Source organism: Urocitellus parryii, chromosome 3, assembly GCF_045843805.1.
Source record: "Urocitellus parryii isolate mUroPar1 chromosome 3, mUroPar1.hap1, whole genome shotgun sequence".
Classification (NCBI taxonomy): Eukaryota; Metazoa; Chordata; class Mammalia; order Rodentia; family Sciuridae; genus Urocitellus; species Urocitellus parryii.
The window spans coordinates 24,734,960-25,733,858 of record NC_135533.1 but is presented as its reverse complement, the minus strand read 5'-3'; the positions used below and the strand labels follow the sequence as shown (position 1 = coordinate 25,733,858).

At 35.4% G+C, this 998,899-nt stretch overlaps 6 protein-coding genes and 3 pseudogenes across 19 annotated transcripts; 5 read left to right on the top strand and 4 right to left on the bottom strand.

Annotated features, from left to right (window-relative positions):
- The first annotated feature begins 414,784 nt into the window (after positions 1-414,784).
- Positions 414,785-439,786, top strand: Steap4 (STEAP4 metalloreductase). Of its 2 annotated transcripts, XM_077796697.1 has the most exons (6): positions 414,785-414,880; positions 426,890-426,942; positions 434,618-435,075; positions 435,768-436,295; positions 437,746-437,910; positions 439,073-439,786. In XM_077796697.1, the coding sequence occupies exons 3-6, from the start codon at positions 434,620-434,622 to the stop codon at positions 439,334-439,336; spliced, it is 1,413 nt and encodes a 470-aa protein (XP_077652823.1). In that variant the 5' UTR covers positions 414,785-414,880; positions 426,890-426,942; positions 434,618-434,619; the 3' UTR covers positions 439,337-439,786. The 2 variants fall into 2 exon arrangements, with proteins under 2 accessions (XP_077652823.1, XP_026255139.1); XM_026399354.2 differs by lacking the exon at positions 426,890-426,942.
- A 45,423-nt stretch (positions 439,787-485,209) lies between these two features.
- Positions 485,210-498,748, top strand: Sri (sorcin). Its single transcript, XM_026399350.2, has 8 exons — positions 485,210-485,273; positions 486,229-486,312; positions 488,211-488,280; positions 492,940-492,983; positions 493,717-493,864; positions 494,082-494,195; positions 495,264-495,322; positions 497,179-498,748. The coding sequence occupies exons 1-8, from the start codon at positions 485,223-485,225 to the stop codon at positions 497,203-497,205; spliced, it is 597 nt and encodes a 198-aa protein (XP_026255135.1). The 5' UTR covers positions 485,210-485,222; the 3' UTR covers positions 497,206-498,748.
- An 8,459-nt stretch (positions 498,749-507,207) lies between these two features.
- On the bottom strand, positions 507,208-729,736 carry Adam22 (ADAM metallopeptidase domain 22). Of its 6 annotated transcripts, XM_077796695.1 has the most exons (33): positions 729,450-729,736; positions 728,819-728,979; positions 708,373-708,426; positions 694,573-694,649; positions 624,627-624,693; positions 588,493-588,575; positions 583,548-583,611; positions 581,613-581,682; positions 574,938-575,008; positions 572,109-572,180; positions 569,376-569,447; positions 568,236-568,402; positions 566,810-566,894; positions 565,706-565,796; positions 564,118-564,169; positions 559,613-559,712; positions 557,242-557,313; positions 556,926-557,018; positions 552,879-552,959; positions 549,846-549,896; positions 549,550-549,613; positions 547,243-547,348; positions 544,536-544,655; positions 542,104-542,272; positions 539,466-539,565; positions 536,391-536,481; positions 533,011-533,028; positions 523,496-523,596; positions 523,079-523,145; positions 520,619-520,729; positions 518,335-518,421; positions 512,917-513,040; positions 507,208-508,987 (listed from the first exon to the last, which is right to left on the bottom strand). In XM_077796695.1, exons 1-33 carry the CDS (start codon positions 729,532-729,534, stop codon positions 508,967-508,969), a joined length of 2,847 nt encoding a protein of 948 aa, XP_077652821.1. In that variant the 5' UTR covers positions 729,535-729,736; the 3' UTR covers positions 507,208-508,966. The 6 variants fall into 6 exon arrangements, with proteins under 6 accessions (XP_077652821.1, XP_026255159.2, XP_077652822.1 ...); XM_026399374.2 differs by lacking the exons at positions 520,619-520,729; positions 708,373-708,426 and adding an exon at positions 525,871-526,065; XM_077796696.1 differs by lacking the exons at positions 518,335-518,421; positions 708,373-708,426 and adding an exon at positions 525,958-526,065.
- Positions 600,690-602,089, bottom strand: LOC144253590 (elongation factor 1-gamma pseudogene; annotated as a pseudogene).
- LOC113190179 (proteasome maturation protein pseudogene) lies at positions 675,193-692,603 on the top strand (annotated as a pseudogene).
- A 7,292-nt stretch (positions 729,737-737,028) lies between the features above and the next one.
- On the bottom strand, positions 737,029-760,853 carry Dbf4 (DBF4-CDC7 kinase regulatory subunit). Its single transcript, XM_026399355.2, has 12 exons — positions 760,546-760,853; positions 759,106-759,278; positions 752,397-752,576; positions 751,082-751,132; positions 749,950-750,019; positions 749,665-749,741; positions 747,867-747,903; positions 747,022-747,067; positions 745,133-745,261; positions 744,141-744,255; positions 740,673-740,797; positions 737,029-738,096 (listed from the first exon to the last, which is right to left on the bottom strand). Exons 1-12 carry the CDS (start codon positions 760,589-760,591, stop codon positions 737,121-737,123), a joined length of 2,025 nt encoding a protein of 674 aa, XP_026255140.1. The 5' UTR covers positions 760,592-760,853; the 3' UTR covers positions 737,029-737,120.
- A 291-nt stretch (positions 760,854-761,144) lies between these two features.
- On the top strand, positions 761,145-816,128 carry Slc25a40 (solute carrier family 25 member 40). Of its 2 annotated transcripts, XM_026399379.2 has the most exons (12): positions 761,145-761,345; positions 793,251-793,319; positions 795,042-795,163; positions 796,368-796,427; positions 797,744-797,850; positions 801,154-801,221; positions 803,845-803,969; positions 804,664-804,837; positions 807,083-807,192; positions 809,310-809,391; positions 814,804-814,884; positions 815,434-816,128. In XM_026399379.2, the coding sequence occupies exons 3-12, from the start codon at positions 795,067-795,069 to the stop codon at positions 815,544-815,546; spliced, it is 1,017 nt and encodes a 338-aa protein (XP_026255164.1). In that variant the 5' UTR covers positions 761,145-761,345; positions 793,251-793,319; positions 795,042-795,066; the 3' UTR covers positions 815,547-816,128. The 2 variants fall into 2 exon arrangements, with proteins under 2 accessions (XP_026255164.1, XP_026255166.1); XM_026399381.2 differs by lacking the exon at positions 814,804-814,884.
- Positions 816,129-833,837: 17,709 nt separating this feature from the next.
- Rundc3b (RUN domain containing 3B) lies at positions 833,838-977,079 on the bottom strand. Of its 7 annotated transcripts, none has more exons than XM_026399369.2 (12): positions 976,961-977,079; positions 961,316-961,431; positions 932,651-932,701; positions 925,840-925,973; positions 915,377-915,462; positions 899,236-899,325; positions 897,098-897,178; positions 889,222-889,393; positions 882,344-882,501; positions 857,508-857,654; positions 844,381-844,502; positions 833,838-833,983 (listed from the first exon to the last, which is right to left on the bottom strand). In XM_026399369.2, exons 1-12 carry the CDS (start codon positions 977,077-977,079, stop codon positions 833,838-833,840), a joined length of 1,422 nt encoding a protein of 473 aa, XP_026255154.1. The 7 variants fall into 7 exon arrangements, with proteins under 7 accessions (XP_026255154.1, XP_077652818.1, XP_026255157.1 ...); XM_077796692.1 differs by having other exon boundaries at positions 857,514-857,654; XM_026399372.1 differs by lacking the exon at positions 857,508-857,654.
- Positions 862,751-868,463, top strand: LOC113190180 (hsc70-interacting protein-like; annotated as a pseudogene).
- Positions 977,080-998,899: the final 21,820 nt, after the last annotated feature.

The window sequence follows — 998,899 nt, the reverse complement described above, 5'->3', positions numbered from 1 at the left end:
ACGGGGCTGTGGGATGCGGCGCCGGGAATTCAGCAGCAGCAGCCTGTGCCAGGAGAGTGGCGGGGGAGTCCTTGGAAGCGCCAGAGCACTGGCCCCCTCTGCAGTGGCGGGGAGAGGACGAAGGAAGCGATGGGCTGTCTGGGACGAGGACAGGGTGTTGGGGACGCGACGACTTCTGAGCGGGGGCAGTTAGCGCCGCGGCTGGGAGCCCTGGGCTCTGGCCACCCGGGAGGCTCCTGATACTCCGGGCGGCGAGGCGAGGAGGCGACAGCTGCCGCGGCGGCCGCGGGAGGCATTCGGGGCTGTGCGACCCGCTGCTCCGCCTCCTGGAATCAGCCTCCCTAGACCCCGGTCCCTGGGCTCTGACTCGGAGCCAACTTTCTACCGTGTTTGGGGGCGGGCACCTAGGATGCATGGGAGGGCCTTGGCGGAGGAGACGGGCAGCCAAGAGAGCGTTTGCTTTACTCTTTCGCTGCCTGCTCACCTTCAGCGTTTCTCCAGCGGCCGGCTGAAGCAGCGTTGGCAGAAGCAACAGCTCCCCAGCCGGCGGCAAGGATGAGCTGTTCAGCCCCAAATAGGGCAGACCTATTAGATGCTCTATGGTAGGTAATGCATGGAGGAGGAAGTAAGTTTCAGGCGGAAAACTTACAGACCCTATAGAAATCAAATATGAATAGGTGCATCTGCCTATCTATGCACCTACCTGGAGTTCTAAAACTCACAAGCCTTCCTGAATTCATAAAGAGGCGAGATATTTTTGGTCGGTATAAGACCTCTGTTTTCACAACCCCCAACAAGCACCCTCTTAAAAGTGATCTTCAACAGACGTGATTTCCTTTACTGTACATTAAACCACCAGGGAGCGAGCTGCACTGAAAATAAAAGACCAGTGCAAAATTGTGCTCTACCAAGAGAGGGAAGCCCTTCCAGGCTCCGGAATCAGTGTGCCCCCTCCTCCACCCCAAAGCTGGCCTAATGAAGTTCTGCAGTCCCTTTCTGCCCCACCTCCTCCGCTCTGAGCTAGGGATAAGCAGAAGGGTCACCTCCTTTCCCTGTTTTGTTCCATTAATTGAAAGGTCACAGCTCTGCTAATGCTGGCTCCCAGTTTTTTCCCAAGTTTTCTCTAACTCTCCAGTCCCCCACAATGATCCATTCACTTTTTGGTTGACATTGAGACTTATCATACACAACAGAAGCATTAAAAAAAAAAAAACTAGTAATTTAATTTTTATTATTTGGGTAATTCATAAAGCTCTTAAGAAAATATCCAACTATAACTTTTGTAACTACTCAATAAAGTCTTCACTTTTTGTTTACATTAGTACAATGCCTTCATATCTTTTTTATTAAGAAGCACATAGGTGTATTTCTGATTTGAAAGGTTTTAGATAATCTTATTAAGGTGTTTAGAAAGCTTCCAGGAATACAAGGTAATAAATAAGGGGGAAATGACATTTCCTTGCAAAACCTTCTAATTGAAAACGACTGAAAGAGTTAGTGCAATGTAAACCTTGTAGAAGTTGTTTATGTTTTAACCATCTTGTTAAGAAATTTTGAAAAAAAATAAATTTATAAAGCAGTGACAATAGATGCAACACATCATCTATCTCCTTCCTATTGATGTGTTAAAAATCACAGCAATGGCATGGCTTAACAATGCAGTGTTAATTCAATTTTGAGCTGTACAATGTTTTATGAAGCTGGGAGCAAGTAACTTTCCTCATGTATACACATTCAATATATTCTTTCCAAAGGGAAAAAAAATGTATCTGCCCCTAGGGAAACTATTAAAGTACATGAAAACTTTACCCCAAGAAACAAAATGAATGAACTGAAATTTTAGGAGATAGCATGACTCAATCTACAATTATTTTATTTTTGGTAAAACTAAGTAACATGGCATTGAAGAACTAGAATGGATTAGAAAGATAAATGTAACTCTTTAGGAATATAACTTTCCAAAGATACAACGCCTTATTCAGAAGCAAGTATATCTCCTAGTAATGACTAATTATTTTTAAGAAACAGTCATTTTTCTAAAATAAAAGGACTAGTAAGTAACCAAGCAGTATAAAATTCAGCTATACCATCCTATTCTATTTCATTCTATTTAAAGTATTAGCTACCCAGACATTCTTGCTTATTAGAACATAATTCTATGTATATTTGAGTTTTTCCCAGAGAAAACAAGGTATTCTCTTTTTATAGAAATGAGCCATAGGGCTGGGGATGTGGCTCAAGCGGTAGCGCGCTCGCCTGGCATGCGTGCGGCCCGGGTTCGATCTTCAGCACCACATACCAACAAAGATGTTGTGTCCGCCGAGAACTAAAAAATAAATATTAAAAAAACTCTCTCTCTCTCTCTCTCTCTCTCTCTCTCTCTCTCTCTCTCCTCTCTCACTCTCTCTTTAAAAAAAAAAAAAAAAAGAAATGAGCCATAGACCTTAGTAATTTTGCTAAATTTCTTAAAAATTGTTAAATTTTTTAGTTCTTTCTTTCTGGGAAATTTTGATATGTATTTTGTTAATTTGCCATATTTTAAGTCAGTTATGGCTGATTTTTTCTTTGCTTTTAAATTTTTTTGCCATTCATCTTAAAATATTGAGGCAAAAATTGGCACATTTGTTATACTTGGCCAATTTTAAGAACTGTTTTAAAAACAAAAAATAAAACAACTCCCTTCTTTTTCTCTCCAGATTGTGATTGATATCTATCAATGTGCTATTTTTCTATTCAATAATTCCCCATCATTGCTGCCCTATACTTAATATGCTATTTGCCAAACTCAAATAGTATGAAGTTAAGTATATTTATAGTTGCTATAGACACCAAGTTACTCAGTTGTATGAACTTCTCTCTTTACTAAAGGAATGAAGTAATTAAAATTTTTTCAGAGAAAATTAAATGAATGTAAAACAATGTAAAATTTGCTCTACTGAGTGAGTTTTAGACATGGGTCAAACTCAGTTACAACAAATGTGATGAAAAATCATGTACACTTTCATCAGGCCTATTTATTTAAAGCAATGTTTGATCTGATGAGTTTTCACTCCTTGGAAAGGGATCTGAACAGCAAAGGGCATAGACTTCAGTCTGCAACCAAATTGACATTTCCATGTATTTAGATGATTGACATCATATGAAATCCCCCAGTATTACCTTTATCAGTATAACTCAGATACACCCAATATCTCCATATCCAATACCCCCACCTGAGTTCATCATTACCTCTTTTTGAACCACTGAAATATTCTCCTCACTGGTGTCCCTCATTCCATTGTTACCCCCATATATATGTACATATATTCTCTGTATCCAAAAGCCAGAGTGATATTCTTAAACCCATGGGTCATATTCTAGTACTTCCCTATTAAGCCACCTAATAACTTCATATCACATCCAGAATAAAATCCAAAATGTATTTTAATTTTTTAAAAAGTCCTGTTTGATCTGGTCCCTGCCTGCCTTCTGCCTGCCTGCCACTCTCTCCCCTAGTACTCATGGTGTTTCTGTAGCACATCATTTGCTTTCACAGAAGAGTCTTTATTCCAGTTGTTCTTCTATTAAGTGTTCCTATACATACCTCACAAGGGAAGCATCTTCTTGTCCTTCAGATCAAATGTAAAAATTGCTAATTTAGAGACACTTTCCCAATTGCACAAGCTAAGGAAGCTATCTAGGATTTGAAACTGGTTTTTTTTTTTTCAAGTAAATTAATGGACTTTATTTTTGAGAGCAGTTTTAGATTTATGAAAAAATTGAGCAGAAAGTACAAAATCCCCACATATCCTCTTAAACCTCAAATAAGCAATTTTTTATTTCTCCTACTTGTTATTTTTTAAGATTTTTTAAAAAAATGTTGTTACTGGGATTGAACCCAAGGGTGCTTAACCCACTAAACCACATCCCATGCCCTTTTTAAAATTATATTTTTATTTTGAGACAGACTTTCACTAAGTTGCTTGAGGCCTCACTAAGTTGCTGAGACTGACCTTAAACTTGTGATCCTTCTGCTTCAGCCTCCTGAGTTGCTGGGATAGCAGGTATGCAACATTGCACTGGCAATTTCTCCTAATATTAATATCCTGCATTAGTGTGATACATTTATTTATTATAATAGGCTATATTGAATATCACTATTATTAACTAAAGTTCATAGTTTACATTAGGGTTCACTCTTTGTGTTGTACATCCTACAGATTTTGACATGTATAATGACATGAAACCACCATTACAGTATCATACAGATAGTTTCATTGCTCTAACACTACAATCCAACCTCATACTCCACCTATTCCTCCATCCTTCCCTCTGCCTGAATCCCTGGCAACCACTCATTATTTTACTCACTCTCAAGTTTTGACTGTTTAAGAATGTCATATAGCTCAAATTACACAGCATATAGCTTTTTCAGATTGGTTTCTTTCATTTAGTAATATACATTTAAGTTTCCTCTATGTCTTTCAGTGGCTTGACATCTGATTTACTTTCATTGTTAAATAATATTCCACTGAAGTTTGGTTCAAATTGTGTCCTCCCTCACCCCAGCCCATTGATGAAGTTTGAATTTGGTTGCTTCAAACTTTTGGCAATTGTGAATATAACTGCTGTAACATTCATGGGCAAGTTTTTGCATGAACATAAATCTTAAATTATTCTAGCTAAATACTAAGGAATGAATTTTTAGATCCTATGTTTAGTTTTGTAAGAAACTGTCAAAGTGTCTTCCAACATGGTTGTACCATTTTGCATTCTTGCCAATAATGGATAAAAGTTCCTTTTGAACTATCTCTTCACCCGAATTTGTTGTCAATTTTTGGAGTTTAGTAATTTAAATGGCTGGGCAGTGGTATCTATATTGTTTAACTTCTAATTTCTTGATTACTATGATGTCTAATGTCTTTTTAAATGCTTATTTGCTATCTATATTTCTTTGCTGAGTTATTCATTCATACCACTAGCTGATCTTTTAGTTGTTTTTGTTTTCTTATTGTTAAGTTCCAAGAGTTATTTGTATATTCTGGGTATCAGATTTGTATATCAGATATGTTTTCAAATGCTTTATCTCCATATGTGGCTTTTCATTTCTTAACTGTGACACTTAAAGGACATTTTTACAAATTTAGTGAAGTCCAGCTTATCATTTGATTCTTCCATGGATCATGCTTTCAGTGTTGCATATAAACAGTCATCACCAAACTCAAGACCACCTGGATTTTCTTTGCCATCTAGGACTTCTGTGGTTTTGTGTTTTACAGTTAGGTCTATAATTCCTTTCGATTAATTGTTGTGGATGGTGTAAGGTCTGTTTCAAGACTCATTATCTGGGATGTTGATAGCCAGTTGATCCAACTGCATTTGTCAAAAAGACTACCCTTTCTCCATAAATTGACTTTATCCATTGACAAAGGTTAAATTGACCATACTTGTGTAAGCTAGATCTTAGCTTTCAATTCTGTTCCCTGGATCCATTTGTCTATTCTTTTACCAATATCACAATGTCTTGATTACTATTAGTGATTTCAGCAATTTAAATTATTAAATATTTTAATATTTTTCTTACACATTTATGTATTGACTATATTACTCTATAAAAATAGATAATGTCTTTATTTTGTTCATTTCTGTGGCCCTAATATCTAGGGCCACAAATCCAGCAATACCTTGGAATTCAGAAGATCTTAATTAATTTTGAGGAGTGAATGAATAACTGTTTTCTATGCTAACCTAGCAAAACAATTATTATTCTTGTTATCATAATGTGTTTGTGCATTTGTCTGTAAACACACAAATACAAGAAATTTTGAAATGTAGGTTGTGGTATTTATTTATTTTTTTTAACATCAGAATCCCAGGAAACATTCAGTCAAATTCCACTAATTTCAGGACTTAAACTCTGTTTATACTAACATAATTCCACTATTATTAAACTCGCTCTCTTTACTTTAAGCTGTTAGCTTATCCTCCCAAGCCTAGTACTTTGGATCTTGCCCCTTGAAAAACTATTTTGAAACTATGTATTCAATTACATTAAATTCTTTATTACTTGGTGGCCAGAGATTTTGCATTGACATCCAAATGCTCACTTTTTGTCCCCTAAACTGATTGAATCTGTCAGACAAGGGATTCTCATTAGAATGCAGAAATTTAAAAATGAAGAAGAACTTAGAGCAGACTCTCCAGTATTAGGCACCATTAGGAGCAGGCTGTCATATGAACCTGTGAAGCAGATTAACACAGGAAGCAAGAGGGTATGGTGGACACCTCATGTGGGCAGCTACTATGCATTCTTAGGTGCATGAGGTCTCAAAGAGTGCTACAGTTTGAATCTTGAATACCACCCAAAGGCCCATGTGTTGAAGACTTGGTCCTCAGCTTGCAGCATTATCAGGAGGTGTTGAAACCTTTAGGAGACAAGCAGGAGAAGAAGGAAGTTAGGTCTTTGGGGATTTGCCCTTGAAGGTAATTTTGAGACCCCAGAACTGTCTTCATTGTCTCCTTGCTTACTGACCTCCATCAAGTGAGTTGGCCTCCTCCACCAGGCACTCTTGCCATGAAATACTGTGCCACCACAGAACCCAAGCAATGGGTTCAGCTGACCATGATTGGAACCTCTGAAACTGGGCCAAAATAAACCTTTCCTCCTTATAAGTATTTTATTTTAGTCATCTTGTCAAAGGACAGCTGACTAATAGAAGCAGAATATTGCAGGGTCTTCCTAGTATTTTAAGAAAATTGGATATCTAGATTTTTATACAAAATCTCCTACTATGTAAATATTGGCAATTAGTGGTGTGTCTTTTTTCACACCTTAGGAAGTTTTTTAAAAAATCATCAAGTTATGAGTGAAAAGGCAAATGCACTGAGAAAAGATACAAACAAGACAAAAAATAAAGAAAGAATAAAGACCATATCTTGAATATATAAAGAATTTCTACTTAGGAATAATAAAGAAAAAAATTAAAAGGACAGGAATTTCAAAGGCACTTCACCAAATTAGAAATAAATGAAAATTCTATAAATAAATAATTTATTAGTTTAAATTGTGCATCATCCAGCTCAGTCCCACTGGGGACATGAATCATCTTTGTGCAGAATATCTGTGCTGTATATACCACCTGATCTTCAGTTATTAGTAGCCATCTTGTTTATCAGAACAACTTTTATAATATTTTGTTACTTGTATTTGTGTTAAGAATGGTCCCAAGCACAAGAATATGATGTTGGAAATTCAGATATGCCTAAGAGAAGCATAAAGTGCTTCCTTTAAGACAAATGGTATAATTTTTTAATAAATAAAGAAAAAAACATTTTTTTGGTTAATAACAGCAACTATTCTATTTTAAACTGAGATTAGTGTGAGAATTATAGAAAACTGCCAATATCTCCTAGATCTGAGTATTCATTGGCCTGACGTAGGAATTCCTCGCCACATGTACATGTGTGAGATCACCAAAAACACATACAAAAACATTTATTGAAGAATTATTCATAAACTCCAAATGGAACAATTCAAATATTCATCAACTGTGAAAGAGTAAAAATCATGGTATATTTATAAGGTGGAATAGTACACAATAAAACTCAAGCAAGGGTTGTACAATAGAAAATGAATGAATCTTATAAATATCCAGTTGAACAAAAGAGCCAGACACAAAGAAGTATAAAATCTATTATGTGATTTATATAAAGTTAAAATCTGACAGAAAACCAATCTGTGGTGTTAGAAGTCATATTAGTGGTCACATTAATAAAAGAAGTGGAACAAACATGGACTCTGTTGAGGGACAATACTATTCATGATATGACTTGCTAATTTCCTTAACATATACATTACAATTACAAATCAGTTTTTAAAGTATGTTATAAGATTAACCTCATCATTTTTATTGGAGAAGAAACTAGGGTCCGGTTCAAATATGGTCCAAGACACACAAATTCAGAATAGAGTGAGCTTATCACAGCATAACTAACTCATTAGTGTTTTGTTTGTTCCCACATGACCAATCTAAAGTTGTTGTTTGTTGACTTGTGCTATCTCCTGCCACATGCAAAGGGATGGAAGATAAGTGAACTGGCCATCATTTAACACATGTAAAGAAAAGTAGTTCAATGTTCCACACACTTTACTGGTGGTTTTAGAAAATAATACTCAAACCAGTGCTATCATCTTCATAGCCGGTGGGAAGCAGATGCTTTCAAGAGTATAGAGTACAGTTTGGTACATTTCTGGAGGGAAAGGGCACAATGAGGTAGGTGATAAACTTGGATCTCTCATGTGCTCTGTGGAACAGTTCCAGGAAAATATTCAGTATGTTCACTTTCACCCCAGTGCTTTCCATATGGAAGCTGAGACCTCCTCAGCTGGATACCACTCCGCAATAGCTACCCCAGCTATGGTAGGAACCCAGCTAGTAGCCCAGAAAACACAGAACAAGTAACCACCATGTTTTACCTGGACCATGCAGTGCTGTGGAAGAGAATCCAGAGCTGGACGTGTGGAAGTGGAACAGGGTCCAGAGGCAAATAGAAGCAGGTCAGGCGGGAAATGGAAGCAGGTTATTTCTATCTGGTGTGACTGTTTTTAAATGTCTTCAGAAGAAGAAAAATGTACAAGAGACCACAACACCTTGTGATGTTGACTTTCATTAACTCACAGTGATGATCTGACTATGAAAAGCTATGAAAATGTAAAAATATGTTCATCAAACGAAATTCTGAAAAAGTATCCAGAAACTACATATTTGAGTATAGTTGTTGTTCCTAGAACTCTTCAAAATTCTTTCATTCTAAATTGCCTTATTGGTTCACTGATCACAGCTCTTTCCTCTGTTGGCCTTTTCCATGGATTTTCATAGATCTATGCCTTTGTACCCTAATACTTAGTTGAACACTGGTTTAAATTTTTGAAGAAAAATCAGAATTTTGCTCTTGTCTAATATCCAGCTCAGTTTATGCCACCAAATAGAGCTATTCATTCTTTGTGTTTTGCCCCTAATTCACACCTAATTCAGCCAGAAGCTGATGAGTCTATTTTGAGACCTGTACTCACTGATGAAGTGGTAAAAAGCTCAAAGAAGAAGTTGTGAGTTTCCCTGTGACCGATTCCAACCCAAGGGGCAGGAACTCTTTACCCAAACTTTCCTTTGTCTCAGTCCTAATTGTGAGTCAAATTGTTCTATTACAGTTACCTATTGTTATAGAACAGTTTCTTACAAAGGTATTTTACCTGCTCAGACATAGGAGGTCATGGTAAAAAGATGAAAATCTGAGGTATTATTCATGATAAATCTGAAAGTAAATATGAGATTCTAAGATGTGACATCCCATTTCCCCTTATAGGTATAAACAGGAGTGGGGGAGAAAGAGAAGAAAAGAAAGGGACTGAGGGATCAGGGAGGGAAAGAAGTTGGGTGGAAGAGAAGGAAGGGGAAGGCAGTTTTTAGCAGGATTTAAAAAATCCTTAAGATAGTGATATTTTCTCCTGAAATTAATACAACAGGTTTAAAACATAGAATGAGAGTAAATGAAAGGGTCTTGGGGTCCCTGAGCCAAAGGTGCAATATTTTGAGTACTGCTTTCTAGGAGATCAAATACAAAGACAGGGAAGATGATTCAATCAAAGTTAAGGAAAAATTTAGGATGTGTTCCTCGAGAATTAGATTTTATTTCTAATTCTTCAAAAAGAAAACAGTCCCAGCCTGTATGAGAACACAGGGCAAGCAATGAAAAATCATACTACTAATTTTGTGGATTTATTTTAAAATGTTTCCTAAGATATGCTTTAATGATTAAAAAAAAGAGGAAGGAGAAAAGAAGAAAAGGAGGGAGGAAAGGAAAAATTTCAGTTCATTGACTTGAATTCATTAAAACTAGGTCATAGAGAAAATATTGATCACTGACTAATACTGTGCTGAGTTATCAAGAGAAAGATACCACCTTCCCATAATAACACAGATGCATAACTAATTGAATAAGACTTCTCCATAAATCTCCAGTAATAAAACACACAATTCCAGATTATACCTGTCCATCTCCTCAAAGATGAGTCCCAGAATCAACAGGAAGTAAAGAAAGATTTCACATGACAAAGTCAAAAGAAAAAAAAAAAAAGAACAGAAGTTCCTACTGTTTACACAGCCTTTTTGTCTTCTCATTTCACTGTTTCCAAAGTTATAGTGCCAACTTGACAAAATCATGGAGACAGCAGAGAGCCTGGCTGCCAACACACACCAAGAAATGTGGCCACCATCCTGCCTGTTGGCTCGCAGATCCCTGTGGAGTCTGGAGAGTGGTAGTATAATTCATCCTGGCTTGGACCCTCTTCCACTTTTCCTGGAACTTAGCCCATGCCTTATTCAAAGGCAGGGGCCCATTCATTAAAGACGGAATGCCTTTTCCGAATTTACCATTTCTGATTTCCAGATGCCACACTTTTAAAATACAATCCAATTGAAAATACTCTAAATTTAAAATGCATCTATTCGAACTATCGTAAAATCTGTTCTCATCCCTTTGGAAATAATACAAGACAGGTTCTTCAAAGCAACGGAGAGAAAATTCCCTTTTTTGCCTTGCTTTCATTGACAGCAGAACATTAACCAAATGTGGATCTCTTCACAGCTCAGGTCCCTTTCCAGGTACATGAGTTTCATGCCTGTGAAGTCTATCCTCATTACAAGTAAAAACGCTGAATACAGCATAGTTTTCTTCCTATAATTATAAAAAATCCATAGTCACTCAACCAAAATAAAGACTGTATTGAAACACTGTACCAGTGTCAAGAACCAAAATTGAAACAAATGAATCCTCTAGTTCATTCAGTCCATAAGTTTCATAATTTTAGTAAATTTTTACATTAATAGTGTTTACACCATCTTTTGCATTCTAAATATATATATATATATATATATATATATATATGTGTGTGTGTGTGTGTGTGTTAATCATTAATATCACATGACTCAGGCTCTGATTTTTATATTATAAGCATATCAAAACAGTTATGCCATCAGCCACATAAAGTCCTGCTTGAGTTGTAAAATAGATATAGTTTACAAAAAGGTGTTCATGCTTTGAAACTAAAGGAAACTGAGAATGTAATATAGCAATTTAATAATAGCATGAGATAGTACTCTGTGTACTTTTTCACCTTTTCAATTACTTATAGATAAACTGGTTGTAATGTTGACATTTGTCCTGTCACACTGTACCAAACTGGTTATTAGTCTCATGACTTTGTGCAGTTTCTGAAAAGTGAAACTTTGAGACTGTGTCCTTGAAACCTCATGTCTGTAGTAAACAAGTCAAAGTAATAAACACTGATAAGTTTATCTTATTACTATTTCACATAGATGTCTATGTCACAAAATTTCAATGTATTTTTCAATATTTAAATGTTTAGACCATAAAATATTTTATGAAGATAACAGTTTCATCCCCTACCTGGTAAGACAAAAATTTCCTTAGTTATGATTAATCACACTTCAAACAACTCAACAGTATAGGCAAATGACCTACACAGAAATTCCTAATGAAAATTTAAATCTTTTTTTATCATAAAATGTTTTTGCTTATGTCATTCCTTCAAAACAAAGCTCCATTTCCAACTGCTTGGAATGTAGAACATTTCTTTTGAACTGTTGAGCTTTGGAAGATACTGTATGTAGTCTTCTAGAAGGTTTCTACACTTCCATATTCTAGGAAAGGTAATATACAACAAATAAAAAAATAAGCCCATAGCTAATGGATTTACATTTGGTGATACTTCAAATAAGGCACATCCCTGCAAAATATCTGTATATTTGAATTTAAAACAAAGTAAAGGCTCTCATATAGTACTATTTATTTTAATTTTAATAAACTGTAACCACATAAATTTAGTTCTCATTTTAAAATGCTTTATTTACTATGAGAAATATTCCTTGAATATTTTAAGAGTCTTCTATATTGAAAATAGAATATAAAATATTGACAAATATTTTAAAAAGGTATTTTTTACATAAGTTGCTTTGTGAGTTTGTTTGCTACAATGCCCAGATAGCCTCCAATTGTTTTCTTCTACACTAAAAAAGTTTTTTAATGTAAACATTAGTAGAAGAAATTATCAAAATGGGTTTAATAGTATCACTATGAAACAGGGCTGTCAACTCCGCCAGATATCATTTTGAAACAGCAATAATCAAGAGTATATCACTAGCACAAAAAAAATGTGTGATATTCAATGGAATACAGAGAAATGCTTGAACAAAACTCTATAACAAAAATCTTTTACTTAATATAAGCAACACCTGGAAGTAACAGAAAGAATATTAATAAAAATAATTAATTAGCAATTTGTGGAAAAATTTACTTAGATACATAGTTACTACACACCCTACATCAATCTAAATGTCTAATACTTTTGAATTAAGTAAAAATGTATTACAGAAATTTTCATTAAATATAGATCACTAGAAGGATGATCCAACTGTAATAAATACCCAATTCATTCAAATCAAGTCCCTCCAAAATAATTAGACAAAGATAAATAGTTTACGTTAAAGGAATTTAAATCTACTTAGAAATTCATATAAACTTCAGTTGTGATACAGAAGAAATGCAATTAAATTAATTTGGGGGTAGCATTTTATTCCCTTTATTTTGAAAAAATTAATTAATGATAATATCAAAACACAGTGATACTGAACTTCAGGTCAAACTAATTAACACATATTCTGATAAAGCTGTCTTTATCTAGCTCTTATAAAAAGCAAACTAAGTCTTTCTGAGGAATTGTAGATTTATTTCTACCATTTCTCCTGATTTTGGGGAAACTCACACAAGGAAATAAATTGGCTTCAGGAAAATTCGAATGTATAAAACTTTATCACAGTAACATAACAAATCTCAGATATCTATCTATCTATATACATACATATATATGTGTGTGTATACATATTCATATATAAGGTTTAATGGTGAAATGATGCTTACATTAATAATTTCATATCCATTGCAGCCTTAATAATATTCCTTAGAACTTTCTAGGAAGTTGGCCTCATGTTTATAATGTTCAACTTGAAAAATAAACATAGGAGAATCTATAGAAAGTGTTGTCAAACTTTTTGTAGTAGAATTAGTAATAAATATTTGACTGTATTTGTCATTATTATCTTGGTTAAGCAGCAGCAGAGCTATTCTCACTGCTTAGGCTTAGGCATTGAGAAATTTAAACGCTCCATCTTTGGGAGACCTGATTTAACACACAGGGGTTACAGCTCAGTGGTAGAGCACATGCTTGGCCTGCCCAAGACACTGGGATCAATCCCAGCTTCAGTCCCAGGTTTTTATGCACATAATGCATATCTATAAGCTTACAAATTAGGATAAAAAAGACTACACTAATTTCTAAGAGACACCCCCCCCAATATATAATGATTAGAAAACAATAGGAGTTTATTTTTCAGTCCACTAACTCCTGAGGTGGGATTATAATTAAAAGTATAAATAACTCTAAGTGCAGCCACATGTATGGATTCATAAAACATTTAAATATAATTATATAAAAATAAGAATATGTGTGTCCTAAAATTGGTTATTTTTTGTGGAAGAATTTCAGGTAATTAAATTTTATGTTTATTTATATTTCCTACGATGTTTAAGCATTTCCTATATAACAAAATAAAATTAGTAAACTAAAATATTTCTAACCATTGCAAAAGTTTATTATAACATGTTAACATCAAGTACATACATTTGTAAATTCACCATGATTGCAAATATGTATATACACATACACACATATATACAAACACACCCATAAAAATTATAAAGTAATTTGTACAAACATATAGTTATGCTGTTTTTGTTAATATGAGTTATTTTCCACATTTTAAAATAGTATGCTATTCAAGCAATTTTCAAGAGAGGTCTTTCATGAGATGAAAAATGTTCTTTTAAATCTAAGTGCAATGCATTGTAGAAGCCCTGAAGGGATGAGTAATTATTCTGAGGGAAAGAACTGGGTTTTTGTTTTGTTGTTTTGTTTTTTTAATTCTTTAAATTAAACAAGGAACATACTTTCATTGGCTGTCTCTTGTGAAAGTTGAGAAAACCTGACTGCTGACATTGAAGAGTGGGGTTGAATGATTCCCCTACACACAAAGACTTGCCTAAATCCTAATTCCTGGAACATGTGAACATTTCCTGGGGATGGGGTGCAGATAAGTTGAGGCTCTTTAAATGGGATCACTCTGGATCACCTCAGCGAGCCATAAATGCAATGAAATGTCCTTCTAAGAGACAAAAGAAGAATGGAGAATAGGCCATGGACAGAGGCAGAAATCAGTGATGAAGTCACTAGCTAAGGGCACCAAGGAATGCCTGGAACCATAGGAGCTGGGAAGACACAAAGAAAGCACTCTGCCCTGGGGTCTCTGAAAAGAGCAGTGGATTGCTGACACCTTGATTTCTGATTTCTCACTTCTGTCACTGTGAAGAATACATTTTTGCTACTTAAAGCTGCCCACTTTGTAATAAGCTGTCTGGGTAGCTATGGAATACTAATTCAGAGTAGTTACACAAAGTGAAACAAATTACTCCTTGTAATAAATGACCAACACTTTAGAATATTTCCTAATCACTGAAGAAAATGCTTGAAGTCTCTGATTGGGGGAAAGAGGCACAAAAGACAGTCCCTAGGGGGAAAACAACCTGGCACCACTGGCAAGCAGGACAAAGGAGGGCATGACCAACAGAGTATGACAAAACAAAGTGACTAATTTTACCTTCAAGTTATCCATTCTATGCTACATATTCCGAAGTTAATATCTGTTATGGTTTGGATGTGAAATTTCCCCCAAAAGCTTCTGTGTGAAACAATCCAAGGTTTAGAGGAGAAATGATTGGGTTATAAGAGTCTTAACCCAATCACTGAGTGAATCCCTTGATGGATTAACTTTGTAGTAACTGAAGCCAGGTGTGACTGGGGTATATTTTTTATGTGACAAGTAGAGTCTCTTTCTCTGCTTGCTGATCATCATGTGAGCTGCTTTCCTCTACCCTTCTTAAACCAAGCTGTTCTGTCTCACCTGGAACCCCAGGGAATGGAACTGGCCTTCTATGGACTGAGATCTCTAAAATCATGAGCCCCTAAATAAACTTTTTCCTCCCATAACATTGTTCTTGTTGGGTCTTAGAGTCACAGCAGCAAAAAAGCTGAATAAAACAATATCCACCCTGAGTCCCCCATTCTGCATAAAGTTTAGCCTCCACAGAATGGTGCTTCAGGAATTGGATAAACAGAGTCTGTTCCATGCCAGGGAGAGACAGGATAAAAAGGAAAATGCAGTGCACAGAGGGCAAGAAACAGTGAAGGAGATGAGAATTCAGCCACAACAGGATGTAGTAAGGAGCGGTGATCAGAGAAGCAAACATCTGAAGGATTTGGAGGGTGCAGGAGACAGGGTTACTGTATGTGCCTCTGAATATCAAGAAGAGTGACTCCAAAGATTCCTAGACTTGGTTTGGCCACACAAAGCAATAAAGGTTTGCATTAGTTTGTAAAAGAGGTCAATTTTAGCCAGAGTAAAAATCTGAGTTCATTTTGAAATCAGCAATGTTGGGCCACATCTCTGACCTTTTTCTTTCTCTTCATCCTCCATACCAAATACTATGGATTTTCCTTACTGTACTAAAAATTGAAATTGCTAAGTTATATCAGTGTCCACACTAGGGCTTTGCTACTCCATCCACCACAGTTTTGATGCTATAAACAAACTATCAAAATAGAGATTATAGGGACTCAATGTGAGGAAAGCAGTCAACAAAAGCAAAGTATTTAAAACATCAAAGAAAGTTTTCAAAGGAGAGATAAAAGCATGCAAATGAGAAAAGCTTGTGGAAAATGGACATGAGGCAAAAAGATAAATGTGGAGTGGAATAAAATAGTGATGCATGTAATGACAAACAAATAAATAATGAGATAAAGGAAAACCAGAGGAATGAGAATTAAATTAGTAGAAAAATGTAGTAGTCTGACTTTAAATCATACTGTAAACATATGTTTGGGATAATTTGTTGATCACCATCCAGTTGTTCCATAGACATTCTTTTGTGCTTTTTAAATTCTGCTTCACTCGGTTCACTGCCAGAATTATCCAGAATCCTTTCCAGTCTTTTTCTTAGGTGATTTGTGTTTTGATTTGGATCCTTGTCTAGCTCTTTTTCACTTTCACCGTCTTTTTCTTTTTTCTCCTTCTCTCGCTCAGCATCTGACTCTGGAGACTCGGATTTCTGTCTCCTCTTTTTCTTCCAGAGGACACCTTTTACATGCTAACTTTTGAAGGTCGCTGATATAATTTATACTATTTTCCTTCAGTGCAGGAGATTATTTTTTAAGTAAGTAAACTGTAGCACAGGCTTTGGTATTACTGAAGGTATTATCTTTGTTCTTTTAATTTGGACACTGAGATATCCTATTTCAAGTTGAGGTTTAGAAGAAAAGTTTTCCCCTCATTATCTTAATGAGTTTGAAAGTGAAAATGACCAAGACAACTCTTTTTCTATTCTGCCCCATGTTTTAATTTAATATAGTGTCCACTATTCAAAGGCTCAAAAAAGGGGGTAAATTCCTTTCTTAAATCCTTTCTGCACCATCATTTTTCTGCTCTGAAATGTGACATGACTTTGTAAAAAGTGAGAATCATTGTCTTTGAGAAGATGAATCCCTTGCTTGAGATTAATCTCTTCTTACATATTAGTCAAAACACCTAACTCTGGCAACAAAATTGCCTAGACTTAAATTTTCAGAGGTCCCATTTTAATAATAGATGAGATTGCTAATCATGTCCAGGACTTGACATGGAAGTCAATGGCAAAATCTTTAAAGCATGCACATGATACGGGGAGATATGCTAGTGTTGTTTCACAAGAGAATTTAGAATCTGTAAAACATTTTTAAAATTATTTCCATGATTGATGATTTTTAAAGTACCTCTTTCAAAAAGTCTTGATTTTAATAAAAATTTATTGATGTTTTAAAAAAAAGTAGTACAGAAGGAAGAAAGAAAATTTTGAATATATAACACCATATCAACATAATAAGGCAGTTTATATCGAACATGAATATTTTTAAAGCATATATAAAGCCAAATTTCCAGCTTTTAATGAGAGCTAAAGTTGATTTAAATTTTAATTCAAGTAATGCTTTACAAAGACCATAAAATTTTGTAGTCAATCAGATTTTATAATACTTCAGGAGAAGTTAGGGTAGCTTGGAAATGCATTAATCCTCTTATGACACTTAGATTTTGTTATAAAATCAATTGTTTGCTAAAAAACTTCATGATCTAAAGAGGTCATTTATTTCCCAAAGTGAACATTCATTCTTAGGGAGCATCTTTAATATTAGGAGGATCTAGTTTGTTTAGGTTTTTGGAGAAAAGCCAATGGTGAAACAGCACTTTAATTCTTCTATTTTGAATAAATTATTAGCTTTTTCTGGTTTCAGCATTAATATTTTTATTTATGTGAATTAATATAAACTCTGAAGAAGAACTATCCAGTGTTATGAAATTTGAAAAATGTGACTTGGGAAAACTTATTGTCATCTATTTTAGTTTTATAGGAAAGAAGTTCTTTTCAAAAAGATGAAATGTGAAGGTGATGAATATGTAATAATGTTTTCATACACTTGCCAATTTAATGTGTTTGCATAAATATTTAATACATCAATCTTTTCAAGAAGAACATGTTCTGCATTTCAATGTATCTTTTCTTTTTCATTAGATTTGCGTATTTCTAAAATCCCCAGAGAAACTTTTATTATTCAGTGGACATTTCCAAGACAATGATATAACCTTCTTATTTTGTAACTGCATAAGAAAATGTAATTTTTATTTACAGTCTATGCAGTATCATCACTATACATATTTATATGTGTTTAGAAGAGTAAAATCTGCTTTTAGTTGATTTTGTAACATAAGAAATTATAAAAAGTATTATTTGAGTCAAAGATTAAGAATGAAACAAATAGGTCGATATTATCTTAAAACAGAGTAAGAATGTTTTTGGCCAGGTTTGAGATAGATCATAAAGCATGGGAATTTTTATCATGAAATTTAATTTCCCTCCTCTCAAATTATTCTCATTTTAATATTCTGTTCAGATAAACACAATTCCTCATTAAGTTCCTCACCTTAAATCTAATTCAATTCAATTGCTTTTCCAATTTTCCTTCTAAACTCATCCATATGCTTGATTACTCCATATATAGTCCCTTGCAATGGCACCTTGAATCTGACTCTTTACATGTACTCTTTGAGATGATATTCTATGTTCACGTGTTGACTGTATATAGACCACTTAACTTACTCCTCATGTCACTATTCTTTTTTCATTTTTCTCCATGCATATATACTCGGCTATATAATTTTGAAGTCATGTTTAAATTATTTTTAAAACAAAACTACAAACCAAGCGTCAACTACTGAAGATCTGTGCTGATCTTCCAAAGAGGCAGCCCTCTTTTGGTTTTCAATTTTCCTGCAAGACCTAAAGTTATAGCAAGACATAGGCAACCCTCCCAAGACTCTGTACAGGCAGGTGAGCATGAAGTTTGCCTATAGAGAAATCACAGGTCTACAAGAGTGAGCTCCTTTAAGTGGTGAATATATATACCATCTTCCTCAACAGAGAAAAAAAATGGGAGTTGGAGAATTGCTAAGCATTCATACCATCATTTCTTTCAGAATTCCCTAGCAAAATTTTTACTTAGTGCTCCTGGAATTTGAAGACATGAGCAGTTCAAATGTAGAACATAAGCTCCTCTGAAACAGAGATTTGTCTAGCTTACTATTCCTCTGTGGTTAGAAAAAAGAAAAGCCTAAGTCTCCTGCGTGCTAAGTACCAATAGTTAATTGCAAAATAAGTGAATCATGGAAGGACAATAATTTTAAAAAGAAAAATTGATGAGTTTTGTAATGTGCCATTTACAAGACTGAATGGAGAAATGATCTCTCAATGGATGAAGGAGATCAGGAATGGGCAGGCCTAGCTCCAGAGCACAATTAGCAAAACTCTGGGGTCTTGATTTTCTCTGAGAATATGCCACAAACAACAGTCTCCTATTCCCTCATACTCTGGGAGCTTTTCTCCCTACCATTCTATTTAGCAAATTCTCCAGTGTGAAATCAGCAGACAACACAGACAATATGGAAGTTCCTCAAAAATTTAGAAATAGAACTGCTATGTGAACCAGCAATCCCAAGAGTTGAAATCAGGATCTTGTAGATACACCTACATCTCAATGTCCACTGCAGCCTTATTCACATTAGCCAAGACGGGGAAGCAACCCAACTATCTACAGATGAATGGAAGAAGAAAATGTCATATGCATCTGTTTGATATATAGTATCAATCATTTCACTCTAACTTGTTTATGATATTCTACACACACCTACTTTTGAGGAAACAATGTTTCTTTTCTTTTACCTGGGAGTAGGGGTGGGATGGGTTTATCCACAATCACCTATACTTTTTAATAATAACATTAATAATTTTAATCTAACTTCATACCATTATATTTTTTCATATACTTCATTCAATCCACCAAAACAGATTTTGAACTTATCACAGAATGCTATTTCTTATAACTTATTTATATGGAAAACATTTGAAATATACATTTTTTTCATAAGAAAAATGTGTTAACATTAGACAAATGGATGACAATCTAATAATCTACCTTGTGATAGTGAATGATATAAGGAAATGAGGAAAGTTTTGAGGTTTCTTTTTTTTCTTTTTCTTGTTTTAGAGTTTTATCTTTAAAATATATATGCCCTCAGCCATCCTATATTCTAACAGTTGTTCAGGCCTCACCCCGTGTTCCTTCTCTATAACCTTCCACATTAGCCTCTAAACCACCACTGAGCCCTCAGCACTCAAAGTACAACTTTGAACTTTATCTCATGGTTTATTTCCTTCTAATTCCACTTAAAGGAGTAGGGCCTAATAATAATTATTGTCCTAACTACTATACTTTAGGAGGCAAAATTTTATACCAGAAGAAAATTTTTCTTTGGCTACATTATACTAACGCACAAATTTCTAGACTCAAATATTATATTCTATTTTCTCCCCTATTAGAATAAATGAGCTGCCAATTTTCTTATGCAAACTCAGGCATTCTACTCATTCAGTTGACACCATCCACTATTGTCTGCTCAAAGACATAACTCCTGCAGATATCCCCTTTCTTTTTCTCTTGCATCACTGTTTGCAATATTGACATGCCCTGGGGCTCTATCCTTGTTCTCTTCTCTTGATCTTCTGTCCACTCCCTAGGTGATCTTGTGACACATGACTTCAAATGTTGACAATCTCATGAATATTTTCTAACATCTCCACGCCAAGACTTATTTCTGAACTCTAAATGAATATATTCAAATCACTTACCTAACACTAGAACTACATGACTTAGGGGCATCTTTAATTCAATGTTCAAAACAGAACTCTTGATCTCCCCCTTATCTTCCTCTGTCGTAGTCCCACAGCTCAGTAAATGGTAATTTCACTATTTTTTCAAATTGCTCAGATAAAAACATCTTAAGGATAATTGAATTCTCTTTTACTCACAACTACATAGAACTAACTACAAACACTCAATTTCCTCTTCAAGAATATCTAGAATCTACTAATTCTGGATAATCTAATTATAATTTCCTCCACAACTACCACGCTGGTCCCTCCACTCTGTGGGCTTGCTTCTTCCATCCCTGCCTCAGGGTAATCACATAAAATAACATAGTTGTTCTTTTAAAAGTCAGAATGTCATGTCTACTTTAAAATCTCTAATGGTTTTTTAGCTTCCTCTGAGTGAAAACAAAAGCATTTGCCAAGATTAAGCCCAACAAGATCTCTCTCTGAACTTAACTCTGCATTTCTTCCTTGTTCATTTCTAGTCACACCAGTATGTAGGCACTTTCAATAACTCATCTGGTCCTCTCTCATGTCTGGAGATCATGCTCTCTTTGCCTCTCCATTCCACAGATCAACTTTGAGGGATCCTTCACTTCACTTATCAAAGAGGACAGATATAAGATAGAATACTGATATGATAATTAATTAAGTATGCTAACATTAATAGTATAAAATGTTAATAAGATTAGGACATGCATAATAGTGAATGCATAACAAATTCTTTGTAACTATGTTTAGGTAACCAAACATAAATTTAATGAATAACTGAAATCCAGCAGATTTCAAACCAGAATAAGAATCTTCCAAGTAAGTACTAAAAGATAAGTACCAATAGCTAATACTTCCTAAATGCTAGGGCTTGGCTGAGGGCTATACTGATTCACTTTATTATCAAAATAGCCTTAGAAGTAGGCAATATTAGCCCCACTTTGCAGAGGGGACATTGAGGCAAAAATAAGTAACTTGCTTCAAATCACATAAGTAGTAAGAGCTGTGATTTAGATCTAAATGATGCCTCCAGAAAAGTGCCCTTGACCCTAATTACTACTTAAATTATTTTTAAAATTTGGGTTTTTTCCACAAAGTACCAATTCTTTAGAAAAAAAAAAGAGACCCCAATAAATAGTAAAAGGAAATTATAAAAGTAAAGGCTAGTATAATTGGCACAGTTCTAAAATGGCCTCATGATTCCCACCTACTGATGTACAAATCACTCTGTACAAACCCCTCCATTGTGTTCAGGGGAATTTTATAAACATGATAGTATAGTCACTTCTGGGATTAGATTATGATTCCTGTCACAGTTGATCTTAAGAAAGCGAGATTATTTTCAACAAGTCTGTTGTAATCAGGTCCTGATTCTTCTCTCTAGAGACAAGACAGTGGGATTTCTGTTAATCATGTGAATCAATTCAGGAAATAAATCTTTTCTAAACTCTCCCTTTCAGGGAGAAAGGGTAAGAAGAGAGGAAGGGAGAAAGAGAAAATCAACACAATAATATAATATAGATAGATAGATAGGTATATATATATATATATATATATATATATAGAGAGAGAGAGAGAGAGAGAGAGAGAGAGAGAGAGAGAGAGAGAGAGATCCCCCCATCCCTGGAGAACCATGACTAACACAGACTATAACAGACATTCACTTCTATCTCATAACTGTCTGTGTACTTTCTAAAAAATAAATGATATTGAGCATTTGAATATTTAATTAGATTATTTAATTAGATACTTCTGAGATAAAGATTTGGAGATATATTTTTAAATGTCAATATTTGAAATATGTTAAAATCATATTATCTATGACTGAAGTTTTGATGAAAATTTTTGGATTTTTCAACTTAAACATGCATGAGGAAAAGTAGTTTTCACAATTTATTCAAAGAAGTTTGAACATATTATCCCAGAGTCAGGAGCCTTGGATTTTAGATTGCCTGATATATAATAATTTCTTCTTATTAACAATGAGCCTATTTCATTGATTTTATAATGGGACTACCCCTTTCAACCTCTTGGAATAGATAAAACAATATCTATAACTGACCAGCCCAGTACTTGGTATCATTACCTCCTTCATTTCTATTACGGCTAATATGGTACCTAACTTATAGTGCTACTCAGAAACTTTATTGATTTCACTTCAAATAATCAGACTTACCATAATAATATCCACAAAAATAAGTTTCTTGTGATGACAAGTAGAGAGCTGGTCTCTGAACCATATCTGAAAATGTGGATATCATTAAAATACACTAATTTTCTTTTTCAACTAGTTTATTTCCCACTTAGATGAATTAAATTGTTATAAAGAGAAGTTCTGAATATCACCTGTATTTTCCATATAAGATATGTCATTACAAATAGTAAAAATTTATATTTTATAAGAAAAGAAATGGTACTTCTTCAGGAAGTACCAGACTCACTCTCCCCCCAGGAATAGCATATTATATTATGATTAATGAATATTTCAATTCAGAATATTTTTGGTAAGCCTAATGGGGAAGTCAAAATGATCAACATGTCTTTGCATTTGACAGTGAGGTTACCAGAAATATGAACTAATTCTAGGTTTTAGTTGGTCCTTAAAATTCACAAACTGGTGGTAAGAGGTAGTCCATGCTTCTCTGGATTTTATCCCTCAAATTAAAAGTGAGAAAAAAGAAATAAATCATCCTTAGCAATAAATTAGTAAGACTAAGAAAATAAATATAAATAAAAGCAGAACAATTTAACAATTATTTTGGTCATGTAATTACATTTTTTAAAATATGAATTAGGGTATTCTGTAAATCACTCCATCTGAAATATTACTTCCAGGAAATGCTTCATAGATTTGATTTCTGATTCCTCATTACAGGTGTATCTAAACTTACACAGAGAAAACTTTTTAATCTTTTTTGAATGGTCTCTTGACAAAAAGAAAAAATGGATGTAGAATGTATAATTGTGACTTAAACAAGAAACAAGAAACTACACCTTCTCTCATACAAACATACCTTTTAAAAAACTAACCACCTTTTTAAAATTGTTTATTTTTTAACATAGACAAGTGAAATTGAGCTAGAAATGTGGAATTAAATATTTAGATTTAGATAGACATTTTTGATAAACCTAATTATGATTCAGTCTTTTAAAGGCATTTGAAAGATGTTTATGTGTACTTTTACTGAATCATCTTTTTTCACATCTCCTTCTTGTACCTGTCTTTAGATTTCTTATAAGAAACAACTGATTTTGCAAAAAATGGAATCTTTTCAAAAGCAGTCATTTGTAACCCAGTACTAGCAATTGTGAGTAGTCAAGTGAGCCATTCAGTACTAGCAAAATGTTTTATGTCCAAAGATTCTCCAACATTCGTTTTTATGAAAAGATATAAAATATAGGTTAGAATATAAATACACCTTGATTTTATGCATGTTGTGTATTCTAATTATAGCAACCTAATTTATAAACAATACATGCTGTGGTTCTGACAGTGAAATTGTGATGAAACATAGTGTACAAATTTTAATTACATACATTTCTAATACAGTGAGCACTGCAGCATTTCTGTCATCTTTGAAATGGTAACAGAATGAAAAAAAGTTTTTGAAATATGAGCAGGAAGGTAATGAGATCAATAAATGTCAGCTAGAAAAAGTAATCACAACTCCTGAGACTCACTGACCTTTCTACAAATTCCAGAAATAATAGAGTAGCTTAGGATGAGGAATTCTTTAACAATGAGAAACTGATACAATTATAAGAAGAAAGGGAAGCAGAGATTGCCCTATGACATCAAAAGCATTGCTTATAAAGGTAATTTTGACACTATAATTTATTCCCTTGATTTTTCTTCTAAGGTCACCACCAACATAGATCACAAATCTTTGGTCTTTACACAGATGAAATTTCTATTGAAGCCTTCTGAATACTGAAATACCTACTCCATAAACTTTCAGTTTGCTTTGTAATATTCATCATTCTAATAAAATTTAATAATATCATTGGCTAATTTAAATACCCAAGGTGAAAATGTATTCTATTTTGGTTTCCGTAAAATCACTCTGTAAGTACCAGACAATAATTTGGAAAAGTTAAATTTCACCACGTGTCTGATAGTATGTGGGAAAAGATTTAATCATCACAAAACATTACACATTTATACATACAATAAAATTATGATACTGTACAATTCTGTATTATAATACTGAAATATTTTTAAAGTTCACAAAATTTTAGACCAACTGCAAAGTTTCTCTAGGGTCAGAAAGAACTAGAAGGTGGTATGTTCAGTTTTGGTGGCTTCAATCCTAAGAGCAGACTGAAGTTGACACTATAAAAGTTCCTATCTTTCAATTAAAAACTCAGCCTTTAGATTCTAGCAAATCAGAGAAAAGTTCAGATTGACTCACAGATACTCATAAGAAGGGTGAAATCAGGGAAATAAGAAAACCAGAGACATGATCTTCAAATTCTCCTTACAAATGCTGTACATATATTTGGCTGAGTCCTGAAACTGCATGTGCACTGGGCAAACTCCAAGCAGTGCAGGTCAAGATGAGAAGCCTCAACTGTAATAGAAGCTGCCAGATAAGATGCAAAATTTGCAAATTGACTCCAACTAAATTAATGATCTTATAAGAAAAATCAACACAAAGAAGTATAATGAAATCTGAAGTCTCCACAACATAACATTCACAGCACCTTAAAAACAATTCAGATTTACTTGATACATGGAGAATCAGAAATGTGGACACAAGATCAAGAAAAAAAGACATTCAACTGAGATCCATCCCAGAAAGCACTTGGTGTTGAAAAGGATTTTAAAACAGCTGTTTTAACTATATGCTCAATAAAAATATGATTGCTTTGTGGGAAAAAAGGAAATGTTCAAGAAATATTAATAAAAACTACTAAAGAGAAGCAACTGCAGATTCTAGAATTGAAAGACAAACATCAGAATTTATTAAAACTAAATTTCCTTAAAAGCAGAATGCAGATTACAGAAAAAATCGATGCTTTTAATGTTATATCAGCACAAATTTATCTAATGTGAAGAATAGAAAGTAAAAAGGATTGAAAAAGATGAGCAGTAACTCAGAGAACTTTTGGACAAAAGCAAAAAAAAAAAAGTCTAAAATACTTATATAAAATACTTATAACTGTAGTCCTAGGTGAAGTGAAGTAAGGCAGAACAATGTATGAAGAAATAATGAGGAAAACTTTCCCAATTTTGGCAAAAGATGAATTTAGAAATTCAAAAAGCTCAGTGAGCTCCAAGCAGGATAAATATGAAGAGAACAATGCCCGAAGCACAAATGAGAAAATCTTGAAATCTTCTGAATGAGAACACCATGGAAACAGCCTGAGAAAAATATCAGGGGAACAACGTGAATGGCCAAAGACTCAGGAACTGCTGAGGCCAAAACGACTGAGCATTGTTGAAGTACTGAAAGAAAAGAACCTATTTAGGATAAAAACATACTTCTAGAATGAAAGTAAAATTGAAAGCATCTCATTTTAAAATAAAGTAAAATTAAGAGAATTCATTGCCAGCAGAAATTCAGATTTACTTGATACGCTAATGAGAGAATGCCAAGCTGAAGGGGAGTAAAATCATGGGAAAATTCAGATCTTTAAAAATAAATAAAAAGATTTGAAAATACTTAAAAACAAAAAAAAGTAAAATAAAAAGTAAAAGAGGAGGGGTAAATATTAAAAGCTGTAGAGTCAATACTGTATCTGAACATTCCAGATCTATAGATTCAGCCAGTCTCAGATTTAAAACGTCCAGAGGAAAAACTTAATTGCATCAATACTAAACATGTAAAGACTTTTTCTTCTTGTCATTATTTCCTAAACAACACAGTATAACAACTATTTATATAGTATAGACATTATCTTAGGTATTTTAAGTAATCTATATGTGATTAAAAATATAAGGGAAGATGTGCATTGGTTGCATGCAGACATAGCACAATTTTATATGTGGATTTTGCTATTCACAAGGTCATAGAACCAATTCCCAGCAGATACCAAAGGATGATTTTATTGCCTTTCAATTCATTAACAGTCACAGGACATTTAAAGAAAATATTATGCTATTATCTTATGGGCTTATAATTTATGTAAATTTAATAAAAATGATAGGCATAATATAGAAAATAAAGAGAGCAAGAATGAGAAGTATATAATCACAAATTTACTACATATTATATTAAATGACAAATACTGTTTCTAAACAGATTCATATGGTAATCTATAGAGAAATCACAAAAAATAATTCAAGAAGCATGGCAAAAAAAGTCAATAGTGACATTAAAATAGTATGCAAAAATTATTAAAATGATCTGTAAGAAAGAAATAAAAGAACAATGGAACAAAATACAGAAAAACAGAAGCAAATAGTACAGTGGTAGGGAAGCCCAAAGTTAACTCTATCAGCAATAATACATTAAATATTAATAGGCTACACATGACTATTATCAAGGCATTATCAAGATGGGTTAAAAATTAGAGCAAAACCAATATGATAGCAAAAACCTATTGATAAGAGGTACATTTTAATATAAAAATAGTTAATGTAAACAAAAGATATATAACACAAACAATAAGCATAAGAAATTTGGTGTGACTACCTTAATAACAGGCAAAACAAACTACAAGCTAAGGGGTATTACCAAAAATGTAGAGGCAACTTCATAACTTTTGGACTACATATAGTCATAAATATTTATGTGCCTAATAACAGAGCTTAAAAAAACATAAAGTAAAAAAAATGAAATTTAAGGGACAAATTTATAATTCCACAATCATGCTGAAAATTATACTCTCTCTCTCCAGAATAGAAAGCATCATAAAACTAAATTTATAGGTAGTCTAAAAAACACTATCAACTGCTTTAACCTAATTTTAATTTATAGGCTACTATCCCTTACAGTACTAAATATGCATTCTTTTGAAGGGCATATGGAATATTCACTAAGATAGATCATATTCTCTGTTATAAAACAAGACTCAAATTTTGCAAAATTGATGTAGGAGTCAAGATACCTGAATGCAGTCTTCGACAAGCTCATTGACTTTGGGCAGGTCGTATTACCTTTCTGTATTCATCACAGGGATAACAATATTCCTGTCACCCAAGTGTGTTTTGAGGGAAGATAATGCAAGTGAAATACTCTGAATGGTGTCCAATACCTAAGTGGAACTTAAAGAATATTTATTAAAATTATTTGAACTAGAATTCTTTTCCTTTCTCACCAGTGCCTAGAGCTAGAAGAGAAATGAACCCAATAAATAGGAAGTAACATATTAAACAGTAAAGATAGGTAGTTTTTCAGTAACCAGTATGGCCATTTGCATCTATTCTTCAGCTAAGATCTCAACTCATTAGATACTTTTCTTAAAAAAAAAATTCCTGATCATATACATGTATCAGAAAGCACCCAAAGAGCATACATTCAACATAAATTGAAAGCTGTAAGATTTGACAGATGAACAGAAGCCAGTCCTGGGGTTAATAGACAAATTAGGTAACCAACACTTACAGGATACATTAACAAGAAGTAAAAATTACTGTAAAATTTATGTACATTATGATTTTTGATTTTAGTGTCACCTGGTTATTTGTTGATACAAAGAGTGGGAATACTAATAATACAAATAATAATTATCACAGTATCAGAATGAAGTATCAGAATGACAGGGAATACATGTAAGTGGTAGGAGGAGGACAAGAAACACAAGAAGAGCCAACAAAAATATTATTTATTGGGGCTGGGGTTGTGGCTCAGTGGTAGAGTGCTTGCCTCGCACATGTGAGGCACTGGGTTCAATCCTCAATACCACATAAAAATAAATAAATAACATAAAGATATTGTGTTTATCTATAACTAAAAAGTAATATGTATATATATATATATATATATATATATAAATTGTTTATTGGTCTAGAAGTATTATATTTGGAAATTAAGAGAGTAACAGTATTGATATCAAAAGTACTCTATAATATTCACAGCTTATTTAATATGTTTAGATATGTATGGATCCATGTCTTTAAAATATGTGGTTTGTTCCTAAGTAATGCTCATTCTCAAATACTATTTTTGTTCTCTTAGAAAATTCCCAAGATGGGAATTGAGTTAATGGTAGATTATATCTGGGTATCTGGCCTGGATGAAAAGCTAAAACTGGAAAACAGTAGGCAGAAGTCTGATTTTCAGAAAGGTCCAGGGACAAAATAGAACATTTCACAGTGTTTTCTTCTTTCTGGGGTGCTATCTATACACGCCAACTGCATTTCCCAAAAGTAATGTTGCCAACATAAGGTAGTGTGTTCTTATTTTGGAGTCATGTCATGTATATCCTACATAAGCAAATTGTGAAAAAAACAACATTGATGACAAGACACTAAGGCTTATACATGAACCAAATTCTCCTAATGATAAGTTTCTTTTAAGAACTTAAAATGTTTTTAACAAGTCAATCTTCTACTTTGCTATACCAGGATAATTTCATGATATACATGCAACCTCTGAAATACTTCAAAATAAAACATATACATAACATATCAACTTCTTACACTGTGATTTCTTGATATAATAAATTTTTTCCTGATGGTTTGCAAAGTGCTGAGCATATTTATTGCCTCCTACTATAATACACCTACTAGCTAAATGTAAAATATTAGCTTAAGAAATAACCCAGGATCTACCTAGAACTTTGTAGGAAAGCAAGTCTGTGACAACTTTTTCATGAATCTTAGTTACCTGTTCACTGAGATAATTATACCACAAACAGTCTTATTACACACACACACACACACACACACACACACACACACACATCATTATTAATAATTTATTTCCTGGTAGTTAAGAAAACATGTAGGTTTAAATGAATTATCATAAGCAAAAGAATATATATTCATGCCTGTGTTGCATATTTGTCATATGTCAGCAACTTAAAGTTGTCTTTGAAAACTTTTTTAGTGAGTTTCTATCTAAAACATATATAGACCATCATGATTTTCTATATCAGATATAGATCAAAATTTTAAAAAGATTCCTTAGAGATACTAATAAAAGACAAAAGGATCTTCATTTTAGGCCACTTACCTGCTGAGCAATAAATTAAAGAGGCTTTTCATAAATGTAGTCAGTGACAGAAAACTTAATTTTTTGCTTGAGCTTGAAAGCCCACAAAAAAAATCATTTGATCTGATTAACAAGGCTCTTAGAAGATTCACATATGAGGCATTAAAGCATCACATGGGCAATAAGTAATCAAAGATTGAGAGGCTGTGTTTGAGTAGAAATATCAGGCAACTCTAGGGCCAGAGCCAGGACCAGGTTAATAAGGGACTCAACAAGTACAAGTAAATTCAATAAGCAAAGTGCTGGATTATCACTCACTCACAGAGCATTTTAGACATTTGTAGAGGAAGTGCCATCAATAGGAACATTTCTGTATGGAAAAGCATAGTATATACAAAGTTAAATTGCTATGAAGTTCTATAACCACCATTTACAACTTGGAGGAAGGGGGAGAAAAAGGGTTAACTACTTGTCCAATTTTACACATAGCTTGGCATTTATAAAGTTGAAACTAGAACCCATGGAAGAGAAAATTTACAGCTTTCAAATATGTGAAACATATCTGATGCGGTATGTAATTGTTGCTTCATGCTGAGCTGCCATTTTGTTCTTATTGTGGAATGGTGTTTTTTTTTTTTTAAAAAAAAAGTCAAATGCATTACAGCCTTTAGATTTTCTTAAGAGCACAACCACTGCAAATGTTTCAGCAGTAAACAAGGCACTTTCCTCCAATAGTCCCACTGCTTTTGTTTTGAAAAAGCTATACATTCTCTCCACAGATAAGCCCTTAGATGAAGGAAAATGCACACATTTTCTTTTCATGCTTTAGTTTAAGTGGCATTAGGTATATAATTACTCAAAAATATACTGTTTTTGCATACTCTCCAGTAAATGCTCTCTTAATATTTTCTGGTAAAAAATTTATATAGAATTTTATATTTTAAAAATGAAAGTCTTTTTTTTTAAAGAAAGTCAACCAATATTGTCTTTTTCCTATAAAGACAATGGTGAAGTCATTTAGATTTAGAACTGAATTATGACATGCTGATTATTTTTAAATATTATTTTGACTCACTAGATCTTAAAGATCAATAGTCAAAAGACATCTGGTTAAGAAACACAAGGAAAAATCACTTTTCTTATTTTGCTAGTAGCAGCATTGTGTTTAATGACTATCATTTCAGGCATATGAATGGGAGTATGTCCACTTTACCCTCCGTCAATCAATCACATATATTTATAATTGTCATTCTTGAATTCAGTATTCAAAACAGCATTCTACTATAGCACTTCCTCCTTATATTAATATCTTGATGAAAATTAATTGTAATTTAGGCTCTCTAATGCAGCAATTGGCAATATCTTATGTACAAGTTAAATAGAAATCCACTGACCATTTTCAAAGGGAAATCATTCTGATAAAGGTGCATAGAAAAGCATACTCTTTTGTATTTATGAATGCTCATTTAAATATGTTTTTAATTATTAGCAATTACTTATACTTACAAATATAGAATTATAATTTTCATGTTGACTAAAAATCTAGTCTTTAAAAAATTATCATTGCCTTAATATGTCTAAGTCATGTTCACATCTTAATAAAGAGTTGATGAATAATTGCTGATATGAATTTTATTTTACATACAGAACTCATTAAAATATGCTCAGCATTTTACATGATATTATGACTAATCCATGTAGAATACTATAACTACTTTTCCTTTCTTACACAAAATATTTTATTGGTCTAGTTTTCTATGTATCTATCATTATTCACTTCTAATAAAGCCACTCTTATGTAAATCTCATTCACCGTATCCAAACACATCAAGTATCCTAACAATTCCATGATCTTAGAGTCATTGAGACTGACTTCTACTTTTCAGTACAGTCAAGAAATCCAATATCTTTTTGATAATATTTTGAAGGGTACAGATTTTCTTCTTCTTTGGAAGCATAAGCAATCTCCTCATGACTCAGATGCTCTCATTTCAATAAAACTACCATCTTAATGTGCTATCTGGCCTGTGATTTACCCATTTCAGTGCTATCAAATTGCTAACATACTTAAATGGAAAAACCAAAAACAGTTAATGCATCTCTTAATCATCACATGGAAGAAAACCAACAATAACAACAACAACAAAAACAATGCTCTGAGAAGCAAGGCTTCCTGAGTAGGGGTCTTAATAGTGCTTGTACCAATTCTCACCATCAAAATCAGGACCTATTCTTCTTTGGTCCACCTCCCACTAGGTTGTTACCTTGAGAGTAGAAACTTCATGCTCCCTGGTTTATTTAATCCTAAAATCCAATCAGAAGGATAGAAGTATATCTGTTTGGGGCTGAATGGTTTATTGTACTTAAAGATATGAAGCCTAATAATTAATAATAAAAACTAATATTTTATTTGTGTTTCCAGGTCACAGTGGCAAATAAAAATTATCTCTAAATCATTCAATGTAACTACCATATGCTGACAATAACTTTCAATACATATTTATAGAAAGAGAAATATTCCAAAAGACTTTAAAGGAAAATAGAGTGGAATTTAAAAAGAAAGGCATCTAGATCTCTATCTGAGATATTTGTTTTTACCAATTTTTCTCAACTGTATCTCTGAAGTTATGGATTTTATACATGTTTTCAGAAACTATGAGAATTTGATAAATGCTTAGAGTAATGAATCAGAAGATAAGCAAGACATTTCTTTGAGATTTAATATATTTTATCTGCCTCACTGACAATTTTGTTGAAACTTTTTTTGAATCAGAAGTTTAAAATACACCTTAGAACTCTTGTTTTCTTTTCTTTCTTAATAGTGCTGGGGATCAAACCCAGGGCCTGCACATGCTAGAACAGCATACAACCACTGAGCAATGTCCCCAGCCCTACCTAAGAACTCTTCCTTCCTTGTTATCTTCATAATTTAGTAAAATTTTAAGATATTTAAACTACCTTATCTTTTGTGTATAGTATTATGATGTCTTTTGGGAGCAAAACAGTAAACTCTGGTTTGCTCAGTTTTATGCAGAAATTTCTGTATACTTAGTTTTTTAATGCTTCACTAACATCTTTATGTTCATGAGGCAACTTTGTAGTGATCCAAAAGAGAGATTTTTTAAAAATTGAATAAGCATTATATAGTAGGAACTATGATAGTCTATATAATATTAAATCTTACTTGAGTACTGTATAACAAGTATTGTTATCCACATTTAAATATTTTTTAAACTATGCTCAAAAAAGATAAGTAACTTAACCTGCCATAAAAGTAAGAAAACATAATGTCAAAATTTATACCCAAGTTTTCTTTTAATTCATATTCTTATGCTTTTCCAGTTTTGATGAGTAGATTTATATAGAATATGATGAGATTTGCTTCTCTGCCAGGAATAAAACATTAGAGGATTGAAAACATTTTACTCTATAAGAAAAAGAAGTACAAGCTTAAAAATGCCTTAAAAATGTTATAATTATTAAAATGTAGAAAAGATATTAACAAGCTTAATAAATTTTGTGATATTAAGTATTTCTTTTTCAGCTTCTGATTTTGACACTTGTGCACTGGGTAATTCAGACAAGACAGTGGTTAAACATCCAGACTGAGAGCAACCATTTGTCTCCCCAGAATCTAATAGCTGATGAGTATAGAAATAATCATCAGGAATATGAGAGTTGAATACCTCCAGTGGATCAAGAATCTGAACAATTTTCTAAAAGATGGAAAGCAGTCTGGAGCACTTTTCTATAAAACTGGAGAATGAGAAAATACTATTTAGGAACCACAGGGCCAGTGTTACCCAATCTATCTATTGAAAGCCCTAAGGCACTAGATACAATGGAGAGTAGAGTAAGGCATGAGATTGAACACAGTGAAATTAACTGAAGTTATGTATACAGAACAACTGGGGCAGATGTCGCCCCCCATTCTTTTTTCCCATCACAATTCAAAACACAGGCATTACGAAATTACCCTGGATTCATCCCAATTCTAAATGGCTGCTCTTTGAAGAAATTATTAGAAAAGCTACTGTAGACATTAGCCCCACAGAATATTCTTCCCCTTCTAACATTTAGGGGACCCGACCCACTGATCATCCTTTCTGTCTGATGTAAGAATGAAACTAGAAAATACTCTAGATTTCTTAAGCAACACAAAATTAAGGAAAGATAATTTATAGGCATTTATAAAAACCAATGGGGGTGCTGGAGTTGTGGCTCAGTGGCAGAGGCCTTTCCTAGCATGTGTGACATACTGGGTTCAATTCTCAGAACCACATATAAGTAAGTAAAATAAATGTCTATAGAGAATTTAATAATATTTTTTTTTTTTAAATTGAGATGGAGAATCACCAGGACTAAACTTGGCTTTCAGGTATATGGACCAGAATAATACAGATCAGATCCACATGAAAGATGCTAGTTCTGTAACAAATAAAACTATGGGAACTATTGAGATTGTCCACACACAGTTCAGAAAAGAGGACTCAATAAATGACTGCTGCCCTCATCCTGTCAACAAGAAAGGTAGAGATTGGGAGACTGGAACACTCATGCAGAGACCCGTATTCAAAGACCTTTGGCTTGCAGAAAACAGCCAAAAGATGATAGGAGGTTGGTCTTTTTCTCTCTTCTATCCAATGAATCTCATACAATGGCATCTAACTTGCAGAAAATACACCACCCACAGAATCTCAGTTGCTAGGGACTCTAAGGAATGCATAGTTCCTCTGCTTCCAACCAATGCAAACAAATAAATAAGGCTCATTAGAAGAAAGGTAGCTCCTGATGTTGAAAATGCCTAGCTTATATTTACCAAACTCACCCCCATCAAGGAAAAGCCTAAAACATAGGAAATCCATGCCTTATCCTGCAGAGGGCTCCCTGTCAGAATACCAATCAAGGCAGAGACCTAAAAGGAAAACGCATTTAATTACCAATAGCAAATAAACCCCAAATCTAATTATTATTTCATCTATTCACCCACCTAATCATTTTTAAGGACAATCATGGATCCATGGGTATAAAATAAGAACTTACATGTGAAAGAGAATAATAACCAAAATAGGAAAATTAGCATCAGAGAAAACATATCACTCTAGAAGCAGAAAAGAGATCTCTAACATGTACCTCTGATCTGCTTAATCTCTGTGGATTAAATAAAGATAGAGTTCTTGAGAAAAGTGTCAACTAGAGAGTTCCCATTACATCCAGGTATACAATATATAGAGAACATCTGTATAAACTTAATTGAGCCACAAATATGCCACTTATAATAACATTGTTGCTCAATTTATTTTCTATAGGTGTGCTATGTACAATACACCGTGACATGATGGGTTAAAGTGTAGGAAACAATATATAGATGGAAAATATGAACACAAACTGGCAGATAAAATATCATTTCAGGAGATATAGCCTCCAAATAGAAGGAGTTCCAGGAAAAGGGAACATGATCAGATGCAACAAATGCAGACAGCATCCAGTCCAGATTGGAGCAGAAGAGAGAACCTTCAGGAGAAGAAAATTCTGGGAAAAGGGGGAATGCCATTCACTGGTGGTATAATGATATGAAGAGTGTAAAACTCAAGACGCTAGAAACATTTCTCCTAGGAGCAACTCAGGCATGGTGGCATTTTCCTACAGAAAAGAAACCTCATCCTAGCAGATTATTTGACAATGAACATAACAATATAAATGCTGTTCATGGCTTCTTATTTTTAGAGTCAACATGAAATCATGCAGCTTTTTAATGTTGGCTTGAAGGTATAAAATATTACCTAGGCCATATAAAACAGAACTATAGGGTAAGTCCCGCTACAGGACCCAGCAGCAACTCAGCAGAAGCCATTCAGCTAGCAGAACCACTGAGATAATGGCCTTAAACCAGTGGCTTTCAAAAGTTTTATTTATTTGAGCAGCTTGTAGCCATTATCACATTTAATCTGGAGAACTGGGCAGGGGAGAAAAGGCATTAACAGTATAGCTACAGTTTCAGAAAAAGAATATGAATGTCAACAAATTTAACAAAACAGAAGTCAAGTTACATTAGATGGATGATGGGGACAGAATGGGGGCAAAGGGGAAGAAAAGGGAAGGGACATGAGAGACTGTATCTCATGAGCCGGGGGCCCAGAGATGTTGGTGTTAGTGAAGAGCATATATGAAAAAAATGTAAGTGAAATAGATAGAACATTAGAATTATAGAAGAGATCAATGGAAACATTTAAAATAATAAGTATAAATATTTGAGAGGGATGAAAGAGAAAGTGAGCCAAATCTTCATCTTTGAGAAGAGTCTATAAATGCTTTTTAAATCTCTGTTCCAGGCAATATTTGGGTGCTGAGGATACACATAGAGGAAAGGGCAAACTTGCTTGAATTCATCTTAGTATAGTGTGCCCTCTGGAATATTTTATCACTTTTTCTTGAAAACTTTTGTTCCTCCAAACCAAAGCCATGCTCACAAGCATGAACTCTGACCATAGCCAGAGAAACACAGGTAAAAACATATATCTAGAGTTTTGAAGGTAACCATGAAAAAAATAACAAAACAGAAACCATAGAACTAGGTGCTCTGGGGGTAATGGTACCGGTGATAAAGAGGGGTAGAGGAAGAGACTGCTCCTTTTCTGAAATTCTTTTTGTTAATAGGCTGCTGTGGTGGAAACTGATATTCCTCTTCAGTGACAGACTCCTTTACTTTGCTGCTTGCAATGGCATTTATAGATTACTTCTGACTGTCATCTACTGTCTCAGTTGCAGCAAGCTACTTCTCCAAAGTGATGCAACTTCCCTGGAAGCCCACATTTAATTACTAACTGATGGTGAAATTCAGCTTAGCCATCTCAATGCATCTTGAGATACATAATCCTTAAAAGATATTCTAGCTCCTGAGCACCTGTTATGGTTTGGATAGGAAGTGGCCCCCAAAATCTTCTGTGTTGATGCAGGAATATTCAGAAGTGAAATGATCATATTATGGGAGTGGTAACCTATTGGTCATTCCTAGTTTAAATGCTTAACTAGATAGTATCTGTAGATGTATGGGACATAGCTTGAGGAGGTAAATCACTGGGGGAGTACCTGGAAAGGATCATCTTTCCTGTAGCCCCTTCCTCTTCCACCATAAGGGGAATAGCTTACCTCCACCATGCCCTTCTGCCATGATGTTCTGCCTCAGCTTGGGCCCAGAGCAATGAACTCAGCTGGCCATGGACTAAACCTTTGGAACTGTGAGCCAAAATGAACTTCTCCTCCTCTATGTTGTTCTTGTCTTACATTTTTGTGACAGCACCATAAATCTGACTAACACAGTTCCACTTGGTTGTCAGCTGACACTACCACTGGACCTGCATCACCATGTCCTCCTTCTTCTTCCCAAGGCTGCTCAACAACAGCCAATGTACTAAGTTCTGTCTCAGCATCTGCAATCAAGGACACTTCCTGCAAGTATTAAGTTTAAATGCTAGAAAAATGCTAGCGATAATTTATTTGATGTAATATACAACACATAAGTAATTAGCCAGTAAACCAGAATCCATGTGACAATAGAATTCAGTTTCACTTTTCACTAACATCGGTTTCTCTTTATTTTATTCCATTGTGTTCTCTTATTTTTGTATTTTTGCCATGGATGCATTACTTTCTAATATTTTTTCCTGAACAAGAAAAAACATGTTTCAGGTTCATATACATAAAATCCTTTTTAGTTGTTTGCTGCTGTATATTTTCTTTTCCAATTTATATACAATTAAATCTCATCAATTCTTTTTTCGAGGCAAGATATGACTAACCCGGCAAAAATACATTTTTGTTGATTTGCACTTACGTATAACTTTCTTACCACAATCGTGAACTCTGCTTACCTGTCTTATTAAAAAGATAATGATTCCTGGCATGCAAATACCACAATAAATATTGGTGGGTTTATTAGTATAAAAGTCAGTAAGATATCCTTACTTTTAATGATGATAATATGTCAACAGAGATAATTACTTGTTTTTATTATCTAGGTATCAGTTTATTGGTTTTTATTTTTAGAAATACTTCTAATAAAAGCAATTAATTTCTGTGACTATCTTCTTCAAAGCCTCAGCTTAAAATATTTTAATATATCTCTCCTAGGCATGGACTCTAGTTTTATTTATATATCTCTGATTCCTAAATATTTTTATAAGGCAGGTAGTCAATAAATTTTTAAAGAATATATGATCAAATGAATGATCTTGCTTCATACAGTACTTCATCCACAAATCTTTATCTGTTTAATATCATATACTGACCTCTTTCTGTTTTTACAATCATGTTTTAAATTCTGTATATGACAATCTCTTTGCATTCCTGGGTACTCTAAGTGTTGCATTCTCACTCATTAAATTCATAAATATTTATTAAATACTTATTCAGGCTGTTTGCCAGGTGCTGAGGCTACAGCAATGCACGCACACTGAAGGGGAGGACCAGTACTTGGAATGCATCTCATTGTTGTTCAGTCTCTTTCTTTTGCCATCTTGCTTTCCCACTTTAATTTTCTGTCAAAATTTTATTCTTCCAACATAAAGCAAGAGTAAAGAGTCACAACACCAATGTTTCAATACTGGCTCCATTGTTGCTAGTTATATGACTTTGGGCAAGTACCTTGAATTTTTATTCTTCAGATCTCTCATATTTAAAATAAGATATGCCTTATAAATGGTGTCTGCCTTATACAGTTATTGAGAGGATTAAGTGATTAAAAAAGCCTCAGCTTAGTACCTGGTTCATTATTTTTCAATAAATGTTACTAGTATTACCAGTATTATTGTGACTTGCCACTGGAAAAAAATAGTTAAATCCAAATATCTAATTCCAAAATATATGACAGCAAATACTACCAAAATGAAGTGTCTTTGGAACATCAGTAAGCTCTTTTTTCTCATTATTATCTATTTATATGAGGAATGTAAAATAATTAAATTCATAGAAGGAAAGAGTGAAACGGTAGTTATCGGGGGCTGTGGGAAAAGAATAAGAAATTACTCTCCAATAAACATCAAGTTTTCTTTAAATAATACGAATAAGCTAGAAATCTGCTGCACAACATTGTACCTTATTCAACCATATTGTGGGGCTATGGATATAGCTCAGTTGGTAGAGTGTTTGCCTTTCATGGACAGGGTCCTGGGTTCAATCCCCAGCACAGAAAAAAAAAAGTATTATACACTTAAATATTTAAGAGGGTATATGGTATATTTCACGTAAAGTACTCTTACTATAGTAAAAAAAATCATGGTCTAGTATGAACAATATAACAGGGGATTGACAATCAAACTATAACCCAGCATTCCCTCTATGGCTGTAGAAAGAATGGAACAAATGGTGAAATTAAGAAGGGTACAAAGAAGAAGGACCTACATCATTTCAAGTTCCAGAATACAAACCTTTCAAAGAATCTTGGTTTTGCCTTATTTGGTTCCTCCAGCAATCCTATAAGTCAAGCAAGCTTCCATGATTGGTCTCATTAGAAGGCTGAAGACTCAAACCTGGAAACATTCCATTGGCTTTATTAGTTTCCTTTCTTTATGAACTAGAACAAGTACTAGAAAACAGATCTATGGCCTCTTCTCAATGTTCTTTCTACTTCCCAAAGTTCTTATGTATGGATGGAGATTTGGGGGTCCAAGGATAGAAAAGGTCATTACCAGGTCAAACTTAACCAATATAGATGGTAATCATGCTATGACTTACATAAGATTGTGGGTGTACAACCTCCCCATTGAGAGAGCACAGGGTTCCGTAAGAGGTATGGTGTGCTACAAAGAAGACAGTGGATCATGCCCCCTCCAGCCTTCTTTCCCAACTCAATAAAGCAACCAATCCACTCCATATATTAAACACCAATCACATGCTTAGACTGTGGGTAAACTAAGGTACTAAAGCTGACCATGAGAAACCTGCAATTGAACTGAATGCCAATGCTTTACCTATGAAACAACAATGAATAATGATTCTTATACTATTGTTTCCTGGACTCAAGTACTCTCTGTAATAATATCATGCTTCCAGAGTTGTGGCAAGGATACTTGTGATACCATATGGCAATCACTAGCTCATTGCTGAGCACGTAACAGCAGCTCCATGCATAGTAGCAGTATGAATAATAAGAACGGCATCTGTAGTAGTGAAAGACAGCTGAATTTTGAATATTTAAGACCTTATGGGTTCAAATGGGAATTAAATATTATGGGAACACTCATCTGTATTAGTTTGATATCTAGGTTATGAAGTATAACCACAATAGGTTGGTTGTTATATGTTTTTGTTCTCTAAATGAAAGCACTTTTTATATCAGTTTTCCAGGGCCACCACAACAAAATACAGGCTGGATAATTCAAACAACAGAATTTATTTTCTCACAGTTCTGGAGGCTAGAAGTCCAGGTCAATGGGTAGGAAGGTTTTTTGTTTTTTCTGAGTCCTCTCCAGTTGGATGACAAATGGCCTCCTTTTCACTGTGTTCACTTTGTTGTCTCTCTGCATGCATGTGTCTGTTGTTTTATGGTGTCCAAATTTCCCCTTCTGACAAGGGCAATAGTCATTGAATGCAGGTCCACCCTACAGAACATATTTTAATCACATCTTTAAAGTGCTTAAATCCAAATATGGTGCCTTCTGAGGCTCTAGGAGTAGAGACTTCAACATATCAATTTGTGGGGAGACTCACTTCAACCCATAATTCCTTTTGGGGAGACATAAACTCATAGAGATATATTAAGTACAGTAAACTTTATTAATAATTAAGGACCCCAGTGAAAAAGGAAGTCTCCTTTAGCCAAAGTGAGGGAGATAAGGAAACAGTCTGTCTACTGCAGAACAATTTGGCACCCTGAAAGTACAAAAGAATGTGGTATCACTCTATAGATTGTTGCAAGAGATTGGTTTCCTTTTCTAGAGGAGACAAATAGAATTTCTCACAAGGTATAAGCCAAGGACAGAGAGCTAGCACATGCCCTAATGTCTCAGTATCTGGAGAGATAGTCATTGAAACAAGCTAGTATCTTTATATAGGTCAATCATAAAGAGCATTGATTTCTTTCCAGAGTGGTCACATAAAAGAGAATAGAGTGTCTAATAGTATGTATAGTGTCCATGGATTCAGTGAATTCCCTATCAAAATAAACATGCCAGTACTTTTAAAACACACATTATAAGAATAAATATTTATTAAAGTGCCACCATCAAGTGCATTTTCTGGTATACCCATAGTTGCTGGTTAAAAGTGTTGTCTACGAAAGTTGTAATATGTAATGCTGAAAACTCTGACTACAAAAACTATGCAAGTTCCTTGACCTCTGCATCTCAAATCCCTCACATCTAATGTGAGATAATTCCAGTCCTATGTCACTGGAAAGTTCTGACGATCATTTATTATGTAATTACCAAGAAATTCATAGTGAAATGCTTGATATAACGGAAGAAAGCAAAATTCCATTCCTTGACAGCTTTAGTAAAAAATAAAATAAAAACACAGGAAGTTGGGGCTGGGGATGCGGCTCAAGTGGTAGCACACTCACCTAGCATGCATGAGGCACTGGGTTTGATTCTCAGCACCACATAAAAATAAAATAAAGATATCGTGTCCACCTAAAACTAAAAAATAAATATTAAAAAATACAGGAATTCCCTCAAGTTTTATTATCAGATAACAACAATAATTTTAGTATATGTACTAAATGTTGTCTATATATTCATACTAAAAGTTTTTCTGTATCTAAAATTAATACTGGATTCAGGGAGATAGACCAGGAATGACTTCTGATAATACAATTGGAGGGAATGAGGAACAAGCCCGACTAGATAGGAGTTGAAATGGAGAAGAGAACTTTTTATACCCAAAGGACATAAAATCTACATATTATACATGCACATCAATGTTGATAGCAGCTCAATTAAATAATAGATAAGGTATGGAACCAACCTAGTGTCCTAAAACAAATGAATGGATAAAGAAAATGTGGCTCTATCTGAAGTGTGAGGAGTAAAAATTTGTTCCCATGATGTAGGCTCCCTATTTACCTCTCTTATTGTTTCTCTTGCTGAGAAAAAACTTTTCAGTTTAAGAAAGTCCCATTTGTTGATTCTTGTTATTAACTCTTGTGCTATGGATGTCCTATTAAGGAATTTGGAGCCCGACCCCACAATATGTAGATCGGAGCCAACTTTTTCTTCTATCAGACGCAGAGTCTCTGATTTGATATCTAGCTCCTTGATCCACTTTGAGTTAAGTGGATAGAACTGTATATTATCATGCTAAGATAAATAAGCCAATCCCCCCAAAATCAAAGGTTGAATGTTCTCTCTAATATGTGGATGCTAGCCCATAACAAGGGAGGTGAGGGAGGGGAAGTATATAAGTTCATTGGATTAGACAAAGGGGAATGAAGGAAAAGGAGGGGGAACTGGACTAGGAAAGACAGTAGAATGAGTCCAACATAACTTTTCTATGCTCATCTATGAATACACAACCAGTGTAACTCTACATCATGTTCAACACAAGAATGGAGTCTAAATTGTAATGGGTTGCACTCTCTCTATATATATATAGTCATAATATACCCTACTGTCATGTATAATTAAAAACAACAAATAAAAAATAATTTCATGACAAATGTCACAAGACAAGAGAACTGTGCACAAACTTTATTACTATCATCCACTGTGAAGACTCCTTCTCAGAAATTGTTTGGCTCAGTTGACTCAGACTTTGTATAAAACATATACTATGGGGGAAAATATTTCATGTGAATCCATCAAGATTTTCCATTTCAAGGAATCTTAAGACTGCAGTAACAACAAAAATGTAGTAAAAAAGGAAATTTTTGTTGTTGTTTGCTTTTTTTGTAAACACACACACAAAATGAATTTAATCAATCAAGTAAACATTCTTTAGAAATTTAAGTCACATTGTCTTCAGGAGGATTTATAAAATTCAACTTACAGTATGTATGTGCAAGTGTTTGAGAATAACAGAGGTAAGTTATGTTTCTCCTAAGATTATTACTCAGATACACCACTCCTCTTATTGAATATAAATATGGTATAATTCAGCCTACTCAAATCACAAGAGTTTTTGTCTTTTAGCTAGTATACTTGTGTAGTAGTTATTGTTGCTCTATCAGCGCAACAGCTGATGCATGAATCAATGATGGAATAAAAAGAACTAAAATTAAGTCACAGGTTTAATTATGTAGCTGATGTATATCTCTTCTAAGCTTAGAGGTTTTATAATTTTTCAAATTAACCAAAAATTACATGTAACTTTTCTTTAAGTTACATAGCTATGGAAAATTTAAAAACAATTTCTATTATTCTTAACATAAATATAAACATTATCATCAATATGATTGAATATTTTAGGACTCATGGAATAAGTGTAGTCATTGATTTTTTTCAAATATTTCATGGTTTTGGCATATCAAAAATAATTTTATAGGCATTTTCTATAGTTTCTAATTTCATTTATTTCAAAGAAAATGTGATTATGTTTTACTGATGCAATTAACCCTACCTCAATTTCTTAACTTTGCTTGATCTCATTAGCACATTTTTCCCTGTAACTCACAGAGAGATTAAAAAAACCTTTCCAAAAATCTCCAAAATAGTCATATTGTTAAACTTGAAGCTTCATGTATGGAGGTTCTAACAAGAAAATAGTTTATCTAATATGACACATTTAGTTTGATAATACAAAAAAAAATGATGTCAAGTTTCTATAAAGATCAGCCCTTGAATTCACACAGTCCCAGTTTTATCCCCTCCATAGTTTTGCCTTTGTGTCATAATTAGTAATAGTTTCACATGTTCTGTATGGTTTATAATCCAACACTTTAAGAGTGTAATTGCAGAAAAAAAATAGAGCCAAATGCAGTTACCAACTATAGAGTAACCTACTCCTAATTCTTCAAAAGCCAAACCAAACAAAAATTCTCTAGTAGTGATATGAAAGTGGCAAGTAGAAGCTCATCATATTCTATGATGAAATTAAATGCCGGCTACTAATATCACCCAATTAACTTTGCAGTATTCAAAATTCATAGCTAAGGATCAAAATAATGCAAATCCTTACTTTTTTATAATCTTACAGTTAATTGAAACTCACCAAAATGTTTAGTTCCCCTAAAATGATTGATGGTGTTTTTATAAGTGACTCAAAAGGTAATTCTAGTGATAAGTCAAACTTCATTTTCTACTCATTTAATGTTTTTGAGCCACAATTCAAATATGCCACTAATTATATTAAGTATAATTATATATTACTATGATTATATTAACTAATATAATTATATTAAGTATGGAACATAAATAAGTATCCAACATGGTCCTGTGAGGCTTTCAACATAATAAATCTAGTTGTAATTATATGCAAGATGGTGGTCCTAGCCACCAATCTCTGAGTGCAATGACTTCTATGAACTTAAGCTCTTAGCCCGTGATAAGGTCAGAATTAGTTACCTAAATTTATACTTCTTCCCAAATGAAACAACTTTCCTTGCAGTAGAAAGAATAGGTTCCTTTAATGTTAAGGCAAACATAATAGGTACAATAAAAATAAATAAGTAAATGAGATATCTTTCTTTAAAAAAGGTAATATTTATTATTACTTTAAATCAGGACTACAAACTTTGCTTCCAATGAGTAGAGAGTCTGCAAAGGAAAGTGGCTGATATCTAAGTATAATAACAAGGTAGAATATAATTAAATACCATAAAAGGGGGGCAGAGTATGGCATGGTAGTTCGGAAAAGGAAGAAAATATACTCTTCTGCAAAATCTAATATATTCCATTGGAATAAGATAATTTGAGGTGCGTGAAGGATCTGGTAGGATTAGGACCCATGGAGCTGAGAAAGGCATTCTAGGTAGAGGGAATATTATAAGCAAAGCCACAGAACTGAAAATTTCTGAGGTATATACCATGTCCAGAGGACACATGGACCAGGACCATTGGTAAAGCATGCCATATATGAAGGAAAAACTGAGTGATCATTTTGGAGGAGAGTGAGAACATGCAAGGAAGGAAAAGTTTCCAAGATTTATCAGTGGCCCTATTAAATCCCCAGCCTCCTGATGCATAGGAATGTACATAATATAAAGATAGTATTTGCTTTCAATTCCCCTAGAACCACTTTATTATCTACACACTATGTGGGGTAGCTATACAATCTTTTGTTTAGTTAATTATTCTGGTTAAAAAGTATGATAAAGCTTCTCTTATCTACCCTAGGGGGATAAATGGTTACAGCCTAATTAGGTTAAGTTAAGCAATAAAGATGTGCCTAAAAACCTGTCCCTTCATTAAGAATATCCATATCAATAGGGACAAACCCCAAACCTTAGAAAAATCTTTAGATCCTAAAAGCTGTAAACAGTAGAGTTTACTCATTCCTTGAAAAGGTGATTTTACATTCCAAAAAGTGAGAATTTGAGATCCTTTTCTTTGCATCTGAAAATATCAAAGATATTTTTCTTTCTCCTTTGAGAAGGAAGAAGAACAGTTGGCAAATCCATTGGAACATTTCCACCTGTCTTCAACTGATGCAACTCACCACTTGTCTAGAAAGTTTCCATGACAGCACCTCAGGTTGCCTACAAGTCTAGCAGTGTTACCATCCCTCTGGTTATCAATACAGAATTCATCCCTGACCCAGATAGCTTGTCTTTTTTGCAGTATCAAAATGATGGTAGACAGGTACATACAAATGAGAAGGGTAACATCTCAGAGCCTTCACGAGTCCTTATAAAAATAGAGTCATACATAAAGAATTTTCACCAGAAGTCAAAAGTATTAATTTGAAAATGCTTCCTTTTGAACAGTTTCTATACCATCCAAGAGTTGCAGAAAAGTGATACCTTATCTCAGCAAATAATACAACTTTTGCCAGATAACAGGAGCTTCGTAAAGGGATAATTTTACAAAATGTAGCTACAGTCTGTGCTAGAGAATGTAGAAGGAGGTGAAAATCAGAACAAAGGTTGAAACCTGGAACAATTTAATGCTTCAATAAAACAATTCAATTCGGTTAATCCAACTTTTGTGGGAACTATATATTTATCTCCCCAAAAGATTACATAGATGATAACATCAAGATATGTATGTTTGTCTACATATCAGGAATACTGCTTTCAATGTATTGATACTTTTTCTAGCAATACAAGACAAATACACACCTGAACTATGCTGGTGATAAGATTTTTAGTTCTAGATAATATGTTCTAGAGATGGGTAGGAAGGGAAAACTCAATGTGGGCGGGAGACCATGTTCCTTAAGGAGGAATGGGTGTTCACAAAGACCCTCTTCCTTCTCCACTATATAATTAGTAAATTATTACTCCTCAAATGGAACCAATTATTCTGTAACTGCTTGCATGCCACCCTCAATACACTCAAACTCCCTGTTGTCAAATAACATAAGAATAGAACAGGCTGGACTGACCAAGTTTAGAATATACCTAGGCATGTACACAAAATTCTCTTGTTATTCTCATTCTAGATCCTTGTACCTCTGGGCTGTTGAGTAAAATAAACTTCAGTTTGATCTTAGAAAGCTTACTTACTTGGTCCCCCTTACTGGGGACCACAGGAATGTCAGTGTGTTGGGCAGAGGGGAATAATCAGCAGTATGTACACACCTAAAATTGCTGGTGATTTTCAACTTTGGCCATGAATACAGAAAGTGACAGACAGAAAAAAACATTGACAGAGGGTTCCCTAAGGAATTGCAAGCTGCCAAGTTAGAAAAAGATGAATTGTTTCTTCATGAAGAAGTAATAGCAACAATAGACATAGAGTGGGGAAATGGAGGTATCTAATTGATTTTTAAAATTATGTAAACAAACAAGAGTGTATTCAGTATAGGAAAAAAGCCACCATCTTATAGTGTAGTTAAGTAGTACCTGGTTGTAATCTCAGCTACTCTAAAGGCTGAGAAAGTAAGATTACAGATTGGAAGCAAAACCCTATTTCAAAATAAAATTAAAAGGACTGGAGATGTACCTCAGTAGCAGATAACCAATGAGCTGTATCCCAGTACTAGGGGAAAAAATTTCTGGATTAAAGAGCAAAAAACAATAATTCCATTGTCTCTTAGATCAATTTTTTTAATTCAATAACTTGACTCTAATTTTAAATAAATTGCAAGATTTTTTCAGAAAAAAAATAAGATGCCAAAAATTAAAATGAATCAGATACCAAAATTGCCTTTAGTTGAACAATTGCATCGAAACTGAAAACATGCTGGAGACATAAGGAATTCTGATTCATGGTGGAAATTATGGAGTGATTACTTCTCGCTAATAAAAGAAAATGTTAATAAGAATATAGTTCTTAGTGTCTTTTACTTGTCAAGGACTGAGATCACTACCATCCTTTGATGAAGAGAAATTGTTTTGTAATTCTTGGTTGTAAATGAAACCAATACCTTTATTTATTTTTTAAAAATATATTTTAGTTGTAAATCAATCTTTTATTTTGTTTATTTATTTATATGCAGTGCTGAAGATAGAACTCAGTGCCTCACACATGCCAGGCAAGCACTCTACCACTGAGCCACAACTCCAGCCCCCAATACCTTTATTTTGATTTATTTATTTTTATGTGATGCTGAGGCTCAAACCCAGTGCCTCATACATGCCAGGCAAGTGCTCTACCACTGAGCCACTACCCTAGCCCAAAAGAAACTTTTTAACTGTACCAAATCAGGATGCTTTTATGCTGCTGCCTAGTTGCAAATTGGAGAGGATATCAGGCACAGGTCTTCATAAACTTTAAAATTTTAAACAGTAACAAATCCAGTTTGGTCTGAATAGTGTTTATTTTTTTTCTACTGAGGTTCTTTCTTTAAGTTAATTTTTTTATTTATATATGACAGCAGAATGCATTACAATTTTTATTACACACATAGAGCACAATTTTTCATATCTCTGGTTGTATACAAAGTATATTCACACCAATCCATGCCTTCATACATGTACTTGGATAATAATATCCATCACATTCCATGGTCATTTCTAAACCCATGCCCCTTCCCTTCCCTGAATATTGTATTTTTTGTTTGCAGAGGTGTCATTACTGTTAAAGAATTTGTTTGTTTTTATATAGGTGTCTTCTAAAAATACATTAGGCTTACTGATTTGATGCTAAGATATTACTTGATAAACAGGGAATTTTAAAACTTTTAGTTATCTGATTACAGTTTTACCTGTGAAAGGCAGGCACTTTGTCTCTCACAATCTTCCTTTCCTGCTCTATTTCCAAGATTCATAATAAATTTTCCTTTTAAGATTTCAAGACCCCCAAATACTCAGAATGCATTTACTACTGTTTCCCTCTTGAGAAGATGGAAATAAATTCATGGTACTATTTTTCTCAAGTATATCCAATAGTACTGCTGCATAAATTTCTTCTCAACATTAATTATATTACTTCAATAAGCTTGCCAAATTCCAATTTTAAAAAACTGGCCAAGAATGGTGCCAGATGGCTTTTAAAATGGTAATATTAATGAATACAAAGTTCATATCCTAACAGAGTCCTCAAAAAACGACTGAGATTATTGAGGTTTATGGCTCAGTTTTGAATTTCTGATTCTGGTTGTTTTTCCATAGTCACACTGGTTGGAGAATGTTTAATTTTATTCATAGTGTTATCTTAGAGTTTTCTTCTGAATCATAGTTGGCTTGAGAGAAATTTTTCTCAACTGATGTGTTGGATATTCTTTTCAAATTTCTTTCAGTAAATCAATATGAATCTGTTAATTGTATCCTTTTGCGTGTGTGTATGTGTGTCTATGTGTGTGTTTTGGTATTTTGCAAGATTTGTTTAATGATCCCTGTCTCTCCATTTAGCCAAATCCAGAAAATTTCGTGGGTTTATTTGTGATAGGGGTAGGCAGTGGGATTGTGTATCCTCTAATTTTGCATTCCATTCCCTATCTCTTTGCAGAACCCCCAATTCCTTTCTTCTTTATTACCCAACCCCAGAGGTACTTCCCTTTTGCCTCCCTTCTCCCCAGAAGCTAGATATTTCAAACACTGCTTTTTCAAACTGTGAGAATGCTCACATCTTTCTTTTGTGGTTCATGCTCAGACATACCTGGACACTATTTTATTATTTTCAGAGTAAGGGTAGAGTTTTAGTCAGCCTTTTCACTGCTGTGACTAAAGGACCCAACCAAAACAATTTTATGGGGAATAAAAGTTTATTTGGGAGCTCACGGTTTCAGAGGTCTTACTCCATAGAAGGCCAGCTCCATTCCTTGGGGCTCAAGGTGAAGCTGAACATCATGGCGGAAGAGTGTGGCAGAGGAAAAAGCTCATATGGTGATCAGAAAACAGAGAGAAAGTCTCCACTTGCCAGATACAAATATATACCCCAATTCCCACCTCCTCCAGACACACCCTACCAATTACTACTCAGTTAATCCCTACCAAGGAGTGAATTCACTGATTGAGTTAATACACCCACAACCCTTTGAACCTTTTTGCATTGTCTCACACATGAGCTTTTGCAGGACACCTCACATCCAAACCACAACAGGTGAACTTAGTTTTTCTGTCAGATTTTAGAGTGCCTCATTTCCATGTTTTCCCAGCAGTCTTTCCAAAATCATCTTGTGGGGGAGTTGGGATAGGTCAGGAGTGTGAGAGACAACATACTAAAATATGATGATGTTTATTTTTTTTCTACAGCTATTTGCAGTGTGGTCATCCTCTATTCAAATTATGTGATAGAAGAAGTTTTTGTGTAATTTCATTTTTCCTTCTTGTTTTTCTATATTATGCTAGAAAGAAGCATTGAAAGACAAGAACCTACATCAAAGCTACAATTGTGTTTGTGTATCTTCTTTTTAACCTATCAAAGTCCTTATATTTAAGATATTGTTTTAGAGGCAGCATATAGTCAGGGATTTTTTTTAATGCATTATGATAATCTCTGTATTTTTATTGGTTGACTTAGAACATTTATATTTAATATTGTTATTGATACAGTTGGGTTAATGTATCATATTGTTTGTTGTTTTGTTTGTTCCATACATTATTTGTTCATTTTTTCTTTATTGCTAGCTTATGTATTAGTTGCAATTTGATATAATGCTATTGAATATTCATTACTAATTTATTCATATTTCTTTGTACAAAATAGTTTCATTAAGATGCATAATGTATATCTTGGGTTTTTTCATAATATAGATATGAACTGATATAACTGACATTCTTTCAATTATCACCTCTAATTCATTATTATAAGTACCACCAATATGATAACTTTTATTTTATATGAATCATAATACATTGGTATTATTATCAATTATAATGATAAATAGGAAAAATGTTTATATTAATATTTTATCATTTGAGAACTTTAATTTTGTGGATAGATACAAATTTCTATTTTGTGTCATGATTTTTTTGCTTAAAGTACTTTCTTTTGGGGGGGGGGGGTCAGACTTACCAGGGATTGAACTCAGGGGCACTAAACCACTGAGCCACATCCCCAGCCCTATTTTGTATTTTATTTAGAGACAGGGTCTTACTGAGTTGCTTAGTACCTCACTTTAACTGACGCTGGCTTTGAACTTACAATCCTCTTGCCTCAGCCTCCCAAGCCACTGGGATTACAGGTATCCGCCACCATGTCAGCTAAAGGATTTCTTCTATCATACATTATAGCAGAGGCAATTTACTGATAGAAATAAATTCATTGCACTATTGGTTTTAACTTAAAAAAATTAATTTTGACTTCATTTTAAAAAGATATTTACTGTGGCTAGAATTCCAGGTTGATTTCTTTTTAAGTTTTAAAAATGTTACTCTATTCTGGTTACAGTTTGTGACAAGAACTCTGCCATAATACTTATCTTTTATCCTCTATATAGAAAGTATCTTTTTCTCTGCTTGACTTCAGTGGATTCATTTTATCTTTGCTTTGCAGCTATTATTAATCAGACATTCTGAAAAATTACAAAATAGTCTTTGCAGGTAAGTTTTTACATAATATTATTTCTAAACTTGGGGCACTGTTAGAAATAACTTAATTTCTAAGTAAATACCTGAGTCCCTGAGAATTCTACTGATTACTTTAGTCTAGAAATAATATGAAATATTTTTGTAGCTATATTAGCATTTCATCTAACAATACTAGGAAGAACTAAGTATCTCTTTAGAATTTAGACTGTAAATTGTAAAGATGCAATCTAAAAATCCAACAAAAGATTGTACACTATAAAAGACAATGTAATAATAGACCATACTTTGGGATATTTTTAAAATGCATATATGAAAAAAGATCCACAAGAAATAGAACCAGACATGAGAAAAATAAAGAAAATAAGTAATGCCAAAGCCTACATGGCTGTTAATTCAGAAAACTGGCAAAGAGTGATGGGTGATTAAGAACATTTAGAGAGGAAAGCAGGATCAGGTGGGACACTGATTTTGGGTAGAGAAGCAGTGACCCAGAGCTGGTTCTTATGTTTATTATATAGGGTCTTACAATTAGGAAGTTAAAGACTATAGATAGAAGCATTGTTTTTTTGTGTACTAGGAAGTTACAAAACTAGAAACATTTTTGTAGTTATTCTACTATTGCAATGCTAGGAGCTTCCTGTGGTACCCAGGAAGCCCATTGTCCAAAGTTTCTACTAAGGGGACAGGCTTACAGGTCACAGCACTGGTGAAACTTTGTAGTTATATTGCTAGGCTCAGAATACTCTATCCTTGGGAACTGGTGGCTAACATGTAGGCCAAGACTGATGCAGGTTCCATGCTTTGCATAGAGCCTTCATGGACAGGGTGTCATCATACCAACTGGGCAATATTGACCTGTATTTTTTGTACTGGAAGTTCCCAGTGTTTATAGGAGCACAAAACAACCAAAGACTGATCCAGATCACCGCACTCCACAATATAATATACATTAGAAAATATTCATTTTATTATCACACACAATTGCTCTTTATACAATGGTTTATAACATTCTGGAACAACAATATTTATATCCTTCCAGTGTTGTAAATGGATTGTGATTTTAGGATCTTAGAATATCCTGATGTACAATTTCTTTCTTTTATTAAATTCTTCAACACAACTGAATCTGCATTCTTTAAGAAGAAGCAAAGTTTCTCTTCCATGAAGTGCTAAAAATCACGTTTAATCCTGAATTTTGAGAAAAGAGACACAATTAAAAGTTCATTATAATATTATGTAATCTTTCAAAATGTATTAAGGAATGGTGGGTTTATGTTGTTATTAGGTAATCCTATATACCTGACACCAGGATAGAGAAATAAAGACCAAATTAGGTTACAAGAGTAAAAAGAATAAAAAGACATGGGGCACCCTCAGGAAAGCTGAACTACAAAAAAAATTTGCTTGGCATCAGCTTTTGGCATTAGATATCACAAAAAAAAGACTTTTTAGAAATTATAGACATGCTTACTTTACTAATTTTACATCCCAAAAGTCTTTCCATATTTTTCTGAGAAAATCCATATGCCTTCTAAACTATACCTTTATAAAAGACTATATTAGTTTTCTGGGGTTAACATAACAAAATATCACAAACCGACTAGCTTACCTAGGAGAAATGCATTGTTGCACAGTTCTGAGGTCTAGATGTCTAAGACCAAGCTATCAGAAAATTTAATTTCTTCTGAGGACTTCTGGTGGATTCCTAGTAATCTTTTACATTTTTAGTCTCTGTCTTCATCATAACATGACACTGTCCTTGTGTGCTGGTCATTGTCCAAATTTCTTCTTTTTCTAAGAACTATGTTCATGTGTAAGAGCCCACCTTACCCCAGTATATTCTCATCCAAATATCACTAATTACAACCACAAAGATCCTATGTCCAAATAAGTTCCCAGTCTGAGGTATGGGGGTCAGGACTTAGAATATGAATTTTGAGGCAACACAGTTCAACCAATAGGAAAGTTTATCTTCAGTTCCAAATGTAGGATGGTTTTGAAGTTTTACCAAATACATTACTTGCAGGGTGATTGCTAACTTACAAATAAACATTTAAGCAGTGTATTTTGAGGTAAATCCTATTTTTTTCATTGAAAAACATTTAAATTCTAAAACTAAAGGATCAAATTGATTTGTACTATATTGATTTAAACTCATGAATTTAGAGACATTGAGATGGAATATAAGGAAGCTTTATCTAAAATTCATCCTAAACAATTACATACAATATACCAAACCAGGTATTTAGAATAAAAAATAAATGTTAAATTCACTAAAATGATATAATTTTAATTGCGATTTAATATTAATTTAATATAAATATTAAATATACCATGGTATATATTATTAATTTTTAATTTTGATAATTGTTTAAACAAAAATGAGTTAAATGGTATACATCATAAATTTATGTATTTAGAAATTTTGATGTAATTCTGCCTTGCTGATAAATATCTGGAAAGGGTGCCTAAGACTCAATAGGATTTGCTGCGTTTTCTCCAAATAGTGGTTGGAAAATGTCTGTAGAAATAGTCAATTTGCATGAGAGCTTAAGGATGCAGAGCAGATCTAGGCAGCAACCCTCAACTCTTCCTTGCCTATAAATGAAGCAGTAAAAGAGCTGGTGATAAGACAAAACCCTGAGAAGGCAGCCAGCAGAGAACCTCACCCATGCACAATGAAGTTCACCCCACAAAAGGGCCTACAGAGAAGTGTCTCAAAGACATTTGCCCCCACCCAATATGCCCAATACAAACCCATTGATCTGTGACTTATGTATTCCAGAGGGGGCAATAGACTTCAACTTACCATGGGCCACCCAGCACCACTTCAGCCAGACCACAGTGCCTCTACCTTAGACCAGCTCACCCGCACACTCTAAAATACACATTCAGCAGCCCACAGTGGGATTTGACAGCAATAAATAAGTAGAGGTTTTCTTTAGGAGGCACATAAGACTGCACACTGGAAAGGGAGTAAACTGGCTGCTAAGTCACAGACAATTGGAAACTGTCTACTCTGACACACAGAGCTAGTGGGTAACTGAACACACCAGAGATTGGAAGGGGGATCCTTGAATTGTATCAGAGATGAGCTGGTATAATTACCACCTTCACACTCAGGGAAACTTAGAGGTAAAGCTGAGGAGTGGTAGGTATTTTCAAAAGGTCCCAAATCCTGATGAAATTCAAATCAAGAAGAATCAACAAGAAATCTCCCTACCTTAAATAGCATGAGATTTATATATGTCATAAATAGCTCTAATGTCAGTTTTGATCTTGAAGATATTACTTTTCATATTTAATCAATAGATGTTCCCTTATTATTTAATATGACATCCCTCAACCCCATGGAATATATTTCTTCCCACATTTTAAATTATTAACTGAAATAATTCTGTCTTTGCTTTCTGAGCTCAGGTTTACCCTTGATTCTCTTGGTCTCTCTTTATTCCTCTTGTATTACCTGATCCTGCCTCAAATTCTCCCATTTTTTCTTTTAATCCTAGATTGTGTTTTTTCTTCCTTTTATTTTTTTCTTTGCATATATCTTCACTTTTGCAGTACCTACGGAGTTCAATAAAAAATTTACTACCTTTAATAACTCACTTCTCAACCTGTTCAAGAAGATTACTACAATTTTCTACTTGGGTTGGATGGACTGAGGAGAACATTTTATATAAGTATTTTCCTTCTATAGTTTATGGCTTTGCTCTGAAGTTATTGGAGTTAATAGTGCTTTATATCTTCTCTCAAAGTGCTGCTGAATACTGGGCATAGCAGAGGGTACATATGGAGTAATGAATCAATACAAATATATTCGCCCTCTCTGGGGCATTTAAGAAAAAGACACTCACTAAATAGTCATTTACATAAAAGTGAAAGAGAGAATCATCAGATGGGAAGAAATACAAACAGTATAAAAAAAAAGCTAACAAATAACCCCAAATAGCCCACAACACTTTAACAATTAATCCCATTGACATCACAGTGTAGGAAATGTCAGACAAAGAATTTAGAAAGTTCATAGCTAAACTGTTTAATAAGCCAAAGATGATGTAAGGATTGAACTAAGGGTGAATATACAAGAATTGAAAGAACCTTTCAATATACAGAGATTCTGAAAAAACAACCAAGGAAAAAACACAATAAATCAAATTAAAATTTCAGGTGAAAATCTTACCAATAGATTAGAACACATAGAAAAAGAATTATCGGGCCTCAAAGACAAAGCATATGATCTTTAAAACAAAGTTGACAATGAAGTAAATGTTAAGAGACCATTACCAGAATATTCAAGAAATCTGGACAACATTAAGAAATCAAATCTAGGAATCATTGACATAGAAAAAGACACTGAGATACAAACTAAAGGAAAACAACTTTTTCAACGAAATAATACCAGAAAGTTTTTCAAATATTAGGAATAAGAAGAAAATCCAAATACAAAAGGCATTCAGGACTCCAAATAGACAAAATATAAAAGCTCCTCTCCAAAACATATCATGATTAAAATGCCTAATATAAAAAAATATTTTAAAAGCTACGCTAGAAAAATACCAGGTCACATTTGGAGGTCAGCCAATTACTTTCTTCAGATCTGTCAGCCCTAATTTTAAAACTATGAGGGCTTGAAACAATATACCAAGTCATAAAAGATAATGGGTGCTAACTCAGATTACTATATCCAGCAAAAGTAACCTTTAGAATTTAAGATGAAATGAAATATTTATGATAAGCAGAAATTAAAAGAACTCATAACCACCAAGACAGTGCATACACACACACACACACACACACACACACACACACACACAAAGAAAAAAACACTTAATGAACTATTACACAGAGAAGAAATAAAAAATAAACATCATTGTCTGGTAAATGTATTTTTTGGTAACTGCAGATTATCATGTAAGTGAAATAAACCAGAGTCAGAAAAATCAAAGGTTGAATATTTCTTCTCATATGCAAAATCCAGAGCAAAATAAGGGAAAAAATGGGTGAGGAGTTCTCCATGAAAGAAGGAAGAAAAATAGAGTAGAAAAGGGACTTAGAGGGAGAGAGGAGGGACAAGAAAAAGGAAGAACTGCAGAATGAAATTTACCAAATTATGCTATGTGCATATATGAATATACCACAGTGAACTTCACCTTTGTGTGTGTGTGTGTGTGTGTGTGTGTGTGTGTGACCAATTAGAGAAACATAAATAAATAGAAGGAAGACCAGGAGAGTAGAGAGAGAACAGAGGAAGAAATGAAGGGAGGAAAAGTAGAAGTACTAGGGATTTAAATGGAGCAAATTAAACCCTACGCATGTATAATTAAGTCAAAAATGAACCCTACTATTGTGTAAAATTATAATGTATGCTATGGTTTATACATGAAGTATCCCCCCAAGTACTCATGTGTGAAACAATCCAAAAATTTTCAGAAGTGAAATGATTTATTTTTTCGAGATATAACCCAATCAGTGGGTTAGTCCACTGACATTGATTAAATGGGTGGTAATTTTAGGCAGGTAGGGTGTGAAAGAGGAAGAAGGTCACTGAGGCCATGACTTTGAGATTTATATTTTGTACCTGGTGAACAAAGCCCGCCCTCTCTCTCTCTCTCTCTCTCTCTCTCTCTCTCTCTCTCCCCTTCCTGATTGCTGTATCCTAAGCTATTTTCCTTCTTCATGCCCTTCCACCTTGATGGTCTGCATCACCTTGGACTAGAGCTCTGGAGTTGGCTTACCATGGATTGCACATTTGAAACCATGAGCCAAAATAATCTTTTCTTCTTCTATGTTGTTCTTATCAGGTATTTTAGTCACAGGGATGAAAAAGTTGACAAACAATGCACTAATAACATATTTTTTAAAAAATATCTAATTTGCATTCCTATGTCAAAGAAGAATAAACTTATGTCATGTAACTTGTTTTCTGTGTTGTATTCTGTAAAATTCTTCTGGCCAATGTTTCCTGTATAGGTGAAAAGTCAGGGTGCAAGTTAACCACCTAATGGTTATTGCATGCCTCACTCACTGCAAAATATTAAAAGTTACATGTGTGTGCAAAGATTAGTTATGAGGCCTCTTCCATCTTGGGTGATTGGTTAATACATGGAAATAGCACAAGAATGGACATGGTGCAGTCACTTGGTCTTTTGTGTCCTGTATTTGAAACAACTTCTAGTATAAGTAGAATGTGTGGTGGCTCAGGAATACAAGCAAGACCACTTACTCAGTGTTAGATGAAGCATGTTTTCTTTGTGCTCTCTTTGAGCTTCACTGAACTCCCATACATCATTTGTTCATTGGAATTCTGTGTGTATGGGACACAAGGAACCCTATGTGCAAATAAAGCAACAAAGAATACTAACTATGCATATGATAGGTACTGCCTCTACTCACATGCTGTATTCTCTTGTTGTTTTCTTACGAATCACAGTCAAAGTTAATATTATTATCTAAAATAAGAATTTGCAAATGCAATAAAAGAGAAAATAGATAAACGGGATAATATCAAACTGAAAACTTTCTGAATAGAAAGGAATGAATATACAGAGCAGAGACAACCTAAAGAATGGGAGAAATTATTTACAAACTATACATCTGATAAGGGTCTAATATACAGAAAATACAGGAAACTCAACAGCAAATAGATAAAATAATCAAATTTTTAAAATGGGCAAAAAAACCCTGAATAGATACTTTTCAAAGGAAGGCATACAAGTGGCTAAGAAGCAAATGGAAATGTTCAACATCACTCTTCATTAGAAGATAAAAGTTAAATCATAATGAAATATGGTCTCATTCCAATTAGAACAGTTATTATTAAAAAGACAAGAGAGAAATGTTGGTAAGTATATTAAGAAAGGGGAACTATTATCCACTGTTGGTTGGAATACAATTTAGTATAGGCTCTTAGGGAAAAAAGTTTGAAGTTTCTGAAAAAAACTAAAAATTGATCTATCATATGATTCAGCAGTCCCACTGCTAGGTATATATCCAAAAGATATAAAATCAAGTTATCAAAAAGATATCTGCATGCCCAGGTTTACTGTGATACTATTTACAATAGCAGAATATGGACTCAACCTAAGTATCCATCAACAGATGAATGAATAAAGCATGTGTGTGTGTGTGTGTGTGTGTGTGTGTGTGTACATACACACAAAAAGAATACTATTCAGCCACAAAAAGAACAAAATTCTGTCATTTACAGCAAGATGGATAAATCTGGAGATTATAAAATTAAGTGAAATAGCCAGGAACAGAAAGACAAACACTATATCATTTCTTTCATGTGGAATCTTAAAAAGCTGAGTTCATAGAAGTGAGCTGAACAGTTAACAGCAGTTAACCAGAGGTTGGGGATGTTGAGATTGGTTAACAAGTAAAAAGTAACAGCTGGATAAGAAGAATGAGATCTAGTGTTCTATTACACATAATGGTCACTATAGTCAACAATGCTGTATCATATAATTTAAAGTAGCTAGAAGAAATTATGAATGTTGTTATCACAAAGAAAGGATAAATGTTTGACATGATAAATAATCTAAATCTTCCCTTAATTTTTGATCGTGACACAACATAAGTATCACCCTGTACCCCATAAAGTTGAATAATTTTTATATTTCAATTTAAAAAATTAAGTGAAAATTCAAAATAAGATTAAATTCATAGAAGTAGAATAGAATGGTGATTTCCAGAAGCTGAAGGGAGAGGTGACCAGCAAAAAAGATACTGTTCAAGTAGTACAAAGTTTTAGTTAGGAGGAATAAGTATTATTGATCTATTACTGTACAACACAGTGACTATAATTAGTACTGTATTATATATTTCAAAATTCCTAACTGAGTAGATTTTAAGTGCTTTAACAGCAATGAAATAATAAGCATTTGAAGTGACTGATATGATCATTAACATGATTTGATTCTTCCACAATTTACACATGTATTGGAACATAACTGCCCCCCATAAATTCATGCAATTTAATTACAAACCAATGTGTTTAAAAAAAATTTTAAGGTGGCAACAGTAAAGCATTAAATCTAGCATTATGCCCTCCTGAGTGAAGAGTTCCATTAGCAACTTAGGTTGTATGATATGGCTTCATCTATACTCCCAGGTTGGCTATCGCTTCATCTCCATATATACCCTTAAGGAACAGATAAGTGCATGAGTTTACCCTACACCTGGAGAAGAGCTCCTGTTATGGTTTGGATGTGGCATATCCCCCAAATCTCTCATGTGAGACAATGCAAGAAGGTTCAGAGGAGAAATGATTGGGTTGTGAGCATCTTAACCCAATCAATGAATTAATCCTCTGATAGGGATTAACTGAGTGGTAACTAAAGTGGTAGGGTGTGGTTGGAGGAGGAGGGGTTTGGGGGTATGGCTTTGGGGTACATACTTGTATCTGGAAAGTAGAGAGTTCTCTCTGTTTTCTGATCATGATGGGAGTTGCTTCCCTCTGCCACACTCTCCAGCCATGATGTTCAACCTCTAGCCCCAAGAACGGAGCCAGTCTTCTATGGATTAAGCCCTCTGAGACTGTGAGCCCTCCAAAAAACTTTTCCTCCTCTACAATTGTTCTGGTTAGATTTTTTTAATCACAGCAGTGCAAAAGCTCTCTAAAACAGCTCCTGTCTCACCGAAACTCTGTGTGGTAAGCTGCGGTGTAAGCTACTTCACAGTGCTGCTGGCACACTTGGGCTGTGGCTTCTCCTTATGTGAACACATGATTCTTGCCAGTTGCACACACAAGTGCTTGCCACTGCCACTTAGAGCCTTATCATCCCCTTCTCCACTAATATCCTACTGGAATCTCATTTTTTAGCTTCACTCCAAGTATCTGTGGAAGCCCAGTTCTGTGACCCCTGATTTGGAGGCTACAGTATAATATCTCCAAATCCTAGAGTTTTTCCTCCTTCTTCCCAAAAGATTTGTTCCATTTGGTCTTCCAAGCACATTCTGCCTCACTAGAAATTCCATCCATATAGTGTCCACCTGAGGGGACATTAAATCAAAGAGTGCAAATTGCCTATTTGTTCCATTAAAGTACCCATTGCTCTTCCTTGACAGTTTCAATGGATTGGTTAAAAAAAAAAAATTAGCAAAAGTTCTGCACAGCCTTCTCTAAAAATACAGTGAGGAGAAGCAGTTGAATTTTGATTAGCAGTCATCAACTCTCTCAAAAGAATTAAGACTTTCTTTGTTGTGTTTACCAATGTCTGTGATGTAAACACTCCCATCATGACCAATTTTGAGCTACCAAATTATGTCAACGGGCTCACAAAATTTCTGAAAATGAAACAGTGGACATTTTAATTCTGTGTTGGAAAAACTTTTATTTTGTTTTCAAATCCCTATCAGTTATCATTACTAAAATGCACACTATTATCAGAGAAAGTAATACTTGGCGTTGGATAAGTGTTCTCCTGAAGTCTTGTTCAACAGGGTGGCCCTATTAGGAGGTGGTGGAATCTTCAAGAGGTAGGGCCTGGTGGGAGACCCATAGGTCACTGCGGGCATGTCCTTGAAGGGGATTGCTGCAAATTTCTCTTTCTAACTTCCTGGCCATGAGACAAATAGCTTTACTGTGCTATGTGCTCTTACCCTGATATTCCCCTCCCAGAAGCCTAAAAGCAATGGATCCACCCAATTACAAACTTGAACCTCCAAAATCATGAACTAAAATGAATGTTTTCTTTTATTAAAATGATAGTCTCAGGTATTTTTGTATGGAAAGTTGACTACATAAGCAACGTTCACCTTTACATTCCTATCCTTTTGTTCTACAAAACCTTCTGGGAGCCATAACAAACAGACTTGACCCACTATTAATTTTTCTAGCTTCAACTGAATCCTCCTTCTATGCTACATGCTTATCACATTGATCCTCCCTTGAAAATTCCATTAACTTTCAAATCTTCCCTATTTGAGTCAATCCTTCAACACCATATCCAGACACCACTGGTTTTAGATGGCAACCACACTTCCTATTTAGAAGGAGCCCTGTGTCTACACCATACCACTCTGAATGCACCTGATCTTGTATTAAAGGAAAGCTGACATGTACTTTCTTTGTTGCCATTAATTCCTTTTCAAACTCTTTCTAGTTTCTTTCTCTCATTCTTCCCCTAAATATCATAAATATAGAAGTGCCTATTATTTACCATGCCTGACTACTTGTGCTATTTAATCTCTACTATTAAATATCTACTTCTTTAGCCTTAACATTCCCTTTTATTATTTCCATCCCTTCTTCCACTGGAAGTTTTCATTCAATTGAACATGCATGTTGCCCCCATGTTTTTTTTTTTTAAAAAAACTTTTTATATTCAGAACTTGTTTTCTAATATCATTCCACAATTCTAGGAAGGGACAGGGAAAATGCAAGGTAATTCTGAAGTATTCTGAAACATTGGAAAGTAGGAAGTGCACACACACAGAGACACACACACACACATAAAAAAAAATCAGAAAGGTACTTAGGTATCAACCTTAAAGAGCTCCTAATGCCCAAAGCTGGAACAACAAAATAATGCAGTACAGACTATACACTAAAGCATAAAGCAAATACACATGAGACTACTGTATTATTTAAAGAGGGGAAAAAAGATAAAGTTCCCTTACAAAAGCATAAGTAATTTACAGGGATTTTTTTTTCCTTCTGAAGGTAGAGCTTAAATCCCTCAACCTACTCCAAATGAATATTATGGATCCAGTGATGCATTTCATAGAGAATGAAAAGGGGAAAATAGTAACATTACAGTGAAGAAAGCCTGGCAAATTACCTTTACCAAGAGACCAAGTTGAATACCACCAAAAATATTATGTATCCTTAATACAAAGAAATGAAAAAGGCTTACCCTCTCTGCATATTAAAATGCATATTTTCAGTGTTATTATATGAGGAATATATTACATGAACCCAAATTGAAGCACATTCTAAAATATATCTGACCAGCGCTGCTCAAAACTTTCAGGGTCAGCAAATACAAGGGAGGGTAGAGAAACTGTGGAGACATAATGATGAAGTGGGATCTAATAGCTCAGACTGGATCCTGGAAGGGGAAAAAATAACATTACTAGAAATACTAGTAAATCCATATAAAATGAAGTATATAGTTAATAGTAATGCACCAATGCTGGGTTAATAGTTTTGGGAAGTTTATGTGGTAATGCAAGGTGATGACATTTGGGAAACATACTTGATGATGGTTGTGTAGCAACTCATTGTATTATCTATGTAATTTTTTTCTAAATATTAAATTATCTCAAAATAAGAAGCTTATTTTTAAAAGTCACTCTATCTTAATTTCCCTCTAGCTATTATCTCCTCTTTCCATCTGACAAATAAATCATTGTAATGATGATATTATATTTTAAAATGAACTTTTATCACAAGAATTTTAATGACGACTAAGCTACTAAATAGAAATATAAATTATAAATGTTTAAAATATTGTTAAATTATGCAGAGATAATAATATATCAGCGAAAGAAACTGTGCAAACCTTTAGTCTTCCAGAGCCCCAAAATAATCTATCAAATGTCTTTATTATGGAAAAATAGCATTTATGCAAGAAGCAATATTTTTTTAATAATAACTTCTGATCTGCGTCACATTCTGGAAATTTCTTTTACTCATTATTTAGTATTCTCTTTCTTTGAAATGAAAATTTCATGTTAATATCAAAATGTATTAACAGCTCTTTAGACCATTTTTCATCTACTTTTTCCACAAAAGCTATTGAGATAACTGTAATACACAAAGTGTTATTCAAGGTTAAAAAGGAAAAATGTGGGACAAGGATAAAACCTTTGTGTCACCAAGTTATATAGCTGATAGCAGCTGGAAAAATACTGTGCAGACCTTCTCAAACTGGCATCTCAAAAATCCTTTGTGTATTACTAACTGTCTAAATAAATGGCAATTACATTTGCAGCAAAAGGTCCTGGAAAGGAAAGGTATTGACCCAATGAAAATGAAAAAATCCCAAGGCACTCTTTGAAAGCCATTTGTGGCCATACTTAAATAATTACAGTATGAGCCCAGCTCCTTTAACCATAGAGCTCTTGAATTCTCTTGTTGAGCACAAGTGTATAATGTGCACTAATTTGCCCTTACTAAAGAGTATACAAAACAACTCAAAAGTAAAACAAGCTGCAATATAAAGGTATTATACTAGCTAGTAGGGGGGAGGGGGGATAAAAAGGACAGTTAGTATAAATAATAAATAACTGGGTCTGATGGGAGATGGAGGATGGTTTGAAAGGAAACCAAAAGCTAATACCTCCAAAGCCCTTCCCTCTCCTCTTCCAACCTGTTGCCTCCAGGGTATTGTTCCTCCCCACAGGGAGTTATAGAAGTTGTTAATTAATGCCTCCTGGGCTGCTTCCTTCCTGCCCAAGATCCCTCCACCTTTTGACCCACTATTTGGTCACATAGGCAAGAGAAGGGGAGAAGAAGGGCATGGGAACAAGGAAATCTAAAATGTATAAAATTGGCAAGATACCCTCACTTCTTTGGATACCAGCTCTGGATCCCCTTCTCTGCAGAGAAATCTCTCTCTGTTCTATACTTCAAATAAAACCTGCTTTCTATCCTTGCCTTGGTCTTTTTCAGATGTTCAGTCTTCACATCTGGGAAATCTGAACTCAGCCCTGATTAATTTTCCTTATCACCGGTATCACTAGTGCAAATTTTAAGATCAGTATAATTCATTTGATAATGCTAAAAGGTTATGTTTAGTGATAATGGGATTTATAAACTGTCATTTAAATTTTTTAAGAGAGAGAGAGATAATTTTAATATTTATTTAGTTAGTTATTGGTGGACACAACATCTTTGTTGGTATGTGGTGTTGAGGATCGAACCCGGGTCGCATGCATGCCAGGCGAGCGCGCTACCGCTTGAGCCACATCCCCAGCCCCCATTTAAATTTTTTATTGTTTATTTTTATCAGTCACATGTATACATAGTATCAAGAGGCAAATAGATTTACAAGGCAAAAAAGCAATAATTTCATACCTGTCTTCATCCCTGTTTCCCAGTCTTGAAAGAACTAAATTCAATTATTTTAAATGATTTTTTAATATAATTCTATATTTTTATATCTATATGTGGTATTTTTTTACCTTTTTATTTTTATCTTATTTTTTTATAAACTGAAATTTAAAAAAACATTTTTTTAGTTGTCAGTGGACCTTTATTTATTTTTTTACTTATTTATTTATATGTGGTACTGAGAATGGAACCCAGGGCCTCACAGATGCCAGGCAAATGATTGACCACTGAGCCACACAATTTTTCTACAAATGTAATTGCCATTTTTGCTGCAAATATAATTGCAATCTTATCCACATTTCCTTTCCTGCAAATATGATTGGCATTTACAAGACAGTAATACACTGAGCTACTTTTTAAAGTTTTTCCTTATACATGACAGTAGAATGCATTTTGACGCATCTACATAACTGCAATATAACTCTTATTCTTGTATGACTTAGAATTACACAGATCACGTAATCATATATACACATAGGATATTATAAGGAGCATCTGCCATAGACATGCTGGGATGCACTAGGACTCACTAAGTTGCTGACATAAGGAACAGCAGCCATTGAATGCTTAGCCATATCTGCTTGCAATTGATAAGGAACTGTAATGGGGAACTAACTCTAGGCATGCTCAGTAATGACTGGTTACAATTGATAAGGAGCACAGCTCCATGGACATGCACAAAGAACATGCCCAGCTGAAATTATATCACCTCATTGGACATAACCAATGGACATTGATTTTCATTGGGTATAACCAATCACCAACATACACCACCAACTTGGAACTGTATTTAAATTACATCGGTGAGAATGGCCACTTTGCTGTCTGTCTCTGGATTGACTCCACCATTTCCTGATGTCCAGCCATCCACTGGAGAGAACCACCAGACAAGGACTACGTCTACTCTTTGGTTAAGAGAAGTCATATGGCATCTGAGGTATTTTGGGACTCATATTTGCCCTAGGATTGTGTGATTTGTTTGTAGTGTTTAATTAGTGTGCAAATTGAATGCTAATTGGGGTGCTCCTCCACACCTAACACTTTTTGCATTAATTGTTTTTATTTGATGATTGGTGTGATTGAATATACGCTTGCATTTAAAGACAATCTGTCTCTGAGTAACTAATAGTGCTGCTCACGACAGGTAATAATGTCTGATTCATTCTACTATCATCACAGCTGTATTACCTCCACTGTATTATGAAATTAGCATCCACGTATCAGAGAAAACAATCTTCCTTTGGTTCTTTGGGATTGGCTTATTTCACTTAGCATGATACTCTCCAGTTGCGCCCATTTACTGGCAAATGCCATAATTTCATTCTTCTTTAAGGCTAAATAATACTCTCTTGTGTATATATATTATATATATATATATATATATATATATATATATATATATATATATCATGATTTCTTTATCCATTTGTCTATTGAAGGGCATCTAGGTTTGTTCCATAGTTTAGCTATTGTGAATTGAGCTGCTATAAATATTTATGTGGCTGCATTACTGTAGAATGCTGATTTTAAGTCCTTTGGGTGTATGTATTTACTATATCATAGTAATAAATATTTGGTCTTTATCAGAGGCAGACCTGTTCTTTGCTTATATATCTTGCTTCCTTTCTCCACACTCCATTTTTACCCACAAGGTTAAGAAATGATGAAGGATGTTACTTGCATGTACAGAGGTCTCTATATTACAGGCAAGGATCCCTGAGCTTATAAAGCAAGACAATTAGGGAGATGACTCATCCACATTTCCTCTTCTCCAGGAACAGAAGCTAGAGCAGGAACTCAAGAGTAGAAGCCAGAGAAGATCTCTACTCTTAAAATCTAAGTATCACCTCTGGGTAGTTAAGAAAGGTTTTGTTTTCCTGTTACCCTTTAAATGATAGAGGATGATTCCACCATGAAAGAGATAAGTGATTACTGGTCTAACACCCTTAGAACGTGAAGAGCAAAGGTAGAGAGGGATTGTATTCTGTATCCCTCAAAATAGTATGTCAATTTCCAGATTCACAAACACTTGACCTTGAAGAAACATGGAAGTATGCCCATGGTGTCCTGATGGATTCCACATTTCTAAGTGATTTACGCTATTACTTCTTAACTTCAAAATTTTAGTCACTATGTATTGGCATCTTGCACCTTTGCCCCCACAGGCAATTGCATATTGTATACACTTATAACTCTCAAAGCAGTTATATCACAGTTTGAATTGGCTCAATATCCAGAATTATTGTTACCACATAAATGATAATCATTACTGAGTTATGTAACAAACTATGCTAGCATCCCATTATTGTCCCAGAATGGCTTTATTGGAGTTATTAATATCCCCCTTCCCTATTGCTTAGTATTTTCTTTACCACTAACGCAAGTCCACATTCTCCCCTCAGGTGTAGGTAACTTCATTTATAATGTATCACCTTTTTGGAGAACTCTTGTAAAGACCTAGAACTTTCACCAGTCAGAGAGCAGCTCTGCAGGCAGCCACCTTTTCTGCCTCCCCTCACATTCTCTCCATGTTTCCAATTTTAGTTGTAGCTGGGGTAGACTGTGCCCTACCATCTCAGACTTACCTCTTTCTAGCCACATCCCACCCAAAGCCCTGCCCCCTGCCTCAGGGTCTTACCCTACTTCCCTGTACAACCCAGCAATGAGGAACAGCAGTCCAAGGGGTAATTCTGAGCAACAGAAATGTTGGCCACTGGATTAGTATTGCAGCTGCCTCCCTTACAAGGAAAAAATTCTTAGGTCACTACAGGTGCTTGTCACCTTCTCACCACAGTCCCGTGGAGTGGAGCCATGTTTGCTAATAGTGTGACCTCAGTGAAGGCATCTGTATGGCTTTCCCCCTTTCTTTATCTCATTCATCTCTTCCTTCACTTTTGCTCTTTGGGATTATCTACACATAAACCATACCCAAGTCCTTGTTGCAGGCTCTGCTTTGAAGGAACTCAATCTAAGATTTCCCTTCACTGTCCTGCAGAAATTATTCCCCTTTCCCTTTGGTTAAAATGCCAGTTGGATTCTTTCTTGTTCTTATTCTTGGTTCCCTTCTTTTTTCTTATGGAGCACATCTTTCAATAGAATAGTATACCAAATAATTCTTTTTTCCTGGAATTTTGAAGTCATTCTCCAATGTTTCCTGGCTTTCGATAATTAATATAAAATATTCAATGTCATTCTAATATTTTTACTTTGTATTAAATTGATTTTTTTTTGTCTTTGGAAAGTTAAAATATCTTCTCTTTTTCAACATTGTTGTGAAACATTACATTGATGGATAGGGTCACAGTAATTTTCTTCCACTCAGTCAGAAAATTGCTACACGTTCTGAAATCTGAGATTCCAGTTCTAGAAAATTTACTCAAATCTATTTTGAAATAACTTCATTTCTTCTATTTGCTTGTTTCCCTTTTAAGAATTCCTATTTCTTAGATACTGAAATTCCTAGAATACCTTTCTAGTTTATCAATAAATTGTCTTGTAATTTTCATCTCTTTTTCAAAAACTGTTCTGAGAATTTTTTTTACATATATAGAATATTTGTTTATTTATTTTTACTTGTTTTTATTTTTTAAATACATAACAGCGGGATGTATCACAATTCTTATTACAGATAGAACACAATTTTTCATATCTCTGTTTATATATAAAGTATGTTCATACCAATTCATGTCTTCATACATGTACTTTGGATAATGATGTCCATAATATTCCACCATCATTTTAACCTCCTTGCCCCCTCCCTTCCCCTCCCACACCTCTGCCCTATCTAGAGTTCATCTATTCTTCCCATGCTCCTTCTCTCTACCCCACTATGAGTCAGTCACCTTATATCAGAGAAAACAACAATAAGTGTTGGCAAGAATCTGGGGGAAATGGTACACTCATACACTGCTGGTGGGACTACAAATTGGTGCAGCCAATATGAAAAGCAGTATGGAGATTCTTTGGAAATCTGGGAATAGAACCACCATTTGACCCAGCTATTCCTCTCCTCGGACAATACCCAAAGGACTTTATAACAGCATACTACAGGGACACAGCCACATCAATGTTTACTGCAGCACAATTCACAATAGCTAAACTGTGGAACCAAACTAGATGCCCTTCAGTAGATGAATGGATTAAAAAATGTGGCATATATACACAATGGAACATTACTCAGCAATAAAAGAGAATAAAATCATGTCATTTGTAGGTAAATGGATGCAGTTGGAGAAGATAATGCTAAGTGAGAGAATTCTTAAACTTTTTCTTGCAATCATTTCATTGAGGTTTTTACTATTTGATGAAGGTTCTAAATTTGCAAGAACTCTTTCTGTTCTTTGAATAATAATTTTTATAATACAAGGGCATTATTCATGGACTCCATATCATCTTTTATCTTTCTCAATTTAATAGAAATGGCAGCAGAGGTGGTTTTATTCCTCCCTGAAGTTGCTCCCTCAAAAATGTTGTTAATTTAATTTTTCAGCACTAGAAAACAGACTGGGGTCCTGTATTTATTGACCATTACATTTATTGTAATGTCACCATCTTGGTAACTTTCCCTTTGACTAATCAGAGCCCACATAGGAGTCTAGAAGTCATTCCAGGAGGTATAAGTCTGGCTGTCAAAGCTCCAAACTAGAATAGAGAAAGAAACCTAGAGATCTCACTTGGACTATGTAGAAATATTATTCCTAGAGTGAATAAAGGGTGAATCTGGTGCTTTACTTCTAGGCTGACTAAAGACCTAATCTTTTTTATCACATACATCATAACGGATGTAATACAAGGGCAATAAATACCATAAATGCATCCTCATATAATTTATAAAATTAAGCTCTTAATACTTTAGGTTTCAGGATAAGACTGAGTCAGTGTTGAAAAGCTCAATAAAAATAGACATTGAGGGGTTGGGGTTGTGGCTCAGTGGTAGAGCACTTGCCTCGCATGTGTGTGGACATGGGTTCAATTCTCAGCATCACATAAAAATAAATAAATAAAATGAAGGTATTGTGTCCAGCTACAACAAAAAAAAATAAATCTTTTTTTAAAAAAATAGACATTGAGTTCCACAATGGTGACTGCAGATTCATGTGCAGTGGCTGCCTCTCCCCAACACTGGAAGTCATAAGCCAGCTTCTAAGAGTTACATAGAATTCAATATAAAAAATATTTAACATCTTTTGTGATGCTTTGTAAATTTAATCAAGGAAAATGTACTGTTAACAATACACAGTATACGGCTATCTCTGTCTATAGGTGGGTTCCATGGTTATGGATTTAACAGTGGAAAAAAATATTGGGGAAAAAAATGCATATGTACTGAAAACAAATAGTGTTTTTACCCATCATTATTCCCTAAACAATACAATGTGACAACTCTTTACATAGCCTTTACATTGTATTGGGTATCGTAAGTAATCTACAGAAGTTTTAAAGTGCAGGGGACAATATGTTTAGATTAAAATACATCCTTTTCCTTCCTGGCACCTACAGTCTAGTTGGAAATAGTCTAGTTGGAAGAGTCACAGGAAAAGTCTAAGATGTTACAATATAATATATTTTAAAAGACTTGAGATGCATGTAAAGCTTTACTTCAGAGGGAAGGGCTCAGTAGAGGTGGTATGCAGGAGGCAAGTCTCAAATACAGTCTTAAAGGGGATGAAGCTTTCAAAACTGACAAAAACAGATTTGGTTTGCTCATCAGGTGGGGGTATGAGTAGACAAAAATACAGCAATGAAAATCATGCAGGTTACAGGTAGTTACATTGCAGAAAGATAGGGAACTAGTAAAGAGGGTTCTCTGAAAAACAAACAAACAAACAAACAAACAAACAAACTTCCACTGGCTGGAGCAGGGAGGGACATGTGACTAGTAAAAAGAGCACTGCAGTATAGTGAAATACCTAGAGCTGGATACATTCCAGAAATGCCAATCAGAATAGGGGACACCTAACAAAGTAGGCTGAGTAAACAGCAGCCTCTTTTAGTTCAAGGGGAAGATAACTTAAGTTGTCTCTTAGAGGAATGACAAAATGAATCCTGAAGTTTAGGAAGAATAATCAAGAAGTAATGTGCACAAACTTATTAGGAAAAAAATCAAAGGGACCCTTGTGGTTAACAAGATATTAATTAGAAGAAAGTCTCAGAAATCTGTGCTTGAGGTTATAATGTCCTGGAAACCCAAAACAGAGAAATAGAGAACAAGGCCTATATATTCATAAAGAAAAAACTGGTATGTTTAATAGCTGTTTTTTTAAAAAGTCACATTAAAAAGAGCTCTCATATTTTAAGATCAAATCACCAGAAATATTTATGATGTTTCCAATGCTCAGGAAAAAGAACATCTTAGTCACCCCTACTGGACAAGCTCCATGCCACTCTAAATTTAATTATTATTTTAATTTTGACCTAGTTTGTAATTCTGGGACACTTGCCAAGAATCCAGAGATCAGTTTAGTAATTAAATGTGTATTAGTATGTGTAATTTTTTTTAATGCTAGGGGTTCAAACTAGGGTCTCAAGGATGATAGGCAAGTAAGTGTTCTACCATTGAGTTACTCCCCAACATTAGTATATGCAATTTAATAACTTGAAAAGCTAAATTGAAGACTACCTAGAATGAAAGACCACTTACCATATATTATCGTCAATACCACATTAACCATACTCTTGAGTATTCCATGTATCCTAATCTTTCACCAAACATTTAGTAATGGTTTTAAGTAACAACAGCATCATTTAAAAAATAAACACACACACAACAAAACTTCACATAATAGTTGCACCCTACTTTTTTGCAAAAAACAAAAAATACATATATATATATACACTAAAAAATATTATGTGGTGAAATATGGTATTCATCTCAGAAATACATTTATTATTGAGTCTACCCTAGAAGAAGCATAAACTGTCATAATAAATTATGGAAAGCCTAATAAATTACTTATTCATTTAAGCAAATAATATGTAAAAAATATGATGAGTATCTATTACACATTATGCACTGAATAGGTCCTAAAGATAGAAATGAGAGTAGGAGAGTCTTCTTCCCCAAAAGTATCACAGGTTGGTCCAAAGAATTACTCAGGATGTCAGGCAATCTCATAAGAGTGACACTACACTTGTTGCCTCAAATAGTGGCAGGAATGAAAGGGGAAGGACTCTGATATGAACTAGCAAGAGGAGGTGTGGTATCTTGAAGTGAAATTAACTTTGCCCTTTTACTGAAGTCAGTTTTGACTTCTCTCTCATATCCAGCACCCAAACTGTCATCAAATCCTGCTGTGTCTCCCTTCACAACACATCCCAAATCCCATCTTTCTTACATGTTCCTCTACCACAAAATAAAGTTCCAATTACCTACCTGTGAACCTGTTGCAAAAGTCTACTCACAGGTCTCCCTGCCTCTGACTTGGCCTTCTAGAAAGAAGCTCTTCTACTCGAATATCACGGATATGTTTTTGAGATTGAGTCAAATGTGTGATTCCTCTGGTCAAACAGTCATTTAGAGAATAAAGTTGTGATAATGACCAGTAACACCCTAAACAACCTCCTTGGATGTTCCTGTGCAAATCAAGAATACTCCCAACTCACAGGTTCATGTTCACTGTTCCCTCTTGTGTGCAGCATTTGTGCTATTTCCTAGATATGTCCACCTACTTCTTTTGTCTAGATATCCCTTGATGTGAATGTTTTTGTTTTGTTTTGTTTTGTTTTGTTTTTAAACTGGGGAGTGAATCCAGAGGTGCTTAACCACTTCACGCAGCCCTTTCATGTATTTTATTTAGAGACAGGGTCTCACTGAGTTACTTAGGGCCTCACTAAGTTTCTGAGGCTGGCTTTGAACTTGCAATCACCTGCCTCCGCCTCCCAAGCAGCTGGGATTACAGATGTGCACTGCTGTGCCTGGCTTGAATGTTCTTTTCTAACCTATAAAATAACATCATCTGCTATCAATATTTAGTCAGTTGTTTTATTCTCTATCACACAGGTGTTTATTTGACCCTTAGCTGGAATGAAAATGCCACAAAGGCAGAAACTCAGTATATTTTTATCCTCTGCAGAAATCCTAGAAACATACCTGATACATACAGATTGTCCACAATCAGAATCCATTGAACTAGTAAGTCAAATGTGACTGACATGAGCTTAAGTCTTTTATGTCTTTTTGTTATTTTCAGTCTACCTAAGTAGGCAAATAAATGAAGGATAACAAGTAAAGAGTTAACCCCCTGTTATAGTCGGTAATACTTTTGCTCTTAACCCCTCTAAAGGTTTAAACAGCCTATGTGTTACTATTTTTTATTTTAACATTTAAATAGGATTTTATAGAGATTTTGGACTTAAAAGGTTATGAAAGCCATGTTAGGAAAATTCTAAAACAGAAAAGTAATGCTTTAAAAAAATCACCAAGGAACTTATTTCTCAACACTATCAATGACTAACAATTTCATGTAGATGATCATGTGGTATGTAAAATTTTCTGTTCCCACTTTCAGTGCTTAATAATCAATACTTAATTTTGTGTTGCATTTAAACAATGATGTGTTTTGTGTTTGTATATAAATTATCTTTTAGATATAAGGCTTCAAAATATACTTCGACAAACATATGTAGCTCTAACTTAGTTTGTGTTGAGATGCAGGGTAATAAAGTAGTTAGAGCACAGAAGTTCTCTGCCAGACCACCCAAGGTGCAACCAGCTTCACCCCTTGCTAGCTCCGTCATCTTGGGAAACTTAATCCTAGTGCCTTGGTTTTCCTATGTGTAAAAAAGAGATACTAACAATGCCAAGCTCAAAGGTTTATTATGAAAATTCAATTGTGTGGGTATATGTAAATTGTCCAAAATAGTACCTAATAAATATTAAGTTCATATCAATGTTAGCTGTTAATGTGAAGAAAGTAAAATCCAGTACTGCATGGGAACATCTGAAATGTTTTCAAAGATGAGGAAAAGAGTGGAGATATACCATTAGTCCTTTGATTATAAATAAGACCAAATAAGTTTCAATCTCTTAACCATTTTCCTTTCTTCTTTTATAATTAATCTGCTTTAACTCCTTTGCTAATTTCTTATTTGTGTTCGTAAGCTTTTCATTATTGTTACCAAAATACTTGGCAAGAACAACTTACAGGAAGAAAGATTTATTTGGGCTCATGGTTTCAGAGAGTTCAGTCTATGGTGGGCTGGCTCCATTGTTCTGGGCCTAAGGTGAAACAGAATACCCTGGCAGAGGAAAATGTTCAACTTTGTGGCAGCTGAGAAGCAGTGAGAGAGGAAGGGGTAGGAGAGAAGATAAATTCTTCCAAGGCTACCCCCAGGGACCTATTCCTCTTAGTCTCACCTCTCAGTAATCCATTCAGCTCTCAGTGTTCTCATGATTCTATCAATTCCCAAAGGCTCCACCTCAACATATGAGACTTAAGGGGACATCCATGCCATAATATTATTCATTTATAAGAACTATTTAAAAATCGGGATTAACCCTTTATATATTTACTAAAATTAATTCTCTAATTTTTACATCATTTTTCATTAATATTACTTATTATTTTTGCACTAAAATATAACATTTTAAATGTTATGATATTAAACCTATCAATTTATGATTTAAATTTTTCCCCTTTTTTGCTTCTGTAGTTTCTCTAGAATTTTATGATTTGAAATTTTACATCAAGCTTTTTAATTTATCTGGAAATTGTTGTCCACAGTGTGATGCATGCATAATACATGCATAATATTAAAATTAAATTCCATATCCTAAATTCTAATTTTAGTTTTAAATCAATATTTGTGAAATGATTAAATTTAAATTGAGTTGACAGGATAAAAATTGCATTGATACGGTATTCTTTTGTCTATCCAATTGAGACTAAATATTGCCTTCATAGGGAACTCCTAATATAAAATTCCAATTAAAGGCTGAAAGCAATGTGTGAGAACTTCCTGCAGTGTTTGCTGCATGCAGATAATCTTGCAACACTAACAGCTTCATATGCTCAATGTGATTGTGCATGAGCCTGTTACTAATATATCCACTCCAATAAGCTGGCTAATGTATAGCACAATAAATAGAACAATTAGAAATATCACAGTGTCAACCAACTTGTGAGATTCTAATCTGTTTCTAACCACTTAGACTTGTTTTCCTGCTGCTGTTTTTAAATCCCGTACTCTCATTAACATTGAAAAGAACACAGGTTTTCAAAAGAGTTATGTAGAAGACCTGCTGCTGATTACTTGCCCTCCTACTTAATAAACCTGATTTTTTTAACTAAATGAATTTTAAGAACTCTATCTTGAACTCATTTCCAAATGACTATGCAATTATTGTTTTTTCACTTACCAGGGGTCTGGTCTGATCGGACCATTGCCTGTCTTGTACTGCTGGACTAGGCAATGCAGTTCAAGAGGCCCCTCCACTAGGGAGGAACCACAGTCTCTTAATCAGAAAGAAAGATGCCAATGTTGAGATCAGGAGCCCTCTTGGTACAATGTAGAAGTCTTGGTGAGACAGACAAAAGGTTAAAATTCTTTTGTGTCTATGTTGCATTATTGTTTTTTATTCATTTTGGTCAATTCTTCCTGGTCAAACTTATAGCAAGAGAGGCCACCTCCAACATGATTTTTATTTTTCTGACATGTAAAAGCCAATGCTTAAACCACAAATTTATAGTTTTCATTTGTGGTGAAACATCAGTGTTTTAAGTAGATTCATGCAATAAATAGATATTATTTTGGCCTTATTCCCCCTAGTTTTACTTGCTTTTTTGCAAAAATTTATGATAAATTTTCCAAAGAAATTTTGTAACAATAAAGGATTTGCTTTGTAAAAATATGCTTGGGCTACATTCTGTATTATAATTCAACATAATATAACCTAATAAAAAGAATAAACCCCAATTAGGAAAAAATTTACAGAGTATGTTTTCGAAGATAAGTGTGGCTTATACAAATGGCTGCTAATATCCGGTTTACTAATCAAGAATATCCAGTATCAAAGGTCAACTTAGAGAGACAGATATAATTCAAAACTCCTTACAAAATGCAGAAACTTTGCTATATCACATTCAAATCTTTCATAGCGAGTTATAACAGAAAATTGGAACATTTCTAGATGTATTAACCAATGGCTAGGAAAATAGATTAAGGCTATTCAGTATGGGTTGTAAAGATTTCTGAACCACATTTGCTCTTTCCAATACAGATACACCATAGATGCAAGGTGAAAATATAGTGAAGGTTCTGAGTGAACTTCAAATTAAGACCTATGGGAAAACCATTTTCACAGATTCTATCAATCAAGTATTCTATTTTCCCAGGAGGAATATAGTTAAATTATTAATTATGTTCAACCTTTGAAACTGGGCGTCTAGGATGCTTGTATAGAAACTAAATTATCTTTCACCAAGAAACATTCCAAATGTATTTTTTTCTATTTTCTTTATGGGTATGTTATGTATATGTACACACTAAAGCAATAGAATTTGGCCATAATAGAATATTCCAAATTTAAATACTCACATTGGGGTATTTGTCATCTCTGTGTTCTTCAACATATTATCAAGGCATTCTAAGATTCTAGATATGGTTGTTTAATTAAGTATAAATTGTCCAAGTAATAAAAATAATGCAGGTAGGATAGGATCATTCACAGAGTCCTTTACTTAGCTACATATATCAGGAATCCAAGTGAAAACAGGAAAATGAGTAATGAACTTTCTAATAGGATCTTCTTAACTATCATTATCAGTGCTGCTGTAGTTCAGAAAAGGCACAGGAAGCAAACCTCTGATGCACAACACAAACAATATACAAAGTGAGTTATTGTGGGTATTACCAACAATTAAGGATCTCTTGATTCCTCGGTACTATCCATAGAGAGAGATGCTTTGACTGGCATAGCTGGATGGGCTGGTGGAAGACACAGAGTCCCCATGATACTTGCATGTTTATGGGATAGCTAAGGAATTGGGAGGGGAACTTGGTTTTCTATGTAACAAAAGATCTCCTGATCCATGAAATGGCTTTAAGATAACTCAGAATCTCCTGGGGCCCACATAGCAGACATTAGCCAGAGGCCTTCCGTTTCTTCCTAGGTTCTACTGCCAACTAACCAAAATAAAAAGGTGGAAAAGGAGACCCATGGCATTTAGGACCAAAGGTGAATCTCTCCTCAGGAGCATGAACCCACAATTTTCCTATCCCAGATTTTTTAAAAATAACAAAAATAGAGCCAAAACTGAGAAGGCAGTTTTGAACCGAGAAGGCAGTTTTGACACGACTGAGCTGCTTTGCTGACCTCTGAAAATAGGTATTTCTTGATGTCGGTCCTTTGGCAGAACGACCCTTTTCAGAATGCCAAAGGGTTATAAATTTTTGAGTCTGTCTAACATACCGCAATAAATAATGACCACTATTTTCTTCCCCTGATACTTCATCTTACAGAAGTCTTTCACAAACAATTTTACTTCATGGCACACAGAGAAAATGATAATACCTCTACCACACACTGAACAAATTGGGATGAATTTTGGGATAAACTATGTGTAAATATTAATTATATGTTCTTTATATAAGATAATTACAACAAAAAATAAATTATAAATAATTGATGAACACGTTAAGTCTAGAATTTAAATAAAACTAGTAAAGAAAATCTTAAAATGAACTCTTATTTAATAAGAAATGAGACTATTCTTATGATTGTTTTTCTTAATGCTTTGAATGTCAACACACAATTTTTGATCTAAATACATTAATAATAATATCTTCAACTTTTTGTAGCCATCCTGCTGAGAAACTGTTTTTGCATATGACAGCAAATTGCAGAATGACACTGATTGCCAAACGCTCCTGCAGATGAATACTTCATTTCATATATTAAAATAATTTCAGCTAATTTCATCTCTTAACATTGTATTTGAGAATGTAATCACCGTTTAACTTTAAAAGTTCGTTCTTATCTTTCATTGATCTATGAAATGTTAGAAAAAATCATATATTAATCTAATTAGGTTTTTAAATTTCAATGGAAGTTTTTCAGATTAAGTATTTAAAACAATCATGAAGAGTCTTCTAATTTCTGATAGGTAAAGATATGGAAGTTCTGACTCCCACATTTATCAGCAAGAAAAAGCTAGGCAAACTAAAAATCAATGGCTTTTTTTGAACCCACCATAGAACTGACATCCTAAGATACACCACAATTCCAGTATCCTAGAGAGCCATGTTCACTCAGAGGGATATTGGCTAGTTCTGATTTCCTGGAGCAAAGTCTCAGGAGCCATGGACTACTAATTTTGACAAAGTACTAGAGTATTACAAACTTATGTAATAAGACAACAAAAAGAAATAAAAGGTATATAGTTTGGAAATAAAACTATTTGGGGTGAGGTATCAAGGACTGAACTCTGGGGTACTCTACCACTGAGCCATATCCCCAGCCCTATTTTGTATTTTATTTAGAGACAGGGTCTCACTGAGTTGGTTAGCGCCTCACCATTGCTGAGACTGGCTTTGAACTCAAAATCATTCTGCCTCAGCCTCCTGAGCTGCTGGGATTACAGGTGTGTACCACCACACTTAGCAAAACTATTTTTTTATTATCTACAAAACATTCCTAGAAGTAAGCAAGAATAGCCAAGTCCCAACACATAAGGGCAACAAAAGAAGGCAATTGCTTTATTTCAGATCAACAGTGGACAATGAAAATTTTAAACTAAAAAAAAATACTATGCCATAAAAAAACTGAAGTATTTTGGCATAAATCTAATAAAACATGCACACTATTTAAATAGAATGCTAAAATACCGGTGAAAGAAATAAAAAAATATAAATAGAGAAATATTCTTTCTTAATCAGCTTTTTTGCACTGTGACTAAAAGATCTGTCAAGAACTACTTAGAGAAGGGAAAGTTTATTTGAGACTCACAGTTTCAGAAGTCTCAGTTCACATACAACCGACTCCATTGCTTTGGGCTTAAGTTGAAGCTGAACATCATGGTGGAAGGGTGTGGTAAAGGAAAGCAGCCCAAAATAGGACACCAGAAAGTAGTGAGTGTTCTTATCAGGGACAAAATGCAAACCCCAAAGTTATACCGCTGGTGACCTAGATCCTTCAGCTACACTCTGCCTGTCAATAGTTACTGTTCAGTTAACTTATATCAGTGAATTATTCACTAATTATGTTAAGGCTCTCATAACCCAATCATTTTACCTCTGAAAATTCTTATATTGTCTCACACATGAGTTTTTAAAATTTATTTATTCATTCTAATTTGTTATACATGACAGCAGAATGCATTTCAATTCATAGTACACATATAGAGCACGATTTTTCATGTCTCTGGTTGTTCACAAAGTAGAGTCTCACCATTTGTGTTTATATATATATATAATATATATATATATATATATATTTGTGTCTTCATATATATACTTAGGGTAAAAATGGGCTGGAACAAATGTCACCAACATACAAAACAGAAAAAAGTCCAGAAATAGACCTTACACTTTAAACAAGAATATTTGAAAAAATATAATAAAAGGCCCAATATATAAAACATAAAAAGAATTCTTGTAAGAGACAAAAATTTCCACAATAAGGAAACAAACTGAGCATGAATTCTAAACAAACATCTCATCAAAAAGATACACAAATGGAAAGTAGAGAGATGGAATGATATTCAACATTGTCTTAGGAAAACTAAACTAAAACACCATTGAGAAACTTCTACACAACTGTTAGAATAGCTAAAGTCCAAAAATTTAAGAAAGCAATTTCTAGAAATGTAGAGCAACTAGTAATCTTATTCATTATTAGTAGGAAGGGAAAATGGTATAGACACATTGAAAGATCATATAACGTTTTCTTACAAAACTAAACATTCTATTACAATATAATTCAGCAACAATGATCCTCGTTATTTACCTAAATGATCTGAAAACTTATTTTCACATAAAAATTTGCACTTGATATTTATGACAGCTTTTATTAACAGCTGCCAAAAATTAAGAGCAATCTAGATGTTCTTCAATAGGTGAATGGATAAACAAAATGTAGTACATCTATATAATGAAATATTATTCAGTGATTAAAAGAAATTATCAAATCAGGCAAATAATAAGAATAAACATTAAATCCACATTTCTAATGAAAGACAGTCAGTCTTAAAAGGTCATCTACTGTATGATTTTGTTTATGTGATATTCCAGAAAAGGCAAAACAAAAAAGAATTTAAAAAAAAAATCAGTAGGAGAAGGAATTTGGAGGGAGTGGGAAATGATGTGTAGGTAAAACATAGGTTTTTGTTTGTTTTTGTTTTAGGATGGTAAAACCCTTCTATGTGATGTGGTAATGGTAGATAAATGACATCAAACATTCATCAGAGTCATAAAATTCACAGCACAAAGAGTGAGTCCTAATGGATGCTAAATATAAAATACCTTAGGAGATTGGGAAAATCCAAGATAAAATACAGATGGGGAATAAAGAACTACGTGGGTCACAAATATATTAAACAATCTCACTGAAGTAGATTGGGGATATCAGTTTCACTTAAGAAACTTTGGAAATGAGTAGACATGGTAAGACTAAAATTAAAAGGGACAATACATGAACACTACATCATAGTTGATAAAGTTTTTCCTCCTCCTCAGTAGAGGTTAACAACTCTGAAATTACCATAATGTATACTTCACTTAAACAATTTATTAAATGAATGATAGATGATGGGATCCAGGTTTCTCAATGTTGGAATGGCAAGTTACAGTGAATGGAAAGGCATAGCGATCCATCTAGTAATGGATTAGAGTTTAGACATTGGTATCAACTCATGCTTTTCTTAATATAGATACAGACAGAAGTATTTACAAATATGTGTAAATACATGAGTTAGTATACACCATCTATTTCCTTGCTTTGACAATTGGTGGGTCATACAAGCAAGGACACTCCAGCAGCATTAAATACACCCTCTACCCAAACCTTGGTGTCTCATACTCTCCTCCAAGAAATGAACCAGGGCTTCTTACAAAATAGTATGATTGCTAGATTGGGGCATGAAATATGAAATGTAAACAGGATACAGGATATTACAATGCAGAAGGTAAAATATAGAAAGGGTAAATACAATGATGAAGGTATCAATGGTACACAGGAGCCAAGTAAAAGAGGTCCCTATAGCCAAAGATAGAACAATTTGAGCTGTATATCAATTATTATTGGATTATAACTAAAAGTGTAAAATAAGTATTTGAGACCATAGAAATCAGAAGGGAAAATAGTTTATGTAGATAAACCCCCAAAAATCTATGTAGGCATTTCACTCTCTATTCTTAAAGTGTGGACTACACATAGTGATCTTGTTCCAAAGAGTTTAGTATGGAAAGAGTGAGGAGAATAACTTTTTACTGTGAAGAAATCAGACAAATATTACCACAGCGAGGTGATCAAGATTAACATCAACAGTGAAAAGTCATGTTGATAGTACCTTTGATATCATGTGCTAACGAAGGCAGTTTACCACCAGGGTCGTCCTCACAAAAACCCATAACCCCAGCCTAATCATGAGAGAGACACCAGACAAAACCATCTGAGGAACATTCTTCAAAATATCTGACTGGTACCCTTTAAAACTGTCAAGGTCTTCAAAAATAAGGAAACTTCCACAGCCACAAGGAGCCTAAGGGGATGTGACCAGAGAATGGGACGTAGATTCTGAAAGAGCAAAAGGACACAAGAGATAAAAGGTAAAAATAGAACTGGAATTGAGAAAAGCATAAACTTCAGATAGTAGTACTATATAATATTGATTCATCAATTAAGACAAATATAAGCATACTATAATAAGATGTTTGTAATCATGGAAATTGGGTATGGGTATGTGGGATTTTTCCATAATATTTTGCAAGTGTCCAATAAGTCTAAAATTATTCTAAAATAATATCAAGAAAATGCACACAATAATAGATCATGCCCTACATAGATTACATAGATTTCCCTCTACAAATTTTTAAAAAAATTGTTTTATAGGATTCAAATTCAAACTGCAAATTAGATGTTGTTAGAAGCCATTTTTAACTTAAGTTTCCTATTTTAAATTTTATCTGTGAATCCACAAGTCTTCTCAGGATACATACATATTCTGTCATCATTCTTGCACTTTTCTGTTAATTTTATTCGGATGTTCTTTCAGTAGGATAGATCATTTCTGGAAGGCAGTAACGCTTCTTCAATATATCTCCTAAGTGAGAATCACATAGTCACTCACCAAACACACACACACACACACACACACACATACACAAAACAGTTCTTTTAATTCCCAAACTCTTGACAAATTCTCTCTTTTTGCAATCAGAATATTTCAGTATGAAACAATAGAGTGTGGTGTTATGATCCCCTTTCTTTAAAGAAAGCTGAAAATAGAACTGGAATATAGAGGCTTGAATTTTAATAGATTTATCATTTTGACAACATTTTTAATGTGGATTCCATAATGCCAAGCAAACCTTTATGTATGAGAGATTTTCTGTAAATAGAAAAATGTTACTTCAATTTCAGAGCTTTAAATGGAATTTAATAAGGCTTTTACACCTTCCTAAAATTGCTGCTGTACCATCAATAGATAATAGTATTAAAAACACATGAGTTTATTTTTTACAAAGGGTTCATCTACCATGTGAATATGTCATCTCCAAAAGTTTGTTTTATCATTACTTTCAAATCACATATGTTTCTCTGTCGGACCGCCCTCTGACAGAGGTTGAGGAGAATCACTAGACCAGCTAGTGAGTGTCTCGGGGCTGAGCAAAGTGTCCCAACCCAGCCCACCACCCCACCTGGCAAAAATCACACCTAGTTGGGAGTTGAGTCAGCCGAGATGGCGCAGCAACTCAGTTTATTGTGGAGGGAGAGGACTTATATAGAGAGAGGAGAAGGGGGGGCAAAGGCAGGGGCCAATCAGAGATCGGAGAGTCCCCCAGGTTGGGGTAGCCTAGGCACCCCAGTTACAGAAACAGAGCCCCGTTACCCTAGTTACAGAAACAGAGCCCCATTAGGTATGTGTACCCCATTGCTGGGGAGTTATTCTTTGTGTTTGCGGAAGCCATATCTTGGGGCTGTTCAGGCACGTATATGGAAGCCATTTCTCAAGCTCTAACTGTCACGTACATGGAGAATCACAAAACCAGAATCACAAGACTGGGGATTTCCCAACAGTGGTTTTTCTTCCTCTTTCTCCAGGGATTGCACTTCCGTGGTCAGCAGAGGTCCCAACATTTCTCAGCATTTCTCTCTAACAATTCTAAATGAAAGGCAAGAAAAATGAAAGGCTGCTCCCCTTCAGGTGGTCTTCTTCCTGAGAGGGTGTGGACTGCTTGCCCAGCAGAACCCATTGGGAATTCAAATCATTACAAGAAATAGAGGGCTGGAGATGTGGCTCAGCGGTAGCGCGCTCGCCTGGCATGCGTGCGGCCCGGGTTCGATCCTCAGCACCACATACCAACAAAGATGTTGTGTCCGCCGAGAACTAAAAAATAAATATTAAAAAATTCTCTCTCTCTCTCTCTCTCTCTCTCTCTCCTCTCTCACTCTCTCTTTAAAAAAAAAAAAAAAGAAATAGAGATGCAGACAAGTACTAAAGACATTCAATTTTGTAAGGATACTAATTAAACCAATGGCTTGTTATGCAATGTTAAAACTGCAAGGTATAGATCCCAGCCCTAGATCACAGAAGGTCGTCTTGTGCTTTCCAAACCAAAAAACAGACCAATGGGTCAATGCTTGTGGCATAAATCCTACCAAGTCATAAAACTGTAACTATAATATTTGGCCTATGGTGCTTCCTATGCCAGGGCCTTTTTTAGATTCTGACATCTAGCCTTGTCAGATTCCTATGTGCGTCTCCAGAGCAACACTTCAAGAGGAATTCCCAATCTACTAGTCCTCCTTTTTCACTGAGTTTCTAGGTATTAACTGTATTCCAGATATGTTGTGTATGCTGACGGGTCATTTATTCTCATCTGTTTCATAAGTTTGTGTAGATGGTTAGATACTTTGTCCCCAAACCTACTAAAAAACTCCAGAAAGGGAACCAAAGTACTGGTGACCAATTATATAGAGAGAGAAGTTTAAAAGTTGTCTTCTGAGGGTGATGTGCCCAAGTAAAAATAAAGATTTTACTGACAAGTTATTAATTTGACATACATCTTTTGTGGTAACTCTGTGATAAAGCAGAGACCAGAGATAACATTCTATTATTCATAATGGTTTTAGAGGTAGTTTTCCAGATGTGGGCAGACTCTACACTGCACAAGAGGTGCTTAGAATTACAATTTACTATTCTTATTTTTTTTTCTGGTACTGGGGATTGAACCCAGGGGTACTACACCACTGAACTATGCCCCCCAATTTTTAAATTTTTATTTTGATACAGGGTCTTACTAAGTTGTCCAGGCTGGCCTCTAACCTGTGATCCTCATGCCCCATCCTCTTGAGCTGCTGGGATGACAGGCTCGTGCCACAACTGCCCCTGACTACAATTTGCTAGCGTTAAGGGTAGGAGTAATGCTTTCTTGATTTTTACTCTGGACCTTTCTCTGAAACTATGTAGGTTAATTGAAGGCAAGATAGTGTTGTGAGGGTGCCACATGTCCTGTATACTTAGAATGAAAGAAAAGAGTCTTAAAACCATAGCCTGTGTGACTCCCCTCCCTCCAGAAAGATAACTAGCTCCCAAGGGTACCAAGTAACCCAAATAGCTCTCTGGTAAATTGTTTTTTCTTAAAGAAATCCCCTTTTTGTAAGTCTGTGTAAATAAGGTATGGAGATAAAAAATTCAGATATGATGAGTTCCATGGTGTTCCCACAGCCATTTTATGTTTAAAAAAAAATAAAATAAAATACTGGCAGTTGGCAATGGAGTCTTGCTGTGAGTAATAAAAGAATGAATATAGCTGAACTGATTGCCTAGTACATATGATAAAAGGCCTTAGAACTTCCTAAAAATTGAGATGAAATGGACTTCAAAATTGAAGCTTCTCCCTCATACTCAGTTGACAAACTGGTTTGTCAGGGTGACCTGGGACAAGGAGAGGGGTCACTGTGCATAGGTCTCTATCCACAGAAGCATTCCCAGATATAACCTAACCCAGTCCAAGCATTGGACATATTGTTCTACTTAACACAGGAATATCTTGATATCATTCTTCAGTGCCAGGAAACACAGTAACTTAATTCTTATATGGGATCTAGTATCATGCTCCTTATTGACCATAGAATACAAGGCACAGGAAAAACCAACTACAAAATTTTGGGGATCTACACCCTTGTTCTCTCTTTGGAATGAAGCAGAAGTTCTATGCAACATCTCTTTCTATCCTTTAAGCACAACCAGTTCTACTGGGTCAAGGAAGCTTTGCCTTGAAACCTTGGACTATTGCAGATCCTTCTCTTATATTTGTTCCCTTTTAAAATCTTTAGTTTACTCAGTAAATTGATAACAGGATTTACAAATTTGAATATGTTGAATTTAATATATAAAGAAATCCAAATAATTTTACAATTGTTTTGTCTTTGTTTGCATAACAGTCCAAGGTGCACCAAACTCTTTCTCATACATGATGGGTTATCCTGACATATGAGAGACCATTTAATCCCTAAAACATCACCTATGTAGCTGCCCCATGAAATATTCTCTCTTATCCTGTGCCTCAGATGTTTCTTGCTGAAGAATATAGGTACTTGGTTATTTCTGACCACCAAATACAATTAATATAATGTCATATATGGAATGGACCATAGTGAGATTCTACTAGAGAGTCAAAGTCCTCAGAGATAATTATGACTATAATATGACCAAGATCAAGAGGACTGACTAATGTAATGAAAGTATATTATTGAACTTACTAGACAAAGCTCAAGACACATTTACTGTTTAGTAAACAGATACCTTTACTGATTGGTATGAAACAGAAAGGGGGTTTTTGTTTTGTTTTGTTTGTGGTACTGGAAATTGAACCCATGGGTTCCCTATCACTGAGCTAAGTCCCAGCCCATTTTACAGTTTATTTGTGAGAAAGGGTCTTACTAACATGCTGAGGCTAGCCTTCAACTTGCAATCCTCCTGCCTCAGCTTTCCAAGTTGCTGGGATTTCAGGTATGCATCACTGCATCCAGCTTGAAACAGAAAATTTTTGTCAAGTAATAGTTGTATAAAGCTGCCAGAAGTTTTGCTGATTTCATAGAATGAAAATACCATAAGAGCCCACAGTTGTTATTGGAATTACCACTGAATTAATCATCTACAGGCATTCTACACAATGTTTTTGTTTGTTTGTTTGTTTGTTTTTAACTTTTAGTTTTTAGTTGTAGATGGACATAATACCTTAATTTTATTTTTACATGGTGCTGAGGATCAAACCCAGTACCTCATGCATGGTAGGCAAGCGCTCTACCTCTGAGCCACAACCACAGCCCCACACAATGTTTTTATTGTTATTATTATTATTTTAGTTGTAGATGGACACAATATCTTTATTTTATTTTTATGTGGTTCCGAGGAGCAAACCCAGTGCCTCAGTCATGTGAGGCAAGCACTCAACCACTGCGCTACAATCCCAGGCCCAACACAGTGTTTTTAATATCAGAAAAGAAAGCTAAAAGTGAATGTTTTGTCCCTACCTTCTACAAGCATCAAGCCCATTAGTCCCTGAAATCAAGAACCCAATCTATAGCAGCATTTTCCACCATCATCTTTTAGTCTACGAAGGATAACCAATGTGCATCTTTTCCAGAATTATAATGCTTCATTCACGAATGCTTTTCTTAATGCCCTGGAATCCCTAATCTTACTCAAAGTTGCTAGATAAAAAAAAAAATCCCGAGTTCTAATCATAAACTAAAATGATAAGTTCAAGCTTATACAACTTTGTATTTCACACTCTTTGGACTTTGATATAAAGCCATTAAAACCTATTTCTATATGTGCTCCCAACTTTTCTCATTCAATGGGGTTGATAGGAATCTAAACTCTGATGGTATGTAGATGATCTTTTCTGGGTGCAGGCTTTGCAATGATCCCTGAGATATAATGATGCCTAGTCAATGAGAAGTTATGAAGTGCGATCCAGAGAAAGTCAGTATCCTGATGTAAAAAAAAACTACCTTAAATGGAGTCATTAAAAGGGTTTTATGTATTTCCTGTGAATATATACCCAGTGGTGGGATTGCTGGATCATCTGTACTCCCGTGTTCATTACAGCACTCTTCACAATAGCCAAGATGAGGAATCAACTTAATTGCCCATAGAGAGATAAATGGATAAAGAAAATGTTGTATATATACACAATGGGATGCTAGTCAGCCATAAGGAGGAAATCCTACAATTTGTGACAATCAATAAACCTGGAGGGCATATGGCTAGATGAAATAAGTCAGGCAAAGAAAGACAAATACTGCATGATCTAACATGTGGAATCTGAAACAGTTGATCTCACAGAGAATAGAATAGTGGTACTAAAGGCTAGGATGGTTGATAGCAGGGGTAGAGGTAGATCAAAAGGTATAAATTTTATTAGGAGGAATAATGCGAGCGAGCTATTGTATAATATACTGACAGTAGTAAATGAGGACATATTGTATTCTTCAGGAAGCTGGGAGAAAGGATGTTAAGTGTTCTCACCACAAAATGTAAACCATGTGAGGTGATGCATGTGCTAACTAGCCATATTTAATCATTCCACAATGCATATGTGCTTTAAGGCATCCTGTTGTGCATAACAAATACATAAAATGTGCAACTGTCGATCTCAAAAATAAATTTGAATAAAAAATATTTTTTAAGGATTTGATGCAAAGGTTTAGAGGTTTGATGGAAGAAAAGGCTTGCACTAGTAAGGAAAGTTCAGAGAGATTTGTTGAAGTTTTAAATGCTAACCTTCATAGTTTCATCCTTCTTCTCAAGTATTGTCCTTATATTAACATTAGAAACTTGGAAAGCTTGCATATTTCACTGTTGCAATTCATCAACACAGACGTTCAGGCTCTGCATTTGATTCTTAGCCATGTCTTCCCCATCTGTGCATGAGTCCAGGGAATTCCCTGAAGGTCTCCCAAAATATTTTATGATTATCAATAATATTTTAAGTAGGAAATTGAAAGACTTCATCCTCTGTTTTTCATTGTGTATGTGGTTTAGAGAACTCAGAAGCCGCTTTCCCAGAAAACGTGACTATTCTCTAAACAGCTTGCAGTCTATCGGCACACCGTCATCTCACACTATCCTGTATGAAAATCTGAATGTCATTGCAGGCTGCAGATTACCTCTCCCGTCTCCCATGGTGATGAGGTACACATTTGCCTTCTTTCAAGAAAGGAATCCCGTTTTGCACACTGTCCCTTCAACCCACACTCATTATCAGTGAAACAGAAGAAGGTAAAAGTATTACAGGGTCCTGTTGAGAGCTGGAAATGGAAAAGGAGCTTCCCTGCAGGTGTTGTAGCAGTCAGGAAATGCAGCCACTTCCAGAAATACCACAAGGAGGCAGGAAGGGAGCAGATGAGAGGAGCACCACACTGTTCATATTCTCTCTCTCTCTCCCCACCCCTCATTCTGGTTCCCCATCTGTGTCTGTCACTGGCTGAAGAAGGCAGAATCTCTAGAGGTCATGTTCCCAGTACACAGAAAAGATCAATGAATGAAAAGGACAAGCTGAAAATTTTAAAAAGAAGAATATACAGTATAATAGCTATATTTTACTAAACATAACAAATACACATTTGTGCATTTTCACAAATGTGAAAAAATTGCTTGTCTTGCCAAATTGTATCATAATTGTCGACCATATTTATAAAGGGAAAAGGTAAAGGAAACTTTCAAGTAAGGCTCTTTCAAAACTACTATTAACACAAGCTTTGATGCCATGACAAGAGATATGAATCAAAAAAAAATTTACAACAGCTTGATGAGTATACAGATATTGGTATCAACAGTGTGATCAAGTATACACCTAGCCTGGGACATATCTAACTTCTAAAGCTTACAGAGACTGCTACAGTAGGAGTTATGTAGTATTAGTACTGCCCACTGCCGTCTGGGTATAGAGGGATGCAATAGGGCCAGACACATAAATATGTGAGAGAGGAAATCAGCCCTTATAAACCTGTAGCTTTTAAACTGTAGGGTTGAGGAAGAACTGATCTCACCTACAGGCTAATCAGTAGTGTAGTTAGAAATCAATTGTGCAATAGGACATGAGTCTCCAACTCTGCTCCACCACCCCAGCATTTGAAGTTGGGAAAATAAAGCCACTCCCATGATGCTATTGATGTTTGGGGTCTACATATTGTAGTTGTCATCTAGAAACCTTTCAGCTCTTGTCCTTACTGTTTCACCATTCTCGAAGATGTTTTCCATCTAGGTAAACTATAAATAGACTTCTTCTCCTAGTGGCTATCTTATAATATACTAGAAAATTGAGTTGCAAAAAATTATGATATTCTCCAGCATTTTTTCCCCAACACATGTAGAGGTAATCTGTAGTAAGTATAACAAAGGGGAGAGGTAAGGGGACTTTATAGTAGTAAGTTCAAAATCCTGGTTGTGGTGTTGATTACACAAATCTCTGCATTAAAATTCAAAGAACTTTTCATCAATAAGCAAATTTTTCTGTATGATAATTTTTAAAAAAAATTTAGAAAAAATATATTTTAAAATGGACTCAGATGAGTGCTCATGATCTTGCCTTACATAAGCATATGGATAGGGAAGGATATACAATATGTGTAACTATCAAAGACTTTGTAGAAAAACACATTTCTGCTTTGTATGTGGATGCTTCTGGAATCATAACTAAATGAATCAATCCATCCTAGAGCCAGCCCACTTCAAAGCTGAAATCTCCTGCTTTTTTTAAAACACATTTTTTATAACTTTATTATTTATTTATATATACATTTTTTTAATGTGGTGCTGAGGATCGAACCTAGTGCCTCACCTATGCTAGGCAAGAGCTCTGCTACTGCACTATAGCCCCAGCCCCTAATCTCCTGTTTTTTAATATATTCTACTAATTACCAAAGAATGAAAAATCAATCAGAAGTTCTGAGATCCATGTATATATGCAAGTGAGTGTGTGTGGTAGTGGTGGGGTGTTCATGAAGTATCTCAGCTGATAGAATATAATGTAGAATGGATACAATCATTATGAAAATTAATTATAAAATGGTATTTGTCTTAATTTATTTTCTCTGGAACCAAAGTTTTGGTCTACTGAATCCTTAAGAGAAGGAAACAAAATAACAAAGAATTCATGTGAAATCCTAGATCCAAAGGCCAAAAGCCCAGAAATTCCTGAAGGGACCAGTTGAAAGAAAAGCATTCAGAAGGTGGAGAACAATGCCCAAGTCTGGTTAAAGGGATTTGGTTTCATAGAAATTGCCCATTACATTATATTGACAAATTCATCTTGAATTCAGGTCAAGGAGATTAAAAAGCAAAAATATGAGGAATGGTTAAAAAATGGGAAACTAGAAAGACCATTTAATAAAAGTTCCAGAAGAAGAGAATAAGGAGAGTGATGGGAAGCTAAATGTGACGTGTTGGTATCTGAAAATTTCCATAACCAATGATAGGAATCAATCCTCAGAATGAAAGAGAACACAGAATATTAAGAAGGATGAAATTGTAGAATGTCAGGGATAAAGAGAACACTGATAAAATGTCCTGAAAGACAAGTTGCAGATCACCTACAGAGGAACACTTAGTATAAAGGCATGAGGTAAAATACACACTAGAACACAGTGGGATAATGTTTTCGAAGTACTAAGGGACAAGGTTGTCAACCTAGAGTTCTATCCCTGGCAAATCTGTTAAGAGTAAGGAGGAAATAAAGGCATTTCTAGAGGCTAAAAGGTTAAAAGAATTAAAAAATGACAGAGGATTGCTCAAAGAGCAACAAAAGGAATGAGTTTTAGTTACAAGAAAGCCAAGCTACAGTCAAGTGATGGAATGCAAAAGTAATTGATGAATGCATGACTCATTGGTAATTCTAATTAACATTTAACTGTCAAATTATGTTGAAGAAATGTAGAGCTCATATTTTTAAATGAATAGTAAGGAAATGGAAAGTATTATAAAATTAAAGCATAACTCAACTCTTGTCTTCCTGGGTAGAAGAACAGATGTATTGTAGAAAAATATTACATAGACTTTCAAAGAAGAGAATATTTTTAGATCTATAGGTTATAAGAATATAAGGGTAATTACCAAAAGATACAATCTATAGTAACTAAACCAGCAAAGCAAACAAATAATTCAGGGAAAAGACCACTAGTGTAACTGAATGTTGGAAAGAACATTAAAAGCAAGGAAATCCACACATATAAATAATAAAAACAAAAGTAAATGGACCAATAATGGCTATGAAAGGACAAAGTCCATTAGAATGAAAAAATATTTAGTCATTAAATAATGACATCCACTTTTTTCCTGACATCTCTGCCAGGGGTGTGTGGACACACAGACAGGATACATCACTTACTGCTGGTCAGGAGGGAGACTATGTGCTGTGCGTGTCAGATACACTGCATTTCACTGTAAATAACAGAAATACAGGTCACACTGTTTGAGGTTAACTTTCTCTACAGAAAGATTTTTAAGAAAACACAAAAACAAACGAGTTAATTGAGGCTCATTATCTTCTTCCCAATTAATGGTAATATAGTTCATCTTTAAATTATTAAGCCAATATGCTAAGTGACAGTTATGTGTGTGTATGTATATGTATATATGTATATATTTGAGTGTTGCACTAATGTGATTGCAAATATTACTGAATAATAATTTTCCTGGATCCAGATATGTTTCGTTTTATGTGAAATCCTCTACCCATTCTTCCTCCTTCAAATCTCCTCAGTTGTTGAGCCCTATGGTTGGCTGCCTGTTTTAATGTTTATACACATTAGCCTCTCTTGCCCATTAAGTATTGTGTTCCTTGGAGTCTTAAAACATATATTTTTTTTCTTTTCTAGTGCACAGTTTTGTTCATAATGGGCGCTTTTCTTCTGTTCTAGAGGAAAATAATAACAGCAACTCCAACGCTGGTAGTGGGGTGTCCACTAGAAAACCTCACACTGTAAGAGTTGCTCAACTCCATAAGAGCAAGCCCCACCATCAGAATGATTTACTTACCTTGGCTCTATGTGGGATTACACCCTGTGGGAATGAATATACATTAAAATCCTAAATAATGGCAGTGACTTTGCCTACAAATTATGCATGTGGGTAGTGTAATATGTTGGCATAGCTTAAATTCATCATAATAGGTTTGGATACCTTTTCACAATAATTTACTTAGAAAAATACATTTGAATTTTCACATCCTTGGATAATGCAATTCATGTCAGGAGAAGGATTACTAATTCCCTTAATGATTCATTTTATACTCAACTCCATGGAATACAGTAGTCTAGAAGAAGGTATCATTTTGCAATAAATGTCAAAAACATGTTTTATCTAAATAGCTCAACACACAGTACTGACAAAATTTAGTTAGAGATAATTTATACCCTTCAGTGGCCAAAGTAATCTATGGGTTTCTTCAAATTGCTTTTGTCTATAAAATAAACTCAATTTGCTTTACCATATGAAGCACAAATTTAAAGCAATATTTCATAAATCTCTGTCACTGAAGATTAAAGTAATCTTTAATTTACAAATACTGCTACCAGCCTATGAGCTTTATGTTTCCAGGGTCTGAAAATTGAGTTAGACAACATAAAGCTGATTTTCAACTTTACCTGCTAGTAAAGGCAAGATTTCTAATAAAATAAGAAGAGATAAGCCATTATTAAGTGTCCCTAAAGATCTCACATGAGCACTAATATGCTTCTGAACTCGATTGTCTGAACAGGATTATTGTAATAGAGCACTCTGGATGAGGCATTTATGTTGTGTCCACAGTTATCTGTCATAGTTTCTCTGCTTGGTAAATTCCACACAACATTCACATCTGCCGCATAAGGTCAAGGAGCTGTACAAGACCCTTTAGCCCTTATTTTTGAAAACTTGTATTACCAGTAAATGCTCTCATTTAGAATTATTCTTTCAATACCATGCACCAATCACTAGCCCAATGTGAAATATAACAAAATTAAACTCCATCATATAATATATGTGAAATTGCTATAAGACCAGTGTATGGTGATGTTTAATGTTTCCAAATACATGCTAATGAGTGACATTTATGAAATTCTTCTTTTTCTTTAAATAATTAACAACATACTTCAGTCCCTAATAAGTATGAGGCACTGGGATGAGCAGTTTACATGTATTATCACATTTAATTCTCACAACAGTTCTATAGGATAGTTCAAATTGGAGTCCCCTTTTATAGAAGAGAAAGTGTAGGCACAGGTAAGTTAAATTAATTATCCAGCAACACTCAAATAGTAACTAAATGCTGGAGTGAATTTTATTTTAGTTATTTAACTTTAATTTGGGGAGCAGTTTAAAGTTCACAGAAAAATTAAACAGAAAATGCCTGTTGTGAGCCATCCACGGGCTGTGTGTGAGCTAGGTGCATTTGAGCGTATGAGGGGACTGGTCTGGTGTTAAACACTTTGGGGGCTGCATGACTCAGGTGTGACTTTTCTCTCCCTCTTCCTGTAATCACACTCAGCACCTGAGATGGATATGGCTTTCCAAGATGTCAATCAACTGGCTGACCACAAGACACCACCAAGCAAGACACCACCCTTCGAAACCCTTGCCTTATTTGGGTGGAATATGCTATGATGACTTTTCCCCAATAAATAGGGGGGTGGGGTAGGTGTGCTCTCTCTCTCTCTCTCTCTCTCTCTCTCTCTCTCTCTCTCTCTCTCGCCTCCCTTGCCTTCCAGCATGGGAGCTGACACCTGAGGTCTCAGAGCTGTCCTTGACCCCCCAAAAAGGTATTTCTATGTTTGTGTGGTTTTTTTAGTTGCTAGCCCAGCCAGCTGGTGACAAATACCCAAATGTCATCTTACCATCTCTTCTTCTCCTCCTGCACATAGTTTCCCCTATTACTGACATCTTGCATTAATAAGACACAGGATTTACATAGGGCTCACTCTTTGTTGTACAGTTTCATGGGTCTTGAAAAAATTCATAATGTCATCAATCCACCATCACAGTATATACAGAATAGTGTCGCTGCTCTAAAAATCACAAGTGTGCTATGTGTTCATCACTCCTGGTGAATCCTAGAAGCCACTGATCACCTTACTATCTTGAAGCAGTTTTGGCTTTTCCAGAATGTCATAATGGTAGAATCATACAGTATGTAGCCTTATCACTGAATAATACTTAATTGCTTGGATCTATCACTATTAGTTTATCCCTTCATCTACTAAAGAGCATCTTGCTTGCTTCCAAGATTTGGAAATTAGGAGTAAAGTTACTATACACATTCATCTGCTAATTTTGTCTGAATATGTCTTCAATTCCTCTGAGCTCTGTGTTAGTTGATATAACAAATACATTAGGACTTACATATCACAGATTACGTGGCTTAATATGATAGAAATTTATTGTCTCACAGTTCTAGAGGCTAGGAGTCTGAAGTCGAGATGTTAGCAGAATGCAAGCCTTCTTAAAGCTGAGAGGAAGCTGTGAGGAAGGATCTATTCTACCCTTCCCTCAGAGCTTCTGGTAAACTGCCAGCAGTACTTGGTGCTGCTGGGTTTGTAGATGCCTCTGTCCAGATCAGCCTTCATCTTCTCATAATATTCTTTCCATTGTCACCATTTTCTTCTATGTATGTCTATCTCTACACACAAATTTCCTCCCTTCATAAGGATATCCATCATACTAGATTTGGGCCAAGCCTAAGGACCCCATTTTATTTATTTTTATTTCATTTTATTGGTTCTTTGGTAGAATCCATTTTGATAAAATTATACAAGCATAGGATATATCTTATTAAGGACCCCATTTTAACTTGATAATATAGATATAGTTACAACTTTATAAATAATTTCAACATGTTGAGGAAGCATAAAAATCAACTCACAACAAATGTACTTATTGGATCATATGGTCACAGTATGGTTAGCTTTTTTAAGAAAAGCAACTGCCAGATTCTTTGAAAGTGGGTTTACCATTTTGTATTTCTACAAGCAATGAATGAAAGTTCCTGTTCCTCCACATTTTCATCGGCATTTTGGTGTTGTCAGTGTTTTAGATTTTAGCCATTCTAATAGGTGGATTATAGTATTTTATTGCTATTTGCATTTACAGTCCCCTGATGACATATAATAATACTAAGCATAATGTCATGCTTATTTGCCATCTGTGTGTTTTCTTTGCTGAGTTTTCTGTTCCTTGCATATTTTAGATGAGTCCTTTATCAAGTATATATTTTGCAGAGATTTTTTCTACAAATTTGTGGCTTATATTTTCATTTTCCTGAAAATGCCTTTTACAGAGAAGTAGCTTTTAATTTTAATAAAGCCTTATTGATCTTCTCTGTCATCATGAAAATTCATCACCAAACCCAAGGTCACCTAAATTTTCTGTGATGCTATCTTCTGAAATCTTTACATTGATTTATATTTAAGCCTATGATCTATTTTAGTTGATTATGTTAGAGATATAAGGCTTCATCTAGAGGGGTATTATTTGCATGTGATGTATAGTTGTTACAGTGCCATTTTTTATGAAAAAAATATCATTTCTTCATTGAATTACCTTTCCTCCTCTGATCAGTTGATTTTATTTGTGTCCACTGGGTCTATTTCTGAGTTCTCTATTCTGTTCTGCTGATATATTTGTATATTCTCTTACCAATTTCACACTGTCTTGTTTACTGTAGCTTGAAGCTTAAAAAGTCACATAGTATTTGATGTTCTCTATTTTCTTCAGTTCTTTTTGAGATAGTTTGGGTCTTTTATATTTCCATATCAAGAGTTAAATCAGTGTCAATATCCACAAACTAATTAGCAGAGATTTTAATTAGGATTGCATTGCATCTGTAGATCAAGGCAGAAAGTACTGATATCTTTTATATTGAGTCTTCCCATAAATTAACATGGAGTATCTCTTATTTTTTTTACATTATCTTTGATTTTTTTCTATCAGAACCTTGTAGTTTTACTCATATAAATCTCATAGAAGATCTATATTTTTGTTAAATGTTTACCTATTTCATTTTTTAAACAAATTTGTGGTTGTGTTTCTAATTTTCATGTAAATGCCTTTGTGCTTTTTATTTCAAATGCAGTTGTTCAATGTTGGTATACAGGAAGGAATTAATTTCTATTAACCTTGTTAAAACCACTTATTTGTTCCAGGAGTCATGTTGGTGATTTGGAGGGATTTTCTTTTTTCTTTCCCATCTGTATACTTTGTCTTTTCTTATTGGATTAGCCAGAACATTAAGCACAATGTCAAATATAAAGTAATCAGAGGGGACACCTTTGCCTTGTTGCTAGTTTCACAGAAAGAAACTGTTATTTTCTTACTATTAAGAATGATGCTAGCTATCCTAGACACACACACATCCACACAAAACGTTCTTTATCAAGTTAGGGTGGTTTTCCTATATTTCTAGTGTATGGGAATTTTTTTTATGATGAATGGTGTGAGATTATTTTTCAAATCCATTTTCTGTATCTATTGATATGATCATGTGACTTTTCTTCTTTATCCTGTTGGCATGATGGATTGCATCAATTAATTTTTGAGTGCTGAACCAGCCTTGCATACCTGATGCAAGTAATAATTCCTCATTGCTCATCATAGCATGTATATCTTTTGTATAGTAGGATTTTATTTGCTAACATTTATTGAGGATATTTGCACCTATAGTAATAACATATTGGTCAGAGTTTTCCTCTTTTTTGTTTGCTTTTGGTACTGGAGTTCATTTTGAAACCAGTCTGATTAAAGCCCATGCTCTTAACCATTGTATTCTACTATCTGAATGTTTAAATTTCAGACTTGAACATCTGCCATGAACCAGGCACTGTTGGGTGCTTTCATACATATTTTTGCATATAGCAGGAGAAAAAGAATCCTGGCAGAAATAAGCAATTGTGATTCATTTCTAAAATAAGTGTAATAAGAGTATCTGCCTTATGATTTTCTGTGTGAAATAAACAACATAGTGAATGATAAACACCTGAATGTGGTATTTAACCACCTCACAAACATGTAATGCATTCCTGGCAGGTAAAGCCAAATTACAACTGAATTCTTTCATGATTTAAATCAAGATCTATAATACTATAATGCTGATAACATAGTGTTTGGTATATAATTGATATTCAACAAATTGTATTAAACTGAATGCATAAATATTCCTAAGTTTTGTTTTCCTGTTTTTAACCTCAATGTTACTCTGACAGATGGTGATGGCTAAAGAATAAATATATGATCAAATATTTTATATTTTAACAATATAAAAATAGTAACAGATGGTCACATGTTCATGATGCAAGATATAGATGTGAATTTATAATAATGATTATAAATATTAAATTGAATATTTTATTCAAATGAACATAAATACCCTATAAGAGCTTCCACTATTCCACATTAAGCATTCAAATTATATGTACTTAATTTTAATTGGATTGGTGCAGAGCATAGAAACCTTTCATCAATGTGTACCATTTAGATCATTGAAGTAAAGAGCATGGCCCTGCTCACCAAGGTACAGTAGAGGACTCTATGATTCCTTAGTAGAGGCAGAAGAGATCATGTCCCTCTTCTTGTCTCAATTTCAGCATGAGTCAAAAGAACCTCTCTCGGGATTCAGAAAAACTTTGTATTCATGAGCCTACTTTTAACCTCCTATTCAGCAGAATAAAGGCATGAGATGCTCCAGAGCAACCAACTGCATAGAGTTAACCAACTATATGCATCCTGCAGCCTGTTAAAATTCATGAGCTATAAATTATTTTATTCTTTAAAGATTAAAAAGAAGAGAGTATGGGACACAGATAGCACATGATCTGCTAATCCTGGAGTATTTACCATCTGGCAGTTAAGGAGAAGTTTGCCCACACTTACTCTAAAATAGTACTCACTAATACAACTTCTTATGATGATGAAAATGTTCTGTATCTCTGTCTTCCAATATAGGAGTTTTATGGTTTGGATGTGAGATGTCCTCCAAAAGTGCAAGTGTGAGACAATGCAAGAAGGTTTAGAGTAGAGATGATTGGGTTATGAGAGCCTTAACCCAATCAGTGAATTAATCCCAGATGGAATTAACCAGGTTGTAACTGAAAGCAGGAAGGGTGTGGCTAGAGGAGGCAGGGAATTGGGGCATGCCTTTGGGGTATAGAGTGGAGTCTCTCTGTACTTCCTGATTATCATGTGAGTTGTTTCCCTCCACCACACTCTTCTGCTATGCTGTTCTGCCTCACTTGAGCCCTGAGGAATGGAGCTGTCTGTCTGCGGACTGAGATCTCTGGAACTGTGAGGCCCTAAATAAACTTTTCTTCTCTACAATTGTTTAAGTTACAGCAGCCAAAAAGCTGACTAAAATGGGGAGTTACAAAAATACATATAGCCAACAAGTAGTGGAAATGTGACTAATGCAAATATGGAAATAGATTTTAATCACATTTAATTTTAATTAATTCAAGTTACATAACCACAGGTGTCTGGTGGCTACCAAATTGGACTGCAAAGCTCTAAAGCACCATTTCTCCTATCTCAGTGGTTCTGAACCAGCAAATACCGAGGAAACTATTGCTTGATTTGTCCTTAGCTGTTCAATTGATCTAATTCCTCCAAAAATATTTTCTTTTTACTTTCATGTCTTATCCTCTTAGCATCTCACCCATTGCCTTCTAATATATCTTCAACCATCACACTCTCTTATTTTCATTGTACCTTCAGTGGAAAAACAGCCATAAGGGGAAATCTAGGATCTGAGTGCAGGCGGTAGATGTGCCTCAACAAGATGAAACTCTAAACATTGCCCTTAGAGAAGCATGGTACTGGGAGGGTAGATATTTGGCGGAGGGGTGCACTTGTCTGAAGGAGGCAGACATCAGCCATGGAACATCCTACACAATTTATGTAGGAAATTCTGAGTTTCAAACACCTAACTTAAAAACCTGCCACAATCTTTTTGATAAATTTTGATAACTTACCAGTTAAAGTTTCTACTATTTTTGTAGATGAACACTTCTTATCTCCTTGTTAATTTTGAGGAAAAAGATATTGCTCTAACAGGGTGCTATAAAAATTGTAGAGGGTACACTCATAAAAAATGCTTTCTGATTTAGTATATCTCAGATGAAACTTATCTTTTTAACAAGTACCTCAGCTGACGCTGGCAGAGGAGGTTAAGAGTCCACGTATCTAGAAACACACAGAGAAACACATGATGGAGAGTAAATCAGAATTACTGACAAAATTAAATTTCAGGATGCTAAGTCAGCTATTCAGTTAATCTAATTCCTCCAAAAACTTAGCTTCTGTGGCTTGTATACATACTGTTTCTCGAGTCTTGTAGTTCTAGAAATCAAGACTTTTTTTTTTCCTTTTCATCACTTCTTTCAGAACCAACCAAATATTACTTCTACTATGAGGGCTTTATTGAATTTCCTAGAAATATTTAGCCTTTTTTACCGAATATTCTAAATTTCACTTCATATATAAGCCCTGTTAGTGTATCATATTATGTTAAATTTGTTTATGTTTTATTAAGAAGAGGAATCATGTCTAACTTTCGATGTATATACTTTAATATCTAACACATTTTATAGCACATTAATCATCTATAAATGTTTGATAAATAAATCAATGATAGAAAATACAGAACTTACCATAGCTAAGTAGGACCTTATTATAGTAAAATATGATAAATATTTCAGTCATACAATTTAAGGAAGCCGCTTTAAATTATTAAAAGTCCTCAAGGTAATATCAAAACATGAACTTAACATTTTTCTCTACAGATTTCATGTCATGCTATCTTTTCATTCCAACTGTACAAACTAGGAATTAAACATTTAAACTGAAACAACACATAAAGAAAAAGAGAAAGACTGATGGTCTTTGTGGTAAACTAGAAAAGCGCATGCAGTCTCCATCAATACGGGAGCTGTACGAAAGGAGAGACCATCTGTGTCCCCAGTTCATAAATTGGCGTATGGAATAGAATTAGTTTTCAAAAAATATTTTCTCATTGATTATTAGCATAGATATATAAATAAGTGTATATATGGATGCCATGAAGCAATAAACAGTAAGTAGTAATATTTTACCAAGAATTACCAGACATATAGATTCTTATATAAATATAATTTTTTGAATACTTGTTCATTTAAAATGCAAGAAAAAGGGAAAAAATATAGCTTATGGAACACAAGTTTACAATATCTGATACAATGAGCAGTAGAAACAAAAATATTTGTTTAGTACTATGGATCATGGAAAGTATTTACTTGGGTTACATGGGAATTTTTCCCCCAACAAATCAGAAGCTACAAATACTCTGTGCATGTAAAAACAGCTAGTGCTTTATTACTTGTTTGTTTTTGAAAATTTTCTCCTTTCTAAGATAGTTTTATCTACCAGAGTAACATTCAAAATCAGTCATATTATCTCAAGTAGAAAATTTTAACTATGGAAATAATTGAGATATAATACCTTATTTAATTTTTTCTTTTTAATATGTATTTTATTAACCACAAGGTTCAAAACAAGTTCTCTGTGTAATGTACATGCATTATTTCTTAATACTTAGAATTACATTTCTCATGTGCTGATACTAAATCCATTAATTCAGGAAAGTGAAAACTAGTTTTTGTCCAAAGTAATTGTTTCTCTTGAAGTTTCTTTTGAACTGCAAGTGAGTCTATTCTCAATGCACTTTTTGGTTAGGCAATAATATAAAACATGTAATTTGCTTCAATTCAGTCCCCAATGCTTTCCCTTTCCCTCCCCTACTCCCTCTCCTGGTTCCTTTCCTCTATTCAACCAGACTTTCTTCTATTTATTTATATTTTTTTAAATATTAGTGCATTATACATACACACAGAGGTGAAATTCACCGTGGTGTGTTTAATATGTACAGATGATAGTTTGGTCAGTTTCATTCCAAATGAAATTTGAATTCTCTCTCTCACCCTACACAAAATTCAACTTTCAGTGGATCAAAGACCTTGGAATTAGACCAGAAACTTTGTAACTGCTAGAGGAAAATGTAGGCTCAACACTCCAACATATTGGCACAGACACTGACTTCCTTAACAAGATTCCTAAAGCTCAAGAAATAAAACCAAGAATCAGCATCAGATTTTAAATCCTCGGCACAGCAAAAGAAAGAAGAACACAAGGAGAAAGCCCACAGAATGGGAGAAGATCTTTGCCACCTGCTTCCCAAGGAACTTATATCCACAATACATGAAGAACTCAAAAAACTTAGAGATTCAAGATGGTGGAGTGGAGAAGGTCTACATTCCTTGTTGCTCCATGGTTTGGAATTCAAGCAATGGGAATACTACTCCTTAGCAAAGTGGATGAAAGAGTGGTTTCACTAAAATTCAATAATGGACATTCAGAGTCTCACAGATTCATAAATTTGGGTACATTAAACAAAAAAGAAAGACTACATTGGAGCTGAGCTGGTGGTAGTAGCAGCACTGGTTCACCACAAAGGGAGGGAGAGCACAGAGACAGAGAAAGATTTGGTATGGAAAAATCTGAGATCAGAAAAGCAGTCTGATTTTAACTGATCCAGATGCTGCGCTGTGTGCACTGGTACTTGAAAAGTGTTCTGTTTCCCAACTGGTGGTGGAGAACTGGGGCAGGAACCATCTTGAAGTAGCCACACTGCAACTGCTGAACTGCTGCTGCAGAAGTCAAGCAAACACTGCCACACTGTTCAGCCACAAAGAAGATTGTATCCAGAGAGATTCAAGTCAGAAGAGCAAAGGACAAACCAACTAGCTTTTTCTTTCTTTCTTTTTTTTTTTTTTTTTTTTTGAGTCTGATAGCTCATGTGACCAGCTGAAGTAGGTCAGGATTCTGAACAGGTGGGTGTGAATATGCTCAAAGACTAAGTGGGAACACTGTGCTCACTGGAAGCAAAAGCAAAAAGCAAATGCAAAAAAAAAGGGGGTGAAGGATTGGCTTTCTGGCCTCCTGAGTAAAATTCTTGGCAGGCTCCTGAGATCCAGACCCCTGACTCAGATCAGCAACTGCCAAGCCCTAGGGGTGTGTAGATCTAAACTCTCCAGAGCCTACTCCACTCAACAAAGCCCCTGGGGCCTGATTAGGCCTAAACCTTACCCACTGGAATTTCTCCCTTAGAGCTCTGGAGTGGCACCACCCTGGATGTACTCCAATCTGGATACAAATCTAAACAATCTTGTTCTGGTGAAGAGAAGTTGAGACTCATTTTAACCAACTTCACTCTTAGGCCACTTCAACTGGCAGTTCAGAAAGCAACACCAAAGGAGGAAAGTGTTAACAACCTCAGCCCCTGCTCTTGCTCCCTTTATATTCCCTTTACTTTGTTTCTTCTATTTTTTTTTTCTCCTCCTTTCTTATAACCATCACTTGCTAAATCTCTTTGGCATTCTTTCTGTTCATTTTTTTTTTTAATTTAAGCTCTTTTCTATAATATTTTCTTTTCTCTTAATAACTTGTATTCTTAGGGAACTAATTGATTTATATAAGGTCTGCCCCACCATTAACACAGATATAATTATTAACTGCTACAGATGACATAGTTGACACCTCCTGCTGTTTGCTTTAAAGGCAGATCTAATTCATGGTTACTGAATTAGATCTGCCTTTAAATTAGATCTGCTGTCATTTATTTTTTTAAAAAAACTACCATTCCTGTTTTTTTTTAAATAAATGACAGCAGAATGCATTACAATTGATATTACCCAAATAGAGCACAATTTTTCATATCTCTGATTATATAAAAAGTATGTTCACACCGATTTGTGTCTTCATACATGTACTTTGGATAATGATGCCCATCACATTCCATCACCATTACTAACCCCCTGCCCCCTCTCTTCCTCCCACCCCTCTGCCCTATCTAGAGTTCTTCTATTCCTCCCATGCTCCCCTTCCATACACCACTATGAGTCAGTCACCTTATATCAAAGAAAACATTTGGCATTTGTTTTTCTGGTGTTGGCTAACTTCACTTAGCATTATCTTCTCCAACGCCATCCATTTACCTGCAAATGCCATGATTTTTTTCTCTTTTATTGTTGAGTAAAATTCCATTGTGTATATATGCCACTTTTTTAAAATCCATTCATCTACTGAAGGGCATCTAGGTTGGTTCCACAGTTTAGTTATTGTGAATTGTGCTGCTATAAACATTGGTGTGGCTGTGTCCCTGTAATATGCTCTTTTTAAGTCCTTGGGGTAAGACGGAGGAGAAGGATAGCTAGGTCAAATTGTGGTTCCATTCCCAGTTTTCCAAGGAATCTCCATACTACTTTCCATATCGGCTTCAACAATTTGCAGTCCCACCAGCAATGTATGAGTGTACCTTTTTTCCCCACATCCTAGCCAACACTTATTGTTGTTTGTGTTCTTGATAGCTGCCACTCTGGAGTGAGATGAAACCTTAGAGTAGTTTTGATTTTCATTTCTCTAATTGCCAAAGATGATGAACATTTTTTTCATATATTTGTTGATTGATTATATATCCTCTTCTGAGCAGTGTCTGTTCAGGTCCTTGGCCCATTAATTCATTGGGTTATTGTTTTTTTATGTTTATCTCTATCTGATGTGTGAGGGGTAAAAATTTGCTCCCAAGATGTAGGCTCTCTATTCACCTCACAGATTGTTTCTTTTGCTGAGAAGAAGCTTTTTTTGTTTGTTTGTTTAAATACAATCCATTTATTGATTCTTGCTTTTAATTCTTGTGCTTATTGGAATCTTATTAAGGAAGTTGGGGCCTAATCCAACATAATGAAGATTAGGGCCTACTTTTTCTTCTATTACACACATGGTCTCCGGTTTAATTCCTGGGTCCTTGATCAACTTTGAGTTGAGTCTTGTGCATGGTGCGAGATAGGGGTTTAATTTCATTTTGTTGCATTTGGCTTTTCAGTTTTCCAGCACCATTTGTTGAAGAGGCTATCTTTTCTCCAATGTATGTCTTTGGCACCTTTGTCTAATATAAGATAATTGTAGTTATGTGAGTTTGTCTCTGTGTCCTCTATTCTGTACCATTGGTCTACCAGTCTGTTTTGATGCCAATACCATGCTGTTTTTATTACTATTGTTCTGTAGTATAGTTTAAGGTCTGATATAGTGATGCCACCTGCTTGACTCTTCCTGCTAAGGATTGCTTTAGCTAATCTGGGTCTCTTATTTTTCCAGATGAATTTCATGATTGCTTTTTGTATTTCTATTAGGAATGCTATTTGGATTTTGATTGGAATTGCACTGAATCTGTATTGTACTTTTGGTAGTATGGTCATTTTGATAATATTAATTCTGCCTATCCAAGCACAAGGGAGATCTTTCCATGTTCTAAGGTCTTCTTTTATTTCTTTCTTTAGGGTTCTGTAGTTTTCTTTGTATAGATATTTCATCTCATTTTTTAAGTTGTTAAATAAAATTCCCAAGAATTTTATTTTATTTTTTTGAGGCTATTGTAAATGGGGTAGTTTTCCTCATTTCCCTTTCAGAGGATTTGTCACCGATACACAGAAATGCCTTTGATTTATGGGTGTTGATTTTATATCCTGCTACTTTGCTGAATTCATTTACTAGTTCTAGAAGTTTTCTAGTGGAACTTTTGGGGTCTTCTAGGTATAGAATCATATCATCAACTCATCAAATAGTGCTGATTTAAGTTCTTCTTTTCCCATGTGTATCCTTTAATTTCTTTAGTCTGTCTAATTGCTCTGGCCAGTATTGCAAGAAGTGGTAAAAGAGAGAATCCCCAACTTGTTCCAGTTTTTAGAGGGAATGCCTTCAATTTTTCTCCATTTAGAATGATGTTGGCCTAGGACTTAGTATAACTATCTTTTATGATGTTGAGATATACTCCTGATATCCCTAGTTTTTCTAATGTTTTGAACATGAAGGGATGCTGTATTTTGTCAAATGCTTTTTCTGCATCTATTGAGATGATAATATGATTCTTATCTTTGAGTCTATTGATGTGATCCATTACATTTATTGATTTCCATATGTTGAACCACACTTGCAACACTGGGATGAATCCTACTTGATCATGGAGGAAAATCTTTTTGATATGTTTTTATATTCAATTTGCCAGACTTTTATTGAGAATTTCTGCATCTATATTCATTGGAAATAGTGGTCTGTAGTTTTCTTTCTTTGATGTATCTTTGCCTGGTTTTGGAATCAGGGTGATATTGGCCTCATAGAATGAGGTTGGAAGTGCTCCCTCTTTTACTATTTCCTGAAATAAATTGAAAAATAATGGTACTAGTTCTTCTTTAAATGTTTTGTAGAACTCATCTTTGTATTCATCCAGTCCTGGTCTTTTTTTGGTTGGTAGGCTTCTGATGGCATCTTCTATTTTATCACTTGATATTGGTCTGTTTAAATTGAGTATATCATCCTGATTCAATTTGGGCAAATTGTGTGACTTAAGAAATTTGTAGATGCCTTCAATATCTTTGGTTTTCCTGAAGTACAAGTTTTCAAAATAATTTCTAATTATCCTCTGTATTTCTGTAGTGTCTGTTGTAATATTACCTTTTTCATCATGTATGCTGGTAATTTGAGTTTTCTCTCTCCTCTCTTTGTTAGCATAATTAAGGGTCTTTCAAATTTACTTATATTTTCAAAGAACCAACTTTTTGTTTTGTCAATTTTTTTCAATTGTTTTTTTGTTTGTTTGTTTGTTTGTTTCAATTCCACTGATTTCAGCTCTAATTTTAATTATTTCTTGGCTTCTACTTCCTTGGGTGTTGAATTGTTCTTCTTTTTCTAGGGCCTTGAGATATAATGTTCGGTCATTTATTTGTTGACTTTCTCATCTTTTAAGGAATGAATGGCACCCTGGTTGCACTGCATACCTGTCCAACTAAGGGCTGTTTTGTGTTGGGCAGCTACTGTGCTGGGTTACCACTGCTGGGAAGAGGAGGGTGTTGGAAACCTAGTACCTGGTCAGCTTGAGTTCCAATCTGGGAGCTGCACCCAACAAATATGGCAAGGAAGTTGAGCCAAGATGAAGGCCATCTGCTTTTGGTGCCAGGGTGTTGAGTAAGGTGGGGAAGCCAGGCAATGGTGTTGTGCTGAGGATAGGTAGCAGCTGAGTGTCCTGCATGGAAATGGAGCAAAGTCTGGGAATTTTGCAACAGTGCTGATAGACGATTTTGCTGAGGCCCTTGTGAGCCCTGCATTGGCTAGAACTTTGGGAGTTGGGTGTCGGGAGCCAGGAGTCCTGCTCAAATGCTGAGGCCCAGAGCCCTGCATGGGGGCACAGTGCTCACCATTCCTGTTTTTTGTGGTAATTTTGCTTAAATGTCATAGTAGGAATTGGGTGTTTACTTTAAATTATTTGCACAGATTGTTGCTATTGTTTGTTTTGCCCTATTCTGTGAGGTGCTAGGAACCTATAGGAACACTACAAGTTCACAGCATTGAGACTCTAACTGTTTAACTAAAATCAACCAAATGACAGTGCAACTTGCTCTACTCACAAATTAAAGACACTCAATCTTTAGCTTTACTTTAATACAAATAATAGAAGTGACAAAACCCCAAACTAACAAATAGGACCCAAGTAAAAATGGATATAGGGGTGGGCCCAGAGGTCCCACAATAAATGGACACTGCTACAGCAAAAACGGGGCATTAACACAAAGGTTGTGTGTAGCATATATATAATGATATCTTAATCTAGACCACTCTAGGACACTTTGGCAATTGAAGACTGCCTTTAAAAGGCCCACCTGTAACAGCAGAAGAGGAATACCTCCCAATAGATGCATAAAATCCAATGCAGGAATACAAGTAATATGAAAAAGGGAAACAGGACACCTCCTAAAGTTTATAATTCATCAGCAACTGATCCCAAAGATATTGAAGTGGATAAACGAACAGATAAAGAATTTAAAAGAAGTATTATAAAAATGATCAATGAATTCCAAGAGAACAAAGAAAAACAACTGACTGAATTAAGGAAGTCAGTACAGGATATAAATGAAAACTTCAGTAAGGAGATATAGAAATATTGAAAAAGAGCCAAACAAAAATTTTGGAAATAAAAGACATCGTAAATCAAATAAAATGTTCATTTGAAAGTCTCTCTGAGAAGACCATGTTGAAGACAGATTATCAGAGCTGGAAGACAAACTGGCCAGCCTTGAACATTCAGGAAATATTAAAGAAAAAAGAAAAGAAACCATGATCATAATATGCAAGAACTTTGGGACAAGATTAATTAAGAGACAAAATTTAAGAATAACTGGAATTGAGTATGGTTTAAGATGCAGGCTAATGAGCTGGGGTTGTGGCTCAGTGGTAGAGCGCTTGCCTACCATGTGTGAGGCCCTGGGTTCGATCCTCAGCACCACATAAAAATAAATAAACAAAGTAAAGGTATTGTGTACAACTAAAAATAAATAAATAAACATTCTTTTAAAAAAAGATGCAGGCTAAGGGTAACCTCTTCAGGGAAATAATAACAAAAAGTTTCCAAACTTCAGGATGAGATGGACATCCATATACAGGAGGCATTCATATCCTGAAACAGACAAGATCAAAAAAGTCTCTCTCTCTCTCTCTATGACACTGGATAATTAAAATATCTAACATATAAAATAAGGATGGGATTTTAAAAGCCTCAAGGAGAAAAACATCAGGTCCTATTTAGAGCCAAACCTATTAGAACCACTTCAAATTTCTCAGCACAAACTCTAAAATCCATCATGGCATATAATTATGTGTTCCAAGTCCTAAAAGAAAATAACTGTCAACCAAGACTGCTGTTTCCCAAAAAGCTATCCTTTAAAATAAAAAAGGATAACTAGAAAGTTATTTATTTATTACTATTAGTTATTATTTTCAAGTTGTAAGATAACTAGAAAATAAAGAATTCAGGACAACTAACCTGGCACTATACGACTTAATTTTAAAAATACTACACACAGAAGAAGTAAAAATAAAATCCCAGAGCTCACAAATAAACAAATTTCTTTTGAAGAGTAGGCAACCAAATGAGAAACAGAATCAAGTTAAGTATTATAAATGGACCAAAATGGCAAGAACTCAATAAACATCTCTCTGTAATAACATTGAATGTAAATGATCTCAACTCTCTAATTAAAAGACATAGGCTGGCTGCAGGGATTAAATAACAAGACCCAAGTGTATATTGTTTTCAAGAGACATACCATATAGGCAAAGAAAGCCACAGGCTGAAAATGAAAGGATGGAACTGATATACAATATGAATGGAACCCCACAACAAACAGAAGTAGCTACTCTCATTTCATCACAGTAGACTTCAATCCAAAATTAATCAGAAGAGACAAAGAAGGTCACTTCATACTATTAGAGGGAACAATCCAACAAGAAGATATAACAATAATAAATATTTTTTACCCAAAGATGGTTGCAACTAATTACATATAAGAGACACTACTCAAATTGAAGCGTCAGATAGAACACAGTACAATAATACTGGATCATTTCAATACACCCCTCTCACCATTAGATAGGTCATGCAGGCATAAACTCATCAAATAAAGGTTCTTCATATCTGAAAAATATTATAAATCAAATTGAATTAATAGACATCTATAGAATATTTCATCCAACATCAGATAAATACCCCCCTTTTTTCAGCAGCTCATGGAACTTCCTTCTAAGTAGACTATATTTTATTCCACAAAACAACTTTTAGAAAATACAAAGAAAAGGATATAATTTCTTGCATCTTATCAGATTATGTTGAAAAGAAATTAGAAATAAACATGACAAAACTTAAATTATATAAACACATGGAGACTGAATAATACACTTTTGAATAATGAATCAGTGATAAAAGAAATCAAGAGAGAAACTTTAAAAAGTTTTAGACTCAAATGAATACAATATATTAGAACCTCTGGAACACTACAGAGGCACCTATAAGAGGAAAGTTTATAGCCGTGAGTGCCTACATAAGAAAATCAGAAAGATCCCAAATAAACAACCTAATGATGCATCTCAAGACCCTTGAAAAAGATGAAAACCCCAATTCAAAAACCAGTAGAAGCAAGGAAATAATTAAGATCAGAGTCAAAATCAAGGAATTTGAGATAAAAAAAATACAAAGGATCAATGAAACAAACAGCTGTTTCATTGAAAAGATAAACAAGATTGATAAGCCCTTCACCAAACTAACAGAGTAAAAGAGAGAAAACCCAAATTAATAAAATTAGACATGAGAGGAGAAATCACCACAGAAATTCAGTGGGTCTTTAAGGACTATTTTGATAATTTATACTCTGATGAATTGGAAAACCTAGAAGAAATTGATACATTTCCGGAAAAATCATTTTGCCAAAACTGAATCAAGAGGACACAGGAAAAAAAAAAACAGATCAGTAACTAGCAATAAGACAAAAGCAGTAATAAAGAGCCTTCCAATAAAGAAAAGTACAGAACCAGATGGATCCTCAGCTAAATTCTACCAAACCTTTAAAAAAAAAAAAAACTAATGTCAATACTCCACAAATTATTTCATGAAATAAAAAGGATGGAACACTTCCAAATTCATTCTATGAAGATAGTTATCTAGGAAGCTATATCATACCAAAACTAGATAAGGAGACATCAAGGAAAGAAAACTACAGACCAATATCCTTGAAGAATTTGTATGCAAAAATAAAATACTAATAAAATATTAGCAAATTGTGTTCACAAACATATTAAGAATATTATACACCAGAACCAAGTTGGTCTTATCCCAGAGATGCAAGGAAGTTTTAATATATACAAATCAACTAATGTAATTCATCACATAAATGTATTTAAGGACAAAAATCACTTGTCATCTCAACAGATGCAAAGAAGGCCTTTGAGAAAATTCAGTACCCATTCATGATTAAAAAAAAAAAGTACTGAAGAAACTGAGGATAGAAGAAACTTAATTCAACATCATAAAGGCTATGTAGGAAAAATACAAAACCACCTCATAGTAAATGTGAAAAAATTGAAAGCATTTCCTTTTACATATGGGACAAGAGAAGGATATCTATTCTCACCATGCCTATTTAATACAGTGCTGGTAATAGTAGCCAGAGCAAGGAGGCAAAAGAAGAAAATAAAATGGATAAACACAAGAAGGAAAGAAGTCAAATTCTCACTGTTTGCAGATTTTATGATCCTATTCCTGGAAGAGCAATAAAAAGAAAGAAAAAGAAAACTCCACCAAAAGACTGCTAGAGCTAATAAACAAATTTAGTGAAAAGATTACAAAATCAAAATATAAAAATCAAAAGTATTCCTATATTCCCACAATAAATCTGTTGAAATCAGGAAAACAATCCCAATTCATAATATCCCAGAAAACTAGGAATAAACCTAACCACGGAGGTAAAAGACCACTACTACGAAAGCTATAGAACATGAAAGAAATTGAAGAAGACATAAGATGGAAAAGACCTCCCATGTTCATGGAAGGCTGAATTAACATTGTTAAAATGGCCATACTCTCAAAAGCAATATACAACTTCAATGCAATCCCCATCAAAATACCAATGACATTCTTCATATAACTAGAAAAAATTCTAAAAATTTATTTGAAAGAAAAAAAGACCCAGAATACTTAAAGCAATTGTTAGCAAATAAAGCAATGCTAGATGCATCATAAAACCTGACTTCAAATGATACAACAGAGCTATAGTAAAACCTGCATGGTACTGGCATATAAACACACACATACACCAACAGTAGATACTAGAAGCACAGAGTCTTACCCTTACCTCTACAGTCATCTGATCCTTGATGAAGGTGCCAAAAACATACATTGGAGAAAAGAAAGCCTTTTTAACAAATGGTGCTGAGGAAACTAGTTTTCCATAAAAAGAAGAATGAAACTAGTCTTTATCTCTCACTCTGCATAAAAATCAACTCGAAATGGATTAAAGACCTAAGAATTAGAGAGAACTATGAAAAAAAAACCTAGATGAAAGCATAGGGTCAACACTCCAGCATATAGACAGAGGCAACAACTTTCTCAATAGGACCTTCCAAAGCTCAGGAAATAATGCCAAGAGTTAATAAATGGATGGCATCAAATTAAAAAAAAAACAAACAAACTTCCATACAGAAAAGGAAACAATTAAGAATGTGAACAGAAAGCCTATAGAATGGGAGAAAATCTTTACTACCTACTCCTCTGACAGGGTATTAATATATAGAAAATATAAAGAACTCAAAAACTTTATACCAATAAAATCAAATAACCAATTAACAAATGGGCAAACAAATTTAATGAATACTTCTCAAAAGAAGAAACACAAATGGCCAGTAAATATGTAAAAATGTTCAACATCATTTACAATTAGGAAAATGGAAATTAAAACTACACTAAGATTTCATCTCACACCAGTCAGAATGGCAGTCATTAAGAATACAAATAATAAATGCTAGAGAGAGTGTGGAGAAAAAAGAACACTTTTACACTATTAGTGATATTGCAAATTAGTATAATCACTTTGCAAATCAGTATGGATGTTCCTCAAAAAACTAGGCATGGAATCACCATATGACTCAGCTATACTACTCCTCGGTATTTATCCTGAAGAATTAAAATCATCCTACTACAATCATACATTTATATGCATGTTTATAGCAGCACAATTCACAATAGCCAAACTACGAAACCAGCCTAAATGTCTACCAAAAGCTAAGTGGATAAAGAAAATTTGGTATATATAAACAAAATGGCATTTTATTCAGGTATAAAGAAAATGAAATTATATTATTTACAGGAAAAAGGATGAAATTGGAGACCATTATGTTCATCGAGATAAGTCAAACTCGAGTTAATGGTCATATGTTTTCTCTCATATGTGGAAGCTAGAGGGGGAAAAGGAAAGGAAAAGTGAGGGTGGAGTCCATGAAAATCAAAGTGAGATCAGTAGAGGAAAGGGTAGGAGGTGGGAATAAATTGGGGGAAGTGCTGGGGAATTATAAGGTATGTTGTGTGCCTGTATAAATATGTAACAGCAAATACCATCAATATATACAACTATAATGCATCAGTTAAAAAATGGAGGGAAAAAGACCTCAAAAACACCAAAAAACCAAATAACCCAATTAATAAATGGGCAAAAGAACTAAACACACACACTTCTAAAAAATAAATAAAAATAAATGCCCAATAAATGTATGAAAAAATATTCAACATCCCTAGAAATCTGTCAAATGCAAATCAAAACTACCTGAATATTTCATCTCACTCTAGCCAGAATGGCAATTATCAAGAACACAAATAATAATAAATGTTGGCAAAGATATAAGGGGGAAGTGCACTCACAATTATTGAAAATTAGTACAACTATTCTGTAAAGCAGTATGAACCACTATATGAACCAGCTATAGTGTATATACAAAAGATCTGAAATCAACATACTATAGGGATACAACCACATCAAAGTTAATAGCAGCATGATTCACAATAGCCAAATTGTAGAACCAGCCCATTTGTCTATCAACAGATTAGATAAATGTGGATAAAGAAAATGTGATACACAAACACACACACACACACACACACACACACACAGGATTTTTATTCAACCATAAAGAAGAATAAAGTTATGACATTTGCCAGTAAATAAATGGAATTGGAGAACGTCATGCTAAGTGAAATAGGCCACACCCAGAAAGTCAAGGGTCAAATGTTTTCTCTCATATGCAGAAGCTAAAGCAAAATAAGGGGAAAAGCAGGGTAGGATTCCCATGAAATTAGAAATCAGTGGAGCAGAAGAAAGAAACTGAGGGGGAGAGGGATGGGAAAAGAGAAGAATGGTGGAATGAAACTATTCAGTCATTTTTAAGCAGCTGCCAAACAATCTCCATCGAAAGCTTCTCTAGGGGAGATGGCTACGCTACATCTAGAGTAAATGATATAAGCATCATAAAAAAATACACTAAATTATTTTTAACTGGCCAAATGACTACTAAAGGAAAAGAACAGTTTCCACTGCATAAAAAAAAATGAAAAGACCTTTACTATCTTTAGAATGAGCTTTTCATGCAATGCAATCATATGAGAAAATCAAGTTTTGCACACATACAAGTTTAGAAATTAAGGATCTTTCTCATTAGAAAGTCAATTTACCTAAACAATTGATTGAGCTTTTAGTTTCTTCCAGCATACTTTACATCATTCACTCTCAGCCAAATTGTCCAAAACAATACTGAAAAATGTATATATTAAAAACAGCACAGCTGGACACACTGATGCACACTCATAATCCCAGCCACTCCGGGAGGCTGGGGAGGCTAAGGCAGAAGAATTGCAAGTTTGGGACAAGCCTCAGCAACTTAGTGAGGCCCTAAGCAACTTATCAAGACCTCATTTCAAAATAAAAAATAAAAAGGAATGTGGATGTCGCTCAGTGGTTAAACTCCCCTGGGGTGCAATCCCCAGTACACACACACCAAAAAAAGTTAATTACAAAAGCTTCTATCAAATTAAACAGAATACCTCAAATTATTGGGAGATACTTTATATAATAATATATCAATGATAATTTCAGTTTTGAAAATTTTCTTGAGGAAATATAGGACCTTCCAAGTTCCTATTATTTTAAATTACCTATCAATTGTGATGTTATTCACCTGCATGTTAATTTGAGCAAATAGAAACCTCTTGTTTTGTTTTGTTTTGCATAAGTTTAGTACAAATTCAAGGCACAATACTTCAATATTTTCTCACAAATTTAGTTCCAAAAAAGTGAGAAATTTGAATTAATTATAACTAGCATTCAAGGAATAATAATTGAATGGGAAAGCAGTAACAACTCTGGCTGGACAGATGGCAAATCTAAATACTTTGAGATTAAAAAAAAAAATTAAAAGAGCCTCAGAAATCAATTAGTGTGTGTGTGTGTGTGTGTGTGTGTGTGTGTTTTCAAACAAGACATCAGTTCCTTCAGTTATATCTCAGATACACTTTTGATTGCAATACTTCAATTATCAGGGTATTTTCTCCCTCCTAAGCCAGTCAATTCTACCTCTGGAACATTCTAAATGATAGAAAAGTCACTTTGATAAAGATGTTTATCTACTCACAATGTCTTCCTTACGTTTCTTTCTTCAAAGTCTGGTTTGGCTGTTTTACATGCCAGTAATAATTCAAAGAAATAACCCAAATCCTGAAATGTAATGTCCCATGGGTCCACTGTAATTATGATACACCCTGCCTTCATGCTAAAGAATGGACTATGATGATTTGGAACACAGATATGATCCATTTTGTGGAAGGTAAACACAAAAAGGATTATGAAAATACGTGCAATGGAAAAACTTTCTCTTGTGCTTTTCTCATGTATTTGTATTATTTTTCAATGACACACGCATGTGGCACACATTTTCATCTTCTGGAATCACACGGGGATTTCCTAAGAGCATCTAGTACGTATATCGCCATAATAATAATAAATTCTGGGACGATAAACAGTAGACTACGTCAGCTACTAAATTCTGAAGTGTTCTCAATTATTCGTCATTTGTAAAAGGTTCTCACCAGTTCTCACTACTGAAACCCAGTAATGCTTGTGATCAAGAAGACTTTAAAACTTCCTTCCAGGTTGCTTAAACTTCAGACAGGCTTTTTCCTACTTATAGCTAGAACCCCTGATCTTCCTTATCTTAGAGGATGTGCCTTAAAAAACTTTTAATTTTTTAATTGTAAAATTTTTCTCTGCCCCTTCAAGAGGTAATACTTTTTTAAAGCCCCTTGCCAGTTTCACAACTCAAGACTGTCTTTATCAGGGATCTGAGACCATCCCCTTGATATGCAGTTATTAAATTAGGCTTTGTGGGGCCACAGAAGCCTGATTTCCTGTCAGGAGGATAGGAGAAAATTTACTTTTCCTTTGGGTGGAACCAATTAGCAACTACAGATGGTCTGGGTACTAACTCTTACCCCAGTATATAAACATCTCCTGCCCTTGTTTGGCTGGAATTGAGTTCAGATTTCATTATGGTCTGTCTGCCCTATAGCTATAGCCTTGAATAATATTTTATAATTTTAACTATCCAGTGAAAGTTTTGCCTGGGCTCTTGTGAACCTATATAGAATAGGGAAAAAATACTTCTTAGAGTTTTAATCATAAAAAGGCAGATTAGACAGAACAACATTTGATAAAAATATAAAACAGAAGCTATCCCTTAATAAAAGGGTGGCATTGGTTATACAAATCAGCATAAAGCTTGGAATTGTTAATTTAAACCACATGTAAGTGTAACTTAACATGGGCAAGATTTTTATGGAAAACTGGAAAAGTGTCCTATAGAACTACTACTTCTTTTCCAGACTACTAAAACTCATTCATCACATGGCTAATCACTGGAACTTTGTCCAACATGAAATAAACAATATCATCTGGTTAAAAAAAAAGAGAGAGAGAGAGGTGATAGGCAGCAGGCTTTTATTATTTTATATGAAACTATAAATAGCCTGTTAGATTAAAATGAGCATATCCAAATGGAAGTATATTCTACATTTTTATTTTAATATAAAGGAATTCTTAGTTTACTGTACTTTACTCTTACCATCTTTCCATTATTACATTTAATAAATTACATTCCCATGTAATTTGTTAATGAAATTGTGACCTAGCATAAGTACTATTCTATGAAACCATGGGTATAGCTGGAAATATTCATATATCTTGCTGCCCTTCCATCACTGTAATTTTACATGGTCCTGCAAATGAATGTGTTCATGCATTGCATGCCTGAAGAGTTTCAACTAGGCTTAAATATAAATTCAAGTCATTTTAAAATTGTTTTAAAATGTTACTATACAATTTTTCAGTATAATACCATACAGTACAATCATATTACTAAGTCTTGGCAGATTGGCCACTCAAAAACCATTTAACTTTTCCCCTTCCTGTCATGTCTAACTGGCAGGGAAAGACATAATTTGCAGTTAAAAACTATGTGTGATTAATATGCATTATTATAAAATATGACTGAATTTAAATCAATAACCCTGTTATTTGCATTAGATAACTCTTATGCTTTAATTGCTGATTTATTAGTTAATTGAGAAAATCCTTGTTAATGATCTGATGGAGCTCTGAGAAATGTTGAATGGCTAAGATTCTTCTCCAGCAAAAGCAATCATCCCAACTAAGTATGTCAGATCCAGGGAAATAGTGGAATGGGTGATTGAAACAAATCATTGAAACACTGGGTCTAAACAGTCACATACAACACACATGGAATAAAAGATATGAATTAGGGATTGTTGATCTTAAGGACAATTCAGGATAAGAGCCTTCTCTAAAAATCAAAAAATTCAGAAAAAAATAATTTTGTCTAGAACACTTTCTTGGGTGGCTGGAACACATAAAACATAGTTTGTCACCGGGTGCCTCTCTGTCCATTCTTCCCCTATCAGTCTGTCTTTTGCTTGACTTCTCTTGCTCCTCTGCCACTCACTGCCTCCTAGATGGAGATTATTGCTTCTAGGGAGAAAATAGTTAATGGTTCTGGTCATCAGTCCTTCAGAATCAAACCTCTGATCTCCTCTGGATTAACTCCTTTTAGCTAATCATTTCTCTTCACAGTCTTTAAAGGAGGATTTCTCATCTTAAATATCCATTGTTTGAAAGAAACTAACTTGGTTGGTTTCATGAGAAAATCTTTCTTTATAAAAAAGGTAAAAAAAAAAAAAAAAAGGAAAACAAAATTCATGAAAGCCCCAAAGCTTCCATGTATTATTGTTACATTCACTTCAAACACAATATGTACTCTAATTCTGAGGATCACCAGAAGAACTGCTTATTAGTATTAATTCCACATTATACACAAAGAAACTAAGGGCATGGATGTTAGGTAACTTTCTCAGAGAACAATTGCTAGTTAATACTGAGGCAAGGATTTAAAACACAATTTCAAATCAATGCTTTTTCTTTCCCCCCAACAACACAATGAGCCTATAAGATGTCAATTTGGAGTAAAAACTTCAGGACTGAAAAATGTGTTTTGAATTCAGCACGCTTGGATGCAAATTGAAATGTGTTCAGGTTGAAAGTCTTGACATATGCTGGGTAGCGTATAACTATGCTCCTTAACTGTGCAACTGTCTCCTGGGGTGTCACAGCAAATTCACTGGGCACAATGGTATGCTTTTAAATTTTAAGGGAAATTCAACATCTGTCAGATACTGAAAACCACTAGTTGGAGGTAGTTCAATTTCAATAATAGATTATACTACCTTCCTTTCAATGAAATACCTTTGCAAAAAATGTGTTTTCAGTGATTGTTGCAATGAAAAGCAAGTGTTAGGGAAAAAAATGTGGAACAGGTGCTGTCCACTCTGGCTCTGATAATCTGAAAAGTTGTTCAATACCCAATTGATGCATATATACCATTAGTAAATAAATGTGCTTATCTAAAAATTAAATGAAATATTAGTTTTGTAACTTTTTTTCAAACATATTAAGTAGTTAGGATATAATCATTTGTTAGTTATTTGGACTTCCTTGCTTCATAAATAACACTCTAAATGTTCCTTTTGGTCTTAGGACATTATGAAAACATGGCTGAGACAGTAATGATGCAAAGAAAGGAGAAACCTTGGGAACCTCTGAAAACATATAACATCATTTCCTTCTGCAGGAGTTATTGGAATTAATAAGAGTAAAGTAATCAAGCAAGAAACCTAGAAATAAAGGAAGAACTACGGTGGGCACTGTAGGTATTACTTTAAAATATAGGGGAAAGATAAAATTGAACTCTGAATTCCAATTCTGTTTTTTGATTATTTGGGAAACTTTTGAAATTAGTCATGCTATTTTCACCTGTAGAATGGGTAGAATTAAGTGAAAAATCCTGCTTCATGTAATTTTATTGTGAGAATTATAAATAGTGTGAACTAAAGTCAGTAAACGCCCAGCCCAAAATATATGCTTTATAAATAAACCAAAAACAACCAAATAGCAATGCTTAATACTCTTTCCTGAGTTCACTCTCCCACTGCAGAGCACATCAATAACTAATGCTCACTCCTCATAGCCAAATAATTACCAACATTGCTTTCATTTTTATTCTACCCTAAAAATTCACTATGGATAAGAAAATGAGTGTTTGGGATGCTATCTCCAAGATTTTATTCATAATTTGGTCAGGGTCTAAACACTTTGGTTTGTTTCTTTAATCTCCCACCTCATACCTCATACCCAGTCTTTTTATCTGCTCTGCCAACAGAGAGATGACTAATCTCTTTAAAACACAAATCTAAACATCATCTACCTGTACCCAAAAGCCTTCAGGACTACCTATTGATTACAGAATGAAGTCCAAATTATTAAGTCCAACCACTGAGGCCCTTTATCACAAAGTCAAACTTGAAGCAGAGCTCTGTGAATTTTAGGCAGATCTCGATTTCCTCATCTGAAAATGGTTAAAAAAAAATAAAAGAACTGCTCTGAAATGATGACTGTGAAGAAAAAAAAATGAGTTAAAATCAGTTTGGAACTTAGAACAGTACTTAACACAGAGTAAATACTGTTTAAATCATGATCACTTCTCATACATTCAACTTACAGAATCGCATGCTACTCTGAGCAATTCCCCATTTGTGCTGTAGGACACTAGAACGTATATCCAACCTCCTTCTACCCCTCCCCAACCCTTTTCATCTCCAGTAATCACTATTCTGCATTCAGGTAAACTTTTGTTAGCTTCCACAGGAGAGAACATGTGATATTTATCATTCTGCATCTGATTTGTTTCATTTAACACAATTTTCATCAGTTCTATCCATTTGGCTGCAAATAGAATTCTTTCTATGCAAGAATAACATTCCATAAAAACTCTCTTTATTTTATGAATAACTAGGAGAGAGGAGCTGAAAGGCTCCTGTTTTAGTCAGCTTTTTCACTGCTATGACTAAAGGACCCGACCAGCACAATTATAGAGGCGAAAAGGTTTATTTGAGGGCTCATGGTTTCAGAGGTCTTAGTCGATAGAAGGCAGGCTCTATTCTTCGGGGCTTAAGGTGAAGCTGAACACCTTGGCAAGAGAGTGCAACAGAGGGAAGCAGCTCACATCATGATCAGAAACCAGAGAGAGAATTGTGCTACTTTAAATATTGATGTGGCTGTGTCCCTGCAGTATGCTGTTTTTAAGTCCTTTGGGTATAGACCGAGGAGAGAGATAACTGGGTCAGATGGTGGTTCCATTTCCAATTTTCCAAGAAATCTCCATACTGCTTTCCATATTGGCTGCACCAATTTGCAGCCCCACCAGCAGTGTATGAGTGTACCTTTTTTCTCCACATCCTTGTCACAACTTATTGTTGTTTTTATTCATAAGAGCTGCCATTTATAGCAGCATAATTCACAATTAGTGGAACCAACCTTCAACAGATGAATGGATTTTAAAAATGTGGTATATATACACAATGGAATATTACTCAGAAATAAAAGAGAAAAAAATCATGGCATTTGTAAGTAAATGGATGGAGTTAAAGAAGACAATGCTAAGTGAAGTCAGCCAATCACCCAAAATCAAATGCCGGAATATTTTCTCTGATATAAGGAGGCTGATTCATACTGGGTTAGGGAGGGGAAGCATGGGAGGAATAGAGGAACTCTAGATAGGGCAGAGGGGTGGGAGGGGAAGGGAGGGGCATGGGGTTAGAAATGATGGTGGAATGTGATGGACATTATCCAAAGTACATGTATAAAGACAAGAATTGGTGTGAATATACTTTGTGTTCAACCAGAGATATGAAATGTTGTGCTCTATTTGTGTAATAAGAATTGTAAAGAATTCTGCTGTCACATATAAATTTAAAAAATTAATTTTATAAAAAAAAAGAAACCAGAGAGAGAGAGAGAGAGAGAGAGAGAGAGAGAGAGAGAGACTCTACTTTCCAGGTTCAAAATATATGCCCCACAGCCACACCCTACCACTTCAGTTACCAGTTAATCCCTATCAGGGGATTAATTCACTGATTGGGTCAAGACTCTCACAACTCAATTATTTCTCCTCTGAACTTTCTTACATTGCCCCCCTTGTGAGCTTCTGGGGGATACCTCACATCCAAACCATAACAGCTCCAAAAAAACTACTGATGTGGAGGTGAAAACATGACCCTGATTTGATTAGTACACATGGATGAATATAATGAAATATCACACTGTACTCCATAAAAATGTTCCATTATTACATGTTAATCAAAAAAATTTAAATAGCTAAAGAGATGCAAAGATACTACTTTTATTTGATCATTACACATACATGTATCAAATTATTATACTATATGTACAATTAAAATAATATGTACAACCCTATCAATATTTACAATTAAAACAATAGCAAAATCATACATCTTTAGATGGAAAAAAATAAAGCAAAGTTGGAATTATTTTCCTATGAAAAATAAGCAATTTTATTTTCCAGTATGTTTTGAAACGTTTTCTTAATACTGCTTATGTAATCTTTCTTCTATTTGTATTTACAAATGATAAAGATAAAGAAAAACGATTGGGTAGACTTGTTTTAAATTTGTTCATTATCTCCATGTTAAATATTGCCGTGAGGATCAGAATGCCTACATTGTATGACCTATGCTGTGACTTGGTGATTATGGATGAACTATCCATGGACTAGTAATTTGATTTCTCCAGCATTCAATTTCCTAATCTGTGAGTGAGTTTGCCAAATGAGACAATGTTAGGTGCTAGCAATCCTCAAGGTTCTTTGATTCTATCATATATGATCATTCAATATTTTCTCCTATGTTTTCTCTCTTTCCCTCCCTTCTCTCATCCCTTTGATGGCAGAAACTATTCTTGGAAAAAAATTTGTATCTTTGCCTGTGTGAAGATGCCATCATATATTGATCATAATTAGAAGAAAATAAGCATATGGTTACATAGTGGGGAGTAGAGTCAAGATAGTATAGCAGTGAATAGGGTCAAGGTGTTATAGTAGTAAGTAGGGTCAATGTAGTATAGTAATAGGATAAGACATGATGTTCTGTGGTTAATTAATCATATGTTCTAAGGAACTAAAATTGACTGCTATTAAGTTCCTTTTTGATTTGTGGAAAAAAAGTCTCCAATATGGCAGTGACCTCAGACAGTTAGAAACTCACATTTTATTATCCAATTTTCTGAACTGGGCAACTCCCCTTTAGAAAAAGTGAAAGCTTAAGAAAATGATATTATTATAACACCAAAGTATGAGCTGTGAAAATTGTTCTAATCTTTCTTCAGTGGATTTTGTTTGTGTAAAGACTGTTAGATTCTGGGTCCATACTTATACTGATTCCTGATGTCACAGATATCACTGAATTTTGTGGGCTAGTATAAAAATTAAAATGAATTAAATATTCCCTACAATCAATATGATATTGAATTCCCTGATTTCCTGTATCCCTGATCATATAACTTCATAGGTGTGCTGGAACCAGCTTAGAACTATTTGTGAGGCCAATTATACACATCTTCCTTCAAGTCCACGGTTTAATGATTTCACCTTAATATCTTGAATTTGGCCACAGTAACAGTGTTTTCAAATATTAGCAAATCAAGTCATTTCCTCCCAAATAAACCATTGTGAACAATCATTAACAATTTTACAGCACAATCATGTGAATGGATATTCTTGGCAAATAGCAAATCACTTCTCTGACTTCCTTTTTTTTAAAAAATAAATGTGAGTTATTGAGAAAACAGTGTAAATTTTAGGTAATTTTATAGGGGAAAGAATTATGGCCAATTTGTGAGGTAAAAAGTATGAATTGTGTGTGCTGGTGAAAAAAAAGTCCATGTTAATGAGACAGATCATTTCAGATGGCAAAATTTTAAATTAAAGAATAAGGGTTCTGTGTGTGTGTGTCTGTGTGTGTGTGTGTGTGAGAGAGAGAGAGAGAGAGAGAGAGAGAGAGAGGTGTTTGTGCATTCACATGTGTATATATATATATATATATATATATATATATATATATATAGAGAGAGAGAGAGAGAGAGAGAGAGAATCCAAGTGAAAAATAATGTAACAGACCAAAGTAGATTGAATCCTCATTCTCAACATGATGCTCCAGTGACTATAATACAGTCCTGTTCTCGAGCCATGGCTGATTAATTACAGGGCAGTCACCACAGCCATGTTTGAATAATCAATTTTGCTGTCACTGGGATTTGAACTTGAGTAGAAACATTAAAAAGATGGAGGTCATAAAACCTATATAATCCTATGACAGAGTGACATTTTGTTTTAGGAAGATAATAGTCAACAGTCTTGACCATGTTGGGTTTACTTAATCCCTAAAAGATCATGGATCACATTTTCATGCCAGCCTAAGTCACCAGAATTTTCAGCCTGTAAAGCATTTTTCAAAGAAACCAGAAACTACATTAAGTCTGTTACAAATTAAAATATAGAGTGAAGAGTTATCTGAACCCTGATAAGGAAACTCAAAAAGGTTCAAATACTTAGGGATTAGACTAAAAACTATGAAACTTTTAGAAGAAAACAGGGTCAACACTCTAGCATATAAGTTCAGGCAACAACTTTCTCAATAGAATCCCTAATGCTCAGGAAATAGTGCTAATAAATGGGATGACATCAAATTAAAAAAATTTTTTTTTCACAGCAAAGGAAACAATAATGTGAAGAGAGAACCTACAGAATGGGAGCATATCTTTGCTAGTTACACTTCTGACAGAGGATTAATATCCAGATTAATCTAAAGAACTCAAAAACTTTAACACCAAAAAAAAAATTTCCCACAATCCAATTAATAAATGGGCAAATGAACTTAACAGAAAACCATCCAAAGAAAAAATGCAAATGGTCAACAAATATATTGAAAAATGTTCAACCTCATTAGCAATTATGGAAGTGAAAATCAAAACTACAATGAGATTTCATCTCCCATTTGTCAGAATGGCAGCCCTCAAGAACACAAAAAATAATAAATGCTGAAGAAAATGTGGGGGGAAAAGGAACAATTTTACGTTGTTGTTGGGATTGTAAGTTAGTACAACCACTATGGAAATCCTTATGAAGGTTCCTCAATAGACTTGGCATAGAACCACAATATGAATCAGCTTTACCACTTCTTGATATTAATCCTAAAGAATTAGAATCAGCAATACATGTATACCCATATATATAATACCATAATTCACAATAGCCAAACGATGGAACCAACCTTGAACCAACAGATGAATGGGTAAAGAAAATGTGGCAAATAATGGAAAATAATGGAATTTTATTAAAGACATAAAGAAAATAAAATTATGTCATTTGCAGGAAAAATGGGTGGAACTTGAGACTATCATATTAAGCAAAATAAGCTAGACTCAGAAGGCCAAGGGTTATATGTTTTCTCTCATATGCAGAAGATACAAAGAAAGGTGGGGGTCATCACATGAAAATTAAAGGGAGATCAGTAGAATAGAGAAAAGAAAAAGGAGCCAGGTGTTGGGAAGTGCTGGGGAATGATATTGGCTAAATTATATTGTCATATTATGTACGAATACTAATATGCAATAACAAATCCCACCATTAGATACAACTATAATGCACCAATTAAAAATATAGAGGGAAAAAAGAATAGATTAATATAACTCTGAACATTAGGGCACTTAAGGCAAATGGAAACATAGAAGAGTGGGAGAGGAAGAGAGAGGTTGACAGCACAGAGCACAATAGTCAAGAGCATAGGCTTGCATCCTATCACCATTATTAAAAGGTCACGAGCTGTATTATCATGATCAAGATACTTGAGCACTCTGTACCTCAGTCTCCTAATCTCAAAAATGGGGTACATACCAGCATATCAGCAATTACTTCATTCTGTTGTTTAGAGGATTGAAAGATAAATATATTTAATTTATATTTAGAAAATAGCACTTAATAAGTGTATTGTAATTGTTAATTAAATTTTATTAAAGAATATGTCTCTAGTTTAAAAAAATATTGTGCCTGCCAGAAACTCATAACCTAATAAGAAACATAAATAAATACATAAAAAAATGACCAAAAATGAGGCAATCTGCTTTTTAGGCAATTTCACAAAATTGGGATAAAGAGTAGAAGATTGCTATAAGATTTGAAGGTGTACGTATAACATAGGATGGAGCAGAAGGGAATATTTTTTTTCTTAAACACCACAATTGTACAAAAAAAGTCATCCTTTGGCATCAGAGTAGAGAAAATGCACCAAAACCCTTGAATTCTTGCTTTCTCCTTTCTGATTCCTGACCTTCTGAGTGAATCTTAAATAATGAAGTTCACAATGGAGCTTCTTTTACCATAAACACAGAGGACCTGCCTTTCCTGGCCTCTATAATACTCTGGGGATAGACCACTCCAAGCTGTTTGTATTGCTTTAGTATTTCACTGTGTGAAGACACAGGGACCATTCATAGAAGCAGATAGACTACATGTTTATCTAAGAGACAAAGTTCTTTTTTCTCTCTCATTTCTCCCAAATAATCAAACTTTTTATACCCACAAATGGAAAAATAAAAGAATCATTTTATTCTATTCAGCAAAGTCATTCTTTGAAATACTACTCATCGACTAACAATTCACTAAAAATACACTAAATTAAATTGGATTTTGTTCCTATGTTTTGATTTCTGAATGTACAATCTTGTTTTATCAAAAGAACAAATTAAAGAAAAACAAAAAAACTAAGCTACTTTGATTGAATATCAGAAAAAACTCAACTTCCTTTTCTCACTTGATCATCAAATGAATCATATTATCATTGCAGAACAGAACATCCAATTAAGCTTTCATGGAACTTTAGGATGCTTCTGTTCTGGGCCTTATTTCTATAATAATACTCTAAAGATGAAACTTCCACTTTCCTTAGTTGAATATTGCTTTTTTTCCTTCGATAAGAATATTGTGCCAATCAAATCTGATTTTTTCTAGAACAAGTAGGTGATTAAGAAAAAGATTTATACAGATTTTTAAATATATCACATTAAGAAATTATGCTATTTCAGGAATCCTTCCAATATAGTGTTAAATGTAAAGGCACTACACATTCTAAGAGAAAAAAAAAAGAAAAACTTGAATGAAAATGGTGGCTGAATAAGACCAGTAACAGATGGGTATGTTAACACTCAAGGTTGATGAATTAGGAAGAGTTATATAACTTAGATCATGATCCATTCAATGTTTCTGTGATCTTAGAAATCTAGTTTATCATTCATAGAATGATAGTGAAGAGAGAGAAGGAGAATTATTAACCAATCACATTACCTACAAGGAAATGGGTAAATTATAAATATTTCTGATATAACATAATCTATTTAAGAATATATATATATGTATATATATATATATATATATATATATATATATATAATTAATATGCTGACAAAAAAGCAGCTTTGACTTTAGCAGAAGATCTAAAATAAAGCCAGTCCTTGAAGGATCACTAGAAAGGCAATATGTCAATCAATGGAAGGGTAACTGATGTGATACAGCAATTTGTATACGGGGTAAAAGCGGGAGTTCATAATCCACTTGAATCAAACCGTGTAATATGATGTATTAAGAACTATGTAATGTTATGAACGACCAATAAAAAAAAAAAAGAAAAATAAAACTAGTGAAGCAGAGAAAATGGTGATATTATTACAGTTTGAAGAAAAACAAAAGGGTGACACATATCACACTTAAATGGGTTTGTAGTCAGATTCAACAAACTGTGCTCTAACACAAGGTATCTAGTTACTTAACAGCAATATAAAATAACAAAAGCTAATAAATTTTAGGTGTTCATTACGTGCCAATGATTGTTTTAAGTTTTTACACACATGAATTCATGTAGTCTTCACAAATCTGATGAAGACATTAGTATGATTATCTCCTTTTTATAAATCGTAGAATTAAAGCACATAGATGTTAAGAAATCTGCTGAACTTCACATAGCTAGTAAGTGGTTCAGCAGGGCTTCAAAAACAGGAACTCAATAAATCAAGGTTGTTTTTATTTGAAATACTTAAAAATACACGAAAAAGCTCTACAAGGCACTGGATAAAACCACCTTCTAAACTGAACAAACTTTGCAAACTCTTTACATTTTCTTATTTCGGGTTTTCCTTTTTCTTGGTTAACAGTGTGTGTGTGTATATATATACAGGTGTGTATAGAATAATAACTGTGTAAAGGCAGAGCAGGTTATATGGAAATGGAAAACAGCTCAAAATATTCACTAGTCAAGAGTCATTATTCTACACAAAATTATAAGATATAATAAATTAACTCAGGCCAATATCATACTTCTGTGTCAATATGATAAAAAGACATTTCATGAGTCATTTATCAAATGCAGCTGAATAAATTATTATGCATTCAAATAAATTATAGGCAACACATGTTATAAAAAAATTAACAAATGCTTGAGCAAGAAAGCATTCAATATTATGTACATAACTTGCAGTGTGTGCATGTGTAAATTCATAGCAATCTGTGTGCACAGTATGGATTGCCTATAAATTTTGGTACTTTAAATTATTTATAAAATACTGTATCTAGTGTTTGTACTTCTGAATTGCTATTTTGTTAATTTCAACACAATGAACTTAGCAGATCAATATGCAGAAAGTCAATGAAACAACTGAATTGGATAAAGCTATGTAGAAAATATTCATGAAAACAATGTTATCTTAATCACTGCTGAACAAGGTTTCCAAAAGTAGCAGTCTGCTCTTTTAACTTTCAGCTTTCATTTCTAACCAAGAAAAAATTTATCTCTCATGCTTTTTTCAGATTTAAGGCAAAGAGTAGTTTCCTAGAAATGTTGATTATGTTGGGACAGAAAATAGGCTATTTTTTTTAATGATTAAGGTCTAAAGGTATTTTCAGTGTCTGCCTGTAGCTTTCAGGGTAAAATTTAGAATCCTTATCTATCACCATGACCCCTCCAGGGTTGGTTCTCTGACTACCTTGTTCAGTTTCAGTTCCCCACACTCTTCTTAGTTTGTGTTCCGATGTAGTATTTGTAGCTCCATGTGTCTTAAGGTCATGTCATGAGCTCTTATGTCATTCTGAAAAAGCTCATCCTTCTCCCCTTTTGAATCTATCTAAACTATGCTCCTCCCCTGATCAGTGCTACCTTCCTCCAGAAGATTTTCCTTGTCAACTCAGTTTGATTGTATGGTTCCAAGAGTCTTATATATTAGGTTCTTGTAGAGTGTAATATCATTGTGATGGTTTAGATGTAGTATTCCCCAAAAGTTCATGTGTGAGACAATGCAAGAAGGTTCAGAGAAGAAATGATTGGGTTATAAGAGCCTTTACCCACTCAGTGAATTAATCCCCTGATAGGGATTAACTGAGTGGTAACTGAAGTCGTGGAGTGTGGCTGGAGGAGTTGGGAATTGAGGCGAGGCTTTGCGTATATATTTGTATCTGGTGAGTGGAGTCTCTCTCTGCTTTCTGATCATGATGTGAGCTGCTTCCCTCTGCCACACTCTCCCACCATGATGGTCAGCCTCACCTCAAGCCCTGAGGAATGGAGCCAGCCTTCTATGGACTAAGACCTCTGAAACCACAAATCCTCAAATAAACCTTTCCTCCTCTATAGTTGTGCTGGTTGGGTCCTTTAGTTGCATCAGTGAAATAGCTAACTGAAACAACCATAGAACTCTGTTTATTTTCTTCTTTTCAGAACTAAGCAATTCATGGGTGAATACCATGTGTTATTTGACCTTGTCCTACAGGGTATTTAGCTGTTGCAGAATGAATTGTTAGCTAGCATCAATAACTCGCTACCTGTTTAAGCATATTTCCCTTAAATTACTTACTTAGCATGTGCTTAAAAAATCTCTTCGTCTCTGTTCCCCTTTCACTTTCTCTCAGAAGTCCCCTTTCACTTTCTTTCACTAGTCTCAGATTAGAAGATGACAGGTGTCTGTGCACACTTCCTGGGAGAGAGATACAATTTAGAGCAGATGTGATGTCAATGACTTGAGCATGATATAAAGATCCGTGTAACTAATCCTGAAGAGAGAGCACTAACATTACACAGATATTACCATAAGGAATGAATGCAATGCCTGAAACAGGCAACTTTCATAGTAACCCCTCAGAACTTTGTGCATCAAAGTACAATTAGTTTATCAACCATTCTCTCAATACAATATTCTTGCCTCAGAAGTAAAAGATGAGGATGCTTATTATTCTTCAATGTTTTTCCTTCTAATACCTATTGGTTCAACAACCTTATCAATGACTTCTGGAGAGAACACTCTTCCAGTTAGAATCTTTCGGACCAGGATAAATTATGTTTAGTTGTTTAACACATTTTGAGTTATTTTGAGTCAAAACATGCTTTTATATCAAACATTAATATGGTTTATTCTACCTTTTACAAGAAAGAGAAGATTTCAGTAAAAGATCCTTTAGAGAGGTTGCTCATCATCAATTTTTCTTTGCAGCTGCAAAGACAATCACAAACAGAATATAAAATATATAATTTTCCTGCATTTGTTAGATACTCTTCCCTAGATAATGTCTTCTGCTGTTGCATAGAGTCACAATATCATCTAAAAAATAATATGAATTTAGCATCCTTATGGTTCTTGACTCAGTATTTGATCCCACATCATTTGAAAACAATTTTGGAGCAATAATTAAAACAAGTTTTACTGAAAATCACACTCTAGCTCCTTGTTAGTAATGTTAGTATGGTCAGTATTAAACAATGCCACTTGAAAGAGAGAAAGTATATTTGCTTAAAGGTGTGAGTGATGTACTCAATAAATATTTCTTAATTAAAATTTAAGTCTACTAACCAGAGAAACCAATACTGAATTGCACTGTACTTCCAAATCCAAATATATCTAAATGTATATATTAGATTTAAAATTTTTTGTGATTAGATTCAATAAAGCTTTTTAAAAGGAAATAAGGGAATATTTTTAAATTACTTTTTAATGAATGTTTTTGTAAACTAAATAACTATTCTCTAGTGTGTTTTATTTACATACTTTCTCAATTCTTACATTTATGACTACCCACCGCCTCTGCTCAGTACTATGGATAAGTAAACCTATAGCCAAAATAATTTCTGTTTGTCTTGTATAATGAGGTCAAGGATGGAAAGGTCGTGAAGTTAAAGAAGATGGCAAATAAAATTTATATTAACGAGCATCACTCTTCTTTAGCACTTGAAGACATGCAAAGGGCAATTTTGATATTTGGGTTGTGGATCAGGATCTCTTTTCTTCTGAATAGGTCAACATACATCTTGGAGAGTTATAAACTTCTGGGATTTGAAAAGTTCCCCAATGCCAGAAATAGTTTCCTCTGATTCAAGTTCTATATACTATAATATTTTTTTCTTTTATATAATCCTACAACATGAAATTCTATTACATTGTTGTCAATAATTTTCAATTTCATTGAGTTATTCAGTCTTATACCATCACATGAAATTTAGTGTAAAGCTAATTGTGTTTTTTTTTTAATTTTTTATTTTTTGTAGTTGTGGATGGACAGCATGTTTTTATTTTATTTATTTTTATGTGATGCTGAGGATGGAACCAAGTACCTCACATGTACAAGGCAAGCACTCTGCCACTGAGCTACAGCCCAAGCCCTAAAGCTAATTGTTATTCTTAAATGCCAAATAGCATATATAATGTTTAAGTAGTTTACTTTCAAAATAAGAGAAAAAGAAGCATCTTCTTAATTATGCAAAATCCAACAAATTATCTTTCAAATGTGAATATTAATCATGGGTACATTAGTGACATAAGGCTATGGATGACTTTTATTTCTCCTACTTTTAAGAAAATGTGTTTTAAACAATAATGCCTTTGATGTAGATAGTGCAAAGCAAATACAGAGTGAGCATATAATTTTTACAAGCAACATGGTAGTGATATTTGGAGTTTGCAATACAGTGTTTGCATTCATCTGTATCTGATTTCTATTGTCACTATATGCACAGAAACACTATGTGGCAGATACTTGTACCAAGAAACCATCTAGTGGTAGAAAAACAGCAATATTAAAAAGGGATTTAAATGGCTCCTAAATCCCAAAATAATTTCCCTCTGTTCTATGGGCTATAATATTCAAATGAGAATTTAGTATCTTTTGCAAATGTGTAAAAATGAAATTATATAACCAAAACAAGAGATCCTAGAAATTGGAGATTCACTGGGTATGTTATTGTCACTCCATTTTTATTAATATAGACTATAAACCATTAATACAGTAAGCATGATATTATTTTTAGATCATTCAAATCACCAATTCCTCATTTTGGGGTTTTCAAAGTTCTACATAAATGTACATATTTCAAAAGATATTACTGACAATGAAAAATATAATTTTTAAGAGATGACTATGTATCTTGAATCTTGAGCATAAAATATCAAAAAGCAAACAATGAATTCAGAAGAAAATAATAAGAAAAAAATATTTAAATGCTTAACACTGGGGAAAACACAAACAACCCATAAAGATATATGATAAGCATGTTTTCAAATGAAGAACAAGATGGGGGGAAAATTGTCCAAGGTAAAAATTAGCATTTCATTTGAAAAAGAGGATAAGGGATCCAAAATTTGTTTATTTATATGATAATGGAGTATAATGACAGATTTAATTTTGCCCAACATTGTTCATATGGAGTAGAAGATTGTACATCACTTTTACATCATATAACGTTTTCCAAGAGAGCTGCGTTGTGGTTCTGTTCTGCCAAAATGCCTATCAGAAGTGCAGTTAGCCAATCCCAAAAAACCAAATGCTGAATGTTTTCTCTGATATAAGGAGGCTGATTCGTAGTGGATTTGGGAGGGGAGCAAGGGAAGATTAGACGAACTCTAGATAGGGAAAAGGGGAAGGAGGGGAAGGGACAAGGGGTATAAAAAAGATAGTGGAATGAGATGGACATCATTATCCTAAGTACATGTATGAAGACAGGAATGGTGTGAATATACTTTGTGAACAAGCAAAGACATGAAAAATCATGCTGTATATGTGTACTATGAATTGAAATGCATTCTGCTGTCATGTATAACAAATTAGAATAAAAAATAAAATTAAAAACCTATCAGACTTACTCTGTCAAAGAAACTTTGTCTCATTTCACTATTAAAAAAATAATCTCTACAGTACAATAGAACACAAATGGCACAGATAGAAAATGGCTGATTTTAGCTTCAGTTGATTTTTGTAGATGCAAAGCAATGAAATTAAGTAGAGAAACAACAGATAGCATGTTGCCTGACAGGTATAATAAAGCTAATTATCACCTCCCAGTAAAAATGGGCAGCATCTGGAAACTTCATATGCTCCCTCATTAAATAACATGTGTGATAACTCCAATAAAATATTTAATTTCTTCAGATCCCACTTAGCATTATGTAGACTTAATTTAACAAAACTCAGTCAGATCCTTGTATATTTCATTTATGCTGTCACAAATTTATTAGAAAATAAATGAAGTGCAATAAGAGTTTTTAAAGTGAATTTGACAGGTATCAAAGGGAAAGGTAATATTCTTTAATTAGTGAATTAAACATTTAAAATTATAGAATCATTCATTTAATAGCTCAAAAGGACTTTATAAATGATTAGAGTCAGAGGTGTTATTGAGAAAACTAAACACCAGAAAAGTAGATTTACTTTGTCCAGATCACACAGCACATTCTGTGCTGCTAGGTATTTTATATGAAGAAGTAGTGACAATCAACAAGAAATTAATCATAGGGAAGAGTCTCTTGAGAAATGCCACATTTATTGAGGCTGATAGCTATTTAATATTCTTAGAAGCTCCATAGATTATGTATTATCATCTCCATTTAATGGATGGGAAAACAGAAAATCAAACTATTAATACTTTGTTTTACAGTATGATCAGTGGTGGACTCTAGGTGAGATCCCACATGTCTGACTGCAAATTTCCAACTCTTCTCACTCTACCTTCCTATTATAAAAGCTTAGTCTCTTTTTCTAAGGTGAAGTCACATTCATGAGCATCTACTTGATGATGGCAATCCCATACCACAGAGATGATGATTATGAAACGTAGAGTGTCCTAAGAGTAAACCTTAAATGGAAGAACCTCTAAAAGGAAAATCGACAGAACCAAGAAGTCTGATCCAAAGGTGGGCTGCTTCATGTTCAAGGTTTCTCTCTGTATTAGCAGGACTAAAGGGAATTGTTGGAGCAGCTGTATGCACGGTTTTAAGATATGAATTCCCACCAACAAGTATTTGTAAAAGTGCAGTATAAGAGAGGGCCCTGACTTAGCTCCAATCGCAATTAATTCCATAGGATCCAAAACCTGTCAGGAATGTAGACACAATAATGATTTGTGTAAGACTAATATGGATCAGCGATGCCAAGGAAAATGAAGAGTTTACCATAGCTCAGGCTCACAAACTAAGTGGGTAGTCTCAGGAGAAAAAGGCATCTCTAAGCCAGCTCCAATGTGGTGACACCTACAGAGAGCACTGTCGCCCAGCTGTAGGTCTAAAGCTTGGAAATTCAGGAGATAGTGCCTTGGAGAGGTGGAAATTGGCCAGCACAGCAGTCCCCAAACTCTGGTATATATGGTAATGCCTGATAGAGGCCCAGAGAAGAACTCTGGCACCCAGCAGGCTGAGAGTTGTCCATTCACACATGTAAGACACTAGAGAAACACAAGTGTGAAAACTTCCAAAGGACTGAGATTTGTAATGAAAAAGTAGAAGAAATATATTCAATAGAATTTGGGTAAAAAGGCTAAGAAAAACAAGTCTATCTACAGACTAATGTGGGCATTCAGTTACTTAATAAGATTTTGATCTGCCAGATGTTACTATAACATATAAGCTTTAGGACTATATGTTATTAAAGCTGAAATGTTATTTGCATGTTACCTAGCCCAATACCTTTTGATTTCAGATAGGAAACTGAGGTCTAGAGACATCATTTCCTGACCAACTTCACATTACTAAGAATAGAAACAGAACTTGTAACCACTGCTGTCTACCACATCATGCTATAGCTTTTCCTTGCTGGTCTGTTCCTTTTAAAAAAAAAAGTCACTTTGCATTTAGCATTCTAAGGGTTCTTTAAATTTCTGAGAAGTGAGAATTTCTTTTAATATAACGTGGGCTTTGCAGTTTTAGAAATACTAGTTATTGTAAATACCAAATGTTTCCCTGAAGTAGCTCATTGAAAAAGCTTTGATATAAAAAGTTCTTTCTAAAATGACTCTTTTGTAATGCCAGAAAGGGCACCTGAGGACAATCTATCTGTTTTATGCCATTCATTGAATATCCTTCCACTGAAAATGCTGTTACAGAGTTTTGATTACAAGACAAAAATGTTGAAATAGAATGCATCAGTGACCTGAAAATAGGTCCAGTTATATCTTGCTGCTGCCTCTGGTCTTTTTTTATTTGTTCAAAATAAAATAGTTTAAAGTGAGAAGAATGGTACATGCTGACTAGGAAGTTAATGATAATTTTAAATTACAGATGCTGACGTGTGCCATAGATATCGATATTGTTCCACAAAGACAATCAGTGGTGTTCAACATAACATGGACTAATATTATTTCACAGAGATTATGAGCTGTTTTAAGTAACCAGGGCAGTTACCAGGATATACTTTTCCTATCTATAAATTTACTGCATAGTTCAGAGGTTGTACTGACAAATAAAATATGTGAAAGTTTATTTTAAATGTTTAGGTCCTGTAGAGATATAAGGTGTTATGATTGTTGGTTAAGATTAGGAGCCTTGAGTGATGCTCCCACACAGCTGACATGGCTCCTCTGCTAATGACCATGTGCTGCTGACTTGCCACTGGACAGCAATGCTCCAAGGACAAGTTAGAGAGAGCTATTATTATTTCATGTTCAAAATATTCTGAGATGCTGATAATTTGGCCAGGTTTTTTCTTAACTGAGAGAGATACTTCTACTTCTTGTCATCAGATAAACTCTATAGTTTATGGTCCCTTCTTTCTCCATGAATCCCAATCTTAGAATTCTATATTGGGTTTGAATTTCAAAAAGCTCTGTTTAGAGTAAATAATGAATCACCTGATCCCAAGACAACTTAAGAGTTAGAGCAAAAGGAAAGGCAGGCTCCTCCAAAGAAATGCACCTCAGAGTCCACTTGTCCCTCAGAAAATAACCACATAACACAAAGTAGAGGGAAGGAAGATGGTCATCGGTGATCATTTCATTCTACTCATTAGTTGGAAGGAGAGACAGCCACATCTCATTTCCTAACACACAAAATATGGCAAGTCCAATCATCTCCCCAAAGCCCTAAAGAGATAATCAGACAAGTGAAGGATTCTCTTCACAGAATTCCAAGTTGGCCACCCTCTGAGTCGCTGTTCTATTTTGAGTTGCTCTTCCCTGATATGTAAAGTCACAATCATGAATTAAAACCATCAGTGTCATTCCACAGACAGATGGGGATGACATGACCATCTGTCTATGATGCTATCCCACCAATTTGCTTAGTGATCTAAGTCTTCCTTGTCTTGAAAGATGTCTTTTATTGTGTAGTCTGAGCAATTTTCTATCTGACAACATATCAGCATTCTCTTCATGCTTAATATCTTAAGCCAACATCCTGCTATGTTGTATTGGGCAATTTAAAAGACAGCAAAGACAAATGGCTTCTTATTCTGTGTGTATTGCACTCATATTTTCTCTAAATTTCAGCTTATTCTCTTTAGCACAGTCCCAGTGAGTCAGCCTGACTGTCCTGAATTAATTCTCCTTTTTCACCTATTTCTTACTAAACTAGTTGATCACAATCTTCAACAAAGTAAAATTTAAAAAAATAAGAAATCTATCTAATAAAGGAAAGAAAAAGCTTGACTGAACTGACCCATCTGAACTCTGAGAACTATTCTGTGTCACTCTTGGGTTGTCTACTGTATTCCATATGTTCTGTTGTTTGTATGCTTACCTTGTCTCATCTACCAGCTTTGTGGGCACAGGTAAATGAGCCAAGACTTGCTCCACGGGGCAAGCTCGGGTAGCACAAGCAGAGCTGTACATGCAGTAATATTGATAACGAACCTAATCTTTTGCACTTGGAGTGAGAGCCTGGGTAAACAGCTGCTTTTGTTGGACTTATAACAGGACTGCATATAAAGTTATCTCGTAAACTCTTTGTTAAATAAATGAATTGACACAGGTTAGCCACCACATTTCCATTTTCAAATGACCATTTTATAAATTGCTGTCTGTGAAGTTTGGTGAACAATACCTCAGTGCCCAGAATGAATCCGTATTCAACAAGTGAGCAATTTTATCCCCTCCCAACCCACACAATCAGCAGCAATATAATATCCAAGGGGGGGAAAGCATAAAACATGTTTGGATGTTGTAATGAATTTGATTACAACACCACCAAATTAAACCTATTTTCATTTTGATATTATAAAAAAAGCAGCAGGAGGTTTGACTAGATAACTTGCTTTTCCTTTATTAAATTCCTTATGTTACAGTCAGCTGGATTGAGTGCTCCCTGGAAGTGAATTAAGAACATTTGGGCCTTGTCTTTATATTCAAAGCAGTGTGACTTCAAGTTCAGGCCTTTACAATTCACTTTACTTGGTCTGCCAGAGAGAGATTAAGGAGAGCTCTCAAGTTCCTCTGCTGTTTATTGCCTTCTTTATGTGGCAGGGTTTTTTTCTCCTACCTTTAGCCCATGAAATGTCATGCTGTGGCATTAGGCAAGTGAAAGACTAACTTGTCCCCAAAGGGCCATCTTAGTGGTCCAGGACAAATGCCAGACAAATATGGTGATTAAATACATCCCTGGCCATGTTAGAGGGAACAAAACCCCTTACAAACCTACGTCCTGTGGATCAACACGTATTTATGGGTGTTTGACTCCACCCCACAATGCTGATTATCTAAATGTTGACTTAGTGGCCTAAAAGTGTTTTAATATATCTCCCAAACCATCAGGATAACACTAGGAGGATTTACATTTTGGTTGTACTTCTAAAGCCTTAGAACACTTATTCATAATGGGATGCTAGTAGGAGAAGGGTTTTATTTAACCTAAATAAAACCAAATCAACTTGAATAGTCCTTAAATAGTTTGCACTACTATCATGGCACATCTCCATTCTTTCTCAGCACAGTTTACTGAGAGCTCAAATGTGACATTTTTCAAATGTCCTTCCACTTTGTCTTCTCAACTTCCTGACTCCCTTTCCATTGTGGTATTCAGAACTACTTTTGTAGCTGGCTTATTTTTTATTTCACAGTAGCTGGCACATTTTTGCCACAGCCCTGTGACAAAGTCAGCCATACATTATCCTATTGCCGAGGATGTTAATCTTGCCTACCATTAAGAATTTGATTTCCCCTCATATGTTGTGCATTTCTGCAGCAGCCATCACTGACCATAAACCAAAGGGAATATGCATAGTTCCAAAGGGGTTGCACTTTAGATTTCTCATGGAGACAAATTCCAGGCCCAAGAGCATTCTATCCTGATCAAGAACAACACAGTTTTTAAAGTTATAGATTGAAATGATTATAAAAAAAGGTGACATACACCTAATAAAATAGCCCATAAACCCTTGTTGGAATAAGCACAGAAAAAGAAAACCCTTATTTTTCATAGCATAACATGCATATTTGATGATGTGTAGAGTTCTACTAAGAGCACATGGCAAACTCCTGTAAACCCAGCAGCTTGGGAGGCTGAGGCAGGAGGACGAAAGTTCAAGGCCAGCCTCAGTAACTTAGCGAGGCACTAAGCAATTCACTGAGACATTGTCTCTAAATAAAATATATTTTTAAAAGGCGGGGAGGGTTGGGGAGGTGGCTCAGTGGTTGAACACCAATCAATCTCCTGTACCAAAAAAAAAAAAAATTTTACTAGGAAAAAGGGACAAAATGGGACAGTATTAACTTGAGACTCTCAAAAGCTGATTTTACACTAATGGGATATTTTGGATATATCATAAATTATGTTGTATAAGAATATTAACTGTATTGAAATTTTTTTCACATTATACAATAGCATAAAAATTTCCCTATAATTGTTAATCACTCCTTTTCATATCCTCTCACTTTTGTACTTTTCTCTTTCATACCCACTTGACAAAATCTTAGTTCTGGTTAAATGCAACTTTCTGCCTAATCCACGCCTGCACCTGAGGACCAGAGAAAGGGTGAAGAAAAGCACTCATCCCCGCTGATTGAGCTCATCCAATATTCTTAAGCACAAATCTCAAGTAGATGCCCAGCATGTCTCCAGTAATTTGGTTCTCCCACAAATCAAGATGGCAATTCAGATCTTCTACTTCAAACTGCCAATATCCCTTCCCCACTCCTTCCTCTCAAAGACAATCCTCCCATTACCTAATCTTCCTGCTAGGATCTCTGCATGTGTATGCAAATGTTCTCCTTCCCACCATTTCTAATAATACCCACTGACCCAAATCCTGTATGAATCCAAATACTCTTTATTCTATGCGCCTCTCCTGCCTTTTCTTATTCATTCAAGGACTTTGCTCCTTCATTTAATTGCTCACCCAGCTACATCATTCATATTTTCATTCATTCTCATTCTCTCCCTCTGTCTCCATCTCTATAAACCCAGCCCCATGGCTTAAGTATATTTATTCAGAGATATGCAATGACAACTCACAATTTATGTCACCAGCTCCAGATTCTTCCCTGACCTACAAATTTTAATAAATATATAAGAAGTTTATTAATCATCATCTTTCATAGTTAGTGGACAACTCACAAGTATTATAATCAAATTATTTATTCCTCCCTACCATTATTCTTCTCTAGAAATGGTACTGTTGCTGTTCTTGTAGTTCACACCAAAAAGCTCATTCTTTTCTCTTTTCCCCACAGAATGTGTCCAATATGTCAGAAAGAGTTGTAAAGCTTCTCACAACACCGACTCAACAGTGATTACATTTCCTCAAGTTAGTTCTTCCATTACCTCTTTATCTACCACATAAGATAAGCACCCCCATCACTTTTTAATCCAGAATAGCATTATCACCAGTCAAATATTTCTACTCTTGTACTCAAATGTCACTTCTTCACAGCATCCAAAGTGACCAGTTTGTAAAATATAACTCAGATCATATCACCCACATGACCAAAACCATCCAAAGACTTTGTACACAGTTTTGTGATCCATTTCATTATATTTTTTCTTTTTAATATATTTATGTTCAGATGATACATACTACTCTACAATGTTCTTTCAGGTTAATTAATACATCTATTCAGAAAACATTTATTGAGTACCTATGATGTTCTAGGCACTATTCTAGTCTATGAAGATATGAGGATGAAGATGACATAATCCTGTAAGAAGTGGACCTGTCTCTTAGGATGCCTCACAACACATACCATTTATGATTTTCCCATTGACAAAAATAATACATGTACATCATATAAAATTTGGAAAATACAGAAAAGTATTTTTTTAAAAGTTAATATACTACATCATGACACTAATATTATTTTCATTTTCCTCTCATGCTTTTCTATATTTAATTTATTTTCTCTTTATTCCTTAATAGCTAGGTGAGGTCACTCTGTCCTTATGGTGGTTGGGAACCTCCTTGGATCCTGAGCTTGTCTCTCACTGGTTGAGACCATGCCTTCACCATCAGGACCTCATAATCTACGGGAAAAAAATGTGTAATAGATCACATCAAGTACCCAATGGCAACTTTGGATATATGTCTACCCTTCAATTTCAAAAGCAAGAGAATCTTCACCTTTGAAGCATGTATCCTATATTCTGTTAATTTAAGCTTGAGAGTAATCAAAGGGAAGGAGGTGTTGGTGGTGATTCTGTTTGAACACCAACCAGATCAGTGATCCTAGAAGATTTCCTTGGTGATCCTAAAACGGCCATCAAGTTTGTGGTGCCATTAATAAATATCAAGAAATGGAAAATTCAAGCAAAAGCATGAAAATTTCAAATAAAATCAAAGACCCTGTGAGGATGTAGCTTTACCACAAAACTACTTCACAGCCTGAAGTCATAAAAGGAAGCACCAGGGAACTGATTAACTAGGACTGTAGTGACAGTAGGCTAGAAAATACGCTTTCTCTTCAAAGGCAGAGCATCTGATGGCCCTGCATGATGCAGTGCAATGCCATACACCTCATGGACACCAATTTAAATCCAAGCAGGCCAGTTGTCAGAGCAGAAGTCATTTGTGCCCAATAGCATTTTATTAACCCATGGGAAATGTTCCAGAGTTCCCAAGTTAGTTCTGAGGGAATGGGACTACATCATCAAGACTACTACTCTATTTGTTCTCTAGGGGCACCTCCAATGATAAACTATGTCCATGCAAAACAGAACAGATTAGCAAAGAGTGACTAGCAAAGTAGTTCAATTTCACAATAGTCACAGCTACAACAAAACATAGCTATGTAACACTTGGTTTTACAAAGTACTTTCATATTTTTCATTCCTTATAACAATCCTATGAAATTAACTATTTACAAGGTATAATTGCTTTTATTTTACAAAGGTGGAAAACTGAAGTTCTGATTTGCTAAAAACTGGTTCCTTTTAGTTGTCACCTAAAGTCAAAACTTAATCACAAACAGAACAAAACTAAGCTTTTGGATTCCAAATCTACCTTCTCTGGAAGCATGCTATCTCTTTTTCAGGGTCTTTAGAACCAAAGTAATTTTATCAATTGGACACTCTGGAGAATAAATCATTGTCCAGATTTTTTTTCCTAGTATAGAAACATTATGTTCTTTCAAAGTAGAGAAATTATGTGGTAGTTTCAGAAAAATCAGTTGAGCATGTGATAGTCATGGGAGAAATTTTCTATTTGTTCTTTTAAGTTAATAATAATAAAACTAATAATTCAATAACAGCCAACCTTTACTTATTGCTTCATATGTGACAGATTTTCATTTTAAAGTTCTTGGTTTACATTGTCTTCCATTTTTCAGTTAGAGACTTGGATATGAAAAGGTTAAGTAATTTGAGGAAGCCAGAGAAAAAGTGGCAGAGTTAGGATATAATACCTATCAGTCTGGTTTCAGAGCTTGCACTGTCAATCATTACACTTTCAGTGTAATGTTCAGCAGAATCACTGAGAAGACTTCTCTAAGAACAGAGAAAAAGTAAACCAGACTGTGAAAACCTGCATTTTGTTCTTAGAGTATACTGATCAAGAGAAAATATAAAACATCATTTTGTCAAGTACTATACTGTTTTTCCAGGAAGATTATCAAAGAGTATATATTTTACTAATACAATTAGTATTACTTACTAACATATTGAGTTACTACTGAGTGAAAAACACAGTGAATTCTATGTTCTTACCAACATGAGAAATAGAGGAGCAAAAATAAAATAAAGGATAAGGACCCAAACACCTACAGTCCTTGGAGAGCTGTCGGAGGAATCACTGCAAACTACTAACAACATCAAAATACACCATGAAATTCAAGTTGGGAGAGACATGATCCTAAAAATTTAGTGTTAGAATCAGCAAGAGGGCTCTCTAACAGATCACTGGACCCTATCAGTTTCTAATTCAGGGGATCTATCAAGGCAGGAGTTGTCTAAAAATTTGTATTTCTAACAAGTTTCCCACTCATGCTGATGTTGCTAGTTCAAGACCCAGACTTTGAGAACCACTGAAATAGAGGTTCAATATAGAATTCCAAGGGAGTGAAGAGGAGGTACAATTAACCACCCAAAGCCAAAGACTTCATGGAGGGCTCAGCCTCTGCACAGGGCCTCGGTAAAGGAGAATTTCAGATACTGAGAGAAAATGTGCTTCAGGCTCAAGAAGGGGTCTAATCCTTCAGGTTTTTCTTTCTCTTATCTAGTGATTCGGTGGCCTCATTCTACTCCTGCAGAATGAAATAAAAATTATGAAACTATGTCTCCCTGCCCCCAAACATAATCCACATTGATGTTCCCTTTGCCTTATCCACAGTCCTGATATTTTAGAAAGGAATAAAAGAGGAATTTTAACCACATTCTAAGTTGCTTTATTCGGTTTCAATTTCCTTTAAAACTTATGTTTTCTCTCATTTTGTTCTAACCAGACTCATACATTCTCGTGTGATCAAAAATGGAAATGAGTTGTTGGTCAAGTTTTCCTTTGTAGATTTGTTTTATTGACTGGAAAGGTAGAAACAGTCATGATTTCCCAAGTAAGTATTCCCTCTACACTTAACTAAAGAGACCAAAAAAGAAATGGAAATAATTCTAGAAGAATTTTAACTGTCTGCCAGAGAGGGAGAGTAATCAAAGGGGCAAGGCACTGACTCATGAGACTGGATTCTATTCCTAATTCCTCTATTGCTTTACCCCATGATCATTTAAATTCTCACTGCTCCAATTTTTGTATTGGTAAGGTGGAGATATTTGCCATGAGACTTAGTTAATGCTTGTAAATGCTTTTGAGATTGTTGGGAAAGGGTAATAATAAAAATCCTATTACTCTAGATTGAACTTTGGAACCCAAACTATAAAACAAGAGGAATCTACACTCTCGGCAACACACCAGTTGAAAAGGCATTTTCCTACTACTAAGCTGCTGATTATCATGACAAGTGTATAATGTACTCAGATACTGTAAAGTACTTTAGGATCATTTCTTTTACTGTTTTGTTTTGTTTTGTTTAAATTCCATTTCTCTTGCAGATGGTACAATCAGGGGGGTGCAGATAATTCCAATGCTATCTTCCGGCCTAGGGGTGAGAAAACATTTTTCCATAAAGGGCCAGCAGTAGATATTTTCAGCTTTCAGGCCTTGGTATCATGATCTCAGAGGATCGTGATTATGAGATATGTTTAATTAGGATAAACACTTATCAATGATCATTATTATTTTTAATTTTTCCATTCTCAACAACACTGCCCTTCCGCTCTGTGGTATTCTTTTAGTACTTCAGCTACCCATAAATATTAAGGTAACTACTGCTTCCTTGCTTTCTTAGATAAAAATTGGGTCACTTTTTGAAGTTCTATTTAGTTTCCCCCAAAATAAATTATTAAATCAAGCTAGTTGATTGTTTACAAACCACTCTGTTTCATTCTCATTTTCTATTTTATTTTGCCTATTGTTTCATTACTTGCATTTCCTCATGAGCCTTTAAAGAAAATAATGTTTTCCTTCAGTTGCACAAATTGAAAACCTATTTTTAAAGAGCCACATGCCAGCCATTTTGATTATCCTAGATTTGATTCCCTTCCTCATTTGTTTAAAAAAAGAAAGGGGCTATACATAAGCTACCATCTCTCTCCTGAGTGTAATTGTAGAAGCCTGTTGTATTCTTATTAACACTTTTACACACTTCCCATTTTGTTTCTTTATTGCAGTGAGAGTAAACCTTCCTGTTTTCTTTTCTATTTACATCACAGTTAAGAAGATTTTTTTTTCCCTCAAGTACTTGATTTAACTAGGAGTTCTAATCAGGACTCTTTCAAAACAATATAAATCCAGAAACAGTCATGAATTAAGTTACAAGAGTTTACAAAATGGTGAGTAGCATAAAGATTCTTTGTTTCCTTCTAGTTATAGTTAAGATTTTAAAGATCAAAGGGTCCTTCTCCTTTAAGTGAGATGAAGTCTTCATACACTTTCTCACAAATCCATATATGTCAATCAAATTTGAGTTATTTTAGAGCAATACAGAAGTAATTATATTTAGTATTATGCTACAGAAAATGGAAAAGGCAGCTAATTTTAATAATTGCACAACATTTTTTTTCTTCTTCTGGCTTTTCCTGCCTTGCAATGTACACTTCACAAATAATCTTTATCAGTCCTGACACATGGAAATCTGTCAGGTTTTCCTCAGATTTGTGCCATATTGCAAATCAATCCATCCTAGAAATTCCTTCACAGTGCTATAGTGTAGCATTATGTCCTCAGTTTTTATTAAGGGCTAAGTAATGAAAAAACAAACTCTCTGCAGCTGTTTGATAAAACTGCTACTGACGACACTATCATTGTATTGTCCATGTCCCTACACAAATATTCACATTTTGTGTTTTTCTTAAAGTTCCCAAGAAAAAGGTTTTCTCTCCTGATTTCTTTTTATTCTCACTGGTTTCTTTTTTTATATTGGAGTTCAAGAAGCAAATCAAACATTTTTAGTAACTCATTTGTACCAGTCTGAGATTTAAAAGTATATCACTGTTACCTCCTATTATTTCTGTTCAAGATTCTTATAGGCCAGTGATGATTATATGCTGGAAATAAACTTTTTCTGATGCAAGCAAAAAAGTAAAATTATTAGAAATACATGGAACTTGAGGAATAAATCTTGGTAAGGGTAAGGAACCAAGGCAGTTTAAGTCTTGAATATAGGAACCTAATAATCCAGGAAGAAGGACAGTCTAGTTGGAGAAGAATTGCAATAACTTGAGTCTCATGCCTGACCTGTGGCTGTAGGAACTGGATTTAATCTCCTTAGTGTAAATATAATTCCAGGAAATGAGAATGAGAAAATGTTAGGAAGGGAAAGTAAAGTCTAAGCAATCTCAACAATGTTTGTAACAAGTGATTTTCACAAGCTTGCTGAAGAAAGCAGCTCTATATAAGTCACACTATATTGCTTTTATAAATCAACAAAAAATAATATTGAAGAATTTAAAATTAATCAAAAATATTTTTTATCAGATGTTTCTGTGTTCAATTAATTATGCTGTAATCCTGAATGGGTGGAAAGGGACCCACAAGTATAATTATTTAGCTCTGGCCACAAGAAGCTTAATATCTATATTTAGAAAAAAGATAAGCATGCATGAAATGACAAATTATTAATCTTGGGGGCAATTAAATATTAACTTTGTGATCCAAAAGGCATTTATCACATAATAATAACATAGCCTCTGGAACCAGATTACTTGGATTCCAAGCACCAATACTTTAAAATAGGGCAACCTGGTTAAAATATTTAACTTTCCCCATTTATAAAATCAGTATAATAATAGACCCTATTTTCACAAGCCTACCTTGATGAATAAATATACATAAAATATTTAGAATAACATTTGGCATACGATGAGTTCTATACAAGTTCTTGGTACTAATGTGTAGAGAAAAAAGAACAGAACAGTAACTAACCCATTTTTATTTATTCAAAAATACATTGGATGAAATCACTCAAGTCCTTTCTTGGAGTTTTTTGAGATATGCAGTACGTAGTTGTTATCTATAGTCAACTTCTGCACAATACTACACCAGAGCTTCTTTCTCATGCCTGACTGTTACTTAGTTCCCATCCCACCCTCCTGCCCCAAGTCTCCCTAGCCTTTGGTGACTACCATCCTACTCTGAACTTCTAGGAGAGCAACTTTTTTGTTTTCTACATTTAAGAGAAATTATATGGTACTTTTCTCTCTGTATCATTTACTCCATTGAATAATCTCCAGTTCTATTCATGTTGAAAACGATGTAAAGTCACAGCAGTTAGTTTTTGTTTGTGGTTTTACAAAATATAAAAGTTAAAAGAATTTGTTATAGCACACCAGCACTACAAGAAGTGTTAAAGGAACTCCTGAGGCAGAAGTAAAATGATACCAGGTAGATTTATCTGGATTTACACAAAATAATGAAGAACATCAGAAAAACTGACTTCAAGGTAAATATGAAATATAGTCTTGCTTATTATTTAAATGTAATGAAAAAATTTGACTGTTATAGAAAAAAAACAATGCATCATGGAGTATATAATCTACATATGAGTAAAATATAAAACAACAGTACCACAAAACCCAAAAGAAGTGAATCTATACTCTTTAAAATTCTTAAACTTTGTGGAAAATTTTATAATACCACATAAAGGTAGATTGTGATAAGCTAAAGATGTTTTTCATGAATTATGAAGGAACCATTAAAATAGTAGAATAATAAGTTATACTTAATAAGCCAACAAAGGAAATATGACAGAATCATTTTAAAATGTGTTATTCTAAAAGAAGGGAGAAAAAGAAGAAAAAGTTCTAGAGACCAATCATACAACAATATGCATATGGTTAACAATACTCTAATGTACACTTAAAATTTGGTTAAGAGGATAAATCTCATGTTTCCTGTATTTGCTACAATGAAAAAAAACTTTAAAAATATAAAACCTCAACAAAAAATATATGAAAAATCTTTTTGATCTAGATTTAGAAATATATTCACAGATACAAAACCACAACCATGTTAATAAAACTAAAAAAAAACACTGATAGTTGAACTTCATCAAAATTATACAAGAAAAGGTTTAAAACAAAAGCCATCTATAGGGAGATAATATTTTCAATTCAATATCTAATAAAACACTTGTATTATAAATCTATTAAATATGATGAAAACATAAGGAAAATGGGGGAAAGGTTCAAATAGATAGTTCACTTAACAAGATGTACAAGACATCCCAATATATGTAAATGGGCACAATTACTTTTGAAAATAATTGTGCAGTTTTTAAAAATAATTAACTATACACTGAGCACATGACCTAGGTATTTCAGCCCTTGTATTTATCCAAGATGAATAAATGTCCACTAAAGACTTGTACCTCACTAACACTAGCTTTATTCATATAAATCAAAATTCAAAATATCCCAAATACCCACAAAATTTATTATATGTTCTAATCAAGTACATGGCTAAGCAAACTGAGGTACATTCATGGAATGTAAACTTCTCAGCAATAAAAAAAAGGAATAGGCTATTGCATAGAACTCAAAATGATTATACTGAGTGAAAGCAGAAAAAAAGAGAATATGTTTATTATTTCATTTATATAAAACTCTGTGAAATGGAAATTAATCTAATAGAAAGTTGATTTGCAGTTTCCTGAGGATGTAATAGAAAAAGATAAGAAGTTTGGAGAAAGGGATTTTAAAGGGACATAAAGAAGTCATTGAAGATAATGACTATGATCATTATACACTGTGGTCAAGGATTTAGGTGTATGTCAAAACTCAACAAATTGCATACTTTAAACATATGCAGATATTGTGTATCAATTAGATCTCAACAAACAAGGTAAAAATATTTCCTCATTTGGCCCTGAAATAATATGAATTATGCTTAAAAAGGGTCTATGAGGCAACATTCCTTCAGATAAAGGAAAGCCTTAAGGCTGGGACCTTGAAGAGGAGGCATTTTGCAGTGATCCTGTGAGAGCTAATAAGAAACTGGAATAGTTTTTGTTGGGATGAAGAAGAATGAACTGTCTTACTTGGTACTGTTGCCGTCCCCAAGAGAATATTCCTCTCTCCTCAAAACAAAAGCTAAAAACTCATTTGACCATTATAAGGTCACTGTAGTTTTATGAAGCATGACCATTTTCCTCTTCATCTTTTGTAAGGTTCAGTCTCAGGGCTTAGATAATTCTTGCAGTCCGGGAAGACTGAGGCATGTTCCATGAACCTCACCCTGTTAGATTCACCATTCCACCAAGATCACCTGCTTCCTCTGTCCAAGGATCTATTCCAGTCACTAAGGTACAGGGAGTTTCATGTTCACCTGCTGCCATTCATAGTAATAAGGATTCAAAAAAAAAACAAATCTAACAATTGCCTTTCAGAACCAGTAGTGAATTATCAGTCTGGTGCTGTTGCCCAAGATTTCCAGACTGGGCTTTTCATTTCTGTGCTATGTAATTATAACTTCCAATTGTTACAGTATTATGCAAATACCAATCACTGTGCTGACAGGTATAGTCCAAAAGTCAACCATTGATCTTGAGCAAAGCTTTGTGCCCTATATCAGCCTTTGTTTCTCAGCAGTAAAACTGGCCTGGGGACAAATGAAATTACATATAAATGCAACCCTGAGTTTTATTTCCCCCCATAGGTTCTAAATAATTTGGCTGTAACTCTTTGGGGATGACGTTCATGAAAAACCCTATAATCTTCGTTATTATATTTCTCAGCTCCAGGTACTTCCAAAGCTGTGATTTATCTAAATTGTATTTTAGTCAAAGGGTTATAAAGGGGATAATGTGAAAAGTCTATTGGGATATTGTTAGTAAATTTAAAAAATTACTTTCTGTATCCAGTTACGCCAAGTAATTTTTTCACTCGTTGCTTTTAGGGCAGGGTTATGTATCATGGAAGACTTCAAGGGAATAAAAGTTACGGATCCAAACTAAAGATTTTTTTGTCCAAAGGCTTGTCTATTAGGACAAAGTTATCCTTTACAGGGCTCAGGGACAGCCTTCAGATGAATGAACACTATAAGCCTTGAGCTACAGAGCTGCACACAGATATTTTCAGAATCCTTCCTCTTGCACACTTTATGCTTTCCCTCAGATGCAGTAGTGAGTTTTTGGTCTCAGTTTTACATGCACATCACAGGACGCATTCTTAAGCTGTTTGATTCACAGTCACAGTTCACACACCAGATTCATTCCCAAGGGAAGTTTGCCTTGTATAATGGGAAGCTCCCTTGCATTGCTATCCCTTTCCATAACCAGCAGGAAGCTGATGGTATAAAATATTGAGGAGGGTTTGGTGTCCTCTCATCTTGTGGACATGAGACCTGCTGCATTTACATTGCTAGAGCTCCGTAGCATAAGGTGAGATTTGGGAATCTCACTTTACCATTCAATGTTATGTTGAAGAGCACATGTGGAACATTTTATCTCTATATTTTTATAACCTTTAACAGTATATCTGGTACCTCAGCCATTCAGAAGTTACTATGGACCAGAAGAAATGGAAAGGGCCTATGAGCCAGAGCAGTTAATATAAAGCCTCAAAATAAAAAGAGCTGGGACTAATAGATAATTTTTGTGCAGTTCAAAGCAGCAAATTTTTAGCAGCAGTCAAAAATAACTTGGACATCTAACATACCGAGAGGGAAGAACAATCAAAATCAAAATAACTCCGTGTCTGTTTTCTAAGTTATTTTACTTTATTTAACTTAGTTTTTGAGTTTTTAAAAAATGAAAAAGAAACACCAACCAGAAAAAGCTGATAAGTTGTCATAGATCAGAAGAAACTAGAGAGACATAAAACTTCCAGTGTGGTATCCTGGACTATATTCTGGAACAGAAGGACATTAATGGAGAAACTGGCAAAGTCTAAATAAATTTAAAGTTTAGTCAATAGTAATATAACAAGTTTGGATTCTTAGCTAAACTAAAATCGGCAAGTATTCTACTGGAAATTCTCTGTAGGATCTTTGCAAATTTTCCATAACAATATTTAAAAATAAAAAAAGTTATTTAAATGTGAGTAAGACAAAATCCTTATCTTGGAATGGTTAGAGCACAATTGGGAAAACACAATAGTAAAGAGACCAGCTCAATTCTTGTGCTGAGTGGTTTAATGAAAGGACTCACAAGATATAGGACTTAGAGATGTGCTCTTGGTCCACTTGAGGGGTTTAAGATATCAATGAATCCTGAAGGATGTATAGGTTTGGACAGGAAAAGAAAAAGTGTCCAGAAGAAAGGGTTTGAAGCATATGAAAAACTAAGACAATCTGAAAGGGCAAAGAGTGAGACTGGAGATGGACACTGATCAGGAGGTGGAAGGCTCCTGTGCCTCAATAAGGAGCTGAGACATTGCCTAGGGGAGAAGGTTAATAAAGTTATCTGGCTGGAGAAGAAAGGTTGAAATTATGCTTAAGATAATAGTCTACTGAATATACAAAAACAGGCAATCAATAAGGAAGAGTTGATTTGTTTTTTTTTTTTTTTAATTTTTTTTTTTATTGGTCGTTCATAACATTACATAGTTCTTAATACATCATATTACACGGTTGATTCACGTGGATTATGAACTCCCGCTTTTACCCCGTATACACATTGCTGTATCACATCAGTTTCCCTTCCATTGATTGACATATTGCCTTTCTAGTGTCTGATGTATTCTGCTGTCTGTCCTATTCTCTACTATCCCCCCTCCCCTCCCCTCCCCTCCCCTCCCCTTTTCTCTCTCTACCCCTTCTACTGTAAATCATTACTTCCATTTGTATTATCTTGTCTTGCCCCTCCTTTCCTCTTATATGACATTTTGTATAACCGATCCTCAGAGTTGATTTGTTTTTAAGACTGCTATGCTTACAACACAAAATGGTAATAGATGAAATACAAAAAGGAAAAACCAAAACACAAAGCAGACTTGAAAAGAAGGTAAGCATCTCTGTAAGCCCTAAAGGACGTTGTAAGCAATTCTGAAGTTACAGCCTTCAGGCTCTGCAGAGTGTCGTGGGTCAGGTTCCCTAAGCTCCACCAAATCCTCCCAGGCAAAATGAGTCTGCAAAGGAAAATACATTTTAGGAAGTTAGCAGAAAGAAAATGAGCCAGACAAATTAATAATCAGCAGATCATTATTAGTGTGTTTGTAGTTTAAAATATGTATGTGTAGAATGCTTAAAGAGAATGAAAAATTAATATCATTTTTTAAAATGCAAAAGAAAATCAAGCAGAAATATAGTAGAAATGGTAGCTACAGAAAGAAATTCAAAAAATGAGTAAATGTCAACATGGACCAAAAAAATTAATGGTGAGTATTAAAATGATTTTTCTGATGTCAATATTCAATTAAATTTCTTGTTCAATGACATCTTTGCTGAGTTTTGGCTCTAACTTAGCCTTTGACTATCTGATAATGTTCGTATTCTGCCCCTATCTGAAAATGTAATTGAGCTTAGTGAAAATTATAAATTGACAATCATATTCCCTCAGCACTTGAAATATATAACTCTACTTTTCTGGTATTTAATATCAGAATTTGGTCAAGATAAAAGGCATAATGATATCAAAAATAAAATTGGGAGAGTATTATAGAAAAAGAAATAGATATAAGCATTATTTGTCAAGAAAGTAAGAACATAAAGTGAATAACTGTTGGAAAATAGAAATCATAAAGACTGAGTAACAAATTATAGAATAAACTTAAAAACTAAATAAAACAAAGCTGATGAAAGATCATAATTTTCCCTCTAAAACACATTAAATATCAATAATGCTACAGACCAATTTTATTAAACTTTTACTCTTTTGGTCTAACCATGATTACAAAATTTGATAATATGTGATTTTTAAAAGATCTAGTCAACTACTTACAAAATAACAAAATTATAAAAATAGGGAAGAAATAAAATTGTCATTTTCACAGAAGATAGAATTGCATTGAAAAATCTAAAATTATGGAAAATTATTAAAGCTAATAAGAAAGTTCATCAAGACTGCTATAAAATCAAAAGTATCTCTACATATCAGAGATATAAAAATAGATAATTGTAATAAAGAGAATAATTCTATTGGTTCTGGCAACACACTTATATAGGACCCAGAATTAAATTTAACAAATATTGTATAAGAGTTTTATAAAGAAATCAAGAAATTATTTAAATAATTTAAACAAATGTAGCTTATTTGTGGGTGGAAAAACTAGACAAAATATTTGTGGATATTAGAAAGAAGGTTAACATTAATAAGAAGGCTAACATTCACAAATATATCACCAAAATTAACATAGTAACAATGAAATCCTAACAAAAATTATATTTGAAAGTTTTCTCCTGAAATGTGAATGAAAGAGAAAGGTGCCAAGACTGACTGAGGCAATTTTGAAGAACACATGACAAGATATGGCTATTGGTCTACTAGATATCAAAATTTACAATAATGAATTCACTATAATGCCATAGTAATTAACCTACTATTGGTCCTTGGATAAGGGGAGAGGGGAGCAACAATAAGGAAACCATAGACTTACACAGACACACACACACACACACACACACACACACACACACACACAGACATATGGGAAAATATAGATGTAGCACTGATATAAATATATAGAAAAAATCTAATATTCAATAATTCATTGAAGGAATTGTTAATTCACATGTTAGCTCTCCACCTTATTCTATTCTAAAAATAATCAGTGGTTCAAAGTCAAAATGCTTGAGAAATAAATACAGGTAAATTGGTGAATTATTTTGATACCGAGGAAGGCAAGGCTTTATATATCAAGACAGAGAAAATACAAGATTAATGCATCTGAATACTCCAACAATATAAAAAGATTCTTTACAAAAATAAAATAGCATAAGCAAAGTTCAAAAATAAAAACTAAAGAAAATATTTGAAATAAATGTACCTTATAAAGTATTCACAACCAAAATATGTAAAGATAGTCAATGACTATTTTTAAAAGATGAACCATCCAATAGAACAATGGATAAAAGTTTTGGATGGAAAACTCACAGAATAGAACTCCAATGGCCAAAAAAAAAATCATAAAGCAATGCCTTACTTTCTAATCAGAAAAATGCAAATCAATATTATTTCATCCTTCTGATGACAAAAATCTCAAAGTCTTAGCAGGACTGATAAACAAAAGGAATGTTTATACACTACCTGTGGGATTGTTAATAAAAACAACCATTTAGTAAAACAACTTGATATGTAGGAAGTGTGAAGATGTATGAACTCTATAACCCAGAAAATTCCACCTACATAGTCTAGAAAAATTTCATTTATATACTTATCTAGCAATGGGAGAATGGATTATGATAAAATCAACACTTATTTAATAATTAGCAGCATGAAGAGGACAAAAAACATAGAAATAGGGTGGAAATATAACTCCATACAATATTTTACAGAAATAATTTTCAATATGATTCTATATATTCTATATATGTGGATACCAATGTCGGAAAAGTATAAAAGCTTGTCAAAGAATGATAAACACCAAGTTCAAAATTATTATATTGTTATATCTGGAGAAGAAGGGATTAAATGAGAATTAGGATGGGCACACTAAAAGATTAATGTTATTTATCCTTATTAATTGGGAAAAATAGTAAATAATTTAAACTGTTAATTTTAATTATGCATGCAAGTGTTTTAAAAATATAGTTTTCTGTAGGTATAAACATTATAATTTATAAAATAGAAAAATATAAAATTACAAATTTTATAAATATTTCAGGAAGATGAATATAAAATTTTAAGTAAGAATATAAAGCTGCCCTTGTGTACTGCATGCTTTCCTACCTCCAGTCTTGGCAGGACCCTTCATTCAAACACATCACAGAGAATAGATTTTCTGGGCTAGAAAATCAAGACTTCCTAGGTCCATAGCAATGCTACCTTCAGATTGCCCTTGCTACAAATCCTCCATTCTTTTGTTTGATTCCATGATTTTTTTTTTTTTTGTACTGGAGATTGAACTCAGGGGCATTCAACCACTGAGCCACATTCCCAGCCCTATTTTGTATTTTATTTAGAGACAGGGTCTCACTGAGTTGCTTAGTGCCTCACTGTTCCTGAGGCTAGCTTTGAACTAGCGATCCTTCTGCCTCAGGCTCCCAAACCTCTGGGATTTCAGGCCTGTGCCACTGTGCCCATCTTATTCCATGATTTTAAGGTCAAGAATGGATCTTGATCATCTTTATAGTCCCGGAACTTCCAACCTAATACAGTGTGCAATTCACAATTTAAAAGGCACTAAAGGTCTTCACAATTACCCCCAATCTAAATTTTATGGCTACCATATCCTCTGCACATTTTTAACTCTAATTATACTGAGTTAACACTGCTGCAGAGCATGGAACAACCCTAATACTGTACCTAATATTCATAAAATGAACGTATTATAATCCATATTGGGAGAAAAATGAAAAACATTACCCATGACACCTGCTCAGAGATATCTGTTTCCCATCGACAAGGTGCTCAGTAAATCCAAACTCAATGATAAACACCTGAGTAGTAATGGTAGACAACATTCGAATCCTCTGAGTGCCAACCACATGCCAGGATTATACTATGTACTTAATAAATGTTATCATGTGTTCTTCACAACCTCACAATGTGCTGTACATCTATTCTATGGAATATTTGTCACAAAGACAACTGTTTATTTGTACATATCTGTTTTCTCCACTAAAATATAAGCCCCATAAAGATAAGAGCCTACCTTTCTTAATCCATTCAGCATGTTCAGGGCCTATCAAAAGACTAGCATATAGCCAGACATGGTGGCACAAGCCTGTAATCCCAGCAGCTCAGGAGACTGAGGCGGGCAGATCGTGAGTTCAAAGCCAGCATCAACAAAAGTGAGGTGTTAAGCAATTCAGTGAGACCCTGTCTCTAAATAAAATACAAAATAGGTCTGGGGATGTGGCTCAATGGTTGAGTGTCCCTGAGTTCAATTCCCAGTACCCACCTCCCACTGCCAAAAGAAAAAGATTAGCATATAATAGATTCTTGTCAAATATCTCTTAACTAAATCAATCAATCAATAGTTTTAATCTAGATATCACTGTGTTACTGATAAAAAAGAGAAAACATTAAATGAGTTGCCCAAGTTCAAGCTAAAAATTGGCAAGGGCAGACATAAGTGCAAGTATTTCAACACTCAGTATAACACTTGCTCCCATTGATGCCCAACAAATGAAGAAGTACAAGAGCCCAGGAAGTCTGATAATAAATAAATGGCTTTAGCAAATTCTTTAATCTCACCATGTTTCCCATTCCTTTCATATAAAATAAAGTGGAAATAAAACCCTAAGAATTATATCAAATGAATTAACACATTTAGTGCATGTTTTAATCACCTTTTTCATTGCTTTGACCAAAAGTCCTGATAAGAACAATTTTAGAGGAGGAAAAGTTTATTTGGGGCTCACAGTTTCAGAAGTCTCAATCCATAGACTGATGGATCCATTGAAGGTGAGGCAGAACATCATGGCAGAAGGGTAGAGGAAGCAGATCAAGACATAGAACCAGGAAGAAAATAGTGACTTCTCTTATCAAGAACAAAACATATAAGCCCAAAGACACACCCCAAAGATCCACCTCCTCCAGCCACACCTTATCTGCCTTCCATTACCACCCAATTAATCCCTATCAGGGTATTAATACACTTATCAGGTTAGAATTCTCATAACATAATCACTCTACCTCTAAACCTTCTTGCATTGTCTCACACATGAACTTTTGGGAGATACCTATATATCTAAACCATAATCATGCACTTAAACAGTTTTTGGCACATAGTAAGAGCTCCATAATTCTATTATTATTTACTTGAGTACAATGTCACATATTATTATTATTCATGACTTAGAGTGTTAGAGATAACATGACTTCTCTGGTAAGATTTTTTTTTTGTCTTGTCTTTGATGAAGACCTTCCTGTTCTTACTTTGCTTCTGAGATACAGACCCCCTTTTATTATTTAGTGCCACTTCCCAAAGTACATTCTCCCCACTCACACACACCCTTTATTTTCCCAACAGTAATCTACTTTTGATTTTTTTTTCTATAAATGATGCTACCATTATTTTAGGATGAGACCTCAAACTAATCTCTTAATCTTCTTCTTATTCAATCCAATTAGACTTCATCTTTAAGAAGTGTGTCTTTTAAATCTTTCTCACATCTGTCCTTTTATTTCTGTTTATATCACTAGCTTTAGTGTTTTAGAAACTCATTCCTAGCTAGCTGTTATTAGATTCTACTTGATTTTCTGATTTCCCGTATCTCTTCATACTAAACCCTTTCCCTTTTGTACAACAATGGGTCAATATTTTATTGAATCAGCTGGACTTAATAGGATTTAAGCAGAAAAGAGATTTATTCTTCCACTTTACCCTCAAACAAGCTCATAAACTAATTATTTTCCTGTCTACCACAAGCCAGAGGCACGTCCCCCAAATCGTCTAGGCCCTTTTGATCACAGTCTCAATTTCATCCAATACAATTTATGAATCCTCTCGCTCCTTTGCCCCATCCTGCACCCCAGACAGTATACACATCCAGCAAGTGTCTGCAACGGACCGTCGGGGCCATTTTGTTTCTTTCTTCCATATTCCAGGACATTTTGACTATCTCATTAAAAATGAAGACTAGAAAAAAGGGATTTAGAGACAGCAGAACAGCATCATAGGGCTGGTACAGGGGGCTCTTCTTTTGCATTGATTGGATGTGCCAGTACTGTCTTGTTTCCATTTGTTTCTCCTTTGGAAAGCACTTGTAGGGGATTTTCAAAGTTCTTTTACAGATTGCATATGGGCACTTCCATCCAGAGAAACCCACTAATATTTTCAACTTAACACATTTAAAATGCCAATGTGGGAGTCCACAAACACTGGCAGCCATAGATTTTTAGTCTGTTAGAATTTTCAACACAGGGTCAAGATATGGTTTCTGGATCAAAGATGGTGGACCAGAGGGAGGCAGCATTCTGTTCCCTCTGTGACCTGGTACTCAAATAGTGAGTATACTGTTTCCCCATGAGTGATATTACTGCTCCAGCACAAGAACCACTGCCACCATGCCAGGCTGCAGGCCTCATCATCAGAATAGGTCTTCTAACTACTCGCCCACAGAGGACTACCAGGTGCAGGACCATCCCCATCAACACCCATGTAGAACTTTCAGCCACCCACCTGAACAAAAATCCCAGCCACTACTCCCATGCAGGACACCCAGCAGCTACCCACAAATAGGAACTCCTACCTCCACTCCGACGTGTACCCCATCTACCAGCGTGGGACACTCCTGGTCACCTCCATTTCGGGACTCTGAAGCAACAGAGATAGTCCCCTTTGTGCAGTACCCTGCCTGCTTCACACAGGCTCTGAAGACAGTCGAAACCACACACTGCAAGCCACAGAGCTCTCTGAACACGTTGTCCATGTTGAATACCATGACCCAGCTCCCTCTACCCGACCCAACACCCCATTGCTGAAAGCAACCACCTCCATCTTGTCTCCTTCATCACTATCTTTAGTGGGGGGCAATTTCCAGTTTGGAACTCCAGCTGTCCAGGCACCCAATTTATAACCCCCTCCCTCTCCCCAGCAGCCTCTCACCTGGCACAGTGACACCCTGGTTACCTTCACCATCCTGAGGGCAGAGACACCAGCTAACAACAGACAGCCCCACCTACTGAATGGGAAGGGAAGCAGGGAAGATACTGATCCCCAACCAAAACAGTCCTTATTTCTTCCTTTGAGATTTTATTTTTTTCTTCTCCTTCCCTATTCTTCTGACCTCACATCCCCAACACATGTGAAACCAAGTACTTTGCATGAATTAGGATTTTGAGGACTGGGATGTCTGAATAGTATATTAGAGTTGTCTTGCATATTCTTTTTTTTTCCTCCAACTTTTGCTATTTTTAACATTTTTTAAAAACTATATATGTGTGTTTGTTTCATGTACTCTACTGTCTTCCCACATACTTGTCTACCCCAAATTACTTCCTCTCCATTCCCCTGTTACTAACCTTCTTCTTTACATTCCTCTTTCACACCTCCCAATTCTATATCCTCATCTCCTACCTCCTCAGCATATCATTCTACATGTCACCCCCAGCTCTTTGCCCATCATCAGAAACTGTAAACCCTTTTACACACTTACTGATTACATTGTAGATAATAATTGAATTCACTATTTCTGTACATTGTGACACAATGTAAACATCTTGCTGTAAACAGCAAGTAATTTTTTTAAGGTTGTATATTATTTATATTGGGATCTGTTAACATTGTCCTTCCCCTCAAAGGAAAGGTATTAGAGCCCTACAGGGACACTATAAACCTATAGGGTAAAAACTGGAATGCCTCATATCCACAGTGCTAGAAGCAAAGACACACAAGCAACATGAAAAGATGAGGGAGAAAGTGCACCAAACAAATCAAGATCCCACATTACTAGAATTCATGGCCAGCACAGCAGAAGAAATTACAGAGAAGGAGTTCAGGATGTGCATAATTAAAATATTCTGTGAATTAGAGGATGATATAGGAGAGCAAATACGGGTAGCAAAATATCATTTCAACAAAGATACATAAACAAATATAGGAAGGAAAAGATTACTTCAATAGGGAGATAGAGGTTCTTTAAAAAAATCTTTGAAATGAAAGAAACAATAAACCAAATTAAAAGTTCAATTGTAAACATCACCAACAGATTAGACTGTTTGGAAGACAGGACCTCAGACAACGAAGACAAACAGTATAATCTTGAAAAGAATGTACACCACACAGTGAAAATGGTAAGAAACCTTGAGCAGAACATTCAAGAAATATGGGATAGCATAAAAAGACCAAATTTAAGAGTTATCGGGATAATCTATTCAAAGAAATAATACCAGAAAACTTTCCAAACATGATGAATTAGAAACCAAATTTAAGAGGTTTACATGATACCAAATGTACAAAATCACAACAGATCCACACCAAGGCACATTAAAATTAAAATGCCTAGCATAGAGAATAAGGAGAGACTTTTAAAAGCCATGAGAGAAAGAATCAGATTACATATGGGAAAAACCAATTACGCTATGTGCAGACTTTTCAAACCGACCCTGAAAGGTAGAAGATCCTGGAACAACATATATCAAGCTCTAAAAGAAAATGCATGCCAATCAAGAACCTTGTATCCCACAAAATTAAACTTTACATTTGATGATTAAATTAAAACCTTCCATAATAAACAAAAGTTAAAATAATTCACAGCTAGAAACTCTGCACTACAGAACATGCTTAGCAAAATATTCCACGAGGAGGAAATGAAAAACAACAATGAAAATCAGCTGAGGAAGGTACTACACTAAAGGAAAACTAATCAAAGGAGAAACCAAGTCAAGTTAAATAACAAAAACAAACAAAAATGGCTGGGAATACAAATCATGTCTCAATGATAACCCTGAATGTTAATGGCCAAAAATCACCAATCAAAAAACATAGGATAGCAGATTGGATCAAAAACAAAAGAGGCCAACAATATGCTGCCTCCAGGAGATTCATATCATAGGAAAAAACATCCACAGACTGAAGGTGAAAGATTGGGAAAAATCATACCACTCACATGGACTTTGGAAACAAGCAGGGGTTTCCATCTCATATCAAATAAAGTATACTTCAAGCCAAAGTGAATCAAAAGGGATAAGGAAGAAAATTTCATACTGCTCAACTGAACCATACACCAACAAGACATAACAATTATAAATATATATGTTCCAAACAATAGAGCACCTATGTTTATCAAACAAATTCTTCAAGTTCAAGAGTCAAACTGACCACAACACAATAATTTTGGGTAACTTCAAAACACCTCTTTTACTACTGGATAGATCTTCCAAACAAAAGCTGAACAAAGAAACTATAGAACTCAATAATAAAATCAATAACTTAGACTTAACTGACATATATAGAATATTTCATCCTTCAATGAGAAAGTACACTTTATTCTCAGCAGCACATGGATCCTTCTCCAAAATAGACCATATATTATGCCCCAAAGCAACTCTTAGCAAATATAAAAAATAGAGATAGTATCTCACATTCTATCAGATCATAATGGAAAGAAATTAGAAATCAATGACAAAGTAAAAACTATTCCAAGACCTGGAGACTAAATAATATACTACTGAATGAACAATGGTTTCCAAAAACATCAAGGAGGATATTAAAAATTCCTAGGGGTAAATGAGAACACTGATACAACATATCTAAATCTCTGGGACACTATGAAGGCAGTACTAAGAGGAAAGTTCATTGCATGGAGTTCATTCCTTAAAAGAAGAAGAAGCCAACAAATAAATGACCTAACATTATATCAAAGCCCTAGAAAAAGAAGAAAAAATTCAACACCAAAAGCAGAATACAGGAAATAATTAAAATCAGAGCTGAAATCAATGAAACTGAAACAAAAGAACCAATTGAAAAAATCAACAACAAAAAGTTTGTTCTTTGAAAAAAAATTGACAAACCTTTATCTATGCTAATAAAGAGAAAGAAAGGGAAAACTCAAATCACTAACATACATGATGAAAAAGGAAATATCACAACGGACACTACAGAAATACAGAAGATAATTAGAAATTATTTTGAAAACTTGTACTCCAAAAAAAAAAATAGAAAACATTGAAGGCATCTACAAATTTCTAAAGTCATATGATTTGCCCAAATTGAATCAGGATGATATGCACAATTTAAACAGATCAATTTCAAACAATAAATTAGAAGACACCATGAGAAACCAACCAACCAAGAACAGCCCAGGACCAGATGGATACACAGAAGAGTTCTACAACATATTTAAAGAAGAATTAATACAAATAATGTTGAATTTATTTCAGGAAAAAGAAAAAAGAGAAACACTTCCAAACTCATTCTATGAGGCCAATGTCACCCTGATTCTAAAACCAGGCAAAGAAACATCAAAGAAAGAAAACTACAGTCCAATATCTCTAATGAGCCTAGATGCAAAAATTCTCAATAAAATTCTGGCAAATTGAATATAAAAACATATCAAAAAGATGGTTACCACAATCAACTGGGGTTCATCCCATGGATGCAAGGTTGGTTCAACATACAGAAATCAATAAATGTAATTCATCATATCAAAAGACTTAAAGATAAGAATCGTATGATTATCTCAATAGATGCAGAAACAGCATTTGACAAAATACAGCAGCCCTTTATGTTAAAAACACTAGAAAAACTAGGGATAACAGGAGCATAGCTCAATATCATTAAAGTTATTTATGCTAAGCTCTAGGCCAATATCATTCTATATGGAGAAAAATTGAAAGCATTCCCTCTAAAAACTGGAACAAGACATGGATGTACTCTTTAACCACTTCTATTTGACAGTTCTTGAAACACTGGCCAGAGCAATTAGACAGCTGAAAGAAATTAAAGTGATACAGATAGGAGATGAAGAACTCAAATTAGCACTATTTGGTGATGACATTATACTATAACTAGAAGACTCAAAAATCCCACCAGAAAACTTCTAGAACTAGTAAATGAATTCAGCAAAGTAGCAAGATATAAAATCAACACCCATAAATCAAAGGCATTTCTGTATATCAATAACAAATCCTCTGAAACAAACAAACTACCCCATTTACAATAGCCTCAAAAAACCCAAAACACTTGGGAATCAACTTAACAAAAGAGATGAAAGACCTCTACAGTGAAAACTATAGAATGCTAATGGAAAAAATCAAAGAAGACCTTCCTTAGAAATTGGAAAGACTACCTCACTCTGGGATAGCAGAATTAATATTGTCAAAATGACCATCCTACTAAAAGCACTATACAGATTTAATGCAATTTCAATTGAAACCCAATGGCATTCTTCAAAAAATAAAAATAAAAAAGCAGTCTTGAAATTCATTTGGGAAAAATAAGAGACCCAAAATCGCTAAAGCAATCCTTAATAAGAAGAGTGAAGCAGGTGGCATCACTATACCAGACCTTAAACTATACTACAGAGCAATAGTAACAAAAACAGCATGGTATTGGCACCAAAATAGACTGGTAGATCAATAGTACAGAATAGAGGACATAGAGACTAACCCACCTAATTACAGTTTTCATATATTATGCAAAGGCACCAAAAACATACATTGGAGAAAAGATAGCCTCCTCAATAAATGGTGCTGGGAAAACTGGAAATCCATATGCAACAAAATGAAACTAAACCCCTATCTCTCACCATGCACAAAACTCAACTCAAAGTGGTTGAAGGACCTAGGAATTAAACCAGAGGCTCTGTGTCTAATAGAAGAAAAAAGTAAGCCCTAATCTCTATCATGTTGGATTAGGCCCAAACTTTCTTAATAAGACTCCTATAGCACAAGAATTAAAATCAAGAATCAATAAATGATATGGATTCAAATTAAAAAGCTTCTTCTCAGCAAAAGTGAATAGAGAGCCTACATCTTAGGAGAAAATTTTTACCATTCACATATCAGATAGAGCACTAATTGCTAGGTATAAAAGGAACTCAAAAACCTAAACACCAAAAAATATCAAATAATCCAATCAATAAATGGGCCAAGGAACAGAACAGGCACATCTCAGAAGATGATATACAGTCAAGCAACAAATATATGAAAAAGCGTTCAACGATTTCTAACAATCAGAACTACTCTAAGATTTCATCTCACTCCAATCACAATTGCAGCTATTGAGAACACAAACAACAATAAATGTTGGTGAGGATGTGGGGGAAAAGGCACACTCCTACACTGCTGGTGGGACTGAAAATTGGCACAGCCAATATGGAAAGTAGTATGGAGATTTCTTGGTAAATTGAGAATGAAACCACCATTTTATCCAGCTATCCCACTCCTCTGTCTCTACCCAAAGAACTTAAAAACAGCATACTACAGGGACATAGCCATATCAATGTTCATAGCAACACAATTCACAATAGCTAAACTGTGGAACCAACCTAGATGCCCTTCAGTAGGTGAATGGTTAAAGAAAATGTGATATACATACACAATGGAATATTACTCAGCAATAAAAGTGAATAAAATCATAGCACGTGCAGGTAAATGGATGCAATTGGAGAATATAATGCTAAGCAAAGTTAGCCAATCCCCAAAAAACAAATGCCAAATGTTTCCTCTGATATAAGGAGGCTGATTCATAGTGGGGTTGGGAGGGGAAGCATGGAAGGATTATACAAACTCTAGATGAGACAAAGGGGTGGGAGGGTAAGGGAGGGTGCATGGGGGTAGAAAAGATGATGGAATGAGATGGACATCATTACCCTGAGTACATGTATGAAGACACAAATGGTGTGAATATACTTTGTATACAACCAGAGATATGAAAAATTGTTCTGTATATGTGTAATATGAATTTTAATGCATTCTACTGTCATATATAACAAATTAGAATATAAAATAAATGAACAAATTTTTTTTAAAAAGTTGTGGTTTCTGCATCATGTGTTTTCCTTATGGTAGGTTTCATTTTTTAGTAGATTTCTATAAAAATAGGACTTGAGAAGTAGATTCAAAATCTAAAGTGTTTTTTGTTTTACAATTCCTTTTGTATTGTGTTTGGATACTATGATATTGTAAATCAGAAATAAGTTTTTCTTGGAATCTTCCACCCCCCCCCCAAAAAAAAAGAATTCTCAGCATAGGTAGTCCACCAGGATCCAAAGCAGATGTATGACCCTTATTAAATTATCCTCAACTTTCACTGAAATTAAAGTAAGAAAAGTTCTAATTTTATAGTCTATTAAAACTAGGTTTGTTAATTCATGCTTTTATTAAAAATTCCACAAATGTTCATAAAGCCCATAGGCTATATCCTTAGTCTCAGTTCACTAATCCAAAATCCTCTCTAATCTTCCCTAATCAGACATTCTTATCTATCTCCTACTATTTAGCTAATCCAAACATCCTTTACCTCTGAAAATTTAATCACTATTTTCTAAATTTTGGCCTTATTGCATCTCTATGCTTCCCTCCTTCTTCTCCCTATCACTTCATTAGGGTTTTTTGTTACAGACAACTAAAATTAAATTTTCACAAAAAATAAATTTATTAAAAGAATATTGAAGAATTCATAAATTAACTGGAAAGCTGGAAAACTGTATTTGGAGAGTAATTAAGAAAGGAATAAGGCCTAGATCTTTTCATGGGAATGATCTATTTGAAAGGCCCTCAACTTCATCAAACACTAATCCTTATATTATTGGACCCTCAAGTCCTCTGTCCCTGCAGAAACTAATCCTTATCCTTGGCCTTTCTTTGCAAATGTCCATAAGATTTAAAGTCCTGGATAGGAACATACACTTAGTAATAGCTAAACCATTTGCTCTGCATAAGGCCAAAGCCATGGGGCAAGAGAAATTGACTTGGCATAAAAAATCAGTTAATTTTATTAATTTTTTCATCTCATTGCCATAATAATACAAAGCAAATGTACTGAAACCTCATGAGATTTAAAAAGTGACTGGGAAGAAGATTTCTGTGCAAAAAATGAGTATCTTTTGCATATAAAACAATAAAATATAATGAAAAAGATGTTAATCACTTAAACTGTAAAGACAAACATACCTAAACACCTAAATTAAACAGAGATTCTTTTGAAGAAAACGACATAAACTGATTCAGATATGTAATGGAAAAACAGAATAAATAAAGTTATTGAATATTTTTGGATGTAAAGACTTTTAAAGCTATATGCAGGATGATTTTGGATTCAGATCTATAACCATGTGCCTTAATAAACAAGGGGAATTTGGTGTGTAATTTAACTATGCTAATTTGAATGAAACTATTCAACTTTTTCAGGAGGAAGAAGGGTAGTATCTATTGATGGTGTATTAGCATTTGAAAGTAGCTTATAGAGGTATCAAGAATTATAGATACTTGACTGATATACTTGATATTAAGTATAAAACAATTATACAGGAAAAAAATCTAAGTTCGTGATAAATTCATACCACTCATATATCCATCAAAGGAAGACTTCTTATTTTAAATCTGAAAGCTCACTAAGGTAAACATGGGAACCCATATAGCCAATGTTACAACCTGTCCCTCATTAAATATGGTACTTATTCATGAATGACTCCATTATATTTTCTATCTCATTCAGAAACCATAAAGTTTTATTATTCTTAGTTTTTGAGTGTGTTTCACCTTGTTCTAATGAGAGGTTTGAACATATGACAAGATGGGATCTAAAATTCCTAAATCTCAACCTGAAGAATCTTATGTCATTTTATCAACTCATATGAGAAAGAAAATGCCATTACTGGAAGAGATTTGATGATAGTGAAGAATTACAGCAGAAATAAAATTGACAAAAATTAGGGAACTTTTCTCTAACTGCTAGTAAATATGGGTTATACCATGGGTGCCTGGAAGGAAACTAGGTTTACTCTTATGCTGCTAATTCTGATTCAGCAACAGCCAGAATAGACTGTCAAAAACCCATGTGAGACCCTGAGGTCCTGCCTGACTTCACTGCCCCTATCCTCAATGCTCTTGCTACATCCCCAAATCCTCACACATTGTCTGCTTGTCTTAGAGCCATTTGGTGAGGCTGAATTACTTTATGCTGTATCCCATGGGATCCAGTCCCTGTGTTCTTTCGAGGAGTACATGTCAATATGCTGACATTATTCATTTTGTCTTGGTAAAGCGAGTGTTGTTGGATTTATTTTCAAAAAACACAAAAAAGAAATAAATAATAACCAAAAACACATTGGAGTGTCATTTACATAGAAGTTTCCCCTTTAGATACAGGTGGAATCAAGGAAATCCATGCGTTACTTAAGTCTTTGTGGATAATCTATTCACTTGAAAAGGAATTTCTAATGTTAACTGACCAAAACAGGCGGGTGGACCAATGGTACAGAATAGAGGACACAGAGACCAATCCACAAAATTACAACTTTCTTATATTTGATAAAGGGGCTAAAAGCATGCAATGGAGGAAGGATAGCATCTTTAACAAATGGTGCTGGGAAAACTGGAAATCCATATGCAACAAAATGAAACTGAATCCCTTTCTCTCGCCATGCACAAAAGTTAACTCAAAATGGATCAAAGAGCTTGATATCAAATCAGAGACTCTGCGCCTGATAGAAGAAAAAGTTGGCTCCGATCTACATACTGTGGGGTCGGGCTCCAAATTCCTTAATAGGACACCCATAGCACAAGAGTAAATAACTAGAATCAACAAATGGGACTTACTCAAACTAAAAAGTTTTTTCTCAGCAAGAGAAACAATAAGAGAGGTAAATAGGGAGCCTACATCCTGGGAACAAATTTTTACTCCTCACACTTCAGATAGAGCCCTAATATCCAGAGTATACAAAGAACTCAAAAAATTAAACAATGAGATAACAAATAATCCAATCAACAAATGGGCCAAAAATCTGAACAGACACTTCTCAGAGGAGGACATACAATCAATCAACAAGTACATGAAAAAATGCTCACCATCTCTAGCAGTCAGAGAAATGCAAATCAAAACCACCTAAGATACCATCTCACTCCAGTAAGATTAGCAGCCATTATGAAGGCAAACAACAACAAGTGCTGGCGAGGATGTGGGGAAAAGGGTACTCTTGTACATTGCTGGTGGGACTGCAAATTGGTGCAGCCAATTTGGAAAGCAGTATGGAGATTCCTTGGAAAGCTGGGAATGGAACCACCATTTGACCCAGCTATTGCCCTTCTCGGACTATTCCCTGAAGACCTTAAAAGAGTGCACTACAGGGATATTGCCACATCGATGTTCATAGCAGCACAATTCATAATAGCTAGACTGTGGAACCAACCCAGATGCCCTTCAATAGATGAATGGATTAAAAAAATGTGGCATTTATACACAATGGAGTATTACGCAGCACTAAAAATGACAAAATCATAGAATTTGGAGGGAAATGGATGGCATTAGAGCAGATTATGCTAAGTGAAGCTAGCCAATGCCTAAAAAACAAATGCCAAATGTCTTCTTTGATATAAGGAGAGCAACTAAGAACAGAGCAGGGAGGAAGAGCAGGAGGAAAAGATCAACTTTAAACAGAGACATGAGGTGGGAGGGAAAGGGAGAGAAAAGGGAAATTGCATGGAAATGGAAGGAGACCCTCACTGTTATACAAAATTACATATAAGAGGTTGTGAGGGGGAAGGGAAAAAACAAGTGAAAGAATTAAATTACAACAGATGGGGTAGAGAGAGAAGATGAGAGGGGAGGGGAGGGGGGATAGTAGAGGATAGGAAAGGTAGCAGAATACAACAGTTACTAATATGGCATTATGTAAAAATGTGGATGTGTAATCGAAGTGATTCTGCAATCTGTATTTGGGGTAAAAATGGGAGTTCATAACCCACTTGAATCGAATGTATGAAATATGATATGTCAAGAGTTTTGTAATGTTGTGAACAACCAATAAAAAAAGAAGAAGAATGTTAACTGAGAATGTTTAAGTTCTCACTGTTTTGAAAAATGATAGGATGTAAAAAGCTACCATAGCCAAGAAAACTCATTCATTTCCACAGTTGGTGTGGTCTAGTGGTCCCCAAAATGGAAGAGGCGCCTCTCTACCCATTTGGAAGGATAGTGCCTCCATCTGTTCTTGTAACAAAAGTTATTGAAAAAGTACCATGTGCCACACATGAAGTATTCAGTGATTAGTAGAAAAGACAAACATTCCTATTGTCTTAACTTTTATACTGTGGTGAGGCGAGACAGAAAATCAACAGGTAGGTCACTCTGGCTCCAACCACATAATTTCTTCAGGCCACAACTATTACAGTGTCCACTGATTTCTGGTTAGTCAGGATTTTATTTCTGGTAATTTTCTTGCTACTTTGTTTTTACACTAGGTGTCTCTGCTCCAAGGGTTTTTCTTTGCTACAACATCCAATTCCAGAAATATCTGTAATTCAATGAGTTTCTACTAAAAACAGTACTATGTCCCAGCAAGGGTCATTAAACACACAGAGGTGCAATGATTAGAAAAGAACCCTTATTTACCATAGTTCAAGAAAAAACAATCTAGGAATATATATTATTTACAAAATATTTATGATACAATCTAATACTACCATAAACCTAGACTGATAAAACTTCTATAAATACAGCAGTTGTTTCTTTTACCATTTCACTGTTCAACTACTTTAACTGATAATTTGAGTTTTAATATTTTCACACCTTAATCTTTTATGGTACCAAATGGCCTAGTGATACAATAATCAATCATCATGAAAAATCTCATCACATAGCTCCTTAAATATAGTAAATCATACATTCAAGATGTAAAAAGACAATCCACATTTTGAAATAACTTTATTAGGAATGAAAGTTATGAAATTTTATTGGGCACTGTGAATTTAGTAAGTGTACTCTAGGCTATGAGCCCAAAAGCTAAATTTCTAATTTGGCTCTTTTTGAAGTAATGTAGTTTCTGTCTGCTTGAACACTTCTGATGTGAACAGAAGTCTTCGCAGCATAGAAAGAAGTTAACATTACTTTGGAAGTATTTGCACTTTTTCTTTTTGATAAGTCTTTTAAGAACAATAAAGAGATTTATTTATGTCAAGTGGTAGTAAAAATATTATGAGTATTCTCAACTGCTTTGGTGTACATGTGGCTGTTAAAATCTGAAAGAAGGGGACCAGATAAAGTTTAGTGATCAACAGAGAGTAGGGTATGGAGGGCACACAGGAGGGAAATAATAAGTGCTCCATGTGTCTTTTTCTAATAGAGTACATAATTTGGAAAATCAAACTAAGCATATTTTTAAGAGAATGGCAATTAAGAAATCCATTCACCTAGTCACAGTGGTGCATGCCTCTAATCCCAGTGACTCCAGAGGCGGGGGCAGGGGGATTCAAGTTCAAAGCCAGCCTCAAAAATAAAAAGGGCTAGGGATGCAGCTCAGTGGTTAAACATCCCTGGATTCATTCCACAGTACCAAAAAAAAAAAAAAATCCAGTCATTTTTATAGTTTTATTATGAAGTGCAAACATCATTTAGTTATAACTATGTACCATAATCAATAAATCTGCTAGTAGATGTTCTTTGACAAATATGGTTAGTTTACTTTATTGAAAATCTCAGCTTGTTATAAAATGTTGAATAGAAATATCTCCTCGTAGTTAAACACTTTATTGACTGATGGTAAAGAGGTTAGAAATAACCAGGAGACTACCTAGAAGGGAAACAGACTGCACTGGGGGCCCCACTCCAAATTAAGAACAAACTCCCTCAGGCTCAGAAAGAAGGCCAAAGAGCTGCAACCTCCTACCCTGATGGGCATCAGAGAAGCCCACTCAGACCTGCCCGCACAGGCTAACTACATCCATACATGCACAGGTCCTATCTTTGGTCCCCTACGTTGCTTCCTCTCCTTTAAAAGTTATGTTCAACTTCAGGGATTTCAAAGATGGAAACTTTGAAACAGCTAAGTTTCTTCTATCTTTCTTCAAAACTGACTTTGAATAAAATCTATTTTCCTCATTTGACACTGAATATTTCTGGAGCAAGAAGTATTCACTGTGGCCTCCCACCCCCCAATCCCCCCAGGCAGTATTAGAGCTGCTCTCTCAGTTACAGGGACTGAAAATAGAAGAGTAAATGTCATTCAAAAGAATGGATTTGTTCTTATTTGTCTCCTTTTTTCCTAAGGTATTAATAACATTTGCCTTTTTGTATGTTAGCACCACCTGCACTGCTGTCCCTGACTATTTGCTCTTGGTCCAAAATAAGATAAGTGGAGGCACTGAGGGATGCTTCTAGACTTTTAGAGCTATTTAATGAACAATTTGATAACTTTAATAAGAATATATCTGTGATTGGTTTTTTTCCTTTGTATTTAATACTTCCAGTAACATATTTTCATCATAGCTGATAAAAATACTTATATATAATTAAAAAAAATTAAAGAAAAACAATGCTCCTTCACCAGTGATAGAAAACAAAAGGCAGTAGGTAGATGTGCAGAAATGAAGGTTCACTTTTGTTTTATTTGTAAAGGAAAAGTTTTAATACAAATTCTGCCACAGCGGTTAAGATATTTTTTTTTTTGTAGGATCGTTTCTGTCTTATTTCTTCCCCTAAGCTTTTGAGTATAAGTAATTTAATAATATGCTCTAGCATTAATTTGATTGGGTCCAATATATTGCTTCTCTGGTCTTCAACAAAGCACATTTTGTATTCCCCTACACATACTTCATTTCATCTGTTAATTATCTCAACAACTTTCCTTTACATTTTTGACATATGCATATATTTTCAAGCAGCTTCAACCTTAACTAAAGTCAATTTTATATCCTTGGTATTGCAGTGGGTAATTGGTTGCTTATCTCCCTTTTTCACTCCTGCTATAGATTTATCCGTACTCAGTGAGAGTCAGTTGCAGCATGTGGCCTTTGTCAAACTTCCTTTTCAGAGGTTTACAGTGGTTCAGAATCAGAACTAATGGAAAAAGTCTTGTAATCAAAAACTACACTGCTTCCACCATCACATCAGCTTAATGAGAGAAGCAAATAGTCGCATATGTTCTCTTCTACACCCTGTACATTGCCACAGCTGTCTATACATGATAAATATATCCAAAAATATTCAGGGAGCAAAGAAAAAAAGCAAACTGATGTAAGCTGTTCATTTTCAACCCATAAAATAAAGTTATTTATTTACCTTAGGAGTAAATTTCTGTTGTAAATATAAGGAGAAGTTAGATTTAGGACAGATAACTAAAAAAAAAAACTCAAATACTAAATTGCAAACTATGCAAACAAACAGCTAAAAATTGACCTATAGTTTTTTTTTTCATTTTGTTTAAACATATTGAAGATTGAATTTACCCATGAGCAGAGAAAGATATTGTCTGAGATGTAGTTAAAAGATAATTCTTTATATTGGCAATAAATAAAATTTAACTACTAACATACTAAAAATTCTGCATGGATGAGCTGGATACAGTAGTACACACCTGAAATCCCAGCTACTCAGGAGTACGAGGCAAGTGGATCACAAGTTCAAGGCCAGCCTGGACAACTTAGTGAGACCCTGTTTCAAAAGAAAAAAGATCTGTGGGTGTGGATCAGTGGTACAGCATCTCTGACTTCAGTCTCCAATATCAGAAAAAAAAATTACACAGATGAAACTTAGAAACATTAAACTGAGTAAAAGGTGAAAGAAGAGTACCTATTTCTTCCTTTGTATTAAGTTCAACAGCAAAAAAGTAATCAATGGTGAAAAGCATCACCAAAATGTTGACTTTTTGAGTGTAAAGTATTGCAGCAGGTTGGAAGGTAACTTTCTGTAGTTATTGTAATGGTCAGTATCTTGATAGGAATTTGAACTATACCTGTGTAATACATTTGTCAAATCTCATCAAATAATACACATAATATGTATGCATTTCACCATATTTGTGTAAATTTACCTTCTAAATAGGAACACAGACAATAGAGAATTCCAGTTAAATGTGAATATAACTTCTAGGGTGAAGTTTATGAATGTCTGAAATTCACTTTGAAATGTATTAAAACCAGGACTGATGGATGTTTAAAGGCACAGATAGACAAAAAGATGTGTGATTAAGCAACAATACTAAATAAACTATAAGGTGTATTAAACAACTTTATTAAATATTAATTGGGAATCAAGGTGAAGGGACTATGGGTGTTCATTATACAATCATTTCAACTTTTCTGTGTGTTTGAAATTTTTTCTTAAACCATTTGATGGGGGAAAACAAAGCAATTTTCCCTCTCTGAACTCTCCAAATTTTGTCATAATCTCTGAAATGCTCCCATTAAATACTGTGAAGTGTTTGTTTATATTTTTATTTTGAAATGAAAACTTATGCAGAATATGAAAAATATTGAGTTATTAGAAAAGGAATTGTGATAAAAGCAACTGTTTGTATAGATGGCACTGGTAATTTCTTCTTTAATTCTTAAAAGAACTTTTAAAATTAGGTAAATTTGGGGTGTTGAAGTCATGCTTTAGTAAGAGTTTTATGATATGATCAGAAAACATAACACTAGAGTTTAGTATTGTCTTGATGCCTTTGAGGCAATGAGAGCAAACAAATGGGGGTGTGCTCTTAAACAAATGATCCGAAGATCATTCACAAAAGAAAATATCTTCCTCATCTTCTTTTCATAATCCAGTTATTTATTTTGATAGAGAGTACCTGGAGGCCCTGTTCTGTTCTCTGGTGAACCTCAGGATCCTGTAGCATTTATTCAAGAATGTGGTACATGATGATTATAGTCAAGCCAAGTATTAATCTTTAAAAACTTAAAAATTGGGGCTGGGGATGTGGCTCAAGCGGTAGCGTACTCGCCTGGCATGCGTGGGGCACTGGGTTCGATCCTCAGCACCACATAAAAATAAAATAAAGATGTTGTGTCCACCAAAACTACAAAATAAATATTTAAAAATTTGTCTCTCTCTCTCTCTCTCTCTTTCTCTCTCTCTCTCTCAAAAAAAAAAAATACTTGAAAATTACAGTCATACAACCAGTCTTTCCTCTATCTACACTTCAAACCATAAGAAAAAAAAACTGCAATTGGTTCCAAGTAAAGGAGCAAAAGGAATAGAAGGGGAATGCTTAAGTAAAAAAGCAACAATTTGAGAGATAAAATGTCATATCCATGACTAAGACCCACAAAATTGAGGTAAGAAGGGATTCTGAAGTTCACATTTAAGTTCACTGTTCAACCCATTATATTGAACATACTCCTTCAAACCCAGAAGTGCATATCATTATCCAAAAATTTTTAGAGAAATAAAGTTCAGAGGGCTTATGTAACTTATCTAAAGCTACATAGACAGAGGTCACACGCATATAGCTTTGAATATTTTTAGATGAGGCTAAAAATGTCCTAACTTGTAAGATATAACTTGTATTTAATATAAACTAGTTAATTGATTGGTTTCTCAACAACGTGGCTGAAAACAAGTATTGAAGAGAACAGCAAAGAGAATAATATTGGTATGTGAAACTGACACTGAGATGGCATACCAGACACTTTGTGGATGAAATATCAAGAAAGCCTGGAGAACAACAAAAGAGAAAGCTCCAATAAGGTCAGAAGTCCAAAAAAGGGAAAAAGCAGGCAGCAAAATTAAATTTAACCCATTTCCCATTTTGTCAATGATATGCCTTATTCCAGTTATTTTCATCACAGAAATAGGATATCCATACATCAAGGTTTTCCCATGATAATCCTGGTTGATGTCTTTTGGCCTTGCGTAATTACTAGTGAATTTTTTATCTGAACTATAAATGATATGATAACTATATTTAAACAGAAAATATGTATACTGATAAATAATTAAGAAGCAATATATCTTATAAGAAGTAATTTTTTAAAAGTTGGATGAAATTGTAGTTAAATGATAGTAAAAAATATTTTTCTGCTATCATTTTTGTGACCCTGCTGTTACCTTCTTTGCTTATTACATTTTAGAAAATCAATCCAATTAGGATGTCTATTTAAGGAAACAATTTGAGCTCATAGAAATATTGTTATTCTCCTCTCAAAAAGTGGTCTCTCTGCACTGGGCATATTGCCCAAGTTCCTAGGTAATTGTTCTCCATTATTACATAAATGTCTATTCCATGTTCAGCATGAGTTTTCATTTAATGCTTTCAAATATAGAATGAAATATGTTTAGAGAATGGGAAACTATCAACTACAAGTATTAAAACTGAGCCCCCAACTTATTTTGTATTTATGTCTTAATTTACATATGTAGTAAAATGTATGATCACAATGTTTTAAAATTAAAGTATGCTAAAGGAAATCTCCTTTAACTGCCTGTAAAAGGTAGATAACATTTCTATGTTTGCTGAAATATTATATAATTATGGTTTATTATAAGTCATTTATACTTTATCAAAGTGCTATAAAAATGTGCTATTTGCATCATGCAAGGAAAGCTTTTTGGAGAATTCAAAGTAAATATAAATTGTACATGCCAAATAATTGAACACCCTCCTAGAAGGAATTAGAAAACTTAGGTGCAGATCTCCCTAAGGGAATCTCTGTAAGAATTGGAACCCCTCCTGTGCACATCACATTACTGATTAACTATGCCACCTTGGAAATGTCATCACACCTCTCAATTTAGTTTCCTCATTCGTAGAAATAAGATTTGGGATTTAAGATCTTCCCAGCTGTACAAATCTAGAAAACAATCTAATATTTTGGCCATAGCTTGAAAAAAAAAATTCTAACATTTTACACTTTTTAAATCCTAATCAAGGAAAATAGGCATGACTTTAGGAAACACTAAAAAAAAAAAAAAAACATGCATCAAACATTGTGCTAGGTACTTTCCTTATGTTGTAGCATTTAAAACTTAAATAATCCTATAAAGAAGTTGAAGAGGAATCATATATGTGAAGATGAGATAGTAAAGAATAAATAAAACCAGGAAATTACCCAAGGCCAGATACTAAATGACAGCACCAAGAATCAGACCCAGGTCTCCCAATGCAAAACTCCATACCAATGATCAATATGATACCATGTTCTCCCTCACCCTTACACTCACCCTCCCACCCCAAGGCATGTGAAGCTGGGACTTTGAAGAACAGCCATCTATTGTTTTGATACTAAGGAACTATGTGACCTTTGAGAAGTCTTGTCCACTGGGACAACCTTTTTCTACTTTTTAAGTGACAGGCTCAAAAAAATGGCTTCTAAGTTCTAACCATTTATTATTTTGTAGTATCACTTGAAGGCTTATCATGTCTAATCTCAAGTCTTTTTCTGATAACCCCCCAAAATATGACTTAGCAAGCTACAAAATTTCCTTTCTTATTACAGTAATTCAAGTATATGTTGGTACCTCAAAAGTAATTCTTTATAATGCAAATGAAAAGAATGGAAAGATTTGAAAGACATTTTAGGAGGCACAATCTACACAGAAATTGAGCTCATTGAAATTTTGTTATTCTCCTCTCAAAAAGTGGTCTCTCTGTGCTAAAATTGGATATAATGTATGATATAAATTGGATATAATTTATAATCTCAATGGGAAGAAGACTCCTCAATTTCTGGCTTTAATAATGATGATTGATTCACAATGGACTAAGAGTATTTGGCAAAGGGATAAGAATATATAATATAGACAGAAGTTTTAATTTTCTAGTTAATTTTTTTTGTCTGAAAGAAGATTCATTTTCAGTCTTTCACATTTTGAAAACACTGAAGTCTATGAAAAACCGTGTTTATACAACAATCTAAGGTCTTTTGAGGGACAGGGGAAACCTATAGAATAATGGTAAATATACAGTCTTGCAATGTAATTATGTAGGTAGTCAAAGATCCAGGACCAAAACCCTGTACTCGAGACTTCTGGCTCTCAGTCTAGACTCTAGACTCTACAATTCAGCCATCTGTGTTTTGTAGGTTTATAGAGACTCACCCTAGGCTATGGTGGAAGAACAAGATTACAATTTCACTAATGACAAACACTTCAGTGCTTTCTTTCCTCGCAGCTCAGCCTAAATATTTCAGATTTCATTTCATAATTTTAAATGTGTATTCATACAGTGGTGTGCTATTGAGGAATATCCAAGAAGAATTATTCAGTTGGCCCCCTTATGATACTAGAAAACAGGAAAAAAAATTACAATAATGGCAATGCTGGCAAAAGTTCTAAGTATCTATTTCAAAATTTCTCCATAAAATTCCCTATGAGTATTGCTCTTCAATTACATTTCATTATTACATCCTTTATTTGGGGCAGACATAATATGAGAACTAATATTCAAACTTTGCAGCTGCCTGGGAAGGAAGGAGGATTGCTACAGCTGCTATAATTGCTACTACAGCAGTTCACTATTCCTGAGTTCCAGCAAAACGAAGATTCAACATACAGATCATTGTCTCTTAGTTTTCAAATGTCACTTTTGATGATACTCAGCGAACATTTTTGAGTTATACTTTTGAGAAGTTGCTAATAGTCAGAGCCTAGTGGTTTACGACTCTGTACCAGTCAATGAAGCATTTATACTGATAGTAGAGAAACACACATAATGTTAACTCACATAATGTCATCTTAAACACAACCTCATTTTCCAAATGGTTGTAATTTATACCCCCCTCTAGTTCTTTGGCAATGTTGATAAATACCTCTTATTATTTCCTAAAATTTTTAAGTGAATTCAATATATGTAATTTAATGTATGTAATTCAATATGTAATTGAATGTTTACAAAAGAAATTGTATCACTATAGGTTTAGCAAAAAAAAAAAAAGAATGTCTTTCATATATGTACCAAGATAAAATTGTAATTACTTGTGATAGAGATTCAAATATGATCCCAAGGATCTTCACCTACTGATGTTGCTGCCTATGTGTAATTCCCTCCCTGTGTTAATCACCTTTTTGTCACTGTGAAAAAAATACTTGAGAAAAACAACTGAAAAGAGGAAAAGCATATTTTGGTTCACAGTTTCAGTGAGTCATTTGGCCTCACCGATTCTGGACATGTGGTGAGGCAGAATATCATGGCAGAAAGGACATAGTAAAGAAAGTTGCTCATAATGGCAGCCGGGAAGCAGGAGTGCATGTTGAAGGAGTGGTCCTGGAACAAATTATACCTTCAAAGACATGCTCCCAAGTGACTCAGCTCTTCCATGTAGGATCCACGCCCTAAAGTTTTCATCACCTTCCAATAATGCCATCAGCTCTGAACTGATCAATGAATAAGTCCATTGATGAGGTCAGGGCCCTCAGGAGTCAATCACTTCCCAAGAGCCCCACCTCTGAACACTGCTAACTGAGCCTTCCACATTTCATATCTAAACCATAACATTCCCCCTGAGTGTGGACTGGACATAATGACTTGATTCTAGGAAATCGAAAAAAAAAAAAAGTGATGAGATGTCACTTCTATGATTAGGCTACAGAAGACTGTTGACTTCTGTCTTGCTGAATTATCTCTTACACCTTTTCAGCTTGCATATTTTAACAAGCTGCCATATTGTAGAGCCCAATACGACAAGAAACTGAGGTCAGTCTCCAACCCCAAACCAGTGAGGAACTAAATACACCCCAAAACCATAAAAGTGAATTTAGAAGTAGATCCTTGCCTAGAGTCCAGAACTGAGATGACAACTCCTCAGCTGAAGCAGAAAACCCAGAAAAGCTATACCCAAATTCCTGCTTCACATAAATCATGAGATAATAAATGCTATCCTTTTAAACCTCTAAATTTGGAGGTAGTTTGTTATGCACAACAATTAGTACACTAACAAATTAAAAATTCTCCAGACACCTACCATATAAATTCATCTCAAGATTGGATAAAACATAATTGTTGACAATGCAGTCTTTAGAGCCACACTTCTTTAGTATCAAAAGATACCTGATAATTCTCAATTGTATGAGTTTAAGCAAGTTATTTTACCACTAGATGCTTCAATTTTCCCAACTGAATATGGAAACATGAGAATTGTATCTGAGTGTCCCTTCAAGGAACAAAGAAGCTAATTTTAGATACAGTACCTAAAACAATATCTTGCATATAGTAATCTTTCAACAAATGTTTTTATTTTTATTTAATGTACCATTATTATGGGCCAGGCTATATGAGCAATGACCAAACAGACTCCATTTTACCCTGAGACTCCATATCATGTAAGAAATGCTTCTCCTAGGGGAAATCCCCACCTCTGTGCCCATTAATAGTTACCTAGTACAGCCTACTTGGCAACACAAAATAACAGTTCTTATACAATATAAAATTTTTCTGTTTGGTTTCCATTTTTCTTGGGCAATGTACCTTGTCAGAGATTGATTGTCTAGAGGTTAGTAACCATTCTCTAACTTGTTCTGAACTAGGGTCATTTTGTCCCACTTCCCTCTGCTTGCTTGCTGCTATGCCAACCTGGAAAGTACCATGGGAAATACCAACCATTGCATTGTCTTGCTAACTGCCCAATTCTGCTTCTGTACCTGCTAGCTTGCCACTAAGTCAACCTGGATGTGGTTTTTGCAGTTTTCATCTTTAAATATCCTAAAATTCTCAGGCTTGGGGCTGTTCCTTGCAGAGACAGTGATGGGTCCTGGGGAGAGGGGGCACACAGTTGCCAGCTGGCTGGCTAAATAAAGACTCTTCAATTAGGACAAAACTGGAACTTGGTGTGTTTTCTGAGTGACCTGCCCCACTACACCATGAGTAATTTTTTTTTCATAAAAACTGAACAAAAAATGGAGAATTAAAATAGATGACAGTAAAGATTATTCCAGGAGTATTGAAAGAGATTAATATATTTAAAATATATATAATAGCATAAAATGTAATGATATTTTTACTGTATCATTACATTTCATTAATTGGGTAAAATATCTTATGATGCTAAGACTATAACATAAGGAAATAACCCTTGTTTTGGAATCAGAAAACTCAGATTTGCATTTAAGTATGATAAGAAATGTCTATTTTAAAGATATTTTGTGAAGAAAATAATACCCATGATTATAATCTTTAAAGTCAGATTATCCATGAGGAGAGATAGTATTTGTTTTCCTCACCTCTGTATTCTTAGTTTCTGGCATACAAAAGGCATTCACATTTTCTGTTAAATTAATATTGGCTATTATATTTATACACTGTAAATTACTAGGTTAATGTCAACTATTCAATGGTTACTATAGCAAATATATTTATTATCTATTGCTACATAACAAATTACCAAAAGCCTATTGGGGTGAAGCAAAATTATTTATTATTTTGGTTTGTGTGTGTGAGGAATTTCACTACAGGTTAGCTAGATACTTCTCCTCAAATCTCTTACAAAGTGCAATTAGACTTTCACCAAGGGTGGGGTGGTGCTAGGAAAATGGTGGGGTAGAGGAGGTTGCTTTCCTGGCTGCTCCATGGCATGAAACCAGGAAGGTAAATAGGCAGCTTCTCAGCAAGGTGTGTGGAAAAAAAAGGGGAGGAGCTTTGCTGGGAATTAATATTGGACATTCAAAGCAGATTGGGGACTCAAGAGATTGGTATCATAAAATAAGGAAGAAATCCCCTGCAGCACCATGGCCATCACCAATACTAGCCAGAGTGGTCCCTGTGCAAGCAAAGTGGAGGGATAAAGGAATTAAAGGAACCCACATTTTTAGGAGACCTGTGTTATGTCTGGGTTCAGAGAGATCAGAGATCAAAGACACTACCAGACTAACCTGAAAGGCATGCTGCACAATTTCCTTGTGCTACAAAGAAGCTGCATCTCTCCTGGCTGTCCACAGAAGATAGAGGAAGGAACCATTCTGAAGCCCCGCAGCTCTGGAGCTGATTCTTGGCAAACCGGGGTTGGGCCCAAAATACAGGCCCAGCAAACCCATACCCATGACATAAAGAGTTCCTAAGTGACCAGGAGAAAATCAAACATGAAGAGAAGTTTACTCAGGAGAATACAGGCCATGGAAACCCACCTGGTTCCCCCCTCTCCCTTGAGTTCAGCAGCATACAGGACCTCCAGGGAGGGACATGCTGGGGTGGAAGTTATTAAGTTTGGAGACTAAATCAGAGAAACCAGACAATAGGGGGCCATCAGCATGAAGAGGACAAAGAATTAGTTCCTAAACCACAGGAGTGGAACTCAAGGGAGATTCCTAGGGTGCAATTTCCCAATGTTGACCTGAAATTGCTGGGCTGTGGTGGCGCTCTGGTTTTAATCGTCAGAACAACTGCCATTCAATAAAGAACTTAGAGCCTACGTAGGCCTATACCCACCTCCAAGCACACCACCTGCAGGAACTCCTTTCACACTCTACAACGCCCTCCCCACCACCACCCCAACTCCCCAACCTCCCACCCTAGTGGAACAGACATCATGATCCAGTCCATCTCACCTAACACTGATGAGAAGGAAAGCCAAGAACATTTTAACTACAAAGTAAACAATTCTGTAACTTTTCATTGAGATCTTTTTTCTTTATTTTTTCTCTTTAATTGTGAGCTGAATGGTTGATGGACACACACACAAACACACACACACACACACACACGACTCTTTATTCTCATTTCTAGCATTTTTTGCAGGCAGTTATTTTTTATAACTAAGTCTTTGAGGGCTAGGGATATTTAATTAGTATATTTTGGTTTTATTTTGCATTCTTTTATTTTTTAATTTTAATTTTGTGTATTGTTTTCTCTCACTTATCTGTTTCCCTTGATTCTCTTTCTCTCTTCTTCTAACAGTCAAAATGTACTGTTTTCTCTTTCATTTTTCCTTTAATTTTTTACTTCTATTTTCTCTCCTCCTTCCTCATAATTATCACATCCTATATCTCTTCTGTTTCCTGCCTATACATCATCCAAAATTGTAAATCCTTTTGAAAATTATATATATATTATTGTGGGCAATAATATATCCCATCATTTCTGTTTACTGTAACAATTAACATAGATATCATAGCAGGAACTCTTTGGTTTAATGCTGTATATTTTGGTTGAATAATTATGTGGTTTAATGATGTTTATTGTTTGCATTGTGTTATTATTATTTGTCTCCCTCTAAAGGGTGAGGTACTGGAAACTTTCAGGGATGCTAAAAGTTCACAGAGTAGGGACTCTATTACATCAAATCCTGACTGGTAGATGGGTAGACATACAAACAACATGAAAAAGGAAGGGAACAAGTGGCCCCAAACAAATCAAAATACTTAAATAACAGAATTCATCAATTCTGCAATGGAAGATATGTTAGAGAAGGAGTTCAGAATGTGCATAGTTAAACTGATCTGCAAGGTAAAGAATGATGTAAGGAGTGAAATCAGAGAGAAAATACAGGAAGTGAAATGTCACTTTAGTAAAGAGATACAGATTCTAGAGAAAAAAACAGAAATCTACAAAATTAAGGAATAAATAAACCAAATTAAGTATTCAATAGAAAGCATCACCAACAAACTAGATTTCTTGGAAGAAAAAGTCTCAGACAATGAAGACAAAATATATAATTTTGAAAATAAAATTGACCCCATGGATAAAAGCTGTTAAAAGACTATAAAATAGAACTTTCAAGAAAAATAGGATAATATGAAAAGACCAAATATAGGATTTATCAGGATAGATGAAGGTTTGGAGAAACCAACCAAAGAAATGTAAAATATTTTCAATAATATAATATCAGAAATTTTCCCAAACCTTCAGAATGAAATGGAAAAATAAAAACACAGGAAGCTTACAGAACCCCAAATATACAAAATTACAACGGATCCACAACAAGTCACATTATTATGAAAATACCTTACATACAGAATAAGGGTAGACATTTAAATGTTTCCAGAGAAAAACAACAGGTCATACTTAGAAGAAAACCAATCTCGGTATCAGCTGATTTCTCAACTCAGACCCTCAAAGCTAGGAGGTCATGGGATAATATATACCAAGCTCTGAGACAAAATGGATGCCAACCAAGAATAATATACCCAGCAAAATTAAGCTTTAGAATTTATGAGGAAATAAAAACCTTCTCTGATAAACAAAAGTTAGAAGAATTCACAGCAAGAAAGCCTGCACTATAAAACATTCTAAATCAAATATTTCATGAAAAATAAAATGGGAAACAAGTAAAAGGAAGAACTATACTAGAGGAATGGTCAATCAAAGGAGAAACTAATTCAAATTATATACCATAAATAAACCCAAATGACAGGGAATAAAAATCATTTCTCAAAAAATGTCATGGAAAGTAAATGGCCTAAACTCATCAATCAAAAGAAATCAATTGGCAAATTGAATTAAAAAACAAGACCCAACAATATGCTGTCTCCAGGAGACTCACCTCATAGGCAAAGACCTCCACAGACTGAAGGTAAAGGATAGGAAAACACATGTCATTAACATGGATCTCATAAACAATCAGGGGTTTTTGTTCTCATATCAGATTTAGTGGACTTAATGCCAAAGCTAATCAGAAGGGACAAAGAAGACAATTTCATACTGCTTAAGGGAATTATACATGAATAAGATATAAAAATTTTAAATATTTATGCTCCAAACAATGGAGCACCTGTATACAAACAAACGAACCCTTCTTGATTTCAAGAATCAGATCATAACATAATAAAACCAGGTGACTTTAATGCACCTCTCCCATAATTAGATAGATCATCCAAACAAAAACTAAATAAAAAAAGCTATAGAACTAAAAGATACAATTAAAAATTTAGACTTAACAGATATATATAGAATATTTCATCCATCATTGACTGAGTACACATTGTTCTGAGCAGCACATGGATCCTTCTCTAAAATAGATCACAGTTTAGGCCACAAAACAACTCAAAAAACACACAAAAAAAAAATACAAGAAACAAATACAAAAAAATTATTTGTATTGTATCTGATCATAATGGAATGAAATTAGAAATCAATTAAAAAATAAAAAATAAAAAGATACCCTAACACCTGGAGACTAAATAATATGCTATTGAAGGACCACTGGGTAGCAGAAGAAATCAGGGATGAAATTAAAAATACCTAGAGTAAATGAGAATAGTAACACAACATACCAAAATCTCTGGGACACTATGAAGGTGGTTTAATAGGAAATTTCATTTGATTGAGTTAATTAAAATAATAGAAAGTCACCAAATAAATAACCTAACATTAAATCTAAAAGCCTTAGCAAAAGAAGATCAAATCAATACCAAAAGCAGAAGAAGACAGGAAATAATTAAAATCAGCTGAAATCAATAAAGTTGAAACAAAAAAAAATCATAAAAATTAATGAATCAAAAAGTTTGATTCTTTGAAAAAATAAATAAAGTTGATAAGCCCTTAGCCAAGCTAATCAAGAGAAGGAGAAAAAAACTCAAATTACTAAAATTCATGTTGAAAAATGAAATATCACCATGGATACTACCAAAATACAATGGATACTCAGAAGCCATTTTGAAAATTTATTCTCAAATATAAGAAAATCTAGAAGGCATTGATGAATTTCTAGAGATATATGACCTACTCAAATTGAATTAGAAGGACGTAGAAAATTTCAACAGATTAATTTCAAGCAATGAAATTGAAGACACCATCAAAAGCCTACCAACAAAGAAAAGCCCAGGACCAGATGGATTCTCAGCCAAGTTCTACCAGACCTTAAAAGAACAAACATCAATCCTCCTCAAATTATTCCATGAGATAGAAAAGGAGGGGACCCTTACAAACTCATTCTATGAAGCTAGTATCACCCTGATATCAAAAGCAGACAAAGACATATCAAGGAAAGAAAACTTCAGATCAATATCTCTGTTGAACATAGATGTAAAAATTCATAATACTGGCAAATCACATACAAAAATACTTTAAGAAGATAGTGCACCATGATCAAGTTGGGTTCATCCCAGGGATGGAAGGTTGATTCAACATATGGAAAAAAATAAATGTAATTTACCACATTAATAGACTTAAAGACAAGAGTCACATGATTATCTCAATAGATACAGAAAAAGCACTTGACAAAATGAAGAATTATGTTCAACACACTAGAAAAACTAGGGATAGTAGGAACATACCTCAACCTTGTAAAAGCTCTACATGTTAAACTCAAGGCTAACATCATTCTAAATGAAAAAAAAAACTGAAAGCATTCCCCTGGACCTCTAGCTAGAGCAATTAGGCAAAAGAAAGGAATTAAAGGTATACAAATAGGAAAAGAACAGCTCAAATTACCCTTATGTACAAATGACATGATTCTACATTTAGAATAAAATTCTAGAACTTACAAATTAATTCAGCAAAGTAGCAGGATAAAATTTACACATATAAATCAATTCAGTTCTTATCCACCAATGATGAATCAGCAGAAAGAAAAATTAGGGAAATTATCCCATTCACAATAACCTCAAAAAAAAATAAAATTCTTGGGAGTCAATCTAACAGAAGAGGTGAAAGACCTCTACCATGAAAACTACACAACACTAAAGAAGAAAACTGAAGGAGACTTTAGAAGATGGAAAGCTCTCCCATGTTTTTGGATATGCAGAATTAATATTGTCAAAATGGTCATCGTATCAAAAGCACTATACAGATTGAATGCAATTCCTAATAAAATTCCAGTTATGTTCTTCATATAAATAGAAAAAGGAGTCATGAAACTCATTTGGAAAATAACAAGCCCAGAATAGCCAAAGCAATTCTTAGAAAGTAAAGTGAAGTAGGAGGCATCACTATACCAGACCTTAAATTATACTACAGAGTTATGGTAACAAAAACAGCATGGTATGGGCACCAAAACAGACATGAATCCCAGAGGAACAGAATAGAAGACACAGACATAAACCCACATAAATACAGTTATCTAACACTAGACAAAGACATCATAAACATACATTGGAGAAAAGAATCATTGACCCCTCTTTCATTTTGCATAATACTCAACTTAAAATGGATCAAAGACCTAGGCATTAGACCAGAGTCTCTGGGCCTACCAAAAAAATATATATATATATTGGCCCCATTCTCCATCTTGTCAGCTTAGGAACCGACTTCCTCAACAAGACTCCTAAAGCACAAGAATCAAAATCAAGAATCAACAAATAGGATGGTATCAAACTAAAAATCATCTGCAGAGCAAAGGAAACAGTCAAGAGCATTGAAGAAACCACTTATGGAATGGGAGAAAATCTTTTCCACCTGTACCTCAGAGCATTACTCTCCAGAAATAAAAAGAACTTACAAGACTTAACCCCCCCAAAACCCAAATAACCCAATAAACATATGAGCAAAGGAAATGAATAGGAACTTCAGAGAAGAAATATGAATGATCCACAAACATATGAAAAATGTTCAATATCTCTAGCAATTACAGCAGTGCAAATTAAAACTACACTGAGATTCCATCTCACTCCAGTCAGAATGGCAATTATCAAGAATACAAGTAACAATAAATGCTGGTGAGGATATAGGGTAGAAACAGTACACACATACATTGATGGTGGGACTGCAAATTGCTGCAATCATTGTAGAAAGCAGTATGAAATTTCCTTGAAAAACTTGGAATGAGACCACCATTTGACCCAGTTATACCACTCCTCTGTTTATACCCAGAGGCTTAAAATGAGCATACTACAGTGACACAGACACATCAATGTTTATAGCAGCTTAACTCACAATAGCTAAGCTATAGAACCAATCTAGTATCCTTCACCAGTGAATGGATAATGAAAATGTGGTATGTATACAAAAAGGAATATTATTTCACCATTAAAAAGAATGACCTTATGGGCTAGGGATATAGCTCAATCAGTAGAATGCTTGCTTTGCATGCACAAGGCCCTGGGTTCAATCCCCCTAGCACAAAATTAAAAAAAAAAAAAAAGAATAACTTTATGACTTTCACAGGTAAATGAATGGATCCAGAGACTATCATGCTAAGTGAAATAAGCCAATACCTCCCAAACCAAAGACTGAATATTCTCTCTGATATGTGGATGCTAACACATAACAAGGGAGGGGGATAGAAGTTCAGTGGATTAAACAAAGGGGAATGAAGGAATGGGATGAGGACTAGGAATAGGAAAGACAGTAGAATGAATCAGACATAACTTTCATAAGTTCATGTATTAATACACCACCAGTGAAACTCCTCATCATGTACAACCACAAGAATGGGATCCTAATTAGAATAAGTTATACTCTGTGTGTATATAACACACCAAAATACACTCTACTGTCATGTGGTATAATAACAGGAAAATATGTATATGTAAAAAGAAAAAAAAAAGAGTGTTAGTTGGGGCTGCAGTATCATCTGAAAGCTCCGTTGGGGAGAATCTATTCAAAAATCACTGTCATTGTTGCTAATAGGATTCAGTTCCTCACGGACTTTTAGAATGGGTGCTTCATTTTCTCACTACTTGTTAACTAGTGGCTGTTCATAGTCTCTTGCCATAAGGGCCTTTCCAGAAGGCAGCTCATAACATAGCAACTGACTTCTATCTGAAAGAATTATTAGAGAACAAGAGAAAGAGGAACTAAGTAGACATCATAACTGAATCTCACAGTGACATTTTTGCTGAATTCTATTTGTAAGAAATAAGTTACCAAGTCCAACCCACACTCAAGAGGGGAATTACACAAACATATGAATACCAGGAAGCAGGGATCTTTGGAAGTTATTTTAGAAGCTGCCTTCCATAACAATGCTTGATGAAAGTTTACATGCCTAACAGTTTTAGTCATCCACGGACATTCTCCAGGATCCTTCTAGGAAGGAGTAGGCATTAAATATTGGTACTTTGGCAGGACATTAGACTTTTTCACTTATGACAAGATCTTACTGTAGTCTTTCCCCAGAACTCCCAGCAACACACCATCATTCTTTGAAGAATTTAGCTCTTATCCCATTGTCACTCTCCAATCCCATTCATGTCATAAGAGGTAATTTTAATTCAATTCATGTTTTTCCTTCCAATAGTTAGTCCACTTCTCTGAGGAATCTCTCCTTCACTAACTTACTGCCTTTTGTGTGTGTGTGTGTGTATGTGTGTGTGTGTTGTTATTGTTTATTTGTTTTTATGTATCTGTACTGTGGTCATTCCAAGCCTCCTTAATCTTTATTCCAACCTCTCCTCTACAGCTATCCCCTACCTTTCCAGATCATTTCCTGCTTATCCCAATTGTAACGATTCTTCAAGTCCTTGAAATCCACAACCCATGGACACTACCATCATTTCATTGTTATGTTCTCATACTCTTTCTTGACAAATTTAAATCTCGTTACCCCTGATTATATAATTTCCTGTAGCACTCATAGCTCCATTGCCCCATCTCTCTTCAAAATTGCCAGGTTGAATCCAACTCACCACATAACTGCCTGTTTCTAAGATACTGAATGTAGCTAGAAAAACAAACAAACAGGCATGCAAAACTTCTCTGAGAAAAAAAGGACAATGAGAAGATAACTCTCAGAAGTTTGGTTATCAAATTGACCACACAATATATTATTTGCCTTCTTTCTTATTACTATGAATCAATAGTGTATGGTTTTATCTAAGTCCAGTCCCTGTACTTGGGCACCTATCTAATCTGATTCCACCTACTCACAAGATTTAATTTAAGAGAATCTACCCTTCTTTTTCTACATAATTAATATGATTGATTTTTTTCTCTTTATTGGAGCATTCCTATCAGTATAAAAACATGTTTTATTTATTCCTTCATTAAAACCTTATAACTTTCTTCATTTCCACCTTTTTGTTCTCTTTGTGAAAAAAAAACTTGTAAAAAATTACCAGTTATCTGTAATTCAAATTCTCCTTTTCTTTTTTTGAAAAGAGAGAGAGAGAGAGAATTTTTTAATGTTTATTTTTCAGTTTTCGGTGGACACAACATCTTTATTTTATTTTTATGTGGTGCTGAGGATCGAACCCAGGGCCCGGTACATGCCAGGCGAGCACGTTACCACTTGAGCCACATCCCCAGCTCCCTCCTTTTCTTTTTTTAATGCACAATCATCTTACTTTTACCTGTATCTTCCACCAAAATTTATTTCATTAAGGTCAATATTAATTTCTAATTTCTAAATCCAATGGTCAATTCTCAGTCTTCTTTCTAGTTAATCCCTTGGCGATCTTTCATATAGTTGATCACTCCCTTCCAGTTGAGAACTGATTTTCTTTGAGTTATCTTTTATTGGCTTTATTTACTAGGATATCTCATACACCTGGTTTTCCCTTCACTTCAGTGGTTGCTCTTTATCAGTCTTTTTGCTAATTCCTTTTTAATCTCTGGAATCTTTAATGTTTCTCCATATTGACTCTACACTATGAGTAAATAATAAAGGATTTTTTGTTTTGTTTTGTTTTGTTTAAATTCCAGTATCTAGGCTCTATGTAACTCGACCTACACAATTAAATCTGAGGAGCAGGACCTGGTATAAGTATTTTTTTAAAAACCTTCAAGTAATTCTAGTTGAGAAACTATCTAAAATGGGGTTAGCAGGTTTTCAGTCCTTGAACTATTAATAATGTTGATATCACCAAGAGAATTCACTGCTTTAAACAAATCTTTTGCCTAAGACCCCTAATCTGGATTTCCAACATAGATTTCTCCCTAAAATCCAGACTAATACACCCACTTCAACTCCATTGAGTACTCTCAAATTAATATTTTAAAACTGAACTGATCTTTCCCTCAAACTTGGTCTGCATTATATTCCCCTCAGAAATTGAAAACTACACTCTTCAAATACTCAGAACAACAACAACAACAAAAATGTACATATCACATGTAATTTATCAGAAAATTCTGTTGGTTTTGTTTTTTAAATGTTATCTAGAGTGTGATCTTCTCCTGTCACCTCTGTTAATACCATCCAGGTACAAGCCACCATTATATCTCACTTGAAATAAAACACATTCCTCTAATTTCCTGTTCTCCCCTCTCCACCCCTTTCCTTCTTTTTTTTTTTTGCCACTGTCTGTGATTTACAGAGCAATCCTTTCAAAATATATTAAAATATATTAGACTTTCAATTATGAGATCAGTGGTTCCCACTATTACCCCAAAATCAAAATAAAAAGTCATTATAGACAAAGATCAACTTTCCCCAACTATGACCCCCTGCCCCACTTCATTTTCTATTATACTCTCCAGCCACAATGGCCAACTTGACATCCATCAAACACCAAAGGTTTACTCCCACATCAGGGCCTTTGCACTCTCTAGTCACACTGCCTGAAACACCCATCCTCCAGAATTCCTTATGTATGTGTCCTTACTGCATTCTGGTATGTGCTCAAATGTCACCACCTCAGTGAAGGCTTTGCAGATGTTGCTTCAAATTTCAACCCTTGCATATACACTTTGATTCATCCTTACATAGTTTTTCTCAATATTTCTTATATATATATACATATATAATAATACACATTAATTAATATTATTATTTGTCTACATCATTCCTATGAATTCATTTTCTTAGTAAGAGTTGTTCTATATTACTTTCAATTAAAAAGAAAAAACGGAGAGTATATAACCTTGGATCTTGTGGACAAATTCTCATTCTCGTGGATATACTGTTTTTCTCTGCCATAGATTACATTACTAGAAATCACCTATAGAATCAGACATTACAATAAATCTATATAAATAAATAGATATAAATGGGCCAGCTTCCCATTCCTGTCCTGTAAAATCCATGTTTTTGTAAAGAAAAACAATAACAGCCACACACTTTGTAATTAATCATCATTGCTTCTTTGGAGTTCCTTACTTATCAGCAACAGTTTTTTTAAGCCAGCGTGGTACTAAAAGTAATCAACCATCTCCTGAAAACCCACAGGTAATCCTCAAAAAGTAACTATTTGAATTTTTACCAACTTGTCAGCTCAGCAGCACAAAGATCTTTTTCTTGTTCATTTAATTCTTATTCTTTAAATTTATGTTTCATGAAAAATTAAGCCCCTTTTTGTCTGAAAAGCAAATTTTGTGACAGAATGTTTTGCTTGAAATTCCATTTTAATACATAGTTAAGCAGTGGTTTGCATTGATAGGTTACAGAAAATTCCAAGTCAAATGATGCTGAATAAAACAGATTGACAGAATGATTATATCTTTGTCTGAGGCAAAGAGCAATCATTTCTAATATGATAATGGCTACAATTTAGGTAGTGCTTAATATATGCCAGGATTTTCATTAATACATCCCACACAAAATTCTGTGAGATGATTGTAATTATCCCATCTTATGATCATTTACAAACGAAAAACACAAACAAACCAAGAGGCAAGTCATGATCACACAGCTGATATGATACCAAATTTCTAACTCTAACTCTCATTTCAAAGTTAACTACCCTTAGGCTTTCCACTATGTGGATCCCATTGTCAAAATACAACAAAAAATTCCAAAACAAATAAAAATAGACTGGATTATTCAAGTGAAATGTGTGACTCTTCTGTGATCAGATTTAGACCAAATATTCCCTATTAATTAAAATATTTTCTGGTATAACTAAGGCTATCATAGTCCAGAAAAAAAAATAGCTTTAGACTTGAATTTCATTTCCAATCTGCTACTCTGTTATTTTGCAAAAGGTAGAGGCCCTCCATTTGTGGTGACAGTATCCCCACCATGATTCTTTCAGCTCTCGCATAATTTTTAACAGACAGAATTCTATCTGGATTTCCCACTGATTCTACTTCCTAATAGCTTCCTTTTTATTTCCCTCTGCTTTTTCTTCCTAATTTTAACATTTATGAGGCTAGAGACAGTTGCAATAACAACCGAAAATTAGTTTTAAAAGCATATTTGAAGTGGAACTAATTGTTTCCCATCATGTATTTATCAGTTAAGAAAAACAGAATGAGGAAAGTGAGCATTTTGTTTTCTATTACAAATCTCATCTGCAAGTGGGCCTATAAATTCAAAGCACAGTTCTAACAATGCTGGTTTGAGAGGTAAGAATTTACACCTGCAAAGAAATGCTCCTTCTAAATGATTTCTGTGAACCACACAGACTGGAAAATCATTGCTATTGAGTTCTAGGAGTCTTTATCATGATGAATGATGAAACCCCAAAGAAGAAAACTGGGCTCAAAGCTGAAAGGTTGTCCCAGCCAAAGGGCAGCCCCTGGGGCAGTACCCAAGAATCCTGTGTTCTGGTAATGTTTAAAGAAGCATAGTATCCTCTACCTCCTACCAGGTAAATCCCAGCATATTTATGAATGCTAGTTTAAGTCATCCAAGAAGTTTTAACAGGCCTCTCCCATTATGGAAATTATCATCATCTTTTAATAAAACAAAAATACTCAGTACTTATCATGTGTCAGATGCTTACATGGATTATCTCACTAGAGGGTCACAAGACAATGCTGAGGTAAGTATGGATATTATCACATTTTACAGACAAGGCAGCCAAAGAAACTTGTCTAAATTTATATAATAGAAAAGTAGTAGACCCCAAATTTGAGCTAGAGCTGTCCAACTGCAAAGTCAAGCAATATACTGTACAATAATATAGCATTCTTACTCATCTGACTCACCATTTTATTCACAGGACCTGGCAGAATCTAGTAAAAATTTCAATAAAGATCAACTGAATACCTTAATGGCAGAGATATAGGTCATAAAATGGCTTATCAAAACATGTTAGTCTATCAAAAATTATAAAGTGTCAAAATGTTGCTTCTTTAAATAACTTACGAGGAAAAAAAAAGCAAAGAAAATAATAGCTAAACATACGCTGACATGTTGAGGGACCACCTCTAAACCAGTCAACAAACTTTTTCAATAAAGGGTGAGGGAATAAGTATCTTAGGACATACAGGTCTCTGTAACAACCACTCAATTCTGACATTGTAAGAAGAAGCCAGCCACAGACAACATGTAAATGAATGAATGTGATGTGTCACAGTAAAAGTTTATTTATGGACACTAAAATTTGAATTTCATCTAATTTTCTCAGGTCATTAAATATTATTACATTTTGTTTTTTTCTAACCATTTAGAAAAGTAAAACTCACCCTTGGCTTATAGGTCTACCCACACACACACACACACACACACACACACACACACATAGGAAGAGTCTGTAATTGGCATAAAGACAGTTGTTTGCTGGCTCCAATTCTAAACCACTTTTGTAGTCTCCTTACAAAGAGTGAAACTTTGAAAGAGAAAGGAGATCTGATTCAAAACTGAATGAAATTCATCCAATGTACTATATTTGTTGTTGGTGGTGATGATGTAATGAAATCAAATGCAGGAAGTTGAGCCATTTAAGTATGAGTTGTGATAGGCAAAGATCAGTGAAGTAGTAAAGGTGAAAGAAAGAATCCTCATCCAGTTAACTAGCAAGAATTATGCCACTTATAAGATAATGAGAGTGACAAGGGGACACTTACTTTAAGCACCAGACATGTTCAGGAACAAGTCAAAAATATAACTGGTCTAATTATATCTCCTTCAGCTAAGGTCTCAATTAATGATTCTTTTTAAGAGAGGTGATTCAAATGCTTCATATTCCATAGTTAAAGTGAGCCTAAAACAGTTAAATGTGCATAAGAAAAGAGAATACAGATTTGGATATTCTACTTTTCCATCTACACCAAAAAACTGAAGGAGCCTTCATTTCTGTGAAGCTAGATTTATTTTCTTCCCTTCAAAAGAATTCCTGCACCCAGACTTCTGAGTGGTGCCATATAAAACCATGCAATCATGCAGGTAAAACCAATGCAAAACCTTTTATCCCTCCGTGACCAGATGGGCTCCCTGTCCTCAAAAGCTACTCGGAGTTCTTCCCCCTTCCTGAGTGTCAACCCCAGCCCCCTCCCTCTCTCTAGCTTTCCTCTTTGCAGATGACCTTGTTTCTGTTTCACAGAGAAATTGAAGCTGTCAGGAGGAATAGCCTTCAACTTCCTGCCCTGGGAGTGACAAACATTGGGATCTTGTTTCTCTCTTGCTTTCATGTCTCAGAAGCTGAAAGTTCCTTTTGTCTTGCTTCAAGCCAGAGTCTCTTCCTGTGACCTTGATCCATCTGCCCTCCCCACTTCATCTGCAGCAAGGACTTTGTTCATCTATTACATCCTCTCCCTCCTCTATTTTCAAAGTCCCCTCTTTCCCATTCTTCTCCAAATCCACCTGTAAACACATCAGGCAAAGAGCCAGGTTTAAAAAAAAAAAAAAAACAAATACGAAAACCCCAAACCTCCCCAACCTGGGGTCTCCTCAAGCTTCCTCCTACCTTGTATCTCACTCAGCCTTCACATCATGTCCCTCAGAACATCAATAGCACCCCCCCACTTCGTCTTCTCTGTCATAGGCCCGCATGACCCTTATGGCACAGAAACATCTTGGGCAAATACCCCCAATAACCTTGTGTCCTTTGCATTAAATGTGTAATCTTTTTGCTATATTAATGTAAAATTAAAGCACAATTCCTTATATCTTCAACTACTCAAAGCTTCAGTTATACTATTTTTAAATTCTCATTAAATTCAAACTAAAAATTAAGTTTTGATGTGACCCTCTTATAAAATCTCTGCTAAAATGACATAGAACAAAAACACGATTAGTAAATTTCTGAAAATTTACAATAATGTTTGTTGGGTTCAGAAAGAGGGGTCAAGAGAGAGAGAGGCACAGAATTAGATTCACCTCCAGGCAAAGTTTATTAGAGCCCATAGCGTGGCAGGGTCTGAAGTAAAGCTTCAGCCCAACCAGAGAAAGTGACAGGTGTTCTTTTAAGGACCCTTAGGGAGGGGGAGATACTGAATAACAGGGAAGCAGGGAAGAGGTCAAAAGTTGGTTGACACTGACAATTAAATTAAACTATGCATTCAACCACTTTGGCCTGGGCAGGTACTTGCAAAGTCCTGAATCCACATTTGGATAGAAGGAGGGAATCTCACAGAGCAATGGGCCTGGTTAACATGTGACCTTTATTTAATACATAATTGTATCTAAATTGACCCAAGTTTGGATAATACTAGTTTTACCATAAATAAAACAAACAAAAAGTAAAAAATGGTAATTTATTTTTTCTCTTATTCTGAATTCCTTTGTCTCTTTTTAAAATAACAATTAAAATTCACTAAAACTGCAGGGAGAAGAATTTTTTCCCTACTCTCCTCTCTCAGAAATAACTATTATAGTTGGCATTGATCTTCCCAGATTTTCATTCATATACAACACATGCATGAATGTATAAGTGCACACATCACCTAGCGCCAAATTACAATTAATTCTCTTCAGTTTTCATTTCCTTCACACCTTAACCTTTGGCACAATTGACATTTCCTTTCCTCTTGAAACTCTAGCCTCTCTTCTTCAATAATGTCAATATTACAATACCTCTTTCCTTTAGTACCATATTTCAAACAATGAGCAAAATGTGCCAGGGGTACTGTTGGGTAGTGGTCAGCCATGAATGGATGAGCAGCAGAAGGACAATGAAGGGCAACTGAAAACCACAGGGAACCTTATCTGACAGGCAAGCACCAGGTTAGATGGGGGCCTGATATGTCAAAACCTTCCCCTGCCATAATTACATCATTTTAAGAAAAACTAGTGTTTAAAGATCAGTGGCCTACCAAGTGGCCTGGACCTTCCTTTATCACCAAAATTATGTTACTACCATAATCATCCTGACAACCCAAACACCAAGACCCTCGAAGAGAATTCATTGAGGACTATTGAAAGAGTAGTAAACTGACTAAGGGCAGGAAACTGAGACAAAAACAAGGGACGTAATTTCCTTACAAACTCCAACTCTGTGAGCACCACACCATCCTCTCTTGAGCAGTCAATGCACTTCCTATGCTATCAGTCATAAGGTGAACCTGGGCAGGACTCTCTGGAAATTTCTCTGGGACCACAATAAAACTGGAGGACAGGAGAGCTGTGCCATTATTCTCTTCAAGAAGACTCACTCTCTCTTGAGAATATCCCCTTTTTATTTTTCCATCCCTTCTAATAAATTCATGGCTGCTAGTCAGAGGGACAAAACTGACATCTTTATAGTGTGATTGCAAGAACCAGCTTTGTGAGAGGTCTCTCCCCCAAAACCACATGACTTCTTCTACATACCATACTATAAAAACCAGTTTAGACAGACAGTATATCTCAGAAAGACATCTACATTAGACTTCTCTTGGCCTCTGTTCTTATCTTTCTTCAATACATATTTCATATTGCAACTAGCATCACGTTTTTCCAATGATACATAATCATGTTGCTACTGCAACTGAAGGCCTGCAATAACTTCCATGTGTCTATAGGATCAAGCTAATATGCTTTAACACAAAATGTAAGGCCTCACACCAGTTAGCACCTGACCTTTCACTGAGCCACCCTTCCATAACCCCTAGTCCAGGAATGCTAAACTATGTATCATTTATTGAATCTGCTTTCAACTTATTCCCTCTACCTGGATTGCCATCACATCCTCTCCTCTTTATCTTTAAAGCCACTAAAATATCTGGTCTTTCAACTCTCAGTTTAAGAATTACCATTTTCATGAAGACTTTCTTGTTCCCAAAACCCTCGGGTAAAATTTACTATTTCTATTGTGCAATAGTTTGGTTGTTTTCTTTTGTTTTGTTTTTAGTTTTAGCTCTAGCTACACCTAATGGACTGTAACCTATTTGAAGGAAGACTGAGACTGAGCTTTTGTCAAATCCCCAGGAATAACTTTTAAGGAACGCTCTATTCATCTTTCTCACCACAGTTACCACTTACTAAGCATCTAGTATGAGTTTGATACTATTCTAGATATCGAATATATATTGTCTCATCTAATATGCACAGTATTTTCATCTCTTCTTTATAGAACTAAAAACCTCAAGGACTTGGAAAGTCTAAGTAGAGCTTATCTAAAGTTACATAGTTATTAACTGCAGAGCCAGCATTCAGATTCCAATATAACAGTTTTAAAAACTATGTTTGTTCTCCCACAAGGTAACACTAGCTTAGCATTTAATATTGTCTCTATTTCTTCTACCCTGTGATTTCTGCCTAATTTATACCCTACTATCAATAAGAGAGAATCTTTTCACTATTACACCTTCTATCATGTCTACTTACATGGAAATCAGGAGAGAGGGTACACCACCCCTTACAAACCAAATATTTTACATTACTGAACCCACTTTTAGAAGACAATATAAAGCCAGTGAATTCTATGAGAATTCTCACAAGATGATCTCCCCTAAGTGAATCCTGCTCTCCTTCAGAGTGCTTTTGCATATGTGAAGCAAATGGGCCTCACACTGGTTCATCAATTGCTCACTTCCCCCATCTTCTAAGTAGGACCATGTAAGTTTACTAAGTTAAGCATTACCATAGCTGTTCCAGTAAAACATGACATCATTATTTGTTGTGTCCCACCTTCTAGCTATAATTCTAATGTTCCACATGTCCTAGATTACTATTAATTTGCTAGTTATTTGTGTAACAGAACAGTAGCTAAGTTGTTTGTAAATGGAATATTTGTATTCAGTTCACAATTTTGGACACTTTGAGGTTTGGACAAAGCATTAATTGAGGCCCTAGAAACCTACCTTCATAAATTTCTCGAGATTCAACTGAAGTTTACTAAGTATTGTTTCTCTATAACTATATATGAACTCATCCTAACTTCCAGTTAAATCCTTTATAACATTGTCTAGACCTCTAAACCATCACAATATCTATACCTCTAAACTTCTCTTTTCAATTTTAATACTGTAACATGGACAATGAACCTATTTATCATTGTGGTGTTAAGAGAAAGATCAAGTATTTGCAAATGGGAATTGCACATAGGTTTACTTCCAAAAAATGGGCAATGATAACAAAGAACACCAATTATGAATTAAGCATGAAATATATTCTGAGTTGGCCACTAAAATAATCCATTTTGTTCAAACATATAGTGGAATAATTCTCTTTAAAATATTAAATTACAGAGAATTTAGCAACATTTCTTTAATTATTAAGAGACAAGTTAGATATTTTGCATCTGTATAAAAAGTTTGAGGCAACAATGGGAACTCTACATTGTTAAGAGGAAAAATGCTTGCACCAGAGTAGATATAGCCGGGGCAATACATTGGCAGAATAATCTGTTTTCTATTGTTGACTTAAAGGAATCATTAAAAAATGTTATTTTCTTTAAATTATGCTCCAACACTTACTGAATAATTTCCTCTTTACATTTTAGCTTGTTGCTGAAACAGACTGAATTTGGAGGCAACCTCCTTAAATTAAGAGCAACTTCCTTGTGAGGTCTGTCCCTGTGGCCTGACAGGCTTAAAGGATGCTGAAAGTGGAAAGTGCACCATGCCCCACAGGCTTAATCTGAATATTTATAGTTCATGCCTTTGCCCCATTTTGCCTCTTCTTCAGCCCCTCTTCAGGCCAACTGAATCTACTTGTATACATTATCTGGCTTTGGTTTCTATAATTTTAACTAATTCTGTGGGGTGTCGGGGCAGGGAGGAGGGCAATCTAGCTGCTTCTCCCCATTTTGATCAACTGCATAAATTCCATTTTTCTTTTTTCCATCTTTTGCCTATTTCTTATGTGGGCTGGTGGCTGAATACAGCCAGTCAGCATCCAGGCAGAATCCTTAAGCTAGATTGCCAGTAACATTACCCAATACATTATGTACACAACAATGACTGTTTACTGAATACCTATTATGTGTCTGGAATGTGTGAACCAATACTTCTGTATACTTCCAATTACTTCTTGTTGATTTCTAGTTTTCTTTGATGTTGACTGAATATCATCTCAAAAACCCAACAGAGTCAAAATACCCTTGGGGGTCAAAACATCAGATTTGAAACATACTGCTTTGGTTAACCACAGAACACGCAGAACAAGTTGAATACACTGTATAAGTCTTGCTATCCCAGAACATTCACTATTATTGGGAGAGGAGAGAAAAGTGGTTATGGTACAAGTTGAGCATCTCTAGTCTGAAAATGTGAAATTCAAAATATTAAAAAATCCAAACCTTTTCAAGTACCAATATGAGGCCATGAAATCACCTTCAGACTAACTATGTAAGTTATATATAAGGCATAAATGAATTTGCTCTTTGGACTTGGTTCTCATTCCCAGAATACCTCCATAGATAGATGTAGATGGACAAATGGATGAATGGATAGATAGATGGACAAATAGTCTGAAATCCAGAGACAAAAAAAAATCCAAATTCAGGACCACTTCTGGTGCCAACCATTTCAAATAAGATATAATCCATCCATAATTGACTATCACATAAAGCAAGAAACAATCCTACATACTACTCAGATATACTGGGTTCATTAGTCACCTTCAATTTTTCTTAACAAAAAGCTCAGGTCTAACAAGAGTAAATTTGAGATAAAAAATTAAATCCAGAAATATAGTTTGATATGACCTTTTAATAATAGTCTATCTCATAAGTTTCATCTAGTATCTACCCTACAAATTCAATTTATAGGTCAAGAATTTTAGAGAAACTTTCTTAGTGCATGGCATAGATTCTACTTTTTAGAGATATATCTTTTAAGAAAATGTTTGTTTTTTTTTAAAGAGAGAGTGAGAGAGGAGAGAGAGAGAGAGAGAATTTTTAATATTTATTTTTCACTTCTGGGCGGACACAACATCTTTGTTGGTATGTGGTGCTGAGGATCGAACCCGGGTCGCATGCATACCAGGCGAGCGCGCTACCACTTGAGCCACATCCCCAGCCCCAAGAAAATGTTTTACATGTCTAAATATGTTTTGAAATCCTACATCCATTGGCTAACATTTAGAAAATTTACAATTCTTAAACACAACTTTAAAAATAATGTATAAAAACACTTATTCTGTTTCAGGAACTGAATTGTAAGCTTTACCTCTAATTGCATCCTCTAAACCCTATGAGAACCACATGAAATTGATACTGTTACAACTTCTGGATTTTATAGAAGAAATTAACCTAAAAGGCACAGCAATTGTTTAAATTTAAAATTTTAACCTAAGCAATCTGGCTTCAAAGCCCTTGTTGTTAATTGATATATCTTTCTTCCTTAAGAGCAATCCTACATCAAAATAAGGAAGAGAATAAAAGAATTTGATAATACAAGATAAGTAGATAAACAGCTTGTATTTAAATTTATTTAGACATTTTTATTGTACAAGAGCACCACTGAGTTGGCTTGGCCTGCTAGAGATTACTAGTCCAAGTCTTGTGATTTATGAGAAAACATTGAGCACTGCTTACTTCTTATCAAAAATTTTATGTTCAGTGTATTGTTTACCTGGCCAAAATTATGAATGCAAATAGAAATTGTTAGTGACTATGTTTAAATGTACATGTTTGAATTTGGATATGGAGTATCCCTCAAAATCTCATATGTAGAATGTTTAGAGGTGAAACTGTTGGATTGTGAGAGGTGTAACCTAATCAGTGGATTAATCCACTGATGTGGATTATTTGAGTGTTAATGGACAGGTAGGTGTAACTGGAGGAACTAGGTCACTGGGGGTATGACTTTGGGGCTTTATGTTTTGCCCTTGGTTAGTGGTGTGCTCTCTTACCTGGCTGTCATGTCCTGAGCTGTTTTCCTCTGCCATGATGTTCTGCCTCAACTTGGGCCCAGAGTTATGGAATCAGCCAACCATGAACTGAACCTCCGAAACCATGAACAAAAAATAAATTTTCCTCTTCTAAGTTGTTCTTGTCAGGTCTTTTGAACAATTTCTTTGTCACAGAAATGCAAAGCTGACTAAAACAGAAATTGGTATTGAGAAGTAGGATTGTTGTGACTAACCTGATCACATGGTTCAGAAGCTTTTACAGTGTTTTGGAGTTTGTATGAGGGATTTTTGAAAGTTTAGAGACTGCAATTTGAAAAGCTTTAAAATGTTGTAAGCAGAGCTTGATGGGCAATTCTGGTGGGAGCTCAGAAAAACAGAACACAATAAGACAGTGGACAGTATAGATTGGACTCATGGAGTTTCAGAGGAACAGGGTTCTATTGGAAATTAGACTAGAGACCATTTGTGTTGCATTCTAGCTAAGGTATCTACATTTTTTTCTAGTGGCCTGAGACTTTCTGTGGGACTGAATTTAAAGATGATGGACTAATTAATCTTGTGGAAGAAATCTTAAGGAAGCAAAGCATTCAGTGGGCAGCATGGATATTGCAGGCAGCTTGTAACCATGTTTACTCTGATAATTGAGGACAGAAAATAGAATGGAAAGACTCAAAAATCTTAGAGTCTGGCTAGAAAAGTGCAAGTAAGATCAGAGCTAAGGAAGGTATGGTTGCTAAATAAATTGTAGTCACTAAAAAGACACTGCTAAGTACTTTACCAAGAAACAATAGGAAATATGGCTTGACAGTATCCCACAAACTGGCAAGGCCACACTAATTTCAGGTTCAGAGTATAAAAGTAAAAAATTCTTTTGAGAAGAGATCATAGGGAAACCCTGCTTGCATGGTGGTGGTGGTGGGCAGGGATTAGGAAATTTTTGCACCATATTCATTCCCCAGGCACTCAGGCGCTGTGATAGCCATGGTTCTAAGAGGCTTAGATACTACTTGAGATGGTACAGAGGTTGGTATAAACCATATGGCGCTCATTCTGCAGGAATGCAGGATGCTGTAGATAGAGGGTCATGAATGCTTCTACTGAGATTTCAAAGGAAGGCCTGGAAGGCCAGGCAAAATGCAGCAGGGTCAGAGTCCTGCAGGATGCCTCTGAGAGGTGAGAAGGAAGCTGAAGCTGCAGTTGAGACCCCTGAGATTAAGAAATGCCAATAATGTGGGATTTCTAACAACAACAAAAAAAAAAATCTGCAGGAATCAAGCAGCAACAATTCAAGATAGAGGTCATGTGGGCTGCAACCAGTAAGGGCACAGTAGCAGAGTTACACAGCCCATAGGAGAGAACATCACTATACCATGTTCTCACATATGCTACATGTGGAGCTACAGGACTTATTTGCCCAGCTGGGTTTTGGTCTTGCTTTGCTCCCATCCCTTCTTTCTATGCCAATATTTCTCCCTTGTGGAATGAAAATATTTTCTCTGTGCCATTAAATTTGGATATATGTGACTTGCTTTTAATCTTTATAGTGGAAAAACTCCATGAGTTTGCCTTGATTCTCAGATGAGATTTTGGACCTGACCTTTTGGGTAATACTAGAACTATTAAGACTATAGAGACTCTTGAAAAAGTATTAAACATATTTTGCACTGTGAGGTGGGTATGAGCTTTTGGAGACCAGAGGAAGAATGTTGTGGTTTGAATATGTGGTTGTGAGACAATATGTGAGACAACGCCCAAATGTTCAGGGGTGAAATATTTGGACTGTGACAGTTGTAACCAAGTTGTGGATCAATTACTGACTTGGATTAACTGGGTATAAATGGGGCAAGGGGCATGTGACTGGAGGAAGTCAGTCACTGGGGCTTGACTTTAAGGTTTTATATTTGTCCCTGGTGAGAAGGGTTCTCTCTCTGATCACTGTTGTCATGTCCTGAGCTGCTTTCCTCCTCCAGGTCTTCCACCACGATGTTCTGCCTCAGACTGGGTCCAGAGTTATGGAGTTAGCCAATTGTGGGATGAACCTCTGAAATAATGATCCATAGTAAACTTTTCCCCCTCTAAGTTGTTCTTATCAGATCTTTTGGATGCAGAAATGCAAAGCTGAGTAAAACAACATACATTTATAATTTTAAAATATAAAATTTTACATCCCAAATATCCATTGCAGAAAAGTTCCTTTGTCAAATCCCAGTTTCAACTTTATTAAAATGGGAAAAATAGCATATTAAACACATGACAATTATAATAACCAATATTAGAATTCATCTGAAAATTATTAGTAGTAAATAATAACTATGAGTTTTAGCTGGCTTCTACAATATCTCTAACTTACTTAGGGACACTATATGAGGGAAACTTTTTTTCATATCAGTTCTGTTTCTTAAGTGTCCTGATTCAAAACTTGTAGTCTGCTTAAATTAACATTAGCCTCTCTAAACCTTAGAGCCATCATTTAAACAAATATTCACAGAGAGGTTTTCGGACCCTCATGACTGTCTCAAACTCTGAGAAGTCATTGTTGTAATTTTTCATTCATTTTCTCCAAAATGCACATGGCATTTTCTAGAGACTACATAATCTATGATATCACAAGCAATGGAGTACATATGGCAATGTGAGAGTTCAGCTGTCTTCCATTAGTCAGATATTAAAGAGACTTTCAAAAATGTAATGCAATGCCCCTATTCTCAATTTTTTTTGAACAGCGGTTATTTAAATTAAAATGTGTTATATGAATTAACAAGCAGTGGGCTTTGAGCTACTGAGATTTTTGTCACTGTGATCAAAAATGTATGAAAACAACTTAGAAGAGAAAAAATTTATTTGGGGTTCACAGTGTCAGAGATTTAGTCCATGATCAGCTGACTGCATTGCTCTGGATCTGAGGTGAGAGAGGACCTCATGGTGGAAGGGTGAAATAGCAAATAAATTAATCCACTGTCGAGGTCAGACCCCTAATCATTGCCTTAAAGCCTCACATCTAACCCTTGCTATACTGGAAACCATTTTTCCACATGGATTTTGGGGGAATTCCCATTCCAAACCATAACAGGCTTATTGTTTTTTTTAAAAAAATTAATGAATGCAAAATATATATTCAAATTTCTCAGCTTCAATTACCAATGTGTAAATATAGACAGATATTATACACATACACAAAAAAACATATTGGAGTACTTAATAATTTTGAAGAGTATAAAGGAATCTTGACTAAAAAGTTTGAGATCCAGTGATCTAAAACATGTATAACCTACCCTACTATAGTTCCTAGACTGTCTATTCTTTGGTTTTCTCTTATTAACCATTGTCTTTTTTGGTCTATTCTTCCACTTTAGGTCGTCTCTAAGTCCAAGACATTACAAAGCCTTCTGATTCTTACTTGTGAAGAGACAAATTCATCTCAGACAACAATTTCTGAGGAATAGTGCATCAGATGGTACTAGTGCATGACAGACTTCACAGAATCTGTTCTGAAAAAAAATGTCATTATGGAAGTCCAGGAGCTTTTTTGTTCAGGAAGGAACATCTTGATGTCTGAAAATTCTCATGTTGTTACTGTGAAGAATAATGAACTGTCTTGAAATCGTATCGACCCTTGGCATATCAGATGCAGTACTGGGCCTTCTACAAGTCCAACAGGGGCCAGGATTGTCCCAGACCATCTGTATGCTCTACTTGGAGCCTGGCCCAAGTAGCTCAGAACAGAAATTTTCCTTCACCTCTCAGAAGCTCTGAAAAATTTCTATCAGCCTCTCCTTTTTGAAATATTCTCTCCCTTTATTCATCTTGTCATACTCTTCTAGGTCAATTCTAATCTCTAATTACAACTTGTATATTATTTTAAGAAAATCTCTTCACAGCCATTTCTCTTAGCTCTTCTCACCACTCATCCCACAGGGTAAGTGCTCCACACATAAGTATGCAGATATCAGCTTTATAAAAATGATTCTCAAAGACCAGAAAAGAAAGGGGAACAGGGGAGGGGAGGTAGGGAGGAAAAAGAGAGATATAAGAACAGAATTAATCAAACTATGTGTGATTTATCTGAATGTATAAATATGTAACAACAAATCATACTAAGGTATATAATTGTAATGCAGAATTTTTTTTTAAAAAAATGGACTCCCAAATCACAGGTTGAGCCTTAACTTCCTTCATGAATGCAAGACCTCAACACTTAGGGCACTCCAAATAGGTGTACCATTAGCTCTTTTCAAAACACAGAAAATCTAATTCACTATTTTCCCTAAAAAATTTTAAAAGTTAAACTCAATTTCTCATTCTATTCCACTGTTTTTCCATTAGAGGTGACATAACTCCCAGTGGGGGGTTGGCAATATTTGAAAACATTTTGGGTTGTCCCAACCAGGGAATGGGATTCTCCTGTCATATGATGGATTATATGATTATTATTACTGATTCTGCTAAATATCTTACAATGGACAGCACAATTCCCCACAACACAAAATTACCTGACCCATGATATTGACAGTTCTGAAGCTGATAAACACCATGCTATTCCCATCTCTCCTGTAGCCGCACAAGTGACTCTTGTCTTTGACATACATGTGCACACCAGGAACCTCCTGAGCTGGATTTGAAAATGAAGCCATTTGAGATCAGGGAGCAACAGGGACCTCCATATGGTATGACAACCCCAAAGTGAAGGTGGGCTCAGAAATCAAAGATATAGTAGTTGAAATTCATGTTAAATTAGAAACTTTGACAGAAATACCAAGATTTTTAAAAAATGCATTGGAAAGGGAGTAGTAGATCACATGAAATTTTAAAATAAGTTAGGTTAATAGTCGATTCCATGATGCTCTCAAATATCTCAGCTACTTTGAAGATTAAAAAATATATATTCATAAGAACAGAAAGGCCATTTTGATATAGAAGATATATTTGCAGATTACTTCCTTCATATTTGGACCCCACCCAAGCAACCAAATGGAAGGGTGGTGAGTTCCTGGTCCTCATCTCAAAGTGGTGCAGGAGAGTTCACAGGAATTACTCAAATTTCAATGAGTCCTGTGTGTTTACAGAGACATAAAAGCCTACTAACTCCTACACAGAAAATCTAGAGGTTGAGATGTGCTGGCCAGCAGTTTTAGGAGCAGAATGCTGCTAATTTATTACCTGGTCCAAAAATGTTTGCATGCTTCTTCTCATGGACCAGATGAGGCTCAGCCAGCATGTGAACAATAATTGAGCCTCTCCTATAAGGACTGCCTACAACAAGTCCTTGCCAAACAAGGGTTCAAGGGGAATAAAGGAATTGCTAAAAGATACAGAAGAAGTCAGTGACCCACTGAAATAGAAAGGCTTTTATCTGCATCAAGGAAACTATGGGTGAGACTCTCGTGGACATACAAGGGTTTTCAATGGTTCCTCAAAAGTGCCTAAAAGAGAACCAGATTTCATTATCAGGCTCCCAGAGAATAGGCAGGTCAACTATGGAAATGGGGCTAACAATTTTTGTATCTTCCTCATCACTCCTCCCTTCTCACTGGCCTAATTGAAGTAAGAGAAGAAACTACAAACCTTCTTGAAAAGTGGAGCAAAGATAATGTGATAGAAAAACAGTGATTTTAGAACTCCAAAATCTTCAGAACCTAGAGTCCATTTCAATATTTGATTTCCAATCTACCCTAGCAGAAGTGAAATCATCATTGCTTCTCTGCAGCAAGCATAGAACTAGTACCATTATGTTAGAGTTTCCTAGTCTTCTGGCTACTGAATTTGGATGCCTTGAGGCCACCTCATCTGTGTTTTTCCCTCTAAGCACTGTGATTGGCACTTTGTAAGCACTCAATAAATATTTGCAATAAATTGATGTATGACAGACAAGGCTGGATACCAGAGGAATTAGCAGGAAACAGATTTATTAGTTGCAGCAGTCCAGAGCAGCTTTCGACAAAAACAATTCTCTGGACCTCAGAGTCTGGTGGGGTGGTTACATGTCAGTGGGTGGGTATAACAGTTACTGTTTGATCCCTATTTTTAGGTTAGACAGAGATTTCACTAGTCTTTACCACAGAAAGCAGAAGTAACAATTCTTGTACATAGTTAAGTTTGGGGGAAAATTGAGCTTTTGTAAGACAGAGCAACTTAGCCATTACAGAATATAGGAAGTTTCAAACAACACTGAGTTCTTTGTAGAAATTTTTGCTGGCATTCTGTTAATTAGGACAGTTATGGTGAAGGTCTCTGGAGAAGCTTAATTATGACGTTTTGGTGGAGGAGAGGGCCCCTACAAAATAAGAGAACAAAAGGATAACAATGAGGTTCAAAACAGTAATCCGGTTTAATGGAAAGAAGATGGGCTTTGGAATCAAAAGATGAATGTAAACATTTCTTTATATTTTATCAAAACATTTTCACATATAAAGTATAATAATCCTACAGAAGCCATCATTACTTTAGAAAAGTCTGTCTCTCTTCCACACTTATAGAATTGCCTTTCCTTACTCCACTTGGTAGGACTATGTGACTAGAAACTGGTCATCTCCATACAAGATCTCTCTGTTGACATGAAATCGTTTGAGGTTGACATGTAAAATCCTTTGAGGTTGTCTTTCTCTTCTGACAATGGACAGATAGCTATCATTCCATATGTTCTGGGGGCTTGGGTCTTTAAATAACTATGACAAGTACCACCCCACCCTCTCCTGCTAACCCTTAATTGACATGTTGCTTAGAGGAGCAATTTAAAAAAAAAAAAAAGTTACTTTAGAGTTACTGAGATTTGAAGGCCACTTGTTGACTCAACATTACCTGTCCTATGTGATTGATATTGTTGGTCAATCATATGTTCTCCATATTTTAAAGATAACAAAACTGAATCACAGAAAGTAAGGGACACTTTAAAGATTACATTGGTCAGTTACAAGAAGGGGAATTGCTACTTCCTCACATAAATATAGGACATTTTTGCATAAATTTTAAAGGAAAAAATTGTTGAATGCATTTACTCAATTGAATACAATTGAATATTTATATATATATATATGTACATGCATGTATGATTGTAGAGCAGAGCAGATATAGGAACAAATTTGTATGATCAGAATAATCTATTTCAGTATAATTACATTAAAATATTATTTGATTTTGGTGTCTTTGGTGAATTTTTTAAGATTTATTTTTAAACCTAAAAATGTTTATAATTTTAATTAACAAAAATATCTAAAATTTTAGAATTGTTTATACATACCAACTATCTTTTTAATGTTTTTACTGGTGCATTATAGTCATACATAATAGTAGGGTTCATTTTGACATTCATAAATGCATATAACATAATATGCAAAAATTTCAATACCTACTACTTTCCCTTTCTTTTCTCATCTGCCTCCTCTGACCCCCTCTATTAAGCTCTTCAAGTTACTGCCTTGTTTAGAAAAAATATGCAAGTTTTTCATTTTCTTAGAAAATAAACTTTATTACTAAATAAACCCTGTTACTTTATAGTAGACTTTAGTATAGTTACTTTAATTATAACTATATACTTCTGTCAAAGATGCATTTATTTTGGAATTATTACCAGAATTAACAAGAAATGTTCACATATTTATCATTATTAAACTCAATGTTATGAAGACTGTGGACTAAAATAGAATTTTCTAGTTTTGTTCTATACTTCCAAAATTTGCATTTCTGTTGCTCAAATTTAGCATGCCTCTTCTTCCTTCATTAACTGTGACAAATAATACATAAACAAACTAATCTATCTCTTGAACAACAAAAAGTATTTTCAGAAACATTAATTAAATAGCATTTATATCATGCCATGTATGCTATCATGAGTGTCCTTTTATCCACCAGCAATTCCCATTTTCAAGTAACTGAAAACAGTGCCACTAGTTCTAATTTAATTTTTCAAGGACAGTGTACAAAAGGATTGGAAAGACAATGTAAATTTTCAAAACACCACTTACACTAAAATATACTTTATATACAACACTTGAAACCTTGAGTGGTTTTCATAATTATTGTATTCCAATGTAAAATTTAGCTACTGATGATCCAGGATTAATTAATAAAGTACATATTCAGATGCTCAAAAGAATAAAATATCTCCAAAACAATAATTATCAAACAAGTAATTTAAATTACCTGCTACCACTGTCATCTGCAGAAATATCAGTCTCAAAACACTAGGAAACTAAATGGCATGGTAGGCTAAATCAATTAAGGGGTTTTGATTGAAAGCAACAGAAAATAACCTTTACTAACTTAGGAAGATTGGATCCATTGGGAGCGTACTGAGTATCCCGTGGCATCCAGAATAAAGGAACAAGTTAAGGTTTTGCAAAAGACAGGAGCAGACAGTTCTGGGGCTTTAGTAGCACATTAGAAAAGGACAGTCTCTACAGGCAACCACTGCCAGAATGAATTGATTACAAGTGTTTTTATCCTTATGACAAGGTGCAAATTCCTGCAAGTGTCTGCCAACATGCACAAAACCTGTTTAGATAAGTGGACGGGATGTGGCTCTTGTGTTGACTGTCCCACCAAGACCAAGCAGGGTGAGGAAAAGATTCTAAAGGACAGGACGATGGCAGGCTATTAACAAAAGAAAAATGGATACCAAGCTTTGAAAAATCAGATGTCTAACAGCTTTAGCAACTAAATCTGTAGAATGAGCTCTATGGGGAGCCCTGTTACGTTCCCATCTAAATCTTTCTGAGATACCAAAAGAAGTCTTGAAACAATTAAAAAGAGAGATGAAGTTTAGTGGGAAACAATTTGCCTATCATGTGCAAGGCCCTGGATTTGAGCCTCAGCACCACAAAACATATATATGAATATAAAATTCTTATAAAGTTTTGAAAAATGAGACAAGTCAAGCTGCAGAATTCAGTGTTCAGATATAGAGGTTTATCTTCACATACCTCCACCCCTCTCCTAAGATTTCAACCTTAGGATTCCGTGAACATTAATGATAGGGGATGAGATTAAGTTTCCCTTTCACTGGGTCTGTTTATCAGATAAACTCCTGAATCCTGCCAGCAGAATTATGTATCAGACAGTCAATTAGAGCACACGATCCTGGGTGGATCTTTTCTGTTGTCCCTAAACAAACCTCCAGCAAGGTGAGTGCAAGAGATTTTTAGGGCTGCCATAAGAAAGTACCACAAACTATATGACTTAAATAACAGAAAATAACTATTGTCTCACAAATCTAGGGGATGGAATTCTCAGAATGTTGGCAGGGTAATGTGTCCCCTGGAGGTTCTGGGAAGGATCTGTTCCAGCCCTCCCTCCTACCTTGTGGGACTTCCTTGTGGCTTATGGCAGCAAAACTCCAATATTCCCATGGTGTTCTCTCTACGTGAGTGAATGGGTCCAAATTTCCCCTCTCTATAAGGACATTTGACATATTGGATGGTCAACCACACCCCAGCATGATCTCATTCTAATTAGTTGTATCCTCAAGAGTCCTATTTCCAAATACAGTCACATTCTGAGATACTAGGACATAGAAATCCAATATTTGAATTTTGTTATCATAAATGTTGTGATCTTATGGTATGCCAATAGCTAAGGAGGATTTTATTATTCAACTCATAGCCTCTAACCACTTATCTCTAACTTCTGATAACAGATGATCCACAGCTTTCTGTATCTTATAGTTTTGACTGGATATAAACTTAAAACAACTTATTATCATTTTACTGCCTCTGGAATACCAACTTTCTACACTAGCTACCCTCTGAAATGCACATCAATTTTGCTGGTGCACATGGACTGGCATTCTACATGAAGGAAAAGGGCTGGGTCTAGACCCAGGAAAAAGTTCCCAACTAGTTTGGTAAGGCTCAAAGGGATCTGACTTTTTGCATATGAAAACTGTGTCATTCCCCAGATCCACATTACAACCCACTTTTTATCCTTCTAGTCAGCTATGAAAACTATAGGCCATGTCTGACACCACTGAAAAGTGTCCAGTTTCAAAAAAAAAAAAAAAAAAAAAAGTACAGTTTCCTCATCTTAATCAACTCTATTACAGGCTTCATAATTTCTCAGGGATGTCCTGAGTTAATAAAAGTTAGTGGGCCTTTATGCTAGGTCTACAAACTATTAGAGTTGCTGATCTAGCAAGAAGCAGTTTAATAAAGAATGTCATGAACAAAAATATAAACACATAAAACCAACACTTGTGCTTTATTGACTCCATTGTAGATAGAATTTATCACAAGTCCAGATGACTGCTGTTTGACCCCTTTATCTGAATCTTCATATATTCTCTCATTTTGTAATATGTGACTCTTTGCACTCCTATTGGGATGATATCTCTAAATTATGCTGCTTGATTTTTTTCTAGTTGATGGAACTAATTTTGGCAACCAGATATATTGGGAGAAAAAGTTTCTATTTTGTTTTTGTAGTGAACCTCTTTTAGGAAAACTTCTCCCTCCAATTTTTTTTAAACTTAGTCTTATAAAATCACTCTTGAACTCCCTTCAGTATAATTAATATTGTGTTCAAAACGTGTGTGGCCTCTTCTAAGAATGAAAAAAAGGAGAATCATAATAGAGGAAATATTCTATTTATAATTAAAGCCCTATGAAACATCTTCACTAAAATGCAGGATACTTGAAGAAAAAAAAAAAATCCCTGCTTTGGCTTGCACCTGAATTTGAAATCAGGAAGCTGTTTCTGATTAGTTTTAAAATAGAACTTCAGGATTAATTCCAATGTTCAATGGAGTTTTCAAATGGAAAAAGTTCCACTAAATTATTTTAAAATGGATAAGTATATGAAATTACATATATTTTGCATGTCCATTCATGAGACAGTAGTTGCAAATCATCTTTGCTACATAGAAACATGAAAAATACTGAAATCTTTGAAAGTATTAATAATTAAATCACACAAATATTTGTATATAATTTGGTTAATCAAATCCATGGTTTTATGAGATCTTAAAGGAGCTAAAATGTATAATTAACCCTAATGCCACATCGTTTTATACTTTTCAAAGGGTCTTAAATAATTTTCCTTAAGCTATTACATACCACTCAACTGTGTGGAACTTACAGCCCTCAACTTTAGCTTCTCTTAATGTAAGAGGTAGTATAATTACAGAGTAAATTACTAACTTTGATTTTCCCCTCCAGGTTCACTCTTCATTCTTTTTCACTTTGCTTTGTGCAGGTGGGGTTGTTGGAAAGCCATCACAGACCTGCAATGATTATAATAATGTTTTCTAGTGGGCTGGAGCAGCACTGAGGGCCATCAAGAGATAGCAGGGGGCATGGAATGTGGTTACAATAGTCCTTCTCCTACTTTGCTCCTGGGAGGTTGCATGGACTGCATCTATCTAACCTAAACATAGTTCCTATCAAGCCACCCTCTCCATACACAGCTACTTCTGTCTCCAGGTACAAAGAATCATGTCCTCTCTTCACAAATTGAGGCCTAATATTTTCATTCACTGATGCTGAAGATCCTTCTTGTTACTGACTCCAGCATGCTGTCTTAACCCTTGTGGTTTATCGATACCCTTGCCATATATTTGAAAATAAACCTCTTTTAAACTCAACTCAGAATATCCTAATTTGAATAGCCCATTTAATCCTTGCAGGAACTAAGATTGAAACTGTTATAGATGCAATGAGATATCATATAAACATTTACTTACTATATAATACTCGGAGATAGCACAGTTTTTTTTTCAGAAAAAAAATTCACAATATAACATTTACATATGATATTTCAGATGACAAAGTTGGGGTAGGGAAAGAAAAGTGTGACACATTTTCTCCCTGTCATAAGGGTCACTACCAATACTCCTATAACAGAAGACAGGTTAACAAGATAAAAGCAAAACAGATCTATCCTAAGTTTTACATAACACTGGAGTTTTCAGAAATGCAACCATAAAGACCCAAAGAAAATGGTCTATTTTTATGTTCATTTCAATGAAGAATGAGTAGCCATGTAGAAAAGTGATGGTAATGGAGGAGGAGACCCAGCAAGACCTGCCTGCTCAGATTCTTTAGGTTTCTGTGTAGCATTTCTTCCTCCCCAGCATGGCAAAAAACACTTTGTACAAGGAAGGTCCTCCCACCCACTATCAGACAAGGTAGATCAGAAAATTTATGGCCAGCTCCCATAGAAAGTCAGGGGAAAAATAGTTTAATTTCTGTGACCCATCTTAAAGAAAGAGATTCTGGTTTCTAAGCATCACTTCAGAAAGATAAAAGGGAGTGGGAGACAGGAAGGTAGGAGAAGGTCCTAGAAGATCTTCTGGGGCCTTTCAATGTCCTTCAGTTTAAATGGCTCAGCAGATCTAGACACTATACTTTGGGGTATCTTTTTCCAACTCCTCACACTAAGATAATGGTTTTGATTTAATAAAAAATCTTTGTCTAAAATATAGGTCCCTTCATTCTACACTTATAAACATGTATTAATAATTACTTACGAGCTATGTTTTCATTTGTAGAAGAATGCAGAGAAAAAGAATATAGTATCTTTATTAAAAATAAATGAAAACAGCTAGGTACAGAGGTACACACCTGTAATCCCAGCAATTTAGGAGGATGAAACAGGAGGATCCCAAGTTCAAAGCCAGCCTCAGCAACTTAGCAAAGCCCTAAGCAATTTAGGGAGACCCTGTCTCTAAATAAATAAAATAAAATAAAATAGAAAGGGCTGGGGATGCAAGATGTGGTTTAGTGATTAAGTGCCCCTAAATTCAATACTCAGTACCAAAAAAACAAAAACAAACAAAAAACAATGAATGAAAACACACATGCATAAAGAGGAAGCATAATTACTGTTTAAATTTTTTTATTTAAAAATATAATTTATAGTTCTGGTTAAGGAGCAAATTGAACATATTTCTACCTACTCTTAAAACTCCACCAAATGGATTTTTTTAAATATGTAAAACCATAACTATAAAAAAGGAAGCAGGATGTCAAATATGGAAGTTCAAAAACTGATAGAGAAGTAACTATATCTGTATATAGCAAAACAGAAAATTCAATCCTAAACTTACAGTGGAACAAATCCATTTACACAGCAAAATACTAAAATACCCTTGATGTTAGAGGTAAAGATGACCAAAAATGATTGCAGATAGCAAATATAGAATCACTTTATAGGTAACTCCATAATTGCCACACCCCATCTATATGAACAGATGCAAATATGTTTATCGTCCCATTATTAAATATGAAATGGTAGCCAAATATTATCTGTTATTAATGAAAGGTCCTAAAATGAAATTCAAGGATCAAAACAATCTGTAGAAATAAGCAATATGAAGATAACAAAAAGACAAACAAGATCAATGGATCAAAAGAGACCAAAGCATATTGAGAGCACTGTAAACAAAGGGGAAATACTACAAGCTTGCTAAGAAAGGAGTAAAGGGAATATAAAAAGTCTCAAAACTTATATGTCATAAGACTTTTCAACTGCAATGCTAGATACTTGAATTTAAAGGATAAGAGCTTTCAAAAACATGAGGAAATATCTTGTCCAACCTAGAAATCTATATCCAGTCAATTTATCAATCAAAGATGAGAATACATTAATGTCATTTTCAGGCATGAAACATTGCGAAAATTCAGCTGTGCCTGTAGAGGAAAACCAGTGTAGGTAGCAACAGGTCATAAGGCTCCATTAAAAACTTCTTTAGCAGGTGATGCTCATATGGTATCTGAAGGGAATGAACCTCTTGAAAAGAGATTGACATTTCTAGCCAGTGATTTCAGATTGAATTATTGACAACCATATTTTTAAAGTCAAGTAAATACAATGTAATCATTAACACTATTGAATAAGTGACCTTTTATTAGCAATAAAAATATTTTAAACTGAGCAAAACCAATATGGGTAACTTAAATTGAGAAAAAAAAATAGCCGTACTTTACTACATGGCTTCTCTCTAAATGTGCATAGTCTTAGGAAGATAAATACGAATATTACTGTAATCAAAATGATAGAAATATGTTAGAATGCTGATGGAATAGGAGGGGTATGTATCATAGTGGTGAAGTGGGAAAATAGAGCTAAATCCTATTAGAAAGTAAATAGATAATAACTAAAATTTTGAAAACAATAAAATAGCACTAAATGCATGTTATTTAGAAATATAGATGTTCAGATGAAAATAATAAAGTAAATAAATTATTACAATTTTAAAGCTGACTCATTATCCACAGTTTGAAGTTCTGAAATGGTTCTGTGTTTTCATGTCTTTAGCCTTCTCAAACACCTTTTCAACCTTCTGGGCAAGCAGTGGTGAGTTTTCCAACCCAATTCTAATGAACATAAAACCTTAATAAGAACTATTCAATAAAAAGTGAATTTGCTCACTCATTAATGTATTTTAGTTATGAAAATATATTTATTCAACCTAATTTACTCTGAATTGTAGGCAAATGTGAAGAATCTGGCTGCTATTTCCTGTGCTTTCCCAAGCAATCTTCCATCTGCCTTTTCAGCTAGCATAATATTATTTGGGAGTTGTCCTTTTCAATATATTTTTCAAAGCTCTCTAAGTCATGAGAAACATTTAAATCCGCCTTTCCTTCAAATGCAAAAGACTGGGTTCTCTTGTGAAAATTTTTTGATGTTTGATACTGAAGATTCTATCACCTTTCATCATATCAGTTTTCATGTCAGAACAAGAAAAGGATTGTTCCTAATTCCCATACTAAATGGACTATTATGTCATCTATGAAGAGTTGTAACCAATAGTCAAAAGATGAAAGGTTTCTTAAGAGGACAAATGTTTCAGCCACATACAAGTTATTGGGCTCCTGTCATCCTCTATGAGTGTTACATTGCCAGATTTCATGAGCACAAGATGAACAGCCTAGAATCAGCAATGCATAAGAACTTTCCCAGATGGATAGTCAACCCACTTTCTGCCAGCCCACAATTTTACATATCTTTCAGTCACTCTGAATCCTGGATGTAAAATGCAGTAGTCAGGGATATTGTGTCGATTTATGGTCTTTTCTGGAGTCCTGGGAGACTTGTGCCCTGGATAAGGATTATAATCATTCATATATGTAGAGTTCCTTTTCTCTTCTGTGGCAGAAGCAACATTGATGTCTTACTTCAGGAAGTTACTCAAACATAATTCAAGTCAAAGATACAGGTGAGAAAGCTTTTTAACTATTTCCTAGCCAAGTACAAAAAAATTAATCTGAATGAAATGAGAGACATTAGATCACTTTTGTAGCTGTGGCTAAAATGAAGGTGTCCTCATGGAAGCTATGATGTGGCTATCACTAGTGGATCCTTTATACCAGACGATTGCTTCAACCAGATGACAACACAAAGTTGGTCTAGGCAGCAGGACATTGGTTACTTTATTTGCATGGTAATATAGTAATCCTTTACAGTTTCAGTTACCTGTACTTAAATACCTCCTGAAAACTTTAAATGGAAAGTGCCATAATTTTTCTAGTTTGTTATTATTCATCTCTCACAGTGCCTTATTTACAAGATAAACATTATCGTAAGTATGTATGCATAAAATAATACATAGTATACATAAATTTCAGTACTATCTGCAGTTCCAGATATCTATGGAGGTCTTGGAATGTATCTCCCATTGATAAGTTGAGGGACTAAAATACCCCTAGAATCCCTGGGCCATGATTATTCAAGGTTCTCTAGAGGAACAGAATGAACAGGATATATATGTATGATTATAAAAAGGGGGATTTATAAGATTGGCTGACACAAGTCCAAACTGAATAGTTCCAAAATGGCCAAATGCAGACTGGAGAAATGGAGGAACCATTTCAGTAGCTTTTCAGTTCAAGAAGCTAGAGTCTCAGAACAAGAGGGATCAATACTTCCACCCCAGTCTGGGACACAAGGCCTGGAAACTCCTTGGAAAGTCACTGGGCAGAGTCTACTTTGGAAGAGTAAAGGAGCTGGAGTCTAATAGCCTCAGCAATCACAGCAGCAATCAAGAACCTGCTCAAGAAGAATTGAGCCTGTGTCTTTTTCAGCTTTCTTGTTCCTTCTACTTTTGTTCTGTCCAGGCCTCCAACCTGTAAGACTGTGCTGCCCACACTTGGGGTAGGTCTATGCCTCAGTTTTTTGTCCTACATGCCAATCATTCCTAGAAAACCCTCACTGACACACCCAGAAAGCTCTTAATCTTAGGGATCTCTTAATCCAGTCAAGTTGGCAATCCAGACTAACTATGACAGCCATATTTATAGCACTTATACTTCATAATGCAGTGTTCCTACAATAAAGGAACAATACTGTATCATGTAGTGAATTACGATCTATGCCACTTCCTCAACTGACATGTTAAGAAAATTAAGGGGTATAATACATTCATTGACTATCAACTAGAGTACAGGCTCTAACCTGGTCATGTACATTATTTCTAGTCATCTTTACAAAAAAATTTTGAGGTAGGTATTGATTATTTATTATATTTTATTTATTATATATATATATATACACACATATGTGTGTGTATATATGTGTACACACACACACACACACACACACATACATATTTATTTATTTATAAAGGAAGAAATCAAAGCTCAAAAATAAGAAAGGAATTTGGTCAAGTTCTCATAGCAAGTGCCAGACCTGGAATTCAAGTCCTCATCTGAATGACTCCAAAGCAGATACACTTTCCTAGGAGTTCTGTAATGATCCATCTTGGGAGAAATTTACATGCTTCTGATAGGTTCTGTCTTTTAAAAGGACATAGAATAGTTCAAGCATGCTGAACTCCTTAAAGCATGGTTGGGAGTTCTTTATTATTACTGTAGAAAACTTTTTCTTTGGATTTAAATTGAGCCCATTTACGACTTCATCAACTTCTATGTTTGAGATGGGGGATGCAAAGAATTTATGCATTTGGACTCAGATCTTTGTTTTTCTAACACAGTAACCAGGTCAACACATTTGCTTCAAATCAGTTTTGCTTCCATACCGAAGTAGTGTGTATTAAGGAAATAAATAAGCAGCAAACTTGGAAGGCCCTGCCTCAGTTCCAGCTCTAGAACTATCAGCTGCATATAAATAATAAGTGAGAAAGTGAAAACTAAGATCTCTGAATCAGGAGGAATTAGTGATAAAATCTTGTGTAGTCTTAACCTTAACAGGTGCCTGCTGAGGTTACCATCCACTTTCGCACACCCTGACACTCTCTACGATTCTTAGCACAAAGGGAGTAGGTGAGAAATATGCTTTAGAATTAGAAATATAGTTGATAAACCCTATCTCTCACAAATAGAACCCATAAATTTCTGGGTTTAAGCCAACAATTTCCACTTACATTTCAAGTCCTGGTCCATTCCAGGGGGCTTTCATTATGGCAGCTCATAATCAGTGCAGGAAGTTTCTCTAGGATTAGAAACCAAGGAAGATGAACAAAACCAAAACAAAATCAATGTCATCATAACTACTCTATCAATGGGCAAGACACATTAAGGGATAAGGTTTCTAAAGGGTCAAAAGAGAGCCAAGTGAGTTAAATTCCAAATCTGTGTTTGATATATGCCATTGCTCCAAATGGGTCATATCAACCAAGTCCAAAATCTTGAGATTTGCACTTGCAACAGTCAGTAACAATTTTTAAATCTAAAATGTAAAAGTATCCACAAAAGGTATCCTTTAAAAATCCAAAACTCTTTGAAAGTTGTTCCTTGACATTGCACTGTCATACATATCTTGGCCTATAATCACTTATATTGTTTAAGGAGCTATGACCCTTAATCAACCTGGTTCAGACTAAATTTTACATAAAGAAGCAGTATACATCCTATACCTTAGTCATTCACCTTGCAGATAGAAATTTTTAGGAAACTGATGTATGGGTGAATTACTACAAATATGTATTTGTTTACTGTCATTCTGGGTGAGAATCATCAGGTAGAAGCACACAAAATATTAAGAGAGCATAGAATTGATCTGGCACAAGGTTATAAGATCTGAACATTTCCAGCACAATGTTAGTAAAGTGCACAAATCACTGCAGAAAAAATAAAGAACTATGCAAATGCTAAGCCATTCTTTTCTCTCATCTGGTGTAGAAATGATAAACAGACTGAAAACCAACCTTGGGTTGATTCCTCGCTTTAATGCACTGACTTGTTAATCTAATAGCTTAGTTTTATGGGCCAGCTATTTCAAATCAAGGGTCTCACTCCACAAACCCATATTTTACAATACCAACTGTGCACCGGATATAAACAAGGACAGTAAGTACATGAATCAATGAGAACCATGAATAAACATGTCCATGTGTCAGTAATGTTAAAAGAAAAGGAAACCGTAGTTGAAGAAAAAAATAACTCTGCTTAGAGGAATTTAAATTCAATCTTTCCCCTTTTAATGGCTTTGAAAGTTGAAAGCAGAAAAAGATGATATATTATTAAAATAGTAAATATTCCTGCATGATATTTTTGCATAAAGTGTGCATGTTCATTTTGGTTGTTTTGGTTTCTCTCAATCTGTTATTCTTATGAAAACTACTGAAATAAAAAGAAATACTGATGCTATTAAGGTGCTCTGTGAAGTTTATTTTAATCATTTAGCTTTGAATTAATAAGTAATTTTTATAGCCTGTTTCAAACCAGTTCACTGAACTGTTGTGCATACACAACCATGAATATATGTTTCAAAGGCTGAAAATAAAAAAGATTTGATGTGCTAGTGCCTTAGAATTTGAATGCAGGTTAAAATTCAGTAACTTAACACTCATACTTCTCAGACATAGTTCATATACATAATCAAAGGATACTTTACAGAATGTTCACTCCATATTAATTTCCCATATTTGGCCCATTTAAAGAAGCCTAGTGGTACTGCCAAGAGGGTCTGGGAAACCATTAATACAGTTCAGAAATATGGATGGCATTGCCTGTTGCCTGTCTGGTTTAATCTCAAACTTCCCAATTCAAGAGTAAAGGGAAAATCAGACTCATTGATTTTATTATCATATTTCATCATTCTAAGACATTTTTGCATATTTAACCCCCTGAAATTGTAATGTGTCTTTAATCTATAGCATCTTAGAATTAATTAGAAGCATTTTTCTTTCTTAATGGCACATAAAATAAATGTGTATATTACTATTGATGGCATTTTAGATTAGATGAAATATGGTATACTTAAATCTCACTATTTCTTAGTATAATAAATATCACTCCAAATTAGTAAAAGCAAAAGATCTGAAATGTAGAGTTTAAAAATGCAGTTTCATTACTTTTAACTACTCTAATAGCAATTTGCAATTTAAATGCCTTAGAGGAATTTAAAAGTATAAGTTTGCTAGAGGAATTATGTTGAAATAATAACTGTAAATATAAGTGTGTAATATTTACCAAGTCTATATTGTAACCTTTTTATATGCATGTTTCATACTTAGCCCTCTTAGCAACTCTATTTGTCAGGAATTTGAAGGAGGAAAAAAACTTTTGCATGCGTAAATTATTAACCAGTTGAGAAACAATAAGATAGATGAAATATTTTAATATTTTTATGGCCAGTTGGACTGATAGGTGAAAATATGGCTTATCTTTGGATAAAGGCTGATAAAGAAAGACATATTAAGGTTGTACAATAGTTCCTCACCACTAACACATAATGTAGGAATACTACAATTCCCATTATAGAGAAGAAAATTGAGAAGTATAACTGTTAGGTCTGAAGAGTAACTGTTCTGTAAGCTACATTGGCATGAGGATTATTCTGAGTTGAAGGTAATTTAGAAGCAGATACAAGGTAAGTTCTCTACCCTCTCCCTATTTGTCCAAAGGCACAATGGAAGTTTACAGAGGTGTCCCTCTTCTGTACAGTTGAAGGACAACTTGATCACCAAAGATAGCATTAGTCCATTCTCAGCCTGGATTCCACTCACTAGCCTTTATCTGTGACTGGTTTCCCACAGATAAATCTGTCACAATTTTCTACCTCTGGAGACTCAAGTTTCTTTTCCTTTGTTATGTCTGTTCTCTAAAACTGTTATTTTTTTTCTTTTTTGAAGATGCTGTGTAAAGTTCTAAGTCACCTCTTTAAGACTTACTCATTCCCTGGGTTTTTCTCATTCATATATACATTTATATATATATAAAACTTTAAATGTTAACAAACTTCTTCTATTGGTTTTTATTTTGTTAATATATCTTTTTCACATAGACATTCCAGTTAAAAACTCAAAGGAGTGAAAGGAAAAATATTTTTTTTATTCCCTACAGGTACTGGGATATAAAATAAAACTGACTTTTCTAAAATCGTATTATACTCTCAAGAAATTAATTTTTCAAAAGATACAAATTATTCTATGCCTTCCCTTCTAAATGCAATGATTATTGGGAAAATTGCTTATTCTCTGTGCCTCAGTTTTCTGTAAAATGGAGATTAGTAATAGTACCCATCTTAAAGGGATGTTAAAAAGATTACTGATATGTATAGAATACTTAGAAAATAACCTAGTATTAGTTAATACTCAATAATGTTGCCTACTAACATTGTTGAACCATTGTTCTTACCATTGTTAAGCCAAAATTAGTCGAACATGAGCAATTTCTTTGGGCTCAATTCACTATGATTTGAAAAAATCATGTCTGGATATCATTTCAAAGTTCAACGCTGATTCACTTCAGTTGCCCTAACAAAAGAATGTGTTGGTCATGAAAACGCTTCAGTTCTCTGAATAGAAACAAAAAAAGACAGGGTTCAAATGTAACAAAAGTGCCATTTCTCTGATGTAATACAATCCCATTCAAAAACCTCACTAGACAATGGCACAGCTCTGATTAGTTGGTTTTTACTTCATTATTTCTTCAGATAAAATGGGCAGGCATGAAAATTAAGTAAAGATAATAAATCATCCTTTTAAAACCTTTAAGCATTCTGAACAACCTCTTGGGCTCCTTTTTACTTTAATGTGCTTGTCAGCAAGATTGGTGAACTTGTGTTGAAGTCACTGGCCATATTGTAGTGTGAACCCTAATAATGTAATTAAACCCCAGAGATTAAGCATACCCTTTCTATTGGAAATTGTTTATGCTTTGAGTTTAGGAAATAATTAAATTGTTATTTATTTTCCCTATATCAAATTTGTTGAAATAAAGTAGAAGAAATAAACAACATTTTTAAAAATTGTAGGAATATAAGATCAGTTCACCCCAATAACCCTTTTTTTATAAAAGAGTGCTTTTCTTTAATTTACTGATAAATTCCTATTCCAGTTGTTCAAATTTCATGGCTTTTTTGAGTTTTTGAAGTTGGAAGCAACCATCTCATGACTTTGGTGATCATGTGCATTGAAAGTTCAAGAACAGTTTGTTTCCCATGTTTTAGTCAATATTTCTATATTTGGTTTTGTTATTTTCATTAATTCCTTCTTCCATTTTATTCACTTGTTGGTATGAGGTAATGTGCATTATAAATTTAAATTCTGAGATACAAAACCAAAATATTAAGAATTCCCCCATTCCTTTGTGAACACTAAGTTTGGCATCATTTGCACAATGGAAAGGGACTTCATTTTATGCCCTATTCCTGGTAATTCTAAGTATATCACTAGACATACTTGGGCTTTTGAGAGTAAGCTCCTCTTACAGTTTGGATATGAAGTGTTCCCCCAAACTTTCTGTTATTGCAGGAATATTCACAGGTGAAATGAATAGATGACGAGAGCTCTAACTTAATCAGCTTAATCAGTACATTCTAGCTTGAATGGACTGTACAAATGCAAAGTGTAGGCAAGTAGATCATGGGTGGAGGATTTGGGTCACTGAGGGTGTGCCTAGGGAAGGGTCCATCTTCCCTGTGGCCCACTTTCTGTTTCTTGACCCCGCCATGAGCTAAACACCTTTCCTGCACCTTCCTCCATGGTATGCTGCCTCATCTCGGGCCCAGTTCATGGACTGAGGCATCTGAAACTATGAGCCCAAAGTAAATTTTTCCTCCTGTAAGTTGCTCTTGTCATGCATTTGGTCACAGCAGGGCAAAAGCTGATTAAAACTGCTCCTAATGAAACTATTACAGTAATATTCCTCCTTTTCCTTCTTCTAGATAAATACACATTCCTTGCATTTTTCCGAATATTTGTCACAACTCATTACAGCAATGTTTAAAAAAGTAGAGATCTTTTAATATTTATTTTCCTATAGACATGAGCATAGCTGCAGTGTATTTAACAGGTTTAATGCATAGCTAGAAAGTGAATTGCTATCTGAAGAGGTTTCACACAGCTGAATCTCTTGAAGAATTTCATGCTGAGTTCTCACTTTGCAAGATAACTTGGGATTTGGTTTCCTGCAGGAAGTGATCTTTCAATGGTATTTTGAATATATGGAAAGGAAAAAGAAAACCAGACATATGAGGAAAAAGATAATAAACCCTTTAAATAAAGTCACAAGAATGACTGTATTGCCATGAAAAAGTCCAAAATCATTGAAATGAGGTAACTGGTTAAAAGAGTTAAAAATCTGAGGGAGTGACATCATTTAATAGAGTGAATAAGGAACTGTAAAAGATAACATGATGTGGTCAAACTTGCCAAGCAGCCAGAGTATTAATACTTAGCATGTCCTATACTCTTTCAGCAGCAGCATCACTACACTGAATGGACATTAGGACCATTGGAATAAACACTCTTCCATTTTATTCTAATTACATGGCACTGATGACATTGTATAATTTATGGGTGTGGCCATTTGGATTTTATCACTATTCTCTTGCCATATATTTCTTTTTTTTATTAGCTACACATGATATTACAATTATCTTGGCAGTTCATACATTTGAATCAATTGGGGTATAATTTCTCATTTTTATGATTGTACAGATTGCAGAATCACATTGGTCATACAGTCACCTATGTACATATATTTCCATTAATAGAAATAGTTCTCTGCTGAGCTCATTCACAAATTTACTAATATGGAACCAGTGTACGGTGAAAAATTCAAGTGACCCTTGTCAGTTTAGATATTTAAGTAATAAATTAGTTTTGTACCTGAGACTTTTTCTTAATGCAAAAGCGTAAACCAAGTTCTTTGGAACAATTTAAAAATCTCAAAATTTAGTTGAAGATTATGATTGCAGCATGAAACTTAAAGCTCTAGCTTGGAGTCCAGCTAGAGTACAGACACAGCCACACAGCCAAAGATCAACTACCCAGAGGAACATATTCTCAAAGAAGTTACACATAAAGACACATTTAATAGGTATATATAAATTATATATTTTTACAAGTTTGAGGGATGTTTGATATTTGACAAAGATATTTTTACACTAAGAATAAAACTTGAAGTATTGTAGGGAAAAAAAATGGTCTATTTTTTTTTTTTTTTTTTTTTTTTTTTTGCTGGTTGTACAAGTCAAAGTAACACATGCAAAGTTGTGAGAATCACTGCTTACATAATGAATTGAACCAAAAATCTTCAGAAGCTGTCTGAGCTTTGAACTTCCTCACATGTTAATGCTTTTGGCTTTGAGAACTGCTCATGTTTATACACCAACTGTGTTATCTGAATTTCATTAGAAAATTCACATCTCAAAGTACAAACACTAACTAAACATGACAAAAGAGTCCTTTTGTTATTTTTAAAGTGATTTAAATGCAGTAATCCAATATGTTATAAAAACAAACTAGAATTTTTGAATATCACTGAGATGACAGCATCATAGGCCAAAACATTAGAACTACTTTTTTTGTCAAATACAATAGCAAAGGCAAAGTTACTCAGGGCCTAAAGGATGCTTGAGAGTGGAAAAGAAAATGCAAATTTGTTGAAGCAGCATCTATTGTTCAACATCGATTCCTATCTTTATTCTTAGATTACTATACAAGCCCAGCCAAATTAAGTTCATTTTACTATGGTACTTTCTCTACCAAGTACGGAACTGGCAATTACCCTGTCAAGCAGTACTATGTGGTCAGAAAATCAGAGAATTTGGGTTAATAAGTGGAATTTTAAATCCTAGATAATCCAATGACTATCTCTGTGTATGGATAATTTTGCTTTAGATAGCAAAGAGCAATTAACTCTCACAGGACAGATGGCATTAGATTCCAAATAACACCAGATTCCTCTAAGTAATTCATGGAAAGTAAATCAAAGTACAGAACTTTTTAACCTTAACATCTTCAAAAGTCCCTGAAAATTCAGTGACCAGAAAGAAAGGAAGAAAAAAAAAATTCCTGCCACTTGCTTAAAAGTTATATATTTTATGAAACGTCTAAATAATCAAAGGAGAATTTAGAGTTACTCCGTATGGTATTATTTTTTTCAGAGAGACCATACAGATTGTCCTTCTGACTGACCCTGATTCTACTGCCTCCAAGTGCCATGCAGTGGTAGGAATGAGTTCAGCCATGGGATGCAAGCTGCAAATGAGCCAGTCATGAGCCTCATGAGAAGACACAGATCTCATAGCTCCTCCACAACCACATATGGATAATTCTTCCATAGTCATTTGTCAGGCTCTAAGGATACCAGTGTGAATAAAGAATTCACATTTCAATGTTTTCACATATATATTATTTAAGACAAAGCACTTGTCCTCATTGAAGTGAGAAGACTTTAGATCAAAAGAGCTGAGTGCAAGAAGAAAGAGAGTTATTTGATATAGCTAAATCAAAGAGGCTTACAGATCACTTCACTGCTTAAAGGGTCTCTCTGTATGGCCTGGGACTTTCTATAGTCCCAGAGGTTCTCTGTGGCTACCTTACTGTAAGTATTCCTTTTACATTTTAGGATTCTTATACTCCAGTGCAATGTTCCCAGTATTTTAGAAAAGTGTCTTCTGAGCCACATAAAGTACTATGGACACTAGATGGGATGCCACACATATTACAATATCTATGGAACAGAGACTATGTGCAAAATACAGTGCATATGCTAGATTTGAGAACAAGAGTAAAAGTGGGTCTCTGACACAAGGAAATTACATTTGAAGGAGGAGAGATAAAACACTTATGTAATGCAAACTATTCATTACCGGATTACAGAGAAGAAAGTAATCGTATTTATTTGTGAGGATTTATTTGTGGGCAGATTTACAAAAACACTGGCATTAAACTGAACATGGAGAAAAGGACATGTTTTTGTTAAGCAAATGAAGAGGAAAAACATTTCAGGCAGAGAGAATGTAATAATTATATTCATGGAGGTGGGATAACACCAGATATTTTCAGATAGTATCAAATGCTGTATTTCATTCTGGCTGCTTGCCAGCAAAGAGAGGAGGAATGGGAATGAAGGAAAGTGATGTGGGGAGAGGGAAAGGGTAGGAGGAGAAGGAGAAGAAGAACACTGGGAATGCAGATTGGGAGGAAAATCTTTCAGTGGCATACTTAGATATGTTTGGCATTGTACAAGCATTAAGAAATCAAAGGTACAGAATCAATCATTTGGGGCAGGGGAGCATTCAGCCCTGCCTCCCACTATAGAAATGAGGAAGACAAAGCAGAAGAGGTTTAGTGATTTGATTGGCATCACACAAATAAGTAATAGTGGGATCACTGAATATTTTTCCAGAAGGGGATATAATGATTCAGGTTTAGCTTTCAAATATTAAGTCAGAATCACACTCTAGAGTGAATAGAATACCGTAAAATTGAGAATGAGACAAGCCAATTACAGAGACCTATGAGAGACCAAAGAAGACATATGAGAATCTAAAACAGGATAATCATGAAAATGCAAAGGAGAATACAGGCGATGATGATGATGATGAGCAAATGCAGTGTGATTACTGTACTTGACATTATTTGAAACACTACACACATAGCAATGTATTTTGTCATATTACAACCCTAAGGTCAGTGCTTTATTATCATTTTTTAAGAAATATAATCTTAGAAAGTGCCAACTAGGACCCACAGAATTCATTAGAGAATCAGAATTCAAACTCTGGTCTGCTGGTTCTTAGGTCTAATTCATAATGGATGTGGAAAAATTAATGGAGTAGAGTCTACAGGTAGAACTAGTTATCTGATAGGAAGAGAAAGATTCACAAGGATGTCAAAATGTTAAAACTGGAAAAGTGATAACTAAAAAAAAAATGGAAAATAGGAATGTCCTCAAAAGAGCATTGGAGACATGTTTCATTTTAGATGGTATTGTAATATCAGGACAGAAAATGGTGAATTAAGAGACAAAAAGTAAAGTTTGAGAGATTTTAAACTTAACAAGAGGAGAAGACAGAGATAACTGTTAGACAACCTTAGGAAAGTGAGAGTTCATCTTATGGTTTAGATATGAAGTGTCCCCCAACAGCTCATCTGTGAGAGGATCAAGAAAGTTTGGAGATAAAATGATTGTGTTAAGACAAGACTGCAATAAATCACCAACTCAATCTTAAAGCAGGAGACGGAACTTTTATCCACCAGTCAGCGATCTGGGTCTACCAGCTGGTGGGCCAAGGGGTAGGCTGCAAGTCTATACCCTTCATTCCCCTCCCAGGGTTTAAGTACACCTTTCATAGTCCAAAACCATATTAATCGTAAGAGACTGTTTCTATGATACAAAACCATTTACAAATGTCATGAGATCTAAAATCATAAGCAGAAAAGGGAGTGGGCCAAAACATCCCTAGTTGAGTACAAGTTAAAGAATGGTCACTAACATATAGACCACCAATCTCTGACAGAGTGCATTGTCCAAGAAAAACGGAAAGCAAAGAGAGAACCATTTTACATCGTGTAAGACTTGCCATTTTGTTGCCAAACATGCTACGCTAAGCAAATATTGATGGGTACAGTGGCATGAATTTCCCACAGGAGAAGCTTTTCTTACATGATGTGGAGTCTCAGGGCAAAATGGAGTCTGTTTGGTCATTGCCCATATAGCCTGGACCGTAACAAGTGGGTTATGAAAGTGTTAACCTAATCCATGCATTAATCCACTTGAATGGATTAAGTGGTGGGTAACCATAGGCAAGTAGGTTGTTACTGGAGAGGTAGGTCACTGGGGTTTTGCCTTTAGAGTATATATTTTGTCCCTGGTGAGTAGAGCTCTCTCTGCTTTCTAATTGCCATATCATAAGTTGCCTTCCTCCTCCACACCTTTCTCCATGATGGTCTGCCTCACCTCAGATCCTGAGCAAAGGAATCAGCCATCTATGAACTCAGACCTCTGAAACCATGAGCAGTAAATAAACTTTTCCTCCTATAAAATTATTTTTTTCAAGTATTTTGGTCACAGTGGCAAAAAAATAAAATAAAACTGACTATAACATCTTCTAAGGATGAGTGACGTCCTTAAGGAAAAAGAATTGAAAAGAACTTGTTATAAAGAACTTATGGATGTGGAATTCCTTAAAGAGTCAGAGCCTTGCAGAGAAACAACAAAGCTCAAAATTGTTGAAACTAGGAGCAAAGCATTTAGAAAAAGTAAAGTGTGTTGTGCAGAGACCAACCAAAAATAAGAGGAGAATGAACAAAGGTGATGTCATCAGTAGCTGAGTCACTGGTGACCTCTAATGAGGCTGGTGCAGGGCAGCTGTAGGGGTAGAAGTCAGATCAGATACTATTAAGAACAAAGGAAGAGGCTGGGGATGCAACTCAGTGATGGAGTGCTCAACTAGCATGCATGAGGCACCAGGTTTGATTCCCAGCACCACATTTACAAAAAAAAAAATGAATGAATGAATGAGAAAGCATAGTGTTGGATACATTTGTGATAAGAAGGAGGAGAGTAGGCTGATAACTCAAGAATAACAGGATTTTTAAACTGCTATAATCCAATCATATACAAAAGATGTTTTATCAATCGTGTAATTATTTTACATCAACATTATTATCATTTCTTAAAAAGGAATACAAATTACTGAATATGTTCAGAGAGGAAATAACATATCTAGGAAACAAAATAATTGTTCAACAAAACAACTAATAAATATGATATTAATGTGTTACTTAAATATACATTCTCTAAAGCAATATTAATTCTGAATTAATTAGTATTATTTCTGCATATAAATATGATATCAAGGATAAAGTATGGTTTTAAGAAATGTAACAGAGCATGAAAATATTTAAGAAGCAAAACTAAAATGGTGAATCATTCTATCATTAACACAATCACCACCAACCAGAGAAGTTTTGACATTCTTTCCTATCTTTAACATTCTTGTATTGCTACACCTACCATCAAGATTTTATTATCAAATTCTCCTTCGAGAAGAAAAGTGTTTTCTTCAGTAACCAGATACTTAAATATTTATGGGATTGGCTTCTCACAATTATGGTAGACTTAAAAACACCAGCTTGATGCTTGAGATGGGAAATGTGATAACAATTCCACTTTTCTGAGGGTTTTGATACCATGGTGAGAGAATATAGTGAAGAAAGTTTAGGAGAATGAGCCATTGACTCCAGAAGTCCTGGGTTCGAATTCCACTTCTCTTTGGCTCTTAAATGTCACCTTAGAAAAATATTTTAATAAGCCCCCATTTATTCATCTATAAAATAAAATTAATAAGGCTGATAACATGTTTTCATGTGGTTTCCGTAAGGATTACATGAGTTTATATACGGTGGTTAGCATAAGTCCTGATGTGTATTTAAACACTTTACTGCTGTTATCATTCCCCTTTTGGTCCTGGGAGTAGTGCTGTGTCACATCTCTAGACACCATCACACTGTTTTCTTCCTCTGAACTCCTCTTTTTGCTCCCTCTCTCCCTCCTTGTTCCTCCTCCTCCTCTTCTTCCTTATCCTCTTGCCCTATTCCCCTGAGAATATAATCAGATTTCATTAAGGGAATTAAAAAAATGACTTCTTTCCCTAGCACTGCCCTGATGAAAGACCACAGATTAGGTGGCTTGCACAGCCAAAGTTTGCTCAGGGAAATGTGGCCTTTTCATTCCTGGTGTCTCCTCCTCTTCTTATGGAACATCAGTCATAGTCAGTTAGGTCCCACCCATATGACTTGACTTTATCCAAATTACTTCTTGAAAGACTATTTCTGAATACAGACACATTCCGAGGTACTAAGAATTAGGGTTTCAACACAAGAATTAAAGGGAATACAATTTAGTCCATAACAAGGAGAAAAAAAATATCTTTCATTCTTCATGCTTATATGTTACTTTAACTTAAAGAAAATTGCCACTTCTTAAAAAATTATTTTGAATAGTTAAACAGATCATATATTTCCCTTAGACCAAAGTCACTGTTGATAAGAAAATATGTAGAGATCAAAGGTAACCTCTATGTCATGAAGAAGAGTCCATTTTATATAATGTGCTTTAATTGAATATGGAATACACTTGGGAAAAGCATAATGGCATTAGCAAATTTGGAACCACTTGTTTCAAAAATATTGAGATGAATTCTTAAGTTTATAGATAGTAGTATTTCAGTTACACTTTGTGGATAACTGAAAAGTAAATGCCAAAATGGGCACTACTTAACTAGAGAACATCAAAAGGGGATTTTTTTTCCAATGTGCAACAATCAGCAAAATGCAAACACAGAATGTTGATGTTTTTCATGTTTCTCTTAAAATGCTGAATCAACTTCAGTGCCAGAGGCAGAGAGCCAGGCTACCAGCTTTGACAACTCAGTCAAGTGAAGCAGCTTACAAAATGGGAATAGCAGCATCCAGGAATATAATTCATCCCTGAACACAGGAACACATTTAAGTACTTCACTTTCTCATAATATACAAAAGCTTAGCTGCAAACCTGGAGATGTTATTTTAAAATATTAATTTGTTTTGTTAATTTTATTAACACCATTTGTATTTTTTAAACATTAGGAAAACACGTCACTATGAACTGTGCTTCTTTTTTTTTTTTTATTGGTCGTTCATAACATTACATAGTTCTTAATACATCATATTACACGGTTTGATTCAAGTGGATTATGAACTCCCGCTTTTACCCCGTATACAAATTGCTGTAATTTATACCAGAAAAAAAAAAAAACAATCTTCAGTCATTCCTTTAGGTTCTTCCATAATTTAAGGGAAATTAAGATTTTAATGCATTGTGCATTTTAAAATTATTCTTCTATTTAGTACCTATACTGAAGAATATCTGGAAATGAATACCAATATTCCCTAATGGATAAAGAGAAATCACAGAATATGTAACTCTTGATGGCTGCATAATAGGGTCAGAAGAGAATTTGGCACAAAAGCAATGTAAGAAAGCAAATGTACAGATCAATTTTGATGGTAGGTGTTTTAAATATTGTATGTCTGCTAAGAATATGTTTTAAAAGTAAGAAGGTTTCAATTTGTTCAGTTTCCTGTGTACTTAAAATCACTTCATTTTAAATTTTAAAAATTTAAGAACAAATAATATAAAACACTTCATACAATAAAACCTACTTCTGTTAAATTAACTGTATAGAGCTAGCAAACTCAATCAAGTTACTCGAATCCCAAATAATAATTGAATATTGTGAGCTTAATTAGCAAATAGATAAGTTGTTTAGAAGAGTCATCCCCTCATAACTACATTATCTCATTTCTCCACTTTCTTTCACTAAGGCGCTGAAGCTTTTCAAAGTAATTGGACACTTCAGATGAGTAGCAGGAGAAACCACCCCTACTGACAGGTAGTAATCAGTAGAAATGGAATTTTCAGGGTAAAAGGTTTATTTGCCTTAATCACATACTTGATTTAGGCATGAAGATTTGCAGTTTGTCTTGACACTGAGGCTATTGTATTAATTTTTTTTTAAATGGAGGAGAGGTGAAGAGAGAAAAAATAGAAGGAAGAGGAATTGATGAATGAGAAGAAGAAAAATAAGTCTAATAAGTCCAAGTACTCACTGAGATGAAATGCTGAAGGGGACTGAAGACACCCATGTGTCATGCCTTACACATTCTCTAGCCTTGCTTAAGGACTAATATTTTTAGAAATGGCATAAGGTACCTATGTGTACATGTTGAACAAGGCAAACATCCATTCTTTAACCAGATATTATGCTCAGGAATGTAAAGAAGATGGCCTGTTAAAGCAACTTAGCTAATAATATGGCGACAATAATTTGTAATAGACCAGTACCAAACAAGACCAATTCAATTTTTTTCACTATCTGCGTACCTCCTTGAGGAAGGAATTTGCAAACTTTGGTAGGCTGATAAATGATCTGCACCTACTTGGAAGACTGTGCAAAATTGTGAATGTGGTTATTTCCCCATCTATTCCAATAGGAGCAATCTCAGCAATTGAACTTCTTGGACTTTTCTTCCTACCTTCTACAACTGAATTCAGGCTACTCAGTACTTTACCAAGGATGGTAAATAAGACTATACTATACGGAAATTACCTTAACAGTGACTGATATACTAAATTTAAATTATAAGTAACTCTTGGTTTTAAATAATTTTTCCTGAAATCTGGATATGCACATGCACACATAATTTATATTAAATATTTAAATGAATACTTTACTCATTTAACAAGCATCTATTAAACCTCTCCTAGGTGCTGGGGAATATGCTAGTTGCCACAAATATGTAAAACATGGTTCCTGTCTTCATAAAAGATGAAAGAGAAATACAGTTTATTGAGTAACTGTTATGTACCTGTTGTGGTTTGGATATAAGATGTCCCCACAGAGCTTTTGTGTTAATGCAATAATGTTTGGAGGTCAAACTGAATGGATTATGAGAGTTGTAACTGAATCAGTACATAGGAGTTGTAATGGACTAACTGAACACAGGTAGGGCATGGCTGGAGGACAGGTCACTTGGGACATACCCTGGAAGGATATACCATCCCTCAAGCCCCTTTCCTTCACTTTTCTGCTTCCTGGAGGCCTTGAGGCAAGTAGCTTTTCTCCACTACACACTTCCACTAGGAGGTTCCACCTCACCTTAAGCCCAGAGCAATGGAGTTGGTTTACCATAGTCTGAGACAGTAAGCCAAGATAAACTTTAGTTGCTCTTATCAAGTATTTTGATCAGTAACAAAACTAACACAGTGACTAATAAATATGATCAGAACACTGTGAGGTTGGTACTATTGTCACCATTTTACTCATAAAGAAACTAACATTCAATGAAACTAAGTAGCTGTTTATTGCCAGTTGTCCATTCACAAATAGCAAAGTTGTCATTGAAACCAAGACCTATTACATTGCAAATTTCAATCTCTTTTCTGTATACTTAATGCCAATAGTTTAAGCAGGGAAGGTGGGAAAGTAAGCGCTTGTTGATTATTTCACTTTAAATTTTTAAATGTTTTAAATATTTAAAGTAATATAATCAAAATATATACAATGTGCAATTGTGACAAAAATGAAAAGTAAATAAAAGTTATATTTCAGGAAAAGGAAAGGAGAAGAGGTTTATGAAGTCTTCTTCAAAGAGATATTTGAGTAATATGTTCAAGAATAAGGAAGAGTTCTTTAGTAGATATGAGAACACATAGTGCGGTGCCCCTATTAAACCCCTTACAGTCCCTAAAATTTTCCATATTTTACCTTGGTTCTCTTAGTTCATGCTGCATGCTTTGACAGAAATATTTTTTTTCCTCTTTGTCTGGTGAATTCCTAGAATTAAGTCTAATAAGCTTAGAGATGGGAGAATTCATAGACAGCTGCCCAGTGATTGAATATTTAGAGATAAAGTGAATGACCAGATACTGAATATTTAGAGATAAAGACCAATAAAGCTTGAGCTGTTTAAAATCTATTTGGGGATATGGAAAATTAAAAGCATGATTGCAATACAATATGTGCTACAAAAGAGGAAGCACAAGAGATCTGAGAAAATAGCAGAGGGCATGACAGAAGCCTCCCAGAGACTGTGGCCTGTGTCTCAAAGACTGAGCGATTGGTGATATGTAGAGAAAAGAATTAAAATAAAAAAATCTAACCTCTTAGTGTGTTTTGTAATATTAGGAAAATATCATTAAAATCTTGGCAGCTCTGCAGTGAATAGTTAATTGTGTAATAAACAAAAGAGCTAATTAAATGCATGAAACCAGCAAAGGGACACACAAATATCAGTTCCATAGTGTATTTCATGTCTTTGATGTGCACCACCAGGAGAAACTTGACAATGGTGTGCTCACTGGAAGAAAGATAATTCTTAACCTAAGACCCTATCAGACTCTCATTTGCTAAAACTATTGATCTCTTGATATAATCTGCAAATGAAAGGAAATGTAGTTGATTGGCATCAAATAACCATGACTACATTGACAACCAGAATGATAATTCTATTTCAACCTGAAAGATATCTTTATGTGAAGAATGTTTCTAGAACAGCTTAGCTTATAATGATATTTACTCCAGGTCCTGTGATCTGTGATCCTCCCACTCCTTTCTTCTCCTACCTCCTTCTGTCTGTCTGTCTGTCTGTCTCTCTCTCTCTCTCTCTCTCTCTCTCTCTCACACACACACACACACACACACACATCTTTCCTTCTTCATAGAATGAAGTGGCATGTTCTGTACTATTTCAAGCCTGGATCTGAGCTGACAGGAGCATCGATTTCTTCCATTTTCAATTTACTAAATGACAGGTATCAGCATTCACCTTCCAGCTAAAGGTCCTCTTCTGTATGTAGTATATTTTTTAAGTACTAAAAGTACTTCAATAATAAAATTATAGTATGTAGCATTTAGGGATCACTCTTTGTTGCAGGACTTTTACTTGTACTCCTTTAATCCACATAACAACCCCTTTAGGTAGGTGTTATCATTATTAGTATTCCCATTCTGCAAATAAGGACCTGAGATACAGAGCACTTAAGTAACTTAGCAAAGTCACACATTTCATAAAGGAAAGAAAATGGTCAGAAAAAAAAAATTGGCCATGATTCTCATTGCAGTTCAGAGCACTGAGCTTAATGAAGAGAGATAAAAGGACACTGTCTTTTTCAAGATGCTAAAAAATGATTTATATAAGACAACATATATAGTTAAATATTGAGAAAAGTGGCAAACAGTATTTTGGAAAGATAGACAATTCATATCCCAATGATGATGATTTTCTTTGAATTTCTCCTATCATCAAAATTTGACTTAAAGCATTTTTACTCTTTGATATTGTGGTCTCAAATATCTTTTTGGCTTTTTATATCTAAATTATATGAACAAACCCATAATTCACCTACTTCGTAGCTAAGCATAGCCTAGTTTTGAAACTTTTCCCCTTTGGACTTAGGTTTTCAAATACTATGATCTTAAATCCAATTTTTAGTTCTTGTTTTGGTTTTTCTGTTTTATATTCAACAAACACTATACTATTTTTCTGGTCAAGTGCTTTTCTACGTAAGCATGCAGATTTATTTTCCATGTTAATTGTGTCTTATGAGGGCTAATGGCAATGACATTTTAATGATATTATATAATGATAATCCTATTTTATATAATATAATCCTATTATATAATGATATTATGTTATTTTCTTCATTTAATATTAAAATATCTAATATATTAGTGTCTATACTAACAAAGCAAGGTATAGATACAAATAAATTACTAAAATTCAAAAGGAAGGGGAGGAATAGCATAAAAAAGCAAAATAACCTTCAAGAAGTACTTGAATATAAACACACATTTTGTTTTCAATATCTGGGTAAATCCTTCCAGCCATTGTTTTCTTTGATGTTATCTACATACCAATTTCTTTACAGGCATTTACCATGATTTTTACATCCCATTTATAATATTGTTAATATTTATGCTCATTTTTCAGATATTTACTACATAAAATGTAAAAATAAAAAGCCTCAATTTAGGGGCCAGGGTTGTGGCTCAGTAGTAGACTGCTTGCCTAGTACAAGTGAGGCCCTGGGTTCTCTGGGTTCGATCCTCAGCACCACATAAAAAAAAATTAAATGCAATAAAGATTTTAAAAAGCCTCAATTTAGGATTTTTAAGGAAAAAATTAGCTAAGTCTTCTAATTAAATACGATACTTATTTTACATTGCTATATTTTAATAGCAAGACACCTGTTTGTGTATAAAAAAATGTTCAATTATTAACCAGACATTGAGCAACCAGTACAGAATTTTAAATCAGAGAATTTCCATTAAAAAAAATGAAGTTAAAAAATGCTGGTATGAAAAGAAAAAATGCTGGTATGTCTTTACTTACAATTTTAGCACTAAAGTATGTTATATGCATCCCCTCTGCCAATATCTCCTACATGAATACTAAGGCCCACATTCTCACTGATGTTCTCTAGAAATGCAAACTAAGACATGCTGGTTGGCAGCTTCCTGGAAAGATGAAAGGGCTTTACAGCCCAAGCTGTGCACCTGGCTAGTTTCCAGGTGAGAGGCTTCTTCCTGAGATGAGCCGGAATCAGCCAGAAATAGCCTAAAGACAGCAAAAGTGAATGGCATTTAAGTAAAATGACAGAAGATTAAGGGACTACATATTATTTGATCTCTAATTTTATACCAAAGACTTGTTAATTATGAAAACCTGATCCTTTGTATTTGTTGTTTGTGTTCACAAGTTGTCCAAAGGAGTTAGACATGTGTGTTACACAGTAAAACTCAATGAGCAATACGTTTCAACATCCTCTCCTTTCAGAATGAAGTGATATTCATTCTGAGAAGCAAATACAAAGCTGCTTTACAAGAATAGGCCCACGGTGCCAGCAAAGAATTTGTCTTCCTTTTCTAAAAAAGCACTTCAAAAATCATCAGCATTTATATTATTCAGGGTTCTCCAGAAAAATATAAGCAATGAATATGTGTGTGTGTGTGTGTGTGTGTGTGTGTACACTGAGACAGAGAGGAGGGAAAGGCAGATTTATTACAAGGAATTGGCTTACATCATTATGGAGGCTGACAAATGAGTCCCAAGATCCTCAATGGACAAGCTGGGACCCTGGGAAGTCTACAGCATACTTCCAGTCCTAGTCTGAACATGTGAGAATGGGGAGAGCTGAGGTGGAGTTCCAATATGCAGTCCTGAAAGCTTAATCCCCTATAAGAGCCAATGTTTCAGCTGGACTCTGAAGGCAAGAGTTTAAGGCAGGCAGGAGGAAGAGTCAGACTTTTTGTTGTATTCAGGGTTTCAGTGGTTACATGAGTTTCACACGCATCAGGAAGGGCAATCTGCTTTACCCAGTCTACTGACTCAAATGTTAACCTTATCCAGGAACCACTTACAGACACAACCAGAATAAGGTCTTACCAAATATCAGGGCATAATGTATTCAGTCAAGTCGACACAAAACTAACCATCACAGAAGGGTAAGGCACAGAACAAAAAATTAGCATGTGTCTGTTTAAATGTTTCTTTTTATTTTTTTTTTTCTTTTCAGGAAACAGAGCCACCAGCATATCAAGGGACTTGTCCAAAGCATAAAGCTCATTAGAATTGTCACTGGACTAGATCACAGATGCCCTGACTCACATAATTGTCTATATTACACCTTACTATTTTGGGGAAAGATACTTGAAATTTGGAATCATTTTTCTTTGTCTTTCTCTTTTTTTAATCTGCTTATTAAGTGCACTTAAGAGAATAGTTTCTCTAGCAATTTTGAACAGTTCTAATATGTTCTTTAAATTTATATTGACCACCCTTTAAAAACTAAGGAAATGAAGTCTATTGACAAATAATCTTGTTAGACTGCTCCCCAAAATCTCCACACACAAAAAAAAAAGAAAGAAAAAAAGGGAAAAGAAAAAAAACCTGAAAATGGCAAATGGTTGAGTTCAGAATAAGGTAGACACCTTTCTGAAGAATGCAAGTACCTCACAGGAAACAGAAAAGCAATTTCAATATTTGCCTTTTACACACAAAACCAAATGATGGAAACTGACCTGAGCAGATGGTTCTATCAAGCCTCGATTCTTTCTTTTTCCTCCACGTGTCTACAAGCTAATGACATGCAATATAGGCCCTAATCCTGCTGACTTGAAGGAAAGGTCCACAACTCAGACTACCTATGAGCTTTGAAATTGTACCCTCGTGTTTCTGGTCTTCTCCCTTCTGCTATCCAGAGAGACTGCAACCAGACAGCAACACTGCTTGAAAAACGTCTGGTAGTCCTGTAAGATCCTTGTGCAATCTGGACCAAGGATTTGTTGCCTCTTTCTATTTGCCATAACTAGCATGAAAATAAGATTGCTACAGCAGATCTGAATAGACAATGAGGAACCATGTCCAACCTGATCACCTCCACCATGTTCCTCCAAGGCTGATCATTCTTGAGTACTTGTGTGCGCACTTAGTCTGTACTTCCTGCATGGAAGCAGGGAAAGTGTCAGGTTCGGGACCGAAATAAAATATAATGAATCCTCAGAAAAAGAAAGTAATTTTTGTTGTTTTGTTGTTTGTATGTTTTGAGGAGTGAGACGTCACAATTCCTTCAACTCTTTCCTTACCTTCATATACAAACGTGTTCAACAAAACCTTCTTCACATGACTGGAAGGTCCTCCATTACTTTGTCAGTATTTCCCCCAGCTGCCTCTCCCTAGGATACCTGCTTTACCTTCCTCCAATTCCACCTCACTGGTCTTGTCCATTGTCACTTCAGGAACCCTCTATCTACTGCTGCTGCTTCTGCCTCAAATATCTGTCACTCTACTCTGTAGCACGATAGTGTATTTTTAAATATTCCCAGATGGAATCTTTCCTTGACTGTAACATAATTTCTCTCTAAAGTTCAACTGCTTTTAAAACAGATAAGAGTTTAGTATTTGTTTCTATAAGTAAGTGGAGAGCAAATACCATATGGGAAAGCAAAATGAACTGATGAAGGAAAATTCCTCCCTGATGGGGAGTTGGGGGAACAAAGCAAAACACAAAAATGGAAGTCTAAGAGGAAGAGAAAAATCTTCTCTATACACAGCCCTCTGAGGCCCCAAAGTCACATAGGGAGGATGGGGGAGAAGAGGGGGTGTAACTGTAAAAAATATGCCAATGATTGATAGAATCCTGCTGGAATACCCAGACATAATCTCCAAAGACTGCAAGCTCATCTGAGAAACCCAAGGCGGTTGTGATACCCTGTTAAGCATGCTGCCTGAATAAGAAGAATAAAAATGAGTGAGGGAATGAATAAGATGGATGGGCCTTAAATAGCTCCCTGTTTTCTCTTAACCTATATATGGAATTTAGAGTGTTATGGTTAGAATATGAAGTGTTCCCCCAAAATCTCCTGTGTTAAAGCAGGGTTATTGAAGGTAAAATGATGGGATTGTAAGGCTATAACCTAATCAGTCCATCCTAATCTGAATAGACTAACTGTAGGCAGGTGTGGCATGGCTAGAGTTGGTGTGTCACTGGGTGCGTGCCCTGGAAGGGTTCATCTTCCCTGTAGCCCCTTCCCTGTCTCTGATTCCTCACCACCATGAGGTGAGGGCACTACTCAATCATGTCCTTTTGCCATGGTGTTCTGCCTCACCTGGGGCCCACTGTCATGGTGTCAGTACCCTTACACTAAAATTCGGAAACTGAACTAAAATAAATTTTTCCTCCTCTAAGTTGCTCTTGTTGAGTATTTTAGTCATAGTGATAAGAAGATGACTAATATGGAGGGTTCAGAAATTCTTTTGTGTTCCTACTGGTGGTTCAGAAGATAACCAAAGCTACAAGTTCATTAGGAAGGTCATGATCCACTAGCAAAAGAATACAAGGTCAACTGCCCAAAACAAGAATCATAGTGAAGATCTTTGGAATCTTCATTACTAGTGAGAGGTAATGATGGGAATGGGTAGGAAGGATTTCATCTTTTGACCACTCTGTCTGGGAGTAGTTACCATGGACTCCCTTGTGCTAGGAATAGAGAATGTAAGTTACTCCAGCCACATACAGCATGGCAGCACAAGCAGCAAGGACAGACATCAACATCCAAAGAGCAGGCAAGAGGAGCTACACCATAAACAGAGCAAGGAGGCAGTGAGCTCTGCTCCTCATCACCATGATGTTGTACAAGATTCCTCCTAGTCCTAAATGCTGGAGGTATAGGTAGCAGAGAAAAACTGCTCACCTCATGACCAAGAAGTGAAAAAAGACAGAGGAAGAGAGCCAGGTTCCACAATCCCCTTCAAAGACACACCCCCAATAACCAAAGGACTTCCCATAGTCCTCATCTCTTAAAGGTTCCACCACCTCCCAGTGGAGCCAAGCTCAGAAACAAGCTTTAACACATGGACCTGTCAGGGACATTCCAGATCCAGTCTACAAAGCATCTGGGTCTTCCCTGTTCCAAACAACTCCTTAAAATAATTTTAAAAATGTTAAAATTTTTAAATTTTAATGAACATCAATTAAATATCTAAATTTATCTCCTCATTACTAGTCATTGGTAAATATGCCTTTTATACTCATTGGACATGATTTTTTTATCTCATGTTTATTGGAATGCTGACAGCAAATATATACTTACATATACAAATGACTTAAAACTTTACTATCCTTGACCTCCTCTGATCCTTAGAACTTTCCAAGATTAAAGTAATACAGGACATCATAAAGGAAATAATCGGTATAAATGAAAGTATAAATGTGCCTTCCTTCATTAGCAATATACAAAAGACAAAAATGAATTATTATTTCAATATTTACATTATAAATATTTGCATTGAAATGGCAGGAACTTTGATACCATCTATAATCAATTAAAAACTCATAAATCAATTTTTTTATACAACAGACCCTAAAGGATAAGTGGGCAAAAGAATGAACAGATGCCTTAGAAAACAGGACATCAGCTTGTGAAAAAAATATTTACTCAACATAGAAGGAACTTCTGGTTACTGCCCATATGGCAACTGAACATGGGGCTTCTTGCTTCCTCTGAAAAATTAACCCTGGAATAATTATAGAAGTGGGAGGGGAGATGTACCACAGAAACAAACCTTTCCATGGGGATACTAAAGCTGATTTAAAGGATCTGTTAAGGGAAGGAGGTTGCCTGAAGCTTTGGACAGAGAGCAGCTGCAGCAGCAGAGGATACTTTAGAGTAAAACTTTGTAAATACAGCTCCTCTGTGTGTTTGGGACAATCATTTCCTTTGCCTTTACCATAAAAATCAGTGACAACTGTTCATATTGCCAGTGCATATGTTCCAGGGTATTACCAGGAGGAGACTGAATAAACCCAGCTGGGATGTAGTTTATATAAACAGGTGCCCAGTAAGCAGCTGTCCCCAAACATTCACTTTTACTCATTCTGCAACCCAATAATCCCGGACACAGGAGTTATCACCTAGTGGGTCTATCTCCTAATGTGGTTTCTTTCTAAAGCTTTGCAGAGGCAGAATGGAGACGATATGCAGAGCTATGGAGAGGTAACCCAGACTGTCCGAGGCTTTCCACACTGGGGATCATCACCTCTACCCTCCTTAACTTCACTGAATTCACTGAACTAGCAACCCCTGGTTAGCCTTTTACCCTCCCTCAATTCATATTACTAACTAGAATAGCCCACCCCTAAGAGATTGTGGGAAGCCACCCATGAGCGACGTGAGGGGTCTTTACTTGGTACAAAGTCATGGAGACTTAGGTTGTTCCTTGGGAACTATCCTGGCTTCCCAGTGTATATCAGACCATACAAGCCTGGAGATCTTTGTCATTGCTCTATTAGTGAGACAACTCTCCTAGTTCCAGAGTTGGACCTAACCCACTGAGAACGGATAGTCCACCTCCTACCTTATTTGGCAAAGAACATTCCATGGAAACCTTTAATGTCTCCCCATATAAATAAAGCGAGTGTGGGCTCCTCTTTCCAGTGTGGAAGCTCAATCCCTAAGATCAAAGGGCCATCCCACCTCTCCTTTTCAAAATTTCTTCCTGTGTACTGTGGTTTTTTTCACCGTTTTCTCTTTATTAGTTTTATTATACAACCAGCCTACTCCATGAGGAGGAACCTCAATTCTGCTGCTATTGCAGGACATGGGCGAGAAGATGTGGTTCACAATTCAAAATGAGAAGGATTTGCCAGGCACAGTGGCACATGCCTATAATCCCAGTGGCTAGGGAGGCTGAGGCAGGAGGATTATGTGTTCAAAACCAGCCTCAGCAACTTAGCAAAGCCCTACTCAACTTGGCAAGACCTTGTCTCTAAATAAAATTCAAAAAAGGACTGGGGATCTGGTTCAGTGGTTAAGTGCCCCTGGGTTCAATCCCCAGTACCCAAAAAATTAAGAAGTAATAAGAAATATCACAGTGAAATTTTTTTTAAATGCAGAATATATCTTAATCCAAGTGGGCTGCTATGACAAAATGCTCTCTATTAGGTATTTATAAACAGAAATTTCTTTCTCACTGTTCTGGAGTGTTCTGGAGATTGGAAAGGCCAAGACCAAGGCCTCAGCAGATTCAGTGTCTAATAAAAGCCTTTTTATTCTATCTTTCCATAGTGGAAAGGGCAAAGAATCTCTCTTGGGCCTCTTTCATAAGGGCTCTAATCCAATTCATGAGCTTTACAGCCATGACCTATCACCTTCCAAAGGCTCCTCATTCCGGTACCACCAACTTGGCAACATGGATGGGGAGAGAGCATAAACTTTAGACCACAGAACATACTGACCAAATTTATTTTTAAAAAATAATATTTAAATTTTAAAAAGATGACAAGAAGATGACAAAAGAGTCACCTGATTTTAAAGAGAAGACTTTGGATCAAAAGACTAATACAGTGAGAGATAAGGTAGGTTCTACAATGAGACATAATAAAATTAAGACTGTCCAAGACCATAAGATAGATAACTCTAAGTGCTTCCAGGTAACAAGAACAGACTTTTTATAAAAGAACATGACTCAGCTTGTAATCAGTTTCCTCAACACCATCTCTGGATGCCAAAAAACTCAGTTGAGTAATATATACTTTAGGTATTGAAAGAACATTAGACCTACAGTTTTTTATCCAGAAAATTAACATTTAAATGTAAGATTAAAATAAAAATAAGTTCAAGTATATTAGACTAAGAAGATTTACCATCAAAATCCCAAACTGAAAATATTTGTGTAGGTAGTATTCAAATACTACAAGAAACAAATTCAAGAGAAGTGGTAAGAGATGTAGAAATTAAGGTTTTAACACACCTTGGCAAATTGATTGCTAAGCTTTTTAAATTAACAAAAGGAAAAGAGAATATATAAGTAATAAGCACAAAATTGAATGTGATCGAGTTGAAGATAATTGGGAAAAGTAATAATGCTCTTTTTAAAAAAACCTCAACAGATACAATGCCAAACAACTAAGAACAAGCACTTAACTCGTGCGTGTGCACACACACACACACACAAAGCTAACAAATGATTACAAAATGCTAAAAACCACTGATATTTAGAAAAATAAAAATTAAAGCAATGAGACACTAAAAATTTTAGCTTGGCAGCATAGAACACTGTTAATAAGGACATAGGTATATGAAAATCCCACTGCATTGTTTATAGAAATCCTATAGCACTATTTAATCAAATTGCAGCATTCACAGACTCAGAATTTCAGGAAATTCTTCAGTTTTATTTGGGAATATAAACAAGGGTATCCTTTATACCATTTATAATTTGTGGAAAATTTGAAAGTTATTGAAAATAACAGAATACACTATATTATTAACATGAGTTAAAATATACGTGCATGCTCAAAACTATACATTTACATTTTACCAGAAAACGTGTGTGAAAAAGTATCAATGAAATCTAATTAAATGACCACTATAATTCTGGGAGAATGGGAGTGAAGTAGGGGGATAAATGGGTGTAGATACACAGATAGGTACAGATGGAGGATACACACATGGACAATGGGTTGGTAGAGCGACATAAGAGAGATGAGTAGATAGATAGCAGAGTCTTGCATATCTACCTAATAAGTATGTTTTGTGATCCAAGAAATATAATTAACTGAAAATTTTTCTCCTAAATTCTAAGAAAAAAATAAAAGCTCATTCTCACTAAAAATTAAACAAAGGCAAAGAAAAATAAGACACCCTTTATTTTTAATTTGTTAAAGATAATATCAGGTTGACAGAAGTCTAGAAGAACTTCATTTACAAAAACAACTGGTAGAAGTGTAAATTGGTATAACCTTTTGAGAGAAAATGTGGAAAGATGAAGCACCATCATTAGAGATTATTATGCTCTATGAAATGCTCTTAAAACCTATTCTTACATAATTATCAAAAATTGAGAATGCTTTATGGCACAGAGTTGTTGATTCTGAAATATTTATCAGGCTGAAAGCTTTAAAGTAATCTAAATGTCTAATAAAATTTTAAAGTTTCAATTTTCACCTAACTGCTATGAGGGCAATAAAGAGCAATAGCACTTCTACCTCTAGATAAGAAATGCACAAGAACAGGAGCATTTTTCTTTGTGCCAGAAAGCAAGAAAGACATCTAACACAAATGGGATCATGTCAGAGGGACATAAGAGGCACCCTAGAGGGACTCTCACTGGCCAAAGATGGGCAATTGTAGTATCCAAAAAACTTCAGTATGCAAATGTATTCATAGTAAAATCAGGAAATCAGAACACCTCTTTGGTTTCAGTACTAACTCATTATCATGAAAACTGACAAATAAAAGGAAAGAATTGGGCCTCATCTGCACAAACTATTTTGGAGTAACCATATTTTAATGTGAGAAAGTTCTTTGTGTATAATAAATGCATAAGGGAAGATAGAATTAGAAAAGCCACGTATTTCACCCCTAATGAACTTGTGGCTCAAAGTCAATATTCACCAATGAAGGCTAAAATGACTAAAAGAAAGGATGGGGGCAGCTATTCAGAGCTAACAACCCCTTACCTGACAACCCCTTACCTAAAATTATCTAGTATAATTTTCTAATAGGAACAGCCAGGTAATACAGGACTTTGATTAATACAAGAAGAAGCAAAATAACACCAACTAGGAAATATTTTTGACAAGAAGAAATGAAACCTGACTCTTTAGGTATAACTATTAGTTTTCATGAAATATGGGGGTGAGAGGCAGAAGTAAAACAAATCATGAAGAATCAATAAGTCAAATCAAGAATGTGGAAATGTTATGGAACAAATAACCAGATTTCTTTCCAAATAAATAACATAACAAGAGAAGAGTTGGGAGATTGTTGAAAATTAAATGGGATTTAGGAAATATAACAACCAAAAGCATTGTTTGGCTTCTACTTAAACAAGCCAACTATAAAAATTTTTTAAAGATATTTATTTAGATAATTGAGGATGCCTGAAAATAAGCTAAGTATTAGATAAAATAAGGAATAAATTATTTTAGGTGGTGTGGTAATACTATTTAGTTATTTAAAATAACATTTATCATGTGTACATACAGAAGCATTTACAAGTGAAATAATGTCTGGAATTTAACAGTTTCTTTAAAATGTTTTACTGTGTGTATATAGGTGTGTGTTTTGTGTGGGTCTGTGTATGTATGTAATAAATGAGAAAAGATTGGCTAAAGATGACGAATTGATAAAATTTGTTGACAAGTAAATGGGAATTAAGTCATTGTCTCTGTTTCTATGTGTGTTTGAAAATGTTCATTTAAAATAAAACATTTAAATAAAATATGATACACTAATAAATAGCCACATATGCTTCTCAAAAATGACATTTCATTCACTAATATATCATGAAATGTGTTTTCTGCCCTTTTATTGGGCAGATTACAGAAAATAAAAATTTAGTTGTTCTCATGTATATAACAAGTCAACTCACATAGGAAGAAAAAGAGCTGGAAAGAGATCTGGTAAACATCTGTCTTGAATGATCAGGATAATGAGAATATTTTTGCTTTGCTACATATGCATGACAGTTCTCTAGGGAGCCTTAGATTGACCCAGTTCTTGTGTTTAGTTCTGAAAAATAACTGTAGAATGTGCTGGGAATGCAGAGACAGAAAAAAAAAAAATGGAATAGCCTAGGCATTGTTCCTTCCCTCCTAGGGAATGCAACATCTTGACTTTGGGAAGAACTTCCTGGACACCTGGGGTTCTATCCTTGGATGCAGGATGCCCCTCAGAGGTTTTCCCAGTGAGTCACATGGTTCCCAAGGTACATAGCACAGGGCAGGCTGCTTTTCAGGATCTTTTAGCTGTGGTACACATTGGACATGCATGGACATGGTTTCCAGTCCCATGCAGCTCTCTTGAGCATTGGTGAACCAGTTCACAATGGTTCCCAGACTTCTTTTATATCTTGCTACTCATCTGTTAAGTAATACACCATTTCATGTAACTTACTGCAGACAAGTGTGCTGTATCCCTAGATCAGACCATTTGGCCATGAGGCACAGTGAACCTGTTTCACAATATAATTTTCTGTAATTTACTGACTTCAAACTTTTATCATTGGAAAATACTTTCAAAACCATATCCTCTTCTCATTTTTTTTCTTCTTCATTTTAAAGGATGAAGATTACCCAATCTGGATTTTATTTTAAGAACTTTATATCACTCAAGAGCCATATACTTTAAAAATTTTTTTTAAAAATGACACTATAGCAAAATACCTGTTTCTATGATCTTTTTGAAACAGGATTTTCTAAAGTCTCAGCTATAAGTCAAAATATCTTTAAAATCCCTTACTCAGTGTATTAAACTTTAAAATTGCCAGCTTATTCTCCCCCAAATTTCTCTAGTCTCACATAACTATTTTCCATAGTAATTCACTGATGGAGCCACAGAATCACAATGTCTATATACTAATACCTCATACAGCAAAATTTCAATAATTTGTTTGGGACAAAAATTATTAAATGAGTTACAGCTATGTAATTAATATACACTAATAACTTCAATGTATGTGAAAATAAGCATGATGATCTGATAGAAATCTATTCCTAACCTACTCTCCTTCATCAAGAAATTATGTATGAAACGGACATCATTACCCTAAGTGCATGTATGAAGACACGAATAGTGTGACTCTACTTTGTGAACCAGAGACATGAAAAATTGCGTTCTATATATGTACTATTGAAATGCATTCTTCTGTCATATATAACAAATTAGAGTAAATAAAAAAGATTTTTTAAAGAAATTAGGTAAACTAGAACTTAAAGCATATTTTAGGAGTATATTTGAAGATCTTCTAGCAATGCTGGGACAGCTATGAAACCTATCCCAGAAATAAGTCCTTCTCAACTATCTTCCCTCAATTCTCTGAAGAGTAGCAATGAAATCCATCACTTTTTGTGAACTAAATACCCTTCGTGATATTTCAAGTTTGGTGCCATCAGTTATTCTCCTGAATAGGTGAGGTTAGGAAATATTATGAGAAAGACTCTCCCTTAGACTTTATGGCCCTGCTGTAAGGCCATCATCACTCTCACTTGGACAACCAGAATAGTTTCCTAATTTATCACTGCATTCATTCTTGTCTAATCCATTCTCCAAAGTAAAGATAACATAAAAAGCAAACCTGGTCATATCACTGTCCTTGAAACTGTTAGCATGTCATTATATTTAGTATAAAAACCAATGTTCCAAATATGACCTTTATGACCCAGTTGGATCTGCCCCCAAATGCTTCTTTCTCAGACTGATTGCCTGCCACTTTTTAGCACTGTATGCTGCCTGACAGTTTCAGTTCTTCCAATGTATCCCAGATGCAGGATCCTGGCCTCTTACTCCTCCATCTATAACCCTTCTTCATTGGCTTAACTCAAACTTCAGCTTTAAGATTAAATACCATCAGAGACTTCAGGGAAGGCTCCCTAATACTGTTTCCTGCTTTATATTCTTATAGTTCTATGTTTCTCTTTCATAAGTGGTTTTGAAAACTATGTTCAGGTAACTGTGTGAGTAGTCTTTCCAGATATGTCTCCTTCCCCCTTGCTTTATAAATTTCTAAACTTGTTCAATTCCATGTTCCCAGTATCTAGCACAGATCCTGATGATAGTCAGTGAATAGTGAAGATTCTCCTTCTCCTCTTATTTTTTCTTCTTTTTAATTTTTTTTCTTTTTTTTTCTTTTTTTATTGGTTGTTCACAACATTACAAAGCTATTGACATATCATATTTCATACATTAGATTGGGAGTTCATAACCCACTTCAATTTTACCCCAAATGCAGATTGCCGAATCATGTCAGTTACACATCCACAATTTTACATAATGCCCTATTAGTAATTGTTGTATTCTGCTACCTTTCCTATCCCCTACTCTCCCCCTCCCCTTCCCTCACATCTTCTCTCTCTACCCCATCTACTGTAATTCATTTCTCTCCTTGTTTTTTTCCCATTCCCCTCACAACCTCTTATATGTAATTTTGTATAACAATGAGGGTCTCCCTTCATTTCCATGCAATTTCCCTTTTCTCTCCCTTTCCCTCCCATGTCATGTCTCTGTTTAATGTTAATCTTTTCTTCCTGCTTTTCCTCCCTGCTCTGTTCATAGTTGCTCTCATTATATCAAAGAAGACATTTGGTATTTGTTTTTTAGGGATTGGCTAGCTTCACTAAGCATAATCTGCTCTAGTGCCATCCATTTCCCTGCAAATTCCATGATTTTGTCATTTTTTAGTGCTGCATAATATTCCATGGTGTATAAATGCCACATTTTTTTATCCATTCATCTATTGAAGGGCATCTGGGTTGGTTCCACAGTCTAGCTATTGTGAATTGTGCTGCTATGAACATCGATGTGGCAGTATCCCTGTAGCAAGCTCTTTTAAGGTCTTCAGGGAATAGTCCGAGAAGGGCAACAGCAGGGTCAAATGGTGGTTCCATTCCCAGCTTTCCCAGGAATCTCCATACTGCTTTCCAAATTGGCCGTACCAATTTGCAGTCCCACCAGCAATGTACAAGTGTACCCTTTTCTCCACATTCTCACCAGCACTTGTTGTTGTTTGACTTCATAATGGCTGCTAATCTTACTGGAGTGAGATGGTATCTTAGGGTGGTTTTGATTTGCATTTCTCTGACTGCTAGAGATGGTGAGCATTTTTTCATGTACTTGTTGATTGATTGTATATCCTCCTCTGAGAAGTGTCTGTTCAGGTCCTTGGCCCATTTGTTGTTTGGGTTATTTGTTATCTTATTGTCTAATTTTTTGAGTTCTTTGTATACTCTAGATATTAGGGCTCTATCTGAAGTGTGAAGAGTGAACCCTAAAGAGAGAAGTAGAAGATCTTAGAAGATGGAAAAATATATGCTGTTCATGGATAGGCAGAACTAACATTATCAAAATGGCGATATTACCAAAAGTTCTCTATAGGTTTAATGCAATGCCAATCAAAATCCCAAAGGCATTTCTTGTAGAAATAGAGAAAGCAATTATGAAATTCATATGGAAAAATAAAAGACCCAGAATAGCAAAAGCAATTCTAAGCAGGAAGTGTGAATCAGACGGTATAGCGATACCAGATCTCAAACTATATTACAGAGCAATAGTGACAAAAACAGTGTGGTACTGGTACCAAAACAGGCAGGTGGACCAATGGTACAGAATAGAGGATACAGAGACTAATCCACAAAGTTACAACTATCTTATATTTGATAAAGGGGCTAAAAGCATGCAATGGAGGAAGGATAGCATCTTCAACAAATGGTGTTGGGAAAACTGGAAATCCATATGCAACAAAATGAAACTGAATCCTTTTCTCTCACCATGCACAAAAGTTAACTCAAAATGGATCAAGGAGCTTGACATCAAATCAGAGACTCTGCGTCTGATAGAAGAAAAAGTTGGCTCCGATCTACATATTGTGGGGTCGGGCTCCAAATTCCTTAATAGGACACCCATAGCCCAAGAGTTAACAACAAGAATAAACAAATGGGACTTACTTAAACTAAAAAGTTTTTTTCTCAGCAAGAGAAACAATAAGAGAGGTAAATAGGGAGCCTACATCCTGGGAACAAATTTTTTTCCTCTTATTTTTTCTACAAAGTGAATTGCTTTGTAGATGAAATATGCAATCTTTATGGTAAGAACAACTAGGAAGGCATTGAAAGAGATAGGTTTGAGACAATGGTGTTTAGAAGGTAAATATCACATGAGGGAAAATATGATGTCCTGTACAGTTAGTTGCTGCTGGATGTGATTTTGCAGACTCGCTTCTGCAAATCCACACATACTGTTGTCTGTTTGTGTCCCCCTTCCCTCCCTACTCCCCAAAGGAAACTCTCAGCTACCTGGGGAATTCTTCTCACCCACAGTTCTTTTAAGGACTCCATATCCAGTCCAGACATGTTTTAGAAGCATTGTTGGAGGGCAAATTATAGTGTTTGTGTGAAATGTTATAGTAGGAAACTATTTTTATTAGTAAAAACGTACATATTATATCTGTGGTATAAATTCCCCTTTCTAAATTGCCCAAGGCTAGCAAGAAAGACATTAGATAAATACTAAATGTAAGTTGAAGACTCTGATAAAAGTTTTATTTAATAATAAGAAAAAAATGAACTTAGAACACAGGGAGGGAGAAAAGTATCCAGAATACAAAGAAAGGAATAAAATGGCCCCTAAAGTCAGAAAAGGGAAGAAAAAAAATAGAATAATCTGAATCTGCTTGGAGCAACTATGTCTAAAAATCTAGGCCCCTGGCTTTCATTACATATGTCAAATGATGCCCTTTTGGAGTTATAAAAAGCCTAAGCAAACCAACATAAAGTGAAATCACTTTTACCTTGAAAATTGTCTGCTCACCTCTCAGAATCGTTCTATAATTTTTGTGGTTTCTGCATCCTTTGAGCCACTGACTAAGAAAAACACACATACATCTTACCCTTTCTCTTCCTCTCTATTTTTATTATCTTTCTCTATTAAAAGAAGGATGAGAGTGGAGGATATTGCATGGCTTACAAATATTTAAAAGAAGCCTTAATCTTAACTCCTAAGTAGTAGAAGGTATCATTTATCAAAGGGAATTTTATGTTCAGATTGGGATGATGGATTTGACATTCAAATTCAACTCAGAAAGACAGGTATCTTTTAGACAAAAAAGATGGGCAACACACCAAGTTTATATAGCTTGGGGTATTTTGGTTTGTTATTGTCTGTGGTTTAGTTTAATTTGGTATGGTATTGAACAATATTACTTCGTTCTTGTGGATTTTTTGATTTGTGTATTTGTGTGTGTGTGTGTGTGTGTGTGTGTGTGTGTGTGTGTGTGTGGTGCTGGGTATTGAACCAAAGAGCATACTAGGCAAGTGCTCCACTACTTAGTTACATCCCCAGCCCTGATGGACTATTTTTTTTGGGGGGGAGGGGGGGTTCTAGGGATTGAACTCAGGAGCACTCAACTATTAAGTCATATCCCCAGCCATATTTTGTATTTTATTTAGAGGCAGGGTTTCACTGAGTTATCACTGAGTTACTTAGCACCTCGTTTTTGCTGAAGCTGGCTTTGAACTCTCAATCCTCCTGCCTCAGCCTCTAGAGCAGCTGGGATTACGGGGGTGGGCCACTATGTCTGGCCCTGATGGACTATTTTTAAAGAGAGAAGTTTTCTTCTCTATCCTTGGAGTGGGCACCTAAGGAATTCATTGTATTTATGCAAATTAAGGTAGCCTAATAGTAGAAAAGTCTACTTTGTAAGCTATGTAAGCACATGCTATATTGCTACATTTATTTCCTCACATCATTATGTGTTTGAAAACTGTTCACAATGCTCAATTAAGCCTTTGATGTATTTTAAAATAGAAAGACATGAAAACCTATCAATTGTGTGCTGCTTTACATATGCTGGTGAATATTTTTACCATTGATAGAAATAGAATTGAGTGTAATACATGTTGTTCTGAATTAGAGGGTGGTTGAGGGATGCTACTACCCGTACTCAGAAACTATCCATAATGCAAAAATAAGGTCAATTTGTGGGACCCAACTACCTCTTAAAATAGAAAAGTATTTATATCCTAATTCCTACTCTCAGAAATTTGAAACCAGGGGAATTTTGGCAGAGTCCCTTAGATAACCTTGACTACAGTCTATGGCAGAGCATGGTTAAGAGGGCCCCAAACTAACTTAATACTGAGTTCAGAGAAGAACTGCTGAACAGTGTTATGTTCAATGCGGAAAGGCCATCAGAGCCCAGCCAGCCAGGGATAGTGACTAGAAACAATAAGGAGCAACCACTAGGCATGGAGGATAAACAAGAGAGCTGGGGTCCTAGGAGACCTCCTGGATGGAATTTTTGCAAGCACTTTGTACTTGGTGATGTGAGAGATTTGGTTCGGGGGTAGAATGCAGGCTTTCTCCCCGGAAGAAGGACCACAACTGCCTGCAGAGTTGGGTCCAAGGTATACTACTAACATTATTAATGACATCATGAGTGAGTTCCCAGATTCTAGCTCCCAGTTTTCTTGAACAGTTTGGTAAGGGATAATGTACTCATGTTGGGAAATGCAAAACATCCTGCCAATATGAAAGGGAGGGTTCAAGAGTTATTTTTGACAATAGATGTGCATTTAATCATAGGTTTGAGGGCTGAGGTTGTAGTTCAGTGGTAAAGCAATTGCCTAGCAAGTGTGAGGCACTGGTTCAATCCTCAACACACATAAAAATAAATAAAATAAAGGTATTATGTCCATCTGCAACTAAAAAAAAAATATTTAAAACCCCATAGGTTTGAGAAGTAAAGCATATAGTCATACTATAATTTAAACAACTCATGACTCTTAGGTATTATTCTTTTGACAAGACTCCTGTGCATTTCTGGTTTGGTTTGGTTTGGTAGTGGCAATTGAAACTAGGAGTACTCTATCACCGAGTTACATTTCCAGTTCTTTTTGAGATAGGACCTTGCTAAGTTGCCAAGGCTGGCCTTAAACTTGTGATCCTCCTGCATTAATCTCCTGAATTACTGGGATTACAGGCATGTGCCACCATACCCAGCCCTTGAGCATCTCTTGACTAATTATGGGCTCTAACAATTACTTAGACATGAGTCCTATATATAATAACAATTTATAAGATGACACACTGGTAGATTCAAATGAGCTAATACAGGTAAAGACTTGAAATGTGTCAGACACAAGGTAAATCCTTTTCAAGTTTTTGCTATTATTTCCTACATATATTTTCTCATGCAATTATGGGTTTGAAAACTTTCACAATATTTAATTAAGTCTCTGATGTGTCTTAAAACAGATGTACAAGATAGAAAGTCATAGAAAACCATCAATTTCGCTCTGATTTGCACATGTTTGTGAGTATTTTTACTATTGATATAACTGGAATTGAGTACAACATATATTCTGGTACATTGGTTCCACTTAATAAATTTTCAGTCCATTAATTAAATTATAATGGGCACTGAAAGAAGTAGAAAATATTTAAATGATTACCTAGACACTACTTATGTTTTTTAAATGCACTAAAATGTGCATGAGGGGTGAGAAACTAGTTTCTTCTAAATTAACTTACATTAGAAAGAAAAAGTCATCTTTGGAGTACTGTCCATTACGAACCACCAACCTAGACATAATGGCTCTGGTACTAGATGAAAGGTTTTATAATTTGCTGAAGTTCTAAAGGGTCATGCATGGATTTAGTTCTTAAATATATTTTTATTCATAGAAGACAATCATTTCTAAATGTTTTCTGAATATTATATAATCTATAATTCTAAATAAGGTCTGATCAAGTTATTTCTAAATACAACTTCAGTCAAAGAAAAGTACAATAGTCCTGGGATATTAGTGATTACTGTAGTCATACACACACAAAAAAATTAGATAACTTTAAAAACATTTCAATTTTTATTAAAGCTTTTTGTCATTATCACAGCTTGTCTTCTACACAACTTTGTAAGGTTGTTCTCAAAACTTGACTGCATACTATAGTAAATGGAGGACACCAAAATAACACCTGATAAAATACAAGTGAAAGTAATTTTCCCAATAACATAAAATTAAATTTCTCTTCTTCCCCAGAAAATATGAATTTCCACCAAGAACGTCACCAGAATGCAATACCATTGTTAGTTTTCTGTAAATGGAGCTTCAGTGGGTGCTCCCGGTCCTCCATGACCTCTGTAGAACCCCTTAAAGGTTCTCTGCTTTTATTTCTGCCTTTTCAACCTCATGACAACACAGGTGAAATTTCTAAAATGATAATCTAATCATGTTTCTTTCTTGCTTCTAAGACTTCACCGGATTCCAATCCCCTAGAGATCCAATTCCAAATTCTTCAGCACTATATGCAAAGACCATCATGATACAGATGGATGGACCAATTTTCAATCTTATCCCCTGCTACGCTTTTCTTACACTTTATGCTCCATCAATTCTGAACAGCTGACAGTATCTCAAGCACATCCTAATGCCTGCATGTCAATGCCACTGGGCATCTCCTGTTATTTGCACCATGTTGCCTGGACTGGAATGCCCACTTTCCCATGCTCCTTCCTCAAACTTCACACACTCTTTGTTAGCACAGCTTCTGTCTGATTTTCATTTATCCCAGGACCTAGCACAGGGTACAGTGAATTCTTACACTTTTATTTTTCCTCAGCATCCATTCTGAGTACAAGTTTAATTTTCTCATGCTAGAAGCAGAACTCAGTCACCGTTGACACAGTTTTCAGTTCTATACTACTCCCAAATGGCTCAAGCTGATGGCCAGAGATTATAATTTAGAAGCATCTCTTCTTTCAGCTTTGCCCTCCTCCCCCTGCTTTTGTTTAAAGGGACCTTATAAGGCATTTATCCAAGATCTTAAAGTGACCCCCACCTGACCCCCTCGTAGATACTGTCGGTTGTCACAGGCTTGCTCTTCCTGCCTGGCTTTTCAGTTTTGCATCATGTGACCTAGAGAAGAAGAGTGATCACCCCAACTCATTACTGTTCTTATCCAGAATCAGCAAATAAAAATCCTTAAACTTGTTTTAGTTGTGGTGGTGGTTAAATTTGTATCTTCTACCTGAAAAACCAGGGACTATCCCAGTCAAGTTTTCTCCAGGGTGCTGGGAATAACACCAGGTTAGGCTCTCAATACTCAAGCAATAGTCAAGAAGGCATAAACTGGACATGGGTCAGACAAGAGCAAAAAGGCCATCTCTCAACATAACAAATTTCCTGTGTGAGGAACTCACTGATCCCAGGTTGTGTGATTTAGGCCTTAAGCTGTCCACCAAGAAAGAGCAGCACCCTTTGAAAGGCATACCACAAACACCATGTCCAGCTTCCTTTCACTTCCCCTTTAGGCAGGTTTGATAACTACTCTGGCACTAAGCTCCAGTTTATCCTGGGGCTCTCAGAACTGGGACACACCAAAGTGACCTCATCAATATCTGCTCTACTGACTAATGATTTTTTTTGGGGGGGTGGGTACCGGGGAATGATTCCAGGGGCATGTAACCACTGAGCCACATCCCCAGCCCTTTTAATATTTTATTTTGGGACAAGGTCTCCCTAAGTTGCTTATGGCTTTGCTAAGTTGCTGAAGCTGGCTTTGAACTCGTGATCCTCCTGCCTCAGCCTCCTGAACCACTGAAATTACAGCCACCATGACCAGCTCAAGGGGACTTTTAAATAATATTTTCTTGCTTTCATTTCCTTCAAAGTTAAGAAAGAGACCGAGATCTCAACAGATCCTCTTATTCAGCATGAAGAAGCCTTTATCAACACTGAACCATTTATGAAGCTTTCTCTGAAAATATTAAACCATTTTCATTTATTTAAATTTCCAGAAACCTGTAGTAACAAGCCTAACAGCAGCATTTGTGCAAATTGCAAAGCCTATTTCCATTTCTGATCTTTCATCATTTCTAAGGGCAGATGCAAAAAGAGAAAAATGCCTCTTCAGATAAAGGTTGGGAGCCTGCTTTAAATCACTTTAGAAGCTTTGCTCCATGGAGCAAAAGAATCATATTGAAACAAAATATTTTTACCAAATTTGGAAGTTCTAAGATGTTATAGCCTTCAAAATGACAACATAATGGTAAATTATGAACCACTGATCTCGGAGGAGCAACATTACGTCTGAAGAAATACAGATCAAATCGATACTAAGTAGTAAGACTTCTTCATAGAATGTTAACAAAGCAATCACCCAGGCTCTGGGGAGCTAAACTACTTTTACCTGCTGGTACACCAGTCCTACCTAAGGGCAGTCATGGGTCAGTATATCATGATTAAAGAAGCAATGATAGGGGTCATCAATAAGCAATAAATAAGTTTATCAAGCTATCTAGATACACCACAGAAGACTTTGTGAATAATACCCAAATGACATGAAACCTAATCCCTGACTTCAATGAGTTTATAGTCCAGAAAGGGCTTAAATGAAGTATAAAGAACATGCCAAAAGTGAAATTTTCAAACAAAATGCAAGGCAATAAGAGATTAAATGTCTCATTCATTCACTAATATTGATTGTGACTGAATACCTCAGAAGGATACAGATAACAGGAACAATGAGAATTCAAGGGAAGAGGATCTCTGTAGGTAAAGCTGTTGTCAGAAAGCTAAGAGGAAATATTTGAACTGTACTCAAGAAGTAGATAATATTTATATTGGCAGACACAAGGGAAAATGACCCTGAGGTAATACGACAAGTATGAATCAAAATAGATTACCAGGTTGCATTTTTCATTTTTATCCAAATCCCAAAATGACTTATGGAACAAATCTAGGTCCTGGATTTGTTCACATATACATGACGACATTCCTTCCTTCATGCTTACCGATGTTAATCATGTTAATCAGTATTCTTTGAGATGACTGTGTTCTCTCTATAGTTCCACCCACTTTCCTGCTTCTTGAATAACAGGGAAAGGATGTAAGAAAGTGCTCCTGAAAACACGGTCTATAAAATGCTTTGTACTCGGAGTAGGCGAAAAAGAGGACATACAATCTGGTTTGAAAGTTTACGGGCTGTGCAAAGGTTTTCAAATCTCCCATAGCTAATAGGCTCATCTCATAAACATATTTAGCATGTCAATAAATAGCATATATTTCTACTTGCTTCTTAGTGATTGCTTTCATCCGACTCACTCAGAGCTCTTCAGAGACCCTGAGCTGGATTTTCCACAGTTCTAAGTCATTCCCTGGAGGTAATTGGGGTAGTTAAAGAGGCATATTAATTATTTCAGGCCACAAGGGGCCCATTTACTGAATATATAGTGAAAAACCAAGAGAAAAGTAGAATTCCCCTGAGCCCCAATGATGGGTAAGAACTGGTTCCTGGATTTGGTGAAAGCAATCTCTCTATAGTATGTTAGTTACCACAGAGGAAGTAGACTTTTACATTTTGGTTTTACTGAACCCAAACTTAATGTCCACTAATGATGTCCTTATTCTGAAATGAGTTATTTCTTCACTACTTAAAAATAGTGTAAAACAAATTTCCATCCACCACTATAACTGTAGCAACTAATCAAAAACTAACAAAAAAGGTAGAGGTATCATTTGATTTTATTTTCCCTTGCTCAGACATGAGGCAATTTGCAAAGAGGATGCCCTAATCCAGAGATCTCCTACATATATTTCTAGGGTTCGAATCTTATGCAGTTCTGATCATGAAAGCACCTTGGATTATTATTTAACCTTGAGAAAACAAATCCAGGCAGGTTCCCACTGAGATAATAAAAAATTAAGAGCCTCTGCTCTGGCTGGATTTGTGCATAACTCCTGTTAAAGCATATTTTCACCACCAGGAAGAGCAGCTGTCCTTCAACCAGCTTCAAGGAATAGAAGCAGCATGAAGATTGATGCTTCATTTTAGATACTCTTTCAATATTTATTTTATAATCCCAAACAATTAGGAAATAATAATTAAGATTTTTTTCCATTTATTGGATGTAAAGGAAATGGTTATATGTGCACTTTTTTTTTTTTTTTTTTTTTTTGGTACTGGGGATTGAACCCATTTTATTTTGAGACAAGATATAGCTACATTGCCCAGGCTGGACTTGAATTTGCAATTCTCTTGCCTCAGGCTTCTCACTCACTGGATTATAAGCCTGTGCTGCCATGCCCAGCTTTGTGTCTATTTTTCAATACTGTATGATTTGGTTAGCAAATTCTGTGGAATTTAGAATTAAGCTGTCCCCTTTTGAAAAATGTAACTTTGACAAAATAATAAGATTCAGCATTTGTTTTCTATAAGGGTATTTAAAAGGCATCTACAAATAAGGCTTATCCAGTATATCATTCCATGTAAGATGAGCAAAACAATTTAATCCAGGTATTTCAATAGAATATGTAATCAGAATAACTATTTAAAGACATGTTGGAAGAGCTGAAAACAAAACAAAACAAAAAAAGCAAGGCAAACAAAATAATAATATAGGGAAGTTGCTACCAATCTTACAGCAGGTAAGCAAATGGAACTGATAGTGCTATTCAGAGGAAGGTTTTCCACGTGTGAGCTGGTACCAGGAAGAAGGTAATATGGAGCGGAGGCTTTCTAACTGGATGTAGAACAATGAGAGGGATGTGGCCAATGTCATACCACAAGAGGCATCATGTGTTGGATTTCTGCCATTGTGACAAAATACCCGAGATAAACAACTTCTAAGGAGGAAAGTTTCATTTGGGCTCGGTTTCAGAAGCTTCAGTCTACAGTCACTTGGCCACGTTGCCTTGGGCCTGTGATATTACAGCATATCGTGGTGGGAGTGTGTGGTATAAGAAGCAGAAAGACAAAGGGGTCAGGGTCCAAATATGTCCTTCAAGGACATGCCCCCAGTGACCTAATTTCTCTCCACTAGGCTCCATTTTTTAAAGGTTCTACCATCTCTTAATAGTGCCACAGATTGAGGGCCAAGTTTTTACCACATGGGCCTTTGAGGAACACTCCAGATCCAAACTGTAGCACACCACCAGCTTTTCCCCTTTGACGGACAGCCAGTGTCTTGGCAGTGCCTTCCACTGGCCAATGCTTGTCAGAAGCCTGTGGGAAGGAAACCTAGGAAATGTTGCCTGGGGACATCAGAACTCCCGTGAAATGGAACAGGGCAAGAAAGGGGATTCGATCCCCTAAGATTTGCAAACAGGCAAATCTTAACACAGTTTTGCCTGGTTGCTCCTCAGCACCAATCATTCTTTCTACCACTTTTAAGATTCACAACAGAAATTGCTTTATCTGCCTGTTAAGATGCAACCATCCTTCCTTCTTACCCTCTCCCTCAAAAAGGGAGAGAATACCCCACCCATATCACTTAGCTCAGTCAAAATCTTACCAGAATATTCTGTAACCTAAAAACCAAACTGGGAAACTAAGCATAACATGCCTTTTGTAAAATAATAGGAAAAAAAGGGGGAGAAAAGAAAGATGAATGATTAACATGATCAACATTCTTCAACCAAAGACTACCCACTGAATAACTTAGATTTGTTCCTTGTTTCAGGAAGAAAGAACGTACACCACAGAGAACACATCAGAGTGACTCAGTTAAAAGGATGTTAGAACCTGTTATAGATAGAATGTGAACATCAGTTGGATGGTTTGGGGAGGGTATGGGGAAAAATGTTGACCATAGATGGAGTACTTTTAGAAAGAAAAGGAAATTCTGTGATCAGATCTCTCAGTAAATCTTATCTATATTGAGGGAAGACTAGAATAAGAATAAATCTATAATTGAAGCAGCTATCACTCACATGAAAGGAGATAATTTACATTTTGTATCTTTCTTAGTGACATTGCCTTCATCTCATTTCATTGTGGTCTTTAGTGTCCTTATCTACTATTGATATTTCATAAGATCATTTACATCCAAGAGAATGTTGGAGCCCAGGTATGAGAATCAGATGTGGGGACTGCTTTCTCATTATATACCTTACATTCATAATATAGACATTATATATATATATATATATATATATATATATATATATATATATATATATATATATACACACACACACACACATATACATAGAATATACTTTCTGGTCTACCTCCTGGTAACCAATCATGAATGACAGCTAATTTTCATACACATCCTTCCACCATCTAGTCCAGGTTCCACTTGTCCTTAACCAGCACCTTGGTAGTAGAGATTCTTTACCTAGTAGAATGACCTACACGTTCTTCTCTGAAGACACTAAACCTTTAGCAGGTCATCCTTTACTGGAGTGTTGTAATCTGATCTTTACTCTGTTGTAATACATTGACTTTTTCTCTTCCACATGGAAGCACTACGTGCCCCAGTGAATTTTCTGGATACCAGATGTTTCCACATGCAAGTACAATCTACTTTTCCTTGTCAACTGGAATCCGCGTCCCTCGTCAAGTTAGTAACCTCTTTATCTGTTGTTTCAGTGGCATGAGAAGCCTAAATAGCAAGGTGGTAATCTCAACTCCAATTCAATAAACTATTTAGATGGCACCCCTTTATGCCCCATAAAAGAAGCATTCTTCCCTGATAACAAAGACCCTTGAAACATCTACAACCAAGTTTGTGGGAATGAAAGCAAAAGTCATCAGAGACCAAAATTGTAGGGAAGGGAGAGGCCATCAGATATAATAGTAAGAATAGTTATTCCTCACCCTGTCCCTTGGATTTGGTTATGGGAGAAAGAACAGTATATATCAGCTGCCCATTCAAAGCATATATAGCATCCTATAAGACAGCATCATCAACCACAGGGTGTTGTCCCCCAGTTGGAACCATATTGAGTTTTCAGTACACCATGTCATAGTTCTACAAATCCTGTTCCTCCTGGGTGATATCTTAGATTCTATGAACCATTGACTCTTTTCTGCTGTGAAGTTGTTTCCCTGGTCAGATTTACTATTATATAAGACAGCTTTATGCCATATTAAGTCATTTCATGAATCCACTGATTGTATACTGTCAGAAGCATTTTGTACAGAAAAACTGGGTTAAGGATACACAGAACTTAGTAGTATTTTTGCAGGTTTTTTTGTTAAGTCTCAAATTATTTTAAAATTAAAAGTTTCAGAAAGAAGCTTAAGTGGAAATCCATATGCAACAAAATGAAACTGAATCCCCTCCTCTCGCCATGCACAAAAGTTAACTCAAAATGGATCAAGGACCTTGATATCAAATCAGAGACTCTGCGTATGATAGAAGAAAACGTTGGCTCCGATCTACATATTGTGGGGTCGGGCTCCAAATTCCTTAACAGGACACCCATAGCATAAGAGTTAATAGCAAGAATCAACAAATGGGACTTACTTAAACTAAATAGTTTTTTCACAGCAAGAGAAACAATAAGAGGAGTAAATAGGGAGCCTACATCATGGGAACAAATTTTTACCCCTCACACTTCAGATAGAGCCCTAATATCCAGAGTATACAAAGAACTCAAAAAATTAGACAATAAGACAACAAATAACCCAGTCAACAAATGGGCCAAGGACCTGAACAGACACTTCTCAGAGGAGGACATATAATCAATCAACAAGTACATGAAAAAATGCTCACCAACTCTAGCAGTCAGAAAAATGCAAATCAAAACCACCCTAAGATACCATCTCACTCCAGTAAGATTGGCAGCCATTATGAAGTCAAACAACAACAAGTGCAGGCGAGGATGTGGGGAAAAGGGTACTCTTGTACATTGCTGGTGGGACTGCAAATTGGTGCGGCCAATTTGGAAAGCAGTATGGAGATTCCTGGGAATGGAACCACCATTTGACCCAGCTATTGCCCTTCTCGGACTATTCCCTGAAGACCTTAAAAGAGCATACTACAGGGATACTGCCACATTGATATTCACAGCAGCACAATTCACAATAGCTAGACTGTGGAACCAACCCAGATGCCCTTCAATGGATGAATGGATTAAAAAATGTGGCATTTATACACCATGGAGTATTACGCAGCACTAAAAAATGACAAAATCATGGAATTTGCAGGGAAATGGATGGCACTAGAACAGATTATGCTTAGTGAAGCTAGCCAATCCCTAAAAAACAAATACCAAATGTCTTCTTTGATATAATGAGAGCAACTAAGAATAGAGCAGGGAGGAAGAGCAGGAAGAAAAGATTAACATTAAACAGAGACACGAGGTGGGAGGGAAAGGGAGAGAAAAGGGGAATTGCATGGAAATGGAAAGAGACCCTCATTGTTATAAAAAACTACATATAAGAGGTTGTGAGGGGAATTGGAAAAAAACAAGGAGAGAAATGAATTACAGTAGATGGGATAGAAAGAGAAGATGGGAGGGAGGGGGGATAGTAGAGGATAGGAAAGGTAGCAGAATACAACAGTTACTAATATGGCATTATGTAAAAATGTGGATGTGTAACCGATGTGATTCTGCAATCTGTATTTGGGGTAAAAATGGGAGTTCATAACTCACTTGAAACTAATGTTTGAAATATGATATGTCAAGAGCTTTGTAATGTTTTGAACAACCAATAAAAAAAGAAGAAAGAAGCTTAGACAAGAGAAGAAGAATTGCTCCTGCTTACAAAGAGACCCAGGAGGAAATGGAGGATTCAATGTTTAAGGAGTCAGGGAGAAACATGGCATATTAATCAGAACCATATGCCTCTGTGTTCAAAGTAAGTCATTATTGCATACACTGATAAGGCATAGCATTTTAGTTTATCTGAAATTGTCTTAAATTACAGGGTTTTTTTCCTTTTTCCCCAATCAATCCTGTTCAAAACATGTTTAAAATATTTTTGATTTTTTTTTTTATTTTGTGTCTATGGCAACAAAGTATTTTCATGTCTCCTTTAGATTTTTTTTTCTATCTTTGGGTTTTCTTAAATTCTTGAGAAGGCTTTATTTGAGGGGAGGGTATATTTTCCAAAAAGATTTTAAATTTCAAATACCAATTTGAAATACCAACAATTCTTTTTAGTAAATAATAATTTTTACATTCTTCAGTTTTGAATTTTTAACTAACTTCTGGTCCTTTGCTCTCTGGGTTTCCGACTACTCTACTACTTCATGTTGTAGCTTAAATCTGCCCTACCCATTAAAAAAGTGCATAGTTGATAAATCAGAACATGGTAACTATTAATTATGCTAAATGTTGTTTTTATTTATACACAAAGGCACCATATCTTTTGGCAGAAGGAGGAACAATTTTGTCCAACTGAAAGAAAGGTTTGGCACTGAGATATTTGAGTTAATAGGTACCATACTTCTGATTTATTCTAATCACATTTTAACATCTTCAACTGATTGATACCCAGAAGGGCCACCCAACTGATCTATATCTTAAAATGGCATTAACAGGTGTAATATAATTATGAAACTGAGACCATCTAGTCCCTGGTGCCATTTTTCACATTTTTAAAAAAATAATTCAGGGCTCAACTTGTGTCCACTCACTTGAGGTTTCTTCGTTTTAAAATTTTCAAGCAATAAAAGGAAAAATGGTAAGAGATGAGGAAGGCAGGAAAGCAGAGATGACCAAATGATGAAGGATCTGGCAAGCAATGTTAAACTCATCAAGGAGGTTAGACTTAACTTGAGGCAATGATAAGCCAGAAAGTGGCATCAGGCAGACTGCTCTCAACAGATTAGCATTTTCAAAATGTATTTGGATTAATAGTTTCTTCTTCAATATGCAAATATACCTGAGTAAGGACTTTATCATTTACAACTTACTGAGTTATTTTGACCAGTTAATCAGAGGGTAGCTGGAGAAGACTAAGTTTTGAGGAGTCACAGGTAGACAGTGCCTGAAATAGATCTGAGCTAGAGCCATGCTCTCTGCCATGTGTCACTCCTAAAAATTGTCCCCCATCACTTACAGCAAATACCATAAGTTGCATATATCTAAGTCCATAAGTCCAGTATGCACAATTTTACTCCAGATATTTTTGATTTTAAAAAAATAAGTTGATTGGGATTAGAATAATTGGAATATAATTTGTGAATCATCATTATGATTCACTATATAACATGGCTAAGCAGTACCTAATCTAACCTGCTCACACACTTAGAATTAAACCATTCTCTGATCAAAAGCTATTAAATATGCTGCTTTTCAAGAGAAAAAGTATACTTTGAAGCAGCATTTCAAGGCACAAACCCAAGACTTCTCTGGGACTTGAGTTGTCTTTTCCATCAGTTTCTTTGCTAAATTTAAGAATGTGTAACTTACATTTAGAAAATAGTGTTTCTTCTTTACTTCCTATACATCATTTCCTGAAAAAAAAAGACAAAATGTCTCTATGATAGCTTTATAAGCAGCTCCAGTTTTGAATTAGTAATTTGTGCATCCAGATTATGCTTAGCAAAGCATGAATCATATAGATCCCATTATGTAATTATGCAAATGCACATTAAATATACAATTACAAGCATATATGGGCAGTGAAATTTAATCAATTATTATGACTTAACTCACTTGCTGAATGTAGTTTTATTAACTAACAGTCCACAGATGTGTTGTCTCTCTTGATTCATTTACATTTTAATACCATGTAGAAATGATAAATTATTGTAACAGCAGATGATAAAAACAGATGGAATAAACATAATTGAACCCAAGATGATTTACATAGGTTTGAATTGAACAATTTGTGTATTTAAGCCAATTTTTAATGCTTTATTTTGGTAGCTATTTAGGAAGAATTTCACAAACACACACACACACAAATAGAGCATTAAAAATGCACATTTAAAGGTTATTAAATAGCTCTTCAAATTTGTGAAGAATCACTAATTATATTATAAAGTATAAATATCAAAAGTAAAATAAAAGAAGATCAGACATAGTAACCTAGAGATTATAAAAGTAATCCATAAACATTAATGCTCAGTGAACATTTGACAAATTACTAGGTATAATTGAATATCTCAACCACTTATAGATTACATTGTCCCCTGAGGGCTCATTCCAAACTTAAATAACGATCTTTCCAAAGAAGAAATCTAAAACCATTTAAATCACTTCATTTCAAGTCATATAGTATTTGTATGTGTGTAAGAATTGCCAATTTTTTTTAATGGGCATACATTTGAATCGACATATGGGACTATTATTTCTGTTTGTTTGAAATTCCGTCAAATAAAATTGCAATTACAGTTTTTTTGAAAAAAATCAATAGTTGGGCAACAAATTTCTGTGGTGTCTGAAAGAAGAAGAAAACTTGTTCTCGTTTGTCAAAAAAAGGATTACAAGAATAGGACAGGACACGAACAGCTTACTAGAGAATAACCGCTCAGTGGTCCGTGGCAGGCCTTCCATCTTCTCTTATATCACATGGCATTCAGGGCAGAATCCTTGTTTAGCAGAAAGTAGAGGATTATGAATGTGTAAACTTCAAACTACCTTTGCTCTTTTGGAACAGCTATTTTAACCACAATGCATCTCTCAGGTGGTATCCTCCATCTTAACACTTTATGTCAAGTTATCTGTCTATGATGCTAAAAGAGCAAGCCTAAAATTACAAATAGAAGGAATGCATTTTCTAAAATCAAGGTATTCTTTAGTAAAATAAGCCCCGTTTCTAAAAACATTACAACAGATATTTCTATTTAGGACCTCATCCTTTGCTTCACTATTGAAAAGGGTTTCTCATCTCTCACTTGCATTTGGGACTCAGACCCATGAGACCTGGCCTTACTACCCCTTCAGGTTTATCTGATGGCAAGTCAGCAAAGCTGACCAATATTGCAAGGTCAGAAAAAGTGAGCCTCTTAAGCTCTACCATCTAGAGAAGACTAACTAGACGCCAGGCAGCTGGGAAGAATCAAAATATAACTTAATTAGAAGAAGCAGCGCTAAACTGAGGGAGATTCCACAGACCAGGGGGATGGGGTAGGGGTGACATTTTGAAATTTACAAGAAATGTAAAAGAAAAGTGAGTATAATGAAAAATGTAGTTCCTACAGAGAGTGATAATTAATTTTTATGCAGTTAAATATATTATACCCGTGACCTCAGTCATCATTTGTGCTTGAGATAAGCATAGTAGCTTATTTTTAAATTACTAGTTGTATCTATGAACTTAAAGGACATAATGGAGTGTGGAAAACTACGTGTCATGTGTCTCCCTATCAGCACCCAAGTCTGCATTCACTGCCCTGGAAACCTTTGCCTTCATTGCTCTTATATTCTCCCAGTATCATGAAGAAGCTGCTACCATGGTCAAAAATTGAAATAATGATTGAGATGAAGCAAACTAAAAAACTAGCTCTGCATAAACTTAAAACTTGTGTTTTTTTTTATTTAGACATAACCAAAATTCTTGGCCAACATGCATTTGTTTTCTTACCTTTTCTTGAATAACCATGAGAAAGTCATAAAGCTATATAAAATCATCTGTGTATTTAAATGACTGCTGTATTATTTAGAGTTGAACCAATGTTATTGGTAGCAATTCAAATTTTTCATCTTCATAAGTATCATTTAGAACATTAAGTCTATACTTCCTAGAGTTTGGTTTCTAATAATTTTGGCAATCATAATAAACTAAACTATTTGCCCCAAAGTGTTTCTACTTGCTGTTTTTGTACAAAATATTCATAAATTTCATAACCTCCTATTAATATTCTTTCCCACTCTATCATGTAAATTATATCAGTTGTTGATATCACATCAACTTTATGCAAGTGTTTAAAAGGTGATACAGACCTGTGTCAGATTGATGCTTTGTACAGGTTTATCAGGGTCACATTCTCTCTAATCTAGTAAACTGTGCCTATGTTTGCACCAAGAATTATAATTTCCACTTGGCAATCAGTAAATGTGTTCGAAATTATTTCCATGTTTTCCATGTAAAATACTACTTTGTTAATTGTTCACAGATATATTTCCACATGTTACTAACGAAGCATAGGAATCCTCTCTCTGTATCATAGCATTATGGTTTTGCCCTCATTCATACAAATGTAAAACACTGCTGCTGTAAAACCTCTAAAAATTCTACTTCAAACTGTGGTGGCTGTGTGGAACTTCAGCATTTAAGTAATCAGACTGCAGATTATACTGCAGATTAGGCTTCTGTGGGAATCCCCAGATTTAACAGCTTGGTTAATTTCTTTTGATTTGTGCTTTGTTGCCTTCTTAAGTTTTCTAGAATTTTTGTTTATTTCTGTTCAGAGAAAATTATTTTTATGTCACATATCTTAGCTTCTATGATTTGATAGGCTAGTTTCTTTTCATAACTGAGCTTTTTAATTTACCAGAACTTTTATTTAAAAAAAAAAAGTCCCTACAAGACACAAGAAAAAGATCCAACTCACCTACCATGGGTGGGTTATGAACAGCTTCGAGCTCCTACCAAATTTCCATAAGAGGTGTTTCTTCTTAAATTACTTAGTCTGTGATACCTTGAGGGAAACTGAGGATGTCATTCTATAAAACTACTTTTTATTTCAATTGGATTCATATCCCTTGGCTGATCATTCTCTTCCAACTCAGCAACAAAGAAACGGTCCTGTTTCTTCTACCTCAGGGATGTAACTTCCGTTTATTGTGGTGCTAATATCACTTGCTTTCTTGGGTCTGGGATGGGTGTTTAACGGGCCGTGTTTCATTTTCTAGCCATTGGTTATCTGCAGAATTCACCTCTCAGTGTCCTCCTCCTACATTATGCACCAAAACCCTCTGGCCACGTTTTCTTTTAACAAAGGAACTAAACCATTTTTGAGTCTTCACAGTGCCTCTACTTGAAAATCCCTGTTCCACAATCTTCCCGATTTGTGTGCCTACCGTTTATACCTCAAATGATATATTAACTTTCCAGTAGAGTCCTGCTTGATTTCTCCTTCTGAATCAGTACCCCTGCTTCCACATGCACAAAGAATACAATGCTCCCAATATACCTAATAATGTCTATCACCTTAACCTGGAAAATGTTTCATTAACTTCTTAGGCAAAGTCTCTGAATGTTAATAAAATTTTTATGCAGTGTCTGAAACTGATATAAGGGTTAGGATTTTTTGTTTTCTCAAAATATGGTCTCAAAGAACCTATATAACAGAATTATAATAACTATAATTTTGATGAGGTGTTTTAATTTCATTGCAATTCTTTCATGAAGTAAAGAAATCTGAAATAATTTTTGATGGCATAAAGTATCAATCCTAGGACACAGTAGATGCTCAACGATGCCTATTGATTGACTATACATATAATTTATTTTAAATAGACAATTATATTTTCTGATAGGTCCAGAATTATGGAAGTCAACACTGAGGTATGAACTGAAGAGTACTGAAATAAAGTACAGCCACAAAACCTCTCTCCCACTCTGATGCTACCAACAGTGTGTCATTTTTAAGCATTTCCTTCCTTTCCATTAGGGACCTCTTTTAAAAATGCTAGGACTACAGGAAATTGTAGCAAACCCTGTTGGGTTGTATATTCAGGCTCTCTTTTTCAGGAAATCCCCACTTAACCCCAATCAATAGAACTCCTGGAAGCCAAGTATCTATTATGTGCTTTTGCCCTAAATAGGCCAGCCAGACTTTTTCTTTCAGGAATTTAAAATTTGGATCTAAAAACACAACTGGGAGCTTTGAATCCTGCTCAGATGAACAACAGAGCTCTGGGTCTATCCAATACAGCAGCCACTAGTCACAGGTGGCTATTTAAAATTAAATTTAAAATTCAGTTAATTAAAATGTAAAATGCAGTTCTTAAGTTGCATTAGCCACATTTCAAGGGTTCCCCATTATAGAACATCCCCATGATGATAGAAGAGTCAATTAGACAGAGGTGATTTAGAGCATAAGTCAATTTAGCTTGCTGCCTGTTTTTGTATGCTACATAAAAATGATTTTTTTCACTTTAAAATAGCTATGGGGTTTTTTTTAAAAAAAAGGTATTTGTGACATGTGAAAATTATGTGAAATTCAAACTTCAGAGTCTATAAAAAAAAAAAGGTTTATTTGACCATAGCTATGCTCATTCATTTACATGTGATTGAATGCTGTTTCTGTGCTACAAGGACAGAGTTGAGTATCTGAAAAAGAAAGCACAGGATCAATAAAGTATAAAATATTTACTATCTGACCCCTGCTCTTGAGGGAAGCACTATAGTTAGCAAAGTGGCCTTGACACTTTCTCTGATTCTGAGAATTTATGAGGACACCAGATCACACTTACATTGTAGTGCTAAGGACTTGTTTATATGTAGAATGAATTTTCATTTCTGTAAAAAGATTGCAAAAAGAGAACACCTTTAAGAGTGTGTGTTGCGCCTGACACGGTGGTTCATGCCTGTAATCCCAGCAGCTTGGGAGGCTGATGTAGGAGGATTGCAAGTTCAAAGCCAGTTTCAGCAAAAGTGAGGTGCTAAAAAACTCATGAGACCCTGTCTCTAAATAAAATACAAAATAGGGCTGGGAATGTGGCTCATGCTCAAGTGCCCCTGAGTTCAATCCCCAGTACCCTTTGCAAAATAAAAATTAAAAATAAAAGAGTCTGTGTTGCTAGAGGTTGGGTGGGCATTAAAGGAAAGAGTGACTTCTTCCCCAACACAACCATCAGGTACTAGACCATCACATTTGTCCATGCCTGCCAGTGTATATATATACCCCAGCCCATCCACTGCTGCCAAGAACACGGTGATAAGAAACAGGAGCCCTAGCATTTATCCAGTACAAGCCAGGGGCTCCTCAGTGTCCTCTGTGAGAGTCCTACTAAAGTCCCTTTAAGTGAGCACAGTACCAATTGTTCCTCCAATAGCACAGCAAGATATATGGACCAGAGTTGATGGCATAATTAGTCTGCAAACTAGGTATAAGTACAATCAGAGTGGAAAATAGGCCACAGCATCCTCTATGAACTGTGAACTACTCCCAATACCAAAAAGAGGCACAATGATTTGATGTGAGAATCTCTTGAAAGAATTTCATTGTATAAAGGTAATGGTCACAAGTCAAGAAATGACCAGGGTCATCCACGCTGTAAGAATTACATTTTACTGGGACTTTTCATAAATTGACAGAAATAAGGATCCCAGGAAGAGGCACACAGAGATCAAGATAGCATTCCTAGAATTGGTACAGAGAGGACGCACCTATGAGCTGAGAAGAAAGGCTATGCTTCACAAGAATTCTAAGTCACTTGCTATAGCAAGTAATTATCAGTTCTAGACTCTATGACTCCTGAGCTTCTTGTTTCCAGTAATAAGCCTGACAAGTCACATTTCATTCTCTCAAGGAAGTACCAGGTAATCACTTTGCCTCTAGCTCTAATACAATCACCATGGGAACATGGATGGAGCATTAGTGTTACATCAGATGGTGTGAGTTTGAATCCCCTCTCGACCACCTATCAGCTGCCTCATTTTTCTCAATTATAAAAAAGGGTACCTACTTCTAAATTGGTTTTGATTGACAATAAAGATAATTCAAGTAACAATGCTGACCAGGTAGCAAGGCAAGATCAGTAAATAAGAATGCTGATATAGAAGACACAGCTAATGGCTGACCAAGGCTCACCCCACACATACTTTCTTTGTAGATTCCTGAGACTGCTCAGCATCTGTGAACAGTTCCAAGCAAAGGATTGTGACCTATTTAGACAATTTATATAAACCTGTTCCCCACTTTCTCATCCTTCCTTGCAGTTGGAATTTGAAAGTGCCAGTTTTAGCAAATAAGGCTTTAGCAGAAAGTCCTGGATGTCAGAGATGGGAAGGAGGAAATTTCTGGAGAAGCTTTTGCTTTCTCAAACAGAAGGAGACACATGATGAAGTAATAGACATGAGGAAAAGTCCACAGAAATCACATCCTCAACACCCTTGAGCTATTGAACCATTATTTTAGATTTCCTAGGATAAGAGAAAAATAAAACACCTATCTGCTGTGCATTATCTTACTTCCAGCCATTTCTTACAATGAAGTAGACAGAATAAAAGTACCCAAGGTGTTCTGATGAAAAATTAATTTGAAATACCTTAAAAGTTTGCTAGCTACCACTATGTAAATTGGAAAAGAAGTATGAAGTGCCACATGAAGCTTCCTTGCTGCCTGTTTTTGTATGCTACATAAAAATGACTTTTTTCATTTTAAAATAGCTATGGGTTTTTTTTTTTTAAAAAAAAAGGTATTTGTGACATGTGAAAATTATTCCCCCTCCCCTATAGTTCCCCACTCTGGGGAGTGTCCTTGGGTCTAGAAACTTACAACGCCATGGAAAGGGAGTCATGCTAGAAACTTACAATGTCATGGAAAGGGAGTCATGGCAGCCATAGGGAACCACAGTTGTCCTCTAGGAATTATTTATAAGACTAAGGGAGATACAAGGACAACAAGTAGCCAATACTTTTGGAGTGCTTACTATATACCAGGGACTCTTCTGAGACCATTATACATATTGACCCATTTAATGCAATTACTCACTAATATTAACACTATTAAGAACTCCATTTTACAAATAGAGAAACTGAGGCACAAAAAATTTAAGTGGGGCTGGGGATGTGGCTCAAGCGGTAGCACACTCGCCTGGCATGCGTGCGGCCCGGGTTCGATCCTCAGCACCACATACCAACGAAGATGTTGTGTCCGCCGAGAACTAAAAAATAAATATTAAAAATTCTCTCTCTCTCTCTCTCTCTCTCTCTCTCTCTCTCTCTCTCTCTCTCTAAAAAAAAAAAAAAAAAAATTAAGTGATTTGCCTGAAGTCACACAGCTAAGTGGTGGAGCCAGGATTCAAACTCAAGCATCAAGTCTTATGAAATAAAGCACTCTGTTTTTCTAGGGATGATGGCAACAAACCCAAGTCCAGCAAGGTAAGGAGTTAGAATTGATCTAGTAAATTTGTCTTGAAGATTTTGAAAGCCCTAAATCTCGAGTTTTGCCACCTCATCTATTTCTCTAGGTATCCAACACATGAAGAAATAGGTCAGTCAATTTAGAAATCTGGACAATCTAAATGCCTACAAACAACTTGAAGGTGTTTAGCTTTGAAAAAGAATGATGAAGAGACCCATCTAAGGGGAGAGACATTTACCAGGAGATAGAGCTATAAAGGTAGAATTCCAGAATTTAGAAGCATTGAGTCACATTTATCTCTACCAGTACCTGTTCTTTTGACTGTCAGAGGAGAGCTCAACTAAGCCAGCCCTTTTACCTGCTTATGCAACAGTCTGGAAGCACAGCAATATTAAATTCATATAATTTTATCTAAGTTTATTTTGGGGGAACAGACACAACATGAAATTGGGCTAATTTGTCTTATTTGGGATGAACAACAAGGCTAAATAAGACAACTGTAAAATTCCCTTTTCACATTGTATCTGAAATAAATTATGCTTAATTATATTTTAAGAGGAAGGAATGACCAGGGAAAGCACCATTTGTTTGTAATGGTTCTTGGTAGTCACAGTAGTTCTAACACAGACTAAATTTATGTTTGCTGACATGACTTCTCTATCCAAGATCCAAACCAATGAGTTCTTGCAATGTAACAGGCACAGTATAAAATCATATTAACAAAGCACAAGATGTGGCCCATATGGTTTTTATTTCCTTCTTAAAGTGTCAGGAATAAACACTTTTTACATTGGTACACTAATGTGTCCTGTATTTGCCTGTAGCCATGAAACAGAACCATGACTTCTCTGATAAGCATAATGGTGGCAGAGTATAGACAGATAGCTCTTCCACACAGAAACTCTTACAGACAGGGCCTGTTTGAAAGTAATTAGCATTTGAATTGAGAAATGATTAATTACTGAGGATAATAAAATGTTTAAGACAGGGGCACCAAAAAGGGAAGCCTGACTTTTTTGTAAGAATTTGATAAATGCCTAAAGAATTTGCCCCACTGATCTACTCTTTCCTGATCTAAGACACCTATTCCTTTCTTATTCCTCAGCATCCCTCAGGCATGGAGATGTGTGTGGATCTCATCAGCTACCTTCCTTGCCCCCAAAAACACAGATATAAGGAATTAAAAAGATACTTTCTCCCCACATCAAAAAAACAAGTCCACCTGATTAATGTTGCCACTAAATTTCCTGTTTAAGAGGTGATAACTGTTTGGAAGGAAACTGTATATATTTTATCAATCATTTTAAGGAAGCCAGTTAGCTACCAAACTTCAACCACTTTTTAAAGCACAGATTCTGCTGTTCTGAAACATAAAGAGCCCACATTGCAGCGATAAGCCAGACAGAAACAGACAAATGAAACTCAGATCCCTGTTTCTTTTTGACTCTAAACAAAGCAAAGGATTATAAGGCCAGGAAAAGTATGATAGCCTCTCAATGCAGAATGAGACCTCGTGGCAAGTCAGAGCACAGATCTCTCTTCATTTGGGGGGTTGCGTTAGTTTCCTTCATCACAACTCTGTCTAAAACCTTGTGGGCAGGCATAATTTCCTGACAACACAATGTAGAATTTCATACTAACTCAATAGAAGTCTCCAGCTCTCATGGAAATGAAGAGGCATTTCAAGAAGAGAACTACAGGTGGTTACACGGTTGAGCTCTCCTCTGAATTTGAAACAATTACTTCGTGTTCAGGTTTTCAGCCCCTTTGGCAGTGCCACTTGCCAGAAACCCTTAATAGAGCAGAAAGAAGAGAAGAAACCTGTCAGTTGCAACAGTGGGCCACAACAGATGAATAATATATTTCCAAATTAATTGAGTAAGAACATTTGGCTATGTCTGCCAGATTTATTTTATTGTATGATTTGCAGGCAAATAATGAAGACTGAGTTTTTAATTGTGAGATTTGCATTCCTTCATTCTATCATAAAAACTCATACAAAAGCTGTCTTTTCATGCACTGAAATAAGGGTTTGAATACATGATAGAAAAAGGATGGACCAGCAAACCACAAGCCTTTGTAACTAGTATTTCTTAAGTACTCAGTTTCTCTTCCACTTACAAAAAACTATCAATGTCAACGTTCAGCTCCTAGTCTCACCCTTAGAGACGTTTCATTTCCTGCACTATAAGCAGGAAATAAAATATGATGTACTTTTTCACATATGATCCCACCAAGTCCCCATCTCTTGAGATATGCACTATGAGTCATTTTACAGTATAGGTTTTAGTTTGAGATAAATCCCTTATGTAACTGATTTGGCAGGTATGAAGTGACAGATTGAAAACAGACTACAAACTGCAGCTCCAAACTACAGAACAAAGTGAAACTAACAGGTTCACAGCTAGAAAGAACTCAGGATGGTAGGTAGCTTCAAAAGCCCGTGAAGTAACACGTGGAGAAACTGCAGAAACCTCCTCTTACCAGCGCAGACACCTCAGGGGATGAGCTGCAGCTTTCTACAAACACATGGGGTGGAACCCTGCGGTGGACCAAAGCACAGGTTGCCTAACGTCAGTCACTATTTTAGAACACCACAAAAGGTGAGAAGACCAATTGTTCCTGACAAGAGAACTTCTTTGGACCAGAGGAAAGGGGCCACTACACAAGAAAACTCTGGAAGATGGAAGAAGATAGACTTTGTGAAAGGGCTTGATTTCACACTTTGATCATTGGTCAAACAAAAAATTGAGAGCAAGAATTCAGATTTTTAAAAGTGAAAAGAAGATTGAAATATTTATGTCAGCAGTCACTGTCAAGCGAATACATGCATCAGAATCCCCTAGGGTACTTGTTAAACTCAGACTCCAGACCCAGGCAGAAGCCTAGGACTGCACACATGTAACGAGTTCCCCAGTGATTCTGAAGCTGCTGGTCTGGGGACCACACTCTAAGAACCAGTGGTCTAAAACAGGGTATCTCAATGTCACCAACATTTGAAATTTTGAGCCAGATAATTCTTCGTCATGAGGACTTGTCCTGTGCAGTGTAGGGTGTTAAGGAGCATCTCTGGCCTCAACCCACTGGATCTAGTAGCAGCTCCCCCAAGAAATGGCAACCAAAACCATGTCCAGACATTGTCAAATGTCCCACAGGGGGAAAGTTGCCTTAAAAAAAAATCACTGACCTAGACAGATAGCAAAGACAAATATCTTTTCATCTCCACATTCAAGTTTTACCTGGTCATGTTTTAATTTTTCTGAAAATCTATTCATAACTATAAATATTCCTCTTTTATTTAAAATCAGAAAGAGGGGAGCAAATTTTTCAGACTATGAAAATAAGATTCATATCTCCTTTCTGGTTTATTAGGCTACAGGGGACATGAAGCAAACTTTGGCTAGCCATTCTGTGCCATATGGTACTCCCTAAATCATCTCAGATATTTAGGTATGATTGAGGTGTGTTCACTAATGTGCCTTCAAATTCAAAGATTTTTAACTGCCTCCCTAATGTAATCAATACAGAATAGATTCTAGAGTCACTTTCAACCAGGAATCTAACGCAGAACACAAACATGATGAAAAGTAATTACCATTCCAGTAACACCACCATCAAAAAAACAATCTGAGTGAAAGAATAATTAACAAAGACAAGTGAAATGCCTCAGGAGGAAGGGGACCCACTGATGCCTAAAGCAAATAATAAGCAATAATTCATACACACACTTTCTAGCTAAAAATAAATAAATCCAGTATGGAATGTAAGGCTTTGGGAGAGAGACAATACCAAATGGGACAAAATTCCAAAGAGACCACCTTCAAAGAAATGCAATGGATAAATATTTCTTATTCCTAGTTAATAAAAATTCTACTCATTTAACATTAATTTTGGCTTTAACTATTAAAAGACTACTTTTTAAAAAAAGAAAAAAGGAAAGAAAGTCATTCTATTAGCTCATAGGCCAATAGGAGACATGATCTTCCATCAATGCTTTCATCCTTTCTGGAACAAACTTATGCTATAATTTGTCAGGTTCTTCTATCAAACAAGCTAATGAATGAACTAACTAAAGAACAAACTAATTAATAAATAAGAGTTTTAATTATTTTGAATATGAGCATTCATGTTATGGTAAAGACATCATTTAAAGTTGGAACTGAGTTTCTAGTTCAGTATTTTTCCTATCACTTTTTTTTCTTTAGAGAACTCCTATATTTTATATTATTTATTCAGTCTATTGTAAATGAACTTATGCAAGCTACACACAGGAAGCCCTATACAACTAGACAACAAACATAGCAAGCACAGTTTCAGCAGATACCCTACAGCCCTAAGGTGTGCTGCTATAGTTTGGTGACCTTTTATGGAGGAGAATGTGAGAGATTTCATTTTGTTTCCCACATACACAGATTAGCCACAATGCCTAGGAAAAAAGAATACAGTGAGGTCTATGCAGGAGTAATCTGTGAGATCCCTGAGAAAGAACAAGACTACAGTGGATCAATAAACCTAAAGGGGGCTTTACTTAGACCTACTTGCCTCAAATCCCATGCCATCCCCATTATAATCCAGCAATGTGGGAATGAAAATATAACATATTCATAATTATAGTTCAAAGTAATGTTTTACCATGTGGCAGATGGAAATCAGTGAGAAGGTAATAGGATCAGGTCTTTGCTATGTAAAATATCACATTTTATTTCAAAAGTGAAGAATCCTGAACAAGTCTTTCTTCAGACATACATGCTAAATCCAAGGCCAACATCATTTTTTTCTTTTTTGCATCTCTTGAATTTACATTTTTTTATTTGTTCCTTTTAGTTATACATGACAGTAGTTACACATGTATTCTGATATTATATATATATATATATATATATATATATATATATATATATGGAGCATAACTTCACATTTTTGTGGTTGTACATGATATGGAGTTACTTTGGTTGTATATTCATATATGAACACAGGAAAGTTATGTCTGATTCATTCTACTGTCTTTCCCACTCCCCTTCCCCATTCCTTCACCCAACTCCTCCTGTCCAATCCACTGAACCTCCCCTTCTCCCTCCCTTCTGCCTATTGTGAGTCAGCATCCACATTCAGAGAGAATATTCAGCCTTTGGTTTGGGGGGATTGGGTTATTTCACTTATCATGATAGTCTACAGTTCTACTCATTTACATTCAAAGGCCATAATTTCATTCTTCTTTATAAAAGGCAATGTTTTAGTCAGCTTTTTCATTGCTGTGACTAAAAGATCTTACCAGAACAACTTTAGGGAAGAAAAGTTTATTTGAGGGCTCACAGTTTCAGAGGTCTCACTCCATAGAAGTCCGACACTGGGCCAAGTGAGGATGAACATCATGGCAGAAGAGTGTGGTAGAGGGAAGCAGCTCATATGATGATCAGAAGTAGAGACTCCACTCTCCAGATACAAAATATATATCCCATAGCCACGCCTCCAGTGAATCATTTCCTCAAGCCACACAATACCTACCTCCAGGTGCCACTCAGTTAATCCTATCAGGGATTAATTCATTGATTAGGATAAGGTTGTGACCCAATCATTTCTCCTCCAAACTGTAAGGATTCTGGCTGTGGAAATGTACAAGGCAGTGTTCCTCTGGTGAGCAAACTCCCGGAGTGTAACAGGTGTTATCCACACTTGGAATATTCTACAGTTTCTCCTTGTAACTAGTAAGATGACTAATACATGCTCAATGCCTAGCTGCTATGATAATGTCCTTTGTGAGGAGGCTCTGGGCTAGAGTCTTATCAGCCTCAACCTTAATCTCAGAAACTCGACTTCTGAGAATAAAGAAACTGTCTTAGACAAAACGAGTGTGTCACTGGGTCTAAACCTGCCCACATAACGGTAACTTTATACACTGATCAATATGTACTAATGATGTCAATGACCTAAAGTAACCTATGGATATAAATAAAGCTGGCAGCTCAAATGAGCAACCTCCTTTTTACTTTGCCCCTACACCTTGCTTGCTTCTCTCTCTTTTTATTCTTTACAGCTGGCACCCAAACAGGGATCCTTCCAGATGGACATGTTAACAGGGAACAGAATAGCCTACCACCTGGAACAGGCTTTTAATGCATGCCTTTCATGATCCCTAATTAGTAAGCTATGGGAAATTCCCTATCTGATGCTCAATGTCATCATCATGGGGCTGAACTTTCTGATTTACTTTGCAAGGCTGGACATACTGTAATTAATGCTAACCTTGCTGTTTTGCTGGCAGAAATAGATTCTCTTTGCCCCTAATACCCAGAAAATAGTTCTTTGCATTCAAAAGATTAGGAAGATATAGGTAAAAAGCTTCATGAGGAGTCAGGAGCTCCTGTGCTTCTGCTGAAGACTTGGTTTCTTTGTGATGATGCCATTTCTAAACTTAAGCTTTATAATTGTCAGCCCATGTTCTCTTTCCCTCCCACACCCAACACACTGCCCACTGCCACATCCCAGAGCTTCCTGGATGTGTGGCCCCTTTAAGTTATCTGCCACTGCTCCTGCCACAGCGGGCAGCAGACATCACTCAATCACCACCTGGATCCCCGTTTAACTAAATGTTTACACCAAGTACAAGAGGAAGGAAAAAATCTCATAATCTTGCTGTTTGTCCTATTAGGCAGAATCCTGCTTGCCAATTAGATGCTAGGCCAGAGGGAGGCAGCATTCTGTGTTGCTTCATGACCGGGGACACAGTAGTGAGAATACTGCTTCTCTGTGAGAGAGATTCCTGCCCTCACACAGGAATCATGGCCTGTGCTGTCCAGGACTCTGGGCCTCAGAGTCAGAGTAGGTCTCCCAACTACTCTCCCATGCAGGAATACCAGGTACCCAAGCAGACCATCTGCAGCAGCAACACCCACAAAGAACTTGCAGCCACCCACCTGTGCAGAAATCATGGATGCCACTCCAGCACAGGGCACCCAGCAGCTTTCCACACTCAGGAACTCTGGCTATCACTCCTGTGGGTATCCCATCTACCAATGTGGGGCTCCCCTGATCACCACCATCTTGGGACTCTACAGCAGCAGAATAGTCCCCTATTCTCAGTAGCCTGCCTGCACCGGAGAACTTTACGCAGGCTCTGAAGACAGCCAAAACCACATACTGCATGCCACAGGCTCATCTCTGAACTCATCGTCCAATGCCATCACTCAGCTCCCCCCACTCGACCCAACAACACACCACTGAAAGCAGGCGCCTCCACCTTGGGCCACCTTCATCACCATCTTCAGTGGGGACAACTCCCAGTTTGGAACTCCGGCTGGCCAGGTACCCAATTTCTAACTCCCCTCTCTCCCCTACAGCCACTTACCCAGGCATGGTGACACCCTGGTTACCTTTACCATCCTGAGGGCAGAGACCACAGCTACCAACAGATGACACCACCTATTGAATGAGAAAGGAAGCATGAAAGATACTGATCTCCAACTAAAACAATCCCTGTTTCTTCCTTCAAGATTTTTTTCCCCTCTCTCTCTATTCTCCCACCCTCACATCCTCAACATATGTGAAACCAAGTACTTTGCTGGAATTAGGATTTTGAGGACTGGGAAGTCTGAATAGTATATTACAGTTGTGTTATATTCTCTTTTTTTTTTTTCCTTTTTTTATGGCAATTCCTACTACTTTAACATTTTCTATTTTTCTTAATATATATGTATGTGCTTCTTTTATGGACTCTACAGTCTTCCCACTTATTTGTCTACCCCAAATTACTTTCTCTCCCTTCATTGCTACTAATCTTCCTCTTTAGATTTCCTTTTTCACACTTTCTAAGATATAAAAATTCTATATCCTCATCTCCTACCTCCTCAGAATATCATCCTACACCTCATCCCCAGTTCTTTGTCCACCAGTAGAAATTGTAAACCCATTTACAATCCTACTGAGTATATTGTAGATAATAATTGAATTCATCATTTCTGTAAATTGTGACCAAACTGTAAATATCTTAATAGCAAACATTTGTTTTTAGGGTGTATATTGTTTATATTGGGATCTGTTAACATTGTTCTTCATCACAAAGGAAAGGTATTGGATCCCCACAGGAGCACCATGAGCCTATAGTGTAAAAAAGGTAACACCTCAGATCCACAGTGCTCTAAGAGAAGACACACAAGCAATATGAAAAGACAAGGGAAGGAAGTGCCCCAAACAAGCCAAGATACTACATTAGTAGAATCCATGGCTAACACAGCAGAAGAAATTATAGAGAAGGAGTTCAGGGTGTACATAAGTAAAATGTTCTGTGAATTAAAGGATGATATAAGAAAACAAATACAGGGAGCAAAAGATCATTTTGACAAAAAGATACATAAACAAATACAGAAAGAAAAAGTTACTTTAATAGGGAGATAATGGTTCTTTAAAAAAAAACAGAAATTCTTGAAATGACAGAAATAATAGACCAAATTAAAAGTTCAATTGAAAACATCACCAACAGATTAGACCACTTGGAAGACAGGACCTCAGACAATAAAGACAAACAATATAATCTTGAAAAGAACGTAGACCACACTGTGAAAATATTAAGAAACCATGAACAGAACATTTAAAAAATATGGGAATGCATAAAAAGACCAAATTTAAGAGTTATTGGGATAGAAGAAGGCCTTGAATTCCATATCAAAGGAATGAGCAATCTATTCAATGAAATAATATCAGAAAATTTTCTGAACATGAAGAATGAATTGGAAATCCAAATTCAGGAGGATGAATCAATGTACAAATTCAAAATGGATCCATACCAAGGCACATTATAATGAATATGCCTAACATACAGAATAAGGAGAACATAATAAAAGCCACAAGAGAAAGGGATCAGATTACCTATAGGGAGAAACAATTAGATTATGTGTAGATTTTTCAAACCAGACCCTGAAAGCTAGAAGATCCTGGAACAACATAAATCAAGCTCTGAAAGAAAATGGATGCCAACCAAGAATCTTATAATCCAACAAAACCAAACTTTAGATTTTATGACAAAATGAAAACCTTCCATGACAAACAATTTAAAAGGATTTACAACTTGAAAGCCTGCACTACAGAACACACTCCACAAAATATTCCTTGAAGAGGAATTGAAAAACAACAATGAAAATCAGCAAAGGGAGGTATTTCACTAAAGGCAAAATTCATCAAAGGAGAAACCAAGTCAAGTTAAATACCAAAAATAAAGAAAAATGGCTGGAAATACAACTCTTGTCTCAATAATAATCCTGAATATTAATACAGAGGCCTAAACTCACCAATCAAAAGACATAGACTGGCAGATTGGATTTAAAAGAAAATGCACCAATATGCTGCTTTCAAGAGACACCTCTAATAAAGAAAAGACATCCACAGACTGAAGATGAATAATCCTAGGAGAATTTAACACACCTCTTTCATCACTGGATAGATTATCCAAACAAAATAATGAACAAAGAAACTACAGAACTCAATAATACAATCAATAATTTAGACTGAACTGACATATATAGAATATTTCATCCTTCAATGAATGAATACACTTCTCAGCAGCACATGGATCCTTCTATAAAATAGACCATACATTATGCCACAAAGCAACTCTTAGTAAATATAGAAAAGTAGAGATACTACCCTGCATTTAATCAGATTATAATGGAATGAAATTACAAATCAATGATAAAATAAAAAATAAAATCCACTCCAACACTTGGAGACTAAATAAAAAGCTACTGAATGAACAATGAGTTGCAAAAGACATCAAGGGGGAGATTAAAGATTCTTAGAAGTGAATGAGAACACAGATACAATGTATTGAAATCTCTGGGACACTATGAAGGCAGTACTAGAGGAAAGTTCATTGCATGGAGTAATTCCTTTAAAGAGGAAAAAACCAACAAATAAATTACTTAACATTACATCTCAAAGCCCTAGAAAAAGAAGAACAATTAATTCAACACCAAAAGCAGTAGAAGACAGGAAATAATTAAACTCAGAGCTGAAATCAATGAAATTGAAACAAAAGAAACAATTGAAAAAATTGACAAAACAAAAAGTTGGTTCTTGGAAAAAAATAAATAAAATTGACAAACCCTTATCATTGCTAACAAAGAGAAGGAGAGCGAAAACTCAAATTACTGACATACGTGATGAAAAAGAAAATATCACAACAGATACTACAAAAATACATAATTAGAAATTATTTTGAAAACTTGTACTCCAACAAAATAGAAAGCTTAAAGAAAATAACAAATTTCTAGGGTTATATGATTTTCCCAAATTGAATCAGGATGATATACACAATTAAACAGATCAATTTCAAGTGATGAAATAGAAGATGCCATCAGAAGCCTACCAACCAAGAAAAGCCCAAGACCAGATGGATATACAGCCAAGTTCTACAAGACCTTTAAAGAAGAACTAATATCAATAATTTTCAATTTATTTTAGGAAACAGAAAAAGAGGGAGCACTTTGAAACTCACTCTATAAGGCTAATATCACTCTGATTCCAAAACCAGGCAAAGACACATTAAAGAAAGACAACTACAGACCAATATCGCTAATGAACATAAATGCAAAAATTCTCTATAAAATTCTGACAAATTGAATACAAAAACATATCAGAAAGATAGTATGCCATGATCAAGTGGGGTTCATCCCAGGGATGGAAGGTTGGAGCAACATAGGAAAATCAATAATTAAAATTCATCACATCAATAGATTTAGAGATAAGAATCATATAATCATCTCAATAGATGCAGAAAAAGCATTCAACAAAATACAGCACCCCTTCATGGTAAAAACACTAGAAAAACTAGGGATAACAGGAAAATACCTCAACATTGTAAAGGCTATCTATGCTAAGCCCCAGGCCAACATTATTATAAATGGAGAAAAATTGAAGGCATTCTCTCTAAAAACTGGAAAAAGACATGGATGCCCTCTTTCACCACTTCTATTTAACATAGTTCTTGAAACACTGGCCAGAGCAATTAGACAGATGAAAGAAATTAAAGGGATACAGATAGAAAAAGAAGAACTCAAATTAGCACTATTTGCCAATGATATGATTCTATTCATGGAAGATCCAAAAAATTCCACCAGAAAACTTCTAGCAGGATATAAAACCATCACCCATTAATTAAAGGCATTTCTGTATATCAGTGACAAATCCTCTGAAAGGGAAATGAGGAAAATTACCCCATTTACAATAGCTTCAAAAAAAAAAATAAAATACTTGGGAATCAATGTAACAAAAGAGGTGAAAGACCTCACAATGAAAACTATAGAATGCTAAAGAAAGAAATTAAAGAAGGCCTTAGAATATGGAAAGATCTCCCTTGTTCTTAGATAGACAGAATTAATGACCATACTACCAAAAGCACTATGCAGATTTAATGCAATTCCAATTAAAATCCCAATGACATTCCTCATAGAAATAGAAAATTCAGTCATGAAATTCATCTGGAAAAATAAAGAGACCCAGAATAGCTAAAGCAATACTTAGCAAGAAGAATGAAGCAGGTGGCATCACTATACCAGACCTTAAACTATACTACAGAGCAATAGTAACAAAATCAGGATGGTATTGGCACCAAAACAGACTGGTAGACCAATGGTACAGAATAGTGGCCACAGACACTAAGCCACATAATCACAGTTATCGTTTATTATACAAAGGCACCAAAAACATATATTGCAGAAAAGATAGCCTCTTCAACAAATGGTGCTGGGAAAAACTGGAAATCCATATGTAACAAAATGAAATTAAAACCCTATCTCTCACCATGCACAAAACTCAACTCAAAATGGATCAAGGAAGTAGGAATTAAACCAGAGACCCTGTGTATAATAAGAAAAAGTAGGCCAAAATCTCCATCATATTGGATTAGGCCCCCCCTTCCTTAATAAGACTCCTACAGCACAAGAATTAAAATCAAGAATTAATAAATTGGATGGATTCAAACCAAAAAAAAAAAAACCTTCTTCTCAGCAAAAGAAATAATCAGTGAGGTAAATAGAGAGCCTACAGAATGGGAGCAACTTTTTACGACATGCACATCAGATAGAACACTAATTCTAGGGTATATAAAGAACTCAAAAAGCTAAACACCAAAAAAAAAAAAAAAAAAACCCCACATAACCCAATCAATAAATGGGCCAAGGAACTGAACAAACACTTCTCAGAGCTGGATATACAATCAATCAACAAATATAAGAAAAAATGCTCGACATCTCTAGCAATTACAGAAATGCAAATCAAAAGTACTCTAAGATTTCATCTCACTCCAGTCAGAATGGCAGCTCTCAAGAATACAAACAACAATAAGCATTGGTGAGGCTGTGGTGAAAAAAGCACACTACACATTGCTGGTAGGACTACAAAATGGTGCAGCCAATATGGAAAGTAGTATGGAGTATCCTTGAAAACTGAGAATGGAACCACCATTTGACCCAGATATCCCACTCCTAAGTCTATACCCAAAGGACTTAAAAACAACATACTACAGGGACACGGCCACATCAATGTTTATTGCAACACAATTCACAATAGCTAAACTGTGGAGCCAACCTAGATGCCCTTCAGTAGATGAATGGATTTTAAGAATGTAACATATATACAATGGAGATTACTCAGCAACAAAATAGAATAAAATCATGGCATCTGCAGATAAATGGATGAAGTTGGAGAACATAATGCTAAATGAAGTTAGCCAATCCCCCCAAAAATCTAAATGCTGGAATGTTTTTTTCTGATATAAGAAGGATGATTCATAGTGGGTTGGGAGGGGGAGCAAGGGGGGATTATACAAATTCTAGATAGGTGGGAGGGGAAAGGAGGGGCATGAGGGTAGGAAAGACAGTGGAATGAGATGGACATCATTACCTTAAGTATATGTTTGAAGACACGAATGGTATGAATACATTTTGTATACAACCAGAGATATAAAAAATTGTGCTCTATATGTGTAATATGAACTGTAATGCATTTTGCTGTCATATATAACAAATCAGAATTTAAAAAAAGAAAAATAAAACTCTCCCAAAAAAATATAAACTACAACACCATGTTTTAAGAGAATAATCTTATAGAAAGAAAAAATTGGTTACAACAATTTTCCTTAATTCTTAGCTTCTCCTGGATCTCTAGCTTTCCTAGCCTGATATTTAAAATGTAAATTATAGGGCCTAAAAGATTTACTAGGCGTATAAAAAACCAGTTAAGACAAAAGAAGAAAAGGGGTCCCTTTTAAATCCAAACTGCTTAGCTGACTACCTTATGTTTTCAGCCAGCTTTCTTAACCAGTTCCTCCTTAATGTTACAGCATAGAAAGACAACAGTAGAACGATTCCAAATGTACAAGCTTTCTTTTTCAATTTTTTTTTTCTGAGAATTTCACAGACTTCCAACTGACTATTATCTGAGCTAAAGGTACACTCTAACCTGTTGAAGAAGTTACTATTGTGGCCATGTGAGTTTTTTAGTATTCTACATAAGTTAATGTATTTTTGTGATGTCTTATTTTATCTAACTGTAAAGGGTTTTACATTCTGTCCTTGTCCAGAGGCCAATTTCTCCAAGGTTAGCTCTCAAATACATTCAAAAATTTATTTTAGTAAATCCTTAGGAAGATGTAGACACGGGGATACATTCTTCTAAGGATGTTGGGGATAAATCTGATAACCATCAAAGACAAAGATCCGTGTATCTGAAACATTTGATTTTAGTGCCCACGATGGCTGTTGGATTTTATACCTGACATTTCCAATTGTACAAATATACAAAAAAAAAATGCTCATCATCTCTAGCAATCATAGAAATGCAAATTAAAACTACTCTAAGATACCATCTCACTCCAGTAAGAATGGCAGCCATGATGAAGACAAACAATAACAAGTGCTGGCGAGGATTCGAGGAAAAAGGTACACTCATACACTGCTGGTGGGACTGCAAATTGGTGCAGCCAATTTGGAAAGGAGTATGGAGATTCCTTGGAAAGCTGGGAATGGAACTACCATTTGACCCAGCTATTCCTCTTCTCGGACTATACCAAAGGACCTAAAAACAGCATACTTCAGGGACACAGCCACATCAATGTTTATAGCAGCACAATTCACAATAGCTATTCTATGGAGCCAACCTAGATGCCCTACAATGGATGAATGGATAAAAAAAAATGTGGCATATATACACAATGGAATATTACTCAGCACTAAAAAATAATGAGATCATGGCATTTGCAGGGAAATGGATGTCATTAGAGCAGATTATGCTAAGTGAAGTTAGCCAATCCCAAAAAAACAAATGCCGAATGTCTTCTCTGATATAAGTGGGGTGACTCAAAATGGGGTAGAGAGGAAGAGCCTTACCTCTACATAGGGAAGAGTGGTGGGAAAGAAAGGGAGGGATAAGGGGAATTGCAAGGATGGTGGAAGGATATAATGCCTCATCATTATACAAAACACATGCATGAAGATGTAAGAAAAAGAGAAAAAAAGAATAGCGTTACCTTAGATTGGGTAAAGAGAAGTGATGGGAGGGGAAGGGAGGGGTTGGGGGGATAGGAAGGATAGTAGAATGAAACAGGCATTATTATTACTGTGTGTATATATGTGACTGCATGACCATTATGATTCTGCAACCTGTACACTCAGAAAAAATGAGAAATTATATCCCATCTGATTCTAATGTATGATATATCAAGGTCATTGCACTGTCATGTGTAACTAACTAAAACAAAAAATAAAAATAAAAAAAATTCTCTTAGACAACACCAGTGTGTCACTGGGCATAAACCTGCCCACATAACAGTAACTTTATACACTGAGAAATATGTACTAATGACATCAATGACCTAATGTAACCTATGGATATAAATAAAGCTGGCAAGTCAGATGAGAAGCTCCCTTTTAATTTTCCCCTGCACCTTGCTTGCTTCTGTCTCTCTTTGTTTTTCTTTACACCAATCCTTGTTTCAATGTCTTACACATGAGTTTTTGGGGGACACCTCACATCCAAACCATGATAGGCAACATCATTCCAAATGGAGAAAAATTTAAAGCACTCCCTCTAGAAACTGGAACTAGACAAGGATGCCCTCTTTCATCACATGTATTCAATATAGTCCTTGAAACTCTGCCAGAGCAATTAGGCAAAAGAAAGAAATTAAAAGGATACAAATAGGAAAAGAAGAAGTCAACCTATCCCTATTTGCAGGTGACATGATTCTACATTTAGAAGACCCAAAAATCTCCACCAGGAAACTTCTAGAACTCAGAAATGAATTCAGTAATGGAGGACGTAAAATTAACACAGGCAAAAATCAATTGCATTCCTATACACCAATGATGAATCAGATGAAGAGAAATTAGCAAAACTCTCCCATTCACAATAGTCTCACCTAAAATAAAATATATGCAAATCAAAGTAACAAAAGGTGTTAAATACCTCTATAATGCAAAGTACAAAACACTAAAGAGAGAAATTGAAGGAGACTTAGAAGATGGAAAGATCTCCCATGTTCTTGGATAGGCAGAATTAATATTGTCAAAATGGCCAGACTTCCAAAATTGCTGTACAGATTTAATACAATTCCTATTAAAATTCCAATGACATTATTCATAGAAAAAGCAGCCATGAAATTAATTGAAAAATAAAATAAGATACTCAGAACAGCCAAAGCAATCCTTAGAGAGTAAGTAAAGCAGGAGGCATCACATTACCAGATCTTAAATTATAGTACAGAGCCATGGTAACAAAAACAGCATAATATGACTAATGGACAGAGTAAAACACAGAGAGACAAACCCACATAAATACAGTAATCTCATACTAGACAAAGGCCCCATAAAAATACACTGGAGAAAAGATAGTCTCATCAACAAATGGTGCTGGGAAAACTAGAAATCTATATGTAGCAGAATGAGATTGAGCCACTGTATCTCCCCCTACACAAAATTTCAACTCAGAGTAGATCAAGGACCTAGGCATTAGACCAGAAACCCTGCACCTACTAGAAGAGACTGTAAGCCCAACTCTCCATCATATCAGCTTTGGAATCAACTTCCTCAACAAGACAACCTGCAAGCAGTAAAATTTTTTTAAAAAAAAAATCAATAAATGGGATGATATCAAACAAAAAAATCTTAACGGCAAAACAAACAATCAAGAACATGAAGAGAGAGCCTACAGAATGGGAGAAAATCTCTTCCTTGTGCACCTCAGATAGAGCATTAATCTCCAGGATATATAAAGAACTCAAAAAACTTAACATCAAAAATAATGCCAAATAACCCCATAAACAAATGAGCAAAGGAACTGAACAGGCACTGCACAGAAGAAGAAATATAAATGGTCAGAAATACATGAAAAAAAAAAGTTCAACATCTCTAGCAATTAGAGAAATGTATATCAAAACTACACTGATAATCCATCACACTCCAGTCAGAATGGCAATTATCAAGAATACAAGTAGTAATAAATGTTCACAAGGATTACATTGCTTTTGAAACTGCAAATTGGTGCAACCACTCTGGAAAGCGGTAAGAAGATTCCTCAGAAAACTTAGAATGGAACCACTATTTGACCCAATTAATCCTCTCCTTGGTATATACCCAAAGGAATTAAAATCCACATACTACAGTGATGCAGCCACATCATTGTTTATAGCAGCTCAATTCACAATAGCTAAGTTTTGGAACCAACCTAGGTACCCTTCAACAGATTAATGGGTTAAAAAAAAATTGGTAGATATACATACAGTGGAATATTACTAAAAATGGCTTTATGACCTTTGCTGGTAAATGGATGGATCTGGAGAATATCATGGTAAGTGAAATAAACCAATCCCATAAAAACAAAGGTTGAATGTTCCATCTGATATGTAGATGATATGTAGACAAACAACAAGGATCAGGTAGGAAGAATAGAAGTTCAGTAGATTATACAAAGGGGAATAAAGGGAAGGGAAGGGAGATGGGAATAGGAAAGACTGTAGAATAAACTGGACATAACTTTTCTATGTTCATATATTAATACATGATCAGTATAACTCCACATCATGTACAACCACGAGAAAGGTATCCCAATTAAAATGAGTTACACTCCATGTGTGTATACTATGTCAAAATATACTCTATTGTCATTTGTATCTAAAAAGAATAAGAAATAATAAACAATAAAATGAAAAATAAAAAAACAAATCATTCACTACTGAAGATTAAACATAATATGGGGTGGCTCCTCCCTCCTTGGAGGTCAGCAAGTGATGTCCAATCTTCCAACCCATCAAATCATATGATTTTGTCTTTCTGGTGACCAGCTCCTATCCTGAAGATATATTTGGTTCCCCAGCTACTAGTCATCTCCCAGCATAGAAAGGACCCTCTAACTTTGTATCAAGAACAAAGACCAAATACATATTTGTATTAATAGTGATATGAGAGCCATAGAATTTAATTCCATATTACATATGCACCATATCCAATCCATCCAATGTAAAAATATTGAATACATTTTTGTCTTTTAATCTGTTTCATGGAATCAGTCTATAAATGAGAGTAATTTAAGTAAAAAAATAAAAGTTATATTTTCAAATGAGATTAATCTCTGAATTAAACAAATTTAAAAATATTTCTTTACTGCACAAGGTTTTGGACCTTGCATATCTTAATGTTCTGTATGACCCTTGAACAGAAGTACATGATGTAAAATTTCATAACAATCATTTTATCATGAACACCATTTGTAAACAAGGATTTTGAGATAGTCAATGTCAAGGGAACAGAGTTTAGAAAACACTGAAGAACACATCTTTGATGGCATTTTATATTTAAACACCATTTTTACTTTGGGAATTAAGAATTATGATACTACATGCAGTATTCAGTAAATATTAGTTCACAACCCTCTTCTTTTGCCCACATAGAATCTCATCTTTAGGTTTATTCTGATCCTCTTGGGTGTGCAAGATTAGTGCTGAAGAAGGTGGGAATTTTGTCTGTGTAAGGTTTTCTGGATTGTACCCAGAGGTTTTCAAATGCTTTAGTCAATTACTTGTTTCTTAAAGCCTAGGGTATTACACCAAAATTGTTTAATTGAGTTGAAAAAGGTTATTTACAGTATTTTCCACATAAATGACTTTTTCAGCCAGCTGATTTGCATATAGTACAACATTGCTAATTTATACTAATGACTAAGAGAACACTAGAGATTACAAATTCAAGAATTAGTGAGTACTGTAAGTGAAAGCATGAAATTAAAAGCAATTAGAGCTGTCTCATCACAAAAAGAACTTGATTAGTCCATGCTTATTATTTATGGTGGTGATTTATAATATCTAGCATTTATTTTGTAATGAAACCTTCATGATGTGACAGTTTATCATCATCCTACAAGAAAAATGACAAAGCTGCCAGAGAGTCAGTAAAGCTTGTCAGCTTTCCTGATGGATCCATTAGTTCACTCGGCATTTACTATACTACGCTCCTACTCCATACAAAGTACCTTCGTTAAGCACAATTTTAATGTTGTTTTTTCCTACTACTAACATCAACAGATTTCACTAGAACCTGAACAACACTGAAAATATAAAAGAAAAAAAGACCCAATTATTCTATCAGCTAGAGATGGGCACTACTTACATTTGTTTGCTTCCAATATTTTCTTATGTATGTATATGAAGAAAATCTGAAACATGTAAATATGTTTGCTTAACTGAGATTTTATTTTCAACTTTATATCCTGAGTTTTCCCTTAGATGTTGATTGGGATGAACCAAATTATATTCATAACTTAATTACTGCTGCATGTTTGAAGTACATTGTAAAGTCATCATTTATTTTAGTCCAAATAATACTATAAAACCAGCATTGTTTACTTTCCATCATTTGAAACTAAATTAAAATAATTCCAATAATCTATACTGGTTTTGCATTATTTCAGGTAGCTATTTGTGTGTGTGTGTGTGTGTGTGTGTGTGTGTGTGTATGATTTTCTTTTTAAACAGCAGAAAATAATTCAGTTTGGAATATAAATTCAATTTGAACCCAGTATTAGTCACATTTGCTACCACAATGAAACCTTCCTGGTGTAGGCAGCAACAACAACAGGAAAACATGAACAAGTACCAGCTAGGTCTATATTTAGCCTTATAATAGAATTAAGCCTTCTCGGTCACTGACTTACTTTTTAATATCTATAGTCAATTTCAGCCCACTTCAATTTTGGGAATCTTCAATTAGAAGTTCTGAACAATAATGATTTTGATTTTAATTGTTACTATTTCTGTTTCACATGTAAATTACCACAGCACTGAATGAGTGGGTAACTTTTACGTGGCTTTATAGGAATTGAGTCTCTTAGCATTCCTAGGGGGTTTTAATACCATGTTGCCTACACACTTCCTCAAATGAGGACTAAAGTTGTGCCTGAAGGAAGCAGATGTGGTACAGTCATTCTCAAGTGAAGTATTAGGTACCACATGAGAATAATTGGCATTAATTAATGCATCTAACAGCTTTAAGCTGACTATGCATTTACATGACTCCCCAGAAAGCTCCCCAACAGCATCCTCTGAAGTGTACCTAACAATCTTTTAAAAGTCCCTCCGAAGCCCTTCAGCAGTCTTGATAGAAATACGTGGCCCAGCACTATGAAAGCACATTAATGTCTGCACTAGCACTTTACTGGTTCTGGAAAGCACAAGTCCCATCTCTTCTAAGGTCAATTCTATAAAACACCTAAGATCTGCACACAACAGGTTCTCAATAAATATTCACTATCACATTTCCTAGTGGAAATTCAAATGGTTACACAGTACTTTTCATCACCAAAATTGATAATTTATGTTCCTTTCATTGATATTCCCTAGAAAGCTGCTCTACTCTTATAATACCCATTGTAAATCTGAAGTATTCAGAGTGAGTAAAAGAGAAGCAAAGAAGCCCTTTGTTCCATTTCTTCCAGTTCATAAATTAATCTCCTTAGTGAATGTTCAAGTGTTGAGGCAACTTAAATTCCTTCGGGTACCTGGGGAATAATATGAGAAGTTAATACAGAAAGTTTTTTTCCCTGGAAAAGAAAACATAGCCTACTTTGTGCCTGCCTCAGACTGGCAACTTTGCACATACTATCTCACTTGAACCTCACAGAGAAAACCTTGGAAAAGTTAAGTCCAGGATCTGACCTGAATCTACATCTGACTGACTTCACCCTATGTGGTTTCTACTTCAACAGTGGATTTCCAATGAACCATTATATGCCATATGGCCACAAGGTCCAACCTGGCCACAGGAGACCCTGCTGGTTCCCTGCATTTCAGTAAGTATAGGACTCTCTAGAACAAGAATGTCAGGTCTGGATAGTATCTGGACTTTTTCTTCTTCACATATTAATGTGCCAGATCAAGTGCCAGGTATTTGGGATGTTTTTGTAAAATCTCAGGAAATGAATGAAGCCCTCCAAAGGAAATCCATACCAGACCTAGATCTCTTCAAATGTCTCCTGACAAATGTGTTGATTGTCTTCAACAAAGAATTACCATGACCCAGGAATAGGCAACCACAAATCCCAAAATACCTTAATATCATCCCTGTCTAAAACTGCATTCCTAGGCAGCAGGATCTATAATGTCATTTACTCATTCAACAAATATGTTTTGGGCATTTACTTTTTGTCCAGCGCAATTACAGGGATTTAGAATACAACAGTGAACAAAGCAAAAGAGGAATCCAGTCCTTAGGAGACTGCATTATGGCAGGGTAGAGACAATATATATAACAGATATAATAAATAAACAAATTATGCTTCAAAAATCAAGACACACTAAGATATATGCACACGCGTACGTGTGTGTGTGTGTGTGTGTGTGTGTTATTGCAGTGGGATCCAAGAAAGTTAGGATGGCAAAGATTGTAATTTTAAATGGCACCATCAGAGTATACCCCATTGAAAAGCTGATAAAATATTTAAAAAGAGTAAAGTGGTTATCCACGTGCACATGTGGGGAAAGAAAGTTTCTGAGAAATGTACAAAAACCCTAGAACAAAGCATGTTTGATATGTTTGAAGAAGAAAAATTCTCTGTGAGGCTGAAGTGGAGCAGACATGGGGAGAGTAGTAGGAGAGAGAGAAAGGACCCTGGGTTCTATTTCAAGTGGGATGTATCTAGATTTTAACCAGAGAATGACACAGCATGACTGACACAGGAAGAAGACTCACTCTGAGGGTTAAGAGTAGACAGTAAAGCAGTGGGAGGTGGTCGGAAGGCTAAGGAAGGGAGCAGGAAGCCCATGTTATTACATACTATTACAGTAAGTATGGTGAAGGCGATGGTGCCCTGGACCCGTGACAGTCTAAAGGTGGTGAGAAGTGATCAAATTCTGGAGATACATTGAAGAAGGAAATACAGCCGGGTGCAGTGGTGCATGCCTGTAATCTCAGCAGCTTGGGAGGCTGAGGCAGAAGGACCAGGAGTTCAAAGCCAGCCCCAGCAACTTAAGACCTTGTCTCTACATAAAATATTAAAAAAGGGGCTGGGGATGTGGCTCGGTGGTTAAGGTCTCTGGGTTCAATCCCTGGTACCAAAAAAAAAAAAAAAAAAAAGAAATAACAGAATTTTTTGATAAACTACATGTGGAGTATGAGAGAGATAAGAGTGAAAGATAACTTCCCCTCTGGGTCTGAGCAGTTGGAAGGATGAATTTGCTATCATATAAAATGGGGGAGAGCAGAGTTTTTTAAAAAGAATCAGGAATTTCATTTTACTTGCACAAAATTTGAAATGTCTATTCAATATCCAAGTACAATAGAAATAAGACATCAAAAATATTACTTTGGAGTTTAATGAAAGGTGTGTGAGTGATACAAATTTGGGAGACGTTTTGTGTGTGTGTTTGCTGATTCATTTGTGCCACAAGATTGCAGGAGCTCACAGATGGAATAAATGCAAACAGAGAAGCATCCAAGGTCTGATCCTTGGTATTCCAACATCTAATCTGAGAGATCAGAAGGAACCAGCCAAAGCACATGGAAGGAGCAGCCAATGATACAAGGAAAAGGAAAAAAAAAAAGGCAAGGGTAGAAAGTTTATGAGGAAAAATGGAAAGGAATCTATATGTCCATTGCTACAGAATTAAGTAAGATGAGAACTGAAAACTGACCACTGAATTAAGAAATAAGGTAGACACTGTGATCCAGACAACAGCAGTCTGAGGACAATAATGGGGATTAAAAACTAAACTGAAGAGAGATGAGAGAAGAGAAATTGGAGACTGATTTTAGACAACTCTGTTCTAAAAACTTTTGCCGTTAAGAAATAGGTAATAAATGGAAGTAGAATGAAAGAAAAATTGGATTTTGTTATTCATCTGCCTTTTACTTTTTATTTATGTGTAAAGAGCCACATGATTGGGCACTGATGGAAATGACCCATTTGACCTGTAAAATCCAAACCAAAAAAAAATGCTAATGATGTCAGAGAGAGGAGAGAAATGTGAAAGAAATCACCTTGAGAACATAAAATTAAAAAAAAAAAAGAGGTCTATTGGCTCAGGTGGAGGTGTAGTTACTCACCTGTCATCAGGCATAGGATGGCAGTGGAAAGTTTAGAAACTGAAGGCTTTAAAACTAGATGTTATGGATAGGAGGTGATGAAAATAGAGGTAGGGAGGCAAATGATGAAGATTACAAAGGAGGAAAGAGTAAAGTAGATATCAAGTAGAGCAGAAAGTGACTGAATTAGCAAAATCTATGTCATGGAGCACAGAGCCCAACTCATGAATTTGAAGAGAGACTAGTCAGTGTGATTTCGTATTTTTCTCAAGACACACGAGTACTGGCCTGGGGAAGTTAGAGAGTTAGATCTAACCAGAGCTGTGGTTTGGGAAAGAGTATGACAAAGGGATATTATAGCCACTGAGCATGGAGGTTAAGTTGGACACAGGGCCAGTAAAAGTGGAAGGTCTCTGGTTGATTCTCCTTGTCTGATGCTGAGAAGGACACCAAGATGGTGTGTACCACATTCCTGAAGGGTTCCTGGAGACCCTACATGTTCAAATCCCTAGACCAAAACTGTAAGGGCCTGAACAGAAACAGCATGAGCAATGAGGGAGACTTTGAGTCTCTTCTCAATCATTATGTGATTTTGCTCAAATTGCATTATCTTTATGCGCCTATTTTTACCCTCTTGTTCACAATTCAATGTTAATACCTTCATCATGGGATTCTGAAATGTTAATGTAAATATGCATAAAGACTTGAAAATCCTTGAGAAAATGCATAAACATTATAATAAATTTAATTTTTTAAAATATTTTTTAGTTGTCAATGGACCTTGGTTTTATTTATTTATATGTGGTGCTGAGAATCGAACCCAGTGCCTCACACATACTAGGCAAGCACTCCATCACTGACTTACCACCCAGCCCCAAATTTAATTTTAAAATGACTAGGGTTGCATCCATTACAGAAGTGTGTTCCCCACATGGTTATACCAAAATGCATTAATTCTAAATGAATATTGCTGTTGATATCAGTTGTTTCAATTGCTTTTCTTCTAAATTTCTTTTATTTTTGCCAATTTAACATGTTGCTGACGTTGAGATGCCAAGAATTGAAGATAGAATTTCAAACAGTTATGCTAGTTTCCTGGAAGACTTATTGTATGAAAAAACAAAACAAAGGGAGTGTTTGTGAGGGTCTACTATATAATGGTACACATTCAGCATTCAATTTAATCTTCAAACAATTCTATGAGTTTTGTTATTATTATCAGCTTCATTTTACAATGACAAAATTGAGCTAAGAGAGATTATACCATTTGCTCAAAGACACAGATTTTAGCTGGTAAAACCAGATTTGAACATAATTGTAAATGATTCCAAATTACATGTTCTGGCAAGTCATCCTATTCCAATAAAACTCTAAGTGTATGAAATGGTTAAAGCCAATGTGGTGCCATTTTAAAAGGAATGTACCCAAAATCTAAAATTTTGAGAATTCTTAAGAAATTGTACTATGCTACTCAGGGAAGTTTAAATTCTTTTAAGTCTCTACACAGAATGAGTGCTGATAATCTCTTTCCACATTTCACATGTGCCACCCATATCCTACCCCAGGAGGGGAGATTATCTACTGATGTAAATTAAAAAAAAATGTTCACAAAAATAAATTCAAAAAAATCTCACTATCACTGCTATGGAGAACTGCAGGATGATTTGTTGGGGGGGCTGCACTCAGGAAAGAAAATCCAAATTCTGGTAAAAGTCTTCTTGTCAGTGCTCGGCACCGAGTCTCAGAGATCTGATCAGTGGCTGAAGCTGCCTGTCACACCAGCAAAGAGATGAGCAGAGACATGAACTCAACCTATGTGAGTGATATGGAATGTTTTCATAAACTGAAATCCATTTGGCTTTTGTTTTCATTGTTATTCCTAAAGACTATTTTATGTCCTTTCATTTAAGGGCTCTGCATCATGACAAAGTAGTAAATAAGGGGGCAGAGAGGGGGAATGTCACACTCAGGATCAGCAAGTTCCCAAAGTGGCTGCAGTCAAATTGTGAAGCATTTGTAGCTGACAGAAACCTAGCTGAATGTATCTAGGTTGTTGATGGGGTAGCTAGCCATGCACGGTATAATTCATAGTAATTTACAAGTATTCTAATAGTGTGTATAATTCTTCAAAACCAGAACTCCATTCCAAAAGCAACGAGCCTCCACGAGCCAAGGCATTTGTATATCTGTCAATTTCTAAACATTTTACCCTAGAACTAATATCAGTAAATTTTCACTGCAAAGTACATTAAAAATGGATTCTATTTGAATGAAACAGAAATACTGACATAGAAGGGAACTAGAGTTGTCTAAATGCCTTTTGCTGGGCATTAAGGGTTCAGAAAAATTTAAAAGATTTGGATTGCTACGTTGCCTTGGCTATTTTTATTTCATAAATTAGAATTTTCTTAGTAAAGTTAATACGTAAAATCATGATTTTACTAAGCTCCCATTTATATACCAAGAGTATGTTTTATTTCTTAAATTGCTTTTAGAGCAAATTATTTGATAGTTCTCCACAAGAGGGAGGCAAGGAGCAGTGGGTATTTAAAACACCTTGGGGTTTAACTGAACCCATGATCTTCTGTGCATGATTATCTGCATCTCACAAGACAGACACAGTGCTCCCTTCTCCTGAAATAACCTGGGGACTGACTGTGTCAGCAGCTCACCCTATAATGTTCACATCAACCAAATAGACAATTTTACCCCGTCAGCCTGAGAAGAGGGAACCCTGCTTTAAGTTCAACCACATCCTTATAATTATCAGACTTACAAAGAAACTTTTGGTGCAAAGTAAATGCGCTTGGTTCAAAATTATGTTCCCATTCTTACCAATTGCAAGGGTATTTCTCTCAGGAAGTTGTACTCTTGAGCAGAGAAGTATCTTCTCCGCATATCCTTAAATTAAATCAGCACATCAGAGCAGGTGGCCCAAAGCCACGAGGCCCTGCTTTGCCATCCTCATCACATTCTCCCTCAAATATATCTCTCATGAGGCTCAGAGCCCCACAAAACTGCTTTTTTTGATTTATTTGTTCTAATTAGTTATACATGACAGCAGAATGCTCTTCAATTCACTGTATACAAATGGAGCATGATTTTTCACTTCTCTGGTTGTACACAAGGTAGGATCACACCATTCATGCAATCATACCTGTACCTAGGGTAATAAGGTCTGTCTTATTCCACCATCTTTCCTATCCCCATACCCCTTCCCCTCCTCTCCCTCCCCTTTGCTCAAACCAAAGTTCCTCCACTTATTCTGTAGTTCATATGCAATGCATAAAATCCCTGTCAATAAAAAGGAGGGCATTCTCATTTCCAACAAGTTCCCCAGCAGGTGAGCTGTCTCCTGTGTGAGGGAAAACAGGGCTAACTTCAGAACACCAAAGGCAGCTTTCTGAACCCTCAATTCACAGCAGGTCTAGCCACAGAATTGGCTCACATGTTCTAGGCAAAGCAATCTGTAAGGAAGGCGTGGCCTAACGTATTCCTTCTCATATATCATGCAAGTGTACAGAGTGTCCTTAAGATCTGTAGCTAAATGTGAGTGATGAGTTCTAGTGTTGGATCAAACCCAGCCTGCGCTGGTTAATTCCAGTCACTCAAGAATTGGAGGTTTCCTGTGGTGCTTTGTTGATTGGTGTGTGATACTGTTTTCTAAGATGGCAGAGCTCAACTGTTTATAACCTAGTGAAAAGATGGTACAAACTTACTTTGTATCACTGTCAAGAGACTTTAAATTATTTAAAAGTTTTTTAATAACCAAACTGTATGTCACATAAAAGACAAAAACGTTCTACCAAAGACTATAAAAAGAAAAAAATGGTATTTCCAAAGGCTTCGATGACTCTGAGCATGAATACCTACTGGAGGAAAAAATAGGAAAGTGCAATAGAGTAGAGAAAGAACACTCAAAGTCAACCACTGGAAAAAATCCAGACCCTTAATCCCTGGACTCAAAGAGAAGAAGAAAAAAAAATAATCTTTATATCCCTCAGCAATACTTCCCCAGGCAATAAGGATGTGGCACTCCTGGACTTGGAGTAAAATCAAATTGTCTCCTGGGAAGACTGGATTATGGGGAGGAAATACTCCGAAGAGAATGGGCAGCTGGAATAGGATAGTGATTCTCTAGAACAAAAGAAAAGCTCGGCTAGCTTCTCAAAAGAAAAAGCCAATAAACACACAATGGATGGGCAGCTAGAGAAGGGGGATATACAAAATGCCCAGAACTGCACATCCCATTATTTCACCAGTACTTTGTGGCCTTCTTGTAACCCACTGTTCTGAGGGCAGAAAACACAGGCAAGGCATTTTACAGATAGATGATAATGGCTTTCAGAGTTTCTCAAATTGGCTTAAAGCCCATACTGTGTAAATTGCTAAAAGCCCATGTGTAATTCTGAACCTCTTACAGGCCCTGAGACTCTCTGTGCTGGTAATAATTACACAGACTGGATAATTAACTTCTGACATAAAAAGGAATGAAGGTAAGAGAAGAAAATGCAGACCTTATCAACTTTTACTTAAAGCAAGAGCACACATTGACAAAAACCCTGGGGCATACATTTGGATAAAAAAAATCACTGTAGCTTATCTCTCATAATGCTTTCCTGTAAGAATGGGGAGAAATTTCATCATATTCACCAATTATTCTTTTCTGGTATTTCTGGGGTTTACGGTCTTATTCATTTTAATTTTAGTTAGGACATCCTTGCCTTATCAATTTTAAGATTCCTGAGAGAAACCGTAGGCCCAAGGTACACAAGGGCAGAGTGCTAACATTCCCACAGGAAGGGAAGGATTGACTTCCACCTGCAGGAAGCAGAATAACTGAAATGGAGCCCCTTGCATAATGCAGAGGTTGAAGAGCTGTCTGTTCCATGAAGAATTAGAAAAGCCTGGAGAAACAGCAGGAAAGTTTGCCATCTGTTCAAGGCTCCAGGGGAAGATTAAAAGAAACTCATGAGACATCAAACCTCAGGCATTCAGGATCTCAATCTACACTAATTATATGGTAAGGGGGTCCCAAAGACAAGAAGTTAAGATACAGACCTCTCCACAACCACTGAAATATTAAGATTCTGGCAGAAGTATTTCATAAAACTACTGTAGGATATTACATAAGCAAGGATTCGAGGAATTCCTATGGGAGAAAAGTAGCCCACTGAAGGGGAACTCAGAATAAAAAATTTAAATCATCTGAAAAAAAGGAAGAATAACAGATTCCAAAAACAGGTGAAACTGATCCCTGTCAACTGAAAAAACATTATAAGACAAATCTGTAAGCATTTTTAAGGAGATGAAAGAACAAACAGAAACTATAATAAGTGCCAGAATATTATGAAGAAAACTTTGGCTGAGTTTTTAATAACTAAATAAAACTTCTGCAAATGTAAAACTGTAATTATTATAATTAAAAATTCAATAGATGGTAATTCTCATTGCAGAATAGTGAAATATATTTTTGATAAGTAAAAATAGTAACCATTTTTAAAAAATGGAATAAGAGGTCCCATATATAATAACATTGAAAAAATAATTCCTAGGATGAAGTGTAGGAAAGTTACAAGAGTATCACTAAGAAAACTTTAAAACATACTAAAAGACAAGAAGATAGAAACCCATGGAATGATACCTGTGTTCTTGAGGAGGAAGATATAATGTCATATCTGAGTTCTCCTTGAAATTATTTACAAATTAATGCAAACAAAAAATAATCAACCTTTCAAATAAATGAGTTGATTGTGAAATTCACATAAACAATAATCAAATAGGATAGTCAGGAAAACACTGAACAAAAAAAAAGAGGATTACTACTACAAGATATTAAAACACTATATCATTTAATACCAATAAAAAAATCAGTGTTGTAGTGGCCCATGAAAAGACCAGTAATATACAAAAGCCAAAAAATTGACCCAAATACCTACATTATATACTGTGTGATAAAGACAGAGTAAATATATTGTGGAACTCTTTGATGACTTTCAATCTGACTGTTGAAAATGTCCAATTTCTTTATAGTTTTAATTTGAGTTGCTCTTTTTGTTTAAAAATATCTTTACGGTTTTTTTTCTATAAATGTTTTTCTGTATATATATAATTGTATATCCACAATACATTGTACAGCTGAAAGACTGAAGAAGTCAACACTCTCAAAAATTCATGGGGATGTATATTGGCATGTCCTCTAGGGAGAACAATTTGGTGATTACTACTCAAACAAGAAGTTCACATTCCCTTTGCTGCAGCAATTCCACTGCTATGCGTTGATCCATAGGAAATGCATGTACATGAGAAGGGACCTGGGTACAAGGGCATTTTCTATAGCATTAGTTGTTGTAGCAACATTTAAAATGACCTAAATGTCCATTGACATATTATTCTTTAAATAAATTATGATATACTTTGTCGCTACACAATGCAGTGATAACAACCTTTAAAAAGTTTGAGCCATCCTGAGAAAAGGGAAATCCTGAGAAAGGACATCTACCAAATGATGCTGTATCTATGTCTGAATATGCCATAATGAACCCTACCCATATATATATAGTCATAATGCACTAAGTAACATAATAATAACAATGATAAAAGGGATATCAGTGGGGTAGAGCAAGTGGACCATGGGTAGGGGTGAGAAGAGGGACAGAGAATGTACTAGGGAATAAGAATGATAAAAATATATCATGTACATGTATAAATATAATGCACCAATAAAAATATAGAATAAAAAAAAAGACAGAGTAAATAGACTAAACAAGAAATTAAATTATGTTGGGACGATTCGGGAACTATTCAGAAATATAAAGTTAAATCTGTAACACCTAACAATTAGAAATGAAGATTTAAATTTTTTTTAAATAAAGTAATAAAAGATATGGGATATTTCTGTTATAAGGTTATTTATGACTCAAAATCCAGAAATCTCAATGAGATGACTGGTAACTTTAAATTTTACAATATTTTTTTTCAAAAATTTGGCAATAAAAAATTATAAGCAAATAAAAATACAAACAAAAAAACAGTTAAGTAAATAGTGACACATGTGCGCAACAGAATACTATGCAGCAGAAAAAAATAAATAAGGGACCTTTCTATGCACCTTTATAGAAGTATCTCCAAGCTGTACTTCTATGTCAAAAAAAAACCTCTAATACATAACAGTAAATAAATATGCCAACTTTGGAGGCTCAAGGGGAAAGAATAAATAAAAATCTAGTGAAATATTCCTATTTGTTTGAACTCTCAAAAAGAAACTCTGGAAGTACACAAAACAAAAAGCAAACAGGGGGTTGGGGCTGTAGTTCAGCAGCAGAACTCTTGCCTAGCAGCATGAGGCAATGGGTTTGATCCTCAGCACCATATAAAAGAAATAAAATAAAGGCATTCTATCCATCTACAACTAAAAAAAAAAAAAGAAAAGAAAGAAATAAAAGCAAACAGTGATTAATTTGGGCAGGGGGTGGCTGTCAAAGACAAAGAGGGTCTTCACATTATATAACTTTTAAAACTTTCTGATTTTTGAGCAATATGATTGTTTTTCTATGTTCAAACAATTACATTTTAAAATGTTTCAAAACTGTCTAAGCTCAATGATAATAAAATTAAAATGACATTCTTCTATACCTATTAAGTAAGGAGTTATTGTTAATAGCAAAGCCATCATGTGGCATTAATCTAACAGGGAAGACCAAACCTATACATAGAAGGCAACAACACAAACTGAAGCATGGTTTTTTGTTTGTTTGTTTGTTTTTCTTTATATTTTGTTTTTTAGCCAATTTTGGAAAGATTTTATTTTGAAAATAAAGCCTAAGGAAAAAAGTATTTTTTTAAGTTAAGAATTACTTACACGATAGGTGAGAGAGTAATAGACACTGAAGAAGCTAGAGCCCAAAAGACAATTCAAATTTCATCTGTAACATTAAAGCTAAAGTAAATATAAAATAAATACAGCAATATAGTGGCATTTATTGAATACAGGTGATGGGTATATATGCTATTCTTCCTACTTTGCTGTATATTTTCATTTCATTTTTAACCTGTTGCACAGAATTACCTATGTAAGTGAAAAATATATACTAAAATTTATACAGAATTTTTAAAATGCTCCAAAAATGGTAAGAAGTAGGATATATACATGTTTTATACATTTTTTAAATATTTGTGTATATTTTTTAAATATGAAGTAAAAAATATGAAAAAGATTAGGAATGATATAATGATATAGCCATAGATCCCAAACATTGTTGATGATTATTACCAGGAATATTTCTGTTAATTCCAAGGACCTATTTTAGATCTATAAAATCTGATTATACAAGAGGAAGACAAATATATTTAAATTAGCAAATCCTATTCCAAAGTCTTCAACTCACTGGTTTAAGACATGGAGCAGTTTCTTCGAGTATGAAAAAGCCATCCATCTCCAGTGCTTAAGACCCTCACAGGGTCTGGGACCTACCCAAGTGATTCTGCAATCTGCATTTGGGGTAAAATTGGGAGTTCATAACCCACTTCAATCTAATGTATGAAATATGATATGTCAAGAGCTTTGTAATGTTGTGAACAACCAATAAAAAAAAATAAAATTAAAAAAAAAGATCTTTCCAATTTGTGGAAGGGCACAATTTAAATTTAAATACATTTAAATATGTCAAATATTTAAAAATATTTAAATCAGGGCACCTCACAAGCTGGTGCCCTGGAACTCTGCACCTGAACCAAAAACCTCTGATTATTCTCACACAAGGTTTTTAAAACACTGGTATAGATGGCTAATTTTTTTTTTTTCTTTCTCACTCGGAAAGAACTATATGTTCAAGACACGGTTGGAAGGATGTAGGCTAAGTATAAGTTAAGAACCAATTAAATGCCAAAAGGTATTTCCAAAGGAGGTTATAAAATCTACTGCTGTAGAAATGCTAAAAATATACTTTTGCCTGATAGCAGAAGGCTAAACTAACGACCTCTGGAAAGCTTTCATAGCCCTGTGGTTTTAAATATAATTAAATGCCCAAAGGTAAGAGAGAATAAGAAATTGAATGGTTTGGGGATGATAAGTTAATAATACAATAATGGGCTAGGCAGAGACAATTTTGGTACACCTTTTAAGCTGTGCAATGAATTTTCAGAAACTTTAGGACTAAAGTATGTGAGAGCAAGTGTAGCATCTTAAACTTCTTTAGTGAGCCCACAGCCTAGTAAGTGAGCAGAGCATGTGCTCTCTGGTACCACAGCTACATAGCTCACCTTGCCTGGTGACGATGACTTAGCCACTGTTGTCCTAAGCAGCACCTCTGGTTCTAGGCACCCAGAACACACAACTGAATTATAAACATGTTGACACATGTGCAGCACTTTCCCATGAACACAATTTCTATCCTAACAAATGTAAAGGGCCTGAAATTTAGATAAGGAAGTTGTTTTCATCAAGCTCAGAGATTTTATTCACAGCCCTAATGTGACTGAATTAACAAGGCTATCAACTTCAAGCGATCCCTTGACACCTTTTTAAGCCTCCCCACACACATATACACATGGAAACATATTTTTTAAGAAAAATAAAAGAAGTGATTGCGCTGAACTAAAATAACAAATTCCATGTACCTTCCATGAACTAGTCATCATTTCAGAGAATACAGACTCGAGTAAATTGTGTCATAAAGGAGAGAAGACTTAGAATTGAAGTTATGGATTTAAATTTTAATTCTAACCTTTACTAGATGTATTATGTATACCCTGGTATGCATGTACACACATGCTTTAAAATTCATTCAATACAACATTATTTTCAAGAATGAGTAAAGATAACATACGAGGCAGAAAATGAAACAAAAATCACTATGAGGTAAATACTCAAATAATGTGTCATCACTAATACTTTACTATCAATTTAACTCTGAACTTTCTAGAAGGCAAGACAAGTGAAAAAGCATGATCTCTTACAAGTCGTATAGTGTTGGTTAGACTAAAGCAAAATTTTTCATGACAAGTGCAAATATTACTGGTTCTGAGCCCAGGGAAAATTGTTTCCTTTTGGGTTTTCATAATGACTAATACAGTACATAACATCTTCCAAATAGCCCTAGAATAAATGCAAGAATGAGCACTTCATGTACCTCAGTGTAAGCTACAAGCACAATGTTACAAAAGCACAATCCTATAAAACAAGTTTTACCAAAGAGAATAAATGATGTGTTAGGTACAGAGTTCCCCAGTGAAGCTTAAAGTTGCTACATGCAAAACCTCCAGAAAAGGGGCCAAAAATATATTTTCACTGGTCCATGAGGTTTAGCGGGGTACTTTTTTCCCATATGAAAATTTCAAATAAGAATCAGTTCATGTTTCCCTGTGGTAGATCTTGCCCTAGTGGGATGGCATCCCCACATGAAGAGAGCATTTGGAACAAAGGACAGCGATTCCCTTAGCCTTTCTTTGTCCCCTCTCTGCCCACTTTAATCCTCAACACTGCCTGTGTGGCCTCTGTACTCACAGGAGTGTAGAAACTGCTGACTTGAAGAACCAGGTAGAGGACACTGGCTTCAGAGGGTGCAGTGCTGCTATTTCTCTCACCAACCTTTGACTAAGTATTGAGTGTCATTAGAACTCACCGTTTCCTGGAGCCACACAGCATCCTCTCTGAGCCTCCATTTCTTCCTCTGAAGAAAAAGAAAGAACAATTTATGACTTCACAGAGTGACGGTGAGAAATAAGTGTTTTCAAAATCATTTAACTTCTAATTACTATTCCAATGAGCCATGTTATTGCTAGAAATCATCAACAATTACTAGTTTCTTTCATCTTAATCATTATGGATTTTAGGAATACTTTCTTCACAGGGTTACTTCTGGCTTCTTTATAAACTTTTACCCATTAGAATGGACATTTCTTGCATAAAACTTCACATTCTCTTGATCCTATCTTTGTCCCATGGATAGAGATTTCTGAAACATTTTATAAATCTACTCAGAATGTCTCGGGCATCAGGTATCAGTACCAGTGGCTGTCCCCAATTACACATCATCCTTTTGGCCTTCCCTCCTTCCCTGGCTCAGTCCCCCTGTCCCTTACTCCTGCTCCCTGAGATCACTTCCAAAAAATCCACCTGTTTGAATTTTGTCTCTGACTTCACTTTCACAGAAATCCAGATTGATATATCCTCCAAAATTATGCTCTTACCTAGAAATTATTCTTCAGAGGACACATCAAGAAAGTGAAAAGAAAACCTATATGATGGATGAAAATTTTTGCAAATCATATATTTAATAAAGGTTTTGTATTTAGAACATAGAAAAACTCTCATAACTCAATTATAAAAAAGGACAATAGTGCTAGATATTTTTCCAAAAGAGATATAATTTGACAATCAGCACATGAAAAGATGCTCAGCACCCTTATTCATCAGAGGAACACATGCACACCACCGATGAGAATGTGAAACAAAGAAGTCACTTTGGAAAACAGTCTGGCAGTTCCTCAAAGTTTAAAAGCATATTACTATGCTCCAAAATGCATAACAGAATACGTTCTGGTGCTCTGCAGCACAGAGGGATGACTGTAGTTCACAATAACCTGTTATTTGTTTTATGAAGACCTAGAAGAAAGAAGCTTGAAGGCTCCAAACATAAAGGAATGATAAGGAGAGGGAAATGCTAATCACCCTGATTTGATCTGCAAATGTTGTACGTACAAGTGTGGAAATACTGCACTGAGTTCCATTATAATGTATAATTCATACATATTAATCAAAAATAAACTTAAAGATTAAAACAAAATGCAGTTACCATATCATGCAGCATTTTTACTGCTAGATACACATATTCAAGAGACATGAAAATATGTCTACACAAAAACTTGGACATAGCAGTTACAGTAGCACTACTCAAAATAGCCAAAAAGTGGAAAGAAGCCAAAATATCCAACAATTGATCAATTAATGACATGTGGCATACAACACAATGGAATGTTATTCAGCAATAAGAAGAAATGCAGTACAGTCACATGCTACAACATAAATGATCCTTGAAACATTGTGCTAAGTGGGAGAAGCCAACCACAAAAGAACACATATTACATTATTCATTGCTGTATTATTCATCTATGTGAAGTATTCAGAGTCAGCCAATCTATATAGACAGAAAGATAAGTGGTTGCCTGAGACTGTTGAGTATGGCAGGACTGGTGGATACAGTTAAGGGCTACCCTTTTCTTTTGGAGGGTAATAAAAGTATTCTAAACTTGACTTGTGGTGATGAAAGTACAACTCTATAAAAACAGCAAAGGCCACTGAAGTGTATACCTTAACTGGGTGAAGTGTATGATATATAAATTATCTCAATAAAGATATTCACAACAAAAATTGTTTAATTTTTAACCTACAACAGCCTATAAATTGTGGCTGCCACTTACTACTACAAAACACCACTGGATTCTCCATTTGCCTATTTCTTCACTTGCAGGGCATCAAAACAGAGAAAGTTTCTCCAACACTGCTCATCTCTACCTTTCTGGCCTTTTCATAATTGCTTCCTACTTCTATTTCCTCTTATACAGAATGTCTGAAGCATAAGCACAATCTCACCCCAATCCTAGTTGTCCTTAATAATAGCTACAGCACAGCCATATCTGCTCACCCAGCCCCTTGCCATGCCTACCCTCACTATGACCACCCACTCCTCCCACACCCAAATAATTAAATTCATCCTTACATCCTAACTCCCACCAACCCTGTGATTAAATCCAGATTTAGAATCCTTTGAGGCTAAGGTTACTGCAGACTAAATTTAGGAAGTGAGTGATATGGTAACCTCACAGGCAAACTCTGAATCAATAAATCAGGAACATGGTGGCCATGTCCATTTTAGTCAACATCATAGATAACACAGGAAGGATGAAAAGTTCTAAATATCTTACACCTTGGAGTCCACTTAACGCCTCGTTGCAGGGGAAAGAAACAAGTCCTCATATCTTTCTAAAGAATAATTTACTACGTTCTGGCACAATAACAGAAATATCTTAACATTTGCTCTACTCAAGTACAAATCATCTTAAGTTCAACTGATGGGTATTCTTAACCTTGGTCTGGAAGAAATTTACACCGAGAAATTATCATAGTAACAAAAGCATACGTATTGCCCTCAATCTGAGTTCTTGATTAAATAAGTAGTGTATTTTTCACAGAGTTTGAGAATGGTATTTCCTTTTAATATCAGGAAATATTCAGAGCAAGAGTGAATTGCTTATAGCCCATGAGCTAAAATAAGCTGATTTAACTGCCTGGTGACAGCATTGTGAGTAATGGAAACCTGATCTAAGAGAGAGTTCAAGAATTAAGGTAAGTTTCATTGGATAGCACTGCTTATTGCTACTTTTATCCCTAATTTCTATATTTCCTTTCATCCTGGGCCTTAGGCCAGACCTGCTGGGAAACTAGAAGAGTAGAGAAACAAAACTTGCTTATCATAATCTCTTTTCAAGCTGTGCATGGAGTTACTGCAGTTTTAGTTCAGAAATACATGGACTTTAACTACAGGAAGCAGGTCTATTTTTTATTCTGTTCTTTCAAATCTCAGGCAGAGAGGGTTTAGGAATAGAGGTTTTTACCTTTTCAACTTCTCCAAATTAAAAAAGAGAGAGAGAGAGAGAGAGAGAAACTTTTTTAATCCATTCAATTCAGAAAAACAAACCTTACTTCATTCATGTAAATAAATTTACTTATCAAATAATACATATTTATTACTTTGTATTATGAACACTATAAACAGATATAAAAACAAGTTACCAGTGAAAATATTCGGATGGAATAAATAATTATAAGAAGTCTATTATGTCTATTTGCAGTAACTGGAACTGTTTTCCTCATACTGAATAATAATAAAGTGTTACTGAAGTAAAATGGGTGGCATTGTCACCTTGCACATACACGGACTCGTACACATAATATGGAAAATGTCTCCTCTGCTGTTTATTTGCTGTTCATTGGTATTAAGATTTTCTTCAATTTACAGTTTCTTTCCCAAAATATTTTTAAGTCATGTAGCCATCTTAGGAAGGTTGAGTTAAAAGTAGGAATATGAGGGGTAGTGAATACTAGGAAGACGGTGGAATGGAGCAGGCACTCCCTGGCAGATCTGTGGCATGAACCAAGAAAAGCCAGACAGGCAGCTTTTCAACAAGGTGGGCAGATGATCAAGGGTTAGGGGGTACTTTACTGGAATTTAATACTAGACACTCAAAACAGATTAGGGACTCAGGAGATCTTGTATAATAAAATAAGGGGGAGAGATCCCAGGCCCAAAGCTGTGACAGCAGCTGGAGGAGCAAGCCAGAACAGTAAAGCAATAAAGGAATGAAAGGAACCCCCATTCCCAGGAAAACTGAGGGATATCAGGATATGGAGGGCTTAGAGATCAGAGACACTGCAAAAAAAAAAAAAAAAATAGTAAACTGTGTTGCAGAGTATGGGAGGGAAGCTGCCATGGAGAACTGCAGAAGGAAACATTTTGCAGCTGCAGTGCAGTGGGCTGGTAGCTGGGGGAGCCAATGACTGGCAGAGTCTGGCCTGAAAAATGAGCTGCATGACAGAGAGTGCGATCAGGAGAAAATGAAGCATGGACAGAGGTTTACACAGGGGAATACTGGTCACAGAAAACCACCTGGCTTCCCCTTTCCCCTCTAATCTGGCTGCTTGCAGGACCAGTTCAGATAGAAGTGTCTGTCTGGGTTGGGGAGATTTAATTAAGAGACTGTGTCAGAGACCAGGAATCATGGGGTCCTCAGGCAAAGCAGTGGGCAAAGAACAGGCTACTAAACCACACAAGTGGAACCCAAAGGAGATTCCTGGGATGCAGTTTTCCAATATGGACAAGCAATCGCTGGGCCTTGGAGGTGCAATGACTTAAAATCTCCAGACCAATAGGCAAACAGTGAAAAGACTGTAGCATACTTCAAGAATTATGGGATAACATGAAAAGACCAAATTTAAGATTTATTGGGACAGAGAAAGATATAAAGATACAAACCAAAGGAAAGCACAGTATTTTCAATGAAATAATATCAGAAAATTTCCCAAATCTGAAGAATGAAATGAAAAATCAAATACAAGAGGTTACAGGACCCCAAATGTACAAAATTACAAAGAGCAAGGATACATACAGTACAAGGATAGAATTTTAAAGGTTGCAAGAGAAAAATATGAGATTACCTACAGGGGAAAACCAACTCAGATCTCAGCTGATTTCTCAACCCAGTTTCTCAAAGATAAGAGGTCCTAGAACTGTACATACTAAGCTCTAAATGAAAATAGATGTCAACCAAGAATTCTATATTCAGCAAAAGTAAGCTTCATATTTGAAGATAAAATAAAAAGTTTCATGATAAACAAAAGTTCAAAGAATTCACAACTAGAAAGCCTATACTACAGAACATTTTCAACAAGATATTCTATGAAGATGAAATGAAGAAAAAAAGTGAAAATCAGCAAAGTGAGGAACTACACAAAAGGAATAGTTAATCAAAGGAAAAACTGATTAAAATTAAAAACAAGAAATAAACCAAAATGACTAGGAATACACATCATATCTCAATAATAACCTTGAATGTTAATGGACTAAACTAATCAATCAAAATACATAGACAGGCAGACTGGTTTAAAAAAACTAAGACCCAACAATATGCTGTCTCAAAGAGACTCACCTCATAGGAAAAGAAATCCGCAGTCTGAAGATAAAAGGATGGAAAAAACATATCACTCACGTGGACTGTGTAAACAGTAAGGGTTTCTATCTGCATACCAGATACAGTGGACTTCAAGCCAAAGTTAATTGGAAGGGACAAAGAAAGACTTTACATACTGCTTAAGGAAATTATACAACAACAAGACATCACAATTGTAAATATTTATCCCCTAAAATATGGAGCCCCTATATACATCAAATAAACACTTATCAATTTCAAGATTCAAATAGATCACAACAGAATAATACTGGGTGATTTAACATACCTCTTTCACTACTGGGTTGATCTCCCAAACAAAAACTAAACAAAGAAATTATAGAACAAAAAAAAATATAATTAATAATTTGGGCTTAACTACATACATAGAAAATTTTATTCATCAATCAGTGAATAGACTTTCTTCTCAGCAGCACGCAGGTCCTTCTCTAAACTAGACTACAGCTTATGTCAAATGGCAACTTTAGCAAATATTAAAAAAAGATACTAAAAAAGATAATTCCCTGCATTCTATCAGATCATAATGTAACGAAATTAGAAAACAATGATATTTAAGCAACTAATAAATTTCTGATGTTTAAAAAAATAAATCAATGATAAAATAAAAAATAGAATATTATTTAGCCTCCAGGTGTTAGAGTAGCTTCTATTGAATGACGAATGTATAGTAGAAGATATCATTGATGAAATAAAAAAATACTTAGTGGTAAATGAGAATATCAAGGCAACATATCAAGCTCATTCATTAAAAAAATAGAAGGTCAATGAATAAATGACTTTACATTACATCTCAAAGCCCTGAAAAAAGAACAAATCAACACCAAAATTATTAGAAGACAGGAAATAAATCAGAGCTGAAATCAATGAAATTGAAAGAAAATAAATAATTTTAAAAATCATCAAAACAAAAGGTTGGTACTTTGGAAAAAACTAAATAGAACTGATAAACCCTTAGCCATGCTAACAAAGAGAAAAAGATAAAAATCAAATTACTAAAATTCATGATGAAAAAGGAAACATCACAATGAACACTACTGAAACGTAGAAGACAATTAGAAACTTTTTTGAAAATTATACTCCAATACAAGAGAAAATCTCAAAGACATCGACAAATTTCTACAGACATATGACCTACCCAAACTGAATCAGGAGGACATACACAATTTAAACAAATCAATTTCAAGCAATGAAATAGAAGACAACATCAAAGCCTCTCAATTAAGAAAAGCTCAGGACCAGACAGATTCTCAACCAAATTCTACAAAACCTTCAAAGAAGAATTAACACCAATCTGCCTCAAATTATTCCATAAAATAGAAAAGGAGGGAACCCTTCTAAACTCATTCTGTGAAGCTACTAATATCACCCTGATACCAAAACCAGACAGGCACATCAAGGCAAGAAAACTTCAGACCAATATCCCTGATGAACACAGATACAAACTTCTCAATAAAATTCTAGCAAATTGCATCAAAAACATATTTAAAAGACAGTGTACCATAATCAAGTGGGGTTCATCCCATGCATGTGAGGTTGGCTCATCCTATGGAAATCAATAAACATAATTCCTCACATCAACAGAACTAAAGACAAGAATCATATGATCATCTCAATAGATGCAGAAAAAGCATTTGCAAAGTACAGCACCCTTCATGTTCAAAACACCAGAAAAACTAGGGGTAACAGGAATATGCCTCAACATTATAAAAGCTATCTATGCTAAACCCCCAAGGCCAACATAATTCTAAATGGAGAAAAATTGAAAGCATTTCCTCTAAAACTGTAACAAAACAAGAATACCCTCTTTCAGCACTTTTATTCAGCATTATCCTTAAAACTCTAGCCAGAGCAATTAGATAGAAGAAAGAAGTTAAAGGGATATGAATAGGAAAAGAAGAACACAAACTATCACTATTTGCAGGTGACATGATTCTATATTTAGAAAATCCAAAAATTTCCACCAGAAAACTTGTAGAACAATTAATGAATTCAGCAAAGTAGCAGGTTACAAAATTAACACCCATAAATCAATTGTGTTCCTATATAACAGTGATAAATCCTCTAAAAGAGAAATTAGGAAAATTACCCCATTCACAATAGCCTCAAAAAAAAAAAAAAAAAAAACTTGGGAATCAATCTAACAAAAGAAGTGAAAGACCTCTACAATTAAAATTACAGAACACTAAAGAAAGAAACTGAAGGACACCTTAGAAGATGGAAAGATCTCCCGTGTTCTTGGATAGGCCGAATTAATATTGTCAAAATGGCCATAGTACCAAAAGTGTTATACAGATTTAATGCAATTCCCATCAAAATCCCAAGTCATTTTTCATAAACCTAGAAAAAACAATGATGAAATTCATTTGGAAAAAATAAGAGACCCAGAAATAGCCAAAGCAATTCTTAGCAGGAAAAGTAAAGCAGGAGGCATCCCAACATCAGATCTTAAATTATACTACAGAGCCATAGTAACAAAAGCAGCATAGCATTGGCACCAAAGCAGACACATAGACTAATGATACAGAACAGAAGACACAGAGACAAACCCACTTAAATACAGTTATCTCATACTAGACAAAGGCACAAAAACATACATTGAAGAAAAGATAGCCTCTTCAACAAATGATGCTGGGAAAAGTGGAAATCCATGTGTAACAAAATTAAATTAAACCTCTATCTCTCACCCTGCAGAGCAACTCAAAGTGGATCAAGGACTCAGGCAGTAGAACAGAGACCATGTGCCTAGTAGAGGAAAAAGTAGGCCCAAATCTTCACTCTGTCAGCTTAGGAACTGACTTCCTTAACAAGACTCCTAAGGCACAAGAAGGAAAATCAAGAATCAATAAATGGGATGAAATCAAATTAAAAAGCTTCTTCACAGCCAAGGACACAATCAGTAAAGTGAAGAGAGAGCCTACGGAATAGGAGAAAATCTTTACCAGCTGCACCTCAAAGTATTAATCTCCAGGATATATAAAGAACTCAAAAAACTTAACACCAAAAAAACCCACAAATAACCCAATTAATAAATGGGCTAAGGACCTGAACAGACGCTTCTCAGAAGAAATACAATCAATCAACATATATGACAATGTGTTCAAAATCTCTAGCAATTAGAGAAAAGCAAATCAAAACTACACTGAGATTTCATCTCCCTTCAGCCAGAATAAATTATCAAGAATACAAGCAACAGTAAGTGTAGGTGATGTGGGGAATAAGGTACACTCATACATTGCTGGTGAGACTCCAAATTGATACAACCACTATAGAAAGCAATATGTAGAGTCCTCCAAAAACTTGGAATGGAACAACTATTTGACCCAATTATCACACTCCTCAGTTTATACCCAAAGGACTTAAAAAATAGCATAATTCTGTGACACAGCCACATCAATGTTTATAGCAGCTCAATTCACAATAGCTAAACCATGGAACCAACCTAGAAGCCCCTCAACAGATGAATGGATAAGAAAATGTGTATATACACAATGGAATATTATTCAGCCTTAAAGAAGAATGAAATTATGGCATTTGCTGGTAAATGGATGGAATTGAAATATTATTATGGTAACCAAAATAAGCCAATCCCAATGAACCAAAGGCTGAATGTTTTCTCTGATATGCAGATACTAATTCACCATGAGGGTGGGGCTACGGAAGAATAAAGATACTTTGGTTTAGACTGAGGAGAGTGAAGGGAGGGGAGGGAGTGTAGGGTTAGGAAAGATAGAAGAATGAATCAAACAGTCTTATCCTGTGTGCATAGATGTAGAATTACATAGTTTGTATAATCAATGTACAACACAAAGAATGAGAAGTTATACTCCATTTATATGTGATGTGTCAAAATGCATGCTACTGTCATGTATAACTAATTAGAAAATTTTTTTAAATTCTAAATTAGGAATATGATCTGTAACTCTTCTTAACCAGCATAGGTATCACATTAAATCTTGCAGTTGCTAAAAACAAATAAGAGTTAAGGGTACAAACATCCACTCTCCATGTTTAGAACTTCCTTTTGGTACATGATTGTCTAAGACACAGAACCAAGGTGCCACAGCAATCTGACAACTGGATGTAAATAAACCTCCATTACTCTTGTTAGATTACTATTTGATTTTTTAAAACACATGTTCTAACATTTCCTCTTGCACCACACTGGGTCATGCTATGTACATCATGGTATGCTTACTTCACTTTGGAAACCTCCATTTTACAGGTTTGTCTAGCTATTAAGGAACAGCTTTTTGATTATATGAAATCCATGAAACAAAAGTACATGTGTCATTAGAAATGTTTTGTCACATGCTACAAAAATCCCAAAGTAGAAGACATAAGCAAAATGGAAGCTTATTTTCTTCTCACAAAAACAAGGTTTAGATATAAGCAATAGAGAGCTACCTCGGCATTCCCCATCTTGTTCCATCTCCCTCCTTCCTCCATCAGGTGCACACAAGCTTTCCCCTTGTGGTCCCAGGTGAATACTTGAGCTCCAGTCAGCACATCTGAATTCCAGTCAACAATAAAGTGCAATAAAGAGGACTCTTCTCATACATTTCATACAGCACTTTGATAACATTTCCATCCCATTGGTAAGAAAGTACTCAAAAGTCCACACCTAGCTATAAGTATAAGAATTCTGTTATAAAATAGCACAGCCAAATATCTCAACCACATATACAAAGATATGAACACAGATATACAGAGAAATGAGGCAATTCTAACTTTTCAGCATCATCTCCTTATCCTACCTCTAAAGTAGTACCATGCTGGAAAAAAAATTATGGCCTGCAAAGACTATTGAGCCAAAATGGTCTACAGAGCAGCATGCCTCCACAAAAGTATATATAAGTATAGTCTTACATTTCACAAATATAAGAATCCATTTGTGAAACGATCAAATTCCACAAAACGTATTTATAGTTATCCTGATTGAAGTATAGTTTGAAAACTATGGGATTATATTGCAAAACTTTAATAAAAATACCACTAAGAGAGTAGAGCTTTGCCTTGATAAGACCATTCCAAGTTTGTAAGTACAACTTAACAGCTGAGAGTCAGGTCAGAATGGTCTCCCTGTAGAACAGATTCATGGACCCAGAAATTAGAGGACAAGGAAGACTCAACATCAAAACGATAATAGCCATGTGAAAATTGAGACCATCACATACTCGTTAAAGTCAAATTTAAATAGGATTACATAAAACTGATGAGGGATTTCTTTGGCCTCCATGTTCCCTCTAATAGAAGCTGAAATTAAATATAGGTCTACTTACATGGCTTGGTGGATTTTTAAATGTATTTCAAATTTATATTTTATATTGAGTATTTAGCTTATGGTCAGAGATATTCACCACACTGTAAAATTCTTTGGAGTTAATATAAATTAATGAAATATTGTTTAAAGCACTAAGCAGGAAACTTCCTATAAATAGGATCTGTCTCAACAAAAAAAAAAAATAGGCAGGAGAAAGTGGTAGGACATGACCTTGATTCAGGGCAGAGGGGAGCTGCAGGGTTCTTGCTACAAGGGTAGATGCAGGCTGTTGTGCACAACTGGTGAAATGATTGAAGAGTCCACTAATCTGTATAGAATCAAGACAAATCTTGATCAGAAGAGAGATCACCTCTAAGAGGAGTGAAATAAAGAACAGCACACACAGAGGACAAACAGCCCAACAACTTGGGCACAGGGGCTGACACAGCTTCTGCCCACATGGCCTTACCATGTCCAGGGACTGGGCTGGTACCGATCACATGACCTTTGGCAACCAATCAGATGTAAGCATGAGTTGGGTCAAGAAAGCTTTCTTAAAGAGATTAGCAGATGGCATGCGCTTTGCCTTTCTCCTTCTCAGTCAATGGTGAAAGGTACAGTAGCTAGCTTATAACCACAAGAATGCAAAGCACACATTAAGGATGGTGAATGAAGCAGAGAGGAGAAGCCCAGGTTACGGAGGCTATCTTTGAGCAGCTGCATCAGCCTTGGATTATGAATTTATAGATATGTTAAAATGGGGGAAGGAAATGAGCACCTTAACCTGTGTAAGCCATTGTTGATCTGCTGCTAATGATGAAGTGAATCACTGACTGATTCAGATAGAATTTGGTGCCCTAACGTAAGCTCTTGAGGATAAACTAAAATATGGAGTTGCCTGAGTGAGGATACACAACCATCCATGGAAGACCTAGACATCCCTGCTGCCATATAGAGGGTTTTGCTAAGTGGAAGCAGAACATGTCATCAAATTGTGTCTTCACTCACTCTGAAACAGAGACCAGGAGCTCTAGACAGGCTATGTTTTAAAATGGTTGAGACATTTCAAAATGCCAGAATTTTAGAGTTAGCTCTTGTAATTTTCAGACTAATCTCACCCCACCCCCAAATAATAAAAAAAAAAAAAAGATAAACTCAGACTAGAGCAATCCAGGCTGCTTGCTGAGAGAGAAACTAATACAGCCTTACTGAAGCACACTCTGCCTTGAGCAAGAAATCTAGATATACTGGGAGTCCCCAATTAGGATTCTTTGCAGGGTAAAAAAAAAAAAAAAAAAAAAAAAAAAAAAGTCAATTGCCTCTGTACCCCATATTGAAACTCTTACAAGTTGTAGAGTGGCAGCCTTGGCAGAAATGAGGTTGGTGATCCTGGACTTGTTTAAGCACATGCCATTAAAAGTTCTCGAGCAGGAAAAAATTTAAAAGAGGCTCATCACCTCATCAAAGAGGATATTCCAAATTGCTGCAAAGCAGCAGCTTTTAAGCTGATAAGGATGTTCACAACACAGAAGCCAAAAAACAAAAATTCTCAGGCTTCAGAATTAAAGTTTTTTTGTTTAAATTTTTCACACTTAAATCTATTTGATGCAACCAAACCAAAAACCTACAAAGTTTCTGAGAGAACCAAAGTGCCAAAGTAAACCCAAACCTTACTGGAAATAGCCAGTGACTGGATCAGTCCTAAGACAATCAATTATCAGTACCATAAAGGAGCACAAGAAAAATAAACAGGACCATAAACACAGAAAAACTCGGGGTTGGGGGGGGGGTGGGGTGAGCAAGATCTCTAAACTAAAAATAGAGTCGCAGTTTTTTTAATTAATAAAATTGAAAGATACATTTGAAGAAGTTGACAAAAAAAGAGGTTTAAGAAAAAGACATTGATTTCCGTATATTGAACCAACCTTGCATACCAGGGATGAATCCTACTTGATCATGGTGTATAATTTTTTTGATATGTATTTGAATCCGATTCGCCAGAATTTTATTGAGGATTTTTGCATCAAGGTTCATTAGAGATATTGGTCTGTAGTTTTCTTTCTTTGAAGTGTCTTTGTCTGGTTTCGGAATCAGGGTGATGTTGGCCTCGTAGAACGAATTTGGAAGTTCTCCCTCTTTTTCTATTTCCTGAAATAGCTTGAAAAGTATTGGTGTTAGTTCCTCTTTAAAGGTTTTGTAAAACTCTGCTGTATACCCATCCGGTCCTGGGCTTTTCTTAGTTGGTAGTCTTTTGATGGTTTCTTCTATTTCCTCTATTGTTATTGGTCTGTTTAGGTTGTCTATGTTATCCACCACATCAATAGACTTAAAAATAAGAACCATATGATCATCTCGATAGATGCAGAAAAAGCTTTCGACAAAGTACAGCATCCCTTTATGTTCAAAACTCTAGAAAAATTAGGGATAACTGGATCATACCTCAACATTGTAAAAGCAATCTATGATAAGCCACAGGCCAGCATCATTCTGAATGGAGAAAAATTGAAGGCATTCCCTCTAAGATCTGGTACAAGACAGGGATGCCCTCTCTCACCACTTCTGTTCAACATAGTCCTCGAAACACTTGCCAGAGCAATTAGGCAGACGAAAGAAATTAAAGGCATAAAAATAGGAAAAGAAGAACTTAAATTATCACTATTTGCAGATGATATGATTCTATACCTAGCAGACCCAAAAGGGTCTACAAAGAAGCTATTAGAGCTAATAAATGAATTCAGCAAAGTGGCAGGATATAAGATCAACACGCATAAATCAAAGGCATTCCTGTATATCAGCGACAAATCCTCTGAAACGGAAATGAGGACAACTACTCCATTCACAATATCCCCCCAAAAAATAAAATACTTGGGAATCAACCTAACAAAAGAGGTGAAAGATTTATACAATGAAAATTACAGAACCCTAAAGAAAGACATAGAAGAAGACCTTAGAAGATGGAAAAATATACCCTGCTCATGGATAGGCAGAACTAACATCATCAAAATGGCGATATTACCAAAAGTCCTATATAAGTTCAATGCAATGCCAATCAAAATCCCAACAGCATATCTTGTAGAAATCGATAAAAGAATCATGAAATTCATATGGAATAATAAAAGACCCAGAATAGCAAAAACAATACTAAGCAGGAAGTGTGAATCAGGCGGTATAGCGATACCAGACTTCAAACTATACTACAGAGCAATAGTTACAAAAACAGCATGGTACTGGTACCAAAACAGGCGGGTGGACCAATGGTACAGAATAGAGGACACAGTAACCAATCCACAAAACTACAACTATCTTATTTTTGATAAAGGGGCTAAAAGCATGCAATGGAGGAAGGATAGCATCTTCAACAAATGGTGCTGGGAAAACTGGAAATCCATTTGCACCAAAATGAATCTGAATCCCTATCTCTCGCCGTGCACAAAAGTTAACTCAAAATGGATCAAGGAGCTTGATATTAAATCAGAGACACGGCATCTGATAGAAGAAAAAGTTGGTTATGATCTACACGCTGTGGGATCGGGCTCCAAATTCCTCAATAGGACACCCATAGCGCTAGAGTTAACAAATAGAATCAACAAATGGGACTTACTCAAACTAAAAAGTTTTTTCTCAGCAAAAGAAACAATAAGAGAGATAAACAGGGAGCCTACATCCTGGGAACAAATCTTTACTCCACACACTTCAGATAGAGCCCTAATAACCAGAATATACAAAGAACTCAAAAAATTAGACAATAAGATAACAAATAACCCAATCAATAAATGGGCAAAGGACCTGAACAGACACTTCTCAGAGGAGGACATACAATCAATCAATAAGTACATGAAAAAATGCTCACCATCGCTAGCAGTCAGAGAAATGCAAATCAAAACTACCCTAAGATACCATCTCACTCCAGTAAGACTGGCAGCCATTAGGAAGTCAAACAACAATAAGTGCTGGAGAGGATGCGGGGAAAAGGGCACTCTTGTTCATTGCTGGTGGGACTGCAAATTGGTGCAGCCAATTTGGAAAGCAGTATGGAGATTTCTTGGAAAGCTGGGAATGGAACCACCATTTGACCCAGCTATTCCCCTTCTCGGTCTATTCCCTAAAGCCCTAACAAGAGCATGCTACAGGGACACTGCTACATCGATGTTCATAGCAGCTCAATTCACAATAGCAAGACTGTGGAACCAGCCTAGATGCCCTTCAATAGATGAATGGATAAAAAAAATGTGGCATTTATATACTATGGAGTATTACTCTGCATTAAAAAATGACAAAATCATAGAATTTGGAGGGAAATGGATGGCATTAGAGCAGATTATGCTAAGTGAAGCTAGTCAATCTTTAAAAAACAAATACCAAATGACTCCTTTGATATAAGGGGAGTAAACAAGGACAGGGTAGGGACGAAGAGCTTGAGAAGAAGATTTACATTAAATAGGGATGAGAGGTGGGAGGGAAAGGGAGTGAGAAGGGAAATTGCATGGAAATGGAAGGCGATCCTCAGGGTTATACAAAATGTCATATAAGAGGAAAGGAGGGGCAAGACAAGATAATACAAATGGAAGAAATGATTTACAGTAGAAGGGGTAGAGAGAGAAAAGGGGAGGGGAGGGGAGGGGAGGGGGGATAGTAGAGAATAGGACAGACAGCAGAATACATCAGACACTAGAAAGGCAATATGTCAATCAATGGAAGGGAAACTGATGTGATACAGCAATTTGTATACGGGGTAAAAGCGGGAGTTCATAATCCACGTGAATCAACCGTGTAATATGATGTATTAAGAACTATGTAATGTTATGAACGACCAATAAAAAAAAAAAGACATTGAAAAACAAAGAAAAAAAAGATAAGAAAATTAGAAGATTCAGGGAATCCAACATGCACATCATAGACCCTAAAAGAAAACTGAAGATAGAGAAAAGCATTAAAGAAATTGGTTTATAAAAGTTGCTCACAAATGAAGCATGTGTGCCCAAATTAAAGTGCTCATCAAGTTCTTTTGATATAGACTTCAATCAAGACATGTCACTGCAAAATTTCAAAATATTAGAAATGATGAGGATATCCCACAGTGCCCAGAAAAAAATAAGCAGATCACAGTCAAAAGAGCAGGAAAGAGATACCTACAGATTAGAAACAGGAAGCAATACTTCAAATTCTGAAGCAATTATTCCTAGCCTAGAATTTTCTTTCTAACCAAGGATCTAGCCAAATGTGCAAATGGAAATGAAGACATTATCAGACTTGTAAAATCTAAAATTTTAACCTCATGTACCTTTTCTCTAGATATGCAAAGGCTGTTTTCCAACAGAATTGAGGAAATAAACAAAAATAAATAAAAAAGAGTATTTGAGGTACAGGAAACAGGAAACGTAATACCAAAGAAAAGTAAAAACCTTTTCAGAAATATCAATTTGATAGAATATCTAATATGTATGAGTAGAAAATAATTTGGGGCTAAATTATTGGTAAATACATAGAAAACTAAGCAAATAAAAACATTTTAAAAGATTAAATCCAGAGGAAACAAAAAAGTTAAGGTAATCAGAGTTTATTATGGGACATATGCACATTCATAGTAATACAAACAGTGAATAGTGACAGTCAAAATAATGATCAACTCTACTATGAAAATGGAAAGCTAAGAATGCCCTTGCTAGAAGGACTAATGGAGAGGGAAAAGCTGAATCTTCATATTTCATAGGGGAAAATCAATTGACTCATGGGTTTTAGTGATGTACATAAATTAAAGGAATAATTAAGTCAAAGTATTAAAAGCAGTTACCTCTGGGCAAGAGGAAGTGGAGGGCAGAAGAAATGGGCCCTATCATCATCTTTAGCCAGCTGCACATTAGCAAAGTTACATGTTAACAAAGAATGTTAACATGTAACTTGTAATTTGTTTGTTAACATGTAACTTTGATTAAAAACAAATTAATTAAAATTTAATAAGCCAGACATCCTAATGGAAAAAAAATGGACAAAGTTCATCAAGTCATTTCACAAAATAATAAATATTTTAAAACTCAATTTCACTAGCAATTGAAAAATGTTTAATGAGATACTTTTTTCTGACTACTGTTATTAGTGGGAAACTTAATGTTACCAATTATAACCTGTTTGGGGTACTGTTATAGATAGAATCACCATTATGCCACTGATGGAGTAGAAATTGATACAATCCTCAATAGGTTCTTTAGAGTAACTGCAAAAGTCTTAAAATATTTATATGCTTTGACCTTGTAGTCCTAGGCATTAGAATTTATCCTAAAGAAGTAAATCCTAAAGATTTACATATGAGGGCAACTAATTTTTACCACTTTATTCACAAAAGGAAAAACCTGGAAACAACTAATACATCCCATAATAGTAGAATGTATAAATTCAATATAAAATATAGTATCTTGTTTTTATTAAAAATTATGCAAATCAAAACCACCCTAAGATACCATCTCACTCCAGTAAGATTGGCAGCCACTATGAAGTCAAACAACAACAAGTGTTGGTGAGAATGTGGAGAAAAGGGTACACTTCTACATTGCTGGTGGGACTGCAAATTGGTGCGGCCAATTTGGAAAGCAGTATGGAGATTCCTGGGAAAGCTGGGAATGGAACCACCATTTGACCCTGCTATTGCCCTTCTCAGACTATTCCCTGAAGACCTTAAAAGAGCATGCTACAGGGATACTGCCACATCGATGTTCATAGCAGCACAATTCATAATAGCTAGACTGTGGAACCAACCCAGATGCCCTTCAATAGATGAATGGATAAAAAAAGTGGCATTTATACACCATGGAATATTACGTGGCACTAAAAAATGACAAAATCATGGAATTTGCAGGGAAATGGATGGCACTAGAGCAGATTATGCTTAGTGAAGTTAGACAATCCCTAAAAAACAAATACCAAATGTCTTCTTTGATATAATGAGAGCAACTATGAACAGAGTAGGGAGGAAGAGCAGGAAGAAAAGATTAACTTTAAACAGAGACATGAGATGGGAGGGAAAGGGAGAGAAAAGGGAAATTGCATAGAAATGAAGGGAGACCCTCATTGCTATACAAAATTACATATAAGAGGTTGTGAGGGGAATGGGAAAATAAACAAGGAGAGAAATGAATTACAGTAGATGGGGTAGAGAGAGAAGATGTGAGGGAAGGGGAGGGGGGATAGTAGGGGATAGGAAAGGTAGCAGAATACAACAGTTACTAATAGGGCATTATGTAAAATTGTGGATGTGTAACCGATGTGATTCTGCATGCATTTGGGGTAAAATTGGGAGTTCATAACCCACTTCAATCTAATGTATGAAATATGATATGTCAAGAGCTTTGTAATGTTGTGAACAACCAATAAAAAAAATTTAAAAAATTTAAAAAAAAATTATGATATAGCCCTGAAGAAATCATCACACGTATTTTAGATTTTAAAAAATAGTAGATTATGGGCTGGGGTTATGGCTCAGTGTAGAGTGCTTGCTTAGCATATATGAGGCCCTGGGTTCAATGCTCCACACCACATAAACATAAATAAGGATATTGTGTCCAGCTACAACTAAAAAATAATTCAAAAAAATAGTAGATTACAGTTGGGCATGGTGGCACACACATGTAACTCACTGACTCAGGAGATTGAGAAAGGAGAATTACAATTTTGAGGCTGGTCTTAGCAACTTAGTGAGACCATCAACGACTTAGCATGACCTGGTCTCAAAATAAAAAATAAAAGGACTGGAGATGTAGCACAGTGGTGTAGCTCTCCTGGGTTCAATTTCTAGGACCCCACCCCCAGAAAAAAATAAATTCCATAATAATATCCCTATCAGGATTGCATTTTTGTTAAAAAATAACTGAATACTGCATAAGAAAAATATATGTACAAAAACTTCTTTTAGTTAATCTGTGTAAAACACCTAGAATAATACCCAGTTTGGTGATGACTAGCTATCATCATGTGTAATTTCTAATTTTTCTACAGTGACTGCTTTTTTAACGTAGGCATTTAAAACAACAAATAGAAGGGATAAATTGGAAAAAAAATTATGATATTCAAACAGAATACAGGAAATCTTTATGTGCATGAAGCCCATCAGAGTCCCTCAAATAAAAGATGATCTTGAGAACCACGAGTCTCAAGCATGAAGACAAAGACTACCACAATAACTGCTCTGGAAAAGATAGACAAAGAGGGAGAAGTAGAAGAGAATTAGAAAGCAGTCACCTCTGGCCATCAGAGCCCTGGGAGGAAATAGATGGAATCATTGAACTCACAGGTGGAATCATTACATGCAATCATCAGACACCATTTACAAAAGTGTGGGCAAGGCTTGGGGAATCTGCAAGGACAGGGGCAGCGTCCCCAGCCAGAAACAGCAGGATGCAGCTATTGCATTTCAGCTGGAAGGACTGAAAAGAGAACAGTTGCCAACACCTTGAGAGAATAGCTGTCTGGAGAGGATCCATGTCAGGAGCTGGAGCTTTGGGTAAGGGAGGCAACCAGCAAAAAACAAGCAACACATAAAGGTCAGACTACCTGTGCAGAGATGAGCACAGAGAAGGGTAGAGAGTGCTTCTGGAAGAGCAGAGGTAAAAATATTCCACCAGGAGTCCTCCATCAGGCATGGGTTACGTTAGAAAAGAATATGCTTGTGCCTCCTCCCTCAGTGCTTCTAGCTGTCACCCTAATCCTGGCAGGATGTATCAGATATCATATGAAGGAAATATTCTGACACATGCCTAGTGGTCCCTAAATACCTGATCTTACTGGCCTTCTAATTATCATTTCATTCATTTCCTCATCTTATGGTAAAAACCATTGATATCATTTCAGTCTCTTCTACTTGATGTAAAATAGCTTCTCTCGGCCTTCCCCTTCAGTTTTTTCCTAGCTACACTATCATCTCTCATCTTTTCAAGGATGATATTGCTCCTGCTGAGTGGAAACTTTTCACACATGAATGATGTTTTACTGGCTACACCTAGCCTTGTGCATGGGACCAGAACATTCCCTAGGTCAAATTAAACTGCACCAATCAAAACAACAAAATCTTAGTGCCTTTAAAAATAAAATTTATTTCTCTCTCACTCCACTGTAGCTAAGCCAGGGACCTCAACTCAGAAACCCGGCTAACAGAAGACCCTGCTCCGCACACTGTCCATGATCTCAGAGGCAGGGAAAAACATGGGGAATTATGCCACAGCTGTTAAAGCTTCTTCCTGGAAATGACTCACATCAATTACTTCAGGGCACATTTTATAGTTCAAAAGAAATCACATAGCCAAGGCAGGGTTTGAATGAGCAGAAAAAAAAAAATCTGACTGATATTCCCAGAGGGAGAGAAATTTCATTTTTGATCAGCCCTAATGACTAACATGTTTGTTTCAAGATTATTTTTTTCCACGTTCTTCTTATGGGACCATAAAATTGAAAAAAATAAATAAAACTCCTCTATGAGGTCAATAAATTGTCCTCAAAGTAGCAAAGGTTATAATCATTTATTATAAGTGTCAGCAAACATTTGAAACTACTATACCAAGCTGAAAGATCTTTTAGAGGCTGGACAGGGTCAAAAGACCTTCACAAAATAGTTCCTCCCTTCAGATTTCTCTTGAATGGAATAAATATTAACACTGTCAGTCACCCTGGGAAGCAGCAAATCATGAGCAGAAAATGTGTCCATAGAGATTAAGCCATAGAATAGAAAAAGGGGGTCACATTATTCTTTCTGATTTAGGAAGGTATGGGAATGCAGACTCTCCTCTAACAATGGAACTTTCCTACTCACACTGTGGGTCTCAGTTGAAATGTCATTTGGGTGACACCTAACCTGCACACTTTCTGTAGAATAGTACTCTGCACCTCTCTCTTCTGCTTAATATGCCTCATCTTCATAGCACTTGTCACCATCTGTGTCTCACTTTTTTCTTCCGACCACTAGAATATAAACTAAGGGCAAGAATTTTTTATATGTCCCCAGGTATTAGAAGAGTGCTTAGCAAATAATAGGCATTTATTAAATATTTATAAATGAATGAATGACTATATGAGAGCTCTCCTAGGTGTTTGGTAGAAAGGCTAGCTTTGACCTCAGAGGGATCCAGCAATAAGACCTCTATCCCTAGGAAGAAGCACATGTGTAGGCCTTAGTCTCATGGACTCTGACTACACCCATATTGAGCATCCCATTTTAAGAATTTCTGCAGTAAAAGTCCTTATTATACATTTCTTGATTTAAAATATTCTACTTTATTCAGTGAAGGATAAGGACACCATTATTTGTGTGTATGTGTGTACGTAGATATAGATACAGATATGGATATGTATGCAATGAATATATGATATGGATATGTGGACAAATGCTTCACCTCATGATCCATACAAATGGCTCTGGACTGGAGCCGAGTCAGCTCCCTTAGTCCTGTACCATTCTTCTATACTCTTCCTAAGATCTGCTCAATTCTCTGGTGAGCCAATAACTCAAGGAGCACTCCCTGACCCAGCATGGTGGTGCATGCCTGTGATCCCAGCAATTCTGATAGCTGAGGCAGGAGGACCTGAACCTAGGCTAAGGGCACGCCTGGTATTTTGCAAACTTTCTCTATTGTATATGTTATACTCTGAGCTCCACGAAGTCAAGAACCAGCTTGACACCTGCTGTATATCCACTGTCTAATGCAGTGTCTCCCTTTAGAATGTGCTCTATTAACATGTTAAAATTAAAATTAATGTGGTGAATGAATGAAGAGGAATTATGGTATCCTAAAGAAAATGAATAATCATATCAGATATTGTCAACATAATGAATAAATAGTTCCATTACAACATGTACTGTCTCTTTTCAGATATATGGAGATGCTTCTGACATCCCTGAAATAGAAATTTATTTTAAAGAGTTATTGAACCGAGTAGCTGTCTTAAAATTTCATATTTTCTCAGCAAATGCTAAAACTATTGCCACTATTATCTGGAAATTCCAGCAAATGTTTTGATTGTGTTTTTAAAAAGAATCTTACATTTGAAAAAGTTGGAAAATTAGTGAATTAAAATAAGATGCAATTAAATTCATATGCATAAAGGTATGATACAGTAGGTTGTGCAAGTACTGATATTAAGTAAGCATATGAAGTTTTCAGAAAACTAATTCAATCATGATCTTGATTGACTCAATATAAATGGAGAAGGAGATTCTTGTTAATTCTTCTCATTGACTATATAGATTCCATTTCCTCTTGATGAGAGTCTCTCAGATGCCTCACAATTCAATATTGTCTCCCAATGCAGGTAACAATCTCCTTCTCCCCTCCAACATAAACATGCAAACACATAGCAGCAGATTCATGGGTGCTCTCACATACGTCATAATCAAGCACAAACTCCTAAAGGTTTTGCTCTATAAAGTGAGAGATCCAGCCAGATGATCTTTAAGGTTTCCTTTTTAAGTTTAAATTTTATAATTTTCTCATAAATCTGGGTGTAATTTTATTGTTACTCAAAAAAGTATATTAAATAAATCAACTATTATATGGTCAATCTAAAATTATTGTAAAGTCTGTGAAAATAACTCTGTAGATAATGCATGCCCACATATTCTTGCCTACATCAGAACAGAACCCAGACTTTTTTTTCCTTTTTGGAGAGATGGGAATATTTGTGCTTGAGCAAGCTAGTAACAAATTTTGTAAATGTAATGGAATGTTGGAGTAAAACAATCATGAGCACAAGTTTGGAATCATACAGCCCAAGATTGAAACCTTATTCTCTGTCACTTATGATACAATTATTCAGCCAGATGGAATGACAAGAAGAAATAGAATACCAGCACCTGAAAAAAATGATTATCTATAGAGGATCTATGTCATATCACTTATTGGACAAGTCATTTAAGCTTTCTAGGGCTATTTCCTTCACTATAAACTGGAAGTCCCAATACCAACTTTATAGGATATACATAGTGCCAAGCACTTAGGAAAATAAATGGCACCTTCCATATACCATCACATATATTTTGGAATATATGTAAAATTGGAACACCTTTCCTGGTCAGTTCCTCCATTTTTGAGCATATTTGAATATAGAACATATTTGCTAGTTTTGGATCTTGAAATGAGTAATGGTCGTTTTTAAGTTCCTTATCAATTATTGATAAATTCTTAGTGCTTGATTCAAATATTATTCATTTATTTTTATATATTGTTTTAAAGAACACTTCTCTGAAAACTGGGATGAAAGTATACTTTGTGCTCTATGGCAGTAGTCCCCTAGACAAGCACCTGGTGGACTTTAAGAGGAAGAGTCCTTTCCTGGTTGTCTGACATCCTGCAACTAAGAAAGAAAAAAAAAGTCCTTTGAAAGTTTTTTTTTTTTTTTTTTTTTTTTTTTTTTACAAAGAAGCCCAATATTTGAACGTATGACCTTATCCAGAAGACAAATTCCATATTTATATCTTGTTAATTACAAGATACAGCACACTCTGGGAGGCAAGATGCAGGTTGCTAGTACACTGTGTCTCTAGTGGAGAATATGTGAAGTCTATAGCAAGTTAATTTAATTTTTATTTGGATAATTGACTTCATGTAACTGGAGACACAGAAATATGTGGAATTAATTTAAATGCTGTACACTTATATTTTCATGTCTCAAAGTAGAGGATTGTTTGCCATTGTCTGTTTCTTTTCTCTTTCTCTTTCACACGTGCACACATTTTCATTGAGAATTCTACATAATAGCCCATAAATCCATATGTACAGGAGGTTGAAAGCTAAAATTTTCTAAGAGACAATTGTACATCCCAGGGATGTTTCTGCAATTGTGCTATTGAGGTTCTAAAATTTGAAGCCACCACTGGAGGCCCCAAATCACATAAAAGGATTTCATTTACTTCATTCTTTTTGCAGTAGGCTCTGGCCAGACTATGCTCATAGGAGAATCAATCTGAATTCTAACCCCAAGGATAGAAATGGAAAATAATAGAGCAATTTTTCCCTGGAGGAGAAAGCTTTTGATCCCACCACCTGTAAAATGCTATTGCTTCTGTTCTTTGCAGATTCTGATTTATCCAGCTACAAAAGACCTGACTCTCAAAAGTAGATGAGGAAGAAAGGTTTATCAAATACCTGATGCTCCCCTTTCCTGAACTATCTGCAGTCCAATGGGCCTCCTTTAATAGGTGAAAGTACTTATGTCCGTTAAGAATAGATCCTGGGTTTATTTTCAGCCCAGGGCTTCTAGTTTGCCCTTTTTCTGATACTTACACATTTGCACTAATGCATTCTGTTGAAGTTTTCTAACATTTGTACTCATTTAAACAACTTCTAGTTATTCCTCTACTACAGGGAATAGATTGCTAAAGGCAATTGCATATAAAGAAGGTGAGGAATCCTAGAGAACTTACAGATGGAAGTAAGCAAGTCTAACTTGCTACACTCTGCATTAAAAAGAATGTGGTCATTTTACCAGAGCAAAAGTGTGTCACTTTAGCAGAGTAGAGGGATTTCATAAGACCTATTGGAAGAGGCAGCACAACTGTATTAAAGGAATATTTTAGAAGGAAATAAAACATTTTCCCAGTTGTCTAAGTTTAATAGCTTTGTGGTTTATCATCAATTCTATCTCATTGATTATTATACAGCTGGGTTTTTAATAAAATGTTAAAATTTTCAAATATAAAATATTTATAAACATACTAGATAAAAAGTGAAAAAGCCTTCATTTCAGTATTGATTTTAGTGAGTGATAGCATATTAGAAAGGTTGTCTCATTCTAAACATTAATGAGAGCAAACCATGTTTTACAAGGCTCCTACTCCATTATTGTCTTTTTTAAATGTAGTTTTGTGTCTCATATGATGTGCTGGTTGACTGTATTGTCAATTGATAGGTACATAATGTACCATATAATTATGCATATGACATACTCAATTACAGTGAGTTATTTCTCATACACTGTCTGCAATTTATGTCACCTAATTGCTCCATTTAGAAACATAGCTGTATTTCCATAAAACTGTGGTTCTCATCACACAATTTTAAAATTAGGTATTGGGTAACTACTGGGCACAATAATAGTAGAAATATACTAATATCTGTTTCTATATTAAAATAAAAATGTATGCTTATTAACATGGGCATATCAAATCTATAGATCTGAAACTCCAAAATGGTTGGTCTACTTAAATCGAATGAGTAACTGATTGAGCATGAAACAAATGGGCCATATGTGCTTACTCAGTGTGTATACATGTAGAACTAAAGTTCTCCACCAAGGTAACTGACCAGAGTCTGCTACATGGATGTTTGATCAAATCAGGATTCACAGAGTAAACACAATAGAATACACCAATTTTCTACCCAAATATTGTAAATGCAATAGTAATTTTATCATTAAACACATGGCTATACTTCAATGTTGTCTAAAGAGTAGTAATTACTATTGCTTTCCTAACCTTAGGTTGTCAATATAGTTAAGATCATGTAAATGTAGCCTTGTACTTACTAACAAAATTTAGTGGTAAATGAAGAAGTATGTATTTCCATTTATGTACTCCATGGCAGTGGAACACTCTTTAAAATCTCTAACATTTACCTTCCTTTAAAAATCAAGTAAAACTCTGCTATATGTGGGGTATGAATATGGTAGGAGAACAGACTCATCTGGCTGTCATTTATTCTTTCAGGCAAATTGTCCTTTCAGAAAAGAAGTGGAAAAAAACTACTTTCAAGAGAGTACACCACTGTGACAGAAATTTGGTGACCTAAAATATAATCTTAGCCTCTTGATTGTTGCTTTCTATTCTTTTCTAGTCTGGCATTAGATTTAGCTTAGGATCCCTCAACTTCACCACCTTGCCCTAACCTCTGCCACTGCCCACCTCCTATGTGTCCTGTTCCTATGATGGGATCACTTTGGAACCATTATTGTTTCATTGGTCTTTATTCAGAAACGTCTGCTCACTGTTCACTCATTCAACATATATGTATTTCATGATCGCTATGTGTAATTTTTCTCATCATGGAGCACACACAGGATGTGGAGAAAAAGGAACACTTGCACACCATTGGTAGGATTGTAGATTGGTACAACCACTATGGAAAATAATATGAACTTTTAAAATTTTTTTTTAAAAAATTAAGTTACCATATGATCCAGCAATGCCACTTCTAGATACATATCCATAGGAAATGTAATCAGTATCTCAAAGAGATGCCTGCACCATCCTGATTTTTTTTTGTAGCAGTATTCACAATAGCCAGGATATGGAATTACCAAGGTATCCATATACTGATGAATGGATGAAGAAAATGTGATCTACATACACAACTGAATATTATTCAGCCACTAAAAAAAATGAAATTCTGCCATTTGTGCCAACAAAGATGTACCTAGAGGATAGCCCACTGTGGAATAAGGCAGACACAGAAAGACAAATAATGTATGTTCTTGCTTATATATGGAATCTAAAAAGTTTAACTCACAGAAGCAGATAGTAGAGCAGGGATTTCCAGGGGCAGGGAGGAAATGGAAATGTGTTGGTCATAGGGTACAAACTTCCAGTTATGCAATCAATAAGTTCAGTGGAATTTAATGAACATCTTGGGAACTGTGGGTTTTACTTTAAATTGGCTAGGAGTAAATCTTCAGTGTCCTTAGCACACATAAAAAAAAAAAGTGAGTGGGGTATCTGATGTGTTGCTTAATTTGATCACAGTAATCATTACATGATTTATATGCACATCAAATCATGCACAATATGTGTCCATCAAACCATGTATATTCATATAAAAATGGATACTTTGACTATGTACAAGTTTCATTTGTCAGTTATACCTCCATAAAGCTGGAAGAAGGAAGCAGAAACTTATAATGTCACATTTCTCTTAGAAATGCCATCTCTACCAGATACCACATCACTGAAGCTGGGGAAAGAAGGGACAGGGGGAAGAAGATAGAAGTAGTTATGAGTAGAGACAGAACCCCAGACCCCAATCTAGAACACTGAAGAAATTAGAGAGTAGTGGAAGGCATGAAATAATTATTTCTGCTGCAGCTGGCTGGCTCTATCCTTTTTATCCACTGACTTTCTGGGACAGATCTCTAGCACCTGCTGGAAAAGATCCTTAGTGTCACACTTACCCACACCCTGGATTTCAAACACTAGCCATAATGCTAAATGTCAGATGGTAAGCATCTTCTATTTTCAATTTTATCTTTAAACCAAAACCTAAAAAAGAACTGAATCTTCAACTTGTTTTATAACTTTATAAATTTCCAATTGTCTAGGCACAATGTAATATAACACATTTAACATTAAAAGGCTTGCTTGCATTACATTGACTTCAAGATCCTGGAGTTCTGCCTGAAAAAATAAAAAGTATCTACTAAGTCTGGACTAAATATAAAGAAACAAAAATATCAGGACTTTGACCTTTTTTGTGGTAGGTCACATATTATGCCTAGTCATTATATGAATTAAGCTCATAGTTTGTATGTAACAGGAGATATATCTTGTACCTGATTTGTGGATCTCATTTTTTTGAAATAAGCTGTTCCCATTTACCCTGCTAAAGCACACTGGTATTCTAAAGAATTGATATTTTGAGAGCTATCCTCACAACAAACATAGAAGTTGAAGCATATGAGAGTAAAATTTGAAAATATTTCCTGCAGTCAAAATGATTCCAAGTACTTTTAAATGTCTTGAATGGACAGCCTCAGGACTGCAGCTGCTGGTCCACAGTCTGGCTTTACCCAGTCTGTCCTTCAGGAGCTGGGGAAGGTACATAGCCATCATCACCCCAATTCCTGGCACTACCTGTACTTACTCCATGAGAACTAAGAAAGTTCTTCCTCCCAAATCATGGCCTTGAGATTATGGCCACTGGTGCAAAGATCTCTGGCTTCACCCAAGCCTATCCCACAAGCCTAGGGAATTCCCTTCCTTGTTCTACATCTCCAGGAAAGCTACTGCTAGTGCCCTAAGCCCAGAACCACCAGCACTTACCCCATGGAAACCTGGGCCTTGGGACTGCAGCTGTTGACTCAAAAAGTCCTAACAGCACCCAAGTTTGTCCCTCAGAACCAGATGACCTCAAAAACCAAAATGTTGGAAGGACCCTCTGGAGGGTCTAAGAGTAGAACCATTTCTTTCATCTTCCAATTTCTGGGATTTATTGGCATTCCTTAGTTGTGATCACAGCTCTCTGAGCTCAACTTCATATTACCCTCTCCTCTTTGTGTGTGTGTCATCTCCCTTCACCTCTATCTTAAAAGGACACATATGACAGCATTTTGAGCCCAGATTTATAATTGAGTTTTCTCCTCATCTCAAAATCTTCAATTTAATGACATCTGCAAAGACCCCTTTTCCAAGTAAGGTAACAGCTGAAGTTCTTGGGTTTGTGGCTTGATATCTTTGGATAAGCATTATTCAACCTGCCACAATATCATTTTCTCATATCTCACATAAGTTCTTGGTCTACCTGTGACTCGGTAAAAAAGATAAACAATATGCAATTTGTCACTCACCAACAAGTCAGGTCCCAAGTTCACCTATTTGTAAGTCCAAAATAACAGAAAAGAAAAGTGTAATTTTGCAGGCCCCATTGCGTCTATACAACTTAAGAATGTCAGTTCTTTCAAAGTTTTATATCCAGTTACATCTTTGACCTCTTTGTTGCCAATTATGTATTCATCTATTGACTCATTCAACAAAGATATTTGCCTACTCTTTGCTTGGAACTCTTTGAGAAGCTAAACAAAAGCCCCTGCTCTCATGGATCTCATATTCTAAAGAAGATGACAATCTCTACAAAATGTGCTATCCGGCAGTTGAGTTAGAGAACAAAAGCCAATAAAAAGGTGTAGAGACTATTGAACTGGATGCCATAGTATCAGAGGCTCAATTCTGCCAGCAACTTTAGGAATGCATTTTAGAACTATCTACCAAAAGGATAAGACCTTGGATAGTTTATTCATGGGACCCTATCCACCATCAATGAAGGGTTGCCTCCTGACATTAACTCCCCCACACCCAGAAGACTTCATTTGGGTGTAGTCTGAGTTGGCTGCTGCCAGTCCAGAGATGATTCTGGAGCACTCTAAAAATATAACACTGGGATTTGAGAGGAGACTGCCTGCCTGCCCAACTGTCCACCAAAACTGCATATGCACTAAAGCAGGTTGAAGGGACATAACAGGCTCTCTAAAAGCCTCTGCCACACTTACCTTAGCAGCATTTACCACATCCTCCCTGCCTTTTCACCTATTCCATATGATGCAGTTAGGAATACTCAAGAAATACTCAAAAACCACACAAACACCTACACAATTTCAATGAGTAAAACAGAGACCCAGAGAAGCTACATAGTATGTAGACACCACCGCCACCTGTTGGTGAAAAATAGAATTGACATGTTTTCACTATGAATTAGAAAATACTGATAATTTGAACATTTGTAAACGGAGGAATTTCTATAATTCTTATCTCCCAGGAATTCTAAGAGTGGTAAATGAGATAATTTGTGAAAAAAAAACACTTTTTTCTATTATAAAACATTATATTAATTTCTTTTTTAACAAATGTATGTAAGGGATTTAAGCCTCATATCTGTTTCTACCCCAGATTAAATCTTAGTGCATTACAGCCAGAAAAACAGCAGATAACCTAAAGTTTATAAAAATGCTATTCTTTCATTTTTGCCTTCTGCCTAAAACATCCTTTCTGTGATCTTCACCTAAGATTCAAGTCCAGTTCAGATGTCAAAGAAAATAGATCATTTCCTTCCTTACACTCCCTTTGAATTCTCACTAGTTCCACACTTAATATATCACATCATGGTTAATTGTAAGCAAGCCTCTGGCCTTACTCAGTATTGAACTTCTTCAAAGCAAGAGCTAACACCTCATTCTTCTTTGTATGCCTCACATGTAGCATTATATTTGGCATATAGTAGGCATTCGATAAATGTTTGTTGAAATTGTTGAATTAATTTGCCATCAAATAACAACAGCCTCCTTCCTACTTAGCTATGTCTCACAGCAAGCAGCAAAGCCCAGCAGGGTGGAAGAGATGAAGGGAATTCATCTAAAATCAATTTATTTGGGGAGAAATTGTACTGTATTCAATGAAACGATTCAGTTTCATCTTTTTATACATAGCTTCAGAGCTATACATGACTATAATTTTATGTCAAATATCAAGTCCCTTAAGTCATGTGGAGATATATTACTTTCTTGAACATGGTGTAACACTATAAAAACAATACTAACAATCCCCCAGGAACTAAATCCTGGAGTTATAAAAACAGAAAACGCTAATGGTTCACTTCATAATGGCTGGATCTTGTACAGTTTGGGGAAAAAAATCATACAAACTTAAGATAATGCATATGCTCATGAATTATCAGTTTTAAGAAAGACATTCCTTCAAAAGTGGGTGAAGGACATATGACTCATTTTGAAATCAGTAGATTCCATTCCATTTAATCAGTACAAATAAGAAGACAACTCAAGATTGCTTCGAGAGGACTTCATGGGGCCTCTTCCTACCTTTTCTAAAACTAATGAAAATGCTTATCATATGTCAAGCCATGGTTCAAAAAAAAAAAAATACGTGATTCTAGCTGGCTGATAATTCTGAACTGGGGAAGGGTCTTGTGGAAATGAAACATCCTCATAGACCAGAACAATGCCCAAGTATGTTTAGTTTAATGTAGCTATGCTATAGATCATGTTTCCTTAAAAAATGATGAACACAACTGGCAAATAGAGTTTACAAAACTAAAAAAGAAAAAATTCCCTATGAGCTTCAGCAATAATCTGCTGTACACAAATAGCCAGAATTTGTCTCATTCACTTGCAGTAACATTTTAATGCAGGCAAAGTCAATGCCTATAGAGAGTTACCCCACCTGAGAGAAAGCCATGAAGGAGCTGGCCTCCTAGTTGCTAATCTCCTGTTCCAGTGCCTTTATCTGCTGCTGGGAGTCCAGAGGCCTCCGATGAGGTGGGAACAGCAAAGCCCCTCTGATTCCTGATCACACACCTTAAACCTTTCTACAAAACATGCCAGCCTGGTCACACCCTCAGTCTCCAACTCATATTTCTCCTCCCTGCAGTTGCTAGTCTCAACCTGGCCTCTCAGCTAATGTGCTACTGTCTCCAAGATAATAACATTTATTAGTAGGTTTCTCTACTGACTATCAATCAAGCCATTCTAATGGTACAAACCGCCAGCTCCACAGCAAGCCAGTGAGGAAGATACCATCCAAGGTCCTTTCGCACCTCCCACGTCACATAAGTAGTCTGTTGCTCCCCCTTTCCTCAAGGGAAGCTTACTTGGTCAGCCAGCAGAAAGATGAAGATTTTCAGGTCTCAATGACTTTCTGGGAACTTTCTGGGGGTACCCTAAAAGGTGATCTCCAATACCTGGCCCCTAAGTCTCTTTATTACTTTAATCCTGTGGAGCTTATAAACCAATCTTGTGGAAACAGCAAATTAGATCCTGAAAACTTGGAAAAGGATTACCATCAAGAATAAATTGCTAGTAAAATTCACACAATATTTTTTTTTAATCAAGTAGTATCAGGAGTGCTTTGGGAATAAGGGATATATACTTCCTTATTTTCCCAGAATAATAAAAAAAATTTACTTCTTTGTAAATGCAATGATTTAGAAAAAGTTATCCTCCCACTACAAAAAATAAATAAATAAATAAGGAAGAAAAGAATATCCCCTTTTTTCTCCCTACAATCCCTTCAAAAGCTATAGCTTAGTCCCGGAGCCGATTGTATTCTCTGAAGCCACATATTTATCATCTACCTCCTTTTTCCTTAACTGCTTTCTTCACATCATCTTTTTAGAACTTCCAGAAATAGCTGTACAGGAAACAGAGTTCCAGGACTAGTGGGAACAACCGCATCCTGTGTAGAATATTCGCTCAGGTCCAGGACCTTAGCACCCACATCCTTTCCATAGGACACAGTAGCCCTCTTTGCCTATGGCTAGAATAATTCTAAAGAGAATCCCTAATTGTACAACTGAAGAGGCCAGAAACAGCCCAAGCTCAAACACAGGGAAATAATTATCCACTCACAAACAAGAACTCTAATTGTAGTTTATAGAAATGAAATCAACCAATTGCATTATGACTTTCCAGGAGAAGACTGCAAACAGAAAGAAACCAAAGAAATCCTCACACCCAAACTGGTCCTGATTATCCAGCATCGTCAGGTGAGCAGTACTCTGCAGCCAAGGGACACACAGTTACCTGGGAAGTGAAGACCCACTCATCAAGCCTCACTTTAGAGTGACCTGGAATAAATACTACCTTCTCTGAATCAATGCTCCCAAACATTCTTTCAATAATATAATTGAAGTTTGTAGTTCCCTCAGTACCAGAAAAATAGAAGCACAAGGGCACATGCATTCTATCATTATGGAAAGATATTTCCCTTGGGTGTGAATGAGTGAACCATAAATTTTATTCATAGTTGGGTTAGTTTACATCTATAACCATGATATTCTGATTGTTTCCACCTAGTTCAAAGCTGAGGGCCATACCTCAAACTTCCCCAACAAATGTAATCCATTCTTACCACATGCCAAATAATTTCTAAGCAATTTGTGTACATTAACATATTTTACCCTCATAATGTCATAGAGGTAGGAATCATTGCCACCTCCTTGTAACAGATGAGGAAAGTGATGAGGATAGTGCAGCTGGCAGGTGGCAGTCTGTCCCCTAAATCTACATGATGCTACCTTTTAAAGCAACATTCCCCCTGGCAGTTTTGGGGCCTCTAACCAGCCTATCCAAGTACTTTTCCTTTAAGCAATACAATAGAATTTTTAAACAAAATGAAATTCATTCATTTTTGAATGAATAATGTAATTTATATTCAGCAAATACAATTTTTTCATTCATGTTTCATTAGGTAATACTTGCTACATACAAAAGAATATATGTAGCTTACATAAGGAATATTAAGGCATAATCATATAATGAACACCTATGGATTCTCAACCCAATTTAATTACAATAGAACCTCCACCACTGCATTTCTCTGTGTGCTCCATCTAGCTTCCCTATCCATTTCTACCCTCTAGAAAAAAAAAATGTCTATCTAAATTCTGTGCTTACAATTCCTATTTTCCTTATTATGGCTTTACCATATATGTATATATATATATAAATGTACACATTTCTGAGCTTAATGAGAATGGTATCATATTGCATCTACCCTTGCCCTTGTTTTTCCCACTGCAACTTTTTTCCAAATTCCATCTATATTTGATGCATGTATTTATGATACGTTCAGTTCACTGATTTCCCATAACTATTCCCCATTCTAAAAAATATAAAAGACTTAAATACAAGTGATTCCTTTATAGAGATTCTACAATGGGGGAGTAACTTGAGCCAATTTTTAAAGGTAGTTAGTTTGCTTGAATGGAAAAGAGAAAGGTGGATACTTCAAAAGAGAGGCATGAGAAAATTAGGAAGATTCAAGTCATGTTTGGGTCAACATACTTGTTTTGATTAGAACAATATGTTGAGCCAGACAAGGAGAAAAAGGGAGCAGTTCAGAGAGGTAGGAGGAAAACAGGGGGAGTTTAGAGTCCAAGGAGCAAAAGAGGCAAGGTTCAAGAAATAAAGGAGTTCATCAACTGAGTGGGAAATTGCTGATGAGAGAGGAATTCTTCCTTGGGTTTTCAACATGGTCATCAGACCATCCATTTCACATTCAATGCCTCTAATGCCACTTGTTCTAATTTCATGGTTACCCAATCACTTTCTGATTATGAACTGATTTCCCATATAATTCTGCTTGTAGAGGTATAATTCATCAAGAACAGGGACTTCAAGTGTTTTTAGTTTCTGTACTAAGATGTCTTAGGATAAATGAACAAAGCCATTCCTGATTATGTTTGCCTCCTATACACATCTGTGGGAGTATAAGGGCTGTTAAAGCAAAATGCCATAGACAGACGGGGTGGTGGAAACAGACATTTATTTCTTACAGCTCTAGAGGCTGGGAAATCCAAAACTGAGATGCCTCTGATTAGGTTCCTGGTGGGGGCCTTCTTGGCCACTTATCACTGTGTCCTCACGGGGCGGAAAGCTTGCTCTCTCCCCCTTTTATATAAAACCACGTGACACTCATCCAACCCTAATCACCTTTCAAAGGACCTATCTCCACATACCATCATATTGAGGGTTAGGAATTCAACATATGAATGGGGTGAATTGAGGGGGAGGACACAGTTATGTCTACAGAGCAGAAGAAAATATGAGCATTATCATGTGACCATAAAAATCATTCAGCATGTACCATTAGACAGGTCTCTGTGCCCTAGTCAACATTACACACTTAATGTGGGTCCATCTCAGAGATGATCATTCTTGTCATGCAAAGAGCATGCATCTAAGCTTTTACAGTGTTAAGAAAACTCAGGAACAAGTACCTGGGCAAAGCTAATACCTAGTCCAGACGGTTTCTCACAGGGGTCAGTTATAGCTTACAGGACGAAGTCCATGCACCACTCTGCATGTACCTTCATTAATTTCTGCATGAGAAATTAAACACATTTCTTATCTATAAATGTAAATGGAACATGTAAAATTCTGAGTCAATTCCAGCTTCTATTCACTAAGGAATTAGTGAGACTCCTAGTCAGAGTCAGAGAGCCCGACATTCTCTCCCTGGTCTATAGTCCTTTTTTTTTTTTTTTTTTTTTTTAAGTCTGGCAATCATTTTTGTGTGCCCTGTACAAGTCCTATTCTGAGATTTCCAGCAAATTACACAAAATCTTTCCCTGTTGCTCGTGCACTGCTTACAGGAAAATCATTAAGCACCAGGTATTATCCATTGATTTATACTTTGTTTCCTCCAATATGTTCTGCAAAACGCTGGATTCCTCCTTTCTACCTGCTAAGGGAAAAAGCCAAATGAATCAATGACTTTCTTTTCTCCAACTAACCTCAGTATGTTGAGTCTTTGTTCTCTCTCTGATAAGCCTCAGTCTTCTTCATATTTTGATAGTATCAAAGCATTTTTACCTTTTGTGCCAGAAATTTTACTTCCTGTTTAACACCAAAACTGAAAATGCCTTCTTCGTGGTGATGCAGACTGAGTCCTTGAAAGGAACATGGTGAAGCAATCCACTGCCCACAAAAACCATCCATCCTATATCCTGCCCACAGGAGCAATGTGGCTTACTTTTGATTAATGTATACTTCTGTTAGTAAGTTTTATAAATAAGTTTTTGCTATTTTAAAGAAAAGAATAATTGTTGGAGACTGATTATTAATTTTATTCCTGCATTGTAGGCTACTTCTTTACATGTTTTTATAATACAGTGCTTATGGACTTAGTTGAGCAATTTGTTGTTTGGGGGGCTTTACACATTTCCATTGATTATTCCTTAATTTTTCTAGACAGAGCTATTTATTTTCACATTGCACTGTCCAGTGGCCAGCACTCCTAGTCTCTTCCCACTTGAGGGGATAATATTTTTCTCCTTCCTCAGGATTCAGCTTCAGCACAAATCTGACCTGTCTATCTTTCATGTCCTCCATTCTGAAACAGCTGCTATTTCTTAAACTCACCAATTGCATCAATATTATATTTCTCAAATGTTTATCTGGAATACAGTTATATGTCAAAGTCTATTTTGTCTCCACCAAGATTTGGTCATTTTGCAACCGATTTAGAGTTAAACTGTGTCATTCATTTTGCAGAAGCATGGAGCTATGACAGTTTCTTGTGACAAAAATAACACTGGTTACTGGTAAGAAAATCATAGGTTACGAAATGCAGTTTCCTTTTCTTGACACTAATGACATCTTCTTAAACTAAAAGTCAACTGTAAGATTTAACTACTTATTTTCCTAATTTAATGTATTCATCTTTCTTAGTTTCAGCCGTTGATAAGCAAACTTTATTCCAAAGCATACAGTTTAGTTGTCCAAATACCTGCTCCTTTAATCATTTATCACTGTGCTCATTCTAATGATTGACTTGGCTAACAGGAGATAATATTACCCAGATCTTTGCTTCCAAATACCTTTTCCCACTAAAAAAGAAAGAAAGAAACAAACAAACAAACTAGAAATCCTTGGAAAAATTATTGACTCCAAAGGCTAGGACATGGAAGGTAGAAAATTAATCTGAGACATCTTGTTCCATCAGGGGAAAAAAAAGGAAATGCTCAAAAAGTTGTAAGGGAATTAGCAGAAGATACAGCAGCCATCTTGACAGGACTTTTCCAGATCAAACCTAGAATAATTTTATCAAACAAATATAGAGATGATACACTATAATCCAATGAATTAAATAAGAATTCCTCAGTCCTTATTAATAACAAATAGGTAAATAAATAAATGGAATAGAGTTTTTACGTATAACCATCCTAGTAAAAATTGATTAAGACAAGAATCCTTTAATAGTAGAAAGAATGGTAGCACCCTAAAAAAGTGATCAAAATTCATTCCATCAAGGAGGTAGGCTCTCAAAGGTGGAAGGACAAAGCAACTGGTATATAGTATTCCACCAAAAAATATAGAATTTGAATGTAATCATAAGGAAATATCAAAAGCACTAAATAGAAAAATGTTCTATAGAACTATCCTAGATTTTACACACACACACACACACACACACACACACACACACACACATAAACACACAATTTAATTAGAACCTGTTCCATAATTAAAAGGAGACTAAAGACATGAAAACTAAATTCAATACATTATGCTGGGCTGGATCCTGAACTAGAAAAATAAAATCTACAGAGGGCAATGTATGGTCAGGCTTCTCCAAAGCAAGAGAACCAACACTCAAGTCCTTATATGAAGAAGTCTCTTCCTAAATAGAATGAACAGAGCCTAGCAAGCCCAAGTTCTACAGGGCAAGCCATCAGCCGGGACACCCAGAGGAGCCGATGATGTAGTTCCAGTCTGAAGGCCAACAGGATTTGTACCCAGAAGAGCCAGTGTTTTATTTCTAGTCCAAAGTAAAGAAAAATCCAATGTCCCAGTTCAAAACCATCAGATAGGAAGATTTCTTTCTTGGGTTTTTTGTTTTATTTATGTCTCCAACTGATTGGATGGAGTCCACCCACATTATGGAGGACAATCTTCTTTCTACTAATTTAAATATTAATCTCATCCCCAAACACCCTTATGGAAACATCCAGAAAATACTGCTTGACCAAATAAACAAACACTCTGGGCCCATCAAGTAGACACAAATAAAGCACTATTGAGGCCACTGACAAAATAAGAATATGATTTATAAATCAAACTATTCAGTTGATCAATGTGAATTTTTCTTGTTAAGAGGGCATAAAACAGTTTATATTTTTTACAATAAAAATAATGGTCTATTAATTTAAAAAATATTTTCAATGTTTAGTTTCCTGAGTTTAGTCATTATAATTTGACTACATAGAAAGTCTACTTGGGATATATACAGTGAATAATTATTGAGTAAAGAGGCATATTGTATACAGCCTCCTTTCAGATAGTTATGTGAAGACACACAGAGAGCCAGGTACAATGGCACATGCCTGTAATCTCAGTGGTTCAGAGGCTGAGGCAGGAGGATTGTGAGTTCAAAGCCAGCCTCAGAAACTTAGCAAGGCTCTAAGCAACTCAGGGAGACTCTGTCTCTAAATAAAATATAAAAAAGGGATGGGTTTGTGGCTCTGTGGTTAAGTGCCTCTGGGTTCAATTCCTAGCACAAAAAAAAAAAAAAAAAAAAAAAAAAAACTAAGGTTGCAAAATGTTAAACATTGATGAATGTAACATAGTAGATTCTGAGGTTTTTTTCTGTGATATTTATAGAATCAAAAAATTATATCCCAGCAGCTCAGGAGACTGAGACAGGAGGACCTCGAGTTCAAAGCCAGCCTCAGCAATGGCAAGGCACTAAGCAACTCGGTGAGACCCTGTCTCTAAATAAAATACACAATAGGGATGGGGATGTGGCTCAGTGGTTGAGTGCCTTCCCCCAAAAAAATTATTTATGTATTTACATATATAAATATATATTTATATATGTATAAATAGCACATAAAGGAGATGAAGAGCCCAATCCCAGACCTGCTAGATTGGAAACACTAGAAATTCAAATTTCACTGGTTACAGATGATGCCCAAATTGGGAATTTCTCAAAGTTCTCCAGGTGATTCGAAAGTACAGTCTTGAGAGCCAAACGACTAAAGGGACTTACTCTCACCTCTAAGATGACCTCACTATATGATACATCGAGTTTAAACCTTAACACTCCCCACACACTTTCAAATAAAATCAAATTTAATCATAATTATCAATAAGTACATGTGGACATATTATACTAAAAAGTCAAATATGAGCAGAGCCATTTCTGGGGTTCACTTTGTATAGGAATCTAGGATCTGTGCTCTTTGCTGTCCGTGAGTCTTCTCTCACAGCACCTGTGGTGGGGTCACTACACAGAAGCTGGGTGCTGTGGAGATTAAATTTTATTCCTAGAAGAAAATCGCCCTTGCTTGTGGCTGTGTGAGTGACAAGAGCTCTTCCAAGCATGACAGTTAATCCTGAAACAACCAGCTGCAGACAACCTAGTGAGTAATGAACTTGAGCAGGTCAGTAGAGGACCACATGATTTACATTCATTAAAACTAATTAAAACCACAGGAAGGAACTAAAAGCTGGAGACTTTTATAATCAACAATTATTGGACTAAACTACAAACTACTTCTAACAACTCTTTTAAAAAAAAAAAAAAAAAAAAAAAATTCTCTCTCTAAGCAGTTAACTCTTTCTACCCCATACTCTAGATCAGAACATAATGTAAGAATTTACATTTTTCCAGGGAGGAATTATTATTCTGGATAGGGTCTGGAAAAATCATTTTTCTCTCCAATGTAAAACATAGTCTAAACAGAGATTTATGGCTTCACCTGATCCAAGGGAGACCAATGTCTGGTCCTCCCACAACCCTTCACGTTCCCCACAGAGTTCTGTTGAACACCTAGTCTCTGGTAAATGCAATATAGTGTATATGTGATCTGAGAATCACCATATTTGGACAGTACACTGGGTAAAACTCAACCTCTGTGCTGAAGTCATCTGCCAGAACTACTAGAACCACTTTTCGGCCATTGCTTCAAAGCAAAGCTATGATTTAATGCTAGCCCAACCTTCTAGTCAATCCTAAAATGAAGTTGTTTGGATACAAATTAACAACATCTCCAACTCCAAACTCTTTATTACATGTTGTAACATTTACAAACCCAAATCATTCATTCCCACAAAAACTTAAGTGAAACCATGGATCAATTTTTAATTCAGCATTCAATGATAATTTGACATGGTTTAAATAGATATTCAGCAGGAGATATAAGTGGTATACTGTGGGACTCCTAATGAGAAAGTACAGAGAGCAATTAAAGATGATCAAGCTCTAGAATATCAAAAGTGATGAAGAAGCTATCTTAGAATTTGCCACATGTTGGGCAACATCCTGTTTCCTAATCCTTGACACATGGAGTTCCTCAATTGGGAATCCCCTTTCCTTACTCTGCCTAGAAAACAGTCTGTGCCAACATTACCCTTTTTTAAGGTTCACTTGAATCTAGTAAATTACTTCAGACTTCTTAGAAATAATAATAGATAATAATAAGAAGAAGAATCACTGTGTCATGTATATCTTATTTTTCTAAGATGGGACTGCATCATATTCATTTTTATAGCCATAAATACATAGCAAAGCATTTGGCACAGTATAGAGCCCCAAGACATGCTGGCTAAATTTGAACCAAACTCAAAGGAAAACTATCATTTAATAATGACTCTAAATTACTGTGCAAAAGGTTGAACAGATGCCATAAAGAAAAACATTTTAAAAAATTATCTGCCCCAAACTTCTGGCAGAGAAAGAGAAAAAAAAAAAAAAAAACAGGATGTGGTAGCAAACATTGCTACTGTCCAACCCAATTATCAGGGTCCATATTTTAGAGACTGCTTAAGGAACTATACAAATCCCTTTCCCAGTGACATATAGCCTATAGTTAGCATTAAATGATAGTCATATTGTGGTCTGAGGCAAAATCTAGCATTTAATAACATATATACCATAGTCACATTTCTCCAGCTTGAAGATATAGATTCAAATTTTTTTAAAAAAAAAGAATTAAAAAAATTTTTAAAAAATCTGTTTATCTAGGAACTCAAACCAAGTCAACATTATTAATAATTCTTTTGTCCTAGAATGGTTACTGATGTTCCTCTTCCCTTCTGCCAACAGTGAGTATCTAGCAAATTCCAAAAAAACTGACAATCAAAAGTGGATCATGAGAGTTCTCATGAAGCCATCCTTTGCTTCTTTGGCTTTGTTTTTAACTGTTTCGGGTTCTAGTTTGCCTACACCATGACTTTAGTCACTGTGGCCAAAGCTAAAGGTGGTGGTCAAATCCACCTCTTTGAGAATTAATTGTCCCAAAGCAGATTACACCTAAACTCCAATCATCATCTTAGACTATTTAAGACTATTTCCATGGCCAATTCAAGGCCATCTCCATGGCCAGTTCAACAGTCTGCATTATTTGGAAACTAACACACTTTCATTTAAAAAAAAAATCCATATATTTCTAAGGAAACATCTTTCAACACTAGTTGAAGGTCTTGTGCCCACGTCAAAACCAATGTCCAGTTTCTAGAGTTTTATGTACTCACTACTTATATTTCAAAATCAGATGAAAATAGTTCAGACAGACTTTTAAAAACCTAACATCATCCAATAAGATTTTTAAAATACTTCGTTATTCATAAAAAACTTACTTAGTGTTGTTATACTGCTATTTTGCAATTCAAATTTATTGGGGGAGTGGGGTTTACTGGGAATCAAACCCAGGGCCTTGTGCTGCTAGGCAAGTGCTAAACAATGTATGTCACAAGTGAGAATTCATTACTGCATTGCAACTGAAGCCAACATTGAATTTTCTTCTGCTGCTCAATGATTTTAATTATCTAAATTTATTGTCATTCTTTTTCCATTTATCCTACTTTTGCAAATCAATATCAGATCACGGTGAAAGAAAGGCCTAGACAGAATGAGATATTGAAATTTATATTCCTCTGATGTATTTTTGTAGTCTTCTAGATACCCTGACTTCAGCAAGTAATTCAGACCATACAATAAAATTCAGTAAGGAGAATATTGCAATTGGTCCAAATAATTCCTTTACATATTTCCATTTCAAGTGTGAAATTGGAAAATGGCCACTGCAGAATTTGTTTCAATTAGTAATTGGTTGAAAGAAAGAAAAAAAAAAAATCACCTAGAAATTTTTGTGATTTTTAACTAAGGATCACTGTCAATTCATCTGGAGTTAAGTTCTAGGAGAAAATGTTGAGGAGCCATCTAGCTCAAGATGTGCTTAAACTTGATTAGACAGTATTATATCCCTGGGAAAATAGTAACAACTCTAAATGCTTCGTAACAACCCAAAAAGGAAGGTACTATCATTACTCTCACTTTACATATCAAGGAAACAAATTCAGCAGTGCTAGATAACCTATTCCATTATTGTTAAATAACTTGCAAGAAAACTAGAACTCAAGATCAAGGCACCCGACTCCAAAGCTTCCATTCTTTATTGATCCTCTAATCCTTTCCAAATAGCACACATCCTCACAGAGGCAACCCTTTATCTCATTGCCAAGGTCCCCAGAAAGTAACTAACAAAATACAAACCAAGTAGAGAATACTTAACAGAAGAAGAGAAAGTCACCTATTTCTTTCGGCTTCAACAATTCTAACCTTAGGTGATAAATAAATAAACAATAAATAATTTGTATAATTTGCTTTCCACCCAACTGTAAAACTTGCTATCTCTGGGTCTTACTGAAACACAGTATTTTATGTAGTTCCGTGGTTTGTTGAAAAGTAGCCCTTTCTATTTCTAAGAAAGATTTTATTCCAAAAAGCTTTGATTTATTGATCCAAATCTGCATGTGGGCAATATGACAAGAACTCACTATTCATAAGGGATTTCAAACTATCAAATTGCTGCCAAACAGAAGAGATTCTTTTGAAAATGATATACGAGAATAGCAGAAAGGAGGAGGGGATTTCCAGAGTTTGCAGGGCAAGAAAGAGGTACAGGGAACAGATTTATGCTGATTGAGGTTTCCTGAAGGGATGTATTGGAATCCAGGGGTACTTTTGTTATTCTGCTGCTGTAACGGTATGAGACCTGTGAAAAAGTGCAGGAGAACAGAGGAAATAAATGGACCTGATGCTCATAAAGCTGTGTCAAGCATTTAATTCAATCCACTGCTGCAATTGACTATATTTCTTTGAATAGACAAAAAGGGAGAATAGATGGTATTTTTAAAACAGGAAAGAGAAAAACTGTCAGATCATTTCCTGACTTCAGTACTGTTGCTTGTTGCTAAATTAACAGAACATTTCATACGTGAACAAATTATCAAATCTTTAAATATAATTATGGTACATTTTAAAATATCAGTTCTAATTATATTTTTCTTTGACAAAGTAATTATGCTTCAAGAAACTGTGATCAGAACCATTTTTTTTTTTTTTTTTTTTTGCTGCTAGATCTGAGAACAGAAGGTAGAAAAGGTGCTTTTAGATTATCTTACAAAAAGCAAGCTAAACTTTATATAACCTTCCTGCCTTGCCTTATAAAAGAAAGGCTTAAAAATAGACGAACAAACACAAATTTTAATCTTCTTTCAAGTCACTCATTGATTTGCAATTCAGTGCTCCTTAGGACAATGGTGGTCACATACTGTAGGCTGCTTTTCCCTCCATGGATTTGTTTTCCACATATTTAAAATCACAGGGATGTGCTGAGAGCTTTTTTGTTATTAGTCCAAAACAAATGAATTGAACCTTAGGCCTCTTTTTCCCCAGAGGAAGCAATACAATGCCCTTGGCTGGTACTTTGGACTTCAGATTTTCCAACAATTTATCTTCCCAGGAGTCTGTAACTATTTCTTTCCTCCGGAGGTCTCTAGCCCCTTCCACTCCCACCCCTCCCCAACTTATGTCTTAATGAATAAATGTTTCTCTGTTCACCTGAACGGGATTCATTCTGCCTCTTGCTGCCCTGAAATTGCTCCCTCAGGATCCGATCCGAGTTGCCTGCAAAATCCTTTCCACAAAGGTTGAGGGGCAGCCCACAGCTACCAAGTCCTAATATTCCTCAGCTTTATCCTTTTGTGAGTTGTTTTTCTTCCCCTGTGGGGGTGGAGGGGGGCTTATAAAATGCAAATGTACCATGAATAAACCAAAGAGTGCAGATGTACCACTGAATTTGTTGGTACTTAGAGATTTTTCTCTCCCTGGGTTAGGGAAATTTTGAATTCAATCTCCCAGGAGTTTAAGAGTGGTGTCTATCTTCTAAATAAAGAAGACAATGTGGAGGAGCAAGGGCCACAGTGATGGTGAGAAGGCAATCAGGTAAACAAAGAAAGGCAAGACAGTCCTCATCCCCAGAAGGCTTGAAACCGCTGAGAGAGGGCAGAAAGGCACATAAAGTGCCAACTTGTACAATACTCTGGCTTTTTGAGGTGGATTTAGATGTCTGAATAAGTCTCACTAAACTATCAGTTGCTTCAAGGTTTTAAGTCTTCTCTGTTAAAAAATAGGAAGGATTGAGGCTGACACAAATCTGAAAGTGGAAATGAAAGAGGAGCTCTGTACACAATGCAGTTCCCAGAACTTGGATCCTCAACAGAGAGGAAGCCATTGACCAGCATATCAAGGATTTACAATACAGAGATCCCTGATTAACTCATTTCCATTCCTACCCTGTTGGAGACCATAAATGAAAGTGGATTTTTATATTTGGGATAAGAATAAAATGATATGAGCTGGAATGATATGAAAAACTTACAGCAAGCAATAATCTTTGCCCTATTGGATTGTTCCTAATCATCTTGGTAAATGAGTCTATGTCAGTTTTAAAGACCTCTAGATGTGAGCTTTTTCTTCTTTCTATAAATATCTAGTGATATTTTCAGCATCAATAAACAATTATAGGATGCCCATCTTATGGAACTGGCAACTAAGTTTGGTCTGTCCAGTCAAGTCATATATTTTAAAAGATAATGTTAAAATTCAAAATATATATTTATTTTTCTCCTCTTCTGACATTTGTGTATAATTTGCATTCATGAAAAAGCACGAAGTCCTATTATTCATTTTTAAAAGTCAACTGGAGAAGGACCTTGCTTAAACTTATTCATATTCACTCTTCAATGCAAAACATAACTGTAAAAATCTCCTTGATTTATTACATTGCTTTATTATGTTCTGAGAGTTAGACCTTTATCCAATAGTTAAATGACTAGGCCATATAATTTCTCTCTTAGATAGCTAAGACTTAAAAAGTTTTCCTTTGGTGGGAATCATGAATATTTGTGCATCCAAAATGATAGTGGTTTTTGGCTACGTTTCAACATTATTTTCTACATATTTTGAAAATATTAGCATAAGTCCTGGTAAAGTAATTAACTTGTTTTGACTTTTTCTTTGCCCTTTAAGGTTAAAAAAAAAAAAAGTCATTGGCAAGCTTAAGCAAATCAATCATATAATTAAGATGATGTCAACGAGGCAGGTTCTAGAGATACCTAAGCTCTCCTAAAATTATAAATACAGAAGTATCAAGGAATCGGCAAATGTCTCTAGGGAACTGTGTAACATGGACACATGTTTTAATCAAAGAACAGAATAGCCCTCTGGATAAGCCTACACATTCGCTCTCTTCTAACCCAGTTCCTAGTTTAGAATCAAGTACAGTGCCTGACAGTCTTCCTGCTTAAAACTCTCCTTAGCAATCTTCCTTGCCAAGAAGTCTTGCCAGGCTCTGTCACCTCTGCTCTTGGGGACCTTTCTCTTATTTTGAATTCCTACCACACCTGGGAACTCACCCTGCTCTTGACTCCAGGTGCTTTCATTGAAATCATTCTCAAATTACACCATGGATTTCTGTCTTGTGCCTCTCTCAGTTTGACTGTCATGACAGAGAGAGATCATGATACAGTTTTGTAGCCCTCAGAGATGCTAGCAGAATTGGGATCCAGCAGATATCCACTCAAAGACTTCTGAAATAATGAGTAAATAGAACAAAGGTCTACTAGTTAAAGTTTCTAGTAATCTGAAGGACAAATGTTTCTTCCACTCATGCCTAATGCATTGAAAATGTCAGTTTTACCATGTTTTTGTTTGACTTTCTTGTGTGTGTTTTGTACTATCAGCCTGGGTGACAGTGTTTTGTGTGGTTTTTCAGGATTTGGTGCTCCCATTAGCATTTATATGCATATGAAGTTTGATATACATATGAAGTTTCGTATTGAAAAAAATATATATAAAAGTGGGCTTTGTATTTGGTCAAATAATGTTTGAATGTCAGTAATCTGATTGATAATCAGTCATCAGTAATCTGATTGGTTCAACATAAAAACTTCAAGTTTCAGCCACATCATATCAACTTGGGGGTGGTGGAGCTATTTTGTGTTTAGTCCCTGAGAGGGGAGAATTGAACAAGGAAACCTGAACGTTGGCAGAGACAGAAATTTCTAAACAGTAATCTGCTCAGATACTACTTTACCCTTTTCTAAAATTATACACAAACACACACAAACAAACACACACACACACACACACACACACACACACACAAGCACAGTTGTAAACAGAAGAACTGTTTATCAGCAGCAGTTTGGTTGCTGTTGTCCTGCTTATTTTTGTGTGATGTTTTGCTCCCCCAAATGATTTCTGTGCTCAGTCTTTTCCCTTAGACAACAATGCAAAACTCACTGGGGGAGTTTATGAAGAGGAAGCCTAGCCATCTCTGTGGAGCAGGAAGCCTTGAGAAGCTTTGGGGCTTTAGGAAAAGAAAGGCACTGGCTCAGGCAAAGTCAGCAGGGGCAGAACTGCTTCATAGGCAGTCCCTGCTGAGTGGACAATTTAAAGTTACAGTGACACAGTGGTGGTGTGAGCACTGTGGCCATGTCATTGCTATTCATGGTTTAGAAATATGCTTAAGTTACTATCAGACTAAGAGGTATTTTCATTCAAAGTATCTTCAATAGGCACAAGAAGAGGAGGCCACTTCTATGATGATGTGACAAAGATTATCTTTGCTATGAGAGTTTTCTCAAGTAAATAAAAATGTATTTAATTTAGCTTTCTCTTCTGAAGGACTAATTAATTATCTTATTATGTTCCTTTTCTTCTAGCTATGTTTGTTGTAAAATTAGTGTTATATTATTATAGATAAGCAAACATGCTATTTGATCTCATGACTTTTTAAAATTATTTAAGTCAGCTGAAGTGTGATTATTTTTATCATCTTTAAATCCATTGTTCTAATTCAAGAAACTTCATTCTTCTACTGTGTCTGTGTTAGCTAACTTTCTAACACTATGATACCTGAGAGAATCCACTTATCCAGAGAGGTTTCTTTGGGCTCACATTTTAAAGGTTTAGTCCATGATCCGTTGGCCCCAATGCTTTTGGCCTGTGGAAAGGCAGCACATCATGGTGGTGAGCATGTGGCAGAGCAAAACCACTCATCTTATGCCTAACAAGTGAAAAAGAAGAAGAGACTAGAATTCCACCACCCACTTTCAGGTGGATTTAGGATAACCCAACAACCTCCTACTAGGTCCCACCTCTGAAAGTTTCCACCACCTCCTAAAGGCATCAAGCTGAGAACCAAGCCTTCAACACACCGGCCATTTAGGGATGTCTGGGATTCACACCAACAGTCTTATACTGTCTATTAAAAAACTCAAAATAGGCCAGGCGCAGTAGTGCACACCTGTAATCCCAGCAGCTCAGGAGGCAGAGGCAGGAGGATTGTGAGTTCAAAGCCAGCCTCAGCAACTTAGCTAGGCACTAAGCAATTCAGTGAGACTCTGTCTCTATAAATAAAATACAAAATGGGGCGGGGGATGTGGCTAAGTGGTTAAGTGCCACGGAATTCAATCCCCAGTACCCCAAAAAAAAAAAAAAAAAAAAAACTTCAAAGTATTATTGTAGAACAGAAATTCCTGTTTAATAAAAAAGAAAATAATTTATCAATTATTCTATTAAAATTAAACAAGATGAATGTATTGATTCTTGAAGCAATGCACACCGTAACTTGCTACTAATCATATGCAAATCGATATTCATTTGTCATTGTACAGTTATTAAACTAGCAAAAAACAAATTTTAAAACCAAAATTAGTAAGGTTGGAGGAAATGAAAAAGGTTAGTGATTCTGCAAATTGTTCACTTTCTCTGGAGAGTAATCTGGCATGTATGAGATGAGACCTAAAAAATTAAGAGCAGAAACCACATCTTATTTTTTAATTTTTTAATAATCACTATCATGTGCCCAGGAGCTGATATAATTTCTAATATATGCTAGAAAATGAATAAATATTTGATAAAAGAATGGGTAGACAAAAATGGTTGGAGTCATTGACTTGTTAATTTCATTCTGAGAAATATGAACTAAAAAAAAAATAATGAGACTTTTCACAACTTGAAAAATAGTAAAGGTCTGGGGCATTTCATATGCCCAATAACAGGGAGCTACATAAGCTTGATTAAATGTTACATAGTATGTAAATCATGCTTAAGTAACAAAATGTGTGTGTGAACTAGTGGTAAATCTCTTTGTGGGAAATGAGGGAAAGAAGCAGGAAAAGCAAAGCAAAGAGTTCGGGTCCTTCCTGCCTGTGGACTGTACATCTGTGTGAGTGTCCTGAAAAGCAACCTCAATTACTTAAGGTTAAAAAAAAAAAAGAAACTAACCAAAATCATCCCGGAGAGCCTCAAATACATGGTATAGAAACATATAAAAAATAGAAATCTCCTGATTACTGAGGACATAATGAAAGGAAGAAGAGGAGTATTCCCAGGACCAAGTTACCCTGAAGATGATGACAACTTCCTTACCTTCAATTGCCTATCTCTATAGTTAATGCAATCTTAGAAATTGGAAAAGAAAATCTACAACTAGATTTTCTACAACTAGAACTGAACTTCTCAGAGGCATGGTCCCTAAGCAACCCATTAAGACTATTTCTTTTAAAACCACAATTCAACTTTGAGTGTATATAAAACAATATGATGTACTTCAAGGAAAGCATGACCCAATAAGTCTGCAAATACTGGTTGTTAAAGATTAGTGCCACATCTAAGAGGGATGCTAATTTTTTTTTTTTAACCATCGATTGATGTGTTGAAACACAACAATGGAGCCAAAGGCCAATTTTCAGTTGATTTAATATAATAATTTTAATATTTAAGTAAACTCAGACTTTTTGTTATTATTGGCAATTATATAATCATAATGTTTGAGCCTAATAATAATGGGACACTAAATTTCATCAATAGTTAGGACTCTCATGATTACTCTGCATTTGAGTTCAGTCATTCAAACATTAAAAGAATAGAATAGTTTTATATATGACATTAATAGCATAAACATTTTTTATAATGTTTGATAGGCATTAATCCATCAAAATTCCACTATAATACTATATTAAATAGCATTTAAGTTATTTCAAGTGCCCAGATAACAATTCCAAAGCCCATGAAAGTAGTTAAGGTATTTTACATTACCTCTTCAGTAAATTCATATAGACAATAAACAAGACTTTCATTCTTTTTCAACCTATAGCAATTCTTATAAAATTAGTTTATCCCTAGTCACAGCATTAATTCTTTACATAATAGATTTTTTTTCTTCTTACAAATACAAGGTTTAGATAAAGGCATAGGGAAAAAAGTCATTTGTAAACTCCAGGGCCCATGACAGTTTGAATTTTTGCTCATGTTAAAGATTGCTTCCTCGGGAAGACAGTTTATGCCTATCATGAGTAGATCTTGAAGAAAGGGGAATTACTATTAATTTAGTACATGACTCCAATTTGAGGAAAATAATCCCAAATCTTATGATTTATAAGGATGGAGGAAACCTTGTAAAAGTCATAGGTGGGAGGAGTCATATCAGGAACCAACTGCAGATAATAGAAACCATCCCAGCACCATTCTGTCTAGGTATGCTGGGAAGTAGCTCCTTATGAAATTGTTGGAAGAGACTCAAGGAAAAATAAGGGCTCCCAAAACAGCCACAGAATGTCCCTGTCCTGGAATACTTTACCACTGTGTAGCCAAGAACTTGTGTCACAAGGACCACATTGTGTAATCATAATCCAGGAAACAGAAGCTGCCACCAAGACTGGGGCCTCCTCAGCCCACCCCACCTAATCCGGTTTGCTCCAGCAAATCATGTTCATTTGAAAATTCATGTCCTCTGCAGGTGCTCCTGAGTGACAGGACTTAAATAAACCACGTGGGGATCTTCAGCTGTTAGGATGATAGGAACTCCAGTGTTGAGTCTTCTAGTCCCCGCAGTACAGGAAGACACCATACAGGAGACTGGAGTGCATGTCCAACCACCATATCTGTCACAGTGAGCAATTCTATTACATGCAGAAGCCCTTGAACATTACGTGATCTTCTGTGTTTAAAACCTTTATGGTAAAATAAAGATTGTAGCAGGGCATGTGAAGAAAATATTCTCAAAGTCACTTGGATGTGTGTGTGTGTGTGTGTGTGTGTGTGTGTGTTCAAGTAAATTAGAGAATGAAACTAAGGTTTTCTTATTTTTCAATAAGGCTAAGAAGAACAGAACACAAAAGAGCATTACAGAGTAGTTAAAAATGTTATATAGGAACAATAACAAAAATGTATAGAAAATAACAAAACAAAGAATTTTTGAGCAGAGAAAGATCACCAAGTCTGCCTCCTTAGGTTGTTGCTAAGAGAGGTTGCAGGGTTGGGCATGAGGCCATTAGAAACTCAGTCCTATTGCATGTGATCTGTTTTGACCATGACAAAGTGATTTCGTCTCTTTTCATTTTTGATTCCTCCTAATCTAAAAGAGAAGAATATATATTGATACTATACTACAGATCTGTTTTGAAGGTTAAGTAAGATAATGATATATTTTATGCTTACTATATTTTGGGTTTTGTGTTAGTCCTCACATTACTATAACAAAATTCCTGAGATAATTAACCAGTAAAATATTTTTTTTGGTTCATGGTTCTTAAGTATCCATTCCATGATTCAGTGGTCTTCTGGCTTTTAACCTATGGTAAGGCAGCACATCATGCAGGAATGTATTGTAGAATAAAACTGTTCATCTCATCTTAGAAGCAAAACAGAGAACTAGATGGGTTAGGGTCCCCAAATCCCCTCTTGGGCATCACACAAATAGCTTGAGGACCTCCCACTACATTCTTTTTTTTTTTTTTTTTGAGAGAGAGAGAGAAAGAGAATTTTTAATATTTAATTTTTTAGTTTTTGGAGGACACAACATCTTGTTTGTATGTGGTGCTGAGGATAGAACCCGGGCCGCACGCATGCCAGGCAAATGCGCTACCACTTGAGCCACATCCCCAGCCCTCTCCCACTACATTCTACCTCCCTAAAGATTCCACTACTTCAGTAGTGCCACCCTGAGGACAAAGGCTTTAACAGGTGGAATTTGGGGGGACATTTATCCAAACCATAGTGATTTCTAAAATCTGAATAACTTGAATGTATCCATACAGAAGAATAACTGTCACTTCTAGATAACCATGGCATCTGTTTTCCAGCTGTCACTTCAATTGGGATTTTGGTTTGTTTGGGTTATATGATTGATTTTTTTTCATAGGACTTCATCTCTTGTTGCTCCTAAAAGTGATTTTAAAGATATTATACTAGTATAAAGCTTCATAGGAAAAATGTAATTGTGTAAAAGTTATTTTAAAGCTGGAACTTGGTATGTCTACTTTATTTGTGATGAAAACCTGTCACAAAGCATTGTCTGTCTATTTAGCAAAAGCTTTCAGCTGGCTTTCAAGGGATGTTAAATATCCAAGATGCCATAGTTCCACTGAGGAATAAAATGAACCCATAAGTTATCTAAATACCAATACCAATAAAATCCAAATACTTTTTAAATATGCCTGCTTAGATATCCTGAATATGCTTTAAAAGGACATCATTTCTGTGAGGGACTACAAAAATACCACTAGTATTAATTTGAGGGTTACAGTTTTTTATCAAATTGGAAAGTTAGTAAAAATGAAATCCACCAATAATTGAGGATCAACTATACAACTGTACCTGTCCTGGATAAAGGAAAGTGAAACCTCACCCTGATTTTTCAGTTAGTCCTTATAAAGCCAATATATAGTTAATAAGTATTTAAGAATTCTTCAATATCACTTACTGATGGGGCGTTAAAGGGAAAGAGTAGCTATCATAAATATTTATTGAATGAATGAAGCTGGAAACACTGTTCCTTTGGTCTATAGAATGTGAAGCTAATTATTTGGGATGGTCCCCCAAAATTTATCATTCATATCATTAGGAAAAACCAAGTGAGCAAGTTTTACAGTTAGATTCCCCATTAGAAAAAATTTTTGCACAATATATTTAGTTTTAAAGAAAAATCTTCAATAACCATGTAGTAAATAGGAGACAATGTTTTCAAAAATACTTTAGATATAACTATCTCTTTAAACTGTTTATTCAATTAATTCTGAAGGGACAAATTTTTTAAAAAATCTTTGTTAATCTAGATCTATTTTCTATGTGAACTTTGAAAATATAAGATACCATTTTTAAATATATATATAACTTACTTCTAATTCAGATTCATTCAGTAACCCCATAGAAAATAAAGGTCTTCTCTACAATCTCTATGCTATTACATTTGATTATTCCTTGGTTTTCCCACATTAGTGAGGTCATTTTCACATTGACTATATATAACCAATGATAAGCCTACATAGAGATTGTTTTGTCTTTAGCACCATTGATATTGAATTTACAGATATTTTCTCCCACTCTTTATTCTTCAGCATTCTCTAGAAAGACAGAACTAATAGCAAATAGATGAGATGGAGTTGATTAGGGATATTGGTCTAAGACATCCTGCAGTAGACCATCTGCAAGGTAGACACACTGGAATACCCAAAGCATAGTTCAATGTAAATCCAAAGTGTGGGAGAGCAGGGACTAGTCAGAAGACCTGTGAGCCTGAAGATCTGAGGTCCAAGGGCAGGAGAATAAGAGTGTACCCCAGCTCCAGGAGAAGGAAAGAGAGAGGCAGACAGACAGACACAGACCAATTCACCTTTCTACTCTTTCTGTTCTATCAGGAACCACAGCTAATTGGATGGTTCCCAGACACTTGAGGGGAGATCTTCCCCACTCAGCTCTGAGACACACACCCCAATCTCCTCTGGAAACAGTGTCACACATACACACACCTGAAAATAGTGCTTTACCAGGTTTCTAGGTATGTCTTGTTTCCCTCAGACTGACAACTATAATTAACCATCACACACTCCTTTCCCCCAATTCCTCTTATTTGTTTCCAAATTTGGATTAGCTCCAAAAGTAGATATTTTCAAAATCATAGACACATTTCTAGTTGAAAGAGAAAAACTTTCAAGTTAAGTCAGTCAGTAACATTTGTAGTCTATGGGATTCATTCACATTATTAAAAGTCACTTTTTATTGGAAACATATAGGCTATTCCAACAAATCCAAAAATTTAGGTGGCATTCTTTTCCCCACTACATAGGTAAGTAAAATGAGATGAGCTGTGATAGGTTAAGAAATTTGCTATAGGTCTCAAAACTAGGAAACAGAAAATTGCCATAGATTACCAATGCCATTAACTTAACCATTATGTTGTGCTACCTCCCAATAGATACAGGACATGGGCATTAAAGGGATACCTGATCCCCGTGCTTCATTAACATTCTTCCTACTAAAGGGATCATCATGATTTTATCTCCTCTTAACATATTACTTACAAGGTTGTTTAAGTCCTTTAAAATATTAAATATTTAATTAGTCCTATTATAGCAACTCCCTGAGGCAAATAGTTAGCCTGTATAATTGTTATGTTGGTTAAAAAGAAGAGCAAAAGGAAGTTTGAGCATAAATTAACAATAAAACAGATCATTACATTTCATGCCTGAACATTAACATGGATAACTCCCTTCAAGTAAAATTGTAAGGTGATTATTAAAATCGGACTTTACAGATGACCTTAGTAATTACACTTTAACTAGGTCTCCACACAGCCAAAATGACCAGTCAATCCATTAAATATAAGGTTACCATCTCATCTATTATTTCTCCAAGTGTCCACCAAAGACTCCTGCAGTTGAATCACCTGGAGGTTTTGTTTAAAATATCGATTTTAGTACTCACATGAATTCTTGTTCTTCATTTTTAGAAAGCATTCCCAAATGATTATGAGGTTAAAAAAAAGAAGAAAGACCATCCAAATTCTTAAGGCTGAGTCCTTATTTATAATAAATATGTATAAAACATTACTTATTACTAAAACAATAGTTGAGAGTTTATTCCCCTACCAGTCTGCAAACACCTTGAGGGTGGAAATCATGCTTTATTCAATAAACATTCCACTGTTTAGCAAAGAAACTGGATCAAAATTTGACCTCAAAACTATTTAATGTTGAACGACCTTAAACATGGTTGACTGGATTTTTCATTTTTAAAATTTTCTTTCAGACTCTTCCTCTGTGTGTATGAGTGTTCAGAGTTTTTAAAAATCATCCTTAACAATTTCTTTAGTATAAGACTTGTCTTTTCTTTCTTTCTCTCTCTCTCTTTTCTTTTTGCAGAACTGGAGATTTACCACTGAGCTCTATAACCAGCCCTTTTTATTTCGAGATAAGATTTCCTAAATTGCCCAAGCTGGCCTTGAACTTGCAATCCCTCCTGCCTCATCCTCTGAGTAACTGGAATTACGTACGCTATGTGCCATCATGCCCAGCAAATTTAAAAAAAAAAACAAAAAAACACAGGTTTAAAGACTAAACTATTTGCTCTCAATAAAAGGTCTCCATCTCTTCAAGAGGTTTGCATTACAAGTTCCACTAAGAGGAAAAAATCTTCAGTGTGATGTCAACATATGCCTGGTATTCTAAACCTCTTTGAGCCAACAGCAGAAGTTGGATTACTATGCATACTTTTCTGTAAATTCAAACTTAATGAAACCTCACACTTGCCAAAGTAGCCACTTCAGATGTACCTATTGTAAGAAGGAGGTTTATTTTAAGGAACCTATTATATCACACGTTTAGATAAAGTTCTCAAACTGGTCACTGAATTCAGACATTTAATCATGAAGAAACAATATACTTCATGATATTGTTTTCATCCTCCCCACAAATTCCTTCACAAAAAATCTACCTTCAAAGTGATGACCTTTGGATTCATTGAAGACTCACACAAGAAAAGTGTGTATTTTAATGTTTTGATTTTTTTTTTTTTTTTTTGCAGAAATACTGTTGGGCTACCTTATGAACTTTCAGACAAAGAGCTACCTAATATAATCCTCTTAGTATTCAGTAGCAAGAAAATATGTTTCTCACCAGATGAACATGAATGATTCTATTCATCCTATTTGAAAATTTGGCAGCCTCTTACATTTCCCTGTTTGACTTCACTGCCCAAAAGATGAGAATTCAGCTTTCAACTGCAGCAACTAATTCATTTTATATGCATGATATAAGTATGTTTCACCTTCTTAAACTTGCTCCTATAATTTCTCTTTTTATCTTGTCTGTTTTAAGTGGGTTTTATCACTAGGAGTCACTTCTAATGTTTTGAAGGTATAAACAAGGAAAGCATTACATTTTTTTTTTTTTTTTAAGAATTAAGCAAGCAAAGGTAAATCTAGAGAGGAATGTGACAAGATCACCTAGATACACGGAGAGATCAAGCAGTTAGGACAGAATCAATTTTTCTTGTTTTATAAATACAAGGCCATTTTAACTAAGAATAATATCACCAAAACCGATCACTAACAAATGTCACAGATACCAGCCCAACACATGTCCCTTGTTAGACAAGCTCAACAAAGCCGGATATAGAAGCAGAACAGTTGAAAGATAATAATCTAACTTGTAATTATGTAAAAAAGCATAAAAGTCCAGAGACCAAAAGCCATCTCAAATGGAATTTTTTCAGTGCCTTACATTTGTCTGAAAGTGTTTTTTTTTTTTTTTAAAAAAAAAAAAGACCTCCAGTCATAAACTTTAATGTGCATGTATATCACTTGGGAATTGCCTTAAAATGCAGATTTCATGTGGATCCCATAGTATTGGGGTCTAGGGCCCTACATTTTAATTCACTCCAGGAACAGGGTAGCTAGTCCAGAATTGTACCCTTGAGTGATGACTTCAGAGCACACTGTGACTAAACAGAATCCCAGTTTTGCTGTTTAAAAGCTGTGCAGCACTGGCTAAGTCCCTTGCCATCTCATACCTCCACACCTTTAACAGTTTGGACTTTGCATGGTCCTGGGAGGACATGAAAAAGTAAGAGCATGGTCAAATAAGGTGCTCAGTAGATAGTCTGTTGTGTTTTGTTTTTGTTGTTTGTTCATTGGCTTTTTTATTAAATGTATTAGTTGTACATATTAATGTGACAGTGTGATATTTCAACATATGCATACAGCATGTGCTGATCAAATCAGGATGATTAGCATTTCCCTCTGCTTATCATTTCTTTATGTTTGGGGCCTTCAACCTTGTCTCCTTCTAGAGTTTCATAAAATATATAATAGGCTGTTGTGAACTATAATCATCCCACTGTGCTGAGGAACACCAGAACTTATCCCTTCTATCCGTTTTGATAACCATTATTCAACCTTCTTTTATTGGTTGTCTCTGTTATGGCAGAGCATCACCTTAGGATTCAGAATAAAAAATAAAAACCCAAATTCAATCACATGCATTTTACATGTTAAAGGCAGATATGGAAGGATGGATGTTTGTGTATGTGTGTACACGCAGGTACGTGAAGCTATACTTTAAAATGTTAAGTTCCACACCCCTCTACAGATGATTACATAACCTAAAATACTATCCTAATTTTTACAAAATAGCAGATAACCTCCACATAAGGTAAAATTTTCAAGGTCTGGGAAATAGAGAAAGGAGGACTCCATATTAAAACAAAAAAAAAATGTAGGTAAGCCGAGCGTGGAAGCACATGCCTATAATCCCAGTGACTTAGTTGAGCAGGAGGATCACAAGTTCAAAGTCAACCTCAGCAATTTAACAAGGTCCTAAGCAATTTAGAAAGACCCTGTCTCAAAATAACAAAAAGGACTGGGGATGTGACTCAGTGGTTAAGTGCCTCTGGGTTCAATCACTGGCACAAAAGGAAGGAAGGAAGGAAGGAAGGAAGGAAGGAAGGAAGGGAGGGAGGGAGGGAGGGAGGGAGGGAGGGAGGGAGGGAGGGAGGGAGAAATGTAGCAAAGTTAAGACATTAAATAGCAATCTCAAATTTGCGATTTCTTTACATGTCTGTTAAATACAAGTTCTCACCTATTCATTATTTATTAAAAAGAAAAAAGAAGGTGTGGAAAACCAGCACAAAATGGGGTTTGTCACCTCAAACTCTTTGTAGGATCAGGCAAGAAGTAAATCAATAAATAGAATTTCTGAAATTATACAGACTATATTAATAATTTAGGCAGCTTAATTAAGAACTGTTATTATTCACAAGAAAGCTGTTATGAAAAAAAGATTTCTAAGAGCACTCATGACAAACTTTTGTGGGAGTTTCAACTGATTTTTTACATCAGGTTATAGTCAGGGTCCAGGAAAAACATTTTTTCCTTCCATTTTGAAATACCAAACACTGGCCTGAAATATGCAGAAACCTTGGAGAGTTTCATTCTAATAAGCAGAAATGGTGGTATTTTGCTACACCTAAAGTATGATGAAATCTCTGAAACTGCATAGCCAGGAGCAAAACCCTCAGGAGACTAATAACACTTTAACATTTCCCATTCACATGTGAATGTTAATTCCACTCTCTGAAGAGAACCGCCAAAATGGCATTCATTAAGATTAAAGCTGTATTACTATAGAATGGGAAATTTATATGTATGCTTCCTATAAAATGCAAATATTACCAAAGAATGGGTCTCCACTGAGTTCTCTCTACACCTATTCCTTTGCAAAGTTAAATCACACTGGTGAAGCTCTTTCACAAAGGCAATATAAAATTATTAAGTAGCAGGTACTTGCTGCTCTGCTGCCAAGGTAGCCCCATAGGTTGTTGATAGGTCTGTGTGCTCCTGATGTATGCCCACTCATGAAACAAGAGCAAGGCCCCAGTAATGGAGGCAGACAGAAGACATTTCAGAATTTCAAAGCCTGGAAAAGTAGAAGAGGCTCTTGCAAAATGCAGCTTCTGATTGGGGTTGTCTTGCCCTTGGATCAAATGTCTTACCTGGTTAAGTCCCTTGAAGAATGTGATTTGCAATGGCTTTTTTCTATGATTAAAAAAGAAACAACAGAAGGGAGTCTTACCCCCCACCTAAAAAAAAAGAAAACACAGAAAATGATAGAGCTGTATTTTTTTTCAAGGCAATATTTCTAAAAGGTTTTCTGACAAACCTTTCTCTGTGCTCTCACAATACTTGTGAATACAAAATATGTCAGCACATGGAGGGGCACTCCAAGACCAGCAATTCTCCAAACTGTCTGGACTCCAGCTAGTTTTCCTTCAGTCCAATCCCAACAGCATCTACCTAGAGTTGGCATCAGATCCCCACAGGCTAAGGGCTCAGTCCCACCACCTGCCCCATTTCAGATGCCAATTGCTAGTCCAGGCCTCTAGCACTTTTGACAATAGGTTATAAATTATAGGGGTAAGAAAATGGCTTCTCGCCACCCATTTAGTTTTCTTGGCTGAGCTATGAATTAAATTGTTGCAAGACAGATTAATATAATTTTTCTCCTATTTAATTACATCCAAACACACAGGATTTCCATAAAATGAAAGACTAAGAAAGGCTGAAGCTTATATAGCACCCTGAGTTACAGAAATGAATAAATTACTTGGATTGAGAATGGTGGCAACACAGTATGAGACAGAGAGGGGAGAAAATGTATGATGAATTAAGTTTGTCTTGCTACGCAGATTAAAAAAAATCTCTTTGGTAGGTTGTCTCAAAGCAACTCTCAGAACAACTGATTGTCTGGGAAGGAATTGTGAGCTTCCACTCTCCTCTCCTATGATCCGAGTTTGTCTTCCCTGGTTGATAAGATTTCAGAGAGGGGATTCATGACAGCCAAGTTCCTTTTGGAGGAGCATATTTAAGCAGATTTAGGAGCTCAGAGAACTTCTTTGACTGCACTGTGACTCATCAGGTGCTCTCAGTTCAGAGTAACCAACATTCCAAAGCATCATATTTCAGGGTGGCATTTCCCGAACCCCTCCAAAATCAGGGGTTGGCATTACCCCTCTTCAGGTTCAATAAGTTATTAGATGAGCCCACAGACATCAGAGAAACACAATTATGTTTACAAGTTTAGCATATAGTAAAGGATATGGTTGTAGTTACAGATGAACAACCTCATGAGCAGGGACATAGGCAAAGTCTAGAGAACCCCAGGTGCAGGAGCTTCTATTCATCACCCTCTCCACTTCTCCTAGCACTTGGATGTATTCACCAACCCAGAAGCTCTTCAAACCTCATATTCTAGGGGTTGTTGTAAAGCTTTAGAACAGACACAATCCATTATTAACCCAATTTTCAGCCTTTCTCTCCTCCCTGAAGGAGGGACTGGAGCTAAAAGTCTAATCATAGCTTAGTCTTTCTGGTTATGGCCCCCACATCACAAAGCTGTCTATGGGCCCACCAAGAGTCACCTCATGAGAGCCAAAGACTATCCTATCATTCAGGAAATTCCAAGGGATTCAGGAATTCTGAGTTAGGAGCAAGGACAAAGTTCAAATATAAATTTCTTATAATATCACAACTATAATATTGTGATTAATGATTAATTAATAGTTACAAGTTGGGCTAGGGGAATGAAGAGGGGAAATGAAAAGAAATAATACAGAAGGAGGAGTAAAGTATGAAGAGAAAAGTCCAGAATAATCCTAAGAGCTAACACTTACATAACTTCATCTATAACTTCAACTCATAATCCTCCCAAGATTGCCATAGCATGAGTAAGATTTGCTTCATCCCTATTCTAAATGAGAAAACTTAGGCCTGAGATAGCTGAAGAGCAACCATAGTGCACCGATGCAATTGGACTTGGGCAACCTAGCTGCCAAAACACTTGTCTTAAAATGCTACAATATTCTGCCTCTCATTCATTGAAGCATTATTGGTGTATGTCACACCTCAAAACATATGTGAAATGAATAAGAGATTTCACCATTGTAAGATCCTTGAGGGAAGGAACTGACCTATTCATCTGGTCCTAATCCCCAGCACCCTAGCATAATGCCAGTCACACAGGGTAGATGTTCAAAAGCTGTTGGACAAAAGAATAAATGGATGAATACAAACTCAGATGGCTAAAGGCAATACAGTGTGAACCATAAATAGAATCACATCATAAAATGGGGATGAGTGGGTGTAGTTCTCCACCCTCTCTCAGCTCCATGGTGGTCCAGAAGAACAGTGATCAATTGCATTATCCAGTTTCTCTGATCAAGCTGCTAATAATACAGACTTGTATTTGTAAAAAGGAATTCTAAATTCCTTTTTGTAAAAGAAACCTGTTTTCACACTATAAGTTATTAGAGAAGCACCATTTCAAACAAAACACAATAATATGATCATTTCCATGAAAATGAAGAAAATATCCAAATCAAAATTGAATAAAAATTAGCATGCTTCTCAACCTGTCTAGTAAGTAATCTTGGCAGTAGAGGAAATACTCTCCACTGAGGCATAGCTAGAAACAGCCTAAACCAGTGCAAAATTTCATTGAGGTCCCTTATTTCACCTTAAAAATTTTTTATTCTGAGGTATCTTAATTTTTGTTTTGCCACAAAAGTAATGTTTTTATTACTTACCATTATTTCAAATGAAAAAAAAAAACACCATCTTTTCCTTTATCATTCAATACTCTGGGGAATGCTAATCTATTTGAGAAACGAGAGACCACAGCATCTGGTAAAGACTTTCATTAAAAAGTCCAAACATTTAGATGCACACTACAAATACACTAAGATATAGAGACCCAAAATTACCATAATGAAATTAGAATAATTTGGTATGAGATGTAGTATATGTATATGTAGCATATACCCTTCCTTAAAAACAATACTGAACAACAATATATAAAGGTAAGCTAGCTGTGTTAGATATTGCTTATGTTCAGGAATTCTGTTTCTCCTGTGCAACTTCAAAGAATTAAACTTCCCTGAGTCCTTGAATTTGGGCATGGCCACATGATTTTCTGCATGAATTAAATGTTACTGGAAATCACCTGTGTCAATTCCAGGTAAAAACATGAAAGAGTTAATATGCACCTTCCCACGTTGTCTCCTCTTTGCCACACTCACTAATAAGGCCATCCATTCCAAATGGTTCAGTTCCAGGATGGTGCCACCTTCCTAAGCATGGAATGCTGAGCTGTCACACAGAGAGATAACTTTGTCAGAGAGTCATTCAGGTGTATCATTGACTCTGCAGAAGACATAAACCTTTGGAACATTTATACTCTATTGGTGGGATTGTAAATTAGTACAACCACTATGAAAGCAGTATGACGACTCCTTAAAAGGCTAGGAATAAAAACTTCCATATGACCCAGCTATATAACTCCCTGGTATTTATCCAAAAGAAATAAATACATGCACACCCATGTTGATAGCAGCACAATTCAAAATTGCCAAGTTAAGGAACCAGACCTGGTGCCTACCAACAAATGACTGAAGAGAAAGTGGTATATATACACACTCAATGGAGTTTTATTCAGTTACAAAGAAGAAAAATAATGTCTTTTTCAGGAAACTGAAAAACATCATGCTATGTGAAAAAAAGACACTCAGAAAGTGAATGGTCATAGGTTTTCTCTCGTATCCGGAAGCTAGAGAGCAAAATGGTGCATGTGGGGAATATCTAATGAAAATAGTAAGGGAGATCAATAGAGCAGAGAATGGGAACTAGAATCAAGGGGAAGGAAAAGCGAGGTACTGAGGAATGCATGAAATAAACCAAATTATGCTATGTGCATTTATTAATATACCATGATGAATTCAACTACTATAAAAATTACAATGAACCAAAAAAAATTTGTTTTCAAAAATACCTGGGTGTGGTGGTGCACACCTGTAATTCCAGCAGCTATGGAGGCTGAAGCAGGAGGATCACAAATTCAAGACCATGCTATTCAACTTAGCGAGGACCTAAGCAACATAGCAAGAACTCGTCTCAAAATAAAAAATAAAAAAGGCTGGAGATGTGGATCAGTGATTAAGCTCCATTGGTTTTAATCATCAGTATCAAAAAATAAACAAACCTGCTAGCCAAAGTAACTTTAAAAAAATTTTTTTTAAAGGAGAAAACTTTGTTGTATTAAGCCTCTGAGATGTCGTTACTACAGCATAACCTGCCCTGTCCTGTCTATACCTTCTATCTCAGATGTTAAATTTAAACAGATCGGGCTCTTAAATAATAAATACCTCTCTTATTTCTACTTTATTAATCCAGAACTACAAGGAAACAATGTATAAGCAATAGTTATTTGTATTCTCTGCCCAAGAATTTTAGTGAAATTGATTTATAAACTGTTCTTTTTTAAAAAGATCCAATAAATTGGTTATTTAGAAGTATATTAACAGTTAGTTGACACTTTTCTTTTAAAATCACTTCATCGGTTATAAAGAGAAATACCTATATCATGGACAAAGTTCTCTATGGACACTGGTAATACTGGTGGATACACTACATTAAATACTTATTTCTACTTAACCATCAGAAGACATACTACAAAATGAATACAAACCACAAAGAAAAGGAGAACCATAGTAAATTTTATTAACTTTCAAAATTCAAATGTCCTATTATTTAGCATCTCAACCAATTTTGGAAGTTTTATGACTTATTCTTTTAGCAAGGCTCCATACATCTAGGTCAGGATTCCCCTAACCTTGACACTAATAACACTTTAGATTTGATAGTTTTTATTCAGGGAAGAGGATGTTCTATTCATCCCTGAATTCTACACACTAGTTGCCAGTAGCACCTTCCCAGTTGTGACAATCAAAAAACTGCCTCTAAACATTATCAATGTATCCTGGGTGCAGGAATATTACAAAATTATCACTAATTCAAAACCACTAATCTACTCCCATGGTCCACCAAAATATGTGAAAATGTGAATTCTTATCAACAATTCCTTTACTGCCCTACTAAAGTGACTTAAAAAAAATAGAACATATAGGACGTATAACAGGATTTTGCTTTATTATTGCACAAAGTATGCATTCATTGTCAAAAATTAGAAAATTAAAATTTGCAAAACAAAATAATTATTAGTCATCCCATTTCAGTTTATTTGCAGAAAGTTATATCTGGATTCATTCTTTCATAGCTAGTTACTAAATAACTGCTTTGTACTGGGCACTATGCTTGCAACAAGAGGTGGAATATGGAGGCAGATGGATTCCAGCCTTTCTTGAGCTTACAGTCTCATAGGAGAAACAGGTTAAGTGCCTTCAATATCATTAACAACTGATAAGTGTCATGAAGAATATATAGCCTCTTACAATGATGTAATATTGGCACAGGTTTAAGGTGGTGCCTACAATGTGGCATCTTTAAGGAAATGCTAATTGAACAAAGGGTATATTTGACAATGGTTAGCACTCGAGTCATGCTTACTATCTGCCAATCATTTTCTAATGGTATATATTAAATTAATCCTCTGAAGTGAGATTAACTCTCTATCTCTCTTGGATAGACAGAAAATGGGTACAGAGAAAGTTTTTTTGCCTCAGAACACAAAAAGCAAGCAGAACCCGAACATGGTTGTGTCCCTAAGTCATGGAATTCCCCCCCAACACATTCACCCTAATGTGAGCTCAGTAGAGCTGGAGAATGTGCTGCTCTTTTCTCCAAGGCAAGGAGGAATGACCTTTCAGTCACCAGAAGAGAGTACTGAAATCCACCTCATTATATATTTATGGTAGTTTCCTAGTTAAATGCAGCCTCCTTAAATCCTTTCTTGGGAAATGATGGAGTATACATTATTTATAAATTAATTAATTACAGTGGGAATTAAGCAAGAGAACTTTCTAATACTGAAATTGAAAAGAGAGGTGGAAAGTTCCAAAAGGCTGAATTCACAACAGCAAATCAAATATTTTTTTTTTATTAGTCAGGAGGTTTGACAATTCCTAGGCTAATAAATTAATATAGTCTGATCTGAAACAAATGCTTTCATTTAGCTCCTATGTATATTTGCACTAAGTGAACTCTCCTAACAAAAACTATTTCCAATTACCTAAGCAATCTAACTCACACACTATGGAGATCATGTTTAATCATATAAATCTGAGAAGACTTTACTACAATAAGAAGGATCTTAATACTGCTGAATATGGTTTTTTAATTGCTGTTCTTATTTGAGGTGCTACTGGTTTAATTTCTAAATGACCATATTATATATAAAATCTAAATGTTTCTATAGAAAATAATAAGAAATAACAATTTTGATTTCTAACTCTCTTCATATGAAATGAAGTCTCTTTTCAGAATTTACAATATATAAAATTATCTCAGTTAATTATAATGGGTTTATCCATATATCACATTTAATAAATAATATTTTAGTACATATTTTAATCTCTATGATGGTACCAACTTGACTGGGCCACAGGATACTCAGCTTACTGAACATTATCCCTGGGTGTATTTGAGAATGTTTCCAGGAGAGATTAACATTTGAAATGGTGGCCTAAGTAAAGCAAGTGACCCACCCCAATGTTGGTGGACATCATCCAATTCATTGGGGTCTTGAATAGAATAAAAAAGTGGGCAACTCCTGTGCTGGGCATTCCTGGTTCTCAGGTCCTCAGACTTGGATTGAACCTGTACCATCTGTTCTCACATCTTCAGATTACATCACTTGCTTCCTGGATCTCCAATTTATATATGGCAGATCCTGAGACTTCTCAGACTTTATAATCTCAAGAGTTGAAACTGTACAATAATTTTAAGTATATACTGGTTCTGTTTCTCTGGAAAACTTTAATATGCTGTGGAAGGATGGATGTTTCAAAGAGTCATAATATGGAAATACAAAAAAAATTAATTTACCTTATTGCAAATGGCAGTGTCAGAAGAACACAAAATTGAGTTGTATTATACTTCAGAATATGCCCTAACAATTCCTTTAAAAAGAATTGTCAACTTATTCTATTGTTTGCCCCATTATCAAAAACTGAATTACAGAAGAAGGTTTAATTCTTGTTAAAAGGGTTATTTGATAAGTAACTGAAAGGCATAAGAAGAATTTGTTTTGATATTTGAATTCTCATGATATTTTGTTTTATTTCCTCTAACCAGGAAAAATCATCTCCTTTTCTATTGCTATTAATTCCCTGCTATTTTGAAAATTACACAACAATCTACATTCTCTTCTATAATTCTGATATTGTCTGAGTGTGTTTATGCTTGTTTGCCAATTAAGAAGAAGCAACAGTTTGGGTGAAAAGTGGTATATGTACATTTATACTTTTAAATCACCCTGCATGTGCTTCCTAAATTCAAGTCTTTGAAATTTTTGACACAATTCTCTTCCCTTTACCCTTCTGAGTATTTTTCTTCTTAAGGAAAGAGTATTAATTTACTGAAACCAACCAAAGATGTCAGTTCTCTTCTTACACGGTGTTTTATCTGTTTCCTACCTAAAAATACAGAAGTGACTTTATGGCTCAAAGGGCTATGTCATGTTCATAATTAAATCATGAAACAGAATGTGGGCTACTGTACTCATTGAGAAACTGTGAATGGGAACTTCCAATGTTTTACCATCTCCCCAGGGGATTCTGATGCATACCTACCTTTGAGAGCCACTGCTTTAGGCTAAAGAATATTTTGAAAGCTGAAGGGATTCACCCAAAGATTTTCTTAGATTAAGAGCTACCACCAGTCAGGGTCTACCCCTTTTCTACAGGCTAACTCTCAAATTTATACTTTTTGAAACATCAGCACTGCTCTGCCATCAATAAAATGGTCAGTGATCCCATCTGGTTTTCTCTAACTTCATATGGAAGGGATATACAAAGTACATACTCTTACGGTATGAATTTTCCCCAATATCCTGGGCTAATTTGGTCATTCTCCTTACAGCTGCATTCCCCTTAACTAACTACCCATGGATGCATCTGCTAGAAACACCACACAAAGATTAGTGTGACTGTGAGACCTCAACTGAGTTTCCTGGTTTGATCTGATTCTTTTAATACGGCAAACTCACACATGTACTTTCTCACAAGGAAATAATATTTTACACTGCTTTGTGCTAATAATATTGCCATTACTAGAAGAATGATCTTTTAACTCTCAATGTGTTTTAACAAATGAAACTTATTTTTCTAACAAAACTGAGAAAGAATCATAATGCTGTCTGGAAACAAAGGCAGAAAGAATTTTCTGCTATTTCAATAAATGACAAATACCCAAGATTTAAAGCCAACCAGCTAAATAGTTTCCTTTCTTAACTGCTCTCTCCTTGCTTGCTAGTTGAAAGGGTGGCAGAACGGGGGGGGGGGGGGGGGGGGGGTAAACAGCCAGGATTCCAGATCTTCTGAGAAGGGAAAGTATGAAAAGAGGCGAGTTCAGGAATTGAAGATTTGCTAATGGTGTAGAGAAATCATGGGGCCAGTAGTCAGGGGCCCATCAGGAAGGGGAAAGAGGGTTTATTCTTAAAAGTGGCCAGAAGCTATTAAAAGACTAAATTAGTGACATGATCCATGTAGCATTATAGAACAATCATTTTGCCAACAAGAGTATGGATGGATTTCAAGGAGAAAATGCTAAAAACCAACTACCATCAGGAGAAAGATGATAAAAACCAAAACTAAAAAGCAATGTCAGTGAAAAACAGAGAAGAAAATGGATTCCATGGATACATAGGAGGTGGAATAAACAGATTTTCCATTCTACTAGAGAACTATACTTAGAAAATAACAACCACGTGTCTATGAACTTCTCTAAAGAGTCTCTACACGAAAAACAACAACCAAAAAAAGCCTAAAAAACTCTTTTTAATTAAATCACTCCTGAATTATACCTACATACAAATGTATGCTTGCAAAGAAGGGATATACCAACCCTGCATCAAACACAGCCAGACATGGCAGGTTAATTTAGACTCAACTAGAGAAACACCACACACACAATATCATCAGGTTGTGGTCTTAAAATTGAGTCAGTGCAAACTGCAGATTGGGCATTCGTGCTCCTACCCCAGCCTCCACTCCCAACCTGGCTGATTAAACCGGCAGTCTGCCCAAATTGCTTCCTTAATTGCCTGAGCCACCACAGCAAGCTTGGGCTTTCTCATTACTTTCAGTATAACTTTGAGAATTCCATGATTACTCCAAGGAAAAGAACACTCAATGGACACCATTGTTTTTTCAATCCCTTCGCCTTTTCATTGGATGCCCACCATTTCTCTATCTCTATCTCCTTTCTGCACCTAGCTGTTCAGAAGTCCCATAAGTGAGAATGGAGGAAGTTTCACTATCATCAGTTTAGTTCTGTGCTCTGATTTTTGTGTACTATTTGGGCAGCACCCATGGTTGATTGCCAAGGTATGGTTGCCACAGTAACATCACCAAATAGCATTATTATTATTTTTTAAGAATAAAAACAAGAAATTAAGCAACAGAGGGAACAAAACAGAGTCCAGCCAAGAACCAAATGTTTTTGCTACTAAATATTCCCCTTCCCTGGAGATACAATATTTTTAAAAGAGAAGGAGAAACAAAGCCGTCATTTTCCCCAAGAGAAGCTTAAAGAGTAATGATGCAATTGTTTGCTTTTTACTTACCTCGCTTTTGTTCCAGGCCAGTTGCATGAGGAGTTAAGAGATAAGGCAGTGTTGGGAAAGAACTTCATTAGGATGAAGTAGATGACAGGAAAGTGGCAGACTCTCCTTTCAACAGATCAACTTCCAGGAAGCTGGTTTAGAGGCAGTTATATAGAGGTGGGTGATTGCAGTCTGGTGGGTACCTTCTCACAGGTGGAGGCCTGTAGCCAAAGGAGGCACAGATGTGCCAACAGATCCTAATTACCTGGGCCCCAGATGCTTTTCAGCTATGCAAATCTCAAGAACAAAGATCATTCTTTCCTTGGGCTATTCTCATCACTGATTATCCACATGCGGTTCCTGACCTATTACACAATGGACAGACTGGAGGGGGGTAGCTATCCCAAGGCCCTCTTGCTGATCACCAAACTCATAGTAATAAAAGAAGCACACTTCACCTGATTATTATGGAAGACATGGATCAGATGACATTCCACAGGGAGTCCAGCACAACAACTGGTCTCAATGCTTGACTTCACTATATATTCTTCAGCAGGAAAGTTTCTAATTTTTTAATAGCCTGTGGTGTGGAAGGAATTCTGCCTTCCCTCCCATCATGTTGTGGCTTACTCCTCTAAGCATCCCATTAAGGTCAGGGTTGAATTTTATAGTCCTTGAACTTTTCGGAGATATTTGTTCCACCAGTCACTATTTTTCCTACTCCCTAAAGACTGCATGCTTAGAAACCCCACTACAATAAAACTTCAACAGAGAGAATAAAAATAATGAAACACATCAGTCCTTTGGCAGCTGATACTAATAGCTAGGCTTATGCAAAACTAATTTCTTAAGTTGAAATTGGATTATTGTGTGAGTTATGGTATTATATAATGTAATATTAAGCTGTCCTGTTTCAATAAAAATTGTTTCTATTCTTGGCAAGTAAAAAAATTTTATATTAAATTATGCAATTGCCATGCCTTTCAATTCCTTGCATGCCAATGGTTATAGAAACCCCGATTTGAAATATAAATAAAGAGAATGTTACATTGTGTACAAGTAGATGTTCAGTAGTGATCTGAACGTCTTTTCTTTTCCTCTTAACGTGTATGTCTTTTAAATGCACGCATGATGGATTGCTCCTGCATTTTCATAACATCTGAATTCTAAAGTTCTAAGCAGCAATCAAAGCTCCAGGAGCTGACCTACTGCAATTTTACTACCATGGCAAAATCAGCCCCTTCATTCTAAGCTACACATTTTCAAAGACATTCTCGGCAGTATACTTCTTTTTATGATTCCAGTTTATGCAACTTTTACTTAGGACCTTAGCTCATCCATATAGCTGAGATTTCTAAGTGCAGCAAGCTACCAAATAACAGCATTATTTTCTTTTTTATCAGTAGAGTATGACTACAAAATAGACTATGTGGAATAAATTGGGGTCACAGAGACATGCCAGGCATATATCCTCTATGACAGCCATTTAGAATTTATGAAAATGTCAAAGTAGACACTTGAATGTGTGAATAGGGAAAAAAGAAGAGTTCAAATCGTTGGTGAACAGGATGCTTTGTGAATGAAGGGTAAAAGACTAGAGTGGATGTCACAGACCAGAAACCCAGGAAGCTTCACAGTAGAAGCTAAACAGCCATTTTTAATCAAGACCTCCAAATGGAAGAATTTGAAGGAGGAAAACCAGACTGCATACATGCTTTTTACTACTGGCAGAAGACTGGTTTTTATGAACACACTGAGACATGCAGGAAGAACACAATTGGGATTCTCCTACTTTCAAAAAAAAAAAAAGGATGGGGAGGAAATACTGGGTAACAATATTGACCAGATTATATGATATACTGTATGTATGTACTAATATGTAACAATGAATCCCACTATTGTGTATAATTATAGTACACCAATAAGAATATGAAAATAATACTTTTTTAAAAAAATCAAAGATGGCCATGTGAAAGAAACGAGAAGGGATGTTTAACTCAAGCATTTAGCCCTGGACAGGATTGTTCAGGGGTACAGACAAAGTCTTTCCTTTTTTAAATGTCCTCTTCTGAGTAATTGTGTATGATCTGTGTTCCTATGGTGCCTGGCACTATAAAACCAACACATATCAGCATAATTTCTATATATTTGGTGACACTTCTGCATTTCTATCTTTGCCTGGACTAAACATTTGATTGGAAGTATCTGAGTAGGACATAAGCAGAAGGCCTGTGGTCTAGAGAACAGCGAAGTGCATGGAGCAGCTTGCTTTAGCCTCACATCCCATATGGACAACTTGCCTGTAACATTGTAGAGTTCTGGGGATACCAAGGAGGGTGACCAGGTACACAAGTTACCTGGCAAACAGGACAAAAGCCTATTTGACTGGGTAGTATGAGAACTTAGGTGTCCTCTAGAGCAAGTAGCTCAATGTATTGTCATTTTCAAGGAACTTAAAAAATCCAATTTAATCTTTCAGCAAAATATAGTGGCACTGAGAGATGGCCTAGGGATCTGTATTAAGAATTAAAAAGGACACTGAATTTAATTTACATCTTTGTCTAAAAACAAGAGGGCTCCTTCTAAAATTTACAGAGACTATAGCCTACTTTAAAAAAAGATTAGAAAATACATTCTACTGTAATGTATAACTAATATGAACAAATTTTACAAAAAAGACTAGATTTGAAATACAGATGATGGATAATCACTCTACCAAACTGCAGGAATTACTTATCTATTTCAGTATATCTGCCTTGATCTCAGTGAGACAGCATGTATACAACTGGTTGGAAAATTTTTTTAATTGTAAATGAACAAAATATCTGCATTTATTCTTTCTGTGTGATAACAAGAATTGAGCCCAGAACCTCACACGTGCTAGGCCAGCACTTTATCAGTGAGCCACAGCCCCAGACCCTGGTTGGGTTTTTGATAGAGTAATTCAAATAACTGCTTCAGTTACCTACTATCTTTTATTGTTCATTTGCCCTAAGGACTGGGAAGAACTTTAAAAATAATATAACCATCTTTTAATTATTCATGGAAAAAAATGTTAACAATTCGAGAATCTGTTCTTAGATTTTACTGCCATGATTAAATAGAGAAATTAATAGAATCGTTTGCCAAAGATTCTTCCAGTACATTTGTATTGATGTTCTTTTGTTTATCATTTTAAACTGAAATATTTATCACCAACTTTTATCTTGAAAAGGTTGAAGCATACAATTTATCTTACACTGGTGACTTGCATTTCTCTAAGAAATGACAATATCAAAATTCTAACATGAATAGGGAAACCTAAAAGCCAGCTGAGCTAGTTTTCAGCTAGACGGCTGGAGTATTGTACATGAAGTTTTCAATTCCCACACAGTTCAATAAAACCACTGATAATCACATAGACTTTGGAACACATATTAAAATGCTAGGACAAATACTTGCAGATTATCTATACAAATGCTACTTCCCCTAAAGGAAGACAATCCAAAATTGACTACAAATAAGTGTGTATTGATTGGGCACATACTCTGCATGTCAGCCAAGTACAATAAATGCCATAATTTATTTCTAATTTGAAACCTTTCAAGAGGAAGGAAATCATTGACCAGTAACCTCTGCACAAATATAAAACTGAATAGACTAAATGCTTATTTAGTCCTGTGTCTTTTCAACTAGAAGAGTTTTCTGAATTTCATAAAATGATCCCCCTCACCCAATTACCAGGGCATTTTAGATAAATCATGTTGTTGTTGTATTGAAATGACAGATTTTTGGTAAAGCAGTGCTGTCTTTTAATATTACAAAATGAAGATTTTGTTCCATATTTGCAGAATCAGGTATGTATATATGCATCTGAGAACAAAAAAAGCAGAACAAATACATTTTCAGAACTGACAAAGTAAATGCTACATCTGTCGAGACATGGAAACAAATTGTTGAAAACAGTGTTATTTACTACAAAACTGCATGACTCGTTTTGCAATGTCTGTGCTTGAGGAGGAAAGGGAAGAAGGGATGTATTAATTATACATGATGAATGACTTGACACTTCCTGGGTGCTATGATGAAGATGAAGTTTTGAAAGGTTTTCCTGAGGGGTTGCTTCATGCTTCAGAGTAATGTGTGTTTCATCATATTTTAGCATTTTAAATACTTTTAATAAAGATGACAGAGATACATTATAAATTTTGGCATGTAAGAATTCACATACACACACACTATACACACACACACAATACACACATACACACACACAGATATGAGTCGGTCAACAATAGGGATATGTTCTGATAAATGTATCATTACATGATTTGGTTGTTATGTGAACATCATAGGGTGTACTTACACAACCTAGATGGCACAGGTCCATTACATAACATGACCTCTTGATGTAATCAAGAGGTGCAGTAAATAAGAGGTGCATGAAGCTGCTGCTAGTGTAACAAAGCATACTATTTTACAATAATTTTTTAAATTTTAAATAGAAAGTGAACTGTTCTAAGATAATGAGCAAAAGTAGAGTAAATATGTAAGCTGATAACAGTTGTTTATTATCATTAAGCATTATATACTATACATAATTACATGTACCACACTTTCATGGGACTGGCTGTGCCTGTACAGCAGCGTCACCACAAATCTGAGAGTACTATGTTGCACTATGATGTTACAATGGCTGCAAAGTCAAGAGGCAATAGGAATTTTTCAGCTCCATTTAGGGGACCACAGTTCCATTATAATTTTATAGGACCACTGTTATATATGTGGTACAACATGGGGACCAAAAACTTTACTACACGTTGAATGGCTAATTATATTCAATGGGTCTCAACATCCAAAAAATCAACCTCTGCATTTCTGAAAGAAAAATGGATGGACCCCCATTTATTCATGTACTTATGGTAACCTGATGATTCTGTTTCTCCTTTATGCTCCAGATAGTTGCTCTGATCTTGTCAATGTCTGACACTTCATTCAAAACAATGTGCACAACACTCTGTAATAATGTTAATGTGTACAATAAAATTATGATTACTTTTGAGAAGAGGATGGAAAGCCAATAACCTCACATTTGAAGATGCATCAGCCTAAAGGCCTATTTCCAAACATGGTATCAATATTGACCTTCAGTTTTAGATGTTTTGAGAATTGCATCATTATATGATAATTACAGCTGTTTGTATATCTGCCATTTCTGAGGCCGTAAATTCATTCTGTCCCAGAGGCCTTTTTTCAGCAATCACACATACCAGGTATTCATACAATAAATCAGGAGAGGAGATCTAAAATTCCCAGATCCTAACCCATTCCCTTCTTCCTTTTTTCAATTGAATATAGAAAGGAAAATATATGGTATTGTCTTATTTCAATAAAAACATTGCAATTAGAGAGATGTTGGTCCAGAGAGAGAAAAATAATTGATAAAAGAAAAATCATTCTTTTTCTACATCATCATGGATACTAAAAATTTTGTCTTCAAAAAATTTTTACTGGGGGGGATCCAACATGGCGGCTGGCGAGCAGGCAGCATTTTCTATACCTCCGCAGTAACGGGATCAGAGAGACACATAAATACACTTGCATGGGACATGCTGAGGAACTTCTAACAATTTTCCACTGAAAGGAGACCTGCCGATAACTAGTAAGTCTGTGGGAGGGGTCAGTTGGTCCCAGGTGAGTGAATCTCCGCAACGCGGATCAGGGACACAATCCCGCCGGCCGCCGCTGAACTGCAGCGAACATAGGAACCTACTGGGCCCCGCAGGCCTGAATCTGTGAACTGACTCTAGCGGCTTGGTGCTAGGATCCACACTCCTAACACCCCACCCCACCCCCAGCCAGTTCGGAGCAAAGCGGACCAGGGACACAACCCCGCCGGCCGGCCACGGGCGGCGGCCAGACTGGGCCCCGCAGGCTTGAGTCTGTGAACGGCCTCTGGCGGTCCAGCGATAGGATCCACATTCCTACCACCCCACCCCCAGCCGGCTCGGTGCAAGGCAGATCAGGGACACAATCCCGCCGGCCGCCGCTGAACTGCAGCGAACATAGGAACCTACTGGGCCCCGCAGGCCTGAGTCTGTGAACTGACTCTAGCGGCTTGGTGCTAGGATCCACACTCCTAACACCCCACCCCACCCCCCAGCCAGTTCGGAGCAAAGCGGACCAGGGACACAACCCCGCGGGCTGGCCACGGGCGGCGGCCAGACTGGGCCCCGCAGGCTTGAGTCTGTGAACGGCCTCTGGCGGTCCAGCGATAGGATCCACATTCCTACCACCCCACCCCCAGCCGGCTCGGTGCAAGGCAGATCAGGGACACAATCCCGCCGGCCGCCGCTGAACTGCAGCGAACATAGGAACCTACTGGGCCCCGCAGGCCTGAGTCTGCGAACTGACTCTAGCGGCTTGGTGCTAGGATCCACACTCCTAACACCCCACCCCACCCCCAGCCAGTTCGGAGCAAAGCGGACCAGGGACACAACCCCGCGGGCTGGCCACGGGCGGCGGCCAGACTGGGCCCCGCAGGCTTGAGTCTGTGAACGGCCTCTGGCGGTCCAGCGATAGGATCCACATTCCTACCACCCCACCCCCAGCCGGCTCGGTGCAAGGCAGATCAGGGACACAATCCCGCCGGCCGCCGCTGAACTGCAGCGAACATAGGAACCTACTGGGCCCCGCAGGCCTGAGTCTGTGAACTGACTCTAGCGGCTTGGTGCTAGGATCCACACTCCTAACACCCCACCCCACCCCCAGCCAGTTCGGAGCAAAGCGGACCAGGGACACAACCCCGCGGGCTGGCCACGGGCGGCGGCCAGACTGGGCCCCGCAGGCTTGAGTCTGTGAACGGCCTCTGGCGGTCCAGCGATAGGATCCACATTCCTACCACCCCACCCCCAGCCGGCTCGGTGCAAGGCAGATCAGGGACACAATCCCGCCGGCCGCCGCTGAACTGCAGCGAACATAGGAACCTACTGGGCCCCGCAGGCCTGAATCTGTGAACTGACTCTAGCGGCTTGGTGCTAGGATCCACACTCCTAACACCCCACCCCACCCCCAGCCAGTTCGGAGCAAAGCGGACCAGGGACACAACCCCGAGGGCTGGCCACGGGCGGGGGCCAGACTGGGCCCCGCAGGCTTGAGTCTGTGAACGGCCTCTGGCGGTCCAGCGATAGGATCCACATTCCTACCACCCCACCCCCAGCCGGCTCGGTGCATCGCAGATCAGGGACACAATCCCGCCGGCCGCCGCTGAACTGCAGCGAACATAGGAACCTACTGGGCCCCGCAGGCCTGAATCTGTGAACTGACTCTAGCGGCTTGGTGCTAGGATCCACACTCCTAACACCCCACCCCACCCCCAGCCAGTTCGGAGCAAAGCGGACCAGGGACACAACCCCGCGGGCTGGCCACGGGTGGCGGCCAGACTGGGCCCCGCAGGCTTGAGTCTGTGAACGGCCTCTGGCGGTCCAGCGATAGGATCCACATTCCTACCACCCCACCCCCAGCCGGCTCGGTGCAAGGCAGATCAGGGACACAATCCCGCCGGCCGCCGCTGAACTGCAGCGAACATAGGAACCTACTGGGCCCCGCAGGCCTGAGTCTGTGAACTGACTCTAGCGGCTTGGTGCTAGGATCCACACTCCTAACACCCCACCCCACCCCCAGCCAGTTCGGAGCAAAGCGGACCAGGGACACAACCCCGCCGGCTGGCCAGGGGCGGCGGCCAGACTGGGCCCCACAGGCTTGAGTCTGTGAACGGCCTCCGGCGGTCCAGCAATAGGATCCACATTCCTACCACCCCACCCCACCCCCAGCCGGCTTGGAGGCGGCCAGACCAGGCTCCGCAGGCCTGAGTCTGTGAACTGCCTCTAGCGGTTTGGCGCTAGGACTTTGGCAGCGCTTAGTGCTGAGTTCCAGCTTTCAGACAGAGGAGAGAAGCGGTCCAGTTGGGTTCCAGACACCGGTCGGACCACAGAGGAGGACAGCAGCCGCCATTTCGGAGAGATGATGTAATCATCCCCATGTTCTATTGATCTCAGCTCATCCAGCGACGGAACAGGTGATTTCAGGCTGGTAGTTGCCTGCGTCTAGCAGACAGATTTCTAGCTCAGGCTCGGGACTGGGGATCTTGTGGAGAATACTCCTAGAGGCTCATGCCTGGCAAGGCGTGTACCGGGCACTGAGCAGCTGGATTCTGGTTCCCGGGGCTAACCTGGCCCAGGTCTGAGGAAACTGCGGAGACTGCCGGTGGAGGCCAGCTCCAAGTGGAGCGTGCGCTGAGCTAGGGGCGACTGGGTTCTGACTCCCGGAACAGTTTTGGCCCGGGGCTAGGGAACCCGTGGGGGTCGCTCGCTGGAGCCAGCTCCCAGCGGAGAGTGTATCGAGATAGGAGAGGCGGGTTCTGGCTACCGAAGCTGCTTTGACCCAAGGCTAGGGAACCAGCGGTGTCTGCTTCTCAGTCAGGGTCCTGTTGGGTGCTGTGGGGGCAGAGTGGAGCTTCCACCTGCACCCAGAGCAGGCCAAGTGACCCGCCGGCGTGGTAGCATGACACCCCAAACGCAGCTGGGTCTGAAGAGAGTAGCCGCCCACGCCTAGAATAGGACCAGCGGCCCCGCGAAGCGGTAGCCAAGTAACCTCATTTGGAGTAGGGGCTGTGCAGAGCGTGCAGGCAGACCTGCGGCCCACTGGCAAGACAGGCCAGGTAGCTTGCCAGAGTGGTGGACACGTAACACCGAGGCAGTTGCGTCACACTGGTTGGAGTGGGGGCGGAGCAGGGTCGCCGCCCGGGTCCGGAGGGGGCCCAGCGACCCGTTGGAGAGGTAGTCAGGTACTCCCATTGGGAGTGGGGGCTGTGCAGAACTGTGACCCACTGGCCTAGAAGTATGCCAGCGTGGTAGACTCGTCACACCAATTGGAGTGGGGACCCAGCAGAGCCGCCACCCACATCCAGATCAGGACCTACGACCCCAGGGCGTGGTAGATACGTTACCACAATTGGAGTGGGGGCAGAGCAAAGCCGCCTCCTGTGCCCGCAGGGGGGGCAGACCTGTGACCGATCAGCGTGATAGATAGACCACCATAATTAGAGGAGGAGCACAGCCACTACCCACCCTGCAAGGGAGACTTTCCAACTATACAAGAGCAACATAAATAAATAGGGGGTAAATTTCAAAAACACAACAGTTGCACCAAGCAGAAAGAAACGCGAGCAGTATGAAAAGACAAGGAAAGAAAGGACCACAAGCAATGCAGGTCAACTCAACTTTAGAAGAGGTAATAGCTGCAACAGATGGAATATCAGATAAAGAGTTCAGGATATATATGCTTCAGATGATCTGGAGTCTCAAGGAAGACATGAGACAGCAAAATCAGACAATGAAAGATCACATTGACAAACAAATCCAGGAAGTAAAAGATCAATTTCACAGGGAGATAGAAGTAATAAAAAACAAACAAATAGAAATTCTAGAAATGCAGGAAACAATAAACCAACTTAAAAACTCAATTGAGAATACTACCAGCAGAGTAGATCACTTAGAAGAGAGAACATCAGACAATGAAGACAAAGTATTTCAGCTGGAAAAGAACATAGACAGCTCAGCAAGTCTGCTAAGAAACCATGAGCAGAACATCCAAGAATTATGGGACAATATCAAAAGACCAAATTTAAGAGTCATTGGGATACAGGAAGGCACAGAGCTCCATGCCAAAGGAATAAACAGTCTATTCAGTGAAATAATACGAGAAAACTTCCCAGAATTGAAGATTGAGACAGAATCCCAAATCCTAGAAGCCTACAGGACGCCGAATGTGCAAAATCATAAGAGATCCACACCTAGACACATTATAATGAAGATGTCCAACATACAGAATAAGGAGAGAATTTTAAAAGCTGCAAGAGAAAGAAAGCAGATTACATTTAGGGGTAAACCAATCAGGATAACAGCTGATCTCTCAACACAGACTCTGAAAGCTAGAAGATCCTGGAATAACATATTTCAAACACTGAAAGACAATGGGCTCCAACCAAGAATCATGTATCCGGCGAAATTAAGCTTCAGGTTAGAAGATGAAATTAAAACCTTCCACGATAAACAAAAGTTAAAAGAATTCGCAGCTAGAAAACCATCTCTTCAAAAAATCCTTGGCAAAACATTACAGGAAGAGGAAATGGAAACTAACATTGATAACCAACAATGGGAGGTAGGACAGTAAAGGGGGGAAAGTAGTCAAAGAGGATAACAAATCAGGTTTAGTAACATCAATAAACAATTATGGATAGAAGAACAAACCACATCTCAATAATAACCCTAAATGTTAATGGCTTAAACTCACCAATTAAGAGACACAGGCTAGTAGAATGGATCACAAAACAAGACCCAACAATATGCTGTCTACAGGAGACGCATTTGATAGGAAAAGATATACATAGACTGAAGGTGAAAGGTTGGGAAAAAGCATATCACTCATATGGACCGCGGAAACAAGCAGGAGTGTCCATACTCATATCTAATAAAATAGATTTCAAGCCAAAGACAATCAAAAGGGATAAAGAAGGACACTTCATACTGCTCAAGGGAACCATACACCAACAAGACATAACAATCATAAATATATATGCCCCAAATAATGGTGCAGCCGTGTTCATCAAGCAAACTCTTCTCAAGTTCAAGAGTCTAATAGACCACCATACAATAATCATGGGAGACTTCAACACACCTCTCTCACCACTGGACAGATCTTCCAAACAAAAGTTAAATAAGGAAACTATAGAACTCAATAACATAATTAACAACCTAGACTTAATTGACATATATAGACTATACCACCCAACTTCAAGTAGCTACACTTTTTTCTCAGTAGCACATGGAACCTTCTCAAAAATAGACCATATACTATGTCACAGGGCAACTCTTAGACAATACAAAGGGGTAGAGATAATACCATGCATCTTATCTGATCATAATGGAATGAAACTGAAAATCAATGATAAAAGAAGAAAGGAAAAATCAAGCATCACCTGGAGAATGAACAACAGGTTGCTGAGTGATCAGTGGGTTTTAGAAGACATCAAGGAGGAAATTAAAAAATTCCTAGAGTTAAATGAAAACACAGACACAACATATCGGAATCTATGGGACACATTGAAAGCAGTTCTAAGAGGAAAATTCATTGCTTGGAGTTCATTCCTCAAAAAAAGAAAAAACCAACAAATAAATGATCTCATACTTCATCTCAAAATCCTAGAAAAAGAAGAGCAAAACAACAGCAAAAGAAGTAGAAGGCAAGAAATAATTAAAATCAGAGCTGAAATTAATGAAATTGAAACAAAAGAAACTATTGAAAAAATTGACAAAACTAAAAGCTGGTTCTTTGAAAAAATAAATAAAATTGACAGACCCTTAGCCATACTAACGAAGAGAAGAAGAGAGAGAACCCAAATTACTAGCATACGGGATGAAAAAGGCAATATCACAACAGACACTTCAGAAATACAGAAGATAATCAGAAATTACTTTGAATCCTTATACTCCAATAAAATAGAAGATAGTGAAGGCATAGATAAATTCCTTGAGTCTTATGATCTGCCCAGACTGAGCCAGGAGGATATAGACAACCTAAACAGACCAATAACAATAGAGGAAATAGAAGAAACCATCAAAAGACTACCAACTAAGAAAAGCCCAGGACCGGATGGGTATACAGCAGAGTTTTACAAAACCTTTAAAGAGGAACTAACACCAATACTTTTCAAGCTATTTCAGGAAATAGAAAAAGAGGGAGAACTTCCAAATTCATTCTACGAGGCCAACATCACCCTGATTCCGAAACCAGACAAAGATACTTCAAAGAAAGAAAACTACAGACCAATATCTCTAATGAACCTTGATGCAAAAATCCTCAATAAAATTCTGGCGAATCGGATTCAAATACATATCAAAAAAATTATACACCATGATCAAGTAGGATTCATCCCTGGTATGCAAGGTTGGTTCAATATACGGAAATCAATAAATGTTATCCACCACATCAATAGACTTAAAATTAAGAACCATATGATCATCTCGATAGATGCAGAAAAAGCATTCGACAAAGTACAGCATCCCTTTATGTTCAAAACTCTGGAAAAATTAGGGATAACTGGATCATACCTCAACATTGTAAAAGCAATCTATGATAAGCCACAGGCCAGCATCATTCTGAATGGAGAAAAATTGAAGGCATTCCCTCTAAGATCTGGTACAAGACAGGGATGCCCTCTCTCACCACTTCTGTTCAACATAGTCCTCGAGACACTGGCCAGAGCAATTAGGCAGACGAAAGAAATTAAAGGCATAAAAATAGGAAAAGAAGAACTTAAATTATCACTATTTGCAGATGATATGATTCTATACCTAGCAGACCCAAAAGGGTCTACAAAGAAGCTATTAGAGCTAATAAATGAATTCAGCAAAGTGGCAGGATATAAGATCAACACGCATAAATCAAAGGCATTCCTGTATATCAGCGACAAATCCTCTGAAACGGAAATGAGGACAACTACTCCATTCACAATATCCCCCCAAAAAATAAAATACTTGGGAATCAGCCTAACAAAAGAGGTAAAAGATTTATACAATGAAAATTACAGAACCCTAAAGAAAGACATAGAAGAAGACCTTAGAAGATGGAAAAATATACCCTGCTCATGGATAGGCAGAACCAACATCATCAAAATGGCGATATTACCAAAAGTCCTATATAAGTTCAATGCAATGCCAATCAAAATCCCAACAGCATATCTTGTAGAAATCGATAAAAGAATCAGGAAATTCATATGGAATAATAAAAGACCCAGAATAGCAAAAACAATACTAAGCAGGAAGTGTGAATCAGGCGGTATAGCGATACCAGACTTCAAACTATACTACAGAGCAATAGTAACTAAAACAGCATGGTACTGGTACCAAAACAGGCGGGTGGACCAATGGTACAGAATAGAGGACACAGTAACCAATCCACAAAACTACAACTATCTTATTTTTGATAAAGGGGCTAAAAGCATGCAATGGAGGAAGGATAGCATCTTCAACAAATGGTGCTGGGAAAACTGGAAATGCATTTGCACCAAAATGAATCTGAATCCCTATCTCTCGCCATGCACAAAAGTTAACTCAAAATGGATCAAGGAGCTTGATATTAAACCAGAGACATGGCATCTGATAGAAGAAAAAGTTGGTTATGATCTGCACGCTGTGGGATCGGGCTCCAAATTCCTCAATAGGACACCCATAGCGCTAGAGTTAACAAACAGAATCAACAAATGGGACTTACTCAAACTAAAAAGTTTTTTCTCAGCAAAAGAAACAATAAGAGAGATAAACAGGGAGCCTACATCCTGGGAACAAATCTTTACTCCACACACTTCAGATAGAGCCCTAATTACCAGAATATACAAAGAACTCAAAAAATTAGACAATAAGATAACAAATAACCCAATCAATAAATGGGCCAAGGACCTGAACAGACACTTCTCAGAGGAGGACATACAATCAATCAACAAGTACATGAAAAAATGCTCACCATCACTAGCAGTCAGAGAAATGCAAATCAAAACTACCCTAAGATACCATCTCACTCCAGTAAGACTGGCAGCCATTAGGAAGTCAAACAACAGTAAGTGCTGGAGAGGATGCGGGGAAAAGGGCACTCTTGTTCATTGCTGGTGGGACTGCAAATTGGTGCAGCCAATTTGGAAAGCAGTATGGAGATTTCTCGGAAAGCTGGGAATGGAACCGCCATTCGACCCAGCTATTCCCCTTCTCGGTCTATTCCCTAAAGCCCTAACAAGAGCATGCTACAGGGACACTGCTACATCGATGTTCATAGCAGCTCAATTCACGATAGCAAGACTGTGGAACCAGCCTAGATGCCCTTCAATAGATGAATGGATAAAAAAAATGTGGCATTTATATACTATGGAGTATTATTCTGCATTAAAAAATGACAAAATCATAGAGTTTGGAGGGAAATGGATGGCATTAGAGCAGATTATGCTAAGTGAAGCTAGTCAATCTTTAAAAAACAAATACCAAATGACTCCTTTGATATAAGGGGAGTAAACAAGGACAGGGTAGGGACGAAGAGCTTGAGAAGAAGATTTACATTAAACAGGGATAAGAGGTGGGAGGGAAAGGGAGTGAGAAGGGAAATTGCATGGAAATGGAAGGCGATCCTCAGGGTTATACAAAATGTCATATAAGAGGAAAGGAGGGGTAAGACAAGATAATACAAATGGAAGAAAGGATGTACAGTAGAAGGGGTAGAGAGAGAAAAGGGGAGGGGAGGGGAGGGGAGGGGAGGGGAGGGGAGGGGAGGGGGGATAGTAGAGAATAGGACAGACAGCAGAATACATCAGACACTAGAAAGGCAATATGTCAATTAATGGAAGGGAAACTGGTGTGATACAGCAATCTGTATATGGGGTAAAAGCGGGAGTTCATAATCCACTTGAATCAAACCGTGTAATATGATGTATTAAGAACCATGTAGTGTTATGAACGACCAATAAAAAAAAATAAAATAAAAAAAAATAAAAAAAAAAAAAAAAAAAAAAAAAAAAAAAAAAAAAATTTTTACTACGTCTTCAAAAGATTTCCATTAACAAAGTGGATTACAGTATACAGGGCCTGGCTCCCCACTTTTTGGAAAGAGGTTGTTCTATGGAGTATAATGCTAAGAAAAATCTCAACTTAAAATGTACTTTGAGATTCTTCCTTTTCTTCCCTTTAACCTAGCTCTCCACCTGAACAATTAATGTATCACCGCACCCTCAGAGAGAATGACTCCAGGAGAACAGTTGGCCAGCCACACACCACATGTATCTTTGCCCATCACTTTCTCATCAATGTCTGACATCAGGGACTATGTCATCCTCTATTGGTATCTGTAAGATTCAGTTCAGTGCTTGGATTTACTATTTAGAGTAGTTTCTATTGAAGACCATGTAGTATCTGCAGAGTCTTCAAAACCTAAGAACTCGGGAAATGTTTCAATTATGCATAATTTGCCAATGTGTACTGAGAAGACAAGATTCAGAACTTCTGCCTCTCAGGGAAAGGCTTCTACTTCAGGCCCAGAAGGACCACTGAGCCTGTCATCGCTGAGCAGGAAGAACAGGGAAAAGGGCAGAGTATAGGCCAATTCAGAATTGAGCAGGACTGCCACCAAGCACAGCTGCCCTGGGCTGCAGAATCCATGAGGCCAGTGGAAAAGGCTCTTGATTCAGAGGCTCCGTCCCCCAAGGCAATGTGCCTGATAACTTTGTCATTTGAAGGCTGAGCTAGAAGAAATCCTGGGTTTCCTCTTTTATTCACTCCTAAGCAAAGAGAACAGGGCATATTTTAAAAATTGAACTTTAGATCTGCTGTTATATCTGGGTTAGAAACAAAATGTGGTTTTGTTGAATCTTTTTTTTTTTTCCGATTCATTTTCAGGGGAAAAAAATGTGAGTACCTAAAAGAATTTTTTTGAAATCTATTTCTTTTGTTCCCTAACATCACTATCCATATGTTTTCCAATTAACTTATAAGTTAAAGTTCATTGAGAATGAAAAAAATTACGCCTAAATATAAAGAGATGAGAAAGTCGGATATTTAGAAAGATTTGCCTCTCACTCCTCACTGGAATTATTTATACTGGTTTCCCAAATTATTATTTCCCCCAAGAGACCAGCATTTTCATAACCATAACACATATTCTTTCTTTTGTTATAGGAAAACTATTCAAAATATCACTTTCTGTGACTTCTCCATTATTCCTTTGATATTATTTGAACCTAAATCTGATAGCATAAGCCTCTTCTCCAGGACCAGGAATCACACACTTCTGCTACCCTCTCCTCTGTGAGAATCATTTCCACTGACACTATGGCTAATGCCCCAGAAATATCCTGAGAAGTCTGCTTCAGAGTGGTGTGCTTTAATATGCCCCTGACTTTCCCACCTGTGAGAACTTAGTGATCTTCCCCTCCCAGCCCACCTACATTTTGTCAGTGTGATATGGGGATTAGGCTGCATTCTTTCATTTAAATCTCAAAGAATAAATAGCTGTTCAGATACCTGGCACCTCCTCCAATTCTAGTGAATGTTCACATTCCCCTCGTGCCTGTCATTCAACTAGAGTAAACCAATCTACTGGTATTAGTGACTCATGGGCTCAAATCTGCCATTTATGAGGTACCTACCATGTGTCAAGCTCTATTTCAAATACTCCAGCTTAATCTCTAATTCTTTACAATCGCTTGATGAGGTAGGCACTGTTGTTATCTCCAAACTGCAAACAAAAGCTCAGAGGGCTTATGCATCCTACTCAAGACCACACAGCAGGTGGAAGAACCACGTGCAACCCCAGACCGTTTTGGATTCTCAGACAGCTCTGAGATGGGCCTCCGCACCGAAATAAAGTCACTGCCTGCCTTTAAACACCGGACCTCCCAAAAATGCTTTTAAAAAACTTAAAAAAAAAAATGATTTGCTATATTTCCTATCTCTACACCCTTTCCTATATTTAAGCAATTTGGTGTTTGTTTTTAAGGTTATACAGTGGTTTAAAAATACGTGTTGGGCACTCTTGTTGAGAGCAAATTAATAACTTCAGCTAATTGGTTTTGCAATCCCGATTACTGTGTGCACCTAAATTTCCAGGGATACAAGCGGTTACATCCTTGGGCACACTGCATCTGTCACCGCAGTGTTCCTCCGCCATCTAGAGGCCCCGCTCTGAAATGATGCTGTGTCCCGGACCCCCCTGGCCGGGAAGAGGAGCTGGCTCTGCAGTGGATCCTGGAGTCCCCTTTCCACAACCTAGTTCTGAGATTTTAGTCTTCTTTTCTCCTCCTTTAAAGACAAGCTTGCTTTCCTCATATGTCTACAAGTTAATAACAATGGCCAACTGTATGAAATAAAATATGATGTTGATATTTATATGGTAATGAGTTTGGGAATAGCAATCATAAGAAAAAAAAATAGCTCATTGAAGGGCTCTGTTGACATTTTAGGAATCTATGCACTGTTTTCTAGACACATTGATCAATTGTCACAGTATGTGAGCAGTGACTCATTTCGACTTCAGTTTGTCCAGAATTTGAATGTTCATCATGTAAGTTGCTAGATGTTTTCTAATAGCAATAAGAAATATTTCTCAAAGAACAATAAGAAATAAAGTAAAACAGCAGGACCTAATTTCCCAATTTTGCCTTACATGAAAAATCTTAAGGAAAATTTTCTAGTGGTATTTTATCTGATCTCTCATAATAATGATAATGATGTAGCAAAGAATGTTTATTGAGTCCCCACTGTGTTTAGTTTTATGTATTCATCTATTATTTCTATCATAATAATTTAAAATTTATTAGAATCATCATTTAAGAAATAAAGAAACTGAGACTCAAATAAATGATAAAACAAGTAAATTACAAGTGATAGTTGATGAAGCTGGTATTTAAAACAAGACTCCAAAACTTCTTTTCTCTTTCCACTACATCATATTGAGTTGAAAATAATAAAGAGCTACTAATTTAAAATCCAAAATGACAATGTAAATTAATAATGTTTTGCCTTAGAGATAACCAACGAAATGATTTAGTTTGCTTAAAACTGGATTGAAAATCATTCAGATAGGATAAATTTTAAAATGTTTACAATCTGACCTACTGCTATGGCAGATGAAATTGCTAACCTGAACCCCAGGATGATGAAGGTGAAGAATTGCAGAGGTGTATACAAAAGCAAAGGTAAGCATGATTTGATAAAATGAACTTGTGGGTTGTATAATGCATATTTCAAATTATGTTTGCTGTCTCCAAGTTCATAGGCAGGTAACATAGTTCTGGATGAGGAGTTAAAATATAAGATCTTCCATTCTAGTAGCTTATGATCCTTAGTAGCATGGGGCTAGATGCTCTTAAAAGCACAGGCCAAGATCACAGTGCCTACTTTTGATATCCAGTCTCTAGATAATCTTGGCTTCTTGGGAATCTGTCTGTTGTTCAAGATTTCCAGTGAGCTTTATATTTGGTGGCATTTATTTACTTAGAAATATTTCAACAAAAATATACTCTAAATATTTGAATATTTAATGTCCTGGGATATTTTTTAAATGCAAATAATAGTGTAAAAATTATATCACAGATAAGAACAAATTCTAATATATTCTTTAAAAATACATATTTCCTGTTACTTAAGATGAAAAAGGAATGATTATGAATGTTTGGAGGGGTATCCATAATAGCAAATGGGCACAATTACTCAGTTAGCATGTAAGTGTGGGTTCTTGGATATTTTTTCAATCATAAAAGTGGCATATGGGCATTATGATCTTAGAATGTTAAAACTAGAAGGGATGTAAATATCATCTATTCTAGTCAACAGTGCATTTTTCACAGATGAGAAGGCTGAAGCCCATAGAAATGAAAAGCCTTCCCAATACGTAGAGCAAGATAAGGGCAGATCCAAGAATAGAACCTAGGCTTCCCAACTGCCAGTCTTGATCTTTTGATAGATTGCACAATATGTGCGGTACAAACATAATCCTTCCTATTCATGCACAGTGTAGGTAAATTAAGGAATACTCAAATACCTGGGCTATAATGTAAATGGTTGGTGTATAGAGCACTCAACGAATATTGGTTGCATGATGGAATGTGATAGGCACACATTCACCTGTTGGCATCTTCTATTTCTCTCCAAATAGAATACAGTGAAAAGGATGATATCAAAAGGACTATCATGGTTTAAATGTGAGGTCCCCTGAAAGCTCACATGTGAGACAATGCAAGAAAGTTTGGAAGAGAAATGATTGGGTTATATTCTTAGCCTAATCAGTGAGTTAATCCCATGAGGGATTAAATGAAGTGGTAAGGTGTGGCTGGAGGAGGTGAGAATTGGGGCATGGCTTTGAGTATATTTGTATCTGAAGAGGGGAGTTTCTCTCTGCTTCCTGATCACTCTGATGTGAGCTGCTTCCCTCTGCCACACTCTCCCACCATGATGTTCAGCCTCACCTCAAGCCCTGAGGAATGGAACCAGCCTTCTATGGACTAAGACCTCTGAAACCATGAGCTCTCATTCTTTCTCCTCTATAAGTATGCTAATCAGTATCCTTTAAGTATATGCCTAAATTATGAGAATTCAGGCAGAATATCTAACAGGAATTCAGATTTCAACCATGGATCTCAATATCATTCATAAAAAGAGAAATGTGATTAAAACCACCATTTTACCAATTTAAAATTGTGATAACATGCTGTTGCCCAGGCTGGGGGGGGGGTGGAGGGTGGGGAATAGACATACTCATATGGTGCTCTTAAGATACTATAGAAGGTAATTTTTTAATATCTATCAAAATGACAATTGCATATACCTCTTGACCCTTGTTTCAATACTGGGAGTTTATCCTGCATGTATACTCATACTCATGCAATAAAACAATGTTTAAAAGCTTTTCATTACTGAATGTTTATGGTAGTGAACCAACCCAAATGTTCATCCATAGAGGAGTCATTCAGTAAATTATTGCACATTTATATCATTGAAATATTTATGGCTGCAAGAAAGAATGAGCAAATTACCCATGTATTGCGGTGAAAATATTTCCTACAAAAAATGCTAAGTGAAAAAAGTAATATGTTGTATTCTTGTATGGCATACTCCCTTTCATGTAAGTAAAGAAGAAAATAATACATTAGTATTTGTCTATACATTTCTTAAAATTTTATAAGGGCATATAAGAAACTAACAACAGTGATGATTTGCGGCTGGGGAACAATAGGAAATGGGCAGGTGGATGGCAAGAGTAGAAATTTTTACTGTATACCTTATTATTTCCTATAAAATTTGAAAAAAAAATTATCTCTAACTTTTACAAAAGATGTGGGATGGCTGAAGGAGATGAACTGAACAATATCAACATAATAGGGATTTTTGTCAGGGTCCTCTATTTGGTGTGGGGCAAATAGAGAGCCCCTTCTAAGAAGTGACTATAAGAGGGAATGAGTATTCCCTGGAGGCCAGAGCAGTCTCAGAGGAGACACAGAAGCTGCCCAAAGTCAATTCACTGCATTCACAACTGAACCCAAGATTGACAGTGAGAAGAAGGTGACTGAACATTGTAATTTGGAGTCCTCTGACTTTGCATTTCGATGCTAAGTCTGGGTCTGACTAAGTTAAAATTCAAAAGATCTCAAAAAAAAAAAACTTATTTATTTTCAATGGGCTTCCCACCTGCCCTAGGCAGATGACATGATGGGACGATGCTTGTAAATGGACATAAATGCTAAGGTAAATGGAAATCTTCCCAAACACATGCATACTTTCATATATGCATGAAAGTCTAATTCTAAGGCCAATGCTATAAAGTGTAAGGCCAATATACTATGAATATATTTTTACTTAACTCTAGAGAAATATAAATACAAATAACCTGGCCAAAAACAAACAGGGAACATGAAGATTTGTTGACAGGAACATATTAACAATAGCAATACTCTCAATCCTACTCTTGGATATTATAAATAAGAAAACCATGCGGATGCAAAGATGAAAATATGATTCTCCACAGCAACATTACTGAGAAAAGTCATAATTTTATTCCCAAGGTCTTTGGCATAAATAGTTAGACATACCTAAAGATCTCCCAAAACTATTGACAACCTGTTTCTCTAAATCTAAATGTTATTTTCTGTTTTGAGATGTAGTCAATATGAGAATTACACAATTTACACTTCAGTTACTTTAACCATAATTTTTAAAATATGCCATTAAATTCTTTGGGCTTGAAAACAGAAAGGTCTTGTAATCCCCACTCCTCGGAATATATCACTTAATCATAGTGCTGAAAAGTTCACAAGAAGGCAATTTTTTTTCTGGCTACTGTCTAACGGAAATATGGGTAGATATATAAAATAGTTCCATTTAGGGGGAAGTCTTCCAAGCAGAGACTATTAGTCATATATTTTCTATAGGTAAGATTTGCTTTTTAATTTTAATACTGAATTTGACCATGAAATCCAGCAAAGATTTTAGTGTGCTAAATATTATGCACCCTTCCCAGAGATATTTGACAATGTCTGGAGACATTTAGTAGTCCCAGCTGGGGGAAATGGAAGGTTGGTAGGATTATGGGCCTTCAGTGGATAGAGGTCAGTGAAGCTGCAGACATTCTACAGAGCATAGGACAACACCCTCAACAGGAAATAATCTGGTCCCCAAAGTCAATGGTGCCAAGACTGAGAAACCTATGTCCTGTGCTATCAGAGGGATAATTCTTTTTACATTTCTCAGATGAAATTTAGAATTCTGGCTAGAGCACACATATAAAGAATGCTTCTTTTATCATATCCATTCCTAAGCTTAATTATTGTTTTAAGTATATCTTGACTCCAATGCTTTAGAAAGTGAAAAGTGATTGTGTTTTTCTAATGTGTTTGAGTTTAATGTGGTTTGCATTTTACACTAGGAAGCACTTCCATTTATTCAGAATTTTGCGTCAAAAGATAATGATAGCCTTGGGAATAAAGGAGAACCAAAAAAAAAAAAAAAAGAAACTATGTTTGAGACATTACTAATTTTCCTTCTGTGCTATAAATCACAACTAGAATTGTCTTTAGCTGTGACAGGTATTTCTATATCATTTTACAATTTGATGTATTATCCCAGATCATGCCCAAAATGTTAGCCAGATATATCCAAAGCACAATTAAATGAGTCAGTCATTTACATCCACTATGGTTCACAGAGTGATAAGAAACACCGTCCTAATTGACATATTTTCATACCACTATTGCAGCCTCATAGTAAAACTGTGATTAAACAAACTAACCAAACATTTTGGACTCATTCAAATCTCTTTACAATAACATAGATAGAATTTTCAGATTCATTTTAACTGTTGCTAAAACATTAGTGTTCTTTTCAGATAATTTATCTTGTTCCCACCCTCCGACCAAAAAAAAAAAAAAAAAAAAAAAAAAGCTTGACATTTTAACCTAGGTCAAGTGATAATAAAAAAATAAACAAACCAGTGACATGAGAAGCAATGACCTTATTGTACTTTGTACTGAGGAATTGGGAATTCACTAAATGAAGCCAAGGTGGGGGTGGGAGGGGATAATCATTGGAAAACCCAGAACTTTAGACTTCATGATTTAGGGAGTAATATCTTTGGTCAAATAATACATTCTAGTAGCATTATTTGATTATTTTGCAGAAAGAAGAATAAGCAAAAATTTTGACCGAAATCTGCAATTTTATAGCAAGGTAACTATGAGAGGAGTTTAAAAATGGGCTTTCACAATAATGTGGAGACACCCTATTTCAACTTAAACTTGAATTTGCTATTGAGTTTGCATTAAGTTCATGAATATTAATATCATTCACAAAATGAATTAAAATATATCTGTGACCATATGCATGCTCAAAACAACTTTGGTTCTTTGGATTGTGTGTGTCATGTAAGGCATTTCACAGACCTTAAGGGGAAAAAAGTCTCACATATAGAGTCACATTTTTTTTCAAATTGGCAGAGACCCCACAGTCTGGTACTTTTCCATGACTTCCTCACCTTATAAATATTGTTCCTGAATGTCAAAGCCTATAAAGTTAGAAACTTACCTGGACATCAGTATAAGTCAGTTGACAATTTAAGAGGTTGACCTAGACTCAAAGAGCCTCTGAGCTCTGCTGACATTGCTGGAGATTTTCTTTAAATGGCCCTCTCCCTCCAGTATGTGATTCCCATCACTGTCACTGATTGCTCTCATTTTTATCCCTAAAGGACAACATTTCTTTCATTTCCTTGCCCTACAGAACAACCCTCATAGAGGAAGCTACACTTCAGATTATGTGAGCTGATATTTTTTAAGTTCTCAAAAGAATGAACCAGAGGATTCCCATGTCAGTGAAACAACAGGATGCTGTGTGCCTTGTGGAGGCTGAGAGAGATTTTTCTGGATCCCATGTGTTTTAGATAACTTCTTTTTTTTTTTTTTTGGTCACCTGACCAAAAGATCTGACAAGAATAATTAGAGGAAAAGTTTATCTGGGCTCAAGTTCTCAGAGTTTCAGTCCATGATCAGCCAATTCCATGGTTCTGGACCCAAGGTGAGGCAGAACATCACAACAGAAGGTCAATCAAAGGAAAATGGCTCAGGAGATGACAGCCTGAAAGCATAGACACTGAGCTCCATCACCAGGGACAAGATATAAAGCCCAAAGCCACAACCCCAGTGACCTACTTCCTCCAGCCACACCCTACCTGTCTATATATCATCCAGTTAACCTCTTACCAGTGGATCAATCCACTGATTAAGATACAACTCTCATCATTTAGTCATTTCACATCTGAACATTCTTGCATTATCTCCCACATGAGCTTTTGGTGACACCTCATATCTAAACCATAACACTATGTAAACTTGCCCTCCCCTTTTCAAGACTGATCAGACACATGCCCATCTCTTACTGTTGGAAAAAATCAATTTTGAAGAACAGCTATATCAACTCACTTTTTTCAGCAACTAATTTGTAAATGTCTTTCATTCACCCCTCATAACAACCACATAAATGAAACATCTGTGTCATTACTAGTAGTAGTATCACTAATGCTATTTTTGTTGCTGAAAGGCCAAAATGAGGACTTAGGGTCAGGACACCTGAGACTGCAGTTTCTGTATAAATTCAAGAAAATTTCCTTTGCCTCTCTAAACATATCTGAGTCTTCATCAATAAAGTTGGCCTAAAACGAATGTCATAGAGTTAGTTATTGGGAGAACTAGAAAATACAGTATTAATTGAAGTGTCCTAAGCAGTTTTGGCAACACTGCTTACTTAATCCCATTTTTAAAATGATGTTGATTCATTTGGTTTGGTACATTTAAAAAATAATAATAATGAAATGATGACTCACAGAAAGTAGAGGATTTGCCCAAGGACACAGAGGTTAGTATAACAGAATAGAATGGAATCTTGAGTCTTCGGAGTAGACACTATGAGTCCAACCAGACCCTTCTTCTTCCCACCCAGCCCATCTTGAGCCAAGCATTTATTTCCCAGCTGCAGGTAGGATTGGTGCCTGATAGCTCACAGCTGCCTCTCTGTCTCAGGAAACTGCCTCAGGTTGCATGGCCCCAGAGTTGCGGCCTCTCCAGACTGTTCACTACAAAGTAGAGAGGCCTGGTGTCCTTGCCTCAACTCTGGATAACACGGAAAGGCTTGTAATTTCAGAGATCCCTGTAGGATCAACTGAAACTTCTGTTGCAATTGCATCAAAATTCAACTTCTCCCTCTGCCCAGTCTTGTTCCCTGACCCCTTGTAGGCGCTGATCCCCAGAGCAACTCCCACTTACATGTTTCCAGCTCAAAGTTTCTGAGAAACCAGGCTTAATACAGTCTCCTGGCTCCATATTCCACGTTCTTGGCACAACCGTACATGTGAAAGCAAGGGAAATTTTCTTCACAATTAAACTATATCTGCCTGCCAAGTTATCAGCAAATCTTTTAAGAATGGAAAATAGAACCTGTAATTTTAGATCATTCCAGGACAGCTTCAGGTTCATGAAGAACAGAGGCCAAAACAAAATTAAACACCCAAATTAATCTCTGCTGTCTGTTTTATGTGAGGAGATACAAAATGAGATAAAACTGGTTCTTGTTATCAACAAGCCTACCACCAAAATGCCTAGGAAATGAACTTGCCTAAGGGAAAAAAAAGAGAAGCCTCGGATTCCATCAAAGTGCATACACAAAGCATATAGGTGACGGCCAGAGTGGTCACAAGCATTCTATAGAAAGTTGTTGATAGGATACAGCCTTGTCTTTGGGAGCCATGTACTCCACCCAAAGAGGTCTCAGAGCCATTGTGTTTCTGCTATCATGGCTAACTTGAGGACACCTGGGTCAAACTAAGTCAATCACATTTTTCCCTCCCAATAATTTGGACTTTTGAATCCAGAACCTAGAGACTCTTAATAACGCAAAACTGGAAAAAGGGACCACAAATGAAAAGGGACCACAACTTCTGCAATAACCCCTGGAGCAACACTGCTTCCTTAGGACTAGATATACCTCTTCCTTAGATTCTGAAAGATACAGAATGCCATCAATTTCCCAAAGAAGTTTGCTAAAGCAATCTGAGTTGGATTCTATTACTTGGAATCCAAAGAACATAGACTACTCCTAGCCCTCTGTAAAGTTTTATATTAAACTCCAGAAATTTAAATTCTGGCTTTGGCAGAGAGAGTGTGTCTATCTGTGTAAACTGTCTCCCATATGGTGATGTTGATGAAAAGCAAAAGCAAACGAGAAAAAATGTCCACTGTCTCAAAGCTATAGAATAGGACCATGAAAGCAGAAATAGAAGGAAAAAAATCTGTAACCACAAAAAAAGTTCATAATAAGTTATGCCACCTTTTTCCTCAAACACCAACAATAGCTTCCCATCACACTAGTAAAATCTAGACTTCATCTTGGCTGAACCCTTCTTTTGTTTCCTTGCCTATACTTGACCATCTCTGACTTAATCTGCATCTACTTTCCTGTTCACATACTCCATCCAGACACACTGACTTCCTTTTTCTTTGAAAGCACTGTCTTACCTCTGGGTCTTTGCATTTAGTTCCTCCATCAGAACATCTGTATATCCGATAGGTATTTCTGTGGCTTACAGATATCTTCTTTTAGTCCTCTGCTCAGACACCATTATCAAAGAAAGGATTCTCTGACTTCCCATTTAGAACAGTACTTCCCTTATCCTCATATACTACTAAAGTTTTCTTCAGGGCATTTGTCATTACCTAATATTACATGAGAAAACTGCTGCATAATGCAGCACAGTGGCACATGCCTATAATCCAAGTGGCTCTGGAAGCTAAGGAGGATGTCAAGTTCAAAGGCAGTCTCAACAATTTAGTGAGGCCCTAAGCAACTTATCGAGACCCTCTCTCTATACATAAAAAGGGCCAGGGATAGGCTCTATGGTTAAGCACCCCTGGGTTCAATCCTTGGTGCCAAAAAAAAAAAAAAGTGAGAGAAACTGCTACATATGTGTTAATTATCTGTCAGTCCTACTAAATTTTAACTTCCATTATGATCATGAATTTGCACACCTCTTCTCATTGTATAGTCCATGCTGTTTAGAAGTACATGATGCATAGGAAGTTCATGACTAATATTTACTCATTGGATAAATAATTATCAAAACCTAAGCACTGAGATAATTCCATTTGCAGGAAAAATGTCAAAGTATGTGTGGAGGATTGTGATTGACTCTGCTTCAGTCCCTCATATCTCTTGGGTTAGTCAATAGCTGCGGATTTATCCCTTAAGGGAAGAGCTCTTTGTGTATGCCTGCAAAGAGAGCAGTTTGCCCACCTGAAATTATTTCAGAGCATTTGCCAGATAGTGAGGTACACTGAATCTTTAGGAATGGGAAGCGCCTCTGTGAGGTAGAAAGTCAGGTGGCTTTAGTGACTGCAACCAAAGCAACAAAAGTACTGATAAACAAAATCCCAAACCAGAAAGCAGGAAAGGAAGACCAGATTTGGAAATGAGGCAAAAAAAGATGTCAGACTGGCTCATTCTATTGCAACATCTTCCCTGACCATGCAAGGTCTCTCCTACATGTCTTTTTCCTCGTTACATGGCTTTTCCAATAACTGCATACCTTAAAGCATGTTCCCTTTATAGCTATGACATCTGGAGATGGAAAGAGTGTAACTTCAATTTTGTCTTATTTTATAATCACATTCCACCAGCAAAATAGTTTCCATTAAGTTCTAAGGAAAAAAATCAAGATTTCATGTATCTATTTTTATATCACACAAAATGAATTTTGTTTGTTTTCTAATCTTTTGTGAAGACCATTTGTTTGCCACAAATAGGCCAAAGCAGTAGTTCAAGTGTCATTGTGATTCATACAGCAATGGAGAATTGAATTGTGATATGATCACCAAGCAAATATGGCAGGGGTACAACAAGTTCTGAGGCTTTTGTGCCACATAATAGCAGGTGCTCTTCCTGCCATTTTTACAAAATCCACTGGACATGGGTAGAGGACCAGGTAAGGTTACAATAGGCTTTACTGTAGAAGTGATCTTGAGAGATGGATTCACACCACTGCCAAATACAAGGTTTCTTTTATAAAGTACAATAAGTAAGGATATATGGTATATATGTGTTCTTAGGTATTTTCTTAGATAAGTAGGTAGATAGATGATAGGTAGATAGATAGATTCTTACTTATTGAGTGGAGATCATACTAGTTGGCCATTGAACATGAAATTTATGTTGTCAAGAGCAACAAAAGTATAAAAATGTATCCACAGACAGTAGAAATAGTTCTGAACTCTTTCTGAGAAAAATATATCAAAAGCGTCAAAAATGCACTGCATCTTTGTGATTATTTCTGGAAATTTAAACTAAGATAATAATCAGAGATACACAAAAAGATTCAGTTAAGAATGTTGGATTTGTGTGTCACTGTAATCACAAAAATTTGGAAATGTCTAACCATAGTGGCTAAGTAAAATAAGCCAGGAACATCCATATAGGGAGTTCCAATGAAGTCATTAATACAATATTCAAATATTTAGAGGTTTTGAAAAGCTATTATGGCATAGTTTTAAGTTCAGAATGCATTCTGTTTTCTAATATAGTATAATGACAATTTAGTTAAAGTAAGTGTTAATTTGCCCTTAAGTATTTGAATTCTATATAACTTTTATTTTATTGCTTTTAGATATAATGAATGCATAGTATCTTATATTTTTAAAAACTATGTATTTTAAAACTCTATGGTGAAGAAAAGGCTGTTTTGTGCAGTAAAAGTCGGGGGGCAGCTATCTATTGCAATGACAGAGAATAATTTGTGTGATACTTCTTAGACATAAAGTCCTATCTTGCCACCTTGAAATGATAATAAATAACAACTACTCTTACAATGAAGCAGTGTCAGAGGGCTACAAAAGGAAGTCAAAGTAATATTAATAGTCCCAAAGTCATATGTCAAGCAAATGAAAAGTTCCCTAGAAAAAGATGCTGATAGAATAAATAAGTAACGAAGACTGTATATCCTGCAATAGTGCTCATTATGAGGTAGCAAATACAAAATAGGTTTTTAAGCATTTGAAGTATTAATCACCACACTAATCTCCTGATGTGTGGTGATTACATTTTAAGAGTTATTTTACTATTCATATAATCTCCATATGAAGAGTTTATAAAAAGAAATATTCAAGAAAAATTGATCCACATAACCACATTTAAAATCTTATTTATATCAAAGGGTTTATAAAAGCTGCAAGTATATACACATATCTATCTACAAATAATATCTGTATTTCTTTAATTTCCCTTTATCCCAATCATGTCTGCTTCCCAATATTCTCCACCCCACCATTATAGTATCAAAAATAATAAGTATTTTTTATAGTTTTACTGGTAAATTTTCTGCTCTCCGATAATCTGGTTAGAATAAAGTCAACATTTTCTATTTTTGCTTCCTAAGAAAAATTCACAGGAAATTGAATTTGTTTGATTCATAAGACCACGGCTGAGTTTATGAACTTCTCTGTTTTACTCAGATAACACTAACCACGAATTGATTAAAGAAAATAGCCCAGAAGCAGTAGCACATGCCTGTAATCCCAGCATCTCGGGAGGCTGAGACAGGAGGATGGCAAGTTAAAGGCAAGCCTCAGCAACTTAGTAAGATCCTGTTTCAAAATAAAAAAAGGACTGGGGATACAGCTCAGTGGTAAAGTGCCCCTGAGTTTGCCAAAAAAGCAAAAGAAAAGAAATAGATTAAAGGTTCATAGGAATAATTATATTTTCCTTATTTATTGAAAAAAGGAATATGATCAAACTGGCACATCAACTCAAGCCTAGGACATATTTTCCCAGGCCTATGGTTTATAAAGGATTTTTACAGTCATACTAAGGAAAGACAAGGAGCATGCATGACATTCCAACTTGGGAGGAACTGGGAGTATGTCAGTCTAGGAAAGAACATTCCAACATATGAGCTTGTCAAAGCTGAGTTCTACTGGAGTTATTCAAAAGGACACTATCTTTGTCTTTTTTCTTTCTTTTTTCTAAACTTTTTGTTCAGTGCCTCTTAACAACCTACAATTCCTAAGGAGAATGCCTAAGGAAGAAAACTTCAGTGTGTGCAAAAAAATAATTGAACAGTGTTTTGAGTTTCCCAAGAAATAGATCCTGGGGCAAAAATATAACTAAGCATTTATTGAGAGATTCAGGAAACTCCAGTAGCAGAATAGGATAGATATACAAAGAAGAGAAGAAAGCCACTGCAGAGCAAGCTGTCACCCTAATGTGTTGCATAACAAACCAGCCCAACACTTAATGACTTTAAAAAACAAATCTGTATAGTCTCTCATACTTTCATGAGTCATCCTTTTGGTTCTTATCTGGTTGGCTCAGATGATTCTACATTCAGCTGGCCACTGGATTAGGTCTAGTTGGTTTTCACTGGTCACACACAATGATTGGACTAAGGGCTTCTGTCTGGAACCACTCATCTCTAAGTCGTCTCTCATCCTCCAACAGGCTAGCTTGGACACCATTAGGTGGCAATCTCAGGTTCTCCAAAACCACAATAAGCCCTAACATGAAAGTACTTTCAAAGACTCTGATTGGTTCATTCTGTTAATTTCCAAATGTACAAAGAAAATCACCTGACCATCCAGATGCTACTTTTTGATAGGAGATCTGTAATATCACATTACAGGAAGGAAGAGAATTTATGGTTAGTTTACAATTTACCACTATCATCTGCCACATTGGGCAATTAGAACATAATCTGCCAGAAAAATTCTGAGTTCATATATGCTTCAGAATTAATCCATCGAAGCGCTGGGCTATCAGTCAAGGGAGAGCCACTCCAAGACGATTACTAGCCAAGCTATTCTAGCTTACTACACAGAAGCAGGTACATTGGTGCAGATGGACAATGACAGTTGGGAGTTTTGAGTAACAACAAGAATTATGAAGTCCTGAGGATAGTATGGGCTCTGTGTGTGAAAGATAAAAAATAGCACAAATTTGTTCTACACAATTCAGTCATCCATGACGATTATTTCCTTTTTAATTCTAACTCTCCTCTCTCTTTTTTAAACTCATGAGACAGTAAAATGCCTGAAAAGTGGTACTCAATAGTGTTTACCTGTTTTCTGCTTACAAGAATGGCATAGTCATTCTCTGGACCCTATTCAGTAGCTGCCTACTAAAACTAGGAAACATGAGAATTAGAAGTGAAAGTCAGCTTGTTTAATAAACACTGTTCAGTGTTCATGGGTAGCATTGTTCTTCACACAAGAGGAGAATAAACTGTAAGCTAGCCTAGTTTTAGACAGTTATATCTCATCTTTCCACCACACCGATGATTAAGAAACAAGGCAGGTGTTTTCCGAAATAAAACTATCAGAAAAGAGTAGTAATCATGTTATTCCAATCACTTTGAACCAAGTGTTACCAAAGACTCAGGTTGGTGTAAGAAATGTAATTCTGTTTGTTTATAAAGAGCTTCTGTTCAGCATAGTGGAAAGTGATAGAGTAGTTGTTGTCAGCATTATTGACTCTAAATGTGTGGGTTGAAATCCTGGCTGGCCCCACACCAGCTATGTGAGCTGGGACAATTTGCTTCAGCTCTCGTTCTTTGATCTGTAAAATGAGGATAATAATGTTTCCTAGCCCCAAGAACCACAGTCAACAAAGTAAACTGAAAGTGATATTAGGCAATATGGAAAACATTAGCAATTTTTAGTTGTAAATTACCATTCTCACACACAGGCTGGTACTCTATTTGCTTGAGTTAGTAATGATACTGCTGGTTACCTGTGACAAGTCCTGCTTCCTCACATGTTGAAGTATAACATTAGAGAAATATGCCGAAGCAAGCATATAAAGCAGGGTTTACTTAAAAAGGGGTAACATAGACTTCTCCTAGGAGGGAGAAGGGGCAGTAGCTGGTATCTTGGTATCTCATGAAGTGAGAAGTTCTGTGTCTTTTATACCTCTAAATTTCTTTTGCTCTCCTGCTCTCTTTCCCCTTATCTCTCTCCTCCCTGCAGACGTGACTAGGCCCAGGTGGGATGGTCAAAAGGTGAGAAGCAGATGGACAGGAGGGGCAAAGGTGCAGTGATCTGTGCAGGAACAGGATACATTAATTAACAACTTTTACAACTCCCTAAAGGGAGGGACAGTTCCTGGGACAGGTTACCTTAGCAACAGGTTGGAGCAAGGGCAGGTTATCTTGATAAGGTGGAGGAAGGGCTTAACATTTAAGGCATTAACATTCAATTCCTCAGGGGCAGTTTCCAACTTCTGCACCTAAACTGTCCTCCATTCTCTGGATGGGACCCTTGCCTGTCTGTACCGACTGCCCTCCATTCTCTCAATGGCACCCTTGCCTATCTCCACTGACTGCCTGTCTTTGATTCTGGTTTCAGTAAGACTTACTTGGGCGAAAAAAAAAAAATTAAGCTGAAAAAAGTTTACAGGTATACTTATTTATATCCAGATGTTAGTTAATATAGAGGAAATCAGACTCTAAAAATTGGAAGTGGTTCTGACCCTAGTGGTTTTAGTGGATTCTATCATTTTTTTCCAGAGACTTGTGGTAAAAAGTAAACTTCCATTGCACATAGCCACCTGTTTACAGCATGCACACACACACACACATACACACACACACACACAAATGAAACATACATAAACACAGCCAAAGAAAATTTTGTGAATGGCATTCATTGTGGTATTTTCTATTCCCTTTATTTCTGTTTGTTGAATATTGGTAGTAATCTACTATTAATTTCACCCTTGTGACCTTTTTAAAAATACTATATAACCAAGTCTTACAATGAGGCTGTTTCAAGGGGGAACGTCTCTTGTTCTGGTGTCTGCTACCCATCCTTCTCATGAGTCTCTGAACATTCAGGACATGGGGGATGAATTTTCCTGCCTGGGAAAATAAAGCCCTCTCTGTGACCTAAAGTCCTGCCTGTTGTGGATGTGGGAGGATTGAGGTTGAACCAAGAAGAGGTTATGAACCCCTGGACAGCTGCGAAGAGCCTCTGTCACGTTCCAGGATAAGCCTTATAACCTCTGCCATTTCATTCAATTTGTGGCCAAGGCAGAACACAGCACCCAGCATCTAATTTAATCTTCAACAATGAAACATGTAACAAGGATTCTGGAGCTGGAATTTTGCAGGGACATCAGATGCAGGGTCAGATTAAATCTATTTTTATATAAATGGTATTTCTCTTACAGTCCACTTGCCAGTCCATCTTTTTTCTACTCATGCCAATGAGTGTTGTGAAATTCTACCTTCAGTTCTGATTCATATTTCTTATGTTCCTTCAGTTAGAGCTACTCTTTGATGCTCACACCTGGTAGGTTAGAGACAGGAAAACTCCACCTCACGAACAGTATTAAACAAGAGTTCCTGGGAAGATGGTGGTGGCCGTGGCACAAGGATGTGAATGAACTTAATGCCACTCACCTGTACACTTAAAATGATCAAGAATTAAACAAACAGGCATTCACTTTTAAATGTGTTGTATTTCCTACATAATCAGTTATTTGGGAAATCAAGTGGGGTGAGATAGGGGATGAGGGTGGCTCATATGATGTTGTGTTTGAATGAGGTAGATTTTAAGACCAGAATTAAGCACAAGATGTTAGATGCATTATTCAAGCACTGGGGAAAAAGCCTAAATTTAGATTTTAAAAAAAAATCAATCTTACATGAAGTAACTTGGTTCTTAGTAAGTAGAATGTTCAGTTTGGGTAATAAGATGAGCATAAGAGAGAGGCATATACGCTCCGGTAATTGGAAGCTACAGCAAAGCTATCCATGAATGACTGGAAATAGATTCTGAAGAGACATTAACCACAGAGGGGAAGCTCCAGTGGCTCATAAGGCCATCAAAATTCAAAGGTAAGAGAGCATACTTGTTTACAGCATTCTTTATTAAAGATGCTGGGTGGATGCCTCTCAAGGTCAAAGAGAAACACATGTTAAATGAACTGCTTCCCTGGTTTTCTTCAAGGCCTGACTTAAAAATTATGCCTAATTTAATAGAAACATCCAGATAAAGTGGCCTTGTTTTTCTTAGTTTTCAAGATGCAATGAAGCAAGAATTGTGGTGCAAGTCTTTTGTTTTCATATTTTTCTGGAATAGCCCATTTGTGTAATTCCCTAAAGTTATTTTTATTACTTTTGATTGCTCAATGTGAGTAGTCAGTAGGGTTCTGCCACAAAGCTTCTGAATTAGTAAAAATAACAATCTGCTTATGGGTATGTGTTTGTTATGGAGAATTTTGCCAGTGGGAAAGTGGACGCATAGAAACTTTTGATTTAATATGAGACTAAGAGGGTTACTTCCATTTTCTCTGGTTATTCCTCACAACCACAAAAATTTGGAAGAGGTGATGGATGACTCAGATTTAAAGCTCTAAATTGGCTACCAGAACTCTAAAATGTGACACTTGCTTATATATTTTTTTCTTGGTTCAGATTAGGATTGAGGAGAGAAGATCTAAATTCAAAAGAACCTCTATTTAGTACTTCTAAAATGGTTTCTTAATCGTGGTAAAATACATGTAGCACAAAAATGACAACTGATCTGGTAAAGCTAAAGGTACTAAGTAAAACACATTTTGTATCACTGTTATAATGTAGTACCACAACCAATTTCTGGACAAATATAGCAAATAATAGTTTCCTGTCATCCAGGGTGGTGGTACATGCCTGTAATCCCAGCTACTCTGGAGACTGAGGCCACCCCCAGCAAATGTAGTGAGAACCTGTCTTGAAACAGTTTTTTTTTTTTTTAACAGGGGTACAGATGTAGCTCAGTGGCAGAGCACCCCCAACTTCAATCCCCATTACCATAAAAAGAAGATAAGAAAGAAAATTCTCCAGTCAAAATTCTGCAGTTCTGTTCCCAAGTACACAACCACTGTACTACAAAGAGCTAAAGAGAGACGGTCAGATGCACCTCAAATTTCAAGGGCATAGTGGTGCAAACAGACCAAGCTAGATCATATTTCATGCAACCACATACATCAAAGTACAATCAACAGATTGTTTAAAAAAAAACACTTCCAAAAGAGATTCTGGAATTAGCATAACGATGGAAAGATAAAGATTTATAAGTATACACCTTGAAGAGTAAACCTTTTAAAAAGTAAGAAAATCTCAAACTTGGAGCCCTAAATCTCTTAATAAACAAGGAAATATACTTCATTCAAAATGTTAGTGGAATTTTATTTGCATTAATTCAAGAACTAAAATCACTAAGAAGGGAAAAAGATATCAAATCCATTGTATTTGTTGGTCAACTCACATTCCTTTTGGTTTGGATTCCCCTCCTGAAAGCTTTTAGGCCCACATCCAGGGAACCTTTCCAAGTGACTCATAACATCCATTCCTCTTCATTTTTACAATTACTGTGGTTACTCCAGCAGCTTGCGAGAACTATTGCTTTTTCAACTCCCAATTCTCCCTCTGATTATTGCTAACACCTACCATTACATCAAGACAAGAAGAAGAATGGGATAAGAAAAGACAAGAAATTGAGGCACGGAGATGATCATTAACTTAACCCCAGTCACACAGCTAGTAAGTAGTTCCAGATCCAGGATTCAACCCTAGTAAACTAGTTCTGGAGCCCCTGGTTTTATACACTAGGCTATGTTACTATTCTATGTGACAGAACATGCTGACCACGTTCACTCATGGGCTCCTTTTAATACTAGGCATTCCTGAGGAAAAGTGATCCTAGGGATTCATTCCTTAAGTTACCACTTATGATGAAGAGATTCTATGCCATGTCCTGCTTTTGCTGCTTGAAAGGAATCGAAAATTAATCTTGCTCACCCCGTAGATAAACTCATAGTCTAATGGAGAACATTTAACAATTCGGTGAAAACAGTGCTTATAGAACTACATCAGAACTGCTAGTGAGGACATGGGGGTGGGGGTGATGACTCACTTCTTGGAAATTTCTGGAAGCTGTCACAAAGAAGGCAACAAGTGATCAAAGACTTTAAAGGACAAGCAAGAGTTCCCCAAAACTAAGGAAGGTGGAAGAAATACATGCCTATGTATTTGGATGATTTTTGAATTTGGGAACTATGAGTGATCACATTCGTCCCTGAGAACAAACGTTGGAGAAGGCAGCAGACACAGGGACTCAAGAGCTGCCATGCATGGAGCTCACAGTGATGGTGTGGTCCCTGCAGGCCTCTGAGAGCCAGGGACATCAGCATCCTTAGCCTGGTATCTCATTGTCTTTCATCTAGCTTGAGTTGGTTTCCATTAAATACTAATATTTAGGGTCTTAAATACTGGTATCTCAGAATCTGGGTGAAGTCAGTTAATATTAGTCTGTTTACTAGGATATAGTAGCCAAAATAAAGAAAGAGAAGTAGGCAAAGAAAATTGAAAAGAGGAGTAGAAGGGAGGGAAAGAGGAAGAGGTCATTTTCGGTATCTGTAATCTACAGCTGCCACCTCTCTGCTCCTCCATGGGAAGGAAATGGTTCCATGGCCTGGGCTTCAAAGGTGAATGCACATAGCTCATCCAAGGACAATGAATTGGGTGGATTGATTTTTTCCAGACTAATCTTAACACTGCTTTAGAAAATTAACCAGGAGGTCGTGTGTAGGATAAAATGGATTTGAGACTGGGAGAAGGGGGCGGGGAGGGAATAGATAAGAGGGGTCAGTTGGGAATGAAGTATGAGACAAAGAAAAGAGAATAAAGGTATAACAATGCTTAGAAGGAAGACTGGATGACACCAAGCCACTAATGGGCTATCTGGGAGGTTGAGGGAAAGGAGGAGTCAAAGATAACTGCCCCAAGTCTGTAAGACTAAAAGCATGATCTGACCAGTAACTGAAACCTGAAGTCCCCAGGAGGATGGGTGTAAGGAGCTGAAGGTCAGGCATCCCTGAGGCAATTGCCTGGTTTGGCAGGGAATGTTCACCAGCCCAGAAGGAAAGACGAGAGCAGAACTACAGATATGGGAATCCTTCTATTGCATTGTGGATTGACTCACTTAGGCAAGGCTTTAGGACAGTGGAAAAGAATGACAAGATAAAGTCTTGGGGAGTGTCCACATATAGGAATATATACATGGAAGAAAATATCACCCCCCCCCCCAAAAAAAAGAAAAAACAACACAAGAAAAACAGGAGAAATCAGGACAGCAAAATGTTGGCGATACTAAGGAGCTTCACAGAGTAGGTGGTCAATAGTTTTAAACATCTTGGAGAGGTCAGGGGAATTGAGAATATGAGTTATCTTTGACTCCTCCTTTCCCTCAACCTCCCAGATAGCCCATTAGCGGCTAAGTGTCATCCAGTGTTCCTTCTAAGCATTTTTATACCTTTATTCTCTTTTCTTTGTTAAGTCTCAAAGTCCCCCAGATTCACGGTTAAGCAGTAGCAGTGCATTTTCAGTAGATTCATGAAAGAAAATATCAGATTACTAAGGTCTTTGGACTAAGTGGTTAGGAGCAAGTTAGGAGAAATCTTTTAAGATATCCTGAAGAAAAACAGAAGCAAAGAAGAGAGTCCTGATTGTGACTTTTTTCCCCCTTTCCTTTATTGGTTTTTTTTCCCCCCCTCTTTTCTCTTTTTGACCATTGAAGACCTGACTATGACAGGAGGAGATCAGGGAGGAAAGACCAACACATTCAGAGGTTGAAAATGCGTAGTAGAATCAAGATTCTGGAAGGGTCAGGAAGCACCAATGTGATTTGGGAAAGACTACAGTAAAGAGAGCCTAGTATCTTCCACCCTCTGTAAAGCTGCAGGAGAGCTCTACTCAAGCCATGATGATGTGGCCTGTGACCGGACCCAGAGGACAGTCAGCCCTCAGCAAACACTGATGAATGAATAAACAACTCTGCAACACAAACACATAGGTGAAAATATGTAGATGGATATTTCTGTTGATGGTGGTTTTTAAAAATTAGTCAGAAAGAAAGAGCAGTGTGTTGCCACCAGCCCTGAGAGGAGCCAAAAATAACAAACAGCTCCAATTGCCCTGAACATCAGAGAGAAGGAATGCAATTACATGACATACCAGTTCATTCAGCCGTACCTAACCACTCTAAGAAAGCCATATCGACAGAATAATTTTCCAGTATGAAAGGTCCAGAAGCATAAACAGAGCATTTTCATTTCCATGAAGGAAATTCCATGAGTCCGTTTCCACATGAACTTCCTCTACTGTCACTATTTTCCTACAAAATGACTTTGTGCCTTCCAGCACTATCATTCAGAGAGTAGTGTGCTTCCCATTGCCAGTAACAAATCAAATAGGGGAGGTCAGTGAATGAGCAAAGCAGCGTAAAGATTCTCATACACACAAAACCATAATGGAGGGTTGCAGATGATGGATGATTATAACCGAGTGCCCCCGTTGGCACAAAACCCAATAAAACTTGCTCAGTGTGATAGCAAGAAGGGTTGTTACACAAAATGCAAAGAAAATGTAAAGTAATTAAAGAAAACAAGAACTAGGATCATTGTGGCAAAGTGGAATGTGACTTGTCATTCATCTATGCCCTTAACTGAAATGCGCTAAATAAGTCAGTTTTCTGTAGGAACAAGTGATTTAGTGGCCACAGACCCTAGTTGTCTGACTTTCTAAGAGCTGATTCAGAAGTTAAAACTTTTCTGTGCTCTATATCCCTATGACAGACTGGTGAAGTATGTGGACTACTCAGACTAGCATTTATAAATGTAAAAAAATAGAACAGGCTGGCAAAGCAGTGAAATGAAATTGCAATTAAAAAGTAGTTGAAACCTTACAATAAAGATGTTAAGAGGAAAACTTTGTGACATATGAATATGTAACTTCTTTATTATTATGCTAAATAACAAAATTGATAGTAGAGCTAGTAACTATATTAACAATATTAACAATATTTCCAGATAACTGTACCATGTCAAGAAATACAAAAGTACCAGTGATTACTGTTGTAACAGTCACAGGTATTTACTATCATAGGATAATACTCCATGGCTCCATGGTGCAGAGCCTTGATTCATAGTTGAAAGTCATTCTCTCTTTGAGCTTAATTAATGATTCGCCTTCACCATCTGAAAGCACAAACACCAAGTTAAGAACTGGTTGTCCTTTTGTAAACATTACAAATATAATTAGTGTTCCCTGGGTGTGCTAACTAAGTGAACACAAGCTTTCATCTTCTAGAATTAGTAAGACTTGACTGAGTTTCACAAAGCACAGAGGCAGTGGGAAGATTCAGGTCTGTGATATGGAGACTGATATAACATCTAAGAAATTTGCTTTACTACAAAACTGGCTCCCAGAAGGGCCCTGAAGAAAGATGAATGTCGTAGAGTTCCTTTAGTTATCCCAGCACAGCAAGATTTTCTTGTGTCCTGAAAATCCATAATGTACAATGGCAACCTTAAGTATCTAAGATCACGTGGACAAGTATGTCTTCTCTCTGCAATATGTTGATTAAAACTTCTCTAGAAAGCTCCAGATTCTACCAAAAGAAAGATTTTTTTTTTAGTATTTATTTCCTTTAGTTGTACACAATGCCTTTATTTTTATTTATTTATTTTTATGTGGTGCTGCGAATCGAACCCAGGGCCTTGCGCACACCAGGCGAGCATTCTACCACTAAGCTACAACCCCAGCCCCAAGAAGGATTTTTTTTTATATCACCCAAATCCTACAGTAGTCATTTTTCCTTAAACATATTAATAAATTTATAAGAACAATGGAAACTTTGTAAGACCATATATAAAGGACATGTGAAGTACTTCAAAAGGAAAACCACAGGGCCTGGGCGTTTGGATTAATGGTAGAGCACCTTGCCTAGCACATATCCCCAGCATCAAAGAAAGTAACAAAAGAACAGAAGACAGAAACCCACAGAACTACAGATTTATTTTTATTGAGTTGGTTGGTTGACTTACCGTTGCTTGCTATTGGCTGATTTTTACTATACAGGGTGGGAGAAATAACCCTTACCCTAGCCAAGGTGGACACTGGATGATATAAGAGACAGGAAACAACCATAAAGGAGCATCTTCAAGGCACTGATGAAACCCCAATTCATTATTTTCACACCTAGAGCCATTGATTTCCTAGGGCTATTGTAACAAATTACCACAAAATAGGAGACTTGAAACAATAAAAATTTATGCTCTCACAGTTCTAGAAGCCAGAAGTCAAAAATCAAGATGCAGGCAGGGCTGGTTCTCTCTAAGGCTTTAAGGAGAAATCTGTTCTATGCCTCCTTCCTACCTCCATTGGCAACAGCAATCCTTGGCAATTTTTGTCTTGGGCTGTGTAACTCTAGTCTCTGACTCTGTCTTCATATGGTCTTCTATCTATCTTTGTTTCTCTAATTTTCTCTTCTTTATCTTGCCAGTAATTAGATGCAGTAATTAGATTTAGGATCGCTCTAAACCCAGGACAACCTCATCACTAGTTCTTTAACTAATTCTACCTATAATTACCCTATTTTCAAATAAGGTCACATTCACAGTTATCAGGGATTATAAACAGGACATAATCTTTTTATTCAACCATCAAATAGTACTAAAATTACACATACTCTAGCTACAAAACTTAATGAAAGGATTATTCAAACATACAGTACAAAACATACCATAAAATACAAAGCATATAGCATTTTTCTTATATATTATTAGTAAATAATTTTTCATCTTTTTTAAAAATTTAAATTCATAAATTACTGGCATTTTCAGAGATTTACAAAAAGACAGAAATATATGTAGCTATGCAATAAAGAGTTGATCAAGTCTGTGTGGTTAGACAAAACATTAAAGTATTTTAGGGCCTTCACTTTAAGAAATTACAGATCCAAATAAGGAATTCCCAGCAATCATCTCTGAAATACGGTGTACCCAGGCCAACAACGGAGGGTGTAGGCCAGTGTGGTATGTAAAACCAGGAAAATGTCCCCTTAGTCACTGCTGCCTGAGGGTGCTCCCAATTCTCTAGTGAAATAGGCTAAGTATCACCCAACACACACTGAACTGTGCCTGAATTAATATATACTGCCTCTATTTGTGTTTAAATAACTCTTTGTGCATTTTAAATAATTTTCTAGTTTTAGTGATATGTAGTCAATTCTTCTAAATGAATTCTTATGTATTTAAAAAGTCCTAAGATCATTACAGAGAAGATTCTTAAAGTAGTACAAAAAGAAAATGGTATCTGTGTAAGCAACTAATACTTTTTCAAAAAAAGGAGACTTACATCATGCCTAAATGTAGAGATTCATTTTTGTATTCAACACATTTTACATATCCTAAGAGTTTTAAAGCTAGGTACCAAGGTATGGTGATATGGCCTTCACATATCCAACTTCATAAATATTGTCCACAGCTTCAAAATAGAAATCATATTATCATTTAAAAATTAAAAGTATACATTCAAAGGTATAAATGTTTTATGAAATATTTGCACTGTGTTTAATGATACATAATCCATTCCTTCTTATTTTAAAAATCTTAAATCTTTCTAGGAAGAATCTTGTTTTGTCCATTCTTTGTAATTCCCACGATGCCTAGCACAGTTCCTTGTATACAGTGAATTTACAGTCAATGGTAGACACCAGACTTCCTAATACTTTTGACCAAATAGCTATTTTTTTTCGTTCTCCATTTACACATGTGATGATGTTGAAGGATGTAAAATAAAGATCTCTCAATATTTTTCCCTTCGAAACTAATTTTTCAGATTAGGAAGAACCTAATTGTACTAATACACTCTGCCTCAGTTTCCCTATTTATGAAATGGAAGTTATAATCATTCCTGAGTCTTCAGGTTCTTGTCTAAATAAGTCAATGTTGGTAAATTGTACAGCAGAGTTCTATGTCAATGGCTTTATTAGTAGTGGTATTGGCATTATTATTAAAACGTCCCTTAGTGAGAGTCACAGAAGACACCTACAATTGAAACCCATGAACTAGTCTGAATTAGCGTCCTCAGGTATCCTTTTTTTGGATTTCTTTCCCCAAAACAAATGGGGTTTTACTTTCTGAAGAGGAGAAGGGGGCACCAGAGCTGACTGGTGTGAACTCCCACTGAATAATAATAATCTTTCATTTGTAACAAATGGATTTTGGCAAGCTTTGACAAATCTCTATTTAAATTTCAATCAAAATATTTCTCTTGCAAATGAATGATCTTCTTGGGAAAGAGCCATTAAGTTATAAAAAGGCCCTGTATTTAAGTTCAGTGTTAAAAGAGCTCTTATTTAAGGTTTTAATTAATTCACATATAAATGACATAAAGCATTACAACCTACCTCCCTACTACCTCTAAATAATCTTTCCCTTGTGGACTTATGCATGTATAAAATCTATCAGTGCTTTACAAAATTCAAGGAATCACAAACTAAGAATATTTCCAAATACCCACCAGCCCACCCAAAGCAGATATCTGAAGGGGACTGGTAGACAAGTATTTGTTATCTGAACTTCCTTTCCTTAATGATAAAAAATATTTCTTTTTTACTTATACCAATTAAGAGTACATGTCCACTTCCTTTTTCCTGTAGTCACTATATAAAAAAGAGATGGCAGTTGCAAGGAATCAAAACTCTCAACAGCTGCTGTGCAGTTCTATAATGTAAGGAGGAAAGCGTCCACTCTTTCTATATAATGAATTATACTGGACATCTTTCCACAGCCTGTTTACAGCTGCTGACTCGGGGGACATAGGAAGCAATATCTCACTACAGAAATGCTTTCAGAATAAAGGCCCAAGAACTCTATTATATTTTCACAAAATGCTATTACAGGCATAGGAGATATGGAGTTGGGAAAGAAGTAATTAAATGAAAAGGTTATAGATGAAAAAGAGCCTGGATAAAAAAAAAAAAAAAAAAAAAAGCAAAAACCTGGGACTAGCAAGAGATAAAGTAGCTAGAGGCATTTGGCCTTTTCTGAACAATTTTAGTGTCAGAATGTTTGGCCATCAGGAAAGGCACGTACTTGAACATTCTACTTTAGCTGGTGAAGCACAGCTCTAACCTCTCTATTTTTTGACATGAATCATTTCAAAGATCTTAAACTTCTACATGTCTTTTATATAGTCTCTTATCAGTCCATTATTTCCCCTTCAAACCATTGATTTTCATCGTTCGACAATATTTATACAGACCCTACTATGTGTCAGTCACCATTGTATGTGTTATAAATCCAAGAAGGTACAAATTACATAGACAAAAATATCTGTCCTCATGGCTATGAGTTCCAGGAGAAAGATAAGCAATAAACACGATGAATAAATTACACTATGTTAGGAGAGAATTGAGTTCCATGGACATAAGGAAGGTCAGAGTAACAAGGATCAAGTAAAGGGAGTTGACAGGGCTGGGAGTGATTTTAAATAGGGCTGCCTTGAACACTCTATTATGAATGATCTCCAATTTATATTATTTAGTCAGATTTTTTCACTGCTGTGACTAAAAGACCCTATGAGAATAATTTTAGAGGAGGAAAAGTTTATTTGGGGGCTTACAGTTTCAGAAGTCTCAGGCCATAGACAACCAGCTCCACTCCTCAGGGCTCAAGGTAAGGCAGAACGACATGGCAGAAGAGTGTGGTTCCCCTTCAGGATGAGCAGCTCACATGAGGATCAGAAAGCAGAGAGAGAGACTCTGCTCACCAGATACAAAGTACACCAGAAAGGCATGACCCAATGACCCACCTCCTCCAGCCACACCCTACCTGCCTTCAGTTACCACTCAGTTTATCCCAACAGGGGGATTAATTCACTGATTGGGTTAAGGCTCTCATAACCCAATCATTTCTCCTCTAAACCTTCTTGCATTGTCTCACACATGAGCTTTTGGGTCACACCTCACATTCAAACCATAACAGTTAATAAGGGGACAAGGCTTCCACTTGTACATTTTAGGAATAAATATATTTGCTTTTATATGCATTGCTTGTCTATGAAAAGAGCACAATAAGTCATCAACATGGTTGCCTACAGGTGGGGAACTAAATGTCAAGAGGGAAAAGCTTTTTAATGTACCCCTTTTTTATTTTTAAATCTTAAGCTATGCAACAATTATTTAAATATTTTAATTAATTCTTTAAAGTTTTAAAGAACCAAAACAACCTATATTGGTAAAAATAAATTGTTTGGCAAAAAATCTGTGAATGTAAAATGAGTTATCTATATTTGAATCTGCCAAATCAAACCATCTACATTTAATACTATAATGATAGCAAAAGATTTGTTACCTTGAAACTAATCCCAAGAAAGAAAGGTAATTTTCAGCAAGTAATATTAAAAAATATGCAGGACGAAGTAGCCAAATATTTTCACCATTTTTGTCCTTTGTATTACCTCCTTTGATCTGCTTTATTCTAATTTCAATGCTAATTCCATTTGAAAATGAAAAATACTACATTCTCCCCTTCTCCCACCCACCTTTAACAGGTAGAAATCTAATTTGCCTTCCTTTACTGGCACTATGCACAGATTGGCCTGACTGGGATTGTCTTTACCAATAATACTTCTAGTACTCACAGTAATCACCACCCACCCATTGATTTATGATTCTGCCAGTGACTTGATATATCACAGCATGTACCGGAAGACCTGGAGGGCTGGGGTACAACTTGAACAGCCTGTCTTCAATTTTTTAATTACAAAAGAAAAATCTCTATTAATACTAGTTGGATTTTAAAATATTAAACTTTTTTTTTTTTACCTCTTCAAACTATTTTGAACACCTTGTTCTTTGATAATATTATAACTAAGTAATGTCGTCTGAGGTCAGTTTTTATGACTTGGGCAACCTCCAGATTTCTATTGGAGATGGTCAATCCTGGCCCTGCCAGTGCCAAGAAGCCTTAAAAATTAACACAAACTTAGTGACCCAGAGAGTCAAGACCCATGTAAAAAGAACTAAGATTCCCTGCCTGCCCATCTTCAGTTCCAAGAAGGAGCTACAGCTACCCCTCACTTTAGGTTTGTCAGTGACTATTTAAAGTGTTATTCAATTTTAAAGGTATGATATTATACATTCACTCATCTTATACTCTCAATTCTTGCACTTTAACACTCTTTTGAGCCATAGTGAGGTTTTTTTTAAGGGCATGACTTATTTTTAAATTCTTTGTTGTTATTCCTGACATTACCACCTAGCCCAGTTTATAATATTGTCAGTGTCTGGCATGTTTTCCCATCATTGTTGTTTTTTTGGGGGGCAGGGGGGTTCAGGTAGGTGGCAAATGTGGTTTGGTTTTGCTTCCTGGTCTGTGTTGACAAGAATCCCAAACATTGGTAAGAACTGGGTAAATGGCCTGGATTCTTCCTTACACCCTTTGAAGTTCCAGAGAATAAGGGAAGGAGGGAAAGGGATTCTATTTGCCTGTTTCTCCATGAGCAGGCAAGAAGCAAAAAGAAAAACAGAAGTTTGTTGAGACAGGAAATTAAATTTCAAATGTACTAGGAAGTAGCTGAGAATTTTCAGCTTCAGAAACCAACTGTTTTCTCAAGTCCCAAATCTACTACTACCAGAAATCTCAGAAAGGATTTTCTTTCTCCGTTTTTTAAAACAATGAATGTCATCCTCATTCTGATTGCTTATTGTGAAGAAGCTACTCCAGTAGTAGTTTGATCAGAGAAGCATGACTGAACAGGTTTCACTCTTCTCCTACATATTTCCATTTTATTCTTCAGGATTATAATAATAATTGTTATTATACTAATAGAAACCCAATCACAGAAACTAAAGAGCCTAGGCTGTAGAGCCCTCTTTGGGAATGGAGCTCCAACAATTTCAGAAATCTGTTTCTTCCCAACTCTGCTCTCATTTCCTCAAGTTGCTTCTCTCTCAGGCTCACTTTCTCTGCACACTGACCAGGTTCATATTCTAGCAGTTCAGCAAAGAATGTGCTATTTCCCAGGTTGTCCCAGGAAAGACCCTTATTGGCCCCTGTAGATCATGTGCCATCACTGAGCCAATTGCTATAGACAGGCTCTGTGCTTTGATTGGACAAGTCTAAGTCAGGTGCCTGCTGCTAGAATCCTCAGTAGTAATATCAGTTCAACCTGGACCAGAAGGAGGAAGATTGTGCAAGGCGTTTGTCAAAGAAAAATGAGAATATCATTAGCAGAAAGAGAAATGGATGCTTCAGGGCCAGGACTACAGAGGCCAAAGAGGTACCACAGGGCCAAAGATAAAGAGGACACTCATTTATCAGGTTCAAACAGGGTGGGTTTTGAGAGTGAGCATCTCCTCCCTCACCTTCCTCTAGAAAGAGCCATAGATGCTAAGCAAGCAAAAAACAAAATATGTATTACATCCACATTCAAAATTATTTCCCAGAGGGCCTGCACGTCTTACCAGCAGAGATTCGTTTCTTTGGCTAGGCAAGACATGTCCAGAAATACCTTAATTTATAATTTCATTTTTATCTCCTATTCCTCCTCCTCCTCCTCTTTCTCCTCCTCCTTCTCCTTCTTCTTTTTAATTTTCCCAAACACCGAAACAGAAGAGGACCAATCTTTAGGTCAACAAAAGTTTCCACTACACATGTTAATGATAGAATACCAATAATAGACTATTGCCTCCAAGCCAAACACCTTTTGAAAGCTGAATCCCATAACAGTGTGGAATTCTTTGCTGGTTTGCAACATCTGGGAAGGTTTATCTGGAGTTCTGATGATAGTGCTACAAAAAGAAGGATGAATCCTGCCAACAACAAATCCTTAGGTATTCAGGTTACTGGCATCTTTGGAGGCTTAATTTTCCCCTACAGCAAGGCTTTAAGGAAAAACTTGAAGAGTTATGAATTGTGTGTCCCTCCTAGGCCTGAGGGTAAAAATCAGTCTTTAAACCACAAGATAAGTAAGCCAAGTGCCTCCTACATTTAGCACTAATAAACACAATTTTTTCCATTCCTCATGTCCCAGTAATTCAATCATCCATCCTTTTCTGAGTCTCTGGTTGCCTTTAGCAAAGAAAACAGCTTACATAACTGAAATATATCTGCCTCTCATAACAACCAAGTTTCAAATTTTTCATCCACTTAATAATGATCAATATATAAAGCAAGGATTCTACTATTAGTCGGAGGCTACAGTTGGGAATATGGTTGTCCATTACGTCAACCCATAATAGATCCAAGCATTACCTAGAAACCAAAGTGGCTTGCTCCATAGACTCAAGCTGTCTGCATCTGGAGGCAGACAGTTCAAGTGCAAATCTTCACTAATAAGAGATTAGTTGACAAGAGTTTCACATATACATGTTATTAATAGACTACCAAGTCAGCCCCTTCCAGGGTCAGTCCTAGTTAAAAGCCCCACCTTTTCCACTGTAAGGGAAAGGCCTGGAAAAAGAGAGAGAAATGACCAAGGCCATACAGACAGGAATCCCTAAAAAGAAGAAAAGGCTTAATTTTCTGCTACAGTAAGAGTTTAAGGAGAAACTAGAAGACTTATAAATTGTGGGTCCCTCATAGAACTAAGGGGAAAATCAATCTTTAAACCACAAAATAAATAAATCAAGTGCCTCTTAAGTTTAGTACTAATAAAGACAATTCACTTTTATTTGTTATTCTAAGCTATGTCACCACAGATATAGCTGCCTCTGTTAACCAGAGGACAGTAAACCTTAGAATCTTATAACTCACTCTCCTATTTATTGAGCAGCTTTCTCCATATAAAATGCCTTCCACTGGAAGGGCCTGCAAGGAGAGATGGTAACCAGAAAGTTTGGTGCCCTCAGCAACTGTCCTTTCACAGTGACCATTTGTTTTCTATTCCATTGGCAATTAACAAATCCACATTCTGGTTGTAAATATTGGAGTCAGTATGTTGAGAATCAAATTTCTGTCCCCACAAAGCTTAAAGACAGATGTTAGACCAGGGCACTTCTACAAAGCAAAACACTTCTACACTCCCAAAACTCTGCAGTGTAAAACTCCAAGTTCTCCCAATCTGTCTTTCACCAGATATCAAATTGACCAGATATCAAATTGACCAAGCATTGGCCACTTAGGCACACACTTCTTTGACCTATCAGTCTTCAAACTGGAAAAATTAGATTCTATAAACCTATGAATACCTTTTTAAATTCTTCCCTGGCCTAAGGATACTATCAGATGAACTCTTTGCAAAAGATGATAATTTGCATAGACTCTTTAAATTATTGAGTGTAATAAATACTTACATGCAAAGGGCTGTGCTACATGTGGTGGACAATTCCAGGCTGAAAAGGATAGGGCATCAACCCTCAGAGTTGGTGCTCCAGAAGAGGAGCACAATAATAACTCTCTTGAAAGGCAAACTATCCTAATTGCTGTGTGAAAAGCATAAATATGAGTTGGGGATATAGCCCAGTGGTATAGTGCTTGCCTAGCATTTATGTGGCCTGGAGTTTGATCTCCAGTACCACCAAAAAGAAAAAAAGGGCATAAACTATACTGTACTGACATTATATAGAAAAGGAAAAGATTTAGTTACAACTGTATCTCAGAGAAGACTTCCTGGAAAACACTGGGACTGCACTAATTCCAAGGAGAATTATAATCCAAGCAAAGAGGAGGTGAGGTGGGCTCAGCAGCTCTGGGAACATGCCTCCCATGTGACTGGGCATCTGGACCTTGGCAAAGAGGCAGGTATTTTGAGACCAGATGGCCAGGTGAGAGACAAACTGGGAGGACTCTGTGTCTTAAACCACAGAGTTTGGGGGTGCAGGAGTGCTTTGCCACATATGGAATCATGATTATTTAAACCTTAAACTATCATGGGTATAGTTTTTTAACTCCTCCTTTGTAAAAAGACACATCCATCCCAATTGCATTCACAGTTGGCCTCCATTTCCAAGGTTCCACATTTTTGGATTCAAATAACTGCATATCAAAAATAATTTGGAAAAATTTTTTTTCATCTGTACTGAACATAGATAATTTTTTTCTTCTTACTGAGCCCCCAACAATGCCATATAACACCTATTTACACTGCATTTACAATTGTATTAGGTAGTATAATCCAGAGATGATTTTCAATATATGGGCAGATGTGCATAGGTTACAGGGACTTGAGCATCCCTAGGTTTTTATACCCATGGGAAGTCCTGGAACCAATCCCTCACTAATAGAAGGACTTCTGATCCCTCTTTCATTGTTTTGCTTCCTTCAAAAGATTTATCTGCCCAATAAATACCTCAAAACAAGAGCATCCAAAGTATGAGCCCAATAAAAACCCACGGTATCCAAGCAGAGAACAATGTCACCTTTTACTCTGAGCTGAGACAAGACTGCAGCAGGAGAAATGCCTAGGAGCCTAGCTTAGGTGGTGTTTTCTCAGCATCTCACAGAGACCTCTCTGGCTCCTTCAGGAAAGGTGTGCTCCTCTGCCTTCCTAAGCTTTAATCAGCCTGGGATTCAAAGATCCCAAGAGCTCAGGGAAAAACCCTGAAAATCCCTGGCGAGCCAGATGTAAGCGGGGACATCTGCAGCAACAACAGCACAGGAAGTTCTGGTCCTTCCAGCTTTCCGGGATTTCCAGTTTAAACTCTTCCCGGAAACCTTTCTTCAGGCTTTTCTTGCGAAATCTAGAAGGCCCTCCCTCCTCTCTGGCTTCTTAAACCGCGGAGAGCAGCGAGCTGCAGGAGTGAGCTGGAGGGGACGTCCCGCAAAGCTTCTCTCTCGGGCCAGACCCGTGGCGCGCACCGCTGCAGCTCCGCTGGACCCCAGCACCGGGAGGCGCTCATCCCGCAGGTGGGTGGGTCACCTTGCCGGCTGTACCTTTCTCACGCGGCCATATCTGCCTCCTCCCACCTGAACTACTGCTTCCAGATCCCCACTCCCCAGCCTGCTCGCACTAAGGTGTATTCAAACTCCCCAGCTCGCCCCTCATCCCAAGTCGCCACGCTATGGGTTCAACCAACTTCTAACTTCCTCAAGATTTATCGCTTATCACCCAGCGTGCAGACAAATCCGAAAGAGGAAGACGATGGGTTGGCTTCGTTTCTGATTGGTGCACATCTTTGTCACCCATCAGAAGGGACTCTTGAAGAATGTGGGTTGGCAATCAGAACTCAGATCTAAGGTCACATCTTGACCATGAGCTGAAAATTTGTCCTGAGTTTGACACCCTTTTGCATCCTTGATGGTGACTTAAACTTCCTTAAGCAGTTTAGCAATTGTGGGGTTTTTTTGGAGTATTATTGTTTATTATTGTAATTCACATGTGAAAAGACAATAAAACCTTGGTTCTCTGTCCAGAGACAAGTGAAAGGTAGTTCCCCCACCCCTAGAGTGCAATTTGAGCACGTTCTTCTTTTTTTCCCCCCCATATAAATATGTACTTTATTATTTATTGGTCCATTATAATTCAATGAAATAGTGGGATTTGTTGTTACATATTTGTACATGCACACAATATGACCATATAATTTAGTCAATTTCTTCCACACTATCCCCCCCCCCCACTTTCTCTAGTCTACTGGTCTCTCTTTATTTTCATGAGAAACCCCACCTTTGCCCTGACCCACTTTTTTCTCTCTAGCTTCACATGACTTTAGCTTATATCACTTAGCATGATGTTCTCCAGTTCCATTCATTTTCCTTAAAATAACATATAATTTCATTCTTCTTTATGACTGAATAAAACTCAAGTATATATTCAAATATAAATATATTTTCTTTATCCATCCATCAGCAGACACCTAGACTGTCTTAATATTTTATTTATTGTGAATTGTACTGCTATAAACATGGGTATGCAGGTGGTGCTATAGTACAACTTATTTTAATTCTTTAGAAGAGATATGAAGGAGTGGTATAACTGGGTCATATGATGGTTCCACTCCTAATCTTTTGAGGAAATTCTGTACTGATTTCCATAGCAGTTGTACTGATTTACAATCCCACCAATAATGTAAAAGTGTTCCTTTTCCTACATCCTCTCTAGAATTTATTATTTGTACTCTTGATGGCTGCCATTCTAACTGGAATGAGATGAAATCTGTAGTTGATTTTCATTTCCCTAATCGCTAAAATTTTTTAACTTTTTTTTTTTTTTGCATTTCTCCTTTTAAGGAGTGTTTGTTTAGTTCATTTGCCCATTTGTTGATTGGGTTACTTGGTTTGCTGGTTTTTTGGTTTTTTGTATTTTTGATAGTTTCTTGAGTTCTCTATATATTCTATATATTAATCCTTTATCTGAAAAGTAGCTGGCAAAATTTTTCTCCCATTCTGCATCCTTTCTCTTCACATAGTTGAGCACTTTCTTTAAGAGATAACTAGTGTAGTGGAATATGAGTTGTATGGAATATGCAGGTGGAGTAAGAGAATTCTATTCCTAGTTCTAACTAGAAACTCAATATCCCAGCCTCAGTTTCTGCAGGTGTAAAATGAAAGGCTGTTGGCCTCAGTGATCCACAAAGTCCAACTCTAACAAGGTGAAAAGCCATGTGACTTAAGATGCTGTAGGTTTGAAATATGATAGAAATTTAGCCAATGATATAAGTACATCTAAGTAATTTTTTTTTTCAAAATAACACAGGGTTAGTTTTTATAAGGAAACCATCCAGCTGTGGAGGGAAGAGTCTCATCCCACAGGAGCATCTTAAAGTTCTACCACATTTATCATTCAGAGAATACTCTGCTTTCAAAACCATTCTTCATAGCCTTGCTATGTGAGAATGTCCTATTCTCTATAAATGGCCATCATATAAATGTCACTCACATGAAAGAACATTTTTTTTCTGTTACAGTAGGTGTAATTTTCTAAAATGGCACATTTATTTGAAGCAGTAACTTTTTTGAGATATGGCCTTTTGCAAGGCCCTGGGTTTTTCAGAGTGCTGTGATTTAGCACAGTCTGAGAGTCCTCCTGCATGTATTCCACCTGCATGGCAAATACTGCCAGCCCAGAAAACAAGATGAAGCACTCTCTATTATCTGGCTTCGAGGTTGTAAAGTAAATGGTACATGTGTACAGAGAAATTGGGTCATAGCACTTTCTCCATTTGGCAACAGTTATGGTTTTGCCGAAGTTCACATAGCAACTGGAGGCTCAGAAACCAACATATACATGGCCTGACCCTGAACTTGAAATACTTCCAGATACCTGTCTTGCTTAGTCTCACTAACTATTGTTTAGAAGGAACCAAATAGATTTTTTTAAGTCTGTAAGTAAATTGAAAATCCTAGACCTTGCACTGTGTTGTGAATAACTTTAAGAAAAATAGGTTTATTTGTCATAGGATTTTAAAATTGAAGAAACCCTGAGTAATCACTTGCGTTACTCTTTCTCTTAAAGGACTACCCCTAAATCAGCCATTATTAATATCATTATTAAAGAGATATAGATTCTCCTTTCAAAGTCCAAGTAGTTGAGTCTGCAGTCACTCTCAGAAACACATCTTAGTGTTTCATGATTTCTTCCACCTAGTTCTCTTCACAATTAATTTAAATATTTTTATCCACCTCTAATTAAAAGTCATTTTCTATGTGTGAGTCCCTGGGGTCAATCCCCAGTACTGAAAAAAAAAAAAGTCATTTCCTTGGAAATCTTAAGAAAGCCAATAAACTGCTAGCAAAACAAAATAAAACAATACAATAATCCTTTAAAGCTTGAGGAATTGTTAGGGTACCTTGTAGGTAGTTTTCTCTGTGTTATCCTCTGAGGAGGAAGGCATTTGTTAAGTGCCTGCATCTCTATCTACCCATAATTCCTATAAGAATCTAGAATAGACTGCAGATAATGAACTTTTTTCTGGATTATCTTTTGGGTTCTTCAAAGTTTAGGTTTGATAATAATAAAAATAAGGCCTTGTCTCAAAGACAAGGTCTCTGAGGTTACCAGTTTGACACTTCTTTACATATACAAAAAGAATGATTAATTAGTTCATTATGAAGAGTTCCAGATTAGTTCTACAGGAAACACTAAATCTACTCAAAAAATTTTCAATGAATTGTAGGTCATTTCCAAGATGATCTGGATTAACACTCATTATTTTGTTAGGAAGAAATTAGTCCTACAAGGAATAAAACTAAGTAAATAACTAGAGGATAATTAATGCTTAAAATAATGTATAGTAAGAAAATATACTTGGCCTGTATACATAAACAATTTGTTGTTCTAAAATAATTAAGGATCAAAAAGCAAAGAATATTGGCACTATTTCAATATCATCTTTCAGAAATGCATCACTGCAAAAAGAATGCATTAGTCTACTAAATATTTCTACTCTAATTAACTAGGAAGGACATTTACATCCTAATCCAAATGCTTCTTCACAATGTTCTCAAAAAAATTATTTAGCTACGCATGGAGAGTTCATAAGGCCTTATACTTTGACAGTTACATGTTTCTCAAAAGTTATTTTGAGAGAGAGGCTTCTTTTAAATGTAGATGATATGATCTGTCTTAAGGTTAGGATAAAGTTCACTTTTCATCCTAAAAGGAAGAAAAAATGTGTGCAAAGAGTATTTTTCAAGTTAGGAACTATTCTAAATAAAGAGAAGACTAACAGATAACTTAATAGAACTATAGAATATGCCTCTTAAAAGTGTTTTAGAAGAAAACAAACTAGTAATTGTCTTTGGCATCAGACACCCAATAGTCAAAAAAATTGCATTAAGAACAGAGCTAGAAGATTAAAGGCAGGGTGTGGTGGCACAGGATTGTCACCCTAGCAGCTCTGGAGACAGAACCAGGAAGATCTCAAATTCAAGTCAGTTTAAGTAAGACCCTGTCTCAAAATTTTAAAAAAAAAATGGGTATGGCAATGTAACTGAGTGGCAAAACACCCTGGGCTCAATCCCCAGCACCAGAAAGGAAAAAAAAAAAAAAATGAACAGAGCTAGAGCTCCCAGCAGGTCTGATGGCACTGCCACTGTGGACCATGGAAATAGATTGGAAGGGATATGTAATGGTGGACACTGATAGTGCATCTTTCACCTGTGTCTAGTTTTTAACAGAGTATGGAAACTTTCAGTTTAACTTTGATTCCATGTGAAATGATAGCTGGAACAACTTTGCACAGACTTTGGTAAATGTTTTTTGTCCTGTTTCCCAGTAGATTAGTGTCCCTCCTGTGGACTCCCGGCCTGTCTGCACACTCCTCTGCTCTCCCTCTCACACAGTGCATTGCATTTGATTATGTATTGCATCTTCCTAGAGACCTCTTTGAGGACAGCGACCATCTAATTGATCACTTGATCCCTGGTACATAGCACAGGGCCTGGTACAAAAGTCCATTCAATAATAAATCTGTGTAGAAATCATAGAATCTTACCAAGTAGTTTGTTGATAACACTGATTTTTATTTTTGGAAGATGCTGACCATTATGGACATAGCAGATAAGTATGGATGCTACCTGCACTGCATTAGTTAACATGTTGAAGTGTAATGGCAAAGTCCAGATTTTAACTATCTGCCATTGGAGAGAGGCATGAGATTGCTTTGTATTAAACAGTGGATATAAATAGTTGAACTTACAATTTTTTAAGTAGATGAAACTGCAGGAAGTTTGCTGTTTCCTTTCACTGACCTTAATTTTAGTAACCTATTGCATTGCTATACTGGCTAAGTTTTCATAATAAACTTATAACTATAATACATTGGATTCTAATTCATTTAAAGAGTAATTCATTTAAAAGACTTATATAATATTATTAGGGCATTAAACTGAGGTCATGAAGATTAGAATATTGAATTTATAAGGTTTTACCTAGGTTAACTTAAGTAAAACAGTTTAGTCCTTCTTTGATACCTGAAAGCCATATGAAACCTACAGAGCATTTCAAAAGGACTAAATAATATCAATCATTCTTACACACCAACACACAAAATATTACCATATTTCTAGTTATTTCTTCCTTAATACCAAAGTACAAAGGTAATCTCTTCAGCTTATTTGATTGTATAACATAGATGACATGGAAAATAGGAGGAGGCTGAGGAGAAAGAAATTGGGTCAATAAATGGTTCATTGCATTTAATAATATAAGTGTGCCGTCTGCATACTTTTTCCAGGTTGAGATCCTAAATTGTACTGTTTTTGAGGCACATCTGGGAAAATGGAAGATAAGTGTTTAGGGTGGTGGTACCTAAAAGACTCCCTGTTTCTATTTCCTGGGGTGAACAGATCTAAAGGAAGGCTCATAACCAAAACTACATGTGAGGTTGACAGAGGCTGGGACTTTTATAGGGTTTGGGGAAACCACATGGATTCTGTTCTCATAAAGAACTTGGGAGCATGGGGAGGAAGGCACATCCTAAGGAAAGTGATTAAGGTCTCAGGTACAGTAAGGATAAGAAAAGTGGTCTCATGCTGTCAGCCCAATTACTTTTTCATCTTTGTGGAGAGAAAGGGAGAGAGGCAGGGAAGGATCCCCTGGCATAGGACTAAGGGAAAAAAAAGTCCTGATTTGTAATATTTGGTGATTCTATGCTGTAAAAACTCTCACCATGGATGATTTCAAGTTCCCAGCTGGCAAGTCAGTTCCATCCTTACTACTCAAGGGAGCTGAGACTAAAAACCTAGGAATTGAGGGCTGGGTGGGGCTGTTATTATGGGGTAAATTATGTGCTTAGCATGCAAGAAGACTTGCATTCAATCCCTAGCACCAAATTAAGTATATAAATAACCTAGGAATTACAAAGAAGAAACTGTTTCATTTAAAAATATTTATCAAGTGGCACTGCTCTCAAACTTATGCATCAAAGTATGACAGAAGGGTAGGGAGGGAGTTTCAAAAGCATTTTTCCATGGGGTAAGAAATGAGCTGAACAGCCCTGTCTAATAGGTCTCAGCGAACATTAGAAGCCCTGGACCACTGGGAGTCCTTGCCTCCAACAGCCATATGAGAAGTGGAGGAAAATGATACACAAAAGAGGGTGCAAGAGGCTGGGAGGAGGTAGGGCAGGAAATATCTAAAAATGTTAAGGAGGTACTCTAATTTTTTTTTAGAGAGAATTGAATTTTTTAATATTTATTTTTTAGTTTTCAGTGGACACAACATCTTTATTTGTATGTGGTGCTGAGGATCGAACCCAGCGCCACGCGCATGCCAGGTGAGCACACTACCACTTGAGCCACATCCCCAGCCCAAGGAGGTACTTTAAAACAAAATGGAACTCTCCCATCAGCAGGACCTATGGGGCAAGGTCAGATCCACAGCAAAATTGCTCTATCCCAAGTTGGCAGTCATTAATATTTAGATAATCCTAATGGCCTTAATATGAAGATTAATTTTATAAGGAAATTTTATTTGATCAAAATCACTTCTCAAATGTCTCTGACTACAGTAGACCTAGAAAAGCAACACTTTTTTTTTTTTTTTTTTTTTTAGTACTGGGTATCTAACCCGGGGGCTTTACCACTGAACTATATCCCAGCCCTTTTATGTTTTTCATTTTGAATCATAGTCACACTAAGTTTCTTAAGGCCTCAAACTTGCAATCCTCCTGCCTTAGCCTCATAGTCACTAGGATTATAGAGATATACCACCATGCCTGGCAGCACCCATTAATTGATACTGAATATTAAGTGTATTATTACAGATCATCAAAGTAAGCAAATGCTCACATAATATGTAAGTCAAATAACACCAAATCAATAAGATAGAGTGGTTTATCTGGTAGTAATGACACATCAGATAAACCACTCTATGATGAAGTTGTTGGTGAACCACAGATTTGTAAATTCTTCAGGATTTAATATGTAAGCAGAGGTCAAGGTAAATTACCCCAGACACGACTAAATCCCTGACCTTGTTGTCATGCACCCTAGGCTATAATCAAATGAACTAACCAGCCCAGAGAGCAGATAATGAGCCTACATGATGAAATTCTTCACCAAGAAATCATAAAATGATCTTAATTTATCCTGACAGATGCTGCTGGGACCTAAATGTGGCAACATTGATGAGATTTTTAGTTGAACTAGAATATGGACAAAGAACTTACATTAAAAATAAATTCTTTTTCTGTAGCATTCAATTAAAATAGATAAAATGCCTACATTACCTCCCAGTCCTCATAACTCAATGGATTGTAGTGAAACATTATTAAAAGAATCATTGTTGGGGCTGGGGTTGTGGCTCAGTGGTAAAGCACTTGCCTTGCATGTGTGAGGCCCTGGGTTCGATCCTCAGTACCACATAAAAATAAATATTTAAAAAAAAAAAAAAGAATCATTGTAGTTATAGCACATGCTATAACTAGTTCCTAGCTAGTTATTAGCAATTCATGTAGCAGTGCATATATCCACAGAATATTAATGTAAAGGTTATCTTTAATTATGTTCCGTGACTTGATCAGACTGAACAAGTGATTACTATTTTCTTCTGTCATATTAGCTAGCATAAAAACTGATCACCAATAAATTTGGTTCCTAAGATATAAAGTAACACTTTCTCACAAAATAATTCAGGTTATCTATTTTCCAGCAACCAACCTATAGTGATTTATTAAGATGAAGAGCTTGAAATAATATTGGTCTATGGCTATGAGTAACTTTAAGTAGTTACCAGAACTTATTGTGGAAATCACAAAATCATGATTTACCTTACCATGGTGTTGCTCTAATTCTTACTTCAACTGATGTGCTAGTAATAGGATGGGGAAATATATGAGTTGCTAAGAAGCACACACATCTGAGAAACCAGGAGTGGGGTCTGGAAATTAGTTTGAGCAAATTTTAAATCTCTTAACGTCCTCTCCATTCTAAATAAAAGTGTGTGTGTGTGTGTGTGTGTGTGTGTGTTCTTTTATTTTTCTTTTAACAAATACAAGTTTGATGTAATTAGAATTAAGATTTCAGTTGAATAATATCTTAATTTCAGAATACTTTATCTTAGTTCTGGTTGGTATTCAATTAAAATGGACACTACTTTCCAAGTTTGAAGTCCTTTTCTAGCCAACTTTGTTCTTCTGACTGGTTTATCACTCAGTGACAAAAGTCTACAAATAAAAAAAAAAAGCATCGAGTAATCAATCTTCCATTTCACATGACAAAGTAGGAAATTGTATTAAAATGTTACTAATAGCTTTACTAATCTGGTTGCCAATTGAACTATTTTAAATGCAGTATTTCTGTAAGGGTAAGTCTTTACCTTCACAGCTGGTGAATGCATACACACTTGCTTTCCCTTCCATGTGGAAAAGTCCTTACCTGGAAGCCATATCTCATCCTGAGGTCTCAGCTTGGTTAAAGCTGCCAAATAAAATGCATAATGCCCTGCCAAACTTGAATTTCATATTAAAAGTTTTTGTGTATGAGTGTGATCCAAATATTGCAAGCAATATACTTGCACTAAAAAAGTATTAATTATTTAGCTGAAATTAAAATGTGATTGAGCACAGTGTATTTTTATTTGCTAAATCTGACAACCCTTACAGATATTTATGCTGACCATCTCTCAAAAATAGCCTACTTCTCTCTGTCAAAGCCTTTTGATTCCATCACTCTATTCTGTATTCTTCAAAACACCATCTGAAATCATCTTGTTTATTATTTATGGGTACATTGTCCAACTTTTTACAACAGTGTACATACACAGTTTTTGAAGCATACAAATCAGAATTCTGGTTTGTCACTTTTTAAAGAGTTAAAAAGATTTCCATTTGAACTCTATTTGTATTCTTGTAACTCTATATTTGTATTCTTCCCCTCTATCCTCTTTCCTCGGCATATAAAATAATACATGGTATATACAGTAGGCAATCAGTAAATATTTTAAGGGATGTATTAATGCATATATTAAATGACTTTGAAAATTATGTATAAATACCACCAAGAAGAAATTACACTTGCAAATGGAGCAACTTCTAACTACAAAGCTAAAATTAAAAATACACATTTAAATTCTCAGTTAAAACTAGACAAATTGAGTCTGTCAAAAAATCAGAAGAATTCATTGATTATGGAAACATTAATTTTTAAATAAACGGTAGTCAGTAGTATTTTTAAACCAAAGTCTTCTGATTTCCCTACACTAAAATATTTTAATATTCATTAAAAAAATAGAAAAGAAAATATGTGCTCAAATGTGAATGTTTGTTTTCCCTAAAGAGCCTTGATCTCACTATATAAGGATATAATTCAATGAATAAATTGGATGGGTTCTTGTATTAGTATAAGGATTTTACATTTTTAAAATACTTTTTGCTCTTCAATCATCCCTGGATATATTGAAACAAATGTTCCAAATCACAAGAAGAATGACATAGCTGCAGAACTTTCTCCTGTCCATTTGCCTTATGATGAAAGTAAACATTTGATTGATAGACTTCAGTTTATTATAAATATATTGTCACATAATTGGGGGCTTTGGTAGAGGAAGTTTGAAATTCAGAAAGAATAATAAAACAGAAGGAACCAAAAAAATCCTGTTTATAGGCATCAGATTAAAATAAAAAGTCTTGTAATAGCTCATACAGTCTGAAGGTGTTATTTGTATTCCAAAACTCAGTTGCCAAGCAAAATTGCTGCATTTGTATGCTGCAATACCTCTGTGTGTGTGTGTGTGTGTGTGTGTGTGTGTGTGTGTGTGTGTGTGTAAAGAGGGGATAATGTCTGAGGAATTTAGATATTTGAATGAACAATCACTTCAACATTTCAAAGCTGAATTCTCAAGTGGAGAGGCAGAGTGACTTTAATAATGTTTTCATGCAAATGATCAACAAGATATTGTGCTTTAGTACATGGACTGCTATTAAGGCGTACCCTAAGAGCCCAGTGCAGTGGTACACACCTGTTACCCCAGAACTTTGGAGGCTTAGACAGAAGAATCACAAGTTTAAGGCAATTTAGCAAGACCCTGTCTCAAAATAAAACATAATAAGGGATGGGGATGTAGCTCAGAGGTAGACTGCTTACCTAGCATGCAGAAGGCCTGAGTTTCCCAGTACTGCAAAGACAGAGAAGAAGGGAGGGAGAAAGCACCATAGTAGATTTGTGTGACTTAATCCAACTATAACTTTACAGCCCTTGTAAGAGAGCTTTTCAAGGTTTCCTAGGCAAAGCTACCTAGCTACCTACAATCTGACACCAAGTCTGGATCCCAGCATCCTTTGACTCACTCTGTTGTGAGGCCTGCATATTCAAGTACTCATTTTGCTTTTTTTTTTTTTCATAAAAATATAAATTCTAGCGTCTCAGTAAAATTACCTACAGGGAAAATTATAAAAGAGATGAAATGTTTCTGAAACCCATTACAACCTTGTCAGTATCCTATCTCCCTCTGTCTCTTCCTCACCCCAACCCTCTCCAAAAAAAAAAAGAACAGAAACAAAACAACAACAACAACAAATATGCTTACCTTTTTCCATTTCCAGTGGTTCTCTCTCCATGGGTGTACTTGAGACCCCCTGAAGTTTGTTTGTTTGGGGTTGGCTTTTAGGTACAGATGCCCGGGCTGTACCTCATATCATTTGATTCCAAAATTTAGGAGATTGTTGCCTAGAGTTTTAGCAGCTCCCAGCTGATTCTACTGTATGACCAGAAAGGAGACCTACTGTAGCAGACCATTAATGCAAACCTACTAAAAAAGTTGATAAAAGGTTCCCAGTCTTGGTTGTACATTAGAATCACAAGGGGGGCAGTTTAAAAAAAATAAAAATAAATAAATAAATAAACACAAAGACAATGCCCAGGCTCAATTCAGGGACATCCAGACTCTCCAAGTTCTGCTTATTGGGTTTTTTGTACAAGCATTCCACCTAATTTGAATGTGAACCACCGGTTTCTAGTGTGACCCTTCACAGAGGTATTTGCATTTTCATAAGCCTTAATGATTCTAGGAAGCTATTTCAATTACTAAAACAAAAGAGAGTTCTGGGAAAATAGACATATCTCTGGGAAGATAGATGTCAGTCTGTACCCTACAAGTCTCCTCTCCTTCCACACGCTCAAATTCACTTGATGTGTGTCTGGCTGAGGCTCTGGCCCTGGGAAGACACAGCTGTGATAGTAGACATGTTTTACTTGGAGGCAACAGCAGCCCCCAGTCCCTGAGTCTTTCCACGGGCTTTTTATATGGAGACCAAACAAAGAAGGCACCAGGTTACATAAGAGAGTACAGGCCCGCAAGGAGATGTTGATGACTTTGAGCACATACGCTGAATCAGAGTGTTTATGACCTTGACTACATACTAAAATATAGCCCACCAAAAGCCTTGGCAAGAAAGCCTAACTATCGCCAACTTGGGTCTTCCCCCTTCAACAGGGTCCTTCTTTGCCTGTGACTGGATCCCACTATGCTTTTGGTTGTTTTGTTGTTTTGTTGTTTGGTACTAGGGATTAAACCCCAGGGTGTTTACCACTGAGTTACATCCCCAGACCTTTTTTTTCTTTTTTTTTTATTTTGAGATAGGGTTTCACTAAGTTGCCTAGGGCCTTGCTTAGTTGCTAAGGCTAGCTTTGAACCTGCCGTCCTCCTGCTTCAGCCTCCCGAGTTGCTGGGATTATAGGTATGAGCCACCACCTTTGGCCCAGTATGTTACTATTCATTACTAAAAATTGTACATTATAAAAATGATAGTTTTGTTTTTAGAGTTGTTTTTTGATTACCTCCAAACCTTTTTCATATGAAACTACAGCTTTAATTTGTATAGATATGTAAAATTGGGTGAGCTAAGAAAAAAGTAAGACTCCTAATGATGTGTGTGATTAAGCATGAATCTTTACATAAAGAAATTTGTCTTCATTTGAATTTTCTGTGGATTTCAAAATTAAAGGTATTCATAGACGCTAATTTTTTTCTTTCAGGACTCTCTGCACCTGAAAGATTTTCTTTTCTTTCTACAAATAGTATTACTTATGTAAGTATTTATATATTTTTCTCTTCACCTTATACAATCTTTGGAGAAAACAAATGGCCCATTTCCAAGTGCAAGGCAAGAATGTCAGTGCTTTTATTTATTTATTTAATTTGGGTACTGGGATTGAACCCAGGGGCATTTAACCACTGTGCCACATCCCTAGCCCTTTTTATTTTTTATTTTAAGACAGGGTCTTTCTAAGTTGCTTATGGCCTCAATAAATTGCTGAGACTGGCATCAAACTTTCAATCCTCTTATCTCAGTCTCCTGAATCACTAGGGTTACAGGTGTATTCCACCAGAGCCAACTTGTGAGCACCTTTTAGAAGAGCGCTGGCTGGGTTACTATCTTTCTTCTTACTGGGAGTAAGGTCTATTCTGAGGCTTGAGGGGAGTAAGAACACCAGTTGATCCCAGGTTGCTGATACACAAAGGACTTCAAACTTTAATTGTTTTAGCTTGTCCTCTAAATGAAGTCCATCAAGACTATAGTCCATCATATAACTTTAAACTTGTCTATTTGTTAGATACCTGCACACTGCTGCTATGCTTTTGTATGAATTAATATCTTAACACAGTCTATATTTACATCCTAAAAAAATCAACTAATTTGTATTTTATTTTTTGGAATTTTGTTTAAAATATTTTTTTAGTTGTAGATGAATACAATATCTTTATTTATTTATTTTTATGTAGTGCTGAGGATCGAACCCGGTACCTCACATGTGCAAGGCTAGCACTCTACCACTGAGCTACAGCCCCAGCCCCAGCCCCTATTTTTTGGAATATTTTTAAAGCACTGAATTTTTTCTAAGTATTTAAAATATTTTTGTTTATATATATATATATACATATATGATTATTCTAAAAGTTATATGGAAGGGAAAAGGAATTAGAATAGCTATAATAGTTTTGGAAAATAATAGGTTGACTCATGAAATATTAACTCTTGCAACAACATAGATAAATCTCAAAAATAAGTATGTTGAATGAAAGAAACCAATAAACACAACAACAAAGTGACAAATAAAGAAAGAAAAATGATATAGTAGGACAAATCACTGTGCTGAATTTCAAGACATATAACTACAGCCATCAACACTGTGTGATATTGGCATAGGGATGGATACATAGATCAATGGAACAGAATAGAGAACTCAGAAATTGACCCACACCTATACATTAATAATGATTTCTGACAAAGGTGAAAAAGGAATTCAATAAAACAATGATAGTATTGTCAACAAATGATAGGGGAACAGTTAGCTAATATTTATAGGCAAAAAAATAAATAAATAAATCTTGACCTAAACTTTACCCTTTGTACAAAAACAAACAAACAATGGATCATGGATTTATGTGTAAAGTTTCAGCTATTAGAAAACAATATTTATGACCTAGTGCTTCATGATCAGTTTTTAGATATCAAAACCATAGTCCTAGACAAAAAGAGTCAATACTTGGATATCATAACATTTTAAAGCTCTTTTTCCATGAAAGACCCTGTTAAGATGTAAGGGAAAGAAGACAAGCTATAGGCTGGGAGAATATATTTGCAAATCACATTTCTTACAAAGGACTCATATCTAAAGCACATAAAAAATGGACAAAATTCAACAGTTAAAAAATAATACAGTTTCAATTAGAAAAGAGGCAAAAGACATGAAGAGATATCTCCCCAAAGAACGGGTGGCAAGAAAACACATAAAAAGGTATTCAACTATATGAGCCATTAGGAAAATGCAAATTAAAACCACAATACATTATCAGAATAGCTCAAATAAAAAATATTGGCACTCTTACATTACTAATAGGATTGTGAAATAGTGCAGCCACTGTGGAAAACAGTATGGCAGTTTGACATAAAACTCAACATACAGTTACCATACAACCCAGCAATTGTACTACTGGACCTTTATCATGAACAAATGGAAACTTATTTTCAGATGAAAACCTATACATGAATGTTCATAGCAGCTCTATATGCAATATCCAAAACTGGAAAAAAAAATGCCCTACATTTGATGAAGAGTTAAACAGGGATAGGGGTACAGCTCAATGCTGGAGTGCATGCTTAAGAAGTAGGAGGCCTTGTTCAATCTCCAGTATGCATGCACACACACACACACACAATGTATTTTTAAAGAGTTAAACAAACAACAGTGTATCTATACCATAGAATCCTACTTGGCACTTGGTAATAATATGGAACAATTGATAAAACTTGGATTAATCCCAAGAGATTCATGCAGAGTTTTTTAAAAAAATGCCAATCTCAAGAGGTTTATATGCCATGCAATTTCATTTATGCAACATTCTCAAAGTGACAAAATAATAGAAAAAGATTAATAGTTTACACAGTTTAGGATTGACAGTAAGGAGGCAAATGAGTATGACTACACGGGGTGACATGAGGGAGAACTTCGCGGAGATGAAATAGTGTATATCCTGATTACAATGGTGAATATATAAATCTACAATTGAGATAAAATGACATGTCAGTGTGCATGCCCATTGTACCAGTGTCAAGGTCCTGTTTGGATGTTGTGCTGTAGTTGTGCAAATGTAGTCATTGGAGGAAACTGGGTAAAGACTGGACAGAAATTTCCTATACTTTGTTTACAACCTCCTACTCTGTAATTATTTCAAATAGTTGTTTTTTCTTTACATAAGCATTGATTTTTTAAGTATAGGTATTTAAAATATATGATTTTAAAATCCTGCTTCGACATTTCCATGCTTTTAATATACTGGAGTTCTCAAAAGTTGTAGACAGCCTGGGTCTCTCAAATCTCTGACCTCTTAGGAAATGCGAGATGTAAAGCCCACACACCGGACAGGCCCTAACATCTCTTGGGAGGCTCGGTTGGGAACACCCCTAAAGAATGCTCCCTTGGGTTCCAAAGGCCTGGGGAGGGATATGTAGACCCAGGGAAACAATGGGCAAGACTCTTCTTGACCCACACCTGATCCCTTCATATATGCTTCTCTTTCACACCCACACAAACACACACACACACTTTTCAGTGACTAATGCTTCCATGACCTTCATGGTAGACCACTTTACCAACTTAATTGGATTCTAATCTCTAATCTATGTAAAAGATCCTGTGGGATCACATTATGTACCTTGGCTACCCCTGGGATGTTGCTAAGAGATGCCTCTATAGCAGGTAAACCATCCTAGAGATTTCCTAAGACAATACTTAATCCTGTTGTGTGACCTGTTACATAATTGAGTTTTATGGGGCACGCATGGGTTGAAGGAAAGAAAGGAGAACAGTATGTTATGTTTTTATTATTTTAACACATCCATCTCTTAAGTATCCTACCTGTTTACCACTTTTCTTTTATTTTCTGTATTTCTTCTACCTAGGAAAGTTTTCTTAAGTCTTTGAACAAAAAATCTTATTATCTACATGAATCCATATGTTTACACATAGCTATTTTTAGTTACAACTATGTCTGGCAAGGGTGTAAAGGCCTTCTTTATATAATGCTTATTATAAAATGCACCCTCAACTTAATCTCCCTTGTAGCTGGGAGTATGCATAAATTCCACTTCTATGAACTCCTATCATTAGGATATATTTTCCAATCAGAATTGAATTCCAATCAGAATTAAATTCTTCCCCAAAATTACTTTTTATTCTTTTACATGTTATTTATATAATCATCCGATTTTGTGGTAACACTTTTCATTTCAAAATCATTAGCATAGTTTATTGTCCTGGGTCATCTTGCAAGCAAAGTCTTGACAAAGACTTCTATGCAGATAGTTTATTAGGAAGTTGACTCTAGGAAACTAAGAGTGAGTGGCAGAGGGCACAACCCGGGAGCTTGGGAAAGATAGTACCAACTTGAAGTCACGTTGAGTCAGCCACTTGTAGATGACTGATCTTTGTTCCACTGGGACTGTGTGAAGAGTCTTATGAAATGTGTCAGAACTGTGTGCCGAAAGAAAGAGGAAGTATTTACTCATGGAGTTCTCCTCCCTGTTGATCTGTGGTGGCCCCAAGGGTTGTGCATATCTGAGCACCAGACAGGCTCAAACTTCAAGGGAGCTCCAGGACAAGAATCAGGAGGTAAAAGATGAGTTTCTGTTAGGCACTAGAGCTTGAGCAGAGCTCAGCTACTGCCCAGAGACTAGAAGTAGAATCAGGAGGATTTGAAATGGAGCTCAATATGACTAAAAAATTACCAACCTTAACGTTTCTGTAACTTGCATGACAACTAACCAACTGTCCAATGAATATATGTACTGTATTTCTATTATGTCAACCAGTGATATTTTAATAACCTCTCATCATTTCTGCATCTTCAATTTGCTCAACAATCTCTTCAGTTTGTTCATTCATGTACTGGGAATTGAACCCAAGGCAGTCCACCACTGAGTTACTACCCTTGGCCTTTTTTATTTTGAGACAGGTTACCCTCAAACTTGCACTCTTCCTGCCTCAAATCCTTAGATGCTGGGCTTACAGGCATATACCACCAAGCCCAGCTGTCTCTGAAGTTTTGAAAGTGAAAATAAATTTCAGTGGTTGGGGTAATAGCCCAAGTATACTACATTGCCTGCCAAGCTGCATTTATGAGGGAAAAATTAAAATAAAATATGAACAAATTTAGGTACTATAAATCTCTCATTTTAAAGACAGTGAAACTGAGACATGAGAGTTTGAGTAACTTGCCCAAGATCACATTGCTCAAAAGAGGTAGAACAAAAAAAATAGTACCATGGAGTCAATATCTTCATTTCAAAGAAAAGTTTATGGCAAATTATGATAAATGAATGTAATGGCCCAAATAGTCAAAATCTGGAATCAGTCTTTTTGAAATGATTAAGATAATTCCAATGAAAATATAATTAATCTTATTGCAGGACACTGGCAACTTCAAGTCAATAATTTGCTTGCCAATTTCCATCTGGCTTGAAAGAGGAAAAAATGATATATCAGAATAAATATGGAGGAGACCTTCTTTGGGCATACAATCCAGTTCTGAAGGGTAGAATAATTAAGCCATCAGTTGGAAGTTTGAGGATTTGAATTATAAAGTTATTAACTGATTAGCAACTAACAATATTATATAATTTAAATTGCTAAGCCAGGTTATATTAATAGATGTTACTAAAAATGTTCTAAATGGCACAGATGTGCTTCTATATGAACAGCCCTGATCATCATGGGTGCTTTTCCATATGTGGTCATGACTTCTCTGACACCTTTCAGGATATCACCAGCTGGTTTATAAAACAATTTCAATATTGGGTTAGTTAAATTATTCAGAATTTCTGAGCAAGTACAGGAAAGTCCTATATTTCTTGTCCTTTTATCCTGTTTTGAAAATTCCACATCACATTCATTGAGTTTACTTTTAACCCATTTGCGAGAAAGAAGTAATGTCATTAACGATGTCCTCCTCTACTTCTTTCCTTATTTCCTCCCCTTGCCCATTGGTTTCTCTTTGATCACTGGGCTTCTTGATATCACAGTGTGCCTGGGACAAAGTCACCACTGCTACTCCCAACTCCTGCACTCCATTCTTCTAGTGTTGTTCAACAAATATTTGTCCCCTGCCTGGACTGTGGTGGATGGTACTCCTAAACACTGGGGATACATCATTAGAAAACAGAGACTTTTCCACCCAAAAAAAGATTAACTATAGGCGTAAACAAAATGTTGAGAAATTTTAAGAAAAAATCAACACTGAAAGAAGAAGAAATAATATTCTTCACAAGTATGGATAGTAGCCTAGGTTACCGTATTAGATCATAGAATTTTTTTTAATTTAAATGTCATTAGCTATTCATAATGACATCTCAGATTAGTTTTAACTTGCATTTGTTTTATTTGGGGTAAGATTAAGGACCTTTTACTATTTTTAAAAGTATTTTCTACTTCCTTAGAATGAACTATCAGCTCATATCCTTTGCCCGATTTTCTAGTGGACAATTAGGGGTTTTCTTATTGATTTGTACTAGTTGACAATATTTTTTGCTGGTTTGTTGGTTATCTTCTGACTTTGTTTACAGTTCTTTTGCTTTGCAAGAGTTATTGACTTTTATGTAATCACATTTTCCCATCTACTCTCATGGTTTAATCATGTTGCAAAAGGGCTTTCCTCCTCTAAGATAATAAGAGCATTCGCCATGGTTGCTTCCTGTTCTATTATAGTTTTATTTTTTAAAAATTAAATGTTTAATATATATCAAATTTAACTTGGAATATGGTATAAGGTATGGATTCAGTTTTTTATTCCAATTGACCAATATTAACTATTGAATAATCCATCTTCTTCTCATCAACTTGAAGTATAGGTGTTTGGGTATATTTCAGATTTTATTTTTTACTCTATTCCATTGTACTATTTCTGTTCCTTTGACAGTAGCACATTAATTATTTTAGCTCTATAAAATTTTAAATTGTTTAATAGGACTAGTATTCCATTAATTATCCTACTTTACAGAATTTATATTAAATTAAGGAAAACGATGTCTTTGTGGGGCTGAACTTTCTCATCCAAGAACATACCATACATTTCCATTTAGCAAATCTCCAATTTTAAAAGCATTTAAAATTTTTGTTCATATATATCTTGCACACATCTTTCTATCTTATTTCATATTGTCTATTTTGTTGCAGTAATAGTAGGGGCCTTTATTCAATTAAATCTTCTAACTACTTTGTCTTTAGGATGTATTATTAATACTGATTTTAATTAGGTTCTGAGACAAAATATTGAATTTTGTTTGTATATATGGATGCTTTTTTTGTTAATTTTCCTGGAATTTCTAAGTCTTGGCTTAATTATCTGCAATCTGTTTTGCATTTCTATACCTCTAAATTCTTTGTCTGGTTTAGTTTTATTAGGTAGAACATCTAGAACAAAAATAACTAAAGTCATAGCAAACAATTTTTTTCTGGTTTCTGATTTTACTATGAGTTTTTCTAGTAATTCTCTTTTAAGCATAACAGTGTATTTTAGGCTAAGATAGACACTTTTTGTGTACTTAGGGAATATATATATATGTGTGTATGTGTGTACATACACACATATATATATTATTTTACTATAATGAAGAACAAATGTGGAATTTTAACGTATGTCTACTTTTATACATAGATATGTCCATATTTTCCTCCATAAATTTTCTAATATTGTAAATTATATTAATAGATTTTCTAATGTTGAATTTATAGAACTATTCTTTATTTTTTAGGACTAATCTTTACATTCTTAGAATAATGCCCATTTAACCAATTGTACTTTCTCTTAAAAAGCTGCTGGATTCTGTTTACTACAGTTTTATTTGGGATTTTTATATAACTAAATATAAGCGAATTGCTCTATAATTTATTAGCACATACCTTATCATATTTTGCTCTGAGAATTTTTTGAATCACAAGTGTTTAATAAATGTAATATTAATGTAATATAGGTCCACTGTTTAAGACATCCATCAGCAAGTATCTTGGTTTTCACTTTATCCAGAGAAGATTTTTACCAGTTATTTTGTTCAATAAAATATATATGACAATTTGTACTTACCTAATTTTAGGGAGAATACTCTTGAGATAACCAGAACATTAGAACATCAGATAATTACACTAATTCCTACATATAATTCTCATTAATTTTTCCATGACCAAAGCATTTGTGTGTATGTTTTTCAGTAATGGAGAAAACTTGTACAGTTATGCTTCCTCTTACAATGAATTCTTCAGAAAAGCCACAGACTGTCTGCATTTTTGGAACAGGAGATTTTGGAAGATCACTTGGATTTAAAATGTTCCAGTGTGGTTATTCTGTTGTATTTGGAAGTCGAAACTCCAGGATGTCCAGCCTGCTGCACAGTGGTGCCGAGGTCTTCAGCTATTCAGAAGCTGCCCAGAAGTCTGACATCATATTTATTGCAATCCACAGAGAGCATTATGAATTTCTCAGAGAACTAACTGAGGATCTCAATGGGAAAATATTGGTAGATGTCAGCAACAACCCCAAAATTAATCAGTATCCAGAATCTAATGCAGAATACCTTGCTCAGTTGGTGCCGGGAGCTTATGTGGTAAAAGCATTTAACACCATTTCAGCCTGGGCTCTCCAGTCAGGAGCACTGGATGCAAGTCGGCAGGTGAGATTAAATGAATTTGCCCTCACTCTTTAAAAAGTGAATCTTTTAATGTGCACTTACCTCAAAGGTTAGAAAATACAATCTCCATATAAAATGCCCAGTAAATATTTTATATTTCTAATATGTACCAAGAATAATTTTCTTGGGTTTGACCATGTAAGATAGTCAATTATTGTGATTTATTTCCCATTGTCCACACTTTCAGTTTTTTAGTTTGATGGAACCCACTAATACCAGTCTCTGGAAGCCTTTCTCTTGTCAGCACTAGAAACTAATATAGCTTGTTGAATATCCTCTTCTACTCCCATTACCTGTACAAAATTGGTTCCATTTGTGCACTGAGATTAGAAGCTATCGTAAGTGATGTGGCACCCACTAATACAGAAAAAAGATCAAGCCACTCACACTGTGGAGACCACCAAGTCTTCTTTGTCAAGTCTTATATTGACACAGAGTGCCTAAAACCACCCTTCAGTAAAAATCCTAAAAAAAAAAAAATACCTAGCTAGCTCTCCAGCACACCTGTGCTAGTTTAAATAACATCTCATTGTATATGTTAATTCCACATCCTTGTTTTAGAAACAGTTCACTCTGACAGGTCATTGTTCTGCATGGTGCTTGTATATACTTTCAAAACAATTATTAAATGCCAAAAAAAAGAGTAAATGCAGAGTTAATTATTTTGAACCCAGGTGTTTGTCTGTGGAAATGACAGCAAAGCCAAACAAAGAGTGATGGACATTGTTTGTGCTCTTGGACTTACCCCGTTGGATCGAGGATCTCTCAAGGCAGCCACCGAAATTGAAAACTACCCCCTGCAACTATTTCCCATGTGGAGGTTCCCTTTCTATTTGTCTGCTGCACTCTGTCTCTTCTTCTTTATCTACTGTGTTATAAGAGACGTAATCTACCCCTATGTGATTGAGAACAAAGACAGCACATTTCGCATGGCTGTATCCATTCCGAATCGTGTCTTCCCTATAACAGCACTTACCCTGCTTGCATTGGTTTACCTACCTGGCGTCATTGCTGCCATCCTGCAGCTGTACCAAGGTACCAAATACCGACGATTCCCAGACTGGCTGGACCACTGGATGCTTTGCAGAAAACAGCTTGGCTTGGTGGCTCTGGGGTTCGCCTTCCTTCACGCCATCTACACACTTGTGATTCCTATTCGTTATTATGTACAATGGAGGATGAGAAACACAACCCTTTCTAAGGTAAATCTCTACTCATTGGTATTCCCCGAGTCCTTATATCAAAGAGGAATTAGACTACATGATATTCCATTTCCAACAATAGAGAAAATCATTCCTCTGAGCATCTTTATTTTACTTATTTACTTAGTGCCAGGGATTGAACCCAGGGGTGCTAAAACATGGACTGACCCACATCCCCAACCCTTTTTATTTTTTATTTTGAGACAGGGTGTCACTAAGTTGCTTAGGGCCTCACTTAGCTGCTGAGGCTGGCCTTGAACTTTGCAATCCTACTGCCTCAGCCTCCTGAGCTACTGGGATTACAGGCATGCACCACTGTACCTGGCTAAGCATCTGTATTTTTTAAATTAAATAGAGATTTCATGACTAAGGTTGTTTTAATGAATTCAGTTGAGATCTCACATAACTGTTAAGAATAAAAGTTATATTCCCAGGCTCACTTGGGTCCAGATCTGTATTCCCAAGGGCTCACTGAGATACTAACAAACTGGCATATTTTGAGCTCAGGAAACCTAAAGATACCTACTCAATAAAAGAAAACCCATGTGTTTTCAAATTTCTGCTTTCATGCACTCTACTTCCTTTTGGAAGTCAAAGCCAACTGTCTTGTAAATAAGGAGCCTTCTCAAACATTTGTGCTATAGCAGCAATGCAAACAGATTCACAAAATGTTGCCTCCTGCTCCATGAATGTTTGACTTGAAAGATGTTGTCCTCCGTAACTAGAAAAGTAAACAATTCTGAGCAAATATCAAATATTATCTTATGCTGAGTCAAAAGACTCAGAATCAGTTCAAGGTGTCTTAAAGCAATCTCAGAAAAAGTATTTTAAGTCATTTCTAGTTTAGAAATAATCAGTTTTGATCAATCCATCTTACTGCAGTCTCAAAGAATATTAGTCAATAACTCATTGATGGTGCTTCTGTGGGTTTCTCTACATCATTTCCCTAAAACATACATGGAAGTTTCTTGGGTTAGAGTCACACTACAAGGGCCTGATTCCTCTCAATCTGTGGTGTGATAGACTTGATTCTATATGAAGAGAAGATCAATGTGAAAGATCCCAGACTTCGTGTGTGTGAATTATCAACAGAAAAACAGAATTATGATGTGATTCCTTGAGAACATTAAGTTTTGATTGAGTAACAAAAATCCATACAGAATGAAGTTTTAAGTAAATGTTTACTTAGTTTTAGGGATTTATCGGCTAATTTAAAACTCCTTATACAACTCCCAGAGTCAAGAATTATAATGAAATCCCAGCAGAAAGAATTACTTTTTCTACCAAAAGTGTATTTTTTTACAATTATTTTTAAATGATTAAGAAAAAAAACTCCATACAGTTTGCGGCAGCAAATAACCCATGCGAAGTTACTGTTTAATTCCTTTATAAATATGAGCAGTTTATAAAAAATGTATAATTTTTAAAAATTGATTATAATTGTTCTTAGGTGATCACCAAGAAAGATGATCCATTTTTTACCTCTACAGCCTGGCATAGTGATTCATATTTGTCTGTGGGAATCCTTGGATTTTTTCTGTTTGTGCTCTTGGGAATCACTTCCTTGCCATCAGTTAGCAACATGATGAACTGGAGAGAGTTCCGGTTTATCCAGGTAAGGACTTAAACTCAGGTACAAACAGGAAGATTCCATAATGGTTTGGTTTCCTAGTGGGCACACTTTGTCAAGATTTCTGACTACTCCCAGAGCCGCTTCTAAGACTTTAGAGTGAAAAGCACAAAGAACTATTAAACCCTAGGTGTGGAGATATTACTATGTGCAATGTAAAAAAACCCCAAAGACAAACCTTTAACCTTCTGAAAATTAACCTTATAATATCAACATATTGATAAGGGAAGTAGACATTGCAATGAAGTCTAAAACCTTCAAAACAAGATTTGATAGATAAAATCATTCCAGACTTATTGCTGATATGAAAGAGTGAAAATTGTTTTTTTCCACATATCAACCACCAGGCACTTTATTAAAGGCAGTAACTATTCTTATACGCCAGTGATCTTCAATGTATGGCAGCAGAAGTAGCAGCAGCATGACCTGAGAACTTGTTAGATACAAAAAGTCCCAGACCTCCTCCATAAGAAGCTCTGGAAGTGGGGCCCTGTGATTTGTTAATAAGTCTTCTGGATGATTGTGATGCATGCACATTGTGAGCCAGTATAATAAAAGAGATCACTAGTAATTGAAATTAGGTTTGAATATTAAGTCTCCCACAGACCAAATGCAGCCAAACATTTCTCATAATACCTTTAGTCGAGGCATCAAGAAATAAACACTAAGTTTTAGAATTTAGGCCAAGGGAGAGGGAACAAAATATAAATTTACAAACTGCTCTTTATGGCAATAGAAATTAGCTAGCATTTGCTTTCAAAGTAGCATATACTAATCAGAGATTCTTGAGGTCATATTTGTCTCTGACCTCTAAAAAAAAGATATAAAAGAATTTTAGCACTGAGGACCAAGGCAAGGTACATTAATTGTAACTCAAAAGAGTTTACCCCTGAGAAACTTTTCCATCCAGGCAGGTTAAGAGAAAGCTACCATGTCATCTGTAATAAGTCTTTCTTTTAATGAAATATTTATCATCAAGTATTAACACCTCAAGGAGGGTTAATATTTCTTCCTGCACTTAGAAAAGTGTCCTAAATATTATAGGTTTCAAATCTTTGTCATAATTGACAAATATTTTATTGGTTTATAGCATTTCACTTTAAGGTATAAATATATTAATGTATTTCTTTTTGTTTCTTGTCTGCAGTCCAAACTGGGTTATTTGACCCTGATCTTATGCACAGCCCACGCCCTACTCTATGGTAGGAAGAGGTTCCTCAGCCCTTCAATTTTAAGATGGTACCTTCCTTCAGCCTATGTTTTAGCACTTATCATTCCCTGCACAGTGCTGGTGATCAAGTTTATCCTCATCATGCCGTGCATCAACAATACCCTTAAGCGGATCCGCCGGGGCTGGGAAGGGGATTCAAAATCCTCAAAATCAGCACTGAATGGAAAATCAGATATTTAAAGGAAAGTTGAATTTACCTGGACTTTTGAAGCATAGTATTGAATGTTTAGAGAAGAATAATGGATACAGAAATGGGTAAGACAGCTCTTTTTCTCTCACCATGGCCTGAAGTTTATCAACATGGACAGAAACTTTGCTAACTAATAAAATGACAGATTGGAAGAGAACACCATTCTTTCTCAAGTTAGTGATGGGATCAGAGCAGGTCCCCTCCTCCTCCTCCTCAGATTAGTTTTGTGGTTTCACATTAAGAAGTTTCTTTGCTGTAGGCAACATTCATGATCTTATCTTGCAAAATCCAGAAAAGTTTATACAACTTCCTCCTTACATTCAAGCACTGAGTTAAATGAAAGAGAAAGTAGCACCACAGTGGCCACAGATAAAGGCTTTGCACAATATGTCTGAAGAATAGGCTCAAATGGAGTAAAAAGAATGAAATTTTTTGTTTCCTTTTTGGAAGTAAAATGGTGATCATAAATATGCCATAGTGTATTTTGGTTTTGTTGTTTTGTTTTACAATGCTATGGCCAATCCAGCACCTTGAACATGCTAGGCAAGCACCATACCACTGAGCTACACCTCCAACCCTGACACAATGAAATCCATGCTTAAATGTATCCCTTTATTTTGTTTTTAACAATACATATATCTACCATGGAAAACTATTTTGGAACGCAACAAAAATATTGCATTTGATTGGAAGTAACCATGCCTTGGATATATACAAATCTATATAATTGTTTTAGTCAGGGTTTTTTTTTTTTTTTTTTTTTTTGCCTCTGTGTCCAAAAGACCTGAAAAAAACAATTTTAGTGGAGGAAAAGTTTATTTTGGAGTTCACCATTTCAGAAGTCTCAGAGCCCATGGTGAGGCAGAACATCATGGAAGAGGAGAGCAGCTGGGGACATGGCTCCAGGAAGCAGAGAGAGCCTAAGCTCACAATATCTATCGCCAGTGACCCACCTCCTTCAGCCACACTCTACCTACCTACACTGACCCTCAGTCAATCCCTATCAGGGGATTAACACACTGACTGGGATAGGGCTCTTATAACCCAATCATTTCACTTCTAAAACTTCTTGCATTTTCTCACACATGAGCTTTTGGGGGACAACTCATATCCAAACCATAACAATTGTCATAAGATCTTTCCTCTACAGGGATAGATATGGGAAAGAATGAATCAAAATGGAACAGTATCCATTTGGATTTTCTCAGGGTGCAATAAGCAAGGAAGACTTGATAAAAGACTTTGAACAAAAAGTTAAAATAAATCAGAATTTTAGTTAGCAAACTAAATAAACATTGTAAAGTTTCACCATATTAGATATTAATGCTTTATAAATTACATTTTCTAAATATTGTACAATACTAATCATCTATGAAATCCCAGCAACTCAGGAGGCCGATGCAGGAGGATCACAAGTTCAAGGCCATCCTCAACATTTTATCAAGGTTTTAAGCAATGCAGTGAGACCCTGTCTCAAAACAAAAAGGGTGGGGATGTAGCTCAGTGGTAAAGCACCCCTGGGCTAAATTCCTAGTAAAAGCAAAAAAAATCAAATGAACTATCTGAAAAAGTAAATTTGACCAATGCCTAGATGCAGAGAATTATAGACAATCACAGGGCAAAGAAAGTGTGAGCAGTAGTTTCTGTGAGACATGGTCTATTCTCAAATCCTTGTTAGCATGTAAGAGTGTGGGATGGTTCTCACTGCTGTTCTGGGCTGACTCTGCCCTTTCCAAGATGACCTTCAGCAGAATGATCCCTATGGCTCCAGCATGGAACTAAAAGGAGACTTAGGCACATCTTCCCACGTGACACCAAAATAACTAAAACGTGTTGGGTTTGACATTTTTCTGCCTAATTTACAAAATCCGTTTATTTTTCTTTGCCTCTTACTTTTATGATTACATGTTACACATGAAATTATATTATGTAATTAAAATATTACCCCATAATCCAGAATGACTTTCAATAAAGCTTGTTCTATCCATATCAAATATTCAATTTTACTTCCTTTTTCACTTAATTTATTAAAGGTCTTAATCTCTACTTACATGGTATATATGTTTATTTAATGGCTGCATAATATGACATAAATGAGCTTTTATTTAAGCACTGTCGTAATGGAAAACATAGGCTATATCCATTTTTTACTAAAACAAATAACATTTCAGAAAATCTTTGTACTAGTAATATTTTTCCATATTTTCATTGTTCTCAGAAGACTTACCAAGAATTTGGATTACAAAATTAAAGAATGTATACTAGAATTTGCTATGTATTGCTAATTTAATTTTAAAGGTGACAATATCAATACTACCATTGGGTGAGGGTGTTGGTTTCATAGCAAAATTGTAGGTTTGGGGTTGTATTTCCATTTGTGTTTTCTTAAATAGAGCTGAGAAGGTACACAGAGCATATTCTCCTTTCATTTATCCTTTATCCACCCAAGCATGGATACAAAAAGCAGCAAGAGTGAGCAGGGCCAAGGTGTGCGGGGCTGACCATGGAGCATCAGTGGGGAAGACAAGGGAAATATCACTGCTTACCCATGTTCTGCAAAGCAGCCTGTGTGCCAGAACTGGCCTAGAGAATTGGTGCCATTGTTTAAGTACCAAAGCTTAAGTACCTTCCAGGATGGTCCAGAGAAGCCTGTGGAGTCTAGAAAGAGTCACAGTCCTCCACTAAAAATAGAAAATGCCACATTTCTTTGTTGTTGTTGATGATATGTTCTAATTAGTTATGCATGACAGCAGAATGCATTTTGATTCATTGTACACAGATGGAGCACAACTTTTCATTTCTCTGGTTGTACATAATGTAGAGTTGCAACGTATATGCACTCATACATGCACCTAGGGTCTCACCGGTGTCCCACGTGGGCCGTAGGGATGGGGTTCCCCTCATGGAAAGAGTTGGATGAGAAATGAAAGCTAGAAAAAATAGGACAGCAAAAGAACCACAGGACACCGAAAATATCTTCAAAAACGAGGGCGGGATGGGCAAGCCGATCATATGGATTGGGCTTCTAGACTGGCAAAATGGAGCCCATGCCTGCTTCATTTATATTGGAAAACATCAAAGACCTTCCATAGAATGTGCTTCACCAAAAAGGTTAAAATTGGGCTGTCCAGATCCCAATGCGTTATGCCCATCTTCAGAGCTACTATGAGGGGTCTTCCTAGTACAGCAGAGATAAAAGTCATGTGCATTGGGCAATCTATTGTCACAGGAGAGCCATGGATAGTTCACAATGCCAAACCTAAATCTCCCTGACTACCATACTGAGAAGACCCTCAAGTAATTCACGGTGGCTTCTCACACTAGGGTAATGAAGTTCATCTCAGTCCACCATCTTTCCTGTACCCATGCTCCCTGGCCTTCCCTTCTTTCCCTTTTTCCAAAAGTTCATCCATTATCCCCACACCCACCCCACCCCCCATGATGGATCAGCATCCATTTATCAGAGAGAACATTCAGTCTTTGGATTTTAGGATTGGCTTACTTTGCTATGGTATTCTCCATCTGCATCCATTTACCTGCAAATGACATAATTTTATTCTCTTTTAATGCTGAGTAATATTCCATTGTGTATATATGCCATAGTTTCTTTCCCCATTCATCTGTTGAAGGGCATCTAGGTTGGTTCCAAAGTTTAGCTATTGTGACTTGAGCTGCTATGAACATTGATGTGGCTGTGTCACTATAGTTTGCTGATTTTAAATCCTTTGAGTATAGACTGAGGAGTGGGATAGCTGAGTTAAATGGTGGTTCCATTCCAAGTTTTCTAAGAAATCTCCATACTGCTTTTCATAGCAGTTGCACCAATTTGCAGTGCCACCAACAATATGTGAGTATATTTCTCCACATCCTCGACAACATTTATTATTGCTTGTATTGATAATTGCCATTCTGACTAAAGTGAGATGAAATCTTAAAGTAATTTTGAGTTGCATTTCTCTAATTACTAGAGAAGTTGAATATTTATCATGTATTTGTTGATTGATTGTATATCTTCTTCTGAAAAGTGTCTATTCAGTTCCTTAACTCACTTTTTGATTGGGTTATTTATTTTTTTGGAGTTAAGTTTTTGAGTTCTTTATATATCCTGGAGATCAAGGCTCTATCTGATGTGTGTATAGTAAAAGATGTTCTCCCACCCTGTGGCCACTCTCTTCACCTTATTGTTTCTTTTGCTGAGAAGAAGCTTTTTGGTTTGAATCCATCTCATTTATTGATTCTTGATTTTACTGCTTGTGCTTTAGGACTCTTGTTAAGGAAATCAGGACCTAATCCGACATGGTCTCTGCCAGGGTTGGGGGGCTGTCCTGGGCCTGTTCAGTCTCCACTGGTGTTCATGAGGCTGTCCTGGGCCTCACTAGTCTCTGCATAGATGGGCAGGCTGTCCTAGACCTGCCTGGTCCAATGCCACACCTTTTGTAAAACACTTGTAATGAAGACAAGCTCTATTTTTTATAGCCTAGTAAGAATGCTCTACTTGAGGGGCTCAGTGGTAGAGCACTTGCCTAGCATGTATGAGGCACTGGGTTAGCTCTTCAACACCACATTGGGGGAAAAAAAAACACAACTACATAAACAAAATAAAGGTATTGTGTCCATTACAATTAAAAATATTTTTTTTTAAAAAAAGAATTCTCTACTTGAGTACTTAAAAAAGCCACCAGGAAGCCTGAAGTTGGAGATTACCCTGGTGGTTTTATCATGTTCCCATCAGCCACCCAGAGAAGGCCAAGTTCTCCTTCCATCCCTTCCAACAACCCTTCCTCCACCCAAAACCATCAAACCGATTTTACTGTCTTCACACAACTGGCTTTTCCAGTTTACTTAAGGTGAAGAAAAAGAGTTTAGAACAGATAGAAACAGATGCTTTGAGTGAATTGTACTCCTTTTAACAGATTCAACCTGTTCAACATAAAAATGTTGAACTGAACTTCTTTACCAGTGGTATGTTTCCTGTATTCTAGGAAAAAAAAATTATAAAGTTCATAGATCATTTATTGTTGTATTCTTTCGACTGACTTTATAAATGTGTACCCATTAAATGTTCCTTTTAAAATATTTTCTAGTTTTGTTTAATTCCGGTTTTGATTCATCCTCATTCCAAAGAAAGTGCCTAAAAGGTTTTGAATCACAGGAGTTCCAGCAAATGGGACTAAAAATGCCATCCCTAGTGAAGAGGGTAAGGAGAGGGCAGTACATAGATTGAAAGCAGATGCAATGGATTGGCAGCTTTGTGCAATATATGCTTGAGCTTAGCTGGGTGGTGCATTCCAAGTCCTGCTTGTGCTTCCGTATGACCTCAGAGAGCAGAGGCATAAGCTGTCTAAACACAAGGATGGCTATACTATCCCACCCAGGAGTTTTGTGAGCATTGAAGAAAAGATGCTTTCCTTCTGAATGCAGATGCCACCAGATCAGGACTAATGGCTTAACAAGTGGACTTCAGGTCAGATTTGGACAGTGCGATCTGGCATTAAATGTCCTGGACAACTGGATGGCTGCAGCCCTAATAGGTGTTAATTATCATGCTTTCAAAATATGATTTAAAATACAACTGATGAAGAAAGAATTGGCAATTTGGAGTAAGCCAGAAGCAAATGGGAAAAGTCCTTATGCAAACCTACTTCAATTAGAAATTCATTCAAGAGCTCTTCATGCATTTATTGTTCAGGGATCACAAGAGTCCTGACAATGATGAATGTGTATAATGCATTTCACCTCTGGGAGCTCAAGAGATTCTGGAACTTCTCCCAAAATCGTGGAGAAAGGGCATTCAAGGTGCTGCACACAAAGGTCACAATTTTCATTCTCTATCACTACCAGCATCTCCACCATCACCAGGCCAACACACACACACACACACACACACACACACACACACCAGAAAAATACCCTTACATAATCCTACTCCAATCCTCTATAAAAAGGATTACAATCTAAAAATACCCTCCACTGTCTAAAGATTTGTTCAGTAGAACTTAGGGAAAGAGAGTAAGTTACTCTTACCTCAAGTTCAAGACAAAACACTGAACTCCCAAATAGGACGCAGGTGAGAGAAGGCTCAAGGGTAAAGGGACAGGACTGGAGAGAAGGGGAGAGTAGAAGAGTGGGACAGTGCATCCTGGCCTTCACCCAGGCAAGACTAAAAGCACCCAATGCTGCTCGATGCCTGCTGCAAGGGAATCTTGGATGGCTTTCAATGATCTTTATCATGTAACAGTATGAGCAAACCCTGTGTTAACACAACAGCTATTATCCCATTTAATCTTCATAACAATTCTCTAACGTACTTTTTATTAACCCAACCTTTTCAGAAGAAGAAACTAAGCCTTGACAAAATAGTTCACGCAACTAGTAAGAGGCAGAGATAGACTTTGAATCCAGGCAGTCTGACTCTAGAACCATCCCCTCTGAACACAACTGTAGGATGGAGAACACAGTGCTATCCTCTAGAATTTCCTTGGAATCCACAAATTAGGCTAAAAAGACCAAATCACTGGCAACTCTATTCTGAAAGATTTTTTTTTTTAAAAAAAGGAATCTCTTTAACATTTTATATATATTCTTGAATCCCCTGTTCTCAATACTCCCAACTTGCTTGTGTTGATTTCATTACATACTCCGAGGTGGTTGTAATGCAGGATCAACTCTGTAGCAACTGCCAGTTTAATCTTCCCACCTTGGCCACAAGTCTTCCTGAGCTCAGAGGGAGTTCTCCAGGGGAAGAGAAGCAAATCCCCAATCCCTACCCCCACCAAAGGACTCAAGAGAGCAGTGAAGGAGGGGACAGCTCCTCTAAGCCCAAAGGCAAACACCTTCCTCTCTCTCTCCAGCTCACCTGAGTGTTTTGTGTACTGAACCTATTTGTACTTGAGATCCAGTGACTCATGCAGAAAATTGCATAACACTTTTCATTTAGAGCTTCAATACTTGCCAAGGAATCTTAGTTCTTTAAAAATATATGTATATTTTTTATATGTAAGTTTTAGTCTTATTGCCTATAACCTAGAGCTGCCAGTCTCTCTGTTTTGTAAAAATGAAGGGCTGTTGGACTAGCACTCACAGTACATCAAAAACTAGTGAGACGTAATCAATGAAAATCAGACTTTCCCCCATGATTTTTTAGAATCAAGAGGTTTTTAAGGAGCACAATCAGAATATTAGTTCCATTTTTATTAATCCTTTCTTTCATGTTGATAATAGGGGTGAGAAAGAATGACAGACTTTCTGTTCTCATTTCATTACAGCAGAGTAGTAGTATCTGTGAACACTGGGAGCCAATACAGAGACTGCCCACAGAGTCTCTAACAGCCAGCCAGACTTCCCCTCTCATGATAGGGCACTGATGGACACCAGGAAGAAATCTCTCCCATGTTTAGGCTCTGTGGGCAGTTCTTAGGAATCTCTCTCTTGTATCTCACCAAAGTTTTCTTAGTTGTACTTTCACCTATTTTTCTGAATGCTAACACTTAAAACAGGAATAAGGGCCCATATTTTTGTTTTGTTTTTTTCCAGCTCATCATTGAGCAATGTGCATCTCACACTTAAATATTGTGGCAACAATAAATGACCACTCAAGTTTTTAAACTTTTACTCTAAATTTCTGAATTTATCACAGACTGGTAATAAATGAGGTAGGATTAAAAAATAAATAGGTAGAAAGGAGACATTTAAAAAGGACAAGGAAACAAAATTTTAATTCAAAACTTCTACATACTGTTCCAGGCCTATCACTTCCCAAGCCAGTTTTCTTCCCAGGTCGTCACTTCCTAGTTCCTGGGAAATCTAGAAGTCTTAAAGTTTATGGTAAATTCACTCATATATGGTAATTATCTTCTGCACTATTAATTAGTTCACCAACAAATAGGTTTAGCAAAGAAAAATACGATATTTTAAAAAACCTGTCATTGAGGGAGACTTTCCAGTGTTTCTATTGATCAGACAACGAAGACCACATCAGCCAGGATGCTGAAAATGACCAGACCACCAAAAACTGTCTTGAAATCAGTAGACTAATAGCTTCCCTATATACCTTCCCATATCCACTTCTCAACAAGGTTCCTTTAAAACAAAATGGCAGGTGAGGTAGCCTGCTTTCTCTCTTGAGTGCATGTCTGCATTCCTAAATAAACCATAAACCTTGTTCTATGCCTTTGACTGGTACATGATGGAATTCTTTTCCATCTTCCTAAGTCAAGGACCTGTTGGTCCTGGGTGGAGTTCCCCTTTGTCTCTGACAACTCCTCAGGCCCTTCCTCCAGAGAGATACCTTTGCCTATGACACAAACACTTCACAAAGCAGCACTATCTGCAGAGCATACATTGACTATCAAAGATAGGCCCCAGAAACCCAAGTTGGCTTGTTTCTTCAGACACTGATCCTGAGGCAAGGATTCTGGGACAAATGGTTTATCCTGTAAGTTAAATCATTAAATACCAGGAGAAGTAAAGTAGACAGGGGAGGAGTAAAGTGAGAACAGGGAGGAGTAAAGTGTGAGTTTTTAAGCCAGTTGCCCACAGGGGTGACTTGGAGCTTAGCTCTGCTAGGAAACTCTAGGAGATTGTGTCAAATATATCTGAGAACTATCACCATCAAGGTGAAAGAAAACTGTGGTTTTCATCCACTAAATCCCTGCTAATCGTTGAATAAGAAAAGCTGCCAGGAACATTCCAGCACTTCTGACTTTTCTACATACTATGCCTATGCAGCCAGGACAAAAGTCCCACAGGCAAAGTGTTTCAGGTGTCCAGTCATCCAAGCCGCTTTCAGGTTGGGGAGGTGAATGCCAAGAGGAAATTGGTTGGCACTAATCTCATCTCTACCTTTGAACCACATTGTAGTGGGAAATTGTGCCCATGGTATGACTGGCATTCACAGGGGAAACAAGGCTCTTCAACATATGAAAAGATTTTCTACTTCCTTCACTATGAGATGCATGAAGATTGAAACTGCATTGAAATGCTTCTTCGTACCTCCACGCAGATGAGCAAAATTTCAAGTGTTTGAGCACACACTGTGTGGGTAAGGCATAGAAACATTTATTCTCCTACATTCATCTTGGATATGCAAAGTAGGACCACCCTTGTGGAGAGCAATTGGGCAACATTTTTCAAAATTAAAAATGCATAGTAGGTTTTGACCCAGGAGTCTCACTTCTGAGAATTTATCCCACAGATATACTTGCAAGCATTCCAGATGAAAAACAGTCATGGCTATTCCCTTTTCTTTTGTTCATGAATGAGAACATTATAAAAGCAGAATATGAGCAACTATTCAAGCATTCATCTGTAGGTCTGGTTAAGCAAAGTCTGCTGCTTTCACATAATGGAATTCTATGCAGTTGTTAAAAAAAAACAGGCACCTTCTTTTACATACATGGAAAGAAACATCCATGAACATTACTAAGTAAAGAATAAATAGAGATAAAAACAACCTATATCGTTTGGTTCCTTTTGCATATGTGTTTTTGCTTTTAATTGCCCAAAGAAACACTGAAAGGATTCAAAAGATTCATACTTAAACAGGATGGGCTAAGAGAAGAACAGAAGCAGTGGAAGCCTTGTATACCTCTTTATGTGATTTTTATTTTGTAATTACATGATGGGTTAAAATAACCTTAAAGAGTAATTGATTGCATATCCCTGCTAAGTCATCTTTTATTCATGCTAAACCTTTCCAGTTCATTCAGTCTGCCCTCTTGCATAATAATTTCCACATCTTCCATCATCCTGATCCCTCTTCTCCTGCAAACATTTCAATGTTCCTTTCTAAATGTAGTTCCCTATACCAAAAGCAGCAAGGTTAGAGCTCAGTATGATTGTTGTTGCTTCCCTTATGCTGGATCATGAGTCTCTATTTATATAGTGTCTGATCTTACACTAGTGTCTTTTTTCTTTCTTTCTTTTTTAAATAGTCACGTGTTATCAGGATAACATCCAATGATATGCCTTAATTCTTTTCACATAAAATGTTAAATCTATTCTCTCTATTATGCCCCACTAGCCCCAACTCTATCTCCTTCAACCCCCTACACAGATTATCATTAATATTTTTAAACATAAATTCAAAGCAAAAACAAATATGTACTCTATATTCTCTTTATAGTAATTCTATAAACCTAAAACTGTTCCAAAATAGAAGACTTATGTTTTTAAAAAGCTACCTGATTCTGATTAAAGTTTATGTCATCAAAATTAACCTGTTGTACAGCCTAGAAGATTGTTTTCAATATTAATTCAATTTTTCAAGCACAGCTATCTACACATTTCCTAAATATGGCTTCCATGTCTTTTAGATTTTGATAACAAATAGAGAGACATTTTACCCATAACCTTCAATTTACTTCAATATTTCATAGACTAGATGAAGCCTAGAGATTGTCTAATCTTATAAACTCATTTCACAGATGTGGAAACTGAAGCCCAAGAGGGTGAATTAATTTCTGGAAGGTCACACAGCTACATTGTAACAAAGCAGAATGAGGCCACAAATGACTTGATTTCCAGACAAGGAGATTTTCTGGTCCTTTTGGAAACAGATGATTCTGTTGCAAACAAATTGGTTGTAGATCAAAATCAAAAGGGTCACAAGGACAGACGATTAGAAACAGGGACATCCAGTTACTGATTTTGTACGTCTCAGTCAGTGATGAGTACTTTACTTCCAACAAAATGTCAAGACCAAAGGAACAGCTTATCCAATGGTAGATTTAGGTTGTGATTATTTGAATACTACATAATGATAAATGATACTTTTACTTCCTTTCACATTCTGTGATCAATATTTGTTAGACATTTTAGGAATATTCAACAATAAAAAGTTGTGCATTATTTCATCCCTGTTGGAATTATTTCCTCCTTCACATGAAAACTTTGTCAAAGTGCTTTAATAGAAAATTTACAATGAAATAGCTCTTTATAAAATGCTACATAGAGCAAGCAGGCACTAGCAGCCATCATGAAAGGTCACCTACTCAGACATCCCTTCCAGAGTACCCACTGCAAAGCATCCTAAGTGATTGACAACCTCCAACTCCCACACTTCGGAATGCACCACAGCATTCACAATGAAGGATATGGAAAATAACATTCCCCAAGAAAAGGGGAATTACAGCCCCCAAGAAGGAGGGAAGACAATGGGTCTCAGGACAGAAAAAGAAAACATTAGGCCCTGGGCCCTGGACTTTCATCCCTTCCCAGTGACAATGAATCCCAGTAGGTAGGAGGTAAACATTAGGTTCTGGACTCTAGACTTTCCTCCTTTCCCAGTAACACTGAGTCCTGGAGGGGAAGGCAAACAAATGGGCTCTGGGCTCTGGATTTTTATCCCAGTAACAATGAGTTTCAAGCTTTTACAACTGTTTTCCTGAGTTAGATTTTTAACCTACACAACTAGTTTTCTAACTGCCCAAAAGGCACATCCTCAGTTTCTAATGATTAAGTCACATTCAACACTCTGCTATGATTAACTCTCAGTAAGACCTATAAAACACAGACCCCTCTTGTAACCAGCTGCCCCTGACAATGTGCTATTCCACTGCTGCTTAATAAAGACAGCTTGCTGATTTGAGATCTGTTCCCATTTTTGGTCCTTTTTGATTACACACATGATCCACATTGTCCCTGGCTGCCCCCAGTAGATGACACCTAGAACCAAGCCATCCTATTTCATACAAGTTTCATCTAATGACCAACATTTGCTCCCAATAGCCCAGGATAGAGAATTTCACACCTAACTCTGATCTGAGTCTCTTCCTCCACAATTTTTCCTTCACTTTCATCTTTTGCAGGTATAAGATGAGCATTGGGTGGCGGATGCTGGGGTTGTGGCTCAGTGATAGGGCACTTGCCTGGCATGTGTGAGGCACTGGATTTGATTCTCTGCACCACATGTAAATAAATAAAAATAACGGTCCATTGACAACTAAAAAAATATTTAAAAAAAATAAATAAAGATAGGCATTGCAATATGAAGACTCCCTCCTTCTTTATCATTTAAGATGTTACCGCTAATAAATTTCTTACCCTGGGGCTAGGGATGTAGCTCAGTTCAGTGGTAGAGCATATAGTTTACATTAGCAAATGTTATCTTGCTATCTGCTTCTTGAAAGATCTATGCATCAATGGCACTGGCAGAAAAGTTTAAAAATAAGTTATTTGTATTATTAATATATCATAATAATCACAGCATTGTTATTATTGTTGTCATTTTTGTTATTATTACTATATCTAAATATACCCCTTAACCATAGTTTCACTAATTATTGCTCATTAAGTCAGGCTTAAATAAGTGAAAATGCACTTAATAGTGTGTTAGAAAAATACATCTCTTTTCCCAAGCATTATTCCCCTATTCAAAAAAAGAAAAGACAATATGCCCTTCTAAAGGTCTAAAGAAATAAAATGTCCTTAGAAATACTCACACAAAAGTAAAAATATGTTTCCATTTCACTGAACATTACAAAGTTGATATTCTTAGGAGAAAAATGTGGCAAGGAGTTAGTGAATGGAAAATGCTAGAACAATAAATTTGAAATCTGAGAGAAAGGGATGAATTTAACCTTCAAATCTCCAATAGACAGAAGAATGACAGTTGTGGAACAAGGTATCCCAAATGCTGAGGGATGTTTACCAAGTTTTAGTAAGATACAAACATCTTGTAACTCTTCAGTCAAAGCACAGACATGCTCTGAAAAACAGCCCAAGGCCACCCAAGGCAAAATGCCTAAACTGAGTCATCTCTTAACAGAAGCACTTAGAAACCAAAATAAAGATATCAACCATGAAAGGCCTGGTACCAAACCTATCCCCATCCTCCTGGCCATAAACAGTTCCTGGATTCTGCTTTGATGAAAGGAAGAGGAAGAAGACAACAAAAAAAGTTACTTAAATTGAGTGTGATATTGGCTAGGTGCGTGATTATTCTGCTGTAGAGAATTAAAGAATTATAGCATTACTTATACCCAGGAGTTATATAACAATTTTCTTTTTCCTTTTTTTTTCTTTTTCTTTTTTTTTTTTTTTTTGGTACTATGGATTAAACCCAGGAGCACTCTGCCACTGAGCCACATCTCAGCCTTTTCTTAATTTTTTATTTTGAGACAGTGTCATACTAAGTTGCCCATGTTGGCCTTGAACTTGCAATCCTCCTACCTCAGTCTCCCAAGTCACCATTATTATAGGCAAGCACCACCAGGCCCATCTATCTATGCAGCAAAACTCATGGAAGGAGAGAAAATAAGAATTGACAAACGACAAGAAAGAACTAGGGAGGACAAAACAGCAAACAATGAGAAATAAGGACTGAATTAAAAGAAACACACAAATAGATGGCATGAATGCATGATAAGAAAAATGAGTAATGTAAAGGGGTACACCTCAGTGGGAGAGCAGGTACTTGGCAAGCTTGAAGATCTGGTTCAATTCCTATCACCCACCTCCCTGCAATAGAAAATGAAAAGGGAAGAGTGAAGGAACTCAAAGATTTTTAAAAACAAAAATTTCTTTTCACATATCTGGTTTTATATATTCACATTTTTTTAAATTTTTAAGATTCAGAAAACAGTAATCTAAATAGCAGCAGATAACAGAAATCCAATATTAAGTATAACTAGTGAGCTATAAAGCAACACTTAGAAAATGAAACAACAACAACAAAATACATTTGAAACTGTTACTCAAGCATGTTTTCTGAATTTAAGAAGTTCTGAATCTGCATACCAAGGAGAAATGGAGAAATGCTTCAAATTGGTGAATACCAGACATACCTTATAAAATTATTAAACTTTGAAATTAAAGAAAAAATCCTTGAGGCATTCAGGAAAAATAAAAAACTTATTGGCAACAATCTTCTAAACTGTAACATTTTATGGTAGAAAACACTGGAGCAACAGTTTGAAGATATATTTAACATTTCTAAGATTTTGACATTTTCAAGGTGACAGAAAATATGAGCTTAGGATTTTACATCTAGTCAAATTTTTCTTCAAATATAAAGAACACAAAGAGTTGTGAACATACTAGAGCTCAGGGAATGTCCCTACCAGCCCTTCGTGAAGAAGGTACTAGAAAACAATCCAGCACAAGAGAATTGCAAAAGCTTCAGGAGAGGCTTGAGATGTGAGCACTAAGTGCATTCAACTATAGAACCAGGACAGAGAGAGAGAAACAAGGCCACCAAAACAGAATATGAATTCCAAGTGTTCTAATGCAAACATCAACAATCCGAAAGGAAGAAAAAGAATACATAAAAATCAACCAGGTACAAGGTATTAGCTTTTCAGATACGTATTTTCTGAAAACCAGTAAAAAGTAAATGTGAGTTAAGTATATCATTTGAAGCTGATAAACTAAAAAACAGTAGTATAAGTGTATTTAAGAGACAAAACTATTCAATAAATTGAGGGATGGAGCAAAGGAAAGGAAGAAGTAACTATTTTAAGTGTTGCTTCTCATAGTAAATAAAGAAACAGTAGTTAAATAAAGAAAAGACTATGGGTATTATTAGCATAAAAGTAAATTTTTAAAATACAGATATTAATATGTATTTTAAAGGCACTATAATTAAAAGGTGTTTGTCCCATCATTCTATAGATAGGAAAACTCTAAAACCCTATAAAAATTTATAGGACATCTATACAATTGCTCGAGTTTTTATAAATGTCCCTATATAGAGAATGATGGGGCAATGGAATTTATGTATGACATAGATATACAAATAAAAAAGAATAGGAGGTATATCAAGAGTCTCAAGTGTGGTTATCAAGTTTAATATTTGAGAAAAGTGGCATCTCACATTACTAAGGAAAAAGATGAACTATAATAAATTATGTTTGTTCTACATATAGTTTAGCTATATTCAGCAAATGATTAAAAATGTAAATTCTAACATCTTAGAAAATCATAATGGAGAGGTATGAGGTGGGACTTTAGAAGGATACAAATGGTTACTGTTACATTTCTTATTTGGTCTGTTTTTTGTGTCCTTATTGACTTAAAGAAATGCAGATACAGGGCTAGATTGTGGCTCAGTGGTAGAGCACTCGCCTAGCATGTGGGAGGCACTGGGTTTGATCTTCAGCACCATGTTAAAAAAAAATAAGTAAACAAAATAAAGGTATTGGTATTGTGTCCATCTACAACTAAAAAAAGAAATCTTTTTTAAAAAATGCAGATACAAAGAAAGAAGGCAAAAAATGATCACCATTAATTCTAAATACAAGTGTATATATATTTGCTAGATGTTTTCTGTATCACAGAAGTAATTTGTGTTTAACAAGAAAGCAATATGGCTAGTAAAGTAAAAACAAATCATGTTAAGACCAACAAATTTGGGGGGGAAAGAAAAAAAACATGTGAGTACTATAGAATAGGGTACATTTAAAATAAATCACATTTTTAATGTAAAAATTAAAGCTATACTGAATACCTAGAAAATGCCTTTGTCTAAATCTATTTGTACTGCTCTCACAAAATACCTAAGGTCCAGTGATTTATAAAGAACAGAAATTTATTTCTCAAAGTTCTGGAGGCTGGGGAGTCCAAGATCAAGGCTTCCAGCAGATTCACTGACTGGTAGAGGCTGACTCTCCATTTCAGATGACACCCTGAATGCTGTGTCCTCACATAGCGAAAGGCAGAAGAGCTAAAAGGGGGTTAACACTGTGTCCTCATGTGACAGAAGAGAGGAAATCCACCCCCTTAAACCCTTTCATAAAGGGTTTAAATTACAAAATGATTTCTACTGAGTATTCTTCCAATAGCAAAATTTAGAATAGTGTGAATGTTATATGATAACTTTGGGACTTTAAAAAAAAAGGAGATTGTTAATAGATACATGAATTGTATCTAATTCGGATTAAGAAAACTAATACAATGTACATTGGTAGATCAATGAATGGCTCTCAAATATTAGACTTACACAGAAATCATCTTCAGTGCCTGACTCCCAAAGATTCTGACCTGCAAGTTCTGTGAGAGTCTGTCTCTGACTAATACTCAGGTGATGGCAAGATCACACTTGCTCTCAAGCTGAAAATTAATGGAAACAATTAAGCTTGCAAATCTACCAAATTAAGGGGATTACTACCTAGAAAACAGATTTATTTAAAGTATTTTGGATCACATCACTTCCTGAAGGCTCCACCTGTTACTAATACTGTCACACGGGCCATTAAATTTCAACATATGAATTTTGTAGTACACATTCAGACCACAGCAGCCTTATCACCTGGGCTGAGGGAACCCTTAAAATAACTCAAAATCTGGAAATGATGACATAAAATTTATAAGCTCATTTACGTCATTTCCTTAAAATGTTGTTGTGACACAAAACAACAATGAAGTCAAAAAACATGATAGAATGAGAAAAGATATTTGCACTTAAATAGTCAATAATCTTAATACATCAAGACTTCTTACAAATTTAGGAAAAAACAGACTAACAACCTGCTAGGAAAGTGGCAAATCCATGAGCAGACGTTTCACAGAAAAAGAAATGCAAATGTCACTTGAATGTATGAAAATATCCTCAAATTCACTCTTGTTAAGGGAAAGACAAAAAAAACTAGAAGCAGCCATAGTTTCTCATTTACCACACCAGCAAATATCCAAGTCTCTGCTATTAAGTTTGTAAGAAACAGCTGATAAGAATACAAACTGATACAACCCCAGACAATGAATTTGATAATGTCTGGAGTTAGGGTACTATCTAGAAATCTCACTTCTAGAAATCTACCCCCCAAGTACTTTGGTAAAATTACAAAATGATTTCTACTGAGTATTCTTCCAATAGCAAAATTTAGAATAGTGTGAATGTTATATGATAACTTTGGGACTTTAAAAAAAGGAGATTGTTAATAGATACATGAATTGTATCTAATTCGGATTAAGAAAACTAATACAGTGTACATTGGTAGATCAATGAATGGCTCTCAAATATTAGACTTACACAGAAATCATCTTCAGTGCCTGACTCCCAAAGATTCTGACCTGCAAGTTCTGTGAGAGTCTGTCTCTGACTAATACTCAGGTGATGGCAAGATCACACTTGCTCTCAAGCTGAAAATAAATGGAAACAATTAAGCTTGCAAATCTACCAAATTAAGGGGATTACTACCTAGAAAACAGATTTATTTAAAGTATTTTGGATGTGCATCCTAAGTAGAATTCATTTTAATCACAGTTTCAAGTAATTTTTAACTTAGCAACTATTAGTATTATTAATTTGAAACTAGTATGTAGACATACAAATACACATACATTTTTGCATGAAGGTAATTCAAATAAGTCATAGAGTCAATGTTAAGAATCAAAAATTACTATCCTAAGAAAGAGTTTCAAGATAAATGAAAATGAAAATTCTATAATGTCAACTTTGCATTGGAAATTCCAATATTATTTCATGATTTTGTTTTTATTTTCAAAATATGTATGCCTTAGCTTTATAACTGCAAAGATCTAGAGGACAATACCACTCAAAAGCAAGAGTGCCACCAGGGGCCCATATTTTGGTCATTAAGTAGCATTTCTCACTAAAAAGGAATCAGAGTTTGTATGGCAGATTTCTGATTCCAGATTTAGGGCTGGACATGCATGAAATGAATCTATAACAAGTTGTGCTGGAAAGCAAAACTAAGGAAATCAAAGACTAGTGAGACGTGTCAGAAAGACACAGGAACAAATATGAGAAAGAAATTCCAATGGCCAAAATGAGGATGATGACAAGAATAGTGACTGCAATTAACTTATTACAATTTATAGGCTCATTGTATCACTAAAAAAGCAAACAACAACAAAAGTAAACACACAAATCCAGCTGGTCCCATTTTCACTATTTAGATAATCTTTTACTTTGAAATTTGGAAGTAGAAAGAAAAGAATTAAACATGTATACTGCCTTTTTTATACTACAGAGAAACCAAATAGCTCTAGTTCACAATGGAAAGTTGTAGAGAAAAATTTCAGTTAATAAAAGTGAAGAGAAAGAAAATTGGAAAATTACCACTCCGCATCCCTTAGGGTAAATATGCAAGTATCTTTCATCAGTAGATAAAATTGTTAGATGAAAACTTGATAGGTTATTGTCTCATGTTAGCATCATAAAAGTGTGTGCCTAGACACTAACATCATGTGCTTTCTAGGAAGCACACAGCATCACAAATGTTTACCAAAAGAAGTGAACCCGAATCTCGTCAAACCTGGAGCCTCACTCCTCCAGTTAACAGGAAATACAGGAGATAGGATAGCAAATTAAATGTCACCAACAGGAATCACACAGACAAATCCAGAGTGTAGAACATTCTACAGAATACAGTGACCCAATTTATCCAAAAAAGTCAATAACGTGCAAGATGTGCAATTGCTCTACATTTAAAAAGATTCAGTGCCAGGCATGTGATGGCACACACCCGTGATGCTAGCAACTCGGGAGGCTGAGGCAGGACATTGCAGGTTGGAGGCCAGCCTCAGCAACTTAAGAGGGACCCTGTCTCAAAATGAAAAAGGACTGGGATGTAGCTCCATGATACAGCACCCCTGGGTTCCAGCCTCAGTACAAAAAAACAAAACAGAAAGAGATTGAGCCAAATGTAGTGTATAGAGTATAAATCTTATGTGAGTTTCTTAGTTGAATAAATCAAAGTTAAAACAAAAAGATTTTTTTGAGACTTTCAAGAATTATAGATACTGAATATATTAAACTATACCAAGAAATTACTGATCTTACCAAGGGTGATAATTGTTTCATGGTATTTTAAGTTCATTGTTTTGGAAAAGCATACTAAAATATGTTGGGGCAGAACAACACAATGTTGGGATTTGTTTTAAAATATTTCATCAAAGAAGAAGAAATGCATAGAAGGAACAAGTGAGGTAAAATGTTGATGACTATTAAATCTGTCATATGGACACTTAAATTTTCAGGGGCTGGGGATGTGGCTCAGTGGCAGAGAACTTGCCTGGTGTGTGTGAGGCCCTGGGTTCAATTCCCAGCACCACCAAAAAGTAAATAAATAAAAATAAAGTTTCAAAATATATTTTTAAAAGTAGAAGTAGGCTCAAAGAAGAACTTAGTCAATTTTTTAAAAGTATTTCATGTTACTTTTGAAGAAGTGCAATGGAAGGATCTAGATTACTCACAATGTTTATTTTCTAACCATTTAAGAATTCTATCTACACTCAAGTGTAGAGTACCCTAGAATACATGTTACAAGAAGAAAACCTGGGTCCAGGCCCGACACTTACCTTTTGGATTTGGATAAGTGATTAAATCTTTTCTGATTTCATGATCTATAAAGTTGTAGAACTATACCAGATGAGCTGTCTCATCCTACCTCCCTCACTAGACAATCAGATGGATGCTGTTTTGCTGGCGAACAGAGGGCACGGAATTGGATAGCCGAAAAAGCAGCTTAATCAGAAAAAAACTCCCTGAGTTCCCATCCGGGAAATAAATGGGTTAGATTAGATTGTCTCTAAGATGTCTCTTGGCTCTAAAATTCTATGAAATATCGTAGGTGTAGTCATGGTCCCACCAAATAATCGAGTGTTTTATGTCAGATCCAAGTGCTCTGATAGTTTTCAGTCTTGGCAAGGCTGTGGATTCTGTACTGTAGAGAGATGACATACTGATTATTAGGAGGACAGAAAAACGTAGGCAGGCCTGCTCTTTCCCAGCTTTCTTATCTCTGGATCATTCCCCAGGCCTGTATAAAGAACAGCCTATTACCCATGAAGAGGCAGCAGCTTGTCTTGGTGCTGAAGAGTGTTCTTTCATAGGGCTCTCAGAGAGAAAAGTTATAATTAAGACAGCAGCCAGTACTAAGCAGGAGAGTGCAGAGAGCCACTGCTCAAAAGGGAAGATATGAATTCAAAATTACTTTGGTAAATGATAGATGTCTTAAAATATTACATTGGCCCAGTTGTCACAGTCAGGGGAGTGCTTCATTCATTTTGCTCAGGATTGCTTTGGCAATTTAGGGACTTGGGTGGTTCCAAATGAATTTAGGAGTCTTTTTATTGTCGTTGTTCTATTTCTGTGAAATCTGGACATTAGTAACTTGATAAGGATTGCAAAGGAATGGTAGATTGCTTTGGGAAGCATGGAAATTTTAACAGGACTTATTTTTCCAATCCATGGACAGGGAGTATCTTTCCATTTCTTTGGTGTCCTTTTCAATTTCTTTCATTATTGTTGGTAGTTCTCATTGTAGTGTTGTTTCACCTTCTTGACTAAATTTATTCCTAGGTCCTTTATTTTTTTTTTAATTTTTTTTTGGTAATTACTGTGAATGGATTGCTTTTTTGATTTATTTTTCAGCTACTTTATTATTAGTATATATAAACACAGCTGATTTTTATATGATGATCTTGTGTCTACAACCTTAGTGAATTTGTTTATTAATTCTAACAGAGTTTTTTGGTGGAATTTTAAGGTTTTCTATATATAGGATCAGGTCATCTGCAAACAGGATAGTTGAATTCCTGCATATCAATTTGGATGCCTTTTTTTCTTCTTTTTCTTGTGCATATGCTAAGGATGAGGACTTGTAGTACTATGTTGAATAAGAGCAGTGAAGGTGGATATCCTTGCCTTGTGTGATGTAAATATTCAACTTTCAAAAAATTAAATATAATCAGTGTTTTTATTCTCCAGAATAACACAAAGACTCCAACCACCATTCCCATTCTTCTTATATATTGGTGCTCGACATATTTATGCTGCTTATTTACTTACTGCTTTTTGGCTCCAAGCCTCTTTTCTATTCTTCTCTGTGCTTGGATGCTACAGAGTTTCTCAGACTCCCTTGCTCACAGACTTCCTACTGTACTCCATTGCAAGAAGAACAGAGAAGGTTAAAAGGTAAGAGGAGAAGACAGAAGCATTTCTTCCAATTTTCCAGTTCTGGTCAGCATTACACATCCTTTTTTCAAAATTCCCAATATCAGCTTTCGTTTGTCCCCTTAGAGCAACTAGCACTCCCCAGGGCCCTCTCCCTAGGAAGTTCAATTTGGCATCTTACTGAAAATGAAAAAGTAGGAGAGGAAAAAAAAAAAAATGCAAGCCAAGTTCCAAACCAAATATGGTATTATAGTGTCACCTAGTGGATTTTGCCTGTACAGCATTAACCCAGGTTTTAGAGAACCATAATATTACATTGTATAAACATCACAGATAGTATTTTGAATTGTTTTTTAAAAGCAACTTAATTAAACCAGGAAAAAAATGAATAAAAAGTAAATGTCCGAGAATAAGTACAAATCAATAAAAATCTTTTATATTCCTCTGTAGCAGCACTAGTCACTACTCAAAGACTAGTTTTTGGTTGTTTTTTGTTTTGTTTTGTTCAATTCACTAGAATATTAAGTTTCCCAAATTTAAAGATCTTGTTTTCTTTTTTATTTGTCAGCAGTCCTCATCATTTTCTCAGAATTAATGGTTTCCTGTTCATTGCTTTTTTTCTGGTTGCATTTTGCAGAATTTTATCTTTCTATTCAAAAATATTTAATTTGCCAAAAAGAGAAACTGAGATTTTGGCAATCTATTCTAGTAAATTAACTGTTTTTTGTCAGGTAAGAAAATTAGCTCTAGTGTGATCAAAGTTAAACCATACGTTTTTCTAAATTTTCCCCTTTTTAAATAACTGTTTTAAAATAATCTTGTTACTATTTACAATCTTTGTGTCCACGATTACTTCAGAAGAATTTAGTAACTTTCATATTTCACAATTGTATTAATATAGAAAGAAATTTAATAGACCATATAATAACTGACAATGCAAGAGACTTAGTTTGAGAAGACTTAAATTCAAGTCTACTCTTGATAGTTATTAATGAGACCTTCAACTTAACTAGCCTTAGCACAATTATCTGTAAAATGGGATTACAAATATGACTCACAATGTTAAAAATATTTAGTAGTTATATGTAAAACTGATATATACTCTAAAGCATATAAGATATAAAGTACATGTACGAAGACATGAACTGGGTGTCAACCTACTTTACATACAAACAGAGATAAGAAAAATTGTGGTATATATGTGTAAAAAGAATTGTAATACATTCAAGCTGTAGCACGCTCGCCTGGCATGCGTGCGGCCCGGGTTCGATCCTCAGCACCACATACCAACAAAGATGTTGTGTCCGCCAAGAACTAAAAAATAAATATTAAAAATTCTCTCTATCTCTCTCTCTCCTCTCTTACTCTCTCTTTTAAAAAAAAGAATTGTAATGCAAAAAAAGTACATGTATAAAGTACATGTATAAAGACATGCATTGGTGTGAACATACTTTATACAAAGATATGAAAAATTGTGCTCTATATGTGTAATAAGAATTGTAATACATTCCACTATCATGTATTTAAAAATAAAATCAATAAAAAATAAAAATAAATACACACAAATTTTTTTTAAAAAGAAATTGAAATAGTATGCTTGCATTGGGCTCAGTATATTCAAGAAATATGCTTTTAACAAATTCTATTTGGAAGAAACTTAAAGTAACCCATTGTGATATTACAATACAATAACACACACATAGTCTTCCCCTCCACATCCATAGTTCTGGCTAATTTCTTCCATAGCCTCAGAATCAAGCCTGAAAGCAACATCTCTCTGTGACTGCTGCCCTCCTTTCTTTTACCTACTCCTTTTTCTCACCAAAGCAGGTCCTAGAAACGAGAATTTCTCTTCCCCAAGGCAGACAGAGAAAGTAAAATCATCTTCCCCTGCTTTTCCATCTTGGAGTTGGCCATAAAAAAACTCTACAATAAGACCCACATTTCTGAAGGGGTCCTGCCACTTATCCATGAGGAAGAAATGCTGCAGAGAGAGGCCAAGGTGAATCTGGACCCTTGTTGGGTTTCGCCATGTGGTCTACCAGCATTAGACCACACCCTTGTTGTTCAATCACTTTTTGACATAATTGCCGTGTCTCCATAAAAACCCCCAAATGAGAAGATTCAGAGGGCTTCCAGATATCTGAACACATAGGTGTTCCTGGAGAGTAGCTGCTGAAAAGGGCATGAAACTTCGTGCCCCTTCACCATACCTTGCCCTGTGTATCTTTTCATCTGTGTCCTTTGTAAGGTAATTCATAATAAACCAGTAAACCTATGTTTCCCTGAAGAATGTGAGCCACTCACACAAATGAGTTGAACCCAAGGAGGGTGTTTCAATCAGCTTTTATGCTGCTGTGACTAAACTACCTGACAAAAACAATTCAGAGAAGGAAGTTTATTTGGGGGCTCATGGTTTCAGAGGTTTTAGTCCGAAGATGGCCAACTCCCTTCCTTGGGGCTGGAAGTGAGGCAGAACAGCATGGCAAAGAGTGTAGCAGAGGAAAGTGGCTCAAGACATCACACCAGGAAGCAGAGAGAGACACCACTGTCCCAAAACACACACCCCAAAGGCACTCCCCCAATGCCCACCTCCCCTAGCCTCACCTACCTGCCTTCAGTTACCACTCAGTTAATCCTTATCAGGGGATTAATTTACAGATTGGGTGAAGGCTCTCAGAACCCAATCATTTCACCTTTGAATATTCTTTCATTGTCTCACACATGAAGTTTGGGGAGCCCTAATATCTAAGACATAACAGAGGCGATCATGGGAACCTCCATTTAGAGCCAGTTGGTCAGAAGCTCAGGTAAAACATCCTGGTACTTGCAATTGACCTCTAAAGGAGGAAGGCACTCTTGGAACTGAGCCCTCAATCTGGGGGTTCGGATGCTATTTCCAGAGAGAGCATGTCAGAATTAAATTGAATTAAAAGGTGCCCAGTTGGTGTCCACTGTTGGAAAATTTCTCCCTGGTGGGGAGAAATACATACATCCTTTGTTATTATGGATTGTGATGTGAGTAGAGGGATAAATAGACACTTTGTTCTTGACAACCACCCATCCCATGCATCTGGCAGCCATCACATCATCACTGAATGTATATATTTTTTTAAGACTGAGAGGTGTGACTCTTTAATTTTTTTTTTGAGAATTCATATACCCTTGAGAAGCTATTACAATTGAGAATTAAATAATCCAGCTGTGCCCTAGGATGACATCACAAGGGAAGTGTACATATTGCTGGATTTGGGGATAGAACAGAGATGAGGTGGGATTTAACGAGGAGAATTGTATTACAAAGAAATGCTTTGATTGTTCCTGTTTTAGCACTTCTGTATTATTTACTGTTAACAGAACCCATCTTGCCTCCCAGAACTTGTTTGGATAGTACTGTGTACGTTATGTTTTGATGTGTTATGTTTCCCTCTCTAGATTACATTGTCACAAAGGTCTAATGTAGGCCCTAAATTATACCAGGTGCAGGAGATCAACAATCTATTTGGTAATTAACAACAATCTATTTGGTAATTAACAACAATCTATTTGGTAATTAACTATAATACTATATGAAAAAAACTGTTCCAGAGCCCACACAAAATACTTCAGAATTCCCGAGGAGAGATGACTGATCATTAGCTTCAGAAAAAAAAAGTACAAACCAATTCTTGCATTTTGCTCACATTTTGACCTCAGAGCTCTATATTAACTTTACAACAATACTCAATATATGAATGAACTAATCAACAACAACAAATGCAGGTTTGAACAGGCTGCCAGTCCCATTGGAATTATCCAGACTAGTTGGAAGGAAAAAGTGTGAAAGTACATTCGTGTCCAATTTTTAGAGACATGGGATCCCAGATGAAAAAGATTGGACCCAAATTTCTTCCAAGTCTATGATAAGCACGACTCACTTTTATATACCTTCAAAGAAACAAAGAGTTGAAAACTGAACATGATTCCAAAGAACCATCCCTCATAGAATTGAACACTGCGGCTCAACACTCTGTGCCTGATAGAGAAAAGGCAGACTGTAAGTGAATGCTTTAGTTAAGCGAAAGGAGGAAGGGTAGAGGGAGGAAGGGGGCAGTTAAGGCAACTAAGAGTCACATTAGAACTTTTACTGCTTTGATAATCAGGAAGACCTGATGCTACATTTTCATGGATAATATTTGTTGCATTTTGTGAAATAGTAATTTTGTAAAATAGTAATTATTCTTCCATGGAGCAATGCTTATTTAAGACAGGTAACCGTCATAAAACAAATACCTGAGGAAGGCAAATGGATGCTCAGTTTATATCCTTTAAGACAGTAGTTGTATCAAGAAAACAATTGACCACTTCATAGGCGAAGAATGAAAATGAGCATTTCCAAGCCATGTTAGACCCAGGTGGGAGAGTCCCACCCACATCCCATCTGGGTGAGGGGGTAGGTACCCGTCAGAGGGATGGGCTGGTTGTGAAACAAAAGCTATGAAATAATGTATCAAGAAATAAAGAAAAAAAGGCAAGAATTATATGCTTTCAAAGCAGGGATGTGACTGGTTGAGCTGACCAGTGGGGTCTGAATTCTAACAAAGAAAGCTTGCTTTATTTATATCAGTATAGACCAAAGGGGATTAATAGGGATCTCCTTGAGGGGGCACAGGATGAGGGCCAAGATAAACAGGTCGTGCTTGGCAGGTTACACCCATCTCCGGGAGCTGTGTTTGAACTTGGAGCTGTGAGCTAGGTCAGGGTGCCAGCATGATCTGGGCTTTAGTTCCCAGAAGAGTGGCTTCCCTGCCTTAATGACTCAAACGTTGCCCAGTTCACACATGGCTCCCACACAGCTCCCAAGAGGAGAGACTGATTGTCCATCTCCCTTGAAAACATTAAGATCTCCCCCAAAATTAATTAGTTTCAAAAAGATTTATCCCTATAATGTTTTTATGTTTATTATATAAAACATTATATAAACATTTATTTATATAAAAAATCCTCTTTTTTCCATCCAACGTGTCTTCAAGTTCTATTCTCACAAATGTGATTGCTCCTTTACAGAACAGCATTTGTGATCATTTCTTTAATCATACTCTTAGTGATTGACATTAGAGTGCTTCTGATTGTTTTATTAGTATAAACAATGCTTGAATGAATATTTCCTTTGTAGCCTCTCAGTATGTATGTGACCACCAGTCATGCCGTGGAGGCTCCCAGAAAGTGGACTCATTCAAATATATATTTATGGTATTTTTATTTATATGAAGCATAATTGAGGCCTAGCTTTTTTTTTTTTTTTTTTAACTTCAGGGCCCTACTCATCACCTTTTCTTCCTCCACCTCTTGTATTCCTGCATACCTACTTAGGGATGAACCGTGACTTCATAGAGGGTGCTCATTTTCCCCTTTACCCAAATGTGGACAAACTGATTTCCCTTGAGGTTGTAATGAATTATAGTCCCACCACTCTAGAATGGAAGTTATTTCCCTACATCTCTCTGGTATTTGGTATTCATTTATTATTTTTGGTCAGTCTGATGGCACAGAATAACTAATTTTCTAAACTAGTATTTCCTCAATTACTAAAAAGTTTTGAAGATTTTCATAAGCTCTTTGCCCACATTTATTCCCTCTGCTGTGAAAATGCCTGCTGTGCCCAATTTATTGGGTTAGTTTTTTCACTGTTAATGTTTTGTACAAGTTTTTAAGAAACAAAGTCTAGGTACTAATTGTTCATGCATTATAGATGCTGAAGATATTTTTCACTGTTTGGCGTTGTTCTCTCAATTTCTTCTGTGGTATCTCCCACCAGGGACAAGTGCCACCCTTGCACAGGCCATCATTGCTCTTTCAGTTCACTGATGGATTTGATTTGTTACTATTTAATTTCAGATGTCTGCACATATGTTTAATGGGGCTACATCCATGATGTTCTTTTTCTGTTCTAGTCCAGCATTGTTACCCATGGCATACCAGCTTTAAAAACAAAATAAATCAGAGAGCTTCTCATCTTTTCCTATGTTCTGCTATAGTTTGTATAAGGCAGAAATAATCTCTTCTTTGCAGAGTTCATAGAACATGCTGTTTTACAGAATTTTACAATACTATTTTGTGAAACTTCATATGTTCATATTTTCTACTTCAAGGATCCATTTTGTCAAAATATTTTTCTAAAAACATTACTTGCATTTCTGCATTTTCAAACCTATTGGTAACACACACAGCGTGCCTGTCAACATAGCTGCAATACTGCTGGACAGTAATCCACCCCAGACTTGGTGGAGGAAAGCAACATTTGATCGAGTTCACATAGCTACAGGACAGTTAGGCATTGGCTGATCTAAGCTGGGCTGGGCTGGGTGTAACTCCACATCTGAAGACAAGTCCCACATCTTTCTTGGACCAGCTGGCTACCCCAAGACTCGTTCCTCACATGAGGATGGTAGAAATGCCTGAGAGAAAAGTGAAATTTATGGTACCCCTTAAGCTCAAAATTGGCACTATCTTTACTACTCATCAGCCAAAGGAAGTTACATAACTGTCCAGTATCAGAAATGGAAGAGAATGTACTCTGTGTTTTCCAGGAGAAACTGCAAATTTACATGACGAAGTAGACCTGTAAAGGGATGAGAAGAACTGGAAATAATTACACAAATCACCATAGATTGTACTGTGTTAAAATGTACTTTTTTAAAAAAGAGAGAGAGAGATAATATTTTTAATATTTATTTATTTATTTATTTTTAGTTTTCTGCGGACACAACATCTTTGTTTGTATGTGGTACTGAGGATCGAACCCGGGCCGCACGCATGCCAGGCGAGCGTGCTACTGCTAGAGCCACATCCCCACCCTTAAAATGGACTTTTAAATTTGCTGTATCCTTTTTTGTTCCATTGAAACATTTGCATATTCAATTGTATAAATGGGTAGGAAACATCATTATGTGTCATGATTCTGCAAGCATAGAAGCATTAGAAATAACAAAGAAACAAACATGAAAACATTTTAGACCAAAGAGTTAGAAGGACACCAACCACAATGATAGCTTCCCAGCACCTACAGTACAGAAGCACCTAGAGTCATCACTCATATTCACTTACAATGTTAAAAAAGATTGGGGGTGGAAAGATGAAGGGGTGCCTCTTTAAAAACAGGGAGAACCTTGAAGCAGTTCCTCAGTTTTAAGTTCTCTACTATAAAAACAACAGAATCAACTTGTGTTTGCTTTACAACAGCAGAACAGAATAAGATTATAGGTTTCAAGTGTGTGAATTGTAAGGGCATTTACATCCAGGGCAATGATTCTTACCCTGGGTGACAGTCACCCAGAGGATATCAGGAACGTCTGAAGACACTTTTTTTTTTTTTTTTTTATTGGTCGTTCATAACATTACATAGTTCTTAATACATCATATTACACGGTTTGATTCAAGTGGGTTATGAACTCCCGCTTTTACCCTGTATACAAATTGCTGTATCACATCGACAGACAGCAGAATACATCAGACACTAGAAAGGCAATATGTCAATCAATGGAAGGGTAACTGATGTGAAACTGTAGACACTTTTGACTGACAGCCGGAGATGGAAGATGTCACTGCCCTCTAGTGCCCAGAAGCCACAGTAGCTGTGATTATTTTGCAATGCTCAGGCCAAGTGCCTCACGGCCAAGAATTATCTGATCCAAAATGTCCATAATTATAAGGTTGAGAAACCTTGCTAGAGCAATAACCATCCTGATTTACTCAAGACTGAGGGGTTTTCCTGAACTAGAGACATTCATCACAAATACTAGGACAGTCCTTGGTTATTTCAGGACAGAGCACTTTATGGTATTCAGGAAGCCAACCCAAATGGAATGCGTGCATTTTATCTCTACAGAGGGCTTCACCGCTCCTTCTGTAGGTAATTTGGTGCAACAAATTTCAAAGGAATTTTACCCCATTTGGAGAGAAATAAATAAAAGCTGAAGTTAGGGCAGAGTCTTCATAATTTTTTACTTGATAAATGGACATGAAAATTAATTCATAAAAATGCATGCATTTGCCAAAATCAAAACTGTATAATTTAAAAAGGGAGACTTTACTAAACTTCAATAAACCAGACTTTTAAAAAGTCCTCTCTATTTTTAAACAAGTTAATCCTAATTGGTAGATTAATCCTAGATCTAATGTAGGTTTATTTTTACAATAGATATATAAGCTAGTTAACTTACTGGGAGATTTAAAGAACAAAAATAATGTCTTAAAGTCTTCTCTGTTTCTGTACCCCAAGTAACAGAAACACTGACTTGGGTAGATTAAGTAACAAGGAAATCCCATTTCTCAAAAGTATGGCAACTTCCCTGAAGTAAGTCAGTGGTCTGGTTTGTTTCCGTTGAGTCTGTTGTGTATTATACTTAGCTTGACCATGAAACATATTAACAGAACTGGACATTTCATAAATCATTTTCTTTTTTTAAATTGATTTTATTTTTTAAAATACCTGATAGTGGAATGCATTACAATTCTTATTACACATATAAAGCACAATTTTTCATATCTCTGTATATAAAGTATGTTCATGCCAATTCATGTCTTCATACATGTACTTTGGATAATGATGTCCATCACATTCCACCATCATTGCTAACCCCCTGCCCCCTCCCTTCCCTTCCCACCCCTCTGCCCTATCTAGGGTTCTTCTATTCCTCCCATGCTCCCCCTCCCTACCTCACTATGAGTCAGTCACCTTGTATCAGAGAAAACATTCAGCATTTGTTTTTTGGGATTGGCTAACTTCACTTAGCATTATCTTCTCCAACTCCATCCATTTACTTGCAAATGCCATGATTTTATTCTCTTTTATTGCTGAGTAATATTCCATTGTGTATATATGCCACGTTTTTTAAAACTATTCATCTACTGAAGGGCATCTAGGTTGGCTCCACAATTTAGCTATTGTGAATTGTGCTGCTATAAACATTGATCTACCACGCGGCCTGCGCAGTGGTTTCATTAATGAGGTTCTAGGCATAAAGTTAGTTAGACGAGATCGAAATAAAAACACAAGACTCAATTACCTTAATTCTATTGCTAGGTCCGAGACGGCTCCCCTCTCTGGTTCGCTCCTCTAGCCACCCAGCAGGGCAGCAAGGATTACTCAGGGCTAGCAGGAGAGAGAGAGCGAGCACGCCGGGGAGTAGCCTTTTATTAGGGAACCAGAGATTCAGGGGAGAATTCCATCCAATGAAGGTTGAGGGGGGGCTGCACTCCAAGGTCAGGGTCAGCGATTGGGTCCCCGGGGTCAGTGGTCAGGCACACCCCCACACGGATGGGCTCTCTCATCAGGAGAGGGCCGGGAAAAACTTCGACTTATGCCAAAGTGCCTCAGACCCTCAACGGGAGGCACCCGATCACGTGTGAGAATGGCTCCCAACACATTGATGTGGCTGTGTCCCTATAGTATGCTTTTTTAACTCCTTTGGATATAGACCAAGGAGAGGATTAGCTGGGTCAAATGGTAGTTCCATTCCCAGTTTTCCAAGGAATCTCCATACTGCTTTCCATATTGGCTGCACCAATCTGCAGTCCCACCAGGAATGTATGAGTGTGCCTTTCCCCACATCCTTGCCAACACTTATTGTTGTTGCTAATAGCTGCCATTCTGACTGCAGTGAGATAAAATCTTAGAGTAGTTTTGATTTGCATTTCTCTAATTCCTAGAGATGATGAACATTTTTTTCATATATTTGTTGATTGATTGTATATCCTCTTCTGAGAAGTGTCTGTTCAGGTCCTTGGCCCATTTATTGATTGGGTTGTTTTTTTGGTGTTTAGCTTTTTGAGTTCTTTATATACCCTAGAGATTAGTGCTCTATCTGATGTGTGAGGAGTAAAAATTTGCTCCCAAAATGTAGGCTCTCTATTCAACTCATAGATTGTTTCTTTTGCTGAGAAGAAATTTTTCAGTTTGAGTCCATCATAAATCATTTTCTTAATAGTAAACAAAGATTTCCTAGATGCCCCCAGCTGGTCCACCATAGCCAGAAATAGTCACATGTTCATTTTTTTTATATTTTAATGTGGTAAAAACACATTTACGCTCCTAATTTTTTGACGTTTTTTACTTATTCTTTTGAGTTATACATGACAGTAAAATATGTGTTGACATACATACTGGAACATAACTTCCCATTCTTGAAGAGTTACACTGGTCATGTATTCATATATGAACATAGGAAAGTTATGACCAATTCATTCTACTACCTTTCCCATTCCCATCTCCCTCTTTTTACTCCCATTTTCCCCTGTCCAATCCAATGAACCTCCACTTCTCCCTCTCCCCTCCCTAATGTGAGTCAACATCCACATATCAGAGAGAACATTCAGTCTTTGGTTTTGAGGGGGTTGGTTTATTGCACATAGCATGATAGTCTCCAGTTTCACCATTTACCATCAAATACCATCATTTCAATCTTCTTTATGACTAAGTAATAGTCCACTGTGTATATGTACCACATTTTCTTTATCCATTCATTTGTTGAAGGGCACCTAGGTTGGTTCCATAGCTTGACTATTGTGATTTTAGCTGCTATAAACATTGATGTGGCTGTGTCACTGTAGTATGCTCATTTTAAGTCCTTTGGGTATATTCCAGAGAGTGGAATAACTGGGTCAAATGGTGGTTCCATTCCAAATTTTCTGAAGAATCTCCATACTGCTTTCCAGAGTGGTTGCATCAATTTTCAGTTCCCACCAGCAATGTATAAGTGTACCCTTTCCCCCACATCCTTGTTAACATATATTGTTACTTGTATTGTTGATAATTGCCATTCTGAGTGGAGTGAGATGAAATCTCAGTGTAGTTTTGATTTGCATTTCTTTAATTACTACTGATGTTGAACATTTATTCATATATTTGTTGACCATTCATATTTCTTCTTCTATGAAGTGTCTGTTCACTTCCTTTGCCCATTTACTGATTGGTTTATTTGTGGGGGATTTTTTGGTGTGAAGTTTTTTGAGTTCTTTATATATCTTGGAGATTAATGGTCTATCTGAATGCAGGTGGCAAAGATTTTCTGTAGGCTCTCTCGTCACATTCTTGATTGTTTCCTTTGCTGTGAGGAATATTCTTAGTTTGATACTATCCCATTTATTGATTCTTGATTTTTCTTCTTGCACTTTTTGAGTCTTATTGTCCTCAATAAGTGTATAGTTCCAAGCTGAAATGATGGAGATTTGGCCTAATTTTTCTTCTATTAGGCACAGTGTCTCTGGTCTAATGCCTAGGTCTTTGATCCACTTAGAGTTGAGTTTTGTGCAGGGTGAGAGATAGGGGTCTAATTCATTTTATTACATATGGATTTCCAGTTTTCTTAGATATATTTTATATATGAAGAGGCTATATTTTATCCAATGTATGTTTTTGGTGCCTTTGTCTAGTATGAGATAATTGTATTCATGTGGGTTTGTCTCTGTGTCTTCTATTCTGTACCATTGGTCTTCATGTTTGTTTTGGTGCCAAATACCATGTCATTTCTGTTACTGTGGCTCTGTAGTATAATTTAAGGTCTGGTATTGTAATGCCTCCTACTTTTCTTGCTGAGGATTGCTTTGGCTATTCTGGGCTCTTATTTTTCCAAATGAATTTCATGACTGATTTTTTTTCTATTTCTATGAAGAACGTCATCAGAACTTTTATAGGAATTGCATTACATCTGTATTACGCTGCTAATCTTTAAGCATGTGCTTCAACAGTATTAACTATATACCGTTATTGCACAACATTCCTCTAGAATTTTTTCCAGTTTGCATGAAATTCTGAACCATGTGTCCCCACCCCAGGTAACCACCATTCTACTTTCTATTTCTATGAGTTTGATTTAGTTTAGCTACATCCTATAAAAGGAATCATGCAGTATTTGCCTTTTTATGATGGGCTCATCCCACTTAGCACACAGTCCTCAAGGTTCATATCCATTTAAAAGCATACGACAGGAATTCCTTCTTTTTATGGATGTTTAAGATGCCATTGTGTGTATATATCACATTTTTTTTTAGTTGTAGATGGACACAATACCTTTATTTATTTATTTTTTAATATGGTGCTGAGGATTGAACCCAGTGCCTCCCACATGTGAGGCAAGCATTCTACCACTGAACTAAATCTCAGCCCTATATATATCACTTTTTAAAAATCTACCCATTCAGGAACATGGGGGTGCCTCTGCATCATGGCTATTGTGAATAATCCCACAGTGAACATGTAAACATGGATGTTTTCCTCATCCCACTTTCAATCTTTTTAAATATATGATCCAGTACTGGATTCCTGGATCATATGGTAACTCCATTTTCAGTTTTTTGAGGTTCTCCACACTGCTGTCCACAGTGCTTGTGACATTTTACAATCCCCATCAATAGGGCAGGGCTTAAGGTTCCAGTTTCTCCACATCTTCACCAACAGTTATTGTTTGTTTTGATAGTTTCCATCTTAATATCCTAAGAGGTGTGAGGTGATATCTCATTGTGGTTTTGATTGGCATTTCTCTTCATAATTAGGATGTTAAGCATCTTTTTATATGTTTTTGGCTATTTGTATATCTTCTTTGAAGAAAGGTCTATTCAAGTTCTTTGCTCATTTTAAAATCAGATCTTTTTTTTTTTTTGGTTATTTAGTTGCAATAGTTCTTTCTATATTCTGGCCATTAATTCCTTCCCACATTGCACATAGGATGGTGCATTTTCACTCCATTGATTGTCTTGCTTATTCTCATACCAGGTACCAGCAAGGGGGATGGGATGGCTGATTTTGAGAATTAACTACCATCCATGTGGAATGGTTGAGGAATCTATTACTCTGATAACCATAGGATCCAGGATCCATATTCCTCAACCCATTTTTATGACTGTGTGTGGATTATGGGTAAATGTGAAAAAGGACCAGGTTTGGTGTGAGAAATGCAGAATCATGAGGGTGTGTATGTGTAGGCTGATAATGGATCGTAGGTGATGTTAGATGTGGGTAGGTGAGGACAAGGTTTGTGTGTGTGTGTGTGTGTGTGTGTGTGTGTGTGTAGATTATAAGTGAGGGGATGGTAGAGCAAAGTTCAGAGTAGATCAGGAATAGAGATTAATCTATCAAAAACCCTTCTCTAAAATTGTGCTCTATATGTGTAACATGAAATGAATTGCATTCTGCTATTGTGTATAACAAATTAGAATAAGTAAATAATTTTTTTAAAAAAGCCCTTCTCTATTTTATGGATGTGTGTGTGTGTGTGTGTGTGTGTGTATAAAGCAAACATATTAATGTCATGTTCCACAACTAAACATTCATGGTCACTCCGGGTGAACTGGACTGCACGAAATAATCACACAGAGAAGAGAAATACCTTTTTTTTTGGGTCCTGGGATGGCTCCAGGACCCTTAAGGGCCCCTGGAAAGAGAGTAAGAATCACCAGCTGAACCCTTTTATTGGAAAGAAGCCATTCAAATGAGGCAAAGGGTCAAGTTTCAGGGGGTTGAGTCTAGCTTCATGATGTCTGCTGTCAGCAAATTGGCTGACCACTAGGAAGGCCACACCCAAAGGCAGAGCAAGAGAAGGGGACAAAAAGGGAGTTACCATGGAACATTCAATTCCAAACAGGGCAGTGGGGTAGGATTATAAAGGAATACGTGAGTGTAGTTCAACCCCAAGGATATGCCTATTCCTAGGGCCACACCTTGTTAGCCTTGTTATCAGAGTGAGGGAAAAGAGTGAGTCATGAGTCATGGGACTACCACACCAGACTACATTGATCTTTCAGATCCCATGGGGACTTAAATATGTATGCATGTGGAGTGGCTCCCCACACATTAAGATGTTGCAAATATTTTTTTTCTGGCTTGTCATTTGCCTTTTAAGTGAATGGTAGAGTTTTGTTAAGGGAACAAATCTTATTTATTGGTTTTAATTAACAAGACTCTTCTATACTTCTAATTTTGTTCACTGCAAGATACTACATTACACATAAAGAAAATTAAAGAAACAATGCACATAAACTCAACACCCAACAATAAGCTCTTTAACAACTTGGTCTATAGGTCTATAGAGGAAGAAATATGCAATTATATCACCGAACATCATCATACCCCTCCCTAAATATTGATCTAAATATTCTGATATTCTACTGATGGTAGTATAAATTAGTTACAATCTTCCTGTGATTTGCAATAGCTGTCAATAATTTTTAAAACCTCATTCCAGAAAGTATCATTTTAAGAATATATCTATGAAAGCAATCCAGGATGGGAGCCAAATTTTAACTATGATGTTATTTCAGCATTTATGTAATAATAAAAACTTGGAAACAATCTATATAACATAATATCAGTTAGGTAAAGTGCAGAAGGATCATACAATTTAATACTTGCAGCCAAAAAAATGGTGCATACTAGAAATATTTAATGAAAAATTTCATTCAATATAATAGAAGAAAAACAAGTTTTAAAATAATATATAGGACTGATTTTATGCATAGTGTCAAACTGAAATAAAATTTGTCTAAACCAGCTTCCATACTTGAGTGACAAAGTTTAGCCCAAAGTTGTCTTTATATAAAAGTGAATCTAGGGTCCAGGTTGTGGTTCAGTGGTAGAGCGCTTGCCTAGCATGTGTGAGGCACTGGGTTCTATCCCAGGCATCACATAAAAATAAAAACAAATAAAATTAAGGTATATAAAAAAGTGAACTATCCCATCTTGATATGTAAACAAATTATAAGCTTAACCTAAGAGTATAACACTGTAACCAAGCAACTGAGACTCAGCTACTCACAGTAATTTAGTTTCAGCCAACCACAGAGTACCAAGTAATCAGACTATGATCATCCAAGGCAAATGCAGCATTTTCTAAGTTCTTTAGCCAATAAGGTTGTTCCTGTGTATTACTTCCTTTTCTGTGACTATAGATACAACTTTGAGATGTGAGGGGTTGGAGATGGAGCCTTCTGAAGCAACTTTGGCTTAGAAAGCTGCCCAGTTCTACAAACTATTTCTTACTCAAGTAAACTTTGTTAAATTTAATTCATTTCAGTTTTTCTTTAAATAATTAAAATCAATGTGAAAGGATAAAAATCAAAATATTAACAATGGTTTTCTCTCAGTGATAAGTGATTTTTCTTTTCCTATTTGTATTGTATAAGTTTTCATTAGCATGTATTACTTTATTTTTAAAAATTCCCCAGATATTCTATTATTAAAGATAAATTTTTGGTTTAAAAAAATTATATGGAAAAGTGTAACATTTTGCAGTGTCTCTGTCAACTTTTTTGAGGCTGTGACTAAAAGACCTAACAAGAACAATTTTAGAGGAAGAAAAGTTTATTTTTGAGCTAATAGTTTTAAAGGTCTCAGTACATAGATAGCCATCTCCATTCCCTGGGGCTCAAGATGAGGCTGAAAGAGTATTGCAGAGGGAAGCAGCTCACATGATGATCAGGAAGCAGAGAGAGAATCCATCGCCATATAGAAAATATAGTACCAAAGGCATGACCCCAATGACCCACCTCCTCCAGCCATACCCACTTTCAGTTACCACTCATTAATCCTTCTCATGGGATTAATTCCTTGATTGGTCTCATAATCCAATAATTTCTCCTCTAAACCTTCTTGCTTTGTCTTACACATGAGCTTTTGGGGGACACTTCACATCAAAACCATAACATGCAGTATTTATGTTTTTACCCAGTTGCTTTTTAACAACTATAAGTGATCTTTTGCATCCGGGATAGGGGTTTAAATGGGGCATAATGGTGATTTTGAAGCTCAAGGGCTCTTCAAAGAGGGCTGAACTATGAAGAATGAACTTTGGACAGTCACCCAGGCACCTCAAGGCAGATGACAGCTGCTTCTAGAACTTGGCAGAGAAGAATAGAAAGCAATACATAAAAGTACTCAACGCAAATGTTTTGCCTAGTTGTGCTCAAAAACCCTGTCTTTGGTTTACCAGTCAAGATCAAGTTCAAAGCCTGATACCCAGATGTATTTTTCTAAGTCTTTTAGTTAAAATGATGTTCTTCTGCCCTTTAGGCTATAGCCAGTGGTTAATTAGTAAACGTTTAACAACTGGTTGGTTCTCCAACACTGTGGAGGTTTACATGTACATATGTACATACATAAGATTATTATAAATTTAGCCTACATAAACAGTGTTGTCTTAGTTGGGGGTGCTATAACAAAGTAAACTGGGTGACTATAAACAACATAAATTTATTTCTCACATCTGGATGCTAGAAAGTCCGAGATCAAAGTAGAGTCTGTGTCCAATAGGGCCTTCCTTTTTTGTTCATAAATGGTGCCTTCTATGTTATCACATGAGGAATGACCAGGCTGCTCTCTGGAGCCTAAGAGCACTAATACTTTTTTTTTTGGTTCTTTTTAGTTATACATGACAGTAGAATCCATTATGATATAATTATACAAGCATGGAATATATGTCATTCTAATTAGGACCTAATCCTTTCATGATGACTAATAACCCTCCAAAGACATCCCACACACACAACACTGGGGGCTAGGATGTCAACATGTGCATTTTGGAAGGATGTACTCTGTCAATAATAGTATGTAGCACACAATTTACAAATGACAAAATATATAATAGTTTTTCTTGTCAATTTCATGTAGCCAATTGATTCTCACAGAATGCTTTTATTGCAAAACATTTTTTGTATCCATAGTCAACCAATGGTTCAAATTTAACCATGATTTGAAAAAACATAGTTACATCCCAATCTGTGGACACTTTCTCATTACATTTATTGGGAAATTAATCTGATATGTGATTTAGTTAAACTTTTTCTCATTGTCAAAAAGTACTTTCAGGGGCTGGGGTTGTGGCTCGGTAGTAGCCTGCTTGCCTAGCACACGTGAGGCACTGGGTTCAATCCTCAGCACCATATAAAAATGAAATAAAGATTGTGTGTCCAACTACAACTAAAAAATAAATATTAAAAAAAAGTACTTTCAGGGCTGGAGTTGTGGCTCAGTGGTAGAATGCATGCCTCACATATGTGCTGCTGGACATTCAATTCTCAGCACTGTATGTAAATAATTTAATAAAATAAAGGTTCATCAACATCTAAAAAGTATTTTAAAAAGTACTTTCATTAAACTGAGCTTATTTTAGCTTCAAGACTACTGATTACAATCACACTCTGAATGTTTTGCAGGGAATGGAGTATTATTTGATTTTATATTATCATTTATAAAATCCTAAAAGTCATTCAACTCAACCATATTTAAAAATTAAACGCAAATGGCACTATATTTTTCATAGCTAATTATGGTAAAATTAGTTTTTCACAAAGGCAAGTAAAAGGTTCTAGTAAATCAAAGTAACTTCAAATGGTAGAAGAATATTTCCTCAACTATCTGTGTCCTGCATACTGGAATGGCTGCACACACACACACTTTCAACTATAATCTGCATCATTAACATTTTTTCCAACATGTCCACTCCAAGTCCAGAGCAGACAATCCACACACACACACACACACACACACACACACACACACACAAAATAAACCTTTTACTTGTACTGGAAATTTATTTCCACAGTGTTAATATTTCCACCATGTCAAGTTCAAGCTATTAACAATGTATGACTGAGCTTGGGATTGGAATTAATGTCCAGCAGCACACCTTTACATAGTATAAATGGAGCAAAGTCATTAGTAAATGGCATGTTTTAAGTATTTATTATTCTTTCAGTAAGCTTAGAATTGTAGCTTATGACAAGAAGTAAAATCAAGAATCAGTAAATGAGATAATATCAAACTATAAGGTTATTCATGGCAAAGAAAACAATCAAAAAATGTGAAGAGAGAGCCTATAGAATGGGAGAAAATCTTTGCCACCTGCACCTCAGATAGACCATTAACTCCAAGATAAATAAAGAACTCAAAAACTTCACACCAAAAAACATAAATGGGCAAAGGAAGTGAACACATACTTCACAGAAGAAGAAATATGAATGGTCAACAAATATATGGATAAATGTTCAACATCAGTAGCAATTAGAGAAATGCAAATCAAAACTACACTGAGATTTCATCTCACTCCACTCAGAATGGCAATTATCAACAATAAAAGTAACAATAAATGTTGACAAAGATGTGGGGAAAATGGTACACTCATACATTGCTGGTGGGACTGCAAATCAGGGCAACCACTCTGGAAAGCAGTATGGAGATTCCTCAGAAAATTTGGTTTAGCCTGAGACCAGCACCGGCTTCATGAACGAAGGTTCAAAATGTGAGAAACCGATAGGGAGTTTTGAATTAAAAAAACAAGACTCTAATTACCTTTAAACCAGCTCCAGGATGGCTTCTCCTAGCTCCAGTCTCAAGCCACCTATTGTGGTAGTGCGGTTTACTGAAGAGGTTAGCCAGCGAGAGGGAACACGCCAGGGAGTGGACTTTTATTGGGGAACAAAAAATTCTGGGGAAAATCCCATCCAATGAAGATTAAGGGGGGTAGAGTCCCAAGGTCAGGGGCAATGATTGGGTCTTCGGGGTAGTGGCCAGACATGCCTCCACATGGATAAGTCCTCGGACCTGAGAAGGGTGGGGAAAGCTCTGGATACAAGATGCGCCTAAGCGCTTTTCACCCAGCCAGGGAGGTAACTCAAATCACGTGCGAGGATGGCCTGCCACAATTTGGAATGGAACCACCATTTGACTCAGTTATTCCACTCCCTGGCATATGCCCAAAGGACTTAAAATGAGCATGCTACAGTGAAACAGCCACATCAATGTTTATAGCAGCGCATTTCACAATAGTTAAGCTATGGAACCAACCTAGGTGCCCTTCAATAAATGTATGGATAAAGAAAATGTGATACACACACACACACACACACACACACATACATATACATGGACTATTACCCAGCCATAAAGAAGAATAAAATTATGGCATTTGTGGAGCAAGGGTTGTGGCATAGTGGCAGAGTGCTTGCTTCACACATGTGAGGCACTGGGTTTGATCCTCAGCACCACATAAATATAAAATAAAGATGTTGTGTCCACCAAAAACTGAAAATAAATATTTGAAAGTCCTCTCTCTCTTCTCTCTCTCCCTCCCTCTTTAAAATAAATAAAATAAACAAAATAAAGATATATTTTTTTAAATTATGGCACTTGATGGTAAATGGATAAAACTGGAGACTATCATGCTAATTGAAATAAACCAATCCCAAAAAAGCCAAAGGCTGAAGGTTCTCTCTGATATGAGGGCGCTAACACTATAAGGGGGAAAGGAAAAATAGGAATTCATTGAATTAAACAAAGTAGAATGAAAGGAAGGGAGGGGGGATGGGAATAGAAAGATAGTAGAATGAACTGAACATGACTTTCCTATATTCATGTATGAATACATGACCAGTGTCACTCCACATCACGTACAACCACAAGAATGGGATGCTTGTATAGTATGTCAAAATACACTCTACTGTCATATATTTCTAAAAAAAATAAAAATAAAAATAAATGTGCTTTTTTTTAATTAGCTGATAATACTAACAATATTTAACAATGGTCTGGCAAAATTCCTGAAAATAGGCCCTCACTAGCCACTATGAGCCCAGCTCTCACCCATCGTTGGAGCAATGCACAGTCTTCAGAAGACTCTTATAAAGCTAGAAGTTAAAGAAAAAAAGGTAAAATTTCCAAAGGAATTAAAATATTGCCTCATGTGCATGTTTAATGCTGTTACTTGTTGCTGTTGGCTCCTGCTTTAAGCTAGAGTCATTCTAACCCTGAAGCAAACACATTTTGTAGAAAGCCTTACTGGCACCTATGGGAAGTCTGCCTAACTGCTCGAAGTGATTATAGCTGGTTACTGATTACCAGGGATCAAGAAGGTAATGTGATTCGTCTGCTATTACAGTTCACACTTCTTGATTCTTCCATTTGGCCACACTGCAAGGATACATTCCTCTAAGAATCACAGCTTCTACCTGTAAGACCTCACCTCAAGATGCAGGTAAGGAAAAGATAGTATGTAATGTTGGAGAGTTCCATATAATTCTGATGTTCTATCAATCAAAATAGGAAAGTTCTTAATCTACATAATTCTAATGACCCATTTTTTTTCAGATTAGGGATATCCATAAAGTTTATTTTTATAAAAACATTTTCTAAATGCTTTGTGGGGGTGGCCGAAATTTAATAGAGAAGCCTAGAAATTAATAATCATGGTAAAGGAAATTAATTAAGAATGAAAAAAAAAATGTGTTCTCAGCCTTCAAGGGAATACAGGAATGGTGAGTGGTTTTCCCCACTGAGAAAATTAGTACAGGCTTATGGAATAGTAAGCTTCCAACAGAAGTCAGTTCCCCTCAAATTACTTTCATTTTCCAAAGCAAAGCCTCCCTTTTGACTCTTACTCTTAGATGTAATTTATTAAGTTACCCACCCATTCCCCATTTTGATAAAATGGAAACAGTACAGTTTCCTTCACAGAACAATAATTCAGCAAATTCAACAAAACATGTAATGCAATTAAATCTAAAATATATCTAGTTCTTCTGATAATATGCTTTTAGATTTAGAAAGATTGATGGTTTTACCGAGAATCTTAGATATTTGACAAACAATTGCTTTTTTTTTTTTTTTTAGAACTGAGGATTGAACCCAGGGCTACTTAATTACTGAGCCACATCCCCAGGCCTTTTTTAATATTTTGTTTAGAGACAGGGTCTGGCTGAGTTGCTAAGTGCCTCAATAAGTTGCTAAGGTTGGCTTTGAACTTGCAATCCTCCTGCCTCAGCTTCCCAAGCCACTGGGATTACAGGTGAACCCCTCTGCGCCTGGCAACAATTGCTTTTTGGCATGTAATAAACTAGTTTTGAACACAGCATTAAAATTTTGCTTACCTGATCCTTGTTTACTAAAATAGTAATATCACAATGTGTGGATTCTCCGACAAAAAACAGAAATGGTAATCAACTAGCCCAGGTATCTTCCTCAGCTTTCCTATCACTTCCCACTCTATGAAAACAGGCAAGTAACTTTCTGGGGGTAAAAATAGATGAATTAAAAAAAATCCTAACTGTTTATTTTATTTTTTAATGATGGGGCTTCTAACATGCTAAGCAAGTATATTTTACCACTGAGCTACATCGTCTCCCAAGAAATACCTTACTCTTAATTAAGAAATTTCCAGGGACTGTGACTCAGTAGTAGAACACTCACCTAGCATGCTTAAGCCCTGGGTTTGAACCACAGTGCTGCTTAAAAGAGAGAGAGAGAGAGAGAGAGAGAGAGAGAGAGAGAAAATCCCAATTTATTCCTAATTTATATATAGCTGACTTATATAAACTTTTATAGCTCTGACTTTCTAGAAATACCTACTCCATCCAAGTTCCTGGAGTCATGAGCGCTCATTCTTCCTTCCCAGAGGTGTAATTTGAAACTTCTGTTTTTGTTCCTCCTCCAAGTCACCCCACGCATGCTAATCCAGTGATGGAGACTGGGTCCCCTTTCCAGACCCTCCCCCCTGGTCTCACTGCACTGCTGATACTGTGCTGACCTTGTGACATCAACACTATCAACACTGGTAGGGCGAGGGATTGAGATGGGGATGAAGATGGGAGGGACATCAGCCCCAAATCCTCCCTACTCCTCTCTGTCCTGATCCAGGACCAGGCTTCTACAGAAGAGCAATGAGGGCTTTGAGGAGGCTGCAAAGGCTTGCCTGGGAACCATAACGAAATGACTTTTATGGGAGAACACAGGCCATAACAACCAGCTTCTAGAACACAACCTCTATAAGAGGTTACCTATCTTTAAGACTTTTTCTGTAGCCTCTCCTTTGCCCTAATTTCTCAGGAAGCAATATAATTAAGGGAAAGAAATTCAAGCTTTGTTCAGTGTCTTTGTATATTGTTTTTACTTCAAAACACCTGTGCTTTAGACTTATAGATCAAGAATCAAAAACTGGCATGTGACCATGGGAAAGTTACTTATGCCTCAATTTCCTAATCTATAAAACACAATTATTTAGAAGGTGAGGTGGTTTAGATGTAATAAGGAAACATGTAGTAAAAAACTCTTGGCACATACCAGGAACTTAGAAAGTTACCTTTTCTTTCACTGAACCTCCACACCTTCTATTGGAATGAATACTAAAACTATAAAAGAAAGTTGCATCTGTATTTTCTAAGAGTTACTATTGAGTCTTTATTCTTTCCTGAATTGTTTAGTTTCTGTAATATTCAGCCTATGAGTAAAAGAACCCATATTCCATGAACAAGGATGTAAAGATAGCCTGGCATTCAGCTTTGTCATTTTACATGCCCCCTGGCTACTACTGCATAGGGCAAGACACAAGACACAGTATAATAGTGTTCCTCTTGATTATCCTACTGGACAATGGGGAAGAGGTCTGAAGTAGCCACTCTGTTCATAAGTAACCTCCCCAGGGAGGTTACCGTTCCTCAGGGTGACTCAGACACAGCTACTCATAGGCTTTATCTTAAAGTCAGCAAATCATTTGCTAAAGTGCTATATCCCCCGAGTCATAAGCCATTTTCCTACAGTGGTTGGCAAACTATTGCTTGACAGCCAACTCTGAGCTACCTCTTCTTTTTGTGCACCTGGAAGCTAAGAATGTTATTTACATTTTTAAATGGATGGGGAAAAATGAAGATTTCATCACATACAAAAACTATAGGAAATTCAACCTTGGTGTTCATAAATAAAGCTATATTGGAACGCAGCCACATTTTTCACTTATGTACCATCCCCAGATACTTGTGGGCTGTAAGAGCAGAGTAGTTGCTTCAGAGAGGATATGACCTAAAATATTTAGTATCTGCACCCTTAAAAGCTTGCTGCTCTGGGTGCAGAGCACAGACTTTGGAGTCAGAGCCTAGCAGCAAAGCTCAGTTCTGTGTTCCTTCCACTTGGTTGTCTTCTTTCAGCTCCTCTGTTCTTCAACTTCTAACTGAGGATGATAAAAAAAATAGCACCTATCGCATGGGGTTTTATGAGGATTAAGCAAATATGTAAAATGCTGTATGTGAGTACACACACACACACATAAAGTACATATACATGTATGCATATATATGTGTACACACACACCCACATACACACAAATATGGTTTGTTGTCATTAATTGCCACAGATTTTTTTAGAAACTAAAACAGCAGCAGCTTAACCAATTTGTTAGCAGTATAAGAATTTATACTCCATTAAAATACAATTCTTGGCCTGGGGGTATAGCTCAGTGGTAGAGCATTCCCCTGGCATGCACAAGGCCCCAAGTCTTGGCACTGGGTTCAAGCCACAGCACCACATGCAGTGCGCGAGCCCGCACATAAACACAAGTTGGATTCTTTAGTATGGGTAGGTAGGAAGATGTCTAGACTACTGAAATGACAATTAGAACAGTCATTTATCCATAAAATAATTCTGTATTACTTACCAATATTTTACATGCTATACACTTCTTTCAAACCTGCATACTGAAAAAGAGATTAGACTCAACTCTTGAGTTTAACCCAGATCCTCTGTTGATTAAAGCTTCAAAATAGGGGCCAAAGGGCTCAAATCACCTAATTGACTTTGATGATCACCATGGTATTTGAAAGCAACAATCTACTTCCTGATTCAAAGATAACAAAGGCAACAACATGCTGAGACAATAAGAATTTTTTCTATTTGGAACTTTCATTTTTGGAGCTTGTGTGTCCAAAAAGAGAACTTGGGAAGGAGGTTACACCTGAAGGGAAAACAATGAACTTAATGAAGGAATTTGGAATGGAGGAACCCCTAGGACCAAGATGAGAAGTAACTTACTGGTCAGGTGTTCTTTAAATGTTGATGACTTTTTCAGTCTTTTAGTGCAAACTTCATAGCAAATTCTGTGAGTCTTGCTTATTAACACAGTTCTCAAAGTCAGAAAAAAAAAACATTGTCTAGTCCTTAACAAAGACAAGTGAGCATTTTTCTGAATTATCAAAATTACATAAAACAAAACCAAACTTAAATCTCGTGTCTTGCCTCTGACTGTTCAATTAGATGAAAAGAAAAACTGTGTGGAGCTGAGAAATATTTTCTGAAAAACTCAGGTGAAGGACCCATCTGTCACCTTCCTTAAGGTCAGGTCTGCCTGGGCAGCACTTGCTGCACCTAGATTAAACCTGCTCTCCACCAATCTAGGGTTTGACTTGATACCAACTACATGGCCGCCCTGTGCCCTTAGTTTGCTCTAAACTTTTCTTGTATAAAATATAGCTCAGCAGTTACGGGAAAAGGGATTGGTTTTACTAGAATCATCCAGATAATTCATTTACTGCATGAAAACATTTGATTTTCCTAGGAACGATGTGGGTGAGGCTACTCTCCCCAGAAAATACTCTGGTCTTCCCTAGTTAGCATCTGAGCTGCGCCCAGCCTAACCCGGTGATGATTTATCCCCATGACAGGGAAAAACGCCATTGTTGTTCAACGACTTGTGCAAACGCAAGCCAAGTGCCTCCTTGCACACACAGTTCCAGAAGTTTATTCCTGTTTTCCAAAGGCGCTTCCTTAATCTTTCAACGCCCCTTCACCCGCCGGCACCATAAAGTTGCTCTAATGCATTCAGGCCCTTCCCCATAACGCTGCTCATAGCGGGCCTGCCCTGGCCAATAACGTTATTTAAAATAACAAATGTGCCAGAAAATTGCCAAGTAGGAAGGGGGAAAAAATGAATTCCCAGGGCGGTGCAGTGGTGTTGGAATGTGCCATTAGTTTCGAAGGGAAGAGAGTCCCATGTGTGAATTTCATCGCAGATCTTAGGTCACCACTGGACCTTCAATTATTCATAGCCTTGACGTGAAAATGGCAAAGAATTGGAAGCGCGCTAGTCAGGTAGAGCCCGCGACGAGGAGCACCCGGGAGACCGAGGTGGCAGCAGCGCGCGTCCCCCGCTGCCCGGCGTGGTGCGCTCGGGGGCGGCCCCGCGCGCGGGGCGGGGAGGCAAGGCGCACTGGGCGGCGGCGCAGTCTGCACCATGGCGTACCCGGGGCACCCTGGCGCCGGCGGCGGGTACTACCCAGGTGGGGTAAGTGCTGCTTGCCCCAGCGCGAGCCTGGGGTTCCGAGGACGCCGACAGGCCGTTCTTGGAGGCGCTGCGGCCCTCGGGGAGGGGACGCTGCCGCGCGGATCCCGGGGCGGCTGCCCTGACTTCTCCCTGCGCGCTCCCCGCCTAGTCTCGGGCCCCTGCGGTTCTGCCTCTCTCTTCATCCATCCCCCGGTCCCTTCTCCTGGGTGGCCCCGTGGGACCAAGGCACGAGTGAAATGGGATCCAAGAAGCCCACCCTGTGACTCTCGGATACGCGACATGAAATTGTGAAAGTGGGGTGTTGGCTTCCTCTTCCTCCCTCTCGGTTTTCCCCCAAAGCAACTACAGCCATTTTGATCTAGAATGGTCCTGAGATCTGTCTTCATCCCTTTAAAAGAAAGTGTGAGGGAGGATGGCAGGAGGGCGGAGGTCAGGGAAAATTTGTGAGCATAATAGTTCTGGAGGAAGTCTACCTGGCCAGGCATCAAGGAAGCGCATCCTCTAGGGAGCTCCTTCTGAAACTACATTGCCCTGCCTGAGAGACAACCTGTCCCGAACTCTTCCCTAGGCCACACCTGTCTCAGCATTGTACCAACTCCAGCCATACCTAGTACTTAAAACACTTTTAAAACACCATAAAAGCTATACAAACAAGGAAAACAATTGGAGCTCTGCCCTTGCCTAGGTTATATTCATGGCTGTAACCTGCAGTTTAAAAGGGCTATCACTTTCATGAAAACCAGTTTGGGTCCAAGTCACCAGTCCTTAAGTTATAAAAGGGTGAGAGTGGAAAAAAGAGGTGGGGTGATTGCTGGTTAGAGTGTGCTGGTGGGGGGAGCTAAGTCATGTGAAGGGCAAGCACACAGTTGCCTGGCTTTGCACAAAAGCTCTCTCTGTGGTGAAAGAATACAACTTGATTCAGCGGAATGATGTGTTTGTGTTTCCTTTTGCACAGTATGGAGGGGCTCCTGGAGGGCCTACGTTTCCAGGACAAACTCAGGATCCACTGTATGGTTACTTCGCTGCCGTTGCTGGACAGGTTAGCTTTTCCTTTTAATATTAAAAAACTGTCAGATTCACATTTGTGTGACCTTTTGATATAGTGACACAAAAATGAACTTTGCCCTGGAAATGAATCTCTTTGCCTGTATAAAGGAAGATAGAAAGAAAGACAGTTGTTTGTTTGTAGTACTGGGAATTGAACCCAGGGGTTCTGTGACTGAATTATATCTCCAGCCTTTTTTATTTTGGGACAGGGTCTGACTGAATTGCCCAGGCTGGCCTCAAACTTGCTATCCCTACCTCAGCCTCTTTGAGTAGGGGGATTCTAGCTTCTTATTTTAGTTCTTCATTCTGAATATTCAGAGCAAATTAAGACAAAATAGTATCTGTACTTAATTAAGTTAGCTGAGTTGGAAAATAAGCATGTGACTGAATGAGGGTAAGATTGAACAGTGTAGGGATTCTAAGTATACTTGAAGATATCTGTAAGGTAGAAAATGTCTTTAGAACTGAGTTGTGAGTCCAGGGTGGTTTCAAGAGAAGAAATTCAAGATCTGATGTACATAAACCTTGGTCTGTACAACTTAAAGACATGTATTAGTAATTATGTAGCCAGATTCTAGTGAATAGTTTCTGTTGAATTTGGTGGTTAATTTTTACCTATCCTTAGGAAATAGGTATGTATGGTAAAAACCCATAAGCTTCTAAATAAGAAACTACTACTCTCCCTATCAGGAAGTTAATCCTGTGAGCAGTTTTCTTTCTCTCTGATGCAAATGCTGTTACTAGGTCACCTCTTCCACATCCTTATTAGGTGTTGTGGCCTATTGACCCAGAGAAAGAATTCAGGTCAACTCCCCAAGATCTACTTCTCTGCATTCCCAAGTTATATGACAGCTGCTGGGTTACCCCAAGGGAAGACACTTACCTAGCTTCCAGGGTCACGGAGTATAGTAAATACACTGTTATGTAACTCAGACACTCCCAGAGGGGCTGTTTATTCTTATGAATTCAACTTAATCTTGTTTTGGTAAAAAGCTACAAATAGCAAAATCATAATATGAAAAAATGCTATAGCATATTATGGATCACCTTTTAAAGTAACACTCTAAGAAATACAGCTTTGAGAACTTGAATGGAAAATTGAGTCTAAAACTGCAAGACTTTCCTCTTGAGTATCTGCTTAATCTTTTATTGATCTGTATCTTTGAAACCACAAGACAGGGCACGCCTCAAGACTAGCATTCTTAGATTGCTGGAGTCTCCAGTGTGTAAGTGACCCTATCTGCTTAGCTTTCAGCAGCCCTGGCCTGTATTCAGCATATTCATCATCAAATTATTACTCTTGCTCCTTATTTGTAACCTATTATACTCAAAACTTGAGGATTTAAATATTCTATTTTAAAATCCCTAGAAATTACACATATCTCTAGTTCTGACCTAGTATAGTCAGTGAGCAGGTAACCGGGAGCCTAACTTATATTTTCTAGGTCTAATTGTGCTCTTTTACAAAAAAAAAAAAAATTCACTAACTTATAAGATGATCAAAGAGTCTCTTTCTGTTTGAATCAGGCCTTTTATTTACTGATGTCTGCTGAGTACCCTGCTCTTTCCCCCTAAAAAGAAAATAAAAATTTTTAAACAACTCCTTAAATCATTTTATTTTAAAATGCTTACTTTCGGCAATTTCCTAGCTCTGACTGAGAGAACAAAAGTTGCGAACACAAGCTCTCTTTCGTCATTAAATTATGTTTGGAATTAGGATGAGGAAAAGATTGCCCACTTTTGGAAGACATTCTTTTTATTAAAAAAGAAGAGGGGCATGATAATACTCATTTTTCTTTGTTAGTATTGCTGCATTGAATATTGAGGGTAAACAAATAACTTGAAAATACAAATTACAACTGTGATCCCTCTTCCTGTTTTTCATAAAAGGATGGGCAAATAGATGCTGATGAATTGCAGAGATGTCTGACACAATCGGGCATTGCTGGAGGATATAAACGTAAGTTGACAAGTTCCAAAGTTTCTCTTAAAGTCCTCTTGTTCTTTATACATTAGCTATTACATGACATTATAGCCTTTAAGGAAACTGAGCTATCCTGATTCAACCAAGCTTAGAATTGCAAAAGCTAACTTTCGACCATTATTTCTAAATGTTGATTTGGAAACAGTTAAGTAAGTCATTCTATTCTACCTACCAGGTTAGTGGGTTTGGAACCATTCAAACTAGTGAGACAATTTGGGTGGCCAAGAGGACAAGTTGAGGTACTGAAATGAAATCTGCTGGGTCAGGTGTTATTAATGGTAGGAGCTAATAGTCATGGCTGACTATTTGCCAAGAGCTTACTTTGTTTATGCCTGATGGCACTTAGAGTTTTTAGTGGCTAGTCCTGCATTCCTGATCTCTGAGCCCTGGACAGGCTGTTGGCCACATGAACGTTTATGTGATATCCCGGGGGTCTTTCCTCTTTTGTTTCAGAAAATGTATTCAGGCCAAGTGGAAAGTACCCTTTTTACTTCTGAACTCCTTAACTAGTCATTCTTGTCTCCCTTCTTAGTTCCTCAAAGACTGACTTTGCTGCCCTGTAATTTTGTTTTTCCCTCCATTTCCTGCCTTTTGAGGTCTCTGCTACAAGTAGTAGATGGAGAATTACTGCAGAGATGCTACATCCTGACCAGGCTTCTCATCATCCCGCATACGTACTGTGTACTTAATTTTCAAATCCAGTCTTGACCATGACCAATTTCTAGGATAGATTATAGTGTCTTAGTTCAAGTCCATTACCTGCCAACTTTTTTTCCAGTTGGTAATTGAGACAGAACATCAAAATGAAGCCTTGGCTTCATTGTTTTTAGTATCATAAGGGGCTTGATTTCAGTAAGGGTAAGCTATGAATTAAAAATACTCAAACTAGAATTCACACCTGAGGATTTATAGTGGCATTTTTTGACTCTTTGACATGACATATTTACTAGATGGTTCTCTTTGAACTACTTATGTTTTTATTGTTAGTGTTTCTTCTTTTATATGACCTACTATTTCCTAGGTGGGAGATTAATACAAAAGAACTTTTTAAATTTCTGTCATTTAATCTGGTCCTAAACAAAAGAAGCACTTTTTAGATTAATTGTTTTTGTTTGCCTGTTTTTCCTTTTTTTACTGCTGTAGGCAATACATTTAAATGGTTAATTGTTAACTTCAAGTAGTAAAGCTGGTGAACAAGGCAGGTCTCATAGCAGTAACAGCAGACAGACATGAGCTGTGGCAACAGTGGTGTAAGGGGACAATTATATACACTGGGCCTACTATGCTGACCCTCTTCTTTTAAAAAGTTATTTATCTGTGGCGACTCTGGCCTCCTCTTGGTTTAAGTCAGTAGAATATGTCACATTCCTCAATAAATAACCTGTTATCTTCAGGAGAAATGGAAGCCCAAAGGTAACCCTGAAGGGGGACCTTTAGTGACCTTTATGCAGACCAGATTCCAGGACTCAGGAAGAGAGGACAATTAGAAGCAAAGCCCCAACCATAAAATCTATAAGAATAGGTTCCAATTAGAACCAGTCAGCAAGGACCAAGATGACCCAGAGTTGCCTTTGGATATTTAGCCTGTCATTATAATAGTAAAATTCCTCATCTATGGGATAACATTATGTATAGTGGGGACATGGAAGTCTGAGGCAATTTTGCTGTCGGTCAAAAATCTAAAGGTAGACTAGGGCAGGACTCTCTAGAAACTTCCCTAGGACTCTCAATAAAACTGGAGGACTGGAAAAGCAGGATATCCCTCTCCTCTTTGAGAGAATCCACTCTTTACCATGAGAGTGTTCCTTTTCCCCCTTTCCTTTCTTTCTGATAAACTCCTACCTGCTACTATATATGACTCATTTGAAATTCTTCAGCCAAGATTGCAACAAACAGTGGTCACAAAACCCTAGGATCACTTGGCTCCATGGGTAGATCTTATCCTATAACAGCAGGGTTTAACAATATGAGGTAGTGTCGTTCATGAAATATTATTCTATACACTTGTAATGGAAGAGGTGCAGCAGGTTTTAAAATCTAACAAAGTAGTTGATATATCCTTAGCTGTCCTTTTAAGAATTTTATTTGAGAAAACCCCATGTAATGATGGCCTTAAATCAGTGCATTATAGAGGACCTTTTGTGAAACATGAGGACCTTCTGATTTAGTTGATTTATTTAATGTCTTCTGCTGGCCTGTAATAAATCACCCTACTTTCGAGGTGGTTTTTTAACACAGAAATTGTACATCAATCTTTTAAGCCCAGCTTCCAACCAAAAAGAACAGAACCAAGTGAGTGGACAGGCGGGTGGAAGGGATATGCTAATCAGGACCCACAGCCCTCTTCTGAAGTAGTTTAAAAGTGACTATAACTGTTCTAGGCATACCCAGAGTCATCTTGTCTAGATAAGGGAAGTTATAAGATGGTACCTCAGTCAGAAGGCAGGAAAGTTTTCCCTGCAGAATTAGTATCTAAACTGAGAAGAAGTGACAGTACAGCTGAAATGAAGCTGACCAATAAGTGAGTGGGGTGGGGAGACTGCCCTAGGCAGACAGAACAGAACATAATGAAAGACCCAGAGAGCTCATCATTCAGGGAAGGAATCAAAAATCTCCCTAAGCCTAGTGTCTGGGAATTGATGAAGATAAGACTAGCTGAACTGGGAACACACGTGCATGACCTTACTTACAAGTCAGGTAAGGCAATTGGCCTTTACCATGACAGCAGAATATACATTCAGAGTCTTATATAGGAAAGCACATGGCATCCTGGTTATAAGATAAAGACTAGACCGGGAGACAGTGGTTCAGTTAAACAGAGTCAGGGGTGCACGTTAGAGTCTCCATGGAGTCATATAGGTTACAGAAATGCTAACTAAACCCAGGAAGTGACGATGAAACTGAAAATGGATCCTGAAGCTATGTAGAAGGTGATTGAATTTCAGAAAAGAGAATGGAGGACACTCCCAGGTGTCTGTCTTGGGTGAATTTTGAGTAGATGGTGGTACCATTCATGGAACCGGAAAGCAGAGAAGCTGTCTCATAGCCCCTCGGAAATCTCCATGTAAGCCAGACATGGTGACCTCTGTCCTGTGGTTCTCAAGCCATCTGGAGCAGTGGTTTTTAGACTTTAGCAGCAGCAGCATCTTCTGGAAAGATCACAGAAAATCAGATTGCTGGGCCCCACCCTAGATGTTTTTTCAGGAGGTTGAGGGTAAGATGTAAGAACATCACTTCAACAAGTTTCCACGTGATATGGGTCCAGGTTGTCACTTTTAACAAGTTTCCATGTGATATTGGTCTAGGTTGGACCAGCTGCTTTAATGTGAATATATCTCACTGAGGATCTTGTTTAAATTCAGAGTCTGATTTTATTGATTGTATTTTATTGGGTAAGGGTTGAGATTCTGCAATTCCTTTTTTCCCCACACTTTTTGTTTTTATTAATGCATCATATCTGTACATAGAGATTCTGCAATTCCAACAAGATCCCAAGTGTTATTAATATGGCTGGTCCAGGAATCACACTTGAGTAGAGTATGGTCTCAACCTTGACTGCCCACTGGAATCCTCCGAGAAGCTCTAAAACACACTGGAACTCAGTGATGCAGCCCATGTTCAGGATTGTTTAAATTTTCCAGGTGATTCTTATAGGCACCAGAGCTGAGAATCACTGCTCTAGACTCAAGGGACTTTATACCTCTACATAATTTAAAAGTCAGAATGAAGAATTCATAAGATCCTTCCAAAAAATGTAGAAAGTGTTGACACATTCTTTCTTCTTAAGAAAATTGTATGTCAATCAAATGAATATTGAATACCAAGATAGAAATAGTTGCTAGTCTTTTATTTCTGGGAGAGAGTATGCCAAATACAATAATTCATTAAATATAGAAAACTATCATTTGTACTGCTTGGAGATGGTAATAATAAGTTAGCCCAATTGTGTTCTAATTTCCGTTTGGGTAGAGGAAATAAAAGAAACTAGCAAAAGCTATGGAAAAGGTTAGTTCTGTGTGCATCTTAAACTTGCAGAATTTATACTAGCTTTTCCCACTTGACACTGCAGAGTACTCTTACTCAAAACAGTTTTAACAAGCACATTTACTTGGTTTCATTTATAAACTTACTATATATGAAAAGAGTTCATAGATTATTTTACGTAAGAGGTTACTGCTCAGTGTCTAACATTAAATAAAAAAGAAAGAAAAACAAATGATTAAACATAAAAATAGTAAAACTGGCTATTTATGGTAATTTATGAGCAAATTACATGTGGTAACTTATGAACAAAGCCATTCTGCCTTCCCACACAACTATGGTGGATCTAATAATTTTGGTCCCGTATGGCTAATTGGACTCACTATATTATAGTTTTAAAGGCAAGAAAGTTTAACAGTGCTATATAGTACTTTTTAAAAATATTTGTTTTAAGATTGTTAAAATCAAATTTGTATTCTAGAAGAAGAAATCCTTTTATCTGGAAAAATCTACTTAGAATAGAATATAGTTCCACATAAACTGAGTAGCATAAAGAAAGCAAATAATCACATCGCCAGTTAATCTGAAGATAGCTAATGTAATGTGAACTTTTGAAATTGTGTTTATATGTCTGTACTTTTCTTGATTTAACAGCTTTTAACCTGGAGACCTGTCGGCTTATGGTTTCGATGCTGGATGTATCCTTTACCTCGATGGTTTTCTAGAGTATTGTTTCTTGACAAGAAATTTCCTTCCTGAAGGAATTTATCACAGAATTAAAACACCAAGTGACAATCCCTGAAAAGCTTGGTGAAATAATTGGCTTTTAGGATATGGTTTGGTATAAAAATGGGAAGGAAGTTTAGTAAACAGAATGTCAGTTGTTTAAGAATCCAAGGAGGCATCAAAGTAGAATAAGTGTGGAGACAAGGACCAAAAAGCTTTTTCCCTTTAGTGTTGATGGCTCTGCAGGATCCACACCCGACTTTCAATGAGGGGATCATACACACCCCAGGTGTTGGACTTATTTAAATGAAGTGCCGTCCATTCCAGTCCACCTTCCAGGGGTGAAATCCTTAGGTCTGGGAGAACTTGACGAGAGAGGACTCCAGAACAGAAGGGTAGACAACATAGCCTGGGCTGCCTAGGAAGTGCACACAATTCCAGAACCAAGACTACCTTTTACTTAAACCATTTAGTTTTCCCATAGTAAAAATAGGTACTAAGAGCTTTTTCTCCATAGGTCCTTTTTATTGAATCTTTGTGTGCTATCATCAACCTTTCTATTTTATCATACCAAGAAAAATGTACAATAACTTTGAAATATTTTAGCAGAAAGAACATTGAATTCCCCCTACCCCCCCCCTTTTTCATTTAATCACTTGAAAATGTTACAAAATAAAGAAGCTCTGATCCTTGATTACAGTTCAGAGAGACAGGTCTGGCACAATGGGGTTCAATGAGTTTAAAGAACTCTGGTCTGTACTGAATGGCTGGAGACAACACTTCATCAGTTTTGACAGTGATCGGAGTGGAACTGTGGATCCTCAAGAATTGCAGAAGGCGCTGACAACCATGGGTGTGTATGACTAACTGGAACTCTCTGTTCACTGGTAGGTACAGTGGGGTTTTTTTGTTTTTTCTCTAATAGTAAGTGCTATTTGAAGATCGTTTCTATTTTCTTAGAAATTGTGTGTGTTCATAAGTAAAGTCCACAATCTTAAAAATTGTGCTCGATTATTTTTCAGTGGTTTTTCTTTTTCAAACTTTTAATGGATGACTTTTCTGCCTTTCAGGATTTAGGTTGAATCCCCAAACTGTGAATTCAATTGCAAAACGATACAGCACCAGTGGAAAGATCACCTTCGATGACTATATTGCCTGCTGTGTCAAGCTGAGAGCACTCACAGGTGTGTTCTGTGAGGTTTGTGGTCATCAAGAGCCACAAGGATACAGTTGACATTTTATTTCTCAGTGCTTCTGAACTTTTATTCTCCCCAGTTTTTTCTATGCTTCAGTAGTTGCTTTAGTCAATTTGTGACATTGCTTTTACACATACGTAGTATGATAATTTTGTTTTACAGAATTTTTTTTTGGTTAGTGGGTAATCTGCCATTAAAATAATCTTAAATAAGTTTTACTAAAATAGTCCAAAACATAATGAGCTAATTTGTGCTTTACTTCTTTTCTTTTTTGTTCTTGTGATTCTGGGTATCAAACCCAGGACCATGTACATGCCAGATGAGTGCTGTACAACTGAGCTACATCCCAGCCCTAACCTGAGAATTTTTATTGGAGTGGGATTATGAGTGATTTCTCTTTAGAATGTGAAATTTTTGAAAATTTAAATAAATTCTTTGTTTTGTAAGTGGGCTGAAATGGGTGGGATATTTTATCATAGCCCATTTATCATATTAAGAACTCTAGGGCTGGGATTGTGGCTCAGTGGCAGAGCGCTTACCTAGCATGTATGAGGCACTGGGTTCAATTCTCAGCACCACATATCAATAAATAAAATAAGGTCCATTGACCACTAAAAAAAATTTTATATAGGTCTATGTATATATATATAGACATAGATAACATATATATATATATATCTTTAATTCAACAATATCTGTTTTATTAAGAACTCATCTATTTCTTTAATTCAACAATATCTGTTTTATTAAGTTTGAAATTTTATGCTTTCATCACAATTAAGTAAAGATCTTGGAAGTTGCACAGCTTTTTAAAACTCACTTTTAGGTATTTCCTCCAAGTTCCACAAAAAAAAAAAAAAAAAAAAAAAAAAGACAGCTGTTAACTTCTGCCTATGATATCACTTTGTTGCATAGTAAATCTTTGCTTTGGCCTTGTTGACAGTTTGTACAATTTATATGTTACTATAATTTCATCCTAGTGTTAAAATAATCAATGATGGTGATTTTAGAAAAGCTGTTTAAAAAAACTATACATTTTACTGTGTTATTTTACAGATAGCTTTCGAAGACGGGACACTGCTCAGCAAGGCATGGTGAATTTCTCATATGATGATGTAAGTCTAAGTAATTAAGAGCTATGTAGATGGATACAGTGCACAAAAAATGGGCATCCCTTTTGAATTTAGATGTTAAGAACATCTTAAAGATGCCAGAGAAATCAGAGATTAAGTGATCAGAAGGAGTTACCATCTAAAACATATTTTGTTTATTTTCTATGTGGTGCTGAGGATCGAACCCAGCACCTCATGTGTGCAAGGCAAGTGCTCTCCCACTGAGCTACAACCTCAGCCCTAAAATATATTAATTTCATTTACTATTAGTTTTTTCTATAGGTTGGACCTCTGATTTGTATTTAAAGACGTGGGTTCAAGTCTAGCATGTTGCATTGATTAGCTGCATCGTGTCACTTATATGGTTTCTTAATTGCTTTGAAACTTTTTGAATAAAGAGAAGGATGTCATTATAGTAGTACCTCTTTCACTGGGCTGTTTTAAGATTTCAGTCAGAAATATCCTCAAAACACATGCTGCAGGTATTGTGTCTGATTTTCCCTTCTACAAACAAACCATCTCAGTGACTGAGAAGTAGCTTTAATAGCTCAAACCTGCACTTTACACAACTATGTTCTTAATTGAGAACAAAGAGCAGGTGCCAGCTTAAATAACAATTTAAAGGAAGTTTTTACTGAATAGCCACACTAAATAAGAGAGGATGGGGCCAGTGTGAAATAACCAACTGCCTTCTCTGATACCATTCACTGGATGTGTGTAACAAAAGTAAGGAGATGCTTAGTTATTTCATGTTTTTGCTTGGCCATTGATTAAAAAACAAAGTTGCTTTGAGAATTGAAATCACTGTAATCGCTGAATATTCTAAAATATTTCTAACAGTTACTGTGGTTGTCAGTGCACTTTGGAAAGGCATAGAATATGTGAAAGTATAAAATGCTTCTTTCTTCTATTTAAGGGTGTGTTCTCTTTAGTGTGCCTTAGCTTAGCTTCTCAGTTGACAGTCCTGTCACTGCATTAGAGAGCAAGGGCACTGGGGAATGGTTTTATTTGCATCTAGGTTTATTTTAATAAGCAGATTTTAAAGGGACACATTGTTTAAAAATACTCCATTAAAGTAAAGGGGGTCAAACTGCAATTTGGAACATGATATGACAGTATAAATTCCAGTTATTTGTATTTGTGGGCAGGTACCTTTGAGCGTGACCTTTTGTAGAATCTTCAATATTATCCAGGATTTAAATAATTCTTTATCAATTGAAGTAATGTCTTATACCAGTAAGAAGTAAGAACCCCACTGGGTATTTCTTTTTCTTTTTCCTTTATACTAGAAATTGAACCCAAGGGTGCTTCGTCACTGAGCTACATCCTCAGTCTTTCACTTTTTTGAGAATGGGCCTAAGTTGCTGAGACTGGCTTTGAGACTGCCTCAGCCTCCTGAGTCTCTGGGACTACAGGTGTTTACCACCATACCTGGCTCCCATTTTTTTTTTCTTGGTACCAGTGATTGAACTTGGGGCATTCAACCACTGAGCCACATCCCCACCCCTATTTTGTATTTTATTTAGAGACAGGGTCTCACTGAGTTGCTTAGTGCCCCACTGTTCCTGAGGCTGGCTTTGAACTCAGGATCCTCCTGTCTCAGCCTCCCAAACCACTGGGATTACAGGCATGCGCCACCACACCCAGCTTTCCATTGGGTTTTATAGTAGAGCATTTCCATAAAAAAATGAACCTTTCCATTCATGATGTACTCATATATTAGAGGTTGTGTGTGTGTGTGTGTGTTAATCCTTAATTCCAAGTTGGAGAACTAAAATGTAAACTGTTGAAAAAAATCAGCTCTAGTGAACTAAGTGTTTTGTGGTCTGTAGCATAACACTGGCTTTTCTCTCTTTTAGTTCATTCAGTGTGTCATGACCGTTTGAGAGGAAGCTGCTGGAAGTCAATCAACATTCCACCTGGAGTTCGCATTTGCTTACTCTTTGCCTTCAGTACCGTGTGTAGCTTACATGGCTACTTCTCCCGACAGCTCTTGTAAAGGTCTACTACGTTACACACAACTGAAGTTTTGGTTTTAGTTTTGATAATAAATTCTTTGGAACTTAGTAAGATCAAGTGTGTTACACCACCTAGAACTTCCTTGAGCCAATATCAGTCATATCTTATTTTCCTACTAAGCCTCTTTTATTATAAATTTGAGTATGCAAAATGTTTAAGGCACATTATTTACTTTTCATTATGAGATATGAAACACTTAATCAGGCTACAATTGTTATCTTTCCTCTCCTGAAGAATGTGGTTGAAAGTTTTGTGTGGAACATTCTTCGGTAAATGATATACACCCACTTGAATGCAAAAAACAAACAGTAATCCATGTTAGAGTTTACCTTCCTAGAAAGTTAGCAGCACAGGATTTAGACTTACACATATTTTCATGGCCTTGTGAATGGACAGGGAACATTGAGTGATTATTTTCTGCCTTTTTAAAATGTATGGATAATTTGAGTGGCAAATACCAAGTCCCTCTTTGTCATCATCCATTCAAACCTTTGTTAACTATACTTAAGAATCTTATATGCTATAAGCTTAACTATGTAAAAAGAAAGTTCATAGAAAAAAGACTAAGGGAATATATGAAAATACTAACTATAGTTATTTTTGGCTAATGGGATGCTTCATGACTAATTTTCTTTATACATTTCAGTGTTTTCCAAATTTTGTATAAGATATATGCTTCCATTTTAAAGTCAAAGATGTGTTGATTTTAAAAATATTGATGCATCCAATTTAGTTATGTCATGTGTTTATGCTTTTAAAAACACACAGCAAAAACACTTAAATGAGTGTCCTAAAGTGTTAATCTGGCATCAGGATCATGGGTTTGTTTTCTTCCTTCCTCCTACTTTCCCAAATAGTCTCTAATAAACAGGTATTGAATATATAGATCAATATCAATTTAAACAATAATATTTTTAAACCATGCGCTTTCAGTAAGATCTGGATTCTAATGCTGGCTGCACCTTTTACTGTGTGGTTTGATCATTTTAGATAACCCCTAGGGTCTTAGTTTCCCGTCTTTGAAAAGGAGATAGCACTTACATCTTGGTTGTTCTGAACAGAAAAGGTGTGTTGGTATAACAAGCAGAAACAGCATTTCTGATTCTTAAATTTAAAACTGTCCTGATTTGCCTTTGTTTTTTGGGGGGAGGGGGTTTTGTTTTTTGTTGTTTTTTTTTTTTTGCAAGAAAGCTTAACAAATTAAAAAAAAATGATGCTATTATAGTTCCTCCTTGCTGGCAGTGTATCTGTCTTACTTGAGGGCACAATGTGAGCATTACCATTCAAATGAATTAGTTATCAACTAATGAAAATAAAAGTTTTCTTAAGTCTCTTTAGCCTCATTTCACTAATGTGTTTTCTAAATGCTAAGATATATATTTCATAAATACTTTTCAACCCTAATTTATATATAATATATATATATATATTAATAATATATATATTATATATAGGGGAGAAGCTTAGATAATATTTATTTATTTTAAAACACCCACATACACAGCAAACCCATTGTCCCCCACTAGTACATATGCATAGTTCATATTAGTATGTAACTAAATTATATCCTTGTAAAGGGAGAGTAAATAACCATAAACTGAAAACAAAGATTATTTTGGTTTAGTATCTACAGCCCCAATTTGAAAAGTCTTTTTTAATAGTTTTGCCAAGGTTCTAATCAGATATGATCCTCAAGTCTCAATAAAGACTTGAGTAAATGATTCTCAGTAAATATTCACAAGATATTTAAATAGGCAAAAGATACCTAAAGCAATTACAGAAATTAGAAGGTAATGACTTAGACCCTCAAAAATTGAGCTAATATTTTCACACTTCTCTTTACATAAACATAGCATTGAAATAAGCAGTTGTTGCCACTTGACTTTAAGTATTGTCTGCTTTATATGCTGTAGTCTGTTGGCAATATTTTTCAAAGTAAAAATAAAATATTAATATTAATACTATTAATGCTGACATTCTAATTTTTTTTTAGCATTTTAGCCATGCTAATCTAGTCAAACACCTGGTGGGAGGTTAAAAATAAAGCTTTTAAATCAAAACTAAATATCAATTTAATCATCACCTATAGACTTATATGTTGGGACCCTTTATTTTGCTTCCTTTTGAATGTCCTACTCTTTTGAGACCCAAGTATATAAGCTAAGAATTTCAATATTAAGTTCCTTAGGAGTAGTAAAGAAAAAATCTAGTTAAATTCTTGGAATTAGTTCTAGTCAAAGGTTTTTAGGAAAAAAACAATACACCATTAATTGGCTAAGGCAAAAATCCTCAAATTCTGCTCTCTTTAACAACTGTTCTCTAAAATGATAAATGCAGAGCAGGCTGGAAACCCAGAAACCAAGAATTTGGAGCTAAATTGGTCTAACCCTCCCATCTAAAGGACTGAGGACCTGCACAACATGTGGAATGTGGGAAAATGATGATGTACCTTGGGGAAGAGCTTCATGGAGGCCTAAGCATTTGAGGCAATTTATATGTGAAGTAGTTATGCCTCAATTACCTGTTAGGGTGTGATGGTCCTGCTGTATCTTACATAGTAAGTCTAGGTTTCATCCTAGATATATTATGTGTGGCCACAAAGCTTCTCTTGAGCCTGGGCTGCCCAAAAATGGGCCAAAGGGTATCCAGAGGACAAAAAGGCAGGGACGGTCCTTAAAGAGTTCTAGTCCCTATTGTTCAGCTAAACCTCACCAGGATCTTGAGAACATAGTTCAAGGGAAGATAAATTTTTGGGTGATCATTTGCATTTAGGTAAAAGCATCCTTGCTAACCCAAGGTCACAGCCCTTATTTGAACCACCTTGTTGCTTTTATGAATCCCAAGATGTGCTACATTTATCATGGTTCTGAATTTGCTTTTGGATAAGTGCTAAATAATTATAAACCATGCTTCTATATCAATTAATTCAATTTTAATTATTGATACTTCGAAAAAGTCTTACCTCCTCTAATTTTGCTGGTACAGTTTGTTTCCAAAAGCTTGGCTTGGCGCTTCCTCTTCAGTCTGTGTCTGCTGTTAAAAATTTTCCTTCTCCTTGATGGATTTGAGGTAGCCATCCCCTTTCAGTCAGTCTTCATTACAAAAGAATCTTGTGCTCCCTTGTTTCTATTTTATGTTGGGTTCTGTGCTTCATTTCTTTGTATACTTCCAGTGTAGCCTCAACCACTTCTTTAAAACTGTTTCTCAGTCTGTTTGATCTTCTATTAAAGCATACAGTTGGGAAGGGTAAAGCTGTGAACTCAAACTTGAATTCTTGGAATTATTGGGAGAAATAAGTTCCTCAGATCACTCCCACTCAGGGTTGTATTGTATTTTGGAAATGTGTGCTTCAGTCTTATGGTTCAAAAGATTCATGAATTACAAAGTCCTCATAACACATTTCACACAATTTTCATAGAAATGTGGCTGCCAGAGGCCTGGTACTTCCTGGGGACCGGCATAGATTTGCACCACAGTAGTCATTAAGTTAAAACTCACGCTCCTACTGAGCCAAGTTGGAGTTGAGACTCTAGCATGATATTCCAGGTGGTACCATCAGCCCCTGAGGGGGCATGTGAGCTCAAACTTCTGCCGTCTCTGGACTAGACTTTGCTTTGCCTCACCTGAGTGCATCATTGTTTCAGTGCTCATATAAATGAATTATTATATGCTTCAAACGTGTAAGTAATGGAGTTCTATGTGATCACCATAATTTTTAAAATCTCATAATAAATATACAAGCCCTTCATCAACAACTCCCTTCCATTTTTCTCACACTGTAATACAGACTTGACTACTTTTTTCTATGCAGACTAGGAGCTGAAGGCAAGGAAATTGCAAAGCCAGTGTAGTGACTGGTAACTAAAATGGCTGTGTGAGAAGAGACGAAAAGTCTAGAGTGGAACCATTTGTAGGCAATGAACTCGTGAATCTAAAGTGAACCCAACCAAGACTCTGCTTTAGAAGGCAGCACAGGTGAGCACCACTGCCTGGGCTGTAGGATAAGGTACAAGACATGAATCCTCATTAGGGTGAGGGAAAGTGTTTAAGAAGCAAGGCAGTTGGGGAAGTAGAGGAAAATGCTCAGCAAATCTGAGCACCCAGGCTTTACTAAAGCATTGTTCTATTTCTTATCAAGTTAATGATCTCTTCTAGGACTGTGTAGAACAGGGGGGAAAAAAAACACCCTGTAACAATATCCTGATTAACCTGAAAGAACATCTGGCTGGGAGAAAAGAGATTAAAGGGAGTCATGCATCAAAATAACATAAATCTTTTATTGAAAGTCACTTTATTGATGTTACAATGAGAGTAACATAGAAAACTGGTATCTTATTAGCTTCAGAAGTGAATACTAATAAAATTGCGTCAGAAATTTGAACCTCAAGTTACAGTGACCTTTAAAAACAGCAAGATTTTGTTTACCTACAATGCAAGAACAATTTTATAACTTGAATGGCCATAAAACAAATCACACTTGCCCAGGAAAGCAGTCACCATATACATTTCAGTTGGTGTTTGCCAAAACCCAGTTATTTTTAAAATAGCGTAAGAACCTGAAGTGCAGAGTAGCAGAGAGAATGTTAAAATGATGCAAATCTAAATATATACACACGAATACCTGGTTACCAAAAGTGAAGCCGTGCTGCTAGTAACACTTCCTCGGAGGGTGACTTCCATCATGTGCAGATGGAATCACCCCTCAAGGATGGCAGATGTGGAAAACACTAGCACAGACCTAAACAGGCGAACATAAACTGCTTTGATTAAATAGAACACCCAGTTTCTGAAAGATGTCGGTTGGGGATTCTAGTTTAGAGGGACAAGTCTTCTTACAAGTTAAAAAGGAGCACATGCTTAGTTATTCTGAAAGATCCTTTTGTTAAGCTTTTGCAGTTAGTGTTAAGAAAAAAAAGTTCCCCATACAAAACAAAGGTGTTGGGTCATTTTTACCCATTAAAAAGACTGGTTGTAGAATCACAGTTTGATTTTGTGCTGGATTAGAAAAAAAAGTGGGGTTTCTAATCAGGCAGTGATTCACATGTATAATTTAGCAGGAATTCTTGTCTTATTACTAAGTATTAATTCCTATCAGCACTCTCTGTATTGTGTTATCTGATATAACTTAGCACCGCTATATTTGTAGACTTGGGGAAATTAGTGTTATTTTAGAGCTTAACCATCAAAACAAATCACAGACTGAAACTTCATAAAATAAAAGGCTAAGCCCTCAGGTGAATGCGGATTAGTGTGTGCATGCACACACACACAAATAAAGGGGAAACTAATTTTCTTTGAAATTTTATGATGGATGGTTTGTATGCACATTATCTTAACAAGACGGGGTACTCTCATTGTATGCCTTTTTATAAAATGAAACCAAACAAAACACACAGAGCCAGGCATGATGGCGTACACCTGTAATGCCAGTGACTCACGAGGCTGAGGCAGGAGGATCACGAGTTCAAAGTCAGTCTCAATTTAGCAAGGCCTTAAGCAACTTAGTAAGACCCTGTCTTGAAATGAAAAGCGAAAAGGGCTGGAGATGTTTCTCAGTGGTTAAGCACACCTAGGTTCAATTCCCAGTACCAAAAAAAAAAAAAAAAAAAAAAAAAGAACAAAACACACATTTTGCTAAGTTTTGATTCTAGGGAAACTTGGAACATGAAATGATGATGCCTCTCACCAAAATCCTGCTGCCCTTGAAGCACCTCTCTGTCGTGTGGCAGGTTCTACAAATAATGCAACAGGGACATCCCACTGGACCAAGAAGCACTTACAGAGCCACCACTGGTGAAAGCTGTAAAGCACACAAATCTGCCTTGGGCTCCCACTATCTCTTTCCCTACCACATGCCCAGAGACCATTTAGGGCTTTTGTGCCTGCTTGGCTTTCAGGTTCTTCTAAGCCAGGACTAAACAAATGCCCCATGATATCACAAATCTTACTATTACTTATCTCCTCCCCCATTTTGAAATTCACACCCTACGGCCTGTCTCTCAGTGACTTTCCAAGTTGCAAAATCCATGCTAATGTGTCAAAGGGAGGCTAACAATGCCTCCCACCCCACTCTGCACCCCTGGTGTCCTTTCAGTCTCCACATGGAAGTACTAGCCTCCCTGACAGGGAAAGCTAACTAGGAGGAAAGTGCTGCACAGCTACTCAAGGGGAAGCTACTTCAGAAACAGCAAGGTTCTGAAGCATCCCTCAGTCCCCTAGTGAGGATGCTTACTGTGTGTCAGGCCATGGATATAAGGGGCAGAAATACTAACTAGGCAGGTTTTTGTTTTGAATATTTATTTTGTTGCACTGCTTACAAAACAAAGATGTTCCATGTTGATTCTGACAAAACCATGAATAAAATGTGAACAGAAATAGTATCTTCCATTTTCTAAAGCCTTAACCATCTTTGCTCTGCACCTGCAGGTGTGGTAGATCCACTCCTCTTGGTAGTCAAAACACCTGCCTGACAGCATATGCTGTGAGCACATGCCAGCAGTTCTCAGCAGGTTCACTTTAAAAGCTCCCATTCACACAACTTGGAGGGGCTCCTGCACCAGGCAATTGCCACAATTGAAGACCAGGTGCCTCACAATGTAATAACCAGAGAAAGACATTTATGAAAGCTTAGTTCTCCAGTGCAAGGAGAAAAGATTTTGCTGCATCCAAAATCAGATTAATCTTATCCATTCAGAAAGTATCTCAGAAGAGGAAAATAAACATTTGAGTTTGAAATTAAACCCTATTCCACGGATATGTTGCTTTTTAAATCTTTTAATTTAAGCTGGTAGAGAGAGAATGAGAAATTTATCTCGACTCCATACATTGAAGGAGGGATATGTATTTAGGTGACAATTTTAAAGGAAAACATAAAGTTAAGGAAAAATAGATAATTATAATGCAAATGGGAGAGTGTTTCATGGAAAATTCATGCCAACTTACCAACTGGAAGAAGATATTTACAATACGCCCCATATTGTGGCATCCAGTGACAGCAGTGAACAGCTTCCAAATCGGGCTGTGAGGGCAACTGTCTTGCCTCTCTTCAGTTCCACAGTTTGTTCTCCACTCCCCCCATACACAAGCCACTCAATAACTAGCCTTCCTTTAAGATAAGTAAAATAGTCTTTTCTTTAGATTAGGATCTATTATCATGTTGAATAACAAAGAAATAAAGTTTGTGCATACGTGCGTGCATGCATGTGTTTGTGTTTGTGTGTGTGTGTGTGTGTGTGTGTGTTTAAGGTAAAAACGGAACACAACAACAGGAAATAAATGGATGACATAAATAAATGAACAAACATGATTTTGAAACACTGAAAGAAGCGAACAGAAATACTATTATTTCCTCTGGCTCAAAGGTATCTAAACAAAAAAATACAAATAAATAAAATCTGAAAAAAGGTAACAGGTAAAGTGTCCACAAAAGATCTAGGGCAGGATAAAATGATGCAAATATGCAAGAGCTTCAACAGAAAAGATTGAGAACTGTAAGCTTGTTATGGAATTCAAACACAGTCTCTCCTTAGAAGCCCACAGAATATCTAATTTTATCTTCACACTAGCTTCTTTTAGAAACCATATCAATCTCACATTCAGAAATTCTATGCTGAACTGACCTTATGCACAAAAACAATTCTCAAAGCCTTTGAAAGCAAAAGGGAAAAAGAGGAACTGCAGTATCACTTAATAAACACCATATCAAACTGAAAAATAGGCTTGGAATTTTAACCCTATCTTTTATTTATTAGTCAATTGGAAGGGATTATGTGGGAGGCCTGAAACTTGCAATACTCCTGCCTCATCCTCCTGAATAGCTGGGATTATAGGCATGTGGCACTGCACCTGGCTGGTCAATTAGTTTTTATAACAATTGTTAGGGTAGGTTATTCCTAATTGAGGTGCTGAGCTTCTTTAAAAATACAACTTCACTGGATGTGATGGTGCATGCCTGTAATCCCAGAGGCTTAGGAGGCTGAAGCAAGAGGATCCAAGTTTGAGGCCAGTCTCAGAAACCCACCAAGGCCCTAAGCAACTTAGTGAGACCTGTCTCAAAATTAAAAATAAAAAAAGCTGGGGAATGTATCTCAGTGGTAAAAAGTGCCCCTGGGTTCAATTCCCAGCACGCGCGCGCACACACACACACACACACACACACACACACAATCACTAAAGTAAGTCTGGGAGCCCTCATTGTGATGATCTGTTGGAGACATACTGACTTTTTCCTTTTCACAGACTGCATATGACTGAGGGTCATTTTCTAGCTTGGTGACTCCAGAGGAGGATTTTGCTTCCTATTTTAGGAAATTGGATGAGCCAGATATGGTGGCAAGTAACCCAGTAGACTGCAGCAAGAGGATAGCGAGTTTGAAGCTGGCCTAGACAATTCAATGAGACTCTGTCTCAAATTTAAGAACATAAAGGGCTGAGGGTGTAGCTCAGTGGTGGAGCACCCCTGCGTTCAATCCCTAGTACTAGGAAAGAAGGCAGAGTCGGGAGGGGAGTAAGTGCTGGATGCAGAGAACAGTTAGTCTAACTAATCCACTCTTTAAGGGGTCCCTGTCATCCCACAACTCCCATGTTGACTCTTAGTGGAGACATCTAGAAGTCTTTTTATATCAGAACTGTGATGAATATGGATAAATGGAACATCTCAAACAGCAGGGTTATCAATCTGAAGTCCTAACTATGCACAGAACTTCAGAAAGTGGGGGGAAAGGCATACAATGGAATGTAAGGGTCAAATAAATGCTCTTTTCAGCTTAGTAACAATCCCATGTTGAACTGGGGAATACAAATATTAGTTGCATGATATGAACTGCAATGTGTCCTCAAAGTTTCTCTCCAAAATAAATATTTAAAAAGATATAATATCTGTGCTTTTATTTGGTGCCATGGATCCATTCTGTCTACCTCAGTGAATGAAAAGTCATAAATATTTAGACGTAATGCTCTAGAACATCAATCATGAGTGTACATGTAGATACTTCTTGAAACTATCCATTGAGGCTAAAATTTGTCAAAGAATTCCACAAACGGTTCTAGAATGTTTAAACACGGGAGATAGAGTAGATGTTCAGCACAGAACATTGAAGCTCTATTATATTTCTAAAATCATAATCTCTGCAAACAAAACAATCACTTTTCACTCAGTTTCAAGAGAAGGTTATTACCAATGAGTATGATTACAAACTATATACCTCTAGAACAACCATATCTCCCAAAAGGCACATAATTATTTTCTTTTGGAAATAATAATTTTCAGTAAAAATAATTGAGAAGGTGAAAAAGATTGATAACCAATGGAGTAGCTAGCCATTTGTGGATTCTTTCAAATAGGGCTTATGGAACTATAACTAGGAAGGATATTTACATGAGGCACCTAACATTCAAATCTATAAACTCTTTTGTAGTCAAAATAAACCTTATTAGCCTTTTATACACTCAATACCAGAAAACATTCAGTGCACATTTAAAATGATCTTGGTCAAGTCACCTTATTTGCTACATCTTTTAATCTGTCTGCCCTTCTGTCCTTGGCTAGAGCTCTGTGGCAACACTGCTCACCACTCACACCAGCCTTGGTCTGACGGATTGTTTTATTGAGGTATCAACAATCACATCATTTCCTGTTGTGAAAAACTGCTATTTTCCACAAAGTTTAGACGATTAAATATATAATTCTGGATGATGAAACCACTTTTCAAACATTTTCAAAGACTTGCAGAAGAGAGGGTTTCTACAGAAGACATGAACCAGGATGAAACACAGTCTTCTAACTGGAAGTTTGGGCAATTAGGGTGATTACATAGGGAGATGAAGTGGATTTTGTCCATGGACATTACCAGAAGAAATAAAAGTTAGAAGGCATTCCTGATATCTTATCAGCTGATTCCCTTCCTCTCAAGCAAATGTAGAAAAAAAATAAAAAGAGGAAATCAGAAGTATACTTCACAAAAGATCACGATTAATCCCATCAATTTCTGACCTCACTAGAGTGCCTTTTTTTTAATTTTTTTTTTTTTTTTTTTTGGACTGACAGACTGGCCTTATAATAGCTATCGAACTTTTGGTTTAAAAATAGGGCTTTGAACATAAAATTCTCATTTTTCTATGGATTAAAGATGACAGGGCTCAAGACATCAGATTCTTTCTGCTGCTGTTTGTATAATTTTCCAGTTGCTGCATCTTTGTGGCTTTAGATTTCATTTAACCCTTTGTGCCCTGTTACGGCTTCCCAGCTCAGACAGCAGAACCATCCATCATCTTGCTCAAGGGTCAACACAGAATGACCTGTTGGGACTCACATCCCAGTGTTAACACATACCCTTAATAAACAGTGTAGAAGTTGTTTTTGTTACAACAAGTCATTCTTTCACAGATAAGGGTGGCTGAAAAGTTTTGTCAAGGAAAAAAAACTTCAGGCTACACAGAAGGGTTAGAGTATTGGCAAGATGGAAGCTACCAGTTCACCAGCAGCTTGTGGTCTGGATTGTCTTTGGTTCACCTGCTTAACCTCAGCAGAACACACTGCTGGGGGCTCATGGCCTCCAGGGTGAGACTAGTTGATATGCTCTGGAAGTGGAAGAGAATAGCTGCTGCGGCAGGCACCATGTACCCCCAGAAGAGAAGTGCATGGGCTATCGGATGGGGGCCCAGAGAGCAATCACCAGCATAGTCTCAAGGCAGCAAGGCAGCCACACTACTGGACTCCTGCTTTAGCAAGCTATGGAGGCCAGAAGTTTTGCTGAGCATTTTGCTTCTTGATGACTCAATAAAACTGCCTCCAGACTACACACAGTTTAAAGGGATATCACATGTTTTCGACAAATACCAATTATGGAGAGACACATTTACTGCATTGACCACTATATTTACATCATCTGCTTATACTCTTTGAAGACCATTGGATGGTAGGACGATGATGTGATTGTGACTGACTCTTTTTAGGCATTTGGCAAAATACACTTGTGTGTAACAGCTGCTTTTTTAATTTTAAAAATGTTTACATATGTACAATTGTCCTTGAATGCTTATATAAATATGAAAAGTAAAAAACAAAAAATAAAAATACATGTTTAAAGTTAGCATATGGGATATTGGCCTCTCAAAGCTGTAAAGTCCTGCAGAAAAATCCTATATGCCGTAGCCCTGCATGCTAGTTTCTATTATGGGATGTTGTTTCCTTAAATATGGAAAACAATAAACAGAAGCTTCATGCATATAGCATTACTGTATACAATGAGGATGTGCTTCAGAATGTGAAGTTCTGAAACCACTATTGTCCCTTAGGAAACTTGCTACATTTGGGGTCATGTGAGTTAATTTTATTGATATTTCTACATATATCTGTCATGCGGATTATCCATTAACATACCAGTACCCTTATTGTTCCGTGTTATAATGTGACATGTCAGTAGTTCTTTTCATGGTTCAGTTAAATCCTAAGCCAATGACAAAAAGAAAATGGTATCCAGATGTGAAACAGCTTCCTCTCCTCTGTGGCATCTCAGAGGGTTTTGGTGTCCTCTGAAGAGCAGATAGATTTGCAGTGATTCCGTGAGGCTGGGCTTCTATAAAAGTTGAAGTAAACAGTTTTGATGTGTCACATGTAAACAGTTGATCTCAAATGGATGTTTCCCATAGCTGCACAACAGAGAAAAGCAAAGTTGTACGTTGTAAATTAGGCAGGAGAAGCAGACATATTCTGAGTTAAGAAAATGAATAAGTTGGTGATTCCATCCATAGTTACATGACTGTGAAAACACACTCTTACAATGTCTAGTGCACAGATAAAATAAACACTTCAGCTTTTAGCTCTTTCCCCTAAGCCTGTGTCTCAACCTTTTTAATGACTATCACTTTTCAATTAAAAAAAAAACTTTACATCTTCATTTAATTTTACTCAAATTTTTGAATAAATATTTTGTCTCAAATGAAACAAAAGACTGTAAAGATATTATTTTTAAGCTACACATGCTCAGGATTCTCATCCAGCCACCTAGAGCAGTGTTCTCACTCACAGCCATATTTTACATTGATCTAGGAAATATTTAAAACTTCCACTGCCCAGGCAGCACACCAGATCACTGAATTATAACCTCTCTGGGTAGGACTTAGGCTAAGAATATTTTCAAAGCTCTTCAGATGATTCCAATGTGCAGTCAATGCTAAGAACTGCTGACCTCTGGGAAGTGTGATTCCCTCAAACACCACCACCACCCACTTAGGAATCACTGTCCTGGGCCACAGCCACAGGACCAGACCACATACTCTGCAATTTCGTCACTGTCCTCTCAGGAGCTGACCCTTCAGTGAAGAAGGATGAGTGCAAGGCAGGAAGTCCCTTCCTTCATTCCCTCACCTTTTCCCTTTCTGTGCTTCTGTCACCAGCTCTATACACTGAGCCTGATCAGATCTCATTTCTACTATCTTCAGCAGTTGCCTTAATGGACCACAAACAACTTTAGCACTGTCAGATGTGAATGTAAATCAATTCACCAGAGAAGGAAGGTCAATGTAAAAAAAAAAAAAATCTAGCTGATGAAACATATTTTCAGGCAATATGATGTTTAAAACTTACTATAAACATGAACAAAGAAAGCCTATTAGGAGAGTGACTTAAATGACACCCATTTCCATCCAAATTCCATTTTTACTGGATACATGGGGCATATTATGGTATACACAATAGGTTTCTGGGAAAGAAATGGAAAGGAAGCAACTATGAAGATGTTTCTATAGGTTACCTTAGGATGTTCTTTCAAATCTTCATGGAAATCTTGTTCTGAACACTCATGTTGGCTTACACCTCAAGACTGTGATAAAGCCTTCTGTGCTATCTACCTCAGGTTGGCTTTGTATGCCCTTATCATTAAAAAGACACCCATCCTCTTGTTCTTGGAAACCAAAAGGATTTCTCTCAATTATGAGTATCTTCGGGAGTAGATGACATCTAATGGTGGAGAGTTTAATGGGGCTGGCAGGGGTGTCTGAGGCAAAGAGTATCTGGTCAATACCCTGATAATGGTCTGTAGTTGTAAAGAGACAACACTTTGGATTCAGAGAGCTGAAGTATCTTTGCATATGGTTATGAATATTACATAAGAAAGGAGAGGAACAAATGAATGACACTGAGACAACCTAAAAGTCATGATTATCCCTGTGAGGAAAAAAGGAGAAAAGACTGGCCAAGACATCATTTTTATAATAGGCACAACTTTGCCCAGACCTGTGTGGCTGTGCCAGAGGGGCTGCTGATAGGAAGGTCTGCTTATCTGAGTCTCCACAGCCCACAAAGACAGCCCAGCAACAGGGGCCGCTTATTCTGCAGGACTCGTAAAGGTGTGGTTAATCCATAGTGAGAAGAAGAAATCAGATCTTTCAAGCAACTCTCCCAGCAGCTAGTCTTTTTTTTTTTTTTTTTTGGTAGTTATAGATGGATATCATGCCTTTATTTACTTTTTTATGTGGTGCCAAGGATGGAATCCAGTGCCTCACACACGCTAGGCGAGCGCTTTGCCACTGAGCTACAGCCCCAATCCCCCAGCAGCTAGTCTTTACAGTCACCCTGCTCAGCCCAGGGAAGGGGCATGGGCCAGCCATTTTTTCAGAGGAACTGTCATCTCTAGTAACCCACACTCCAGCATAACAACAGCTGAACAATGTCCCCAAGTTGATGCAGTAAAACAGAGAAGTAGATGATTTAATAGGAAAAAAAATGGGATGCTGTACTTAGACAATTCTCCTAGGACGGGAGAATGACAGCAGCCTTAGATTTCAATATCATGTATCAGAAATGACTGTCTATCAACAAGTCTTTTTTAAGGCTAGAAAGCCAAGTGCTGGCAATCTGAGTTGTTTTGCTTACCACTTTCCATATTAACATAGAGAGGTATTTTTTTTTATGATTAACACGACAGTTGTTTTCAAAGATTTTTTATTATTATAAAATATAATGCATATAATGATTTGTGTTTTCTTATTGGATGTGGATTGACTGAGTTCAAATTTGATCCATAATTATCTTGAACCCCATAATTTAGGTTGAAGAGCAAAGAGTCTCTTAAATATCTTTGAAGACCCAAAAAAATCTAGCAACCTAGTATTCACTAGCAGATACATCTGCGAAGGCTTTTAAAGCTTCGTTTCTTTTTTTTTTTCCTAATGTTATCTCTGAGAAAGTCAACTTTATAGTATTAACTAACCACAACAGGGCTGGGGATGTGGCTCAAGCAGTAGCGCGCTCGCCTGGCATGCGTGCGGCCCGGGTTCGATCCTCAGCACCACATACCAACAAAGATGTTGTGTCCGCCGAGAACTAAGAAATAAATATTAAAAAATTCTCTCTCTCTCTCTCCTCTCTCACTCTCTCTCTAAAAAAAATAAAAATAAAAAAAATTCTCTCTCTCCTCTCTCACTCTCTCTTTAAAAAAAAAAACACCACAACAGAGTCTGAAAATCTATAAAGATAATTATTCTTTGGTAGTATCTTTTATTTAAACCTCTAAAGGTTGGTTTGCCTCTCTAAACTGTACTATATTTCAAATTTCACATAATGAGTAAGGTTCCAGGAATATCATAAGAGAGTGGTATATGATTAAAATGCAAAAAGAGATTTGATAGCTAAATAAAACTTCTTGTGAATCATTGTGAACAGGATAAATATTTTCATATTTTTTAAAAAATTTTTGATCTCTGGGGGGCTGGGAGCAAGCTAAGTCATATACTTGCCAAACATGAATAAGTCCCTGGGTTTGATCCCCAGTACCTAAATAAACAAACAAATAAATAAATTTGGCCATACACTGCTGTATTCTTTCAATAGTACCGATTTTTCTGAACTTTTCTTTCTTGTTTGCTTTATTTTTGGTACTAGGGATTGAACCCAGGGATATTGTTTCCACTGAGCCATATCCCCAGTCCTTTTTATTTTGTATTTTGAGACAGGATGTAACTAAATTGCTGAGGTTCTCACCAAGTTGCTGAGGCTGATCTCAAATTTTCAATCATCCTGCCTCAGCCTCCCTAGTCACTGGAATTACAGGCATGTGCTACCGAGTCTGGCTAATACTATAGATTTTCAAATCCCCTTTCCCAGTATCCAAATTCCACTCCCATCCCTAAGACAATAATCTGAATTTCTGTCATAAGTTCCTGTTTCTAACAATCTACTGAGGAGTTAGCCAGTGAAAGGGCTGAGCAAGCAAATTTGCATAGAAAAGTGGCTAATTTATTTGGTCTCTGGCATTTCCAGGAATATTAAAAAACTGATACAGCAAAATATATCCTTTGGTTTTATCTATTCCAGGTTTTACTATATTAATTACAATGAATAATAAACAATTTAAGTATATATTAATGACTAATACGCACCAAATATCTCCAGCAGATATATACCAATGCAGATTAAATTTATTTGCAAATACAAATCTGAACCCCAAAGCCCCAAGAATCTTCTAATTTTCATATTTAACTTTCTCATGAAGAAGGAAAATATACCTTTTACACTGTGAATTCACAGAGAAGTGCTAAGGACTGATTAGGTAAGGTTATGGAGAAACATTGCCACATACCCTGGCACTTTGTCGATTCACTTTCTTCTCCTCATCCGGAAGTGGAGGCATTGGATAAGGGTACTTTCTGCTGGATGCAATGGACCCAGTTGATGAAGAAGGAGACTTGGCAGGAGATAAAGTCCTGAGACGTTGAGAACATATGAAATAAATAGCAGGCGATTGCTTAATATCATTTTCAAATGTTTGAAAAGTGAGTTCAAAACAAACCCTCTGACTTCTACTTCCATAAGCTCTTACTCCAAAGTTTAACTACTGGGAAGATGACACTGGGAAGATGTCATCCCCAAAACTGGAATGCTGGAATTTTAGCTTTCTAATTCCATGATTGCAATGAACCACTTAAAAGTTAGTACATAGAATCATACTTTGCAACTAGAAAGCCAACAATGAAGTTTCCTATAGAATAATTAAAAAGATAATATGGAGAAGGGATAAAATTATTCTAAGAGCTCATAATGGTAAATGAAGTATACAACATATTCATATTCTGCCTTATTTTTGCCACTTAATGTAAAATTGCTTCTAAGTATAATAATTCCAGTTAAGATCTTACAATACATTACCAATGATATATTAGTTGCTAAGTCACATACTCATTTACACAAAACTCATGCATTCAGAGGCCAGTGTGTTAGTTGTGAAGGAACAAAGGCAAATACAGGGATTTTAATAATAAATTAGTAAACATGCAAGCAGTAAGGAGTGCAGAGTTCCAGCCAAACAAAGTCTGATGAGAACATACAAAAATGGTCTGATTCATCCCTACAATCAGCATTGCTGGGGAAGAGTGGTGTGTTATGCTGAACTTGTTTGATTTGTGTATGTGCAGTGGTAATATTTGTGACTCTGGTGGCACACTAGATGAGCCCATACCTGCTGCTAGCTTATCTTTAAGAGTGGGGTGGAAGCGAGTAAAAGACTTTCCCATTAGAATATCGTAATGAACAACAGATGTGATAACTGCAATAGACACCCCCTTTGCAAATGTTACCACTACACATTCATGATTCCTTAATTCCCGGGTGCAAGGTGGTAATGACACATATCACTGAACTGGTTACACTGCCACATTATAACACAAGTACATATTTCAGTAGGATGCATCACATCTGCTGAGACTGACTCAGACCAGGCGTTTGTATCCTGGGATATCACTGGGTGGGGCAAGGTCTACTGCCTACACTGCATTTAGTTCCCATGCATATAAAGTCCCTGGCTCTGATTCTGCCATAGTTTTCAAACTTATTTCTATTTTATAAATGTTAAATTCAAGCTAAAGTTTGAAAATAATTTTCCTTACTAACTTTGAGATTCAAGTGAACATCCTTAATTGATTTTAAGAATCGATCAAGAGTGGTTCCATTTACTTTTAATCCATAACTACTAACACTTCTTCCGTTTTTGAAAAATGGCCAGGTCCACTCCTTAGCACTAATTGTTAGGACAAAGCAACTGTTAGATTTCTCTTATGTTAATGCTCTCCATCCTGAGTGGATAGGTGTGACTAAGAATATTAGTATTTCAAATCCTCTAAAGTTCTATTAATGCAACACAAGACTATGTGTTTTTCTAATTTCGAAATTAATTTTTTTTAAATAATTTAAGTAAAACGTTTTAAATAGGACCATGACCTCTAGGAAACAAATTCAGTATGTGCAAAATGAAGACAAACTTTTGCATTTAGACATTTATTAAATGCATCTTTCTAAAATGAAGGCTATCAACCTGGGTTCATCTTTTTAAACAATCATTACCTATAATAAGCCCAAGTTCAGGAAAGCTAGTGAGGTATAAAAGCAAATAACCAAATCTTTCTTTAAGGGATCATGCAAAGTAAGTCCTCTTTTTAATTTGCTGCCTTGTGTGTGTGCCTAGCATGAGCTGTTAGCTTCACAGCCATATCAGGCTTGACTTGGCCAGGGGTCCAAATGACAAGCCTTTTCATTTACAAGAGGCGCTAAAGCCCAGTTCTCCTCTCAAATATCTTTCTGTGGGCAAAGTCAATAAAGAGTAAAAATAAGACCAGGAGATATTCTCTAGAACCCCAAGAAAATTGCACTAAACTACTTCTCACATTAACAGTCTAGCTAATTGACATTTTCCTGAACCCTGAGAGGAAAATAAGAAATACCAACCAGGACAGTTTTAGTGGGGGAGGGAGGAAACAGGTCCTGGAGGGGTGTTGGAGAAGACCAGGGTAGGAGTCAAAATAGGAGTAGAGAACAGGGGAGAGTAAATGTTTAGGGAAAATGAACATGATTTCTCACAAAGGTCTAAGGAAGACATTCAGTTCCAGTCTGGCTATCACTTATAACCAGTACCAAACCAGCTCATTCACTTACAAAGCATAGTCAATATCTGGAATAAATGTTAGCCATTATCATCACTACACTTTAAAAACCCTCGTAACTACACTGAGCACACATTGGAATTGCAAAATAAAGGTTGTGCTTATGTGCCAATGGAGTGTTGTCATCTGGAGCCACATCAGACTTTCTGGGGTTGTTTTTTATAGATAGGCCTATAAGGCAATCTCAGTTCAGTTCTACCCCTCAGGATGACCAAAACCAGGCCAGTCACATGGCAGGGACATAAGCCCACTAATACGCTGTGATAATATGCAAATTTTGTAATAGCCAGATCAGAAGGATTTAATTGTCCTTGGATAGGATCTAAGCAGTCAGTATCCACCTTTTAAGTAAATGCAAAAGAATAAAGAGGGAGTAGATTTTGGAATTGGATAGAGCCAGTCTCAAAGTCTGGTTCTGACCCTTATCAGTTGATAGGCTACCTTTAGTAACTCTTGTGTCTTGATTTCTATCCATAAAAAGGGAATAAGAATACACCTTATAAGATGAGAAATAAAGATATAGAGTAGGCACTTGATACGTGATAGTTACTGTGGTTCATTTATTTCCAGAAACACTACATTTCTCATAAGATTATGGAAATGGATTCAAAACCCACTGATGAAGTAAGCAATCAGCTGGTATCCCCAGATGCCTTCTAAGAGCTTGTAAAGCACCAGCACCAGCAGAACTGCTGCCAGCATCTGGGTTGGTGAGATAATACTTTTGCCCTGTTTTCCCTTGCTTCTTTTGATGCCCTGAATACACGGTGAGGACAATTTGACCAACTACTATCATCTGAGAACTGGGTAAGGAGCACAATGGAGGTACTCTGATCCCTCCAAATCTGTAGGCATTCATTTGCTTTACTCTTCATAGTGAGCGAATGCTATGTTTCAAATGCTAGGCTACAGTTGGGACCAGTTTGATGCAGTCACCAAGTCCTCACTGCCTATTGATAAGAATGCCACAAACCCAACACCTCTGGCTGATTAAGAAAGTGAACTTTGCCCTAGTTGCTGGTTTTGGTAGGAGAGATAATCCTGAATGACCTGGGGGCAGATGAAGCAGATCTGAGCTGAAGCATAGGGTTGGCAAAGCATAAGCCAAGATGTGGATGCACTTTAGGCCTCCTATGCAAGGCTTGTCCTGTTATGTTAGAATTGTGGTATTAAAGCTTTAGGTCATCTCAATTATTCACCACTTTCACAGAAATTCTGTGTTGATTTTCAAGTCTTAACAGTATAACCTTTATCCAAACATGAAAACTAAGTCATAGCCATCCACTGAACTTTAAACAAAAATACAGATTTTTAATAACAAATTTTTAATGGGACGATCTATTGTAGGAACCAACATCTCATATTAAAGAGGAGATAAAGGAACCCTCTAAACTTGCCCTTGCGGCTTTGCACGTGCAACCGGGGGTGCAAAAGCATTTCCCCATCCAAATTGCGTTTAATCATGCAGCTTCTGGGCAGACCTGGGTGCTGATTTTAAGAAATGTGAACTCTTCTCTTAAAGTCACAAAAAAACTACTCAGCTCACCCAGGGGAGGTGAATCAACTCTTCCGGGGTACCATTTCACAGATTATTGCTGCCAAAATGCTAAGGCCATTTGGTAATAAAAGCCCTAACCCACATAGGACCAAAGTTGTTACGTTTTGGTTCCATGGTTGGTACAAATTACAATCTGCCCACAAGCCTGAGTAACATAGGAAGAAGTAATAGGACTGCAGGTGAGCCAAGATTCCCAAGAACATTCAAAATTATCTTACCTGTCTTCCTGACGTTGGCCATCTTGGGAGCTACAGGTGAGGGCGGGATGTTTGAATGTGAGTGTATGTGTATGAGGTTCAGTGTGGCAAAGTGTGGGACAAGCAGAGGACGGGGCAGGAGGGCAGGATGGGGTATAAAAGCAGGACGTAGTTTTGTGAGCAGGCAGGAGTTATGCTTTCCTTGGAGTATATGCAAATGTTATGGATCAAATTAGAATGCAGATAGGTCTAATCATTTTCTCAAACTATACATGTCTAAACTAAATGGTACACTGGAAGAGAAAGTCCACCTTACATGGGTGCTGAGAGTTAAATATACAGACATATTTTGGTATCTGTTCAGTGCTGACCCAAGTCATGGTCAAAAGTACTATGAAAGCTCATTGTTAACTTGTCCTCAAACGAGAGGGTAATTGAGCCTATTTCTGCTTCACATAATTGTCCATGAATCTGTCAGATACAGAGTGGACATTTACCTTTAGGAAACCATTTTGATATTCTAAAGAGCAAAAAAGAAAAAATCCATTAAGAGCTCTTGGAAATTTTCTCTGATCTCTAATGTTACACAGAGCTGTAACAAGTTGAATAAATTCAACAGTTTCTAAAATGGAGGAATGTTCTTCTCTTTTGTGAGTCAAGAACATGTTTCCTCTCTGCTTTCTGTTCTATCTGATGTGTCAGACAACATTTTGATTTACATAAAAAATTTCTTAGGTGCTTTCTTGAGAATCCATAAAACACTCTTCTCAGCACATGCCTTCTCTGGTAGCAAATGGTTGAAATGAACAAAGAAAACCTAAACTCATTCCACGTGCTCTCATGTGGTCCATATTATCTCAATGATTTTTCAAGGTAGATCAAATCATTGTTTCTTCTTCAAGTGAAATCCACTACATTTTGTTTAGCGTCTTTGTGTGTTTTTTCCTTGAGTTTTTGTATGTACTGTGCCCTCTTAGGCAGTAAGTAGAAAAAAAAATGCATTAAGAAACTGCTAGGTTCTGGAAATTAAATTGTTGAGGTTAATAGTGCTTCTTTATTAGTGGAAAGTATGTTTCATGCCCATAGAACACTACACAGCGTAAAATGAAGAGAAAGCTACTAAAAGCTCAAGATGGTGATAGGGACATGCACTAAATGGCAACCCTTCCAAACGGCAGCAAATAAACAAGGACCCTTTTCCATCTCTAGGAACTTGTATTAGGAGATACAAGATAGAGAACCAGTCACACTACAGTATTTGTATGTGCTGGGAGAGTTTGAAAAGGATATAAAATTAATTTATAAAATACCTAAAGTACGGTCCTTCAGTGTTTTTATTCACATCTTCTACCCACTTAGCTACATTATAGTCTCTTTTGAACCATGGATTTAAATACCTGCAGAAAGCAATGGAAGGAACAAAGAAAGCAGAACAAGATAGAAAATCTGAAAATACACAGCACAAGCTTAGCAAGTGGTCTTCACCCTCCATATGCAAGTGACTATGGCAAATAAACCAGGACAGATGCTGGGTGGTTATGAGGCAGTTTATACAATGGCATGAGAATAATCTCAGCTACAACAGGCTCAGGGCATTCGAGAACGTACTTGACAATTCTGGGAAAGCTTTTTCCAGTGGCTTCCCAAAGTAAATCAGAAACTCACTTTCAATCACGGCACTGTCAGCAGCCCCATTCACCCACCTCCAAAGTGGCTTTGCCCAGGCCACCTCTCATGCAGCAGCTTGGTTTTCAAATAATAAAGGTGCTTTTTGAAAATATTCAGGCAGCTGCAATTTTAACCTGGCATTTGAGCATATAAAACCCCCAAAACAATTTAAAAGAGCAAAGTTCTCATTACAACATGAGAAGAAGGCTTTTATATGGCCATTGTCTTAGTCCCTGAAGTATATCCCAAGCTGGAATCAACAGATAGGACCCCCCCAGTCAGCACTGTAAAGAGCCAAAAAGGTCCCATCCTCTTCTGCTCCCGGAGCCCCACAAAGTGGGTCCAAACAGGCCTCCATGATATTGAAGCTGGGTTTAGTAATTTAATTGTGGCCACATGTTCCTTTCTCCTCAGTGCATTCCAGATTGAAGTGTTCATGGTGCCATGAAGGAAATGTCCCTCAGAGCTGCCTTCTGAATGTCTGATGGTACACTGTGTGAATGACTGTCAGAGAATAATGATGACCTTAGTGAGAATTTCCCTGATGGATATGGCAATTACTGTATCAGAATGATTATGCAAACAATAAGGGCAGCAATGTCAGAGCTGTAGTTGTATTTTGGCCTAGAGTTTCCTTTTATTTTTACCCTGGGGGCCAAGCAAAAGCACATCCCCTTAGAATTTGCCCTCGTAAAATAATATAAATTTAATAAATTCAGTATTGATAGAATTTGAGGGTTTGACTGGGTTTTCACTTTTAAAAAATGACTTTTAGAGATATGATAGGCAATGAAGATCCAAGCTTTGTAAAATTTAAATTACGTGGAAACGAAAAAGAAGAAATTAAAAAACACATTGTTTGTATTTAACATTTGCTTCTTTCCTCCACATTTAGTTCTTGAGCTGTTTGTAAATATATTTAGATCCAAATCACATTTCCACAGTTACATTAAAAAATTAGATTATTTTTCCATAGCCCTTTCTTTCATTTTTAGCCATAACCAAGGTACTCTACAAAAGAGCATCGTGATGCCCTCCTGAAAGAAGGGCTTTGCAGCTTTTTTAGATTCATAAGACCATTTTTGCTAAGATAAGGTCTCTGGACTCAGGAGCAACTCACACTAATTTTTCCTTTAGCCACAACCATTGCCAACTTGCACTTTTCGCAGAGATAGCCAATGAAAACTTGCATAAAGATTAACACTGAGACTCTGAACCAAAAGAAAAAGTCAAAAAGCAAGTGCAGCCACTGATGAAGGCTTGTGAATGCTCTGGCCTGGGGAAAACTGTAGAAAAAGCCCATGCAGCTGTCATCAGGTGAAACATAGCCCCACAGCAAACTGAGTCTCCCACAGGCAGACGGCCACTTCTGGAGGAGACATTTGTTCCTTTCACTGACAACCTTAGAAACTCAAAGGGCTGGTACCATGATGGTTCCATGAAAGCTACAATCACATGGCTGGTCTTGCAGTTGATGGACACTGTCCTCTGTTTCAGGGAGCATTTCAGAAGGCTGTGATCACGTCACCAGAGCCACTGAAGAGAACTCCAAATTGTTTGGTCCTTCTGGGGACCTGCCCATTAAAGTGCCTTCATAGTGGGCTTCCTAACATCTCTAGGTCATGGTGGCTGCAGTGATGGGATTTTATCAAACTGCAATAAACCTGCCTACGTGCTTTGACTTGGCTTGTAGCGCAACATGCAAAAAAAAAAAAAAAAAAAATGCATCAGACGGGATAGGAGAGCTCAGTACATTCTCCAGGATGAAAGGGCAGAGGAAATTTAGCTGCTGCTGGCTGGACCAGGAGCACCTCTGAGCAGACATGGGGGCTCGGCCAAAGATCAAATGACCCTGTTCTCAGCCAAGGAAGGGGCTTGGAGGGAGACTAAGTGGCAGCCCAGAGTAAAGGGGCAGGTGAGACTGACCTGTGATCCAGACTCCCTGTCTGGGGGCTGTCAGAGCCCCCTGGGCTTATGCCTTGGGATGGGACTGTCTGGGCGAGGGAGTGCCCAGGCTCAGGTGCTTGGGGCTCCCTCCTGTAAAAACACAATATATAATACAAAGTCTAAGCCAAAAAAAAATGTCACATCATGTACAACAGTGAGGAAGATGCAAGAGGTTTGAGTGGGAAAATAAAATAACAAATGAGGATATTTTATTTTGTTAATGAGCACAGCATGTATTTGTGATGCATGTTCTAATTTCTGTCCCAATTTTTCATCATCTTTTGGGATGATAAGGTACTTAAGGGAATGTTGAAATAATGGACCTAAAATACCGCTGATATAAAAAAATAAAACAAAAGATGTTTTCCTGTGGTCATTCTCCTGCACTTATGGTCACACATATGGCATTACTATATCTGAAGCAAATGGGATTAGTTGTATATGGAACACATAAAAAATTTGCCAGGTTTATTCTTGAGAGGCTATGTATCAAGATTCCTTTTTATCTTTTTATGATGTTAGGGATCAAACCCAGGTCCTTATACATGCTAAATAAGCACTCTACCACTGAGCTATATCCCCAGCCCAGGAACCCTAATTTCTAAAGAAGTATATAAATGTGTGTGTGTATATATATAGAGAGAATTCCCATACAAGAAGATATATGAGAATTGTGATCAGCATTACAAACTTGGCTCCATTTAACTAGCATCAGTCATGAAACCACAGCAGAAAATGCTGAAAAATCTGAAGGAATACTTAATATTTCTCCCTAACTATGGTTCTATTATGACATTTTATTCAATATTATAACTGACTTATCTTGTATCAAGATTTCCTGAAAATACTATCAGTAGTATTATAGTTTTTATCTCATGTTGTGGGTGCAAATTTTGCCCAAAATTTTAAAAAATAAATGATTGCTCTAGGAAATACTGTATAAACATTGTTAAACACCAAATGTTCTTTGGGTGCTACACTCATAGCTTTAACATACTATGGAACTTTTTTTTGTCCCCACTAGGGAGTTATTGAAACCTTGTTATAGGAAATATTATTAAACACTAAGTAATATACAGAGGAAGTTCTATAGAACATTTTACAGTTTTATCTGTACTCTTATAAGCAACTGAAAAGCTAAGGAGCTCTTACCAGGTGACCTCATGCAAAACAAATCAAATAACATTCCAAGAAGAGTTTATCCACAATGAGCCCTAAAGCATCCAAGTGCTTTGGGAATGCATAAGATAAACTCTAACAGATTAGTTACTTATGATGGAGTTCTATGATGCCATTCTGGACCATGCAATGGTATCATCTGAAATTGTCTATTGCTTCTAAGGTTAAGGATCCTCCAGTAAACTTGGATAAGTCACTTACAAGACAATATAATTCAGGTAGAAGGTCCAAATTTCAGGGCAATGTTATTATTCCTGGACTGAAAAAGCTAGGGTATACGATGGAAAAAGCTAACATAAGTTTCTGATGAGCAGTTAACAAACACCTGCTATTCAGACTTTTAAAATATTAAGGCATGAAGAAGCAGTAGAGTTCCTGGGGATAATAACTACCACTACAGTGAAAAATTAGTGGAAAAACTTGGGTGGCTTTAAAAAGCACAAGTAATTAAAACCAAGTAGCAAGGTGGGTCCAAAAGGTTACTAAAAGTGCATCTCATTCCATGAAGGGAGATAAAGGTTTAAGGAAGCTTTGTTTTGATTGTAATTTCTTAAGTGGAAAAAAACAAAGAAAAAAAGTGCATGGTGTTTACTTCATTATAACAGATTCAAATAAATATATTTCCAACCCCACCTGCACTAAAAAAAAAAAATTGTGGCTATCATTTAAAATGAATAATGTTGCATTTAGTGACAATGATTCAGTTAAAGTGCAAGTTTAGGTAAATGCCCTTTTAAATGTCCTCAGAAGGAAAATTTAAAAGGGAAACTGATTCCATTAGTCTGAGAGAATGCTTAGATTGCAGCCATGAAGACCTCGGAGCGGTGGTTTCAGACCTGAGCACCATCATGCTCTAGTTTGGTGGGAGTTTTCCCCTGATGCTTCCAGGGCTGTGTGAGTATTGGGGAGAGGAAGGGTGACCCTCTGAAATGGCTGGACCCCAGGTGATGAGAAGAAAGGAATGTTATCAAAATTCCCTTCAAAGGGAACCAAGACACCACATGGCAGGTGACTGGAGGGAAAGGCTCACAGTGAGGGCGAGCCCCCCACTAGCAGTGAATATTGGTATGGGCACAGTTGCGGAGATGCCTATGTAAAAGAGAAAAGCCATGGTTAATTTTTAAAGGGCAAAAAGAATTTAAAGACAAAACCAAGACCAGAAGCATGGTTTACTGTTCTTTGATGATCAGCTTAATTAACATTTGACACTAATTGCCCAGGACCTTGCAGTGCCTTTTTCCATTAGAGGTTCAGACTTACTCAGTTGAATTAGATCGAGGTCTAAATCTTTTGCCTCTGATTTTCTTTCTGTTGTCACCCACATTACCTGAAAAAAAAAAAGGTTTATAGCTAGATTTCCAAATAATAAATGATTGTTCCATCACTCATTATACAGTATTTCAAATGGGTATAATTCAAAATCAGCACCACCCTAGAAGGCAGGGGGCGCTGCACACTCTACAGCCTTCCCAATGTATCCAGTACATTGGTGCTAACAAATCCCGTCATTTCCCATCCATGGAAAACAAAACTAGACTCTCATTCCAAATATGTTTCCTCTCTGTTGGGAGAAGAGCTAAAGAGCTTACAGGAAATAACATATCTTTACATCCAGGGAGCACAGAATACAAAACTTGGGCTGGATCTACAGATGAATTCAGAATGTTACCCTTATACCTTGCCAAGAGTTACTTCGAGGTCGCCCATTTTCACAGATATCTGAAATATGTTTTGTGTCTGGAATCCTTTCACTCCAAGAATGAGAGAGCCCATTTGACCTGAAATTGAAAATATTTACATATTGTTCAAAAATGTAAGCAAATTAACTTTTTTGAAATTAGTAAGCAAAACTTCTTAGCATTACTGTGCATCAAATAAAATAAATCAAGAAAAAAATCTGAAATGAAAGAATGACGAGAACATGAAAGTCTTCATGAAAAAGGCAGAAATACACAACATTCAATTTAAGAAAAGTCAAATACAATGGAACCCCATTACAATAGTCTATACATGAAAAGTATCAGGACATAATACAAGCCAATTTACCTGCCCCAGAACACAGCAACCACAAATGGCAAATTTGCTGTGTATTTCAGTTACATAACCCCAGCAGCAGCATTTATAATGGGGTCCCACCATAGATGTTTCTTAATTGTAAAGCAATGGATTCCATTCCAATATTATGGGAACATGGACTTCCAAGAGATTACATTAAGATTTGCTTAACTGAACCTAGTTAACCTTTATCAAAGTAATATTTAGTTTTCTGGATTTGGCATTTTTCTCCCCAAATATATTCCAAAGATGTGTAGTACATTTCAGTTAGTTGTTTGATAACTGAACTGAAATCAGATGTTTACCATGGAACTCTTTCTCACAAAGCCCATGTACCATTCAGCCCTTCTGCTAATTGTGTCCTACCATCTTTAAATGAATTAGCTACAAGAAGCAAAATTTATACACCTACCTTGTACCACATAACAAAAGAATTTTGACAAATTACATATACTTAAATGCCTAACAGTTGGATGTATTTTTAACTGGTTAAAAATAGTAACCCACTGAAAAATTTCTAACAATTCAAATGAATATTCCAAGCTCTTTTTTAGGTATTTGATAAAATAGTACTATACTTAAAAATATTTTTCATATTTCACTCTGGTTAGTTGCTAATAATATCTACTTTAAAGGGAGTCTTCTGCTGATGAGTGAAAACATGGAACTCAGCACAACTGGTACACATCAATGCTGTAGGCTGGAACTTTTTCAACATGATTTGCTTCTTAGAGAATGACTCATATTTTGTAAGAAAGGACAACAGAAATCCTTCTGGAACCCACTGATTTCTCTATTTTTTTTCTATATTATATAAAGTTTTGCATTTGACCAAGAAAATACTTATATAATGAGAGAATTCAAGTAAATCTTTGTCATCTTCTTTTCTTAGCCATCAATCCCTCAATAAATTAAAACACTAAAAATTTTAAAACACCCTTCTGCGGGTCAAAATGTAGCATTTCATCTTTTGCATTGAATTCTGATATCTAAGTGAAAACTATCCTTCGCATAGAGTTCCTACATAGAATTCACCAATTCCTTCTATTCACCTTTCTGATCAATGTTGATAAAGACTGAGCACTACTGCAGAAGTTTTACAGATTATTCACTCTCCCTAGAATACCAGAAGAGATCAGATTCCTCTCAATAAACTAGATGTTTCACCCTCACACTGCAAAGCAACAAATGTGCCCGAAGTCACGAGTCGGGCTACCAAAACGTTTTTCCTTCCCCCTACTTCCATTTCTTTAGTTAAAGAAATTCTTCTACAAGAATATTTTAGCTTCCTTCAATGTGGTATGTCTCATTACCTACAACATTCCAACTATTTGTTTCTTCTACACATTTATTTTCAAGCAATTTTAAAGCATGCAGAATTTTAAGTGGTGTCATACACCTAAAGATGCTAGAATAAGAATATATCATCAGAGTTCAAGACAGAAATAATAGATAAATCCCACCTCTATTATTATAAAAATCAGGCAATTATTAAGCATACTTAAATTAATTTGTCAACTAAGGTGTAAGTTATAAAAGTCTGCAAATAATCATTCCAAAAAAAGGCAAAATTATAATATTCAATACATGATTCACAAAGAAGCAATCTTTGTTTCACAGCGAGCTTAGCTTTGATATATATAAAATTAAAAAATAGTCAATGCAGCACTTATATTACCAATTTATGTTAACTGCTTTTATTGAAGCATGACAGTAACCTTTTTCTTTGACTACCAAACATGACATAAAGCTCACCATTTAAAATTATTAAGTACTATGCATAGTTTCTTAAGCTATATAAGAGCAAGACTGAAAGACCCTGAGGTTTCCAAACAGATTTAGAATTATTGTTTATTTTATTTTGTTTTTTGTTTCAATTTTGTGGCCTGATTTATAGGACAAGTGGTTTTGAGCATATGGCATTTTGAAGCAGAGTAATCAAAGAACAAAGGATACTAATTTTTAACATTCAAGAAAGAAGGAAGAAGTAATCAAACCTGCTGCAAAATAATGAAATGTTCTGACTAATGGAATAATGTGTGATGGAACAGGTAGAAATCTGAAAATGCGACAGAAAAGCAGACCTCTTCTTAGAACTAGATGCTGAGTTTGTGCTGACTCCAGGAGGAATGTCGCTATAAAAAGAGTCGCCATCTCCAGGCTTTTTTACATAATCTCCCTGGGGTAACTGTCTAAGGCATAATAAACATTTCAGAGTCAGAAAACAAGACACACACATGAACACAGACATATACAAATCTTATTTTAGGAAAAAGAGAGGTAGGGATAATGATCTACATGAATCAAATCTATAACAACACATAAGATTATTAATAAATGTGACAAATTAAAGTCGTTCTAACTGTTGAAGTCAGAAATGCACTCACTGAAGTCTTTATAGGTTGGATGAATAAAGCGTTGCTTTGAGAGGGAAAACATGGGAGGATGAGTTTTGTTGTTTGTTTGTTTTTTTGCTGTAACTTCATTATACTCAGAGATGTTAGCTGAGTATCAATTTTAAAAAATTGATGTTGAAGCACACATAGTAGAACAGTTCTTACCCAGTCAAAGCAATTGGGTTTTGAGGGGTTTTTTTGCACCATGATGAATAAACTATTCATGATTTCTAAACATAACAAAATGAACGTAATCTTAATTTAATTTTAAAAGAACTGATTAATTTCTAAGCTATTTTATAATTGAATCCAGATAAATTCTCATTAGAGTTTAATGTTCCATGTGGAGCTCCATTGTTCATTTAAAATAAAAAAAGGAAAAAAAATTAAAAGAAGATTCAAAGTTGAATCAAAAAGGTAATTTTATAATTGTACACTTGAATATGTGAAGGAAGATCATTTAATAGGAGGAAGAAAGGGTTGAACAGTTAACTGAATTTCTGTGGAGACTATGGAAGGACATCTGTAGGACAGTGGGTGGCAATCCTCCATCTCCACTGTGGTAGGAGAACAAGAACAGCTGTTTAATCTGCACAGGTATTAACCCCATTCATCTCTCTTTGAACAAACTAAAATTGGTACAGATTTTTATTACCTCTTCTAAGTGAACCAGATAGAAACTTTATATAGCCCCACCGCCCCCACAGTCAACTCTCTCACAGTGCCAATCCCATCACCTGCCAGTGTGTGTCGCCCAAATAGACCACTTGCACCCAAACCTGACTCAGTTCATCCAGCGCTATCACTGAAGGTGGCACAAACTAGCACTGGACTAAGAATTTTAAACAGAGCTACACTTAAATAAACAAATCTCCAACAATAGCATAAATTTGCTAATTCCTTTTTCATGTTTGGTTTCTCCTTAGTTACTACGATAAGCTTGGTTACTTACTGATGCTAAATATCAACCCCCAAATGCCACTTTCAGATGTCTGCTTGTCTATATTGATTCCCAAATTGTTGTAAATATACAAAATATTTCACCATTTGTTTTCTGATGACTGTACATCCCATGTCATATTATGTCAATGCTATGTGAACACATCTCTACAAATCTCAAAAAGTTTTCAATGGAAATAAAAAGTATGTACTTTAACTTGTATGGTTTAAGCTACTTCTCTATATTTTAATTTAAAAAAGGAATTCTCAATAACTAGTTTATAATATCGATTCTACCCATAATTTTTTCATACAGTTTCCTCCAAAATATGTTTTTTTAATTCTATAAGTGACTTCAGCTCATGACAGTTACCTTTTCTTTTTCCTGGTTATTATGAAAAAATAATTTTATAGGGAAAATATATAAGCCTTGATACTTACAGTGTTCATAGTAACAACAAACAATATATTTTCCTTTGTAAGAGATCTTTGATCTCTATTCATATTTTCTGTTTTATCCCACATTAGGAACATACTCCTTCAATACTTGAAAAACAAAATGCCCTTAATAAAATCAGAGTTCCATATTTTGTCTCAAGGAAGAAACTTCCCTATTGTATTATATAAGTATGTTAAAAAGATTACTACAGAATGTCAGCATCATATGTCCAATAACAATATTGATGGCCAATATAGTCCTTCTGTCCCTATTACCTTTAATGATGATCCTAGGAAGGCAATGAGATGTGCCTCAACAAATTCAAATTAAACAAAAACAAGCTATTATATAAGAGCTCAGAACCACACCGAACCTTTCTTTTTACTTTCTTTCCCCAAATGACCTTTTCTTCACAGATTTTTGGCTTTCAGGTATTTACCCTGGCATTCTGATACTGCATGTGCAGATGGACTACCTCCCACATTGGAACCTAGTTCTGTTTTGTCTTAGACTGAGAATGTTTTACCACCTCTTCAAGGTAACCTCTCTGTGGTCACGGTCACTTTTTACACAGTGCACAAACATCCTAAATGGTAAACATAAAAGCTATGGGCTTCAGTCAAGGAACTGAAAGGGAGTTTCAATTTAATGTACTTCTGGGGCACCACCTCCTTTAACAATCCAGCAAGATTTGATTCTTATCTATGTTCCCTATAAAGTCTCCAACATACAGAAACTAATTTTCCACATTCTCCTGAAAATTCCACAAGGAATGGATGCAACTTGTTTTCATACTTTTTTCCTGTGGTAGGTTTTGAATTAAAAAAAAAAAAAAACTCTTAAGAATAATATTTAATATTCTTCACTGTCCATAAATTTATCTTTTAAAAATATTCATTATGCATTTTTAAAAAACTATTTCTTCTTGTTTTAGAGGAAGTAGAGAATATTAGGTCCCCAGGGTCAATAAAATAATCTTGCATCACTTGTTATGAAACATCATAAAAAATCAATTAAATAATGCCCTTAAAAATTTTAAACTGAACTTTTCCCCCTAATTCTTTATTAATAATTTTTGCAGATTTCTTCCTACATTTTGAGTGTTTTTCATGTTCCCTCAAATCTGAATTTGAAAGTGATTACCTTGGTCGATGGCCTGGCTAGTGGTTTTATAACAGGAAAAATCACCTCATATTTCTCATATTATATGCAAACATTTTAGACATGTACTTGATTTTTTGGTAAATAATAACCAAAATGAATGCTATGTAATTAAGTTCTTTTTCCTCAAAGGTCATCCCTTCCTACACTAATTACAGATTGTCTTTTTTTCCTCTCTACACATTTTCATACCAATTTGTGCTTTGAATTGATGCATCTCATTCGATAACATTCTTTGAAGGTAATCCTATTCTCTAACACAAGGAACAATCCCTATAACTTAATGACTTTGGAGGAGCTGATTCATACAAACTGTTAATTATTATTTATTTCTAGGACTACAGTATTCATTGTTATTGTTTTCTTGTTCTTATTCTATTTTAGAAGATAACATGTTTATATTCATAAATCATCTAGCTATGTGATCACTATAAATTTAAACATTCAAAGAGACTTCTGGGATCACCCCGAAAGTCTTTAAGCAAATTGTTGATCCTGTTATAAGAGAAGTCTGATCTTTCCTAAAAGCATCCATTGATCTTTAATATTAATTTTGACAATACTTATGCTTACTGAACATGAAAGAAAAAAATTTAAATAAGTCTCAATCTTTCTCTTATTGAAATTGTTAATTTACTATTTTAAGAAGTATTGTTCAAGGTATACCAATATTTTCTAAAATAGTATATTAACAGATGTATAAATATCACTGAAATAATATTAAAAGAAACCAAGAAAGGTTTGGAAAAAAAGATAGGAAGTCCACAAGCAGAAAACAAAGTGCCTAAAACATGAGAGAGAAAAAGAAAAAGAAATAAAAAAAAGAAAGAAATGGGGGTGGAAAAGAGTAGACTGCTTAAGATAAAACCACAGATCAGAAAGATGATTTGTTATATTCTATTTTTCATTAATCATAGTAATGTATGTTAATTTCAGAAAAGAAAAGGATTTCAGCTGAATAGGGATGTTTTATAAATCTAAGTTCGCTTATTATTTCTTACTCTATTTGCAAACAGGCCTGAAAACTAAAACCTACTTATAATTCTTGTCACAACTGCTAAATCCTAAAGCTATTATACTATGATACAAATAATGACATCAAGTGAAAAGTGTAGAGTGTTTTTTTTTCCCCCTGGAAATTTAAAGAAAAAGGATAAAGGAGCTTCTGCATGGCTCCTTGGTTCCATGGATATATGCTTCATAAGGTGACACTGACAGGTTTCAACTGATTGTACATGTGTGGGGTTCTGCCTCCACTGGTCCCAGAACAGGGCTTCTATTTTTTTAAGTAAGCAATTTGTGAACAAAAAGAAAGAAAATAGGCTTGCTTCTCATCTTTTTTGTCAACTTGCAAGTAAACAGATAACACAATCCTTAATATACTTAAAACCTTGAGGACACATTCTCAGGAGGGAAAATTATCAGGTTGTCACATTCAATTACAGAATTACTTGCCTGTCTCCTCAAATGAATTGAAAGTTATGTATCATTTGACTTTTTTAAATAAGAAAATGTTGAGACACTCCATACTTATTAGATCTTGATTTTGGTGTCAAAGCAAACCTTCATGTTCACCAACTCCTTTACCAGCTCAGCTGGTAGGGGTGGGCCTCATTCAGATTGAGGACAGCTACATTCCTCTTTGAGAACAACATCCACCTCTTTTATTTGAAGATCAGAGAAACACAAAGTCTTTAGAAACCACATACAAATAACTTCTCTTTACCATAATGCTTTAAAGATTACAAAGAACTCTTTTTGAGTATAGAGTTGTGGAAACTTGTGATTTCTCAATATCTCATACTAGATTCCTAATTCCTTGTCAACTGCTCCTCCCATCACAGGAAAAACTTAATTTACGACAATGACAACCCAAAATTCTTAATTCTACTTCTTGTCATCCTTTGGAACTCACAGATATTTATTTGAATGACTACAAATAATTGTACAAGACTAAAAATTTCCTAATGCATGCTTTGTTCTGTTGGCCTGACCCCTTCTCCATTATTACATGTATTGTCAGGGATAGAAGTGTAGCACCATAGTTCAGCACTTGCCCAGCATGTATGAGGCCCTGAGTTCAATTCCTGGCACTTGAAAAACAAACAAATGAAACAAAACAAAACAAAAACAACCTAACATATCTTCAGAAAGAAAAATCCTTCAAAAGATACCTATATATTCACAACTTCCTGATTTAAGTCCATTCACTGTTAATCTCCATTTTGAGAATTATTGTACAAGTCTAACATTCATTAGCTATGGACAAGGATGAAAAAAAAAAAGCTTTAGGTGAAATATATCAAATATATAAAACAAATACCCACTGTAGTTGTGACAACTCTCAAAACGTACTAGATTCCAAAGGAGTAGTCATTTGAAAATATTCCAAAAGAATAGTCATCAATGAAATGACGACGTAGTAACACTAGAAGATGTGAAAACTTATTAGTCAAATACAGGAGATTCATAGTGTGAAAATGCTTTAAACTGTATCCACGCATATGTTGAGTTAGAATTAAAAAATTGGTGCATAGTTTTAAACAAAGCATTTTTGTAAAGTGTGGGCAATTTCCTTATTCTGGATAGCATTCTTAGGGACAACAAAACTTAAGGGTACTCTTTTGGCTTTGCTTATGTTATATAATTGAGTCATTTTGCTTTCTTTTTTATATATCCAGCAGTATTAAATTACATTATTGCTTTAGTTCCTCTGGAAATGGAGCTCAAACATAAATTCTCTGTCATATCAACCAAAGTCTGTCTTCCACAGAAGAAAGCTACCAACCTTAGATTTCTGATATGACTAAATCAATTTCAACCCAATTAAAAACCTAAATGGCTCTTTCTCAAGTGCGTATGGACACGAGAGTTCAAAATAGGGGACTAGGGCTGAAGCTCAGTGTCAGAGCATTTGCCTAGCACATGTGAGGCATTGGGTTTGATCCTTAGCACCACATAAAAATAAATAAATAAATAAATGGTATTGTGTCCATCTACAACTAAAAATATTTTTTAAAGAGTTTAAAACAAGTCACAAAGAAATCTACTTGTTTCCAAAATTTAGTCAATTTTGTCTCAGTTTCACATTTTTTATTAATGATGTGTTAGTTACTCCAGGGCAAGGTCAATATTTCCTAAACCTATGCTAACTGGTACCTTGTGGATATCTTAGAATTACAGATAGTCTACAGATATTTATGGCTAAAGTCTTCAGCGGTTTTAGATTTAAACAGAAACATACAGAAAAATAAAGTTTAATTTTTCAATTTGTGAAAAAAAATGAAAGTTGTGGTTAGAGCCTGGAAAAGTATCACCGCATTTATTACATCTTATTCTTAACCTGCCTCAGGCAAGTAATAGAACTATGGAAAAAGATAAGTAGGTAGCAATTTGCACAAATACCCTGAATGCAGAACTAAATACTGTATGATACACAAGACCTGGTCTGAGTTATTAATTTCCAGGACATTTTAATTTTTCTATCCATAGTTAATAGTATTAGTAACTTTTTAAATGTGAAAAGTGAATGGTATGCCCCAGCACTATGTGGCAATTTATATAAAATTAACAATTCTTACAGAACAACAAAATTTCCTTGTATGTCTTTTTATATGGTTGCCAAAGATGGATTATAAAGTTATGTTGAATAATTTTCTCTGTGGGAATTTTTATTTAATAAAAAAAGTATAGGAGACAATCAGAGATTCCAACTATGCAAATTCCTTCTTTAACTACCTATGTGATCACCTAATCAGAGTAAATTGTTTTTTTCTCATGCACAAATAACATTTTCACCAAGTGCCAGAACATTCCCCTGGTAGCTACAGTGTAGCCAAATAAATGATCACTTATGAATGAAAGTTATTAATATAACAACAGTAACAAAGAAAAATAAATTTCCTCAGATAGTATTAGGCAATAAGAGTGTCATAAACATAAAGAAAAGCCAATAAACTAATGTAAACAAACATGACAACTTAACATGAAGGAAGTTTGTTTTTGATGGAAAAATTCAATTTCTGTACATATATAATAATAAAAATAACACAATTAAAACTATTTCAATATCATGAAAAATCAAGATCAATGTAGAATAAAAATAAAGTGAATTTGATTTATAATTGCATGTATGAATTCCAGTGATATGAATCAGGGGTTAAACCTTTCAGTTACATGTTCAGATTAATCTAATCACATACCTCTGTTCTCGATAGTTTCTTTTCATGAACAAGAAGAGAAAGGGGAAAAACACAAGAATTAGTTACCTATGGAAGCACATTAACAGAGCACTCATCATAAAAGCTCTGGCATTAATTGAAAGGACTTTGCTAGAAGATTCTAAATTGCAGAGTTAAAACGGGGAATACACAAAAAAATTCCACTTTATCATTAGGAAAGGTCACACCAAAAGACTGGTGACATTTTTGTCAGATAATTTGTCATTTTTAAACAAATAAATGATCTTTAAAGAGTAACTTTCTACAACATCAATTGTACTACACTGAGCATTAGTAATATTCCAATGATTAGTAAAATTCTAATCTTATTTTAAATACAGGTTTTCAGACACATGTGTTGATTTAAATAATAAAGTTGATGAATCCAGTTACTTGCAAAAATTAATTATATTTTCATAGAAATAATAATCATAATGTATTTCTGTTAGAATACAAACCCCCAACTATAGCTGTTACTAAGAATTTCAAATCAGAAAACATAAATACACACCAGAACATTTGATTTCATCATGTGTGACAAATGAGTGAGTTAATTCACAGCTGTTATGGATGACCTTTGTAGTTATTACTACTTATTCACTCAAGTATCACATTGGAAATACCTGCTCCATGTTTAGTCTCTTTTTTATTTGACCAAATACTAAAATAAACTTATGTTTATTTGCCATATGATAAAATAAACTGATCTTAAAAAATTGTTCTGAAGGGTGTAACAGGGCAATACCAGTGAGTTTCAAGAGCTGTTGACTTTCTCTCTTGACATAATTAGAATATATGGAAGACTGAGTTATTTGGGACTCCTTCCTCTAAGATCAAGGACAATGTCTAAACGTGAATATCCTTCCTGGCACCTCCACCTGTGGATCCATTCCACCCACATTATCAGGATCATAACAGGCACAAGAGGGTAAAAGTGCCCATTTGTTATTAGTTTCAATTTTGAAGACTTTTGGATGGGGGGAATATAAGCCTGGTATCTTTCCATTCAGCATGTTTTGCTTTTTATTCCCTCAAGCTGATTACTTGAGCCATACAGTTCTAGATGAGGATTTCTCATTTCCTATTCCTGCTATTCCCCACCCAGGGCTTCACGAAAGAGTGGAAAGTTTAACAAGCAGACCTAAGAAATGAAAAAAATGAGTTCCCAGACCCTAAATCTGCTTTTGATTTTCAAAGAGAATACATGAAATATCACTTATTAGTTCAATTCCTCTATTAAAATTTCTAAATTCTCATTCTATTTCTAAATGTATTCACATAAATTTAGAAACATTAAAGTGTTAATCATTTAGGTTCAAATTACTAATGAGGAGAATACTGTAATATGAACAATATTTATCTTTTTCCTTAATCAACCTGAAAAATGTATGTATTCAGAAGTGTATTTTAAAGAGTAAAATCCCAAATGAAACAAATAGAAAGCAGGTTATTTCAATAAACAGACACAGGTAATTTTATAAGCAAAAGGAAAGTGTTAAAAGTTTCATGTTTTCTGAACAGGAAGTTCTACCAAGATTGGAAAAATGAAATATCCACATGCATCAGTAGGTGGCAGAAAATCACACCCTCCAGAGCTATCAATTATCCTTTCTATTTTCGTGTGACCAAATGAAACCACTGAGCTGCTTCAAGACAGCAATGCTTGTGATGGCAATTACTTCGCAAGTCCTGCATCAGGGAGGTAGAGGAAACAGTGTGACCTAAGGTGTAGCTTACACACCTGCAATTATAAGGGGACGTCATATGATGAAAAGCTTTCTTTTCAGACATATGCTTTTAAAACTTAAAATGTTTTGCTGAAGTCAGAGTGTGCAAATGTAAATGTGCAATATACCAAATGACCTGCACATAAAAAAGGCTCATAAGCATCTGCTATGAACTGGTATGGAGATAAGTGATGCAGATTTAATCAGGGCAGAGCTTACTCCTCTGCTGTGTGCTCCTTCACTATGTCATCCCTGCTACACTCCGCTACACTCTAGTATGTTGTCTGGGCAACTTGTTAATACAGTCTTCTGTGAGAGTCTGTCTGTCTTTAATGCCTGCTGCATACAACATTTATCCTGGCCGTAAAGTCACTGTGCTCCCTTTTCAAAGATACTCTTTGAAGGTTTAGAGCTTACAAGCAATTGCCATATAGTCTTTCAAATGTGTCTCCTTTAATTTGATTACACATCTCCATGTTAAGTGATAATAATTATAGCAATTACATAATGCTTTCTGTGGGCAAGGTATTGAAAGTTTGATACATATCAACCCACAGAACAAAGATGAACCTATTAAAAAATATGGCATAACTTTAAAATTCCAAATATTCTAATTTCCATTTTTTTTGACCCAAGTTCAATTAATGCTGAAAAATATGCTGTGAAATGAGATAATGCCAGGCAGGAATGCCGAGCCAAAGTGCTAGGGCTTCCAAATGGAGAAAAACCCAAGGCTGGTGGACAGGAACATTGTCATTAGAGATGGACAGAATATGACTAAGTTTAAATACTAAAGAGAATTAAAGGTTGACCATATTTAAGTTTTAACTTACTAAACTTAAATTTTTAGTTTTTGTAGACTAAAGAAATTTTTCACATCCTAAGTATTTAAAGAGGAAACTGAACACATTAAATATATAAATAAATGCTTAAAGGCATTTACTTAAGAAAATGTTTAAGAGTATCAAATATTCAAAAGCAGTATGACTTTTAACTTTTTAAAATTTACGTATAGAATCAAAAAGTTGTAAGTTAAACTATAAAACTTAAGGAAGAATTAGGCTTTTGATTTTTTTAACATGGAGTTTTCATTTTAACAAATCAAATATCATGACAGTCTTTTCTTCACATAAACACTCATGTACATCACAAAAAGTTGTGCCTCTTTCATAATGGCCCTGAGGACAAGGGGTATCACCTTAATGAGATGAATGGCTCATTAAGAGATCTGCTGCTTCTATTCTTTGATAACTGTTATTATTGTGCTTCTCTCTAACTGACTGTCTTGCCTAGATTTTGAGTATGGTTTAAGTAAAGGAAACCCTGTCATTAAAAACAAAGAAACCTAGCCTTTGTATTAGACACAATTTAAGTTGATTTTAACTCAGTTCAGTGATTTTGGAAAAAAAAATATTCAGTACTTTCAGAACAGAAGGGAATTGTCTCAAAATCTAAAAACTGCTAAAATTATTATTACCTCTAACTATGCCAAAGGTTATCATTGATTGTTGAGCCAGACTGTTTTTTCAATGCAAGCGTATTTATCCAATAAGATAAAACTTTCTAGATGTTTTCATTTAATCAATGTGTTTCAAAGTATGTCTTATAGTACTAATACTGAGTCATTTCACTTACTTATAACCCCAGGCAGTTATTCCTAATATGAGGGCCAGCATTAAAATGGTGCCGGCAATTATGCCTATTATGATATTGATGCCAGCAACACCTGGATGGAAAAAAAAGAAAAGAACATCAGTGAGATAAAATTCCTTCAGAACTTCATTCTTCAGATTTGTAATCATCACATTAAGAACACTATTTGTTTAAAACAAAAAGTAAGATTTTTCAAAGGAAAGAAAAATCAACCATAAGTCAGCAAGCCATATCAATCCTTTTAAAACGAATTTACGCTCCTTTTTAATTCTTGCCCAAGTGCATTTTGCACAGTTGTACTTCCCATGTATTTTTCTGGGAAACCTTATGTCATTAAACTAAAAGATGGAAGAAGAATGATACTAACAAAGTACCCTTTAGGAAGGAATTTTAAGAAATCTGTTCTGTAGGGAGCCATCCATGTGCTATATGTGGGCTACCGTGCATCGAAGCCCATTGAATAGGAATAGCTGATGTCTGGGAACTTCTAGTGGTCATTTCCTCTGTGTAAGACTGCCCAGAGACACTGTGAATTCCTATTCCGCTCTGCCATGTCCCACACAACACCTGAGATGGGTGTGACCAGCTAAGATGCCAATCAACCTGCTGACTGCAAGACATCACAAAGCAAGATTCCACCCTTGAAACTTTATCCCTGCCTTTGATGTACCCCCTTAATAAACCACTGGAGCCATTTTGCCTTGTCTAGTTCCAGCTCCCATGTGGACTAAACCTATCAGGGCTCTGCTTTTGAAAATGTGTTTCTGACTCTTTGTCTTTTGTTCTTCACAAATTATTCCACACTTTAATTTCTCAGGTGACTTACACCCTCCTCAGCAGGAAGAAGAACCCCCCCAACGAGAAGCTGTCATCCCCTATAGTGTTCCTTTTGACCCTTATTTCTTTCTCTGAAATTCTAGAAGTTTTATTACTTAAATTACTCCATTTTGACAATTAATGCAAGACCCTTGCTGCTCTAAATTACGTGTGTGATATTTTGTCTCTCAAAGTGAATATAAGCTTCTTAAGGGAGAAAATACATCTACAGGTTTCTATGATCAGTACTCAGGGGTGCAGATGATAGAAGCACTGGTTTATCACTCCCAGTTGGACAACAATGGCTGTGTCATCCTAGGGGAGAAAACCCCAAAGGGAAAAATGGTCTAGTGAGGGGATGTTGGTGTCATTGTGGCACAAGAGGGAGGTGGCACCAGGAGGGCAAAGGGAAGGGGGAGCAGAATACAGGGCAGACAAAACTCAGGACTGAGCGATGGCATTGTCAGCACCCATCAACAGGCAGGTTGAGATGTGATCCCTAAGGGATCCTGGCAGTGAATCCAACCCATAGTCAGTAAGTCCATGTAAAGGACTAAAGGCAGGGAAGGCCCATCCAAGGCCTGGATCCCACACTGCTGATTATGATTTATACCACATTTAATTGTATGCAGGGCTTTCATCCACAGCAGCTTAGACCTTTCCTTGTCTGTTCCTGAGACATCCTTCTAGACAGCAAAGGTTAATGATCAAGGGTAACTGGAGACTGCAATTTCCCATGGCAGAAAATAGCGGTCTCCCAGTCTGGGAGCCCTCAGGAGTCATGCAGGAGAGCAATGCTAGGGCATCAGAGGAGAGTGGACAGCTCCTCTGTAAGAGGGGTGGATGCAGATGCCAGTGCATCTTCCGGGTCACTGGGATTTTCTTATTCCAAGACCTCAATTGTCTGTCCTCACTTCCTTTTCATAAAAGGGTTTTAATAGGGACAAATAAACTTAGATGCTAGTCTTGATTATTTCTAAGTAATGGTATGTCTTTTGGTAAGTCACTTAAACCCATGTGCTTATAAATATCCTCACCTCTGCATTAAGTATGGAAACAAGTTCCACACTACCACTTACTGCTGCTAAGTCTGAGGATCCTAAAATCTTAATCATTCTGTGACTTTCTTTATTAAAGTCACACTAGCTAACATTTCCAATCTGTCTAGATGACTAGAAGTAATATATTTCTTAAGTTTCTCATCCTTTGGAGGCAAATGGACTTCAGGATTTGAGCATTATTTTATGCAAAAGAATATGCAATAAAATGGTTTAAAAGAAGACATTTACCTTTAAGGTATGAGTTACTACAACTATCTGCACTTAATTTCCACTTCTCCACCCAAGCAACCCCAGCTTTAAGAAATGTGCCTCCCTGTTGTTTCTGACCCAAAAACCGCTTTCAGGAAACTTGGCCAACGTATACTTCTAGTTCAGGTTGAAGAAGTGTAGTTAAAGGTTGGTGAGATTTTATAACAAAGAATATTAAAAATAAAATTTTAAAAATCGATTCTTAATTTTTCTTTTTCTTATTTATAAAGTGTGTACATATAAAATTCTCCCTTTACCAGGCACAGTGGTACACACCTGTAATCCCAATGACCTGGCAGTCTGAGGCAGGAGGATCACAAGTTCGAGAACATCCTAAGCAACTTAGAAGGGCCCTGAATAACTTAGCCTAGACCCTGTCTCTAAATAAATAAATAAATAAATAAATAAATAAATAAATAAATAAATAGGCTGATGATGTGACTCAGTGGTTAGGTGCCTCTGGGTTTAATCCCTGGTACCAAAATAGATAAAAATCAAATAAAATTCTCCCCTTAAACTATAAGTATTTTCTTCATTTAAAAGAAATACTAGGTTTTGTTGACAGCCTCAGTTAATACTTGAAAAATTTCTCTGAAGTAGGACATGTTAAGGCTGTCATTAAACAAGGTAATACTCAACATGTAAATAATTATAATTTGATAAAAATGATTAGTTTCATAAGGTGGACCCCACTTGTATAGTATAATTCATTATTATGTATATATAATTTATTTTGAGTTATCATAAAATAACTTAAATAGGGCTGGGGTTGTAGCTCAGTGGTAGTGCGCTTGCCTCAGCACCACATAAAAATGAACAAATAAAAATAAAGTTTAAAAAAGAAAAATAACTTAGATAAAAATGACCAAAGGGAAGTTCTCTATTTACTTGTGCAAAAAGATGACATAATGACACCAAATTAAATATCTACCGTTGCTAGTCTTTGGACCTTCATTGTGAAGTAACAAAGTGCTGCAGTCTGCACCTGTCCAGAGCGTATCACAGACACACTTCAGGTCGTTACTGCACACCTGAAATCCAAAATCAAGCTAGAGTAAGTATCAACTCTCTGGTACAAAGGCATGAAAAATAAACTCTAATTAACTTCTGATAATAATATGCTGAGAATATGATGACACTGAAAAATTATTAATACTTTTTTTCCTACTAATAATTATTTTATTTCTCACTTAGACTAACAGCTGGCCCAAAGGGCATAATAAATGTCAACAGAAGACTTAATTTTACGTCTAAAAAAAGTCAATGAAATTCCTATTTTGACTTTTATTAACTTGTTACGAGAGAAATTTTAAAACTAAGCAAAAATACAACTATTTGTTATTTATCCAATATGAAGTCTTGCTTTTCTTCCATAAAAGGTTCTTTATGCCAAAATTTTATTATTAACTTTTTAGGAAGCAGAATGAGATAAAGAAAAGACCACAAAGAAGCAGGAAGTCCTGGTATTTATTTTGCAGTGGTCTGAGAATAAAGCTTCACAAGGTTATAACCCTGTCAGCTCAACCCAAATTATAGAAGGCAGCTGCCACAGGGCCATGGGAACTAAGAACTCTCACAAACAAAGTAGAAAGATTCACATAAAAATGACAGCAACCACTAAATCATAGGAAAATAATCTCTTCATTTATCCATCTCAGAAAGAGAATCTACACTTAGATTCTATTATTCAAATCAACTGGATGTATTGAGAAGAAGGAAAGAACTAAGTAGGTTTAACTGAGAGGCAGGTTTCACTGCACATTTCTGCCTTATCCAATCTAATGTTGCAGAAGACAACATACATCCACATCTACGTGTGACTAAGATTAACAATTATGCAGGAATAAAAAAAATTTAGGCTTAAAGTCAAAAGGCCTGGACCCGAGTCCCCGTTTCACTACTGCTGCTTTACCAAGGGTCCTTAACCAGGTCACCTGGATCTCTGAGCATCAGTTTCCATATCATATGACAGTACCAGTGATACAGTGACAAGAACAGACAGCGATACCAGTGTACAGTGATTATAATAAATGGCACAGCTGACACCCATTGAGTACTCACCATGTCCTGGGTATTGTTTTAAGTTCCTTACAAGTATTAATTCACTGTTCTTCACAACAATCCTATACAGTAGGAACCATTATCATTCCCATTTTATAGAGGAAGAAATCGAGCCACAGAGAAGCTGTATCGTTTACCCAATGTCACCCAGCTAGTAAGAAGCAGAGCTGGGATTCTAAACCATCTGATTGCAAGCCCACATACACAATTACAAGATATACAGTACATAAAAATATTGACTATACTCCATTTTAATTTTTGTCATAGAGAGTGGAATTACTCTAAGTTATCTGGGATATATCACTTCTGTATTATGCATAATTGTTCTAAATTATGTGGATGTTATTTACCATCTGATTTATTTGTGTCTATCACTCTTTTACTAAAATTCATTAAACCAGTAGTTAATAGAACTGTTTGGTCTCTGCATTTTGTATCCCAAATTTTAAGATAAAGAAGATATGAAAATTTATTTTGCATAATCAAAAATAATTCCATTATTTTTCCATTGTCCCCTCCAAAAAGTATTTTTCTCTAAAATCCTGTTCATAATTAAGGAAAGATGATTTAACAGATCCCCTTATAGCAGCAGAACTACTTACTATGTGTCTTCCCTTTCTAATGTGCCAAAGGAATTCCTATCCTTTGTCAAAGAGTGATGATTACATTACTTCCCTAAGAAAATTCTTGGCATCTCTCTCAGGGATATTACATGTAATGACCAAGACTGAAGACTTAAAATTACAAAACATAATCTTTCCCTCACCTGGATAATACAATCAGTCCAAGCAAAGAACTGAGCAAAAGAATAAAAAGAAAATCATATCACATGCTAAAAGACAAAGAACCAAAATTTTTGTTAGCATGGAAATTCCAAGCTGAAAAATGACAAACTTTGGCACTAATAGAAGGCAAATACTTAACCTATAAACTTATTTACATAGGAACTATATTATCTGATACATAACTGAAAGAACAGAATAAAGTCTTCCAAACACCATTCTTGCTCTTCATCTATGAGAAACGTTTCCCTATTATTTTATAGTTCCTCAGTTGGTACTAACAGTGGTAGCCACAGCAGTTATTTATGGTCTGTTCTGATAGGTCAGTGCCCAAATCACACCAGTACTTAAATATTGTAGCCACAGTCCCTCCTTTTTATTCTCCTTTTTTAAAAAAAAAAATCCTATTCCAGTTTGTTAAAATTTATTTCCTAGTTCACTTGCACAAAAAAAAATGGCATTATACTATATGAAATCACATTAACATGAGAAAGAAGATATAAGAACTTGGTTAGGAAGTTTATCCTCTTTCTTATTCCCAAACTCTCTCAGAGTACACAATAAAAATTATTCAAATGCCTATGATCAAATGCGTGTTCATATACCAACTACAAACATGGATAATCATGTTTCCATAATTTTGGAAAAAGCATTTTATGATCATGTCTGTTTCTGTGATCTAAAAGAAATGAATAGTTCCCTATGGCAAAGATCCCGAATACTTACTCCATTTCCTGAACAAACAGTGCCTTCTTTACCACTTAAGCAAGTACTAAAGTTGAAGGAAGCCACAGGAAGACACCTGTGTTCCAAGCACATCATTTGAGGACCACAGGGTGTCCCATCCTCCACATAGCCAAGGTCTACATCTTCTTCAAGCTTAACATGCCCACCACTAAAAATAAATGGGGAGCAAAAAGAAAATGGGGTTCTATTAATTCTCATTCATCTTGACAATATACTCAAAAACTGGTGATATTGCTTCTTTTATTTTCTACTTTTTTAAAATTGAGTGATATCATTTCTTCTATTTTCTACTTATTTAATAAAAGCAAGTAGCATGTCAACATCTAAAGGGAGAAAACAATTGAATCTTTTAATTTTTCACATACATTTACATAGCTTAGGATTTAAACATACCAGCCTGAATTGAAACAGTTTTACTATTTTGCCTTGGTTATTATGTAAAACCAATAAGTTCATTATTACTAGATTTGAAATAATAAATAGGTTTCATGATATAGTAATGCCAAGAATAAACCATTTCTTTGCCTGTGCTACTTTTGATTTTTCCTTAGATGGATGTTTTTCATTTGTTTGATGTTTCTTTGCCTACTTTTCTAAGAATTTACCACCAATTAATTCAAAACTAATCCAATGTCTCTCGGCCAAAGTCTCTACAGAAGATGGATCTGACCTTTTCTGTGGAAATCTCCCCTTGAGTTTCTGACCTGCTCCTATCTGTTCTGATTGTCCCCATGTACCTGGCATAGAGCTATAAATCCAGGATTCCCCAAACTATCAATTTGAGGATCTCCATATCTCTCTCTCCCTCCCTCCAACCCCCATCTCCCCGTTTCCTATACCTACTACCTTACTCCTGTGTTTTGGTGGAGCACCATTTCCACTAGCTTTCTGAGAAAGAGTATTGAATGGTACACTTTGGAAAAATTTCCAAATCTAAAAACGTCTTCATTTTCTACTCTCACACCAGATTTGACATTTTGTTATCAAATTCCAATTTGCAAATAATTTGCTCCGTCATCTTCTGACTCTCAGGGTTCCTGTTGATAAAACTCTTAAGCCATTTTAAGTCGTAAGCCTTCAAGATTTCCTCCTTTGTGGAAACTTCTGGTATTCTTTGCTTTATTCCAAGGTTCTAAAATTTCATAAGGATATGTTTAGATGTGCCTCTAATTACACCCACTGTACCTGATACCCAGTGAGGCTGTTAAAATGGAAATTTAAGTCCTTCAGTTCTAGAGTTACACATTGACAATTTCCTCCCTTCTGTGATCTTTATTATTTCTATTTTAATTTTATGGGTTTTCCTCTATGCTCTCTTTTTTGCCTTTTTTGAATACTATTAGGGAGATAATATCAATTACTGAGTTTCACTTCCACCATTTTTATATTTTAATTTCCAGCAGCATTTTTTCTTCTCTGAATATTTCCCCATGTTTTTTTTAAAAGGTAATACCCTATTTCCTTGTTTAATCATAGAAATCTTGTTTCTTTCATAAATATTAAGAAGTAATTTTCTTTTTCCCCCAATTTTTACATGTTGATAACTTTCTTCCTATGTCTCATAGTCTGCTCATGTCTGAATTGGGGAACCAAATAGATTATTGGAAATTTAGGGCATTCTGACTGAGCATCACTGAGATTAGACCACTTCCACACAACCTTGATATCAATATTCCCAGTTAGAAACCTTGTCTCTTATTCTCTGTAAGTACAAAGCCCAAATCAACTCTTAGCTGAGTTGAAGAAATAATCAGTATATCTATTTCACATACATTCATTCATCTATCTTATTTCACCCCTTTCTTCCAAATTCCTTTTCTCCCTCTTCCAAAGGTGGATGTTACTACCAATTTCTAAGTCTTCTGGGAAGTGACACTATATCTTTGATTGGGTCTCAATTTTCTCCATTATTGAGAAACTCATTTTTCTTAGCTCCTGGAAGTTGTCTGCCATACAGTTATTTGCTTTACTTGTTCCAAAATTGCATTGTTGCCTTCTTTTTCTCTGCCTTCTAGTGGACATTAAGCTCTTAAAAAAAAAAAAAAAAAAAACAAAGACCCACATAGAGTCCTTTTAGCAGAAATTCAGAAGGGAGCAAAAGCATTTGGATATATTTAACAAGCTGATTTTACCCAGAAGTCATGATTCACTTTCCTTCATAGAAAGAAATGCAAGCTAAACCCTGCTTTATTTTACTGACCAACTAAACACATTCCTAGCAACCACATAATATTCTACATTCAACTAATTCTTATCTTCCCTTTATCTCTTTTCTGTTTGAATTTACTCAATCACCTTCATGGATTAGACTCTACTCGGCTTTACTAACAGGCATGTGTACTGAAAACATACACCTAAGCTGCATTCCTAGGAGGTAAGATGACTAATGTTCTCACGGAGTGGTTAGTTACCTGCAGTTTAATGTTCTTCCCTGTTGCACAACCAAAGTGGATGTGATTTCACCATCGAGTTCTCCAAGCCTTGGGATATTGCCAATGTTGGTACACAAAAGGTAACCACAAAGTACATCCCTGTGTTGAGAGAGTACCAATTATTTACTTTACTTCTTTCCCCAAAGATATAACAAACCTTGCACAGTTGGAATGATAATCTTGTCTTATTTTAGGATTTGTTTTCCATCAACAATATTGCTTACTCATATGCCAAGCAAAATAAAATAAGCCCAAATTAGTTTCCCTCCTGCTTTAAAAAGTGTCTTCTCTGAAATTCTTGTTGGTGAATCAAAATTCCAATTGTTTCTTTTTCTGCTCTTTGGTTCAAGTGTTTATCTATGGAAAATTGTCTATCAAATAGACTTCTTTTACATCAGAATCTCTTTGCTTGTAACACATTATTGCATATAATAAACTATTTTTTTAGTATTTATAAGTTAAGGAATAACCTTAGGACAAGTATATTTTAGAATATACACATTTCTGCCACCTAACTCCCAGAATCAAAGAAGTAGTTAAATATTTTACATGTAGTTTATAGATTTTCAGCCACAAAGGCTCACCAGTGCATCTTTAAAATATTTCAGAGGCTGAGGCAGGAGGGTTGCATGTTTGAGGCCAGCCTTGGCAACTTAGTGAGGCCCTGTCACAAAATGAAAACAAAATAAAAAGGACTGGGAATGTTCAGTGGTAGAGTGTCCCTGGATTCAATTCTAACTATTGGAGGAAATAAATTAATTAATTAAATGAAATATTTCAGTAGTTCTCCTATTATCACATACAATTATAATTTAACTTATATGATATTTTCACTGGTATTAAATACTATGATATATATTCTTTACATCTAACACATTTTAGTTATTGGTAGAGATAATAATAAAATATATTTTAATAAATATCTGTGAAGATTTATTAGCAGTCAAGCCAGACTATACATGGAAATATCAGACTTCATCAGATAGATAAAAATTAAGATCCATATTTATCACAATGTTTTAATTCAGTCTTTGAAAAATAACTTTTAAAATTACATCATCATTTTACTCTTGCTATCATAAACAGTTCTTTTCAACACAGAAGAGATTATCATTTGATATTTTGCTGAGTTGCATTTATAAGTATTAACTTTTCTGAGTAATTTAAAATATATAAGGAAAATTGGATGTAATCTTTATTCTTAAGGAAATCATACACTGGATGAGAAGTTAAGTCACATACATAAACAACTATAAAACATGGAATTGGGGGAAAAAAAAGGCCATAAGAATAGCACAGAGGCCTGACAAAGTTCAGAGGACAAGAGGGAGATGATTTATTTCTAGAGGAAAAAATTAGGAAGAAAGTATTTTCCAACTGGACATTGAGGATGGATGAACTTTTTATTGATGATGGTATGGGTGGACACACTGCTTCTGAGGAGCTGGGTGTGGTGGTGCACACCTGTAATCTCTGTGACCAGGAGGTTGAGGCAGGAGGATTTGCAAGTTTAAGGACAGCCTAGGCAACTTAATAAGACCCTATCTCAAAACAAAAATAAATTAAAAGAAAAAGAAAAAAAAAGACTGTTTCTGAGGAATTGGTAGCACAAACACGGGTATGAAGGTAGGATAATGTAATGTATCTATTACAAACAGTAAGGTTTCCTAGATTTTGAAGGAGTAAAACAGACCAAAAAAAAATGTAGTTTGGGGCAAAAAATGGAGGAGATACAGATCCAAACTAAGGTTCCATTGTATTCGTTAATTAAGATGGCATAATATTCAGCAAAATGGTTAAGACAGTTCTCAAATAAAACTGCCTGAATTCTAATTCTGTTCCTACTACATCCTGCCTACATGACCTTGGGCAACTTAATTGACTGTCTCAGTTTCCTCATCCATAAAATAAGAGAACTGCCACAAAGATTAAGTGCCATAGTTTATGCAAAGTGTGATACTGTGCTTAGCACACAGTGTGTGCTCAGTAAATATTGGGTCCTATTCTTACTACTTATTAATATTAACTATGTGGAACTAGTAAAATTGGAACAAAAAATTGACATAATCAAAAGGATTCCAAAAAAGATTATTCTGATGGAACTATGCAAGAGACTGCTGGCATAGAAAAACTATTAGAAAATTTTGGGACAGCTGAGGATTGATCTAGGTCTTAATTGGGGTAATGACAATAGAAATAGAAAAGAAGGGATGAATTAAACACAAAGGTAGAGGAGCAAAAGGGAAGAATAGTCATGATTTGGTGTTTGGACAATGTACAGAGGAAAAGCAGAGTCACGGATCCCTCCAGGCTTCTACACAAAGGATAGTGAGACTTGTGACCTTTGGAAAAACCAGAATGGAAGATCAGAACTAGCTAATTGCTGAACAGCATTTTGTATCTATTCTGGCAGCTTTAATTGTTGCTGCTTGTGAGATGCTGGGAGGTGCCCTCTAAATGAGAAGGTTCTACAGGAGCAGCAAGAATGACCTTGGCCTTGGGAGAGAGGTCAGGGTACATGCCAAGATGTGGAAGCCCTTAGGATGCAGGAACCCTGGGAAGAGTTGAAGGGAGTAGGCAAGAGCATTCTTTGTGGGATGAAGAAAATTGGAACATCCTGGTCCCTCAAAAACATACACTCAAAATTGACTGAGGGGTGAACTCTGGGCTAATGTGTCCACCTCACCTTTTGTTGCACTGTATCCATGTGTCTTTGTCTTTCCCACAGTTTCCCTTCTCAGTCCCCTCGATGTTCAGTTTCTCATAGCAGTATTTGTCTGATGCTGTCACCTCTGAAGCAGAACAGAATTTTCTATCAGTGAGGGAGGCAACATGTGAGCTGTTCAAAATGTTTGCAGTGAAGGAAAACTGAAAGTTAAAGAGTCTTCAGTGTTGTCAACACCATAATCAAAAACTGTACCCAGGGCCTACAAGAATTCACCTATATCAGACATCCTTGGTTCAGGTGCGTTTTTCACGAATGCTCATTTGAAATTTGGGAAACAAATATACTTAGATATCTAATGGGATTTAGGCTTTAGACTGTAAGAACACTCTTTAGGATAGGGCTAATAATTACAGGACAACGCTACCAAATGTTTGCTTGAATAAATTCTTGATACTGTAATCTCCTTGCCAAATATAATGCATGAATTTCTCACTCAGAAAACTATTAATCAAAAAGTCAATTTTATTAAAAGTTATGCACTATAATTAGATTCAAGAAATAGCAGTCCAATTTCTACTATGCTTACTCATTATTAACAGTCATCAGAAAAAAAATCTCAGTTTACTGCTTTTAGGTGAGACTGAATTCATATAAAATCTGAGAGTCAAATATCATTTTAAAGTATGTCAGCATTTTTTGTCAGGTTTTTATCTTTTCTAAAGCAAGGGTGAGTTGATGATGTTATCTGAATTAGAGAAAAATGACTTGAAAACTTAAAGACAACTCATTGGTACAAGTTGAGCATCCCTAATCCAAAAATCTAAAATCTAAAATGCTAAGCAAGTGGTCTAGCACTAGGCTACATACCAAACTGCCCTAGGTTCTTAATCTTTTTGAGTGCCAACATGATACAACAAGTGGAAAAGTTCACCCTGATCTCTGTCACAAGTCATAGTCAAAATACAAGCATATGTCAAACACATACTATATAATACTACAAAGGCACATAGTAGATAAAATTACCTTCAGGTTATATGCAGAAGGTGCCTATGAAACATAAATGAATTTTGTGTTTAGACTTGGGTCTCATTCCCTAGATATTTCACTATCTACATGCAAATATTACTAAACTAGAAAAACATTTGAAATCTGAAACACTTCTGGTAACAAGAATTTCAGATAAGGGATACTCAACTTTATATATTAAACAACAAATAATTATGTAGGTAGTTTCTTTTCCTACTTTTCATTGTCAGCTACTATTTTTGCTGAAGTGAAGGAAACAAAGTATATCTCCTTGCTTAGAGTGTAAACTTGCATGACAAAATTTCTTCCCATCTCAGTGTTTCAGTAATTTGAAAGAGCATATACTTCCCCTCTTAATAGGACTGAGGCGACTACCTATTACATCTAACAATGCTCATTATTTTTATAGCTTTTTTTTTTCCGGATGCAAATTACCTTCTGAAAGAGTTTACAACAAAAATTGCTTCCAAAAGTATGAGTCAGTAACACTTCTAGAAAAAGTACATATACAACATTTAAATATAAATTTAATTACAGTATAACTTAAATAATATAAAAATATAATTGTTATATATTTTCCTCTGAAACTGACAAATATTGAAGAGATTAATGATAAAATGTCTTTCTGATACATAAGAGCAACCTCAGCAGAAGGTCACCTGTAACTAGGAAAGCCAGCTAGAGCTTAAGAAAGAGAATTGAGGAAGAAGAAGCAACTCTAGCCAAAATGTTTAGTGCTTTCATTTAAAAAATCACATCTGATAATACACCTGGTCCCTTGAAGCCAACTATATGTAAAAACAGAAGAATAAGAGAATGTGAGAGGAAATACAACAACGGGTGCACTTTCCCCAAGGTTGGAAGTCAAGGATGGCCTATCCAGGATCCATGGCCATCCCATATGGTTATACAAGTTTTGTTAGGGCACTCCACTGAGGAGCTGAAATCAAGGTCTGTTCTATTCTCCAAGCTGTGCGCCCTGGCATCGCTTCGCCTGCCTGGCAGCAAAAGCACCTTCTGTCTCTGTCTCGTCCACAGGCGCTGCCAGCTAGCCAGGAAGTGTGCAGTCATGTCTTCTCAAAGGAGGTGTCTTTCTCTAATTTCCAGAAAAGTGCCCACGCTAACACCTGTCATAGCTTTGAATGTCCCCTAGTCATAAAGTAAAAAAATTTGCTTCCAACCCACATGTCCCTATAAAGTCTTCCTGATATCCTACTTTGAAAATGATCAACCCTTATGATTATTATGCACCAATAAAAATATTTTTGAAATAATTATCAAGCCACACTGATTACTTACTTTGTCCCCAGATATATTTGCATTGTCTATCCCTGGTTTTACATCGTCCTCCAAAGCAAATTCCCTAAAATGGAAAAGCAGATACCCATTAGCAATGCAATGTCTGTTTATGTCAGAAAACTGACAGAAAAGGAAATACGACTGGGGAAAAACAGCAGATAGGTATTACAAAGCCCTTTTATCTTCAGGATTGATTATGAAACTTTTTAAATGATATTCCTATTTTGACAATATCTCAGTACTTCTTTCATGTTGGTGCCACACGGAAAATTTAGATAAAAGTGAAAATGGCCTACCTGAGTACCATCACATGAATATCCATCCATTTTATGAATATTAGGGGCACACTAGGAAAAGAGAACAAACTATGAACCAAACACAGAGCAAAATATCAGGCTGAGCTAATCAGTTTAGTGTTTACATTTTAAAAATCACATTTGATGATACATTTGGTCCCTTGAAATATCTATATATAAAAACAGAAGAACAAGAGAATGCAAGAGGAAATACAACAACTGGTACACTTTCTCCTAAAAACGGGATTCTATGACAGGCAAATACAGTTGATTACACAGAAGCAAGTAGAAAGAACTGACTGCAGTAGGCTCAGTAAATGACATATTAAGAGATATGTTTCATACAGATCACTATTCCTCTGAGCAAGAAAAGAAAGAACACAAAGCAAAAAGTAGCCCAACTTGTTTCCCTTCTTCTGCCATGAGAAGCAATGCAGACCCTTCGCTTCAGGCAATAACTTTCAACTAGAAGTCTGTTTCTAGAATTAAGGCTAGAAAAGACATGGCTTATATATTATATTTAATACTTAAATTAATAAAAATAATATTAAATTATTTTACAATTAATTCATTATATTTTCTTGAAGCAACTAGAAAATTATAGAGCATTTTGTCAGGCTATAAACAAACAGTAATTTTAAAATATATTACTACAATGATAGAAAAATGTCTAATTATGTAGTCATTTGGGAAAAAATTGGAAAATGTGAAAAAAAAGGAGAAAAAAAAGAGAGGTCCATCACATTCTACCATTCAAAATTGCTATTTTTTATATTTTAGTATAATTTATCTCTACCTTTTTCTATAAAAATTGATTTTTAAACATAAGTATGGTCAAATTATAGATAATAATTTTTAACGTTTTTTTTTAGTTGTAGATGGACACGGTAGCTTTATTTATTTTTTGTGGTGCTGAAGATCAAACCCAGTGCCTCACAGGTGCCAGGCAGATGCTCTACCACTGAGCCATAATCCCAGCTCAAATTATAGATAATATTTTATATTTTGCTTCTTTGCTTTATTTTTGTCATATAAACTTCCTGTCAAGGTGAACTTTTTATAGCTACCATCTTTAATAAATATAATGCATTGCTTTAAGCTGACAATGTACTACAATGATCACTTATAGTTATATCCAATTAATTTTGACAGTTAAAACTAATGCAAAAGAGCATTTTGTACAGACATCATTTTTAGACTTTTGATTCTTTTAAAATTTTGCTTTTTATTTAATCACTATATATATATATATATATATATATATATATATATATATGCCATGCAGGTAATTATTTATTCATTGAGTCATCATCATTAAGTATTAACTTAGAAAATCCCACTGATTAGAAAGAATGGAACAATACTTTTATATGGAGATCTTTAATCTCTTTGTATGATTCCTTTAAAATAAATCATTTTTAATGGTTAATGTAAGTTTACCACTACTGATATCTTCTTATCTGGAGAAAAAATAAATGTGGGCAGTCTTGACTCAACTATACATGAATTTCAGTTTCTCTGTTTTTGTCCCTCAATCAACCTCCCACACAACATGGTTTCAATTTCAGTTATCACACCATATTAATGTGAGTAATTGCACAAAATACAAACTTTGCTATTAGCTCTTCAGTCAGCTGGTCACTGTGCAAATACCAGATATCCTTCATGACCAGTGACCCATCCTGTCTTTTCTTTTAAATCCCTATCAGTGATTGTCACCAACCATCTGCTTATTCAATTCACAGACAGCAAAGTGTGTAGTTGTGCTGTCTCTTTGACTTCTAGTAATATTATGTGGCATTTGAAAAAATGGATCATCAAAAGAGGGAATTGGCCAACAAAGATGAAAATGTAGCCAAGAAATGAAAGCGATGACACCAGAAGTGAAATTCAAATTGAATGCAAATGGAATTACAGAAAAAAAAAAAAACAGCTAACTGTGAGGATGACTATTGCTCAGGAGATTCTAGATATGCAGCCTGAGAAACCTAGTGAAGGAACTCACTGGCATAAATGAAGTGGGCATGACCTAACAGGTGAAGATGTGTCAGAGGAAGCGACGCTGACAAGACACTCAATATGTATGGCTTCACATCCCTCAAGAGATATTTAATGACATTGAAAGCATAGAGGGTAAGACATTGAAAGCAGATTCAAACTTAGAAAGGAGTATGACAAGGTACAGAATAATGCTTACTCTGTATCGTAAAATTTACAAGGAGCAGCACCAGGCACAGTTCAAACTACACTTCAAGTTTTGTATAAAGAAATATAATACTTTAACTCTCAATGTTTCTGTTTTAATTTAAAGTATGCTATATAAACACCAGTTAATATTTTTCATTTCCCTGTGCATTTAACACTATCAGTAAGAGAGTTTTGACAGAATCTTTTAAAGATGACAGAACAACTGTATTTTCCATTGATCCTTACGACTGTGTTGCATGGTTTCAACTTGCATGGTCATTTTTACAGTTCAGCACAATTGTGCAAAGTGAGAACTGATCATTTTTTAAATCTGTGAACCTGCATCACAGATTGCAATTTCCCCAGCATGTTTATCTACAAATAAACACTATTAAATTTAAGGATAACTGTTAATGTTGGAGGTGATGTACTATATCAGAAATGTAAGAAACAAGAGAGAGAAAAGGGTCCCCTCTCAGAACCCGGTGCTCTAGGGATCTCTGCCTCAGCTGGCTCCTGTTTCAGTCAGCTGAAGAGAGGGCCTTTTGTTTTATTTCTTAGAAAGATAAAAAGAAAATGCCATTCACCCCCTACTTAATATAAAAAACAAAATACTTAAGGCAACATATAGTCTTAGGGGAATTCAATATTAAAACAAAATTATGCTGAACGTCTGCTCAAGCTTTGATTACTAAAACTAAAATTTCTAAAAAATTAAAAAGAAAGTGAGAGATAATATGAAAGAAACATGAATTTTGTCCATCCACATTTCTCCTCAGGGTCAAGTGCACTAAAGATACCCCTACTTTTTCCACTATGGTTTAGAGTAATTATTTTGCAGATTACCTGGCTTGAATTTCCTGAGCATGTTTCAGAAATATCACAATCGTTCACTGCTTCTCGGCACACGGTCCCCATAGGCTGAAACTAAAATGAACAAAAATCGATGTGAAAGACTAGAAGGAACAAAAGCTCTCACAGTATCATCTTAAAAAAGCAAAATGAAAAATGTTTGGCTAGGAATACCTTTGGCTATTTTAAAATCATAGTGTGGGAAAATTGCAGTTATTGAACAAAATGCTTTTATAATAGTTTTAAGTAACAGTTTCTTGTATATGAAGTAACTTCCATATTCATCACACGTAAGTCTCATAATATCTTGCTAAAATGCTAAAATTGGACAAGGCTTGATGGTACGTCTCCACAAGAATGCTTGGCTTGTCCAAGCTCTTATAATCTTTCTTGCAAGGAGATTTTAAGCTTTTTAGGCTTTATCCTTCTTTCTTATTCACACCTTTATCACATAACTTTTTTTTTTTTTTTTGGTCTCTCTTATCTGCCAAGATTGGAAAAGCTACATTTGGGGCTGAATCACAAAAGTTAAGTTTTCTGGCAAAGCCATATCCTCCCAAGCTTTCTCTTCCCTTCTTTTCTGGTGCCTCATTATGCAAAGATTTAAATTTTGGTTATTTACTTGTTATTAATGTTCCTATTATTGGTGTCTATGAACTGGAGTCTGGAGTTCTGGGGTTTATCGGTTGGTTGGTTTTTTTTTCTTTTTTTTATTTGTTTATTTTCAGCCAGTGGAAATACTTCTTGGAAGTATGCATTTGAACAAATAAATTTTTAACCCCATTGGATTTACAAAGTGCAGGAATACTCATGGTAACAAAATCGAGCAGAGAGAAATAAAGCTATACTTCTCCTTTCCTGTGCAATGCCTCTCTTTTCCCTCTCTAAAACTCTGACATTTAGGGATGGATTCTTCTGTGCTTTTCTCTTTGTTTGTACAAACATACTTATTATCAGGCTTCCCTGACTTCTGTGCAAACCACACTTTCTTCCCCCATTCAGAACCCTCCTGGCACTTGAGTCTTCTCTGCTTCTAGATCATGTGCAGCCCACCAGCTCCAATCAGGATTTTAAAAGATAGTTTTAGATGACTCAAACAAAATTTGTGCTCATTCAACAAGGATTTACTAAGCACTTAGGATGTGCCAGGCACTGTTCTCGTTGCTGGAGACCCGGTGGAATACAAAACACAAAAACTCTGCTCACAAAAACCCTGCATTTTAGTGGGAGTAAATGGGCCATAAAAATAAGGAAATGGCAAAGTAATTTAATTTTACATGTCTGATTCTCTTCTTTCTCAAAATTGGGGCAAGCCAATTAGAATATAAAGCAGAAATATGTACAGATTTGAAGTACAGTTTAGATGAGACTATAAACATTCAAGAATTTCCAAGAAACTTTAGGAAAAAAAAAAAAGCACAGTAAAGGAAGATTTGCTCTAAGTGCTGGGATACAGCAGTAAATAAATCAACCAAAAATCCTGCTGTACTAGAGCTAGAGCTTATAATGGGAAGGGGGAAATAATAACCAAGTAAGCAAGATATATCTTACTGCAGAGGTCCACAAATTATGGCCTGAAGGCCAAACTGGCTGACTACCTAACCTTACAAATAAGTATTACTGGAATTACAGCCACACACATTGTTTCTGCATTTTCAATGGCTGCTTTCAAAGACAGAGCTGAGTAATTGTGATGCTTTAGGAAAACCTATTTACTATATAGTCCTTTATAGGAAATGTTTGCCAACCCTCGGCTTATACATTATTTATATATGTTATATACATTATAATACACACACACACACACACATATATATATATATATTATATATATATATATATATATATATATATATATATATAGAGAGAGAGAGAGAGAGAGAGAGAGAGAGAGAGAGAAGATACATACAACTTCTCATCTTGATCCTCTCTTCCCCCTCCTCCATTTACTATCCTGCCTCTGGATCCCCAGGGTAGGGTGAAGGGAGTTTTGGGGTAGAGAAAGTGGCAAGAATGATTTCACTCGATTGGTATACTATATTGTAGTACAGTAATTCATTGTGTCATTATATTTTAGGTATGTTATTATTCTATACTTGTTCCTTGTAATGATTCTATCACAAAGAGCCTAATTCTGTATGCCAAAGGGGGAAAAAAGGTACAATTACACGTATTTAACAGATGGGCAGACATTTATTTAATCAAAGATTAAAATAAATGATTCAGGATCCCTTGTTATAGCAGTTGGAGGAGCTGACAGAGCAAGCAATTGTGGTCGCCAAAATGAAAGAATGTCTGTTTCACATTTGGTTGAATCTTCCTTTTTTAGAGATTGCTTTCAGAGATCTCTGCCAGTGCCGTGCTTGTCTTAAAAAGCTGCCAGAAGACACAGCAGTGCAGTGGAAACAACAGAAACTGCTGCCAGCAGATCTGGGATGGAAGGGCTGCCAGCAGATCTGGATGTGACTGCATATCCCTTCCTTACAAGCTGAGTGGGCCCCTGCAGGTGACTTAAATTCCTTGGAACTTGGATTGCTCGATTATAAAGATCAGGATAATAATGCCTATCCCCAAAGTGTGCTTGTGTGCATTCTCTAAGACAGTGGTCTCAACCAGGGGTGATTATGTCCCCAAGGGTATATTTGGCAATGTCTGGAGACATTCTTAGTTGTCATTCTTGGGAAGATTGCTTCTCACATCTAATGGGTAAAACCTCAGGATGCTGCTAAACATCCTGCAATGCACAAGACACACTCTCACAACAAAGATTTATCCAGCCAAGGATGTCAATGATACCAGAGTAGAGAAATTCAGATGTAGGGTGATAATAAATTCAAAGTACTTAACACAATCTCTGGCACACAGCGGAGACTTACTGTGATAGCTTTCTATCTCACCTTCCTTTAACTCATTAAAGATATTCAATCTGCAAATAATCACAAAGAGAGTGCTGTGCCTATTTATTTATTTGTTCAACAAATATTTATTAAGAACCTATAACAACAATGGTGTAAATTCTTGGCTCTGCTCCAAAAAAAAATGTACAAACTGGAGACAGATGTTAAACCTTAGACATAATACAGAATATTATATCAGATATCATATGAGATAAGAAAAAAGAATTTCATTTCTTTGGGAAAAGTAAGTTCCAAATTGTGGGTCTTGATGTAAAGAATTAAATACTTAGAGACAGGGATGAGGATGGTATTGGGAAGACGAACTCAGACAAAGTGTATAAAAATGCATTCTCAATTTCCATGCACAATAAACTATGTAAGGTACTATCATGCCTGAAGTATTCCTTTCACTCCCTCAACAGCTAACGCAAGAGATATAGCTGGGCACAGTAACGCACATCTATAATCCCAGCTATTCAGGAGGATGAGGCAGGCAGATCCTGAGTTAGAGGACAGCCTGGGCAACTTAGGGAATTCCTGTCTCAAAATAAAAAACAAAAAGGGTATAGCTCAGTGGTACAGCACCACTGGGTTTAATCCTCAGTGCTCCCCATAAAAACATGAGAAGGAGGATGAAGAAGAACAGGAAAAGGAATAATATAAAGGAGAGGAGGGAGAGGAAAAGAAGTAGGAGTGGAGAAGGAAGAAAATAAGAGGAGGGAGGAAGAGTGGGAAAAGGAGGAGGAGGAGGAGGAAAGATATATCTGAGTGAGAAGAAAAGGAGGATCTCTTGAATCCCTACTTGGCTTCCCAAAGAAATGTAGGCATATTCAAAGATAAGTAACACCTACTTTCATTTACTGTCCCTGCTCCTCAGGGAGGTTGCAGAGAGAACAGCCTTGGGATGAGCATGTTCAGCAAGAACCCTGACTTACTTGGTGTCAGACCTTGGGAAAACTACCATTAGAAGGGAAAGATGTTAACTATATCTCACAAGATTCTACAAGGGTCCTGTAAGCATCTGGCATTCAGTCATTAACTATGTATTAGATACTGTGATTATTAGGTGCGATTTACCCAGCCTTAGCAATTAATCACATGTGTCCTTCCTTCTGTCCATTCGTCATTAAGCAGCATTCATTACCTTGCACTTTTTACAACAGAGACCATCACTGCATTGAGAGTCCTGAGTCAAGGTGCATTTCTTACAACACTCTGCTCCTTCAAGGACACATTCCTAAGGAACATAAACATTTGGCCAAACATCAGAAAACAACATCATTTCCTAAAAAGTAGCAGCATGTTTCCTAAAATAAATGTAAAAACTCACAATAATCTCTCATCCACAAATACTATAAAATTTCTAAGCATAATACTTGCTCTGTTTTGTCTCAATGTGTGTGGACCAGGAACAACCCTGAGTCACCTGTAAACCATCTTCAAAAGCACCACAGACTTACTGTAGGGGTTCCACAGTCACACTCTTCTCCAGTTTCAATGAAGCCATTGCCACACTCAGGAGGGTCGAGCAGCTATGGAAGGAAAACAAAAAAGGGAACTAAAACATAGAAAAGTCAACAGCAAAGACTTTGAGAGACCTGAGAACTACACCCGCACCTCTGCGTACCTGCCAGTCATCCCAAATATATATTTATTTAGCTAAACTAGAAAGCATGTTTTTTTTTTTACAACTTATAAGTGTCTCCTCCTGTTTCCATTTCATATTTAACATGTGTATATACTTTACAAATATTTATATAACATATACACCAAATAGCATCTGGTAAAAGTCACCAAAATAAAAGATGACCTAGTCATTGACTAAAACTAAGACTGACTGACGCCTGAAATTCCATTGCAGTCAGGAAGTAAGGGGTTTGGAGTCAGAACATCTGTCATATTGGCACATGGCTGGAGAATAGCTCAGTGGTAGCACATAATGCCTGGTACGAATCAGGCCCTGGGTACAGTCCCCAGGATCAAAATAAAATGAAATAAAAGCTTGGAACAACTACTTAACATCTCAGAGACTTTACTATGTTAAACAGGAATAATAATATTTGTGGGGAGCCACTCTGAATGATTCACATCTTCCATCCTGGAGCGGAGATGCTTTGACCGTCACTACATCTTGTAGTGACCCGGACATTGCCCCAGTCCCAGAAGTTGAGGGCACATCTACAGAGGTAGGCGGGTCACCCCATGGCCCCTTGGGTCGAATTACACTCACCTGTCCTTTGTAACCCTGCTCCTTCTGACCTTTTTTGGATAGAACTTTCTAAGAATAAGGGTCTCCCCAATACAAGCCCATTTCCATGTCACGCTCTCTCTGGCCAGCCTCTGGTGACTTTCTCTTGCTCTCCCATTTGGAGAGCCTGAAGCCGAGAGCGGAGAAACTGTCCTGAAGCTTGTTTAAAGGTAAAGTGTGTGTCTATGGTTTATTTGGTGTCCCTGGAAATTCACAGGAGCGACCTTAAGTTCACCTGCCTACGCAGGTTGGGGGCAGCAAATATTAACTGTTCATCAAATTAATCAGCTGTCCAAAAGTTTTCTGAGAATCAAGTTTAATCATCCGTGAAAAGCCCTTTATTGATCATCTTTTTCTCCAAGTTACTTCATCAACAACAAGAAAAGTATCACAAAGTTAATATACTCACTGAACTATTCAATATAAAATATAACTCCTACTATTAGTATATAGCTTTTCAGAGAAAAGCAATAATAATTTGTCCCAGATATTAAAGCAACTTTTGGACTATCCAGGAGTACATTTTAGGTCAGTTTTATTTTTTAACTCTCTATCAATTTTATTACCTTTCAAATACAATTTATCCTATGGTGATAGGCTGTTAGAGTCTATAAACAAGTCAGGATGGCGCCTAGCAAATGTTAGAGTCTGTAAACAAGTCTGGATGGCGCCTGGCATTTTGCCAGAGGGAGAGGTTTGTGAAGTAACGCCAGCGAGCCATTAAGTGTGGAGATTTCTTATTGGTTGACTGCTGTATCTATTTTATGTTAATTAAGATAAGCTGTATTGAATGTATATATACCACTCCTGTCCTACAATAAATGGCTCCCACTCCTGCTGTATCAATCTACACAAGTTCCTCGTCACCCCCCGGTTATTTTGCCCAGCCAGCCGGGCTGCAGCAATAGGCAGTTGGTAAATAATGATTAATTACTATTAGCTAGGAACATAATATTCATTCAAAAGTTAAAAGTTGCCAGGCACAGGGGCACTTGCCTGTAATCCCAGCAACTCAGAAGACGGAGGCAGGAGAATCACAAATTGAAGACCAGCCTTAGCAACTTAGGGAGACCCTGTCTCAAAATTTAAAAAAGGGTTTGGGGATATTGTTTGGTGGTAAAGTGTTTTCCTAGCATGCACAAGGCCTTGGATTCAATCCCCAGTACTGAAGAGAAAAAAGCAAAAAGGGCTGGGAATGTGGCTCAGTGGTAGAGTACCCCTGGATTCAATCCCATACCACAAAAAAGAAAAAGTTAATCAAGGTGTTCAGACTATAAAATGGAAGTGTACACACAACTGTCCACACACACACACACACACACACACAACTAAATAGAATAAAAACTCAAAGCAAGATAAAGAAAACATAAAAAACGAACTCATTTCTGCTGTTATCATCAGAATAGGCCAAAATGCCCAACATTAAAGTTGATTTTGAAAATGTAGACAGACATTTTAGCATATCTAGATACGTACATATAGGCCAAATTGAAAAGCTCTCTTTTATACACCCAAAGGCTAAACAATGGTGTGTACGAGCATGTAGAAAGATTAATCATTAACATCTCTGCTCACATTATTACCTTGGAAGGCTTGTTGAACAGGCAGGCGCCACCCCCACTGTTCAGGAAGTCATGATACTCTTCAATGTTACACTGGGTGAACTTTTTAGGAAGATAATAGCTGTGGGAGAGAGGAAAATCAATACTGGGATGCAATGTGAGTCTCCCTTGCTTGTTCATTAGTCTTAAAATTGAACATTATTAAAATTATACATTATTCTTTCAAGATGAAAGAATAAATTCCTCTTAGGTACAACATTTGTATTCAACCTACAAGAATTTTTATTCAACCAATATATTTCTAAATTCTTCATTCAGTCACTAATGGTGACAAGATAGTAATGGTTCATTATTTGTATATGCAATCAAAGGAAACACATAAAGCAGCAACTATAATTTAGAAAAAAAATATTTCATAGTCTTAAATACTAAATCTGGGCTGGAATCCAAACAACAGAGAACTCTACAAAATAATTGACCTATAACTTATAAATGTGTCAGGTCATAAAAGTCAAAGACTGAGGAACTACTACAGACTGAAGGAAGCTAAAAAGACATAAAAATAAATGTGATGCCTCACTCTGAATCCTTTACTGTAAAAGACACTATTGACGTATAGGCCATTCTTGAATGAGGGCTAAGATTCAGATGATTTTACTGGCTAGGTGGTAGGAGGATATTCTTGTCATAGAAATGTAACCTATGTATCTGAGGGTAAGAGGGCACAGATTGGCAATTTATGATTCAAGGAACCAAAAGGATCTTTGTTATTCATCTTGCAACTTTTTTCAAGTTTCAAATTGTTTTAAAAAATTCATGCCAGAATAAAAAGTAATAAAGGGCAAAGAGAAAAAAGAAACTTGGTCAGATACCTTCAAAATGAGCACAGATGCCCTTAGATCTAGTAATTCAGCTTTTCAGAAAATTTTCTTAAGAAATAACTAGCTATTACACAAGGATATATAAACACAGATATTTGAGGTAGCACATAACATAAAAATAACCCAAATATTTAATAGTAGGAGAATGATTAGCTGAACTGTGATATGTGGATAAAATAGAATAATATGAAATGAATTAATAATCATAGTAATAAAGAATAGTTAGACTCAGAAAAATGCTGACTATATAATGTTAAGTAAAAAAAGGTGAATAAACATCATATAACCAACAGGAACAAGATTTTACAAAACAACAATAAAAATGAAAAAAGAAGAATATGAGTTAAAATACACTAGTATTTGAATATCAACATGGTTATCATTGGAGAAAAATAAGAATTTTATTTTCTATATTTCTCTAAAACTGTTTTTCTTTGATCTTTATGAAAGTGAAAAAATAAGATAATAATGAATGATTTTTATAAAGTCTTTCCTGCTAGCCACAAAGACAGTGTCCATTTATAACCATACCTCTATCTAGCACAGTGGTTAATGTTTCATAAATTATAATGGAATTTATAATGATTATTTAGGCTAAACTCATTTTTTTTAAGTATTTCATGCCAAATTCTCCAAATAAAGCTGTCTTGGGTATAAGTTATCTAATCTATTCTGTTTCTGTCCATGCTTTTTTTCTAATAAGACACAGACTTTATTCTTAATTTTAAAAGTTTCTTTCATATATTATTCCTTTCTTCAATGCCTGCCTCGTTAAATTCTTATCACCTTCCCTACCAATCCATCCAACACATCCTGCCACAGTTATCAAATGTAAACAGGACTCTCTCCAATTTTCCCTTTTCATTCAATTGGTCAAAACTTGGGAAAGTTCTCTACTACTGAAGTAAAAAGTCCAACTTTTAGGACTCTTAGAAGTCAAAGTCTAGTTCTACCTCTGCCCTGCCAGGATGCCTACAGCTGCCACAGCTCAGCCCATTCTCCTCCACACCTCACAGTGGGGAGCTCAGTCATTACCCCATAACTGGGGAGTTAGAAAATCATTCCTTTACAGGGAAGCTCTTTATATATGGATACTTGAAGTGTATGAATTGCTCTTACCCTTTATTTTTGACACATCTGACTTCTTATAACTTTCACACACACATTCTTAACTGTACCAAATAGACATTAATTCCTCTACCATTATAATATAACCCTTCATGCCTCTGAAGGCAAATATGTCTTTCCCCTGTCTCTGCCCTCAAACTTCCGTTTTACAAGATTGTACATCTATTATATTCAGCCATTCTTAAAAATTTAGTTTTTATATCTTTAAATAGAAACTGATGGTTATTCATTTCAACTATGGTTTGCAATATTTAGCAATATAGAGGAAGTTCAGACAGCGAAAATGGAAGGGATATACTCATGGGAACTATACATCCATAATTAGTAATGTTAGGTGATACTTGGCATAGATCAAATTTATAGAGTCATATCAGATAGTATTTTTTTATAAAAACAATTTTTCTCTTGCTTCATCTACTTAATGTAGGAAGAATTCCAATTCAAAGAGCTATACATATCTGAAGGTAACCATTTGATTTTTTTTGGTGGGGGGGTAGGGGGCTGTACCAGGGATTGCACCCAGGGGCACTTAATCACTGAGCTGCATTCCCAGCCCTTTTTTATATTTTTTTTAGAGACAGGTCTCGCTGAGTTGCTGAGGCTGACTTAGAACTCATGATCCTCCTGCCTCAGTCTCCTGAGCTGCAGGGATTACAAGCATGTGCCCCTGTGCCCAGCACCATTTGATTTGGCTTAGTACTATGCAGATTGTCTATAAAAGTTTTAATAATTAACCAGAACAATCAAATAAAAGATATTAAATAGCTTTTAAAGAACAGGAATCTCCACTATAACATTCAGTAATTGTTGGAAAATTATAACTGTACTACTTCTTCTCATTATTAAATAAATGTCCAAAGAAAATTTTAAAAAATTTTAAATGCATGTTTGCATACACATTCCCTCCATCATTTATTTGCCTTGTCCTGATAATTCAAAATTCAAATTTAATCAATAAATATTTTTTAAAATCAAGTTTCTACAAAGGATTATGGTATACGGTATGAACTATAATTACTATGAAATATAATCTCTTAAAATGTGTAACTAAATGGTGAGAGGAAGCAGAAGAATGTATAGCATTAAGTTATAATGCAGGCATTAAAGTTATAATAAACTTCAGATGGTTAAAAATGTGGTTAGAAAGAGAAAAGGATGAAAGACGTTACAGAGAACATATTTAGGAAACCAAAAGAAGCTGGAATTAAGACAAGCAAATTTTCATAAAGCTAAAAATCTTTGTAGGATATGGTTAGTAAGTCAGAAAGCTGAAAACCTATGTCCAATTATGGTAAACAAATGGATCAGAATAGTAGGAGAAAATAAGATTTGAAATGAGGATAAATAAAGATTGTGGGCATCTAACTAGTGATAAGAAATTTGAATTTTATTCTTCAGAAAATAGAGACTCACAAAAGTTCTGAACAAGAGAATGGCATTTAATGAACAATGGCATTTAATGAACAGCATGGATTAATCTCACAAACAACGTTGATCAAAATAAGTAAGTTGCAGAAAAATACACACAGCATGCCACCTCTTACCAACTGCAAATGTGAAGCAAGGCTATGTTTTACACATATACACATTAAATGTATAAAGAAGGAACTGAGAATAATTTGAACCAAATCCAAGATGGCGGTTACCTTGGCAAGGGCTAGAGACTAATAAGGACGAACACAAGGGAACTTTTTACCATGTAGGCAATTTCATTTTTCTTTAAATGGGTGATACATGGATTCACGGTTTATTCTCTATATCTTTTTAGTGATGATGGAAGTAGGGTTCAAAAGAAGAGAGACAAAGCCTGAAACCCGCCTGATGTTTGTAATGTTATTTGTCTATTAATAGCACAAGAAGATCCAGAATTTAAGGTAGGGCATTGGAGATTAAACTGGATTAAAAGGAAGGGTTGTAAAATTTATTTAGAAAGAATAAAATACAAGAAATGATGACTGATTGTGAGCAAAAGAAGGAGAGTATAAAAATTAAATCTTTCTGAAAAGAGGCAACTGTACACTTCTCTTTCCACCTCCTCTTTAAGTGACATCACACTGTGGAACCACCAGTACTGACCTGAAATCAGCCACAGTGGGATTGTGTGCACCATAGAACTCTGAGAAAGTGACAAATCCATTCCACTTTCTTGTTTTTGAGAGTGAACTTACCAACACACTACTACTTATAACCCATTAAACTGAAACTAGAGATAGTAAAAGGAAAGGCAACTTCATTGAGAACAATGTTGTTTCTCATTACACTTGTAGCTTAGATTCAAGGCTAACAAATTTTCTGAGGTTTACTAATTTAATTCACATCAGTTATTTTCTTAAATAAGGGACTATTCTGTGATAATATCATCTACATAGAGCCATTAAAAATATTTACTTCTGATTTTTCTCATAAATTCCTGTGGTAATAATCTGTGCGATAATTTATTTAATGTTGTATTCCTAAGAGGATAAGAGCACAGCAGGTAAAGGAAAAGTGAGTTATTTCTGAATAGAAGTGGCTCACCCAGTGTCTCCCATTATGCATCCGGACCATGTGTCCTCACATTTGCACTCACCTAAAAAAATAAATACAAATGCCTTTTTATAAAGTAAATGCAGCTGCATTCAAGTAATTTTGTTTTTAAAACAAACATTGTTCTCACGTTATTTTAAAATACTTTTTTTTAAAGTATGCCTGCTTTTTCATTGTTATACTTGAGGTTTTCTACATAATGCATGACAACAAAAACACACTTTGACCCTATCAAGATAATATAATTTTTACTTAAAAATTTCCTGATAGCTAAACAAATTACCATATTTTTTAAAAGTCACTTACAATGACTTAAATGAAAGAAAATCAAGTACCAATGAGATAGTGAGAAACTTTGAGGAATCAAGATAGGATCCCAGTTTCACAGAACATTGAGGGAATTATTACCATTTCATGTCCTGTTTTTTGTTTTTGTTTTGTGACTAGGGATTGAACCCAGGGGCACTCTACTCTAAGCTATACTCAGCCTTTTTCACGTTAAGACAGGGTCTGTCTGGTAAGTTGCTTAAGGCCTCACTAAGTTGTTGACACTAGCCTTGAACTTGTGATCCTCCTGCCTTAGCCTACCAAGACACTGGGATTACAGGGGTGCACCATCACATACAACTTCTTGCCCACTTTTAAAAGCCTCTGTGCATACTGGCTAAGCAGAAGTGCCTCAGAATCAAGAATTCCTGGGTTTAAAGCTTAGTTTTCCACTTAACATATGTATAATCCTGGAGACATTATTCTTTTTTGAATAAATGATGCAATCATTTCCTCTGTGAAATAGGGGTAAAAATGGGCATCTTGAAGGACTCTTTTGAGAACTGAGTGTAGATGTACATAATATAGCTTTCAGTCATCTGGTAAATAATGAGTACTCTACGAATGGCAGAAGTTATTATTATAATTTTCCCACCATATTTATATTATTTGTTACTAAAATAATAAAATGGATATGGTTATAATCAACTTGTTACAACAAATACATAGTATTTGACCATTAAAATAACTGGTGAAATAATTTTACCTACTTGCTAAATCTGGCATATTTACTATGTCTATATTTTACTACTCACGTGATAAGGTCTGATCCTGACAAAGAACATTCTAATTCTGTGGTCACATTTAGAGTTGTTTCAAATAAATCAAAATAAAACACTATGTCTGAAACTTATATGGCTAGGATTCTCAACTAGAGCATCCCAAAATGCCAAAATGAGCCTATTTTGCTCTTTATTAGGTTAAATTCAGCAGTGAATCTATTATCACTTGACTTTAAGTATTTATCATACAAGGGGAGGTTTTCATCAAGAATGTAAATATAACCTTGCATTACTTTTGAAAATAGTATTTTGTGTCCTGGCTTATTTCTTATACTATCTCCCACATACTTTTGATCAAGCAACTGAATCAAAGAATCTTATTCTACAAAATATGTAATCAATATTCTTTGAAATATAACTAAACTAGCCAGATTTAATAAATGTTAATATTCAGTCCTTTATCTTAAGAAATAAAACATGACAGAGTTTTAAAATATATATATATAAACCACACATGTACTAAAACTTACCACTTGCTAATTTTCTTTTGTCTGAGATAATACCAATATTATGGGCTAATGATTGGGCAAGTGTAACTGCCATTAAATCAGTTTTCCCAAACTGAAAAACAAAAACAAAAATAAAGGATACATAAATACAATCTGGTTTTAAGATGAGCCAGAGAAAAATGTCGCAATATAATTAGAAATAAGTAGTTTCAAAGCATTTATTCAGCAGAGGCTAAATACCTTGTACCTAGCACTGAATGTCCGTATGGGATGAAACAGCAAGAAATAAATCCATATTTGATTAGATCTCATAGGAAAGACTAGAATTCTAAGAATCATCAACTCTTGAGTTTGGAAACTTTAATCTGAGTCCACATTTCACCCAGTAATGTTACTGAAAAATTTAGTACTTGCATATGACCAAGTAAGTCTTTTGAATAACACAAAATAAAAATAAATGTGTAAAAATTATTTGGAACTTGTTTGTTTTTAGGTGTCTATTTGACACTTGAAATTCCCCCCTCATGGAATAGAAAATAGTTTTAGAAAACAAACATAATGAGTAACAGAAAGTAGTCATGATCTCTGGCCTAAAGAAATTTAAGAACAACTGAGGAATTTTGTTTTTCAATATGCAGCCTTCCAAAGATTGAGTTATTTTTCTTCTAGATCATTCCCATCAAATTAGTGTGTGTAGGGGGTAAAAGAAACCCTTTGGTAATGCTCCTCTATTTTTTTGTCTCCTAAAATTTGTCAAATAGTGAGGAAAAAAATATTTAGTTGCATTGTTAGGCAGCAATCCAATGCTTCAGGGAATTACTCAATTCTCTGGGAAATCATTCAATGATAAAGAGGGCCTTATTTCCAACAATGGGTAAAGTAAAAATTCTATATACTTTTATTCTGTAAACTGCTTGATCTGGAAATTATTCTAAGTAGAACAGGAGCAGAATTATCAGGTATCGTCTTCTGTTATATGCTTGTTCTATCCTTTGGTCATGTTGATCACTAATAAAACAATCTAACACCTGAAGCACACGGAACACCAAGAAATTATCTCTTAAGTATGAGGAAAACATTTTCAGCCATCATACCACTTTGTACTGTATAGATGTTCACACCTACTTCATTCACGCCTCCTCCTTTCAGCAACGAGCAAATCCCACCAATATAAGCAGCCCCGCTCCGGCTACTCTCAAATTGACTTCCCCTTTTAGAAAAGGAAATGAAAAAATGCTTACTGCTCACAGTTCAAACATTATAGCACCTCTCATTATTAATTCACCACATAGTACATTTTCTCAATGCATACAAAATTTCTATATTATATGTTCCTGAAGTTAGGGAGGAAAGCAAAAACTGTACATATAGAACCAAAGAAAAAGGTTTCTGAGGGATGTTTTCCTACATGATCAATAAATATCTTCAATTGAAGAACACCTATTGAAAAAGAATTTCTGATATGATGCACTCTGAGAAGGATACAAAATCACTGCTATAGTACTACTGCCCAAGATCAGATATTCCCACAATGGAAGCAGTCTATAAAGTAATGGGCTTACATTCTTTAAATGTGAGAAAGGCTGAGAAAATCTTTCTCAATGTCATGATCAAACATGGTCTGTGATACTGGATGGGGAAAATGTAGCTATAAAGGAATTGTTGAGATACTTGGTGATGTTTGAATATAAACTATGGCGTACATAGAAGTACTGCGTCTATGTTAAATTTCATGGTTTTATTGATTTACTATAGTTATGTAAAGGCATGTCTTTCTTCTTAGACAATATCCACTGAAGTACTTAGTATAAAAGGCCAGTGGGTAGGCATTTCCAACTTATTCTGAAAAAGTTCAAGAAAAAAAAATCAATGGATGAATGGAAGAAAGAAAGGGAGAAAGGAAAAAAATCACAAAATCAGTGGGATAAACATAAATAATTGATGAATCTAGGTAATGAGCATGTGTAATTTCTTTATAGTACTCTCACAAATTTTCTCTAAATTTGAAATTATGTAAAAATTTAAGTTACCCCAAAACTATATCTTTCCTTCCAATTGTAGCTGTCTTCAACAGCTCAGGCTTTAGATGATGGGTTCTTAAAATGCTACTATATATATATATATATTTGCTATTATATCAAATATGTATATTATCAAAAAAAGAACACACAAGTGAGAAAAATTAAACTCCAGAAATTTGGTTATTTTTGGTTAAAAATAAACCAAAAACAGAGATGACATTAACATTTAAAAGGCAGCAACCTTAGGGAATTTAATCTGTTGTTAAAAATACATCAGCAGTATTTGTACCAGTGAAGGCTGTGATTAAATCTCTTGAAAAATTAAGTGAAATAGATATGCAGTGATAAAATAGCTCAAAATCAAATCACCTAAAATTTCACAATAATTAAAATAATCTATACTTTAAACCTTCTTCCAAGTATATTGCAATGTCAATCCCAATTGTAAAGGATACATCTCAGTCACAAGTAATACAGCATTTAATATGGAACCATAAAAAAAGGAAGAAATCATTGCAAAAGTTACGTACGAAAAAAGGTGAACTGCATCACTTTTCTCTTTGATAAAATCCCTTCTGTATTTCATAAACTCACGTAGGGTGATCAATGGATTTTCAGATATGGCAAACTTGTTGTCAGCCGCCCAGGTTTCCATGGCAACCAATACTATCCTTGTCTTAAGTTGGTCTTTATATATCTAGTATATTAACAAAATGAACACACCAGCTATACATGTGGTAAAATCAAATGGTTTATGAACAGGGTACAGAGTTCTTTCATGGAAACTCTTTTGAGTTTTAGTTACAGGTACAAAATGTGACTATTTTTAAGGGTGATAATTTTTCCTCAAATTTGCATGCATTTTACTTGAATAACAGAGAATCGAATTATTTACCAGTAAATACCCAACGTACAAAACAGTTTTTAGTAAACATAAGCTCCCCTTTTGACAAATACTTGCATCCAATTCAAGGTTTCCCTTGAGTCCATTTTTGGGCACCCTAGACAAGAGAATTTATGCATTCTTGAGTTCCCCTAACAAAAAAACAGAACAATGCAGATTCTCCAAGGAAACTATTTCTATACAAACAGACTGGCCCTGACTAAACCTATGGGACGGTACTGGCCCTGGCACTGCCTTGTCAGGGACCACATGGAAGGTGGTCCTGTGGACTGACTCCGTGGCCTCATCACCACAGCACCAGGTACCATCAAAAAGGTACAACTAACGCTCTTCAAGGGGGCAGTTCATGTAGTCTCAGCACTCAGAGATGAGGTGGAATTATCACTTGAGACCAGGAATTCCAGCCCGGGCATCCTGGTGAAACTTGGTCCCTGTCCCACGCCCTACACCCCTATCCCCACCAAGAGGAGAAGAAAAAGTGGCCAATTTCTCCACCTTCAGAAGCACACACATCTCTGCTGGGGCTATGACTCATCCTTTGTCTTTCACAGAGTGAAAAACACAGGAAGGAATTTCAGGGCAGGCCTATCTGTGGGTGACCACTTCCTCTTTCCAGAAAGAGATCAAAGTCAATAAATTCCATTGCCAGGTCACCAGGGCCTTTTAGGACAACTTGGCTAACGTGCAACTAGAGCAGTGAAAAGGTAAGAGCCATATTGTCCCTTCTATGAGCAACCGTGTATGAGCAAATCACCGTGATACTTACTATATCTGCCATGTTCACCACAGATTTGGCATAGGTGTTGGTATGCACAACAGAAAGGCGGTGCTTTTTAAACTGAAAGCAAAAGAAAAAAGTGATGGGCTTTCGAAGTCATCAGAAGTAATCATACTACAGGGACACAGCCACATCAATGTTTATAACAGCACAATTCACAATAGCTAAACTGTGGAGCCAACCTAGATGTGCTTCAGTGGATGAATGGATTAAAAAAAGTGGCATATATACACAATGGAATTTTACTCAGCATTAAAAAAGAACAAAACCATGGCATTTTCAGGTAAATGGATGTGCTGGAGAAGATAATGCTAAGTGAAGTCAGCCAATCCCAAAAAAACAAATACCAAATGTTTTCTCTGATATAGGGAGGTTGACTCATAGTGGGATAGGGAGGGACAGCCTGGGAGGAATAGATAAATTCAAGATAGGAAAGAGGGGTGGGAGAGAAAGGAGGGGTTGAGGTGTGGAATGTGATGGTCATCATCATACAAAGTACAAGTAGGAAAACTTGAATTGGATGTCAACATGCTTTATACACAAACAGGATATAAAAAGTGTGGTATTTATGTGTATTAAGAATTGTAATGCAAAAAAATAATAATAATGTTACCTTAGGTTAGGTAGAGGGAAATGAAAGGAGGGGAAGGCAGGGGATGTGGGGGATAAAAAAATAGTAGAATGAAACAGACATTATTACTGTATATATGTATGTGACTGTATGACCACTGTGATTCTACAATATGTATATTCAGAAAAATGAGAAATTATATCCCATCTATGTATGATATATCAAAGTTTATAAGTTCATTCTACTACCATGTATAACTAATTAAAACAAATTTTAAAAATGCGAACCAAAAAAAAAAAAAAAAGAAGTAGTAGTAGTAATCACCAGAAAAAACAAGGTGTAACAGAAGATTCCTAAGACTTCCTGGAACAAACATCAGATCTGAGACCTAGTTCTTTATCTGCTCTGTAGCCTGAAGCCAATCTCTTAAAAGCTTGAGACCTCTATTTACTCATCCATGAGATAAAGTAAAAAAATTTACCCGCTGCATGCATTTCACGGGCTTTTTTGTCTTTTTCTTTTTCCAGGACTATTATTCAAAACAATAACATGGAGGACAGCTGTCTACAAATTGTAAGACATACAAATCTGAGTAGGGATATGGCTAGAAAAAGTGTCGCGAACACTGCCACAAGTATGAAAATTTACAAGTTCTACAAGACTGTTTCAGTAAGAAGAAAGCCCTAAGATAAAGGCTTCAAGGATGTGGCTTACAAGCCTAGTAAATCACACATACGTTTTGTTTGGCCCCAATCATGTTTTAAAAATCAGGAAATGATATGGAAAAATTTGATTCTGGCTTCATTTAAAAGTAGCAAGCCTACCAAGGTGATAACTGCGAGCAGCAAGAGGTATCGGCCCCCTCACAAACACTGGCTGCTACCCTCTCACCTCTCCTTGTTCAGATTGCATGGTCTTGCTGTTTATGCTTAGTTTATAAAAATCCTAGGGAGGAGTAACATTCACTGAATTCAAATACAATGAAAGAAAACAGGCCCAGCCTGAACAAGAGAACATTACTCAATCATGATTATTATTACTATTATTAGCAACAATAATAAAGAAGAATGTTATTATATATGTAATCATATATAAATTGATCAAATTTTCCTTCAAATTCATAAAGTAAATTAGAATGGACTTGTACCCGAAATTAAGTCCAATTCAATACTGAATATTTGTAGTTTAAAACTATTTCCATGGAAAATTAGCATTATAACTTACTGCCATGCTAAGAATGCCACCATACTGCAATATGCCCATTAATTAAATACACACACTGAAATAACGTGACTCAACAAGAAGGAGGCTTTGCCAGACTCCTCGGGCTCCTGATATGTGCTTTTTCCATGTGATTTTCTGCATGGCAAGGCAGAAACAGGAAAATTGCTTTACTTTTATTATGAAGAAGTCGTACACAGCAAACTAAAGTGTCACATAATTGATGCCTCACTTACTTTTTTTCACATAAAATGAAAATTTTTGCTTTTCTTAAGCCTTGTCACTTTAGAGATTCAAATATTAGTACCCATATTAGTCAATCAAATGCAAAGAGTTGACATTATGGGTCACAGAAACATTTTTGGAACCTCAAAAATTATTGCTAGTTACTTCTACCTAAGAGCATTTTCCACTTGTGGTTGACTGCTAGTTAATAAATACGTTTAGTTAGGCTAAAACCTCCCCCAGGACCAATAAAGTAGAGGAAGGGGATCAAGAGGAAGGGAGGAGGAGAGGGCATGGAGAAATAGCAGGGAACGAAATCTACCAAACTATGCTATGTCCATGTACAAATACACCACGATGAATTCCACTTATATATAAGTATAACGCATTAATTAAAATAATTATAATAGAAGTGAGATCTGTCAAGTACAGATCAGGAGGGTAGGAGGGAGGGAAAGGGAAGGAACTGGGGAATTAGATTGATCAAATTAAATTATGTACAAGCACAAATGTGGCATAATAAATCTCACTACTATGTATAATTATAATGCACCAATAAAAATAAGAAATACAATAAATTCTAAAAAAAAAGACCCTCTAGATTACAACTTGAGGGCTTTCTAAATTTCTCTTAAACAAATTTTTGCAGCCTCCAGTTTTACCCAAGGCATGGACAAGTTAAAATAAACAAAACCAAATCCTACCATGAGGTGATCATTCACAATCATCAGTTCGATGTATTTGGTTTCCTCTTCTACATTTCGAGGATATCGAAGCTGCAGTGTAGTAAAAGAAGCAAAACCCAAATAAGCCCTTCTAAACTTAGTTGTGAAAAACTAAGAAATACATAAGAAGTCAAAAAAACAAAACATTCACTTTTTATTCCTTCAGATTTTTTTTTTTAAAAAAATTCATCAATTTACTTAGTTTTTGAGTAGGTAATAATAATACATTTGCATGACTCAAAACGTCAACAGAGTATAAAAAGACCAAGCATAAAAGTTCCCCATCTACCCAGTTCTTACTCCTTCTTCCACAATCAGTATTGGGAGTTACCAGCTTCTTCTAGAAAGATTTATACATAAAAGATTAATATGAATCTACTTTTTATTTTATACTTCCACTTACTTTACTCTCTTCTATATCAAGTTATTTTCATTTAACAGAACATCATGGAAACAGTAACATATGAACAGTAACATTAAATCTTCCTGATTTAATTTACTTTATTCTATAATCCCCAGATCTGGGACTGAGATGTGCCTCTCTCTCCTATATGGATCAAGGGATCCCCCAAATGATACAGGGGTTTTCCCAGAATAGCTTTTAGAGTTCTCAAGCAATATTGATTATCTATAATGGCAGGATTTCTCTGCTCAACAAAAACATTTTCTCTCCTTTCAAAATCCTGATCAATGACTGTGTCAGGGAAGAGCCACTAAGATGGACATTCCCTTGGTTTTCTATAGTTTATCTATAACAAAATCTTTAACAAGACCTCTAAAATTAACTTTTTCCCTTATGCTACGGTTCAATACCCGTGTTTTTTTTTTTCCCAGCATATCTTTTTGTTCATTTGGCTAAGAGATATTTTTGTGATGAGGACATTTAATCAAATACAAATCAGTACATGTATGTTGGTTTTGAATGCTACATTTAAAACAAACTAAAAAATATGTTGCCAAGCGGATTTCATTTCTTGCTAAATGCAACCTAAACATAAAATCTTTTTAAGAAAATCTCTTTTGGGTAGGGTGGAGGGTTAGGTACCTGGGATTGAATTCAGGGGCACAGGACTACTGAGCCACATCCTCAGCACTATTTTGTATTTTATTTAGAGACAAGGTCTCACTGGGTTGCTTAGCACCTCACTTATGGCTTTGAACTCTGATCTTCTTGTCTCAGCTTTTGAAGCGTCTGGGATTACAGGTGTGCACCACTATACCCAGCTAAGAAATCTCTTATAACACCAGATTGACTGGGAATAACAGATTATATTTCTGAGACTGGAAACCAAAGAGTAAGATAAGTCTTTTTATAAGTGGATTATCAGGATGATAGGATCTGATTTGCCAACTATGTGGCTTACTAATTAATATAGTAGCACTTACCAATAAGATCCAACATTTTTTAATGTCACAGAGTTGCCATATTGGCTACATAATTTGATAGCCCCTTAACTTCATGGGTCTTTAAGAGAAATCAAGGGTTTACCTACTTAGCAAATGACTAGATGTTCAGATGTTTATAAAGAACTTTAAGGTACATTCTTAAAGAACAGTGTTGTATTCTCTCAATTCATAAATCATGAAAAAAAACGTAGTTTCAATTTAAAACCTGATGGTAAGTATTTTATCTATCTAACTGATCCTCAAGATATATGTGTCTCTGTATCTGCACCACATATATAAAGCTCATGGTAGTAATGCATAGAACACACAGGCTTGTGAGAGGCAGTACACAGAGCATGTGTTTCTATGAACATCTCTGAGGCCAAACTTCCTAATAAGAATAACAACTTCACTACTGAGTGACCTGGGCAAGTTCTCTCAGCATCTTGTGCTTCCTTATGTTTTTTTAGTGAAATAGGAATAATAATAACACCTTCCTCATAAAGTTGTTATGAGGATTAAATGTGTTGCAACAGTTACAAATTATTACGATAGGGCCAGGCACATGGAAAATATTCAATAAAATTTAGCAAATGTTATATACGCAAGAATCTGTTTATATACATAAATTATTATAAGATAATAAAAGGAAGATAACTGTATCCTTCAACTGCTTGATCTTACTAGGTCTCTATTCCTTTACCCTGTGTAGTTTTCTGTCACATAAACACATTCACAAACCACCACCACCACAGTGTGTGGATATGTTGATTCTGATGGCCAGAGTTATTTTTTTTTTTTTCTAAATCATTTACAACTCAGTGATTCTGGGTCTTTTCCATATGTCATAGCTATCTTTCCTTTTTTTTTTTTCCTGTGAAAGGGCAATAAGAGTACCTACTTCATATGATATAAAGCACTGTCTGAAGAGTTGTGATTGTTGTTACTCAGTCTAAGGTCTGGTTAAGCAATCATAAAGCTTATGTCCTAATTTTATATCTGGATGCCAAAGTAACTTAAGTGAGAAAAAAAGGGCTTTGTGCTCTCAGAACCCAATAGGTTTACTCTTACGGGGTAAAAGCTACAAAGGAATAAATACAAGGATACCACTGAAGCAGCCTGCATGATGTGGTGCACATCTGGGCAGAGAAGAGGCCCATGTTAGGAAGAACCTGGGATGCTGCCAGCCGGGACCTGGTAGCTCATTTACCTGATGAAGAACTAAATTATCACCATTATTTTGAATCTTTTTTGAAACTATACAATAATATGGTCCATTTTTACTGTTTCTATACATCTGTCACCTGTACTGCCTACCTCACAATGAAAAATACCTGAAATAGTACTTGCCCTCTCAAAAGACCAAATGTGGATTCAAAGGATAGGTTTAAAATATCATGACATACACCTATGAATACATACCTGCCGTTTACTCCTTTTGGGTCTTGGTTTCAAAATAAATTTTGGTGGAGTGATGTTTATTTGCTGGAATTCTAGAAGGAAATAAAAATAAATTAAACTTAAAAGCACATTTGTCAAATTTCTTTAGTACAAAGCAAAGTTTCACTTGACTCTCTTATGAATTTTATAATAATGTTGCATTTAATGATTATGCAGAACATTAAACTAATTGTGTTCTATTAGTTCGAAATAAATATATAGTAAAAAAAAACACAATTCACAAAATCTCAAACATCATCTCTGTTCTAATTTATATTGATTATTTTCCCTGTTTCTCCTATAAACACCATCACATTCTTTATCAAGAATCTTCAAACAGCCAACTTGACCTTCACTTCTGTCACTAACATTCTAGGGAAAGCAAAATAAATTAAAGAAGAGAAACAGTAAGAAGCAAGTAGAATAAATAATCACACATTCATAAGTTCATGACTTATTTAAAAATTATGATAGGCCACCAAGGTTTTCATTTTTTCCAATTCATTCACATTCTCCTTCACCCAGGGTTTGTTTGCTCTTGGGAGCAAATGTGAAAATCTGAACCTCTCTTAACTTGCAGGTCAGAATTAGACATCAATTATTGATGGACACAAATTCATCTCTGAATATAAGATTAGGTTATTTGGGGCTGGAGTTTTAGCTTAGCGGTAGAGCGCTTGCCTCGTATATGTGAGGCACTGTCTTTGATTCCCAACACCACATATAAATAAGCAAATAAAATAAAGGTCCATCAACAACTAAAAAAATATTTTTAAAAAAAGAGATTAGGTTATTTGTGTAGGATGATTTCCTACAAAGTAAAAATGCAATCATCCCCTGTGATACAGATTTCCTAAAACATTGATGGTTGATTGAACAACATGTAGCAGTCTGATGTGAGCTTCTTATGGGAGGAATGCTATATAAAAGGTACAGTAAACTATTATCATGACTCTTGAGTAGTTTGTACAAACTGAGAAGTTCTCTGAAATCACAATACTGTCCCCAAGTATGTTAAAGTGTTTTTTTTTTCCTGATCCTATGAGTGAATTATTTTATTTATTAAAAAGTCACTATTTTATCAAAAGAATTATGAAAGTTCTTTTTATCTAAACTTGTGGCCAAGATTCATTTAAGTGAATTCATCTAGATTTCTTTCTCATTACCTTAACTGGATTGGTAGGCAATAAGTAATGGAATTGATTTCTGATTTTTTCTGAAATTTTTTATATTCATGAGATAGCAAAGCAATCCTGTCAAAAGGAAAGATAATCCTGGTTGGAGAAATCTGAGACAGAAATGATGAATAATGAAATCAGAGTAAGAAGATCAGGATCTTGGATATTTATTAGTTCATTTTCAATATGCTTCCATCATTCTGCTTATGAAAATGTTTGCCAGGATACACAAGAAATTTGGTTCAGATGGTCAAACTTGTATAAAATGCAAGGCCTAATTACATGCTGAATATAGGAGATGCACTTTAAATGTAGAGTACTGAAGAAAATATGTCTTGCATACTTTAATCACAGGAAAGCTCTTCTAGAAATATTAATATCAGATCATGTCATTTTTAAAAAAATATTTTTAGTTGTCAATGGATCTTTATTTTATTTATTTATAAAATAATAAATCAAACCCAGTGCCCCAAACATGCTAGACAAGCACTCTATCACTAAGCTACAACCCCAGCCCCCAGATCATGTAATTTTAGGGCAAAAAATATTATCAGGCAGAACAAGGAATATTTCATAATAATAAAATGATCAATTCATCAAAAAGATGCAACATTCCTACCAAAAACCATATGACTATACTTAGAAGTGAGTCCTTCCAAGGCAAAACTTAAAAACTAATTGCTAACCCAGTTAACAGTTACACTACAAACCTATGAGAAATTGTGGGCCAGGGGCACCCGCTAAACCACACTCAGATCATTAACTCTCAGAAATGGTGAGATAATAAATGTAATTTATTGCTTAAAGACACTAAATTTTAGAATAATTCATCACATAGTAACAGATAACTAATGGAACTGCTGTACTAAAAATGACCAACACTAAGATAAATTCTAAAAGTCCTAGGAGGTGTGGTGGCACACACCTGTAATCCCAACAATTCAGGAGGCTGAGGCAGGAGGATTACAAGTTCAAAGACAGCCTCTGAAATTTAGCCAGGACCTAAGCTACTCATAGTGACACTTGTCTCAAAGAATAAAAACGAGCTGGAGATGTGGCTTAGTGGTTAAGCACCCCTGGGTTTAACCCCCAGTTCTCTCTCTCTCTCTCTCTCTCTCTCTCTCTCTCTCTCTCTCTCTCTCCCTTCCCCCCCCACACAGACACACACAAAAAGTTCTAAATTATTTTATTTCTTATGATTCAAAAGATCTGAGTGGGACTGAGAGTTTGTGTTTTGATCTGTTTTGCCGGTGCTGGGATTGAACCCAGGGCCTCAGGCATGCTAAGCATGTCTTTTACCACTGAGCCATATCCCCCAAGCCAACATCCTAAAAGCACAAGAAGATCTCCTATGCCCATGGATTAGAAGATTCAATTCTGATGTCTGTTTTTCCACAATTAATCTATATGTTCAGTTTTAATAAGAATCTCAGAGGATTTAAAAAAATTGAGAAGCTGGTTCTAAAATTGGAATGGAAATACAAAGGATTAGAAAAGCCAAAACATATTTGAAAAGAACAAAATTGCCGAATGTATGCTATATAATTTCAAAATACACCATAAAGACATAGTAAGAAAAAAGTGTGGTATGGGCAACCAAATAGAATGGTGTCAAGGAAAAGACTTATTATTAATAATTTTTGACAAAAACATCAAAGCAGTTCAATGAAGATGAGAAACTCTTCAATAAATAGTGTTATAATAACTGGATATCCATATTCAAATTTCAAAAAAAATTCAACTCCTACCTTTCACCATACACAAAAAGTAATTTGAAGAAGATCACATATCTGAATATAAAAATAAAACTATACAGTTTTTGGAAGAATATGTTGGAAAATATCTTGAAAACTTGAGGACAGAAGAATACTTTGTAGAATAAAGAAAGCAATAATTGGGCTGGGGTTGTGGCTCAGCTCAGCGGTAGAGTGCTTGCCTAGCATATCCAAAGCTCAGGGTTCAATCCTCAGCACCACATAAAAATAAACAAAATGAAACTACATATTAAAAAAGAAAGCAATAATCATAAAAAAATGATGATGGGTTTCATCAAAATCAAAACAACTGCTCATGACAAGATACCATTAGAAAAGTGAATGAACGAGCTATAGACTGGTAAAATACAGTCATAAAATAAATCTAACAAAAGCCTTACATGCAAAATATGTAATTACTTCTTGGCCTTTTGACTAAGATCAAGGAGAGAATATGTAAGTACTCCTACAATCCAACAACAGAAAGAGAAAAATTCTTATTAATGTCTAGTAAGCATATAGATGTGACCAGACCCCACCAAAAATGCAAATTCAAGTAATGTGAGATACCACTACACACACTAGAATGGCTAAATGTAGACAACAACAGCACAGTGTTGGTCAAGATATAGAGCAATTAGAACTCTGATATAGTGCTGATGTGAAGGTAAAAGGATTTAACCACTTTTGAAAAAGGTTTAGCAATTTCTCATAGAACAGAGTTCTCAAAGTAGGATCCCAGGATCAACAAAATTAGCATCATCTGGGGACTTCACCTGAAATGCAAATTCCCAAAACCCACCCAGGATTGAAAACTCTCAAGATGAGAATACCAAGTTAAAAACTCTCAAGATGAGAGTACCAAACTGAAAACTCTCAAGATGAGTCCTAAAATCTGTGTCTACTCGGCCCTCCCCATGTTTATAATACATGCTAAAAATTGGAAATACTGTTATACAATTAAACCTATATCCTATGACCTAGCAATGTAATTCCCAGGTATTTTCTAGGAGAAATAAAACATATGTCTACAAAAAAGACTTGTATAAGAATAATCACAGTTGCTTATTTGTAATAGCTAAAAACTAGAAACAACCCAAATGTTCATAAAAATAATGGATAAAAAGTTGTGGTGTATTCATATAATAAAATATACTCAATAATTTAAAAGAATAAACTATTACTTTTGACAACATAAATATCATAGGCATATGCTGAGCAAAAGGTGCTGGACACAATATATGATTCCATCTATTTGAAGTTTACAAAATGGCAAAAATAGAAAAGTGATTGCAGAGGTAGAAGACACTGGGAAAGGCACTAAGAAGTTGCTGAGATAATAGAATTGCTCTGTATGTCAATTGGGGTACATATCAAAATTCAAAGAATAATACACAAGATTTGGGAATTTCGTTTTTTAAAAACTGCTAAGGAGTCCACAGGAAATAAAATCAGCTTTTCCCAAACTGTGTTCCTAAGAACACTAGTCCTCTGATATGTGCCACATAAAATAAAAAGTTCTAGAGTCAAACAAGTTTGGAGAAGACTTGATTATACTTTTATCTCTCAGGAACACATGATATACAGCAAGACAGATGTGCTGAAATTCCATATCTGTTAAATTTCATTCAACCTAAAAAAATAAGCTTATTTTGAGCTTATTTCACAAAAATTGCAATTTTGACATTAATTTACATCATCTTCTTCTTCTAATTTATCATAATAAATTATAAGTAATCTTGAAAGACCACTCTTAAAATTGACAGTGCCAATTTCCTTCTTTTGAGCAGGGGTGGAGGGGGACCAGGGATTGAACTCAGGGGAATTTGACTCCTGAGCCACATCCTCAGCCTAATTTTGCATTTTATTTAGAGACAGGGTTTCACTGAGTTGCTTAGCACCTCGCTTTTGCTGAAGCTGACTTTGAATTCATGATCCTCCTGGCCTCAGACCCCTGGGCCCCTGGAATTACAGGCATATGCACCCCAGTGATAGTGCCAATTTCTGATGAAAAAAGAAAACTAGAAATTGATTGAGACAGACCTGAGTTTCCAAATAATGAATCTAAAAAAAACTCAATTACAACAGCAATACTGCAAAGTCACCTTCAAAGTTTCTTCTAAAAAAAAAAAATCCTGAACAATTTTTTTAAAAAACTGTAAGTTTGAGCCATAGCAAGCCTACAATCAAGTCTTTTGGAGGAATCTTTACTTATTACTTTAAAAATTAATGATGATTGCTTCCAGTAATACCTATTAAATTGTAGCTTTATTCTCATACAGCTAATCATGATTTACTTTCTGGTCATAATGGGCATAAAGGTCACTGAAAGAACAGTCTAACGAGTTTGTGTAAAGTCAAAGCATCTGTGTGTCCATTTGAGAATTTTTCAAAATAGTGCATTCTGTGAAATAAGATCTTGTATCTATTTGGCAGTAGGTGAGAAGGAAAAATAACTCATTTCTTTTTAGGGGAACTGCAGGAGACCAAGGACATATATACTTATTTTAGAGGAAGGTAACCACAAAACACTTATTTCATTTTTCAATGAAGAGGCAATATGAACTTATAAGTGATTTTCTAAGCTGTAATTTGGGATTTGCTCTCAGGCTGACAATTTTTCCATTTTGTCTTGTGACTCTATCCCATGGTACACTTCTATAGTATCATTATCCAGTGCCCCACCTTGTCCCTTATGAGCAGTAAGACCCTGGAAAAGACAAAGTATTTAAGTCTCTTCTTCATCTATTAAATACGGATAACATTCATCTTACAGAGTTGTTGCAAAGTTTGTATTATGATTAATAGGTAGTATGCTCAGGGCTCACTAAATAGAGGAAGGAGCATCTTTCTACCACATATTCAGTGTGCCCTGTTTTCAAAGGAGGGAAACAGATGAGCCCAGCATAAACAAAAGTGTTGCACGTACATGATCTCCGCCCCACTAATAAGGCCCAGGTATGAGAAGCTGCTCTGACAACTTGGGTGCAATTCTCAAACCAAATATATAAATAAAGAACCTACATGCAAAGAAAGGACTAATTTTACAAATAGCACATAATAATATAAAAGGTTAATCTAATTTTTTATTAAAATATTGATTCAAAAAAAGAGATATGAAAATAAGAATCTGCATAAATAATTAAGAGTTGTCCCTTGAGGGGGAATAGGAATAGGAAAGGCAGTGGAAAGAATCTGACATAACTTTCCTATGTATATATATGAATATGCCACAGTGAATCCCACTGTTGTGTACATCCACAAGACTTGGTCCCTAATCAGAAAAAATACATTCCATGCATGTATAATTTTGTCAAAATGGACTCTACTGTCATGTATAACTAAAAAGAAACAATAAAAAAGACTTCATTCCTGTTTACTAGACAATTATTTCACCAAACATGAATTTTACATACTTTATGCAGATCAATTCTTACTCTAATATTTCTCCTCTAGTTCCTTATTTTGAGTATTGAATTTTAAGTTTTTCTTCAAAGTGCTTGAGCCATATCTTTCCAAACTTAACTATAAATACAAATCCAGTTTGCATTTTATTTTTTCTCCTGTCGCAACTTGACTTTCCCTCTAAAAATGTCACAAGCAATTGTGGGTTAATAATATTTCACATATAGATTAGTTCTAAAGTAGTAAATGAATTACTGAAGTTGTCCTTAAAACAAAACAAAACATTAGACAAAAAAAAAGTCACTCTATGAGTAACATACCAGATGGAAGATCATCCATGGGAAATTCAAAGAGTCTGGATTTGTAAACCGAATGAAAATGGAAATCCTCCTGAAATGACACAGCAACAGAAATTAAACATGCATAACCAGATATTTCTAGCCTCAAGCAAAAATAGATGGAACCCTAAGAGAACAGTAACTTGACTACACATTTCCCTTGGGTTTAAAGAGGCCAGAAGCCATTGCACAAGGCTTCCAGCTCACAGTGCATTCCCCCAGCACCAGAGCTATACCCAATTATAAATGCCTCACAGACAGAGAAGCCAGAGCTTACAGTAATGGAAAATAAATGAATGGACTTATCCCCCCCCAAGGAAAAGTAAGACATCTGGGAAAATGGGTTAATGTTTTTTTACAACTGGTTCCTTTCACAGATCTCTGTGCCCCTGGAAGAGCCAGATAACTTTGGTAGAGAAAGACTACAGAGCTAGAAATCTCTCTGGTAATGAGCAGCAGGATGACTCATACAAGGAGATGCCCAAAGTAGACCCTGCTCCAAAATTCAAGTGTTACACACAGTTCTCCTAGGAAGTAAGAGATTTTAAAATCATATTCTTCTTTTTTAGAAAAATTAATGAACACTCAAGTAATTTCATCTGGCTTCATCCAATTACTGAAAAAAAAATGAGAATGTCATAAATAGGAAAGTTTCATGATATTGCTTTTTAAAAAAAAAATCACACTTGAAATAAAGTGACAGGGACAGCCAATAGTGCATACCCAGACAATAATACACAATCAAGATTACTTATGGGGACAAAACAATCTGCATTGTTTGAAATTACTGGCCTCTTCATTTAACCAATGTTGCATGATACAAGAAAGAACACTTGTATGTACAGAGCTAGAATGAATGCATTATATTTCTCTCTAAACTGTAGTCTTTTTTTTTTTTTTTAAACCAAGGATTGAACCCAGTGGTGCTTAATCACTGAGCCACATCCTCAGCCTTTTTTCATATTTTAGAGACAGGATTTCGCTAAATTGTTTAGGGCCTCATTAAATTGCTGAGGCTGGATTTGAACTTGCAGTCCCCCTGCCTCAGCCTCCCAAGCTGCTGGAATTACAGGTGTGCACCACCATGCCCAGCTCTAATCTATAATCTTTATTCAATTCTTCTCTAATTCGTAGGAAATATTTCACCTAAATTAAGGGAGGAACTTTAATAAATCTTGGGTTTCTCTAAACTCCATTGGCACAGAGCCTTAAAAGGAATGAACAATGGAGAAAATTTTAAAATCAAGAAAAGAAAGGATGGGTTAAAAATCACACATCTGTGGGTTTTATCTGTATGGACTAAATGTCCCCCAACCCCCATCAATTCACATGCTGAAGTTTTAGAGCTGCCCTAACACCATACATGGAGATAGGGCCTATAAGGAGATAATAAAGGTTAAATGAGATCAGAAGAGGGAGCCCTAATTTAGTGTGACTGATGACATTACAAGGACAAGAGGAGACAATGAGAGATCGATCGATCCCCTCCCCCAATGTAAGCACATAGCAAGAAAAGTATCTATCTGTCACTCAAAAACAGAACCCTCACCAGCCACCAACCCTGCCGATTTGGACCATGCAGACTCCAGAAATGTAAGAAAAAAAAATGCTGACTTTGCCACTCAGTCTATGGTATTTTAAGGTAGACCAAACTAAGACAGATCAAAGCTAGAAATGGAGGCTTTAGAACATTTCACAGGGAAAGTATTTCCAACATAAAAGAGAAAGAGACAGAATAAAATAAGACTTTTTAAAAACTTGTGGCTTTGACTTATCTACTATTTAATTAAAAGAATCTTAATGTGTTTGTGTGTACTATCCTAGCCATACAAAATATGAAAATAAAATTTAGGGAAAAAGGGAGGGAAAGCTCTCAACATCAACATTTCCATTTGCTACTGCAAATACAGCACTTACCTGGGCCGTCTCATTTTCTTCTGGCTCAATGAGATATGTGTGGTTCCCATCATAGAACATTCCACTGCCAAGGACAAGAAAATCATTAGGCATGACGATTAACTCTCATCTCAGGACAAGATCATTTTAAAATCAGCAGCAGAGAACCAGTTACTTTCAATGCCTATTTCCCAGTCCCATCCATCACCTCCAGGTAAACTACACATCACACACCACACATACTCTGCTAAGAGGAAAAGCCCCTTCCTCTGAATCTCCCTGAAATGGGCTGCTCTCTCATCCTGAAATTGCCATTCTCTAGTTGTTATGCAGTACTCCTCCCTCTAACTTATAATTCCAAGATTTTAATATACAAAAGTTCACCTAGAGTTTTAGAACCCTTCTCAGATTTCTAGGCGAGGACTTAGAAAGGTACATTTCAAACAAAACCCAGAGGATTCTAAGGCCGTCGGGACCAAGTTGACAATGGCTTCCCTACCTCATACCTGAAAGATGTTCTGCTAATAAGAACTAACACATATTAATAACTTGCCATGAGCGAAATATTTGTACTCATTTAATTGTTCCCACAAATACATGAGGTAGATACAATGTCTACCTTCATTTTATAGGAAAGGAAACAAAAGGCTAAAGAGATGAAGTAACTTTTGCAGATTATATAACCATTAAGGATATAGGTAGGAATGGAGCCCAGGCAGATGGGTCCATGAACTGCCCATTTGCAATCTGCTGCCCTCCTTCATTCATGCAGTCATTCAACTTGTGTTTACAGAGCACCTGTGCACTGTTCTAGGTGCTGGGATACAGTAGTGAATGGAACAAATGAATGCTCTATCCTCATAGTTTTTTGTTTGTTTGTTTTGCTAATATGCAAACTATGAAAAACAGACAATAAATATGTAATAAACAAAGAAATATATATTAGATGGTGATAAATTTTAGGGAGTAAAGCAGGTTAAGGTCAATAAATGGTTCCAAAAATTGGGTCTGGGGGACCAGAGAGCAGGGACTGTTGATTTATATAGGTGGCTAAAGCAAGGCTTCACAGAGAAGAAGGCATTTCAGCAAAAACCTAAAAAAGGGATGATCCATAACTATGTTTGTACAAAGAACATTTCAAATCCAAGGAAAGAGAATCTTGGAATGGGTGAGGGAAAGAGTACCATAAAATGAAATCAGAGGGCTAGTGGGAACCATATTAGGTCAGCCCTTGTTAGGGCCTTGACTTTTACTCTAAAAGAGGAGAAGAGTTAGGCTCTGTAGGCTTCTCAGCAAGAGAAACACAGTCTCTGCTATTTAAAATGATCATCCCAGCTGCTGTGTGATACTAATATTTAGAACAGCAAGGACTGAAGCAGGGATTACCACAATACCCAGGAGAAAGAAGTTAGTGGCTTAGATCAGGACAGTAATGGCAGAAGTGGAGAGAACTAACCAAATTCTGGATATATTTATTTATTTTTTAGCTTTCTTTTTTTTGGTTCTGGAAATTGAACCCAGGACCTGGCACAGACTCAGCACATATTTTACCACCAAGCTATACTCCCAGCCTGGATATATTTTGAATATAGAACCAATTTGTTGATAGATTTGATATGGAGTGCAGAGAGAGAGAGAGAGAGAGAAAAGTCAGAGATGGAGCTGTCATTTAACAAGATAAAAAAGGTTATGAGAACAACACAATAGGGCTGGGTCAAGAAAGAAAGGAGCAAGGAGCAGAGCAAAAATCAAGATTTGGTTTTGGACATTTAGGGTGCATGTGGCTCTTTGTCATCTGAGAAATCCTCTGATTTCTCAGTTTCCACTCAGAGAGATTCTGATAGACACTCCCTTTTGAAGGCCATGATCCTTTTATTGAAATCAAGCCTTTTATGATACTAAAAAAACTTGCCTTACCATTCAGGCATTTGAAGAAAGCAAAACTGTGATCTTCTGCAGTAATTCTTCAGTTTGAGGTAGAAATGATTGTATGACAACCAGGCTCTTAGGCACAGAATGGTATTTGTCTTCCATAGAAGCCTTAATGAAATCAGTTGGTTTCCCTGAGCTATAATTATAATGGCTTCCAGTTCTGCTTCAATCCAAATTTTTTTCATTCCTGCTATAACATCTTCCACATGTCCTAAAATTTTATATATTCATGGGATGGCTATTCTCACATCTGTACAGTTTTCAAACACAGTGCACTTTCTGAATTTGGATGACATTGCATTTGAAATTTAAAGATAAACAGATGTCCTTAGTAAAATAACATTGGAGATATATGCCTAAGGAGTCATAAGAGGGATCCTTTCAAAACAGTAGACCAAATATGGTAGTGGACATTCTCTTGACCCCTGCAGAGAACTGAAAATAAAACCATCACCATTTTCTAAAGTTCACATGGCAACAGTGATTAAGTAGCAAGCAGATTATTTTGTTTAAATAGGACTGGGTGTTATTTGCCCTTGCATTAGGTTAACATCCAATGTGAAAATTGGTTCTTTTTATTGAATCTAAACATTATGTACACAACATATGAAAAGCAGATCCTGACACTGTAATTGGAAGATACTGATTTCCTGTGAAAATATGCCATTATTAATTCCTTAATAATCAAAAGACATATGTGTTTTATTTCATTTGTTTGAAGATTGACACCTTTTTGTTATAATACTTTCAATTCTAATGAGTATATTGAGTCCATAACAATATATTCTTGATAAAAAATCTGTAGCTAGGACGAAGTCATTACAGACCAATTAAGCTAAAACTTTATAAAGCTGAATCAAAACAAGATTTTGGAAGGAAACATCAGCTATTCTCACAAATTTCCACAAGAGGGCAATAAACTATAAGATTTTGTCATAACATCAAACATCCTAGGACCAAAATATTACCTATTAGTCCTTTGATTTTTTTTTTTAAGAAATGTGCCCTCACATGCTTCTTATGGAAAAGACATATGAATCTGATTTTTCCCTTTTTATATTCTTTAAACGAATAAACTTCAATAGGCACTTGGTAATTTATAAAAGATGAATCATGTATAAACTAATATATCTCATGTCTAAATCACTGGAATCGAGACAACCTGTATTATTTAATGCTTAGTAACAAAATGTTCCTGAGAGCAATTTTTATTCAGAAGGTAAAATCAAGATGAAAAGTAATAATTAATAAATAACAAAAAGGTACAACATCTAACGTGCTCCAAAATATCAAGAAAGCCCAAACATGGTTTTACAAAATTCTGACAGTGTCTCTAGACACAAGTTGACTTTTCTGTGTTCAGTTTTGCTTAGTTTTAAATGAAAGTTTCTAAAGGTAGAAGTAAATTTTACTTAGTTAAAATAACTGAAGTCCAAAAGCAGAAATATGTGCTCTACTCCTGATCCAGACTCATTATAAAACTTCCTGAAAATAATTATTTCATGCTTTTTTTTGGGGGGGGGGACTAAATCCAGGGACACTTTACCACTGAGCTACATCCCCAGTCCTTTCTTGGGGGTGGGGGGAGGCGGGGTGTGTGCCAGGGGCGCTCCACTATTGAGCCACATCCCCAGCCCTATTTTGTATTTTATTTAGAGACAGAGTCTCACCGAGTTAATTAGCACCTCACTTTTGCTGAGCTGGCTTTGAACTCACAATCCTCCTGTCTCAGTCCCCCAAGCCACTGGGATTATAGGTGTGTGCCACTGTGCCGGTTTCCCAGTCCTTTTTATTTTAGTGACAGGGTCTCATTAAGTTTTTAGAGATTGGCCAACTTGCTGCGGTTGACCTCTCTACCAGACTGAGCTCTCAGGACTCAGCTTCAACTGCCTTAATATCTTCCTAGCAGTTGATAAACAGCAAATACTCAATAATTGCTTGTGAGACAAGAGAGCTACATTTCTAACTTAGCAAACAGCAAATACTCAATAATTGCTTGTGAGACAAGAGAGCTACATTTCTAACTTAGCAACAGAAAGAAAATATTTTAAAGTTTCTCAATAAAAAAAATTTAACAAAACTAAATTATAGTGCTAACTTGTTCAGTACCAAAAAACATAAAACAAACAAAAAGGAAAAGAGACGATTCAGTTTAAATAGAAGGCCAAGTGATGACACATTAGTTTACAAGATGTTGCGAAATAAATAAGTGATGGCCACCTGTGTATCACCATTATTGACAGGACGGAGGAAAGAGATGTATTCCCATGTCAAACATCAGAAAACACTCTGTGATCACAAAGGTTATGAGAAAGGAAGCAAAAAGGATGAACTTCGTTCTTTGGAGATCTCTGAGAATATACGGATCCTCCCACAATAGCTATGAGGTAGGTGGAATTCTGGCAGGAAAAAAAAAAGGGGGGGGGCTCTTGAGGTCACTTGCAGCCTTCTGTCTTTATTCAAGGAGCCCAGAGTTTCCATTTACTGAAGTTTCCATTATTCCATGAACATATAAAAACTCATATTAAGGAAGAGTGGGGTAAAACTGGTACCAAGGGGCTAAACATCCACAGAAACTGAAGTTACCAAACCACTCCTGTCGGAATTTGGATGAAACCTGAAAAATGTCCCCTATATCACTGTTGGGCATCATATTTATAATTCCAAAGACTCTGGTTTCTATAATTTTAATTTTAATTTTTTTTTTATTTTTTAAAAATACTTATTTTTTAGTTGTAGTTGGACACAATACCTTTGCTTTATTTATTTATTTTTATGTGGTGCTGATGATCGAACCCAGGGCCTCACACTTGCTAGATGAGTGCTCTACCACTGAGCCACAAGCCAGCCCCCTACAACTTTAATTTTAAAATTTCCTTGGTTTAAATACCCCCCCCACACACACATACACATACACACAGAATTATCACTAATTTAAAATTATTTATTGAAATAAAATAGAAACTTCTATTTAAAAATTTTAAAAATATATATATTGAAAGAATGAATAAAAAGTAATCTTTTGGACACTTACTGAAGTCCATGACATGTTGACAATGCAACAAATGAGACAGGATTTCCTCGGATCTGGCCCTGGTAGTAACAGTGCTCTCCTCCCTGAAAACAGAAACAGAGGACAAGGAGAACCAGCAGCATCATTTCAGTAGAGGTTTCTGCTCCCACTGCACTTGCATGTACCATAAAGTTCTATGCAATATGTCATTATTCAGATTAGCATTATCAAACCACTTCTAACAGAATTATTCAGAAATATTCCTAACGAGATGACTTCAAACCCAAAGAAAGGGAAGAAAAAGTTGACTTCATTTTCTTTTTATGTATGTGGTAGCAGAGAACAAAGAAACAGATATTAAAATACATACATGTTCCATGCAACAGAGTAAGTTTAATCATCTATTTCCCGAGTTATGAGATATTCAATCTCAAGCAGCAGTAGAGGAATGCTTTCACATGGAGCTAAGTAAAATGGACTATAAATTATGTAAGAGTTACTAAATTATAAAGATGGAGAAAGAAATTACTGTTTTTATGATGTTTATCTCAAAACTTGACTGCTACACATAAAAAAAAGAAATTATATAAAAATATTTTTGATGAATATAGATGCAAAATCCTCAACAAAATATCTGTAAATCTAATTCATTAGCAGGGTGAAAGATCCTATACCATGATCAAGTAATCCCTGGCTTCATTCCAGGGATTCAGGGTTGGTTTAATATATGCAAATCAGTAAATGTAACTCACTACATACACAGAATCAAGGATAAAAGTCACATGATCATCTTAATAGCTGCAGAGAAAGCATTTAATAAAATCCACCATCTCTTCATGATAAAAATCCTGAATAAACTAGGTATAGAAGGCTCATACATCAACATAATAAAGGTTACACATGACAAATCATAGTCAGCATCATATTGAATGAGGAAAATTGAAAGCATTTCTTCCAAATCAAAAACAAGGCAAAGGTGTCCACTCTCACCACTCTTACTCAACATAGTACTAAAAACTTTTAGTCATAGAAGGAAAAAAATAAAATAAAAACATATAGAAACACAGGAAATCATATTATTCCTATTTGCAGATGATATGATTCCATATCTAGGAAATGCTAAAAAGTCCACCAAAATTCCTTAGAACTGAAAAATAAATTCAGTAAAGTAGCAGGATACAAAATCAAAATACAAAAATTAGTAGCTTTTCTATACACCAATAATAAACTCACTGAAAAAGAAATCAGGAAAATAATCCTATGTGCAACAGCTTCAAGAAAATAAAACAAAATACCTAGAAATAAATCTAACAAAGTGAAAGACCTCTACAATGAAAATTGTAAAACACTGAAGAAAGAAATTGGACACCAGAAAGTGGAAAGACCTCCATTATTCATGAACTGGGAGAATGAAGATTGTTAAAAATATCATACCACCAAAAATGATCTACAGAGTCAACACAATCCCCATCAAAATAACAATGACGTTCTTCACCAACCTAAGAAAAGCAATCCTAAAATTCATGTGGAAGCACAAAGGACCCCAAGGAACCAAAGCAATCCTGGGCAAAAAAGAACAATACTGGAGCCATCAAAATACCCAATTTCAAAATACGCTATCAGCCACTATAAGAAAAACAGTATGGTACTGGCATTAAAAAAAAAAAAAAAAAAAAGGCCTAAGAACACATCCACACATCTTTGTTTATATAATTATTGACAGAAGAATGAAAAACCTATGTTGGAGAAAAGATAGCCTCTTCAAAAAATGGTGCTAGAAAAATTGAATATCTGCAAGCAGAAAATTGAAACTAGAGCCCTATCTCTCACCCAGTATAAAAATCAATTCAAAATGGATCAAAGACCTTAAGAACTGAAACTTGGAAAGTACTAAAAGAAAACAGGGGGGAAACACTTCAAGATATAAGCATAAACAATGATTTCCTGAATAAGACTGTAGTTCAGAAAATAACAGCAAGAATTCACAAATGGGATTATTTCAAATTAAATAGCTTCTGCATAACAAAGGAAACAATCTACAGAGTAAAGGAACAGGCTAAAGAATGGGAGAAAATCTTTTCCACCTATTCAGCTGGCAGGATTATTATCCAGAGCATATAAATAACTCAAAAAAACATGACACCAAAAGAACAAGTAATCCAATCAATAAATTAAAAAAAAATAAGCTGAATAGATACCTCAAAGGAAGCACAAATGACCAATTAAGTGAAAAAGTACTCAATGTCTTTATCCATCAGGGAAGTGCAAATCAAAACTATACTGAGATTTCATTCAGAATGGCTATTATCAAGAAAGTAAAAAATAACAAACACAGGTAAGGACATTGTGGGTGGCAGAGGGGAAGGAGCTCTGAGACACTGTTTGTGGGAATGTTAACTAGTACAACTACTATGGAAATCAGTATGTAGGTTCCTCAAAAAAACAAAAATAGAATCACCATATGATCTATTTCTAACACTGCTTGGTATACACCTGAAGAAACTAAAATCAGCACACAATAGAGATATCTGGATACCTATGTTCATCACAGCACTAGTCAAGTTATGGAATCAGTCTGAATGCCCATCAGTGGATGAGTGGATTTTTTAAAAAATGTGATATATACACTATGGAGTATTATTCAGCCATAAAGAAGAACAAAATCATGTTACTTCAAGAAAATGAATGAAACTGAAGATGATTATGTTATATGAAAAAAAGCCAGAGTCAGACAAGTATCACATATTTTCTCCCATACACAGAATCTGGAGGGGAATAAAAAGATGACATTAAAACAGAAGGGGGGATTTATACCCCGCGGGGCCCCACGGCCCTGGCTCCCGGCTCCCGCCTGCCAACTGAGCCTGCCCCTCGTGCTCTCGAATCCCGCCCTCCCCTCATCGCCCAACTTCTCCCAAACCCAGCTTCTCAGGATCACTAGGCAATGCTGAGCTGACGTGGATCTGGGGCGAACAGTCTGGGCCTCTCAGAACACACACCGAGCCCGGATCGGCTGAATTCAAGCTCCCGTTAGCCTGCTTCCCGCAGACAAACAGCTGCGACTCAGCACTGATCCATCCGGCTGAAACAACTGGTCAGCCCTTCTGATCCTACGGAGGTAAATGCCAACTGAGCCTTCATAGGTAGTGGCCACAGGTTTGAAACGGGGCTTGGGAGAGTCAGTAAGGACCCACCCGTTGCATTGGTCACCCGGCAAAGGGAAACGAACTGTCGCCATTTGCAAGAGATACCACCATGGCAGAGAACTGACGTCACCAGACTGCGGCGGAGGAGATAACTTCATTGAAACCTGCGGCTACAGGTGTGTAATTCCCTAGCCATCCCTCTCCACATATCGGGGAAACCTTAAGGGCCCCTCCCAGCTCTCCCGTGAGAGATAGCCAGACTGAAGGAATCAGATGTGGCACGAGACCCGCAGTGGCACGGAACTCCCGGCTACCGCTCCCACCAGTGCTGAGAGCTGAGGTCTCTTGCACCAGGTACCAGGGGGGTGGCTACCGGAGGCAAGTAAAATTCGCTGAGGATTCTCAGCCCCAAGCTCCACAAACTTAGGGTCTGAGGGAATGGCAAACAGGGAGAGTGTGCCCAGTCGTTCATGAAAACAGGGCTCCCAGGAGCAGCAGACCTGGCGTGTACCCAGTATTGTGGTGAGCGGCACCCGTGAGAGGGGCCTGGCTAGAGGAAAAGTGGGAAGTGACTAGACACAAGAGGAGGCCCTAGGCACTCAGGATTGGAGACTCGCCCAGTCTGGGAGGAGGAGCTGCTGCACAGTGATTGGTTCCCGCGTATTGACAGGAGAAACTTGGCCTAGTGGGCACAGCTCCAACTACTAAAAGAGAAGTTAATCAAACTCTAAGACTGCATTTATTAGTTTTTTTTTTATTTGGGTTTTTTTTTTTCATTTTCCTTTTTCTTTCTTGTTGTTTTTTAAATTTTTTAAATTTTTTTATTTTTTTCTTCTAATTTTAATTTTTATTTTTTTATTATTTTTTTTTCTTTTTTTATTTCCTATTTGTTTTTCTTCTTTTGTCTCTTCATTTCTTTTCAATTTTCTTATTCCCCCTTCCTTGAATTCTATCTGCTTACTCTCATTCTGTTTAGTGACTTCTTACCTTCCCTTCTAATACCTTTCCTCCCAAGCATCAAATAAATTTATAGGAGTAAACAGTAACTCAGCAGTCAAACAGAACAAGAAGTAACATGAGCAGCATAAAAAAACAAGGAAGAAAATGAGTACAAACAATGAAGGACAGCCTAAATATTCAGGAGGACCTAGAGTCATCAGAAAAATGGTCATATAAAGAACTCAAGGAACACCTTAGACAGATGGAATGGAACCTTAAAGAGGATATGAGACAACAAATTCAAACAGTGAAAGAACACATTGAAAATGAATTACATAAACAGATAAAAGAAGAAGTTAAGCATCTTTATCAGGAGATAGAGATTATAAAAAAAATCAAACAATAATTCTAGAAATGAAGGAAACGATAAACCAAATTAAAAACTCAATTGAGAGGATCACTAACAGAGTGGAGCAAGTAGAAGCCAGAACGTCAGATAATGAAGACAAAATATATCATCTTGAAAAGAGTCTAGCCAACTCAGAAAGGCTGGTAAAAAATAACGAGAAAAACATCCAAGAGATATGGGATAACATAAAAAAAACAAACTTATGAGTCATCAGGATAGAAGAAGGTACAGAAATTCAAACCAAGGGAATGAGTAACCTGCTGAATGAAATAATTACAGAAAACTTTCCAGAAATAAAAAAGGAAACGGATATACAAATTGTAGATGCATACAGGACACCAAGCACACAAAATCACAGTAGACCAACCAACGCCAAGACACATTGTTATGAAGATATCCAATATACAGAACAAAGAGAAAATATTAAAAGCTACAAGAGAAAGGAGGCAGATTACATTCAGGAGTAAACCAATAAGGTTAACAACGGATTTTTTATCGCAGACGCTGAAAGCAAGAAGGTCATGGAACAATGTATTTCAAACACTGAAAGAGAATGGATGCCAACCAAGAATTGTGTATCCAGCAAAATTAAGCTTCAGGTATGACAATGAAATAAAAATCTTTCATGATAAACAAAAGTTAAAAGAATTTGCAGCCAGAAAAACAGCATTGCAAAGCATCTTGAGCAAAACACTACACGAGGAAGAAATGAAAAATAATAACCAAAACCATCAGTGGGAAGTGCCTCGGTAAAGACAGAGGGTGGGGGAAAAGATAATCATGGAGAAACAAACTAAATTTAAAAAAATGATAAATAATCAAACATGGCTGGAAGTACAAACCATATATCAATAGTAACTCTAAATGTTAATGGCTTAAACTCTCCAATAAAGCAACATAGGCTGGTATCATGGATTAAAAAAACAAATCCAACAATATGCTGCCTCCAGGAGACACATTTGATTGGAAAAGACATACACAGGCTAAAGGTGAAAGGATGGGAAAAAATATACCACGCACACAGTCCTCGTAAGCAAGCAGGGGGGGGGCATCCTCATATCGAATAAAATCGACTTCAAGACTAAGTTAATCAAAAGGGATAAGGAAGGACATTATATACTGTTAAAAGGAACCATTCACCAACAAGACATAACAATTATCAATATTTATGCACCAAATAATGGTGCTGCGACATTCATAAAACAAATTCTCCTCAAGTTCAAGAATCAAATAGACCACAACACAATAATTATGGGTGACTTCAACACACCTCTCTCACCATTGGACAGATCCTCCAAACAAAAGTTGAATAAAGAAACTATAGAACTCAATACCACAATCAATAACCTAGACTTAACTGACATATATAGAATATATCAACCATCATCAAATGGATATACTTTTTTCTCAGCAGCACATGGATCCTTCTCAAAAATAGATCATATATTATGCCATAGGGCAACCCTCAGTAAATATAAAGGGGTGGAGATAATACCATGCATTTTATCTGATCATAATGGAATGAAACTGGAAATCAATGATAAAAGAAGGAAGAAAAAATCCTACATCACATGGAAAATGAACAATATGTTACTGAATGATCAATGGGTTACAGAAGACATAAAGGAGGAAATCAATAAATTCTTAGAGATAAATGAAAATACAGACACAACATATCGGAATCTATAGGACACAACGAAAACAGTTTTAAGAGGGAAATTCATCACCTGGAGGTCATTCCTCAAAAAAAGAAAAAACCAACAAATAAATGAGCTCACACTTCATCTCAAAGCCCTAGAAAAGGAAGAGCAAAACAACAGCAAATGTAGCAGAAGGCAAGAAATAATTAAAATCAGAGCGGAAATCAATGAAATTGAAACAAAAGAAACTATTGAAAAAATTAACAAAACTAAAAGTTGGTTCTTCAAAAAAATAAGTAAGATCGACAGACCTTTAGCCATGCTAACGAAGAGAAGAAGAGAGAGAACTCAAATTACTAACATACAGGATGAAAAAGGCAATATCACAACAGATGCTACAGAAATACAGAAGACAATTAGAAATTATTTTGAAAACCTATATTCCAATAAAATAGAAGATAGTGACGACATCGATAAATTTCTTAAGTCATATGATTTGCCCAGACTGAGTCAGGAGGATACACACAATTTGAACAGACCAATATCAATGGATGAAATTGAAGAAGCAACCAAAAGACTACCAACCAAGAAAAGCCCAGGACCGGATGGGTATACAGCAGAGTTTTGCAAAACCTTTAAAGAAGAATTAATACCAATACTTTTCAAGTTTTATTTCAGGAAATAGAAAAAGAGGGAGCTCTTCCAAATTCATTCTATGAGGCCAACATCACCCTGATTCCAAAACCAGACAAAGACACCTCAAAGAAAGAAAACTACAAACCAATATCTCTAATGAACCTAGATGCAAAAATCCTCAATAAAATTCTGGCGAATCGAATACAGAAACACATCAAAAAAATTGTGCACCATGATCAAGTAGGATTCATCCCTGGGATGCAAGGATGGTTCAATATATGGAAATCAATAAATGTTATTCACCACATCAATAGACTTAAAGATAAGAACCATATGATCATCTTGATAGACGCAGGATAAAGCATTTGACAAAGTACAGCATCCCTTTATGTTCAAAACATTAGAAAAACTAGGGATAACAGGAACTTACCTTGACATTATAAAAGCTATCTATGCTAAGCCTCAGGCTAGCATCATTCTGAATGGAGAAAAATTGAAGGCATTCCCTCTAAAATCTGGAACAAGACAGGGATGCCCTCTATCACCACTTCTATTCAATATAGTTCTTGAAACACTGGTCAGAGCAATTAGACAGACGAAAGAAATTAAAGGCATAAAAATAGGAAAAGAAGAACTTAAATTATCACTATTTGCAGGTGACATGATTCTATACCTAGAAGACCCAAAAGGGTCTACAAAGAAACTACTAGAATTAATAAATGAATTCAGCAAAGTGGCAGGATATAAAATCAACACGAATAAATCAAAGGCATTTCTGTATATCAGCGACAAAACTTCTGAAACGGAAATGAGGAAAAACACTCCATTCACAATATCCTCAAAAAAAAAATAAAATACTTGGGAATCAACCTAACAAAAGAGGTGAAAGATTTATACAATGAAAACTACAGAACCCTAAAGAGAGAAGTAGAAGAAGATCTTAGAAGATGGAAAAATATACCCTGTTCATGGATAGGCAGAACTAACATTATCAAAATGGCGATATTACCAAAAGTTCTCTCTAGGTTTAATGCAATGCCAATCAAAATCCCAATGGCATTTCTTGTAGAAATAGATAAAGCAATCATGAAATTCATATGGAAAAATAAAAGACCCAGAATAGCAAAAGCAATTCTAAGCAGGATGTGTGATCAGGTGGTATAGCGATACCAGATTTCAAACTATATTACAGAGCAATAGTGACAAAAACAGCATGGTACTGGTACCAAAACAGGCGGGTGGACCAATGGTATAGAATTGAGGATACAGAGACTAATCCACAAAGTTATAACTATCTTATATTTGATAAAGGGGCTAAAAGCATGCAATGGAGGAAGGATAGCATCTTCAACAAATGGTGCTAGGAAAACTGGAAATCCATATGCAACAAAATGAAACTGAATCCCTTTCTCTCACCATGCACAAAAGTTAACTCAAAATGGATCAAGGAGCTTGATATCAAATCAGAGACTCTGCTTATGATAGAAGAAAAAGTTGGCTCCGATCTACCTATTGTGGGGTCGGGCTCCAAATTCCTTAATAGGACACCCATGGCACAAGAGTTAATAACAAGAATCAACAAATGGGACTTACTTAAACTAAAAAGTTTTTTCTCAGCAAGAGAAACAATAAGAGAGGTAAATAGGGAGCCTACATCATGGGAACAAATTTTTACTCCTCACACTTCAGATAGAGCCCTAATATCCAGAGTATACAAAGAACTCAAAAAATTAGACAATAAGATAACAAATAACCTAATCAACAAATGGGCCAAGGACCTGAACAGACACTTCTCAGAGGAGGATATACAATCAATCAACAAGTACATAAAAAAATGCTCACCATCTCTAGCAGTCAGAGAAATGCAAATCAAAACCACCCTAAGATACCATCTCACTCCAGTAAGATTGGCAGCCATTATGAAGTCAAACAACAACAAGTGCTGGCGAGGATGTGGAGAAAAAGGTACTCTTGTACATTGCTGGTGGGACTGCAAATTGTTGCGGCCAATTTGGAAAGCAGTATGGAGATTCCTGGGAAAGCTGGGAATGGAACCACCATTTCACCCAGCTATTGCCCTTCTCGGACTATTCCCTGAAGACCTTAAAAGAGCATACTACAGGGATACTGCCACATCCATGTTCATAGTAGCACAATTCACAATAGCTAGACTGTGGAACCAACCCAGATGCCCTTCAATAAATGAATGGATAAAAAAATGTGGCATTTATACACCATGGAATATTATGCAGCATTAAAAAATGACAAAATCATGGAATTTGCAGGGAAATGGATGGCACTAGAGCAGATTATGCTTAGTGAAGCTAGCCAATCCCTAAAAAACAAATACCAAATGTCTTCTTTGATATAATGAGAGCAACTATGAACAGAGCAGGGAGGAAGAGCAGGAAGAAAAGATTAACATTAAACAGAGTCATGAGATGGGAGGGAAAGGGAGAGAAAAGGGAAATTGCATGGAAATGAAGGGAGACCTTCATTGCTATACAAAATTACATATAAGAGGTTGTGAGGGGAATGGGAAAATAAACAAGGAGAGAAATGAATTACAGTAGATGGGGTAGAGAGAGAAGATGGGAGGGAAGGGGAGGGGGGATAGTAGGGGATAGGAAAGGTAGCAGAATACAACAGTTACTAATAGGGCATTATGTAAAATTGTGGATGTGTAACCGATGTGATTCTGCAATCTGCACTTGGGGTAAAATTGGGAGTTCATAACCCACTTCAATCTAATGTATGAAATATGATATGTCAAGAGCTTTGTAATGTTGTGAACAACCAATAAAAAAAAATCTGGCCTGTCTTCAGTGTGACAGGCTAGCCAAAGGAAGAGGTTTTTCTGCTTTTATATCAAAATGTTAAAAGGTCCCAGCAGCTTGGGAGGCTGGGTTCAGAGCCAGCCTCAGCAACAGCAAATCACTAAGCAACTCAGTAAGACCCTATCTCTAAATAAAATAGGACTAGGGATGTGACTCGGTGTTGAGTGTCCCTGAATTCGATCCCCAGTACCCAAAAAAAGTAAAAGAAAAAAATAAAAGGGAGGAATACCCTTTCGGACCTTGCAGTTGTGGCAGAGGCAACCAACAAGAGGAACAGAGAATTGGGCACAGGGGTGCATGCCTGTTATCCCAGGTGCTCAGGAGGCTGAGGCAGGAGCATTGCAGGTTTGAAGCCACCCTCAACAACTTAGTCAAGCTGTAAGCAACCTAGTGAGACCCTGTCTCAAAATAAAATATAAAAGGGGATGAGGATGTGGCTCAGTGGTTAAGCGCCCCTGGGTTCAATCCCTGTGACCAAAACCAAAAACAACAACAAAGAGAGAAAGAAAGAAAGAAAGAAAGAAAGAAAGAAAGAAAGAAAGAAAGAAAGAAAGAAAGAAAGAAAGAAAGAAAGAAAGAAAGAAAAAACATGAGGAACACAAGAGAAAACTAAGTTCTCAATGTGGTAGGCGGTCAGTCAGTTCCCTCTCCCAACTTGTAAATTGGCTCAGAGCTACTCCTTGGAGGCACTGAGTTATGTTTGATTAAATAAGGCCATGTTCCTTTATAATATTTTAAGTAAGCAGTCCAAGAGAACAGAGTGCCCTCACCTTGCCTTAGGACTCACTCATTGTCACTGCTGCTGTGTTCTGTGGGTCACACAGGTCAGTCCTAATTCAGTATGGGAGGACACTACCCAAGTTCATTAATACTAGGAGATAAGGATGGTTGAGGGCAGTGTAGGGAGCTGGCTGCCACAAGAACATCCACGGTAGTGAGTTTTGAGTGACCAAAACAATTCTTAAGCTTGTAGTCCTGATCATTGAAGGTTGGCAAATTCCCTAGATGCCAATGACTATGTAGACTTTACAAGAACAGCCAGAAAAATCTCTTCTTTGGCCTCTCCTTAAAGAACAAGTGGTTCTGGGCATCTCTCCAGTTGCATTCTGGTGTTAACCTACCTTGTTTATGAACCAGTCTATCCATTCCTCCTACCACCCCTTCCTGGGCTTCTACAAAGAAGGTTATTCATAATTCTCCTATGTGCTATGTCTGCAGAGGAACCTAGTCCCCAAATTCACTTTTCAGTTTAGGTATTGTCTTGCTTTTTATGAATCAGAATTTTTTGAACAGTTTGTATTGAGCAAATTATAAGAGACTTGCCTTACAGAATCACAAAAACCAAATAATTTGGAGGGAACACCTTATGTTTTCAGAATCCAAGGAAGCAATTTTGAGGATGTAATTTGTACCATTAAATGCAATAAGATAAAATAAACTATAACATTTTTCATGGAAAAAAAAAGCAGAAGGGGGGAGTCATTAGGGAAGAGGGAGGGGGTCAGGTGATAGGATGATAAAAGAGCATAATAGGGAGGGTAGATATGAGCAAAGAATTTTGTATGCAAGTATGAAAATGTCACAAAGAATTAACATGTGCTAGTAATTAAAATATTAGAAAAAAATTGACCGTATCTAAGTTTATGTTATTCTTTTCTAAAACCAGGAATGGCTTTACGATTTAGCAGTCCTGCAGTAGGGTTTGAGATGGTGAAGTGTCTTCTATCAGACAGTCACACTAAATTCTATTAAGATTCATTTGTTTAGATTAAATGTGCTTGGAAAAGAAAAGAGGGTAAATCCTCTGACATCTTATAATGTTGCTTTAAAACACTCCCTAGGCTACCTGGTTCAAAGACCAGCAGCACTGACATCATCCAAATCTTCTTGGAAATGCCAATCCCAGACTAACTGCATCAAAATCTGCATTTTAACAAGGTCCCTAGGCAATTCATATGCACATTAAATTTTGAGAAGCTCTGCTCTAAATGACCTTTTCCCATTCTCCCACTAAGCTCCTGTTTCTTCAGTAGTTGAAAGCTTATAATTAAATTGACTCATTGAGACAAGAAAAAATAAAAGAGGAAGGACTGATAGAATGGGTAGTTAAAGGGGAAAATAAATGTTACCTACTTTAATCTGGCTTAAGTGCTAATCCTACTTCAAATATTCAGTGCTTGACAAGAAAAGGGGAGAGAATAGAAAAAAAAATGAAGATTTAACAAGTCCAAAGACATTTTCTTTACCAGAATTCCAAGGAAAACATCCTGTCCTGAGACTACGTTGTTCATGAGATAATTCCATAAGAGTTGATGAGTCTCAATTTTGAGGAAGGAGTGGAGAGCAGATTAAATCCTACACAATGCAATCCCTGGCCCTGTAATACCTCTAAAAGCCCAGAGGAGTCACTGAGCACCGTGAACCAAGGAATGTGGCTGGATTTAATGGAGAAGACAGAATGGTGTTTCACATATGGGTCAGACAATGATGGACCGTAGAAGGTCACAAGGACTTGGGAGCAGATAGGAGTCTTGACAAAACGACATAGGACACTGACTATGTGAGAAGAATTGGTGTGATGTAAGTGTTGTGTGTTTGTTTTTTTCAATGTTCAGTTTCCTTTAAAAACCTCCATCTCTCTGAAGGGCGGGTGCAGGCAACTAGAGGATAGCAAGAGATGTTCACCTGACTTGCCCTGATTGAAAGCTTCCCCCAGGTGCTGGAAGGCCCTCTGCCCAGGAAAAGTACTCTTGAACCAGCAGCTGGGTCTCCTCACTGGCAGGATCTGGTTTCTGCCGTGTATGTGACTCCTACTCTACCTGTCAATCTAGACTCAGCAGAAAGGCAAGCTCCTGCCCTCGGAAGACCCAGACTCCAGAAATGGAGCTGCTGTTCTTGGTTCCAAAGAGGATGACACTGACAAAGGAGTTCTTCCTCAGCTTGTCCAATCGCTGAAACATTCCAGTGATGAGGGTGAAACCCATGAAGGTCTGGGTGAGCTCTTCAGGAAAGCCATACTCAGCATGCCACAAGGACCAACCATCTTTATCCAAGTGCTCCCAATAATAGTAGCACCTCAGACAGCATGTCCTTCTGGGAATATTTGCATTTAAATTCATCCAACACAAAGGCACACTTAGGCAAAGAGGACCTTGGCCTTGGGCTCAGCAGCCAGTGCCTGCTCATGTTCATCCATCTCTTCCTCTGGAGCTGGGGCAACTACCTTTTCCTCCTCTTTCCACTCGGTCTGGGGCTTCTACTTCTCTTCTCATAAACACTTGTCTTTCCGTGGCAAAACATTCTCTTTCCATGGTGAACCCTTCTCTTTCCGTGGCATGTTCTTTATAGGCTGGCTCTCTGCAAACTTCTTAGCATCAAACTGAGCCATGTTCTCACACAGCTTCACCTCCCACAAGACAGCCCCCCGAACTGGGGCTGGTTAATGCCAGGTAAGGAACCCATGATTGGTATTGGGTAAGGCCTGGTGGAAAGAAGGGTCCAAGACCTGTTTCTGGAGTCACAACAGGGTACAGACAACTGTGATGTCAGCCAGTGTCACTCATTCACCCAACAGGAAAGTCCTTGTCTTCAAGTGAGCATCCAGAAACCCCAGAATTTACCTCTCCTCCTCCTTTGCATTGTCAATGGCCTGTTTGTTGTGGTACAATGATGCCCAAGGTAGAAAACACCCAGGTACTGGCTGGGGGCACCATGTCACTATCAGCAAAGCTCACCCTCTGCACCACCTGGATGCTGCCTCTGGAGTACTTTTCTGCAGCTTCCCATTGCTCACACAGTAGGAGATGGCATTGCTCTCAAACACATAGAATCCATTGTCACCCTCAAATATTGGAAACTTGCCAGCAAGAAATCTGCAGAGAAACCCAGGGTGCAGTTGGTTTGGCCAAAGTAGAAATGGCGTGGTGCAGAAAGCACGTGGATCTGAGCCCCACTGTACTGAAAGGTGATGAGGACCTTGAAGGCCCACCAGTTTTCGGGATATGTGTCCATGGTCCCAGCCACTACAGTGATTCTGCATAGAAAGGGGTGTGGTGTGAGTGTTGACAGTATAAACTCTCGGCTTCTTCACCTAATAAATTGTGTGATCTCAAAGCAAGTCATGGAAGCTGTGGTGTGTGCATCCTCATCTGTCAAATGGAGATAATTATCTCATGGGTTATTATGAGGATTAATAATGAACTAATAAGCATAAAAGATTTAGAATAATGTTTGGTCCTTGGAAAGCACTCAATAATGTTTGCTATAATTGTAAATATTGTGTGTCAACTACTGTTCTACTAAATTTATATTCACAATCACATTACATCCTCACATCAACCCTACAAAGAAATTTTGTTATCCTTATTCCACCCTGAAGGGTACAATTCTTAAAGTCAAGTTAAACCTGCAAAGTTGCCAAGCAGGGATGTGAACTTTGAGTGAAGGCAAAGCCTGTGTGACTTCCCTAACACCAGCTATGAGTTGGATCTAGAGTTATGGGTTACGCAATGCAAATTGAACAAGTTTCTTTTAGTAGGAATGGGGGTAAATTTACAGAAGTTTAAGTACCCTTTGTTGGTGTTAGACTGATGAACAGTCATTAAGACTAGATTCTAAGTGCATCTGAGGACATTGACTCGGATGACCCCGATTTTCTGAACACATCTGATCTGACCAGAAATCAACACTAGCTTTGTACGAGCCAGACATGGAAGGTTAATAGTCGTCAAGGTGAACTGGACAGAGAAAGAACTGTTTAAATGTGTCTCCCTAGGCTGTACCCTGAGTAGCTCAACCAGAACTTCTCTCTCAGAAGTGTAAGACTCACAATGAAGAGCAACACATAAACATAAAAGAAACAAAGAGAAGTAAGTTAGGAACAAGAGCACAAAAAGAGGTACCAGGTTAGGAAACAATGGATACTAGCAGTCAATATTATGTGGGGGAGATAGATCAGTAGCAAAGCCTACCAGGAATATTTTATAAATTACTGATGTTTTCTTTAAAATACCAACTCTGGGAAACATGTCATATTACATCATAAAAAGGACAAGGAATTCATTTGATTAGATAATGAAAAACAATCTTGCACGAATTTCTGATTCAGAAAAATAGGAGTCAATCCAACAACAGCATATGATCAGGACCCATCTGCACAAAAGCCTAACACGGCAAGTGCAGAAGAGCTCAATATGGTTGAGTCATTATCGAATGTTTCCATGACACTTCAAGAAAAGCATAAACTCCAAGGAGGAAATATCTCCTCGGTTGGGCTACTATCGTTCACATCTTGAGGCTTTCAATTGGTGATATATTTATTTCTTCTAAATAGCAGTGGATATTTTTTAAGTTATATTTTTCAGACATTATTTACCATGAACCAGTAATTATTTAAACTAATAAGTAATGAAGATTTTTTTTTCCCTTTAACATTTCTGGAAATTTTTTTTTAATCCAAGATAGAGGATTCAATGGTAATGAGCGTCTTTAATTTATATATCTATTATAAAATTATTAAAATAAATTATTATGTACATTTAGTCAACTTTTATTTTACAAATAATTATTCTCTATTATTTTATTTTTTAATTCATTGTATTCATTTATTTTTTGCGGCACTGGAGATTGGACTCAAGGTCTCACATTTGCAAAGCAAGTGCTCTACCACTGAATTAAATCCCCAGTTCCTATCAGTTTTAAATGACACACACTTGCAACAAGAATTCTAAGAATTTAGAATATACAAGGTAAGAGTAAAAATACTCCCTTAATACACATATACTTCTGTCAGTCTGTATGTAGCATTACTAAACGTGGACCTCAAAGGTTAAAGAACATGTGCATATTAAATATTAATAATATTTGGAGAGAAATACAATTGTAATTCTTTGCACATAAAACATGCATTGCAATTGAAAATAATTGGCTGCATTTTATTAAAAATTATATACTTCAATAAAGACTGCTGACTTAAGCCAACTTACTCAAACCTTATCAATTATGACATTTCTCCATATCTTTAAGTGACTTCTAGATAAACAGGTATTATATATAGTAATGTAAGACAGATGTAGGAAAAGAAAAAAAGCCAGTACATTCGGATAGAGTTGGGCTCTTTATCCTACTGCCAGTCAAAGCTTTGTTCCTTATTGTCTCTTTGTTCCAGAAATAAATCCATTGTCCTTGAAACTTTCTTCAAACACCTTGATGTAATAACATAGTCATAACATTACAAATGTTTATTGTCAGCTAATTAGATAGTGACAAGTAAAAGAACATTCACCTCTATAAAAATTAATTATATGGTAGTTCATGTGTCCATTTATTGGTTTAGCTTCCCAGTGGGGAAAAAAAAACCCTTGTTGCAATTTTTATTCCAAGGAAATCAAAATAGGCATTTATTTGCAAGACTCAAAAAGGTACCATATTTTTATCAGACAACCAGCAATATCGAAAAAGAAAAATAGAATTTATTATACATAAGACAAAAGGATAATGCCAAGAAAGCTATTCAGCCTGGGTTATAACATGATGTAAACCCAATAAAAACAAACAACTGAAACACAGCATCAAGGCCACAGGCTTTTCCCCTCTCTTCAGATCAGCAAAGGAAACCTGACTTTTTCAACTCCAAGATGGGCCAGGGCCACTTCCTCCAAAATGCTTTCTCCGACTCCCACCTCTTTATAAATTACTTTCTTTCCTTCTCTGGATTTTCATGGTTATTTTTACTTTTATTTTTTTTAATCTGTACTACATCTGTTTCTACCTGCATTCCTGTTTCTATCATTTGATTAAGTAGATTTTAGTTTCCCAAATGTGCTTTTAGAGACATGTATCTAAGATACCTCATCAATATAATAAACATAAAATCTGCCCAAGGGGCCTCATCAGGGAATCAGGGGATCATATGGGATAACAAGATTACATATACCATAAACTGATATGTAAATGGGTGAGAACACAGGCAATATTTCCTGAAAGAGGCATCTACAGTGTCCCTTGAGTTATGATTCTCATCCTTTGTTAAGAGTAACAATTCAGGGCATTGATTTATGATGCAGTTTCAAAATCTCTTGCTCAGAGTTCATTTGAGCAACTCTCAGGTGAGATCCCAAAATACACAATTTAACAAACACTCCATGTTTTTCTTTTTCTGAGATTACATTAGAGAGATGGTTCTCTGTCTTAGTGCTTTTAAAATCCCAATGCCCAGGCCACACTCCAAACCAATTCTATTATAATCTAGATATGATATGGGATATGAAATGGGATGCAGACCTCCACATTTCTTTAAATACTTCAGATGGTTCAATACAATGCAATGACTGAGAACCCTTGCAGGAGAGAAATACTATTCAAAGCAGTGGTTCCCCAAGCTGACTCTCAGAATCAATGCAGTGGGCTTTGTAAACCAACTGATTCCCAGGCTTTCTCTCAGACCTGCTGGATCAGAATCTCCAAGGAGGCTGCTACAGCCTTAGGTTTTTCTTATAGTTGCAAACGTTTTTACAGGTAAAAAATTAATTTGGAATTGTTAACCTAGAATATTCAATGTCAAACCAACCCTCATGCCATGGATACCAGAAGATCTTTCAGAGAATAAAAATGTCTACCATAGCCTGGGCACCATGCTTGATGATGTACATACTAGTTCACGATGACTAATGAGGTAAATATTATTTCCCTCCTTATACAAATGAGAAAATACAGATCAGGAGAGCTCCCACCCAGCAAGGCAATCCTGACAAGAGTCTCAAAACTCTTCATAAAATGGCTTTACACCTGACTTGTGAGAAGCCCATGTTCTCAAGCCTCACCCTAGATTCAGGTGCTCTGGGCATGTGGCTTGACTCCTGTCTCAGCCTGTGGTCCAGGTGATTTCAGTTTAGGAACCACTGCTTTGTACTACACCCGGCTCTAATTCTGAAGCTCCTTGTACCGACCGAGCTCAGTGAAATCCTGCACTAGTTCCTAAGAGGATACTTTCTGTTTCAACACCACAATTTTCCACTTCTTGTTTCCTCCAAACCATTTGGCTTTATGAGAAAAAAAAATGGAAGGTAAGATAAGAATATGTAAGAAGGGGCTAGTGATTAATCATCCTGGTTTGCCAGAAACTGAAAGTTTCCAAGAGGGCTCTTCTTTCGATGCTACATTCATGAAAGTCACAGCCAACCCTAAACATCTGCTCAGGTATAGAGAATAAGGGTATCGGATTACACTACCTCTGTAAGAAAAGTAGAGATAAACAATCTCATTTCATTTTATAGTAAAGTAAAATTAAATAAAGCTGTCACATCATGGTTCTCAAATGCCAATACTCCATGGTTATATATACTAAAACATGTCAAGTCTTTACCAGCTCATGCCAAAATGAGCAAAATAATTATAACATAGTCAATTTTAAAACTAAATATATTTAATTTGTAAAAATCTGTCCTCTGTTCTAAGATTAGTTTCTTTGATTATTTAAAAATATCCAGTTTTTTTCTTCTTTTAAATTTTGAAATGATTTTATATAGAAACATTGCAAAGATGGCACAGAGAATTCCAGCATGCCCAGTTTTTGCTATTGTTAACACCTTATATTTCCTTAGTACATTTGTCAAAACCAAGAAACTGACATTTGTACATTACTTTATATTAAACTCTGACTATTTAGGTTTCATTGTTTTTTCTACTAGTTTCCTCTTTCTGTTCCATGAAATAATCTGGGGTACCATATTACATTAGCTTCACATTCATTCTTTTTTTTTTTTTTTTTTTTTAAGTAGAAGCAAGTTTATTGTCAGGAGAATTTGACCGACTGCCTCTATGCAGAGACAACAGTAGCAGATTTCCTCTAGGCCAAACTTTTTTCCTTTTTTTTTTTTTAATTGATTTTATTTTTTTTAAAATACATGACAGCAGAATGCATTACAATTCTTGTTACACATATAGAGCATAGTTTTTCATATCCTTGTATATAAAGTGTGTTCATGCCAATTCATGTCTTTATACATGTACTTTGTGGGGTTTTTGTATTACAATTCTCATTACACATGTATACCACAATTTTTCATATCTCTGTATATAAAGTATGTTGACACCCAATTCCAGTCTTCATACATGGACTTTGGATAATGATGTCCTCATTCATTTTTAATTGGCACCAAAAGTAAATAATATCTGTATGTCTTGAGAAGGGTATCTCCATTTATGGCAAAATAAAAAACTTGCAACACTATATTAATCCCCCAAAATCATTTTGATAGGATACTGGTCTATGAAAAACAAAGGTCTAAGACATAAATTTTGTGGGTATTCTACTTAACCTATTACTTTTTCTCATCTCTTTAAACATGGTTAATCAAATTTTTATATTCATAATTCAAGGATTTTGTTTCTAACAAGTTTGGCCCAAAGGTAAAAACTGGAGGTGTCTATTAGGACATCTAATAGAATTAACCTGCATCTTAATCATTTTTAGCCAGCCAATTTAGTTTCCCATAACTTTATTAAAAAATAAACATCCTTGGGGCTGGGGTTGTGGCTCAGTGGTAGAGCACTTGCCTAGCATGTGTGAGGCACTGGGTTTGGTTCTCAGCACCGCACATAAATAAATAAAACAAAGGTCCATCGACAACTAAAAAAATATTAAAAATAAAAATAAAATCCTAATTTTCACACAAATAGTATGGCAAACCAATTCTTCCATTCTATTACTAAGTCAAACAGGACTTCCCAAATTGCTTATTTTTAACCCAAAAATAGTCAAGAGAAATTATTTTTCAGCTGTCAGGTAATCATTACACACCCACTAGTATAACAGATGTCTTATCAGGCTACTGAAAAATTTTAGGTTCCCACAAAGTGCTCCTCAGCAACAAATTACTGTAATGCAAAGAGTACTTAGCAGGTTCCCTGAGATGCAGTTCTAAATTAGGAGAATGGAAAATCAATGTGGACCACATACAGTGACTGTATAATTATAAACTCATGAAATTATAACTCTTTCCAGGAAACCACTACATCATTGTACCCTTTTTACAAATAATAAACCTTAAATGTGCAGCTCTGTATGGACTTTTTTTAGCATATGGGATATATATTACCTAAAATATTTTTCTAGTTGATGTTTGAATATTAACAGGAAAAAAATATAATTGGCCAAAAAAAAAAAAAATAACTGCCCACACAAACCAAAAAAAAAAAAAAAAATCTGGAAGCCTTAAAATAGAGGAAGAATAAGATTTTTGTTCCATCTGAAAACAATATTTTTGTTGCTTTCTTTTTGTGTGTGTGCGTGTGGTGCTGGGATTGAACCCAGGGCATTGTGTATGTGAGGAAAGCACTCTACCAACTGAGCTATATCCCCAGCCCTGCTTTCTTACTTAACGAAAGAAAGAAAGAAAACATAACTACTATATGAGGATATGAGTTGAGGGAGGGGGGGGGGAAGCAAATTGTTTTTCCTCTATCTTTGCCCTTTGCCATGAGATTATTCTCTTTTAATTTCATTCCTATCCTCTTTCCATCCGCTCCTTTTTTGAAGGAAGAATAAAGAGACATTTTCAGTAGTCAAAAGAAGAGTCTGTTGTAGAATTTTTCTTCTCTCCTGCACCGTGAGAATTATACTCTATGCCTCAGAAGTCCACACAGCTTTCAGTAATCATTTTTACCCCTCCATAAATGATGTTGGATTAGCTCAGGACTGATTTAAAGGTACAAACAAAGGGTCATCTTACTAAGGAGGAAGTTCACAAACAATGCCTGTCATGGTTTAGATATGAGGTATCCCCCAAAAGCTCCTGTGTAAGACCATGCAAGAATGTTCAGAGATGAAATGTTTAGATTACAAAAGCCATAAACAAATCAGTAGATTAATCCACTGATATGGATTAAGTGGGTGGTTAATGTAGGCAGGTGGGGGTGGTTGAAGAAAACAGGTCGCTGAGGGCATGCCTATGGGGTTTATATTTTGTTCCTGGTAAGCTGAGCTCCCTCTCTCTGCTTCCTGGCTGTCATGTCCTGAGCTGCTTTTCTTTGCTACGCCCTCTGTCACCCTCTAATGTCCTCCCTCACCTCTGGCCCAGAGCTATGAAACTGGCTGATCATGAATTGCCACTCTGAAACCATGAGCCCAAAATAAAATTTTCCTCCTCTAAGATCTTCATGTTGGGTATTTTGGTCACAGCGATGCAAAAGTTGGCCAAAACAATGTCCTTTAGGAAAGGCAAATAGGTATTTAAGGTTTTCTCTGATTTAAGAATAATAATAATAGTGCTAAGCATAACAAATAAAGTGTTCTTTTTTTCAGTAGCTGTTTCTATAGGCATAAGTTGATCATGCATAATTTCTGTTATTTTTCCTTTAAAATGAAGGAGGAAGTAGAACCAGAGTTGCTTTAGATTCTATGATTTGCAAGCTATATATATATATTATTTTTTTTTTTAAATCAACCTTTTTTCCTTAAGTACAGGGACAACTTCAAAAAAATCAATATCTTGTAGGCTGCATTTACCATAAAGAGATGAAATTTAAAACTACAAAAGATGTTTATATGTTTCAAAAATTTTTAAATGCTAAATATAAAAAATTGTAAACTATTAACGTTTGTTATTTCTAAAAATCTAAATAATTTATGAGTCACATAAAAATCATAGAATAAGTTTTTTTTGTAATCTATATACCTGAACAATGAAAAAAAATCTATGTATTAGACATTTGGGGTTGGAGCTAAAAAACTACTTCAAATCAAATTTTACATTCTTAAATATTTACAGAAAAGAATGATTTTTAAAAAGAAGACTGGTAATAAGTTAAATATTACACTTAATGAGTTCCCCAAAGAACGACAGAGGAAAAAAATAATTTTTTAACTTAAAAAAAAGGAAATTACAAATATAAGAAATTATTATAAACAATAGTAAAGTAAAAGATGCTTCTTTGAAAAAAAAATTTTATGAATGAAGTCTAACAAGATTGACAAAGTAAAAGAATGAATAAAGCCAAATGGAAATGGTATAGAAGACAGGCTGATTCAGAAGTTGACTTTATAAAACATCAAAGGATTTCAAGCCTGGGTTGAGGTCTTAGCTTAGCTTAGCATCACAACAAAATAGAACAAAAAAAACAAGGAAGAAAATATAGCAAAATACTAACATTTGTTGAATCTACAAATGGATATCTTTTTGACATTTATATCATTTTATATGTTTAAATATTTCAAAATTATAAAAACATATCAATGGTATGGGCTGGGGTTATGGTTCAGTGATAGAGTGGTTGCCTCGCACATGTGAGGCATTGGATTCAATACTCGGCACCACATAAAAATAAATCAAGATATTGTCTCCACCTATAACTAAAATAATATATATATAAAAAATATGTATATATATATATTTTTTAATGAAGGTAAATTACGGGGCTGGGACTGTAGCTCAGTGGTAGAGCACTTGCCTCAGCACCACATGTAAATAAATAAATAAAGTAAATTGCTAGTACTTTATTACTTGAATTAACATTGATTTAAAAGTGGCTCTAAAGTACCTTAAGAGGGAAAGAAACATAAATATGAGTTTCTATACAGAAGATAATTTAGCATAAGGATGAGTATAAGGTGAGCATAAGGATCACTATTTGGTTTTTATTTTTCCTGTTTAAATCACTATCCTTTTTTAATCATTGCAAGGGAAATAAAATATCCTCCCGGACCTGTCCAAACTGGACATTCCCCGCACATTGACACATTGTTGGGTGAACAGGAGAAATCACCCAACTTACTAATGCTTGAATTCATTTATTCACTTACTTTTTTCATTCAATAGATATTTATTATCTTCTAGGTACACACATCATGCTGAATACTGAATATGCATATAGTATACGCTTCTCTTGGAGTAACATCTTAAGCAATTTATAGTCTAAGGGCACAGAAGACTGTCTGTCCTGTTATGAAGTGGAGAGTGAGGGACGCTGTTGATGATCCTGACATATCCCCCGTGCCATGAGCAGATTCAGAAGTTAGCAGGAAAAACTGACAGAAGCCACCAAAGGCTTAGCCAGAAATTCTTTTCAAGTTGCCACTTTACCTCACTAAAAGTATCAGGAGTGATATTTATGGAGCACTTCCCACACCCAAGCTCTGGCTATGTGTTTGTTTTGCTTCCTTATTAGAAGAGGAAATTGAAACACAGGAGGCATAAATAAATTGTCTAAGGCCACATTAACACGAACTGGCAAAGTCAAGACTGAATTTAGGTCCATTGAGCCCTAACAATATTCTTGGTCTAGATCTAAGCTTTATTGCCTCCAAACTATAGATTTGTCCTAGACTTGGAAACAAAAGAAGTGACTGGTCCCATCTGTTCATGCTTCTCAAGAAGCCCTTTATTTATTTTATCTCAATGAGCGATGTAGCACAGTCTTAAGGAGATGGCACATACTCAGCCTGAAATTCTAACTGCCATGTGGAACATCTACGACCCGCCTCAGAACCACAAGGCAAGCTCTCTACCTTCTAGACACAGTCACAGACACATTTCCAGATTTTCAGACTATTGAGAGAAGAGAAAACAAAGAAGAGAGCCAATGTGCAGTCCACAGGCATGAACAGTTTTAATCCTTCAGGCTGCACCACTGCATTCCTACTTTTATCCTTCCTCCTCTGCGTCACTTGATCCACCTCTGACTTTCCACCCTCTCTGGTTTCTTCCTGTTGTTTTCCTGCACCAAGATCCAGCATTAAGGCCTCTGGGCCTTTGCACATGCTAGTTCCACTGCCTGAGAAATTGTTCCACTCCAATTTCACCTGCCCATTACTTACCTTTCAAACTTCAGAGTTAATATTATTTCATCAAGAATGTCTTCGGAACAGGGAAATGTATGTAGCTCAGTGGTAGAGCATGTACTGAGTGTACACAAAGCCCAAAGTTCTATTCCCAGCACCAGGGGACTGGCGTGACTTCTCTGACCAACCAGAATAGGTCAGGTTTTCCATCAGATGCTCTCAGAGCACTGTGTATTTCTCTTTGGGGCACTTCTTATTTCTGTAATTTATAAGACTTTTTGGCAATTATTTGTACTATGTGTGCCCCTCCTAATAGACAAGTTTCAGGAAAGCAAAATTTGCATCATCTATTCTTAGCACCTATATCCCCATGCCTAGCCCATGGCAAGCATTCAAATTATATTTACTGAACGAATGAGGGTGGAAAACACAAATAATGTATATGAGAGTATTGGCTTGTTTTTATTCTGCCACAAATCACTACCAATAGATTTCTATACATTTAAACTCCATATGCCTGAGTTTTTAGGAGTTTCCTCTAAAGGTGGGAGATAATCAAGCCCACCTGCATATACCTCCGTAGGTACAAAGACAAGACTCATAGGTGCAAAGAAAAGACTGCTATAATAAAATGTCAAAAGTAGCCCTGATCAATTACCATCCCTCACATAAAATGGCAATAAACACTCAAACCACTCAATATACCAAGGATACTTACTCTCTGGCCTTTACGACCTGCTCTTATTTTTATAGTAGCCACTTATTCACTGGAAAGCAAGAATTTTTATCAATAAACAAGAAGATAGCTGTAGTTTAGGATAACACCAAAGGAATAAGCTGGGGTTTTTTTTGTTTGTTTGTATTAAACCAGTTAAAACTTATCTAAAACAACACTCTACAACTTGCTATTCAATTATAAATACAATTCATCCTGATTTTAAAAAGAAATTGCAGTAGTAGATTTGCAAAGACATTATGTAATGAAAAAGCTGATTTGATCATTAGAATTACAATAGAAAATATACTCTATTATAATTAGTTCTATATATAGAAATACCATTAGAGCCACTTCAATTTTTTAAAAAAACTTGTAGCTGAAAATGTCTTTTAATTCTATAGATAACATCTTGAGTATTAACAGATGAAATAACTTTGAAACTTAATTGGGGGTAAAAATCTTATACCAGAAAGAAAATAAAGGGCCTTTCTACTTGATAGGTTACAAATGGAGCTCAGGAACAGAACCCATGCTGACAGCAGCTGTCACTTTTCATTTTTCCTTACTCCTAGCCCTAGGATGCCTGACCTGTATCAACTGGTAATGGGCCAATATATTTTCTGCAGGCTACAGAGTTAAGATCACTTGGAATCTTCACGATGCCATTAGGGCAACTGATGCATTATACATGATGATGGACCTTGAGCAACCTTGCTTCAGTCCCAAGAGAAAGCAAAATTTACTTAATCCCCAAAGAATTTTTTTTCCTATAATGTAAAAAGAATTAAATAATGAAATATGAGACCTTCCTGAAACCACACTGATTACAAGATGGCAGAGGAGCATATGTCTGCCTGAGCCTGCCAGGGGGAAAATGCACACACCAGCAAGCCCATCAGGGAGACTCTAAATTCACAGATGCCTAGTGTGGACAAAAAGTAAAGTTAGGAGACATACCTAGAATAACTAATGCTACAAGTGAGGAGGAAACAAACATTTGCTCAGTTTATAAATCTTTTGTTTATAAGATTTTTGTAGCTCCTATATTCCCTTCCTATATAGAGAGTATTGAGAAAGGCAAGGGAGGGGGTGAAAAGGAACAGGAAGAGGGGGATGGGCATTTTAAAGCACCTTGGCAAGGATGTAACCACATATCTTTTAGTCTTCTAGCAGGATGATTCCACCTTTGGCTTAGTTACTATTGCCTATAAAACTACACATTTTCTCCAGATGCAGATAAATGTATACATAGGCATCAGATAGGCATAAGAACTGAGCCATATGTGTGCCATATGTAAGAGAGTAGTATATTTCAAACAGTAATAGTTTAGAAGCCATGGGCTCCCCTGTAATGCACAATGCACAATCCAATTCCCACGGAGAACAAAGGACTAAAAATAAACGGAACAGTAAATAGTTGAAAAAAAAAAATCAGGGCATCTTTAGAAGGCATTTGGTCCTGTTTGGAATAATGGAAATTTCACATTGGAATAAATGAGACTCATCTGAACCAATCACACCTTCAATTTATGACTTACTAAAAACAACTGCTAAAGGAGATGTAATTTCAAATGGCAGCTTCTGTGGGTGCTGTTGTTAAAATACTAGCATTCTAATTCCTTTGCTATTATAATTTTTTCCATAGAGGTACATTATAATGGATAACAGAACAAATTCCAGCATCAAATTCCTGGGGGTTTAAGCAATTTAACTTAAGTGAAACACTTAGATTAGTGCCTGGCACACAGTAAGCACCTTATGTGTGTTTGTTATTGCTCCAACTACTACAAGTACTTTTATTATTCTTCAGTCCAGTTATTGATATTGATCCTATCAGGATATCACATGATTCTAGGAGGTCAAGAGTGTGTCAAGGGGAAATTCCTAGTAATAAAAATAAGCACTACAGGGATATACTATTTATCAATTTGTAAAAATACAAAATTTCCGGAATGATGTACTTCAGAAATATAGCAAGTCATTACATTCTTTTTATTACCATTAAGATGAGTCTTTCATTCACTGGAGAAAATATGCCTTAAGGAAAGAAAATGGGTCTGGATTTGTAAGAAGAGATTAACTCTTCCAAGCAACTAGCATTAAACCAGTAGCAGCACAGCAGTTATGTGCCCCTAAGGTAAAACTTACTCACAGAGCCTGTGAAAATAGACAGCAAAAGAAAAGGCAGGACTATGTGGCAATTATGACTCTCCCTGGGACTCTCACACACTAACCATAAAAATATGTTTTTTCTAGCTAGACTTTTATTCAGAATTTAAAACACTTCTATGAAAATATCATGGCTTTTGCACTAGTAACAGGAAATTGAGTCCTCCTTATGTTAAAATTCACTATTTTAAATGAAAGTATTTAAAAATGAGCAGAAGCTTAAACCCACAGGACACAAAGCACAAGGTTTCCTGTGCTAGCCCTATTCGCAATTACATGGTCATCTCTAAATAAAAAGCTCCTGGAATTGAATTCCTCGACCATCCTCAAAACTTCATAATTTCATATTAAATTACCATAAGATTAAATCTACTTTATGTGTGTATATGTGTGTCTACATGTGTATATACATGCATGTGTCTATATATATTTATATATATATATATATATATATGAAAGTCTATATCTCATTTATGTAGGATCTTCATATGCTGAAGTTCTTTAAAAAATCACTTTATGACAGTAGTTAGAGGCTAATGAAGTAATTAAAATATAATAAAATTTAGAGCTAGTCTAGCATAGTTAATAAATTGTATAAAGTAGATATGTTGACAAATACATATTTTCAATTCATTCTAGTTTTATTAATAATCTACAGGCATTAAATCAGGGTTAAACTATTTCAAAGAAACGGACTTGAAAAGAAATTTTTCCAAGTCATCTAATTTTAAAACTTGTTTATTTGTGGTTAACATGATTTTATTAGTGAAAAATAAACCATGTGCATAGATACTCCATCTCAAGTTTTCTCTCCTGGGAAAGAGAACCTAAGTGAGGAACCTGGATATGCATGCCACATCCTGTACCACCTGCTCCTGAAGTTCACCTTTATCCTGCACCAGAGGTTCTACTCCCAGAGTTCATGCTCAGTGGTGAGAGCCATTAACCTAAATTTCTCAGAAAGTGCAGCAAGAAAAAAATACAGAATCAAACATACAGATCTGCCAAATATCTCTCTCACTGCTTCATTCATCACTTGGGATCACTTAAACAACTTTATTTACACACTCTGTTAAAGAATCTATGTTCCCATAACTGAGAAAATGGAGACCAAAAGCCACCTCAGTTTATGGTGTGTATATCTAAATAAAGCTATTTCAAAGAAAAATCTCAGTTACCATGGCAGCAGGAGACCCTTCAAGGATTAACTGAGGGTCTTCAATTGACACTCTGTCCATCAGCCAGCCTTAAAATGCACATCACTGAGTTTCTCTACTTGGATAGAGGCCTCCCCATCGCCCTGGAGCCAAGGAAAATGCTTGAAACTTGGATTAGAAGTTTAATGATAAAATTAGAAGCTTAAGTGACAACTTCTATAAATAGATCTATTTTTTTAAAAAAAAATCCTTTCTAAAATCATCTTCCCAGGCCACGTGACTCAACTCCTGTCTAGGTGACTAAGTATTATCCAAGAGTCTCTTGGAAAAGCTACTGTAGTGAGAACTCAAGATAGAAAGCATCCTTCTCAAATGTAAGGTAAAGTTGTAAATAAGAAAGTCATCTTGGAAGAAAAATGCTGCTGCTGAGTTGTTCTAAAAAAAATTAAAATAGGAAAAATGAGACAGAAAAAGCTTTAGTATAGATTACTTAGCAACAGTGACTACTGCTTGCATTTCATCTCAAAGGCAGCCTACAAAACAAAAAGATAACCTAAAATGCTACATGAAAAAAGGTCAGGTCTCTACTTTAGAAGACTGATTGCTGATACAATGGTACAGATGGCTCTGTATTAATGTATGCAGCAAAATTTACTGCACATCAAAGCCTGGTTTTTCTTTCCTTCTTAATCACTTACTTGTCTTGTTTCACAAAAAGATTCTGTATAGTAATGCAGTTTTGAGAATCAATAAGGAAACTCAATATCCAGGATAAACAAAAGCAGACTAACTCTGTTCATCTTTTCTGCTGTAATAAATATATATGAGACAATTTTGACAGTTTAATAGCTAATTTTGTATTTGTGTGGCCAAAAAAGGAAATATTTCAAGCATTTCTGTACTATTCATATATAGGAAATGGAATTTGAGAAAAATCTGTTTCATAAAAGGATATGCTAAGGAAAGGTCTTGTTATTTTAAAATTGAAGCAAAAATGCAGAATGCAATCCCTAACCTACATCTTACATAAACTAAATTCTATCACAAATGACCAACTGAAAACATTTGTTACTTAAGAAAGGCATCCACAACATTATATCAAACATATAATTATAAAAAAACATATAATTATTTGTAATTTTTAACACATAAAACATCTTAAAAACATATTAAGAAACATTATTTCTTTTACACATAGTACCCTTTTTGAATTATCTGAGTGTTCCTTGTAGAAAAATCTAGAAAAGAAGACAAGAGAAATCTTGAGTATGTTTAGAGATCACAAGAAATTTTCTATCGATGCACTAAGGTTTATAGGAACTACAAAGTTGCTGAACTATTTATTGTTTTGACAGTCACATATTTAAAGATTTCTAAATGACTTCTTACATCCATATTCTATAGTATTGTTTTTTCTGTCATTGGCACATTTATTGTGGAAAACAAAAAGATGGAGGCAAAATGTTAAAAGGGCATCACTTTTTTAAGAAGGAAGAAATCTGACTTTAGAAATGAGTTCAAAGGGGATTTGGAGACACCGCTGGAAGCAGAGGAGCCAGCCAGGAGATGGTGTTGTGCTAAGTTAGAAATATTTCATGGTACTGCAGCCCCAGGGGAGAAAGATGGATGTGAGCAGCAGGACAAAAACCTTTCTGCAGAAAAACTCAAACTTCCTCCTTGCTTCTAAATCAATTGCCCTATTACTCTGTTTCCAGAAATGAGAGTGGCCATTTCAGTTCCATTCAAAATATTTTAATGTCAATTACACTACATTTTATTAGAACAAAAGGTTTCCCTGGAGTCACAATAACCTCTCTTACCCCTAAATAGACACTTTCTCCTCTAACACCTGCTCCCCAACACTCATCATTCTCTTCAATTCCTTAACCCATTTCCAGACTTCAACCTTGACCCACACTCAGATTCTTATCCATCTTTCTACTGCTGCTATGAACACAATTAAGATTCTGAGACAATGATTCCTGAGTGCACTGCAATCAAATGATGGAGTAACCAGTCAATGGCCAGGCCAAAGTCAGTATTATGTAATGAGTGTCTCTATACACTCAACCTTAAGATATACCCTAATCCAGAGACAAGCTGTAATGCTCATGTATAGTAGTTTAGAAACAATTCAAACTAATAAAAATAGGCACTCAGTGGCCATTACTTTTGATATTATCAGAGATCAAATAATTTAACAAAAATATTATCAAAACTAATAATATTGATGACTGGAAATGATCTCTCATTGGTGACATAATAAATCATGTCTTTACAATGACATCAAGTTTTACTTTTTGACCCTCAGAAAATATGCTCCCTCCCCATCAATGAATGTTCTTAGCATATGAAAAGAATTTACCATTTCTCTCCCAGCCTTCTAAAACTAAGGCCATTTCCCCCACGATGTTCATTCAGTGAACAACAACAGGCTTTGCATGGGAGTTTGTCTTTATCATTTTTGCCCAAAGCAACTGACTTTACAGAAAAATTACCTAATGCATAATCAAATCTGAGAGATATACCTGAAGGGTCTTTAAACAGACTATTCAGTCTTAGAATTAAAGGCTATAAAGAAGTAATTACTGGGAATATCCAAAATGAGTTAGATGGGTATACAGAAACAATAAATAGCAACTGTAGTGGTGGCACACACCTGTATCCCAGATACTTGGGAGGTTAAGGCAGGCGGATGGCAAGTTTTAGGCCAGCCTCCAGAACTTAGGTAGAGCTATCTTCTTATATTTAAGAAAAAAGAAAAAAGAAAAAGAAGAGAAAGAAAGAGAGGGAGGGAGGACAAGAAAAGAAAGGGCTCAGGATGTAACTAAATGGTAGAGGGCTTGTCTAGCACATATGAGAACCTAGGTTTGATTCCTAATATGGAAAAAAAGGAAGGAAGAAAGGAGGGAGAGAGAGAGAGAGAGGAAGGAGGAAATAAGGAAAGAAAAAGAAGGAAGGAAGGCAGAGAAGGAAGGAGGGGACAAATAAAATACATTTCAACTTGTATGACTATCCTATTTTATGTAACGTAGCTCTGGAGTTAGGTAATCTAAGATTCAAAATACAGCTCCACTACTTACTTACTGCTTTGCTTTCTATAAGCTATGTAACTTCTCTATGCCCTGGTTTCTGTAAAGTAGGGTAATAGTTACATTTATAATCACAGATTGTTCTGAGGTTGGAATACAGATATGCCTACCACTTTGTTCAGTAATAAATGTTATTTGTTATTATTAGTAGTATTATAATACTGAGCCTATATAACTGGAAATTTCAAATTTTTCAAATAACCAGAATACTGGCAGCTTTCAGTTGTTAGACATAAAAACTAGCTAAATATGATACAGAAAACTGAATTCTTTAGGTTCAGTTGCCACTATTCACCAATTCCAGTTTCCTTTGTCTTATAAATCTAGAGCCACAGATGTCCACAATCAAAATAAAAACTATATTCCCAAAGGATTCTGATTAGTTAAGGCTTTTTATTAGTTAAGGGTTAGGGTTAGTCAATTCTTTTTAAAGTCCTTATTAAACACATAATACTTCTCCCTAAATAGAAGGGTAAATTTAGAACTTAATTTTTGAGTGAATGTGAAACAAATATAAATGAAAGATGAGATTATGAATATGCCTTAATAAAGGAACAAATAGTATCTATCTTCTTTATAAATAAAGACTATCTTTGTAAGCTTGGGAGAATTTTTTTTAAATAAAAGTTTTAATAAAACTTTTCAAATCAGTATTATGCGTAACTATCTGACCAATGAAACATAAAACCCTGTAAATAATACAAATTGTTGTTAACCCCTTGAATCCTAAGTTTCTAAATTTGCAAATACGTCAGTGAAACTGACATGGGTACATTAAAATAGGCAGCAAATCAGGGCTGGAGTTGTGGCTCAGAGGAAGAGCGCTCACCTAGCATGCATGAGGCACTGGGTTTGATCCTCAGCACCACATAAAAATAAAATTAAGGTATTGTGTCCACCTACAACTAAAAAATAAACATTTAAAAAATAGGCTGCAAATCACAATCTAAAGCTTATATATCCTTTGTTATCATTAAGAATGCTAATACAATACACAATGGAATATTACTCAGCAATAAAAGAGAATAAAATGCATGGCATTTGAAGGTAAATGGATGGAGTTAGAGAAGATAATGCTAAATGAAATTAGCCAATCCCAAAAAACAAATGCTGAATGTTTTCTATAATATAAGGAGGCTGATTATAGTGGGATAGAGAGAGCGGGCATGGGAGGGATAGAGAACTCTAATCAAACTATAATCCAGTCAAAGTTGTTTTTTTAAAGGGAGAAATATCCTCTGGCACAAGAGTTTGGATGAAGTTCCTATTTACTACTTCCCTGATTTGATAGGCTAAAGGGTGCAGAAACCATCAACAAAGAAAATGCAATTCTTAGGCTGCAAAATCAGCAGAATGTGCAATAAAGTCAGTGCTTTGTGGATTGTATGTATGTATAGAGAGAGGTGGGAAGGAAAGGGAGGGAGCATGGGGTTATTAATGATGGTGGAATGTGATGGACATTATTATCCAAAGTACAGGTATGAAGACACGAATTGGTGTAAATATACTGTGCATACAACCAGATATATGAAAAATTGTGCTCTATATGTGTAATAAAACTTGTAATGCATTTCTGCTATCATATATAAATTTTAAAATTTTAATTAAAAATAAATAAATAATAAATAAAATGATAATACTGATTTAAAAAAAGGAATGACAATACAGATTGTCCTTTAAATAGAACACTGGGGCATTATAGTATCTTTTCCATATATAAACATCTCACAAACAGGAGATTGGGCAAATATGATATCTGGGAGGATGGGACAACATGGGCTAGGGAACAATCACTGAAATGTATTTCATTTTACTCTAAATATAAAAGTGAAATCAACCCTAAATATCTAGACTGTGGGAAACTACATAGGATAAACAATCAGCAAATAAACTACAAAAAAGAAAGATAAAATTTAAAATCTATTTTATAAAACCTCAACAGGCAAAACTAAATTAAAAAGATACATACCTCAGTGATAAAACTCTATAGGAGGGGGTACTCATAAAATCAGATTGGTGTTTGCAAGTGTCACTGGAGGTGCAGGGCTTGGGTGTATGAAGCAGCAGGTTCAAGAGCTGGCCAAGCTCTATGGCTTGAACTGGACAGAGGATGTAAAGGTGCGTGCTTTTAGTTAATCAACCCATACGTTGTTTGACATGAGTTTCTGTGTTGGTGTTATATTTTTACAACTAAAAATATTTTTAAAATAAAACTATAATCGAAAGATTCACCAAAGCAGCTATTACAAATTTTTTCATACTAATGTATTTCTTTCCCCACATTCACACTCACACCCTTAAATCAAATGCACTGCATCTGTGCAATAAAGTCAGTGCTTTGTGGAGTTTTCACAAAAATTCTATGGCACTTGAAAAGAACCATTTAATATACTGGCTTCTGGCCACTGTTTAAATCTGGCATGATGATTTTGACTATAATTTTGCTTCTTCAAGACATATATGTCCATGTTTATGACAACCAACACACACACAAAAATTCTGAATTTAGCTTTCATTTCATATACCCTTTTTCATTTACCTCAGTCCTAAGACAAATGTCAACTTTAAAAAACAAACAACAATGGGGACAAAAAAGAAAAACACAACAAAAATTGTAAGTCTCTTAAGGAAGGTTCTGTGAGCTAAATTATATTCCCCCTCCAATTCCTATGTTGAAGTCCTAACCCCCAGAATCATAAAAAGACATAGGAGAAGACAATGCACAAGCCCAGAATAAACCCTGGACACCTTGATCTCAGACTTCTCACCTCCAAAATTATGAGATAACAGATTCCTATTATTCTATTATGGCAACCATACCAAACTAAGACAGAAAGCAAAGAAAAGGTAGAAAAAATTAAGGCTTTCTTTTTTAAAAGGCAGTAGAGAGAAAGAAAACAAAAAAGTATGAAATGTTACAATTTTGTTTGACCTATAATAAATAATGAAAAGAAAAGTTTAAGAGAATTCTGAGTTATTAACAAAAAAAGAGTACTCAACCAGATTCCACAAAAAAAGGAAACATCCCAGAGAACTAAGAACAGAGGGCAGGACATGAGGAGACCAGCAGGGAAGTAATTGACTACTGGCTTTGGATTTTATGAGCAGGATTGAGCACTTTCAATATGGTTTCTGGAAAAAAACCAGGGGAAATTTTTGAGTGAGATTTTTAAATGGACTGGAAACACAATGGAGGTGATGGGTGAAATCAAAGTTGTTTTCTTAAAGGGAGAAATATCCTCTGGCACAAGGGTTTGGATAAAATTCCTATTTACTATTTTCCTGATTTGATAGGCTAAAGGGTGGAGAAAACCATCAACAAAGAAAATGCAATTCTCAGGCTGCAAAATCAGCAGAATGTGCAATAAAGTCAGGGCTTTGTGGATCGTATGTATGTATACTCATGGAGGCTTACAACCTCAGAGAAGGGTACACTTTGCTGATTAAGTGTGAGTTTCCTAAAAAGGATATTACAGCAAGGAAGGCAGACAGCTGTTTGTTGGATCCACCCTACATGCTCATACTTGCATTCCACCACTCCCCTGACAGACATAGAAAGAAATGGATAGGAAACTGCCTGGTTTTTCTCCTCTTCAACAAAACAAGAAGAGATAACCACATTTAGAAAAACTGTGTCATACAAACAAGAGAAGTGAATCAAATAAACAGGGGTGAGAACAAAAGGAAACAGAGACTCTAACTCTAGGTAACTTTTTTCAAACTATAAGCAAAATTACTCCATTCTCCTATGTCCTACCTAGGAGTATCTGATATTTTTTTCTGCAGGAAGGCAGTGATTTAGATCAACCATTCAATTATCCTTAAGCTGGAATAATTTTGTGGAGGGACTAGCCTAATTATTATATTTAGGTCACTTGAAAAAATAAACAGGTTTTGTTTTTAAGTCTGTATCAGTTAGAAATGTATTTGTAATGTAGGTTGAGCATACCTTATCTGAAAATCCATGACCAAAATGTTCCAAATCCAAAAATTTCTGATCATCAATACAAAACATTAAAAGTTTCCTATTTTATCACATTTTGGATTTTGGAGTTTGGGTTAGAGATGCTCAACCAGGAAAAATCTATTCAAATATTCCAAAGTCCAGAAACATGAACTTTGAAACACCTCTGATTGCAAGCATTTCAGGTAGAGACTTATTTACTAGCAAAATGTTGTAATATCTGAAATTTGCTTTCAAATACACAAAGTTATTGTAATGTTGATAGCAGCTGATGCTGGAAATGGATGTGAGAGAGGTTCATTATATTTTAGCTTCTGTATGTTTGACATTTTCCATAATAGTTTTCATGGGCTAAGGGTATAGTTCAGTAGTATAGTATATACTATATGTGGCATGTATAAGGTCTTGAGTCTAATCCTAGCACCACAAAAGACGACGACGAAGACGAAGATGAAGATGAAGACAAAGACAAAGAATAATTATTCTAGTTAACATATAAAAATAATTTAAAATTCAATTTCCTCTGGTATGGTTAAATAGAAAAATGTAATTTATTTTGGTTATCAAAAACAGAATTCAATTTGAATAAAAATCTTTTTATCATAATACAGGTTAAATAGGAAAATGGTGAACATAGGCTTTATAGGAAAACAACTTGGGAAAATGTTCACAATATGTTACAGCATTTACTAAAGAACAAGCAAGATATAATATTATAGATACGTATGGTACTATGAAAAAAATATAAATATGTGAGAACAAAAAACACTAAAAGGAAATGTAACAAAATGGAAACAAATTTAACCTCGCTCGCTACTTACAAGTTTTCTAAATAAGAATGTATCAAATTTGTATTCAGCAAAAGAAACATGGACAAATGATATATTATCAGATAAGGTAGAATAGAATGTGTGAACACTTTAGAACAGATGTACACTTGCCCAAACTCACATTGAACAGAAGGTCTACACATCAGTACTCTTGGTCTCCTATGTCCTAACGTACACCATTAGTCCATCATTACCCTGGGGAGAAACACATTCTCTGCCTCTGGAGGAGGCTTCTACTTGTATTTCAAGGTTTTCAGAGCTTACCTGTTATAGCCAGTATTCTGAGATACACCTTCAGGTATTTTAAATTCCCTGAAACATCTAGTAGGTCTAATGATTTTACACTTTAATTGGGGAAAGTCTTTGACACACAAATGCAAAGCCACACACTTATTCTGCACCTGAGATATCACTACATCTTTTTTTTTTTTTTTTAGTTGTAGATGGACACAATACTTTTATTTTATTTTTACGTGGTGCTGGGGATTGAACCCAGTGCCTCACACACGCTAGGCAATCACTCAATTACTGAGCCACAACCCCGGCCCTTCACCACATGATTCTCAAGAATTAACTTTAAAAGCAAATTCCAAAAATTATTTTCTGTAACATAATCTAAAAAGAACTACTTTCAACTACCTTAATCCTACAAAATATAACTATAATAATTTTGACAGTGTGCTAAGAATTTTTTTCTAATAACTGAAAGTTTCATTTTTTTCAAAAAATATTTTCAAACCTCAAAACCATCCTTTAGATGTATCACTGAAAATTGAAATCACGTGCAGTAGTGTATTGAAGAGTTTCAAAATTTCCTCCAAAAGAAGGAAAATTCACTTACTTTGCTTTGCACAGTCTTGCCTCCATGTTCGATGTGCCTCTCTATGTAATCCGAGGACAACAAATCACTGCAATGACAAGAAGAAAAGATGACAAAAGAGCACCAGTAAAGTCTATGAAGATCAGGATCAAGTTCACACACATCTGCTTTAACAATTCTTTAACTATATTTTAAAACAAAATCCACACATTATAGGAACAGAAAGAACAAACCCAGGATTTCTAAAAGGAGAGGAGGTTGAACTGGCTATCCCACCTGTCATCCAGTTGCTCATCAGCAGATTGCCTGGGTCCAGGCAGTAATTCTAGGAAACTACTGTAAGCACACCTTTTTTCTCCCCTTGCACTAGAGATTGAACTCAGGGCGCTCTGCCACTGACCCATACCCCCAACCCTTTTTACTTTGAGTTGAGGTCTTGCTAAGTTGCCCAGGTTGGTCGGGAATCCTGGGTCCTCCTTCCTGCCTCAGACCAGAGTAGCTAGGGTTACCAGCATGCACTACACACAGCTTCAGCACACCATTATTTTAAAGACATTTTATTCTTGTTTTTTCAAACTTCAGCTTTTTATCAAAAAGTTTTAATTGACTACTATATCTTACCATTTCTTTATGAGTTACGTGTAATACTTTTATCTGACAAATTACTAGTTTCCATCACACACACACAAAAAGAGGGGAAAATTAAAAGAAATGAAAAGGAATGTACCATAAGCACTTTAAAATTACTTTCTTTTTAAGCCTCTTCTCAACAATACCTTCTTATATAAACTTAAATATTCATAGAACCTTAATATGCTTTAATCCCATATATGTGAAAACTTTTCCCTTTTAAGAGAAGTACTGCAAGACACACTTTCTATAAGAAGTCTTTAATTTTTTAAAAGCAGTAAAATATTAGTAAAATTGTCATCAATCAATAAAAATACATGAAGTTAATAAATTTATTTTTTTAAAGAGAGAGTGAGAGGGAGAGAGAGAGAAAATTTTTTTAAATATTTATTTATTTTTTAGTTTTCGGTGGACACAACATCTTTGTTTGTATGTGGTGCTGAGGATAGAACCCGGGCCGCACACATGCCAGGCGAGTGGGCTACCGCTTGAGCCACATCCCCAGCCCAAAGTTAATAAATTTATAATGTTACTCTATTTATAGTCATTGAGCCAACTAAAAAAATCTTTCTTCAAATACTCTGTAGGTTTCTCAGCCAAAATTATCACACTCATAACAAAGTTAATATCTGAGCACATAGGCCCATCGTGATGAGCACCATGCCTACAATTGCTTGAAATATAAACGGAATGTGCAAACATGCATTACATTCATGCAGGCACCATAAGGCTCTAGAATCTGATGCTTATGTTACCATTTAGGGAACCTATAATTATAGTCTAAGTCCATGCTTCATTGCTCTTGGGAATATATTTTCATATTAACTTTATATGGGACCCAGCCAGGATGCTATAAGCCTCAAGCTGCTGAAAACATAACTAAAAGTGGCTAAAACAATCAAGATATTTATCATCTTCTTATTAGAAATTCCAGGGCAAGTGTAATATGAATTTCCATTTGAGAATATTCTGTTCTGTTAATGACTATATTTGAAGTTTATAAAAATTATAAACAAAACCGTTAAAACATTTTAGGTATAGATGAGTAGTTAGTAAGCAAAATTTTGTTAGATGTGGGCAGAATTCATAGGATGCTATTACTTCATAGTAAAATCTCCTATGTATTACCCATTTACAGAAAGGAATGGATACTCAAGAGAAAACTAATATATCCATTAGACACCTAGGTAATAAAAGTTCATGATATACTAAATAAGCAAGAGACACTTAACACCCAGGATACCCTAAATGTGCACAATCAATATTCTTGAGGTCTTATTTCTATCACCCATTGGTGCTACCAAGGGTTTCTCAATTTCTGACCTATTGACATTTAGGCCAGATAATTTTTTTTTTTTTGTCTTGGGAGGCTATCTTATGCATTACAATACATTTACCATTATAGTATATTTATATTTAGGGTAGAAGCAGACTGCCTGTTACACATTAAATACCAGTACAGCTCCAACACACCTCAGTCATGACAGTAAAAATGTCTCCATACATAACTAACTGTATACTAGGAGAACACTCTGGTTAAAAGCAACTGCTAACATTCATTCTTGTCCCTTATGGTCTCTGTCCAAAAATCACAAATAAAACTACGAGTATTTGTCAGGTTAATTGGCATGCTACAGCTGCTGAGCAGGCATACTTGTCCTGTGTCTTTCGGATACAACAAGTGGGTGCCACTATTTCAGGGCACCTGCTATCTGTGAGACTTGAACAAACTTTAACTCTGATCCTCATAACCACATTATCAGCAGGGAAGACAGGTGCAACAGAGAAACAGGAAATATGAATACTGTATACTCCAGGATTAGCAGGCATGCTCCTTCTCATCCCCCTGTACCCTATCCTGAATACAGGATATGCCCATCTCTTTCCTCTTATTTCTCACAGTGTGCTTAAGTTAATTTAGCAAACTGTTGCTGAGAGCCATAGCCAAGTAGGAATGACGCATGGCATTTTGCTTTGAAAGGTGACCCTGCTCAGGGATTAGGGTGGCTCCAGGTTTAGGGTGGATCCTGCTGGATTAGGGTGGATCTAGGTTTAGGGTGGATCCTGCTGGGCGTATCCTGCTACCTCAGGCGCCCGCTCCTTGAGTTCCCGTGGAGTTCTCAAGGGGTTCTGAGAGTATTTGGTACGCAGAGCCCGGTGGAGGGTGTGTATTTTCCCCAGAACGTGCGTGTAGAGTGCCGGGGAGAGTTCGAGGAATAAAGAGTTGCTGTTGGAATCTACAAGGCTTTTGTGGTGGCTCGGTTATTTTGTGCCCAGACAGACTGCGGCAAACTGTGAGTTGAGGATCTGAATTTGGTTTATGGAAGTTTTCTGCCTCCTGACCTCTGGGAGAGCTCTCCTGATAGCATACCAAGAGGCTACCATTGCACCAAAATACGTTTCCCACATCAGGGCACTTCAAGGGTTGGCTCATGTGGTAGCTCTGTATCAATTAATGCAACCAAGAATATGTTCAACTTTCTGCTCTGGCATTAATCAGTACAGCGGTTGACCTGTTCTCTTAATTCGCTGTTCTCATGACCTATAATTTTGCTGTTAATAATTGAAAACATCTCATGAAGATTAAAAATATCTTGGTAGGGCTGAGGTTGGCTCAGTGGTAGAGCACCTGCCTTGCATATGAGGTGCACTGGGTTTGATCCTTAGCACCACATAAAAATAAATTAAATAAAGGTATTGTGTCTACAACTTAATTTTTTTTAAATATTCCATGATTTTAAAAAAATTCTTGGTATTTCTTTGAAAGAATGAGAAAACACTTAACACAAAGCACCTAACATTTATATTCTCTAGTATCTTAAGCAAGAATTACATTACATGACCACACCTAAACCAATTCTTTAACAAGGACATTTGTCTCTGAACAATCAAGATTCAGCTCCCTGACCTCCTCTGCACATCCTGACTTCTCAAGAGAGTTGAACAATATTTCAAAAATTTCCAAAGGTTTCTGACAAAATAGTGAAGCAGAACAGTAAAGATTTGCCTTTAACAAAACTAGTAATTGCTACAGCATCCACAATGCACCCTGTTAACCAAACCCAGACCCCAAACAAGCCCACAGCTAAAACAGAAGAGGTGGCAGCCAGATTTTTGCAAAAGTCAGTCCCCTGGCCTTGCTACCAGTCTGAAACAACTGCCCCAGAAGTGGGAGAGAAACACTACCACAAAGAGGCAGTGTTTATTAGCACACCCAGCCAGGTTCCTTCTCTGGGGAATCTGAAAGAGTAATCTGGGGGGGAGGAGGGGGGTAAAGGGAACAACTTTCAGCTGATAAAAGAAAGAGAAGCAGAAAGAGTGAATAGTAGAGTAAAGGCCCCAAATCTCTGCAGCTGAAGTCCATGAACCCAAAACAGTCTATCCCTACTGTTGGGCATATCTGGGATCCTATCCCCCTCACTGTCACAAGAGTAAATCCCCATTATGGAGCTTGCATAAATGAAATCAAAAGCACCTAAGTGAAACAATCCACAGAGGATAGCAGTTGTAGCAGTAGTAATAGCAATAATAATTTTTTTAAAACACAATTTTCAAGTCTTCCAGGTTTTCAAATTTCAAGGGAACATTGTCCTTTGAATTATAAAATCTAGGCATTAAGAGAGCATGAGTCACTGCAGGAATGTAATTACAGCAAAGAAAAACACTCTGCTGGGGAATTATGCAGCTATTTCAACCAAGCCTCTATATCTACAAGATTTGATAGAAAAGGCTCCATGTAATTTAAACCAAAAACAGTCCCTGCAATTTGGTTTTGTTTGTTTGCAGTATTGTGAAAGTATGCTAAGTATTGTTATTTTAATTATTAGGCTTGAAAAACCTCCTATTTAAAATGCCACTGTTCTTTCTACTGAACCATAAAATCCTCCTTACCTCCATCAAGTCTGAGAACACAAGTAAATTTCTTGAAGCCTCCTGAAGTAGATAAAATCAAAACTACCTGCTCTTCTTTTCCTTAGAACATCATTATGTATTGTTCAGTGAGGATCTTCTTATGTCATGGTAAGTGGAGAAAAACAGAGGATCTCTTTAGCATAGAAGTTTTACCTCACTGTAAGTGGATAAGGTAGAATTCACTCCATGATAACAGCTTATTCAATACTGATTGATATGTGTGAATGCTTGTGACCTTTGAAAGACAGAAATAAAACCATTTTCAATCAAATTCTAAAGGCTACTCATTTTCTAAAGGCAGAGATGGTTTTAAATTAAAAATGTATTCTGAGCTCCCTCACACACTTTATTTTCAATTACATGCCATAAGAAGCCTGGAATAAGCAAAACAAATACAATGTAAACATCTTCAGTCATAATAATGATTATCCTTTGTCTAGTGAGCAACTCATGAATCAGAGGCAGCTAGTACAATACAAAAGTTTGGAGTGCATTTGATTTTTCCATCTAAAACCTCTGCCATTTACTAGCTGTATAATGTTGGTCAAGTTATTTAGCTATTATGAATACAATTTGCCATGTTTAAAATTGACATCATAAAGTTGGTATGGTATTAAATCAGAACATAAGCACTATCAATAACCAATGACCCACTACCATTTTGTCACTGCCATTCATCTCTTCTTTTCCACGTAAGCCAGTTTACATTCCATGATCCATAATGGTAATTGCCCAGCCACACACACTAGAAAGTTCCTTATGCCCTCCTGTTCCCTTTCCATTGTACTAATGTGACTAAACATCAAGTGTGGTAAACTTAACTTTTCTATAAAGCAAAGTCTAACTCCAAGAAACAGAACATCTGAGCATCACAGGTTCAATTAGTTATAAATAGATGCTTCAATACAACTTTGCCCATAAGCCCATTACATTCTAATCTCTTACTCTGAGAAAACCCTTCTGAACCCTTCTCCATCAACCTTCAGAATGGTCCTACATCACTGGCCCCTAATGATAACCTGGCTTTTCTATATTCAACAGGAAAATGGGAACATTTTGAACACTGCCTCACCTTTCTAATCTACTTACACCCCTGTTTCTGAGCCAGTCTCTACTAGGATGTTGAACAGGCATCTGAGACTCAACATATTTGATGCATAACTTTCCTAACCAAATCCTAGTATTCTATTCTATATTAAAAATGTATCATTAAGTAATAATTTGACTTTGAAGAAAACCAGGGGACATCGCCTTAACCAAACAATCTCCACAGTGACATCACCAGTATTGGAACAAACCAAAATATGTGCTTCTGAAGTGAGGCACTAAGGAGGACATATCATTTATTATAGTCACAATAAAATGCATGAGAAAGCAACTAATGAATGAACAACAACAAAATCTGATATTGCAATAATTTTCAAAAAAACAGCTTCAGAGCTAAGATTAAGTCAAGGTGCTGCCAACAAAATGTCCCCTCAAGTCCAGTCCAGTCAAGTCAAGGACGTGGCTGTATAGCCTTTTGCTAAGACCTTGGGAAGACATAGGGCTGTTTCATCTGGACCACATCATCTATCTAAAAGAATTTCTAAGATTCATAAGACCTGCCTCCTCAACAAGACAAAAGGGTTTCTAAGGTGTGTGTGTGTGTGTGTGTGTGTGTGTTTCTGGGAATCAAACACAGGAGGTCACACATGCTAGGCAAGTGCTCTACCAATAAGCAACATCTCCAGGGCCCCTGAGAATCTTAAAAGTTCCAAGAATTGAAATTCTTGAAGGATATCACATAGAATTTTAATTCACAGTAAAGAGTGGAGAGGGGCCTAGCTCAAAAAGACTTGCATATGTAGTTTTAACTAATAGGGTAAATACAAATGAGATTCACATGAAACTGGCCAAGTTTTTAAGAGAATTAGATCACTGGGTCCACCAATAGCTTGGACCAAAATGAACAGTTAGTTCAAACCTTCTACAAGTCATGAAAGCAAATCTAGAAAGTTATTTAACTTGAAGCCTGGGACATTTCTTATGGAAAGATATTGTGACTCAGAGTAGAGCCAAGAACCACAAAGTACCATTTCCAGGAAGCAGAACAAAGCCTTAATCAATACACATTCCCTTTCCCGGAGACAGAAGGAACTGGAGACTTACCTGTCTCAATATCAGAATTTCAATGAACCAGTGACTATGTAGTAGCTCCTCTTTCCACCCTTTTGGAACAGTATTATCTCATGCAGTCATCCTCTCCCTCTTGCTCCTGCATCTTGAGTGTGTTGGAGAATAGATAACTTATCTTTTCATTTCAAAGGTCTGTACTGTACCTTCCCTTCCTCATGCAAGTAGTCTTGTTCACACTTGGGCCAGATTCAGATGACAAAAACCTGAACCTTAAGTCTACTCCTGATGCCACAAAGAAATGAGATATTTCAGGGGTCTTTGAAGGAATTCAGTATATGTGAAAAAAATGTGAATAATTTGTGGCCAAAGGATGGATTATGGATGACGTTAAACAGCTACAAATTCTTTGTCATTCTTCTCATGCAAAGTATAGACCATTTCTCCTCCCTTTGAAACTGAGCTGACCCTCATACAAAGAGGCAGGAATGATACTATGTAACATCTGAGATCTGGAACTCTCTTTTTTTGAATCCAACCACTATTGGTTGTCAGAAAGTATAAGCAACCACATACAAAGATTCATGTATTTTTGGAGGAGAACCAAAATCCCTAGCTGACAATCCACTTGAATTCCCAATGAATGCTGGCAATAATTTCGAACCATGTGATGGAGGCTATTTCACATCTTTCAGATATAACAATGCATCAACTAAAATGGCAAGAAGTATATCTACCTAGTCAACCCACAGAACTATGCAAAATATTACACTGTAAGGCAACAGGCTGATTTTGCCTCCCTATTCTAACATTCAATGATTGTTATATTGCACAAAATTATTGCTGTGTTTCCCTTAAAGCAGTCTTAAAGATGTTTAGTGTAATTTATTGGGGATAATATAAATTTTTAAAAATAAAAATTTCAACTATGATTATCATCTATCCCATGAAAATAGGAAAATTTAGTTTAGAAAATTTTTTTAAAAGAAAAAACTCTTCATTATTCTACGTACCTCTCCCCCAACTCACTACCAGTTCATCTTCTTTTTTTTTTTCTTACTCTCTTTAATCAAGAATTAACCTTACAGATCCTTTGGCAAAGTAATATCTATTTCCTCAGTGTATAAGAACTGGTATTTAAAATTCCTATTTTGTTTAAACTAAATTAAATTGAAATGACAAAAGAGAAATAAATGCTTATCCACAATCTAGTTTTTGGATGAAAAATTCATTTTATTACTTTCCAATCTGTAAACAAAAAAAATTTCTTTCCTGCTTATTTATGCACATACAAGGGATTTTCTATATGCCCTGTTCTACAAGGTGAGGCTATTTTAGTCAGGTTCTACTGAGTAAGTCACAATCTGATGGAACTTGTCAGGGAACTTTTTGTGAGTATGTTTGGATTTGGGGAATTAGAGTGAACCTGTTTAAGTAAGAGTTGCAATGAGCACCATTGTTAGTCTTAGCTCTTATTCATGGCCTACTTATTCATAATAAAGCAAAGGTTTCCAAGCCTGGATTTGCAGCAAAACCACAATACTAAAAACAAAAAAGCCTGGTTACCCCCAAATCTTACAAATCAGAATCTCCTAGCTTTATTCTGATATATTTTTTTAAATGTCATCAGGACATGAAAGTATAATCAAATTATCAGTTTACAAAGAGTCTAGTAAGATTTTATTAACATACAATGATGCATTGACATATTCTGAACATTGTGACTCATTACCTCTTAGAAAGCTAAAGAAACCATGGAATACGAAACAGCAAACCAATTGAATGGAGCCCTGGTGAAATGTAAGGTAGATTCTCAACAGAGGGGGACTTGCTCCTTTCCAACACAGCTAAGTCAAAGACTAACTTTCAAAGAAGAAAACTGATGGACTTATTTCAAAATTGACTTAGATTTCCTGTGAGTATCTGAGGAATAAAAGATTTTGGTATTTTAAAAATGTTGAACTTTGGGGATGTTGTTCAAATAAATTGTTTATATTCACCAAATTTTATAATTTTAATTATTTAAAAATTGGACTCAGCAAGACAGAACTAGCCTTAAGATTTCTCTATAAATTACTAACTACCTGCTAAGTGCCGCAGCCTGGCTGGCTGGGTAAACTAACCGGGGGGAGTGACAAGCAACTTGTGAAGATTGATACAGTGGGAGCCGCTTTATTACCGGACAGCAAAGGTATTTGTACCCTTAACTGATTATACACAGCTTGTTTCAATTAACATCATCCAGATACAGCAATCCTCATCATCTTAACAATTATACACATCTCAACTTAGTTAACATCATCTAGATACAGCAATCCTCATCATCTTAACAATTCTACACAGCTTAACTCAATTAACATCATCTTAATGACTCACTAGTGTTACCCCCAAACCACTCCTCCTGGCAAAGTGCCAGGCGCCATCTTGACTTGTTTGTGGCTCTCTACAGCTAAGGATCTTTATATCTTTGTTTTTTATATTCTTCTTCACATCCATATTCTGGGAGTAAGACCATATCCCTTGGTCAGACTCCATTTTCAGAAATCAAAAAGAGCTATGTGCTCAAAGTAAAACTGCTTCCACACCCACCTGCATGACCCCTGGAGCAGAAATCAAGTGGGAGTCCCAAATTCTGCCTGTTCCTGGCAAGAGAGCACCTACCACCTACCTACCACCAACACTCACAGCCTCATCATGTTGATCTGCTTTAAATGTCAAGACTAATCTAATCAAGGCCTTTATCTCAGTTTATGTCTATCACTGTAAAAAGCTACACTCCCAAGTCACCCTCATCTCCAGCTCTTCCCCCTTCTCCCACAATTCAGAACCTCCAGATACCCTTTGATAATGCTTTTTTGGAACTCACACATGAAAATTAGCAAAATCCCTTATTTCCAATCTCTCTGAGTATCTCCTTCATTGTCTTACTCTGGGAATCAGCTTTTTCTTGCAGATACTGTTATGTTTGCAGCCTCCACTTAAGAGAGCTTCTTCTAATGGGAGTCTAATGGCAGAAGATGTACCCATTTTCTTTTTATTGCCATGTTGTGCTATTTTCCTTCATTCCACTAAAAATTACCCTACTTTGCATCTCATGTCATCAGATTATACTACCTACCTATCACCCATTCTTCTCTTCAAGACACCTAGTCATTTCCCTTTATTTACTAAAAATTTTGGTTCCTGATTTATGATCACACTCTGCAACACTATTCCTATTGCACTTACTGGTGATTTTGACATGTACTTGAGTGACTTGTTCAATTCCGGCTTTACAGCACCTTCAGCTCATCTCATTCAACAACCTTCTCCTTCTCTCATCTCCCTAAAACCATATTCTCACTGACCATATTCTTAATCTCCAGTCTCTCATTGTTTGACCATCTCCATTTATTCTAGCTTTCTCCTCAACACTTGATTTTAATCTTTTGACCCTTATAAAACCCATAAATCATTGAGCATACTTCCGCTTCACTGTGCCTCACCTCCCTCCTATCTCACTTCCTTCCTTTCTCGGCTTAAATTACTATTCATTGCTTTGCAAACCTCCCTACCCATAACCTGATATGTGATACTCATCCAGCCAAACCAATCTTGATTAAAACACTCTGTTATCTGCTCCATGCCTACTCAATGCAACTAAATGAAGCTGAAGAGCAGCAAATCGTCTGGCAGACCATGGGTACTTTATCCTAATGGACACTAAACTGAGTAGTCCCTCAAAGCTGCCTGACAATCACATCCCATCCTCATCACTGGAGCTTCACTTCTCACTGTGTCTTCCATGTCTTCTCTCAAACTTCAAACTACTACCCCACCCCCATTCATTTTAAGAAGATGAATCTGCTTCCTAGAGCACTGGGAAAAAGGAAACAAGAAAATACATTCCACAGACGACAGCTACTGCATCTCTCCACCTACACGCATCTGCACTCTCCTTCTCAGTCTTCCCTCCTGTTACTGGGAATTAGCTATCCATGTAATTCTCCAAAGCCCAACCACTTCCAGACCCTACTCTTGCAACACATCCATCGCATTCTTGCCTACCAAAGATAATATACCAGAAATTCTACCTTCACCTGATCATCAAATTCTCCCTTTCCATTAGACCTTTCCTATTGCTATATAAATTATTATTTCTCCCATTTAGAAAAACAAAATTATTGTCTTGACATCAATTCCCTATCCAACTACATTTCCTTCCATCCACTAATTGAAACCACTAGAAAGAACTGCTCATAGTCAATGTCTTTCCTTTCTCACTTCTCTTATTTCTCAAACTTATCTAATCAGATTTTCATCATAACATTTCACCAAACCTGCTCTTAAAAAGGTTGCCAATTACCTGCCCCTCCATGTTATGTGCAATGGTGGATTCTTATTACTCATCTTGAGGCTGCATTTGACATGGCTGATCACTCCTTTCTCTTGAAAATAGTTCTTCAAATTTCCTGCCAGGCTCTACATTCTCCTTATTTTCCTCTACTTCTCTTCCTGCTTCTTCTCAGTCTCCTTTGCTGGTTTCTTCTCATCTCCCCAGACTCTGTTTCCCCAAGATTGAGTCTTCTTCTCTTTTCACATTTACTCCCATGGTGATTTTTGTCTAATGTTTTTCTCTTAAATAATAATTCTATACTGATGGTCTTCAAATTTATATCTCTAGCTTAGAATACTCTGAACACCAGAATCACATATCCAACTCTATAGTCAACACCTCCTATTGCTTATCATATATGTATGCTTATCACACTTGACATGTACAAATTGAACTCCTGATCTTGTTTGAGAAACAAGATTTTCTACAATCTTTCCGTTTCCATAAACAACTGTTTTATCATGACAATCACCCTGGCCAAAACTTATGAAGTAATCACTGACTCTTCAATTTCTATTACATTCCATATCAAAATGATCACAGAATTCTGTCAACTCTGTTTGCAAAATGTTTCCAAAATAAAACCATTTCCATTGCCACCAACTTGGCTTTTCGCAATACTTAAGATCTATTATCTGTCAATGATTGCCTTATCATCTGTGTGAAGAACGCAATAGTCCCACCATTCATAAGAATTCAGGCATTATTATATGCTGTTGGTGATAGTTAATTATTGCCTTCCTTTGAGAAAGAAAGCTTTCAAAATTTAGTGTAAAATTTCTAATATTTTTTTGCACCCAAGAATCTAATGAAGAAAATAAATGTAGAAGATATTTTGTGATATTTTCAAACAAAATATTCCAAAACCAAGCTTTGACAAGACTACTGGAGGAACCACAAGCATCTACTAACATTATGATCATAGCTTTGTAGAACTTTTACAGAGAGCAATTTGACAATATATATTTAGGAAGTTTCTGCTTTCTAAGACTGCAATTCTGAGAATTTAACCAAATAAAATAATTTTGAATATAGACAGATATTTAGCTATAAAGATTGTCAATAAAACATCATGGAGAAACTCTGGAAACAACATCAAAGGAGCAATTAAATAAATAAGGCACAAAAAATTACAATTCAGCATTCTGCTAAAACTAACATAGAAAAGAAGATATTAAAAGACAATATCTTCTTAAGAAGAGTTCCACCTTTTTTTAAAAGAAAGAATATACATGTGAAGGAAAAACAAAGAGGCATACATTAAAATGATAATAGTGCTTATCTCTGAGTAGTAAAATTACCACTATATTAATCTTATTTGTCTTCTTTTGCACATTATCTAAAATTTCTATAATAAACATATGCTGCATTGATAATAAGAAAAATAATTTTTAAATGTATTTCACAAAGCCATTATCCCAATGCTATTGAGAAAATTATTTTTTCATCCATTTAGTGGAAAATACTATAGTTAATAAAAACTCTTTAATAAAGGTTCATATTAATAGGGAAAATGCCTCTTAATGTCTAAAAAGAAAAGCAGAACATGAAATTATAGAGTGAGACTATAACAATTATGTGAATGAAACAATACAAAGAAAAAAATAACTGAAGGAAATGCTCTCAAGAGTACATAAATGTCGAATCTGGTGTCACTATAGGTATTTAAATTTTTTTTATTTTAAACAGTTTTTTAGAAGTATTCATAACCACATTTATCAAAAAGAAGTAAGCCTATACTTCTAATTCTTCTTTTTTTCATTTTAAAATTACTAGGTAATAATGTAAATCATGGTTAAAATTTTTGAGCCCTTGTTACTATCACTACTATTATAAATAATACTGATATAAGTGATTAGCTGCTTTACATACAATTTAATCCATACAACAATCTTGTTAAGAAGGTCTTGTTAGTATCTCCATACAGATGAGGAAACTGAGGCACAGAGAGGTAAAAGTAACTTCCTCAAGGGCATGCAGGTAGTAGTAAGTGGTTGAGCCAGGATCCTAGTTCAGACAACCTGAACTCAGGCTCGTTCTCGTGACCACAAAACCCAACTTCAACATGTATATTTTCCTACTTCCATAGACTTCTGTTTTGGTGCCATACCTACCGCCACATATGCCACCAAATTAGCCCCCAATTTTTCTACAAATAATTTTCTTCAATATGTGCAAATACATCTGATTTTTTTTCTCTTAGCTTCCATCCTCCTGCTCACATAGGGACTAACTGCTCTCTAGGCTTGTTGTTCAGCCGTCATCACAGAATTCTCTTCATCATGATCCTAGGAATTCCCTTTGCTGCTTTCTTCACTGTGAACTCTGTTGTGTGTTATCCTACATCTTCACCTTTCTGGGCCTTCTCCCTTTTGTTTTGCTGGAACTCAGTCTCTGGTACCTTCCAAATAAGGAATGCACACTGTTAATTTATTTTAGCACCTGCACATACAGTTTCTGAGCATTCACCTTGATGGATGGTTTGGATTTTCAGGCACAGAAATCCTGCAGGATTTACACAGTCTTGCTCCACTGTCTGCTAGCTTCTAGTAGTACTGAGAAGTCTGACCTATTCTGATTCTGATCCTTCCCCAATGTAATTCATTTTTTCTGTCTAGAAACTTTTCTGATTGTCTCTTTTCTCTCCACTATTCTAAAACTTTACAGTTGTATGCCTTTGTGTGGATTTTCTTTCATTTACTGTCCTGGGCATTCAATTAGTCCTTTCAATCTAAAAAGTCATATTTTTCAGTTATATTAATTTCCTTAAATTATTCCTTTGATAATTTCCTCTGTTTTCTCCCTACTGTTTTTCTGGGACTCCTACTCGTCAGATACTTAATCTCCTAGATTGATCCTCAATATTTTTATCTCTTCTCTCCTATATTCCTTTTCTTAATTTTTTCCCCTGGAATTGAACTGGTACACTACATCCCCAACATTTTTTTTAGTTATAGATGGATGCAATATCTTCTTTTAAATTTATTTTCATGTGGTGCTAAGATCAAACCCAGTACCTCACACATGCTAGGCAAGTGCTCTACCACTGAGCTACAACCCCAGCCCCTCAACATTTTTTATTTTTTATTTTGAGACAAGGTTTCACTAAATTGCTCAGGCTAGCCTTGAACTTACCATTCTCCTGCCTCAGCCTCCAGGGTCCCTGGTATTATAGGTAGGCACCACCCTGACTCATTTCTTAATCTTTTGTCCTATTTTCTGGGAGACTTGTTTCCCCCAACTACATCATTCAACACTTCTACTGATGTTTTATTATTTATACTATTTTTACTAATTATTTTTCCTCTACATGTTTAATACCCTTTCCTTGTTTCACAGATGCAGTAATTGTCTCTCTGCATATGTTAGTACAGGTCAGGATTTTTAAAGGCTATTTCTTTCCTTCAACTGAATTCTCTTATGTTTACTCTTCCCTCTTTCTTTTTTGTAGATGTTCTCCTTAAATCTCTGGTAATCCATTGCTCTCATTGTTCAAAATTTACTGCCTGTAAAATAGAGAGTAGCAAGGTTGTGGATAGGCAGGCCTTTCTAGGGGGGACAAAAACATCATTAGGAAAACCCCAAATGACAGTGTCTGTGCATTCTTCATCAGGAACCAATCACTTTGCCCAAAGAGTAAGCCTCCTACCTCCTGGTTGCGTGGTATAAGCCTGATGGCAACATTCAGAGAACCAAACTAGGGTCAAGGGTTATGGTCCCCTGATTCAACATGCAGACATGGCTACACCTTCCTGTTCTCAGCATAACATGTTTCCCTCACTGTCTATATCCCCAATCCAGAGGCAGGCTGTTCTTTCAGAGAGAAATCCTTCTGCTCCTTCCATGAGAATGGTCAGAAGACAATAGGGCTCCTATCTGCCCCTTATAAAGATTCAAACTTCAGATGCAACACATTACATGTCCAATATGCTATTTATTAAAATTCTCTTTCTGACATCTTGATTTCAATATTATAAGCTTTATGTTTTTCAAGCCTGCTTTGTTTCTAATTAGTGGAATTCCAATATTCAGCTTTGACACTGTTGGTTCTTCCAACTGCAGGGAAAAGGATATATATCACAATGAAAAGAAAATGTCCCTTCCCTTACAGCACGGGAGAGCAAGGACTAACATATGTCGTAGAATAGGCTTCACATCATTATTTTCAACAACAGATGCTTGTCCAGAATCCAGACATGAAAATGTGCTGTGCCTCTGAAAGTAAGCATATCCTCTAAAATCAAAAAGTATGGAATTCTGTTTGGTTTCCTTAATAATCTGTTACCCTATTAATAATATTTAAACAGATATCTCTGCTTTCTGTAAAGCATAAATAATCGTTAAGCCAAAAAAGTAGTATTGGCACTTTTCTCTTCTCCCATATGTTTCTAGAAGTAGAACAAATTAAAACAACTGCAACTGTCAGCTTTCTGATTTAAAAAAAAAGTTTTAGGGCTTAATATCTTTGAAAATTACTATAATCTGCTTCTCTTTTTAGTCCTACATCATATCCCAGTTTTCTGAGATATCTGTTTCTAGAATCTTTTTTAGTTTCTTATTGAAATTTGAATGCAGCTTTTCTCATTCTGTTAAATCAATTATTAGTTATCTATTCTTGTTAGAGCATTGATGACTCTATCTGTTCCTGAGAGACTGTACCCTCAATGTAATTACAAAGGATCAAAGATATACACAAGAGTTCAGTCTGCCATGCCTAATCAGAAATACCAGGTCATTTTTTTTTTTAAGATTCATGTTTCTTTTTTGTTAATTAACCTTTATTTTATTTATTTAGTTTTAATGTGGTAATGAGGATTGAACCCAGTGCCTCACCCTTGCTAGGCAAGTGCTCTATCACTGGCTACAACCCCAACCCTCATTTTAAGTGTTTAATTTTTCTATCATAAGCATATTTTTTAAGATGGGAAATTATGGAATTAAACCTGATCCAAGGAAATCTAGGTAACACGGGCATGAAATGGACACCAAAGATAAGAAAATTACATTTCACCATTTGTCTGAATACTGCAGTCCTTAAAAGGTGACCTTCTGCCCTCTTCACATTTCATTTGACATTTAGCTGTCATTTCCTTGCCTATCTTTCAATTCTAGATGATATCAGTCAATTTATAATTACGCTGATGAACAAATGGTAAGTATACTAAGTCAAGCAATTTTATTTTGGTTCTACTAAAATATCTGTTTCTTCACACTACCAGAATGTTACAATAAATAATGAAATAGGCTTTTATAAAACATAACAGAAATGAACAGTCAGTTAAGTATTGCCAATTTTCAAACTGTCATTTTGAGATCATCTTCACTTATGCCAGTGATATTGCAATTACTCAAAACGTTGTTAAAATTTCTCCTTTGGAATTGCCTTCAGAGACAAAGTGACACATGAGAAAACCAGTCTCATTATTTCCTAACTATATCTTGTGAGTAACAAATACAGGTTAGAGATTCAGATTAGAAATTTTTAATCCATAATTAGTCAGGCTAATCATTCATACTAGTAAAAAGATGATTCTGGATGGCTTTCTGGTTGCTTCTGAAACTCAAATATACCCAACTGATGTTATTCTATCACTAAAGCAGTTCAGAAAATGTGCTATAGACATTAATAGCAAACCCCCAAAGATCTAACATTAATATCAGCAATGGAACTGTTATTGTCATAAATACAATGCTCTTCTAGAGTGATAACATTAAAGAGGCACCTAAGGCTAGGGATGTAGATTGGTTATAGAACATTTGCCTACAAAGTCTTACACTCAATCCTTCTACAAAAAGATAAGAGGTGGTGGAAGACAGCTCATCTGGCTGTGCAAATTTTTAAAAGCTTGTTGAAACATCTCATTACTTCACAATCACTCCTCAACCCAGCTTAAATGAGCAACAAATGGAAAGAAAATGAATTAGGATCATGACAATATGACCTACCTAGAATCAGTTTCTAAATTCTAAGAGCTAATAGTCACATCAAAACTGCAAACATAAAAGTTAAATACGCCTTTCTGTCCTATTCTCTTAGCTTTTACAATATTATCTTTAGGAAAACCTTTTATAAGTAATTTTCTGGTGGAAAATTACTGAACTTTTTGTATCTGACAATATGCTAAAAAAGATAGGAACAAAAGGGAGAAAGTGTCATATACATCAATTGTGAATGTCTACACTCCAGACAGAGGATTGATTATCTAAGGCCTTTGTATTTGGCACTTCTTTTCACAATTATCTGATGAACCATTGTATTCCTCTCAATCTAATTTCAGCCACCAACCCCACAAAAGGAAAAACAGTGTTTTCATTGCTGCTTTTCATCCATAAATTTCAAATTATGTTTTTATAGAGAGGAAATCAACACATAATGGTTAGGCTTCATGATCAGCTATTGGGGAATAAGAATAAGAAACAAAATATATTCTATACAAACATCGAAATGAAAAGGACGTAAGATATATCTATGTGACTGATACATTCTTCCATGGCACTCCCTGGTTATCACTCTAATTTTAGATTTCAGTATCAAATGAATTAGGCATGGAGGAGGAATATTTTAATAAAAGTTAAGCACTGTCCTAGGCTATTAAGTAAAGAGGATGACAAAGAAAGAACCTATGAATATTCTATGCAGATGTACCAAGAAGTACAAAACTATAAGTGTTAACAGGGACTCCATAAATATTAAAAAATTGCAATGAAATGAAACTAAATGTACATGAGAACTAGGGATTGCACAGGACTAAAAAGAAGTTTCTCAAAATACTTCAGAGTCATCTGGGGTTTTTCTTATGTGCAGATTCCTGGGTGGTGAGAAATGGTATGAGAGCTGCTAAAGTCTTGGAAGATGACTGGCAATCCAAAGGGCAAGTAAAACATCTGTGTTTGTTAGAGGCTAGAGACTAGGAAACTGGGTTATCATAGTTCAAGGAGAGATTACCATAGGATGTGGGAACAAACCAAGAAAACACAAATAACAGTTTTATCAGTAAAAACTGTGATTCTTTGCTTTCCAGCTTCCTGACTCTCTGTCACTGTTTTTAAACTTGGTCAGATCCTGGGAATCAAGGTCTTGAAGACAGAGGAGAAATAAAAGAAACAAAAGTATGGAGCTGGGGTTGTGGTTCAATGGTAGAGCACTTGCCTAGCATGTTGAGGCACTGGGTTCAATTCTCAGCACCGCATATAAATAAATGAACAAAATAAAAGTCCACCAATGTCTAAAAAAATACATTTTTTAAAAAAAAGAAACAAAAGTATGTCATGGTCTCTTTTTTATTTCCTTATAGAAAATAATGAACTACATATTTTTGAATTTGGAACATTATTTAAAACACATTTTTTTTTTGTTAATGAAGTGAACATGTTGGACTAAATGATTGCAAAGATCCCATTCAACTCTAAAATTCTGACATGAATTTATCTAAAAACACACCGACGAGGCCTTTAGTATGTGTTGTCATAAGAAAGGTGTTTGACAAAAGGATGAAAATGCATAGTCCATGATGTGGGGATTAGGTCATTCAATGACAATGCAAGCAAAGGACAAATGAAGCTAATTCAAAGGGCTGCAAGTTGTGGCTCAGTGGTAGCATACTTGCATCCCATGCATGGGGCACTGGGTTTGATCCTCAGCACCACATAAATGAATAAAATAAAGGTAATGTGTCCCTCTACAACTAAAGAGAAAAAAAAATTAAAAAGCTAATTCAGAGTAAGAGTAATGTAGCAGACATGTGCAGGAAAATCCATTATGTGTGCAGAGGAATCTCACAACACACACAAAAAAAGAGGACACCTAGTTGGGCCTAGAAAGTTCTGAGGAAGAAGGATGATTATAGAGTAAGAATATTTCCTAAGAGGAACTTATGATAGAGCTGGGTCTTGAAGAAAAGAGACTGTCAGGAGGAGAGTGTGATAAGACAGGGTGCCAGTCATGCAGAGATTTTCAATAGTATGAGAACATGTAAATTAGGAGGAGCATGGGAGTACATGACGTCCTCAGGGTCCTCCAAGAAAGTAAAAAACAACTAGAGCAAAGTTACATGTGATGAATACAGAAGCTAAGAAAATAGGTACTTTCAATATGTTTCTGGTGAGAATGTAAATTGTGTATTCCTTTTGAACCAGAAATTTCATTTCCAGAATTCATCTTCAAATATAATCCCACATATTCAAATGAATGTGTTTATGATTTACCACAGCATCATCTGAGATGATAAAAAAAACTGAAAAACAACCTATTTAGCAAATTATAATAAATCTATGAATGGATTACCATGTAGTCCTTTAAAGGAATGAGGCAGTAGTATATGCATTGATGTAGACATTTCTCTAAGATATATTGACAAGTGAGGAAAGAAAAGTCAGAAGGATTTTTTTTCTCTGGACTGGGGATTGAAATGAGGAGCCCTCTACCACCGAGATGCATCCCAGCACGCCAAACCCTTTTTTAAAATTTTGAGACAGGGTCTTGCTAAAATTGCAGAGACTGATCACAAACTTGCAATTCTCCTGCCTTAACCCACCAAGTAGCTGGGATTTCATTTGTGCACCACAGCACCAAGCCAGGAGGTTGTATTTAATGTTAACATCTGTGTAAAAATATAGTTATAGGAGGTGGGGGTGTGACTCAGTAGCAGAACACATGCTTAGCATGTGCAAAACCCTGGGTTCAATCTCTAACATGAAAAAGAGGAAAAGAGAATAAATTATTAAATTGTGTGTGTGTGTGTGTGTGTGTGTGTGTGTGTGTGTTAGTTTTCTTCACAGATACTCAGCTACCTTCCAATGTTCGTCATGTAAAGTGAGTAGTACAGAGAGCCCAAATGGCAGGCAATAATGGCCCATGGTGACTGATGAATGAAATAAAAACATCAAAGTTGAAATAAATGTTATATTTTAAGTAAGTTCAACAGAGAAAGCTTGAAGCATCTCACATTTAGCAAGTTAAACCAAGCCCAAACTCATATTATGAATTTGGGGGGATATTTAAAAATCTCCCTATGAGGAGACTGAAGGTAAAGGTAAAAAATCAAAAAACGATAACAAAAACTGAAAGAACAAGATAACAACTTTATCTCAGGACTCCCTCCCATTGCACATAATAGGTTTAGCATGTAAGACCCTTGCATTGGTCAATAGGAAATGATGATATAAGAAAGGCCAAGTCAGAGAGAGAAGATGGGAGGGGAGGCGAGGGCAGGGGAGAGAAAGGGAGGGGAGGGGGAGTAGTAGAGGATAGGAAGGGCAGCAGAATACAACAGACACTAGTATAGTAGTATGTAAAAATGTGCATGTGTAACCGATGTGATTCTGCAATCTGTATACGGGATAAAAATGGGAGTTCATAATCCACTTGAATCAAATGTATGAAATATGATATGTCAAGAGCTTTGTAATGTTTTGAACAACTAATAAAAAAAAGACAGAAGACAAAAAAAAAGAAAGGCCAAGTTAAAGGCCAATACTCTCTGTATGTTTATTAAGAAATACCAACAAAAGACGGCTACTGGATAGCCACATTCAGATATGGTCTTTCCTGAAAGCTCTGATTTCCATGTCTATACAGTCGTCTCCCTTATCTGTAGAACATACATTCCAAGACTCCCGATGGATGCCTGAAATCATAAACAGCACCAAAAACTATATATGTATTACTACTCATGCTACTCAGAATGGTGTGCAATTTAAAACTCATGGCTTATTTATTTCTGGAATTTTCCACTTAATTTTTTCAGAATGTAGTTAATTATGGGTAGTTAAAATTACCCAAAAAAAAAAAGGTAGATAAGGGTGGGGACTATTATAACATCAACCCATTAAACAATCTTTACTCAGTTCTTTTTTTATCCTTAAGTTAGCCTACTAAAATCTCTTAAGACTCTGAACATTTCTGTTTAATTTTTTATATTTTTAAAATTTAAATTATTATATTTAATACATAAAATCATTTTGAGACAAGAACTTTTAAATAGAAAATCAAAATTAAAACTATGTTCTATATTTGTACTTTGCTTTATTTCTGAGTTGACCTTTTCTTGTAGCTTCTTTCTTTTTTTAAATAACACTACTATTCTTCAGAAAGCAATTCATATTTCAAAGTCTGTTACAAAAAGCATTTTATATAAAATGATGTGTTTCATCAGTCAGTTTTAAATAACATCTGGTGGTTAAAAGAGAAAAAAATTGAAGTTCCACTCACCAATTCTATCCTTTGATTTTCTGTGATCAAGGTAAAGACAGCCTGATCCCTTTCCTCCTTGTGTGAGTCAGTTTTGTACCACCGTGACCAAAACACCTAACAATAACAACTTTGAGGAAGGACGATGTCAGAGACGTGGTCCATGGAGGGCCAACTCCATTGCTCTGGGTCCAAGGTGAGGCAGAACATCATGGTCAAAAGGTTTGGCAGAAAGAGGGAAGAAGGAAGGGGCCACAGGGAGGATGCTCCCTTCCAGGACTCACACCCCTGCCCCTGAGACCCACCTCCTCCAGCCAGGGCCCATCTGCCAACAGTTAAGTCAGACAGTCCATTCAAACTTGGATGGACTGATTAGGTTACAGTTCTCATAATCTAATCCTTTCACCTCCGAACATTCCAGCATTAACAGAGGAGTTTGGGGGGATACCTCATATTTAAATTATAACACATCTCAAACTTCAGTTATCCACACGACACATGGAAGAGGGCACACAGAAGAGTTTGATTACAGATGAAGTAAGACATCAGACTCTGGATATGTGATTCGCCCTACATGAACTCCAATCTGAGATGAAAAATATTCTTACTCCTGATTTTATAGGTGAGAGAGCTGAGACTCAGAGAGGTTATGGGATTTCCCAGGAACGTGTAACCTGGTAGTACCTTTAAAGGTTCAGTAAAGGCCTTCTCCAAGAACAACTGGCAGACCAGTTGAAAAAAATAAAGATAGACTTACTGTACACTAATATCTACAGAAATTTAAAATGGGTTAGATGATCAGTTACTTAAAATAAAACCTTAAAATCAGTAAAAGAAATTTTAAAAGAATTTTTGATGAGAAAAGCCTTACTAAAATCAAAATCAAAACTAAAAAAAAAAAAATCACTGTATGTTTGGCTACATAAAAATAGTTAAATAGTTCCTCTGACATATAACACTAAACTTAGTTAATGATAAATAATATACTGGTAAATAAGTAGAAAAGAGAATTATTTATAGAATATAGAGGGTGGCCATAAAATCTGGAAATAAATATTATTTGTTCATGAACTATGATATAATATCTATAAATTACCTATCATATATTCTCCTGTGTTTCTAAAAACTACCTGGTGTATCAAGTAGTTAATATCCTAAATGCATAATGGGTCTTATAATTCAATAAGAAAAAGGTAAACATTCTAATAGAAAATGGGAAGAATACACAAACACTTCATAAAATGTCTAAAAATGGTCAATTAATACTCAGAATCAAAAAATAAAGTGGATTAGTGCTGGGGGGATGATATTAGTCAAATTATTGCTCTTTGTGTGCATATACAAATAAGCAACACAAATATATGCAACTATTATGCATCAATAAAATAGGGGGAAAAATAAAAGAACAAGAAATATTAAAAGAAAAATACTTTAACCTATAATAATTATTTTAAAAGATTAACGCAGGAACACAGATTAATCTGGAATAAACTGATATGATCTTTATAGAAGGTAGATTAATCATATGTTGCATAAAGGATCTCTTCCCAGTCACCAAAATGACTTTCCTATGAAAAGATCCAAGCCTGGCACTAAGGCGCATGCCTGTATTTCCAGAGGCTCAGGAGGCCGAGGCAGCAAGATTGCAAGTTCAAAGCCAGCCTCAGCAAATTCTCGAGGGTCAGAGCAACTTAATGAGACCCTGTATCACAATAAAAAATAAAAAGGGCTAAGGATGTAACTCAGTGATAGAGTGCCCCTGTATTCAATACCCAAAACAGAAAGAAAAAAAAAAGCCAACACTAAAATGTATGAACAAGAATATTCATATTATAATAGCAAAATATTAAAAATCTAAATATAAGAGTTAATTATTAAATAAAGTACAGAACAATCAAATACTAAGATGTTCAATAAATTTCCATTTTTATTTCTTTTATTTCTCCTTTATTCCTGATTTTGTTTTTCATCTTTAAAAATGTATTTTCTCTTATATGTACACATAATTTTATTTAAATATATACATTGATTCACTTATTTATTTGATCCATTTATTAACAGAGTACACTGCTTATGTGTAATTGTTGCACATTTTTTGTGAAAGACCCTGCCAAAAGAAATAAGTGAAAGTATTAAAAACTCATTTTAATAAAATTATTAATAATTGAAATATTTAGTAGTCTATTCAGTGTTCACAAATATATACAATTCATAGTAAATAACACAAAATCATTTTGTCATTTATTTTAAAAAGACAAAATTCCAAAACAAAACCATATGCTCAATTCTTAGGAAGATGTGAGAATTTAAAAGGACTTGACTCCATGGAAATTTGAGTCATATTAAGGAAACAAGAAACTACAAAGAACAAATTCCATTGTAAGTGTTATTGAGAGCCATGACAAACAGAACTGACAGAAAGCACACAGAATTCACAAGAGGAAGGGGAGGGGAAGGGGCAGGGGGAGGGGGGAGAAGGATGGGGAGGAGGGAGAGGAGAGAAGGATGGAAAGGAGGAGGGGGAAGGAAGGAAGGAAAGAAAGAAAGAGAGAGAGAGAGAGAGAGAGAGAGAAATCTTCTGTGAATTACAATAGTGATTCAGGGTTCATGAAGGAGAAAAGACTCAATTGCTGGAAGGTAGAGAAAATGTTCATGGTTTGGACAAAAGCAAAGAAAGTCATTTCAAATGAAAGGAATAATAAGAGCAAAGCTGTGGCAGGCAAAAAATACTAGTGACTCCAGAGGCAATGAGATCATCAGCCTACCTAAAGCTAAGTTAAGAAAATAATACCGACAGGTAGCATCTGTGGAGTGCTTCCACGTGTCAGAGGCAGTGCTGGGCTTTTGTTTATCTGCTTCCTTGTTCCATTTTGTTTTCTCCAGTGCTAAGGATTTGTGCTAGATATTTTATATCCATTAGCTGATCACAGAAAAAAACAGCAAATTGATAAGGGAGGTGTAAAATATGATTCCATTTGGTAGGTGAGGAAACAGAAGCCAGAAAGGTAAAAGTTTCAAGTCCAAAGTTTACCCAGCTGGTCAGTTCAAGTGACAGCCCAAAGTTCCCCAGCTGGTCAAGATGAATTCCCAAGGAGGTCTGATTCTCATGTTCATGCTCCAAATCACAATCTTTTATTAATGGAAAGGGTGAAATAAGACTGGTGAGGATTTTGTACTGTAACTAGTTGGCCAATGAACATGAAAGGACTCAAGATTAAAGTTGTATTAAAAATCACCTGTAATTAAAAAACTACCTGTGATGGTACTGGACAACTGGATATCTACATGCAGAAGAATAAAATGGGACTCTTAAAACATGTACAAAAAGCAACTCAAAACAGATTAAATACTTTGAGGACCTGAAAGATGTTAAAGACCTGACACTGTAAAAGAAAGCAGAGTAAAAGCTCCTTGACATTGTCTCGGCAAGGATTATTTGTATATGACCCCAAAAGCACAAACAAACAAGATTGCATTAAACTAAAATATTTCTGCATACCAAAGGAAAAATTACAGTGAAGAGACAACCTACAAAATGGGAGAAAATATTTACGAACCATACATCTGACAAAGTGTTGATATCTAAAATATATAAGGAACTCAAACAACTCAACAGCAAGAAAATGACCCAATTTAAATACAGGCAAAGGATATAAGTAGACATTTTCCTAAAGAAGACATACCAATGGGCAACAACACATGAAAAAAAAAATTGAGAAAATTCTTGAAATTGAAAATGCTAAGAATTGAAACTGCTAAGAAGTATCACCTCACACCTGTTAAAAAGGCTATTATTGAAAAGACAAAAGATAACAAGTGTTGGAGAGTATGTGGAGAAGGGGACCCTTGTACCCTGTTAGTGGGAATGTAAGTTAGTGCATTCCTTATGGAAAACAGTATGGAGGGTCCTCAAAAGTTAAAAATAGAACTACCAGCTGGGGTTGTGGCTCAGTGGCAGAGCACTTGCCTAGCATGTGTGGGAGCACTGGGTTCGATTCTCAGCACCGCATACAAATAAATGAATAAAATAAAGGTTCATCAACATCTGAAAAAATATTTTTTAAAAAATAGAACTACCATATGATCCAGCAATCCCACTTTGGGGTATATATACAAAGGAAATGAAATCAATAGGTCAAAAACTATCTGAACTGGGCTGAGGTTGTAACTTAGCACATGTGAGGCCTTGGGTTCAATCCTTAACACCATATAAAAATAAATAAATAAAATGACGGTATTGTGTATTTAAAAAAAACTACCTGCACTAGTATGTTTACTGCAAAATTATTCACAACAGGCAAGAAACCAAATCAATCTGTGCCCATCAATGGATAAATGCATAAAGAACATGTGGTATATCTGGAACACTATGCAGTCCTGAAAAAAGAAAAACTGTGACATGTGCAACACGGATGAACCTGGAGGATAAAAGCCAGGCACAGAAAGACAAATACCAAATGATCTCACTTATATGTGGAATCAAAAAGAGTCAAACTCACAGAGAAAAGAGTAGGATGGTGATTGCCAGGGCCTGAGGGTGGGGTTTGGGGGCTGGAATGGAGAGATACTGTTTCAAGTTTACAAAATGTCAATTAGACTGGAGGAACAAGTTCTACAGATATATTGTACAATATGGTCACTATGGTTAATGGTGTACTATATACTTGAAAACTGCTGAAAGTCCTCACCATAAAAAATATTAGTATGTCAAGTGATGGATATATTACTTAGTTTGATTAAATAATTCTACAATTCATAATATATCAAAATATCATGCTGTATACCATAAATATATACTATTTTTATTTTGTTAGTTATATCTAATAAAGCTGAGGATAAAGGGAGGCAACAATTTTAAAAAAATTAATCTAACTGTAGTAGGTAGAGAATTAGCAAAGGAGATCCACGATAAAAATGCCTCCATGAGATGAGTTTAAAATGAATTTCTTCAACTCAGGGTAGATTTTGGTAGAAAATTCCACATACCCATTCATCTCTGTATTATCACTATGAGAACATCCAACAGAGTAAACTACAGGTTAATTCATTAATTTCCTGAAAAGACCATCATCATCATGGTCATGGACAATATGTAAATACAAAAGGGAGAAGTGACTTCTAAATTAATCTTAAAATTACTTTCTTAAAACAAATGAATTGCCAATAGCTTACTAAAAATATAACCACAGTGTGAGTTCCAAAGGCCAATAAAATAATCACTTAGAAAACCATTAAAATATTTACTTTTTAACAAGTGGCATATTGTTTAGCTTCCCTATTTTAATTTCATCATTATTAATTTTTATTTTTTATTTATTTATTTTTGGTACTAGGGATTGAACCCAGTTACACTTTACCACTGAGTTCTATCCCCAGCACTTTTTATTTTTTTATTTTGAGACTGGGTCTCACTAAGATGCTCAGAGCCTCACTAAATTTCTGAGGCCACCTCAGATGTTTGATCCTCCTACCAAAGCCTCCTAAGTCACTGGGATTATAGGTGTGCACCACTCTGCCCAGCTCCTATTTTAATTTCAAAAAGAAATTACATTTGGATTTAATATAGACCACATTGTAGAGATGACAAGAATAGTATATTTGATTTATATAATATCCACACATAAAAATAGATAAAAAGAAGTATCTTTGATGCTAAGGATGGAAATTATTTTCCCTGGGATCTCTTGCACTTGTAAATGGCATGCATATTGATGAAAACTTCTTCACAATTTCCACCCACATATGGACTTGTGTGGATGTGCATGGGTCTATCTGAAATCATTTAAATGCTTTTCTTAAATATTTTGCCTACATCTTTAGTCAGCTGTTTTACAGATTCAAAAAAGAAAAGAACGTTAACTTCTAAGCACAAATTTTCTAAATATGGAATGGTATAAACCTTACCATGAAGATTAGAATGGTTTTTAATCTTATGTTCATGAATAGAAAAAAACAGGTCAACCACTTGGAAAGTGACCACTGTGCAAGGAAATATGTCTCATCCACCTCCTGGGTACCAGAAGCAAATCATATATTTTACCAGCCATGGTATATTCCTTTTCTTAGAAAGCTACAAATATGTTCAAATTTTGATCTAGTAATGCCCAGGAGACAGGAAGAAACATCAATAACAGACAAGACAACTAGGACACCTGGGTTTAGGATAGAGGCACTTTGGGGCACATTCAGGAACAAGACATTACCTTATGCATTTATGTCTAACACCAAAGCTCCCTTAATGAAGGGTGAAATGTCGCCCTGACTGCAACAAACTAGAGACAGACTTGAGTTGGAGGGTGAATATTATCACCACTGAGCCTTGAATCTTTTATTTTTCCCTAAGAGAACAGAAATGCTAAGTCGATCAAGAAGTGAAAACTGAATGTGTATGTGGGTAGAGGCAAGGATATTAATTTCAAATTTCAATTTAACCTCCTCTAGATCAACTGCAAAGCTAGACAGCCTACCGCACAGCAATCTGTGGACACATTTATAAAAGAATGCTCCACAAAACAGTCTCGCTAGCAATAAGCAGCTCCAAACAAGAAAGGTCTTCAAGGGTCAGTAGTTAATATCACATCAACTAAATACCTGATCAATTAAAATTAAAATCAACTTCATTTTTTATTTTGTTCCTATTAATATAGTAATTTTTAATGGTGTAAATTGTTGAATTCCCTCCTCTTTAGCATGGAAATAAGAATGAATCTTTCTTACAGCCTCCTAAAATAACCTGCCAGAATTGACAATAGACCCTGATCCATGCCAAATCAATGAAAAATATTGGGAAAGTTCTCCTCTGAAAAGATTTTTTCTCTTAGATTTGTGAAATGTTTTATATAGTAGAGCAAAGAATACAAAACAGATAATGACTCAAAGAAAAGTTCTACCAATTTTAGCAACACTAGCAGAAAATAATTTAACAACAAATCTCTATATTTACAGAGAAACAGATGCTATTATGAATATATTTTAGGACAGCAGAGCTGAAACACTATTCTGTTTATTCAAATAAAATAACTACATTTTTGTCTTTTCTTAATAGATTTTTTCCTAAGAAAGACGGCATTTTCAAAATATGGTTTGGCATATTCTCTCTATCTCTCTCTCTCTCTCTCTCACACACACAAACACACACACACACACACACACACACACACACACACACACGGATGCAACGTAGAAAAAGAAGAATGATCCTCTTCCAAAGGTCAGGATGAAATAGGATGAAAGCCATGATCTGATTATTCACCAGAAGCAACTATGCTTATCTGGCAAGGCAGATGAAATCAGTCACCTTACATTCCACCTTACCTGGGTTGGGAGGAACAGCATGTAAAATTGTCCAGAATTTTATAACCAACCATAAGCCAAAAGAGACATAGCATGTATTTCCCAATAAAAACCATAGTATTTCCAAAAATAATCTAAATTTCAGGGGTTAGAAATATAGTTCAGTGGTAGAGCATGTGCTTAACATGCTCAAGCCCTGCCTTCAATCCCATGCCAGCACCAGCAAAAAAAAAAAATTAAATTTCACATTAAAATATGGTTGAGTTGTAGGAAATTCTTGCCAAGAAGTATTACAGATCAGTTTGAGATACAATCAGTGGCTGGGCATGATGGCTCATCCCTGTAATCCCAGCAACTTAGAAGACTGAAACAGGAGGATAGCAAGATCAAGGCCAGCCTTGACAATTTAGCAAGACTCTGTTTAAAAACAAAACAAAACAAAAGGATTGGGTTCATAGCTATGTGATGGAGCAACCCTGGGTTCAATCTCCAATACCACCAAAAGAAAAAAAAAAAAGGTGCAATTAGTGTGTACATCTAAACAAATGTGTAGTAAAATGCTTTATAGATTTGTTTTAAAATATATGTTAATAGGGATATATAATTAGTATAATTTTTTTACATATGCACACATTTCACAAATTAATAATTTCACAAATTACACACATAATGTAAAAATCCCAACTAGCACTACTAGCACCACCTATATTACAAGTATAACATTATCACTTAAATAATGATGACACTCATCACCATTCTTGCTTCCATCTGTTCTGTGGTAAACGGAATTCTAAGAAAGCCCCCAAGATTCATGCCCACTGAATACATCCTGTATAATTCCTTCCCTTCCAGTGTGCATAGGACCTTGAAGATGAAGGGATCCCTTCCCATGATTAAGTTACATCTTGTAGGAAAATGGACTTTACAGATGTATTAAGGTCTCTTATTAGTAGACTGAGTTAAAAAAAAAAAGGAAGATAACCTTTAGAGGGCTTAATTAGGTGAGAAGCAGCAGGAAAAGCTCTCCTCTTGGCCTAGGGAAAAAGCCACCACCATATTAATAAACTGCCTCTGGCAGGATCATGGGGCAAAACCTGAGAGTGACACTAGGAGGCTAGAGAGGTCCCCTGAAAACAGGGGCCTCAGTCACACAGCCATAAAAAATGTTGAGCTCCGCCAACTGAATGAGCCTGGAAGAGAACCTCAGATGTGACTGCCTCCCCAGAGGACTCCTTAATTCTACTCTGAGTGGAGGAACTAGTTAATCTGAAAACAAATTCCATAACATGAGTAAAAGCAGATGCAGCAGAATAACACTAGCAGAAACTAGTAAGAAAATGAAAAGTGATTCATTCTTCTCCAAAGTAATAAATACCTGGGTAATAAATACCTGCTAGCAATCACCAGTGACCATCCTAAAAGAGAAAACACAACACATATGAAGAATGAAAAACATTTAAATTATAATTCATTACCTGTTCTAGTCCTTAAATTCTACAATATCTGAAAAGGCGTGGACACAAAATCAGATCCAGATTATACTAACCCTAAAGGATTTTGTTCCCCATTTAAAATTCTTTGTCATAAATCTGATGATAATGGCCACAAATCTTTATAGATCCACAGTGTTAGAAAATCATGGAGCTCTCCAGTTGGATCAAGAAATTTGTATATATAATTACTAAAAAAAATAACAATGATGCACCTTTCTGTTTATGTGACTTATTTTTAGAGTTTGCTTATAAATGGAAACTGCAGTCCGAGTTTTCATCACATTTTGTAGTTTACAAGGCAGTGAATCCAGAAATTTATGTCATATGTTAAATTTTTCAATAGAATAAACTGATTTTTAATAACTTTCAGATTAAGTCAAAGTAAGCCATGGAATGTGTCTTTCACAGTCTGTACCTCCCCTAGAGTGGGTAGAATATATAGGATGTGGAGAACATTAAAGGTCAGACTTGCCAGGAACCAGCTAAGTCTAAGAGATATGAAAAGAAATACAAATGCACTGAATTCCCAATACTTTCAAGTAAGCAGCTCACAACTCCTGAATATTTTCATACCAGTTAGTCACAATGTCCATAGGGGTACGAAAAACTACTTATAAGGTTCAGGTTCAGAATGAACCCCTTTCCTTTGGTTCTCCAAGCTGTCCAACATTTACTTTTCTGAATGGTACACTTCTCTGGATACCAACAAAAGGTTTCCCATTGAAAGTTGTAAAGAGGACTATATATGATTTTATGATCATAGAAAATTTAAGAGATCTAATTTTATGAAAAATTCCCAGGACAGAGAGTGTGGGAATATCTACAGTAGGGAGGGCACTGGTAACCATCCAAGCTTTGTGTAAAGAGAAAGACATCCATTATCATTCTTCACTGACCAGGGCTGGGTTTATAGGATAACAAATAGATACAGTCATGCCCTTCTCTATAGGGGGGAAAAAATTAAAAGGATAAAAGACATCAAGATGAACCCAAGGGCTGGGGCTAGGGCTCAGTGGTAGAGCACTTGCCTAGCATGTGTGAGGCATTGGGTTCGATTCTCAGCACCACATATAAATAAATAAAATAAAGGTCCATTGACAACTAAAAATATGAATCTAAATATAAATATATATATACATTTTTTTAAATATGGACCCAAAATGAATTAGATAGAAAGGTAATATCAACACGTTTTCTTACTGTTTTCTTTCTCTCAACTGAATCTAACTAGGAATCTAGGTTTTAGGCTTTCATTTTTTCCCCCTCATGAGAACAGACTAACAACAAGTGATTTGGAAGAACACATGGAAAAAGTTTCATGGAGAATAAAAATTTCATTCTTGTGAGCTTTAAGGAAAAAAAATCATTTTAATTTTGTAGCCACATATTTCCAAAAAATATCTCAAATTTACTGTAAAACTGGATTATGAAAAAATGCTTTTAATCTTTGATGAAATAACTCCATTATTCAGAATTTTTCTTGAAGAAATAATTCTCCAAAAAAAGAGGTTCTGATGCACAAATATATTTACAAGAGCATCATTCACAAAGTTTAAAACCAAAAATAACATAAATGTCCAAAAAAAGGGAAATTCCTTCATAAATTACAGAACATAAGCAACTGATTCTTCCCTCTTGTACTGGTGATTGGATCAAAGGGTGCTCTACCATTGAGCTGCACATCCATTCCTTTTTTTTTTTTTTTTTTTTTTTTGAGATAGGGTCTAAGTTTCCCAGGCTGGCCTTGAATTTGTGATCCTCCTGCCTCAGCCTCCCAAGTACCTGGGATCATAGACATTTACCAACTTACACAGTTATCAGCAAAGAGTTTATGAATCCAATTTGAATGCAGACTATATAGAAATATTTATATAACAGCTAACTACAAAGGGCAGAATACAAATTCTACCTATATTCTACATTATGTTCACAATGACATAGAATGCATTCATCACTATTAGGAAAGGAGAAGAAACAAGAAGAGGAAAGTCAATTGTTTATATGGAGGGCAAGATTATATAGGAGGCATCTTATTTTCTTTTCATTTCTGTTATTGTTATAAACTACAGGTATCTTTTACAAAATAATCCTACAAAACTGGGTGAATAGATCAAGAGAATTTTTCATTTCATCCTAACTCATGGATTCCTCATGGCTTGGATGGGAAGGAAGAATGAAAAGTTATTAAAGTCAACAAGCACTAAGGATGTACTCAGTTTACACAGGTTTTACATCAAAGAAAAGGACACAGATACAGTATTATCTATTCTAGTGAGGTGTTAAAGGAATGGTAAGGAAGCTTCCTCAAGGCTTTGGCCTGTGCCGGTTGTTTATGTAGTCGACTGTTCTATTAATATCTTGTTAATGCATCACAAAGAATAATAAATTATAATAAATGTGGTGATAAAGTGAAATGCTATGTTGAAACTGGGATTGTGTGAACTATTTTACATCTTTATTTCTTTTAGTGTCTGTTCTGGCCCTAATTAGAATGCTACAACAGAAGAATGCATCTGGAGAGTATTTCCCATCAAAAGAGTTATAAGAATAAAGATATTTCACCCTAGAGGATTTCTGAACTTCAGAAGAGACGATAAACCTTGCTATCAATTTTCACTCTCGGTACTGTTCATTCTTTAATGAATGTTTTAAGCAATTTCCAAAAGGAAAAAATAAAAAGGATTGGATGGAAAAATAAGCAGGGAAGGTCTATTGTATTCAAAATGCCCACGCAGGAATTATTTCCAAATGTGCCAGAAGCATAAAATGTAATGTGCTACTTATTTTTCATTTGCATTCATATTCAATTTTGCCAGCTAGTCAGGAACTTAAAAGCTTTCTACAATACTGAAGATTAGGTGAAGATTATACTTAAGTATTATCTACTTGAGATTCTTTTACAGAGAGACCAAGAACATATGGAAATCAAACAGATCATATTTTTTTAGACTTTGTGCTTTTTATAGTTAAAATAGAACAAGCAGTTTAATTCTTAGCTTACAGAGCACAGAGGACAGCTTTGTAGCTAGTAATCTTGCAGCAGCATTTTCTGTACGTATTAACACACTATGCTGGACATGGGCCAGCCCAGCAATCTTACCCCCTTACTCTGATAATAGCAACCCTCCCCTTGCTTTGGGAAATTCGTGAATGGGTTGGTAATGATGGGATGAGCTGCTGACTATAGCAGTTGGCCCCCAAGTCAGACATGTGACCCGAGCCAGACCAACCAACTCCTCTCATTTTTGGACTTTATTTATTCATAAGTAACAAAAGAGAAGTTCTCTTCCTTGGCAAGAGAATGATAAGTCTTATGCTTTCTATGGTGATAATGTCTTTCTTCACCTGAAGAAAAAATGAATTAAGAGAAAATGAGGCCAACACAGATACAAGTAGAGTCAAGAAATAAAGAAGAGACCTAACATAACATGAGGGCTGGGGTGGTGGCTCAGTGGTAGAGCACCAGGCCAGGTCCCCACCTCCATTGCTCTAACTTATCTAAATCAAAATAAATAAATTTCTTCTTGAAGATATTTAGGTTTCAGGGGCTGGAGTTGTAGCTCAGTGGTAGAGAGCTTGCCTTGCACTGTGAGGCACTGGGTTTGATTCTCAGTAGCGCATATAAGTAAATAAAAGGTTCATCAACAACTGAAAAAAAAAATGGTTCTTCTTAAAAAAAAAAAAAAAAAGATAGTTCGGTTACAGATACTTGAAAGCAAAGAGGAAGGAGAAGGAAGTGCAAGATAGAAGGGGAGGGGGAGGGGAGGAGGAGATGATGATTTAAAGAGTTGATTCCTCTACTGGAGCCGGAGCCTAACAATGCTGTATAAAGTACACTAAAAATTATACTGCTCCACTAATAGTTCCAATAGCTACTTTGTGAGCTGGGTGTGGAGTCACATGCCTGTAATCCCAGCTACCTTTGAGGCAAAAGCAGAAGGATCACAAGTTCAAGGCTAGCCCCAGCAAATTTGTGATGCCCTGTCTCAAAATAAAAAATAAAAAGGGCTAAGGATCTAGCTCAGTGGTGAAGTGTCTCTGGGTTCAATATTGAGTTCCAGTTCTATAAAAAAATTTTTTGTGTGTCTTATAAAAAAGAGAAAAAAATCCCTTCAGTGCTGCTAGAATATCATATATTGAATGTAATGATTTTTAACATGAAATTATAATTTCTTAGAAAATATCTGGCCATAGATACTATGTAAAGTAGGAATAAAAAATATGACAATAATTTATGATAAAAATGTTAATAAAAAATCTTTTAAAAAATCTTAAATATGCTTATGCTTAGTTTAATTTATCAAATCTACTTCCATGTATGAAAAAAATCACAAATTTCAACAACCAAATAAAAATGTCTGGACAATCACTGTTGAAAAAAATGATGTACAACCTCTTTTTTAACCCCAATTTTCTCTTCCATCACATAAGCAGAACATTTTGCTCTTGTTTTCTGTTCAATTGACCTATTCTCATTGAACATAAATCACCTTATTAACTGGTCTTAATAAGATTTCATGACAAAGACCACAGAATTTTATATTTCAATAATCATTTAACACATATGAACCTACTACACTAGAGAATTGTAGTTTGCAAATGATTGAGAACATTTGAACTTTAATGTTATGGAATGTCTGGTGTCAATCACTTGGTCCAGCCTTCTGAAATCTAAGAAAACAGAGGTCACAATTAAAAATACATAATGAGGGCTGGGGTGATGGCTCAGTGGTAGAGCACTTGCCTAGCAAGTGTGAGGCCCTGGGTTCGATTCTCAGCACCATATATAAGTAAATAAAATAAAGGTCTCTTGAAAACTAAATAAATATTTTTTTAAATTATGTAATGAGAGGAAAAAGAAATTCCAACTTAATTAAACTTTCTTCAGGCCAATCTTTCCAAGATTTTTATGATTCAAAGACCTCTATGAGAATTTGATGAAAGCCATGGCCCCACACTCCCGAAAATGCACGTGTATACATATTTAACATTTTGAACGTAATTTTCATCATTCCTGAAATTCAGGGTTCATCCGTGAACAGCAGGGTAGGAAACTGTGCTTGAGAACCACTGAAAAGTCCATTTAAGAAAAATATATTAATTGCTTATCTGAAAGGAGCCAATATTTTTTTTTGAGCCAATATATATTTCTGAGCCAAATTTACTAATAGGAAACACAAGGCAGTATTATGAAAACTTAACCTATTTAGTACTTTTAAGGCCCAAATGGACCATACAGAGCACCCAGAACACAGGAACAGGATATGTGTCATAGGGTCTCGAGTGACCCTCAGCAAACCTCTGGCATGCAGCAGGGGCTCCTTCCCAGCAACAAGATTTGCATTAGGCAAATTTAAAAGTCTATAAAAATAATCTCCACTCCTCAGTTTATTTACAAAATAAGAGTGGATTAAGGTCTACAGAAGATTTTGGTAAGTTGTTGGCTTTCACAGAGGAGGCTAGGTGCCAAGCAGGAAAGAGACTTCTCATCTATCTTTTATGCTGAGTTTTATTTGGCTCTCGAGGTCCATTTGCCACCCTGCCCTATTCCCTAAGGGGCTGACCTTTAGGGTTCACAGCAAACAACTCCCCACTTCCTGGCTTCTGGTAGCTTTGGATGCTGTGGTTAAGAAGTAGGTTGTCACTGCCAAAACTCATGTTGAGGATTGTTCCCCAATGTGGCAGTTTTGAATGGTGGTGAGACCTTTAAGAGTGCAGCCTAGTGTGAGGTGACTGTGTCATGATAACCCTCACAAAGGGATTCAGGCTGGTCTCAGGGAGTGAGTTGAGTCTCATACAAGTCATCAGTTCCCACAAGAACTGGATGTTATTAAACAAGCAACCTGGCTCCTTCCTTGTCTCTTACTTCCTGTCTCAATATGTGATCTCTTCCCTAGAAGCTTTTGCCATTCTGATGCTATCTGCCCTTAGGCTCTCACTAGAAGCTGATGCCAGGCCCATGTTCTTGAACCTCTAGAATGACAGGATAACTTTTCTTTATAACTTACCACACTCAGGTATGTGTTGTAACATCACAAAACACAGTAAGACACTAGACAGTGGAAAACAGAGCAGAAGATCAGGAAGAGGGAGATGAGTGAAGACAAAGTACTTGCTCTAGGTCCCTGGAGTTGGCTATGTCTCCAAAGAAAGTTGTGACATCTCACAAGGGCCACTGAATCAATATTAGAACTCATACTCTGAGTTCCAATATTTACTCCCTCTTATCTCTAATTAAGCTGTAATGATTATCCCTGGGTGTTGGTGTTGGTGGTAGGGTCCTTACTTCCATGGTTTTATAAATGGCTTTGTTATACATAAACTCTCCTAGTATAATCCTATTTTGAATGTCATCTATTCTCTGCTGAGCCCTTGCCTGATTCACTTTTTTTAAAATATTTATTTTTTAGTTGTAGGTGGACATAATATCTTTATTTCATTTTTATGAGGTGCTGAGGTTTGAACTCAGTGCCTCACATATGCTAAGTAAGCACTCTACCACTGAGCCACAACCCCAGCCCCTGATTCATTCTTTTTTTTACATTTTTAATTTATGTACTATATGAACACAAAACAAAATTTAAATCTTAAAAAATATATGTTGCCTTGAAGTGATTATTTGGTCGTGAAAATTACACTAAGTCACAGGTGTATTAGCAAAGTCACTTCTAATTAATCATTAGCATAACCCAGAAAAAAATTACTATCCATATAAAAGATGGTTTTCACCATTTTTTGTGAACACTTATAAAAATTCAAAAACTTAATTTTCTATTTTTATCAGTATGAAGGAAGATGACAGAATATTAGTTTTCATAGTTTATAGTTAATCTTTTTATAAAGAAATATATTCACATAAATTTAAAAGTAAGTAAGTTTACTTCCTTAAAAACATCAAAATCAGCATGATAAATTGAAAATGGGTTAATGGACGGTCTTCCTAGGTCAATACTAAACTGCTTCAAAGAGTTTATTTCACTAAATAAAAACAAAACAATTTTGAAGCTAATCTTTCTTGGTTTAATAGTTTATATACTTTTATATATCTTAGAAAAAATCATTAGGTATAATATATCATGATATATACCATGAGATACATATTTTGATAATATAACTAAAGGTAAGCTGTTTTCTATAAAAATTAAAAGAAAAACACAGAGCTAATAAACTACCCATTAAAAGGAATGTGTATTGAGACCACTTTTGTCTAAAGCTTTAGGTAAACATTATGTCCAGTGATTTCTTGAAAATTAATCATGCAATTTGATTTCTATGGATTACTATATAGAAAGTAGAGATACTTATTACTAAGAAACAAAAATTCATAATGAGAACCATTTAAAATATATTTGGCCTCCAGGGGTTTTCATATTCCAACTTTGTGTGCCTCTGGCAGGAAAACAGGAAGTGAACATACCTTTGGGAGTGTTGGAGAGTGAGTTCAACTGGAAAATCTTTCTTTGGAAAGACTGCTTTCTTTCTTTACAGTGTGCCTTATTGTCAAGGAATGTTGCAAATAAGGAAAAGAAACAGATGCTTTATATTTCTACCTAAATCCTAATCATTTCCTCAGTTAGATTTGGCTTGTTTTATACTGTTTTTCAGCACTAGTCAGTATAAATATTCTAATTTGGTAGAATAGTGACAGGGAAAAATCTAGATCACCTAATATAATTAACCCACAAAACAAAAGGTCCCTCCCCTCACAGAGGAGTCAAATAATGACACTTCTCTGCAACAGTCATCAACAATATTTTAAGAAAAGGGGAAAAAAAGAAAGAAAGAGAGACAGAAAAAATAGAAAAAGACACTGTGGCATCTTAAAATGAAACAACAGTAAAATGGTGGCTTCTGGGTGCTACTTCTGGATCTTTTCAGAGGACAAAAAGAAGGTTAAACCGTTTTCTTCTTGGCCACCTGACATGAACCTTGGTTGGGTCATCTATGTACACATTTGCAAACAAATAAGATACACTGTGTGATTTCTCAAACCCTACTCACTAAAATGGGGTAAAAAAATACTTTGTACAACAAATCTTTGTTAGTGAAAGGTTCAATTTGGAAACCTGAAACAAGAGAGGACCTAAGAACAAGACAAACTATTAACTCAACCTCTCAATCTTTGGGGAATTAGGGAGAAGGTGGTAGTTTGCAAGGGCTCTCCTTGACCTCCAAGATATATGTGTGAATAGAAAATGCAGAGCAAACGTATTTTGCATGTTTTATGAAAAAACAAAACGAGGAGAGACGAGAATTCATACACCTACATTCATGCATTTGTAAAAAGAAACAATGAAAGGAAAGAAATCGATAAAAATGATTGCTTATAAGGGAGGAGGAAGTAGCCGCTAGATAGAGGGAAAAGGTGTAAGTGAAACTTCTCTGAGTGTACACTTTATGTATTTCATATAGTTTTGAAAATGTCTTACGTATTTCAAAAATTAAATTAAATCTAAGAATAAAAAGTGCCAACCTTATTTGTAAACAAACTGAAACCAATCTACATATATAGCAAATTGGTAATATAACTAAATAGAGAAAATAAGCATTTAAGATGACTTCAAAGGACTGGGGATAAAACTCAGAGGTAACGTGTTTGCCTGGCATGCAAGGCCCTAGGATCAATCCTCTGTATCACAAAAAGAAAAGGAAAAAAAAAAAAAAAAGCTTCAGAACATAATATCTATTTCCTCTTAAGTATCTAAAGAAATACAATGTTGATTTCAAGTATTATTCAGCAATTTTACAATTGGCAGGAAATAACTGTTACTGTTTTTAGAAAGTATGGATTTTTCATATAAGAAAAAATACATGATAGTTTAATAAACTATGATGTTCCTAATTATAATTCAAAAGTAAGTCACAATTTTTTGATCTTTCCACTAAAGTGCTTAGAAGCAATAATCCAATAAAATAAGCACGTCCAGGACTCAGATTTCAGTTTCTAGGGTGATTTCTCACTCTTCTAGGTGGGGTGAACTTATTATTTTATCTTGCTTGTATTAATATATTGGTGAAAGCTGTAATCTTTGTTAGGTAGGACTGTAACCCATGTAAATGGATAGAAAGACAGAGTTATAAAATATGATATTTCCTGGCAAAAATAAGAAGGCTTTAGGAAAGTGACTTTTAAACTTTAATTTGCATAAGGATCAATTAGAGGCTGTTCAGAGCACAGATGTCCAGGCTCCATACCCTAGTCCAGGCAAGTTTCACTTACTAGTTTTGTTTACAGAATCCAGGACTCCTTACTTTTTAAATTAATTTTATTAGTTACGCAAAATATTATGGCTCATTTTGACATAATTATACAAGCATGAAATGTAATTTGCTACAATCAGTGCCCAGTACTGATGAACACAGCCTAATTCCATCTTAAAATTGGGAGCCATCTCATCACAAAGCCATGAAAAATTTATTTCTGTTTTACTGTAAAATACTAAGATTTCTATTTGGCCTGATCATAATTTGATGTTTTAAAAACTTGCTTGGGATTCCTGCCTGTGCTTTGAACTTATCGGTGCTGGGCTCTCCTTGACCAAATAAGAACCCTCCCTGAAATCCCAGCTGCTCCCCATTAACTTTGACATTAGAATCTGAGTTTGCTCCCTACCTTGAAATGTCAAACCATGTAGACCATAAACCTGCTATCTACCCTTGTATTACACTTGCCTGAATCCTGTCAGCTCTAAGTTCCCAAGACAACCCCCTTTTTATAACTTTTTGTGCTATAAAAACTTCCCTGTAATCAAACCATTTGCTGTTCTCTGGCCCTGTTTTTCCGGGTGAGACAGCAACTGAAATTCACTGTGGTATATTCATATATGTACATAGGAAAGTTAGTTCAGTCATTCCACTGTTCCTCCGCCCTCCCCCTCAACACCCTCCTCTATCCCACTGATCTCCCTTGTATTTTCATGGAATCTACTCCCCCACAGTGGGGTTTTTGATTTCTCTTTTTTTTCCCCCTTATTTTGGACTAGCTTCTGCATATCAGAGAAAACATTCAACCCTTGACTTTCTGGGTCTGGCTTATTTCATTTAGCATGATATTCTCCAGTTTCACCCACTTACCAGCAAAAGTCATAGTTTTATTCTTCTTTATGTCTGAGTAGAACTCCTTATTTTTTAACAATCATACAAACTAATTAAGATGATAATTAAGGTGAACATAACTTGGAAAACAGTTTTAGTGAAAAGCATAATAGAGATTTTCAAGGCCAATCATACCTTCTCCATTTATTATATTTGAGGAAACAGTAAAAAAAAAAAAAGTTAAAAGCAGCTACCTCTTGGGAAGAGAAAGTACACAACTTTCTCTTAAAATTCATTAAAAATGTACACACAGCTTGGATAAAAATTAAAATTCAATGGGAAACATAATAAATGCTTCTGCTCTGCCCTACAAATTTCACTCTAGTGAAATGAAGGACAGGTTCTTAGATTAGTTAGATAAGAACAAAACATGAGAATATTAAACTTCACCATTTGCTGCAACCAGGTGCTTGAAGAAACATCCAAGCTGCCTGGTGTCCAAAGCCAAGCTTTCAGAATTTCCTGGACTTTGCCTGACTCTGTTAAGACATTTAATGTACTATGATGAAATGTGATGGTTGGAGGTCTGATTCCATTTCCTCCTACAGTTTCATCAATGCAACTCTTTTATTTGATCCAACCATATTTCTTTTTCCGCTTAGTTTCTCTGAACTTCTTTCCTGAAACCAAATGCTTACAGTTATGCATGCCAGTGATGATTGATTCCAAATGTACAACAAGGGCATCAGGAATGGTGGAGACAGACTAGCTACATGAGCAGAGACAGAATCCACAATTGTTTTATTTTGCTATAATACAGCATGAAATGGGAAAATTATTTAGGCATTTTACTACTTTCTTCCCACCTCTTTAAAAGCAATATAAAATTTATATGCTTCACAATTAATGTTTAGTTAAGTTCAATTCAAATAAATTCAACCAACTTTAACCCTTCACTGGCTCCAAGATGGTGTCTAAAGTTCCTTTTATACTTCTTCAGAAAAAAATGATATATATATTCAGTATCTACATACATGTCTCTTTTAAAAAAAATAAAACCTTTCTACTTTATTTAGAATGAGAAGAAAAAAGTCACAGCATATATTAAATTCATTTAAGAATTAAATTAAATTAAGAATTAAATTCATTAAGGTTCTACCCTAGATCAATAATCACTGCATGGACCAGAACACAGTACATGATTCATGGACACAGTCACAGTCATGATTCATGTCAGAATGATTGTGGGGAGGGGAGGAATCTATAAACCTGCAAATTCCCAGCTCCTTCCCTACTAGATCTGCTTGGGATTTCTACATGTGGGGCTTGGACTGTGAATTACTTATGCTAAAGTTCCCCAAATGATTCAGTGGCAGCCAGTCTGAGGATCAGCATTTGCAGATCACTGAAAATCCACTTTCCTCAATAGAATGAGAACTTAGCAATATTTCAAGTCCTATTTACTTCCTGCTGACAGGAGGCTCTCAAACAACCTTTGGGTTTGATGCAGCAAATTCTTAGAGAGCCCAGGATAGCCAGAAAATGTAGAACTTCTTGGTAATGCTCCTGCCAGGAAAACTTTCTCAGCTGATTTACAGAACTAAAGAATGATATAATGATATATTCTTGTAAAGGAGTATATGATGGGAGGTAAAAAGAAAAGTGAGTTTTTCTAGGATATAAGTAGCAATCGGGTTCATTATATTTTCACTCCAATGGAGAGTCAGAAAAAGTCCAAGTTTACTCCTATCCTACTGCGGGAAATGTTTTCATGCTTAACTAGGCAATTTTTAAAAGAACTCACAAAAATCAGTATTATAGTTACATATTACTCAGTTGCTTATAGCAGTTCTTTCCATTGTGGGTACATATGTCACTAGTTGAACACAGGATGATTTTGGAGACTTTTTATTCAGGGAACCCTGATAACATACATCAGGAAAAAAATGTGGTTAATATATCAAATCTATGATTTCACAGATGTTGATACTCCTTAGGAGGATAAAGTAGTTATTTAGTATTTTTTAAATGACTCAATTTCAAGAAATATAGTCTGTAAATAGTAAGTAATATAATCTGTAAATATAGTCTAAATATAGTAAATATAGAATTATAGTCTGTAAATAATAAAATAAGTAATGCTCAGATATAGCTAATATTTTTTTCTTTCCATGAATTTTTTTTTCTAGTGCTGGGGATTGAACATAGGACCTTCCACATGTTAGGCACATTCTCTACCTCTATGCTAAATCCCCAGCCACTTACTATCCTCCTGCCTCAGCCTCTAGAGTCACTAAGGTGGCTATGGGGATGAATTTTTTGTTGTTGTTTTGTTTTGTTGTTTTTGCACCAGGGGCATTTAACCACTGAGCCATATCCTCAGTCCATTTTATTTTTATCTTGAAACAGGGTCTCACTAAGTTGCTGAGGCTGGCTTTGACTTGCAATCCTCCTGCCTCAGTCTCCCAAGCTGTGGGGATTACAGGTATGTGCCACTGTGCCCAACTGGCTGTAGGCATTTTAGGCATAAAAACAAAGAATCAGATCTAGGGAAATACAAGGTTTATATACTTTTCATTTGCAGTTATTATTAGCCTTAGCGGTGTAGGAATGGTATCCAGGTATACTTCTTCAGCCCACTATGCCGACTCAACTGTCAATACAACAGGACCAAAAGCAAGTCTGGAAATTTTTTTCAGTCACCTCAAGTGTAAAATAATAAGCAGAGGATTCCATTACCATTGATGTCTAGTCAAAATTCAGAGTGTTTTCTTATCAGAAATATACTCCATATAAATGCACCATAATCATCTTATTTGATGAAAATTCCATATTTGGTAAGATTTAAATACACCATTTTCAATACGATTTAGAAAGACATTTCAATAAAACTAGTGAAAAAATTATGATATCTGATATATATACACACACACATATATATAAATATAAATATATATATATGTTCCTAGATATTAAATTCATTTTTAAAAAATAAGAAAATTCAGATAAAACTTAATGAAATCTGAAACAAACCTGATAAAGAACTGAAACCAGCTGAAATTATTTTGACACAGAGAAGCAAGTGATATGATTTTTTTTCACTGTACCAAAAGCAGCAATTCATCAAGAAGTAATAAAAATAATGAATTGTCTTGTGACTTAACAATCTAATTATGAAAAGAACTTAAATCATATGAACATACTAGAAAAAGATCTACATTTTGTACTGGTTTGTCCTGAAACTGACAACATCACAGTATGCTATCAAATGAGGACACTGAGGACAAACCACTTAACGAGGATCATTAATTCAAAATATTGATGATCAGTCACTCTTCCCCTGAAACTGGAAATGCCATCAAATCTCAGAGGTCATTATGATAAAGGTTTTACCAAATTAGAACAAAATTGACGAGTCATCACAAGGTGAAAAGCCAAAAGATGTTTTTTCTAAACTATCAATAAATGAAAATAAATTTCCAACAAGTATGCTCCTGAAAAAATTGAATTATCTCCATAGTCTCTGTATAGAAAATTTATTTCAGAATGATCACTGCATTAAGAGAGATGATTAGAAAGTAAGCAATCACAAAATGTAGATTGAAATGAAGAATTAGTATGTTAGGAAACTAAATTTTAAATGTCATATTTATGGATTTTATACAGTTTTTTTTATTTTTTTGTTTTTGAAAAATGTATTATTTCTTTTATTATTTAATACTAATTTTCACATCTATTCTTAACATTGTAATTATAATTTTACATTTTTTTCCTCCTTAAAAAGAGCACTTAAAATTATGTAACTCTCAGGCCTTACAAAACCTGCATCCAACTATAGAGATAGCCCTGCAGCACATTAGTAAAATGCCAAGATAAGCCTACGTTAGTCAAATAAAGGTCATGTGGCAAATTCAGCATCCCTCCCTGCCTGAGCCCATCACCCACCCACCTCAGCATCTGTCCTTACTATCCACCTAGCCCCAGAACCAAGATCTGAGCCTATCAATGTACTAAGGTGAACGTCCACAAAAACAATTTATGTCCAAAAAAGAGTACTGTTCTGCTGCCTTGAAACTCAAATAGTTTAAAAGTGGTGGATATCACAGTAATGGTTACAGCATTGGGTCAGTAGCTTCCAGAATTTGCCTACTCAACAGGAACCATCTGCTTATCCACACAGTTTTCTCTACCCCTGCAATGCCCAGAATGTTCCCTCCTCCCCAGGACCTGCATCCAGATCCTAGTATTACACTGAACTGTGTTGCAGTAAGTTAAAAATCTGCCCCCTTATTCAATCTCTTTTCTCTGAGCCCTGATTCCCAGTCATCCTTGTCACCAACAACCTTTGGGCTAACATCAGAATTCTCTATCCATCTGAGCCCACCGCCCACAATCCCCAAAGCCTTGAACTATAACTCTTGGTTGATGACTTTTAATTGAACGTGGGAAATGACCTGTCCAAATGCAGACTTGGCCTTCCCACCCAGACTGGTTTTCTCTTCTCTGACATTTGCCCAGAACATGCTGATTTTTTTTCCCTTCATGCAGAACAAGATGCAACACCAATCTGGCAGCCAGTTGAGGTGATCTCCTGTCTCTATAATCTACAAACGTAATGATGAGGGAATGGGTGAACAGAGGGTACCATAAAAAGTCAAACTACACTGGCAAGATTCTAGAAAAGTAAGAACTCTCACCACTCTTTCCAAAAAAATAAGAAAAAAATCTTTTAAAAAATATCATTTTTGTTTTCAAGAGAACCCAAGTTCTTAATCTGAGAGGCAGAACATGTATTGCTTAAGAGTATAAACTCTGACCCTAAACAGACTATTAGATCCATCACATATTCCATGAGTGGCCTTACGTAACTTACTGAATCTCTCCATGCCTCAGTTTATTGTTGCAAATTTTGAATACACTAATGCAAGTGAAGTACTTAATAAGTGTATTCATCATTTAAAAAATTGGAACAGCCGCCTAGGACTTCAAATCCCCCTAAAAGACCTAAAAGTCAAGTTTCCCTTCATTGGGATTTTCAGGTCTTTTCTAACTTACATCTTTCTGGACCCTCCTAACTATTCTGCAGTCTCATGCCAGTGTCTGCCTGTCCACCAGGGGTGAGCAACGAGTAATAACCCTGCTCGCCGGTGAGTGCTCACAGGAGACACAATGTAAGGGCAATTTCCCAGGTTCCATGCACTTGGATATGAATCCAATAGGCATGCATGATGCAGAACTTTCCCTCACACTTCTCTGACCTTAGAAATGTTCTTAGGAACATTTAAAAACATCTCAAGGAATAACAGTTGCCCTTAAACAGTGACAAGTTTTTTTAAGCTTTCTGAAAATAGTTGCCTTTTTACTCAAAATATTCTTTTCTTAAGGAACAAAATTATCCTCCATTGGGAGACTATAATTTGTCTTTGTTTCCCAAATTTGAAATAGCTAAATATTTCACAATACCTTACTTAACTCTAGCGTGTAACTCCATCTTTTGGAATAATTTGAAAAGTGATTCTCAGGACATATCAAATTTGAGGGAAAAACTCAAAGAATAAAGTTCACTGAAATTCCCAAGAAATTCCACGGAGTACCTGAGTTATGGTAGCAGCATGGCCAATTCACTTGATTCCCAACTGAGGTCCCAGTTATAGAACCCTGAACCAGTTATTTAATTCCTCTGACTTTCCCCACTTCTAAAACAGAATTATCCTGAGGCTTAAAAAGAGATAGATAATGAATATAAAGTTACTGGAACTGCGAAGGCAATTTTAAATTGACAATTTCTTTCCTGGGTTAGAGCTGTTTTAACTTTCAGCCTTTTTAATCTCTTCTAAGTTTGTTTGTTCCAAATCTCCCAAGACTCCCTGTTTTCCTGAGGGGCAGCAACGACATGCTTTCTGCAGCTGGCCGCCTTTTCTGAGTAAAATTTTATTAGAGTTTTATAATTTTCTCTCCTCGACTCTTTTCATTCTGACTCCACTTAGTCACCGAAAATTACAATCATTTTCACAATTTGTAGAACTACTTTTTTGGCAATAATGTGTACATTGCTTAAAAAAAAATAATTGCTAGTTCTAACTAAAAGTTCCCACACTTAATAAATTACCTTTGCTTATTTTATCTAGGATGAAGTTTTACTAATCCTGTTCCTTGGCCTGGGAATAACCTCCTTGTAAATGAATTACATCTTGGGTCAGGATCAAAAAGGAAGTGAAAACCAACTTGTCAAATAGTCAAGAAGAAGGTTCTGCCTTGCGCAGATCATTGTACTTATCTGTCCTTGATAAATTTCTGGAGGTTCCCCCCTATTCTTTCTTATTAAATAAAATCTCTTTGAAATTTGGTCCTTTTTTGACGTCCATGAATGTCAACCAACTATTTCTTTACTTGCTTTTTAAGCCATTAAGTGTTTTCTGCCTAGAGAAAAAGAATAAAAAACATTTTGTTCAGTGGCAAGTTGTTCTGGCATAATATTCTCTGGTTGTCTTGTTTTTTAATTTTTATTTATTTTTTTCTTTTTTTATTCAGTGCGGAGGCTCAAACCCAGGGTTTTGCATGTGCTAAGCAAGCTCACTGCCACAGAACTCAATTCCCAAACCCTGGCACAATATCCTCTCATGTTGGTAAAGTATGTCCTGAGGTCCTTAGGGAATTTAACCCTCACGCCCACTGAGCTCCCTAGTCTGGGAAGGATGGGTTCAGACCTAGATCCACACTGGCCTCAGCCAATGGCCACATCATATTTTCTGGCTACAGTGCCTGAACCAGCAATGAGCCTGTGACTCTATCAGAGCTGGTTCAAATGGAGTCTGAGATAATAGGGCACAGGAGGGCAGTCCTCCCTACTGGGCTGAACATAAGGGCACATGAAGTGTACACTGAGTTAGAAACTAAAGATGGAACACAGCAGAACTAAGAGCTGTCAAGCAACAGAGAACTGTAGACTAAAAAGCAGTACTACTTTGGATCTCATGAGTGAGTCAATAAGTCCTTTCCTTTGCTACTCTGAGTTAAAATGTTGTCATCTGCATGTCATCTGCATACACATCATATTTCACATGTGGCACAGTTGGTAACATTACATTTTCACAAAAACTTTTCTAGGTCAAATAGAACAAGAACATTTGTCATTTGAAAGTCAAGAAAACTGACTCCCTTCCTCCCCAGAGAGATTATAACGGCAATGGCTGAGGTTATATAACTAGTAAGTTACGAGCAACAGCCCAAACCTGCATCTTTGAGTCCCTGCTCTGTCATAATTTTTCCTTTCTGTAAATATATTATAGAACTATCCAGTGTGAGCCCTTGCTCCTTTCTAGTTCTTCATCTAAGGGCTAGACTCTATAGGACTTACTGGCTGGTTGATTGAAGTACAGACATTGTTAGGCTACCACTTATGGGAAAATGTTCAGTATATACAATACTGTAAGCTTGACCAAAAAACATAAAGTGGCGGTATACAGTGTACCATACATCAATTTAGCATTAAAGTTCAAAATCTCATCTTTCCATTTTGGAATGAGTATACCACACAGACATAAAAATGGAGTTTTAGTCACCTTTGTGAAGAGACAATGGTACACTAGATATATACACAAGAGGAAATTATTTATTCCTAAATATTAACTTTTTTGGTTTTCCACTGCCTTTCATGCTATCTTGTCCCAAAATTTCTACATTATTTTTCTTCATATATTTCTATTCCTTTTGTAAAGACAGGCAGGCATCAGAGTACTAAGTGACCTTTTTGGAGGTTATCACATAAAATCTAACCAATCTCAATCCTGATTCCCAAAAACAGAAGCAATTGCAAGATAATACCATCAGTGCCCCACCTGGAATGCTGTCTGTAAAACAAAAAATAAACAGCAAATTTAAGAGATGGATAATCACCTTCCTTAAGGTCAGGGTAAAAACAAAGGCATGGTCTTCTTTTCTGCCTTTCTACTCCTTTAGCTCAGACATATTACAGTCCATTAAAATTGTGTTTATTTGTGTTTATTACTGCTAAAAGTAAAGAATTTCCCTAAGCTTTAGTCTAAATGGACAAATATTCAAGTCATCTTCAGTATAGGCATCTATCTCAATGCTTCATTTTAATCTTTGTTAAAAAAAATAAGTCATGTAAGCTGAAATATATTTTGAGGGATCATGAAGTTGGTCCTTCAAAACCAAGACTTTTTATAACTTATCATAATGAATAATGCAAAACTAGACTATTTTCTTTGTGGATATAAAAACAAAATAAAAAGAACAGAATGAAGACATTAGTAACATCATGAATCTTCATTTCACATTTATTTTCAAAATGATGCATGATCCTGAATATGTATGCCTCTTCCAGTTTTTGATCCCCTTTGACAACTATAAAATGAAAATAAGGTTCCATTTTAGCAACAATTCAAAAGAAATTCCTATTCAGACACTTATTACAGCTGTGTTTCTCATGCCCTTACTAAAATACTTAGCTTGAAAACCACACTGCGATTTGCTGTTCTAATTGATGCATATTTTTATCTCTCTGTACTCTTGCTTTCTGTCAACACTTTACTACATAGAGAAAACAGAGACCCAAACAGCGAGAGGAGTTTAAACATAAAGCAGCAGGAGAGCTGTTCATTTTTCAAAAGAGAATATTTTATATAGCAGGAATAGCCAACTAGATACCTTTAAAAAAATAAAATAAGGCATTACTTAATAAGACTTAATCTAAATAAATGTTCCAGTATCAAAAATGCATTATTGCTGGGCGTGGTGGCACACACCTGTCTGTAATCCCAAAAGCTTGGGAGGCTGAGCATCATAAATTCAAAGTCAGCCCCAGCAATTAGCAAGGCCCTACACAACTTAGCCCTGTCTCAAAATAAAAAAATAAAAAAAATTAAGTAGTTAAGTGACCCTGGGTTCAATCCCTGAACCCTCCCTCCCCCCCGAAAAAATTTTAATGCACCATTATTTCCAGGATTCATTAGTGGCTATTAAATTGGTAAACTGTCATTTTGAGACATGACATTTTATGGCAAATAATTTTTAATAAAGATTTATCCAATAGAAAGTATTCAATTGAAAATTAATTTTGGTAGCAGACCAAGCATCATGAGTCTCCCTTGCCAGAAGTTTTTAAATGCTTTAAACATTTCAAAAGACAATTGTAAACACAGAATTATGTATTTAAAATGGCTATTCGGGTGCTTTTAAGGGTGAGACACAAGACTAGAGTTTGAACTGCAGATCTGCCACCATTCTTTGATGAATTAAGTAGACTTTGAAGTCAGCACAAAATTCAAATTTCATTTCTACATATTGACCCTATACAAACTAGTCTCCCTGATTCTTGACCCCAGCACAATAGAGAAAATAACAGCTTCTTTGGTTATGAGGATTAAATTAAGAACATACCCCACCATTCTGACTGTGTGTAACGTGAATTGTACAATGTTTCATAAACGTTACTTTCATCCTTTGCCTTCTTTGTCTTTAAAATAATGAACCTTTCTTCCAAAGTCCATTTTAGTTTTCTAAATTCGAATCTGGAGAACAAATTAACATCCTTTCTCTCAAGTAGTGAGAGCTACACATGTACCACTTCACAGTATTTTAAAATATAAATATAAATGCTTTCAAAAATATCTTTCACCAGCAAGTTTTTATAACACGCCCACAATCCCTTCACCAACCCTTGGGGCCAGATGTATTTTGGAGTTAGAAATTATTTAATTTTAGAAAGGTAGCATGTGCATATATCACGTGTCACTTAATGCCCCAAGCACAGTGAAGGATAACAACTACAATCAAACATACTAATATTTCTGTGCAAAATGACAATCGTGCTAATTGATATAAAGAATACAAATAGTCTAATGTATCATACTAGACAGAAGTCTGAAGATGTCCCCCAAGATTCCCATTCTTGGGTTATTCAATACTGATCTAATAGTTCATGAAGAAATTTCCCACACAGAATTAAGATTACTAAACAGCTGACTTTAAAACAGAGAGACCAGGGCTAGGGTTGTTTGTGGCTCAAGGGTAGAGTGCTTGCCTAGAATATTTGAGGCACTGGGTTTGATTCTCAGCACTGCATATAAATAATTTTTTTTTAATTAAGGTTCACTGACAACTTTAAAAAAAAATTTTTAAATGGGAGATTATCCTGGATTTCCCTGGGTGGGCCAAATATAATCTCATGAGTCCTTAAAAGCAGAAGAGGAAGGCATAAGAGTTGGTGGGAGAAGATGGCAGAGGAGAAATGAGCCAGAAGGGGAGGGCTGAGATTCAAAGTCTGAGAAGGACTTAACCAGCCACTGCTGCCGTTGAAGGTGGAGTGAGGGCACCGCTAGCCAGGAAATTCAAGCAACCTTCAAAGGACAATCCATGGCCACCAATCAGCAAAGCAGTGGGAACTGCAGTCCTATAATTTCAAGGAACAGAATTGTGTCAACAATTTAAAAACATGCAGAAGCAGATTATTTTCCAGAACCTCTAGAAAGAAGCACATCCTGAACAACACCTTGATTTTGGCCATGAGACTCTAAGCAGACAATGCAGCCAAACCAGCTTGTACCCAAAATTCTGACCTATGGAAACAGTGAGATGGTAAATTTGTTGGTTTAAGTGGCTATCAATACAGCAGTAATACAAAACCAATACATGTATAGTTGAATACCATGTTCAGTGCCAAATATGTTGCTTCAAATTTATAAAATTTTTATTTTCAGAGCTTTGGAGATTTCAGAAATACACAGAAAGGATTCAGAACAATTTATTTATTTGATGTTTCATATGTATTAACCACTATATTTGACAAGTACCCTATAAAACAGGCACTGTTACCATCCCTATTTTACAAGTGGAGAAATCCAGCCACTGACCAATTAACTAATTTGCCCACAGTCTCACAACTAGTAATTGGAATAGATTTTGAATACAGGCTGATTGACTATGGAGTCCATAAGTAGCCACTTGACTACCTTCCCTCTCTGTTGGTTGTATGGACCATTTAATCAAACATCTGCAATTGGCACAACAAAATATCTACAACAGGATGCCTAGGTGACCCCAGAATTTATACACTTTTTTTTTTCATACAAACCCTTGCACTGACCTTGTGAGGCTGCGTGTAGCAATAATATTTCCTTCAGTGTTGCAGAACGAATGTTGGTATCTGGCATAATTCGCATACTGAAATCCCAATTTCCAATGCAGTGGTGTGAGGAGGGGGGCCTTTGGGTTGTGCTTAGGTCATGAGAGTGAGTTGGAACTAGTGGCCATATAAGAACACATACAAGTGGATGCAGTGGCACACACCTGTAATCCCAGGGACTTGAGAAGCTGAGGCAGAAGGATTATGAGTTCAAGGTCAGCCACAGCAATTTAGTGAGGCACTGTCTCAAAATAAAAAATAAAAAAGGGCTGGGAATGTAGTAAAGTGGTAAAGTATCCCTGGACTGCTGTCATTTGCAAATCAGAAGAAGGACCTCACCAAGGACAAAATAAGCAAAAACACTGACCTTGGTCTTGCCAGCTTTTGGAACTGTGAGGAATTTATTTCTGTTGTTCATGGTACCTAATCTATGGTATTTTTGTTATGGCAGCTAAAACTAAGACATGCAAAAAAACAGTACATTAGTCAACCAACCAGCAAAATCTGTTGCCTGGAGTCTCCTGTTGTGTTGCCTTTCCTCCCCTATTATATTACAGATTCTGGAAATTTGTATCTACTATTGGATCTAAAATCCATAATAACCTGGTACCATGGTCATGTCCCTATTATTTCAAAATAAATCCTTGGTAACCAACTGAATGGCTGATCCACAATTTTCCACCTCAAGAATATAACACCTCAATTCAAAGGAAGCAACATAAGGTCTAGTAGGAATCTTCTCTGATCTAATTCATATTGGCCAGATTTAAAAGGGAAAAAATGGTCTTGGTTTTTTAACAAGATTTCTAGAAGATATTATTTTTATTAGAATGAGTGAAATAGTTTTTAATTACTGAACTGTAACAAAAAAAATTCCTAATGGAGTAGATGTAAGGGGAGGAGTAGCATATAGGTATAGGGTTAAGGTCTGGACTACATTAAGATAGTGAGAAGAAACTGTAGCATGTGAGTGTTAGGAGGAAAAAACGTGACATCATTGGTTCTTAAACTTGAGCATAAATCAGAATCAGTCAAAGGACTTGTTAAAACATAGTTTTCTGGGTCCCATCCATCAATGATTTTGATTTAGTACTTGTAGGTGAGGACCTTGAATGTACATTTCCAACAATTTCCTAAAATGACTCTGCTGGTCCAAGGATCACACTGGGAAGACACTTCACTAGTTGGTCTGGGGTGGGACCCAGATATTGGTTGTTTTCTAAACTCGCGAGAGAGATCATTTTAATCTGCAGCTATGGTTGAGATCACTGGGTTAGCAACTCAGCTAATGAGGAAGATACAATGAAAACTTTGTTTGGATAGGATGACTCATCCAGAAGAGTAAATGTCCTTGGAGGGTCAGGTTTGCAGCAAGTGTATGGCCAGTGAGAAGTGCCCTTCTGAATTTCAAAAAAAAAAAAAAAAAAAAGAGAGACCTTCTGAACATTGCCCAGTAGCAACCAACAGTGTACGCGGGGGAGAACTGTAGCCATTCCATTTTAGCACTGTGATCCCCAAGATAATTTTTACAGAAGGAGGGATATATCAACATCTGTTATTTATCTCAAATCCTCTTGTATTCATATCCATGGCCATGTGTTGCTAGTTATAAAAGGCCTTTAAAAAAATATTGCTGGAAGGGCTATTTCAAAGCCATTTCACTACTATGGCTTGGAAGAATATCTACTCATGATGAACTTCAGGAAGTTTGTGTGTTTGCACATTTCAATACAAAGTACTAGACGGGCATGGTGGAACATGCCTTGGAGGCTGAGGGAGGAGCATCACAAGTTGGAGGCCAACCTAGGCAAGGTAGCAAGACCCTGTATCAAAATTAAAAAATAATTAAAAAAAACAGGACTGCAGATGTAGCTCAGCAGTAAAGTATCCTTGGGTTCAATCACCAGTACTCTACATACATACATACATACATACATACATGAAACATGGCAAAGTGAAAACTGGCACTTTCTGTCACCTATGTTGAGCTTTTGTTGTCTATTAGACTCTGAACTACAAGTTTTAGTAGTGGAATCAGGGTATGTATGAACAGAGACAGAAAAAGCACATTTGAAAAAAAAAAAAAAAGAGCTAATGAATTAGATTCACATAAAATTAGACCCAGAGAGGCAGAAAGCAATGAGGGAAGGTAACTTAAGTGACAACAATGATACCAGATGTCCACAGACAACCTGGCTGAAGAATGACAATCAACCAACCACTTTTACAACTGTGGAAGAGACTTCAATTAATACAAACTACAAAATAATTTCTGTAAAAAAAAATAAGGGTTATTTTTAGTATGATATTTATATCAAAATATAGAAGATTTCATGGCTAACATTATTAATAATTTCATTAGGTGCTAATTAATAGTTTATGTTCTTTCCCTAAATATTATTGCTTGAGTGTCCAGGATCTCTCAGAGAAGTCTGGTGTCAATTTGAGTTCATGAGCTCAAATCATCCTTTGAGGAAGACACAAACATGGGTGTATATGTGTATGTTTAACAGTGAAGTTGAAGAGCTATCATGGTGCTCAAAATCCTACCCTATCCTCCTACCTGTCCTAAAATACCCTGTTTTATAGTAAATCCTTGGAATTATCCCAAAGAGACAAGAATATCTCTAAAAAGTCACATACATGTACAAAGAAGGGGGCTAGAACCAGCCAGCACATCACAATGGATTAATTTATCAGAGAACAGGTGTTGCTAACCCAGTGATCTCAACCATGGCTGCATATTAAAATTATAACAAACCCAAGGTATCTGGGGATCACACTGCACTTCAGGGGCAGAAAGAATTCACATAGCCAGTGTAGTGATGGAAGGGCTAACTGCAGACAAGAATGGCCTGAGGCATACTGACTTAACCACAGAAGGAAGCTATTGGCTCGGGGTTTCCAGAGTTAGGTCAGTAGAAGGCTGAATTTCAGGGTGCCCAGAACTATTCTTGGTACCCTGAAATTCAATATTTCTAATCTGATTATTTATAGCAAAAGTTACTAAAATGAAAAAATGTTAAAAGCATGTTATTTAAGGATCTCAGTGGATGTGAACAATAAGATATACATGGATGATCAATGATTAGAGAATTCAATTAAAAAACCCAGTTTTACTGTCACATGACTCACTGTTCTTAATAACAGGAGCTCCTCTTAGATCAAGTGTAAAGGATGTATATTTAGTACACAGAGGGTTCTCATTTCAGCCAGTCTGTGGAATGAACTTAGCAGCAATATTACAGTAGTGCTCAAATCCATTCATTTTTTCAAGGTCACCTTTATCCAAAATTCTCTTTGTCAGACTTTGTTGGTTATCTCTCCAACATCACCTCCATATTCTAGAGCTATAGAACTCTGACCGGTCAGCTAGCAGAAACTGATTGGACCAAGATGCTCTCTTCTGGTGGAGCTGGGTGAACTCACCCCAGCTCCAGGGTGATCCCAGTTAGCAGCAACTAATCCTAAAAGCATCTTTTCCCTTTGCCAAAGGTTGAGCTATTGGTTTAGGGTGTTCAGAGTTAGGTCAGCAGAGGGCTGAATTTCCTCCTCCTCCTTCAGGAGGAGGATGATTGACTCAATTATGACCAATAAGGTTTCAAAAGTTTTAATAAAAAGGTGTCTGGCTCCTACAGTGAGACAGAGAAGGGGGAGGTGTCTTTTCATCTTTTCTGGACAGAAGACTGGCGAAGGAACATATTTGGAGTTACTCTTGGGGTCTAGATTCGCAGTTATGTGAGACAGGAATCTCATTTTGTTCAGGATTCTTTGAGTTAGACTTTTCTATTCCTTTCAGACCAAAACATTGTCAAAATGTGCTATAGGAAAACAAGTTCATAACACAAATAAGTAAAATCACTATTTATGGTAGATCTAAAAAGCAATACTACCTATGGAAATCTGGAATTAAATTGTGACTCAAAAAACACTAATCAAAGTAGGCTTATTAAATAGTTCAGACCATACCAGGCATTTTTTTAAAAGATTAATCAAACTTCTATACTGCTATCAAAGTTATCCTTCTGGAAATACTACTGATTCTAAAATTCACTTAAAAACACTGACAGTCTGCCATTACCAATGAAGAAAAGTCCTGAATAGGGCAATCAAGACCTCATTCTCACTTGAATAACAAGGCAGCTTTATCTCCCAGCCCTCCCCAGCTCCCTAAGCTTCATGCAACTCTGCCCCAGGGCAGTATCACCATATCATTGTTCTCTTTCCTCTGTTTAGAAAACCACCAGGGCCCTAGCAAAATTTCACACAGCTTAAAACCTAGGAAAAAACAACTCCATTTTTGTGAAGTTTTATCTGAAGTCCTTTATTGGGCAAAATTGTTCATTCCTTCCCTAGGTCATATCATTAGAATTACAGCTTTTTATCAGTTTGTACCTAGGTCACCAAACAACATGTTTCTTCACATGGTCAAGAGTAACTTTAGGGCTTACAGATCTCTGATCATATGTCATATGGTTGTGAGCGAAAAGGACATTCAGTATTTCACTAGTGGGTTTCAAGAGTGTTTCAATCTTGGGGATAGTAAGAACTTGTTCCTTAGAATTCTAATGTTTCTTTCAAATGTTGATCAGTACCTTGATCCCCACCTATGCTAACCACCATGGCATTCTAAAAGGAATTATATCTGAGATCAATTTAATTAATATGTGTAAGGCAATCTTCCCAAAAGTCAAAGAACTGAAATGCTTTTTTTTAATGTTTCCTGTTGGTTCAATATTTGATTAACAATAAGAAATAGTAAAGGCTGTCATCTGGCCTTTCTTATGAAATAAGTAGAGAAGATAATGATATACAATTCAAACAGCAAAATGAAGACCATGATCAGCTTATAAACCAGTCACTATAAGAAGCTAGAAGTCAATTATAAAATAAAAAGCCAACCTGGTTGTCCCCAAAACCAAGAAGTCTCTCTTGCTGTCTCAGAAAGCAAAGAAGCATTTAAGGATTAATGGGTCAAATCAAAATGGCACTGAAACCAAAGGCTCCCACTAGTCAACTTGGGGACAATTGAGCATCACAAAGAATAATCAATAACTTCATTTGAATGTAAATAATGCATAAAAATCTGCAACTCCATTCTACCTTTAAATTTTTAGGAGAGAGAAAGGTACCTTTCTGTTTAGTGATGAAAATATGGATGATAAAACTGTAAAGAAAAATCATTGAAATGATTATCACCGAAGTCAGGGTGGTTATTTCTTTTTTTAAAATATTTTTTAGAAGTTGATGGACCTTTATTTTATTCATTTATTTATATGCAGTGCTGAGAATTGAACCCAGTGCCTCACACATGCTACGCAAGTGCTCTACCACTGAGTCACAACCCATCCATCACTGTTTGTATCTCTACCCAGACCAGGCTGCCATGTACTTGAGGACAAAAAAAAAAACCCAAAATCTAACGGAGTGTCCAGCATGTGGTGGGTGCTCCACAGAAACTCAGTGGATGAATTGGTGAGTGGTTGAGCACTTGCCTTGCATGTGTGAGGCACTGGGTTCAATCCTCAGCACCACATAAAATAAATAAATAAAACAAAGGTGTTTTTTTTTTTTTAAAAGAAGCCTAAAACAAATTCTCTTCCAATACATTCCAGTTTCAAGCCACACACATTAAGCAGCAACCAGCCCAAATGCATTTAAATGGGAAATAGTTCACTTTTTAAAATTACTTATCATCTCTATTAAAAACAGAATCAAAGAAAACAGGGGCTGGGGATATGGCTCAAGCGGTAGCGCGCTCGCCTGGCATGTGTGCGGCCCGGGTTCAATCCTCAGCACCACATACAAACAAAGATGTTGTGTCTGCTGAGAACTAAAAAAAATAAGTAAATAAATAAAATCTTTAAAAAAAAAAAGAAAACAAAATGTTATGAATTTTCTATCAACCAGCATATAGGAGGGTATTAATAGTACATGTGAATACAATAATAATAAACATGTACACAAATAATTTAGTTTTTTTGCTTCTATTTCTAAAGATATTTCAGGATCTTAGTCTATACTAGGGTCATCAGTAAGAACTCTGACTATAAAATGCTGAATGTTCTAAATATAAAATATATGAAAGATTGAACCAATTTGTACTGAACTCTGAACATATAAATTCTACTTTAAACTTAATTCTTCATGATTAGGCATAAATCTTGACTTTAGACTCTGGCAAATAAAGCATATGCATACAGTAGAACAAACAGTAGAATTAATTGTTCATTTGCAAATTTTTCTACCCTTGAGCCAATTGTTTTAGGGACATATTCCATGTTTTTGTTTCTGTGACTATAGTTTCTCTTTTAGAAGAACAAAGTGGAGAAACTCTCTAGTCCAGGACTAAAGAAAAGTGGCCGTATGTGCTTTTTTTTCCTTTATAATTACTTAATTAATTGATTTTAATTAGGTATATATGACATCAGAATGCATTTTGATTCATTGTACACATTTGCAGCACAACTTTTTTTTCCCCTCTGGTTGTATACGATGGAGTATCACACCATATGTGCAGTCATACATGTACCTAGGGTAATGATGTCCACCTCATTCCGCCATCATCCCTGCCCTCATGCACCCTCCCCACCCATATGTGCTTTTGAATTTAAGAGAGTCACCTGGTGCTTCTACCATTTCTGACCCCCTAAGAATCTAAGGCAGAGAAAAACACAAGAGCAAGACAAAGGATAAACTCGAGGCTTCCACAGGCCCCATTTCTCCAACTTCTCTGAGTTGGATAAACCTAAGTTAAGGTGAAATAATTATTGCAGCAAATTATCATAAGATTTTCTTAAAATATGAAAATATGACTTGTATCAAAATGCAAATACCTTTTCATAAAATGTTAACTTAATATGTAACCTATCTTAAAACAAATTTCTTTCTCTTTTTCTTCTTCTTTTTTTTTTTTTTTTCCCCAGTGCTGGGGATCAAACCCAGTAAACTTAGTGCATGTTCAGCAAGAGCTCTACTACTGAACCACACCTCCATATCAGGTTTTCAGTTTTTTATCCTTGAGAGCCAGGGATGTGGCCAGGCAAATAGGAGCACACTAACTGAAAGGCCCTACCTGGGGTTGCTATACAGTGGTCCTCACAGAGGGACATCACAGTGCCTTTCTCTGCAAAATCCCATAGCTTTATAACAGTAACTTAGCTGAAGTTCCTCATAGCTACCATTCACACAACTGTGACCAAGCCACCAAGTTGCAATGGTGTGTGTGACCCCCTTCCTAAACTCAAAACATGGCACCGTCTCTTGCTCCCTGTGGATTCTTATCCTACGTATTCCATGGCCATTTCCTATGAGGAAATTCAAACTGACCTTTATTCTCTACCAGTTTCCAGAAGGAGTCTTGAGCCTTAGAAAAACTTTTATTTTAATAAGTAGGATATTGGGCCGGGGTTGTGTGGCTCAGCGGTAGAGTGCTCACCTAGCATGTGCGAGGCCCTGGGTTCGATCCTCAGCACCACAGAAAAATAAATAAATAAAATAAAGATATTGTGTCCAACTACAACTAAAAAATTAATATTAAAAAAATAACTAGGATATTAACCTTTGCTTCTTTGCAGTATATCTAGCATTAGTAGGCCAAAACTGTTCAATTTTACACAAAATAAGAGTCAACTGAGAATAACATGGTCACACTCCATGCTTGAGAACGATAACAGTCAATGCTCATGGGACAAGGGTATACAGTACAATCTGCCACACCACCTCTCACTGGCTGAGAAGATGTGCAAACAAATGAAGTATAAGAGAATATACATATATACACAGTGTGTGGTAACAGATTGATATACCCATAATAAGGAAAATACTTCAGAGACAAAGAGCAACAAGTCAGCTCTGTGCAGATGGTATCACCTGGGGTAAGCATGTACCTTATACCTCACTTTAATACAAAGATTTTACTAAAAAACAAATATAGCTATTACAGAACACGTTTTCAAATGGCCAAATTAGATAGTTTACCTTGTAGAGATATTAAAAGATACCCAATATTTTATTTTTATAAGATACTCAATATCTTTTTGTGTGTGTGTGTGTGGTGCCAGGGATTAAACTCAGGGCTTTGTGCATGGTAGGCAAGCACTCTACCAACTGAGCTATTTCCCCAGCCCCAAGATACCCAATATCTTAACAGCCATTGTCATAAACTTAAATAACATTAATATTTAGGGAATTCAATTCACTGTAGCTGGTTAAGTTCCCTTTTGTTAATCTATGTTGCTACCACCAGTAGACAATTGAGCAAGATTCAATCATTTGACTCCTGAAAGGAAAATAGCAATTAACTGATGATATGATCTTTAATATGTCTCCTAATTGTTATAAAAACTGAAAACAATTTCTACGTTAAGTATGTAAAAAACAGCTAATTTCATTACAAGTTTCATTGATGCACCTAAAAATATTGACTATATCTAGAAAATTATATTTTTGACTCATTTGATAAATTTGTAATAAAAATATACATCAATCTTTTCAAGCATAAAAATGGCTTTATTTGGGGCTGGGGATGTGGCACAAGCGGTAGCGCGCTCGCCTGGCATGCGTGTGGCCCGGGTTCGATCCTCAGCACCACATACAAACAAAGATGTGTCCGCCGAAAACTAAAAAAAAATAAAATATTAAAAAAAAGGCTTTATTTGGTATTTTCCTTGGAAAACTAAGAACTATAGTCTTGATTATATTAAATAATATCATAATTATTTTTCATTTACACTTTAAATAATATCTTTATATGTGTGCTATAATCTCCAGATTTCCCTTTAAAAAAAAAGAGTAGGTAGTGCTAAAAGACATTGACAGGTCATATTAAATAATCAAATTAAAGATAGCATGTCTGGGGGCTGGGGTTGTGGCTCAGCAGTAGAGCGCTTGCCTAGCATGTGTGACGCTCTAGGTTCGATTCTCAGCACCACATACAAATAAGTAAAAAAAATTCATCAGGCCTGGGGTTGTGGCTCAGCAGCAGGACACTCGCCTAGCACGTGCGAGGCCCTGGGTTCAATCCTCAGCACCACATAAAAATAAATAAGATAAAGATATTGTGTCCAACTACAACTAAAAAATAAATTTAAAAAATTCATCAACAACAAAAATATTTTTTTTAAAAAGACAGCATGTTTGTATTAAAGCTATACTTTAAAAACCTAAAGCAGAACATTTAGCTAACCAATAACATAAGCATCCATGTACAGGGGTCTGACTCCACCCTGCTCAGCTCTTGTCTATCCTTATAAAAGGACTGACTCCAGCCTTGCACAATATCCTCCCCACCCAGGAGTCCAGCCTTCTGAATCCTATAGAAGATTCCAGCCCATGGGGTCTGAAAACCTCTGAGATTCCTTCTAGACACTTCTTCAGAAACAATTTTCCAGGTCTTAGCTTTAGAAGTGGTCTTTGCCTTAGAAGACTCTTGAGCTGTCTGCCAGGCATTTCTAGTGGACTTTCTAGTATCTTCCAATCCAGTTCCCCTTTGCCCTGGGCTCTGCAGCCAAAGGCATCCCAATAATAACCAAGGTAACCCTGAGCTGAGCTCAAAAGATTTCCTGCCTCAAAATGGGATAAGGAAGAAGAGCATGAGAAGAAGACTTCCACTAAGTAGGGAAGAGAGGTGGGAGGGAAAAAGAGGGAGAAGGGGAGTTACACGGAAGATGGAAGGAGAACCTTATTGTTATACAGAATACATGTATGATGTTGTGAGGAGAAAAAGAAAAAAAAAGTGTGTCACATTAGATTGGATAGAGAAAAAGGATGGGAGAGGAGAGGAGGAGTAGGGGGGATAGGAAGGGCAGAAGAATTAGAATAGACAATATGATTGATGTATGTACATTCCATGTATGTATTATACGCCAAAATACATTCTGCTGTCATGTATGACTAAAAAAAATAAAAATAAATCGTATGGCAAAAAAAAAAAAGATTTCCTGCCTATGAGAGGGAGTTATTAGACTTGCAGAAGCCCAGTTTTGGGATTCACAATTTATAACTACCACTGTTCAACCTAGAACAAGCACTCTACCAACCGAGCTAAATGAAACATGTTTCGTCTAAGGTCTAAGAAATGTGAGGTATACATAAAGTCTCTTAGGATATTCAGTCAATGGTAGAATCTTAACCCTTAAAAAGTTTCAAAAATCCAGTATCCATTTCAGAGCATAAGATCATAGCCATGAGAATTATGGAATTCTTTCCATCCTTACAATGATTATAAAACTGAAAGCCTGAAGCCTTAATAACTATTTATACCTGACATAGCATTTATAGAAAAACAGCTATCAACACCATTGAAAAAAAGTCAAAAGTCTTCTTTGAAAAAGTTTCATATTTCTTAAGCAATCAAACACAAAACTACAATGTGACTTAATCATTCCACTTCTAGGAATCTACCCAAAAGAAATGCAAACATATCCACATAAAGACTTGCATACAAATGTTCAAACTAACATTATTTGAATAGCCAAAAATAATGGGGAAAAAATCTAAATGACCATGATCAAATGAATGAATAGTTACAAGGAAATATCTCTATATAATGAAATAATAAAAAGTAATGAACAAGTGACATACAGTACATCATAGAGGAATTTTAAATATGTGCCAACTAAAAGAAGCTAGACATAGGAACAGATGTTTTATATATCAGATGTTATATATTATATTCCTTTTAAAAGAAATATCCAGAAAAGACAAACTTAGACAGAAACTAAATTAGTAATTGCCTGGGCTGGGGATAGAAATAGATATTACATGTAAAGGAGGATAAGAAATTTTATTGGAGGAAAGGAAATTGTTTTAAAACTGATTTATTGTGATTATAGCACCACTCAGTAAAATCATTTAGTTGTATACTTGAAATGAGTGAGTTTTATGAAATGTGAAATATATTTCAATAAAATTATTCTTAAAAATCAAAATTATTGATTTCATGTAATAAATAGGTTCCTAAAAGTCTGTATGTTATATTTGATGCCATATTTAATAAGATAATGGTAAATAATAACACTATCATAATAAATTTTAGAAATTATTTTCTATCAGATAATAAAGCTGAAACTCTCCATGGCATGGACAATTGCTTGAAAAAATACAATTTCCCAAGCTGGCTTAAGAATAAATAGAAAATCTGAATGCATCAATAACCATAACAAAAACTATCAAATATTAGACAGGAGGATCATGAGTTCAAAGCCAGCCTCAGCAACCACAAGGCGCTAAGCAACTCAGTGAGACCCTGTCTCTAAATGAAATACAAAATAGGGCTGGAGATGTGGCTCAGTGGTTGAGTGCCCCCGAGTTCAATCCCTGGTGCCCCCCCCCCCGAAAAAAAGGTTCCTAGACTAATCAGGATAAAAATAAGGATGTTTAAATCTTTACATATATACATGTATATGTAAAATATTTACATTTAAAACATACAAACATGCATAAATATATTTAGTTCTGAACAGTATTACTTGATAATAACAGCATTTTTGTCTTGGTTATTCTGATAATATGAATATCTCTAGAATTCATTGTTAAGTAGAATGTTGACTATTTATTTATGAGAGCTAGTTTTTTTCATGTTACCAGTTGAAACAGTACATGTACTATGTGTGTGTGTGTGTGTGTGTGTGTGTGTGTGTGTGTGTGTGTGATACAAACGTGCACTTAGATATATAAATTCCCATTCTACACAAGAAAAATTTTCAGGAAACTTTCTATAAAGACATAAAATAATTTCATTTTAAACATCTTTTTAACATTTGATGCAAAACAAAGAATAGTACTAATCTCATTTATTATTATACATATAAAAATTCTAAATAATATAACAGCAAATTTATTTTAACAGTTAGAGTATCTGGAGAGATGAATCTTAAAATTTTAAGCAAGAAACTGCCTTAAAATGCACTCCTTTGCAGCACTCTACAATGGAAACTAAAATTTGCAATCGAGTATCCCTTGATTTTTTCATGACAGGTCTCAATAGTATACCCTGGGGAGTTCTCTGAATCCTTGGGAAAGCTTGAACCAGTACAGAAAATCAATTACACTTGCCTCAAGGTGTTAATTGCAGAGTTGTGTCCCTCACGCTTGTTTGTAAACTACTCTCTTTCTAAGCATTAGATAAGAAAACTAGGAGTCAGAGCCTGAGCATGAGAGCTATGTGACCAGGTCTATTCTTCATCTCATAATAGAAGAAAGACTGTGACAAGGAAATATATTTGGTGATCAGGACTTCAGACATGCCGCACATGTGATGGTTTAAACTTGAATAAGCCATGCTTTGGAAAAGGTACTGTCAAGCTACAGGAGTCAGATCGTCCATCTTTGCTTTCTGAAAATAGATGTCCCCGTTGCTTTCACCCTGAGACAGTATGCAAAGTGCCTTGAATGAAGGAAAGAAAGGGCTTGCCCTTTTCTCTGCCTGCCTCTGAACAGAGCATCTGCTCTCCAGGTGATGACACTAACCCTCCACAAGAAGGCCCATAGATGTGTGTGAGTGTGTAGGTTCCGGAAGTAACCACTGTGGCAGATGTTAGTAACCATCACTGGTGAAGGGCAGCTGTACCCAGAAGAGCAGCTGTCATGTGGTCTCTGCAGGGTATCTGTCAGTGGCAGCAATATAAGGGCAAGATAAAAGGCTAGAAACCAAATCTCAGAAATACTTAAGGGAAACACTTGGGGATGAAAGTAATTTACTGTAGAAGGGCCAGAAGGGTCTTGTGCCATAATAATTTAGATAAAAACAGTAAGTTCGATTCCATTTTAAAGTTACAACTGAGAAGGCCAGTGACATATATGATATTCAACATGGCAAAGCAGAGTACTCTGCAGTTAAGAATAATTTTTAATAGTGGGGAACACTGATATAATAAATCACAGTAACAGTTAAATAAGAAAATTCATAGGCTCAGTTTAATTGACTGAAAAGTCATTTAATAAAATCAAATAGTCATTCCTTTAAAACTTAATAAACAAGATGCAGGATGCTGCACTAACATAATAAAGACTAGCTCTCGCAAACCAGTAATCTACATTCTACCTAATGAATACTAGAGATATCTCTGTCTTCAAAAGAACCAGGACAAAATTACTATTTTCACTGAGTTACACAGTTTTAAAACTTTTAGAATAAACATTAAGGTGTAAAAATAGTAATAAAAAGTATCATTTTGAAAATTAAAAACCTCTCATGATTTGCCATTCACATTATTGTCAAACTATAATGTCATTGTCAAATCCAAGAGAAACAAAAGCCATTAGTAATATTTAGAACATTCAGTAAGTCAATGGCTTTCTTATATAACGCCAACAACTAATCACAAATATGATGGGAAAATGTCAGATCCATATAGAAACAAAAAAAATACCAACTTCCAGGAAAATTTGCTTCATAAAATGTGTAAGCCTATAAAAACAAAAATATTAAGTTTTACTGAAAGATATAAAATACTTATATTTTTTAAAAAATACACTACAGTCTTGGAATAGAAAGAGTCAATAGTGTAAACAAATGCCCTCTTTTTTCCAAAATTAAAAATAGATTTACAACAGTCCAAAAAATTTCAAAGGTGAAGTGATGAAAATTATTTTGAATTTGCATTTTAGAAAAGGAGAAAATATCTATGATAATTTTGTAAAAGACAACCAATGATGAGGGGCTGAGAGGTTGTCAATAGAGCAGACTAAAGATAATACTAGAGGACGTGGCTTTCTGCTAAAGGACAGTATTCCGCTGCACTCAGCAAACGGGCCTTTTCAAATTTGTGATCTTTTTCAAAAAGTTGTTCTTGTGTGAAGAAAAATGAACTTTCACTCAATCCTCCCCTTAAATTAGTAATATTTATAATTAATTATTAGTAATCAGAAAAAAAGGAAAAATTCAACTCAACCAAGAATTTTTCTATACTGAGAAACATACAGTGTGTATTTTCTCCAATAAAAGACACATGGAATTCTCAACAGTGCAGCAGGTTCAGCATCTTCCATTTCTTTCCAGTTCAATCTCTCACTGGACATTTTGAGTGGTTGTGATGAACCTATTGGATTTGAAGAGTCTCTTAATGATCTATCACAAAGTGAACTAATGAGAGCGCCACACTTGATGGTGGAATATAAACTTGGTATACTGTTATACAATGTGCTATTCATGAAAACAGGCTACATCTTGTGTATAGTTGTGGGTTCTGTTGTTGCTGTTGTTGTGTTGTTGTTATAATTTGATGGACACAATATTAAAAGTACTGGTGCATGAAAAATTTTGCCTAAATAGTATCAACAACCCCTTGAAATCATTTGAATCTTTGTTTTATGATCATGCTATAATCAAAAGTATTAAAGGGAAATGATGTTAAAACTCCAAATTAAAATAGCCCTCTATGTCTTTAAAAATTGTTGCTCATGAATATTATAAAATTGTCTATAGGTTCCAATTAAACCTATTTTCTAGGTATTCCATATATGTAATTTTTAAAAAATCGGTATTTGAATCTGAAAACTTCACAGTTGCATCTTTCACTATAAACATCTGCTATTTATTTTGGTGATATTTCAAATTGAGAACATTATATTTATATACTTAATCTTTTTTCAGTATAGTCAGTTAATACTTATGAGAACAGTATTTGTTGTATTGATGCCATTTTAGAATTATAGCGATTATTAGATTCTTTCATGTTGAAAAGTGTAAAAAAGAAAGAAAGTGAGGTTTTTTCCTACCAGCTATTAAAACACATGGCAAAGCAATGAATAAACAGTATAATACCAGGCTCCCAAATCAATGAATAGACCTTTAGAAGAGATTGCTTCGAAAATAACATTAAAATATAGAATAACCGAATCTGATGAATAAATGATCATAAGTCAGTCAGGGAAGGAGTGAATAATGCAACAGAGTGTGGAGAAATCAATAGCCCCTGCTTAGACTATCATCCAAAGTCTTTCTGTTGCCCAGCTATTTTGGCTTATCTCCTTTTCCCACCTCATTTAATAACCCTTTTGGCTCACTCTGTCCCACCTTCCAAAAGCCATCTTTCTGTCTCTCAAACATGCTAAGCTTGTTCTTGCCTCAGGGCCTTGAGGACCACTTCCTCTGTCTGATGGCCCATTATATTCAAAGGACACCTCCTTAGAGATGGCCTATCCCTGAGAATCACGCTGGAATAGCACCTCCCACACCAGGCACTCTATTAACAACACTGTCACTCTCAAAATTAACATGTTAATTGTCACTGACTCCAAATGCAAGCTCCCTAAGAATGGGGACCTTATTTCCTTGTTTCTAAGTGCTTAGTGTCTACAAGAGCTCTAGGCACTTAGTAGGTAGGGACATATGTATATGTGTGTACACAAGTCTGCATGCATGCATAAGTGTATATATATGTACATACACATATGTGGATAACTGTGTATATATGTATATATATATGTATTTATGTATATTCAAAATGAAAATAAGGATAGCAAATTAGTCAACATGAATTTGTCTTAAATTTTGTATTAAATGTACATTTTAATAAATAAATATTCATCATAATGAATGTAGTGGAACAGCAAGATACTCTGTTATAGATTTATTAATAACAGTGAGAGATCTATTGTTATTCATCATCATCATGTAACATCATCATTTAATTATACTCTTATCCTCACCACTTATTTTTATCATCTTCATCAACCACACTGCAAATAGAGCATGGTTAAATAAAGGACACTCTTTCAGAGCTAGCTTTCAATTCCAATTGAATCTGTACCCTTTTACATACTTTGATTCCTGCTTTCCCTACAAATTCAAGGCCCCAGTGGAAAGCAGGCAGAGGTGACTAATCAGCAAATGATTCTCCTTATTGAAAGACCAGCCTGAACTTGCCCATTTTAACAGAATCTGGGAGCTCTTTGCCTGACCTTGTACCTGCTTTTCTCCCACCTCTTCCCACTGTTTCCATAATGCCTCCCATTCTGCCTGGTCACCCCGTCTGCTATCATGTCTTACCCTAGTTGTTTTCCCATCCCCACTGTGAAATGAGGGGTGTTTTGGGGGGAGCCTGCTATAAGGATTATAGAGGGAGAGAAAAACTATTGTTGTGACTGAAATAAGAAAATGATGGGGTGAGAATCTGTAAAATACAGTTAAAATTTTGGAGTTGGATCATTCAAGATCTGAGAGCTGCACAACACAATCTTGTTTTTCAAAAAAAAAAAAAACAGGCTATAAATGATGACCTCCTTCTTTATAATTTTCTTGTATATTTTGCATCATAAAACAACCAGCCAAAGTCCACAGGAGGGTGTGCATCTTTGTGGGGTGTGTTTCCCTGAGTTTTTTGTCAGGTCACTTTTATAAAAGGATTGACGGAAATTTTTTTTCAATATTCTTTCATTGTTCGAGGCAGTTTAATTATTCAACTTTGGAAAAATAGGAGAGAGATCTATAGGAAAAGACTTAGCCTGAATTTCTCAGGGTCTATAGCTGAATGTCTTTATGGAGTTCTTCTTTGTTCCCCCTGAGGAATGTTTCACAATAAAGCACAACACCCCTCGAAGACTTCTGGAAAGGTCCAGTGTAGCCTCAGGACTAGTTTGGCCAGGCCAGGTCAAGCCATATGTTTGGTTTTATTAATATATCTGTCCAAAGAGTGAAATTTCATTATTATGACCCGATAAAGAAAAATTCATCATTCTGACAAAACAAGAACCAGCTGTACTTTTTGCTTTTTAACCTTTCACATTTTTTATCTTCCTCCTGTAGAGATTACAACCAAAAGTTGAACTCTGGTATAATCTGGTTGTAGATAATCTTGTTTATTAAACATTCTGAAGGCTTATCATATAATGATACTCTTCCTTCCATTCCACTCTAAAAATAAGTATTATTGGATCCATTCTGCAACTGAAATCCCACTACACATAGACTTATTTAATTTTCCTCGAGGTAAAAAAAAAAAAAAAATCTACTTGTCCCCCTGTGTTAGACTTGTTTCATAAGGAGGAAACAACAACAACAAAAAGCTTTTAAAGATAATATTCAGTTTTTACCTTCAAGCTCCTAACCAATAGAACCATAATAATGACAGACACTGAAACCATAAAATAAATAAATAAAAACCTGCCTACTCACCACTGTTTAGAACCCCGGCAAAGAAAAGCAACATACTGCATATTTCTCAGCCTAGGCAAACTTCATTTATGCCATTATTTTATCCTCTATACTCCTGGTAATTTCAAATTTGCATCGAAATAAGAAGAAAAATGTCCAATGCAAATTCCTGCCAATATCTGGGAAAAAAATTCTTGCTTCACCCTCAGTATTCCAAGCTTCATGCTCTGATAAGTATGGCCATATGTGTTTCTCCTTGAGAACAGAGAGTTTTTGGACTCAGATTTCTCCAAGGAAGTGAGGCAGTTTGAGCAGACTGGACATGAATAAATATCACTCCTTTGAGTACAAAAAGTCAAAAGAGTTCCTTTGGGTCAGGAACCAGAAAACAAGGGGACTATTTAATAATAATGAATACAAAGGAGATATGGGATAGAGACACTGAAATGGAGCACCTTAGGAACCCAGCTTTTCAAATCTTGTCTAGTAAGGTAGCCACTAGCCATACATAACTATTGAACATTTGAACTATGACAAGAACAGAATTTTTACTTTTTTTTTTTTTTAATTAAGATAGGTTTTTGCAAGGTTGTCCATTGGACTTCTGGGCTCAAGTAAATCCTCCCCCTGCCTTGGTCTCCTAAGTAGCGAGGACAACAGGCATGTGCCATTGTACCCAGCTAATTTTTTTTTATTTAAATTGATTAATTTAAATTTAAATGGTCACAAGTAGCTGGTATTTATTCAGAGAAGTTCAAGCTATGCTTCTTACATCATTTTAAAAATTTAACTGACAGTCTTCAGTATAGCTGGTTCCCCACTCTAGACTGCTTAGGTTCCAACTCTCACTCTTGGTCTACCTGTCTGATCTTCTGACCTCAAAACTGTCTTCCTGAGCTATTGTATAGATGCTTTCAGTAAATCTGTGATCCATCACTGCCCAGAAACTCAGGCCTGGAAGAACTCTGGTCTCTCCCCATTTGCTTTTGATAGGAAATTGAGTACATTTTTTAAAAATTAGTGAAAAAGAAAAAAATTAGTGATCTATCAAAAGCCTCCTCCAAGTCTGGGGATGGAGCTCAGTGCTAGAGCACTTGCTTAACATGTACAAGTCCCTGGTTTCAATCCTCACTACTAGAGGGAAAAAAGTCATCTTCCAGTCTAAAATTCTAGGTAAACAACTGACTATTTCTAAAATCAGACTGTAATACAGAATATTTCTACTACTCTACGCCTCAACAAAACATGCCCCTGTATCAAAGCATCAAATAGACACCAGGCATTATTTAGCATCACATATCATACAGCTGATTCTCTGAGTCATTAGTCAAAAAGTATACTTTTATCTCTTCTGCTGTTATTCAGAAAGACATTTTAATGCCCAAAGTATTATTTTAATATCTGTCATTCATAGGAAACTCATATATATTCTCATATAATATTGAACTAACTCTTGTCTCCATTGTACATTCTGTTACAGCTATGCCATTTCAAATGCATATCTATTTCTTATTATTGACCAGGTTTTCTACTTTCTCGTCAATAGATAAAAACAGTTTTAAATGCAGTACTAAATTGGTATAGATAACTAAAATGTAGTAAGAAAAAATTTCACAGAAGGATAGGAAATTAGATTCAATGTGTGTCTCACAAAAGAGAGGGCAGCTCAACAAACACTTACTGGTTTAACATGACATCAAGAATGAATGACGTTCCAAAGGCATCAACCTGGAAGCTGGCCTGGTCAACATGAGTCAACTGCAATATCAAAAAGATAAAAGGCACTCATTAGCCACAGCATTCAGATGAGTAGTATTGCTTATGATTGTTCAAAAAGGTTTACAATATCACAAATGAGAGAGCCAGTTCAACATGGACAGTAAAGGAAAGCATACTAAAGCAAAATTTGCACCTTCTTAGAAGCCAAGTACTCACCAATATGAAGTGAACTACCACCCAATCAAGGAAGCCAAGTGCCCTACTTTTCTGCTTTGTCTCAAGTGGTTAAACATTCCCTTTCTAAGAAGACTTTACTTCATTAATCTTATTCTATATGGAATGACTAGCTGCTCTAAAATTAAGCTTTTACATTCAAAAATGAAAACATGCTCAATTCAAGAGTGAAGTAATATAGTGAATATGATCTACAGACAAAGATACAACCTCTACAAACTTTTTATCATATCTCAAATGCATACTTTAAAAATAACACTTCTGGGCTGGGGTTGTGACACAGTGGTAGAGCACTTGCCTAGCATGTGTGAGGCCCTGGGTTTGAGTCTCAGCACCACATATAAATAAAATAAAGGTCCATTTACAACTAAAATAAATATATATTCTTAAAAAATAAAATAAAATAAAAATAATACTTCATCTCAAATTCACCAAACCTAATTGCATAGAGGTTTCCATATCTTCCTAAGAAAAAATCTGAACCTCTGCACATCTAATGCAAATATCACTCATCAAAATTTTCTTGGATAAAAATAATCAGTTTTCTATGCCATCTTACAAACTCCCACAGAGAATCACATGGGCACTTTAAAAATATATAATGTCATCAATAACATAATAATAATATATTGAATGATCATGTGTATCCACTGAATATGTATTGAGTGAAATATGTATATGAGTAAGGAAAACTATCTTCTCTCCCCTACCCCCATCTCTGGATCAAATCCAGGGCCTCAGACCTGATAGCAAATTCTCTACCACTGAGAAACAACGCAAACCCTTTTTATTTGAGAAAGGGCCTCATCAAGTTGTCCAGACCTTAAACTTGCAATCTCCCAAGCAGGGATTATAGGGACCACTGCACCCTGCCAAAACTGTCTATTCTGTTTGACTCCCCAAATACTAATAGAAGCTATATCTAAACCATAGGACTATAAACTACTGGAATTTTCATGTGTCTCTATAGCATCCAATTTTCTGAAATAAACATATATAACTCTTATAAAGAGAAAAACATACAAATATTATTTTAGAAAGGAAAACTATCAATAACAACTGTATGTATATAGTATGTGAGGCTGCTCCTGAGAACTAGCACATCATGGAAGACACATCCTAGAATTCAGTGGGGCAAAAAGGGAACCTCAACCACCCCTAGATTTTCCTTTGCAGTAAACTATGGGATTAGGTGAGCAGAGAGAGCTTACTTAACAATGATGAAGATTTTTTGGAAAGAAAGAATAATTCTTCTATTTCAAGCTTTTGGAAGAGACTGGGGTGGAAGAATGTTATACCTCAGTTTCTAACATATTCCCATTCTCTCAAAGAGCCTTCTGAATGCCTCTTAGTCTCATTTGCCATTAACCTTAACTCCTCACTCTTCCTTCACTCTTCCTAACCAACACCAGGTTTTTCTTAATACAAAACTCTTCTCCCCTAATTTCAAAATCCTCCATAATTACCTCCCCAACTCACCCCAGGCATAATGGCCCAGAAGCTCCCAGGCACCCCCTTACACCCCATCTACACTGAGTTCTCTCTTCTGTAGGTCAAAAGCTATGCTTATTCCAACTTTTTCAATGGCTTTTGTTCACTTTTTTTTTTTTAGTTAGAAATATTTTAATTACAAGAAAATCAAAGGATTGAAATGCAGCAGGCATAAGGAACATATAAACCAAGAAGGTAATAGCTACCAGACTTCTGTCTCTAACTTTTTTTACTGAGGACTTTTCTGAACCAAACCCTTTAACAAGGCAGTTTCCCAGAATCGGCCCTACCCATTTTAGGACCTAGGTCAAGTTCCTCCTTCTAATATCTGCTGTAGCCACCATAACAAAATACTCCAGGCTGGATGGCTTACACTACAGAAATTTCCTTTTTCACAGCTGTGGAGGTTGGAAGTCCAAGATTAAGGTGTTGACAGATTTGGTTTCTCCTGAGGGCTCTTTCTTGGTTTGCACCTGGCTTTCTTCTCACTGTGTACTCACATGGCCTTTTCTATTGGACATACACATCTGATGTCACTTCCTCTTCTCATGAAGACATCAATCCTATGGGACTAGGGACCCCAACTTTATGATCTCATTTAATCATAATCATCTCCTCTTAAAGGCCCTATGTCCAAATACAATCACATTGGTGGTTACATCTTCAACACATGAATTTTGAGGGGACACAATTCAGTCTATAAGACTTCTCTTCCATGGGCTAGGGCTGTAGTTCAGTGGTAGAGCACTTGCCTAGCAAGTGTGAGGCAATGGGTTTAATCCTTAGCACTACATAAAAAATAAATAAAATAAAGGTATTGTGTCCATCACAACTAAAACTTATTTTATTAAAAATTTTATTTATTTATTTACTTACTTATTTATTTATTTATTTATATTTTAGCTGTAGATGGACACAATATCTTTATTTTATTTATTTATTTTTATGTGGTGCTGAGGATCAAACCCAGGGCCTCGCATGTGCTAGGCAAGTACTCTACCACTAAGCCACAACCCCAGCCCCTAAAACTTATTTTTTAAAAATACTTCTCTTCTATGAAGTCTTTCCAACCTCTTCCCCCCCCCTCCTCCTCCTCCTCCTCACTTCAGGTCAGGGTCACATCACAGCTTCATTACTGACCAGCATTAGGTACTTAAGAATTGTTTTATATATCACCTGGATGCATCAATGAATACGGGCACAGCTATAAATTATCTGCATACCAAAATACCATCTTTCCATCAGGGTTGTTCTTAATGCCATGTCAATGGATGTTGTTCCTTCTGCCTAAAAGCTCTTTGGATCATGTTTTGGGAACAGCCTGAGGAAAGCTCTGCTTACCAGAAGTGATGTCTCAATTAAAATGCATCTCTTCCTCCTTTATTCTTCTTGTATGACTATTATAGCTCTTATCTCAGTCTCCTTTGAATTACAAATGCGAGCATTGTAAATCTGTGGTGAAGAGGGCAGAAAGCCCAAGCTACTTACCAGGGCATCATAATTAGAGCTCAGATCAAGGTAATATTACATTCTGTTTTGGCAAGGTATTTACTAATTCTGTCTAGTTCTCTTTCTTCTTTTTATATTTTTTATTATTTTAATTTTTATCTTTTTGGTACTGGCTATTGAACCCAGGGGGTACTTTACCACTGAGCTATAGCCCACAACTTTTTATTTTTTATTTTAGGACAAGGTCTTGCTAAGTTGTTGGGGTTGGACTCAAACTTGCAATCTTTCTACTTCAGCCTCTGAAGTCTTGGGATCACAGGCAACTTCTGTTTTTAATCAACATGTGATAATTACACAAGTTTGTGAGTTTTAGTGTGTTATTTCAAAATATTTACAAAATGGCGCCAATCTAATTAGGGTAATTATATCTCTAGTTCCTTACCACTTCTTTATGTTGGGAGCCTTTGAATTCCTCTCTTCTAGTTCTTAATAAAGTATATAATAGGTTATCATTATAAAGTGGGACTACTGTATAGTGGGACACTAGAATCTATTCTTCCTACCTATTTTGGTACTTATTTATTTATTTATTTATTTATTTATCTTTTAGAGAGAGAGAGAGAATTCTTTTTCTTTTTTTTTTTTTTTTTTTTTTTTTTAGTTCTCGGGGGACACAACATCTTTGTTGGTATGGATCGAACCCCCGCCGCATGCATGCCAGGCGAGTGTGCTACCTTGAGCCACATCCCCAGCCCTATTTTGGTACTTATTATCCCCTTCCTCTTGTTGGTAAAGATGGCACCCAGACAGAGCACTTCTCTTCCAGGAGCTCAGGTCCATGAAGCACTGAATGGCGGGCGAACCATCACCTCCAATCCCAGTGAATGGTTCCAACTTTGAATGGCACACCTCCAATCCCTGAAGTGGCGCCAACTCTCAGCCAATGAAGAAGTAACAGCTCACTTGTCTTGCTCTTCCTCATCCTGCCTTGAGCCCATAAATATCAACACCCTATTCGTTCTCTCTCTCTCTCTCTCTCTTTCTCTCTCTCTCTGTCCCCCTCTCCTTCTCCCTCACCCTCCCTCTCTTCCCCCTCTCCTCTCTCTTCTCTCTCTCCCCATCTCCCCCTCTCTTCTCTCTTCCCCCTCTCCTCTCTTCTCTCTCTCTCCCCCTCTCCTCTCTCTTCTCTCTCTCCCCATCTCCCCCTCTCTTCTCTCTCTCCCCATCTCCCCCTCTCTTCTCTCTTCTCTCTCTCCCCCTCTCTTCTCTCTTCTCTCTCTCCCCCTTTCCTCTCTCTTCTCTCTCTCTCCTCTCTCTCTCTCACCTTCTCTTCCTCCTCTCCTCTCTCACCCTCCCTCTCTTCACCCTCTCCTCTCTTCTCTCTTCCCCCTCTCCTCTCTCTTCTCTCTCTCTCACTCTCCCCTTCTCCCCTCTCCTCTCTCTCCCCTCTCCTCCTCCTCCTCCTCCTCCTCCTCCTCCTTCTCCTCCTCCTCCTCCTCCTTCCTCTCTCTATCTCTCTCCCCCCCACTAATGAAAATCTCGGACAGGTAAATGGTTGTTTCGGCTTATTGAGTTTATGGAGCTTTTCCCGGCATTCCTACACCTCTTTCCAACCTCTAGTAAGTACTATTCTACTCTCTTCTACTTTAAAATTAACATTTTTAGCTTCCATATGAGACAGAATATGAAAATTTTTTTCTGTTTGTGGTTTATTTCACTTAACATAATGTCCTCCATTTCCACCCATTTTACTTCAAGTGAACTCTTTTTAAAATTTTTTTTTTATTTTTCCTCCAGCTCCATTTTACAGCTGGTATTTTATTTTATTGGCCTCAATCATGTCCCAAGGACAGACCCATATATTTAAATTTAAAAGAAAATCTACTGACAGCTAGCTTAACTGCCATCAGTAAATAACAAAAACAAACAAAAACAAAAAACCTTGCATTAACTACCAACTGAACTATATCCCCAGCCCGAACCTTGCATTATTGATAGAAAAATGAACAGGGGCATGTTAATATAGTTTTCAGTAAGGCAGGCTTCCTCAGACTGTACACAGATGGGTTCATTCACAAACTTCTGAAAGTGTACCAATTTCTGGAAACTATTTAGATTATGTAAAGATAAGAGATTTATGTAGGTCATAATTCTGGTGGCTGCAAAGTTCAAATGGCACACCATCTAGGCAAAGCCTCCATTAGCTATGTCAAAACACGGTGAAGAAGCAGAAAAGGAACCATGTACAAAAGTGGTCAAGTGTATGGGGTGGCCTCACTTTATAAAAATACACTCTTATGAAACCGATTTGGTCATACAAGAACTACATCAATCGCTGGACACAATAGCACATGCCTGTAATCCCAGAGGCTCCGAAAACTGAGGCAAGAGGATCGTGAGTTCAAAGCCAGCCTCAGCAACTTAGCAAGGCCCTAAGCAACTTAACAAGACCCTGTCTCTAAAAAGAAACCTCTGGGTTCAATTCCTGGTACCAAAAAAAAAAAAAAAAAGAACTCCACCAATCCCTCCTGAAGGCAGTGGCCTCATGTCCTAATTACCTTAAAGGTTCTACCACCTGGACACTGCCACACCAGGGACCACACTTGCTGCACACAAACCTTTGGGAGATACAGTCACACCTCATCCAGCCAAATCTGACTTTCATTGATTACTTTCCAATGTGTCCAATCTATTATTAAACCAAAGAGAAGAAACATGGTACTTGGAGAAATAATAAAGAGAATCACACTGAATTTCTGCTGCATTAACAACCCAGCTTATTATTCAATTCCACTAAAGTGAGCCAGAATGGTTTTTGGAAAGTTAGTCTTACACATTGCCTTTTTAGTTGAAAGGAAAAGAAAATATTTGAGAAGAAAGAATTAGTATAATATCAGATTTTCCTTTGGGAAGTAGAGAAAAAAATATGACATTATCAAAGAAAAATTCTTTCTTTCGTTTTCTGCTTTTTAAAAAATATATTTATTTATTTTTGAATACTAGTACTAGGGGTTGAATCCAGGGGTGCTCTTCCACCAGCTATATCTCTATTCCTTTTTTTTTCTCTTCTTCTTCTTCCAGACAGGGTCTTGCTAAGTTGCCCAGTACTGGTCATTTTCCTGCCTCAGCCTCTGGTATTATACACATGCACCACCACACCGCAGCACCAAAGAAAAATTATAATACTTACTAACTTTAAATTGAATGTTGAAAAACATTAATGATGGGGACAGGAGATGCAGCTCAGTGGAGGAGTGTGGTTAGCACATGCAAGGCCCTGAATTCAATGGTTCAATCCCTACTTCCCCCTACCTGCCCTCAGCCACACACACACACACACACACACACACACACACACACGCAAAATAGTAATGGCTCTCAAGGATATATGGGAAATAAAATTTTGTAAAAATATACTCCTTCAAATTATTACATAGGAATAATTTGTGATTTTTAAAACCATCAAACACTTCAGTATCAAAATGATATCAAGAAAATTCCTAGAGCTCATATAATACAACATCCTTATTTTACAAGTAAGAAAACTTAGGTAAATGTGTGCAAAAGTCATTTCCAAGGACAGAGAGATGGTGACAGCAGGCATCTTGCCTGCTGGCAGGCCCTTCCATCAGACTGCAACTCCTGGCTTTCAATCTGCGGCTCAGGGGTGCTTGCAGGTTTCACTGAATTCTAGTGAGTAATTATTATAATAGGATCATCACTTGAGCCATGAAAATGCTCTAAACAATATTTTTAAGGAATATTGAAAGGAAAACCAAACATGAAAAGCAATCTTTAAAACTGTTTTCATCAGGGGAAAAAATCAATAATGTTACCTCATCTGACACACAGAATGTTTTCTAAGGCCTGTCTGATTACAACCTTAGAAATTGAGAACTACAGTAAAAAATATACATGGAGCCAGGCATGGTGGTACAGGACTATGATTGTAACTACTCAGGAGATTGAGGCAGGAGGATCTCAAGTTCAAGGTCAGCCTGGGAAACTTAGCAAGAGCCTATCTCAAAGTAAAATTTTAAAGTCTGGGAGGTATAGCTCAGTGTTAGAGTACTTGACAAGTTATGTGTGAGGCCCTGGGTTCAATACACAGTCCTGGAAAACAAACAAACAAACACACACACACACACACACACACACACACACCATACAAAGAAATCCATTTTTTAAGGAAAAAAATGACATAGGTATTGTAAATGACATTTACACAAGATATGCAACAAAAGATTCAAGGGGAAAATATAAAATAACTATCCAGATGGCAAGAGCTCTTAATAAATCAATATAATTACATAAGATTAATTTTAATTTTTAATTTCAAAAATGAATCATAGAATCTTAGAACCAGAAGAACCTGATACATTCCCCAGATTGAGACCCATTTATTATTCATGGCAGTAGCTGAAATTTAAATATGAATATAACCCCAAACTCTTTATGCACTAAGCTTCTTGGCAACCTGTCCTTTTTTCCTTGCATATTCTGGAGTCAACCAACCAGGGCCAACCTTCATATCCCAGAGAGCAAAGACAAACTTTTCAAGACTTCCTTATTGATAACCAGTTTTAATTTTTATTTATTTATTTTTTTTGTTGTTGTTGTTGTTTTTCCCAAAGCAAAGTTGACTAAAACATTCATGATCAAATCAGAACTTTAGCCAGGCGCTGTGGTGCATGCCTGTAATCTCAAAGGCTCAGGAGGCAGAGGCAAGAGGATCTCAAGTTCAAAGCCAGCCTCAGCAACTTAGCAAGGCCCTAAGCAATTTTAGGGAGACTCTGCCTCTAAATAAAATATAAAAAGGGCTGGGGATGTGTCTCAGTGGTTGAGTGCCCTTAGGTTCAATCCCCAGTATCAATAAATAAATGAATAAATAAATAAAATCAGAATTTTGACATAAGGGAAAAGAAAAGGTAATTTGGGTTCTTAACTCCAACCCCAGTAAAATCAATGGACATGAACAGAGTACAGGTATTACCAACCAAATGGTATTATACAACATGGTAAGTGTAAAAGTAATTAACATTATTGAAAAGAAGTGTATAATTATGTAACAAAATCTTTAGCTACTCTGTTTCCTAAACACTTCTTTGCCATATGAAGGTTACAACTTAATTTTTAAAAAATACAAATGTGGGCTGGGGAAGTGGCTCAAGGGGTAACGTTCCCGCCTGGCATGCAAGGGGTGCTGGGTTCGATCCTCAGCACCACATAAAATAAAGATGTTGTGTCTGCCGAAAACTGAAAAATAAATATTAAAAAAACTCTCTCTCTCTCTCTCTCTCTCTCTCTCTCTCTCCCTCCCTCCCTCCCTCCCTCCCTCCCTCCTCTCTCTCTCTCTCTCAAAAAAAAAAAAATACAAATGCAATTCCTGAAAGTCTAATATCTTCAGTTTGATAGAAAAAAAAAATACCAATAGCAAGTTACCATTTGAATATGTTATTCCTCTTTTATATCAAAAAAATATATTATTGTAGGCTCACTGTAATTACCCTATCTCCTTAAGTGAACTTTGACAAAAGAGCTAAAAGACTGATAATCAGATGTGTACTAAGACTACTGTTCCTCTTGCTAGAATTTGTTGTGGCCACAAGGGCAGGATAGTTTTCCCTTGTCTAGTCAGTTAAGATACAAGATAAATCTCATAAAAGAATTGTACTACAATGGCATTTGTTAACAAAGCATTCTACCCAACTTATATCTACCTAATACAGAAATTAGCATGATATGTTACAAACTTAAGTGGTTTTTATCCACATTTCTGTATCTATAACTGTGTTAAATACCTTTTCATTTTTTTCCTCTAAATCTGGTCAATTCAATCAACCCTATAGTTTTCATAATCTCTACCATATATTGCATCTAATTTACACATTATCTTTAGCTCAACTGTTCTTCAAAATTCAACCATCTGCATTACTATTACAAAAACCAGAAAAGCTCCTGGCAGCGGGGTATTTAAAACAAAAAGAAACAAAACAAAACCATAGTCTTTAAGAATGAACTTCAAAGAGCTAAATTGGGTTTGAATTCTGGATTTTCCATTTACAAGTAGAATTGTCTGGGGCTAGATGTTTGATGTTTTGCACTGAAGGTCCTCATCTCTGAAGAGCTAAAATAAAGATACACTTTGTAGATTTGTTGTAACAAATAAGTTACAAATAAGTCCATTCTGCCTTTGTAGAGATCTGCCCATGCCCCAGGGATAGAGGAACAGTTATACAAGGTCTCCGCACCCAGGACACTCACATAGTTAAAAAGGGAAGCTATTAACACATTATTACAAAATATGTATAAGTGCAATATAGGTATGTAGGTGCAAAATACAACAGCAGCCCAACTGTAGGGTTAGAGAAGGAAGAGTTGGTCCCTTCAGACTAACTACAGAGATAAGCACTCCAGGTAAAAGGAACAATTTAGCTATAAGGAGGGCCTGAGGCCTTAGGCTTTAGCTTAAGCAACTCCATTTTAAACTCCAGTTTGAAACCTGCAGTCTCACCAGGCACAACTAACAGAGCCCTCCAGTATAGCCCTCAGGCATAAATAAGTCACTTCTTCCCATCCTGAAGTCTCTGGCATGTTGTCCTCACCCCAGTAAGGGAGAAAGGTGAAAAAATCAAGGTGGGGACCACCAACCAGATGCTTTAACCCCAGGGCAAATGACATCACTGAGAAACCCAATGGCAGCTGATAGGGATCAAAAGGGTGGTCAGAAGCCCCAAAATTTAGTATAAATGAGGGAGCAAATGAACAGCCAGCCGACACTGATGCCCTCATGCTGGAGAGCCTGATGAGGACCTGGACTGACTTCCCAACTCTTCTCATCATTTACCTGATCCTCTGCATCTTCTTACATCTGCTTCTTGCTCTCAAACTCTACAGCCACATGTTGACCCTGGTGAGAGCCACAACTTCTCCCTACAACCCTCTCTTCAACCAGCTGGCTGTCAGCTCTACCCCAGGAGAAACCTGACCTGGTTCCTGACCTGATCACCAGAGTCTGATCGAATGTTCATCTGCTGGACTTAGAGCCTAAGGCTTGAGACTTTTGATCTGACACTTGAGCTTAGCACACAGAGGCAATGTCTGTCAATGTCATTGTGTTTGCAGTGCTTAGAATTAATCTAGAGTTGTTTGCTGTGAATTGATTACATCCATTGCAGTGCCTAGCATTAAGGATTGTCATTTTCTTGATTAAGAACCTATCGAGTGGGCTGGGGATGTGGTTCAAGTGGTAGCGCGCTTACCTGGCATGCTGGGTTCGATCCTCAGCATCACATAAAAATAAAATTAAGATGTTGTGTCCACCAAAAATTTAAAAATAAATATTAAAAATTCTATCTCTCTCTCTCTTTAAAAAAAAGAACCTATTAAGTGAAATTGTATTGAGTGATTTGAGTGAATAAGCACTAAAAAGGCAAAAGTGCATGAACATTCTTTATTTCTCCCCCTCAAATGCATAAGTCGCAACTTTTGCCCATTGCAACAGTAGCCCAGTCAGGAAACTATAAAAATGCTAAATTTTTGAGGGGAGCAAAAATGAGGCATCTATTGTGATGATCAAACTAGAACTATAGACATTAAAGAACTTCTGAACCAACCGTTCTCAATCCTGGCTGCATGTTGGACTTGCTTATAATATTTTTGTTTTTAATGTACTAATGCAGTGACCTACAGTTTACAGATTCTGATTAATTTGGTGGATCTGGAGTGGATCCCAGGCATCAATGTCTTTTAAAAAGCCACACATGAGATTCTAGGGTGTGGTTATGAATTGAAAAGCCCCCATGCCAAAACAACCTAAGAAATGTACTCTTTATCCTAAAAGAAATAGAAAATGGATATAATGGTCTTTGCAATGGTATATATTCAGTAAACAATAGTTTCTGACCTCTTCTTCGATGTTTATGACCAAATGTATTTAACTTTGAAAACTGTTGATCTACTTACTGAAATCCTCATATTTCTCACAGGTTTGTCTGATCCTCTGCATCTTGGTTTTTTTTTTTTTTTTTTTTTTTTAATTTACTACCTAAATTTGTTGTTGAGTTCACCAAAACAGAAAAAGTCTATTTTTTTCTTTTTTCTTCTTCTTTTTTGTTTGTTTGTTAAAGGGGAGAGGGAGGGCCAGTGTTTTGGCTCAGTAGTAGAGCGCTTGCCTAGCATACAAGAGGCGCTAATCCCCAGCACCACATAAAAATTTAAAAAATAAAAGTACTGTATCCATTTACAACTAAAAAATTATTTTTAAAAGGTGTGGGGGGTAAGGTAGTGAGAGAAAGCCAAAAGGAAGAAAAAATAATTTACTATGATGACTTTCCCAGATAAACTGAGGACCAATAGGTTTTCAAACATCTCTATAAATACCTTAGCATAGTGTCTCCCAGAGTGACACACAATGTACTTTTTGAGAGAGAGAGAGAGAGAGAGAGAGAGAGAGAGAGAGAGAGAGAAGAGAGAGAGAGAGAGAAATTGGAATTCCCATGGTATTTTCTAAAGAGCTATCCATGTTAGTCTCAAGTAGGACCAATTCTCATGGAATTCTCACCTAGTAGAACTCATTCTCCAACTTATCCTCCAAGTTTCAGTTCTTGCTATTGACTTTAGTTAATGCAAAAAACAAACAAAAAAACCCCCAAAAAAACCTTATAATTGATATAAACAAAAATATATTGCCTTTGTTTGGGGACATACTGCCCCAAAACAAAGATTATGTTGTATAGATCTTAGTACCCAGGATATACCTACGTAAAGCCACACATACTATATATAAAAAAGTGGCTTTCCTTGAACAAGATGAGTACTTAAGAGACATTCCCTGAATTTGCTTTGCCAAATTTCCAGTTCTGAGGGCACTAAAAGCCCAAGATTCTGTGATTTCCTGGCTGCCAATGCCCCTTCTTCCCAGTGGCCCCTGCTCCAATGAGCCAGAAGTGGAGAGAGAATGCCAACGCTGACACTAGCACCTATTTTCTCATCTCCATTCAGGAAGTCAGGCAGCCTCATTACCTATTTATGCTTCAGCTATCTTCTGATAAATCAGTCTCTCTATCATCTTGGCCATTAACTGCCCATTACTAGGGCTTCAATTTAAGGCCTGAACAAAAAATGCTTACTCACATAATCCTGAAAGTCAAAGCAGACCTTTAAGATACTTAGTGGCTTGAGAACAGTGAAATATGTAGTTGTGTTGAGCTGTAATTAAATCTGAGTATAAAGAACCCCAATACTTGGATGCAACGAAATCAGCACACACACACAAATCTCTCAGATGAATCAGCCCTGGGAAACTGATACCCTTCCTTAGTACAGCAAAGGCCTGGGAGAAACACACTGAGAGCTCTTTCCAGCCCTGCTATTGACTTAATATTTGATTTGAGTGGAGTTATGAAAACTTTCTATGCTTCATCTTGTCCCCATATGTGAACTGAAAATAGTCATAATTATACAATGCTGTGAGAAAAATACTTTTAAACTTTTGTTTACAGTGAAAAGAGCATAAAAAAAGCTTGTTGCAGAGAATAATATAGAAGTACAAAAAGCTAAGTAAAGACAGGTTAAAAAAAAAAAAAGTAGAGGAGAGAAGATGAGTAGTTAAACTACCATACTCTCCAATGAATAACTATTCAGCTTAGCACTAAATCATACAATTTTAAAAGCAGACTTGGGAATCAGAATTGTCTCTGCCAGCTGGGTCACAATCTGTCCTGGAGGCAACATCAGAAATAGGCCAAGTCCAAAGAATAAAATTAAGAATGGTGAGTTGTTCACATCAAGACTTACTTCACCCAGTCCTGTTATGTCAATGGATCTTTCTTTGCTTACTTGATTTCATCTTGCTTACAGATATCAGAGGTGTCTGAGAGTGAAGGCTCACTTCCACTAAAGGGTCAACGCCAAGCATGTACAGAAAGAAAAATCAGAAATACCACTGAACAAAATGCCATGATGAACAGCAGGCTTGTACGGATTCCATAGCATTTTCTTTGGGAAACAAAATTCACATTAGGTTACAAAATTCACATTTTCTCTCCTAGAACTAGAACTCCCTAATTCTAGAACTTTTTGCTTATACATATACATACAATAAACTTTAAAAGGACCACATTGTTTCTTGACTAACATGTCAAAAGTTTTCCAAGAACACCATCAGGAAAAAGTAAAATATTCTAAGAGGAAAACCTCGGCTTAAGAAAAAAAAAGCGATTGGTCTCTAATGTAAAGGATAGTCACAAGAAGAGGGGTGGGAGGAAGAGATTGGGGAGAGGGAGATCAGATTACCAGCCAGCTCTGAGAAAACCTTGTCTTAAACAAAGGAGCTTTTTTTAATGCACCCACAGGTTAGGACATAGCTAGAAGCTATTAAAATGAAGTATGATATTAATCAGCACCCCCAGTTTTTAATTAATGGGTGGCCACATATTACTAGCTGGCATCTCTAAGTGCTTTTAAGTGTAACTCCTTGCCCTTATATTACAAAAAAAAAAAAAAAAAAAAAAAAAAAACTTGAAAGAATTTTGGCCATGATGCATGGTGGAGAGAAAACAAACACCAAATAAGAAAATTCTTTTACATGTACTTGGTACATAGTGTTTTTCTGGGATTCTACCTTCAAAAGCATATTAATCTAAATAGAATCAATACGAATAATTTTCAAAAATTTTACAAGGAAAAACTCTTAAGAAGTATCAAAATAAGGAAGTTATTCTGTTTGATAAAGATAATGGAGATTCTAAATAGTAATTTTAGTTATACTTCCATTATTCAATGAAGCTAGATCCCTATTATCCCATCATAAAATATTCATGTCATATATAGTTATATGGAGTTGTAATTAAATCTTAGCACTAAACAATAGAAAAGTGAAATGTTTTTTTAAAATACTCTCATTCTTTTTTTAAACATTTTTATTCGTTGTTGATGAAGTTTTAAATTTTATTTATTTACTGGTATGTGGATACTCTCATTCTTAATCATCTCTGAAAGTAAGAGATGCTATTATGAGACACAGAAAAACTCTAGAAATCAGTTTACCTTATCCATTGTACAACCAATAATGCTTGTGTGTGCACAGGTGCATACATTATGGCAGTAAAAGCTTATAGTTAACTACAACCAGGAAGAATATTACTATTTGAAACAAGCAAATTTTGTAGTCAAATGAGTCCAACTCTGAACAGCCAGAAATAGAACTGATGCTCTAAATGAAGGCGGTAGAATAGAGATCCTCACTGATCTTTAGACCTAAGACATGCTAATTATAACCAGTGATATAAAATCAGAATCAGATGCAGACTTACACTTAGCTCTGAAATACTTCAGACAAGTGAGAAAATCCCATACTCTTAGAGATTTCTATTTAGCGTTACAACCTCATATTTGAATACAAAAAGGAAATCAAATGATTATTCTCATTGTTATGGTTTGGCTGCGAGGTGTCCCCCCAGTGCTCATGTGTGAGACAATGCAAGAAGGTTCAGAGATTGAGTTGTGATAGCCTTAACCCAATCAGTGAATTAATCCCCTAATAAGGATTAACTGAGTAGTAACTGAAGGCTGGTAGGGGATGGGTGGAGTAGGTAGGACACTGCGGGCATTTGGTATATAGCAAGTAAAGTCTCTCTCTTTGTTGCCTGACCATCATGTGAGCTGCTTCCCTTTGCCACACTCTTCCACCAAGATATTCTGCCTCATGTTGAGTCCTAAGAAACGGAGCCAGCCACTTACAGACTGAGACCTCTGAAACTGTGAGCCCTAAATAAATTTTTCCTCCTCTACAGTTGTTCTGGCCGGGTCTTTCAATCACAGTAGCAAAAAAGCTGACTAAACACTCATCATTGTTTTCTTCACCAGCATGAAGTCTTTTTTTTTGGGGGGGAGGGGAGCAGGGGGTACCAGGGATTGAACCCAGGGGTATTGGATCACTGAGCCACATCCCCAACCTTTTTCTTATTTTATTTAGAGACAGGATCTCGCTGAGTTGCTTTGTGCCTCACTTTTGCTGAGGCTGGCTTTGAACTTGAGATCCTACTGCCTCAGCCTCCCAATCCATTGGGATTACAGGAATGTGCCACTGTGCCCAGTGGTGAACTCAACTCTTTAAATAGAAAATATTTTCTGTCAAAGGCTGACAAGATTTGATCCCCCTACTGTACCAAAAATAGAAAGAATAGATAAATAAAATCCTAAGGAGTCATTAGTCTTTAGGGGAGAATGGTTGCATTCTGAAGACACAAGGGAGATCAGCGTCTCCTTCTCTTCCTCTGCTTTTCACTCAGTCTTCACAAAACTGCATGCACACAGGCACCCACAACTGTTTTCTGTCTGTCCTATATGTGGCCCAGGTCTCTGTGCTCTTGATGTGTTTTAAAACAAAGATGAATAAACTAAACTCTCTAGTTCTTGCCTCTCCTGCGGGCAAACGAGGGCAGTTTAATGAGTCCTCCGTGTTTTTGACATGCTGAGTTAAAGAAAGGATTCTTATAAGACATCTTGATTTCCTTAAAAAGGAAAAAAAGCCAAGCACAGTTTTCTTTCTGTGTTTTATGATTTTTTTTAAACTAGTTGTTGCTTTGAGGCAAATGAATAAAACCTCATGGAGGTCACTTTTCATTTATTTTAACACTCCCCCCACCGAGAGTATCTATTCACTTCTCAAAAGTGTGGAGGTCGGCTCTCTGAACCACCCCCACTGGGTTTTTGGGAAGCTGCCTCCTGGCAAGGACTTCTGACTCAAATGTTCCCCAGACCAGCATCCTCAGCAAACTGCCACCAAGCTGTCCTCTTTGTCCTTCTCTGGCCTCCCCAGAGGGCTCTACACCTCTCCCCACCAAGCCTGAACCCCTGCTGTATGTACAGGACTCCAGGAGAGCCAAAGTAGACTCCAAAGAAGATAAGATCCTACCCACAGATTTATTCTGTCTGGAAAGACCTGCTATTGTTGTACAAAGCTAGTCCATTGCTCAAGTGTTTTGTTCAAAAGGATTTCCCTCTGTTTTAAACTGTAATGATAACTTAAGAAAAGCTGGAGAGAATTGAACAACAGCAGATGAGGTAGAGAGGGATGATGGGTGGGGAGGGGAGGGGGGATAGTAGGGGATAGGAAAGGTAGCAGAACACAACAGTCACTAATATGCCATTATGTAAAAATGTGAGTGTGTAACCGATGTGATTCTGCAATTTGTATTTGGGGTAAAAATGGGAGTTCATAACCCAATTGAGTCAAATGTATGAAAAATGATATGTCATGAGCTTTGTAATGTTTTGAACAACCAATAAAAAAATATTAAAAAAAAGAAAAAGAAAAAGAAAAGCTGGAGAGCCCAGTAGTTAAAATGTTACATTCTCTAGCCAGATTCCTTGTTTAAATCCTAGCTCTATTCCTTGCTGAGCTAAATAATCTTGCGCAAGTTATTTAGCTCTCTGTGCCTCGGTTTCTGTATTCATTAAATAGCAACAAGAGTACCAACCTCTGAGGATTTCTATGCAGATTGAATAGATGTAAAGTACATAGAATGGTCTAGCTCCGGAGTTGTTAGGGATGTTACCCTTCAGAAGTCAAAGCCTGTGGAACAGAATTTCTTGTTGTAATCAGGAGTCAGAATTGCTCTTGCTTCCTTGGTCACCTTCAGGTGACAATTCCTCTATCCCTCCCTATTGAGTTTCATGCCCTTCAGCTATATCACTTTCTACACTCAACCCAGTGCCAAGTATGACTGTCTTCCCAATAATTGGCACCTTCTGTGACACAAAGTATGTGGTCACTTATAAATTCAAAATATCTCCAACAACTGTTATCTTGTTAAGGTCCGTAAATAAGTCAAAAATAACACCTGGTATTTTGCCAGAGGAATATTGGAGTTCGTAAACAAGTTTGGATGGTGCCTGGCAAAATGCCAGAGGGAGTGGTTTGAGAAGTAACAAAAGTGAGCCATTAAGTGTGGAGATTCCTTATTGGTTGACTGATGTATCTAGTTTATGCTAATTAAGATAAGCTGTGCAAAATGTATAAATAGCTCTGTTGTCCTACAATAAACGGCTCCTATTCCTGCTGTATCAACGTACGCAAGTTATTCTTCACCCCCTGGTTATTTTGCTGCAGCCGGACTGCGGCATTATCTAACAACAATATGAGAATAGTTAACCTGCAAACAGTACTTAGCTAAAAATGGGAAATATTTCTCAGGACTATATATAAAGGTTGCTTTCCTACAGTTAAACTATTTTATTGGACTCTTGATTAGTTACTTCCCCAGCAGTTGTATGCACTACCGTTGTCATTTAGAATTCGACCCTTACAGGTATATGCTTATAAGAATCTACTTATTCTCCTTAGAAACTTCTGACCTGCATTCATTCCTGTGTTAATCTTATTCAGCCAACATTTTTTAGTGAGTTTGGTAGTCATTTGGTCACATACCTTGAAATATGTGTTATCCACAGTACAGAGGGAAAAGGATGGAACTCTGAGCTTTAGGGAGCTTCAAAGAGTTATGAGATTCATTCTTCCTCCTACTTATGAGGAAACAAACATCTAACTCAAAAGTATTTTGAACAAAGATTGTTGAGCCTACTTTATAAGGTTCTTGAAACAGTTTCTCGACATCCATTTGTATTCTGTTCCAATGCTGCATCATCTTATTTTTCCTCTTAGCTAACAAAACCCTGTCTTAATGTAATTTAGGGCTATTTGCTCCATTTGCGAAACAGGATATGTTCAGAGATGGTTTGGAGGTATGCAGCTCATCTCTGAGGCATAGCAGAAAGTATCTGCTGCTTTATGGAAGGTTGGTACTAAAAATACCCACCAACCACACAAAAAGAGTAATCTATAACCATGTATGTGCTAAAAATACAAAAGTAATACTGTCTTGCAAAGAAAAACGCAAATGAATTGCATTGTGAGACTGTGGAAAGAGAAGGAATATGAATTAAAATGCAGACACCACAGTGAAAATCTGTATGGTCTTCCTTGGTGAAATAAGCCAATATTTTGAAATTACAGGAAGAAACCAAAAATACTGCCACAGGTATGGATGATTCCAATGTTTCCCCACAAGTACAGTTTCCAATGAGACCTTTATCATTAATTTTCTTTGGAGTAGTCAAATTGTTTTTAATTCTTGACACACTCTGGCCCTGGGGCCATCAAACTGGTTTTTCTCTCTCCCTGGAATGCTCTTCCTCAGATACCCACAGGGCTCATTCCCTACCTCCTTGTGATCTTCTCTGGCCTAAAGAACTACCCTATTAAAAATAACAACCCAAGTCCTGAGATGTAGTGTACTGGTAGAGTGCTTGCCTAGCATGCATAAGACCTTGGGTTCAAGCCCCAGCATTGGGGGAAAAAAATGTACAATCTTTGCCCTCATACTTCCCTACACTCCTAATCCTCATTACCATGCTGTATTTTTTTTCTTTTTCTTAGTCCTTAATACCTGCTAACACTCTGTATAATTCATCATTTAATATGTTTCTGTTTATCTGCTAGAATATGGGCCGCAGAATAAATAAAGGGTTTTTTTTTTTTTAATTCACTGATGTATCCCAAGGACTAAGGACAATGCCTGTCACGTAGTAGGCCCTCAACAAATATTTGTGGAATGAACTAAAGCAAATTATAGGAAATAATTATCCTCCCTTACACACACACACACACACACACACACACACACACTGCATCAGATTGACCAAAACAGTTTTTGAGTCTTAACCTGAAATTTAAAAAAAAATAGAAAATTTTTAATTACAGAACTGGCAAGTTTTAGACTTTATAAGAAAAGGAACAAGAATCAAGGTCTATTAAATATTTGCCAATCCCCTCAGTTCCTTCATTATTCAAATTGGACAACGAAAAGAGAATTCAAAAATCTCTAGTTCTAGTGAAAACACACTGCAGAGAACAGAAGCTATAAAAAGGCATGATTAATAGCTTGAACATAACTGAAATACGCAACTGTACAAAGGGCCAAAGGTGCACAGGAAAGTATTGCTGTTTTTCTCATCAAGTTGGGACTAAAACTGACCCAATGGCCCAAAGAAGAAGAGATGTCCCATGAATCCTCCACACACCACCACCACCACCACCATCACTACCACCACCACCATCACTACCACCAGAATCAGCAACAATACTCTCAGACTATCTGCACTTGAGCTTTTTTCTTCTTGAACACTTTCTGCTATGAACATATGATGCTAAAAATAAAAGCATACGGACTTCTTCTAACCTAATTATTTCTTGAGAAGGAGAAATTATACAAACAACTAACTTTGGAATAACAGATTTTGGAAAGAATGTTTGTTGAAAACTGTTGGAAACTCAGGAACACATGGTTGATTGATTAAGTGTTGAAATATTTATTAAATATGAAAATCCACTACAAGAAAAGGGAAGTTCTTCCATGGAGCTGAAGGCTAACCCAACACGAGACAGAGAGTCATGTTAATAAAAAGCCGAATAAGGCCGTCTGTGGTTGTGGCTGGTGGGTCTATAGTTGTGGCTCAGCGGTAGAGCACTCACCTAGCATGTGCAAGGCCCTGGGTTGGATCCTCAGCACCACATAGAAATAAAATAAAGAAGCTGAATAAATGGATTTAAGAGCACAACTAGTTTATATGGGGTTGTGGGTTAGTCAGAGTCATAGAGTGTGAGGCACTGGGTTCAATCCCCAGCACCACATAAAAATAAACAAATAAATAAAGGTATTGTGTGCATCTCCAACTAAAAAATATATTTTTTAAAAAAAGAGGAAGCCAAACAGAAAGGAAAAAAAAACAATGCATTGTGAATAACTGTAAGTTTTATTAAAGCTGTATTAAAAAACACTGGATTGCATAGTTAGAAGGATGAATTTTATGTATGCAAATTATATATCAATAAACTATTATTTTAAAAACAACAGAAAATCATTATTGTTTGCATAAGTACATTTCAAATACAAGGCAATCTTGGTTTTCACAGAAGAGCTTCTGAAATCACTTTAATGTACCATGATCAGGATATTTTTAGAAAATGAAACAGAATGGAGTAGAATGAAAAGTATTCTACTGCATATAATACGGGTAAGATCTGTTTCATGACACATATTTTGATTTTGGGTGTGTGTGTATGTGTGTGTGTCTCTCCGTCTGTCCCCACATCCACACAAAACTTTTACAGAAATGTTTATAACTGTGTCATTCATGATGGTCAAAGAATGGAAAGAACCCAGATGTCCATCAAGATGAATGAATAAATAATGGGATATTATTCAGTAATTGAAAGGACTGAAGTACTGATGCAAGCTACAATATAGATGAAATTTGAAAGTATTATGCTAAGTGAAAGAAGCCAGTTACAAAAGACCAGAGAGTGCATGATTCCACTTACATAAAATGTCTAAGACAGGCAAATCTATGGAGACAAAAAGTAGATTAGTGTTTGCCTACAGGTGCTATTTACAGGGGAGGTTGGTATGGGATTTCTTTCTAAGGTAATAAAAATGCTTTGAAATTGTAGTGATTGTTACACAATCTCTGAATACAACAAAAATCTTTGAATTGTGGATATTTTAAAATGGAAAAATTCTATGGTATGCAAATTATATCTCAATAAAGCTATTTTTAAATACACATAAGTTAAACATGAATTTTTTATTCCTGAGATTACACTAAGTCAGCTGAAGTCATGAAAACAGTTTCAGAGTTCTTTGCTGTCAGACAACTTCATGATGTTCAACTTTTGAAGTGGGGCCTCTTCCCTAGAACAAGTCCTTAAAATAGATCCTTATTTATACTGTGGTTAAAACTACTTATACTAAAAGGACTATTTTTTTAATATTTATTTATTTTTAGTTGTAGTTGCACACAATACTTTCATTTATATGTGGTGTTGAGGATTGAACCCAGGGCCTACACACATGCTAGTTGAGCGCTCTACCACTGAGCCACGATCCAGCCCCAAAAGGACTATTCTTTACAGGTGTTTTATTCAGATTTAAGTCAGCATGTACAGATCTTTTATAAACATAGAGATTTCCCAGAATTCCATATGGGTAACCTCCCAAGAAATATTTTAAAATAGAAAATGTTTTATATTAGCTTATACCATCAATTAATATTATAAGGAAAATTTATAATTAACAAATATCTAACTAATATAAATATTTTATTATATAGTATTTTTATATTATAAAACTATAAAATAGCATTATAATTGACTCAATTAATTCATATAAATAATAAAAATATTTTACATTAACTTGTTAGTCCATAAAAGAAAGATAAAAATTAGAAAAACTTAAAACAAATATTAGGCAAGAGTTATATGAGGCTTAGAAATAAAAGAAGATGTTGTTCTTAGTTTAATATCACAGTTTAAAAAATAAGAAATAAATATTAAGGGAAATCATTGGCTGACTATGTCATATGAATTCAGGTCCATCAGGAACACTATATGTCACTCTCTCAGTAGACACACATCATTGTCTTAAAGAAAATGCAGCTCCAGGCAGCAAATGACAAAGCCTGGTGAATAAAATCACACACAAAGGTTAAACATCTAGGATTTATTTTTGTTAGGAGAGACGGGGCTATAAACTGACACAGATGATTTTGTCACAGTGATTAAAGTTGCTGGGAGACAGCAAGGCAGTGTTAGGTGGTGGAATGTCAGTATGCCAATCATGGTCCAAGTTCCTGCCACTTTCTCTGGCAGTCTCTCTCCTCTTATCACCACGGCCCTGCATTTCCTAATAAACCCTGCCTCAGATTCTAAGAAGAGGGACAGCTACATCAGTGCAGACACTCATTATCCAAGGATCCCCACAGAATCTGGGCATACTACAGACTCAGCATCTCTGCTGGACCAACAGGAATATGTGAGGGAAAGAAGAAGAAAGAGCTCTGAGATTAGGCACAGGTGGAAGCAGCACCATGCTTCTCTTCACCCCATCCCAACAAAAGATTTGAATATTCCATTTGGAAAGAGGTATTATAACTATGGGAAATACCTCCAAAGTAAATAAAATCACTAACATAAATGATTACAGAAAACTTTCTTCTGCATCTTTGAGACAGAAAATTGAAATAAAACAGACCATAAATATTTAATATCTGTAGGTCAGGCACAATACTAAGCAATGAATAAACAATGGTGAATATGAATGACCAAACACATGCCAAGATTGCAGTCTATGTTATAAGGTCACAATCTAGTAACACCCATGTTGTAAGTGCCCTAGCCCCCTCCCCTAACACACACATAAGCATACACAATTTTATGCCAAGCCTATGATACAAGTTCTACTTTTAGTATACGTGTAAAAATGCCTGTCATTCCTTTATCCTAGATATGCACCCTGTACCAGTGTGGCAATGGATCACTATCCTTTAGCAATGGATCACCATTGAAGCCTCTGAGAAGTGTCATGCTCACCAAGTGAGGAGGGTAGACTAGGTACATAACTCAAAATAATTCAAAACTTAAACCCAGGGGATTAGCAGCAATGAGAATTTTTTAAAAAATTAGAAAGGAGGGCTGGGGATGTGGCTCAAGCTGTAGCGCGCTCGCCTGGCATGTGTGCAGCCCGGGTTTGATCTTCAGCACCACATACCAACAAAGATGTTGTGTCCGCCGAAAACTAAATAAATAAATATTTAAAAATTTTAAAAAAAATTAGGAGATTATTTCATCAGTGAAGCACAGAATGGACACTTCAATCCATACCCAACGGAGAGAATAAATGAGGGGCAAGGGGAATCAAAGAAAAAGAAAAAAAACACACAAAATATGATTTAAAGGTAAGTAGTAAAATGGAAAGCTTGTTGAACTATAACACATTTTCCAAATTCCAAAATAAGTTAAGTCCAGCATTGTGCAACAGGGGTGGTTCCCAACACTGAATGTAAATAACCTTCTGGAGACTTGTTTTTACTTCAGTTGCTAAGAGAAACTTGACAGAAATAGAGTGGGGGAAAAATACAAAATAAACCAAAGGTCAGAGGAAATAAGAAGTTATGGTCACAGGAAAATGACAAATGGAAAAGGACTACACAAGAGTGACAGAGCCTTATTGAGAGGTGAGGAATAAAGAGATGAAGAACAACGTGAAGAAATAACTAACCAGGGAAAGTCTAATATAACTTCAGGCATATGAGAGCACAAAAATGGAACAAGGCCCTCTACATGGCATGGCATAAACTATCCCATTCAGCCAACATTTGTTTGTTGACTATTTGTTGCATATAAGGCTGTCTGCACTCAATGATGGGAAGAAATAAAAATGAAGATGAGGGTCCATAACTACATTCAATGTTTTTCTGTGCAACTAAATTAAAATACTTTTACCTAAATACTCTACAACTGTAAACTCCAAGATTTCACAATCAGAACATTTAAACAACTCATCATCAGTGATTTCAAATTAAACTGGTTTAAATTACAAATTAATGGTGCTTTTCTTCATTACCCATGAGAACATTGTCTATGCAAGATCATTAAGAACTATAAGAACACTGTGCTCAACTTATCTCAGAAATTACATCAAATAAGAATTCTTAGTATTTCAACATTAGTATCCTCCCCCCTTTACCTTAAGGCATCCTGAGAGTCAACAAAAATGTACACTGTGATTTTAAAATAGCCTTACCTCTAGTTACCTACTCATTCAGAAATGGTTCCATCTTTGGTGACAATAAACATGAATTTCCTCTACCTACCCACTCTACTCAGTATCTGTCCAACTTAAAAGGCACTTTTATGAGGAAATAACTTAGAAAGCAATGTCCTAATTACACATTAACCATCCATACAGGATCATAAAAGTATGAATAATTTTTTAGTCCTGAGTCAAATTTTCATCATCTTTAATAATATTTACATTTCTATTAAAGTCAATAAAAACTTTTCCTAAGAAACAATAGCCAAAGTGTTCACCATAATGGTAACTATGAAAATGCATTTGTTTTAAAAATTACCCAGTGTTCTCATTAAACAATACCTAAAGATTTTCTGGAACACACATCAAAGTATTCCTAACTCTGATAAGCTGCAGGGTATACCAAAGTCACCTTGAAAATTATTCACTCTGCAGCAAAACTGATACCAAAAATATCCAACTCAATAATTAAATCTTTCCAAACTCCAGTTTACAAAGACTTTTCATTCATACATCATACATTTAACAAATACTACATACCATTCTATTGCTCATTTTATACAAATTTAGTGTGATTTTTAGAGAATCAAAAACTCCTGGGGCTGGGGTTGTGACTCAGCGGTAGAGCGCTCACCTAGCACATATGTTCGAGGTGCTGGGCTCCATCCTCAGCACCACATAAAAATAAACAAACAAAATAAAGGTATTGAGTTCAACTGCAACTAAAAAAATATTAAAGAAAAAAAATTCCTGCATGAGTAAGGAAATTGATTTAGGCTTCATCTCCCAACTCAGGAGAGTCTGAATTACATAAGAGGGAGTAGAATGGGCCCCTTAAATCCCTCTCCCACACCCTGCATAACTTTAATAAGACCAACTGAGGAGGAAGAGGAAGGAGGAGTAAGAGAAGGAAAATTAAGAAAGAAAGAGAGAGAGGACAATGGAGGAGGAAAGAGGGAAAAGGAAGGAGGAAAGAAGCTTCAAAGGAGCAATAGGCTACTTTCAATGGTGTGTAGTATTTGTTAAATAAATGTATGTTGAAGTAATGTAGTCTTTATAAATTGGAGTTTTGAAAATTTGTAATTATTGAATTGAATATTTTCTTTCCAGCCTTTTGTTCCCTCCAAAGATTAGGAGTTTTTTTCAAGGTGAATTTGGCATGAATTGCAGCTTAGTATTAGTTATGAATACTTCCATGGGTATTCTAGAAAAACTTTAGGGAGGGCCTGGGGTTGTGGCACCACATATAAATAAATACAATAAAGGTATTGTGTCCAACAACAACTAAAAAATGAATATTAAAAAAAAACTTTAGGCAGCATTGAATGAGAATGCTGGGATTTTTTTTTAACATATGCATTTTCAAATTTACCATTATGCTGAATAATTCCGTTTCTTTCCTCTGAACAAAACACTTAAAATTCATGGGGAAATGAATGCGATCCCAGGGACCATCAGAGCAAGTCTGGCTAAAAACAAGTTTCCTTTTAAAAAACCTATAACATGGATCAAAAGTAGAACCAACCACTAAATCCTAAATGGTTAAGATTAAAAATCAGAAAGTCCCTCAGACTCTCTCTAGTTCAGACAGGAGGTACTGGTTGACCCAGCACAGTGGGACTAGTATCTTCTCTCATAACTGACCTACGATTTCCCTGAGCCTTTGGCCAAAGCCTGCTCGCGCTCAGATTCTGATGATCCTTCCCTACTCTCCAGTCTAAACTAGATTAATAGCACCAAGTGGGTCATAACCATGACTTCCCTTTTGCCTGATGAGGATCCACAGCTGGGAGCCCGGATAGACTTCCCCCTGACTGGATATTCTAAATGCATTATAAAACCACTAAAGAATTTAAGGAAACCTTCAGGATCAGGTTCTATCAAATGGCAGCTCCCTCTACAGCATCTTGCTGTTTAATCCAAGGAAAGAGAAACTTCTTAGAGAAAAGTTTGCACTATGACCAGGAATAGCAAAAATTCCTGTAGCAGCCTGGCCCCAACACCTAATCTTACTAGTGGAGGATATGAAGGGAATCTCTCTCCAACAAGCCTATTTTAAAGGTGAACTGGAAAAAAAAAAATCTGAAGAGAAACTGACCCACTAAAGGTAAAGGCTAGAGAGATGAGGCAGTGCCAAGAGAATACGTGGTCTAACAAAACTGTCACCCAGGAGTTCCGTTGCCTTGGGTAAGAAATTTTAAAACCATTGCAAAATGAGAGCTCTCAAGACCTATCTCAAGAAAAGTATCATTGATTTCTCATCTTCAAAGTGTTATCTAATGATCTCGGACAAAAAAAATGCAACAAAAAGGGCAACTCTGGCTAAGTGCTAAAATCCCCTGGTACAAAATAAATTTTTAAAAAGGAGAAGAAAAGTCTTTGTTTACCCCTGCTGATACATATGATCCTGAAAAATCTCTTCAATGCAGACAACTAATTGATTTGGGGACAAGAGGAATGAGGAAATTCCTTATTCCTTCTCTTTCCACTTAAAACTACTGATATTTCTGATCATGGTACAGCATTTTGAGTTTTATTTTCAAAATCAAGTTACAAATAATAGCTTGTGCTGGGAGCAACAAAACATATTTCTATCTTAAAAGGAATTCAAATGATGTAATCAGAAGTAAAGGGCAGCAAGAAGTCTAAAGTCATGTTCTACATGACGTATTTATATCTTAAAAATATAGCCTGTTGAACTCTATTTTAATTATGTGTAATATAATTGCAAGTTAGCCAAAGAGTCCTGGGCAGGGTCAACAGTTTCTTAAATAAATAACGTTATTTATTTAAGAATGTTCTAACATAGAGATGAATGAGAAATGTTAAGTTGCAAAGATTTTACAAAAAGATTATTTGATATTGATTTCTAACATTTTCTTTGAGAGTCTTTTTACAATTCTACCATTTTCTAGCTTTATGACCTCGAGCAGCTTAATTAGCTTCTAAGCCTCAGTTTCCTCATTTTTAAAAAATATTTATTTCTTAGTTATAGGTGGACACATTTTATATTTATGTGGTGCTGAGGATCAAACCCAGTGCCTCACGAATGCCAGGTGAGCGCTCTACCTCTGAGCCATAACCCCAGCCCCAGTTTCCTCATTTTTAAAATGGATATAATAGTGCCTATTTCATAATGAGAGATGATACATGTAAATCACTCCCGTAGTGTCTGGTAGCTGGTAAATGTTAATCCTTGGGCTGGGGTTGTGGCTCAGTGGTAGAGCACTTGCCTAGCATGTGTGAGGCAGTGGGCTTGATTCTCAGTACTGCATATAAATTAATGAATAAAATAAATGTTTATCAACATCTAAAAAAATATTTTTTAAAAAGAAAGAATTGTTTTTTTCAACTCTTTCTATTTTTCTTTCTAGTGCTTTTATTACCAAACTAAACACATCCAACTAGATATTCATAGAACCTATCATTTTTTGGTTAAGGCTATGTATCTCTGTGACCTGGATGACTTGACATTTGGGACCTTCCAGCTTCTAATTCTGTAAAGCCACAAAACATATTTTGTACCTTTTCTTTTGATAAAGGATATAGGAATGTGGATCCCTGTTTAGCACTTAAAGTTTCTGTTTATGAAACTTTGACCACAAAACAATACACATAACTTTGGTGTTGACTGCTGAATACCAAAAACGTTGATTTTTAATGAAAGAATGTAACTATTGAATATGTACATGTCTTTAAAGAGGTTATTTTTCACCTTCTAAATGTCAAATATCTCTGAATTTTCCACTTTTACTAGCTTGAAAACTTTATATATAATACAACTTTTTATATATACACATACATACATATTATTATATATACATATATTAAAGTTGTAAAATGAATGAAACTTCAATATGTGTGTGTGTGTGTGTGTGTGTGTGTGTGTGTGTGTGTGTATTTCAAGTACTGCAAGAAATATGTTGTTCTAATGGAATTAATATAAGGAATCTTTGATCCCATTGCCAAAGACATCCAAATGTCTTGAATGACATCTGAAGAACTGTCAGTGGCCCTCTACCACCGGCCAGTCTAGCACAGTGGTTGATCATATAACCAGTGCACTGGAGTTGAAATCCTTGAGTTCAAATCCCCTCTCAGCTTTGTGATTTCACAGATAAGTTATTAACCTATCATAAGTGATTTTTTTGAGGATGGGATGAGTTGACGTACATCAAGCACTTAAGAAGACTATTTGGCACATAAAGTCATCACATAAATTACTACATATTAATTTTTTAGTGTACAACATATATAGAAATTCTATTACAAGTATTTTTCTCTTTTCCTGATTTCTTTTTCCTTCTACCTTCCATCATTCCCCTCAAGGTCCCTTCCTTTTCTCTCTCCACCCCATTTTTATAAACATCTTCTTTCCCTTTGGTTTGGATGTGAGGTTTGCCCCCCAAACTCCTGTATATATGCAGGAATGTACAGAGGTGGAATGATTATGAGAACTATAACCTAATCAGTGGATTGATCCATTTTATAGATTAATAATTTGGAAGAACTACTGTACTGGGTGGTAGCTTTAGGCAGGTAGGTGTGGCTGGAGGAGTTGGGTCACTGGGAGTTGGAGATTAGATCTTATCCCTCTGGCCCCTCCTTCTCTTTATCCTCTCTGCTTTTAGGGAGATAAGCAACTTTCCTTAGCCCAGAGCAAAGGAGCCAGTTGACCATGGACACAACCACTGAAACTATGAGCCCAAATAACCTTTTTCTCCTTTAATTGTTCTTGTCAGGTATTTTGGTCACAGCAATGCAAAGCTGACTAACACAGAACTGTTAAATAAAACTGACCTTACGGTTCCTGTTCTCAGTGTGTCTAGATTAAAAAGACAGTCTCTCTCCATGTACATCTAAAACAGACTCTAATTGGTAAAATTGGCATTCTTTGCCATATGAGAAAGTGAATAAAACTAGGAACAAATTTTATCAACCCAAAAGCTCATAGAGTCATTTATAGTTTTCCAAGTGTAGCAGTTAAGAAGTGATGAAAACCGGTTCCTTTTGTGCACACTAAAATTACTAGATAGAATTTCAAAGATAACAAAAAAAAATGTATACAAATTGGGATCTCACAGAGCAGAAACAAAGTAATTCCTAAATTAGGTTAGATGACTTATGATGTCTCTTCTCTCTAGGACTCTTCAATTCTACTTAGTTATGTAAATTTGAATAAGGACTTAAAGGAAATTTCATAATTTTGATTTTGACTTTCTTGGAAAAGAAGTTTGGTAGGAGAACCAAAATGTACTGTGAAATGTTCCTGTCCTATTTATGGCAGTATAACAAAGTTTTGATTGGTAGCAAACCTTAATCAATATCCAGCTACTTAGTTTAACAAATATACAATTAAAAAAATGTTTGTGCTATCTTTGCAAAATACCACCAAAGCTGTAATTCCTAGGATTTCTTTACCACCAGGGAAGCATTATTGCAGACAATTTATTGTCAAGCTGACTCAGTGCTCCCAAATGAAACAGCACAATTTTAAGTACAGCTCATCCATGCTCAGGTATATATATAAATATATTCAAACAGAATAGAGCACACCTTCTACTTTCAATCTTGCTATCGTCTTACATTTTCTCCAGTCATTATTGGTTTTCAAAATTCTGATAAATTGTAGAGCTATGTCCTTGGCACCTGACCAACTACTTGAGAAGGTACAACACTTTCTAAAGGAAGAAAGAAAAAAAAAAAAGTGACCCGCCTAATTCACTGACAAAAATAATGTCCGCTATTTGTAGAAAAATATACTCACTTGAGTATACAACAAATTATGCATAATTTATAAGGTTACTACACAACAAAATAAACTACCAAATAACCTATCTTTGTTGCTACAATAAATTTGTGATGCTTGGCAGGCAAAAAAAAAAAAAAAAAAGAGTGATCATTAAGGTACTTATATTCTATAAAATGGCAATTACAAGATCATCAATATCAAATCATCAGTGAGATTAAGTAGGTGATATCTTGCCCAAATAGGTAACCAGTTTAAAAAAAATTAAAAATTCTATCTTTTTATCTAACACATGCAATTCTTTCAGCATAAATACTTTCAAGACAGAAGAAAGACTACTTTATTCTAGTGCCATCTTCCAAGATTGAAATTACTTCAAACTAGTAGACAACCTTGAAGACAGCAAGATTACCCACAGTCAAGTATAATCATTTTAACTACTGTTTTTAGGACTTTATGGAATAATAAGCTTTTAGCATGAGCTAATAATCTCACTTGGAATAAAAAATAAAATGTGCTTTGAAGTAACTGACTATGTAAAAATGAAATGTTTTACAAGATGGACTCATCAACAAAAGCACTATTTCACACTCATCAAATTGTCAGCATTTAAACAGAACTAAAATTAAATCTCTTCCAAAATAAAAATTGTTCCAATTTAGGGCTGAAAACTGAAACAAGGACACAATAAGAATAAAATTAAAGTTTTTATTCTGTCATAGTTCTTTTGAGTTTTATGAATCATTGAGTAATACATAGGTCAATTGCTTGATCTTATTAAGTGAGAAGTGATTCCTGAACTAATTTAAATGACCTATTAGGTCTGTTCTCTCTAGGACAAATCAATTCCATTCAGTCATGTAAATCTGGGTAATTTGTAACTCACTTCTGGAAATGTTACACTCCTGTAATTAGGACACCATTTTGCATTCCAGTGATGTCATAAAATTTCTAAATAGTACTCAAGCAGCCTGAGGGAGTTAACGTTATTTAACAGACTCAGAGTACTTACTATATGCCCAGCATTGTCCTAAGTGCTTTACAAACATTAACTCCCTATACAGTATTTTCAGTATATTTAGTAACTAAGTTCTTATGAGGCTTAATGATGATGTGAACTGGTATTTAACAATGAGTAAAAGTAAACAATCATATTCATTGACTCTTTGAAATTAAGAGTATTCATTTCTAACAAGCAGGACCATCCCACTGTAGCATGAATCTAACCAATTAATGCTCCTTACTGAAATCCTTGGACAGCCTACTGGATTAAGTCCCCATTCCTCAGTAAATCAGGAAAGTGCTACAGCATCAATTCCCTGCTTTCTTCTTTTGTCTCTTTGGTCCCTTAACTATCCATAGTTCACAAAGACAAGTCCAGACTTCACATTCCTATGTCCTTGCTCTCCCTTCAGTTGGCTGTGCCCATTCCCTCCCTTTAAAATAGCCAATTACTAATTCCCTCTCAAAACACAACTAAGACAGTTGCGTCCTCAAAAAAGCCCACCCTGACTGCTTACTTAGGTAAGTGCTGGGACTTCTCTGTTTTCACACCAATCTTTGATCACTTCCAGAAAACCATGGGGAAGGGCAAAAGGAATTCCTTATTCATTCATTCATCTTCCCACTAGTCTGTGAACACCTTAGAGGCTAGAACTGTGTCTTTTATCTGTAAAGTCCTAGGGCCTTGCACAAAAATTGCTGCAAAGCAGGAACCCATGTAAATAAATGTCTTTTAAATAAACGAATTGAAAAACCTATATATAAACTTTGTGAGCTCACAAAAAAGTCATCCTGGTTTTATTTCTGCAACACACACACACATAAAAAATTGCTAAAAATATCTGTGGATACCTAAAGATATCTATTTAATTACCAAAGAAATAGCAAGAGCCGTATAAAACCAACTTATTTTTTCAGGTCCAATGACAACTCTTAGAAAACTAGAAATGCCAGAAGTGCAAGAAAACTTCTTAGTTTCCTAATTGTAGTAAAAGTTGGCCTATGTCAAATAGGTCTTTGCAATCCTAACTGCCAGATGCAGTCCTAGTTGACCATGATTTCAGCAGTAGTTTAAGGAACATGATGAACTGCAATGGATCCCCAAGTGATGCAGACATCAAGATATACTGTGTGAGGGCTGGAGTTGTAGCTCGATGGTAGAGCACTTGCCTAGCACTGTGTGAGGCACTGGGTTTGATCCTCAGCATGAAATAAAAACAAAACAAAATACAGGTATTGTGTTCAACTGCAATTAAAAAATTTTTTTAAGAAAAAATATATTGTGTGGCCTATGTGCCAAGCACTGGGACAATTTCTTATAATAATTAATTGTAATAATTACTTTGATGACAATACAAACTTTCACTTCTAACTTGAATTAATAATGTAGTCATGGTGCTTAACCTAAATTCTATCAATTTATTCACACCTCACCAAAAGTCAAGAGTCATTCTTCTCAATTGTGAGATTTATTGCTTTAAAAAGTAAAATCTGCAGGGGCCCAAGGTATTTTCTGACCAATATGGACAGGTCTATGAATCAAAAAAACTGCAGAAGTAGTGCCCTATAAATGGTGAGAAAAGGACTGGCTTGTTTTTCAAAATGTTGGTCTTTCACCAACACACAGTATGTCAGAAGTTACTGAAGACAGCATTACCAGCATTGAGGCAGAGACTCAGAGTTTCCAGGTTCAATCCTGTGATTTTTCTGTATCTCTACTTCCTTCTGTACTTCCTCTCCCAGAAAGTCTCTATGATTTGTTCTAAAACACAGTTGTATCTCAGCAAAATTCAGACTGTAGGAAACTACATGATGAAAGACTTCAAGTCTTTAAATAAATAACATAAAAAAAAAACAACAAAGAAATGGAGAGAGGAAATCATACATTAAAAGAAGCCTAAAAAAAATAAATCAATCGTGGTCTCTAGGCATTAATTGGATCCTTGTTCAAATAGACAAATGCGATATATATATATATGTGTATATATATATATATATGTATATATATATTTACGTATATATTATATATGTGTGTATATAAAATATAAATAAAATATTACATATATACACACATAACACATATATGTACATGTACATATATGATACTTGAAGTTTTTCTGGAAAGACTGGTTATTCAATAGTGGTAAGAAATTATTCTTAATATTTTAAAATATGATAATGTCAGGGTTACATGTTTTAAAAGAATTCTTACCTTTCAGGGGTATACTACTGAAATTTTTGCTTCAAAATAATACACGAGGGGAAAGAATAAGTAGAGAGTAGAGATAAAACAGCAGTTGCTAAACATTGAAACTGGGGGTTCATTATGTTATTCTGTCTAGTTTTGTGTGTTTGATATTTTTTATAATCAAAGGTTGCAAATTGGCATGAGAATATTCCTCCACAAAAATACTCCTAATTATTTGAAAAATAAGATTAAGAAACTATGCTCCCTTTTCTTTCAGTTTTCCAATGAAAACAAGTCAAAATGAAAAAGGAAAATAGACTCCATTAAAATGACTTGGAATAGTATGTCTTCTACTAAAATAATGTAACTTTGATGGATATTACAGTAGTCCTTAGATTAATGTCTTATCGTATATTGACAAAATTTTAACAGAATCAAGCATTTGGCTACAAATTCAGATGTAAATAATATTTTTCTAATTTCACACAGTTTAAATATATGGATAAGTCAATATAAATATCACTTCACTCAGATATATCTTAAAGTATTGGTGAGTATATTTAAGCATGTGAAAATGTTCAGTTTGCCTTTGCTTCAGTGAAGTTTAAAAAAAATTTCAACTACATGAATAATTTCTATCTTAATATGTACTTATAATTGGGTGAACTGCCTGCCAGGTTTATAGCTATAAATTCAAAAATACTTACACAGCTCCCAAAATATTTACTAAAATTAGCTGATAAATTCTAAATAATTTTCAAACATATCTGTGGATATATGACATTGATCTAAATACAGATACAATAATAAGCTAGGTTTTTTAAATAATTTTATATGCTTTATAAACAAAACAGCCCTAATTACACCAAGAGAACTGCTACTAATGAAGAAAGGGGCGGGGGGAACCTCTTTTGTAGAAAGTAGTGGTGAATCTTTGGTTTCCACAAATCTAAGTGATCAGAGAACTTAAGTTTAACTTATTTTTACAGTTTGGGTTTCTTAGGAACACCTGCCCAGTCCCACCCCCCTCCATTCTTTTACAGTACCAATCTTGCATTACAAAGTCTAAGCTTTCAGCATTAAACAACAATGATGATGCAAACCTGCCCATATAGAATCTCCTCCCCCATGCAAGTTTTTTGCTTGACTAAAATGAGAGGGTCTACTCTCTCCCCGCCCCTTCACTAAGGTTACTCTCTGCTGGAGGTATCCCGCCCAAAGTACCCTACTTCCCATGGAGCAAAGCAAAGCTCTCAGCAGTGCTTCTTTCGGTTAATTTTTTTTTTTTTTTTAGTCCCTTTTCCCCTTCTTTTTGCATGACTCGCATTAGGATTGCGCTGATTTCACCCAAGTCACCCGTCTCCAGGGCAACCAAGAGCAAACGTGAGGTCGCGGGTGGGCCAGGCCGCTCGAAGGACCACCTCCTGCACCGCGCTCTCACCTGCCGGCCGCCGAGGTCGCCCCGCACCCGAGTGTTGAGCTCGTCATGCTGAGTTTCGTCTTCGCCTCCCGAGCGGTAGATGAGGCGCAGTGGCACGATGCTCTGGCGCTCCAGGAAGCGGTTTTCGTTCCTCCTTTCCAGCTCCGTCAAAGAGGCGTCTCCTTCCAGGCAGGAAGGGGGGCAGAAGGGAGTGGAGAGAAAAGGCAAAAATAAAGACTCTGACCCACACTCGTCCCTCCCGTAGTCCTACATCTCTCCCTCACGAAAATTCCACCGCCTCCTCCCTCCCGGACCCCATCTGGAAGGACGCAGAGGCACCAGCTGGAGAACCTTGGACCAGCTCATCTGAGAGCATCCAGGATTGGGGCCCAAAGGCAGGGTACCCCTTTCCCATTCTCCCCAGTCCTCTTAAGAAAAACAGGCATTTGACCCAAGGCTTCTAGTGCATCCGCGCGCCCCCATACATGCATTTTTGCTCCGCTTCTCATCACCCTTCCAAATTAAAAAAAAAAAAAAAAAAATCTCCCCGCGCACTTGAGAAATGGGGGTGCCCCTTTTCAATGAGCCCGAGAGCTCCGAAGACTACCGGAAAAATGGTACATCCCGAAGCCACTGAGGGTGGCGAACTTACCTGCCCGGCCGCAGAGCGCCAGGGGACAGGTCCCCAGGACGCAGAGCAGCAAGAAGGGCACGGACGCAGTCGCTGCCGCCTGCATGGTGCTGCTGTCAGCCTACCGCGCCCGAGACGCTCAGCTGCTCATGCCGGGGCTGCCTGGTCCGGCTCTCTAGCTCAGAGCCCTCCGGCTTCCCTCAGCCGCCCCCTCCCAGCCCGGGCCGATGCTGCAGCTGCCAAGGAGCTGCAGCCTCCACCGCGGCGCTGCCTCAGTGCTGCATTGTGTTCCGCGGGCGCTTCCGCTGGTGGGGGGAGCGAGCGAGTGCTGCATTGGGCGGTTGGCTGTAGCTAAGTGGTTTCTAGCGCCTCCCACCTCATACCCTGGCACTGGCTCAGCCGGGCGACGAGCACTCGGCAGGGAGCGAGCGCCCGGTGCACTCGCCCCCCGCGCACCAGTAGGGGCGCGCGCAGGAGTCAGCTGGGAAATGTAGTTCTCTAAGCATTCTGCTAGGTCTCCACGACCGTGCCAACTACTACGACCTCGTGACCCTAAGGTCCTCTATATCCTGCAGACCAGAGGGAGGAAAAAGGCGAAGAAACTAGTGGTCATTACTGGCAGAAGCCGTGGCGCCATAGATACCAGCTGCGCTGCTGTGGCAGCGAGTATTCATCCACAGTGTCCTCAAGGAACTATAATGTTTCCCACAAATTGATAGCTAAAGTTAGTATCACAGAACAAGACCCTAAGACAGGTTAAGTTAATCATCCAACAAACATGGTTTGAGGATCCGCTTTGTGGCAGGTGGTTGGCAATGATTAAGGACACCAGTATGAGTCCCCTGCGCAAATGCAGTTGAGTACGAAGGCAGGTTTTTGTTTCTTATTTGGTTTTGTTTTTACATTATGGTGTGGAAAGATGATAATATATGAAAAGGTCTAGGCAGACATTTGTATGATTCTCTCAACTCTTGAGGACATTTTTGTTCCTTCTAGAATATCTGCCTGCCTCAAACCTGTATTTGAAAACCAGGCATGGGGAACTCTGCTTTCTCAAGCCAATTATTCTATTTTCCTCTAGTTTCAAATGTTAGTGAAACCCTTCCTCAAAAATAAAAAAGTAAAATAAGCCAGGCGCGGTGGGGCAAGCCTGTTATCCCACCAGCTGGGGAATGATAGTGAGTTCGAATCTAACCTCATCAAAAGAAAGGCGCTAAGCAACTCAGTGAGATCCTGTCTCTAAATAAAATACAAATAAGGTCTGGGGATGTGGCTCAGTGGTCCAGTACCTCTGAGTTCAATCCCTGGTACCTAAAAAAATAAGAAAGGCTGGGGATGTAGCTCAGTGATTTGCATTCACAGGGAGATTACAGTATACATTTATGTTTTCCGCCATGCCTATTTGAACTTTCTTGTCCTTTGTTATAATTTGGATAGATTTTAGCTATCCAGATCCTATAAAGGAATCACATTAATTAATCATGTTGATATCATATTTATTGGACCAAATATGCAAGAAGTTGCTAGAACATTGGAAACTTTAGAAACATGTTTTCTGCAGCCAGGTGTGATTGAACACACCTGTAATCCCAGCTACTCTGGAGGCTGAGGCAGGAGGATGATAATTCAAGGCCAGTCTGGGCAACTTCGTGAGACACTGTCTCAACACAAAAATAAAAATGGATGGGGAGGTTGTAGCTCAGCGGTAGAGCTCTCGCCTCTCTCGCCTACCATGTGTGAAGTGCTGGGTTTGATCCTCAGCACCACATAAAAAAAAAAAAAAAAAAAAAAAAAAAAAAAAAAAAGAAGCAGAACAGGAACAGGACTGGGGATATAGCTCAGTTGGTAGAGTGTCTGCATTGTAGGCACAAGGCCCTGGGGTCAATCCCCAGCACCAAAAAAAAAAAAAAAAAAAGGTATTGTTTCATTACAACTAAAAATACATTTTTTTTAAAAAAAGGCTGGGAAAGTAGCTCAGTGGGAGAGTGTCCCTGAGTTCAATCCCTATTACTGGGGGGAAAAAAAAAAAAGATGGAAAACAAGTTTCCCAGAGGGTGAAAGATTCAGGGATCTGCTATATCAATAACATCTTTAGAGTTCTTACTAGAACTCTAAACTTAGGGGCATGTCAGAATACCACATCCAGAGGAAAAGACAAATTATTGTATGCTGAACCTTCCAAACATAAAGAAGTATAAAGACTGATGGTCCTCTTCAGGTTCTGGAGGCAATAAATTCCACCTGGGAATACTGCTTGGAATCTTTTGTAAGAAAGACTTCCAGCTGTCAGTGAAGGCCCCAAGCAAGAATGGGCTCTGCAGTCATATAACTAGGCAGGTTTAAACATTCTAGATGTTCAGTGGTAGATAAAAACATGTTGTGAGAAGCTTATGGCAAGCTACAATAAGGAAATCACAGTCCAGGCCCTTAGGGTTTTACAATAAAGCCAAGCCAAGTTCAGTGGAGATGTTAGGTATTCTCTGGGGGGAAAAATTATATATATATGAAATATATGAAAGTTGAAGCACCTGGCCTTAGAAAACAGCACCTGGCAAAACCTTAGAAAACATCAGGGATACCACTTTTCACCTGAGAGTGTACTTCCCCAGGGAATTCACCCTGTAATGAGTTACCATTACAAGAATTTACAGATTTGTAAATTCCCTCAAGGAAATAATGGGGGTTTGTGGGTTATTGCCAATTTATAGTTTTATTCTCTATGAAAATACTAAGACCAGGTAAAGATTTTATGGGGCTGATATTAGAGGTACCTAATGTGGTCTTTGGGAGCCTCAAAAGAATTTTGGGAGTAAAACACCAAACTACTCAGCTTATCCCTTCGAGTTAAAGATATTCATTAAAAATAAGTGAATAACTCCTTTTGAAATGGTTGTAATATAGTGAGATCATTCTCAAAGTGTATATTTGTTTCCATTGTTATGTGAGTTTATTACTGACAATGATACATGTCACTATATGAACCCTCAATCTTGTATATGGAATTTTCAAGTCTTACTTTTTCGTTACCTGCAATTTTTTTTACAATGCTTAAATTTTTCACATCTATTTCTTGCATTGTTACTTTTTTATTGATAAATTATTTTTTGCTTCTTAATTGCTCTGAGCTCTTCCTAATTTTTTTTTATTTTTTTGTATAGGATTTTAAGGAGGTTACTTCCCTCAAATATTGCTGACATAATTAAGACTGCTAATTAATGGTAAGGAGCTTATTTGCAAAGACCTTAAATTGTTCTTTTAAATCTAAGTTGTACATAATCATCAGTGTGAATAGATACCTATGTGGGTATATTGCTGTTTCTGGATACAGAAAGGGTAATCTCTTTCTTTTTTGTTTTTGTTTTTCTTGGTACTGGGAATCGCTTTACCATTTTTTTTTTTTTTTTTTTGGACAGGGTCTGGCTAAATTGCTAAGACTGGTCTCAGCCTCCCAAATTACTGGGTTTACAGATGTGAGCTTACCACATCTGGCTAGAAAGGGTAATTTCTTGCTTGGAATTTGTGGAAGCATGATGTTGTACTACTTCTTGTATGATACCATTAAACAGCCCTATATCTAATGCAACTTAAATGCTGAACTGCTTGACCTTTCTTTTGACATTTTTTGCACCATGTCAATCTTCTCCAGCTTTTGCCCCACCCTACCCATGACATGTAATCACAGCACTTGTCTTATGCATTTTATTTGTAGTAGTACAGACTTTAAAATAGGCATGTCCATAGTAGCTCTTAGATAAAAGGTAATTTGGGCCCAATTATATCTTGAGCAGCCTATACTGTGAAGGGCATTGTTTTAGACTTCTTTGTTTTTAACCTGGCAGCCTCATGGTTTTAAGATTCAGCTAGCTCAGCAAAGGTTTAATTTACATTTATTGTGCTTAAAAACTCTTCCATCTATAGGAAGAGGTCCATTATTCTTACATCTCACTTTATTAATTAAACAATATTGGAATGATTTCTGAAAAGTGTAACAAAATTTTCTTTGGGTTCACAATCAATATTACATTTATAGAAATTTATAATATTTAAATATATAACATTTTTTCATTTTCAAGTATTTTAATATATCCTTTAGATTAGCAACAGTATTCAAACATAAAATTCATCTAGTAATGTAAGGGTCTGGCGAAAAGTCGGAGGAAGAGACCACCAAGAGACTGACTCATGCAATTGCAGAAGGGGATTTATTGAGGATCCAATTCAGCGTGCTGAGGCTCCAGGCTCACTCAAGAAGAGAGCAGCCCAGAGCAGAGGTTAAGCAGTGCTTAAGTACACTTTTTGGGGAGGGCGGGGGCTTTGTATACATCAGAACAAATCAGCATGAGGTGTGGGAAAATTGAACAACAACTCTCATACATGATTAGCACATTCATTGGCGGGAACAGGTCTGGCTGGGGTGATTGGTCACTCCTAAGCGAGGTACACATTCAAACTGATTGGTTCGGGCCCTGTATGCCTATGTGACAAGCTGCACAGGGCCCTAGGCTAAATGGCCAGTAGGGCGTTGTCTTGACTGCCTCAGGAATTTCAGGTTCTGGGTGTAGCAGAGGAATTTAACAATACCTGGTCCTTCACTTTTTAATTCAGACTTTGCAGCTTAGAAACTTTACAATGGCCGGTCTTTTACATTTTAACTTAGGCTTTGCAGCTTAGAAACTTTACCCTTTCAGTAATACACAAAAATTATATGATGCATAAAATATACCTTTTGCTACAATTTCATTTGTCATCTTGGGAAAATTAGCATTCATTTTTGAGTCACAAAATCACATTGTCTTCACTGCTATTTCTACTTCTAGGTAATATGGAGCTAACTTTGAACGCTAACACTACTCATCCTTAGCTGATCATTACTTAAGGTGTCTTCCCCCACACCCCCCAATATTTTTCAACTGTAGTGCTCTTGATAGCAGAATTCTACTTACATGCTTACCAGGGAATTCTTACTTGTCTGGACATTTTTGGCAAAGCATGGGTCCCCCCTCCCCCATCCAACACTCACACAACCCCCTTCTCTTTCTTGTACCAGGGATTGAACCTGGGGTGCTTAACCACTGAGCCACACCTCCAGTCCTTTTTTAACTTATTGAGACAGAATTTCACTAAGTTGCTGAAGCTGGCTTGAACTCACGATCCTCCTGCCTCAGCTTCCCGTGCCGCTGGGAGGATCCCAAGCCTCCTGTGCCCAGCAATATATGACTTTCAAACCAAGAATTGCTTATCTACTTTGCTGAGGGATCTTTTAAGAATCCTACTGTGAAAGTGCCTTGCTACATTACATGTCCTTTTGTGAGCAAATCTGGGAGCCAAACCAGAATAAAGGGCTATTTGTGGAGGGGTAAAGTGCTATGGAAATGCGCCTTTCTTGTCAGTGCACATACTTGTTGCAAATGCAGGCTGGTTTTCTACCAGAAGTTATCTCCCTGGCTAGATGCCTGTCTGCACAGCTCAACCCCTACAAACTTTATGTGAGAGCCCTCTTACAACGTATAGCACTATTCCAAGGGAACTAAAATTTAAACTTTTTTTTTGTTTAAGATTTTAGGGGTGTTCTAAAGGTCTGATGTTCAAAATAGTAGGTAAAAAATAATGTCAAAATAAAATGTAATAGAGGGTTCATTTCAGCTTGAGTCTTTTTCTTCTTACTAAATACAACTGAGGCAAAATTGTACTGACCAATTGTGAGGCAAACACCACCACTGAAAACTGATGAGACCATTACTCTAATACCAAAGTATCGTAAGGCAAAATATATACCTCCTAATTATTTGGGAAAATTTGAAAAATACAAGTTAACTGAAGGGCAGATAAACCTGCAATTTTCTAAGTTTCCAAGATTTTATAAGGCTGTATACAAAATTTGAGATTCACATATACACATGCATTTGTTACAGAAAATGCTACAATAGTAACTTACAATGGTATAAATAATAAAGCTGTTGGAAAGTCATTATTTTCTCTTTGGTCTTGTCTAAGTACTTTTATACCAGAAATCATATGAACTAATCCTATATTTGGAATCATAAAAGGTTAGTGTTAATCTATAGTTCAATGCCATTTTTCCTTTCATCTCCTGTTACCAAATTGATTAACACTATTAACCAAGTTTAATCTTTAGTTACTTGTAATATTTAATGGTACTTTCCCCCCAACCCTCAGTACTAGGGATTGAATCAGGGACACTGCACCACTGCATTTCCTATCCCTTTTTATTTTAAATGTTTTTTACTTGTCGTTGAACACAATACCTTTTATTTTTATGTGGTGCTGAGGATCGAACATGCTAGGCAAACGCTCTAACATTGAGCCACAATCCTAGCACCTCCTTTCTATTTTTGAACACCGTCTACATTGCTCAAGCTGGGCTCAAACCTGGATTATAGGTGTGTAGCACTACGCCTGACTACAAATATTTTACTGTGAAAAAGATGTCATTGGTTGTAAATGCCTCTCCTATTAAAATATATCAAAAGGCAAAAAGTATTATCTATGAAATCAAATTCTTCTTACACTTGAATTTTCTATTTTCCAAATTTTCTATTTTATTGACAAGATGGAGGCAATCCTCACATGTATTTCAAAGCATTAATCTATAGTTCAATGCCATTTTCCCTTTCATTTCTTATTACCAAATTAGGGGATAAAAGAGTAACATTCGAAGAAATTATTCCTAAAGTTAAAGGTAAGCAATCAAAATTCTATTCCATGTGGTAGCATTGTTAACTTTTTAAAAACTTTTTTTTTTGAAGTACTAGGGATTGAACTCAGGGATACTTTACCACTTATATTCCCAGATTTTTTTTTTTATTAAATCTTGAGGTGGGGTCTCAGTAAGTTGCACAGGAAGGCCTTGAACTTGCAATCCACCTGCCTTAGCCTCCAGTGTAGCTGGGATTACAGGTATATACCACTACAAGAGGCTCCTTCATTACTTCTTACCCTACAAAAATCTAACTCATGCCAAAGTACAAGCATGATCCAACCAGGTCAAAATAAAGTTCCAATGTTTCTAATAACTCCAGAATTCACACATAGAAATTAGTATTTTCCCTTTCCATATATATATTGTTTTAAAAGGCAATAATTTCACATTATCAAGGGAGTCTATGCCTGTTTGTGTGTGTTTGAACCCAACACCTTGTGCATGTAGGAAAGTATTCTACTACTGAGATACATCTATAGCCCAAGAATCTATTTTAATAGACAAAAGATATAACTAGAATATCCAAGTTTATAATGCTTAATTTTTTGATATTCTCAAAACTTCACCCAAAGCAGTGACCGAGCAAACAATATCCATTTTTTAAAAAGAAATTTTCTAGTTGTAGATGGGACACAATGCATTTATATTTCGTATGGTGCCGAGTTCAAACTCAGTGCCTCATGCATGCTAGGCAAGCGCTCTACCACTGAGCCACAACCCCAGCCCCCAAATAATATTCATTTTAACTCTCAGGAAAGAACTATGAAAATAGTATGTAAAATGAGTCAAATTTATTTTATAATTTTTTATAACAGGTATTCAATTTTGTAAAAAAATCACAAACATCATCTGTATTAAAATTTACATTTGGCTCTGTAAACAAAGTTGGCAAAAAAACCTAAGAATTATATTTGTAAAAATTTCAAGAATATGATCCTTATCACTTTATAAAAAGTATACATTTTTAAAGACTAAAAGCCAGTAAATGTAGAAGTTGAAGAAGAGAAAAACGTTAACACACTATTTGAACCTTCCTCTTCCCAAATATCTAAAACATTGCATATACCACTATTTTCAGTATAGCTAGTGAAACCTAAAAACTCTGATTTCTCTTCACTTGTCTGAAATAAGTCTATTAGAGATTGTACTGGTGAACTATAAGTTCTGTTTTCTTCTTGTGTAATAAGAAATTCAGTTCTTTTCTTATCTAATTCAGCATTTGGTTCCAGATTTTCTTTTTTATTTCGTCCTAATAATATTCTTACTTTTCGATGGATTTTACTAGACGGTACATTATCCATATTCTTGACGTCACATTCATTGAGTTCTTCAGGAGGACTATTCGATGTTTTTGTCTTTATTGTTAGGTGTTCCTTTGAATTTATTGTTATCAGACCAGGAGCATCACCAAACACTGAATGAAGGTCCTTTTCCTTTATGTCTTTTGATAGAAAAAGTGCAGTATCTGACTTTTGTTTTGGTTGTGATGCACTATTATCTGTATTGAAATGAGAAACTTTTATAGATGCTTGTAGCTTAAATGGACAGTGATCTACCCTTAGTTCTTCTAAGTTCTTTTCATTTATAATTAATTTATGTTCAGAAATGTCAAGAATACATTCCTGATTATTTTTATGTGGAGGTAGCTGTGCAAAATTCTGCTGTATGTCATTCTCAGCTGCACTTAACATGGAACATTCATCCATCATTTTCTCATTAAGTCCTCTCAATTCTTGTGACAGGCAAGGGATGGATTCTGAAATAAACTCAAGCTTTTGTTCAGGTTCCTGGGTTTCTTCATACAGGAAATTCTGCTTGATCACCTGTGCACAATTTTCCCTGAAGTCTGTCTGAGAAATATGTTGCAATTCAAGCTTTTCTTTTGGTTCAGACTTTTTCAGGACATTTACAGAAACAGGAGAAAGGGATCCAACACTGTATTTTATTCTTTATAAGGAAAAAATTAGAAAAGAAATAATTATTTGCTATGAAAACAAATTCCTTAGTTAGAAATCAAATTAGCATAAGTTATCTTTTTTAAAAAAATTTATTTTTTAGTTGTAGTTGGACACAATAACTTTATTTTATTTGTTTATTTTTATGTGGTGCTGAGGATCAAACCCAGGGTATTGCACATGTGAGGTGAGCACTCTGCCGCTGAGCCACAACCCCAGCCCCAAAAAGTTATCTTTTAAAGGTTTTCATCCACATTCTTCCTCCTTCCCAGGGATAACCAAAATTTTGAACTTGGTGTTTAACACTACTTTAATCATGTAAACCAAAGATCTGGGTCGGATCCTAATTTTTATTATCCTGAAAATTTCATAATTTCTGTGCTTTGATGTGTTTGTGTATATAAATTCCACCCCAGCTTCCTTGTACCAGGGATTCAATCTAGGGGTGCTTCACCATTAAGCATATCCCCAATCCTTTTAATTCTTTTTACTTTCAGACAGGGTCTCACTAAATTTCTTAGGGTCTCACTAAGTTGCTAAGGCTAGCCTCAAACTTTTGATCCTCCTGCCTCAGCCTCCAGAGCAGATGAAATTAAAAGTGCGCACCACTGTGCCCTGCTAATTTATATTCGTGCACATTTCACTCCTCATTTTTCTTAGAAATGACCAATGTGAGCTAGAAACTTAAATATATTTATACTTATTGGTAAACCTTAAATTTCAAACAAAGTTTTAAGCATTTTTAGTCTAAGTAGATGGTAAACTTTATGGTTCTAAGACCTGAAACCCTTTTCTTCATGGAGCATCTTCATATTCTTGGGATCCTGGTTTGTATTAGACAATACTAAATTATGTCTATTTTTGTTTATACTTTTACTTAAGTTCCTTTGTGCCCATCATGCATAAGGTCCTGGGCTGGAGTCCTGGCACAAGGGGAAAAAAAAGAAAAATTTTATAAAAAGAATGATAAAAAACAGAAATACTAGTCCAATATGCCAATGTTTAGAAGACTGACCCCACAAGTAAAAATGGCCCAGATCGCCGGGTGCAGTGGCACACACCTATAATTGCAGTAATGTGGAAGGCTGAAACATAAGTATTACTAGTGCAAGGCTCAGCTAGGCAACTCAGTGAAACCCTGTTTTGACACAAAAAAATTAAAATGCCCAGGAATGCAGCTCAGAGGTAGAAATGCTCCTGGGTTCAATCCCCAGCACTTAAAAAAAAAAAAAAAAAAAAAAAAGAAAGCAGGGAAGTAACTTACTTATGGGGTATCCAGCTCATAACACCAACAAGTAGTTCAGAATTTTGTGAATCTTGCTATAGAATGAGGTTTTAGGGAATTGAAAGTTCTTACAGGAGCCCTACAGTTTTAATAGTTGGAAGTATGCCTGCAAATGCTGTATTAGTGAATCAGTCATGAACCATTCTGAATGTTACAGAAATATGAGATTTAAGAACTGTTTTACCAGCCAGACACGGTGGCACACAGCTTGGGAAGCTGAGATAGAAAGATTGCGAATTCAAAGCCAGCCCCAGCAATGGTGAGGTGTCAAGCAACTCAGTGAGACCCTGTCTCCAAATAAAATGTGAAATAGGGCTGGGGATGTGGCTCAGTGGTTGAATGCCTGAGTTCAATCCCCAGTACCAAAAAAAAAAAAAAAAAAAAAAAAAAAAAAGTCAACAAACAAACCCCCCCAAAATGTTTTACCTAGAGTCAAAAGAATTATTGGTGGTTGTGGCTCAGCAGAAGAGCACTTGCCTAGCATGTGTGAGGGACAGTGTTTGATTCTCAGCACCACATGTAAATAAATGAATAAAATAAAGGTCCATCAACATCTCAAAAAATATTTAAGTAAATAAAAGTACATATATAAATATACTGAATAAACTTTGAGTTACCACCAACTCTAGAGTATATCCATATGAAAGCATTTTTTTAAAATTTAGATTAATGGGAAAAATCTAATCAGGACCACTTTTTGTCAATGTGCTGTTACTGTATATTGAACTGGACTGTATTCATAGTTAAAACTCATTATAAGCAATAGAATTTAAGCAAAAATATTTATGATAGTATTGATAAGCCTTAATAGAGGCAAGTAGACAAAGGTTTCTCAAAACTCCATAAGATTAACTAAAAGTTCAAAGCCTTTTTTTTAGTCTAAGTAGATGGTAAACTTTATGATTCTAAGACCACAGATTGACAAATTATAGAGTCTGGGCAAAATCTAGCCTTCAGTCTATTTTTGTGAGGAAAGCTTTGTTGCAAAATAGCCATATTTGTTGTATAAAAAGCTGTACAGATGTAACAAAGATCTTACAGTTTAAAAAATATAAAATATAAACTATCTGGCTCTTACAGAAAAAGTTTGCCAGCTGCTTTTCTAAATCATGTCAAGGAGACTAAAACTAAAGTAGGAAGTAGGGGAAGAAGTTGTTAGTCCTTAACCATACTTATATCCTGAAAATATATATTCTTTCTGTGAACAAGTAAACTTTGATTTTTAGTGTAATAAAATAGTCTAATAATCTAGAATTATTATAAAACTGTGATAGATAAATTACCTTTTCTTTTTAGGTGTGTCTCTTTCATATTCCACAAAATCAAAAACTAACTTAGATACAATATCATCAACAACTTGATACTGGTTACTCTGTGCAAAGTTTCTGTGTTGCTCACTAAGAAGGTGCTAAAAACAAACAAACAAACAAATATATCACAAAAATTATATTTTTAAACCAACATATGCTTTTTTGTTCAGAATTTCTAACATTTTTATGTCTGTAAAGTTAGGTTTATATTGACTACTTCAAAACCTCTTACTAGACTTAAAAGTATGTCAAGAAGTAAAACAAATTACTTCTTAGAATCCATTAAAATTTTTGTTTTTTTTCTGTGACAAATTCTAATTTATGATTACAACAGAAGTGAAAAGAAACACTATCAGAAAAAGAACGAAAGAGAAGAAAAACAGTAACATTTAACATTCACTGTGTACTAATATCTTTGTAAGACACCTTTCCCCATCTAAGTGAATTCTCACAGGTCACAAAATCATGCATAGAATACATGTGTATTCTTTCTTACTTGAAATATTTTCCATAAATTATATATGGCCAATAATGTAACAAAAGAGAGAAATGATTAAAATTTAAAAATAAAGGTAAAATATATAAAGTCAGACTCAGTGTATATTCTAGAAGGAAAAAAAAATCCTTTAACCACCTAAGCAAATTAAGTAAAGCAATATTAAATTTTTATGTAGTTTCCTTCTACTTCTACCTAGTTGCTTTTACTCATTCTTTAGGTCTTGATTTAATATAGCTTTCCCTGTTGGGCTTCTCTGTAGTACTTTTGGTTAAGTAACCTCAGTATTTATTTTTACTTTTTATCTTTTGGGTGCTTGCTGGGGATTGAAGCCAGAGTCTCATGTGTGCTAAGCACACCCTCTACCACTAATCTACACCCCTCACCCCTACCTGCACTGTTTACTACCATTGCACTCTATACTTCACTTTTGTGACATTCAGCATGTTTGCAAATACATGTTTTGTATTTATCTTCTTGTCTGACCATAATGTGTACACAGAAGGTCTTTTATAGATTCAAAAATATTTGTTAAACGGATTGGCACAGGTAGAACTCGGTCATTATGAAACCTAAGATTTAAAACAAAAGAATATTTTCTTTATTCTTTTTTTAAAATTTTTTTTTTTTAAATATTTTTTAATTATAGATGAATGCAATATCTTTATTCTGTTATTTTTATGTGGTGTTGAGGATCGAACCCAGTGCCTCACATGTGTGAGGCAGGCTCTCTGCCATGGAGCCACAACCCCAGCCTCTTCTTTATTCTTTTTCTTTAATTTTTTTTTTTTTGTAGTTGTAAATGAACAGAATGCCTTTATTTTTTTATTTTTATGCGGTGCTGAGGATCGAACCCAGTGCCTCAAACATGTGAGGCTGAGTTAGCTACAGCCCCAGCCCCCCTTCTTTATTCTTAATGACTAAAAAAAACATAAAAATGAAAAACTCAAAGACACAATCTTAAATGAATTCCATTCCCAACATCAACTTTCACTAATTTTCCTTTTTTGTGACAACCACTGAACAACTTTTTGTTTTGCAGAATTAACATTTTCTGAGAATCACATAATAATATCACGAAAAGAAGCCACTCTAGATTATTCTATCGTTATAACAGTGAAGTAAATCTTAGGACAAATGTATAATTTCAAAATGATTTTAGGGAAAGGAAAATATTTGAAACATTTTAGCTTCTGATTAAATGCAATTTTAAACCATATTTCCCCTTTACTATATAAATAAAACACATATATACACACTAATATCATTTAGGGTTGTAAAACTCCAACTTAAGAGTATGAAGACAGATACTTTATGAATCAGATATTTTAAAAATTTATTCTTTTTCTTTAGCTTTCCCAACATTTTTAATCCAAACCAGACCAAACCAAGTTATCATAGCTATCTATTTTTGTTAAGGTAGTTTCTTCATGGCATTTTCAGGTAAATGAATGGCACTGGAGAAGATAATGCTACGTGAAGTTAGCCAATCCCCCACCCGCCCCAAAATTGCCAAATGTTTTCTCTGATATAAGGAGGCTGACTCATCGTGGGGTAGGGAGGGGGAGCATGGGAGGAATAGATGAATTCTAGATAGGGAAGAGGGGTGGGAGGGAAAAGGAGGGGGCAGGGATTAGCAAGGATGGTGGAATGTGATAGATGTCATTATCCAAAGTACATGTATGAAGACATGAATTGGTGTAAACATACTTTATATACAAACAGAGGTATAAAAAATGTTCAATATGTGTAATAAGAATTGTGATGCATTCCTCTGTCATGTATTTAAAAAATAAAACCAAAAAAAAAAAGATAGTATCTTGCTACATTGCCCAGGCTGGTCTTGAATTTGTGCACTTAACTGATCCTCTGAAATAGTTGGGACTACAAGGGTGAGCCACCACACCTGGCTTTCTATTTACTATCTTAAAAATAACCATTCAAATAATAACATTAATAAGCATTTACTATGTGACAGGCTCTGTCTAAGGACACATAGACAAGAAGCCAGGATTCAAATCTAATGAACCTAGGTCCAAAGCTCCTGCTCCTTTCTTTGGTATTGAGCACCACATAAAAATAAATAAATTTATTGTGTCCGTCTATAACTAAAAATATTAAAACTAGTAGCCCCCCATCTTTAAAACTCTATCTGGTATGCCCTGCCAACTATTCTATTTGATCTTCCTGCTACCTCAAGAATTCTCCACTTTTTTTCAACTATTTTCTTCCCAATAAATAAGAAGCAAAAAATTTCAGGCCCAGACTACTTTATGTGTGATTCATCATTTCCTCTCACTGCCAATAGCTACTCCCATCAGCAAATCCTCTTCAGCCCCAACTTTAAAATATACCCATAATCTTGAGCATGTCTCAAGCACTTCTTTTACCACGCTTAGTCCAGGCCACCATGATGTGTTATTTCATTGACTCAATCAGTTTAAGACTATTCCTCTTGCTTATTTCAATATATACAAGTCTTATTACATAATAATTCTCTATTCTATCAGTTAAATATTCCTTGGCTGGTTTAAATTACTAACATCATCTTTATTTTTTTGGTTTGGTTTAGTTTTTCCAAAGCAATGATATAACATTCTCTACATATACTTGATTATTTTTCAAATATTTTCAAATTATTTTGGGTTCTCAAAATTTAAGATATTTCTAGATATTTCTATAAAAAAAAAAAAAGAAATATAAACTATTTGTAGGAACTGGGATTGTGGCTCAGCAGTACAGCGCTTGCCGAGCACATGCGAGGCCCTGGGTTCGATCCTCAGCACCACATAAAAATAAATAAAGGTACTGTGTCCACCTACAAAAAAAAACCTATTTGTAATTATCAAGTTGCAAACCACAATCAGAAGAAGTTAAAATTTAAATTACAAATATTCTTCAGAGTTTCTGAAATATTAATCCCCTAAATATAAAATCACATTTACTGTTTCGAGATCTTCATATTTCTGTAAGCAACATTCACAATATCCTTTTTTTTTCTTCTCTTTCAACTGGAGTTGGATTGGGGTCTCACCATATTTATCGCCATCCGTTTGAATTCTGGAGATAGACAGAAATGGTTAAAAAAAAAACCCTGCTAAATCTAAAGAATAATTTTCAAAATTCACTGTCCTACATGGGATATACGTAATTTGCACAGAATTGAATTACTAGCAAGTACTTTTATTTATTTATTTATTTCTTCTGGGGGGTATTAAGGATTGAACCCAGGGACACTATATTTAGCTACATTTATAATCCTTTTGTTTTGAGACAGGACATTGCTTCTAAGTTGTCCAGGCTGGCCCCAAATATGTGATCCTCCTGTCTCAGTCTCCTGAGTCACTGGGATTACAGGACTGTGCCACTGTGCCTGGCAAATTTTTTTTGGTGGGGAGAGGTTAACTGAGGACTTAAGCCAGAGGTCTTAAAACCACTGAGCCACATCCTCAACCCTTTTTATTTATTGAGACAGGGTTTTGCTAAGTTGCTAAGGCTGCCTTTGAACTTGCAATCCTCCTGACTCAGCCTCCCAAGTTGCTGGAATTACAGGCCTGTGCCACCACACTTGGCCCATATATTTCTAAAAGAAATTTAAAAGCAAAATAAGAATGTACTAAATATTCTGGAGCATACTTCAGATGGTTCTTCAAAGAAAAATACCCATTTGCATTATTTGCAAACATTTCATCCCCATCTCCCTCCTCTGCAAACTAAAGTCTAAATATGATGCACTTAAAATAGATTCAAACTTCAAGCATAGGATCATTACAAATATACAAGGGATGAAAAGTAAGCAGAATAGTGATTAGAAACAGAAACATCATCCCTATCATGAAATAAAATGAACCATTTCAAATATTTGCTTATAAAGAAATAATTTCTTGAGATGATAACCTTAAGAATATTCCTTGTAAAGGTAATGATTCAAACCAACCTTAGTTTAACCTGAGTTTGCTTCTGGATACTAGATGGCTTATCTACATCATATGGACTGCAGGGCTTCTGAATTGAGTAGTTTATAACAGGCATATTTGTCATCTGAAGATAAAATGGCCTATAAAGTCTAAAAGAAAAAACAGACAAATAGGCTTCTGTGATTAAATAGAACCAATTGTAGGTTGAACCTACATTAAATGAAACCAATTTTAATGTCTTACCTCCTTTCACTTAGAATAATGTCCTTAAGCTTCATCCATGTCATATCATTTTTTATTATGACTTACTATACCGTTTTGTGTATACATATGTATATATCTCCCACATCTTGTTTTCTTTGTTCATTTGCTGATGGATTTGAGTAACGTTTACCTTTATTTTATTTTTTAAATTAAAAAAGTGGATATCCTAATTGATATGAAGTGGTATTGTTTGATTTAGACTTGCATTTATCTATTAACGATTTTGAATATCTTTTCATTTGTTGGTTGGCCATGCATATATCACTGAGAAAGTGTGCTTTGTACATTCCTTAATCAGGTTATATCTGGGGTTTTGTTTGTTGAGTAATGTTTTTCTTTTGATCGTAGTTCTTTATATATTCTGGATATAAACCCCTCATAAGATATATGATTTGCGATTACCTTCTCCCATTCTTTAGGTTAGCTTTTAACTGTTGTCATTTGATGTGCAGAATTTACAATTGATACACTTCAAATCTTTTTATTTTATTTGCTGCTTGTGCTTTTCATATCATATCTAAAAAAACCATCAACAAATTCAATGTCATGAAGTGTTTATCCTGTGTTTTATTCTAAGAGCTTTATAGTTTTAGGTCTTATAAGAGTTCAACTTCATTCTTTTTCATGTTGATATCTAGTTTTCCCCCCAGTTTTTGTTATGGTTCTTTTCCATTCAATGCCCTCCTTATGGCAAAAATGATTTGATCATATGTGTGATGGGTTTTTTCCTGGCTCTGTAAACTACCTATATGGCTGAGCTTATGCCAGTACCAAACTTTTTGATTACTGTAGCTATGTAGTAAATTTTGAAATCACAAAGTGTGAGAAATTTAACTTTGTTCTTTTTTCAAGACTGTTTTAGATATATGGGGATTCTTGAGAGTTCAACTGAATATTTGAATGGGTTTTTCTACTTCTACAAAACAATAAAAAAAATACATCATTAGGATTTTTGACAAGGATGACACTGAATCTATAGAATGCATTGGTAGTGTTAATCAATATCTTAACAATATTTAGTCTTCTAATCCATAAATGTGGTGATCTTTCCATTTATTGGTGTTTTCTATAGGCCTAACTCTGAATTGCATTTTTTCTTCACAGTAACACATTTCACCAAAAGAAGTTTCAACACATTTGTTACCTCAGTGAGCACCCAAAAGAACTATACATGTTTAAATAACTGAAAAGAAAGAAATCTAATTCTTCTATTCCAAACTACTTTATTTATATGTATAGTTTTCACCAAAATTATTCTATAAAACTTCAAAGCGTAAGAAAGCTTCCACACTAGATGTTATATTTCAATTTTATATTTCCAAATAGCATCTAATACCTATTTTCACAAATGTAAGAATGACCTTTAAGTTGTAGTTCTAAATCATATGGTACTGTAGAGAACAATTATTTGAAATGCTAAAAAACGAGCTGGACTCATGATTGCTCTAAACCAGATACTCCAAAGACATCTACAATATACTGAAATTAAATCCAGTCCTTAAGCGCAAATGAATTAATGACACATGCACACTTATGTAATATAAAGGAACTTAATAGTATTAATGGAAATAGCTTCATTAATTTAAAGAGATTTTCTCCTTTAAAACTGCATCTAAGTCACATTTATCACACTTAAGATACTTACTGGCTCATATCTTCTACCTTTACAAAAGGCTTTTTGAGTCTTCCTGCTTAAGAACATAGAAAACATAATATTATGGAGCTGCAAACCCAGGATCCCCACTCAAATAAAACCACTTTGACAAACCCCCTGAATCCAGAAATAACCTATATATTTCAAAGATTTAATCCTAAGGAGAAGGCCATTCCAATATCACTCCATTTTCAAAAATATCAGAAGGTTTGGCCATATTCTGAGATTCTCAAACTAAATGGAATTCCCAAAGGGTCTATGAATAGAATATAGGAGGAATGTGAATTGACATAGAAAAGTTACATTTTTATTTTCACTACCCTCTAGTTATACTTAACATTTCCTCCAATTATAAATGTAAGTAACAGATCACAGTAGCACTGACACTACTATAACTTTGCTACCAATGGAACAGCATGTATTTTCACAGTATACTGATTGTTATAGATATATCAAAACATTGTTTATGCTTATCACTTTAAAAATTACAGTAGCAATCGGAATAACTGATAGAACCTTGTTTTCAATATGCAATAAAAAGCAAGTATAGCACTACTTCATAATTAAAATAACTTCCATAAATCAATATCAACATAATTGATTTTTAAATAATGTAATGATAAAAAAAAAGTGCTTTAAGAAATATCATTCAAGGGAGGGGGCTCCACAGGCTTCATCAGACTGTCATAGGGAGTACATGTTCTAAAAATAACCAGGAATCCCCTAAAAACAAAACAATTTAAAGAGCCATTTACATGATATTAGACTATCTTTATGTGATTTATTCTATTTTATAGGTATAAACCATATATATTTATGGGTATCAAAATACTTACTTCTTGTTTTTTGTGTTCCAATACCAACTCTTTTTCCCTTAAAAAAAATTGTGAAAATAATGTGTTTAAAAATATAGTAAAAGAAGCAATAACACTTGTTTTTGAAAACTGAAACAAATTAGAACAACCACCCACAAAAATTAAGACAGAACTGAGAGGCTGAACAAAATTGGGATGACTGCCTGCTAAAACAATCGCAAAAACAAAATCAATAGTCCCTAGGCTATTATAATAGATCTGAGGCCTATACAACATAACATTTACAGTATCCTATATATAAAATGCAAACTTATCTGGCTTATTAAAAAAAAAAACAGGAAAAAATGACCAATTATTGAAGATAAACAATAATCAGATTCTAAGACCAAAATATTTCTAATGTCACAATTACTTTGAAGGTAAACACACTTAAAATGAAACAAAAGTATAAGTTATCAGTAGAAAAAAGAATTCACCAGAAATTGTTGGACTGAAAAATACATTATAGGAGATAGAAAATTCATTGGATGGCCTTAATAGAATGTAGATGACAGAATGAAGTGTCAGTAAACTCAAAGATAAGTGAACAACTATCTCCAATTAAAAAAAAGAAAAAAAAAAAGATTGAGGAAATACAAAACAGAACGTCAGGGATAAGTTGAGGTAAAATCAAGAGAGATCTTTTAGTATTACTGGAGTTGTACAAAGTGATATCCCACTCAATTATCAAGCTGTATTATACTAATAAGAAATTGCCCAAACATGCCAAATTACTTATTTGTATTTTCATGTCTTTATACACTCTCTCCTATGAAATCTATTTTCGTCTGGATCCTAGTTACTTGAGGACTGAATGAGGAAAACCAAAGCAAACCACAAAAGAATGGTCTGGACATATGAGGAAAGCCAAAGTCAGCTACAAAATGAGATATTCCAGGAGAGATTAGAAAAGTGCACGGACAGAATGGACAATGGTTAAGAAAACCAATATGATTGGTTTTAAAAAATATCAAATTGATTCAGCAAATTGGTCAGGAGTTTCATATCTTATAGGTTGAAAAGTGAATGGAAAATATTAGAGATTTAAGAAGCATGAATGAAAGGAGTGATATAAAGATTGGATAGTAGGTAGGGATGTGGGATCAAAGGAAGTTACTGTATTCGTTTCAAGGTCAGACTATATAGCCATACAAGATTTTGTTACACCATCATCATACTATATTCACTAGTTGTTTCTAAAAAATAATACATTATTTATATTAGGAATTTCTTATGCAATAGGCTATTTTAGTTTTATTCTACAGAGTAAACAAAAGTACCTATAAAAAACAATAGCAGGTGGTTGGGCTTGTATGTAGGTCAGTGGTAGAGTGCTTGCCTAGAACATGTGAGGCATGGGTTCGATCCTTAGCACCACATAAAAATAAAATAAAGGTGCTGTGTCCATCTACAACTAAAAAAAATATATATATATCTGTATGAGTGTGAGGTATGCATATGTTTATATGTGTATGTATAAAAACAACAACAACAAAAACCTACTAGCAACCAAAAAGAAAGTAAAAAATAAAAACCAAAACTCATTTGTCACTCCACTATCCCAAGGGCAACTTTTCCTCATGAGTAACAATCCTAAAGTTAAATCATACACAAAAATTCAGAAACATGCATACAATACACAAACTCACCCCTGAGATTCTGACAATATTTTGAACCTGGCAGGAAATATTTCACAGATACATAAAGACTAAAAATGAAACAAAAAACAAAACTTGACCACTTTTAAAAACTAGTTTAACAATTAAAGAAGACAACATACCACATCTCTTATGGAAGTACTTGATTTCTTGAGTAAATACAACTCTTTTTTCTTTTGTTCAATGTAGTATCTAATGTCTTTATTAAAAGAAAGAAAGGGCTTATGATTAATAATTTTCAAGTTAGAGTGAAACATCAGTATTTTCTTAGAGGTGTAGTAAATTTAGATGAAGGATTTACCATTATAGGTATTATAAAAGTTTTTTCACTATGTAAAGCCAGGAACCAAAGGATGGACATAAGTCCTATACCCAATATTGTCAAAAGTCAATTATAAAATTCTTACCATCAATATGAAGAATTTTTACTCCCCATGATAAGGCATTTGATAATATACTATTTGAAGGAATGAAATCCTGTTAAAAAACAAACAAATAAGGGTTGATAATTTTTCTAGAAAATTGCTATTAAAAATGAGCTACTTTCTTAAAAAAACTTAAAGCTTAATGTCACTTAATCATAACAGGTCATATAGAATTATAATAGCAGTGAAGACCTCATTTTTTTCTTTTGGTATTTCTAAAATCAATCCTGTTTAATATAGTAATATGTTCTTGAAAAAACTCAATGCATACTTTAAGGGAAATTTGAAAAGTTTCCAACAATAATTTAAAAGACCACAAGATGGGGATGTTTTTCCATGAAAAGCAAATTCTGTTCTTTGTAAAGGAGATACATGCTGCAACTTACACTTTTACTATTAAAAATGAATGAAAGGAAGATTTCAAGGATATCTATAATATCCAGCTGCATTTTTAGTAAAAAAAAAATACAGTGTTAATTTTTTTTAAAGGAACAAATTTATTTTGATTTTTCTGAAAATACCAGAAACTATGAAAAACAAGCTGAATATTTGGCTATACCAAAAGCAAAATACAAGTAAACATTACGTTTGAAGATCATGTTTAAGCTTTGAGAATCATTTTAAAATGCCAAGTTTAATTATTTTCTCAATAGAGCAAAACAAATTCACTAAACTGCAAACAACTAGAGTATTTTTTTAAACTGCTATAATTTTTTTTTCTGGTACCAGGGATGGAACTCAGGGACACTCAACCACTGATCAACATTCCCAGCCCTATTTTGTATTTTATTTAGAAACAAGGCACCACTGTGTTGCTAAGCTCCTCACTGTTGCTGAGGCTGGCTTTGAACTTTCGATCCTCCTCACTCAGCCTCAGGAGCTGCTGGGATTACAAGCATGTGCCACAGTACCCAGCTGTAATTTTTTTTTTTTTTTAATTAAAAGAAAAGCACTCAATTCTACCCCGGATTTTCATCTTTTATAAACAAGATGCTCAAATATCTGGGAAAAAAAAAAAAACTAAAAGCAAAATCTGTCAATGGATGAATTTAGATCCCTACAGAACATGATATTGTATGGTTGGGGACAGTGTGAAATTAAAGTTCCTACTTACATGATCCTTGATAGCTTTTTCAACTAGTAATTTTCCTCTGCTTAAACAAACCTATAAAGTCCAAGAAAAATACACAAACATATAAAGAGTTGTAACAGTGATCCTTTGAGGAAAACTTTAAAAATATTAAAAAAAAAAAAGAAAAAGTTTGTTTCTTCTTGTTTTTTTTTTTTTTGTTTTCATGGAGCAACTTAATTCAACCAAATGAGACCCAAGAGTTCAGTTCTGCAGTAAACTCTTTTCAATAAGAAAAATAGGTTTCATTGAAGTTTTATACTTATAATTACCTAGTTTACACTTTAGTTTATTAAAATGAAGATTTAAGAAAAAATACAATCTTTATATACTATATTTAGAAGTTATATTCCTTTTTAAATAAAATACCAAGAAAAGTAGTTGAAATATGATGAGCAAAATTAATTGGGAATCAATCATTAGTATTATCTCCTTGCTTCAAAAAAGTATTAATTGAAAAAATGCATAAGCCTTCTTTATCTCTTTTCACTTCTTTGACTATTTTTCCTTCCATATGTTTCTTTTTCAAGTGATTTTCCCTTGTAATTCTTTTTTTATACCTTTTTTTTTTCCATTTCTGCTTCTCAAATAACTACAGTAAACAAAGGAATATATTTAAAAATCACAATTTAGTTCATTTCAATCTAAAATTGAGAATAAATGAAGTCTTTCTTTCAATAAATGAATTTTTTCTTTCAATCTCTTACCTCCTCCCACAACCAATTAAATAAATTTGTCCTTACTTGTATCTTCCAACTTATTAACGAAGTGTTAGATATATCAATAATTTTATAATGGGGGTGGTAACCTCTCTATGCAAAGGGCTCTCTAGGTCATATGGTCTCTATTACTATGATTGAATTCTGCCTAAAGACAAAAGCATCCACAAGTAATACCTACACTAACAGGTACTGCTATGTTCTAATTACACTTTACAAGCAAAGAAATCTGAATTTCATATAATTTCTACTTGTTACAAAATACTGTTTCATTTTTTTCTACTAACCATTTGGAAATTTAAAAACCATGCTTAGTTTGCAAAGCTATACAAAAAACAGGCAGCAGGCTGAATTTGGTCTGTTTGCTTACCCCTGGTCTAAAATTAAAAAAAAATCACCTTTCTAAAAGACAGCAACCTTATTAATAACTAGAAAGCCACAATAACTTTTCTACCCAAGTGAACTCTGCTGCCAGCATGCTACTGAAAATCATGAGATGTTCAGGCTATAGCCTGAGAGTCTTAAAAGGACTTAATCTATCTGGAGATTTAAATGAACTTCCATCATTTAAAGACACTTACTGAATCTGGAGATTTAAATGAACTTCCATCATGGCTGGGATGAGGTGAAGTGGTTTCTGCAGTATATGCAGATTCTGGACTTGGTACAGGAGAAATTCGACCCAATGTTTGTGCAAATTTTGCTTCCTTTTTATTTGAAATGAGATAACTGATATCTTTGCTGAGAAATTCTTCAACTCGCTAGAGGAAAACAAAGTATTTTTATGTAATAAAAACCATACTTGTTTCATACACTAGGCACAGTATAAAATTTCAATTGATGTAACTTAATATCTTGCAAATTGGTGTTTTCAAGTCTATATTTTCCTCAATCTGGAGTTCTATGGAAATATAATGAGAGTTCTAAAAGCACAACAGCAAGTATTTTACCCTAATCAATGTAATCCATGTAACAACCCCATAGTATTAATATTATCCACATTTTTTCAGGAGACAATTGAAATGACTTGCTTGAGGTCACACCAGTAGTAAATAAAAGAATTTGAATATAAGTGTTCTGATTCAATATAAGCAGCAGGCACGCAGAACTTTTGGTAATGATGGAGAAATGTTCCTTGCATATCTAATGTGGTAACAAGTTGCCACATGTAGCCATAAGGACTTGAAATATAGTTATTATGTCCAAGCCATTGAATTTTAAATTTTATTTAATTTTAATGAATTTAAATAGACACATATATGGTTATTGTATTATACAGCATGACTCTGAATCACAAAGTTATATCCCCAAAGGTTTAAACTTATAAGGTGGAGGAAACATTTACCCTCATCAGCATAAGACTGAATTTCCCCACTAAAATATTTGAAAACAAATGCTTAAATGCCTAAATTTATAAACATGTACCAAAGTCAATATTATTGAAGAGCACCTGCCTCTAGGGGCAGAAATAAAACACTAGATTAAGTAGAATTAAATACTAAGTAGAATAATATTAAGAGTATTATTAAAATATGTATTGTATAAATACACAAATGTCACAGAAAAATACTAAATACTAATCAGAAATAAATCACTGCTCATTAAAAATCAGATCACCTTTTTCCACAATATTCACTTTAAATGACCAGTTAATAAATAAAACTTATTAAAAACTTTATTAAACTTATATATTCCAGGTATTCGACTCAAATTCATGCAAGGCCAGGCAGAAACATAAATGACAATTTATATGTTCAACACTGTCTTCATTTTCATAAATATGAGGCTGTAGCAATGCCAGAGGTTCTTTTTATGATTTCAACCATTTTTTGTGTATAATTCAGTGACAAGAAGTACAACCACAATGTATACAGTCATCACTACTATCAATTCCAGAATTTTTTCATCTTCCCAAACTGAAAGTTGATACTCATTACAATAATAACCCTATTTCCCAACCACCACAGCCCCTGGTAACCTCTATTCTACTCTATATGAATTTGGCAATTCTAGATACTTCACTATTGTGATTTGAACATCCTCATTAAAAGTCATCTTGAAATTTAATTCCCATTGTGGGGTATTTAAGAGGGTGAAATTTATTCTGACTGGCATTTGGAGGAAGAATCTTTAGAAATTAAGTTGAATGAGGTCCTAATCCAGGCCCTAAATCAATGAGACTGGGGCTTTATAAGAGACAAGATCTGAGTTAGGAAGATCAATTTTGCTATGTGATGCCCTTTGTCAATTTGAGGTTCTGTATATAGTCCCCACTAACAAGGATTTCACTGGATGCTGATGCCTAATTGTGAACTTTACTACCTTAAATACTAGAAGTCCAATAAACCTCAGTCCTTTAAATTACTCTTGTTATTCAGCTATAACAATAGAAAGTGGATTAAGATACTCATTTAAGTAGAATCCTGTATTTGTGACTGGCTTCTTTCACTTACCAAAATGTTTTTAGGGTCCATTCATGTTATAGCATGTATCAGAATTTCATTTATTTTTATAGCTAAATAGTACACTTTATGTGTATACAATGTTTTGTTTATTTACCTGTTGAACATTTGGGCTGTTTCCACTTTTTGTCTGTTGTGAATAATGCTCGTCTAAATATGGATATACAAATATTATTTCGACATTTTGCTTTCAATTCTTTTGTATATACATTCAGAAATAGAATTGTTGAAAACTTCTAATTTTTCCAGAAACCATGAATACTGTCTTGCATAGTGGTCACATCATTTAACATTCCCACCAACAGTGCACAAAGGTTCCATTCTTCACAACACATACAATTTTCTGGTTCTTAGTAGCCATAAAACTCATTGCATGACTTAATTAGTTTTGATTTGCATTAAGGGAAATGCTTATAGATGTTGAACATCTCTTCATGCACTTATTAGCCATTAGTATATCTTCTCTGAAGAAATGTTTCCTTAGGACTTTTGTCTTTTTTTTTTTTTTTTTAAACAATGCAGTCTTGCTACGCTGCCCAGGCTGGTCTCAGACAGGTAGTCTCAAGTGATCCTCCTGCTGCAGTCTCCAAGGAATAGAACTAAAAGTATGTACCACCACATCCAGCTTTTGCCCATTTTTAAATTAGATTATCTTTCTTTTGTTGAGCCATATAAGTTCTTTATATATCACTGATATGAATCAGTTATCAAATACATAATTTGCAAACATTACCTACCATTCTATGGGTTGTCTTTTCACTCTCATAATAGTGTCCTTTGAGCCACAAGAGTTCTTAATTTTGACTAAGTCACATTTACCTTTTCATTTGTTGCTTATGATTTTGGCATCATACCCAAGAAATCATTGCCAAATCCTATGTTATAAAGATTTCCCTCTATATTTTCCTCTGAGAATTTTACCTTTAGCCAGGCATGGTTGCACATGCTTATAATCCCAGTGGCTTAGTAGCCTGAGGAAGGAGGATTACAAATTCAAAGTCACCCTTAGCAACTTAGTGAGCCCTAAGCAATTCAACAAGATCCTATCTCAAAAAAAGGTTTGGGGATGTGGCTAAGTGATTAAGCACCCCTGAATTCAATCTCTGGTACAATAAGAAAAAAAGAATGAATGAATGAATTTTGGGAAGAAAAAAGGAAGAAATTTTACCTTTATATTTAGATCTTAGATCTAATTAGAATTAATTTTTGTACATATGTCATGGTCCAACTTCATTTTATACATGTGGATATCCACCTTTCCCAAAACCAGTTTTGCCCACTGAATGGTCTTGGTAATTGACTATATATATATACATACATACATACACACACACACATATATATATGTATGTGTATATGTGTATATATATACTTACATGTATATAAATATAAAAGGGCTTATTTCTTTTTTTTTAATTTTTTTACTATTTATTTTTTAGTTTTCAGCGGACACAACATCTTTGTTTGTATGTGGTGCTGAGGATCAAACCCGGGCCGCACGCTTGCCAGGCCAGCACGCTACCGCTTGAGCCATATCCCCAGCCCTGAAAGGGCTTATTTCTGAGCTCTGTTCTATTCCATTTGTCTGTATGTCTATCTTTTATGCTAGTGCCACATATTTTGTTTGTTTTTCCATTTCTTAGACTTGAGTTAAAACTCCTTGGTAGAATAAAACACACTTAAAAATCTGGTACTAATATACCTTCATTTCTTGCCATTTCTCCCATCTAAATCTTGTTGTTTAAGTCACCTTGCAATATTAGCAGTTACGCAACAAACTCACACTGGCTGGGCATAGTGAGTGGTGCACACCTATAATCCCTGCAGCTTGGGAGGCTGAGACAGGAGGATTGTGTGTTCAAAGGCAGCACCAGCAACTTAGCGAGGCCATAAATAACTCAGTGAGATCCTGTCTCTAAAAAAAAAAAAAAAAAAAAACACAAAAAAGGGCTGGGGATATGGCTCGGTGGTTGAGTACCCCAGGGTTTCATCCCTGTACCAAAAAATAAAAAATAAAAGAATCCCTATACTGACATATATTTTAAATATGCTGTTTCCTCTAATATATATGTCCATTTTGACTGGTATATTCCCTACAAGGTTTTCAAAACCTAGCTCAAACATTATCTATGCTATGATTCCTATCTGTGTTCTAATAACAATTTCCACATATTTTTTGACAATGCTCTACTATAAGTTATTTTATTTAGTTATCTGGTGTTCCAACTAGACTGAGTTCTTAGAGGACTGGACTACACATTACTTATTTTTATACCCTCAACAATCTAAAATAGTGCTGGCACATAGAAGACAGTGATGGAAAAATTTCTGAATTTTCAAATGCCTACCTAAATCTTAAATCATTTTTCAACAGAGTTCAAATTGTATCTGTACAATGTGCTCCACAATTCCTCAGCAGGAAGTAATCTCCTCCTTTTGATATTTTATGTTGTATTACAATTAACTGTATCCATGCCTTCTCTATCTAGATTAGAACTTTAAGACAGGCTGGTTGATGGACACAGGGTTCATTTTTTAAAGTACTAAAACACACAATGCTGTGCCTTGCATGCCACAATCCAATGATTGTTGAATTTGTTCTATCATGGTCTTCAACTTATTAGAAATTGTTAATCTATGCCTTTTGAAGAATAAACTCAAAACTTATTTCCAGATAACTCTAGGTCATGAAAATGAATATCAAATATTTAACTATGTACTCAAACTCATGATATGTATGGCAAAATATCTGCCCTTACATTTCTGTTTCTTCTCCAACTGCCTTCTTTCAACCTAAACTGTTTACAAATGTCACCGGTTCTATGTCCTTCTGAGATGGTTTTATAGCTACTACTTTTCTAGCCACTATTAAATATTTTTCCCCACTGCGTCAGAATTTACTGCTATGCTTTTTAGTGGCTGAATTTATCAAAAGTACTCTGTGGAGATAAATGGGGTATTAACATGAATTTACCAACACTAGAAAAAGCCAATATATAAAGTGGTCAATTAAACAAAAAGTCAGGATCAGGGATGATATTTAAAGCAAGATAAAAGACCTATGTAAAACTAAAAATATGAAGTACAATCCTTAGCGAAATATATAACATAATTAATATTTCATAAAACTGAATCCTAAAACTCTTTAAAATTACCCAGAGGTCGAGGTTCTTTTATAGTTCATAGAGGACAGCTTTATGACAATATTGTTTTAGTGACCAAAACAGGAAATGTGCTAGAGTCAGAAATCAGCACCCAAAGAATGAACATCATTGAATTTCATAAAAGAAAGACAGTATGTGTGTGTGTGGGAGAGATCAGAATTCAATAAGTAAATCTTAAAATAAATAAATAAATAAGAAGTTAATAAAGCAAATTCAACTGAAAAATCTATAGTTCAGGGTGGGAAATTGGAAACTTATGCCCTTAATATGCACATTGATGTATTTTAAACCATGTTAGCATAAAGTTTAAAGTGTTCCTCAATGTATGGCAGAAATAATTCAAATTTTTGTTTTTATGGCAGAAATAATTCAAATTTTTGTTTCTTGCGAATACCTCAGGAACAGTTGTGGGGACAGTGGAGAAAAGAAAGAGGTCAGGGCAAGTGGTTTTTGCCCTAGACACTGTATTTTGGGAGAGTTCCATTTTTACAGGCTTTCCACATTAGATTGCTATATATGATTTTGTCTGAAGGGTTCTACTGCTAAGAAAACAAACCTCACTGATTTAGACCATTAAACCTCAGGTTAATAGAACGGATTGATTATCATATTTGAGAAAGCTGTCAAACTATATTAAACAGCTACTTTGTAGCCACTGTTTGCTAGAACAGAATACTACAGTACTATGTTACTCTGGGAAGAGGTTAATATTACTCTGATAGGGCCAGCCATCTAATTTTTCTGGATCTCAAATACTTCATTTCTGAAATGGAGACTTTACTCAGGTTCTTTAACATGTGAAGATAATCTTCATAGGTGATGTGTGTAGTCATTATGGTGGCAAGTCTATTACATGACGTTCAGGTTAAGTAAAATAACATCGACAAATAGTTCTAGGCAACTTGTTAAATGTTTTTCTGAGCTTCTAGTCTCACAATGAAATGAACAGTTCAGATATTTAAAGGTGCTGACCTTTAGAAACTTGAAATCCAGTAGGAATCATCTAATCAATGTATAAGGTAGGAAAGAAGATTTAACTCGATGTGGTGGTCTCTCAATAATCATCATCAAAGAGTTTCTGCTATTTGGAGGACAACATAACAGTATATATAGACGGCAATAAACAGTTCCAATAGGAAAAGAGAGTCTCTCTCTCTCTCTCTTTTTTGGTACCAGTCATTGAACCCAGGGCTGCTTTACTACTGAGCAATATTGCCAGTCCTTTTTATTTTGAAACAGGATCTCACTAACTTGCTGAGGCTAACCTTAAACTTGTAATCCTCCTGCCTCAGCCTCTTGAGTTGCTGGGATTACAGGTGTGCGCTATCATACCTGGCAGTCTCATTTTTACACTTAATTTACACAAGACTACTAATCACCAAAACCTGAAGTTTTGTCAAGCTATAAAAGGTCAGAACAAATGACTTTTCTTTCTTTTTTTTTTTTTTTAATACTGGGGATTGAGCCCAGAGATGCTTTCAGGCAACCACTGAACTACATCTCTAGTCCTCAAATGGTTTTCTGTAAATAGCTGGTAAAAATTTTAAACTTGGTGCTGATAAGGTGGTCATAAATTTTGTAAAATAAAAAACTAAAATGATTACATATTTGAAAGTACTAGCTATAAATATTTTCTTGTTAGTGTACGATTGATTTTCACTTACCCCTCCCAGGTCCTTTATGTCCTTTTGCAGTTTTTCAGATATGGTGACAGAAGGTAAGTCAAGGTAAAACACTTTTCCCCAAAGTGGCTTATATTTGGATTTTTCTGTTCTGTTATCAGTTTTCAGAGATTTCAAAGATGGTCTATTCTTTTCATTTTTGACTTGGATTCCACCTATTATTAAAAATGTTTATTAGATCATGTTTTGTACAGACAAGATTTTACTATTTTAAAAATATTTCATACGCAATAATACCTCAAGAAAAATAATTACATTATTTTTTGTCATCAGTGTTTAAATGTACTTTTCTGTAGTACTTTTAGGTAAAGGTGAAATGCCCTGCATGTGTTCATAGATTTCATATTATAAAATAACAGCTGAAATCGGCAGGAAAAATTCCTGTTGAGTGTATTAAAGCATGGGACTACATAAGCCCTTTTTGAAAGACTCTTAGGTTTGTAAACTCCATCGGGGTCCTTCCTCCACTACTCTGGTATACATTCAAAATTGGTGCTTACAATGTTGAACAGCGACCCAAACAACCTGTTATCTAGAATGACCTTGTCTTCAAGACAGTATTACTGACTCAGCTCAAGTTTAAGTTTCACATAAAGCCTTTTATTAAAAAGAACTAAATGAATCATTTCAATCACATTTATATAGATATTAAGAACTTAATGGTCCATTTAGGCATGACCAATGTGATTCTGCAACCTGTACACTCAAGAAAAATGAGAAATTATACCCCATCTGATTCAAATGCATGATATGTCAAGATCATTGTACTGTGATGTGTAACTAATTAAAACAAATTTAAAAAAAAAAGAACTTAATGGTCCATTTAGGACTACATCACCATTCATTCCATTATTTTTGAAAACATCTCAGATGCAAGCAATTGCTTTAAATTTTTGGAATCTATTTCTTGGTGGTTACTACATACTCACATATAGGAATGACTTCAGATGCTTAAGTGCTTTTGCCAAATAAAATGGAAATTTGCTTTTGTGTCACTATTAAGTTGCAACCAACAATGGGTCTGTTTGAAATACAAATAGTGTCCCTTAACTATGATTTAAAGACAAGAAACCCAACCAGAATCATACAATCTAATGAGGAAGAGAAAAGGCACAAACACCTCGGCCTTTAAACTGAAGGCCCCGCGAGACCCGGCAGGTTCCCGGGTCGGCACGCTGCAGGTTTTCACCCACCCGCGCACCGGGAATGTGGGGCCGCGACGGGGACCGGAGAGCGCGAGGAGCCGTGGAAACCGTTCCCTTTCTGAGGCAAAACCCTGAATGAGCCTTCCTCCAGGTCAGAGAAGGACAGGCAGGAAAGCAAAGCAGCAGCGGACCTGGCGGGAGAACTCTTGAAGATCAATGGTGGAACCATGGGAGGAGGAAGATTAAAGGGACAGCAGGCGGAGGAGGGGCTTCGTACCCTGGAAATGTCCTTTGCTGTGGATCCTCATGGCTCCGGAGTTCATGGCAGCCGCCCGGCACCTACATGCTGGGTCCGGCCCGGGTGCGGCGTCAGACGGCCGCGAAAACAAGGCTTCTCCGGCCCGGTTGACAGGACGGCCCGCTCTTTCCTTTCGTCCGCCGAGGTTTCCACGCAGCAAAGGTGCCGGGTCCGCAGGCCGAGTTTCCGGGGACGGGTCCGGCTCCGAGGCGCGGAGGAGGAAAGGGAAAAAGCACAAACGAGTGGGCTGCGGCGGTTGAAGATTTGAAAACGCGTCACGCGGCCGCGGCGACGATACGCGCGCCCCGCCCTCTCGCGCCGCGCCCCGCCTCGCGCTCGCTCCACGTGCCCGCCCCTTTCGCGCCCGCCTCCTGGTGACGCGCTGTGTCCTCGTGGCCGCCCCCTAGTGGCCGCCACTTCGTGATGCGCACCCAGCCCTCTTGTGCCCGCCTCCTGGTGTCCCTCTCCCTCCCGACGAGCGCCTGGCTCCCTCGCGCCGGCCTCCTGGTGACGTAGCCCCGCCCCTTTGCGCCCCGCCCCCAGATCGTGTCTCCGCCTTCGCCCCGCCCCCACCGCGATGCCCTTTTTGCTTCAAACCCCGGCTCTCTCCGCCTTTGGTTTCTGGGTCCGGCATAATCTGAGGAATCCATGTGGCTCGGTGTTGACCGAGAGTAGTGGATGCAGTTGGCAGCGGCCGAGGTCGGCCAGGCTGCCGCCAGGCTCCTTCTCGCCTTCTAGGTCTGCTGGGCCCGCTGACCCTCTAGCCGCCTCTCCACCAGGTACGCTCCTTTTCCGCAGGTCGGCGATCCGCCAGGCTGGTGGCGCGGTGACTGCGGCCCAGCCTGCACTCAGCCTCAGAGCTGGCCAGGGCTGGCCGAGTTGAGCGGTGACAGCCCTCGCTAGGCGCACTCCGAGCCGCAGAGCGAGGTTTTCCCGCAGACCCCGCCGGGTGCAGGCTGGCCTCACAGGGACTTCCTGGGGCGAGGGCTGCCGGAGGGCGCCGGGGGCCAGGTCGGTCGCCCTCACAAAGTGGACAGTCCCAGAACGCGTTCAGGACGATCGGTGCACTTTGGTGTTTGGCTGTGTGCGGTGCTCTGTTGACTTTTGTTCAGTACAGAGCAATTTCCTTTTTTTGTGTAAGTTTATTTGAACAATAAAAAAGAGTGGAAAATGAAGTCTCAGTTTTTTAATCTGTAAAATGGGGATGGTGATGTGAATATCGTAAAGATTAAATTTAAATGTTTGTGAAATGTTTTATAAATGGGAAAATACCAAAAAAAAATTTTTGGTATGTTTCTTCTGGTTAACTGCTTAAAGAACAGGATTGTATTTTGTCTTGTTTTGCATTCCTTTAGTTCTGGCCATAGTAGGAATTGTATAGTGACTGATTTTTGATCTCAGCTCAGGGAAGGAAGAGAATGTCAATATAACCGTTTTGCAAAAAGGTTTTATTGAAACACAGACAAAGATGGATTGTGACACTGTTAACCAAAATGGTGAACACCGAGATGGATAAGTTTGCTAAGAAGAAATGTGAATTTTGTTTTGGAAAGGTTTAGGTTGAAGAACCTGGAGCTACAATGGTGCAACTTTATTAAAGTTTGTTGGGGATATTTATTATAATTTCTGAGAAAAAGATCATGTATTTTCAAAACCAAGTACAAAAAGAGCATCAAGATTTTGTCTGGGGCTGGGGATGTGGCTCAGCGGTAGCGCGCTCGCCTGGCATGTGTGCGGCCCGGGTTCGATCCTCAGCACCACATACCAACAAAGATGTTGTGTCCGCCGAGAACTAAAAAATAAATATTAAAAATTCAAAAAAAAAAAGCAGTGCTTAAAAAAAAAAAAAAAAAAGATTTTGTCTGTAAGAAAGATTTAAAAGTTCCAGGAACACTAACAGAGAATACAGTTAAAGCCATAGAAGGAAATGAAATTGCCCAATAGGGCACATAAATAAAGCAAGTAATGATGTGCAGAGGATGATAAAAAGGGGGAAAAGGCCTCAGAGTTGGGAAGAGAACTGGGAACAAAACTTAAGTCAAACATTGACAAACATTGAGATTGTTTGGGTTTCGCTAAGCTATTTGGATATGGATAATTTTAAGCCTCAAATTTAATCAGTGAAAATGAGGTAATACTTGTGAGAGCTGTTGGGAGGATTAAGTGCAACATTTTTGAAAGTTTAATCACTACAGTGCCTTGCATACAGTAAAAGCTCAGTCATTCTGGTGAACTTTGCACCAACTCTTCCACCCTCAAATTCAAAAAGGCTAACACTTGAAAAATAGGCCTTTGATTTTAGTATGGGAAATATCACTGGTTTATTTAATGAGAATATGAGCATGTGGTAAAGGCAAATACTAGATAAAAATGATAAATTTGAAGTTGAGACAGTTTGATTATACTGTCAAGAAATTTGTCAGTGTGGGAAAATGTGGTGATAAGAAAAGAAGTTTGGGTCTTTGGAAAGTTTAAAAGATATGGGAAAGTTTTAAGTGTGTTTCTACTAAAGAAAATTAATAATGACAGTTCATTTATGTTCTTTCTAATGAAAGACAAGTCATGTTTCTTATTAAGTGAAGCAGGACAGTAAAAGTTGCAGCCTGTGCTGTAGAGTCACTCATTACTGGTCCCATAACTGCATCACAATGATAATTCTAAGCCCTGAATAAGCAGAAAATCTGCCTTATTGGATAGTTTTCCAATATATCATCCAAGGTTCTTAAAAATGTTATTATTGGAACCCAAATCTTTTAGTAGCCACAGGAAGGATTTAGTCATATACCTATAATCAGTGAAGATAGAAATTTCCTTACCCATCATCTCAATAATCAAGTCTGTTGCTAAAAGCATGAGGTTTGTGTTAAAGTAGAACTTCAAAATGGGCTAGAAAAAGAACCCTTCAGATGAAGGGTTTACATTCAAGAAGAGAGGAATGGGGCAGGTTTATTTGTGGTGAGAAGCTTGCTTAAAGAGTTCTTTTATGTGTGGTGGGGGATAGAAGGGGTTGGGGATTAAGCCCAGGGCCTTGCACATGCTAGGCAACTGCTCTACACACCAAGCCCTTTTTAACATTTTGAAATAGGGTTTCCCTAAATTGCGCAGGCTGACCTCAAATTTGATATCAGTCTTCTGTGATAGTCTCCAAAGTAGCTGGGATTACAGGCATGTACCACCACACCTGGCTGGTTAAAGAGTTCTATTGAGGAAAAATTAAAGAATATTAAACAGAATCATCTAATTAAATGAACATTTGGCTATGAATCAAGAGAAATGAATTTCTTTCAGTACTTTAAGTAGTTTCATGACCTTGGACAAATATTAACCTACTTTAGAATTTCCTCACATGTAAATGAAGGTCAGTCTATAACTTTTTGTGATTATCAAATGAGAACTAATCTGCTTTCTCATATTATGTCACACATATCCAAATATAAACTTTACATTGTAGAGACTTAGACAAATTAGTTCTGCAATATGTATCACTGTCCTCTTTTCTTTTGTTAAGTCTCTTCTCGTGGGTAGTAGTTATTCTCTTTCCTATCTATAGCAAACCTAGCTTAGTGTCAACCTTTATATCCTGTTCATTTGGGGCCATCAATAGTCATTCCTGTTTGATTCATTTGCCAATTATTGGTGTTACTTCTGAAATGTTTTCTGTTCCCATTTTTATTATTTTAAAAAATATTTTATAGTCTCACTACACTGGTAAATGGAGGACATAAATTCTTCAAGATTAAGTTCTTAGTTTTGTGGACTAAGCATATAAAAGGATAAAATTGGTTAGTGGTCATAGTACTGAATTCTGTTTTAGGTGAAGGTGGACTGGGAAACGGTAAATTTGACCTTATCAAATACTTAAATATAACCTAAGTGAAGGAACAAAAATGGGGAATAAGCAAGATAAGAGGATTCAGAATTTAGAAGTAGATTTTCCTGAGACAAAAATTTAGAGGCTGCTGTAACAGCTGTTATAGATAATTAACTATTTCAAAGACTGTATCTTACATCCTGAACTGTTATAAATTCCTTTAGGAAAGCACTAAACACATTTGACCATGACCATAAAACAGTTTACCTACCCTACTTCCTGCATTCCTTCTGTATTTTTTGAGCAATAGTGTGCAACGTCAGTGATATGGGTGCAAACCCATAAACTAATATAAGACCCATAGATGTTCATATAAAATTAAAATTTTTCCAGTGATATTAATCAGCATGTAGAAAGTGCACTCATTTTAAGCATACATATTGATAAATTCTAACAAGTATCTATTATCTATTATCACTCCAGTGGGAAAGTGGTGCAGCCATATGGAAAATAGTTTGGCAGTTCCTCAAAATGTAGAATATTTGTTCATCTGAGAATACTTCATTCCTCTTTCCAGTCTCCCCTTTTCAACCAGAAATAAGCACTCTTCTGATTTCTATTATTATAGAACAATTGTGCCTGAAACAATTGTTTCAGCTTTATTATGAATGATAGAATTTGTATTCTTTAGGTTAATTATTTTTCATTATATAGTATTTAATTATTTTTGTAATTCATTGATGTTATATGTCTCAGTTTCTTCTTTTTTATTGCTGACTAGTGTTTCATTGTGTGTAAGTAGGAGTTTGATTATCTATTTACCTATTGATGCATATTTAGTCTCTATTTGGGGCTGTTAGGAATAATCCTGCTGTGAATAATCCTGCTATGAACATTGTATACAAGTGTTCTTTTTTTTTGCGGGGTGTGGGACACACTTTTATTTCTCTTGGATTGCTAGATCGGATAATAACTGATTATTTCATAGTATGAGAAACTACTGAATTTTTAACTCTTCCTCCAGCAGCAGTGTATGAGAGTCCTACCTATTGCACATCTTTATCACACACAAGGTTTGAACTGGTATCTCATAGATTTTTTTTTTAATTGAGGTTAAATTCATAAAACAAAATTTAGCATTTTAGCAATTTTGAAGTGTACAATTCAGTGGCTTCCAATATACTAACAATATTGTGCAACCATCACCACTATCTAATTCCAGAACATCTTCAACAAAACAGAAAGGAACCTCATATCCATTTAAGTACTCATTCTATACCTCTTCTCTTTAACTCCTACCAACTACTCTTCTACTTTCTATCTAAGGATTTACCAGTACTGGGCATTTCATTTTAAGAAGAATCATACAGTATGTGAGTTTTTAAAATTTTGTTGTTGTAGATGGACAGGATACTTTTACTTTATTTATTTTAATGTGGTACTGCTGAGAATCAAACCCAGTGCCTCACACATGCTGGGCAGGCACTCTTCCACTGAGCTACAACACCAGCCCCTATATGTAGGGTTTTTATGTTTGGTTTCTTTTGTTTAGCAAGTACTTTCAAGTTTAATCCATGTTGTAGCATGTATCAGTCCTTTTATATGGCTGAGTAAAATTCTCTCATATAACATTTTGTTTATCTACTCATCAGTTGAACATTTGGTGGTTCTGCTTTTGAGTATTATGAATAATGCTCTCAACACAAGTTTATGTTAGACTGTTGTGTTTTCATAAGGGATTAGGTCTCTAATTTTTACTTTTTTTCTTTTGTGGTGCTAGTAATCAAATCTGGGACCTCATGCATGCAAGGCAAGTGCGATACCACTGAGATACATTCAGTTTTGGTCTCTATTTTTCTTGTGATGACATCTGGCTTTGGTATCAGGCTAATAAACTGGCTTCATAGAATGGATTTGTGTTTCCTCCTTTATTGGAAGAGTTTAAGAGATATTGGTGTTATTCTTTTTTAATGTTAATTATATTCATCTATGAAGTCATCTAGTCCTGGGCCTTTTACTCAGTTAGGTAGATTTTGATTAATGATTGAATCTCTTTACTTCTAAGTCTATTTGGATTTTCTATTTCTTTTCTTTTTTTCATACTGGGGATTGAACTCAGAGGTGCTTAACCACTAAGCCTCATCCCCAGCCCTTTTTGTTATTTTTTATTTTGAGACAGGGCCTCACTGCGTTGCTGAGGCTGGCTTTGAACTTGCAATCCTCCTGCCTTAGTCTTTTGAGCCACTGGGATCACAGGCATATGCTACCATGCCCAGCTCTTGGACTTTTCAGTTTCTTCTGGAGTCAGTTCTAGTAAGACTGATAGTAATGACCCTGCTATTGTTTCTGATTTTAGTAACTCAGGTCTTATTTCTCTTCCTGCTAATCTAGCCAAAAGTTTGCCAATTTTGTCAGTCTTTTTCCATAACAACTTTTATTTTCATGAATTTCATCTATTTTTTTAAAATTTTCTTTTTTTAATCATCATTCTAATCTATATTGATTTTGGTTTGTTCTTTTACTAGTTCTATAGGGGGAAGTTCAGTTTACTAATTTCAGATCTCTTGCATTTTATTATAGGCTTTTACAGGTCTAAGTTTCCCTCTGAGCACTGCTTCGCTATATCATTAAAGTTTTTGGTATGTAGTATTTTCATTCATCATGAGGTATTTTTACATTTCCATTGAAATTTTATCTTTGACCTATTGGTTGCTTACATGTTTATTGTTTAATTCCTTATATTTATGAATTTTCCAAATTTCCTTTTGTTGTTTATTTCACATTTTCTTTTGTGGTCAGAAAAGATAGTTTGTATTATAGTCTTACAATTTATTGAGACTTATTTTGTGGCCTTTCACTTCATTTCTTCTGGAGATTATTCCATGTTCACTTGGGGGAATTTATATTCTTTTCACATTGAAATGAGGTGTTTGAAGTTTCCAGCCATTTGTTTTCAGTTCCAACTGTATTTCTACTTCTATCAGTTGTGCTTCACATAATTTGGGGCTTTATTTAAAATCTATACTTATTTATGTTCATTTACGTTATTTTTGGTTAGTAATCTCTTTATTGCCCCACATGATCTAAAAGACAATTATGTAAATTAATAGTTATAAATAAGGTTGATTGCTGTAATTTGCAACAACATATATCATTTGTAAAAATAGAAACATTTTATTTTTGTATCTTATTCATGATTTGAAACATTGTAAAACATTCTACTTAGTTTTTGTGGCAATTTTTGTTTTAAAGTCTATTTTGTCTGATATTAGTACTGTTACTCTATTTTGATTATTGTTTTCTTTATTATTATTATTCTTTTCATAGAATATCTTTCCATTTTCACTTCTAGCCTGTTTGTTTCTTTTGCTCTAAAGTAAGATTCTTGCACATGGCACACACAGTTGGATACTTTAAAAATCATTCTTCCTGGGGCTGGGGATGTGGCTCAAGAGGTAATTGCTCGTCTGGCATGCGGGGGCGGGGGGGGGGGGGGGGGGGAGACTGGGTTCGATCCTCAGCACCACATAAAAATAAATAAAGATGTTGTGTTCACCAAAAACTGAAAAATAAATATTAAAAAATTCTCTCTCTCTCTCTCTCTCTCTCTCTCTATCTATCTATCTATCTTAAAAAAAAATAATTCTTTTAGTATGTACCACTTAAATGGAGACCTGATCATTTGTATTTAATGAAATTACTCATAAGGTTGCTAGTCAGGAGAGTTGTAATTTTCATATTAATTTATAGCACTCTTTCAGATTTGTGCCAATAGCATTTTAACAATAACTTACTTCACTACTTTGATTTTTATTTTTTATATGTTATACCTTTTTTATTCATCAGTTCCTCCATTACTGGCCCTTTTTTCTTTTTAATGTTAGATGTTCCTAGTGTACCATTTTGATCCCTTATTTCTTTTATTTGTATGTATATTAGGTATTTTCTTAGTGGTTCTGGAGATTGCAGTTAGCATATAATTTATAAAAATTTAGCTTAGAATAATACCAGTTTGGCTTAATAGAATATAAAAATTTTGCTCCTATATAGCCCCATTCCCCACCCTATTTATGTCCCCCAACCCCTCAGTACTGGGGATTGAACTCAGGTGCACTTGGCCACTGAACCACATCCTCAGCCCCATTTTGGATTTTATTTAGAGACAGGGTCTCACTGAGTTGCTTAGTGCCTCACTATTGCTGAGGCTGGCTTTAAACTCACAATCCTCCTGTCTCAGCCTCCCGAACTGCTGGGATTACAGGTGTGTGCCACTGTGCTGGGTTTATGTTCCTATTTTTACAAATGATATATGTTGTTGCAAATGATAGCAATCTACATTATTTATAACTATTAATTTACATAATTGTCTTTTAGATCATGTGGGGCAATAAAGAGATTACTAACCAAAATAATATAATACCGATTTTTACATTTACTCATTATTAGTGTTCCATTCTTTCACTTTCAACCTATTTGTCTTTGAATCTAAAATGTATCTCTGGTAGACAGGGTATAGTTTATTTATTTTCCCAATTCCTGCTTTTTAATTGTACTATTTAATTAATTTACCTTTAATAAAGTAGGGTTTACATTGCTATTTTGCTACTTTTCCAGCATATCTTTTAAATATGCATGTATTTTTTCTGTGTATGTAACTCCATTCTTCTTTCATTACTGTCTCCTCTTGGTTTAAAAAGATATTCACTTTTTTTTGTTGTTGGGGGTGGTACCAGGGATTGAACTCAGGGGCACTTAACCACTGAGCCACATACCCAGCCCAGTTTTTTTTTTTTTTTTTTTTGTATTTTATCAGAGACAGGGTCTTAATTAGCAGTTCATTGTTGGTGAGGCTGGCTTTGAACTCCTGTCTTAGCTTCCCGAGCTGCTGGAATTACAGGCATGTGCCACAGCACAGCCTCTTATACCATTTTAACTCATTACCTTATTGTTTCTTTGACCTTTTTTTTTTTGGTAGTGGGATTGAATTCAGAGGCACTTGACCACTGAGTTATATCCCAAGCCCACTTTCGTATTTTTATTTAGAGACAGGGTCTTACTGAGTTTCTTAGTGCCTCACAGTTGCTGAGGCTGGCTTGAACTCATGATCCTCCTGCTCCAGCCTCACCAGCCACTGGGATTACAGGTGTGCGCCACCACGCCCAGCTCTTTGACTTTTTTTTGTGTGTGTGTATGTTTTTTAAGTGGTTTCCTGGACAGAAAGGGTTGCAGCTTTCATATTCATTTATAGCAATCTACTTCACATTCATGCCAATGGATTTTAATAATTACAAAAATTTGGTCTAATATAGCTCCATTGCCTTTCCACACTTTATACTATTGTCATTCAGACTACATCTTTATATATTATATGCCCAACAGTACAGATTTATTGATTCATGCAGTTGTTTTTTAAATCAGAGAGAACAAAAAGGATTTACAAACAAGAAACACATTTATGTGTTTGTCTTTTGGAGATTATGTATAGAGTATAGTGTGTCTTTGTATGGATCTCTGAGTTTATCCTAGGGATTTGTTGAGCTTCTTGGATATACAGATTCATTTCTTTCATCAAATTTGGGGGCTGGGATTGTAGCACAGTGGTAGAGCACTTGCCTAGCAAGTGTGAGGCACTGGGTTTGATACTCAGCACCACATAAAAATAAATAAATAAAGATCCATCAACAATTATTATTATTTTTTAAATTTGGGATGATTTTGGCCTTCATTCTGCCACCTTCTGTCTTCTCTTTCTGGGACTCCTATCATGTATATGTTGGTATACTGAAAAATGTCACCAATTCTCTTAGGCTATGTTCATTTTTCTGCATTCTTTTTTCTATTCCCAATTGATGGGTAATCTCAATTGAGCCATCTTCAAATATACTGATTATTTTTTCCTTGTCAAAATATATGCTGTTGAACTTTGTGTTAGTTTTCTTGGGTAACAAATACTTGAAATAATTTTAGAGAGAAAGTGTTTATTTTGGTTCAAAGTTTTGGTGGTAACAGTCCATGATTTGTTGGCCCTGCAGCTTTTGGCCTTGTGGCAAGACAACACATCACAGCAGCAGCACATTCAAAACCACTCATCCTCATGGTCAGGATGCAAAAGAGAGGAGAAGTTAGGATCCTAATATCCCCTTGAAGGGCAACCTTCATCGACTGGAAGGCCTCCTACAATAGCCCACCCATTGAATGTTCCACTCCTCCCTACAGCACTACAGGAGGGGAACCAAGCTTTACCAAATGAGCCTTTGGAAGAGAATCATCTAAGAAATAGCAACTGCCACTGGCCCCCAAAAGTGTCTGTGTATCTCATAATGCAAAATGATTTTAGTTCATTTCCAGGAGTCCCCAAAGTCTTAACTGTTCCCAGGATTGCTCAAAAGTCCAGGCCCAAAGTCTCTTCTTAGATTTAAGGAAAACTCAGCTGTGAGCCCTTGTAAAAAATTTAAAAACTGTGTACTTCCAATGTACATATGACATAGGGTAAGCATTCTTATTCTACAAGGAAGGAATATGTAAATAATGAGGGATGAGATCAAAGCATTGCAGAAACATAGGAGACCAGATGCCAAATTTTCAAGTCTCCATGACTGGCATCCAGGGCACCTTGTGGTAGAATGCTGGACAGCCCCATCCCTATGGTTTTGCTGGTTGCAGTCCACATAGCCACTCTCTTAGGCTGACTCTTCAGGCTTCCAGCAACTTCCCTTTTTCACCTGATGGGGTCCGAGAAGGCCCTGGAGAGGGGGACCTCAACTCAGGATAACTGGGTCCTTGATGTTCACAGCAGAAAAGAATTTCAACACATGTAAGTTAGTAAAGCACAGAGGTTTATTTAGTGAAAGCAGAACATTCAAAGAGAGAGAGAACACAGGTGTTCTCAAGAGCAAGATGCATTTTTAGGGTCTCACCTTTTTTTTTTTATGGACACAGTATCTCTATTTATTTATTTTTCTGTGGTGCTGAGGATAGGACCCAGTGCTAGGCAAGTGCTCTACCACTGAGCTATAACCACAGTCCTTCTCCCCTTCTTTTAAAGGAAACTTTGTGAAGGGTGGGCCGGGGAAAGTATGTGGGATGGCATTAGTCTGGTGATCACAAGATTCTTTATGGTCTGTCTTTTCTCAGAACCTTTAGGTTGATGTTGTCTCCTTTGTCATATCAATAGATAATTTTGGAATATAACTATTTATAGGGTTCTTGAAATATTTTGTCTCCCTTTTTTTTTTTTTTTTTTGTACTGGGGATTGAACCTAGGTGCACTTAACCACTGAGACTGAGTCACATCCCCAGCCCTTTTTATATTTTACTTAGAGACAGGGTCTTTCTGTGTTGCTTAGGGCCTCAGTAAGTTGCTGAGGCTGGCTTTGAATTCATGATCCTTCTGCCTCAGCCTCCCCAGCCACTGGGATTATAGGCATACTTTCTTTTTTAGTTTATTTTAAAAATACCTATTAAATGGGGACAATTTTCACAAGAGATTAAAGTTACTTTAAGATTTACAGATTTACCAAGAATTTAGAAATGATAGTCCTGAGGGAAAAACTGGTTTTGGGAATAAGTTATGAGGAACTTGAAAAGGTCTGAGAAAAAATGTGAGGAACTTTAGCACAAGGCTTTAAGATTAAAGTTATAGTCTCCTTTTCCTTCCTTTTTTTAAATTCTTTTTTTCCTTTTATTTCTTATATCTCACCTTGACAAACTTTCCACATTCCGAGCATCTCTTTCAGAGTATCAGTTGTAGCTTTGGCTGAATTTACGACTCTACACATTGCCCTGTGAGGGAGTGCTTGCAGGGACTCCAGCCCAACAACATTTTGCCTGACCTCCCAGGATTTCCTTTGATATCTTTTTGGAAGCCTTCAAGAATGGATCCTACAACTCTTGAATTCTGCAGTGCCTGAAAACTAGCATCACATGCACAAATGTCCAAAATCTGCCACCAGTATGACCTGCAATTGGGTCTGCTTGAAGCATGGCTGCAGTGATTTCTGAGTATCTTGCCATCTTAGTTGTTCCTGGCTGAGCAAGGTACCCTGGGGCTCTCAAAGAAAGAAAGTCTTTGAAATAAATTTGTACTGATATACCTGTAATGGATGGATTCTTGTCTGTAGTCTAGTTTCCAAGAGAATCCTCATTTCCATCTGAAACAACATCAGCACAGTCTTTACCATTCATATTTCTATCAGTATACTGGCTTTCTGAACCCTCAACAGAATTGCCCATTAATGTTTATGTATAGCACTCTAGGCTTTTTCTTGCTTGCTTTTGCAAACCTTTATAATTTCCTCTACTTTATCAATTTGAAAAACTTTTCCACATCATCAGGTGTAGTTACAACGATGACCCCTTTCTTGGTACTAATATATTGTTTTAGTCAGCTTTCCATTACTGTTAATGAACACCTGAGATAATCAGTTTATAAGCTGAAAAGGTTTATTTTGGTTCATAGTTTTGTAGGTTTCAATCCATGATAGTTCAGCCTGTTATTTTTTTGCCTGTGGCAAGGCAGTACAGCATGGCAGCAGCACATGGCAAAACCATTCACCTCATGGCCACGATGCAAAAGAGAAGAGAAAACTACTGGAGTCCCTCTCTCCCCTTCAAAGGCATGCCCCAGTGACCAGAAGACCTCCATCTAGGCCCTACCTTTGCCTCCTCTTAATAGCACCATGGAATAGGGACCAAGCTTTTAACATACATATGGGCCTTTGGGAATATTTATTCAAATCATAGCAATCCCCTAGTAGATTTTAAATTCAGTTGTGTGCTTTTCAACTTAGGAGTTCAGTTTGAGTTGTCTTTAAAAATAATTTCCATTTCTTCATTAATATTCTTTTTTATGAAGTATTGTTTTAATGATTTTCTTTAGTTCTTTGTCCATGGTTTTCTTTAACTCTGACAATATTTCTTTTTTTAATATATTTTTTTCAATTGTTGATAGATCATTTATTTATTTATTTATTTATATGCAGCGATGAAAATCGAACCCAGTGCCTCACACATGCTAGGCAAGTGTTCTATCACTGAACTACAACCACAGCCCAATTCTGACAATATTTCAAACAGTTTTTTAAAAGTCTGTCTTCTAAATCCAGTGTCTAGCCTTCCATAAAGCCAATTCTTTTTCTTTTTCTTTTTTAAATTAGCTTTATTTATTTATTTATTGTGGTGCTGAGGAATAAGGATCAAACCCAGTGCCTCACACATGTTAGGCAAGCGATCTATCACTGAGCCACGACCCCAACCCCAAGAGACCATTTCTTTTTATTTCCATTTTCTCTATGTATGGGCCATACATATTTCCTTGTTTATTTTCATGCTATATCATTGTTTAAGATTGAACATTTTTAATATTACAGTGTGGCTATTCTGAAAATGAATATCTCCACCTTGCCCATGTTGGGTTAGTAACTTGGGCTGTTGTTTGTTGCAGTTGTTGGGTTAGTGACTCTTCTGAACTAATTTTGTAAAGTCCATATTCCTTGTCATGTGTAGCCACTGAAGTTTCTGGTTAGCTTAGTAGTCACTCTGTGATTTGATGGAAATTTGTTTTCAATGAAGTCTAGAATTAAAAAATAAAGCCTTCTGCATACCAGGTTAAGTATGTGATTTGTGTGTGTGTGTGTGTGTGTGTGTGTATACTGAAATATAATTTCAGTACTCAAACCAATTACAACTCGATCTTAACCTTCACTTCCTGCATATCTAGAGTTTAGAGGTCAACTAGAAGTGAAAGCATAGTGTCTTCCGTAGCCTTTTGGAGCCTTTGTTCCTTCCTGAGCATGCATGTGGCCTTCTAGAGAGATGTGGGAGTTTAATTCTTGGAAACAACTTACTCCCTGTTTACTTCTCCCATCCTTTTTGTGTGTCTATTTTTTTTTTTGTTTGTTTTTTGGTTTTTTTAACCTGTTATCCCTCATCCCAAGTAGCAACAGCTGACACACTGGTTTTTAACAAACATTCCTTGAGCAATTGCCTCCTCAACCTGGAAAAATTCTGAGTTAAATGAAATAAATGCACTGTACCTTTGCATTTATCCTTTAGACAGCCACCAGACTAGTCAAAATAATCACAATGCTTTGTGAACAAGGTTCTCTCTGCTCCACTGCCATCAGGAACCCATACTAGGAACACAGAGTGCTCTCTTTAAGACCACCACTTAGCCAGAGGAGGAATAACATGGCCATGATAAATTAAAAGCCACAGGAACTTCACTTTAAAAAAAATAAATTTAGGTACAGTTGATCTAAGCACATTAATAGTTTCCAAGAGATGAGGTAAAGTTGATTTTGACAGTTATTGCTAGGTTATACTGTTCCTATGGAAGGACTATTAATGGAGTTCTCTACTCCACCATATTCCTTATGTAGTTTTAATGTGCATTTTCTCAAAGACTGAAGATTTGAATATTTTTTCAGGTACTTATTGACCAGTTATGTGTGTTTCTTTGTTGAGTATTTAAACTTTTGACCATTTTCAGTGGAAGATCTCTTGTGTTCTTGGATAGACAGAATTGTCAAAATGCCCATATTACCAAAGTGTTATACAGATTCAGTGCAATTCCTACCAAAATACCAATGACATTCTTTTTAAAATTTATTTATTTATTTATTTATTTTTAGTCATACAAGACAGCAGAATGTATTTTGGCATATAATACATACATGGAATGTACATACATCAATCATATTGTCTATTCTATTCTGCTGCCCTTCCTATCCCCCCTGCTCCTCCCCTTCTCTCCCATCCTTTCTCTCTATCCAATCTAATGTGACACACTTTTTTTTGTTTTTCTCATTACAACATCATATATGTATTCTGTATAATAATGAGGTTCTCCTTCCTTCTTCTGTGCAACTCCCCTTCTCCCTCTTTTTCCCTCCCACCTCTCTTCCCTATTTAGTGGTAGTCTTCTTCTCATGCTCTTCTTCCCTATCCCATTTTGAGTCACCCCTCTTATATCAGAGAAGACATTCGGCATTTGTTTTTTAGGGATTGGCTAACTTCACTTAGCATAATCTGCTCTAATGCCATCCATTTGCCTGCAAATGCCATGATCTTGTTATTTTTTAGTGCTGAGTAATATTCCACCAATGACATTCTTAATAGAACTAGAAAAAAACAGTCCTATAATTCATTTGGGAGAGGAAAAAAGACCCAGAATATCAAAGCAATTGTGAGCAAGAAGAGTGATGCTGGAGGCATTACAATATCTCACCTCAAATTATACTACAGAGGTGTAGTTATAAAACAGTGTGATATTGGCATCCAAACAGACATGAAGACCAATGGAATGACTAGAAGACACAGAGACAAATCCACATAGATACAGTTATCTGATACTTGCCAGAGGTCCCAAAAACGTACATTGGAGAAAAGATAGCCATTTTAACAAATAGTGTGGGAAAACTGGATATCCATTTGTAGAAAAATGGAAGTAGATCTCTATCTGTACAACATTGAACTCAAAGTGGATTAAAGACCTAGAAATTAGACCAGAAACTTTGCAACTGCTAGAAGAAAACAGATTCAACACTCTAACGTATTGGTGCAGGCACTGACTTCCTTAATAAGACCCCTAAACTTGAGAAATAAATCCAAGAATTAAGCAGGATGGCAGCAAATGAAAAACTTCTGCACAGCAAAAGAAACAAAGAATGTGAAGAGAAAGCCTATTGGATGGGAAAAGACCTTTGCCAGCTGCTCCTCAGGCAATTAATATCCAGAATATATAAAGAACTCAAAAGTGGCTGGGGTTGTGGATCAGTGATAAAGTGCTTGCCTTGCACATGTGAGGCTCTGGGTTGGATCCTCAGCACCACATAAAAATAAATAAATAAAATAAAGGTATTGTGTCCAACTACAACTAAAAAAATAAAAATTAAAAAAAATCACTCAAAAAATTAACCCCTCCTCCCAAAACATCAATAATAACAACAAAAAACCTAATCAATAAATGGGCAGAAGAACTAAACAGACATTTCTCGGAAGAAATGGCAAGCAAATATACAGAAAAATGTTCAACATTCCTGGCAAATCAAAACTATGTTGAGATTTAACTCACTCTAGTTAAAATGGTAGTCATCAAGAATACAAATATAATATATGCTGGCAAGGATGTGGAGGGAAAATGTTGTTGGAGGGACTGCAAATTACTACAACCACTTTGAAAAGCAGTATGGAGATGCCTCAAAAGACTAGGAATGGGCTGGGGTTATAGCTGCATGATGGAGCACTTGCCTAGTGTGTGTGAAGCATTGGGTTCAATTCTCAGCACCACATATAAATAAATAAATGTCTATCAACAACTAAAATATATTTTTAAAAATAAAAAAAGACTAGGAATGGAACTACCATATAATCGAACAATCCCACTCCTTGGTAATTATCTTAAAGAACTAAAATCAGCATACTATAGTAATACAGGCACATGAATATTTGTAGCAGAGCAATTCACAATAGTTAAGTTAAGGAACCAGTCCAGGTGCCTACCAATAGATGAATGGACAAAGAAAATGTGGTATATGTACAAAATGGAGCTTTATTGAGCCATAAAGAAGAATGAAATTATGACATTTGCTGGTAAATGTCAGAACTGGAGAATATCATGCTAAATGAAATGAGAGAGACTCAGAAATTCAAGGGTCAAATGTTTTCTCTTATATACAGAAACTAAACCAAAATGAGAAGAACCAAAAAGAGAGGTGGGAATCCCATGGAAACAGAGGGAGACTGGAGAAGAACAGGGAAGGAGGATGGGAGGGAAAGAGGAAGGACTGAGACCTGAAGTAGAGCAAATTATATTCTTTACATGTTTATTATGTAAAAACTGAACCCAATATTATGTTTAACTATAATGTGCTAATAAAAACAGAAAATGGAGAATTCGGAGTTGTCTATTATTACTATATGCATTGAGACTACTTTTTCCTGATGTTATATCTTTTTCTTAAGCATTGTCCTTTTTAATGTTCTCTTTTTTAAAGGTAATGTACATTTAATTAATCTTACCCTATTACACTGTATGAGTTGTGACAAACACATATAGTGTAATTACCACAATCAAGATTCAAAACAGTTTTATGATACACCCCACACCCAATAATTTCCCTAAGTCCTATTGATGTCAGCTTTTACCACTTCACCACCTTCAGTCCCTATGCAACCACAAAATTTTTTTTCCTTAAAGTTTTGCCTTTGCAATAATGTCAGTTAAACAGAATTATGGCATGAGCCCTTTTGAGTTTGGTTTCTTTTATTTTGCATGATTCATTTCAAATTCATCTGTTATTGCATTAATAAATTCTTTATTGTTATGTAGTATTCCATTTTAAACTTATACAAATTTGTTTCTCTATTTCCTAGTTGAGAGACATTTGAGTTGTTTCTAGTTTGAGGCAATTATAATACCCTATAAGTGTTTGTGTATAAGTTTTTGTGTGAATATGAATTTCTCATTTTACTTGGGTAAACACAGAATTGAGATTGTTGTGTTTGGTGGTAAGTGCATTTTAAAATTTTTAAATTTTATTCTCAATATTTTATAAAGCAATAGTATATTAAAAGTGAAAGTATAAATATTGGCACAGACCTTTTACTAAACTACTATATGTATTCATATTTTGAATTTTTTCAACTGATTTCCTTTTTCTGTTGTAGGATTTAATCCAGTATTCCATATTGTACTTAGTTCTCTTATCTCTTTAGTCTTTTAATCTATTATGGTTCCTCAGTCTTTTTTGTTTGTTTGTTTCTTCTGTGTGTGTGTGTGTGTGTGTGTGTGTGTGTGTGTGTATGTGTGTGGTACCAGGAAGCGAATACAGGGGCACTTAACCACTGAGCCACATCCTCAGCCCTCTCTAAAATGTTCTTAAAATTTTGAGACATGGTCTTGCTAAGTTGCTTAGGGTCTCACTAAATTGCTAAGGCTGGCTTTTAACTTGCAATCCTCCTGCTTCAGCCTCCTGAGCCACTGGGATTACAGGCATGTATCACTGTGCCCAGCAGGTTCCTCAGTCTTTTCTTGTGTGTCATGACCTTGAAAACTACTGGTCAGTTATTTTGTTGGGTGTGCCTTAATTTGGGGTTGTCTATTTTCTCATGATTAGATGGAGAAAATGCATTTTGGGCAAGAATATAATAAAAACATCCTTCTTAGTACCTTGTTGCGTTTAGTACATGATGACAGCATTTCTTATTGCTTACATTAACCATGATCATGTTTTTAAGGTAATGTCTGCTGAGTGTTTGCACTGTGAAGATAGTATTTATACCTTTGTAATTAATAAATATCATTTTTTTATAATTAATATCTTGGGGGAGATACTTTGAGATATGCAAATATCTTGTTTCTCTTCATACTACTTGGTGTTCTTAAGGTGATTTTCAATTTCTTATTTCTTACACTTTGATAAGAATTCTTTTGTAAGGAAGAAAGTTCCATCTCCCTGTTTTTCAATTTAAATTATTTATTTATGTCAGTATCTACTCATGAGTATTTATTTCATGCCATGGGTTATAATTCAAAACTACTATTTAGTTTGTTGTTCAAATTGTTCTATCTTTGTCCATTGGGAACTCTTTCCTCTTGGTTTCTTTGCCCTTCAACTTGTTATCTTACCTTTATAAATCACTTCCTTATTTTTTAGCAATATTGTATGTTCCAGGCTCATCTTGTGTTTTTCTTGCCCTAGACCTAGCATAAACTGCTTCTCTAAGGGACCCTTATTCCTTTCATTAAAGAAGGGAAAACCACGGTCTTGTCAATATGTGTATTTATTATTGCTAGGGCATTATGTTAAAGCAATATCTGTTTTGAAAACAAAGTGAAATTACAGATAAAATTAGAATTTGCAGGTAAATTCTGTTAAATATTTAAGGATTGAATAATTCCAGCCTTGGACAAACTCCTAGAGCAGAAAGATAGAAAATATTCCCCCATTGCATTTCATGAGACTAACATAGCACATATACCAAAACCCAATAAGGATGGTAATAGAATGACTGATTTGAAAATTCTGGGCAGAATAGAAATGGCAATAAATTATGTCAAAATTTGCAGGAGAAGCTTAAGTAGTACTCAGCAAATGTATAGCATTCTAAAGCCTGTATTAGAAAAGAAGAAAGATCTTAAGTAACCTAGAGCTGGTTTAAAGTGTATGGGAGTATGTATATAGGTTGTATACCAAAAGCTATGTCTTTTTATATGAGAGACTTGAGCATCCTCAGATTTTGGTATCCACAGGGGAGATGTGGTTCTGGAATGAATCCTCCACAGATACTAAGAGATGGTTGTACAAAGAAATAATAAAGATGACATGAGAAAATGATGGCCTAGAAAACAGAATATAGTTGAGACAATAAAACTGAAAATTGGCTATCTGAGAAGATAAATAAAACTTATAAACTTCAGCCAGACTCATCAGGATAAAAAAAGGAAGACACAATTTAATCAATATAAAGAACAGGAGAAATAATGCACAAAGCTTAATGCTATTAAAAGAACAATAAATAATGTTGTGAACAACCAATTAAAAAAAAGAACAATAAAGTAATACTACAAGAAACTTTATGCATATAAATTTAATCAGTGAAATGAACAAATTCCTTGAAGTACATCAACTATCAAGACTTACATAAGAGGAAATAAATAACCTAAATATAACAAAATGCTAGGCCCAGACAGTGTCACTGGTAAATTCTGTCAAACTTGAATTTAAAGAAGACACAGGCAATAGAAGAAAATTGTGGACCAGTGCCACTTGTTCCAGCACCATTTGTTGAAAAGACTATTTTTATTCCACTGAATTATCTTTGTTTCCTTGCCAAAGATCAATTAAATATATTTGTATCATTCTATTTCTGGGATCTGTTTTGTTCCATTCATCTGTTTGTGTGTGTGTTCTTTAGTCAGTACCACACTCTCTTGACAACTATAGCTTCATAGTTGTCTTGAAGTTAGTATTAATCCTCTTTGTTCTATTTAGTATTACATTGTGTTGGCTATTCTGTTTATGGCTTTCTATCTAAATTTTAGAATCAGTTTGTTGATATCCACAAAATAACTTTCTGGAATTTTTGTTGGGAATACATTGAATCTATAAATGAAGTCGGGGAGAAATGACATCTTAATAAATTTTTTCTATCCATGAAAAAAAAAAAGTGTGGACCAGTATTTCTCATAAATGTGGATTGTAAAATTCTTAATAGAACTTTAACAAATCAAAACCAATTTGATTCAAAAAGGATAGAATACTATGAGCCAATTTATCCTGGGAATGCAAGGATGGTAAAACATACACAAATCAAGCAGTTTAAATCATCATATAACCAAACTAAAAAGGAAAAAACATATGATCATCCCAATAGATGCTATCTGTTGCAGTATAACAAATTACTCCAAAATATATTAGCTTGAAATAATAAATATTTATAACCTCACAGTTTTGCATCAGGAATCTGGATACAATGGAGCTAGGTAACCCAGGGATCTCTCACAATCATGCATTTCAGGTATTTGCTGAGGTTGCATTCATTCCAAGGGTCAACCTGGGATGGATCTGCTTCCAGACTTATTAATGTGGTTGTTGGCAGGATTCAGTTTCCTTTTTGGACTGGAAGGCCTCAGTTCAATGCTGTTTGTTATCTGGTGCCCAAATGGGCAGTTCATAGCATAGCAGCTTGATTCTTCTGAGCAAGCAAGACACAGCAAAGGGAGAATACTAAGGGAGTCACAACCATTTCTATGTTAATTTTGGAAGTGACTTTATCACTTATCCTGTTCTCTAGAAAGGGCACAAGACTCCAAAAAAAAAAAAAAAAAAAAGTAGGTAAAAAGTTGTGTTGGATTTCATGAAAATTAAAAGCTTTTTATATGTTTCAGCTTGGGGATATCACTTAGTGTAGAGCATTAGTATGCTTGAAGCCCTGGTTTCATTCCCCAGCACTAAAAAAAGAAAAGAAAGTAAACAATAGCACCAAAAACATCTCTCAAAGGATACTTTCATGAAAGCGAAAGAGCCCACAGATGGGAGAAGATATTTGTGAAGCATATCTGTTAAGGATTCTAGTATATAATGTATATAAAGAATTATTATTATAACTCAACATTAGATAAACAATCCCTATTAAAAATGGGCAAAAGTTTTGAATAGATGTTTTTCCAAAGAATACATATAGATAGCAAATAAATGTGAAAAGACATAACATTATTTCCTTGAGAAAATACAAAGTATACCACAGTGAGATAACAATTTTCAACTTTCAAATGTATACAATTTTAACACTAACCCTACCAAGAGTGAAGAATGTTAAGCAACTGGAACTTGTATGTAGTGATGGTGGGAATGTAAAATAATATACTTGTCTTGAAAAACAGTTTATCAGTTTCTTAAAATGTTAAATATTTGCCCCTTGTGATGGCATCCAGCTGTAAGCTCAGCAGTTTAGGAGCTGAGACAAGAAGATCACAAGTTTGAGGCCAGCAACTTATTGAGACCTCTCAAAATAAATAAAAAAGGCTGGGAATGTGGCTCAGTAGTTAAGTGACCCTGAGTTCAATCCCTGAAGATATATATATATATATATATATATAGCCATTTGATCCAGCTATTTTACTTATTTACTCAATGCTTAAAACACATGTTCATAGCTGCTTTATTTGTGCTAGCCCTCAACTAGAAACAATCAAAATTTCTATCAACATGTGAATAAATAAAAAATTATACTAGATTCCTATAATGGAATATTGACAACAGAAAGTAAACAAATATCAATACATTTAATAGTATAGTTTCAAAATAATTAATGTAAATTTTAAAAGCCTAGTTAAAAAAAGGAGCACTCACTATATGTTTCCATTAACTTCAAATCCTCAAAAATGCAAATAAATCTGTAGTGACAGCAGATTAGTGGTTTGTTTCAGAGCAGGGGAAGGAGACTAGGAAGTAATTATAAAGGAATAGGAGGAAACTTATGGGCATGACAGGTTTCACAGGTGTCCAAAACTTACTAAATTGTAAAATTTAAATATTAGTACTCATAGTATATTAACTATGTCAGTAGATTATTTTTAGAGTGAAAATCTTAGTAAATGTAGATTAGAAAGTTTTCTAGTATGTTGATGAGTCACTGTATCACCAAAATTAGAGCAAACATCATACTCTTGGGGAATCTCAGAATTCTTTTAAAATTTAGGAACAGACAAGAATATGCAGTGTCACACTCCATTCATTGTTAACAGAGATCTTAGTTTGTGCAGTAAGAAATATAAATTAGTAGCTAGATGACTGGAAATGACAGGAACCAAACATTACCTGCATGCCATATAAACATTTACATAGAAAACTCAAGAGTCCAAAAATTGTTACAAATAATAGGGGATTTTTAGCAAGGTAGATAAGTATAAGATTAACATATAGGGGCTGGAGTTGTGTCTCAGTGGTAGAGCGCTTACCAGGCATGTGTGAGGCCCTGACCACTGCATATAAATAATTTTAAAGAAAGAAAATGAAAGATCCACTGACAAGTAAAAACAATTAATAAAAAATTAACATAAGTCATATGCATGTGCTAAAAGAGAAAACGTAATATTAGAGACCGTTAGATAAACAGATCTGCCACAATATGCAGTATTTCTATAAGACAAAATTTAAAACTTCAGAACATTATGGAAGACCTAAATAAACAAATAGACTACTCATTCATGGATACTAATTGCCTCCACATTTGTCTATATATTCAATTAAATCCCAACCAAAGTCCCAAAGAGGGTTTTCAAGAACTTGGTAAGATAATTAAGTTTATGTGAAAGACCAAAGGGCCATACTACATCTAAAGAAGAGTAGGGAGAGGGCCTTGACCTACCATATGTAGGCACTTGTAATTTAATAATAATCACTATAATGTGGTATAGTCCAAGGATAATTAAGTTGACCAACAGAAGATAATAGAAAGCCTCTTAACTGTTTTACACAAGAATAGAACTTAGGGAGGCTGTAGTTGTGGATCAGTGGTAGAGCCCTTGCCTAGCTTATGTGAGGCACTGGGTTCATTCTCAGCACCATGTATAAATAAATGAATGAAATTAAAGGTTCATCAACATCTAAAAAAATATTTAAAAAGAAAAGAATAGAACTTAGGTTAAGAGAGTGGTATGACAGGTTAAAAGAAAGAAAGGGTGGCAGTCCTTGGAATTGGAGAAAGAGGTTACTCCTTTTTACATTGAAATAGTTGAATCTGAGTTAGGTTAAAAGAAAGAAAGGGTGGCAGTCCTTGGAATTGGAGAAAGAGGTTACTCCTTTTTACATTGAAATAGTTGAATCTGAGTTCCTACTTTACGTACTATTTAAGAATTCTGGTTTATTTATTTGTTTTTTGTTTGCTATATTAGAGATTGAATGCAGGGGCACTCTACCACTGAGCTATATCCCTATTCTTTTTTATATTTTATTTTGACTTAAATTGCCCAGGCTGGCCTCAAACTTGTAACCCTCCTTTCTCAGCCTCCTGAGTTGCTGGAATTACAGGCATGCACCACTGTGCCAGGCCTATTTAAGAAATTCTCTATGGACTAATATCCCTGATGAACACAGATGCAAACATTCTCAACAAAATATTAGCAAACTGAATCTAATAGCACATCAAAAATATTATATACCATGATTGTGTGGGGTTTCACACATATTAGGAAGAATCATGCAAATCAATAAGCATGGACAAAAACCATATGATCATCTTAACAGATACAGAAAGAAACATTTGATCAAATTTAACATCTCTTCATGATACAAGCTCTTGTCAACAAATGAGAGACAGAACAATTATATATCAACACAATTAAGGTTATATTGACAAACCCACAACTAACAAACTGAAAAATAGTTGAAAGTGTTTCTCTAAGATAAGGAACAAGATAAGAATGCCCACTTTCATTGATTTTATTCATTGTAGTACTAGAAGTCCTAACTAATAAAGGGCATCCAAATTGGAAAGGTCCCTTTCTACAAATGACATGATCTTAAATATAGAAAAACTAGACTCCACCATAAAACTTACCAGTGGAACAAATTCAGCAAAATGAAGTAAAGTGAAAGTAGTCTTTCTGTACCTCAAAATGCACTTGATGAAAAAATATAGAAGGCACTCTGATTACAATGCTATGAAAAGAATGAAATACTTAGGAATAAGTTTAACCAAGGAAGTGAGAAGATTCTATGAAGAGAAGTATACACACATTAGAGGGAGAACAGTCTTTTAAATAAATTGTGCTGTGGGAATTGGGTATCCATATACAGCAGAATGAAACCAGACCCCTATCTCTGACCATATAATATACAAAAATCAACTTAAAATGGACCCAATACTTAAATGTAGGACATGAAGTACTAGATGAAAGCAAAGGGGAAATACTTCAAGCCATTGATCTGGTAAAACTTTGGTGGGTAATGACCTCAGAGTCACGGGCAACAAAGCAAACATTGACAGAAGGGTTTATATCAAGCAAAACAGCTTCTGCACAGCAAAGGAAACAGCAGTTGAGAGACAACCTACAGAATGGGAAAAAAATTTTGCCAACTATTCATCTAGTAAGAGATTTAACCAGAGTATACAAGGAACAACTAAAAATGAGCAAATCGGCTGAACACAATGGCACAAGTCTGGTAATCCTAGCTATTTGGGAGGCTGATTGCAGGTTCAAGGCCAGCCTCACAACTTAGCAAGACTCTGTCTCAAAAAAATAAAAAGGGTTGGGGATGTAGGTCAGTGGTAAAGTGCTTCTGGGTCCAATCCCCAGTATCAAAACAACACCACAAAATAAAGAAAAAGAAAAGAGGGCTGGGTTGTGGCTTAATGGTAGAACGCTTGCCTAGCATGCATTTGATCCCCAGCATCACATAAAAATAAACAATAAAGATATTGTGTTCATATACAACTAAAAAACCATTTGAAAAGAAAAATGGAGCAAATAAGGGTTAAGGCATAGTTCAGTGGTAGAATCCTTGCTTGGCATGTGGAAAGCCCTGGGTTCAATCACTAGCACCAAAAAAGGAAAACAACAACAAAACCTCCCAGATCTGAAAAGACATTTCTCAAAAAAAGATATACAAGTAGCTAACCAAATATATGTAAAAGTGCTAAATAACACTTATCAGGGATGTGCAAATCAAAATGACAATGAGATACTGTCTACCCAGTTTGAATAGCTATTATCAAAACTACAAAATACAGCCAAATCTGGTGGTGAATCCCTACAATCTAGGCTACTTAGGAGTCTGAGGTCAGCCCAGTTAACTTTTGTCTCAAAAGGGCTGGGGACCTCTGTATGAGGCATAGCACTTATCTAGCATGGTTAAGTCCCTGGGTTCAATCACTGCTCGTGGTGGTGGGGTGATGGTGGGGGGATAGTTTCTACATAATGATAGTATCATTATCTCCATAAAAGATCAATAATTTAAAAGTATTAACTAATATCAAATTAGTGTTATCTAACAACCCATGTTCAGATTTCTCTAGTTACCCTAAAATTGTTTTTTTTTAAATAAATTTATTTTATTTTTATGTGGTGCTGAGAATTGAACCCAGTGCCTCACACATGCTAGGCAAGCGCTCTACCACTGAGTCACAACCCCAACCTCTCAAATTGGGTTTTAAAAATTTGTTGAAACCATGAGACTTTAACAGTTTTCCCTCTGCTGCCACCTTTTTCACCACCTTATTTTGACTTGAAGAAACCAAGTCAAGAGGCCTGTAGGTTAGAGTACTACAACTGTTGTGGTATGTGCTATTTTGTGGCATCTGTTGCCTTGTTACTCTAGTCTCTGAATTTCCTGGGAATAGGTAATTAGATCAGAAGCTCGTTTAAATTTAGATTAGAGGAGGTTTCCTCCCCCCCTCAAAAAATACTAGATGATGCTGTCTTTAATTTTGCGTTAAAAAATCTAGTACTGAACTGATTCGCGTGGCCTGCCCTGTGGCTACAGAAGACGTGGCGCCTCAGTGAAGCCATTAATTGGCAAGCAGGGAGGTTAGGGAAGGCCATTAGGTGGAATCCCACCAGCCAAGCCCACACGGACCCTTGGGCCGAGCACGGGTTCTCAGAAGGGGAAGGAAGCGGTACAGTCCCATCCCCCACAGCGGACACTCCGCCGAGCCAGTCAGCGGCCACCATCCGGGAAAGCTGAAGGATACACCGCCACTCTCCTTCAGAGTGCGACATCAAAACAGGTCGGTGTCATTCAGCTCACCCCCCAGACAGCGGGAATTCGCATAAAATCTCTCCTAGGCTTGCCGGGAGAGGGAGTATCAAGCTGAGCCTCCATACAGGCTAGGGGGAAACCAGAGACACCTGACCTCCAACCCCTCCTCCCAGTAGCAGCCAAAAGGAAACCTGGCTAGCCAGCGCTGGGGGAGGGGCAAGCAGAAAAAATCAAAGTGATAGAGTGCCAGGGATCCCAGCAGCCTGCAGCAGGGCCCGGAGAGCCAGGCCAACTGATTCGCGTGGCCTGCCCTGTGGCTACAGAAGGCGTGGCGCCTCAGTGAAGCCATTAATTGGCAAGCAGGGAGGTTAGGGAAGGCCATTAGGTGGAATCCCACCAGCCAAGCCCACACGGACCCTTGGGCCGAGCTCGGGTTCTCAGAAGGGGAAGGAAGCGGTACAGTCCCATCCCCCACAGCGGACACTCCACCGAGGCAGTCAGCGGCCACCATCCGGGAAAGCTGAAGGATACACCGCCACTCTCCTTCAGAGTGCAACATCAAAACAGCGGACACTCCATCCAGGCAGTCAGTGGCCACCATCCGGGAAAGCTGAAGAATACACCACCACTCTCCAACAGCTTGTAACATCAAAACAGCCAGCAGCAGGACCCCGGAGATCCAGGCCAACTGATTCGCGCGGCCTGCCCCGCAGCTACAGAAGGTGTGGCGCCTCAGAGAAGCCATTAATTAGCAAGCAGGGAGGTTAGGGACTGCCATTAGGTGGAATCCCGCCAGCCAATCCCACCGCCCACGCCTGGAAGAGGCCCAGCGATCTGCCAGCATTGTAGTCACGACACCCCAATTGGAATAGGGACAGAGCAGAGCCGCCTTCCACTCCCGGAACAGGCCCAGAGAGCCGCCAGCGTGATAGACACGTCACCCTAATTGGAGTAGGGGCACAGCCGCCGCCCGCACCTGCAAGGGAGACTTTTCAAGTATACAAGAGCAACATAAATAAATAGGGGGTAAATTTCAAAACACAACAGTTGCACCAAGCAGAAAGAAACGCGGGCAGTATGAAAAGACAAGGAAAGAAAGGACCACAAGCAATGCAGGTCAACTCAACTTTAGAAGAGGTAATAGCTGCAACAGATGGAATATCAGATAAAGAGTTCAGGATATATATGCTTCAGATGATCTGGAGTCTCAAGGAAGACATGAGACAGCAAAATCAGACAATGAAAGATCACATTGACAAACAAATCCAGGAAGTCAAAGATCAATTTCACAGGGAGATAGAGGTAATAAAAAACAAACAAATTGAAATTCTAGAAATGCAGGAAACAATAAACCAACTTAAAAACTCAATTGAGAATACTACCAGCAGAGTAGATCACTTAGAAGAGAGAACATCAGACAATGAAGACAAAGTATTTCAACTGGAAAAGAACATAGACAGCTCAGCAAGTCTGCTAAGAAACCATGAGCAGAACATCCAAGAATTATGGGACAATATCAAAAGACCAAATTTAAGAGTCATTGGGATACAGGAAGGCACAGAGCTCCATTCCAAAGGAATAAACAGTCTATTCAGTGAAATAATACGAGAAAACTTCCCAGAATTGAAGATTGAGACAGAATCCCAAATCCTAGAAGCCTACAGGACGCCGAATGTGCAAAATCATAAGAGATCCACACCTAGACACATTATAATGAAGATGTCCAACATACAGAATAAGGAGAGAATTTTAAAAGCTGCAAGAGAAAGAAAGCAGATTACATTTAGGGGTAAACCAATCAGGATAACAGCTGATCTCTCAACACAGACTCTGAAAGCTAGAAGATCCTGGAATAACATATTTCAAACACTGAAAGACAATGGGCTCCAACCAAGAATCGTGTATCCGGCGAAATTAAGCTTCAGGTTAGAAGATGAAATTAAAACCTTCCACAATAAACAAAAGTTAAAAGAATTCGCAGCTAGAAAACCATCTCTTCAAAAAATCCTTGGCAAAACATTACAGGAAGAGGAAATGGAAAACAACATTGAAAACCAACAATGGGAGGTAGGACAGTAAAGGGGGGAAAGTAGTCATAGAGGATAACAAATCAGGTTTAGTAACATCAATAAACAAATATGGATAGAAGAACAAACCATATCTCAATAATAACCCTAAATGTTAATGGCTTAAACTCACCAATTAAGAGACACAGGCTAGTAGAATGGATCAAAAAACAAGACCCAACAATATGCTGTCTACAGGAGACGCATTTGATAGGAAAAGATATACATAGACTGAAGGTGAAAGGTTGGGAAAAATCATATCACTCATATGGACCGCGGAAACAAGCAGGAGTGTCCATACTCATATCTAATAAAATAGATTTCAAGCCAAAGCTAATCAAAAGGGATATAGAAGGACACTTCATACTGCTCAAGGGAACCATACACCAACAAGACATAACAATCATAAATATATATGCCCCAAATAATGGTGCAGCTGTATTCATCAAGCAAACTCTTCTCAAGTTCAAGAGTCTAATAGACCAACATACAATAATCATGGGAGACTTCAACACACCTCTCTCACCACTGGACAGATCTTCCAAACAAAAGTTAAATAAGGAAACTATAGAACTCAATAACACAATTAACAACCTAGACTTAATTGACATATATAGACTATACCACCCAACATCAAGTAGCTACACTTTTTTCTCAGCAGCACATGGAACCTTCTCAAAAATAGACCATATACTATGTCACAGGGCAACTCTTAGACAATACAAAGGGGTAGAGATAATACCATGCATCTTATCTGATCATAATGGAATGAAACTGAAAATCAATGATAAAAGAAGAAAGGAAAAAGCAAGCATCACCTGGAGAATGAACAATAGGTTGCTGAGTGATCAATGGGTTTTAGAAGACATCAAGGAGGAAATTAAAAAATTCCTAGAGTTAAATGAAAACACAGACACAACATATCGGAATCTATGGGACACATTGAAAGCAGTTCTAAGAGGAAAATTCATTGCTTGGAGTTCATTCCTCAAAAAAAGAAAAAACCAACAAATAAATGATCTCATACTTCATCTCAAAATCCTAGAAAAAGAAGAGCAAAACAACAGCAAAAGAAGTAGAAGGCAAGAAATAATTAAAATCAGAGCTGAAATTAATGAAATTGAAACAAAAGAAACAATTGAAAAAATTGACAAAACTAAAAGCTGGTTCTTTGAAAAAATAAATAAAATTGACAGACCCTTAGCCATGCTAACGAAGAGAAGAAGAGAGAGAACCCAAATTACTAGCATACGGGATGAAAAAGGCAATATCACAACAGACACTTCAGAAATACAGAAGATAATCAGAAATTACTTTGAATCCTTATACTCCAATAAAATAGAAGATAGTGAAGGCATAGATAAATTCCTTGAGTCCTATGATCTGCCCAGATTGAGCCAGGAGGATATAGACAACCTAAACAGACCAATAACAATAGAGGAAATAGAAGAAACCATCAAAAGACTACCAACTAAGAAAAGCCCAGGACCGGATGGGTATACAGCAGAGTTTTACAAAACCTTTAAAGAGGAACTAACACCAATACTTTTCAAGCTATTTCAGGAAATAGAAAAAGAGGGAGAACTTCCAAATTCATTCTACGACGCCAACATCACCCTGATTCCGAAACCAGACAAAGACACATCAAAGAAGGAAAACTACAGACCAATATCTCTAATGAACCTTGACGCAAAAATCCTCAATAAAATTCTGGCGAATCGGATTCAAATACATATCAAAAAAATTATACATCATGATCAAGTAGGATTCATCCCTGGGATGCAAGGCTGGTTTAATATACGGAAATCAATAAATGTTATTCACCACATCAATAGACTTAAAAATAAGAACCATATGATCATCTCAATAGATGCAGAAAAAGCATTCGACAAAGTACAGCATCCCTTTATGTTCAAAACGCTAGAAAAATTAGGGATAACAGGATCATACCTCAACATTGTAAAAGCAATCTATGATAAGCCACAGGCCAGCATCATTCTGAATGGAGAAAAATTGAAGGCATTCCCTCTAAGATCTGGTACAAGACAGGGATGCCCTCTCTCACCACTTCTGTTCAACATAGTCCTCGAAACAATGGCCAGAGCAATTAGACAGTCAAAAGAAATTAAAGGCATAAAAATAGGAAAAGAAGAACTTAAATTATCACTATTTGCAGATGATATGATTCTATACCTAGCAGACCCAAAAGGGTCTACAAAGAAGCTATTAGAGCTAATAAATGAATTCAGCAAAGTGGCAGGATATAAGATCAACACGCATAAATCAAAGGCGTTCCTGTATATGAGCGACAAATCCTCTGAAACGGAAATGAGGACAACTACTCCATTCACAATATCCCCCCAAAAAATAAAATACTTGGGAATCAACCTAACAAAAGAGGTGAAAGATTTATACAATGAAAATTACAGAACCCTAAAGAAAGACATAGAAGAAGACCTTAGAAGATGGAAAAACATACCCTGCTCATGGATAGGCAGAACTAACATCATCAAAATGGCGATATTACCAAAAGTTCTCTATAAGTTCAATGCAATGCCAATCAAAATCCCAACAGCATATCTTGTAGAAATAGATAAAAGAATCATGAAATTCATATGGAATAATAAAAGACCCAGAATAGCAAAAACAATACTAAGCAGGAAGTGTGAATCAGGCGGTATAGCGATACCAGACTTCAAGCTATACTACAGAGCAATAGTAACAAAAACAGCATGGTACTGGTACCAAAACAGGCGGGTGGACCAATGGTACAGAATAGAGGACACAGTAACCAATCCACAAAACTACAACTATCTTATTTTTGATAAAGGGGCTAAAAGCATGCAATGGAGGAAGGATAGCATCTTCAACAAATGGTGCTGGGAAAACTGGAAATCCATTTGCACCAAAATGAATCTGAATCCCTATCTCTCGCCGTGCACAAAAGTTAACTCAAAATGGATCAAGGAGCTTGATATTAAATCAGAGACACGGCATCTGATAGAAGAAAAAGTTGGTTATGATCTACACGCTGTGGGATCGGGCTCCAAATTCCTCAATAGGACACCCATAGCGCTAGAGTTAACAAATAGAATCAACAAATGGGACTTACTCAAACTAAAAAGTTTTTTCTCAGCAAAAGAAACAATAAGAGAGATAAATAGGGAGCCTACATCCTGGGAACAAATCTTTACTCCACACACTTCAGATAGAGCCCTAATAACCAGAATATACAAAGAACTCAAAAAATTAGACAATAAGATAACAAATAACCCAATCAATAAATGGGCCAAGGACCTGAACAGACACTTCTCAGAGGAGGACATACAATCAATCAACAAGTACATGAAAAAATGCTCACCATCGCTAGCAGTCAGAGAAATGCAAATCAAAACTACCCTAAGATACCATCTCACTCCAGTAAGACTGGCAGCCATTAGGAAGTCAAACAACAATAAGTGCTGGAGAGGATGCGGGGAAAAGGGCACTCTTGTTCATTGCTGGTGGGACTGCAAATTGGTGCAGCCAATTTGGAAAGCAGTATGGAGATTTCTCGGAAAGCTGGGAATGGAACCACCATTTGACCCAGCTATTCCCCTTCTCGGTCTATTCCCTAAAGCCCTAACAAGAGCATGCTACAGGGACACTGCTACATCGATGTTCATAGCAGCTCAATTCACGATAGCAAGACTGTGGAACCAGCCTAGATGCCCTTCAATAGATGAATGGATAAAAAAAATGTGGCATTTATACACTATGGAGTATTACTCTGCATTAAAAAATGACAAAATTATAGAATTTGGAGGGAAATGGATGGCATTAGAGCAGATTATGCTAAGTGAAGCTAGTCAATCTTTAAAAAACAAATACCAAATGACTCCTTTGATATAAGGGGTGTAAACAAGGACAGGGTAGGGACGAAGAGCTTGAGAAGAATATTTACAGTAAACAGGGATGAGAGGTGGGAGGGAAAGGGAGTGAGAAGGGAAATTGCATGGAAATGGAAGGCGATCCTCAGGGTTATACAAAATGTCATATAAGAGGTAAGGAGGGGTAAGTCAAGAGAATACAAATGGAAGACATGATTTACAGTAGAAGGGGTAGAGAGAGAAAAGGGGAGGGGAGGGGAGGGGAGGGGGGATAGTAGACAATAGGACAGACAGCAGAATACATCAGACACTAGAAAGGCAATATGTCAATCAATGGAAGGGTAACTGATGTGATACAGCAATTTGTATACGGGGTAAAAGCGGGAGTTCATAATCCACTTGAATCAAACCGTGTAATATGATGTATTAAGAACTATGTAATGTTATGAACGACCAATAAAAAAAAAAAAAAAAAAAAAAAAATCTAGTACTACTATACATGATGCTTAGGGTGGTCGCTGTGTTCAAGTTCTAAAGTGGTTGTTTTTAAATAAGAGTATATTAATTAGGATAACATGACTTTTTTGTAAAAATGCTTTTCATAACTTTAATGCTTGCATTTTGGAGGGCTCTACCATTAAGCCACCTCCCCAGCCTTGTTTCTGTACATTCTCTTTCCTTCAGATGTAATATCTCTTTATGTAAAAAAAAAACTCTTACTTTTTTTTTTTAGGTTTCCAGCTACTGATGTTACAAACAATAAAATACGGGAGCACAGAATTGAGGAAAAGACTTAAACCAGGTAGATAAATAATGAAAGTCTGAAAAAATAAAATTACCATTCATTTTTATAAAGGATGTTATTAATATAATTGACAAAACTGTAATATGAACTGTGTTGTGTCAAAATTAAATTTCTTGAAATTGTTTATTATACTTTGATAATATAAGAGAATATATTGTTGTATTTAGAGTAAAGGAGCATGGTGTATGCAATCTACTTTTGAATGGCTCAGAGAAAGTTAATGATATATACTGTGTAAGAATTTGTGAAGAAGTGGATCACTAGGAACTTGTGTAACACCAGTGGAAGTATATATTATTCTAACTTTTCTGGAAAGGATTTTGGCCATTTTTATCAAATTTTTAAATAGGTCAGCCCAACAATCTTACTTTCTCTCCTAGGGTAATTGTAGGAAGACTATAAAAAGTTGTGTGGATAAGGATATCGTGTCAGAATGTTTTACAGTTAAGAAATTGGCAACAACCTAAGTGTCTAAAAGATGAGATTCTTTAAATATAATTAAACACTGTGCAATCAGTAAAAGTTATATGAATCTATATTGACACAATATCATTGTCACAGCAGGTTAAAAAACAAACATGAATAATAATAACTTATTTTTATTTTGTTGTTGTTGTTTTGGTACTGGAGATTGAAACCAGGGGCACTCAATCACTGAGCCACATCTCCAGTCCCTTTTTATATTTTATTTAGAGACATGGTCTCACAGAGTTATGTAAAGCCTTGCTAAGTTGCTGAGGCTGACTTTGAACTTGTGATCCTCTTGCCTCAGCCATCCTAGCCACTGGAATTATAGGATTGCACCACCAGACCTGGCTTACCCTGTTTTTATTTTTCAGAAAAAGGGACACATACACAAATATATGAATTTGTATACATGTTGGATTAATACTTTTAGTTGGATAAATAATCTGTGTGCACATGTATATTTACACACACACACATATACACACACATACACATATACATGTGGATATATAAGTTAAAATTTGGAAAGCTGACACTCTTGCTAGTGATGAGTTTTGATTAGTGAGTTTTCAAGTGAATTTTATACTTTTTATATTATCCAACTTTTAAAAAATAATTATTGCTTTTGTCATCAACTTTTTGTAACAATGTTTTTGATTAAAGTTATATGTTTTTATTTTATTTTGTACATAATTGAAACTTTCATTATGCAATAAAATAGTCCTACTCTGTACTAGATTAGAAAAGGACTGAGTAGTGTTTATGAGGCTAACTTGACAGATTCCATGACTTGTTAGTCTGTTGCCTTCATTCTGGCAAGTGGTCAACATCTGTGTCTGGCTCTGTCTTAGCTGTCTTACAAATGTGATGCTGCTCACATAACTTAGCCTGAAGTATATTATCATGTTTGTAAGATCAGAGGACATGTTCTACTAATGGCAGTTGTAAGGTACCTTTTATAAAAGAATTTATGTATTTACTTTTTAAAAAAATATTTATTCTTAAGCTTTAGGTGGATACAATATCTTTATTTTACATTTATGTGGTGCTGAGGATCAAACCCAGTGCCTTGTGCATGCTAGGCGAGCACTCTACTGCTGAGCCACAACCCCAGCCCTGTATTTACTTTTGATAGAGGTTAAAAATGTGTTTTAATATAAATTCTGATCATTGTTCTTATAGTTTAACTTTGAGTTGCCAATTTTTAAGGTTTTTCCATTAACCTTTTTTTATTTTGCTTTTCTTTAACAGGACTTTTCTTCAATTAGTTAAAAATATGGATCCTGAAAAAGGGAGCTCACAGACTGTGAAAGTGACACCTTTTCAGCAAATTCTTGCCTCCTGTACTGGAGCAATATTGACATCACTAATGGGTAAAATTCTGCTACTGATGTTTATTATGTGACTTTGAATCAGTGTTTCCATGATGCTAATGATATTATTTTATCAGATTGATAACATGAAAAGTTATCAAGTCAGAAAATCAAGATACTTGAATTTTAATTCTTGCTTCGCCATTCTTAGGATTCTTACTTAGGGACAGAACCTACTTCTCTCTAGACTTCATTTTTTCATCTCAAATTAGGGGTTTATAAGAGGAGTTCTTGGGGGTTCCCTATCAACATTAAACTTTTCAGATTATTATCTCTGAAAATTACAAAGATAGAATTAAATATTAGCATATTGAATAAAACAGAAGGTGAACAAATTTTATAGTAGTGACAAAACAATGTTTTACTTTGCCTACATTACAAGTGAATTTCTTAAATTTCTCTGGATCACATTTTTGTTTCTTAAAAAGACATGGCCAAATGACACTGTTGATAGTTTAGCATTTAATGATTGGCTAGTTTATTTTAAATAAGTTAACAAGTAATTGCTCTATAACAAGTAATTGCTGTATCTTCAGGTCAGAATTTTAGAATGTTAAAGGCCTTAGAAATTATCTGATTTTCTAACTCTGATGAGGGATAGTTTTCTTGGAACTATACTTGATATTTTTTCCTACTTGGATAAAATATGACATGCAAATTTGCCTTTGCCATGCTGTTCCAAATAAGATGACACAACCTGTGTTAAAGATGATTTATGGTTAGATATTCCAATTTTCATTTCCTATAGCTTTTATTTGATACAGATAAATTTAACAGATTAGGAAGACCATCAGGGTTTGATTATTGACTATTGTAAAACAAAGTTATTTTTATATATTTAAACAGATTTTTAGAAACTTTTATTCTTTACCTTAGATAACATATTTTCCTATAAACACTAGTATTTTATTTTTTATTTTTTTTAAGTATTTTATTTTTAATGCTAATGTAATTGTAGATATATTATAAATAATAATTTAATACTTGTTAGAGAAGTGCTGCCTGTCTTTTCACTTAAGCTCTTTGAACAAAATTCAAGGGCAAAAATTAGAATGTTACATTCAAGAGTACTTAAGATAAATAACCTTATTCATTATATAGCCATGAGGAAAAGCATGCATGGATGTATATTGTGGTTTTTGTAAAATCTTTGTACAATTTATAGGTATCACTTGCTAATTGAAATTTTTATGTACCTTCATAGTAACACCCCTGGATGTTATTAAAATTCGACTCCAAGCCCAGCATACCCCATTCCCCAAAGGTATGTGTGAGAGTTATCCTAATAATGTTGTTTAATTTTTCAATGTTACTGAATTCATTTTCATTTGAATAATTCTTTTTAAAAATTTATTCTGTATTCACAAACATTTTTGGCCATTTTGTAGTACATGATGAGGTCTAGGCAGAAAAAACATGAAACACTCTTTTGGATTTACCAATTAAGAGCAGAGGGATTATTATATATTTGAATATGTGCCTCTCATGTAAGAACAGAATTATAAGGGAACTTAGACTCTAAATTCTTCCTTTGCTCAAGAATTATACTTATTCTAGAACATTCATGACAACTATCCAATTGTTACTTAAATCTAGTGATTGGAAATTCATTATTTTATCAGGCAGGTTGGTTTATTTTTGGACTGTCATTTCTGTGAAATTTCATATGAATAATTATATATTTTTACAAGCTGGGCAAGAGTAGCAATTCCAAGATCAATCATTTAAATGTTTATTAAAATAGCAGCATTTCAAATATATTTAAATAGCAGAAAACAGACTAGACTGAAAAACATTGGCTTGGATATAAATGCTTCCCTGTTGAATGCATAGCAGTGAGATGGAATTAAAATCAATCATATTTCAGATGAATGAAAAAGGATTAGGTAGATTATAGGAAGAGGCTAGGAAGGTAATTTCTTACACATTAAAGAAAGCCTTAAAAGCAGAAGGAGATTCTCAGACTTACATATTGATGAAACTCACAGAATTATATACATATTGAACAGAGAAGACAATTTTGGCAGCAGGAGTGAGACTAATAAATGAGAAAGAATTGGTATTAGCAAAAGTTGTGGTAAATTAGGTAGGAACTGGCAGACATCTACATTGAGCAGTACAAGTACAGAGAAAAGGACAACACATACCACTATTTACATTGAGATGAACATTTAGTCTCCTTTTTATTTTTATTTTTTTGCCTTGAATTTCGTTGGCATACTACAGTTTTCTTCTGGGCAAATAGAGGAGACATGAACCATGTTTTCAAAACACATTTTCCTCCTCTTTCTTTCTTCTTCATTACCTCATATAATTTAAAAGATTGTGTTTCTGTGTACATTTCTTACTACAGTCCCAAAAACACAAAATCCACTAATTTACTCCATTACATTGCACAGCTGTGAATTTAAAACTATATCATTTAACAAATTGAATTAATTATGTATGTTTCATTCTAGAAAGAAGAGATAGTTATTTTTCTTTTTTAAGGTTATTTCATCATAATTTTCTAGTCACCTCATTATACTTTCAACTTGATTATGTGAAATAATTGTTGACCCCTGGAATCTTCTTTGTTAGGAAAATGTTTTGTATATAGTAATGGACTCATGGATCATATGTGTGTCTGTGAAGAGGGAGGCAACAAAGCATGGTATAAGAAGCCAGGAAATTTTCAGGGGACATTGGTAAGGAGATTATATTATTTGGAATTACTGTATATTTTCTATTTTTATATTTATTCTTATATATGAAAAATTTTCTCATTGCAGGGAAGTAATAAGTCCATTATATTAAAGAAGGAAAAGGGAAGTACTTTTTTCCTTTATAACTCTGTTAACTTTCATTGGTTCATACTTTTTATGTACAAAAAAGAGGAAGTAACTTTTTAAAAATTAGACTTTTGTTTTAAGATAATGGTAGATCAGATGTAATTTTAAGAAAAATATACAAGACAGATCTCAAGGATGCTTTTCCCAGATTCCCACCCACAATGACAACAAAATCTTACCAAACTAGCAACAATCACAACCAAGATATTAACATTGTTCTAATTTTAAAAAATAAAAAGAATAATTCCACCACTATAAGGATTCTTCCGTATTCCACATTTTCCTGTGCTCTCTCCCACTCATTAACCCCTGGTAACACTAATTTGTTTCAGTTTATAAGATGTTGACATTTCAAAAATGTTTTATAAATGGAATCATAAAAAATGAATTCTGGGGTAGTCACTTTTCACTTAGCATAATTATCTGGAAATTCATCCAGGTTGTTATATGTATCAATTATTTGTTCCTTTTTTATTGCTCTGTTCTATTCAGTGATTTTGATGTGCCATATCCAGTTTTTAGCTATTATGAATAAAGCTGCTACAAAAATTCATTTACAGTTTGTGTTTGTGTGTGTGTGTTGTAATAAAATCTTCATTTGCTGAGTGCACATGGTAATTGCATATTGAGAGCTTAAGATAACTGCCAGCATGTTTTTTCTAAAGTAGCTCTACCATTTAACATCCCCATCAGCAACATGTAAGTGATCTGGTTCCCTTGTGTTTTCACTAGCATCTGGTGTTGTCACTATTTGTATTATATCAATTATTATATATGCATAATAATATCTCATTGTAGTTTTAATTTGCACTTCTCTGGTGACTAATGATGTTGAATATCTCATGCTTATTTGCCATTCTATTCAGTGAAATGGATCTTTATGTTATTTGCCCACTTTCTAATTAAATTGTTTGTATTTTTACTATTGAATTTTGAGAGTTGGTTATATAATCTAGACACTGGTCCTTTTTGGGGTGTGTGGTTTAAAAATATTTTTCCCCATTCTCTGGGTTGTTTTTTTATCTTATTAACATGATCTTTCACACAGTAAGTTTTTCATTTTTTTTTTTTAGTTGTAGTTGGACACAATAATTTTTTTATTTTTATGTGGTACTGAGGATCAAACCCAGCATCTCACACATGCTAGACAAGCGCTCTACCACAACCCCAGCCCCAAGTTTTAATTTTGATGAAATCCAATTTATAGTTTTTCCTTTTATAAATCATTCTCAGCACTTTTTACCTACCTTTAGACTCTGACAGTTTTCTCCTTTGTTTTCCCCTAAAAGTTTATAGCTGTATATTTAAGCCTTCAATGCATTTTGAGTTGTTTCTGTTTAAGGTATGAGACTGAAGTTGAAGATTGTTTGTTGCTGTTGCTGCTACCTGTGGATGTTCAGCTGCGTTTGTTTTTTTTTCACCCATCAAGTTGTTTTTTATGCCTTCATATACATTTATGTTGAACATTTTGAGCTGTATCTATTTCTGGGTTCTCGATGCTGTTCTGTTGATTGATAATGTCTGTCACTTTATTCATATAACAGTCTTAATTACTGTAGCTCTGTAATAACTTGAAATGGGTCAGTTCCTAAGCCAACATGACAGAGATTTGGGCCTACTTTTTCTTCTATTAGGTGCAGGGTCTCTTTCTAATGCCTAAGTCCTTGATCCTCTTTGTTAACTGACTGACACTGCTTCCAAAGAAGGAAGATACCACCTTGTTAATGCTGGGTCAAGCTACAAGTCCCAGTTTCCTGCTCAGTCTCCATTGGCACACAGTTTTGAGAGAAGATCTCTTTACTATTAGGCGAGGATAAGGATTTTGGCTCCCCATGTAGTTTCCACTAATTCTGTGGTGGACTCGTCTCATTACTGCTGGGTGATAGTGAAAGTCCTGACTCTCCACTACTCTTCCACTGACTCCACCCTAGTGAGAGTGGGGGAACTTATAATTGATCTGGTGGGGCAAAGTTTCAGCTCCCTATTGACCTATGACACCACACAAAAAATGGTGTTACAGTGCCTCATTGCAGCCTTCACAGGGATAGAAGTCTAGGCTACCTATTGGCCTTTGGTGGTATGGGTAGGTGGTGCCACAGGTTTTTCTGTGGTGTTTGGTTAGAGTGGAGTAGCTACTGTCTAAAGTTTTCTATTTTCCTGAGCTTCCCCTTTCCTGGGAAAATATGCAGTCCTTTGTGACTAGCTTTTTTTTTTTTTTTGTTCCTCACCACAGTATTTTAAGTCTTGTAAATGTTATGGCATGTATGAGTATTTACTTTTTATTCCTAAATAACATTATTGTTTGAATATGCCATATTTTTCTGTACATCAGTTGCTAGACATTTGGTTCCCACTTTGGAGAATGAATCATTACTTTCTGAATATTCAATTTTTTTGTATGAACATGTGTTTTAATTTCTCTTGAATATATACCTAGAGTTGGTATTGTTGGTTTATATGGTACCTCTACACTAAATCTTTTGACACTATGCCAGACCTTTTCTAAAGTAGCTTCATCATTTTATTTTCCCATCAGAATATATGATGGTTCCAATCTTATTGTGGTTTTGCTTTGCATTTCATAATGATCAATGTTCTTGAACATTTTTTCCATACAATTATTAGCTATTTGTGTATCTTCTTTGGAGATATGTGTGTTGTAATCCTTTGCCAATGTTTAATTTTTATTAACTTTTAAGAGTTTGTCTATTAACAGCAGACTTCCTTCAGCTTCTAACTACTTAGAGCTCCTCTCCAGAGTCTTCAAAAAGTGGGCTTTAATAATACTTTCTCAGATTTCATACTTGGTGAAGAGGGTTTATCTTACCAATTCTCTGCCATCGTTACTCTACTTATTTTCTTATAATAATGTTTCCAAACCTTTGTTTCTAAGCCCTAAGTAGAAAAATCCAGATCTGAGTAATATAGATTTTATTTTGTAAGAACTGTTATCCAGAAATTCTTCACTATACTTGCATTTGTGTACTTGCATTGAAATTCTATTTTTTAAAAGAATGGACAGCTATAAATCAATGGAGCTCATATTTGAGAAATAAATGCTTGAAAGAATCAAATTACCAATAAATTATCACTATACATTTCTATGTATCAGGTTTAGGGATATATTTTGACTAATTTTTTTTTCTATTTTAATTTTAGGATGCCTTTTTTAAAATCATTAGAAATGAAGGCATTAAATCCCTGTGGAGTGGCCTTCCTCCTACTCTGTAAGTTGAAATTTAATATTTTTTTCTGATGGTTATTTAATCTTACAATTTCCATGGTTAAACAAAGTCTTGTATTTTTAATATTAGAACTCTGTCTTAGTTAATTTTTTATCTCTGTGACAAAATATCTGAGAAAAACAGTTTAAAGGAGGAAAGATTTATTTGGGCACACCATTTCAGAGGTTTCAGTCTATAGTTGGTTAGTTCTGTGGCTTTGGACCTGAGACAAGGCAGAACACTACAGCAGAAGGGCATGGTGGAAGACACTTGTTCCCCTCATGACAGCCAGGAAGCAGAGAGAGAGAAAGAGAGGAATGGTTCAGGGACAAAATGTAAAAGGCATGCTGCCATTGACTTAACTTTAAAAAAGTTTGTGTCACATCCCAATAGCACTGTCAGCTGGGAATCAGTCCTTCTACAGATGAGCCTTTGGTGGACATTTCAGATCCAAGCTATAATAAATTTAATTTTCTGAAGCATTGTTCTTTGAGTCTCACAACTACCCACACATTTGATGATGTGCTGGAAGGGCTCACAGGACCTAAGGGAGAGTTATACTTATGAATATGGTTTATTACAGCTAAAGGATACAAGAAGAATTGGTAAGAGGAAAAAAACACGTTGTACAGAACACATTTTTCTTCCAGTAACTCACCGAAGTGTGTAAAGTGTTTCTGCCTTGGGAAACTCGGATTTCACAATGTATACCATTAACTGGTTGTTGGTCATGTAGGTACATTCTGTCTTTGTGACCAGTTATGATTAGCCAAACTTCAGATCCCCAGAGGGAAAATAGATGTTTCACATATGTTACATTGTTTGCACAAATCCACTTGGATTAGTTGGTTTAGAGCTTTAGACATCTAGAAAGTATTATCATACTGAATATTCCAGTGGCTAAATTCCCATGAGTTAGTCAAAGCTCAGCATGCAAACAGGGCCTCTTAAAGATAATTATAGAAGATTCAAGCAACCAGACCTGCTGTGTTAGCATAATTTTTTTCTTTATGTTCAGAAATAATTTAGGCTAGGTACAATGGCACATGCTTTTAATCCAGCCATTCATAAGGTTGAGGCAAGAAGATCACAAGTTTGAGTCTACCCTTGACAATTTAGCAAGACCCTGTCTCAAAATAAAAAATCAAAGGGGCTAGGAATGTCACTCATAGTAAAGTATCTCTGGGTTCAATTCCCAGAACCAGAGGGAAAAAATAATTTAGTGTTTATTTGATTTTTATTTTACCAAAACTGTGAGGTATACTGTATTATGTGTATATTTCCTCCAGGTAATTCTACTTACTAGCAATTATATGAATATGATAAACTAGTAGATCTGAATGTAAAAATTCCAAAATAAAATATCTTGGCTTTCTCTGCCTCATTTATTTCTAAAAATTTCTATCCTTTGTATAGAATCAATTTTGAGGCATTTATTTTAATGCCTAAGATTATAAAGTTAGTGGAAGATCTAAGAGCACTATTTCAGTCCTACTCCAAATTCTTAGCTTCAAACTTCACCATAGAATATTAAAGCATTCCTCCAGGTGTGGTGGCACATACCTGTAACTCCAGAAACTCAGGAGTCTGAGGCAAGAGGATTGCAAGTTCCAGGCCAGCCCTAGCAAATTAGTGAGACCCTAAACAACATAGTGAGTGACAACCTGAATCAAAAAAAAAAAAAAAAAAAAAAGAAAGAAAGAAAGAAAGGGCAGGGGATATGGCTCGGGGTAAAGTGCGTCTGGGTTTAATCTCCAGTATGAGGGATGGGGTTGGGGGGAATGGTTATTAAAGCATTCCAAACTATGGTCTGTTAAACCATAAACATAAAGCATAAACTGGTTTCTTATTGCATTAATATTTCTGACATGACAATGCCCACAACATTGTATGTGAATTTAATAATTCCCTTTTTATATTTTCATTTAAAAGAATGGGTCATTAGAATTTCCTCAAAACATTAATTCTGGTAATGTTAATTGTAGTTTATTTCTTGTTGTAAGCTGGAGTGATATATTCCCATAGTTCAAAAATATCTTACTGTTGTTCAACAACATTTTATTGCAGTGATTCTCATATTAAGGTAAATATTAATTGGGAAATCATATCTGAGAGAACAGAAACAGATCAAAAAAGATGAGGAAAAGGACAAGTGTTCTAATTTTATTTCCCTATTTATGACCTGAGGTTATATAATTTATATTATCTGAGTTTGGTAACATAGCACTTACTTAATGCTACATATTATAATTTATCTTATATAGCATTTATTTGATGCCATATATTGGAACTTCACAACTAGAGGAGGGCAGATACCAATCTTATAACTTTTTTATTGCTAAATTAAATGCCAATAATTTTTTACATAAAAGAAAAATTTATCTTATGGGCTGATTTGTTGTTTTTTAGCTTATCCAAAATAAATGATTTTGGGCTGGGGATTTAGCTTAGTTGGTAAAGTGTTTGCCTCGTATGCACAAGGGCATGGGCAATCCCCAACACCACAAAAACAAAACAAAACAAAAAAGAAAAGTTTTTTTTAAAGCTTATAGTAATATTTGAATTTAATTCAATAGTATGTTTGAGATCTTTTGATAATTTTGAAAAAAAATTTTGTTTCTATCAGAGTGATGGCAGTTCCTGCCACAGTTATTTATTTCACCTGCTATGATCAATTAAGTGCTTTTCTGAGATCTAAATTAGGAGAAAATGAAACCCGAATACCAATTGTTGCTGGAATTGTGGCCAGATGTAAGTAATGAATTTTTATATTCTTTTTGACTTCTGTTTAGAACATCCATTTAAATTTGGTATCCACAGAGAATTTGTACAATGTAGAAAGAATATCAGTATATTTTGCATTCCAGTTTGTACTAATTTGTTAATATCTTTATTCCAAAGGTAACAAGGCATAATGATTGCCCTCAGAATGAGATGGAATTAGCCCATCTTGGTAGAATCTTGGGACAGTTTTTAGAGTGCCATCAGAATTGATTCTTACTCCCTTAAACTTCAAAGATGTTATCTGGGTCCATGTATGTTTCTGGCCAAAGTCTTGAACCATTTTCTTCATAACCTTAGGTTCAGAGTTTAGTCAGAAGGAAATATGCTTCTATGCAGAAGAACATTTATATCTGTGAAACAGAAGTGAGGTTTATTGGGGGCACTAATTGGAATTAATTATTGTAATAGTTCTAGTTGATTATAAAATTTCTGGGACTAATCTTGAAAGAGTTGAAACCAGAAAAAGGTATATGAAAAATATACTTTTTTGTTTCATCAAGGGAGAAAATCTGTGTCAATGTTTTGACATCAGTAGGTATTTTAATGTTTGCAGACATTTCAGAATAAAATGTTAAAATATAAAATACATGAAATATTTTTACATGTGTGTTTGCGTACATGGCTTTATTTTTGTTTTCTTTTATTTGATTGGTTCTGTTAGTTGGTGCAGTAACTGTGATAAGTCCGTTAGAATTGATTAGAACCAAGATGCAGTCTAAGAAGTTTTCTTATGAGGAACTGCATCGATTTGTCAGCAAGAAAGTAGCTGAAGATGGTTGGATTTCACTTTGGAAGGGCTGGGTTCCCACTATCCTTAGAGATGTACCTTTCTCAGGTAGGATATGTCTTCTTACTAGTAGCTTATAAATTTCACATAACCTTGTCCTTATTCTTATATTACTTTTACTAAGGTTTAAATCCTTTATGATTAAAGGTAAGCTATTTTCTGTAGTGACCACAAATTCCAGGTTCATTTGGGCTTTCAGATCTTCATAAGCCTTTATTGAATGAAGTTTCTAATTCAAACCTGGTTTTCTCTTCTCCTTGTGTTTAATTTTCTTTGAAACTTTAATTAGTAGGTATTCATATTCAGAGAATAAAAACTACCTTTAACCTTATTCTAAATAAGTGATAATCAGTAAGGTAAGTAAACTTTTCAAATCAAAATATCATAAAATCCATTTATGACCCTTTAAAATACATGAATTCCTTCCTACTTTTTTTAATTATTAAAAATAAACATCTCCCCATTGAGTATCCTATAAAGGATTATTGTAAATTAAATAATCAGATAGGTGGTTGAGTTCAGTTATCCTGTTTAAAAACATGAAATAGATAACTAATCATTGATTCCTATGTCACTTATGTTTTCTTTACTATTTATTTATTTACTATTGTTTGATGGGTACTGGAGATTCAACCTGGGATTGTTCTACCTCTGAGCTATATCTTCAGCCCTTTTTATTTTGATACAGGGTCTCCCTAAATTGCCCAGGCTGTGTTTGAACTTGGTAATACTCCTGTCTCAACCTCCTAGGTAGCTGGGATTATAAGTGCATGCCACCATACCTAGTTCCACATATACATTTCTAGTTTTACTAGGTAATGGTAGATTCCTTTTTTTAAATTTTTAAAATTCTTTTTAGTTATACATAACAGTAGAATGTATATTCACCTATTATACATACATGGAGTATAACTTCCCATTCTTTTGGTTGTACATGATATGGAGTTACACTGGTTGTGTGTCCATATATGAATATAGGAAAGTAATGTCTGATCATTCTTCTTTCAACAGTGGATTCTTTTCTAAAGTGATTGAATGGATTTATACAGCTAACAGCACTGCATGAAACTTCCATCTGCTTTATACCTTTGCCAGCTCTTTTATTGTCACAGTTCTTTCATGGTGTTTATCTAGTTATTTAAAGTAGCACCTCACTTTATTTACAACTCTATTTTAATAAGGCTGGGCACTATTTCACTAGCTATCCAGTTATTCAGAATCAATTTGGGGATATAGACCAAATAGATATTCATTTTCACACACACCCCCATTTGGATTGTTTATTGTCTCAGCATCATTTATGGAATAATTACAGTTCCTGTAGGTATCTGCATTGTCACCTGTGTCATATCAAATTTTCATGTATATGCATGCATGTGTTTCACTGGTTAATTTGTCTACATCTGTGCCAATAGATTCTGTCAAAATTACTAATCTAAATGACAAGCTCTTTGTAAAAATTCTTGATGTCACCTCATTTTTCTTTTCTAGGAATGTCCATATCTGTTTGTTAATAATAAAACTTCTTTAAAGTATTTCAGTAGAGATTTTAATTTTTCTCATAAAGGTTACATATTACTTTAATCATTATAACTATTCTTCCTACAGGAAGGTTGCCTTTCCCACCCCTTCAAAAATAATAGAAAGTTGCATAGCAAACTTTTTTGAATAGTAGTGATAATAAGCATCCCTATCATTTTTCTTATTTTAAAGGAAATAGTTTTGTTGTTTCCAATATTTTTTTTTGCTACAGGTTTGATGCATACCATTTATCAAGTTAAAGGAATTCCCTTTTACCTATAGAATCCTAAGAAATTTTTTTGTTCACTTTACATGGAAGTGTTACATTTTTTTGAATGCTTTTTTTGGTTACTATTTTATGCCACTGTTTTGTTGATGTGGTAGATAACACTGTTACAGTAACTGCCTCAGCATAGCATTTCTGGGATAATCCAATCTAGCTTCATTTTGCTCTTTTTTCAAGGATCTTTAAACCTATATTTGTCAATAGATGGGCATTTACTTTTTTTTCCCCTCATACTTATTCTTGTCAGGTTTCGGAATTATAGTCCTACTTTACTGATAAACAGGATGGTTTTTTGTTTAAAGAATGCTAGAATATTACTAAAAATTTTAATCCCTGCCTTTTTAAATCCCATCCAGTCTAACAGAAAGCAAGATGTGTGACACTGTCAGAATTTCTCTTTTCCTTTAATTTATAACTTCATAACTCTTCTTTAAAGTCGACATTTTATTTCTAAATGTGCGCTCATTTCATTCTCTATTTTTATAGCAATGTACTGGTATAACTATGAAATTTTAAAGAAGTGGTTGTGTGAGAAATCTGGTTTATATGAACCCACATTTATGATCAACTTTACTTCAGGGGCATTGTCTGGTTCTGTAAGTTTATCCTTTTGTTGTTAATACACCAGCAAAATGGTAGTTATTATTTTAAAACAGAGTTAAGTATTGGATAGTATTTAATGTATATTGAGATAGTGCTTATTGTACTGTTTTAAATTCTGTGTAAGTACTTATTATCCTATTTAAGGAAATAAATTATTGACCATTAAAATAGTTTTTAAATGTACTTTGTATTTATGTTTTTATTATATTAATGTGCATTATCATATTTTCTGAGAAATCTTTAGATTTGTTGGATCATTATAGTTAGAATCATGATAATACTTGGAATAGTGCTTTATTATTTGCAGAATATTTTATAATACACTAGTTTAATAAATACTAGTAGATATGATTAATATTTCATAGAATCTCATCCCGTATATATCTTTGAACTAAACAGAAGCAGTTCCATACCTTGTTGCTATTTTCTGTTTCTTAGGAAACATTTGGCTTATAATAATTTCAAGAAAAAGTATAACCAGCAGGGAAAATCTTAAATTTAAGACCATTTTTTGAGTGAGAAGGTTGCCTTTCCCACCCCTTCAAAAATAATAGAAAGTTGCAGAGCAAACTTTTTTTAGGTAGATTTATGTCACCCTGACTTTGGCAATGAAGAGTTTTTTATATCCACATACTTCCAAAATTAATTTGTGATTGTTTAAAGCATGACACTGACATTGGAACCATATAAAAACAGAACTAAAGGTCCAGAGTGAAGTGATAGAAACCTGACAGAAAGTACTGGAATAATATATCAGAAAACCTACAGAAGCTACAGATATTGAGTTCAAAACTTAGACAAGAATATCATTTGGTCTAAAATCTGTCAAAGTAAGCCTAGTAAATTATAAGCCCTTTAGGCCAGAAACACAATTAGTATTGTTGAATAATAACTTCAGGATGTTGCACCAGCTTTACAGTAATATGAAGGGAAGTTCTCTATTTTATTATTTCCGCTTAACATAGAAAACTTATTTTTAAATTATGTTTTTTTTTATAGATGGACACAATACCTTTATTTTGTTTGTACATTGTTTTATGTGGTGCTGAGGATGGAACCCAGTGCCTCAAGCATGCTAGTCAAGCACTCTACCACTGAGCTACAGCCCCAGCCCTTAAATTATGTTTTAATGATCTAGAAAATGTCTTTTGGAAGTTTTCAAATAAAGACTTGTTTGTGTAACAGGAAAAGCATATGAAAGTGATAGTATCTAGGCTTTCTGTTATAAAACAAAGCAGTTTAAACCTCATTACTTTAGAAAGTGTGTAAGAGATTGTAGCTACCTGTTGCTACTACATGGTAGGTTGTAGAGACAGAGAAACAATGACTGATTTAGTCTTACCCATGATCTTTAAAACTGATATCAAGAATTTAACAGATTGCTGGGGTTAAATATAATTGAGTTTAATAAGCATGTTATGAGTATGTTGCGCAACTGTGAGTTGGTAAGCAAAATAAAGACCAGATTTTACTTTGTGTGGCTGTTCTATCAGATACAGTGAGAATATTCTTAAAGGAATTTAATTATTCTTTTTTAAAAACTCTCCCTTACCTACATTATGGAAATAATTGTAAAATTGAATCATTTTGAGAAAATTTTTTTTAAATGTTATTTTTGAACCATTGTAACAACATTTGATAAATATGTTTAAAGCCCATTAAGAAAAGGTATATAGAACTAAATGTTTAAAGACCATTTTCTAATTTATCTTTTTAAAATTTTATTTACATTTAAAACACTTGTTGGAAAATTTTATGTTTACTGGAAAATTTATGCTTTAATATTGTATTATACCTTCATGTGAGGTAAAGAAGCAACAAAAATTGTGAGTTTTGGAGTCAGAGCGGTCTGATTGGAATTCTGACTCTGCCACTAGTAACTGTCTGATCTCAGGAAAGTAAGAGAACTTCCATGAAACTGTTTAGTTGAGTCTTGTGAGGAATATACAAGGTATATCTATTTTCTTTAATAAAAACTTTTAAAAAATGTTTTAAACTTAATTTTAGTGATGATTTTCATTATTATCCTTGTTAATATGCTAATTAGAAGAATTTAAAATACTTTAGAAAAAGTAAAAGACTTAAGTTAATTAGTTTTACTTTCTGATAGTTTGCAGCTGTTGCAACTTTACCATTTGATGTGGTAAAAACTCAAAAGCAGACTCAACTTTGGATATATGAAAGTCAAAAAAGTAAGTTCAATTAATTTAAAACATTTTTAAAATGTCATGTTTTTCCTTCTAGGTTTTAGGTTAAGAATATCTAAAATATGGGGCTGGGGATGTGGCTCAAGCGGTAGCGCGATCGCCTGGCATGCGTGCAGCCCGGGTTCGATCCTCAGCACCACATACCAACAAAGATGTTGTGTCTGCCGAGAACTAAAAAATAAATATTAAAAAAAAAAATTCTCTCTCTCTCTCTCCTCTCTCACTCTCTCTTTAAAAAAAAAAAGAATATCTAAAATAAAAGAAGGAAGATTTTTTTCTTATGTTTTATTCTTTAATAAAACTAATAAATATATACTAGAAAAAGACACTCTAAACCCAAGCAAAAAATTTAAGAAATCCCAGGTGTGGTGGTACATGCTTATAATCCCAGTGATGCAGAAGGATCACAAGTTTAAAGCAACCTGGGCAACTTGGAGAGACCACATCTTAAAATTAAAAAAATATAAAAAGGACTGGGAATGTGGCTCAGTGAGGAAGCACCCCTGGATCAAATCCCAATCACACACACACACACACACACACACACACACACACATCTAGGGTATAGTATGTGCCAGATCTTATAACTGTAACTGTTCTCTCATTTGAGTGCATTTTTATTTAAGTTTTTAAGGTTAATATCTGGTTTCAACTTCTTAAACTTTGTCTAAATGCACCTATTTTTCAGAGTTAAGCTTCATTTTCTATGTGTATAGTCAACATTTTAAAATACAATTTAAACATTTTTAAATTTTTTATCTTAATTTTTAATAAATGTAACATTAAACTATTATAAATATTCCAAACAACTTTTCTTTTTACTTTGTGGCACTGGGGATTGAAACTGGTGATGCTCTACCACTGAGCTATATCCCCAGCCACTTTTAAAATTTTTATTTATTCATTTGTTTGTTTGTTTGTTTGTTTGTTTTGGTACTAGGGATTAAACCCAGGGTTGCTTAACCACTGAGTCATATCTCCAGGCTTTTTTTATATTTTTATTAGAGGCAAAGTCTCACTGAGTTACTTCAGGCCTCAATAAGTTGCTGAGGCTAGCCTTGAATTTGTGATTCTCCTGCCTCAGCCTCCTGAGTCACTGGGATTATATGTCTGTGCTACTGTGCCTGGCTCAAAACAATATTTTAAAACAAAAAAAAATCACATGGTGAAAACACTTATTTTAAAATGCTCAATCTTAGTAGTAATGAGTAATAGCAATGAGGGGATAGTTTGTATGAATTGAATTATTTGGGAGGATATGAACAATCATATTGTGATGGTGTAAGTACAAATTTGGAACAACTGCCTTGGAAAACAGTCTGGTTTTGATGCCCCTTGAACAAACAGTTCCACCCCTAGATGTGTGCCCTAGAGAAGCCTCTATGCATGTACAAAGATATTTAAAGGATAACAAAAGGTTAAAAACCACCTAAATGTCAAGACTATCTGTATGTGGTGATAATCTATACAATCCAACACTATACAGCAATTAAAATGAATAAAGTACTGCTACACTTACCGACCTGGATAATTTCAGAAGCATATTACAAGAGTAAATGCATGGTGTGATACAAAGTTTAAAAGGGGCAAATAAAGATATACATTGTTTATCAAAATATTCAGATGTAAAAATTTAAACACTTGAGAAAGGTAATTTTTTAAAAAAGGAATTTCACCTCTGAGGAAAGAGGAACAATAAGATCTGGTAATACTGTATTGGGAACTTAAGTTGTATCCAAAATACATAGTTGTTACAATTTAATAAGTTTGGTCAATAAATGAGCATTTATTATCTTCTATTCTTTAAATATTTAAAAACAATGTTTCTTTACAAAGTAAGAGTTGCTTATTATTTGTAGTAATAACTATGAAACATAAAAAGTGTCAACTTGTATAAGGTTCTTGTTATAGACTTTATTTAGAAAGTTTAATTTTATTGATAATTTTTTTGTAATTGATTTAAAAATTATTATTCCTTTTGTTGGATTACTGTATTTATGATGCTTATACTATTTATATTGATAGTATAGCTTTTTTAATATTTATTTTTTAGTTGTAGTTGGACACAATACCTTTTTTAATTTACTTATGTTTTCGTGGTGCTAAGGATCGAACCCAGGGCCTTGCACATGCGAGGCGAGTGCTCTACCGCTGACCCACAATCCCAACCCCGATAGTATAGCTTTGTAAATAAATCATAAGCCTCGTTTACCTTTATAGAGATTTTAATAACTGAAATTTTGAAATATTTATTCCTGTTTCATTAAGTGGCAAAATTTTCTTTATACATTCATCTGTTAATGCACACTTAGGCTGATTTGATAACATAGCTATTGAATTGTGTTACTATAAACATGGGTATGCATGTACATTGCCATAGTATGCTTCAGATTTTTTTGAATAAATACTGAGAAGTGGTATACCTGGGTTACATAGTGCTTCCATTCCCAGTCCTTTGAGGAACCTTCATACTGATTTCCATACTGATTTGAATTAGTGGTTGTACTAATTTCCAACCCCATTAACGGTGTTAAAGTCTTCCTTTTTCCCTGCATCCTCACCAGCATTCATTATTTGTACTATTAATGATTGCCATTCCAACTGGAGTGAGATGAACTGTCAGTGTAGTTTTGATTTACATTTTCATGATTGCTAAAGATGTTTAACATTTTTTTTCTTTTTTTTTTTGGTCATTTGTTTTTATTCTTTTGAGAAATGTCTGTTTAGTTCATTTGCCCATTTATTTCTTGGGTTATTTTTTGTGTTGTTTTGGTGTAGATTTTTTTGAGTTCTTTATATATTCTAGATATTAATCTTGTGTTGGAAAGTAGCTGGCAAAGATTTTCTCCCATTTTGTAGGCTCTCTCTTTATGCCCTTAACTTTTTCCCTTGCTGTATAGAAACTTTTTAACTCCATACCATCTCATTTATTAATTCTTCATATTATTTCCTTTTTGCTCTGATTTTTATTATTTCTTTCTTTCTAATTTGGGGTTTGGTTTGTTCTTTCTTTTTTACATCCTTTATATAAATTGTTGTTTTTTTGAAATCTTTATCTTTTTCATGGTAGGCATTTATTGCTATAAAATTCCCTCTTAATACTGCTTTTACTGTATTCAGTAAGTTTCTTTGTGTTCTGCTTACATTTTCATTTGTTTTCAACAAGTTTTTAAATTGCCCTTTTGATTTCTTCAGGAACCTATTTTTTTCTTTCAAAAGTGTGTTGTTCATTTAGTCCGAATGTATTTGTATAATTTTAAAGTTTCTTTTATTATTGATTCCTAGTTTAATTTCATTGTAGTCAGAAAAATACATAGGATGTGATTTCATTTTTAAAATTTGTTAAGATTTGTTTTGTGGTCTAATATGTGGTCTGTTCTAGAGGAAGTTCTATATGCTGATTGAAAAGAAAATGTATTCTATAGCTTTTGGATGAAATGTTTATAAGTATCTGTTAAGTTCAATTAATCTATAGCATAGCCTAACTATTTATTTTTGGTATGGATGATCTTATCTGTTTATGAAAGTTGGGTGAAGTCTCCTACTCTTATTGTATTGGAGCTTCTCCCTTTTGATCTTGTCCTGTAAAATTGGATACTCTGTTACTAATGCATATTTTTTTATAATTATTATATCTTGTTGAATTGATCTCTGGATCATCTTACAACAGTGACCTTTGTCTCTTCAGATATTCTGTCTTAAATTCTATTTTGTCAGATATAAGTGTAGGTACACCTGGTCACTTTTGAGTATTATTTGCTTAGAATATCTATTTCCTTCTTTTTGCTTTTTTTTTTTTTTTATTAAGTGAGTTTCTTGACAGCAGCATATTATTGGGTCTTGTTTTTAGTGTGTGTGTGTGTGTGTGTGTGTGTGTGTGTGTTTCTATTTCTGAAGGATAACTTGGTAAAAAATTTCCCTTTATACCCCCCAGGCTTGCTTAATAGTACATCCCTTGCTTTTTTTTTTCCATATATATTTTTTTTTTGGTGCACTGTAGTGGTACATAATGATGGAAGTTGTTGTTAGGTATTCGTACATATATACAATGTAACAATATAATTTGGCCAATATCATTTCCCAGCACTTGCCTTTACTCTTTTTTTCTTTCTTTTAAAAATAGTCTGTTTATTTATTTATTTTTTTAGTTGTAGATGGACACAGTACCTTTATTTATTTTTATGTGGTGCTGAGGATCAAACCCAGTGCTTGACACATGCCAGGAAAGCATTCTCTCTCTCTCTCTTTTTAAAATATTATCTTTTAGTTGTTGTTGGACACAATACCTTTATTTATTTATTTCTATGTGATGCTGAGGATCGAACTCAGGGCCTCGCATGTGCTAGGCGAGCACTCTGCCGCTGAGCCACACCGCAGCCCTGGGCAAGCACTCTTAACACTGAGCCACAACCCCAGCCCATCCTTTACTCTTTCTTAATGACTAAGAGTTGTACAGTTTATAATGCAGTTCTCAAAAACTAGAGAAGGCAATGAAGATCATTTGTCTGTCATCCACTTAGTCTCAAACCAAGACTTTAAAACCTTAAGCCTATCAGCATTCACACTGCTTACATGCTAATACATCTGCTCCTTAGACTTTTTAAAAAACTCATTGCATCTAGTAATCTTCAGGCTTTAGCCTGCTGCTTAGAATCACTGTGTAAAATGAAGGTAAGCAAAGTTTGTGTACAATATATCCACCATTCATAAGCTTTGTTTGAATTTCAGTGACATACACTTTTGCTAAGTTTTAAAAAATTAGTTTTTTCTTCAGTTTTCAGTGGTTGCAAATAACTGAACGGTACTGTTAGCTAAACATCTGCTCTTTGGAGGAAAGAGGACAGTTCTAATTTATTTCAAGACTAAAATATCTGCTTAGAAAGGTTGTAATACAGCAGGATGCCACTAGGGAAAATGATCTATTTTCCTCAGAACTTCTTTTTAAGAAAACAAGTTTTTTAATTGTGGGAAATCAAATTGAAATGACAAATTATTTTCTGGAATTTTCTTTGGTATTAGATATCCCATGAAAAGTTTTTATACATTTCTTAAAAATACCATATGCAACATTTTAAGACATGGGAGAAACTATAAAGAATAATACCATTAAATTAAAGAAACAAACTTTTTCAATTCAAAAGAAGCTTTCTGTGTACCCCTCCTTTATTGCATCCAATTCTATATACTTTAAGACTTAGAACCTTTTTCCTTTCCTTCTTAATGAATTCAAATATTAAAAATATGACTGAAATTAGCTCTTTAGGTGAACAGATCTGTTCTTCTTATATATGATATGCTCCCAAAGGCAATAAACACCATTGTATTTGTATTATCAGTATGAGAAATTTAATTAAATTGTAATTTATGATAGCATTGTTTCTTTCTTTTAACATTTAGTTTCTATGCCTTCCCACATGTCAACCTGGTTTATAATGAAAAATATTGTTGCTAAAGATGGATTATCTGGATTATTTACAGGTAATAATATTGCTTTACTAAATCCTTGAACCAAATTATTGAGTTTCAGTCTGTTATCTTCAAAAATTAAAGAATCCCAGCAGCTTGAGAAACTGAGGCAGGAGCATTGCAAGTTCAAAGCCAGCCTCAATATAGCAGGGCCCCTGAGCAACTTAGAAGGACCCCATCTAAAAATAAAAAGCACCAAAGGGCTGGGGATATAGCTCAGTGGTTAAGTACCCCTGGGTTCAATCCCCAGTACCAAAAAAAATTAATAATAATAATAATTAAATTAACTTAAAGAAGGAAATTTCAGATAACATTCTATATTTTAAAAAATTTCTCCTAAATATCATTGCTATAAGTTAAATGAAAGGTTAAACATATTTACTAATTTCTGTATAACCTAGAATTGAAATGAAGAAGTTTGAAGTGAATGGTTTGACCAATTTATGATACAAAATTTGATATATCACTTCATTTATTTTGGTTATTATCAAAATGAAGTCAAATAAGTTATTTTTTAAAAAAATAATGTAAAATTTGTTCTTTTTCTTGTTCTCTTTTCAGGCCTGATTCCTCGATTAATTAAAATTGCTCCTGCTTGTGCCATTATGATCAGTACATATGAATTTGGAAAGGCTTTTTTCCAGAAACAAAATATTCAAAGGCAACAATTCTAGCGATGCCATTTCAACTTGAAACAACAATAACCAAATAAGGTGTAGATTCTTGGGCAAGAACTTTTTTTCACGTTATTCTGTTACAATGATTTTATGTTTTTCTTTTCAATAATTTAAATGAATATTTCTATTGTACCTCTTAAGTCATAATCCCAATTTTAAAATAAAAATTGTCTTATTTTTGGAGATTTTTTAAAAGATAATTTAGAAATCACAACCACTTAGTATTATTATAAAGAAAACTGAAAATTATTCCATAATATCAAAAGCAGTTTCTGAGAATTTGATATACATACATTTCAGTGTAACTTAATCTTATTGTATGTCAGATACATCAGAATTGTTTTAGTTGTGTGCTAAATAATGTGTAGCATGGAAGGAAAAAAGTTCATCTTGTGCACATATAAATCATGTACATAGAAATTTTAGTAGATAATAGAAGGCAATTGTTAAATAACATATTTGCCAGATATTACCTGTTAATTTCTTAAATCCAAATGCATTGTTTGGCACCCAAGTTACTCTGTTAGGGTCTTATGTGAATTAGGATTTCTCTAATTAAAGGAATGACAATTTAATCTATATGAATCATTTGTGTGATGTGGATCTTGCCATTTTGGATGATGAAAGACCTTATCTACTGTTTCTGTAAAAGGGGGAGTTTTTACTGATTGTAGGAAATGTCCATTTCACTCACACTTGGGTTTTCAGTGGAAAACAGTATTGCATTTAGACTAATCTTAAGTAAGTAGTCTGGGCACATGAATAGCCTTTGGTTTTTATCCAATGAGTAATCCAAGTATCATTATTGATAGGAGTTCTTTAGTTCATTTCTATTGACTATTTCCAACAAGATAGATATCATGACAGGTTGAGCTTCCCTAATCTGAAAATCCAAAATCTACAGTGCTCTAAAAATCTGCAGTGCTCTAAAAATCTGAAACTTTTTGAGTGTTGACATGACACCACAAATGGAAAGTTCTACATCTGACTTCATGTGATACATTGTGTACAAAATGCAGGGACACTAAAATATTGTACAAAATTATCTCCAGGCTATGTATATAAGGTACACATGAAACTTAAATAATTTTATAGTTAGACTTGGGTTCCTGACCTATGAAATCTCATTATGTATATGTAAATATCCCAAAATCCAAAAAGAAAAAAATCAGGAATCCATTATACTTCTGTTTCTAAGCATTTTGGATAAGGGATACTCAACCTATACTATAATAAATGTCATAAAGTATTTTTTTAAAAAAAGTCCCTCGATTTTATACTATCTCACATTTATCACAAGATTAAATGAGCTTTTCATTCAAGAAATTGTACATGATTAATTTAGTTTATAACTGTATGTAGGAATGATATAGAAAAATGATATGATTGGGCTGGGAATGCAGCTCAGTGGTAGAGTGCTTGCCTAGTATGCAGGAAACCCTTTTAATACCCAGCATAGGGTGGTAGAAGGATATACTAGCAGGACAAGAAATTATATTTTTAAAAATATATTTTTAACTTTCCCAGGATCTATATCCTATAAGAAAAAGCACTTTATTACATTGTTTTATGAAAATGAGAAGCATTTTTCCCCCTGAAAGTAATGTATTTTGGTGATAGATCTTTTCTCTTGTTAGTAGGGGAAATAATATATTTTGTATTATACTAGAAAAGCATTTAAATGTTTCACCAGAAATAAACTATGTAGGGTTTAATGTAACCTTTTTTATTTTTTTAATCCTATGTTGACTTACCATAAACTTGATATAAACATAAATATTCAAGACTTTGTTATATTTTGTTATTTTATGCATACTTAAAATTATTGTGCTTCTAGCTAATCATTATGTAATTCTATTATATATAAATGAAAGTTTATTTTGAACACTGCTATTTAAAATTATTAAATTTAAATTTACTTTGGTTTTTCAATGTTTCTTTTTAATAATTTAATAGTAGAAGAAGGCAGGAAACTTAGTACTGTGTCTCAAAAAAAAAAAAACAAAAAAAACAAACAGTCCCATATTTCAAGTTAATAGCACCTGTGAAAACAAGAAAGGTTTCAATCTTCCCTTCCCCTAGGACTGCATTTGAGGAAAATTCTTATTTATTAATAAAATAAATAAATTGCCTAGTAGTTTTTCCTAACACATATTACATGTAGTGTGTCTGGATAAAAAGGCTAAACTGAATTTTTAGGCATAAGTGGTAAAGAAACAATATTTTTAAAATATATTAGCATCTGAAATGAGTTTATTAGAAGTTGCTTCAGCATTCTGCCTTAATACAACCACATTTTTGTGCTGAAAGAGTACCTAAATAAATTGAATTCGGGGAATAGCTAAAATGTTAAATTTTGAATTTTTCCCAAAGTTTTTATAAAATAATGAAATGATTATTGGCATTGATTAATATCCTCAAATTTCACATCACATCAGTAGACATATTTAACTCTCAGCAATATGGGCTTCTCAGGCTTTTCAATACATATGTTACAGGAATTGAAATATTTGTTAATGTGGTCTTCAGTAGTGTTCTAGGTAATGTGATGTTTATAAAGGAAACAATTTTCATTCCATTACTATTCTTAAATTTTGTAATATATATTTAAGTACTTAAATGTAAGAATTTTAAGAGGAAATGTCTTGAATATTCAAGTATTGCAACTTTTAACATAATACATATTGGATTTAAAACAAAACAAAACATGGGAGTAGTTAGTGCTGAGAGCCATAGCCAAGTAGGAATGACGCATGGCAATTTCCTTGTCAGCCTACCCAATGTTGCTTAGAGGGAGGACTCTCCATTGTGGAAATGGGCTTGCCTTGGACCCAGGTCATTTGCAGTGACATTGCATGAATGTTTGAGAGGTGACCTTGCTCAGGGATTAGGGCGGCTCCGGGTTTAGGGTGGATCCTGCTGGATTAGGGTGAGTCCAGGTTTAGGGTGGATCCTGCTGGGAATAGGGCATATCCTGCTGCCTCAGGCACCCGCTCCTTGAGTTCCCATGGAGTTCTCTCAGGGTTCTGAGAGTATTTGGTATGCAGAGCCAGGTGGAGGGAGTGTATTTTTCCCCAGAACGTGTGTGTAGAGTGCCGGTGAGAGTTCGGGAATAAAGAGTTGCTGTTGGAATCTACAAGTTTTTGTGGTGGCTCGGTTATTTTGTGCCCAGCCAGACTGTGGCAAGTTAAGCGTGGTGGCACACACCTATAATCCCAGCTACTCAGGGGCCTGAGGCAGGGGGAATCACATATTCAAGGCCAGACTGGGCAACTTAGTGAAGCCTTGTCTCAAAATTAAGAGAGCTGGAGATGTAGCTCAATGGTAGAGCACTTGCCTAGCCTGTACGAAATCATGGGTTCAATCTTCAGTACCTCCCAACAAAATAATAATAATAATAATAATAAACGAAAAGAAAAAAAATTAGGTATGCATATGACTCTTTTACATTTTTCCCTCCCTTTTTCTAGAGCACAAATTTTAGGGATATGGTTGAATTTATCACTAACACTCTTAAAATTTCTTCCTAAATGAAGTTTTTAAATAAAAGGTAACTTTATTTTTTAATATATCATCTTTTACTGAGATCTTTTATGTTGTAAGCAGTATAAAAAGCACTGAAGAAGACATTTTGGAAATTGTCACTGATTGCAGGAGGTTTCACAATTATGATAGAAGTATCCAAAGGGGATTATGGGAAATCTGAAGAGCTCTTCACTCATCCTAGAGGCAGAGAAATAGTCAGGAAATCTAAGAGTAGGACTGACAAGCAATCCAATTAGACATTCTGAAAGGGTAAAGTTTCTAAGCTGGAAAGCTTGAATATAAAAGATTAGGTATTATTAAGTTCCTCTGTTACACCCAGATTCCTGAGATAGTTAAGACAACACCCTACTGGCCATTTAGCCTAGGGCCCTGTGCAGTTCGTCACAGGGCCTGGACCAATCAGTTTGAATGTGTAACCCGCTTACGAATGACCAATCAACCCCCGCCCAATCTGTTCCCACCAATGAATGTGCCAATCACGTTTCAGAGTTGTTGTTCAATTTCCCCGCGCCTCATGATGATTTGTTCTGATGTATGCAAAGCCTCCCGCCCTCCCCAAAAAGTGTACTTAAGCTCTGTTTGAACCTCTGCTCGGGGCTCTGAGCTGCGCTCCCTTCTTGAGTGGGCACAGAGTCCCAGCGCGCTGGAATGGATCCCCAATAAATCCCCTTTTGCCAATTGCATGGAGTAAGTCTCTTGTGTGGTCTCTCCCTCCGACGTTCCGCCGGACCCCCCCCCCCTTACAATTCAAGAAGGTGAGAATCTCAGTGAGACAATGTTCATGTGACTTGAGAAAAGTAAATACATGAGAATGTTGGTTGGAGATCAGATTGGAAATGTCGTTAGAGCTTTTGTAAGTCAAAGGATGAACAAGGCCATGAGAAACCAGGGAAGACTTTTTGGCCACGGTATAACAGTTGGAGTTGGGAAAGATAACTGGATTTATAATGAAGAACCTACTTAAAAACATTTTAAAGGTTTGGGTTAGGCATAGTGGCACATGCCTATAATCCTAAAGACTCTGGAGGCTGAGGCCAGAGAACTGTGTTTGAGGCTAGCCTGGGCAACTTAATGAGATTGTATTTAAAAATAAAACTTAAAAAATAAAAGGACTGGAGATGTAGTTTAGATGTAGAATATTTGCCTAATATATGTGAAGCCCTGGGGTGGGAGGTTGTAAATTGAAGATACATACATAACCACTTGAAAACTTGCATGTAAAATAAAAATGACTTACATAAACTGACTTAGTTTGATTCTTAAGTTTCTGGAAACCATAATTAATACTAGCCTGCATTTGGCATTTACCTTTTCAGAATTTATAAATTTTTGTTAGAATCAAAATGGAGTAGTGTTGAACCCTGATGCAAAGAAAAGACCACCAACTCTAATTTTAAATCAAATTAAAGCAAGTTTGTATTTGTGTACACAAAGAGAGTTGATCAGCGGCGCAGAGGCAGGTGTCTTGAGAACTTACAGATAACAGGATTTTGACAAGCATAACACAAAGGTAGATAGTAGATTAATGACCTATATGGCTTAACATTTCAAGGTAGGAAATAAATTTATATCCCAACATCAGAATTTATGAGGTGCCAATGAGATTTCAGAGAGGATTGTTATCTGATCAGGGGGAGCCAGGATTTGTGAGGCTCCACTAAGGTTTTAGAGAGGATTGTTATCTGATCAGGGAAATCCAGGCATGGGTGAGTTCAAGACACCAGCAGGCATTCCAAGCAAGTTTAGAAATCACAGTAATTTATAGTAAAACAGAAATTAACTTTTCATGACTTTGAGATGAGATGGCTCCCAATCTTAAAATGGAATTAGGCTGGGTTCATCAGTAGTTTGTATCAACACCAACCAATTAAAAAAAAAAAAGCTGGGCAGTTTTGAAAAAAGGATTCATACACACACACTTGATAACATCACAAGTCTGCCAGAACCACAATCTACACAAAAAAATAGTTACACTCTACCCAGCAACGTTCTTTTCCTTGACTTTGGTCTGGTGCCATCCTTGTTATTAATTCTTATAGCCAAGGATTATTGTTTCAAAATATTTTATGTAATCTTCCTCTCTTCCCCTCTATAAACTATTTTTTCCCCTAGGAAGAATTGAAAGCTTTTCTAAGAGTTGGAAAAAACAAGAATACCTACTTTCACAATCATATTAAAAAACAAGGAGTGAATTAGATCAAAGTTAAATTGTCACAAGTTCACATGACCTTATATATAGAAAACCCCAACTCTCAACCAAATACAAAACTATTAGAATTCAGCAAGTTGCAGCATACAAAATCAACACAGAAAAGCAAGTAGTATTCCTATATGCCAAAAGTGAATTATCTGAAATAGAAATCAACAGCACAGTAACACAGAACCATTTATACACACAAATATTTAGGAATAAGTATAACCAAAGAGGTGAAAGATCTCTACAACAAAACTTACAAAATGTTGAAGAAATAAATTGAAGAAGACACAAAAGTGTGGAAAGACATTCATTTCATGGATTGGAAAAATTAATACTGTTATAATGTCTATACTACCCAAAGCAGATTCAATGTAATCACTATCAAAATACCAATGATATTCTTTACAGAACTAGGAAAAACAATTCTAAAATTTATATGGAAACAAACACACACACAGCCAAAGTAAAAAGAACAAAGCAGGAGACATCATACTAACAGAATTCAAAATATACTACCAGCTATAGTAATCAAAATAACATGGTATTTGTATAAGAATTGACATAGACCAATGGAACAGAATGGAAAGCCTAAAAATTAACCCACACAGTGCTAAGTTCACATTTTGGAGAATAAAAGGGGTTAGGAAAATTGGATATCCACATGTAGAATACTGAAACTATGGCTGGGGATATAGCTCAATGGTAAAGCACTTGCCTAAAGGGCTTGGGTTCACACTCGACACTGCAAAAATAAACCAAAAGCAAACTTAACTCCCATTTTATCTTACTAGTTCAAAAATCAACTCAAAATGGAATAAAGACTTAACTCCAGAACCTGAACTATGAAACTATTAGAAGAAAACATGGGGAAACTCTTCAGGAAACTGGAATAGGCAAGGATTTTTTGGACAAGACCCCTAAAGCACAGAAAACAAAAGCAAAAATGGACAAATATGATTACATTAGATGAGAAAAACTTCCATGCACAAAGGATTACAACAGAATAAAGAGACAACCTACAAAATTGGAGAAACTATTTCTAAACTATACATCTGACAAGGATTTAAGTCCAGAATATATAAGGAACTCCAGAAACTCAATAGGAAAAAAAAAGATTAAAAAATGGGCAATATATCCAAATAGACATTTTTAAAAAATTTCTTTAGTTGTAGATAGACACACAATATTTTTATTTCATGTGGTGCTGAGGATTGAACTCAGAGCCTCACTCATGTGAGGCAAGCACTTTACCACTGAGCTCCAGCCCCAGCCCTAAATAGACACTCTTTTTTTTTTATTGGTTGTTCAAAACATTACAAAGCTCATGACATATCATCTTTCATACATTTGATTCAAGTGGGTTATGAACTCCCATTTTTACCCCAAATACAAATTGCAGAATCACTTCGGTTATACATCCACATTTTTACATAATGCCATATTAGTGACTGTTGTATTCTGCTACCTTTCCTATCCCCTACTATCCCGCTTCCCTCCCCTCCCATCTTCCCTCTCTACCCCATCTGCTGTTGTTCAATTCTCTCCCTTGTTTTTTTTTCCTCCTTTCCCCTCACAACCTCTTATATGTAATTTTGTAGACACTCTTTTTTAAAAAAATATATATATTTTTTAGTTGTAGGTGGACACAATTCCTTTATTTTAGTTTTTATGTGGTGCTGAGGATGGAATTCAGTGTTTCACGTGTGCTAGGCGAGCGCTCTACCACTGAGCCACAACCCCAGCCCCAATAGACATTCTTAATAGAAGAACTACAAATGTTCAATGGGTACATGAAAAAATATTCAGCATCAATAAATTACCAGGGAAATGAAAATCAAAACCACAATGAGAAATCACCCCAGCAAGAATGGCATTTATCAAAAAGACTAACAAGCACTGATGAAAATGTGGAGAAAATGTCCCCTTGAAAACTGTTGGGGGAATGTCAGTATGGCCATTATGAAAAACAGTGTGGAGTTTCCTCAAAAATTAAAAACAGATCTACCATAGAACCTAGCAACTTCACTTCTGGGTTTATATCCAAAGGAAATGAAATCAGGCATCTACTGAGGATTGGGGATATAGCTCGGTTGGAAAGTTATAACTGCAGTACTGGGGAAGGAACCCAGGCTCTTTAGAGAGAGAACTGCACTCCCACATCCACTGAAGCACTCTTCACAACAGCCACAAAGTGGAAACAATATATGCAGTCCATCAACTGATGAATGGGTAAAGAAAATATATACACTGGAATACTATTTAGTCATAAAAAGAATGGAATCCTATCTATCATTGTGTCAACAAGGATGAAAACAGAGATCATTATCTTAGGCAAAACAAGTCAGTAACAAAACAATAAGTACCACTTGATCTTACTAAGTGAAACCAAAGGAAGTTGATCTCATGGAAATTGAGATATAATGGTGGTTACCAGAAGCCAGAGAAAGTAGGTAACAGGAGGGTGGGGGAAGATAGATCAATGTGTGTTGAGATATAGTTAGGAGCAAGTTCTTGTGCTATTACACAGAAGGATAATTATGGGCAACAATAATGTATTGGACAACTTGAAAAGCTGAAGAGAATTTTGAAAGTTTCTACCACAAAGGGTGAATGTTTGAGGAGACATATGTGTTTAATCTGATGTAAACATTATATAGTGTATACCACATCAAAATATTACATGGTACTTGGTTACTATGTAGAATTTTGTTTTTATCAGTTAAATTTTTAAATGTTCAAATAGAAAGGAAAAAAAAAAACAACCTTCCCCTGGCCTCAACCTTTTTGAACACAGTTTACTGTGGCACACTATTCACATTGCATTGCTCTATTTCCAAATATCATCCTTCCTCGGATAAGTTCTCTCTGATTGTTATTAGGCTGGCAAACGTGTATATAATTTGATTTAATGCTCACATCCTGGATCCATCACGTTGTTGCCAAGAAAAAGGTATTCCTATTTTACAGAAAACAAACATAGCTCTTTCATAATTAAATCAGCAACCCTGCCAGAACCACTACTTAAGTTATACCACTTCAATAGACATTGCCTGTTCTAAAGTACATCATGTTGCCATTGGTGCTTAACCATGGGGAAACACTGAAAAATCAGGTGATTTATTTGTTGTGCAAACATTATAGGATGTATTTACATAAACCTAGATATTATAGGTCAAACACTACATGATTTCTTGGTTGCATCAACATGTCTAAGGCTACCTGGTGACCTAACATGACACACTGTATTACTGTAGACTTTTTTTTTTAATAAGTAGGCGTATATTTTGACATAGATGATAAAAATATAGTATGGCAAATACTATATTGTTAACAGCTTACTATTATCATCAAGTATTGCATACTGTATGTAATTGTACATGCTGTGCTTTTATATGTGCAATTGGCTGTAGGTTTGCTTACATTGGCACACTGCAAACATGAGTAATGCGCTGTGCCATATTAAACCAAAACTCTTTTACCTTGGGCACTTCTGAAATAAAAGGGTTCATTGAGCTTTTACAGATGCTGGCTGGAAAAAGGACCAGATCCTGAAACAAGTTTCTGCAACTCCCAGCAGCAAGAGTAGATAGCAGTTGGGAAAATGTCCACTAGCCCAAGAACTAAGAGTTAAGTTATGAGGTTGGGGTTGTGGCTCAGAGGCAGAGCGCTCACCTAGTACAATTCGATCCACGGCACCACATAAAAATAAAATAAAGATATTGTGTCCACCTATAACTTAAAAATAAATATTTAAAGAAAATTAGGGGAAGCATAAATTGAACTTACATTGGCTATAGGTAAGAGGGGCAGCATAAAACAAAGGAGAAGCTTTGGGATAGAAGGGCCATCCATAAGAAGTAATTGTTCCTTTTGGATAGGCTGCTGTTAACAGTATGGAGAGTTTATATTTGAACAGAGGGCTGTGACCCTGGTGATCAGCCTAGATTTATGTCAAGTTTTCCACATACATTTAAGAATAAGAAAAAGTCTAATACAAGCTTTTTACCTGATTAACTTCCCTCATCTCTTCCTTTTATCACTCTGTAGGCCATGTAATTAATTTGGGATGGCTAACAATTTTTCTTTTATCATCTCCCCTTTACATTAAGGCCTTTTTGAGAAAGCATCACAGATAAATACTTGCATTATTTTTTTTAATCATGTTCCATTAGCTCTTTTATGCTCAAAATGTGTCCATGTTCCTAGGTGGCTTATTCTTGGATCATGTCCCACAAAAGAGAGAAAGCTATAGGTAATGATGGGGAGATTTCTTTGAACTCAGTTATTGACAATAAGAGGTGGTTAATGGGAAGGGGAAGAGAACCCAGCTAACCACCATCAGGAGTCAACATTTTTCTAGGAAGTGGCTGCTTCTGCAAAGGTATGCATAGCTACTTCAATCTTTTGAACAAGCATAAAGCTGGCAGGGTTCAGTCCACTGATTTACATAACTGAGACTGTTCTTGGGCAGCAAAACTTTTTGGCAGTGTCTTCTGCTGTTTGACCAATGGTGGCAGAAAGGTTTCAGCTCAAATCCATTTATTTACACTCCATCAGTAGGAATAAGAAATCCAACTCTGCCTTGGCTTTGAGCATGCTCCTTTTGTTTCTTCATTTGGTTGAGTCTGGATTTTTGTGTAGAGAGGGGAGTAATAATGTCTTAGGAAGCACTGTCCTTCTTTTTGCCAGCTGTCTATAGTGGCAAGCCCACTCTTGCCTTGGTAGGTTACTACCTATGCAATAAATATGTACCTTAAATATAGTCTGAAGGATAAGGAATCTGACCAGCTTGGTGTAGCACCATCAAAATCATCAATATTCCTAAGATCAAAATTACCACAGCAACTTCTCTTACTGGTTGGATGATGCTTGAGGTTGGTGAAGGAAGTGGTGGACCATTCAAGTGGATTAGTCTTTTATAAGTGGGGAAATATGGATCCCACCTAATTTCTTTGACTTTGGCTGCATAAGAATTCATAAGAAGAAACTCAAAGGATCTTTCTAGTGCATTATAAAGAATTTTTAGAGACCTCTTCCATAAAATTGTATCAGGAATTCTGTGAAGTGGAAGATCAGTCTCCTTGTCACTAAAAAAGATTGTTTTACTATATATATAATGGGAACACAAGGAAGATAACAGTAACTTTATGTTTCCTCTTGAAATTAATCCAGAGTATCTGATGACTCCTCTTGCTCAAAGATATTCCTGAAGCTTTATAGGCCTCTTCGAGTACTGATACTGAATAATTCAGAGACAACTTCTTTAGGAAATCAGATTTTATCCCTTTGAAGTCATAACTGAAAAACCTATGCATCTTTCTCCTGTAGCCCTAGACTCATTATAAAAGTGTGTGTGTTCTGCATTCGCAAGAGTTCATTAAGGTTGTGAATTTTTATTGATGTATTGATGTAGGTTTCATTTATACTGGGCAAGCACTCTATCTCTGAGCCACATTCTAAGCCCCGAGACAAAACAATTTAACTTTGGACAAGACTTAAAACAGTCATGGCTAAAGATCTAATAACAGTTCACAATTAACAAATAAATTTGGTTATTCCATGGTGTATTATAATCTAACATTAGAATTATAACTAAACCAGGACATATCATATTTCTAGGAATCTAATTTTTGAACATATATTGAAAATATTAATACAATCATAACTCAAGGAAAACCATCACTTCTTCTTATTTGACAATTTTTTTTCTATAACTGGAATTGAACTCAGGGGTGCTTAATCACTGAGCTACATCCCCAAGTTGCTTAGGGTTTCACTAAGTTGCTGAGGTTGGCTTTGAACTTGCAATCCTCCTGCCACAGCCTCCCTAGCCATTGAGACTATTAGAGTGGGCTACCATACACAGCTTGATTATGCTCTTGATATAATTTAAATCAAATAAGTCTATTATATCTTTTCTGAACTTGCAAGAGTCCCCTGGAAATCCCAAACCTAGTCCTAAGCCAAAAATGCTTGATTTTAGAATTTGATTTTTGAAAGTTTGCCAAATATAGCAAAAGGTTTTTAATATTAAAATGAGATCATTTATAAAACAAAACCAACAACGTGTGTGTGTGTGTGTGTGTGTGTGTGTGTATGGGTGTGTATGTGTGTGGGATACCGAGGATTGAATTCCGGGGTGCTTTACCACTGAGTTAGATCCCCAGCTCTTTTTATTTATTTACTTATTTTGAGACAGGATCTCATTATATTGCTAAGGCTGGCCTAAAACTTGTGATCCAAAGCCTCTGGAGCTGCTAGGATTACAGGCATGTGACACCGTGCCAAACTACAAAAAAAATTTTTTAAAGGCATAAAACACAAGAAGTATCAGAATCTTTTATCTCTATTCTGATTACTTTAAAAACTGCTCATAATTTCCTAGGAAGAGAAGATCCACATTCCAAGAAATCTCTGGGTATTCAACCACAGGGTATCAAACTTGAATTTCCCACAAGTACACTTTTGGTATATCAACTTGATTACACATAAAGCTTCCACAAGATCCACTTCTTTCCATATCCTTTTATAACTCTCAAATCTTTCAGGATTTGTCCAGCCTTTAGTTTGTCCTATACCTCTTTTTTGTATCTTGGAACAAACTATCATTTTACTTTAGCACAGAATTTACTTTCTTTTTCCCTTAACAAAAACATATCCTCATATTCCTTAACTTCCTTCATAAAACATATCTTGCTTTCCTCATACACTATCTCCCGTTTTATTTTTAGTTTCAGTTACCATTAGTAATCCTTAGCAATTGTAAAACAGCATTCTGTAGACCAACACAATTTTATAATTTATTTTATTTTTATTTTTTGGTATTGAGGAGTGAAACCCAGGGTGCTTTACCCACTGAGCTAAATCCCTAGCACCCTCTCCCCTTTTTAAAATTTTGGAGACAAGATCTTGCTAAGCTGCAGAGGCTGGCCTTGAACTTGCAATCTTCCTATCTCAGCCTTCTGCCACCTTGCCTAGCAATTTTATAATTTTTAGAAATACATGCTTCCTTATAACAAAAATTTTGAAAAAGGACACACAGTTCCAAGTTCATTTAGAACTTACTTTTAATCATATCAACTATAAAGTTATGTTTAATAATTGATGTTTAAGAAATTTTATTTAGAAATGACCCTGACATTCAATAAGTATCTATTTAACATGCCCTTAAGATTTCTAGTTACTAAAAAGGAGTTTTGAAAATATGAGAGTTCATTTATAACATTTATCCTAGAGTACTGTACAGCACAGTGATAGAATGTTTGCCCAGCATACACTTCTTAGCTTGTTTTTTTAATCAGGTCACTAATATTAAGGTATATTCCTTTAAGGGATAGTGAAAAGAAAGCATATTCTATATGTGCTTGACCTCAGAGATTAACCTTTATACTTTATGCAGCTTCTTTAGGTTTTCAGGTTCTGGAGTCTTGGGAAAGTTGGATAAAGGGTTTAGAAAAAGAAGAAGATTGGTATTAGGGAAAGCTTCTTTAAAGGTTTCTAAAGCTCCTTGCTTTAATAAATTCTAGCTTTTAGTCATTTTAGAAAGAGAATCTTGCAGGGAAGCATTTTTTTTATTTTAAATTTTCAGTACTAGGAATTGAATCCAGGGGCACTTTACCACTGGATACATTCCCTAGCCCTTTTTTGTTTTGAGACAGGGTCTCACTAACCTGCTGAGGTTGGCTTGAACTTGCAATCTTCCTGCCTCAGCCTCCTGAGTTGCTGGGATATAGGTGTGTGCCACTGTACCTGGTCAACAGGGAAGCAATTTTAGTCTACAGATCATCTACCAGCTTTAGTGTATCAGTGAAATAAACTTCCCATTCTAATTGTTCAGTACATTTGATTTCTAATTTAGATTGAAAAAAAAGAATGATTTGCTAAAAACCTGTAATCATTAGAAGGGTTAATCCATTGTGATAAAAAAACGTGCACATTCAGCTCTACATTTTTTAGCATAAGCTGGCATTTATGAAGGCAGTCAGAAGTTTTAGGATTTTGACTACATATAACTAATAAAAGTTCTCTCAAATAAGGACAGGAAATCAATGTTTTAAGGACAGGAAATGAATTTTGAGTTTCAGTGTGCTGCTTGTGTCACTCCCAGAGTGTGACCAGGAAGACCTTGGCTACCCTTTTCTGGATCTCAGATAGCCCTGAACATCACATTTATCAGGGTGCCTGAGGTGCTGAGAGAAGTCCCATATTGCGCCCCTTTCAGATGAGTCAGAAATGTTCCTCTAACCTGGGCACAAAGTATTATTTGGTAACAAGCCCTACAAAACCACTACTCATAATGGACAATGTGGAAATACTTCTGGAAAGTCTCCAAAAACTTCTCTAAGAGCCCTAGAAGAAAAAAATTGTCTTGAATTCAGAGTGAATGTTTAATTCATCCTCATTTGAATAATAGAGTTAACCATGTTGGTTTAACTGAAAGCAGCCAATATCCAAATAGCAACTACATGAATGGCCACCAGATGTCACTATGGGGTTAAAGTATTTCAGATAAAACAAAATAGCCAGAAAAAAAGAGAAAACCAAAATTGAATTCAAGAGTCCCCCCCGGCAGATATGATAGCAAATTTGAGGGGGTCCCCTCACAATATACTCAAATATACTACTATTTTAAAAATTTTACTAGGGACTGAACTCAGAGGTACATCTCCAGGCAGTCTGTCTATCTATCCATTCCATCTAATTATTGTTGTTGGGGATATTGAACCCAAGGGCACTCAACCCCTGAGACACTTCAATAGCCATTTTTTTTTAATAAATTTTTTTGAGAAAGGGTTCTGCTAAGTTGTGGAGGCTGGCTTTGAACTTATCCTCCTGCCACAGCCTCCCCAAATTGCTGGGATTACAGGTATGTTCCACAGCACTTGGCTATCATACCAAATTTGAAGGTATTCCTTTTCCAAATTTGAGGGCATTCCCATGACAACTCACCTGTTTTACAGACTGCTAATTCTGCCACAGATGTCCAGAGCAGCTATTTCCAGGTGAGCCCATAATGAAGGGACTCCACAAAGCCTGAATGTGATAGCTACAAGGTCTGGGTGTTCAATTCCAGGGCCTCTGAATGGTCAAACAGGAGGTACTTACCTTGAATGGATGAGAGTGATGCTATGGTGGCAATGTACTCAGCCCTGTGGGGATAATGTCCCCTTCTGCTCCTTTGAAGACTGGATCCTGTTGCTGCCATCAAAAAATATTAAACCAAAATTGAGACCACAGGATCTCTGGAATAAAAGAGTTCACTGAGCTGCAACAGATGTCAGCCTGGAAAAGGATGAGGTCTTGACAAGTTTATACAACTACCAGCATCAAGGCTGACAGTAGTTAGAAAAAGGTCCATAAGACATAGGGCTAAAGTACTTTTCTAACAAAAATTTGGGGAAGGAAACCATAAATTGAACCTACATTGACTATAGATATGAGAGGCACTATAATAGGGCAGGTGAAGTGTTAGAAAGGTAGGCAGTCCCAACTGTAGCTTCTGGATTGGTTCGGATATTTACCCTAGTCTGAAAAGTTGATATGTAGGGCTGGAGTTTGTGGCTCAGTGGTAGAGTGCTTGCCTAGCATGTGTGAGGTACTGGGTTTCATTCTCACTATTGCATATAAATAAATACATAAAATAAAAGTTTATCAACATCTAAATTTTTTTTTTAAAGTTGATATGTAAACAAGGTTTGATGGTCCTGGTGGTTCAAAGTGATGGGATCTAAGTATTCAACATATTATCAGGAATGTGAACTATTTTTTGTTGTTTTTTTCCCCTGCAAATTGTTAACTGATTAACATTCCTCATCTTTTCCTTCATCTTCTAGCCCTCATAATTGGACGTTTCAGCATTTTATCAGCAGTGACATTATGAAAGCTATGATGTCACTAGCTAACAGAATTTCAACACCAATATAATCTTGTGGGACCACTATCACATACATGCTATCTGTTATTGACTAAAATGTCATGTGGTGAAACAGTATTTAATTTGGGTTGAAATAAGGATTTCTCCAAATCCACTTTCCTATTAGTATTTTAGGTGTAAAATAATACATATTTACCACATGTGTTGAAACAAAAAGTTCAGTGAACAACTTGAATTTGGTACCTTCTAGTCAAGGAAAAAATCTATTAATGCAGGGTACAAAATCTTTAATATACATGCAACAAGTATAGTACATCAAGGCAACAAAATACACATGGAAATATTAACATATAGTTCAGCATTCTTTTGGGGGGAGGGGTTGTTAAAAATAAACACTACCACTCAAATTAAAGGTTAAGACATACATTGTTTCTTCATGCAAACATTTACAAACTACCTCTAGTGTGAAATGAACTGTGTAAAAACCTGAATTTCACAATAGCCAATGAATTTTATTCCAAGAGCTCCAAGAAAGGAGGAAAAGTCCTGATCCTCAGATGTCATGTTTAAATCTGCACTTAGCAGCAGGTTAAGATACACAAATTACTGTTTCCAGTAGACAAAAATCTGAAAAGTATACCAATTATGGAATCTTGAATTTCCTTCTACATTTTAAAAATGAATGGAAAAAAATAACAATATTTTTTAATTACTGAAGGATCCTATGTGTCAGCTGAAAGTGGACCATGAATTATAAAGCATTTAAATATTCTGAGAATTCTTAGGAAAGCTGCTCAAGGCTAGCCTAAAATTCCCAAAGTTCCCTCCTCATTCATTTCTTTACTCCATCCTCCCAAGATATCAAATGTCTTTATTTTGTATCTTCCTTCCTTCCCTCATGCTTGTTAAAAACTGCTTTGGATACTTCACTCTTGTCAAGGGTATACAGAATTAAGAATAGATTAAAGGTACCATGTCTCAAGAATATTTGCATTTCTACAAATATTAAAGCCTTAAGGTAAAGTAATAAAGCTCTGAGTATGTCCTGGCACACTTAAGATAGCTTATTATAAGGGCTTCCAGGTCTCCTTTGTCCCTGAAATGACATTGTTTGGACTGTCTCACATACAAGACTGACCTTATTTTATATTCCAAATTATGAAACTAAGCTCTAAATATTGCAGAGAACCATCAGACTCCTACATTTCTAATACAAAGAATGAACAGGTAATTCACTTCTTAAAAAATTGTTTTAGGAAGAACATTTTTCCTATATGTCAAAGCTACTATGTTTGAATGTAATGTTTTAGTAATAAACAAAAATACCATATGACATTCCAGATAAATATTGTGGCCTTTTCATGTAAACAATGTATAAAATTTCTTTGGCACAGCTAATCATGTTTTCCTTATTTCTTACTATAGAAAATATGTTTCATATATTTTCACTTTCAATATGGTGGAAATTTAAGGGACAAATGTAGCTGTTTTAAAAATTGCAAAAGATTTAAAATATGGACTATAAAAAAACTAATTTACCTGTAGAAGTGTAGGGACCTTTTAAATATTAACATCATTTTATAAATGAGATTATGACATGATGCTAGAGTTCATAAAACACGCATGACACAATTCATTGTTACATGTAAGGGAGGAAAAAATAGCACTGTATGTCAGACATTTATTTATTATTAAGTATGGTGCTTATTCTAGTGATCCTTGTTTAAAAGCTTCTCAATCTTTAGCTGAACTTAAAATCATTCCTGATGTAACATTTTCTAGCATTCCTTCTATATTTGAAACATTTCCAACTTTTCAGACATACCTGATCACATTTAAAAACTGACAACCGTTAATGAAAATCCTGGGGAAACAACAAGAAGAAATTTATTCATTTTCTCTCTGTATAATATACTTTACCTATGACCCATACAAAGAAAATCAGTGATTGCCCCAAAAGGCACATTCCTACAAAATTTATAAAATGTTAAATGGAATGTTTAATTAGTACCAAATGATAAATGTTGAAGAAAAAAAATGACAGGCTAGGGAATAGCTCAGTGTTGAGCACTTCTTTAGCTTGTTCAGGGCCCAGGGTTCAATCCCCAGCATAACCAACAAAACAAAACAAAACGAAACCACCCAAAACCAAAAAAAACTGAAAAACCACTGTGAACTGCAATCTAGAACACTGCCCTAATATTAAACATATGGCATTTAAATGTTAGAAATTAGTGGAAAACTGAATTTAGTTGTCTTATTTTGAAAATTTGACCACTGAGTGAAAGAAAATATTTAGCTTAAGTCTCTGGAATAAAGCCTTGATCTCAGTCTCTGATCACTAAGATATATGTAAAGAAATATATAAAAATCAGTTGAATATTAATTATGTACAATTTGAATGAATCATTAATTTGGAGAATCTTCAAAAGTTTTTTAAAGCCTGTTCAATTTTAAACTTTCTCAATGACAAATATAAGTTTTTTTAAAATGAAAAAATGTCAGGACCATTATTTTTCCCCTTATAAGTTTACATGGAGTACTGAACTCTCTAAGCAGAATTCCAGACATGTACCAGAACAATATAAAATTTCAAATGTCTCCCCAGCAATTGAACTTACATAAACTGAACATTTACAATATAGAAACTTTCAACTTTCACATAAGTTTTTCAGGATGGAGTTAGGCCTGGACTTGTCATCTCCGTTGTAGGACTTGCAAGGTAGTCATTAGATTTTAGACTTGTTAGAGACTTGTAACTTGCCACTGATGTAAGAGACCCACAGAGACCAAGTAATGAGGGAGTATCTTCTTTACCTGAAAGTCAGGATAAAATAACAATTAATAGCCTTTGAGAATGAAATCAATAAATTTAGCATGTGGTGCATAAATATAACCCAGTGACTTGGGAAGCTGAGGCAGAGCATCCCAAGTTAAGACAGCCTCAGCAGTCTGGCAAAACCCATCTCAAAATAAAAAATCAACAGGATTGGGGATGCAGCTCAGTGGTAAAATGCCCCTGGGTTCAATATCCAGTTCTGTACTAAAATATTACACAAGATTTTGTTTCTTGTAAAACTAGATATGAAAGTTTGAAATAACATGCTTTAGAACAAAAAATTAAAAGTTTACCTTTTTATGAGGACATGTTTGTGTTCAGTTGGTTAGTAAAGGATAATAAAAACCTAAACAAATAAAATAAGTACCTATTCCAGAGGAATACTGGGAAACCCATACTTAGGTTAAGTAATGCATTAGAACCAGGTTGGTCCTGGTGAGACTGGACTATACCAACTTACAAGAAAGGTTTGATTTTAGAGACTGCGTTCATGTATTGAACATTTACTTAGTATCTACTATTTGCATCAGGAACTCTCCTAAATGCTGGACTTTGATGAAACTCTGAAGGAAGAATGGCACATCTGTTTCTGTGGCTGAGGTAAAACTTCCTATAGCTGAGTAAGTTTCAACGCACACTGCCCAGACACTAGCTGTAAGTGGCTCTGGCTTAGGGTTGTGAAAGGCTAAAGACTTTGAAAATTAGCAGGTTTCCAAAGATGGAAAACTTGGATTTCACTCATGTCATTATGGAAATGTAAGCTGAGCTGGATATCAGATGGTTTTGAATATTATGTATTATTTCAACCAGCCTTTGAAGATTTCCCATAGTCCTTTTGTACTTAACTCTACCTTATCACACTGTGTGGCAAGTGGGGGTTCGTTTTTTTTCTCTCTCTCTCTCCCTCTCTCTCTCTCTCTCTCTCTCTCTCTCTCTCTCTCTCTCTCATTAGATGATAAACTCTTTGAGAAAGGACATGGATTCTGTTTTATTGATTATTGTACTCCCAGTACCTAGTACACAATAGGTCATTAAATAACTATACAATTAATAAAGAATGATTATATGGAATTGCACTGGAACTCAAGATAGGACCTATGTCCTTTTCAGCTTTGCAACCTTGGGCAAGGCATCTTCTCTGAGCCTGTTCTTTCCTTTGCAAAGTGGGAACAGATACGAAAAAAATGACTGGTTTTGCTAACTTCACAGTTTTGCTGACCAGGAAAACATAATTACTCTTAGAAAACATATGGATGAGTAGTTGCTACATTTATATTTTAAAATGTTTATCATATTATATTATGATTAAAAGGTATAGCTCAGTGGTAGAGCACCTCTGAGTTGAATGCCTAGTACCCCACCTCCAAAAAAAAAAAAAAAAAGGAAAGAAAGAAATCTTTAGACTCAAACTGGTAGGACTTGATGACAGCAAAATGATCGGTGGAAAAAACAAGAAAGACTCAGAAGGTTTTCAGAATTGGTAGATGAATGGTGAGATTACCAACTCTAAGACAGGAGAAGAAAAAGGGGATCAATGAGGACAGGAATTGATAATGAATATGTATTCTAATTTTGAGGAATGCCTAAAGGAACGCCTTAACCTCTATCACAAATCCACAAACTGAAGAAAAGTTACGCCGTTAACATGTAAGGTCCATGTCACTTTTTATAATTGATAGTTAGAGAAACGGGAAGGCTATTACTTCATATAGTAAAATTTCAAACTGCTTGAACCAGTATATGTTGCAGTTGATTGGGCGGGGGTGGGGGGGCTCTGACACAGTTGTTTCTGCATGTGCCTATATGGACTTGGTCACAGGTAGTCAGTCATGTTGATATCAATTTAATTCAGTTACTTGTCTGACTGGAATCACAAGTGCTGAGTTTATATACAGCTTAAAATACCTTAAAAACCATAATTTGGCCTTAAAATGAAAAGTTATTTGTTTACAGGAAAGAATGAAAACGGGCAGCTAGAGATAAATTTCATATTACTAAAGCAAATACACATTAGAAAAATTATTGCAAGTCATTTTCTCATAAAATAATACAAAGCTTGTTACAAAGTAAATCTCTAAGAAAGGAAAATACCTTGCAAGTAAATGAAAAATTGTGACATGCAAAAGGATTGCTTGTCACATACCAAGCATGTAGCTAAGGCAGGAGAAATCCATCTGAATACAGAATTTGGGGTTGGGGGCAGGTTGTAGGGGAGTGGTAGAGTGCTTGCCTAGCATACACAAGGACCTGGGTTCAATTATATTATGATTAAAAGGTATAGCTCAGTAGTAGAGCACCTGGCAGGGAGGCTGGTGCCACAAAAACTGAACCATATGCAGCTGGTATGACTGATTAATGTATTGTGCAGGATCTTTTAACATTTTTCATAAAATTCCTATGGCCTATGAGGAGAAGCTGTTTAACTTCCAAAAGTATTTGGTTTAATTGAGGGGGTATGGATAAACTATAGGAAAACAGGAAAGGGCATACAGAAAACTTACTGGTAGTTTGAAATAAAAATTCCTACAATAGTATTGAAATGGTTCTTTGTTGGCACAGAGGATTATATTGTGAGGAAAGACATGGTCATTGATGATTTTGACTCCAAAAAAGGACTCAGAAGAGACTGACTCTGAACAAAGAAGTCCTGGAAATACCCTGAGCAATTGAATTTATTTTTATTTTCCCTCTTATAGATACAGAGCAACAAAATATGATTTTTTAAATCTGTGCTTAAAGTCTAAAAGAAGCAACAAATGATCAAAGAATGAAATTAAGAAAACAATTCCATTGATAACAGTATCTAAAAGAATAATATATGTAAGAATAAATTTGACCACAGAAGTGCAAGAGTTGTATACCTTTTGAAAATTATGGAATATGTTGAAAGCAATTAAATATCTAAATACATGAAAAAAGTCTCATTTTTTCTATGGATTAGAAGACAATATTGTTAAAATGGCATTAACTCTCCCAATATATATTCAATGTCACTCCCATTGAAATTTTCATTGCCTTTTTTATTCCAGAGATGACAAACTGATTCTAAAATTCGTAACAAAATGCAAAAGATCCCATATAACTTCAACAATTTTGAAAAGGAACAATACTACAGACCTCAAACATCCTAATTTCAAACTAAAAGCTAAAGTAATCAAGACAGTGTGGTATTAGCACAAGGATAGTGTGGTACTAGCAAAGACACCCAGATCGATGGAATAGAATTGAAACCCCAGAAATAAATCCATACATTTACGGTCCATAGATTTCTACAAGGGTTCTAAGACCATTCAATGAGGGAGAAAACTGTTCTTTCAACAAATGATTTTTGGGACATCTACATATTCATATGCAAAAGAACAAAGTTAGACCCTTTGCCCACAGTTTATATAAAAATTAACACAAAATAAATCAGAGACCTAAATGTAAAAGTTAAAACTGTAAAATTCCTAGAAGGAAACATAGGTATAGATATGCATGACCTGGGATTAGACAACAGTTTCTTATATACGACACCAAAGCATAAGCAATCGTAAGAAAAATTAGATAAATAGACTATACCAAAATTGTAACTCAATTCATCAATAATAAAGGATAATGCAATTTTAAAACCACCAAAGAACTTGAACAAACATTACTCCAAAGATGATATACAAATGACCAAAATGACCAGTAAGCTCATGAAAAGATGCTAAAAATCATTATTGGGGAAATGCAAATTCAAACTACAAGGAAGTCCAAATTAATGCTCATTGTGAGATGGACATCATTACCCTACAAACATGTATAACTGCACTTGTGGTGCAACTTTACATCATGTACAACCAGAGAAATGAGAAGTCGTGCTCCATTTGTGTACAATGAATTGAAATGCATTCTGCTGTCATGTATAACTAATTATAACAAATTTTTTTTTAAAAAAAGCACATAATAACAAGTGTTAAAGAGAAACTGAAACCCCTTTTGTTGACATTGGGATTGTAAATAATGCAGTTACTTTGATATATTGGTTGGCAGCTTCTCAAATGGTCAAATATATGATCCAGTTAATTCTAGCCCTAAGTATATACTCAAGAGAAATAAAAATATATGGTCACACAAAGACATATATAAATCTTCATTGCAGCATTATTCAGAATAGCCAAAAAGTAAAAACCACCAACAAGTTCAACTGATGAATAAACAAACAAATTATGGTATATTCATACTGTGTAATATCATTCTGCCACAAAAAGGAATAAAATATTGATATGTTATGACATGAATGAACCCTGAAACATGCTAAGCCAAAGAAGTCACAACTTTTAAAAGAGCTACATATTATAGGATTCTATTATATTAAAATTTCAGAATAGACAAACCAAAGACATAGAGAGTAAATTAGTAGTTGCCAGTTACAGGGGTGGGGGTAAACTGAGGGGGAATTGGAACTGGGGACTAATAGGGCTTCTTTTTTGGGTGATGATAATATTTGGGAACGAAGCAGTGGTGATGGCTGCATAACACTGTGAATGCTCTGATTACCAGTTCACTGTATACTTTAAAATGGTGATTTTTTAATTCTGCCAAACATTGTGGCATCCACATTTAATCCTAGTGATTGAGGAGGCTGAAGCAGGAGGATGGCAACTTCAAGGCCAGCCTCAGCAACTTAGCAAGACACTCGGCAACCCTGTCTCAAAATAAAAAGTAAAAGGAGCCTAGTGGTAGAGTGTCTCAGAGTTCAATCCTCAGTACTGAAAATAGGTAAGTAAATAAATAAATAGAAGGGGTAAATTTTATATTGTGTGAATTATTTTTTAAAATATATATATATTTTTAGTTGTAGGTGGCCACAATACCTTTATTTTATTTTTATGTGGTGCTGAGGACTGAACCCAATGACTTACACATGCCACCCAAGCACTCTATCATTGAGCCATAGCCCCAGCCCCCTTATTAAGTGAATTATTTTTAAATAAAAGTGGTTAAAGAAAGTCTAAAGGATCTCTTTAAATAAATACAAAAATACTAAGAGATACAGGAACATGTTTAAGTTTAATTGCTAGCAATTTTTTGGTGATATGTAAAAAATGGTTTATTCTAAGACTCAGGTCATCTTAGTTTTAATAAAATACAGTATCTTGTAGGAAATATCTGCCACATATGAGGGCTTAATAAATATTTCAGAAAACAATGATGATTTCTTATTCTAGCATTGATTATAATGCACTTTAACTTCTGAAATAGTGGAGCTGCTTTTGATTATAATATATATTAAAATATGCCTTTAGATTATAATATATATTAAAATGACCTTGATAAATATTGAGTTATGGGCTCTGAAAAGTCATAAAAAACTGTTTTTCTGCTTAAGCAAATTTTAGAATATGTAAGTTACTGTTATTTTTATTGTTGTTGGTAGTTGTGGTGGTATCAGGGATTAAGCCCAGGAGCATGTAACTACTGAGTCATATCCCCAGCCCTTTTAATTTTTTTAATATATATTTTATTTTTATTTGTAGTTGTAGTTGGACACAATAACTTTATTTATTTATTTATTTATTTATTTATTTTAAAAAATTTTTATGTGGTGCTGAGGATCAAACCCAGGGCCTTGCACGTGTAGGAAAGCGCTCTACCCCTGAGCCATAACCCCAGTGTCTTTATTTTTAATTTTAAATCAGGGTCTTGCTAAGTTGCTGAGGCTGACCTTGAACTTGCTATCCTTCTGCCTCAGCCTCCTGAGTTGCTGGCTGTATAGATGTGTGCAATCATGCCTAGCTCATAAACTGCTGTTTTAAGTACTAAGTAAAAAAAAAACTTTATTGCTTAAGACTTTTCAGGAGATATTAATAAAAGTATTAACATGAATTAAATGTGTAAAAGTGACAAAATTACTCAGCATTAAAAGAGAATAAAATCATGGCATTTTTAGGTAAATGGATAGAGTTGAAGAATATCAAGCCAATCCCAAAAAACCAAAGGTTGAAAGTTTTCTCTGATAAGTGGATGCTGATCCATAATGGGGATGGAAGGTGGGGATGGGAGGAATGGAAGAACTTTGGATAGAGCAAAGGGGACAGAGGGGTAGGAAGGGAGCATGGGGGCAGGAAAGATGGTCCAATGAGATGAACATCATTACCCTAGGTACATGTATGAAGACACGAATGGTGTGACTCTACTTTGTGTACAACAGAGAAATGAAAAATTGTATTCCATTTGTGTAGTATAAATCGAAATGCATCCTGCTGTCATAACAAATTAGAACAAATAAATAAATTTTAAAAAAAGAATACATATAACATAATTTTTCTATGTACACATATGAAAATACCTAAGTGAATCCCAAACTCATGTCCATCCACAAGAATGGAATCTTAATTAGAATAAGATATATTCCATGCTTGTATAATTTTTATCAAAATAGATTCTACTGTCATGTATAACAAAGAAAACCAATTAAAAATACTCAACAATGAAAAAAACTAATCATTTATAGTTCCACCACCAAAATTATCCCTTTAAAATCTTGATATATTAGGATACTAGTTGGGTTTTTTTGGTTTTTATTTTTTGTAAGAAGGAAAACCCATTTACTATGCTTATAACAAAGACATGTATGTTCATTCTGAAAGAATTTAATCAATGCAGTAAAGCACACAAATATTAAAGATATTATCACATAGTTTATATCCAGAATAAAATGGAAAGAATATTATAAAATTGGTATGATGTCATGATTTTCTTCTAATAAAAATTTTCAATTTATTTTGACTGGAAATCAATGTAAGAAAAAAAGAACAGTAAAAGAAATGTTAAATTTCCAATAAATATTTTTGCCTTAAGAGGGGATTAGCAAGGATGGTGGAATGTGATGGACATCATTATCCAAAATACATGTATGAAGACACGAATTGGGTGTCAACCTACTTTATATACAAAGATATGAAAAACTGTGGTATATATGTGTAATAAGAATTGTAATGCAAAAAAAGTTCATGTATAAAGACATGAATTGGTGTGAACATACTTTATATACAAAGATATGAAAAACTATGCTCTATATGTGTAATAAGAATTGTAATGCATTCTGCTGTTGTGTATTTAAAAAAATAAAATCAATAAAAGAGTTAATTTTTATAAAAGATTATTCTAATTTTAGAAAATATGAAAAATATTGTTTTACCTTCATGTTTTTTTTCAAGTACAAACATTGATTTTTGAATGATCTACTGAACTCTCAAAACTCAACAGTTAAAAGTGATCTAATTAGAGAAAATGTAAAAAACATGAGAAGGTGTTTCAATGAAGAGGACATACAGGGCAAATAAGCAGGTGAAAAGATGTTCAGGGAAATGCAAATTAAAACCATAATGAGGTAACACTCCACATGAACCAGAATAGCTATAATTAAAAAAATGTAAGAAATAATACAGAGCTATTACAGAATAGCTTAAATCAAACCCTAAATATTGGCAAGAATGTGAAGAAACTGGATCACTCATCCATTGTTGGTGGGAATGCAAAATGGTACAATCAAAATAATTTGGTTGTTTCTTCATACATCTCAGCACTGTACTCCTGGATGTTTATGACACAGAAATGAAGACTTCTGTATATACCAAAACTCAATAATCTTCATAGTAAATTTATGACCCCAAATAACCCAAATGTCTTTTAATGGGTGTTGTTTTAAACAAAATTATAGTGTATTCATGAAATGGAATATTTTGGCAATATAAAAGATGAACTATGGATACACACCACTTGGACAGATCTCAAGAGAAATATGCTGAGTGAAAAAGGTCAATCCCAATAGCAGAAGTACTACATGTCTAAACTATATGTTCAGTCTTATATATACTATATGATTTATATAATTTTATTGAACTGACTAAATTTCAGTCGTAGAGAACAGATTAGTGCTAGCCATAGATTAGGGATGGGACAGAGATGGAGTCTGGGAAGAAGGTGGGTGTGCTTACAAAAGGGCAGCACAAGGGATCTTTGTGTTGATAGAACTTTTCTGTATCTTGACTGCAGTGGTGAACACAAACCTAAGCGTGCAATGACAGCATAGAACTGCACAATATAGGAATACATGTATATTTGAATAAAATAAGTGAGTTGTATTAATTTCAATATTGTGGCTATGATGCTGTACTATAGCTTTGTAAGAAGTGAACAAGATGGTAAACTGGGTGAAAGGCACATCTAGTTCCCTTCTTTGTATTATTTCCTATAATTACTTATGAATCTAATATTATTTCAAAATAAGAAGTTAAATTTTATTTTATTTTTTCAATATCTTTGTTTTATTTATTTATTTTTCTATGTGGTGCTGAGGATCGAACCCAGTGCCTCACACATGTGAGGTGAGCATTCAACCACTGTCCTACGACCTCAGCCCAAGAATTTAAATTTTAGAATAGCAGTAGCTAGAAAAATTCCTTAAAATGTGTTAAGCACTTAGGTAAAAGTATAGAAAAGGAAGGAATGCCAAGGTAGCTTAATAATCTTGGCATTCATATTTTCATACTGATTAAATGTATCTTCAGGGTAAATTCGTAGATGTATGGTTGCTGTATTAGAAAGCAAAAGCATTTACAGGTCTGAGTTAACTCTAAACTTAGGGGGAACTAAAAAAGTATTTCTTTCAATTTGCTCAAATCTACTTTTGAGTCTCTTAAGAACAGTTTATAAATTTCACAAGATATGTGCAAAGTCTAAGTACTTTATCTTTGTTGCTATTTAAATTGTTTAAAAATTGTTTAACTTGTAGGGTTCTCTTACAGTGTGACCAGAGAATACTATTTGCAATATTTTACGTTTTGAATTTATTATTTTCTTTATGATCTAATATATGATCATTTTGTTACTATTCTATTTGTACTTAAGAAGGTATCTATATAATAATAACATATCTATATAATGTTATCTATACAATCAGGGTGTAAAGTTCCATAATATTATAAGATCTACCTTACTGATTATGTTATTTAGGTCTTTTATATCTGTGGCAGTCAGCTTTCCGTCACTATAACAAATACCTAAGATAATCAACTTTTAAAAAGAAAAGATTTATGGGGCTGGGGTTGTGGCTTAGTGGTAGAGCACTTGCCTTGCATGTGTGAGGCGCTGGGTCTGATCTTCAGTACCACATAATAAATTAAATAAATAAATAAATAGATAGATAGATAGATAAATGAATGAAATAAAGGTATTGTGTCCAACTAAAAAAAAAGTTAAAAAAAAGAAAAGATTTATTTTGGCTCACAGTTCCAGAGGTTCCAGTTAATTAATGATTGGCCCTATTGCTTTGGGCTTAGAGAGGTAGCACACTATTGTAGGGAACAAAGCTGCTCACCTCATGGTCAGAAGTGGAAAAAAGAAGAGGATATGCTGGGGTATCACTTTCTTTCAAGAGCATGCTCTCCGATGATCAAAAGACCACCCACTAGGACCTACCTCTTATAAAGTTTCCACCTTGCCACAGCACCAAGTTGAAGACTTGGTCTTTGACAGATAGGCCTTTGAAGGACATTTACAGTCCAAACTATAACATTCTGCTATAGGTCTTTTATATATTCTTACCAGGTTTTTGTCCATTTGATTTTCTTATACTGAGAAGAGAATATTAAATCTCTTATTGTCACTAGTTCATATTTCTCCTTTTATCTTGTATAAAAGTGGATGCCATTGTTAGGTGCATAATCCTTTTATATCTTTATTGTGGCATTCAGCATTAAAACATGACTATTTTGTAATGTTTAATGCATTTTGACTTAAATTATACTTATCTGATATCAGGTCTACACCTGATTTCTTTGTGTTTTAATTGTCCTCCTCTATCTCTTTACATGTTGACCTTCTGAATAACTTAAATTTATTATAATTTTTTATGTATGTGTTGTTACATTTACTACCTTTATTTACATGATATTTTCTTTGATATTTTATATGCATTTTTGGTGTTCTTTCCTATATAATGTACCATTTTGCTTCTGTTTTATTTGCTGTTTTTTAAATTATTACATGATGACATGTTTTCTTCCCTTTTTTTTAAAAAAATTGTTATTTAGAAAAGTCTTTATTTTTTCTAATTATTATCACTGCAAAATTAGAGGAGGTTACTACCCATCTCATTCTTTTCCCCTTGTAAGTGCCTAGAATTTCTGTTTTCTTTATTATTACTAATAATTCAGTAACATAGATGAGTCTCTGAGAAGGTAAGGCACCTGAGAAAGAAACTAAGGCAGACCATTTCTAATCATAAGGCAACTTGATTTCTAGCATGCTTCACAGAAATGCCAGTATTTATTCTCTGACCTTGTCTGTAATGAAAACATAAATAGTATTAAAAAGATAACTTTTGACTCAATTTTTTTCTTACCTTCACTGATGAAATTCAATGGGTCTTGTTTTCCTTCTCCTTCTTGTGACTGACCTGGATCCAATGAAGTCTGAGAAAGGCTAACTTCTGCTGACAACTGGTCAAGACTATGGTAACTTTTCCTGCAAAATAAAAACAAAATACTACTTGCATTTTTCTAACAAAAAAGAATTTGTAGAGAATTCTTTAATGGTTTCAAGTTTATTAAATTTCTGGTTAATTTTCTTCCCAATATTTACCCTAAATTTTGTCTTCATCATGACTTTAGTATGATCTCTATTACACTTTCCTTCCTACCCTCTTTGGAGGTATATATGTTTTACTTGTTGCAAAGTAGAAAAGGAAAATAATTTGTCAAATAAATTAAAATCTCACACTATTTTTGATTATTCAGGTGACTACAAAATGAGAACTTATTGAGTTATTTATAATTCTCAAAAAAGCAGAAAATCTATAGATTATTCTTAATAAAGAAACAAAGTTTGAATAATAATGACCAGTGTTTTAGTTTATAATTCTTCAATATTTTAGTATGATTATAGATGGTTATTAAAAAAAACAACAAAATTATTACAAATTCCTATAATTCTGAAGTTTAAAGAATGTGAGTAATAAATAATTAATTTCCTCATTTATATGATATTTTGAGGCCAATTTTTTATTAAGGTAATTAATTAGAAGTGAATTATATTAGAAAATAAGTTCATTTACAAGTAAAAAGTTAATGAAAGCTTATTATTAACCCTTTTTCATATTTGGCTCTTTAGGATAACATAAGCTCAGAACATACATGCAGCTCTGTTAGTTATTCACTTTTCATGTAAAGGGAAAAATTATCAATTCCAAATATGTATGATCTGTGAAAAGCTCAAATATCTATTTCACAAGGTAGTCAAATCCCATCTAATTTTCTTAAAATATATTTTATGATAATATTTATAGGAAAGCACATATAGTTTAAATAATCTATTTAATAGATCTATTAATACACATAAGAGTAGACTTACAGATTTGAAAAATTTGATATTAAATATCATTTGTATACTTATGCTCAGAGGTTATTTTGTTTTAGTCAGGACTCAACTCAAAATGAGAAGGAAATGAGAAAATATTCATTCACTAAAACTACAGTGCACATTTTTTAAAAAGGCAGAGCCCAGTTGGGTGCAGTGGCACATGCCTGTAATCTCTGTTTCAATATTAAAAATGAAAAGAGCTGGGAATGTGGAACCCTTGGGTTCAATCTGTGGTATAAAAAAAGGGGGATGGGGGCAGAACCCAGTGTGTCTACAAAAACAGCAGTTATTTGTAGTTATTTAAAATTGCCTTTGTGCTTATACTCCATCAATTTATTAACATAAAATTTTACAGAATTTCACAGCAATGAGGTATATACAAAAGATATCTGTTTTCTTCACTAAGAAATGAAGAATGAGGTGACAGAATAACTTTACAAGCTTAGAATGTGGTGTTCTCAAGTTATAATATAATGACTTTTCAAATTCTGAGTAAAAAAGCACTTAATTATAATTTTTAAAAAATATTTTATTTTTTAGTTATAGTTGGACTCCTTTATTTATTTATTTTTATGTGGTGCTGAGGATCAACCTAGGGCCTCAAACATGCTAGGTAAGCACTGTACCGCTGAGCCACAAACCTAGCCCTTAATTCTAATTTTTAATTCTGTTATTGCAGGAAACTCAAATAAGGCATATAACACTTTCATGAGTTACATGATACACAATAAAAATGATACCCAATGTTTACAAAGCACTTGCTATATTCTAGGCACTATTACACACACACACACACACACAAAAAAAAACTTACTTATCTCTAATATAGAAAGAAAAGATTTGGCTTCCTATTTTGTTAGAAACTCTTGTCATAGAATAGCCTTTGCTGAGATAGAATATCTAAATTATACTATAAATATATTACTGAAATTTTCACTAAAGTCATTTCTTTAGCTATTGAGGAAAGCAGAAACAGGAATTTAGTGAGAAATTTTGTTTTATTTTATATAATAATGATTTATATATATAATTCATATTATATGATAAATACTTCTTCAAATAATTTTTCTTGCCCAGTAAGCAGAAGTCTTCCTCTTTAAATTGATGGCTTAAAATGAATGTCTGACACTGATTTTCATCATGAGAAACGTGTTAATATTTTTAAATTAAAAATATCTATAAATATTTACAAACATTAAGTACTCATAAGCAAAAAGACATGGATTTCATTAAATAGTGTTAAATATGGCCTGAGAGTTCGACAGCACATATTTACAATAATCTCCAGGACTGCAGTCATTGGGAGGAAGAAACTATGAAAGTAGCCCCTGAGAACAGCAATAGGAAATGAGCTTTCTGCATGACTACTGAAGTTCCTTTTAGGATATCACACTTCTGAATCCAAAGTGATTTGGGGACTTTTATACCCTTTAATTTGTCTCAGTAGACAAACCTTGAGTTATAAACTTTACTTAACCCAATACCAATGAATATAGAAATAGAATTTGATATACAATGATCTTTTGAAGCAATAATAAAAATTCCAAACCAAAATTAAGTACTCTATTCATAATACATTAAGAACAGTAGTTTACAATATCTCCCCTGCTTGAAGATGACTACAAATACACAATCTGGGAGGAAACTAGTTCAGCTGCTTTCCATGTAACTAAGAAGGGGTTTGGCTTCTACATTCTTACCTGATTTCCACCAAGACTTGAAGCACCATCTGACAACATTTGTTGTCACACAGTAAATTATCCATCTAGGAGAGTTCTATCGTAAAGGTCCACAGCTAAGTCCTATTGTAGAATTTTATACTAATTAACATCACACTGTAAGATTTAAATATAACCCACCAGACATACCAATCCAATTAATAGCTATTTTTATGTCTCAGAATATAATTTTTTAAAATATCAGTAGCTTAACCTAATCAAAGTAACAACCCCAAACAGTAAAAGCCATGCATTCTAACTATACAAAAGTTTATATTTTGGTATATGCTATTATACTATTAAATATAAAATGAATTAAATTTGTAGGACTTATATGTCATGGGCATTTGGTATACAACAACATATACTATATTCAAAATCTAACTATTTAAATATTTTTAAACCATTCAAATACAAATTCATATACATGAAATTGGATACCAAAAAAAAAAAAAGAAAATTGAGTGACAGGTCTGAATTCATTAGTTAATTTTTCTTACACTTTATATAAATAATCAGAATAATATGAATAATTTGTGTCATTTATTTGTCCAATAGATGTGCTGAGGTCAATAATTTACGTTATCTGATAGTCACAGGAAACAGATGATGCACAGAAAGAGACAAGTATTATCCACATGTGGAATATAAAAACAAATATATGAATATATGTACACTGTGTATACAGAGGCACATGCAATTACATGGAGAGAGATACACTACTTTTTTACTCCTGTTTTTTTCATACAAATAAGTTTAAGAAACAAAAATAATCAATTTTTATAGCAGAGTATCTATTTCTCTAAATCTAGTAAAAATTAATAGAGTGATACAAGAAAAGCCTTCTAGGGAAGGACTTTGTGAATCAGTTCAATGCCCACTTTACAAACTAAAATATGTTTGTGGTTTTGGTGTTTAAAGACACCTACTCCAAACATGTTTGAAAGACACACATGGGAAAGAGAATTCCTAATACATCTGAAGTGAAAGTTATTAAGAAAAATTAAAAGCCTAAATAATAGGTCATGAAGGGCTTATTAAAGCTTATGAATCTCACAATTTTACAGTCTGAGTAACAGGCAAATTGGAAATCAATGACTGAAAGACCTAAAAAAAAAAAACAAGTAGAAAACATAAATATGATGACAAGGATTCTGATCTTTTGGCGTAAGATTAGTTGAGTTAGGCAATACTCTAATGAGGCTATATAACAGATCATCTAATAGGCTCATCGTACCTAGACTTTATGAATATAAAATATTAAGACATAACATATTGGAAACAAAAAAGTAAGCAATTATTCCATGTTGTGTTAGGAGAGCATGCTTTATATACTTATTTAGTATTGAGATTTTCCTGTAATCCTGATTGTTTTATCAATTTTTATACATGGTATTGCCATGTTCTAAATATGGGAGACAGATCCACTCACACTGGCCTCTGCAGGGCCCAGAAACACAGCAGGCCTGGTCCACCCCTTCCCTGGAGGGGCAGATACTCGATAGAGCGTAGCCTCTGGTGCAGAACCACCCCTTCTGACCAGTGGACTACCAGGGGAGCCAAGATCCAGCCCAGACTGCCCACACTAGCCTATATGGGAATCAGGCTCTCAGTAGGCCTAGTTCACCCCTCCCCAGGTGGGACAGACACCACCACAGCCTATCCTTTGGCACAGGACTTCCCCTTCCAACCAGCAGACTACCGCGGGAGGTCAAGGCAAGCGGCCCAGATCCACCCACTCCAATTTAAGCAGGATCCAGATCCAGGATGCAGTAGCATTCATTGAGGGACACCAATAGGGTCTGTAAGCCCAACATCAAGGTGAGGTACAGACAATATGCACAGGTACTACAAGAATACAAGGAAGAAACTAATATCTCAGATCCACTCTGCAAGAAAGGAAGACATAGACACCATGAATAAACGAGGGAGGAAAGTGCCCCAAACAAACCAGGACACTCTGATAACAGAACCCATGGACAGCAAAGTTGATGAGATGTCAGAGAAGAAGTTCAGAAAGTTCATAATTAAAATGATCAGTGAATTAAAGAAGACCTAAATGAGCAAATACAAGCAAAGATTGATCACTCCAACAATGAGATAAGAGAGCAAATACAGGTAGCAAAAGATTACTCCAAGAGAGAGATACTCTGAAAAAAAAAAACCAGTCAAATCCTTGAAATGAAGGATTCAATAAATCAAATAAAAAACTCAATAGAAAGCATAACCAATAGACTAGCTCACTTGGAAGAAAGAATGTCAGATAATGAAGATAAAGTATATAATCTGGAAAATAAAGTTGATCACACAATGAAGATAGTTAGAAACCATGAACAGAATATCCAAGAGTTATAGGACAGCATCAAAATACCAAATCTAAGAGTTATTGGGATAGAGGAAGGCACAGAGTTTCAAACCAAAGGAATGTACAATCTCTTCAATGAGATAATATCAGAAAATTTCCCATGCATGAAGAACAAATTGGAAAACCAAATACAAGAGGCTTACAAGGCAGCACATGTACAAAATTACAACAATCTACACCTAGGCACATTATAATGAAAATACCTAGCATATAGAATAAGGATAGAATCTTAAAAGTTACAAGAGAGAGGAATCAGATCACATACAAGGAGAGACCACTTCGTATCTCAGCAGATTTTTCGACCCAGACCCTCAAAGCCAGGAGATCGTGGAACAACATATACCAAGCTCTGAAAGAAAATGGATGCCAACCAAGAATCTTATATCCAGCAAAACTAATCTTTAGGTTTGATAATGAAATAAAAACCTTCCCTAATAAACAAAAGTTAAAAGAATTTACAACTAGAAAACCTGCACTACAGAACATCCTCAGCAAAATACTTCAAGAAGAGGAAATGAACAACAATGATGATAATCAGCAGAGGGAGGGATTACTAAAGCAAAATCTAATCAGAGGAGAAACCAAGTCATGTTAAATATTAAAAATAAATAAAAATGGCTGGGAATACAAATCATATCTCAATAATAGCCCTGAATGTTAATGGCCTAAACTTGCCAATCAAAAGACATAGACTAGCAGATCGGATTTAAAAAAAAAAAAGCCCCAACAATATGCTGCCTCCAAAAGACTCATTTCATGGAAAAAGACATTCACAGATTGAAGGTTAAGGGTTGGGAAAAATCATATCACTCACATGGACTGTGGAAGCAAGTTTCCATCCTCATATCAAATAAAGTAGACTTCAAAGTAAAGTCAATCAAAAAGAATAAAGAAGGACACTACATACTGCTCAAGGGAACCTTACACCAACAAGACTTAACAATTATAAATATATATGCCACAAACAGAGCAGCTATGTTCATCAAACAAGCTCTTCTCAAGTTCAAGAGTCAAACAAACCACAAAACAATAATTTTGGGTGACTTTAACACACCTCCTTCATCACTAGATAGATCTTCCAAACAAAAGTTGAACAAAGAAACTATAAAACTCAATAATACAATCAATAACTTAGACTTAACTGACATATATGTCTATCCTTCAATGAGAGAATATATTTTCTTCTCAGTAGCACGTGGATCCTTCTCTAAAATAGACCATATACTACACCACAAAGCAACTCTTAACAAATATAAAAAAAGTAGAGATACTACCCTGCATTCTATTAGATCATAATGGAATGAAATTAGAAATCAATGATAAAATAAGAAATAAAAGCCACTCCAACACCTGGAGACTAAATAGTATGCTACTAAATGAACAATGCGTTGCAGAAGACATCAAGGAGGAGATTAAAAAGTTTTTAGAGGTGAATTAGAACACAGATACTTCATATTGAAATCTTAAGGACACTATGAAAGCAGTTCTAAGAGGAAAGTTCATTGTGTGAAGTTCATTCCTTAAAAGAAGAAAAAGTCAACAAATAAATGACTTAACACTACATCTCAAAGCCCTAGAAAAAGAACAAATCAATACCCACAGCAGCAGAAGACAGGAAATAATTAAAATCAGAGCTGAAATCAATGAAATTGAAACAAAAGAAACAACTGAAAAAACTGACAGAGCAAAAAATTGGTTCTTTGAAAAAATAAATAAGATTTACAGACCCTTAGCTATGCTAACAAAGAAAAGGAGAGAGAAAACTCAAATTATTAACATATGTGATGAAAAAGGAAATATCACAACAGATACTACAGAAATACAGAGGATAATTAGAAATTATTTTGAAAACTTATACTCCAATAAAATAGAAAATATCAAAGGCATTGACAAATTTCTAGAGTCATAATTTGCCCAAATTGAATCAGGATGATATACTTAATTTAAACAGATCAATTTCAATTGACAAAATAGCAGATGCCATCAAAAGTCTACCAACTAAGAAAAGCCCAGGACATACAGTTGAGTTCTACAAGACCTTTAAAGAAGAACTAATACCAATACTCTCCAATTTATTTCAGGAAATAGAAAAAGAGGCAGCACTTCCAAACTCTTTCTATGAGGGCAATGTCAGTCTGATTCCAAAAACCAGGAAAAGACACATCAAAAAAAGAAAACTTCAGATCAATATCTCTAATGAACATAGATGCAAAAATTCTCAATAAAATTCTGGCAAATTGAATACAAAAAATTATCAAAAATATCATGCACCATGATCAAGTGAGATTCATCCCAGGGATGCAAGGTTGGTTCAATATACGAAAATCAAATGTAAATGTAATTCATCACATCAATAAACTTAAATATAAGAATCATATGATCATCTCAATAGATGCAGAAAAAGCATTTGACAAAATACAGCACCCCTTTATGTTCAAAACACTAGAAAAACTAGGGATAACAGGAACATAGTTCAATATCATAAAGGCTATCTATGCTAAGCCCCAGGCCAGCATCATTCTAGATGGAGAAAAATTGAAGGCATTCCCTCTAAAAACTGGAACAAGACAGGGATGCCCTCTTTCACCACTTCTATTTAACACAGTTCTTGAAACACTGGCCAGAACAATTAGAGAGATGAAAGAAATTAAAGGGATATACATAGGAAAAGAAGAACTCAAATTCGCACTATTTGCTGATGATATGATTCTATACCTGGAAGACCCTAAAAGTTCCACCAGAAAACTTCTAGAACTAGTAAATGAATTCAGCAAAGCAGCAGGATATAAAATCAACACCCATAAATCAAAAGCATTTCTGTATATCAGTGACAAATCCTCAGAAAGGGAAATGAGGAAAACTACCCCCTTCTCAATAGCCTCAAAAAAAAAAATAAAATATTTGGGAACCAACAAAAGAGGTGAAAGATCTATATAATGAAAATTATAGAACCCTAAAAAAAGAAATCAAAGAATACCTTAGAAGATGGAAAGATTTACCTTGCTCTTGGACAGGAAGAATTAATATTATCAAAATGACCATTCTTCCAAAAACATTATACAGATTTAATGCAATTCTGATCAAAATCCCAATGACATTCCTCATAGAAATAGAAAAAGCAATCATGAAATTCATCTGGAAAAATAAGAGAGCCAGAATAGCTAAAGCAATCCTTAGCAGGAAGAGTGAAGCAGGTGGCATCACTATACCAGACCTTTAACTATATACTACAGAGCAACAGTAACAAAAACAGCATGGTATTGGCACCAAAACAGACTGGTAGACCAATGGTACAGAATAAAGGACACAGAGACTGACCCACAAACTACAATTATCTTATATTAGACAAAGGTGCCAAGAACGTGCATTGGAGAAAAGATAGCCTCTTCAATGAATGGTGCTGAGAAAACTGGAAATCCATATGCAACAAAATGAAATTAAATCCCCATCTCTCACCTTGCACAAAACTCAACTCAAAATGGATCAAGGACTTAGGAATACAACCAGAGACCCTGTGTCTAATAGAAGAAAAAGTAGGCCCTAATCTCCATCATGTGGGATTAGGCCCCAACCTCCTTAATAAGGTATAAGAATTAAAATCAAGAATCAATAAATAGGATGGACCCCAACTAAAAAGTTTCTTCTTGGCAAAAGAAACATTCTGTGATGTGAATAGATAGCCTACATCTAGGGAGCAAATCTTTACCCCTCACACATCAGATAGAGCACTAATCTCTAGGGTATATAAGGAACTCAAAAAGCTAAACACCAAAAAAACAAATAACCCAATAAATGGGCCAAGGACCTGAAGAGACACTTCTCAGAAGATGATGTACAATCAATCAACAAATACATGAAAAAATGTTCATCATCACTAGCAATTAGAGAAATGCAAATCAAAACCACTCTTAATATTTCATCTCATTCCAGTCAGAATGGCAGCTATTATGCACTCAAACAACAATAAGTGTTAGCGAAGATGTGGGGAAAAAGGTACACCCATACCCTGCTGATGGGACTGCAAACTGGTGTAGCCAATATGGAAAGCAGTATGGAGATTTCTTGGAAAATTGGGAATGGAACCACCATATGAGCCAGCTATTCCTCTCCTCGGTCTATACCCCAAAAATTTAAAAACAGCATATTACAGGGACACAGCCACATCAATGTTTATAGTACCACAATTCACAACAGCTAAACTGTGGAACCAACCTAGATGCCCTTTAATAGGATAAAAGAAATGTGGCATATATAAACAATGGAATGTTACTTAGCAATAAAAGAGAATAAAATCATGGCATTTGCGGATAAATGGATAAAGTTAGAGAAGATAATGCTAAGTGAAGTTAGCCAATCCCAAAAAACCAAATGCCGAATGTTTTCTTTGATATAAGGAGGCTGATTCATATTGGGATAGGGAGCGAGAGCATGGGAGGAATAGAAGAACTCTAGTAGGGCAGAGGGTTTGGAGAGGAAGGGAGGGATATGGAGTTATTAATGAAGGTGGAATGGGATGTTCATTATTATCCAAAGTACAGGTATGAAGACACAAATTGGTGTCAATATACTGTGTCTATAACCAGAGATATGAAAAATTGTGCTCTATATGTGTAATTAGATTGTAATACATTCTGCTGTGATATATAAATTTAAAAAATAAGGGAAAAGATATAAAACCACCCTAGATAATCATGTCAGATCTAGGTAATCAAGAAATAAACTGGAAATCATGTTTTAAAAGTTTTGTAACCTGCATAGCAAATGGAAATTTTGAAAGAAATCATAAGTAGGTAACAACAGAGATCACTCCATAGGAGGTGACAACATAATCAAGATATCTAATAGTTCAATTTAAGAAATGTAAATAAACCAACAAATTCATTAAATAGAACAGTACAGTACACTACTAAATTACATAAATAGGAGGCCATTAGTTTTAGGCTATGTCACTATGTTGAGTTCCCAGTAACGAACTGCAATCTAATACATAAACAAATTGAAACCTAATTTAGGTGTGTGCATGTGTGTGAATGTGTGTAAAAAAAAGCTATGAACTGATGAAACCTATTCAAGAGCATATTTGTTTTTTAACAAAGTGCCAAACTTCAGCCAATCACAGGCAGTCAACTCATCACACCACACCCAAATAAGAGAAACGCATCATCACACTATGCCCAAACAAGGCAGAAGCTTAGCTATAGCCTATCAGATAATTTCTCTACTCTGCTTCCTATTCAGTCTATACAACAAGCTTGCTGCTTCTACTGCTGGATGGAATGCCTGAACCCTTTCTGGTTCTATGTACTGCCTAATTTGCGAAATGTTCTTTGCTGTTACAAAGTTCAATTTGTTCAAATTTTTGCTTTTAACATTTTATTTCTTCTTAAAGTTGTCTTGGGGTAGTTGGTAGAATAAAGTTACAGAGCTCTCAGAGGAAAAGCTATATACCTATTCATCATAGAAAAAAAATCTATTAGCATTAAGACTAACAAATTATAGGGTCAGTTTCTCCAAATTACCAACACAGCTAATATTTTTATTTAAAAGGTTTTAGATACCACCTCTATAATTTGTAGGTTTTCAATAATTATTGGTTGAATTTATTTAAGATGCTGGTCAAATTAAAAGGAATTAATGATCAGATAGTTCAAGAATCTTGGCTCATATTATAAATTTGAGGAGAGCAAAAACTATAACCTGATGAAAAGCTACAATTAGTTTCAAACAGGATTTATGAAGAATCTCTCTAGTCTGAAAATCCAAGCTACCCTTTTTAAATGACACAATTGGGATTATCTATTCCGAACAACTGGGATTTGCTGGTCATTTTTTATGTAAAACTCAGAAAGGGGAGTCTGGAATTTTAGGTGGTTGTTCTACATTGTTTCACATGGAAAATACAGCGTTATATTAGAGACAATGATGATACAGAGTATATAAAGATTCACTAAGAAGCAATTAAGGGCCAGATAATTTTTTGCCTCATTTGATGCTTAAAATTCTGTTAAACAGGCATTATCTCCAGTAATACATGCAGAGAAGGAAAAGGATAAGAGAAAGTACTGCTGTGTTACACAGCAATAAGAGGCAGATATAGCTTAACAAATACTGACTAAACTCTAGGCCCAGTGATCTCTGTATCCTCTCCATCTGTACAATTTTTGTTCAGGAATATTAGTTCGGAAAAAGGGCCATCGAAAAGCAGTGCCAACATCTAAGGGCAGGTTAGATTAAATGATGATGCTAAAAGGGAAGAGAATCTCCTCTTAAGCTAATGGATTAACTGAATCAAGAATCATAAAATCTAGATCTATGCTTACCAACCAACAGGCAGTTTATCTGCCTTCTTTTTTGAGACTGCAATTACTTTTGCTGCAGCTATACTACTTCATAAAAACCAGTCATTTACACATGCAGAGGTAAACTAGAAATTTAAAAAAAAAACATCTAGAGAGTCTTTATAGGCCCTTTGATAGGCAACTTTGCAGGTAGGAAAGGGCACATGTCTTCTGGATAAAATATTTACTTCCTTCTCTTTAACATAACAATATGAATATTACAATTAAAAGGCACAGTTTTTGATATGGGCATGGTGGCATATTATTAGGTTTATAATTCCAGTAACACAGAAGGCTGAGGCAGGAGGTTTGCAAGTTCAGGGACAGCCACAGCTCAAATTAGTGAGATCCTCAGCAACTCAGCAAGACCATATCTCGAAATTAAAAATAAATAAATGAGGACCGAAGATATAGCTCAATGGTAAAGCACCGCTGAGTTCAACTGCAGTAACAAAAAAAGGCAGTCTTTTAACTTATCAAGATTATTTTTAATATCATAATTTCACAGTAAAAAAGCAAAAATATCTCGTGTTACATATAAAATATACCAAATACTGCTATAAATTCTATTTTTCAATCACAAATTAGAAATAAAATATTTTCTATTAATTAAATATGCCACAGAAAGGTAAAATCATACACAATCATATTCTAGTCATTTAAAACTTTTATAAGAGTATATAAACTAGATCCTAATCTACAAAATATCCAAAGTCAATACCTTGAATTATACTAGGAAATAGATGTAATATTTGAAGAGTACTACTGATTTATTTTGCAATTATCTGGTTTAAGAAGGGTATGGCTGTAACAATGAAAACTAAAATCAAGAACTCCAGAGAGAAACAGAGAAAAAAACAGAGATAAAGAGAAAGGGGGGGAGAGAAGAAGAGAAAGAAGGGAAGGAAGAAGGAAAATGAGAAAAGTGATAGAGAAAAGGGAAAAAAGCAACACATGGGGATAGGAGAGAAGGATTTCAGAGAAAATAATCAGAAAATTAACTAAAGACAAAAACCATAGTCAAACAAATGATTAAGATAGAAAAGTGGCTAATAGCCAAAAGAAGATAATACACTTAGTGATTTTTCAAAATGAAGATTACCTACAATTTGTAGCTGATTTAACATTAAGATACTATGACTAAAAGAAATAGTCCTGAACTATCAAGGCAAAGAAATAGGAAAAGGGTCTGTGGCCCATAGGTAGTCATTATATTTTTTTATAGCTTCTAAAATTAAATTTACTAAAAATGAACATAATACTTTCAGACCCACCAAGAACAAGTATATATCTTTCTATCCTTTCATGAGGTGCAGTCTTATGTCTTTTAACAAGCAGGAAAATTAATTCTAAGCAAATATAACACCAAAGCTAGAATTAAAAAGTAAATGGTTCATTAAACATAAGCTCATAGATGTAACCAAAGGACTGGCTAAGAATTTAACAGAAGAAGCAGATAGCTGGTCCAATAATACCACATGAGAATTTCTCAGATGTTTTACTTCCCCAGGGTGCCTTGGCTTCAAAATGTTAATACATCAACTGTCTAACTTTACCAAAGTAGACCTAAAGCCTATCTTTGCTCTAAGCTAGTAATAAATTCAGAATAACTGAGACACCAAAGTGGAGAGCCACATGTTTTGGTACAACTGAATTTGTAATTAGTTGGAAAAAAAGGTGTTACACTTACTCATACCACTGTTTATTGTGTTTTCGGTAAAGCAACGTATCCAAGGCAACAGCATTGACATCCAGAGCTCCTGGGGAAGGCCACTGGTTGGTGAGGTGGGCAGTTAACTCTTGTCTTGATCTTAAATCATTATTCTTTAGCACAGTCCTGTGAATATTAAGATGGTGAGTGCTTTTGTCTTCACTGTTACAATGGCAGAGGAACCTAATGATATCAATTTAGGTCCCCAAAATTAATCTTTTAAAAGTGGTATGTTAATAGATTGTGAACAAAACTACAGCAAGACTGGCTGGGACTATGGCTGTTTTGTCTTCTGCAGTATATGCTTTATTTTCTTTCTCTGCTGATTACAATAAATCACTACTATTGAAACTCTGACTTTCTATATTTTCCACAGAGATTATTACTAAAAGACTATCGGACCAAAGAAGCATTTTACATCGTAACTAAAATACAATGGTGATAGCCTAAAGATACAAGCTATTTGGTGCCATTGAAAACATTTAAGATTTCAAGTGTATGATTTTTCTGGCTTCAAAACTCAGAAACGACCTCCAAAAGTAATTTAACTCAAATAAGCAAAAAGCAATTAAAATGAATTTTAGAAGAAAGGTTGCAGGGCTGGGTATATAGAGTTGGTAGAGCGTTTGCCTCCTATGCACAAAGCCCTGGGTTCAATCCTCAGCACCACGACCAAAAAGAAAAAAAAAGAAAAAAAAAGAAAGGGTACAGAAAAATACAAAATAAAAAATCCATTAGATTCCCATAACTGTTTTTGATGGATATGACTATAAATCTTCATGAATTTGATTAAATCAGTGACAGCTGCAGTGAACAATATAAGCCACTGGACATATTCCAACTATAGAATAAAGCCATCATAACAATTTGTGGTTTTATTTTTTGTTTGTTTCCTTCCTTTAATTTTTGTAGAAATGTTATTGTGAATAACAACTTACAAAACAAATATCTTTTTGCTAAAATTTCAACTGTATGAACCAAGTGATCATCTTCATGAAACAAATTCAACGTTTAAGTTTATGGTTAAAGAAGACTTAAAAGTAGAGATCTGCTGTATGTCTACAGAGCCTTAAAAATCATCTTGGCAATGCACATCCTCAGACAGGAGTCCATAACCTTAGTGTGCCAAGGTTTGGAACCATCAAGTCAGAAGCAAGGAAGTCATTTGTGTTTGCCAACAAATTCTACATACAATAGTCCTGTGTTGGGAGGCAAGAGAGGGGAGGAAATGAGGTACTGACAGAACAATCCTGCACTTAGGAAAATCAACCGGCATGTCCCCTCTAACTTAACAGTGATTCTAAAAGAATTACCATTTTTACATGTCTCAACCAGGCCATAGGCAAATATTTAGGATTTTTCACAATCTGTATATGTTGAAAAATATTTGTCTTATAATGTCCACAAAAAAACATCTAAGATAAGCACTAGACTCTCAAAATGTAATAAGTAAAATAGGCAAAGTCAGTGATAATGTATCCCATGAAGATAATCTTTTTGGTTAGTTGCCACAATTTCCTTGTACTAGAATATAAATGAAAAATTCAGAAAAGATCTTTAAAGGTATTTTAACCTTGTTTTAAAAATGAAAACAGCAAAGTTTTAAAGTAATTTTAAGATTGATATAGAAATCATGTAAAGCAGAACTGAGGATTATTGGCAAGATAACCTATTATAATAAACTATCATTATTTTTGGTTTTCTTAGTAGATTTTTCTCTTACATATTCCCTTTCTCGGGGTTTCTAGTGAACATCATCACTAGAAAACTCAACTTCAAAGTCCTAACTGAGCAGGATGTGAGACAAGCAAATGTGCATGTGTGAGATAAGGACACTGGTAGAACTCTTGTTAATAAGCAACTGAACAATTTCTAATTTATAAAATATTCTTTCTGAAAAATTGAGAAATTTTACACCTCATAAAATAGAAGAAAAAACTAAAATTTCACCAAAGTTTTTACACAACACTTGTCCATAGAGAATTTTTGCCTAATGACAGGTTAAGGTATGTCTTTAGACCTCTGTTCTTAGAAATCCTGTTTTCTATGGACAGTTGTCCAATCCTCTGAAACAGGAGATGAGGCATTTCAGTGCATAGGATAGGTGTAGTTTCTGTTCATCTTTTTTCCTTCTTTTGTGAGGAATCTGGAGACAGGAAATCCGGGCACTTGCCTTGCCACTATGAAGAGGAAGTGTTCCTGGAGAATCCTTGCATAAGGCCCTTTCTTTCACCACTCCTGTATACTCCAGTACACTATGGGACAGGCAAATGAATTAAGTTAGGTTGAAAAATCCCATCCCTGGATTTTATCTTGACTAGAGCTAGTAAAAGGACAGTACTTCATTCACTTGAGCAGTGGGGCTCTGACCAGAGTGTCTGAGCATAGAGACCTCCCCATAGTCCCTATTTCCAGCCCCTGGGAGTAGCTTTTCCTTCCAGATTTACTTCTCCAGTCATCTATCTATTCTGTGAGTTGCTGATATCTTTTTAAAGAATTCTACTTGTACTAAAGAGTTGATTGTGATTGGCTGGAATCAAAGAATCCTACCACTTACCTTAGAACCAGGAAAATATACTCTTAATATCAAGACCTATTCAAACTGATTCAAATAACCCTAATAAGAGGCTGATGATATTTTTCTTATTTGTTCCAGCTTATAATGGATTTACTTTAAATTACTCAACAATTGTCATCACATAAAGGTATTAAGTCAGTGGCAAAGGTAAAAATATATAATGTTTAGCATTTTACTTTAATTGAAACTCTAATTGGTGCTGAAGTTAGCTACTATAAAAACATAGAACTATTCTATATGTGATAGATTCTACTAATCATTCATCTATTATATAAATCATAGATTTACTATTCTCTCATTGAGGTAAAGATTTTACAGAAAGTTCCACTCAAGGAAAATTGTTTAATTGCCTAAGAAAGTAATAATAATACAGTCATCACAGTTAATTTTAATAACTTTCATGTGGTATTTACCTCTAAATTTCTAGTAATTAATTTCTTTTTAGATTCTCAAGATAAATTATTCAGGAATTTGGTCCCTCAAAATAACATAATTGAATTTTCAAAAACAATTTAAAGAAAGATTTTAAGCTAGATATAACTCCATCAAGTCTTTCTTTGAGGCAGTTTCTGACACTTTTAATGCTAAAATAGAGCTCAGAGTAAGTTGCAAGGCTGCCTTATTAGCGATAATGATTAAAAACTCAGGTTTATTTATATGCCCAAAATATATCATCTCCTTGCCTTTACTCCTCCACCATTAATAATATCCCTACTATATTCCAAAGGATCCAAACTATCCATCTCTCAAGATCCATTTAATTTTCTACCTCTTACATAAAGACCTTCAGACCACAGTGATACCACCTTTATTGCTTTGCAGTCTCATAAAATTTAATAATCAATTATTTTAAGGCAGGAGTGTAGATATATGGTAGAACACTTGCTTAGCATGCATCAGTGTCTATCCCAGCATGAAAATACAGACAAACAAAAAATAAAAAATAAATTATTCTAATGATTTAGTCTGTCCTTTGGTTCTTCTCCTTTGATTATAAGCTACTTTGGAATAGCGGCTTTATTTAATATTTATTTATTGGGATGATTAACATAATATTAAGAGTCTTCTAAAAATATTTGTAACTTTGGGCTGGGGGTATAGCTCAGTGATACAGTACTTGCCTGGCAGGCATAGGGCCCCAGGTTTGAACCCCAGCACCAAAAAAATACAAACCAATTAAAAATCTATTTACTAAAATTTATTAAAGAATCAGCAGACTTTCTTTTTTTTTTCAGAAAACTGGTAAACAGTATTGTATTGCCTCTATATACAATTCACATGACCACTAAGTGTAAACTATTTCAGCTTGACATTTCCCATGGATTCCATCTGACTTTGTTTTTGTTTGTTTTAGTACTGGGGATTAAATCCAGGAGTGCTTTACCACTGAGCTACATCCCCAATCCTTTTTATTTTTTACTTTGAGAGAGGGTCTTGCTAAGTAACTGAGGGTCTTGCTAAATTGTTGAGGCTGACCTTGAACTTGCCACCCTTCTGCCTCAGTCTCCTGAGTCACTGATTATAGGCTGGCTGACTTTGTATACACCACTTCATAATAAAAGTTAAGATCAAGGGCTCTAGATTAGTGGTAGTACCACCCCTCAGTTATGTGGCTTTGAGTTTTTAATCTGAGAATCCGCATCTCTGGATGACAACTACCTACCTCATGAAATTATTATAAAGGTTATTAAATTGTTAAAACATACAAAGTACTTTAGAGTGGTGTATTACTTTTTTCAGTACTTAATCACAATTTAAAAGGCTTTTCTGTTTAATTTTCTATACTTGGGATTAAACTCAAGGTAGTTCTACCACTGAGTTACATCCGCAGACTTTTTATTTTTGAGACAGGGTCTCACCAAGTTGCTGAGGGGGACCTCAAATTTACAATCCTCCTCTTCAAACTTCCAAGTTGTTTGTTTCTCTTTCGTGGCTCCTTTCCATCCACTTGGTCCTTTAAATGGTGTTCTCAACAACTCCCACCAATTTGTTCTCAAAGTCTTCAGTTTCTCTGTAAATACAGAGTACTCTGGCTTTAAAAATGAGATCCTACATTCTTCTGAGTCCACAGCACTATGCTCACTATTTAAATGAAAGAAAATAAAATATTTCCACAATTTGGTCTCTTTCTTTTAGAAAGTAGGCTTATATCTATAGTTATTTTTAAGCCCCCTTAAAAGATCTAGAAATCTATACTCTAGACTTTGATAATATCCCTTAGAGCAATTGTGTCCCTCATAATGAGTGTTTTGGAAACCTCATTCCAAATGCAACATTGTTTTGAAGTGGAATCTAATGAGAGGTAATTTAGGTCATGAGGGTTCGTCCCTCCTAGATTAATGGATGAATCCACTCATTGATTACTCAAAGTGCTCGGGGCTTTGAGTTAGGTCTCTTGTTTGCTCTCACTCTCTTGTTCTTTTGCCTTGCTTCATGGGATGACACAGCATGAAGGCTCTGGAAAAATGTCTCTGCTGTGCTCTTTGATTTCTAAGTCTCTAGAACTGTGGGCCAAATAAATCTCTGTTCTTTATAGACAATCCAGTTTCAGGTATTCTGTAAAATGAACTAAGACAGAAAATCTATATTATTTGCAATTTAGCACTTCTTGTCTGATGTGCTGTAAGTCTTAAGGTGTATCCCAATGCTATCTGTGATGTGGCACATTGAGAAACTCATAGGCTATAATCTTCATGAAAATAAAGGATCTAATATAACTACAGTAATGCAGAATTTTATGCTAATAGGCAGAATGGCTAATTATAAAATACTGAAAAAGTCAATGAAAGGGAAAATCATTAAAAATTGAAGATGTAAGATAAATTTCACTCCATAACTCAGGATAACAGAGCTACCTAACCCAGTTTTCCTTTGGGAGAGGAACAGGACCAACTTTCAGATGCTATTTATTGTTGACTCCTGTTCTGACCCAATGTAAACTTGGTGAGGATGGGGACTATTTTATTCATTCTTGAAATACCAGCACCTAGAATCAGGGCCTAGTTCATCATAAATTTTCTTTCCTTCATTTTTAGCACTGGGGATTGAACCCAAGATGCTTTACCACTGAGTTCCATCCCCAACCCTCTTTATTTTTAATTTTTTAATTTACCCTGCCTCACTAAGTTGCTTAGGACCTTGCTAAGTTGCTGAAGCTGGCCTTGAACTTGTGATCCTCCTGTCTTAGCTCCCTGAATCACTGGGATTACAGGTGTGTGCCAACATCCTGGGCACATTTTATATTTTCAGTGAATATTTGGCAATTGAATGAATATTAAAGAAGTTAAAAAATAACAATACCAAGAGGAGTAATGAGAATTTACTCTTCTTTGTTCCAAGTCTACAGAATTAGAAATGTATATATGTTTTTTTCATAAGGTTAATATAAAATGTTCTCCAATTGTGTGTCTATTCTTTTCTCTATATTGTTTTAAAACAGTCATGGAATAAATATTTGCTTTATAAGTATTTATACTTTATAAGTATTTCCTTTCAAATAAATTTTGCCAAAGGAAAAGCCTAAAAAGGGATCCAGGTATCCAAAAATTATGAATTAATTATCTATTTACCTATGAAATAGTCTTGTCCAAAAAGTTAAACCTAAATCTAATTAAGATTCTGAAAGCAGCAGTGTTTTTGAGCCCTGGTTTCATTTTAGAACTTGACATTATCTTTTAAAAAGAAAGAGACAATAGAAAGTAATTTAGAACTTAAAAAAAAATCAAACAACTCATTATTCACCCCCTCCCCAAACCATTTTAAAATTTTTAAAAGACAAACCTTGGCTCTTTATAGGAATGATTGATGCCAGTTATGATGAAGGAAATACACAAGATGAGTTTCAGCTATCTTGTGCCCAAAAGCAAGGAAGTCATCAAAGACAAATGGGTCATGTTAGAACAACAAAGGAATCAATGAAGGGACTTATATTAATAAAAAATGGGAATAACTAAGGATCAGAAATAAAAAATGAAAATGTAAAAGATAGTTGCACAATGAGTGCAGACATTTCTGCTATAATATAGGAACAAGCAGAACAAACTTTTGATGTGGTTTTGCAATATCACATCAAAAGTAACTGGCATTAGGCAGAGACATGTTAGGAACTCACAACTTAAATCCAGTTCAACTTTCTAATTAGAATACAAAAAACAACAACAACACAACAACAAACAATAATAATCTAAAAAAATTCCAAACCCAATTAAAAATATTTGTTAAATTCCTAAATAGTAAAGAAATATTACAATTGGGCTAGGGATGTAGCTCAATGGTAGAGTACTTGCCTAGCATGCACAAGGCTCTAAGCCCAGAGCACCCCCACCCCCAAAAAACATTACAATAAATCTGGACTTTAACAACGTCATCAACTATAAAGAGTCTATGACAGAAAAAGGTACAGAGCCAGGTACAGTGGTGCAGGCCTGTAATCACAGTGACACAGGAGGATTCAAATCGGAGGCCAGACTCAGAAACTTAATGAAATCTAATCTCTAAATGAAAAGGGCTGAGTATATAGTTCAGTGGTAGAGTACCCCTGTGTTTAATTTACAGGACTGAGGTGCAGTAGGAGGGAAGAAAGTACAGAAGAGTTCAGGATGCAAAAGTTGAGGCCTTTCATGAAGTCAAGGATAAAATGCATGAAATGAAGTAACTACAGCAGAAGCACCTCCAAGACTTGGTTAAACTGAACCAGAGGTAGTAGTGAGAGAACGCCTTCCACTGGTGTTTTATAGTATTTGGCTGTTTTACTCTACTCGGTATTCATGTGGTGTTACTTGTTAAGATACATTAAATTTGAAGAAATATCACCTATGAATTAAGATGATTTCCTTGCTACACTGAGATCATATCTTTTTATGTATCTCATATAAGTTAATCAACTTTGTAGAAGAGATTGCATGCAGTAAATTTGTAATTATTCCCAAAAAGAAAAACAAAACAAAAACTTCATCTCATTGGTAATAATTGAAAGAAGTGGGACACATCAAGAACTTTATTTCAAAGTAACCACTAAACAGCACTAATCAATGAAGGGAAGTTCTTTATACATAATTCCAGCCAATAGGTATGGGAGGGATAACAACTAAAAATCACCATTTTATAAACCCTAATTCATCAATTGCTTTAAGTGATGCTTGACTATGGCTCCAGCCATTAGATGAAAGACTGATGTGAACTATCACATAGAAGAAATCAGGTCCTCACCACCAGCTCACCAATCTGAGACTAACCAAATGTGAGACAACCTGTGTGCTTCCCAACATTCAGAAGAAGTACCCGTTATAGAATATTCTTGCCCAAAAAGCTAACCTAAAACTTAACCTAACTCTTTAACCTAACTCTTTAGATTAGTTCTCAGCCTTGACTGCTTACCAGCAACACCTCAGAAGATTTTCAAAGATACTATTGCTTGGGTCCCAACTTTCATCAATTAAATCAACAACACCTCTGGAGGTGAGGCTCAGTCTGTCATCATAAATCTCCCTGGGGTGACTCTAATGTACAAGCAGAATTGAGAATCACTAATCCAGCATTAAGAGGATCTACTTCACAGGATATGGATATGCAGCAATTCTCAAATGTTAATGTGTCCTTCATCCCCTGGGGATCATGTTAAAATACAGATTCTGATTCAATAGTCTTGGGGTGGGTCTGATATTCTGTTCAGAGATGATGCTAATGCAGCCAGGAGGCTTAAAACAGAAAGAATATAGACCAGTGCTGTCTACTAGAAATATGAGTCACATATGTAATTTTAAATATTCCAGTAGATACATGAAAACCTGACAGAATTAATAATGTACTTATTTATCCTAATATGTCCAAAATATCATTTCAACATGTAGTCAATGTAAGAAGTTACTAATGAGATATTAACTTTATTTCATAATCTCATATGTATTTCACACAACATATCTCAATTTAGACTGACCATGCTGAGCCATACGTGGCTAGTGGCTAACATATTGGACAGCATGAATATAGGAAAATTAAGTAAACCACAAGGGAACATTCCAGAATGCTAGGCATTCTAGATGAAAAGTCTGTAAATAAACAATGGTAGGAAAAAATGAATGTGGGAGAAACTACTTTACCAAGTGGCTAAGGAGTTATAACTGTATGTATGATTTTCAATCCTGATTCAGAAACATCAACTACAAAACAATATATTTTAGACAAACAGGAACATTTGGTTACAGATGAGCACTGGATGATAGAATGCAATGTTCCTAATTTTATTAGGTGTGACTATGTGAAAAAAATTCTTTTTTTAAAAAGGTGTACTAAAGTATGTAGGAATACATAACACTGATTTACTTTAATAATAGATTAAAGTTTGACTTAGTTGAAAGACAGTTCAGTCAAAAAAAAGGTGGGGGCGGGCTGGGGATGTGGCTCAAGAGGTAGTGTGCTCGCCTGGCATGCGTGCGGCCCAGGTTCGATCCTCAGCACCACATACCAACAAAGATGTTGTGTCCGCCGAGAACTAAAAAATAAATATTAAAAAAAAGGTGGGGGGAGAAGATGACAACAATGATGGTAACAAAATAGAAAAAGGAGATAAAGCAAATCTGATAAACTCTTAGTAACTGTTCAATCTGTGTGATGGGCATTTCAGGGTTTTACTATAAAAATTATCTTTTGTGTGTACTTCAAAGTTTCTTAATAAAACATGGAAATTAAGTTGGATGTGGTGACACATGATTGTAATTACTCTGGAGGCTGAGACAGGAGGATCTCAAGTTAGAGGCTAGTCTGGACTACTAAGTGACACCCTGTCTTGAAATAAAACTAAATAAGGACCAAGGTGTAGCTCAGTGCTACAGCACTCCTAGGTTCAACCTCTAGTACGACAAATAAAACAAAGAAATTGAAAATAAAATATCTTTAGACTCTAAATGTTAATTCTAACTTAAAAATAACATTGTAAACCAAATATAACATATACCATCTTAACCACTTTTAAGTGTACATACAGTTCAGTGGAATTAAACACATTCACAATGATGTGAAACCATCACTAGCAGCTATCACGTAGCTCTTTTCATCTTGTAAAACTGAAAATCTATATCAAACAGTAATTTCCCAGTTTCCCCTTGAGCCCCAGGCAACCAACCAGTATTCTATTTTTCTATGTAAATTTTACTATTCGAAGTCCTCATATAAGTGGAAACATATAGTATATCTGTGGATGACTTATTTCACTTAGCATAAACATGTCCTGAAACTTCACCCATATTGTAGCATATTTCCTTCCTTTTTAAGCTAAATAGTATTTCATTGTGTATACATACCACATTTTGCTTTTCCATTCATTCAGACAAGATACCTTTTATGTCATCTGTCTTTTTAAATCTATTAAGAGTTAAATGTGGGAGAGAAGATAGTGGATTAAAGGAAGGATGCACTTCCCAGCAGTTCCTTAGCCCCAACTTACAAAGCAGGAAGACTGTTCTTCAGTGAGGTGGGTAACTAATGGTACTCACTGAAACTTAACACTGGACTGTTAAAAAAAAACACATACACACATACACACACATAGAGACAAACATAATATTTCAGAGACACACCAACTTGACTAGCACCAGTGGTAGGTGCAGTGACAAGAGGAACATAAGCAAAGAGAGAGGACAGGGCAGCTGGTAGGAAAAGAAATAGATATCTTAATAGGAACCCAGATATGTGTCTAGAAATTGACAAGGTATAACTGAACCAGACACTTATGCAATGGGAGACAAAAATACAGAGATAATAAAGGAGATGATGGATCAAGCAAATGAAAAGAAAGGGGCTGCTATTGAAACTCTGAATGATAATAAACTACAGAAAGCCATTGACTTGTTCACAGATGCCATCAAGCTAAATCCTCACTTGGGTATTCTGTGTACCAAGAGAGTCATTGTCTTCACCAAATTACAAAAGCCAAATACTTCCATTTAAGACTGTGACGGAGCCATTGAAATAAATTCTGATTCAGCTCAGCCCTCCAAGTGGTTAGGGAAAGCACACAGACTTCTGGGACACTGGAAGGAATCCCATGATCTTGTCCTTGCCTGTAAACTGGATTATGTTGGTGATGCTAGTGCAATGCTGAAAGAAGTTCAACCACGGGCCCAGAAAATTGCTGAACAATGGATAATGTATGAGCAAAAACATGAAGAGTGAGAAATCAAAGAAACAATAGAAAGAATGAATTAAGAAGGCTTGGGAATAGCATGATAGCCCAGAGGGAGGAAAAATCCAGATAGTAAGCAGAAGCTCAGTATGGTTCTTTTCTGGGTGACTTTTCTAAGGAGAATACCTGGAAGGGGAGTGGGCATGCCTGCAGTGGCAGGAATGCCTTGGCTCAATGAAACTTTTAGTGACCTGGAAGCAACCTAGATCATTTAATGTATGTCGTAAAAATACATCAGAAGAGTTGGGGTTCTATGAAGATAATCCCTACTCCTCTACACCAAATAGAGTTGAAACATTTTACAGTAGTTTGCCTTAGGGTATTTATTTAGATAACGTTTTCCTATTAGGAATTACAAACTTGAAACACTTTTCACAACTTAAATATATTTAAAACAAAAGAAAAGGGGGTGCAAATTCATACATTTTTCTTTGCTAATTACTTTGGATTTTTCCTTTGACATGGGCAAGGAAGACACTACAGTATGGAAAGTTTGTTAGTCTAGTGTGAGTGAAATAATGACTTATTAGTGAGAAGCAAATAAATATCATTTACATAGGTAAAGTTGGAGTTGGATAAAGTTTGAGGCATTTTGATTTGTCTTTTGAAATACTTTTCTTAAAAAAACTACATTTGTTTTGATAAAACTATTAGAATCACCACCAGTATTTCACTATAACCTGGATAGGAACTGGAAGTACTTGAGGCAGCAGAAACCTTACTATGTTTAATATGACATGCACCTTGGTGTAGGTTGCATTTAAATCTTACACTGTGTTGAAGAGGTGATTATTTTTTTTTTTTTGGTTATGCTGCAGTGGATTACTTAGCTCTATTTTAACATGGGGAAATAAGAGAGTACTTTTCTTTTTATATTTCTGTGTTTAAAATTTAATTTACTTTTCCTCATCAGAAAATAATCAACCCTATGCCTGCTTTCTGCTTGCTGTATTAGCTAATGATAATTTTTTTCTTACTAGCATCATCACTGCTATCTTCACACACTCATAGCATAAATGTGCAAGCATGTTTCATGTTAATTAGATGTATAATACATATTAATTTAATATGTAATATATATAGTAACAGTGGGATAATATTCATAGTAGTGTAGTTTCTTACAATATTTTTTGTTTTGTTTTGTTTTTAACATTTTTTAAACTTTATTTTATTTATTTATTTACTTTTATGTGGTGCTGAATATCGAACCCAGGGACTTGCACATGTGAGGTGAGCCTACCGCTGAGCCATAACCCCATCCCCTCTTACAATCTTAAATAAGATTGCTTATTTAAATGCTATATTCCACCCTGACAAAATCCTGTGATATCAAAAACCAATGGAAGAGGTATTCCTTTTGGTGTTGGTCTTCTACTTAGGAAATACCTACTGATCTTTGTCTTTTTAAGAGTATATGGTTTGATGATGTATATAGAGGCAACTAGCTTCTTGATCAATTTTAAAATAGATGAAAGCCTTATTAATTCATTATGGAATAGTTAGCACTATGAAGATTCATTATTTATCTCTTCCATAAATACTGCAACTATACCTCTACCTAGGCTTTCTTTCCCTCTTGCCCCTGCAGGGATAAGGAATATGATAAATTTTATGGAGTGCATTTCTACATTAGCACATTTCTGACATCATTTCTAATGCTTTGCTATGCACAGGTAGACAGAAATACAACTGTTACAAAAGTGAGAGAAAGCTGTAATCTAATGGAGCATGCTTTTAAAATCCTTTAAAAATACATTTATATTTGGATTGGGGTTTTCGAGGGTTCTTTTTGTTCATATGTATTATCAAAATCTTCAATATGTGCTGTTCTTAATTCAATAAGAACAGTATCTTCCTGGACTCTATTTGATTGGCTTAATTATACATGGCTTAACTATATTCTAATATTATGAATATAATTATAAATGGGTATGAGTAACATTATTCTTCTGAAAATGTACCCTATGCTTTTAGATTTTTGAAAGTTCCATAAATACAGTCATAATTTTCATAGATACTCGATAACATTTCTAAACCAAAATGTTCTTTTTTTTCTGCCAATGATGCTAGAAGAAGGAAAACAAAATTTTTCTTCTCAAAAATATATAGTTGGGGTTGTGGCTCAGTGGTAGAGCTCTTGCCTCACATGTTTGAGGCATTGGGTTTGATCCTCAATGCCACATATAAATAAATGAATAAAATACAGATCCATCAACAACTAAAATTTTTTTAAAAAATATATATAGTTATTGGATATTTCTAGGTATTTTAAAAATAAAATATAATTTCAAACTGGAAAAAATAAATAAATAAGTAAATAAATAGCTTCCCTGTAATCCAACAGCAATTCTGCTGAGAAAAAAATCAGCAAAACCATTCTTTTCACAACCTAAAATAAACAAACAAACTTGGGAATTTATCTAAATAAGGAGATAAAAAGATCTCTGCAATGAAAATTATAGAACACTAAAGAAAGAAATTAAAGAAGAGCTTATTAGTTTTAATCAACTTTTTTTTTTTGTCACTGTGACCAAAACACCTAGCAAGAACAATTTTAGAGGAGAAGTTTATTTGGGGCTCACAGTTTCAGAGGTCTCACTCCCCAGACAGCTGGCTCCATTGCTCTGGCCCCAAGGTGAGGAAAAACATCATGGTGGAAAAGTGTGAAAGAGGAAAGTGGCTCAGGACATGGAACCAGGGAGCAGAGAGAGAAACTAAACTTGGCTCACAAAGTACAAAATATATACCCTAAAAGCACACCTCTGATGACTCACCTTTTCCAGCCAAAACTCACCTATCTATACTTCCCACCCTGTTAATCGTATCAGTGGATTAATGTACTTATTATTTTAAGGTTCTCATAACCCAATCATTTCACTTCTGAGTGTTCTTGCATTGTCTCATACATGAACTTTTGGGGGACACCTCATATCTAAACCATGGCACCTTAGAATATGTAAAGACCTCCTATGTTCTTATACAGGCAGAATTAATATTGTCAAAATGGCAAAACTACCAAAGGTAACATATAGATTCAATGCAATCCCCATCAAAATATCAATGACATTCTTCACAGAACTAGAAAAAGACTTAAATTCATTTGGAAGAATAAGAAATCCAGAATAGCCAAAGCAATCCTGAGCAAGAAGAGCAATGCAGAAAGCATCACAATACCCAATCTCAAATTATACTACAGAGGTATAGTAACAAAAAAAAAAAGCACAGTGTTGGCATCAAAATAGACATGAATGGAATAGAAGACAGAGAAAAACCCACATACTTATAGCCACCTGACACTTGACTAAGGTATTAAAATTGTGTGTTGGGGAAAAGACAGACTTTTTAACAAATGGTGCTGGAAAAACTGGATATCCATATAAAGAAGAATGAATTTAGATCCCTCTCACCCTGCACAAAAGTCAATCAAAATGAATCACTGTCTTAGGAATTAGAAATCTTACAACTACTAGATGAAACCATAGGGTTAACACTCCATCATACAGGTGCAGGCACTAACTTCCACAATAAGACCTTTAAAGCACAAGAACTAAAACTAAGAATCAATATGTAGGATATCTCCAAATTGAAAAGCTTCAATGATTAAGAGTGTGAAGAGAGAGAGCTTACAGAATGGGAGAAAATCTTTGCTAGCTAATTCTCCAATGGGATCAATATTCAGAATAGACTAAAAAAAACTCAAAACAATGAGCAATGAAAAAACCCAAATAATCCAATCAACAAATGGGCAAAAGATCTAAACAGATGTTTCTCAAAAGAAGAAACACAAATGGCCAATAAATACTTTTTTTTTTAAAGTTCAATATCTCTAGCAATCAGGGAAATGCAAATCAAAAATACACCAAGATCTCACTCCAGTCAAAATAGAAATCCTCAACAACACAAAAAAATAAATGCTGTCAAGGATGTGAGGAATACGGTGCGCTGATACTTTGTTGGTGGAACTGCAAATAAGTACAATCCCTCTAAAAAGCAGTATGGAGATTCCTCAAAAAACTAGAACTGTAATCACCATAAACCCTGTTATCTTACTCCTTGGTATTTATCGAAAAGTACTAAAATCAGCATACTATAGTGATACAGCCACTTCAATGTTTATAGCAGCAGAATTCACAATAGTCAAACACAATCAGCCCAGAACACCATCAATAGATTAATGAATCAAGAAAAAGTGGCATAAACATATAATGAAGTTTTACTCAGCCATAAAGAAGAATGACATTATGGCATTTGCTGGTAAATGAATGGAAATGAAGAACTTCATGCTAAGTGAAATAAGCGGGACTCAGAAAATCAAGGGTCAAATGTTTTCTCTCATATGTGGTAACTACAGCAAAATAAGAAAAAAGAAAGTAGGAGGGGTCAGATTTCATAAAGGTATAGGGAAGATCAGTGGAATAGAAGGGGGAGATGTGAGGGAGGGAAGAAGGGAAAGAAGATAAAATATAGAATGAATTTAATAAAATCACATTATATGCATATGCAAATATACTATTGGATAGTTCACCTTTAAGTATATGTAGAAAGTAATGATAAAAGTAAATAAATAAATAAGTGGGAAGAAGATCAATAGAGGAAGGAGAATTAAGGGGAGAGAGGAGGGAAAAGAAGGGGACAAACAGGGATTGAAACCAAATTCCATGCATGTATAATTTTGTCAAAAAGAACCCAAATACTATGTGTGACTATAATGCTCTTATAAAAAAAAGAGTTTAATGTGGCTTCCCATATGTCTATCCTGGGACACTTCCAATGGGAACTTAACGCTAATGCACACACTGCTGCTGTTGGGAAGTGTTCCGCATACCTTGTTGAGGTCTCTTTGGCTAATTATCTTTTGTCTGGTTTTAGTTATTATTTCAAAGGGTACTAAAGTCTCCAACTATTATTGCAGAACTATTTCTCTCTTATTTTTTGCTTCATGTATTTGGAGGGTCTGTCATTAGATGCATAACAATATCACCTATCTATTCTTGCAGTATGAACCTTTTTATTAATATAAAGTCCCTCTTTGTCTCTTATAACCTTTTTTGCTTTAAAGTTTTTTTTTTCTTAGAATAGCATACTATACTTGTTCTCTTTTGGTTTTTATTTGCATAAAATCTTTTTCCATCAGTTTGTGACTTCTGATATAAAGTGAGCCTCTTACAGAAATCTGTCTTTTGATTGGAGAGTTTAATCCACTTACACTTAATTACTGCTAAGGACAGACTTATGTCTTTTTGATACCTGTTTTCTATATGCCTTAATAGCCTCTTTTCCTGAAGTACTGTCTTCTTTTGTGTTTGGTCAAATTTTTGGTATGTAATGTTTCAATTTCTTTCTCATTTCCTTTTATAGATATTGTATAGATATTTGTGTTTACTAAGGAGATTACATTTAATATCTTAAGGTTATAATACTTGAATTTGAGTTACATCAACTTCAATAAAAATATATAAAAACTCTGCTCAAGGAGCAGTCTGCCCTCATCCCTTTTAATTATTAATGTTTCAAAATTACATCTTTATACATTTTGTGCCTCAATATATAATCTAATAACTTTTTAAAGTGTGCTAATCTTATAAAAAACAAAATGTGTAGTTATTAGCCAAAGGTAAAATATTAGCTTTTGGACTAATTATTTTTTGAATGTACTAGTCTCTTAAATCATGTAGAATATAAAAACTAGAGTACAAACCACTGTTAAAAATATACTGGCATATTTGCCCATGGTCCACCTTTAATGAGATCCCCCTTTCTCCATATAGCTTCAAGTTTCATTTTGCCTTGTGCAAGGCAAGTCTAGAGGAAATGAACTCCCTCTTTTTAAAAACATTATTTTATCACTATTTTTATTAAAATCATTAATGTATGTTAATTGTATCATATAACAGGTTTCACTGTGACAATTTCGTATATGCTTTGCTATTATCTTCTCCTACCCCCCTACTTTCCCATTCCCTTCCATAATATTTCCCCTTCCAATTTTATGTTCTCTCCCCTTCCTGCTAGACAGAAAACGATGTTTGTCTGAGTCTGGCTTATTTTGCTTAACACAATCTCTAGTTCCATCTATTTCCTGGCAAATGACATGATTTCATTTTTCTTTATGGATGGATAATACTCCATTGTGTGTGTGTGTGTGTGTGTGTACACCCCATATATTCTTTACCCATTCATCTGTTAGTAGGCATTTAGGCTGAGAATGTCTTAATTTCTTCCTCATGTTTGAAGGCTATTTTTGCTGGACATAGGATTTAGAGAAGATAGTTTTGTGTTTTTTTTATAAGCACTTTGAATATATTGGCCCACTGATTTCTGGCCTCCAGAACTTCTGATGAGAAATCTGCTGAAAATCTTACTGAGGATCCTTGGTGTATGAGAAATTCCTTTTTTTTTTTACCCCTTGCTGTTTTCTAAATTTCCTTTGTCCTTCAAAAGTTTGCTTGTAATGTGTGTTGGTGTATATTTCTTTCTTTCTTCTTTTTACTTGTTCTTTTTAGTTTTACATGACAGTGGAACATATTTTGGCACATCATACATACATGGAGGTTAACCTCCCACTTTTGTGGTTGTACATGATGTGGAGTTACACTGAATGTGTATTCATATATGAACACAGGAAAGTTATGTCCGATTCATTCTACTGTCTTTCCCATTCCCATCCCCCCTTCCTTCCCTCAATTCCCTGTCCAATCCAGTAAACCCTCACTCCTCCCTCCTCTCAGCATCTGCATATCAGAGAAAACATTTGGCCTTTGAATTTTTGGGATTGGCTTATTTCACTTAACAAGATAGTCTCTCTCCAGGTCCATCCATTTACTGGCAAATGCCATAATTTCTTTCTTCTTTATGGTTGAAGAATATCCCATTGTGTTATATGTACCATTTTCTTTATCAATTCATCTGTTGGAGGGCACCTAGGTTGGTTCCATAGCTTTGGTGTATATTTCTGAGTTCATCTCACCTGGAGCTCACTGAGCTTCTCAGTGTTTATATTAAAGTTTTTCACCAAACCTTTGGAGTCTTTAGCCATTGTTTCTTCAAATATCTTCTTTTCCCCTTTCTCTTCCTTTTCTTTTATTTTTTTTTTTAATTTTCAAAAGCTTTATTTGATTCTTAATTGACACATAGTTCTAGTGTTCAATAATAATTTTTTAATCCATTCTGCTCTTAAGATAAACTTCAGTTGCTTTTGTCTATTATGAATATTTCTGTCAAGGACCTTTTCTTTTAATGAAATTCCCACAAAGCATCTTTTGGTCTGCTTGATGTTATTCCACAGGTGCCTTAAGGACTCTGTTCGATTTTCTTCAACCTTTTTCTTTCTTTTCCTTAGACTTGATAAGTTCCTTTGCCTGTTTTCATGTTTATTGATTCTTTCTTCTGTCTGTTCAAATCTGCTGTTGAATTCCCCCAGTGAGTTTTTCATTTCAGTTATTATACTGTTCAGCTTCAGAATTCCGTTTTTTCTCTTTCTTCACTGATATTTTCCTTTTGCTTACACACTATTTTCTTGACTTTCTCCACATCTTCTTTTAATTCTATAAACATCTTTAAAACTTGTTTTGACTGGCATGGAGGTACCTGCTTATAATTTCAGCAACTTGAGAAACTGGGTTTGCAGATTACAAGTTTAAGACAAGCCTCTATAACTGCTGCAAGGCTCTGTCTCAAATTGAAAAATAGAAAGGACTGGGGATATAGCTCAGTGGTATAGCGTGCCTCAGTGGTATAGTTCTATCCTAAGTACTAAAAATCAAACAAAATCAACCAAACACAATTATTTTAAAATCTTTATCATGTAGACAACATCAGGTCTTTATCAGGGACAATTTCTTCAGATGTGTTTTTCCTTGAATGGACCACACTTTCCTGTCTATGTCCTCTAATTTTTTGATGAAAAACTATACATATGAATCTAACAATGTGGTAATTCAGAAAATCAGATGCTCTTTTCTTTCCATGATTTGTTATTCTTTTGTTATTGTTTTATCATTGTTGTTAGAGGATGTCCGTGCTGAACATCAGCCTGCTAACACAAGCTTAAAATCTTCTCTGAATCTGATCTTTTTTCTTAGTATGCATGATAACTTTTTAGTTTTTCCCATATACCTGGTTGTTTTTGAATGTCTCCACTGGATGATGGAAAGGAAAAAGAAAATAAAGGGGGTGGGGAAGAATGCCCTTTAAATCCCCTGGAAACCTCTTCAGCCAAAGGTGGAAGGTCCTGTAACAATGGAGGAGTGGTGCAAGAGCAATGGCCCCTCTACACACCACCTCTTTGTTTGAATGTCTGTGATCAGAAGCAACAATCAGTGACCCAAGCCAAGGTCCCTGGATTGGAGGACAAGCTATTTTTTTTGACCACCTGGCATCCAGGAGCTGTGGGCATACTGCTTCAGAACACCTGCATAGTCACCCACTACAGGGTTGGAGGAAAGTATGGGTAGCTGCTACTGGGCTAAAAATGGAAACTGACTGAAATTAACATCTAAGCCTTCCTCTAGAAACCTTCCAGAAATTATAGAGTTCTAAAATAGTTACATTACACAGATTCTGCCAATATAATTGTTGACTAGGTGGGCAGATTCCTGATGCTTCCTACTCCAACATCTTCTCAGAATTCTCTTTTATAAAAGTTGATTAAATGATAAAGAATTAAAATAACTTCATGGAAATAATATTGTATGTTATAATAACAATGTGTATTTTTATAAATTGTAATTGAGAGAGGCTTCTTTTCTTCATGTACTCAACGTAAAACATTTGCATAACAAAGATGCCAAAAGTGAATCTTTTTTTTTCTTTTATAATGAGTCACTTCTCAATGAAATGCCACATTGTGGTCCCATCTGCTGCTAGGCCCCTGACTCAAATATATGGACATCTGCTCTGTAGGAGATTCTGCAGTTTTAATGGAACACATCACAACTAAAGGCAATGAAATACCATTCTAGTAAATCAGTAACCTTTCCTAATTCAGTATCCTAATTTCCCATTAACACTCAATCAGTATAATAGAACATGGTCTTACCTATGTGGTACCTGGCTTTTTCTCTGATGACTGCATTTTCTTAATATTTTTGTCCTTATATGGCAATGAAGTATATATTCTATATTAACACTGTTGTAATTTAAAACTTTAATAACAATTGTTACCTGACAAAATATATTCCTGACCAGATGACTAGAAACTGTCATAATTTATCCATTTTTAAGAGGGCCATGATAACACCACTCCCCCATTATGTTGTTCATAAAGAAAAGGGGGATAATAAAACACCATGTTCCTAAATGCCCTTTTCTGTTCCCCAAAAACCTAGCTAAGTAAAGGGAACAGTGGAAGTAGGTTTCATCAGAATGTCTAGACACATATTATCTTGAAGGATACTGGCTGTCTCTCAGGTGTTCAGGTTTTACACATTGTTCTATAGTTGGCTATTCCTAAGGTTTGCTATGCATATTTTATAAAGAGGCCATTTGTGTAGCAGATCATCTACCTGAGGATCTAAACCTGTGTATGTTGACAAATCCTCCCTTTTACGTATGGCTACGAACTGTAATAATTTATCTATTCCTAAGTGAGCCATGATTCTTTGAATAGCAATGTGATTGATGATGTTAATGTATCTACCTCACATGCAAGTCCTTATAAAAAGAGATCATGCCTCATTATTTGTATTCTCAGCTACTAGTGGAATCCCAAGAACAAAGTACATGTTTAAATAAATTTTTTGTTTGTTTGTTTTGGGTACTGAGGATTGAACCAAGGATTGCTTAATCACTGAGACACATTCCCAGCCCCTTTTTTATATTTTATTTAGAGACAGGGTCTCACTGAGTTGCTAAGTGCGTCACTAAGTTGCTGAGGCTGGCTTTGAATTCATGATCCTCTTGCCCCAGTCTCCCAAACTGCTTGGAAAATAAAAGCTTATTGAATGGAAGTAACTTCAAAAATAAAAATTTCCCACTAATCAGCATAAATAAATATATAATTAAAAGGCTACAAATGGAACACATTTCATAATCTTATGACAAACATTCTATATACTGATCTAATATATAACTTATACTTTAAGCTTGGTTATGTTTACTTTATTGAATAATTTTTAATGTGTAAAATGAAGTTAAAAGTTACTGATGCAAGATAAAATCAACTATTTAAATCTATTTAAATTTAATCTTCAAATGAAAATATCTTTAGATAAAACAAAAACTGCATAATTATTTTTAGGTTAAAAGCATTTAGATAAATTACCAGTAATACTTTACAAAAGAAAAATGAAATTATCTTCTTAATCTTTTAATTGTAATGGAATAACAGAAATCTCTATTGATTTGGTTCTTGATGTTTTTTTTCCCCCGCTTACTAGAGTGAGGGGGACGAAAGATGTGGACTGCTCCTCAATGAGTGATACCCTACAAGACAAATCCTCTTTATAGTATCAGAAAAAACACAAGAGGTCAAATCAAGATATAAATTCCTGGGCAGGCACAGTGGTGCATGCCTGTAATCCCAACGACTCACAGATTTCATCAATGAAATAAAAGTATTCCTAATCATATATGCATATTTTAAATGGTTCAATATTTTAAAATTCTACCAACTATAAACTTATTCAACTGTACCTTTGTCAATACCTTATAAAATGCTCCAAATTAGCATTTTACCAAACACAATGAGTAAAATAATTATAGTTACAAGTGACACTTGTTAAATAGTAATTAAACATGTATGTCTCCCACACACATTGTATACACAAATACATACCATGATTTTAGCCAAATGTCATTTAGAAATTACAACTCAAAATGAATTTCTTGAAACTGAGGGATAATACAGTCAAGTCACTGTTTGATCTGTAGCATTCGGCATGAAAAAGTAAACCCCTTATAATTTCCTATTTATCTTTCTTCATGAATAAATAGAAAACATTTCATAATTTGTAACAAACTTTCCATGTTGATCCAAAATATAACTAATACTTTGTTTGATTATGTTTATTTTGTTGAATGAAGTTTAATTTTTTAAATAAGGATATTTTAGGTTGCTACAAACCAAAGCAGAGGAATAAATTGAATATTTTTTTAATATCTTCTATTTCACAGTTATATTCCTAGTTATACATAACACTCAATTATCTAAAAAATGAACATTATTTCTCTCTCAGAGATGAAGAAGCAGAAGCTTCAAGATATTAATTAATTTAAGGCAGAGCTCATAACTGGCAGTATAAAGTCATTATCTAGACGGTTCTGATTTGCAAAAAAGCTTTAGGATGCTTTTGTTCTACTCCACAGTAACTTGTATTCTATCACCAAAACTACAAAATATTCAGATTTTATGAGTACCCAAAGACATAATCAAAGAATAATGGTAATTCAAATACAGCTAATCATTAAGAAATATAAAAAAGGTGACAAAGGATATAAATGACCAGGAAAAAATAACATAATGTAAAAGCAAATATTATATGCCTCATATTCTACCTCTTAATATTCCTTTTTTGATTTTTCCATAGATACATTTAAATTTTTAATCTTTCTCGAGGCCACTTTTATCTTCTCAGGATGAACAAAGGGAATTTCAGTGGCCAGCTTTGGTTGCAGGCCTTTAGAACTCTTGTGAAAAAAAATTGTAGCAATATTAAGGGGAAAAATTGTTCACTCTCTCCCTAGCTACAAAAAACAATCATATTATTTCACATATTTGAAACTAATTTTGACAAACTAGTGAACTGTGACCATTCATAGATGAATTCATCTTATTCTCCTGTTCAGTAGTCTTTAAGGTAGTTTTTTATAACAAAGGAATCTTTTGGGACAATAATTTACACTACCTAGAGATTGTGGTCATATTATAGAATGTAAACCTTTAACATGTGAAATCAAGAAAATAGTCTAATTCTGATTAATGCCCATAATTTGTATTAATTGCCCTATTAATATATTTAGTTAAAATCTTAAAGGTATTAAACACGACTATAAGGTTCCTTTGCAAAATGAAAAGGATCAATGACAGTTTCTACCATGGAAGTATGATAAAACTGTAACTTAAGTGGATTATTTTCTTAAAAACTAAAATGTTTTTGAGCCTTTGTTTATTTTAAATTATCAAAAGTAATACAATTTTGATCTATTTAAATTCAATCTTCAAATAAAAATATCTTTAGATAAAACAAAAACTGCATAATTATTTTTAGATTAAAAGCAGTTAGATAAATTACCAGTAATACTTTACAAAAGAAAAATGAAATTATCTTCTTAATCTTTTAATTGTAAAGGAATAACCAGAAATCTCTATTGATTTAGTTCTTGATGTTTTTTCTCCCTACTTATTAGAGTGAGGGGGACGAAAGATGTGGACCTGCTCCTCAATGAGTGATACCCTACAAGACAAATCCTCTTTATAGTATCAGAAAAAACAGAAGAGGTCAAATCAAGATATAAATTCCTAGGCAGGAACAGTGGTGCATGCCTGTAATCCCAGTGGCTCAGGAGGATGGTGAGTCAAAGCCAGCCTCAGCAATGGTGAGGTACTAAGCAACTCAGTGAGACCCTGCTTCTAAATAGGATACAAAATAGGGCTAGGGATGTGGCTCATTTGAATGCCCTTAAGTTCAATCCCTGGTACCAAAAAAAAAAAAAAAAGATATAAATTCCTAGAAAATAGTAAGGTGCTTTTTTTTCCTGAACAAAACTTTTTTTTTAAAGTTAAAAACTCATCTTTTATATTTAGACTCAAAATATCTCCTTACATATTACCTGTTAATTACAAAAAACAACAGTAACAAAACAGAAGAGAAAAATACCTATCTAAATGATTAAAATTAATATAGTCAACAAAGGGCCAACATACTTCCTTAACTTCTATGTACCTGAAGAAACATACCACTGATGCTGTAGCCTAGTCAAAATTGATAAGCTCATTCTAGTCACATGGAAAAACCAAACACAAATATAAAATTATTGGCTTATCTTCTTCAAAACATTAACCTCATGTAAGACAAAGACTGGGAAATTGTTCTATGTTTAAAATGACTGAGGAAACCAATAACCAAATATAAAACATGAGCCTAAACTGGATCTGGTACCAGAAAAATCAAACTTACAAAAAGGGACATTTGAACAACTGATGAAACTAGAATATGAATTGTAGATAAGCAGTGTATCAACTCAAATTTCTTAAATTTATCATTGAACTGCAGTTATATATGAGAATATCTGTGTTCTTCAGAAACGCAACACTGAAGCACTAAGGTACAAAGAATTTTGATGGATGTAATCTCTCAAGTGGTTAAAAATATGTACATGTATATAGGAAAAAGGGGAGAATTATAAGGCAAAAATGTTAAAAGAAGATAAGGAAATTCTAAATACTATCCTCAAAAGTTTTCTGAAAGTTCAAAATTATTTCAAAATAAAAAATCATCTCAAGATCAAAAAATGTTAATTTGTGAAGATTTTCACTATAAATAATAAAACAAACATGACAGAATGATGTAATTAGTACAAATGCTTCAAATGGTGATAGGGAGCTTATTTTATCAGAAAGCTTAATCAATATACTACAGTTTTCTTCATTAAAGAAAGCCTAGTTAAAAAAAAAAAAAGAAAGAAAGCTATATACTAAACTGCACAGTGATATTCTGGCACAACCTAGGAATAGTTTATACACCATAGTTGCATTTTGAGTAGCAATGGTCTAATATATCATCTTTTTCAATACATCAGTCAATAAATAACTTATTCAACTAAATAAATACTTAAAAATTATACATTTTCATTTGGAAGAATATATACCCATTTATAATACAGTTAACTCTGTGTGGTACAATTGCAGGTGAGTTAATTTTCTTCTTACATTTTCTAGTGTTTCTACAATAAATTCGGATTACTTTTATAGTAACAAAAGCAAAAATAAACATTTAAAAATAATAAGTGAAAGAATTTAAAAGCCATCATATTTCTTAGAATTCAAATTCTATGGCAAGATACATTTTGTCCTAATGTTTATATACTGCCAATTTTTTTTTCTAAAAAGATATCACTTACAGCTGATCTTGAAGCTCCACAATTATATACTCTAATTGTTCCTTCTCTAATTTATGAGCCAGCTCAGAATCCTCAATCCTTTGAAGTAGTAGTTTATTCTGGGAGACAGATTTAGACAGTTCGTTCTCTCGAAGTCGTAAGAGTTCTTCAAGATACCCCTGGAAATATGATATCACCAAGATAACAGCAACTGTAAAATTCTAATAGAGACCTTGAATATAAATGCTGAGTAGCTTAAATCTCATTACTATTGCTCTTGTAATAAAGTTTTATTGATGAATTAGTAAAAAAATATTGTTTTAATTGAATACAAAAATTTAATACATATTATCCATTCTTTAAACCTCTTCTGTAAAGTCTGAGCAAATATATTTTAAGTTTAAAGCAAATCTTAGTTAAAATATTATAATTTCCAAGTTCCACAAAAGCAATAAATACATATGGCTAGCTTCAAAAAACAGACCTAATTACAGAATAACCAATCAGAAAGCTTCCTCTATATGAATTTTTTTTTTTTGTACTGGGGATTGAACTCAGGGGCACTCAACCACTGAGCCACATCTCCAGCCCTATTTTGTATTTTATTTAGAGACAGGGTCTCACTGAGTTGCTTAGCACCTGGTGTGTGCTGAGGCTGGCTTTGAACTTGCAATCCTCCTGCCTTAGCCTCCCGAACTGCTGGGATTATAGGTGTGCACCACCATGCCGGGCTGAACATTTTTTTTTAAATGCAGATATTAATATTTTAGCATTGACATGTCAGCAAAAGGCTATATAATGCTTTTGTTAGGCCTACAGGCTTATGGATTGTCCAGTATCATTCTAGTTTTACCAGTTATTAGCTATGGGTCTTTGAGCAAATCACTTAACCTCTCCGTTATAGTTTCATCCCCTAAAAAAGTGGGAACAACATGAGTACCTAGTTAGGAGTACTAAATGAATCAAATCTGCAAACTGTTTTAGAACTGTGTCTACTACATTATACATGATATATAATTATTAGCTATTATTATTAACAAACACCTGGTAGATATGAGACTTAGATCTCTTATCCTTTTACTCATTTACTCTTATTTTATATTTTCTGGGAAACATTATTAAATTTATCCTCTAAATTTTTGTTCTGAAATATTTGAATCAGACATCATTTTAATTTTTAATAGCTCTTTCATGTTTTCTGATTATTCCCTTTGGGGGTGGTATTAAACCCTGGGCCCTTCATGCTAAGCATACATTCTACCAGTGCCGTGTCCTATTTTTAGTTTCAATGTGCTTTCAACTTCTTCTGAGGATATTGACCAGGATCTTTTCTTTGTTGTTTCTATTATTCTTCTAAATCAGTACATGGTATCCTATTCATGTGTCATCAACTGTTTCAGCTCTAAGCTTTATGATACTTGCTAATATTAACTCATATTATTTCCCCCTCACAAACTTATTTTCCATACCTTTTCTGACAATTCTCAAACATTAATTTTTCCATAATAAATTCTCAAAAATTACATCTTAACATAAACTATATTTGAATATTTTCAAATAATATTTAAGGAATAATTATATCTACTGGGCTGGGGATGTGGATCAAGCAGTAGCGCGCTCGCCTGGCATGCGTGCGGCCCGGGTTCGATCCTCAGCACCACATACAAACGAAGATGTTGTGTCCGCCAAAAAATAAATATTAAAAAAATTCTCTCTCTCTCTCTCTTTAAAGAAAAAATTATATCTACCACTCAGATCAATCAGCATGTTTTAAGAGTCAGTGTCAGGTTCTTTTAAAATTACACTCTTATGGTGGCTGGGGTTATGGCTCAGTGGTAGGGTGCTTGCCTGGGATGTATGAGGCACAGGGTACAATTCTCAGCACTACACATAAATAAATAAATAGATAGATACATAGATAGATAGATAGATAAAGTCCATCAATGACTAAAAAATATATTTAAAAAATTTTTTTAAATTACACTCTTTTGCACCTCCTCTGCAAGTATAATAATATCCTGAAATTTATATTTATCATCCTTTGCTTTTCTTCCTAGGGTTATGACGTATCATCTCAAACAATATATTGTTCAGTTTCCCTGAGTTCTGTCTATATTCTTTTGAAATTTAGGGTTGTTTTTTTTTTTTGGTCTACATTGATGAGTCTAGCTATATAATTCATTTATTCTCAATATTGTATGCCATGTGAATTGCCATTTACAGACAATGGTCATTTGGATTAACATAAGCAATACTGCTGTGAATCCATTCACAGTTATGTTTCCTGGTACATACATCCAAGAGTTTCTAGGAAACATGCCTAGGAGCAGAATTGGTAGGACATAGGTACCAGATAATGTCAAATTGTTTCTTATAATTATTTTTGCTTTATACACATTTCTACCTGATATTATATTCACATGACCTTAAATTCTATTAAAGTTATACTGGATTCACTTAATTTGTTGAAGAATATTATTTCTTTTTCACTTCTCAGAAATAGTCAGTATAAAATCAGGATCGCTGACTTTGGAAAATTTGTTAGAATTTTCTCCAAAACATACAGGTCTGATGATTAATAGGCAGACAGATTTTAGACCATTTACTCAATTCTTAAAATAGTTATGGGTCTATCAATTTTGATAAATAACATTTAAAGAAATTCTTAATTAATGTCATAATTCCTATTTGGTTTAATGTAAAACATACTCCAGTTGTTTCTGTGTTTCCATTTTACAAATAAAGAAGATAGGAGAAATAGACTCAGAAAAAAAAATTCTTCATTTAGTTTTCTAAGGCATTGATATAAAATGGTAAAAATTATTCTTTTTTTGGGGGGGTACCAGGGATTAGACCCAGGGGTGCTTAACCACTAAGTCACATTCCTAACCCTTTTTATTTTTTGAGACAGAGTCTTGCTAAGTTGGGTAGGACCTGACTAAATTGCTGAGGCTAACCTTGAGCTTGTGATCAGGAGTCTCAGGCTCCCAAGATGCTCCCAAGATTATATGCATGCACCACCATTTTGGGGCAAGTTTTTGCTGCTTTTGCAGGTATGCTATCTATTTTTTTAATTCTTAAAATTGTCTATCTGTGCCTTAACTTTAATAAAAATTATTCCTGCTAAGATTCATCGCTTTTGCTAGTTGTTGTAAATAAGCAGTTTTTATTAATCTGTTTTTTATATCTGTTATATCATAAGTATCAATTATTTCATTATTTTCCTTTTTTTGAACTGGTTTGGTTTTCTTTGCCTACTGTAAGATACTTATTTTTCTTCCTTATAGTATTTGTACAAGTATCATACAAGTTGCAGCTAACAACTGTTAATATGCACTGTTTTCATTGTCCTTTATTTTTATTTCCTCATTTCTTTTTTACTCATATTTAGAAAGTTTTCAAAAATTCCACTAGGTGATATGTGAGTGGTGATAAACTTTTTATTGATATCTAACTTTATTGCATTATGATTACCATTATATCATGTTTTTAGTGATATCTATATTGTGATATTTGTATTGTGACCTATACGTTTGATAAAAATTGTTCAGCTATTCCATTTGTGCTTAACAAAAACGTATATTTTGTCAAAATTAATGTATTTTAGATCAAGTTTATGTATTGTTTTGTTCAAGCTTACTATATCTTACAGACGTTTTGTCTGTTCAATATATAAATTACTTTGAAGGATATTAAAATTACCTAATTCGATTTTGGATTTGTTAATTTCTCTCCTACATATTCTAATTAACTTTTGCTTCATATTTTTCATGGCTATATTATTAAATGTATGTAAATTTAGCCATGTTATACATTCTCAGTGAGTTTTCATTTTAAAAAGACAATGCCTTTCTTTAATCTTAATAATGCTTTGTACCTTTAATGTCTATGTTTAATGATTATGATACAGAATTCTTTTTTTGTGCATGTAGAATAATGGGAATTGAATCCAGGGGCACTCCAACACTGAGGTACATTCCCAGCCTTCCTTATTTTTTATGTTGAGACAGGATCACAGTTGAATTGCCAAGGCTGGCCTTGAACTTGTGATTCTCTTGCCTCAGCCTTCTGAGTCATTGGTCTGATACAGAATTATTTTGGTTCATATTTGCATGGTTTATTTATTTCCCTAGTTTCAACTTTTTTGTCATTATATTTTATGCATCTTTCTTTTTTAAAAAAATATTTTTTTTAATTGTAGATGAACCCAGTATCTTTATTTATTTATTTTTATACAGTGCTGAGGATTGAACCCAGTGCACCACACATGCGAGGCAGGCATTCTACCACTGAGCAACAGCCCCAGCCCCTTATGCACTTTTCTTATAAACAGCATATAAATTTTATAATTATGTTTTCAACAAATCTGTTTGCCTTAATGGTAAGTTAGTAAGTTTGTGCCACTTACTTTTATGGTGATATTGACTTTTCTGGTTATTACTCAAATCTATTTATACTGCTTTGGTTTTTGTTCTTTTTTAAAAATTATTTTTTAGTTGTAGTTGGACAGAATACCTTTATTTTATTTATTTTTATATGGTTCTGAGGATCAAACCCAGGGCCTCACAAATGCTAGGTGAGTGCTCTACCACTGAGCCACAACCCCAGCCCCTGGTTTTTGTTCTTTTTTAACATACCTATTTTTTCTTATTTGCTTCCTTTATTGTATGAATCAAGTTTTTCCTATTTTTTTCTTTCCCATTACTAGTTTGGAAGTCAAACATTCTATTTTTATTCTTTAAATTGCAACTCCTAAATGTTAACTTTGTAAACAGGCATGCACATTACAAAATGTCTCTACCCTTCATTATCATCAAATCTCTGAAGGCTCTTGCTTCCATAATCCTCTTGTTTTTTTTTTTTTTCTTTTTAAAAGTATTTTGGAGGGGAGAGTGAAATCTTTATTATTTATTTATTCAGTTTTATGTGGTGCTGAGAATTGAACCCAGTGCCTCACATGTGTGAGGCAAGTGCTCTAGTCCTTCTTGCTTTTTCTGATATTTCTAGCCTTTTAATTTTGCTTTTCTTTCATACTCCTAGTGGTAGGCTGCAGCCAGCTCCTATGGGCTCCACAAGCTGACTGTTAAATTTCCAAAAGCTTTCTAAGTCTGCTGTTAAACACTGCTATTATTTAAAAAAATTTTTTTGTAGTTGTAGATGTACAGAATGCCTTTATTTATTCTATTTATTTATTTTTTATGTGGTGCTGAGGATTGAACCCAGTGCCTCACACATGCTAGGCAGGTGCTCTGCCACTGAGCTGTAGCCCCAGTCCAGCACTGCTATTATTAAAGATAAAATTATATAAACTTACAACTAAGTGAATTATATAAAAAAACTCCTCAAAACTCACCATTTCTTAATTATTTTACTGTTAATTTATGTTGTCATAGTCATTTATGTCTTACTTCATCTTTCTGACAGAAATACGACATAATCATGTTCTATTGTACATTTCTTCCCAATTCACATTCAGTAATGTCATATTGGTGGCTCTAAGTTGGCCATGGTAGGAATTTTTGCCCCAGAAATTGGCAAATCCTACAAATTAGTGCTCCTCTCTCCATCTGCTCTGTAAGAGCCAGTTATGAAACATATTCCAGGACACAACTGCCATTCTATAATAGTTCTTATTGTTGCTATTTCATGTAGTCCATGTTTATTTACTCTTGCCTTCTAGGTCCAGTTTCTGTTTTGAATGATGGTGGGCCTTATCTGTTGCTCCCCTGTGGGTATTAAAGAACAAGTAGCTAAATTTAAAGGATTGTAGGCTTATCTCTATCTCTGGGGCTTGCAGGGGTATTAACTAATGTACTTATTCCTCCTGTTTTCACATCCTTGCATGTTCCTGATCCCTAGGAAGTTCCTTTTCTTTGAGAGAGAGCTCTATATAAAACTTTAAAAACAAAACTGTATTCTAAGCCAAACACAGAGAGGCACAACTGTAATACCAGCTACTCAGAAGGCTAAGGCAGAAGGACCACAAGTTTAAGGCCAACGTGGGCAACCTAACAAGTCTCTGTCTCAGAATACAAAATAAAAAGGGCTGGGGATGCGGCTTGATGGTAGAATGCCAGGAGGCTCAAATTTGTATAATAACCGTCATTTTCAGATTTTTACAGAAGAAAAGCTCTCAGATGATCTTAGTCTGATTTCTTGCTGCCACCAGAAGTTTACTGTAATAGGGTATAAAGTTTTCTTCATATAAATTATGCAAACTTTCATAGCTATTATAATCGTGATATTTTTGCTTATATTTTCTAAGCAGTTGCTGTTTAGATATAGGAAATCTATTTATATTTGTAAATTTATTTTATGACCATTTTCCTGGATATATTTCTAAATTGTTGTAATATTTCTACTTTAATTCCGCTGTGTTTTCTCTACATATGTCACATAAGAGAATAATGAACATTTGAAAGAAGGGGCAGAAGGGAAAATAAATACTATGGTAAAAAAGTAAAGGTCACAAACTCAAAATAATGTAGTTCATTTTTCTTTCTGTTATATGTTCCACTTTCCCTAATATAGTGTTTGACAGACAAGATTTGCTAATATACCTAATTAAGAAAAAAGACAGACATACATATGCTTCACAAACCAGTAATGTTTTACAAAATGAATTATAGGGACTATAATATCAAGTTTATAAATTAAATTGCTTACAAAAGAATAAAATGACTTATTTTATGTTAAAACATAAAGATTAGAAAAAGTTTTTAACAAACAAAAGCCTCTCCTACAACTCTGCCTGATTTTTTTAATTAAGGGGATAATTCAGAAACAGAAGGGAAGTAGCAATGGCACATAATTTATTAAGTTAAAAGGTCTTCTGGTAGTGACAGTTCAAAGGCAATAAGTGGAGCCAAACTGAGTGACTTTTGACAACTGATAAGTACCTTCTGTTCCAGGGTTAGCTGATACTTATGTCTCACTCTCTTACACTTGTTGAACCAGCTGTTCTCATCCATGATGAAAGGAGGCCCCACTTTCTCTGGAGTGCTGCTTCCTGAGCTGCCACTGCTGCCCAGAGTCCTGAGTTCTTCCTCATCACTGCTGATACTGTCAGAACTGGGAAGAGCAGAGGTTAAATTAAAAAACAGAAAGAAAGTAAAAAATATGTTCTATTTGATTAACATCTCTATATTTTTAAGCTACTAATGAGCAAATCCAAAATATTTAGCAGTAAATATATAATAATAATAATAATAATAATAATAATAATAAATACTTTATAGTTTCCTTAAAAAAATGGCAAACTAGCATGGCCTGTTGACTCCCTTTCACAAAACCAAATGCAGAGATACTATAATTCCAGTGAGACCTAAAGAGTAAGGAATTAACGTTAAAACCCTTGAGAATGCTCAGAAGAGAAAGAATTTCCAGAGAAGAAAACCAGAAACTGTAGATGTGCTGGTAGGAGTATTCTAGCTATGTTCTTTTCCTTGGCTCAGGTGGATCATTGACTGTCTAATCTCCACTACAAGACAGAAAACAAGCACTACCAGCTAGTGGCAATGGGGTACACACAGGGTAGTGTTCAAGGTCAGCTCCCTTTTGGCAAGGAGAAGGTAAGTTCAGAAAAAAACAGTCATTCTCAACTATTTTCTATTGGGAAGAGAGAGAGCCAGAGGTAGAGCAGACAGAATATATATCATAATCCAAATTTAAAATTCTGTAGGACATCAGTATGACAGAGGAATAGAAAATAAGGTGAAAAAATGAGAAAGCAAGTGAAGAGAAATATGTGTTTATGACTACCCAATTTAGGGTTTGAAATAATAACAATGATGCCTACACTTTGTGAAATTTTAAACAGATGAAAAGAAGACTGAAAGTCTGCACAGCAATAACATACATCAAGAAAGAAATAGAGCTGAGCATTGTGGCACCTGTAATCCCAGCGACTGGTAAGGCGGAAGCAGGAGGTTCACAAGTTTGAGGTCAGCCTTAGCAATTTAGCAAGACCCTGTCTCAAAATTAAAAACATAATAAAAATGAACTGGGTATGTAACTCTGTGGTAAAGTACCCCTGATTCAATTTCTGGTAGAAAGAAAAAAAAAAGATTGCTCAAGCAGTGAAAATTCCTCATTTATTTGGATGAATGGTATAGATATTAACCTTAGGTGTTTAAAAAATTTTTTTAAATGTTTTAAAATTTAAATCTTCATGTTAAAATTAATGGCGGAACAGTAAAAGAGAAATAGAGAATAAACTAATAGAGGAATAAAATAGGGGGAGGGGAAAATCAATCCAAATAAAGGCAAGAAAGATGAGAGGAAGATTGGAAAAAGAAATACAGAAAACTGAGAAGAGAGAAGAGGGTAAATATAAAGCAAAATATGCAATAGAAGATATAAGGACAGATATATCAGTAAATATCCTGAGCACCTCACTTAAAAGGCAAAGCCTAGGGGTTGGGCTTGTGGCTCAGTGGTAGAGTGCTTCCCTAGCATGCATAAGGTCCTAGGTTCGATCCTCAGCACCACATAAAAATAAATAAGTAAAATAAAGGTACTGTGACGAACTACAACTAAAAAACCAATAAATGTATTTTTTAAAAAGGCAAAGCCTATTGGAGTAGATTTTAAAAATCCCAAATAGTATCATTTTTGTTTGTTTGTTTGTTTGTTTGTTTGTTTTGTGGTGCTGGGGATGGAACCTCTTGTGCATATAAGGCAAGCACTCTACCAACTGAGCTATATCCCCAGCCCCCAAATTGTATCGTTTTTAAAAAACAATTAAAAACTTAAAAGACCCAGAAAGGTTAAAAGCACTGTATTTCAAAAACTCCTGGTGTTCATTTTTCCACATATTAACATAGCTTAAATCAGGGTACAGCCTGAATCTGATGATATTTAACTATTACTGTCAAGCCATTTGTTTATGTATTAATGTCTGAATTGAGATGCATTTATATTGGAAGGCATGTTAGTCTATATGAAAAAAAGATGTAAGTCTGTAAAAAAGATGAAAATATATAATACTAACTGAAAGAAAATTGATGGAACTCTTTAATATCAAACAAAATAGACTTTAAGAAATAAAAACATCATTACACAAGTACAGTTATATTGATAAAAAGGTCATTATATCAAGAAAATTTAAGAATTATAAACTTGTGTGTATCTAATAAGTTTACTCAAAAAACAGAAAGCAAAAATTAAAACTACCACAAGAAAAACTGACCAATTGAATATCAGAGTGATAGAATTTAGTATATCATCTTTTAATTTAAAAGATTAAGCATATATGAGAAAGGACATAGAATATTAGATCATAACTATTAACAAGCATATCTGAATATAAGACCTCATCACCAGAAAACTGATTGATGAATTCTGGACTCAACAAATTTCAAGTAACTATGATTATGCAGACTACATTCATTAACAACAGCAACAAAAAGCCCTGGAAATCATACTTCAAACAAATATTGGCAAAAACACACACATACATATATGTATGAAGATGTTGTACATACACATGTCTATATAAGCACATATACATATATATTTTTGAAATATATATGAAATAGTATTTTTAAACTGACCTAAAATTAAAACAATTTATCAAGCTTATGAAATATAGCTAAAGTAGGACTTCAAAGAAAATTTACAGTCTATGTACTTAAAAGGAAATTTTTAATTATTGAAAAAGAAAAGATCTTTACAAATTCAGAAAGAATATAGATAAGAATGGAAATTAATGAACTAGAAGGTGATGATACAACAGAGGTAAAAAATATTCTTTAAAAAACATGAATAAAACTGACAAACCTTTAACAAAAATGATTTTTTTAAAAAGAGAAAACAAAAATAAAAATTATGAGCCTTAAAAGTAACAAAACTACTAGTTAGTGAAGGAGAGATTTAAGATATTAAAAAAAATTTCTTTAAGAGTGAGATTTAAGAGGAGATTTAAGATATTAAAAAGAGATTTCTTTGAACATCATGGTATAAAATTTTGAAAATGTTAATGAAATAATTTACCAAAATTCAATCAGTAAGAAATAGAAAGTTGGAATGATTATATGACTACGAATAAAATCAAATCAGTAATTTAAAAAGAACACCTTCCTCAAAGAAAACATGTGTAAATGGTTTTACTGACTGAGCTTCATCGAATATTCAAAAGATGTTGTGTAATTCCAATCAAATTCCTACAGATAACAAAGAAAAAATACTCTTTCAATCTTTCATAGTATCACCACAATACATTTTTCCCCACATATTTACTTTTTTATTGAACTTGTTAATGTTATAGAGTTCTTGCACTGCCAAACTATGCCAAGTGATCCAAGAGAAATGGTACGATGGACAGTCTTATCCACCCATCATACAGTATATATTAAAACTTGCTACATATGTATTTTGACAATTTCACAATCTTTAAAAAATTAAGAGTTGGAATTTAAATGTGCTGGAGGCCTTTAGATTTCCAATACAGTATGCCACTAAATAAAACCTCCTCATATTCATCTTAGTTTCCTTTCTCAATAACATAACTCCCAACAAAATTTTGTGGGATTAAATGTATACTTTTCCAGGATAATACATGGTTACCTGTTAACATTTCTGGTTTCCAAATGAAGTCCTCAGCTTAACCAAGATTCTCTTATTTCTTATTTAATCATCTAACCTCCTGCTGGCTGACTCAGCTTTTCACCCAAATACATCAGAAGCAGGCATCCAACCTGCTACCTCAAAGAATGCTGATATCATTGCCCAGAAGTGGCTGGCAAATCCTGTCAGGAGATCATGTAGCCCTCCTAGGAGTTTAGTTTCTACACTGACTCATCAAGACTGAACTTCTATAGGAAAATGCTCCCTCACCAGGACAGTTTTACTTACCCATTTGCTTCACTCTGGCAGTTGCAGGCTGCATTTTGCAAAGGTATTTATTATAGAGAAACCCAGACCCTGCATCAAGAGGTTACATACCACTAAGAAATATTTCTACTGAACCCAAGATACAAAACTAGGAAACTGCCACACTACCTCATTAGGTGGAAAGAAACTTTTCAGTAATCCCAGGTGCTTCCTTTAGTCCTTTTAAGGACTAAGTATTACTACTAGGGACCATAAATAAAAACAGAGACATATTTGTAATAAAAGAAGAGGGAAAAGAGAAATAGTCACAGGTAAATGTGGGGTTAAAAAGTCTTGTTTTTAAAATGGGGAATGTAACAACATGCTTATTTGCTGCTGTGATAATATGATATATATATATATATATATATATATATATATATATATATATATTTTTTTTTTTTTTTTGGCTTTTGTCCTGGCTCATAACTTCCACAGCTCTTATTGTTTCCAAAATGATGAGAACAATAAAGTTAAAGTACCTGGCTTTTTGTCCTTGGCTCCTGAAGCAGCTCTGGAATAGCTTCAGAGTCATAAAGGTGAAAGACAGTCTTTTGCTATAATGTCAAGGTATTTTAGGCCTCAGAAACAAATCTCTTTCTCTTTGATCTTTTTCTGCCCTTCTTTCACCTGTGGTAGAAACTAGAATTTCTCTTCCTCAAGGTGGGTCACAGAAACTAAAACTATGCCCTAACTCTGTCCTGTGCCTTTGTCTTAGAGCTTGCCATAAAGCATTTCTCTGACCTGCCTTGTCAGATAATGTCCCCATTTCAGAAAAGGTCTTGCTTCATGTTTCATCCCTGGGAGGAAGGAATGCTGCAAAGAGAGGCCAAGGAGACTGTGAAGATAGGTCTCACTGGGTTCTCCACTCTGTCAGCATCAGATCATACTCTTTATTCAATTCCATGTCTACATAGTTGGCCATACTTCAAAAATGACTAAGCAATGATGTCTCCACAAAACTCCACAAGGACAGGGTTTGGAGAGCTTCTGGACGGCAAAGCACATGAAGGCTTACAAGAAGGTAAACGAGAACTTGCCCGAGTGCTCTGGAAGGGTGGTACACTCCACCTCCATGGGGACAGGACAGCTCTCCCAGACCTTGCCTTATGTATGTCTTCATCTGGCTACTTATCCATATCATTTAGAATATCCATTATAATAAGCCAGTAAATTTAAGAAAGTGTTTCCCCGAGTTCTATTAAGCACTCTAGCAAATTTACGGTGCATGAACACAGGATCATGTCTTTCCACTATGTCTTCAGAGTGTAATACGTGGAAAATATAGGAAATAGGGGTATTTAATGGAAGGGAACAATTGCTGCTATGAGCTCTCTAGAGGGCAATTTTACAGTGTATTTCAAAAGCTTTAATAATAATATTCATATTCTTTCTCTCTCTCTCTTTATTCCAGAAATCCCCTGTCTATCATTTTAATTTAAAGAAATAATCATTTCCTGGGGGTGCGCACTGCAATCCCTGCTACTTGGGAGGCTGAGGCAGGATCATTACAAGTTCAAGGCCAGCATGGGATACTGAGTGAGACCTTGTCTCAAAATAAATGAAAAAGGGTTGGGGATGCAGCTCAGTAACACTCTGCTTTCCTAGAATATGTAAGGTCCTGAGAAGGAAGGAGGGGAATGAAGGGGAAGGGAAGAAGGGGAAATAGAGGGAAGGAGGGAAGAAAGAGAGGGAGGGAAGAAATAAAGGAAGAGAGGGAAAGAGGGCAGAAAGGAGGAAAAAGAATCATAGATCTATATAATAAGGTAAATTTGTAAGGATGTTAACTATAATACTGCATATAAAAACAAATAACTGAATATACCCTAAAAGTCCCAAAATAACTGGGCAAACATCCTACATAGACAATGAATTCTGTTCATTTTAAGAAACAATGTTGTAGAAAGACAGCTAATGACAAGTAAAACTGTTTACTGTTTAAAGGAAAAAAATCAGTACACGTATATTATATTTAAATTTTTTATTAAGAAAAAAAGTGTATGCATAGAAGAGGCTGGAAAACTACCTCACAAAACATTAACAATGCTTCTAGAAGCTATTTCTTTCTTTCTTTTCTTTTCTTTTTCTTTTTTTTTTTTTTTTTGGTCCTAGGAATTGAATCCAGGCTTTATCCACTGATCCACATCCCCAGCCTTTTTAAAAATATTTTTTATTTAGAGACAGGGTCTTGCTAAATTGCTTATGGCCTCACTAAGTTGCTGAGGCTGGCTTTGAACTTATGATCTTCCTGCCTCAGTCTCCTGAGTCACTGGTATTACAGGCATGCACCATCATGCCCAACTAGAAGCTATTTCTTGAAGGTAGATAACGGGTGACTTGTTTTCTTTTACCTTTCTGTATTTTCTAATTTTTCTTCAATGAATACATATAACTTTCTAGATAAATTAATTTGGGGTGGAAAGTGAGAATCTGATGATTTTTTTTTTAGATTAGGAACCTAATTGGGTTTGTTTGTTTTTCTTTCTCTCTTCTATTTTTTGATTCTAATTATACATAACAGATTTCATTTTGATAACTGTATAAGCATAAAATATATATTATTCTAGTTAGGTTTTTTTCAAAAAAAATATGTCTAGGGCAGGGATTTAATTCAGTAGTAGAGTACTTGCATATGTAAGGCCCTGGGTTCAATCCCAGCATAGCAAAAAAACAAAACAAAACAAAACCACCCATATGATATGTTTTAAGTTCTATGTGTTCCTGTTTTATTATTTTTAAATCAGGAAAGTAATGCCTACCTCACTGACTTTAAGGAGTAAATTAATTAACAGAAGTAAAGCTCTTAAAAATGCCTTATATATAATAAACATCCAGTAATAATTACTATTATTATTTTGAACTACTAGACATCTTCACAAAATGTACATAATCTACCATATCCCAAAATACTGTAACTGTATGTCTGTTCAAAACATCTTCTTGCTTCTACACTTAATGTACTAGAAGTATCCTGTTTCCCAAAGGATCCACTTACTCGATGAAGATAATTGTCATAATGCACTATTTCTCTTTCTCCCTCCCCATCCAAAATATTGTCAAACACCTAGCTCTGAAATATTAAGTGTTATCTCTCACTAGGTGGTGGTTATCTTGGCTTTTTTTGGAAGTATCAAAAATTCACTTATTTTTAATATGTGTCCCTGGCTTCTAGGAAAATGCCTTTCATACATTCTTGAATGTATGTATGTATGCACCCATGTTACATATATACATGTTTTACGCACACATACACATACAGAGTAGCTTACAATTTTGCCTTGATTATAACATTTTAGAAGTATATAAAGAATACCATGCTAGCCAGGAGATCAGTTTTTCTAGTAGAACTTGGAAATGTATATATATTTCATCTGATTAATTTCAAAGCTATTGTATTTGTGGGAAATCTAGAATGCCTACACAATAATCATAGGAGGATAAATTGGCACAACTTTTTTATAAGCATATTTTTTAAGAGTCAAAGTTTTCATTGAATTTTCTTAAAATAAATTTTCTGTTGAAAATTTACAACAGAAACAAAAGGCAAATTGATTTGTACAATGCTATTCATTATTCTCTATAAAGGAGGTAAAATAGAAAAGTATCTAGTGACTTACAAATTTGAAACTTCACTGGACTACTGCAGGGCAATTTCAGTTATTACTATTACATGGTGATTAAAGCAATATCAATAAATGCTTTTATATGTAAAAACTACGAGAATTGCAATTATATAAAAATGTATATTTACATAAATACTAAAAATACAACTGAATTTTATACTCTAGTATTTTCTGATATTGAAACAAATGTTTTATATAAAGTAGTTTAAAACAGATGACTACTGCACAAAACATACAATTATAAACTAAGATGTCAACAACATTTCAAAATGGTAAGTACCTTTGTGTAAACTTCAAATATGGTGTATAGTCTATTACAGCAGGGAAGTTGCCATCTAATCCTTGTCCTTTCAGGCAGAAGCTAAGATGATAAACAATAAATATTTCATATTAATACATAAATATTAAATCAAAGTTAAGTATTACAAATAAGAGACATTTCTTTTATCAAAATTATTATAAATACCTAAAAATTACTCTACCTTCAATACAATGACAAAGCATTGTACAAGTTAATACCTGTTATATAATTTACCAAGTAGCAACAGTAAAGTTCTTAAACTCTCTGTATTTGACAATATCTTTGTCTTCAGGCTTTCAACATGTCACTAGAGAATTTTCAAATGAGGATTTGCTTTTCACATTCAGATATAAACTCTCTGGTGACAATGTATATTCCTTAAAAAGATCTGATTAGTTAGAAAACAAAGAGTTTCTGAAACTATCCAAATGGTGAAAAAGCTTAGATCTTAGACCTACAAAGGATGCTGAAAGTCCTCCATTCAATTCTTTTGAAATTATAAACAAGAAAAAGATTAGGTGACTTACTGAAAGTTATACTGAGGAGTCTCATAGAGGAAATAAAGGAAATTCTGATCTTTCAGTTACCCAATTGAGTAATTTTTACTTTTATATGATGCACATATAAAAATATAACACAAAAGGTGTTTGGTTTTATTATTACTATTATTAGAAGAAAAAAGAGCATCTTCGAGAAAGATAAATAGGAATGTGTAGATGTAAGTTGATCTGCAAAGGGAAAAAAAATCATCTATAAACTCCCATCTTCAAAATATTTAAGCCAGGCCAACACCTGTCATATAAAAAGTTAACATTCTTAAAAGGCCCAAAAAGATAATCTTCCTGCTCCACCATCATATTCATTCTAAGAAAGTTAACTAATTAACTGAATACTTATTTATTACAAGTACAAATAGAGAAAAATTGGACTTCTTTTATGTCAAATATTTGGAAAAGAGTGATTTACTAGAAAAAGAAAATGGCAGAATTATTTTTTAATTCAAGACTTAAAAGACATTTCAGTCTCTAATTGACAAACACTTTAATGTGCCTAGTATAAGTTGAATACTTGAGAATTAGAATATAGTGCTTTTTAAAGTTTTCTACAATCTAGACTTTATCTAATTCAGACACTGTCTCCCCCATAACTAAGTGAAAAACCTCCAATGTATAACTACCTTCGAGTATGCTTAATGTCTGCAAAGCAAATCTTAACATCTGCTGGATGATTTGTTTGCAAATTTGCCTAGTATTCCTTTGAGAAATTCCAAGCATGATTTGTAACCTCATTATAAAAACAGTGGGAATGAATTTAGTGATACAGTATCTGTGAAAGTGCTGAGAGTGCTTGAAAAATGTGCCATGTTAATCCTGAACATGTGTAAATGGGATGTACACGGCTTTGATCAAATATAAAAGTGTATGAAGGTAAAAACCAAGTCATTTCAGTCTTATTTTGTTAATACTCTTGAATTTTCAAATGATATGTATATTTCAATAAAAATATAGTGCTTCCTTCATTTGTGTCTTTGAGTTTTCTTGAAGACAAACTTTGATTTAAAATATACATAAAATATGGGCTTGATTAAAAAAATATAAAAAGATGCTTCTAAGCATCTAGAAAGCACAAATACCATTTTTAGTATTTGGTCTTAATCTGAAACAATTTTATTTTGTTGATAACTAAAGAAAAAATTAACAATATTATTTGATATTCTAAATATATAACACAAGAAATGTAAGATACCCAAGATATCCTGCTAGAATCTTTCTTCCTTTGAGACTACATTTAATGTATTTATTTTCATTTTAAAAGAGTAGCTGAAAAATACTAAGATTTGAGCTCTCCCCTCAGTGCTAGTAGGGGACTGCTTAAGGGGTATAGTCTATAAACTTTCATTTGTCCAAGTTAGAAGGCAAGTCTGTCAGCTCTTAAAATTTGAGAATGTCTCTTTTCTAAGAGCAAACTCATTTGGAAAAGTAATGGATTTGAAAGGGAACAACATGAACCAAATATCAACTTTGTATTTTATTTAGAAAACTGAAAGAAAAAATTGTAAGTAGAAACTGTCATGAGGTAATTTAAAAACTGAATTCAGTTAGTTAAATATTAAGTACCTGAAATCAATAGCATTGAGTCCAAGCAGCATGCCAGCAAGCATATTTGCTTCTTCACCCAAGACAATTGCTCCATCTTCATAAAATCTCCTAAAAAATGAAGTGAGTCAATATATAAATATTAAAAGTTGGTTAAAGTCTGACCTAGAGAAATCAGAGTCCAAAATAAAGAGCACAGTTTTTAAAATTCACATATATAAATACAAATAATTTATACTTATGTATATGTATGTGTTTATATATGTGTATGTATACACATACACACACACACACACACACACACATACTCACACACATATGCATACTTCCATACTTGAAGATACAGACAAAAAACAAAAACAAAACCAAAAATCACCTGTCACCATAATAAAAAGCATTCTCCCCAAGTGTTTAAACTGTTAAAAACAGTTCACAAAGTGAGGCTGGGGATGAAGCTTAGAGGCAGAGCACTTCCTAGCATATATAAGGCTGTGGGTTCTATCTTCTGCAACACACACACACACACACACACACACACACACACACAAATCCCTAAAATGACTCTTTCAGTGGGTCTAGAGTTCCCAGAACTTTTCCCTAATAGTGAAGCAATATTAATGCAAAGTGAAATATTGGTAAATCCAGGGTCATTTATACTGTCAAATGCTTTTTCTGCATCTATCAAGATGATCATATGGTTCTTGTCTTTAAGTCTATTGATGTGGTGAATAGCATTTATTGATTTCCGTATATTGAACCAGCCTTGCATCCCAGGGATGAATCCTACTTGATCACGGTGCACAATTTTTTTGATATGCTTTTGTATTCGATTCGCCAGGATTTTATTGAGAATTTTTGCATCCTAGTTCATTAGAGATATTGGTCTGTAGTTTTCTTTCTTTGAAGTGTCTTTGTCTGGTTTCGGGATCAGGGTGATGTTGGCCTCATAGAATGAATTTGGAAGAGCTCCTTCTTTTTCTATTTCTTGAAATAGCTTGAAAAGTATTGGTATTAATTCTTCTTTGAAGGTTTTGTAGAACTCCACTTTATACCCATCCGGTCCAGGGCTTTTTTTGGTTGGTAGTCTTTTGATGGCTTCTTCTATTTCTTCCTTTGTTATTGGTCTGTTTAAATTGTGTGTGTCTTCCTGACTCAATCTGGGCAGATCGTATGACTTAAGAAATTTATCGATATCTTCACTATCTTCTATTTTATTGGAATATAGGGTTTCAAAATACTTTCTAATTATCTTCTGTATTTCTGTAGTGTCTGTTGTGATATTGCCTTTTTCATCCCGTATGTTAGTAATTTGAGTTCTCTCTCTTCTTCTCTTCATTAGCATGGCTAAGGGCCTGTCGATCTTATTTATTTTTTCAAAGAACCAACTTTTAGTTTTATCAATTTTTTCAATGGTTTTTTTATTTCAATTTCATTGATTTCTGCTCTAATTTTAATTATTTCTTGTCTTCTACTACATTTGCTGTTGTTTTACTCTTCCTCTTCTAGGTTTTTGAGGTGTAGTGTGAGTTCATTTATTTGTTGTTTTTTTCTTTTTTTTGAGGAAAGAACTCCAAGAAATGAATTTCCCTCTTAAAACTGCTTTCATTGTGCCCCACAGATTCCGGTATGTTGTGTCTGTATTGTCATTTGTCTCTAAGAATTTTTTTATCTCCTCTTTTATGTCTTCTGTAACCCATTGATCATTCAGTAACATATTGTTCACTTTCCATGTGATGTAGGATTTTTCGTTCCTTCTTTTATCATTGATTTCCAGTTACATTCCATTGTGATCAGATATGGTGCATGGTATTATCTCCACGCCTTTATATTTACTAAGAGTTGCCCTATGGCATTATATGGTCTATCTTTGAGTAGGATCCATGTGCTGCTGAGAAGAACGTGTATCCACTTGATGAGGGTTGATATATTCTATATATGTCGGTTAAGTCTAGGTTATTGATTGTGCTGTTGAGTTCTATAGTTTCTTTATTCAGTTTTTGTCTAGAGGATCTGTCTAATGGCAAGAGCGGTGTGTTGAAGTCACCCATAATTATTGTGTTGTAGTCTATTTAACTCTTGAACTTGAGGAGAGTTTGTTTTATGAATGCTGTAGCTCCATTGTTTGGTGCATACAAATTGATAATTGTTATGTCTTGTTGGTGGATGGTTCCTTTTAACAGTATACAGTGTCCTTCTTTATCCCTTTTGATTAACTTAGGTTTGAAGTTCATTTTATTCGATATGAGTATGGCCACTCCTGATTGCTTCCGAGGGCCATGTGAGTGGTATGATTTTTCCCAACCTTTTACCTTCAGCCTGTGTATGTCTTTTCCTATCATATGAGTCTCCTGAAGGCAGCATATTGTTGGATTTGTTTTTTTTGATCCAGGTTACTAGCCTATGTCTCTTGATTGGTGAGTTTAGGCCATTAACATTTAAGGTTACAATTGAAATATGATTTGTACTTCCAGTCATGTTTATTTATATATTTATTTTAGTTTGGCTAGTTTTTACTTTTTGGTTATTTTCCTCCCCCTTTACTGAGATACCTCCCACTGTTAGGTTTGGGCACTATTTTTCAATTCCTCTTCTTGTAGTATTTTGCTCAAAATGCTTTGCAGTGGTGGTTTTCTGGCTGCGAATTCTTTTAGCTTTTGTTCATCATGAAAGATTTTAATTTCATTGTCAAATCTGAAGCTTAATTTTGCTGGATACAGTATTCTTGGTTGGAATCCATTATTTTTCAGCGTTTGAAATACGTTGTTCCAGGATCTTCTCGCTTTCAAAGTCTGTGATGAAAAATCAGTTGTTAACCTAATTGTTTTACCCCTGAATGTAATCTGCCTCCTTTCTCTCATAGCTTTTAATATTCTCTCCTTGGTCTGTATGTTGGCTATCTTCATAATTATATGTCTTGGAGTTGGTCTATTACGGTTTTGAATGTTTGGGGTCCTGTAGGCTTCCAGGATTTGGCAATCCATTCCATCTTTCATCTCTGGGAAGTTTTCTAGAATTATTTCATTTAATATGTTGTCCATTCCTTTGGTTTGAATCTCTATACCTTCTTCTATCCGGATGACTCTCAAATTTGGTTTTTTTATGACATCCTATATCTCTTGAATAGATTGCTCGTGGGATTTAAGCATCTTTTCTGTGTTGACTATATTCTTTTCAAGTTGATAAACTTTGTCTTCATTATCTGATGTTCTGACTTCTACTTGATCTAGTCTATTTGTAATATTCTCGTTTGAGTTTTTAATTTGGTTTATAGTTTCCTGCATTTCTAGGATTACTGTTTGATTTTTTTTTTAAGATCTCTATCTCCTGGTAAAGCTCGTTCTTTGCCATTTGAATGTTTGTTTAATTCATTTTCAAAATATACTTTTATTGCTTGTACTTGCTGTCTCATGTCTTCTTTAATATTCCTTTCCATCTGAGTTAGGTATGCTTTGAGTTCTTTCCCTATCCATGTTTCTGATGCTTCTAGGTCCTCCTGTAGAATTAAGTTGTCCTGCATTGTTTGTACTCCTTTTTTCCCTTGTTTTTTCATGATGTTCAAGTTACTTTCTAGCTCTATTTGATTGCTGTGTTTCTGCTCTCTTCTATAGATTTGTTTTGGTTTTGTATATCTCTGTTGTCTCTCCTTTGTGTTGGTAGACTATGCCTGGTAAAGTGGATTCCGCTGGGAAGGAATTCCGACGGCCGAGCTCTAGTGACGTCACCTCTCTGCTATGGCGGGCCCCAGGCTCCTTGCTGGGGTGTCCAAATGGCGGGGTGGGACTGGACTGTGTCTGGCTGGTTTCAGCTCCCGGTCACTGGCAGGTGGGCAGTCTCCAGCCGCGGCAGCCGGTGGGCAATCTTTTGCCGGTGGGCAGGCGGTCTCCAGCCCCCCAGTCACGCTGGCAGTGGGCGGACTGTCACCGCCGGGCGTGTGGTCTGTAGCCGCAGGGCGGGCCGCTCGGATCAGTCAGCCCGGATCTCCGGTCGCACAGTTGGCTCGTGTTTGAGACTCAATTATCGGACCTCGGTGCTGGAAATCCTTCTTCTAGGTTTCGGTGCACCCCCTTTTGCTGTAAGTTCCTAACAAGATAGTTTTTTGTCGTTCTAACTCGTTATTCACCTGCGAAGTGGCGCGGTACACAGGGTGTGATGCACTCTATTCGCGAGGCCATCTTGGTCTCCCCCATCTTTCTGATGCCTGGTATCAGGGGACTGTCGCACAGAGAATATTCTTCTGGAAAACCTGAGTGAATGAATGGGTCTGTCCATGCACGGACTCTGCATCCCCTGGCCTTTTAGACTGTAAAATATTCCATAAGTTAGGCAGCCATCAGCCATTACAAAGATGAAAGAGAGGGTGTGAATAGTGTTTTACTGGTGGACGGATTCCATTGTGTGGCCTGTTTCACCTGTGTTAATTTTTAAGTTGATGATTTTTTTAACAATAAATGAAATGCTTCATGTATGTGAAATTAATAATGAAAATTAACTCAAGCATAACACTCCACAGGCCTGACTTAATAGAACAGCAAAAGAGGAGAGAGGAGGTGAAGAATTATGGAAGAGGAAGGGTCAATTAAAGAGGACTGTCTGCTATATCTGAACTTTCTCATTTACTAATATAGGCTAAGACAAAAGAATTTTTCAGAAAATATACTTCCAATGTGAAATAACATACTTAAAAAGTAATTCCGTATTTAAAAGAATACGGAATTGAACTAATGTGAAAAGATAACATTTCTATCATTTCATTGAAGACTTAAGTCATTCATGTGTATTAAAGAGGCAGAAACTATTTGGAAACATTAATTTTTTACTCTCTTAATAAAACTAACAATAGGGCTGGTGATGTGGCTCAAGTGGTAGCGCACTCGACTGGCATGCGTGCGGCCCGGGTTCGATCCTCAGCACCACATACAAACAAAGATGTTGTGTCCGCCGAAAACTAAAAAATAAATATTAAAATTCTCTCTCAAAAAAAATAAAAATAAAAATAAAAATAATTTTTTATTGAAAATCACTTTTAAAGACTTCAAAAGATTTTAAAATTTCAACCTTCTCACTTTATCTCATAGAAAGACTGGAATGCTAATAAGGTTTGTTTATATAACTAAAGTTACGTGGTATATAAACCAAGAGCAAACCATGAAATGACTAATCCAATAAGGTATAAACTGAAAAAATCCTTTCTTTTTGTTAAAAATATTTTTTGTTCTAAAGAAAATATTTTTATGAGAAGCTAACCAAAACAGTATACTGAATTCCAGGAACATATTATAAATATTGAAAGTACCCAAGTAAAAAAATATGTAAAACTTTCATTTAAATACTTATATATTGTTAGATGATATTAAATATAATTCTGTATTTTAGAAGCTATTATTTCTTAAATTATAAGTAACTATTTGGTAGTGCAATCTGGAAGAAATATCTTCCATTTTTAATAGTTATAAAATTTCCATTTATTTTTTCCATTGATTATAAAAGTATTATTAATAACTAGGAAAGTACTTAAAGTCCTTATGAAATAATATGTTTTTTTCTTATCACATATAAATTAACTCTAATTGAAATATATTCATACAATGCTGACTCATGCAATAAGATTATTTTAAGGCCTCTTGGCCTTAGAAATTATATTAGCAAATATCCTTTGGGATGGAATTCAAGGTGAACAGTCAATATAGATTATGTTAATACCACACAATATCATGCCTCACATTTTCCTTTTTGAGAGTCAGAAGTTATTCTATACTCTGAAAATACAATATTAAATATGAGAGAACTTATATATATATATGTCACAGAAACTTCATTATCAACCTTCTTGTTCTCTTCTCCAATTTAATCTATATATAAGGAAATGTAAGAAAATTTCACTTATGACTTGCAAAACAGATGTTATATTGCATTCAAACTGAATTGGAATGAAAAACTACCCAAAATCTGAATATACAAAGGTCTTGCTAAGAATATGAGATACATTAATTATTTTATCAACAAATATATAATAAATTCCTACTATGTGACAAAATCTATGCTAGGTGTCATAGTTATAATGATGAACAAGCTAGACACAGTCTCTCTATGGAGCTTATAGTCTAGTAAATAGGCCACAAACAAAAGAAAATGATAATTACACATGATGACAACTAGTATAAAGTAAATAAATTGTTTTTCAAGGGCGGGATAAAACAAGATTCTCATTTGAAGAGACATTAAGAAAGGTATTCTTCAAATATTCAACTTGAAATCTTGGCTCATGTAAGTCTGTTCACATAGGGTTTTGCAAGCCACATAACACTGATAATAATAGTGAATATTTATTGGTGGTTAAGGATAGCTATTACTGTTTTAAAGGAATTATCTCCTTTAACTTTGCCACTACGTAGTTTTTTTTTTTTCAGAAAGATTAAGCAAGTTGTCCAAGATTCCACAGTTAGAAAAAAGTGAAATCAGGATTTAATTCCAGAACACATGATTGCAGAGCTTGCTGGCTAAGGTAATGGGGAATCACTTCAGTGATTTAAGTGAGAATTGACAAGATTACTTTTACCTTTAAGACTGGCTGGAAGCTGCATGCAATTGAAAGAAAGCAAACTGGAAGCTTAGTTGGGAAGCCAGCAGGTTCAAGTGTGGGCAAGAGATAAAGGAGTCTGGATTACTTTAACAGGTAAAGGTAAATAGATTAAAAAAAGATATTAGAGATAGATCAATAAGACTTTCTAACTGACTGATGATAGGAATTAATCAGTATGAATTTTAGACCCTGGCTTGTTCAACCATGTATGAAGGCAGTTAAGTCATTTAATAAGAAGGGGTGAATAGTATTGCAGGAGAAAAAAAAAATCAAGATAATCTTAGTTATCTACCTAGAGATTTTAAATGTGGTATCATGATATGGATAATGTTTAAAGCCAGGGGGATGGATGAAATTCCAGAGAGAATAGAGAAAAAAATTTAATTAAGAAAAGCGCACAGTGCAAGACTGAGGCCAGAGAACACTGATATTTATCATTTGTAAAGAGAAAAGGACTGGAAACGAGATTGAGAGAGCAATTACAGCAGTGTGAGGAGAAGCCAAGGGATGTTATATAATTTGAAGGCAAAAGGTTTTTTTCAAGATAGAGGAAACGGTCAACTGATACTAAGAGTAGCTGGAAGATGCTATGCAATATATACAAAAAAATGTGCATTAAATAGTGTAGCTTATTGTTATTGATAGTCTTAAAAAAAGATCATTGGTGGAATAGTGAGGGACAGAAGTCAGACAAGATGTACTCTAAAGAAATGCTGATGGTGTTTATAAGCACTTTTGAGAAGTTTAGTGATAGAGCAGAATAGGAAGGGAGCAATAGTGGAGGGAATGTGGGTTCAGTGGAGAATATTTTATTTTTAAGGTAGGAGATACCAGTGTATGTTCCACATGGGTGAGAATGATCCAACAGTAGCAAAGAGATTGTGGATGAAAACAGGGAAAGGTGACAACTAAAGGAAGAGATGAATGAAGAGAGGATCCAGAAGAAAGTGGTCTACCATAGAAGAGACCTTCAACACAATGAACAGAAACAAAGAGAAACTGGTTAAGGTGTATGGTGGACAGCAATAAGGGCACTTATTTATGATAGGCTTGGTTTTCTAACTGAAGTATAAAGCAAGGGAATTGGTTGAGAATGAGGGTATGGGGGAGCTATCTCAGGTTTACTAAGAAAGGATGTATAATATATAATATGGTCATTTTGGGGGAGTGGTAAAGCAGGACTACTAGAGAAACCAAGTAGGATTTCTGGGTACTCTTTAAAGCACACTGATGTCTATGACATTGAATCTTAAGATCATTGTGAATTTTTATCATATAAAACATCACAAAATTATTAAAATAATTCAAAAATTAATCTAAGCATACAAATCACAAAATTATTTTACTGTATCACATTTTCTTTGATTTAATGTTTTATCATTAACCTCTTAGTATAAATTTTACCCATTTAGTGAATGATTACTTTGTACAAGGAACTGGTCAAGTACATTATCTAATTAAATGAATTATCAAATCTAATCATTAGAACCCCATGAAATGGGTATTAAAATTATTGTCATTTTACACAGACAAAACCTGAAGCTTGGAGAAGGCAAGTAATTTACTAGTTAACTCATGGAGATAGCAGAGAACTGAACTAGGGTTCAAATCCAGGTCTATCTGAATTAAAGGCAGATAATCTTAAACCACTATATATACTCTTGTATCACAAAAAAGCTTGCCATTTTTCAGTCCTATGTATAAATTAAAATAGACCTCTCAGGAAGAAAATTATGACTGGTTTAACTAATAACTTAAATGTTTGATAAATATGCATCTAAGAAAGCATGAATTGTTTTATGAATTAATCTCTTTTGAATAATAAATGCATCCCAAACTTGTTCATTTTCTTGAGCTGATTTTAAAACAATTTAACAAAGCATAGAGAACCTTTATAATACCATGAAAATTTATCCATTTGTGGGACTAGTAAAAGGGATTGTTATAGTTTGGATATGAGGTATCTCCCCAAAGTTTTTGTTAATGCAGGAATATTCAGAAGTTAAATAATTAGATTATGAGAGCTGTAGCCTAATCCTAGTTTGAATGGACTGACTGGGTGGTAACCTAGGTAGGTAGGGCCTGGCTGAAGGAGGTGAATCACTGTTTGTTGCTTTGGAAGGGTATTCTTCCTATGGCCCTTTCCTCTCTCTCTCTCTCTCTCTCTCGCTCTCTCTAGGCTACCTGACCCTGCCATGAATTGAGTAGCTTTCCTCCATGAGGTCCTTCCCACAGGATATGCTACCTCACCTCGGGCCCAGAGTAATAGATTCCTTATCTATGAACTGAGACCTCTGAAACTAAACCCCAAATAAACTTCCCCTCCTTTTAAGTTGTTCTTGTTGGAATTCTGGTCACAGTGACACAAAAGTTAACTGAAGCAGGGATATTGTCAAACTTTTGACAGGAATAATGAAAATAATAGTATCATTTTGAAATATGTGTCAAGCACTGAAAAACACTCATATCATTTAACATTGCGATTCTATTCCTGAGACCTACATCAAAGCAATGACTCTGTAGAGGAAAAAAACCCTTCATGCAGATTATTTCATACTCACTGAAGCATTATTAATCATAGTGAGGAACCATATAATCAAACAAGCAACTAGAGGATAAAGTATATTAAGGGACATTAAATGTCATATTGTATAGCTATTAAATATTTATAGAAGTGTTATAGTAAAAATGAACATATAATACAATGTGAAACAGAATTAAAAAGCAGAAATATATAACAGAAGAAACAGCACAATGAAGTCATTATTTTAAGAATATTTTCAACGAAAGGATGAAAGGAAATATGTCACCTTTAATAACAGCTAATTTTAAGTACAGTCTAAGAATGATTATTTCTCTCCTTACGTTTTGGAAGGTCTGTGAATTTTCTCTATAAGGAGGATATTCTATATTTCATTTTTAAATGAAATTAACAGAATCCAATATAAACAGAAATCTTCATGTTAAATACAAATTAGATGAGACATTAAGTAGGAATTCATTACTTCATATGCCCAAAACTCTTCTTGCAAAACCTGTTCTTATAAAACTCAACAAAAATGACAGGAAATACCTGTCATTTTCCATTTGTCCTATTATCTGTCTATCACTGTGAATACTTACTCCCCAAGTAAAAGGAATTAGACTTAAAAGCTCCAGCCTCTAGGTTTTCTTTCATCCATCCAAAATCAAATAAGCACTACACATGATCTAGACAAATAATTTTGAGAATAATTCCATGTTCTCATTTCTACATGATATCTAAAAAATGTTTACTCATAGACTCATAGAGTAGAATGGGTTGAGAAAAAGAGAGGATTGGTGAGATGTCAGCCAATGGAAGTAAGTTTAAGAAATCTTTTATACAACATGGTGGATATAGTTATTAAATATTCTTAAAAATTTCTAGGAGATGCTTTAGGCAAATTCACCACAAAAAAGTATGTGAGCCTTTCCACATGTGTGTGTATATATACATATACATATATACATATGTATATACATATATTTCAAAAAGCATATGCTGTATACAAAAAGTACATACAATATTATCTGCCCACTTAAATAAGCAAATACAATGTTAAACACTAAAACACAAGAATATATCATTTCATGAAGAATTCTTTCAAAATTAAAAAAACTACTAAAGTCTGTTTGTGGTCAGATTTTAAACCAGCCCTAATCCTCATTTGTACTTCCTCAAGAAAACTGTTATATAAAGACCACCACTAAGGGAAACTATAGAAAACATATGCTATATGTATACTATAGAAAACAAATACTGTTTTCCATTATTTGGTTACTGGTTTTACTTTAAAAGATAGACTGAATAGAAACATCATTTATTGTAGGGGAATGATTTCCTTAGGAAACAAAGTGAAGACTGGTCCATAGGAAAGGACTGATGACACAGTTAATGTTAAGCTAATAAATTTAATCAGATATTAAAAGGAAAAAAAGGTCTTGTAGTGTTTCAGTAATAAGTTAATGAAAATACCAGATTCTAAGCAGCAATTTGAAAAGGGCAGTTACAATACTTTTTACTGTTAGGTTACAGATCTGTGTGGAAGAGCAGGAAGATTTTTCTTTATTATAGAAAAACACCAATGCATTCTGAAGTTTTTGTTTCCTTGTTACCAGGTATATGTGAATTATTATTGCTCAGATGCAAATTTAAAAACAAGTTTTGGGCTGGGGATGTGGCTCAAGCGGTAGCGCGCTCGCCTGGCATGCGTGCAGCCCGGGTTCGATCCTCAGCACCACATACCAACAAAGATGTTGTGTCTGCCGAGAACTAAGAAAAAATAAATGTTAAAATTAAAAAAAAAAAAACAAGTTTTGAAATAATTTTATTAAAAGAGCTTTCAGATATTTAATAAGATTTTTGCTAGACTTTTATTGACAAAACAAAAAGACTGTAACTGAGAATTAATCAGAATTTTAAAAACTGAATTATTCTAAAGACAAACTTACATTTGAGATTTTATATTTTCTCATGGAACAGTGCAACTCATTTTCTTCATTACAAAAACCTGTATTTTTTCATATCCCATATATGATTCAATAAACTTCAAATTTTTGTACACATCTGTTAAAAAGCTCAGTACACATACCATATAACTTATCTAAAGTACAATTCAATGATTTTTTGCATATGCACAGAATTGTGCAGCTGTCACATCAATCAATTATAACATATTTTCATTACCCCAAAATGAAACCATGTCCACATTATTAATCACACTGTATTTCTCTCCAACCAATTCCTCCAGCATTATAAGTAATGCTGCTTATGAACATATGTATAAGTATTTTTTGTAAGCATGTTTTCAATTCTCTTGGAGATATGTAGATATACATACAGGGACATATACATACACCTAGGAGTCATATTCCAGGTTCCATGGTAGCTCAAAATTTAATCTTCATAAGAACTGCCAGATCATTTTTCAAAGTGGCTACACCATTTTACTTTCCCACTGGCAATGTATGAGGGATCCAATTTTTCTATATTCTTATCAACATTTGTTATCACATGATACTGAATATAGAAATCTCAGTTGATATGCAATAATATCATATTGTGGTTTGGGTTTGCATTTCCTTGATGGCTAATGATGTTGGGCTTCATTTTGGTATTTATTAGCCATCTGTATAACTTCACAGGAAAAATGTTTATTTATTCTTTGCCCATTTTTAAATAGGTTGTCTTTTTACTAATGACTTGAAAAAGTCCTATATATACATTCTAGATACAGGTTCCATATCATATTTAAAAAATCTTCTTCCACTCTGTAGGTCACCTATTTATTTTCTTGATGGTTTTCTTTGAAGCATAAAGTGTTAAATTTTGATTGTGTCCAATTTATGTACTTATTTTCCTTTGTTCTCTATATTTTTGTATCATATTTAGGAAACTAATGCTTAATCCAAAGATTCACATCTATGTTTTTTTTTCTAGGAATTTTACATTTAATTGTTAATCTTTTGGATTTTTTGTATAGGCTATAAGGTAGCAGTTTAAAAGTAACCCTGAGTAATGTTTAGTTTTTCATGTTAATAGGGTTGCCTAGCTTTATTCATGGGAGATATGTTCTGAAGCCCTTGTATTCCTTAAACTGCAGATAATATCAACCTTTATACAGATAGCCTCCAAGTCAGTGGTTTGACTTCTGATTTTTTGACTTAAGGATGTTGAGAAGCAATTTGTATTCAATAGAAACTATACTTAAATTTTTGAATGACGATCTTTTCCTAGGCTAGCTCTTTGTAGTGCTGGCCCGTGGCAGTGAGCTGGAGCTCCCACAGTAAGCGGTACAATCACATGGTTAACATATATGAAACAGATTTTGTGTCAAATGATTCTGTAAGTGTTCTGACAATGTTAAGGTGTGCTAGGCTAAGCTATAAAGATATTTGGTAGAATAAATGTATCAAATGCACTTTTAGACTTAGAACATTTTCAATTTATCACAAATTATTGGAACAAAATCCCATTAAGAAGCAACTATATATATACTCTTACATCGATAGGAACATATCTACAGTAAAGTTTAATTAGTAAATTAGGCACAGTTAAGAGATTAAAAACAACAGTAGGACAAATATTAACAATAGACTTTAACAAAAAAAATTTTAAAAATTTGTGAATTGTTTACTTCCAGAATTTTCCACTCAATATTTTTAGACTGAGAGTAACTGAAACCATGGAAAGCAAATTGCTGGATGTAGGAGGATTTAATATAAAACTTTCAAGCATATTCATATTCTAAAATTCTTTCCTTGTTCTTAAAAGATGTTGGTAATGTTACTATTTTATCTACTTCACTACAACTTTAAAAAGTATTTATTAACTCATCTTTTTTGTTGTTTTTATTTTGCAGTACTAGAGACTGAACCTAGGGCCTTGAACATGCTAGACAAGTGTTTGACAAGTGAGTCACTCCCCAGCCTTCATATTTCCTTTTTGTGACAGCTCAGTAATTTACAAAGTTTTATTTTATATTTTATTCATTCCCCTTTTTACATTAAAATATTTTGAAAATGAACATTTTTTCAGAATACAACTTTTGTCATAAATCAAATGTTGTAGTATGACTACAAAGTAATACAGAGGTTTCCATAAAGCTAATTCTATCTTTGTATTTTCCACCCATATCTGCTATTTCAAATTTGTCCATATTTGTTCCTTCAACAACTTTTCTAGTCATTTTTTTAATCTGTGGGTGAAAAGACATTAAATTTAAGCAAATTTTAGTTCAGTTTTTGTAGGTCTTCCTAGTAACCTAACAAAGGGATTCTCCACTTTTTCTTTTTTAGCTTATATTCTAATTTTCACTCTTCCATCATCCCAACTCTGGCTCCCTATTTCCCAATAACACCTCATCCCTAAACTATAACACTCTTCAAGGTTTGGGTGGGGTTTTTTTCCAACTGCTCCCTAATACATCCTCCGTCTTAGCAAAGAAAACATGAATTTCTCTAATACTTTAGAGCTACAATCATGTAGCTAAAGAAAACTTGTATTTCTGCTCCCCACCCTTCCTCCACCCATACTTATTGGATTTTCACTGATCAGTGCCTTCAAAGTTGACTGCCTTAGGTCCTGTAGCTCCTCCTCCAGTACTGGGTAAACACTTGTTCCACTATTATAAAGGATATCATTGCTCTTTGTGAAGTCAGACAGAACAGAAGAAATCCACTTAACCCAGATAATCTCAAGATTCCTAAAGGATTAGAGATAATTTCTCACCCTTCTAGAAGCATTTACCTCAAGAAGCATCAGATAAAAGGTAAGGTACAACTACTTTTTATAATACTTTGTTAGTATTTTATAAACCTAGCCTTCCAAACACATTTGTCTGCCAAAGGTATGCATTCAAATTTATTTATAATTAAAAAGTTTCTTTAGCTTTATTTTAGTAAAAATTATAGCACAAATAGTAGAAAAAGGAAACAAGAAGCTCTCATTTTCACATTTTTTTAGTTACTAAGATGAGATTCTAAAATAAATCCCTACTTTCTTTCTTAGAAATTACAAAGCCATTATATTCACATCTAAACACTATTATTTTGACAAATGTACATGCACACACATACATAGATCTATATACTAAGCTACATTTGTTTGCATAGAGTATGTTTATGTATTATTACAAGAATATTTTTACTTCATAGAATTTTTTAGAGCTGAATCATTTCCTTTTTATGAAAAAGCATGGCTAACACTTAAGAACAGGCAAAAAACATTTCCCTTTAAATATTTAAACTGCTTGTTCTAAAAATAATCTATTCAAGAATTATTTTTACCCCACCCAATCATTTAAACTAAGAAACAACATTAACAACCTAGACTATTGCTGTTTCAATTTCTATTTAGAAAAGACATAATATTATAATTACATAAGATGATTATTGTGAAAACGTGGCTTATTTTCACGAATTTTCAGATTTTTAGGTATCGTCTACTAAATTCTGATATGCTTCTTAATTCTTATTTCCAAAGCTTCAGTATTCTCAATACTTATTTTTCATAATTAAATTTATTTCCTAGTGATAAAATGTTTCATTTTATAAGGTTTGTTTCAAAGGTTTAAGAGTTTATCATCATCTCACTGTCCATCTTCAGAAATATACAAAGAATATCATGTTACTAAACTCAATAAATATATATCAGATTTATCAGAACTCAATAAATATATATCAGATTTATCTTATGCTAACAGTTTTTTTTTTAGCAAAAGTTTTTCTATCCTGGTCAAATTTATAGTATTTATAATTGTTTTCCTTGTATCTCCAAATTGAAAGGTTATTATTTTATTGCCTACAAAGATAGAGACATATAAGATACTATAATTTGTAGCAGTTAGTTTTTTTAAAAAACTATGTCATAAAATGTCCAGATTTTCTCAAAATCCAGAATGCCAGACACTAAATTGAGTCATGAAAGTTAAGATTTTAGTTATTCGAGTTCTTTGTGCCTGATTTTCTTAACTAAAACTGGTTCTAGTTGTAATTATTTGCAATCGTTTTTTGTGTGTATGGTGTTGGGGATTGAACCCAGAGCCTTGTGCATGTGAGGAAAGCACTCTACCAACTGAGCTATAACTCCAGCCCTCGAGTTGTAACTATTAACTTCTCTTTCAGAAATGTGACTAGTAAGGTAGAAATAAGTATGGTACTTTAGGAGAATCAAAGACAGTGTTGCCCAGTGGAACTTTTGTGACAAAAACAGTGTTCTATATCTGCATCCATTAGTCATATGTGGTTACTGAGCACAGAAATTGTGATAAAGCAACCTTAGAACTACATTTGAAATTTAATGCAATCCTAACAAATTTTAACTTATATAGTTTTTTGTGGTTGTAGCATTAGACAGTACATGTATAAGGCACTGAAATTTTTAAATATTTTTAGTTACAAATATTTTGATATGGAGAAAAGTGGATTTTTCAACATCAAAAAATGTTAAAGGACAATAAGTCTTGTCCTAACATGAACCTTTTTTGCCTAACATCATGAAAAAATAATAAAGTCCTGTTTTTCACATGGCAGGGTATGTCATTCCTTTAGTCTATGTAATTCAAGAAAAATGACATAGGTATAGACTATTATTAGAGGACAACCAAGCAATCATTAAGTACATACATGAAATAAAAAAATAAATGATTCATTTATATTCTTTACAAGCACAGAAATAAGTAAATGCTGAGGTGGGAAAGGAGAAAAGATGCTATAGGAATCCTTTTAGGAATTTCATTCTTCAAATTGGTCTGGGAAAAGCCTGTGGGGAGAATGAAGCTCTAATCTTTCAAGTGTTGAAAGAATGAGAGTAAAAAATGAGTCAGAGAAGATATTCCAGCCACAAAGTCTATCTTTTACATAAACCAAGGTAGATGTGTATTTAGCTAACAAATTACCTATTCTTCAGAAAACAGTGAATTTATCTGAGCAGTAAGAAAAAGAGGAAACAAAATAGCTTAGGACTTTAGAAACTAAATAATTCTTGATTAATTCCAATTTCTAAAGTTTTAGGCTATTTTTTTTTCAAAAAAAATTAGGAAATTAAAAGAGCTTTTAAACCTGGTTGTTTTGAAGTCTCTCAGAGCCGTAGAGATGTATTCAGATAAGTGTTTTTCCATGAGTGCTACTCTGATCCAGGCTCTACCCTGAAAGAAAGAAGAAAGAATCAAATATGAAAAAATATATATTTTGCCTACTATTTCACAAAAAAATATAATCTACTCAACACGTAAAGAATAGCTCATTCAAAATACACATTGACTAAAGACTAAGAAAAATATTTAGATAAAAATAGGTAAATGCTGACTATAAAGAATATATATTTTGTTTGTCAGAATACGTAGAGTATAGCATATCAAACTTTCTATTCTCTGATGGAATAAAATATTCATACTGAGTTACTTGCATTACAGGCTTCTTTTTAATCATATAAAGAAATCATAAGATACAATCCTCTATTTCAATACCTAAGTCAACATGCTAATTAAAATGAGGCCCCTTATGAAACAGGAAGAACGGAGTTCTCTTTTAGTAATAATCACTCTAATACCATTATCCAGAATTTCCCATTCTAGTCTTCCAGAGGGACAAAGGTTTTACATAAGTGATAATGAGCCCCAAACTGCATGATTAATCACAGGACCAAATCATCCGGAGTCCCATGAGAATTCTAAAAACTATTATAAAATATTTAAACTAGAAACAACAACAAAACACCCAGGGCTGAGGGTATATATCAGTGATAGAATGCTTGCCTAGTATGCATAGAGCCCTGGGTTTAATCTTCAGTACTGTGATACAAAACAAAAACCCCAGAAGTTCAGCATATTCTAGCACAGAATCACAGAAATATTACCATTTTTGGAGGTAATTTAATTTTACTGAAAGTGTTAATACCTTTCTATAGTTGAGATTAGCCAGACTTTTTTTTTATTCTCAGAAGTGTCTCTTATAAACTCTTTAGAATATAAGAGATACAATTGAGAAAATTTTAAAATTCAATTAATTTTAATTTCACTCAACCCTTTCAAAAATCTGGAGAAAAAATAATGAAGACTGAATATAGAGAATATCAAAACACTGCAATGGCAGTTGGGAACAGAGGCAACGCTAATCAATATGTATGATGGTCAACTACCAGTAAAGGAGGAAAAGCATGAAATCTATGAATCTGGTGAATCAACCAAACTTGTGGACAGGACAGGTCAAAAAACAGCCAGGCTAGGCAGTGATGAAACTAGGCTAGAAGCAGCAGTAGTGCAGGGAAGAAAATGAATAATTTGTGTGTAGTTAGCATGCCAATCAACTTGCCTACCAAGCTCAACACCCTCTTTCAGCTTACCCTGTGCTCAGTCTATTGTTCCCTTTGAATAAGGATAGGAGAATTTACAGTAAGCTATGGTTGAATGGAACAAAGGAAGGAAGAGGCAAACCACTGGCTGGACAGCAGCCTCAAGATTTTCTTTTGAAATTTTCTTTAAAGACATAGAAACCAGCAGCAGTGTCTGACTCAAAAGGCTGCAATGTCATCTATATAGAATCAGGGAAAGTTGTTATCCAAGAATCAAGCATGGGAGACTTTTATTACCAACAAGAACTATGGAAAAAGTCCTGCTTCCTGATGTATTCATCACGATCCACAAAGACCTGGGCTGCACATAGTTTCCTGTCCTTGGTGTGTGTGTGGAATTCTCTGTTAATAAACTGTGCTAATTTTAATGGCCTCTTTTCTTTCCACAAAAGAACTTTTACTATAATGGAAGATAAACCGATTTTAAAAGGTTGTTAGGTCCAACAAGTAGAAAAGCTGATGCTATTAACAAGCTTATAAGCTATAATTAGCAAATTAAACTTTATCAGTTGATAGTGATGAAGCATTAAAGTTTAAATAAATATAGTTAAAGGAGTCAACACTTCTTAAGAATACAACTAATATGTACTAGGCCCTGTTTTAAGAGTTTCATATACATTTAGATAGTTAACCCTCCCCAAAACTGTGTGAGCTAGGTTACTATTCTTGCCTTACTTCACTATATGAGAAAATAAGAAATTAGAAGAGAGGAAACTCATTTTCTCACCATCAAACTGACCAACATAATTACATTAACACCCATATACTCTACCTTGCTATTTCAGGGGATGAACTGTCATCACTTAAGATAGTGAAAAAACAAGTCACAGAATGGACAAAGATATTTGCTTTTATACATCTGACATAAGACTCTCATCCATAAAATACAAAAAGTTCTTTCTAATCCACAAGAAAAAGATAATCCAATTTAAAAGTGGGCCTGCATGGCAAAGATTTTTTTAATTATAGATTAATTTCATTAGTAGATATCAGAATATCCAGATGTGGTCTTCCTTTTTGTATTGGTTTTAGTGATATTGTTCAAATAATTTGTTCAACTAATTTTCAAATTTATCAGTATAAAGTTACTCATAATATCCTTTTAGCATTTTTAATGTCAGTAGGGTATATGGGCTAGCCTCTTCTTCATTGCTGCTATTGATAATTCATCATCTCTCCTTCTTTCTTCTTGAATAGCCTTGCTAGAAGATTATCAAGTATATTAATCTTTTTACAAACATCTACTTTTAGTTTTGTTAATTTTCTTCTGTACAACTGTTTAAATTTTATTAAGTTTGTGTTTTTCATTTAAGCCTTTTTTCCTTTTTATGTTTATATATATATATATATAATTTGTTTTAATTAGTTATACATGACAGTAAAATACACTTATGCACTTTGGGGTTTGTGTGGAATATAATGGGATATAATTTACATGGGATATAATTTCTCATTTTTCTGAGTGTACATGTTGCAGAATCATATTGGTCATGCAGTCACATATATTCATGCAGTAATAATGTCTGCTTCATTCTACTATCTTTCCTATCCCCATATCCCCACCTCTTCCCTCCCATCACTTCCCTCTACCTAATCTAAGGTAATGCTATTCTTTCCTAGTGACTCCCTGCCTTATTGTGAATTTGCATCCGCATATTAGAAAAAACATTCAGCCTTTGGTTTTATTGGATTGGCTTATTTGGCTTGGCATGATATTCTCCAACTTCAACAATTTCCTAGCAAATTCCATAATTTACTCTTCTTTAAAGCTGAGTAATATTCCATTGAGTATATATACCACATTTTCTTTATCCATTCATCTATTGAGGGACAGCTAGATTGGTTCCATAGTCTAGCTATTGTGAATTGAGCTGCTATAAATATTGATGTGGCTGCATCATTATAGTATGCTGCTTTTAAGTCCTTTGGATATAAACCAAGGAGTAAGATAACTAGGTCAAATGGTGGTTCCATTCCCAATTTTCTGAGGAATCTCCATACTGCTTTCCATAGTGGTTGCACCAATTTGCAGTCCCACTAGCAATGTATGAGTGTATCTTTTCCCCCCACATCCTCATCAATTTATTGTTGCCTGTATTTTTGATGATTGCTATTCTGACAGGAGTGAGATGAAATCTTAAAAGCAGTTTTGATTTGCATTTCTCTAATAGCTAGAGATGTTGAACACTTTTTTTACACATTTGTTGGTCGACTGTATTTCTTCTTCTGTGAAGTGTCTGTTCAGTTCCTTAGCCCATTTATTGATTGGGTATTTGTTTTGTTGTTGTTAAGTTTTTTGAGTTCTTTACATATCCTAGAGATTAATGCTTTATTGGAGCTGGATGTGGTAAAGATTTTCTCCCAATCTGTAGGCTCTCTCCTCATTTTATTAATTGTTTCCTTTGTTGAGAAAAAGCTTTTTAATTTGAATCTATCCCATTTATTAATTCTTAATTTTACTTCTTGCACTTTAGGAGTCTTGTTAAGGAAGTCAGATCCTAGGCCAACATAGTGAAGATTTGAGCCTATTTTTTCTTCTATTAGGCACAGGGTCTCTGTTTTAGAGCCTAGGTCTTTGATCCACTTTGAGTTGATTTTTGTGCAGGGTGAGAGATAGAGGTTTAATTTCATTTTGGTACATATGGATTTCCAGTAAACCTTTTTTATTCTAAGTGCAGTTTATATATCATTTTCATTATCACTACTTTCTAAATATATTTCAGTTTTGATTATGAGTTCCCCTTTTATCCCTGAGCATTTAAAAGTCCTCAGTTTCACTCATAAAAGTGTTTCTACTTCCTTGTTGTTTTGTTGTTACTGATCCCTGCTTAATTCCATTAAATAACATATTCTATGACCCTAATCTCTGAAATTCATTGAAATGAATTATGGCTCAGCAAATGATTAATCTTTGTACATATCCTGTGTATGTATGATAAGAATATGTATTTTGCAGTTAGCTTTTTAAAGAAATATATATTCCAGTGTCCTGGAATTCAGATTTATTTCTATATTTTGAACTTTAATCAAAATTACTTAAAAGCCTATAATCTTTATCCCTCACAGATCTGTTTCGATTATCTTTTTTATTCTTCTTGATTCCAGCCATTGATCTTTGTTGATACATTTGATGAATTCTGACTGAATAATGGACATTGTTTACAAAATTTTTTAGCATTCAGATACCACCTTTCTCCAGAGCAATTCTTTTTTCTTGGCAGGAGTACAGAATACTAGAAAATCACCCAGTACCACTTAGACACCACCTTTAGGCCTTTTTTGGAATAATCTTCCAAATTTACCTTAATCCCAAAGTAAAGTCCTGCTGGGGCTTTAAATGAAAGCCTGGAGTTTTTTCGGTACTCTTCCATCTTGTTTGCCCTTGAACTTTTGATATCTATATCTCCAGTACAAGGCTGTGAAATCTTCAATTACTTTTTTGATCTCTTACCCTCTGCTTTCATACTGGTTTATGGACCTTATTCTTCTCTTTCTTTCTCTCTCTCTCTCTCTCTTTCTCTCTCTCTCTCTCTCTCTCTCGTTCTACAGATAACTAAGAGTTGAGTGCAACCACCTCAGAAAATCACACTCACAACTTCAGACACATTTATCTGCAATTCTTTCCCCTAAATCCTGGTTTCACTGGAAGTTCCATGCTCCAACTTCTATTTTTCCAGCCCAGTAAAATGAAAAGAACCACTTTCACCTCCACCACTCTCCCCTCTATAACTATGATGTGAACAAAGATCCTCAGGCTCAAGCTAACATGAATATGAGGTTCACCCAATATAACCCTTCTCTCCAGGTTGTGATTACTCAAGTTCTCATGCCATGGTTTTCCTTTTATGCCTTAAATATGTTGCTTTGCATATTTTCTTCAATCTTTATAGTTGTTCTTGGTATGAAAGACCCCTGATATAAGCTATTTTGTTGTCACTGGATCCAGAAAATAATTCTTTTTCTTACTTCCATGATCATTTCTTCTTTTAGATTCCAATTACACCCTTGCATTAGATTTGCACTCCTCCTTTTTCTGTATGTTCCATAAAGCACTGAGTTGACCTAAACATGTAAATCAGATTACAGTACTCTATTGTTTAAAACAAGGGGGGGAAAGGTCAAAAAGAAACCTTCAAACAGCTACCCACTGCACTCAGAATGACATCCAAACTCTTAATTTTAACCATATTTTCTATTATATACCTTGCTTACTATAATCAATATTTGCACAGGACATTTCTTTCCTTAATTTATGTCTTAGGTCAAAGGTTACTTTCACATAGAAGTCTTCTATAACCACAATATCTGTGTGTATCCTCTACTACCACTCCTGTTACTTTGTAAGTTCTTAACTTGTTTGAATTTTTCAAGGCCCTGGAGATACTAATATATTCTCTCTCTCTCTCTCTCTGGAGATACTTATTCTCTCTCTCTTTCTCTCTCTCTCTCTCTCTCTCTCTCTCTCTCTCACACACACACACACACACACATTTCTTCATTACATTATTAAAATGTAATGTACATAACATTTGCTCTTTGTCATCTTTTTCACCTATTTTTATAAGTTTTTGGCATATAGTAGGTATTCTATATATACTTGTTGAAGGAGATAAGTAACTTGCTTACAGTTGTTCAGTATTTAAGCTATTGCTAACAAGTAGAGAGAAATAATGACATAATGATAACAGTGTGTTAGAATGATTCATCTGAAGCTAGAATTTTAAGTGGATACTACATAAAACAAATAGGTAGAACCCGAATATCTCTAGTTTCTGTGTGAGAAACTATTTTATATTTATTTTATTTATTGAGGGGTACTGGGAATTGATCTCAGGGGCACTCAAAAACTGAGCCACATCTCCAGCCCTATTGTATTTTATTTAGAGACAGGGTCTCACTGAGTTGCTTAGTGCCTTGCTTTTGCTGAGGCTGGCTTGCAATCCTCCTGCCTTGGCCTCCGGAGCTGCTGAGATTATAGGCATGTACCACCATGCCCAGCTATTTTTATTTTTAAAGCTTCCCAAGGTTTTCTGACACTCTTTCTAAGTTGGGACCAACACAATAAAGACTTGGGAAAAGGAAATTTCAAGTGGAGGTTAAGAGAGGAGAAAAAGATTTGGGCGTTGAATAATGGGAAATAATAATTAAATTTTTTCCTTCTCAATACTATCTTATTATAAAGTTCTAATTATTTGATATTCTGGTCCATCTGAAGGACAGAGTAAGCAAGGAGACCAAAAAAAGGATTGGGTATATATGTCATAAGATTGAATTACTATGTTCAAATTCTTACCTATTGGAGGCACTCAATAAAATTTGATGGGTGGAAGTATGTAGTATGCATTGTATGTATATGGTTTGATGATGTGACTAGTATATTCAGAAAATGGTTTAGGTATGTTCAATTCCACAATAATAGAATATAGCAAAAGCAACCACAAACTAGGAAAGCCAAACTTTGCTAAAAACTGCTCTTAGGAAATAAAGAATACCATGCTGCTTTTGTTACTATTGTATAAAGGCATGAATTGGTGTGAACATACTCTATATACAAAGATATAAAAAACTGTACTCTATATGTGTAATAAGAAATGTAATGCATTCCACTGTCATGTATTTTAAAAAATAAAATCAATACAACTAAAAATAATAATAAAATAAAAGCAATGAAAGGTTCTCAAAAATGGGAAAAAAAAGAAATAAAGAAAAAGTGGGGGGAAAACCCTACACAACATATGCCCAAAGGTTATAAGAACTCAAGAAAAACAAAGGGCTCATATTTTGAAATCAATAAAATAATAAAAGAAAAAAAAAGATTTCTTTAACTTGAAACCAAGGGAAGTAAGTGCAAAGACAGTAAAAGTAGTACTAAAGATAAAATTAGTGGTGGTTTTCATCACAGAACATCTAATATGCTTATAAATAATTTTCCAAGAACAGATTCAGATGAGTTCAGAAAAGCATGAAATAAGTTGGTGACTGTTGAGATGAAGTAAATTTTCTAGGAGTGCTAATTCCAGTCTGAAATACAAGTAAGTTTAGGATAGTAATTCCATGTCTCAGAAGCCCTGCATGTTACAAAAAGAGGCATGCTGCATACCTAAGAGGGAGACTATGGACATGATCTTCAGCTCAAATATTCCATTCTACTCTTATGCTATGTTTAAATTTGGGAAATAGACTCAACTTGTCACAAACCAACCAAAAAAAAAGGGAATGGTCTTTTAACCTAAAGAGATTAATTTCAGATTTCTCACGGTGACCAGTTTTTCCAATATGAGTTTAAGTGGCACAGAGGTACCAGGACACAGACAATCCTGATTCAATTAATTCAGCTAAATTTAAAGAATGTGACTATGAGTATAGCTCAGTGGTAGAGCATTGTCTATTATGTATGAGGTTTTGGGTTCAATCCCCAGCACTGGCTTGGGTGGGACAAGAGGTAAAACACTTAAAGAATGTTTGTATATCAAATTGGTCATTGCTCCATAGTGCATCTTGAACTGTCATCTGTACAACACTAAAAATGTAATCAGAGTAAATCTAGACCCTTATATAGTATTTTAAAAATAAAGCTGTTTTGGTCCCAAGCACTTTGAGCTACAAATTAATATCAGGTATGTTTGGTGCTTCCACTCTAGTATAGTATATTTTTTCTCATGTGTGAAGGCAGGATGACAGTGCTACATATGCTAAGAAGTTCTTTAAGACTGAAGCTCTACAGCTTTACAAACCTGCCATCTGAAGCATTTATTTAATTCTTCAATCCTAATACTTGACAGTGTGACTACTGATTAAGTACTTTGCTTTCCTCACTGCAATGAATAAAGACAGATCTAATTTTTGCCCACAGACTTCTCCCAGTATATCAAGCAAATAATAGAATCTCTCTCCACTAACTGGAATCTGTTTGAGGCATGAGAAAAACAAAGATATAAATACAGGATTTGGAACATAAATTTTCTGTGGTGTTTTGATACTCAACTCTAGTTCTTTACAGAATAAACATTACCTCTCTGCAGGACAACATCCTGTTGTGCTAGGACTATTCCCAAGAGTCTCATTAAGAGAGGTGGGCAGCCAGGGTTTGGTTCCTTTGGTCCACCCAAATCCAAATGATACATTTCTAATGTTTGTTAACTTCTCAATTATCTTTTGTATTTTGAAGAAATGCTAGTTCTAAAAATATACCCTTTCTTCTATTGAAGAGACTTAGAATGTACTTGTCATATACATGTCTCTGACTTTAAATTTGAAAATGAGAAAGTTTATGTATCATAAAACTTTATTTTTATAGATCTGATTCATCCAAATTATAATTAGTCTTCTAATCTTAACCAAAAGAAACTAAAATATTATTCTTAAATCATAAGAAAACATGAAAGTAGAAGTGACACAAACTCAACCAAGATGCAGTTACAATTTTATAACTCTAAAGAAATGAACTGAATTATGTCAACTGTCAAAGTATACATAACTAATTTAAACCCAATAAAAATATAAATGAATAAACAAATAAAAAACATAAATAAAATTCATAATTAAAGCTGATATACATCAGCAGCTGTCTTTTTACAATTTTAAAAATTACTGAGGACCCTAAAAAAGCCTTTACACAGGTTATATCAAAATTTACTATATTATAAGTTAAAACTAAAAATTTTCAGAACATTGGGTAATTTTAAAAACATATTAGCATAAATTAACATTTTATGAAAAATTACTGTTTTTCCATAAACAAAAATATTAGTGAGACAAGTGGCTTGATTTTACATTTTTTCAAATTTCTTTAATGTCTTAATAAAAGAGAACTAGACATCTGCTTCTGCACTCCATCAGCTACAATGTGTTGTTTTGGTTGAAGTATAGGCAGAAAAATCTTTCCTTGCACATAGTTGGAAAAGGAAGTATTTTAATAGTCTTTTTAGATAAATGTAGATATTCTCCCTGGAATCTACAACAAATCTCAGTAAGTAATAATTTCTTAAAAGGCAGTTACAACGTGGACTATGTAGCCAAATCACTAAATTTTTAGCATTATATCACATTACATTCCTTAGTCTATTTGGCACTTTGAATTAATCTTCTATCCACAAATGATCTTATAATTTCAGGAATTGTTCATTATAAAAAATATGAGTTATACAGATCTGCCAAAATGTTAAAGAATGTAATTAAATAGTTAAAATTGCATTTGCTAATATCAGCAACCGTGTTATTAGCAAAGTATTTATCAACCTTTATCAAGTCATCAAGCCTAAGATGATGAATTTAAGTTTTCCAAAAGTGGAGTTCTTACTTCAAAGCTTTAGTTTTACCACTAGCAATGAATATAGTCAGCTGCTTTCTGAAGTGATTGCTCCAGGAAGAAAGCTTATGTTTTAAATTTTTTTCCAAGAAAATGTCTGCCAAATGATGAAATCTAAAAAAAAAATATAGTTTTAAAGTTTCTTTCTAGTAAAAATACAGTCTTAAATGAAGACTATTCAAACAATTCAAACACTGCAGAATTAACTACCTTTCTCCAGGTAAACATAATATATCAATATGCTACAGAAATGTTTATGCCTATTTCCCCTTTTGTCACTCAGGAAATTAAAAAGACATATACTCAAAAGTTGAGAATTAATAAAATTAAGGTTTACTGCATCATCATAGACATTCTTACAGGAAACTGGCTTTTTTCATGATGAGTGTATGGTAAGGAAGAACTCAATGACTACTAATTCACTTTGCTGCCACCACCTCAATTTGTACCAAGGCACAAGGATTTTCACTTACCATTAGCAGTACAAATATTAACACAGTAAAAAGTCAAATAACATGAGATCTTAGAACCTCACAGAAAGGGTCTTGGAGACCCCCAGATTTCTGCAGGACACTGTTTGAGAGCCACTGGCTTAGATAATTCAAGATGTTAAAACAGGAAATATTTTATCACACTTCTTAAAAGGAAATTTGTAGTGAGTAGTTTCATATCTTTCTGCTATTCAAGATGCACAAAGATGCACAGTGAAGACTCATGAACATTCTAGAATAACTAGTTGCAATGAAAAAAAGAAAAAAAGAGGGTTCTGAAATTTTTTACAGCAAAAAATTCAAATATTTTATATATATATGTTAAAAAGCACTTACAATTAGATTATACATATTACATTTATCAATGTCTTACCTTAGCTCTAGAGGAACTGACATTTTCCATATTTTCAATGCTGCAGATACAATTCTGAGAAACTTTCCGGCAAGCCACTCTGATATAGTCCCAGAAGCTACGTGGACTCTCATAACCAAACCAGGTTACTTGACCTTCAGGAGATAAATTGTAATACAAAATAAAAGAAAACTGGAATAGAAAATTAAAAATACAAGAACAATAAAATTCTGAAAAATAAAGAATACTATAGTGTGCTAATGTAAAAGGGATATGGATTTAGGTGTTGAAAATTCTAAAATCTAATCCCATTCTACCTTTAGTTGTGTTACTTTGGAAAACTGACTTAATGAGTCTGGATCACAGTTTTTCTTAACAATAAAATCAAGGCAAATGAAATTAAAAGGAATTAGATGCTAAAAATGTCTTGTAGCTCAATATTTTATTATCTAAGACAGTTTTACAAAATGCACAAAAGACCTTCCTTATGTTTCCCGTATATGAGTTAAACATGAATTTAAACATCTCCAGGTGAATTTTAAACCTTACTTTGAAAAACAGAAAAAATACTGTCAATTCTTTTCTCCCTCTTTATAGGTTATTTCAAAAGGTGAAACAATGTATGCTCTATCCAATAAGCAAATAAAATCAATTAGCATCCCATATTCACTGATAATTCACAATCTTCTACTAAACATAAAGCTCCCCTATGTTACTCATTTGCTCTCATCTAGTCACTAATCCATGACAACTCTAGGTATTTCCCATGCTCATCTCTCAAATTTGGGTAATTATGTATCTACTTATGACCAAATGCTCCACTAGATGTATGTTGTATTAATATTTCTATGTAGGGCTCTGAGTAGTCGGTTCATGAAAGCCATTTTTGTACTTATATTTTTAAGTGGGATATAAGAGACACCTTTCTTCATTTGTCTGCAGTGATAAGTCATCTTACCCAGGGAAGTTGCTTAAATCTTAATATAGAAAGACTTGCTTTTATATTTTAAATATGTGCCTCTTTATTTTGAATTATTTATTCATCTCAAACCTTTCCTTTTCTAGTAATAACTTCTTTCCAGAGACATCAAAAAGTGTTCCTGTCAGCAAGCACCATTTTAGAAGCAATGTCTAAGATGCTATTTGAATGGTTCTCAAGGGCAGCACATCTGAATAACTGGACTGCCTTTAGAAATACTCATCCCTGGTTTTCCTGCAAACTGAATAATCAAAACCATTAGGGGAGGGCCCAGGCATGGGTATTTTTTAAAATGTTTCCCTGGCATTTCTAATGATGTACTGATGGTTAATCAAACAACAGAAATCCAAACAGTCGTGATTCAGCACTCAGGACATCTTAAAAGCCCCTCTCTTCCAGTAAGCTGTGTGAGATCTCTACAGTTAGTCCCACTGGTTGGCACAGCACCCTGTGCTTACTCATTATATTTTTTTTCTTTACTTGATTATCTCACATTAGGTGATAAAATCACTAAGGCAGTGATTGCATCTTATTTTCCTTTCAATCAATTTCCAGCACTTCACACCATGTTCGGCTCACAGTAGGCATTCAATAAATTACTTATTTTTTCAATAAATAAACTGATAAATAAGCACAAAACAAATCATCTTAATCACAATGAGCATAAAACCTTAAAATTTTAAAGTATTTTCACAGTAAGTTTTGGTGAGAATCTGGTTTTGAGTTGTCTGTATATAGATTACAAATATAAAATATTTTAGACAAACATATTTACCTTTGTCTACATATAAATAAAAACACAAAAGCACATGTAAATCTTTATTCAAGTAACTAAATAATTCAGTATCTCTTTAAAAATCATATCTTACTACTACAAATAGATATCTATAAGCATATTTAAATCTCTCTTCTTCCTCTTAATCTCTTTCCATCATTTTCCTTTGGCCACTCTCTTCTCTGAGGTAAAAAAAATTCCTGCTGCTGGATGCGGTGGTACACGCCTGTAATGCTAACAGCTCAGGAGGCTGACACAGGATGATAGCAAGTTCAAAGCCAGCCTCAGCAAAAGCGAGGAACTAAGTAACTCAGTGAGACCCTGTCTCTAATAAAATACAAAAATTGGGCTGGGGATGTGGCTCAGTGGTTAAGTGCCTCTAAGTTCAATCCCTGGTCTTCCCCCCAACCCCCCACGCCAGGCCAAAGAAAAAAAATCCTGGTATAATACTTCCCTATAGTTTGTCTTAGGATGCTTTTCAAGTTACTCACCTGTTAGCCCTCTGAAAGACTGATACAGGGGAGTAAGGATGCCTTGGAGGTTAATAACATGGTTTTTTGAGTCAGGTGGATCTTAACTAGATGGAGTTCTAGCTATGTGATATTGACCAAATAACTTAAATTCATTGTATAAGTCTGAGCCTCTTCTATAAATTGAGAATAATGCTAGCATCTACCCGATATCATTAGGATTAGATGAGACAAAGTAGCATTGAGCCTGGTTAATATCAAATATTAGAAAAGTGTTCATTATTGCTTCTGTTATTACTGTTTAAAAAGTTCCCCTTGCACCACAAACAAGTAGGAATAATATGCAAAGTTAAATTTTTCTCATTACTTGCTGAGAATTTAGACAAAATTTTGAAATTTACTTTCTAATCCAACCTTTCACCATATCAACGCTTCCAAATGTATCTCCTCAAAATGTTTTTAGTCTCAACTAGTCTTCCTTGCCTTCCATTTTCTGGCAACATTCTATAATTTTTTCAATGAGAGGTATAGCTACCAAGAAATGGAATACTACACACTGTCAGAGAAGAAAGAATCATAAGAATTATTCTCTGCTAGAGTTAAATCTCTGTAAAAGGCAATACGGGAGACAAAGTAAGAGAAGCAGGCAAAGAAAAGGCAACACTGTATTAACTAGTGCAACCACCCAGAGAGGTAAGCAAAGAGAAAGGTAAAGCAAAGATTTCCACACCAAGAATTTCCTTTGTAAGGAAATAAATAAGAGCCTAGCCCTTTTGCATAGAGGATGATTTATTTTCCTATAATACAACTTGAAAACTTCTCAAGAGTTCCAAATGTCTGAGGAAAATAATTTGTAAGTTTTAAAGTATAGCTGTCAAAACTCTAAAATATAACAAAGCCTCATTATGGAGGAAAGGAAACAAATCAAGGCATGGGTTGAACAGGAGTGGGCACTCCAAACCCCTATGGGTGCTATGGGTAGGCTACACTGGTGCTATGGGTAGGCTACACTGACTATAAGACTTTGACCCAAAACATAATGGCAAGATTTCCCAGATTACAGTCTGAGAGACTAATTAACAGATGGCATATCATTAGGACTTGCAGGCCTTAAATAAACCAGATTATCTTCACAACACTTTTATCAACTTATCAACTCAACATACAAGATGTAAGGATCTTTCTTCCTGGTCCATGTGCCTGCAACATTTCAAAATGAGAATCTTATTCAAGACACTGAACTTTTCACATTCAGAAGGATGAACTTTAAGAGAAAGTAGATTCCCTTCAAATAACCTCTCATGTAAATTTTCTACATATCCCAGAATTTTATTGAAATCATTCTACATCTACAGGGAGTTAAATTTAATTAAATATAATAGTAGTGCTCAATTCGTTATTTCAGATATTATCATTATTTGAATATCACTTTTGCTTCAACATAGATTTATTACTAGTAAAAGTTCATAACTAATTTTTAACAGGAAGAGTAAAAAACCAAAGCTACAAGATGATCTTGCCTTATTTAAAAATAAAGACTGAAGTAACAAATAACCACTCCTAAGATATTTTCATGTTCTTTAAACATAACCACAAAAGCAAATCAAATAGCAAGAAACTATTTTATGTCTTGGAGAAATTTTATTCTAAAGACGAGATACGCTATTACTAACAATTCTCTTTTTAAAGTTCTAGATGAAGACAGATGTTTAATATACTTTCAGTTATAAGTATTCTTAGAAGTTGTCACTGTTTACCAAAAATTTTGCAAAACTTACCCTCAAACCATCAATCCAATTTCAATTAATTTTAAGCAGAAATATGCGGTGAAAAGTTCGTTGGACTAAAAGACAATCAGTTACTGACAGCTATGGTGTATTTCCCACAAAAATACCTCATTTTCAGTATCAAAAATGATCTGTGGCCAGGCAAGGTGACACACGCTTGTAATCCCAGTGGCTAGGGAGGCTGAGGCAGGAAGATTGTGAATTCAAAGCCAGCCTCAGCAAAAGCAAGGCACTAAGCAACTCACTGAGAACTGTCTCTAAATAAAATAAAAAATAGGGCTGAGGATGTGGCTTAGTGGTGGAGTGCTTCTGAGCTCAATTCCCAGTACCCACCCCCCAATCAAAAAAAAATTGGTCTGTGATCTCTAGGGTCCAATGTTACTCTAAAATTAACTTTTCTATACTCTAAAATGAGACATGTGTTCATATCCTATAAGGTATCTGTGCTTTCCTGTATCTTGTTTTGTGGCCAAAATCAGATCTTCTATGAACAGAAACTAAATTTTTTTAGTTCTCTACTAAACAGTGGCTAACAATGGATCATCTTTTAACAATGTATCAGAAAATATAAATGAATCTGTGAATTGACTTCCTTTCTCCACTTTTATAATGATAAATGAAGCTGGTCTCATAACTTAAGTTCTATATTACCTACCTAACAATAGCAAAGACTATTACCTTTAGAGCTGATGTTTATCTAGACAAGGTATGAAGAACAAGCTAGTCCCACCAAATTTTAACAAATTACTCTGATACTGTAAAATTTTGTAGATACTTAAAGGAAATTGGTTACTTATGGTATTATTTTGACACTGTATTAACATTTAGATATTAAGCTTTTAACTTTTCACTTTAAATTTTTTTATAATTTTTATTTTTGTTTTAATTATACATGACAGTAGAATAAAATTATATACTTCAATATATCATACATAGATGAGATATTATTTTTCTGAGTGTACATGTTGCAGAATTACATTGGTAATATAGTCACATATACACATACAGTAATAATGTCTGTTTCATTTTACTATCTTTCCTATCTACCCATCCCCTCCCTTCCCCTTTCATCACTTCCCTCTACCTAATCTAAGGTAATGCTATTCTTCCTTAGTGCCCCCTGCCTTATTGTGAATTAGCATCCGCATATTAGAGAAACTATTCAGTCTTTGGTTTTGTGGGATTGGCTTATTTTGCTTAGCATGATATTCTCCAACTCCAACCATTTACTGGCAAATTCCATAATTTTACTCTTCTTTAAAGCTGAGTAATATTCCAATTTTTATAGTTGCAATCCTTTTTTACCAACTTAGAAGAGCCAGCTTAACATTCTCCACTATCTTTTTATTACAAAAAGAAAATTTCCACATTTCCAAGAAGTCAGATCCTTTCCTTTAACAGAAGTATTACTAGCATTAGTTGAGGTTTACCTTTAGATAACCCAACTTTGAAGGTTAAATTTTAATTTTCTACCTAAAATCTCATATTAATATTCTAAAAAAGGAACAACATTCAACACTGAAAAATAATTTGTTACACTTTAAACAGAATCTGACTTAATTGTACTTACACTGCTAGCCTGAAGCAAATCATCAAGCCACTATATCATCTAGAAAATAATTAGTATCTTTTGTTACAGATAATTTAATATCTGGAATGAAATATATTATAAACATATAAAACATATAAAGATATCTTAAGTATATGTCTATACCAATAAATGAGTCAATTATTACTTTTTCAAAACAACAACAACAACAAAAAAAAAAACCCAGGATAACCAGGTTCAAGAAAAATGTGAAAACCTAATTGACTCACTAGATTTCTATCCCAGCAATTTTAAACTCTCCCAATTGGAGTACAATGGTGTTTTTCTATTCTTTACACTAACATTAAGCATTAACATAATACCTAAAATGCTGGTGGACTGAATTAGAATACTGAAGGCCGAAGTATACAGAGAGCTATACCTATTTGCATAACCCTGAAGAAATAAAGCGTGACTTGTTTTAGTAATGATTAAGGCTACAGATATAGAACATAAAGCAAAAGTAATTGTTTAAAATGATTACTTGTGGGAATCAGGATTAAGGAAATGAAAAGACATGTGTTTCCTACATTTCATCCTTTATCCTACTATAATCTTAAGAAAATAATGACTATTTCTTTTCTAATTAAAAATATAACAAAAGGCTAGACCAGAAGCAGAAAGGGCCACCAGTGATTTGTATTTAGCAGGAACTCAATAAAAAAAACATTTTGAATAAGCATATAAAGGTATACATTCTACCTGGGAGAAACTTGAAAATAAAATTCTCACTAGTGGTTCAAGAATGACAAAGCAGTTGTTGTTAATAGCTCCCAACTATGTTCTACTAAAAGATGAGAAAATTCACATAACTTCCCTGAGCCCCCAGTTTGCATGTAATTAAATACTATTATACAGCACTTACAAAATTGAGGAAATAAACTTTATGTCATTAAGTTATAATAAAATATAAAGAACACTGATGTGCATAAGTAAAAAAAAAATAATAATGATTAAAACCAGGGAACTTAATAGAAATACACAAGGTCATATGGGAAAGGAATAATAATACATACTTATATTGTGTGGGTTTAGAAAGAGATTTTAATTTAAAAATTAGCATAAGCGTCCTTGTGCTCTCTGAGTTTTAAAAAAACAAAAACTAACTGAAAGCTTTGCAAAACCCATGCAATATACTATAAAAGATCACTTATCTGTTATAGCCCTCCCTGGTAAGTCAATGCCATGCTCCTGTGCAGCTCAGTGGCAGGAGACATCACAGGCATAGAGTACCTTGAAGAGGTATTTGGAGATAAACCAGCCATCTACAACTTTGAGAAATCTCTTTAAAAAAAATGAACAACAACAAAACAGATATTTAAGAAACCTACCATTAAGTTTATAACTCCAAACTGAATAGTCCAAATAAGATGACTATACATAATCTCAAAGCAGCAAACACCACTTTTACCTACCAAATAAAATGAATTAAATTAGGATGAATGTGATCTACGCTTAACAAGTAAATCAAGCTGGTCAGCTGCAACCTGTTCTTTTGGAGAGGCTAGGGTATCTCCTGGTCTTAGCAGTAAGTGAGCAATAACTGTTCCGTGTTGATTTCTACCTCCATCATACTTACCCAAAAGTCACAAGCTGATGATGACAGCAGACCTCAAAATGGGCAGCACCTTGACTGAATTTATTCATTCTATACCTCAGAATTTATAATAAGATTGGTTAGGAAAAATTACTTTTGGACTATTTGGCTCAGAAAGTTTTTAACCTTAAAAATAAATACAAAAAGTTTTTGACATTAACTTCATTATAAGTTATAAACAAATGCGTTTTAAAAGAACAGTTCTATTTTTTTTTTTTTTGCCCACTTAGTGTTAAGGTTTCTGTGTCCTTTTCTTTTTGATATGAGGACAGCACTTTGATATCAAGTAAAATGTTCCTAATTATTAAATATAACCACACTCACCATGTTCCTACCCTATGGAAAATACTTCTTTATTTGCTAATTTCCACTTATTATTTTTAACAACCACCACTATAAATCTTTGCTATGTTATTTGAAAACAGCTAGTATAATTATATGGGAAAAACTCCAAAGACAAATTTCTGGAATCCCATTCCCAACAAATGATGTTTTTTCATCTCATGAGAATACAACATGGTCCCACACCTCTCCAAATACTTAGATACTGCGAAAAGACAAATACAGTAAATAATGAGAATAGAAAAATGAAAGATCTACACAGTCTCCCACATCCATGTCTCTACCATTCACTCTTTATTCTCCTACATCCATTTGTAACATTTTAACAAACACTAAGTTTTGAAACACATATCTAAAAGGATCTATAATTCAGTACCCTAGTTGAAGGCCATATTAGAACATAATGTTCCTGCTACAACTACAAAAAACTAAAGCAAAAATTTCTCAATACGGAAGTACAAATCAAAACAGAATGCTTTTCCTTGCAAATCATACCAGTTCTAATATTTATTAGCTCTACCATGAAACAAGGTTGTTTATTTTGTGATTTATAGATCTAAAAATTAAGCAAAGCAATAACAATTTTCATAAAAATATTAAAGGATTTTACTTCAAAAAGTTTATCAAATAAACTATTACATGACCAGACTTATGCTATAGCTCAATCCCTCATACAAACTGGTAAACAATTACTGAATCTATTATAAAAATCAATTTATAGACTGTGTTTTTAAAAGCTGTTAGTATGCTAGTCTTTGTGACCTAGTTACATGTATTATTTTCATCTTAGCTGTGAAAGACCAAGAATTTTTTTTTACTAATTAAAATATTTCCAGTTATTTGTGGTATATAATTGCTTTGATCCTAATTTAATGCCTCATTCTACAACAATTAAAAGCAATCAGAAGCATTCAGATCAAACAATACACTAAATTCCAAATTATCTGTAGTCAAATTTTATCAACTCTCACATTTTATAGATGGGAAAAGAGAGGCCCAAAGAGACCTGCCAAGATCCAGCACACATCCTTTCCCTTGTACCCTCATGTTGATCTACTCCTTTGGCTATAGGCAGGACCTGACAGAAGGAAGAGAATCAGTCAGCTTGTTTTCCTGGTTGATTCTGAGTTCTCATTGACAGCTCCAGAAATAAGAGGGGGAAATAAGGCAGTGCAACATGTACTGTATCTGGGGTAAATATTTTTAATATAAAATTTTAACCCTTAGAATGGTGGTTGCTTTCTCTACCTCAGATGAGTGACAAAGTTCACATTATTTCAATATGGCCCAAAGCTTGCTTGACTGTACAAAAGGTTCTTATTTGCAATTGAAATAAAACATTTTGCTATAAGTATATATAATGTTATAAGATATGTAATGTTAAAAGTACTTTAACATTAAGTAGTTTAGAAAACCAATTTCAAAAAGTATTTTGTTCAAGAACAAAATTCATTCAAATACACTATTATGATCATAATACAGACAGATATTAGTTTCTGAAGTTTTAGTCAAAAGAAGAATCCACTGAGAGATGAACACACAACAGATTGCTTAATCACACTGAAGATACAGGATTTCCTAATCCAAAAAGTATGTACCTTTCAAAGAAAAGAAAATTAATACAACTTCATAATCTTCTTATTAATGTCAAAATTAGCCCTCATTACAGAAAAGATTACTAAGCAGGCTAAGCAAATGAATTTGCCTTGGTGATAAGGCAAATGTGAGTCTAATTCATGAATATGATTATTCTTCCATATTTTTCATGTTAGCACTATTCTAACTCTAGCTTTCGATTAGTTTCTATTTCTTTGATGATTGACATATCATATTTCATACATTAGATTCAAGTGGGGTTTGATGATTGAACCACATTATGATGATTGATATAATTCAGTAATTGTTAACAATTATGCTGAAGATAAACTTCTTTGTTTCTGCTATATTTATTCTAATTTTCTTTCTTTCTCTCTATGTGTATATATGCATTTTCTAGTAAAGATACAGGTAGGTACCTCTATTCCTAAATGTGCCATCTCTTCTCTATGTGTGTGTGTGTGTGTGTTTGTGTGTGTGTGTGTGTACACACACACAAACACACACACACACATTTTTCTAATGCAGTTGCAGGTAGATGGCTCTAGTTTTAAATGTGCTAATATGGACCACTGAAAAAACTCCTCAGTGAATCTGTAAACTTACTGCCATTTATAAGACAAATAAAAAAAACCTAATTATAAATTAACAAATAGTAATTCAGGCTTCTCATAGGCTTCTCTTTAATTGGCAATATTGAATAGAACATATTTAATCTGTTACTAATAATATTAATTCAAGTTTTTATCCAAAATTTTGAATCTTCAAAGCAGTATTTATATATGAGAAAAATTATTCAGTGAAACAGTATTTTACAATTGTGATATGTACTGTACTTCAGCTAATAATAAAAAAATCTTGTATGTGACCATTTTTCATCCTTAGCAGGTTCTGAAATTAAAATTAAGTATTATATGGAAATTTTCTTAAACTTTTAAAGGTTGCTTTAAAATGCCATTTATAGTTACCTGGTGGATATATTAGCAACAAAGCTATTTGTTCATTAATTTAAGAATTTAAAAAGTATTAAATACCTAAATGACACAAATATTTTTAAAAGTCATAATAATGTTAAAAAGGAAATACAAAAACTTTCAATAAAATAGTATTAAATCACATGAAAAATAGCACTAATTTATATAGTGGCAGCTATTAATGGGCAGAAATTAAATTAATCTTTCCATAAAATTAAAATATTTTAATCTATGGAAATGAGAGTAATAAAAGAACAATTCTATATTATAACAAAGTATTTGAACAAGGCTCATTAAGAAACTATTAAGAGATATGTAAAAATTTAGAGTAAAAATACAGTGTATAAAAAAATAACAGGCATTCAAAATTTTAAACTGCAATCAATTCTTAAACATGGCATGTATTACAAAAAACAAATCATATATTAGAATGAGAACTTAGCATGAGAGCTTTGGTAAAGCAACTTGCAGTGATTTTGTTGTCCTTCAAGAAAAATACATAACAAGACACAAATTTATAAATGATTTTGAAGGGAGCAACTTGAAATTGAAATTAGAAAATCAGAAAAATGAAGAAACTGATATTATAGCCTACAAAAATGAACATAGTTTCATAAATTGTGCAATCTATTCCTTGTTCTATAAAATGAGAAACATCTATTCCTTTAAATGAGCAATATTAGAGCATTAAAGTAACCCAAGCTATTACTGGATTTATGTAACTGAATTTACGAGAGAGAACTTTACATGACTGATAAACTGTGACTTGATAATTATAAGCACTGTAAAATGCTCTGTGCTTATTTAAACACACACACACACACACACACACACACACACGGTAAAATAGAAATGTCCCATTATTTTTCTGGTGAACACTCAAAGAGCTACAAAACAGATAAACATTAATATGGAATACTACTAGGGAACATTAGCTCATGTTAAATCCAAGAAACTAGATTATCTGGTAGAATCCACAATTTGTTTAACTCTCTGTCAGACATTTTAAAAAGACATTTTAAAAAAACTTAGATAATTTTATCAATAGAATTTGTGTCTTTCCAATAATATTTTCTTCTATGTGGTACTCTCCTTTAGTTTCTTCTATGTGGTACTCTACCTCAGAGGCCAAATCTAAATTTTCAATCATTTGATTTGAAAGGGTTTTGAAAGTTAAGTTCCTATAACTTAAACCTGAAAATTTCCCCAGAGTAATTAACTTAAAAACTATTAAAAAATAAATCTCTTTTGTAAATAAGTAAATATATAAATTGGGAGATTAAAATGACTTGAAATTTCTGGTCTGATTTTAAATATAAAGGCCATTTTGTCTATATCTTCTAATAAACACAAACACCTGAGATACTGTCCCTACTTTTCACCTAGAAATACCCAGAGCAAGCATAGTAACTGGGAGTGCTATGACAATCACATATCTCAAACAGAGGCAGGTGCCCATGTACATGGGGGTGTTGTTTTAGAATTTTTGATATTCACCATTATGTAAAACAGTGTAACAGTATGAAAAATATTTCAAATGTTTTAAAACAAATCATAAACTAGTGAAAAATAAGCATAAATTAAACTAATAAACTACCAACAGTAATTATGTAAAGAAACTAACAATAAAGTATGAAAAAAGTCATTATTGATAAAAACAGGATATATATATAAACTAGCTCTGTGTGATATAAATAGTTAATTTTCTTTTATCCCAGAGTAATTAAAAAGACTCACTCCACAAAACAAGCAGACAAAGGTGATAAATAGGAATTTAAAAAACAGAATAAACATGAAACTATTTTCAAATTCATTTGCAAATAAATACAAATCAAAATAACAATATATACATGTATATGAACATATATATGACATGTACATATATATTAACATATAAGTGGAAGGCCAAAAAGATACTTTCCCCTACAAAATTAAAAGTGAAATATGGGGAAAAGAACAATCACATATATTATTGTTGGTACAGCCTTTCTGGTAGACAACTTAGCAATGTACATTAAATTCAAAATGTATATACCTTTTGATTCCAGTAATTATAATTATAATTCATTAGCTATTACTATCATCATTAGGAAATAACTTTTTAAATTATGGTACTCAGTAAAAGTGGCATACAACAGTATGTTTAAGAAAAGGAAAAATTTGGAGTAAATCAATAGGAAATTCATTATGATTCACTCATACAATGAATACCAGGTACCTGTTAAACATCAAACAGAAAAATACTGGTGCATAAATGTTTATAGCAGCATTATTTATAAGAGCAAAATGTAAAATCAATCCAAATGTCCATTGACTGATGAATGGGCACACAAGATGTGTATGTCATACAGTGGAATATCATTCAGTCAGTAAAAGGAGTGAAATAGTGACACATGCAACAACAACAATGAACCTTGAAAACAATACACTAAATGAAAGAAGGCAAACACAAAAAATCATTTATTTTGTGGTTCCATGTGTATGAAATGTCCAGAATAAATCAGGGGATGGGTAAGGGTGAAGAAAGAGAAATGACAACTTTATTGATAAGAGTTTCTTTTAGTGCTGATAAAAATGTTCTGGAATTAGATATCAGTGATAGTTGTATGACTCTATAATTACACAAAAAACTGATCTGTGTATTTTTAAATGTTTAAAATAGTGAATTTTCTATTTAAACTCAAATTTTAAAATAATAAAAACAAAATGAAATGATTATGTAAGTAGTACCGTTAAAATGTATCTATAATACACTAGGGTTAAAATATAAATCATAACAAAGAAAAAATATAAAACATACACAAGTTGCCAGCGGCAGTTATATCTAGAATTTCTGGAAGTTTTAATTTCCACCTCCCACCTCTTTATATTTGAACTTCTCATCACTTTCTTTCCCTTTTTTTCCTTTTAAATGTAATATACCATTAACAGGAATGCAAACAAAAGTCAAATAATTTATATGGTAATAACAGGATAAAATTTAAAGTGAAGAGCTTAACCAAAAGACAACAGAAAAATAAGAAATCATTAGGGTTACAAACTTTTTTTTTTTTTTTTTTTTTTTTTAGTTCTCGGCGGACACAACATCTTTGTTGGTATGTGGTGCTGAGGATCGAACCCGGGCCGCACGCATGCCAGGCGAGCGCGCTACCCCTTGAGCCACATCCCCAGCCCAGGGTTACAAACTTAAGAGAAAACAAAATATAGAATATTTTCAATCAATAATTTGGATTGAAAAGGATGAGTGAAAAGTATGAAAATCTGATATTTAAATTTTCCCAAGTATTAAATTTTCTTACTATAATTGCTTTATAGACTAGGGCTTTTCATTTTTAGAATATACATAGCTACAAATTTATTTCTGAAACTTCAAGTTACTAAAGAACATTAATATAGAGGTTAATTTTATTCTCTGGGCAATTTAAGACTGAATTAAATTTACATGGTATATATAGTTCTGGATGTTTCAAGAATTATTTGAATATTATGATTTTCTGAGATATAAAATATGCGGAAGCTTCCCTAAATTTCCAAGTACATAACTTAAAAGAGTGTTTCTGAGAGTGGCCTTGACTATTGTCTAAAAGCCAAATTCTGGCAACCTTAGGGCCATTATCTCTAGCATCATGTTTTGGCATGAGTATGTGGGTTTTTATTGGATGACTTGTGTTCATATGGTATTACAGAAACAATTCAACTCTCATTTTGTGTGCAAATTAAGAATCAAAAGTTGGAAAGCCTTCAAAAATTAAGAAGGAAAACTAAAAAGCCAGATGGACAGGTTTATCTTTACCCATTGTTTCTAACAGTGTTTATACCACACTTCAAAAGATGGCCTCATGGGGAGGTGACTATTTATCATTCAAGTCAGGAAGAGCTTTGAGGTTTAAGCCAGAGTTTCTGAGCAATGCTTAGGTATCATAATGGTTCAGCTTGATTAGAGAAATTCTAAAACTCCAAGTCACAAGATTTCTAACTCTTCTTAATTTATGTGATATAAGAAAAATAAAGATTATTATTCCTGCATCAAACATTCAATTTTCCAACAAATTCTCCCTGAATGTCCATCATCTCTCAGACATTACTAGACTTCTAGGATATACATCAACGAGCCCAAAAGACCAAGATTTTAGCCCTGGTGAGGCTTACAAAAAGAAGGACAATAAATAATCATAGTAAGTAATCACATAATATGTTATACAACTTAACACAAAAAAAAAAAAAGTAACACAGAGAAAAAGAGGTCAAAATTGCTGGGTAACAGAAGGGAGATGATGTAAAATTTAAAACATGTTTGGAAGGGTTAGGCCTCACTGAGTAGTTCTAAAATAGATGAAGGAGTCCACCAAGTTCAGATACTGGAGACGTGTGTCCTTTACACAGGAGCAGCCATGCAGAAATACATTAGGGTAGAATGTACCCAGTACGATAAAGAAAATGAAAAGACCAATGAGGACAGTGTGTGGTAACTTAGGAAAAAAGAAAAGATTCATTATATGCAAGTATAACTGGAAAAAAAAATGTTCAGGGTCAATGCAAAAATCTAAACTGAACGTGAGTTAGCAAGCCAATGTAAGTATAATTATCAGATTAATTCATAGGAAATGACATCATGTTTCATTATACTTGAACATTATTTTCTTTAATATGATCATTAAGGAGATTATTCATTGATTGGTACTACATCACACTCAGCAATACTTCCCTTATGACATGATGACACAGTTACACATAGTATTTATCAAAAAATGTGTCCTCCTCTTGCCCTTTAAGACTGAGTTTCATGTAACATCATATCTTATTAATCTTTGTATCCTAAGTGTCAACTGGATGAGTTACTGATTAAGAGAAATGGATGGAATAAAGAAAACAAGGTAAAAAATTAGGGGGGAAAAGAAAGGTTTTTTAAAAAAGAAAAAAAAAAGCCAAGAAAGTATTTACAAAGTCAAACTTCAGGCATCTGCTCCAGTAAAAGAATAGACAACTCAGGCTATTACTCATTTCCAAAGCAGAGCAAAAGTAAGAGTAAAATTTAGTAGAGAAAAATATAAAGGTGAGGGCTGGGATTGTGGCTCAGTGGTAGAGCGCTCACCTAGCACGGGCGGGACCTGGGTTCGATTCTCAGCACCACATAAAAATAAAGGCACTGTATTGTGTCCATCTACAAAAAAGATTCATACTCATTCTCATATTCTCTCTCTCTCTCTCTCTCTCTCTCAAAAAAAATATATATATATATATATATATAAAGGTGATAGTAAAGGAATGGTTCTTAGGGCTTATGGTGGTTGTGCTCTGCACCAAACTATCCAGCTTCCTAAAGTAACTGGAGATTAAGCAGTTGGAATTTTATGGATTATGATGAAAAAGTGAGATCCTCCTAATTTGAGGAAATTATAAATTTATTTTTTAATAAATTCATTGTAGTCCCATGAATTTGGAAAATGCACAGTCATGTAACTAAATCCATAGGATCCATAATGGTTCCACCATGCTGATGCTATGTAGTCAACCCCCTAACTTTTAACACCTAGTAATTTCTGCTCTATTCTCTGAAATTACAGTCTCACCTTTTCAAGAATGCTATATAAATAGAATCATATAATATCTAACCTTTTAGAATTTTGCCTCTTTCACTTGGAATAATGTATTTTACATTCATACATGTTATTGTGGGTAGAAATACTTTTTCCTATTTACTACTGAGATTTTCCTTTGTAAGAGTATACAACCAATTACCCTTTATCACTTGATGGATATTTGTGTTGTTTCTAATTTTGACTACTATGAATAAGACAGCTATAAAAATGTTCTGTAAACAAAAGTTTTCATTTCTCTAAAGTAAAAGAGTGGGTTCTGGGAAATAAGGGTATATTTAACTTTCTAAGAACTTCACAACCTTTCCTAAGTGGTTGTAGTATTTTGCACTCCCATCAGTCAGCAATGTATGAAGTTCTAATTTCTCCCAATTCCCCAGAACTTAATAAGTATGCAATGGTACCTTTCTGGGGTTTTAATTTGCATTTCCCAAATAACTGATGAAGCTGAGCATTTTCTCATTTTGACATACCATCTGTTTATCTTGTTGTTTTTTGTTTTGGCTTTTTATTTGTGCTGCTGGGGATTGAACCAGGGCCTTGTGCATGTGAAGTTAGCCCTCTACCAACTAGGATATATCCCTAGGCCCCCATTTGTTTATCGTTTTTTGTTTTTAGAGAGAGAGAGAAGATGTGAAATCAGCCCTCTACCAACTAAGCTATATCCTTAGGCCCCCATTTGTTTATCTTTTTTTTTTTTTAGAGAGAGAGAGAGAAAGAAGAGAGAGATATTTTTTAAATATTTATTTTTCAGTTTTCAGTGGACACAACATCTTTATTTTATTTTTATGTGGTGCTGAGGATCGAACCCAGCGCCCTGCACATGCCAGGTGAGCACGGTACTGCTTGAGCCACATCCTCAGCCCCTCTGTTTATCTTTTTTGGTGAAAGTGCCTTGAGATAAGACAGTTTGAGTCTCCAGCTTTGCTCCTCCTTTGTAAAATTATTTTGCCTATTTTAGTTACTTTGCCTAGGCATATAAGTTTTATAATTATTTTGTCTACAAAAAGCCTTCTAAAACTTTTGAGATTGCATTGTGTCCACAGATCAGTATAGAAAGAACTGACATCTTCTCTCATATAAATACATATTTTCATATAAATTTTAGAATCAGCTTATCTACAAAAAGCCTTCTAAAACTTCCAGATTGTATTGAGTCTAAAGATCATCATGGATAAGAATGAGTTTTCCAGTCCATAATGAAGAACTGTCTGTCCAAAATGTCAATATATCAATGTTGAGAAATCTTGTAAATTTCTGTAGATAGCCTTTAAGAAAGTTCTATACTGATACCTACCTTGTGAAAAGTTTTTAAAAGGAATAAGTGTTGAATTCTGTCAAATGCTTTTGTATGTATCTATGTATGTGATTTTTTCAGCATCTGTTTTTAAAAATATTTTTTAGTTATTGATGAACACAATATCTTTATTTATTTTTATGTGGTGCTGAGGATCGAACACTGCCAGTGGCTCACGTGTGCGAGGCAAGCACTTTACCACTGAGCCACAACTCCAGCCCTATTTTTCAGCATCTTAATAAATGGAAATACATTAAGTGTTTTTCAAATATTAAAGTACATCACTGAATTCCAGAGTTGTATTTGTTAATATTTTCTGAGAATTCTAGTGTCTATGCCTATGAGTGGTATTGGCATACAGTTTTGTTTTAATATTTTGTCTAATTTTGTATCAAGCTAATTGGAGCCTCATAAAAAGAATTAAGAAATGTCCTCTTTCATCCTATTTTCTAGAAGGATCTGAGTAGAATTGCCATTATTTCTTTTTTAGTAGTTTGTTGCAACCAAGAGTGAAAATACCCTAGCCTGAATCTTTCTTTATTGGAAGGTTTTAAAATACTAATTTAATCTCTTTAATAGGTATATTAAATATTTCTTAGTAAGTTTTGTAAAGATTTGCCCTTCCAGAAATTGGTCCAGTTCATCCATATTGTCAATTTTATGATTAGAATTATTTAAAGTATTCACATATTATGCTTTAAATGGAGGGCTTGTATTGATGTGCCTCATTCACTCTTAATGTTAGTCATTTGCAACCTTTCTCTTTTTGTGAGCCATCTAGAATTTTACAAATTTCATTAATGTTTTCAAGATATTAAACTGATCATATTTATTGTTTTATTTCACTGGCTTCTGTTTTTACCTTTATTGTTGTCTTCATTCTGCTTGCTTTCGATTGAATTTGCTCTTCTTTCTTTAGTTTCTTAAAGTAAAAGCTTGAATTATTGACTTGAGGTCTTCCTCTTTTCTACATAAGCTTTTAATACTTTAAATTTCTATATCTGCACTAACTTAATTGCATTCTTAAAATTTCATATTATGCATTTTAATTTTTCATTTGTTTGAAAATACTTTATAATTTTCCTTGATACTTCCTCTTTATTTGTGAGTTCTTAAAAAGTATGTTTTTAAGTTTCCAAATATTCAGTGATTTTCAGATATCTTTCTGTTCTTGATTTCTGGTATAATTTTGTTATGATCAGAAAACATACACTGAATAAATTCTTCAAATTTTTAAGGTTTTCTTAAGTTCTGTTGAAGGTCTATCTTTCTGAATGTTCTATTTTCCTTTAAAAAGAATGTACATTCTGCTTTTGAGGAATGCTTTATAAATGTCAATTATGAATGTGGCATGTTTTATAAATGTTCATTAAGTCAACTAGTCCTAACATTGCCCAGATCTTTAGATCTTCTCTGTCTACCTTGGTTTGATTATTCTGAGAGGAATGCTAAAGATGCCAAATATAATTGTGGAGTTTCCTAATAGCAGCTATTTTTAGTTGCATATAGATGTAGTATTTTTCATGTTTTCATCACAAATTTGCTCACTTCTTTATATGTAAATGTACACCTTCATCCCTGTCAATTTTGATTGTTCTGAAATCTACTTTGACATTAATGTAGCCACTCCAGATTTTTTTTTTCAGTTAGTTCTGCATGGAGTAACTTTTCCTATCCTTTAGCCTATGTTATCAATATACTTAAAAGTGGGATTCTTTATCTATAGAGTCATTTTTAACCTAATGAAAATATCTCTTTTTATTGATGTTTAAACTATTAATATACAAAGTAACTACTAACATGGTTGGATTTAGGTCCACCATTTTATTGTTTGCTTTCTTTCTGTCATTCTCCCTTTCTTTCCTATACTTTTGCAGGTTTTTAGCATCCCATTTTAACTTATTTAATAGGTTTTTTTTTATAACTCTTAGTATTTTTATAGTCACTGCTTTAAGGATTACAATATAATGCCTAACTCTTAATAGTCAATACATTTTACCATGTCAAGTAACATATAGCCCTTTGCTTTCCAGCCTGTTTTAAATGTCACTTTTATTACATATAAGAACATTAAAGCCTCCCACAAGCAATGACATAATTTTCACTTTCAATAGTTATTTTTGAAAGGTCTTAAGAGAAGAAAAACAATCTGCCATATTTACTTGAATATTTACCATTTCTGTTGCTCTTTCTTCACTCACGAAGTTCCAAGTTTTCTTCTGATATCACTTCTTGGAGCCCAAAAACTTTTGTTAGCACTGGTTTTAGTCCAGGTGTGCTAATGACAATTCTGAGTTTTTCTGAAATTTCTTTATTTCATCGTCATTTCTGAAGTGTGTTTTCACTGAGTATAGAATTGTGAGTTAGCAGTTGTTTTCTTTCAGAACTTTAAAGATGCTGTTCCACTGTCTTCTGTCTTTCATGGTTCCTGTTGAAAAACCTGCAGTCATTTGAATTGTTGTTTCCTCAACATAATAAATTATATTTCCCTGGTTGCTGTCAAAAAGTTTTTAATCTTTTATTTTCAGAAGTTTGATTTTGATGTTGTCTAGAAGTGGTTAACTGAATTTGTCTTTGTAGGGTTTCTGGGTTTCTTGATTTATTCAATTGTGTGTGTATGTGTACATGTGTGTATGTGTTGAGAATGTATGCGATCTACTCTCTTAGTCATTTTCAAGTACAAATTATTATTAACTACAGTCACGGTAATGTACTAGATTGCACTTTTGTAGATATTTTCCCATTCCTCTCTGTAATCAACTTTACATAGCCTTTGGTAATCAACTTTATTCTCTGTAATTAGAAGTTTGACTTTTTTTTTCTTTGTAACACAGATTCCACATGTAAGTGATATCATATAGTATTTGTCTTTTTGTGCCTGGCTTCTCTTAGCATAGTGTCATCCTCTTAAGTTTATCCAAATTATTACAAATGGCAGAATTTCCTGCATTGTTAAGGCTGAATCGTATTCCTTGTGTACATGTACAATAGTTTCTTTATCCATCTATTTGTCAATGGTTATCAAATGGTTATCCATCTACTTGTCAAGAATTTTCAAAATACCAATGGGTATTTAGGTTGTATTCATATCTTAGTTATTGTGAATATTGTAAATAATGTCGCAGTAAATCTGAAAGTGCAAATGTCTCTTTGAAATAGTGATGTTATTTCTTTTTTCTATATGCTCAGAAGAGAAATTTCTGGATCATGTTTTAGTTCTACTTTTAATTTTTTGAGTCATCTCAATTCTGTGTTCCATAAAAGCTATCCTAATTTGCATTTTCACCAACAGCATTCGAGGGATCCCTTTTCACCAATATTTGTTTCTTTTAATGTTCTGATAATAGCATCCTAACAGGTGTGAGGTGATAGTTTTTACTTGTATTTCCTTGATGATAATGATATGAATATCTCTTTGTATACCTACTAGCCATTTGCATACCTTTTTTGTAAAAATGTCTATTCAGGGCCTTTCCAATTTTTTAATCAGTTTTTAAATCTGTTTTGCTATTGAGTTGTATGAGTTTCTTATATATCCTGGGTATTTTAACCCATAAGTGATATATGGTTTATAAATATTTTCTCCATTCTGTCAGTTATCTTTTCATCTTGTTTACTGTTTTCTGTGAAGAAACAATTTGATATAGTTCAATTTGTTTATTTCTGTTTTGTTGTATGTGCTTTTTGTGTCAAATCTTAAAAAAAGAAATCATTGCTGAGATCAGTGTCAAGGAGCTTTTCCCCTATGTTTTATTCTAAGTTTTACATTTCAGGCCATAACCTTAACTCTTTAATAACCCTCTTTACGGGTCCAATTTTACCTTTGTGGATGTAGATAAACAAGTTTTTTTTTTTTAAGAGAGAGTGAGAGAGGGGAGAGAGAGAGAGAGAGAGAGAGAGAGAGAGAGAGAGAGAGAGAGAGAGAATTTTTTAATATTTATTTTTTTAGTTCTCGGCGGACACAACATCTTTGTATGTGGTGCTGAGGATCGAACCCGGGCCGCACGCATGCCAGGCAAGCGCGCTACCGCTTGAGCCACATCCCCAGCCCCGATAAACAAGTTTTTGAACAGTATTTTTTTTGTGCAGTCTATCCTTCCCACATCATGCACTTATTGAAAATTATGTGGAGAATAATTTGTGGGCTCTCTATTCTGTTCCATTGGTGTATATGTCTGTGTTTATGTTCTTACAATACTGCATTGATTACTATAGCTCTGTAATATACTTCAAATCAGGAAGTGTGACACCTGAAGCTTCATTCTATTTGCTCAGGATTGCTCTGGCTAGTCAGGATCTTTTGTAATTCCATAATAATTTCAGGATTTGTTTATTTTTCTGTGAAAAATCTCATTGGAATTTTGTTAGGTACTGCATTGAATCTGTATGCACATTCTTTTTTCCCTTTCTTTCTTTTTCTTTTTTTTTTTTTTTTTTAGGTACTGGGGATTGAACTCAGGGGCCCTCAATCACAGAGCCACATCCCCAGCACTATTTTGTATTTTATTTACAGATAGGGTTTCACTGAGTTGTTTAGTGCCTCTCCATTGCTGCAGCTGGTTTTGAACTTGAGATCCTCCTGTCTCAGCCTCCTGAGCTTCTGGTATTACAGGCGTGTACCACCACACCCGGCTATCCTTTTAACTATGCATACAAACTATGAACATGGGATATCTTTCCTTTCATTTGTGTGTTTTTCAATGTCTTCCATCAATGTTTTACAGTTTTCATTGTACAGAGTTTGGGTATTTTATTCCTTCAATACTATGATAAACAGAACTATTTGCTTAATTTTTTTAGCTTATTATTGGTACATATAAATGCAATTGACTTTTGTATGTTGATTTTTGTATTCTGAAGCTTTACTTAATTTGTTTATTCTAACAGTTTTTTTGTGGAGTCTTCAGGGTTTTGTACATACAAGATCATGTAATCTGCAAACAGGGATAATTTATCTTCTCCCTTTCCAATATGGGCACTGTGTTAGATTTTCATCACTCTCACCACAATACCTGACAAGAACAAATTAGAGGAGAAAAAAGTTTATTTTGGCTTACAGTATCAGAGGTTTAGTTCAAGATTGGCCAACAATATTGCTCTAGACCCAAGATGAGACAGAACATCATAGCAAAGGAAGGCATGGGAGAGGAATACTACTCCACTCATGGTGGAGAGAGAAGAAAAAAGGCTTCTGGGAAGATGAACACTTCCTCTGTACCCCTAGTGATCTACCTCTTCCAGCCACACATCACCTGCCTACAAGTTAGTCTATTCAAATTAGAATGGACCCATTCGATTATAGCTCTCATAATCTAATCATTTCACGTTTGAATATCTCTGCATCAACACATGTATCCAAGCCATAAGAAACTTATTTTTCTTGCGTTATTAATCTGGATAGGACTTCCAGTATATGTTGAATAGGAGTGGTGAAAGTGGGCATCCACGTGTTGTTTCTGATCTCAAGAGAATACCTTTCAGCTTTTCCATTGAGCATAATATTAACTGTGGGCTTGCCATATGTGGCCTTTACTATGTTAAGGTACATTCCTTCTTAATTGTTAAGAAGTTTTATCATAAAAGAATGCTGATTTTGTCAAATAGCTTGCTGAGATTCTTGAATCTACATTTCTTGTCACCATATCCAGAAATTTTTAGCTACTATTTCTCCAAATGTATCTTCTGGTGAAATCTTTTCCTCTGCTCCTTCTGTGCCTCCAATGACACAGTGTAATGTATTTTTCTTTTGTCTGAGAGGTTCCTGAGACCCTGTTCATTTTTTTTCTTCTATTCTTCAGATTAGATAATTTTTTTTTTTTTTGGTGGTGCAGGGGATTGAACCCAGGGTCTTCTGCATGCAAAGTAAGCACTCTACCAACTGAGTTGTATTCGCAGACCTTATTGATGTACTTTTAAATTCACATATGCATTTCTATTATTTTTATTCTGCTACATAACTTCATCTAGTCAGTGTTTTATTTTGGATAGTTTACTTTTTAAGTTACAAATTTACCATGGTTCTTTTTCAAGATTTTATTTCTTTACTCAGAACATCAATTTTTCTCTTCAAGAGGGTTTGCTCTTCATAATGGAAGATGGTTATAATGGATACTGAAACATCTTTGCCTGATGATTCCAACATCTGGGTCACCTCAGGATGGGTATGTTGATAGTCTTTTCCTTTGAGAATTAGTCAAACTTTTTTGTTTTGTTTTGTTTTTGTATGTAAGGCAATTTTTGTAGTTTATTCTGATTTTTTTAATCTTATATTCAGACTCTTTGAGTCCTATTAAAAGCTTTTAGAGTACATAGACTTTTTTGTTTGGTTTGACAGGGAGTCAGATTTAGATAGTAAATCCTTGCCTCAAGTGAGCAGAGGTACTAATACAAGTTTAGTTTATAAAGCCTTAAGCTTCTTTTGGTGCATGTGCCACTCAGGGACTTGGAGGATTCCTAGCTCTGTTTTCAAAGTCTTGGGATAGTTAGGATCAAAATAGAATTATGACATTCTCTTTACCAGTTCTCTCTTCCCTGAAAAACATGCCAGCTCCTAGATACCTCATTGTTCAAGTCATTCTAGAAGGATAAAAATGTTTCTCTTAGAATTCTTACTTACTACACTGTAACAGTTCTGAAGGACTCAAGCCCCCTCTTGGGGGGATAAAAGAGAAAAGAGACTAGGAATTCCTTAATACTCTTTGGCTTGAAGAAGCTTCTTTTCCTGATCCTCTGATAAAAAAGAAAAGGTTACTGTTGGAGGTTTTTGCTAGATACTTGAATTAAAAATGATGATATAGGAGAAGAAAAATATACTAGTCACACATTCCTACACTGGTTCTTCAAATTTTAATTTCCCTTCCCAACCTAACTGCTATGGTTTACTTTTAAAGTATCAAGTATACAAGCAGTTTTCTGTATTCTGTCTAGAGTTTTTGCTGTAATAAATGGGAGGGTGCTATGAACTAAGTTATGCTCCCCTGAAATTCATATGCAAAACCTCTTTCTCTTGTTTAGCTATATTTGGGGACAGGACTTGTAATGAGGCAAGTAGAGTTAAATGAAGTATAAGGGTGGAGCTAGAGACACCAAAGAACTCTTTTTCCCTTTCCAACATGTGAGAACACAGTGGAAAACTGACCATCTACCTATAAGCCAGGAAGAGAGTCCTGTCTGGAAAGTGAATCATTCTGCTTCCTTGATCTTGGACTTCCCATCCTCCAGAACTGGAAAATAAACTTCTGTTACTTAAGCTTCTTAGTTCATAGTATTTTGTTACAGCAGCTGTACTTATTCCACCTTGGCAAACATTTTTAGTTAGCTTTCTGAATAGTAACTTTTGATGGTTATAATATATAAAAATGTACATACAGAATATAAAAAAGAAGAAAATAGAACCCAAGTTATTGAAGAAAATATAGAAGAGAAAAAATAATAATTTTCCTTATGGAAGTCATTACAAATAAAAAAATATAGTGAAAAAATTAGAATTCAATAATACATAGAAGAGGAAGAAGAAAAAACACCTGTAGGCAAAACTTATTAAGAAGTAATTAGATAAACAGGAATAGAGAGAGAAAAGGGGAAAATGTTGCTGAACTAGAAAATAAATGGTTATTTAGCAAACAAATGATCAACAAAGCCTCAAGTTAGTTATTTAAAAGACTAATAAAACTGACATATCTCTGCCAATACTTATCAAGAAAAAAAAGAAATGGATAACCACAAAATAAAAAAGAACTAAAAACAAAAATATTGAAGCAAACAAAATAATGAATAACTGATATTAAAAAACACAAAGGGACCAACTAGCTAATGTCTGTGTGGAAAGTCTTACCAAGTGTTCATTGACATAAATTTTTTAAAAATTTTTTTTTAGTTGTGGGTGGACACAGTTCGTTTATTTATTTATTTATTTATTTATTTGTGGTGCTGAGGCTCAAACCCAGTACCTCATACATGAAAGGCAAGCACTCTTGCCACTGAGCCACAAACCCAGCCCATTGACAGAATTTTTGATTCACTCATTAACAGCAGCATCAATTAAATATGTCATATTCCTCACAGGAGGGAGATAGCTGATAAATGATAAGAAAAGGAAGTGTTTTTTAAAAAATCAGAATCCTAGTTTGAACAATGTCATAAAGATATAAAAATTTAGTCTTTACAACTCCTTAGAGAATTTTAACTTTTAAAAAATCACATCTATTTTAAGTGGTAACATTCAAGAAAAAATTCTTTCTACCTAACTAAATACTTTCAAATTAACAGTATATAGAGCTGGGGTTGTAGCTCAGTGGTAGAGCATTTGCCTAGCATGTGTGAGGCACTGGGTTCAATTCTCAGCACTGCATAATAATGGTTCATTGACAACTAAAAAAATTCTTTTAGAATTAATATTTTATATAGTAGGCAATTGTGACAACAATTCAGAAAAATATAGATCATAAGAAAAGCTTAAGCAGACCTACAAGCATTAAAGAACATAGATTAGTAGTTAAAATCCTCTTTTTCTCCCCACCCCCAACCTATACAGTTTTACAGGCAAATTCTACTAAATGATGATTCCAAGCTTATACAAAATTCTTCCAAATAACTAAAAAAGATTAAAAACCTCCAAACATTTTATGAGGCTACTAAAACTTTTATTTAAAAAAGCCAGTACAAAACAAAAAAATTACAGACAAATTTTACTGTGAGTATAGAATCAAACTTCTAAAATATTAGCAAACTAAATTCTAAATCAGAAAAAAAATATATTAAAACAATATCTGAGGGGCTGGGGCTGTGGTTCAATGATAGTGCACTTGCCTGGCATGTGTGAGGCACTGGGTTTGATTCTCAGCACTGCATATAAATAAAGGTCTATCAACAACTAAAAAATAAAACTAAAAAAAAAATTTTAAAAAACCAATATCTCAGTGTCCAGTTGGATTTATCCTAAGAATATATAAATAATTCAACACTAGGAAAACTAGGGCTGGGGCTGGGGCTCAGTGGTAGAGCACTTGCCTGGCACATGTTCCTCAGAACCACATAAAAATAAAATAAAGATACTGTGTCCACATACAACTAAAAAAATACACATTAAAAAATTATTGATGCAATTATTCACCTTAAAAAAAAGTGACTTCTGGATCTAGGACAAGATAAAATAGCTGTGCTTTCTTGCTAAATACAACTAAAAACCTTGGACATTACATATAAAACGTAAGATTCTGAAGGTGGAGATAAAAGGAAGACTTGCCAAGGACCTCAGAAACTGAGGAATGACATGATAGGAACTTCCTTGGGCCTTCTTTTTGCCTCATAAATCCCACAGTGTGTTGGATACCTCAGCAATCTTGATGTGCAGTACAAATACAGGAACAAAAGGTTGCTGTCTCCTCTTGAGTTTTCTAAATTATGTGTGGTGGGAGACAAAATTGTAACACTATCTGATGTGGTCATAAAATATGTATAATAGGGCCAAGGTTGTGGCTCAGTGATAGAGCGCTTGCCTAGCATGCGTGAGGAACTGGGTTCGATCCCCAGCACCACGTAAAAATAAACAAATAAAATAAAGGTATTGTAGCCATCTACAGCTAAAAAAATTTAAAAATATGTATAATACATACTTGAAATGATTATACTATAAAGCAGTGGGGCAAAGGGCATAAGGTAACTTTTTAATTTCAGACTAGAAAATGATACCAAATAGACTGTGCCAAGACTTTCTATACATATTCATGTATATAAATAGACAAATATCTTGAACAACCAGTGAAAAACCTGCACAAAAAAAAGATACAGTCAAGAACAATAGATAATTAAAAGTGAAATTCTAAAAAATGTGCAAATAACCCATAAGAAGACAGGAAAAAGAAAATAAAGAAACCGAGAAGGAACAAACACAAAACTAAAAATTAAAATAAAAAATATCTATTATATTCACCTACATTTTCTCTCATTGTATTCTTCCTTTCTTCCTGATATCCCAAAGCTCTTTATCAGTTCTTTTTTGCCAAAAGAAGATTCTTTAGCCATTACTTGTAGGTAAGTCTGCTGAGACCAAATTTTTAGCTTTCTTTCATACAAAAGGTCTTAATTTTCCCTCAATTTCTCAAGGGAATTCTGTATTATATAGCATTCTGTGTTGACAACTCTAGTCTTTCGGCATTGGAAATATATTGAGCCACTATCTTTTGGGCTCCATGGTTTCTTTTTTTTGGGGGGGGGCAGGGGGCCCCATGGTTTCTGACAAGAAATCTCTTGACATTAGAGTTGTTTTTTTAACTAAAGACAAGGAGTCATTTTTCTCTGGCTATTTTCAACATGGTCTCTTTGTCTCTAATTCTCAGAAGTTTAATTATGTTGAGGTATGGATTTCTTTCAGTTTTTCCTCTTGGAATTTGCTCAGTTTCTTGCAGCTATGTGTTCATGTCTCTTGCCAAGTTTGGGTAATTTTCAACCATTATTTCAGTATTTTTTCAGTACCATCATCTTTCTCCTCTCTTTTAAGAACTCTGATGACAGGAGTCATCTTCTATTATAATTCCAGCAGGTCCCTGAGGCTCTGTTCATTTAAGTCTAATTTTTCTGTTATGATTAGGAAATATCTATTCTATCTTCTAGTCTACTGATTCTTTTTATCCCATGTCCATTTTCCTGTTGGGCCCATTGACTGAGCTTTCTATTTTGATTTTGTATTTTTTCAGCACCAAACTTTCACTTGGTTCTTTATATCTTCTATTTCTTTACTGAGGCTTTCTATTTTTTTCTGTTTGTTAAGTACGTTTGTAATTGCTCACTGAAATATTTTTATCATGGACATTTTATAATCATTGTCATTAATTCTAACACCTCTGACATCTCAGTGTTGACATCTATTGTCTTCTGTGTTCTTCCTATTTCTTGGTATGATGAGTGATTTTCATCTGAAACCTGGTTATGCTCATATTATTTGAGATTCTGGATCTTATTTGAACTTTCTGTTTTAACTGAATTTATATGACACTACTCCAGAAGGGAAAGTGGGGGTGGGTACCACTTCATTACTGTTAAGTAGAGGGAGAAGTCCAAAATTTCCCAACTGGCCTCCACTGAAATCCAAGGGGGAGTTCTCATTAATGCTAATGGGGATATAAGTCTACACTTCCTACATGGTCTCCACTCACATTGCACTGGGTGGCCTCCCTTCTGCTGGGTGACAGTAAAAGCCATAACTCTTTTAACAGGCCCTTCTGATGCCACCTCAGCATGATAGGAAAATAACACCTCATTATTGCTAGGTGAGATGGAAGAACAGGCTCCCCTATGTATTGTGGTGTACATCAACAGCAGGAAAGGCTCATGAACAGGCAGGAGGGAAGAGCTGCAGCTCCTGTTGGGTGTTTTTGATCCTACCCTCATTGTGGTTTTGGGATACCCTGAAAAACATACAGCCTCATAAGGATAGAATTCTGAGCTGCCTATTCGGCTTTTTCTGGAGTGGATGATGCCATAGTTTTTCTGTGGTGTTTAGCTAAGGTAGAACAGATTACTGTCTAAAAGTTTTCTTTTTTGCTAGGTTGCTCTCTTCCTTGTTGTTTGGCTAAAGAGAACAGGGTCTTCCTAGGATTTTATTCTGTTTTGTTTTCTGTGCCTACTGACATTTGTAGATTCCTGGCTTATCTGGTACCCAATGTGGGATGTATGAAATAAAAAGAAAATCCAGGAAACCTACTACTGTAGCATTCCTAAGGTTCCCAGGCAATCTTTCTTCTTCTATCTTTCAGAGTCTCCTTGTGCTTCTATTATCTAAAATGTCCAGGGATTGGGGTTGTACTTAGTGACTGATAATTATGTCAATTTCATCTTCTCAAAAGTAGAAGTCCTCCTAATTGTTTTCCCTGTTTAATAGAACGAATAAGTCATGAGGGCAAGGATTTTTGTTTTATTCAGTAATATATGCCCAGTACAACAGTACCTCACTAAATAGTAACTGAATAAATAAGTGAACAAACATATTTATAGATCACCCATTATTTTGGGGGGCAGTGGAGGGAACCAGGGTTTGAACTCAGGGGCACTCAACCACTGAGCCACATCCCCAGCCCTATTTTGTATTTATTTAGATAGGGTCTCACTGAGTTGCTTAGTGCCTCACCATTGCTGAGGCTGGCTTTGAAATGGCAATCCTCCTGTCTCAGCTTCCTGAGGCTCTGGGATTATAGGCGTGTGCCACTGCATTCAACACAGTATAGTTTTGAATGAGTAATCAGAATTTTAAGTGGCTTAGTGACACTGAATAAAACTGAAGTATGAATAACACTGCAAGAAAGGTAATGGTAAATCATGACACAACTAACAAGTTAAAAAAAAAAAACAGACCAGCTGTTTTTTTCCTCAAAGAATTAAGCTTTTTGAAGCTACCCATTTAATTTTAACTAAAACTAACTTTGTTTTGAATAATGAGTCTTTTATATCTAACTTCTCTTCATTTTGCCATTTTTGTTTTATCTTGTTTTCCTTGGTGTCCAAAACCAACCTTTGTGTTTTTCCTTTTTCCCAAACATGCTCTTCCTTTCAGGTTTTCTTGGGTAATGGCCACATAGAGTCTGGAATATCTATATCAGACTTCTTCTCAGCTTTCTCTTACCCAGCCAACCAATTTCTAGGAGTTCTTTACTCTATCAATGCATACCATATTTTATTTCTTCTTTGTTTTTGCATACCATATTTTCTACTTTTACAGGCTACTCTTTTTTTCTTTCTTTTCTCCTGGAAAAACCTTAGACTTTATCAAGTCTTTTTCTTTTCTTTCTTTCTTTTTTTTTTTTTAGTTATTGTTGGACACAATACCTTTATTTTATTTTATTTATTTATATGTGGTGCTGAGGATGTAACTCAGGGACACACACATGCTAGGCAAGCACTGTACCACCAAAACCCCAGGCCCAATCAACTCCTTTTCTTTTTAAAAACTTCTTTAAAAAAATGTTTTTGGACTGACAAAATTAAATACATACATATCAAATGCAATATAATGTAATGATATGGAATACAAATGGTATCAAATGCAAATAATATATATGGTACAGATTGTCCATAAATACATATATAGAATGTAGCTAATTAACATTCATTACATTTCTGTCTTAGTTTGTTCTGTGCTGCTACAACAGAATACCTGAGAGTGAATAATCTTTAAAAAACCAGAAATTTATTCTCAGTTCTGGAGGCTGGGAAGTCCAAGATAAAGGTTCCAGTAGGTTTGGTGTCTGATGAGAGTCTAGTGCATGCTTTTGAGAAGCACTCAAAATGTTGTGTCCTTCAGAGAAAAGGAATACTTTATTCTCCCACAGCAAAAAAGCAGAAAGGAAAAAAAAAAAGGACAAACTCTTTCTGTCAAGCCCTTTTATATGCACATTAGTCCATTCACCAGAACTTAATTCAAATGCAATCTAAACAAGTCCCATACACCCCACTTACCAACACCATTACACTGGAAGCTAAATTCCCAACACATTATTTTCAGACATAGCACTCACATACTATGATTGTATATGTGTGTGCGTACATGTGTGTGAAGAGAACATAAAACACACTCTCTTAGAAATGTTATAATATCCAATAAACTGTTAACTATAGTTTTCAAATTGTACAACAGATCTTTTGAACATATTCCTGCTACCTAATCAAAAATTTTTATCTTTTGACCAACATGTCCCCACCACCTTATAATCACCATTCTACTCTCTACTTGTAGGAGATCAAAATTTTTTAGATCCCACATATAAGTGAGACAATGCAGTATGGGCCTTTTTATATCTGGGTTCATTTCATTTAACATGTCTTCCAGGTTCATCCACATTGTCACAAATGACAGAATTTCCTTCTCTTTAAAGGCTGAATGGTACTCCACCGTGTACATATAACAGTTTCTTCATCTATTCATCTTCGATGGACACTTAAATTGATTCCTTATCTTGGATAATGAGAATAATTCAATTCTGCAATTAACACGGGAATACTAATATTACTTTGACATACTGATTTCATTTTTTTTTTTTTTGGATTTGTATCCAGAAGTGGGATTTCTTGATCGTAAGAGAGTTCTCTTTTCACTTAAAATAAGAACTTCCATACTGTTTCTATAATGGTTATACTACATTCCCACCAGTAGGGCAACAGTACATAACCTTGCCAGTACTTGTTTATTCAAGTCTTTTGCCCATTTTGTGATCAGGTTATTTGTTTTTTCACTGTTTGGGTTATTTAAGTTCCTTACGTATTTTGTATATGAACTCCTTATCAGATTTGTGGTTTACAAATATTTTCTCCCATTCTGTGGGTTTCTCTTTACTCTGTTGATTATTTCCTTGGTCAAACAGAAACATTTTAGTTTGATCTAATTCCAGATGTCTATTTTTGCTTTTTTTGCCTGCCCTTTTGAATTCATATTAAAAAAAAAAACATTGCTCAGATGAGACTAATATCAGAGAGATATTCCCGTTTTCTTCTAGTAGCTTTATTTATTATTTATTATCTAGGTCTTACATTTAAATCTTTGATCCACTTTGATTTTTGTATATGGTATGAGATAAAGGTTTAATTTAATTCTTCTGCATGCATGTCAATATTCAATTGTGTTAACACTATTTACTGAAGATGCTATCCTTTATATCTCTGGTTTACTTCATCTAAAATCAATGTTTGGATTTATGTTTGGACTCTATATGCTATTCCATTGGTTTAGCTGTCCTTGTTTATGCCAACACCATGCTATTTTGATTATTGTAGCTTTGTAATATAATTTGATGTCTCTGGTCTGCAGTCTCAAGTTTTGTTTTTTTTGCTCTCAGATTTACTTAGGCTATTCAGAATCTTTTGTGGTTTTATGTCAATTTCAGGATTTTTTTTCTGTTGAAAATGTCATTGTAATTTTGATAGCCACTGCATTGAATTTATAGATAGTTTGGGCAGTATCGATATTTTATGCATATTCATCTTCTAATCCATGAACATGGGGTTAGCTTTCCACTTACACTCATGTCCCATATAACAAGATTTCACTCAACAGTAGATAATATGTACCATGGTGATCCTATAGATTGTATCTCTTAGTGATGTTGTAGCCACCTTATTTTGTATAAATACAGTCTATGATGTTTGCACATTGATGAACAATGCATTTCTCAAAATGTATCCCCACCTTAAGCAACACATGACCATAATTGGATTTTTCATAGTCATCTCACCTATCTCTAAAATGGTTGACAAAAGAAATTATATTGCATTTATCCTTATCAAACTTCAGCTCAGATAAACTAATTTAGAGAAAAAGAAGATCAGAAGTAATCAACTTTTAAAAAGTCTTGGGATTTCACATGGGTTCAACTTCATGTCAACCAAATATGTGAGGTAGAAATAAAAACAAAAATCAATGTAATTTAAAATTCTGACTAGTACAGAATTTAGCCTATCTGAAGTATTTTACATAACCCAAATTTTAAGACAAATCAGTGATAAATCAGAAGAATAGCTAAGTCTGTGGTGATTCCAGAAGATTGAAGGAACTAGAAATATCTTACAAGAGAAAAAAAGCAAATGAGGGAAATATTAATTTTAAAATATTTATTAAGCACATTTTTTAAAGTAGTAGAAAATGATAGTCTTACTTTTTCTAGGATATGTCAGAGAAGTAGGGATTAATCATAGAATATTAAAAATGAAAGTAGCAGAAAAAGATCAAAGCATAGAAGATAGGTTAGTTTTGCATACCTAAGATCTTCCTAACAATGTGAACTGTCCAAAAAAATATGAATGGACTACTTTAATAAATTCCCAGATATCAGAAGTATTTACACAAAAAACTATATGTCCACCAGTTAGAAATATTGTTGAGTGGATTATTTCAGTGGGAGACAAGACTAGTACAGAACAGTGTTTCTTAATCTGGGATCCTTGGTGCTACCTGAAATGGTGGTATGGAGTTGTGGAGTGGGAAGTGCAATTGTTGCTGTGCAAGAAAAATGCCTAAATTCAAAACCCTGGCTTCAACAAAACATTCCACTTATATACCCAGCTTCTGCAGTAGTATTTTTTGGAGGATTGTGGGTTGTGGGTGGACACAATACCTTTATTTTATATATTTATTTTTATGTGGTGCTGAGAATCAAACCCAGTGCCTCACTCATATCAGGCAAGTGTTCTACCATTGAGCTACACCCCCAGCCTCGCAATGGCTTTTATTAGCATATGTGGGGGTCATATTAAAAGAAGAAAGTCTCTTTCATTTTTAATATTCTATAATTAATCCCTACTTCTCAGACATATTCTAGAAAAAGTAAGACCATCATCTTATTGAGGGATTACTGCAAATATGATTAATGTCTATGATTTAAAAGCCTCCTTTTCTTCAGTAATGGGTCTTTCAGAGTGAATTAAATAATTGTGTCATCGATTCAATTTACCTATGTCAGCATAGCTTATATTGTATCTGAGGGAGATTTTCTTTCTCTGGAAAAATTTAACGTTTAAACCAAATGTACTTTACTTTAAAAATAAGTAGTACATGAAGAAAAATAAATCTTAAAATCTCATAAATCTATATATTTTAAATGTATACTTATATAAAGAAAAATTTGTAAAAGTTAATATATAACTAAATTTTAAGCGAACACAGGGTACTATCAAATTTTATATAACCTATTCAAAAGTAAAATAAATATATAATATATTAGAAACTAAAAAATGGAAAATAATATACAAAAGTTCCAGATACTTGAGCCTTTAAAATATTCATTTTAAATTTATATATCATTTCTTATTCATATTTATATCTATTACAGTGATCATAATAGTCAGTTTATAGGGACTTTTTTTAAGTGTATTTTTAATTACTGATCTTACCTAGTCTAGAAAATTAACACAAAATCTTACTGCTTCAGCTTTCTTGTGGTCTTAATCCCATTAAGCAGAATTCTTATCTATAGATCAACTAGGAACTAAATGTTCATTATAGTATTTTTCAAAAGTGACAGTAATATACGTGATTGTTTAGAAGTAATTCTGAAGGTTCACAGTATGTATTATGTATTCAGAAGAAGTAATTCTGAAGGTTCACAATCTGTATTTTGTATTCAGAAGAAGGCAGTCTAGCATGTAGGAGAAGTCCAATTACATGGTAGTAAGTCTGCAAAAATCACTCATCAAGGAAATTTCAGCACAGCCTTATTCTTTTCTGTTGAAAGTTTTCTATACATTTTGTGAGAGTATTGTGTACTAAATGTATACCAAATCAAGGGAAGTTGGGTCTTAAGATAAAAAGCTTGTTAACATAAGGCACACTAGGGTCTCCTGTGTTCTATATGGTTTTTGGTCAGGTATTATTTATAAATTTATGTTTATAGTTTTAAAATATGATCGTCACACAATATAATAACACTGAAAATACCTCAAAATACATCCATATCTTTGTTTTTATAAAAACATATTTTTAATAAAAAGCAATATATTAATGGCAGGAAACTGGGCAGGGGGGAAAAGTACAGCAATAACCTTCGAAGATGCAAAATAATCAACTTCAATAGAAAAGCATCAGTGATATTATAGACACCATTTTAACTGCATATGGTTAACAGAATTCAGATTTTGTTTTTCCTCCCATGTGAGTGCATCTCTTTGCTATGGGCCAATAAGACTACTACTCAAATGATCTAATGCTTAGTAAAACTTTGATGCTGTCAACATCAAAAAGTACAGAATACAAAAAGCCTCTAGATTACTCTTGGGAGATTCTTATAAATTCTAGTAACAAGGTAGATTACTATGATAAATTTAAAACTACGCTATTAACACTTTAAAGATTAAATTAAAAATAAAACATAATCATTAGTTTTCTTTTGAAGACTAGATAATGGGATTAATGTAAAAAGTCATTATTTTTAGTAAGATTTATACTATTTAATTCTTGATATTTTTATAGATATATTTTTTAAATGTTAGATTTCAGAGAAAACATAGCTACCATTATTCCCCTTTAAATTTTAAGAGATATATATTTACTGATTAAGGAAAACTCAAGTCAAACATCTCTTTTACATCTTTTTTAACCTACTCAATGCCAAAAAATTTCAAAGATTTCTAATTTAAAGGAGTAGATGCTAAGAAATCAAAGTGCCTTGCCTGCTCTTTTATAAACTCATTAAAATATCATCTAGTAACCTTTGGGATGGGCTATCATTTAATTTTAAACTTTTATTATTATTTTTGGAAAACAACTTTGTTCTTGAACATGGCAATAAATATACTTGACATTTTTAACACATCCTAGAGATAGTGTAAAATTGAGAACAGAAATTCTGTTCTAGGAACAAAGGTCAAAAGATTATGCATTGTGAAAGCAGTTTTATGTTTCTTAAGATGTAGATGGCTACTATCTAAAACACACCATACTGTATTGTTTCTTAAAATTTCAAGATTTTATATATATATAAACTTTGAGGAGAATGAATAATACAGTAATGCTGTTACCTTTTAGCCGGTGACTTAGAATCTGTTCCAAAATAGCTGCAAAATTGTTAAATTCAGGAGAGGAATCATCAATTGTCTCAAAGCAAGATCGATCAATGAGGGTCTTCACAGAAAACCTAAGGAGGGGATAAAAAGATTATTGTTGCTTTTAGGCAGAGTTAATTCATTCACCATGTAAGTATAAAAAAACTGGGATAAAGGCAATTTGGGGAAGAATTATAGAAATATTTTATAAGATTGTATATTCTGAAAATCCTATTTATTCAAATTCACTCTGTAAATAGATAAATTCAAATAAAAACTAAGCTTTTCACTTGTACACTTAATATATGGTACGGTCTGAATATGTGCCTTCCCCAGATTCATATGTTCATATCTGAACCCCAAAGCAATAGTACCAAGAGGTGAAGTTTCTGGGAGGTGATGCTCTTTTATTGACATCCTTGTGGAAAAGGTCCAAGGGAGGTTGCTTGCTTCTTCTGCCCAGTAAGGATATACAGAAGGCACCAAACAGGAGCAATGTCCTTTACCAAACAATTAATCTGCTAGCACCTTAATCATGGTGCCTCCAAAACTGAAAAATACATTCATATTATTTATAAATTCCCAGTCTAAGGTACTTTGGTATAGCAGCCTGAAAAGTTTAAGATACTACCTATTCACCAAACTAAGACTTTAAAATAGCTCTCTGGGGCTGGGGCTATAGCTCAGTGGCAGAACGCTTGCCTAGCACTGTGAGGCACTAGGTTCAATCCTTAGCACCACATAAAAAAATAAATAAATGCTGTCCATCTACAACTACAAAAAAAATTTTTAAATAAATATAAAATAGCTCTCTGTCCTCACAGTTATAAAAATCAGAATCAAAATAAGATCTAAACTATTAATTCCAAACTACTCAAAAGCCACAATTTGCTATGGTTTACTTATGATTTTTCAACTTTTTGATGGTGTAAAAGTATACTCACAAAATTATTTTTCACCTTCAGTACAGTATTCAATAAATTACATGAACTATTCAACACTTTATTATAAAATAGGATTTGTGTTAGATGATTTTGTTCAACTGCAGAAAAAAAGTAAGTGTTCTGAACATTTTTAAGGTGGGTGAAGCTAAGCTACAATGTTTGGAAGGTTGGGTATATTAAACTATTTTTTATTTATAACATTTTCATTTTATAATAGATTTATCAGGATATAACCCCACTTTAAGTCCAGAAAAATCTGAGAATTAGTAATAAATTTGATTTTGAGACTTCAGAGTTTTTGAACACAAAATAGAATAAAAAAGGATGTGAGCATTCATAAATTGCAAACCCAGTTTGTTTTTATTTTTGTTTTTATATCAGGGATTGAACACAGGGGTGCTTAACTACTGAGACACATCCCCAGCCCTTTTTTATTTTGAGACAGGGCCTTGTTAAGTTGTTTAGGGCTTCCTTAAGTTTCTCAGGCTGCCTTTGAACTTGCAATACCTCCTGCCTCAGCCAGAAATGCTGGTATTATAAGCATGTACCACCACAACTGCCTAAATCCAGATTTTTATAAGTTGTAGATAAGAAAACCTGCACATCTATAAATAATACTTATATTTGTTCTTCTTATCAGAATGTCCTTTCTATTTCTGATTGTCAAAGATCAAAAAATTTTTAGGTCTCAGCTCAAACGCTATCTCTTCAATGAAGAATTATCTACCTTCATATTCCTAACACTAACTAGCATTTTGTTTACATCTCTCTTAAGAGACAATTACAGTTTAACTTACAGCCATTACTTGTGCTGCCTATCCCTATCTTGTTAAAATACAAATTCCTCCAGGGCAGAAACATGCCATCTGCATGGTGGTATCTTCCTCAGCACCTAGGACAATGTCTTCAACATTGTACTTAAGAAATACTTATTGATTTATTTGAAAATTCTGTAGTGAAAGAATGGCAAAGAAATGTTCAAATGCCTACCAATGTCGTGGCAAAATAAAAGTTTATTTTTTTAACATGTATAGATTTGCATATTCACCATCAAAATCAGGATACAAAACACTGTCACTTCTAACAATTCCTTTGTCCCGTGCCTTTATAGTTCTGCCTTATAGGGAAGACAGATCTGAGTGCCCAAGACAAACAGTGGGGAATGAAGAAGATTGCTAGGAGAACTGCTAAATTTTCCTATAAAAGATATTATGTGCATGATAAAAACCTAAGATGGTGAATCTTAAAGCACCAAATTACTTTTAACTCAACGCCTGACTAAAAAACTAAAACAAAAACCAAATTCCAAATACCCTAAAGCATATTAAACACAACTTCTGTTATTTCTAAGTACAAAAAGGAGAGTGAAAAAGCATTTTAAATAATTTCTATTATATTAAGGTTAATAATGAAGAAGAAGAATATTCCGCAGCTTTGCTTGATCATATGTATTTAAGCTCTCCTATCAACATGAACCAAAACTTCAGAAGGCAAATCAGTTCCTCAGAATCTGTGTTTTACTTCCAACTATTTAAATCTTCCCACTCAACACTTACTGTTCTAAGTCATGTAGTTAGCTCCATTATGCCAGAGTAATGAGAATCTTTCTGCTATAACACAGCAACTAGTTAAGATGTGCTATAAAAACCAAACCTGTAAAAAGAATTTCAGTATGTCAAAAAATATCACACAGATGTTGAGCTATTTCCTGATAATGATGACATTAATATTAGTCATCTATTTCTTGAAAAGGAGTGATTTTTAAATAATAAAGTGACAATTTGATGAATATCTAAAAATACCAAATCAAATCCAAGTAACAGCTTTTTCATAAGAGTTAAAAAATAAAAAATTAACATAAAAGCAACTTATAATGAAATTTCTGAAATAATTTTTGAAATGTCTATTTCAAAATATTTTTTCCATCTTCAATATTCACAGGAAATTTTTGTCAGCTTAGAAATAAAAGTGATTGGGTTGGGGTTGCAGCTCAGTGAGAGGTGTAGCTCAGTCTAGCACATGAGAGGCCCTGGATTCAATCCTCAGCACTACATAAAGATAAATAAAATAAAGATATTTTTCCACCTACAATTTTTTTAAAAATTTTTAAAGAAATAAAAAATGATTATTAGTAAAACCTTCAAACCTCAAAATACGTGAATTATGTTTATCCCTTTGATAATACACTGAAGAGAAATGAGTAACAACACTATAAAAGATGCTCATTATAACTATATTAATTCCTTCCACAGTTTAGTTTTGTAACAATTGTAATTAAAAATAATGCAAAAGTATAACAACAAAATCAAAAATAATTCTTTTTTTACTTTTTATTGAAAAGAATCTATTTAAAAAGTAGAAATTCACCTCTAATATTTAAGGTCTCCTAATAGTAATACATACATATACATTAACATACATAGAGATTGAGTAGGAAAAAAATCAAATAAGTCTGAAGATAACTAAAGTATATAAAACCATCTAGAACTGTCACATTTAAAAATGGTTCAGAATAGTCATTAAAATTTTTTAAATATACCATAAGTATCCAAATTCTTTCTCAAACATTTTCTTAATTTAAAAAAATTTTTAGTTGTAGATAGACACAATACCTTTATTTTATTTACTTATGTAGCGCTGAGGATCAAACCCAGTGCTCTGTGCATACAAGGCAAGTGCTCTACCACTGAGCCACAACCCCAGCACTAAATATTCAAATTCTAAGAGATTTCTTACTATTATTTCACACCCAACTTATAGGATTCCTTATACTGTATCCTTATAATTAGCAGAGTAAACTATTCTCTGCTATTAAAATAATAGCCATCATCAACAATCAACAAGGAGTTGACAGCCAAGAGATATGACAATATAGAATATTGACTACAGGTGATAAGAGCTGTTCAATGGAAGGCTTATTTTCTTTGTCAGATTTTACATCAGAAATTTTTAAAATATTGAAATTAGTAACATGCCTTCTTTTTGAAAGAGTTATGCAAGAATTCACAAACATTATGTGTATTTTTCCATTTTTTGTATGATATAAATAATTTTAAAATGAGAAAAAATGCTTTTAATGTATCCTTTTGGCAGAAATCTACAGATTGTTATCCATACAGCAAATTCAACTATTTGCCTGATTCTGAAAATAAACATTTACTGGAATAACAACAAAAAGTTCCAACCATCTTTCCTTAAGTTTGTACCCCCAAACTCAAAAGTCTCTATTCTATCATTTTAAAAAAAATTACCTAATGTAAAAATTCCTTACAATGTATCCTTATAATTAGTAGAGTTAACTCTCTTGAAAGAGAGAAGTAGTATATTTTAAAATACATACCCTATCTGAACTTTCAAAATTTAAAATTGTTCATCTGAGCACCTGAGCTGAGGTTGTGGCTTGCTCAGCTCATGCAAGGTCCTGGGGTTGTGGCTTGCTCAGCTCATGCAAGGTCCTGGGTTCCATCCTCAGCATCACATTAAAAAGATAAATAAATAAAATAAAGGTATTGTGTCCAACTATAACTAAAAAATAAATATTTTTTAAAAAGAAGGAGATACTATAGTATTAACATCTTATCTTGCTATATAAGCAGATTTATTATTGGAGATTGTTCAACTTGACAATGAAGCATAATGTTAAAAAAAAATAGAAGGCAAAATTTCCCCTCAAAAATTTTTTTTTCTAAAATTAGAAATCTATCAAAACAAAAAAAAACTTTCCATTTTTAAATCAGTTAACTGGTTTGACCTCATATGTAAGAACACCCAACTACAATTGTTTAAACAAAGAACATTTTAAGATGGATGTGGTATAGTCCCAGCTACTGGAAAAGCAGGAAGATCCGTTGGGACTACAAGTTTGGGACCAGCCTGGCCAACAGTAAGACTATGTCAAAAAAAAAAAAATTATACACTTGGATCACATATCCTTTTGAATCCATCTGTTCTTTATACAAAGGCAAAATATTCAAGTAGAAATACCACAAGTAAACCACACTGTAAATTACACTCCAAAGAAGCAGCAGAGCAATATAAAGAACAGGGGTTTGGGCACTGAAAGATGCTTGGACTCATACCTGGCTCTTGTTCAGTCCTTGTCAAGATACTGAACTCAGGTTCTTCAGTAACTAATTACCTAATGATTGTGAAGAAAAGATATAGCATATGCAAGACATGTAGCATAGTGTTAGCTTATACAAAAACTACTATATGTCTACATGCATCCCCTTTGTTTTCAGATTATCACCACTACACTTAACATTTAAGCATAGAAAAAAATGCAGGAATTCTGAGTTTCTGCATGTAAATTTATATTTTTTAAAGTGTAATATGTAGCAGTCATGGAATATTGATCTGTATCAATCACTGACACTCCTGGGAGAATAAGATCCAGTTAATCTGACACTCAATGCAACATAGTATAAAAGGAAAAGCATATGTTTTGTCAGATATCTGTGTTTGAATACTTGCAATGTTAGTCTTAACTATAAAATAAATCTGATTTAAAAATGTTATAATTAGAATTTCCATTATTTATCATAAAGCTCAAGCTAGGGTTTTTCATCCAAAAAACATACTTTCCATACATGAATAAGTACATTTTCTCCTGATGTTAGACAGTGATATTTTCTGGGCTTTTAAAATTTTATTAAATTTTAAAATATGTTAATATTAATTTTGAGACTATATTTTAAATATAATAGAGGATTTCATAATTACAAATACTAAGAGAGATTTTAAAATCTCAAAATCAAATGTTAAATTTGAAAATTTGGCAGATATTGTTTCCTTATCCTTTTCTAAAGATAATCACAATTGGATAAATTGGGCAATAAATCATTTTTCTTAATTACTGGTATTAAAACAACAAAATTGCACATTATACACATTTTCTATCTTTTATAAAATACTTGCAAAACAGTAGGAATTTTGTCATTTTGAAATTCTTACCTATTATTATTGTGGAAAAAAAAATTTTAGGGGTCTCAATCTGTTGCCTAGGTTGGCCTTGAATTCTCAATCGTACTGCCTTAGTAGCTGGTTTTACAAGTACCAGGGACCATGCCTGGCTAAAATGCTGTTTTTCAAAAATAGACAATAAAGTTGATTGCTTTGGGAAAGTAAATTTTTAAAAATTTATTAATTTCAACTCAACCTTTACTATTCTATTGTTTTTATTCAAACACTGGAAGAGATAAATTTTTATCTTTCATTCCCAAATAAATTTTAATTAGAATAATGCTATTCAAAGGAAAGCAAATTATATGGCTGAAGCTATTCTCATGCATTAGGGTGACTTTTTAGAAATTTAGTACAGGTATTTTTTAAATTTGACTTTCAAACTCAGCTTGTAAATATCCACCACTATTATACTTTACTAATTAGAATTATTTGATAAGCATATTCACTATATAATAGATACTGGAAATAAAAATCAATGGTGAATAAAATTATTAATGTTTACAAAATTCACATTCTGCAAGAGAAAATATAACTAGACAACATAATGAATGCTGTATTGATTTTTATAACCTATACCAGAGCAAATATTTGAGATTGCTTATGGGGTAATATAAAATACAATCAGTTAGCTAGTATAAATTAAAACTGGAGAAAAAATTAAAAATGTGACAACTGACCTCCTATTTCAAGTAGAATGGAATAGACTGTGATAGACTAGCACTCCCACAGAGTACAGCCAGAAAAATGAGGTGGGGCTGTAGAGTGTTACAAAATCATGTGCTTGAAGGCTGCAAAGAATTGTTGAAACATTAGGAATTGGAAGAGTCTAAGACTCCTGAGAAGAGAAAGTTAAAAAAGTGAGCTTTTATAACACTTTTATGTAGGAATACCTGCAAATTCTGAATGCTAGTAGGGTCTGGTACCCACAGAAAGCTGGTGATGGGGACAAAATCCAGAAAAGCCTTTAAAGTACATTTGGGAAGGTCTCAAACCCTTTCCCTTTATCTGGGGCTTGTGTGGCACAAGAAACTTGTAGAGGTACAGGAAACTAAAATCCTAATGAGAAAGCTTGTGAAAAACTAAGTAAAGGACTTGATAATCCTGGAAGACAAAGTAATAGTGCAGGAACTGCTTGAGGAAGCGAATTTAAAATCATCAAATCTAGGTTGAGAACTCTGGAAGTCCAAGGGCAAACAACAGGTTGTGAAAGACTCATTAGAGTTGAAACCCAGCCTGGATTCAGAACCGTCCCTGACTGGATAAAGGTGATCAGCCACCACTCTTTCTTCTGGAGGAAGACAGCACTGGTAAAAGAATTGAGAACTGCCCTACACTATTGCCATGGGCACTACCATGATGTTGGCCATGTTCCCCCCCCACCCCCATTTTTGTATTGTGGATTGAATTCAGAGATGCTTTTGCACTAAGCTACATTTTGATTTATTTTATTTCTTTTTGGTGCCATGGAGTGAACCCAGGGACACCAAACCACTCAGCCACATCCCCAGCCCCCCTTTTTTTGTGAGACAGGTATCACGTCATGAGCAACAGCTTTATTCTGTGCTACACAAACTAGGCTGTGAGAGGAGTAAGAAAAAACAAACACACTCACAAGTAAAGAAAAAAGCCAGGAACCGGTGGATCTGCCAACTCTGGTGGAGAAAGTCTGACCACAAGCAAGCTTGGCACATTTATTACATAATTTTAAACATCAAAAGGATTTATTGTGAGAAAACTTCTCCAAAAAACTGAAATTGGGAGCAATACCGCTCAATTAGGGCTTATCACTTTGTGACTATAACTCTCTACCCTCTGGGCAGCAGGTGTCTGAACACAAGGCCACAAACTAAAAAATTCCATGGCTGGTGCAGAATCCCCCTTGCACAGGGAGTCACCTGTTGGGCTATCCTCTGTCTGCACCAAGCAATTCCCAAGGGAGATGTCACCTATGTCTCTGGACAGTTCAAAGACCTATAATTCATTCGCTGCTCCCAACAACAGGGTCTTGATAAGTTGCTTAGGGTCTTGATAAGTTGCTGAGACTAGGGTCCATCTTGTGATTTCCTCTGCTCAGTCTCCCATGTTAACTGGGGAGGCCATGTTTTTCTAAAAGTGAGTGGTGTATTCCATCTGTTTGCTCCAATGTGATGTCCTCCATTGTATGTTATGCTGTTATGTAACACTTAATATATTGTTTATAATACGATTAGCATGTTTTAGTAAGCTTTGCAACACTGTGACCTGACAAGAAAATTAAGAGGGGAAATGTTTATTTTGGCACACGGATGGCTGACTCCATAGCTCTGGGCCCAAAGTGAGGCAGGGCATCATGGTAGAAGGGTGTGGTAGAGAGAAGCTGCTCCAGAATGGCAACCAGAAAGAGAAAGATAACGAGGCACAAATGTGCGCTCAAGATCCTCCAGTCACATCCCACACCTACAGTTACTGCCCAGTTAATCACTCCACTGATTAGGCTATACCTCTCTGATAATTTATCTTTTCACCTCTGAGAATTCTTGCATTGTCTCATGCATGAGCTTTTGAGGTTACCTCAGATCTAAACCATAACAGCATAATAGGATTGAAAAAAAAAAAAAAGAAAGTGCTAAAGAAAAAAATCAACACATTACATGACATTTAAAAAATTCTAGGGGCTAGGGACGTGGCTCAAGTGGTAGCGCGCTCACCTGGCATGTGTGCGGCCAATCCTCAGCACCACATACAAACAAAGATGTTGTGCCCGCCGAAAACTAAAAAATAAATATTAAAATATTCTCTCTCTCTCTCTCTCTCTAAAAAAAAATTCTAGACATACCACAATATAAAATGACATGCAAAAAGAAAGAAAATTGCATGAGGCAAAAACAAAAACAGATGTAAAAATGATCTAAATATTCTAAACCAATATCAAGAACTTCAAAATAACTATGGTTAATAAATACATTCAAGGGGATAGAAGAAAAGAACATAATACATGAAAGGATAGCTCTTTTTATCAGAAGACAGAGGATAAAAATCATGCAGAAATTCTAGAACTATCTGAAATTAAAAACTCATCAATGGATTAAATAGTACAATAGATACAACAGAAGAAAATATTAATGAACTAGAAAAGAACATAGTTTGTATATATGTAGAAAACTAGAAGCATAAAGAGAAAAAAGACTAAAAATACAGAAAAGAATGAATCAAATGAGGCCTGGAAAAGTTTAACATATAATTAAAGAGTAAGAAGACAATGGCTAAAGTTCTTCCAAAATTGATGGAAGAAAGGGTAAATTTGTATTTTCTGAATGAGCATAAAATATAATAATAATAAAATAATCTTGTAGAATTTAAAATATATGTAGGTTTTTAAAGTATGTTTTAGGGTGATGAAAAATAAATGGTTATTACACTATTGGAAAAGGAATAAAAGCCATGATTTTCATTATAATACAATAAATCAAAGGTAACTTCCAAAAGTATAGAAACTGAATATAAATATATAGAAAAACAGAAAAAGAACATATGACTAGTAAATTTGCAGAGTGAAAAATTGGAATAGTGGAATGGATAGAACTATAAATAATACTTTATTAATAAATAAGAAGGCAAGAAAAGAGAAAAAGTAAACATAAACCAAATATTAAGATAACAGATTTAAATCCAAATAAAATAATATTAACATAAATGTAAATGAGCTAAATACCCTAAATAAAAGACTAAGATTATCAAGCTAGGTAACACGCAAAGTTCAATTCTATCCTGCCTATTGGAAAATTTTTAAGTATTCAGAAAGTAAAAAGATGGCAAAGATACAAATAATAAAAGAAAACTTTTAATTATATTAATTGCAGACAAAATAGTGTTTAAGATAGCATTATTAAAGATAAAAAGGAAAATTTCCTATGATAATGAAAATGTTTCATCTTGACCCCTATATATAATACTATAAATTTAAAAAAACTGAAGTTGGATTGTTGGTATAAATGTGAAAAAATAAAGGTTTAGAAGAAAATAAGAGATGTTTTCATTACTTTGGAGTAAGCAGATTTCTTATGATCACAATCAGCATTAGCCATGAAAGAAATTTAGACTACTTTCAATAAAGAACTTCCATTGATCAAAACACACTGTAGAATGAAAAATAAAGCCACAAAATGGGGGGGGGGGCTGAGCCGTATATTTATGATAGGTGCACCTTTCTGAGCATATAAATCAATAAAATTTCTATTAAAAAGAAGGGGCACGCCAGTAGTAATGGCACATGCCTGTAATCTTACTTGCTCAGGAGGCTGAGGCAGGAGGATTACAATTTTTTTTAAAAAATCGTTTTTTTAGATGTTGATGAACTTTCATTTATTTATATGCAGTGCTGAGAATCGAACCCAGTGCCTCACACATGCTAGGCAAGCGCTCTGCCACTGAATGCCCCAGCCCAGGAGGATTATAACTTAGGAGTCTAACCTGTGTAATTTAGTGGCACTTCATCTCAAAATAAAAAAATAAAAGGGCTGGGGGCATAGCTTAGTGGTAGAGTACCCCTGGGTTCAATCCCCATTACTCATCTCTCCACCAAATGTTGGGGCATAGTAGAGCTAAGAATAAGGTTAAATGTGTTACTGTAATGTTCTATGTATTTTCTAGAGATTAGTATAGATTTAACACTAAGATTTCTTAAAACTATTCAATTAAAAGATAAAGTTGTCAGTTATATATCCATTTGTCAGTAGATACAAGAAAATTAATTGCTTAGTAATACAATTGTTGGTGCTAACACAGATATTTCTCACAGAAGTCTTCACCCAAAGTAGCTACTTTTTGACATAACAGTGTTCTTTATAGTAAGTTCAAGAAGACTCTCTGATTGCTTCTTCTGATGACTCTCAACATACATCATTTCACTGATGAAATTTTACTAATACAAAATAGATAACATGGGGATAGCACAGCAAGGAGCAACACAGTGTACAAATTCAGCTGCTCTAAGATGATTTGGACTGACCCAGAAGTAAATTTTATAAACCTGTAAGAGTGAAAAGAAGAGTGGATAAGCCTCACACATTCCCCTGTGATTATTGAATCTCTTAACTCCACTTTTGACATTTATCCAGCAGCCACAAAGTTAAAACAAATACCCCCTAGTAAATGCCTGGGAGATAGCTCTTTTCTGTTGTCACTTAATCTGAAACCAGTTTAGCTGCAGGAAAAGATGATGACTTTTTGTGAGTGCTGAAAAGTCTACCTAGAACCAGCAACTAAAAAGAGGATCTCCATGTTAAGCACCTACCAGTAGGATACTAAGAATTCTTAAACTTACCAAACTTGCTCCAAAGCAATATACCTAATGCTGATCAAAGTCCCAACCCAAAGTTCTACTTCATATAGCACGACTAACAAAACTTTAGTCAAAAGTATTATAATCAAGCTAGGTGCAGTAGCACATGGCTGTTAATTCCTGCTACCAGGGAGACTGAGACTGGAGGACTGCAAATTCAAGGCTAGTCTGGGCAACTTAATGAGACTTGTCTTAAAACACAAGGGCTGGAAGTATAGCTCAACCGTAGAACACTTGCTCCTGGGTTCAATCCCTACTACTGCCAAAAAAAGTATTTTAATGATTATAGTCAAGATATGAAGAGTCTTAAGAAGAACACTTAAGCAAACAGTAACAAGAAAAGCAAGTAACTGCATTTACAGTTATTTAAAGGATTAAGCTGCTAATAATATTCAGTAACATTTCACATAATCTGCATCTCTCCCAGCAAGTTCAAATACAGCGACAGACATTTTTCTGATTGTTCAGCAACCAGAATGTTGAGAAGTTTAAATTGCTCAAATTCACTCAAACTTCTGCGCTTTTTTTTTAAAGACCATACACATTAGAAATTTAGTTATCTGCTCTCCTAGCTCACAGTTATAATCAGCAAGTCAAAATGAGAAGTGCAAAGAAAGAGCTGCTAGAAACAGTTGTAAGAAATAACAGCTACCTTGCTAGGAAGAAATAGCAGCCTGTAAAAACAAAGAACACCAAACACACAATCTTAAGGGGCCATTTAGCAAAAACCTCTAGGGACCTCAAGAGTCTCAAAGGGCAATCATTGTACAGTGAGCATATTCATAGAAACATGTCCAGAATAAAGTCATCAGTAAGATATTATGTCATGCATAATCTTGTTAAAGAAGGTAGGGAAATGTATAGTCCTTTTTTAAAAGCAATTTATTCAAAGTGTTTTAAGTATTGTTTATTGTAGTTTAAATGTGAGCACTTAAATTACAGCTTCAGTTATACAGAAGACTACATTCACAATAAATGCTGAGTAAGGCACTACAGTTGATGGTACAATATTAAGCTTAATTCAAACACCAGTTTCAAATAATGCAGGTTCTTTACTCCATGACTACTGTAAAAAAAAATGAGGTGCTAATCTAATTTGAAATAATATTCAAGTCCTGAAATACAATCTTGACCTATGTATGTTATTAAAAGTATTTTAATTGTGAAATCAACATCTGTCTCTACCTTGCTTAACTCATCCTACTATCACCGTAAATTCCTCTTAGTTCTTTCTATCTAAAAGACAGGAAAATTATGACTATTGGAGGACTTTCTCTTAAGTATTGATTAAAAACTGAGACAAATGTTATTTTTAAATGTTTATGCAAATTATTAAACATATATTTAATAATCTGCTCATGAACATTGCTAATCCATTGCAAGAGAATTTAGATTTTAATTATTTGCCAAAAGAACTAAAATCAAAGTAATATTTCAGCTTTTTAGTAAACCATTAAGCTTAAAAACAACAAAAAATGACTGTCTGATTTTCTATGAATGAAAAATGTAAGTTAAAAAAAAGTCTGAAAAGTTTTAACAATTTAGTTTTTCAATGTGCAAGGAAAATAGTCGTTGGTGCAGAGAGCCAAAGTCAGTCTATGAATATTTTGGAATTGAGTGTGGAAGAGTCTTCAAATTATCTACTTTTTCTTCACCACAATCTGTGAAAAAGTATAAATAAAACTGTACTTATTTGCTGAGATAAGAACCATACAGACGTTTTAAGTCTACAATATGCAATACTGTGCACTAGGGGAAAACAGTAATGAAATAATTACATATATACACAATCACAATGAGCCAAAATTCAGTTCAGCTTTTTTCCTTGACTGTCCTACTTAACCAAACAGGCTATTTCCAAAGTGCTAAACTGTAATAATATCGTCCTCTTATAAAGTTTTAAACCTAAAGAATCGTGTACTTATTTCATAGGGCTTTACACCTCAATTGTTTAAGGGTTAAGGAAAAAGCATTATTGTTTAAGTATGATATGTGGCAGTGGGGTTTGCGTTTTGCTTGTTTTTGTTTCATAAATTGTTCAATTATCCCAGAATATCAGCAGAGAATCACAAAATAGAAGATTCAAAGTGTTTTTGTTTACAAAAAAAATGCACATGCCTCACCTGGCTGCTATAAATACATACCTATCAATACTATGACCCTGCTCATATTTGAAATAAGTAAAATATGAGCATATTTTGTTTAAGGGCTATTATTAATTTCAGGACTATCACTACAAGTTACCAATAATCTAGTTCAATATTATTTTACAGATGACAAAACCAGAAAATAGGAAGGTTGCAGGACTTGTTAAAGTACATGTTTGCTAATGAAGAAATCAACTTGGAACCCAATTGTGTTTCCACTAAACCAACTTCTTCCCAACTTAAATATCAAGTCATTTCTGATTTGATATATAAAGAGTGAACTCGTTAAAAGCCATGGGTGAAATTTAATAACTTTCAAAGTTAAACCAAAGCAGCATAAATGCATAATACTACTTTGTTCATTTTGCTGAATTGGGGTGGGTCTATTAAAACCTACAAATGGCCCATAATTACTTTTTTCCAAAAAGTAAAAGTTATTTAGACAAAGCCTATCCAATAGACACCATTACTAGATAAAGATAACTTATATGTATCATCAACTATGTGAAGAAGCATAACAGTCTTAATATTATTATCTACCTAAATAACTACACAGATTAAAATGTAAGCCAGAAATTGAAATTTATTTTCGCTACTATATTAAATGTATGTATAAACTGTAATTAAAGTCAGCATTAATTTCAAAGTAGAAATTAAATAAATAAAAGTAATGAAAATACAACTAGCCTAGTTAAACATACACATACATTAATGATGTTACTGAAATTTCTCAAACATAGCTGAAAATTTAATTTAAATAAGGTTGAAATACAGATTCCTTTCTTTTACTAAACTGACCCTGATGAGGACACAAATGAACAGCAAATGATCTAAAACCAGTGAAGATTAAAATGGACAAATAAAATGAGTAGTATTCACCACTGAATTTATTCATTCAATAAATATTAACTGTTAGATGCTATACTGGGAAGAATTATAAAAGACTAAGCAAAAAGCAGATGACACCACTGTCTTGTGAAATTTAACTATGATGGAGCTTTTATGAAATATATTACATCAAGCATTGTACATGATTGAACCTTACTTGGAACTATCCTCATTTTAAAACATCTTTTTAATATCTGTAAAATAAAGGTAAGAAAATCCACCTAACTTATAATGTTCTATTTACCTAACTTTAAAAAATATTTGCTTCATTTTAAGAGAATTAAATAAAGCCTCTCTCAAAAGTTGTATCCTACACAGTAAAAATGACAAATATTCCATATTATTTTACTATTTACAATTCTAAATGCCACAACTGTCAGTGAGACAGATCTTCTTGCTAGATAGACGAATATTTATAACGGCCCAACTTTTAAAGTCACTCAAAGTTATTGAATATAACTCCTAATACAACAACGTGTATTCTGCTTAAGATGCTAGGCACATTTTTTAACACGAGGATTTTTTTTTTAAGTACAGATATAAATTACGAAGGAGGAAAAGGTTTCATCATCCAATTCTGTGAGGATTATTGCTGGCTGCTGATTAGGGTTTAATGGAACAACGTAATTTTAAAAACAACTTAAAATATATCAGCATATTAAAATCAGTTTTTTCTGAATACTAGGCTACTAGATAATAATTATCCCTGTTATGTTACATTTCTAGTAGAAGGGAAATCTACATTCGTAATTAGAAAACATTTAAGGAAGGGCAGACCTGGGAATAAATCATTGACACGAAGACTAGGTATCCTCCATGGTCCCACTCTTCTGGTAGTGCACAAACAGCCCTAGCACTATAGTTATAAGTACCTACCCATGAACACACAATGCAGTAGGCACTCAATATTTGTGGGATGAAAGGAGTGAAGATCTATGTAAACAAAATGCGTTCCGATTTTGAGGCAACACAGTAAACAATCACAGCAACTACTTTACCAGAAGCTGGCTGACAGCTTAATGTGCACTAAATTAAAGAGCTCTTCCTCCTTACCCTCCTCTTTCACTCTGACACTAGACTGCACGTTCAAAACAAATCCTCCCCGGCCCCGCCCCAAGCCCTACCGGCGGTCGCCTTCAGCTCCAGAACTGATGGAAAGTCCGGGGCCTCGGCAGTGCCCAGACACCAGCTCCTCTCCTGGCCCCTGGACGCCGCCGGATACGCCCGGCACAGAAAAGACAGCGACGCTGGGACCACCGCCCCTCAGCCCCGGGACCCCCCCGGGGACTCGCGTGCCTGCTCAAAGCCCTCGGCCCGCGGCGCCAGCAAGCCCCTTCCCCTCGCCCCGGCCGCCTACCTGCACACCGTGATCAGGTTCCTCCTTTCCACCGCAGCATTGCGGGCGCTCAGGCTCTTCTTGCCGGCACCGCTACTGCCGCGGCTCCCGCTCAGGCCCCCCAAGCTCCGGGAGGCCATGGCGGGCTCACCCCCGTGCCCCCTTTGTCTCGAGCGACCCCGCACGCCCCCCACACCTGTTTCCCGGGGCCGTCGCTGCGTGCGCGACCTTGGGGCTGAGGGAGGGACGTAGGGAAAGCGGGATGGTGTGGAAGACAGCAAGGGATTCGCACCCGGGGACTGACGGCTGGCCCTCCGCACCGGTGCTCCAAACACACACACACACACACAAACACGCGCGCGCGCTCACACACGCGCTCACACGCACGGACCACCTCCGCCCTCGCGCGCGCCGCCGGCCGCGGGGTGGCGCGCGCGAGCTGGCGTCGGACGCTCCCGTACTTCCCTAGGGACTTGGGCAGCCCGCGCGCGCTCGAGCCCTTCAGCTTCGCACGCCTAACCACCCACACTTTGCCGCCACAGGCGCCCAGTCAGGGCAACTGCAGTGAGGGCCCGAGCCTCGCGCGCGCAGCCCCGCCTTCCCAGTACCTACCGGGTAAACTCTGCACCGGCTGGAGCCAATCACCGCACGAGGGCGGGGCCGACTGCGCGGACCTTTAAAGCAACGTGCCCGAGCCCCGCCCCGACGCGTGGGCAGCTGTCAATGCGCCGGGCTCGCGCTCGCCGCCCGCGTGCGGCAGTTAGTCGGAACACAACCAAGCAGCACCGCTTTCAGCGCGGGGATTGTGGGATGCGGGCCCCAGTGTGTCCGGGCCCACCTATTCGGAGCTAAGCTTTAGCAGCCGAGTCTCAAGCTTTAATGACTGATCCCTAGTCCGGTGGCTTCCGTAGCTTCAGAGACGAGGATGCAGCAGGGCTGGCACTCGCACCCGACCAGAAGCCTGATTAACCAGAAGGGAGGGGGGGTCCTTTTGTCCTAACGCCCTCCCCGGACCTGATAAAGAGCGACACAATAGCTCGAGGAAGACAACTGCCCGTAGAATGTCCTTCTTGGGGCATCTGATGGTAGGATTTTTTGACTCCACACATCACAGCGCTCTCACCTCAGCGTCCAGCACTGCCTGCAACCAGGAAAGAACACCCGCGTAAGAACCTGTTTACTGCGAGTATGTAGTCTGCTCGCGTCCTGGGTAGTGACCCCAGTTTGGGGTAGGTAGTGAGCCTAGGGGCGTTTCGCCTTGGCAGGGCGGGCTGCTCCCTTAGAGGGACCTGGAGCGCGCCCTCGACGCGATGCGCTTGTGGAGAAGCGACCCCTTCCCAGAGCTTCACCACCACCTTTCAGGTGTTACCTTCGGGAGGCTCCAGGCTTTGGCCCAAGACCTCTGGCACTCGCTATTCGCTACCCTTTGGGTGCGCCCAGGTTTTCGAAAGAAATTTTTAGTAACTCCTGTCTCCACAGGACTTAGCACAATGCTCTGCATAAGACACGTTCTTAGTAAATGCGCCTTAAATTTAATTCGAGGTTACATTTAACATTATTTTTACTGAAATTTCGCAGTTTCAGCGGCTTCAAAATCCAGACAATTTCCACCTCTGGATTTGAAATTCCTGTCAAAGAATATTATAGCACATATAGAGATTTCTGTACTTATGTATTATACACAGTAATTCTGTGTATTCTGTGCTGAATGCCTTTTATGCGGTGTTTTGTATAATAAAACTGTATGTTACCAATTTTTTTTTTTCTTTTTTGAGTACCAGGGTGAACTCAGGGGCACTTGGGCACTGAACCACATTCCCAGCCCTATTTTGTGTTTTATTTAGAGACAGGGTTTCACTGAGTTGCTAAGTGCCTCGCTAATCTGCTAAAGATGGCTTTGAACGTGTGCGATCCTCCTGTCTCAGCCTCCCCAGCTGTATGTACTAATTTCTAAGGAGGGATTGAACCCAAGCTCTTTCTAATATTTTATTTTGAGACAGAATCTTGCTAGGTTGCTTACAGCTCGTTAAATTGCTGAATTTGGTTTGGAACCTGCCATCCTTCTGTCTCAGCCTCCTAGTCGCTGGGATTACAAGTGTATGCCACCAAGCAGGGCAAGATTTTAAAGATTAAAATCAGGGCAGATTCTCACCTATGCCTACTAAAGCTAATTCCGGTAGGATAAAAACTCCATAGGGAAAAAAAAATCTGTCTCAACTAAGTTACTACAATACATATTCACCTATTAAAATTATGAGAAAATAATTTAGGCAGACTTCATATCTCAAGTAAATAGAAACAAGGGAGTTTTCCACAAGCGGGTGTATGTAGCTAGTTAGTGCACTGTTCTCAAACATTTCTTGTCTGCTCTACATAGACACTTGTGAGGTTTCCTTCCTAGGAGCTGCATCTTAACTTGTCTTTTCTTGGTAGCCCAACAGTGTAAATTCAAAGTAGCCATTAGGAAACCAGTACAAGCAGTCTCAGTAAATATTTATTCTGGCAATGACAAATACTGCTCAAATTGATGTTGTCAGTTTTTAACGTTATTGTGTATTTTTATTCTTTTATTTTATTTACTTTTATGTGGTAGTGAGGATTGAACTCAGTGCCTTGAACATGCTAGGCAAGTACTCTACTATTAAAGTTACAACCACAGCCTGATACTGTTATTTTGTTTGTTTAATATTTTTCATTGTAGATGGACATAATACCTTTATTTTATTTATTTATGGATGTGGTGCTGAGGATCAAACCCAGTGCCTCACACATGCCAGGCAAGTGCTCTACCACTGAGCCACAATACCAGCTCCTCCCATATTCTTATTTTTTTAATCACAGATTAAAATTGCATAAGGCCAGGTGCAGTGGGGTGCACCTGTAATCCCAATAGCTGGGGAGGTTGAGCTCAAAGCCAGCCTTGGCAACTTGGCAACTTGGCCCTAAGCAACTCAGTGAGATCCTGTCTCTAAAAATTACAAAAGGGATGTAGCTCAGTGGTTAAGCATTCCTGGGATCAATCCCTGCTACCAAAAAAACAAAAACAAACAAACAAAAAAACACTACATAACATTATGGGGAGACACCTCAGAGAACACTCTAAGTCCGAATTTCAAATCAAAAGAGAGCTTTATTTACCTGGCCAGAGACTGTCACCCTCCACAGAGATTCAAGCTCTGTGGGAGGACAGCAGCTTCCTTGTCCATCCAAAGAGAATATAAAGCACAAAAACCACAACTCAGTGACTTGCTTATTGTCATGTAAGCTAGCCAATCATAGAAATTAAAACATTAATAAGTAGGACCTGTGGGCTCTAGGCAGGACTGGAATTCTCCAGTCAGCAAACAAGTGATAATCAGAAGCTAAAATAGCATTAGCTTTGCATTTCAGTTGACCACAGTCCTGGGTTCAAGCAGATGCTAGACAGTCAGTCGCATTCTGAACTTGGGCAGGGCATGGGCAGGGTGAGAATCTACTTCAAAGTCATATAGACCCACAAGGGCATTCACACTCAGGATGTAGCTCACCACAACCATACCACCGCTTCATCCTGAGTAGAGTACAATTTGTGAGGTACAAAGTTCAGAAAGACAATTTTTTAAATAAGAAAATAGCTTTCATTTCAATTTCTTAGAAACAGCTCTTGTAACAGGTTTTTCTAGAAGGCAGCAAAATGAAGTCTTAGGCCTGTCTATGAGAATTCTTGCTTTGTAATTGTCTTATCTCACTTTTCAAAATCTTATATCTATAATCTATTTTTACTAATCTATAACCTATAACTTACACTCTTATTGATTGTATTTATGAGTTCACACCACAACAATAGGAAAAGGAGTAGAAAGCACACATGTGCTTGGTATGTCCTTAGGGAGAGAGAACACACAAATCTCTGAGGTATTTATCTAAGAAGACAGAGTGTAATATGTTGGAACAAGAAAAGTGACATGTTAACATTTTTGAAATCTGGTGTCCAGCATCAAGTGCCTTTTCATGTTACCTGTACTTGGTGGTTATAGTTATGACTGAAGACAGTAAAATCCACTTTATTATTTTCATTCATTACTTTTGGGGGACTCAGTTGACATGTTGGTACTGGTTTAAAAAGATTTTGTCTTAATAAAGCAATTTTTTTCTTCAAATCTAAGGCATGTAATTAAATTGCTATCTGCAGTCTTTATTTGATAAGGCTTTTACTCAGTTATCCAGAGCTGTATGTCCTAGGTCTCTATTTCTGTATTACTAATCTGGAGATTACTAATCAATTTTATCTTGTACATAGCCTTATACTACTACAGCTCCATGAGTTTTCATACTGCTCTTTGAACTTCTTTTGGTGCCTGTTCAGATTCTTTATTTATTTGATCACTGGCATAAAAATTATTCAAAGATATAAAAAGATTCACTATAACAATCAAGAAAACAGATTCCTAATCCAACCTATATGAATTCTATTAGTACTGAATGTGCATACCATCCACATTCACCATTTTCCCTAATCTCCTTCTATCGAAAGAGATAAAATTACAAATGTAATCTCTGTGTGTACTCTTATACAAAATGCTATAAGACAAGGTGATTTTACCAAACCATAATTTATTTTAGTCTCAAAGAAGAAGTGAACTTTCTAACTATGCCACAAACTCAGCAGTCTTAAAAAAAACAAAAAACAAAAAAAGACTGGAACAATGTATGATACAGATGTTTATAAAACCACAAATCAAGAATCAATCTAAGCAAAATCAAAAGAAAAAGATCAGGCAGGGCTGGGGTTGTGGCTCAGTGGTGGAGTGCTCGCCTAGCACATGTGAGGCCCTATGTTCTGTCCTCAGCACCACATATAAATGAAATAAAGTTATTGTGTCCACCTACAACTAAATATATATATATATATATATATATATATATATATATATATATATATATATATATAAAAGATCAGACTGAGAAATCATTCTTGAAATTAATGTCATGAACAAAGAGCTAATTTCCTTACATAGAAATCAATAAGCACTAGTAAACATTGTTTGGTAGATCAATGAAGGTGAAAGCCAAATAGGAATGAGTAAAAGTCAGTAGGAAGTGAAGATCAAACAACTCTTCTAAAAAGTTGTGAGCTAGAGGTGTAGTTCAGTGGTAGAATGATTGCCTAGCATGCTGGAGGTCCTGGGGTTGATCCCCACTACCATATACATACACACAAATTGTTGTGAAGGGGGAAGAAAAGAGACTGGCAGTATAGGAGAACTTTGAATAGAAGGATGTTGATATTTTATTACTTTAGTGTTTTCCTTTTCAAAAACATGACTTGAGCACATTTTAAAGCTAATAGAATGAATCCAAGTGAATGGGTAAAATTAGTAGTATGTATGAGAGGGAAAAAAGATCCAGACATTGCATGAGTTATATCAACTAATCTTTAGAGACATTCTCTGAAGTAGGTACTATTCTATTCTCTCATTTCCAAACAAGGAAACCCACTTAGAGACATAAAATAGGAAGTAACACAGTAAATGGCAGAGCCAGGATTGAAATAAAGAACTATTATATGTAAAATCTGTTTGTTTTTTCTAATGTTTCATTTTGAGAAAGTAGCTCTAGGTAAGGATTAAAAAAACCCTAACCCCTTGCATTGCCCTGCTTAAGATACACACATTGTCCATGTGCTAGGGACATTCCATGCCCATGTGCTGGGGGTGTGCTCAGTGTCAGTCAGAGTGCTTGCCAGCATGCAAGAAGCCTTAACACTGCAAAAAAAAAAAAAAAAAAAAAAAAAAACAAAACAGAAGCGTAAACCTGGAAGGACTGTACACATTGCAGATTACATCACTCACTCTTGGATCAGCAGAGTCTCTAGATAACAGAGAGCCACAAACCTCAGGCCTCCGTGTGCTTTGTAAGTAATATGGAACAAGTTTCACCATGGGTGCTAGCAAGACAATCCTGATCACCTGAGAGAGGGCAGCAGCAGTTCTTTCACAGTTCTTTCACGTCTCTCCTCTCTTACCTTTCTCATTGAACAGTACCCCAGATTCATATTGTACCAGACAGAACTATTATACTAGCAAGGTGATTGTTGTCACCCTCTTCAAGCACTTGAGTTTTCTGTCCATTCCTGTCCCCTCCTCTTTCTATACCATATCATCATTTTCCTGTCACCTTGAAGACAATGAATATTCTTCTAAAATATTTGATCAGCTCCACACTTCGGAACTTTTAGCATGTTTCTAGCTATAATATAGACAGTACTAACATTGCAATATCTGCATATCCATGACTATTCTTTTTAAGAGACCTTGTTTCCTATAGTTTTGATTCAGAAATTACATGTTAAGTCAGAAGATATGCAACATTTTAATGGTTAGAAATTAATTTTTTTCCCTAGAGGTGTTTCACCACTTTACATTTCTACTAACAGTACATAAGTATTCTTACATTCTTGCTCACTCTAAATAGTATTATTATTTTTGCTGTTATTCCATGTAAAAAGCAAAGGAAAATACATTGTTTTTTAACTTGCTTATTGGCAGGGAACTTACATGTTTACTTCATGTTCTTATTGTCCACTTATATTTTGTTTTTGGATTTTACCTAACATATCTTTTACTTATATTTTTCAAAAAAAAGTATTAGTTTTATCGTAGCTGCTTAATGTCATATTAGTATATTACATGTGTAACAAATACATTTCCTGATTTGTTATTTACTTTGTTTTTGAGGCAATATTATTTTATTTATAAATATTTAAAATGTTTTATTTTTTATTTTTATAAATATTTTTTAGTTGTCAATGGATCTTTTTATTTTCATTTATTTATATGTGATGCTGAGGATGGAACCCAGGTCTCCTACAAGCCAGGCCAGCACTCTACCACTGAGCCACAACACCAGCCCCTGAAAGTGTTTTATATAAAGAAAATTCATCAATATTTTCCTTCAGTTTAGAAAAGCTTCTACCACCCCCAAGATTATACAGATATTTCATTCTTTATCATATGCAAATAATTACTTTATTATTTTTTAACTATTTTTTCCAATTGTATTTATTAAATGATCAATTTTCCCTACTGATTTCAAATTTTAATTTAGAATTTAATCATTAAATACTAATTTTACATTTGTAATAAGGGTTTATATTCATAATGATAAATCCACAGAGACAGCTAACATCAGTATTTCACAACTTTTTTCCAGACATACAATAAAGATATGTACTTAATTTTACCTAAGTGGGCTAATTCCACATTTAGTCAACATATATACATATTTTTATTAGTCTGTTATTACTCATTTGTGTCTGTTTATAAGCTTCTGCCCAGAAATTTTGGATTTATATGCAGTCACAATTTTTACATTTTCATTTGTTTGGTTCCTGGGTTTCATGTGGTACTTAGAAAGGCTTTGTGTAAGGGTTTACCTGTCTTTTGGTAATATTATTTATTTTTCTTTTTTTCATTTTCATTTTGATATTTATATTTATTTGATATTTATGTAAAAATCAATTGGTAAAAAAGAGCCTTGTTTTCCCAAATGCCCAATAGTTATCCAATATTAATACTAAATAATATATCTTTTCCCATTGATCAGAAGTGCCACCTTTGTCAGGTACTGAATAATTGTGAATATTTGCATATACTGATGGGTTTTCTATTTTGATCCATTGATTTATCTATGTGAGCAAGTGATAGAAAAAAATCTAAGTACTGAAACCTTATCATTTTCTTTACTATTAAGTAGTGCTAGTATCTCCCCATTATTCTCTTTCAGGATGTCCTGAGGAAATTCTGGAATGTCTTCCATAAAAACACTAGAATCATTTTGATACATTATCCCATCCAAAAATGCCTATAGTGATTCTGATTAGAGTTTCACTGAATTTATAGGTTAAGTAACATTAATTTCTTTGTAAGAATTGTTCTAAGACTATGATATAGCTCTTTATTTCCTCACGTATTCTTTTTTTATTTTTATTTTTTAGTTGCAGATGAACCCATACCTTTTATTATTTATTTATATGTGGTGCTGAGAATCAAAGCCAATGCCTCACATGTGCTAGGCAAGCACTCTGCCACCGAGGCACAACCCCAGCCCTCTCACGTATTCTTTTATTTCATTTGGTAGAGGATTTTTCTGGGGCATGTTTGTTTTTCTTTTGCAGGATTTTGTTTTGTTTTATTTGTGGTACTGAGATCAAACCCAGGGTCACTCTATAACTGAACTACATCCCCAAATCTTTTTATTTACTTTTATATTTATTCACTGTTTTTTTAAAGGAGAGAGAGAGAGAGAGAGAGAGAGAGAGAGAGAGAGAATTTTTTAATATTTATTTTTTAATTTTCGGTGGACACAACATCTTTATTTTATTTTTATGTGGTGCTGAGGATCGAACCCAGTGCCCGGCGCATGCCAGGCGAGCACACTACCGCTTGAGCCACATCCCAGCCCTTCACTTATTTTATGAGACAGGGTCTCATTGAGTTTCCAAATCTGGACCCAACTTTCAATCCTCCTACCTCAGCCTCCCACGTAGCTGGGATTACAGGCATGCATCATTCTGCACAGTTCCTTATGAAGTTTTATAGTTTTGTTATAGAATTCCAGATTGGTATTGTGACTAGGTTTATTTCCTCCAATTCTATTTCATAACAAGTTATAATTTTATATAATAGCAGTATCCATTTTTTTCACAACCACCTTTTTAAATGTACTTATTATTTTCAATAGACTTTGCAATTTATTCTATTGACTTTCCAGATAAGACTTTACATCATCTGAATTAATTCATATAGCTGTTTTAATATTGATGGGTACTTGGTAAGCACTCAATAAGCATTAAATAAAATTATTTTTATTATATTTATTATATTACTAAGTTACCAGAGATACCAATTTATCCACAACAAAATACATGGATTTATGTTTTCAGATTTTGGCAAAGTGATTCTAAATTTTATCTGTAAGAATAAACATGCAACTATGGCCAAGACTACTAGGCAAAGAAGAATGAGGGAAGACTTGTTTTATCAGTTATTAACTTATATTTTAAAATGTAGAAAAACATTGTAAAAATAGGCACTAGCTTAGAAAAAGAAAGATTAAAAGTGAGGTCAATGAAACAACATGCAAATCTCTTTAACATCAAGAATTTGTTTTCAGGCCCATGTGTTGGCACATGCCTATAATCCCAGGGGCTGGGGAGCCTGAGGCAGGAGGATCAGGAGTTCAAACCCAGCGCCAGCAACTTAGTGATCCCCTAAGCAACTCAGTGAGACTCTGTCTCTAAATCAAAATACCAAAAAGGGCTGGGAGAATGTGGCTTAGTGGTTGAGTGCCTTGGATTCAATCCCCAGTACCAAAAAAAAAAAAAAAAAAAAATCATTTTTATAGCTAAAAATGCACAAATGCCATTTCTACAAAGTAATTTTCTGTAAGTTATCTTAGGCAAATGATCAAAGTTAAGTACAATATTGTCTAATTCAATGAAATGTTTTTCCCTTAGGATATTAAAGTAAATTCTGTTTGAGAGATCTGTAAAATAAAGAGAATTAAACTGCATATTAGTATCAATTGACTACAAGTAAATTTTGTTTAGGCTGTTTAAAATATACCAAAACAGCAATGTTCTTAATGATTTTCCCTTGAAATCTCAAGGCCAATTTATATATATATTTATATATATATTCCCACTAAGATCTCGGATTTGTGTTCAAAAACAGTTTAGCTGTATTCTTCATCTCACAAGTTTGGCCAAGTATATTAACCCAAGTCAACCAATAAACATAATAAGTAAGGCAAAGAATGCTGCAGTCATCATTCATATCATTTGTATCAAATTTATGTTTAATTCATTATGATTAATATACTTGGCCTTGCTAATCATGTTAATATTCTCTCAAATATTTCTTGGCACAGTTTGGAAGACTATGTATAATTGTTATATTAGTTTTCTATTGTTGTTTAACAAATTAGACAAATTTAGTGGCTTAAAACACTTATTTATTAGCTGAAAGTTCTGTAGGTCAGAAGTCTGCCACTACTCAGCTGGGTTTTCTCTTCAGAGTCTTATAAGGCTGAAATCAGTGGGTCAACTGAGCTTTGTTATCTGGAATCCCTGAAAAAGAATCTACTTTCAAGTTCATTCCAGCTGTTGGCAGCATCTAGTTTCTTGCAGTTAGTTGTCAGAGTGAGGTCCTTGTTTTCTGGCTGGTCATTGACTTTTGCATGTGACTTTCTCCACCTCCAAGCCAACAACAGTGCATCAAATTCTTCCCATACTTCAAATTACTAACTACTTCAGTTTAGCTGGAGAAAATTCTATGCTTTGAAAGGGCTCAGGTGATTAGGTTTGGCCCACTTAAATATTATCTCTGGATCTCCAGTTCAATCAATTAGTAAACCTAATTATATCAGCAAAATCATTTGCCATGCAAAGTAAGGTAACCACAGGAGTACTAATACCAGGGAGTGGAGATCATGAAAGCCATCTTAGAATTCTGTTTTAGCCACAGAAGAGAAAAGCAATGTATTCCCTAAAGAGATTTATTTTGTTAAATGTCTGTTAATTTGGCAATGTCCTCCCCAATGCAAACAAGTTGTCTTGATATCATTATAGGAATTTTGATTTAGCTAATTTCAAAATACCCATCAGCCAATTGGTGATCTCCATGGCTTGGGAGAATATTTGTCATTTTTCTTCACTCAATAAATATTTTTGTCCACTATGTGACAGGCACCATATTAGGTTGTGGGGATGAAATAGTGAGCAAAATTTCCTGCTTTCATAGAGCTTAAGGTTTAGATGGGAGGGAGAGGTGTTAGTCAAAAACTAGCTAAACATACAGTTATAAAGTATGACAAATTATCCAAAGGAGAGGAGACTACACAAAAGGGTAAATTTGGGACAGGACTTCAGAAGGTCCTATTCCTATGGAAGACAATGTCAATTGTGCATTTGGAGTTGAACAATACCATGGCACTGCAGGGTCAGGAAAGGAAGTGATGATGAAGCTGAGGGATGAAGGAAGGACGGGTAAGGGGGAAGAACATATTCAGGCAGAGGGAAGAACAAGTACAAATGACCTGTGGCTAGAGGAAATCTACCATACCTGAAGTTAATGTGGCCAGAGCTCAGGAATCATGAGGGCACAGTTGGACATAAGACCAGAGTGGAAGACAAGCTTTGCTTTACACACAGGCTCACTGATCACATTTTCATCTTTATCTTAAGAGCACTGAGAATCCCTTAGAAGAGTTTGAAGCAAGAGGCTGACAAGATCAGATGTGAATTTTGAAATTAGCACTCTCTCTGCCTTGTGAAGAATGACTGAAAACATCAGTAAAAAGTTTTGCCTTGAAATGATTTGACAATACTCAGAATGCAAAATTTTATGAGTTTCCCTAATGGCTTGGGTGATGCAGTGTCTGTGATCAGAAGCTCCCTTTTCTTGCTCTAAAGGCCGAGTGCATTCCTGATAATAGGCAGCACTACTGTGCAATCTCATGTATGGAGCCAAGTTGTGCTCTGTAAAAGAGGAAGAAAAACAGTAACCAAAAACTCTGCTGCCTTTTCAATAATACACTGTGGTTTTGTAGCTGAACCCAGGTTTGGAGGCTCATCCCACAGAAAATGTCTGAGAGATTAGTTTTGAGGAAAAAGGCTTTATTCAGTGACCAAAGAAAGGAGAAGAGAAATAAATCAGTTTCTCAACTCAAGGAGATTGAGGGCCTACTGATATGAGAGGAAATATGACGGAGAAGGATAGGCTAATAAAGGGGAGGAATATTCATGTCTTTTCTGGAAATAGGTGGAGACCTTCCAGGAGTTTGGGTGTCACCTCTTGTCATTCCTTTCACGGTCTGGTGTTTCTGGTCATGGTGGCTGCAGGTGTCTCTAACCTTAAAGTGAGGCAGGAGAACATGCAGGTCTAGGTCAAGTTGACCCTATATTATAGTTTGGAAAAAAAAACACATAATGACCAACACATCTACATGTAGCACGGAGCAGAATCTGAACCAAAGGTTAAGGTAACAAAAGATACAGACATAGTATGAAGGCACAGAAGCCAAGACTTTTCATTTGATTCCAGTCACCCATCAGGCATTTCTAGGCCCAAGTGGAGAGTCTGTATTTTCAAGGTCCTCAAAAAGTAACTTTCACAACTGGTATCATCACTACCCACACATAAGAGGTGCGATCTATAGCAAAGTCAATGGGACACTAAAAATGTATCGCCCATCTGTGTAACCTCCAAAATTTGTGATTTTTAGGTTAAGAGCAAGTAAAGCTAGAAGTTTTATTTAGGATTTTCCTGGGCAACAGTTTTGCCTTCAAGGAAAAGGACACATGTAGTTACTCGGTATTTTCTGACCTATAGCATTTTCTAACCTAGTGAAGCTAATGGAAAACTCCTCCTTTGTGATCCTTAACATATGCCTCATCAAAGCTTTGGTTTCCTGTGACATTATCATCTTCTATCAAAAAATAAACAACTGGACAACTGATGGGTTTTGTTGTTGTTGTTGCTGTGCTTTGTTTAGTTTAGATGGAGATCTCACTATGTTGCCCAGACTGGTCTTGAACTCCTGGGCTCAAGTAATGCTTTTGCCTCAGCCTCCACAGTAGCTGGGACAAGAGGCATGGTACCCAGTGCTGATGAATAATTTTAAAAGGAATGCCTCTTGTGCATCCTTGGAAGATGGCAAGATTGGCTTGGTTATGCCTGAGCATCTTCCCCACTTAAGTCAAATTTAGCAAATAGCCCAGGGCCTTGAGCCATTTAATAGTATCCCGAAATGAGCAGATCTAGATAAACTTATTTTACTAATTTTGTGATTCCTAGCTTGCAGTGACAGGCAGAACTCTAATTCATGGAATAGATGAAATAGAATATATAGCCCAAATCAGCTCATAGCTCTCTCCCATGAGTTCATCCTTCCTCTCCTTGCCACACATTTGCATTCCACACCTATACCTTATCCATAACATTTTGGCACATATCTCTTAGAAGAAGGAACAGGGAATATGCTCTATTGAGCTCTTTTCAAATTGTACCTGTCCTCTCTCTAAGGATATACTCTAGCTCTGCCCTTCATGAACTACATCATTCATGAATTACATTATTCTTATGTATCTCAGTTTTCTGATCAAGAAAATGGAGATAATGAGGATAGTATGTAATTCATATGATTTGGGGAAAGATTAAATGAATAACAAATGAAGCTCTTAGAACAGGGCCTGGCAAGTGTCATACAAGTCTTAGTTCTTATCATTAATTGTTCTTCCTGGAAGAGGTCCCAGAACATCAAATCTCATGTCAGTGTCTCCAAAATTTTAATACATAATTTGTCAAAGGTTTCATGAATTTGATTTTAACATTTTGTAACATAAAATTTTTGTCAGTTCCAGATTATCCGGAACACTATCACTCTTATCAAATATTTCCTCTTATCATAGTCTTATAACAAATGCACTATCATTTTAAAGGTTTGCCCAATAGGGAGTTTTAAATCATATTTGACCTTTTCTCATCTTGCATAAAACTTCTAAGACCTTGAAATACAGGAGTCACAATAAGCCAATAATATCCCAGAAGATGTTCACATTTGAGATGTCACTACTCCAAGTAATAGATAATACCAATATAAGAACAAATAGCAAACATCCTTCCAAACATAATTTGAAAGATGGATGCTTATTGTTTTAAACCATTACTATGAAATTAAACAATGTTAAGTCTACTCTCCCTAAAATATGTTATACTAGGCAATAGCCATAGAGATGTAAACTATGCCTTCCATTTACTGAGAACATATTTATCAACAAAACCAAACACAAGTTTAATTGTTAGGCTCTTTCTCAATGTTTGCTTCCTTGATCTTCTGGTATCTTCCCATCTCTACTAGTCAAGAAGTTTTTGTTGTTAGGAGCCACAGCAAAAATATTAATACAGGCACCTTTGGATTTAATGACTGCCAGCCAGCAACTCACATTCATATGGTAATTGGACTCATGCTGTTTAGCTGGGCCCATTTCAGGACTCAGGTTACTCATGTCACTCTTGTAATGGGAGAGTTCCCATTGGTTGGGAAAGGATGGTAGGAGGGTGTTCCAGGGGAAGTGGAGGCCCCCCGGCTCAGGTAGAACACACGTGGTGGACCCACTTGTTAGGGGACGCACACGGCCTCTCTCTAAATAAAACTTTGTCTCAGTTTGACTGGCTTGTGTTTTTGTGCCCAACCGGGTTGCAAGATTGCAAGCCCGCGTGCACTGACAGCCCAGCAGGGAAGCGCTCAGCAGGGGTGCCGCATTTTGTAAATCTTTACTTTCTATAGTTTGAATTAAGAAAATCAGGGGTTTTTTTCTAAATAAAATTAGATTAAATATATCTTTTCAAACATACAAACCCTGGACTCTAATAGGACCTCTTGCTCTCCTTTTCCTTCCTCCTTTGAGTATGTCTTATTAATAAGCTAATTTGACAACTCTAACATAAATCTACATATTTCATTATGAAGCATGTAAATTCAATTTAATAGAATGACAAGATAATATTCCTCACTCCAAACTTTCCAGTAGTTTTCTTTCTTATTCAGAGCAAAAGTCAGTCTCCACAGTGACCTGCCAGGCTCTATAGGAACTAATCAAGTCATGTTAATATCACTTCCAGCTTCTCTTTCCCCTGGGTCACTCTGCTCCAGCCATACTACTTCTGCTGCTTCTTGGACTTGATAGGGATGCTCCTGCCTTAAAGTGTTTGTCCTAGGTATCATCAGGGCTCATTCTTTTTCTTCAGGTCACCTGTTCAGGTACACCTTTCTTCTGAATTCCTTAGCTTCTTTCACCGCTATGTTGGTCTCTACAGCACTTATTGCCATGTCAATATTACATTTTTCCACTCATTTATTTGTTCATTTTTAATCACCCTTGCTAAGACATAAACTCCATTAGGGGAAAAATTGTGTTTTGTACTTTATGTAGAACAAAACTTAACATGTAATTGTTTTCAGTTGTTACTTTTTTGAGTCATTTAATTCCACTTCAGCTTTCTTTTCTAGTTTTATCTTTTTTTCCCCATTCACTCATCATTTATTAGGCATATATTCTAGGTATTATGCTAGGGTTACAAAGATGAATAGGACAATCTTATCCCTTGAAGTGCTCAGAGACTAGAAGAAAACATAAACATGGACACCAACAATTATAATTCCTCAACAAGTACCTTATTGACGTATCTGCACACAGTACATTGAAATATCAAAGCTGCATGATTAGCTTTACTTGGACTCAACAGGTGGGAAAGGACTTTCTGAGTAGATGTTCTCTGAGAGGACTTTGACAAGAAGATCATTACAGGCAGAGCACAGAATAAGCAATTCTGGGGAAGGAAAGAAAATGGTGGACGTTGGAGCTACAATTGTATAGGTAACATTGGAGCAAGGGAGCAAGACAGAAGACTAAAACAGGTAACTGAAGACAGAATTCAGAACCTATCACGTATCATGTAAAGGAGATTGAACTGTACCATGTAGGCAATTGGGTGTCACTAAAAGTTATCATGCTCAGATTTATTTCTCTAACAAATTTAGGACACTGGTAATAATATGGAATTTGTGAGGGAATAGAGATCAAAGACAAGAAGCCAGCAGGTGGTTATTGTAGAAAACCTCCCCATTTTTTCTTTCTTAATTCCTAGGCCTCTTATTAATTCAGTGGACTAAGCACGCAGTCTGACCTTACCCATTCATTAATTCAGTCACTGTTGATGAAGCCCCTATTTTCTACATAGGCTTTTGGAGATTATAGAGGTAGACAAGATAGATAAGCTTCTTTCCTAATGAATTTATAGTGTAGCAGAAGCAGTAAAAAAAAGAATTATTATAAATATTTTATATTATAAGTACCTAAATTATTTAATTATTATAAATAATTATTATAAATACCTAAACTTGCCAACTCATGACACATCTCATTTTGTTTTATTTCAGATTGAAACACTCCTCTTACTTAACATTCACCTTGAAGATATCTTTATTTGATCTGATGATTTGTAATATAATGTTGGTTCGTGAACTTTGAAAGGCAATTAACTAAGAAATTTTGTAATCTATAACACATAAACCCTACTCAAGGTTTTCCTTTCATTATAATTCTATATATTTATTCATTTATTTTTTGACTTGGGTAGAGAGAAAAGCTAGCTTTATAAAGTTAAAAAAAGTTATTTAGAATTGTTTGGTCAAAATGAGGAGCAAGGAAAGAAAGGATATTAAATATTATCATAAACTCCCAGGATAATTTAACAGAGGCCAAGTTTTTACAGGTTGCTAAATAAGAGTAAAGCTTCCAAGACTGGTAATTTCCTTTTCTTAGACCCAATTTTTGATTAAAGAAACTCAGGTTTTATATCTGAGGAAAGGATGATTTTTTTAAAAAAATAATGTATCATACTATAATCGAACTATCCCTGAGAAATAAATTGCAAAAAGAAAAAAAAGAGAAGTAAACTATAAATTTGGCATGGTTATTTTGAAAGTACTTGCTGTCTATTCTTAAAAGCTGTAATTAAGTTTACCCACTGAAGGGCTGGGGTTGTGGCTCAGTGGCAGAGCACTTGCCGAGCATGTGTGAGGCACCGGGTTCAATCCTCAACAACACATAAAAAATTAAATTAAATATAGGCATGCTGTCCATCTACAACTATAAAAAAGATTTTAAAAAAAAGTTTACCCACTGAAACTGGCAGTCACATTTCCTTGTGATAGATAAATTATAAACGGTACATATAGTGGGTTAGAATAGAAAAATACCAAAATATCTTAGAACATAAATTTGCCAGGAAAGAAAGATACAGACTCAATATATGTCAAAGTATTAATAAATCTAAGGGGAAAATGTTCAACTAGAAGAATCTGGATTGCTCAGCCACAAAACCTAAGCTATTTTTTTAACTGTTGGTAGTACCCAACAGATACCAATTTGTGTGAGTTTCTTAAAGTCAAGGATAAATTTTTATTCCTTGCCATTTGTCACAGGACCAGTGCCAAAGGGTCCAAGGTCTTGTGCTAACATATAATTGAATACTTAAATGGGGAAAAATAATATAAAAGGAATTTTTTAAAAGTATAGAATTTCTTCATTCTAAAGGATAAATTCTTGTGTTCTGATAAAACTTTATAAAATCAATAAATAAAAGGTTAAGTTTTTCTAGGAACTTACTTTGTTTCTTTTACAAGAAATCACATAAAACTTGTAATTTTCTGTATGAAGAAAAGTTATTTATAAAAGTTTTTTTTTTCTAATTTAGACTACTTTATTTGAACATAATCAGGAAAATTTTCACAAAGTTTAATTATAAGATTGAATTTCTTAGAGTGGAATTTTATGACTGCCCCCTAGTTTAGGAACCCTTTATACTTTTCTTATGAACCCTGCCATAGATCTGGCATTATAGCTGAAGGACTCTAGGAAGGATAGCCTCCACAAACTCATATCCAGATCCACCTGGATCAACCATCAGGAACCTGTTTTGTATTTATGTTTCCACTCTAAATTGTAGAACTTTGTCATGAAGCCATTCAAATAGGATGCCAGTGCTCCTCAGCAATCATGAAATCACACACAAGATATTCTCTAGGTCTACATTGAAGAATACAAGGAACTGTGTAATTCAGCCAATTATAGAAAGGTTCGTGTTCTAAATCCAAGGCTGCTAGTAATTCCTGATGACTCCTCCCATTAACACTTTACCCATAGTGACTATGACAACTTCTTTCTTCATTTAGTTGCCAGTCTTGTCATGTCCAAAGGTTACTTGGAGAGTGAGACTTTATCCAGGATCTAGCTATAAAACCTGTTCATCAAATCATTCAAACACACTCTAGCTGATTAATTGCAGTAGGGCCTAATTTTACTTTTGAGAATGACAAATGCTGGGCCAGGATGGTTTGAAATCTTCATGATCTTGAACTGCATTCCTTGGTACATTGATAGAGACCATTTTAAGTTCCCTTCTAACAGAAAGATAATACATCTAGAATATTTATTCTTGCAAACTTGAATGTAGCTACATTTAGCATTAATGTACACGATTTCAAGAAAAAAATTAAAAAGTAGAAATATAGACTTAAAAAGATATTTTTTTTCTTAGTAGTATACTACCTGAAAACTCTAAACTCTCAATTCTGCTTCTTAAACATATAATGTGGTTCTGAACTCAAAAGAAATATTTAGAAGTAGTTATAGAGTTCAAAGTTTCACATGGGACCCTGAATTAAAATTTCTATTCTGTCAGACAAAACCTTAGTTTTTTCTTTTTTTTCTTTAAAGATTAAAGATTAAGGATTAAATGAGAAAATTAGCAAGGTGCAGTCGTGCATGTCTATAATCCCAGCATCACTAGAGGCTAAAACAGGAGGATTGCAGATTAGAGGTCAGCATCAGCAACCTAGTGAGGCTCTAAGCCACTTAGTGATACCTTGTTCCAAAATAAAAAATAAAAAAATCTGGGGATGTGGCTCAGTGGTTAAACACCCCTGGGTTCAATCCCTTGTGCTAAATAAATAAATAAATATGAGAAAATTAATGAAAATATCTGATTTAATAAATATTAGTCATTATTACCCTTTCCTCAAGTGCCGGAAAAAATTCCTCTGAGTATAAAGACTAACTTATTTCTCCTGTGTCTAGGATGGTCAGCACAATTGGTTAATATTTGTTAAATATTGTTGCTATGGAATTCTTAGGTCCGGAATGAAGATCTAAGAATTGAAAAATTTATAATGTGTTGTGTGTGGCCTCAGGTTACAAGGATAGAATACCTGGTGGTAAACATCAGGGTTCACCTTCTAATAATGGCCACAAATCTTGAACATACCAGAGTCTCTAAGAAATTTGATGTGTAAACATGATTAATTTATATCTTTTACATTTTTCTATGAAAAACATCATAAATCAAAAAATTCCTTTGTGCAACTCCACTTCCTGTTTTTTTTTAAGTTGCAACATATACACAAAGATAAAAATCAAATCTTCATAGATCCAAGAACTCAAACCTGCTCCAAGTATTGTTTTAAAAAATATGAATGTAATATTTTCTTTATGATCTCAAAAGATAGGAATCTTTCTGAGAATGTCAAATTAAAACAGTGTTTTGTTTGCCAGCTAAGACCCTGCAATATTATTCTAAAATGTGGAATGAGAATTGAAAAAGAGTGCCCACAAAAATAGAGTAGGAGGAAAGGGAAGACCAATGATGTCAATTCAGTCATTCCTCAATTCAGTAAATACTTACTCTGTATTCAACTATTGTACTTGTTATGCTGCAGGTGCTAGGAAACAGAAATGAATAAAACAGAGATTTTATGCCCTTACAAAGCTCTTAACTCAATAGGGAGGACACATTTTATAATGAGCAGAAGTTGTAATTGTGATATACAATAAGAGGGGACAGTCTAAGATACTTTGTGAGTTACTATCAAGGGGAGCAAGTGTAATCAGGAAGCATAGGGAATATTTCCCTGAGAAGTGACTTTAAACCAAGCCTGAAGAATTAATCTATGTTATTCAGGTGTAAGGGTTTATGCTTGGGTGTATGCATACATATGGATGTATTGGGCAATTCAGAGGGGCCACATCATGGAGGATCAATGGTATCAAACCTGAGAGCAACAGGAAGCTGTAAGTCTTACCAAGGAACATCATATGGTATTATGTGCATTTTTACAAATTACTTTGAGGAGAAACCAGTTATGAAACAAAGTAGCCCAAGTTAAGAGAGGATGGCTGTTATCATAGTCTAGACATGGTCACTGTCCTTGTTGATAAAAAATAGATTCAAACTGGACATGCAGAGTAAGGGAGAAGGGATGTCTTTTTCCCCTTCCCCTGAGTTTCTGAACTGAGTAAGTATTGCTGCTGTGTACTCATTATAGTGCAGGCTATAGGGGCAGAATCAAAGGTTTTGTGTAGTCAGTACTCAATGTGAAATACATTATATCACTTAGGTGGCAATTTCTGCAGTACAGTTTTTATAATTTATTATCTTAAAATGGTAACAAAGATGATGGAGAGTGAGGAAAACCTGACTATGGGACAGTAGACAGTTTTGCTTTTGCCATTCGTTGAACTGGTAATAAGTGGTCACTATTTGATTATGATACATAATGATCAAGAAAAATAAAGAAAACAAAGCTAAAAACCATAGCAGAATATTAATTTTTGCTAACGTTAGTTTCTAGATACGGACACTAAAGTGCAACTTGGCAATAAGTAGGAACACTGCCTCCAAGGTCATGGCTTACTGTCAAATAGAGATAACACAGTTAAATACTTGTCAGAATTACAGAATACCTCACTAGGAAGGACAAATACAAGGGAAGTCAACTAAAAGATAAGAATCAGAATTCGTCTGGTTCTCACACACACACAAAAAAAGAAGAAATAAAAGAAAAAAAGAATAAAAAGAATTCTTTTGTGTCTTAAAGTCATACCATAAATTTTGCAGAATTTTCATATTACTCTGATTAGTATCAGTCCCTCATTTTCTTTTTTTTTTTAAGACAGAGAGAGAGAGAGAGAGAATTTTTTAAATATTTACTTTTTTTAGTTTTCAGCGGACACAACATCTTTGTTTGTGTGTGGTTCTGAGGATCGAACCCAGGCCACATGCACGCCAGGCGAGCACACTACCGCATGAGCCACATCCCCAGCCCAGTCCCTCATTTTGTATGTGTTAACATTATTGTAGATATTTGTAGAGAACTTTATTATCAATTACAACAAAAATGCAACTTGTAATAAGCAATATTTCCTATGTTTCCATTGTTGCATGTCAAAATAAACCTCAGGCCTCAGTTGATTGACCTTGGAATCCTAAATACATGATCTGCAGACACTAATATAGTAAGTAGACTGCATTCTAGCATCTACAGTTCTACTGGATCATGAGGAGTAGTAACTAAATTGGGCTGGTCTGGCTGGGCAAAACCAAAAATCAAGATGAGAGAAACTTGATGTGAAGTAAAAAAACAACAAACAAAAACCAGCTAGAGAACAGGATTGCCCTGTCCCTCCAACATGTATTCCATGTGATCTAATCTGAAATCTCCTCTTGGTATGATAGAAAAACAGCAAGTACCATGCCAGAAAACCTATGTTGTTAATTTCTGTCTTTCTAACAGACTGTCTGGCTTTGACCAACTTTGGCACTTCAGAGACTCAGTGTAAGGAAGGAACTGCATATGTTGACCTTTACACTGTCTTCTAAACCCAAACATCTATTAATCCAGAGAGAAATACTGTAGCATAAGAATTATCCTATAGTAGAAACCATGTTAAAGAAATAACTTCAAAAGCATTAATGTTCAAGGATTTCCAAGACCTTATCTGCACTATTTAAAACTTTTTTTTCCTGTTTTGGCTCATTGTCACTTCTTTTGATGAGGTTTCCCCCTGACCATACTACTTAAAATTGTAATCTTTGCCTGCCTAACTTTCCCAGTCTCCTTCCCCTGTTTTAATTTCCCCATAGTATTTTCCATCTTTTAATATAACTAAACTACTTTTATATAGTTGTGTTCATCTACCTATACCCACCTATAAATATAAGTTCTGCCTGAGCAGAGATTTTTGTTTTACTCATGGATATACACTTTGTTCACAGAATAGCACATAACATCTAGTAGGTACTCAATTAATATTGTCAAATAAATAAATTAATTCCCAATAAAAATTTAAAATAAAATATTTCTTAAGTTACAATTGTAAAATCAGATTTAAACAACTGTGTTCATCTATGAGAAAGAACATTGTTTCTTACTTATAGGAAGTATATTTTAAAGAGATATGTCATTTGACAAATCTGAAACCTTTTTTAAAGAATGAGTGAGTGAACACCAGCTCACTGAACTGAGTTCACCTTGCTCCCAAGAGAGAGTTCATTTGAGATTGGGAAGTTCAAAGTCTAT

What these genes read in the sequence shown, in the direction of transcription:
- Steap4 (XM_026399354.2), top strand. Translation starts at nt 434,620, where the DNA reads ATGGAGAAAACTTGTACAGTTATGCTTCCTCTTACAATGAATTCTTCA. An exon ending in CACTGGATGCAAGTCGGCAG is followed by an intron (nt 435,076 to 435,767) that starts GTGAGATTAAAT and finishes TTTTGAACCCAG; the next exon opens with GTGTTTGTCTGTGGAAATGA. An exon ending in GAGAGTTCCGGTTTATCCAG is followed by an intron (nt 437,911 to 439,072) that starts GTAAGGACTTAA and finishes TCTTGTCTGCAG; the next exon opens with TCCAAACTGGGTTATTTGAC.
- Sri (XM_026399350.2), top strand. Translation starts at nt 485,223, where the DNA reads ATGGCGTACCCGGGGCACCCTGGCGCCGGCGGCGGGTACTACCCAGGT. An exon ending in TTATGGTTTCGATGCTGGAT is followed by an intron (nt 492,984 to 493,716) that starts GTATCCTTTACC and finishes ATTACAGTTCAG; the next exon opens with AGAGACAGGTCTGGCACAAT. An exon ending in CAAGCTGAGAGCACTCACAG is followed by an intron (nt 494,196 to 495,263) that starts GTGTGTTCTGTG and finishes GTTATTTTACAG; the next exon opens with ATAGCTTTCGAAGACGGGAC.
- Adam22 (XM_026399374.2), bottom strand. Translation starts at nt 729,534, where the DNA reads ATGCAGGCGGCAGCGACTGCGTCCGTGCCCTTCTTGCTGCTCTGCGTC. An exon ending in CCAAAAGGAGTAAACGGCAG is followed by an intron (nt 572,181 to 574,937) that starts GTATGTATTCAT and finishes ACTACACTGCAG; the next exon opens with CTTCGATATCCTCGAAATGT. An exon ending in ACTGAAGGACCGTACTTTAG is followed by an intron (nt 513,041 to 518,334) that starts GTATTTTATAAA and finishes TCAACGTCTCAG; the next exon opens with GACTTTATCTCCTGCCAAGT.
- Dbf4 (XM_026399355.2), bottom strand. Translation starts at nt 760,591, where the DNA reads ATGAACTCCGGAGCCATGAGGATCCACAGCAAAGGACATTTCCAGG. An exon ending in GTACTTCCATAAGAGATGTG is followed by an intron (nt 747,904 to 749,664) that starts GTATGTTGTCTT and finishes ATTTTTTTTAAG; the next exon opens with GGAAAAAGAGTTGGTATTGG. An exon ending in TGGAACACAAAAAACAAGAA is followed by an intron (nt 747,068 to 747,866) that starts GTAAGTATTTTG and finishes TATGTTCTTAAG; the next exon opens with CAGGAAGACTCAAAAAGCCT.
- Slc25a40 (XM_026399379.2), top strand. Translation starts at nt 795,067, where the DNA reads ATGGATCCTGAAAAAGGGAGCTCACAGACTGTGAAAGTGACACCTTTT. An exon ending in AATATTGACATCACTAATGG is followed by an intron (nt 795,164 to 796,367) that starts GTAAAATTCTGC and finishes GTACCTTCATAG; the next exon opens with TAACACCCCTGGATGTTATT. An exon ending in TGCTGGAATTGTGGCCAGAT is followed by an intron (nt 803,970 to 804,663) that starts GTAAGTAATGAA and finishes TGGTTCTGTTAG; the next exon opens with TTGGTGCAGTAACTGTGATA.
- Rundc3b (XM_026399369.2), bottom strand. Translation starts at nt 977,079, where the DNA reads ATGGCCTCCCGGAGCTTGGGGGGCCTGAGCGGGAGCCGCGGCAGTAGC. An exon ending in TCAGTTCCTCTAGAGCTAAG is followed by an intron (nt 915,463 to 925,839) that starts GTAAGACATTGA and finishes TCTTTCTTTCAG; the next exon opens with GGTAGAGCCTGGATCAGAGT. An exon ending in AGCTAACCCTGGAACAGAAG is followed by an intron (nt 882,502 to 889,221) that starts GTACTTATCAGT and finishes TCATATTTCCAG; the next exon opens with GGGTATCTTGAAGAACTCTT.